The sequence below is a fragment of the Engystomops pustulosus genome, chromosome 6 (genome assembly GCF_040894005.1).
Source record: "Engystomops pustulosus chromosome 6, aEngPut4.maternal, whole genome shotgun sequence".
NCBI lineage: Eukaryota > Metazoa > Chordata > Amphibia > Anura > Leptodactylidae > Engystomops > Engystomops pustulosus.
The window spans coordinates 98,643,170-99,779,825 of record NC_092416.1 but is presented as its reverse complement, the minus strand read 5'-3'; the positions used below and the strand labels follow the sequence as shown (position 1 = coordinate 99,779,825).

The 1,136,656-nt window shown below is 42.6% G+C and overlaps 3 protein-coding genes and 2 non-coding genes across 11 annotated transcripts; 2 read left to right on the top strand and 3 right to left on the bottom strand.

Moving 5' to 3' along the window:
- Positions 1-140,678: 140,678 nt before the first annotated feature.
- On the bottom strand, positions 140,679-311,036 carry CACNG7 (calcium voltage-gated channel auxiliary subunit gamma 7). Of its 2 annotated transcripts, none has more exons than XM_072110474.1 (6): positions 310,343-311,036; positions 216,312-216,549; positions 184,699-184,785; positions 160,151-160,291; positions 150,346-150,491; positions 140,679-144,876 (listed from the first exon to the last, which is right to left on the bottom strand). In XM_072110474.1, exons 2-6 carry the CDS (start codon positions 216,505-216,507, stop codon positions 144,619-144,621), a joined length of 828 nt encoding a protein of 275 aa, XP_071966575.1. In that variant the 5' UTR covers positions 216,508-216,549; positions 310,343-311,036; the 3' UTR covers positions 140,679-144,618. The 2 variants fall into 2 exon arrangements, with proteins under 2 accessions (XP_071966575.1, XP_071966574.1); XM_072110473.1 differs by lacking the exon at positions 310,343-311,036 and adding an exon at positions 260,995-261,021.
- Positions 311,037-401,410: 90,374 nt separating this feature from the next.
- Positions 401,411-957,791, bottom strand: PRKCG (protein kinase C gamma). Of its 3 annotated transcripts, XM_072110470.1 has the most exons (18): positions 957,355-957,790; positions 911,481-911,512; positions 773,185-773,267; positions 652,871-652,982; positions 651,698-651,829; positions 611,281-611,437; positions 600,747-600,881; positions 600,178-600,268; positions 572,496-572,525; positions 545,289-545,420; positions 531,503-531,676; positions 517,058-517,149; positions 516,323-516,385; positions 486,073-486,211; positions 420,545-420,625; positions 418,441-418,548; positions 409,820-409,960; positions 401,411-403,940 (listed from the first exon to the last, which is right to left on the bottom strand). In XM_072110470.1, exons 1-18 carry the CDS (start codon positions 957,522-957,524, stop codon positions 403,761-403,763), a joined length of 2,052 nt encoding a protein of 683 aa, XP_071966571.1. In that variant the 5' UTR covers positions 957,525-957,790; the 3' UTR covers positions 401,411-403,760. The 3 variants fall into 3 exon arrangements, with proteins under 3 accessions (XP_071966571.1, XP_071966573.1, XP_071966572.1); XM_072110472.1 differs by lacking the exon at positions 531,503-531,676 and having other exon boundaries at positions 957,355-957,791; XM_072110471.1 differs by lacking the exon at positions 572,496-572,525 and having other exon boundaries at positions 957,355-957,791.
- LOC140066606 (small nucleolar RNA SNORA17) lies at positions 667,739-667,817 on the bottom strand. The gene has a single exon (XR_011848445.1). It is a non-coding gene; the product is annotated as a small nucleolar RNA SNORA17 (small nucleolar RNA).
- On the top strand, positions 667,774-667,852 carry LOC140066605 (small nucleolar RNA SNORA17). Its single transcript, XR_011848444.1, has one exon. It is a non-coding gene; the product is annotated as a small nucleolar RNA SNORA17 (small nucleolar RNA).
- A 59,323-nt stretch (positions 957,792-1,017,114) lies between the features above and the next one.
- Positions 1,017,115-1,097,824, top strand: LOC140064042 (beta-2-glycoprotein 1-like). Of its 4 annotated transcripts, none has more exons than XM_072110467.1 (9): positions 1,017,122-1,017,171; positions 1,019,456-1,019,628; positions 1,026,991-1,027,131; positions 1,064,796-1,064,984; positions 1,073,670-1,073,769; positions 1,076,620-1,076,696; positions 1,076,875-1,077,054; positions 1,079,446-1,079,643; positions 1,082,971-1,097,824. In XM_072110467.1, exons 2-9 carry the CDS (start codon positions 1,019,559-1,019,561, stop codon positions 1,083,042-1,083,044), a joined length of 1,029 nt encoding a protein of 342 aa, XP_071966568.1. In that variant the 5' UTR covers positions 1,017,122-1,017,171; positions 1,019,456-1,019,558; the 3' UTR covers positions 1,083,045-1,097,824. The 4 variants fall into 4 exon arrangements, with proteins under 4 accessions (XP_071966570.1, XP_071966569.1, XP_071966568.1 ...); XM_072110465.1 differs by having other exon boundaries at positions 1,017,124-1,017,171; positions 1,073,667-1,073,769; XM_072110469.1 differs by lacking the exon at positions 1,064,796-1,064,984 and having other exon boundaries at positions 1,017,115-1,017,171; positions 1,073,667-1,073,769.
- Positions 1,097,825-1,136,656: the final 38,832 nt, after the last annotated feature.

The following is a 1,136,656-nucleotide window of genomic DNA, read 5'->3' as shown; positions in this document are numbered from 1 at the left end:
GCTGCAATAGTCACTTTTGCCAGGCCTCTTTTTTCCATACTTCAGCTCTCATGGTTTCCATGGCAACTTGAGATGCACATCTCAAATAGTCTCCTGATCAAATGGTCTACAAGAATAAAGTGCTCCCTATCGCCATGTTTGCAAACCCATGTGCCTTGGAGGTTGAGTCTTAGTGAAATTAGTGAAATTCTAAGGCCCCTCCCACAGTTGCGTTGCAGATCACGTCAGAGTTTGATCAGGGTGCGATCAGTGTTTGGTCAGTGATAAACGCACATTTTGCATCAGAGTGCAATCAGTTTTCAGTCAGAGTTTGTTCAGTGTCTCAGTTTTTCATGCACATTTTCAATGCAATTTCAATGCGTTTTTCACGCGCAGATAATGCGTGTGAAAGGACTCAGGACTGAGCTCTATCTTTTCTATGGCAATTGCTGCGTGAAAAACGTATTGCACTTGCAAGTGTCTCAGAGTGCAATGCGTTTTTGATGCGTCTCCATAGACTTGTATGGTGCGTTTTTCACGCGCGTGACTTGCAAAAGTAGAGCATGCTGAGATTTAAACGCGCATTAAAAAAAATGTGCGTGTGCGCGTGAAAAAAAATGCAAGTCTGAAAAAGCCTATTGATTACAATGGGTCAGAGTGCAATGCAAATTCTGCGCGTCAAAAGCACGCGCAGAAAACGCGCGTGAAAAACGCAAGTGTGAAAGGGGCCTTAGAAAGGTCACTTCAAAGGAGGAGAAGGCATTTCTGGGCTATGAATAAGTATTTGCAGCCTTTTCTTCATTGGCTCATATTTGATTTACTAATGTAATCTGTTATATTAGAGAAATCTGAAAAATCATGCAACAGCAAATACCCTGTTTCCCCGAAAATAAGACAGTGTCTTATATTCATTTTTGCTCCTAAGGAGGCACTAGGTCTTATTTTCAGGGGATGTCTTATTTTTCCATGAACAAAAATTTACATTTATCGTTGAACAAAAAAATCAACTTCTCTAACCTCCTTATGACTCTCCAAACTCTGAATTTCCTACTGTATTTCTTGTGACTCAATTTCTATTGGAATCATTGGCCCCAATCTCTCACGTTTAGTAAAAACACTTTCCATAAATGACCCTTCTTATCCTGGGAGATGCTGGTATCACATTTGTAGCACAACAACCAGTGATTTATTCCATGAATTCTTCCCCATGTCACAACCTTCTGCAGCATCTAAAGGATTTACTAATACTAATGTACAGCGTGGGGGGAGCTGCTGCAATGGCAGCCGCTAGGTCTTATTTTCAGGGGAGGCCTTATATTTCTAAGCCTGAACAAAATTGTACTAGGTCTTATTTTTGGGGGATGTCTTATTTTAGGGGAAACAGGGTATTATGATTTTTAAGGGCCATATTAGGGTACATACACAGGCGGTATGCACGCCATGCGAGCATACCGCTGTGTGCTGGAGAGGAGGAGGAGGTGACCCCTCCTCCCTCCATAGAAAACAGCGGCACACGGCACATGCTCTATCTTTTTGCGGTGTGCGGCCCGGATCGATGCCACACATGTGTGGCACCGTATCCCCACCGTGCCGCTATTGCCGTCTATGGGGACGTACATTTTTTTTGCGGCCGCATGTACAGCCCTGCAGATGGCAGTGTGAATGAGCCCTTAGTCATGAAACCTGTAAGCTGTCATTTTACACGTAAAGGATGTGTCCCAATAAATAACACCGCAGTGTTAGAAGGATAGCGTTACCGGAAACCTCTAACGCTATTAAACACTGCGGCGGAGAACAGTGTAAACGTCGGACCGCTCGCAAAGCGGTTCCATGTATTAATGAGGGGGCGGGGTTGGGGCGTTGTAAGGGGCGGTAATGCGTGGCAGTCACCGCCGGCCTATGGAGCGAGCGGGGCAAGAGGCAGCGCCTTGGATACAAATTAAGGCAGGTTTTCAGTCGTAAACAAATTCTACTAGTCTTACATATACAGTCCGTAGGTTCAAAAGAGAATGGGAAGTGACTGGGGGAACTGTTATATAGAAGCAATACATTAGCCCAAAAAGAGTGGTATGAATTGATTTAAAATACGTAATTCTGGTGTTCTTTTAAAGTGGTTGAGCTATCATAGACATATCCCCCAATATGAGAGGAATAGAGGACATAAGGCTGAGGGAGTTAACGACAGGGACCACAATATGATGTGGATGGAGGATGAGAGGCCACAATATTAGGGGTATTGTGGACAGGAGACCCCAATTTGAGGGGGATGTAGAATAAAAGCCACAATATGAGAGGGATGGATGAGAGAGGCCACAATATGAGGGGATTGAAGGAGAAAAGCCTCAATATGAGGGGGGATGGAGGACAGGAGGCCACAATATGAAGGGGAGTGGGGTAGGAGTACAAAAAACTATGGAAATACAAGTAAAATGAAAAGGGGTTATTATATTGGTACATATTGGCCACAAGTAGGGGGAATTTTAAGGTGTGGGTTGACATTAAGTTTGATAGTATACTATGCTTGAGTGTGGGGCTAAAAAGCAGGGCAATTGGTGTGGTCTATGGCACAAAAATCTCTTGTGCGGCACGCTATGCATGACAACAATTTTGTTTCTCAGTATTCCATAGGAATACTGAAATAGTGGAACCAGTACAGTAGTATTAATAATCTTGCTCTTAATTTACTCGATGTATAAATTAAATATTTTATACTATAACTGCGCTTGACGTTGGCCCCAACCATCGGCCTGCATCAGATACTTATACTGGTTTCTTGATATATCTCCGGCGACAAGGGCACAATCACACTGCTCTGGCATAGAACCGCACTATAACCTATGCTTGAACCTGGCTATATTAGTGTGTGCAGGAACAGCCCCCTACCCGATTAACTGCGTAGAGCACTGAATAGTCGCAATTCTCAGCACAGAAACGTTGTATGGCAGTATTCAACTTATAAGCCATGATAAATCCACCCAGTATTTTAGTTAAATTTCACCGATCCAGAGCTTTGTTCTTACTTTTGGTTTCAATATTTTTTATTATTTTCCCCAAAAATTTTCATACAACCAATACAAACGGTATGACAGTTATCCACATGTTTAGTATATCATATTTACGCTTAACTGAACATTGGCGTATTATATTTAAGTCCTTATACTGGTATATATTTTGTCAACCTAATAGGACTAGTGGGCCGTTTAGTAGGCCTTTCTCATATAAGCTAGTGTAGACCTCTTCTTAGTTGCATCTTTCCCCTTCTGGGATTCTAAGTTTCAGACGGGTTCTATGTAACTTTGTTTGCATTTACTAAAATAACTTTGAAGAAACCTTAAACTTAACTGTGAAACACATAATTAAACTAGACATGACCACATGAGATTCTTTATGCGTCTTCTCTAGAGATGAGCGAGCACTAAAATGCTCGGGTACTCGTTATTCGAGACGAACTTTTCCCGATGCTCGAGTGCTCGTCTCGAATAACGAGCCCCATTGAAGTCAATGGGAGACTCGAGCATTTTTCAAGGGGACCAAGGCTCTGCACAGGGAAGCTTGGCCAAACACCTGGGAACCTCAGAAAAGGATGGAAACACCACGGAAATGGACAGGAAACAGCAGGGGCAGCATGCATGGATGCCTCTGAGGCTGCTTAATCGCACCATTATGCCAAAACTATGGGCAACAGCATGGCCATGACAGAGTGACAGAATGAAGCTAGATAGCATCTAAAACATCCAATAATTGACCCTGACACTATAGGGGACGGCATGCAGAGGCAGCGGCAGCAGCGGCAGGCTAGAGAGTGGCATGACGACATACCCTAAATGGACTCAGGCTTCAAACCAATGGGTGGCAGAGAGGAACCAAAGGAGGTGAGCAAGAAGCGCTCAAATAATATCGGTACATGATAAAAGTTTGCCAGTATATTTTGTGGATTACACAGCAGGGTGGCGACAAAGTTAACATGGAAGCCATGAAAACAACCCAAAATTCTGCCTGACACAGCTCGTTTGATAAGGGGACCATGTATGGAGGCAGTGAACTAGTAGTAGATTAAAGGTGCTGCAGTTAAAACTATGTTAGTTGGATCTTGGCATGGAGCTGGCGCTCCGCTGCCAGGCGAGCTTTCGCCAATCCAAGCCCGTGTCTCTAGGCTACTCCCCAAACAGCACTCCTAAGAACCTTTTGTATAAGATCATGTGTAGTAGCGTTCTTATAAGTTTAGGATATGGCGGGTGAGGGGAATGTAAACAGATGCGCAAGAAGCGCTGAAATAATATCGGTAAATGATAAAAGTTTGCCAGTATATTTTGTGGATAACACAGCTGGGTGGCGACAAAGTTAACAACTTTGATGTGGAATCCATGAAAACAACCCAAATTTCTGCCTGACACACCTCGTTTGATAAAGGGACGATGTATGGAGGCAGCTATATGGATGACTTTTGGAGGTAGCAATGGAGACAACGTGTGGAGGCTGCTATGGAGACAATTTAATTTGGATAGTGCCTGTATGTGGCAGTCCAAAAAAGTTTTCAAACCAGAGGAGCAGGTAGGTGGCCCTCCAGAAAAATGAAATAGATTGAGTGCCTGTATGTGGCAGTCCAAAAAAGTTTTCAAACCAGAGGAGCAGGTAGGTGGCCCTCCAGAAAAATGGAATAGATTTAGTGCCTGTATGTGGCAGTCCAAAAAAGTTTTCAAACCAGAGGAGCAGGTAGGTGACCCTCCAGAAAAATGGAATAGATTGAGTGCCTGTATGTGGCAGTCCAAAAAAGTTTTCAAACCAGAGGAGCAGGTAGGTGGCCCTCCAGAAAAATGGAATAGATTGAGTGCCTGTATGTGGCAGTCCAAAAAAGTTTTCAAACCAGAGGAGCAGGTAGGTGGCCCTCCAGAAAAATGGAATAGATTGAGTGCCTGTATGTGGCAGTCCAAAAAAGTTTTCAAACCAGAGGAGCAGGTAGGTGGCCCTCCAGAAAAATTAAATGCATAAAGTACTATAGCTAGAGCCAGTGGGCCCTGTCAAAAAATAGCCAGTTTCCTCTGCTTTACTGTACAAAGAGGAGGAGAAGGAGGAAAATGAGGAGGAGGAGGAGTGAATAAATTATTCAGGTTGAGCTTCCTTCACCTGGTGGAGATTGGAAATTATGAGAAATCCAGGCTTTATTCATCTTAATAAGCGTCAGCCTGTCAGCGCTGTCAGTCGACAGCATCGGTGATGATGCCACCAGCTGCACTGAAAACCCGCTCGGACAAGACGCTAGCGGCAGGGCAGGCAAGAACCTCCAAGGCTTACAGCGCCAGTTCGTGCCACATGTCCAGCTTTGAAACCCAGTAGTTGTAGGGAGCTGTGTGATCATTTAGGACGATGGTATGGTCAGCTACGTACTCCTTCACCATCTTTCTGTAAAGATCAGCCCTACTCTGCCGAGACTGGGGACAGGTGACAGTGTCTTGCTGGGGTGACATAAAGCTGGCAAAAGCCTTGTAAAGCGTACCCTTGCCAGTGCTGGACAAGCTGCCTGCTCGCCTACTCTCCCTCGCTACTTGTCCCACAGAACTACGCACTCTGCCGCTAGCGCTGTCAGAAGGAAAATACTGTTTCAGCTTGTGCACCAGGGCCTGCTGGTATTCATGCATTCTCACACTCCTTTCCTCTCCAGGGATGAGAGTGGAAAGATTTTGCCTGTACCGTGGGTCCAGGAGAGTGAACACCCAGTAATCGGTGCTGGAATAAATTCTTTGAACGCGAGGGTCACGGGATAGGCAGCCTAGCATGAAATCTGCCATATGCGCCAGAGTACCAACGCGTAAGAATTCACTCACCTCACTGGCCTGACTGTCCATTTCCTCCTCCTCCAACTCCTCCAACTCCTCTTCTTCTGCCCATACATGCTGAACAGTGAAGGACTCAACAATGGTCCCCTCTTGTGTCTCGCCAACATTCTCCTCCTCTTCCTCCTCATCCTCCTCCACCTCCACCTCCTCCAATATGCGCTGAGAAACAGACCTAAGGGTGCTTTGGCTATCAACAAGGGAATCTTCTTCCCCCGTCTCTTGTGACGAGCGCAAAGCTTCCGACTTCATGCTGATCAGAGAGTTTTTCAACAGGCCAAGCAGCGGGATGGTGAGGCTGATGATGGCGGCATCGCCACTGACCATCTGTGTTGACTCCTCAAAGTTACTCAGCACCTGACAGATATCAGACATCCACGTCCACTCCTCATTGTAGACTTGAGGAAGCTGACTGACCTGACTACCAGTTCTGGTGGAAGTTGACATCTGGCAGTCTACAATCGCTCGGCGCTGCTGGTAAACTCTGGATAACATGGTCAGTGTTGAATTCCACTTCGTGGGCACGTCGCACAACAGTCGGTGAGCGGGCAGTTGGAGGCGGCGCTGCGCTGCCCTGAGAGTGGCAGCATCTGTGCTGGACTTCCTGAAATGCGCACAGATGCGGCGCACCTTCGTGAGCAAATCAGACAGATTGGGGTATGTCTTGAGGAAACGCTGAACTATCAGATTTAACACATGGGCCAGGCATGGCACATGTGTCAGTCTGCCGAGTTGCAGAGCCGCCACCAGGTTACGGCCGTTGTCACACACAACCATGCCTGGCTTCAGGTTCAGCGGTGCCAGCCACAGATCAGTCTGCGCCGTGATGCCATGTAATAGTTCTTGGGCGGTGTGCCTTTTATCGCCTAGGCTCAGCAGTTTGAGCACCGCCTGCTGTCGCTTAGCGACGGCACTGCTGCTGTGCCTAGAGCTACCGACTGATGGCGCCATGCCCACGGATGGTAGTTCGGAGGAGGAGGTGGAGGAGGGGTGGGAGGAGGAGGAGGCATAGTAGGCCTGAAACACCTGGACCGAGGTAGGCCCCGCAATCCTCGGCGTCGGCAGTATATGACCAGCCGCAGGGTCAGACTCGGTCCCAGCCTCCACCAAGTTAACCCAATGTGCCGTCAGCGATATATAGTGGCCCTGCCCGGCAGCACTCGTCCACGTGTCCGTGGTCAGGTGGACCTTGTCAGAAACGGCGTTGGTCAGGGCACGGATGATGTTGTCTGACACGTGCTGGTGCAGGGCTGGGACGGCACATCGGGAAAAGCAGTGGCGGCTGGGGACCGAATACCGAGGGGCGGCCGCCGCCATGAGGTTGCGAAAGGCCTCGGTCTCTACTAGCCTATAGGGCAGCATCTCCAGGCTAAGCAATCTGGAGATGTGGACATTAAGGGCTTGGGCGTGCGGGTGGGTTGCACTATATTTGCGTTTCCGCTCCAGCGTCTGGGGTATGGAGAGCTGAACGCTGGTGGATGCTGTGGAGGATCGTGGAGGCGACGATGGGGTTTTTGTGGCAGGGTCCTGGGCAGGGGGCTGACTATCAGCTGACACAGGGGAAGGAGCAGTGGTGTGCACGGCCGGAGGTGAACGGGCTTGTTGCCACTGAGTGGGGTGTTTAGCATTCATATGCCTGCGCATACTGGTGGTAGTTAAGCTATTAGTGGTGGAACCCCTGCTGATCCTGGTTTGGCAAATGTTGCACACCACAGTCCGTCGGTCATCCGGTGTTTCCTTAAAGAACCTCCAGACTTCTGAAAATCTAGCCCTCGCCGCAGGAGCCCTCGCCACGGGAGCTTCACTAGTTGACACATTTGGCGCTGATGCACCAGCTCTGGCCCTGCCTCTCCGTCTGGCCCCACCACTGCCTCTTCCAACCTGTTATGGTCGAGGACTCTCCTCCGTCTCAGAAGCACTGTGTTCACCCGGCCTATCAACCCAGCTCGGGTCTGTCACCTCATCATCCTCCGATCCCTCAGTCTGCTCCCCCCTCGGACTTCCTGCCCTGACAACAACTTCCCCACTGTCTGACAACCGTGTCTCCTCATCGTCGGACACCTCTTTACACACTTCTTCCACTACGTCAAGAAGGTCATCATCACCCACAGACTGCGACTGGTGGAAAACCTGGGCATCGGAAAATTGCTCAGCAGCAACCGGACAAGTGGTTTGTGACTGTGGGAAGGGTCCAGAAAACAGTTCCTCAGAGTATGTCGGTTCAAATGCCAAATTTTCCTGGGAGGGGGCAGACTGGGGGGGAGGAGGCTGAGGTGCAGGAGCTGGAGGAGTGCCGATTTCGGTGACATGGGTGGACTGCGTGGAAGACTGACTGGTGGACAAATTGCTCGAAGCATTGTCGGCAATCCACGACATCACCTGTTCGCACTGTTCTGGCCTCAACAGTGCTCTACCACGAGTCCCAGTAACTTCAGACATGAACCTAGGGAGTGTAGCTCTGCGGCGTTCCCCTGCTCCCTCATAAGCAGGTGGTGTCTCACCCCGCCCAGGACCACGGCCTCTGACCCCTGCAGTAGTTGGACGCCCACGTCCCCGCCCTCGTCCTCTACCCCTAGCCCTCGGGTTAAACATTTTGAAAATGAGAGTTATAACTTTAATTTTTTTTTAACTTTTTTTTGTGTTTTTTGTTTTTTTTTGTGTTTTTTAGTTTTTAAAACCAAACGATGCTATCCTATTGCTATGGCTATTTTCTAGCCAAGTATGAAAGCACACTGCTATGCCAGATGAGATGACGCTGAGTTATTAAAAAAATAAACGTAAAATAAAAAAGGAAATGGCAGACTGTGCCTAATTGAAATCCAACCCCTAATAAATTTTCCCACTTCGGTCTTTGCGATGGATATGTGCGTCACTAAGCGCAAAACACAGCGGTCGCAAGTCTCACTACAAATTGCTCACAATTTGCTAGTAGATGCACTGCAGCAAGGACAGCCACCAGCAGATCAACCAGAAATCAAATATATATAACGCTACTGTAGGCGTAAGTAAGCCGTTTGGATTCTCCGATGGCTATTTTCTAGCCAAGTATGAAAGCACACTGCTATGCCAGATGAGATGACGCTGAGTTATTAAAAAAATAAACGTAAAATAAAAAAGGAAATGGCAGACTGTGCCTAATTGAAATCCAACCCCTAATAAATTTTCCCACTTCGGTCTTTGCGATGGATATGTGCGTCACTAAGCGCAAAACACAGTGGTCGCAAGTCTCACTACAAATTGCTCACAATTTGTTAGTAGATGCACTGCAGCAAGGACAGCCACCAGCAGATCAACCAGAAATCAAATATATATAACGCTACTGTAGGCGTAAGTATGCCGTTTGGATTCTCCGATGGCTATTTTCTAGCCAAGTATGAAAGCACACTGCTATGCCAGATGAGATGACGCTGAGTTATTAAAAAAATAAACGTAAAATAAAAAAGGAAATGGCAGACTGTGCCTAATTGAAATCCAACCCCTAATAAATTTTCCCACTTCGGTCTTTGCGATGGATATGTGCGTCACTAAGCGCAAAACACAGCGGTCGCAAGTCTCACTACAAATTGCTCACAATTTGCTAGTAGATGCACTGCAGCAAGGACAGCCACCAGCAGATCAACCAGAAATCAAATATATATAACGCTACTGTAGGCGTAAGTAAGCCGTTTGGATTCTCCGATGGCTATTTTCTAGCCAAGTATGAAAGCACACTGCTATGCCAGATGAGATGACGCTGAGTTATTAAAAAAATAAACGTAAAATAAAAAAGGAAATGGCAGACTGTGCCTAATTGAAATCCAACCCCTAATAAATTTTCCCACTTCGGTCTTTGCGATGGATATGTGCGTCACTAAGCGCAAAACACAGTGGTCGCAAGTCTCACTACAAATTGCTCACAATTTGTTAGTAGATGCACTGCAGCAAGGACAGCCACCAGCAGATCAACCAGAAATCAAATATATATAACGCTACTGTAGGCGTAAGTATGCCGTTTGGATTCTCCGATGGCTATTTTCTAGCCAAGTATGAAAGCACACTGCTATGCCAGATGAGATGACGCTGAGTTATTAAAAAAATAAACGTAAAATAAAAAAGGAAATGGCAGACTGTGCCTAATTGAAATCCAACCCCTAATAAATTTTCCCACTTCGGTCTTTGCGATGGATATGTGCGTCACTAAGTGCAAAACACAGTGGTCGCAAGTCTCACTACAAATTGCTCACAATTTGCTAGTAGATGCACTGCAGCAAGTACAGCCACCAGCAGATCAACCTGAAATCAAATATATATAACGCTACTGTAGGCGTAAGTAAGCCGTTTGGATTCTCCTATGGCTATTTTCTAGCCAAGTATGAAAGCACACTGCTATGCCAGATGAGATGACACTGAGTTATTAAAAAAATAAACGTAAAATAAAAAGTAAATGGCAGACTGTGCCTAATTGAAATCAAACCCCTAATAAATTTTCCCACTTTGGTGTTTGAGGTGGATATGTGTGTCACTAAGAGCTAAACACAACGGTAGCAAGTCCCCCTGCAAATTCCTCACAATATGGTACTAGCTGCACTACTAGTGCCAGCAAGCCCAGCCACAAGCAAACAAAAAAAAAAAAGTATAACGTTACTGTAGCCCTAAGAAGGGCTGTTGGGTTCTTGTTGAATCACTCCTGCCTAACACTATTCTAATAGAACACCCTAACGCTTTCCCTGACCAGCAGCAGCTCTCTCCCTAGCGGCATCCAGACACAGAATGATCCGAGCAGCGCGGGCAGCGGCTAGTCTATTCCAGGGTCACCTGATCTGGCCAGCCAACCACTGCTATCGACGTGTAAGGGTACCACGTCATGCTGGGTGGAGTGCAGAGTCTCCTGGCTTGTGATTGGCTCTGTTTCTGGCCGCCAAAAAGCAAAACGGCGGGAGCTGCCATTTTCTCGAGCGGGCGAAGTATTCGTCCGAGCAACGACCAGTTTCGAGTACGCTAATGCTGGAACGAGCATCAAGCTCGGACGAGTATGTTCGCTCATCTCTAGTCTTCTCCTATAACACCTTTTTGTACGTGTATTAGCTGCTTTAAAGTGAGACATACTTGTTTAATTTTCTAATGCTAATGTTATTTAATGTTATTGTTATTTAAAGCTTTAAGCATGCTTGGTTTTGGATTCAGGCTTCCCAAATCTTCTGAAATTTCTCCATACTACCGTCTCCCCGGGCCAGGACTTTTTCGTAACTGTAAGTGGTGTTGATCTCTTGTATGAGAGCACTAAATGTTGGAGGGGTTGGGTCCTTCCATTTTCTTGTGATCAGAAGTTTGGCCATTGTCGGGATCTTACAAATTAGTATCATTTTTTGCATTGTCATTAATTGTAGGTCTAGGGAAAGTAATTCTACACTCATTGAGGTATTCAGGTTTTTACTCAATAAGTTTGGTTAAATACTGAATCCCAGAAGCTTTTTATGTGTGGGCATTCCCACAGTATGTGCGGTAATGTACCTAACGATCCACATCCTCTCCAACACTCCTTGGAGACCTTGGGTATATTCTATATAAGATTTCCGGAGTTTTATACCATAACACAGTGATGGCTAACCTATGACACGCGTGTCAGTGCTGACACACGTAGCCATTTTCACTGACACGCGGCTGCCTGAGAGTTAAGTTTCATCCTACATGATCAGGTGCAGTAGCCGGGAGGCTGAGAGATTGCACTGAGCTTCCAGCACTCCCCCCTCCTCCTCCTCCCCCGGGCCGGCCACTCCCCATGTGTGAGCTGTGCCTAATGTCTCCAGTCAGCACAGGTATCGGCACAGGGCACAGCAGGAGAGGTGACCCGGCCATACACCCAGGAGGCTCCTCTGCAGCTCCTGATAGTTGTGGTGGGGGTAGGATGGCAACACAGTCAGAGGCCACATTGCTGCTGCCTTGTGTGATGTCCCAGCAGCTGCCACCTCTACACTGACCAGCTCCAGAGCAGGGATGAGGGAGGACAACCACTCCCATCATACAGTGAGTAAGGTCAGTGCACTGTATGATAGAAGACAGTCATCAGGGCTTGTGTGTCAGTTTTGTGACGTACAAGCCCTGAAATAATCGCAACGCCTTGCAAATTGACAGACATTGCGATTATTTTGCTCCGCACACCTTCTCCATACCAAGAGGGCATGAGAGAGATGCGGCCAGTGGCGCCTGCGCCCTCGCTATAACCTGTGAACTTTCATGACTGAAAGTTTGCAGGTTACTAAGCAATTTCACACCTGTCTGATTGTATGGCAGAACATGGTAGGATCAATCAGACAATCCACGGTTAAAGTACCCTAGAAGTTAAATAGTATACATATTTGTTATTTAAACTATAAATATCACAAAAATATGTTTTTTTGTCAAGGTGACACACCACCCGAGTTATGCTCGGTTTTTTGGCGAATTTTGACACACCAAGCTCAAAAGGTTGCCCATCACTGCCATAACAGAAAAGTTTTAGTTGCCGTTTCAACATGCATGCTACACCTCAGCGCCTTATGTGTCAGTGAAAAAGCCTTCTGCCATTCTGCCGCTGATATCACTTTTTGTAGAGAAATTTCCCATTAATGAAATGGGCGAGAGTTTAGAAAGTGAGATGACTTAGATATCATTAGATAGAAGGGCCTCAAACCCTTTAGGGGCTTATCAAGCCACTTTTGTAATTCTTGGGAGTGGAACTGCTGCTCTTTCTCCATTGACTTAACTAAATGTTGTAGGGTCAATTTAGTAAAATTATCTGTTTCTGATGCTGATATAACCTGTTCTAAGGTATGGAATCCCTTTGGGGTGGGCACTGTTGCTGCAGCAATGTCTAAACTTAGTTGTACTGCATGTGTATTGCAAGTGTGGCCTATCTGTTTGTGCATTTCTTGCCAAATCCCGGCTGTCAATGTGGACAGAGGTGAGGCTTCCTTGGGTATTTCTAGGCCTAGGTGTGAAATTTGTAGAAATATACGTAAAGGCAAAGGCGCCAACAAGTGCCTCTCACTTTGCATCCACGGTAACTCTACGGAGCTTTGGTACCATGTGGCCAATTGTGCCAGATTAGTTGCAACAAAATAGTGATAAATATCTGGGAGTCCTAGTCCTCCTGCTAGTTTATGCTTGTATAGAATGTGTCTTGCTAGACGGGGACGTTTGTTTGCCCTTATATATTTTGATAGATTTGACTGCATGGTGACGAAAAATTTCTTGGGAAACCCAGATTTGGAGAGTGCAAAACAAATATAACAGTCTTGGCAGCAATAACATCTTAAAGGCAGCCACTCTTCCCAGCCATGAGACTTCGACTTTGGAGAGTCGCCTCATTTCTTCTTGTATAGATTGTAATAGTGAGATATAGTTATGTTTTATGTTTATATAGTGCGGAAAATGGTATAGAGCGGGAGATTGCCAGGTATGTAATTTTTTGAGCTTGCCAGTCAAAAGGATATTTAGATTTCAGGTAATAGAGGTCGTTAGTGCTAAGGTTTATCGGGAGAGCTTGAGTCTTCTGAGTGACACCTGAATAAATGATTGAATCATCTGTATTACTGCTTCTATTGACTTTATAGGGTCGTTGAGAGTTAAAATGACGTCATCTGCATACAATGAAATAAGTTGAGTTCTCTCCCCCAATGTCACCCCTTTTATTGCAGATGTCCATCTCAAGGCCTGTGCCAGAGGTTCCATTGATAATATAAAAATCAGAGGAGACAGGGGGCACCCCTGCCTGGTGCCACTGGTGATATCAAAGGAATCTGATGTGTGCCGTTGACGAACACTCTGGCTGAGGGCTCAAGTATAAGGCTTTAATCGCTGTTAGTATATTTCCTTTAATCCCCTTTTCAATCTTTTCAAGTATCGAGAAGGCGAACGACCAGTGTATACAGTCGAACGCCTTCTCAGCATCCAAGGCTAACATAATTGTCGGGGTCAGCTTTTTCTCTACCAGATGTAAGATGTTTAATACCCTTCTGGTATTATCCTGGGCCTGTCTACCTTTGACAAATCCAGCTTGATCATCCCCGGTTAAACTCGGGATCAAGGGGGGCAGACGGAGGGCTATAAATTTGGCATATATCTTCAGATATGCGTTTAGAAGTGAAATGGGTCTAAAATTTCGAGGGACATCAGCAGGCTTGCCCGGTTTGGGGAGTGTAACTATAAGTGCTTCCTGGTTCTCTCCTGGGAAGCTGCCTGCTGTGACTGCTGCTTGAATCAGTTCACATAAAGGGCCCAGGGTTATGTTCATATGAATGCAATAACAGGTGTCTCAATTGGTGTCTAAGTTGTATTAGTTCTGTCCCTCGAGCTGTCGTGGGGGATGTTTTGTTTTCCCTTTCCAATTTAGTGATGGCCTCCGTAAGTCGGGTGATTTCTTGTAACCTAATTTTTTTTTCAATATGACCATATTTCTTCATGATCCCCCTTACAAACATTTTATGTGCATTCCATAATAACTCTGCGGATACTGATCCTTCATTGTAATGTAGGAATTCTATAAGATCCCTCTCTATTAATTTTTTGTATTTGTTGTGGGACATTATATAGGTTTTACTCTGCCACATGAAGGTGCGATGTTGGCTGTCCTGGTATGCAAGTGTCAAGGTGATTGCTGCGTGGTCTGACCATTTAATTGTATCTATCTCTGCGCTAGTGAATATAGGAAGAACATTCCTGTCCACTAGGAAGAGGTCAATTCTTGAGTAACTGTTGTGAACTGGTGAATGGTATGTGTAGTCTTTGTCTTTGCTATGTAATATTCTCCAGATATCATATAGATCCGCTTGCCAGATCCAGTTGCCTAAATTTGGGCGATGAGAGCTATTGCCTGAGGTGCAATCTACTGATAAAATCACCTTTCCTTGTTTCACCATTTCCACCAACCTCTTCACCTTCTGCAAGAATCCCACTTGTCCTCTGTTCGGGGCATATATGTTAAATATAGTATATGGAATGTTTTTTTAGGTATCCAAGTATACAAATATAACAAATCTACCTCTATAATCTATAATATTGTTGACATGTTGGAATGCTACTATATTGCTTATTGCCAAAAGCACCCCTCTGCTCTTTTTCTTAAAATGTGATTGGTATATTACTGGGAATTGTGCATTCGAAATCCTCCCTGCATCCTTTGCGATAACATGCGTCTCTTGCGCACACAATATATCCCCTGCCAAAGACTTTACTTCAGACAACATAAAAGATCTTTTCTGTGGGCTGTTTAAGCCTTTTACATTTAAAGACATTATTTTGATTCCCATTTGTACTTAAAGGTTATATATTAAGCTTAATCTCTGCATTATCTTTTTCGTTAACATACAAATACCTGAGTTGGCCAACATTATACATGTATGTCTTACTGTCTTCCTAAACTTGAACCACAGTGGTCTATCTAACATATTAACATTATAAACAACATAAAAACATTGATTTGAAAAGGGTATTTTCAAAAGGATATAAGTAGCACTTTTCTGTGCTGTATTGGGGTAACAGTTACGTAGATGCCGGATTTATGATAGGGAAAGAATTGTCCCTCCCACACTGCTGAACTTTTTCAACGGAGATCTCTCTTCTTCTGCTTATGCCATTCATGGGATAATGGGACCAGGGTTGTCTGTTTCTGCTTTGTTTGATCCGCTAGTTGCAGATTCCATTCTTCTAACAGCGAGGTGCCTTCTTCCACCGTGTGGATGATATGGGTGATATTCTCTTTCGTAATAATGAAACAAGTAGGGAATCCCCACTTGTATGGGATTAGATTGTCCCTTAGTGCTTTAGTGATGGGTATGAGCTGCCTTCTTTGCTGCAGTGTTGCTGCAGATAGATTTGCGAATATCGATAAATGTTGAAAAGGAGCCGGCAGCGCTGCCTTTTTCCTGGCCGTCATCATTTAACGGTCTTTGACTTGATAAAAATGGATCCTAGCCTAGACATACCTAGGAACTGTATCATCTAGGTGCTTTGGGTGCGGGACCCGATGTGCTCGGTCTATCGTCAACTCCTGTGGGGAGATGTCTGGAAGGAGAGCTTTTATAAGCTGTTGTACGTATCTGCTCAGATCTTTGGGCGCCACTGATTCCGGAATACCCCATAGCTTCACATTGTATAATTTTAGACCTAAGTTGTGTAACCTCATCAGCTAACTCATAGTGGGCATCAATAAGTTCATTATGCGACCACGTTGCCCATCTTGTTCTCTATGTGATCCACAAGGGCTTCCACTTCTCCAATGGCCACACTAAGTGGCCGTACTAGTTGGTCTACATCCTCTTTATATAGTTCATGGACATTTCTGTGAGCCCGGACTCTGAGGCAGGCACAAATAAATCAGTCCCTTTGTCATTTCCCTCTTTAGATCTGGGATTGTGCTCCAGCCCCACGTTTTCACTCACCGGCTCCTGTAGCCTTGGCCGTTGTTTCGCTGGACTGCCTTGGTGTGATGAGGGGGCTGAGGAACTCACTGTTCGAGACCCTGCTGAGGCCTGCGCTCCTCTTTTTCGGATTCCGGTGTGTCTTCTACTGTGGTGTGTTTTTACCACCTCGTCTCATTTTAGCAAATGCGAAATGGATGGTGCTGAGCTCACTCCCAGTGGGGTTCCCTCGGAGTGATCTGGCTGCGATGGGGAGGGCTGTGATCCGAATCTGCCCGTTGCACAAGGCGATCCGCCATCTTGGATCTCTTCCCATTCAGCTGCTCGATAAAAATCTGTAAGTTTACAGGGTCTTGGCCCTTGCTTCTTCCTCCTCGACACCATCCCTGTAATCTGCTTCTCTTAGGAGTAATTTCGCCTTGTTGTAGCTGTGTTAGTCGCTTGTTCAGCCTGTGGACACAGAGCTCAGCTAGTGTGCGTCCATGAGCTCCGGCTGCCTAGTCACGCCCCTTTGTTCTTACTTTTGAGAATGTTAAAATCTCCATATAGGCTTAGTCTATTCGCATTTTGGATGGTGTATTCTATACCTGACACAATACTTCTTTATTTAAGCTCCACTGTATCTTACAATTTTCTTTCTTACAGTTTCCATCTAAATTTGAGATGGACTGTAACAAAAGCTGTAACTAAGATTTTAATGTACAATATGTTGATGTATCTGCAAAATTATATCTAACCCCTTCATTACCAAGGGTCATTGGTGTCTCTGAATGTCCTGGTCAATTCTAGCAGTACTATTCTGCTGAAATCTTTGAAACCACCATTTTTTCTCATCTTCAAAGTATCATAGTTTATGCAGTAAAAAAAAAAAGACAAATGTCCATCAAGTTCAGCTAAGGAAGGGAAGTTTGGATAAGGAAGGGATTTACGGGAAACAATTCTATATAACATAGTCATCAATGTTATTTATATGTAAAAAGTCATCTAGGCCCTTCTTGAAGCTCTCTGCTGTCCCTGCTGTGACCAGCGCCTGAGGCAAGCTATTCCACAGATTGACAGCTCTCATGGTAAAAAAGCCCTGTTGCCTCTGGTGATTAAAACTTGTTTTCTCCAGTAGAGCCCCCTCCTCTTTTGATTTGATTAAATTCGAACAATTTTCCACCATATTTTTGTATTGACCATTCATATATTTATATAAATTAATCATGTCCCCTCGTAGTTGTCTCTTTTCCAGACTAAATAAGGCAAGTTGTTTTAATCTTTCCTCATAACTGAGACCATTTTTGTGGCTTTTCGTTGAACCCTCTCCAGCTCCAGGGCATCCTTTTAATGGACCGGAGCTCAGAACTGGACAGCATACTCCAGGTGAGGCTGAAACAATGTCCTGTACAGTGGTAATATTACATCCCTATCCCATACCACTTTTGATACATGACAAGATATCTTGCTGGCTTAGAGGCAGCTGATTGACATTGCATGCTGTTATTTAATTTATGATCTACTAATACGCCCAGGTCCTTCTCATCAAGGTAGAGAAGAAACAGAAAAAAGGCACAGGCGCTCCTTGGTGCAAAGTAAATGTGGTTACAGACATGATAGTATAGTGTGCATGAAATCTGCTCACCTTGTGTGGTTGTGCAGTCAGTTAGAAATCGCATATGGAATGCTGCCTCGTCCTTGCCGGTGAAAGTATTTCCCGTTGTAGAGAATGTAGACGGATGGTCCCAGATGGAGGAGTGGAATTTCCCCAGGGGATGCCCAGGAAGAAACAAAAGGACTTACCATGACGCAAACCGAAGGACAAAAAAGGAGAGGAGGCAGCAATCCACAGATCTGTAGTGTTTCAGATATAGGGTGCACGTAGTCCGGGGTTCTGGTGCTCAACAAAACCTCGTGAAGACATAGTGATTGGAGAAGACCACAGCACCGGAAGGGTAAAGTTCCAACGATTTCTTTATTTACAATTCATCCGGGTAAAAAAAGTTGCGACGTTTCGATTCACATTGAATCTTGATAAAGATTCAATGTGAATCGAAACGTCGCAACTTTTTTTACCCGGATGAATTGTAAATAAAGAAATCGTTGGAACTTTACCCTTCCGGTGCTGTGGTCTTCTCCAATCAGCAAACCGAAGGACAAAGACTATATAGCTCAAAAATGATCACTTTTAATATTATAACAAACAGTGAATTTTTTTTTTTTCGTCTCCATTAATAACTTGATTGGTAAGAACAGCTAAAGAATTCGGCATTCAATTAGTTATTAAATCGTGGTAGACCTCATGTAATAATACATACATTTAAAATACATATAAAATATATCTAAAAAAATATACATACATATATCATACTGGAATATGTAAAATACCTGTGGGACACCTCATAACATCAGTTCCGAGATTATTTAATAGATGCAGTAGCACAGACATATTACGGATATGTATAGTGGACTAAAAGATCTTTAAATGGACTTTTGCTATGATGTATTCTCATTGAAGATGTCACATAAACGGGAACACAGATGGAACACATCGTTGCTGGAATGCATTACAAAACGGGAGTGTATGACTCAAACGTGACATGAAGAAACTACGATGGCTGAGATGGTACAAACAGTAGTACTTGGCGAAGTGTCGCTGATTGAGTGACCACTCGCTGGACCATGATCGAAACTAAGGGATTACACCACTGCTTCTGATGCTTCATTAAGACCTTCCAGGCTCAAGGTATGTAATTCATAAATCCAGTAAACCTCTCTCCTACAGAGGGCCTGGTATCTATTGGTGGTGGTTTCACTTATCCTATCTATTGGGAAGATTGTCATAAGTTTCTCATTTTTCTGGTGTTAAAAAGCAAAATGTTTTGAAAGTCTGTGCTTTAGATAACTCTTCTTAATATTTACCCTATGTCCTGTGATTCGTGTATCATGTAGCTGTCGTGTGGTCCTGCCAATGTATTGTAGCCCACATGGGCACTCGATCAAGTATATAATATAGCTAGATTGACATGTCATCACATCTTAGATCGGGAACACTTCCTGTGTAACATTGGATTTAAACTGAATGGCATTAAGATTAATGTTTGGGCAGCACAGAAAGAGTTTGTGTCCACACTTTCTTATTTTGGGGACTGTGGTTGCTGAATGTAGCTTATCTTTTTTATTGCCCCGTTTTGGTTTGATTTTGCTGGGAGCCAACATATTTGTTTTAGAGAAGAAGCTCTCCTGTATGTGATTACAGGTTTATTTGAAATCTAAGTTTTTTATTGTGGGTCCTTTTCTAGTAAGTGCCAATATGTTTGTGAGATATTAGTGATCTCTTTAACCCCTTAAGGACGCAGCCAGTTTATAGATTAAGGCTCAGCCCCATTTTTTGTATTCTGACATGCATTGCTTTATATGGTTATAACTTTTGAACACTTTTACTTATCAAAGCGATTCTGAGATAATTTTTTAATATTATTATGAGTTTTGCGTTTATTTATCTAAAAAAGAAAAAATTATGAATTTTTTAAAAAGTTTGCCATTTTCAAAATTCATAATCATCGCGTTTTCAGGCAGATAGATTTACCACCCAAATTAGTTGCTGAATAACATTTCCCATATGTCTACTTTACATTTTCATAATTTTTGAAATGTCTGGATAATTTATTTTGATGTCACGTGGCTTCCAAATCGAATACGGATTTTCTGGATTTTTAGAATAGACTATTTTGGGGATAAATACTGTTTTGAATGAAATTTTACACAGTTAACATCAAAACCCCCTATATAATCATCCCATTTTTCTTTTTTTTTTAATTTTCCAAAGCTTTAATAACTTACATCACACAATTAAAACATTAATATAATTTTATGCACATTTCACAAAGTAATTCTGCGTAGACCAATCCACCAATTCTGGGTTTGTTCAAAATGATCTGTGCATATTCTAACTCATTCCCACTCACCCTCCTCCACCCCCTCTCAGTACCGATGGAAGAAAAAAGGAGACAAAAAAAAAACAAAAAAAAAACACCTACTTAAATCGAGAGAGGAGAGATGGAGAATTTATCCCCATATTCCCCAAATATAGCTCCACTTTTCCCTTCCCCTCCTTCCCTGCCTGTGAAACCATACCTTCTCATATTGCCTATATCTCATATCCACCAAATTCAACCAGTGTTCCTTAGTTGGGGGTTCTGCGGTACCCCATTTCCGGGCTACACAAACCTGGCCCAGATGTAACACCCTTTGGACCTGTTGTTGTTTTGCTCGATCTAATTCTACCCCTTCCAGATCTCCCAAAACATCATTCTTAAGTGTAAATGCAACATCTATCCCTAGAACTGCTGTCACATGGGTGCAGATTTCATACCAAAAGGTTTGAATAATCGGGCAGTACCATATAACATGGAGAAAATTTGCCTCTGTGCTGGAACATCTCAAGCACTTACTGTCAGCTCTAAGTTTCATTTTCGATAGGTCTGATGGCGTATAATAAATCATATGAATAATGCTGAACTGTATAAGTTTATGATTCCATCCTATTGAGCAACTCTTCAAATTCCTATACACTCGCTCCCAGCTGACCAGTGTGTTGGCCCTTTCCCATTTTATGCAAGAATGATGTTTACTATTAAGTGACACCCCTTTCACTATTTGTTTATAGACCTTAGAAATTATATTCCTAGTGTTTCCTTTATTATTCACTACCATATCTAAACACTCATGTGCCACCACCCTCAAACCTATCCCCCTTTTTTTTGAAAGTTGCAAGTACATGCGCAACTTGGCCATATCTCAAAAAGTCCCCTTTTTTTAAGTGATATACTCCTTCAAAATATGAAAAGGGTCTAATCTCCCCCTCAGACAAAAATTGTGATACATATTTAACCCCTAACCTTTTCCAAAACCCGAAGTCCGGGATACTAAATAACTCTTTTATCTGACAATTTTCCCATAACTGTGTTTTTTCCAAAAAACCATGAATATTCAACATTTTCTTTACCTCTATCCAACACTTAAATAGTAATTTAGGTAATTCCTTCTGCTTAAACTCTTCTGTGTCCAAAATACCACTCTCTAACATCTCCACTACTGAATCCTTTGAAGACACCTTAACACCCCCAAAATTGCCTGATTACCTTCCCATTTTACTAATCTGCTAATTTGTGATGCAATAAAATAACCCTTAAAGAATGGGACTCCCAACCCCCCTTCCTCTAAAGGGCGATATAGGTGGCATATCTTCATGCGAACTTTTTTCCCCATAAAAGATCATTCAGCATTGCCTTGATGACCTTAAACATCGACTCCTCTATCCAGACTGGGCTAGCTGAAAGAACAAATAAGATTTGTGGGAGGAGCATCATTTAGATAAGACCGATTTTATCTGCTCTTGATAACGGTAGCCTATCCCAGCAGTGCATTCTTTCTCTTATAGACTTCAGTAGTGGCAACAAATTAATTTCCACAAACCTATCCAATTCTTTAGCAACTTGTATACCTAAATATCTGAAACTTTCTTTACAGATAGAGATCTCATAGTCTGCTAGTCCCCTTTTAACCTTTGAATCCAGAGGGAGCAATTGTGACTTTGCCCAATTTATTTGCAGTCCTGACCATTCCCCGTATTCTTCTATCACCTCTATCACTCTAGGAACTGCAGATACGCTATCTTGTAAGTACAGGATCAAATAATCCGCGTATAAACACAGCTTATCCTCCTTACCCCCGCACCCCCCTCCCATTATTCGCTGGTCGTCCCTCAGTACAATTGCTAGTGGTTCAATATATAAATCATATAAGAACGGAGATAGGGGGCACCCCTGTCTTGTCCCTCTAGTTAATGTGAATGGTTCATTGCGGACCCCGTTTATCACCACCCTTGCAACCGGGGCAGTATATAATTCTTGTACCCAACCTATAAAGGCCGGCCAAAACCCGAATTGCCTCAGAACTTCCCAAAGAAAGCTCCACTCCACCCTGTCAAACACCTTTACCGCATTTAAAGACAGGATGGAGTGGAGCCCCCCTCACCCCTCTCTATCACATAAAACAGTTTGTGTATACAGTTATTTATTTTCCTTTGAGGGATAAACCCGTTTTGATCTACGTGTATGATGGAGGCGATTACCCTCTGCAGCCTATTTGCTAGTAATTTCGCTATGCTCTTCTTGTCCGTGTTTAAAAGTGAAATGGGCCTATATGAACCCATTTCTAACTTATCCTTATCTTTTTTTTAAATCAAAATGATATCCGCCTCCATCATAGATCCAGGCAATCTACCAATAATTTTAGATTCATTCAGAACCTCCAACAGTAAGGGCAAGAGCTCTTCTCCGTATTTCCTATACAGGGCAAACGGAAATCCTTCTGTCTCCGGAGAGGAATCTTTTGTGCAACCTATTACTGTCTCTCTCAATTCCTCAATTGTCATTGGGGCATCTAGCATTTGTATCTGTCCCTCATCTAACTTGGGAAATTTAATTTTCCCCAGAAAATCTTCAGGAGATCTTCTTGTTGGTTCTAAGCTAGACCTATAGAGTTCCTCAGAAAATATTTTAAATTGTGCCCTTACCCGATGTGGTTCTTTTTCTATTGCCCCCTGGGCACTTCTAATAGCTGCAATATATCCATTGTTCCTGGAGGCACACACCATCTGAGGTAAAATTTTTCCGCTTTCCCGAGAAGAATTTTTGACCATGGAAGAACATTTTGTGCTGAGCTTTAATTGTCAGGAACTCCTCATATTCATTTTTAGCATCCTCTAGCCGCCTCTTATTAACATTGTCCAACCGATCTCCCAATTCCTGTTCAACTAATTTATATTGTTTATACAACTTCTGCTCCTGTTGACTATATTTACGTCTATCTCATCTCCAATCCCATCTCCAATCGAACCACAACCTATGTCCCCACATTCAGTACCCCGTACAGTACACAATTTAATACGATTAAAAATATTATTCACAAGTATATTCCGGTTTTGAACCAAGATACTATACTTTGTGAGGTAATGAAAGATGGCCATAGTAGTGTGGCAAAACGTGGTAAAACCCTAGGTAACATTTTATCACCCAGTACATTTAGCACAAACATCAACAGCGACAATTGGCTATCTGTCACAGGTTTCTATAAATGCGGAGGTAATAGATGCATGAGTATGAGCATATGCAGTCAATTGAACCTTAGATTTTAGAATTGATGACAAAACAAACAGGAAAATAAAAACGTTTATCAATTGTGATACACAATATGTAGTATACATTATCCAATGCACATGTTGTTCTATGATTTATGTTGGCTGCACAATACAAAAATTGAAAGCTAGAATTTCACAACACCTTAACAGCATTAAAAATGGCGACTCCAATGCTTCAGGAGCCGCCAAACACTTTATAGATGTACATAACAAGAATCTATCCAGCTTCCGCTTCTTTGGCATTGAACATGTTAACAAACCATCCAGGGGTGGCAACTGGAGAAAACTCCTCCTAAAAAGGGAGGCGTTTTTGATTCTCTCTTTAAATTCCAGGTATCCTCACGGAATGAATTCAAAAAATGATTTAGCTTACATCTATTGAAAATATAAAACACGAATGTGTTGTCCCTCTATATCTCGTTCTGTTTCTGTATCCGCTAAGATATAAAAATCTGTAATTCTATTGCGAGTGTCAAACCAGGAAATGATGTAGACAAGGTTAATTGATCAGGTGTGTAACATGGTTTAAAATTGTTGTTTTTACCCTGGTGATTTATACCATGACTAAGGCTCCGCAGTGAGCTGAAACGCGTGGGTTTCCACTACTGTAACCTACACCCTATATGCACAGGTCTTGTGCGTTTTTTAATGGATACCGAATAAAGCTATTTTTTGGATTTTACCCTCAAAGTGCTCCGGCTTTCCTTATGTTCTTCTTGGATTTGCCCTACATGCCAGACGCCGTTGCAGCACGGGATCAAAGAGAACCCTGAATTACAGACCAGCCCAGGGAACGTGAGTGCACCTTTTTTTTCCTTTTTGCAATATACATTGTTGAAGCATCTGGCAGTTTCTTAATACAGTGTTTTTTTCTCACTATCCCATACATGCGTGGCTGTCTACACGATGGTATACACAATGCGATGTGCCTGATTTTTTCACGCGCGGACAAATGAACATTGTTGATATGCACAAATTTTTAAATGTCTGCTAATAGAAAAAAGGCACAACAGAGTTTCTGCTCCTAATATTATTTTGGATCTGGTCTATCCATTGTCTATTTAAAACTATTTCTACATCCCATTGACAACAAACGCAATAAATGCAACCATGGCTCATGAACTGAGACTTCAGAGACTAGCATAAATTTTTGGCCAGAATTCAGACACTACATCTTCCCCTCCAACTAATTATAAGGATCAATTGCATCAGAGGGAAAAGCTATCCAAAAAGGAACTTCGGGTGTGGTGGGATCACAACACCTTGAAAACCTACCTTGAAAAGGAATTAATTCCTAGAGGTCTAAAAATGTATAAATCCCCCACCACAGTTTTTTGCGAAGAATTTCAACAAAAGTGGAATAACATTCTATCTAAATGTTCAAGTGAATTAATACAACTCATTACTTCCTATGAGGAAAAGAAGTTGATAGATCTAAAAGAACAAATTTCTGCCATTGAAGAACATTTAAACTCCTTTGCAAATGATTTGGAATATATACAACTACGAGCTAAAATACAGAAAGATCTGGATACAACTGAGGAAGATATAACAAAAACAAAAAAGAGGAAATATGAAAGGGATGTGGAGGATTATGCTAAAAATCAAATATATGACTGGAAGATCTATCGTCCTAGAAATTATGGGAATATTAAATCTATTTTGAAAAAAAGACATGATTCGCAGGCATCGGATACATCAGATTATCAGAGAAAAGTAAATTTTACCTCATCGGAAGGAGAAACATCGGATACCCAATCTAACACGGCTGACTACAGAAATCTGAATTCATCGGGAAAAAACAGCAATAAAAAAAGATACTCTAAGAGCAAATCCTCCACTGAAAATCCATCATAAAACGGGGTAACCGAAACAGACGAAGAAAACACAGAGAAAAGGTATTCAACCCGCAAAAACAAGAAGTAAAGCTCAATGTCAAAACGGAATCGCAGGACAATGTCATAGTTTTATCACCCACAATTCTATCAAAGGATCAGTTATTGGTCCTAGCCAAGGGCCTCAATTATGTTCCATCACAGGACTTTGACATCTTCCAGACCCTTCTTGAAGTGAATCGCTTCGTCAGAACAATAACCGTAAAAAGACATTTCTTTGTTGATAATTTATCTTGTGACAATTTATCTGGTGACAATATTGAGAATTTTCCATCTAATTATTTCTCTACATTTCAAGCAGACAATGAATTCACTGACCTAATATTTCATGAACAAAATGCTCTATTGAATTTACATGAGCTCAGTGACTTCAAATATCTGCCGACTGTCGATATTTCCAATGTAAAATATGCCACAACTAATAATGAATTTTATCCAATGAAGTCTAGGGTGCCTGCATTAGATCTTTTCCAAACTTTGGTTGAGAGGGAGCTACACCAATTGAGCAATACAGCCCAGTCCACAAACTACACCCAACGACGAAACCTCAGCAATAGACAATTTCAAGCTGTACAAACTATTAAAAAAACACCCATCTTGTGATTCGTAAATCGCATAAGGGAGGTTCTGTTGTAGTTATGGACTCGGGTTTATATGCACAACTGGCTGAAGATATTCTCCATGACCCCAATACCTACACTAAACTCCCATCGGACCCAACACCCTCTGTTAGATGCATTTTAAACAAATTGATCAATGATGGTGTATCTTTGGGTGTTTTGGATAGAAAAACAGCTGGTTTTTGGAATGTAGATAACCCAAGTATGCCCATATTTCATGAACTTCCCAAAACCCACAAAAATGTGTTCACCCCTCCACTCCGTCCAATCATCTCAGGCATTGGGTCCCTCAATGCCTGGGTTGATTCTCATTTGCAACCGCTTGTAACCAGAACCCCAGGTTTTCTTAGTGATAGTTCAGATGTATTGCGATTTTTTGAGGATTTCAAATGGAACAAGTCTTTTCTGTTTTGCACATGTGATGTAGTCAGTTTATATTCTTGTATCCCCCATGCCATAGCCATCACTGCTGTCCAACATCATCTGGATAAGTATAGTCAATTTGACGTCGATTTAAAAATGTACTTGTTATCCTGCATTGAATATCTATTAAAATACAATTTTTTTATGTTCAATGGCGAATATTTCTTACAAACATGCGGTGCCCCCTTGGGCTCAAAGTTCTCCCCATCATTAGCCATATTATTTGTCGCATGGTGGGAAGAAAAAAATATTTTTTCGTCTCACAACCCCTTTTTACATAACATTATTTTTTACGGCAGATATGTGGACGACCTATTGATGGTATGGCAAAGTGATACAAAATCACCAAAATTTCTGGATTTTGTTTCCTACATAAATAATAACAACATTAATCTGAGGTTCACATCAGTACAACCATCCACGAACATACATTTTTTGGACATTAACTTAAAAATTCTACTGGAATGTGAATGGGTAACAACTACCATGTTTTCCAATCCTCTAGCAGGTAATTCTATTTTATCTGCATCTAGCTGCCATCCCGTTCACACAATACATGCGATTCCCTATGGAGAATTCCTTCGAGCCAAACGTATTTGCTCCAATGATATGGAATTTCATGCAAAATCCATGGCCATTGAGAATAAACTAAAAAGAAGGGGTTATTCTCCGTCTCTATTAAAGAATGCTAGAGAAAAAGCCTCAAGAGTTAATAGGAAGGAATTATTAAAAAGAAAAAACATTCCCATCTCCAATCGAACCACAACCTATGTCCCCACGTTCAGTACCCCGTACAGTACACAATTTAATAAGATTAAAAATATTATTCACAAGTATATTCCGGTTTTGAACCAAGATACTATACTTTGTGAGGTAATGAAAGATGGCCATAGGAGTGTGGCAAAACGTGGTAAAACCCTAGGTAACATTTTATCACCCAGTACATTTAGCACAAAAATCAACAGCGACAATTGGCTATCTGTCACAGGTTTCTATAAATGCGGAGGTAATAGATGCGGTGTATGCGCATATGCAGTCAATAGAACCTTAGATTTTAGAATTGATGACAAAACAAACAGGAAAATAAAAACGTTTATCAATTGTGATACACAATATGTAGTATACATTATTAGAGATGAGCGAACATACTCGTCCGAGCTTGATGCTCGTTCGAGCATTAGCGTACTCGAAACTGCTCGTTGCTCGGACGAATACTTCGCCCGCTCGAGAAAATGGCAGCTCCCGCCGTTTTGCTTTTTGGCGGCCAGAAACAGAGCCAATCATAAGCCAGGAGACTCTGCACTCCACCCAGCATGACGTGGTACCCTTACACGTCGATAGCAGTGGTTGGCTGGCCAGATCAGGTGACCCTGGAATAGACTAGCCGCTGCCCGCACTGCTCGGATCATTCTGTGTCTGGATGCCGCTAGGGAGAGAGCTGCTGCTGGTCAGGGAAAGCGTTAGGGTGTTCTATTAGCTTACTGTTAGGCAGGAGTGATTCTACAAGAACCCAACAGCCCTTCTTAGGGCTACAATTATGTTATACTTTTTTTTTTTTTATTTGCAGCTAGTACCATATTGTGAGGAATTTGCAGGGGGACTTGCTACCGTTGTGTTTAGCTCTTAGTGACACACATATCCACCTCAAACACCAAAGTGGGAAAATTTATTAGGGGTTTGATTTCAATTAGGCACAGTCTGCCATTTACTTTTTATTTTACGTTTATTTTTTCATAACTCAGCGTCATCTCATCTGGCATAGCAGTGTGCTTTCATACTTGGCTAGAAAATAGCCATAGGAGAATCCAAACGGCTTACTTACGCCTACAATAGCGTTATATATTTTATTTCTGGTTGATCTGCTGGTGGCTGTCCTTGCTGCAGTGCATCTACTAGCAAATTGTGAGGAATTTGTAGTGAGACTTGCGACCTTTGTGTTTAGCGCTTAGTGACGCACATATCCATCGCAAAGACCGAAGTGGGAAAATTTATTAGGGGTTGGATTTCAATTAGGCACAGTCTGTCAGTTTCTTTTTAATTTACGTTTCTTTTTTCATAACTCAGCGTCATCTCATCAGTGTGCTTTCATACTTGGCTAGAAAGTAGCCAAAGGAGAATCCAAACGGCTTACTTACGCCTACAATAGCGTTATATATATTTTATTTCTGGTTGATCTGCTGGTGGCTGTCCTTGCTGCAGTGCATCTACTAGCAAATTGTGAGGAATTTGTAGTGAGACTTGCGACCGCTGTGTTTAGCGCTTAGTGACGCACATATCCATCGCAAAGACCGAAGTGGGAAAATTTATTAGGGGTTGGATTTCAATTAGGCACAGTCTGCCAGTTTCTTTTTATTTTACGTTTATTTTTTCATAACTCAGCGTCATCTCATCAGTGTGCTTTCATACTTGGCTAGAAAATAGCCAAAGGAGAATCCAAACGGCTTACTTACGCCTACAATAGCGTTATATATATTTTATTTCTGGTTGATCTGCTGGTGGCTGTCCTTGCTGCAGTGCATCTACTAGCAAATTGTGAGGAATTTGTAGTGAGACTTGCAACCGCTGTGTTTAGCGCTTAGTGACGCACATATCCATCGCAAAGACCGAAGTGGGAAAATTTATTAGGGATTGGATTTCAATTAGGCACAGTCTGCCAGTTTCTTTTTATTTTGCGTTTATTTTTTCATAACTCAGCGTCATCTCATCAGTGTGCTTTCATACTTGGCTAGAAAATAGCCAAAGGAGAATCCAAACGGCTTACTTACGCCTACAATAGCGTTATATATATTTTATTTCTGGTTGATCTGCTGGTGGCTGTCCTTGCTGCAGTGCATCTACTAGCAAATTGTGAGGAATTTGTAGTGAGACTTGTGACCGCTGTGTTTAGCGCTTAGTGACGCACATATCCATCGCAAAGACCGAAGTGGGAAAATTTATTAGGGATTGGATTTCAATTAGGCACAGTCTGCCAGTTTCTTTTTATTTTGCGTTTATTTTTTCATAACTCAGCGTCATCTCATCAGTGTGCTTTCATACTTGGCTAGAAAATAGCCAAAGGAGAATCCAAACGGCTTACTTACGCCTACAATAGCGTTATATATATTTTATTTCTGGTTGATCTGCTGGTGGCTGTCCTTGCTGCAGTGCATCTACTAGCAAATTGTGAGGAATTTGTAGTGAGACTTGCGACCGCTGTGTTTAGCGCTTAGTGACGCACATATCCATCGCAAAGACCGAAGTGGGAAAATTTATTAGGGGTTGGATTTCAATTAGGCACAGTCTGCCAGTTTCTTTTTATTTTACGTTTATTTTTTCATAACTCAGCGTCATCTCATCAGTGTGCTTTCATACTTGGCTAGAAAATAGCCAAAGGAGAATCCAAACGGCTTACTTACGCCTACAATAGCGTTATATATATTTTATTTCTGGTTGATCTGCTGGTGGCTGTCCTTGCTGCAGTGCATCTACTAGCAAATTGTGAGGAATTTGTAGTGAGACTTGCGACCGCTGTGTTTAGCGCTTAGTGACGCACATATCCATCGCAAAGACCGAAGTGGGAAAATTTATTAGGGGTTGGATTTCAATTAGGCACAGTCTGCCAATTTCTTTTTATTTAACGTTTATTTTTTCATAACTCAGCGTCATCTCATCAGTGTGCTTTCATACTTGGCTAGAAAATAGCCAAAGGAGAATCCAAACGGCTTACTTACGCCTACAATAGAGTTATATATATTTTATTTCTGGTTGATCTGCTGGTGGCTGTCCTTGCTGCAGAGCATCTACTAGCAAATTGTGAGGAATTTGTAGTGAGACTTGCGACCGCTGTGTTTAGCGCTTAGTGACGCACATATCCATCGCAAAGACCGAAGTAGGAAAATTTATTAGGGGTTGGATTTCAATTAGGCACAGTCTGCCAGTTTCTTTTTATTTTACGTTTATTTTTTCATAACTCAGCGTCATCTCATCAGTGTGCTTTCATACTTGGCTAGAAAATAGCCAAAGGAGAATCCAAACGGCTTACTTACGCCTACAATAGCGTTATATATATTTTATTTCTGGTTGATCTGCTGGTGGCTGTCCTTGCTGCAGTGCATCTACTACCAAATTGTGAGGAATTTGTAGTGAGACTTGCGACCGCTGTGTTTAGCGCTTAGTGACGCACATATCCATCGCAAAGACCGAAGTGGAAAAATTTATTAGGGGTTGGATTTCAATTAGGCACAGTCTGCCATTTCCTTTTTATTTTACGTTTATTTTTTCATAACTCAGCGTCATCTCATCTGGCATAGCAGTGTGCTTTCATACTTGGCTAGAAAATAGCCATAGCAATAGGATAGCATCGTTTGGTTTTAAAAACTAAAAAACACAAAAAAAAACCACAAAAAAACACAAAAAAAGTTAAAAAAAATTAAAGTTATAACTTTCATTTTCAAAATGTTTAACCCGAGGGCTAGGGGTAGAGGACGAGGGCGGGGACGTGGGCGTCCAACTACTGCAGGGGTCAGAGGCCGTGGTCCTGGGCGGGGTGAGACACCACCTGCTGATGAGGGAGCAGGGGAACGCCGCAGAGCTACACTCCCTAGGTTCATGTCTGAAGTTACTGGGACTCGTGGTAGAGCACTGTTGAGGCCAGAACAGTGCGAACAGGTGATGTCGTGGATTGCCGACAATGCTTCGAGCAATTTGTCCACCAGTCAGTCTTCCACGCAGTCCACCCATGTCACCGAAATCGGCACTCCTCCAGCTCCTGCACCTCAGCCTCCTCCCCCCCAGTCTGCCCCCTCCCATGAAAATTTGGCATTTGAACCGGCATACTCTGAGGAACTGTTTTCTGGACCCTTCCCACAGTCACAAACCACTTGTCCGGTTGCTGCTGAGCAATTTTCCGATGCCCAAGTTTTCCACCAGTCGCAGTCTGTGGGTGATGTTGACCTTCTTGACGTAGTGGAAGAAGTGTGTAAAGAGGTGTCCGACGATGAGGAGACACGGTTGGCAGACACTGGTGAAGTTGTTGTCAGGGCAGGAAGTCCGAGGGGGTAGCAGACTGAGGGATCGGAGGATGATGAGGTGACAGACCCAAGCTGGGTTGAGAGGTGTGAACACAGTGCTTCTGAGACGGAGGAGAGTCCTCGACCAGAACAGGTTGGAAGAGGCAGTGGTGGGGCCAGACGGAGAGGCAGGGCCAGAGCAGGTGCATCAGCACCAAATGTGTCACGTAGTGAAGCTCCCGTGGTGAGGGCTCCCGCGGCGAGGGCTAGATTTTCAGAAGTCTGGAGGTTCTTTAAGGAAACACCAGATGACCGACGGACTGTGGTGTGCAACCTTTGCCAAACCAGGATCAGCAGGGGTTCCACCACTACTAGCTTAACTACCACCAGTATGCGCGGGCACCAAGCCCGTTCACCTCCGGCCGTGCACACCACTGCTCCTTCCCCTGTGTCAGCTGATAGTCAGCCCCCTGCCCAGGACCCTGGCACAAAAAGCCCATCGTCGCCTCCACGATCCTCCACAGCATCCACCAGCGTTCAGCTCTCCATACCCCAGACGCTGGAGCGGAAACGGAAATATAGTGCAACCCACCCGCACGCCCAAGCCCTTAATGTCCACATCTCCAGATTGCTTAGCCTGGAGATGCTGCCCTATAGGCTAGTAGAGACCGAGGCCTTTCGCAACCTCATGGCGGCGGCCGCCCCTCGGTATTCGGTCCCCAGCCACCACTACTTTTCCCGATGTGCCTTCCCAGCCCTGCACCAGCACGTGGAGTAAAAAACGGAAAAAACAGGAGAAAGAAGCTATCGTGGGGCGCTAGTAGGCCAAATCGTATCTACAACAGCGATAAATGGCTGGAAATAATCTGTATTGAAGATATTTTATTATATAAAACAACAAACAGTGATAAAAATAAAAGTCTAGGTAACGCGTTTCGGTTATAAAAACCTTCTTCAGACCAAAATAGACAGATAATACAACCGGCAGATAACCTGTATGTAGATAGATAAAAGATAGATACTTACAATAGCTGAAATTACATTATATGAATAGTTTGAAAGCAAGAATAATGCAATATAAGGAATAAGCAAATACATTGAGTAGCATCACATATAGATGTAAACAAAATTAGTGTATGATAAAATTACTGTCTCAAATACTCTATAACTCTCAAAATAATACATTTTGAAATTATTAAAAATTATGAAATAAATAAATAAATAAATAAATAATAGATAAACTAGGTAGACTAAGGTAAATAGGAATGTAATGAAGGAGTAAAACTAAGCCACAAAACGGAATGAATGGATCGCTACATGATTAAGTATGGGAACTGATACAAAGGAAGTATATAGATAATCTGTAGTGAAGTAAGTATCTAGAAGTAAGGAACTGGCTAGGAGTTGAGATAAACAGGGGGGAAAAGACAAAAAACAGAGATATACTCATACACAACGTATTAGGAGAGAGAAGGGGCAAGGATTCAGGCAAATGCAGAGATATACTCATGGTCCAGCTAGGTGGCTGTAGTGTGCTGCCTGGAAGATAGAAAGAATGGGCCGCCAGCTGTCTGCCCTCTGCCTTATATGAGGAGGATTTTTTTTTTTTTTTTTTCTTTTTTTCAATATCCCTTCTTTATTAGGATGATTGGGACACATGCAGTGATACAATTAGGATATACACAAGGATAGGAGGATAGATAAATAAAATACTTAGGTTAGTAAAAGGATAAATGTAAGAAAGATGTGAGAAAGTAAATAACTTACTAGATGGAAGTAAAATTAATAAATATATCACGGAATGTACACCATAAAAGGCTATATACAAAATATTCCTTAAAAAATACCTTAAAAAATAATATTAATAATAAAATAATATACATACATGGTACATGGTTTAAATATAGATTCACAGAGTTAATACAAGAGAGAGTATACTTTGAGTATAGGGAGTAAATGAAATTGTGGATACAACTTAAATACAACTTGAACAATATATATAGGGATAGAAGACATTTTCCAAACTTTCATTGAGACCTGATGGTACCAGGGTTTGAAGCTTGTAGATCCAAAACATTTCACGCTGTTTGAGTTGGTTGTGACGTTGTGGTGTGGAGCTAGGGATGTGTTCAATTGGTTTGATATTAAACTCTTTGTAATTGCGGTTGTGATGAACTGCAGCATGTCGCGACACACTATGCAGCAGGAAACCATTGGTGATATTTGATCTGTGTTTGTTTAGGCGCTCTCTGAGTGGCTGTATCGTACGACCTATATATTGAAATTTGCATGTACATTCAAGCAAATAAATTACGTAGTCTGAGCTGCAGTTGAGGAAACTATTAATGGAAAAACTCTCGCCGGTTACATTAGAGCAAAATCTGGGAGATCGGTGACAAATGGTTTCACAACATTTACATTTGTTGCGCCCGCACTTGTAACTACCCAGTATACGAGGAAAAAAGGAAGAAACTGGGGAAGGTGTAACCTTTTGATTCATGCGTAGACGGCTAGGGGCCAACATATTCTTCAGTGTACGAGGTCTTTTATAAGTTATTTTGGGGTTCTGTGCGATGGAGTCTTTAAGAAAAGGATCATGTAAAAGAACATTCCAATGTTTCCTCAGTATATCCTTAATCTGACTAGCATTATTGGAAAAGGTAGTAATGAAACTGGCCTCATTATGAGCATCTGTGGTGGTGAGCACAGCTGGTTTGAGGCACTCGCTCTGGCTAAGCTGTCCTGCTCTGAGTAGTGCAGTAGATATTAGGGGAGGGGGGTAGCCTTTAGCTAGGAATCTATTTATAAGTACCTGGCTCTGTGTATTAAAATCTGCGTTAGTGGTGCAGTTGCGTCTTATCCTCTTAAATTGTCCATATGGGATATTCGTTTTCCACTTTTTGTAGTGATTACTGGAAAAATTTAGATTACTGTCTACAGACTTAAAGAAAGTACGCGTACGTATTTCCTCCTCAGTATGAAAGACTACTACATCAAGAAATTCTGCATCATTTTTAACAATGTTTGATGTGAATTGAAGGCCCCAGTGGTTATCGTTGATGTCATCTATGAACAGGAGGGCTTCTTCCCTACCAATGAACTTTCACGTATACCCACCTCATCACATACTCATAATTGTCAACCTAATACTCTCGACATTGACCTAAATCTACCTAAACCCAAATTACCTTCTGGTAAATACATTCCAGATCCACCTAACAGTATTAACCTCAATGCATCACAACTCACCGTTCATAATACTAGCTTTGATGTGATTAGTCCCCAAGAAGACCAACAGTTCTTCACTCCTACCATTAAGCCTTGTACCAGACATTCCCGCACGGAACAGGCACTTATACATGATGCACCATCCTCTAGTGAGTCCGTTTCTTTTTTAGGGCTCCCGAAAGAGGTAAAAAAGACCCCATCTTTCAACTATGTGCCAAACCCCAGCCTAATAGAGAAAGTCCATATGGCTGCCCCTCTAAGACCAAAAAGGAAAAAAGGACTAGGAGAGGAACAAGAGGAGGCAAGCATAGATCAAGACACTCTTTCATCCACAGAAGAGTCAATCCTGGAGACACCAAAATACAAGAGACAGAAGTAACACCTTGCGCTGATATTTCAGCAGTATCAATTAAACCCACTACAAAAGATTCTAACAACACAATTAAGATTTTTAACCTATCCACTTATATGTTGAATGAAGCGGAAATGAAAACTCTGGAGAAAGGGCTCTCCTTTTGCCCTACATCTTCCTCCAATGACTTTGATCTTTTTATAGACCTTAATAGGTTTATCCGCAAACTAACATTAAAAAGACATTTTAACATTGTGGAAACTAACAAGACGGCTACAGGTAATACATCTACTTCAATCAGTCCCACTTTACCTAATTCAGATATCATACACACTGATCTTAAACCCAAGTCGGTGTTTTATCCGACACACCATAAAGGCAGCTATTTGGAGACCTTTTATACTCTTGTGTCCACAGACTTTCAAAAGCTCAAAAAACCCCAACCCTCCATGAACAAACGGTCTAAACACAACCTAACATACAAAGAGAGACAATCACTTAAATGCTTGTCCTCTAATTCGGATATAGTTATAAAGTCAGCCGATAAAGGGGGGGGTATTGTAGTTCTTAATAAGTCGGACTACATTACAGAATCACTCCGGCTTCTGTCAGATACAGATTTTTATACGAAAATAAAGAACAATCCAACAACTATTTTCAAACAAGAGCTCTATAACCTTTTGGATGACAGTTTCAAGCTAGACATCCTAAACAAAAAAGAATTACATTATCTTAAAATAGAAGAGCCAGCTACGGCACTATTTTACTATTTACCAAAAATTCACAAGAACCCCGTTAACCCCCCTGGTCGCCCGATTATATCGGGGATAAACTCCCTTACATCAAACCTATCCCATTATGTTGACATATTTTTACAGAAATATGTAAAGGAACTCGCTTCATTCACATTAGACACTGCAGACCTTTTAAGGCATATCTTACCTCTCACATGGAATGATTCATATCTGTTTATTACTATGGATATAGCATCCCTTTACACCAACATTCCTCATAATCTTGGCATAAATGCAATTTCTCATTTTTTAAGAAAAGATTCAAGTATGACTGATATCCAAAGTAGTTTCATTCTGAGAGCTATCACATTTATACTTGAACATAATTATTTTTCTTTCCTAGACCAGATCTACCTGCAAGTAAGAGGGACGGCGATGGGGAGCAAATTCGCTCCCAGTTATGCAAATCTATATGTAGGGCTCTTTGAAGAGCTAAACATTTACACGCACAGACTTTTCAAACATTGTATTACCTTTAGGCGATATATAGATGATGTTTTCATAATTTGGAAGGGGACTAGGGAAGAAGCCCTCCTGTTCATAGATGACATCAACGATAACCACTGGGGCCTTCAATTCACATCAAACATTGTTAAAAATGATGCAGAATTTCTTGATGTAGTAGTCTCTCATACTGAGGAGGAAATACGTACGCGTACTTTCTTTAAGTCTGTAGACAGTAATAGTTATCTAAATTTTTCCAGTAATCACTACAAAAAGTGGAAAACGAATATACCATATGGACAATTTAAGAGGATAAGACGCAACTGCACCACTAACGCAGATTTTAATACACAGAGCCAGGTACTTATAAATAGATTCCTAGCTAAAGGCTACCCCCCTCCCCTAATATCTACTGCACTACTCAGAGCAGGACAGCTTAGCCAGAGCGAGTGCCTCAAACCAGCTGTGCTCACCACCACAGATGCTCATAATGAGGCCAGTTTCATTACTACCTTTTCCAATAATGCTAGTCAGATTAAGGATATACTGAGGAAACATTGGAATGTTCTTTTACATGATCCTTTTCTTAAAGACTCCATCGCACAGAACCCCAAAATAACTTATAAAAGACCTCGTACACTGAAGAATATGTTGGCCCCTAGCCGTCTACGCATGAATCAAAAGGTTACACCTTCCCCAGTTTCTTCCTTTTTTCCTCGTATACTGGGTAGTTACAAGTGCGGGCGCAACAAATGTAAATGTTGTGAAACCATTTGTCACCGATCTCCCAGATTTTGCTCTAATGTAACCGGCGAGAGTTTTTCCATTAATAGTTTCCTCAACTGCAGCTCAGACTACGTAATTTATTTGCTTGAATGTACATGCAAATTTCAATATATAGGTCGTACGATACAGCCACTCAGAGAGCGCCTAAACAAACACAGATCAAATATCACCAATGGTTTCCTGCTGCATAGTGTGTCGCGACATGCTGCAGTTCATCACAACCGCAATTACAAAGAGTTTAATATCAAACCAATTGAACACATCCCTAGCTCCACACCACAACGTCACAACCAACTCAAACAGCGTGAAATGTTTTGGATCTACAAGCTTCAAACCCTGGTACCATCAGGTCTCAATGAAAGTTTGGAAAATGTCTTCTAACCCTATATATATTGTTCAAGTTGTATTTAAGTTGTATCCACAATTTCATTTACTCCCTATACTCAAAGTATACTCTCTCTTGTATTAACTCTGTGAATCTATATTTAAACCATGTACCATGTATGTATATTATTTTATTATTAATATTATTTTTTAAGGTATTTTTTAAGGAATATTTTGTATATAGCCTTTTATGGTGTACATTCCGTGATATATTTATTAATTTTACTTCCATCTAGTAAGTTATTTACTTTCTCACATCTTTCTTACATTTATCCTTTTACTAACCTAAGTATTTTATTTATCTATCCTCCTATCCTTGTGTATATCCTAATTGTATCACTGCATGTGTCCCAATCATCCTAATAAAGAAGGGATATTGAAAAAAAGAAAAAAAAAAAAAAAAAAAAAAAATCCTCCTCATATAAGGCAGAGGGCAGACAGCTGGCGGCCCATTCTTTCTATCTTCCAGGCAGCACACTACAGCCACCTAGCTGGACCGTGAGTATATCTCTGCATTTGCCTGAATCCTTGCCCCTTCTCTCTCCTAATACGTTGTGTATGAGTATATCTCTGTTTTTTGTCTTTTCCCCCCTGTTTATCTCAACTCCTAGCCAGTTCCTTACTTCTAGATACTTACTTCACTACAGATTATCTATATACTTCCTTTGTATCAGTTCCCATACTTAATCATGTAGCGATCCATTCATTCCGTTTTGTGGCTTAGTTTTACTCCTTCATTACATTCCTATTTACCTTAGTCTACCTAGTTTATCTATTATTTATTTATTTATTTATTTATTTCATAATTTTTAATAATTTCAAAATGTATTATTTTGAGAGTTATAGAGTATTTGAGACAGTAATTTTATCATACACTAATTTTGTTTACATCTATATGTGATGCTACTCAATGTATTTGCTTATTCCTTATATTGCATTATTCTTGCTTTCAAACTATTCATATAATGTAATTTCAGCTATTGTAAGTATCTATCTTTTATCTATCTACATACAGGTTATCTGCCGGTTGTATTATCTGTCTATTTTGGTCTGAAGAAGGTTTTTATAACCGAAACGCGTTACCTAGACTTTTATTTTTATCACTGTTTGTTGTTTTATATAATAAAATATCTTCAATACAGATTATTTCCAGCCATTTATCGCTGTTGTAGATACGATTTGGCCTACTAGCGCCCCACGATAGCTTCTTTCTCCTGTTTTTTCCGTTTTTTACTCCACTGTCTACACCGGCCTCTATTCGAGGTCCGGGTATTTTGGAGCTGTGGGAGCTGCTTAGAACAAACCATCCATCTACTCCTGCTATTGGCTTCAACTAGCCATACGATCCGGAACCCTTCCCCAGGTTGGGCTACAAACTGCACTGTAACAAGGTGCTTTCAGGTGAGCAGTACTCTCTTCTCTCACCAACCATTGATCCCAACAGTATTACACGAGGCGCCGTCCTCTCTTGTTGTTTTTTCGTTCTGTCTGCACCAGCACGTGTCAGACAACATCATCCGTGCCCTGACCAACGCCGTTTCTGACAAGGTCCACCTGACCACGGACACGTGGACGAGTGCTGCCGGGCAGGGCCACTATATATCGCTGACGGCACATTGGGTTAACTTGGTGGAGGCTGGGACCGAGTCTGACCCTGCGGCTGGTCATATACTGCCGACGCCGAGGATTGCGGGGCCTACCTCGGTCCAGGTCTTTCAGGCCTACTATGCCTCCTCCTCCTCCCACCCCTCCTCCACCTCCTCCTCCGAACTACCATCCGTGGGCATGGCGCCATCAGTCGCTAGCTCTAGGCACAGCAGCAGTGCCGTCGCTAAGCGACAGCAGGCGGTGCTCAAACTGCTGAGCCTAGGCGATAAAAGGCACACCGCCCAAGAACTATTACAGGGCATCACGGTGCAGACTGATCTGTGGCTGGCACCGCTGAACCTGAAGCCAGGCATGGTTGTGTGTGACAACGGCCGAAACCTGGTGGCGGCTCTGCAACTCGGCAGACTGACACATGTGCCATGCCTGGCCCATGTGTTAAATCTCATAGTTCAGCGTTTTCTCAAGACATACCCCAATCTGTCTGATTTGCTCACGAAGGTGCGCCGCATATGTGCGCATTTCAATAAGTCCAGCACAGATGCTGCCACTCTCAGGGCAGCGCAGCGCCGCCTCCAACTGCCCGCTCACCGACTGTTGTGCGACGTGCCCACGAGATGGAATTCAACATTAACCATGTTATCCAGAGTTTACCAGCAGCGCAGAGCGATTGTAGACTGCCAGATGTCAACTTCCACCAGAACTGGTAGTCAGGTCAGTCAGCTTCCTCAAGTCTACAATGAGGAGTGGACGTGGATGTCTGATATCTGTCAGGTGCTGAGTAACTTCGAGGAGTCAACACAGATGGTCAGTGGCGATGCCGCCATCATCAGCCTCACCATCCCGCTGCTTGGCCTGTTGAAAAACTCTCTGATCAGCATGAAGTCGGAAGCTTTGCGCTCGTCACAAGAGACGGGGGAAGAAGATTCCCTTGTTGATAGCCAAAGCACCCTTACGTCTGTTTCTCAGCGCATATCGGAGGAGGTGGAGGTGGAGGAGGATGAGGAGGAAGAGGAGGAGAATGTTGGCGAGACACAAGAGGGGACCATTGTTGAGTCCTTCACTGTTCAGCGTGTATGGGCAGAAGAAGAGGAGTTGGAGGAGTTGGAGGAGGAGGAAATGGACAGTCAGGCCAGTGAGGGGAGTGAATTCTTACGCGTTGGTACTCTGGCGCATATGGCAGATTTCATGCTAGGCTGCCTATCCCGTGACCCTCGCGTTCAAAGAATTTATTCCAGCACCGATTACTGGGTATTCACTCTCCTGGACCCACGGTACAAGCAAAATCTTTTCACTCTCATCCCTGGAGAGGAAAGGAGTGTGAGAATGCATGAATACCAGCAGGCCCTGGTGCACAAGCTGAAACACTATTTCCCTTCTGACAGCGCTAGCGGCAGAGTGCGTAGTTCTGCGGGACAAGTAGCGAGGGAGAGTAGGCGAGCAGGCAGCTTGTCCAGCACTGGCAAGGGTACGCTTTACAAGGCTTTTGCCAGCTTTATGTCACCCCAGCAAGACACTGTCACCTGTCCCCAGTCTCGGCAGAGTAGGGCTGATCTTTACAGAAAGATGGTGAGGGAGTACGTAGCTGACCATACCATCGTCCTAAATGATCACACAGCTCCCTACAACTACTGGGTTTCAAAGCTGGACATGTGGCACGAACTGGCGCTGTACGCCTTGGAGGTTCTTGCCTGCCCTGCCGCTAGCGTCTTGTCCGAGCGGGTTTTCAGTGCAGCTGGTGGCATCATCACCGATAAGCGTACACGCCTGTCGACTGACAGCGCTGACAGGCTGACGCTTATTAAGATGAATAAAGCCTGGATTTCTCATAATTTCCAATCTCCACCAGGTGAAGGAAGCTCAACCTGAATAATTTATGCACTCCTCCTCCTCCTCATTTTCCTCCTTCTCCTCCTCTTTGTACACTAAAGCAGAGGAAACTGGCTATTTTTTGACAGGGCCCACTGGCTCTAGCTATAGTACTTTATGCATTTAATTTTTCTGGAGGGCCACCTACCCGGCCCTCTGTTTTAAACAATTTTTGGGAGTGCCACATACAGGCACTCAATCTATTCAATTTTTCTGGAGGGCCACCTACCTGCTCCTCTGGTTTGAAAACTTTTTTGGACTGCCACATACAGGCACTCAATCTATTTCATTTTTCAGGAGGGCCACCTACCTGCTCCTCTGGTTTGAAAACTTTTTTGGACTGCCACATACAGGCACTCAATCTATTTCATTTATCTGGAGGGCCACCTACCTGCTCCTCTGGTTTGAAAACTTTTTTGGACTGCCACATACAGGCACTATCCAAATTAAATTGTCTCCATAGCAGCCTCCACACGTTGTCTCCATTGCTACCTCCAAAAGTCGTCCATATAGCTGCCTCCATACATCGTCCCCTTATTAAACGAGGTGTGTCAGGCAGAAATTTGGGTTGTTTTCATGGATTCCACATCAAAGTTGTTAACTTTGTCGCCACCCTGCTGTGTTATCCACAAAATATACTGGCAAACTTTTACCATTTAGGGATATTATTTCAGCGCTTCTTGCGCATCTGTTTACATTCCCCTCACCCGCCATATCCCAAACTTATAAGAACGCTACTACACTTAACTTGGTGCAGGCTGGGACCGAGTCTGACCCTGGGGCTGGTCATATACTGCCGACGCAGAGGATTGCGGGGCCTACCTCGGTCCAGGTCTCAAAGGCCTACTATACCTCCTCCTCCTCCCACCCCTCCTCCACCTCCTCCTCCTCCGAATTACCATCCGTGGCCATGGCGCCATCAGTCGGTAGCTCTAGGCACAGCAGCAGTGCCGTCGCTAAGCGACAGCAGGCGGTGCTCAAACTGCTGAGCCTAGGCGATAAAAGGCTCACCACCCAAGAGCTATTACAGGGCATTCCACATCAAACTTGTTAACTTTGTCTCCACCCTGCTGTGTAATCCACAAAATATACTGGCAAACTTTTATCATTTACCGATATTATTTCAGCGCTTTTTGCACATCTGTTTACATTCCCCTCACCCGCCATATCCCAAACTTATAAGAACGCTACTACACTTGATCTTTTACAAAAGGTTCTTAGAAGTGCTGTTTGGGGAGTAGCCTAGAGACAGGGGCTTGGATTGGCGAAAGCTCGCCTGGCAGCGGAGCGCCAGCTCCATGCCAAGATCCAACTAACATAGTTTTAACTGCAGCACCTTTAATCTACTACTAGTTCACTGCCTCCATACATGGTCCCCTTATCAAACGAGCTGTGTCAGGCAGAATTTTGGGTTGTTTTCATGGCTTCCATGTTAACTTTGTCGCCACCCTGCTGTGTAATCCACAAAATATACTGGCAAACTTTTATCATGTACCGATATTATTTGAGCGCTTCTTGTTCACCTCCTTTGGTTCCTCTCTGCCACCCATTGGTTTGAAGCCTGAGTCCATTTAGGGTATGTCGCCATGCCACTCTCTAGCCTGCCGCTGCTGCCGCTGCCTCTGCATGCCGTCCCCTATAGTGTCAGGGTCAATTATTGGATGTTTTAGATGCTATCTAGCTTCATTCTGTCACTCTGTCATGGCCATGCTGTTGCCCATAATTTTGGCATAATGGTGCGATTAAGCAGCCTCAGAGGCATCCATGCATGCTGCCCCTGCTGTTTCCTGTCCATTTCCGTGGTGTTTCCATCCTTTTCTGAGGTTCCCAGGTGTTTGGCCAAGCTTCCCTGTGCAGAGCCTTGGTCCCCTTGAAAAATGCTCGAGTCTCCCATTGACTTCAACGGGGCTCGTTATTCGAGACGAGCACTCGAGCATCGGGAAAAGTTTGTCTCGAATAACGAGTACCCGAGCATTTTAGTGCTCGCTCATCTCTATACATTATCCAATGCACATGTTGTTCTATGATTTATGTTGGCTGCACAATACAAAAATTGAAAGCTAGAATTTCACAACACCTTAACGCTTCAGTAGCCGCCAAACACTTTATAGATGTACATAACAAGAATCTATCCAGCTTCCGCTTCTTTGGCATTGAACATGTTAACAAACCATCCAGGGGTGGCAACTGGAGAAAACTAATCCTAAAAAGGGAGGCGTTTTTGATTCTCTCTTTAAATTCCAGGTATCCTCATGGAATGAATTCAAAAAATGATTTAGCTTACATCTATTGAAAATATAAAACACGAATGTGTTGTCCCTCTATATCTCGTTCTGTTTCTGTATCCGCTAAGATATAAAAATCTGTAATTCTATTGTGAGTGTCAAACCAGGAAATGATGTAGACAAGGTTAATTGATCAGGTGTGTAACATGGTTTGAAAGTGTTGTTTTTACCCTGGTGATTTATACCATGATTAAGGCTCCGCAGTGAGCTGAAACGCGTGGGTTTCCACTACTGTAACCTACACCCTATATGCACAGGTCTTGTGTGTTTTTTTAATGGATACCGAATAAAGCTATTTTTTGGATTTTACCCTCAAAGTGCTCCGGCTTTCCTTATGTTCTTCTTGGATTTGCCCTACATGCCAGACGCCGTTGCAGCACGGGATCAAAGAGAACCCTGAATTACAGACCAGCCCAGGGAACGTGAGTGCACCTTTTTTTCCTTTTTGCAATATATATTTACGTCTAATTTCCCTTCATAATCTCCTTCTTAAATATCCCCCTCAAATAAGCTTTGAGCGTATCCCACACTTCTAATAGGCCTGTTGTTCTTATATTTCCCTTCCAGAACTCGGCCACCAACCTTTTTAAATCCGGATTATCTCCTAGAATAGAAAGCCTATGTGAATTTAATCTAAAATTAAGATTCTTAATTTACACTTCACCCATCGTTACCACCACAGGACCGTGGTCAGTAATTATGATTGGTTCATACCTTATTCTGCTGATGCTAGAAACTAAAGAAGGACTTACCAAACAGTGATCTATCCTAGATAGCGTGTTATGTGTCTTATTATGGCAGGAAAACACTTTTTTAGCTCAGTGTTTAGATCGCCAAACATCCATTAAATTGAATTCCTTACAGAAAAGGGCAAGTTTAGAGACTGCAGTTCCTGGGCAACTATCCAACTTCCCTTCCAGGTTAACACGGCCCAAGCCCTCATCAAAGGTTGCACTGAGATCCCAGATTATGATCAATTGAAAATCCTCCTTCCCCTCCCTGAACTTCAAAATTTCCCCAAAGACCCAAAGGAGGGGGGGGGGGAATATACACACAGACCAATAAAATTATTTTGCCATATAGAGAACCACCAAAAAACACATATCTCCCTTCCCTATTGATTTGTTTGCTCAAAATTTGAAAATCAATTTTCGAATGAACCAATATTGAAACCCCTCTCGAATAGATGCTTCCAAACAAATGAAATTCTTTCCCTACCCATTTCTTCCTAACCCTATTTCTGAGATCTGGCATCAAATGGGTTTCTGTTAGACATACAATTGCTGGCAAATGTCTTTGGATCAAGTCGAACACAATAGACCTTTTTATTCGGTCGCTCAGACCCCTAACATCCCATGTTAATATCTTCATTACAGAACGACATTTCTTTCTAAGAAAAAAAAAAAACAGTTTAATTCAACCACTTTTTCAAATCCCCTGTTTCTCCAACCAATCAGAAGCCTCTTCTGATCTATCGAAGAACCATGTTCTGTCCTGAGTCTGGAAGGAAAAATCAACGAGTACTGTATCTTAGCTTCCATTACCCACTTTTTCATTCCCAAAAAGCTAATTCTAGCCTTTTGGGTTTCTTTACAAAAATCAAGGAATATAAAAACCTTTTGACCATTAATAGGAGTTGGTTCATGCCGTCTGCTAAGCCGCAGGATACAATCCCTGTCACTGGAGTTAAACAATCTGATCAAAACAGCTCTAGGTCCAGTTCCCTGTATTGGTTTCTTGAACGGTACCCGATGGGCCGTTTCTATCCCGAAGAAGGGGGAGAGCTCTTCTGATCCAAATGTTCCTGTCAACCATTTTTGAATTTCCTCACCGAGCTCACCCTCATCCACCCCTCAATGCTGAGATTGTTTCTTCTAGACCTATTCTCTAGGTTGTTCAGTTTTTCTTTCAAAGATTTGTTATCACTTTTCAATCCCAGAATATCTTGTTTAAATCCCTTCACATCAGCTTCTACCTTTGCTAAAATAGTCTCCATCTCCTTATTCTTCTCTCTGAGTTTATGCAACTCCTCTCTGATCGATTGAATATCCTCTCTTACTCCTCCCATTTGTGTATATAGCGACTCCATAGAGACTTTAGTCTCTTTAACTGCTTCCAAAATTTCAGCTAAGATGGAACTATTGCCTTGCACAGTGTCCTCATTTTGTAATACTGAAAATCTAGAACCATCCTGTGATACCTCCCCTCCTGTCTCCTCTCTGTCCTTTCCTGCTTGGCGTGAATGTGTAGGAGAAGCTTTCCACATCTTCTCTAGGCCCGTAGATTTCCTAGCCACGTTTTTAGGTAGGCATTTCGATTTGCTACTAGCTCCAACTCTTTAGACTTACAATAATAGATTTTCACCACCATATATCAAAAAAAAAAAAAAAAAAAGAAAGAAAAAAGGACAATAATAGTATACACACATCTATCAAAGAATAACATTCAGAGCGTGATACCAATTCTAACAACAGGTTTAAGGTGACAGTATGCCAGTATTGAATTTCCGCAGGCTAGATATCTTAACCTTATAGGCCACTTTGTAAATTAATCCTGCTTATCAAACAAGAAAAAACAAAAGGCTAGATATGTTAACCTTATAGGCCACTTTGTACATTAACCTCTTAACGCTCAGCGTCCGATATATCGGACGCTGAGCTCAGTGACTTAGCGCTCAGCGTCCGATATATCGGACGCTGAGCTGATGCCGGTTCAGCTCAAGATCTGAGCCGAACCGGCATCGGGAAAGACGGGGTGCCGGCTGTAACTAATAGCCGGCACCCCAGTGTAACACCCGCGATCGGAGTTGTCTCCGATCGCGGGTGCTTAACCCGTTAAATGCCGCGGTCAGCGCGACCGCGGCATCTAACATGTATCTGGGGGATCTTTCCCCCACGATCGGCCCCCCCGAACCGTTTTCGGGGTGCGCCGATCGTTGCTTTAGTAACTCTGGGGTCCGATCTGGACCCCAGAGTTACCTGCAAGAATTGCCAGTAAGATGGCGTCTGTGACGTCATCTTACTGGCACAGTGCCAGCCTATGCAAGTGCATAGGCTGACACTGATAATACTCTGCAATACATCAGTATTGCAGAATATTAGCATGAAGAAGCAATCAGATGATTGCTTCTTCATGTCCCATGGTATAAAAGTGAAAAAGTAAAAAAAAAAGTTATTCAATAAAAAAATAAAGTCATAAATCACTAAAAATGCCCCAAACCCCCAAAACATATAAAGAGACATATAACTCAAAAAAAAAGTCTAAATCATAAGACAAACCCCACAAATATAGTATCACCGCGTCCGTAACAACCCGTAGAATAAAAGTAAATCATTATTGAACCCGCACGATAAACGCCGTAAAAAAAAACTGTTATAAACCCTCCAAAAATTATGATTTTTACCTTTTCAATCCCACAAAAAATGCTATAAAATGTGATCAAAAAACCATATGTACTGCGACATGATACTGGTGCAAAGTACAACATGTCCCGCAAAAAACAAGCCATCAACCAGCTCCGTAGCCAAAAAAGTAACAAAGTTATGCCACTTGGAAGACGGCAATACATAAATGATAGATTTTTCCCCACATTAGGGTTTTGTTTGACAAATTTAGTAAAACGTAAGAAAATATATTCATGTCTGGTATCCCCGTAATCGTATCGACCCATAGAATAAAGATAACATGATTATTAGTCTATACGGTGAACACCAAAAAAAAAAGAAGTAAAAAATCCAGTACAGAATTGATGCTTTTCTACTCCTGTCCTCAAAAAAAGTTTCTAAATTTTCAACAATAGGTGATACAAACCCCAAAATGGTAACATTGGAAAAAGCATCTCATCCCGCAAAAAAAATGGCATCACATGGCCCCAATAACGAAAAAGCGAAAATTTTATAGCCTTCAAAAGGGGCCAATGAGGAAACTAAAATCCTGGCAGCTGCAGCGCCCTCCTTCCCTTCTGCGCCTCGCTGTGCCCCCATAACACAAGTCACAGCCACATGTGGGGGGTCTTTGTACTCAGGAGAAATTGCAGAACAAATTGTATGGTGGGTTTTCTCTTTTTATCTTTTGGAAATGTGTAAATTTTAGGGCTAAATGAACGTATAAGGGAACAATATGACCATTCTAAATTTCACCTCCATTTTGATTCAATTACTATGAAGATCTCAAGGGGTTAACAATCTTCGTAAAAGCTGTTTCTGATAGCTTGAGGGGTGCAGATTTGAAAATGGGTTGGTTATATAGGGGGTTTTGATGCTAAATATGTAAAATTTCATTCCAAACTGTATTTATCCCCAAAATAGTCAATTCTGAAAATCCGGAAAAGCGATATTCTTTTTGTAAGCCGCGTGACATCAAAATAAATTATCCAGACATTTCAGAAATTATGAAAATGTAAAGTAGACAAATGGGAAATGTTATTCAGCAACTTATTTAGGTGGTAAATCGATCTGCCTGAAAACGCAATGATTTTGAATTTCGAAAATGGCAAATTTTTCCAAAAATGTATCATATTTTCTTTTTTTTTGTAAATAAACGCAAAACTTATCTGCCAAAATTTACCACTAAAATGAAGTACAACATGTGGGGAAAAAACAATCTCAGAATCGCTTTGATAAGTAACAGTGTTCAAAAGTTATAACCGTATAAAGCGACGCAGGTCAGAATCCAAAAAATCGGGCTGAGCCTTAAGCTACAAAATGGCTGCGTCCTTAAGGGGTTAACCCTGCTTGTCAGAAGAAAAATAAAACACCCAAAAAGGCAGAAAAAAAAACAAAAAAAAAACCACTCTCTTGCAAGGAGAGAAATAATAACAGGAATCCTTTTCTTCGAACACACAGTTGCAGCAAAGTCAAGTACAGATTGTAGTGAGTCTCAGTTATATGTGTACACTTCAAAATTCAGAAAGATTAAAACAGACTAGTCGTAGAAGACAATGAAATTGTGAAATTCCGTACTCTCGTCCCGCTTGTTCCTGACTGGGACCCTTTATGCCGCATATACTCCTGCAGACAATTTAATAAGCAGGTTTCCGAGTGGAAGATAAGGAATAGTCTTACGTTCCAGGGTGATGCTGAGTTCCTTAAAGCGACCAGCTCACTACCTCATAGGTCAAGTGGCACCAGGATTGCATCCACCGCCAGTTTGTACATTAACCCTGCTTGTCAGAAGGAAAAAAAAATGTCAGGAATCCTTTTCTTCGAACACACAATTGCAGCAAAGTTAATTACGTCGCTTTATCATCGCATACACACTATACTGAGGGACACAAATCTATTCTCTGTACAGATTGTAGTGAGTCTCAGTTATATTCGTATCCCTCAAAATTCTGAAAGATTAAAGCAAACTAAGCATAAAAGAAATTGCGAACTCTCGTCCCGCTTGTTCCTGACTGGGACCCTTTATGCCGCATATACTCCTACAGACAGCTTAATAAGCAAAGTTCCAGAGTAGAAAATAAGGAATATTTTTACGTTCCAGGGTGATGCTGAGTTCCTTAACCCCTTCACGCTCCGTGGCGGATATATCCGCCACTGAGCGCAGTGACTTAGCGCTCAGTGGCGGATATATCCGCCACGGCGCTTATGCCGGCTCGGCTCTGGATCAGAGCCGAACCGGCATCGGGAGACACGGGGTGCCGGCTGTAACTAATAGCCGGCACCCCAGTGTAACACCCGCGATCGGAGTTGTCTCCGATCGCGGGTGCTTAACCCGTTAAATGCCGCGGTCAGCGCGACCGCGGCATCTAACATGCATCTGGGGGATCTTTCCCCCACGATCGGCCCCCCCGAACCGTTTTCGGGGGGCGCCGATCGTTGCTATAGTAACTCTGGGGTCCGATCTGGACCCCAGAGTTACCTGCAAGAACTGCCAGTAAGATGGCGTCTGTGACGTCATCTTACTGGCACAGTGCCAGCCTATGCAAGTGTATAGGCTGACACTGCTAATATCCTGCAATACATGAGTATTGCAGAATATTATCATGAACCATCAATCAGATGATTGCTTGTTCATATCCCATGGTATAAAAGTGAAAAAGTTAAAAAAAAAAAGTTATTCAATAAAAAAATAAAGTCATAAATCACTAAAAATGCCCCAAACTCCCAAAACATATAAAGAGACACATAACTCAAAAAAAAAATCTAAATCATAACACAAACCCCACATATATAGTATCACCACGTCCGTAACAACCCGTAGAATAAAAGTAAATCATTATTGAACCCCCACGATAAACGCCGTAAAAAAAACTGCTATAAACCTTCCAAAAATTATGATTTTTACCTTTTCAATCCCACAAAAAATGCTATAAAATGCGATCAAAAAACCATATGTACTCAGACATGATACTGGTGCAAAGAACAACATGTCCCGCAAAAAACAAGCCATCAACCAGCTCTGTAGCCAAAAATGTAACAATGTTATGCCACTTGGAAGACGGCAATACATAAATGATAGATTTTTCCCCACATTAGGGTTTTGTTTGACAAATTTAGTAAAACGTAAGAAAATATATTCATGTCTGGTATCCCCGTAATCGTATCAACCCATAGAATAAAGATAACATGATTATTAGGCTATACGGTGAACACCAAAAAAAAAAAAAGTAAAAAATCCAGTACAGAATTGATGCTTTTCTACTCCTGCCCTCAAAAAAAATTCCTAAATTTTCAACAATAGGTGATACCAACCCCAAAATGGTAACAATGGAAAAAGCATCTCGTCCCGCAAAAAAAATGCCGTCACATGGCCCCAATAACGAAAAAACGAAAATTTTATAGCCTTCAAAAGGGGCCAATGAGGAAACTAAAATCCTGGCAGCTGCAGCGCCCTCCTTCCCTTCTGCACCTCGCTGTGCCCCCATAACACAAGTCACAGCCACATGTGGGGGGTCTTTGTACTCAGGAGAAATTGCAGAACAAATTGTATGGTGGGTTTTCTCTTTTTATATTTTGGAAATGTGTAAATTTTAGTGCTAAATGAACGTATAAGGGAACAATATGACCATTCTAAATTTCACCTCCATTTTGATTCAATTACTATGAAGATCTCAAGGGGTTAACAATCTTCGTAAAAGCTGTTTCTGATAGTTTGAGGGGTGCAGATTTGAAAATGGGTAGATTATATAGGGGGTTTTGATGCTAAATATGTAAAATTTCATTCAAAACTGTATTTATCCCCAAAATAGTCAATTCTGAAAATCCGGAAAAGCGATATTCTATTTGCAAGCCGCGTGACATCAAAATAAATTATCCAAACATTTCAGAAATTATGAAAATGTAAAGTAGACAAATGGGAAATGTTATTCAGCAACTTATTTAGGTGGTAAATCTATCTGCCTGAAAACGCAATGACTTAGAATTTCGAAAATGGCACATTTTTCAAAAAATTTATCATATTTTCTTTTTTTTTGTAAATAAACGCAAAACTTATCAGCCAAAATTTACCACTAAAATGAAGTACAACATGTGGGGAAAAAACAATCTCAGAATCGCTTTGATAAGTAACAGTGTTCAAAAGTTATAACCATATAAAGAGACGCAGGTCAGAATCCAAAAAATCGGGCTGAGCCTTAAGCTACAAAATGGCTGCGTCCTTAAGGGGTTAAAGCGGCCAGCTCACTTCCTCATAGGTCGAGTGGCACAGATTACCAGGGTTGCATCCACCGCCAGTTGGATTCTCCAAAATCCACCAAGTCTTAAGACACGCTGCCTGCTCCCTGCTCTCACCATGGGCAGGACAGCTCAATGAATGCCAGGTGTGGAGTCTCTGCACGTTCCCCAGGAATACCGGCTGGCCCGAACTTATTTCTCAGACCTCTCTGTTCCTCTCACAAACAGAGAGGCTGACTGGCTGGAGAGAGACCACCCTCCGGGGGGAGTTGTGAAAAAACAAATGGCTCTGACTCTCAGCTCCGGATCGTCCCTATTCATCCCCTGCTCACACAAAGGGGTGCCGGGGACTAACAGAGCTCCATTCCGAGCGGCTCCAACGGCGTGTCTTCCACTGCTGCGCTGGCCCGTTGTCACCTCTGCTCGACCTCTGCTCTCACCTAGAGGCGGGCTCCAAGATGTCAGGGACCCGTCGTGCTCCGAGCCTTGGCTGGTCAAAACTATTAGCGCCGGTCAGCCCTCATTTCACCCTCGGTATGCGGCATCTCTCGCTCACATGGAAGGGGGGAGGGATCCTCAGGCAGGAAGAGACAGTGACGTGCAGCTTCACATCACGCCGTCACGCGTCCCTGCAGTGCCAATCATCGCGTTTTCAGGCAGATAGATTTACCACCCAAATTAGTTGCTGAATAGCATTTCCCATATGTCTACTTTACATTTTCAGAATTTTTTAAATGTCTGGATAATTTATTTTGATGTCACGCGGCTTCCAAATCAAATACGGATTTTCCGGATTTTTAGAATAGACTATTTTGGGGATAAATACTGTTTTGAATGAAATTTTACACAGTTAACATCAAAACCCCCTATATAATCAACCCATTTTCAAATCTGCACCCCTCACTCTATCAGAAACAGCTTTTAGGGAGATTGTTAACCCCTTGAGATCTTCATAGTAATTACATCAAAATGGAGGTGAAATTTAGAATGGTCAAATTGTGTCGGTTATACGTTCAATTAGCCCTAAAATTTACAGATTTCCAAAAGATAAAAAGAGAAAGCCCACCTTAAAATTAGTTATGCAATTTCTCCTGTGTACAGAGACCCCCCACATGTGGCCATTACTTGTTTTATGGGCGCACGGCGAGGCGCAGAATGGATGGAGCGCCATGCAGCTGCCAGGATGTTAGTTTCCTCACTGGCCCCTTTTGCAGGCTATAAAATGTACGTCTTTTCATTATTGGGGCCACGTGATGGCATTTTTTTTGCAGGATGAGATGCTTTTTCCAGTGCTATCATTTTGGGGTTGGTATCTCCTATTCTTGAAAATTTAGGAACTATTTTTTGAGGGCAGGAGTAGAAAAGCACCAATTCTGTACAGGATTTTTAACTTTTTTTATTTGGTGTTCACGTTATAGCCTAATTATCATGTTATATTTATTCTATAGGTCTATATGATTATGAGGATACCATACTTGGGGATACGTTTGACTAAATTTGCCAAATAAAGCCCTAATGTGGGGAAAAAATCTATAATTTTTGGTTTGCCGTCTTCCAAGTGCTTTTTTAGCTACGGAACTAGTTGATTACTTGTTTTTTTTGCGGGACATGTTGTACTTTGCAATAGTATCATTTTGGATAACATATGTTTTTTGATCACTTTTTATTGCATTTTTTGAGGGATCCAATAGGTAAAAATCATCATTTTGGCTGTTTTTTTCACAGTTTATTTTTACAACGTTCATCGTGCAGGTTAAATAATGATTTACTTTTATTCAACAGGCTGTTACGGATGCTGTGATACTATATATGTGGGGTTTGTGTTATGATTTAGACTTTTTTGTGTTATATGTCTCTTTAAATGTTATGGGGCTTATGGGCATTTTTATTGATTTATTGCTTTATTTTTTATTGAATAAGATTTTTTTTTTACTTTTTCACTGTTGGAACCATGGGACATGGTCTGTGTGCCTGTCCAGATTAGAAACAAGTTGTCTATAGAGATATATAGACAAGTGAGATAGTGTTCACTTTAAAAAATGGAGGGATAATATCCCCTTTAGTCAGTATAAGTGAGTTCGAAAAACTGCACAGACCTGTCCGTGTAAAAAGAACAAGAAATGGTTCTGAAAAACAGTTTTTTAGAGGTATTTAAAAACAGGCCTATCATAAAACTTGTTCATCTCACTCAACTTAAATGCCTGTCAAAAAGGATAAACACATAAAAAAGAAAGAAAACTATACTCTTAATTTTATTACAAGATACAATGATAAGTTTAACCCCTTAGCGCTCTGCGCCGTAGCTGTACTGCGCTGAGTCCCGCGAATAGCGTTCAGCGCAGTACAGCTACTGCGCAGAGACGATGCCGGTTCAGCGCTGCATAGCAGCCGAACCGGCATCGTTAGCCGCGGGGTTTCAACGGTAATCTACCGTTGACATCCCCGGCTAACACCCGCGGTCGGGGGGGGGCTGATCGCTGCTATGGCACCTCTGGGGTCCGATCGGGACCCCAGAGAAGCCTGAAGGCAGTGCCTTTAAGATGGCGTCTGTGACGTCATCTTAAAGGCAAAGTGTCAGCCTATGCATCTGCATAGGCTGGCACTGCTAATACCCTGCAATACATCAGTATTGCAGAGTATTATCATGAACAAGCAATCAAATGATTGCTTGTTCATATCCCATGGTGGATCAAGTAAAAAATGTAAAAAAAAAATGTTTTTCAATAAAAAATAACTTTATAAATCACTAAAAATGCCCATAAGCCCCAAAACATATAAAGAGACATATAACGCTCAAAAAAGTCTAAATCATAACACAAACCCCACATATATAGTATCACCCCGTCCATAACAATCCGTAGAATAAAACTAAATAACTATTGAACCCATATGATGAACGCCGTAAAAAAAAAACACTAAAAACCCGCCCAAAATTATGATTTTTACCTATTATATCCCACTAAAAATGCAATAAAAAGTGATCAACAAAACATATGTACTCCAGAATGATATTGTTGCAAAGAACAACATGTCCCGCAAAAATCAAGCCATCAACCAGCTCTGTAGCCAAAAATGTAACAATGTTATGCCACTTGGAAGACGGCAATGCAAAAATGATAGATTTTTCCCCACATTAGGGTTTTATTTGGCAAATTTAGTAAAACATAAGAAAAAATATTCATGTCTGGTATCCCCGTAATCGTATAGACCCATAGAATAAAGATAACAGGATTATTAGGATATACGGTGAACACGAAAAAAAAAAGTAAAAAATCCAGTACAGAATTGATGCTTTTCTACTCATGACCTCAAAAAAAGTTCCTAAATTTTCAACAATAGGTGATACCAAACCCAAAATGGTAACTCTGGAAAAAGCATCTCATCGCGCAAAAAAAATGCCGTCACATGACCCAAATAACGGAAAAGCGAAAATTTTATAGCCTTCAAAAGGGGGCAATGAGAAAACTAAAATCCTGGCAGCTACAGGGTGCTCCTTCCCTTCTGCGCCTCGCTGTGCCCCCATAACACAAGTAATGTCCACATGTGGGGGGTCGCTGCACTCAGGATAAATTGTAGAACAAATTTTATGGTGGGTTTTCTCTTTTTATCTTTTGGAAATGTGTAAATTTTAGGGCTAAATGAACGTATAACTGACAAAATTTGACCATTCTAAATTTCACCGCCATTTTGATTCAATTACTATGAAGATCTCAAGGGGTTAACAATCTTTGTAAATGCTGTTTCTGATAGTTTGTGGGGTGCAGATTTGAAAATGGGTTGGTTATATAGGGGGTTTTTGATGCTAAATATGTAAAATTTAAAATTTCAAACAGTATTTATCCCCAAAATAGTCAATTCTGAAAATACGGAAAAAAATCGCTATTCGATTTGTAGGCCTTGTGACATCAAAATAAATTATCCAAACATTTCAAAAATTATGAAAATGGGAAATGTTATTCGGCAAGTTATTTAGGTGGTAAATCGATCTGCCTGAAAACGCAGTGATTTTGAATTTCGAAAATGGCAAATTTTTCTAAAAATTCATCATTTTTTTCCTTTTTTTGTAAATAAACGCAAAACTTATCAGCCAAAATTTACCACTAAAATGAAGTACAACATGTGGGGAAAAAACAATCTCAGAATCGCTTTGATAAGTAAAAGTGTTCAAAAGTTATAACCATATAAAGAGACGCAGGTCAGAATCCAAAAAATGGGACTGAGCCTTAAGCTGTAAAATGGCTGCGTCCTTAAGGGGTTAAAGAGATCGCTAATATCTTACAAAAACATTGGCACTTACTAGAAAAGAACCAACTATTAAAATCTTAGATTTCAAACAAACCTGTAATCACATACAGGAGAGCCTCAATATGTTGACTCCCAGCCAAATCAAACAGCACCGGGACAATAAAAAGGATAAGCTACAATCAGCAACCACGACACAAGCTCTGTCTGTGCTGCCCAAACATTAATAATAATGCCATTCAGTTTAAATCCAATGTTAAATAGGAAGTGTTCCCGATCAAAGATGTGATGACTAGAGATGAGCGAGTATACTCGTCCGAGCTTGATGCTCGTTCGAGTATTAAGGTGCTCGAAACGGCTCGTTGCTCGGACGAGTATTTCCCCTGCTCGAGATCGAGCATTTAATTAAAAAAACACAGTGAAGAACAATGAAGAATGGAATAAAAACAGTGAACACAGTGAACACAGGATCATTTAAGTGAAAAACACAGTGAAAAACACAGTGAAGAATAGATTACAGATGTTCGGCACATCTGCTTACTTGTCGGGAGATACGCGCGGAACGGTGCGAACAAAATAGTATGTGAAGAACAATATATATGTGTGAAGAACACATTGCAGAACACGGTGAGCAGCACAGAGACACCGGGGAGCAGCACAGAGACACCGGGGAGCAGCACAGAGACACCGGGGAGCAGCAGCACGGAGACATGGGGCAGCGGCAGCACGGAGACATGGGGCAGCGGCAGCATGGAGACATCAGGCAGCGGCACGGAGCGGCACGGAGACATCGGGGCACGGAGACATCGGGGCACGGAGACATCGGGGAGCGGTGGGGAGCCGCACGGAGACATCGTTGCACGGAGACATCGGGGAGCGGCACGGAGACATCGGGGCACGGAGACATCCATCCTTCTCATCAAGGGACTCTCCAAGGTTTACTCTCCCAAGGACATATGTGGACTTTGGATTATTAGCCCCCAGGTGCATAATCTTACATTTATCAACATTGAACCTGATTTGCCAAGTGGATGACCAAACACTCAGTTTGTTCAAGTCATTCTACAGCCTATGAACATCCTCCATAGACTGTATTTCACTACACAGCTTGGTGACATCTGCAAAAATGGACACAGTGCTATTAATTCCTACCTCTACATTATTAATAAATATAATAAATTATAGTGGTCCAAGTACCGAACCCTGGGGTACACCACTTATAACTGGTGACTTTTCTGAGTAGGAATCATTGATCAAAACTCTCTGGATGCAATCCTTCAGCCAATTTTCAATCCAATTGCAAATGATTCCTGCCAAGCGACTAGATCTTATTTTACCCATCAGGCGTCTATGAGTTACAGTGTCAAATGCCTTTTTAAAATCCAAGAACACAATATCCACAGCAGCTTCTCTGTCCATGGATCTTCTCATCTTTTCTTAGAAGCAGATAAGGTTAGTCTGACAACTTTTATTCTTAGTAATCCGATGCTCACTGTCGCTTATTATACTATTTGATGTCTCATACTCCTTTATGTAGCCTTTTACTAACCCTTCCAATATTTTCCACACAATGGAAGTTATATATTGCACCACATTTGCCTTGTGAAGATTTTAGTCAGTGTTTCAGCAAAAACAAAACTGAGTTATTTAAAGGTGCAATCCATCTGGTCCAGGTGCCTTGTACACATTGATTTAATTAAAACCTAGATTGCATCATGTCTGCATTCAGCCAGTCTAGTATTACAGGATGCATGACCCACACTGGCACCTACCACGTAAGAAGTTCTTTCTTCTATTGTAAAGAACGGAGCTAAACAAAACCCTTCTCTTGGTCTCCAGAGAGGCTATTCCCTATTTTTAGAATATAGGGGTCCAACCTGCTCTGACCCATTTTTTTCACATTGATATGCTTTAAAATTTCTTAGGATTTGTTTTTCTATCTTTGGCCACCTGTCTTTCATTTTGTATTTTGCTGATTTTATTTCCTTCTTACAGTTTTTGGTAAGTGTTTTGTAATTATTGAATGCCTCAGGCGATCCATCAGATTTATATTTAAATTTAGAAGTATAGACTTGAATGTCTCCCATTTAACCCCTTAACGACTTGGCCATTTTGCACCATTTTTGAAATCTGCCCTGTGTCACTTTAAGTGGTCATAACTTTGGAACGCTTTAGCATATCCAGTTGATTTTGAGATTGTTTTTTCGTGGCACATATTACTTCATGTTGGTTGAGAAATTTAAGCTTTTAGTATTTATTTAGTATTTAGTGTTTAGTATTTATTTATGAAATTTATTTATGAAATTTGGCGAAAATGTTTAAAAAACTATGTTTTCCAAATTCAAAATGTTCGACTTTTTGGGAAAGTTAGTCATTTCACCAAAATAAATTGATAACCAACATTTCCCATTTGTCTGCTTTAACTCAGCATCACTTTTCAAACATCCTTTCCATTTTTTAGGATGTTAGGAGCCTTATAAACCTACTTTTGGAGGGCCAATTTAATTAGAAGTGACTTCATAAGGTCTACATGACAGAAAACCCCCACAGTTGACACAATTTTAGAAACTACAACCTCAAAATATTCAAAACAACCTTTGGGAAGTTTGTTAAGATGAAGATTTTCTCAAAAAAGTTACTTTTACCCAAAATTTTTGTAAGCTATAAGGGATTAAAGATGAAACAACCCCCAGTGTGTTCTGCTATTTCTCCCGAGTATAAAATTGCCCCACACGTGCAAATAAAATATGTTTGTGTATGGGTACACAGTAGGGCTCAGAAGGGAAAGAGGGACGTTGGCGTTTTAGAAGCCAAATTTGACACACATCCTTCACATGCATTTGGAGAGCCCTAGTGGTACAAAACATAGGAGAACCCCAACAAGTGACACCATTTAGGAAAGTCCACCCCTTGGAGAATTTATCAAGATGTAATATGTGTATTTGCCCGTAAAGGTGCTTTATTTAATTAGGCCCTAAAAAGGGAAAAGGTGAAATTTTTCCTATAAAGGTAATTTATGCCCCTACTTTTTTATAGTCACAAGGGATAAAAAATGTAATAACCCCCAAAAATGTGTAAACCTGTTTCTCCTGAGTGTAAAAGTATCCCACATGTGTTTATAAAATGTTGTATGGGCGCACAGTAGTAGGAAAGAGGGATGTTTGCCTTTTAGAAGCCAAATTTGACAGACGTCTTTTACATGCATTTGGAGAGCCCTAGTGGTATAAAAAAGAGAGCAACCCAAAAAGTTAGCCTAATTTTTGAAAGTACACCCCTTAGAGAATTTAGCAATGTGTAGAAATACCCCACATTTGCATATAAAATGTTGTATGGGTGCACAGTAGAGGAAAAGAGGGATGTTTGTCTTTTAGAAGCCAAATTTGACAGAAATCCTTCACATGTTGTCAGGATGCATTTGGAGAGCCCTAGAGGTACCAAAACAGAGGGGAACCCGTGGGGATGCACACCCCTTGGGGAATTTAGCAAGGTATAATATGTGGTGTAGTGTAATACACATGGTGAAATGAGCATTTTGAACATACAGGTAGTTTCCAAATATGATGTGCAATGGAGTCCAAGATGGAAATTGCAATTATTACTGGAAAGTTCAGTGACCATTATGTGATGCCCGTTATGTGACACCCAGTTTGTGCCACTGTGAAATGTCAGCTCCCTGATTAGGAAGCCATGTTTCTTGATGCGAGAAAGACCCAAAATGTGTCCGAAATGTGACCCAAAAGGGCTCCGAAATGATAAAGCACTTGGAATATAAATAAATAATAATAATGAATAAATAAATAAATAAAGAACTTGGAGAATTATAAAGGATCTTCTAACAAATCCAGAGGCTCGGAGTGGAAATAGAAAACCTAAATAAAAAACATAAAACCCACAAGTGACCCTAGTTTGCAAACTACATTCCGCAATGACATCATCGAGGGGTATGGTGATCAATTTGACGTAACATTTGTTACAATCATTCCTTTCAACGAAATGAATTCATAAAAAGGTTGGGTGTGAATTGTGAATGTGTTGCATATAAGGAGGCAGAATATACCAAGGAACCAACCAAAATTTTGCCACTCTGGATTGTCGCAGATCTCTTAGTAGTGTCCATCCTGACTTCTCTTTTTTAACAGTCACTTTTCTGAGTCCTTCCTTTAGAAGCAGCAGAATTTACTAGGAAAATGGTGTCCTGACAAAACTGGGGGACATCTAATCCACAAGAAATGGGACTCTGTCCTTCTTGTTCAAATATTAGTTCCCTAATATTTGCCTCTTGAAAATGGAGAAATGATACTGCAGGACCTGCACATTGGAACAGCTCTTAAGAGTTGTACAGCATCATCTGTACAATGTACATGGCTAGCTGTTTTGTACATTGTGCCCATTGTGATGAACATTGCTGCTATTGGCTGGTCTAGATCGACCAGCCAATAGTGGCGAACATGAACAGAGGGGGGCAGCAAAACCCTCTGGACCGCAAGGCAAAATTGGTGGTTGTCAGGAACAGCCGCCACTTGCCCCAATCAATGTGCCTACAGACATGGTGATTGGTATTACTGACGTTGTAAGGAACTGTAAAAAAAACTTAATTTATTGGACTTTAGCTTATTGATGCAATTTTATTAACTCTTTACGTGTAGAGGAAAATAAAATCATCAATTCTTGTTTTGGATTTTTAGCATTTTTTGGATATAGTATCTTTATTCTATGGATCACTTAGATTACGGTGATACCTCATTTACTGTATATAGTTTTATTTAAATGTGTCCAATTTTATTGAAGAAAAACTAGCATAGAAAAATTGCATTTGTTTTACTACCGCCATTTTTACAGTGGCATAACTTTAATACTTTTTGGTTGACAGAGCTGGTTGTGGGCTTATTTTTTGCAGGACAAGTTGTTCTATTCAGTGGTATCATTTTGGTGCTTGTAACTTTTTTTGATCACTTTTTAGAACATGCAGCATGCTCAGTGTGTCACATAATACAGTGTAATACATCTGTATTACACTGTATTAGGTGAAGAATAGCTTGAACAAGTGATCAGTGGTTCACTTGTTCAAGCTAACCTGTAAATGTAAAGAAAAAAAGTAAAAAACACTAATTCAACACACTTTTGAATAAAAAGAATTAATTAAATACAGTTGAAGTCCCCTAAACACAAACATTCCCTATACACATCTAATAAAGTTAAAAAACCTGAAAATTACCAAAATATCCCACATATTTGGTATTGCCGCGTCTGTAACAATCTTTACAATAAGTCAGAAACATTATTGTACCAGTATGGTGAACGCCGTAAAAACAAAACGCGAAAAACTCGCCAGAAATGTACATTTTCATAAAATCCCTTCAAAAAATGTTCCAAAAAGTGATAAAAAAAAGTTATGTGCACCAAAATGGTACCACTGAAAATGGCAACTCAACACGTAAAAAATAAGCCCTAAACTAGCACTGTCAACCAAAAAATATTAAAGTTATATCTCCGAAAAGATGGCGATGCAAAAACAAATGAGATTTTCTTTATATTGTTTTTTTTCCTGTAAAATATATAAAAAACTATATAAATGAGGTATCACTGTAATCATAGTGATCTAGAGAATAAAAATATTATAGTATTTTTAGTGTACGGTGTACGACCCCCAAAATATCCAAAAAAAAGAACCCAAAATTTACAATTTTCTTTTCCTTCATACATTCAAGAGTTAATAAAATCTCATCAATAAGCTAATGACCCACTAAAATGAAGTATTTGTAAAGTGCATCTCATGTTGCAAAAAATAAGCCCTTATATGTCCAAATTGCCAAAAAAAATAAAGATTGTATAGCCATTATAAAGTGACAATGCATAATCTGCTCTGAATGGAGCAGCTTCCCTTCGATGCCCTGGCAGCAGGTTACCACCACATATGGGGTATTATTATACACGGGAAAGATTGGGTATCAAATTTTGTGGAGCGTTTTGGTATTTTATCCACTGAGAATTTGTACATTTTATGAAAAACACATTAATTTAGTAAAAAAAATAAATACATTTCAAAATTGCATCTGATTTTGTTTTAACCCCTGTAAACCAATTAAAGGGTCAACTTCATAAAAGTTGTTTTACGTACGTTGAGGGGTGTAGTTTCTATAATGGGGTAATTTATGGGGTTTTACTTTTATTTAGGCCTCTCAAAGTGACTTCAAACCTGAGAGGGTCCCTCAATAGCAGGATTTTGCTTTTTTTTATGAAAATGTGAAAAATCGCACCTAACGTTCAAAGCCCCATAACATCCTACAAAAATAATAGTATGTATAAAAAACCATGGAGGTATAAAGTAGACATTTGGTGAATGTTAGTTATTACGTTTTCTGGTGTTATGACTCATGTGTGGAAAAAGTAGAACATTTTGAATTTCGAAAATTGAGAATTTTTCCAAATTTTCACCAAATATCTGATATTCTCATAAATAAATGCAAAACATACCACCAAAATTTTGTAACTTACATGAAGTACAATGTGTCACGAGAAAACAATTTCAAAATCACTTGGATATGTTAAAGCGTTCCAAAGTTATAACTACTTATAGTGACACAGAGCAGATTTGAAAAAATGGGCCGTGTCAGGAAGGTGAAAAGTGGCTTCAGCGTTAAGGGGTTAAACTGCGCTTATGTCCACAAGCCACTTTGAAGCACAAGCCAAAATGAGAAATCTCAAAACTGAGTTGCTATCCCTTAATTTATCACCTGTGCAAACTAATCCCTTCTCCAAATTAGCAGACGAACCAAAGAGAGGAAAAAAAAATAAAAATTTTAATTGTGAAAAGTGCACAATCCACAACCACCCAAAGCACAGATTCAGTTTTAGTACACACAAACTCCGCTTGTTTAAACTCCATGTATGTTCACAAGCCACTTAAAAGCACAAGCCAAAATGAGCAACATCAAAACTGAGTTGCTACCCCTTAGTTTATCACCTGTGTATACTAATCCCTCCTCCCAACTATCAAGCCAGGCAAAGAAAGGAAAAAAATATTTTAATTTTGACGCTAAGAAAAGTGCCTTGCTATTATTTATCTGCTCAATTTACAATCACCCAAACCACAGATTCACTCTTAGCACACACAAAATCATGACATGTGAGACTTTACTTGATAGAATAATTTGTTAACAACAATTTTATAATAGAATTAGTAGACAAATAACTAAAAATGTGAAAAATATTTTCATTTAAGAAGGAAATAGACCATGAATTACAAATATTAGAATATTACAATAGTCACAGTGCCTGGATCTATACGTAAGTATACCTGGTTTATCCATGCTTGATTTTGATGATAGATTTCCTTTAATCCCTTACAATAAACCAACATAATGGTATATTGATGTGTTATGGAGAGGGGCTTAATCTCTCTCCATATGGACTGTGTGTTTGCTGCGTATTGTACTGATGCACCAGTATTTAGTTTTAACCCTAAATACATTGCCGGCAAAGCTGGCAATCTTACTATGACATACTTACTATACATACATTTCTGATGATATGTTACAAAATAATAGGTTGGATAAACATTTTAGTTATCACGACATCTCAAAAGTCCCCATCTAGTAATATATAAAAACAGTTATTCCTGGTAATGAGCCCTGTACCAGGAAATAGTGCCCAAATGCCAAAAACACAAAAAAAGTGATCAAAAGGTTGTACAGTCCCACACATGGCATAAATGTAACCATAGTCATGTCCAGAAAAAAGTGATACCTAACAAAGCTCCTTATACCAAAGTATGAAAAAGTTATTAGCATCAGAATATGGCAAAGTAAATAATATTTTTTTTTTTCGTACAAAAGCATTTAATTTTTTTAAAACCTACATACATTTGCTATCAACATTTGCTCGGCAGTGACTGTCAACGTGCCTGATCCCGCCCACTATCCCGCCCCCTCATGAATACACCACAGCAGTGTTAGATAGCGTTATCGGAGGTTTCCGATAACGCTACCAACTTCACTTTGTTGACAAGACAGATTAAGAGGAGCATCTAATTGGGCATGTTAGTGCTTTGTCGGAGTTTGTGATATATTTAATATAGAGACACATTTACATGTTAATGGTGCATCCCAAAAAAGATGGTGCACACTTTCCGGGCAGTGCAGGGTGCGCTAGATATAGTATTCAATATTCTGGCTCACCCTGCACTTTTGTTAGGTAAACTGCCCTTCTCACTTCTGCACTTCTAGTACAGTCTCACTATTGATAAATCTGGGATAATGAATGCGGTCCAATAAAAGTCAATGTAAGTGCTACCCATTGTTTTGTTGTTACTTTAAGTGTCCACCAATTCAAGGGTAGACATAGAAAACAGAAGAGTATGATATTGGTCCAATATTCTCAAAAACATTATATAGTTACATAGGTTGAACATAGACAAAGTCCAAGTCCATTAAGTCTAACTTATATTTTCTATAGTACAAATATTAATAAGTATCACAAGTCACTTGACCCCCCAGCACATATTTCAAATGATATTTATTAGTTCAGTCTGTTACATGCAATATAGTCTCTACTTTTAAGATGGTACTCCTGGTACTCATTGTTACAATATTATTGATTTTACATATGAAATATATATCATTGTACCAATTTTTTGTTTTAGTTGGCAACTTACTATAAGTTGTAGGACCATACGTTTGTTGCTTTGTGCTGCCAAATTCACAATCTGCCCAATAAATAAACTAGTTAATCTTGTGCCAAGCAGTGATACGATTCGTATATAAATGCATTTCATATCTAGTTCTTCTATCCTGTGTTCTAGAACATTCTGGAAATTAATTAGGATAGTTCTTTGTATGGCTCACACACACAGAACATATATAACTGCAAAACAAGGAAAGTTGTGTGCAAAAGACCCAAGTTTACAAACAAACTGTGCCATTGTCCTCTGTTGTGTGCTCTGATGTATTGATTCTAGGCACTACTGTTATAATGTTATGATCTATTTAGGAGTGAACTACTATTTGTGTGTGATGGACTGTGATAACATTGGAGCATCATCTTTTTTGATGATATAACAGCTTCTTTTCATTATCAATTGTAATATTTGGGTACTTTATTGACTCCCTCTCATCAGCTTCTGGTTGTTTCATTGCCTATCTATTTTGTTGATATTATTATAATCTATATTCCTTTATGCAGTTGATATATGCAGAAAATGCCTTTGACCGTGTCTACTGGGAATTCCTGTGGGCCTTGTTAGCAAAGATCGGAGTAGGCCCACTTGGCATCTCAGTTCCCTTTTAAGTGGCACCAATCACACTTCAAATAACTAGGAATTATTATCCTAGCTGATTTGTCCCTATTGTACACCCGCTACTGCAGTGGTCACTTGTCGTGGTTTGAGTGATCTACATTTTAAAAAAGGATGTGATGCCCCTATCAGGTACCAGACTCTCCCAATCCGTCCTCTGCGCTTCTTCTTTACAAGTATCCGTGCAGCTTTTAGAAAGTTTATTTGGGGAGGCAAACACTACAGCATTAGCTTCGCCACCTTGTCACACCTTAAAAGACATGGAGGGGTGGGCCTGCCGGGCCCTAAAATATACCATACCGCATCCCCAATACAGTGACTACTAGACTGGCACTATCGCGCCAAAACAAAACTGTGGGTTCAACTAGAAATAGACCTAGTCCACCCCTCTTTAAGCTCCATACCATGGCTCCTACTTGCCCACAGACCACCATATATCTCACACTCGCTGTTCTTTTAATTCTTCCAGGCTTGGGATATAATAGTCGCACAGGGAGCATTGGCAATGCTGCCGGGAACCCTCAACCCATTACTTAACAACCCAGCCTTTCCCTCGGGGATAGACACACACAGATTTCTTTGTTGTGAGACTACCAATGATGATAGCATGGGCCAGATAGTTGTTGACGCACAGCTCCCTTCCAGGGACACACTGAGGGCCACGAACCCCGACATGGCACTGTCCTGGATGGAGTACCAGCAATTGGCCTCCTTTGTAAGGGCTGACCCTGGTGCTACACGGTTTCGCTCCTCCCATGAGGCCTATTTACTGTAGTCTCCCACGATATGGGCCCCTTGGGAGGCCTACCAAAATGAATGACTCAACATACCATTGAACACTGCTGGGATTGCAGAGTAATCTAGATGGCCATGTGAAGCATAGGACTTCCTTTCCCCTTCCCTTTCCCTATCCCTCTCCTTTGCCTACCCCTTCTTTTTCCCCTCTTACTTTTGGTCGTAATAACCCACCCAAACAGAGTAACCACCAAATCCATATAAGAACCTCTCACGACATTACTGTCTTCAATGACAAACAGCTTAGTTGTTCAGACGATTGTTTTCATGATGATCAATATTTATTGTTACATAATGTGATCTGTGCACTCTATGGCTCTTTTAATCAGGTCCTGCGTGACCAATTTGTAGGGTGATTATCCCAGTTTTGCCTGTCTTTTACTACTCATTACATTTTGATTATACATAATCTATGTTCAAGGGTATTTTTTTTACCACCCACAGCTGGTTACTTTTATGAGGTATTGAGGTTTCCAGACTTGGATGCAGTTTGCAGTTTCTGGAGCTATGTGTTCTATGCAATGTATGCACTTTTAATATACTTTTGGATGTATTGATATGAATTAATAAAATCTGTTGTATATAAATGTGGGTCTTTTGCACATAACTTTTCTTTATGTTTAATTGATATGTCTTCATTAAGTCAAGCTGTGTGCAAATGTTCAACCACAGCCAAGAGTTGATGAGTGTACATTCTGAATGCCCAGTTCTTAATGTTCATGCATGACTTCACATATGATTATTTTATGTGCTCTATTAGACACTTTTTATTGTTGTTGACTTATACGACCCATTCTGAAAGATTAAAGAATAACTTAATATTTTTCCCATCAAAAGTGTGAAAAAAAACTTTTTGCATTATATCTTATTATAGAAAAGTGACTTTTTCTAAACCACTTTTCTAGACCATTTTTTTCTGTAATAATTCCTCTCTCTGCATTCACTGATAAATCTGCATATAGTAGCAATGCGGTTAAAGGGAATCTACCACCAGGATGAAGGTCTGTATGCAAATGAGCCTGAGGGGTGTTAATGGAACCTGGAGTCCATCAGGCTTATTTGTATACAGTCTTTCAACCTGGTGGTAGATGTCCGTTAAGGTTATGTACTTATGTCCATAGTTGTCTATATGGCTGCAGCATTTAATAGGTATTTAATTTTTTTCCTTTGTTGAATTCATTGCTTCATTGTTCAGTACTGCCGTATAATGTACAATTTGCTACTGCTTTTATATGTGTATTTATAACCTAGAATTTCAATACCAGAATATTCTCTTTCTGTGGACTGTGTATAGAAGAGATCATAGCAGCTACTCTCCACCAAGTCATGAATCGTGTACTACATATAGTTTAAAGGGAACCTGTCGTCAGGATCGCACATTTTCACCTGATGACGGGTTCCCATAGTCTTTTTAACCTCTTAAGGACACAGCCATTTTGTACGTTAAGGATCCACACTTTTTATAAAATCTGACCAGTGTCAACTTATCCCAGTGATTTTGAGACTATTTTTTTGTGAGACATTGCATTTTATGTTAGTTGTATAATTTTACTGTTTGCTTGGGTTTTTTAGAGATAAAAATTCAACAATCCTGTCAGACTAATCTGATTGATTTCTACGAGGAGGTAAGTTCAAGACTGGATCTGGGGGACGCTGTGGATGTTGTATATCTGGACTTTTCAAAGGCATTTGACACCGTGCCACATGAAAGGTTGGTATATAAAATGAGACTGTTGGGAATAGGAGAAAATCTGTGTATCTGGGTAAGTAATTGGCTTAGTGATAGAAAACAGAGGGTGGTCATTAATGGCACATTCTCAGATTGGGTTGATGTTACCAGTGGAGTGCCTCAGGGGTCAGTATTGGGGCCACTTCTTTTTAATATTTTTATTAATGACCTTGTAGTGGGTTTACACAGTCAAGTTTCAATATTTGCAGATGATACTAAGCTGTGTAAAGTAATAAATACTGAGGTCGATAGTTTAGCATTACAGAGGGATTTGTGGAAGCTTGAGGGATGGGCAGAGAAATGGTTGATGAGGTTTAATGTAGATAAATGTAAAGTTATGCACTTGGGCCATGGAAACAAAAAGTATAATTATGTTCTAAACGGTCAATTACTTAGTAAAACTGAAGCTGAAAAGGACTTGGGCGTATTGGTGGATTGTAAACTTAATTTTAGTGACCAGAGCCAGGCGGCTGCTGCTAAAGCAAATAAAATAATGGGATGTATCAAGAGAGGAATAGATTCTCATGATAAAGACATAGTTCTGCCCTTATACAAATCCCTGGTCAGACCACACATGGAATATTGTGTACAGTTTTGGGCACCAGTATATAAAAAGGATATAGTAGAGCTGGAACGGGTGCAGAGGAGAGCAACCAGGATTATTAGGGGAATGGGGGGACTAGAATACAATGACAGATTACAAAATTTGGGATTATTCAGTTTAGAAAAAAGACGACTGAGGGGAGACCTCATTACAATGTACAAATACCTGAACGGACAGTACAAGGATCTCTCCAAAGATCTTTTTATACCTAGGCCTGTGACCAGGACAAGGGGGCATCCTCTACGCCTAGAGGAGAGGCGATTCTACCATCACCATAGACAAAGGTTCTTTACTGTAAGAGCAGTGAGACTATGGAACTCTCTGCCGCAGGAGGTTGTTATGGCCGACTCTATGTACATGTTCAAGAGAGGCCTGGATGACTTTCTGGAGAGAAAAAATATCACGGGTTATGGGGATAAAACATTTATTTAATTCTTGAAGGTTGGACTTGATGGACTTGCGTCTCCTTCCAGCCTTATATACTATGATACTATGATACTATGAATCTAGGAAAAAAATCTAAACAAATTACAATTTTCAAAGTTTCTACAAATGCTCTACTTATTAGACAAAAAGTCATGCCACAAATGTTTTATGTAGAAGCCTTTTGTCACTTATTTTCTTTCTATTTCCATAATTTTTTTTTACATTTGCTTTTTTTTTACTGTAGTAAAAAGGTTAATAGTTTTAGTAGCAAGTTCTCAGATTTTCAAGAGATTTGAAAAAAAAACTATATTTTTGGTGACCAGTTTTGTTTGGAAGTGACCTATTGAGGCTTATGCACTATAAAGCCCCACAAGTAACATCATTTTATGAACTGAACATCTCAAACTATTCAATTTTAAATTTTGAAAGTGTGTTAACCCTTTAATTGTTTCTTAGGAATCAAACAAATATGGATTGGAAATTTTTACATTTCAATTTTGGTATAAGAACATTGTCATATAGCTCTAAAATGTACACATTCAGATGGTATTAGAGGTAAAAATACATGACAAAACTTTTGGCCTGTTTCCTACAAGTATGGCATTGATGTGCACAAGGGAATTAGTGCTATTCAGTTTTTGACAGGTCAATCTGGCTACATATGCCACAATGTACTTGCAGAGCCCCTAAAGTACCAATACGATAGAAAACCCCTAAAGATGACAACATTTCGGAAACTACACACCTCATGGAAAGTAGCTAGGCAACAACTTCAGAAATACACATACAAGCACAAAAGACATTACTTTTAGTGTAAAGATAGCCCAAAAAAATGGAGCAGTGACACAGTGATATATCTCGGACATTGGGGCACATTTACTTACCCAGTCCCTACGTGATCTCTGATCCGGAATGTCCGACGAGGATGAACTCTGTCGTGATTCACAAAGATTGTGCACCCGATATTCTGCATGTGTCGATGTCCGGCTGAGCTCACCATCTTCTTCCCGGTGTATGTAAGTGCATGGTTTGCGGCACAATTTCACAGCTAAATCCCGCGCTTAGTCCAAATCAGTCGGATCATCCGACGGCCCACCCCCGATTTGTGTCGCATGAAAGCTGGCATCGATGCGCCAAAATCCGATCGCGTGCGACACAATCCTCTTCTAAAAATGGAGATCATCGGAATATCCGATGAAAGTGGGGTCACAGGACCCATTGTAAATGGGCCCCATTGTGTTTACATCGCACTTACTTTATAGTTGTGAATGCATTGCAACTGCAAACAAACATGCATTGTTGAATGTAAACAAGATCTAAACTCAATGCAAATGCACTGTAAACCCAATGTGAATGTAAATGTAATGTAAACCCAATGTAGCGCAAGTGCAATTTAAATATGATGTGAATGCAAATGCAATATAAATGCAAACACAATGGGCCACATTTACTTAACCATCCAGAGGAGTTCACATGTATTGTCCATGTATAATTCACTGTGCCTCAATTCACTAAGAGGAATCGGAATCCGTTGGATCGTCAGATGCCCCCCCCCCTAATTTCTGTTGCAAGAAAGCCAGCACAGCTGCACCAAAATCCAATCACGTGCATCACAATCCCCTGTTAAATACCTGTCACAGACGTGCAAATACCGAAAACATTGGAAAGTCTGATGAAAGTGCGTCCGCGGACCCTCAGTAAATAAGCCCCAATGTAGACACAATGGGGCACATTTACTTACCCATCCCGTCATGTGCGTTGTCCGACGAGGATTCAGGTCTGCGATTCATGCGTCCAATTTCTCTCATCTGTCGCTTCCCCCGCTAAGGTCCTCCTGAGTTCACCTTCTGCATGTGAGTGCTGATCTTGCAACACAATTTGCTTTTTAAATTCCGCGGTTTGTCCAAATTATTCGGTTTGTCTGACGTCCACGCCCCCAAATCTGTGTTGCATGCAAGCCGGCGCCGATGCGACACAATCCGATCGCGTGCGCCAAAAACCCAGGGCAATTCAGGGCAAAACGGAAAAGAATTGCAAAACCCGATGAAAATGCAGCGTTCGGACCCTTAGTAAATGTGCCCCAATGTTAGCAAACATGCAATGTAAGTTCAATGGGAACACAAATGCAAGCATACCGCAATATAAATGCATTGTGAATATTAATGCAATAAAAATGTCATGCAATGTTACTGCAAATGTGATATACTAGTGCTGGGAATGCTTATGTTTTATAAACGTAATGTGAATGTAAACATGATGCAGGCTCTAATGTAATGTTGTCGTAATGTAGACACAAACTGTATGTAAACGTAGAAGAGGTATAAACACAAATGCAATGTAAACTTGTTGAGAATTCAAATGTGATATAAACGCAGCCATGATGCGATGTGCCATGTTAGGGCAAATGTGAGGGAAACATGATGGAACATGAAAACACAATGTAAATGCAATTGTAATGTAAATGCACATTGTTTGCATCCGTTTGCATTTGCAGTAAATTTACATTTACATAGCATTTACATTCACATCTCTTTTACATCATAACTAAAGATGACCGAGCACTAAAATGTTTGAGTGCTTGTTACTTGAGTCAAACTTTTTCCAATGCTCGAGTGCTCGTTTCGAATAACGAACCCCATTGAAGTCAATGGGAGACTTGAGCATTTTTCAAGGGGACAAAGGCTCTGCACCTTGGCCAAAAACCTGGAAAACTCAGAAAATAATGGAAACACCATGGAAATGGACAGGAAACAGCAGGGGCATCATGCATGGATGCCTCTGAGGTTGCCTAATCACACCATTATGCCAAAATTATGGGCAACAGCATGTCGATGACAGAATGACCGAGTGAGGCGAGATAGAATCTAAAACACCCAATAATTGACCCTGACACTATAGGGGACAGACTGCGGAGGCAGCCGCAGCAGCGGCAGGCTAGAGAGTGGCATGGCAAGATACCCCAAATAAACTCAGGCTTCAAACCAATTTAAAAAATTAGTTTTGGCGAGGATAACACGTATCAGTATTTGGCCTGTTTACGGTGGCAGAGAAAAACCAAAGGAGGTTAGCAAAAAGTGCTGAAATGATTTCCTATGTGAACAAAAGGTTGACAGTATATTTAGTCGACAACACAGCATGGAGGCGACAGAGTGACCAAGTTCCATAACTAGAGATGAGCGAGCACTAAAATGCTCGGGTACTCGTTATTCGAGACGAACTTTTCCCGATGCTCGAGTGCTCGTCTCGAATAACGAACCCCATTGAAGTCAATGGGAGACTCGAGCATTTTTCAAGGGGACCAAGGCTCTGCACAGGGAAGCTTGGCCAAACACCTGGGAACCTCAGAAAAGGATGGAAACACCACGGAAATGGACAGGAAACAGCAGGGGCAGCATGCATGGATGCCTCTGAGGCTGCTTAATCGCACCATTATGCCAAAATTATGGGCAACAGCATGGCCATGACAGAGTGACAGAATGAAGCTAGATAGCATCTAAAACATGCAATAATTGACCCTGACACTATAGGGGACGGCATGCAGAGGCAGCGGCAGCAGGCTAGAGAGTGGCATGGCGACATACCCTAAATGGACTCAGGCTTCAAACCAATGGGTGGCAGAGAGGAACCAAAGGAGGTGAGCAAGAAGCGCTCAAATAATATCGGTACATGATAAAAGTTTGCCAGTATATTTTGTGGATTACACAGCAGGGTGGCGACAAAGTTAACATGGAAGCCATGAAAACAACCCAAAATTCTGCCTGACACAGCTCGTTTGATAAGGGGACCATGTATGGAGGCAGTGAACTAGTAGTAGATTAAAGGTTCTGCAGTTAAAACTATGTTAGTTGGATCTTGGCATGGAGTTGGCGCTCCGCTGCCAGGCGAGCTTTCGCCAATCCAAGCCCCTGTCTCTAGGCTACTCCCCAAACAGCACTTCTAAGAACCTTTTGTATAAGATCAAGTGTAGTAGCGTTCTTATAAGTTTAGGATATGGCGGGTGAGGGGAATGTAAACAGATGCGCAAGAAGCGCTGAAATAATATTGGTAAATGATAAAAGTTTATTAGTATATTTTGTGGATAACACAGCTGGGTGGCGACAAAGTTAACAACTTTGATGTGGAATCCATGAAAACAACCCAAATTTCTGCCTGACACACCTCGTTTCATAAAGGGACGATGTATGGAGGCAGCTATATGGACGACTTTTGGAGGTAGCAATGGAGACAACGTGTGGAGGCTGCTATGGAGACAATTTAATTTGGATAGTACCTGTATGTGGCAGTCCCAAAAATTTTTCAAACCAGAGGAGCAGGTAGGTGGCCCTCCAGAAAAATAGAATAGATTGAGTGCCTGTATGTGGCAGTCCCAAAAAGTTTTCAAACCAGAGGAGCAGGTAGGTGGCCCTCCAGAAAAATTGAATAGATTGAGTGCCTGTATGTGGCAGTCCCAAAAAGTTTTCAAACCAGAGGAGCAGGTAGGTGGCCCTCCAGAAAAATTGAATAGATTGAGTGCCTGTATGTGGCAGTCCCAAAAAGTTTTCAAACCAGAGGAGCAGGTAGGTGGCCCTCCAGAAAAATTGAATAGATTGAGTGCCTGTATGTGGCAGTCCCAAAAAGTTTTCAAACCAGAGGAGCAGGTAGGTGGCCCTCCAGAAAAATAGAATAGATTGAGTGCCTGTATGTGGCACTCCCAAAAATTGTTTAAAACAGAGGAACGGGTGGGTGGCCCTCCAGAAAAATTGAATAGATTGAGTGCCTGTATGTGGCACTCCCAAAAATTGTTTAAAACAGAGGACCGGGTCGGTGGCCCTCCAGAAAAATTAAATGCATAAAGTACTATAGCAAGAGCCAGTGGGCCCTGTCAAAAAATAGCCAGTTTCCTCTGCTTTACTGTACAAAGAGGAGGAGAAGGAGGAAAATGAGGAGGAGGAGGAGTGGATCAATTATTCAGGTTGAGCTTCCTTCACCTGGTGGAGATTGGAAATTATGAGAAATCCAGGCTTTATTCATCTTAATAAGCGTCAGCCTGTCAGCGCTGTCAGTCGACAGGCGTGTACGCTTATCGGTGATGATGCCACCAGCTGCACTGAAAACCCGCTCGGACAAGACGCTAGCGGCAGGGCAGGCAAGAACCTCCAAGGCGTACAGCGCCAGTTCGTGCCACATGTCCAGCTTTGAAACCCAGTAGTTGTAGGGAGCTGTGTGATCATTTAGGACGATGGTATGGTCAGCTACGTACTCCCTCACCATCTTTCTGTAAAGATCAGCCCTACTCTGCCGAGACTGGGGACAGGTGACAGTGTCTTGCTGGGGTGACATAAAGCTGGCAAAAGCCTTGTAAAGCGTACCCTTGCCAGTGCTGGACAAGCTGCCTGCTCGCCTACTCTCCCTCGCTACTTGTCCCGCAGAACTACGCACTCTGCCGCTAGCGCTGTCAGAAGGGAAATACTGTTTCAGCTTGTGCACCAGGGCCTGCTGGTATTCATGCATTCTCACACTCCTTTCCTCTGCAGGGATGAGAGTGGAAAGATTTTGCTTGTACCGTGGGTCCAGGAGAGTGAACACCCAGTAATCGGTGCTGGAATAAATTCTTTGAACGCGAGGGTCACGGGATAGGCAGCCTAGCATGAAATCTGCCATATGCGCCAGAGTACCAACGCGTAAGAATTCACTCCCCTCACTGGCCTGACTGTCCATTTCCTCCTCCTCCAACTCCTCCAACTCCTCTTCTTCTGCCCATACACGCTGAACAGTAAAGGACTCAACAATGGTCCCCTCTTGTGTCTCGCCAACATTCTCCTCCTCTTCCTCCTCATCCTCCTCCACCTCCACCTCCTCCGATATGCGCTGAGAAACAGACCTAAGGGTGCTTTGGCTATCAACAAGGGAATCTTCTTCCCCCGTCTCTTGTGACGAGCGCAAAGCTTCCGACTTCATGCTGATCAGAGAGTTTTTCAACAGGCCAAGCAGCGGGATGGTGAGGCTGATGATGGCGGCATCGCCACTGACCATCTGTGTTGACTCCTCAAAGTTACTCAGCACCTGACAGATATCAGACATCCACGTCCACTCCTCATTGTAGACTTGAGGAAGCTGACTGACCTGACTACCAGTTCTGGTGGAAGTTGACATCTGGCAGTCTACAATGGCTCGGCGCTGCTGGTAAACTCTGGATAACATGGTCAGTGTTGAATTCCACCTCGTGGGCACGTCGCACAACAGTCGGTGAGCGGGCAGTTGGAGGCGTCGCTGCGCTGCCCTGAGAGTGGCAGCATCTGTGCTGGACTTCCTGAAATGCGCACAGATGCGGCGCACCTTCGTGAGCAAATCTGACAGATTGGGGTATGTCTTGAGGAAACGCTGAACTATCAGATTTAACACATGGGCCAGGCATGGCACATGTGTCAGTCTGCCGAGTTGCAGAGCCGCCGCCAGGTTACGGCCGTTGTCACACACAACCATGCCTGGCTTCAGGTTCAGCGGTGCCAGCCACAGATCAGTCTGCGCCGTGATGCCCTGTAATAGCTCTTGGGCGGTGTGCCTTTTATCGCCTAGGCTCAGCAGTTTGAGCACCGCCTGCTGTCGCTTAGCAACGGTACTGCTGCTGTGCCTAGAGCTACCGACTGATGGCGCCGTGCCCACGGATGGTAGTTCGGAGGAGGAGGTGGAGGAGGGGTGGGAGGAGGAGGAGGCATAGTAGGCCTGAAACACCTGGACCGAGGTAGGCCCCGCAATCCTCGGCGTCTGCAGTATATGACCAGCCCCAGGGTCAGACTCGGTCCCAGCCTCCACCAAGTTAACCCAATGTGCCGTCAGCGATATATAGTGGCCCTGCCCGGCAGCACTCGTCCACGTGTCCGTGGTCAGGTGGACCTTGTCAGAAACGGCGTTGGTCAGGGCACGGGTGATGTTGTCTGACACGTGCTGGTGCAGGGCTGGGACGGCACATCGGGAAAAGTAGTGGCGGCTGGGGACCGAATACCGAGGGGCGGCCGCCGCCATGAGGTTGCGAAAGGCCTCGGTCTACTAGCCTATAGGGCAGCATCTCCAGGCTAAGCAATCTGGAGATGTGCACATTAAGGGCTTGGGCGTGCGGGTGGGTTGCACTATATTTGCGTTTCCGCTCCAGCGTCTGGGGTATGGAGAGCTGAACGCTGGTGGATGCTGTGGAGGATCGTGGAGGCGACGATGGGGTTTTTGTGGCAGGGTCCTGGGCAGGGGGCTGACTATCAGCTGACACAGGGGAAGGAGCAGTGGTGTGCACGGCCGGAGGTGAACGGGCTTGTTGCCACTGAGTGGGGTGTTTAGCATTCATATGCCTGCGCATACTGGTGGTAGTTAAGCTAGTAGTGGTGGAACCCCTGCTGAGCCTGGTTTGGCAAATGTTGCACACCACAGTCCGTCGGTCATCCGGTGTTTCCTTAAAGAACCTCCAGACTTCTGAAGATCTAGCCCTCGCCGCAAGAGCCCTCACCACGGGAGCTTCACTAGTTGACACATTTGGCGCTGATGCACCAGCTCTGGCCCTGCCTCTCCGTCTGGCCCCACCACTGCCTCTTCCAACCTGTTCTGGTCGAGGACTCTCCTCCGTCTCAGAAGCACTGTGTTCACCCGGCCTCTCAACCCAGCTTGGGTCTGTCACCTCATCATCCTCCGATCCCTCAGTCTGCTCCCCCCTCGGACTTCCTGCCCTGACAACAACTTCCCCACTGTCTGACAACCGTGTCTCCTCATCGTCGGACACCTCTTTACACACTTCCACTACGTCAAGAAGGTCATCATCACCCACAGACTGTGACTGGTGGAAAACCTGGGCATCGGAAAATTGCTCAGCAGCAACCGGACAAGTGGTTTGTGACTGTGGGAAGGGTCCAGAAAACAGTTCCTCAGAGTATGCCGGTTCAAATGCCAAATTTTCCTGGGAGGGGGCAGACTGGGGGGGAGGAGGCTGAGGTGCAGGAGCTGGAGGAGTGGCGATTTCGGTGACATGGGTGGACTGCGTGGAAGACTGACTGGTGGACAAATTGCTCGAAGCATTGTCAGCAATCCACGACATCACCTGTTCGCACTGTTCTGGCCTCAACAGTGCTCTACCACGAGTCCCAGTAACTTCAGACATGAACCTAGGGAGTGTAGCTCTGGGGCGTTCCCCTGCTCCCTCATAAGCAGGTGGTGTCTCACCCCGGCCAGGACCACGGCCTCTGACCCCTGCAGTAGTTGGACGCCCACGTCCCCGCCCTCGTCCTCTACCCCTAGCCCTCGGGTTAAACATTTTTAAAATGAGAGTTATAGCTTTAATTTTTTTTTAACTTTTTTTTGTTTTTTTTTTTTTTTTGTGTTTTTTAGTTTTTAAAACCAAACAATGCTATCCTATTGCTATGGCTATTTTCTAGCCAAGTATGAAAGCACACTACTATGCCAGATGAGATGACGCTGAGTTATTAAACAAAATAAACGTAAAATAAAAAAGGACAAATGGCAGACTGTGCCTAATTGAAATCCAACCCCTACTAAATTTTCCCACTTCGGTCTTTGCAATGGATATGTGCGTCACTAAGCGCAAAACACAGCGGTCGCAAGTCTCACTACAAATTGCTGACAATTGGCTAGTAGATGCACTGCAGCAAGTACAGCCACCAGCAGATCAACCAGAAATCAAATATATAACGCTACTGTAGGCGTAAGCCGTTTGGATTCTCCTATGGCTATTTTCTAGCCAAGTATGAAAGCACACTACTATGCCAGATGAGATGACGCTGAGTTATTAAACAAAATAAACGTAAAATAAAAAAGGACAAATGGCAGACTGTGCCTAATTGAAATCCAACCCCTACTAAATTTTCCCACTTCGGTCTTTGCAATGCATATGTGCGTCACTAAGCGCAAAACACAGCGGTCGCAAGTCTCACTACAAATTGCTGACAATTGGCTAGTAGATGCACTGCAGCAAGTACAGCCACCAGCAGATCAACCAGAAATCAAATATATAACGCTACTGTAGGCGTAAGCCGTTTGGATTCTCCTATGGCTATTTTCTAGCCAAGTATGAAAGCACACTACTATGCCAGATGAGATGACGCTGAGTTATTAAACAAAATAAACGTAAAATAAAAAAGGACAAATGGCAGACTGTGCCTAATTGAAATCCAACCCCTACTAAATTTTCCCACTTCGGTCTTTGCAATGGATATGTGCGTCACTAAGCGCAAAACACAGCGGTCGCAAGTCTCACTACAAATTGCTGACAATTGGCTAGTAGATGCACTGCAGCAAGTACAGCCACCAGCAGATCAACCAGAAATCAAATATATAACGCTACTGTAGGCGTAAGCCGTTTAGATTCTCCTATGGCTATTTTCTAGCCAAGTATGAAAGCACACTACTATGCCAGATGAGATGACGCTGAGTTATTAAACAAAATAAACGTAAAATAAAAAAGGACAAATGGCAGACTGTGCCTAATTGAAATCCAACCCCTACTAAATTTTCCCACTTCGGTCTTTGCAATGGATATGTGCGTCACTAAGCGCAAAACACAGCGGTCGCAAGTCTCACTACAAATTGCTGACAATTGGCTAGTAGATGCACTGCAGCAAGTACAGCCACCAGCAGATCAACCAGAAATCAAATATATAACGCTACTGTAGGCGTAAGTAAGCCGTTTGGATTCTCCTATGGCTATTTTCTAGCCAAGTATGAAAGCACACTACTATGCCAGATGAGATGACGCTGAGTTATTAAACAAAATAAACGTAAAATAAAAAAGGACAAATGGCAGACTGTGCCTAATTGAAATCCAACCCCTACTAAATTTTCCCACTTCGGTCTTTGCAATGGATATGTGCGTCACTAAGCGCAAAACACAGCGGTCGCAAGTCTCACTACAAATTGCTCACAATTGGCTAGTAGATGCACTGCAGCAAGTACAGCCACCAGCAGATCAACCAGAAATCAAATATATAACGCTACTGTAGGCGTAAGCCGTTTGGATTCTCCTATGGCTATTTTCTAGCCAAGTATGAAAGCACACTACTATGCCAGATGAGATGACACCGAGTTATTAAACAAAATAAACGTAAAATAAAAAAGGACAAATGGCAGACTGTGCCTAATTGAAATCCAACCCCTACTAAATTTTCCCACTTCGGTCTTTGCAATGGATATGTGCGTCACTAAGCGCAAAACACAGCGGTCGCAAGTCTCACTACAAATTGCTCACAATTGGCTAGTAGATGCACTGCAGCAAGTACAGCCACCAGCAGATCAACCAGAAATCAAATATATAACGCTACTGTAGGCGTAAGCCGTTTGGATTCTCCTATGGCTATTTTCTAGCCAAGTATGAAAGCACACTACTATGCCAGATGAGATGACGCTGAGTTATTAAACAAAATAAACGTAAAATAAAAAAGGACAAATGGCAGACTGTGCCTAATTGAAATCCAACCCCTACTAAATTTTCCCACTTCGGTCTTTGCAATGGATATGTGCGTCACTAAGCGCAAAACACAGCGGTCGCAAGTCTCACTACAAATTGCTCACAATTGGCTAGTAGATGCACTGCAGCAAGGACAGCCACCAGCAGATCAACCAGAAATCAAATATATAACGCTACTGTAGGCGTAAGCCGTTTGGATTCTCCTATGGCTATTTTCTAGCCAAGTATGAAAGCACACTACTATGCCAGATGAGATGACGCTGAGTTATTAAACAAAATAAACGTAAAATAAAAAAGGACAAATGGCAGACTGTGCCTAATTGAAATCCAACCCCTACTAAATTTTCCCACTTCGGTCTTTGCAATGGATATGTGCGTCACTAAGCGCAAAACACAGCGGTCGCAAGTCTCACTACAAATTGCTGACAATTGGCTAGTAGATGCACTGCAGCAAGTACAGCCACCAGCAGATCAACCAGAAATCAAATATATAACGCTACTGTAGGCGTAAGTAAGCCGTTTGGATTCTCCTATGGCTATTTTCTAGCCAAGTATGAAAGCACACTACTATGCCAGATGAGATGACGCTGAGTTATTAAACAAAATAAACGTAAAATAAAAAAGGACAAATGGCAGACTGTGCCTAATTGAAATCCAACCCCTACTAAATTTTCCCACTTCGGTCTTTGCAATGGATATGTGCGTCACTAAGCGCAAAACACAGCGGTCGCAAGTCTCACTACAAATTGCTCACAATTGGCTAGTAGATGCACTGCAGCAAGTACAGCCACCAGCAGATCAACCAGAAATCAAATATATAACGCTACTGTAGGCGTAAGCCGTTTGGATTCTCCTATGGCTATTTTCTAGCCAAGTATGAAAGCACACTACTATGCCAGATGAGATGACGCTGAGTTATTAAACAAAATAAACGTAAAATAAAAAAGGACAAATGGCAGACTGTGCCTAATTGAAATCCAACCCCTACTAAATTTTCCCACTTCGGTCTTTGCAATGGATATGTGCGTCACTAAGCGCAAAACACAGCGGTCGCAAGTCTCACTACAAATTGCTCACAATTGGCTAGTAGATGCACTGCAGCAAGTACAGCCACCAGCAGATCAACCAGAAATCAAATATATAACGCTACTGTAGGCGTAAGCCGTTTGGATTCTCCTATGGCTATTTTCTAGCCAAGTATGAAAGCACACTACTATGCCAGATGAGATGACGCTGAGTTATTAAACAAAATAAACGTAAAATAAAAAAGGACAAATGGCAGACTGTGCCTAATTGAAATCCAACCCCTACTAAATTTTCCCACTTCGGTCTTTGCAATGGATATGTGCGTCACTAAGCGCAAAACACAGCGGTCGCAAGTCTCACTACAAATTGCTCACAATTGGCTAGTAGATGCACTGCAGCAAGTACAGCCACCAGCAGATCAACCAGAAATCAAATATATAACGCTACTGTAGGCGTAAGCCGTTTGGATTCTCCTATGGCTATTTTCTAGCCAAGTATGAAAGCACACTACTATGCCAGATGAGAAGACACTGAGTTATTAAACAAAATAAACGTAAAATAAAAAAGGAAAAATGGCAGACTGTGCCTAATTGAAATCCAACCCCTACTAAATTTTCCCACTTTGGTGTTTGAGGTGGATATGTGTGCCACTAAGAGCTAAACACAACGGTAGCAAGTCCCCCTGCTAATTCCTCACAAAATGGTACTAGATGCAAATAAAAAAAAAAAAAAGTAGAACGTTATTGTAGCCCTAAGAAGGGCTGTTGGGTTCTTGGAGAATCACTCCTGCCTAACAGTAAGCTAATAGAACACCCTAACGCTTTCCCTGACCAGCAGCAGCTCTCTCCCTAGCGGCATCCAGACACAGAATGATCCGAGCAGCGCGGGCAGCGGCTAGTCTATCCCAGGGTCACCTGATCTGGCCAGCCAACCACTGCTATCGACGTGTAAGGGTACCACGTCATGCTGGGTGGAGTGCAGAGTCTCCTGGCTTGTGATTGGCTCTGTTTCTGGCCGCCAAAAAGCAAAACGGCGGGAGCTGCCATTTTCTCGAGCGGGCGAAGTATTCGTCCGAGCAACGAGCAGTTTCGAGTACGCTAATGCTCGAACGAGCATCAAGCTCGGACGAGCATGTTCGCTCATCTCTATCCATAACGTATCTGGTTAAACACACCCAAAAAATGAGCCTGACACCGCTCGTTTGCTAAGGGGAAGACATGTGGAGGCAGCTATGGAGATGACTTTTGGAGGCAGCTAAGGAGACGACATGTGGAAGCTGCTCTGGAGACAACGTGTGGAGGCTGCTATGTAGACGACGTGTGGAGGCAATGGGGACAGTTATGGCACCCGAGGTGAATGTAAGGAGGTGAGAAAAGAGGAGTGAAAAGATAGATTTTAGAGGTAAAAGGTTGTAGGTTGTAGGTTGAAGGTTTCTGCAGTTCAAACTATGTTAAAACCGGAAATGGTTCCATGATTAAGAGCGACGGTATGGGATATCCACATTGCGCTGCTATGATTGAAACTTCAGGTCTCCAGCATGGCAGCGACAGATGGGCCGAGTTCCATTATGTATCTGGTGAAACACCTGAAAATTCTGCCTGACACAGCTTGTTTGCTAAGGGGACGATGTATGGAGGCAGAAAGGTTATAGGTTGTAGGTTAAAGGTGGCTGCAGTTCAAACAATGTTAGTTGGATCTTGGGATGGAGCTGGCGGTCCGCTGCCAGGTGAGCTTTCGCCTGTCCAGGCCCCTGCCTCTCGGCTACTTACCACCCAAAATGGACCTGGGGGTCAGAAGCTTTTACTTTGAAAAAATTATCATTAACAAAGCAGGCAGGGGCTACAGACAGCATTTCTAAAAACCTTTTGTGTAAGATCAAGTGTAGTACTGTTCTTATAAGTAATTGGCCTGGTTATGGCGGGGGAGGGGAACGTAAACAGATGCGCAAGTAGCGCTGAAATAATATCGGTCGAAGATAAAAGTTTGGCAGTATATTTTGTGGATAACACAGCAGGGTGGTGACAAAGTTAACAAGTTTGATGTGGAAACCGTTAAAACAAACCAAAATTCTGCCTGACACAGCTCGTTTGCTAAGAGGACAATGTATGGAGGCAGTAAGGTTATAGTAGTAGATTAAAGTTGCTGCAGTTAAAACGATGTTAGTTGGATCTTGGGATGGAGCTCTCGGTCCGCCTGTCCAAGCCCCTGCCTCTCGGCTCCTTCCCACCCAAAATGGACCTGGGGTCCCCAAGCGTTTACTTTTAAAAAATTATAATTTTCAAAGCAGGTGGGGTCGTTTGAATACTTCATCTAGGAATAATGGAATAGCATTGCGGTTCTATTTTTTTTTTTCCAGAAATGGTTCCATGGTTAAGAGCGACGATATGGGGCATCCACATTTCTAAAAACCTTTTGTGTAAGATCAAGTGTAGTACTGTTCTTATAAGTAACTGGCGGGGGAGGGGAACATAAAGAGATGCGCAAGTATTTTGTGGATAACACAGCAGGGTGGCGACAAAGTTAACAAGTTTGATGTGGAAGCCATTAAAACAACCGAAAATTTTGCCGGACACAGCTCGTTTGCTAAGGGAACGATGTATGGAGGCAGCTATGTGGACTACTTTTGGAGGCAGCAATGGAGACAACGTGTGGAGGTAGCTATAAAGACGACGTGTGGAGGCTGCTATGGAGACAATTAAATTTGGATAGTGCCTATGTGTGGCAGTCCAAACAAGTTTTCAAAACAGAGGAGCGGGTAGGTGGCCCTCCAGAAAAATTAAATAGATATAGTACTATAGCTAGAGCCAGTTGGCCCTCTGCTTTAGTGTACAGAGAGGAGGAGAAGGAGGAGAATGAGGAGTTCATACATGAGAATTATTCAGGTTGAGCTGCTTTCACTTGGTGGAGAATGGAAATCCTGAGAAATCCATGCTTGATTCATCTTGATAAGCAACCGCCTGTCATCGCTGTCAGTCGACAGGCATGTACGCTTATTGGTGATGATGTCACCATCTGCACTGAAAATCCGCTCTGACAACTAGCTAGCTGCAGGGCAGGCAAGAACTTCCAAGGCATACAGCGCCAGTTCGGGCCAGATGTGAAACCCAGTAGTTGTAGGGAGCTGTGTGATCATTTAGGACAATGGTATGGTCAGCTACGTACTCCCTCACCATCTTTCTGGTCAGCCCTACTCTGCCGAGACTGGGGACAGGTGACAATGTCTTGCTGGGGTGACATAAAACTGGCAAAGGCCTTGTTAAGCGTACCCCTGCCAGTGATGGACAAGCTGCCTGCTCGCCTACTCTCCCTCCCTACTTGTCCAGCAGAAATACGCCCTCTGCCGCTAGGAAAGACTGTTTCAGCACCAGGGCCTCCTTTCCTCTACAGGGATGAGAGTGGAAAGATTTTGCTTGTACCGTGGGTCCAGGAGAGTGAATACCCAGTAATCGGTGCAGGAATAAATTCTTTGAACGTGAGGATCACGGGATAGGCAGCCTAGCATGAAATCTGCCATATGCGCCAGAGTCCCAACGCGCAAGAATTCACTCCCCTCACTGGCCTGACTCTCCATTTCCTCCTCTTCCAACTCCTCTTCTTCTGCCCATACACGCTGAACAGTTAAGGACTGAGCAATGGTCCCCTCTTCTGTCTCGCCAACATTCTCCTCCTCTTCCACCTCATCCTCCTCCACCTCCTCCGATACGCGCTGAGAAACAGACCGGAGGGTGCTTTGGCTATCAACAAGGGAATCTTCTTCCCACGTCTCTTGTGACGAGCGCAAAGCTTCCGACTTCATGCTGACCAGAGAGTTTTTCAAGAGGCCAAGCAGCGGGATGGTGAGGCTTATGATGGCGGCATCGCCACTGACCATCTGTGTTGACTCCTCAAAGTTACTCAGCACTTGACAGATATCAGACATCCACGTCCACTCCTAATTGTAGACTTGAGGATGCTGACCTGACTACCAGTTCTGGTGGAAGTTGACATCTGGCAGTCTACAATCACTCTGCGCTGCTGGTAAACTCTGGATGGTTAATGTTGAATTACACCTCGTGGGCAAGTCGCACAACAGTCGGTGAGCGGGCAGTTGGAGGTGGCCCTGAGAGTGGTAGCATCTGTGGTCGACTTTCTGAAATGCGCACAGATGTGGCGCACCTTCGTGAGCAAATCAGACAGATTTGGGTATGTCTTAAGGAACCGCTGAACTATGAGATTTAACACATGGGCCAGGCATGGCACATGTGTCAGTCTGCGGAGTTGCAGAGCCGCCACCAGGTTACGGCCATTGTCACACACAACCATGCCTGGCTTCAGGTTCAGCGGTGCCAGCCACAGATTGGTCTGTGCCATGATGCCCTGTAATAGCTCTTGAGCGGTGTGCCTTTTATCGCCTAAACTCAGCAGTTTGAGCACTGCCTGCTGTCGCTTAGCGACGGCACTGCTGCTGCGCCTAGAGCTACCGACTGATGGCGCTATGCCCACGGATGGTAATTCGGAGGAGGAGGTGGAGGAGGGGTGGGAGGAGGAGGAGGCATAGTAGGCCTGCGAGACCATGACCGAGTTAGGCCCCGCAATCCTCGGCGTCGGCAGTATATGAGCGGCCCCAGACTCAGTCCCAGCCTCCACCAAGTTAACCCAATGATTCATCAGCGATATATAGTGGCCCTGTCCGGCAGCACTCGTCCCCGTGTCCGTGGTTAGGTGGACCTTGTCAGAAACAGCGTTGGTTAGTGCATGGTTGATATTGTCTGACACGTGCTGGTGCAGGGCTGGGACGGCACATCGGGAAAGTAGTGGTGGCTGGGGACCGGAGGTGAACGGCCTTTGTTTCATTGAGTGGGGTTTTTAACATTCATATACCTGCGCATACTGGTGGTAGTTAAGCTAGCAGTGCTGACGAAGCCCGCGAGTCGGGCGATACGCGTGGGGCACTCTCTCCTCCCCAGACCGCAACTACCTAGCTGGTAATATAATTCTTTATATCTGCATATTTCCACAGACTAACCACTTTGGACCATATATTAATTATTATATTTATTTTTTGCATGAGTGATTTGTTCACCTCCCCTTTCTTGGTCCTAAATGTATGTTTACATTGCTTTTTTAAGCCTACTATTTACATCTATTGTGTACTGTGGTCCGTCTGTGATTTATTTATGTGGCGGGACTGGGGAGTTCGTATGTGATGTATACCCAATTTGTCTTTTGGGTTTTTAAGTATGTTTTAACATGATTGATTAATAAAGATTAATTTGTGTCATTTATACACATCTCCTTTTGTGTCCTATACATTGGTATTCTCCAGATGTGACTAAGTCCCTTACTGTGTTATCATTGCCCCAATTTCTCAACAAGCGTAAGCTAGTAGTGGTGGAACCCCTGCTGATCCTAGTGTGGCGCAGGTTGCACACCACAGTCCGTTGGTCATCCGCTGTTATCTTTAAAGAACCTCCAGACTTCAGAAAATCTAGCCCTCACCATGGGAGCTTCACTACGTGAAACATTGGAAACATTTGGCGCTGATGAACCAGCTCTGGCCCTGCCTCCCCGTCTGGCCCCACCACTGCCTCTTCCAACCTGTTCTCGTATAGGACTCGCCTCCATCTCACAAGCACTGTGTTCACCCGGCCTATCAACCCAGCTTGGGTCTGTCAACTCATCATCCTCCGATCCCTCGGTCTGCTCCCCCCTCGGACTTCCTGCCCTGACAACAACTTCACCACTGTCTGACAACCGTGTCTCCTCATCGTCTGACACCTCTTTACACACTTCTTCCACTACATCAACAATGTCATCATGACCCACAGACTGCAACCGGTGGAAAACCTGGGCATCGGGAAAGAGCTCAGCAGCAACCTGAAAAGTTATTTGTGACTCTGGGAAGGGTCCAGAAAACAGTTCCTCAGAGTATGCCGGCTCAAATGCTAAATTTTCCTGGGAGGGGGCAGACTGGGGGGAAGGAGGTTAAGGTGGAGGAGTGCTCACTTGGGTAACATGGGTGGACTGCGTGGAAGACTGACTGGTGGACAAATTAGTTGAAGCATTTTCCGCGATCCACGACATCACCTGTTCGCACTGTTCTGGCCTCAACAGTGCTCTACCACGAGTCCCAGTAACTTGAGACATGAAGCTAGGGAGTGTAGCTCTGCAGCGTTCCCCTGCTCCCTCATCAGCAGGTGGTGTCTCACCCCGCCGAGGACCAGGGCCTCTGAACCCTGCAGTAATTGGACGCCCATGCCCTCGTCCCCTAGCCCTTGAGTTCAACATTTTCTAAATTAAATTATTAAATTATTTCATAGACCAAACAGAAATATAAACTGTGATTTTTTTTTTTTTTTTTTTACTCAGGTTTTTTTTATTATAGAACAAAACGTACAGAAGAAATCAGACATCAACCACAGAAGATGATTGCTATGGCTAGTTTCTAACCTACATTGACAGCATACAAAAGGATTTTGTGCTGTGACTGAGTGTGTCACTTTAACTTTTGAAAAACGCTAATGTAGCCCTAACAAGGGCTGTTGGGTTCTTGGAGAATCACTGCTGCCTAACAGTAAGGTTGTTTTAGAATCACTCCTGCCTAACAGTAATCTACTAAACACCCTAACGCTATCCCTGACCAGCAGCTCTATCCCTAACGGCATCCAGACAGAGAATGATCCGAGCAGCGCGGGCAGGGGCTAGTATATTCCAGGGTCACCTGATCAGGCCAGCCAACCACTGCTATCGACATGTAAGTGTACCACATAATGCTGGGTGTACTGCAGAGTCTCCTGGCTTGTGAGTGGCTCTGTTTCTGGCTGCAAAAAATCTAAATGCCGCGAGATGACATTTTCTCGAGCGGGCAAAATACTTGTCCGAGCACCGAGCAGTTGCGAGTACGCTAATGCTCGAACAAGCATCAAGCTCGGACGAGTATGTTCGCTCATCTCTAATCATAACTGATATGTTACCACAGTGTAAACTCAATGTGAACTCAAATGCCATGTAAATGCAATGTTAACTCAAATGCAATGTAACTGTAATGTGAACATAAACAAGATGTTCACCACAAATGTGTTGTAAAGAAGATAAAACAAGATAAAACAAAATGTGAAAGTAAAAGCACTGAAAGACCAAACGTGATTTTAACACAAACTCAATGAAAACACAAACACAACGGCCCACATTCATCAAAAACAGCTCATGTGTCTGCACCACTTTTCTGTCTAACTTTCCACTAGAAAGAACATGCAAGCACTTTAATAAATTGGGGCCTCTGAAAATAAATGTGAAAGTAAAAGTGATACAATGCAAATGTGAAGTTATCACATATGCAATGTAAATACATTTATACTAGGGTAATATCACAGGTGCAGTTATATCACTTTTAGATCACATTTGTGCTAAAATTTTATTTAAACATTGCCTTTGCATTCACATCTCACCTGCGTTCACATCATGTGTACTTTCCGATTACATTTTATATTCATGTTGTGTTTATGTAAATGCAGTATATTAGTGAAATGTAAATTCAATGTGTTCACAAAGCATCTAGTTCACATTGTCTACTCCACAGTAGCTTATCTGCCAATGTCTGCCACTGATTGGACAGTATCAGTGAAGATTATAATAACACATGCCTCTGCATTTTCCCCAGTGGACAGGATTTCTGGGTCAGATACTGGAACTGAAATCTCCGCAAAAACATTCCAAGTGCCCTTGAATGTATGGTAATCTCCACATGTGAGGTGTTGAAAGGTCCTCTTTAAGGCATTTAGGACACAGCCTTATTTAATTTTGTGTTTCCATTTTTCCCTCCCCACTTTTATAAAACTATAGCTTTTTTATATTTCCATGTACAGGGCTGTATAAAGGCTTGTTTTCTACATAACAAATTGTACTTTCTTGTTATGGTATTTAAAGAACACCTTTAAAGTTTTTTTCCCCACAAATCAAAACCTCTTAGGATGTAGAACAACTTTGCCTTTTATCTTTGTAACCTACACTCACCGGCCACTTTATTAGGTACACCATGCTAGTAACGGGTTGGACCCCCTTTTGCCTTCAGAACTGCCTCAATTCTTTCGTGGCATAGATTCAACAAGGTGCTGGAAGCATTCCTCAGAGATTTTGGTCCATATTGACATGATGGCATCACACAGTTGCCGCAGATTTGTCGGCTGCACATCCATGATGCGAATCTCCCGTTCCACCACATCCCAAAGATGCTCTATTGGATTGAGATCTGGTGACTGTGGAGGCCATTTGAGTACAGTGAACTCATTGTCATGTTCAAGAAAACAGTCTGAGATGATTCCAGCTTTATGACATGGCGCATTATCCTGCTGAAAGTAGCCATCAGATGTTGGGTACATTGTGGTCAAAAAGGGATGGACATGGTCAGCAAAAATACTCAGGTAGACTGTGACATTGCAATGATGCTCAATTGGTACCAAGGGGCCCAAAGAGTGGCAAGAAAATATTCCCACACCATGACACCACCACCAGCCTGAACCGTTGATACAAGGCAGGATGGATCCATGCTTTCATGTTGTTGATGCCAAATTCTGACCCTACCATCCGAATGTCGCAGCAGAAATCGAGACTCATCAGACCAGGCAATGTTTTTCCAATCTTCTACTGTCCAATTTGGATGAGCTTGTGTAAATTGTAGCCTCAGTTTCCTGTTCTTAGCTGAAAGGAGTGGCACCCGGTGTGGTCTTCTGCTGCTGTAGCCCAGCGATTTGAGTCACTGTTGCCTTTCTATGAGCTCGAACCAGTCTGCCCATTCTCCTCTGACCTCTGGCATCAACAAGGCATTTCTGCCCACAGTACTGCCGCTCACTAGATGTTTTTTCTTTTTCGGACCATTTTCTGGAAACCCTAGAGATGGTTGTGCGTGAAAATCCCAGTAGATCAGCAGTACTGATGCTCGGTTTGAACTGCAGGAGATTGTCTTGACCATGTCTACATGCCTAAATGCACTGAGTTGCCGACATGTGATTGGCTGATTAGAAATTAAGTGTTAACGAGCAGTTGGACAGGTGTACCTAATAAAGTGGCCGGTGAGTGTATACTACCTAGATAAAACCTCATGTGGGGAAACATCTATCATTTTTCTATTGCCGTTTTCCAAGTGGCTTGTTTTTTGTACTTCTGGAGTCCGTATGTTATTTAAGTCACTTTTTATTGCCTTTATTGTGGGATGAAATAGGTAAAAATCATAATTTTTGATGGGTTTTTAACAGTTTTTTTTATGGTGTTCATCGAGCAGGTTCAATAATCATGTCTTTTAATTCTACAGATTGTTACAGACGCAGTGATGCTATATATGTGGGGTTTGTGTTATGATTTTGACTTTTTTTACATTATACTGTATGTCTCTATGGGCATTTTTATTTTTAGTACTTTATTAATTTATTTTTATTTTAAAACTTTTTTATTAGATCCACGATGGGTCACGGTAACATGCCCCTGCTCCCCTGGCCTGTACTCCCCTCTCCTGGCTCCTGATGCGACTTGGTCCCCGTCCAGGCCGCACGGCGGCTTCTATGCTAGGCCGTGTGTTCCTGCTGGTAGGGCACGCGCACCGACTCTTCCTGAGTTAAAGGGCCAGTTTCCTCCTAATTGTCGCTGGCTAATCTGGCTCGCCCTTATAATCTGGCACCTCCCTTCACTCACTGCCGGATCTGCAAGTCATTTCCCTGAAGTGAAAGCCCTCCTGTGTTTCCCAGTGTTCCAGCGTTCCCACGTTTCCTCCGTGTGTCTATAATCCAGTGTTCCTCTGAGTTCCTGTGTTTCTGTGGCGTTCCTGTGTTCCTGTGGCATTCCCGTGGTCCTGTATTCCTGTGGCCATCCTGTATTCGTGTGGCGGTCCTGTATCCCGGTGGACATCCTGAGGTCCTGCCATCCTGAGGTCTTGCCATCCTGAGTTCCTGCCATCCCGAGGTCCTGCCTTCCTGAGGTCCTGCCAAGGTGGATTATTCTGAATAAAAATGTTGCAAACAAGTAGACATGATGGGAAATGTGAACCAGACTGTGGTTGTGCTCCATTCTGGGGATAAACTTTGTTACAGAATGGACAATTGCTTACTCAGCTGGACAGAACTAGCATATCCGATAAACACATCATACATTCCTGTAACACTGCTCTGGTTGTTTGGGCAAATGATAGAAACTGATATTGCTGGGTGACCTAACAAATACCCCGATATATATATTCCAGCTAGGTTTTTCACCTATGCTTGGTAAAGGGATGGTCATGGTTAATCCAGGTTCTGGGGCAGCTCATTAGCTTGCACCTGGAGCAGGGCTTTATAAACTCTAGCTGCACCATGGAAGGGCTCTCTCTGACCAGAGATAGAGTTGATTCTGTGACTGAAGCAAGCCTGGAGGTAAAGACTGCCATTGCGTTTGTTTTATATTATTAGCTATAGAGAGAAAAGCATCTCCGGATGGGCAGACCTTTTGTTTTGTATTTTGTTTCCTTTTGTTATGAGCCTGTACGTGTTGGGCCTATACATATACCTGATAGTAAAGACTGGAAATTGAACCACTTTGGAACTACAAGTCTGACTCAGTGTCTCTGTGAACTGTCTTGGCTCTCCCCAGTGAGCTGAACCCCTACAGTTTGGTGTCTCAGATGCGAGCAGTTCCTTAACCTGTTCAAGCTCAGTGACATGGGGTGTCGGCTGTTACATATAGCTGGCACCCCAGAGTAACACCCGCGATCGAAGTGGACTCCGATCGCGGGTGCTTAACCCGTTAAATGCCATCTGTATCTCTGAACATCATTTTGAGCATAAAGTTTTTAATATTCTTACTACTTACCTATTGTATTACTCATTCACGCCATTGTACAATATACGTCAATTGCATTTATAGAGTCGTTTTGCCTCAATACCATCACTGTTCTTGACCAGGGCTCTTACATTATATATATATATATATAATTTTTTTTTTTTTTTTTATTTCTCAGGAGTGAACTAGTATTGGTTGTCTATCTATGCTTTTTTGCCCGTTAGAGACCAGTGTATCTTATTGGTATTTTAGTACATTAATTTCGCCGCATTTAGGGTATGTTATATTCAGTTCTGGGATGCATGAAACCCTATCATACCTTCACTGCATTTATGTTGGGCAATATCAACACTTGTGGGAAACTACTTGGTCGCCTGGTGACCTCTTTGAACAGAGAGCCCAGTTTTTGGATATGATTCACCTAATATAATATTTTCTGCTTATATCTGCAAAGATATGCAAAGATTTAAAAATGTAAAAAAAATGTTGTAGTTTGGCACCAAAATTATATTTTTTTTCGGCTATTGCCGTGTATTTTTCCATTCTTGTAAGCACTTTTATGTATGGATCATTTATTACTTTTATTTTTTGCACTTTGTTACATACTTTATTAACCCCTACGGGACTCAGCATCTTTTGGCCTAAAGGACGCGGCCCCATTTTTCAAATCTGGCCTGTGTCACTATAAGTGGTTATAGCGTGGGAACGCTATGAGAAATCCAGGGGATTTTGAGATTGTTTTCTCGTGACACATGGTACTTCAAATTAGTTTAAAAATTTGGATGAAATCTTTTGCGTTTAGTTATGAAAAAAAACTAAATTTGGCAAAAATTTTGAAAAATTCTTTATTTTCAACGTTCTAAATTCTCTACTTTTGATGCAGATAGTCAAAGCACCCAAATAGATTCATAACTTACATTTCCCAAATGTCTGCTTTATGTTGGCATGGTTTTTTAAGATTCCACATATTTTACTAGAATGTTATGAGGCTCAGAATTTGGGTGCCATTTTTCACATTTTTTGTAAAATCGACAAAACCTGTATTTAGATGGACCTGCTCAATTTCTAATTGACACTGAGAGGCCTAAATACAATACTATTTTATTGTAGAGCAGTGTAAACTGCAAGCTTGCGCATGCTCAGACAGTTTACAGTCAGACTCGGAAGGGGTCTGGCTGCCATGGAGACCGGGCAGCTCCGGGGCACATGCCAGTCCTCAGAGCTGCCCAGAAGAGGATCGGATCCCCCGGTAAGCGGCACGGGGGATCCGATCCACAGCAGGAACACCCTTACACGCCGCGGTCATGATTGACCGCGGCGTGTAAGGGGTTAACACCCGCGATCGGAGTCGGCTCCGATCGCGGGTGTTGCAGCGCGGTGTCAGCTGTAATAGACAGCTGACAGCCGCTGCTTCTGGTCCCGGCTCCGTTCGTGAGCCGGTCCCAGAAGCTGGACGTTATACTACGTCCCGGTGCGCTAAGCATCTAGCCCCGGGGACGTAGTATAACGTTGTGGTGCTCCTAGGGGTTAATAATTGTTGCATGTGTGTCTTACTTAGAATTTGTATACATATAAAGGTACTGGGGATGCACTCTACCAACCAAATATACTATCAATCGTCATATATATATATATATATATATATATATATATATATATATTTCTTTATTGTTTACCACCTTTACCATTTAAACATCCACATGATTTGCTGCTTAGGTGGCGCTCCATAAGTTATTTAACTGGGCATTTCGGCGTCATTGCTTTCACAGTAGAAAAATCAGTACTTGGTGGGTTAATTCTTCGATGACTCACCTGGGGATGGAGTTCAGTTGCATTATGTGTGACCTCAGGGCCCTTTGCACTTCTGGCTCAGCAGCCATGCAAAGCATCTACTCCTGCAGGTGAGGTTCTTTTCTTTGATTGGGGACCCCCACTGCACATATGCATTTAAGCACCACATGGACTCACACCTCTCAAACTTTCCCTTGATGAAGTCTCTCATGGGGTGAATTCTCACACCTGGCTGAGTTAGGTATTCATTATCCCTTGCGCATTCCTTTGTCTGTTTATTGACTGACACATCCCACTGATCTGTCCTATTGACTTGTGATGTATCTCATCATTTGTTTACATTATTGTTTACATAAACACCGCTTGAATTTGATACAGCCAGAGGTGTTTGCGATGGTGATTGTATTGTTTTCACCTCACTGAGTCTTTGCAGTGTATACCAGTACACTTTTTAAGTGTTTTTATCTATTTTATTGGTCTTTTGTTCTTTGTATGCATTCTAATAAAGATTGTTAACAATTCATGGTCGTTATGACACTTCTTCCTGTTCTTGCTACATTGCTTAACCCGTTAAATGCCGCGGGCAGCAGCGCGACTGCGGCATCTAACATGCCTCTGGGGGGTCTTTCCTCCACAATCGGCCCCCCAAACCGTTTTTGGGGGGGGGGCTGATCGTTGCCGTGCCATCACTGTGGTCCGATCTGGACCCCAGTGTTGCCTGCAAGAACTGCCGTTAAATATTTAATTTAGATGTTAATAAAACGACGAGTCCCATCCGTGGTTTGCCGCCCTTTAATGAAGCCCACTTGGTCTGGTTCTATGATCTGCGGAAAGACCTCTGCTAAGTGTGCAGCCAAAATTTTGGCGTAGAGTTTCAGATTCGAGTTTAACAGAGAAATGGAGGGGTAGTGCTAGGTTTCCCAGGTTTAGGAAGTGTTATAATTAACGCTTGTGGAAGAAAAGAAAAAAGGGATGCACCTATATGGCAAAAAGTATCAATTTTATTAAGTATAAAGGAGGATATACATACAAACAGACACAGAACAATAAAAGCAATTAAAAGCTGTGCTACACAGAGCACAATCAACCCCCCTTTTTTAAGGGTATGGGATAGAAATCCCCCCCCAGGGAAACCCACAGCTGTCCAACAACACCCCACCTACAAATGAACCCCCTGAGGAAGTCACGTAATAGTGACGTAACGCGTGGGGTCTCCTTCCCCACAGCTGACCCACCCCTCCCTCCCCCGTCGCATCTGCCTACTCCGCTCCATGCTTACCTGCTGGTAGGAGGTATTGTATATGGTCACAGTCAGGCTCTCCTGACCTTATATACATTGTTTTTCATTGTCTATCATTGGGGTTCATTTGTAGGTGGGGTGTTGTTGGACAGCTGTGGGTTTCCCCGGGGTTGGGATTTCTATCCCATACCCTTAAAAAGGGGGGTTGATTGTGCTCTGTGTAGCACAGCTTTTAATTGCTTTTATTGTTCTGTGTCTGTTTGTATGTATATCCTCCTTCATACTTAATAAAATTGATACTTTTTGCCATATAGGTGCATCCCTTTTTTCTTTTCTTCCATTTGCTTAATATTTTTGCACTTTAGCTCATGTTCATACTAGTGCAGTGCCGTTCCCAATCTTTTTGTTGAGATAATTAATGCTTGCAGCATTTCTGTTGTGATAGATCCTGTTTCCATAAAGTCATTAAAAAGTTAGATATGGGATAAGGGTGTTCTTGTGAAGTTTAAGGTACTCGTTTGAATAGCCATCTGGCCCTGGAGCCTTATTCTTTTTGAGGGACGAGATAGCTTTCCCCATTTGTAAAAGGGGAGGAAATGTTATCCAACGTCTCTTTATCTATTTTGTGAAGACTTAGAGAGTCCAAAAATGTTTAATGTTCGAATCGCTAGGTTGGGGCACTGTATCATCCCATCTTAGGCTACATTCACACTACAGTATGGGGGACGTATATACGGCCGACGTATATGCGGCCGATATACGTCCCCCATACACTCCTATGGGCTCACGGCCCTGTACGTACCGCTCCGTACCGCTCCGGCCCTGCACCGTACCGCTCCGTAGCCCGGGGAAAGATAGGACCTGTCCTATCTTTCCCCGTATTACGGCGCCGTGCGCCATTAGTTTCTATGGAGAGGGGCGGGGGTGAGCTGCGCTCACCTCCTCCTCCTCTCCCCGCGCTGCCGTGAGCCCGCCGTACTATGGTGCGGCGGGCTCACGGCAGTGTGAATTTAGCCTTAGGTTGTATAAAGATCCATAATAATCTGCAAAAGAATCGGCTATCCCTTGTGGTTCCATTACTTTTGTCTGCTGCTCGTTTATTATAAATGGGATACAGGATTTTGCTAGTTTAAGCTTATGGAATCTTGCTAGCAGCGCTTTGGACCTGTTCCCCATCCAATAGTATGTCATTGGGAGCTGTAGTTGGGAAGTTATGGAAGATATTTTTTTTTTCTGTCTGCTGAGTATTACTGTTTATTGAGTCTATGTAATATGGCTAGGGATTCTAATAGAGCGCATTCTTTAGCGGAGTGAACTTTTTTAGCTTGGGCCGACTGTTTAATGAAATGTCCTCTAAGGGTGGAAAAGAATGTGAAATCCTTCTCCGTTGGATGGTGAATATGCCAAATATCATACAGTTCATACATGAACAGAGTATTGGCATAGGGAGTAGGTTCTTGATGATGATTGCTAACTGAAGTAGAATCCATTAATGGCCATATCACCTGGTTAAAAATCCCCTGATAAGATTAGCAATCCCTCTTTAACCTTATATATTTTTGCCAGGACTTTCTTAATAAAACTGTGTCGCTTGGCATTAAAGCCATACACTGAGGTAATTGTATACTGGGTGTTATTTATGGTACACGACCCTCCGGGTCAGTGATTATCTCTTTTTGTTCATAGGATAGTGTGTTGCGAAAAGCAATGGAAACCCCACATCTCTTGTCCACTGTAGGAGCATAATAAATATAAAGAAACTTTTAGTTTTTTTAATCTGAAACTATCAGATTGATTCAACCTAGTTTCCTTCAGACATATAATATCTGCATGCGTTTTATTAGCCTCTCTCCATACGGAAGAGAGAAAAGGCGAATTAAGCCCCTTTACATTAATTGATAGTATTTTATGCACCAATGTATAATGTTAAGCACTTGTACTGAACTACGCTGCTACAGACAAGAGATTTGAGACCCCCTTCCCCCTCGGAGTAGGACCCCACATTTACCTAATAGTAGACACCTCAAGCCAAAATGAAAATATAATATCAGAGACATGCCTGATCGAACATGGGGAAAAATGGTAAAAACAGTAAATGCCCCTAAAAGGGAAACTTTAAAACAATAAAATAGTAAACAAATAGTGAGTATTGCCATATTGGGAATAGGTCTTTCAGTGACCATGTCGGCATCCCAACAGTGGAAATAAGCATTTGCGCACAACTTTTTAGGTTGTGCTCAATACCTGAATGGCCCAGGTGGGCAGACAGAAGTTATATCTCTACTTAAGTCCAAGTGACTTCAGATGGTGCGCTTATTATTGTTATGTACTGTGGACCACTCTTCCCAAACTACCCCCGAAGGGAGACGCCTTTTGGATGGTATTGGGGCTTCCACTCCCTTTAGGTCCCAAGTTTTGCACAACTGAAGCCCTTCTTCCCGAGTTAAGGCCATAGATTTACTCCCATTCCTGGTGATAATCAATTTCACTGGAAATCCCCAGCGATATCAGATGTTGTTAGCTCTCAAAATGTTGGTACAGCTGGAAAATGCTCTCATTCTCGGTAGTGTCGCCGCAGAGAGATCTGTAAACACTGTAATGTCCTTAAATCGCGCTGGAAGAACAGGTGGAGATCTAGCCGCCATGGCTATCTTTTCATTAGTGCGATAAAAATTAATACGGGCGATTACATCCCTTTAGTGTTGTTAGTGGTAGGTTCTTCGGTTTTGGGAGCCTGTGAGCTCTATTAATAATGAGGTCCCTTTGGTTTGCATCTGGCAAAAGGCATGTGAAATAATCGGTTAGTAGCTTAATGAGCTCTATTAAAAAATGCCATGAAAGCGTAGGTTGTTCCTGCGAGATCGGTCCTTAAGACCTCCAATTCCTCCTCCATAGTAGTATTGACCTCCATTATATCATTATAAGCAATTGTCAGCTCCGCCATTTTTGTTTCAATATGGGAAGTGCGGTCACCCAGTGGGTTCACTTCATTTTTAAGTGTCTGAATAGCAGCTCTTTGGTGATATTAGCCACTGCTTGTGTAGTGTCGAAGGTAGGAGTAGCTAGGATTGAGGTGCGGTTGGTGGATGGGGTAACCCACATACCTGGCTCCTGCTGGGGGTGATTTGTTGGCGGCTGCTGCGATGAGGCTCTGAGCGGAGGAGTCGGTGTGACTGGGACTTCCATGTCTAATACTGTCTCTTGTCTCGTCGATGATGCAGGGCTGCTAGCTGAGATATTCATGGTGATTAGAGGCTCCGAAAGGAGAAGGTCTTCCTCAGGTTCTGGAGAGGGAGAAGGTGGAGGTTCGCTACCTTGCTCCGACACGGCAGAGGACACCACACGGCCGGCGCCATCTTGGAGTGAGTCAGTCAGTGTCAGTGCTCAACTCTTATCAAGGAATAGTAGTTCAAACTGAATGAGTTGCCTCACCACCTGTGTAAACACTTATGTACTTTGGGAAGATAGTATATTACAGGTATACGGGGATATTTGTTACATAGATAGTTATATTCTTTTTGATTAATAAAATTCAAATTTTTAGCATCCTGTAGCAGTGTCTGCAGTTCTTCAATATACTTTTTGGGGGGATTGGTCCTTAATTTGGCATATGTATTTTCATCACTCAGCAATCTATTCATTTCATCATCATAATCCCCCCCCCCTATTTAGGATAACCACCCCCTCCCCCCTAAGTTCTTTCAAAGCCCCCCTTTCTTCTTTAGATAAATTATTCCAAAGGTGTATATTTTCATCTTATCCAAGTCATTAAGGACTATTCTCTTAAAGGCATCTATACATTCATTTGTGTGGTACTTGGGTATGAAAGAAGATTTTTCCCTCAGGTTAGAGTGCAGGGTGTTGCTAAGCTGTCGGTCCTGTCCATGAAGTTCTGTTGGTCTACTCGCAAAAAATTATTTTAGATTAATATCTGTGATGAACTTATGAATGTCTTTTTATGTCTGGAATTTTTGGAGTGAGTCGGCCGCCAGGAAAAACTTGGTAAGTTTTAGCAAGCTTTTCTTTTTATGCCGTTTCGCCATCACCATTATGGTCCTTGATCACTTGGGGGTGTTTCAGTACGATTCCCACCAGAGGATCGTTCGCTGTGTGCTGCTAAAGACCACTGTATAGTGGAGACAGCGCTTTACCATCTGCCTCCATGAACAGAAGGACAAGCCCCGCCCCCCACCCAATTTCTTCTGTTTTTAAACCGTTGTGTCAAATCACTAGCCGAACCATCAAAATCCTGCTGTTCACTGCAGTTCCATCTGATGTGTGGGGATACCGCTTTTGAGATGTTGTGGGTGAAAACTGGTAAAATGGAGTAAACTGTTGGTGGTTTCCTTCCAGGATATAGCTTGGTGCTGATGTTTGGATGTTTGTAGGCGATTTTAATGTCCAAGAAGTCGACAACCTGAGTAGAGATAATAGAAGTTAACTTGAGATGGCAAGGTTTATTATTTAAGTCAGCAATAAAGGAGATGCAGTCCTCAGTCGTGCCAGGCCATATGAGGAGAATGTCATCTATGTAGCGCTACCAACCCGCCACATGCTCCCGAAAGGTATTAGTTGGGAAGATGACATTCTCCACCAACCAACCGAAGATAAGGTTGGCATATGAGGGGGTGCAGCGTGCCCCCATGGCCGTTCCGGAGATTTGTTTGTTATAAACCCAGTCAAACAAAAAATGATTTTGGTACAATATGTAAGCACAATGTGTAATAAATCCAATATGTATTCAGATCCGAAAACTGTGGATGAGCTAGTGTCCATAGTGGAGCGCTTTATAGCTACAAAGGAGTATCTCCAGGTGTTGTGTCTCACATCCCCTAGGAACAACAGGAAACCATCATCAGGTAAGACTGTTCCTTTTTCTAAAGGGGTAAGACTACCATCTAAAGAGGGTGGGTCCCACTCTTGTGGTCCTAGTGACAAGCCTTTAAGTCCAAAACAGGACGCTATGTCAAAAGCCAGGGGTCAGGTAGTCTGCTGGCACTGCCAACGACTGGGACCTATTGCTGCTAACTACCCAGCGCTAGAAGAGCCTATGGAGTGTGAATTGGGAAGGCGTGTGTCCCTGTTTGATAGACCTTCTTGTGCTGCACATATGGACAATGTGTCTGAGAGACAGACCTGTGTGGTACAAATAGAAGGTCATCCTGTGTTAGCATTGCTGGACACTGGGAATCTGGTGACATTGTCAGGGGCCACCAGACATGCATGTACCAAAGTCCAGACTCATCCCATGGGTGTAATTTGTATCCATGGAGATACTAAGGACTATCCCACTGCTGTTATAATGGTGGAAACTACTTGTGGGACATTTAGCCATGTAGTCGGCGTGGCTAAAAACCTGTTGCACAGTGCCATTATTAGACGAGATTTTCCCTTATTCTGGGATTTGTGGGAAAATAAAAACAGTCAATTGTATAATCTGCATGATGATGTTAACTTGTCTGAACATGTCTCTATGTCTGATACCTCAGCTGAGCCTGTCACTGCGGTATCTTTAGAGCAAGAGGAACCTAATAATAATCCTTTAGAGGTCCTTGCTGGGGACTCAGGAAACAGTTCCTGATTTAGAACTTTCCCAATAACTAATCTCTAGGGGAAACTTTGGTACGGAACAGCTGAGAGATCCAAATCTTGTTAACGCCTGGAAAAAATGTAAAAGTCCTTAACGGTATACCCCAAGAACCAGGCGTTGAATTGGTGTATCCCAACTTTATGGAATACAATGACTTGTCATATAGGGTAAAGAAAACCCCAGCTTGTTGTACCCCTATGTTTTGTAAAAACAATATTGGAGCTACCTCATGTATTAGGAGGACATCTAGGGGTAGAGAAAACCACTGAGAGAAACTTTTCTGGACGGGTATTTATAAAGTGGTTGATGTATTTTGTCAGTCCTGCCCTGAGTGTCAAATTAACACTCCTGGACCGCATTTTCTTAACCCATTCATTCCCTTTCAAATTATTGAAATTCCTTTTGAGCGTATTGCTATGGAATTTATGGGTCCACTTCCTAAATCTGCCAGGGGTCACCAGCACATCTTAGAGATCCTAGACTACGCTATCCAGAAGCAATACAGCTCAGGTATCATCTAAGGTGATTGCAAAAGAGCTGTCCCAAATGTTCACCAGAACTGGTATTCCTAAAGAAATACTGACAGACCAGGGGACACCTTTCTTGTCCAAAATTACTAAAGAATTGTGCTGGCTGTTAAAAATTACATATTTACGCACCTCTGGGTATCATCCACAAACCGATGGGCTAGTGGAAAGATTTAATAGGACACTGAAAGGCATGCTAAAAAGGTGGTGGATAAAGATGGGAAAGACTGGTATTGTCTTCTTCCCTATTTAATGTTTTCTATAAGGGAGGTACCACAGGCTTCTACAAGGTTTTCACCCTTAGAACTCCTTTATGGAAGACATGTATGAGGGCTGTTGGAAATTGCTAAAGAGACTTGGAAGCAGGAACGCACGCCACATAGAAGTATTGTTGAGCTTATTGCTCAGATGCAGGACCGCATAGCAACAGTAATGCCAGTTGCAAAGAGCATATGCAGCAAGCAGAAGAGTCTCAGGCAAAGGTAAGATGGGCAATAAATCTGCTAGGGTCAGAACTTTCCAACCAGGTAATAGGGTGTTAGTTCTGGCGCCCACAGTAGAAAGTAAATTTTTGGCAAAATGGCAAGGACATTATGAGATTATTGAATGGGTTAATGAGGTTAATTATAGGGTTGCCCAGCAATGTATTACTTGAGGTTTATGTTGCTGAAACCTTATCTGCAGTTCGTAAACAAGAGTTCAGGGAGCTTCTGCAGAGGAACAGGGAAACCTTCTCTGAGTTGCCTGGACGTACTAACCTCATAAAACATGATATTGTGACACAGCCAGGAGAAAAGGTTAAGCTACGCCCTTATCGTGTACCCGAAGCCCAGAGACAGGCAATCTCGGAGGAAGTGAAGAAAATGTTGGACCTTGGGGTTATTGCGAAATTACAAAGTGGTTGGTCTAGTCCAATCATTCTCACTCCCAAACCCAATGGAACCCTGAGATTTTGTATTGTCTTTAGGAAATTGAACGAGATCTCAAAATTTAATTCCTACCCTATGCCCAGGGTTGATGAATTGAAAGAAAAGTTGGGCCCAGCTGGGTATATCACTACACTGGACCGTACTAAGGGCTATTGGCAGGTGCCATTAACAAAAGAGGCAAAGGAAAATACATCTTTTTCAACAAGAGAAGGCCACTTTCAGTATAAAGTATTCCCTTTCATCCTACATGGTGCACCAGCCACTTTTCAGAGGTTAATGGACCTAATTATGGAGCCTCATAGAGAATATTCAGCAGCCTACCTAGATGATGTGGTTATCTTTAGCCCATATTGCGAATCTCATCTAGGGAAGGTACAAGCAGTCTTGGATTCCTTGCAGGAGGCCGGCTTAACCGCCAACCCAAAAAAAATTAAAATAGGTCTGGAGGAGGCTAGATATTTGGGGTATAACATTGGAAGAGGAGTCCTCTAACCCCAAACTGACAAAATTGAGGCAATTAAAAACTGGTCTCAGCCCATTTCCAAAAAGCAGGTCAGAGCCTTCTTGGGCATTGCAGGGTATTACATGAGACAGCCTGTTGTTTTTGTTCTGTACAGTTATATAGAAAGTAAAACATAGTGGTGGTAATGTGATGGTCAGGAGATGTTTTGCTGCTTCAAGACCTGGATGACTTGCAGTGATAAATGGAACCATGAAATCTGCTGGCTATCAAGAAATCCTGAAGTAGAATGTCAGTCCATCTGTTTGTGACCTAAGCTAAAGTACACTTAGGGTTATGCAGCAGGACAATAATCCAAAACACACCAGCAAGTAAACCCCTAACAGGCTTGAGACCCCATAATTCTTGGTAGTTGATCAAATTTGTTCTCACAGTTGAGGCATACCTACAATCCAATGTCGGACCCCTCCATCTTTGTAGGTTAGAAAACTTGAAAATTCAGCCATGTATTAAAAAAACTTATTATCCCCAATGTAGAGTTTTTGCAGGGCAGGCTGCTGTTTTCATTCATACAATTTAAAGAAACTGTAGAATCTTTTCATAAATTTATATTCAAATTTTATGGGTGGAAAAATGGCAACAAAAGAAATATATTTTTTTTACTTGAATAGGTATATGTTTGGACATAGCTATGTCAAATGTTTATACTTAATTATTTTATATGGTAGTGATTTAATATTATTTTATTACTTTTTTCTATTTCTAAAAAACTTACCAGTATGTTGTCAAGCAGCTTACCCCTTCTTGATCATGTCTTTCATTGCGCAGCAGGGGGGCATCATCCAGAAAATAAACTTTACAGTCAGATTGTGTGTCGTTGTGTGTTGTATAATCTTACGGAGTGAAAAAGAGTTCAGTGGCGCAATCAAACTCTGTCTCAATACTCCCCCTAAGATGTAATTGAAATCATGTACGAGACTTTTGAATAGTTGCTTATGATGTCCTTAGATGCTAGAGCAAAGGAGGCATCCCAAGGTGGGGAGAGCTTGACTTCAGAACTTTCTGCCTCTGTAACTTTACACATCCATGTTACATCTCACTCAAAAGATGATTTTCTGAATGATTCCACCACGCTTGGCCATGAAAGGAGCATGATCAGGAAGGTGTCAAGTTAAATGACAACACAATGGTAATGCTTTATTGGGTCAATTTCTGCTGACAGGCAACATTTAATAGCACTCCTTGTGTCTGTAAGGTGTTGCACTTGCCTATAAAAGTATTAACTCTCCTAACAAATCTGTTCTACAATCAACAAGTCATGTATGGCTCCAGAAGATTGTTTTTTTTTCTGTGAAATGCTGTTTAGGGTAAATGAACCCTGCAGCTGATCAGATGCCTCTTTGATGAGATATAAATAAATTACACATCACTGCTGAAGATCCTGACAAACTTTTGAATCGTTATTGTTGGTCAGGCCCGGCGCCAGCACCTGGCTAACCCGGGCAAGTGCCGGGGCCCCTGGATCTCCCCGGGTCAGCAGGACATCTGCCCCGCTGCCCGGGAGATTTCTTCCCTCTCTCATCACGATCTGTGTCCTCCAGACACAGATCGCAATGAGAAGATTTGCAGTCACTGCTTTCCCACAGGCTGAATGCTGAAGGACCTTTGATGATTTCATGGTCACATGACCTGCCGGGAAAAGCAGTGACCACACGGAGAGAGCTGCATCAGTGAGGTGAGGGGGCAGACATGACAGGGGCCAGGGAAGGGGGAGAATATGGGGGTCAGTGTGTATACAGGGGGAGGAGGGGGGGCTGTGTATATATTTGATGAGGGGGGGCTGTGTATATATTTGATGAGGGGGGGCTGTGTATATATTTGATGAGGGGGGGCTGTGTGTATACAGGGGGAGGGGGGCAGTGTGTATACAGGGGGAGGGGGGCAGTGTGTATACAGGGGGAGGGGGGGCAGTGTGTATACAGGGGGAGGGGGGCAGTGTGTATACAGGGGGAGGGGGGGCAGTGTGTATACAGGGGGAGGGGGGGCAGTGTGTATACAGGGGGAGGGGGGGCAGTGTGTATACAGGGGGAGGGGGGGCAGTGTGTATACAGGGGGAGGGGGGGCTGTTTGTATATAGGAGGAGGGGAGGGGCAGTGTGTATACAGGAGGAGGGGAGGGGCAGTGTGTATACAGGCGGAGGGGGGGCAGTGTGTATACAGGGGGAGGGGAGTTATGTGTACGCGGGGGGGGGGGGCAGTCTGACTACTGGAGGGCGGCCCATAAAGGGGCCCACTAGGGCTCTGTCGCCCAGGGGCCCACTAAAACCTGGAGCCGGCCATGTTGTTGGTGTACCAACAAATTCTCAAATTCTGTAGAAGCAAGCAAAACTGTGGATGCTTGGTTCCCCTTTAACATGGACCTGATCAGACCACCACAGTCAGATATTTTTCTAAGGATAGGCCATCAAATTTTATATTTTTCTAACAGTTACCAATCAAGATTATTTACCTCAGTATATTGATTACAATACCACAGCAATTGGGTACATGACAATAGTATTTATATTGAATTGTATTTTTATATTTGCTTCATATAAATGTATATTTTTAGATACTTTTAAAGTAGAAAAATTATTGCTGTATATTATTGATATTTTACATCTATTGTATTGGACATCTTTAAATACAGTGCTGTCAATAGCATAAAATATCTTTATGGAAGTTATGGTACAGTTTGACATTATGACACTAGAGGACAGTATGCCTCAGGATAAGTCTTATCTATATGGTACAATCTGACACTGCAAGAACTAGAAACATGTATACCGTATAAGCTGAGTTTTTCAGCACAAAAAATATGCTGGAAAACCTCACCTTGGCTTATTCTCGAGTCAAGAAAAACAAACAAACAATGTACTCACCTTCCGATGCCCCCCCCGGTAGGTCCTCTTATATACAGCGATGCTCCGCTGGTATGGTGACATTCTACTATGTGCATTGGCACATACTATGATGTCAGCGAGCGATTCCTGCAACTGACCGCCCAGGGATACGGAGGAGGGTGAGTACACTGTTTTTTTTTTTCCTACAGGAATTATATTGGGGGAAGGGCTGACAGGCTATATACTACAAGGGTTGGCAGTCTATATACTACAGGGGACTGGCAGGCTATATACTACAAGGGGCTGGCAGATTATATACTACAGGGGATGTCAGTCTATATAATACAGGGGGTGGCTGTCTATATACTACAGGGGCTGGCAAGATATATACTACAAGGGCTGGCAGGCTTTATACTACAGGAGGCTGGCAGGCTATATACTATGGGGGCTGTCAGGCTATGCACTACAGGGGGCTGTCAGGCTATACACTACAGGGGGCTGTCAGGCTATACACTACAGGGGGCTGTCAGGCTATACACTACAGGGGGCTGTCAGGCTATACACTACAGGGGGCTGTCAGGCTATATACTACAGGGGGCTGGCAGGCTATATACTACAGGGGGCTTGCTGGCTATATACTGGGGAGGCTGTGACCAATGAGCGATGCTCATTTGGGTTTAGGTGCGGGTTCTGGATGGGCCAGTCAAGAATAGTCTCAGTGTTGTTCTGATGCCACTGTTTTGTTATCTTGTCTTGTTGGAAATTGAAGGTGAAATTGCAACTAGTGGTCCTGTCCCTGCAGCTGAAAAACACGCCCATAGCACGATGCAGCCACTGGCAGGTGATGAGCAGTGGCTGCTTTTCTCCACAAATACCACTTAGAATTAATACCAAAAAGTTCAATCTTAGGCTACATTCACACTACTGTATAAAAACGTCCGTAACGTTTTTTACGTGTTACACACGGCCACATTCATTTCTATGGAGTATACGTCCGATCATTTTTATTGCACGTATATTGCCCGTACCGTACCGTATTCTGCCTGTAGAAAAATATAGAGCATGTCCTATTTTCACCCGTATATCGGTCCCGTACGCTCCATAGAAATGAATGGGAATGCAAAAATACGGGCTAAATACGTGCTGCACTGTATGGCTGCCGTATATATGGACCGTATCCATGGTGACCTGAACCAGGGGGCATGGTGACAGAAGAACATTTGCAGGCCGGAAAATCTTGATCTTGATTCTGCAATCTTGATTCTGCAAGAATGTCCTTCCTTTCCATGGAGAAGTTGATTTCATTGGTGCATGCGAATCCAGTGTTATGGGATAAGCGCCATGAGGAGTACTCAAATCGTACTCTTAAACATCGTGCATGGGAAGAGGTCACGGCTGAACTAATACCGGAGGAATGGAGTGTCGCAAGCACTTCAAAACAAAAAATGGCTCTTGGTGAGTGTGATTTGCTTGTGTTATTACCATGTTCCATAATACATGTCACCCCCTGCAGCATTGTGCTTTATATACGTCACCCCCTGCAGCATTGTGCATTATACATGTCACCCCCTGCAGCATTGTGCATTATACATGTCACCCCCTGCAGCATTGTGCATTATACATGTCACCCCCTGCAGCATTGTGCATTATACATGTCACCCCCTGCAGCATTGTGCATTATACATGTCACCCCCTGCAGCATTGTGCTTTATATACGTCACCCCTTGCAGCATTGTGTATTATACATGTCACCCCCTGCAGCATTGTGTATTATACATGTCACCCCCTGCAGCATTGTGTATTATACATGTCACCCCTTGCAGCATTGTGCATTATACATGTCACCCCCTGCAGCATTGTGTATTATACATGTCACCAGTGTCACCCTGCGCCCGGCTGTTGTCAGCTCAGGGTCCAGTCAGTGTAAGTAAGTGTCGGGACTTGGGGCCCACCGGAGGTTTTCCCAGTGCTCCGGTGGGCCCCAAGTCCCGACACTTACTTATACTGACTGGACCCTGAGCTGACAACAGCCGGGCGCAGGGGAACCCGCGACAGTTTAATCTAAGTTTGCTTCCTGCCTCTGACAGGAAGCCAGAACGCTGATTTAATGAGCACTCCACTGGGCCCGGGCTGAAAAGATGAATTATACTTTGTTAATGATGTGTCCCCAGGCCCGTCCAACTACCTCCCTTGACTGCAGGCCACATATGAGTAGGGGGTGTAGAGGTAGTAGGACATGCCCGTAGGGCACATCATTAACGAAGTGTAATATGGCCTCCCTTTTACTTCCGTGCCCGTCCCTCTACTCAGTAGCAGAGTCTACTGACTGCTGCTAAAGGAGCTTGGCCGGCCCGCCTTGCCCTGCCCCGCCCACCTCGGCTCCCATGCTACCCGGGCTGCTCACGTCCGACCTGGCCATCCACTTCAACACGGTCTCCATCCTGACCTACTCCTCACCACTTCCCGACCGATGTAACATCCAGCTGAAGGTGGGTAAGTAAATACTAATAATAGGTAAATTCATGTCTGTATATATCTGTGTGTTTGTGTATATCTGTGTGTATATATATGCTATATTTATCTGTGTGTATATATGCTGTGTATATCTGTGTATGTAAGCTGTATATCAGTGTCTATATCTATGTGTATATATGCTGTGTATATCTGTGGGTATATACAGGTATGCTGTGTTTATATGCTGTATATCTGTGCGTATGTGGTGTGTGTGTGTGTGTGTGTATCTATGTATGTATTATATATATATTTCATATCTCTGTTGTAAATTGTTGTTGTAGATTTGATGTGTATATACTTATGTGTATAAATGTAGGAATGTGTATACATAAAAATGATTGTGATTGTGTAAATGTGTGTGTAAATTTCATGTATTTTTAAGAGGAAGGGGGCCTCATTAAACAAATAGAGCAACAAATTACTTCTGACACTGGTTCTGGCACTGTATTTATATAGTACAATGAACTGTCTAATGTTAGATGCTTTTAGTAATTCTGGCCAAATGGTGTAAGGGTACACTCACAAGCGGTATGCTCGCCGTGTGCTGAAGTGGAGGAGGAGGTGACCCCTCCTCCCTCCATAGAGAATAGCGGGACACGGCCGCATACTCGCCGAAAGATAGAGCATGCCGTGCCGCTATTGCTGTCTATGGGGACGTACAAGTGGCCGCAAATTTGCGGCCACATGTACGTCCCCGCAGACGGCCATGTGAATAAGCCCTAATACTGTTGAAGGCAATTTACGATTTTATACTTCAATTAGGAGTAGTCAGGTATTCTCTCATTACATGAAGGGTGGGCCCCCAAAAAATTTTCCCTGGTGGGCCCTACATACGCCAGTCTGACACTGCATGTCACCCCCTGCAGAATTTTGCTTTATATACGTCATCCCTTGCAGCATTGTGCATTATACATGTCACCCCCTGCAGCATTGTGTATTATACATGTCAGCCCCTGCAGCATTGTGTATTATACATGTCACCCCCTGCAGCATTGTGCATTATACATGTCAGCCCCTGCAGCATTGTGTATTATACATGTCAGCCCCTGCAGCATTGTGCATTATACATGTCAGCCCCTGCAGCATTGTGCATTATATACGTCACCCCTTGCAGCATTGTGCTTTATATACGTCACCCCCTGCAGCATTGTGCATTATACATGTCACCCCCTGCAGCATTGTGCATTATACATGTCATCCCTTGCAGCATTGTGCATTATACATGTCACCCCCTGCTACATTGTGCATCATACATGTCACCCCCTGCTGCATTGTGTATTATACATGTCAGCCCCTGCAGCATTGTGTATTATACATGTCACCCCCTGCTGCATTGTGCATCATACATGTCACCCCCTGCAGCATTGTGTATTATACATGTCACCCCCTGCAGCATTGTGTATTATACATGTCACCCCCTGCAGCATTGTGTATTATACATGTCATCCCTTGCAGCATTGTGCATTATACATGTCACCCCCTGCAGCATTGTGCATTATACATGTCACCCCCTGCAGCATTGTGCATTATACATGTCACCCCCTGCAGCATTGTGCTATATATACGTCACCCCTTGCAGCATTGTGCATTATACATGTCATCCCTTGCAGCATTGTGCATTATACATGTCACCCCCTGCTGCATTGTGCATCATACATGTCACCCCCTGCTGCATTGTGCATCATACATGTCACCCCCTGCTGCATTGTGTATTATACATGTCACCCCCTGCAGCATTGTGTATTATACATGTCACCCCCTGCAGCATTGTGTATTATACATGTCACCCCTTGCAGCATTGTGCATTATACATGTCATCCCTTGCAGCATTGTGCATTATACATGTCACCCCCTGCAGCATTGTGCATTATACATGTCACCCCCTGCAGCATTGTGCTATATATACGTCACCCCTTGCAGCATTGTGCTTTATATACATCACCCCTTGCAGCATTGTGCTAAATATATGTCATCCCTTGCAGCATTGTGCATCATACATGTCACCCCCTGCAGCATTGTGCTTTATATACGTCACCCCTTGCAGCATTGTGCATCATACATGTCACCCCCTGCAGCATTGTGCATTATGCAGTGGGAGACTGCAGAAGAGGCCGTACATTTATACAACATGCCTCAGTTTTTTGGACACCGCAATGGATGTGGGAGAGTGAGTATTTATTAATGTTGCCACATGTTAAACGTCTCCTTTATGTCTAGAGGTGTAATCTCTCCAACATGCAGAATGGTATCCCTCTTCCAGTAACATTCATTCTGCATGGTGGATGGGAATCCTTTGAATATGAACGTCAATTTATAATTTAAAATTGTCTCCCCACAGAACTTCAGGTAACTTCACATCAAGAGTGCAGGTGTCCTCCCAAGAAGAGAGCATCGTGTGGAGCACAGTGAATTGGTTTCAGAGCCTGCACCACCTGCTACACCTGCAACACTAGCACCAACTTCACCAATACGGAGACGCCGCAGGCCAAAGGAAGCCACTGCTGTAGCCACACGTGTTGCCACTGAGGCTCTAGTGGAGGTGCTGCATCAACTTAGACAACGCAGGGAGGTTACCACTGAAGATGTGTACATGTGGGCATTGGTGCCAGAATTGCAAAGCCTCCCTTAGAAGAAAGGGGCAGCTGTAAAGCAGCACTTTTTGCTGTTTTGCAGATTTGGAAACATGGCACCAGCAGCCAAAAAAATTGGCTTGGTCTGCTTTTAGAGCAAAATCTGGAGCAGGCTGTAGGCCAAATACCTTACAGCCCTACTCCTTCTCCTCCACCTGCACCCTGCAGATTTAAGCCCTATGAGGGACCTAGCCAGTCCTTTGTGAGGGAATTTTATGACCTGTAACATTTATTTTTTTTGGTTCTATTGTTACATTTAAAAAAGTTTTTGTTACAAAAAAAATTAGCTTACTGTGTTCATTGCATTGCATTGCATTACATTACATGACAAATACATACATACATACATTAAAATATAATCCCGCATTTTATACCCCCATAACCAACAAAGTACACAAGATACAAGCGTTAATGTAAAAAAAGTAATTTTATTTTACAACATCAATTGATGAGGTCTTGGTTAACTCCTTTGACTTCTTTTTATTTTGTTGAGCAGAATCAACAAATTAAAAAGGGTTCAAAGAAGTATTAAGCTCACAACCCACGTCAAGGGGCCCCATCTCTTGCGAGTCCCTACACTAAACTACCAAAACAATACATTTTAAAAATAATAAAAAAACTAATCTAATAGTACAGAGCCTTAACGTCTACTTATAGCATCCATCTGCCAGGGAACTGCACCCTCTGAAGAAACAAAGTAGGAGGCAAACTGCTAGCGAACAAACAGTCCAGCCCCTCCGGGTCATCCTTGGAGAGTGTTTTCCAGGGGGATAGACGCTGTTGGATGTTGTCCCTCCAGTTCACCATCTGAAGCACCATCGTGGATCCGAACAAAATTGTGAAGAATAACACAGCCTTGCACTACCTTCTTAACATTGTCCGGGTCCATCTGAATTGAGCTGTGTAGAACCCGCCACTTGCTGCTTAGAATCCCAAAAGCACACTCCACATACCGTCTTGCTCGGGTGAGCCGATAATTGAAAATGCGCCTTCGTTCATCCAAACCACGCCGAGGGAATGGTCACAACACATGACGGGAAAGTCCAAAGCCTTCATCAGCGACGATCACAAATGGTGCAGGAGGTCCAGTAGATCCAGGTAGACATCTTGGCTCTGGAAGGGGGAGCTGGTTGGAGCAAAGCCAGTCACCCATTCTGGAAGCCCTGAAGACCGCTGCATCCGCAGAACTTCCATAGGCACCAATGTCCACAATTATAAACTTGTAGTCACTGTCAGCCAAAGCCAACAAGACCACAGAAAAATATTGCTTATAATTGAAGAATTGGGACCTTGAGTGAGCCGGCTTCTTCACACGTATGTGTTTCCCATCCAGCACCCCGATACAATTTGGAAACTGTGCTGATTCCTGGATACCATCAGATATACGGATCCAGTCTTCAGCAGTCGGCTTAGGCATCACCGCAGGTCTCAGTCGCTCCCATATCACTTCGCAGGTCGTTCTCACGATCATCAAAATGGTGGAAACGCCCAGCAGGAACTCATAATGCAGCGAAGCAAACGAGTTCCCAGTGGCAAGAAACCTAAAAAAAAAAATTAAATATTTAAACAGACAGCCCAACTTGAAATAATGAAATGTATATACTTGCAAAAACTTACCGCAGTGTCACGATGAGCCGTTCCTCTGGTGTCACAGACCGCCTCATATTGGTATCCTGAAACCGGAGCAACGATCGCAGGTCCGCCAAAAGACGATAAAAGGAAGTCACAGTCATCTAAACGTAGTTGTGAAACTTGTCCGGATGCTGCCGCAGGTCAGCTTACAAGTTCCTGAAGTGAACCCTCCTAGGCCGCTGAGCGACAATGGGATGAACTCAAAACCACCTAGTCCTCCCCGGCTCCTCCGCCGGCATTGCAGAACACGTTTGGAGAAGTGTCACAAGGGCCCAGTCCAGGAGAAAATCATCAGTATGATTGTACGACATCGCAAGAGCTAAAAACGCCAGAAACCCCAGCCAGAAGTAGCAATGGAGTCTAACCTCGCTCTCAGAAAACACAAAATGGAGTCTGGGCCGGTCAGGTGACCAAATTTGGGGTTGGGCAAGCTTTTGTCATCATTTTGTCATCATTTTCATAATTTGCCAGCCTAAAGACCTTTTTTTGCAGGCTTTTATATGTCTTGCCCTGAGGAGAGGCTTCCGTCAGCACACTCTACCATAAAACCCCAACTGGTGGAGAGCTACAGTGATATCACCCTACTGCATCTCTGGAGCTCAGCCATAGTGATCTTGGGGCTCTTCTCCCATGATTTCTTAGTTTAGCAGGATGATTTGAGGAAGATTTGTATCCATCCCAAACTACTTCCATTTAAGGATTATGAAGGCCATTATGTTTTGAGTGCTGCAGAAATTATTTTTGACAGATCTTAAGGAGGATTAGAATTAAATGGACCAAAAAGGGTCTGAATACTTATAAGAATGTGCTATTTCAGTTTTTCTATTATAATGAATGAACAAAAATATCTATATTTCATTTTTTTTTCTGACAAGATGGTGTGCAGAGTATACATTAATGAGCAATCAATCGATTTAAATTTAAAAGTTAAATCTAAAGGGGTCTGAATCCATAGCCACTGTATAATGTATACATAGCCACTGTATAACTTCAGTCCAGCACAGGTTCCAGTGGGGTTAAAAATTAGTTTTCCTTTATTTAAACAAAGTAAAAGACTGAATAGGGCATACAAAACATGATTATCTGAGTTACATGTGAAAAGATCGACGCGTTTCTGCCTGAACGGCCTTAGTCATGATCTATTGAACAAACATTAAGATTCCATTTAAAACCCAGTAGGAGATATAAGAAAGAAATTTTGAAATAGAGAATCCTACTGGATGTTCTTGTTGAATACGAGACATCCATCTGGGTTAAACCTAAGACAGGACTTAATTCTCTGTTACTGATTTGTAGAGCATTTAGAATATTGACTCGAATGTATTTTAAGTATGGTTATCCCTTACAGTCTCATTTCTAATCCGGGTCCGCTCCTAATTCGTAACTCACCAGGCAGAGGTGTGAACAATGCGCTTTAGCAGATGAGCATAGTGAATTAGATCCGGCATTAAAAGGGTTTCACATGAAGCCGATAACAAGCACACACCCACATGAGATCATAGGAAAAGGTGGTGCTTACTGGGTTTTTAATGGAATCTTAATGCTTGTTCAATAGATCATGACTAAGGGCATTCAGGCAGAAACGCGTCAATTTTTTTCACGTGTAACTCAGGGAATCATGTTTTGTTTGCCCTATTCAGTCTTTTACTTTGTTTAAATAAAGGAAAACTAATTTTTAACCCCACCGGAACCTGTGCTCGACTGAAGATTTTTTTCTTCCTTGATACGAAGTCCGGAGTCTCGGGATCGTCCGTGCATGGCAGGTGGAGGACAAGTCGGGAGTGGTGAGCTGAATTTATCTTTTTTCTACTGTATAATGTGTGCCTATATAGAGTAAACAAAGACTTCTGTGGCCACTATGACTTTACATTCAGTATGGTGGTCTTTGCCCTCTAAAGCAGTGGTCCCCAACCTTTGTGTATTCGGGGACCGTCTGCACCCAAAAGTTTTTTCCAGGAACTGGGAAAAATTGTCCCTGGAAATAAATTGTGTGCCCAGCAAATACTCCATATCTAACCCCAACCCATATGATGTCATTTCCTGCCGCTATCTAAAATGCCCCCTTTTCTGTAGCCCCCCTTTGTAGTGCCCCCTCCCTTTTCTGTAGCGCCCCTCCATTTATAGTGCTCTCTTTTATATAACCCTCTCTAGTTAAAGGAGCTCACTTTATGTTCCTTTTTTTGTAGCCCCTCCCTTTTCGGTATCCCCCCTTTATAGTACCCCCTTTTATGTAGCCCCCTAACGATGCATTTTTTTTCTGTAGCCCACTTTTTATACCACATATAATTGAGTATACTTCGACCCCAGTATAAGCCGAGGCACCTAATTTTAACACAAAATAAACTGGGAAAACTTATTGACTTGAGTTTTAAGCCTAGGGTGGGAAATGCAGCCACTACTCATTAACGAAATGTCCCTCCTCATTAATAAAATGTCCAAAACAGGGCCACACTCAAACTCCAATAGTATTGTCCCCTGCCCGGCCCCATAGTAATGCCGCCTGCCCAGCAACCCCCACAGTAATACCCCCTGCATGGCCCCCACAGTAATGTCCCCTGCCCAGTAGCCCCCACAGTAATGTCCCCTGTCCAGCAGTCCCCACAGTAATGCCCCCTACCCCTTAAAAATAAAAAGTTTTTCTTCTGCCCCCAGTTTCCCGGCAGACTCCCAGAGGCACATCTATGCACATAGATGTGCCTTGATGTGATTTGTTAGCAGATCCTTAATTATTTTCCAAGTTCTTTTATTTATTTATTATTATTTATCATTCCGGAGCCCTGCTGGATTTTCTGGCTAGAATTCAGGATCACATGTTGGGTCTTTCTCGTGTCAGAAAATATGGCTTCCTAATCAGAGAGCTGACATTTTACAGTGGCACAAACTGGGCATCCCATAACGGGGGCCCCATAACGGGTGCCCCATAATGGGCGCAACATAATGGGCACCACACTTTCCAGAAATAATTGCAATTTCCGTCTTGGACTCCATTGCACATCATATTTGGAAACCACCTACATGTTCAAAATGCTCATTTCACCACGTGTATTACACTGCACCACATATTACACCTTGCTAAATTCCCCAAGGGGTGTACATTCAACAATTAGGCTCACTTTTCAGGTTTGCCTGTTTTGGTACCACTAGGGTTCTTCAAATGTATCCTGACACATGTGAAGGATTTCTGTGAAATTTGGCTTTTAAAAGACAAACTTCCCTCTTTTCCTCTACTGTGCGCCCATAAAGCATTTTATATGCACATGTTTGATATTTCTACACTCGTGAGAAACTGTTTTACACCTTTTTCAGGGTTATTTCGTATATATTATCCCTTGTGGCTTACAAAAATTAGGGGTAAAAGTGACATTTATAGGAAAATTTTCACCTTTTTAATTTTTAGGGCCTAATTGGATCATTCACCTGTAAGGGCAAATACATATATTACACATTGCAAAATTCTGTAAGGGGTGTGCATTCAAAAATTAGGGTCACTTTTCGGATTCTTATCTATTTTATACCACTAGGGGTCTCCAAATGCATGTAAAACATTTCTTTCTTTCAAATTTAGCTTCTAAAAGGCAAACATCCCTCTTTCCTTCTCTTGTGCGCCCATAAAACATTTTATATACACATGTGGGGTACTTCTACACTCGAGAGAAATAGGTTTACACATTTTGGGGGGTTATTACATTTTTTTTTTATCCCTTGTGGCTATAAAAAAGTAGGCGTAAAATGACCTTTATAGAAAATTTTCACCTTTTTCCTTTTTAAGTCCTAATTAAATTGAACACCTTTACGGACAAATACACATATCATACCTTGCTCAATTCTCTAAGGGGTGTGCTTTCCAAAATGGTGACACTTGTTGGATGTCTTGGTGACACTTGTTGGATGTCTGTCAAATTTGCCTTTAAAAGGCCAACACACCTCTTTCCCTTCTGAGCTTCACTGCGTACCCATACAACATTTTATTTGCATGTATGGGGCAATTGTATACTCGAGAGAAATGCTAGTACACATTTTTTGGGGTCGTTTCATCTTTAATGCCTTATGGGATACAAAAATTACCCGTAAGTTACTTTTTAGGGCAAATTTTCATCTTTTTCCTTTTAGGGACCTAATTGAAGCCTGTAGGGGCAAATACACATATTACACCTTGCTAAATTCTCCAAAGGGTGCCCTTTCCAAAATGGTGACACTTGTTGGGGTTCCCCTCTGTTTTGGTACCACTAGGGCTCTCCAAATGCATCTTGACACATGTAAAGGATGTCTGTCAAATCTGGATTCTAAAAGGCCAAAGCCCCTCTTTCCCTTCTGAGCCCTACTGTGTACCCATACAACACTTTATATGCACAAGTGGTGCAATTCTGTGCTTAGGATAAATAGTTTTACACATTTATGGGGGTTGTTTCATCTTTTATCCCTTGTGGCTTACAAAAATTTGGGGTAAAAGTGACTTTTTTGAGAACATTTTCACCTTTTTCCTTTTTGGGGCCTAATTGAATCAAACACCTGTTGGGGAAAATACACAAATTACACCTCGCTAAACTCTCCAAGGGGTGTACTTTCCAAAATGGTGTATCCTGTTGGGGCTTTCCTCTGTTTTGGTACCCTTTAGGGCTCTCCAAATGCAGCCTGACACATGAGAACTTTTTCAGCCATATTTGCCCTTCAAAAACGAAACGACGCTCTTTGCCTTCCAAGTGCCCATACAGCAGGGTACAGGGACAAAATGGGTATTGGCATACTCAAGAGGAATTGCCCTCAACATTGTAAAATGCATTTTCCTTTTTAACCCATTGTGGAAGTGAAAATTTTAGTGTTCAATGAATCTCACTATCACTTTCATTTATTTTTCACTCTCATGAAACGCTCATAGGGTTAACAAAATTCCCAAATGGTGTTTTAAATATTTTGAGGGGTGTAGTTTCTAAAATGTGGGAGTTTTCTGTCATGTGGGCCTTATAGAGTCACTTCTAACTAAATTGACCCTCCAAAAGTAGGTTTTGATGATTTTTGTGAAAATCTGAAAAATTGCACCTAAAGTTATAAGCCTTCTAACATCCTAAATAAAGGAAAATATGTTTGAAATATGATGCCAAGAAGACATATGGAAAATGTTAGTTATGAAGTTATTTTAGTGATATTTCCAAAAAGTTGAAAATTTTGAATTTGGGAAAACATTGTTTTTATTTCATAAATAAATACTAAACATATTGCTTAAATTTCTCAACCAGCATAAAGTACAATGTATCACGAAAAAAAAAAATTGTCAAAATCAACTGGATATGTTAAAGCGTTCCAAACCGATAACCATTAAAATAGACACATGTCAGATTTTAAAAAATTGGCCGTGTCAAGAAGGTGAAAAGTGGCTTAGTGGTTAAGGGGTTAAAGGGCTATTCTTGTCTGGGCATTCACATTCAATTTCATTAATCTTCAATATTATATGATATATTATATCATTTCTTCCATTAGATTATGTTAAAAAGAATTTACCTGTGTGAAGATAATTTCTCATAAATGTAGCTTATGGTCCCTTTGAAACAAGACTGTGTCCTTAGATATGACCACCTCTGCTGGAGGGATTGCACAAAGAAACAAAAAGTTTTTGTATATAAAATGTCCGGGAGTTACAGCATGAACCACAGCCGTCCTGTGGTACTGAATGCTGAATCTACGTAGTCAGGTAGGTCTCAATAGTGCATGTCTGACCATTGTTGGCAGTGTGCAGGGTGGTCGTATCTGAGGAAGCTATCATGTTTCTAAGGGACAACATGGCTACATTTATGAGAAATTATCTTCACACAGGAACATCTAGTGGAAGAAATGTTTACAGATGGCAAATGAATGAAATTAAATGTGAATGCCCAGATGGGAATACATCTAAATACATTTAAAAAAAAAATGAAAACCTTGTACACAAAAGCTAACTTTTTCATACTTTGATGCTGTGTAAGATGTCACTTTTTTATAGATGAGCTGACGTTTTCACTGCTACCATTTTGAGGACTGTACAACCTTTTGATCACTTTTAGTAAAATTATTTATATGTTGCAAAATGGAAATTTTTGGGCATTTGATCACTTTCTGTTACAGGGTTCAACACCGAAAATAGCCGTAATTACATTTTGTTAGACCTGATGTTTTGGAACGTAATGATATATTACATATTTATGATTAAGCTTGTTTATTTTTATATCAGTTGATTGAGAATGGGGGTGATTTCAACTTTATATTTTTTTACTTTTTTTTACTATTTTTCTGACCCTCTTGGGTATTTTAACCCTAGGTTGTCTGATTGATCATACCATAAACTGCCATACTACAGTTTGGCAGTATATGTGGATTTTCCACATCATCTATTACAATGTTCAAATCGCACATGCCAACCGACATGTCTTTTAAATGATGTCTGTGACAATCAAACGGTTAACACCTGCCATAGGTGCTAGCATGTGGGTGCCAAATATATATATATATATATATATATATATATATATATAATATTTTTTTTTTTTTTTTAATGAATAAATCTGAAAAATATGGTACTACTTCATAATTGCATATAGGAAGCTCCTTTAACATTTGAAATGCATTTTGAAACATAATTCAAAGGCAGAGAGGAGTCCAATTGCATATGCATTTTCACTGAGGCGCATGTGGAAACACATCTTTGATCAGGCCAAGCTATTCCCTGTTGTGCTGGGATTCCTTTTAAAACTGCAATTCAAATACAGTGTGTGAATGTTATCTTAATGTGATTTTTTTCTTACCCCATTTCTAGACAGTTTCTAGAAAGTATAAGGTTGGGGGGGGGGGGGGCAGCACACAATTAATCAGTTCAGGAAACATGAAGGAAAAATACCATGAGATTTAGGCTACAGTCACATGAAATGTATGGGGGATGTATATACGGCCAATGTAAATACGGCATATATACGTTCCCCATACATGGCAATGGGCTCACGGTGCCCTACGAGAGTGGTACGATGCAGCACACATGCGGCACCATACCGTCCCATAGCCGGGAGAAAGTTAGGACATGTCCTATCTCTCCCCGTGATACAGTGCCACAGCCATATATCACTACGGAGGGGGGCGGGGTTGAGTGGCACTCATCCCCTTCTCCTCTCCCCGGCACCGATGTATGCCTACCATACTACGGTACTGCAGGCATACATCGTGTGAATGTACCTTAAGGGGTCTTTCCTGTGTTTTTCTGTCCCATGCTTAGTTGCTCTCTCCCCTTCCTTTAATTACAGCACAGGCCTCTGGCATCATTTTACAGAAGGGAGGAGGAGGCTGCAGCTGGGCCCAGAAAACTGATCTACAGAGAGTGTGGGTGGGGCTGTCAATGAGTAGGGGAGCCCTGCATGCAGCCAGCCAAGTATTCACACTTAAAGGGGTGTCCTGCCCGGCCTGCACACCTCCCTTCCCCTCCGACCAGTGTGCCTCATGTCTGGCCTGGCCCATCCTCGCGCCTCACGGGGCTGTCCACCTTCTCCTATGCTGTCTGCTATGGAGCTCAGCCTCAGCAAGTAGAAGAATGTAAATATGAAAGCTTACATTTAGGTCCCAGAGGTCTACATGATGTAGTCTGGAATGCAGGCCATAGTACAAGATATATACACGCCAGAATAGATATGTGACATAGTGCTGTCTATTACAAGAGTATATGGTATACAGCAACATTAGTACAGTCACTGTAATGAATATAAAAGGGCATTTTTTTACTCTGAAAAAGGAACTGTTTTAAGTGCAAATATTTGTACAGGAGTGTATGCAAGTGTAACCTGAGTGAAGCATGAACACATTGGGGCAGATTTATCAAGTGTCTGAAAGTCAGAATATTTCAAGTTGCTCATGGCAACCAATCACAGCTCAGCTTTCATTTTACCAGTGCTCATGAATATTTAAAAGGGGGGCTGTGATTGGTTGCCATGGGCAACTGGAAATATTCTGATTTTCAGACACTTGATAAATCTGCCCCAAAATTTTCCTCCCCTTTTTTTAGTTTTTTTCTCATTTTGGTGATTCATTAAGTGCAGTCTTTTTTGATTCTTCTAATTCTTAGTTATTTTGTTAAATAACCAGGTGTGGTTGGTGGCTCATGATCGATGAAGCCTCTTGTACAGATGTGTTGTCCATGCTAACAGGAATATGGCTTAGCCTGTTTGGCTTCAATAACCGCTTGAGTGTACCAGGTGAGTAAAACAGTAAATTTTTGGCCAATTTAAGTGCCCATCCTAGAAAAGCATACAAACACCAACACAAAAATCAGTTTCAGTTCATGAGTATAAAAACAGGTGAAAAAATTTGTTGGTGAAAAAATCTCTGAGAGTCCCAGAAAGGGATCCATGTAAAATGGAATCTGATCCAAATCTTAGTGAACTATACGTGAAAACAGTATAACCAAACAGAGAGTTATTGTTAATGTGCCCTGAAGTTATTGACCATGAAATATACTTTACATGCAGTTTCAAAATTATGTTTTGTACACTAATGTCATACTATACCTGTCTGTGGAATCCCGTAAATAACCAATTCTTTTTGATAAATAATTATTTTTGGAGTAGAATAAGTGTTGTGCTACCGCCTCTGATGTATGTGGTGACCTTTTCCAAAGCATAGATTTTTACACTTCTGCAGAGACTGTTGGTAATTCAGAAAATGCATTGCTACTGATGTCAGCCTCTTTTCTTGTTTAAAACGTCATCTTGCTTTGCTTATGGTGGAAAAGTGTTGTTGCATTAGTTTTTTTGCACATATGTATGTGCAATCGCATAAAACACATCATAGGCCCCCGCTGCCGCGCCTGCTCCCCCAGGGTCCGTACTCTCCTCTCCCGCTTCCTGGCTCTGGTTCCGTCTGGCAGCGCTCCTGCTGCCTGACTAGGCCGCACGTGCTTTAGTGAGCTGGGACGCGCCGACTCTGCAAAATTTAAAGGGCCAGCGTCCTCCTAATTGGCGCTGGCATTTCCGGGTTCCTACATCCCCTGCTGGATCTTCAAGTCATTCTGCTGAAGAGAAAGCCCTCCGTGTTTCCCGTGTTCCTGTGGCGGTCCTGTGTTCCTGTGGCAGTCCTGTGTTCCTGTCACGGTCCAGTATCCTGGTGACCATCCTGTGGTCCTGCCATCCCGAGGTCCTGCCTTCCCTGTGTCCCTACCTTGGTTGCCACCGCACGTGGAGCAACCTGGTGGCTCTCCGACACAGCAAGACCGTCCCACTTTGTTAACTCTTTAATTGTTTTACAGGGCTTGCAGCAAAATCAGATGCAATTTTGAAAGTAAAATTTTCTTAGCTAAATGAATGTGTTTTTCAAAAAATTTAGAAGTTCTCAGTGGATAAAATACCAAAACGCTCCACAAAATTTGATACCCAATCTCTCCCGCTTATAACAATACCCCATATGTGGTGGTAAGCTGCTGTATGGGCACACGCCATGGCATCGAAGGGAAGCTGCGCCAATCAGAGCAGATTATGCATTGTCACTTTTTATTGGCTATACAATCTTTATTATTTTGTATGGGTGAAAAGAAAATTGTCAATTTTGGTTTTCCGGCTCCTGGAAGAGGATGGCGCAGCCCGGGGCACTGCCAGTCCCGGGGCTGCAATCGGAGCAGCAGGCCCCCCCGGTAAGTGCCGTGGGGGAGGGGTGTCCGATTCATGTTAAATGCCCCTTAAATCTCGTGGTGTTAGGGGTTCACACCCACGATCGGAGAAATCTCCAATTGCAGGTGTTAGAGGCGGGTGTCGGCTATACTATATACGCCAGAAGCTGGACGTAATAGTACTGCGAAATGCTGAAACACACCTCCAACCATGCAGTACTATTGGGTCAAATGTTGGTAAGGGGTTAATCCAGAGCAAACTAACCAAATAAAATATCTGGGAGTAAATATCACCAGAGACTCAGCAAATTTATTTGACGCCAACTATAAGACACTTTTGAGGTCCATAGATAAATATCTGAACTCATTGAAAAACTTGTTAAAAGCATATATAATGCCTAGGTTACTCTATATACTTCAGATGCTACCTTTGTACATTCCAAAACACTTTTCAGCTGCTAACATGGGGCTATTCAGATTCATCCAGTATCAGCCACAATACACAAACCCAGATGTTTTTTTAGGCCAACAAGTACAACAAGGACAACAGCGAGGAAGGAGACACGCCGGGAGGACAACATCACAGGAAAACAACCACCAGGTAATCCTTTAGTGGTTAAAATCTCGTCTGTTTGCCAAGCCCAAATGAACCTGTTACAAAAATGCTTATCCTTTTGCCCCTCCAGCTGTAATAATACTTTTGAACTGGAACTGGATCTCCAGAGATTTTTCCCATCTCTGAGACTCAAAGTCCATTTCAATTCTGACATGACAGGTAACTGGTCCAGACCTCAACCTACAGAGGCATTGATCAGAGCCAGTGACTTTGGTTTAAGATCAAAGAGCAATTTCATGCCCCCCAAAAAGGAGAAATTTATCAATCTGATCTCAAGGGAATTTAATTCCTACAGGAGAATTCTGGATCAACGATTACTACAATATCCCCGTAACATCACAGGCCTGGATAAACAGGCCCTAGATTCATTAATGCATGATAAAAGGATTGTGATTAAACCAGCTGATAAAGGCGGGGCTATTGTAATTATGGATAAAAGTGACTATGTTAATGAGATAATGACTCAACTGTCACAAACTCTCTATTAATACAACTCTCACTTTAGATACCAAAATACAACAGACTCTAAACAGGTATATTATGGTAAAGGTAATAGACCAGAAAACGCATACCTTTTTTTTACAATACAAATCCAATTATTACACACTGCCCAAAATCCATAAGAGACTAGGGAAACCCCCGGGGAGACCAATAGTGGCATCCAGTGACTCACTACTGTCACCTTTAGCCATCTTCTTAGAGAAGATATGAACTCCATTGGTTAAAAAACCCCTGCTTTTATGCTTGATACAAATGAATTCCTATTCCAAGAGACTCTATGACTCTATACTTGTCACCTGGCATGTTGTAGGTCTCTACACAGCCATTGAACATGACAAAGGTATCAGAGCAGTTGCTGATCTTCTTAAAACCCAGAACTTTCCCCTATAGTGAGTTGGTTATGCATCGACCTACTAACCTTGATCCTCAAGGAAAATTTCTTTCTTTTCCAAGATTCCTGCTACCTACAAGTCTGTGGTACAGCCATGTGCTCTAATGTTGCTCCACCATATGCCAATACATACATGGCATTCTTTGAAGAACACTTTGTATTCACACAGATCTTGTTTCAAACACACACCTTGATATAGCGTAGATATATTGACGATATCGTGGGCATTTGGCTTGGCCCACAGGAAACTTTATTGGAATTTCATAGAAGAATCAATCAGGTTTGGCCTTAATTGAAATTCACAATACATTTTGACCCACACAGTATTGATTTTTTAGACATCACTTTGATCAAATCATCAAATGGCACTCTAGCTACTGATTTATTTACAAAACCCACAGATAGGAACAGTCTCCTACACTAGTCTAGTGGCCACTCCACGAAATGCAAACAGGCTTTTCCTAAATCACAACTTGAGAGGGTAAAAAGGATAGTGTCTGATCCCACTCAACTGCAATCTAGGATACAAGAAATGTGTCAAAAATTCTGTACTAGAGGCTATCCCCCTAAGGTCTTAAAAAAGCCCTAAAGTCTACCACACAACCTAAACATCCCCATCAGAATTGGATCCCATTTGTCCATCAATTCCAAGCTATGGTTTTTCAACTCCACAGGGAAATTAAATCCTATTGGCCACTACTAGCTAGGAGTCAACCTGAAATCCCTGAATTTCAAGTGCCCTTTATGCCCTGTTTCAAACGAGCCCCCAACATAAAAGATAAATTGATCCGGGCAGTTATAGGCCCTTGTGCCCCCCAGTATCGACAGAGGTAGACCTTAACATGGAACGTTTCCATGTCTTTCCTATGCACAGTGCATCAATGTACTTAGGGGGACACTGTTTACCACCCTAGAACAGGTCAAGGCTTCAAAATAAGAGATTATTTTACCTGTGAATATTCATATGTAGTTTACTTGATCAAATGCCTGTGTGGGTTGCTATATGTAGGGGAAACCATACATGTCAAAGAAAGAATATCCAAACATAAATTGGATATTAGATGTGGTAGACTTCTTTTACCCCTACCACAGCACTCCTTTTATTCCCTTTCTTCCCTTCTCAAGGACTTGTTCAACAGTCCTTGAACAACTACCCCAAAATAGACGAGGGGGGACCGGACCCATGCTTTACTTAGAAGGGAGGCTTTCTGGATCCACAAATTGGTCACATTATCCCAAGGGGACTCAACTGGGAATATGAGACACAGAGCTTTTTAAATTAAACATATCTTTATTATGGTCGTCCAAAGTGCCATGTGCATAGTATATATCGTATTCAGTTTATATACAATTACTATCATTGACTGCCATATGTTTTTATTTTCACATTTGGTAACACTCAGGACACTGATGGGATTCTTCTTTTTTCTGCCTTTGATATTCTATACTTACTTGTTTCCTGGCCCTAGGAAGGTCCCAAATTGCAGGTGATTCGTGAAACTATTAGGGCACGATGTCACTTCCTTTCTTTTACTTTGTTCTTTTTTTCTGTATTTACCTTAGTGTTTCTGATGAAGATCGGATAGACTGAAATGTCAATTTTCCTTTGGATTGCTATAAATCTCAATAGATTGGAATATCTATTTCTACACAATTTGGTGTGGCAGGTTATTGTTTTGCTAAGATTGGGGTGGTACCCTACCTTAGCATCATATACCCAAGTGGAGTGACGTGTATCACATGCAACATACTTGAAGATCCTTCCTGCTCTTGTTGTGATGGTAAATAATTCCCCCAAGAAAAAGACAATGAGCAGAAGAGGTGATTTGCTTAATTAAGTTGTATCGCCAACACTTGACAGTCTCTAGGTGGCTTTAGAGAACACCTCAGATCCAGGACCTTGGATTCATTCTATTTTCTCATAGGGAGATCATAGGTTCAGGGTTCTGGTCTCATCAGATCCATCTGGATCTGTGGATTTTTGTTGAGACATGACCCTCTCACATGCTTCCATTGAGATTTTTATATATCTCCTTTTCCAAGGAAATCAGAGCAAGCTGAGACCCAGTTATAAGTTATATGTTCACCTTGCTGCCCTTATCCCAGATATTTATTTGGCCTTTGGCTGGGCAGGACCATAACTCCATAAATGACACATTGGTAATATAGGTTACTGGCTTTTTTTATGGCTTTTTGTTTGTCTTTGTAAAAGTGGAGGGACTCTCTAAAAGCTGTTGGTGCAAGTAGGTCTGTGGAATGTCAGTTGTTTGCTTCCCCCCTACCGGAGTAAATGACACTTCAGTTTGTCTTCCAGACTTAATTTCGTTATTCATAGAAGTGAGTGAAGTGTACTGTAACATAATGCCCCCTCCCCCTGTATGGTCTATACTTTCAGTAGTGTTTTAAATGTAGTAGGTGTGTAGCATGCCTGTACATAAAGAAAGATTTTTTTTAAATCAGAGAGCACAAAGAAAACATACCACATTAAACATTTAAAAAATTTAAGGCATGTGGAATAATCTATAAAATGGCATTTTATGTGTGGTAAAGAATATATCGGAAAAAAGGAGCTAAGTAGAAGCTGTGAATGATATTGTTTATGCCAAAGACACTCCCATAGCAAGGCACTTTATCCTAGACACCAGTGTATAGGATATATGTTAAGATTAGAGATGAGCGAACACACTCGTCCGAGCTTGATGCTCGTTCGAGCATTAGTGTACTCGTAACTGCTCGGACGAATACTTCGCCAGCTTGAGAAAATGGCATCTCCCGCTGTTTTGATTTTTGGCGGCCAGAAACAAAGCCAATCACAAGCCAGGAGACTCTGCACTCCACCCAGCATGACGTGGTACCCTTACACGTCGATAGCAGTGGTTGACTGGCCTGATCAGGTGACCCTGGAATAAACTAGCCCCTGCCCGCGCAGCTCGGATCATTCTCTGTCTGGATGCCGTTAGGGAGAGAGCTGCTGCTGCTGCAGGGATGGCGTTAGGCTGTTATATTAGCTTACTGTTAGGCAGTAGTGAGTCTACAAGAACCCAACAGCCCTTGTTTGGGCTAGAATAGCGTTATATATTTTTTTTTTTGTTTGTTTGCTTGAGGCTGGCCTTGCTTGCACTAGTAGTGCAGCTAGTACCATATTGTGACGAATTTGCAGGGAGACTTGCGAACGTTATATTTAGCTCTTACTGACACACATATCCATCTCAAACACCTAAGTGGGACAATTTATTAGGGGTTTGATTGAATTAGGCACAGTCTGACGATTTTTTTTTTTTTTTCAAACTTAAAGTGCCTTAAAATCCAGTTGTGTGCTGTCAGTGTAGGTTAGAAACTAGGCATACAAGAACACAACCGGCTTTCTTAGGGCTACAATAGCGTTATATATATATATATTTTGTTGATTTGCTTGTGGCTGGCATTGCTGGCACTAGTAGTGCAGCTAGTATCGTATTGTGAGGAATTTGCAGGGAGACTTGGGAACGTTCTATTTAGCTCTTAGTAACACACATATCCATCTCAAACACCTAAGTAGGACAATTTATTAGGGGTTTGATTGAATTAGGCACAGTCTGCTTTTTCTTTTTTAACTTTTATTTTTTTTATAACTCAAAGTCATCAGGCACAGCACAAAATCCAGTTGTGTGCTGTCAGTGTAGGCTAGAAACTAGCCATAGCAATAGGATAGCATCGTTTTGCAAAAAAGACCAAAACACAAAAAAAATTTACAGTTTACACTTTAATTTTGAAAATGTTGAACCCGAGGGCTAGGGGTAGAGGACGAGGGCGTGGGCGTCCAACTACTGCAGGGGGTCAGAGGACGTGGTCCTGGGCGGGGTGAAACACCACCTGCTGATAAGGGAGCAGGGGGACGCCGCAGAGCTACACTCCCTAGGTTCATGTCTCAAGTTACTGGGACTCGTGGTAGAGCACTGTTGAGGCCAGAACAGTGCGAACAGGTGATGTCGTGGATTGCGGACAATGCTTCTAGCCATTTGTCCACCAGTCAGTCTTCCACGCAGTCCACCCATGTCACCGAAATCAGCACTCCTCTAGCTCCTCCACCTCAGCCTCCTTCCCCCCAGTCTGCCCCCTCCCAGGAAAATTTGGCATTTGAACCGGCATACTCCGAGGAACTGTTTTCTGGACCCTTCCCAGAGTCACAAACCACTTGTCCGGATGCTGCTGAACTCTTTTCCGGTGCCCAGGTTTTCCACCGGTTGCAGTCTGTGGGTGATGACATTGTTGACGTAGTGGAAGAAGTGTGTAAAGAGGTGTTGGACGATGAGGAGACACGGTTGTCAGTGGTGAAGTTTTTGTCAGGGCAGGAAGTCCGAGGGGGGAGCAGACTGAGGGATCGGAAGATGATGAGATGCATCAGCGCCAAATGTTTCACGTAGTGAAGCTCTCGTGGCGAGGGCTAGATTTTCAGAAGTCTGGAGGTTCTTTAAAGAAACACCGGATGACCGACGGACTGTGGTGTGCAACCTGTGCCACACCAGGATCAGCAGGGGTTCCATAACTACCAGCTTAACCACCACCAGTATGCGCAGGCATATGAATGCTAAACACCCCACTCAATGGAGCCAAGGCCGTTCACCTCCGGCCAGGCACACCACTGCTCCTTCCTCTGTGTCACCTGCTGCCTCAGCTAGTCAGCCCCTGCCCAGGACCGCGGCCCAAACCTCCCGTGCGAAAACCACACCTTCGCCTGCGCGATCCTCCACAGCATCCACCAATGTCTCCATGCACAGCGTTCAGCTCTCCATACCCCAGGCGCTGGAGCGCAAGAGGAAGTACAGTGCAACCCACCCACCCACACGCCCAAGCCCTCAACGTCCACATCTCCAAACTGCTTAGCCTGGAGATGCTGCCCTATAGGCTGGTAGAGACCGAGGCCTTTCGCAACTTCATGGCGGTGGCCGCCCCTTGGTATTCGGTCCCCAGCCGCCACTACTTTTCCCAATGTGCCGTGCCAGCCCTGCACCAGCATGTGTCAGACAACATCATGTGTGACCTGACCAACGCCGTTTCTGACAAGGTCCACCTGACCAAGGACACGTGGCCGAGTGCTGCCGGGCAGGGCCACTATATATCGCTGATTGGGTTAACTTGGTGGAGGCTGGGACCGAGTCTGACCCTGGGGCTGGTCATATACTGCCGACGCTGAGGATTGCGGGGCCTACCTCGGTCCAGGTCTCTCAGGCCTACTATACCTCCTCCACCTCCTCCTCCGAATTACCATGACGCCATCAGTCAGTAGCTCTAGGCACTGCAGCAGTGTCGTCGCTAAGTGACAGCAGGCGGTGCTCAAACTGCTGAGCCTAGGCGATAAAAGGCACACCGCCCAAGAGCTATTACAGGGCATCACGGCGCAGACTGATCTGTGGCTGGCACCGCTGAACCTGAAGCCAGGCATGGTTGTGTGTGACAACGGCCGTAACCTGGTGGCGGCTCTGCAACTCGGCAGACTGACACATGTGCCATGCCTGGCCCATGTGTTAAATCTCATAGTTCAGCGGTTCCTCAAGACATACCCCAATCTGTCTGATTTGCTCACGAAGGTGCGCCGCATCTGTGCGCATTTCAGGAAGTCCAGCACAGATGCTGCCACTCTCAGGGCAGCACAGCGCCGCCTCCAACTGCCCGCTCACCGATTGTTGTACGACGTGCCCACGAGGTGGAATTCAACATTAACCATGTTATCCAGAGTTTACCAGTAGCGCAGAGCGATTGTAGACTGCCAGATGTCAACTTCCACTAGAACTGGTAGTCAGGTCAGTCAGCTTCCTCAAGTCTACAATGAGGAGTGGACGTGGATGTCTGATATCTGTCAGGTGCTGAGTAACTTCGAGGAGTCGACACAGATGGTCAGTGGCGATGCCGCCATTATCAGCCTCACCATCCCGCTGCTTGTCCTGTTGAAAAACTCTCTGGTCAGCTTGAAGTCAGAAGCTTTGCGCTCGTCACAAGAGATGGGGGAAGAAGATTCCCTTATTGATAGCCAAAGCACCCTCAGGTCTGTTTCTCAGCGCATATCGAAGGAGGTGGATGAGGAGGAAGTGGAGGAGAATGTTGGCAAGACAGAAAAGGGGAACATTGCTCAGTCCTTCACTGTTCAGCGTGTATGGACAGAAGAAGAGGAGTTGGAGGAGGAGGAAATGGAGAGTCAGGCCAGTGAGGGGAGTGACTTCTTGCGCGTTGGGACTCTGGCGCATATGGCAGATTTCATGCTAGGCTGCCTATCCCGTGACCCTCGCGTTCAAAGAATTTATTCCAGCACCGATTACTGGGTATTCACACTCCTGGACCCACGGTACAAGCAAAATCTTTCCACTCTCATCCCTGGAGAGGATAGGAGTGTGAGAATGCATGAATACCAGCAGGCCCTGGTGCACAAGCTGAAACAGTATTTCCCTTCTGACAGCGCTAGCGGCAGAGGGCGTACTTCTGCGGGACAAGTAGCGAGGGAGAGTAGGCAAGCAGGCAGCTTGCCCAACACTGGCAGGGGTACGCTTTACAAGGCCTTTGCCAGTTTTATGTCACCCCAGCAAGACACTGTCACCTGTCCCCAGTCTGGGCAGAGTAGGGCTGATCTTTACAGAAAGATGGTGAGGGAGTACGTAGCTGACCATACCATCGTCCTAAATGATTACACAGCTCCCTACAACTACTGGGTTTCAAAGCTGGACATGTGGCATGAACTGGCGCTGTACGCCTTGGAGGTTCTTGCCTGCCCTGCCGCTAGCGTGCTGTCTGAGCAGGTTTTCAGTGCAGCTGGTCGCATCATCACCGATAAGCGTACACGCCTGTCGACTGACAGGCTGCCACTTATCATGATGAATTAAGCCTGGATTTCTCAGGATTTCTATTCTCCACCAGGTGAAAGAAGCTCAACCTGAATAATGTATGGACTCCTCCTCCTCATTTTCCTCCTTCTCCTCCTCTTTGTACACTAAAGCAGCGGAAAGTGGCTATTTTTTGCCAGGGCCAACTGGCTCTAGGCATGTATTTAATTTTTCTGGAGGGCCACCTACCTGGTCCTCTGTTTTAAACAATTTTTGGGAGTGCCACATACAGGTACTCTATGTATTTAATTTTTCTGGGGGGCCACCCATCCGCTCCTTTGGTTTGAAAACTTTTTTGGACTGCCACATACAGGCACTATCCAAATTTAATTGTCTCCATAGCAGCCTCCACACGTCTTCTTTATAGCTGCCTCCACACGTTGTCTCCATTGCTACCTCCACACATCATCTCCATAGCTGCCTCCCAAAGTTGTCCATATAGCTGCCTCCCCTGTCCCCTTAGCAAACAAGCTATGTCGCTCTTAATCATGGAAGTCGTCTCCATGGCTGCCTCCACATGTCGTCCCCTTATCAAACGAGCTGTGTCAGGCTCATTTTTCGGGTGTTTCACCAGATACGTTATGGAACTTGGTCACTATGTCGCCACCATGCTGTGTTATCGACTAAATATACCGTCAACCTTTTGTTCACATAGGAAATCACTTCAGCACTTCTTGCTCACCTCGTATGGTTCCTCTCTGCCTCGTATTGGTTTGAAGCCTGAGTCCATTTGGGGTATGTCGCCATGCCACTCTCTAGCCTGCTGCTGCCTCTGCATGCCGTCTTCTATAGTGTCAGGGTCAATTATTGGATGTTTTAGATGCTATCTAGCCTCATTTGGTCACTCTGTCATCGCCATGCTGTTGCCCATAATTTTGGGGTGCGATTAAGCAGCCTCCGAGGCATCCATGCATGCTGCCCCTGCTGTTTCCTGTCCATTTCCGTGGTGCTTCCATCATTTTCTGAGGTTTCCAGGTGTTTGGCCAAGCTTCCCTGTGCAGACCCTTGGTCCCCTTGAAAAATGCTCGAGTCTCCCATTGACTTCAATGGGGTTCGTTATTCAAGACGAGCACTCGAGCATCGGGAAAAGTTTGTCTCGAATAACGAGCACCCGAGTATTTTCTTGCTCGTTCATCTCTAGTTAAGAGATTTATTGTTTATTGTTGCATGGTGGATGATACATAATATCTGCTTTAATTAATTACTCCACTAGGCAAAGCGTATAGAGTTTGTGCCATGACGATTACTAGTCTAGTTTTTTAATTATTTTAAATAGGGCAAAGCATTTAGAATGCGTATAAAACCTTTAACCCCTTCACGCTTTGCGCCGTAGCTCTACGGCGCAGAGGTATAAGGGATGTATGAAGAGGGCTCACGGGCTGAGTCCTCTTCATACAAAGGTGGGGGTTTTTGCATTTTGCAGAAAACCCCCACCGCTAATAACCGTGGTCGGTGCTTGCACCGATCGCGGCTATTAACCCTCTCAATGCCGCCGGCGACTTTGGCGGGCGCCGCCATCTTTTTTACGATCGCCGCGCCACCGAACGTCATCGGGGGGCGGCGATCGGTTACCATGGTAGCCTCGGGTCTTCTTTTGACATGAGGCTACATGGCTTATGCAGGTTCGTTACAATGAGCCACTGGCTCATTGTAATGTATGACCTGCAAAAAAGCCATATATTGCAATACAGAAGTATTGCAGTATATGGTAGGAGCGATCTGACCATCTACGGTTAATGTACCCTAGATGGTCTAAAAAATAGTGGAAAAAAAAAGAAAAAAAAAGTTAAAAAAATTAAAAAAATTAATAAAATATTAAAAAATCACCCCCCTTTCCCTAGAACGGATATAAAACATAATAAACAGTAAAAATCGCAAACATATTAGGTATCGCCGTGTCCCAAAATGCCCGATCTATCAAAATATAAAAACGGTTACGGGCAGCGGTGACCTCCGAGGCGGAAAATGGCGCCCAAATGTCCAAAATGCGACTTTTACACCTTTTTACATAACAACATAAAAAATGAAATAAAAAATGATCAAAATGTTGCACAGACCTCAAAATGGTAGCATTGAAAACGTCGCCTCATTTCGCAAAAAATTACCCCTCACACATCTCCGTGCGCCAAAGTATGAAAAAGTTATTAGCGTCAGAAGATGGCAAAAAAATTTATAAATAAAACCTATATAAATTTGGTATCACCGCGATCGCACAGAACCAAAGAATAAAGTAGGCATGTTATTTGGAGCGAAGAGTGAAAGTCGTAAAAACTGAGCCCACAAGAACGTATGCGTTTTTTTTTCAATTTTTCCACATTTGGAATTTTTTTTCAGCTTCGCAGTACACAGCATGTTAAAATAAATAACATTACGGGAAAGTAAAATTTGTTACGCACAAAATAAGCCCTCACACAGCGAGAAATGAGCCGAAAAACCCTGCGTCCTTAAGAAGTTAATACTGTATTGTGAGTTGCTTTTGATAACCAAACAAACTGTATGCCTACTAGAATGTATATGTGTGTACTAATGTTGAATATCTTGTATATTATCCTTATTTTTGTTTTTTTTTTGAAAAGTTGAATAAAGAAATTTATAAAAAAAAAAAAAAAAACTAGACACCATTATTCCAACTTAACCCCTTTTTTATTTTTCCATGTACAGAGCTGTGTGATGGCTTATTTTCTACGTGACAAATTACATTTCAAAATGATGGTATTTAATATTCCACGGCGTGTACACGGAAGCGGGAAAAAATTCCAAATGCAGTGAAATTGATAAAAAAAACGCATTTGTGCCATATTCTTGTGGGCTTGGATTTTACAGATTTCCCTGTGTGCCCCAAATGACATCTCTACATTATTCTTTGGGTCGGTACGATTACGAGGATATCAAATTTATATAGATTTTATAATATTTTCATACATTTAAAAAAATTAAAAGCTGCTGTACAAAACTTTTGGGGGGATTTTGCCATCTTTTGGCGCTAATAACTTTTTAACCTTTGGAGCTTTGGGTGGTATTGTTTTTTTGGGGATTTTGATAATGCTATGATTTTTAGGACTGTTTTAGGTCTGCGACCTTTTGAACACTTTTTATAGAATTTTTTTTCAAATGGCAAAAAAGTGCCATTTTCGACTTTGGGCGCAATTTTCTGTTACGGGGTTAAATGCAGTGAAAAAACATTATCATATTTTTATAGATCGGGCATTTTCGGACGCAGCGATACCTAATGTTTTTATGATTTTTACTGTTTATATTTATATCAGTTCTAGGGAAAGGGGGGTGATTTGAGATTTTAGGTTTTTTACTATTTTTCAGACTCCCTAGGGTAATTTAACCCTAGGTTGTCTGTAAGATGCTATCATATACTGCCATACTACAGTATGGCAGTATATGGGGATTTTACTCCATGCACCGGGACCCTGCATGTGACGTAATACTACGTCACATGTCAGTAAGGGGTTAATAAACAACTGAACTATGTTTCCCCTAAAAATGAGACTACAAAATGTTTGAAATATGTCCTTTAGGTTATGGAATTTTGTCATGAAATGTCCTTTGTATTATCCCCTCTCCTCCAGAATTGTAATTTTTTATGTAGTAGGGTTCATCATAGAAGGGTTATGTGGGTTTTCGAAACCTGGAACCTAGTCACCATATATAACTGAGATTGGTGACTCACATGGAAACTTCAATTTGTATGTTTAAATAAAAGGAGGTGTAAACCTACATGATCTGGCACGTGGCAATAATTGTGTAACTGTAAGGTAACTGTAAAACACTCCCATTACGGCTGTGCAGAATTTATATGTTCTCTCCATGTTTGCGTGGGTTTCCTCCAGGTCCCCTGGTTTCCTCCCATACTCCAAAAAAACATACTGGTAGGTTGATTAGGTTGTGAGCCCGATAAGGGACAGGGAACAATTTGGCAAGTTCTGTGTGTGCTATATAAGTAAAGGCCTTATTATTATTATAAAGAGCGATTCCATTTTGTCTGCAGAGGCAGGATGCAGCACTGAGAAATGTCATGTAAAGATCATGAATCTACCAGGCATGCACAGTTGGTAAAGCAGAATAATACCTGAACTCCGTGGGGAACATTTGCTTACAGCATCACTCAAGTTCAATGAAAGTGCATTGTCCGTCTATAGTGCAGCGTGCGGCTATTCACTAAGATTGTGCGCCTTAAAAAAATAAATGTGTGACTTCCCCACTCAGGTCCAACAGAGTTCACCATGTAAAAAGAAAAAAGTTTTTTTCAGCTCACCCACTGCGTACAGCCATGTGTTGATTGCCGGTGCATGGACAAAACTGAGCCGGATCAGTGCATGAAGTCAAAGTAAAGGCGGTAATCCAGCAGTGAGGCAGATATGAGGGCACGATGTAAATAAAAAGTTGAAGTTTATTTCATCCTTTAAAAAGTTAAAACCATGGTACCGTTTTAACTTTTTAAAGGATGAAATAAACTTCAACTTTTTATTTACATCGTGCCCTCATATCTGCCTGGCTGCTGGATTACCGCCTTTACTTAGAGTTCACCATGTGTTTTGTGGTGCATTTTAAACATAGTGCTTGTGACACAATTTGAAAGCTAAATGCCACGCTCAGTCTTAATGATTCAGACTGTCCAAAGGCACGCCTCCTAATTTGTGACAGCGCACACTTCTTAAATACCTGTTTAAACCTTGAAAAAGGTGCACATTCTGACTAAAGTGTGCAATGTAACCTTGAGTAAATGACCCCCAGTGTAAAAACTCAAGTGTGAAAAAGGTATACCAGACAATGGATCCAATAGGGAGCCTGTAACCCTTATGATAATAAAACAGCCTCAGAGCAAAGACTGCAGGAGGAAAAAAGTATTATCATTTACTCAATCTGTGGAAAGCCTGTGTGTGAACTTTGCCAGCAGCCCATAGGTATCCCTAAATAAGCAGTATTGTCCACCATTGTAGCGGGGTCAGTTTAATTCTTTGAACTTGTATTTAGTTGAGATTCTCCACATGATTCAGCAGGACTGCTGAGGAAACACAGGAGTCAGGGCAATATATTAGGCTTAGAGCAGTCGTGTATTTAGGGCAAGATTTGGAGCAAATAATCCACCCAGAGAAACTGCTGTCTCCCCTCCCCCATCACCTCACACAAGGAAGTGGCAGGAGAGACTCTACAAGTCTGCAAGCTGTCCACTCATGTTCTGTGCTGGAGTGTTACTTAGGTAGGTAGATAGATAGAGATACATGGATAGATATGAGATAGATAGATAACTATAGATAGATAGACATGAGATAGATAGATATGATATAGATAGGATATACATAGATAGATAGGAGATAGAAAGATATTAGATAGATGATATATGAATAGATAATATGTAGATATGGGATAAATAGATATGAGATACAGTAGATAGTTAAATATGATAGATATGGTGTCATTGGTCAGCAACGTGTGCTTGTGATGAGGTGACAGGAGTCAGGTCTCGCCCCTCCATCTTGCTGATTGTAGTTTTTTTGAGAGCTGGAAACTATGGTTGCTATGGGACAAAAGAGGTACTAAATGAGGACCGAGAGGCAAAATACTTTGAGAAATCAATCCCAGGTACACCTGGAGCAGAATTGTGTATTTTAGTTTTTTTTTGCTCAGAATGATGGTTACACTTTAAATGGTCAGTGTGCTAATAATTGGCGCTTGCCTGCAACCTTCCCACAAAAATTCCTGCCCCTTCCTGTGACTCTTGCTGGATATTCAAGCCATCCCCTGAAGAGAAATCCCCCCTGTGTATCCTGCGTTCCTATGTATCCTGATCCGTGTGCCAGTCCGCTGCTGTGTTCCTGATCTGTGTGCCAGTCCATTGCTGTGTTCCTGATCTGTGTGCCAGCTCCTGCGATTCCTGATATGAGTTCTAGTGTGCATTCCATTGCTGTTCTCTCGCTGTCTCCCCGGTACTGACTGTCTTCTGCATTACTACCTTGGCTGCCACCACGGGCTAGTCGCACCTGTGTTAGCAAGCTCATCCTGCTTTGGAGCGGGCTCTGGCGAAGACTAGGTGCCACTTAGACTCCGGTCCCAGGTGTCAGCTAGTATCATCTCTCACGGAGGTTCAGAGGGTTCACAGACTCCCAGCCCTGACAGTCATCATAGCCATGAACCAGACCAGACAATAAAAAGTTGCATTACCTATCTATGACCTAGTCAAAAATGTCCTGCTACAAATGTTTTTAATTTTCTACTCCTCTGATGGTTTTCTTTCACATCAATGGTCTAATTTACCACCTTCTTATTATGTCATTTTATGTAGAAAATGTGTGATGCTTCTAAAATTTTGTTATCAGTAGAATAGGTTATACTTTATGTACCTAAATAAATCTAATCTACACCTTAATACAGTATGAAATTATGGCTGCTGAAAAGACCAAAGTAGTCTCAAAAGGTAGCTGTTAAAAGCTATGAAATATGGAGAACTCTTGATTTTGCACAATGCATTACAATATTGTAGTGTGAAAGAGAAAAAATATATGCTCAAGTATAAGCCAAGTTTTTCCTCACAAAAAAATGTGCAGAAAAACAAAAACTCGGCTTATATTCAAGTCAAGAAAAAGTTAAAACTCATCTTTCTGACACCCCCTGCAGGTCTTCTCTTCTTTGGTCCAGCAGCGGAAGTTCTGTCCGCGCGCCTGCACACACTATGATGTGTGTTGGCCGGGCAGCTTGTGTGCCGGGGCATCACATAGACCTGCCGCTGCCAGCCTGAAGAAAAGACCTGCAGGGGGCATCGGAAAGGTGACTTTTGACTTTACTTTTTTTTAGGAATTGGGCAAACGGAGACTGGCTGGCTGCCTACAGAGGCAAGGGGCTAGCTGACTACAGGGGCAGGGCACTGGCTAACTACTAGGGCAGGGGCCTGGCTAACTACTTGGGCAGGGGGCTGGCTAACTACTTGGGCAGCGGCCTGGCTAACTACTGAGGCAGCGGCCTGGCTAACTACTGGGGCAAGGGGCTGGCTAACTACTGGGGCAAGAGGCTGGCTAACTACTGGGGCAGGGGGCTGGCTATATTCTGAGGGTAGGGGCTGGATGGCTATATACTGTCTTTGACCAATGCATTTCCCACCTTAGGCTTATACATGAGTCAATAAGTTTTCACAATTTTTTGTGACAAAATAAGGGGTCTCTGCTTATATTTGGGTCGGCGTATGCTCGCGTATATATGGTATTCTGTGTGTTGCCTAGTTAAATTATGCCAAGCTGTTAAACAACAAGTATAAGGCCCAAATTCAAGATTGGTTGGGGTGCATCACCCAGCAACCCACTAGTTGTTCTCTGATATGCAGAAAATGGAACAGGAAGTAGACAGTTCTGTTCTCTGTGTAAACAATGATGATCTGGAGTATTGCAGAATCCCAGAAAAAGCTAGTGGAATTAGGGTTCATAATTCTAAAAATCTCATTTTTATCTTTAAAATTGTTGTTGGAGTATTGGCAAAGTGTAGTGTTTGCTACAGCTTGTTGTGCTTTTTCTTTAAAAATTTTAATTTCCAAATCGCCTAGATGCAGATTATGTGACAATACTTTCTGTCTACATTTTTGGACCAGGGTTTACTGAAATGAATGATTCACCATGTTCTTTCCCGTTCTAGAAATGTGAAATTCTAGCAATGAATAAAGTGTATAAAAAGATAAGTTAGAGGATCTTACACTATTTTGTCCCAATGTCATCGATGGCGAAAAATATATTTTAAGTGGCGCAAGATTAGTTATCATTCTGTTCAAAACATGACTTTTTATTTTCTGCTTTGTGTTTAAATAAAAACGTAATAAGGTAAGTAAGTAGATAATCCCTGGGTGGAAAAAAAAAACAACAGTACATATAGTGCGGTACTTCACATGCTCAAATCTCCTCTTTGTATTAGTTTGTTAATGGAAATTGCTTTAATATTGGCAATTTTAAAATTATTACCATGCATTCAATTTAACAAAGATATTATAAAAGATTAGCAGAATCCATTCCCAGAAGTGATTATGACTATGGTTCAATGTTTCAGTATGACAACCTCCAAAATCATATAAATATTGGATTTTATACAGCAAATATTATTCCTGACATTTATAGTTGTCTTATGTGGCAAATAAATGAATGTGATATATAGTGGAAACAAAGAAAAATATTCAGAGCATGATTAATGGTGTTCTGATTTATAGTTTAATCACTATTTTAAAAAGAAATTAAATACTTTGATATAGTTTGTGTTCCAGTTCTTCACCATTTTCAAGATATGCATTTACTGTGATTTTAAGAATAATTGTCAAGAACTCATCCTGCTCTGAGCTGAGAAGAGCATATATAAGTGTTGTGAGTTATGTTCATCACTCCACGTATAGCTGTTGTCCAATACAGATGATAGCATTACTGTATATACATTTTTATCTTTTTGTTACTTCTACAGCACTCATGTTGGACAAAAGAGAGGACAGTGTTTGGACTAAAACATTTAATATGGGTTGCCTAACTTACGAATGTACATCATTTTATCCTACAAACATAAAAAACACTGCTTTGTATGAATAACACATGTCTGCCTTGTGTCTGCTGGCAAGTCCCTTCTTCCCCCACCCTTGGACTGCAGGAGGAACAGTGGGAGAGCAGACATGAGGTGAGAGACACACTGCTTTTCATGAATAGCACAGACCCTTAGGGCACCCTGCTCCTACAGAAAGGGTGCCAGGTAGGCTTATATACTTCATTTTCTGGTGATAGGAACTATGCATTTTTTAGCTAAAAACCGTGTGGAGACTGGTAAGTATAGTGCTATAGGAACATGTTTTAGGCTCATTAGTGAAAATCTGGTGACAATCAATTGCGATGTTCTATCAATCATCGGTTACAGAAATAAATCTTAACTGGAAGTACTGACCTGCCATAATATGATTCTTGTCAATGTGACCCTGTTATTTTGCTTCACTGCAGCACTTCAACCTGCATTTCCTGTTTTACTAACAGTTCTTCAGTGCTTTCCTGAAGTGTAAAATAAAGTCCCTCTATCAGGAATGAGTTACCTCATCAGCTGTCATTCCTGCCCATAAGATCCAAACTGCAGATGTCTGATCGACCCTTTCAAGACCTTATTGTCATGGGTGCCCCTGCAAACCATGTCTCGGGTCGCAGACGCACCCTTGTATCTTTTTGTGGCCCACTGTGCCACTCACCTCGCTGGGTTCCAGCGGGGTCTCCCACGGCCATAGGAGGTGGGGATGCGTGCACCAGCTCTGTAAATTTGAAGGACCATCATACCGATAATTGGCGCTGGCCAGCTGTCTTTCCTGATAAATTCCCAGCCCTTTCCTGTGTTCCTGTGTGCCTCATAGCCTTCAATAAATCTTGTCTGATGCCCTGTGAGATTATCCTGATTTCCCATTGTAACCTTAATTCTGTTCCTAACTTCGTTCCTTTGCTGCCTCTCCTTACCTTCTGCTACGTTCCTGACTCTGATCCTGTGCTGCCTGTCTTGACCTCCTGACTTTCCCTGACTACGAGTTTGCCTTACAATTCTGTACCTGCCTTCGCTGCCACCGCAGACAAAGTCACACCAGTGGAACGACCTGGTGGTACAATGCCGCAACAAGTCCAACCTGCTTTGTGGCGGGCTCTGGTGAAAACTGGGTACCATTTAGACTCCGTTTGCAGGTGTCCGCTTATGTCATCACCTGCGGTGGTACAGAGGATCCACTACTACTGATCCTGACACTTATTATAGTTTTTATGAATACTATCATAAGGTTCTGGAAGATAGGTTGGTCTTGGAAAGTTAAGGATCACGTGGCTCTCCATCTTCTGCCATATTATGGATAGGAATGACTGCTGATGAGGTAAAATCATCTCTGAACCAGGGGACTTTACTTTACAATTCAATAAAGCAGTACAGAACTTTTAATAGATGTAAATTGGTAAGCTACCTCATACAATTTCCTGAACATATTAAAAACATAAATTAAAGTGATTTACCCCTTTTAGTGCCTATATTTATATGTATACATGTGGAGTGCAGTTAACGTTATTAATACTTCACAACAGCTATATAAATCTATTTGATAGTTTCAGTGTCCAGGATGTTGCAGTTAAGAGTCATCTAAACCACGTACAACATTGTACCATGTTAATCTAAAACCAGGGCTATAGCAGCTATTTACAGGATTGAGCCTATTTATGTAAAATATTCTCATTCACCTGCAGCAAATATCTTGAAAATCTTGAGGAATGGAAACACAAGGTATTTTAGAAAGTTGTACAACTTTTCATTTATCTAATCACTTATTTTATTAACTGTAGGTACAGGTGGAAAATCCTATTTAATAGTTAAATGGATATCACAAAACAAATTGCAAAACAGAACCTTACTTTAAATCCACAAATTGGCTAATCAAGTAACATATCTGTCTGATAGCTCCTTTTTCACTGCCATCTCTAGTCCACAATATGTTATTTTTACACCAATTAAAATGATCATCCTAATAATGTAAACAGACATCGTAAATAGCAAATGCTTGTGGAATACTTATACCTAGTAATAAATACTGTTTCTTTTAGGTTACATAATTTTATAAAATTTGTAATAAAGAAATTTTAAATAAACATACAATAAAAAATTTTTTTTTATTTGATGCTTCATATTGACAGAAATATAATAACACCATGGGGGCATTTTTCACTATGTTGTCTGGTTTCCTGTACTTCTTTTTGAGACTTTTTTTTTGTCTCAACTGCAACAAAATGTCTCATAATGTAGTACAAGAAACCAGACAATGTGGTAATAAATCCCCCTACAATGTTATTATATTTCTCTCACTATCAAATATCTTATTTATTTTACATATTGGATGATTATGCAAACATGTAGTTTTGGTACAGAATAAGGTTAATTTATCCAAAACATAATCAGAGTCCATTTCAGAGTCAGGATATACATCTTCAAATATACTGTACCAGCAAATCATCACCATGACAGCACAAAATTTGGAAAATCCAATTGTCACTGGGACAAAAAGACATTTTTGTCTGGAGCTACAACTATAAAATATACCTGTTACAACATACACATTTAACTTAAGAACAAACCTAAAGAACCTATCTTTTACATAACCTGGGGGCTTCCTGTATAATTTCCTATAAGTGCTACAACTCTATTAACCAACATTTACTTTATTTTGGCCACTATAATTGTAATATCTCTGCAATATTTGACATTTGTTCAACAAACACCAACATCATCAAAGAACAGAGGTTTGGTTATTACCCATTTCAACCTACAAACCATATGAAGTCATTCGCTGCTTTGAGTAGTTGACTTCTTCATTTATTCTCTATCATTATATTAATTCAAGAACTATATTAAAAATATCAGTCAATACAAATTAGTGAAATGTTTCTGAACAATGTAAACTATGTAATGGTATGATATGCCAAGCATATGATTTAACCTATACATCTACATGACAGGCTTATTTTACCTTAATATTTAGTTAGGGTCACAAGGGAATTTATATAGCATTTCTATCAACCCCTTCTCTGCTACAGACAGATACAGGGTATCAACTTCACATGCATGCATAGCAGCTACCACCATTCAAATCCCTTAAAGAACCAAATAGTTTGCATATCCTTGAATCCTAGTAAAATGTCATCAAACATTTGAACTATACAAGACAGAATCATAAACAATTTGTAAATTATAGAGAAATTTTAAAAATTAAAATGAAGCAATCTGTTTGGTCAGTTAGAGGTATGCTTTATATATTACATATATTCACTCGTTTCAGTGGGGGTTTTTTCTCTTATATTCCCACTCATTAATTTAAGAAATAAAAGGCTTTGAAAGCTTAGCTGTAACCTAAACTATAGCAAAAATAAAATCCTTAATTAGTAAGGAGAAAAGTATCTTATCAATAATGATTTATCCAGAAGTCATTACGGACCTTCTTTTTAATCTGATGGAAAGGCAATACCCACTGTGAGCAATGGTCTCTGTTTCTTGTGAAGTATGTGGATGTTACACAAACAAATACCCATTTTGGTATACTTTTTTATAAGGCAGTGCAAAGAGTCACTGTATAATACTCAAAGATGGAATGAGGAAAACGTAAGTAAACTAAAAGCTTCCAAAAGCCAAACATTGGTGGCTCTGGTGTAATGGGGTTAAGGGCCAAGATCAAGGTTCGGGAATTAAAAGAAAGTTGCCTTAATGAAAAATGAAAGGGTAGGGGAGAAATGTTGACTTGCAGGCTGTAAGAAGCAGAGCCTGTATTCTAGGATTACATGTTATGGGGAAATGACTCAACAGAAAGTTGCAGACATAGGAGGGACACTGAGTCAAGAACCCTCCTACAAGATGGTCTAGAGGAGACAGCTGGGGTGTAAGGGGTAACAAAAAATAAATCATTGCATTGAAGCTGCCATCATACAGTGGCTGGCCCTTGCTCCTGTAGATACTGAAGTACCCTTTACCTGTGGTATATCTGGAATCTCCACACACACTGCTTTTATGTCATCTTCATAGTCTGCATACCAGAAATAGTATGGGATGATATGTTAACATATTTGTTAACACAATGTGAACACATGTAAATGCATTGTGAAGATCATCAAGACCTTATAGACAAGCAGCCAGCTGTGTGCACAAAAAAAAATGATACACACTTCTGGAGCAGAGCAGGGTGCACCAGATTCATGTGTGCCACATTTCATGAATCTGGCAGACGCTGCACATTTCACAGGAAAACTAGACATGGTACAGTTCACTGTTTTTAATAAATATGGGCTAAATACTGCTGTTATCACAGAATTTTATAAACTAACAAGTCTTCACAGAGACACATATGTTTTGTATTTGATATTTATATTATTTTAACTTTTTCCCTCTCTTTATCTCTATTTCTTTCTGTCTCTTTCTATGGGGGATATTTATCAGGGGATCTGCAACAGTGGCATAGAAGCCCTGAAATAATCACAAATGCTAGCTTATTGCTAGCACTTGCAATTATTTGCCCAAATTCGCCATCTTCACGCCAGTGGGGTGGGAAGGGGCGTGAAGGGGGTGCATGGCTGGCCGGGAGTGGGCCCACGTGGGGCGTTACAGTCCAAAAAAGTTTGGACACACCTTCTCATTTTCTGTATTTTCATGACTGCAAAAATCATAGATCGACACCCAAGGCATCAAAACTATGAATTAACACATGTGGAATGAGCTTCAAGAGGTAGTCACCATAAAAGGTTTTCACGGGTTACAATGTTAGGACCTTCAGTTGTTCATCAGTCAGTCAGTCACCTTCAGTTCATGAGTCACCAGCCTCAGAAATCGCAGGTTTACAGCAGCTCAGTTTAGAGACCAGGTCAATGGCACACAGCAGACACATCACTACAACAACTGTTAAGAAGAGACTGTGTGCAGCAGCCTTCGTGGTAAAATAAATGCTAGGAAACCACTGCTAAGGACAGGCAACAAGCACAAGAAACTATTTTTAGGGTTAAAGAACACTGGCAAGAACATTGGTTCCAAGCACTGTGCCTTTGTACAACACAAGAAAAGGTGAACGAATGGACTATACATGCCTGTGGTTCCCACAGTGAAGCATGGAGGCAGGAGTGTGATGGTGTGGAGGTGTTTTGCTGGTGACACTATTGGGGATTTATTCAAAATTGAAGGTATACTGAGCCAGCATGGTTACCAAAGCATCTTTCAGCAGCATGCTATTCAATCTGGTTTACGTTTAGTTGAACCATCATTTATTTTTCAACAGGACAATGACCCAAAACACCTCCAGGCTATATAAGGGCTATTTGACCAAGAAGGAGAGTGATGGGGTGCTATGCCAGATGACCTGGCCTTCACAGTCACTAGACCTGAACCCAATCAAGATGGTTTGGGGTGGGCTGGAGCATTCGGCTGCATTCACACTGCAATATGGGGGACGTATATACGGCCGACATATATGCGGCCGATATACGTCCCCCATACACTTCTATGGGCTCGCAGCGCCCTATGGGAGCGGTACGGTGCCGCACACGGCGGCGCCATCATACATCGCTATGGAGAGGGGCGGGGGTGAGCTGCGCTCACTTCCTCTCCCCGCGCTGCCGCGTGCCCGCCGTGCTACAGTGCGGCAGGCACACGGCAGTGTGCATGTAGCCTTAAGGCAAAAGGGCCAACAAATGCTAAGCATCTCTGCGAACTCCTTCAAGACTGTTAGAAGACCATTTCTGGTGACTATCTCTTGAAGCTCATCAAGAGAATGCCAAGTGTGTACAAAGCAGTGATCAAAGCAAAAGGTGGCTACTTTGAAGAACCTAGAATATTAGACATATTTTCAGTTTTTTTACACGTTTTTGTAGTATATAATTCCACATGTGTTAATTCATAGTTTTGATGCCTTTAGTGTGAATCTACAATTTTTGTAGTCATGAAAATACAGAAAACTCTACAGAAAAGAATCAGAATAACAATGTTGGTAATATCCGGGTGCCTGCCAAATGAACCAGGCCTCATGTCCTCCAATGCATACACAAAGGATAATACCAGGTGATTGACAAAGGTTTAGTTTGAGCTGAAACATACAAAGTATAGAATAAAACGACCACATTTTTTAAAACTTGCTTGGAGTGGTGTTTCTTTCTTTGTGTAATAAATATATATATATACAGTTGAGAAAAATGGCAGCACTCCAACATGTGCCAAACAGCTACGTTTATGGCCTGGAGCCAAAAATGTGTATTTTGGAGGAACCGTTTGTCCGTGTCCTGGGACATGCACCCGACCTCTATTGCCTATAGCTGAGTCCCACTACTACTTTCTGTTTATATAATGACAGAGTTGTATAATCCATAATGACTTCTAGCCAGTACATTATTTTGTCACTACATCTCGTTATATTTGTTAAATTGCTTTGATATATATCAACTATATATATTTACATTTCAGTGCTCTTCAAACACCATTATATTCTGCTCACTGCAGAAACAAAATGTCTTCCGTGGATGAAAGGGTATACAATGGGCAAAAGCCAGTTCTTTTCAAGTCCCTGTGTGAGTCAACTCAGTAAAATAATTACATCTTTCTATACATAATGTTTCTGTACATTTAAGAATGTGTTGTAATAATAGTGCAAGGTGAAAAAATGTCTTTTACTTGGGTTGTCAGCCATCGGTAGATGTAGGCTATCTGTTCTTGTTCACTGTGCAAGCAAGTTTAAATTAAGACAATACATACTTACCTATATTTAACCTGAATCTGTTAGATAATTAACAAATGGATCAAGATTAACTGAAACAGTTTGCTTTTCTCATTAAACTTGTCTACATTTCGATATCAAATCTGGTTTCTTTATCATCTACAGCCTCCATATAGTTATCTTAGTTTAGTGGTAAACTTGAGTAGTTTTATTGTTGTCATTGTTGTCTTTTTTTTAAATAACAGGGCGTTCCATACTGATGATTAGAAAAGTGTATTATAAATGATTGGTTTTGTTGAATAAACCATAGTGAGAAAGACAAATAGACTTTATGACCATGACAATCAGATAATCAACCCACAGACAGTGTCCATGGCATGTTGTCTACTTAAGCAACCAGATTATTGTGCACATTTTGCTTTTGTATTATTTTTCCTAACAAGTTGAAGGCTACCTGGAAAATTATAAAATAGCAATGTTTCAATGGAAAGTGAAACTATTAGATATAGCTTTGAACATTCAATGTGATCTACTTTAGCTAGCACAGTGAACAGTGAAGCAGAAGCACCTGTAAGATGACAAACTTAAAGCTACTACACCTCATAAAGAGGATGGTAAAGGTAGTCTATTAAGTTTCCAGTTTGTGGTCATGAAACTACATGTTCGAAGCATGTGAACATCACAAATCCACATGTAGCAATTTGCCTTCATTTGCTTCATTTTCAAATTGCTTTGTTATCTTCAATAGTCGTACTTGCTGGAGAAATTGCTATTTTCTTCTAAATTTGTTGAACATTGCATCACAATAAAACAGTAGAGAGGATGTCTTCTGTTTGTTTTTTCCTTCCATGTTAATCATTGAAGAAATTAGAAATACTTTACATAGTCAAAAGTTTAGTATTGAATATCAATCTCTTTTAAAGTATTTAGAAATTACTCTGTAGAAAACTGATAAAGACAAATGTTAGGATAGAAAGAAAAATTCTAAATAAAAGTGAAAACGTAAAGTATAAAATACATGAATATATGAAATGGCTAGAATGTATATTTATGTTTTCTATAAAACCATAAAAAACAATAAAGAAACTAAAGTAAAAGATTCCTCAAATGGCTATGAGCAATAATGTTCCGCAAAATGGGAAGTAAAAGCTCACACTTGAAACTATGAAATAATGTTTCTAGTTTTACAGGTCACAAGTTTTATCCTAAGTAGATGTTTAGAACTTCCAAACATTTTCTCTTTTAAACCATTTTAGCATGGTGATGTTGATATATGTATGTGGTCTGGGTACTTGATTGCAGGAGGATAGTTCTGAGTCATCTGGATTGACACATCACTAGAGATTTCTGATGGACTGCGACCACGATGCCATACTTCAGGGTGTAGAAATTGACCTGAGTAGTCTGAACAGTCGCTGAGGCGCGGTCGGTAGAAGGCTGGATGGGGGCGATACATCTCCTCTTCTGCATAACGCTTTGTGAATAGATAGACAGACATAACACCAGCTCCCTTTGAAAACACAAAACAACAATTGTAATAAACTTAATAACTTGTAAATGTATGAAATACTGGTGTATAGTGTGCTTATGTTATCCATATCCCTCCCATCGCGCCAGAAATAACAAGAGGTGCTGGCCTCTTGATATATCTGACGGCTTGTCACATGGTCAAATGATTCTATGTAAGGTTCTGCCTAGCATAGAACTGTGATTTAACCTGTTCCTGAAATGGGTACTAGCTACAACTATTTGCCGCACTAAGTCTGGCACACCATTCTCAACGCCACTCCACGCCCACATGGAGGTGGAATAATGGAGGTAAAAAGTTGCCATTCATGCTCGTTTGTCAAGGCTTGTGAGCCGTATTCAAAAACCTTGTACATTTATTTTTTAATATAGATTTTAAAATTTTTTGATTAAGATCTTTTGTTATTCTCTAAGGGGTGGTGCCAAATGGATGTTTTATTTGACCAAATCTTTCATTGTTTTCACATTTAAATTTTTACAAATACAGGACATTTTGCCTGCTTTTGCTTTTTGTTGTTGTAGAATATTTTGTAGTTTGTATATACAGCACTAGAGTACCAGAGCACTAGACTGCAAATAAATAAATGTGCAAACTGGTTCCACATGTATTTATGTATTGTTTGCTCTAGTATTGTTGTTGCGGCTGCACTATGTTTGCTGCAACACAATACCGTGCACAAGGGGCGTTCCGGTGCATGTTCGTACTGTGCACAATATTTATGTCAGAAGTCGGTCATAAATGTGTTCCACACCCGTTTAAACTGATTTTTTTTAAACCAGTTTTTTTCTGGCGCCCCAGATTCATAAAAATCATGCTCCCACAGTTTGATGTATTTTGAGGTTGTTTTCCTATGGTGAATTACAACTACTGTATGTACAACATCCAAATTTAATGGCACCATGGAGCAGCATTAAAAACAATGGGGCTCATTTACTAAGGGTCCGTACGCCGCACTTTTGTCGGGTTTCGCGATTATTTCCATTTTGCGCTGAATTTCCCTGGGTTTTTGGTGCACACGATCGGATTGTGGCGCATCGGCGTCGGCTTGCATGCCACAGAAATGGGGGGGGGGGGGGTTTGTGGCCGTCGGGCAACCCGACGGATTCGGACAAACTGCAGAATTAAAAAATGGAATTGTGTCGCAAGATCAAGCACTCACATGCATCAGGAAGAAGCAGGTGAACTCCGGAGGACCTCGCCGCAGAATCGACGGATGCAGGAACTCAGGTGCACGTTCTTAACGAATCACGGCAGACCCGAATCCTCATCGGACAACACACCGTGGGATCGCGACAGGACCAGGTAAGTAAATCTGCCCCATTATTTAAGGGTCAAATTATAGTTTCACTTAACTCAGACTTTATACTGAAGCATGCAGAGCTTTATCTTTATGGAATCTTAGTATTTCTTATAGGCAACCAATAATAAAAACCACCATTGCATGCTCCAGAGTTATAGAATTCTTTGCAGCTAATGACAGCTCCATAATAATGTATGCATCACAAAGGCATCTTATGCTAGAACATGAAGTGCCAAAGAGTCTGATGTAACATAGCCACAGAGATTGTGTGAAACTTATATAAGTAGCATGCTTGTCACCTACATCATGAGCCAAGCTCTGATATGTTCCATTTAGAGATGGGCGGAATTTTTAAAAAATTTGATTAGGTGAATTTGGGGAACTTTCTGTCAAAATTCGATTCGACCCGAATCAAATCATGGTGATTAATGTTACAAAACAGGTGTTTCCTGGCTGCAGAGAGCCTGTAGGGTGTTGTAGAACGTTGTGCCATGCTCAAATATGCATAGGGAGTGTGGTTTGGTCTTCAAACAATGCTGTGTTTTAGTATGACACAAACATGACAGCCTCTTAATCGCTTCACTCTTCCATGGGCACTTACAGGGGCCAACTTGACCAAATAAGTGAAGCTGAAACGCAGCCTGACAAGGAATCATCTGTGCCAGCCTGAAAAGACTGAGCTGAGGGCCAAGGTCCCACTATAACATCAAAGAGTGCAATTTTTTTACACTGACATCAAATGATACTATAGATTACGACAGAACCTGTTCTGTTAAATGCTGATACATGTAGAAACCCCCGAAAAGAGTGGAGAGGGTGTTGGCAGTAATTTTGCATTGACTGGCAAGACTATTACAGAAATCCACGGGGAACAGAGACTAGAGTCAACCTTGAACAGGCCATTGCCAAAGTGAGACTGACAGCAGTTCTGGAAGCACAAGCAGCCAGACTCAAGGGAACATGCTTCAACTGCAGAGAGGAGAAACAGCATCCCCAGACACCCACTATTAAGCCCAGTTAGACCTAGTCGTGATAGGGGCCCCTCATGTGTCAGAGCAGTAGCAGCAGCCAGCAATCTGCTCAGCAAAGCCAGTGAGTTAATCGTAGATCACCCAGTTACTGTGCAAGTATCCACAGTAACTGGGTGACTCGCACAGTATCCCGACCCAAGTACAGCCCAAGCATCTAAGCATGGCCAGACAGCTCAGACTCTAGTTTGCAATCCTGATTCCCCAGAATGTAACACTGACACGGTGCACTACTCTGAATCCTGACACTCTGTTGCCAGCCTTACATGCTTCAGAAGGGGGTTGAGAATGGTGACAACCCAGATGTTGAGTTTATTTGTAGATGGCTCCAGGTCTGCAATAGAAGATGGACGGTTCTACACAGGATATGCAGTGGTCATTGGAAAACATGAGGTAGTAAAAGCAGAACCCCTCTCACCACACCGCACAGGAGGTGGAATTGATGTCACTCAAGGAAACTCTACAGCTAGCAGGGGGTGAAAGGGGCAAACATCTATACCTACTCTAGGTATAGTTTTGGGGTCTAAACACGACTATGGACCTATATGGAAGGCTAGAAATTTCCCCACCTCAGCAGGCACCACTTTCAAGCATAACTTTTGACATGATCCTTGCTGAGAAGGGAGGATTCTGCAAGATGGTGGGAGCAGTTTGTTGCACATGCATCCCGAATTACACCGCCCCCTACTGATCCATCATCTATGCCCTTGAAAAGATTGAAGGACTGTCCAGGGATCTCAAGATAACCTCTGCAGGGGACACTTTGTTCTTCACTTTGTGGTTTGGGGGATCGGAATGGTTTCTTGACTCAAGTGGGAGTGATATTGGGGATTGTGATTTTGCTCTTGTCTCTTATTGCGTGTTGTGCCTCTTATCAAGTCCACTATGTCCCAGATGGCTGTCTGGGCAGTAAGCATGATTTTTTAATAGTTCCTTATGAACATGTGGGCAATTCTTCCCTGAAGTCTGTTTTATTAAGCGCTTCATTGTAGGTACATTTTACTACTTATTGGTACTCTTGTATTTTATTTTATTTTCATTTCAATTTATTTATTTATATCATTTTCTGTATTTTTCTATATTACTTAGATTCTTTTCCATTTGTACTTGAAAAAGGGCTACTTGCCTGAAACGCCTTTACGGTTTTGGAATAAAAATAAAACACTTTTAATTAAACTTGAGGACCCTCTCCCTAATAGCACCATGCCAGCTCCTTTCTTGGTTTTTTAACCCTATTTTGTGCTTCCGAATACTGGTTCTAGTCTCCTTCAAGGAATTACACTATCTGATGGGCAGCTTGGGCGGATATAAATTCCTAATTTAAGCTATTCAAGGTGAGCGTAATTTTTCAGGGGGGGTATAGTTTATTTTATTATTCCCTTCATACGTATCCCCTTGATCCCACAATAATACCTCCTCTTGTTTGCATCTTCTTTTTGTGCTTTTGTTATAATATCAATAGAGATTGTCAAAAACATAAGCAAACAATACATTGAATCAGTGAGAGAAGCTGTCGGCTTATCTTGCTGTCAATACTCCAGAACGGAACAAATGGTATTACCAATGGCTTCTGATTCATGTGAGTGGAGAGGGCAAGCATTCAGGAAAATTCACCAGTGGGGGAAAAATATCCTTAGGATAACATAAAATCTATGAGATACTACTGCAGGCAGTGAGATATTATCCCATGTAACCTATTTAATGAGAAAAATAATAAAAGGCATACAAGAACATTTAAAGGGGCCCAATGTGAAACAGTTAAATGTAGAAACTGTCACAACACAAACAGCAGCAATATAGTATAGCACAGTCCCAGTACTGTATCTGGCATTCTATGCCATGGTGATCAAGGTCTGGCATTTCATTTTTTTTGTAGGGGTAAACAGGTAGCCATGTGGTTGGCAAGTCAATTGAGACAGGTTGTATTGGCCAATCAGGAAGCATCGGAAGGAAGAGTGCAAATGTCTCCAAAAATGATTGTTACTCCACAGTTACTGTCAAGATAGCAGAGTTCTTTTTAGCTGTAAGACTAAAGGGGAATCCCCAGCAGTAGGGAATTCCTTTTGCAGATCTAGCAGTGGCCTCAAACCTGGTATTGTTGAAGCGTGATCCAGGATAAGTTCTGAGGAAAGATCACATAAAGTGCACCTTACTTATTTTAGTAATCTAGACCTCTTTATGATCTCTTCCTTAAAGGAAATCTACCACTTAGTAATAGGGTATATAAACCAAACACACCTGCTGTTTAGGGTTAGATACTGCTGCCGACTCATTTCTTCTTCTTCCAGAAATTGTCTTAAGACAATGGGGATTTACTTACCCTGACCAGTTGCGATCCAGCGTCGCGTTGTCCGACGAGGATTCGAGTCTGCTGGGATTCACTAAAGTCGTGCGCCCGATATCCAGCACATCTCGCTGCTGCGCCGAGGTCCGCCGGAGTTCACCTTCTTCTTCCCGGTGCATGTGAGTGTGTGTCTTGTGACACAAAAAGTTTTTTAAATTCTGCGTTTTTTCCGATTCCGTCGGGTTGTCCGGCGGCCACCCCCCCGATTTCTGTCGCGTGAAAGCCGGCGCTGATGAGCCACAATACGATCACATGCACCAGAAAACCTGCACCCTGATACCTTGTTTCGGCTTATGGACATATACAGATTGGTTTTCTCTTCCTGGCTTTAGGTATTTTTCAGTGATGCCTTACTGGACCATTTTTTTCAATGGGCTTTTTCATACTTCATTTCATACTTTCTTTCCATGATCCAATATTGTTGGTGCACAAAACAGCACATACAGACAAGTGAAGACTGAAAAAGCACATTGAAAAGAATGTTTCAGTAAGGCATCATTGAAAACTGAACACTGATGTAGGAAGACAAATCTGCATCTGTCCATCTGTGTAATGCAGCTAAACCAAAACAAAACTTAGACTTAGAATAGCATTCTGTCAGGGTGCAAGGTAAGGTAAACCGCACAATTATATTGTAATGAAAATGCTTAGAGAAAGCAGAAAGGCATATTTGCAATGCAGCTGTAATGGGATTCTGCAACCTGTCTATAGTGAAAATGAGATCCCTGGTGATTGGATCCCTTTAAGCATTTTTCATTAATAAAATAGTTATTACAAACCTCTTTCAGGAGGAACGAGGAGGCTGCAAAAGCAAAAGACCAACCATAGCGGTAATGGAAGTACTGTTCAGAACTACTGGGTCTGTTCATAACTTCATCATTGATACTAGAGATGTAAAGAACCAAACCTACCACAAGAGAAAGCCCTGCAAAATAAAGATGACACAATTAATAAAACTAAGATTACATTTTGCTTAGTCAATAAAGAGAGAATATTATAAAAATTAATTAGCTCTAAATAAAGTAAGCTTTAAATAACGGTAGCTCCCAGCAGCAAGATTATAACAATATTAATATTAGGTGCTTTGTTCCTGTATTTACTTATAAACTATCAATATTTTCTATGTAGATTAAGTGCAATTCAAATGTATGCTTATTGGTTTTTTTTTCAGGAATACAAAATCTAAACATCACATCTTGTGATAGTACATCACCATATAATTTTATACAATATATATTTTATATATATATATATATATTTTCGCACAACAGAAGTTAGACTGACAGTTGTGTAGTTTCCAGGATCATTTTTTGATCCTTGTCCTCAGGGAATCTTTAATATTTAAAAAAATGGTCTATCACAGTACTTAGTTCATGTAGAACCCGGGGTGTATGACATCTGGCCCTGGTAATTTGTCTATCTTAGTGGTTGTGAGGTGGCGCCATGCCTCTTCCGCTGTTAAACTGTTGAGAATTTACATCATTCCTCATCTTTTCCTGAGTAAAGACAGTCAAGAAGACAACTTTCAGTAGATTGGCCCTTTTTTCTTCTCCTTTCACCATGACCCCCAGGTTATTTCTCAGAGGGCCCAGAAGTCTTCAGGAATGGGCTTATTCCTTAGCCTCAGATGCTCCAGACTTGTCCTCTTGTCCTCACTTTTTTTCAGCATTAAGCTATCGTTTGAGAAACCTGATAAAGCTGGGTATGCTGAAGGTCAGTTCACAGCTTTGTGTCAAGAGAAACACCCTGTGGAAGACTACTGCTAAGAGTTCAGGAGATGGTCCATTCCAATCGAATAGGATGATCACACTCTTATACACCAATTCGCATTGGGGGTGTTAAATGCGCTTAAAGATATGTTACTGGGGCATTAGTGAGCCTTAGACCTTGGAACAAGCCATGTCTCTGGCAGTCAAAGTTGACAGGTGTTTTAGGGAACATCAGCGTGAACTAATGTCTGCTTCAACCCTTTGTACCCCTCAGCCTCCGTCTTCTTCTCCTGTCTCCTCTATCTCACCTAAAAAGACCTTGGTGAATGTTGAAGTTCTGAGGCTAATTGGGAATATGTCTGGTATGTGCAATGCTCCTGCTGTCTTCCAACACTTTGTTAATGATATCTTCCGGGATTTACTGGGTCAGTATGTTCTTGTTTATTTGGATGATATTCTTATCTTTTCTCCTGATTGGGCCATGCACATTCAACAGAAATGTAGTATCTAGGCTCTGTTTAAATTAATTATTTGCTAACTGTCTAAGTGTCTGTTTGAAATACAAAAATATCTTTCCTTGGTTACATCATCACTCCAGAGTCTTTTTCTATGGATCCAATCAAGGTCACTGCTATTGAAAACTGGGAACATGCCACTAATTTTAAATCCCTACAACAATTTTTGGATTTTTATATCACTATTGCTCAGGATTCAACTCCTGAAAACGTTCCTGATGGAAGGTTTTTTTGTTCAACCTAATATTTGCCTTCAAACACTTAAAGAAATACATTGTTCAGTGCTTGCAGGGCACCCAGGCATTGCTTGAATCAAGTATCTACTGTCTAGGTCCCATTGGCGGCCGTCCTGGACCCGTGATCACGTCAAGTTTTGTTGCTGCTTGCAAAGTGTGTGCTAGGTCGAAGGTTCCTTGACAGTCACCAGAGGGTCTCCTCCATCCACTTCCTGTTCCTAAAAAGCCGTGGACCCATATTTCAATGGAATTTATTACAGACCTACTGCCCGAGGGTAAAACTGTTATTTGTGTTGTGTGTGTGACTTCTGTAAAATGTGCCACACATGCGACACCGTTCCACTCCGTACCCGGGAAAAAGATAAGACATGTCCTATCTTTACCCGTATTACGGCGCCATGCGCCATACATCCCTATGGAGAGGGGCAGGGTGAGCAGCGCTTACCTCCTCCTCCTCTCCCTGCACGTTGCCGTGTGCCCGCCGTGCTACGGTATGGTGGGCAACAACAGTATGAATCTAGCCTCCCCCACCAATGTTTTTCTCACTAATAGTGGTGGGGAGGAGGCCCTTAGTCAATCACTTATGGTAGAATGAGGAGAGAGCATATATAATTAAAGTGACTGAGGGCCATTTCTTTACCACTGTCAGTTAGGTTAATGTTGGTGGTGGAAAGGGTCCTTCACTCACTAATGGGGAAACAGAAGTCATACACATTCTAACATGGTATTTTATACATACCATGTATCAAATAATAATGTCAATCCCTGATTACTCAGAAACAACTAATGTCTGTTATCTGCTGCTTTTGTGTTGCAGGCAGTTTGACTCTTTATCCATCTCCTCCCATTAGGGCCGAATTGAAGGAGGGGCTCCCGAGGCTCGAGCCCTGGGGCCACCACCACTTTCACTTTTAAAGGGGCCACTACCAGTTTCCAACAGTCATTGACTCTGAGTCTCTGTTTCTGTGTGTGATGCGCAGCTGCCCGTGGCCGTCCGCATTGCATATAGGGGCCTAGGATGTCAACTCTGTCAGTAAGACACAGCTGCCATCGCTGGGGGAGATCGCCGATGTGATCTCCTCCAGCCATGGCAGCTGTGTCTTCAGTGGCTGGCGTCTGCCCGAAGAGCAATGAAGAGCCTGCAGCGTCGTGGGATCACTGGAAGGGAAGGTGAGGTAAATATAAAGTTTATTATTTTGTTGCTATTTTCTACAGGGAACTGGCGGCTATCTTCTACATGGGACTGGCAGCTGTATGCTTCAGGGGGCTGGTGGCTGTATTCTACAGGGGGCTGGTGGCTGTATACTACGGGGGGTGGCAGGCTATATACTAAAGGGGGCTGGCAGGCTATTTACTACTGGGGGCTGGCAGGTTATGTACTACAGGGCGCTGGCAGCTATATTCTACAGGGGGCTGGCAGCTATATACTACAGTGGTCTGGCAGGCTATATTCTACAGGGGGCTGGCAGGCTATATTCTACAGGGGGCTGGCAGGCTATATTCTACGGGAAACTGGCAGCTATATTCTACAGGGGGCTGGTGGCTAAATTCTATAGGGTGCTGGCGGCTACATTCTACAGAGGGCTGGCAGTCTATATTCTACAGTGAGCAGGCAGGCTACATAATACAATGGCTGGCAGGCTATATTCTACAGGGGGCTGGCGGATATATACTACTGGGAGCTGGCAGGCTATATTCGACATGGGGCTGGCAGCTATATTCTACAGGGTTCTGGCGGCTATATTCTACAGTTGGCTGACTGCTATATACTACAGGGTGCTGGCAGCTGTATTCTGCAGGGGGCTGGCAGCTATATTCTACAGGGGTTGGCAGGCTATATACTACAGGGGGGTGGCAGTCTATATTCTAAAGGGGGATGGTGGCTATATATTACAGGGAGCTGGCAGGCTATATACTATAGGGGGCTGGCAGGCTATATACTACAGGGGGCTGGCTGGCTATATACTTGTTGGAACATTGTTGGAAGGGCCCCCACCAGTTTGCGCCCAAGGGCCCCCACCACCCTTAATCCAGCCCTGTCTCCCATGCACAGTCATGTAGTACTATGCTTGGGGAGGAGCAGAGATAACTCTAGCACAATGAAACTAGTATGGTATTATCTTGGACTGCATGTTTCCTTCCCAATTAGTGAGTGAAGGACCCCTTCCACCACCACTCTACCAGGAAGAACCAGTTAATCCAAAAGAAATATAATAAAGTAGTATAATGTTTGCAGATGTACCTTGATTTTAGTGGCATTCCCTGTGGTCAGAATAGAATTAAATTAAGCTAAATTAAACAAGTGTCCATTGTTTGTTTTGGATGAAAAAAGCAGCACCCCGTAAGCCTTGGAACAACATCTGAACCGTGAAACTATAAAGTTAGTTGACAAAAATATTTAAGCATGCTAAATTGAGTATTTGACAATAATTCAAACAATACTAATATCACACTGCTGGCTTCTTCCTATCCTGCTCTTGCCTGATATGTCTACTAGTGGTATCTGTACAATCCTCAGTGGGTGGGCACTTCCTGGTTGTGACATCAGCTAAGGCCACTGAGGCCAGAGCACTGAGGGCTTTCACATGAATGTGAAAAAGCAGCCCAATCAATCAGGGGACATAATTTCCAACATAAGTCTTAGCTTGTTTAAAGATCTCCTGCAGCTCAAGGCAGTGCAGATGAACTGAATGAACTTAGCAGACTGGCGCTAATACTGTGTGTTGAGAGGCTGAGGGGATAGAGACTGTTGATGTGTCTGGGGGAGGGCAGAGGGGATAGGGAGCTGATGGTGTGGGTGGGGTGCTGAGTGGATGGGGAGTTGATGGTGTGGAGGGGCTCGGAAGCTGATCATGTGTGGAGGGGGAAGAAGGGATGGGGAGCTAATGATGATGGGGGCTGAGGGGATGGGGAGCTGATGATTTGTGGGGGCTGATGGGATGTGGAACTGATGGTGTGGGGGGGCTGATGGTGTGGGGGGTGCTGAGGGGATGGGAAGCTGATCATGTGTGTAGGGGCGGAGGGGATGGGGAGCTGATGATGTGTGGGAGGCTGAGGGAATGGGGAGCTGATGATGTGTGGGGGGGCTGAGGAGATAGGGAGCTGATGATTTGTGGGGGTCTGAGGGGATAAGGAGCTGATGATGTTTGGAGGGGCTGAGGGATTGGGGAGCTTATGGTAGGGGGGCTGAGGTCATGGATAGCTGATGAATGTGGGGGGGTTGAGGGGACGGGGAGCTGTTGGAAGGATTTAGTGAATATGGTGAATAGGGAACTGAGGGTAGAAGAATAGGGGGCACTAACTATAAAATTGGGCATTTATGAAGAAAGGAGATGTTGGACAAAACTGGGCAGTCACTCTAAAAGGGGGTGCTTAACATAAATGGAGATATAACTTAAAAGGAAGTCTAAACTTTAGTCTTGACAAGGAAGTGGACAGTGAAAATAATAGCAACAGGATGGTATTAATCTAAAGTGGGAGCAAATTAATGGGTGCTAAATTTAAAAGATAGTCGGACACTAAATTCCAAGATGGCAGAGGTGTACTCACCTTATGAGGTAGAGGTTAACTAAATTTTGGTAGGTGGGGGCCCCTTTAGGAATTTTTCCCCAGTGCCCAGTGGACTCTAGTTACAACACTGGCCAGGGGTAAAGGTAAGATCAAGGCCGTACCTAAGCCCTGAGGCCCGTAGACTTGCCATTTCAGAGGAGGCTCAAGAGATGCTGAAACTACGAATGGGCCAGTCCAATTTGTTCTAATTCCCAAACCTGATGCTTTTATAAAATGTAATAAGGTATCAAAGTTTAATGCCTATCCAATGCCACAGGTGGACAATTTATTGTGAGACCAGGGGGTGCTCGGTACTTCTCCACACTTAATGTAACCAAACGGATATTGAAAGGTACCCCTGATGGATAGGCCTAAAGAAAAGACAGCCTTTGTTGTGTTACGGTTTAGGCTTCATGGAGTCCCCGCTACATTCCAACAGTTAATGGACATAGTATTAAAGATGCATAGGAGATACGCCTCACTCTCCCAACTCTCAGGGCAGCTGGGGTGACCGCAAACCCCAAAACATGTGTGCAGGGAATGGAAGAGACACGCTATTTGTGGTATGTGATCGAAAGAGGGATACTTAAACTGCAGGTCAACAAAATTGACGCTATCCAGGGTTGACTTCAACCATTGAGCACCAAACAAGTCAGGGCATTCCTGGGCATTGATGGGTACTACAGAGAGACCTGCTGAAGGGTAAAAGGTCGGTCATGGTGCAGTGTAATGAAGCAGGCAGAAGGGGCTTTTCAGGCATTGAAGTCTGCATTGTGCGGATCTCCAGTCCTCATTACGCCAAACTTCAAGAGAAGTTTATTGTGCAGGCGGATGCATCAGATGTAGGGCTGGGAGCTGTCCTGTCTCAGAAGGTGAGTGGAGAAGAACACCCCATTACCTACTTGTGCAGTAACCTCACGCCAGCAGAGAAAAGGTATGTCTGGCAATAAAATGGGCATTGGAGTCCCTAAGGTACTACTTGCCTGGACGACAGTTCCGTCTCATAGCTGAACACTCTCCTCTCACATGGATGAGTAGAACTAAGGAGAAGAATGTGAGGGTCGCTAGGTTCTTGTTCCCCCAAAATTTCAGTTTCAAAGTGGATCACAGAGCCGGGAAACTACAGACAATGCCTTGTCCCTGACACAATGTTTAATGTCGGGAGTTCGCCCCAGTGGGTCTGAACTGAGGGGGAGGGTATGTGAGAAAGTTAGAGGTATTGTTTGGGAGAATCACTATCTGTCCTACATGCAGATGAAAGGTGCATGGTAAAAGCCCTGAATTTGTCTGCAGTAACCCAAGAGTTAATGCAGACATGTGGTAAGCAGGAATAGTCCATTTGGTTTATGTTGGCCTAGTTAGCATAGACACTTGTGTAATGTCCGTATTGGGCCTGCTTATTATGGAGTAGGGGTAGGCTGGTAGTGGGATATCTACTCCATCCGGGCTTCAGTCCTGGGTTCCTGTACAGCCCACAGGTGCAGGTCACAGGACTCGTTAGAGCCTGATTTAGACAGCAGGCCAGAAGCAGTAGGAGAGGCACTACCTGGAAAGCTGAAGGCTGGTCTGAGTTCACAAAGCAACATGTGCCTGGCAGTCTCTGACATGTATAGTTAGGTACTGTTGTTGTATTAGGCACTGCTCAGCCAGATAGGGTTTATTTTGTATGTGCTTAAGGCTGAATTTGTGCTTTGACATAGAAGTGTGAATAAAACACTTGATTTGGATTTTAACCCTGCGTCTTTGCTTCTGCATCTATAAGAACAATTCCCTACTATATATAAACAGAGAGAAGCCTCTCCAGAAAACCATTTCTCCGAGAGTACCCAAAAGAAACTTTTTTTCAGGTTTTTTTTGGTGTTTTTCCCATTGTAGTATAGAAACTGCCCCCTATGTGCAGGCCACCACTTTCCTGTTCAAAGATACAGTATGTATACTGTAAAAACTCTTTGCGCAGAGCAGGAAAGTGGTGGTCTGCACATAGGGGTCAGTTTATATACTATAATGGCAACAAAAAAACTGAAAAAAAGTTTATCAAGTTTATTTAAAAAAAAAAAAAATATATATATATATATATGTATATATATATATACCATATATACTCGAGTATAAGCTGACCCGAGTATAAGCCGAGGTCCCTAATTTTACCACAAAAAACTGGGAAGACCTATTGACTCGAGTATAAGCCGAGGGTGGGAAATGCCTTGGTCACAGCCCCCCCAGTATATAGCCAGCAGCCCCCAGTAGTATATAGCCAGCAGCCCCCAGTAGTATATAGCCGCCAGCCAGCCCCCAGTAGTACATAGCCTGCCAGCCACTGCCCCAGTATAGTCTGCCAGCCGCTGCCCCAGTACATAATGTGTCAGCCCCTGCCCCAATATATAGCCTGTCAGCCCCTGTCCCAATATATAGCCTGTCAGCCCCTGCCCCAATATATAGCCTGTCAGCCCCTGTCCCAATATATAGCCTGTCAGCCCCTGCCCCAATATGTAGCCTGTCAGCCCCTGCCCCAATATGTAGCCTGTCAGCCCTTGCCCCAATTTGTAGGCTGTCAGCCCCTGCCCAAGTATTTAGCCACCAGCCCCTGTGCCCTCTTAAAGAGCCGGATCCCCGGCCCGTTATGGAGCTGGATCCCCGTACAGTTAATTTAAAAGAAAAAAGAATCTAAACTCACCTTTCCGACGGCCCGCGCGAGTCTTCTGTGTGATCCCTCTGGCTGCGGCACCAGATCTGTGCGGTGCGGAGCTCTGACGTCAGCTGCAGCCGCTGACATCACAGGATGGCTGCCGGCACACACAATACGATCGCGGCGGCAGCTGAAGTCAGTGACTGTGACATCGCACTGACCTGGCGCCACAGCCAGAGGGATCGCATAGAAGACTCGCGCGGGCCGGCGGAAAGGTGAGTTTAGATTTTTTATTTTTTTTATCAGCTTTTTGACTTGAGTATAAGCTGAGTTTGTGTTTTTCAGCACATTTTTTGTGCTGAAAAACTTGGCTTATACTGGAGTATATATAGAAGACTTATATGATTCCAAATGCAGTGAAAATTATGAAAAAGCGCATTTACGCCATTTTCTTGTGGGCTTGGATTTTTACCGCTTTCACTGTACACCACAAAAGTCATGTTTACATTATTCTTTGGGTCGGTACCATCATGAGGATATGAAAAATCTGTATAGGTTTTATAATGTTTTCATATATTTACAAATTAAAACCTCTTGTACATATTCTGGCACTAATAACTTTTTCATACTTCGGTGTACGGAGCTGTGGGTGGTGTCATTTTGTGTGACTTTTGATGTTTTCAATACTACCATTTTTAGAACTGTACAACCTTTTTTTAACTTTTTTTATAGATATTTTTCCCTGGCAATAGCGGGTGTTATCCCGGCGATCATGTGTTATTTCAGTTTAACTTGTTTAATAAAGTAGTAGATATATCCACATTTCTACTTTTTTTCTGTCAAAATGGGCTGAAGAGTGTACTTTAATGAGCAAAAAAAAGAACTTCTAGACCTTACCAATTGGCTGCAATTAAAAAGTGAAAAATTTAAATGTTCTGAATACTTTCTGTACCCACAGTACACTGCATTCCTTGCCAAATACAGAGGAAAAACATTTTTTTGCCTTTATTTTTAAACTATGTTAGAAACTACTTCAGAGCATATTTTTGACATAAGGAGTGCCTCAAAAAATAATTGGCAAAGGATGGTGAAAATGAAAATTGACCTTTTAACAGATCATTTCACTAACCAAAGTGATGTACCAACAGGGACACACTCTAAAAACTGTTATAGAAATTATTAAACATTTTGTAATGTGCATCCCTGTTGACATGAGCTGGAAGCAAAACAGTGGAGGGAATGTAACACAAACCATGACTTTGTCACCATTCTCAATACTGCAATCACTTTATAAAATCTTTTTTCACGTTACCAGGCTCCCTGTTAACATGTGCTGAGTTTCCTCAAGGTGGGAGAGGTTCAGCAGCCTGTGTGCTTGTGTCTCAGTCCCTCATCCATTCTTCCTCTCCTCTCCTCCACACCATACCCTTCCCTTTCTTACCTGCTCAATGCGCATGACTGGAAGAGGGAAGGGGTGTAGGGTTTGATGTATTTGACTGAATATTGTCTTTCAAATGTTCATAGAATTTAATTCAAATCATAAAACAAAACATACTTTTTATTCAACTACATTTGCATATTGCAACACTTTCTTTTTCAATTTACATGTGATAGCATAATTTGTTTGTAATACAACATCTTTTTAATGTCTTCATAATAACAAAACATTAACTATTTTTCACAAAGCTTCATTTATTTTTGTCCAAGTTAAGTATCCTTGCCAAGTGCTTCTTACAAATTGTCCATCACCATTAACAAAGATAGTGTTTAGCATGCTTGTGCTAATTATACCAGAACCTTTAGTAATGTATCTACTATGTCTGTAGGTTATAAAAAAAAGTTTTCATTATTTCTTCATGCCTTTTTAGTTATATTCCTGCTTACAAAAGTATCTGGGTACTTTTTACAGCTAAAGCAAATGTAGTTGTGAAAATTGTGTCATAACTTACCTGAAAGTATAAAGAAAATGCCAGATACAAAAGCCAGTATTGTCCTTTGTGGCCGAATGTGACCGATGTTGCTGATAACAAAGGCGGTAAACACAAGAAACAGGCTGACCATAGGAAATGGTGTAGCACTACGGATGGTTTCTGCACAAAAGGTAAAGCACAATTGTAAATACAGCAATACTTTGAGATTCACTCGCCGTGCCTTTGCTGAGAAATGATAACACTTAAAGATAAACAGGACTACAAAAGTCAACACAGATGTACATAAAGTAAAAAATGTACCAGTTTCTTTTTCTGCCACATGGAATTGTGACAAATGGCAACATTGCTTAAGATAGAAAAAACTCATAATGGATCAATCCACTTAACAGTAGTTTAAAGGGCTTTCATGTATTTTTAGATGTATTTATAGTTGTAAAAATTGTGTCTTATCCAGCTTTTGCTATTTGAGTCCAAACTATTCAATGGCAGTGGTGTGCATATATAGTACTATCGATGTAGACTATGCAATGCAGATTGGTCCTTTAAAGAAAAGGAAGTTCCACCCTTTATTTGGTGTCCCATGCTACCGGATGTTAAGAATCTGTGCAAGTCTTTTCAGAGGAACCAATAAGTTGGAGAATTTACCATGTACAATAGGAATGGATGGAAACACCTGTCACCAATTTCTCTCTTCATTGTACACCACATATCAGTTAGGGAATCTGACCCCTTTTTTATAGAAATATGGCCTGCTTTTGAATTTTGATATAAAAAAGATACTTCAGTTCCAAAAAAATCAATATTGGATAAGTATATTACCTGAATACTAGGCTGCAGGTTAATATAATTGTTTAAAACTTAGAAATACCATATAAGCCAAGTTTTCAGCACATAAATGTGCTGAAAAACCTCAACTCGGCTTACACTGGAGAAAAGAAACAAACCAGTGTACTCACCTTCCGACAGGTCCTCTTCTATACAGTGATGTTCCAGCATTGGCTCTGTGTCCCCAATCTATCAGTCGCTCGCTGACATTCTACTATGTGCATCGGCACATACTATGTCAGCGAGCAGCTGATGTCATGGTGCCTGCGATGGACAGCACAGAGCCGAAACCAGAGCATCGCTGTATAGAAGAGAACCTGCCGGGGGGGGGGGGGGGTCAGAAGGTGAGTACACTGTTTGTTTTTTTTCCTACAGGAATTATATTGGGGGCAGGGGTGTGCAGGCTATATATTAGAGGGGGTGGCAGGAGACGCTGTGACCAAAGCATTTACCACCCTTGGCTTATACTCGAGTCAATAGGTTTCTCCAGTTTTTGTGTTAAAATTAGGGCTCTCAGCTTATACTCGGGTCGACTTATACTCAACTATATACGGTAGTTTAAATATATTTTAGGTAATAATTGACAATGTCTAGTAACAATGATCATGAATTGTAGTATTAAAGATGGCATTATGTAATACATTTTTAACCTTTAAATTCCTTTTCATCACCTGCTTCAAACCTATTTTTTATTATTTAATACATATGTCATCACATTGCATGCTTCAGTACTTTGATGACAAGTCCTTATAGCCCATATAATATGGATATGGATTATTATTTTACCCGATTTGCCAAATTTTTGCAACAATATTCGATTCGACCCGAATATTTCCTGGGAATTTCCTGGCTGCAGAGAGCCTGTAGGGTGTTGTAGAACATTGTGCCTTGCTCAAATATGCATAGGGAGCATGGTTTGGTCTTCAAACAATGTTGTATTTTAGTATGACATGTACATGGCTCTTAGAATCGCTTCACTCTTCTATTCCATGGGCACTTACAGGGGCTAACTTCACCAAATAAGTGAAGCGGGAATGCAGCCTGACAAGGTTGGAGAGGGTGTCAACAGCAATTTTGCACCAACGTCACTGATCATTTTCTGCTTTCAATCGGTCATTAATCCATCAGTATAGATAAAGCCAAAAACAAACAGGAGTGGACCTAGAACAGAGATGACCAGTAAATGCGATATTTGCATGTCCTCTGTGTTCTGTCCTGCTTTGGCTTTCAATCCTGGAGCTTTTCATTCCTTGTGACAGATGAAATGAAGGGGAAAACCAAACATAGTGGCAACGTCATAGAGTGGTGGAGGGTTAAAACAGCATTATGGAAATCACAGAGTATTCCAAGGACAGCGGTCAGTTGGCAGCGGCATGAGTAGGCCGCAGAGTGGCACATTGACAAATTATGGAGGTGGCAGCTACATGGTTGGCCACAGAGTAGCACAATGAATTTGAAGTTTGAAATAAATTTGAAGTTGAAATTTTTTAATTTATATTACATTTTTTTAATTTGGAGATTAGCATCATCCATTACAATTTCCCAGAACATATTGTGGCAGATTTACTTACCCGGTCCATTCGCGATCCAGCGGCGCGTTCTCTGCGCTGGATTCGGGTCCGGCCGGGATTAATTAAGGTAGTTTCTCCGCCGTCCACCAGGTGGCGCTGCTGCGCTGCAAAGCATCGGAACGCACTGGAGTTCACCGAGCCGAGTGAAGGTAAGTGCAAGCTCCGCGACAGATTTTTTTTTAAATGCGGCGGTTTTTCCGAATCCGGCGGGTTTTCGTTCGGCCACGCCCCCTGATTTCCGTAACGTGCATGCCAGCGCCGATGCGCCACAATCCGATCGCGTGCACCAAAATCCCGGGGCAATTCAGGGGAAATCGGCGCAAATCGGAAATATTCGGGTAACACGTCGGGAAAACGCGAATCGGGCCCTTAGTAAATGACCCCCATTATGTCTTTGCCAAAAAAAGAACTTCAAAGGTGGCAGTGGCAGCATGAGGTCAGAGAGTGGCACAATGACAAATTCTGGTGGTGGCAGCAATATGGTAGGCCACAGAGTGGCACAATGATAGAGTGTGGAGGTGCCAGCAGCAGAAGCAGGAGGTCAGAGACTGGCACAATGACAAATTCTGGAAGTGGCAGCAACAAGGTAAGCCACAGATTGGCACAATGATAGAGCATGGAGGTGCCAGCAGCACCAGCAGGAGGTCAGAAAGTGGTACAATGGTAAAGATGGTGGGAGGCAGATGGAGCAACTGGCAGCAGATGTGTGGCATCAGGCAGGTGGCAGCATCAGAATAGTGGCTGAGGCAGGTAGTTAGAACCCAGACTCATTTCTCAACATTTAGGGGAGGCATCATGGCTGATCTAATCTGATGCATAAGGCATTGGTGTATTGAAATCCTGGCCGATCCACGCCTGACTCATCTTGACAAAGGTCAGTCTCTCCACATTAAGGACAAGCGGGTACTCCTCGGACACCCGCTCTGATGCCACACTACTGGCCGGGCAGGACAGCTTCTTTAATGCAAACTCTGCAGGTTGCGGCCACACATCAAGTTTGGCTGCCCAGTAGTCCAGGGGATCCTCTTCCTGGGGTGGTAGAGTGCTGTCCAAGTAGGCCACTAATTTCACCAGACTCTGCTTGTGCTCCAAAGTCCTCCTCCTCCATTTCAGCCTCCACTGGACTCATGTGGCCATGAGATGTAGTTGCCACTTCTCCGGTGCCCTGACTAGACAGATTTTGCAGCATCTGTTCCAGGACATGAAGCAGTGGAAAGACGTTATGCATCCCCCAGTCCTGGTCAACAGACACATAACTTGGCCTCTTCAAAGGGCCTGACCAAACGGCAGGTGTTACGCATGAGCTGCCAGTGGCTGACATCAAACTTACACAGGGGACTACTCCTGTCCGCTTGCATCCTCAAAAAAATCATTAATGGCTTTTCTCTGTTCATACAGGCGGTCTAACATATGGAGGCTGGAATTCCAATGGGTGGAAACATCACATATCAGCCTATGTTGGGGGAGGCCATTCTACTGCTGCAACTTGAGGAGGGTGTGCTTGGCTTTGTAAGAATGGATGAAGTTTCCTGGCCATTGTTAGAATGTTTTGCAGATGGGTAGTAAAATCACACTGCCGAGGTGGTGATTTTACCACCGCTGCCTCGCTGAGCCCCTTTGCAACTACTTACTTGGACCTGCGAATTGGGATTTGTACCCAGCAGCCCTTTGGCTCCCACCGCACTGCTGCCACCCAGCTGACTTACGGCCACAGTAGCGACTTGCTGTCTGCTCTGCTGCCTGACGCGTAAACTGACACTCTCTTCGGTGTCAGTATGCTCAATGGTGTCAGTATGCACAGCCTACCTACTGCAAGAAGCAGCGGATGTCTGCCCCACCTTTTCACTGCCAAGCAGCTGCTGACTGTCTTTAAACACTTTTTCCTTTCTGTATAGTGGCGCTCAGCCCAGACCACCTAGTAGTTCTTTGGCTGAGGTAATGAACAGGACAGAGGCTGGTTGAGGACAGGTGAGGGCCGCTGACATGCTCCTGGGCCATCCCAACGAATTGTTGTATCTGACGAACCCACGCTCTCTTGGCTGGGGTTGTCAGATTGAAAACTGGTTTTCTGTAACTCTGGTTGTGGTACATTAGTTTCCTGGTTGGTAACTTCTGTGTGAATGATTTCTTATTCTACTTCTCTCATTAGGCCGGCCACCTAATGCTCTATTCTCTTCTGTCTAGTATCACCACCTGGGAGCTGTGTACCAAAACCAGGGAATGTGCTGTTACAATGTAAAATTATGTAATAAATGTTATGTTCTACTTACCTGCAGCATGGTGGGTCTGCTCTGACCTTATAAGAGGCAGGCCAGCAGCAGCTCTGGTGTTTTATAGGGGAAGCTGCAGAGAATTGTGGGTATGTCAATTGTATAAAAGGTGTCACTGACCAGCAATCTGGGGGATTATGATTGTGGAGATTTGTGTTTTGCCTTCTGCTGGCCTGTGGAACTACAAGAGCCTGGTGTTTATTGAACCTGTTATGCTATATATGGACTTTTCAAAATAAACTCCTTTGGATTATTTTCATCAAGCAAAGCCTGGTTGTGCATTGAAAAGCCTATGCCTCACATATGGTGTCAGAAGTGGGATACCATTTGAGTATTGCTCCAAGTACTCCTATTTAAAGAAACAGAGGTGTTATGTACAAGACTCGTTCCTGGCGCATTAAACCAAAAGAAACTGTGCCTGTAAAGCGAGTTTCTGCAAGTAAGTCCAGCAAGATGGAAAATCCAGGTGCTAGATCTAAAATCAGGCCGTCTGCAGAGAAAGAGGAGGAATCAGAGGTCCAGGGAGCTGCTGCTGCTTCGTTAAATCCAGGTGTGACCAAACCTCCTGAAAAGTCTTTACCTGAGAACATTGCTGACCTGATGAAATGGTTAACTGTGCAGCAGATTGAAGCAGAAAAAAGGCAAATGGAGGAGATCAGGAGAAACCGTGAAGAATTGCAACGTCAGGATGAACGCTGGAGGGAACTGTTGCAGGCATTAACATTGGAACGGCAAGCTGTTTCACCTCCTCATCCTGCACATGTGACCGTGTCTCCTTGGAAAGACCCTCATATGACAAAACTTACTCCACAAGATGATATTAAGGCATATTTGACGACATTCGAAAGGATTGCAAGCACATGTCAGTGGCCTAAGGAACAGTGGGTGGTAAGATTAGCCCCATATCTTACTGGACAAGCCCAGCTGGCGTATAGCCACATGGACATACGTGATGCTAATAACTATGACCTGGTTAAAGAGACTATTTTGAGGCGATATGACGTCAGTGAGGAAACCTACAGACAGAGGTTCCGAGAGCTCAAGTATTGTCTCACTGATAGTCCAAGAGAAGTCTTCACCCGCCTGCAAGACCTATACTCAAAATGGATGAAGCCAGAAACCAGAACTGTTCAACAGATCAGTGAAGTTATTGTACTTGAACAGTTTCTACACATTCTTCCAGCTGATGTTCATGCCTGGGTTCAAAAACATAGACCCAAAGATGCTAAAAAAGCTATTTCATTGGCAGATGACTTTCTACTTGCAAAAAGAGACATACAGAAATCTGCAATTGGGCAATCCAGGAAGTCACACATGATCTCTGGAGGTGGAGGACAAGAAGCTAGCACACCAATGAAAACTGCTTCCAGTGACAGAATGTGCTATATCTGTCAGGGTAAGGGTCATGTAGCCAAATTTTGCCCAAGGAAGAGCATTAAAAGCCAAGCATCTACATCTTTTTCCGCCTTCAGTGACTTTATACGGCCAGTTCAAATTAACGGACAGGCTGTGGATGCCTTGCTGGATTCTGGAAGTAAGTTAAGCCTGGTAAAAGAGAATTTGATAACCAGTAAGATGGACTTTCCCAAAGTACCGATTACCTGTGTTCATGGAGATACAAAAAATTACTCAACATCGAATGTTGAACTGCAGGTGGATGGAAAATGTTTCTCTATGCCAGCAGTTGTTGTTCCTAAACTACAAGTTCCGGTGATCCTTGGTAGAATTACACCTGGATTTGATGACTTGCTATTAGGAGAACATCATTTGTCTGCTGTGACTACTAGAACTCAAGCAAAGGTGCAAGACAGAGCAGAGACTTTGGAGGACATCTTCCCGTTTCATGAGGACATCATGGAGCCACCATCATTAAAACGTCAGCGTGTTCCAGAACAGGTCTTCAGGAAGAGACTTTCCCAGGATGGCAAGTATAAAAATGTTGAACTCTGGGACACTGATATTGCATTGCGGCAGAAACAGGACACTGGCATTAAGCCGTTATATGAGCTAGGTTTAAAAAACTGTAAAGAGGTTGAAAAAAGCGGTAAACTGCCTGCTACACCCTTTTTTTTTGTTGAAAATAATATTCTGTATAGAGTGTGTAATCACCCAAAGACAGGAGAACAAGTCAAACAGTTGGTTGTGCCAGAAAGATTCAGATCACATATTTTGAACCTGGCACATAACGTTCCTATTGCTGGTCACATGGGTTATAAGAAGACATTGGCCAGGGTACTGTATCGATTTTATTGGCCTGGTGTTTATGATGCAATAACCGATTACTGTCGTAAGTGCCCTGTATGCCAATACACTGCTTCTGTACCTCCCAAAGCACAGCTTATACCCTTGCCAGTAGTTGATGAACCATTTCATACAGTTGGCATGGATATTATTGGTCCATTAGAGAAGAGTTCCAAAGGTAACCGCTTTATTCTTACCATTGTAGATTACAGTACCAAGTACCCTGAAGCCATTCCTATGCGTCCAAGTCATTCCTAAAAGTCCAAGCCATTCAATCAGCTAGTGTACCAACCACTAAAAAAGAAGTCAGATCCTTTATAGGTCTTGCCGGTTATTATAGACGGTTTATTCCCGAATTTGCTTCCATAGTTGCTCCCTTAACAGATTTGACCAAAAAGAACAAGAGAGAGGCAGTGGTGTGGACAGAAGAGTGTGACCGGGCTTTTACGCAAATAAAGGACATTTTGTGTAAAGAGCCAGTCTTGCAGAGCCCAGACTTTGCCAAACCATTCACTGTACAGACAGATGCATCAGAGGTTGGACTTGGTGCAGTCCTAAGCCAAGAGATTAATGGCGAGGAGCACCCAATTCTCTATTTAAGTAGAAAACTCTTTCCACGAGAACAAAGGTACTCAACTATTGAGAAAGAAGGGCTAGCGATTAAATGGGCTTTGGAAGCATTACGCTATTATTTACTAGGGAGAGAATTTACTTTAGTAACTGATCATCATCCGCTAACCTGGATCCACACAATGAAAGACAAAAATGCTAGAATAACAAGGTGGTATTTAGCATTGCAGCCATTTAAGTTTAAGATAGAACATCGATCAGGGAAGAGACACCAAAATGCAGATCATTTATCAAGGTTTGGTGCTGAAGTGAAGATGTCTCAGGAAGGACAAGCTTCCTCTTGAGGTGGGAGGTATGTGAAGAAGACGCATGGTTTTTTTTATAGTATTGAAAACTGGTTTTCTGTAACTCTGGTTGTGGTACATTAGTTTCCTGGTTGGTAACTTCTGTGTGAATGATTTCTTATTCTACTTCTCTCATTAGGCCGGCCACCTAATGCTCTATTCTCTTCTGTCTAGTATCACCACCTGGGAGCTGTGTACCAAAACCAGGGAATGTGCTGTTACAATGTAAAATTATGTAATAAATGTTATGTTCTACTTACCTGCAGCATGGTGGGTCTGCTCTGACCTTATAAGAGGCAGGCCAGCAGCAGCTCTGGTGTTTTATAGGGGAAGCTGCAGAGAATTGTGGGTATGTCAATTGTATAAAAGGTGTCACTGACCAGCAATCTGGGGGATTATGATTGTGGAGATTTGTGTTTTGCCTTCTGCTGGCCTGTGGAACTACAAGAGCCTGGTGTTTATTGAACCTGTTATGCTATATATGGACTTTTCAAAATAAACTCCTTTGGATTATTTTCATCAAGCAAAGCCTGGTTGTGCATTGAAAAGCCTATGCCTCACAGTTATATTTGAGGAATTAGTCAACCAATCAACAACCTTTGGGTTGTTTATCAACACACTGCCGCTAGATGACAATGGCAGTTCTGGCCTCAGAGTCACCCCTGCTGCGACATCCCCTTACCTCTGCCTGCTCCACCTGTCTGACATATTGGTTAATCAATTATGTTGATTTGACACGTATTTCTTCCTCTCAACTTTAGCAACAGAAAAACTATTGAAATTTGCGTTATACAGATGCCCCAAAACGTACACCCTGGGAAAGATGCAGAAATCACTAAAGAAGCTGTGTGGATCTGACACTGATTTCTTCCTATTTGCTTCAGTAACAAAAAAGAACTGCTAATTGGGGTATACAGATCCCCCAAAACGCACACACTCCGTGAGAGGTCCAGAAATCACTACAGCAGCTGTGTGGATATGAAACAAATTTCTTCCTATTCGCTTCAGTAACAAAAAAGAGCTGCTAATTGGGGTATACAGATCCCCCAAAATTCACACTCCGTGAGAGGTCCAGAAATCACTACAGCAGCTGTGTGGATATGAAACAAATTTCTTTCTATTCGCTTCAGTAACAAAAAAGAACTGCTATTTGGGGTATACAGATCCCACTAAACGTACACCCAGGGAGAGGAGCAGTAATCACTAAAGCACAGTACAGTAAAAGCTGCTAGATGATACAGACAGCACATGCAGTGTGAAAAGCCGAGATTGCAAATGGCTGCCTGTTTTTATAGGGCTGTGACATCACATAAGCCTGCCAGTCGCTGATTGGCTTACAGGTCTCCAGATGTCATTGAGGGTGTTCCTTTTCCTTCCTAGAGTTCTCTGCCCCATGTAACATGTTGGGCTCGCGCCCATTTAGCTAAAAAACAGGGGGAAAAAAACTTGGTTCCCACGAATCAGCATAAACTTCGGATTCGTGACAAATCGAATTTTCGATAAAATTCGTATCAAATTCCACCTCATTCAAATCGATTTGCCCATCTCTAATTATTATATAGAATCTGAATATGTAAATTGAATAACCATATTTTATAGATTCGTTCCCCATAAACCAACAAACAGAGAAATTACATACCATATGTATAACATAACAAACTAATTTATTTACCTGTCATCCTGTACACTGTAGCTGTGAGAATTAATGACTAATATTTCCGTTTCTACTATATTTTTGCATGTAGTCTCTTTTGCAAGTAACTTGACAAGCAACCAATATAATATACAGAACTAAATCCAAATAAAGTAGAAGGCTGCTGCATATTATCAAATGTTACCAGTTAGTGTTTTACCCCAAACATACTCATTTTAAAAGACTATATAAAAAGGTGCAATGTGAATCAAACTTGGTTTATTTGGTGTTTCTTTGACAATAAATACCCATAGTTTGCAAATTCAATATGTTTTTCAGAAAGTGATTTCTTCAACATTTTGAACAAGGAAAGATCCCAAAGTGATTTTTAGTTCAGTAGAACTTTATTATTAAGAGATTTTGGATGTACATACTGGGGATACTGTACAGAAAAATTTAAGATGAATTATGCTTCTGTAGAACCAAAAGTATTAAAAAATTATACTTTATGCAGCTTAGATACTACTTTATTATCACCGCCACCTCTGATATAGTATTTACTGATACCTCAATGAGATTACTTTCTGTACATATAATTATGATTATGTTACAGCAAAAGGACCCAGTTTTAAGAACAACTAGATTATCTCTGAAATAAAAGTCACGTATGCACACATTCACAACTTCCTCAACCACTATATTCCCTTAAAGAACACAATAAAATCACCAGCTTGACACATAAAACTCCCTTTATGTAATAATTAGAGATGAGCGAACACTAAAATGCTCGGGTACTCGTTATTCGAGACGAACTTTTCCCGATGCTCGAGTGCTCGTCTCGAATAACGAACCCCATTGAAGTCAATGGGAGACTCGAGCATTTTTCAAGGGGACCAAGGCTCTGCACAGGGAAGCTTGGCCAAACACCTGGGAACCTCAGAAAAGGATGGAAACACCACGGAAATGGACAGGAAACAGCAGGGGCAGCATGCATGGATGCCTCTGAGGCTGCCTAATCGCACCATTATGCCAAAATTATGGGCAACAGCATGGCCATGACAGAGTGACAGAATGAAGCTAGATAGCATCTAAAACATCCAATAATTGACCCTGACACTATAGGGGACGGCATGCAGAGGCAGCGGCAGCAGGCTAGAGAGTGGCATGGCGACATACCCTAAATGGACTCAGGCTTCAAACCAATGGGTGGCAGAGAGGAACCAAAGGAGGTGAGCAAGAAGCGCTCAAATAATATCGGTACATGATAAAAGTTTGCCAGTATATTTTGTGGATTACACAGCAGGGTGGCGACAAAGTTAACATGGAAGCCATGAAAACAACCCAAAATTCTGCCTGACACAGCTCGTTTGATAAGGGGACCATGTATGGAGGCAGTGAACTAGTAGTAGATTAAAGGTGCTGCAGTTAAAACTATGTTAGTTGGATCTTGGCATGGAGCTGGCGCTCCGCTGCCAGGCGAGCTTTCGCCAATCCAAGCCCCTGTCTATAGGCTACTCCCCAAACAGCACTTCTAAGAACCTTTTGTATAAGATCAAGTGTAGTAGCGTTCTTATAAGTTTAGGATATGGCGGGTGAGGGGAATGTAAACAGATGCGCAAGAAGCGCTGAAATAATATCCCTAAATGGTAAAAGTTTGCAAGTATATTTTGTGGATTACACAGCAGGGTGGCGACAAAGTTAACAACTTTGATGTGGAATGCCCTGTAATAGCTCTTGGGCGGTGTGCCTTTTATCGCCTAGGCTCAGCAGTTTCAGCACCGCCTGCTGTCGCTTAGCGACGGCACTGCTGCTGTGCCTAGAGCTACCGACTGATGGCGCCATGCCCACGGATGGTAATTCGGAGGAGGAGGAGGTGGAGGAGGGGTGGGAGGAGGTATAGTAGGCCTTTGAGACCTGGACCGAGGTAGGCCCCGCAATTCTCTGCGTCGGCAGTATATGACCAGCCCCAGGGTCAGACTCGGTCCCAGCCTGCACCAAGTTAAGTGTAGTAGCGTTCTTATAAGTTTGGGATATGGCGGGTGAGGGGAATGTAAACAGATGCGCAAGAAGCGCATGATGCGCATGGAGCTGGCGTTCCGCTGCCAGGCGAGCTTTCGCCAATCCAAGCCCCTGTCTCTAGGCTACTCCCCAAACAGCACTTCTAAGAACCTTTTGTATAAGATCAAGTGTAGTAGCGTTCTTATAAGTTTAGGATATGCCGGGTGAGGGGAATGTAAACAGATGCGCAAGAAGCGCTGAAATAATATCCCTAAATGGTAAAAGTTTGCCAGTATATTTTGTGGATAACACAGCAGGGTGGCGACAAAGTTAACAACTTTGATGTGGAATCCATGAAAACAACCCAAATTTCTGCCTGACACACCTCGTTTGATAAAGGGACGATGTATGGAGGCAGCTATATGGACGACTTTTGGAGGTAGCAATGGAGACAACGTGTGGAGGCTGCTATGGAGACAATTTAATTTGGATAGTGCCTGTATGTGGCAGTCCCAAACATTTTTCAAACCAGAGGAGCAGGTAGGTGGCCCTCCAGTAAAATGGGATAGATTGAGTGCCTGTATGTGGCAGTCCCAAAAATGTTTCAAACCAGAGGAGCAGGTAGGTGGCCCTCCAGTAAAATGGAATAGATTGAGTGCCTGTATGTGGCAGTCCCAAAAATTCTTCAAACCAGAGGAGCAGGTAGGTGGCCCTGCAGTAAAATGGAATAGATTGAGTGCCTGTATGTGGCAGTCCCAAAAATTGTTCAAACCAGAGGAGCAGGTAGGTGGCCCTGCAGTAAAATGGAATAGATTGAGTGCCTGTATGTGGCAGTCCCAAAAATGTTTCAAACCAGAGGAGCAGGTAGGTGGCCCTCCAGTAAAATGGAATAGATTGAGTGCCTGTATGTGGCAGTCCCAAAAATTGTTCAAACCAGAGGAGCAGGTAGGTGGCCCTGCAGTAAAATGGAATAGATTGAGTGCCTGTATGTGGCAGTCCCAAAAATGTTTCAAACCAGAGGAGCAGGTAGGTGGCCCTCCAGTAAAATGGAATAGATTGAGTGCCTGTATGTGGCAGTCCCAAAAATTGTTCAAACCAGAGGAGCAGGTAGGTGGCCCTGCAGTAAAATGGAATAGATTGAGTGCCTGTATGTGGCAGTCCCAAAAATGTTTCAAACCAGAGGAGCAGGTAGGTGGCCCTCCAGTAAAATGGAATAGATTGAGTGCCTGTATGTGGCAGTCCCAAAAATTGTTCAAACCAGAGGAGCAGGTAGGTGGCCCTGCAGTAAAATGGAATAGATTGAGTGCCTGTATGTGGCAGTCCCAGAAATGTTTCAAACCAGAGGAGCAGGTAGGTGGCCCTCCAGTAAAATGGGATAGATTGAGTGCCTGTATGTGGCAGTCCCAAAAATGTTTCAAACCAGAGGAGCAGGTAGGTGGCCCTCCAGTAAAATGGAATAGATTGAGTGCCTGTATGTGGCAGTCCCAAAAATTCTTCAAACCAGAGGAGCAGGTAGGTGGCCCTCCAGTAAAATGGAATAGATTGAGTGCCTGTATGTGGCAGTCCCAAAAATTGTTCAAACCAGAGGAGCAGGTAGGTGGCCCTGCAGTAAAATGGAATAGATTGAGTGCCTGTATGTGGCAGTCCCAAAAATTGTTCAAACCAGAGGAGCAGGTAGGTGGCCCTGCAGTAAAATGGAATAGATTGAGTGCCTGTATGTGGCAGTCCCAAAAATGTTTCAAACCAGAGGAGCAGGTAGGTGGCCCTCCAGTAAAATGGAATAGATTGAGTGCCTGTATGTGGCAGTCCCAAAAATTGTTCAAACCAGAGGAGCAGGTAGGTGGCCCTGCAGTAAAATGGAATAGATTGAGTGCCTGTATGTGGCAGTCCCAAAAATGTTTCAAACCAGAGGAGCAGGTAGGTGGCCCTCCAGTAAAATGGAATAGATTGAGTGCCTGTATGTGGCAGTCCCAAAAATTGTTCAAACCAGAGGAGCAGGTAGGTGGCCCTGCAGTAAAATGGAATAGATTGAGTGCCTGTATGTGGCAGTCCCAAAAATGTTTCAAACCAGAGGAGCAGGTAGGTGGCCCTCCAGTAAAATGGAATAGATTGAGTGCCTGTATGTGGCAGTCCCAAAAATTTTTTAAAACAGAGGACCGGGTAGGTGGCCCTCCAGAAAAATGGAATAGATTGAGTGCCTGTATGTGGCACTCACAAAAATTGTTTCAAACAGAGGACCGGGTAGGTGGCCCTCCAGAAAAATTAAATGCATGAAGTACTATAGCAAGAGCCAGTGGGCCCTGTCAAAAAATAGCCATTTTCCTCTGCTTTACTGTACAAAGAGGAGGAGAAGGAGGAAAATGAGGAGGAGGAGGAGGAGTGGATCAATTATTCAGGTTGAGCTTCCTTCACCTGGTGGAGATTGGAAATTCTGAGAAATCCAGCCTTTATTCATTTTAATAAGCGTCAGCCTGTCAGCGCTGTCAGTCGACAGGCGTGTACGCTTATCGGTGATGATGCCACCAGCTGCACTGAAAACCCGCTCGGACAAGACGCTAGCGGCAGGGCAGGCAAGAACCTCCAAGGCGTACAGCGCCAGTTCGTGCCACATGTCCAGCTTTGAAACCCAGTAGTTGTAGGGAGCTGTGTGATCATTTAGGACGATGGTATGGTCAGCTACGTACTCCCTCACCATCTTTCTGTAAAGATCAGCCCTACTCTGCCGAGACTGGGGACAGGTGACAGTGTCTTGCTGGGGTGACATAAAGCTGGCAAAAGCCTTGTAAAGCGTACCCTTGCCAGTGCTGGACAAGCTGCCTGCTCGCCTACTCTCCCTCGCTACTTGTCCCGCAGAACTACGCACTCTGCCGCTAGCGCTGTCAGAAGGGAAATACTGTTTCAGCTTGTGCACCAGGGCCTGCTGGTATTCATGCATTCTCACACTCCTTTCCTCTCCAGGGATGAGAGTGGGAAGATTTTGCTTGTACCGTGGGTCCAGGAGAGTGAACACCCAGTAATCGGTGCTGGAATAAATTCTTTGAACGCGAGGGTCACGGGATAGGCAGCCTAGCATGAAATCTGCCATATGCGCCAGAGTACCAACGCGTAAGAATTCACTCCCCTCACTGGCCTGACTGTCCATTTCCTCCTCCTCCAACTCCTCCAACTCCTCTTCTTCTGCCCATACACGCTGAACAGTGAAGGACTCAACAATGGTCCCCTCTTGTGTCTCGCCAACATTCTCCTCCTCTTCCTCCTCATCCTCCTCCACCTCCACCTCCTCCGATATGCGCTGAGAAACAGACCTCAGGGTGCTTTGGCTATCAACAAGGGAATATTCTTCCCCCGTCTCTTGTGACGAGCGCAAAGCTTCCGACTTCATGCTGACCAGAGAGTTTTTCAACAGGCCAAGCAGCGGGATGGTGAGGCTGATGATGGCGGCATCGCCACTGACCATCTGTGTTGACTCCTCAAAGTTACTCAGCACCTGACAGATATCAGACATCCACGTCCACTCCTCATTGTAGACTTGAGGAAGCTGACTGACCTGACTACCAGTTCTGGTGGAAGTTGACATCTGGCAGTCTACAATCGCTCTGCGCTGCTGGTAAACTCTGGATAACATGGTCAGTGTTGAATTCCACCTCGTGGGCACGTCGCACAACAGTCGGTGAGCGGGCAGTTGGAGGCGGCGCTGCGCTGCCCTGAGAGTGGCAGCATCTGGGCTGGACTTCCTGAAATGCGCACAGATGCGGCGCACCTTCGTGAGCAAATCAGACAGATTGGGGTATGTCTTGAGGAAACGCTGCACTATCAGATTTAACACATGGGCCAGGCATGGCACATGTGTCAGTCTGCCGAGTTGCAGAGCCGCCACCAGGTTACGGCCGTTGTCACACACAACCATTCCCGGCTTGAGGTTCAGCGGTGCCAGCCACAGATCAGTCTGCGCCGTGATGCCCTGTAATAGCTCTTGGGCGGTGTGCCTTTTGTCGCCTAGGCTCAGCAGTTTGAGCACCGCCTGCTGTCGCTTAGCGATGGCACTGCTGCTGTGCCTAGAGCTACCGACTGATGGCGCCGTGCCCACGGATGGTAGTTCGGAGGAGGAGGTGGAGGAGGGGTGGGAGGAGGAGGAGGCATAGTAGGCCTGAAACACCTGGACCGAGGTAGGCCCCGCAATCCTCGGCGTCGGCAGTATATGAGCAGCCCCAGGGTCAGACTCGGTCCCAGCCTCCACCAAGTTAACCCAATGTGCCGTCAGCGATATATAGTGGCCCTGCCCGGCAGCACTCGTCCACGTGTCCGTGGTCAGGTGGACCTTGTCAGAAACGGCGTTGGTCAGGGCACGGATGATGTTGTCTGACACGTGCTGGTGCAGGGCTGGGACGGCACATCGGGAAAAGTAGTGGCGGCTGGGGACCGAATACCGAGGGGCGGCCGCCGCCATGAGGTTGCGAAAGGCCTCGGTCTCTACTAGCCTATAGGGCAGCATCTCCAGGCTAAGCAATCTGGAGATGTGCACATTAAGGGCTTGGGCGTGCGGGTGGGTTGCACTATATTTGCGTTTCCGCTCCAGCGTCTGGGGTATGGAGAGCTGAACGCTGGTGGATGCTGTGGAGGATCGTGGAGGCGACGATGGGGTTTTTGTGCCAGGGTCCTGGGCAGGGGGCTGACTAGCAGCTGACACAGGGGAAGGAGCAGTGGTGTGCACGGCCGGAGGTGAACGGGCTTGTTGCCACTGAGTGGGGTGCTTAGCATTCATATGCCTGCGCATACTGGTGGTAGTTAAGCTAGTAGTGGTGGAACCCCTGCTGAGCCTGGTTTGGCAAATGTTGCACACCACAGTCCGTCGGTCATCCGGTGTTTCCTTAAAGAACCTCCACACTTCTGAAGATCTAGCCCTCGCCGCAAGAGCCCTCACCACGGGAGCTTCACTAGTTGACAGTGGCGCTGATGCACCAGCTCTGGCCCTGCCTCTCCGTCTGGCCCCACCACTGCCTCTTCCAACCTGTTCAGGTCGAGGACTCTCCTCCGTCTCAGAAGCACTGTGTTCACCCGGCCTCTCAACCCAGCTTGGGTCTGTCACCTCATCATCCTCCGATCCCTCAGTCTGCTCCCCCCTCGGACTTCCTGCCCTGACAACAACTTCCCCACTGTCTGACAACCGTGTCTCCTCATCGTCGGACACCTCTTTACACACTTCCACTACGTCAAGAAGGTCATCATCACCCACAGACTGTGACTGGTGGAAAACCTGGGCATCGGAAAATTGCTCAGCAGCAACCGGACAAGTGGTTTGTGACTGTGGGAAGGGTCCAGAAAACAGTTCCTCAGAGTATGCCGGTTCAAATGCCAAATTTTCCTGGGAGGGGGCAGACTGGGGGGGAGGAGGCTGAGGTGCAGGAGCTGGAGGAGTGGGGATTTCGGTGACATGGGTGGACTGCGTGGAAGACTGACTGGTGGTGGACAAATTGCTCGAAGCATTGTCAGCAATCCACGACATCACCTGTTCGCACTGTTCTGGCCTCAACAGTGCTCTACCACGAGTCCCAGTAACTTCAGACATGAACCTAGGGAGTGTAGCTCTGCGGCGTTCCCCTGCTCCCTCATCAGCAGGTGGTGTCTCACCCCGCCCAGGACCACGGCCTCTGACCCCTGCAGTAGTTGGACGCCCACGTCCTCTACCCCTAGCCCTCGGGTTAAACATTTTTAAAATGAGAGTTATAACTTTTTTTTTTTTTTACTTCTTTTTGGTTTTTTTTGTGTTTTTTTGTGTTTTTTGTTTTTTTTTGAGTTTTTAAAACCAAACAATCCTATCCTATTGCTATGGCTATTTTCTAGCCAAGTATCAAAGGAAGCACACTACTATGCCAGATGAGATGACACTGAGTTATTGCCTAATAGAAATCCAACCCCTACTGAATTTTCCCACTTCGGCCTTTGCTATGGATATGTGCGCCACTAAGCGCAGAACACAGCGGTCGCAAGTCTCACTACAAATTGCTCAGAATTGGCAAGTACATGCACTGCAGAAACTACAGCCACCAGCAGATCAACCAGAAATCAAATATATAGAACGCTACTGTAGGCTTCAAGAAGCTGTTTGTATTCTCCTATGGCTATTTTCTAGCCAAGTATCAAAGGAAGCACACTACTATGCCAGATGAGATGACACTGAGTTATTGCCTAATAGAAATCCAACCCCTACTGAATTTTGCCACTTCGGCCTTTGCTATGGATATGTGCGCCACTAAGCGCAGAACACAGCGGTCGCAAGTCTCACTACAAATTGCTCAGAATTGGCAAGTACATGCACTGCAGAAACTACAGCCACCAGCAGATCAACCAGAAATCAAATATATAGAACGCTACTGTAGGCTTCAAGAAGCTGTTTGTATTCTCCTATGGCTATTTTCTAGCCAAGTATCAAAGGAAGCACACTACTATGCCAGATGAGATGACACTGAGTTATTGCCTAATAGAAATCCAACCCCTACTGAATTTTGCCACTTCGGCCTTTGCTATGGATATGTGCGCCACTAAGCGCAGAACACAGCGGTCGCAAGTCTCACTACAAATTGCTCAGAATTGGCAAGTACATGCACTGCAGAAACTACAGCCACCAGCAGATCAACCAGAAATCAAATATATAGAACGCTACTGTAGGCTTCAAGAAGCTGTTTGTATTCTCCTATGGCTATTTTCTAGCCAAGTATCAAAGGAAGCACACTACTATGCCAGATGAGATGACACTGAGTTATTGCCTAATAGAAATCCAACCCCTACTGAATTTTCCCACTTCGGTCTTTGCTATGGATATGTGTGCCACTAAGAGCTAAACACAACGGTAGCAAGTCCCCCTGCTAATTCCTCACAAAATGGTAAAAGATGCAAATTAAAATAAAAAAAGTAGAACGTTATTGTAGCCCTAAGAAGGGCTGTTGGGTTCTTTGAGAATCACTCCTGCCTAACAGTAAGCTAATAGAACACCCTAACGCTTTCCCTGACCAGCAGCAGCTCTCTCCCTAGCGGCATCCAGAGACAGAATGATCCGAGCAGCGCGGCCAGCGGCTAGTCTATCCCAGGGTCACCTGATCTGGCCAGCCAACCACTGCTATCGACGTGTAAGGGTACCACGTCATGCTGGGTGGAGTGCAGAGTCTCCTGGCTTGTGATTGGCTCTGTTTCTGGCCGCCAAAAAGCAAAACGGCGGGAGCTGCCATTTTCTCGAGCGGGCGAAGTATTCGTCCGAGTAACGAGCAGTTTCGAGTACCCTAATGCTCGACCGAGCATCAAGCTCGGACGAGCATGTTCGCTCATCTCTAGTAATAATATCAAGTCAAGTGCAGCAAAATGACAATATATAGCATATGAACCTTTGCTGGACTTTTTTGATGTTTTACATTGCTTATGTGTCAAATAAGTGCAAATGACAAGACTTGTACAATGTCCAGGAAAGCATTTCTAAGAGTTATTACATGGACCACATAGAACCATGCAGAATAACAACATTTATACAAATATACAACATGATAAAAACAACCAGTATAACTATATATCAGACACAAACACCACCACTAAGACTTGAAGCTGTCATTTTATGGCTCTCTGTACCTGACCTTTCCTCAAAGTAGAATTTTGTATTGGACAGAAGACTAGCATCATACACTACTCTGAAGATCGATTGACTCTGTGGTGGAAGAAAGAATATACAGTATATCAGATAAACTTTTTGCTAAATACATTATTTAACATTAGTATATGTATAATATTAAAGCAAATGTTCTTCATCAAAAGATCAATTTACACCTGCATGCTTTACCTGAAATATGTTTGGACTTCAGCTTATACAATTTAATAGCATATCATTAAGGTATGCCCCTTTAATTAAGTCTAGCCCCCAAGGCTATAAGTACAAGGGGCAAGGTAATTTTTAAAATTTTCTTTATTAAAAATGTATGTTTCCTGTATTATCTTTCAACAAAAACCATGCATACAAATTTATGGGGTTTTTTTTAGCTACTAGCATACCTCTCAAAATATGACCGCATCTGTTTGACAATTTCTCTGTACTTTGATTGACAGACAATAAATGCAGATAAACATATATTCAAGTCATATTAACCCTTGTGCTGGGCAGCATACAAACTTGAATTCCCAATAGTCCATGTAATCAGTTTAAGCAGCAAAGTCCATGACCATTCATGCAGAGCTTCACTAGCTGTAGCAGGTGTGTGATGATGGGTACCCACTCATGTAATGTTTCTTCATGTCACTTACGAAGGCTCTGATGATCATATGCCAGCGAATGATAAATTCCCCCCATAACTTTAAAGTTTACCAGCATTTGAATAATTAATTTTAGTCACTTGTACAATTGTAGTGAATATGTATAGCTTTAAAGTAGACATAACTGACATGTACAATTTTGCCCATCCTTTCCTTTTTTCAAAGACATTAACTTTTTTCTGTAAACTGTGTGCTTTGTTGAGAAATTGCATAAAAGAGCTCATCAAGCAGTTGATAACATTTTAAGAATGTGCCAGATATTTAATTTAAAACATAAATGGAAATTTTTTAAAAAAACTTGTCCTTCCATGTTCACATTTTTTTAATTATACTTGATTGCATAAATTGTATATTGTGAATCGTCCCATACTGCTTTCTATCTATCTGGCTGTATATTGAAAACAAATCTGAACAGTTGGAAGGGTGCATGATGAGGCAGATGTGTTGCATGTTACGTGTCTTTTGCCACCTTGTAGGCAGGCCCCTTACCATCAAGCATGATCAGAGTCAAACAAAAACAACAATTTTTCAACATAGTTGTGTTTCATCAGTATAGTATAGGGAACTGGTCTATTTGAGTGAGACACTTTGCCTAGGCTAAGGGAGTAAGAGTTCTCCTTACGGAGACTTTGCCAAATCAGGCCACCTTGCAGGTGTATGGAGACTTAAAGCTATTGATGTTTCACAAGGGGATTCCGGGAAATATGCAACTAAGTCTTCCGTGATGGTACAAGGAAAACCATCAAACAAGATTTTCTGGAAGCCTATTGACATGATGTTGGAATAAAGCCAAACCAGTATATTTGCAAGGCAGCCTTAATTGTCAAAGTCTCTGTAAGGAGAACTCTTAATCATAGTCAAAAGCCTCTGACTCATATAAACCAGTTCCCTTTATTGTAATGAAGAGAATCAACTATGCAAAATTGTGCTGTCTACAGTTGGGAATCATATCATTAGGCTTTCTGAAAGTCATTCTTGATGGTGTCGGAGCTGACTTATAAGGTAGCAAAAAAGGCAGTGATTTCCTTTTCCCATCCTGGAAAACTTATTTGCATATTTCCCAGATTCTACTAGTAAAACATATTAATTTGACAAACTATCAAAAACTGACTCCATGAGGGTGGTAAGAGGGCCTGACATTCACAAAACCTTATATATCAAGTATTTCAGAACAGCAAGAATGGCAGATCCAAAATTGGCACCCTAGTCTAGAGTTGCCATGGAGAATGTTATGATGCCTGCAACATCCTCCAGTATTTTTCATGTTTTCCAACAACGCCACCCAGTTATTTTCTATTAAAATTTTAATTAAATTTAATCAAAAGTTAAAACTTTTAACATTTGTTAAAATATCAAGTTCGGTGAAAGACCAAATACTGAAACTTGTACCAAAGCTGAACTTGTACCATATCAACTGAAAGTAAAAAGTACTGGTATTTGTACTACTCTTTTGTTTCAGTGATTATTTGATCTCAATTAAAGACATCACAGCACAAATCACCTGTTATGTTGCTATTACAAGTAAAAATATGTAATAGCGCAGCTACACATAGGTTCTTCAGGACTGAAAGTTGATGCCTAAATATTATGATCTATTAGATGAATGCATGGTACACCTAGTTATGGAGAGTTCTTCACTGGTACATGTACCCATGTATTTTCTTACAGATCTGTATTCTGAACGCTCATTCATGTTATTGATAGACCTGTCAATGTTAACTTTAACCCCTTAAGGACGCAGCCTATTTGCAGGTTAAGGCTCGCAACTTTTTTTTGAAATTTGACCAGTGTCTCTTCCTGTGGTAATAACTTTTGAACACTGTTACTTAACAAAGCGATTCTGAGATTGTTTTTTTCCCCACATGTTGTACTTCATTTTAGTGGTAAATTTTGGCTGATAAGTTTTGCGTTTATTTACAAAAAAAAGAAAAAAATGATGAATTTTTAGAAAAATTTGCCATTTTCGAAATTCAAAATCACCGCGTTTTCAGGCAGATAGATTTACCACCTAAATAACTTGCAGAATAACATTTCCCATTTGTCTACTTTACATTTTCATAATTTTTGAAATGTTTGGATAATTTATTTTGACGTCACGCGGCCTACAAATCGAATAGCGATTTTCCGTATTTTCGGAATTGACTATTTTGGGGATAAATACTGTTTGAAATAAAATTTTACATATTTAGCAACAAAAACCCCATATATAACCAACCCATTTTCAAATCTGCACCCCTCAAGCTATCAGAAACATCATTTACAATGATTGTTAACCCCTTGAGATCTTCATAGTAATTGAATCAAAATGGCGGTGAAATTTAGAATGGTCAAATTTTGTCGGTTATACGTTCATTTAGCCCTAAAATTTACACATTTCCAAAAGATAAAAAGAGAAAACTCACCATAAAATTTGTTCTACAATTTCTCCTGAGTGCAGCGACCCCCCACATGTGGACATTACTTGTCTTATGGGGGCACAGCGAGGCGCAGAAGGGAAGGAGCGCCCTGCAGCTGCCAGGATTTTAGTTTTCTGGTTGCCCCCTTTTGAAGGCTATAAAATTTTCGCTTTTCCGTTATTTGGGCCATGTGATGGCATTTTTTTTGCGGGACGAGATGCTTTTTCCAGTGTTACCATTTTGGGGTTGGTATCACCTATTGTTGAAAATTTTGGAACTTTTTTTGAGGTCATGAGTAGAAAAGCATCAATTCTGTACTGGATTTTTTACTTTTTTTTTTTTCGTGTTCACCGTATAGCCTAATAATCATGTTATCTTTATTCTATAGGTCGATACGATTACGGGGATACCAGACATGAATATTTTTTCTTATGTTTTACTAAATTTGCCAAATAAAACCCTAATGTGGGGAAAAATCTATCATTTTTGCATCGCTGTCTTCCAAGTGGCATAACATTGTTACATTTTTGGCTACAGAGCTGGTTGATGGCTTGATTTTTGCGGGACATGTTGTTCTTTGCAACAATATTATTCTGGAGTACATATGTTTTGTTGATCACTTTTTATTGCATTTTTAGTGGGATATAATAGGTAAAAATCATATTTTTTGGCGGGTTTTTGACGTTTTTTTTTTACGGCGTTCATCATATGGGTTCAATAGTTATTTAGTTTTATTCTATGGATTGTTACGGACGCGGTGATACTATATATGTGGGGTTTGTGTTATGATCTAGACTTTTTTGAGCGTTATATGTCTCTTTATATGTTTTGGGGCTTATGGGCATTTTTATTGATTTATAAAGTAATTTTTTATTGAAAAACATTATTTTGTACATTTTTTACATGATCCACCATGGGATATGAACAAGCAATCATCTGATTGCTTGTTCTTGATAATACTCTGCAATACTAATGTATTGCAGGGTATTATCAGTGCCAGCCTATGCAGATGCAAAGGCTGACACTTTGCCTTTAAGATGACGTCACAGACGCCATCTTAAAGGTAAACCCTCCAGGCTTCTCTGGGGTCCCGATCGGACCCCAGAGGAGCCAAAACAGCGACCCCCCCCCCCGAAAATGGTGCGGGGGGGGGGGGGCGATCGTGGGGTAAAGTCGCGTTGACCGCAGCATTTAACGGGTTAAACACCCGCGATCGGAGCCCACTCCGACCGCGGGTGTTAGCCGGGGATGTCAGCGGTACATTACTGCTGAAATCCCGCGGCTAACGATGCCGGTTCGGCTGCTATGCAGCGCTGAATCGGCATCGGCTCTGCGCAGCAGCTGTACTGCGCTGTGCGCTAATCGCGGGACTCAGCGCAGTACAGTTACGGCACAGAGCGCTAAGGGGTTAAGAGACATTTTGTATTTTTTTGGGTTTGATCATTTATTGTGCGTAGGTTGTGAATCAGACCGAAACATTTTGTTCATAAATATATGGATTTGTCATGGTTGTCCCTGCGATCCATGTCTTGGATAGCAGGCACACTCGTGCCCCTCTCCATTGTGCTGCCCGCCATGGTCCTGCTCCCATCCTGGCTAGGCCATGCACACGTCCCTGCTCTCTATGGCGCACACATGCCACCTCTCGTAGATTTAAAGGGCCAGCACACCTCTGATTGGGGCTGGGACTTCTGGGTTTCCTATTAAAGCCGGCTGCTCCCAACATTCCCTGATGGATCTTAGAGAAATCTTCCATTGCATTCCCTGTTCCCATCTCCATTCCCGTCCCTGCATCAATCTCCAGTTGTGACCCCGGACTTGACCTCCGACTTTGCATCTCTGCCGCCTGCCCTGACTGCCTGCCTGTGGCTGACTCCGAGACTGTCCGCTGAGTTTGTACTTTGACCTTGGCTGCCACTGCAGGCTAGACCGGGTGCCACTTAGATTCCGAGCCCAGGTGTCAGCTAGTGTCATCTCCTGCAGTGGTCCAGGAGGTTAACTAACCCCAAACCCTGACAGGATTGTTGTTTCAATTACTCGAACATAGCAACAATAAAAAATGTCAACCACAAATCAATTCTGAGTGCCAAGAATCTTTTGTTTTGTTTTTCAAATATTATGATCCGTTTGGGTTCAATATCTAGGTCCTGCTCCAATCAACTGATTTTAGCAAAGAATACAGAGTTTCAGCACATGGATTTGTACACTCTACATTGGCATGGCTGTGCTAGAGCAGATGAGCTCCCATTCATGGGTTCTGAATATTGTTGTGCTGTACTCAGCTGAACAGTATAGGACTTGTCAAATCCCTGCTAATCTTCATGCAATAACCCAACCTAAGGAATTGCCATAATTGTCAGCCCTTGAGAACTGTTTTAACTTTATCTAATTCAAAATTAACACAAGTGATGTGAGAATTTAAAACTTACTGAGTATGTTTGCAGTGTTTTCTGTCACAATATCTGTATCTGGTCCATGAAAAAATTCTGATGCAACACATCGACCTTTTTCTCGACCTGTAGTAAATATATTGAGAGATAGGATTATTACAGGAGACACAGCAATTTAATATAATTATGTTAAACTAAATGTATTTACATTATGAACACATAGTTAGCAATTGGTTATAATAAAAAGACAAAACTGTAAAATAGATTTACCAATTTTAAAGGATATACTTTGTAAATTATGTGAAGGGCATTCAAATATATCAGAATATTTCACAAAAGAGGCTTCACTATAAAAAAAATAAGTTCTGAAATACACTAAAAAAGTGAATATTGTCGCAATATGTATTTTTAAAAGTTACAATGTAGTACTCAGTTGTCGCTGGTATTAAATGAGCTGTCCTGACTCATAAAAATCATGAATATAAATATACAAGCACCAAAAAAAATACCTGCGCAGGCTAGAAAATTAAACACATAATCCTGTATTAGAATACAAAGAAGGGGTTGATGGGTGAATAACCTGGCATAGCTGTTGACCAGCCACTAGGATAGAAGCTGCTGCAGTGAGGTACACGCCCCATAGTTCCTGAATTCCTTACAATGTACGAGGTATATGTTTTAGAGAGGTATGTAGAGAAGTGGTTTAGCGTGGAAGCCACGGCCAATGGCTTCAACACGCGATACTCCAGAATTAGCATTGACGTCACTGTAGGTATTGATAGGGCAAAGGGACAAGGATGAACTTTCAGCTAACGCATTTTCGAGCACAGCGTCTCTCTTCCTTAGGGTAGCCCTTCTGCTAATGCTGAGATGTGTAATCTCTCTGTATATCTCAACTTCCAGTTTCTTCCCCTAATCACTCCCTACATACGGTAAAGGGGTAGTGAATAACACATTTATTATCTAAGTTCTTATATTATGTGCTTTTTACGCTATTGTGAATAAGTATTCATTTTTTAATAGATAACTTAATTTACTATAAAACAATATCTGCTAATTTTAAGTATGATAATTAAAAAATATTGTGTAGTGTCTGTATTTCACTAAAATGAGGAAAGGACTTCTAATGCAGATATTAAAAAAATATTATTAAATATGTATTAAAACTATCAACAGAATATATACAAAAATTTCTTGTTAAAAACCAAATAGCTCAATTTCACTATTTAGACCCCTAGGGGCCAACATGTCTAGATCACAGATCCATCTGCCCTCGACATCTGTTTAATAAAATAACCCATCCAGTTATGTTTTATTTTCTCTATTCCACAATTTCTTGTCCCTTTGATTTGACCCTTATGTACCTGTTTGTAGTGTTTTGATAATGGATGTCCATCATGTTTCTTTTCTATATTTGTCAGGTATTCTTTAATTCTGGTGATAAGTTTTCTTTTTGTTTGTCCTATGTACATGTTCTCACATGGACATTGTATGCAATAAATCATTACAGTTGATTTGTTTTTTTTTTCTTTTTCACATATTTCGGTTTCAATGGCATGTCCTATAAACAATTTGTTTGAAAATCTGATTGTTTTTAGAATATTGAGTGATGATGGGTACTTTTATATCCTCTTTTTCTTTCACATTATTTTCTGTTGATGTTTCATTGTTTATTGTATTTTTCAAAGGATTGTCTCTAGAAGTGTTAGCTATTTCTGTCTTGACTGTTTATATAACATGCGATTCATATCCTTTCTGTATAAATTTCCTTTCTAGGTTATCTGTTTCTGTATTGTATTCTTCTAAATTGGTACAATTGTGGTGATGTCGCATAAATTGACTTTTTGGAATATTGTTCAACCAATTAGGGAGATGAGAGCTGTTTTTTAATATTAAGCTATTACTGTCCATGGGTTTATTATAAGTTTTTTCTATGTTGTCTTCTATGTAGATGGTTAGGTCTAAAAAGTGTATCTCCTAGGCATGTGTGGCCTTGCACCACTCTCCCTCACCACAGGCCCCAGGGTTAGTAGAGGCCCCGATGGAAGTTTCTGGCTTTGCTGGCTGCCCCATGAAGTGCCCTCACCATCTCACTGACCTCGCATGGCTAGCTCTTCATGGGCTGAGGAGGTGTAATTACAATAGGAGAGAGAGGGGGACAGGAGGGCCCTCAGTGGATGGAGAGAGAGGGAGCAGAAGCGATATCATCTGCATCCTACTCCCCAGTTCTGTGGCCAGATGCGGGGGAACCCCCGTAGCTTATACCCCATGTCCCTCCCCCATGTCGTGTGCTCAGAAACATTCTCAAGATAGCATGCCAAGGCTTATACTTCATCTATTGCTGCTCAATACTTTCTCAAGAAGGAGTTTTTGAGTCTCAACGAGTCATGCTGTCACAAGAATTTGGCGCTCTGGCTGAATTATGTATTCTGAGCTCTCACCTTTGCACTATTCCCACTAGGGATGATATGGAAAGCTATGTAGCCTGGTTAGAGCTGTCTTATACCGCCGAACTGCACGCGGTATGGGAGGAAGTTCAACAGCTGGAGACCCATGTAACATCTACTGAAGTCACTCAGAATGATCATAGCCACTACTATTGCCTCTCACTACTTCCAGCTCCAATCCTTGGCCGACCAACTGGATGACACTGAAAACAGGGGGAGGCACAACAATATTAGAGTCTGGGGTCTACCCAAGTCGGTGGAGGCCCCCGCGCTCCATAACACCCTGCGCCAGTTCAGTAAAATTCTGTTCTGGAAGTAGCAGCAGATATACCTGTGAAATTAGACAGGGCCCATTGCTCACTACAACCCAAACCCTCAGCAATAGAACAGGTGAGAAATGTTATCTGTAGTGTACACGGTTATCAACTTAAGGAGGCATTCATGTCCAAGGCAAGATCAGTAGGGGACATCAAGTTCCAAAGGTTTCGCATACAACTTTTACCAGATCTATCAAGGCTGATTTTGGGAGTCCCTGCGGTCTCTCTTGGACCAAAAATACCTGCAGTACAGGACTAGGTTCCAGAGCTACTTGTATGACCACGCGGATCGAAGGCACCAGGGGCACAGAAGTTTTCCACCCTGATGAGATATGCAACAGTTTTGCATCCTTCTATATCTCCCTGTATAATATCAGGGGCGCTGAGGAATCAGCTTCACTCCTCCCCCGGACTTCCCAAATTGACTCGTACGCGTCCAAGATGGGCCTGCCGGCCTTGCCTCCGGAAGCCATTAATTCTCTGGAGCAGGAGATTGATGCAGCAGAGCTCTCTGGAGTAAAAAGACACACCGGCTGGTAAAAGTCCTGGGCCCGATGGGTTCACCCCAGCCTTATTTAAACAATTTAGAGAAATTCTGTCCCCATTGTTAGCAAAAGTCTATGGTGCTGTATCCTCTGACTCTAGTTTTCCATCCAGCTGCCTGGAAGCTCACATTAGCGTGCTGCCAAAACAGGGTAAGGATCTATCGATGCCGGCCAGCTTTGGGCCCATTTCCCACATAAACGTAGATGTAAAGTTATTCTCTAAGGTATTGGCAGAGAGGTTGGCCCCTCATATTTGGACAGTGATACACACTGATCAGGTCAGTTTTGTTCCAGGTTATGAGGCCAGTGACAACCTCAAAACCATTCTCCTGATTTCCTACACGCAGGCGCGATCCATCCCCTCCTGTTTATTATATATAGATGCGGAAAAGGTCTTTGATTGGGTCCTTTGGGGCTTCATGGAGGCAGCACTTAGACAGATTGGATTGGGGCCTAGGTTCCTGGGGAAGGTCCTAGCTTTGTACTCTGGCCCTACCGCCATGGTGAGGGTTAAGGGGAATCTTTACAGGGGTGCCCGCTCTCACCCTTACTGTATGTCATAGTTATGGAGCATCTGGCTACTGCCTTCCGGAAAAATCCCAATATACATGCCAAACATTATATACTTTTCAGGGCTTTGTTCTCAAGCTTACACTCTACCCATCCCACTCCTACAGGGCCTTCGTTGAATGTAAGCTGTTTGAACTGGATCTATGCATTCCTCACATTGTATGTTACCATATATGCTCATCCTTATAAGTATTGATTTATTGTATTTTTGGAAAGGGAAACCCCCGAGGCCATCTAAATATACACTTTATGCTCCCAAATTTTTAGGGGGAGCAGCCTATCCAAACCTGTTGCGATATTATGACGCTATACGTATAGAACCAATCAAACTTTTTTGGGAAATGGATAAGAAATGGATATCTATAGAAGAAGAGGTGCTCAGGAAAACTTCCTTAAAAAGTTTGATAGCGGGAGAGTGGCTAGGGGGCCCCATCAATATAACTATACTGGACACCACAAAAGCGATGTTAAGTGCATGGCACTTTTACCACTCAGAAAGAAAAAAGATTTCCCTAGGGAAACAGGAGGTCAGTTTAGATGTTTTAAGTTTATATATTCCAGATTTGGCACTGGCTACGTGGAACCACGAGAATATCCACTGACATTTGTAAAGAAGATACCTTAAAGTCCTTCAACGAAATTCATTCTAGGTATAACATCCCTACCAGCGAGTTTCTTAGCTATAAAAAAATGTAATCCTTTTTAAGAATGGATAGCGTACGAAGAAAATTATTTACGAACAACACAAACTTGCCGAATTTCATAAAATTTTTGAAGGCAAGAAATAAACATAAAAGTGGAATCTCAATAGCATACAGGGATATAATTACTGTCAGCAATTCCAATATCAAGCTAACCTATATGCTAAAGTGGGAATCGGACATAGGGAAAGCCTTTCCACCAAAAGTTTGGCTCTCTTCATTAAATGAAGTTTCAAAAGCCTTAAACTGCCTTAACCATAGTGAAGGTTTCTACAAGATAGTTTCAAGATGGTATCTGCCCCTTGACAGGTTAGCGAATATTTATGAGGACTATCCTAACCTGTGTTGGAGAGGTTGTGGAGAACCAGCTAATCTTCTCCATCTATTATGGAGCTGCCCACTTATTAAAGATTTTTGGGGGCATATAACCATCCTGTTTAATGGGCTTTACAGAAAGAAGCTGCCCACCAACCCTGAGCTGATCCTCCTTAACATTATGGAGAAAAATATTTTGACAAATAAAGATCAAAGAGAAATCTTTTTTAGGCTATGTTCAACAGCCCGGATGGAAATTTTAAGAAAGTGGAAAAGTGATTCCATACCCGGGATCGGAGATGTTATTTTAGGGATGAATAAATTAAGGGATTGCAAACTGTTTATGTGTAATAGTGAAGTAACAGGCAAAAAAAAAACTATTACAATTTTGGGATCTATGGTCCTACTACCTGTGATGAGTGAGCTTTAACACTGGAGGAACACCTTATATACTTCCTTTGTATTTATCTATTTTTTTTTTATCTTTGTATTGCAATCCAAGGATTTTGATGACTATGGAATATGGACATTTTGCCTTTTTCTTTTTTTTTTACTTGTGTTTCTAATTTTTTTTGTTTCTTTGTAAAAATAAAAAAATAAAATAAATAAATAAAAACAAGTATTGATTTAATGTATTGTGTTCTGCGCTTTACGATGTTCAATAAAATCAATTCAACATAAAAAGCGTATCTCTTTTTTGCTATACATAGCAGTGAATTCCAAAAAGAAATAGTTGGAATTCAGATTCTTAAGAATAAGGTATTCAAAGATTCTTCGTCATCTGACCATACAAAGATGATATCTTCTATATACCTATTCTCGCAGAGCCTGCCGGAGGGGAAGGTAGTATCCTCCTCACATTTGCCCACATATAAGTTTGCATAGCTTGGCGCAAACTTGGTCCCAATGTCCCCCATGTGAGTAACTAGTATGTTTCATCATAGAGGAAGTAATTATGTTCCAGGATAAAGGCTATGCATTCAATAATATACTCAATTTGTCCTGATGATAAGTTTCCCTTTTGTGTTAGGAAATGTTTAACAGACTCGCATCCTTTTTGTTTTTCTATAGCTGTATATAAGGATGTTACATCCAGTGTTCTTCCGATGTATTCTGGTTGCCAGGTTATACTTGCTAATGTATTTAATATATGTTTAGTGTCTTTTAATCATGCAGGGAGGCATCGGATATATTCTTGCAGTTATTGATGTAATAAGACGATAAGTTCGAAGTTAGGCAATCAATATCAGATATAATTGACCTCCTTAGTGGGCATGTATCCGATTTGATAGATTTTTGGTATATGGTATAGCATTGCCATCATTGGGTTTTGATTACTAATAAAATGATACTCTTGTTTCGTGAGGATACCCATGTCTTTCCCTTTTTTCGCTGGTGTCATTAGTATTTTTTGTATCTATTAGTAGGGTTTGATTTAAATTTTTAATAAGTGCGCAATGATTCGTTGTCATAGCCTTCTTGATTTAGTATCACAATACTGACCCCTTTGTCAGCGGGGCTGCAGTGATATTTAGATTTTTTTTTATAATGAAATGATGGCATTAATTGAATTTTGGTTCAAATTACTTTCATAAGGTTTTTTTCTCTTTTTTTCTCTTTTTTAATGTCTTGATTGAGATATTAAAGTGTTAAACACTTCTGAATACTGATTTAGCGGATTAAATGCAGATTTGTTCTTTAATGTTGTGTGTGTATATACATTCAGATTTTCTAGCACATTAGTATCTGGTAGTTTTTAGCTAAGTTCCTCATGAACTTCTTGATACCTATAAATGCATCAAATTTATTCAGGTTAGTAGTTGGGGTAAATTTTAACATGCCTTACTAGTATTTTGTTTTTTACTGTTATTATTTACTGTTATTATGTACAATATAGGACATATAATAAAAAAACACGCACAGCACATACAGTGAGAAAAGATGAAGATACTAAAATTAAAATAAAATATTACATAAACTGTAATAATAAGGTTTGATTTATTGCATACAATGTCCATTTGAGAAGATGTATACAGTACGAACAAAAAGAAAACTTATCACCAGAATTAAAGAACATCTGACAAATATAGAAAAGAAACATGATGGTACATGATGGTACAGGTACATAAGGGTCAAATCAAAGGGACAAGAAATTTTGGAATAGAGAAAATAAAACAGAGCTGGAGAGGGTAACTTAATAAACAGATGTTGGGGCAGAGAACCAATGGATCTCTGATCTAGACACGTTGGCCCCTAGGGGTCTAAATAGTGAAATTAAGTTACCATATATACTCGAGTATAAGCCGACCCGAGTATAAGATGAGACCCCTAATTTTGACACAAAAAAACTGGAAAAAACTATTGACTCGAGGATAAGCCGAGGGTCGGAAATGCATTGGTCACAGCCCCCCCAGTATAGCCTGCCAGCCCCGTGGAGTATATAGCCTGCCGATGCGGCTGATGGTCTGTGACGGACCAGGACCCGATGTCGGAGCCGCGATGGATGCCGGGGAGCGTCAGAAGGTGAGTTCACTTTTAGTTTTTTTTCCTTTAGGGTTTCCTTTAGAGTTAGGGTTTATCAGCACATTTTTTGTGCTGAAAAACTAGGCTTATACTCGAGTATATATGGTATTTGGTTTTTAACACAGTATTTTTTAATTATCATACTTAGAATTAGAGGATATTGTTTTACAGTAATTTAAGCTATTCATTAAAAGTCTGTATTAATACTTATTCACAATAGTGTGAGTAGTGCAGCAAAACTTAGCAAGTTGAGATATATACGGAGAGAATCTCAGCATTAGCAGAGGGGTTTGACCTCTACCCTGAGGAGAGAGCTGCTGCTCTCAAAAATGCTACCTCTCTACACACCTGATCACAAAAACATATACCTTAGTACATACATACATAAAGGGCATCTACCTCACTGCATGTATGAACCAGCAGCTTCTCTCCTAGTGTCTGGTCAACAGCTATACCATGTGAGTCACCCATTAACCCCTTCTTTGTAGAGATTATGGGGCAAATTTACTTACCCGGTCCATTCGCGTTCCAGCGGCGGCTTCTCCGCTCTGGATTCGGGTCCGGCCGGGATTTAATAAGGTAGTTCTTCCGCCGTCCACCAGGTGGCGCTGCTGCGCTGAAAGTAAACTCATCGCGCCGGAATGCACCGAGCTGGACCAGGTGAAGGTAAGCGGTCCTTATGCGACACATTTTCGGTTTTTAAATGCGGCGGTTTTTCCGAATACGTCGGGTTTTCGTTCGGCCACGCCCCCCGATTTCCGTCGCGCGCATGCCAGCGCCGATGCGCCACAATCCGATCGCGTGCGCCAAAATCCCGGGGCAATTTAAGTACAAGCGGCGCAAAACGGAAATATTCGGGTAACACGTCGGGAAAACGCGAATCGGGCCCTTAATAAATGACCCCCTATGTGTTTAATATTCTAGTCAGCGCAGGTATTCCTTTTGGTGATTGTATATTTAAGTTCTGAAATAGACATAACATAAAATGTAAAACCAATTTAAATATAAACAATTAGATGTGTAGGTAAGGTAAAGTATAATCTAATAAGCTATTGTCCAGATGGTCGATCATCATGTTAATGGATTATTAAAAATTAATCTTTAGGACGTATGATCCTCCTGGATAGGGCATGGAAAAAAGCCTTAAGGCGGTTTTCAACTGACAGAAATTTATGGCATAAGGTTAGGATATGATAGTATATACCCTGTTTCCCAGAAAATAAGACAGTGTCTTATATTAATTTTTGCTTCTTAAGAGGCACTAGGTCTTATTTTCAGGGGATGAACAAGATGAACAAGAATTTACACTTATTGGTGAACAAAAAAATCAACTTCTCTAGCATTCCTATAAATCTCCAAACTCTGAATTTCCTGCTGTATTTCTTAGAATCATTGGCCACAATCTCTAATGTTTAGTAAAAGCACTTTCCATAAATGACCCTTCTTATCCTGGTGGCTGCTGGGATCACATTTGCAGCACAACAGCCGGTGATTTACTTCCATGAATTCTACCCCATGTCACAACCTTCTGTAGCATCTAAAAGATTTCCAATACTAATGTTTGGCGTGGGGGGAGCTGTCGCAATGACTGCCAATAGGTCTTATTTTCAGGGGAGGTCTTATATTTCTAAGCCTGAACAAAATTGTAATAGGTCTTATTTTCAGGGGATGTCTTATTTTAGGGGAAACAGGGTACTATCACTACCTTCTCAGTGAATGTTTGGTTGCCAGGAGCCCAACTAATCCTTTTAAAGAAAAGGAGGAATTTATTACCGTATATATATGGTGTATAAGCCGAGTTTTTCAGCACAAAAAATGTGCTGAAAATCCTCAACTCGGCTTATACACGAGTCAATAGTCAGCCCAGCACTAAGAAAATAAATGAACCTATATACTCACCCTCCGCTGGCCCCGATGCACAGCGCTGCTCCCGTGATGTCCGCGCTGCTCCCCCGATGTCAGCACGGGTCCTTTTCTGTCTTCTACCTTCTTCTGTCTTCCGCAGGGCGCCGCCATGTTCTTCTCCCGGCCGTCGCATAGTATGACGTCAGCAGCGGCCACGTCATACTATGCGCTTGCAGTCCGGGAAGAACATGGTCTGTACCTTGACCTTGGCTGCCATTGCGGACAAGTCACGCCTGTGGAACGACCTGGTGGGACCATGCTGCAGCAAGACCAACCTGCTCCGGCGGGCTCTGGTGAAAACCGGGTACCACTTAGACTCCGGTCCCAGGTTGTGGCTTGTGTCATGGTCCGCAGTGGTCCAGAGGATCCACAACCTCGAAGCTTGACAGTAAGATCCGGCCATGGATCCCGCCGAGGTTCCGCTTCCCACTCGGACGACCCTGGCTACCATTGTGGTCCAGCAATCCCGGGAGATTGTCGCCCAACGTGAACAACTGGAACAGGTTACCGCCATGCTGCAGCAACTGCTAGCCAACCAGCAACAACAACAGGTTCCTGTGGCTGCTCCCATGGCTCTCGCTACCCCGGCTAGTCTATCCGCCGTTGAACCCAGGCTACGCTTGTCTATGCCCAGCAAGTATGACGGTGATCCTAAGATGTGCAGGAGCTTTATAACCCAGTGCTCCCTGCACATAGAATTCATGCCATCCCAATTCATCACGGAGCGATCCAAGGTGGCATTCTTCATCAGCCTCCTCTCCGGGAAAGCCCTGGCCTGGGCTACCCCACTTTGGGACAGAGACGACCCGGTCACGGCAAATCTGACGCCAATTCTGGCAGAGTTCCGGTCCGTCTTTGAAGAACCAGAACGAGCCTCTTCTTCTGAGACGGCACTGTTGAATTTACGCCAGGGAGAGTATGCCATCCAGTTCCGTATTCTGGCTTCAGAACTTTCCTGGAATGACGCGGCCCTGTCCGCAGCTTTTAAGAAGGGACTCTCCTCTCACGTTAAGGATGCTCTGGCCGGCCGGGATCTGCCGCCTACCCTGAATGCTCTCATCACCTTGGCCACCCGAATTGATGTGCGATTTAGGGAGCGTGTCGAGGAGTTACGTCTTGAACAACCCCAAGTCCGCCCGCAACGTCTTCCCCACCTGGCACCTACTTTCCACAGGCCGCTCCAGCCTCCTGTAGCACCATCTGCCGAGGAGCCACAGCAACGCAATAGAAGACATCAGGGCAACCTCTGCCTGTATTGTGCCAGCCCTGAGCACTTCCTGAGGGCTTGTCCCATTCGTCCCCAGCGTCCGGGAAACGCCAGCACCTAGGGTTCTTGAGAGAAGCGTCCCTGGGTGCAAGCAAAGCTTCTCCATGCCTGATGATTCCTGTTCTTCTCAGTGTTGGCACCCGCACCAAGATCCAAGTCTCAGCTTTCTTGGACTCCAGTTCTGCAAGGAACTTCGTGGATACCACCCTGGTCTCCTGGCATCACATCCCCGTGGTTCGTCTAGAAAAGCCTTTGGTCATCTCCTCTGTCAGTGGCCAAATCCTCTCCGACCCGGTCCAGTACTGCACCAAGCCTCTGTCCATGCAGGTCGGGGTGCTGCACAGGGAGAGTTTGTCTTTTTATGTACTTCCGCGCTCCACCTCCTCCATCCTGTTGGGCCTACCATGGTTGCAGCTCCACGCACCCGTTCTTGACTGGAAGTCTGCTGCCGGGTACCTCTCCTCCGCGGGGTCGTGTGTACCCGCTCTCAGTACCTGAAACAGCAGCCATGTCTGACTATATCAAGGAAAACCTGCAAAAGGGATTCATTCGTAAGTCTTCTTCTCTGGCTGGTGCAGGTTTTTTCTTCGTGACCAAGAAAGACGGGTCACTCCGTCCGTGCATTGACTACCGCGGACTTAACAAGATCACAGTTAAGAACCGCTATCCATTGCCACTGATCACGGAGTTGTTTGACCGCCTTCATGGAGCCAAGATTTTCTCCGAATTGGATCTTCGAGGGGCCTACAATCTCATTTGTATCCGCAAGGGAGATGATTGGAAAACCGCCTTTATTACCCGTAATGGACACTTCGAGTACCTGGTAATGCCGTTTGGGCTTTGTAACGCACCGGCCGTTTTCCAGGAATTTGTTAACGACATTTTTAGAGACTTGCTTTATGTCTGTGTTGTGGTCTATTTGGATGATATCCTGGATTTCTCTCCGGACCTTAAGACACACCAAGTTCATGTACGGCAAGTCCTCAGTCGTTTAAGGGCCAATCGCCTCTACGCCAAACTAGAAAAATGTCTATTCCATCAGCGGAGTATCCCGTTTCTTGGCTATATCATCTCTGACAGAGGCTTCCAGATGGATCCTGCAAAGTTGTCTACGGTTTTTCAGTTGTCTACCGGCAGTTCATCCCACACTTCTCCTCGCTGGTATCCCCTATTGTGGCGCTCACCAAGAAGGATGCTAACCCCCGACTCTGGCCTTCGTCTGCTGAGGAGGCCTTCACGAACTTAAAGTCCAAGTTTGCTTCAGGCCCAGTACTGGTACGTCCCGACACAGAGAAGCCTTTCCATCTGGAAGTAGATGTATCCTCGGTGGGGGCCGGTGCAGTGCTCACGCAGAAGGGTTCCAAAGGTCGAACTGTCACCTGTGGATTTTTCTGCAAGAGTTTCTCCTCCGCTGAGAGGAATTATTCCATAGGAGATCGTGTACTGCTGGCGATTAAGCTCTCCTTAGAAAAGGTGCGTTACCTCCTGGAGGGAGCTCGGTTTCTGGTCAGCATTTATACGGACCACAAGAACCTTCTCTACCTCCAATCTGCTCAGCGACTCAATCCACGTCAAGCCCGCTGGTCACTCTTCTTTGCCCGGCTTGATTTCCTCATTTATTTCCGCCCTGCCGAGAAGAACATCAAGGCTGATGCTCTTTCTCGTGCCTTGGATGTCCTTGGGGAGGAACCGGCTCCTCAGCATGTCATCCCTCCTGACCGAGTGGTACTGGCTGCGCCTGTGGATCTTCGTCAACTACCCCCTGGCAAGACATACGTACAACCTGCTCTACGTAGGAAGATTCTGTCTTGGGGACATCGCTCACGTGTGGCTGGGCACCCTGGGGTGCAGCTTTCTATTGCCCTCATTTCCCGGTTTTACTGGTGGCCAGATCTGGAAAAGGACGTTCAGGACTTTGCGGGTTCCTGTGCTTCCTGTGCCTGGAATAAGCCATAACGTCTCAAGCCTGCTGGTCTTCTTCTGCCGTTGCTGATACCCAGCTGTCCTTGGACTCATATCGCCATGGACTTCATTATGGACTTACCGCCTTCTTCTGGCAATACCGTCATCTGGGTGGTGACTGTCCGATTTTCGAAGATGTCCCATTTTGTCCCTCTTCCAGGTTTACCACCTGCTCCACGTCTTGCCAGCCAGTTCTTCCATCACATCTTCAGACTCCATGGACTTCCCCAGCACATCGTCTCTGTCCGTGGGGTTCAGTTTGTCTCGAAACTCTTGAGTTCTCTCTGCAACCAACTTCAGGTGAAATTGGACTTCTCTTCTGCTCATCACCCCCAGTCTAATGGACAAGTGGAAAGAGTTAACCAGACCTTGGGCTGCTATCTACGCCATTTGGTTTCTGCCCGTCAGGACGATTGGTCCACTCTGTTACCGTGGGCAGAGTTCTCCTATAACTCCTTGGACTCTACATCGGGTACCGGGTACCACTTAGACTCCGGTTCCAGGTTGTGGCTTGTGTCATTGTCCGCAGTGGTCCAGAGGATCCACAACCTCGAAGCTTCACATGCAGGCTGGGTTGGCTGTATACTACTGGGGGCAGGCTGGGCTGGCTGTATACTACTGGGGGAAGGCTGGCTATATACTACTGGGGACTTGTTGGCAATATACTGGGGGGGGGGGGTCTGTGATCAATGCATTTCCCACCCTCGGCTTATACTCAAGTCAATAGGTTTTCCCAGTTTTTTTGGTAAAATTGGGGGTCTCGGCTTATACTCGGATCGGCTTATACTCGAGTATATACAGTAAATCATAAATTCAATTGTTATTTTAACACTAGTTTGGATAATTTTTCACAGCTCACTCATACACATGAGGCTCTATGCAAAATGTATGCAAATGGATTCAAATTGCCTGTGAAAAGAATATATACTTTTTATATACTATTTATATGCGATATATGCTCTGTGTCAGGTTTCAGCTCTACAGCTCTTTTGTCTCAAGGATCTGATGCTCTCAGTAATCTGAGAATGTTGCCACTTTATGGGGGTAGTTTAACATATTTAAGAAATTAAAAGACCACATACTAGACAGGAAAGATAGGTATTGTTTTTCACCTGGTTTAATTATAATGTTCACATATTGGCTTGGCACTAAGAAGCAGATGTCCCATTGTTTTGAGTCCAGCAATTTGCTAAGACTGAACATGTAGCTATTATTCCTCCAGAAATAGTTTTGTCAGCCATTAAATCTGATTTGGCTACAGTTATACTTAACAACCAACATCTAGCTCCTGATAATCTCCCTGCAGATAAATTGTTTGTACCTATTCAAAACCGTCTGAAGGTGTTGGGGGAAAGTCATAGTTCTGTACTCAAGGGATCATTTTTCTCATCTCACTAGACCACAGTTTAATAGTTTCCATGCAAATTGGCTTGGCACTAAATAAATAACTATTTATTAAGTGCCAAGCCAATTTGCAGCTGTTAAAGTTAAGATATAATTAACAACAACATATATCTCCTGATATTTGTGAAAAAACAAAAAAGTTTGCAACCAAAATCCAGCATCCAAAAAGATATGGAGAAAAAAAGCTGTTGAGACATATTCAAAAATGTAATATTCCAAAGTTTAAAAAGTACGTGTAGTACATGAAGCATGGACACAAAAAAAACAAAAAACATGAGACAAAAACATTACAGCGGTGCCGCGTTTCGGGCTATTGCATTGTTTTAGCCCTTAGTCATACCTACTGCTACTGGAATTAAATAGTAATGGACTTAGTTTCGTGTAGCAGGTTTCCGGCGTGAGGTAAACAGGTGTGGGGGTGTGATAGGAAAGGAAGAAAATAGGTTTTAATAGAAATACAGAAAATCTTGTTTAAAGTTTAATCCCTTAGGAAATCTTGTGTCCAAACTCAGGATCCAAAAGGCTTCCCTAGATAATAGTAACTTTTTCCAGTCCCTGCCCCTATTTGGGCGTGAGACGCATTCCACGGCTACGACCTGCATGCCACTCATAGAGCCAGCGTGTGTCTCTTTGAAATGCTTCGATATACCCGATAAATTACGGGTTCTAGAAATTGTGTTCGGGTTAGCACCCGTGATGTGCTCACTAATTCTATCCTTTAACTTGCGCATAGTGCACCCCACGTATTGTAGTGAACACTTAGAGCATTGAATCAGATACACAACGTGAGAAGATTCGCAATTCATGTAAGTTTTTATATTGTAGGTTATGTTGATACTGAAGGAAATAAAAGAAGTTTTTTTGGGCATAAATTTACATATGTTGCAGCGGGTACCGCCGCAACAATAACTTCCTTTGGTTTATAACCACGTGTTTTTTAGTTTGTTCTGGGAAAAGGTATTTGGGGATAGAATATCCCCAAGTGTCCTAGCCCTAGTTGAAACAAACGAGATACCATCTGATATGATGCTTTTAAAAGTGGGCTTGTGGATTAAGATAGGTAGATGCTTCTTTTTGATGTTCGTGATAGCATAGAATTGGGCACTATACTGGGTACTAAATGTAAGTCTTGATTTTTCCTGTGTGGATTTAGACTTAGAATCCAAATATACTGCATGAGGTTTACTGTTTACTATGCCAATGGCTCTCCTGCAGGAGTTCTTGGTATAACCTCTTGATCTAGGTCTGCGGGTAATGGTTTTGCATTCTTGCAAGTGTGAGGGAATGGAATCCATTTTCTTTTGTCTACCATGTTTTACTATACAAAGATCCCTATGAATAGCACCATCCCCCCAAGGACACTGATCATCTTTCAGTTACATCCTGTAGGCTATTGGAATGTGGGTATGGTCAGTAGGTTCCTTTGTCTCAAGAACCTATAAAAACTGTCTGCAACCTAAATAAATTGGAATTCTCTCAAACATGTGAAGGTCTAAGTGATTCACCGAGCAGCTCGTACTATACATTAATTTGAAACCGCATCACATCTGAGTAAGGAGATTTTTCTCCAACACAAGTAATGAGAGTCAAGTGTGCAGGACCTTCTAGCTCTTATAAATTCCACAATTGGGAGATTTTTTATAGTATGTGGGGTATGGCAGCTAGAAGCATGCAATACAGTGTTGCCAGATGTTTTTTTGCGAAATAAAGAGGTCTGCACTTTATGATTGACAATGTCACCAGTCAAAAGAATGTCTAAGAAAGCAATCTGTTCACCATTGTAGTCATAGGTGAATTTGAGATTAAAGGGATTAGCATTGATATACTCTATAAAGAGACTGACTGTCTACTGGCCTGAGTTCCAGACCAGGAGACAATCATCTATATATCTTCCATACCAGGAGATATTCGAAACATACAGATTCTCAGGAGTAAATAAAAACCGTTCTTTCCACAGAGCCATATATAAATTTGCTAGGGAGGGGGAAAAACTAGCCCCATGGGACACCCCAGTTTCTGGATGTAAAATTTATTGTTAAACATAAAGAAGTTGTTAGACAGCAAGTAGGAAAGGACAGAAATGATACAATCCTGTAGCGTATCATGATAATTGCTATATTTTTGTAAGTGATATGGTAAGTTGATGATGCTTGATTGATTAGTGTTGTCTCCCGGTATGGATGTCTCTGATTTAATCTCTTAACTGGCTGTATCAGTGGGTGAAGATTCCTGATTTAAATGATGATCTTGTGTTGATGACAGAATTATTTTTTCGTTTGGCAAGTGGTGTATGTTCTTGCCTGTTTGTCGCTTGTAATGTTTCCTTCCAGCTCTTCTGTATTTTTTGTAGGCTTTTTTGCCTTCGCTTTGTTGTTTATTGATGGTTTGTGAACATTTGAAATATTACTATTCTCTGCATCCGATAGATCAGTATTAAATTCAGAGTCACCCTCTGATGAGGAAAAAGTTACCTTTGCCTTTGATCTCCTTCGTCTGGATTTTATTCTCAGAATTGATTTGAATCTTGACTGAGTTTGTTTAGGATAACTTTGGTCTGTTGCGTAATCTTCTAAGTCACGATTGAATTTTTCTTTTTTGGTATTAGTTATTTGGGTAACCAAGAGTGATTTGTGATTTCCGTGCACCTGGCTGCTTGAATGCCGTGGACTTAACTATTTCCAAGGGGTGAGCCGTTACCGCTCTTTTTTCTATATCCATATATCTCCTGATAATTTCCCTGCAGATAATTTGTGCCTATTCAATACCATCTGAAAGTGTTGGAGGAAAGTCATATTTTTGTACTCATATGTCATCTGGGAATCAATGGTTCTCCTCAATTGGTTTTCAGTTTGCTGTGAATCATTTTATTACAGCATTTAACATTTGTTCTAGGACCATGGTCCCCAGGAGGCTTTCTGTGGGGCAAATTTGTCCTTTCACTGCATGGTGTACCTTACTCTATTAACAGGCAGTGGAAGTAGATCAATCAGGTTTTGGAGAAGTATCTTTAGTAGAGATGAGCGAACACTAAAATGCTCGGGTACTCGTTATTCGAGACGAACTTTTCCCGATGCTCGAGTGCTCGTCTCGAATAACGAACCCCATTGAAGTCAATGGGAGACTCGAGCATTTTTCAAGGGGACCAAGGCTCTGCACAGGGAAGCTTGGCCAAACACCTGGGAACCTCAGAAAAGGATGGAAACACCACGGAAATGGACAGGAAACAGCAGGGGCAGCATGCATGGATGCCTCTGAGGCTGCCTAATCGCACCATTATGCCAAAATTATGGGCAACAGCATGGCCATGACAGAGTGACAGAATGAAGCTAGATAGCATCTAAAACATCCAATAATTGACCCTGACACTATAGGGGACGGCATGCAGAGGCAGCGGCAGCAGGCTAGAGAGTGGCATGGCGACATACCCTAATTGGACTCAGGCTTCAAACCAATGGGTGTCAGAGAGGAACCAAAGGAGGTGAGCAAGAAGCGCTCAAATAATATCGGTACATGATAAAAGTTTGCCAGTATATTTTGTGGATTACACAGCAGGGTGGCGACAAAGTTAACATGGAAGCCATGAAAACAACCCAAAATTCTGCCTGACACAGCTCGTTTGATAAGGGGACCATGTATGCTTACAGTTCATGCCAGTCGCTGCACTGGCTGCCAGTCTCCTTTCGAATACAGTTTAAAATAATAATAACCCTCATCCATAAAGCTCTGTATAATGCTGCACCCCCCTACCTCTCCTCTCTTATCTCAGTCTATCGCCCAACCCGTGCTCTTAGATCCGCCAGTGATCTTAGATTAACCTCTACCCTAGTGCGGACCTCCCACTCGCGTCTCCAAGACTTCTCTAGAGCTGCACCAATTCTATGGAATGCTCTGCCCCGGACTATCAGACTAATACCTAACCTCCAAAGTTTCAAACGTGCTCTTAAAACCCATTTCTTTAGGCAAGCCTATAACACTCATTAACTGCATGAAGTTTTAACTCTTCTACTAACCCGTCCTGTGTCGTCCTCCCATCTGTTATCCAGCAACCAACAGGCACCAGACTTCTCTGCAGTCCCATTCACCCTGGACCTGGTATATAAGATGACGGCTGAGTGGTTCAAGCGACAGCAATTCCATTTATTACATTTTTTTCTATTCCCTAAGAAGAATGGCTTGACCATTAAATATTCTTTTACCTCGTGTTACCCCATCATCTTCATAAACCGTAAGCTCTGGCGAGCAGGGACCTCACTCCTGTTGTTCCATACAAATGTTGTGCTCTGTTACATTACATTTGTATTTGTTTCCTATGATTTGTAAAGCGCTACAGAATATGATGACGCTATATAAATAAAGATTATTATTATTATTATTATGGAGGCAGTGAACTAGTAGTAGATTAAAGGTGCTGCAACTATGTTAGTTGGATCTTGGGATGGAGCTGGCGCTCTGCAGCCAGGCGAGCTTTCGCCAATCCAAGCCCCTGTCTCTAGGCTACTCCCCAAACAGCACTTCTAAGAACCTTTTGTATAAGATCAAGTGTAGTAGCGTTCTTATAAGTTTAGGATATGGCGGGTGAGGGGAATGTAAACAGATGCGCAAGAAGCGCTGAAATAATATCCCTAAATGGTAAAAGTTTGCAAGTATATTTTGTGGATTACACAGCAGGGTGGCGACAAAGTTAACAACTTTGATGTGGAATGCCCTGTAATAGCTCTTGGGCGGTGTGCCTTTTATCGCCTAGGCTCAGCAGTTTCAGCACCGCCTGCTGTCGCTTAGCGACGGCACTGCTGCTGTGCCTAGAGCTACCGACTGATGGCGCCATGCCCACGGATGGTAATTCGGAGGAGGAGGAGGTGGAGGAGGGGTGGGAGGAGGTATAGTAGGCCTTTGAGACCTGGACCGAGGTAGGCCCCGCAATTCTCTGCGTCGGCAGTATATGACCAGCCCCAGGGTCAGACTCGGTCCCAGCCTGCACCAAGTTAAGTGTAGTAGCGTTCTTATAAGTTTGGGATATGGCGGGTGAGGGGAATGTAAACAGATGCGCAAGAAGCGCATGATGCGCATGGAGCTGGCGCTCCGCTGCCAGGCGAGCTTTCGCCAATCCAAGCCCCTGTCTCTAGGCTACTCCCCAAACAGCACTTCTAAGAACCTTTTGTATAAGATCAAGTGTAGTAGCGTTCTTATAAGTTTAGGATATGCCGGGTGAGGGGAATGTAAACAGATGCGCAAGAAGCGCTGAAATAATATCCCTAAATGGTAAAAGTTTGCCAGTATATTTTGTGGATAACACAGCAGGGTGGCGACAAAGTTAACAACTTTGATGTGGAATCCATGAAAACAACCCAAATTTCTGCCTGACACACCTCGTTTGATAAAGGGACGATGTATGGAGGCAGCTATATGGACGACTTTTGGAGGTAGCAATGGAGACAACGTGTGGAGGCTGCTATGGAGACAATTTAATTTGGATAGTGCCTGTATGTGGCAGTCCCAAACATTTTTCAAACCAGAGGAGCAGGTAGGTGGCCCTCCAGTAAAATGGAATAGATTGAGTGCCTGTATGTGGCAGTCCCAAAAATGTTTCAAACCAGAGGAGCAGGTAGGTGGCCCTGCAGTAAAATGGAATAGATTGAGTGCCTGTATGTGGCACTCACAAAAATTGTTTCAAACAGAGGACCGGGTAGGTGGCCCTCCAGAAAAATTAAATGCATGAAGTACTATAGGAAGAGCCAGTGGGCCCTGTCAAAAAATAGCCATTTTCCTCTGCTTTACTGTACAAAGAGGAGGAGAAGGAGGAAAATGAGGAGGAGGAGGAGTGGATCAATTATTCAGGTTGAGCTTCCTTCACCTGGTGGAGATTGGAAATTCTGAGAAATCCAGCCTTTATTCATTTTAATAAGCGTCAGCCTGTCAGCGCTGTCAGTCGACAGGCGTGTACGCTTATCGGTGATGATGCCACCAGCTGCACTGAAAACCCGCTCGGACAAGACGCTAGCGGCAGGGCAGGCAAGAACCTCCAAGGCGTACAGCGCCAGTTCGTGCCACATGTCCAGCTTTGAAACCCAGTAGTTGTAGGGAGCTGTGTGATCATTTAGGACGATGGTATGGTCAGCTACGTACTCCCTCACCATCTTTCTGTAAAGATCAGCCCTACTCTGCCGAGACTGGGGACAGGTGACAGTGTCTTGCTGGGGTGACATAAAGCTGGCAAAAGCCTTGTAAAGCGTACCCTTGCCAGTGCTGGACAAGCTGCCTGCTCGCCTACTCTCCCTCGCTACTTGTCCCGCAGAACTACGCACTCTGCCGCTAGCGCTGTCAGAAGGGAAATACTGTTTCAGCTTGTGCACCAGGGCCTGCTGGTATTCATGCATTCTCACACTCCTTTCCTCTCCAGGGATGAGAGTGGGAAGATTTTGCTTGTACCGTGGGTCCAGGAGAGTGAACACCCAGTAATCGGTGCTGGAATAAATTCTTTGAACGCGAGGGTCACGGGATAGGCAGCCTAGCATGAAATCTGCCATATGCGCCAGAGTACCAACGCGTAAGAATTCACTCCCCTCACTGGCCTGACTGTCCATTTCCTCCTCCTCCAACTCCTCCAACTCCTCTTCTTCTGCCCATACACGCTGAACAGTGAAGGACTCAACAATGGTCCCCTCTTGTGTCTCGCCAACATTCTCCTCCTCTTCCTCCTCATCCTCCTCCACCTCCACCTCCTCTGATATGCGCTGAGAAACAGACCTGAGGGTGCTTTGGCTATCAACAAGGGAATATTCTTCCCCTGTCTCTTGTGACGAGCGCAAAGCTTCCGACTTCATGCTGACCAGAGAGTTTTTCAACAGGATGGTGAGGCTGATGATGGCGGCATCGCCACTGACCATCTGTGTTGACTCCTCAAAGTTACTCAGCACCTGACAGATATCAGACATCCACGTCCACTCCTCATTGTAGACTTGAGGAAGCTGACTGACCTGACTACCAGTTCTGGTGGAAGTTGACATCTGGCAGTCTACAATCGCTCTGCGCTGCTGGTAAACTCTGGATAACATGGTCAGTGTTGAATTCCACCTCGTGGGCACGTCGCACAACAGTCGGTGAGCGGGCAGTTGGAGGCGGCGCTGCGCTGCCCTGAGAGTGGCAGCATCTGGGCTGGACTTCCTGAAATGCGCACAGATGCGGCGCACCTTCGTGAGCAAATCAGACAGATTGGGGTATGTCTTGAGGAAACGCTGAACTATCAGATTTAACACATGGGCCAGGCATGGCACATGTGTCAGTCTGCCGAGTTGCAGAGCCGCCACCAGGTTACGGCCGTTGTCACACACAACCATTCCCGGCTTGAGGTTCAGCGGTGCCAGCCACAGATCAGTCTGCGCCGTGATGCCCTGTAATAGCTCTTGGGCGGTGTGCCTTTTGTCGCCTAGGCTCAGCAGTTTGAGCACCGCCTGCTGTCGCTTAGCGACGGCACTGCTGCTGTGCCTAGAGCTACCGACTGATGGCGCCGTGCCCACGGATGGTAGTTCGGAGGAGGAGGTGGAGGAGGGGTGGGAGGAGGAGGAGGCATAGTAGGCCTGAAACACCTGGACCGAGGTAGGCCCCGCAATCCTCGGCGTCGGCAGTATATGAGCAGCCCCAGGGTCAGACTCGGTCCCAGCCTCCACCAAGTTAACCCAATGTGCCGTCAGCGATATATAGTGGCCCTGCCCGGCAGCACTCGTCCACGTGTCCGTGGTCAGGTGGACCTTGTCAGAAACGGCGTTGGTCAGGGCACGGATGATGTTGTCTGACACGTGCTGGTGCAGGGCTGGGACGGCACATCGGGAAAAGTAGTGGCGGCTGGGGACCGAATACCGAGGGGCGGCCGCCGCCATGAGGTTGCAAAAGGCCTCGGTCTCTACTAGCCTATAGGGCAGCATCTCCAGGCTAAGCAATCTGGAGATGTGCACATTAAGGGCTTGGGCGTGCGGGTGGGTTGCACTATATTTGCGTTTCCGCTCCAGCGTCTGGGGTATGGAGAGCTGAACGCTGGTGGATGCTGTGGAGGATCGTGGAGGCGACGATGGGGTTTTTGTGGCAGGGTCCTGGGCAGGGGGCTGACTAGCAGCTGACACAGGGGAAGGAGCAGTGGTGTGCACGGCCGGAGGTGAACGGGCTTGTTGCCACTGAGTGGGGTGTTTAGCATTCATATGCCTGCGCATACTGGTGGTAGTTAAGCTAGTAGTGGTGGAACCCCTGCTGAGCCTGGTTTGGCAAATGTTGCACACCACAGTCCGTCGGTCATCCGGTGTTTCCTTAAAGAACCTCCAGACTTCTGAAGATCTAGCCCTCGCCGCAAGAGCCCTCGCCACGGGAGCTTCACTAGTTGACACATTTGGCGCTGATGCACCAGCTCTGGCCCTGCCTCTCCGTCTGGCCCCACCACTGCCTCTTCCAACCTGTTCTGGTCGAGGACTCTCCTCCGTCTCAGAAGCACTGTGTTCACCCGGCCTCTCAACCCAGCTTGGGTCTGTCACCTCATCATCCTCCGATCCCTCAGTCTGCTCCCCCCTCGGACTTCCTGCCCTGACAACAACTTTCCCACTGTCTGACAACCGTGTCTCCTCATCGTCGGACACCTCTTTACACACTTCCACTACGTCAAGAAGGTCATCATCACCCACAGACTGTGACTGGTGGAAAACCTGGGCATCGGAAAATTGCTCAGCAGCAACCGGACAAGTGGTTTGTGACTGTGGGAAGGGTCCAGAAAACAGTTCCTCAGAGTATGCCGGTTCAAATGCCAAATTTTCCTGGGAGGGGGCAGACTGGGGGGGAGGAGGCTGAGGTGCAGGAGCTGGAGGAGTGGCGATTTCGGTGACATGGGTGGACTGCGTGGAAGACTGACTGGTGGTGGACAAATTGCTCGAAGCATTGTCAGCAATCCACGACATCACCTGTTCGCACTGTTCTGGCCTCAACAGTGCTCTACTACGAGTCCCAGTAACTTCAGACATGAACCTAGGGAGTGTAGCTCTGCGGCGTTCCCCTGCTCCCTCATCAGCAGGTGGTGTCTCACCCCGCCCAGGACCACGGCCTCTGACCCCTGCAGTAGTTGGACGCCCACGTCCCCGCCCTCGTCCTCTACCCCTAGCCCTCGGGTTAAACATTTTTAAAATGAGAGTTATAACTTTATTTTTTTTTTTAACTTTTTTTTGTTTTTTTTTGTGTTTTTTGTTTTTTTTTGTGTTTTTTGTTTTTTTTTGTGTTTTTTGTTTTTTTTTGAGTTTTTAAAACCAAACAATGCTATCCTATTGCTATGGCTATTTTCTAGCCAAGTATCAAAGCACACTACTATGCCAGATGAGATGACACTGAGTTAGTGCCTAATTGAAATCCAACCCCTACTAAATTTTCCCACTTCGGTCTTTGCTATGGATATGTGCGTCACTAAGCGCAGAACACAGCGGTCGCAAGTCTCACTACAAATTGCTCAGAATTGGCTAGTACATGCACTGCAGAAAGTACAGCCACCAGCAGATCAACCAGAAATCAAATATATAGAACGCTACTGTAGGCGTAAGTAAGCTCTTTGTATTCTCCTATGGCTATTTTCTAGCCAAGTATCAAAGCACACTACTATGCCAGATGAGATGACACTGAGTTAGTGCCTAATTGAAATCCAACCCCTACTAAATTTTCCCACTTCGGTCTTTGCTATGGATATGTGCGTCACTAAGCGCAGAACACAGCGGTCGCAAGTCTCACTACAAATTGCTCAGAATTGGCTAGTACATGCACTGCAGAAAGTACAGCCACCAGCAGATCAACCAGAAATCAAATACATAGAACGCTACTGTAGGCGTAAGTAAGCTCTTTGTATTCTCCTATGGCTATTTTCTAGCCAAGTATCAAAGCACACTACTATGCCAGATGAGATGACACTGAGTTAGTGCCTAATTGAAATCCAACCCCTACTAAATTTTCCCACTTCGGTCTTTGCTATGGATATGTGCGTCACTAAGCGCAGAACACAGCGGTCGCAAGTCTCACTACAAATTGCTCAGAATTGGCTAGTACATGCACTGCAGAAAGTACAGCCACCAGCAGATCAACCAGAAATCAAATATATAGAACGCTACTGTAGGCGTAAGTAAGCTCTTTGTATTCTCCTATGGCTATTTTCTAGCCAAGTATCAAAGCACACTACTATGCCAGATGAGATGACACTGAGTTAGTGCCTAATTGAAATCCAACCCCTACTAAATTTTCCCACTTCGGTCTTTGCTATGGATATGTGTGCCACTAAGAGCTAAACACAACGGTAGCAAGTCCCCCTGCTAATTCCTCACAAAATGGTACTAGATGCAAATTAAAATAAAAAAAGTAGAACGTTATTGTAGCCCTAAGAAGGGCTGTTGGGTTCTTTGAGAATCACTCCTGCCTAACAGTAAGCTAATAGAACACCCTAACGCTTTCCCTGACCAGCAGCAGCTCTCTCCCTAGCGGCATCCAGACACAGAATGATCCGAGCAGCGCGGGCAGCGGCTAGTCTATCCCAGGGTCACCTGATCTGGCCAGCCAACCACTGCTATCGACGTGTAAGGGTACCACGTCATGCTGGGTGGAGTGCAGAGTCTCCTGGCTTGTGATTGGCTCTGTTTCTGGCCGCCAAAAAGCAAAACGGCGGGAGCTGCCATTTTCTCGAGCGGGCGAAGTATTCGTCCGAGCAACGAGCAGTTTCGAGTACCCTAATGCTCGACCGAGCATCAAGCTCGGACGAGCATGTTCGCTCATCTCTAATCTTTAGTCTTTCATGTCTGACTGCCAGAAAGAATGAACAAATTGTTTATTGTTGGCTGATTTCATGCAGAATAATCATACAAATGCAACAAGTGCCATGATTTCATTTTTCTCAAATTATTAGTTTAATTCTCACTTTTCATCCATTTCTATTGCTTTGTCTACTTATCTTGAATCTGATACTGTTGTTTACAACTTGTGCACAATGTGAGCCATCTAAAAGTCCAAAGCATCATCTGCAAACAATCACATATAACATGTACAGCTGCTTAATTTGTTATAAGGTATGACTTCCCTCTAAAAACTTGCTTTTGATATTTCTCTCAGCTAGAATGGTCAAAAAAATTTGAACTTCTTCCCTGTCTTGACACACTAGTGGTGTGCTGTAAGTAACCTTTCATCAACCAAAAAACAAAAAAGCTCTGTAGCGTGTGACTCCTAGTGTGTACACCGGTCTACAAATGAGGGCTCTCATAACCCATTAACCAAGCATTTAGAGACATATGACCGGAGTCAGCAATATAAATCAATTTTTCTTTATATCCAAATGTGAAAAGACATAAAACACCAGTACATCACCATATCTTCGGCAAACAGTGTCAATTGTCCATAAAATTGTAGCACGCTAGGAGATCATGGCTTTTCACTGAGCATCCGTCGCCCGTAAGTAACCTGTGACATTAATTATTAGTAATATTGGATACAATCATGGTCTTCTATAAGGGTGTTACCTTGTACTGTATTGTAATCCTATCTGTCTTGTCAGATCAGCAGGACAGTAAATAATGAACTGTTGTGAAGAAAAAAAAAAACTCAACAGAATGGACAAGTGTCAGTGTAAATTGCAGGATACTACGGCTTAAAAAAATTGAGACATGGATAATTTAAAATGTAATATTTAATAAAACATTAATATTTAATATTGTCGGATTTAAGGGCATGGTTTAGATATAAAAAGATGAGATTTACAATTTTACAAAATGTAAGCCAAATAATAGATGGTTTAAACCTAGGTTTAGTAAATCTGACAATTTTTTACCAAATGTATAATTTTATTAAACATTTTTAAATATCAATTAACTCATCAGTAAAATATGCTTAACCCCTTGCGGCTCCCGCAATTAGTGCTCAGCGCCGTACTAGTACGGCACCAGCGCACCCGTGGAAAACGTGTGTCACCGTGTCACGTAACATGGTGACACTGCGATGGGACGCGGGTGATGGAGGCAGGAGAAACTCCTGCCGACGTTATCCTGCTGATCGGATCGGTCCAGCCTGCCAAGTCTGGCCAATTGCATTGTTTAGGGCTAAAAAACATGGTTCCATAGCTGCTTCCTCAAGCTTCCACCATTTTGGTTTGGTATCGCTGGAGAGAGGAGCAGAGCGTTACTGTGTGCACCAGAACACGATTTTTCTATCTGATCCCTATCTAATCTCTATTGTTCCCTATTGACCCCCATCTGTTCCCACCTGCGTCCTGTGTATTCCCTGTGTGATTACATTTGTCCTCTGTTTTTCCCATTTCCTGTCTGTCCCTTCTTATTCCAAGCGCATTTATAGCGCCTCTTTGTGTGGTACACATAGGTTTTTTTTTTTTGGTGCCTGGTATTAATTTTTCCAGAGCGCCCATAGGTGTACCCGTAGTTGGGTGCACTTATCTATTTTTTCTGTGTGCTATCGGTGCGGCTTGTCTGTGTAGTTTGGTGCCTATTATCTCATATTTTTTCTGTGTACTATCTGTGTGGCTTGTCCGTGTACCTAATTTTTTTTTTGTGCCATCTGTGTGACTTGTCCGTGTAGTTTGGTGCACATTATTTTTTCTGTGTGCCATCTGAGGCTTGTTCGTGTAGTTTGGTGTGCATCATTTCATTTTTTTGTGTGCAGGCTAGGCAGTTTATCTGTTTAGTTGGGTGCACATCATCTACTTTTCTGGTGTACATTCTTATTTTTCTGTGTGCAAAGTCTCAGAAGACATTTGCCGTATTGAAGGCATGCAACATGCTAGCCTCTGACACAGTCAGCTAGTGGGGATGATGTCCCCTCCTACATATCATCATCCTCCTGCTCATCTTGCAGTGACCTAGAAGGACCCCGAGAAGGCACCATAGGGTTCAATCACCTGGGACTTCTGTGAATGAGGTGCATAGCGCTTCCACTGACCCCCACATGGGTAGCCCCATGGGACCCCACATGGGTAGCCCCAGATAATTATACCCTTCACATTCCCGACTTTTTGGGCCAACCTGGAATTTAATATGACACGGCAGGGCTCAGAGTTGTAGAATTAAATTTTTTTGATGAGGAGCTATTGAATTTACTCGTACTCCAGTCAAATCTATACGCTGCATAGCCCAAAACCCCACTTCATTATATGCACAACCCCACAGGTGGACCCCTGTCTCTGCGGCAGAGATTGAGAAGTATTGGGGCATAATACTTTTGATGGGTATTGTAAAGAAGCCATCAATCAGGGACTACTGGAGCACAGACATTCTGTACCACACCCCCATGTTCCACATGTCGATGAGCAGGATGCGCTTTGAAGCCATCCATAAGTTTTTGCACTACATCAACAACACACAGTGCCCACCCAGGAATGACCCCAGTTATGATTGATTAATCGAATGCCCCCCCACCATTCCTGGGTGTTACAGGGAAGATGGTGTGGGATTTGGTGCACCCAATGCTGGACCAGGGCTAACACCTCTACCTGGACAATTTCTACACCAGCACCACCCTGTTCAAGTGCCTCACTTCCAGAAATACTGCAGCATGTGGCACTGTATGTAGAAATCAGAGAGGTCTCCCTAAGTTGCTGCTTAGGTATAAAATTAAAAGGCATGAGAGCAGGGCACTATGCAGGGACTCTGTGTTGTGTGTTAAGTACAAGGACAAGAAAGAGGTCCTTGTATTAACCAGAATACATGGGCACACCACCATCCCTGTCCCATTACGAGGTACCAGTACAGAAACCCCCAAGCCTAACTGTATTTTATATTATAACAAGTACATGGGAGGGGTGGACTTTTTAGACCAGGTGCTTCAGCCTTACAACGCCATGCGGAAGTCGAGGGTGTGGTACAAGAAGCTGGCTGTGCACACCATCCGGCAGATAGCACTGCTTTCCTGGAATTTCAAGAGGTGGTTATAAATTATTTTCTTTTTGGAGACCAGGAAGCAAGGCCACATCACGCATTGTACCAGGGCAACAATTTCCAGGAGAACTGCTAAGAAGGGAAGGACACAGAAGAGGTGCAAGGTGTACTCCAAAAAAGGCATTCGGAAGGACACCATTCATCACCGTGAGACATGCCCAGAAAAACCAGGGTTATGTATGAAAGATTGCTTTTGAATTTATCATACATCCCTGAACTTTTAGATTACCATGTTATTACCCTGATGTACTATGCACGGCTTATACATCATGCCGCATGCCACACCTTCCCTTCTAAGCCCTGCTATGTGCCCAGCCTGTGGATTACTTCCCCATATGGGGTATTGCTGTACATGGGAAAACACACATCATAATTTTTGTGGTGTTTTTCACCTGTGGCAGGAGCTGGGCACAATATGACATAATAGATATTTTTTACTATTCACTATCCATTCTGTTTTTTTGGGGGGGTCCACCTTTGGGGTTAAAATGTTTACTATACCCCTATATTAATTCATGTGGGGTGTGGTTTTCACCCAGTTATTAGTGGTTTCTACTGTACTGGTCCCTTTTAGCATCTACAAATGCTTCATGGTGCCAAAAAGAAAAATAAATGTACAATGTCTGTGCTCCAAATGCCAGTCATTCCCTTTTGAGCCCTGCCGTGTCTCCATCCTGCAAATTATTGCCACATATGGGGTATAACCAGGGTAACCCACAGAATGATGTTTGGGGTGTTTTTGCCCAGTGGCATGAGTTGGGCAAAATAAATTGGCACTCACATGGCATATTTGATTTAAAAATGCAATTTTTACTCTGCATCATTTACTTTGCATTAGATTTAGCCAGCATGTTGGGGGTTAAAATGCTCATCACAACCCCATATAAATTATTTGAGGGGTATAGTTTCCAAAATGGTATAATTTCTCAGAGGTTTTTATTTCACTGGTACCTCATGGGCCCTGTGAACATGACATGGCACTCCAAATCCAAACGTGTGAAAACGGAGCTCCCAAAGCTAAATTTTGCTCCTTCTCTTCTCAGGCCTGCTGTGTGCCCAGCCTGTTAATTATTGACAGATGCGTGGTATTGTCGTACTTGGGACTACCCGCAGAATGATTTTTGGGGTGTTTGCCTAAAGTGGAAACCGCAGAAACTAAGCCATCAACCAGCTCCATAGCCAAAAAGGTAAAAATATCATGCCACTTGGAAGACGGCAATGCAAAAATGATAGATTTTTCCCCACATTAGGCAAATTTACTACAACATAAGAAAAAATATTCATGTATGGTATCCCCAAAATCATTTCAACCTATAGAATAAAGATAACATGATTCTTAGGCTATATATTGAACATGAAAAAAAAGGAAAAAATCCAGTGCATAATTAATGCTTTTCTACTCCTCAAAATAAAATTAATACATTTTCAACAATAGGAGATACCAACCGCAAAATGGTAACACTGGAAAAAGCATCTCATTCCACAAAAAAATGCCATAACACGGCAAGAACACGGGAGAAATTGTATAACAAATTGTATAACAAATTTTAAGATGGCCTTTTTATATTTTGAAAATGTGTACATTTTAGGGCTAAATGAACGGATAACCGACAAAATCGGACCATTCTAAATTTCACCTCGATTTTGATTCAAGTACTATGAAGATCTCAAGGGGTTTACAATCTTCCTAAAAGCTGTTTCTGATAGTTTGAATGGAGCAGATTTGAAAATGGGTTGATTATGTCGGGTGGTTTTAATGCTAAATATTTAAAATTTCATTCAAAACAGTAAAAATAGTAAATTCTGAAAATACGAAATATTTATATTCGATTTGTAAGTCGCGCAACATCAAAATAAATGATCCAGACAGTTCAAAAATTGTGGAAATGTAAAGTAGACATATGGTAAATGTTATTCAGCAACTTATTTATGTGTTAAAACTTTCTGCCTGAAAACACAATGATTTTTAATTGCGAAAATAGCTAATTTTTTTTAAAAAAACATAATTTTTTATTTTTTGTAAATAAACGCAAAACTTTTTAATTAATACACACAACCACTGTCGTGCACCAAACAGTGATAAAACGCAAATATTACATTCAAAATTTTCACTAAAATATGTAAAAATACAGACAACTTATATAAATAAAATTTACATTCCAAAAACAGTAAAATGTGAGGAGTTCATGTATATATATACCCAAATATGAAGCAAAGGGAACCTTAAATCCTTAAAACAAGCCAAACATGTTTTGTAGAGTTTCACACAGATATATTATAGTATTCGCTCCTACACAACGGTATCCCAAATAAAAACTATATATACCAAGCTAATGAGATAACAAAGCTCGCTTTTAGATGGGTGTAAAATGTGCGCCATTATATTAGCAGCGCAATAATGGAACCTTCTGCAGTTCATAAGAATTTGAGAAAGAAGCCATAACGTAAGTACAAATAATGGAGGGATGGTGTGAAATAAAAACTTTACTCAGGAATTTGTGTCTTTTACATTTTACGTATAACGTTTTGGACAATTTTTTCCCAGGATTTTTTCTTCATTTGTAAGAAGAGAATCTCCTCTCTCATAAGAATCTAGGGTTGTTTTTCTAGGTGCCAAAGAGCTGATGATATTAGCTGTTAAATAGCCGTCGGGAGTGATTTTTATATATAAAAATCACACCTAAAATTGTCACTTTAAATGTAAATATCTCTGGAGAAACAGAGAAAAAAAACCCTTAGGTGCCATGAATCCAAAGTTATGGCTCCTAGAATCTCATACGTCCTTGGTCATTCTGGTGCCACCCTCTGAAGACGTAAGAAATATGTCCTTACTAGGGAAAGGGTTAAAGTTAATCTTTTACTACCTCACAATTTTGAAAGTACTGCTTCACATTCAGGAGCATTTTGAATTTTGTTTATAGCCCACATGGTTGTAGAGATATCAGTCCCGGTATCTGATCATTGTAATGCTCTCCACTGTCAGAGAGGAGAAGGGGGTTTGTTTTATAGTCTTTCTTTACACTGTCCAATTAACAGCAGGCAGTGTGTACATTCACAGTTTGATCTTGCTGTATTTATCTCCCACTCTGCTCACCACAAAGAACACAGCTGAATAAGAAAAGGAGATAGTCATTGGCAACAAAAACATGCTTGTTGTCTAGGGACCACCAGTGTAGAACATGCAGAAATCATTATGATAGATGAGCATAGGGAAATCCCGTACAGAGCTACTTTTCTTTCCCTGCCTTCTGCAAAATGGACAGTATCAGAGATACATATTCCCTACTCCACTACAGAATCCCATCTCTGACAGAGGAGAGAATGACAATGGTTAAATACTGGGCTTATATATTGGCAACTGTGGGGGCCAGAAAGAAAATTGTGCCCCTGAATCCATGAAACCGCTTCTACAGAATGTTGATCACCAATTATGTGAGGATTTAGTTAGATTTTGAATGAATAAATGACACATTACACTGGCGGTTTCGTGCCAAACAATATATTAACCTCTCTGGTGCTTCCTCCTCTATAATATGTTGCCTGCAGACTGCACTATGTTCATAGTAACATCAGCATTACAATTTTACTTAAATAATATTAGTTATGAAATGTACATGGGATGTACAACAAAGGATGCATGCATACAAAATGTATACACTCAATCATTCTAAAAAGTTTATTATCATTGACTCATTTAAATAAGAAGTTTGATCTTAGCACTTATTCCATACAGAGAATATGCAATACTGAACACCTTACCAGCCACAAAACATACTCTCCATAGTCCAGCATGTAATGCCATTTTGACTTCAGTTGTCTGGTTTTGAGGTAGGACAATTCCTTCTTCCATGTACAGCCAGTAGTCAGTGCTAACTGCTATGCCAACCAGAAGGAGACCACATGCACCAAATACACTACTGAGTAGTGTCAATGCACGGCTGCTACAATTACTCATCCTAGAGGCTAGGGAAAATCCAATCACAAATCTTGCAGTTACCTGTGGGGAAAAATAATAAAATGTTAACAGCAATTATTAGCTGGAGGTATGATTTAATGTGACTCAATAAGTATGAAGTCCAAATAGTTGTGTTGGAAAGTGAATATTGTATTCCTAAAAAAAAATTTAATACATTGTTATCAGCGTGACAAAAATGGGTATTAGATATTAGATGTGACCAGTTGATAGGATGACACACTGGAACCGTGTAGAGCTTCATGAGTGCACTCTACCTCACGGCTGTGTCTAGTTCAGCAACAGTATAGATGTGAAACATGTGCATCAATAAACTGACTTTCAGGATACCCTTTGTCTACAGTATATAAGAGTAAAGAGAAATGTAGTGAGACTCAACGAGTCATAGTGTCCAGGTGAGTAGAGCATGCACATATTGTTCAATATAGTTAGGCTCACATCTATTTTTGAACTCTTTCTGGAGAATGAAAAATAAATATATGCCTGCATTTTAATTTAAAATATAATTCATTGTACAGTATAATTTTAAGTTAAGAGGGAGTTGCGGACATCATTTTGTGGTCCATTATAGTTTCAGTGGCACATTTTAGTTCTGCCTATTTAATACTGGTGGTTCAGGGCTACTACAGGCTCAGTTCCAATTTGCTTCCATGAGATCCAAGCCTGCAGTAAGCCTGAACAAACACCAGACAATGGACAGAGGTGTATGCTTCTATCTCATCCTGTGTTTCTGGTGATGTGTCTCTCATCTGGTTGTGCCAGTTGCCTGTTGCTGGTTGTTCCCATGAAGACAAGATTCTTAAATATACTAAGGTGAATAAAATTACAAATTCTCTATTTTACTCTTATTATAAAAAAACTGCATATACAGATATAATTCCAACCTGTCTCTATCAGTCCTGGTGTTTACAATTTTCATTGTCCCCGGATAGGACTGTAAATCTTCTGATTATGGTTAGATTCTTATCATGAATAGCTTCTATTATCTGCTCCCTGCATTGCTATTTGCCCCTTGCCCCTCCCCCCTAAATTACAAGACCAGATCAGACACAGACACTTCCTGCCAACAAGCAGCATCGTCCAGGGACTTACTCTACAAGCTACAGACAGATAAGGTCGTATAGCAGAGCTGACTATATATTTATTGATTAGGTGAGGGAGCAGAGCTGGCTTTGTGTGTGTGTTATAGTTGAGTTACCGAAGCTGATAGTGTCCTTGTGTTTTTATATCCATCTCATGGATCTCATCATCTCTCATTTCTGATCTGTCTCATCTCTCTTTTTCTATGTGTCAGATGCTAGAATAATGTTTAAAAGTTACATAAAAGTGTAGATAAACCATTTATCCTGATCATCTGAGCAGATTGTCAGCACAAAGCATCTCATAGCACAGAGGGATCATAAAATGTCTGCCTGTCCCCACCCGTCCTCGCCCACACTCTGGAATTTTACATTGACCAGTAAAGTAAAATTGTGTAAAACTATGTAATTATTGTGTAAACATCACTAGAGGATTAAAGAGCTTTCTTTCATGGTCACGGGCAACCCCTTTAACCCCACCCATATCATATTTGTGACTTTTTCCTACTGTAAGGCTGTTAATTTTGTGTGGCTGGAAAACTTTACTCCAAATGTAATAAAAGGGAACCTGTCACCACATTTGCACATATACAGGTTCTTTTAGCTAAAAATTTGTTTAGCTTACATCCACATAAATCACCTTTTATCTTATATCACCTGGCATCAAAGGGGGCGTGTCCTGCTCGGACGGACCCTCCCATCTAATAATCCCCATGCCTTATGCTACCTTACTTATACTCCTTTCCATACTCCATGGAGGCTGCTGTGATTTCATGTAATCACATACATGGTGTATAGTTTGTTATTATTAGAAGGTCTAATGCGATGATGTCACTGATCACATGTCATGAATGTAACACAAGGCACCGTGTAAGAAAATTGAGACAATTTTTCCCATCTGTACATAGCGCGTTACATGTCTGTCGTTGAATATTAGCAGAGAGTCTCTAAGTACAAGAAGGCAGGGCAGTAATTTGAAGAGACACAGAGCTGTCAGTCAGAGTAATGGGGTGTGGTTCACTGGCAGCCTGGGAGAGAGAAGAGTCATAGTCACTAGACATGAGTCACAAAAGCTAATTTGCAGAATCAGAAAAACCTCTGTAATAAAGGTACAGTGCACCACTGACAGCTAATTCTAGGTGATATGGGGAGGACTTGTAACCCTTTATCAGCAGGCATTGTTAGTCAGGGTGGTCAAATTCTGGTGACAGATCTGGTGACAAATCTGGATTTGCAGTAACATGACAGGTATTATCAGTCGAATGATATAATTATATAAGTTTGCCCCAAAAGCAGATTGAGAATAGAAAGATAATTTTTTACCACAAAACCATTGCTGCTGTGTAGTAAAAATCTTGAAAAAAAATGTGTAAATAACATTTTTTCTTACTTCCTTGTGCAACAGACAACGTGAGTGACAGAGACAGACAGGGAGATTTAGTGACAGACAGGAAGAGTAAATGAGAGAAAGATGGAGAGACAGGCAGGGAGAGTGAGTGACAGACAGATAGAATAAGTGAGAGACAGGAAGAGTAAGTGAGTGAAAAACAGAGAGATGGGAGAGAGTGAGTGACATGGAGAGTAAGTAAGTGAAAGAAAGAGACAGGCAGGGAGACTGAGTGAGGGACAGAGAGATAGCCAGTGAGAGTAACTGAGAGACAGACAGGAAGAGTAAGTGAGTAAAATACAGAGAGACTGCCAGTGAGTTAGAGACAGACAGGAAGAGTAACTGAGAGACAGACAGCAAGAGTAAGTGAGTAAAAGACAGAGACAGGCAGGTATAGTGTGTAAAAGAAAGAGAGTCAGGCATGGATAGTGAGTGAGTGAGTGACAGACAGGGAGAGATAGATAATTTTCTATCCAGTACAATGCTGGGATAGTATTTATTTACACCATAACTTCAAAAGAATTGGGCTTTTGTGCAAATTGTTTTTTGATAATCAGCTCTATGGATTGGTTTTCATTCTAATGATGTAATTGATGTGCCCAGTCTGAAAGAGGATTCTTGAGATCAATATGGAATAACAGTACATGATTTTCATTATATAAACAATTAAATCCAATTATCTAATAGCATATAGTATTCACTTAGCTGGTGTAGCATCAATATGTATGAGCCTCCACACGCTTGCTAGATGACCTTAATTGGTAATGTCTCCATAAAGAGAACTCTTATTTCCTGATCCTAGTCAAACGCCTCTTAGTCAGCTAAATCAGTTCCCTACAACTGTACTGAAGAGACACAGCCATATTGAAACAGTTGGGAATCTGTTCCTTCTGGAATAGATATACTGGTTTCACTTTAATCCCACATCATGTCATTAGGCGTTCTAAAAATCATGCCGGATGGTAAAAAGGGATGCCTTGCAAGATAGCAAAAGAGATGTGGTTTTCCTTTTCCCATCCTGGAAAACGTATTTGAATATAACCCAGAATACCCTAGTGGAGCAACAATGGCTATAAGTCTCCACATTCCTGGAAGGCGGATTTAATTGGCAAATTCTCTGTGAACCTTGTTTAGATCAGAGAGAAGTCATTTTAAATTAAGAAATTAAACCTGTCAAAAGAAAGTATTGTATTAAAAACAGTATATAAGTACAGTAGTAAGTTTAAGTATTGATTTATAGGTACAGGTTTTAGTTGGCTATAGTATTTATTTACACCATAACTGCAACAGAACTGGGGTTTGTGCAAATTGTCTGTGAGTACAAATGTCTTAAAAATTGTGGGGGAGTAAAAAATTCAATCACTTTGTTGTAAAACCTACTTATAGTGGAACTGGGTCTTAATCTATAATTGTCTCATAAATTACATAAGATATAATGAGCATTTAATCAGAAGGCCATACCGTATATACACCATCTCACACTAATTTCCATTTTGTTTGTTTGTTTTTTTTAAATAAAATGCTAAAATATTGTCTCTACAAGAAAGCAGTTGAAAATAAAAGTTTTAAAGGAATGCTTATTTATAAGCTTCAAAGCTAAATTATAGCTCACGTGAAATAATGGAATTTGCTTAGAAAACAAAATCTGAGATATAATGGTTAAATGTTACTCCCACAATGCCATGCCATTCTCCCTAGATACCTTAGAGTTTGTGATGATTATTGGTACCTCCCCTGCTGCCACACCCTTCTGGAGTCTCAAAGTGTCACACTGAATTGTAGAAGGTTTGGGACAGGTGGTTGTTCAGAGTGGTTCTTCCCCAATGTAAAGGGAAGATCATTACCCTATGATGAGCAGTAACCTTTACCTAGCTCTGTCTCCTGGGTGTAATAACAGTTAAAGAATAGAGAAGGGGTAACCAGATTGAAATTGCGCTGCTATTTCAGATAGGAGAGTACTTATGTTTAGACAAATCGGTACTTTAGTATTATTCATTTAAAAAACATTTCTTTAACAGATTTAATATTCAATACAATATTCAATTCTATCTATCTAGTAGATTGTATTGGAACTATAGGTTTCGGGGAGGATTTCCCCTTCTTCAGGTCCAAATGGTTGTTCTGAAACATGTAAAAGTAGTGGATAAAATGACTTCTAACATGGGTATATAATATAAATATAGGTACATTAAAACTCAATCAAAATCAGTTTTAAAAATATATATAAAACATAATGCATTTAGTATAGAATACAAAGATACTTCTTGTTGGAATATGTCTACTAGTTCAGAAGCCATTATTCAGGAGGGTAACGTACAATGAAATTGATCAGTTAATGATCAGTTATAGGCACAAAGTGCTAGCACATACAAGAAAAATACATACAGAGTATATACAATCTAAAATTAAAGTTCTTACAGGGTATGAGAGCTTTTGTATAAAAGAAACCATATTTAAAATTCATTATAAATAAGAAAAGAAGTAAGAGAGAAAAAAAAGAAGAGGGGGGGGAGGGGACTGACCGTGTTAACACGCTGGATAGGTGGTATTTAGCCTGTTCAAAGCTGTAAAGGTAGCAGCCTCACAAGTTAATAGCCTTTTTCTATATTTCTCTACAGACACCATTTTGTCCACACGGATGCCTTCATGTCTTAGACGGGGGTCATGTTGTCCACTCAGAAGCCATATTGTTAAATGGCTTTCATGTCATGATTCAGACATCTTGTGTAATCTGTTTGCTTGCTTGCCTGCTTCTCCTTGACTCTTGTTAGAGATAGTTGTGCTTCAGCCTGTTTTCTTCTCCTTATCTTATTTTTGTTAGCAAGAGGCCTTTGGAGCCATTCTCAGTACATTTTGTAGCTGGGATAATATAAACACACTGGGGCATTCACTTACCCGGTCCATTCACGATCCAGCGGCGGGTTCTCCGACGCTGATTCGACACGATTCACTAAGGTAGTGCGCCCGATGTCCACCAGGTGTCGCTGCTGCGTTGAAGTTTGCCAAGGTCCGCCGGAGTTCACCAATCTAGGCTGGGTGCAGGTTAGTGCGTGTCAAGCGACACCTTTTTTGTTTTAAATACGGTGATTCTTCCGAATTCGTCTGGTTTTCCACTGACCACGCCCCCCGATTTCCGTCGCGTGCATGCCGGTGTGGCACAATCAGATCACGTGCGCCAAAAACCCAGGGCAATTCAGGGAAAAACAAAACGGTAATATTTGGGAAACACGGCGGAAAATCCCCACTGTTTATATGAGAACAAGACCTCGGAGAAAACACTGCATAGTTCATCAATCTTTTTGGAAAATGTCTTAAAGCGGAGGTTCTAGTGTAATTAAACTAACTAGCATTTAAGTATTTTATCTCCTTTTCACGCCCTCTGAAAGTTTTTCCTGTTTTTACATGCACAAATATGGTTTTGAAATAAACAGAGTGATTTAAGTGCAGCTTAAGACTATGCCTGTGTCTTTGTTATACTCTGTTATCTCGCTGCCGGCAGTTATCTTATCCTCCCCTGTAAGGGTTGATTGGATATCCCCTTACAAATCAGGAAGGTTGTTACAGCCTGCATAAAATCCCTAACATCCCTTTTTGACCAGTCCTTAACCCCTTCCCGACATTTGACGTAATAGTACTGCATGACGGGAGGTGCGTTCCCGCAAAATGCAGTACTATAACGTTATAGCCGACACCTGCCTCTAACACCCGCGATTGGAGATTTCTCCGATCGCGGGTGTTAACCCCTAACACGCCGCGGTCGCGCTGACCGCGGCATGTCAGGGGCATTTAACAGGGAATCGGACACCCCCCCCCCCCCCCCGCGGCGCTTACCGGGGGAGTCCGCTGCTCCGATCGCAGCCCCGAGACTGCCGGTGCCCGGGGCTGCGCGATCCTCCTTCTGGGAGCCGGGTCCGTGCCTTCTGGCAGGACCCAGCTGTAACACACTGAGCATGCGCAGTGTAATGTGAAGAAGAGCTTGAACGAGCGATCAGTGGTTCACTTGTTCAAGCTTACCTGTAAAAGTAAATAAAAAAGTTAAAAACATTAAATAAAAACATTTTTTAATAAAAAGAATTAATTAAATAAAGTTAAAGTCCCCTAAACACAAATAATCCCTGTACACATGCAATAAAGTGAGAAAAACACAAAATCGCCAAAAAAACCCACATATTTGGGGTTGTTGCATCCGTAACAATCCGTACAATAACCCAGAAACATTATTGGACCCGCTCAGTGAACGCCGTAAAAACAAAACCCGAAAAACACGCCAAAAATGTACATTTTTCATAAAATCTCTGCACAAAAATGTTCTAAAAAGAGATAAAAAAAAGTTATGTGCCCCAAAATGGTACCACTGAAAAGAACAACTCAACACGTAAAAAATAAGCCCTAAAGTAGCTCTGTCAACCAAAAAATATTGAAGTTACATTTCTGAAAAGATGGAGAAAAAATATAGAGATTTCCTCTATATTAGTTTTTATCCAGTAAAATTGTAAAAATAAATGAAAAACTATATAAATGAGGTATCACCGTAATCGTAGTGATCTGCAGAATTAAGATAATATAGTATATTTAGTGTACGACCCCCATAAAATACAAAAAGAAAGTAAACCAAAATTGACAATTTTCTTTTCCTTCATACATTCAAGAGTTAATAAAATCTCATCAACAAGCTAATGACCCACTAAAATGAAGTATTTGTAAAGTGCATCTCATGTCACAAAAAATAAGCCCTTATTTCTCCAAATTCCCAAAAAAATAAAGATTGTATAGCCAATAAAATGTGACAATGCATAATCTGTTCTGAATGGCGCAGCTTCTCTTCGATGCCCTGACATGTGCCCATACAGCAGGTTACCACTACATTTGGGGTATTGTTATACACGGGAGGGATTGGGTATCAAATTTTGTGGAGTGTTTTGGTATTTTATCCACTGAAAATTTGTAAATTTTTTGAAGAACACATTTATTTAGCCAAAAAAATTTCACTTTCAAAATTGCATCCGATTTTGTTTTAACCCCTGTAAAACAATTAAAGGGTTAACAAACTTCATAAAAGCTGTTTTACGTACGTTGAGGGGTGTAGTTTCTATAATGGGGTAATTTATGGGGTATTACTTTTATTTAGGCCTCTCAAAGTGATTTGAAACCAGAGCAGGTCCCTCAATAGCAGGATTTTGCGTTTTTTATGAAAATGTGAAAAATCACACCTAAAGTTCAAAGCCCCATAACATCCTACAAAATTAAGAGTATGCATAAAAAACCACGGAGGCATAAAGAAGACATTCGGTGAATGTTAGTTATTAAGTATTTTTGCGGTTATGACTATGTATGGAAAAAGTAGAACATTTTGAAGTTCGAAAATCAAGAAATTTTCCAAATTTTCACCAAATATCTGATTTTCTCATAAATAAATGCAAAACATACCATCAAAATTTTTCAACTAACATGAAGTACAAAGTGTCACGAGAAAACAATTTCAAAATCACTTGGATATGTTAAGTCGTTCCAAAGTTAGAACCACTTATAGTGACACAGGGCAGATTTGAAAAAATGGGCCGTGTCAGGAAGGTGAAAAGTGGCTTCAGCGTTAAGGGGTTAAAAGGCTTTATTGATTTATTGATCAGAACTTTTTAAGGAATTTTTATACTTATTGTTTTAAGGGCCATATCTTCCTTTTCTATGTAATATCATAAAAGCTTTAGCTGATACATAAGGATGGTTAAAAAATAAAGTTAAGGGATCTTTTATTAATTTTTAGGGTTTTTTTAAGGTTACAAAAACTGGACAAAAATATTATTTTTGTAATGTATAGTGTATATGTATTTTTTTTTCATTTTTCAAATGAACTCAAAATGACCATTATAAATTAATTTCCTAGTGTGTTATGGTTGTTTAGATATATAATATGTACAGTGAGGAGCAAATGGGGCAACTATGGAGATGTTTTTATAGTGTAGATAGGGATTTTTTATTTTATAGAGGAATTTGAAAGTGTATTTTTGAAATATTTTTTAATATGTGATGTGTTTTTGTGTGTTTTAACTTGATATGTCACCCATAAGGTCATAAAAGACACCTGGGGGACATATCCACATTCATTTATTTTTTTTTAACTTTTTTTTTTTTTTACTTCTAGTTTTCAACTATAACTGGGGCATCTGTAAGAGCCCCAGTTACAGGGAGAAGCAATGTTTGATCAGAGCTGGACTGGGGCAGTGTCAGTTCTCCTCCTCTCTGCATCATGCTCCTTTAGTCAGGGCTGGTTCTAGACAAAATGGGGAAAGGGCAAAACTAAAAGTGGGGCCCCAAAATAAAACTATTTTATGACCAGTCACAGTCAGTGAGAGGCTCCTTTAGTATGGTAAAACAACCTGTAATATGGGAGAATTTTATAGGAGATAGATAATAGGGAGATTGATGGGCAGCACGATGGCTCAGTGGTCAGCACTACAGCCTTGCAGCGCTAGTCAACATCTGCAAAGAGTTTGTATGTTCTCTCTGTGTTTGCGTGGGTTTCCGGGTCCTCCGGTTTCCTCCCACACTCCAAAATATACTGGTAGGTTGAATAGATTGTGAACCCCATTGGAGACAGGGACTGATTTGGCAAACTCGGCTCAGCGCTGCGGAATTATTAATTATAATTATTATGATAGAAGATAAATATGAAAGATGATAGAGATTTCTAGATGCAGAACTATAAAGTAGATGGTATATACAGTAAATAGATATGAGAGATAAATACAGTAGAAGAGAAATAGAAGATTGATTGAAAAATAGATAGGGAAAAATCAAGATATATAAATGGTCAGATTATAGGAGATAGAGAACTAGACAGATAGATGATAGATATATAGACAGGAGATAGATGATAAGCATCTTCAACCGATGATGCAGCTAATTCTCCCTGTAGCCTGATGGCTAAGAATCTGGAGGGGGGGGGGGACACTTCAGGGGGCAGTATCTCTGGCTCTGTGACACATAGAACCTCAGTTCTTTTTTGCTATGAATGAGTCTCCTCTTTTACATGAATCTGTTTCTAAGTGTCAGGAAAATTGAGATATTAACTGTTAAACTGCCGTCTGTTAAACTGTTAAACACCTGATATTCTCACTTTAAACATTTTATCTCTGGATCCATGGCACCGAGAAACACAATTCAAGATTCATTCGAAAGAAGAGATTCTTTGCCTACCCATAGCGCCGGGCCTGCCTTTAGTGCAGTGCTGTGAGGATTGGAGAAGGACATCGGGGACATCGGTAAGTCACGCCGACATTGGGGAGCCGTACTGACATCGGAGGGTGAGTATTTAAGTTTATTTTTTTAAGGGCCGTGGGGGCAGGCTGCTATATACTACTAGGGGCTTGCTGTATACTACTAGGGGCTTGCTTTATACTACTAGGGGCTTGCTGTATACTACTAGGGGCTGCTGTATACTACTAGGGGCTTGCTGTATACTACTAGGGGCTTGCTTTATACTACTAGGGGCTTGCTGTATACTACTAGGGCCTGCTGTATACTACTAGGGGCTTGCTGTATACTACTAGGGGCTTGCTGTATACTACTAGGGGCTTGCTGTATACTACTAGGGGCTGCTGTATACTACTAGGGGCTGCTGAATACTACTAGGGGCTGCTGTATACTACTAGGGGCTTGCTGTATACTACTTGGGGCTGCTGAATACTACTAGGGGCTGCTGTATACCACTAGGGGCTTGCTGTATACTACTAGGGACTTGCTGTATACTACTAGGGACTTGCTGTATTCCCACCTTCGGCTTATACTCGAGTCAGTAGTTTTTCCCAGTTTTTGGTGGTAAAATTAGGGGTCTCGGCTTATACTCGGGTCGGCTTATACTCGAGTATATACGGTACTTAATTTAAAGACTTTTGTGATGAAGATTGGATGCATTTCCAATTCTAATAAAAAAAGTACATGAATGTATATTTTAAAAGTTTTTATTTATTGTGATACACCTCAATAAAGATGATTTAAAAAAGAGCTGGACTCTTGCTTTAACTGTCGCAGTAAGTATTAACACTGGACACAGCTGTTTAACCCTTTAGATGCCCCTGTGTTGACAGCTGCATGTCAGCACCTTTTCATTGTGATTGCATAGTGTACATAGTTGCTATGGCAATCAAAGTCTCTCTCCTCTCATTCTCCCTGTCCGTCTTTCTGTCTCTATCCCTATCAATCTTACCTCACACATGAGCTGTCTTATACTCATTGCCTATAGTAGCGGACTGAGAGCGGGATTTAACATTTGAATTTGTGTCGCAAGACAATGCACTTACATGCACCGGGAAGAAGATGGTGAACTCCAGCGGACCTGAGCGGGGAAGCAACACAAGGGGAAATCGGACGCACGATCTTAGTGAATCGCACTGGAGTCTATGATTGTCCTAGACCCTTGTGGACCCAATCCAAACTTAGAATTGGGGCCCCCATATACCTAAACCCTTGCTGCAGGCTCCACCCTGCACATAATACTTCAGAATACACATATTTCCACTATACAGACATATGCACACATAGACTATATATGCATATCACACATATATAAACACAGCATCATAATCATATATACTCTACACAAAATATAAATACGCTACACATACAAATACACCCACACCATATGTACAAAACTCTAAAATACAGTTGCACATAATTATTTACACCTACACCAATACCCTCATATCTGTACAATACTAATAATATTGCAGTAATGAATACCCCACATACATAAATATATACAAGCTGGGAATATACTGCTCATTACTATACAGTGCCAAAAAAATGACTGCACATCAGGCCTGTCATAAGGCAGCTATAGACGTCACTTACTGAATAACACAGTTATAGCTTGGTCAAAGCTACAACTTCCTCTGATCAGTCCAGGTCTTCTTGGTGGATCCTGACAAATGATGGTTCTTCTCCATCAGTTAAAAAACTTTGATAACTTCTCTGGCCGTGACTTATTGCTACAGAATGTCAGCAGATTGCGAAACTGTGCCCCTAAAAACACCACAGTCACTTACAGTATAAGGTTACATGGATAAAAACCTAATCTCCTAATTTATATACGGCCTTCAGTTGTCTAGCTGCCTTCTATTACTATATGCTCCAGAGGCCCCCATCCAGAAGGCCCTCATCCCAATAATATTCAGTTCAGAATTACCCTCCACTTTTATATACCGTCCAGAAGTTCTCCTTCCTATAATTTACCATCCAGGAGTGCCCATCCTTCCCCTCCTATACTAATACTAATATACTGACCAGGAGCCATTATTCTCCCGCTTACTACAAAACAATATCCATTATTATTTCCCTCACCCAGGGGCGTTGCTAGGGTGGTAAAAGATTCGGGGCACGGGCCCCAATACATATGTAGCGCTCTTACAGTAATGCCCCCTCCTGTACATAACCCCCTCACATGTGGCTGTGCCAATAACAAGGTTACTTCTAGTATATACAGCTACAGACAACACAGGAGAAATCCCTACTTTTTCCCTCCAGTGACTGCAGGTGATGTATCCTCCATCTTCTCCATTAGGCATCACCACATCTTATGTTCCTCATTGTCCCTACATCATGTTCCCTGGCAGTGTTATCCTGCTGCCGCCCCTAACAATCTCCCCAAATACTATAAGGCAGCGTCACACTTTGTCTTGCATTTAAACAAAACCAGGTGCGTGTTACCCATCACTTGTGTATTACTGGAAAAGCAAATGAGATCAAACCGAGGCCTGTCCTAGTGCCATGTGTGAACACGCTCCAATAAATGTGCTCATTACCCCCCAGTAATGTGCCCCACACAGCCCCCCAGTAATGTGCCCCACACAGCCCCCCGCACAGTAGGTAACGTGCCCCACACAGCCCCCCAGTGAGTAATTTGCCCACACAGCCCCCCCCAGTAAGTAATGTGCCTCACACAGCCCCCAGTGAGTAATGTGCCTCACACAGCCCCCCAGTGAGTAATGTGCCTCACACAGCCCCCAGTGAGTAATGTGCCTCACACAGCCCTCCAGTATATAATGTGCCCCACACAGCCCCCCAGTATATAATGTGCTTCACACAGCCCCCCAGTATATAATGTGCCCCACACAGCCCCCCAGTAAGTAATGTGCCCACACAGCCCCCCAGTAAGTAATGTGCCCACACAGCCCCCCCAGTAAGTAATGTCCTCACACTGCCCCACAGTAAGTAATATGCCCACACAGCCACCCAGCATATAATGTGACCCAATGTCCCCCACAGCCCCCTCTAAAAAGTTCCCCCCAGTCATAAGTAATGTCCTCCTAAGTCCCCCCTGTCCTCATAGCCCTCCTTTAATGTCCCCAGCCACAAGTAATGTTCTCCACAGATTCCTCCCTATGTCCTCATAGCCCCCTGTAATGCCCCCAGCTTCAAGTAATGTACCCCACAGCCCCCCCCCAAAAAAAAACCCTGTAATGACATCTGCAGCTCCCATGTCCCCCACAGCCCTCCCTTCCCAGGTCCTCTTAGCCTCCTGTAATGGTCGCCACAGTCTCCTCAATGTGCCCTCTCCCCCTCCACTGTATCATTAAAAAAAACAAACATACTCACCCAAGTCTTCTCTCTCTCTTCCGTCTTCTCGCAGCACTGAGGCGCGGTGACGTCATCACCAGGCGTCTCCTGCTCCCGGCAGCTATAGTGAGCTGCTTGAAGCAGGAGACGCTGTGAGATCGCGTCTCCTGCTCCCTGTAGTGGAGAACGGAGCCGGCGGCTCTGTTATCCACTACAGTGCTGAGGAAATGCGCCCGGACACCGGGACATTCGGGGCACAGGCCAAAAGATCCGGGGCACGGGCCCCGGATCTTTTGACCTAGTGACGCCCCTGCCCTCACCCATCTTATTACATACCAGTACCCATAATTATATCTCCCACCCTCTTTATTACATACTAGTAGCTATTATTACTTCCCCCCACCACTCATTCTTACATACCAGTAGCCATTATTATCCCCCCCTTAATTTATACCATGAGCAGAATAATATAATATATATATATATATATAATATATACTCAACTTATCTGCTCCGTTGTTCGAGTGCTGATCGGTTGTCTTCAGTGCATCGAGAAACGCACCCAGCGAGGGAAGCGTAATTAAGTCATTGCACTGCTGGTCATGGAAGACGGCCCAAGCGCTGCTGTAAAGAGTGACAGAGCAGGAAGTGTCATTGTACATCACTTCCTGCTCTCTCTAGGCTTTCAACTGTATTGGAGAATAGCTCAGAAATAGTTAAAATCTGTAAGGGGAAACCAGCGGCTGCACAGATTTTAATCTGTGACAGCCGCACTCAAACCCCCTCCCCTTAGCTTTCGCCAGCATTTTAAAGGAGGGCCCAGACTGCAGCTGTCAATATACTGCCACTCGCTAGGCAGACATGCCAGCCGTGGCCCGGACCCTTCTCTTACAAGGGCCAAGTCGTGGTCGCAGGGGGGACACTGATTGCCACAGGTGCCATTGATGTGCAGAGCGGCAGAGAACAAACCAGTATGTCTGAACATTGTGAAGGACATTGTGTGTGATTTCATGTGATCAGATACATACATGAGTTAGATTTTGCAAATGTTCCTGGGTAAAGGAAAGAACCTTAGATGACATTACCCTGGTGGCATGACATGAAGTGCTCAATGATGTAACAGAATTCTTATTTCAGCAAGGCACTATATAAAACATTTGACACAGATTTTTCTACCTCTGATAACAAGTAAAGAGAAATAGATTATGTGCCTGTAGATTATATTGTCCATAAATACTTCCCTACAGCAGGAACAAGGACAAAGAGAAATGCAAGTCAAATGGAATTTGCAGTACCCCATTAAAATAATTGGATTCACCTTAGGTGAGTTGCATATAAGTTTACAAACTGATGTTTTTAACATTGCAGCCATGAAAAAGAACCATTTAGGGAAAAGGGTTGTTGTTTAATCAAAGTTTTATATGAAGCATTTATCTTTGGTGGGTTAATTTAAATGGCAGATTCCCTTTAACTAATCATCAGTAGGTGTATTCCCCTTAATAAAAGCAAACATTTTAGCAGCTTCCTGTTTGATTAAGTGGAAGGGGTTGACTTAAAGAGAACCTGTCATGCAAAATAAACCCTCTAATCTAAATAGATTTTCATAAACTACCTTTAGAAAGCATTGTCTCTATCCCTTCATTGTCCCTCTACATGCCTGTAAACCTAAGCAATATCACTACCATGTGACCAGCCTCATTTACATAATAAAGAAATGATGATTTTACAATAATTAATGTATGAAATGACTAGATAAAGGCTAGTGGCAGAGACCTGATGACAGGTGCCCAGGGCCGGATTATAGGCGGGGCTCGCGGGGCTAGAGCCCCGGGGCCCCCACCATCTTGCCCCCCCTAGGGGCCCCCACCAGACCGCACCCCCGCTCCTCCCGCGCACACTCTCTTGAGCCGCCCGCCGCCCCTAGACATAGGTGACCGCCTCCCCGCCCATCTTTCTGCATAGGTGACCGCCTCCCAGCTCACCCATCCCCCTGCATGGCCTCCCCGCCGGTCCATAATGCTTCATGGCGGAGCCGCCCGCTGCCCGCCCATCGCCGCCCACCCCGCACGGCACAGGTGACTCCCGCCTCCGCAAGCGCGCTCCCCCCGCCACAGGTAACTGTTTCCCAGCTCGCCCATCCCCCTGGCCTTCCCGGCATTACAAACCACAGCATGGCGGAGCCGCCCGCCCCGCACGGCACAGGTGACTCCGCCTCCCCCCCCCCCCCTTCCGACACAGGTAACCGGCTCCTGGCCCCCCATCCCCTGCTATGGTTGAGTCATCCAACAATGCCCCCCCCACCGGCTCACCCCGCGCAAGCAACTCCGCTCGAACCGCCCCGGCCCCGCCCCCCGCTCCCGCGCGGCTCCGCTCCACTTGAACAAGCACCCGCCACCCCTACTCCCCGGCCGAGCAAGCAACCCCCCCCCGACCGAACAAGCAACCGACTGACACCCCCGCCCGAAGAAGCACCCGCCCGAACGCCAGCCTGACGCCACGGCCGGTCACCGGGGGTAAGTGTATACATGTATTTGTCTGTGTGTATATATGTGTATATATATGTATATGAGTGTATATGTGTATATACAGTATATATAGGCATCTACTGTGTATGTGTGTGTATATGTATATACTGTGTATATAGGCATCTACTGTGTATATGTGTATATATGTATATACTGTGTATATAGGCATCTACTGTGTATATGTGTATATATGTATATACTGTGTATATAGGCATCTACTGTGTATATGTGTATATATGTATATACTGTGTATATAGGCATCTACTGTGTATATGTGTATATATGTATATACTGTGTATATAGGCATCTACTGTGTATATGTGTATATATGTATATGAGTGTATATGTGTATATACAGTGTATATAGGCATCTACTGTGTATATATGTATATACTGTGTATATAGGCATCTACTGTGTATATGTGTATATATGTATATACTGTGTATATAGGCATCTACTGTGTATATGTGTATATACTGTATAGCTGTGTTACTTGGGTGAGGTGGCTGTATGTAGCTGTGTTACTGGGGATGAGGCGGCTGTATGTAGCTATGTTACTGGGGATGAGGCGGCTGCGAGGCGGCTGTATGTAGCTGTGTTACTGGGGGCGAGGTGGCTGTATGTAGCTGTGTTACTGGGGGCGAGGCGGCTGTATGTAGCTGTGTTACTGGGGGCGAGGCGGCTGTATGTAGCTGTGTTACTGGGGGTGAGGCGGCTGTATGTAGCTGTGTTACTGGGGGCGAGGTGGCTGTATGTAGCTGTGTTACTGGGGGCGAGGCGGCTGTATGTAGTGGTGTTACTCTTTGGATAGTGGAAAGGAAGCAGGAGGACGTATGTGTACGCTACACTCAGTGGGGGCCTCCACCAGATTTTGCGCCCAGGGGCCCCCACCAACCTTAATCCGGCCCTGCAGGTGCCCTTTAAAGGGGTATTCCCATGAAGACAAGCTTCTTAAATAAAAATCAAATTATGGACTATTCATGTGACTGGGTCCATAATTCATTTACAAAAAAGGCCTATAGATGGCCTCACTGAAACCCATTTGTCCAAATTTAATTTAAACTTGACTTTTATTCCATCATATTAAAATATTTTCCATTCATATAACTACACGTGTCCTACAATTATTTAAAAATCTACAAACTTTGTAGAATTATGTGTGGAAGAAATATGATCTATAACGGCATAGGGGCATAAGGCATAAGTATTTGTCTTCAGTTATGAATCAGGTGCTTGGATTATTTACACTCGACACCCGGCTATTACACCTTACTATTACATCACTTAATTACACTCATAGGTGAGATAGAAAGTACTAAGTTTTAACACTAGATGTCAGTGTCACTCCTCATACAGGGGTTCAATTGTATCAGAATCTTAATTAATATTTTGTCACAACGATATTTAAATAAACAGAAGTAGTTCCCTGTAGGCTACATTCACACAATGTATGCCCACCGTACATAAATTGGCGCCGGGTTGAAAAGCAGGGGATGAGTTCTGCTCACCTCTGCCCCTCTCCATAGGAATACACAGTACACTGCGCGGTATTCCATCAAAAGATAGGACATGTCGGTTGAAGACCCCAGTTACAAACTGGGTCCACGTTTCCTGGGACTGTTTGAGCTGTTGCAGTGCATTAATCCAAATTCCTGCCCCTTCCTGAGTCCCCTGCCAGATCTTTGTGCTTCCATGCTTAAGAGAAAACTTTGTTCCATTCCCTTTGCAATCATCATGATTTCCCGTGGTGACCCCGATTCCGTTCCTGACTCCGATTCCATGCCGCCTGTCCTGACCTACCGCTACATTCTTGACTCTTATCCTGTGCTGCCTGTCTTAAACTCCTGCCTGTTCCTGACCACGAGTTTTCCTGACGATTCTGTACTATGCCATGACTGCCACCGAGGACAAAGTCGCGCCTGTGGAATGACCTGATAGTACCACGCTGCAGCAGGTCCAACCAGTTTTGAGGTGGGATCTAGTAAAATCCGGGTACCACTTAGACTCCAGTCCCAGCTGTTGGCTTACGTCATCGTCCACGGTGGTCCAGAGAAACCACTACCACTGATCCTGACAATTGCTATCTAAAATATCAGTACACTACAGCCCCTCTTGACCTGTTTCGCTAGAACAGTGGGGTCCTCATAGCTGCCAGGGTTAAGTGCAATGTGCTAACATCCAGAGGCTATATAACCTCTTTTTGTGACATCATCATTGACGTATACACTTTTAGTGGCCAGTTGCAAGTCTCTTCAGTGCAGGGCCAATAGAGAGAAAACATTATCTATGTTAATTAGCACCACTGTGCTCGCGCCCGATACTTAGTCTCTGCAGCGATTTACCCACATCTTCTGCATCAAAGGTACCATTGAATTTATGCATGCATTTTAGCGCATGCATGACTTTCTACAGCACTTCTGCCCCACACTATATATGATGCTGAAGACCAATACAACTCTTTTTCAAAGTTTCAATGCTGGCTTGTTTAGTGTATATACAATTATACCAGGATTATATAAGGAACATACTGTTATTAGTCAATACTCTACAACACTGTCCATAAGTCTGTATAAAAAGAAGACCTTTTATATCTTTCCAAGACAACACGAAAGTATGAATACATAAGTGAATAACAAACCTTCATAACAGTTAATTCTTAATTATGACTTTGAGCATATAACAAAATAACTTTTTCATGGATTATCATCTGTTTACAACTTTACCAAATTTTTGACGATATTACCTTATGGATCTCATGAAGATATTACAGAAACATATCTCCAACAATGGCACATTCAGATCAAATTTATTAAAAAGCAGCAAAGATGAATCCCTCATTAAGGCCATTTAGGGTAAGGCTGTCCAGCCAATCAATCCAGCGAGCTGTTTAATCTTTGGCATACAGTTCAGGCCAACAGTTTGGAGACACCTTCTCATTTGCTGGTGACACTGTTGGGGATTTATTCAAAATTGAAGGCATACTGAACCAGCATGGTTACCACATCATCTTGCAGCAGCATGCTAGTCCACCAGGTTTGCATTTAGTTGGACTATCATTATTTTTCAACAGAACAATGACCCCAAACACACCTCCAGGCTATTATACCAAGAAAGAGAGTGATGGGGTGCTACGCCAGATGACCTAGGCTCCAGTCACCAGACCTGAACCCAATTGAGATGGTTTGCGGTGAGCTGGACAGCAGATTGAAAGCATAAGGACCGACAAGTGCATTTCTGGGAACTCCTTTAAGACTATTGGAAGACCATCTCAGGTGACTACCTCTTTCATGTGTTAATTCATAGTTTTGATGCCTTCAGTGTGAATCTAGAATTTTTATAGTTAAGAAAATACAGAAAACTCTTTGAATGAGATGGTGTGTCCAAACTTTTGGTCTGTACAGTTTAGTTGCAGAAAATGAAATCTCCACTTGGAAAAGATCCCATGTAGGCAGCCACGTCATTTTTGCAGAGTCTGAGACATTAAAGTGACTATGTACCAATCTGTCTCGGTCTCTACCACAACAATAAGTGATTCGTTGTTGAGTTTGTCATTGGCCTTTAGCAATGGCCCATATTTTTAAAAAAACTTCTGCACATCTTCAGCATAAGCATCTTATGTTCCAATACATCAACCCATCTTCCTCTCATCATTCTTCTTCACTGTATCCTGAATCAAATTATCCCTATTCACTAATTTTATACGCTCTTATACGCTCTTTCAGGTCCTTTTGGGATATCCGTTTTCAGTGAAACGATTACAAAAAAGTTTCTTTATTAAAGTCAGCATCGTTTGAGCAACTTCTTCTGACACAAAGGTACTGGCCAACTGGAATACTCCTTCTAAGTGACTGTGGGTGCACACTTTCCCAATTCAGTAAGTTATTTTTGGCTGTACTTTTTTGGAATACTGTGAATCCCAGTTCTCCTAAAGTGTCAATATAAATGGTGAGATGTAAGAAATTAATCTTGGATGGGTGAATTTCCAGAGTGAATTTCAAACCAATATCATTATGATTAAGGTTCTTGACAAACAAATTGAATGTGTCCTCACCCCCATGCCAGAGAATGAGGACATCATCAATATATATGCCCTAAAATAAAATGTGGTTGGCAAATTACACAGCCTCCCACCATCCAAGAAAAAAATTAGCAAAGGTGGGTGCGCAAACGGTGCCCATGACAGTAACTTTCACCTCATGGTGAAAGGTACCACCAAACAAAAAATAATTATGTAATAGCAGAAACCTAAGAAGGATCAAAGTGAAGTGACTATGGTCAATAAATTGTAGCCCTTTCATGTCCAAAAAACTTACATAAATACACATTGGTGAATACATTCTGGCAGTCTCCCAATTGAGGCGTGTTATGTAGACTACATTTGTTTATTTAAATATTGTTGTGACAAAATATTTACAAAGTATCATTTAAGATAATGATCCAATTAAACCCCTCTATGAGGAGTGACACTGACATCTAGTGTAAAAACTTAGTACATGCAGTCCCCGGGTTAAATATAGATAGGTTCTATAGGTTTGTTGAAGTAGAATTTGTATTTAGGTCATAATTGTATATTTTATAATTGTAGTTCCAGATTAAATTTTTCTTTCCCCAGTGGCAATTGGAGTTTCAACATTTTTTGCTGTAATAGGACCAAGGATTATCAATAAAGCTTCATTACAGAAATTTACAGCTGATCATTGCAGTCTGAGACTATAGTAAAGACTCCAGAGAGCTTCAACAAAGGTCACAGTGAGCAAAGTGGTCCATTCGTAACTAGGGGTCGTCTGTAAGTCGGGTGTCTTTAAGTAGGGGACCGCCTAAATTCCCTTTTCCATCTCACCTATGAGTCGAAATAAGTGACGTAGTAAGGTATAATAGCCGGCTGCTGAGTGTGAATAAACAGGAATCCAAGGGCCTGATTCATAACTGAAGGCAAATGCGTATGCCTCCTGTCCCTGTGCCATTATAGATAATATTGCTTCCACATATAATTCTACAAAGTTTGTAGATTTTTAAATCATTCTAGGACACATGTATATTTATATGACTGGAAAACAATTTAATGCAATGGAATAGAATAGAAGTCAAGTTTTAATAAAAGTTTGACAAATGAGTTTCAGCAAGGCCATCTATAGGCCTTTTTTGTAGATAACGATTCTTAACTATACTCAGGTTAACAAAACAACACTGTTATTAACAGCATTTCTCATTCATAATTCCAACCTGTCTCTATCAGTTGTGGTATATAATTTTTTCGTTTCCCCTAGATGTGACCATAAATCTTCTGACTATGGTTGAATTCTTCTCATAAGTAGCTTCTCTTGTCTGCACACTGCAGTGCTCTCTGCATCCGGCTCCTCTCTCTGCATTACAAGACCAGCTCAGACACAGTCACTTCCAGCCAACATGTAGCATCAACCAGAGACTAAATAAAAGTGTTGATAAACCCTGGACAATGATAATCTAAGCACATTGTCAATACACAGCCTTTCACAGCACAGAGGAATCATGAAGTGTCTGCTTAGAAAATTCCCACACAGTAAAGTTAGGTAAAATTGTAAAGTAAGAGGATTATTTATTGTTTAAACATAACTATGGGATTAAAATTTGAGAACTTCCTTTTATGGGCAAACCCTTTTAATGACAACACAGGAGGAATGATAACGGCCCATCAATCAAAGAGATATTTGTCCACTTTCATACAAAATGAATATATGAAGATGTTTTACACAAAAAGAGTATACAAGACAGTTGACAATCTACCCAGTGGTGTACATCAAATGCACAGGCGAAAATTGGGTTATGAGAAAGGACAATAATCCCAAGCATATCAACAAATCTACAGAAAAGCACAAAAAAATAAGAATTAAACTAAACCTATTACTACGGAGCTAGTTATTAAAAAGTAGATCTGGTGGTAGGTGCATCTAACGTTTGTAAGGATAGTCCTTTTTAGGGCTAACCCTTTACTCCCCTCTATCTTTTCTAATCTTTAATCAGTGTAAAATGCAAATTTTCTAAAGAGGCTATTGGGGTGTGGAGTAAAGGAGCCACCTAGTTCCTGATGTAATCTACTCTCTGCATTGTGACTGGGCACTCAGTAATTTTTATTACTCTGTATTGCCAAAATTGCAGTGTACAGGGTTTTAAAAAATGGAGGTTTTCAGAAGAACAATTCATCAGAAGCTTGTAAGTAGGACTAGTCTACCACTTTCACTGGCTCAGTCAAAGTCTAGCACTTAACCCAATTAAAATCCTAGGATAAACCCAAATGCAAAGCAAATTGCCATGTGTGAACGCAGCCTAAAGGGATCCTATAAGCTCACAGGTAACTTATAAACCAAACATTCTAGCCTTGTAGGTAAAATGTCCTCTCATTGAGAAAATAAGTGAACTGGATGCAGTGAAACTTTTTTATTTTCATTTGAATGCACACACATTTGGTGCACCAAGGTCACCATGTAAGACCCAGTGTGCTCTCATTGCCCAGTTGCACCATCTCATACCTCTCACAGCCATAATTCACAGTGCCCTCCTTGCTCCATAAAACCGAGAAAGTAACATAAGGTGACCTGGACCTCACTCCATACAACAATAGTCCATGAACACCTTTACCTTTACACATGGACCTCACAGCGACGCTTATTGTACATTAAAAGGGCTCATTTTATTATGGTAAGTTTTAGTTACTACATACAGAAAGTTCTCTAAATGAGGTTTGGTACTATGCAGAAGGCGATACTATGCAGAAGGTGAGATTATGTTTGCAATTAAACTGTACTAAAATATCGTCCAGTGACGTGTTTTTCTATGTACGATTAGGTCCAGGATCGTCATCTCCTTGGTTAGACGGGGACAATTCACCAGCACACAAGTAAGTTCACTGTCTACACTTTGCGATTTTTGGTGCAACTGACCTCAACCAGTTTTATTTACAAGGATTAACGAATCAACGAACAGGCTGAAATTAATCATTTATCTGTCCGACACTAAACATAAAGGTTCCTACCTCGCCAGGTGCCGGCCTACTGTCTGGCACCAGCAAAACACAAAGTTCTGCCGTTCACAACTGCCATGGCACCACAGGTCTTTGGAGTGACCTCTCTCTTCTCCTAGGTGGAGCCACTGTGACAAGTCTTTACAAGGTATTTCTTAAGCACTTCCAGTTTCTGCTAATTATTCCACATTACCGGAGTTCTAAAGGAAAATACCCATCTTTTCCACATCCACCCAGCTTTCCGGGAGTGAGAATTGTCCTTTTCCGGCAATGAGTGTGTTGCTTCAGTACACACCTTCCTTATTCAATTGTATTCTGAAAAATGTAAAAAAAAAAAAAAAAAAAAAAAAAGCAAAATGGAAATATTTACAGGTTTTATTACTACATTAATAAAATGTAGATGTCTACTTTTCCTCTGTCTTTGTTTTATTTTTCACCTATAATCCCACAATTCTAAATTTTAAGCCTCATTCTATTTGCACATGGTAAAACGTTGGAGAAACTGATTGCTACTTGTAATCCTTCATTCGCCATCTGCTCCAATATAGTTCAGTGAAGGATAATGGACTGTCAGAGGCATTTCCCGATTTATGCAAATAAATCTAAAACCCACCGTTACAGCAAAAGATCTGCAACTTTGATATTGTGTAAGAAGAAAAAATTAAACCTAGAAAAATTTTCTCTAATAGCTGTGGGTAAGGAAAAGTTGCTTGGTCATCTTCTTTTAGATAAACAAATCAGCAACAGCGCAAATCTCTATCCTGCTTTTCTACAATGCCAAAATGTATAAGTGTAAGAAGGATGTACAAGTCAAGAGTTGGAGCAGTTTAGGAAATACAAGTTGCCTCTGTTGGATAAAACTGAGCAATCAACGATAAGAAATTTTAGGTCAGGAAGCATATAGAATCAAGGTTTTGAGCTTCAAGAATTTATATTTCAAACATGTAATAAATTATAATAATCTCATATAGTGCCATCAAATTCCGTAGCACTTTACAAATCATTGGGGACATATACAAATATAATATTGCATTGCAGAGTACAAACAGTCATATGGAACAATAGGAGTGAGGGACCTGCTCACAAGAGCTTACAGACTATGAGGATGAGGCTGTTGACACGAGGTAAAACTGATTGTATAATGGTCCAGCCATTCTTTATAAGGGAACAATATAAAATAAAAATACTGCCACTTGAACCAGCCATCAGCCGCCATCTTATTTACAGGGTTCTAGGTGAAAAAGACTACAGAGAAGCCTGGAACTTGGTATATATCTGCTGTTTGCCCGATAACAGACGGGATATAGGAAATAGGATGGATTATTAAAGAGAGAGTTGACGTTTTATGCAGTTAGCGAGTGTGATAGGCTTGCCTAAAGAGATAGGTTTTAAGAGCACTTTGAAACTTTGGAGGGTGAGTATTAGTCTGAGAGTCCGGAGAAGGGAATTCCATTCGTGGAGAAATGCATGGGAGGTTCAAATTAAGGTAGAGATAAATCTAATATCACCGGCAGATCAAAGAGCACAAGAAGGGCGATAGACTGAGGCGAGAGAAGAGAGATAGGGAGGTGCAGCATTATTCAGAGCTTTGTGGATGAGGGTTATTATTTTAAAGTGAATGTGGGAGGAAACAGGCAGCCAGTGCAGTGATTGGCACAAACTGGAGGCATCTGTGTAGCGTTTGGTATGAAAAATGAGCCTGGCTGCTGCATTAAGAATAGATTGTAGAGGAGAGAGTTTAGTGAGTGGAAGACCGATTAGTAGGGAGTTACAGTACTCTAGTGGAGAGCAGTGAGGAGATAATTGGAGACTTTAGAGCAGTTTCAGTGGAGTGCATAGAGCGGAAACCAGATTATAGGGGGTCAAGGAGGGAGTTAGCTGAGAGATAGCGGGTTTGTCAAGAATAGACCAGGCGTTCCAGGAGTTTGTAGATGAAAGGGAGGTGAGAAACTGGCCTGCAGTTAGTAGCATAGGATGGGTGCAGTGAAGGTTTCTTTAGTAAGGGTGTAACAACAGCATGCTTGAAAGAAGAGGGGGCAACACCAGAAGAGAGAGGTTGAAGATTTTAGTAAGGTGAGAAGTGACTGCTGGGGAGAGAGACTATACGAGATGTGAGGGGATGGGGTCACTGATGCAGGTAGTGGGGCGAGCAGAGGAAAGGAGCCAAGACACTTCTTCCTCTGTGACTGGCTCAAAGGAAGAGAGTGAACAAGGTAAGGTACCGGAGGGAAGGGGATTGGAGGGGTGAGTGGATTGAGCAATTATTTCCTCACAAATGCAATCAATTTAATCCTTAAAGTAGGCAGGAGTATCAAAGAGCCTTTTGGGGTTGTTAGAGAGACAGGATATTAGATTAGTAAAATATACCTGTTTAGCAAGGTGAAGGGCAGAGTTATAAGTTTTTAGCATAAATTTGAAGTGTAAAAAGTGCAGATGTGCGCGAATTTTCTCCACAGATGTTCAGCAATCATGGAAACGAGTTTGTTTGATGTGCCAAGGTTGCCTACGTCTGTGTTCAAAATTTCGGATAGTGAGTGGTGCAATCCCTTCTGACGGTATATTTATAGTGGTTAGTAGCCAGGTTTGGACAAGTGAAAGAGGAGATTGAGTCGGTGAGTATCTATTGCACGTGGGTTCCAGTATGAGCAATTAGCGATAAGATTCAGAGAAGGTGAAGGATTATTGAAAGTAAAAGAAAGGAGGCTATGGTCTGAAAGTGGAAAGGAAGAATTGGTAGAAGTAGATATTGAAGAAAGTCAGGAGAAGTAGTGATTAGTAGGGAGTCTGACTTATGTTTTCACATCCTTGTCAGCTTTTTTATTAAAAAAATATGTAGCCATATCCTCCATCTTTTCAGTTACAAACAGTATTCCAAACAATGGAAGCCTCTAAGCAATGATCAAACTAGATCTCCCTATTATGGTGCTCGGTTAAAGTTGTTTTTCTCTGATCAACTTTCCATGAACCATGGGGAAATATTCAATCCTTTATGGAAAACCCATTTGCGCCAGTTTTAACTTCCTGCCTGGTGTTATGACATGATGCCACACAATGGGGGACATGTATCTTTATTTCTGCTAGTTAAAGGGAACCTACCATATGCAGAACAGCAGGCCCGTGGCTGCACGGTCACTGCTCCGAAGCCGTAGCCACTGCGCCTGCCGAAGATTTCTAGTAGGAGGAACAAAGAGGCTACTGGGGCGTGGAGTAGCCACGCCGTGTAGCCTCAGCTCTGGCTACTTCACGCCCCAGTAGCCTCTTTAGAAAATTTACATATTAGCGAAACAAAAGTTTTTAAAAGATTGTGGGGACGTAAGGATTAGTCCTTAAAAGGTCTATCCTTACGTCCTATAGATGTACCTACCACTCGATCTACCTTTATAGGTAGATATTTGGTGGTAGATTCCCTTTAAATTCTCATTTTTGTGACTTTTTTGTTTTTGTGATGTTTTCACTGCACCTTTTTGTGACTTTGCACTTATGTATCACTTTTTTGCTTATATTTGTGACTTTTTAGGTGCAAATCAGCACCTAGTCCAGGTCAGGTGCAAAGGATTTTTTTTCATGGCCCCTGTTTTAACATGTAAATTGGAATTATTTCACGTGCTTTAAATATTTAAAATTTTGCACATTAATCTGTTTAGGAAAGTTTGGGCTGTTTTTTTAAATTCATAAATTTTTGCATTTTATATATTTTTTTATTTATTGGTTACTTCTAAGGTTGAGGTCACATGTGACATTAACACATGCGCTTTCAAACGCATCAAAACAGTTGAAGAGAGCAGATTTGCCTAATAACATTGCTGTTAACATTGCATTAACAAAATGCATGGATTGACACAATGTTAACACCATGTTAATAAACACATTTCTTAACGCTATGTTAGCGTGTATGTCAAAATCTTGTTATCGCATGCATATGATGCATTTGAAAATACATGTGTTAACATTTTGTGTGACCACAGCCTCATATTTCGTCATCTCCCTGGGGTGTGATGAGAGTGCTTAAAAATGCAGGCCACATCCTCAAATTAAAAATTTACAATAGTGTATACTCCTGCATATAACCCTGTCACGTGGCTTGTGTCCATGTGGATTTGAGACATGTGCAATAAAAAGTCTCAAAAAGAAGCCAAAATTTGTGCCTGCTGGGATAGAAAAAACTAAACATGCAACACAAGCAAAAAGACCTTCCAAATGTCTCAATTATACCCCAAAGAAAAAAAAATAACTATGAAACATGTCCCCCAATGTTCTTTCCTCATGATGCCATCTATTTTGTGAAGTGCACCAGTCCCTCCTATATGAAACCGTTCCCACCACAATATGCTGTCACCCCTGTGTTTTAAAGTTGGGATGGTATTCTCAGGCTTGCAAGCTTCTTATTTTTTTCCTCCAAACATACATTGCTATGGCCAAACAGTTGAATTTTAGTTTAGTCAGGTCAAAGGACATGTCGCCAAAAATTTAGGTCTGTGATCCTATGTGCATTTAAAAAAAAATGTAATTTGGCTTTTTAATGTTTCTTTTGGAGTAATAGCTTCTTCGTGGCAAAGTGACCCTTTGGCCTATGTCAATACAGTACTTGTCATGCTGCAGTCAGTATCTTCACAAGGTTTTTTGCTTTTGTTCTGGGGTCCGATCAGGGCCATTAAGATGGCGTCTATGACAGTGCATGTGCATAGGCTGACACTGCTAATACCCTGCAATACATCAGTATTGTAGAGTATTATCACGAACACATGTTCATGTCTCATGGTGGAAAAAAGTTTTTAAAAAGTTATTCAATCAAAAATAAAGCAATAAATCAATAAAAATCCCCATAAGCCCCAAAACCTATAAGGAGACATATAATGCGCAAAAAAAGTCTAAATCATAACACAAACCCCACATATATAATAAAAACGCATCCTTAATAACCCTTAGAATAAAGGTAAATAGTTATTGAACTTGTACAATGAACACCGTTAAAAAAATCTGGCAAAAATTAGGATATTTACCTATTTAATCCCACAAAAAATGCAATAAAAAAAGCGATGTATAAAACATATGTACTCCAGAATGGCAAATTTAGTAAAACATAAGAAAAAATATTCATGACTATTGGGCTATACGGTGAACACGAAAAAAAAAAAGTAAAAAATACAGTACAGAATTGATGCTTTTCTACTCCAGACCTCAAAAAAAGTTCATCAATTTTCAACAATAGAAGATACCGACCCCAAAATGGTACCACTAGAAAAAGCATCTCATCCCACAAAAAAATCCTGTCACATGACCCCAATAACGAAAAAGCTCAAATTTTATGGCCTACAAAAAGGGCCAATGAGAAAACTAAAATCCAGGCAGCTGCAGGGCGCTTCTTCCATTCTGCACTTCGCTGTGTGCCCATTTAACAAGTAACAGCCAAATGTCGGGGGTCTCTGTACTTGGGAGAAATTGTATAACACATTTTAAGAAAGGTCTTCTTTTTTTATCTTTTGAAAATGTGTAAATTTTAGAGCTAAATGAACGTATAACCAACAAGATCGGAGCATTCTAAATTTCACCTCCATTTTGATTCAATTACTATGAAGATCTCAAGGGGTTTACAATCTTCCTAAAAGGTGTTTCTGATAGGTTAAGGGGTGCAGATTTGAAACTGAGTTGTTTATGTAGGGTGGTTTTAATGCTAAATATTTAAATTTCATTCAAAACAGTATTTATCCCAAAAATAGTAAATTCTGAAAATATGGAAAATTGATATTCAATTTGTAAGCCACGCAACATCAAAATAAATTATCCAGACATTTCAGAAATTATGAAAATGCAAAGTAGAAAAATGGCAACTGTTATTCAGCTACTTATTTAGGTGGTAAAACTTTCTAAAACTTTTTTAAAAAATCATCATTTTCTTTCGTTTTTTGCGTTTATTTACAAAAATAATCAGCAAACATTTACCTCTAAAATGAAGTACAACATGTGGGGAAAAAATAATCTCAGAATTACTTTGATAAGTAACAGTGTTCAAAAGTTAAAACCATATAAAGCAATGCATGTCAGAATACAAAAATGGGGCTGAGCCTTAAAGGAAATCTACCACCACGGATCTACCTATTAAGGTAGATCCGATGGCAGGTTCCTCTAATGTATAGTTGTATAGCCCTTTTTAGTGCTTATTCATGCCAATTGCTAAGGGCTATACAACTATACACTAGAGAATCTGCCACCGGATCTACCTTAATAGGTAGATCCATGGTGGTAGGTTTCCTTTAAGCTATAAAATGGCTACATTCTTAAGGGGTTAAAATTCATCCATAGGTGTGTCTCTAATTAACTCAGAAGCTTTTAGAGAGACACAATCATCATATCTGCTGTTCCAAATTGTTTAATGGCATAACAAAGAAAGAATGCATTGAAAGAGCTCCTTAGTTGAAGTGCAAAATATGCAAAAAATCTTTATTTATGTATTACATGACATGACTACCATAAGACACACATTAAAAACAATTAAAATACATAATGTACAAAAATCATGAACAGTGACCTGGGATATTGGTTCACTGTCAAGCACCCAATGAACTCACTAAGTAGTGAAAGCCACCCTCCTCAATACGAGTAAATAGTACTTGCTATGTGCACATCCAACACTAATGCCAAAAATTTCACAGATGTGTCCAAATATGACACCAACTAACCACAAGACCACACGGAAAGTGTCCCATCCGAGTCAACCATATGAGTCATTAACCACAAGACCACACGGAAAGTGTCTCATCCGAGTCAACCATAAGAGTCATATGGTTGACTCTGATGGGACACTTTCCATGTGATCTTGTGGTTAATGAGTCATATGGTTGATTCGAATGTGACACTTTCCGTGTGGTCTTGTGGTTAATTGACCTAAAACGAGAAATGTTTATTTTAATTATTTTGTGCCCCTGGTTTATCATGCTTGATTTTAATACTATATTCCCTTAAATGTGTTTTCAACTATTAAAAATAAAGTAGAGAAAACGAAAGTAAAGGTGAGGATCGGCACTCCAGGCTGTCTAAAACATGGTACTTCTTTATTCAAAATTTCTTAAAATCCATAAAGAGGTCATAGTGCATAGTCCATAGACCTACGCGTTTCGAACATTAACATTAGTTCTTACTCATGGTCTGAGAAACATTGGCAAGGACTTGCATTTAAAAAGAGGATACAACAGGTGGAACTAACTACGTTGATTAGCACATGCGCGAAGTGGAATAGCCGAGTGTGTTGATATGTAAACATGGAAACAAGGTGTTAACTATTAGTAAATATGTTACAATACATTTGAAACATATATCAGTTGCAGTGCTTGTAGTAGACAAAGTCACACAATATATTAATAGAGATACATTGTGTCTGTTTTGTTATTAAGACCGCTGGGCATACGTGTATCTAACTGGAGGATCCACAACATTTCTCGATTACGGAGTTTGTGGATACGATCTCCGCCTCTGCTAGGGGCGGTAACTCTTTCTATGCCAGTAACCAGAAGGTACGAGAGATCCCCGTTATGTCTTTCTAAAAAGTGTTTAGATAGACTAGATATGTTCTTGTCAGTCAAACGTGTTTTGGAGCCGTCCGTCATATGTTCTGCAATCCTTTTCTTTAGAGGGCGGATTGTACTGCCCACGTAATGAAGATTGCATTGTGTGCATTCCGCTAAATATACTACATATTTTGTGTTGCAGTTAATAAATGATTTAATGCTCCATTCTCTGTTGGTAATGATATTAGAAAATGTAGTAGTGTTACGCATGTGGCTACAGCAATTACATCTGTTGCCCCCACATCTGTAAGAGCCTTTAACAGAAAGCCATGTACAATGGCCTCTGTTATGCTGTGAGACATATGTTGAGGGGGAAACTGTGTTGCCAATAGTGCGTGCCCTACGTGATATGAACTGGCATCCATTGTTCAAGATTTGTTTTAATTTGCTGTCTGCTGTCAACATAGGTAAGTATTTCTTAATTATGGTTACTATTTGTTCAAATTGATTACTGTATGTGGTAGAAAAAACCACCTCAGCATGGGTATTAGATTTGCGTCGGCCGTCAGATAGTAATGATCGTCTCGTTTTGGTCTTGGCTATATCTATAGCTCTCTGTATGGCAGATTTGTGATATCCTCTTTCAGTCAACCTTGCAGTTATAACATCACATTCTCGAGAAAAGGATACCTCTGTGCTGCAGCTCCTGCGAGCACGAATGAACTCGCCGACTGGCAAATTCCTTACCACATGACGGGGATGACAGCTAGAAGCTTGTAACACCGAATTGCCACTGGTATTTTTACGGTATAGTTCTGTCTGTATAGATTGTGTCCTTGAGTCACCCATCAACATGACATCTAAATATGGGATTTTATGTCTATTAGTTTCATAGGTAAATGATAGGTTACAGTCGTTGTCATTAATATACCGTATAAACTCGATGACGTCCTGCTCACATCCGTCCCATATGAGCAGGGCGTCATCTATATATCTTCCGTACCAGTGTATTTTACTGATAAAAGAGTTAGTACTGCTGTACAGGTAGTTGCGTTCCCACCAGGCTACATAAATGTTAGCCAATGATGGCGAAAAGCAAGACCCCATAGGGCACCCCTGGATCTGCACATAAAAGGTTTTGTTAAACGAGAAGAAATTATTGGTGAGTAGTATGTGGGTAACTGCAAGGATATATTGTTGTAGCTCATGAGAATAATCAGTAAAAAGACTCATATGTTGTTCTAGAGCTATTAGTGCTTTATCATGCGGTATATTAGTGTATAGTGAGACTATATCACACGTAATCCACAAGAACCTCTCTCTCCATTCTAATTTCTCCATGATTTGCAATACTTTTTTAGTATCTTGTATGTAGCCCGGTAAAGCTTTCACCATGGGTTGCAGATAAGAGTCTAGCCACCCACTAAGTCGTTCCAAAAGAGAATTTACTCCAGAAATAATGGGGCGTAAAGGTGGGGGAAAAATATTTTTGTGTGTTTTAGGAAACGCATGAAAAATAGGGCACAAAGGGAAATCTGGAACCAAAAAAGAAGCCTCTTTTTCTGTGTGCAAACCCAGGGATAACCCCCACTGTATGTTTGCTATTACCTTCTGTTTGATGTCATTGGTGGGGTCACTGGTTAATGTTTTATATACCATGTTATCATTCAGCATAAACATTATACATTTTTCATAGAGGCCACTGTCCATAACAACAATAGAACCTCCTTTATCCGCCATGCGGACGGTTACATTTTCGTTATTTTGAAGCTCCTTCAGTGCCTTCTCTTGTGCCTTGGACAAATTGCGGTGTAAATGTTGGTGTTTATTGTTAAGTTCCTGTAGATCCCTTTCCACCAGCGTTTGGAACATGTCCATTTCATTAGTTCTAGACCCTATAGGGTAGAATTTGGTATTTTTGATGGATATTGACGGCACATTGTTTTGCTTGATTTTATTCTCGTCTGACAATTGTTGTAGATTATATATTACACATTGGTCCCGGAAAGTATGGTCTTTAAACTCGTTATATATATCCTGATGGGGTGTCTCTGGAACGTTAACTTTTTGATTTAAATCCACCGGATCTTGTTTGTAAAAATGTCTCTTAAGGGTCAATAACCGTACAAATTTATTAACGTCCAGCAGTGTATGATATAAGTCAAAATTAGTGGTAGGTACAAAGTTAAGACCTTTGGCAAGAACCTGTTTTTGTTCTGTAGTGAGAACACAGGCAGATAGATTTAGTACGGTCAATTCTTCCGTTTCTTGTTGCTGTTGGAATTTGTCGCCCTGGTGTTGTATTGTGCGCTTGTGTCTTTTTCCTGCACGTCTTGTGCGTTTTTTTGATTTTGGTTTTTGGAGTTTTTTTGATGTTGTTGTGTTTTGTTGTTTTTTGTCTGATCTGGCTTGTGAGTTTGTCGGGTTTGATTATTTGCAGTTGCACCTTCACTATCAGAGTCCTCTGAGACCGCATCTGTTGACTCCTGTTCAGATGACGTAAAGCCCACTTTACTTGCACTCTGGGAATATTTACGTCTATTTGTATTTTTTAAGATGGATGATGTGGCACGGTTGTGTCTCCTGTAGGCATGCCACGTGTACACACAATCTTTCTCATAATCTCGCAAATCTCTGTTGAATTTATTCTGTTTAATTTGTGTTATGGCATTTTCCATGTCTGTAATGTTATCCTTAAGTTTCGCATCTAGATCCTTAAATTCCGGTTTCTCTACATGCGGTTTGAGAGATTCACGTATTTTTGCAATGTCCTCCTCTATGGCTGATAACTTGTCTTTCTCCATAGAGATGATGAGTTTCATTAGGTTTAAGGAACACTCAGACAATATTTGGTTCCATTGTTTGGAAAAATCATCATTGTATATTACAGTCGGAAGTTTCTTGATCCTAAGACCCCTCGGTATCATTGCTCTTTCTAAATAGGACTGTAGTGTTGTATAATCCCACCAAATTTTCACTTGGTCCGACATCTGTATTTCCAATTCCTGCATCAAAAACCGCACACTTGAATTTTCTGTTCCTTGTTTTGAAAAAATTTCCGCTGCTCGGTTTCTTCTCGTGCTATTATCCACATTTTCAAAGGCAGTGTTATTAGTATCCATAATTCCTGTTGTATCTTGTTTAAAAACACCTACGCAAATATGAAAAATTCTAGAGAAAAAATATATGAATTAATATATACCCAAAAAAAAAAAAAAATTTTATATGGGACGGATGTGAGCAGGACGTCATCGAGTTTATACGGTATATTAATGACAACGACTGTAACCTATCATTTACCTATGAAACTAATAGACATAAAATCCCATATTTAGATGTCATGTTGATGGGTGACTCAAGGACACAATCTATACAGACAGAACTATACCGTAAAAATACCAGTGGCAATTCGGTGTTACAAGCTTCTAGCTGTCATCCCCGTCATGTGGTAAGGAATTTGCCAGTCGGCGAGTTCATTCGTGCTCGCAGGAGCTGCAGCACAGAGGTATCCTTTTCTCGAGAATGTGATGTTATAACTGCAAGGTTGACTGAAAGAGGATATCACAAATCTGCCATACAGAGAGCTATAGATATAGCCAAGACCAAAACGAGACGATCATTACTATCTGACGGCCGACGCAAATCTAATACCCATGCTGAGGTGGTTTTTTCTACCACATACAGTAATCAATTTGAACAAATAGTAACCATAATTAAGAAATACTTACCTATGTTGACAGCAGACAGCAAATTAAAACAAATCTTGAACAATGGATGCCAGTTCATATCACGTAGGGCACGCACTATTGGCAACACAGTTTCCCCCTCAACATATGTCTCACAGCATAACAGAGGCCATTGTACATGGCTTTCTGTTAAAGGCTCTTACAGATGTGGGGGCAACAGATGTAATTGCTGTAGCCACATGCGTAACACTACTACATTTTCTAATATCATTACCAACAGAGAATGGAGCATTAAATCATTTATTAACTGCAACACAAAATATGTAGTATATTTAGCGGAATGCACACAATGCAATCTTCATTACGTGGGCAGTACAATCCGCCCTCTAAAGAAAAGGATTGCAGAACATATGACGGACGGCTCCAAAACACGTTTGACTGACAAGAACATATCTAGTCTATCTAAACACTTTTTAGAAAGACATAACGGGGATCTCTCGTACCTTCTGGTTACTGGCATAGAAAGAGTTACCGCCCCTAGCAGAGGCGGAGATCGTATCCACAAACTCCGTAATCGAGAAATGTTGTGGATCCTCCAGTTAGATACACGTATGCCCAGCGGTCTTAATAACAAAACAGACACAATGTATCTCTATTAATATATTGTGTGACTTTGTCTACTACAAGCACTGCAACTGATATATGTTTCAAATGTATTGTAACATATTTACTAATAGTTAACACCTTGTTTCCATGTTTACATATCAACACACTCGGCTATTCCACTTCGCGCATGTGCTAATCAACGTAGTTAGTTCCACCTGTTGTATCCTCTTTTTAAATGCAAGTCCTTGCCAATGTTTCTCAGACCATGAGTAAGAACTAATGTTAATGTTCGAAACGCGTAGGTCTATGGACTATGCACTATGACCTCTTTATGGATTTTAAGAAATTTTGAATAAAGAAGTACCATGTTTTAGACAGCCTGGAGTGCCGATCCTCACCTTTACTTTCGTTTTCTCTACTACGTTGGGACGTTCCGACAAGTCCTTTGGATTCGTGCACCGGACTACACTAGTGTTTCCTGCGGCTCAGCAAGGTTCACGTGAGTGAGCAACACGCTCCATGTGTTTTGTTGCCTATTATTAAAAATAAAGATCTGTCTATCACAGCACATAATTCCAACAGTACCTGGGGGTTTACGTCATTGGGGCTGGGTGATTTTACTGTTTTAATGTTTTTAAAGTGGTGCCGCACTTATTCCCGGGTTTAAACAGCTAACATTTAATATAGAATTTGCATTTATTCTGGATCATGTTATTCGCCATTAGATTTTCCTATTAGATTGCTGAGAAGATAGATTTCAATAGATGATTCGCTACCATGAAAACCAGTTACAGTGTCTCACTTTCACACTTTAGAATTTTATTATTTACATATTTGGAAAATCAATTATGTTGTAATGGAGGACATTAGACTCAAAGACAACAGGTAGAGTTTCCATAAATCCAAAAATACTGCAATCTAGGATATAGAGCAGAGTGAGGATTGCAAGATTGCTGCCAAGTGCAAGAGTGCTTAGTTTTGGAAAAAACATAGTTTGCAATAGCTGTGCTACTGAGGTTATTGTTATTGTGTGACTAGGGCTGATTACATTGAGTGTTTCCTGCAAATTGATTGTGGGTGTTAACTATTTAAATGACCCCGGGGGTGGTGGTCGTCAATCCGTTGCTGTGACAGGTACTGTGACACTCTTTTAAAGATCAGTAGGATTGCAGTACATATTTGGATCAGTTAGAGAGTTCAAGTATCTTAAAGAGGTCTAAAAATACAGTAACATTTTTTAACCCCTTAATGATCTGGCCCTTTTTTGCTTTTTAATTTCCATTTTTCACTCCCCACCTTCAAAAATGTATAACTTTTTTATTTTTACATGAAGAACAGTGTGACAGCTTGTTTTCTGCATAACAAATTTCACTTCATAGTGATGGTACTTTATATTCCCTGCTGGAAAGCGGGAAAAAAATTCCAAATGCAGTGAAAATGGTGACAAAATGTGGGCTTGGATCTTACGGCTTTTCATTGTGCTCCCCAAATGACATGTATATTTTATTCTTTGGTTCGAGGCAATCAAGGGGATATCAAATCTGTACAGGTTTAGTAATGTTTCCATACATTTACAAAATATAAAACCTGTACAAAAAATGTATTTTTTTTTTATTTCGCCATCTTCTGTTGCTAATAACTTTTTCAGACTACAGTGTTCGGAGCTGTGGGTGTCATTTTTTCTGACTTTAGGTAACTGTAAGGCCTTTTATCACTTTTTATTCCTTTTTAAAATATTTTTAGAAAATGGCAAAACTTTGGGCGCTATTTTTAACTTTGGGCGCTATTTTCTGTTACGGGGTTAAACACAGTGAGAAAACGTAATTATATTTTGATATATCAGGCATTTTGGGATGTGGCAATACCTAACTTGTTTATGATTTTTACTGTTTATTTATATTTATATGACTTCTCGGGAAAGGGGGGTGATTTGAATTTTTATGGTTTTTTAATCTAATTTTTTTTTTTACTTTTTTCTAATTATTTTTTTTACTATTTTTCAGACCAACTAGGGTACTTTAACCCTAGATTGAAAGATTGATCCTACCATTTACTACCATACTACAGAAGACCCGAGGCTGTCAACTGATCGCCCTTCCTCAATGACGTCACGGGGAGTGACGATCTTCACCAAGATGCTAGCACTGACCACAGTTTTTACCGTTAAGTGTTTGCTGCGATATGCTGCGGCTAAGGAGAGGACTCAGCCCGTGAGCCCTCTGCATTCACCCGCAACCAACGTGTGACATACTATTACGTAACGGGTTGTTAAAGGCTTAATGGCACATCGTCAGATTGGGTTTATGTTACCGTGTTTCCCCGATAGTAAGACACCCCTGATAGTAAGACGTAGTGGGTGTTTTAGTGGGGTAGGCTAATGTAAGACGTACCCCGAAAGTAAGACATAGTTAGAGCTGAGGGGAGCCGGGGTGCTGCAGCCTCCTTATGTCACTGCTGTAGCTCCTGCTGGATAGAAGATTATGTGACCGGAGCTCAGCTACTCCGTACAGGCTCCGATCACATGAGGAGAGAGGAGACAGCACTGCACAGTGTGGAGTCTGCAGCATGGAGCCGAGGTAGAAGCTTCCTGCTGTGTGCTGCTGCCGTCTGTGTTACTGGAGCAGCTCCTCCCCCTCCTGTGTAGCTGCTAAACTCTGCTACATCAGTCGGACCTGGAGGGGGAGGGGAGCACATGTCAGCCTGGACCAGCCTCTACTCAGCCCTGCAGTCAGTGACACTGAAAAGTATGTATGTTATGTGTAGTGTGTATGTAGGTGTGATGTCTGATCTATATGTGAACATTGTGTGCATGTTTATTTACATGTATAATGTATGCATGTAGTGTGTGTCAGTGTGTTTGCTTGCACAGTTCTATGGTTTGTGTTAAAACACCCATCCCCCCTCTGCACTGTATAATGCCCCTACTCACAATGTATAGCCTCCCACACTGTATAATGCCCCTACTCACAATGTATAACCTCCCACACTGTATAATACCCCTACTCACAATGTATAACCTCCCACACTGTATAATACCCCTACTCACAATGTATAACTTCCCACACTGTATAATGCCCCTACTCACAATGTATAACCTCCCACACTGTATAATATCCCTACTCACAATGTATAACCTCCCACACTGTATAATGCCCCTACTCACAACGTATAACCTCCCACACTGTATAATTCCCCTACTCACAATGTATAACCTCCCACACTGTATAATACCCCTACTCACAATGTATAACCTCCCACACTGTATAATACCCCTACTCACAATGTATAACCTCCCTGCACTGTATAATGCCCCTACTCACAATGTATAACCTCCCACATTGTATAATGCCCCCCCCTTACACTGTATAACCTCCCACACTGTATAATGCCCATACTCACAATGTATAACCTCCCACACTGTATAATGCCCCCCCTTACACAGTATAACCTCCCACTCTGTATAACCTCCCACACTGTATAATGCCCCCCATACACTGTATAACCTCCCACACTGTATAATGCCCCCCTTACACTGTATAACCTCCCACACTGTATAACCTTCCACACTGTATAATGCCCCCCCCTACACTGTATAACCTCCCACACTGTATAATGCCCCCCCCTTACACTGTATAACCTACCACACTGTATAATGCCCCCCCTCACACTGTATAACCTACCACACTGTATAATGCCCCCCATACACTGTATAACCTACCACACTGTATAATGCCCCCCCCCTCACACTGTATAACCACCCATTACACTTTATAATTCTTGGCACTTGCTTTTATAAAACTGTTTGGTGGTGAATACCGTTCAGCCTGTTAATAAATGGTTAAAACAAAAATTTACAATTTTTTCCAATATAAGACATACCCGAAAGTAAGACATAGTGGGACTTTTGGGGGTAAAAAGAATGTAAGACACTGTCTTACTTTCGGGGAAACACGGTACCAGTGGTGTGCCACAGGGGTCAGTATTGGGGTCACTTCTTTTTAATATTTATTTTATTTTAATACAGAGGAGGATAGTATAACATTATGGAGGGATTTATGGATACCGGAGACGTGGGCTGACAAATGGCAGATGAGGTTTAAAGGAGTATTCCAGGAATAAGCATAATTCATATACAAAAGGGGGCCTTAAAATATAAACTAATATGCAATTTGCTAATATGCAAAAATTTTGCTCCCCAAAAAAATTCTGTTGACATATATGTAATGAAGAATTAAAGTGCTACTGGCCTTTTAATCAGGCCGTTGATTTTCTCTGTGCAGAGCAGACACGGGACAGAAGATGGCCACGGGTCATATGTCCACATCACATGTCCAACCTGGGCAGGTCATGTGATCACCACTATGTTTGGCTGAAGTCAGTTGGTTGCAGTGCATTCATTATGACCATTGTTGTGGTGAGACCCATCACATTGAGGTAAGGTACAATGATGGAAGTTATACATCATTACCATGGACAGGGGAAAGGATGAGAGGGAGGAAGAGTTACTAAGAACTAAAGGATCATGCAACTTGTAGTTTCCAGTGGTGGCCATATTGGTAACCTACTTAAGAAATTCCATAACATTTTGTGACTAATGACATTGAGTTTTGTTATATTAATTTATTTACAGAATTATGGTTTTTGTATCAGACGCTCATATTCCCGGAAAACCCCTTTACTGTAGATAAATGTATGGTCATGAACTAGAACTAAAAAAAAATGCACTCAAGGAAATGAAAATTATAATCAGTGATCACAGCCAGGCGGCTGCTGCTAAAGCAAATAAAAGTATGGGATGTATCAAGAAAGGAATAGATTCTCATGATAAAGACATTGGGGGATATTTATCAGGACCTCTGCGCACCGCCAGTGGCGCAGAGGCCCTGAAATAATGGCAAATGCTAGCTTATTGCTAGCTTTTGCGATTATTTGCCCTGATCCGCCACCTTCACACCAGTGGGGCGTGAAGGGGCGTGAAAGGGGGCGTGGCCGGCCGAGGGCGCGGACGGACGTGGGCCAGCACGGGGCGTTACTGTCCCCGCGCCTTGCGCACTTGCTGCTGCCGGCAACTTTTCATACGTGAAAAGTCGCCGGCTGCGTTTTTTCTATGCCAGGCCCTGCCTGGCGTAGGATAAACACTGCGATGCAATCAGCCCCGATACCTCGAGAGGCAGAAGCCTCTTGATGTATCGGGCTGCAAATTTGCAGTGGCGGGGCTATCATATGCTGGAGCACGAGCGCCAGCGTATGATAAATATCCCCCAGTGTTTTGCCCTTATACAAATCCCTGATCAGACCACACATGGAATATGGTATACAGTTTTGGCCACCAGTGTATAAAAAGGACAAAGTAGAATTGGATCAGGTGCAGAGGTGAGCAACCAAGATTATTAGGGGAATGAGGGGACTAGAATACAATGATAGATTACAAAATTTTGAATTTTTCAGCTAAGAAATAATATGGTAATTACAATGTACAAATATCTGAATGGTCAGTACAAGGATCTCTCCAAAGATCTTTTTATACCTAGGCCTGGGACCAGGACAAGTGAGACTGTGGAACTGTCTGCAACAAGATGTTATAATGACTGATAATTTTCACAGCAATAATATAACATTGTATGGTAATAGAACTTTTGTTAGTAGTTTCTGTTGATCCAGGGAGTTATTCTGACTACTATATTAGGGGTCGCTAAGGAATTTCTCCCTGCTTTGGGCCATGACATCACCCTTGCAGGGATTTGCCTTCTTCTACGCTATATAATGTTTAGGCTGGACTTGATGGACTGATGTATTTTTTGAACCTCTTTTACTATGATACTATGAATTTTCATTTGTCTTGTACCATACATTAATTAAATACTGATCTTTGAACAAAAAGAAATGTAGATTTACAATTAGACATATCATGCTCTCTCTCTCTAAGGCAGAACACAGCACTTTCTTGCAAGTATGCATCTTCAGTAAGTGTAATTTATTTTTCACAAGCTATGCACTTCTTCAAAATTCCTGCTTGGTCTGCATTTGTGTAATCTGACTGCACAGTATGATGTTCAGTTCCTTAGGCTTTCCTCTTGAATCACAGTTGAAGAATAAAAGCATGGTTTAACCCCTTATTTTCACCTTAAGGATCCAGCCCAATTTTTCAATTATATGTGACTACAACTTTAGAACGCTTTAACTTACTCTGGTTATTTTCAGATAGTTTTTTTCGTGACATGTTGCACTTTTGAAAAAAATGTGCTGAAAAGACTTACCTCGGCTTTTAGACAAATTAAAAAAAAATAAACTTACATACCATCCGGCGCCCCGATGCACAGCATGGCTCCCGTTGCATGGCACAGCTGTAGGCAGCTCCTCTTCTGTCTTCTCTCTGCTGTGATCTCTGCAGAGATGCGTCCATGCGATCTGCTGGCCGGCGCAGACTATGATGTGTCGCCGCTGAAGATGCCATAATGTGCGCCGGGTGCGGGATCCAGAGCATTGGGGAGCCGCACCCGAAGGTAAGTATGTAAGTTAGTTTTTTTATGTGCTTAGCAAACTGCAGACTGGCTGTCTACTAAAAGGGGATGGCTGTAGACTTAAAGGGGCTGGCTGGTTGTATACTAAGGAGGCTGGATTATACTACTGGGGGCTGGCTATATACTACTGGGGCTGGCAGGCTATATACTACTGGGGGCTTGCTGACTATATACTGGAGGGCTGTGACCAATCCATTTCCCACCCTCCGCTTATACTCAAGTCAATAGGTTTTCCTAGTTTTTGGTGATAAAATTAGGCTACTCGGCTTATACTCAAGTTGGCTTATACTCTAGTGTATACAGTATTTATGAAAAAATGTAAAGTTTGGGGAATTTTTTTTAAAAAATAGTGATTTTCTAAATGTTATGCTCATCATACAGTAAGTCTAACTTCCCAAATAGATTAACCATAGGAGACTTGATTACACAGGAGGATAATATTTATCATAATCAGTCATTCAGCAGAACGTTGGATTATTCAGAGATTCTCACCACTGAACTACTGTAGTGAGTATGCTGCACTGAAATTAAAGGGGCCGAATAATATTGCACTCCCTGATTTTCATTTTATTATTTTTTTTACAAAAATTTAAAATATCCATTACATTTTGTTCCACTTCACAATTGTGCCCCATTTGTTGTTTATATTATATCTTTATGTTTGAAGCCTGAAATGTAGCAAAAGGTAGAAAAGTTCAAGGGGACAGAATTTTCTATTGCCCAAAAACAAGGGATCACATTCCCTTGTTTGCCTCTCAAAAAATGTACACATTTGTGTACATAATGCTTAACAGACATGTGCTTATGTGTGTGGGGGTGGTAGAATCAATATATACACATCATGCATACATATCCATACACATATGCATAAACTACTACATGCTATTTATAAAGAGCTCAACCATAAGTAGTTACACTTCTGTACAACTTGTTGTCTTCCAGAAGATATTAACCCCTTAATGACCGCCCTATCGGGATTCTACGGCGGTCATTAAGGGTACATCTTCTGACGCGACGCCTTTCTACGGCGCCGCGTCAGAAGAAGATTTCGGGACATCGGGTCAGTATAGTGATATCACAGCCCAGACCCGGCACTAACACCCGGGATCGGAAAAACTCCGATCCCGGGTGTTTAACCCCTTACACGCCGCGGTCAAGTATGACCGCGGCGTGCAAGTGTGTCCCCCGTGGATCGGATCCCCCTGGTGTGCTTACCGGGGGATCCGATCCCTCCTGCTCTGTCCGCTGTCGGCTCCTGTTCTCGGATGATCGCTTATTCAAGCCAAGAAGTAGAAAATGTAAAAAAGTTAAAAAAAAAAATTAAAACTTTTTATAATATAATTAAATAAATAAATAAAATAAAAGTCCCATAATCTCCCCAGTAACACATAAAATGCATATACAGTAAATAAAACACAAAAACATACATATTTGGTATCACCGCGTCCGTATTAATCTGTACAATAAATCTAAATCAATATTGAACCCGCTCGGTGAACTACGTAAAAAAAAAACTCGGAAAACTTCCCATAATATACAATTTTTCATCAAACACCATCACAAAAAATGTTCTAAAAAGTGATCAAAAAAAGTTATGTTCCCTAATATGATACGACTGAAAAGAACAACTGTTTTCGCAAAAAATAAGCCCTCAACCAGGTCTGACAACAGAAAAATACAGAAGTTATGGCCCTGAAAAGTTGTCAATAGTAAAAACAATGCGATTTTCTCCAATATTGGTTTTGCTCAGGAAAATTAAGCAAAAATAAGAAAAACTATATAAATGAGGTATCACCGCAATCGTAGTGAACCAGAGAATAAAGATAAAATATAATTTTTACATTACGGTGAGCGGGGGAAAAAAAAATGCTAAAAATCCAAAATAAAAATTGATGATTTTGTTTTTTGTCCCCCTTGAAATAATTAATAAAATGTCAAGAATAAGCTTTAGACTCCCAAAATAAATTATCTATACATTGTATCTCATCCCATAAAAAATAAGCCCTCATATGTTTGTATTACCAAAAAAAATAAAAATGTATAGGTCGTACAATGTGACAATACAAATCTGCTGTGAATGGCGCCTCCATTCATTCTATACTTGGCCGTGCGCCCGTACAGCAGTTTACCACCACATATGGGGTATCAGTACACTCGGGAGGAATTGGGCATCAAACGTTGCAGTGCGCTTCATCATTTAATTTATTCTGAAAATTTCAGTTTTGGCCTAAATGAATGTATTTTCCAAAAAAATTCAATAGTTTCTAAATCGCAGGTCCATATTTTTTAACCCATGTGAAACACTTAAAGGGTTAATAGACTTAATAGAAGTTGTTTTACATACGTTGAGGGGTGAAGTTTCTATAGTGAGGTAATTTATGGGGTGTTACTATTATTTAGGCTTCTCAAGCTGAGTTGTCCCTCAAAATGTGAGTTTTGGCAATTTTCATGAAAATAAGAAAAATCGCACCTAAAGTTCTGCGCCTCATAACATCCTAGAAAAATGACCGGAAGCATAAATTATCATCCCAACATAAAGCAGATATTCTGTAAATGTTAATTATCAAACTTTTTGGGTAGTTTTACATCTTGTCTGGAAACCAGAACATTTCAAACTTGGAAAATGAAGAATTTTTACAAACTTTTGCCAAATGCAAAAACTTATCACTTAAATTTTATAACTAACATGAAGTACAATGTGTCATGAGAAAACATTCTCAAAATCACCCGGATATGTTAAAGCGTTCCAAAGTTATAACCAATTATCGTGAGACTTGTCAGATTTGAAAAATCGAGTCTGGTCATTGAGCTGAAAACTAGTGTCGGTGATAAGGGGTTAAGGTATTGAAGAACAGAAACTATTTATATTTTTTAATCTGCAAGGCAGGGGGATTTTCTTTGTGGAGCTCCTTTAGTAATGGCTGTAGGTATACCACTAGTTTTACTGTTTGGTTTATGATTCACAGATACTGTAAAAAACTGCAATAGTTTTTAATGGTTTGCACACAGATCAATAACTAGGAAAGAATCAGTCATTCTGATAATTGATAATATATATGTAAAGTAATTGTATCTGTTTCCATCAAATACTTTCTGAAGTTGTGCAGTTGTTGTAATACAGTATTGTATCATTGTAATGTAAGAAAACTGCTATAAGCGTAGCCATTTGGTTAAAATCTAAGAAAAAGCTACAGTAACGCAGGTGTTTTGCATCAATGATAACAATTGTAGCAGAAGAAACAGCACAGCAAAAACTGAGTATGCATATTTTATGTTGACTCGGGCACTTTTCATTGATCATGTGACTTAGGGTAACACATTAACAGGCCTGATGTATAATACAAATATATATCTGTTAAAATGATTGTATAGTATTGTCTGTACTGTATGTTTCAACTTTATGTTAACAAAACAGAGAAAATCCCATTCTCCTGAAACTGCTAATCTAATATATAAAGCTTGACGTATGTGTATGTCTGCTAAAGGAATCTGTACCATCTCGTTTACAATCACCAAATTTTGCACAGTTGTTGACTGTGACTCAGGGAATGTCTTAGACCAGGTTTTAAGCTCAATTTTTACCCCGCGCTTTCCAAAACCCACTTATTACATACCATATACAGGAGCCATTGTCTGCTGCTGCTGCTGTGACAGATGGAAGCTGAGCCGTGATTGGTTGCTGTTCTGCCACTGGTTATTAATATGAGCTCTGAGCTTTTATTGGTTACTATAGGTAATGAGTAAAACACTTACGTGTGAGGTTAGATGGATAGGGATACAGAGATAGGGGAAGTGTTATCAGAAATGTTTGAGGTAAAACTGTTCCAGTAGCCCATGGAAACAAATCAGAGATCAGCTGTAATTTTATAAACAGCTGTGCAAAAAGGAAACTTAAGCTCAGAGACGGCCGGCCACGCAGACATTAACTGAAAGAGACTGCTGACCACACAGACAGGCACCGAAAGAGACTGCTGGCCACACAGACAGGCACTGAAAGAGACTGCCGGCCACACAGATCGTCAGAAACAGTCTGAGACATTCTATAGATACACATAAAATATTTTTTGTTAACCCATTCTATTTTGTTGTAGCCAAGAGAAGTTTTTTTACTATCCCGGGGTAAAGCTAGTCTAATATATAAAGCTGTATGTATGTGTGTGTGTACGTACATATGTTCGCTAAAGGAACCTGTACTGTCGCGTAGGCAATGAGTAAAACACTTACAGGTATGTGTGAGATAAAATGGATAAGGATACAGGGGAGGATTTATCAGAAATGTTTGAGGTAAAACTGTTCCAGTTGCACATGGAAACAAATCAGAGGTCACTGCAAATCAAGCTGCACAAGTATTATGTTACTATCCTTTATGTCTATTTTGTATGTATGTATCTTTGTAACCAAGAACATTAAGCAAGAAATGAATCGTACTTTGTTGTTGTCACAGTGTAATATGTATAGCAGTGCAGAAAAGAATTTCCTTTCAGGTGATTAATAAAGTTGCATCATATTGTATCGTATTAGGCTGCTATTTTCAGTTGTGCCGGGAATAACGGTTTTTATATTTTGATAGATAATTGCAACAATATCTAGCCTTTTTATGAATTTATTTTTTTTCACAAATTTTTTAGACTCCTTAGGGTACTTTAATGCTAAGAAGTCTGATTGCTCCTACTATATACTATTGTATTGCAGTTTATAGAGAAATTACTATATATCTGTTACAGTGTGCCACTGTCACAGTGTTAGAGATCTGAAGCAATGGCAGGTCCTGATGTCTTGGCAACTGGGCGTTGCTACCTGATCAAAACCAATAGGATGGTTTCCACTGCAGTCTAAGCACCTCCCAGCACTGATCATGGGTGTTGCATATTGCTGGAACAGCCAGCTTGTATAGAGAGGGCTCTGCATGTGAGCCCTCTCCATATTCTCTTAACGGACTTGTGATGTACCAATATGTCACAAGTCATTAAGGGGTTACCTATAAGGGCTTGCTACTCCAACCCCCTGACCGGAAAATATTCCCAGTCAAAGGCTTCTTTTCCTCTCATTCAAAATTTGTGGTGCTTTTGATTTAGTGTTCATTAGTTGCTCTATTTATATAGTAGTAATCACCCAAAAGGTGACAGATAGTATGTCAAAAGGTGACAATGAAGAAGTGTGAAAAACAACTTCCAAGACAGACGAGGGCCACAATGTGCTCCAAATAATGACCCAGGTGATGACACAGATCAACCCTCCTCCCTCCCTGAAGAGGAGATAAGCAGATCTCCTGTATTGATACAAACAATCACTTTTTTCATCCAAAGGGGTTATATGTTTTGTTACGATTTTACTAATCCCTATCTACCTTTACTACAACTCTCATGAGCCCTCAGTTCTCATAGCTCCTTCTTCCCATTCTATGCTTCCAGTGACCTATTAAGTGATGATCTAAGAGACTGTCCTGCTCTGTTACAACAGTAATGGTAAAAATAGATTAAATGCTGCTCTTACTCACTGTCTGTGTATGTACCTGCCATCTCTGCACATTACATCAGTCCCACTGAGATGATTTCTCACCACAACAGGATGCGTCACTTCTGTGGCATCACTAAAATGCTTCAGCGCAAATAATGGAATGATTAGAAAACTAAATCTTATCATGCAGTAGCTACGGGAGAAGGCCACTACCTGCACATAATTCTCAAGTACCTCATAAACTCTCACCAGCTGTACTATGCCCCCATGTACAGTATGTCATTAATGTGCACCTCCAAGTAAAGTATGAGAAGGATTTGTGCCATATATATATGATGAATGTGCACCTCCATGTATGTGATGGATGTGCGCCTCCATGTATGTGATCGATGTGCTCCAGCATGTATGTGATGGATGTGCTGCTTCATGTATACGATGTATGTGCTCTTCCACATATGTGATGGATGTGCTCTTCCGTGTATGTTATGGATATGCGCCCTATGTATGTGATGGATGTGCCCCCCTATGTATTTCATAGATGTGCGCCCCCATGTAGGTAATGGATGTGCATCCGCATCTACAGTATGTGATAAATCTGCACCCTTATGTACAGTATGTGATGGATATGAGCACCTGTTTATGTGATCAGTGTGTAGAATATGTGCCTTCATGTGTTGACACATGTGTGCATGTAGAATATATGTAAAATGTATAGGAGTTCAGACATACATGTACATAATGGGGCACATTTACTAAGAACAATACCGTTTGTACTAGGTGCAGTTTTAGTGTGCAAATTTCTGGTCCACATTCTTCATGAATCTGGAGTCCCCTGCACTGCTCCGACAGAGTGCACCACTTTTTTAGGTGCACCTTTAACATGGGGCGTGTGAGACAATCATGTCAAACTTTTCATGATAAATGTGGCACACAGTCTGACTGAGCACCTGAACACCCCTTTCAGTGCAATAAATTGTGTCACAGGAAGAAAAGTGCAGCCGAGCCAAAAAAGGTAGTGTGTGACACAAATGTGGTGTTGACAATTCTTAAAGAGGACCTGTCACCTAAATTTTCGGCACTAGGAGCTGCGCTTGATCAAACGCCGCAGTGTTAGGGTTATAGCGTTACCGGAAACCTCATGCATGTGTGTATACAGATTTTCTACCATTGTGATACTGCACTTACTGCATTTTTGTACAGTAGTCTGGAATCGTGCTATCATTTTATCATATGTTTGTGAACTGGATGTTGTAAGAAGTGTAAATAAAATGTGTAATTTGTCCTGTCGTCCATCCCTGCCCATCATGAATTTGTATCCCTAGCAAAACATTAGGCTTTTTCATAAAAGCACTGAATTTGGTAATTTACTGTGAAGGTTGGTAGGTACCCGTTAAGGCCTAAGTACGCAGAGTAGTGCCACACAGTTACTTGTAGTGCCCATAATTGTACACAATATTCCATGTGTGGTCTGAGCAGTGATTGTATAATGGAAAAACAATGTCCTTATCTCCTTATCTTGAGAATCTATTTCTCTATTGATACATCCCATAATTTTATTTGCTTTATTAGTAGCTGCCTGGCTCTGGTCACTATAACTAAGTTTACCATCCACCAATACCCCCAAGGCTTTTCAGCTGCAGTTTTATCAAGTAATTGACTGTTTAGAACAAAATTGTACTTTTTGTTTCCATGGCCCAGGTGCATAACCTTACATCTATCTACATTAAACCCCATCAATTATTTCTCTGGCCATTCCCTCAGCTTCCACAAATCCCTCTGTAATATTATACTATCGGCCACTTAATTGTTGTCACAGGTGCTCCTGCAACCTATGTCTCGGGTTGCAGGCGCACCCGAGTCCCTCTCCTGGCCCCAGGACCACCGGTGCTGTCTGCCTTACCTTTCCACATTCCAGAGATGACTCATACAGCCTAGGGTGCCAGCTTCCAGAGATTTAAAGGGCCATCACACCGATAGTTGACGCTGCCCTGCTGCCCTTTCTGTTAAATTTCTGGCCCCTTCCTGTGTTTTCTGCCAGATCTCTGTACTTCTATACCTTTGAGAAAGCTGTTTCCCATATCTCCTGCATTTAGTCTGATTTCCCATTGTGACCACAGTTCTGATCCTGATATCGCTTCTCCGCTGCCTGCCTTGACCTTCTGCTCTGCCTCTGACCTTGAACCTGTGCTACCTGTCCAAACCTCCTGCCTGTCCCCAACCACGATTCTGCCTCACAACTCTGTACCTTGCCTTGTGTTCTCCAGGCGGAGACAGTGCCCCCTTGTCTTTTGATTTGATTTAACCTTGAACAACTTTCCATCATATTTTTGCATGGACCATTCATATACAGTATTTATATAAATTAATCATGTCCCCTATTAGTTGCCTCCTTTCCAGACTAAATAAATCTAGTTGATTTAAGCTTTCTTCATAACTTAGGCCCTCCATACCCCTTATTATTGTTGTGGTTCATCGTTGTACTCTCTTCAGCTCCAGGGCATCCCTTTTATGGACTCAAGGCCAGAACTGGACGGCATATTCCAGGTGAGGCTGAACCAATGCCTTGTAAAGTGGTAGTATTATATCCCTATCACAAGAGTCCATACCACTTCTGATACATGCCAAGATCTTCCTGACTTTAGAGGCAGCTAATTGACATTGCATGCTGTTATTTAATTTATGATCTACTAGTACACCCAGATTGTTCTCAATGAGAGACTCTCCCAGATTTACTCCCTTGAAGGACATATGTTGCATTTGGATTACTAGCTCCCAGGTGCAAAACCTGACATTTATCCACTTTGAACCTCATTTGCCAAGTGGATGACCAAACACTCAGTTTGTCTAAGTCACCCTACAGCCTATGATCATCCTTTATAGACTATATTACACTTGGTGTCATCTGCAAAAACAGACACAATGGGCTCATTTACTAAGGGCCTGCAGAGCACACTTTCCTAAGATGATTTCCACTTGGACAGGGATTTAAAAGGGGTTTTTGGCGCACACAATCGGATTTTGGTACAATCACGCCCACTTCCATGCGACATAAATCGGGGGGCAGGTCGTTGGACAATCCGCGCGATTAAGCTTAAAAATTGTGTCGCAAGCCATGCACTTACATACTCCGGAATAAAGAAGGTGAACTCCGGTGGACCTGATCGGGGGCGCAAAATCTTCATGAATCACGGCAGAGTTCATCCTCGTCGGACAGTCCGGATCGGGCAGGGTCCAGGTAAGTAAATGTGCCCCAATGCTGTTAATTCCTGCCTCTATATCATTAATAAATAAATAAATTAAAAAGTAGTGGGCCAAGCACAGAACCCAGGGGTATAACCACTTGGTTACCATTCTGAGTAGGAATCATTGACCACAACTTGGATATGATAATTCAGCCAGTTTTCAATCTAAATGCAAATGATTCTTTCCAAACCAAAATGCCTTATGTTACCCATCAAGCATCTATAGGGGACAGTGTCAAATGCCTTTGCAAAGTCCAAGAACACAATATCCACAGCAGCTACTCTGTTCAGGCATCTGCTCACCTCTTCATATAAGCAGATCAGGTTAGTTTGACAACTTCTATTCTTAGTAAACCCATGCTGGCTGTCACTTATTATACTATTTGATGTCACATACTCCTGTATGTAGTCTTTTAGTAACGAAACCAAAGGAATGATCCAGCTCAGATCCAGGTAGATTGCAGCATAAAACGAAATCTTTATTTAGACCATTTTAAAAGAGACATGGGAACAGCAAGGAAAAATCCAACGCGTTTCAGACGCTCACGGCGTCCTTAGTCATGGATAAAATAACAATTCACAATGATGGTATTTAACAAGAAGAAACATGTCATGTGACCAATAAGCCCTCCTCCGTGGAATAGAAAAAATGCAATTAAGAAGACCAGCAGCTGGTGTGAATGTATCAACGTCATGAGGCTGTGCAGCCAATCAAGATCCTCAAGGGGAGTGGTTTAGTGGTTAGAACCAGCGGCGAACAACTTCACCATGGCAACCATCAAACACACTACGCTGCGAGGTAAAAATCTGCGGAGAGTCACTATCGCATAATGGATGATCAACAGGGTAAGATTAATCATGAGCATAGTATCAGCATATATGAATGAAAATGCTGGTAATGAATACCCCACTTTGGAGTTTAAACATAAAAGCATTTGATAGAAGAAATGTATAAGACACATATGAAATACAATGATGATATTTACCAGGAAAATCATATTTTGTGATCACTAAGCCCTCTATCGTGAAATAGGGGAAATGCAATAGAGAAAACCAGCAACTGGTATAAGTATGTACATGTAACAAAGTAAGATTAAATGTAAACATGAATGTAAACATAATGTTGACATATAAACATAAATGTAAACATAAAAGGAAACATGTATGGGGATCCACGGAGAGTCACTGTCGCATGTGGGATATTCGACAAAGCAAAATTAAATGTAGACTTGAAATGTAAACAGAATGTTAACATGTAAACATAAATGTAAACATAATGTTAACATGTATGGGAAAAATTGCTGATGACGAGTACCCCGCATGCGACATTAAGAAATTTAGGCATGGAAATATTTGATAAGAAAAACATATGAAGCATATGTGATAAAATCAATCATCATCTGGCTGAGGTGAACAGACGTAATAGGAAGGAAACAAAATACAGACTTATTTTAATGGAAAATAAGGAGAGGAAAAGGGGATTGTTAGTAGTGAAGCATAATTTCATTTCTAATGTTCATGCCAAAAGGTGACATAGAATTCAGTTGCATAATCCAAAAAGCTTCACGATCTAATAACAGTCTCCTAATGTCACCTCCTCTTTTAGGAACTGTGACTTTTTCTATCGCAAAAGCTGTAAAGTTACAGGTACGTTTCTGGTGAGCGGTTTTGAAATGGGTTGACGCTCCACTAATATTACGTGAGTCTGATCCTGAAATATCATTCAGGTGCTCCAAGATTCTGGTTTTAAATTTGCGTGTGGTACAACCAACATAAACGATATTGCATTCAGTACATTGAATAACATAAACAACGTTAAAGCTATTGCACGTTAAATGGTGTTTAATAAAGTACGTTTTATTCTGTGAGGTATTGTGGAATGACTTGATGGGTTTGATGTATGTGCAACATTTGCAGCGTTTAGAACCACAATGAAAAAAACCCAGGTTCTGTAACCAGGTTCTCTGAGTGTGTTGTTCATTAATCATTGATGGAGAGAGAATATTGCCTAATGTACAACCTCTGCGTGCAACAAATTTACAACCATCTTTGAGAATGTGTTCGATTTTATTGTCATCAAATAGAAGAGGAAGATGTTTTAGGATTATATTTTTTATGTCCTGGAATTGTAAGCTGTGCTGAAGGGAAAGTACCGGTGTTTTAGTAAATTTAGTAATAGTGTTATTGTGTTGTTCACAATTGAGTAAAGAATTTCTGTTTTTGTTGTTGGCAATGCGTCTGGCTCTATCAAGTGTCCATCGAGGATAAACTCTATTGGTTAGTCTGTTGGAGAATTTTTTGTGGGGTTTCTAAGTTGAAATCAATGTCGGAGCTACAATTTCTCCTACTTCTGACCATTTCACCTACAGGTATAGCTTTTTTGGTGTGTTTTGGATGGTGACTAGAATGGTGTAAAATGGTATTACCCGCTGTAGGTTTTCTAAACGTAGATGTAATGATTGGAGTGTTGACCACCCCCTGTAATTTCAGGTCTAAGAAAGTGACCTCACTCGAGTGAGAGTAATGAGTGAAACGCAAATTGAAATGATTGGAATTCAGGTAGTCTAAAAATGAGGGTATGGCAGATACATCGCCCCTCCAGATTAGGAGGAGGTCATCGATGTACCTGCCATACCACTCAATATGGGCCAAAAAGGGGTTTTCCTCAGTATATACAAACTGTAGCTCCCACCATGACATGACTAGATTAGCTAATGAAGGTGAATATTTTGCCCCCATGGGGACTCCTTGTGTTTGTAAATAAAATTTGTTGGAAAACATAAAATAATTGTGGGTCATGAGATGATGGGTAACTTGTATGATATATTGTTTTAGATCAGGAGAATAGTTACTGTATGTGTCAAGATGAAATTCCAATGCTTTGATGGCTGCCGTATAAGGAATGGACGTGTAAAGGGAAACAACGTCGCATCCTAACCAATGATTGTGTTCACGCCAAATGTACTTGTTGAGGTTTCTGAGAACATCGGAGGAATCCTGGAGATAACCAGGAACTCTCCTGACTAAGGGTTGTAAAAGAGTGTCTAACCATTCTCCCATTCTTTCATTAACGGATCCCATCCCAGAAATGATGGGTCTCATTGGAGGTGGTGAGACATTCTTATGGGTCTTAGGTAACCCATGTATGATGGGAATCACAGGTTCCTGCACATATAGAAAATCTTTTTGCTTATGTGTGACAACACCAAGGGAAACACCTTCATTGATAATGTTGAGAAGTTTGTCATTGAAAATTTTGGTAGGATTGCAACTGAGTTCCCTATAAACATCCTGATCAGCAAGTAAGGATAAGATTTGAGTACAATAAAGAGTTTTGTCCATAAGAACAACAGTCCCCCCCTTGTCCGACATCTTGACAATTAAGTCATTGTTGTTTTTCAATTCGGTCAAGGCAAGGGACTGTTGTGATGTTAGGTTACCTTTAACATGATGAACTTTATTATGTTTGAGACTCCACAAGTCACGCATAATCCGTTCCTGAAATATTTTCATGGAGGGTGTGCGTGACTGTAATGGGTAAAAAAAACGATTGCTAAGTTTGAGATCACCAGAATAGTTAATATGGTGATTATCGGAAGAAGCAGTGTCAAGTGATATCAAATTTAGCAAAGTGAGTTGTTCCTGGAAACCAAAATCACTGAACAGGTTATGATTGAAATTAGCATTAGTGTTAGACAGATTACATTGAGAATTAGCATTAGTATCAATTGAATCTGCATTGGTTAGGCCGGGCAAGATGTCATCCTCCATGAGGAAATGTCTCTTGACAGTGAGATCACGTACAAATTTATTGATGTCACAGACTGTGGAGAAAAGGTTGAAATTGTTGGTGGGAACAAAGTTCAAACCTAGTGAGAGTACCTCCCTTTGTTCTTTAGTTAAGTGATGTGATGACAGATTCAGAACATCCAGAGATGTGTTATTTATTTCTGACTCCGGAGTTTCATCAACGCTGCATCGGGAGTGCTTGTGCTTGCGTCCTGCCCTCCGTTTTTTGCTGGAGTGGAAGTGTCATGTGCTGCTTTCTTACGTTGATTTCTTTTGGGTTTTTTGTAATAGGAAGATGTTTGTTGGGATGTATCACCTGAGGTATGATCTGATGCACCATCTGAAGAGTCAAGTTCCGAAGAGGTGAAGTTTACATGGCTTGCTTGTTTAGCATAGTTACCCCGTCTCTTGAGGATAGATCTGGGCGTTCTAATGGGACGTTCCCAACGCCCCCACTCATATACTTGGTTTTGTGCATAGTCAAAGGTGTCCCTTTGGAACTTATTCTTTTTAGTTACCATGATCTCATCCTCTGTCTTGGTGACAGCGTTTTTAATTTTGTCCATTTGTTCACTGAAATTGGAGATAAGAGTGTCATTTTTAAGGGTATTTTGTAATGTAAGAATTTCTCCCTTAATTTGATTAAGTTTATCCTCCTCATGTTTCATGATTAGCTGCATAAGTGCAAAAGAGCATTCTGATAATTTGTCATTCCACTCTTTAATAAAGTCTGTAGAGTAGATATGTGTGGGTATTTTCTTAAGGCGTAAGCCTCTGGGTATCATATTTTTAGTTGTGTAATTTTGGAGAGTAGTAAAATCCCACCATACTTTTGTTTCCTGTATACACAATTTTTCAAGAAGCTTAAAGGTAGTGTCTCCACTTACTTGTAATGGGGTCGCAGTATTCTGATCAGAGAAAACCGATGCAGCTTTGGCGTGTCGGGTTTGATCCAGAGTGTCCATCCTTGTAACACCTGATGTAAGTCAGCACAAATAAATGAAAGGTGGTGTTGTCCCAACAGCGTCTCAGAAGTATGAAATCATAAAATCGTGGGAGCACGAGCAAAACTGGAGAGAATAAGGAAGCAAAGGAAAGTCCAGCTCAAACCACGAGTGGAACGCTGAATACTGGAGAGCACGGGTCCTCGCCCCAGACGAGTAGAAGCCACGAAACCAAAGGAATGATCCAGCTCAGATCCAGGTAGATTGCAGCATAAAACGAAATCTTTATTTAGACCATTTTAAAAGAGACATGGGAACAGCAAGGAAAAATCCAACGCGTTTCAGACGCTCACGGCGTCCTTAGTCATGGATAAAATAACAATTCACAATGATGGTATTTAACAAGAAGAAACATGTCATGTGACCAATAAGCCCTCCTCCGTGGAATAGAAAAAATGCAATTAAGAAGACCAGCTGCTGGTCTTCTTAATTGCATTTTTTCTATTCCACGGAGGAGGGCTTATTGGTCACATGACATGTTTCTTCTTGTTAAATACCATCATTGTGAATTGTTATTTTATCCATGACTAAGGACGCCGTGAGCGTCTGAAACGCGTTGGATTTTTCCTTGCTGTTCCCATGTCTCTTTTAAAATGGTCTAAATAAAGATTTCGTTTTATGCTGCAATCTACCTGGATCTGAGCTGGATCATTCCTTTGGTTTCGTGGCTTCTACTCGTCTGGGGCGAGGACCCGTGCTCTCCAGTATTCAGCGTTCCACTCGTGGTTTGAGCTGGACTTTCCTTTGCTTCCTTATTCTCTCCAGTTTTGCTCGTGCTCCCACGATTTTATGATTTCATACTTCTGAGACGCTGTTGGGACAACACCACCTTTCATTTATTTGTGCTGACTTACATCAGGTGTTACAAGGATGGACACTCTGGATCAAACCCGACACGCCAAAGCTGCATCGGTTTTCTCTGATCAGAATACTGCGACCCCATTACAAGTAAGTGGAGACACTACCTTTAAGCTTCTTGAAAAATTGTGTATACAGGAAACAAAAGTATGGTGGGATTTTACTACTCTCCAAAATTACACAACTAAAAATATGATACCCAGAGGCTTACGCCTTAAGAAAATACCCACACATATCTACTCTACAGACTTTATTAAAGAGTGGAATGACAAATTATCAGAATGCTCTTTTGCACTTATGCAGCTAATCATGAAACATGAGGAGGATAAACTTAATCAAATTAAGGGAGAAATTCTTACATTACAAAATACCCTTAAAAATGACACTCTTATCTCCAATTTCAGTGAACAAATGGACAAAATTAAAAACGCTGTCACCAAGACAGAGGATGAGATCATGGTAACTAAAAAGAATAAGTTCCAAAGGGACACCTTTGACTATGCACAAAACCAAGTATATGAGTGGGGGCGTTGGGAACGTCCCATTAGAACGCCCAGATCTATCCTCAAGAGACGGGGTAACTATGCTAAACAAGCAAGCCATGTAAACTTCACCTCTTCGGAACTTGACTCTTCAGATGGTGCATCAGATCATACCTCAGGTGATACATCCCAACAAACATCTTCCTATTACAAAAAACCCAAAAGAAATCAACGTAAGAAAGCAGCACATGACACTTCCACTCCAGCAAAAAACGGAGGGCAGGACGCAAGCACAAGCACTCCCGATGCAGCGTTGATGAAACTCCGGAGTCAGAAATAAATAACACATCTCTGGATGTTCTGAATCTGTCATCACATCACTTAACTAAAGAACAAAGGGAGGTACTCTCACTAGGTTTGAACTTTGTTCCCACCAACAATTTCAACCTTTTCTCCACAGTCTGTGACATCAATAAATTTGTACGTGATCTCACTGTCAAGAGACATTTCCTCATGGAGGATGACATCTTGCCCGGCCTAACCAATGCAGATTCAATTGATACTAATGCTAATTCTCAATGTAATCTGTCTAACAGTAATGCTAATTTCAATCATAACCTGTTCAGTGATTTTGGTTTCCAGGAACAACTCACTTTGCTAAATTTGATATCACTTGACACTGCTTCTTCCGATAATCACCATATTAACTATTCTGGTGATCTCAAACTTAGCAATCGGTTTTTTTTACCCATTACAGTCACGCACACCCTCCATGAAAATATTTCAGGAACGGATTATGCGTGACTTGTGGAGTCTCAAACATAATAAAGTTCATCATGTTAAAGGTAACCTAACATCACAACAGTCCCTTGCCTTGACCGAATTGAAAAACAACAATGACTTAATTGTCAAGATGTCGGACAAGGGGGGGACTGTTGTTCTTATGGACAAAACTCTTTATTGTACTCAAATCTTATCCTTACTTGCTGATCAGGATGTTTATAGGGAACTCAGTTGCAATCCTACCAAAATTTTCAATGACAAACTTCTCAACATTATCAATGAAGGTGTTTCCCTTGGTGTTGTCACACATAAGCAAAAAGATTTTCTATATGTGCAGGAACCTGTGATTCCCATCATACATGGGTTACCTAAGACCCATAAGAATGTCTCACCACCTCCAATGAGACCCATCATTTCTGGGATGGGATCCGTTAATGAAAGAATGGGAGAATGGTTAGACACTCTTTTACAACCCTTAGTCAGGAGAGTTCCTGGTTATCTCCAGGATTCCTCCGATGTTCTCAGAAACCTCAACAAGTACATTTGGCGTGAACACAATCATTGGTTAGGATGCGACGTTGTTTCCCTTTACACGTCCATTCCTTATACGGCAGCCATCAAAGCATTGGAATTTCATCTTGACACATACAGTAACTATTCTCCTGATCTAAAACAATATATCATACAAGTTACCCATCATCTCATGACCCACAATTATTTTATGTTTTCCAACAAATTTTATTTACAAACACAAGGAGTCCCCATGGGGGCAAAATATTCACCTTCATTAGCTAATCTAGTCATGTCATGGTGGGAGCTACAGTTTGTATATACTGAGGAAAACCCCTTTTTGGCCCATATTGAGTGGTATGGCAGGTACATCGATGACCTCCTCCTAATCTGGAGGGGCGATGTATCTGCCATACCCTCATTTTTAGACTACCTGAATTCCAATCATTTCAATTTGCGTTTCACTCATTACTCTCACTCGAGTGAGGTCACTTTCTTAGACCTGAAATTACAGGGGGTGGTCAACACTCCAATCATTACATCTACGTTTAGAAAACCTACAGCGGGTAATACCATTTTACACCATTCTAGTCACCATCCAAAACACACCAAAAAAGCTATACCTGTAGGTGAAATGGTCAGAAGTAGGAGAAATTGTAGCTCCGACATTGATTTCAACTTAGAAACCCCACAAAAAATTCTCCAACAGACTAACCAATAGAGTTTATCCTCGATGGACACTTGATAGAGCCAGACGCATTGCCAACAACAAAAACAGAAATTCTTTACTCAATTGTGAACAACACAATAACACTATTACTAAATTTACTAAAACACCGGTACTTTCCCTTCAGCACAGCTTACAATTCCAGGACATAAAAAATATAATCCTAAAACATCTTCCTCTTCTATTTGATGACAATAAAATCGAACACATTCTCAAAGATGGTTGTAAATTTGTTGCACGCAGAGGTTGTACATTAGGCAATATTCTCTCTCCATCAATGATTAATGAACAACACACTCAGAGAACCTGGTTACAGAACCTGGGTTTTTTTCATTGTGGTTCTAAACGCTGCAAATGTTGCACATACATCAAACCCATCAAGTCATTCCACAATACCTCACAGAATAAAACGTACTTTATTAAACACCATTTAACGTGCAATAGCTTTAACGTTGTTTATGTTATTCAATGTACTGAATGCAATATCGTTTATGTTGGTTGTACCACACGCAAATTTAAAACCAGAATCTTGGAGCACCTGAATGATATTTCAGGATCAGACTCACGTAATATTAGTGGAGCGTCAACCCATTTCAAAACCGCTCACCAGAAACGTACCTGTAACTTTACAGCTTTTGCGATAGAAAAAGTCACAGTTCCTAAAAGAGGAGGTGACATTAGGAGACTGTTATTAGATCGTGAAGCTTTTTGGATTATGCAACTGAATTCTATGTCACCTTTTGGCATGAACATTAGAAATGAAATTATGCTTCACTACTAACAATCCCCTTTTCCTCTCCTTATTTTCCATTAAAATAAGTCTGTATTTTGTTTCCTTCCTATTACGTCTGTTCACCTCAGCCAGATGATGATTGATTTTATCACATATGCTTCATATGTTTTTCTTATCAAATATTTCCATGCCTAAATTTCTTAATGTCGCATGCGGGGTACTCGTCATCAGCAATTTTTCCCATACATGTTAACATTATGTTTACATTTATGTTTACATGTTAACATTCTGTTTACATTTCAAGTCTACATTTAATTTTGCTTTGTCGAATATCCCACATGCGACAGTGACTCTCCGTGGATCCCCATACATGTTTCCTTTTATGTTTACATTTATGTTTATATGTCAACATTATGTTTACATTCATGTTTACATTTAATCTTACTTTGTTACATGTACATACTTATACCAGTTGCTGGTTTTCTCTATTGCATTTCCCCTATTTCACGATAGAGGGCTTAGTGATCACAAAATATGATTTTCCTGGTAAATATCATCATTGTATTTCATATGTGTCTTATACATTTCTTCTATCAAATGCTTTTATGTTTAAACTCCAAAGTGGGGTATTCATTACCAGCATTTTCATTCATATATGCTGATACTATGCTCATGATTAATCTTACCCTGTTGATCATCCATTATGCGATAGTGACTCTCCGCAGATTTTTACCTCGCAGCGTAGTGTGTTTGATGGTTGCCATGGTGAAGTTGTTCGCCGCTGGTTCTAACCACTAAACCACTCCCCTTGAGGATCTTGATTGGCTGCACAGCCTCATGACGTTGATACATTCACACCAGCTGCTGGTCTTCTTAATTGCATTTTTTCTATTCCACGGAGGAGGGCTTATTGGTCACATGACATGTTTCTTCTTGTTAAATACCATCATTGTGAATTGTTATTTTATCCATGACTAAGGACGCCGTGAGCGTCTGAAACGCGTTGGATTTTTCCTTGCTGTTCCCATGTCTCTTTTAAAATGGTCTAAATAAAGATTTCGTTTTATGCTGCAATCTACCTGGATCTGAGCTGGATCATTCCTTTGGTTTCGTGGCTTCTACTCGTCTGGGGCGAGGACCCGTGCTCTCCAGTATTCAGCGTTCCACTCGTGGTTTGAGCTGGACTTTCCTTTGCTTCCTTATTCTCTCCAGTCTTTTAGTAACCCCTCCAATATTTTCCCTACAATTAAAGTTAAGCTAACAGGCCTGTAATTGCCTGATGAGGTTCTTGAGCCCTTTTTAAATAGTGGCGCCACATTCGCCTTGCGCCAGTCACTTGTCACCGCACTAGTCATTTGGAAATCTCTGGAGATTTTAGACAGCGGGACAGCAATAACAGAACTGAGTGCTTCAAGAACTCTGAGTTGTAACCCATCTGGGATTTATTTTATTGAGCTTAGATTAAATTATGTCGACAATTATCCAGTCTAGTATATTACTGGATGCATCACCCGCACTGGCGCCGCCCACACCATAAGTTCATTCTTATATTGTTTAAATGAAGCTAAAAAAAAACCCTGTCTATACTCGTTGCCTAATTGAATAAATTTAGAAGTATAATGACCCAGTATTGATTTGAATGTCTCCCATTTAACATTAGTGTCAACATGTTACAGTATACATGATCCCAGTGTATAACCTATTGTGCAGCCCTAAAGTTTTTTATTTTCCCACATTTTTTTTCTTTTTACAGTTTAGTAGGAAAATAATTATGTTATGATCACTGTTCCCAAGGGTTTCCAGAACATTTTGATATGACATTTGACATTCTGGATAATTTCTGCATTGGTAGAAATCACAAGGTCCAACAATGCATCACCTCTTGTACAGCTTCTGCAAGCTGTATCATAAACTTATCCTGCAATAAGTTGATAAAATGTCTCCCCTTCACAGATGAAGAAGAACCCTGACCCCAATTTTTATTTGGAAAGTTAAAGTCTCCCATAATCACTACTGTCTCCTCCTGTGCAGCCTGCTCCATCTGTTTATATAGGTGACACTGTATTTATTACTTTATTTTTTTGATTGTTTTTATAAACAGATCAAATGTAGCAGTGATCTGCTAGTAAGAGCCCATTAGATGACTATACGCACAGACATGCAGAAAGGATACACATGACATCTTCCCTGCATGCCTATTAATCCAGTCTGTTCCAGGAATCCTTGCGATTTTATCACTGATGTCACTGATCCACCGACATTAGTGTGTGCTTACTGTTTTTGTCCAGCTATCAATGTGACAGCCTAATCCTGCTGATAACACCAGAAAGGGAAGTTTCTAGGCTACATGTTTTACAAAAAAGGGTTTTAGAAAAGTGTCTCACCCAACGGTGAAACGTGGTGGGGTCAGCATCAATCTATGGTGTGTTTCTCAGCTGCAGAGACAGGATGACTAGCTGCAATTTAAAGAAAGATGAATGCAACCAAGTACAAATATATCTTGTATAAAAAAAAAACTCTTCCAGAGGTTTCTGGACCACAGACTGGGCTGAATAAGACAATAAGCACAAAGCTAAAATAACAAAGCAGTGGCTTCCGAACAACTCTGTGACCATTCTCGACTGTCCCAGAGCCCTGACCTTGACCCAATTGAGACTTGAAAATGGCTCTCCACCAACAATCACAATCCAACTTGAAGGAACTGGAGTGATTCTGCAAAGAAGAATTGTAGAGGATCCCCAGATCTAGATGTGAAAAACGTGTTGCATAATTCCTAAGAACACTCATGTCCAAGGGTATAGCAAGAGCAGAAGCAGCCATAGCAGCTGCTACGGGGTCTGCTCTTCTCAGGGACCCGGGATGGAGCCCTCTATTCCGCTGGCGGCTACATCACAGCGACAACAGGGGCTCCGCCTGCTGTGGTAAGGTCCGCCCATCTTTATATATATATATATATATATACACACACACACACACACACACACACATATATATATATATATATATATATATATATATATATATATATATATATATATCTCACGGAGTGTGGCAGCACTTAAGATACGGCTGAGAACAACTCAGGTGCACATGCCAGGACCTAGACACATCCATCCACATACATTCAAAATGTGGCATAAAACGTACTCGTTTATTCACACATGTGTCAAAGCCTTGACACATGTGTGAATAAACGAGTACGTTTTTTGCCACATTTTGAATCTCGGAGTGCTGCCATTTTTTCGTGTAATATATATAAAACACAGATCCAAAATTAGGAAGCACTCCAGAGCAAATTCAAAATGAAAGGGTGAATTCCTTGAATTTTGAACTTGCTCTGGAGTGCAGCCTATTTTTGGATTTATATACCATGGTCCACGCCATGGGACTTAAGGCTGTGCACCCACCTCTAACTTGCTGTGCTTTATATTTATTGATATATGTGTGTTTGTATATATTATAACAAAAAAGAAAGCAGCACAAGTGAAAATTGATACTCAGGTGCAAGGCCAAGGCCATCTAATGAGTAATGAAGAGAAAAATGGAAGCTCTCCAAGATTCCATCCAAAATTGTGTACTGCATTAAAGTAACCACTAAAACATTTTGACTCCTAACTGGACTCTTTCTCAAGCCCTGGCTCCAGATCTATTTTTTAATCTACTAAAACATAATAAAACCTGTTTAAATTTGGTATCACTGTAATTGTATCGACCAAAAAAATAAAGAGCACTGAATGAAAACATGTGGTTTTTTTTTTTCAATTTCACCGCACTTTGAATTTTTTTCCAGCTTTCCAGTGCATTGCATGGACTATTAAATGGTGCCACTAGAGAATACAATTTGTCCCACAGATAACAAGCCCTCACATATCTCTGTAAATGTAAAAGTTAAATCCTGTAAGGGTTAAGTGAACTACATAAAGCATCAGTAACCTGCACCACCACTGTTACTAGACAACATAGAAATAGATACATAATCAACTAAGGGGTACCTATTAAATGAAGCATAGGTAATACATCCTCAATCATGTTTTCCATAAATGCTTCTTCAACATTTTCAACAGGCCCACATCTGCCATGAGGTCATGTGAGTATCTCACCTCAGGTAGCAGATGGTGAAGCCCTGCGGTTTGGACAATCATGGCTAGCAGTATCACCCTTGACACAGATGCGACTGACAGGCAAAGTGGCGTATCTGTCTGTGCTGCTCTATACACTCTGGAGGATGGAGTGGTGACACCAGGCCGTCAGTGTATAATTCTCAGCATGTGTATCTCCATTAATGAATTGAAACCTGTAAGTGCCATGGTTATAATTACCATTGTAGAAGAATCCCACATTAGGTGGCACACATTAGTAATGAATGCAGGATGTACAACAGCATTGTTGTATACAGTGCTTCCTCCTCCTCTCTTAGCATAAATATCTAAAGGCAGGAGGACAGTATTGTAGGTATCCTATAATACCCATACAAATTGGAGGCATTTATTATTTGTACACAAGGTCCAAGAACCCTTGCCGGCGAAACCCTGGGTCAGGCGGATAGGAAAGCTAGCGTCCCGTTATTTGAACTTGTGATATGCACATTTTTAATTGGCTCTTGTGAGTATGATGCACTGAAATACATTTTAACTTTATTGGAACGTACCACACCATCTGCCTACATATTTTCTTCCAGCTACAATATAATTAAAGGAGGATGATGAGAGTGCGATGGTGCTAGTCTGAATGGTGACATACTTTCAGCAGGAGAAACTGAGGATTGGTGCTGTTCATCGGTGGTTTAAGATGGAATGACGAATAAGAAGAAGAATATTATTGGGAGCTCCGGTCATAGTGAAATTATTTTCTCTATTTCTGTGGACTTTATTAAAGACTGTGTGGACCGGTCTTATACCGTGAGTAGCTCCTTAAGGGGCAAACTGTGTACCACGAATAACTGTGTTTCCAGACTAGATTGAATTATCAGTGTATGACAAGAGGACGAACAATTAATAATAGTATGCTTCTTACATTCACAACCACTTCCTTCCCTGTTGCTTACAAAGGAGCCCACACTGAGACCATTCACACCAAAATGCAGCCTATTCTGGCTATAGGTTCCTTTACATGTGATTTTTTTTTATTACTAGGAGCTCAATGTATCTTTGCAGCATTGTCACATGTCCTTTAGCCCCTTAAGGACGCAGTCTGTTTGTACGTTATGGCTCAGTCTTTATTTTTTTAATTTGACGAGTGTCTCTTCCTGTGGTAATAACTTTTCAACGCTTTAAGATATCCCATTGATTTTGAGACTGTTTTTTCGTGAGACATTGTAGTTTATGTTAGTAATGTCATTTTGGTGATCAGTTTCTTTTTTGGGGGGCAAAAATTCAATAATTTAAATTTTTTTTTTAAAATGACATATTTCAAAGTTTGAAATGTTTTACTTTTTGGACTTTTTAAAGCACGGAGTGGAGCTCCGTTTTCACTAGATAGGTGTTGGGGGTTCCCCTGAGTTACCAGTACAGTAGAAACTCCCAAGTAGTGACCCCATTTTGCCTGACTCATGACACTGGGGAAAAACACATAAAAAATCTTTCTGCGGGTGACCCCGTTTAGGGCAATATCTGCAGGGTGGAGACGCGGCAGGGCTCAAAATGGAATAACTTGCATTTGGATTACATGCATTGCACTTTTTTTTTCTTTTTGGCATCATGAAGAATTTGTAGACGCCAATAGTGGCCAGTACAGTAGAGACCCCTAAGAACTGACCATATTTTGTAAAGGACACCCCTCCATGAATTAATCTAGGGGTATAATTATCATTTTAATCCCACAGGTGGATCCGCAAAAATGCATACCGTATATACTGGCGTATAAGACGACTTTTGAAGACAGAAAAATCTTCTGTCTTCTCTGGGGTCCTCTTATACGTCGGTAATCGTCTTATACGGCGGGTCCCGGTGCATGGAGAGGGCTCACGGGCTGAGCCCTCTCCATAGCCGGTAAGTCTTTGCTGCATATTGCAGAGTGTTTGCAGAGCGATGGCTGCCGGCAGCCTCAAAAAGCTGCCGGCAGCCTCAAAAAGACATTGGGTGCATACTCACCCTCCGTTGGTCCCGATGTCCGCGCGGATCGTCTTCCGCGCAGTCTTCTCTCTTCTGCTGGGCGCCGCCATGCTTTTCCCCGGCGCCCGGCACGAAGTTAGTGAAGACGGGCGCCGAAGGCAGAAGAGGACCCACACGGACATCGGGTGAGCAGCGCTGCAGGTCGGGGCCACCGGAGGGTGAGTATATAAGTTTATTATTTTCTATTAATGCTGGGCTGGCTGGATATTACTGGGGGCAGTGCTGTATACTACTGGGGGCAGTGCTGTATACTACTGAGGGCAGTGCTGTATACTACTGGGGGCAGTGCTGTATACTACTGGGGGCTGTGCTGTATACTACTGGGGGCAGTGCTGTATACTACTGGGGGCTGTGCTGTATACTACTGGGGGCTGTGCTGTAATGGTAATGTTGTTGTTGTATGCCTTATGTTTATCAGCGACAGTTTTCCTGCTATATACCTGCATGTCATAAGAATTTACATTAAAAAAAGGACCATGTTAAATTCAAATATGTTTTTTTTTTAAATTTTTACCGGTGTTTTGTATGCGTTGGAAAAGGGGTAGTCTTATACGGCGAATATATCTTAAACTCTATATTTTAAACAGGAAAGTAGGGGGGTCGTCTTATACACCAGGTCGTCTTATACGCCGGAATATACGGTAATTGATAGTGCATAGTAAAAAAATATCCATTATGTCATCTTGTGCTCAGCTCTTGCCATGGGAGACAAACAGCCCAAAAATCATGATGCATGTTTTTCCGGTTACAGCAATACCTCATATGGGGCAGTAATCTACAGACTGGGCACATGGCATTGCTCAGAAGGAAAGGTCTGACATGATGTATAAGCTGTGTATAGTACATCCGGGTAACAACATGTGAAACTAAAAATCCAGGGATGTATGATAAATTTGGAAGCAATCTTTCATACATTGGGGCTCATGCGCCAGTGTATGTTAGCCCCACCGCTGCATATTTGCATAGGAATACATCAAGAGGCTGAAACAGGAAGACGAGACGGGAGACAGGCGGAGGAAAAAACGCAGCCGGCGACTTTTCACAAATGAAAAGTCACCAGCGGCAGCGCGGGTGTTTGCAGAGCGATGGCTGCCGGCAGCCTCAAAAAGCTGCCGGCAGCCTCAAAAAGACATCGGGTGCATACTCACCCTCCGTTGGCCCCGATGTCCGCGCGGATCGTCTTCCGCGCAGTCTTCTCTCTTCTGCTGGGCGCCGCCATGCTTTTCCCCGGGGCGGCGCCTAGTATGACGTCAGCAGCGGCGCGTCATACTAGGCGCCGTCCAGGGGAGAACAATGGCGGCGCCCGGCACGAAGTTAGTGAAGACGGGCGCCGAAGGCAGAAGAGGACCCACGCGGACATCGGGGGAGCAGCGCTGCAGGTCGGGGCCACCGGAGGGTGAGTATATAAGTTTATTATTTTCTATTAATGCTGGGCTGGCTGGATATTACTGGGGGTAGTGCTGTATACTACTGGGGGCAGTGCTGTATACTACTGGGGGCAGTGCTGTATACTACTGGGGGCAGTGCTGTATACTACTGGGGGCTGTGCTGTATACTACTGGGGGCAGTGCTGTATACTACTAGGGGCTGTGCTGTATACTACTGGGGGCTGTGCTGTAATGGTAATGTTGTTGTTGTATGCCTTATGTTTATGAGCGACAGTTTTCCTGCTATATACCTGCATGTCATAAGAATTTACATTAAAAAAAGGACCATGTTAAATTCAAATCTGTTTTTTTTTAAATTTTTACCGGTGTTTTGTATGCGTTGAAAAAGGGGTAGTCTTATACGGCGAATATATCTTAAACTCTACATTTTAAACAGGAAAGTAGGGGGGTCGTCTTATACACCAGGTCGTCTTATACGCCGGAATATACGGTAATTGATAGTGCATAGTAAAAAAAATATCCATTATGTCATCTTGTGCTCAGCTCTTGCCATGGGAGACAAACAGCCCAAAAATCAGGATGCATGTTTTTCCGGGTACAGCAATACCTCATATGGGGCAGTAATCTACAGACTGGGCACATGGCATTGCTCAGAAGGAAAGGTCTGACATGATGTATAAGCTGTGTATAGTACATCTGGGTAACAACATGTGAAACTAAAAATCCAGGGATGTATGATAAATTTGGAAGCAATCTTTCATACATTGGGGCTCATGCGCCAGTGTATGTTAGCCCCACCGCTGCATATTTGCATAGGAATACATCAAGAGGCTGAAACAGGAAGACGAGGCGGGAGACAGGCGGAGGAAAAAACGCAGCCGGCGACTTTTCACAAATGAAAAGTCACCAGCGGCAGCGAGTGCGCCGGCGCGGGGACGGTAACACTGAGGGGCAGAGGTCCTGATAAATATGCCCCATAGCCCTGGTTTTTCTGGGGATGTCTCACAATGATAAATGGTGTTCTCCCGAATGCCATTTTTGGAGCACATCTGGCACCTTCCTTTCATGGCAGTTCGGGGAACTTCTCCTGAAAAGTGCTGCCCTGGTACAATGCGTGATGTGGCCTTGCTTCCAGAAGTGATGGTCTCCACAGTGGTGGTGTGCCCATGTATTGTGGTTAATACAAGGACCTCTCTCTTGTCCTTGTACTTAACACACAATACAGAGTTGCTGCATAGTGCCCTGCAATCAGGCATTTTAAGTTTTTGACCAAAGAGTGACTTAGGGAGACCTCTCTAAATTCTGCATACATTGCCGCATACCCCAGTATTTCTGGAAGCGAGGCACTTGAAGAAGGTAGTGCTGGTGTAGAAATTGTCCTGGTAGAGGTGGTAGCCCTGGTCCAGCAGTGGATGCACCAAATCACACACTATCTTCCCTGTAACACCCAGGAGGGGTGGCATTCTGGAGGCAATATAGTGGACTCCTTCCCTTCATATACCCTGAACTTGTAGTTGTACTTTCGCACAGCATGTCCTCTTATTGGGCAGGTACTGGCAGAATTGAAGTCTCCCTTTATATTGTACCAGGGACTCGTCTATGCTCACATGTTTTGTGGGGGTATATGTCTGGGCAAACTTGGCACTAAATTGATGTAATATGGGCCTGACCTTAAATAAATTATCGTAACTGGGATCATTTCTGTGTAGGCACTGTGTGTTGTCGGTGAAGTGCATAAACTTATGGATGGCTTCAAAGCGCATCCTGCTCATCAAATGTCTATGCTCCAGTAGTCCCTGATTGTGGGCTTCTTTACAATCCCCATAAGAAGTATTATTCCCCAATACTTCTCCATCTCTGCTCCAGTGACAAGAGCCCTGTCAAGGACTGGGAGTCTGTGGACCCTCTGGACCACCGCAGGAGGTAGTACTAGCCGACCTGGGACCGGAGTCTAAGTGGTATGCGGTGTTCACCAGAACCCGCCGCAAAGCGGGATGGGCATGCTGCGGCGGGATACCACCAGGTCGTTCCACAGGTGCGACTAGCCCGCGGTGGCTGCCAAGGTAGTAATACAGGAGACAGTCTGTACCCGGAGTGAGTAGGAGAATAGCACAGGAAGGAACACCTGGACTCACGTCAGGAATTGCAGGAGCTGGCACACAGGAACGCAGGACCACAGGGACGGACTGGCACACAGGAACGCAGGACCACAGGAACAGACTGGCACACAGAAACACAGGACCACAGGAACGGACTGGCACACGGGAACGCAGGACCACAGGAATGGACTGGCTCACAGGAATGCAGGACCACAGGAACGGACTGGCACACGGGAATCACAGGAACGCAGGAATCACAGGAACGCAGGAATCACAAGAGCTTTCTCTTTAGGGGAGTTTGAAGATCCGGCAAGGGTAATAGGAAGAGGCTGGACTTCAAATCAGGCCAGCACCAATTATTGGTGTGCTGGCCTTTTAAATCTTAGCAAGCCGGCGCGTGCACGCCCTAGGAGACGGGGACGCAGGCGCTGAGCTGCGGGAGTTGCGGAGGACGCCGCTGGAGCCGGGGGAGGTAAGTGAGTCGGCCATCGGACCACGGAGAGGCACGGGTGCACCCACGATCCGAGACAGGGATCGCAGGAGCACCCATGACAAGCCCGCTTCTGTATGTGTTCGCGATCGACCCATTCCTTAGAAGGCTTGATCATGGCATGTTGGTGGGAGTCAGGGGCGGCACAGGAAGCGACTCTTAGAGTGGTAGTGTATGCCGATGATGTCACCATTTTCGTGTCCTCAGGAGGGGAGGCACAATGGGTGATGTCAGAGTTTGACCGCTACCCAGAGGCTTCTGGGTCAAAGATCAACAGGGATAAGTGTGAGAGTTTCTGGCTGGGAGAGGGGGATCCAGGCTTTGATCTCCCGGACAGCCTTCCAGGGCCACAGGACTCTGCCAAAGTTCTCGGCATTGAATTTGGCCAGGGGAAAAACCCCATGCAAAACTGTGACAGCAGGCTTAAAATCGTCGCTCAGAGGGTGGACTAGTGGAAGGGTTGGTCTTTGACCTCAGAGAAAGGGTTAACCTGATCAAAACCTACCTGCTGCCACTGCTGATATATCTGGACAGTGTATGTATCTTGCCAGAACCTCTCTGGACTTGGGTCTACAGTCTGTTCTTCCAGCTTTTATGAGGGGATAGGCTGGACCTAATCATGAGGGAGGTTGTGTACCGCACGAGGAGACAAGGAGGGTTGTGTATGGTCAACCCTGTGGTATTCCTAGTGAATACCTTTCTTGGGTTTGAGTCTGTTGAATTCCATCAGGATGCCCCTGAAGTTCTGGGACATGACTTGGCGTTGCTTCCATGCAAAGCTGTGTGTGAGGGACAATCTGAAGTGTAGGAGCTCTGAGGAAAGGGGTTGTCCCAGGGAGGAGTGTGGTGGCCTGCTGGGATGGGCTTGCTGCGGCGGGATACCACCAGGTCGTTCCACAGGTGCGACTAGCCCGCGGTGGCTGCCAAGGTAGTAATACAGGAGACAGTCTGTACCCGGAGTGAGTAGGAGAATAGCACAGGAAGGAACACCTGGACTCACGTCAGGAATTGCAGGAGCTGGCACACAGGAACGCAGGACCACAGGGACGGACTGGCACACAGGAACGCAGGACCACAGGAACAGACTGGCACACAGGAACGCAGGACCACAGGAACGGACTGGCACACGGGAACGCAGGACCACAGAAACGGACTGGCACACAGGAACGCAGGACCACAGGAACGGACTGGCTCACAGGAATGCAGGACCACAGGAACGGACTGGCACACGGGAATTACAGGAACGCAGGAATCACAGGAACGCAGGAATCCCAAGAGCTTTCTCTTTAGGGGAGTTTGAAGATCCGGCAAGGGTAATAGGAAGAGGCTGGACTTTAAATCAGGCCAGCACCAATTATTGGTGTGCTGGCCTTTTAAATCTTAGCAAGCCCTAGGAGACGTGGACACAGGCGCTGAGCTGCGGGAGTTGCGGAGGACGCCGCTGGAGCCGGGGGAGGTAAGTGAGTCGGCCATCGGACCACGGAGAGGCACGGGTGCACCCACGATCCGAGACAGGGATCGCAGGAGCACCCATGACAAGCCCGCTTCTGTATGTGTTCGCGATCGACCCATTCCTTAGAAGGGTTGATCGTGGCATGTTGGTGGGAATCAGGGGCGGCACAGGAAGCGACTCTTAGAGTGGTAGTGTATGCCGATGATGTCACAATTTTCGTGTCCTCAGGGGAGGCACAATGGGTGATGTCAGAGTTTGACCGCTACCCAGAGGCTTCTGGGTCAAAGATCAACAGGGATAAGTGTGAGAGTTTCTGGCTGGGAGAGGGGGATCCAGGCTTTGATCTCCCGGACACCCTTCCAGGGCCACAGGACTCTGCCAAAGTTCTCGGCATTGAATTTGGCCAGGGGGATAACCCCATGCAAAACTGTGACAGCAGGCTTAAAATCGTCGCTCAGAGGGTGGACTAGTGGAAGGGTTGGTATTTGACTTCAGAGAAAGGGTTAACCTGATCAAAACCTACCTGCTGCCACTGCTGATATATCTGGACAGTGTATGTATCTTGCCAGAACCTCTCTGGACTTGGGTCTACAGTCTGTTCTTCCAGCTTTTATGGGGGAATAGGCTGGACCTAATCATGAGGGAGGTTGTGTACCGCACGAGGAGACAAGGAGGGTTGTGTATGGTCAACCCTGTGGTATTCCTAGTGAATACCTTTCTTGGGTTTGAGTCTGTTGAATTCCATCAGGATGCCCCTGAAGTTCTGGGACATGACTTGGCGCTGCTTCCATGCAAAGCTGTGCGTGAGGGACAATCTGAAGTGTAGGAGCTCTGAGGAAAGGGGTTGTCCCAGGGAGGAGTGTGGTGGCCTGCTGGAGAGCTTGGACCACTTCCTGTTTCATTGTCCCTTGAACACAGAGGTATACAACTGGGTTGACCGGTCTCTCCTATGCAGAGTGGACCTACGGAGCATTCAGAGGCCTGGGTGGCCGGAACCCCTGCACTTTATTTATAGTTAGCCTAGTAATCAGGTACCACATGTGGAATGCACAGTGCTTAGTATCGGCGCAGCATAAAATCCTCCCGGTGGATGAGGTGATTAGAAACATTCTGGGTGACCTGGTGAAGGTGCGTTCTCTGGAGTATGAGAGGCTGGGCACGGGGAGGGCCTCTCTCCTTTGGAGGGGGTTCTCCTTTAGTGTCCTTTAGTTTGTCATCTACCATCCTGGTGTCGGGCTGATGCTGACGCATTAGATTTTTGTTTTGTGTTCTGAGTATATAGAGATGTAGGGGCTTGCAAGCGCCGAACCTGGGCTTTATGTGGTTTGGATTGATTTTTTTCAGCTTTTGTTTTGTTCTATATTTTATGTATGTTATGTTGTAAAAACTGTATATAGTGTATATATTGTATTATAAAAAAAATGAAATAATCCGTACCCAACCACACGGACAAGCCGAACAGATGGCACAAAAAAAAAAATGATAATGTGCACCAAACTAGATGGAGAAGCCGCACAGATGGTACACAAAAAAATATAAAGCCCACCAAACTACACGGATAAGCCGCACAGATGGCACACAAAAAAAATAATGCGCACCAAACCACATGGACAAGGCGCACTGATGGCACACAAAAAAAAAATTAAGTGCACCCAACTACGTGTACACCTACACTGCTCTGGTTTTCAGCCTATAAACGCTGCAACTGGCCAGTCAGGATTGACTGGCTTCGGGGGGCTCCATCTTCGAAGGGCATTGATTGTGCTACGGCAGCCAAGGGGTCCGATCAGGACCCCAAAGCTGTCTGCAGGCAGTGCCTGAAAGATGGCATCAATGACATCATCTTAAAGGCACAGTGTCAGCCTATGCATGTGCACTGCTAATAACCTGCAATACATCATTATTGCAGAGTATTATCATGAACAAGCAATCAGATGATTGTTTGTCCATGTCCCATGGTGGAAACAGTAAAAAAAAAGTGTAAAAAAATCTTATTCAATAAAAAATAAAGCAATAAATGCCCATAAGCACCATAACATATAAAGAGACATATAACACAAAAAGTCTAAATCATTAAAAACCCCACATATATAGTATCAACATATCCATAACATTATTGAACCCGCATGATGAACGCTGTAAAAAAATATACTGTAAAAAACCTGCCAAAATTTATGATTTTTACCTATTGAATCCCATATAAAATGCAATAAAAAGTGATCAAAAAACATATGTACTCCAGAATGCTGCTGGTGCAAAGCACAACATGTCCCACAAAAAAAAATGCTATCACATGGCCCCAATAACAAAAAAGCTAAAATTTTATAGCCTATAAAGGGACCAATGAGAACACTAAAATCCTGGCAGCTGCAGGGCGCTCCTTCCATTTTGTGCTTTGCTGTGCACCCATAAAACAAGTAACGGCCACATGCGGGGGGTCTCTGTACTCGGGAGAAATAAATTTTAACGTGGGTTTTCTCTTTTTATCTTTTGGAAATGTGTAAATTTTAGGGCTAAATGAACCTATAACCGACAAAATTTGAACATTCTAAATTTCACCTCCATTTGGATTCAATTACTATGAAGATCTCAAGGGGTAAACAATCTTCATAAAAGTTGTTTCTGATAGTTTTAGGGGTGCAGATTTGAGAATGGGTTGATTATATAAGGGGTTTTTAATGTTGAATATGTAAAATTTCATTTAAAACAGTATTTTTTCCCCAAAACAGTCAATTCTGAAAATACAGAAAACCTATAAAGACAGTCCCCGGGTTACATTCAAGGTTCTGTAGGTTTGTTCTTAAGTTGAATTTGTTTTGGTCTCTGTGACAATTGGATTTTAAAAATGTTGAATTGTCATAAGAACCAGGATTAACAATAAAGCTTAAATGCAGACACATTTAATAACTGTTATAGCTATTTATTGTAGCCTTAGTCTACAGTACAGTAAATTACCAACATCCAGAGGGGCGTTTGTAACTATTGGTTGTCTGTAAGTCGGGTGTTCTTAAGTAGGGGACTAATTTTACAAAGCTGCCATTGGCAGAAAAGGTACCCATATCCGGACACTAACAATTGTAAAACGTTACTTTTATTAATTCTGTCTAAAATGTTGGTAGTTTTGCTACCCGGTGCACCATGTAAATAAAGGTGATTTAAAAACACAGTGTGACTCAGTTTACTATGCTTAGTGTGACCTATTAAATATTAATTTATGCTATGGCATACAGGTAACCAGCGCCCTGGGTTGTGAATAACGGGCTATCGATCAAGCGTTTATTCTCACGCTAGAGTTTATCTCATATAGACAGAGGGTGAGTCGGTAGAGATGCTATTGGTTATAGCCGTAGGGATATATGTAATTATTGTCACCACTGAATGTGATGAGGGTGACTTAAAGGCCTAAATGCCTGGCCACTACTAGAATGGCCTTAGATGTCTATTGAGGGCTACAGTGGCATATGGTATGGTCCCTTTTTGTTGGCTAATTGCGTAACCGCTAGTATGGTATATATCCCTATGCTGACTAATTGCGTAGCCGCTAGTATGGTATATATCCCTATGCTGACTAGTAGGATGTTCTCTCTAGTACGAGTACCAGAAAGTGTAGCACTTGTAATCTATCACACTTTGATTGATCTCTCTGGCCCTGTATGCACACATATGACTGGCTCCTGCCACTACCGGTATGAAGGTCTTAGCGTGAAACTGTGAACACACTGCTAATAAAAACGTGCAGATCCTAACATTAGCCCCCTGACATGTTTCGCCAGTAAACTGGCTTCATCGGGGGTTTGGGCTAATAGTGAGTAGTAAGTATTTGATTTGTAAGCTGCGTGACATCAAAATAAATTATCCAGACATTTCAAAAATTATGAAAATGTAAAGTAGACATATGGGAAATGTTATTAAGCAGCTTATTTAGGTGGTTAATCCATCTGCCTGAAAACGCAATGATTTCGAATCTCAAAAATGGCAAATTTAAAAAAAAAATCTTTAAATTTTGTAAAAAAAATATAAAACTAATCAGCAACAATTTTCCACTAAAATGAAGTACAATATGTGAGGAGAATACAGTCTCAGATTCGTTTTGAAAAGTAACAGTATTCAAAAGTTATAACCATATAAAGAGATGCAAGTCAGAATCCAAAAAATGGGGCTGAGCCTTAGGCTAAAAAATGGCTGTGTTCTTAGAGGGGTTAAGCAACCTCACTGGAGTGGGTAATATGGAGTAGGGTGTGATTAATAAACCCATAAACCCTTAAAGCTTGGATCACACCTTGTCAGCCTTACTACAATGGCCTATGATCACTGATGTTATATCACATGCTGGACCATTCTTAAACGACATGTGACAATGCTGCAAAGATACATTGAGCTCCCAATAATAAAAAAATCACATGTAAAGGAACCTATAGCCAGAATAGGCTGCATTTTGGTGTGAATGGTCTTAGTATGGTTATGAATGTAAGAAACATACTACCATTAATTGTCCGTCCTCTTGTCATACACTGTTAATTCAATCTAGTCTGACCTGAAAACAATTTTTAGATAATAAAGAAACTGTGAGTGATATTGAGAGCCCTGAGGAGGTGAAACTCGCCGAAATTTGTAGGGTCAATATCAGGGTCTATAGACTAGAATAGTCTTCATTAATACTAATGGCTTAAAATGTCAGCTGTTAATACTAGTTAGCTCACCTTTGGGCGTACTGGATAAAAGGAGAGGCCATTGTATGGGTCTCATTTAAGGGACAATTGTTCTATTGATCCTTTTACAAGGTTATTTTGCCATTTTTTTAAACAATACTAATAAAAGTGTAATACAAATTTCTACCGTCTTTAATTCAGTGAAAATAATTAACTTCTGGAGGGACGTAAACTTGATCCACTTAGGATAATCAATGCTACAATCAAAATATGTAGATACCAGATTCATCTATTCTTTTATGTTGCTATAATTTCTTGAAATAAAAATTCTGATGGCAATTACTATGTCATACTTTGGTGTATTTTGCTGTGTAAAATAATGTATAAAGAAGTGAAGAAATGACGATTCCAACATTTGGACAATTATATTTTTTTACGAGTTACACTGCAAAGCACAATCATTTTTAAATTTTAGGCATTTTGGAATGCACTGATACATAACGTGTTTGACCCCTTATCACCAATGCTTGTTTTTGGCTTGACAATGTATTTTTATAATCTGACATGTGTTCATGTGTTCAACATAATTCGTTATTGCTCTGGAACATATCCAGGTCATTTTGAGACTCTTTCACCGTGACACATTGTACGTCATGTTAGTTGAAAAATGTATTGATAATGCTTTTTTTTTTTTTTTAATGAAATTTTTAGTTGCATTTTCAGTTTTTTTTTTTTTACAATAGACATATTTGCACACATAAGATAGTATGAAAGTTTCACACAATGCAGATAAAATGTCCATGTTATGCTTCAATTATACATAAAACCATAAGTATCAGAGCTTCTGAATGTTAAGGTCCCCAATAGGGGGTCACTGTCCATTTCTGCTGGTCGTACCGATAAAGTCCAGGTAATAAGTATGTTCAGCAAATTAAAACAAAGAACAATCAAAATACCAAAAGAACTTGTACAGGCACCAAAAACTTGTACTTATACAGAACGTTGGAGGGGATCCACTTACGTGGAAGATAGAGCCAAAGCCACAGGGTTGTGCACCTAGCCATAATAGCCATTTTGGTAATTGTCCAGCCAGACCGCCATGCTCTCTAAGGCCCCTTTCACACTTGCGTTTTTCACGCGCGTTTTCTGCGCGTGCTTTTGACGCGCAGAACTTGCATTGCACTCTGACCCATTGTAACCAATGGGTCTTTTCAGACTTTTTTTTTTTTCACGCACACACACGCGTTTTTTTTAACGCGCATTTAAATCTCGACATGCTATACTTTTGCAAGTCACACGTGTGAAAAACGCACCATACAAGTCTATGGAGATGCATCAAAAACGCATTGCACTCTAAGACACATGCAAGTGCAATGCAAGTGCAATGCGTTTTTCATGCATCAACTGCCATTTTCTGCGCGTGAAAAACGCATTGAAATTGCATTAAAATTGCATTGAAAACGCACGTGAAAAACTGAGACACTGAACAAACTCTGACTGAAAACTGATTGCACTCTGATGCAAAATGTGCGTTTTTCACTGACCAAACCCTGATCGCACCCTGATCAAACTCTGACGTGATCTGCAACGCAAGTGTGGAAGGGGCCTAAAAGTGCTCAACCAACTGGTTTTTATGTGCCTACATACGTTCATAGTTGCATGGAACGCAGGATTTCCTCAGTTTTAGATATAGATGTTGTTTTCATTCACGTATAATTACCAATTTTGTGGTCAGGAATAAGAAAGTTGCAAAAGTCTGATACGGAATGGACTTACCCACCATACCCCCCACTTAGGTATATATTTGTTTCAACAGAGGCATAAGTGGACATTTCCAAAGTATTTGGAGCATAGTGGTCCTACTCTCTCCAGCAGGGGTACAAGGATTGGATATACTAGATATACTAGATTGGATAAAGCTGTGTAACAACAGATATTTTATTTTTCTCCTGGTAGAACATTCTTGTTATTTTTTTATATATTAATATTGTATGTATACTAAATAGTTGCTAAATGGTCTGATGTATCTATTTTATAATAGAATGGAAGGCAGTAATTGTGCTATGTGTAAGGTATAAAAAGATTGAGAGGTTACTAGTCAGCAACGCCCCGGAAGAAGCCGTGGTAGCGAAACCCTGGGTCGGGCGAACTAGCGAGTCTGGCGTCCACATGGTGGATTTTATATGCGCATGATTTTATTCTATTTTGTGAGTATGTTTTAATAAAATAAACTCCATATATTTGAACATACTACCCTATCTGCTGCTTAATCTCTTCTATAGTAGCTGTACACTATTTGGCTACAGGATGCAAGAAAACGCAGCTTAAAACTGTCTGAATAGCGATCTATTCCCATCCAAATACCGTTTGTGTGGAAGTGTACTGAAGAATTTGGAACATAGTTGGGAAAGGAGTGAAATCATCGATTTATCAAAGGATATATAAAAGGACACACAAGGAGCTCCGGTCAGACTGTTTTATTTATTTTTACTAATTGCTAGATGTGGGATCCATCTGTGACTGTTTGGCAGCTCCTATAGGGGATAGTGTGCATCACAAAAACACTTTTTCAGGGGTACAAGGAGCCTAGGAATATTAACCTAAGTCTCTCAGGAGGCATATACCAGTGTAGATTAGTTTTTATGGCTGCTTCATACCCTGAAATGTGTTTGTAATTACCCCATAGGCTGCACGCCACTGTGGAATGGCGATATGTATGCCCAACTTTTTTTCCCTTGTTAGTAGGGGGTAGCCTTGAAAAACATGCTCTTGGATGAGAGAACTTGGTAAATGGGGTGCAGCCCTTCACTAGAATTGGACCGTAAGGTGAAAATGTCTTTGTTCACCTCTACTATCCAGAACTGATTGTTGTGGATTACAAGCCTGACCCTAATGGATGTTAAGTCTGCTGCTATCGTGTTTAGAAGTGATGAAAAGTTGACTTATACAGGGATATGACTGAGGGTGTGATGTTCGTCCCCAGGTACTTTACGCTGCCTAGGCACCAATCTAATGGGTATCTATCACTCATGGTCAGTATGGAGGATGCATGGACCTCAATTGGCAATACATGGGATTTACTCATGTTCAATTTGTAAGAGGACACTGCCCCATATTTTGATATGATATCCAAGGCAGGACAAGGGAAATTAGATGGTTTCTTCTTCCTATCTTTACTCCTGATATGTTATTCTGGCAGCATAGAATGTATGCAAAGAGTTCAATAGAAAGGATACAGGGAGGACACTCCTGGCGTGTTCCATTTGTTAATATATACGGAAACAGGAAAAAGAAAGCACAAGAGTGTGGGGGGGGGGGGGGGGGGCGCTCAATGTGTAGATGATTCCCAGGTGGCGAACCTGGGAAGGCGCTGAGAAGGCGAGCGACCAGTTGATTCGGCTGAGCGTTTTCTCTGTGTTACCACCACTGCCTCCGATTGTTGGAGCTCCGGTCAGAGTAATTTTTCTCTTTCTTTTATTTTGTAACGTGGCACCCATGAGGTTGCCCGATGCTGGTTCCTCAGTAGTGTGGAAGCCAGAAAAAGCTTCTGACAAGTGGGTGACACTCACGAGTTGGCTGCTGAGTTGCTCTCCTCCTCTGCCTTGTGATGTATCCATTGCCTCTTTGCTGGGCTCCTGGAGGAGGGGGAGATGGTGTGCGGTCACCCTGTCTCAGGGACGGAAGCTTGTCGGTTGAGCCAGGTGATGAGGCTGTTTGCTGCAGTGGCCCTTAACTCGGTGAGGCAGAATTCTGGTGTTGATTACTGGAGTGGGAGGAGGACGAAGAAGCTAAGGCGCTGTTTACTGAGGGTGAAGGTGAGGCAGCACATGCGCCATCTTTTTGTCTGTCCTTGTTGAAGAAAAACTACAGTTTCTCTTGTTTTTGGCGTTTTCTTTTGGCACAGGTCCTTATCAGCGGTGGTTGTGGTATCTTGGCCCCCGGTTTTTAAGGTAGGTTGAGTCTGCAGGAGCTCAGAAATCACGCCATCATTCTGCTTGGCATCCATGCCATGGCCCCCATAAGTTTTGCTTTTTGTTGTGAAAAAAAAAATAATAATTTGGCAAAAAAATCTGAAAAATTCATTTTCAAAGTTTGAAGTGTTCTGCTTTCCGGCAGATTATGAGACCACCCAAATAGCCCACTTATTTTTCCAGGATGTTATCAGGCTTTTCATGAAAATTGCCAAGACAAATCTTGAGGGAAAACTCAGCTTTCAAGTGACTTTGAGAGACCTAAATAATAATAAAACCCTTAGAATCTAAACCCCTCGACGAATGTAAAACAACTCTTACAAAGTCTGTTAACCCTTTAAGTGTTCACAGGGATTAAAATAAAATGGAAGAGCAATTTAGAAACTGTCATTTTTGGGGGGGAAATACATTCATTTAGGCCAAAAAAATGACACATTCACATTGGATTAAATGATCAAATGCTCTGCAATTTCTCTATTGGAGTATGCCAATACCCTACTCTTCGTGGTAAACTGCTGTATGGACACATGGCCAGGCACTGCATGAAAGCAGCGACATTGTATTGTCACATTGTACAGGCTATAAAATCTATATATTTTTTGGTTAATAGGAACATATGAATGCTATTTTTTTGTGGAGTGAGATACACTGTAGATAATTAATATTAGTAGTCTATAGGTTTATAAACTGTTTTTATTAACTATTTCAAGGGGAAAAGAAAGAAAATCATACATTTTTGTTTTTAGCACTATTTTATCTTTATTTTAGCGGTATCATTCTGTGGCATGGAAGTTTTTTGATAGCTGTCATGAACCCCCACACTGGAGTCCCTTCACAGGGTGCATCTATGCTAGGGAACATCACCAATTAGCCCTTAAGCTCTTCCCACTTACACAAAATTGGGTCCTTATTCTAATTTCTACTCGCAAGTGCTCAGCACACCCAGTCAACCCATTTTTGTCAGGGAAACCAAATGCATCTGAACACTAAACACTACACACCACACATGTACCCCCCTACCTCTTATATAACTATGGAACGCTACTGCACAAAGCCACTCTGCAGCCCAATACAGTCACACAGCCACACTTATGACAGCTGCAACCATTTGCAACTACGGCTTATGGAACACCCACACCAGAACTGCACACATACACCCAGGTACACACTTTTTTAGGTGCCGTACAGATCACCTGGATAAACACTACCTATAGCTACTGCTAACACACAGACACACACAAGGAAACACAGCTTAGCGGTAATTCACCTCTCCACAGTGAACATACAGAGCACAAGGAAAAATGTATTAAAGAGCAATTTAATATACAAAAAAGCACACTGTTTAAAGGTTACAAAAATGGTGAAATAAACAGACATACATAAAAGCAAACAGTAAAATAAAAAGGGATAAAATAAAGAAAAGAACTGAGCTGTTACACATTGCATTGGCATCCTCGGAGGAGAAGCCAATGAAAAACTCTGGACAGCTCTATAAATCTTCCTCATCCTGAACAGAGGATGAATTCATGCTGGCATGTTGCGTTTGGCTAACCACCTAGTCCGCCCCCTTGGTCATGTGAGAGAGGAGTGGCTACACCTGAATAAAGATGGAAAGTTGTGGACATATTTCCTAATTATGTCGTATCTTCTCTCATAGGTCTTCTAAGGAAAGGTCTGCCCAACACATTCCCCAGCATGAATTAACATATCCTACAATATCAAAGACCTTTACGAAATGTTGGCTCAATGGTCTAATAGCTATTTTCTTGGCTTTCATAACCCAAATGCATTTGTGCTCAAAAACATAGGACTATAAGTGGATGCTGGTCACAGATTTGTTGATCAGAAAGTGAAATATTTGATTAATAACAAGGTTTTCTTTGAAGTATTATTTGGCCATATTCTTAAGCAGCCATTTTAAGACACATGGCAAAAACATAAGGGACTCGGGCCACAAAGTCTGTATCAATTAATGGGGCAGTTTAACATTTTCTATTGATGTGACAGGAAAATCACAGAGGTGGGGGGCATTTGCCTGATATATAGGTGTTAATTACTTTAGCTTATAAGGAAAAGGTTTCCTCTGGGAAAAAGTGGCTCATAACCCATCATTTATTACAATCGCTATTTGCTCCATGCTCATACAGCCCATCTAATTTTTAATCATGTGACTTTCTCATTTCAATTTATTAATATATATGCTTATGTATGACATGTAGATCTTTTTCCCTTCTGGGACCATAAATGTTATCTTATCTTGCACCACTGGATCAGAGAAGTGAGTTATTGCTACTTAGATGTAGACGTCACTGCTCCGCTGTGAGTGCGCATGTAGGAGATTTGAATACAGCATGCTGTAGAAAACATTAGGTATGTCCAGACCTAACAATATGTTCCCTTTAAGTCCCTACTAATCATGACTAGGATGTTGGCGACATACTTTAACAGTATGGCCCCTTTCACACAAATGTTTTTAAATGGCCATGTGCTACTTGTACCATACCAATTTACTACACATAGACCACGGACAAATTCAAATTAATGGGCGACAGGGTCATCCGTTTTACCCAACATACCGGGTCAGAGTCACTCTACTTCCTATGGAGATAGGAGGGATGAGTTTTTAGCAAACGTCCATGTGCAGGGGGTCTAAAGAAGGTACCACCAAAAAAAGAAAAACTTCCTTAGCTCCTTTAGCATATATATGAATATTTTTTTGCAGATTCATTGCTCATTCATAGATTACTTTGACTATATGTTCTGAAGGGGGTCTAACCCATTGTAAAATCCACATATCTGTCCTCCATTTTCACTTTATATGTCCAGATATCTGTCTCACAAAATAGTATATCTATTCTATACCATAGTTTCAAACTATTGTTTCACACAGTAAATGTGTCTAAATGTGTTCATTCAATGATTGTGCAATATTGCATTGCATTTCTTTAATAAAGAAGTATAAACATCAGTTAAATGATACCCCAGGAATATTAAATGCACACCTTATGTCAATTTCTGTAAGGATTCTTTAAGGAATTTTACATTTGCCCGATTTCTCCAATGCATATGGATAAGGTTTGGTAAAATTTGAGTCTACTTTGCTGGTATTCTAATGTTCCATTCATTTCACATCCTGTGTTACCATAACCTCAAGGAAGGGTGCACCCGTCTGGTTGATGGCGGGGGGCATTTTGGGGACTAGTAATGAGCCTCCCACCCAAACCCATGGCCAATTTTACTGCATTTATTGCAATGAAGCATATACAGTGGATCCACTGCATTTCCCTGTAGAACCTGAATGAAGTGGGGCACAAGCAGGTTAACTGAATGAAGTGGGGGAATGGCAGGATCACTGAATGAAGTGGGGAACCTGGGGGTGTTCACTGAATGAAGTGGGGCATGGGGAGATCACTGAATTGAGTGGATAATGCACACTGTCATGGAATATGCATAAAACAAATAGATTGAATTATCATTCTTCTAAGAGCACTGGAAATCCTTTCTTATATAACAAACCTATAAATTTATATGTCAGAAATTATAGGTCACCCAAAGAATAAAGCAGAGATGCGCAAATAACAAGCCTCATATAGCTGATGAAATGGCAAAATAAAAAATGTCAAACATTTCAAATTAAAAACAGTAAAGGGCTGCATAATTAAAGGGACACATGAACTGGGGTCTGTTGTATACCAAATGACTGGCACGGCAGGAAGTAGGCAAGCACTAAATTAGGAAAAGCCTTGTCTCTGAATATACAGCTTATAAACGGTGCAGTAATATACCATATTAACTTTGAGCACACTCAGATGTTATAGGCTTACTCATGTGTGCCAGCTTTAAAAATAATATAAAACTTTTAAATGGTTATATATCTTTACTCACATACATCCCATCAATCACCCATTAAACCCTTGCTGATCCACGCCATAACAGTATGGTTTGGAGCCAATGCTGGTGTAGCTCTACACAGGAGCTGAGGCAGCATCGGGAATCGCGTCATGTCAGTGGTTATCTACCGCTGATATCCCCATGTAACACCCTTTAACCCTTTAATTGGTTAGCACAACTGAGGAATTTAACTGGCCACAGGGATATTCCCTGCTCGATCAGCCCCCCCCCCCCCCAGCGTTTTCGGTGGGTTCTGATCATTGCTATGGCAACACAGGGATCTGAGCTAAGACCCCAGGGCTGTCCATAGTATATGCCTATAAGGTCTTGTAACATACAGAACCTTATAAGCAGTGTAACAACCTATGCATCAGCATAGGCAGAACGTGCTAATTACAATAGATCAGTATTCCAGTGTATTACAAAAGCCAAAGCCCCGTTACACATTAAACTTACATACACAATAAAATAAAGTGAAAATCACAATAAAAACGCCACATATGTAGTATCGCCACATCCATAATGACCAGTACAATTAAAAGAAATCATTATTTTCTTTTTCGTCCGTTCGGCAGCACACATATGGGATTTATCCTATATATATTTATACTACTAGCAGTAGTAGACAATTAAACAATTAGTGTGTTGGCTGACTCCACCTATATGAGGCCGGAGCACACACATAACCCTTGTATTTCTTTTTCTCTTAGGTATGACAGAAGAGTTCAGGTCGTGTGTGTCTACACAGAAAGAAAAAAAAAACAAAAAAAACCCAACAACTTTCTAGATAATAAGTTTTCTCGGTCCTCTGTGTCTTTACACAGAACACTTGGATGGACCGGCCCGGGCTGTATACGCTTGCATGCGGTCCCTTGTCCCGGAGGAGCCTATACAGCTATCCTGTCTTTACAGGGGCAATAGCTGAGGCTGTGGTGTGTATCAGCCACCATGTACCAGGCACATGAGATCGCTCCTGCATCTCCTACCTGCTGGGCCTTGTGGTTCATCACCCTGTGTGCCTCACCAGCAGACGCCTGGATCCCCTCCTGCATAGGCCGCAGCCCAGGCTGTATACCACACCACTGCTGGTCCCTGGCCTGGAGGAGCCTGTACAGCTATCCTGTCTTTACAGGGGTTATAGCTGAGTGGTGTACATCGGCCACCATGTACCCGGCACATGAGATCGCTCCTGCATCTCCCACCTGCTGGGCCTTGTGGTTCATCACCCTGCGTGCCTCACCAGCAGACGCGTGGATCCTCTCCTGCATAGGCCGCAGCCCAGGTAAGAGCCTGTACAGCTATCCTGCCCTTACAGGAGTAATAATACAGATTGTGTTGAGTATCTACCACACATCACTGACACATGAGATCGCTCCTGCATCTCCTCCCTGCTGGGCCTTGTGGTTCATCACCCTGCGTGCCTCACCATGGGACGCTTAGATCGCCTCCTGCATAGGCCGCAGCCCAGGTAAGAGCCTGTACAGCTATCCTGCCCTTACAGGGGTAATAATACAGATTGTGTTGAGTATCTACCACACATCACTGACACATGAGATCACTGCTAGTATCTCCTACCTGCTGGGCCTTGTGGTTCATTATCCCTGCGTGCCTCACCATCGGATGCTTAGGTCGCCTCCTGCATAGGCCGCAGCCCAGCGCTGCTCCTGGTATTAACCATTTGTTCATCTGAATGGAGGCAGCACATTGTATCAGTGAGTATTTCCAGGCTGCATACAAAAAAAAACAGCCGCTGGTCTCTCATCCTCCTGTTTTCTCCTGCTGGAGATCTCTGCATATTGTACAGTATTTACACGGTTACCACATGTTGTACAGAGATTTCTGCATGTCCTGCTATCACTTGCAGTACAGGGAGCATTACATGTCAGCTCCTGGGATATAGACTGCCAGCTCCTGGGATATAGATTGTCCTGTCCTGGACATTCTGTGTTTCTTGTGCGCATGTGTCAGCCATTGCTCTGTATTCAATTTGCATTCACCTGTTGCAGTCATATCATGCAACCTCACAGCAGGTCTCAGCTGCCAGATAACCTCTGCCCTCTGCAAGACAAGGTAAGAGGAATGCTCAGGTCTCCTATGTATTGCTGCTGAATGCTCAGGTCTCCTATGTATTGCTGCTGAATGCAATGGCATAATGTCTACCTTCTGAAGGCTCAGGTCTCCTATGTATTGCTGCTGAATGCAATGGTATAATGTCCACCTGCTGAATGCTCAGGTCTCCTATGTATCCCTGCTAAATGCATTGGTATAATGTCTACCTGCTGAATACTCAGGTCTCCTATGTATCCCTGCTAAATGCATTGGTATAATGTCTACCTGCTGAATGCTCAGGTCTCCTATGTATAATCGGTATAATGCCTACCTGCGGAGTGCTCAGGTCTAATGTCTCCTATGTATCCTTGCTGAATGCTCAGGTATAACGTCTACTTTGCTAAATGCATAGAACTTTATTGCACTTCTAGTCACTTCTGCGCCCTGACTCCAGGGTTTATATGCAGTCTGTGAGCTCTGCTTGACTTAGAATTATCTTACCGGTATTTCATGTGTATAATCTGTGATCTTTACAATGGATTCACTAACCATTTTCTCTGGACTAGACCTCCAGTATGTAATGATCCTCTGGTATGTGATGAGCATGTACTCGGCCTCCGGTAAGTAATGAGCATGGCCTGTGTGTTATACACTGTACCCACATCCTCTGTCTGGTGAAATGTGCAGGTATCTATGATCTGTACACATAGTGACATACTGTAATAATGATAGAGCAGACTGATACAAGAATCTCTACATCTATTCTCCTGTGTTACCCCAGGATACAGATCCAGAGATCCACACAGATCCCAGGCCCAAGCCTTCTCATCATGAATCATCTCCTTTTCTTCTAGATCTCCAGACATCATTCTCTATTGCAGATTCTAGTTTATAGGAATATTAAATCTCAGAGATTAAATCTGATGACCCAGACCAGATCTTCCTTCTGAGGAAGGAGAATGTAACCACCAGTGGAATCCACTAAAGATCCTGAAGAGAAACAACAGGGAAAGGATGATTCTACTTTCCAGTCACTGATGATGACATATTCCCTACTCACCCAGTCCTGTCTATATATTTTCAGCGTGGATGGACCACACCTGATAACGGCATTAGAGGTCCAGTGACCAAGGGATGAAATCCTACTCTGTGCCACCACTGGCCATGTGACCTGTCACAATAGCAGGTCTGATGCATTAAGGATTCCTCTGAAGTCCTGGTTGCTTTGGTTGTGGCAAGAAGAGCTGTATGGACAAAGCTCTGGAATAAGGATGCTCCACCAAAAGGATTATTTGAATTTTCAAGATCTAAAGACTCAAAAATCCAGGAAGAGCAGGATGAGTTGTAATTCCATCACATCGACTTGGTACACAGGGTCGGTTGAGACACAGGCAACACCTTCCATGAGTAGGTAAAAAGCCACTTAACTCAAAACAGTGGGAGTTAGTGCATCTGGCCTGGTGAAATATCAACAAGAAGAAAACGGAGGTCCTTCTCTTCAGATTGGCAAAGTCTTTATCAGACGCCTGGTGTCTTCTACAATACATCAAGTATAGACTCTGTAACCTTCCCACCTGACAGATCCTGACCAGCAATCTGCTAGTTGTAAATCTCTGCCTCAGAGGTATCACTGCACGGCATCAACTGTCCTATCAGATCTTCATATTCCCATCCTGCCTCCACATCGGGAGAACGTCGGGATAGTGCTTCAGACTCCTGCCCACTGCATTGCCAGTCATGTCCTTAAAGGTTCCATACCTGGAGGACTGGTTATTTCCATGGAACTTCTGAATCTTCAACTTCAAATTTGAAGAAGAGTAATGAAAGTCTAGAAATGTATTTTTGGAAATATTTCCTCTGACTTCAGCTAACAAAAGTTAGTGAGTGACAAGAGCACTGGCCAAATGTCTGTTACCATAGATGTAGTGCAATGAGCAAAGCCCTTATCTGAAGTGAAGGAACCAGTCCCAATAATTTATGGCAAGAAAATTCTGGATTCTTCATCCTCGCACATTAGCCAGAGGGATACGTCTTTCTGAGACTGGGGTCCCATGTAGGAGATGATGAGGATCATAAGTCATGGAACACTCAAGAAGATATTGTCCTCTATTCATCGGGGGCTGTGAGCCAATCATATCAGCGTTACAATACTTCTATGTTATTATTCTAACGCATCTATCTCGTTTGCAGCTATCACAATGTGCTGCTGCCTACATAAGTCATTTACTATAAAAAGGTTCCTGAAGTCTCCAACTTACAAGAGTATGCAATACCCTGCACTAAGCAGAGGCAAATCTTCAGTTGTTGACACTTGATATCCTTAGTCATATTTCTGATATCCAGAATACTCGCTATCAGTGGCGTTACTATCGCCGTACCAACCGTAGCAGTGATGCTAATGGCCAGCCGAGGACCCATGGGCGAATCATAAATTATGCACGCCGTGTACCTAGGCGGGCCTGGCCCTATTGACCATTGCTGCTGCAGCCGCAATGCTGAGAGGGCTGCCCGTCCCTACGCCTGCCACACCTGGCTCCACCTGTGTGTCCAGGCAGCGGGCCATCCTATCTTCTTCCTGCATGAAGACATGTGACGTCACATGACAAATCCTGTCCGGCGCTGATTGGAGGTCCAGGGCGCCTACTCACAAAGGATATATCTGGCTGCACCTCATATAGGTGGAGTCAGCCAAGACACTAATTGTTTAATTGTCTATTACTGCTTGTTTACCTGTTCTGTTCTGAGTTGTACCTAGGGCAGTGATGGCGAACCTTTTAGAGACCGTGTGCCCAAACTACAACCAAGACCCACTTATTTATCGCAAAGTGCCAACACAGAAATTTTATTAGTGATTTATACTCCCTTCTCTGTCACAGCTTTCATTGATACCAGCACCTGAGGACACCAATAAAGCAGAAAATAGAAATTTGGATGATCATTGTAGTTTCCCATAAACAGGAAGAATTGTTAGGGCCGGAGCAAGAGCTACAATGATAACCCAGATCTGTCCACACATTCCCACTCCTCCAGTGGTCCCAAGTAGCACTGTTACTTTAAAATAGCAGTGCAGCAAGTCCTGGGCTGTCTGGGACTGCAGAAAGATACCTGGAGTCCTCTCTGGTGAAGGCCTGAGTGCCCACAGAAAGGGCTCCGAGTGCCACCTCTGGACCAGTGCCATAGGTTCGCCACCACTGACCTAGGGGATAAATCCCCATTTGTGTGCTGCCTCGCGGACTAAAAGAAATGGAAATTTCGGTAAGCAAATTTCCTCCATACCCGCACAAAACGCTGTAAAAACACTTTAAAAACAAACCAGAAATTACAATTTTTACCTATTTGGTCCCACATAACATCCAATAAAAAGTTATCAAAAAACCCTATCAGTACAAAAATGGTAAAGAGGATGAAGCTGTATGTACTGCATAATTATTTGTGAATAAAAGTTTAAGAGAACCCCATTTTCACTAAAGACAGGTTGCAGAAGCCCAACACACCTGCATTGCACATATACCTTTCTGCGTTCTCTAAGCATTTGCATTGCAATATAATTGCGTGTTATAACTTGCATTGCACCCTGACAGAATCCCCTGTGTAGTTCCAGGGGTTGGCTTTGGTTTAGATACATTTCAAAAAAAAGAACATGTGACTTGTGCTGCAGACTTCTCAGTTTTTGACCCCCACCTTTGTGCTCATGTACAGCTCCTCCTTCCTGCTCCTTCATAGAGCTCACATCCTGGTGATCTGACATCAGTGGGAGAGGTAGGAGCTCTACAGGTGATGTCCAGGAGCCAAGCAGTCTGCAGATCACAGAAGGAAATAGAAGTCTATGGGTCCTCAAAAAAAAACTAATGACAGATCAATTTTTTTCACTGATTAGGCTAGGAAACCAGATTTTATGTTTTCTATAAAATGTTAAAGCTTTCAGGTTTTTTTTGGAAAAACCTGAAAAACAGAAGCATCAAGTACATAATACAGACAAAAAAACTGAAGCAAGACAGAAACAAATCGCAAAGGAAGCGCAATGGATACACAATATACATTCCAATGTGAATCCTTCCATAAACTGAGACCAATTAGGATGGTTATGGATAGTTTCACATTGAGGTTTGTGCTGAGCATCCATTGTGGTTTGTCTCCGTTGGGTCTCCATGATGTTTCTGTGTTGTCTCTTTGTCCGCAAAAAAACTCATGGTTTTACATTGCTTTGAAAACATAACACCTGGTTTCATCAGCCTCATCTGTAAAAAAAAAAAAATAGGACATAGGTTTCCAAATGTGTTCCACAGACAACGCTAAGTGAAAAAATAGGCCAATGTGAAAACATGCATTGAAAACAATGGCTTTGTGAAACATCCGTGGAAATCACTGAGCCACGGATGTGAAGAACAACACCAGTGTGAAAGAGCCCTGAGGCCCCATTCACATGCAAGTTGCGCCATATTATTTAATGGTGTTGCATGCTCTTGAGCTGGTCAGTTTTCAGGATATGCAGACAGTTGCACCTATTTTTTCTTGGTGCACATTGCTTCATGCTGTTGCAACATAATTGAACTTTGCTTCATGCTGCTGCAACAGAATTGTGGCAACTGGTAATAAATGTGACACAAATGCACAAACGCACACAAATAAGCCACATAAATGTGGCACAAACACACGCTACCGCGCCCCTTTAGGTGAACAGTTTTAAAAAGTGTTGGAAAAATTGCTGCCCCAAATGTGGCACACAAAATAAAATATAGGATACGTCCTATCATTTGCCTGATTTGCGACCACTTGGCTTTTAGTGAAGAAGGGAGGGGTGAGTAGCGCTCAGTCCCCCTCCCCTTTCCTCAGGGCCATGTGCCATGCCCAGGATCCGCTCCGAGTGAATGTGGTCTAAAGCTGCTCTAGGATCCACAGCCATTTTAACTACATTTACATCTACCATGAGACACTTTGATGAATCTAGATCAGTATAAGTGCTCATGAACACAACAATGGGGAGATTTATTATGGCTTGCGGCGATGGGGAAATTTAAGTGCCTTCTCTGCCATAAAACTGTTGAATCTCCCCATCACTGCCAGTATGCAGTGTTTTCTGCCCTGAACATCACTTTGATTATGTTGGGCCAGGTATACCCTGGCAAGTGCCAGGGCCCAGAGCTGCTGGGTGGCCCACATAAGGCTGTACATAAGGAATCCATTGGGTTCATGGGGTCTATATCTAATTAATCCATACGGTGTGAATGGGGCTTTATATAAAATATGAATGAGATGTTTTGTATGATAAACTATTTTAGGGAGCACCACTATACAAAACTTTTTTTGCCAGTACCCGGAAGTAGCCACTGACCGGGGCTCTACAGGGTCGAAAGCACAAAAGGAGCCCGTTCCATTTCAGAGCGAATAAGGAGAGAACTTCATGTATTTGCAATTTTTATTGCTTGGACACTGTTGTAACCTCCAATTGCAAGGAGCTCAGTTAATACACATTTTTACTTGTTTTATGCATTACTGTTGTACCTTAATACAATTTAACCTGCAGCACCGAATCGTATTTTAGGGAGAACCAGCGGCAATGAGCTTTTCGTTTATTTTTTTTCTATTTTAGGGAACAGTGGACTGTTTTAGTTTCTGAATTTTTAATGCCCCCATGTGAATTTTTTGCAAAGGGTTTCACTGTCGTCCAGGTGCCTAGTGAAACCTGGAGCCGACCTTTTGAGTGGGACACTACCAGTTGATTTTAGTTCGAAGAGAGGTAGCTATGTATAACATGCCTGGATCTATGAGTACTTACCCCTGGTTTATCATGCTTGATTTTGATGGTAAATTTCCTTTAACTACTTTTGAGTCTGGGAACAGCCTCATCCTCATGCATCCAGTCATTGCACTAAATCATGAATGAAATTAGATACTATTCATACTATGTGGTGTTCTTTAAGTCCAGATGAAGTTGCATCCCTCTCCTCATTCTCAATCTGTCTAATAGAAGCAGTTTTACATATGCCATTGTACTTTTTTTACAAGCTTGGCGAGGGTATGATGCATGCTGAGGTCAGTTGTGTAGAAAAACCAACTTTTTTTTATTTTTTATTATTCAACATTATTTTATTGTCATTATTTATTTTAACTTTCTTGTATAATACACCTTCACTGTACCTAAGGGGAAAAGTGGGTAGAAAAGGAGAAGGATGGGGGGGGGGGGAGAAGAGGGGAAGTATCACTGGTTTTCTTTAACCACCATGAGTACTAATAGATATGATACATAAGATAAATAAGTAAAAATAAATAATAAGTCAAAAATAAATAAAAAATAAATAATAAGTAAGATTTTAAGTTTTGCTTGCAAATTTTAGTGCCATAAAGTAATCTGATAAAGACATCTTCATCAGTTATACAAACCCATTTCATAACCAAACTATAGTGAACAATTTTAAATAAAAAATCTGTTCACAAAATTGCAAAGGGTTAAGTGTGATAAGCAGGTATACAAGATGTTTTGTATCATATTACTCATAAAAATAAATTGCTGAGTAGTGATCAGCGGACCTGTTTAAATTGAATCAAAAAATCCTGTTCGGATCCAGGTTCAGTTACTCTGCCAACAGCATGTAAAGAGTTAACATCGAGGGAGGGGTAGTTGAGCTAGACCTGGTCTCAAACTATCAGGACTGGGGGACCCAGACACGAACTCTGCAGTTAGGGTTCACTCAACACTGCTACTGAGTAATGAATTTTTATGTTCCACCTATTTTAGATTCTACAATTTATTTTCTAAATCCTGGACAACCCATTCAATTGTGTATAATTTGTCTAATAAATTTCTAATGGTTTAATATAGTTTTTTGCCTCTAAAATTTAAAGAGGTTGTCCAGGTTTATAAAACGTTTTATATAAGGCTAAATAAACAGCATATATAAACATAAATAAATAGCATATACTTACCTCTCTCTCTACTTCCGGTGTCGGCTATCATTGCAGGGTTTCTGCTTACAGAGGCCAACAGTGCTGTCCTGACCATAGAACATAGAACCATAGAACCATAGAAATGAGCTGATTATAAGCAGTTTTTAAATTGTTAAAGCACCCTCCCAGCTAAATATAATTCCTTTAATTCAAAATATGGCATTCTACCACGTGCTAAAAATAGTAACCACCTACGTATAACCACCTATATAATCATCTATGTCCTTCATTGCAGTGGTTTCCCTATCTGTCCTCAGCTTACCCCACAATGCAAAGCATTACATGGATCTATTTAGAATATTATAGGTCTGAATGCCTTTAATAATAGAGAGAGGCAATGTATATATATATATATATATATATATATATATATATATATATATATGTATATATATGTATGTGTGTGTATGTATGTACATATCAATTTGTTGAAAGAGAACAAAACTCTTTACTACATATTAAAATATCAACTTTTTTTTCCTGTATCTGTATTCTTATTATATGAATTCTGTGAGCCATTAAAGCACAACTGCATGTTAATTCTTGCCAGAGGATCCAAGTGTTCATGTGTTTTTGCTACAAAACACATATCCTGCCAAATGATGGTATAAAGATATATGGTGAAATAGAGAGAATTACATCAGTGCATGACATCAGTATTCAGAACATGAGAAAACAAACTCACCAAAAGATGAAGAACATATCAAACTGGTTTCTCATTTTATACATATATGCATTTTTCACAAGAAATAATAATTGAGAAATGATAAATGATTGAGAAATGGTGACCCTTATACATATTATTAGATTATCCAATACAATCAGTATATGGACATTTGCTTTCCATAGCCATAGACAAAACCCATTAAGAATGTGCCCTATGAAAGATGCAGTGATGCTATCCCATTTCCCTATGCAGTCCTGGGAAGCAGCAGTTTTAGGATATGATGACAGAGAAACCCTTTGTCCTGATTACTATACAGCACAGTTCTTTACTAACCCATCAAAAAGCAAATACTTCACTAACTGATATAATCCTCTGCAGTACAGCCCCATCCTCTACCTGCATATTACACATACCTTCTAGCCAAAAGCCTGGTATCCAAAGAGGAACTGAATCAGCTTTTTTTTAAATGTTACTGCAGTACCTTCCTTTCCACTTCTTTCTCCTGACTCTTGAAGTATCAAAACTAATATAGATACTTAGGTTCAAAGTTATTTCATGCAGTAAGTTTCCCCATTAATTTCATGCCCCCTTTAGTTGGTTACAAGTGGAGTAAGAAGGAAGGTGGGGGGTGTAAGATAGATAGATAGATAGATATAGATATATTCATATCAGTGGCTTCCACCTTTCATTCTTAACCAATAAAGAAGTAATTATGTGTCATTGCTGGTTCTCATACTTTTTTTATATGTGCTCCTCCCTATCGTAGATGAATCCACTAGTAGGGCATATCTGCAAATAGCAACCCCCATTCATCATTGAATCACTGCTTTTCAAACTGTATTGGCTATAATACTTTCTATATCTAGGTTCCATTATTTTATATGCTACACCATTTTACTTTACACAGAAACAATTGTCTCCATTAATTAGGCAATGTTATGTATGTTTATTAGTACAGTATATATTCATAACAATGTATATATGGAGTGTGTATATATATATATATATATATATATATATATACTATTTGTAAAAAAGGTTTACAAGTTCAAACATTGCAACTTAGTCGTATGACAAATGCACTGTGCAGTTAGATGATTTAAGCAGGGCTGTAAATTAAAAAGTCACAGCAATGGCTTAGTGTACATAATGGATCAAGGTTCATAAATTGGGCTCCAGAAGAGCTACCGACAACATCATAACCAAGATTGCTTTTCTGGGATAAAATATGTTGTCTAACAATTCTAAAAAGCCACACAACCAATGCAAACATTTCTACAGATAATTACATAGTATACATGGATCCATCCCACAATAATTCTGTTGGTCTAAGCAGCATTTCTTCCACCCCACACAACAGCACATACACTGCTAGTTCATACACAGCTCATCACACACTGGTAACCAGAAATCCCCAGCATACTGGCATAGAAAACCCCCCATATTATGCAGGTGCATACTTGCATGCAGCAGAGAAAGCTGTCAAATAAGAAGCCAACAGATAACAGGTCAAGCAATAATCAGAAAACAGGTCAAGCAGGATATCATATTAGCTCTCAGGGGTCATTGTCAAGGTTTTAGCATAGTGTGAAATAGTTAACTGTTTTATAAAGGAAAAAAGGTTAAGGATATTATTAAAAACTAGGACATAAACATGATGCTCACCTTCTCTACTGGGTTTGGATTTATGAGCTGCAGCCTTCTCTAAGCATCTGCATAGTTAGTGCTTCAAGAACATGGCAAATCTTGAAATAACATTCCTAGATTTACATGCAAATCAAGATTGGTTCTTCTTTTCTGGGAAAATATCTTCAGATGACTTTGATTCCTTTAAAGTCTCTCCAATGCAGCTAGGTACCGTCTCAAGTATCTAATTTTCTAGATCTGAGTCATCCTCGCTTTAGATACGTGTGGAGAAGAGGCTTCATCTAACTACATGTATCAGTGTAGGTATGGATCTGTATCTCGGATGGGGGGAGGGGATGGGAACTGAATATTGCAGCTTGCTCAAGCCTAGGTACGGTAAAGTCATTTGTGCAAGAATGAAGACTGAAGGGGACCTGTATGGAACAAGAGCATTCTGTATGCAACCAAATACAAGAATGGGAAGGATTAATGAAAAAGGAAAATCATTTCATGTTCATCTTAATCATCAGGAAATGGAGACCCTGGATCTTGTCAGCAGCTTCAGTGACGATCAAGGCTAAAGATGGATACTGCAGTGCTAGGAGCAGCATTCATAGCTTCTGAAAAGATCAGTGAGAATCCTTGGTCTATCCTAGGTCCCCATTGTCTTTCCTCTACATAGCTTTTCAGGAGCACTCTCTTCTATGAGTGGACAAGAATTCACAATTCTCCTCTCCCTCCTCCCTTTTTTCTTCATCAATGTGATGTCAGAGGGAGCTCTCTTAAAGAGACAGCTGAGTTTTCCCCTTCACTACTCTATGCCACTGCATTGAGGTTTACTGGTCACACCTGCCACCCATGAGGACTGCAGTGAAAGCTGCACTGACTGGGGACTGCTCATCTCTGGTCTCCCTAACGTTCTGCTCCACAGCAGAAATTGCACTTGTGGTGAGTAAACAGGGCAGAGAATGGTTGTCAGCAAATGTACTGTATGTATTATACTGAATGTGCAACCCAGGCACACAGCCTAGATATACAGTATAATGACAACAATTCTGTATAGTGGATGCTTTGTTAATTGCAACTTATTATGCAGTATTCTGGATATAATATAATCAAACATTTGTAACACTCCTATGGTTATTCTAACCAAGTCCAAAACTGTAAACATAGTAACATACCTATCTCCAGGTTCATAACAACAAATATTGTGCTAACAAGGTCAACCCTATTGTCCTTTCACCCTCAGGCAGTTAGGTTTATGATAATAATAGGGATTCTGCAGCTCTGACATTTTGACATCACTGCTGAAGAAAGATTCCTTTGCATCACTGTGACCTTGGAGAAAGTTACCCATGATACTCTGGATAGATCTTATGAAATCTTTTATTTTTGCACTAAACCAAATATTTTATAAAGTCGGTGGGGTGGGGCAGAATTATAGAACTTAAGGTCACAACTGTCTTTGTTCTCCATACCAATTACAACACAATGCGGGATGTGTGTCAATGTATTGTACATTGGATGCAGAGCATGACTAGAACTTTCTTTAGCTGCTGGATAATAAATCAATAGTAGTTTAACACTGTTGAGTTGTACTTTGCACCATCTATTAGTAAGTCTAGTTCAATGTGCCACATTCACTTTTGGCACATCAACTTAACATTTTTCCTGCTAGGTCTTCTCCTATTTTCCAGGAAAGATGGACAGGTGCCTAAAAATGGTCTAAAACCCTTTCATAAATGTAGCATTTGCCATTTCCGATTTTAACTCCAGAAATCTGGAGCTTGATAAATCTCTTCTAATGAAAGATGTGGTGGTTATACCTTGGTGAAATTGGCACATTTTTTCACTGTGTTTAACGGAAAATAGCAGCCAAAGTAAAAAAATGGCACTTTCTTGCCATTTTGAAAAATATAAAAAAAAATGTAATAAAAATAATCAAAAGGTCGAGCAGTCTTAAAATTAATAGCAATGAAAACATCATCAAAAGTCACACAAAATGACACCATCCACAGCTCTGGACACCGAAGTATGAAAAAGTTATTGGCGCCAGAAGATGGCAAAATCAAAAAAAAAAAAATTTGTACAGGAGGTTTTAATTTTTGTAAATGAATGAATATATTATAAAACCTATACAAATTTGTGACTGACCCAAAGAATAGGTAGACATGTCATTTGGGGCGCTCAGTGAAAGCTGTAAAATCCAAGCCCACAAGAAAACAGTGCAAATGCGTTTTTTCACCATTTTCATTGCATTTGGATTTTTTTCACGGTTCCCAGTACACGGCATGGAATATTAAATACCATCAATATGAAGTGCAATTTGTTATGCAGAAAACAAGCTGTCACAGAGCTCTTTACATTTAAAAATACAAAAGCTATACATTTTTGAAGGTAGGGAGTGAAAAATGGAAATGAAAAAAAAAAAGGCCTACTTGTTTAGGCATCACTGCCTGCGGACAGCCCTGGGGTCCTGATTGGACCTCAGGGCTGCCATTACAGTGATAGGCGCCCCCTCTAGACGGTGCGTGGGGGGGGGTAAGGGGGGATTGTGGATCACTGTGCTCAGCGTCTGATATATCGGCTGCAGTGTGTGAACCAGTTAAATTGTCAAATTAGTATGAAAAACATTTTGTCTCTTCTGTGGAAATTCACAAATAACAATCATCTGTAATTAATTGTTCATGCCCATGTCATATATATTAGCCAATATATTTTGATGCCTTTATTTTCTCCATTACAAAAGCCGAGACAACAGTGCTAGTGGACGACATATCATATTATATATATCAACCCATTTTCAAATCTGCGCCCCCTTAACCCCTTAAGGACGCAGGGTTTTTCGGCTCATTTCTCGCTCTCCAACTTCAAAAATCCATAACTTTTTCATTTTTCCGTGTACAGACCTGTGTGAGGGCTTATTTTGTGCGTAACAAATTTTACTTTCCCGTAATGTTATTTATTTTAACATGCCGTGTACCGCGAAGCTGAAAAAAAATTCCAAATGTGGAAAAATTGAAAAAAAAACGTCTTGTGGGCTCAGTTTTTACGACTTTCACTCTTCGCTCCAAATAACATGCCTACTTTATTCTTTGGTTCGGTGCGATCGCGGTGATACCAAATTTATATAGGTTTTATTGTGTTTTAATACTTTTTCAAAAATTAAACGAATGTGTACAAAAAAGAAAAAAAAATTTTTGCCATCTTCTGATGCTAATAACTTTTTCATACTTTGGCGCACGGAGCTGTGTGAGGGGTAATTTTTTGCGAAATGAGGCGATGTTTTCATTGCTACCATTTTGAGGTCTGTGCGACATTTTGATCATTTTTTATTTCATTTTTTATGTTATGTAAAAAGGTGTAAAAGTCGCATTTCGGACATTTGGGCGCCATTTCCCGCCTCGGAGGTCACCGCTGCCTGTAACCGTTTCTATATTTTGATAGATCGGGCATTTTGGGACGCGGCGATACCTAATATGTTTGTGATTTTTACTGTTTATTATGTTTTATATCCGTTCTAGGGAAAGGGGGGTGATTTGAACTTTTAATATTTTATTAATTTTTTTTATTTTTTAAACTTTTTTTTTTCTTTTTTTTTTCACTATCTTTTAGACCATCTAGGGTACATTAACCCTAGATGGTCAGATCGCTGCTACCATATACTGCAATACTTCTGTATTGCAATATATGGCATTTTTGCAGCACATTCATTACAATGAGCCACTGGCTCATTGTAACGAATCTGCAGCTGCCAGATAGCCTCGTGTCAAAAGAAGACACGAGGCTACCATGGCAACCGATCGCCGCCCCCCGATGACGTTCGGGGGCGTGGCGATCGAAAAAAAGATGCCGCGCGCCGCCGTCTTTTAAATGCCGCCGGCGACTTTGCCGGCGGCAACGGGGGGAGGGGGGGGGTTAATAGCGGTGGGGGTTTTATGCATTATGCAAAAACCCCCACCTTTGTATGAAGAGGACTCAGCCCGTGAGCCCTCTTCATACATCCCTTATACCTGTGCGCCGTAGAGCTACGGCGCAGAGCGTTAAGGGGTTAAACTATCAGAAACATCTTTTATGAAGATTGTTAACCCCTTGAGTAACCCCTCTTAGTAATGAAATCAAAATGGAGGTGAAATTTAGAATGGTCAAATTTTGTGGGTTATACGTTCATTTAGCCCGAGAATTTTAAAAAATAAAAAGAGAAAATCGATCTTAAAATTTGTTATCCAATACAGTACAGAGACCACCCATATGTGGACATTACTTGTTTTCTGGGTGCCCAATGAGGCGCAGAACGGAAGTAGTGCTGTGCAGCTGCCAGGATTTAAGTTTCCTAGTTGGCCCCTTTTGTAAGCTATAAAATTTTAGATTTTTCATTATTGGGGTCATAAGACAACTTTTTTTTTGCGGATGAGATCCTTTTTAAAGTGTTACCATTTTGGTGTTGGTATCCACTATTGTTGAAAACCTATGAACTTTTTTTGAAGGTAGGAGTAGAAAAGCTTTAATTCTGTACTGGATTTTTACATTTTTTTTTAGTCTTCACCATATACCTTAATAATCATGTTATCTTTATTCTATGGGTCAATATGATTAGGGGGATACCATACCAAAAACCCTAGTGTGGGGAAAAATCTATCATTTTTGCATCGCCGTCTTCCAAGTGGCATAACATTTTTACTTTTTTGGAGTAAATATGTTTTTTTGATCACTTTTTATTGCATTTTTTTGTGGGATAAAATAGGTAAAAATCATAATTTTGGTGGGTTTTAACTTTTTTTCTACGGTGTTCATCAAGGGGGTTCAATAATGATCTTTTTTTAAATCTAGGGGTCGTTATGGTCACGGTGATACCATATATGTGGGGTTTGTGTTATGATTTAGACTTTTTTTGCGTTGCATTTTGCGTTATATGTCTCTTTATATGTTTATGGAGCATTTTTATTAATTTATTTTTATTTAAGAACATTTTTTTTCACTTTATTATTAGTTCCACCATGGGACATGAACAAGCAATCATCTAGCACCTGAAAACTATTACAGTAAAATCTGTTATGCAAATAGCCACTTAGTACTCTTTTCCTTTCAAGCTCTGCCATTTACCCCTACAGCAGTTTCGGACCATGTTCAACATGACAATTTCAGAAAGCCTAATGGCATGATGGAGGGAAAACAAGTCACACTGTTTATGTTGAGGGGGCTGCTTTACAAGATAGCTGAGAGGCATTGTTTTACTCATCCCATCCTGAAAAATATATTTGCATATTTGTTAGAATCCCTCAGTGAACCTTCAATGGTTGTAAGTCTCCACATGCCTGCAAGGAGGCCTTTATATTATGTAAAAGTAAAAGGAGAGCTCGTATTTCCCAGAACTTGACAAAACTAAAACATTCCAAATAAAACTTCTATTTAGTCTTAATTTATGTAAAATATTTAACAAGCTTCATACAAGCTGTTTTGAATAGTTTTAAGAGTAATGTAAAAAATTATAGAAAAAAATGGTTCCTTAATTGATTTGTAATTTTTCTTACATCCAATAAAAACAAAATGACACTTAAGATGTCAACACAAAGCAAAAATAAGGTAAAATGTTAGATTGTAACCATCTTGTCTTTCTATTTGAAAAACAGAATTTTTTTTCATAAATAAATGCATAAAATATCAAGCAAAATGTACCACTAACCTGAAGTACAACATGCAATGAAAAAAAAACAATCTCAATTAAAGTGTTTTAAAGTGTGCTACCATTATTATTGGATAAAGTGACACACGTCAGTTTTGAAAAATAGGGCTAGGTCGTCAAGGCACAATTTAACCTGGTCACTTAGATGGTAAGGTTATAGAGCAGTGGTGGCTAACCTATGGCACTGGTGCCAGAGGTGGCACTCAGAGCCCTTTCTGTGGGCACTCAGGCCATCACCAGAGAAGATTCCAGATATCTTCCTGCAGTCACAGACAGCCCAGGACTTGCTGTGCACAGAGATATTTTAAATCGACAGTGCTACCTGAGACTACTGGAGGAGTGGGAAGGTGTGAACAGATCTGGATTATCATTGTAGCTCCTGCTCTGGCCCTGACAATTCATCCTGTTTATGGGACCCTGGAGGGTAGCTACAATGATCATCCAAATTTCTTCTATTTTCTGCTTTATTGGTGAACTCAGGTTGCCGGTATCGATGAAAGCTGTGACAGAGAAGGGAGTATAAATCAATAATTAATTTTTTGCGTTGGCACTTTGCATCAAATAAGTGGGTCTTGGTTGTAGTTTGGGCACTCGGTCTCTAAAAGGTTCACCATCACTGTTATCGAGGGACAAACTTGAATTTAAAACATGTTCAGTATCTGTACTTTAAAACTTCCTGTAGGCCAAGTAAATGTTGGATATTGATAAACTGAAAAGTATTTATTTATCCATACTAATGCTAAAATAATTGGTAAAACATCTTATCATATTGTATTAAACCGATCCCAAACTTTATTTAATATTTTTCTATAAATAAATATTTTTCTGAAAATATCACTCAAACACTATTGTGCATCATCCTTAGTGTGTTTTTTATCACTTGGCTGGAGATTTCTTTGAGCTTGGAAGTCTTAGTACTAGAGATTAACCTATTCTAAAAGTTGGGTGGATTTATTGACAAGCCTTTACAGAACCATGACCTAATCCCAATTGAACACCTTTGGGATGCATTACAATAGAGGTTGTGAGCCAGGCCCTCTTGTCCAACATCAGTGTCTGAGCTAAAATATGACGCATAAACAACAAAAATCCAACAGACATTCTCCAAACATATTTTACAGGAGTTCAAAGATCATTAGCATGGACATTAGTTTCTCACCAATATAGTTCACAGTACTAATTTCAGATCATAGACATATACAATGAGGATGATAATTATTTGCCTACAAAGAATGGAGAGGCCTGGAATTTTTATTTCAAGTACTGTGCTTTGGTTTTGGCATTCAGGAAACTGTAGCAAGCGAGTTGATTGACTGCTGAGCAGTCAATCAGTGTTCAAACCCCTTAGAAAACACATGCTGCCTATACTGGGCAGCTGTGATTGACCAGGCAAGACATGTGACCCTGCTGTATAAGAGCATAGTCACATATTGTGGCTCCATTACAACCAGAAGTGAGCTAATGAGAGGCTGCATCTAGAGCAGGGGTCAGGAACCTTTTTGGCTGAGAGAGCCATGAACGCCGCATATTTTAAAATGTTATTCCATAAGAGCCGTAGCATATGCACATGCCCAACAGTAGATTGCTAGCGGATTGCAGGCACACCCGTGCCCCTCTCCGTGGCGGCGCCCCTTTCCGTGCTCACTCATCCCACCACTTTGCGGCTTCTGTCCCGCTTGGCCAGCACGCGCTCCTGCACTCGCGGATTTAAAGGGCCAGTGCGCTGATTGGTGCCACCCACTTCCCGTGTTCCTATAAAGACTGGCAGCTATTAGATTGGTAGCCATAGCACATGTCCCCCAGTATATAGGTAGCCACAGCACACACCCCAGTATATAGATAGCCATACTCTAATTAGAGAGGTAGCCACAGCACATACTCCCAGTAGGGAGGTAGCCCCAGCAGATACTCCCAGTATATAGGTAACCACAACACATGCCCCCAAGTAGATAGATAGCCACAGCACATGCCCCCCATTAGATAGGTAGCCACAGCACATGCCCCCCATTAGATAGGTAATCACAAAAAAAAAAAAAAAGAATATTCACTTACCAGCGCTCCCTGCGGCCAGCTCCTCATCGCTCCCACGCTCTTCTCTTTGACCCAGGCTTAGACGATGGCGGCGATGGCACCTGAGTCGTACAAAGGACGTGGGCAGCGGTAACATTGCTGCCTGTGTCCAGTGATTAGTCTAAGAGACACAGCAGCAGCCGTCACTATTTATTAAAGATCTGTCTGAGAGCCAGATGCAGCCAACAAGAGAGCCATATCTGGCTCCCGAGCCATAGGTTCCCTACCCCTGATCTAGAGGGATAGTGAGGGAAGAATAGAGCTGTAATAATATCACAATTGCCCTAAGGCTGTGAGAGATGGACAGAAATAATTGCCATTTTCAGGGCAGTAAGAAGAAGTTTGATAGTATGATATCCTTACTGCGTCATCATCAAGTAGAGAAATAGCAGCACTCTTGCTGCAATAGTAGCATATATACTTGACAATATTCGAGGGTAAAAAATGAAAGTCAATACTTACCTTTCCGACTTCCCCCTCATGCCTTCTCTGCAATCCACCTGACAATGGCAGGTATGTGTGATGCTACTGCCATAATATTGTGTGTGTCAGCTGCCGGCTTGTGCTCTGGAGCGTCACAATGGATCACAGAGAAAACCAGCGTCTAAAAGGTGAGTATTGACTTTCTTTTTTTATGAACTGGACAAACTGGGGCTGTTGAAAGGCTGGCTGGCTATATAGTTGGGTATAGAGGGCTCGCTAGATAATGGGACAGGGGGCTGGCTATATACAGGGGCAAACAGCTGGCTATATGCTGTGGCAGGCTATGGGTCAGGAGCTGGCTATGGTGCAGGGGCTGACTATGGGGCAGGAGGCTGGCTATATACTGCGGTAGGCAGCTGGCAATATACTAGGATAGGGGGCTGGCTACATACTGGGAGAGGGGGCTTGCTATATGCAGGGGAAGGGGGCTTGCTTTATACAGGGGCAGAGGAATAGCTATATACTGGGGCAGGGGGATGGTTATATAATGGGATTGGCTATATACTGGGGGGATGCTGGCTGGCTATATACCGGGGGCTGTATAGTTATATACTGGTAGGAGGCTGTGAACAATGCATTTCCCATCCTACTTTATACCTTTTTTGTGGTAAAATTGGGAGCCTTGGCTTATATTCGGTCAGCTTATACTCAAGTATATACGGTATACGGTATTTTTTTTCAAAATAGCAGTGGCAGTGTTTGTTAAATCTGTATATTCCTCATTCACTGCATCCATATTTCTAGAAATAGTGGTGCTACTGTTTGCTAAATCTGTGTACAGGCGGTCCCTTACTTAAGGACAACCGACTTACAGATGAACCCCAATTAGAGATGGACCTCTCTCCCCAATGTGACCTATTGTGAAGCTCTTTCAATGCTTTACTTTAGTCCCAGACTGTGATGATCAGTTGTAAGGCGTCGTTATTGCTGATCATTCTTCCCATTACAGCAAAAAAATGTAGAAAATATTATTGGCACAGGGCTATAAAAAAATTTGTCTAGATCTACAATTATAAAATATACAGTTCCCACTTACATACCAATTCAACTTAAGAACAAACTGTCGGTCTTTCTAAATTGCAGAGTTCATATTTACTGTGTTCGTTTTTTCAAAATAGCAATGCCAGTGTTTGTTGAATTCATACATTACTAAATTGCAGAGCCCATGTGCACTGCATATGTGTTTTTTTTCTTAATTTTAGTGTCCAGGTTCTCTCATTTTTAATGTGCTCCATTTAGGGAATCAAGGATATTATTTTATCTTTATAGTGAGGATGCAGACGGGTGGCCACCCAGTAATTGGCATTGGAGACTGTGGGAAAATATATGCCCTTCTTCTTCCTGACATAAAAGACACACAGGAAAATAACAAGCCCTCTCTCTCACGATCATAAGAAACACAATGGGGAAAACCAGACCATTCCTCTCACTGCCCATATCTAAAGACAAGTTCCCCCTTCACATCCTGCCGCCACTTGAATAAGTGTGATAGTATGATAACCTTACTGCATTAATTAGAGAAAGAGTAGCATTCTTGCTGCACCACCATATATAAATTGCAGTGTATGGGGCACATTTACTTATCCGTCCCATTGCTGCTGCCGATTCACTAAGATCGTGCGTCCAATTTCCTGCATGTATCGCTTCCCCGCTGAGGTCTGCCGGAGCTCATTTTCTTCTTTCCGGTGCATGTGAGTGCTAATCTTGTGCCACAATTTGGTTTTTAAATCCTGCGGTTTGTCCAAATCAGTCGGGTTGTCTGACGTCCACGCCCCCCGATTTGTGTTGCATGCATGCCGGCGCCACAATCCGATCGGGTGTGCCAAAACGCGCAAAAAGTAAAAATTCATGAAACAGACTGAAATTCGGCTGCGGGACCCTTAGTAAATGTGCCCCTATGCATTCACTGCATCCATTTTTTGTGCAAAATAACAGTGCCATTTTTTACTCAATCCATATATTCCTAAATTAAGAATCCATATTCACTGCATCACATTGTTGCAAGCAGCAGTGCCAGTGTTTGCACCTAAATTGCTCAGTTTGTATTCAAAGCATCATTTTTCTTTCAAAATAGCAGTGCTTCTGTTTGGTAAATCTGTACTTTCTTGAATTGTATGTTAAGAAAATTGTTGATATATGCCCTGTTGTAAACCTCTCTCAGTATGAACCAAGCACAGTGGAGATAAACGTTTTATCTAAAGGACTGACATTTTGTCCCACAAAACGACTTGAGAAGGTACAATTGTGCAGTGATGTAGAAGACCACATTACAGACTGACCCAGGACACGAAACATCAAGAATTGGACCCCACAACCCAGATTTAATCAAACCTTGAATTACTACTAGAGATGAGCGAACATACTCGTCTGAGCTTGATGCTCGTTTGAGCATTAGCGTACTCGAAACTGCTCGTTGCTCGGACGAATACTTCGCCCGCTCGAGAAAATGGCATCTCCCGACGTTGTGATTTTTGGCGGCCAGAAACAGAGCCAATCACAAGCCAGGAGACTCTGCACTCCACCCAGCATGACGTGGTACCCTTACACGTCGATAGCAGTGGTTGGCTGGCCTGATCAGGTGACCCTGGAATAGACTAGCCCCTGCCCGCGCTGCTCGGATCATTCTCTGTCTGTATGCCGCTAGGGAGAGAGCTGCTGCTGGTCAGGGAAAGCGGTGTTCTATTAGAATAGTGTTAGGCAGGAGTGATTCTACAAGAACCCAACAGCCCTTCTTAGGGCTACAATAACGTTTTATTTTACTTTTTTTTTATTTGCCTGTGGCTGGGCTTGCTGCCATTAGTAGTGCAGCTAGTACCATATTGTGAGTAATTTGCAGGGAGACTTGCTACCGTTGTGTTTAGCTCTTAGTGACACACATATCCACCTTAAACACCGAAGTGGGACAATTTATTAGGGGTTTGATTTGAATTAGGCAGAGTCTGCTGATTTATTTTTTTTTTACCTTTATTTCTTTTTATAGCTCAAAGTAATCTTGCAAAGCAGTGTGCTTTCAGTGTACGCTAGAAAATAGCCATAGGAGAACCCCAACTGCTTACTTAGGCCTACAATAGCGTTATATTTTCCTTTTTTTGTTTGCTTGTGGCTGGGCTTGCTGGCATTAGTAGTGCAGCTAGTACCATATTGTGAGGAATTTGCTGGGAGACTTGCGACCGTTGTGTTTAGCTCTTAGTGACACGCATATCCACCTCAAACACCGAAGTGGGACAATTTATTAGGGGTTTGATTTGAATTAGGCAGAGTCTGCTGATTTATTTTTTTTTTTACCTTTATTTATTTTTATAGCTCAAAGTAATCTTGCAAAGCAGTGTGCTTTCAGTGTAGGCTAGAAAATAGCCATAGGAGAACCCCAACGGCTTACTTAGGCCTACAATAGCGTTATATTTTCCTTTTTTTTGTTTGCTTGTGGCTGGGCTTGCTGGCATTAGTAGTGCAGCTAGTACAATATTGTGAGGAATTTGCTGGGAGACTTGCGACCGTTGTGTTTAGCTCTTAGTGACACGCATATCCACCTCAAACACCGAAGTGGGACAATTTATTAGGGGTTTGATTTGAATTAGGCAGAGTCTGCTGATTTATTTTTTTTTACCTTTATTTCTTTTTATAACTCAAAGTCATCAGGCACAGCACATAATACAGTTAGAAACTAGGTTAGAAACTAGCCATAGCAATAGGATAGCATCGTTTTGTTTAAAAAAAAAAAAAAAATTTAAAGTTCACACTTTAAATTTGAAAATGTTTAACCCGAGGGCTAGGGGTAGAGGACGAGGGCGTGGACGTGGGCGTACTGCAGGGGTCAGAGGCCTTGGTCCTGGGTGGGGTGAGACACCACCTGCTGATGAGGGAGCAGGGGAACGCCGCAGAGCTACACTCCCTAGGTTCATCATGTCTCAAGTTACTGGGACTCGTGGTAGAGCACTGTTGAGGCCAGAACAGTGTGAAGAGGTGATGTCGTGGATTGCGGACAATGCTTCTAGCCATTTGTCCACCAGTCAGTCTTCCACGCAGTCCACCCATGTCACCGAAATCAGCATTCCTCCAGCTCCTCCACCTCAGCCTCCTTCCCCCCAGTCTGCCCCCTCCCAGCAAAATTTGGCATTTGAACCGGCATACTCTGAGGAACTGTTTTCTGGACCCTTCCCACAGTCACAAACCACTTGTCCGGTTGCTGCTGAGCTATTTTCCGATGCCACCAGTCGCAGTCTGTGGGTGATGATGACATTATTGACGTAGTGGAAGAAGTGTGTAAAGAGGTGTCGGACGATGAGGAGACACGGTTGTCAGACAGTGGTGAAGTTGTTGTCAGGGCAGGAAGTCCGAGGGGGGAGCAGACTGAGGGATCGGAGGATGATAAGGTGACAGACCCAAGCTGGGTTGATAGGCCGGGTGAACACAGTGCTTCTGAGACGGAGGCGAGTCCTATAGCAGAACAGGTTGGAAGAGGCAGTGGTGGGGCCAGACGGAGAGGCAGGGCCAGAGCTGGTGCATCAGCACCAAATGTTTCCCGTAGTCAAGCTCCCGTGGCGAGGGCTAGATTTTCAGAAGTCTGGAGGTTCTTTAAAGAAACACCGGATGACCGACGGACTGTGGTGTGCAACCTGTGCCAAACCAGGATCAGCAGGGGTTCCACAACTACTAGCTTAACTACCACCAGTATGCGCAGGCATATGAATGCTAAACACCCCACTCAATGGCACCAAGCCCGTTCACCTCCGGCCGGGCACACCACTGCTCCTTCCCCTGTGTCAATTGCTAGTCAGCCCGCTGCCCAGGACCCCGGCCCAAACACCTCCTGTGCGAAAACCCCATCTTCGCCTCCACGATCCCCCACAGCATCCACCAGAGTTCAGATCTCCATACCCCAGACGCTGGAGCGCAAAAGGAAGTATAGCGCAACCCACCCACACGCCCAAGCCCTCAACTTCCACATCTCCAAATTGCTTAGCCTGGAGATGCTGCCCTATAGGATGGTAGAGACCGAGGCTTTTCGAAACCTCATGGCGGTGGCCGCCCCTCGGTATTCGGTCCCCAGCCGCCACTACTTTTCCCGATGTGCCGTTCCAGCCCTGCACAAGCACGTGTCAGAGAACATCATCCGTGCCCTGACCAATGACGTTTCTGACAAGGTCCACCTGACCACGGACACGTGGACGAGTGCTGCCGGGCAGGGCCACTATATATCGCTGACGGCACATTGGGTTAACTTGGTGGAGGCTGGGACCGAGTCTGACCCTGGGGCTGGTCATATACTGCCGACGCCAAGGATTGCGGGGCCTACCTCGGTCCAGGTCTCAAAGGCCTACTATGCCTCCTCCTCCTCCCACCCCTCCTCCACCTCCTCCTCCGAATTACCATCCGTGGGCATGGCGCCATCAGTCGGTAGCTCTAGGCACAGCAGCAGTACCGTCGCTAAGCGACAGCAGGCGGTGCTCAAACTGCTGAGCCTAGGCGATAAAAGGCACACCGCCCAAGAGCTATTATAGGGCAACACGGCGCAGACCGATCTGTGGCTGGCACCGCTGAACCTGAAGCCAGGCATGGTTGTGTGTGACAACGGCCGTAACATGGTGGCAGCTCTGCAACCCGGCAGACTGACACATGTGCCATGCCTGGCCCATGTGTTAAATCTCATAGTTCAGCGTTTCCTCAAGACATACCCAAATCTGTCTGATTTGCTCACGAAGGTGCGCCGCATCTGTGCGCATTTCAGGAAGTCCAGCACAGATGCTGCCAATCTCAGGGCTGCGCAGCGCCGCCTCCAATTGCCCGCTCACCGACTGTTCTGCGACGTGCCCACGAGGTGGAATTCAACATTAACCATGTTATCCAGAGTTTACCAGCAGCGCAGAGCGATTGTAGACTGCCAGATGTCAACTTCCACCAGAACTGGTAGTCAGGTCAGTCAGCTCCCTCAAGTCTACAATGAGGAGTGTATGTGGATGTCTGATATCTGTCAGGTGCTGAGTAACTTTGAGGAGTCAACACAGATGGTCAGTGGCGATGCCGCCATCATCACCCTCACCATCCCACTGCTTGGCCTGTTGAAAAACTCTCTGGTCAGCATGAAGTCGGAAGCTTTGCGCTCGTCACAAGAGACGGGGGAAGAAGATTCCATTGTTGATAGCCAAAGCACCCTCAGGACTGTTTCTCAGCACATATCGGAGGAGGTGGATGAGGAGGAAGAGGAGGAGAATGTTGGCGAGACAGAAGAGGGGACCATTGTTCAGTCCTTCACTGTTCAGCGTGTATGGGCAGAAGAAGAGGAGTTGGAGGAGTTGGAGGAGGAGGAAATGGGCAGTCAGGCCAGAGAGGGGAGTGAATTCTTGCGCATCGGGACTCTGGCGCATATGGCAGATTTCATGCTAGGCTGCCTATTCCGTGACCCTCGCGTTCAAAGAATTTATTCCAGCACCGATTACTGGGTATTCACTCTCCTGGACCCACGGTACAAGCAAAATCTTTCCACTCTCATCCCTGGAGAGGAAAGGAGTGTGAGAATGCATGAATACCAGCAGGCCCTGGTGCACAAGCTGAAACAGTATTTCCCTTCTGACAGCGCTAGCGGCAGAGGGCGTACTTCTGCGGGACAAGTAGCGAGGGAGAGTATGCGAGCAGGCAGCTTTTCCAGCACTGGCAGGGGTACGCTTTACAAGGCCTTTGCCAGTTTTATGTCACCCCAGCAAGACACTGTCACCTGTCCCCAGTCTCGGCAGAGTAGGGCTGATCTTTACAGAAAGATGGTGAGGGAGTACGTAGCTGACCATACCATCGTCCTAAATGATCACACAGCTCCCTACAACTACTGGGTTTCAAAGCTGGACATGTGGCACGAACTGGCGCTGTACGACTTGGAGGTTCTTGCCTGCCCTGACGGTAGCGTGTTGTCCGAGCGGGTTTTCAGTGCAGCTGGTGGCATCATAACCGATAAGCGTACACGCCTGTCGACTGACAGCGCGCTGACAGGCTGACGCTTATCAAGATGAATAAAGCCTGGATTTCTCAGGATTTCCATTCTCCACCACGTGAAAGAAGCTCAACCTGAATAATGTATGCACTCCTCCTCCTCATTTTCCTCCTTCTCCTCCTCTTTGTACACTAAAGCAGAGCAAACTGGCTATTTTTTGCCAGGGCCAACTGGCTCTAGCTATAGTACTCTATGTATTTAATTTTTCTGGAGGGCCACCTACCCGGTCCTCTGTTTTTGGGAGTGCCACATACAGGCACTCAATCTATTTAATTTTTCTGGAGGACCACCTACCTGCTCCTCTGGTTTGAAAACTTTTTTGGACTGCCACATACAGGCACTCAATTTATTAAATTTTTCTGGAGGACCACCTACCTGCTCCTCTGGTTTGAAAACTTTTTTAGACTGCCACATACAGGCACTATCCAAATTAAATTGTCTCCATAGCAGCCTCCACATGTTGTCTTTTTAGCTGGCTCCACACGTTGTCTCCATTGCTACCTTCACACGTCATCGCCATAGCTGCCTCCCATAGTCGTCCATATAGCTGCCTCCATACATGGTCTCCTTATCAAACGAACTGTGTCAGGCAGAATTTTGGGTTGTTTTCATGGATTCCTCATCAAACTTGTTAACTTTGTCGCCACCCTGCTGTGTAATCCACAAAATATACTGGCAAACTTTTATCATTTACCGATATTATTTCAGCGCTTCTTGCGCATCTGTTTACATTCCCCTCACCCGCCATAACCCAAACTTCTAAGAACGCTACTACACTTGATCTTATACAAAAGGTTCTTAGAAGTGCTGTTTGGGGAGTAGCCTAGAGACAGGGGCTTGGATTGGCGAAAGCTCGCCTGGCAGCCGAGCGCCAGCTCCATCTCAAGATCCAACTAACATAGTTTTAACTGCAGCACCTTTAATCTACTACTAGTTCACTGCCTCCATACATGGTCCCCTTATCAAACGAGCTGTGCCAGGCGGAATTTTGGGTTGTTTTCATGGCTTCCACATCAAACTTGTTAACTTTGTTGCCACCCTGCTGTGTAATCCACAAAATATACTGGCAAACTTTTATCATTTACCGATATTATTTCAGCGCTTCTTGCACATCTGTTTACATTCCCCTCACCCGCCATATCCCAAACTTATAAGAACGCTACTACACTTGATCTTATACAAAAGGTTCTTAGAAGTGCTGTTTGGGGAGTAGCCGAGAGACAGGGGCTTGGATAGGCGAAAGCTCGCCTGGCAGCGGAGAGCCAGTTCCATCCCAAGATCCAACTAACATAGTTTTAACTGCAGCACCTTTAATCTACTACTAGTTCACTGCCTCCATACATCGTCCCCTTATCAAACGAGCTGTGTCAGGCAGAATTTTCAGGTGTTTCACCAGATACATAGTGGAACTCGGCCCATCTGTCGCCGCCATGCTGGAGACCTGAAGTTGCAATCATAGCAGCGCAATATGGATACCCCATACTGTCGCTCTTAATCATGGAACCATTTCCGTAAAAACAATTAAAAATAGAACCACTAAGCTATTCCATTATTCCTAGGTGAAATATTCAAACGACCCGGCCTGCTTTGAAAATTATAATTTTTTCAAAGTAAACGCTTCTGGCCCCCAGGCCCATTTTGGGTGGGGAGGAGCCGAGAGACAGGGGCTTGGACAGGCAAAATCTCGCCTGGCAGTGGACCGCCAGCTCCATCCCAAGATTAGGCAGCCTCAGAGGCATCCATGCATGCTGCCCCTTTTGTTTCCTGTCCATTTTGCCTCCACGATCCTCCACAGCATCCACCAATGTCTCATTTCAACTCTCTATACCCCAGACGCTGGAGCACGAGAGGATATGCAGCACATCATCCCCTTATCAAACGAGCTGTGTCAGGCAGAATTTTCAGGTGTTTCACCAGATACATAGTGGAACTCGGCCCATCTGTCGCCGCCATGCTGGAGACCTGAAGTTGCAATCATAGCAGCGCAATATGAATGCCCCATACTGTCGCTCTTAATCATAGAAGTCGTCTCCATGGCTGCCTCCACATGTCGTCCCCTTATCAAAAGAGCTGTGTCAGGCTCATTTTTCGGGTGTTTCATCAGATACGTTATGGAACTTGGTCACTATGTCGCCACCATGCTGTGTTATCGACTAAATATACCGTCAACCTTTTGTTCACATAGGAAATCATTTCAGCGCTTCTTGCTCACCTCCTTTGGTGAAGCCTGAGTCCATTTAGGGTATGTCGCCATGACACTCTCTAGCCTGCCGCTGCTGCCGCTGCCTCTGCATGCCGTCCTCTATAGTGTCAGGTCAATTATTGCATGTTTTAGATGCTATCTAGCCTCATTCGGTCACTCTGTCATGGCCTGCTGTTGCCCATAATTTTGGCTTAATGGTGCGATTAAGCAGCCTCAGAGGCATCCATGCATGCTGCCCCTGCTGTTTCCTGTCCATTTCCGTGGTGTTTCCATCCTTTTCTGAGGTTCCCAGGTGTTTGGCCAAGCTTCCCTGTGCAGAGCCTTGGTCCCCTTGAAAAATGCTTGAGTCTCCCATTGACTTCAATGGGGCTCGTTATTCGAGACGAGCACTCGAGCATCGGGAAAAGTTTGTCTCGAATAATGAGTACCCGAGCATTTTAGTGCTCGCTCATCTCTAATTACTACATAGACTGTTTCAGAAAAAAAGTGAAATCGGAATTGTTAGACAGAAATCACAACATCACGGACAACCTAAGCATAGAGGAAAGGAAAGCCATACGATCATTAAAATCCAACAAAGATATTGTCATCAAACCAGCAGACAAAGGTGGAGCTGTGGTAATTATCAACACTTCAAATTACATTCAGTAAGCAAACAGACAACTTTCGATGAAAGATACTACACACCACTGAGGGAAGATCCCACGGTACAATATACTCGAGAACTTACTGAGATCATTAATGGCTTTGACCCAATATCTGACTCTCTACTGGACTTAATACCAAACACTCCCAGAATAGGTACATTCTACATGCTCCCAAAAATACATAAAGATGGCAATCCAGGGAGACCAATCATTTCTGGTGTTGGAACCCTAACTGAAGGTATCTCTGGCTGGGTGGAGAACATTTTAAAACCTTTAGTGGAGACATCTAGCTATGTCCAAGACACCACCAACATCTTCCGCAAACTTTCCAACCTGGGTCCACTACTAGATGGCACAATATTGGCAACTGTGGATGTTGCATCCCTCTATTCCAACACCCCACATGAAGATAGTATAGCTGCCTGTAAATACTTTCTGTAGAAGAACAAATGGCCACAGAAGATGTCCTACAGCTCATCAGGTTTGTACTGCATCACAATTATTTCTCCTTTGGTGAGGACATTTACTTGCAATGTATGGGAAGTGCCATGGGAAGCAGAATGTCACCACAGTATGCCAACCTGTTCATGGCAAAACTAGAGGAGGAGTTTCTTACAACCTGCACCACTAAACCTCTAGCATACTTCCGCTATATTGATGACCTGCTTATTATCTGGTCAGGATCTGAGGATGAACTGTTGTCTTTCCACAGAAGTTTTAACAAATTTCAACCTGCTATAAAACTCTCCCTGGGCTACTCAAAATCTAAGGGACATTTCCTGGACACAACCATATACATTAAGGACAACAGCATACAAACTACAATTTATCAGAAACCTACAGGCCGTCCAGCGTACCTAAAGTGGAACAGTTTTCATCCAAAACATATCAAGAAATCTATTGTCTACAGCCAAGTTCTGAGATACATCCGGATCTGCTCAGAGAGTGAGGATAGAGAACAACACCTTCTATCACTAAGAAGAACATTCTTACAACAGGGGTATCACCCGCTGGTTATAGATAGACAGATCCACAGAGCTACAAGGATCCCAAGGAGCAGCCTGCTGGAATACCAACAGAAAGAGGACAAGTGCAGAGTACCCCTGGTGGTCATGTACAACCCACAAATTTTAAAGAAAATTGCAACAGATCTCCAAGCCATTCTTCATAAGGACAACAGGCTAAAGGACATATTCCCGGACCTACCCCTCCTTGCCTACAAACAGCCACCAAACATGAGGCCACCAAAACACAGACAGACACTTTTCCCTGCCACAACAAAAGATGCAAGACTTGTGCCCATGTTCTATCATCAAGCACAGTCCACATCCCCAACACACTACAGGAGTATAAAATCCCGGGCACATTCTCCTGTAGATCCTCCAATGTTGTATACATGATACAGTGCATGAGGTGTCGCAAAAATAATACAGGTCCTCTACTTAAAGGGAACCTACCACCACAAATCTACCTTTAAAGGTAGATTGGGTGGTAGGTGGATCAATGGGACGTGAGGATAGCCCTTTTAAGGGCTAATCCTCACGTCCCCACACTTTTTTGTTAACTTTTATTAGACATTTATGCAAATTTACTTATGCGTCTACTGGGGCGTGGAGTAGCCGCATCTGAGGTTACACGAGGCGGCTACTCCACGCCCCGGTAGCCTCTTTTCCCCTCATACTCACCCATCTTCAGCGCGCAGCTCCGCGTAGCTGCGCATAGCTGCGCGCCCTCGTCCGGCGATCCTGCCATCTGCGCATGCGCAGAAGAGCAGGCCCGCGCCTGCGCGGTCACTGCTCCAAAACAGGCGCAGGCCTGCTCTTCACCCGAAGATGGGTGAGTAGGAGGGGAAAAGAGGCTACCGGGGCGTGGAGTAGTCGCCTTGTGTAACTTCAGATGCGGCTACTCCACGCCCCAGTAGCCGCATAAGTAAATTTGCATAAATGTCTAATAAAAGTTAACAAAAAAGTGTGGGGACGTGAGGATTAGCCCTTAAAAGGGCTATCCTCATGTCCCATTGATCCACCTACCACCCGATCTACCTTTATAGGTAGATTTGTGGTGGTAGGTTCCCTTTAAGAACACTCCACTTACATATGACCCCTAGTTACAAATGGCCCTCTGGATATTGGTAATTTATTGTACTTTAGCCCTAGGCTACAATAATCAGCTGTAACAGTTATCAAATGTGTCTGTAATGAAGCTTTAGTGTTAATCCTGATTCTTATGACAATCCAACATTTTTAAAATCCAATTGTCACAGAGACCAAAAAAGTTCTGGCTGGGATTACAATGATAAAATATACAGTTCCAACTTCCATACAAATTCAACTTAAGAACAAACCTACAGACCCTATCTTGTATGTAACCCTGGGACTGCCTGTATATACATTGGGGAGACTCAACATAGCAGGATGAATTCTCACAGGCACACCATAAGTGAGGGGATGGACACACCTGTGGGAAAACACTTTTCTGGACCAGGCCACAGCAAGAAGGATTTAAAGGTCCTAATACTGAAAGGTGACTTTAAGGACAACAGAGAAAGGAAAACCTGGGAATTCAAGCTGATGATGACCTTCCAGTCACTGACACAAGGCCTCAATATTGCACCTGGGTTTATGGCTCATTACATGGACTCACTTCAATCCCCACAAGAGACTAACTCCCTTGAGGTTCACTGGCATGGGAACAAAACTGATTTTTTTGTAAATAGTTTGTAAAATGTTTCTGTTTTTCCAAGGAGTTTTTTAAGCAATTTCTGTTTCTTAAAAATTTTGCTTTTGTAAATACTCTCAGTTCATAAAAGGAGTTCCTCTAGGCACCAGGAAGGAATTTTTCTGTACTTTGGGCTGTGTGTGGTCTTTTGCCCAGACAGATGAGTTTCAGCATAGCCTGCTGCTTTTTTACAATGTCTGTGCTGAAACAGTGCAAACCAGCTCCCTAAGCTGTACTGAGGAGACCCAATCAGGTCGAAAAAGTGTTGTCCACAGTTGGGAGTCTGTTCCTTCTGGAATATATATACTGGTTTGATTTGAATCCTGTGGGATCCTGTGTGAATCCTGACATGATCCTGTGGGATCATGTCATAAGGCTTCTTATTGTCAAGGGAGCTGCCTTGAGGCGTGGTTTCCGTTATCCCATCCTGGAAAACTCTGCATATTTTCCCTGAAACAGTGCAAACATTGCAAATACTGGATGAGGGGGCAGGATAGAAGGAAGCAGATTAGGAGGAGGAGGCAAGAGAAATCAAGGAGTGGTGTCCTGCAATCAAGGATTCTGGAATGTGTTAAAGCACTTTCTCCCTAAGGTCCATCCACCTCTACATTAACCTATAGGCCAGGGGTCAGGAACCTTTTTGGCTGAGAGAGCCATAAGCGCCACATATTTTAAAATATAATTCTGCGAGAGCCGTACAATGGGGCTTATTTACTGAGGGTCCCGAGGCGCATTTTTGTCGGGGATCACGCCACCCCCCCGCAGAACATTATAATACACACGCCACCCGCCGCAGAACATTATAATACACACGCCACCCGCCGCAGAACATTATAATACACCCGCCACCCGCCGCAGAACATTATAATACACACGCCACCCCCCGCAGAACATTATAATACACACGCCACCCGCCGCAGAACATTATTATACACACGCCACCCACCGCAGAACATTATTATACACACGCCACCCGCCGCAGAACATTATTATACACACGCCACCCCCCGCAGAACATTATAATACACACGCCACCCCCCGCAGAACATTATTATACACACGCCACCCCCCGCAGAACATTATTATACATACGCCACCCCCCGCAGAACATTATTATACACACGCCACCCCCCGCAGAACATTATTATACACACGCCACCCCCCGCAGAACATTATTATACACACGCCACCCCCCGCAGAACATTATACACACGCCACCCCCCGCAGAACATTATAATACACACGCCACCCCCCGCAGAACATTATAATACACACGCCACCCCCCGCAGAACATCCCAATACACATTTGTTAAAGTGTCTGCGCCAGTTTTATGTGGCGGCTGCTCTGTGTCCCACAAGACTGCTAGACTGTTGTTACTGCTAAGCCGGACCATGTGCCACATTTATTACTGACGTGCACCACAATTTTGTCTTAGGTCCTAGCTTTTGTATCTCAGCTGCTGCAGAACCTCACATTAATGTAGAAATGCAGTGGTGGGGGAAGATATGAGGGGATGATGCAGAGGGGTCTGTAAGGGACACTTAGGAGCTTCATAGCTGCTCCGGCACACAGGACACTAAGGGGTTAGTGCACAGTGTGAGGAGACACTGGGGAGGAGGGAGCACTTATCTGTGGCTGATCCCCGGCTGCTGAATCCTTCTCCTCAGGTGCTGGATGTCTCCTCAGTATGCAGTTCTGGTCTCCTCTGTCTGAATCTCCCGCGCTGCTACATCCAGCGCTGCGATTGGATGCAGGCAGACAGTCTCCTCCCCTCCCTCTCTCACACATGGAGGAGACTGCTGCAGGGAAGGAGACGGAGGTGCCGCCCCAGAATTAACCCCGCGTACCCCTGCGCTGCTCTGCTGAATACATCCAGGGCCATTACTACAGCCGGGGGCACAACAGGAGCCAGATAAGGGCCCCTGGTCTTGACAGGCAGCGTAGCAGATGCCACGGCTGTAGTAATGCCCCTGGATAGGAGCCCTGGCTGCGAGCCAGATGCGGCCATCAAAAGAGCCATATCTGGCTTGCGAGCCATAGGTTCCCGACCTCTGCTATAGGCCTATAACCTATACGTCTTGTGCATGGTGTAGTATGAAGAGGGCTCACGGGCTGAGACCTCTTCATACTCACTGGGTGTTAACCCTTTGATCGGCTCCGGCAAAACTACCGGCGGCATTACTGCGCGTGGGCACCGCCAACTTGGCTCCGATCGTTGCTCCCCATGATGTCATAGGGGAGCGCCGATCCATTGCCATCATGATATAGGCTATCTTTTACAATGTGCAATTTGCACATTATAATATATGATGTGCAAAATCCCCATATACTGCAGTATGGCAGTATATGGTAGGATCAATCAGACAACCTAGGGTTAAAGTACCCTAGGGAGTCTGAAAAATAGTTTAAAAAAAAACCCAAAAATTTAAAATATATATATATGTTAAAAAAACCTAAAAATTCAAATCACCCCCCTTTCCCTAGAAGTCATATATATAAATAAACAGTAAAAATCATAAATACCTTAGGTATCGCTGCATCTGAAAATGCCCAATAGATCTTTGCCTCTCACATCAACTGGATGTGATCTGTCTCCAGGAAACTCACTTGCTGGGGGAAACATGTGGGAAACTAGCTAAACCCTGGTTGAGCCATTATTACCATGCTACATATTCTGCCTATGCACGTGGAGTGAGCATATTGTTCTGTAAAAAAGCGTGCTTTGTTGAGCATGATGTGATAATGGACAATGCGGGTAGATACATAATACTACAGGCCTCCTTGAACGGCCTAGCAATGGTGATAGTAGGCATCTATCTTCCTCCTACAGCGCCAGTTGAGGTTCTAGTTATTATTGTAAACATCTTAAGTAAATATGAAGATCTCCCAATCTTTCTGATAGGGGATTTTAACTATGTGATCAATGAGGGGTTGGACAAAATGAGGGGTAGAAGTCCCCATCTGTGTAATGATCAACATCCCGACACTTTGTTTGGTAGATTGATAATCGATCTTGGATATCGAGATCTCTGGAAAGTGAGGAACCCAGGCAAAAGAGCCTACACGTGCTTTTCTAAGTCACACGAGTCACTTTCAAGGATCGATTTGGTCCTGGGAAACGAGATGGGGAATGGGATTGTAGAAGGGATAACGTTCAGTGCTAGGGGCCTGTCAGACCACTCTCCGGTATGTCTCACATTAAATAGACAAAAACCAACGGGGATTTTCTACAAGGTGAAGCCTTTTTGGTTTGGCCTTGTTAAAGACAAACTAGATGTGAGGGGGGAAATTGAATGGTTTATTAACAACAATTTAAATGAGATGGATATACGAGTGGTTTGGGATGCATTAAAAGCATTCCTGAGGGGTATGCTAAATGAACAGATCAGCCGCTTTAAAAAGGAGAAAAGTTTAACATATCAACTGTTAAAAGATAAAGTGGTTGCGCTGGAGGCCCAATTTGTAGATAACCCGGTGGAGGAGAATAGGAGGGCATGGGCAGTGGCACAGGAGGATTTACGAAGGTATGGTTTGGAGAAGGCAGCGTTGGAGGCCAAAGGGCAGAGGAACAGGGCAATAGTGGGTCAGTATACGTCTATGGATAAATTGGCAAGGTTCCTAAAAAGTCAAGAAGCAAGAAATAAAATAAGTGCCATCAAAAATAGGAATGGTCGGATAGTGTCCAATCAGGAAGCAATCAGAGAGGAGTTCCGGCACCATTTTGAAAAATTATATGTTTCAGAAAGTACAGTGGGTGACAGGGAGAGAAAGAAACTACTATCTGCAGTTCCCATTCCCCAGCTGTCACTAGAAGAGAAAGACCTCCTGGAATCCCCCCTGACGTTGGAAGAACTAGCGGAGGCCTTAAAAAACATGACAAAGGGGAAAGCAGTAGGCTCTGATGGCATTCCTCCTGAGGTGGTGCTACAATATGTGGAAGTATTACTCCCCCTATTGCTGAATGTTTACAACTACTCCCACTCCGAGGGCCTCCTGCCTCAATCCCTAAGAGAGGCAATTATTGTTCTCATTCTAAAAGAGGGGAAGTGCCCATTAGAACCAGATTCATACCGATCTCCCTGCTAAACACCGATTACAAACTATTAGCCAAAGTCCTTGCAACTAGATTGCAAAAGGTAATACGTTCGGTGGTCCATGAGGACCAGTCGGGGTTTATACCGGGGAGATCGGTCAGAGATAATATTCTTCGTATGTGGTGGTACTTGCAGGCTCTGTGTGAGGCTGAGGGAACGAGGGCTCTGGTCTCCCTCGACGCGGTTAAGGCTTTTGACCGCGTCGAGTGGGACTACATCTGGTGTGTCCTAGAAAGTATGGGATTCGGGCCATCCTATATAAAATGGGTAAAGTTGCTATACAGTGGGGCCTCAGCCAGGGTTAGTGTAAACGGCAGAGCCTCAGCGGCCTGGCAGTTATTTAGGGGAACCAGGCAGGGCTGTCCCCTATCGCCCCTGTTATTCGCGGTGGCCCTGGAGCCACTGGCATTCAGCATTTGGACCACGGAGGGATTAAGAGGATTTGTATGGGGACATAGAGAAATAAGACTTTTATTATATGCCGATGATATGCTGCTATTTCTGGATAACTTGGAGCAGGGGATTAAAATGGTTGTCAAACTGATAGAAAACTTTGGTGAATCCTCGGGCATAAAAATAAATTGGGGGAAGTCATCTTGTCTGCCACTAGACAGCGACCCAGTAACATATCCAGCAGGTAATCTGATGGTGGTAGAGAAGATGCGCTACTTAGGAATAACGGTGAGTAAGGAACCTCAAGGTTATTGCGAATTAAACATGAATCCTCTTTTACAAAAAATCAAGGGCAAAATGGCAGTCTGGAAAAGAATGCATTTACCATTAGCAGCAAGAATAGTGATTTTCAAAATGATGCTGTTACCCCAAATCTTATTCGTCTTCGAAAATAGTCCAGTGATCCTCCCCAAGAAAATATTTTCGATCTTGGAGTTTATGTTAAGGGATTTTATATGGAACGGGAAAACGGCACGTATAAAGCTAGAGAGTTTGTATCCACCGATTGAGAAGGGAGGCTTAGCTGTCCCGGACCTTTTTTTGTTATTTTTTAGCTACACAATGGCAGAACATTAGGGACTGCGATAGAGAAATGCTGCACTTTATAATAGATCGAAAATTAGATTTTTTGATAAAATATGATATATGGAGCCTGCTGGAATCAGGAGTTTTTCACTGTAATAAACTTAAAACACAATTCACTATACTTAAATTAATGCAGTGGGTTTGGGATAGGATTAGAATGAAATTAGGGTGTAAAGGATACTTTGGGATCTCGCCATTATGGGGATTTAAAAAAGGGATGTTGCACTCGTCAGGACTCACGAGGTACTGTCAGGAAAAAGGGATATTATTTATTAACCAAGTAGTGAAAGAGAGAAAATTGAGATCGCATGAAGAACTGACTAGCGATTTTCAGCTAGAGACGAAGGATTGCCTATTTTATGCTCAGCTTAGGAGCGCCATTAGTGCCCGCCTATTAGAGGAGGATTTTAGGGAAACAGTCCACCCTCTGGAGGTCTTATTTGACCCAAAAACTTGCAGGAAAGGTGCTTTGTCTAGGGTCTATAAGACCATTCAAAAGAAGGTTCTACAGTCCCCCATAGCGGTCTGCTTTAACAAATGGAAGAAGGATGTGGGTAACTTAACAGAGGAAGAGTGGGAAGACTCGCTCAATATGATAAAGAAATCCACTAAAAATATGTCCTATATTGTAACACAAATATTCATAGTGCACCGGGTACACTTCACACCTAAACGTTTAAATGCCTTCTGGAAAAAAGGAGAGGAAAAATGCCCAAGATGCAACTTAATAGATGCAGATACAATACATATGCCGTGGAGATGTCCGAAACTACATCGCTACTGGGCGGAGGTAGTGAATAAATTGCAATTGGTATTTGAATTCAGAATACCGATGAGTGCACAAGTGTGTGTTCTGGGAACAAAACTGGGCATAGAGGGAACTATGAATAACATTATATATATACTGAAAGGTCTCCTGGTAGCCAGGAAATTAATTCTATATCACTGGAAAGATAGGGAGCCACCAAAGCCGCTGGAATGGGAGAAGAGGCTAGATCTTTTATGCCATGCAGATAGACAAGTGGCTCGGGAAAGAGGGGATAATCCAGAGTCGATTTGGAAGACGTGGTTAAATAGATCATATTGCTAATAGGATGCATTGGATCCGATATTATCTGGGGGAATTCTAGGCAGCCGTCAACCGCAGGTGGGAGGGTTGGGTGGGTTATGGGGAAAAATGGAAAAGAATAAGATCAATATGTGAACTAAAGTATTATTTGATCATATGTGAACTTTGCGAATTATGTAAGTGATGTGACATATTGTAAAATATGTAAAAAGGTTGTAATCCTTGCTTTTTTCTATGTATTTGTATGAATAAAAATTTATAAATTAAAAAAAAAAAAAAAAAAAAGAAAATGCCAAATCTATCAAAATATATTAACAGCTTTTCACTGCCTTTAACCCTGTAACGGAAAATAGCTTCCAAAGTCGCAAATGGTATTTTTTCGCCATTTTAAAAAATATAAAAAATTCAATAAGTGATAAAAATGTTGTACAGTCCTAAAAATAGAAGCATTGAAAATATAATCAAAAGTCGCTAAAAAATCACACCACCCACAGCGCTGTACACCAAAGTATGAAAAAGTTATTAGCACCAGAAGACGTCAAAATGATTTTTTTTTTGTACAGGAGGTTTTAATTTTTGTAAATGTATGAAAACGTTATAAAACCTATACCGATTTGGTATCCCCGTGATTGTGCTGACCCAATGAATGAAGTAGACCTGTCATTTGGGGTGCACAGTGAAAGCCATGAAAACCAAGCCCACAAGAAATTGAGCAAATGTGTTTTTTCATCATTTTCACTGCATTCAGAATTTTTTCCTGCTTCCCAGTATATGGCATAGAATATTAAATACCACCACTATAAAGTGCAATTTGTTACGCAGAAAATAAGACCATACACAGCTCTTTACATGGAAAAATAAAAAAAGTTATAGGTTTTTTAAGGTAAAAACGAAAAAGGGCCTGATCCTTAAGGGGTTAAGAGATGTAAGGTCCCTGTCAATGCTTACTTGTCCACGTGTGCATTGTGATGTGTATCTTGCAACTGTGCATGCCTCATTTTCTCCACAGCAGGTGTGACCTGCAAGGAAAAGTAGTGGTGGCTGGGGAACAGCCACCATGACCATAAGACTTATTGAACCTCTCAGTCTTCACCAGCTGGAATAATAGGTAGTGTCACATACTACCCTTGCAGAAAAAAAGGTGGCCTTGTCAAAGCAGAAGAGGGAGCCAAAGACGTTTCCATGGTTGTTTTGGTGTGTCATCCACTGCTGCTCTTGTTTTGTAATATGTAAATTACCTGCAGTCAGTGCCCGGCCAGGCTAGTACATGCCCCCTTTGCCTCAGCAGTTAATTTTCATATAACTAAAATAAAGTTTTTAACAAGTTAGGTTCCAGGATTAATAAATTAGAGATTATGGCAGAGGCAGGGAAGAGTAATCTACAATCAGATCTACTTCTAATATGGTAAAAAAAGACATTTGTCCATCAAATTCAACCAAGGAAGGGAGTGGATTGTAGGAGGAAGCAATTTAAGGGAAACAAATCTATATTATCATAGTATCATAGTATATAAGGCTGGAAAAAGACGCAAGTCCATCAAGTCCAACCTTTAAGAATTAAATAAATGTTTTATCCCCATAACCCGTGATATTTTTTTCTCTCCAGAAAGGCATCCAGGCCTCTCTTGAACATGTACATAGAGTCTGCCATAACAACCTCCTGCGGCAGAGAGTTCCACAGTCTCACTGCTCTTACAGTAAAGAACCTTTGTCTATGGTTATGGTAGAATCGCCTCTCCTGTAGGCGTAGAGGATGCCCCCTTGTCCTGGTCACAGGCCTAGGTATAAAAAGATCTTTGGAGAGATCCTTGTACTGTCCTTTCAGGTATTTGTACATTGTAAAGAGGTCTCCCCTCAGTCGTCTTTTTTCTAAACTGAATAATCCCAAATTTTGTAATCTGTCATTGGATTCTAATCCCCCCATTCCCCTAATAATCCTGGTTGCTCTCCTCTGCACCCGTTCCAGCTCTACTATATCCTTTTTATACACTGGTGCCCAAAACTGTACACAATATTCCATGTGTGGTCTGACCAGGGATTTGTATAAGGGCAAAACTATGTCTTTATCATGAGAATCTATTCCTCTCTTGATACATCCCATAATTTTATTTGCTTTAGCAGCCGCCTGCCTCTGGTCACTAAAATTAAGTTTACCATCCACCAATACCCCCAAGTCCTTTTCAGCTCGTTTTACCAAGTAATTGACCGTTTAGAACATAATTATACTTTTTGTTTCCATGGCCCAAGTGCATAACTTTACATTTATCTACATTAAACCTCATCAACCATTTCTCTGCCCACTCCTCAAGCTTCCACAAATCCCTCTGTAATGCTAAACTATCAACCTCAGTATTTATTACTTTACACAGCTTAACTTGACTGTGTAAACCCACTACGAGGTCATTAATAAAAATATTAAAAAGAAGTGGCCCCAATACTGGTACCCCAGTGGCACTCCACTGGTAACGTCAATCGAATCTGAGAATGTGCCATTAATGACCACCCTCTTATGCGGCACGGTGTCAAATGCCTTTGAAAAGTCCAGATATACAACATCCACAGCGTCCCCCAGATCCAGTCTTGAACTTACCTCCTTGTAGAAACCAATCAGATTAGTCTGACAGGACCGATCTCTCATAAACCCATTCTGACGCTGGGTTATAAGGTTGTGCACAGTGAGATACTCGAGGACAGCATCTCTAACAAACCCCTCAAATATTTTCCCCACCCCAGAAGTTAGACTCACGGGTCTGTAGTTTCCAGGATCACTATTTGATCCTTTTTTGTATATTGGTACCACATTTGCTATGCGCCAGTCCTGTGGAACTTAACCAGTCCTCAGTGAATCTTCAAATATTACAAATAATGGTCTGTCTATCACAGTACATAATTCATGCAGAACCCGGGGGTGTATGCCATCTGGCCCCGGTGATTTATCTATCTTAGTGGTTGCTAGGCGGCGCCGTACCTCTTCCTGGGTTAAACTGTTGAGATTCCAAAAAGAATTTACATTATTCCTCATTGTGTCTTCCACCAGGGGATTTTCCTGGGTAAAGACAGTTGAGAAGGCGACATTCAGTAGATTGGCCCTTTCCTCATCTCCTTCCACCATGACCCCCATGTTATTTCTAAGGGGACCCACACTCTCTGTTTTTAGTTTCTTATCATTTATATACTTGAAAAATAATTTGGGATTATTTTTGCCCTCATAATGGTTGATGTTATTTTGATGTAAAAGGGTATCTAGACCCTTCTAGAAGCTCTAAAAGTCCAGATCAGCTCTTCTTACTCCCGTTGCACACACCGGTGAGCTGCAAGCACGGAACGCCCAAGGCAAGGGCAAGGTGCAATCCAATAAAGAAAAGATTTTCCAGCGCAGCGTCTCCGACGGTTTAAAACTTGATTTTATTGGTGCATCAGTACATCGGGTATATTTACATAGAAGATAAAACGATCAACGCGTTTCGGCTATGCAGCCTTAGTCATGATCTAATCAAACAGGTAGAATCTAACACTTTATATAAAACTAACAAAGACGGCCACATGACCGAACTTGTAAAACTAGAAGCTCTCTGCTGAACCTACTGTGACTAGCTCCTGCGGCAGACTATTCCACAGATTCACAGCTTTAATATTACATCCGTAACCTGAGAGTCCATACCTCTTTCGATACATGACAAAATCTTGCTGCCTTTAGAGGCAGCTGATTGACATTGCATGCTTTTATTTAATATATGATCTACAAGTACCCCCAGGTCCTTCTCAACAAGGGGCTCTCCCAGATTTACTCCGTCAAGGACATTTGTTACATGTGGATTATTACTCCCCAGGTGGATAACCTTACATTTATACACACTGACCTCATTTGCCAAGTGGATGACCAAATGCTCAGCTTCTACAAGTCACCCTGTAGCCTATGAATATCCTCCAAAGATTGTATTACAGCTTGGTGTCTTCTGCAAAAATAAACACAGTGCTATTAATTCCGCCCTCTATATCATTAATAAAAGTTAAATAATGGGAACCTTGGGGTACAGCACTTATAACTGGTGAATATTCTAAGTAGGAATTATTGGACATCGCTCTTTGGAAAATTTCTTTCAGACAGTTTTTAATGCAATTGCAAATAATTCCTTCCAAACCAACAGATCTTATTTTACCTAAATTGGTGCATACAATATATTTTCTGCAGATTGGTTTTAAAAAAATGTCACAGAAATCCTCTGGGTCAGCCTTTATGGGCTCAGTCTCTGAACCTCTGAACAAAGTGGAAGATAGTGGTTGATGTTGTGGCTATGGGCCTGCACGATACAATTTTTTCACAAATAATTTAAACTTTATAGCTGTCCCTCACTGTTTTTCTAGCTCCCTCCTCTCCCACATACAGTGCTGGTCCACTCATCACTACCTAAGTGGAAGAAATCATGAGTAAATCAGTTACATACAATGTATAGCCTGTGCTGTGGGAGCACTAAGGGTTAATAGCTTATCTGCACAAAGCTGATACTGTCAAGTACAAGATGAGGGAGAGGAGCAGCATGAGCTGAAGAGAAAGACACAGAAAGTTCTGTAGAATCACAGACTGGGATAGAAGAACTGCCAGGAAACATGGGAGATCTTGTACCTCACTATTCTGTGTAGGAGACATCTGTGTAGGAGACAATCTGAGGGCTATAGCAAAGAAACAGCTGGATATAGGTAACAAAGTTGTTCTACTTCCCAAGAGCTATTGATTTGTGTGTAAAAAAACTTTACAGTTGTTCTTTAAACCTTACTGTGTATCTAATAAAAAGCAGAAAAGGATCATGTTCGCCTAAGATGAGTCATTTTTTAGAGTTTCTTCAGATTCCCATGCTCTATAACACCAAGAACTTCAGACAGTTAAAAAGTACCCCTCCATTTGGCTTTGGAGAAAATTCTGGAAAGGATATTTCATTCCCTATCTGAAGGTTGTTGTGTACAGTAAAAGCTGGTGACTGGTGCTTTTTAAGCCCAGTGAGCTGTGCACAAGAACACCATATTTAATATGTTTATATGTGTAAATAATGTAATAATATATGTAATGATGTGGTAGCATGTATGTTCAGCAGCGATATAATGTATGTATTCCTACGTATTCCACAATAATTCCAAGTGTATCAGAAACCAACAACAAACATCTGCCAGATTTTAGCCATAGTTTTCCGAATGGTGTAGTTTAAGATTTGTATTACCACAGTTGTATAAAGCACCCAGGATACACAACAAAAAATGACATGCTACGAGCTTGTTTCCAATCCACCATGCTAGCACTGTAAAAAGGTGCAGGTTGGACACGGACAATTGCACGTGAAGCTAACCATCATCAATTGCAGCACTTATGTCCCGGCCTGAAATTGCAACAACAGAAAGAAAATATTGGCACCTCTTGGTTTACTACTATAATCTATGATCAACACTTGCATTTAGCAAACGCCACTGTCAAGAAATCATTGTTAGAGCAAGAAGTGCAACAACGGTCCAGTCAGTATCAGGTATTAAGCAGCATAGGGATCCACAAAATGAATATCAACTCTTTAGGAGTAAATAGCCAACCTAACTCTTTAGAGTTCTCGCTTTTTTATGTATGCAAAACATAGTTGGGCATACATAACTTTACTTACATTCCCCCTGTAGTTAAAAGAAAGTGCATTGTCTTAAGATCGTAGGCATGATATCCTGCTTGTGTCACTTCCCCGCTCAGGTCCGCCGGAGCTCACCATCTTTTTACTGGTGCATGTAAGGGCATTGTCTTGTGACACAATTTGAAAGTTAAATCACAAACTTAGTTATATCGTCTGACGGCACGCACCCCAATTTTTGTCACATGGAAGCCAGCGCAGATGCGAAAGAAAGCGATCGCGTACGACACATTCCCAATGCAGACTGTTAAATACCTGTCCAAGCCGCGCAATCCCCAAAAAAAGGTGCAAAGCCTGATGAAAGTGCAGTGTGCGACCCTTAGTAAATGAACCCCATTATGTATGATCCTAAGCAAATGTAATCAAGTGTCCTTTAGTAGACTTTAATTGACATTGACTTTAATAAGATGAATCAAACTTATTTGAATACATTTTAAATATATGAGTGGTGAGGGTGGTGACCCTTTGCTCTATTTAACACCAATTCAATTTAGAGGGAAAGTAAAAATGGTAAAAATGCACTGCTTTTGTGCGTATTTGTGCTAAAATATTAAATTTTACATCACTTAAATACTACACACAACACATAGTGAACCAGCATTTGTACATGAACCTGTAAACAACAAAAACAGATAAAGAGCATACAAAAAAGAATCACTGCATGCTAACTTAATACCACATGTGTGTGTGTGTAGTCGGACTTCATGCCTAAACAAGCATAATTTTAGCTCCACCTGGGAACAAGCAACTCGCAGCCATATATTGTCAATAACCTTAGACTATACATGTCTGTGTTTCGGTGTGTCCACGGCCACCGGTCCCAGATTCACACAACTCAAGCAAGTGAGCATTTCCAACAGCGGGCAGGCACGCTACCATGAGCATGCCACTTGTTTGCACACTTAAACTAGAAAAATGTGTGCCTCTTTCTGACCCACTCGTTTATGAACCATGGGAACATCAAATTGATTAGCAGTTGCACCATCATTTTGCACCTCATTAGCTACAATAATAATGAATAATATACTCTTTTACTTACTTGCTTTGACATCAGCTGCATGGATGTCTTTATATTTTCAGGAATATTCTTATGAATTAAAGAATTGACTTCACAATAGGGCATATGGTGGAGCTATCCATGATTTATGAATGGAAGAATTTACTGATCGAGGATGGCTAAATGTCTGAAAAAGGAAATACGTTTTTGGATTTGATACCTTTCTTTTTTCTCTTTACATGCCATAAAGTGTATTAAAATTTGATACATTAAATGTAAGACTACATTTATAGAGAATTTACATAATATTATCTTTATCTTCTGACCATTCAGTCTAACATGTTTTCTTATCAGGTTTACTCTTCAAAAATGTATAATGTATGCGCTAGTCAGTGTATCAGAAGAAAAAAGGGTGAACTTCCTAGCGCCCTCCTGGGATCTGCCTTTACAGACAGAAATGCTGTCTTAATTATATAAACCACCATAGGAGGTTGCATGTCCATCAAAACTCTGTGCCTTGCTGTCAGTTATATGAAACATTGGAATTAATTGGTTTAATATTATCCTGTTCTTAATGCATGGTTGAGCCTGATTTCATTGTTTTACAGTCCAGTATGATATTGGTGAAGGCTCCCAAGGTAAAACCCCAAAAATATAATATGTTTATAATGAAAATATTCTTACTGAGAAATAATGGTGGCATCAACTTTGCAGACTACTTGTATGGTTACAGATGTAGCCCCTAAATGATTTCACTTACAGTCAGATAATAGGGGGGGGGTGCACTGGGCGCGCCCCAGGGACCCCAGCACTTTGCCCTTAAATGGGCCCCCACCAAATATGGCAATTCGGGTGGTTGCCCGAATCGCTCTTAGTGTATTTGGGTCTGGGCTCCCCAGGCCGTATCCAGCTGATGTGTCCCGACTTCAGTCTATGGCAGAGAAAGAGAAAATAAGTTCCCTGTTCTGCCAGAGATGATCAGAGGCAAACAAAGATGCGTGTGACGTCACAGCAAAGTCACAGCGCCGCCTGCAGCAGAGCGCCGTCATCTTGTTGCACCTCAGATATCCACTATCCTGACACCGCGAAGGAAGGGAAGGAGGTTAGCGTGCATCAGGGGAATGATGGAAGGTGAGTACAATTTTATTATTTTACCTAGGATTGTATATAGTTTTTATGGAGGGGTGTATATAGTTATTATAGGAGTCTGTATATAGTTAGTTATAGGGGGACTATATATAGTTATTATATGCGTTGTATATAGTTATAGGGGACTGTATATAGTTATAGGAAGGTTGAATATAGCTATTATAGGGGGTGTATAGTTATTACAGGGGACTGTATATAGTTATAGGGAGGCTGTGTATAAGTTATTATAGGGGCTGTATCTAGTTATTATAGGGGGACTGTATATAGTTATTATAGGGGACTGTATGTAGGTATTATAGGGGGACCATTTATAGTTATAGTGAGGCTGTATATAGTTATAAGGGACTGTAAATAGTTATAGGGGGTGTATATAGTTATTATAGGGGGACTTTATAAATGTATTATAGGGGACTGTATGTAGTAATTATAGGGGGACCATTTATAGTTATAGTGAGGCTGTATATAGTTATAAGGGACTGTAAATAGTTATAGGGGGTGTATATAGTTATTATAGGGGGACTGTATATAGGTATAGGGCACGAGAAGCGATGAAGCAGCACTCCGTGTCGTGAAAAAATCTTTGGTTTTATTTCACCATAGTAAACATGCAACGTTTCACCTTATCAATAAAGGCATTTTCAAGCATCCAGTGTAAACAACTGAGTGGTTTATATAGAGGGTGAACTAATCGCCACAACATGTGTGCATAAGTGACATCATAATTACTTCCGTAAAAGCAGAGTTTCCGTGAATTAAAATGTTACAGATGTGAACAAATATTACAACATACATACATCAATATGTCATAAAATATGTGCAATTTATACAAAAACATCAATGCAGGTAAATATAGGCACAAAGTAAGGAAGACACCTATTTGTTTGGTGTCTCCATGGTGATAATGACTCCTCCTGGCGTGCATTTGTGAGAATCAAGTCCAGCTTTGGAGTCTCAACAATAAAGTGTAGCAGTGCAGAATTTAAAAACCAGTTTGAACACACAGATATATAATCTAGTTATCAGGCAAAAGCATACATCGTATGTTATATATTATGTCAACTTCCACTCGGACATCTACATGTATAATCACGCGTGTAGACATGCGCATAACAGTCCTAGTCTCAAGTAGCGCCATCTTGAACAATGGAATGATTGCCCGTACTGAGAAGAAGCCAACTCGGGTGTCCCAGGGCTGAGACTATCCACACGGGACTCAACGGAGAACGCAGAGGAGCGGTCCAGCGGTGAGGAGGTATTGTCATCTGACACGGACCCTCATTGCCATTAGGCCAAGAGGTCCGTGTCCGGTCCCCTCCGGAATCATTGTTCCTCCTCATGTGGCCACAACTTCAGCGTAATGCTATACTCCGGAGTACACCGTTTCAAGGAAAGTCCCGAATCAACGTCCCTTGAACCATCCCGAGAAGGCTCTGCAGTATAAAAATATAAAAATAAAGAGAGGCGAATTATTAAGGGTAACAATGCCCCATTATTAAACACAGGTTATATGCTATCGTCTGTGTGTTCAATATTAAACATATTAATCATTATTGATCATTAATCATTAAACATATTAATCAATCAATTTCATAACAGGACTAGTATATCATTAACGGGGATCATAAGTAGTGGTCAAAGGGGGTATCCCTAAATTTAAGCATCTTAACGGTCTTAACAATTACAGGAATACATTTAACGGAAAGTCCCTATTTAAACCGTAGGGATGCAGGGACTTTAATTTGTGTATCCATTGGACCTCTCTACGTTTCAGCATCAGTTCCCTGTTTCCACCTCTTTTTTGTGGGGGGATCCTGTCTACAATCATAAATCTAAGATCCTCCACTTTGTGTCCAGCCTCCGAAAAGTGGAAAGGCACCGGTAAATCTAGTTTTTTAGTACGTATACTTGATTTATGGTTATTTAAACGTAATCTACATTCAGTTGTGGTTTCGCCCACGTATAAAAGTTTACACGGACACTGAAGCACATAGATAACGTAGTCACTTCTGCAAGTTAAGCAGAAGTTGATTTTGAAGGAGGATCCACTGGTTGGATGAATGAAGGTATCCCCCTTCATCATCAAGGAGCAATTGTCGCAAGACATGCAAGGGATGCTACCTGTACGAATTGTTCTTTCCTTGGCAGGACCCGTGACATCGGTTTTAACCAATAAATCTCTCAAGTTGCGTCCTCTTCTATAAGAGAAAAGGGGCGGAGATTGAAAGTGTTGAATCTGTTTATAATAGGTACTTAAAATACACCAGTTTTTACGGATGATCGCTGCAACTTTATGGCTATGAAAGCCATATGTGGAAACCATCGGTATACGAGTAGACGTTTTATTGATGTTTCTCTTAGACAATAGTGTAGATCTTTCTAAAGTCTGTACTTTCTCCATGTGTTTAGAGATAAGTGATTTAGGGTAACCTCTTTTGATAAATTTTTTACCCATCTCTGTTAGCCCCTTTTCTTGTTCCTTTTCATTATCCACTATTCGTTTAACCCTCAACATCTGGCTAAAGGGCAGGGAGCGTATCATCCCCCGTGGATGTTGGCTGTCATATTTTAAAAGTGTGTTGCAATCTGTCGGTTTAACATACAAATTGGTTTTAAGAGTGTTATCCTGCACATATACGTCAGTGTCCAAAAATTGTAAATGAGAGTCAGAAACCACCATTGTAAATTTGATCTCAGGGTCAATGTTATTTAGATAATCGAAAAACAAATCTAAAGAAGGATGGTCCCCTAGCCATATTGCAAATATATCGCCTATATATATCGCCACCACTCTAGTACTGAACCAAAGTGGGGCGATACATAGACGAATGTTTCCTCAAGGTCGGCCATAACAATATTAGCGTATGTTGGGGCCACGTTGGACCCCATGGCCGTTCCGTGTAATTGCACATAGAACTCCTCATTAAATGAAAAGAAATTACATGTCAAGATAATCTCCAATAGGGTACAGACAAATTCTTTGCCCTCATTCGTATATATTCCGACCCCCCTAGTGCCTTACATACACTTGCCAAACCTCGGTCATGGTTGATAGACGTATATAAGCTCGTTACGTCAAAGGACACCAATAACGCACCTGGGGGAAAGACAATATCAGAAATTTTGTTCAAAAAAATCGGTGGTGTCCTGAATATAGGATCTAGCACCGACTGCAAAGGGTCTGAGGACTTTATCTAAAAAAATGGCTGCTGGGCTGAACAGGGATTCCCGTCCAGACACAATCGGTCTACCAGGTGGTGAGGTCACACTCTTATGAATTTTAGGTAGACAGTATAGTAGGGGCAATTTCGGAAATTTGGGTAACAGATAATCATGTAGGTCTCCATCTATCACATCACGTGCGTAAGCATGGTCCACCAGAACCCTCAGCCTCTTAGAAAAGACCGATGTAGGGTCTGTCTCAACCTTCTTATAAACATAAACATCGTTAAGTTGTCTATACACTTCATCCATATATTTAGATCGGTCCATAACAACGATCCCACCCCCTTTGTCAGCGGGTTTGATAATGAGATCGCCGTTATGGACCAATCCATCCAAAGCTCTTTTTTCATCAAGGGATAAATTATTCCTATATGTACCATTCATTACAGATTCTTTATATAGTTCAACATCTCTGTGGACCGCCGTAACAAAAGAATCTATAGCGGGTGAGTTAGTAGGTGGACAAAAGTTACTTTTCAGGAAAAGACCATATTCTTTCAAATTAAATTCACAAGATCCTCCCCTACTGGGGGTATCATCACTCACCCTTGGCGGTTTCCCCAGGAACCAGGTCTTCAATTTAATGGATCTGAAAAAAGCATTTAAGTCAATGTCCAGGTTAAGCCAATTAGTAGACATCGTAGGGCAAAAAGATAGTCCCTTGCTTAGAACCTTAAGTTCGACATCAGGCAGACTGTAAGAAGAAATATTCACCACCGGGTGATCCTTTATTTCTTCTTCACCATTGGAGTCTTCATCGTCTTCATCTGTAATGAATGGTACATATAGGAATAATTTATCCCTTGATGAAAAAAGAGCTTTGGATGGATTGGTCCATAACGGCGATCTCATTATCAAACCCGCTGACAAAGGGGGTGGGATCGTCGTTATGGACCGATCTAAATATATGGATGAAGTGTATAGACAACTTAACGATGTTTATGTTTATAAGAAGGTTGAGACAGACCCTACATCGGTCTTTTCTAAGAGGCTGAGGGTTCTGGTGGACCATGCTTACGCACGTGATGTGATAGATGGAGACCTACATGATTATCTGTTACCCAAATTTCCGAAATTGCCCCTACTATACTGTCTACCTAAAATTCATAAGAGTGTGACCTCACCACCTGGTAGACCGATTGTGTCTGGACGGGAATCCCTGTTCAGCCCAGCAGCCATTTTTTTAGATAAAGTCCTCAGACCCTTTGCAGTCGGTGCTAGATCCTATATTCAGGACACCACCGATTTTTTGAACAAAATTTCTGATATTGTCTTCCCCCCAGGTGCGTTATTGGTGTCCTTTGACGTAACGAGCTTATATACGTCTATCAACCATGACCGAGGTTTGGCAAGTGTATGTAAGGCACTAGGGGGATCGGAATATATACGAATGAGGGCAAAGAATTTGTCTGTACCCTATTGGAGATTATCTTGACATGTAATTTCTTTTCATTTAATAAAGAGTTCTATGTGCAATTACGCGGAACGGCCATGGGGTCCAACGTGGCCCCAACATACGCTAATATTGTTATGGCCGACCTTGAGGAAACATTCGTCTATGTATCGCCCCACTTTGGTTCAGTACTAGAGTGGTGGCGATATATAGACGATATAATTGCAATATGGCTAAGGGACCATCCTTCTTTAGATTTGTTTTTCGATTATCTAAATAACATTGACCCTGAGATCAAATTTACAATGGTGGTTTCTGACTCTCATTTACAATTTTTGGACACTGACGTATATGTGCAGGATAACACTCTTAAAACCAATTTGTATGTTAAACCGACAGATTGCAACACACTTTTAAAATATGACAGCCAACATCCACGGGGGATGATACGCTCCCTGCCCTTTAGCCAGATGTTGAGGGTTAAACGAATAGTGGATAATGAAAAGGAACAAGAAAAGGGGCTAACAGAGATGGGTAAAAAATTTATCAAAAGAGGTTACCCTAAATCACTTATCTCTAAACACATGGAGAAAGTACAGACTTTAGAAAGATCTACACTATTGTCTAAGAGAAACATCAATAAAACGTCTACTCGTATACCGATGGTTTCCACATATGGCTTTCATAGCCATAAAGTTGCAGCGATCATCCGTAAAAACTGGTGTATTTTAAGTACCTATTATAAACAGATTCAACACTTTCAATCTCCGCCCCTTTTCTCTTATAGAAGAGGACGCAACTTGAGAGATTTATTGGTTAAAACTGATGTCACGGGTCCTGCCAAGGAAAGAACAATTCGTACAGGTAGCATCCCTTGCATGTCTTGCGACAATTGCTCCTTGATGATGAAGGGGGATACCTTCATTCATCCAACCAGTGGATCCTCCTTCAAAATCAACTTCTGCTTAACTTGCAGAAGTGACTACGTTATCTATGTGCTTCAGTGTCCGTGTAAACTTTTATACGTGGGCGAAACCACAACTGAATGTAGATTACGTTTAAATAACCATAAATCAAGTATACGTACTAAAAAACTAGATTTACCGGTGCCTTTCCACTTTTCGGAGGCTGGACACAAAGTGGAGGATCTTAGATTTATGATTGTAGACAGGATCCCCCCACAAAAAAGAGGTGGAAACAGGGAACTTATGCTGAAACGTAGAGAGGTCCAATGAATACACAAACTAAAGTCCCTGCATCCCTACGGTTTAAATAGGGACTTTCCGTTAAATGTATTCCTGTAATTGTTAAGACCGTTAAGATGCTTAAATTTAGGGATACCACCTTTGACCACTACATATGATCTCGGTTAATGATATACTAGTCCTGTTATGAAATTGATTGATTAATATGTTTAATGATTAATGATCAATAATGATTAATATGTTTAATATTGAACACACAGACGATAGCATATAACCTGTGTTTAATAATGGGGCATTGTTACCCTTAATAATTCGCCTCTCTTTATTTTTATATTTTTATACTGCAGAGCCTTCTCGGGATGGTTCAAGGGACGTTGATTCGGGACTTTCCTTGAAACGGTGTACTCCGGAGTATAGCATTACGCTGAAGTTGTGGCCACATGAGGAGGAACAATGATTCCGGAGGGGACCGGACACGGACCTCTTGGCCTAATGGCAATGAGGGTCCGTGTCAGATGACAATACCTCCTCACCGCTGGACCGCTCCTCTGCGTTCTCCGTTGAGTCCCGTGTGGATAGTCTCAGCCCTGGGACACCCGAGTTGGCTTCTTCTCAGTACGGGCAATCATTCCATTGTTCAAGATGGCGCTACTTGAGACTAGGACTGTTATGCGCATGTCTACACGCGTGATTATACATGTAGATGTCCGAGTAGAAGTTGACATAATATATAACATACGATGTATGCTTTTGCCTGATAACTAGATTATATATCTGTGTGTTCAAACTGGTTTTTAAATTCTGCACTGCTACACTTTATTGTTGAGACTCCAAAGCTGGACTTGATTCTCACAAATGCACGCCAGGAGGAGTCATTATCACCATGGAGACACCAAACAAATAGGTGTCTTCCTTACTTTGTGCCTATATTTACCTGCATTGATGTTTTTGTATAAATTGCACATATTTTATGACATATTGATGTATGTATGTTGTAATATTTGTTCACATCTGTAACATTTTAATTCACGGAAACTCTGCTTTTACGGAAGTAATTATGATGTCACTTATGCACACATGTTGTGGCAATTAGTTCACCCTCTATATAAACCACTCAGTTGTTTACACTGGATGCTTGAAAATGCCTTTATTGATAAGGTGAAACGTTGCATGTTTACTATGGTGAAATAAAACCAAAGATTTTTTCACTACACGGAGTGCTGCTTCATCGCTTCTCTTGCTACTACGGTGGGCTGTGTCCAAGCCCGTTTAGAAGATTTTTGCACCCGGCTTTACCCTCTGCATGGTGCTGCTCCACACCAGAATTTGTGTCTGATAGGTATAGGGCACTGTATATAGTTATAGGGAGGCTGTATATAGTAATTATAGGGAGGCTGTATATAGTTATTATAGGGGACTGTGTATAAATATTATAGGGGGCTGTATATAGTTATTATAGGGTGTGTATGTAGTTATTTTTGGGAGGCTGTATATAGTTATTAAAATGGGGCTGGATATAGTTATTATAGGGGGACTGTATATTGTTATTATAGAGGGATTGTATATATTTATAGGGAGACTGTATATAGTTATTATAGGGAGGCTATATATAGTTATTATAGGGGACTTTATATAGTTACAATAGGGAGGCTGTATATAGTTATTATAGGGGGTGTGTACAGTTATTATAGGGGGCTATATATAGTTAATGCTGTGGGACTGTATATATGTAATTTTGAGGGCTATATATAGTTATTGCTGGGGGCTATTCATAGTGATTACTTGGGAGCTGTATATAATTATTGCTGTGTGGACTGGTTTATTTCGATTTAACGACGCAATATTTTATTGATAGATTTTGCTGAATATTTATTTAATTATTTAATAATAAATTGTATGTAACCAACAATAAATGCAGTGGCCTACTTTATTCCATAAAGTAATAAAGCGATCAAAGCATCGCTGGTTCAAGTTCAAGTTTGAAGAAGAAAAAAAGTTAAAGACACTAAACATTAGTATAAATAAAAAATAAATAAATAAAAATATAAGCCCCTAAAAAGTCACTTTCCCATAAAAACACTTAATAAAGTATAAAAAACACACACAAAATAACCCCACATATTTGGTATTGCCGCGTCCGTAACAGAATCATTACTGGACCTCCACTGTAAACGCCGAGGAAAAAATGCAAAAAACTTTCAAAAAAAGGTCATTTTTAATTAATACCTTTAAAAAAAAATGCTCTAAAAAGATACCACATATGGGGTATCAGTGTACTCAGGAGAAATTGGGTATAAAACTTTGTGGAGCCTTTTTTCATTTAATTCATTGCAAATGTTTCATTTTCCACCCAAAAGGAATGTATTGTCAAAAAATATCACAATTCGTAGACCGCACCTCCATTTTGTTTTAATCCCTATAAAACACCTAAAGGGTTAACAAACTTATCAAAAGTGCTTTTTCATATGTTGAGGAGTGAAGTTTCCTTATTGGGGTAAAATACGAGTCTAGCTATTATTTAGGGCTCTCACAGTCAATAAAAAGTCGAGCAGGTCCATCTAAATACAGGTTATGGTGGTTTTCCTAAAAATGTGAAAAATAACAACCAAATTCTGAGCCTCAAAGAATTCTAGTAAAATATATGGAATCTTTAAAAACCTTGCCAACATAAAGCAGACATTTAGGAAATGTAAGTTATTAATTAATTTGGGTGCTATGACTATCTCCATCAAAAGTAGAGAATTAAGAACTTAAAGAAAATAAAGAATTTTTCCAAATTTTTGCCAAATTTTGTTTTTTTTTCATAACAAAATACAAAAGATAACATCCAAATTTTTAAATTAATTTGAAGTACAATGTATTATCGTATCTGCTCCTAAAAAATGCCAGGATCTTTCGCTTTTTTGGGGGCGCAAAATTGTTGCGGATCATTTATAATGAGTTTGTGCCAGAAAGAACAGATGTTTCCGACTATCCCGACTCCTCCATTTATTTTGTGGGAGTGGCATAACTTTTCCACATTAATGTGTATTTTGTCTGCATTTTTAGGTGCAATTTTTGACGCACAATAGACTAGGAAAAAAATGGTCAGAGAGCAAAATTAGGATGCAGTCCATTTAAGCTTTGGGCACACATCTCTTTGATGTCTGCATTTTTATGGCGCACGACTGATTATAACCGTCTACCCATTAATTACTTACAGCTGTTCGCCACTTTAAAACACCGGGCTGTGCTTACCGGAGACTGATTTCCGATGCCGACAGTTGTGCTTGCGCCAGAATTAGTAAATCCCCCCCCAATGTGTCACGAGAAAACAATCTCAAAATCCCCCGGATATATTATAGCATTCCAAAGCTATAACCACTTATAGTGACACAGGGCAGATTTGAAAAATGGCGCTGCATGAATTCTTGATTTACAAAAAATTTACTATTGGGATTAATAAAGTTTTATTGTATTCCATTATTCTATATTGAATCCCCCATAAATGGTATATATACACGGCTATGTATGTATATATATATATATATATATATATATATATATATATATATATATATTATCAAATATCAAGATATGAAAAATAAAATATATGCTTAAAAAATAAAAACATGTCATACTTTCGTTAACTTATTGGGGCACATTTACTAAGCTCCATGCGCCAGTTTTCTGTTGGCCTTTGCATGTTCTTTCTAGTGCAAACTGCTTGCTATTTAAGAAGGGTCGGCGCCATATATGTGTCGCAGCTGCACTAATCTTCATGCGACACGTATTACTGCACAGAAAGGCATGTTCTGGTGCTTAGTCAGACCATATGCCCAGGGTCAGACTGACCCATCGATGTGGCGGGGAATTCACCAGTGGGCCCCGATGCCTGTTGGCTCCACCCTCTCATAATAATGAAATATGCACTGCCTCCTGGCAGGCATCTGCACAATCTCCAATGTGCCTGCTCGTAGCTGCCTCAGCCAGCAGGCACATTCAGCAAAACCTAGAGGAGGGGGAAGAAGAAGGCCAGGAAGGTTTTTCCTGAGAGCGAGAGACAGGTTAATTAAGCCGGAACCAGTTCTCCCATCTTGCTGCAGCGGCGCTCAGGCAGTGAGGAGTAACACACTCGCATTTACTCCTTACTGCACAAGCACCACACCTCTGATTCACTATTCACAGTCACATTGGGTGACCAGACTGTGAGCTGGCACTAGATGGCTGACCAGAGGATATGGGCTAACTAAATTTCACATTGGGCCCACCCTCAGGTTATGACAGCCATCTGGGGCCACCAATCAAATAGCAGCTGGGGTTGCAGCCTCATCACATGCTCTTAAAAAGTGGCTCCACCTAACCCTTATGTGCGAGGGGGCGGGAGTTCAGTGAATGATGAAGAGCTGCTGTTCGATCTGTTCCCCCTATGATGGCTTTAAGCAAAAAAAGTTTTTTTTTGTTTTTTTTTTCACATTGACAATCATGCAGTGCACCTCTTTACATCAATGCAATTTGTACATGCAAATTGAATTACTGTAGGCTGAAAAACTACAACTGTATTTTGCATTGATGTTGATTTACTATTACCAACACCCCCTCTGTCATTGTTTTCAAATTGCATATATACCATCATTTCTACATACATAAATATCTGATAAAAAGTGATCAACAGGTTGATATCAGTTTGTGAAGAGTACAACAAAAAAATCAGTGTCATGGTTGCCCCTGCGACCCATGTTGTGTCAACGAGACTCATCTGTCATTGACTTTTCAGTTTAGTTCTGTACCCTAGCTTCTGAGCTAGCCTGGAATGAAACAGGCTTGGTCGCAACCTTGGAGTGGCACGGTGGCTTAGTCGTTAGCATAACAGCCTTGCAGCACTGGGGACCCAGGTTCATGTCCCAGGGTCAACATCTGCAAAGAGTTTGTATGTTCTCTCCGTGTTTGCGTGGGTTTTCTCCGGGTCCTCCGGTTTCCTCACACACTCCAAAACATAGCACAGTGCACTAATCTGTGTGAGCTATATAAATAAAGAAATTATTATTATTACCCTTTAAACAGACTTTCTGGACAGATTAAAGACGCACTTTCTGCACGCGACTTTCCGTCTTCTCTGAGTGGTCTCATCTCTCTGGGCACTCAGATTGATATCCAGTTCACTGAGCGTTCTGAGGAGCAGGGTATTGCAAGTCAGGACCCGACATCTGCCCCGCCTGGCATCTGTCTTCCAAACTCCACCTCAGCCACCTTCCGTATCAGCTGCAGAGGAACATATGCAGGTAGATAAAGCTCGGTTTTTTTTACTCAAGAGTGTTCCCAACAAAGGCAGGGGAATCTCTGTCTATATTGTACCAACCTGGAGCACATTCTTAAGATGTATCCTGTCACATGCACCTAGGGTATCTGGGAGAGCACCCCTAGGTGAGAACAAAGCTTCTCCACGTCTGAATATCCTGGTTCTACTCAGTTTTGGAACAAGTCGCCCAGTTCAAGCTTCAGCCTTCCTGGACTCTGGCTCTGCAGGGAACTTTGTGGTTGCTGCCCTGGTCTCCCAGCATCGTTTTGCCATGGTTCATCTAGAGCATCCTCTGCTGATCAGTGGGCAGATCCTCTGCGACTATTGCCCTGAGCCACAATGTCTGCAAGTCGGGGCCTTGCATAAAGAGAGACATACTATGTCCTACCCCGATCCACGCCTTCAGTTCTACTGGGTTTCTCGTGGTTGCAATGACATGCTCCTGATCTCAACTGGCACACCGGTGAGGTTCTTTGCTGGGAACTGGAGTGCCAGTCTCGCTGTTTGGTGGTTCTTCATCGTGTGTCCATCACGGTCACTTCGGTGTCCACCTAGCCACTGGTGGGTCGCCCCGCTTCAAGGACTTTGCTGATGTCTTTACAAAACACAATATAAACACAATGTTATTGCATGTGTTAACATCACAATAAGGTTTGTGTTTTGTGGAGGCCCCCTAATTCAAACTCCTCCACGCCCCCAATGCGGGTAGCTGGCACTAGGAGAGAAATAATTGCAAGTGTTGGCATTTCACCAGGCATTCACAATTGTTTCAGGGTTTCTACACCAGTTTTATTGTATAGAGGTCTTAAAAAATATTCCTCTTCATGCATGCTCCACTGGGGATTCTGGGAAGGAAACATTTCGATATTATTTCCAGGATGGAGAACATTGGCTCAGTAAGACAGCCCCTTTTACATTAACCATAACCTTTATGTTTTTGATACTTTATTACTGCCTAAGTAATTGTATTAGACATTAAGTATTAGGCTAACACTTTCTCCCTCTACCATTATTGTGGTATGTAAATCCAAAAGTGGTATGGGAAGAGCAAGGCACAACAGAGTAACTCTTCTTGTTATGTTTCAACATTTGCATGACTGCTCTAGTGAAAATCAAATACCACTTAGGTGTCGGGTGTCAGCTTATGTCATCTTCTGCGGTGGGGGTTCTGATTCTGACAGTGTGCCTCCACTTATCTCAGATAATTGTGGCACATCTCTGGCCTCACATGATCTAAAATGCAGGGCATCGGGAGTCGTGGGATGTCGGTGGTAATCTACCACCGACCGTGGGTGTTTAACTTGTTCAATGCATTTATTCCCCCCCCCCCCCCCCCCCCTGCGCGCGCGCGCCGTTTCCGAGGGGCACTGATCATTAGTATGGCAGCCCTGGGGTCCGATTTTCTTAAAGGCACAGTGTCAGCTTATGCATAGGCTGACACAGCTAATACCCTGCAATACATCAGTATTGCAGAGTATTATCATGAACAAGCAATCAAACGGGACCATGTCCCATGTGGAATAAATAAAAAAGTAAAAAAAAAAAAATGTTATTCAATAAAAAAATAAATAAATCAATAAAAATGCCCATAAGCACCATAACATATAAAAAAAATATAATGCACAAAAAAGTCTAAATCAGAACACAAACCCCACAAATATACTATCACTGTATCCGCAACAACACGTAGAATAAAAGTAAATACTTATTGAACCTGTAAAATGAATGCTGTAAAGAAACTGTTAAAAAGTCGCCAAAATTATCATTTTACCTATTTAATCCCACAAAGAATTCAATAAAAAGTGTTAAAAAATACATTTGTACTCCAAAATGATACTATTGCAAATTAAAATGTCCTGCAAAAAACAAGCCATAAACCAGCTCTGTAGCCATAAAAGTAAAAATGTTATGCCACCCAGAAGACGGTGATGCAAAATGATAGATTTTTTCCCACATTATGGTTTTATTTGCCAAATTTAGTAAAACATAAGAAAAAATATTCAAGTAGGGTATCCCCGTAATCGTATTTGATGCTTTTCTACTCCTGACCTCAAAAAAAGTTCACAAATTTTCAACAATAGGGGATACAAATTGAAAAATGGTAACACTGGAAAAAGCATCACATGCCACAAAAATAATGCCTTCACATGGCCCCAATAATTAAAAAGCAAAAATATTATAGCCTACAAAAGGAGCCAACGAGAAAACTAAAATCCTGGCAGCTCCGTCCTTTCTGTGCCTCGTTGTGTGGCCAAATGTGGGGGTCTCTGTACTGAAATTGCATAACACATTTTAAGATGAGTTTTCTCTTTTTATCTTTTGGAAATGTGTAAATTTTATGGCTAAATAAACATATAACCGACAAAATTTGACAATTCTAAATTTCACCCCCATTTTGATTGAATTACTATGAAGAGCTCAAGGGGTTAACAATATTCCTAAAAGTTGTTTCTGATAGTTTGAGGGGTGCAGGTTTGAAAATAGGTTGATATATAGGGGGTGTTTTAAATGTTAAATATTTAAAATTTCATTCAAAACTGAAAATAGTCAATTCTGAAAATACATAAAAAGCAATATTCAATATGTAAGCCACGTGACATCAAAATTAATTATCCAGACATTTAAAAAATTATGAAAATGCAAAGTAGACATATGGGAAAGGTTATTCAGCAACTTATTTAGGTGGTGAATCTATCTGCCTGAAAGCATGATGATTTCGAATTTTCGAAAATGGAAAATTTTTCAAAAAACTAATTTTTTTCTTTTTTTGTTAATAAACTCAAAACTCATCAGCCACAATTTACCACTAAAAAGAAGTACAACATGTGAGAAGAAAACAGTCTCAGAATCACTTATAAAGCAACGCAAGTCAGAATACAAAAAATGGGGCTGAGCCTTAATCTATAAACTGGCTGCGTCCTTAAGGGGTTAAAGGAGATATAAAAACATCTGCCATAGTATTTGACATTAAGTATATTTACTAAAACAATCCACTTTGAAACTGAGTATGTACCAAACAGAATATATTACCTTTTTCCTCTCTACATTTAACCCCTTAACGCTCTGCGCCGTAGCTCTACGGCGCAGAGGTATAAGGGATGTATGAAGAGGGCTCACGGGCTGAGTCCTCTTCATACAGAGGTGGGGGTTTTTGCATTTTGCACAAAACCCCCACCGCTAATAACCGCGGTCGGTGCCTGCACCGATCGCGGCTATTAACCCCCTAAACGCCGCCGGCAAAGTCGCCGCCGGCGTTTAAAAGGCGGCGGCGCGCGGGCGCCGCCATCTTTTTTTCGATCGCCACGCCCCCGAACGTCATCGGGGGGCGGCGATCGGTTGCCATGGTAGCCTCGTGTCTTCTTTTGACACGAGGCTATCTGGCAGCTGCATATTCGTTACAATGAGCCAGTGGCTCATTGTAATGAATGTGCTGCAAAAATGCCATATATTGCAATACTGTAGTATTGCAGTATATGGTAGCAGCGATCTGACCATCTAGGGTTAATGTACCCTAGATGGTCTAAAAGATAGTGAAAAAAAAAAGAAAAAAAAAAGTTTAAAAAATAAAAAAAATTAATAAAATATTAAAAGTTCAAATCACCCCCCTTTCCCTAGAACGGATATAAAACATAACAAACAGTAAAAATCACAAACATAGTAGGTATCGCCGCGTCCCAAAATGCCCGATCTATCAAAATATAAAAACGGTTACGGGCGGCGGTGACCTCCGAGGCGGGAAATGGCGCCCAAATGTCCGAAATGCGACTTTTACACCTTTTTACATAACATAAAAAATGAAATAAAAAATGATCAAAATGTCGCACAGACCTCAAAATGGTAGCAATGAAAACGTCGCCTCATTTCACAAAAAATGACCCCTCACACATCTCCGTGCGCCAAAGTATGAAAAAGTTATTAGCGTCAGAAGATGGCAAAAAAATGTTTTTCTTTTTTGTACACATTCGTTTAATTTTTGAAAATGTATTAAAACACAATAAAACCTATATATATTTGGTATCACCGCGATCGCACCGAACCAAAGAATAAAGTAAGCGTGTTATTTGGAGCGAAGAGTGAAAGTCGTAAAAACTGAGCCCACAAGAACGTGACGCACGTGCGGTTTTTTTTCAATTTTTCCACATTTGGAATTTTTTTTCAGCTTCGCAGTACACGGCATGTTAAAATAAATAACATTACGGGAAAGTAAAATTCGTTACGCACAAAATAAGCCCTCACACAGGTCTGTACACGGAAAAATGAAAAAGTTATGGATTTTTGAAGTTGGAGAGCGAGAAATGAGGCGAAAAACCCTCCGTCCTTAAGGGGTTAAATATGGGACCCACCTTTGTTGTCATCATACAGTGAGAATTGAATGCACTAATTTTAGTGAATATTTATCTCCTCTGCTATGACTGGATGGATCGTTCCTACACTTATTTTTTTGGAAATTAATATTATTACTTTAGTAGCCTTTTAATAATAATAATCTTTGTTTATATGGCACCATCAAATTCCGCAGAACTTTACAAATCATAGGGGACATATACAAATATATTACATTACACAGAACAAACAGTCATATGGAACAATAGAAATTCTATGAGGATGAAGGGGTTGACACAGTAGGTATATGAGCTGCTAGTACTTGAACCAGTCAACGGCCACCATCTTAAATAAAAAGTGAAAGTGACTGCAGACAAGCCTGGATCTTGGTATATATCTGGTTTTTGCCGGAAAACCAACGGGAGGAGGATAGATTAGTAAAGAGAGAGTTGACATTTCATGCAGTTAGCAAATGTGTTAGGTTAGCCTAAAGAGATGGGTTTAAAGAGCAATTTTGAAACTTGAGTGTCAGGTTCGCTAGGGAGAATGCTGGGACTTCTGGTGGTGCCAGCAGGGTTCTCCGAACCCCGGCGCGTATCCGTGCAAACTCCACCTCTCGTCCTGGGCAGCGGCTGCTAAGATCTCGCGCTGTCTTGGAGTTGCTGGGACTTGTGGTACCTCTGCTTGGTGCCTAGTTGTTCTGCACCATGAGGGGTTAATTCCCAGAAGCTTTCCAGCTCCTATCAGGTTCTGGAGGTGGAGTTCTGGCTGCATAAATTGCAGCTTCACTAGTCACCTGTGCCAGTGTTTGAAATCCCTTCTCCACTCGCTCTCAGCATTAGGTTTGATTTGCTCTGTATCAGTATTTGTATCGTTGTGACCTCGGCTCGTTTTTGACATTGACTCTTTGCCTACTGATTTTGCTATTGACGTACCCTCTCGTTGTGTCTCCGGCTAGTTTAACATTCTTTTGTGTTTTATGTTTGTCAGTCTGTTTGTGTTTCACTTCCCACACTTATCCAGTGTATTTCGAGTCTTCAAGTAGTCGCCCCACGGTTTAGCGTGGGGGGGCTACAGGAAGGGACAGAGGTTGGGGCAAGCTCAGGGCACACTATCCCCTGTCTTTTGTGTTACCCAATCTTAACATTGAGATGTGTATGACAGGTTCTAATTAAGGTAGAGATTAATCTAATATCACTGGTAGATCATAGAACACTGTTTGGCCGATGTTGGAGGTGCAACATTATTCAGAGCTTTGTGGATGAGGGTTATTATTTTAAACTGTATTTGGAAGGAGACAACCAGTGCAGTGATTGGCACAAACTGGAGGCATCCATGTAGTGCTTGATCTGAAAGTCAAGCCTGACTGCTGCATTAAGAATAGATTGTAGATGAGCGAGTTTAGTGAGTGGAAGACTGATTAGTAGGGAGTTACCGTAGTCTAGTCGAGTTTATCAGAGCAACAATTAGCATTTTAGAGGTTTCAATTGAAAGAAATGGGCGGACTCTGGATATTTCTGAGATGATTGAGCTAGAGGAGAGGCTGTTGCAAAGGAGAGGCTGTAGTCCAACACAACTCTAAGACAGTGGGCCTGCTGCCCACAGAGCGAGATGGAGTGGTTAGGGTTTGGTTGCTTAGTCTGGGCCAGATTATAGGGGGGCACCCGGGGCACGCCCCAAATCCCCACCACTTTGCCCTTAAAGTGGTCGAGCGGTCACATGACCACCCGATTTGCCCACTGTATTTGGTCCAGCAGAATAATGATATCAAAAGACCTCAAGGGGTCACTGCCTCATCTAATGAAAATAATGAAATGCACATGCAAGCATAAAAACCTGTAGGGCTAGACGTCTCTTTTACCAGTATTTTCCCCATACTCATTCGTATGTCCACAATATGGTAGATATTCATAATGTAAAAGATAGATCTTACCCATATGTGGAGGGGACGGTTTGCAAACCAATTGTGTCTTTTTTATCACTAAACAATTTTATAAAAATGGAAATATGTGTTCTTTTTCTAAAATTTTCAAGTTTTTACCTTTAATATACATTTTTTTTATATGCATCATTTCATTGCATTAAACTACTGTATAGTCAGTGCATGTTGAGAAATGTTACATAAATCCATTGTTAAAACAGAAAAAAATTACCTGGTAAGATAGGAGAGTAAAAAGTCCAGAAACAAAGTGGTTAACTGCTTCACGATAAACCATAGATATATTCCTTATCAGAGCTGAGCCAGCATCAGGCAACATGGGGTGTCAGCTTTAACTTACAGCTGACACCCTAGTTCAGTGATGGCGAACCTTTCAGAGACCGAGTGCCCAAACTACGACCAAAATCCACTTATTTACCATGAAGTGCCAACTTAGCATTTCAAGCAGTAACTTATTGCTATCTGTTCTTCCACATGTTCCAATTGTATTGGCTTTCCTAAGGCCACCAATGTAGTTGAAAGAAGGTGGGCAAATTCAGACCATCGTTGTAGCTTCTTTCCAGCAGGAAATGGTGGGTCCAGCAGGATGACCTCCAAAGACAATGCAGTTCAGTCAACATCTTTTCACTTTTCCTGAAGTTTGAAACAGCCAGTGAAGTGTTGATTTAAAATAGCACTGAGAGCAGCATCTCTAAAGTTGCATTGGACTGCAGGAAGATTAGGTGGATGTGGTCCTGGTTAGGTGGATGTGGTTTGGTGAAATTGGGGCGATGGCCTGAGTGCCCACAGGACGGGCTCCGAGTGCCAGCTCTGGCACCCGTGCCATAGGTTCACCACCACTGCTCTAGTGTAACACCTGTGGTTGGAGTGAGCTCCAATTGCAGGAATTAAGCCTTTTAAGTGCCGCAGTCAGTGCATTTCAATGGTCTTTGGGGGTCTCTCACCCAGGATCGCCCTTCCCCTAACGCTGTTTAAGGGTGGCACCAACTGTTGCAGTGGCTACTCTCGGGTCCAATTGGGACTCCTGGTTTGTCCACAAGGAGTCATGTCCCATGGTGGAACTAATGAAAAAGTAAAAAAACAAGGAAATAAAAAAGGAAAATTTTTTTTATAAATAATAAATTAATAAAAATGCCCATAAGTTTTTTGGGGCACTTTAAATCAAAATGGTCATCTGCTTAATCGCATCTTTCCTCCTTTCAGCATTGTTTCTCACTGCTCTTCAAACCAGCCCCTCCCACATCCTCTCTCTCTCCTCCTCCCTCCTCCTGCAAACTATCTTTTAGATTTGCAGTACTCCCCTGCCAGGCCACAATCCCCTACCCCCAGAACTAAGCACAGACCCGAGAATGTCATGTAAACCGTTTGCTGCTCCTGATGTCTTCCCAAGGAGCAACAATCATAACAAAGATGTTGTTGCCGGAAGAGTTAATACAATGTGCAGCAAACCTCACCTCTGTATAAAGAGTACTCACCCCGTGAGCCCTCTCCATACCGCCTCCACACCTCTGCGTTGTACATGTACGGCGCAGAGCGTGAAGGAGTTAATGAAGACTGTGCGCTAGTATGTACTAATCAGGCACACTCTGAACATTAGTGACATTTGTTGTCATTCTATAGTATGCGTCATTATTTACTTCCAGTGAACATAAATCTCTCTCAAAGACCTGTACATCTGTGTCACATCACATGTGACCTTTGACTGGAAGTCTGTAGTCTGACAAAAAGTATCAAGAAAAAAAAAGTTATGGCCCTCAACCCGGCGCTTATGGAAATTCCCACTTACTAGAGCCATTTCAGGTCGCATCACTAAGGGGTTAAAATTGCTGTGAACATTTCAATGTATTAAAAGCAAAAGTTGAAACTTAGAAGTGATGGACCCACTTTAAGGTGGTTAAATGTCTCCTGTCCCCCTGGCCACTGGTTATCAACGGGATGCAAGTACAGTACAGTATATACTTTAGAATCCCCGTAAAATAGTTAAAATTAACCTGTTTTAAGTACATTATGCCTGACACTCTTTTTACTGCATTACCGATCTTGGCCCTCAGCTCAGTCCTTTCGACCTGGCACAGACTATTTTTAAGCATGGCACAATGTTCCACAACACCCTACAGGCTCTCTGCAGCCGGGAAATACCTGTTTTTTAATGTGATTTGTCATAATTCGATTTGGGTCGATTCAATTTTTTTTAAAAAATTCGGCGAGTCGGGTCAAACCGAATTTTAACAAATTCGCCAATCTCTACATACAACACACAAATCATAAATAGAATATTCCTTAAATTCAAAAAGTGCTGGGAGGGGGAATCAGGCCTCTCAGTTCTTGCAGCAGCACTTGCTGCGGAAGGTGGGGGAATAACCCCAGAGGATGGCCATGTTTGAAACATGTGGCTGCCAACAGCATAATGCTGTTGAGGTTGTTATATGAAAGCACCGGAACCATAATACATATGACTTTGGGTATGGCTGTAATCTGGGTGATGATAGGGGCATGAATAATAACCAGGGTGGGCCAGAGGTGGAGGAGGTGAAGGTGGTGGCAGAGGCTGTAGCCGGGGGGATATATGACCATACAGAAGCCACTACTAAGACTTTTGACGGGAAAATTTACAAACAATAAAACAATACACTGATATGAAGATACTTTATGCAGGCAAACCTAAAAACACAAAAGCATAAATTAGGTTGGAGATTTGATAGCATGCATGTTTTGTGGACCAAAATAAAAAACATACATGTGCATGTGCTCAAAACTATGTATACTGAAGAAACTATTAAGGCAGACAAGATCCCTTTAAGAGAAAAAAAAGCAAACTTACGGGCCCAAGTGAAAAATGTCTTCAAGAAATATCATATGCTCCCTATAGCAGTAAATCAGTAACTCAAAATAGGAACATACTGTTAAAAAAGAACTTTAAGTATACCATTTAGAACACAAAAAGTATGTTAAAACTTACATGCAAGCCGGCGCTCAATTTCTTGACTTTTTTCACATCACACAGCAACCCAACCATTGAAAACGCATTGCACTTGCATGCATTTGCAATGCTCGTGAGTGCAATGCGTTTTTGATGTGTCCCCTTGACTTGAATGGGGCGTGAAAAACGGTTGTGAATGCAAAAGTAGAGTATGCTACAATTTTGTTGCGCATGAAAAAAATGCATGCACGGGCGTGAAAAAAACGCAAGTGTGAAAGAGGCCTTAGCAGAGCACCTAAGAGCTCCAGTTAAACATCGGGAGTAAATGAGAGATGATGCTCTTTGGAATGAAGCATGTAAGAAGTGTCTGAGACACATTACTGGCACATGCAACACAAATCGCATCAGACACAACACTTGCACAGGTATGTAAGAAGTGTCTGAGATACATTGCTGGCACATGAGACGCAAATCTGGCACACACAACACAAATTGCATCGGACACAACACTTGCACAGGTATGTAAGAAGTGTCTGAGACACATTACTAGAACATGCGACACAAATCTGGCACACGCACCACAAATCGCATCTGACACAACACTTGCACAGGTATGTAAGAAGTGTCTGAGACACATTACTAGAACATGCGGCACAAATCTGGCACACGCACCACAAACGCATCGGACACAACACTTGCACAGGTATGTAAAAAGTGTCTGAGACACATTACTGGCACATGCGACACAAATCTGGCACACGCAACACAAATCGCATTGGACACAGCACTTGCACAGGTATGTAAGAAGTGTCTGAGACACATTGCTGGCACACGCAGCGCAATTGTGGCACACGCAATACAAATTGTGTCGCACCCTGCATTATACACAGACAAACACACTTCTAGTGCAGTTTTCACTACTCTAAGTAAATGTGCCCCAATGTTATTTCTGTGAAGCTGGAGCCGGGAGATGCTCAGCTCAGGTCACCCAAAACACTCCAGTATTATTTGCATATTTCTAAAGAAACTTTTTGTCATGGAAAGAGTAGCTGGAAAATAAAAAGGTATGGATGGTATATGTGGTCATAGCCCTAAATAACATAGCAATATGTTTGGGTATTTAAAGGGTTATTCCCATCTGGGCATTCACATTTAATTTAATTCATTAGCCATTTGTAAACATTTCTTTAACCCCTTATCACCGACACTAGTTTTCAGCTCAATGACCAGACTCGATTTTTCAAATCTGACATGTCTCACGATAATTGGTTATAACTTCGGAACGCTTTAACATATCCGGGAGATTTTGAGAATGTTTTCTCGTGATACATTGTACTTCATGTTAGTTATAAAATTTAAGTGATACGTTTTGCGATTCGTTCTGAAAAAAAGTGAAAATTTGGCAAAAGTTTGTAAAAATTCTTCATTTTCCTAGTTTGAAATGTTCTGCTTTCCAGACAGGAAGTAAAACTACCCAAAAAGCTTGATAAATTACATTTACGGAATGTCTGCTTTATGTTGGGATGATATTTTATGCATCCTCTCACTTTTCTAGGATGTTATGAGGTGCAGAACTTTAGGTGCGATTTTTCTCATTTTCATGAAAATTGCCAAAACTCACATTTTGAGGGACAACTCAGCTTCCAAGTAACTTTGTAAGGCCTAAGTAATAGTAAAACCCCATAAATTACCCCACTATAGAAACGTGACCCCTCAACGTATGTAAAACAACTTCAATTAAGTCCATTAACCCTTTAAGTGTTTCACATGGGTTAAAACAATATGGAACATACATTCATTTAGGCCAAACTGACAGTTTCAGAATAAATTAAATGATGAAACGCACTGCAACGCTTGATGCCCAATTCCTCCCGAGTGTAGCGATACCCCATATGTGGTGGTAAACTGCTGTACGGGCGCACGGCCGAGTATAGAATGAATGGAGACGCCATTCACTGCAGATTTGTATTGTCACATTGTACAACCTATACATTTTTATTTTTTTTTGGTAATGCAAACATATGAGGGCTTATTTTTTACGGAATGAGATACAATGTATAGATAATTCATTTAGGGGGTCTATAGCTTATTCATGAGATTTTATTAACTATTTCAAGGGGGACACAAACAAAATCATCAATTTTTATTTTGGATTTTTAGCATTTTTTTCCCCCCGCTCACCGTAATGTAAAAATAATATTTTATCTTTATTCTCTGGTTCACTACAATTGCGGTGATACCTCATTTATATAGTTTTTCTTATCTTTGCTCAATTTTCCTGAGCAAAACCAATATTGGAGAATATCGCATTGTTTTTACTATTGACAAATTTTTAGGGCCATAACTTCTGTATTTTTCTGTTGTCAGATCTGGTTGAGGGCGTTTTTTTTGCGAAAAGAGTTGTTCTTTTCAGTCGTATCATATTAGGGAACGTAGCTTTTTTTGATCACTTTTTAGAACATTTTTTGTGATGGTGTTTGATGAAAAATTGTATATTACGGGAAGTTTTTCGTAGTTATTTTTTTCATCGTTCACCAAGCGGGTTCAATATTGATTTAGATTTATTGTACAGATTAATATGGACGCGGTGATACCAAATATGTACATTTTTTGTGTGTTTTTGTGTTTTATATACTGTATTTGCATTATATGTGTAACTGGGGAGATTATGGGACTTTATATATTTATTTATTTAATTATTATTATAAAACAATTTAATCTTTTATTTTTTACTTTCACATATTTTCAACCTTTTGGCTTGAATAAGCGATCATCCGATCGCTTATTCAAGCCTTTACACTGCAATACACTTGTATTGCAGTGTATAGTGTAAGTAACTGAGCATGCCGCGCATGCTCAGTTACTTACAGCTAGGTCCTGCCAGGAAGGCAGGACCCGGCGAGAAGAGGAGCCGACAGCCTCGGGTCACTCATCGGGACCCGGGGCAGCGGCAGGAGGGATCGGATCCCCCGGTAAGCACACCGGGGGGGTCCGATCCACGGGGGACACACTTGCACGCCGCGGTCATGCTTGACCGCGGCGTGTAAGGGGTTAAACACCCGGGATCGGAGTTTTTCCGATCCCGGGTGTTAGTGCCGGGTCTGGGCTGTGATATAACAGGCCGACACTGGCACTATACTGACCCGATGTCCCGAAATCTTCTTCTGATGCGGCGCCGTAGAAAGGCGTCGCATCAGAAGAAGTACCCTTAATGACCGCCGTAGATTCCCGATAGGGCGGTCATTAAGGGGTTAATTGGATGTTATTTAAAAAAAAAAATTCAGTGTGAAGATAATTTCTCATAAATGTAGTCATGTTGTCCCTTAGAAACAAGATAGCTTCCTCGGATACGACCACCCTTTATCCTGTTAGCGGTGGCCAGACATGCACTATAGAGTCCTGCCTGACCACCTGGATTCAGCGATCATTACCACAGGACGTCTGTGGGACATGAATTAACTCCCATACATTTCTTATACAAAAACCTTTTGTTTCTTTGTGCAATCACTCCAGCAGAGGTGGTCATATCCAGGGACACAGTCTTGTTCCCATGGAACCATATGACTACATTTATGAGAAATTATCTTCACATAGTTATTTTTTTATAACATCTAATTGAACAAAAGTATATATATGGCAGATTAATGAAACTGTATGTGAATGCCCAGACGAGAAAACCCCTTTAAATTCCACTCAACCTTTAAAGATTCATAATGACAACATCAAAAAATTTGAATTAATTTTCTTCTAGTTATTGTTTAAATATTAACGTTACAAAAATTAAAACAATTAAAATATAAACAATGAACTTATTTTAAACACATTTTTTAGCATAACATAATAGATCAAGAATGCTAATCTGCATGTAAAATAAAGGACTAAAAGGGGTCTATAGCATTGAAAGAATTTGTTGCCAAAGGAGTCCCACTGGGTTTTTGTTAACATAGCTGATCAATAAGTGATTCTATTTTGGAATGGAAAAAATACTGTAAGTGGCGAAATTTGAGAAGTCTGCGCAGGATAGAAACTCTATAAGCTAGCTCTGCAAAAGAAGCTTGACATCAAGAAACATTGAAGGTGACTGACTGCTCAAAGTGGGAGACCGTGAACTATATTGTGATATAGCTAAACTGATGTATAACACATTTATTTCTGTTTACTATACATTGTATTTATGGGGAAGATACTTAAATATAATTTATTATAATTGGCTCTTTTAATCAAGTATGCTGTAGTGTGCAAATAACAACAACGTTATTTCAATATTGCAATCGAATGTATTTCCAAACAAATCCATAAAATCTCACAATTAAAATCCATAGAGCTGAACAATCAATTAAAGGGAACCTACCACACCGATTCTACCTATAAAGGTAGAAGGGGTGGTAGGTGGATGAATGGGACGTGAGGATAGCCCTTTAGCCACGTTACTCCGCCTACCATTTAATCTTCGGTGCGCAGCTACGAGGAGCTGCACGCCGAAGATTAAATGATAGGCGGAGTAACGTGGCTACTGGGGCGCGGAGTAGCCGCGAGTCGTAGCCTCATGTCCGGCTACTCCACGCCCCAGTAGCTGCTTAATAAAATTTACATGTGTTAAGGTAAACCTAGATGATAGATCAAATCCTGTCATTTCTACTTGTTCTATTTCCCTAAAAGCATTGCAACAGAGACTTCATTATAAGATGGCGCCAGCATCGTGATCATAATGAAAACAATTAAGGCTAAAGAATGTCAACAAGACTTCAATCCTGACGTCAAAGGGAGTTCTCCAATCAAGAGACCACATGAGCTGGGAATTCTCTGCCCCTTCTGCTTCCTTCATAATTTCTATATAGTTTTATGAAACCAAATAAAGTTCTAGCAGTGCAGATGTGCCATGGCCATGATCGCATAAGTGAGATTTAAATCAGCAATTTGTCTGAATTAATTTCTTATGATGTGCACACATGCTTATTGATTAGAAACACGCAGCCAATGCACAATAAAAGAGGATGTCTTAAAGCTTACCCTAACAGTTGGAGGCACTGCTGAGATATCGCGATCAGGACAACCAGGACGCCCCCTCGTTCCAGCACCGTTTCCAGTCTTGGGGTCACCGTTTCCCGACTGGGTCTGATCAGCCCACAATCATGGTAAGTTTCAGATTACATATGTTAACCTGTGACTTGCCTGTGACTCGGGGAATGGTGATACCTGTGACTGTAGACAGCTGGGATTGGAGGGTAAATATGTATAGCCACCTGGTGTCCTGCATCGGGTCTGAATTGTTATGTAGCTCTGTATGAGAAGTGCCTTGGCTGCTGTGTGTATGCGCTTTGCTGAGCGAGAACAGAAAGGGAGGGGGAGGACGTTCCAAGGTCACATGATACTGAGAGAAATGGTGAAAGAGAGACCGCAGGGAAAAGCAGGCACGGGACAAGTGCCTGGGACTTTGGAAAAAGCAGGCATGGGATAAATGTCTGGGGTTCTGATACAGGTGGCCAGGATAGAGGTTAATAGGCCCGGTTGTCAGGGATTTGATTTTTGTCAGGGAAAATTGACAAGGAATTCGGACAGGAGAGATCGTTAAGTGGGGACCTTCTGATAAACCTCTAACTGACACGCAGTGAGCTAAGTCTTGAAGGTCAGCCCTTAAGCCGTGAGCAGCTGCACGGTAAGGGTCTCGGGATAAATTCTGTGGTCTCGGAAGAGAAAGGACGTCCTCCCAGAGGGTACCACTGGTGCGCTAGCGATAGTTCAGTACAGGGAAGGGAAAGATGCAGAGACAGAAGATGGCTTAATGTAAGTAGACAGAAAGTGGTGGAGTTAAGTAGGACTGATGGAAAAGTGCAAAGTTGATATAATGGGACAGAAGGGCTGGTAGCATGTGCTGGAAAGAAAAGTAATAGTGAAGGTTTGAAAGTTTTGGGATGTGTTAGAGGATCTGATGATTGTACAAGTGAGAAAACTTGATCAGACACTTAGAGCCTCTGACTTTAACGGATGGACCAGGACAGAGGGACAGGAATCCTTCTGAGTGCCCATTGAAAAAAGAGACAGGCGATAAGGGACATTTCAAAGTTTTTGATGTGGAGAGAATTTGAGAAAAAGAGATTTTATTATATTTTCCTTGGGAGAGAAAAATGGCCCATGTAATGCAGACTCCACCCCTGTATCTGGTGGTTAGAGAAGATGACACGCCCTTACATCCTTCAGTGGCGGCCATCTTAAGACAAGTTTATTTTTCAGTGGCGGCCTTCTTAAGTTATATTAAGTTATAGTCCCTGAAAGTTAATTGCCTATGACTCTATTATGTTGGCAGCCATAAAGGTTGGTTGTGGGGCTTTCTTGTAGGATAGCAACTGAACCCCCCCCCCCCTCGGGATTCTGAGCAGATGTTTGAAAAAAAAATGCCGGTTTCGGGCGTCTGCTAAGGGTCTTGGAGTGTGGGATGTTGTTTGTTTAAGTATTATTAAAATTTATTTGATCCCGACAATTAGAGAAAAATTACTATAAAAAGTGTTGCAATGTCTCTGGTACCTGCTTAACAAAAGGGTGGGGGATGTTGGAGCTGCGTTTTGTTTTGTAAAGGACTGACATGTAAGTCTAGGGCTTTGCCTGAATGCTGTGTCTGTCTTATCTACGAGAGAGACGACAGTGACCTTGATGTTCACGGAAAACTGAATTTCTCCATATTGAGTTGCTTGGAATCTGTGTTCTGTTATCTTGTGGTTCACAGGCTAGTGATAATATTTACAATTGGGAGGGGCAGATCGCTGCATTTAGAGTTCTCCCTGACAATCTAAAAAAAAAAATAACTTGAAGGAACTGCTTGTGAATACAATATGATGTGATGTCCTCCTGTGTACCCCAAAAACAGACTAAGCAAGAACGAGCCCCCCAACTGTATTAGAGAGCCTATGGCAGACTTTTATTCCTTTTATGACAAAAAACAACAACATAAGCGTACCTGGATTTTGTTGAGATGTTGGAGTCTGGCCAGAAGTTTATAGATAGTTAAGAGAATCCTATATGTCTGGATGAGAAAAAGTGGGGACGCACATGGTAATGGAAGAGTTCCATGGGAACGGTTTGCAGCTTTGGGACACATGGGATGATGACCTGAGAGTGTAGTGTGTATCTGTTTTGTAATGTCTTGTTACCAAAGGTGTTAACGGACTAGAGACATCTCTACCAGACTTGCGTATACAGGAACTGATAAGATTGTGGCTGAAAGCCAGAGGGAAACAGAGACCAGTTTCACAGACCACAGCAAAGTGAGACTGAGAGAAAGTTGGGGTCCGCTGACAGCCCAACCTAAGTGGGCTTTGCGGGGACGCGACATTACTGTAGTGAGTGGCAGAGACGGCCTCAACAGGTCAGGACAAGGGGGGGGGGTAATGGACTAGGATGTCAGCATGCACAAAAACTGTGACTCTCCCCTGTTAGCCTGATGACGATTAACCCATTCCGGGTCAAGAAAAAGACCCAGAAAGAACAGCCGGATACATGTAGGATGGTCCAAGACCTCTAAGCTGCCAATGAGTGTACTGAAGCCCAATGGTCCCTAGCCCAAACTGGCAGCGGTCCCTGGGGGTGACATTTTATTCATTGTTATTGATTTTGCAAATGTTTTCCTCTCTGTGCCCCTACATGAAGATTGCCAGTACCTATTTGCCTTTACCAGTTAAGTATTCCAGTATAGCTGATGTAGATTCCCACAAGGGGGGCAAAACTCCCCTCCTCACGTCCCATTCATCCACCTACCACCCCTTCTACCTTTATAAGTAGAATCGGGGTGGTAGGTTCCCTTTAAATAATGTGCACTAATATTTATTATATGGGGAATGTATGGGACATTAGGGGCTTTGAGGTGCACTAACATGCAGAAATTCTTCTTTATGAAGGAATAATGTAGTGGAGTTTGATACATTTGTGCATAACTCATGTTTTTGGGTTTGTGTGAACACTGGTATATTTTTGTCTTGATTGAATTTGCACCACACCCACCAGTCTCCTTCAGGTATGCTTTGGTTCATCAATAGTGCAACCGCTTGCAGTTCTGTCTTGTCTAGATTTCAAAGTTCTGATCCAATCACTTCCTAGGGCTGGAACTCTGACATCATATAAGAGGTTTGCGTGCCCTTTGTTATTTGCTTGCTATAGATTTAATTCATAGTTAGCTCCTGGTATCTTGTTATTCTGTACTTCGTCTGAATACCAGAATACAATCCTTTTTGCCTCGTGATCTTAAACTGTGTTTGTCCTCTTAGTTCTGATTATTCTTCTCTGTCTCATCTTCATCTCTCTTTCACACTTTGGTAAAGTAAGAGAACATTGATTAGTTGTCTCCTACCAGGTAGTGTAGGTGAGGCAATTAGACAGGGACAGCTAGGAAAGGGGTTTAGTCTCAGGGCCCACTGCCTCTGTCTGTGTCCCCTGTCACATTTGAATTTCAAATTTTGCACACTTGATATCTGAACCTATTGGGCATTCTTTGTTTGCTGTTAATATTAAAGTAACTGCATTTCTACAATTTGGCTTAATGCAAATTCAGTGACACTTTTACCATTTCTTACTTTGAACACTGTAATAATGTTTATATTTATGTTTGCACCAACTAAAGATTTCCAGTCAGGACATACAGTATGATGCCAGATTCAGGACCATGGTTTGAGTAATTTAGAAGTATACTTGACAGTTTGTACTAGTGAGTACTAATTACTTAAAAAAAAATATATAAAGTTAACATATGAATAGAATGGACCTTATGGGTAAGGTAAAGCAACACATTAATATTAACTCATAAATATGTCGCACATCAAAAAAAAAAGTATTTGCAATCATCATTGTATCATTATATGAAAGCTTTTCTCTTTCAAGCAAACTAAAGAAAAATGTTGTGTTGTAGATTTTTAGCACTTTGAACGTGTTAGTTATTTTACTACATTACATTTATGCCACCCACATTTTATTCCAGTTGTACAAGGTGGCTTCACAAGAAAGATGTGAAAATGACTTGTTGGTAACAGAGCTGTGACCCACACCTGCTGGAGAACTGCAAACTGTTACAAGAATACAAGCGCCACGTATGAAATGAGTATTTGCGCATGACACCTCAGAGAACAAAAATAACTTTGTATTTATGCATCACACTCATTAGTGCTTTTTTATTGATTTTTTCATTTGTATGTGAAAAAAATAAATATATATATATATATATATATACATACATACATATTATATATTTAACATAAGAAGCAACACTCTAAGTATTTCAAAAGCCAAAAGTTTAGAAGAGTGAGAGCTAAGGGCCAACAGTAGAGGGGCAAATCACTGAGGAGCTGAGTTGGGTATGTCCCAAAAATACAATTTCTAGAGAGGGAATCACGGGTATAATTGGGGAAAATAAAATATAACTTTTAATAAACACATGTTAAAAAACTCTCCAATGTATGCATCAGTGTGTACTAAGATAAGGATAAAGACAACGTAACACACTGTTACATCTGATAATAAAAGAGGACTATCATGGCTCAGAGAGTGCACTCTGCATAATTTGTTAACAGATGCAAGTTTTCTCAGTGGCCATTCAGCAGGTAGGTATGTAGCGTATTGACAATGTCCTTATTGCCTTGTATTCAATTTGTATCCGGTAAGGCACTAACGGAAATTATTCCCTGCTTGTGGAGTAGTCCTTTGTGCTACATTCATTTATGCCCTAACTTCTCATCTCTCCACCTCTACGCGTTTCACCCCTGATGTTGGGGCTCTTCAGGAGAACCGTAGAGGATGAGGTTAATTAGAGTGGATTCTTATATCCTACATACATTCGGGACACAAAAATAATAAAGAGAGCGCTGGCGTCCTGATGGTGGGCGCCAGCGTGTGATAGTCGTAGCCCATCTGTTAACAAATTATGCAGAGTGCACTCTCTGAGCCATGATAGTCCTCTTTTATTATCAGATGTAACAGTGTGTTACGTTGTCTTTATCCTTATCTTAGTACACACTGATGCATACATTGGAGAGTTTTTTAACATGTGTTTATTAAAAGTTATATTTTATTTTCCCCAATTATACCCGTGATTCCCCAACAGTAGAGGGGGAATTAAATATATTTTAAATTTTTGCTCAAATGTGGAAAACCATGAAAAAGACCAAAATCCGTTAAAAACTATAAACAGCAGTATGCATTTATAGAAAAAGGGAACTGTGTTTTTTATTATAAACTAGCTGTAGTTACCGGCATTGCCAGTACTGTCACTTTGTCTATGGGAATATTTATCAGAATTGTCTGAGAGCAGAACTGCTTTAGATGGCCATGGCAACCAATAAGAGCTCAAGTTTAATTTTCCCACAGCTATTTATAAAATTACAGCTGATCTCTGATTTGTTTCCATGGGTAACTTGAACAGTTTTACACTTTTTAGATAAATCTTCCCCTATCTCTGTATCCCTATCCATCTTACCTCACACATAAGCATCTTATACTCACTGCCTATAGTAACTATAGATGGGCGAAATTATGTAAATTTGATTCGAACCGAATGGAATCACAGCATGTGACATAATGGCACATGCAGGATGCGGATGCATGGAGAGGGCTCACGGGCTGAGCCCTCTCCATAGCTGGTAAGTTTTTGCTGCATAGTGCAGCAAAGGCTTGAGGTCGGTGCCAACACCAATCGCGAGTGTCAACCCGCAGATCGCCACCGGCAAGGCTTGCAGAGGATTTTCGCTCCCCATGACATCATCGGGGAGCAGCGATCCATCGCCATGAGAGCCTCGGGTCTTCTGAAGACCTGAGGCTGACTCGGTTTAACCGATTTATTACAATGTGCCATCAGCACATTGTAATGAATGAGGAGGGAAATCCCCATATATTGTAGTATGGCAGTATATGATAGGATCAATCCGACAACCTAGGGTTAAAGTACCCTAGGAAGTCTGAAAAATAGTAAAAATAGAAAAAGTAAAAAAAATATATAATAAAAAAAACCCTAAAAATTCAAATCAAAATATAATAACGATTTTTCACTGCGTTTAACCTCATAATGGAAAATAGAGGCCAAATTAAAAAATGGCACTTTTTTGCTATTTCGAAAAATATAACAAATTCAATAAAAAGTGATCAAAAGGTTGTACAGTCTTTAAAATTCTAAGTCAATAGTCGCGAAAAATTACACCCCCCACAGCTATGTACACCAAAGTATAAAAAAGGTGTTATTGCCAGAAGATGGCAAAATATTTTTTTTTTGTACAGGTTGTTTTAATTTTTGTAAATGTATGAAAACATTATAAAACCTATACAAATTTGGTATCCCTACCGCCATACAGTGAGAAACACTACCGCCACACAGTGAGGAATACAGCCATAGAGTGAGGAACACTATCCCCATACAGTGAGGAACACTACCTCCATACATTGAGGAACCTTACCTCCATATAGTGAGGAACACTGCCTCCATACAGTGAGGAACTCTACTGCCATTCAGTGTGGAACACTACCGCGATACAGTGAGGGACACTACCGCCATACAGTGAGGGACACTACCGCCATTCAGTGAAGAATGCCGCCATACAGTGAGGAACACTACCGCCATACAGTGAGGAACACTACAGCCATTCAGTGAGGAACACTACCTCCATACAGTGAGGAACACTACCAACATACAGTGAGGAACACTACCGCCGTACAGTGAGGAACACTACCGTGATACATTGAGGAACACTACCTCCATACAGTAAGGAATACAGCCATAGAGTGAGGAACACTACCTCCATACAGTGAAGAATACAGCCAAACAGTGAGGAACACTAGGCCCATACACTGAGGAACGCTACCCCCATACAGTGAGGAACGCTACCACCATACAGTGAGGAACACTACCCCCATACAGTGAGGAACACTACCCCCATTCAGTGAGGAACACTACCCCCATTCAGTGAGGAACACTACCGCCATACAGTGAGGAACACTACTGCCATACAGTGAAGAATGCAGCTATACAGTGAGGAACAATACCACCATACAGTGCCAGAAGATGGCAAAATATTTTTCTTTGTACAGGTTGTTTTAATTTTTGTAAATGTATGAAAACATTATAAAACCTATACAAATTTGGTATCCCTACCGCCATACAGTGAGAAACACTACCGCCACACAGTGAGGAATACAGCCATAGAGTGAGGAACACTATCCCCATACAGTGAGGAACACTACCTCCATACAGTGAGTGACAATACCGCCATACATTGAGGAACCTTACCTCCATATAGTGAGGAACACTGCCTCCATACAGTGAGGAACTCTACTGCCATTCAGTGTGGAACACTACCGCGATACAGTGAGGGACACTACCGCCATACAGTGAGGGACACTACCGCCATTCAGTGAAGAATGCCGCCATACAGTGAGGAACACTACCGCCATACAGTGAGGAACACTACAGCCATTCAGTGAGGAACACTACCTCCATACAGTGAGGAACACTACCAACATACAGTGAGGAACACTACCGCCGTACAGTGAGGAACACTACCGTGATACATTGAGGAACACTACCTCCATACAGTAAGGAATACAGCCATAGAGTGAGGAACACTACCTCCATACAGTGAAGAATACAGCCAAACAGTGAGGAACACTAGGCCCATACAGTGAGGAACGCTACCCCCATACAGTGAGGAACGCTACCACCATACAGTGAGGAACACTACCCCCATACAGTGAGGAACACTACCCCCATTCAGTGAGGAACACTACCCCCATTCAGTGAGGAACACTACCGCCATACAGTGAGGAACACTACTGCCATACAGTGAAGAATGCAGCTATACAGTGAGGAACAATACCACCATACAGTGCCAGAAGATGGCAAAATATTTTTCTTTGTACAGGTTGTTTTAATTTTTGTAAATGTATGAAAACATTATAAAACCTATACAAATTTGGTATCCCTACCGCCATACAGTGAGAAACACTACCGCCACACAGTGAGGAATACAGCCATAGAGTGAGGAACACTATCCCCATACAGTGAGGAACACTACCTCCATACAGTGAGTGACAATACCTCCATACATTGAGGAACCTTACCTCCATATAGTGAGGAACACTGTCTCCATACAGTGAGGAACTCTACTGCCATTCAGTGTGGAACACTACCGCGATACAGTGAGGGACACTACCGCCATACAGTGAGGGACACTACCGCCATTCAGTGAAGAATGCAGCCATACAGTGAGGAACACTACCGCCATACAGTGAGGAACACTACAGCCATGCAGTGAGGAACACTACAGCCATGCAGTGAGGAACACTACAGCCATGCAGTGAGGAACACTACCTCCATACAGTGAGGAACACTACCAACATAGAGTGAGGAACACTACCGCCGTACAGTGAGGAACACTACCGTGATACATTGAGGAACACTACCTCCATACAGTAAGGAATACAGCCATAGAGTGAGGAACACTACCTCCATACAGTGAAGAATACAGCCAAACAGTGAGGAACACTACCCCCATACAGTGAGGAACGCTACCCCCATACAGTGAGGAACACTACCACCATACAGTGAGGAACACTACCCCCATACAGTGAGGAACACTACCCCCATTCAGTGAGGAACACTACCGCCATACAGTGAGGAACACTACTGCCATACAGTGAAGAATGCAGCCATACAGTGAGGAATAATACCACCATACAGTGCCAGAAGATGGCAAAATATTTTTTTTTTGTACAGGTTGTTTTAATTTTTGTAAATGTATGAAAACATTATAAAACCTATACAAATTTGGTATCCCTACCGCCATACAGTGAGAAACACAACCGCCACACAGTGAGGAATACAGCCATAGAGTGAGGAACACTATCCCCATACAGTGAGGAACACTACCTCCATACAGTGAGTGACAATACCGCCATACATTGAGGAACCTTACCTCCATATAGTGAGGAACACTGCCTCCATACAGTGAGGAACTCTACTGCCATTCAGTGTGGAACACTACCGCCATACAGTGAGGGACACTACCGCCATACAGTGAGGGACACTACCGCCATTCAGTGAAGAATGCAGCCATACAGTGAGGAACACTACAGCCATGCAGTGAGGAACACTACCTCCATACAGTGAGGAACACTACCAACATACAGTGAGGAACACTACCGCCATACAGTGAGGAACACTACCGTGATACATTGAGGAACACTACCTCCATACAGTAAGGAATACAGCCATAGAGTGAGGAACACTACCTCCATACAGTGAAGAATACAGCCAAACAGTGAGGAACACTAACCCCATACAGTGAGGAACGCTACCCCCATACAGTGAGGAACGCTACCCCCATACAGTGAGGAACACTACCACCATACAGTGAGGAACACTACCCCCATTCAGTGAGGAACACTACCCCCATTCAGTGTGGAACACTACTGCCATACAGTGAGGAACACTACTGCCATACAGTGAAGAATGCAGCCATACAATGAGGAACAATACCACCATACAGTGAGGAACACTACCGCCATACAGTGAGGAATACTACTGCGATACAGTGAGGAACACTACTGCGATACAGTGAGGAAAACTACTCCCATACAGTGAGGAACACTACCTCCATACAGTGAGGAACACTACCCCCATACATTGAGGGACTCTACCCCCATACAGTGAGGAAGACTACCGCCATACATTGAGGAACACTACCGCCATACAGTGTGGGACACTACCGCCATACACTGTGGGACACTACCGCCATACAGTGAGGAACATTACAGCCATACAGTGAGGAATACTACCGTCATACAGTGAGGACACTACCACCACACATTGAGGAACACTACCGCTGTACAGTGAGAAACACTACCGACATACAGTGAGGGACACTACAGCCATACAGTGAGGGACCCTACCCCCATACAGTGAGGAACACTACCGTCAGACAGTGTGGAATACAGCCATACAGTTAGGACCACTACTGTCTTACAGTGAGGAACACTACCGCCATACAGTAAGGGTCACTACCCCCGTACAGTGAGGAATACTACCGCCATACAGTGAGGGACACTACCCTCATAGAGTGAGGGAGACTACCCCCATACAGTGAAGGATATTACCCTATACAGTGAAGAATACTACCCCCATAAAGTGAGGAACACTACCTCCATACAGTGAAGAATACAGCCATACAGTAAGGAACACTATCCCCATGCAGTGAGGAACAGTACCGCCATGTTCCTTTCTTCTTCCTAGAGTTCTCTGCCCCATGTAACACTTTGTGCTCATGGACATTTTGCTTATAAAGGGGGAAAAAATAATTTTTTAAAACAATTATAAATTTGTTCCCACGAATCACCGTAAACTTTGGATTAGTGACGAATCAAGTTTTCCTGAAATTCTAAACGAATTTAGAATTGTTAGAATGAATTCACCCATCTCTAATGGTAACCATCAAAGCTTAGATCTAATATTAATGACCTATGGCAGAACAGCAACTAATCACAGCTCATCTTCCAACTGCCACAGCAGCAGCAGACAATGGCTCCTGTATATGGTGGGTAATAAGTATATTTTGGAAAGAGCAGGGTGAAAATGTCCTTGAGCCACAGAGAACGGCTGTGCAAAACGCGACGGTACAGATTCCTTTAGTGGACATACATACATACACATACACTCAACTTCATATATTAGATTTCCTTTGATAACATTGCTGTTTCTAATATGCTATGGCTATCACGATGACATTTGCAATATGAGGATACTTCTTTTTTTCTATGGGAGACAGCCACCCAACAATAGCTGATGGGTGCAAGTAGGCAGCATCCTGATTCCATCTGAACGGGATTGAATGCATCACTATTAGAGATGAGCGAGCACTAAAATGCTCGGGTACTCGTTATTCGAGACAAACTTTTCCCGATGCTCGAGTGCTCGTCTCGAATAACGAGCCCCATTGAAGTCAAGGCATTTTTCAAGGGGACCAAAGCTCTGCACAGGGAAGCTTGGCCAAACACCTGGAAACCTCAGAAAAGGATGGAAACACCACAGAAATGGACAGGAAACAGCAGGGGCAGCATGCATGGATGACTGAGGCTGCTTAAAAGCACCATTATGCCAAAATTATGGGCAACAGCATGGCCATGACAGAGTGACAGAATGAAGCTAGATAGCATCTAAAACATCCAATAATTGACCCTGACACTATAGGGGACGGCATGCAGAGGCAGCGGCAGCAGCGGCAGGCTAGAGAGTGGCATGGCGACATACCCTAAATGGACTCAGGCTTCAAACCAATGGGTGGCAGAGAGGAACCAAAGGAGGTGAGCAAGAAGCGCTGAAATTATTTCCTCTGTGAACAAAAGGTTGATGGTATATTTAGTCGATAACACAGCATGGTGGCGACATAGTGACCAAGTTCCATAACGTATCTGGTGAAACACCCGAAAAATGAGCCTGACACAGCTCGTTTGATAAGGGGACGACATTTGGAGGCAGCCATGAAGAGGACTTCCATGATTAAGAGCGACAGTATGGGGCATCCATATTGCGCTTCTATGATTGCAACTGCAGGTCTCCAGCATGGCGGCGACAGATGCGCCGAGTTCCACTATGTATGTGGTAAAACACCTGAAAATTCTGCCTGACACAGCTCGTTTGATAAGGGGACCATGTATGGAGGCAGTGAACTAGTAGTAGATTAAAGGTGCTGCAGTTAAAACTATGTTAGTTGGATCTTGGGATGGAGCTGGCACTCCGCTGCCAGGCGAGCTTTCGCCAATCCAAGCCCCTGTCTCTAGGCTACTCCCCAAACAGCACTTCTAAGAACCTTTTGTATAAGATCAAGTGTAGTAGCGTTCTTATAAGTTTGGGATATGGCAGGTGAGGGGAATGTAAACAGATGCGCAAGAAGCGCTGAAATAATATCGGTAAATGATAAAACTTTGCCAGTATATTTTGTGGATTACACAGCAGGGTGGCGACAAAGTTAACAAGTTTGATGTGGAATGCACTGTAATAGCTCTTGGGCGGTGTGCCTTTTATCGCCTAGGCTCAGCAGTTTGAGCACCGCCTGCTGTCGCTTAGCGACGGCACTGCTGCTGTGCCTAGAGCTACCGACTGATGGCGTCATGCCCACGGATGGTAATTCGGAGGAGGAGGAGGTGGATGAGGGGTGGGAGGAGAAGGAGGTATAGTAGGCCTTTGAGACCTGGACCGAGGTAGGCCCCGCAATCCTCGGCGTCGGCAGTATATGACCAGCCCCAGGGTCAGACTCGGTCCCAGCCTCCACCAAGTTAAGTGTAGTAGCGTTATAAGTTTGGGATATGGCGGGTGAGGGGAATGTAAACAGATGCGCAAGAAGCGCTGAAATAATATCCGTAAATGGTAAAAGTTTGGCAGTATATTTTGTGGATTACACAGCAGTGTAATCAACAGATGCGCAAGAAGCGCTGAAATAATATCGGTTAATCATAAAAGTTTGCCAGTATATTTTGTGGATAACACAGCAGGGTGGCGACAAAGTTAACAACTTTGATGTGGAATCCATGAAAACAACCCAAATTTCTGCCTGACACACCTCGTTTGATAAGGGGACGATGTATGGAGGCAGCTATATGGACGACTTTTGGAGGTAACAATGGAGACAACGTGTGGAGGCTGCTATGGAGACAATTTAATTTGGATAGTGCCTGTATGTGGCAGTCCAAAAAAGTTTTCAAACCAGAGGAGCAGGTAGGTGGCCCTCCAGAAAAATGAAATAGATTGAGTGCCTGTATGTGGCAGTCCAAAAAAGTTTTCAAACCAGAGGAGCAGGTAGGTGGCCCTCCAGAAAAATTGAATAGATTGAGTGCCTGTATGTGGCAGTCCCAAAAATTGTTTAAAACAGAGGACCGGGTAGGTGGCCCTCCAGAAAAATTAAATGCATAAAGTACTATAGCTAGAGCCAGTGGGCCCTGTCAAAAAATAGCCAGTTTCCTCTGCTTTAGTGTACAAAGAGGAGGAGAAGGAGGAAAATGAGGAGGAGGAGTGCATAAATTATTCAGGTTGAGCTTCCTTCACCTGGTGGAGATTGGAAATTATGAGAAATCCAGGCTTTATTCATCTTAATAAGCGTCAGCCTGTCAGCGCTGTCAGTCGACAGGCGTGTACGCTTATCGGTGATGATGCCACCAGCTGCACTGAAAACCCGCTCGGACAACACGCTAGCGGCAGGGCAGGGAAGAACCTCCAAGGCGTACAGCGCCAGTTCGTGCCACATGTCCAGCTTTGAAACCCAGTAGTTGTAGGGAGCTGTGTGATCATTTAGGACGATGGTATGGTCAGCTACGTACTGCCTCACCATCTTTCTGTAAAGATCAGCCCTACTCTGCCGAGACTGGGGACAGGTGACAGTGTCTTGCTGGGGTGACATAAAGCTGGCAAAAGCCTTGTAAAGCGTACCCTTGCCAGTGCTGGACAAGCTGCCTGCTCGCCTACTCTCCCTCGCTACTTGTCCCGCAGAACTACGCACTCTGCCGCTAGCGCTGTCAGAAGGGAAATACTGTTTCAGCTTGTGCACCAGGGCCTGCTGGTATTCATGCATTCTCACACTCCTTTCCTCTCCAGGGATGAGAGTGGAAAGATTTTGCTTGTACCGTGGGTCCAGGAGAGTGAATACCCAGTAATCGGTGCTGGAATAAATTCTTTGAACGCGAGGGTCACGGGATAGGCAGCCTAGCATGAAATCTGCCATATGCGCCAGAGTCCCAACGCGCAAGAATTCACTCCCCTCACTGGCCTGACTGCCCATTTCCTCCTCCTCCAACTCCTCTTCTTCTGCCCATACACGCTGAACAGTGAAGGACTGAACAATGGTCCCCTCTTGTGTCTCGCCAACATTCTCCTCCTCTTCCTCCTCCACCTCCTCCGATATGCGCTGAGAAACAGACCTGAGGGTGCTTTGGCTATCAACAAGGGAATCTTCTTCCCCCGTCTCTTGTGACGAGCGCAAAGCTTCCGACTTCATGCTGATCAGAGAGTTTTTCAACAGGCCAAGCAGCGGGATGGTGAGGCTGATGATGGCGGCATCGCCACTGACCATCTGTGTTGACTCCTCTTCGTTACTCAGCACCTGACAGATATCAGACATCCACGTCCACTCCTTATTGTAGACTTGAGGAAGCTGACTGACCTGACTACCAGTTCTGGTGGAAGTTGACATCTGGCAGTCTACAATCGCTCTGCGCTGCTGGTAAACTCTGGATAACATGGTTAATGTTGAATTCCACCTCGTGGGCACGTCGCACAACAGTCGGTGAGCGGGCAGTTGGAGGCGGCGCTGCGCTGCCCTGAGAGTGGCAGCATCTGTGCTGGACTTCCTGAAATTCGCACAGATGCGGCGCACCTTCGTGAGCAAATCAGACAGATTGGGGTATGTCTTGAGGAAACGCTGAACTATCAGATTTAACACATGGGCCAGGCATGGCACATGTGTCAGTCTGCCGAGTTGCAGAGCCGCCACCAGGTTACAGCCGTTGTCACACACAACCATGCCTGGCTTCAGGTTCAGCGGTGCCAGCCACAGATCAGTCTGCGCCGTGATGCCCTGTAATAGTTCTTGGGCGGTGTGCCTTTTATCGCCTAGGCTCAGCAGTTTGAGCACCGCCTGCTGTCGCTTAGCGACGGCACTGCTGCTGTGCCTAGAGCTAGCGACTGATGGCGCCATGCCCACGGATGGTAGTTCGGAGGAGGAGGTGGAGGAGGGGTGGGAGAAGGAGGAGGAGGCATAGTAGGCCTTTGAGACCTGGACCGAGGTAGGCCCCGCAATCCTCGGCGTCGGCAGTATATGACCAGCCGCGTGGTGTCTCACCCCGCCCAGGACCACGGCCTCTGACCCCTGCAGTAGTTGGACGCCCCTGTCCCCGCCCTCGTCCTCTACCCCTAGCCCTCGGGTTAAACATTTTGAAAATGAAAGTTATAACTTTAATTTTTTTTTTACTTTTTTTTGTGTTTTTTTTTTTTTTTGTGTGTGTTTTTTAGTTTTTAAAACCAAACGATGCTATCCTATTGCTATGGCTATTTTCTAGCCAACTATGAAAGCACACTGCTATGCCAGATGAGATGACGCTGAGTTATGAAAAAATAAACGTAAAATAAAAAGTAAATGGCAGACTGTGCCTAATTTCAATCCAACCCCTAATAAATTGTCCCACTTCGGTCTTTGCGATGGATATGTGCGTCACTAAGCGCTAAACACAACGGTCGCAAGTCTCCCTGCAAATTCCTCACAATATGGTAGTAGATGCACTACAGCAAGGCCAGCCACCAGCAGCTCAACCAGAAATAAAATATATAACGCTATTGTAGGCCTAAGTAAGCCGTTTGGATTCTCCTATGGCTATTTTCTAGCCAAGTATGAAAGCACACTACTATGCCAGATGAGATGACGCTGAGTTATGAAAAAATAAACGTAAAATAAAAAGTAAATGGCAGACTGTGCCTAATTGAAATCAAACCCCTAATAAATTGTCCCACTTTGGTGTTTGAGGTGGATATGTGTGTCACTAAGAGCTAAACACAACGGTAGCAAGTCCCCCTGCAAATTCCTCACAATATGGTACTAGCTGCAAATAAAAAAAAAAATATGTATAACGTTATTGTAGCCCTAAGAAGGGCTGTTGGGTTCTTGTTGAATCACTCCTGCCTAACACTATTCTAATTGAACAGCCTAACGCTTTCCCTGACCAGCAGCAGCTCTCTCCCTAGCGGCATCCAGACACAGAATGATCCGAGCAGCGCAGGCAGGGGCTAGTCTATTCCAGGGTCACCTGATCTGGCCAGCCAACCACTGCTATCGACGTGTAAGGGTACCACGTCATGCTGGGTGGAGTGCAGAGTCTCCTGGCTTGTGATTGGCTCTGTTTCTGGCCGCCAAAAAGCAAAACGGCGGGAGATGCCATTTTCTCGAGCGGGCGAAGTATTCGTCCGAGCAACGAGCAGTTTCGAGTATGCTAATGCTCGAACGAGCATCAAGCTCGGACGAGTATGTTCGCTCATCTCTAATCACTATGCATATGATCACAGCTTTTGGTGCATTCTAATTGGTGCGGTGCTTCCTGTCAGCTAAAGCTCCACCCAAACAGGACTTTCCTCAGAATTATTTAGGTGGCTTCACATAAAGATTTGCTCCCAGGTAGAGCAATAAAATATGTGGAAAAGTAATACAGAATTGTTCCAAAAAGTGACCAAATTATTACAAATGGTCAGTAATTAATTATGAGTTGACATCTCTAGTCATTTCTCTTATAGAATCCCTGGAACACTGGATTTTCAGACAGACAATGGGCTTGACATTACTAAGAGATTTGCATGTGTAAGCTATAATAAAAAATTTCTTTCTTGACTAATTTATTATATTAAGCACTATATTTATTTAAATAACACTGATAATATCACCCTTTATGCATAATATATTTGTATTTTTAGAAATTAAAAATGCTAAAAAAATCTTGGTGGAAAATCAGTCTTCTGGAGGATTAGTGATGCATACACTACACATGAAATATATTTAGTTCATTGACACGGATATTCAGAAAAGCTTAGCCTACAGTTCTGCATAAGCATTGATGCATGGATATATGCTGTGTCCACCTATATATTCTACACTTTTTGAGAGCTGGATGAGTTGAACAATCCCTAGGCAGCAATAGAGTTAATGCATGCAAAAATCCACTGCCTCAGCTTCCTATTCCTTTTCCTTTTTCATCCAAGCCCCATTACAATAACAGCTGCTGACTGCAGCATACAACGCTCCCTGCATACCAATATGATACAGTGCAGTCCTGATTGGCTGACTAGCAGGAGGGGGTGACAGCATGAAGCAGGTGCTTCTATTCATGTCATATGTGTGTATTCATAAAATGTACACATGCTTAAATATGCAGTACATACAAGCATGGTTTAAAAAGATGCTGTGTAGATCGTAGGCATACTAGAAATCTAAGGGCAAATAGATTTGCAGGTCCACTATAAAGTAAATAAATGCTTATCTACCTCTTGATATATTCAGTTTCATAACATGGAATAAGACACTGGTCAAATTTAATATGATTGGCATTAAAACACAGTTGTTTTAGCAGATAGTATATTTAGTTTGTTTAGTGTTTTGTTCCTAAAATTTAATTTTTATTATTTTGGGGTTTTTTGGAAATCAACCTTTGGTTTTCAACAGTGCCTGAATCCTTCTGCTCTTGATCAGACTTAAGCATGTCTTGACGAAAATTTGAGCCCAGATCTCTTCTGCACATTTGCAATAATTGTGCTTATTGGTTGACTCAGGGTGCGGTCAAACGTGCGGTTTGCAGTGCATTTGTGAACACAATACAAACGCCCGAGAGTGGGGCCTGGCCCAATCACATATCCGTTGTCATGGAAATGTGTGTGATTGGTAACCAGCAAACAATTCAAAACGCCAGGCGCTGGTGACCACTGTAATGTGTTGACATGAAAACACACAGGAGATCGGACTGAGCCCTGCCCCTGGTCATTTGCATTGCATTTGTAAACACAATACAAACGCCGTGTGTGACACCACTATATCCCTGGATATGGCTGATAGCTGTTAGAGCCCAGGTCCAAAGAGTGACGTGCCTGCGCTCATCTTCTGGGAGACCTGAAACCTGATCATCTAAGCACAAAATACATGGCCTTTTGGTGGCAAGATGGCACCTGTAGCATGTAAGCGCTAAGACGTGATCACAATGTTGTCAGCCAGGCTGATGGGAGCTGGGAATTCGGAGAAGGTGTGCTCTGGGTCCTTACTCCCTTCCCACACATCCAGATGTAGTTTGGGGAGGTCCTGTGACACATCTTTTACAATATACTGCAATCCTGGTGTCAGAATAGGTTAAGAAAGAGCTTGTCATGCCCATTACTTTCAGAACTGGATGATGTTTTTATCTAAGAATATTTAAAAGACCTTTTTAATCTTACTCTATGTGAGTATAATTAACCCCTTAGTCACTGCTCATATGGATTTCTCCTTAGCCTAAGCCTTAAGCTAAGCCGACAGGTTTCTCCTTCAGCCTAACCTAAGGTCTGCACAGCCCCCCTGTGCAGGGAAGAGCATTGCCAAGGCTATCTTAAGGCCCCTTTCACACTTGCGTTTTTCACGCGCGTTTTCTGCACGTGCTTTTGACGCGCAGAACTTGTAATCAATGGGTCTTTTCAGACTTGCATTTTTTTTCACGCACACACGCGCGTTTTTTTTATGGAGCGTGAAAAACGCTCCATACAAGTCTATGGAGATGCATCAAAAACGCATTGCACTCTGAGACACTTGCAAGTGCAATGCAAGTGCAATGCGTTTTTCACGCATCAATTGCCATAGAAAAGATAGAGCTCAGTCCTGAGTCCATTTCACGCGCGTGTGGAAGGGGCCTAAGACAGCTGGGACCCTGCTCTAAACATCCGGATCGGAATTCTGTTCCAGTCGCCTGTTAACCCATTAGATCCCGCAGTCAATGTTGTGATAGCGGGATCTAGGTACCTTCATAGGGAGAGGGCTCCCTCCCTCTCCGCCAGGGACCCTGCGATCCTCTACTCAGCCGCGCAACCGGGGACCTAATGAAGGTCCCTGGGTCTGCAATCGTCATATGCCTGCTCCGTCCAGTCATAGGGCACAGGCTGACACTTCTAATGCACTGAAATACACGGTTATTGCAGTGCATTAGTATGAACCAGTGATCACATGATCACTAGTTCATATGCTAGTATTGTAAAAACAAAAAAAACTAAAATTAAAAAAAAATAAAATTCATTAGAATGCCCAGAAGCCCCTAACCCATATAAAACAATAAATAATAAAAAAAAAGTGGAAAAAAGTTTTCTGAGGCTCATTTACTGAGGGTCACGCTGCTCACTTTTGACAGACTTTGCACTGTTTTTGGGGATTACACGGCTTGGACATTTACTGAGGGTCACGCTGCTCACTTTTGACAGACTTTGCACTGTTTTTGGGGATTACACGGCTTGGACAGGTATTTAACAGGTGTCTGTGCTGGCTTCCATGCGACACAAGTTGGGGGGGGGCGTGCCATCGGGCATTCCGACTGATTTGGACTGAGCACAGGATTTAACTCTCAAATTGTTTCGCAAGCTAATGCACTTGCACCACTTAAAATATGGTGAACTCTTTCGGGTGCACAATCTTAGTGAATTGCGGCAGAGTGCATTATCATCGGACAATGCAGCTTTGGTGAGCTCCAGCAAAAGGGTAAGTAAATGTGTCCCATTAGGTATCACTGAGTCACAAAATTCTCATTCTATAAAAATGGTTATTCCGGGCGGTAAACCCTGTAATAGAAAAATGTGCTCAAATGTCTGAATTGCCACTTTTTTACCCTTTTCACAACGCATAAAAAATGTATTAAAAACTCATCTAAAGATCACACAGTACCAAAAATGGTAGCAATGAAAACTTCAATAACGGTAGAATGGTAGAAATAATATTTTTTTTTTTTTACAAAAAGATTTAATTTTTGGTAAAATATATTAACATCTAATAAAACCTATAAAAATTTGGTATCCCTGTTATCCCTTACCTCAAGATTTGTGTAGGTAGAGCCTTTGGATTGTCTTTCAAAATGCAACCAAAAGTCCACGTGTGAATGTGGTCTCAGGGGCCCTACAAACACTTCATGGCACCCGAAAACTATTCTGCATTCCACGCCCCACCATGTGCCCTGACAGTGTCTTACATCCACATGTGGGATGTCCTCTTAGTCGGAAAAAAACTGCCCAATATATTTGTAGATGCATTTTCTACTTTTAGTCAGTAAATGCGGGTAGATTTTGCAGCTAAATGAATGTATCAATGATAAATATAAGTGAATCCCAAATCAAACTATCATTTTGTTTTATCATTTCTGTAAAATACATAAAGGGTTGTATTTGTATTAGCTGCACAATAACAGAACCCTCCGCGCTTGAGGGAGAAAATCATAACTAGAGATGAGCGAGCACTAAAATGCTCGGGTACTCGTTATTCGAGACGAACTTTTCCCGATGCTCGAGTGCTCGTCTCGAATAACGAGCCCCATTGAAGTCAATGGGAGACTCGAGCATTTTTCAAGGGGACCAAGGCTCTGCACAGGGAAGCTTGGCCAAACACCTGGAAACCTCAGAAAAGGATGGAAACACCACGGAAATGGACAGGAAACAGCAGGGGCAGCATGCATGGATGCCTCTGAGGCTGCTTAAACGCACCATTATGCCAAAATTATGGGCAACAGCATGGCCATGACAGAGTGACAGAATGAAGCTAGATAGCATCTAAAACATCCAATAATTGACCCTGACACTATAGGGGACGGCATGCAGAGGCAGCGGCAGCAGCGGCAGGCTAGAGAGTGTCTTGGCAACATACCCCAAATGGACTCAGGCTTAAAACCAATGGGTGGCAGAGAGGAACCAAAGGAGGTGAGCAAGAAGCGCTCAAATAATATCGGTAAATGATAAAAGTTTGCCAGTATATTTTGTGGATTACACAGCAGGGTGGCGACAAAGTTAACAAGTTTGATGTGGAAGCCATGAAAACAACCCAAAATTCTGCCTGACACAGCTCGTTTGATAAGGGGACCATGTATGCCTACAGTTCATGCCAGTCGCTGCACTGGCTGCCAGTCTCCTTTCGAATACAGTTTAAAATAATAACCCTCATCCATAAAGCTCTGTATAATGCTGCACCCCCCTACCTCTCCTCTCTTATCTCAGTCTATCGCCCAACCCGTGCTCTTAGATCCGCCAGTGATCTTAGATTAACCTCTACCCTAGTGCGGACCTCCCACTCGCGTCTCCAAGACTTCTCTAGAGCTGCACCAATTCTATGGAATGCTCTGCCCCGGACTATCAGACTAATACCTAACCTCCAAAGTTTCAAACGTGCTCTTAAAACCCATTTCTTTAGGCAAGCCTATAACACTCATTAACTGCATGAAGTTTTAACTCTTCTACTAACCCGTCCTGTGTCATCCTCCCATCTGTTATCCAGCAACCAACAGGCACCAGACTTCTCTGCAGTCCCATTCACCCTGGACCTGGTATATAAGATGACGGCTGAGTGGTTCAAGCGACAGCAATTCCATTTATTATATTTTGTTCTATTCCCTAAGAAGAATGGCTTGACCATTAAATATTCTTTTACCTCGTGTTACCCCATCATCTTCATAAACCGTAAGCTCTGGCGAGCAGGGACCTCACTCCTGTTTTTCCATACAAATGTTGTGCTCTGTTACATTACATTTGTATTTGTTTCCTATGATTTGTAAAGCGCTACGGAATATGATGGCGCTATATAAATAAAGATTATTATTATTATTATTATGGAGGCAGTGAACTAGTAGTAGATTAAAGGTGCTGCAGTTAAAACTATGTTAGTTGGATCTTGGGATGGAGCTGGCGCTCCGCTTCCAGGCGAGCTTTCGCCAATCCAAGCCCCTGTCTCTAGGCTACTCCCCAAACAGCACTTCTAAGAACCTTTTGTATAAGATCAAGTGTAGTAGCGTTCTTATAAGTTTGGGATATGGCAGGTGAGGGGAATGTAAACAGATGCGCAAGAAGCGCTGAAATAATATCGGTAAATGATAAAACTTTGCCAGTATATTTTGTGGATTACACAGCAGGGTGGCGACAAAGTTAACAAGTTTGATGTGGAATGCCCTGTAATAGCTCTTGGGCGGTGTGCCTTTTATCGCCTAGGCTCAGCAGTTTGAGCACCGCCTGCTGTCGCTTAGCGACGGCACTGCTGCTGTGCCTAGAGCTACCAACTGATGGCGCCATGCCCACGGATGGTAATTCGGAGGAGGAGGAGGTGGATGAGGGGTGGGAGGAGGAGGAGGTATAGTAGGCCTTTGAGACCTGGACCGAGGTAGGCCCCGCAATCCTCGGCGTCGGCAGTATATGACCAGCCCCAGGGTCAGACTCGGTCCCAGCCTCCACCAAGTTAAGTGTAGTAGCGTTCTTATAAGTTTGGGATATGGCGGGTGAGGGGAATGTAAACAGATGCGCAAGAAGCGCTGAAATAATATCCGTAAATGGTAAAAGTTTGGCAGTATATTTTGTGGATTACACAGCAGTGTAATCAACAGATGCGCAAGAAGCGCTGAAATAATATTGGTTAATAATTAAAGTTTGCCAGTATATTTTGTGGATAACACAGCAGGGTGGCGACAAAGTTAACAACTTTGATGTGGAATCCATGAAAACAACCCAAATTTCTGCCTGACACACCTCGTTTGATAAGGGGACGATGTATGGAGGCAGCTATATGGACGACTTTTGGAGGTAGCAATGGAGACAACGTGTGGAGGCTGCTATGGAGACAATTTAATTTGGATAGTGCCTGTATGTGGCAGTCCAAAAAAGTTTTCAAACCAGAGGAGCAGGTAGGTGGCCCTCCAGAAAAATGAAATAGATTGAGTGCCAGTATGTGGCAGTCCAAAAAAGTTTTCAAACCAGAGGAGCAGGTAGGTGGCCCTCCAGAAAAATTGAATAGATTGAGTGCCTGTATGTGGCAGTCCAAAAAAGTTTTCAAACCAGAGGAGCAGGTAGGTGGCCCTTTAGAAAAATGAAATAGATTGAGTGCCTGTATGTGGCAGTCCAAAAAAGTTTTCAAACCAGAGGAGCAGGTAGGTGGCCCTCCAGAAAAATGAAATAGATTGAGTGCCTGTATGTGGCAGTCCAAAAAAGTTTTCAAACCAGAGGAGCAGGTAGGTGGCCCTCCAGAAAAATTGAATAGATTGAGTGCCTGTATGTGGCACTCCCAAAAATTGTTGAAAACAGAGGACCGGGTAGGTGGCCCTCCAGAAAAATTAAATGCATAAAGTACTATAGCTAGAGCCAGTGGGCCCTGTCAAAAAATAGCCAGTTTCCTGCTTTAGTGTACAAAGAGGAGGAGAAGAAGGAAAATGAGGAGGAGGAGTGCATAAATTATTCAGGTTGAGCTTCCTTCACCTGGTGGAGATTGGAAATTATGAGAAATCCAGGCTTTATTCATCTTAATAAGCGTCAGCCTGTCAGTCAACAGGCGTGTACGCTTATCGGTGATGATGCCACCAGCTGCACTGAAAACCCGCTCGGACAACACGCTAGCGGCAGGGCAGGCAAGAACCTCCAAGGCGTACAGCGCCAGTTCGTGCCACATGTCCAGCTTTGAAACCCAGTAGTTGTAGGGAGCTGTGTGATCATTTAGGACGATGGTATGGTCAGCTACGTACTCCCTCACCATCTTTCTGTAAAGATCAGCCCTACTCTGCCGAGACTGGGGACAGGTGACAGTGTCTTGCTGGGGTGACATAAAGCTGGCAAAAGCCTTGTAAAGCGTACCCTTGCCAGTGCTGGACAAGCTGCCTGCTCGCCTACTCTCCCTCGCTACTTGTCCCGCAGAACTACGCACTCTGCCGCTAGCGCTGTCAGAAGGGAAATACTGTTTCAGCTTGTGCACCAGGGCCTGCTGGTATTCATGCATTCTCACACTCCTTTCCTCTCCAGGGATGAGAGTGGAAAGATTTTGCTTGTACCGTGGGTCCAGGAGAGTGAATACCCAGTAATCGGTGCTGGAATAAATTCTTTAAACGCGAGGGTCACGGGATAGGCAGCCTAGCATGAAATCTGCCATATGCGCCAGAGTCCCAACGCGCAAGAATTCACTCCCCTCACTGGACTGACTGCCCATTTCCTCCTCCTCCAACTCCTCTTCTTCTGCCCATACACGCTGAACAGTGAAGGACTGAACAATGGTCCCCTCTTGTGTCTCGCCAACATTCTCCTCCTCTTCCTCCTCCACCTCCTCCGATATGCGCTGAGAAACAGACCTGAGGGTTCTTTGGCTATCAACAAGGGAATCTTCTTCCCCCGTCTCTTGTGACGAGCGCAAAGCTTCCGACTTCATGCTGATCAGAGAGTTTTTCAACAGGCCAAGCAGCGGGATGGTGAGGCTGATGATGGCGGCATCGCCACTGACCATCTGTGTTGACTCCTCGAAGTTACTCAGCACCTGACAGATATCAGACATCCACGTCCACTCCTCATTGTAGACTTGAGGAAGCTGACTGACCTGACTACCAGTTCTGGTGGAAGTTGACATCTGGCAGTCTACAATCGCTCTGCGCTGCTGGTAAACTCTGGATAACATGGTTAATGTTGAATTCCACCTCGTGGGCACGTCGCACAACAGTCGGTGAGCGGACAGTTGGAGGCGGCGCTGCGCTGCCCTAAGAGTGGCAGCATCTGTGCTGGACTTCCTGAAATGCGCACAGATGCGGCGCACCTTCGTAAGCAAATCAGACAGATTGGGGTATGTCTTGAGGAAACGCTGAACTATCAGATTTAACACATGGGCCAGGCATGGCTCATGTGTCAGTCTGCCGAGTTGCAGAGCCGCCACCAGGTTACGGCCGTTGTCACACACAACCATGCCTGGCTTCAGGTTCAGCGGTGCCAGCCACAGATCAGTCTGCGCCGTGATGCCCTGTAACAGTTCTTGGGCGGTGTGCCTTTTATCGCCTAGGCTCAGCAGTTTGAGCACCGCCTGCTGTCGCTTAGCGACGGCACTGCTTCTGTGCCTAGAGCTAGCGACTGATGGCGCCATGCCCACGGATGGTAGTTCGGAGGTGGAGGAGGGGTGGGAGGAGGAGGAGGCATAGTAGGCCTGAAAGACCTGGACCGAGGTAGGCCCCGCAATCCTCGGCGTCGGCATTATATGACCAGCCGCAGGGTCAGACTCGGTCCCAGCCTCCACCAAGTTAACCCAATGTGCCGTCAGCGATATATAGTGGCCCTGCCCGGCAGCACTTGTCCACGTGTCCGTGGTCAGGTGGACCTTGTCAGAAACGGCGTTGGTCAGGGCACGGATGATGTTGTCTGACACGTGCTGGTGCAGGGCTGGGACGGCACATCGGGAAAAGTAGTGGCGGCTGGGGACCGAATACCGAGGGGCGGCCACCGCCATGAGGTTGCGAAAGGCCTCGGTCTCTACTAGCCTATAGGGCAGCATCTCCAGGCTAAGCAATCTGGAGATGTGGACATTAAGGGCTTGGGCGTGCGGGTGGGTTGCACTATTTTTCCTTTTCCGCTCCAGCGTCTGGGGTATGGAGAGCTGAACGCTGGTGGATGCTGTGGAGGATGGTGGAGGCGACGATGGGGTTTTTGTGCCAGGGTCCTGGGCAGGGGGAAGGAGCAGTGGTGTGCACGGCCGGAGGTGAACGGGCTTGGTGCCACTGAGTGGGTTGTTTAGCATTCATATGCCTGCGCATACTGGTGGTAGTTAAGCTAGTAGTGGTGGAACCCCTGCTGATCCTGGTTTGGCAAAGGTTTCACACCACAGTCCGTCGGTCATCCGGTGTTTCCTTAAAGAACCTCCAGACTTCTGAAAATCTAGCCCTCGCCGCGGGAGCCCTCGCCACGGGAGCTTCACTACGTGACACATTTGGCGCTGATGCACCTGCTCTGGCCCTGCCTCTCCGTCTGGCCCCACCACTGCCTCTTCCAACCTGTTCTGGTCGAGGACTCTCCTCCGTCTCAGAAGCACTGTGTTCACCCGGCCTCTCAACCCAGCTTGGGTCTGTCACCTCATCATCCTCCGATCCCTCAGTCTGCTCCCCCCTCGGACTTCCTGCCCTGACAACAACTTCACCACTGTCTGACAACCGTGTCTCCTCATCGTCGGACACCTCTTTACACACTTCTTCCACTACGTCAAGAAGGTCATCATCACCCACAGACTGCGACTGGTGGAAAACCTGGGCATCGGAAAATTGCTCAGCAGCAACCGGACAAGTGGTTTGTGACTGTGGGAAGGGTCCAGAAAACAGTTCCTCAGAGTATGCCGGTTCAAAGCCAAATTTTCCTGGGAGGGGGCAGACTGGGGGGGAGGAGGCTGAGGTGCAGGAGCTGGAGGAGTGCCGATTTCGGTGACATGGGTGGACTGCGTGGAAGACTGACTGGTGGACAAATTGCTCGAAGCATTGTCGGCAATCCACGACATCACCTGTTAGCACTGTTCTGGCCTCAACAGTGCTCTACCACGAGTCCCAGTAACTTCAGACATGAACCTAGGGAGTGTAGCTCTGCGGCATTCCCCTGCTCCCTCATCAGCAGGTGGTGTCTCACCCCACCCAGGACCACGGCCTCTGACCCCTGCAGTAGTTGGACGCCCACGTCCCCGCCCTCGTCCTCTACCCCTAGCCCTCGGGTTAAACATTTTGAAAATGAAAGTTATAACTTTAATTTTTTTTTTACTTTTTTTTGTGTTTTTTTGTGTTTTTTTTTTTTTTTTTGTGTTTTTTAGTTTTTAAAACCAAACGATGCTATCCTATTGCTATGGCTATTTTCTAGCCAAGTATGAAAGCACACTGCTATGCCAGATGAGATGACGCTGAGTTATGAAAAAATAAACGTAAAATAAAAAGTAAATGGCAGACTGTGCCTAATTTCAATCCAACCCCTAATAAATTGTCCCACTTTGGTCTTTGCGATGGATATGTGCGTCACTAAGCGCTAAACACAACGGTCGCAAGTCTCACTGCAAATTCCTCACAATATGGTAGTAGATGCCCTACAGCAAGGCCAGCCACCAGCAGATCAACCAGAAATAAAATATATAACGCTATTGTAGGCCTAAGTAAGCCGTTTGGATTCTCCTATGGCTATTTTCTAGCCAAGTATGAAAGCACACTGCTATGCCAGATGAGATGACGCTGAGTTATGAAAAAATAAACGTAAAATAAAAAGTAAATGGCAGACTGTGCCTAATTGAAATCCAACCCCTAATAAATTGTCCCACTTCGGTCTTTGCGATGGATATGTGCGTCACTAAGCGCTAAACACAACGGTCGCAAGTCTCACTACAAATTCCTCACAATATGGTAGTAGATGCACTGCAGCAAGGACAGCCACCAGCAGATCAACCAGAAATAAAATATATAACGCTATTGTAGGCCTAAGTAAGCCGTTTGGATTCTCCTATGGCTATTTTCTAGCCAAGTATGAAAGCACACTGCTATGCCAGATGAGATGACGCTGAGTTATGAAAAAATAAACGTAAAATAAAAAGAAACTGGCAGACTGTGCCTAATTGAAATCAAACCCCTAATAAATTTTCCCACTTTGGTGTTTGAGGTGGATATGTGTGTCACTAAGAGCTAAACACAACGGTAGCAAGTCCCCCTGCAAATTCCTCACAATATGGTACTAGCTGCAAATTAAAAAAAAAAATGTATAATGTTATTGTAGCCCTAAGAAGGGCTGTTGGGTTCTTGTAGAATCACTCCTGCCTAACACTATTCTAATAGAACAGCCTAACGCTTTCCCTGACCAGCAGCAGCTCTCTCCCTAGCGGCATCCAGACACAGAATGATCCGAGCAGCGCAGGCAGGGGCTAGTCTATTCCAGGGTCACCTGATCTGGCCAGCCAACCACTGCTATCGACGTGTAAGGGTACCACGTCATGCTGGGTGGAGTGCAGAGTCTCCTGGCTTGTGATTGGCTCTGTTTCTGGCCGCCAAAAAGCAAAACGGCGGGAGTTGCCATTTTCTTGAGCGGGCGAAGTATTCGTCCGAGCAACAAGCAGTTTCGAGTACGCTAATGCTCGAACGAGCATCAAGCTCGGACGAGTATGTTCGCTCATCTCTAATCATAACATAGGTGTAAATAATGGAGGATGGTGTGAAATAAAACTTTATTTAGGAACATTTATGTGTTTTTGGTGTAACATACAAATTTATGGACATGTTCTGGGTCGCAGTATTAATATGTCGCCACAATAGGCGTAGAGGATCGTATGTTCATCTTATTGGTCAATTTTCCCCCCTAAAAACAATCACAAAATAAAAGGCAATCAGAGAGCGCCTATGCTCTTAGATTGTTCTGGACAGTAGAGAGTTAAAAACATGAGCATTAGTTGATATTATCCCTTATAAAAATGTAGTAACCTATAAAGTGAATATTTACATTATCTGTGGAGTGCAGCAGCTCCTGTGTGCAGTATTCCCTGTAGCCTGATGGCTAAGAATCTGGAGGGGGGTACACTTCAGATGGCTATATCTTTGGCTTTGTCATATCCTCTTTTTCCTATGAAAGAGGAGAGTCTCCTCTTTTATATGAATCTAAATTTGTGTTTTTAGGTGTCAGGAAAATGGAGATATTAACTGTTAAACTGCCGTCTGGAGTGATTTTTCAAAAAATCGCACCCAAAATTCTCCTTTTAAATGTGACACCTAGAAACACAATTTTAGATTCATTTGAAAGAAGAGATTCTCCTTCTGAGAAAATGCTGAGTTTGCCATCCCCTAAGGCCAGCCATACTTGCGGCCTACAGTACTACTGCCGTTTTGTGTTTTCCTGGACCTGAAAGCCAGTCTGAACTGGAACCTGTATCTGAGCCTGTATTCAGCCTAAGCTGATACCCTGAACCCAAGTCTGAGCGGGACCATGTATCTGAGCCTTTATCCAGCCCTTACAGCTATATGATATATATAGTCATAAGTAGTAAGGAACTTATTAAAAAAGATTACATTAAAGGGGTTATCCGGTTATAAAAAATTACTTAGGGCTGGGGTGGGCTATTTAAAAATAATAAACATGTACTTACCTCCTCCTGTTTGTTTACTGGGGCACAGAAGCCGCACACAGGGAACGTTGTAAGCACTGGGAGATGGTGTCTCCATCTCCCGGCCAGCCGGAAGCTCCCTGTGCGCCCGTGGCGCTGGACATCAGCAGCACCGGACGAGGTAAGTAGATGTTTATTATTTTTAAATAGCCCACCCCAGCCCGGCCCTAAGTAAATTTTAACACCTGGATAACCCCTTTAAGGTTAGATAATAAAGCTTTTCCTCCTTTCCTAGTCTGTGTGTGGTCTCTGAAAAAGTTCTGAATCTGTCACACTGGCAGAGTGCACTGGTGTCTTTCACATACACATACCTCCCAACTTTCAGGAACATTTGCTACACCATTTGGTATACCCTGATCAGTGGCTGTTAATTGCACATTGTTCGCTTCCTGCACCAAAGTGAAAACACAAAACAGGACAAAGAAAACAACATAGAAGGATCAACAACATATCACCTCACAATAGGGATACCAAACCATTACAAAATCATAGATACTGTACAAGGGAATAGTCAAAAGGGAAAGCCAAGATCAAAATACCAGAATATTGCAAACTGAGTCACTATCTCACAGATTAGAGAACAGGCAAAGAAAAACTTTAATCGGCAGTGGACAAACTGTGGACGGCATATTTATGTGCAACCAAAAACTCTCCTCTGGGGCAGAGTTCTGTCAATCTCAGCTGGTTGAATATTGTTGTTCCAGAACTGAGCTGCAAAGGAAACAGGTGTTGTGTAATCACTGTCCCTCTAGATGCAGACTCTCCGTAGCTGTAACATGGCTGTAATGGCAGTAATCCCTGAATTTGGGGGTTTGGGTTTGCTCAGCACTACTTACGATCCATGACTGCTTAGCAAAAGTATTGTACACCAAAACACTGCTGCACATGAAATACATTTCACCTTTACTTCTCACTGACGTTTGGAGTGCTGTCTGCTTTCCTCATGTACATTTAAAATAAATGTGTACTTCCACCTCCGGCACTCCCGGCATCCCGCACTGCGGTCTCTCGATGCTGTGCTCCTATTTGTTAAGAGGGGGAAGGCACCTCGGTGCCGACAGCTTTCAGCCACCTGGCACGCACACCAATCCTTAAAACCTATCCTTAGATTGGCCATCATTGTAGATGTCATTGGGGGTTTGACACCTAGAACCCCCTTCAATAAATGGACAAGTTCCTCAAGCTTACTTACTGTAAACAACACATCTGAAACATAAAGAACCAAAATCTGTCATGTTTTTTTAGGAGCATTGACAAGTGTATCCATTATTAACAAAGTATGTTTGATAAAGAATTACTAAGGGCTACGCAGAACAATGATAATCACTAGGCTGAACCAGCTGGGCTATGCATACAGTGTATGCACAAAACTAATGTCAGCTTAATCTGAATAGGCTTTTCTTATCCAGGCATCCGTGAAAAGTCTTGGAGAAGGTGCTGCAAATGTTCTCTTTCTGAGATGCTGAGATAATAGTGATTTCTGCATGTTAAGTGAAAATGATGCAGAATGCCTTTAACCCTTTCCCACAACTACTACATTCTATCATGTCCAGCTTCTCTGGCACCAGCTCAAGAACAGACCAGCACCAGTAGCAGCAAGTGTCATCACAATAAATATAACACCCGCGATCAGAGTGGCTGTCCTTAAGGGGTTAGTATTATTCCTACTGCTGGCAGTGTCAGATTGTGGTGCCTAGGGCCCACTTGTGAAACTAACTTGGGGACCCATTCAATGCACACATATTGGGGCAGATTTATCAAGCTGTCTGAAAGTCAGAATATTTCTAGTTGCCCATGGCAACCAATCACAGCTCCCCTTTAAAATATTCATGAGTAATGGTAAAATGAAAGCTGCGTTGTGATTGGTTGCCATGGGCAACTGGAAATATTCTGACTTTCAGACAGCTTGATAAATCTGCTCCATTATGTTTTGCTATTTGTCAGTCCTCAGCCGCCACATTACTAAAATATTCAAATAGAAAAGAAGTTGAATTTGTGTATAACCTAGCCTGAACTGAAGTTTATGGAGAATATGTTAGTAAGAGCTTGTGTGACTGGAGTCTGCAGACCTCAATTCTCCCAATAAGTGAGATTCTCACATGCATAAAAGATACACTGCTTGACCCATACTTTAGACTGCATGCATTGTGGTTGTTAGTTGTTGATATAATGGAACTCTTTATACAAAGGACAGCCATCTCAGCCAGCTAATGTGTGTTTGGATACTCCAGTTGTGAAGCTTTTTATTCCTAATTTGTCTGTAGTACAATACATCTGAGATGCAACCCACCTTGTGTTTTTGATGGCAGAACACTTCTGGTGCAGGGGAATATTGAGAGATTTATAACAGTATCTCCACACTAAAAAAGAAAAAAGCTTGACTGCCAAAATAGACATTTTAATAAGTATTTATTTTAAGATGATCTCTATAAGTGTTAAACTTCTATATTGTAAGTCAATATTGAACTATAGCTATATATCGATGCCTGTGGATTATTAATATTGCAAGCTATGAGTTCAAAGACGTAGCTATACATATATCATGTAACATAAGAAGTAGAATACTAAGCATAATATCAGGCATGCACTCAGTTTTATTCACATTTCTAATAAGAGAGAGAGAGACATTGTAACCTTCCATTCACATGAATACCCATCACAGAAGAAAGAAATATTGTATCATCATTACATTTCTCTTTTGAACATGTTGTATGGTTGTTCAGTAAACTGTAAAGTTAGCTGACAGACATTCTGTGCACTTAGGTTTTAAAGTATTCTATCTGTAATACTTAGGTTCTCAAAAGAAGATATAGATAGATGGCAATCTTGTTTCATTCATTCATTCATTCTGTTTGTGTACATAGAAGCCGAAGTATAGGCCTCAACTGTTTCCAACCACCTCATGCAGGGTTCTCAACAACATGTTAATTGCAGGGTAAAAGTAAAAAAAACTATTGATATAAACTTTATTTATCATACACCAGACAAAGCTTTTAAGTCACTGGAAGCTCTTTACTTACATAAAGACTTGTTTCCTTCACTTTGGTCTAGATGGCAAGTCTTGATTGGGCTGCATGCAAGTTTTCTATCTCCACAAAAAGATGATCCCTTTTTGACTTCTTAAAATTACCTCACTGATCTACCAATGTATCTGCTCTTGCACTTTAGTTCATTAGGCATCCCTATTGTTCAGTTCAATTTCACGTAATAGAGCAGAAGGAGAAAGCATTAGCTTAGATGACATGACAGAACTTTTTAAGCTTTTTGTATTGGCTTGCTAAAACATCATAACCACAATGGGAGCCATTTAACATAGTTCTCTTTTTTGTTTTTTTCTTTTGGTCTATTTTATTATCTGTTCCTGCCTTTCATTTGGCACAATCTTTTTCAACATTTTTGTGAATTTTTCCTCTTTTCTTGAAAGAAACTTTTTGCCTTGCTGGCATAGTATTGTGCCTACTTTCACACAAATCAAACAAGCACATCTGCCCTGCTTAGGCCAAACCTGAGGCAGCAAAAATACTACTACTAATTGTACTTTCCAACAACTTATGGAATAAGTGCAAAAAGTGCACAAAACACTCAAAATTATGCCACGAGAAAGGAAAGAAAAACGAATATAAATGGCTCCAATATAATTTTTGTAGCAATGCATGTCCAATATAGACCAGTAATCTACATGTGTGCAGTGGAAGAACATGATATCACAAACTGTTATGTTAATGGTTTTACACAACTAGAACCTTATCTGTGTTACTCTTCTTAAGCTTCTTGTGGATCAATTGCTAAATAATCAAATAAAAAACATAAACATGTTTCAAGTTGGCAAAATACTCAAAACACTACAATTAAAGTATTCAGAATACATGGAAGTTATTTATCAAAATATACCCATGGAAGCCCAAACCAGTTATCTTGACATTTATTCTATACTAAGTCCAGAAAGACTCAGCAAAACTGATCAGACTATACAGCGTGTACACACAGTATGATCTTCTACAGCCCATGCACAAAAAGCAGATGATCTAAGTAAATAATATGTATAATTTTCTGAGGGTTACTCTTCCTAGAAAGGAAGGCAGGAAGGGTGCATGTGCCTACATTAACAGGATAACACCTAGATATATTGTACACAAACATATTACAGGCCATGCATGCCAGTGCTAGAGCAATTCTGAGGGGAGATGCAGGCAGTGTTAAGTCCATTCCAAGAGGGGGTTGTGCAAACTAAATGAGACATTTGCTTATTGTCAATCTAGAATCCAGTTCAGCTTCAAGTATGAATACACATCAGAAAAACATGCTTCCTGGAGTTCATCTGAAAGGCTCAAGAGGGGTCTGACATCTCAATCTGAAATTCATCTCCTCTCACTGCTGTTTGCCAGTTCAATGCAACCTCATTGCAGCCAGTAAAGAAATGATTTGACTTCTTTTCTTGAGGCCTCGAGACACTGAGCAACCCAAAAGTAAAACACACAAACTTTATCAGCGTGTTCTTATTATAGTGAAATGCAAGGTCAGTGTTAGGTCCCGGAAGGAATGGATTCACTATTGCATCCTGATCCCCTCACACGGCACGTTACAACACTGAGTGCTTTTCCAAGATGCAGGATGGGACATGGGAAAAATGGGGATGAGGACATAAACTGCCATGAACGCCATTATCAAGGAGTATACCATGCTGACCAAAGGATTGGGCCTAGAGAAAATGCCTTCTGCTCCTTGTGGTACTAATCACGTGGTCACACCAGGGATATAGGAACAGGACTATGAGGATTATTATGGACAAACTCTGGATTTATGAATGTGAATCCAGCAAATTCACTTTGGTCTATTCCAGCTAAGACCATCTGATCTGGAGGTGTTAGGACTGCAGCAGCTCGGGTGAAGAATTTGTCAAAGTTTTCACCACTCTTTCCACACTGCAACAAGAAACAAAGAATAATAATCAAAACACATAAAATTACAGAATACATATCACTTGCTGTGGGCATATATATTTTTTTGTCTTTGCTGGAAATATATATGCTTCTTAAAAGGTTTCCAAACATACATCATGAGGCCAAAAGATTAACCAATTAATATAAGGCAAGCATCAGAGAACAACAACTACACATCAGATTCCATCATGTTATTATATTTTTAAGAGCAATGAAGCCAAAATGCAGAAGCAGTGACTTAAATGTTAAATACACAATTACTGCTTTCATGGTAGGAAGGGTAAGTAGAAGCAATGCACTGCTAATCAAATGCCCTCCATCACTATAACAGATCTTTAGGAAGTTTGACCACCTGGATAAAATTAGAAGTGGTGGCAAAAATGAAAGACACTGGCAATAAAACCCATGGATTTTGGAAAATCTTCTTTCTAAACCAAACATGGCAGCATGTCTTAAAGGAAACCTGTCACCCGATTCACTAATAGGATCCCATAACACTATACTAACTTGTGCCGGGGGGGGGGGGGGGGTCTGTGACCAATGCATTTCCCACCCTCAGCTTATACTCAAGTCAATAGGTTTTCCCAGTTTTTGGTGGTAAAATTAGGTGTCTCGGCTTATACTCAGGTCGGCTTATACTCGAGTATATACGGTAACTGACACCCTTCTTTTAGCTAAAAATTGTTTGCCTGATATCCACATAAATCAACTTTATCTTATACAGGCTGTAGCCCCCCTACCTACTTATATGTGCAGAAAAGCCAAAAGAGCACATGGAAATGATGCAAAAATTATGTACTTTATGAATACTTATACACACAAATTATTCATCCTAAAAAGGCAGACATAAAAAGGACAAAACAGACTAAAGCAACGATATACACAATTCAGTGTAACATATATGAATTAATGGTGTATTCCCACATATTGAAAAGCTGCTATGTCTGAGTGTGGACCATAATAGAACCACATACACCAATATCCGCAGCCAAAGGCACAAATAGATAGCCAGGAGCCCTATAGATAGAGGTAACTAATAAATACCAAATACAAAAAGGGTATCATGAGGGAAAACCAAAACTGATACAGACCAAAAATGTGTATATGTCCTCGACATGTGTTTCGCCAGATAGGCTTCTTCTGGGGGAGTGCTGAGTATGTGAGGCAACACAGAATTATTTAATCCCCACTCTATGTCGTCATATGATTAATTACCAACCAGCCAATGAGATGAATGAAATACCGCAGGGCGACAGCTACAAGCGAGACATCGATATCAGAAAATGACATCAATTATCGCGTTAACTAGCGGATCACATGACCATGGGTCCGCCTACTGTGAACGCGGCTGAGAGCTCACGTATTAGAATTAGGTACCGCGATACAACGCAGTCCCCAAAGTAAAAAACACCTAGGTTAACCACATTGCGAGACTAGACCCGCGTTTCACATGGTGTCATGACAACACCAAGCAAATGCGAGGGGAGGTTCCCTTGTATCTACAACCGCGATATGAAAACAGTGGTAAGTCAAAAAAGAATTAAAGGGGGATGTAAAGATATGCCTCTATGTAGACTATAGATATAAAGATGATTGCATTCAGTACCTATATGTAACTTAACTTAGTGTTAAACTAAATAATTAAATAAATAAAAAATTATAAAAGAATGAGCACACAGTGCAATGTGCTAGTGACAAAAAGTGACGTGCAGTGACCCGGTGAACACACGTGAACAAAACGTGATGAAAAAAATAAATATGAAAAACAGAGAGACGTGAGTGCATAGACAGGTGAATAAATATTCATTATATACAAAAATTCTAATTCAGGCTGTAGCCCCCAGCTATAACAAAAATGCAATGGTGCAGATTCCTTTAGTAGACATACACACACACACTCATCTTTATGCATGAAGTGAAGAGAAAGTAGTGGCACTCACTCGGTAAAATCCAAATGCTTTAGTGTGGGGGGGACGCCAAACACGGCAAGACACCATTTGGAATTTACCGGGTAAGTGCCACTATTTTCTCGTCACTTCGTATGGAATGCTCTTTTTTGTTTGCTGAGCAGCCCTTGGAGGTTGTGACGATTTTCTCCCTTGCATGCCCCTTCTCATCTGTACTAAGGGTGTTATACTCTGGCTCTGGAACGTTGGTGGTGCCTATCATCAATTCTTGTTCAGAGTGACTCATCTTTATGAATAAGATTACTTGGCATCTGAGGGGACATGTCTTGCTTGGCCAACCCCTCCCATCTACTCCTTCTAATAAACCATGCCTCTTCTCATCGTGCCATGTAAACAGGGTGACAATGTCTAAGGTCCTGTTACATTTGCAATGTCTACCCCATGTATTTACAAGATCACATGAAATCACAGCATACCTGCATTTCCATTCCTCCCCATTCTCCAAGCACTTCTACTTCTCCACCTCCTCCATGGAGGCTGCTGTGAATTCATGTTATCAGATACATACATGTGGTAGATGTTGCAAGTGTAACAGGATCTTAGATGATGTCATTCTGGTCACATGACTTTAAATGCCAAATGATTTAACAGAGCTCTCTCTCAATGTTCCACACAGCAGAACATCATAGCACTTAAACCTGTCAATTAGGAGGCAGGGCAATGCAAGTAACTACTGAATATACCATGGATAAGAACCATTTAGGAATAAGGGCAATGCTTTTTAATAATAGTTTTAATAAATTCTTTTTGGGTGGGATAATTTGCATGACAATTTCTCTAAGTTTGCAAATTTGAATCATAATAAACCTCTGGAACAACGAGGAGATTTATTAGCAAACCCACCATATACTGCTATACTGTTGAATTGCAATAAATGGCAGAATCGATCAGACCGAATATGGTTATAGTACCCTAGAAGGTCTAAAAAAATTAGTAAAAAAAAAGTTAACATTTTTTTTTAAATCACCTCTCTTTCCTTACAACTGATATAAAATTAAATAAACAATAAAAATCGTAAACATCTTAGGTATCACTGCATCCCAAAAATCTATCAAAACATAAAAGCAGTTATTCCCAAAGGTGAACCTCGCAACAGAAAATAGTGCCCAAATGTCCAAAACACCACTTTTTTTGTCACCTTCCGACTCATAAAAATAGAAATAAAAAGTGATCAAAAGGTCATAAAAATATAAATACAGAATACAAATCATTTGCTCTGGGCTTATATTTTCCATTATAGCATTTAAAGGAAAACTACCACTTGGGCGATCATGATTTAAACTTTATATCATTATGGACCGGGCTTCAATTATGGGTCGGATAATTTTTTTAAAAAATATGCTAATTAGCACTGGGTACTCCTGTGCACTCATTTTAAAGAGACTTCTCGAGAAGCGGGTGAGGGAGTGGGTATAAATGAAATCACAGAGGTGTACATAATTGGGAGGAGCACCAGGCAGCTTGTGCTACGTGCAGAGGATATCTTTAAAAGTTGTTTTTCTCCAGGATCCTGGCATATAAAGCTTAATGAAAACTAGTTCCAATATATAGCAGTAAAGCCTGAGCTGTAAGTATATATAGTTTAAATCATGACTACCCAAGAGGTAGTTTTCTTATAACTCGATAACAACTCACCACTGATGAAAGACATCAGTGGGCGCCGTTCTCGAGTCTACAGTGAAGTCTTTCGATGGTGCTGTAGTTTTTTTCTGCTCCTGTGATTAGCAAAGGAGCATGATCGGATCTCCATCTGTCAGACAGAGAAGTTGTCCCTATGGAGAAGGCAGGAATAGTTTGCCTTCTGCTTTCTTCAATAGTGCTGACGTACTGCTATGAAGTGAATCGCAGAGCCAGCTGGGTCTGATCAGACCCACTAAAACTCTGATCAAGAATTTCCCCCCACAGTGAATTGTTTCCCCCTGTAACTGGGGCTCTTATAAATGCCCCAATTACAAGTAAAAACTAGAAAGAAAAAAAAATTAAAAATAAAATAAAAACAAAGTGTGAAAATATCTCTCTGGGGTCTTTTTTGACCTCACGGGGGGCATATAAAGATAAAAGATCCACATAATCATCTTTAATCTTGCACAGTACATTGCAGCATGTCTGCATGGACCTCTAATCCTCCCCATCCTCCATGGAGGCATGCTGTGACTTCATGTGATCAGATACAAACATGGGGAACAGTTTGTAAATGTTAGGTGGCTAAATGACCTGAGATGATGTCAGCCTGGTCACATTACATTATTGCTGAATTCTGAGAAGAAGGCCCCACCCCCTTAACACCCTCTAGATTTGGCTGTATGTATGGCAAGGTTATAAACATGATTTATGGGAAGATAAACTATTTTTAGCTAAAATAAAGTTCTCAGTTAGTTAATACGACTGTATGGGAAAGTGCCCTAGCTGTATTTATGAAAATGTGCTGACAGATTCCCTTAAAAAAAATGCATACAAGCACAAGATATTGAATAAATATTAATAAGTCTATCTATATCAAAATGACCATTACATGCTAACTAATGAATTTATATTGGTCATTTTGAGTTAATTTGAATTGACTGCATAAAGTTTAAAATATAACACACAGTGTCACCAAAATTCGGAGTGAACCGTCCCAACACTCTCCATGACCACTCCAGTAACCAGAATCCGAATCTGCTGTTTGACAGTTCTGGCCCATTGCCTTCTATCTTCTGTTCAATAAAGAACCATACCAGGCACCGTGTCAAACAGCGTGCCCTAGGCCGCAATAGCTAGCCACTGCGGTATTCTGGGCCCCAGCTGCCTCCAGGGCCACAAGAAAAGGTTAGGCCCCAGTGGGGGATGTTGCAAAAGGTATGAGTATGGCACAACTGTTAGCCTACCAAGAAATTACCATATTCTTAAACTAACAGCCAAACTAAGGAGAAGGGTTAAAGCAGGGGCTGCAGATGTTATAAGCACAGATGGGGGAATCTGTCCATCTGACACTTATTAGTTGTCTACTCCATATATCTGGCCATAATAGAAAGGAAGCTAGTTGTGTAGATTTGTAGCATCTTTGTCATGGAGAGCAGAAGAAGAGTGAGGAAAGAGGAAGAGAGGAAAAAAGAAGACCTTCTTTTGTAAAGCAAGCCATAAGAAGTGCTATGGGTAGTTTGCATAAAGCCAACTAGGGGAGACAGCAAGAATTTGGAAAAAAAACTTGTTGACCAAATGCTGTGCGTGTGTTAAAGGTTGAAAAAGACTTGCATAGGTTCACGTTTCAGTAGGACAATGACCCTCAACGCAAAGCCAAAACTACAGTTGAATGTCTTAACTTAAAACATACCCATGTTTTAATATTGGTTGAAAATCGTTTACAAATGTTCTCCAACCAATCTCACTGAGCATGTACTACTTTGTAAAGTAGAATGAGCAAAGATTCCAGCCTCTAGATGTTCAAAACTGGTTTCAAAAAAACTTTCAGCTGTATTCCAGATAAATCCAAATTATTGCAACTTTGCTTGCAATGTATAATTTCATTTACACTTTCACAAATACTTGATACTTTGATCACAAAAAACATTGATAAAATACATTTAAAGGAAATCTTCTATAAGGAATTTTAGTAATATGTAAATTAACTGTAGAGGCTACTGTGGCGTGTACAAGCCTTAGCTGGCAGTGCCTGTCCAGGCAAGTACACGGCCCAGTAGCCTGTTAATTAACATATTACTAAAATCAAGTAAATTTAGGTTCCAAGATTATTAAATTACAGATAAGTGCAAAGGCAGACAGGAGGAATCTACCATCAGATCGACTTCTGATAGTAGATTCCTCATGGTAGGTTTCTTTAAGTTTTATGAAACGTTCAAGGATATGATTATTTTTGCAATCCTCTATATATACAAAAAAAAAATACGAACTTACAGGCCGTGGTTTGAAAGGTGGTTGGATCTCTAGACGCTCTAATCGTTCCCAATCAATCCAACGAAAAAATGCATGGTCACGTATATCTCGCTCCCCATCACAGCCAGATCCAAGTCGCTTTAAAGGATGTTTTGTAAGCAACTAACATATTAAAAAAAATAACAATTAGCCAGTATATATGTAAATATGTTTCTTAGACTAAGATGTGCATTCTTCCTGCCAGTAAACATGGAAGATGAGAAAATAAATATATCAAACATGCATTTGGAATAAAACAAATAGGTATATCTCTACGGGTGAAATGTCCAAATTACAGCTTTTAACTAGTATCAATAATCTGAGGATAGATTTACATATTCAGACTTTTGGATGATGTTTGTAATGCCAAAACTAGCAGTGTCAAAAAACAAAGCTACACAAAAAATGAATATAACAATAAATAAATAACACAACATATCCTTTGATCTTATATTTCACAATTGCTTTGGTCTTCAAAACAGCATGAAAAAAGAATGTATACATTCCTATAGAATAAAAAAAAAATTAACATTGTTGAAGTACAGTATTATACCTGTATAAATCTGGTGACTTTTACTTTTTGTAACTTTTATGCTAAGTTCACACTACTGTCGACATATCCGTTCTTTAAAAAAAAATCCCAGGATGATAAATAAAGGTAGATAAACTGACATTTACTGATGACATAGTGTCTGTTTACTAAACTGATACCCTTATGTTTCTTGGTTAAAAAACGGACACTTGTCTTTTAGTTAGTGCCAGTTAGTATAAATATTTTTGAAGAATCAGTTTTTTTACTTGCACTTACTTTCACTTTCAAATCTATCTATCTATCTATCTATCTATCTATCTATCTATCTATCTATCTATCTACAGTAAGAAAAGGTCCAAGCAGCACTATCAAAACAGAAAATGGGTAAACAAAAATAGAAAGCGGGTGCACGCCTAAGAGGGCCGGGCATCAGGTCCTTCAATTATAAAGACAAAGGAAAAAAAAGGCAGCACACCAGATTGTAGTGAAAAAATACCTTAGTGGATTTATTCCATGTGAAAGAGCAACGTTTCGGCTCCAAACAGTGAGCCTTTCTCAAGCCTTGAGAAAGGCTCACTGTTTGGAGCCGAAACGTTGCTCTTTCACATGGAATAAATCCACTAAGGTATTTTTTCACTACAATCTGGTGTGCTGCCTTTTTTTTCCTTTGTCTCTATCTATCTATTTATCTATCTACCTATCTCATATATCATATATATCTCATATCTATCTCATATCTATCTCATATCTAACTATCTTTCTATCAATCTACAAACGGAAAGTCAAGACAGCATGCTGTAATCAAATAGCAAATGGATGCAAGATGTGTAGGATTGGGTCAAAGGCACTCCAGACGTCAAGTGTAAAAAATTGTGCGGTCATGTGACTACACAAATCCCACACACCTCATTTATCTAAACATAATTGATGTGATACATATATTCCATCATACAAATACATTGATATATACAAAGCGCAGAGTATCCATAATTATGCAGTATGATTACAATACAAGAAATATCTGTTATCATCAGCGCAAGACAGAATATTATACAGTGCTATTGATTAAATACAGACATAACTATAGTGTAAAGCAGGGGTCGGGAACCTATGGCTCGCGAGCCAGATGTGGCTCTTTTGATGGCCGCATCTGGCTCGCGGCCAGGGCCGCATCCATAGATCACGTTCAAAAAATGTACTCATTTAAAAAAGCCCCGAGTGTATAAATGAGCTTGTGGCTTCCCTCCTCCCTCAGTCCTGGCAGACACTTACGCCCGAAGGATGGTCATGTGACCGGAGCCAGTAATTGTGTACATACCGTTGTTGCTCCGGTCACATGACCACGAGGTCTGCCGGGATTGAGCCTTGCGCTGCTGTAGCTGTCCCTCACCCCCTTCTGCAGCAGCAGCAGCCGACTGTGTGAGGAGGGGGGAGGGGCTGAAGCTCATGTCTGCCGGGATCCAGCTCAGAGAGCAGAGCCTGAGCTTCCTATGCAGCCTGTGTACAGACCCCTGCACTGATATCCTGGGGGATGTGGGATCTATTCAGAAGATGTAAGTGTGTAAAAGTAACTGTCAGTGTGTGACATGTATTGTGCTGTGTGTGTGTGTGCAGTGTCAGTTTGTGACATGTATTGTACTGTGTGTGTGTGCAGTGTCAGTGTGTGACATGTATTGTACTGTGTGTGTGTGCAGTGTCAGTGTGTGACATGTATTGTACTGTGTGTGTGTGCAGTGTGTGACATGTATTGTACTGTGTGTGTGTGCAGTGTCAGTGTGTGACATGTATTGTACTGTGTGTGTGTGCAGTGTGGTGTGTGACATGTATTGTACTGTGTGTGTGCGCAGTGTCAGTGTGTGACATGTATTGTACTGTGTGTGTGTGTGTGTGCAGTGTCAGTGTGTGACATGTATTGTACTGTGTGTGTGTGTGTGCAGTGTCAGTGTGTGACATGTATTGTACTATGTGTGTGTGCAGTGTCAGTGTGTGACATGTATTGTACTGTGTGTGTGTGCAGTGTGTGACATGTATTGTACTGTGTGTGTGTGCAGTGTGTGACATGTATTGTACTGTGTGTGTGTGCAGTGTCAGTGTGTGACATGTATTGTACTATGTGTGTGTGCAGTGTCAGTGTGTGACATGTATTGTACTGTGTGTGTGTGCAGTGTGTGACATGTATTGTACTGTGTGTGTGTGCAGTGTGTGACATGTATTGTACTGTGTGTGTGCGCAGTGTGTGACATGTATTGTACTGTGTGTGTGTGCAGTGTCAGTGTGTGACATGTATTGTACTGTGTGTGTGTGCAGTGTCAGTGTGTGACATGTATTGTACTGTGTGTGTGTGCAGTGTGTGACATGTATTGTACTGTGTGTGTGTGCAGTGTGTGACATGTATTGTACTGTGTGTGTGTGCAGTGTCAGTGTGTCACATGTATTGTACTGTGTTTATGTGTGCAGTGTCAGTGTGTCACATGTATTGTACTGTGTTTATGTGTGCAGTGTCAGTGTGTCACATGTATTGTACTGTGTGTGTGTGCAGTGTGTGACATGTATTGTACTGTGTTTATGTGTGCAGTGTCAGTGTGTGACATGTATTGTACTGTGTGTGTGTGCAGTGTGTGACATGTATTGTACTGTGTTTATGTGTGCAGTGTCAGTGTGTGACATGTATTGTACCGTGTGTGTGCAGTGTGGTGTGTGACATGTATTGTACTGTGTGTGTGTGCAGTGTGTGACATGTATTGTACTGTGTTTATGTGTGCAGTGTCAGTGTGTGACATGTATTGTACCGTGTGTGTGCAGTGTGGTGTGTGACATGTATTGTACTGTGTGTTTATGTGTGTGCAGTATTAGGCCACATGCTCATGTGAATTTTGCAGTGGGGTGATAACATCTGATAACAGTGGGGTGAATGGTACTTATCTCGCCACTGTCCATCGTAAGTGACTGTGTGGGATGCAAAGATGACAGGTCTTACTCCTGCCGTCTTTGCATGTATGAGGAGGTTCTGCAGCAGCTGATGTTTGTGCGTAACAGTGTTCCTCCCTGCTGTGCTAAGCCACCACTGGACAAAAACAATGGTATTTCCCTGTAAAATAAAAAACTAGATAATTTACATTGGAGCTTGTGATGCTTGACAATTCTTCCAGGACTCTGGCTTCTTCTTTTTAATGGACTGGATCTGGCTTCTTCCCACCTGATGAGAGATGCAGCTTTCAGGCGTGCGCAGAAGAATGAAGAGTGCTGGACGAGATGTCCTGCATCACAAGCGCGAATGTAAATTATCTATTTTTTATTTTAAAGGGAATTACCATTGTTTTGCTCCAGTTGTGGCTTAGTACAGCAGGGAGGAACACTCCTTGCTGTACTAATGATTACTGGAGCGATTGTTCTGTCAGTGTCCCTTTAAACATATTGTACGGCTCTCGCAGAATTATATTTTTAAATATTTGGCGCTTATGGCTCTCTCAGCCAAAAAGGTTCCTGACCCCTGGTGTAAAGTGTCAAAGTGCCTTAAAAAACACCATGTAAGGTGGATGGACATAGCACTGTATGCTCCCGATCCTCCGATCGCAGAAGTGAGTAACAATATGTGTGTATAAACCTCCAGCTTGTCGCTGGTACACAGATTTGAAACACAAGCCAGGGAGACCTGACCACACATGCACCAGAACCGCAGAAGTGCCTTTCTGCTGTCATGGAAACATATAAACAGCCTGTCCGCGGCGAATCACCACTGGATCTCAACAAAAGAAATAAGTATAAATGTAAACAGATCAACCCAGGATCCAAAATACTATTATATGGAACACTATTCTGCTTGAGATTTTTGACATACATGCATGTCAGGATGCGACATCCGACAACTTTTCCTGATGTACATCAGATTACAACATATTGTGATAGCAAATGCGATGTTACCGCAAATGCAATGTAAATGCAATAAATGTGATATATGTATTAATATTACATCTACACAAATATGACATTTACATGGTATGTGTGCTTACGTCACATTTGTGTTTACGTTTACATTGCATTTGTATGTTTATGTTCCGGCTGTGTTTTCAGTGCACTTGTGTCTTTCATGTGCTTCTTGCTTCGTTTTAAAGTTTTATTTGCATTGCATTTGCTTTTACCTGGTGTTTGTGTTGCATTTTCGCTTATATTTAGAAGCCATTTGTGTTGAGTTGAGTTTGCTCTTTACATCTTTGCATTTATGTGACATTTGTGTACACATGGTGTGTGCACAGTGTTTACATTTATGTGGCATTTGCGTGCCATTTCCACCTATGTTTGCTCTTATGTGACTTTTTTGTCGCATTAGCATTTACAAGTCATTTTTATATTGCATTTGCATTTAAATGGTGTTCATGTGAATTTGCGGTGTGGTGTTTGGGTTGTGTTTGCAAGGCGTTTATGTGGTGTTTATGTTGCGTTTACATGTGGTTTGTGTTGTGTTTTCATTTACATGAGGTTTGCGTAGTGTTGTGTTTTTACATTGCATTTGTGTTCACACTGCGTTCATGTTTACATTGCATTTGTATTTCCATTGTGTTTGTATTGCAATCTGTAACATTACAATTGTTGTACACAGTGTAAACGCATTTGTGGCATTTTTTTGTGACACACAGGGTATTTCTGTTGGTCGGTTTAACGAATTAGTCAGGTGAAAGTGTCATGACATAGAACAGTGATGGGCAACCTTTTGAGCTTGGTGTGTCAAATTAGCCAAAAAGCCGAGCATAACTCGGGTGGTGTGTCACCTTGAAAAAAAAAAACATAATTTTGTGATATTTATAGTTTAAATAACAAATATGTATAATTATTTAACTTCTAGGGTACTTTAACCCTAGGTTGTCTTATTGATCCTACCATGTACTTCCATACTACAGTATGGCAGTATATGGGGATTTTCCACATCATCTATTTATTACAATGTGCAGATCGTTACAATCAGACACGTGTGGAAATGCTTAGTAACCTGCAAACTTTGTCATGAAAGTTCACAGGTTATAGTGAGTCGCAGGTGCCGCTGTCTGCATCTCCTTCATGAGGAGCAAAATAATCGCAATGTCTGACGGTTTGCAAGGCGTTGTGATTATTTCAGGGCTTGTACGTCACAAAACTGACATACAAGCCCTGATGACTGTCTTTCATCATACAGTACACTGACATTACTCACTGTATGATGTCTTGTATGTATGATGAGAGTGGTTGTCCTCCCTCATCCCTGCTGTGGAGATGGTTAGTGTAGAGGTGACCTACCACAACAACTCCCCCCAGCACAACTATCAGGAGCTGCAGAGGAGTTTCTGAGGTTGATGGTCGGGTCCCCTCTCTTGGCGTTGAGCCCCAGGATGATACCTGTGCTGACTGAAGACACGAGGCACAGCTCACACATGGGGAGGGGCCGGCCCGGTGGGGGAAGAGGAGAAGGAAGGAAGGATGAAACTTAGCTCTCCGGTGGCCACGTGTCACTGAAAATGGCTAGGCGTGTCAGCACTGACACGCGTGTCATAGGTTAGCCATCACTGACATAGAAACATCTAGAAATTGGATAGTGTCCTCAGACTGTACAACCATAAATTTAATATCCTCATCAATCGTATTGAGGAATGCATGGAACAAGGTGAGTTCATCCAGCGTACCTGTCCAGAGGAGGAAGACGTCATCTATGTTTCGCCACCACCTCAAAATATATTGGAAGTAGTGTGACGCATAGATGAAGTCCTCCTCCATTGATGCCATCATGATGTTAGCATAAGATGGGGCCATGTTTGCCCCCATGGCGACACCTTTAAGTTAAGTAAAGAACTCATTTCCAAAAAGAAAGTAATTGTTATAAAATCAAATGTAACATATCCAGAATAAAAGTGATGGTCTGTATAGAATATTTACTATTTTGGAGATATTTTTCCACTACTCTCAACCCTCTTGTATGATTTATGGAGGTATACATCGACACTACATCAAATGAAACCAGTATCAATCTGTCACAACCTGATACATCAACACCTTGCAATTTACTCAAAAACTCAGATGTGTCACGGATATATGATTTGCTTTGTAATACAAATAGCAATGTGAGAGAATATTGAGTCACTTCTGGACACTATAGGTTTACCAGGGGGTGGGGGTGGGGGGTTGTAAGCTCTTATGTATCTTCGGTAGGACGTAAATAACTGGTGGGATAGGACAATGCAATGTCTAACCAATTTTTAGTGCAATGTCAAATTTAGGGTCACCTGAAATTGGTTTATAAACAGTGGTGTCAAAAATTTGTCTCTGTATCTCTGCAATGTACGTTGAGATGTCCATGATGACGACTGCCCCGCCTTTGTGCACTGGCTTGATGGTAATGTTGCCATTTTGGACCAGTACCCCAAGTGTAAAGATCTCAGCGGTAGTCATGTTAGTATGTCTTAGGGTTACGTCATCCCTCAGTGTGTTGATGTCATGTTTGACAGCCTGAAGAAAAGTAGCAATAGCAGGCACCTCTAAATTTGGTAAAAAAGAACTCTTATTGGATAGTCCAAAATGTTTGGGATCTAAAGCATTAGTACTATCTGTGACTTGTACAGGATTATTATAAAACCAATATTTGAGTTTGATGTTACGGAAAAATCTATGCAGGTCTAGCTCAAACTGGAACCAATCTGTCTGTGCACACGGAGAAAAGGATAAACCTTTTTGCAAGACTGATAAATCACAATCATTTAAAGTTTGTGATGAAATATTTACCACGATTGCTTCTGATTCTTGGCTGTAGTCCTGGTACAGTCCAGCCTCTCGTGATTTTATGTTACCACACCAAAATGTTTCACTGATGGACTAAAGATTCACCATTTTCCACGGACGTTGGAGTGCTACCTCTTACTGAACATAGCTTTTCTATCTACCTAGCTACCTATCGATCTCTTATTTCAAAACTACCTATCTACCTATTGATCTCATTTGCCTACATATTTATTATGATTTATTATGATTTATACCTAACATTTATCTATATTCTATCTATCATATCTTTTTCTATGTATTAACTATTTCTGTCTATATCTGTCTGTCTATTGTCTTCATCTAAAAATATTTTTTAAAACTGTTTAAATGGAAAAAGTACTGCAAGCTCCATTTTTTGTTCCGTGAAAAAAACTGATCCAAAACGGATCACTGTACAACTGATGACATAAAAATTTACATTGATTTTAATGGGATTTAAAGCTGATCCGTTCTTTTATAGTTTTTTATTTTTCTAGACGGATACTAAAGACGGAAATCACAACCGTAGTGTGAACTGAGCCTTAAAAAGAAAAACAGGAAGCTCACAAAATAATCTAGAATTTTCATGAAAATATGATGATTTCTTTATTTCATTCTTTAAAAATCCATGATAGACAACAAATAGAAGACGAAACCCCACATCCCACAACTGTGGCTGTGCGTCCTCTATGCCTGTGAGCTGGATTTCATGTGAACTTGGAACAAAGTTAATCCGTGCTCCAATCCACCAGGTGAGCCGACTCTTCCTTTTATACCTAACTAGGTAGTGGAATGGAACGTCCGCTAATTGCATTAAACAGGTAATGTACAATGAGTATGAAAAAAAGTAGTTGTTTGGGAATGGGGTCAGATAAGTGGGTGAGTGACACACTACTCTCATGAGCCAAAGAAAAATGTATACACCATTAATTCAGGCACACACTGCCACAGAGGGGGACACTTTTAAAATACGCTTTTCTATAGTTTAATTAAGATCTTCAAGTCATTGGTGAGTTATGGGACAATTTGTTTTGTATAGTCCATGTATCCGATATATCTCTATAATAATGGATCGATAGAGGAATGCTTATTTGTATTACGCCAGTCTTTTTTTATGATTGTTGTAGCAGCTAAGAATCTTGTATCTCCACTAAGGATCATGCCTGAAATCACTGTATAGTACAAAAACTATGTAGTAAATTAATTTGAAAATCTGCTTTGTTTTAACATGTGATCATTTTGGTTGAATAGGCACAAATAAAAATTGTTTCAGTCTTTCAATCTTAAAAAGTAACAATAACATAATTTTTACCCCTTTACATATAGAGACGGCCTCTCTAGACAGGGATTTTGGATAAGATACAGTCTGTTCCATGATTGATTGGAATAATTCATCCTCATCTTCACCGTCAAAGGGTGGCTGTTGTAACAGAGAATATTTATTTTCCATGATAATAAAATCAAAAAAGTGAAAGAAACATGACATATGATATTAATTGCATATAAAATTTACCTTAGCCCAGCGATAAGCAACCATTCCCCTAATGGCCACAAGTGGTCCAAGTCTTCTAACTATCATAACTAGAGATGAGCGAGCACTAAAATGTTCCAGATGCTCAAGTGCTCGTCTCTAATAATGAGCCCCATTGAAGTCAATGGGAGACCCGAGCATTTTCCAAAGGGACCATGGTTCGGGAATAAAATGTGTTATTTAATTGAAAAAGAATGTCTTCTCATAAGTTAACAGATGTATGCAAACATCTGCAATCTATTCTTCACTGTATCATGCGTATATTATCTCCCAACAAGTTAGCAGATGTGAAGGACAGTGAAGAATAGAATAAAAACAGTGAACACAGGATCATTTAAGTGAAAAAGGCAGTGAAAAACACAGTGAAGAATAGATTGCAGATGTTCGTCACATCTGCTTACTTGTCGGGAGATTTGCTGTCCCGGGATCCGCTCCTCTTCTTCCACTGAAGTCTCCCCGATCTCTCTGCCGCTGCCCCGATGTCTCCGTGCTGCCCTGATGTCTCCATGCTGCCGCTGCCCCGATGTCTCCGTGCTGCCGCTGCTCCGATGTCTCCGTGCTGCCGCTGCCCCGATGTCTCCGTGCTGCCGCTGCCCCGATGTCTCCGTGCTGCCGCTGCCCCGATGTCTCCGTGCTGCCGTTGCCCCGATGTCTCCGTGCTGCCGTTGCCCCGATGTCTCCGTGCTGCCGTTGCCCCGATGTCTCCGTGCTGCTGCTGCCCAGATGTCTCCGGGCTGCCGCTGCCCCGATGTCTCCGTGCTGCCGCTGCCCCGATGTCTCTGTCCTGCTCCCCGGTGTCTCTGTCCTGCTCACCGTGTTCTTCAATGTGTTCTTCACACATATATATTGTTCTTCACATACTATTTTGTTTGCACCGTTTCGCGCGTATCTTCCGACAAGTAAGCAGATGTACCGAACATCTGTAATCTATTCTTCACTGTGTTTTTCACTGTGTTTTTCACTTAAATGATCCTGTGTTCACTGTTTTTATTCTATTCTTCATTGTTCTTCACTGTGTTTTTTTAATTAAATGCTCGATCTCGAGCAGGGGAAATACTCCAACGAGCCGTTTCGAGTACCTTAATACTCGAACGAGCATCAAGCTCGGACAAGTATACTCACTCATCTCTAATCATAACCATTACAGTTAATGAAACTGTACTGACATGGCTGTATCCACCATAAACAATGGAGAACAACCATGCAAGTGCATCTACTGCTCACACAGAAAACTGTACATTGAAAATAATGTGCTGCCCTCGACTATAATCAAGAACACCTCTGAACTCCAAATGACTTGCCTTGGGATTAAATTTTCATAATGTTATCTCTGCCAAACTTTCGGGAATATTTAAATATTTCTGAAAGTTTGGCAGAGATAACATTACGAGCATAAGGAGAACAAGACTAAAGATCGTACAGAGAAATAATGGGGCACATTTACTTACAGGGTCACCAGAGTTCACAGAAAGTGCATTGTCCAAATATAATGCACCGTGCGGCGATTCATTAACATTGTGTGCCCAAAGTCATGAATGTGTTGCTTCTCCGCTCAGGTCCGACAGAGTTCACCATCTTTTTAGTGGTACATCTAATTGCTTGGGCTTGCGACCCAATTTGAAAGTTTAATCCCACGCTCAGTCCGAATCAGTTGGGCTGTATGACAGTATGCCCCCTAATTTGTGTCGCAGGGAAGCCAGCGCAGCTGCACCACAAAAAGACTCACATGTGCCACAATCCCAGCACACACACTTATTAAGTACCTGTGCAAGCTGTTTTAGCCCTGAAAACAGTGCAAAGTCTGACAAAAGTGCGCAAGCAACCCTTAGTAAATGAGCCCCAATACGTGTTTATGCTCTGAGCGTGATATCACAAATAACCTTACCTGTCCTGCTAGCATTTCATATAGTAGAACGCCATATGACCACCAATCCACTGACTTTCCGTAGGGCTGATAGGCAATAATCTGTAAGAAATGCACATTATAGGATTATAAAATCAACACAAGTTACTCAATGGTGTTAGACGTTTACCTTTAGTCTGCTTCTTAGGTGGGGGCGTTAAAATTATGCCAGATATCAATTTCAGGCACAGCCTATTAAATACTTTAATATCTTTAGTTTCCCATAGCTTAAAACTTTAATTGAATTCTAACAGTTTTACAAAATACATGATAAGAGAGGTAACCAGAATTTACGGAACCCCTCCATATGACTGATGTCACATAATACAATGGTATACATTAGAGGGAATTATATCTTATTTCCTGAACAATTTCTTGTACAGATGGGGGAGAGAGGGATTTACATCTTTGTCGCTGTCAAAACATGGAAAGCTATTATCTTTGTCTCAGTCTTCAAGGCCTAGGGACAGCAGAGAAACTTGGGCTCCCCAAAGAGGAGGGAATGGGATTACATTCCTGATAAGAAGGAATATCTTCTGCCACAAAGAGATTATCTCTAATAATTAATGTGTATACAATGTCACTAAACATCTAATAATGAACACACCTCCACATCGCATTGCCAATAAGCAATATGGACTCAGGTATCATAAGGTACATAAGTTTACTAGAGGTTTCCAAGTGGTTAATACAGCAGGAAGCTTTAGAGCTAAATTGGGATGTTGCATCCCATTATGTTGCTGTAAATTGGAATTAAAGCTCACACTCCCAAAATGGAATACATAAGAGTGGGGAATCCATTGGATATTGCCGGAATGGATAATTGGTATACCTTTGGGGTTTTTGAGAGATCAAAAAAGTATGATTCATATGGGATCCAACTCCATATCTAGCCCAGATGCCAGGTGTCTAATCTGGAGATATTTATAGAATTCCCTTTTCTCAGTTGGTAGCAAATAGTTAAGTCACAAAAAGGGAGTAAAACAGAGTTATGTATTACATTGGGATCCTACAGAGGATACTCCCTTATGGATCTAGCAATTAATCAGTGTTAGCAGTTTGTCCCTGGATCCAAGAGACAATAGTATTGGAGAGTAAGCAGTCTATGGCTGCTGTCACTGGAGTCAAAAGAAGTAAATTAGTTTGGGAAATAGAATAAATGAGATTCAATATTAACTTGCATGGGTACTCATGCCAAAATGGTTCAAGCTAGTCTGCTATGGCAGCACGATATACATGGACATTTCAGCCATTCCTCCACCATTGTTTGTAGAAGAGTTGTAAGAAGGACTATAGATTTCTGGCCTTTTCAACATACACTGTTAACACTTTTTGCAGAATAAATAGTAAATAAGTGGGTTATTTAACACATACATTTCTAAAATAATATAGGATTTTAGGAAGTACCAACCACTGGCATCCTGCCTACCCAGGAAACGGGAAGAATTTCTTCTTGGAAATTTAAACGTAAGAGTTGCTGAAGATGCAGTCGAAGTGCAAGTGGGACACTCATGTCTAGGATGAAAGATTTGGAGTCAGTTTGTAATAACCCAAAGTACTAAACCTTTAGAGAATAGTGGATACTCCAGCTAATGATTTCTTTTGGGCTATAAAGCACAGTACCTCATCGTCAGTAAACAAACCTTTTCAAAGCTCCCTCTTCCCGACTAAGACACCACTTAGATCAGAAGATACGAGTATAGCCTGGGCCAATAGCACCATGGCTAGGGCAAAGATCATTGGGATGAGGGAGCATCCTTGCCTGATACCATTGGTAATCATAAAGAAACAGAACAAAGTTCAAGAGCTGTATATGCACACTGACAGAAAAGTGTATAACTGCCTTTAAGAATGGGCCACCTAGAACGATGGCTTCTAGTGTAAGTTTGAGTTACCCCCTAATGTACACTACTGAATGTCTTCCTTGCATCCAAAGTAAGGAGCGAAGGAGTACAACAGGATTTGACAATAGAGATAAGGGCAATGAACTTACTTACCGAGTATAAGCCGACCCAAGTATAAGCCGAGACCCATAATTTTACCACCAAAAACTGGGAAAACCTTTTGACTCGAGTATAAGCCGAGGGTGGGAAATGCATTGGTCACAGCCCCCCCCCCCAGTAAATAGCCAGCAAGTCCGCTGTAGTATATAGCCAGCCACCTATAGTATACAGCCAGCCCAGCCTGCCCCCTGTAATATACAGCCAGCCCAGCCTGCTCCCAATAGTATACAGCCAGCCCAGCCTGCCCCCAGTAGTATACAGCCAGCCCAGCCTGCCCCCTGTAGTATACAGCCAGCCCAGCCTGCCCCAATGTAGTATACAGCCAGCCAAGCCTGCCCCATGTATTATACAGCCAGCCCAGCTTACCCCCATATAGTATACAGCCTGCCCAGCCTGCTCCCTGTAGTATACAGCCAGCATAGCCTACCCCCAGTAGTATACAGACAGCCCCACCTGCCCCCAGTAGTATACAGCAGCCCAGTCTGCCCCCAGTAGTATACAACCAGCCCAGCCTGCCCCCTGTAGTATACAGCCAGCCCAGCCTGCCCCCAGTAGTATACAGCCAGCCCAGCCTGCCCCCAGTAGTATACAGCCAGCCCAGCCTGCCCCTAGTAGTATACAGCCAGCCCAGTCTGCCCCTAGTAGTATACATCCAGCCCAGCCTGCCCCCAGTAGTATACAGCCAGCCCAGCACTAAAATATATACTTATATACTCACCCTCCGGTGGCCGCGATGCGCAATGCTGCTCCCCCGATGTCAGCTCGGATCTTCTTCTGGCTTCCGCGCCTGTCTTCTTTCTTGTGTGGCGAGGCCATGTTTCTTCCCAGACGGCAGGCGCGTACTATGACGCGGCCGCTGCTGACGTCATACTATGCACCGGCCGGGAAGAAACATGGCTGCGCCCTGCAGGCTGATACAGAAGAAAGAAGACAGACAGAAGAGGAGCCGCACCACACATCAAGGCCACCGGAGATTGAGTATACAAGTTTTTTTTTTTTTAAGTACTGGGCTCGTGTGTTGACTCGTGTATAAGCTGAGTTGAGGCTATTCAGCACATTTTATGTGCTGAAAAACTCGGCTTATACACGAGTATATACTGTATTAACTATCTGTCTACCTCTGGTGAACCCAAACAGATTTGCCGCAATAACCTCAAATTACCAATTGCCGGAGAACACTCGCTAGTCTGTTTTCTAAAAGAGTTATGTGACTGGAGCTCACCAATACAGAGTTCTATTCTTTAGTTCCTATATATATATATATATATATATATATATATATATATATATATATATATATATATATCTCAGAAACCATAAGAATGACCAGAAACTTTCAACAAAAATAAGATGCCATTCAAACACAAAACCACTTTTTCTAGCCTGTAAATCCAACAGGCCTCCGTGCAATATCCTGCAATTCCAGTCACCTCCCCTTTCTGGGATGGCTACTGTCGCGATCCCCATGAATCTGATGACGTCAGCATGATATGCGTGATATGTGTGTACATGTCTGGCCACTGGCTTATCTCTAATATTGCAGATGTCCCCAAGGTGGTCAGCTATTCTCCTCTGTAATTCTCTCGATGTCATGCCAACGTACTCTAGGCCACAGATCCAAGTGGCCTTATAGATCGACCCTACCGTGAGACAATTAATAAAGTCCCTCACTGTAAAGACTTCACCAGTCACATTACTCTTAAATGTCTTGGACGCATGAATGTATGGGCAAGCCACACAACTCCCCCCACACTTAAAGCATCCTTTCGGTTTGCGATTTAGCCATGTGCACAAAGTAACTTCCCACCAGTCTATCTCTCAGTGAATGTCCACGTCTGTAAATTACAAGAGGTCTAGGGCCCACCATTTTCTTTATATCCTCGTCCAATATATCCTCGTCTGCAATATATGCCAGTGTTTTTGTAAGATTTCGCTGGCACAGAGCCCCTCAGCTGGTTCTTTGTCCCTCATGCTTGTGAAAAGATGGGATTGTTTGAAGCCTCCTGCTTATTGGAAGGCTGATTTTAGGACCTTGTTTGGGTATCCCCTCTGCTTAAACCTATTTCTTAGGTCATTGGACCGTGATTTAAACTCTTCTGTGGGTACTACAGTTCCTCCTTATTCTAAGAAACTGACGCTTCGGGGTCCCTAGGGGATGGTGGCTCTCCCATCTCAATAGTGCGTTAGTCAGAGTCAGTTTTCGATAAATTGTCGTATTAAGGGACCAGTTTTCAGTTTTTACAATAGGCACATCCAGAAACCGTAACCTTTCTTCATCGACCTTTTGTGTAAAACTTAGGCCAATTGAATTTTAGTTTAAGCTTTCCACAAATTGGCATGTGTGGACACACTCGGGCTACCCATTGCCGTGCCCCTGAGATAGTTGTAGAACTTACCATTAAAAGGAAAAAAATTGTGCATCAGTGAATATTCCAATAGCTCACAAACAAATTTGTTGTGGTGCACTATTCTTGCGGTTAATGATAGAAATCTTAGTAGTGGCAGGAAATAAAGTGAGCGCGGGGGTTAGTAACTTTAGAGAGTAAAGTTTAGAGTAAAAGCGCCATCTTGCAAAAATGCACCTGAACGGAGCCGGCGCCAGAAGCTGCGGTGTCAGCTATATATTATAGCCGACACCTGCCTCTAACACCCGCGATCGGAGATTTCTCCGATTGCAGATGTTGACCCCTGACACGCCGTGGTCGCGCTGACCGCAGTTTGCAAGGGGCATTTGAGAAGAATCGGACCCCCCCACGGCGCCTCCAGAATGCCGGTGCCCGGGGCTGCGCGATCCTCCTCTGTGTGCCGGGTCCCTGCCTCCTGGCAGGACCTGGCTGTAACAGACTGAGCATGCGCAGCATCTCACATCTGTATTACACTGTGTAATGTGAAGAGGAGCTTGAACAAGTCATCAGTGGATAGTACGTTCAAGCTAACCTGTAAAAGTTAAAGGGAACCTACCACCACAAATCTACGTATAAAAGTAGATGGATCAATGGGATGCGAGGATAGCCCTTTTAAGGGCTAATCCTCACGTCTTCGCACTTTTTTTAGTAACTTTTATTAGACTTTTATGCAAATTTTATTATGCGGCTACTGGGGCTTGGAGTAGCCGCATCTGAGGTTACATGGCGCAGCTACTCCATGCCCCGGTAGCCTCTTTTCTCCTCCTACTCACCATCTTCGGCGCGCAGCTGCTTGTAGCTGCTCGCCCTCGTCCGGCGATCCTGCAGTCTGCGCATGCGCAGAACAGCAGGCCCGTGCCTGCGCGGTCACTGCTCCAAAGCCGGGGCTGCACAGGCGCAGGCCTGCTAATCTGCGCATGCGCAGACTTCAGGATCGTTAGACGAGGGCGCGCAGCTACAAGCAGCTGCGTGCCGAAGATGGTGAGTAGGAGGAGAAAAGAGGCTACCGGGGCGTGGAGTAGCCGCGCCATGTAACGTCAGATGCAACTACTCCACGCCCCAGTAGCCACATAATAAAATTTGCATAAAAGTCTAATAAAAGTTACTAAAAAAGTGCGGGGACGTAAGCATTAGCCCTTAAAAGTGCTATCCTCATGTCCCATTGACATCCCAACTTCATAAAAGTTGTTTCACGTACGTTGAGGGGTGTAGTTTCTATAATGGAGTAATTTATGGGGTTTTACTTTTATTTAGGCCTCTCAAAGTGATTTGAAACCTGAGCAGGTCCCTCAATAGCAGGATTTTGCATTTTTATGAAAATGTGAAAAATCGCACCTAACGTTCAAAGCCCCATAACATCCTATAAATTTTCACCAAATATAGGATTTTCTCATAAATAAATGCAAAACATACCACCAAAATTTTTCAACTATCATGAAGTACAAAGTGTCACGAGAAAACAATTTTAAAATCACTTGGATATGTTAAAGCGTTCCGAAAGTTATAACCACTTGTAGTGACACAGGGCAGATTTGAAAAAATGGGCCGTGTCAGGAAGGTGAAAAGTGGCTTCAGCGTTAAGGGGTTCAAAAATAAAGTGATCTGGAAACTTAAAACATTTCAACATATGTGTAATGCAGGGTTTGTTCGGTGTGTAGTCCAATCAGTATGGTATTATTGGTGTATCATTATGTGGTCTTGCATATGAATTTCCATTGCTCAAATATACATTGCTACATTAGATTTATATGTATAATTATGCCACTATTTGGGCATTAGCTTCCATGAGATCCTGTGCCAACCAAATGATAACGATTGCAATAAGATTGTGACACACACTTTTTAATATTGTTTTTCACCGTTTTTAGAAAAAAAAAAATTGGGATGATCTAATATAGATATGTATCTGATCTATTTACTGAGATTTTTTGGCCGAGTTTTTAGCTATTCATATTTGTACAACTGATGGTAATTTTAGGTTTATTATTTTGCTCATACCATTCAGTTTTATTATTTTTAATATTTACGTGTGTAATACAGCTGCAAACCTCTTTGGTTGTTCAGTTTTTTATTGTCATCTTTCGATAGCCATAGCTATTTTATTTTTAAGTTTACAATGCCATATGAGTAATGTATCACACAACGTGTACTGTAGGTAATGTGCAGAATTTGTCTCTAAGCCACAATTTTGCAATTCTGCATTCCTCATATTCAAAATCGTGTAAACAAGGATTAAAGCTTGTACACTCGTGCTGATTCTTTATTTACTTTTATCATAAACAAGTAATAACAAGGTAAAGACAATTCCCAGCCCTATTAATCATCCTAAGGCTTCTGCTGTAAAAGACTAAGCTCATCTGTATAATTTGTTTGATTTTGGTCTACATGCTCAGCAAATATAGAAAAAGAAAAAAAAAATTGTAATTGTTGAGACCGCAAAGATTTATCCATAGAGCATGTTTTACTTATATTTATTTACAGGCAGCAAGAAATTCAATAATTCAGTTAATTACACACAAAAAAAGCTAGAAAACTATGTGTAAAATACAAACTTATGCTAACTTGTTTATATACAGAATAAACTTGCAGTACATAATGCAGTTAAACTTTTGCCAGGCCTACAAGTTAATACAAAACTGTGAACAAAATTAAAATAGCAATTAATAAATATTTAAACACAAAAAAATTCAGAAAAAAACTAAACACTTCCATGAAATGTCAGATGTAATCAAAGAAACAGGTGGTGTAAATATTATTTCAATCATTGCTAATCGCTGCTAAAGGCAAGTATATTGGCTGCTGTGATCAGCACAAACAGAAAAGGGCCCTTGTTACACTAAAGGTGTTCCTTGTTACTGCATGTTATTATAGAACACAATCCTTTTGCCTCTCATAATCTATTAATACTTGTTAGCCATGCAGTTTTCAGCCAACTTTGCCAATTTATTAAAAATTGAAAAAAGTTCAGCTCACCATTTCCAATTGCCAACAGAACAGGCAGCTGATGCATGGACGTGCTGTGCAGGGATCAGTGAAGGAATCCAAAAATAGTAAAAAGTAGAGTCCAGCATCGACGCAATGTGTAGTAAAGTAGAAATCCACTTTATTAGGAAAAAAATTAAAGACATAGGGACGTTTTCACATGTTTCAGACCACATACAGTCCTTAGTTGCAGCAACTACTAGGCTACGACTAAGGACCAGATTTTAGCGTTTTTCCCTCAAGATAGTGGAGCAAACCTCTCTCTTATTCTAGGATGTCATGAAGCTTAGCACTCTAGGGGGGGGGGGGTCATTTATCTTATCTCTATTTGTTTTGGCTAGTTTGCCTGTAATTTTTCCATCTGCTTCTTTGGTAATTTATCAATCTTACTTTTTCCTTGTGTTAAATGTTTGTTTTTTTTAAGATCTCTTTTTGAGACATTTGTTAACCCCTTAGCGCTCTGCGCCGTAGCTGTACTGCGCTGAGTCCCGCGAATAGCGCTCAGCGCAGTACAGCTACTGCGCAGAGAGGATGCCGGTTCAGCGCTGTATAGCAGCCGAACTGGCATCGTTAGCCGCGGGATTTCAACGGTAATCTACCGTTGACATCCCCGGCTAACACCCGCGGTCGGAGTGGGCTGGGGTGTTTAACCCGTTAAATGCCGCGGTCAACGCGACCGCGGCATTTAACATGCCTTCTGGGGGTCTTTACCCCACGATCGGCCCCCCCGCACCGTTTTCGGGGGGGGGGGGGCGATCGCTCTTTTGAACAAAGATGATTGCTTGTTCATATCCCATGGTGGATCATGTAAAAAAATGTAAAAAAAAATGTTTTTCAATAAAAAATTACTTTATAAATCACTAAAAATGCCCATAAGCCCCAAAACATATAAAGAGACATATAACACTCAAAAAAGTCTAAATCATAACACAAACCCCACATATATAGTATCACCGCGTCCGTAACAATCCATAGAATAAAACTAAATAACTATTGAACCCATATGATGAACGCCGTAAAAAAAAAAATGTTAAAAACCCGCCAAAAATTATGATTTTTACCTATTATATCCCACTAAAAATGCAATAAAAAGTGATCATCAAAACATATGTACTCCAGAATGATACTGATGCAAAGAACAACATGTCCCGCAAAAAATAAGCCATCAACCAGCTCTGTAGCCAAAAACGTAACAATGTTATGCCACTTGGAAGACGGCGATGCAAAAATGATAGATTTTTCCCCACATTAGGGTTTTATTTGGCAAATTTAGTAAAACATAAGAAAAAATATTCATGTCTGGTATCCCCGTAATCGTATCGACCCATAGAATAAAGATAACATGATTTTTAGGCTATACAGTGAACACGAAAAAAAAAAGTAAAAAATCCAGTACAGAATTGATGCTTTTCTACTCATGACCTCAAAAAAAGTTTCTAAATTTTCAACAATAGGTGATACCAACCCCAAAATGGTAACACTGGAAAAAGCATCTCGTCCCGCAAAAAAAATGCCATCACATGGCCCAAATAACGGAAAAGCGAAAATTTTATAGCCTTCAAAAGGGGGCAACGAGAAAACTAAAATCCTGGCAGCTGCAGGGTGCTCCTTCCCTTCTGCGCCTCGCTGTGCCCCCATAACACAAGTAATGTCCACATGTGGGGGGTCGCTGCATTCAGGAGAAATTGTAGAACAAATTTTATGGTGAGTTTTCTCTTTTTATCTTTTGGAAATGTGTAAATTTTAGGGCTAAATGAACGTATAACCGACAAAATTTGACCATTCTAAATTTCACCGCCATTTTGATTCAATTACTATGAAGATCTCAAGGGGTTAACAATCTTTGTAAATGCTGTTTCTGATAGTTTGAGGGGGTGCAGATTTGAAAATGGGTTGGTTATCTAGGGGGTTTTTGTTGCTAAATATGTAAAATTTGATTTTTTGAACAGTATTTATCCCCAAAATAGTCAATTCTGAAAAAACGGAAAATCGCTATTCGATTTGTAGGCCGCGTGATGTAAAAATAAATTATCCAAACATTTCAAAAATTATGAAAATGTAAAGTAGACAAATGGTAAATGTTATTCTGCAAGTTATTTAGGTGGTAAATCGATCTGCCTGAAAACGCGGTGATTTTGAATTTCGAAAATGGCAAATTTTTCAAAAAATTCATCATTTTTTTCTTTTTTTTGTAAATAAATGCAAAACTTATCAGCCAAAATTGCGTTGCGTTTGCACTGCGTTTCCATAATCACAATGTTACAAAATTGTGTTCACATTGTGTGTGCATTCTATAAACATCACAAACGAGTTGTGAAACCAAATTCAAACACCACAAACGTGATGTAAATGCAAATTTGGTAATATGATGTGAACGTAGATGCAATATATAGTCAAACGCAATGCTACCACAAAAGTGATGCAAATATAAATAGTGAAGTAAAGGTATCTACGTTACATTTACACAAGCATGATGTTTACATGTTTGCGCTAACATTGCATTTATGTTTGTCTTACATTTGTCGGTATGTGACACAGCACTTGTGTGGCATTTCGCTGGCAGTTGCGTTTACATGGTGTTTGCACTGGGTTTACACTTAGGTTTACATGGCCTCTGCATAGTGTTTATGTGCCATTGGAATTTAATTTACGCTTCTGTGTTCTTTGGTTTTGTCGAGTTTGCATTTCTTTGACGCTTATGAGGCGTTTTTGTCGAATTGACCCTATGTGGCATTTGTGTTGCATTGCCATTTACATGGCATGTGCGCCGTGTTTATGCTTATGTGGTGGTTGCATCGCATTCACTACTATGTGGCGTTTGTGTTACGTTTTCACTTACGTGGCATTTGTATCATGTTTACGGTTAAGTGGTGTTTATGCTTATGTGTTGTTTGCTGTGCATTTATACTTATGTGATGTTTGAGGTGCATTTGCGCTTGTGTAGTGTGTGCGCCGCATTTACGCTTACATGGCATTTGCATTTTGTATAAGTGGTGTCATGTTTACATTAAAGCAGTGTTTGTGTTGCAATTACAAGCACTTTGCATTGCCTTTATGCTTACATGGCGTTTGTGTTTGAGTTGTGTTTACAGTTACGTTGCATCTGCGTGGTTCAACTTACGTGGCTTTTGCTTCACATTTATGTGGCGTTTGTGTAGCATTTATGCTTGTGTTACGTTTACTCTTACATTGCATTTGCGTTTGTCGAGTTTGACTCGTGTTTATGCTTACACGGCATTGCTTTTACGTCGCATTTACACTAATGTGCCATCACTTTTGTGTTTATGTTTGCGTTTGTCATGTTTGCACTTAATAATAATAATCTTTATTTCTATAGCGCCATCAAATTCCGTAGAGCTTTACAAATCATAGGGGACATATACAACTATATTACATTACAAAGGACAAACAGTCATATGGAACAATAGGATTGAGGGCCCTGCTCACAAGAGCTTACAGACTATGAGGATGAGGGGGTGACACAAGAGGTTGTATAATGGTCCAGCCATTCTTTATAAGGGAACAATATAAAATAATTTAATAAATAATTTACTAAATAAAGATGTTTCTGCTTGAACCAGCCCTCAGTCGCCATCTTATTTACAAGATGTAAGGTGAAAAAGACTGCAGAGAAGCCTGGAGCTTGGTATATATCTGCTGTTTGCCAGATAACAGATGGGAGATAGGGCATAGGATGGATTAGTAAAGGGAGAGTAGACATTTCAAGCAGTTAGCGAGTGTGATAGGCTTGCCTAAAGAGATGGGTTTTAAGAGCACGTTTGAAGCTCTGGAGGGTGGGTATTAATCTGAGAGTCCGGGGTAGGGCATTCCAGAGAATTGGAGCAACTCGGGAGAAGTCCTGGAGACGTGCAGACATTTACATCCCATTAACGTTTATGTCTGGTTTGCATCGCGTTTATGCTTATGTGGTGTTTGCGTTTATGTCTCATTTACACTTATGTTTAAGTGTTTGCGATTCAGTTTACAGTGCGTGAGTGTTTACAATAAGTTTGCATTTCCACTGTGCTCACATTTCCACTGTGTTTGCATCCAGGTCGCAATGCAATTTGTAACACTGCATTTTTTTTAAAACATGGTGTAATTGCAATTTCAACATTATATTAGCACAATGTGTGTGAACATAACCTCTAGAAGAACATCACAGCTCACTACTGACAGTATGAAAAAGGATTAGCATAACACACGCCCCTCTCATGCCCCAGCTCCTCCTTTCTGACGAAACATAGATTACAATGGTCAGATACCGGGACTAATATCTCCGCTACCGTGGGGGCTAGAAGGAAAATTCAAAGTACCTCTGAATCTGTGTAGAACCCCCTACAGAATACTAATCTCCATTTAAGTGAGGTGGTGAAAGGTCCTCTTTGATAACAAATTTCATAAATCAACCACAGGGTGGACAGGATTGTGACATTGCTATTGAGCTGTTTTCTAACTTGCTGTGAAAAGAACGTGCCACGCAGATCAGGATCAAGACCAGACACCATGGGGCAACTTTACATACCCGGTTTATTCGCGATCCAGCGGTGCGTTCTCTGTCTTCCGGCGATTCACTAAGGTAGTGCGCCCGTTGTCCACTGGTGTCGCTGCTGCGCTGAAGTCCATCGGAGTTCACTGGAGTTCACGATCTGTTGCTGGGTGCAGGTAAGCGCGCGTCAAACGAGACTTTTTTAAAAACAATACGGTGTTTTTTCCGAATCCATTGGGTTTTCTTATGCCACGCTCCCCGATTTCCATCTCTTGCATGCCGGCGCAAAATAGTAAAATTCGGGTAACCCGACGGAAAAACACGATTCGGGCCTTTAGTAAATGACCCCCCATGTGTTTCAATTAGTACCTAAGCAAGATCCCCCTTGGGATGTTAACCCCTTAAGGATGCAGGGTTTTTTTGCACATTTCTCGCTCTCCACCTTCAAAAATCCATAACTTTTTCATTTTTCTGTGTACAGAGCTGTGTGAGGGCTTATTTTGTGCGTAACAAATTCTACTTTCTCGTGATGTTATTTAATCTTCCATGCCATGTACTGGGAAGCAGGAAAAAAATTCCAAATGTGGAAAAATTGGAAAAAAAAAACGCATGTGCGTCACGTTCTTGTGGGCTCAGTTTTTAAGACTTATAACGAATAACACTTCTACTTTATTCTTTGGTTCGGTACGATTGCGGTGATACCAAATTTATATAGGTTTTAATGCGTTTTAATGCATTTTCAAAAATTAAACAAATGTGTACGAAAAAGGGGAAAAAAATGTTGACATCTTCTGACGCTAATAACTTTTTCATACTTTGGTGCATGGAGCTGTTTGAGGTATAATTTTTTTTGCGAAATGAGCCGAATTTCTCATTGCTACCATTTTGAGGTCTGTGTGACATTTTGATCACTTTTCATTACATGTCATGTAAAAAGGTGTAAAAGTCGCATTTCAGACATTTGGGCGGTTATAACCGTTTTTATATTTAGATAGATCGGCCATTTTGGGACGCGGCGATACCTAATGTGTTTGTGATTTATTATATTTTATATCAGTTCTAGGGTGATTTGAACTTTTAATATTTTATTAATTTTTTACATTTTTTAACTTTTTTTTAATTTTTTTTTCAGTATGTCTTAGACCCTCTAGGGTACATTAACCCTAGGTGGTCAGATCATTCCTACCATATACTGCAATACAACTGTATTGAAGTATATGGAGTTTTTGCAGGTCATTCATTACAATGAGCCACTGTGCAGAAGCCATTCAGCCTCGGGTCAGACGAAGACCCAAGGCTGTCATGGCAACCGATCACCGCCTCCCGATGATGTTCGGGGGAGCGACGATCGGAGGGAACATGGCTGCACCCATGGGCCGCCACACTTTCAGTGCCGCCAGCAACTTTGCCAGTGGTAAAGAAGAGGTTAACATTCAAGCAAGCATTGACCGCAGGTGTTAGCGATGGATCTTTTCTGCAATATGCAGCAAAGCCCATTTCTGTATGAATAGGGCTCAGCCCTCTGTGGCGGATATATCAGTCACAGAGCGTGAAGGGGTTAAATGTGGCCTTTTAAGCTATGTGGATACAGCAGCCATCTTAAGAGCAGAGGGGACATTTTGTACAAGGAGGAAAAGATTTGCCAATTTGGCTACCTCAAAATTAAATGAGAAATTCATGCTAAAGTCTCTTACACACCACCTACATAATAAAATTCTTTTCTTCTGGTTACTACCTTTTCAGCTTTCTTTTCAGTTCAGTTTGCGCTAGTTTGTTCCCTACTAGAGGCCCAGAAGACTTACTACAAGCGTGGGAGGTGTTAAACCAAATGGCATGCTGTCTCAAAACGATATATGGACCCACCAGCCCTTACTACCATATAAGGGTGCATTCACACTGCTGTTGCCTGTCGTACCGTAGTATCAGGCACATGGCGGCACAGGGGAGAGGAGGAGGAGGTGAGTGCTTCTCACACCCACCCCTCTCAATAGGAATACACAGCGCACAGCTGTGCTACCTTTTTACGTGCTACAGAATGGTAAGGTGCCGCAATTCTTTAACAGTATTCCTCCTCCTACATGGGCTTGGTGATTAAATGAGTTCCTGTTGAATCCAGGAGTTTCAGGAGAAACTGAGGTCTTACTTTAATTCCACTAAACTTGAGGGCCCCTTTCTGACTAACAATTGGAAAGGCAACAATATTTTTATAAGAATTTAATTCATAGCTTTAGGGGCTAAGCTTAAAAATATCAGGACAAAACAAAGGTACTTATTACTTGCCAGAATTTATTCTCTGGAAACTAAGGATAAGAAGTTTAAGGCAGTCTTAGTGTTGCAGGAATTGACCAACCTGCAAAGGAAACTCTAAGTCTAAGTTAAACGCTAAGTCTGCTAAATATTTTATGTATGCTAAATTCCATCATTACCCTCATGGTAATAAGCTCAATAGAATAATGACACTTTTGACTAAGAAATGTAGTTCTCGGATGAATGTGCTGGTGTGTTATCGTGGTGAAACAGCACCTTCTTTTTAGCCAAATGCGGCCGTGTCTCCTTCAATTTTTTATCGAAGCGGTCCAAAAACTCACTGTCCAGTAATCGTTCTTCCTTTTTCTAAAAAATCCATGAGGATGACGGTGTTAACATCCCAAAACTTTGTCGTCGTGGCCTTTCCGTCTTCGCCTTCTTTGGAGCAGATTCACCGGAGAAATCCATTGTTTTCATTGTTGCTTAGTTTCTGGTGTGTAATGATGAATCAACGGTGAAAACTCGATGCAAAACTCCTTCGGATCTCGCTTAAATTGCTACAAACACTGCTTCGAAGTTAATAGCCGCATCCATTTGTTGTCCACTGTAAGCAATCGCGGCCCCCATCGGGCCAACAATTTCTTCATCGCCAACTTATCATGTAAAATATTAATTGCCTTTATGGGCAACACAACTATGGCCTATGCTACTTCGCGCACTTTCGTTTGTTGATCAGTGAGCATCATGTCGTGGACCTTTTCAATGATTTCCACGGTAACTACGTCTCCCGGGCGTCCTGGTCGCTCATCAAAAATGGATGTTCGCCCACATCTAAATTCGTTGAACCACTATCTAACTGTAGTAATAGATGGCGAAGTGTCCTCATAAACAGCATCCAACTTTGTTTTTATCTCCTCGTATTTTTCCCATTCCAAATCCAAACTAACCTATCAATCAGCCTGCAATTTATTTTGCCGTCGTTTGATAGATGGCAGCACACAACGATAACACCAACTTCCCTCAGGAACGTCCTCTGATGTCAAACATGGGTACTTATTGAACCGTCCTCGTATGTATGGAGCTCTCAGGAGATTCCAAATACCAGTTGCCTTCATTACTACAGTACGATCACTGTATATTGTTCTCAGTGCCATAGTACGAGTGAATGGTGTTTTGTTACCTCCTTTCGTAATCACAAACGGAACAAGATAAGGATGCTTCCTTTTTCTGTTCTTGTTTCTGCTAATAATGGAGACCATGCTACAGGGTATTAGAGAGCATCCTTGCATCCAATGTTTGAAGGTAGGCCTGAATTGCCAGCTTAATGCGGCATTTGGGGATGACTTGCTGATCCTGATCATAAAGTTGGACGCATTAAATACAAGTGCACCTAAACCTCTGGTGTCTAATTCCAAGTTCCCTTTTATATGGCAGTCTCGTAAGATTAAATACCTTGGGATTGATACTCCTAATGATCCCATGCTTGCCACATAATTATAAATAGCATGCATTTCTAGGCTCCATAGAAGTACATCTTAAGACATTAATTGTCCACTTTGTCTTGTGCTGGGGAAGAAGAACATCTTGAAAGTGTATGTGATCCGAAAATTATCATATGTTATGCAGATTGTACCCATCTTTCTAACTCGCAAAGTTTTCCTATCAAAAGCCTGACTCAACCTAAAAGAGAAGGAGGCATCAGTCTGCCAGACCTCCTATTATTGGCTATCCTTCTAAAATAATGGTCCCACCAAATTCTTGGGGATATATATTCAACTCTCCCCAGATCAATTGGCCTGGGGTTGGGGCTTGTTGGACAAAAACTCAGAAACTTATTTATTTATTTCAACCCCCTCTCCTGCAATGCCAGCCACGTTTGTGACTTTTTATGCCTCTGCAGATGGTAAAAGGTTTATGGTCAAAATGGAATCTATTACTACCAGAAACCTTCTACAACTGAAAGACTCCCCAGAAGGTCTGGAACATTTGCTGAACAGGCTTTTACCAGGTATACATTTCCTACATAAGAATGAGGGTGCCACCTTTATCCGGCAACTGGTTGCTAAAAAGCTGACAGACACGCCTTTAAATTGGTTAGAAGAGGTTATCTTGAAATCACCTATACCCAGAGGCCTACTCTTTCTTACAAGAAACTCCTTTCTCATCAGAATATCAAACCTCAATTATTGAAAAACAGGAGAATGAGCTTCATGCTTTATTAAGCAAAGAGGAGATAAAAAGAATACTTGCAAACTCACATGGTTTTTCACTATGGGGTAGATTTATCAATCTGTCTAAAAGTCAGAATATTCTTAGTTGCCAATGGCAACCAATTACAGCTTAGCTTTCATTTTACCAGTGCTCATGAATATTTTAAAGAAGACCTGTAATTGGTTGCCATGGGCAACTAAGAATATTCTGACTTTTAGACAGCTTGATAAATCTGTCCCTATGTGTCAGATTGCAGGAGAATTCATTTAAGATTATAACAAGATGGTGTAACACACCCTTGGTACTGTATAAAATGGCTTTACAGGGATAATTGCTGCAGTTTTGATCAACCGGGTTGGATGCACCTACACATATTCTGGGAATTTACAACTATTCAAATATTCTGGACAGAGTTACAACAGATGGCAGTCAAATTATGAATAAGAATATTGCGCTCACCACAGAAATTGTCCTATTGAGGCTTCCGAACCCATCTTGGTCTCCAAGAGCTAAGTGCTTCATTACAATCTTCGTGCAATCATCTAAATCTATTTTCCCTCATCATGATTTGCAAAGATCCATGCTCCATTCAGACTACAAGAACTAGAGTTGGGTAATAGAACTCAATAATCTTACAGTAAAACTTGGGAATCTTAGTGTGTATTTAGAAAGTAGAAACTGTAATACACTCTGTTCATGTCCATATACTGTGGTGTCATTTCCTTACCCCTGTTTCTTTGATCTGTACCCCTTCCCTATTTTTGCCCTGTTGTAAGACCAATGGGAAGTTAATGTCAAGTGTATAGCAGCTTTTGCAATTCTATCGAGTGCAATGAAGCTTTCTTAAATAGAAATACTTTATTTTGGTGCATCTTTAAATTATAAGGATGACAACTCTTTCAAAATGGATGAAAAAAAATATCAATTCAGGTTTTGAATATTTTGCTTTTTTTTGCCCAGTCACTGTACCATAGAAATAATATCTTAATTCTCTCTTAATTGTTTGAATGTATTACAGTCAGGGGCGCACCTGGCAATTCAGGCACCCAGCCCGCCACCCACCGACTCAGCCACCCGGCCTGCTGGCCGTCGACTCAGCCACCCACCAGCACTGACACCGAAAGAGCAAGTAAATTTATAATTTAGTCTAAATATTATATATGTTATATATTATATATAACAAATAAGGATGAATTCACATGGACGTATGGGAGACATATGTATGGTCATACTACATAGTGGTACACTATATCTATCATATACTACATGGCGGTACACTGTATCTATCTTATATTACATGGCGGCACGCTGAATGCATTTTATACTACATGGCGGTACGCTGTATCTATTTTATACTACATGGCGGCACGATGCATGCATTTTATACTACATGGCGGCATGCCATTTTAAACTACATGGCGGCATGCTGTACGCATTTTATACTACACGGCGGCACGCTGTATGCATTTCATACTACATAGCTGCACGCTGTATCTATTTTATACTACATGGATGTACGCTGTATCTATTTTATATTATATGGCGGTATGATGTATGCATTTTATACTACATGGTGGTACGCTGTATCTATTTTATACTACATGGCGGTACAATGTCTGCATTTTCTTCTACATGGCTGTATGCTGTATCTATTTTATACTACATGGCGGTACACTGTATCTATTTTTTACTACATGGTGATATGCATTATGCATTTTATACAAAATGGCGGTACTCTGTATCTATTTTATACTACATGCTGGTACCATGTATGCATTAATACTACATGGCGGTACACTGTATCTATTTTATACTACATGGTGGTACGCTGTGTCTATTTTATACAAAATGGCGGTATGCCATTACATACTGCATGGCGGCACACTGTATGCATTTTATACTACATGGCGGCACGCTGTATGCATTTCATACTACATAGCGGCATGCTGTATGCATTTTATACTATATGGCGGTACGCTGTATCTATTTTATACTACATTGCTGTACGCTGTATCTATTTTATACTACATGGCGGTATGATGTATGCATCTTATACTACATGGTAGTAGACTATCTTTTTTATACTACATGGCGGTATGCTGTACCTATTTTATACTACATGGCGGTACAATGTATGCATTTTATACTACATGGTAGTACACTGTATCTATTTTATACTACATGGCGGTATGCTGTACCTATTTTATACTACATACGGTACGTTGTATCTATCTGACACTACATGGCGGTACGCTGTATGCATTTTATACTACATAGCGTAAGCTTTATGCATTTTGTACTAAATGGCGACACGCTGTATGCATTTTATAGTACATGGCAGCATGCTATATGTATTATATACACTACATGTTGGCACGCTGTATGCATTTTATACTACATGGCGCACGATGTATGCATTTTATACTACACTGTGGCACGCTGTATGCATTTTATAGTACATGGCAGCATGCTATACACTCACCGGCCACTTGTGTGTATATATATATACACTCACCGGCCACTTTATTAGGTACACCTGTCCAACTGCTCGTTAACACTTAATTTCTAATCAGCCAATCACATGGCGGCAACTCAGTGCATTTAGGCATGTAGACATGGTCAAGACAATCTCCTGCAGTTCAAACCGAGCATCAGTATGGGGAAGAAAGGTGATTTGAGTGCCTTTGAACGTGGCATGGTTGTTGGTGCCAGAAGGGCTGGTCTGAGTATTTCAGAAACAGCTGATCTACTGGGATTTTCACGCACAACCATCTCTAGGGTTTACAGAGAATGGTCCGAAAAAGAAAAAACATCCAGTGAGCGGCAGTTCTGTGGGCGGAAATGCCTTGTTGATGCCAGAGGTCAGAGGAGAATGGGCAGACTGGTTCGAGCTGATAGAAAGGCAACAGTGACTCAAATCGCCACCCGTTACAACCAAGGTAGGGAGAAGAGCATCTCTGAACGCACAGTATGTCGAACTTTGAGGCAGATGGGCTACAGCAGCAGAAGACCACACCGGGTGCCACTCCTTTCAGCTAAGAACAGGAAACTGAGGCTACAATTTGCACAAGCTCATCGAAATTGGACAGTAGAAGATTGGAAAAACGTTGCCTGGTCTGAGGAATCTCGATTTCTGCTGCGACATTCGGATGGTAGGGTCAGAATTTGGCATCAACAACATGAAAGCATGGATCCATCCTGCCTTGTATCAACAGTTCAGGCTGGTGGTGGTGGTGTCATGGTGTGGGGAATATTTTCTTGGCACTCTTTGGGCCCCTTGGTACCAATTGAGCATTGTTGCAACGCCACATCCTACCTGAGTATTGTTGCTGACCATGTCCATCCCTTTATGACCACAATGTACCCAACATCTGATGGCTACTTTCAGCAGGATAATGTGCCATGTCATAAAGCTGGAATCATCTCAGACTGGTTTCTTGAACATGACAATGAGGCGGCAACTGTGTGATGCCATCATGTCAATATGGACCAAAATCTCTGAGGCATGCTTCCAGCACCTGTTGAATCTATGCCACGAAGAATTGAGGCAGTTCTGAAGGCAAAAGGGGGTCCAACCCGTTACTAGCATGGTGTACCTAATAAAGTGGCCGGTGAGTGTATATATATATATATATATATATATATATATATACATTTAAATACACCAGTAAGTGGAATAGAAAAGGGTCCCAATCCACAGGGGAATCCTCATACACTCTGCATTCATGCTTGTTAGCTCTAATTGAATGATGTCACTCTGGAATGGGAATCTATATTTCATTACTATGTATTATGTTTGGAAAAGACCACTGGGTCGAAAGGTTGTATCTTACTCTGATGACTAAAGAGAACATATAATTTATTGCACTAAGTGTGCTGCTGCTATTTCTACTACTTCATCTAATACAATTCCTGCAACTGGGATCTTTCTGCTGAATGCACCCACCCATTTGTAAGTTAACCCAGATTTGGCTACATTGGATGCTGTCCCAAAGACACATTTCAAGTTATGTTCTTAATTAGCTATTTACCGTATTATCAGTTATTTTTACTGACAATAATAATGAAAAAAGACTTCTTGTTATGCATTCTAATCCAGGAAAGTTACATAAGCACAACATTTTACCCTTTCTTTCTTTCATATTCATATATATTTTTTTTAATCTACCATCAAAATCAAGCATGATAAACCAGCGGCATTTACTCATAGATCCAGTCACTGTGACTTGGCCTCCTTCCTTCTAAACTCAATTTTTTTTAAATTATGCTTATGAGCCAGTAAGGCTATGGGTGTGTTAGTAGATCCCCTCTTTGCTGCAGATTCACAGGTTGTTACACTGTGTAGGAGCACTTTCTGCTTCCACTGTGTTCTCACTGCTGCTAACATTACAGAAAGTGCAGGGGGTGGGCAAGACAGTGGTGCTTCTGCAGTGTAACAACCGCTTGTGAAGCCAGAAGCAAAGAGAGTACATCCGATATATCAATGCAACGCAGTTAAATACCACAAAACAAGGTCTACCAGTCCCTTATCATAGAAAAATTGCATAGAAACAACATGGCTTCCTGATGGGTTCTATCTAGTATTTTTATACAGCACAATTTTATATCAAATAAAAGCTTACTTGGTAAGCAAAAGCAAATTGACACTGTGAGCTGTGCCAAACACACCATTCCAGCCTATGGAGCACAAAATGAAAACATAAGTCATCATCACAGAGGTGTTAAAGGGGTTGTGTCACCATAGCAAATGGCTGTAATTGGGTCCAATGCATTGTGACAAGTACTGTCACCATCTACACTTTTTACAAAATCTGCAATCTGAGATAACTCCTTCTGTTCTGGTTGTTGGCGCCCCCTAGCGGTAGCTGTGTCCCGTCCTGAGCTACAGCTGATCTGGCCGAGTCTGCGCACAGGGAGTCAGTCAGCTGCTTTGCACTACAGATCACTCCACCAGCTCACAGCTCCTCTCCACACTGAGAGATCAGCTGACACACTGCAGCCAATAGGAAGTGAGAGAGGAGGAGGGGCAGAGATTGTGCTGTGATGGCCACTGCTTACCAGCTCCACAGGAGCCTACAGCAGCAGATACAAGGTAACTGTAGCCAGACATGGCTATCTGCTGCACAGAGCAGTCCTCCCCGAACATGGATCATAGCAATGTAGCAGCCCTCTCCTCCCTCCACCATTAGTCAGGTGACACAGGAGGCTGCAGAGATAACACAAGTAACAGGCTGAGCTCTGATCTTTCCTGATGCAGTCCTCCTCCTGTACTCTCCACCATTCACTGTCCCTCCATGCTACACTGCTCTCCTGCAGTCCTCCTTCTGTACTCTCCACCATTCACTGTCCCTCCATGCTACACTGCTCTCCTGCAGTCCTGTACTCTCCACCATTCACTGTCCCTCCATGCTACCCTGCTCTCCTGCAAAGGGGCCCCTGTCCCTGACTAGCAGGGAAATAGCTAAAGATCAGTAACATGTGAGAAACTGTCACCTATTTATCTATCCAAGTCCTATTACCTAGACTTCCGCCATGCATATCAGCCTGACCGACCATGATGCTGTGAGAATACATAGGGGCACATTTACTAAAAACAGTGCAGTGTGTACTATGTGCAGTGACCTGTGTAGTGTGCAGGGGCGCCAGATTCAGGATTTTTGGCGCACGTTCTTCATGAATCTGGTGCCCCCTGCACTGCCCCCACAGAGTGCACCAACTTTTTTTGCACTTTTAACATGGGGCATGTGACACATTTCTATTGAATGCCCCCTAATTTGTCATGTATTTTCTTATTCAAGTATACATTGACAATGATTAAAAGGAGAGGAAGCAGTGTCAGGGCTTTGGTAGGTGACACACAGCACCAGTAGCACATTCCTGCTGTGCTGGGGATCAGTAAATGCAGGGACTATTTGAGCACAGCAGGTAGAAGGAGAAACTGAAGGCTGATCACTAGGGCCCTCCAACATATGCTTCTGTGTGGAGCAGAATAGAGGCTGAACAAGCATCATAATAACAAATAGAAAGGTATTTTTACTTCCAGGTAACCATTACAAATAGATTTTTGAAATATTTTAACCTCTTTGACAGCTTTTTGTAGTAAATAGTTTCGTGGCATAACCCATTTAAGGGGTTAAATTTGGGTTGTGATATATATTCAGAGAATTTCTGGTGCCCTGTATAATGATTAATTGCATTAGCTGTATTGAACTTGTCAATAAAATAACATTCCACTTTTTCAAAAACTGTAATAGGATTTTTAATTAGTCTTAGATTTCTTGGTATCATTTGTTTTGCAACATAATAGCGTAATGTAATAGCAACCCATAATATACATAACCAATTTGTTTCCAATTTTTTTACAGATCCAGTCTGCCGAAAGTGTCCATTTGATAATCCTTATCTATTGGCTCAACAAAAGAGAAAAGAACTTGAGCCTTGTTGAGGCAAAACATGATGGGTTCTGTTCACACAGTAGTGCTTGGAAGTCTATGTTTTTTGTTTAAATAAGTAATCAATTGTATAGCTGTAGTAAGTAAAATTTTAGAAATCCATAGGGTAATTATTAGTTTATAGGTGGCACCAGGTTGAAAGTGTGCACGCAAGTTTAATGGTGATAATTGATTGATTAATGTTATTACTAAGGAAATGAGGTCTCCTTTACTAAGCAATGTGATCTGGCTCTTGATGTTAGAGCATAAAGCACTAATGGCCAACAACACCTCATCGCAGGAAATCACAGAAACAAGGTTTCAGCGACCCGATGGAAAATCTCTAAATTACAGCCACAAAATATGACAGTAATTTCCAAAAAATGTTTAGCACAATATTACAAGTATGACAACTAGTTTGAGCAGTGTATACTAGGTGTAAGATACAGAATAACTTTATGAAAAATATTTTAAAAGCTGTAATATGCAACAAAAGCCACAAGATGGCACATTGTCTATCCAGTGTAGTATGAACAGCATAGTCAGTAAACAGTTTTCCTACTCTAGGCACTATGCAGTACTGGATTTGTGTAGCTATACCATTTTGACATGTTAGTGTTATACAATTTGAAAAGAAAACTATGTAGGAGATTTATCAGACATTTCTGAGAGAAAAAACTGTTCTAGTTGTACATGGAAACCAATTAGAGTTCAGCTTTATATTTCCTACATCGAAATAAAAAAAAGAAACCAGATATTGGTTGGAAGGGACCACATGTTGTTGAAAAATCTTCTGACACACACTTGCATTCACTCTGACATGTAGATGTATGATAAGTCTAACTCCTACTTCAAAAAAACATTCCCCAAACTTCCTTCACCATCTTTCACTGACTTCTTTTCACAGTTTGGGTTCAGTCTTTCCCCAGTTTGTCAACAAACATATGTTTCCCATTATACCCAAACAAATTAAACCAAAATGAATTTTGGACCACTTCTCCTCTATCCCCACAACATGCTCCTCAGCAAAGGCGAGTCTAGCCTTTTGATTCTTTCTGCTAAAGAAAGGTTTTGTCACTTTAGAGTGAGATTTCAGTCCAAATGCTATTGAACGTCATGACACTGTATAATAAGACATATTACTTCCCTGTTCATTGCTGAACTGGCATGTAATTCCAGCTGAAGTGTTGAAAAGATTACCCATGGAGATTCTCCACATTACCGTTATATAAATAAAGCTTTATTATCATTAATGAGGATAAGTCTAATACAAAGTAAAAATCATATTTACAGGTCCTGTATTGCAGGAGATGGCTTCTTGGAATCTGGGTGGCTCCGGCAATTTGATTTCTGATGGTACTTAGATGATAACCCTGACTAAATAATGTTTTCTGGAGGTTGCCAAGGTGTTTATCTCTGCTTGTAATGTTGGAGCAACTTTGGTTGGATCTTATTGTCTAACTGTAGAAAATGAAGTTTTTTATGTATCTGGGATGGAAACTGTGCCAGCTGAGGTATGTTTGGCGGTCAATTGGTAAATGGCGCACTGATGTTTCGATTTGATTTTCCTGTATGTAGATGACAGTTTTGTTAAAGGGGTTATGCCACGAAACTATTTACTACAAAAAGCTGTCAAAGAGGTTAAAATATTTCAAAAATCTATTTGTAATGGTTACCTGGAATTAACCCCTTAGCGCTCCGCGCCATAGCTACTGCGCGAGCGCATACTATTTTAGAATTGTCACCACGTCGCGAGACGTGGTGACATCGGGATGAGATTTGGGTGGCAGAGGCAGGAGGAGTTCCTGTCTCCGTCACCCGACCAATCAAATCGGTCCCGCCCGCCGATCGCCGTGATTGGCCAGTCAAACAGCGATTTTTCCTCTTCCTCCAGCGGCACCATTTTAGTGCGCATTATTTTTTGTGTGTGCCATCTGTGCGGCTTGTCCATGTAGTTTGGTGCGCATTATCTTTTTTTTTGTGTGCTATCTGTGCGGCTTGTCCGTGTAGTTTAGTGCACATTATTTTTTGTGTGTGCCATCTGTGCGGCTGGTCCGTGTGGTTTGGTGTGCATTATCTTTTTTTTTTGTGTGCTATCTGTGCGGCTTGTCCGTGTAGTTTAGCGCGCATTATTTTTTTGTGTGCTATCTGTGCGGCTTGTCAGTGTAGTTTAGTGCGCATTATTTTTTGTGTGTGCCATCTGTGCGGCTGGTCCGTGTGGTTTGGTGTGCATTATCTTTTTTTTTGTGTGCTATCTGTGCGGCTTGTCCGTGTAGTTTAGCGCGCATTATTTTTTTGTGTGCTATCTGTGCGGCTTGTCCATGCAGTTTAGTGCACATTATTTTTTGTGTGTGCCATCTGTGCGGCTTGTCCGTGTAGTTTGGTGCGCATTATCTTTTTTTTTTGTGTGCTATCTGTGCGGTTTGTCCGTGCAGTTTAGTGCACATTATTTTTTGTGTGTGCCATCTGTGTGGCTTGTCCGTGTAGTTTGGTGTGCATTATATTTTTTTTTTGTGTGCCTGCTAGACGGTTTATCCGTGTAGTTTGGTGCACATTATCTAATTTTTCTAGTTCTCTATTTTTTTGTGTGCAATGTCTCAGAAGACGTACACCGTGTTGGAGGCATATAACATGCTTGCCTCTGACACCGAGTCAGCTAGTGGGGATGATGTCCCCTTTTACCTATCATCATCCTCCTGCTCATCTTCCAGTGACCTGGAAGGACCCCCAAGAAGGTGCCGTAGGGTTCCAGGGACTTCTGCAGGAGAAGTGCCTGGGACTTCTGCAGGAGAAGTGCCTGGGACTTCTGCAGGAGAAGTGCCTGGGACTTCTGCAGGAGAAGTGCCTGGGACTTCTGCAGGAGAAGTGCCTGGGACTTCTGCAGGAGAAGTGCCTGGGACCTCTGCAGGAGAAGTGCCTGGGACCTCTGCAGGAGAAGTGCCTGGGACCTCTGCAGGAGAAGTGCCTGGGACCTCTGCAGGAGAAGTGCCTGGGACCTCTGCAGGAGAAGTGCCTGGGACCTCTGCAGGAGAAGTGCCTGGGACTTGTGCAGGAGAAGTGCCTGGGACTTCTGCAGGAGAAGTGCCTGGGACTTCTGCAGGAGAAGTTTCTGGGACTTCTGTAGGAGAAGTGCCTGGGACTTCTGCAGGAGAAGTTTCTGGGACTTCTGCAGGAGAAGTTTCTGGGACTTCTGCAGGAAAAGTTTCTGGGACTTCTGCAGGAGAAGTTTCTGGGGTTTCCACTGACCCCACATGGGTAGCCCCAGATAATTATACCCCTCAGGTCCCTGACTTTTTGGGCCATCCTGGAATTAACTTTGACACGGATGCGGAGCTGCTGAATGTTATAATATTTCAGACAAATCTCTACGCTGCACAGCATATTGCCCAAAACCCCACTTCCTTTTATGCACAACCCTACAGGTGGACCCCTGTCACTGCAGCAGAGATGCACAATTATTGGGGCATAATACTCCTCATGGGGATAGTAAAGAAGCCTTCAATCAGGGACTACTGGAGCTCAGATATACTGTACCACACCCCCATGTACCACATGGCAATGAGCAGGATGCGCTTTGAAGCCATCCATAAGTTTTTGCACTACACTGACAACACACAGTGCCCACCCAGAGGTGACCCCAGTTATGATCGGTTATTTAAGGTCAGGCCCATATTAGATCATTTTAGTGCCAAGTTTGCCCAGGCATATACCCCCGCCAAACATGTGAGCATAGACGAGTCCCTGGTACAATTCAAAGGGAGACTTCAATTCCGCCAGTACCTGCCCAATAAGAGGGCAAGTTATGGTGTGAAAATGTATAACCTGTGCGAAAGTTCATCAGGGTACACATACAAGTTCAGGGTATATGAAGGGAAGGACTCCACTATAGTGCCCCCCAGAATGCCCCCCCTTCCTGGGTGTTACAGGGAAGATAGTGTGGGATTTAGTGCACCCACTGCTGGACCAGGGCTACCACCTCTACCTGGACAATTTCTACACCAGCACCACCCTGCTCAAGTGCCTCACTTCCAGAAATACTGCGGCATGCGGCACTGTACGCAGAAATCAGAGAGGTCTCCCTAAGTCGCTGCTTGGGCAAAAACTTAAAAGGCACGAAAGCAGGGCACTATGCAGCGACTCTGTATTGTGTGTTAAGTACAAGGACAAGAGAGAGGTCCTTGTATTAACCACAATACATGAGCACACCACCATCCCTGTCCCAGTACGAGGTGCCAGTACAGAAACCCCCAAGCCAGATGGTATTTTAGATTATAACAAATACATGGGAGGGGTGTACTTGTCTGACCAGGTGCTTCAGCCGTACAATGCCATGCGGAAGTCAAGGGTGTGGTACAAGAAGCTGGCCGTGCACATCATGCAGATGGCATTGTATAATGCTTATGTGCTGCATCGATATGCCGGCCAGAGGGGAACTTTCCTGGAATTTCAAGAGGTGGTAATAAAGTACTTTCTTTTTGAAGACCAGGAAGGGGGGAGTGCTAGCACATCTGGAAGTGAGGCCACATCACGTATTGTACCAGGGCAGCACTTTCCAGGAGTAGTTCCCCAAACAGCCAGCAAGGGAAGGTCACAAAAGAGGTGCAGGTTGTGCTCCAAAAATGGCATTCAGAAGGACACCATTCATCACTGTGAGACATGCCCAGAAAAACCAGGGTTATGTATGAAAGATTGCTTCCGAATTTATCATACATCCCTGGATTTTTAGAGTACCCTGTTGTTACCCTGATGCACAGCTTATACATCATGCCGCATGCCGCACCTTCCCTTCTAAGCCCTGCCATGCGCCCAGCCTGTAGATTCCTGCACCGTATGCTTTACCCGGGAAAACGGGTTTTGCAGCCAGATCTTGTGCAGTGAGCTCTGCAGATTTTTGTGGCCGATAACTTTAAAAAAAAAGCATTAGCAAAGCGAGTGTGTGAGCTTGGTGGCGAGTGTGCACTGATCCCAAGTGTGTGCAGTGTCATAAGTGTGACTTAGGTTTAAGGGACTTAAGTTTGAGGGGCTTTAGCAGGTAACTGCTGTGTTTTGTGTTACTCTGACTGTAGATTCTTCTTTCTGTGCATATTTATATTGTAATCCCCATTAGAATTATGGACTCCATAAGTGGCATTGCTACAAGGTGTACATCCTGTGCCATGTATGCTTTCCTTGAACAGCCGTTCGAGGGGGAATACTGCTGTGTGGGGTGTGTGAAAATTGCTCATCTGGAAGCCCAGATTCTGGATCTAAATGAGCAAGTTTCAAGGCTGCGGGCAATTGATAATATGGAACGAAGTTTGCTGCTCCTGGAGCACAAACTCTCTGGGGAAGATGGTTGTGGGGAGGGAAGTATGGAGGTGCAGAATAAGGGGGCAGCTAGTTGGGTAACATGTAGAAGGCGGGGTAGAGGGAAGAGTTGTAGAGAGTCTAGTCCTGATCTGGTGCACCCCAATAAGTTTGCCAGGCTGGCGGATGAGGGGGATATCAGCTCTGGGGTAGCAATGCTGCAGAAAGACGTGGCCGCTAGCAACCAGGGGAATGTCTGCTCCAGTAAGAAGGGTAATGGGAGCAAAGGCAAAGTCAGACAGGTGCTGGTAGTGGGAGATTCCATTATTAGGGGAACACACAGGGCAATCTGTCACAAAGACCGTGCATACCGAACAGTGTGTTGTTTGCCGGGTGCTCGGGTTCGGCATGTTGCGGATCGGGTTGACGGATTACTGGGAGGGGCTGGTGAGGAACCAGCGGTCATGGTCCACATTGGCACTAATGACAAAGTAACAGGTAGGTGGAAGGTCCTTAAAAATGATTTCAGAGATTTAGGCCATAAGCTCAGGGCAAGGACCTCAAAGGTTATTTTCTCCGAAATACTGCCTGTACCACGTGCCACACCAGAAAGGCAGCGGGAGATCAAGGAGGTAAATAAGTGGCTCAAAAGTTGGTGTAGGAAGGAGGGGTTTGGGTTCATGGAGAACTGGGATGACTTTTCTGTGGGCTACAGGCTCTACAGTAGGGATGGGCTGCACCTCAATGGGGAGGGGGCCGCTGTTTTAGGGGAAAAAATGGCTAGAAGGTTGGAGGAGTGTTTAAACTAGAGACCTGGGGGGAGGGCAATTACACTTGTGCAGGGCAAATAGACGGTGTACATAGAGAGCTGGGAAGGGTCATAGTCCATGGGGGAGGAAGGGGGGCTGGAATGAGATTGGGGAATAAGGACAAAAGGAATACGGACAGGGAAAACCATATAAAGTGTATGTACACAAATGCCAGAAGCCTCACAAACAAAATGGAGGAACTGGAACTCTTGATGTTGGAACGGAAATATGATATAGTGGGTATCAGCGAGACATGGCTCGACAGTAGCTATGACTGGGCTGTTACTATAGATGGTTATAGTCTTTTTAGAAAGGATCGTATAAATAAAAAAGGGGGAGGGGTTTGTTTATATGTGAATTCTTGCCTCAAGCCCGTCCTGCGAGATGACATCAGTAACGCAAATGTGGAGTCCCTATGGGTGGAGATAAGAGGAGGGAAAAAGAATAATAAAATATTACTAGGGGTTTGTTATAAGGCTCCAAATATAATGGAGGCAGCAGAGGAAATGCTGATAAGTGAAATGGATGCGGCTTCAAAGCGCAGGGAAGTACTTATCATGGGGGACTTCAATTACCCAGATATTGACTGGGGGGCAGAAACCTGCAGGTCCTTCAAAGGTAGCAGGTTCTTGTCAACAACAAAAGACAATTACCTGTCGCAACTAGTCCTGGAGCCAACAAGAGGGGGGGCACTGCTGGACCTTATCCTTACCAACAGACCTGATAGGATATCAAAACTACAGGTTGGGGGGAACCTGGGGAATAGTGATCATAATATCATTGATTTTGTATTACGCTTTACTAAGCACGTTAGTGAAGGGGCAACCAACACTCTAAACTTCAGGAGGGCAAATTTTCAGCAACTAAGGGAAGACCTTAAAGGCATAGACTGGGATAATGCTCTCAAGGACAAAAGCCCCCCCCAAAAATGGGACTTTTTCTCATATATTCTGAAAAAGTCCTGTGAGAAACACATACCTTATGGGAAAAAGCATAAAAGGAACAAGAAAAACCCTATGTGGCTAACTAGTCTTGTAAGGAAAGCAATAAGCGAGAAAGATAAAGCATTTAAGGTGCTAAAACGTGAAGGTAGTGATGAGGCATTACAGGATTATAGAGAGAAAAATAAATCCTGTAAAAAGCAGATAAAGGCCGCAAAAATAGAGACTGAGCGAAATATTGCCAGGGAGAGCAAAAATAATCCCAAATTATTTTTCAAGTATATAAATGATAAGAAACTAAAAACAGAGAGTGTGGGTCCCCTTAGAAATAACATGGGGGTCATGGTGGAAGGAGATGAGGAAAGGGCCAATCTACTGAATGTCGCCTTCTCAACTGTCTTTACCCAGGAAAATCCCCTGGTGGAAGACACAATGAGGAATAATGTTAATTCTTTTTATAATGTCAACAGTTTAACCCAGGAAGAGGTACGGCGCCGCCTCGCAACCACTAAGATAGATAAATCACCGGGGCCAGATGGCATACACCCCCGGGTTCTGCATGAATTATGTACCGTGATAGACAGACCGTTATTTTTAATATTTGAAGATTCACTGAGGACTGGTTATGTTCCACAGGAATGGCGCATAGCAAATGTGGTACCAATATACAAAAAAGGATCAAATAGCGATCCTGGAAACTACAGACCCGTAAGTCTAACTGCTGTGGTGGGGAAAATATTTGAGGGGTTTGTTAGAGATGCTATCCTGGAGTATCTCACTGTGCACAACCTTATAACCCAGCGTCAGCATGGGTTTATGAGAGATCGGTCCTGTCAGACTAATCTGATTGGTTTCTACGAGGAGGTAAGTTCAAGACTGGATCTGGGGGACGCTGTGGATGTTGTATATCTGGACTTCTCAAAGGCATTTGACACCGTGCCACATAAAAGGTTGGTATACAAAATGAGACTGCTGGGAATAGGAGAAAATCTGTGTATCTGGGTAAGTAATTGGCTTAGTGATAGAAAACAGAGGGTGGTCATTAATGGCACATTCTCAGATTGGGTTGATGTTACCAGTGGAGTGCCACAGGGGTCAGTATTGGGGCCACTTCTTTTTAATATTTTTATTAATGACCTTGTAGTGGGTTTACACAGTCAAGTTTCAATATTTGCAGATGATACTAAGCTGTGTAAAGTAATAAATACGGAGGTCGATAGTTTAGCATTACAGAGGCATTTGTGGAAGCTTGAGGGATGGGCAGAGAAATGGTTGATGAGGTTTAATGTAGATAAATGTAAAGTTATGCACTTGGGCCATGGAAACAAAAAGTATAATTATGTTCTAAACGGTCAATTACTTAGTAAAACTGAAGCTGAAAAGGACTTGGGGGTATTGGTGGATGGTAAACTTAATTTTAGTGACCAGAGCCAGGCGGCTGCTGCTAAAGCAAATAAAATAATGGGATGTATCAAGAGAGGAATAGATTCTCATGATAAAGACATAGTTTTGCCCTTATACAAATCCCTGGTCAGACCACACATGGAATATTGTGTACAGTTTTGGGCACCAGTGTATAAAAAGGATATAATAGAGCTGGAACGGGTGCAAAGGAGAGCAAGCAGGATTATTAGGGGAATGGGGGGATTAGAATACACTGATAGATTACAAAATTTGGGATTATTCAGTTTAGAAAAAAGACGACTGAGGGGAGACCTCATTACAATGTACAAATACCTGAACGGACAGTACAAGGATCTCTCCAAAGATCTTTTTATACCTAGGCCTGTGACCAGGACAAGGGGACATCCTCTACGCCTAGAGGAGAGGAGGTTCTACCATCACCATAGACAAAGGTTCTTTACTGTAAGAGCAGTGAGACTATGGAACTCTCTGCCGCAGGAGGTTGTTATGGCCGACTCTATGTACATGTTCAAGAGAGGCCTGGATGACTTTCTGGAGAGAAAAAATATCACGGGTTATGGGGATAAAACATTTATTTAATTCTTGAAGGTTGGACTTGATGGACTTGCGTCTCCTTCCAGCCTTATATACTATGATACTATATACTATGATACTATGCATCATGATTTTTAGGGTGTTTGTCTCCCATGGCAGCAGCTGGGCACAAAATGACATAATGGATATTTTTTACTATGCACTATCCATTATGCACTTTTTCAGGGGTCCACCTAAAATGCTAACTATACCCCTAGATTAATTCATGGAGGGGTGTAGTTTCCAAAATAGGGTCAGTTCTTAGGGGTTTCTACTGTACTGGCCCCTAATGGCATCTACAAATCTTTCATGATGCCAAAAAGAAAAAAAAAATGTACAATGTCTGTGCTCCAACAAGTTATTCCCTTTTGAGCCCTGCCGTGTCTCCATCCTACAGATTATTGCCTCCTATGGGGTATTGCCCTAACCGGGGTAACCCGCAGAATGATTTTTGATGTGTTTTTCCCCAGTGGCATGAGTTGGGCAAAATACTTTTGTCACTTCAATGGCATATTTGATAAATTGCAATACAATTGTTTCTCTGCACTACTCACTTTCCAAAATGGGTTCACTACTTGGGGGTTTCTATTGTACTGGTGTGAGGGTCAAGATAATGATTATATGTCCATAATAATTATATGCTTTATGATTGTATACATGTGCCCTTTGCCCTACATTTTTGTACACTGTTTGTTATGAAATACAGAGCTTTTCCCTTACATCAGTTTTAACCAGACATGCAACTGTCAGCGAAACTCAAGTCTTATGATCAAAAAGCAGATGTTTGATAAGAATAGCATCAGCATCCAGACTAGCAGTCGATTTACTGTAGACAACGGTGACTGGAAATTCCCCTGGCATAGCAACCACGGCCTAGTTTTGAGGACCAATCAGCAGGGGTCGGGGGCCAGACATATATGCTTAGCTATAACCAATTATAATGATTTTAATGTATGTAACCACGCCTTTTTGTATGGGTATAAGAAGCTATGTATCAGGAAATAAAGGTAATTCAGTTCTCTTTTCTGCATGGCAAGTTAAGAGCATGAGCTGAGACAACACAGAACCTGAGTCTGTCTTCTCTTACTAAGTGCACACATGCTCCCCTAATTTGGAGTGTCTGAGAGAAGAGTGTATAGGCGGTCTTGCGCTGCCCCGTCAAATGGTGCCAAGGCCCGGGACGTTGCCAGCTGATACCGTTCACTCGAGGACCCGAGCCAGAGGACGGGGGACGAACGCTTGTCCACACCAATAGAGGACCGCGCGGCCTCACTGAGTCACGGTAAGTTAATGCATATTATATATGTGTTGGACTTCCCTGTGACCATTGGTGTGGAATAAGTTAGTAGCCTCTGATACTCTTCGGGTCTAAGGGCTAATTGTCTGAGTGGTAAGACTGACATAACGGTGATCACTGAGCTACGTTTAGAACTGATACATAGTGACATTACTGCGTGTGTCACTGAATCACCACACCTCATTCTCTCAGGCACTGAGTCAGACCTCTGGGTGGAAAGTGAAAGTAAAAGGCTTCATTGTGACATATAGAGTCTCTGCCCCCCTTCTGTAGAAGCTGGGGAGGAAGTTTGCAGACTGAGAATAGTACAGATTGACATCCTCTGTTCTGGGGACACTGGGTATTACGTGTCCGGGATTGTTTTTATTATTTTATACGGGGGGAGGGAAGGGAAAGGGAATTAAGGCGGTCTAGGTTAGAGACCGGGAAAATAGCATTGGCTCATTAGGAGACCGGCTGGCTAAGGTACCGAGGGAAGCACGGTTTTTGGGCTTTAAGTGGCCCTAACGGGTGTGTGTTCAGGGTTGGTAGCGTAGGGATTTTGTTATTTTGCTGACACACAACGGTGAGCTGGGGCCCCTGCGTCGAGTGAGTAGCTACACCGACGTGTACCTTGTTTGGAACATGATGTTAGGTGTGTTTAAGAAAGCGCACACACTCACAGAGGGGGCAGAGACTGCAGTCAAGTTTGTTGAAAAACGGGAAGGAAAAAAGTATGTTAATAATTGTGTGAGGTTGTACAAGTATGTTGATATGCCCTCAAAGGGAAGGCTGCAGCCTTCAGTGTGGAAACAAATTCTGACCACAAGTAGAGGTGAGTTAGAAGATAAGGGCATATTGGAAGCCGCTCAGGCTCACTACAGAGTGGCCAGAGCATTGCAAGATGAAGGATGGTCAGAAGTGCAGGGAGATGGTGGTTCAGCAAAAGCGGAAGTGCTATATGGATATGTGAAGCTTTTAGATAGAGATGTGAAATGCGGAACCAAAATGGCGACAGTGCCATGTGCCCAGCCACAGCCCTATAATGGCGGCCAACCCGGTCCGGAAGGGTGGACCTGTAGAGTGTGTGGTTTACAAAACCTGGAATGGGCGGAGTCATGATAAGAATTAGAAGAATTAGAATTAAAAGAACATTCTCCTGGAGGGAACCACTAGTGCGCTAGCGATAGTTCAGTGCAGATAAGGGAAAGATGTAAGTAGACAGAAGGTTGTTGAGTTAAGTAGGACTGATGGAAAAGTGCAAGTCGATATGATGGAACAGAAGGGCTGGTAGCATTGTGCTGAAAAGTAGTAGAAGGTTTGAAAGTTTTGGGATGTGTTAAAGGATCTGATGAATGTACAAGTGAGAGAAAAAAAAAAAACTTGCTCAGATTTGCAAATAGACACTTGGAGCCTCTGACTTTGACAGACGGACACCAGGACAGAGTGACAGGAATCCTTCAGAGTGCCCATTGAGAAAGAGACAGGCGAACATTTCAGAGATTTTGATGTGGAGAAAATTTGAGAAAAAGAGATTTTATTCCTTGATGGCTAAATTTCTCCATAGCTGCTTGCAATCTGTGTCTGAGAACTGGTCTTGAAGCGATCTGTGCTGTGCTTAGGAGAGAACAGACAGTGACTTTGCAAGTGCAAGTTTACAAACAGGGGGGGGGGGCGACAGAGGGAACTGGCTGTGACTGAAAGACATAGGGAAACAGAGACCAGTGTTTCACAGACCACACCAAAGTATGACTGACAAAAGTTTCGATTCCGGAGGAGCCCAGCTCAAGGGGGCGTGCTTCCACTTGCTGGGAGGAGACATTACTGAAATGACTAAAGTGAGTTGCCATATTCTAATAGGGGGGCGGTAACTAACGAGGACGTCAGCAAGTACATCCCCCCAGACAGCTTCTCTTATTGTCAAACCCTCCCCTGCTAGCCCAGTGATGATTTTAACCCATTCTTAGTCAAGAAAAAGACCCAGAAAGAACAGCTGGATACATGTAGGATGGTCCATGATCTCCAAGCTGCCAATGAGTGTCCCAAACTGGCAGCAGTCCCCGAGAGTGACAGATTATTCACTGTTATTGATTTGGCAAATGTTCTCCTTTCTGTGCCCCTGCATGAAAATTGCCAGTACCTATTTGCTTTTACCAGTTTAGTATTCCAGTATACCTGATGTAGACTCCCACAAGGGGGGTAAAACTCACCCAGCCAATACCCCACGGCCCTACAGGGAGTAGACTGACAGACTAGCCCCTTACTGGATGTTCTCCTTTTCAGTATGCGGAGGACCTACTGTTTTTGTTTCCCAGGATGCATTTATTGACCTTATGTGTTTTCTGTTCCAGAAGGGTTGCAAAGTTTTCAGAGACATACTCCAGTACTGCCAGGAGAAGGTGGTTTACTAGGCCACTGCTTCTCAGCCACAGGCAGATACCTGACAGAGGAAAGAAAGCTGGCTGTCCAGAATATGCCCCTGCCCTGAGGCCCTAAGCCTCTTCACATGTTTCTAGGACTGGCCAGCTCCTAGAGGCCTAGGATAAGGTCTGCTGCCTCTAGCCTGATGTTGCCCCTTGATAAACTGAATTGCCTCTTCCCCATTTGCCCTTAGTCAGGAGGCAATTGATGCATTCCATATCCTTAAGCTGGTAAATCCTGTCTGCCCCGGCCCTAGGCACATGCCACTGAACCAGACATTTTATTTTATTTCGCACTGAGTATCCAGTCCATGCCACAGGTGTCTTAGCCCAGGAACATGGTGGCCTCCTCAGTGGCCCCAATTAGGCCCGGTTAGACTCAGTTGTGAGGGGGGGCCCCTCATGTGTTAGTAGCTGCAGCCAGCAATCTGCTCAGCAAGGCCAGTGAGTTGATCCTAGACCCTAGATCACTCAGTTACTGTGCAAACCTCACATACCTTGCACAGTGTCCTCACCCAAGTACAGCCAAAGCATCTGAGCAAAGGCCAGACAGCTCAGACTCCAGTGTGCACTCCTGATGCCCCAGGATACACTGATAAGGTGCACATCTCTGAATCCTTCATTCTGTAACCAGTCTTCCAGGATTCAGAGAGGGGGGGGAGAGAAGGGTGATTAACCCAGATGTTGAGTTTTTTTTCTCATAGATGGCTCCAGGTCTGCAGGAGAAGACAGACGGTTCTACACTGGATATACCGTGGTCAGTGGCGCACATGAGGTAGTACAAGCAGAACCACTCCCTCCACACAGGTCAGCGCAGGAGGTGAAGTGACGGCACTCAGGGAAGCGCTACAGCTGGCAGAAGGTAAAAGGGCAAACATCTATACCCAAGGTATAGTTCTGGGGTCTAAACACGACTATGAACCCTTATGGAAGGCTAGAGATTTCCTCACCTCTGCAGGGACCCCCTTTAACCCCTTCACGACTTGGCCTTTTTTAGTTTTTTCACTTCCATTTTTCACACCCCACCTTCAAAAATCTATAACTTTTTTATTTTTCCACATAAAGAGCTCTGTTATGGCTTATTTTCTGTGTAACAAATTGCACTTCGTAGTGACGGTATTTAATATTCCATGGCGCGTACTGGGAAGCGGGAAAAAAATTCCAAATGCAGTGAAAATGGTGAAAAAACACATTTGCGACGTTTTCTTGTGGGCTTGGATTTCACAGCTTTCACTCTGCGTCCTAAATGACATGTCTACTTTATTCTTTGGGTTGCTACGATCACAGGGATACCACATTTGTACAGGTTTTATAATGTTTTCATACATTTAAAAAAATTAAAACCTCCTGTACAAAATTTTTGATTTTGCCATCTTCTGGCGCTAATAACTTTTTCATACTTTGGTGTACGAAGCTGTGGGTGGTGTCATTTTTTGCGACTTTTGATGACGTTTTCAATGCTATCATTGTTAGGACTGTGCGACCTTTTGATCACTTTTTATTAATTTTTTTATATTTTCCAAAATGGCAAAAAAATGTCATTTTTGACTTTGGACGCTATTTTCCGTTACGGGGTTAAACGCAGTGAAAAACCGTTATAATATTTTGATAGATCGGACATTTTCGGACGCGGTGATACCTAATGTGTTTATGATTTTTACTGTTTATTAATATTAATATCAGTTCTAGGGAAAGGGGGGTGATTTGAATTTTTAGGTTTTTTTTATATAATTTTTTTTTTTTTTAACTTTTTTTTACTTTTACTTTAACTATTTTTCAGACTCCCTAGGGTACTTTAACCCTAGGTTGTCTGATCGATCCTACCATATACTGCCATACTGCAATATGGCAGTATATGGGGATTTTACTCCTCATTCATTACAATGTGCTGATAGCACATTGTAATGAATAGGTTAAAACGAGACAGCTTCGGGCCTTCGTGAGGCCCGATGCTGTCATGGCAACGGATCACCGCTCCCCGTGACGTCATCGGGGAGCGGAGATCCGCGCCAAGATGGCGGCGCCCATGCGGCGCCATCTTTTTGAAGCCTCCGGCAGCATTGCCGGAGGCGATCGCGGTGAAAGCACCCGCGATCGGTGCTAGCACCGATCGCGGGTGTTACCGGTAAGCCTTTGCTGCAATATGCAGCAAAGACTTACCGGCTATGGAGAGGGCTCGGCCCGCGAGCCCTCTCCATGCACCGGGACCCGGCGCGCGCCGTACTAGTACGGGAAGGGGTTAAGCATGGCACGCTGATTAAAGAGCTCATGGATGCTCTCTTACTTCCAAAAGAGGTGGGGATAGTATAAGTAAAGCACACACAATTTGGTAACTCCACAAGCCAAGGGCAAGTATGTGGCTGACGGGATGGCGAAGGCAGCTGCACAGATGGAGCCCAGAGACTGTCCTGAAGTCTCAGCGGTGAGTTCTGAGCTAAAAGTTTGATCCACAGGTGTTCCAGTCCCTGGTGGCCCGAGAGTCATCAGAAGTGAAGGAAGTGTGGAGGAAAGCTGGAGCCCAGATGACGATGGGACCTGGATGCTGGGAGAGAGGGTGTGCCTGCCCGGAGCCCTGCACCCGACAGTAAGTCAAGTAGTCTACGGACACACACACATATCCAAAATGGCCATGCTAGTGCTCATAAACCGCAAGTGGTTTGCCCGGGCATTACTACCCCTATCACTAGACTAGTGAAAGCCTTTATAGTCTGTGCCCGCCACAACCCGGGTAAGGTGGTAAAGACCCCACAGAAGGTGACACCCAAGCTGCTGTATCCCTTCCAAAGACTGCAGATGGATTTTATTCAGCTACCAAAAAGTGGTACGTAGGAATACGTGCCTGTGGGCATTGATCTCTTTCCAGGGTGGCCAGAAGCTTTTCCCATGACCAAGGCTATTGCTGGAGCTGCCGCCAAGAACTTGGTGAGTACGATTTTTCTGCAGGTTTGGACTTCCAGGGACCATAGAGTCCGGTCGCAGAACCCACTTCACTGGACAGGTAAAGACCTGAAACCTTGTCCCTCCTGGGTGTAGAACAGGCGAGTGCTTTCCTGCTGCCCACCATTCAGTTAGGACTACCTCCAACAGAAAGATGGGATTGCCCCCTTTGAAGTACTTTTTGGCTGTGCACCCAGACTAGGCCCCTACTTCCCACAGACCCTATAGCTGATGGCAGGAAACCAGGTGGAACCTGCCACACAGTTGAGCCAGGCCTTGGAAAAGGTCCGCAAAAGTGTTTCTGATTCCTTTTTCAGATCCAGACAGAGACCTCAGGATGCATAACTTGAAGCCCGGAGACTACGTGGTGGTAAAGACACACCAGAGAGAGAGTCTGGAGCCTTGCTACGATGGTCCTTTCCAAGTCCTGCTGACCAATGACATGTCTGTGAAGCAGGAGGGAAGCCAGCACGCTTCCACGCTTACTATTGCAAACTTACTTATTCTTCCTGCTAGCTGGTCTCTTCTGACTGACTGTATGCTCAGGGACAACCCAACCATGAGTATTATTGTATCTGTAGGGCTGACCAGGATGCCCCCAGGGTAGGAGACTTTACCTACGGTTGGTGCAACAAGACAATGACCTTCTTTAACATTGACAGCACAGGTAACTCTGTATTAGCAGTATCTGGTGTGCACTGGATTTGTGGGGATAGGAGAGTCATGTCAGGCCTAGAGGCTGGGAAGGTGAGTGTACGGTGATAAGACTTGTGCATTCCTTCCTCGTGATCCCCAGGGATAAGATTGATCAGACACATAAAGGAAAGGTAGAGAATCCCAAAGGATTCTGAAGGTCTAAGAGAAGCACCTAGATGACAAGGTTTATATAGATACGGTGGGAGCACCAAGGGGGGTCCCAGATGAGTACAAGGCCCACAATCAGATATGGGCAAGTCTAGAGTCCATTATTCCCCAGAGAGCGATGAGCAAAGATGTTGGTTGGGTTAACTGTTTTTATTGTAATCAACAGAGATTTGTGAATTATATCCGAGATGCTTCCCAGAACCGTATGGCTTTGGACATGACCCTTGCTGAGAAGGGAGGAGTCTGTAAGATGGGGGAGATGACAACGCCCCCTATGGATCCATTACCCATGCTAGTGAAAAGATTGAAGGACTGTCCAGGGAACTCAAGAGAAATTCTGGGGTGGACACTTTGTCATCACTTTGTGGTTGGGGGATTGGAAGGGTTTCCTTTAAGTGGGGGTGATATTGGGGATTGTGATTTTGCTCTTGTCACTTATTGCGTGTTGTGTGGTCCCCCTCATCAAGTCCACCATGTCCCAGATGGCCGTCCAGGTAAGAACCACGACAGGAGAAGTGCCCGGAGCGGAGGGTGATGCTGCCTGTTGGAGAACCAGCCTGTTTACAAACCTATGAACTATGGGAACTCAGTGATGTGATTTGAGTATGCAGACCTGTAACCCCTGAGTGACTGGCCTCTGGGGGATCTGGTGAAGCGTTAACAAGTCCAGCAGGTAAGGGCTTAGCCTACCTGTGGGTACCTGGAGTTTGAGGAGGTCACACAGGATGGAATTACAGGTCAGCAAAGCTCAAAAGGGGGGAATTGTTGGTGATATATTCCTCTGTGGCGGACATCTTGAGCAAGAGAACTAAAACGGCATTACAGCTCCATCCTGGGGGGGGTGTGTGTGTGGGGGGGTGTATGTTGCCCACTCAGCAGCTATAGAGTTAAATGTTTTAATTCAGCTATTTTTCTTATTTAAACTATTGTTATGGCCAATAGCATTACAGTATTCTATTCACACCTTTTTGATGACCCTACAAACTAGAATGGCTCTGGTCACTAAAATTAAGTTTACCATCCACCAATACCCCCAAGTCCTTTCCAGCTCCAGTTTTACCAAGTAATTCACTCTTTAGAACATAATTATACTTTTTGTTTCCCTGGTCCAAGTGTATAACTTTACATTTACCTACATTAAATCTCATCAACCATTTCTCTGCCCACTCCTCAAGCTTCCACAAAGATTCCATCAGATTAGTCTGACAGGACCGATCTCTCATAAACCCGATGCTGACGCTGTGTTATAAGGTTGTGCTCAGTGAGATACTCCAGGATAGCATCTCTAACAAACCCCACAAATATTTTCCCCACCACAGAAGTTAGACTCACGGGTCTGTAGTTTCCAGGATCGCTTTTTGATTAGGTTAGTTAGGTTAGTGCTGGGAAATTAACCTGAGTGCCGCAAGGGCCTGTTGGGTTGACGACTCAGTGAAGCAATCCACTCCCCTCTCCCACCACATGGACAGCCTACAGGAAAAACGAATCGCAGCAAAGTGTAGGGAAAAGCTCAGTATTTAGGGGGGAATTGTGAGGGTCAAGATAATGATTATATGTCCATAATAATTATATGCTTTATGATTGTATACATGTGCCCTTTGCCCTACATTTTTGTACACTGTTTGTTATGAAATACAGAGCTTTTCCCTTACATCAGTTTTAACCAGACATGCAACTGTCAGCGAAACTCAAGTCTTATGATCAAAAAGCAGATGTTTGTTAAGAATAGCATCAGCATTGTATGGGTATAAGAAGCTATGTATCAGGAAATAAAGGTAATTCAGTTCTCTTTTCTGCATGGCAAGTTAAGAGCATGAGCTGAGACAACACAGAACCTGAGTCTGTCTTCTCTTACTAAGTGCACACATGCTCCCCTAATTTGGAGTGTCTGAGAGAAGAGTGTATAGGCGGTCTTGCACTGCCCCATCACTGGGACCTCGGGGGTACCCCCCATTACCAATCTAGTGAAAACAAAGCTTGAAAACCTAAATTGTGCTTCTTTCTTCCTGACCCCTGCCGTGTGCCCAGCCTGTAAATTATTGGCACACGTGTGGTATTGCTGTACTCGGGACAATCCACAGAATGATTTTTGGGGTGTTTGTCTAAAGTGGCATGGGTTGGGCACAGTATATGAGGCACTAAAATGACATTTTTTAGATAAAAACGAAATTTTTACTCTGCACCATTTACTTTGCATTCAATTTTGACCAGCGTGTTGGGGGTTAAAATGCTCACCCCCAACCACCAATACATTCTTTGAGGGGTCTAGTTTCCGTAATGGTATCATTTATTGGGGGTTTCTATTGCACTGGCACCTCACAGGCCCTGCCAACATGACATGGCACTCCAAATCCAAACGTGTGAAAACTGAGCTGGAAAATCAAAATTTCACTCCTTCCGTTCTCATCCCTTCTGTGTGCCCAGTCTGTAAATTATTGGCACATGTGTGGTATTGCTGTACTCGGGACGACCCGCAGAATGATTTTTGTGGTGTTTGTCTAAAGTGGCATGGGTTGGGCATAGTATATGAGGCACTAAAATGACATTTTTGAGATAAAAACGCAATTTTTACTCTGCACCATTTACTTTGCATTCAATTTTGACCAGCGTGTTGGGGGTTAAAATGCTCACCACAACCACCGATAAATTCTTTGAGGGGTCTAGTTTCCATAATGGTATCATTTATTGGGGGTTTCTATTGCACTGGCACCTCACAGGCCCTGCCAACATGACATGGCACTCCAAATCCAAACGTGTGAAAACGGAGCTGGAAAATCAAAATTTCACTCCTTCCGTTCTCATCCCTTCTGTGTGCCCAGTCTGCAAATTATTGGCACATGTGTAATATTGCTGTACTCGGGACGACCCGCAGAATGATTTTTGGGGTGTTTGTCTAAAGTGGCATGGGTTGGGCACAGTATATGAGGCACTAAAATGACATTTTTGAGATAAAAACGCAATTTTTACTCTGCACCATTTACTTTGCATTCAATTTTGACCAGCGTGTTGGGGGTTAAAATGCTCACCACAACCACCGATAAATTCTTTGAGGGGTCTAGTTACCTTCCAAATTCCCAGTATCGCTAACTCTGTTCTGGACATCACTGTGCGGGGAAACAGCAGCTGACATCCACATGTCTGGTATTGCAGTACTCGGAAGAAGCAGGGCAAGAAATTAGGAATTCCTTCTGAATGTATCCATTTTAGGGCTAAATTAGAAAGATTGAAATCAAAAATTGAAATTTCAAAATTTCCAATCCATTTTCATATGCTTCCAGGAAAAATAATTAAAGGGTTAACAGACTTCTTAAATGCTGATTTGAATAGGTTGAGATGTTAGGTTCATAAAATGGTGTCACTTGTGGGGGTATATAGTACATAAGCCTTTATAGGGCACTTCCAAACTGAATTGATCACCAAAAAGTTTGCATTTTTCAAATTTCAAGAAAATCTGAGAAGTTGCTACTAAAACTTCAAACCTTCTCACATCCATAAAAAAAATGGAAACGTAAAACAAATAATGGATATAAAAAGAAGACCAATGGCAAAAGGTTTCTATCAAAAAAAAATTGTGGTATCCCTTTTTGTCTAAAAAGTATAACATTTGAAACTTTGAAAATAGACATTTTTTTTAAAATTTTTCCTAAATTTTTGAATTTTTGCCCCCCAAAAAAGGAAAGGATCACCGAAATGACACTACTAGCATAAACTACAATGTCTCTCAAAATCACAGAGATATCTTAAAGCGTTGAAAAGTTATTACCACAGGAAGAGACACTGGTCAAATTTAAAAAAAAAAGTAGCGAGCCTTAACGTGCAAACAGGCTGCGTCCTTAAGGGGTTAAAGATACCTTTCTATTTGTTATTATGCTGCTTGTACAGCCTCTATTCTGCTCCACACAGAAGCAGATGTGGGAGGGGCCTAGTGATCAGCCTTCAGAGTCTCCTTCCACCTGCTGTGCTCAAATAGTCCCTGCATTTACTGATCCCCAGCACAGCAGGAATCTGCTATTGGTGCTGTGTGTCACCTACCAAAGCCCTGACACTGCTTCCTCTCCTTTTAATCATTGTCAATGCATACTTGAATAAGAAAATACATGACAAATTAGGGGGCATTCCGGTGCTCAGTCTGACCGTGTGCCAGATTTAACATGCAAAGTCCAATAGAAATGTGTCACACGCCCCATGTTAAAAGTGCAAAAAAAGTTGGTGCACTCTGTTGGGGCAGTGCAGGGGGCACCAGATTCATGAAGAACGTGCGCCAAAAATCCTGAATCTGGCGGCCCATGCACACTACACAGGTAACTGCACATAGTACACACTGCACTGTTTTTAGTAAATGTGCCCCTATGTATTCTCACAGCATCATGGTCGGTCAGGCTGACATGTATGGCGGAAGTCTAGGTGGGTGCAGGGGAGGCAAACCCCACGTGTATCGTCACTCCAAAGTGACACTTACCCCTGAGGAAGTCACTTCGAAGTGAGGATACGCATGCAGTTTGCCGTCCCTGCATTTTTCTAGACCTCCGACATATTTACACTTTACTGTCCGCCTGACCGACCATGATGCTGTGAGAATACATTGTTTTGCTCTACTTGTATGCATTGATTGTACAAAATTAGTTGCATTAACATGGACATGGGTGGACTGGGAAATTAATATGGCCCTGGAAAAAGTTTTAAAAGTGGCCCCATGTTGTGGGATGGTCCAAATTCTCAGAAGGTGGAGTCAACAAAAGGGGGCGGGTTCAGAATACAAACCACAGCCATGTTTGTAGAAGGTTTGCTTATGCAAAAAAGCAATTCTAACATTCCTTTGATATAAATAATATATTCTGCAGCAGCTGAGGTGTGTATTATGAGGTTCTCCAGCAGCTGAGGTGTCTTATATGATGATCTACAGCAGCTGCTGTGTGTATTATGAGGTTCTACAGTAATTGAGGTGCGTATTATGAGGTTCTGTAGCGGCTGAGTGTATTATGAAGTTCTGCAGCATCTGAGGTGAGTATTATGAGGTTCTGCAGCACCTGATGAATGTATTAGGAGGTTCTGCAGCAGCTGAGGTGTGTTATATGATGATCTACAGCAGCTTAGGTGAGTATTATGAGGTTCTGCAGCAGCTGAGATGAGTGATTTGATTATCTACAGCAGCTGAGATGTGTATAATGAGGTTCTTCAGCATCTGAGGTGTTTATTATGATGTTCTAAATAAGCATGCGTTTTTGACAGGTTTTACCAATTATCTTTATTAAAACTGGTCAAAAATGGATGCGTTTTCAAAAAACACATGCGTTTTTGGATGGACTGATTTAAAAATGGACCAAAAACAGGTTCAAAACTCCATGTGTGGCATCACCCTAAGGGTGATGCCACACGATGCGTTTTTGGACCGTTTTAACATGGTTTTAGCACTTTTTGTGAACTCCAAGGCACAGGTAAGTAAATGTGCCCCAATATTTTTACAGTCCATCTCTGGAGTGCTGCAAGCTTTTTGGTTAAGATTGAAAGATAGAGAGAAAGATATAGGAAAGATAGATTATAGATAAATAGAAAGCTAGGAAGAAAGAAGATAGAAGTTATACAAGTAGACAGAATTACAATAGCTAGATATGTACCTCTTAACCCCTTAAGGACGCAGGGTTTTTTGTCTCATTTCTCGCTCTCCAACTTCAAAAATCCATAACTTTTTCATTTTTACGTGTACAGACCTGTGTGGGGGCTTATTTTGTGCGTAACAAATTTTACTTTCCCGTAATGTTATTTATTTTAACATGCCGTGTACTGCGAAGCTGAAAAAAAATTCCAAATGTGGAAAAATTGAAAAAAAAACGCACATGAGTCACGTTCTTGTGGGCTCAGTTTTTACGACTTTCACTCTTCGCTCCAAATAACACACCTACTTTATTCTTTGGTTCGGTGCGATCGCGGTGATACCAAATTTATATAGGTTTTTTCATACTTTGGCGCACGGAGATGTGTGAGGGGTCATTTTTTGCGAAATGAGGCGACGTTTTCAATGCTACCATTTTGAGGTCTGTGCGACATTCTGATCATTTTTTATTTCATTTTTTATGTTATGTAAAAAGGTGTAAAAGTCGCATTTCGGACATTTGGGCGCCATTTCCCGCCTCGGAGGTCACCGCTGCCCGTAACCGTTTTTATATTTTGATAGATCGGGCATTTTGGGAAGCGGCGATACCTAATATGTTTGTGATTTTTACTGTTTACTATGTTTTATATCCGTTCTAGGGAAAGGGGGGTGATTTGAACTTTTAATATTTTATTAATTTTTTTTATTTTTTAAACTTTTTTTTTTTTCCACTATATTTTAGACCATCTAGGGTACATTAACCCTAGATGGTCAGATCGCTCCTACCATATACTGCAATACTTCTGTATTGCAATATATGGCATTTTTGCAGCTCATTCATTACAATGAGCCACTGGCTCATTGTAACGAATCTGCAGATGCCAGATAGTCTCGGGTCAAACGAAGACCCGAGGCTACCATGGCAACCGATCGCCGCCCCCCGATGACGTTCGGGGGCGCGGCGATCGTAAAAAAGATGGCGGCGCCCGTGCGCCGACGTCTTTTAAACGCTGCCGGCGACTATGCCGGCGGCGTTGAAAGGGTTAATAGCCGCGATCGGTGCAAGCACCGACCGCGGTTATTAGCGGTGGGGGTTTGCTGCAATATGCAACAACCCCCACCTCTGTATGAAGAGGACTCAGCCCGTGAGCCCTCTTCATACATCCCTTATACCTCTGCGCCGTAGAGCTACGGCGCAGAGCGTTAAGGGGTTAAAGGCAGCAGCCCAGACTTTCTCTGCTTTATTATATCACTCACAGGCAGGAACTATTTAGCAGCTGCACACTGTGCTTGGATCTTCTGTTCCTGCTGCTTTTGTGTTCCCCTCTCCTCAGCCAAATCCCGACTGGCCAGGACTAAGGTATTTGTGCTTTGCTCTCACAAAGCTGAGCAGCTTCTCCCTCACAGAGCTGCTGAATGCCCCCTCAAAGTTACTGCAGTATTTGTTTGGTCTATGGGGGAGAGCAGCAGCAAGAACACAGACCCCTGCTGCTGCTCTACCACCAATGAGCGAGGGCTCTGCACAGGGGGCGGGGCTCTTCTCCCCCTTCCATGCTGCCAGCCCGATGTGGGTGATTCAGCCCCAGAGGGGATCGGCCCACCGGGAACTTTCCCGGCAGATTGTATGGCCAGTCCGCCCCCGGAACATGGATCATTTTAGTTGTTTTTATGACTTTTACTAAAAAAACTTTAGTATTTTTGTATGTTACTTTGCGGCCGTTAATTGCATCTCTTTCTGTGTATTTTGTAAGGAATTTCAACTAATTCACTAGATAGAGATAGATGGATGGATAGATAGACATAAAAATAGATAGATAGATAGATAGATAGATAGATATGAGGGATAGATATGAGAGATAGATAGATGACAGGTGATAGATAAATAGATAGATAGATATGAGATAGATAGATAGATAGATAGATATGAGAGATAGATAGATATGAGATAGATATAGGATAGATAGATATGAGATAGATAGATGACAGGTGATGGATAAATAGATAGATAGATATGAGATAGATAGATGAAAGGTGATAGATAGATAGATAGATAGATAGATAGATGACAGGTGATGGATAGATAGAAGATATATATGAGATAGATGACAGTTGATAGATAGATAGATAGATAGATTATAGATAGATAGATATGAGATAGATAGATGACAGGTGATAGATATATGACAGGTGATAGATAATAGGACTTGGATAGATAAATAGGTGACAGCTTCTCACATGTTACTGATCTTTAGCTACTTCCCTGCTAGTCAGGCACATGGGCCCCTTTGCAGGAGTGCAGGATAGCATGGAGGGACAGTGAATGGTGGAGAGTACAGGAGGAGGACTGCAGGAGAGCAGTGTAGCATGGAGGGACAGTGAATGGTGGAGAGTACAGGAGAAGGACTGCAAGAGAGCAGTGTAGCATGGAGGGACAGTGAATGGTGGAGAGTACAGGAGGAGGACTGCATCAGGAGAGATCAGAGCTCAGCCTGTTACTTGTGTTATCTCTGCAGCCTCCTGTGTGACCTGACTAATGGTGGAGGGAGGAAAGGACTACATTGCTATGATCCATGTTAGGGGAGGACTCCTCTGTGCAGCAGATAGCCATGTCTGGCTGCAGTTACCTTGTATCTGCTGCTGGAAGCACCTGTGGAGCTGGTAAGCAGTGGCCATCACAGCACAATCTCTGCCCCTCCTCCTCTCTCACTTCCTATTGGCTGCAGTGTGTCAGCTGATCTCTCAGTGTGGAGAGGAGCTGTGAGCCCGTGGAGTGATCTGTATAGCAGAGCAGCTGGCTGACTCCTTGTGCGCAGACTCGGCCAGATCAGCTGTAGCTCAGGACGGGGCACAGCTACCAGCAGGGGGCGCCAGCTACCAGGACAAAAGGAGTTATCTCAGTAAGGCTGCATCTTTTGTAATAAGTGTAAATGGTGAAAATGCTTGTCACAATGCATTGGACCCAATTACAGCCATTTGCTGTGGTGACACAACCCCTTTAACCCCTTATCACCGACACTAGTTTTCAGCTCAATGACCAGACTCGATTTTTCAAATCTGACAAGTCTCACGATAATTGGTTATAACTTCGGAGCGCTTTAACATATCCCGGTGATTTTGAGAATGTTTTCTCGTGACACATTGTACTTCATGTTAGTTATAAAATTTAAGTGATAAGTTTTGCATTTCGTTCTGAAAAAAAGTGAAAATTTGGCAAAAGTTTGTAAAAATTCTTCATTTTCCAAGTTTGAAATGTTCTGGTTTCCAGACAAGATGTAAAACTACCCAAAAAGTTTGATAATTAACATTTACAGAATATCTGCTTTATGTTGGGATGATAATTTATGCTTCCGGTCATTTTTCTAGGATGTTATGAGGTGCAGAACTTTAGGTGCGATTTTTCTTATTTTCATGAAAATTGCCAAAACTCACATTTTGAGGGACAGCTCAGCTTTCAAGTGACTTTGAGAGGCCTAAATAATAGTAAAACCCCATAAATTACCTCACTATAGAAACTTCACCCCTCAACGTATGTAAAACAACTTCTATTAAGTCTATTAACCCTTTAAGTGTTTCACATGGGTTAAAAAATATGGACCTGCGATTTAGAAACTATTGAATTTTTTTGGAAAATACATTCATTTAGGCCAAAACTGAAATTTTCAGAATAAATTAAATGATGAAACGCACTGCAACGCTTGATGCCCAATTCCTCCCGAGTGTACTGATACCCCATATGTGGTGGTAAACTGCTGTACGGGCGCACGGCCGAGTATAGAATGAATGGAGGCGCCATTCACTGCAGATTTGTATTGTCACATTGTACGACCTATAAATTTTTATTTTTTTTGGTAATACAAACATATGAGGGCTTATTATGTACGGGATGAGATACAATGTATAGATAATTTATTTTGGGAGTCTAAAGCTTATTCTTGAGATTTTATTAACTATTTCAAGGGGGACACAAACAAAATCATCAATTTTTATTTTGGATTGTTAGCATTTTTTTTCCCCCGCTCACCGTAACGTAAAAATAATATTTTATCTTTATTCTCTGGTTCACTACGATTGCGGTGATACCTCATTTATATAGTTTTTCTTATTTTTGCTTAATTTTCCTGAGCAAAACCAATATTGGAGAAAATCGCATTGTTTTTACTATTGACAACTTTTTAGGGCCATAACTTCTGTATTTTTCTGTTGTCAGATCTGGTTGAGGGCTTATTTTTTGCGAAAACAGTTGTTCTTTTCAGTCGTATCATATTAGGGAACGTAACTTTTTTTGATCACTTTTTAGAACATTTTTTGTGATGGTGTTTGATGAAAAATGTTATATTATGGGAAGTTTTCCGAGTTTTTTTTTTACGTAGTTCACCGAGCGGGTTCAATATTGATTTAGATTTATTGTACAGATTAATACGGACGCGGTGATACCAAATATGTATGTTTTTGTGTTTTATTTACTGTATATGCATTTTATGTGTTACTGGGGAGATTATGGGACTTTTATTTTATTTATTTATTTAATTATATTATAAAAAGTTTTATTTTATTTTTTTTAACTTTTTTACATTTTCCACATTTTGGCTTGAATAAGCGATCATCCGATCACTTATTCAAGCCTCTACACTGCAATAACCTTGTATTGCAGTGTATAGTGTAAGTAACTGAGCATGCTGCGCATGCTCAGTTACTTACAGCCGGGTCCTGCCAGGAAGGCAGGACCCGGCAAGAAGAGGAGCCGACAGCCTCGGGTCACTCGCCGGATCCCCCGGTAAGCTTGACCGCGGCGTGTAAGGGGTTAAACACCCGGGATCGGAGTTTTTCCGATCCCGGGTGTTAGTGCCGGGTCTGGGCTGTGATATCACAGCCCGACACCGGCACTAAACTGACCCGATGTCCCGAAATCTTCTTCTGACGCGGCGCCGTAGAAAGGCGTCGCGTCAGAAGAAGTACCCTTAATGACCGCCGTAGAATCCCGATAGGGCGGTCATTAAGGGGTTAAGGACGCAGCCTGTTTGTACGTTAACCCCATAGCGCAATAAGACGTACCTGTACGTTTTATTGCTCATGGGGGAGTATGAAGGGCTGAGCCCTCTTCATACTCACTGGGTGCTTGCTTCACAATGAAGCAAACACCCGTCGCTAACACCTGCGATCGGTGCTTGCACCGATTCCGGGTGTCAACCCTTTGACCAGCAAAGCTGCCGGTGGCATTAACGAGTCGGCGGCGCTTGGGCGCCGCCATCTTGGTTCCGATCGTTGCTCCTAGTGACGTAATCGGGAGAGGCGATCCGCTGCCATGACAGCTTTGGATAACACAAAGATCCGAGGCTATCATGTTTTAGGCTATCTATTATAATGTGTGATTTGCACATTGAAATTGAAATGGTGTGCAAAATCCCCATATACTGCATTTTGATCATGGCACTGGGGAAAAACACATCAAAAATCATTCTGCGGGTTACCCCGTTTAGGGCAATACCCCATAGTTGGCAATAATCTGTAGGACGGAGACACGGCATGGCTCAAAAGGGAATACCTTGAATTTGGATCACAGGCATTGGAATTTTTTTTTCTCTTTTTGGCATCATGAAGCATTTGTAGATGCCAATAGGGACCAGTATGGTAGAAACCCCTAAGAACTGACCATATTTTGTAAACAACACCCCTCCATGAATTAACCCCTAAAGGACGCAGCCATTTTACAGCTTAAGGCTCAGCCCCATTTTTTTGGATTCTGACTTGCGTCGCTTTATATGGTTAGAACTTTTGAACTCTGCTACTTATCAAAGCGATTCTTAGATTGTTTTTTCGCCACATGTTGTACTTCATTTTAGTGGTAAATGTTGGCTGAAAAGTTTTGTGTTTATTTTCCAAAAAAAAATGATGAATTTTTTTAATTTTTTTTTTTTGAAATTCGAAATCATTAGATTTTCAGGTAGATAGATTTACCACCTAAATAAGTTGCTGAATAACATTTCCCATATGTCTACTTTACATTTTCATAATTTTTTAAATGTCTGGATAATATATTTTGATGTTGCGCGGCTTTCAAATCGAATAGCGATTTTCCGTATTTTCAAAATTTGCTGTTTTGAATGAAATTTTACATATTTAACATCAAAACCACCTATATAATCAACCCATTTTCAAATCTGCACCCCTCAAACTATCAGAAACAGCTTTTAGGAAGATTGTTAACCCCTTGAGATCTTCATAGTAATTGAATCAAAATGGAGGTGAAATTTAGAATGGTGAAATTATTCCGGTTATACGTTCATTTAGCCCTAAAATTTACACATTTCCACAAGATAAAAGTAGAAAACCCACCATAAAATTTGTTCTGCAATTTCTCCCAAGTACAGAGACCCCCCACATGTGGCTATTATTTGTTTTATGGGTGCACAGCGGGGCAAAGAATGGAAGGAGCGCCCTGCAGCTGCCAAGATTTTAGTTTTCTTGTTGCCTCCTTTTGTAGGCTATAACATTTTCGCTTTTTCGTTTTTGGGGCCATGGGATGGCATTTTTTTTGCGGGATGAGATGCTTTTTCCAGTGTTGTCATTTGGGGGTTGGTATCACCTATTGTTGAAAATTTAAGAACTCGTTTTTGAGGGCAGGAGTAGAAAAGCATCAATTCTGTACTGGATTTTTGACTTTTTTTTTTCGTGTTCACCGTTTAGACTAACAATCGTGTTATCTTTATTCTATGGGTCGATGCGATTACGGGGATACCAGACTTGAATATATTTTCTTACATTTTACTAAATTTGTCAAATAAAACCGCAATGTGGGGAAAAATCTATCATTTTTGCTTTGCCGTCTTCCAAGTGGCATAACATTTTTACTTTTTTGGCTACAGAGCTGGTTGATGGCTTGTTTTTTGCGGGACATGTTGTACTTTGCATCAGTATCATTCCGGAGTACTTATGTTTATTTTATCACTTTTTATTGCATTTTTTGTAAGATTTAGGTAAAAATGATAATTTTTGGTGGGTTTTCAACATTTTTTTTTTAACGGCGTTCATCGTGCGGGTTCAATGATAATTTACTTTTATTCTATGGGTTGTTACGGATGCGGTGATACTATATATATTTGGGTTTTTTGTTATGATTTATACTTTTTTGGGGGTTATATGTCTCTTTATATGTTATGGGGCTTATGGGCATTTTTATTGATTTAATACTTTATTCTTTATTGAATAACATTTTTTTTTTTTTTTACTTTTTCACTTTTTCCACCATGAGACATGAACAAGCAATCATCTGATTCATGATAATACTCTGCAATTATCATGTATTGCAGGGTATTATCAGTGTCAGCCTATGCACTTGCATAGGCTGGCACTGTGCCAGTAAGATGACGCGACAGACGGCAACTTACTGGCAGTGCCTGCAGGCAGTGCTGGGGACTAGATGGGACCCCAGCACTTCCATAGAAGCCATCGGCACCCCCGGAACACGGTTTGTGGGGCCGATCGTGGGGGAAAGACTCCCCAGAGGCATGTTAGATGCCGTGGTTGCGCTGACCGCGGCATTTAACAGGTTACACTCCGATACTGGGGTGCCGGTTCGGCTCCGATCCAGAGCCGAGCCGGCATCAGCTCCGTGGCGGATGTATCTGCCACTGAGCGCAAAGTCACTGCGCTAAGGGGTTAATCTAAAGGTATAGTTAGAATTTTAACCCCCATAGGTGTACCCCCAAAAAATGTATAATGGGTAGTTCATAGTAAAAAATATCCATTATGTCATCTTGTGCCCAGCTCCTGCCACGGGAGACAAACACCCCAAAAATCATGATGTGTGTTTTCCCGGGTACAGCAATACCCCATATGGGGCCATTATCTACAGGCTGGCCACATAGCAGGGCTTAGAAGGGGAGGTGCGGCATGCGGCATGATGCATAAGCTGTGCATAGTACATCAGGGTAACAACATCTAAAAATCCAGGGATGTATGATAAATTCAGAAGCAATCTTTCATACATAGTCCTGTTTTTTCTGGTTATGTCTCACAATGATAAATAGTAGGATAGAGAAAAATATCAAAATTGGTGGTGCTGAACCAAAGTACTGGGGTTTTGGGTCAGTAATTCTGGCTATGTAGATAGTTTTCTCTACCCTACTGCCTATCAATACAGACTGCCGTGGTTTTTGGTGGTTCTGGCCCTTTTGTCTGTGCCAGAGGCAGCTACCCTAGTAAAACTATAGTCAACACTTTGAAGCCAGAACACTAGGAATGTGTTGTCAATCTCTGCATCCCCTGCGTGGGACAATTTGCCTATACCCAAGGGGTAAAAAGGTGAGCAGCCCGGCTGTGGGCCCTCTTCTAATTTTTCTGTAGCTACCGTGAAGATATCACTCGAGGCGCCGCCCTTTTGTCTGTTGTTTTGTTTTTTGTATCACAATAATAAATGGCGTCCTTCCGAATGCCTTTTTTGGAGCACAACCTGCACCTCTTCTCCCTGAAAGTGCTGCCCTGGTACAATGGGTGATGTGGCCTCGCTTCCAGAAATGCTGGCAATCCCCCCTTCGTGGTCTCCAAAAAGAAAGTACCACCTCTTGAGATTCCAGGAAAGTTCCCCTCTGGCCTGCACATCGATGTAGCACTTAACCATTATATAGTGCTATCTGCATGATGTGCAAAGCCAGCTTCTTGTACCACACCCTCGACTTCCGCATGGTGTTGTATGGGTCAGACAAGTCCATCCCTCCCATGTACTCTAAAATACAGTCCGGCTTGGGGAGACCTCTCTGATTTCTGTGTACCGTGCCGCATGCCGCAGTATTTCTGGAAATAAGGCACTTGAACAGGGTAGTGCTGGTGTAGAAATTGTCCAGGTAGAGGTGGTAGCCCTGGTCCAGCAGTGGGTCCCACCGCAAATCCCACACTATCTTCCCTGTAACAACTAGTAATGGGGGGGGCATTCTGGGGCACTATAATGGAGTCCTTCCCTTCATATACCCTGAACTTGTAGGTATACCCTGACATACTTTCGCACAGCTTATACATCTTCACGCAATACCTTGCCCTCTTGTTGGGCAGATACTGGCAGAATTGAAGTCTCCCTTTAACACCTTCGTTACCGAGAACGAACTATATCGTCCTTGTTGCAGCGAAGGGTGTATGGAGAAAGCTCACAAGCTAAGTTCTCTCCATACACAGCGGGTGACAGCTGTATAATAGAGCTGACATGCACCTGTTACTGCTGCGGGCGGTGCTGGCACCGATCGCGGCAGTTAACCTTTTAATTCCCCTGGTTGACCCAGACCGCGGCACCTAACTTACCTTTGCATGGGCGCCGCCATCTTGGAAAGCCGATCGTCGCCCCCTGTGCCATTATCAAAGGGCAGCGAACGGTTGGCATGGCAGCCTACAGTCTAATGATCTCTAATAGGCAGTAGACGGCAAGCTATTAGAAATCATAGTAAAACTGCTATATACTGCAATACAGGAGTATTGCAGTATATGGTATTAGCAATCGGACCCTGCATGGTTAAATTACCCTGGACGATCTGAAATAATGATTAAAAAAAATGTAAAAATTTCTAAAAAATATGAAAAAATTGTTAAAAGAAGCAAAAGTTTAAATCATCCTTCATTTCCTATATCACATATAAAAGCATCAAAATATAATAACAATTTTTCCCAGCGTTTAACCCCGTAATGGAAAATAGTCGAAAGTGACACTTTTTTGCCATTTTTAAAAATGGCCCTCACGCCATACTAGTACTGCACTGAGCACTAATCACAGGAGCGCTAAGGGGTTAAAGTATCGCTGGACAATATATAAAGCACTAAACCAAATAAATTAAATGGCAGATACGTAAAAGTACACAGTAACTATGCTTCCCAACAAATTGTTATACCAAAAAAACAAAAAAATTAAGCTATCACCAAAATACACAAAAAATCTTAACTCTTTATTTATGCAAACAAAATCACTATAAAATTAATATATGGAAACAGTAAAACACTGACGCCACTCTGTGATTGTACAATATCACTATAAGTAAGTGTACAAGGTCTATGTTTCATTAATTTTGTTAATTTTGTTAAAACAGTTATTAGACTTTACAGCTTTAACCTTTCTATTGAAAAACTATTTTTTTTGTTTCACAAACAGTTTTTTTTCACAAAAACAAGGCAGTCCTATAGGTGCTAATTTTTTTTCCCTAAAAATTTGTATATGGCGTGGTTGGAGGAAATATATACGGCTATATACCACCGATAACCCAAAATTATTCAGAAGACCGACTGATGGGATATTGACAACAGTAAGGTCGACGCGAGACAGACGTGATGTGAGATCCACGTCACAGCCGCTTCCTTCCTGAGGACACCTCCCCCCCCTTCGGTTCAGGCGGGAGATCCGTGAGCTTAGCAGTGGCCCTGGAGCATTGACCCTCGGTGTCCGGGTCTATCCCCGGTGGGCGCAGAGGTCTGGAGCCAGAGACTAAGGTCTGGAGAAGTGGGAGGCATGCTACGGCGGGTCTGCGTGCGCGGATGGGATACGGCACCAGAGCCTTCAACGAGTAGCGCTGCTCAGGAACCACGTGCCGGACCGGCACCCACGGTTTCCTTCCTGCCTGTGGAGCCCCGGTCTGTGAGAGGGACGGGGGGACTTCTTCCGCTGCACTTGCCCCGGGAAAGTCAACAGGATACCCGCTTCATCTTCTGGACTGGCGGTCCTGCTCACGGCGGGAGCGGTGAGCGGGCGGCACGGCTTGAGAGTCTGCGGGACCTGAGGATTAACAACGGGTGACGGAGGAACCACATCTTTGTACCCATAACTCTCTAGTCACTGCTTTGTGCCCTACCTGAGGAATCCATTCATCCTGGAGTGCATCAGAAGGTCCAAGGGTGGTGAGACTTTCTAATTCAGCTTGTTTCCTTTGTTTTTTTGGGGGGTTTTTGGCACTCTGTTCCTTTTTTGCATGCCTATGAGATCTTATGCACTGGCTTGACTTATGCTTTTGTCCGGCTTCCCTTATTGGGATAAAAGGAGCACTTTGAGAGGGAAGTCATAAAGACTGTGTTGAAAAAAATTGTTTGAAATATTTACTATGGGAACTAACTCCATAAGACGGCCCGCATTTTGAAGTATTTTGGGTTGCTGTTCTGTTTTTTTTTTTTTCATAGGGGCCAAAAAACGGTTTGGAATATCCATTATAGGAATTAAGTCTACAAGACAGCCCGCACTCTGTACTGTTTTGTTTTGCCGTCTTGTTTTTTGATCTATAGGGGCCACTGACAGGGGCCACTGCTGTGATAAGAACCTAGACTGAGATATGGCTATTGTGGGTACTTCTTGTTGCTGTCCAGGAAAATTGTTTATTTGAGGCGTGTGAATAATCTTGAATGTGATTTTGCCTTTGTATGTAATAACTTACGAATTTGTGTAAATAGAAAGTCATAATTTGATTTGAAGCTCTTACAGAGCAGGAACAACTTATAATACGAATCGTTTTCCAAGCAACAGGTTAAGCTTGGGGGTGAGCAGCAAGCATTGCTTTGGGGCCTTATATCCGAAAAGTTGGTAAAGAGTTAGGTCTGAGGATCAGGAAAATGCCCCCTAAAAACACGGCCAGGAAATCCACAGGCTTAGATAAAATTTGGAAATCCCCCCCCCACATGCCCACGTCAGATCAGGAAGGACAGAGAGGAAGCAGGGGGCGATGTAGCTCAGAATGGCTCTAGGTTCACAGTACTACAAAATGAAGATACTGTCCAAGGGAACAGCCCCATTTTAACAGAAATTTTGGAGGCAGTAAAAGAGACTAAAACCGCAATGGAGTCATTAAACTCACAAATGGGTGGAGTGAGGACAGACATCCAATCGATTAAAGAAGAGTTGAATAAACTTGGGACTAAAAGTACTAAAAGGAGATGGAGAGCATTTTGACAGAGGTAGTATCAGATGTAAAAAGAATTAAGCAAGACATTTTGGAGCTGACAACCGACAATAAATCCAAGATAAGTTGAACGACTTAGAAAATAGGTCTAGAAGAAACAATATAAGAATCGTAGGATACCCAGAAAGGGGGGAAGAGAGAGAACTGGACAGAGAAATACATAAGTGGTTGACAGAAATATTCGGCACTGAAGGGTTCTCTGATTTTTTAGGGATAGAAAGGGCACATTGTGTACCCTTTAAGAAACCAGCACAAGGAGCTAGACCTAGAGCTATTCTCATTAGATTGTTTAATTCCCAAGACAGGGACCGCATTTTGCGTCTGAGTAGACAAAGTGACCCAATCCTGATAAACGGTCAAAAGATTTTCTTATTTCCTGATTTCTCCAGGGAAACGCAAAAAGCGAGATCTAGCTTTTTGGGAGTCAAAAAGCGATTAATGGAAGCAAAAATGCAATATGCACTACTGCTCCCCTCTAGACTACGGGTAATCTTTCAGGGAAAAACTTTATTTTTTTATAAATCGGAGGAAGCTTCCGAGTGGTTGGAGAAGCAGGGGGTCTGAAGCCTTGATTAATATGATATATTAAAGAAATTTCTCGCCTGGGAGGGGGAGGAGGAGGAGGGAAGGATGGCGTAGGAGGTTACTAAACTTTATTCTCTTAATATGTAAATTTACTTATGCGGCTACTGGGGCGTGGATTAGCCGGGCACGAGGCTACACGGCGCGGCTACTCCACGCCCAAGTATCCGCGTTACTCCTCCTACCCTGTGTGTTCGATGCGCAGCTCCTCGTAGATGCGCGCCTTCGCCCGACATGCTGGCGTTTTGCGCATGCGCAGAACGCAGGTCCACGGCTGAGCAGCCACAGCTCCGAGACCGGAGCTACTGCGCATGCGCAGAACTCCGGCTTGTCGGATGCTGCGCGCCGCACACACAGGGTAGGAGGAGTAACGTGGCTACTGGGGCATGGAGTACCCACGCCGTGTAGCCTCGTGCCTGGCTACTCCACGCCCCAGTAGCTGCATAAGTAAATTTACATATTAAGGGAATAAAGTTTAGTAAAATTTAGCGGGAACGTGAGGATTAGCTCTAAAAAGCAATCCTCACGTCCCTTACATCCACCTACCACCCGATCTACCTTTATAGGTAGAATCGTGGTGGTAGGTTCCCTTTAAGGCCTATTTAAGGGGAATATTTAAAAAGGAGATAGGGGAAGCAAGATATAGATTCAGCGATATAGATTCAGGAGTGACTACTTATGAAACAGTATAAAGCAGCAGAAAAGAAGATAAGGGAACGATCGGTTAACAACAAGGAGACATTAGAGAAAACAAAAAATGAATATGAGGCATTTCTATCTATTAAAGCACAACATAAAATGTTTTTTCAGGGACAAAGATATTTTTCAGAAGGAGGGAGAGCAGGTAAGATCTTAGCTCAGAGGGTTTCTGTCCACAGGGAAAATGGATATATTCCGGCAATTAGAAGTGAAGGAGGAGGTATTGAGAAAGACCCACTTAGGGTAAGGGAACAATTTAAGGGTTTTTATGAGAAACTCTACAGGTCCACTTCGGAGTTGCCAAGAGGGGAATTAGAAGGTTTTTTTGGGAAGGATCAATTTCCCTAAGCTAAACGAGGATCAGAAACGCACGTTAGATGATCCTGTGACATTGGAAGAATTGAGAAGGACAGTGGCAAAAAGACTCCTCTCAGGGAACAGACGGATTTCCATTTGCTCTGTATAGGGAATATGAGGATGTGCTTCTTCCCTTGTTGCTGGATGTACTGAATGAGTCAAAAAAAGAGGGGAGAATGCCGGATTCTATGATGCAGGCAGATATTGTCCTAATCCCGAAAAAGGAGGACGACAATTTGGAAATGGGGTCATATAGGTCTATTTCACTTCTCAATACTGACGTGAAGATCATAGCGAAACTTCTTGCAAATAGGCTCCAAAAAGTTATTTTCTCTATCATACACAGGGACCAAAATGGGTTTATTCCAGGGCGGAAATTAAATGACTGCATACATAGATTGTATTCAGCTATAGAGATGGGAGAAGGGAGGCTCCGCTCCATCCTGTCTTTAGATGCAGTAAAAGCGTTCGAGGAGTGGAGCTTTCTATGGGAAGTTCTGAAGCAATTTGGGTTCGGATCGGCCTTTATAGGTTGGGTCAAGTTATTATATAGTGCTCCGGTTGCGAGGGTGGTAATAAATGGGGCTCGCTCTGAGTCGTTCACATTAACTAGAGGAACTAGACAAGGCTGTCCCCTTTCCCCGCTATTATACGCTATATATATTGAACCATTAGCGATTTTATTAAGGGAAGATCACCAAATAGCGGGTGGGGGAAGTGGGGGTAAGAAGGACAAGCTGTGCTTGTATGCAGACGATCTGATCTTATATCTACAGGATTCCGTAGCTGCAGTCCCTAGGGTGATGGCGGTTATAGAAGAATTTGGGAAATGGTCAGGACTTCAAATAAATTGGGCAAAATCTCAATTGCTTCCTTTAGTTCCTGGGGTTAAGGAGGGGTTATTGGACCATAAGGTAACCATATGTGAGGATAGTTTTAGATACCTAGGCATACAAATAGCAAAAGAATTGGACAGGTTCGTGGAGATTAATCTGCTTCCACTCTTGAAGGCAATAAGCGAAAGAATGCACTGTTGGGATAGGTTGTTGTTATCAAGAGCAGATAGGATAGGCCTTATTAAAATGACGCTCCTCCCGCAAATTTTATTTGTGCTTTCAGCTAGTCCAGTTTGGATAGAGGAGTCATTATTTAGGGCGATTGAGGCAATGCTCAATGACCTCATATGGGGACGAAAAAAGGTGCGTATGAAGATGAGTTACCTATATCGGCCTTTGGAGGAAGAGGGTTAGGGGATTCCCTTTTTTAAGGGATATTTCGTGGCTGCACAGTTTAGTAGATTAGCAGAATGGGAAAATAACTCGTCAATTATGAGGTTGCTACAGTCCACTAAGGATTCAACAAAATCAATTATGGAGGCATTAGAGAGTGGTATTTTTGACACTGAGGGTTTTAAAAATTGGGAATTGTCTAAATTGCTATCTAAATGCTGGGTAGAGATAAAGAAAATGTTGAATATTCATGGATTCCTGGAGGAAACTCCGTTATGGGAGAACTATCATATGAGAGAGCTCTTGAGCATCCCAGATTAAAGGGTTTTGGAAAAGGTTAGGGGTTAAATTTGTAGCACAGTTTCTGATAGACGGGGAGGTTAGGCCCTTTAAGTATTTTGAAGAAGTATATCACCTGAAGAGGGGAGATTTTTTGAGATTTGTTCAAGTGGCACACGCACTTATGGTATATAAAAAGAAGAAGGGGATAGGTTTGAGGATTGAATCACATAAATGTATACATATGGTAGTGAATAATAATGGTAATATTAGGAATATAATTTCAAAGATTTATAAATATATAGTGAAATGGGTGTCACTTAATGTAAAATACAAATCACGTAAGAACTGGGAAAGAGCGACTGAAAAATCACACTGAAAAATGCTATCTTGGGAGATCTGGAAGGACTGGATCAAGCAAAACATCTACTGGTTCAGAGGGTGTTGAATTTGGAACGAGTTTGCATTGCTAGGAAATGGGGATCTGCAGAGGCCCCTACGAAAGAATATTGGATTGGTCTAGTAGATAGGATAGAAAAATACGAGCGGGTTTGGTTTTGCAAGCAGGGCAGGGGGGGGGGTGGAGTAACATCTGAGCGATATGGAAATAAAGTTAAAAATCGCGTTTCTTTCCCTCACCTTCCCCCTATCTTCCCTGTCTTCCCTCCCCCCCCCTTTTTTTTTCTTTCTTTTCGTTCTCCTCTTCATCGGTGTCAGAGGGTGGGTGATCAGAGGGTAGGGTTAACTTTTTATGTGTACATAATATTATGCACAATCTAAGATTGGAGGTTATTGTAATTTAATGCAATACGTGTAATGTACATGGGAGATGATTATTGTAAAAGGAATGTAGTCATGTGGTGTAACCATGTTTGAATTTGAAGACAATAAAAGCTTGTTTAAAATGAAACAAAAAAAAAGAAGACCGACTGATGGAATTACTATTTTATGCTTCAATAGTTGCCATCCTATTCACACACCACAAAACCTTCCAATAGGGGAGTATATTAGAGCAAAGAAAGCATGCTCCACCATTTATGCCTCTACACAAGAATGACAGGGCTGTCCTATGGCTGCTAGTTTTTTCCCCACCGTAACAAATTTGCCTATACACAAGAATACAATAATATTTGAGATAAAAAAAAGTCAGGCATATAAACAAGATATACTTAATAGGGCGAAGAATAGCTGATGGAATCAACATTCACACATTCTACTAACAATTTATATAGTGTTTTTCCACCCCCTACAGTGCGCAATTCGTAGATATTATACAGATATTTAAGAAAAACATCCCCATTTTATATCAAGCCCAAGTGTTATTCAAAATTTTCAATGTGGTAAAAATAGATGTACCATCTGTAAAATTATGGCTAAATCTTACCATCACACACAGACAACAAAACATCAAAAGACTTATAAACTGTGACACCACCAATGCTATATATTTGTTAATATGTACCCAGTATAATCTACAGTAAGTAGGTTGCACATCCAAGAAAGTTAAAAAAAACCTGTGAACCGACCACCTAGAGGATGTGATTGGAGAAGAGGTTCATTAAATCACGAAGCTTTGGATATTAAAATTAGATACCAGGTACACAAAGGTTTAATTTTAGCACTGATCTATTGTATTCTTACTAAAACAAACTCCTGCCTGTATGTCTCCGTGCACATTTGTATTCCACTGTTACTGGTGTTCTGTTGCAGGTTTTCTCTTTCATTAAGCTTATGTGTGATTTAATATGGATAATGATAGCAACAGATAGAAAGACAGACAAACAGAGAGAGACAGAGACAGCCATAAAGACAGACACAGAACGACAGAGAGATACAGAGGGAGACAGACAGAGAGACAGAGAGATGCAGAGACAGACAAAGAGAGACAGAGAGGTAGACTGACAGAAGTGCAGACAGAGACACAGAGAGAAACAGACAGAGATACAGACAAACAGAGAGAGACAGACATAGATATACAGAGAGAGAGATAGAGAGAAATGCAAACAGAGACACAGAGAGAGACAGACACAGACAGAGCGAGAGACAGAGAGACATAAATACAGACACAGAGAGACTGACAGAGAGAGAGAGAGAGTGACAGACAGAAATAGACAGGCAGAGAGACAAAGAGTTAAAAACAGAGAGGAACATGCAGAGAAAGATACAGAGATACAGTCAGAGGCAGATGGACAGAGAGAGAGATGGACAAAGATACAGAGAGAGACAGATAGAAAGAGACAAACGGAGAGTGGCAGGAAAATGCAGACAGAGAGCAAAAGACAAACAGAGTGAGAGACAGACATAGAGACAGACACAGACAGACAGAGAGATACAAAGAAAGGTAGACAGTGAGAGACAGAGACAAAGAGACAGAGAAAAATACAGAGACAGACACAGAGAGAGATAGAGTGATAGATAGATATAGAGATAGATATAAAATATTCTTTGGTAACCCACTCTATTTTGTTATAGCTAATAGCAGTTATTTACTAACCTTGGCATTGTACGCACTCTTATTCTTTCTTGCACTGCATCCTATTCTTTATATAGACCACTCAATAGTTTGGGGTCACTTCTTATTTTTCAAAGAAAAGCACATTTTCTTTCATCGAAGCAAATATTAAATGAATCATAATTACACTCTATACATCTCTAGCTACAAACACACAACTGTTTTTTAATGCAATATCTACATAGGTGTGTTTGCTAACTGTGCCAGACGGCTCATGGGTGTTTAGAAAACGCTTGTTCAAGTATACTAGCACAGTTGAAAACTGTTTGGCTGTTGGAAGCTATAGAGAAGCTATAAAACTGACTTTCCTTTGAGCTGGTTGAGAATCTGGAGCATCACATTTATTTTTTCTATAAAACTCTCAGAATGGCCAGATAAAAGACCTTTCAGGTGAAACTTCAAAGTCTATTATTGTCCTTAGAAATTAAGGCCATTCAATGTGACAAATTGAGAAAGAAACTAAAGATTTCCTACAGGGATGTGCAGAGTAGAAAGAGAAGTGGAAGGTCCTGCCGCACAACTAAGCAACAAGATAAGTACATTAGAGTCTCTCGTTTCATTGGCAGCTTCATTGTCAACCTCTACCGTGAAGAGGCTCCAGGATGCTGGCAAAGAAAAATCCATATCTGGATAAATTAGATACATTTTGTGAAAAGTTCTCCCTAAAGAAAGCTTCAAAATATCTATCTAAGCCCGGATCTTTTTGTCTTATGGACATTACGTTTTTTTTCTCTATAAACTATACATAGGAGATAGCTTCATCAATGTACACCTAGAGGGTATATCATAAAATGCAGGCCAACTGAAGAACTGAATGTACAAACTATAAAGCATCTTAAAAGCTGGTACATTTCCTGGGACAAATTAAATCAAGATGGATTTGGGCCAGGACAATAGGAGATTGAATGGAGATTGAAAGGAAGGATTCGTGGAGCAATATTTAAGGTGTAACTGTATAGCTATAATGATTTTACCAAGTTCTTAAAAGTGCTTCTCCCTTTAAAAACAAAACAGACAATGCCCATAATTTGCTGCTCGTCCTTTTCTTTCCAAAGTTCTTTGTGTTATAAAAGTCTTTGACAAAATCTTTCTCACCAGAGATAAAGTGGGTGGAGACTAACTTCTTCCTGTATCTGCCCTGAAGTTGAGTTCAATTCACTCTGCCCACAGATCCCATGATGCCTCATGATCTTTCTCAAAGTAATTTAGCATTAAAGAGTAACTGTAAAGGTTTTTTTTCACGAATCCAAGCTCTTGGGATGTAAAACAACTTTGCTTATTTGTTACCTATATTCAGTAGTTTCTTTGCTAAAGCCCTCAGATCATCTCATTGCTGCAATGGCTGCCACCTCCCTATGTGCTGTTAAGCCCTATGAGCCTTTAGCTTGTATACACTATGTTTCTCAAGCTATTTCATAGGAGGGGAGGAGCTGCTGCTCACAGGGGAGGAGGTCATGTGTGAGTGAATGTAGCAGAGCTGGAAGTTTACAGAAAAGTGAATGCAGATGTCTTTTGTACAGAATAGTGAGGTACAAGATCTCCATATTCCCTATCAGGCCCTCCATCCCAGTATAAGATTCTACAGAACTTTATCTGTCTGTCTCTGCTCTTCTCTCTGCTCACTTCCCCCACCTTGTTCATCAGCAGTATCAGCTCTGTCAAGATGAGCTATTAACCCTTAGTGGTCACACAATAAAGGCTTTAGACGGCATGTAACTGGGTTATTTATCTATTTCTACCACTTATTACATGTTCCCCGCTCCTCCATTTGATGGAAGCTGCCAGGATGTCATCATATGTATGTGCACTGTGCAATGTTCAGTGGATTTACTTGTGGAACACTAAATGGATTCAATGCTAAATTACTTTGAGAGAGAACACAAGGCATCATGGGATCAGTGGGAAAGCTAACTGACCTCTAGTGAGAGATTTTTTCAAAACACTTTCAGAACAGAAAATGTCATAACTTTGAAAAGAAAAGGATGAGCAGCACAAAGTATTCATAGTTCTGTTTGTTTTCAAAGGAGTAACCACATATAATAATATGGTAAAATCACTTTAGCTTTACAGTTATGCTTTAAATCCATTTAGAATCCCATAAGTAAATCCAGTGAACACTCCACAGTGTAAATACAGGGTGTATATAGTGACTAGTCTGGCATCTTACATCAAATGGAGGAGCATGGAACATGTAATAAGTGGTACAAATCATAAGAACAGTTACATGAAGAAGTGTATAGTCTGTGCTGTGTGAGCACTAAGGGTTAGTAGCTTCTCTGCACAGAGCTTATAATGCTGAGTACAAGGTGCAGAGGGGCTGCAGTATGAGGTGAAGTGAGACAGGGAAAGTTCTGTAGAATCACAGACTGGGATAAAGGAACTGATGTGGAATGGGGGAGATCTTGTACCTCACTATTCTATATAGAAGACATCTGTATCCACAGTCCTGTACAAACTCAGTTCTGCTACATAAACAGAGAGTTACATGACCTCCACCTCTGTGAGCAGGGAGCAGCAGCCCCAGCCCTCTAGTGAGACCATAGATTTGTAGATTTGTTTAACAGATGGCCTCCAGAGGAAGGAACTACTTCAACACTGAGATAATCTGAGGGGTATAGCAATGAAACTGCTGGATATAGGTAACAAAGATAAAGATACTGGGCAACGTTGTTCTACATCTCAAGAGCCATTGATTTGTGGAAAAAAACTGTTGTTCCTTAAGTTATGCCAATTGCAATTTCCTAGACTTTAATGACATCTCACCAATTCATTGTACTTTTGGATGTCAAATTATTAAAAACATTAGCACTTTCAATCACTTCTGGACCTAAAAGGTAAAATATTGCATCAAATACTGCTAGCAGAGCTGCATTTCCAACATGATCCTAGTACTTACACAACACTAAAGAATAAAATCTTACTCTATGATTGACATGAATTCACATGTGTTGTAATACACACTTCAGGATAGAATGATATATAAATATTTTCAGCTACAACTACAGGTTCAAGGAGCTCAGACTGAATTATTGAGCCACAATATATTACCTCTGGAGCTATGTAATCTGGAGTTCCACAGAATGTTCGGGTAGTGGCACCGCTGAAAATGTTCTCTTTACACATTCCAAAGTCAGTGATTTTAATGTGTCCCTCAGCGTCCAGCATGACATTATCAAGCTTCAGGTCTCTGCATAAAGAACAGATATATTTTCAGGCACAGAGCTAAATGGCTCATACTATGGTTAATAACATACTCAAAAGAAAAGCATTCCTAGGAGAGCTTATTGTACCTTTTACCACTATTGTACCACTATTACCTAGCTCATGTGCCACAAAATGTCAGGCCTTTTAATGCATAAATGTTAAAATATTGTTAAAATAATAGTACAATACCATAGCACCCAATCTACAGTTAATTCTAGAGAGAAATCTCCTGACAATTTTACACTACATGTGCAGTACATTTGTAATCATATTGTATGAAAAAATACCTTGGGATGGGATCATGGTTCTTCTCCCCTGCTCTCCCAAATAGATTGCTAATTGTGATCCACATCCAGCTCTTAGTTAAAGTGTAACCATCATTCTGAGCAAAAAAACCCCAAAAATACATAATTCTGTTCCAGGTGTCCCTGGGAATCATTCCTCAAAGTATTTTGCCCCTCGGTCCTCATTTAGTACCTCTATTGGCCCATAACAACCAGCAACCATCTATCTATCTCATATCTATCCATCTATTTATCTCATATCTATCTATCTCATATCTATCTATCTACCTATGTAGATACCTGTGTTTATACAGTATACAGGTGTAGGGAATGCTGAGGAGAGAGAAGTGTTAGGTTTTTGGTCACTAAATTAGTCAGGGCTTCTCCCTGCACATGACAGTGCTGCAGTAGTGACACATGACTGCTGCAGCACTGAGCCATGAGGTGATCAGCTGTGTGCAGGAAGGGGGGGGGCGTGTCTCCTGCCTGTAGTCTTCTTTATGAAGATGGAATGTCCATAGTAACAGCTATCTGAGAAGTCACTGCCATCTAGGGGAAGTCTGCAGAATATAAGAGGAAGGAGCAAGATTCAGGTAACTAATCAAATTGCAAAAGGGCTTAAAATTACTTGCCCTACAACATATCAAAAGTTTTTGAAATGACGGTTCACTTTAAGTCTACAGTTGAGCATATAAATCTATGACTCCCTACCGCACTGCTTACCAATGCCACTGCAGGTCTGTTATGTTGGCAGCAAGATAGCGTGTTGCCAACTTCTCATCTGTCTGTTCCACCACTAACACTGCTAAGAACACATATTGGGGCAGATTTACTTACCCGGTCCTGTGCAATCCCCGAGGTGCTTTCTCCGACTCCAATGCACAACTGCCGCGATTTACTACGATGGTGCGCCCGATATCCTGCATCTGTCGCTTCCCCGATCAGGTCCGCCGGAGTTCACCTTCTTCTTTCTGATGTATGTAAGTGCTTGGCTTGTGACACATTTTAAAATGTTAAATCCCCGGTTTGTCCGAATCCGTCGGATCGCCCGACGGACTGCCCCCCCCCCGTTTGTGCCACATGATAGCTGGCGCGATTGCGACACAATGTAATCGCGTGCGACTGAATTCTGGTTTTAAATCCCTGTCCCGACAGCACGATGGTGTAAATAGGTTTTCATTTAGTAATTTTGTAATCGGAATAATCTTAGTATAAAGGTATTATATGAGCCCTGTACTGTACAGATGTATCGTCAGTGATAATGTCCTTTGTATGGTGGGGTTTTTTATAATAAGGTAGTAGCAAACATCTCAAATAAATGAAGAATATATTTGAAAAATTATTTGTAATACTGGTATTTGTATAGTGTCTTTTGTTCTTTATCAATATATTTGTTATGTAGGTCACAGTCTGGAGCTCATCCAGAATAGAACATCAATTCAAGCTGTGGAAACTGTCACGCCAGCGTGTTGCACGGGCAACTCACAGGTCCCGGCTGCCTTGCACGCACGTTCCCGACTCCTAGGGCACGTGCGCCAGCTTCAGGAGATTTAAAGGGCCAGCGTGCCAATAATTGGCACTCGCCATTTTCAGGTAATCTATTTAACCCTGCCTCTTCCTGCAAACCCTGCCGGATCTTTGTGCCTATGCCTTAGAGAAAGCTCCCCAGTGATATTCCTGCATTCCGACCTCCCGTCGCTGACCCCGGATTGGTCTTGACATTGCATCTCTGCTGCCTGCCCTGACCTTGTGCCTGGACTTGACCACAAGACTTTTGCTAAGGTACCTCAACCTCGGCAGCCACCGCAGGCTAGTCGCACCTGTGGAAGGACCTGGTGGTACCCTGCCACAGCAAGTCCATCCCGCTTTGGGGCAGGCTCTGGTGAAGACCATGTGCCACTTAGATTCTGGTCCCAGGTGTCGGCTAAACCTCTTTGGGACAGAGACAACCCGGTCTCAGCTACTTTCACTGCTTTTCTGGCAGAGTTGAAGTCCATCTTTGAAGAACCCTCACAGGCATCTTCTGGCCAAGACCGCACTGATGAATCTGTGCCAGGGGAACACTTCTGTGGGAAAATATGCTGTCCAGTTCCATATCCTGACCTTGGAACTCTCCTGGAAAGATGCGGCCTTATCCGTAGCTTTCAAAAAGGGACTCTCCTCTCAAGTTAAGGACGCTCTGGCTGCTCGGGATCTGCTGTCTACCCTGAGTGGTCTCATCACCTTAGCCACCCGGATTAATGTGTGGTTTAGGGAGCGTGCCAAAGAGTTAGTTCTTGGACTCCGGTTCCGCAGGGAACTTCGTGGATGCCACTCTGGTCTCCTGGCATCACATCCCTGTGGTTCGCCTTGAGAAGCCTTTGGTCATCTCCTCTATTAGTGGCCAAATTGTCTCTGACCTAGTCCAGCACTGCACCAAGACTCTGTCCTTGCAAGTCCGTGTGCTGCACAAGGAAAGACTCTCTTTTTATGTACTACCATGGTCCATGTCCTCCATCCTGTTGGGTCAACCATGGTGGCAGCTCCATGCACCCGTTCTTAACTGGAAGATGGGGGAGATCCTGTGGTGGGGACCTGATTGCCAGTCTCGCTGTGTGGAGATGCCTCAACCAGTGCCAGTCCTGGTTTCTTCTGTGGCTCCCGAGGCCCTGGAGGGACTTCCCACTTGCTATCAGGACTTTTTTGATGTCTTCTCAAAGAAGCAAGCTGAGCCTTTTGCTGCCTCACCATCTTTAAGACTGTCCTGTGGATCTGCTGCTGGGAACGCCATGTCAGACTATATCAAAGAAAACTTTTGTGACCAAGAAGGACTGGTCACTCTGTCCATGCATAGACTACGCGGTCTTAACAAGTTCACAGTTAAGAACCGCTACCCGTTGCTGTTGATCATGGAGCTGTTTGAGGTTCTTCATGAAGCCAAGATCTTCTCCAAATTGGAACTTTGAGGGGATTACAATCTCATTCATACCTGCCATATCTGCCAGATGAGTGGAAGACCGCTTTTTATACCCGTGTTGGACACTTCGAGTACCTGGTGAAGCCATTTGGACTGGCAATTCACCAGTTGTATTCCAGGAATTCATTAATGACATCTTTATAGACTTGCTTTATGTCTGTGCTGTGGTCTATTTGGACTATATCCTGGTATTCTCTCCGGACCTTGATACCCACCAATTACACGTACGGCAAGTCCTCAGTCATTTAAGGTCCAATCTCCTTTATGTCAAACTTAAGAAGTGACAATTCCATCAGCCGAGTATTCCATTTCTCAGCTATATCATCTCCTACAGAGATCTCCGGATGGATCCTGCCAAGCCTCTCCAGACTGCTCAGCGACTCAATCCACGTCAAGCTTGCTGGTCACTCTTCTCTGCCTGGTTCGATTTCCTCATTCATTTTCATTCGGCTGAGAAGAACATCAAGGCTGACACCCTTTCTTGGCATGTCATCCTCGGATCTTCGTCAACTACTTCCTGGCAAGACCTACGTACGACCTGCTCTACGGAGGAAGATTCCGACTTGGGGACATTGCTCACATGTGGCTGGGTATCCTGGGGTGCTGCGCTCTGTCGCCCTCATTTCCCGATTCTACTGGTGGCCAGATCTGGTTAAAGATGTTCGGGACTTTGTGGGTTCCTGTGCTTCCTGTGCCCAGAATAAGCCATCACGTCTCAAGCCTGCTGGTCTTCTTCTGCCGTTGCCGATACCCAGCTGTCCATGGACTCATGTGGCCATGGACTTCATCATGTACCTGCCCCCTTCATCAGGCAATACTGTCATCTGGGTGGTGACTGACCGTTTTTCGAATATGTCCCATTTTGTTCCTCTGCCAGGTTTGCCATCTGCTCCACCTTTTGTCAGCCAGTTCTTCCATCACATGTTCCAACTCCATGGACTTCCGCAGCACATTGGGGCACATTTACTTACCCGGTCCTGTTGGTCTCAGAGTCGGATTCAGGTCTTCCGGCCATTGACTAAGGTAGTGCGCCCAATGTCCACCAGGTGTTGCTGCTACGCTGAAGTCTGCTGAAGTTCTCCGGAGTTGACGATCCTATCCTGGGTGCAGGTAAGCGCGTGTCAAGCAACACTTTTTAAAAAAAAATTCTGTGTTTTTCCGAATCCGTCAGTTTTTCCAAGGGCCACGGCCCCCGATTTCCGTCGCATGCATGCCGGCACCAATGCACCACAATCCTATCGCGTGCGCCAAAATCCCGGGGCAATTCAGGGAAAAACGGCGCAAATCGGTAATATTCGGGAAACCCGATGAAAAAAAGTGATTCAGGCCCTTAGTAAATGATCCCCATTGTCTCTGAATGTAGGGTTCAGTTTGTCTCTAATTTCTGGCGTTCTCTCTGCAACTAACTTCAAGTGAAATTGGAGTGCTCTTCTGCCTATCATCCCCAATCTAATGGGCAGGTGGAAAGAGTTATTCAGACCCTGGGCTGCTATTTAAGTCATTTTGTTTCTGCCCGTCAGGACCATTGGTCCTCTCTGTTGCCATGGGCAGAGTTCTCTTACAACTCCTCGGACTCTGCATCCGTGGGCTCCAACCTATTTTTTGTCAATTCCTCACTGTTCCTGCTGTTGAGGAATTGGTACGGGACCTGAAGACCATCTGTGAGCAGACTCTCCTTTCCTTATTATAGACTTCGGCCTGAACCAAGTTCCAGTCTGATAAAAGACGCAGGTGCTGAGTCATATCAATCCGGTCTCCTACAAGCTGTGCCTTCGTCCCACCATGCACATCCCTAACTCCTTCCATGTGTCCCTGCTCAAACCTGAACTGCTTCTCATGATAAGTGTCTCCTCCTGCTCCTGTGGCCGACTCCCCCGACATCTATGAGGTAAAGGGTATCCTTTATATGAAGACGGTGAGGGGTAAGCGGTTCTTCTTGCTTGACTGGAAGGGGCTCGGGCCGGAGGAAAGATCTTGGAAGCCCGAGGACAATATCCTGGACCAGGACCTCCTGCAGAGATTCCACCAGCCCAGGAAGAGGGGGAGGCCAAAGGGGGTGGGGTACTGTTACGGGTGGTCCCACAGCTCATATCGCGAGTCACGGGCTCACCCGTGCCCCACTCTCCCCACCAGCGTGTCGCACGTGCAACTCACAGGTCCCGGCTCCTGCTCCATCCTCTTCAGCCGTGTGTGCGCATTTCAGACTCCCAGGGCGCGCGCCGGCTTCAGGAGATTTGAAGGGCCAGCGTGCCACTAATTGGCCCTGGCTACTTTCAGGTAGTCTATGTAACCCTGCCAGATCTTTGTGCCTATGCCTTAGAGAAAGCTCCCCAGTGATATTCCTGCGTTCCTTTGTCTCCTGCGTTCCTTTGTCTCCTGCGTTCCTGTGTCTCCTGAGTTCCTGTGTTCCTGCATGCCTGTATTCCTGCATGCCTGTGTTCCCGTTCCCATTTGCCTGGATCATGCGTTCCTGTGTGTTCCTGTATATCCTGCATTCCTGCCCCTGTTTGTTCCTGCTCCTGAGTTCCTGTGTCCTGCGTTCCTGTGTTCCTGCGTGCCTGTGTTCCCATTCCCATTTGCCTGGATCTCCCGTTGCTGACCCCGGATTGGACTTGACATTGCATCTCTGCCGCCAGCCCTGACCCTGTTCCTGACCACAAGACTGTCTTCCACTAAGGTACCTCGACCTCGGCTGCCACCGCGGGCTAGTCAGACCTGTGGAACGTCCTGGTGGTACCTTGCCTCAGCTTGTTCATCCTGCTTTGCAGCGGGCTCTGGTGAAGACCAGGTGCCACTTCGGTTCCAGGTGTCGGCTAGTACCACTTCCGCGTTGGTCCAGAGCAGGGGTCTCAAACTCAATTTACCTGGGGGCCGTTGGAGGTAGATTCTGGGTAAGGCTGGGCCGCATCAAGTTTTCCACACAAAATGCGCTTACAAAATATCATTATTCAGATTCAAATGTCACGGCGTCTCCCAGTGCAAGGAAAGCCCCAAGCTGGGAGACGTGTTTTCTCTATGAACGCGTCCTGTGTACCGAGGGGTCCCAAGCTCCTACCGCACTGAGCCCAGTCAGGGACACTCCATTCCCCCCCCCACCCGGTACTTGCCTCCCCGTGTCCCTCCCATCGAAGAAGATGAAGTCGCCGCTCTGACCTGCACCAAGTGCGTTCAGAGCGGCGACTTCATCTTCTTCAAGTACCGGAGGGAAGGGGATTAACCGGTTACGGGCCCTTTCCTGTTTTTTCATGTCCATTTTTCACTCCCCACCTTCAAAAAACTATAACTTTTTTATTTTTACACGTAAAGAGCTGTGTGATGGATTGTTTTCTGCGTAACAAATTGCACTTCATAGTGATGGTATTAAATATTCCATGCCATGTACTCGGAAGCGGGAAAAAAATTCCAAATGCAATGAAAATGCATTTGCGCCATTTTCTTGTGGGCTTGGATATTACGTCTTTCACTGAGCGCCCCAAATGACATGTCTACTTTATTTTTTTGGGTCGGTACGATTAAGGGGATACCAAATTTGTATAGGTTTTATAATGTTTTCATACATTTACAAAAATTAAAACCTACTGTACAAAAATATTTTTTTTTATTTTGCCAAATTCTGGCGCTAATAACTTTTTCATACTTTGGTGTACGGAGCTGTGGGTGCTGTCATTTTTTGCGAAATTTGATAATATGTTCAATGATATCATTTTTAGGACTGTACAACCTTTTGATCACTTTTTATAGATTTTTTTATATTTTTCAAAATGGCAAAAAAGTGCCATTTTCGAATTTGGGCGCTATTTTCCGTAACGGGGTTAAACGCACTGAAAAACCGTCATCATATTTTGATAGATCGGGCATTTTCGGACGCGTCGATACCTGATATGTTTATGATTTTTACTGTTTATTTATATTTATGTCAGTTCTAGGGAAAGGGGGGTGATTTGAAATTTTAGGTTTTTTTATTATTATTTTTTTTTTTAAAACTTTTTTTTATTTTTATTTATACTATTTTTCAGACTCCCTAGGGTACTTTAACCCTAGGTTGTCTGATCGATCCTATCATATACTGCCATACTACAGTATGGCAGTATATGGAGATTTTCCTCCTCATTCATTACAATGTGCTATCAGCACATTGTAATGAAGGGGTTAAAACGAAATAGCCTCGGGTCTTCGGAAGACCTGAGGCTACCATGGAGACGGATCTCCGCCCCCCGATGACGTCACGGGGAGCGGCGATCCCAGGTAAGATGGCGGCGCCCATGCGCCGCTATCTTTTTGAGGCTGCCGGCAGCTTTGTCGGCAGCCATCGCTGTGAAAGCACCCGCGATCGGTGCTAGCACCGATCGCGGGTGTTACCGGTAAGCCTTTGCTGCAATATGCAGAAAAGACTTACCGGCTATGGAGAGGGCTCAGCCCGTGAGCCCTCTCCATGCAGCGCGACCAGGTGGGGGCCGCAAAATATTGTCCCGCGGGCCGCAGTTGGCCCGCGGGCCGCGAGTTTGAGACCCCTGGTCCAGAGGATCCACTGATCCTGACAACAAGAAGGTTTGCTGTGTCTGTCAGCGTAGTATCCAGAGGCTGGAGGTGCTACGAGGAGACTGACCAGTATACCTGGTAGTAGGACCACTACCTTCGCCTTTGTGGAAGGAGGAACAGGAGGAGCACTGCGATCTGTGACGGTTTTTGGGCAGATCTTACTAGCCCAATGCTCCAACATTGCCATTTTGAGATTGGTGGTGTTGGAGAGAATTTAGCTAGTGATCTGTCCCTTTAGTCTACCCCAAAACACACAATGTTTTGTGGGGTATTTCCGTAGCCGGGAGAACCCGCATCATGATTTTTGAGGTGTTTGTCTTCCATGGCAGGAGCTGGGCACAAGACGACATAATGACAAGATGACTATGCATCATCCTTGGGGTCCAACTGTGGGGTTAAAATGTGCACTATACCCCAAATAGGTTCAGTTCTCAGGGCTTTCTACTGTTCTGATCCCTAAGGGCATCTACAAATGCCAGTGCTCCAAATGCATTTCTCATCCGAGCCCTGCCATGTCTCCATCTTGTAGCCCTGCCTTGTCTCCACATACCTGGGAGAACCTGTATGATGATTTTTGGGGAGTTTGTCTCCAGTGGCATGAATTGGGCAAAATACTTTTGACTTTACAATGACAAATTTCGAGAAATTGCAAAGCAAATGTTATTCTACACCATTCAATTTGTGTTCAATTTCAGACAGGATCTTATGGGTTAAAATTCTAATACAAACCCTAAATAAATTCTGTGAGTGTTGCTCTTCCTAACATGGGGTCACTACTCGGGGGTTCCTATTGTACTGGTACCTCAGGGGCACCCCAACACCAGTCTAGTAAAAAGGGTTCTCCAAAGGCTAGATTTTTCTCCTTCCCTTCTCAGCCCTGCTGTGTGCCCAGCCTGTCAATTATTGGCACATTTGTGGTATTTTCATACTCAGGACAACCCACAGAATGATTTTTGGGGTGCTTTTCTTTCTTTTAAAATTACATGTCTATATTGGGGGTTAAAATGCTAACCACACCCTCAGATAAATTCTTTGAGGGGTCTAATTTCCAAAATGGTATAATTTCTTGGGGGTTTCTATTGCACTGCTACCTCACAGGCTCTGCGAACACTGCATGGCACTCCAAATGCAAACATGTGAAAATGGTGTTCCAAAAGCAAAATTTCTATCCTTCCCTTCTCAGCCCTGCTGTGTGCCCAGTCTGTCAATTTTGCACATATGTGGAATTGCAGCACTCAGGACAACCCGCAGAATTATTTTGGGGGTTTTGTCTAAAGTGGGCACAATATATTAGACACTGAAGGGACATTTTTAAAATAAAAACACAATTTTTGCTCTGCACCATTTACTTTGCATAAGATTTTGACAAGCATGCTGAGGGTTAAAATGTTCATCGCAACCATAGATGAATGCTTTGAGGGGTCTGACATCTTTGGAGGTTTTCTATTGTACTGTTACTTCAGGGGCTCTTCAAGTACACTGTGGCACCACAAAACATTTGTAGCCAAATTGGCCGCCAAAAACCCAATAGCACTAATTCTGTTCTGGACATTGCTGTGCGATGAAACAGCAGTTGACATCCACATGTCTGGTATTGCCACACTCGGAATAAGCAGGGCAACAATTTTGGATGTATATTCACCTCAAATTTCTTCTGAATGTGTCCATTTTAGGGCTAAGTGAGAACAATCTTATTCAAAAATTAAAATTTCTAAATTTTCAATCCATTTTTGTTTGCTTCCAGAGAAAGAATTAAAGGGTAAACATACTTCTCAAATGCTGATTTGAATAGTTTGAGATGTTGGGTTCATAAAATCGTTTTACTTGTGGAGCTATATAGTAAATAAGCCTTTCTAGCATACTTCCAAACTGAATTGGTCACCAAAAATTTAGCATTTTTAAAATTTCTTGAAAATCAGAAGTTGCTACTAAAACTTGAAACCTTCTCAGATCCGTAAAAGGATGAAAACATGAAAAAAATTATGCAAATAAAAAGAAGACCAATGGCAAAAGGTTTCTACAAAAAAAATTGTGGTATGACTTTTTGTCTAAAAAGTAGAACATTTGAAACTTTTCCCAAATTATTGAATTTTTCCCCCCAAAAAAAGAAACTGATCACGGAAATGATACTACTAATATAAACTACAATGTCTCATGAGCAAACAGTCTAAAAATCACAGGGATATCTTAAAGTGTTGAAAACTTATTACCATAGGAAGCGACACTGGTCAAATTTTTAAAAAAAGGACTGAGCCTTAACTTACAAACAGGATGGGTCCTTAAGGAGTTAAAGCAGGTTCCCACTGAGCACATGTGACAGACATCACAGAGTCTGGAAATAATGTGGAGAGCGATATTCTGCCTGCAATACTGGGTTTGGAAGTGGCTCAGTAATGGTGTGGGGTGGCATTTCTTTCGGAATAAGATTCAAAGACCCCTTGTGAGACCATAAGCTGGTGAGGTTTGCCCTGGGTTCCACCTAATTCAGGACAATGCTAGACATCATATGGTTGAAGTTTGTCAGCAGTTTCTGCAAGGTAAAGGCATTGAAGCTATGGACTGGCCCATTCGTTCCCCAGATCTAAATTTGATTGAGCACAACTGGGACATCATGTCTTGCTGCATCCACCAATGTCAAGTTGCACCACAGAATGTTAGGAATTGCTGGATGCTTTAGTCCAGGATTGGTCTGGGAGGAGATCCTTTAGGTGACTATCCGCCACCTCATCAGAAGCATGCCATAGTTTGGAGAGAGGTCATACAGACATGTGGAGGCCATACACAATACTGGGCCTCATTTTTCTTGTTTTACAGACATAAATCAAGGTTGAATCAGCCTGTAGTGTGTTTCTCCACTTTAATTTTATGGGTGACTCCAAATCCAGGCCTCCATTGGTTAACCTCTTACCGACGTGTGCCGTAATACTACCGCGCACGTCGGATGCGAGGGTATGGAGAGGGCTCATGGGCTTCTGTAAGTCTTTGCTGCATATTGCAGCAGACACTTACCGGTAATGACTGCGACTGGTGTTTGCATCAATGGTGGGTGTTATCCGGTCCATCGCTTTGCTGGCAGCTTCAAAAAGATGGTTGAGATCTTGGTGAAGATCGTTGCCCATGTAACGTCATTGGTGGGCGGCGATCGGTGAAGATTGACGCTCCCAATGATGTCATCGGGGCGCGGCAATCCTTTGCCATGACAGCCTCGGGTCTTCCAATAGCACCCAAAGTCTAAAATGGCGCTTTTTTGCCATTTTGAAAATATAAAAGAATAAAGGAGACATTGCATTTGGGGCACACAGAAAATAAAATCCAAACCCACAAGAAAACGGCGCAAATGTATTTTTTCACTGCATTTGGAATTTTTTTTCCGCTTCCCAGTACATGACATGGAATATTAAATACCATCATTATAAAGTGCAATTTGTTATTTATTTATTATTATTTAGGTGTTGTTTTCAGTGGTACCATTTTGGCACACATAACTTTTTCTGACAACTACTTAGAACATTTTTGTTAAGGGATTTTATTATTTTTTTTTGTGAAGAGTTTTTCAGTTGCTTTTTTTTTATGGCGTTTAAAGAGTGGGTCCAAAAATGTTTCTGATTATTGTACAGATTGTTATGGACATGCAGAAGAAGAGGAGGAACAGGTGTCAGGCCAGACCATGGCTCGCTTGACAAGTGGTACTGCAGGTACTGGAACACTTGTTCCAGAGTAACAGGCAGAGCAGCCCACCGGAGTCACTACAGTGTGGCTGGGGGATCCACAGGAGGAGGAATAAGAGGATACATCTCCCACCCAAGACAGATTTTTTATTGCTTCTAGACAGGCTTGCCCACAGGTGCCAATATATGCGTCAGTGCCTGCGCAACAACAACTGAAGAGTAGCCCAGATAGTCAACAATGCTCAATACTGGGTGGCAACTGTACTTGATGAATCCTACAAGCATAAAGAGAAAGAAGTTGGCAATCAACCTCTTCACTCTCTGTGTCCAATATATTGGACGCTGAGCACAGTGACTTAGTGCAGTGACCTGGCATCGGGATACACGGGGTGCCATCTGTAACTAACAGCCGACATCCCCAAATAACACCCGCGGTCGGGGTAGGGACAACGATCGTTTCTATGGCAGCCTGCAAGCAGTGCCATTAAGATGGCATCAATGACGTCATCTTAAAGGCACAGTGTCAACCTATGGATGTCCTTAGGCTGACACAGCTAATACCCTGCAATACATCAGTATTGCAAAGTATTATCATGAACAAGCAATCAGATGATTGCTTGTTCATGTCCCATGGTGGAAGTAATAAAAAAGTAAAGAAAATATTATTCAATGAAAAATAAATTAATAAAAATTCCCATAATTGCCATAAATTGCCATAAGAGACATATAATGCACAAAAAAGTATAAATCATAAAACAAACCCCATATATATAGGATCAACGCGCCATAATAATCAGTAGAATAAAAGTAAATAACCTGCATGATGAGCGCTGTAAAAAGAAAAAATCCTGCCAAAGTTATGATTTTTACCTATTTAATCCCACAAAAAATGCAATAAAAAGTGATCAAAAAAACGTATGTAGTCCTGATGGATACTGTTGCAAAGCAGAACATGTCCTACAAAAACAAGGCATCAACCAGCTCCGTAGCCAAAAAAGGTAAAATGTTATGCTACCAGGAAGATGGCGATGCAAAAATTATAGATTTTTTCCCCACATTGGGGTTTTTATTTTGCATATTAAGTAAAACATAAGAAAAAATATCTAAGTATGATATCCTTATTAGGCTATGCGATCAACACAAAAAAAGGCAAAAATCCAGTCCAGAATTGATGCTTTTCTACTCCGGCCCTCAAAAAAAAAATCATAAATTTTCAAAAATAGGGGATACCAACCCCAAAATGGTAGCACTGGAAAAAGAATCTCATCCTGCAAAAAAAATGCTTTCACATGGCCCCAAAAACAAAATATAGTTTTTGAAAAAATATCAGATATCTTTATTTAATAAAGACAAAAAACATTTAAAAACATTTAAAAACATTTAAAAGCACCAACATGTGCAAGTTCATGTCCTATGTAATCAATCAAATCTGTGCAAAATGATGCAAGGATTACAATAGCAGCAATAACAGCCACGTAGATATGTGCAAAAATAAGCAGTGGTTGCTGAAAAACCCTCACCCCTGTAATACCCGCACGATGTAATCAACTTCCTGGTATAATATCAAGCAATAGTAAATACAATCAAAGCTCTAAATGCAGTATAAATGAAAAGATATCACTGGGATAACAGTGATATCCCCACGCACTCCGCCACCTAGCCCTGTGGCTTCTTCAGGGGTGTATGAGAATACAAAGTATATAGCTCCTATATATGGGGCTAACTAGATCGCTCACCTGTGCTGTGTCTGGTGTGTTGCAAGTACTGGCGTCCTTCGTGGTCGACTGCGCACGCGCCCGCCGGGAGATCACGTGACCGGCTCAATCCTCCTTCCTCCTGCTTGGGCCGGTCACTTGACACCACAGCTAGACACGCCCACAGTCCAGCCGCGGTCCGACTGCTGGTGAGTGCAAGAGATTTGCTGCAAAGGATGCTGGTAAATGTAGTCTTTAGATGTTCAGGAGAAATTGTATAACAAATTTTAAGATGAGTTTTCTCTTTTTATCTTTTGGAAATGTGTACATTTAAGGGCTAAATGAACGTATAACTGACAAAATTTGACCATTCTAAATTTCACCTCCATTTTGATATAATTACTATGAAGATCTCAAGGGGATTAAAAGTTGTTTCTGATAGATTGAGGGGTGCAGATTTGAAAATGGGTTGATTATATAGGAGGTTTTTAATGGCAAATATTTAAAATGTCATTCAAATTAGTATCTATCCCCAAAATAGTAAATTCTGAAAATATGGAAAAGCAATATTCCATTTGTAAACAGCGTGACATCAAAATAAATTATCCAGACATTTCAAAAATTATGAAAATGTAAAGGAGACATATGGGAATGTTATTCAGCAGCTTATTTAGGTGGAAAATCTATCTGCCTGAAAACACGATGATTTCGAAAATGGCAAATTTTTCAAAAAAATCATCATTTTTTTCTTTTTTTGTAAATAAACGCAAAACTTATCAGCCAATATTTATGCTTTGATAAGCATCAGTGTTCAAAAGTTATAACCATATAAAGCGACGCAAGTCAGAATACAAAAAATGGGGCTGAGCCTTAAGCTACAAAATGGCCGCGTCCCTAAGGGGTTAAGCAGGAGCATAGCACCATTTCAAGTGGTAGAGTTAGCATGGTCACAATGTGGAACACCATCTTCAATTCTCCTCAACCTCCCCTACAATCAGATATGTCCTGTAGTACCAGGAGGAAGACTGTGACCTACATGGTGAAAGATTTATCTGCCAATCTGTCTTTTGATACTGAAGGATGTTTCTCTCCTTTTAGTTTCTGCATGAGAAAATTGGACACATAGCCGATCTTGCCCTCTATGCCATGGAGGTGGTGCCTTGCCCTGCAGCAAGTGTGTTCTCAAAATGCTTATTCAGCACTACTTGGGGTGACATCAATTGAATCATTGAATAATTGAATCTGCATATCCATAAGATTTAGGGATTGATCTCACATGGTTTGGATGTTCCAGGACTTGAGTTAGTGGTTAGATAGTCCAATCTAACAAATACTGCATTAGCTGGATTTTAAATTGAAATTCTAACAAAATAATGCATAGAACACACAACAACTTTAGAATGGAATCGTTGGCAGGGAATAACAGAGGCAACACAGGTACATTTGAAAGAAAATGAGCTGACTGGATTAAATTAATCTCAGTTCATCTATTAGGATTACCATAGACAAAGTATTACAACACTATAAACAAAACCAAACAAAGGGCTGTCACCACTAAGCCTGTGTCAAGAACAAAACAGAGCGGAGAGCTCCATGCACAGGACGATTATTATTAATAAATAGTGGTAAGCGATATCACTGCAAATACTACTAAGCTAGTACTACCTATTGAGACACTGCCTAATCAAAAGTCATCTACAAGCAGGATCAAGGATTGTATGCAAATGAGCCTGAGGGGCTTCAGGCTCCATAGGTGTTAATGGATCCTGGAGCCCCCCAGGCTCACTTGCATATAATCCTTCATCCTGCTGGTAGATGCCCTTTAACCCCTTAAGGACGGAGGGTTTTCCGGCTCATTTCTCGCTCTCCAACTTCAAAAATCCATAACTTTTTCATTTTTCCGTGTACAGACCTGTGTGAGGGCTTATTTTGTGCGTAACAAATTTTACTTTCCCGTAATGTTATTTATTTTAACATGCCGTGTACTGCGAAGCTGAAAAAAAATTCCAAATGTGGAAAAATTGAAAAAAAAACGCACGTGCGTCACGTTCTTGTGGGCTCAGTTTTTACGACTTTCACTCTTCGCTCCAAATAACACGCCTACTTTATTCTTTGGTTCGGTGCGATCGCGGTGATACCAAATTTATATAGGTTTTATTGTGTTTTAATACATTTTCAAAAATTAAACGAATGTGTACAAAAAAGAAAAAAAAATTTTTGCCATCTTCTGACGCTAATAACTTTTTCATACTTTGGCGCACGGAAATGTGTGAGGGGTCATTTTTTGCGAAATGAGGCGACGTTTTCATTGCTACCATTTTGAGGTCTGTGCGACATTTTGATCATTTTTTATTTCATTTTTTATGTTATGTAAAAAGGTGTAAAAGTCGCATTTCGGACATTTGGGCGCCATTTCCCGCCTCGGAGGTCACCGCCGGCCGTAACCGTTTTTATATTTTGATAGATCGGGCATTTTGGGACGCGGCGATACCTAATATGTCTGTGATTTTTACTGTTTGTTATGTTTTATATCCGTTCTAGGGAAAGGGGGGTGATTTGAACTTTTAATATTTTATTAATTTTTTTTATTTTTTAAACTTTTTTTTTTCTTTTTTTTTTCACTATTTTTTAGACCATCTAGGGTACAATAACCCTAGATGATCAGATCGCTCCTACCATATACTGCAATACTACAGTATTGCAATATATGGCGTTTTTGCAGGTCTTACATTACAATGAGCCACTGGCTCATTGTAACGAACCTGCATAAACCATGTAGCCTCGTGTCAAGAGAAGACCCGAGGCTACCATGGTAACCGATCGCCGCCCCCCGATGACGTTCGGGGGCGTGGCGATCGAAAAAAAGATGGCGGCGCCCGCGCGCCGCCGTCTTTTAAACGCCGCCCGCGACTTTGCGGGCGGCGTTTAGAGGGTTAATAGCCGCGATCGGTGCAAGCACCGACCGCGGTTATTAGCGGTGGGGGTTTTGTGCAAAATGCAAAAACCCCCACCTCTGTATGAAGAGGACTCAGCCCGTGAGCCCTCTTCATACTTCCCTTATACCTCTGCGCCGTAGAGCTACGGCGCAGAGCGTTAAGGAGTTAACAATTTATATGGTACCAACATATACAAGTACGAGGAAGATGACCATGAAACGTGCGTCGGGTGCTGTGGTCCCACTATACAATATGCAACCTGGTTTGAGATTGCCTCAAATTTTTTACTTTTATCGGGTCATTATATTGTCATAAACTGTGTTACTATTGTTTGTGATGTTTTTGTCAGTACTGTTGATGCGGGTTATTGTGATGACTTAGTGCATTTTCCTTCTATATGTATATACACTTTATTAGGTGCACCATGCTAGTAACGGGTTGGACCCCCTTTTGCCTTCAGAACTGCCTCAATTCTTCGTGGCATAGATTCAACAAGGTGCTGGAAGCATTCCTCAGAGATTTTGGTCCATATTGACATGATGGCATCACACAGTTGCCGCAGATTTGTCGGCTGCACATCCATGATGCGGATCTCCCGTTCCACCACATCCCAAAGATGCTCTATTGGATTGAGATCTGGTGACTGTGGAGGCCATTTGAGTACAGTGAACTCATTGTCATGTTCAAGAAACCAGTCTGAGATGATTCCAGCTTTATGACATGGCGCATTATCCTGCTGAAAGTAGCCATCAGATGTTGGGTACATTGTGGTCATAAAGGGATGGACATGGTCAGCAACAATACTCAGGTAGGCTGTGGCGTTGCAACGATGCTCAATTGGTACCAAGGGGCCCAAAGAGTGCCAAGAAAATATTCCCAACACCATGACACCACCACCACCAGCCTGAACAGTTGATACAAGGCAGGATTGATCCATGCTTTCATGTTGTTGACGCCAAATTCTGACCCTACCATCCAAATGTAGCAGCAGAAATCGAGATTCATCAGACCAGGCAACGTTTTTCCAATCTTCTACTGTCCAATTTCGATGAGCTTGAGCAAATTGTAGCCTCAGTTTCCTGTTCTTAGCTGAAAGGAGTGGCACCCGGTGTGGTCTTCTGCTGCTGTAGCCCATCTGCCTCAAAGTTCGACGTACTGTGCGTTCAGAGATGCTCTTCTCCCTACCTTGGTTGTAACGGGTGGCGATTTGAGTCACTGTTGCCTTTCTATCAGCTCGAACCAGTCTGCCCATTCTCCTCTGACCTCTGGCATCAACAAGGCATTTCCGCCCACAGAAATGCCGCTCACTGGATGTTTTTTTCTTTTTCAGACCATTCTCTGTAAACCCTAGAGATGGTTGTGCGTGAAAATCCCAGTAGATCAGCAGTTTCTGAAATACTCAGACCAGCCCTTCTGGCACCAACAACCATGCCACGTTCAAAGGCACTCAAATCACCTTTCTTCCCCATACTGATGCTCGGTTTGAACTGCAGGAGATTGTCTTGACCATGTCTACATGCCTAAATGCACTGAGTTGCCGCCATGTGATTGGCTGATTAGAAATTAAGTGTTAACGAGCAGTTGGACAGGTGTACCTAATAAAGTGGCCGGTGAGTGTATATTGTTATGACTGTTATAAAACAGTTGAAATATCCCCCTAGGGTCTTTTATGACCTCATGGGGACATATATAGTAATAACACACAACACAAAATATATGAATATCTATATCATAACAAATACATTCACATTTCCCCATATAAAAAAAATCTGTTACATTACAAAAAACATTGCCATTGTCACTCCGGGACCATACATATTATATATCAAAAAAAACAAAGCAAAATAGTGAATTCATTAATAAATTTGTAAATTTCAAAAATCTGTACCATAAATCACAGACAAAACCTTTTTTTCACTTTTAACCCTAAAAAAAAAAACTAAATGTTTGGCAATTTGTTAAAACTAAAAAACTATTTAACCAAAAATCTAAAAATAAAATGTGTCCCCCCCCAAAAAAAAAACACTGCTAAAATTTTAAAAGTAGTTCGCAAAAAGTTATGGCCCTTCACCTGCCGCAGGCAAAAATTTGCTATAAATGCCTGGTCCCTAGAGCCTTTTCAGGCCGCATCACGGGCTTTATAAATAGCTTTATTCACCTATTCTGTGAAGTTACAAGTAATGGAAATTGTCTCTTTTATTATGTATCGTAGGCTTTTTTTAATTAGCAAATTAACTCAAAATGAATTGTTTTGATATATATATGTATAGTCTATGTTACCTGATACCACATTATTTACAAAGACAGCTAGTTGCTGGTTCCAATAGAGCCCTAGAAATTAAGTGACACCCTTCTTTTAGCTGAAAATTGTTCCCTTCAGATAAGGATAGCTACAGTGAGTGGAGGTGGGCGTGGCCTCCTTGGGCTGAATCCAGCAGCTCCTCCCCATGCTTTCTCTGCATGCAGCAGTAATGTCATGTGACTAGGGTGACATCATAACAGATCTCTTAACACTAGCAAACTGTTCGCCAACCATATATATCAAGAAATCACAGCAGCCTGCATGGAGAGGATTAGAATGTATGCAGACATGCTGTGATTTTTTTATGTGGTCAGACATGTGCATGGGGTACAGATTGCTAATGTTAAGAGGCTAAATGACCTATGATGATGTCACCTTGCTCACATAACAATAGATGACGCCCCACAACTCACTCTATAGATCCCTAGATATCAGGCAAGTTTTTAACTCTGATCTTATGGGGATCTGGCGAAATAATTTTTAGATAAAAGAAGGGGGTCGGATAATTCCTTTTTAAAGAGCGTGACAAAAGAATTGTATTTTATAGTGAGAAATATTACTATGTTTTTTTACATATTAATTTATATTTTGTGTGTGTGTTTTTATTGCTTTATGATGTCATAAAAGACCCCTGGTGGACATTTTCACAGTATTTTCTTTTGTTTTAACTTATTTTGTTTTCCAGTGTTACTGAGGCATTCATACTAGTCCCAAAGAATCCAGAAATCTGGTCCTGATACTGCAGACTCAAGGCTAACTGAAAGAAACCGACAAACTCCCACTACAGGGTAAATATTAAATTACTTATCAATATTTCTCACAGTGAGAAAGCTGAATTTATCCCTAAACAACTAGAGAACTGGAGAAGAAGGTTTAAGGATAGAAACTACAAACTGAGGGTTTTATCCTCGGCCGAAAGAAGAATTGCTAAAATTGATAGAAATACTTTACTATCTAACACCCATGGGAACAAAACCCAAATTCCAAACCCATCTCATTTGTAACCATATTAAGCAATCAATTCCATCTGGTTAAGAAGGTCATAACAAAATACTTACCTATTCTGGAACAAAATAGAGAGCTAAAAAATGTCTTTTGGAAGGAGTAAGGTTTATTTCTAGAAACGACCCTACTATTGGCTCCATATTGTCCCCAAGTATGTTTAAAAGTAATACTGCCAACTCAAAGGATTACACATGGCTGCATCATCCTGGCAACCATAAGTGTGGTCACCTCAGGTGTATAGCCTTTGAACATCTGTCTGTTACTGACTATTTTACTTCAAGTGTCACCAATGATAAATACAAAATTACCACTTACATGAACTGCAATACTACATTTGTAATGTATGTGATAAGTTGCACTATGTGTAACATAAAATATGTTGGGTGCACAACCAATCCCCTTAAAACCCGCATCAGGAAACATTTGTCTGACATAAAAAATATCAACTTAACTAATATGTCAGCTGCATTTAGGTAGCAGGGTATAGAAAAGGTAAAAAGACCTGATAGAGGGGGTGATCACAGGAAAAACTTGATGAGTATAGAGACATATTGGATGTTTGTTCTAAAGACTAATCACCCAACAGATATGAATTTGAGGCAAGATCTGGTATTATGTTATCATTCATTTGTGGTCCAAAATACTACTATGCCAGGTTTATTGTAAATTTGTAGCATTAATATAAAAATACATGTTATCTTCTTTCTTTCTATTTATGTACTGATTACATTGCTGTAAGGCATAAGGATATACATGTTTTGCATGCCTTGTTTATTGATCTTTGCAATTTCGCAGTAATAATTTGTTAAAGTGTAACCGTCATTTCAAAAAACTTTTGATATGTTGTAGGGCAGGTAATTTTAAGCCCTCTTGCATTTGGATTGGTTACCCGAAAAAGAAGCTGAGACTACAGAAGGAAAGACACGCCCCCATCTCTCTCCCTCCAATCAGCTGATTACCTCACGTGTCACTGCCCCAGCACTCAGTCATGTGCAGGGAGAAGCCCTCACTAATGTAGTAACAAAACACCTACACTTATCTCTGCCTCAGCTTTCCCTACACTTGTGTATACACACATAATCCACACAGACAGAAACTGCAGCCCCCCCTCCCGCCATCACCTCACACTCCACAGGAAATGGCAGGAGAGAAGAGACTCCAAGCTGTGCCCTTATGTGCTGTGCTGAAGTTTTACTTAGATAATAAATAGATAGATAGATAGAAATATATCTCTGGTGTCAATGGTCAGCAGCAGGTGCTTGTGATAAGTTGACAGGAGGAAGTCCCTCCTCCATCTTGCTGATTGTAGTTTTTTTGAGAGCTGGAAACACTGGTTGCTATGGGCCAAAAAAAGGACTAAATGAGGACCGAGAGGCAAAATATTTTGAGGAATGATTCCCCGGGACACCGGGAGAAGAAATCTGTTTTTTAGTTTTTTTTTTTTTTTGCTCAGAATGACGGTTACACTTTAATGCATGGTATCTTCTTTTCAATCTATAAACTATTTGCCATCGGGGGAGTATGCTCTTCACATGAATCACGTGAGAATTTTTCACGTGTTCGTCACGTCACACGCCAACCAGAGTGGAATCTTTAACCCCTTAACACTCTGCGCCGTAGCTTTACGGCGCAGAGGTACAGGGAATGTATGAAGAAGGCTCACGGGCTGAGTCCTCTTCATACAGAGGTGGGGGTTGTTGCATATTGCAGCAAACCCCCACCGCTAATAACCGCGGTTGGCGGCTATTAACCCTTTCATTGTCGCCGGCAAAGTCGCTGGCGGCATTTAAAAGACGGCGGAGCGCGAGTGCCGCCATCTTTATTACGATCGCCGCGCCCCCGAACGCCATCGGGGGGCGGCGATCGGTTGCCATGGTAGCCTCGGGTCTTCGTTTGACCCGAGGCTTAATGGCTTCTGCAGATTCGTTACAATGAGCCAAAGGCTCATTGTAATGAATGAGCTGCAAAAATGCCATATATTGCAATACAGAAGTATTGCAGTATATGGTAGGAACGATCTGACCATCTAGGGTTAATGTACCCTAGATGGTCTAAGAATTAGTGAAAAAAAAAAGAAAAAAAAAAGTTTAAAAAAAAAAAAAAATTAATAAAATATTATCACCCCCCCTTTCCCTAGAACTGATATAAAACATAATAAACAGTAAAAATCACAGGCACATTAGGTATTGTCGCGTCCCAAAATGCCCCATCTATCAAAATATAAAAACGGTTACCTCCGAGACGGGAAATGGCGCCCAAATGTCCGAAACGCAACTTTTACACCTTTTTACATTACATAAAAAATGGAATAAAAAATTATCAAAATGTCGCACAGACCTCAAAATGGTAGAAATGCAAACGTCGTCTCATTTCTCAAAAAATGACACCTCACGCAGCTCCCTGCGCTAAAGTATGAAAAAGTTATTAGCTTCAGAAAATAGCAAAACATTTTTTTTCTTTTTTGTACACATTTTTTAATTTTTGAAAATGTATTAAAACACAATAAAACCTATATAAATTTGGTATCACCGCGATCGCACCGAACCAAATAATAAAGTAGGTGTGCTATTTGGAGTGAAGAGTGAAAGTCGTAAAAACTGAGCCCACAAGAACGTGACCATGTGCGTTTTTTTTCCAATTTTTCCACATTTGGAATTTTTTTTTCAGCTTTGCAGTACACGGCATGTTAAAATAAATAACATTACGGGAAAGTAAAATTTGTTATGCACAAAATAAGCCCTCACACAGGTCTGTACACATAAAAATGAAAAAGTTATGGGTTTTTGAAGGTGGAGAGCGAGAAATGAGCGAAAAAACCCTGTGTCCTTAAGGGGTTAAATGGTTCTTTTGTCTTTGGAAGTTAGAGACCATGATTAAGCTCTAAGCGAGTGAAACACGTAGGTCATATTCCAGGGACACCGCACGTTTGGATTCTAAATAAAAAGAAAACTTTTTTCATCTACACACCTCCTGAAGCACTGGCATCGTTCTTTTGCTTGGAGGTTGTGCCCGGAGTCTGTGGGGCTTATTGGGGTTTCGTGCGCTGGGATTGGAACAAGTTTGAAGGTGAGCTGGAACATTGAACTTTTTTTATACATATACAAGTGGTAAAATACTGAGATATTGGGGCAGATTTACTAACAGTTCAAAATGCAGTTTGGCTGTGTAGTGTGCAGTGCACCAGATTCAGGGTTTCTGGTGCATGTTCTTCATAAATCTGGCGCTCCTGCACAGCTCCAACAGAGTGCACCACATTTTTTTTTATACATCTTTAACATAGGGCATGCAACTCAATTCTGTCGGACTTTGCATAATAAATCCCATGATGCCTAGTGCAGCTGCAACACAAAAGGGTCCCCTGCGAAACAAATGTGAAACAGACACTTCTTCAATACATGTGCAAGCAGTTTGCTCTGAAAAGAATGTGCAAAACCCGCCAGAAAACTGGTACATGGCCCTTAGTAAATGTGCCCCATTATGTGCCAACATATATATATTTCTATTCTAAGGAGTCTAAGGGGCAGATTTATCAAGCTGTCTGAAAGTCAGAATATTTCTAGTTGCCCATGGCAACCAATCACAGCTCAGCTTTCAATTTGCCAGTGCTCATGAATATTTTAAAGGGAAGCTGTGATTGGTTGTCATGGGCAACTAGAAATATTCTGACTTTCAGACAGTTTGATAAATCTGCCCCTAAGTGTTTGTATTGCTGCACATTTGGCGATGCTATTATATCCATAATTCCAAAAATTTTCTTTCTCAGTGACGCAGTTTTAATTGTTGCAGAGTTTAATTAAATGAAATCATTTAATCCTTTTGCGACTACCATCTGTCTATATCTTCCTAACCAACAATTAGCAGATATATATGGTAGATTCTGACGTGGTTCTAATTTTTCTTTACAATGCATACGCAGTTCTGCTAAACTGTAATTCTTGTGTCCCTGCTTGTTCAAATCAATTATACAGCCAGTATCCAAGGTCCCTGCCCAGCACCATCCTCACTTTTTCTTAACCCCTTCCCGACATTTGACGTAATAGTACTGCATCGCGGGAGGTGCGTTCCCGCAAAATGCAGTACTATTACGTCAAGCTTCTGGCGCCGGCTCCTGAACGGAGCCGGCGCCAGAAGCTGCGGGTGTCGGCTATATATTATAGCCGACACCCGCCTCTAACACCCGCGATCGGAGATTTCTCCGATCGCGGGTGTTAACCCCTAACACGCCGCGGTCGCGCTGACTGTGGCGTGTTAGAGGCATTTAAAGTTACCTGAAATTGAATCGGACCCCCCGCGGCGCTTACCGGGGGGGTCCGCTGCTCCGATCGCAGCCCCGGGACTGCCGGTGCCCGGGGCTGCGAGATCTCCCTCCGGAAGCCGGGTCCGTGCCTCCTGGCAGGACCCGGCTGTAAGACACTGGGCATGCGCAGCATGCTCAGTGTCTTACATTACACAGTGCAATACATCTGTATTGCACTGTGTAACCTGTAAAAAAGCTTGAACAAGTGATCAGAAGATCACTTGTTCAAGCTTAGATGACAGTAACTGTAAAAAAAGTAAAAATAAATAAATAAACGTTTTTTACAATAAAAATAAATAATAAAAGAAAGTGAAAGTCCCCCCAAACACCACATTTCCCTTTACACAAGTAATAAAGTATAAAAAACACTAAATCACAAAAAAAACCCACTTATTTGGTATCGATGCGTCCGTAACAATCTGTACAATAAATCCTAATCATAATTGGACCCGCTCGGTGAACGTGGTAAAAAAAAAAACCCAAAAACATGTCAAAAATTCAAACTTTTTATCAAATTGCTTTACAAAAAATGTTCTAAAAAGTGATCCGAAAAAGTTACAAGCACCAAAATGATACCAATAAAAAGAGCAACTTGTCACGCAAAAAATAAGCTTACAACCAGCTCCGTAAACCAAAAAATACTATAATTATGCCGCTATAAAAATGGCAATACTAAAACAAATGCAATTTTTTCTATTCTAGTTTTCCTTCAATAAAATTGGACAAATAAAAATAAAACTATATAAATGAGGTATCACCGTAATCGTAGTGATCCGTAGAATAAAGATAATATAGTATTGTTATGCTACAGTGAACACCCCCCCCAAAAAATGCTAAAAATCCAAAAGAAGAATTGATGATTTTATTTTCCTCCACACGTAAAAAGTTAATAAAATTGCTTCAATAAGCTAAAAACCCACTAAAATAAAGTTTTTTTTACAGTGCATCTCGTCTCGCAAAAAATAAGCCCTTATTTGTCTAAATTGCTTAAAAAATAAATAAAGATTGTATAGCCTATAGCCAACGAGCGTTGTTATAGAACGGTGCGGCGGGTAGTGACTTTCCAACACCGGTCAGGGTAAGACGGCAGCTGTTCACTGATCGGGGTAAGACGGCGGCTGTTCCTGACAGCCATCCATCCTGCCCCATGGACCAGAAGGGTTACGTCCCCCCCACACACCCCCAGTTTATTATTGCTGCTATTGGCTCATCAATTCAGATGAGCCAATAGCAGCGAATTTACTTATGACGTCAGTAATACCGGTCACCATGTCTGTAGACACGGTGATCGGGGTAGGGTGGCGGCTGTTCCTGACAGCCACCAATTTTGCCTTGCGGTCCAGAGGGGTTTTGTTGCCCCCCTCTGTCCATGTTTGCCGCTATTGGCTGGTCGATTTGGTCCAGCCAAAAGCAGCAATATTCGTCACAATGGGCATTGCTAGGGTGAATAAGAGCAACACTTGGCGATAATTTCCCTACGAAAAACGAAGATATGGTACAAAAGTGCTGGCTGTGCACATTGTACAGATGATGCTGTACAACTCTTACGAGCTGTTCCAATGTGCAGGTCCTGCCGTATCATTTCTCCGTTTTCAAGAGGAAGATATTAGGAAACTAATATTGGGACAAGAAGGACGGGGCCCCAGTACCTCTGGTTTAGATGTTCCTGTGTTTTGCCAGGACAGCATTTTCCCGGTGAATTCTGCTGCTTCTAAAGATAAGACTCAATAAAGAGTCTGTTCCAAAAGAGAAGTTAGGATGGACACTACATACTACTAAGAGACCTGCGACAACTCCAGAGTGACAAAAGTTTAGTTGGTCCCTTGATATATACTACCTCCTTATACACTAGACATTCACAATTCACGCCCAACCTATTGTGAATTAATTTTGGTAAAATGAATAATTGTAACAACTGTTATGTCCCGTTGCTCCCTATACCCCTCCATTATTTCATAAGGGGGGCCACATAACGGGCACTGAACTTTCCAGAAATAATTGAAATTTCCATCTTGGACTCCATTGCACATCATATTTGGAAACCACCTGTATGTTCAAAATGCTCATTTCACCACGTGTATTACACTACACCACATATTACACCTTGCTATATTCCCCAAGGGGTGTACATTCAACAATTAGGGTCACTTTTCGGGTTTTCCTCTGTTTTGGTACCACTACGTCTCTCCAAATGCATCCTGACACATGTGAAGGATTTCTTGCAAATTTGGCCTCTAAAAGACAAACTTCCCTCTTTTCCTCTACTGTGCGCCCATAAAGCATTTTATATGCACATGTGGGGTACTTCTACACTCGGGAGAAATAGTTTTACACCTTTTTTGGGGTTATTTAATATATTATCCCTTGTGGCTTACATAAATTAGGGGTAAAGTGACATTTATAGGAAAATTTTCACCTTTTTAATGATTAGGGCCTAATTGGATCATTCACCTGTAGGGGCAAATGCATATATTACACATTGCAAAATTCTGTAAGGGGTGTGCGTTCAAAAATTAGGGTCACTTTTTGGATTCTTCTCTGTTTTATACCACTAGGGTTCTCCAAATGCATGTCAAACATTTCTGTCAAATTTGGCTTCTAAAAGGCAAACATTCCCCTTTCCTTTTACTGTGCGCCCATACAACATTTTATATACACATGTGGGGTACTTCTACACTTGAGAGAAATAGGTTTACACATTTTGGGGGGTTATTACATTTTTTTATCCCTTGTGGCTATATAAAATTAGGAGTAAAATGACCTTTATAAGAAAATGTTCACCTTTTATCTATTTAAGTCCTAATTAAATCAAACACCTTTACGGACAAATACACATATTACACCTTGCTAAATTCTCTAAGGGGTGTACTTTCCAAAATGGTGATACTTGTTGGGGTTCCGCTCTGTTTTGGTACCACTACGGCTCTCTAAATGCATCCTGACACATGTAAAGGATGTCTGTCAAATTTGGCTTCTAAAAGGCCAACGCCCCTCTTTCCCTTCTGAGCTTCACTGCGTACCCATACAACATTTTATTTGCATGTGTGGGGCAATTTTATACTCGAGAGAAATGCTAGTACACATTTTTTGGGGTTGTTTCATCTTTAATGCCTTATGGGATACAAAAATTAGCCGTAAAAGTGACTTTTTTGGGAAAATGTTCACCTTTTTCCTTTTAGGGACCTAATTGAAGCAAACACCTGTAGGGGAAAATACACATATTACACCTTGCAGAATTTTCCAAAGGGTGCACTTTCCAAAATGGTGACACTTGTTGGGGTTCCCCTCTGTTTTGGTACCACTAGGGCTCTCCAAATGCATCCTGACACATGTAAAGGATGATTGTCAAATCTGGCTTCTAAAAGGCCAAAGCCCCTCTTTCCCTTCTGAGCCCTACTGTGCACCCATACAACACTTTATATGCAAAAGTGGTGCAGTTCTGTGCTTAGGAGAAATAGTTTTACACATTTATGGGGTTGTTTAATCTTTTATCCCTTGTGGCTAACAAAAATTTGGGGTAAAAGTGACTTTTTTTAGAAAATTTTCACCTTTTTTCCCTTTTGGGGCCTAATTGAATCAAACACCTGTTGGGGAAAATACACAAATTACACGTTGCTAAACTCTCCAAGGGGTGTACTTTCCAAAATGGTGTCTCATGTTGGGGCTTTCCTCTGTTTTGGTACCATTACGGCTCTCCAAATGCATTCTGACACATGAAAACTTTTTCAGCCATATTTGCCCTGCAAAAACGAAACAACGCTCTTTCCCTTCCAGGTGCCCCCCTGTGCCCGTACAGCATGGTACAGTGACAAAATGGGTATTGGCATACTCAGGAGGAATTGCCCTCAACATTGTAAAATGCATTTTCCTTTTTAACCCATTGTGAAGGTGCAAATTTTAGTGTTCAATGAATCTATAGTAAGATAAAATTACATTTCTCTAATTTCACTTTCATTTATCTTTCACCTTCATGAAACGCTCATAGGGTTAACAAAATTCCCAAAGGTTGTTTTGAATATTTTGAGGGGTGTAGTTTCTAAAATGGTGTCATTTGTGGGGGTTTTCTGTCATGTGGGCCTTATAAAGTCACTTCTAACTAAATTGACCCTCCAAAAGTAGGTTTTGATGATTTTCGTGAAAATCTGAAAAATTGCACCTAAAGTTATAAGCCTCCTAACATCCTAAATAAAGGAAAAGAGGTTTGAAAAATGATGCCAAGTTAAAGCAGACATGTGGAAAATATTAGTTATCAAGTTATTTTAGTGATATGACCAATTTTGAATTTGGAAAACATTGTTTTTTTCAAAATTTTTGCCAAATTTCCATTTATTTCATAAATAAATACTAAATATATTGATTAAATTTCTCAACCAGCATGAAGTACAATGTGTCACGAAAAAACAATCTCAAAATCAACTGGATATGTTAAAGCGTTCCAAAGTTATAACCACTTAAAAAGACACATGTCAGATTTTAAAAAATGGGCCGTGTCAGGAAGGTGAAAAGTGGCTTCAGCGTTAAGGGGTTAAAGGAAACTTACCACTTTCAATGGTGCTTCTAAGCTGCAAATGCCTTGCACCAGCTCAGGGTGAGCTGGTGCCAGCGCTTATTTTCATTATGTTTTTAAAAAGATGTAAAGCGTTTAAAAGCTTTAGTAATCTTTATATACCAAGTAGATCATCGCACCGTGGTCCGCACTCGGCACACCATGTGCGCGACTGTGCATGCTCCTGAATAGTAAGCGGTCGCGCTCATGGTGCCCGAGTGCGGTCCACGGTGCGGTTCATCTACTTGGTATATAAAAATTGGTATAAAAAGCGTTTAAACGCTTTACATCTGTTTAAAAACATAACGAAAATAAGCGCCGCCACTAGCTCACCCGGAGCTGGTGTACGGCATTTGCAGCTTAGAAGCACCATCGGACGTGGTAGGTTTCCTCATTCTCCCTACCATTCAGCATCATTATCATAGCACTCCATCTCCTTTTGAAAGCTTTACCTCACTACTGTTTCAGTACTGCCTGCATCACTCTGTTTCTGAGCTTGGTCTCAGGACGGATGAAAAGGGGATAGTGATGAGTGGACTTATCAGTACAGTACTGACCAATTGCTGGTATTCACCCTTTAAATGGGTTCGCTCACTGATCGGTGCTGACTGCAGTCTGGTATGAACCTGCACATTGCAGTTCGGGTCTACTCATAACTACAAGCTGATGATCACCTGCACTCTGTTCTCACTCATCTAGACTGAGGTAGAGAGATAAATGTATCACAGCAAAGTGTTCCAGGGATAAGTCAAAGAGTTAGAGTTATTATAGTGTTATATTATACTATATTTCTAATATTTTCTAATATGAGGAAGGATTCAGATGTAACCTATAAGTTTATTATATATGCAGTGGCTTGTTATTTATTTTACTGTGACATGATATTGAAAGGTTGAGACTCTAGGACAGTGATGGCAAACCTTTTAGAGACCGAGTGCCCAAACTACAACAAAGACCCGCTTATTTATCGCAAAGTGCCAACACAGAAATTTAATTTGTGATTTATACTCCCTTCTCTGTCTCAGTTTTCGTTGATACCAGCACCCTGAGGACACCAATAAAGCAGAAAATAGTCCCAGGTAGAACTGTCACTTTAAAATACCTCAGTGCACAGCAAGTCCTGGGCTGTCTGGGACTGCAGGAAGATACCTGGAGTTATCTCTGGTGATGGCCTGAGTGCCCACAGAAAGGGCTCTGAGTGCCACCTCTGGCACCAGTGTCATAGGTTAGCCATCACTGCTCTAGGATATAAATTCCTGGGCATGGGATGTGATGTAAGGATTTATTCTTACTGTCATAATTAGAAGTAAGGACTCTTACCACTGATGGGCTAATTGGCAATAGCCTTGTTGGTCTTTTTGCCTTCCAACAGATCAACACTGTAAGCTTAAAGGTTGTGTCTTTAATTAAATTAATCTACTATGATCTTACTATTATGCTACTATTATAGAAATGATTAATATATGTCTGCAGCCACCAAGGTATCTTCTAGTACTCTACTGGGCCAATCCATCCCTGGTTATAAAGGTTCCCCTTGGTCTACCCCTTACATGGAGTAGTCACCATTGACTACAGAATCAAATAAGAACTCATCTACAGTCTTCTACAGTGATATACAAAATGGTAAGAATTATTAAATGCTCTATATCAGATAAAGAAAAACTAAATTTCTCTGCTTAGCCCATGACACTGTGATAATATAAAAAGACAATTTTCTTTCATATTTTATTATAACAAACTCAAGTATTTATTGTTAATTATTGTTACTTGTATGCATTTAAACTTGTTTTTCTATGGTCAGTGTCAGAGAATTTTCTTCATCTATTACATTTTATGATGTATAAAATAGTTGATGCCCAATAAATACCTATAGATGATTCCCTTATTGTGAAGGAAGAACAGTCCAATGGCAATCTCAGCAGCATAAAACCTACAAAAAAGATATATTTGAAATATATTTAAAGTAATGATCAGTATTTAATGCAGAGTTAAATAGGTTGGACACTCCACTATATTTTTTGTAATGTGTGTTCATGTTGGAGGGGGGAAGGATATTAGGTAATTTATCGATATACATCTAGTCAAGGTTTTGCACCACCTTCTTGATATGTAAAGTGAAGCCTCTTGTCTTTTACCCCATCAGCCAAACTTTCCTGACCATAAAATAACAGAAGAAGAAGGGTCATGTGATTTCTAACTGGTTCATGAAGAATCACACTGACAATAACTTAATCTTATATTCATGAAGACTATATATATATATATATATATATATATATATATATATATATATATATATATATATATATATATATATATAGGTAAATTATCTAATATCCTGACCCCCACAGTTAAACACATTACAAAAAACATGAGGTAAAGTGGCCAACCTCTTTAAGATGTAATGAACATAAACATTTACTACACTACATTCAAATGTTGGAAAAAACACTAAATACTTGCTCTATTAGGAATCCCTCAACATGAGGCAGTCATGTACGAAACACAGCCTAAACAAAGAGGTGTCTAGGATTCTGTTAAATGAGGGGAGAAGGGGGTTATAAAGAGAGGTGCAACAGGTTTGTTGAGCCACTTTACTTACATAGCATGTGGCTCCTTGAACTTGCCAACTTGCTGTATGTGGTACATAAGGTCTCCACCATTCACATATTCCATAACAAAATAAAGCCGATCCTAGAATGACAGCAATAGTACAAATAAAGCATTATGAGTAGGTTACTGTACATCTACTTTTGTGAAACGTGTGATTTTAAAAGATGTTCAAAACCCAAATATATTATGTTTTAGCTGATATCTTCATCCTGATCTAAGTGACTTCTGGTTCTCAAAAGATCTAATGATTGAGTCCGATATCCACACAAGACCCAATGCTATTTGTACAAATATTTCACAATGGACTATACATAAATTTAACATATACAGGCGGTCCCCTACTTAAGAACACTCGACTTACATACGACCCCTAGTTACAAACGGACCACTGGATATTGGTAATTTATTGTACTTTAGCCCTAGGCTATAATAATCAGCTGTAACAGTTATCACAGGTGTCTGTAATGAAGCTTTATTGTTAATCCTGATTCTTATGACAACCCAACATTTTTAAAATCCAATTGTCACAGAGACCAAAAAAGTTCTGGCTGGGATTACAATGATAAAATATACAGTTCTGACTTACATACAAATTCAACTTAAGAACAAACCTACAGACCCTATCTTGTATGTAACCCGGGGACTGCCTGTATTACAATTAATCTGTGGTATGATACAAAACTATGAATTTAAATTAAAAATAAAATAACGATTAAGACAGAATAATAAAATTACTAGACACACAAATTCCCTATAAAACACCCCATTACTTAGATAAATGTCAATGCTCACTTTTATTTTTATATCTACCATACATTGCCTTACAAAGGTATTAGGCCCCCATGATCTTTTCTGCCTTTTGCCACATTTCAGGCTTCAAACATAAAAATAGAAAAATTACATTTTTTGGTGAAGAATCAACAACAAAGTGGGAAACAATTGTGAACTGAAACAAAATTTATTGGAGATTTTAGACTTTTGTAAAAAATAAAAAACTGAAAAGTGGGGAGTGCAATATTGTTTTGCCCCCTTTTCAGTGCAGCAAACTAACTCCAGAAGTGTAGTGAGGATCTCTGAATGATTCAATGTTGTCTTAATTGACTGATGATGATAAATATAATCCACATGTGTGCAATCAAGTCTCCATATAAATACACCTGCTCTGTGATAGTCTCAGGGTTCTATTTAAAGCGCAGAGAGCATTATGAAGACCAAGGAACACACCATGATCTATGATACTGTAGTGGAGAAGTTTAAGTCGGATTTAGATACCAAATGGATTCACAAACTTTAAACATCTCAAGGAGCACTGTGCAAGTGATCATATTGAAATGGAAGGAGTATCAGAACACTTTACAAGGAAAAGACTGAATAGAGATGCAGTCAAGAGACCCATGATCACTCTGGATGAACTGCAGATATCTACAGCTGAGGTGGGAGAGTCTGTCCATTGGACAACAATAGTTGTACACTGCATAATCTGGCCTTTATGGAAGAGTGGCAAGAAGAAAGCCATTTCTCAAAGATATCCATAAAAAGTTTTGTTTAAAGCTTGCCACAAGCCACCTGGGAGACATACCAAACATGTGGAAGAAGGTGCTCTTGTCACATGAAACGAAAATCGAACATTTTGGCCACATTGCCAAATGATATGTTTGGCGTAAAAGCAACACAGCTCATCACCCTGAAAACACCATCCACACTGTCTAACATGGTGGTGGCAGCATTATGGCTTGTTCCCCTTTTTCTTCAGGGAAATTGATTGGAAGATGGATGGAGCCAAATACAGGACCATTCTGGAAGAAAACCTGTTAGTCAGCAAAAGACCTGAGACTGGGATGGTGATTTATCTTCTAACAAGACAATGATCCCAAACATAAAGCAAAATCTACAATGGAATGGTTCACAAATAAACATATCCAGGTCAGGAGTGGCCTAGCTATGGAGGAGAGCAGATGTGCTGCACACTAGCTCCCGCTCTGTTCCAGGCCCTGCAGTGCCTTATGCATCACCCGGCACCCAGAACTCCATCACATATGGGTCCTAAGATGAAGGGGACTCCACAGAACCCCGTGACACCCCAGCTTCGGGTCTCCACCAGGGGTATTTGGCCGTTTTCCAACCCCGGTTCCCACAGCCTCAGCTCCCACAAGGCCAAAGATGGAGGCGTCCGGGAAGCCCACCGAAAGTCAGTAATTCCCCTAGGTTGGGCAGCAACAGGTCTTTTAGGACCACCGGAGGCTCCCCAGGAGAATACCCAGAAGTTCAAGCACCCCACTTACTGGCCAACTCCAGTATTCCAGCTCGTGGTGCACCTCCTGTGTCGCGCACGGTGCCTGTCATGGCCGCCGGACACGTGTCACAGCCAGCACTAGAAGAGGAGGCTGACTGCTTCTGGGACGGGAGTGGAGACACCGGTGGGGACCTCGCTCCACAGCCACAACAGACTCTCCAGAAGGAGTGTGTTGGCCAGCCAGGACTGGTCAGAATCCCTTACCCGGACACCTGGGCTCAGTGCCTACTAACGGCTCAGGGGATTGGCAGGACACCCCGGTCCTGACCCATCCAGCTCCCAGCATGCTCACAGCCACTCCCTGGTGCTCTTTGCAGGTGGTGGCTGAGATCCACGAGGCCTTCTCTCCCGGGGACTCCCTGGACTTAGTGGAGCAGGCTTCAGGCCTGACTTTGCCACATACTCCACAGCAAGAACGACTGTCAATACCGACTTCTCCACTTCCCTCACCCAAGATGTAAGCACCATATCTCCAGCTACATCTCAACATACCCCTCATGCATTCACAGCCTAGTGGGGTCCCGGAACCACAATTACTGTCCCGGCCTCGTTACTCGGGTCAAACTTTTCCCAATGCTCGAGTGCTCGTATCGAATAATGAACCCCATTGAAGTCAATGGGAGACTCGAGCACTTTTCACTGAAAGAACACATTGAAAGAAAACTGAAGAACACATTGCAGATGTTTGCAGATGTTTTCACTGAAAGAACACATTGAAAGGAACACAGTGAAGAACACATTGCAGATGTTCCGTAGATCTGCTAACTTATCCGAAGACATGCGTGCCAAACGGTGTTCTTCATAATAGTATGTGAAGAACAAAATGTGTGGAGAACACATTACAGATGTTTCCATACTGTGTTTCGTTAAGTAAATGCTCGCTCATCTCTAGACTTGTTACTTCTCCTCTCTTTCATTATTTTCATCATCCAGACCTTTGGGATGCTGTGTCTCAACATCATATGCTGCACTCCCTGGCCTTGTCCCCACGGGTATTTGTGGCCAGTCAGACATCTGGCCTTCAGCCCTGAGGGCCCGAGATCCTTCCCCACACCCAGATATCCTACGCCTGATAGACAACAGTCATTCCTACTCGCCCAAGCCCTGGAGGACCTGGGTGATCTAAGCACGCTTATGACACATCTGAAGGCTAGAGAGGACATGGAATGTTTTGTGCCTTGCCTTGAACAATTTTACAGTGCTGAGATAACAGTTCTGAGGGGGGAGGTCCAGCAACTACAGGCCAGAGCTACAGCCGTGGAAGCTACTCACAGGATCAAGTAGACACCCATCCTGCAACCCTTGGGACAGCTGCATTCAGTGCTCCGCTCCCTCTTCAACTCAATTTTAGAGGTCCCAGAAGATTTGACAGAGCTCACCGGGTGTTGCAAGCCCGTCCTTCTCCTGATGATCAGCCGCGTGACATAATATGCCGAGTTCACCGCTAGCAGCTAAAAGAAGTTATCATGATATTGAAACTTTCTCCAGCCCATCGCTGGCTAGTTTCTGGGTGCTGGGTGATGTTTTTTTTCTCAGTAATCATCTGTTTTCTTTTTAGGCAGGGGGACCCTAGACACGGGCTCCCTTAGTAGCGGGACCACTTTCCACCATGGGACTCGTATACAGCCAGCCTGTATACGTTGTTTATATTTCCCCTCCCATTTGTTAGGGTTTGATAGTTGAACCCACCTGCATCTTTTTCCTTTTAGTTTATTGGCTTTTCCCTATTCCATATTGTTTCACTTCTTGTTCATCTTCTCCATCCCTGTGTCTTCCTTCTTTCCCTTCTGGTCAGTGGCTATGGCGTGAGTGGTTGTCCTTTTTGTTTACACTTGCACACTCTTCTCTTATCCTCAGTGTTTTCTCTTATTAACCTTACCCTTTGACTCCAACGTGCTCTGGTGGCCGTGCCTCCCCCTCTTTTCCCTGGGTCCTACAGTTCTGGAGATTTGTAGCAGTTTCCCCACTATGGCGGCGGTAAAGCTGGGTTCCCTGAATGCTAGTGGGCTAAATATCCCCCAGAAACGCTCCCAGGTTCTTAATAAAATGCATAAGCAAGGGGTAAAGGTTTCATTCTTACAAGAGACTCATTTTAAAACTGGTCACTCTTCAGTAATCAGGGACCGTTATTTCAAAGCCTGGTTCCACAGTACTAACCCAGAGTCAAGCTCTAAAGGTGTGTCAATTGCAATCCACCACTCTCTCCCTCGCGTGGTCCTGGGCAAGGAGATGGATGAAGCAGGTAGATATGTCTTCCTTAAACTTCAGATCTATGGTCAAACTTTCACTTTTGCTAAACTATACCTGCCCAATTGTTCCCCAGTGGCAGCATGCAGACACATTCTAGCAACCCTGTCGGAGTTCTCAGAGGAAATGTTGGTGGTAGGTGGTGACTTCAATTTCCCTTCTGACGTTAGATCCGATACTTCTTCAGGGAAGAGTCACATTTCGCTTTAACAGCTGGGGCCCCTTAGGAAGGATTTACCCACCTACACATATTTCCTTTTAGTTTATTGCTTTTTCCCTATTCCATATCGTTTCCCTTCTTGTTTGTCTTCTCACTCTTTATGTTTTCCTTCTTCTTTCCCTTCCAGTCAGTGGCTGTGGCGTGAGTGGTGGTCCTTTTTGTTTACACTTGGCACAGCTGGGGCCCCTTAGGAAGGATTTACACGATCTGCAGTTGGTAGATATTTGGCAGATATTACACCCAAGTGATAGAGATTACACATATTTTCCCCCTGCCCACGACTCCTACAGTCTCATTGACTTTTTTCTTCTTCAACAAAGGGGACTGACTTGGGAGCCCACCGCCTCTATATGCAACATAGTAATATCAGATCATGCCCCGATTTATCTTTCGCTTGCAGTGCCATCTGTCTTCTCCCGCCCTTGGTCATGGCGTCTTAACAATAACTTGCTCAAAGATGCGCTTTTTATCCAAGACATCAAGCATACAGTTGCCTCCTTCCTACAGACCCACAATCTATTCCCTGAAATTCTCCCGATGAAATGGGAAGCACTTAAGTGCAAGCTCCGGAGTCAACATTAGCGTCCTAATGAAACCAGGGAAAGATCCTTTATCCACAGCCAGCTATAGACCTATCTCACTCCTGAACATTGACTTGAAATTATTTTCTAAGATTCTGGCTGACCGCTTAGCCTTGCACCTTCCAAATGTAATCTTTACTGACCAGGTGGGGTTTGTGAGAGGCAGGGAAGCTAGGGACAATCTAAACAAAACACACCTCCTGATGGCACATGCAAATGCTCAATCCCTTCTTACCTCCTGTTGATCGAAGCGGAGAAAGCCTTTAATAGGGTCCATTTGGGCTTCATGTCGGCCACACTCTCAGAGTTAGAACCTGGTCAGTAGTTTTTGGGAAAGATCCTTGCACTCTCCCAACAGCTACGGCCGAGTTGATGGGTTCTTCTCAGATCCCATCACAATTCGTAATGGCACAGGTCAGGATTGCCCTCTCTCCCCCAAACTTTACATCATTGTGATGGAGCATCTGGCATGCGCCATTAGGAACAACCCAAACATCCAAGGTATCCCGGTGAGCTAGTGACAGTATAAAGCTGCGTTATTCGCATATGATGTACTGATATATGTGACACAGCTGAGAATTTTGTTCCCCACACTATATGAAGAAGTTGAGTCTATGGCCAATTGAGTAACTTCAAAATCAATTATAACAAATCAGAAGCGTTAAAGGAAACCTACCACTTGAAGTGGCAGGTATAAGAAGGAAATACCGAGCTTATTTTTGTTAGTGTTTTAAACCACTGTATCGCGGTTTAAAACACTTTTTAAACTTTATGGCCGAAGCTGCTTAGGAAGTGAAGGTCGAGCCCGTACCACCCTGTGCCGAAGCAGCTTCGGCCATAAAGTTTAAAAAGTGTTTTAAACCGCGATACAGTGGTTTAAAAAAAAATTGTCTTGGTTTGGTCCCATCAATGTCATTAAGATGGATTCCTTTACCTTTCCAAGGAGTCCAGATCCAGCCTTCTGCATCCTTTTTTAAATCCATCCTTTCAGCCTTGCTGCATTTTATCTGGGGCACAACATGCCCAAGAATTGGTTGGTGGTACCTTGTCCCTGCTAAAATGGTGGAGGGAGTGGGCCTGGCCGACTTTAGATTTTATCACCAGGCATCTTCTTTATTGAAGCTATTAGATTGGCATTACCACCAGTCCTCCAAGCAATGGTTCCAGATTGAGCAATATAGCTCCATGATCCCATTACGCCTACTTCCCTGGGTGCCTTACCGACAAGTGGACATTGAGCCGCAGACTGCCCCTGGAATTATGGGATTCCCTCATTCAGTGTAAAATTCTGTACAGACCACTCAGCCCGGTTACACGCTTATTCCAAAACCCAGACTTCCCGCCCACTTTCTCTAGATCCATCTTTCCAGGCCATTGGGCACACGAGGATCTTTGCATATTCAACCTATTGGGTGCGGCTCCGTTGCCTTCATTCAGGAATCTCGAGCCCTGAGATATCCCATTTACCATGGCTGGAACTCTCTTGGTTCCTTTCTTGGACACCTGGGTCCTGAGGCAGTTTTGAATGCCCCGCCAATGCCCTATGAGGACCTCATCCACCGAACATCCCCACCAGAACGCAAAACATACAGCCTCTTAGTAAAGGAATCAGATAATTCTAGTCTACCTTATGTTGCTAGCTGGGAGAAAGAATTGGGTGTAGCTCTGTCGGCAAAAGAATAAGGCCTTTCTTTTTACCCACACTCTCAATTGCATGTGCTTTGCAGGAACACAACTACAAAATACTCTCTAAATGGTATAGGGTTCCGGCCCCACTGCGTTCCATCTATCCTTCACTGCCGGACACTTGTTGGAGATGCGGTACTGAAATGGGAGACATGCTCCACATATGGTGGTCATGCAGTAAACTTCTTCCCTTCTGGAACCAGGTTTTTGAGATCTTTAAACGCATATTGCCCGGCGAGATCGGGAAACAAAAGTGTAGCTTACTTACATTCCCTTTAATGGCAGCACGCTCGGTCATCCCCTGAAAATGGTGCACCTCCGCTCCTCCCTCTATTTTTGATTGGGCCCAGGAAATGCTCCAGATTCTCCGCATGGAAGAAATAATGGCGGACAAATAAATGGCAAATCAGTAAGGTTCTTCAATTTTTGGCAACCCTGGGAAGTGTTTTGTGAATCGTCGACCTCCAAAGATATATTATAACATTTGTGGTGGTGGGAGGGTCAGCACCCGCCTGTGCTCTGCTTCCTCCTTACCTCCCTGTGTCATGGTTACACACACGATCCTCGGTACGGATCGTGGGTGCACCCGTGTCCCGCTGTGTGGCGCGGTGCCCCTGATCACCTGGCCTGTACTCACCTCTCCTGGCTCCTGATGCGACTCGGTCCCCATCCAGGCCGCAAGCCGGCTTCCACACTAGGCCGCACGCTCCCGTTGCTAGGCCATGCATGCGTCGACTCATCATGATTTAAAGGGCCAGCGTCTTCCTAATTGGCGCTGGCTTTTCAGGCTTGCCTTTATAATTCGGCGTTCCTGTACTCCTGTGGCGGTCCCGTACTCCTGTGGCGGTCCTGTACTCCTGTGGTGGTCCTGTATTCCTGTGGTGATCGGGTATCTCTGTGGTCGTCCTGAGGTCCTGCCATCCAGCCGAGGTCCTGCCATCCAGCGAGGTCCTGCCCTGCCAAGGTCCGTTCCTGTGTCCAGCTCCTGTGATCCTTCCAGCGGTTCCTACTCTGGTGATTCCTGTTTCCTGCCTCCCTACTTTGGCTGCCACCGCTGGCCTATTCGCACCTGTGGAATGACCTGGTGGCAGCTCGACGCAGCAAGACCATCCCGCTTTGCGGCGGGCTCTGGAGAAGACCAGGAGCCACTTAGACTCCGGTCACGGGTTGCGGCTAGTACCATCATTCCCCGTGGTGGTCCAGAGAGCCCGCCCAGTAAGATCCGGCCATGGACTCCGCCAAGGTCATGAATTCTGCTTAAGCCATGGACTGTGCTAAGGATCAACATCAGCTACTGGTGGATTTGCCCGACAAAAAAGAAGGCAACCCCGAATTGTGCAGAAACATTTCCAGTGCTCGGTGCACATTGAACTGATGTCCTCCCAGTTCACCACCAAATGCACTAAGGTGGTGTTTGTCTTTTGTTTGCTGTCTGGAGAGGCCCTGGCCTGGGCTAGTCCTCTATGAAATAGTGGTGATCCGGACATGGCTACCTATACCACGCTCCTGGCAAAAATCTGGTCCAAGTTCGAGCAACCTCAAGTCCGGTTCCCACGCCTGCCCTCAGAGTTTCAGGCCTTCCCAGAGGCCGCTCCAGAGTTTCTGGCCTTCCCAGAGGCCGCTCTGGAGTCTCGGGCCTTCCCAGAGGCCGCTCCGGAGTCTCCAGCCTTCCCAGAAGCGACTCCAGAGTCTCGGGCCTTCCCAGAGGCCTCTCCAGGGTCTCCGGCCTTCGCAGAGTGCCCCTGTTCCCCCGGTGTGTACTCACCTCTCCTGGCTCCTGATGCGACTCGATCTCCATCCAGGCCACGCGCTCCCGCTGCTAGGGCGCGCACGCTGACTAGTCATGATTTAAAGGGCCAGCGTCCTCCTAATTGGTGCTGGCTAATCTGGCTTGCCTTTATAATTCGTCACCTCCCTTCACTCTCTGGCGATCTTCAAGTCATTTCCCTGAAGTGAAAAAACTCCTGTGTTTCCTAGTGTTCCAGCGCTCCCAGGTTTCCTCCATGTGTCTGTACTCCAGTGTTCCTTCGAGTTCCCGTGTTCCTGTGGCGTTCCCCTACTCCTGTGGCGGTCCCGTACTCCTGTGGCGGTCCTGAGGTCTTGCTATCCAGCGGAAGTCCTGCCCTGCCAAGGTCCGTTCCTGTGTCCGGCTCCTGTGATGCTTCCAGCGACCCCTACTCCGGTGATCCGTCCCTGTGATTACTGTGCCATCCTGTGGTTCCTGTTTCCTGCCTCCCTACCTTGTTTGCCACCGCGGGCCTAGTCGCACCCATGGAACGACCTGGTGGCACCCCACCACAGCAAGACCATCCCACTTTGCGGCAGGTTCCCGGTGTATGTGAGTGCATGTCTTGTGACACAATTTTAATTTTAAATCCTGCGCTTAGTCCGAATCAGTCAGGTTGTCTGCTGGCCACGTCCCCCCCCCCCCCGATTTGTGTCACATGATTGCCCTAAATCTAATTGCGTGCCTGTGTTAAATCCGGTGCAAAACAGAAATAGTCGGCGCACAGACCCTTAGTAAATGTGCCCCATTGTCTATTGCGGTCAACAAGTAAGGATCTTGATGTGGTATATCGCACGAGATATGCTCTATAATTCATATCGCACCCCCCAGGATTAGAATCTCTGATGACACCTCCACAGCTGGAAGTTCACTTATACTGCTTTCAATTTGACATGTTGACACAGGGTGCACCATGCTGAGACCCCAGCATTCATCGAATCGAAAGCGTTCACCATACTTAGAACCCCTTGTGGCCTAAGGGTCTTATGTATCCATCAGTACTAAAGCATTAGTCTTCATATGATTTGTTCTCCTGGATTTTTACTTAAAGGAAACCTACTACTTGAAGTGGTAGGTGTAAGATGCATATACCGAGCACCAGCTCAGGGTGAGCTGCTGCCGGTGCTTACTTTCATTACTGTCCTAAACCGCTGTATCACGGTTTAAACACTTTTTATTCTTTACAGCCAAAGGAGCTTCGGCGCGCGTTTGGTGGCTGTAAAGAATAAAAAGTGTTTAAACCGCGATACAGCGGCTGAGGACACTAATGAAAGTAAGCATCGGCTTACCCTTATCACCCTGAGCTGGTGCTTGGTATATGCATCTTACACCTACCACTTCAAGTGGTAGGTTTCCTTTAAAAAGCATCATTTTATCCAGTATACACTAAAAGTATGTCCAAGAGTGTAATTCCTTATATATTCCTAATTCTTTGTATACTATTTGTCTATTTTTCATTACATTGTTTCCTTCTTTTTTGCTGTTTAGTCTACATCTACAATTTTAATATAACTGATTGATCATAAACATATCCAGGTGTTAGAATGGCCAAGTCAAAGTCCAGACCTAAATCCAATAGAGAATTTGTTGAAAGAGCTGAAAACACTCTACATCCATCCTCACTGAGCTCAAGCTACTTTCCAAGGAAGAATGGGCAAGAACTTTAGTCTCCCGGTGTACAAAACTGATAGAGATATACTAAAAGCGATTTGCAGCTGTAATCGCAGGAAAAGGTGGCACTAGAAAGTATTAACTTAAAGGGCATCTACCACCAGGATGTAGGTATTAATGGATCCCGGAGCCCCTCAGGCTCATTTGCATACAGTCTTTCATCCTGGTGGTAGATGTCCTTTAAGGGGGCTAAATAATACTGCACACCTACCTTTCAGTGTATTATTATTTGCAAAAGTTTAAAATTTCCAATAAATTTAGTTCCACTTGTTGATTCTTAACCAAACAGTAATAATTTTATGTCTTTATGTATGAATCTTGAAATGTGGCAAAAGGTAGAAAAGTTTAAGGGGGGCAAATATAATGGTCAATAATTAAATAAAATAAATTATAATTTTAGACATAAAATATAATATGGATATGGAGTGAAGTAAGCTGCTAATCTTTGCCGGTAATCTTAGGTTGCTGATCCTAATTTAATGGTGGAAGAGCTGCTTGCATGTAGTTTATGTGGGTTATCTTTTACTAGAGTAGTCTGAGAGCTGGGTGGGATGACTACTCTCAGGTATACAGGCCAAGTGTTGCCCTCCATTTATTAGCCACAAGGTGTTGGTCTTGTGTTTTCCTCCTGTTGTTGTCTCAGTAATAAGTTACAGATGCTGTTACCTTTAAAGCCTTTATGATGAGAATAACCTTTTTTATGTTAATCCAAGGCCATCCTCCCACCAAAAGCCTCTTCATCCAGATTCCATCCCCTAGACTGATCCATGAGGCCTGTGTCCTGGCAAATTCTGTTGCTCTCCAATCGCTGCACCATGGATCTCGATCTCATCTGGGGCCAATTAGAGCTGGGACCAGGCTGAGGTCTACTACCGGTCAAAACCAGGTCCTTGATTTGCAGCCATAACAGATGGCGGAACTACCTCTGGGTGTCAGTGTGGATTCTTCCAACTGGACATCCCTGTACTGGGGTCATCTCATGAAAACTTCAAACCCCCCTTCCCAGCCAATCTCAACAAGATAAGGGATCCCTGGGCAGCTCCTGAAACTTTGGGGCCTACCATCCTGCTGGAGCCAGGGTCTTACTTTCTGTTAGCAACCGTGATGCACCTCCTCATCTTAGCTGCCTCTTTGTTCCTCCTAGGCCTTGCTATTAACCGGTTCGCGACCGCCCGCCGTGTATTCACGGCGGCGGTCGCATTCCGATGCATGGAGAGGGCTCGCGGGCCGAGCCCTCTCCATAGCCGGTAAGTCTCTGCTGCCGGCGGCTCCGCTGCCGGCGGCTTTAAACAGATGGCGGCGCAAGGGAGCCGCCAGCCGCTTTCCGTCGCCATGGTAGCTTCGGGTCTCACGAAGACCCGAAGCTACTTCGGGTTAACCCATTCATTACAATGTGCTATCAGCACATTGTAATGTATGAGGAGTAAAATCCACATATACTGCCATACTGTAGTATGGCAGTATATGGTAGGATCGATCAGACAACCTAGGGTTAAAGTACCCTAGGGAGTCTGAAAAATAGTAAAAATAAAAATTAAAAAAAAAGTTAAAAAAAAAATGATAATAAAAAAACCTAAAAATTCAAATCACCCCCCTTTCCCTAGAACTGATATAAATATAAATAAACAGTAAAAATCATAAACACATTAGGTATCGCCGCGTCCGAAAATGCCCGATCTATCAAAATATAATAACGGTTTTTCACTGCGTTTAAACCCGTAACGGAAAATCGCGTCCAAAGTCAAAACTGACACTTTTTTGCCATTTAAAAAAAATTAAAAATTCTATAAAAAGTGATCAAAAGGTCGTACAGTCCTAAAAATAATATAATTGAAAACATCATCAAAAGACGCAAAAGATGACACCACCCACAACTCCATACAATGAAGTATGGAAAAGTTATAAGCACAAGAAGACGGCAAAATAAAAAATACATTTTTGTTCATGAGGTTTTAATTTTTGTAAATGTATGAAAACATTATAAAACCTATACAAATTTGGTATCCCTGTAATTGTACTGACCCAAAGAGTAAATTAGATGCGTCATTTGTGGCGTGAAGTGAAAGCCGTAATATACAAGCCCACAAGAATACGACACAAATGCGTTTTTTCACCATTTTCACTGCATTTGGAATTTTTTTCCCACTTTCCAGTACATGGCATGGAATATTCAATGTGGTCTCTGTTTTATACTGTTAACTACCCAAGGAAATGTTTGTACTGTGCTTGTCAGATATATGTCCTTAAAGGAAACCTACCATTTGATTTGATGCATTATGAAGCAAACATACCTTAAAATTTAATCATATCTTGGTTAATCCCTGTGCTGAGTGGTTTTTCTTATAAAACAATTATATAATTATGATAAATGATAAAATGTGAAACCGATCAGATTAGGGGTTGGGGTTGTGGGGGAAAGGGGGATAAGATTTCCCTGCACGTTGATGATATCTTGCTGATTGTCCAGGCCTAACACAATTCCATTCAGGAAGTTATCAAGTTGGTTAACGGTTTCGGAATGTTTTCAGGATTAAAGATCAATTGGGGAAAGACAGTTCTCCTCCCCATTGATGGTGATGAAGGAGGGTTTATCGGTTTCTGTTCTTGGAAAGGATGATTCTTTTAAATATTTTGGGATTTGGATCTCTGGGGTTCTTAGAAGATACGTGGAATTGAATATCATCCCACTCATTAATAGCATAAGAAGAAGCATTTCCAGATGGATAAAAATGCCTTTTTTCTAGGGCTGATAGGGTGGGAATAGTAAAAATGATTCTTCTCCCTCAATTCTTGTACCCTTTATCAGTATCACCTCTCTGGCTCTGTGTTTATGTAGGCAGCCAGCCTCACCCAGCTTTCCCAAGGTCCTGAATGTTATAATAGTTTTTTCTGCAAAACCACTCAACTCAGGGATTAACCAAGATATGATCCTGCATCAGTGTAGCTAGTTCAAGGTTTGTTAGGTTCATAATGCATCAAATTGAATGGTAGTTTTCCTTTAAGTATCATCTCCTAAAATCTGAGAGGGATAGGAAAGATTTACAAATCTAATGTAGTCTTATTGTCTGCTCTGTGCAATTGAAGATGATTCAGACTAAAAGAGGCCCTGACGGTAGATTCTTTTTTATCTATTCCCGTATTGACTGCCACCCTTAGGTATGGCAGTCCTAGGTATTTACATTCCACCCATACACTTCCCAGCTAGTCTACACAAAGCTGTCAGCTTCTCAATTTCCACACACCACCGTTTTATGCATGGGTGACTTCAACATACTCAAAAACCCTGGTATAGACAAATTCGGGACTGGCCCTACTTCCCCATCCACTTCTGACCACTCTGCTATGGCTCTTCTACTAGATAAATTTTGGTGGCATGATCTCTGGAGAATATGGTATCCTTCTTTACAGGAGTAAAGAGTTAGCAAGCAACACTAATTTAAAGCTGGTAACCAATCCAGAAGTTTGCTGGCCCACCTAATTCATGCTGTATGTTAGTAAACCTTGTACAGGCGCTCCCCTACTTAAGAACACCTGACTTACATACGACCCATAGTTACAAATGGACCTCTGGATGTTGGCAATTTACTGTACTTTATCTTTAGGCTACAATAAACAGCTGTAACAGTTATCACTGGTGTCTACAATTAAGCTTTATTGTTAATCCTGGTTCTAATGACAATCCAACATTTTTAAAATCCAATTGTCACAGAGACCAAAAAAAATGTGGTTGGGGGTTACAATGATAAAGTATACAGTTCCGACTTACATACAAATTCAACTTAAGAACAAACCTACAGACCCTATCTTGTATGTAACCTGGGGACTGCCTGTACTCAAATACATGTCAACAAGTTATTTTCATTTCTTGGACTCCATCCAAGAGTATGTTCTATAGTATTCTTGATACTCTTGTGTAAGAAATATATAAGGAAAAAAATGCTAAATCATACCACAGTCTGGAATGTTGAATGCAGCTGGGTAAGAAAGTGAGGTCGGTCAGGCAATGCTAAAACGCGTTTCTCAACCATAGTACACTCAACATCATCATCTTGAATTATTACATCCTTTTTGAGAATTTTAATGGCATACAATTCATCAGATCCACGCCTCTCAGCCAGCATAACCTGAAATATAGCAGAAATTTTTTTTATAAGATAATATATTTTATAATTATGACATTCTCTATGGTTTTTTGCAAATAATTTTGATTTTGTATTTTCACTTTTTGCCCACAGCTCCTATTCACACCTTTGAGTTTCTATGATAACAGACTGTGTAGTCTGAACCTGTAGTCAGGCCTCGTTTCATTAGTCCCTTACTTTACCAAATTTTTGTTATAAAATATAGAAGGAAAATAATAGTAAGTTTGAGAATATACAGCATTTGCTATCTGTAACTATGTATACCTGTATACCTGTAGGAAACCTGTATGTATCTGTATGACAACTCATTGACCATGTTTTTCAAGAAAAGAGCTGATATTGTATAAACCCATGGGCTATGTTCATTACCTGGATATTTACCCTATTATTGAATTTAGCCCATTCTGTAATGGGAAGAGAGCACACTATTCAAATGGTTAGCCTTCATTAATTCACACTGCAGCACTGAACTGGATAAGACAAATATGTAAGTGTTAGGGTGACACTTAGACTCCACTCCCAGGTGTCGGCTTACGTCATCACTCGCGTTAGGTCAGTGGGTCCACCACATCTGACACTTATTGTATATGAAGTAGAACCCAATAAGTCCTAAACATCTAATAAAAAAATTATTAATTCAATATCACAAAAAAGGTTTGCTATACTGTTTGCAAAAAATATACCTAACTTACAAACTATGAGGATTAACAGTGAATGTATCACTGTGACATTTGGGGTACAATAGTAGAAGCTTCTGGGGCCTCACAGACATTTTTTGTGTTGCTTAGTACTAAAGCAACAATGTAGGAGCTTGTAACAATCCTAAATAAACAGCTTTATTAAGCTTTAAAACAACTAAAGGAACAAAAATAACAACCCGATTACCTCCACATAGGGCACTACCTCACTTCTTGGTAGCTACCGTCTGCGTGCAAGAAACTCTACTGAGGTAACTCATCAGCACTCTGGCTCTCAATGAGCTCAATCAGTCCTTTCTGGATTCCATTTCACTAGGGACAGATCACATGTCTGTCTCCACTGGTCCAATGTCCATCTGCAGACTGGCTTGCTGTGCCCTAGCACTGCCTTACTGTGAGCGCTCCAAAAGGTTCACATCCTCCCCCTTAGCTCTTCACTTTTGGTGAGAGAGACCCTGGGACAAGGCATTATAGGATAATGTCCTTCTCCAATTAAGTTAGCATACACAATGTGGGGCACATTAACTAAAAACAGTGCAAACTGCTTGTGCAGTTTTCCTGTGAAGGGAATCTGGCAATCCCTGCACTGCTCAGACAGAGTGCACCAACCTTTTTTGGTGCACCTTCAGCAGGGGGCATGTGACACACTTCTGTCTGACTTCGAATGATAAATGTGGTGGAAGGTCCAATTGTGCACTGGAAAGCACATTTCAGTGACAAAATTTGTGTTAAGGAAAAAGGTTGGGTGTGACACAATGGGTACAGTAAGTATTCAAAGTTCTGAAATATTACATGGTTGTAAGTATTCAGACTAGAGATGAGCGAACACTAAAATGCTCGGGTACTCGTTATTCGAGACGAACTTTTCCCGATGCTCGAGTGCTCGTCTCGAATAACGAACCCCATTGAAGTCAATGGGAGACTCGAGCATTTTTCAAGGGGACCAAGGCTCTGCACAGGGAAGCTTGGCCAAACACCTGGGAACCTCAGAAAAGGATGGAAACACCATGGAAATGGACAGGAAACAGCAGGGGCAGCATGCATGGATGCCTCTGAGGCTGCCTAATGCACCATTATGCCAAAATTATGGGCAACAGCATGGCCATGACAAAGTGACAGAATGAAGCTAGATAGCATCTAAAACATCCAATAATTGACCCTGACACTATAGGGGACGGCATGCAGAGGCAGCGGCAGCAGGCTAGAGAGTGGCATGGCGACATACCCTAATTGGACTCAGGCTTCAAACCAATGGGTGTCAGAGAGGAACCAAAGGAGGTGAGCAAGAAGCGCTCAAATAATATCGGTACATGATAAAAGTTTGCCAGTATATTTTGTGGATTACACAGCAGGGTGGCGACAAAGTTAACATGGAAGCCATGAAAACAACCCAAAATTCTGCCTGACACAGCTCGTTTGATAAGGGGACCATGTATGCTTACAGTTCATGCCAGTCGCTGCACTGGCTGCCAGTCTCCTTTCGAATACAGTTTAAAATAATAATAACCCTCATCCATAAAGCTCTGTATAATGCTGCACCCCCCTACCTCTCCTCTCTTATCTCAGTCTATCGCCCAACCCGTGCTCTTAGATCCGCCAGTGATCTTAGATTAACCTCTACCCTAGTGCGGACCTCCCACTCGCTTCTCCAAGACTTCTCTAGAGCTGCACCAATTCTATGGAATGCTCTGCCCCGGACTATCAGACTAATACCTAACCTCCAAAGTTTCAAACGTGCTCTTAAAACCCATTTCTTTAGGCAAGCCTATAACACTCATTAACTGCATGAAGTTTTAACTCTTCTACTAACCCGTCCTGTGTCGTCCTCCCATCTGTTATCCAGCAACCAACAGGCACCAGACTTCTCTGCAGTCCCATTCACCCTGGACCTGGTATATAAGATGACGGCTGAGTGGTTCAAGCGACAGCAATTCCATTTATTATATTTTTTTCTATTCCCTAAGAAGAATGGCTTGACCATTAAATATTCTTTTACCTCGTGTTACCCCATCATCTTCATAAACCGTAAGCTCTGGCGAGCAGGGACCTCACTCCTGTTGTTCCATACAAATGTTGTGCTCTGTTACATTACATTTGTATTTGTTTCCTATGATTTGTAAAGCGCTACAGAATATGATGACGCTATATAAATAAAGATTATTATTATTATTATGGAGGCAGTGAACTAGTAGTAGATTAAAGGTGCTGCAACTATGTTAGTTGGATCTTGGGATGGAGCTGGCGCTCTGCAGCCAGGCGAGCTTTCGCCAATCCAAGCCCCTGTCTCTAGGCTACTCCCCAAACAGCACTTCTAAGAACCTTTTGTATAAGATCAAGTGTAGTAGCGTTCTTATAAGTTTAGGATATGGCGGGTGAGGGGAATGTAAACAGATGCGCAAGAAGCGCTGAAATAATATCCCTAAATGGTAAAAGTTTGCAAGTATATTTTGTGGATTACACAGCAGGGTGGCGACAAAGTTAACAACTTTGATGTGGAATGCCCTGTAATAGCTCTTGGGCGGTGTGCCTTTTATCGCCTAGGCTCAGCAGTTTCAGCACCGCCTGCTGTCGCTTAGCGACGGCACTGCTGCTGTGCCTAGAGCTACCGACTGATGGCGCCATGCCCACGGATGGTAATTCGGAGGAGGAGGAGGTGGAGGAGGGGTGGGAGGAGGTATAGTAGGCCTTTGAGACCTGGACCGAGGTAGGCCCCGCAATTCTCTGCGTCGGCAGTATATGACCAGCCCCAGGGTCAGACTCGGTCCCAGCCTGCACCAAGTTAAGTGTAGTAGCGTTCTTATAAGTTTGGGATATGGCGGGTGAGGGGAATGTAAACAGATGCGCAAGAAGCGCATGATGCGCATGGAGCTGGCGCTCCGCTGCCAGGCGAACTTTCGCCAATCCAAGCCCCTGTCTCTAGGCTACTCCCCAAACAGCACTTCTAAGAACCTTTTGTATAAGATCAAGTGTAGTAGCGTTCTTATAAGTTTAGGATATGCCGGGTGAGGGGAATGTAAACAGATGCGCAAGAAGCGCTGAAATAATATCCCTAAATGGTAAAAGTTTGCCAGTATATTTTGTGGATAACACAGCAGGGTGGCGACAAAGTTAACAACTTTGATGTGGAATCCATGAAAACAACCCAAATTTCTGCCTGACACACCTCGTTTGATAAAGGGACGATGTATGGAGGCAGCTATATGGACGACTTTTGGAGGTAGCAATGGAGACAACTTGTGGAGGCTGCTATGGAGACAATTTAATTTGGATAGTGCCTGTATGTGGCAGTCCCAAACATTTTTCAAACCAGAGGAGCAGGTAGGTGGCCCTCCAGTAAAATGGAATAGATTGAGTGCCTGTATGTGGCACTCACAAAAATTGGTTCAAACAGAGGACCGGGTAGGTGGCCCTCCAGAAAAATTAAATGCATGAAGTACTATAGCAAGAGCCAGTGGGCCCTGTCAAAAAATAGCCATTTTCCTCTGCTTTACTGTACAAAGAGGAGGAGAAGGAGGAAAATGAGGAGGAGGAGGAGTGGATCAATTATTCAGGTTGAGCTTCCTTCACCTGGTGGAGATTGGAAATTCTGAGAAATCCAGCCTTTATTCATTTTAATAAGCGTCAGCCTGTCAGCGCTGTCAGTCGACAGGCGTGTACGCTTATCGGTGATGATGCCACCAGCTGCACTGAAAACCCGCTCGGACAAGACGCTAGCGGCAGGGCAGGCAAGAACCTCCAAGGCGTACAGCGCCAGTTCGTGCCACATGTCCAGCTTTGAAACCCAGTAGTTGTAGGGAGCTGTGTGATCATTTAGGACGATGGTATGGTCAGCTACGTACTCCCTCACCATCTTTCTGTAAAGATCAGCCCTACTCTGCCGAGACTGGGGACAGGTGACAGTGTCTTGCTGGGGTGACATAAAGCTGGCAAAAGCCTTGTAAAGCGTACCCTTGCCAGTGCTGGACAAGCTGCCTGCTCGCCTACTCTCCCTCGCTACTTGTCCCGCAGAACTACGCACTCTGCCGCTAGCGCTGTCAGAAGGGAAATACTGTTTCAGCTTGTGCACCAGGGCCTGCTGGTATTCATGCATTCTCACACTCCTTTCCTCTGCAGGGATGAGAGTGGAAAGATTTTGCTTGTACCGTGGGTCCAGGAGAGTGAACACCCAGTAATCGGTGCTGGAATAAATTCTTTGAACGCGAGGGTCACGGGATAGGCAGCCTAGCATGAAATCTGCCATATGCGCCAGAGTACCAACGCGTAAGAATTCACTCCCCTCACTGGCCTGACTGTCCATTTCCTCCTCCTCCAACTCCTCCAACTCCTCTTCTTCTGCCCATACACGCTGAACAGTAAAGGACTCAACAATGGTCCCCTCTTGTGTCTCGCCAACATTCTCCTCCTCTTCCTCCTCATCCTCTTCCACCTCCACCTCCTCCGATATGCGCTGAGAAACAGACCTGAGGGTGCTTTGGCTATCAACAAGGGAATATTCTTCCCCTGTCTCTTGTGACGAGCGCAAAGCTTCCGACTTCATGCTGACCAGAGAGTTTTTCAACAGGCCAAGCAGCGGGATGGTGAGGCTGATGATGGCGGCATCGCCACTGACCATCTGTGTTGACTCCTCAAAGTTACTCAGCACCTGACAGATATCAGACATCCACGTCCACTCCTCATTGTAGACTTGAGGAAGCTGACTGACCTGACTACCAGTTCTGGTGGAAGTTGACATCTGGCAGTCTACAATCGCTCTGCGCTGCTGGTAAACTCTGGATAACATGGTCAGTGTTGAATTCCACCTCGTGGGCACGTCGCACAACAGTCGGTGAGCGGGCAGTTGGAGGCGGCGCTGCGCTGCCCTGAGAGTGGCAGCATCTGGGCTGGACTTCCTGAAATGCGCACAGATGCGGCGCACCTTCGTGAGCAAATCAGACAGATTGGGGTATGTCTTGAGGAAACGCTGAACTATCAGATTTAACACATGGGCCAGGCATGGCACATGTGTCAGTCTGCCGAGTTGCAGAGCCGCCACCAGGTTACGACCGTTGTCACACACAACCATTCCCGGCTTGAGGTTCAGCGGTGCCAGCCACAGATCAGTCTGCGCCGTGATGCCCTGTAATAGCTCTTGGGCGGTGTGCCTTTTGTCGCCTAGGCTCAGCAGTTTGAGCACCGCCTGCTGTCGCTTAGCGACGGCACTGCTGCTGTGCCTAGAGCTACCGACTGATGGCGCCGTGCCCACGGATGGTAGTTCGGAGGAGGAGGTGGAGGAGGGGTGGGAGGAGGAGGAGGCATAGTAGGCCTGAAACACCTGGACCGAGGTAGGCCCCGCAATCCTCGGCGTCGGCAGTATATGAGCAGCCCCAGGGTCAGACTCGGTCCCAGCCTCCACCAAGTTAACCCAATGTGCCGTCAGCGATATATAGTGGCCCTGCCCGGCAGCACTCGTCCACGTGTCCGTGGTCAGGTGGACCTTGTCAGAAACGGCGTTGGTCAGGGCACGGATGATGTTGTCTGACACGTGCTGGTGCAGGGCTGGGACGGCACATCGGGAAAAGTAGTGGCGGCTGGGGACCGAATACCGAGGGGCGGCCACCGCCATGAGGTTGCGAAAGGCCTCGGTCTCTACTAGCCTATAGGGCAGCATCTCCAGGCTAAGCAATCTGGAGATGTGCACATTAAGGGCTTGGGCGTGCGGGTGGGTTGCACTATATTTGCGTTTCCGCTCCAGCGTCTGGGGTATGGAGAGCTGAACGCTGGTGGATGCTGTGGAGGATCGTGGAGGCGACGATGGGGTTTTTGTGGCAGGGTCCTGGGCAGGGGGCTGACTAGCAGCTGACACAGGGGAAGGAGCAGTGGTGTGCACGGCCGGAGGTGAACGGGCTTGTTGCCACTGAGTGGGGTGTTTAGCATTCATATGCCTGCGCATACTGGTGGTAGTTAAGCTAGTAGTGGTGGAACCCCTGCTGAGCCTGGTTTGGCAAATGTTGCACACCACAGTCCGTCGGTCATCCGGTGTTTCCTTAAAGAACCTCCAGACTTCTGAAGATCTAGCCCTCGCCGCAAGAGCCCTCGCCACAGGAGCTTCACTAGTTGACACATTTGGCGCTGATGCACCAGCTCTGGCCCTGCCTCTCCGTCTGGCCCCACCACTGCCTCTTCCAACCTGTTCTGGTCGAGGACTCTCCTCCGTCTCAGAAGCACTGTGTTCACCCAGCCTCTCAACCCAGCTTGGGTCTGTCACCTCATCATCCTCCGATCCCTCAGTCTGCTCCCCCCTCGGACTTCCTGCCCTGACAACAACTTCCCCACTGTCTGACAACCGTGTCTCCTCATCGTCGGACACCTCTTTACACACTTCCACTACGTCAAGAAGGTCATCATCACCCACAGACTGTGACTGGTGGAAAACCTGGGCATCGGAAAATTGCTCAGCAGCAACCGGACAAGTGGTTTGTGACTGTGGGAAGGGTCCAGAAAACAGTTCCTCAGAGTATGCCGGTTCAAATGCCAAATTTTCCTGGGAGGGGGCAGACTGGGGGGGAGGAGGCTGAGGTGCAGGAGCTGGAGGAGTGGCGATTTCGGTGACATGGGTGGACTGCGTGGAAGACTGACTGGTGGTGGACAAATTGCTCGAAGCAATCCACGACATCACCTGTTCGCACTGTTCTGGCCTCAACAGTGCTCTACCACGAGTCCCAGTAACTTCAGACATGAACCTAGGGAGTGTAGCTCTGCGGCGTTCCCCTGCTCCCTCATCAGCAGGTGGTGTCTCACCCCGCCCAGGACCACGGCCTCTGACCCCTGCAGTAGTTGGACGCCCACGTCCCCGCCCTCGTCCTCTACCCCTAGCCCTCGGGTTAAACATTTTTAAAATGAGAGTTATAACTTTATTTTTTTTTTAACTTTTTTTTGTTTTTTTTTTGTGTTTTTTGTTTTTTTTTGTGTTTTTTGTTTTTTTTTGAGTTTTTAAAACCAAACAATGCTATCCTATTGCTATGGCTATTTTCTAGCCAAGTATCAAAGCACACTACTATGCCAGATGAGATGACACTGAGTTAGTGCCTAATTGAAATCCAACCCCTACTAAATTTTCCCACTTCGGTCTTTGCTATGGATATGTGCGTCACTAAGCGCAGAACACAGCGGTCGCAAGTCTCACTACAAATTGCTCAGAATTGGCTAGTACATGCACTGCAGAAAGTACAGCCACCAGCAGATCAACCAGAAATCAAATATATAGAACGCTACTGTAGGCGTAAGTAAGCTCTTTGTATTCTCCTATGGCTATTTTCTAGCCAAGTATCAAAGCACACTACTATGCCAGATGAGATGACACTGAGTTAGTGCCTAATTGAAATCCAACCCCTACTAAATTTTCCCACTTCGGTCTTTGCTATGGATATGTGCGTCACTAAGCGCAGAACACAGCGGTCGCAAGTCTCACTACAAATTGCTCAGAATTGGCTAGTACATGCACTGCAGAAAGTACAGCCACCAGCAGATCAACCAGAAATCAAATATATAGAACGCTACTGTAGGCGTAAGTAAGCTCTTTGTATTCTCCTATGGCTATTTTCTAGCCAAGTATCAAAGCACACTACTATGCCAGATGAGATGACACTGAGTTAGTGCCTAATTGAAATCCAACCCCTACTAAATTTTCCCACTTCGGTCTTTGCTATGGATATGTGTGCCACTAAGAGCTAAACACAACGGTAGCAAGTCCCCCTGCTAATTCCTCACAAAATGGTACTAGATGCAAATTAAAATAAAAAAAGTAGAACGTTATTGTAGCCCTAAGAAGGGCTGTTGGGTTCTTTGAGAATCACTCCTGCCTAACAGTAAGCTAATAGAACACCCTAACGCTTTCCCTGACCAGCAGCAGCTCTCTCCCTAGCGGCATCCAGACACAGAATGATCCGAGCAGCGCGGGCAGCGGCTAGTCTATCCCAGGGTCACCTGATCTGGCCAGCCAACCACTGCTATCGACGTGTAAGGGTACCACGTCATGCTGGGTGGAGTGCAGAGTCTCCTGGCTTGTGATTGGCTCTGTTTCTGGCCGCCAAAAAGCAAAACGGCGGGAGCTGCCATTTTCTCGAGCGGGCGAAGTATTCGTCCGAGCAACGAGCAGTTTCGAGTACCCTAATGCTCGACCGAGCATCAAGCTCGGACGAGCATGTTCGCTCATCTCTAATTCAGACCCATTGCTCAGTATTGAGATGGTATATGTTGGTGGGAGGCCATTTCCAAGTCTCTCCAGAGATGCTCAATTGGCTTTAGGTCAGGGCTCTGGTGGGGCCAGTCAGGAATGGTCAGAGAGTTGTTCTGAAGCCACTGATTTGTTATTTTAGCTGCTGTTATTTGTGCTTTTGAATCGTGATCCTTGGTCCAGTCTGCGGTCAAGAGCATTCTGAAAGTGGTTTTCATCTCGGATATCTCTGTAATTGACCACATTCATACACTCTGCCATAAAGCCCCGAATGGTGGAGGGCTGCAGTGAGCTTTGACTTTGTGGAACTTTCTCTTATCTCCCTACTGTATCTCTGGAACTCAGCCACAGTGATCCTGGGGTTCTTCTTTACCTATCTCACACCGAGGCTCTTTTTCCACGATTTTTTAGTTTGGCTGGACTGCCAGGTCAGGGAAGAGTTGTGGTCGCCCCAAACTTTTTCAATTTAAGGATGATGGAGACCACTGTGTTATTAGGAACCTTGAGTGCTGAAAACATTCTTTTGTAAACTTGGAAGATCATGTGCTTTGACATGCATTGTGAGGTCTTATATAGAGACATGTGGGCCTTTGTAAATCAAGTCCAATCAGTTTAATTAAATACAGGAACAGAAATGACTTAAATGAAGGAGAAGAACCATTTCAGAAGGAAATGGACAGCAAGTGAGTTAAATATGAGTGTCACAGCAAAGGGCCTGAATACTTATGACCAGTTACTAGTAGAAGGCCTGTACAATATGCATTTATATTACTTGACTGTTATCGGATTTGGAGCAATGGAAGAGTGTTCTGAAACCATTGTGCTGACTGAGTCTTTGCCAGAAAATTGGCGACAACCATGGCTAAAATCTGTGCCCCGTCAGATTTAGTCTGCAGAAGGGCTTGGGGGATAATGAAAGAAATATAAAAATATGCTGGCTTCTAGCCACATAGTGGCCACATAGAGTAGTCACATACATAGAGAGAATTAATTGGCTTAATTATGTTAGAGTGGTGGCAAGTGACAAACAGAGTCCTCCTGCAAATTAATCGGTAACAACATCTATATGCATAGATAACTATATCGTTCCTCTAATGGGTTTAACATTCTATAAAACAACTTTCTCTGCTTAACCTATTTTTATATTCCTTTATATTACCATGTCATATAGTTGAAATTGTGATATTTGAAAAACCTTTCTCGTATAGTTAATTAATGCATTTCCGAAGAAAGCCTGTAATTTTATGCAATATCTTTTATTTTATGCGATCTTCTCTTGCTCAAATTATATAATGTTCAGTTCCCTCCTTGCTTGATCTGGAACCTGGCTAATAGCTCAGTAAAAGTTTTAACTGTTATTCTGCCATCCTGTATTTTTAAAAAGAGGACAAGACTGCAGATAAGAAATATTTCTTCCATATGTAGTATGATTTTGTTACTTAAATATAAAAGCATTAACAGATTCCTTGGATCTACAATATCTAAAGATTTCTGATGTAATATTACTTAAAGGGGTATTCTCGTCTGGTCATTCACATTCAGTTTCATTATTCTGCCATATAAAAACATTTCTTCAATTAGATGTCATTTAAAAAAATGTTCCTGTGCGAAGGTAATTTCTCATAAAAGTAGTCATATGGTCCCTTAGAAACAAGACTGTGTCCCTGGATATGGCCACCTCTGCTGGAGGAATTGCACAAAGAAACAAAAAGTTTTTGTATATGAAATGCCCGGGAGATACTGCATATCCTACAGCCGTCCTGTAGAAATGAACTCTGAAGCCAGGTGGTCGGGCAGGACTCAATAGCGCATGTCTGGCCGTTGCTGCCAGAGTGCGGGGTGGTCGTAACCGAGGAAGCTATCTCGTTTCTAAGGGACCATATCACTACATTTATGAGAAAATATCTTCACACAGGAACATTTTTTTAATAACATCCAATTGAAGAAATGTTTATATTTGTCAGATTAATGAAAGTGAATGGCCAGATGAGAATACCCCTTTAATGGAGAAAATCCCTTTCAACATATTTTTTTTATCTTACAAGTCATAAGTATGTATTGTATATTTCCCCTAGTTTTTTATCATCCATGTGCAACATCCCCCACCATGGCCTGACCTTTATTGGCTTGGGGGCATCTGGATTCCGCTAGTGGACTAGTGACTTTAGCGCAGCCTTGTGCTCGACTGTTCAGCAAAAAGCGATCACAGCCTGGTTTAAAGGAAACCTACCACCACAAATCTACCTATAAAGTCCCCACACTTTTTTGCGCGCCCTCGTCCGGCGATCCTGCCGTCTGCGCATGCGCAGAAGAGCAGGCCCGCGCCTGCGCGGTCACTGCTCCGAAACAGGCGCGGGCCTGCTCTTCTGCGCATGCGCAGACGGCAGGATCGCTGGACGAGGGCGCGCAGCTACGCGGAGCTGCGCGCTGAAGATGGGTGAGTAGGAGGGGTAAAGTGGCTACCGGGGCGTGGAGTAGCCGCCTCGTGTAACCTCAGATGCGGCTACTCCACGCCCCAGTAGCCGCATAAGTAAATTTGAATATATGTGTAATAAAAGTTATCAAAAAAGTGTGGGGATGTGAGGATTAGCCCTTAAAAGGGCTATCCTCACGTCCCATTGATCCACCTACCACCCAATCTACCTTTATAGGTAGATTTGTGGTGGTAGGTGCCCTTTAAGTAGCTTCAGACTGGAGAAGCCACTATGAACAGTGCTCAAAGGCAGGCTCTGGTATGGCTCAGAGTTGCTGCAGGCCACTTCAGGCCATGTGTCTGGACAGCAGTTCTCAGACACATCTGTGACTTCATTGACTTCAATGGGATTCATGTTTAAGTCAAAGTTCGTAACAACTTGGCAGACCTGAATTTCGACCAAACCAGTCATTTCTAGTAGAGACTTTTTATTAGAATAAAAGGGGTTGATTTATTAAGACTGGTAAGTATAGTGTAATGCTGTATATTAGTCTTAACTTTTTCCATTTTGCTTTTCCATTTTAGCTTTTTATGAAAAGCTATAATGGTTTAGCAATGTAGTGGGAACCAGGAAAAAAATTCCAAATGAGGAGAAATTGACAAATATTCCATTTGCACCATTTTCTTGTTGGTTCTGGTTTTACAACTTTTACTGTTTGCTAGACACAACACCTCTCCTTTATTATTTTGATCAATATGATCATGGAGATGCCATATTTATATAGATTTTATTATGTTGTAATATATTTAGAAAAATGTTAAACTTTAGTAGAATATTTTTATTTTGCTTTGCCATATTCTGATATTCTGACGCCAATAAATGTATTGGGGATTATATGAAGTTTTAAGTTTATTTCTGTTACATGTTCACTTGCAATAAACATTTTTGTCTTTTTATTTTGGGACATGGGGGATTTGAACGCTGAAATTTACAGTTTATTTTAGGCCTATGCTGCTTGAGCCCTAGGGCATATAATCTCCCAGTCTAAGATGGAGAGGCACATGCATTTAAATGGTTAACACCTGCGATTGATGCAGTTAAATGTAGGTAATAAAGATAATAGGTAAAGTTGTTTTATATTCCCAGAGCTATTGATTTGTGAAAAAAAACTTTACAGTTGTGCTTTACAAGTGAGCATTCTTTAAAGAGGTTGTAAAAAATAAAGTTAGAGCATATAGATGTGGCCAAGACAAGGGTGCATCCATTACGCCAAGAGGAGAGGTGGTTCTACCATCACCAAAGACAGGGGGTTTTTTTACTGCAAGAACATTGAAACTAAAGAACTCTCTGCCATAAGATGTTGCGATAGCTTATACTGTGTACATGCTGAAAAGTGTGGATTCATTTTTAGGGCAAAAATATCATATCATTTAATGGGGAAAAAAATTTAGTTGATGACATATTGATCCACAGATTTTTTTTCTCATTGCAATATTTGAATTTTTTATTCTACAATGAGCCAACTGACTGATGTTATAAGGCGTTTTGCCTTCATCTGAATCAACAATATAAGAGTATAGATTCACTTTATGAACCGATATGTTTAGTGAACTTAATATACTATGATATTAAAATTTACAGGTAGTCCCCAACTTAAGGAGAACCGACTTACAGACCACCCCTAGTTACAGGTGGATCTCTCTGTGAACTCTGACCCTCCAGTGAAGCTCTCTGGATGCACAAAAATCTTTCTCACCAGAGGTCTATGCCCTCAAGCTGAGGCCAGTTAGCTTGCCCACAGATCCCATGATGCCTTGTGATCTCTCTCAAAGTAATTTAGCATTAAATCCATTTAGTTTTCCACAAGTAAATCCACTGAATAGTGTACAGTGCACATACAGGATGTATATGGTGACAAGCCTGGCAGCTTCCATCACATGAAGGAGCAGGGGACATGTAATATGTGTCACATGACCTCCTCCTCTGTGAGCAGGGAGCAGCAGCCTCTCCCCCCTCAGGAGTCCATAGAGTTTGTAGATTTTTTTATATCACAGACTCCAGGTCTGATCAGCACAAGCAGAGGAAGTAATTCTCCAGCACTGAGGTAATCTGAGGAGTATAGAAAAGAAAATGCTGCATATAGGTAACAAAGATAATAGGCAAAGTTGTTTTACATCCCAAGAGCTATGGATTTGTGGAAAAAAAACCATTTACAGTTACTCTTTAACTGTAAAGGCTAAAGAACTTATCTTTTATATAACCCTGGTTACCTTTCCAAAGCTTCCTTTCCCAAGCACCATAAGGAAGTTGAAATCCGAGATATGAAAGCGACTAGTACCAAAAAAGCTGACACGTTTGGAATCTGTCGGGCTTGGACTTGGAACTGGACCTCGTCTCACTTTCTGCATAACATAAGTAAAATAAAAATAATATCACAATTAACCAATTGTATGTGGTTCTTAAAGGGCAACACTCTTGCATTTAAGAATGTCATAAGGCAGTTTGTCTTCTTGCTGCATAAATAATTATTTTTTATGAATGTGCAAGCCATTTAATTGGCTGGATTCATTTTTGTGCATAGGACTTAAAACCATTTTTCAATAACCACCATTAAAAAATACAAAAAAAGCATTTGTGGGAGGGAAAGGTACATCAAAGCAGTTCCCTTAGTTATATAGCTACTGACTACACTTTGCTGCATGGGTAATTAATAAATTAATCAAGTCAAAGTATCACGTGTCATAAAAAAGAAAATTTTAAATTGTTATGATATGTAAAACTTTTTCAAAGAAGAGCATACCAGAGCTTCAGAAATTGACCTGGGCATTTAGAAACAAATGATCTCTGGTCATAAAAAAGCTTCATAATACTTCTCATGATTGCCTGGCAGCACAGCCTTTGCCTAGTGTCAGCAGTGCCAGTGGTCTTACAGCAAGTAATTAAACTGGATGACAGACAGAAGTGGTGCTCATCGATTTGTCATCAGCATTACATTTACTAAAGGTCCTTTATTGGAGGGAACAGGTGCATAAAAAATAGATGTTTAACAATTATACAGAGTCTAGATATTAAAATATACTTGAATTCTAACAAACTGTAGATACGCAAGAAGGAAAAAAGAATTGTATATTACTTTGCATGACATAATTTCTAAGCACATGATATTGCATTCAATCAGTACTGGAACTTCAGCAAGCAAGTACATGTTAAACAGAGTGACATTGTGAACATGACAACACATGGACTAGACAACAATCCCAACAATTATTACACAGTGATTATTGCAAAGTGCATTTATGATGAAGTAACAAGTGGCATTTAAATTGCGTTTTTAAAACATAATGTAACAGCTGTGGAGAGAAGGTTCACCTAATTGCATTGTGTTACCATTACATTTATGTAAATACAATGTTAACAAAATGAAAATGCAACAGTAGTGTCAACATCATGTCAACACAGTGTTTAAAAAAGTAATGTTAAGGGGATGTGAACACAATGTTAATAATGTGGATTAGGCAAGCCTTTTCTCCACAGCCGTTGAAATTATGTAATGTAAAACCCAAAGTTTAATTCTAATGTAGTCAGAGATTAATAATAATAATTTCTTTTATTTATATAGCACACACAGAGCGTGCCAAATGGGACTCACAATCTAATCAACCTACCAGTATGTTTTGGAGTGTGGAAGGATAACGGAGGACCAGGAAGAAACCCAGGTTAAACACAGAGAGAACATACAAACAAATTATAAAGTTACAAACCTTTGGAAAAATTTTACATTGGTGTGCTGTAAACACCAGGTGTCACCACACCCTTCCACTGTTGATTATAACATAGTAAGAGATGATAAAGTTACAAACCTGTGGAAAAAATTTACAGCTGATACCTGTTGAACTGGGATTTCTAAACTCTATCCCTTTTTAATTTAGAAAAAAATACCACATTGTCCTTTAAGTGATGTAACTGTATTGTACATACTAACTGTGCATACAAAATGTAAGATAGATGAACCAGAATAGATGATAGATCTTACCAGAATATACCATATAAAGGCGGTCCCCGACAACCCCTAGTTACAAACGTACCTCTGAATTTCATTGATTTACTGTACTTTAGCCCTAGGCTACAAAGATAAGCTGTAACAGTTACCAAATGTGTCTGCAGTTAAGCTTTATTGTTGATCCTGGTTCTTATGACAACCCAACATTTTTCTAATACAATTTTCTAAAAATTTTTTACTGGGGTTACAATTATAAAATATACAGTTCCAACTTGCATACAAATTCAACTTAAGAACAAACCTGCAGAACATATCTTGAACTTAACGCAGGGACTGCCTGTATCCACTAATGTAGGGAGAGAAATATGTCAGAGGGTATAAGTGAAAAATAGCTGGATGATAGGTGTGATTAGGCCACACATTTTAACATTGTAACAGATCATGTGCAAAATCCCCATATGCTGCCATACTGCAGTATGGCAGTATATGGCAGGATCGATCAGACAAAGTACCCTTAAGGGTTTCAAAAATAGTAAAAAGCAGGGCAAAAAAGAGCTGGGGGGAAGCAGGTTAGAGAGCAGGCCCCCACCCCTTGAGTTTTTAGCTCCCTAGCTGCTTTTCTTCCAGCACACAGGCCGACAGCATGCTACTCATGTGATGGCGATGATGTGTCCGACTGCACCACAGCTCCAGGATCAAGGTGCAAGGAGAAGAACAAGCTTTTCTTTTTATTCCATTGGGTACTGGAATTATTGTGGCTGCAGGGGGAAATACTGTGACTACTGGCTACTTGCGGCATTATTGTGGCTACTGGTAACACCACTTTAGCTAGTGGCTACAGGAGGCATCAGTGTGACTAATGGGGGCATGACTGTGACTGCAAACATTATTGTGACTATTGGAAACTTTGATTAATGGCTACTGGGGGTATCACAGTGACTGACTACTTTGGTGCATCAACGTGAGTACTCGCTAATCGGCACATTATTGTGGCTACTGGGGTAATCAATGTGACTGCAGGCTACTCGGAGGATCCTTCTGACAGCTGTCTACTGGGGGAATTACTGTGACTGCTGGCTACTGCTGGAATTATTGTGGCTGCAGGGGGCAGACAGTGACTAAGTTTTACTGATGGCAACACTGTGGCTAATGGCTACTGGGGACATCACTGTGACTACTAGGGCAGGCACTGTGAATACTGGGCACTGGGGGCAGGAAATGGGGATACTGGGTACTGGGGGCAGGCTCTGTGACTACTGGCTACTAGGGGCATGCACTGTGACTTGTGGCTACTGGGGACAGGCACTGTGACTACTGGCTACTGTGGATGGCTGTGACTATTGTTTACTGTGTGGGAGCAATGTGACTATTGGTTTCTGTGTGGGCACTGTGAACTATTTGTTGGCACTGTGACTAGATTAGCTATTGTGTTTGGGCACCCTGGCTATATTGATTACCATGGGGAAAATGTTACCATATTGGCTACTGTGTGTAGGAACGGATTCTATAATGTGTGGGGGCACTGTGAATATATTTGTTACTATGTAAGGGCACTATTACTATATTGGTTAATATAAGGGCCAAGTCCTTAAGGAGTTAAGAAGATAAATGTAAGGCAATGCATTTTACACAAATAGGTTCTGAAATAAGAAGAAAGAGTGTGCAAATGGGCTGTTTCCAAGCACAACACGGTTCAGGTCCTCAACCCCTTTTCTATAGGGCATAACCTGTGCATATGGCAATGATTATGAAGAGCTATGGAATATTTTGAATATGTTTTCTCTGTAGGCATTCAAAGGGGAAAAACAGGCATGGCACCACAATAGTGTGATACTTTATAGATAAACAGAATGAGCTTGGGTGGAATATTGCTCACCTGCTTTTAGTTGTGAAAAGCGGAATAGTGTTCATATAAGTGAATCTCCAATGGCTGCTGTGTCCAGTGAGGCTTCTCTGTAGTGTTCTCCATGGAGCCAGAAGTGTAAAGGATTAATGTTTGTTATTCCCCTTGTCAATGCACTGTACACATTCCTATCCGGGAAGTATTTTTAAATAATTGATTCTTCTTTGAAACGTGTTTCAAGCCCATACTCCTCAGTAACTTTGCACACCAAATGTATGAAACATGCTTTTATAGCAATTTATGTTAATAAAGTAAAGAAGAATGGATTTTAAAGATACCACCTGGATTGTGGTATGTGCAGTGAGTTGATGATGGGAGTAACAAACCTTAATCCTTTCAAATATGTTTTCTTGAAAGAAAAATAAATGAAAAATAGACGCCATAAATGTCTGAGATGGGACAACCAGCTTAACCCCTTAAGGACGCAGCCTGTTTGCAGGTTAAGGCTCGCAACTTTTTTTTGAAATTTGACCAGTGTCTCTTCCTGTGGTAATAACTTTTCAACGCATTAAGATATCTCTGTGATTTTGAGATTGTTTTCTCGTGAGACATTGTAGTTTATGTTAGTAGTGTCATTTCGGTGATCCGTTCCTTTTTTGGGGGGTAAAAATTCAAAAATTTAGGAAAATTTTGAAAAAAATGACTATTTTCAAAGTTTCAAATGTCATACTTTTTAGAAAAAAAGTGATACCACAAATTTTTTTTGATAGAAACCTTTTGCCATTGGTCTTCTTTTTATATCCATTATTTGTTTTAAGTTTCCATTTTTTTTATGGATGTGAGAAGGTTTGAAGTTTTAGTAGCAACTTCTCAGATTTTCTTGAAATTTGAAAAATGCGAACTTTTTGGTGATCAATTCAGTTTGGAAGTGCCCTAAAAAGGCTTTTGTACTACATACCCCCACAAGTAACACATTTTATGAACCTAACATCTCAACCTATTCAAATCAGCATTTAAGAAGTCTGTTAACTAGAGATGAGCGAGCACTAAAATGCTCGGGTGCTCGTTATTCGAGACGAACTTTTCCAGATGCTCGAGTGCTCGTCTCGAATAACGAGCCCCATTGCAGTCAATGGGAGACTCGAGCATTTTTCAAAGGGACCATGGTTCGGGAATAAAATGTGTTATTTAATTGAAAAAGAATGTCTTCTGATAAGTTATCAGATGTATGCAAACATCTGCAATCTATTCTTCACTGTTCCGCGCATATATTATCTCCCGACAAGTTATCAGATGTGAAGAACAGTGAAGAATAGAATAAAAACAGTGAACACAGGATCATTTAAGTGAAAAACACAGTGAAGAACACAGTGAAGAATAGATTACAGATGTTCGGCACATCTGCTTACTTGTCGGGAGAGGAGATACGCTGTCCCGGGATCCGCTCCTCTTCTTCCACTGAAGTCTCCCCGATGTCTCCCTGCTGCCCGATGTCTCCCTGGTGCCCGATGTCTGCCTACTGCCCGATGTCTCCCTGTTGCCCGATGTCTCCCTGCTGCGCGCGATGTCTCCCTGCTGCGCGCGATGTCTCCCTGCTGCGCGCGATGTCTCCCTGCTGCGCGCGATGTCTCCCTGCTGCGCGCGATGTCTCCCTGCTGCGCCAGATGTGGCTCTGCTGCGCCAGATGTGTCTCTGCTGCGCCAGATGTGTCTCTGCTGCGCCAGATGTCTCCCTGCTGTGCGATGTCTCCCTGCTGCCGTTCCGCGTGTATCTTCCGACAAGTAAGCAGATGTGCAGAACATCTGTAATCTATTCTTCACTGTGTTCTTCACTTAAATGATCCTGTGTTCACTGTTTTTATTCTATTCTTCATTGTTCTTCACTGTGTTTGTTTAATTAACTGCTCGATCTCGAGCAGGGGAAATACTCGTCCGAGCAACGAGCCGTTTCGAGTACCTTAATACTCGAACGAGCATCAAGCTCGGACGAGTATACTCGCTCATCTCTACTGTTAACCCTTTAATTATTTTTCAGGAAGCATATGAAAATTGAGTGGAAATTTTGAAATTTCAATTTTGGATTTCAATCTTTCCAATTTAGCCCTAAAATGGATACATTCAGAAGGAATTTGAGGTAAATATATATACCTAATTTCTTGCCCTGCTTCTTCCGAGTACGGCAATACCAGACATGTGGATGTCAGCTGCTGTTTCCCCGCACAGCGATGTCCAGAACAGAGTTAACGATACTGGGAATTTGGAAAGCCAATTTGGCTGCAAATATTTTGTGGTGCCACAGTGTAATTGAAGAGCCCCTGAAGTAAAAGTACAATAGAAAACCCCCCAAAATGTCACCATTTCGGAAACTAGACCCCTCAAAGAATTTATCGGTGGTTGTGGTGAGCATTTTAACCCCCGACACGCTGGTCAAAATTTAATGCAAATAAATGGTGCAGAGTAAAAATTGCGTTTTTATCTCAAAAAAGTCATTTTAGTGCCTCATATACTGTGCCCAACCCATGCCACTTTAGACAAACACCCCAAAAATCATTCTGCGGGTTGTCCCGAGTACAGCAATACCTCAGATGTGCCAATAATTTACAGACTGGGCACACAGAAGGGATGAGAACGGAAGGAGTGAAATTTTGATTTTCCATCTCCGTTTTCACACGTTTGGATTTGGAGTGCCATGTCATGTTGGCAGGGCCCGTGAGGTGCCAGTGCAATAGAAACCCACAATAAATGATACCATTACGGAAACTAGACCCCTCAAAGAATTTATCGGTGGTTGTGGTGAGCATTTTAACCCCCGACACACTGGTCAAAATTGAATGCAAAGTAAATGGTGCAGAGTAAAAATTGCGTTTTTATCTCAAAAAAGTCATTTTAGTGCCTCATATACTGTGCCCAACCCATGCCACTTTAGACAAACACCCCAAAAATCATTCTGCGGGTTGTCCCGAGTACGGCAATACCACACATGTGCCAATAATTTACAGGCTGGGCACACAGAAGGGATGAGAACGGAAGGAGTGAAATTTTGATTTTCCATCTCCGTTTTCACACGTTTGGATTTGGAGTGCCATGTCATGTTGGCAGGGCCCGTGAGGTGCCAGTGCAATAGAAACCCCCAATAAATGATACCATTACGGAAACTAGACCCCTCAAAGAATTTATCGGTGGTTGTGGTGAGCATTTTAACCCCCGACACACTGGTCAAAATGTAATGCAAATTAAATGGTGCAGAGTAAAAATTGCGTTTTTATCTCAAAAAAGTCATTTTAGTGCCTCATATACTGTGCCCAACCCATGCCACTTTAGACAAACACCCCAAAAATCATTTTGCGGGTTGTCCCAAGTACAGCAATACCACACATGTGCCGATAGTTTACAGACTGGGCACACAGAAGGGATGAGAACGGAAGGAGTGAAATTTTGATTTTCCAGCTCCGTTTTCACACGTTTGGATTTGGAGTGCCATGTCATGTTGGCAGGGCCCGGGAGGTGCCAGTGCAATAGAAACCCCCAATAAATGATACCATTACGGAAACTAGACCCCTCAAAGAATTTATCGGTGGTTGTGGTGAGCATTTTAACCCCCGACACGCTGGTCAAAATTTAATGCAAAGTAAATGGTGCAGAGTAAAAATTGCGTTTTTATCTCAAAAATGTCATTTTAGTGCCTCATATACTGTGCCCAACCCATGCCACTTCAGACAAACACCCCAAAAATCATTCTGCGGGTTGTCCCAAGTATGGCAATACCACACATGTGCCAATAATTTACAGGCTGGGCACACAGAAGGGATGAGAACGGAAGGAGTGAAATTTTGATTTTCCATCTCCGTTTTCACACGTTTGGATTTGGAGTGCCATGTCATGTTGGCAGGGCCCGTGAGGTGCCAGTGCAATAGAAACCCCCAATAAATGATACCATTACGGAAACTAGACCCCTCAAAGAATTTATCGGTGGTTGTGGTGAGCATTTTAACCCCCGACACTCTGGTCAAAATTTAATGCAAATAAATGGTGCAGAGTAAAAATTGCGTTTTTATCTCAAAAATGTCATTTTAGTGCCCCATATACTGTGCCCAACCCATGCCACTTCAGACAAACACCCCAAAAATCATTCTGCGGGTTGTCCCGAGTACGGCAATACCACACATGTGCCAATAATTTACAGGCTGGGCACACAGAAGGGATGAGAACGGAAGCAGTGAAATTTTGATTTTCCATCTCCGTTTTCACACGTTTGGATTTGGAGTGCCATGTCATGTTAGCAGGGCCCGTGAGCTGCCAGTGCAATAGAAACCCCCAATAAATGATACCATTACGGAAACTAGACCCCTCAAAGAATTTATCGGTGGTTGTGGTGAGCATTTTAACCCCCGACACGCTGGTCAAAATTTAATGCAAAGTAAATGGTGCAGAGTAAAAATTGCGTTTTTATCTCAAAAAAGTCATTTTAGTGCCTCATATACTGTGCCCAACCCATGCCACTTTAGACAAACACCCCAAAAATCATTCTGCGGGTTGTCCCGAGTACGGCAATACCACACATGTGCCAATAATTTACAGGCTGGGCACACGGCAGGGGTCAGGAAGAAAGAAGCACAATTTAGGTTTTCAAGCTTCGTCTTCACTAGATTGGTAATGGGGGGTACCCCCGCGGTACCAGTACAATAGAAACCCCCAAGTAGTGAACCCATTTTGGAAAGGGCACCCCTCAAAGAATGTATGTAGGCTTGTATGAGCATTTTAACCCCTAAGGTGCTGGCTCAAATGTAATACAAAGTGAGTAGTGCAGAGAAACAATTGTATTGCAATTTATCAAATATGCCATTGAAGTGACAAAAGTATTTTGCCCAACTCATGCCACTGGGGAAAAACACATCAAAAATCATTCTGTGGATTACCCCGGTTAGGGCAATACCCCATAGGAGGCAATAATCTCTAGGATGGAGACACGGCAGGGCTCAAAAGGGAATAACTTGTTGGAGCACAGACATTGTACATTTTTTTTTTCTTTTTGGCATCATGAAAGATTTGTAGATGCCAATAGAGGCCAGTACAGTAGAAACCCCTAAGAACTGACCCTATTTTGGAAACTACACCCCTCCATGAATTAATCTAGGGGTATAGTTAGCATTTTAACCCCACAGGTGGACCCCTGAAAAAGTGCAAAATGGATAGTGCATAGTAAAAAATATCCATTATGTCATTTTGTGCCCAGCTGCTGCCATGGGAGACAAACACCCTAAAAATCATGATGCATGTTTTCCCGGGTAAAGCATACGGGACAGTAATCTACAGGCTGGGCACATGGCAGGGCTTAGAAGGGAAGGTGCGGCATGATGTATAAGCTGTGCGTCAGGGTAACAACAGGGTACTCTAAAAATCCAGGGATGTATGATAAATTCGGAAGCAATCTTTCATACATAACCCTGGTTTTTCTGGGCATGTCTCACAGTGATGAATGGTGTCCTTCCGAATGCCATTTTTGGAGCACACTCTGCACCTCTTTTGTGACCTTCCCTTGCTGGCTGTTTGGGGAACTACTCCTGGAAAGTGCTGCCCTGGTACAATACGTGATGTGGCCTCACTTCCAGATGTGCTAGCACTCCCCCCTTCCTGGTCTCCAAAAAGAAAGTACTTTATTACCATCCCTTGAAATTCCAGGAAAGTTCCCCTCTGGCCGGCATATCGATGCAGCACATAAGCATTATACAATGCCATCTGCATGATGTGCACGGCCAGCTTCTTGTACCACACCCTCGACTTCCGCATGGCATTGTACGGCTGAAGCACCTGGTCAGACAAGTCCACCCCTCCCATGTATTTGTTATAATCTAAAATACAGTCTGGCTTGGGGGTTTCTGTACTGGCACCTCGTACTGGGACAGGGGTGGTGGTGTGCTCATGTATTGTGGTTAATACAAGGACCTCTCTCTTGTCCTTGTACTTAACACACAATACAGAGTCGCTGCATAGTACCCTGCTTTCGTGCCTTTTAAGTTTTTGCCCAAGCAGCGACTTAGGGAGACCTCTCTGATTTCTGCGTACAGTGCCGCATGCCGCAGTATTTCTGGAAGTGAGGCACTTGAACAGGGTGGTGCTGGTGTAGAAATTGTCCAGGTAGAGGTGGTAGCCCTGGTCCAGCAGTGGGTGCACTAAATCCCACACTATCTTCCCTGTAACACCCAGGAAGGGGGGGGCATTCTGGGGGCACTATAGTGGAGTCCTTCCCTTCATATACCCTGAACTTGTATGTGTACCCTGATGAACTTTCGCACAGCTTATACATTTTCACACCATATCTTGCCCTCTTATTGGGCAGGTACTGGCGGAATTGAAGTCTCCCTTTGAATTGTACCAGGGACTCGTCTATGCTCACATATTTGGCGGGAGTATATGCCTGGGCAAACTTGGCACTAAAATGACCTTAAATAACCGATCATAACTGGGGTCACCTCTGGGTGGGCACTGTGTGTTGTCAGTGTAGTGCAAAAACTTATGGATGGCTTCAAAGCGCATCCTGCTCATTGCCATGCGGAACATGGGGGTGTGGTACAGTATATCTGTGCTCCAGTAGTCCCTGATTGAAGGCTTCTTTACTATCCCCATAAGGAGTATTATGCCCCAATACTTGTGCATCTCTGCTGCAGTGACAGGGGTCCACCTGTAGGGTTGTGCATAAAAGGACGTGGGGTTTTGGGCAATATGTTGTGCAGCGTAGAGATTTGTCTGAAATATAATAATATTCAGCAGCTCCTCATCAAAAAAAAACTTAAAAAAGTCCACAGCTCTGAGCCCTGTCGTGTCAAAGTTAATGCCAGGATGGCCCAAAAAGTCAGGGACCTGAGGGGTATAATTATCTGGGGCTACCCATGTGGGGTCAGTGGAAGTCCCAGGCACTTCTCCTGCAGAAGTCCCAGGCACTTCTCCTGCAGAAGTCCCAGGCACTTCTCCTGCAGAAGTCCCAGGCACTTCAATTGCAGAAGTCCCTGGAACCCTACGGCGCCTTCTTGGGGGTCCTTCCAGGTCACTGGAAGATGAGCAGGAGGATGATGATAGGTAAAAGGGACCATCATCCCCACTAGCTGACTCGGTGTCAGAGGCAAGCATGTTATATGCCTCCAACACGGTGTACGTCTTCTGAGACATTGCACACAAAAAAAATAGAGAACAAGAAAAATTAGATAATGTGCACCAAACTACACGGATAAACCGTCTAGCAGGTACACAAAAAAAAAAAATGTAATGCACACCAAACTACACAGACAAGCCGCACAGATGGCACACACAAAAAAATAATGTGCACTAAAACTACACGGACAAGCCGCACAGATAGCACACAAAAAAAAAAGATAATGCACACCAAGCCACACGGACCAGCCGCACAGATGGCACACAAAAAATAATGCGCACTAAACTACACGGACAAGCCGCACAGATAGCACACAAAAAAAATAATGCGCACTAAACTACACGGACAAGCCGCACAGATAGCACACAAAAAAAAGGTAATGCACACCAAACTACACGGACCAGCCGCACAGATGGCACACAAAAAATAATGCGCACTAAACTACACGGACAAGCTGCACAGATAGCACACAAAAAAAATAATGCGCACTAAACTACACGGACAAGCCGCACAGATAGCACACAAAAAAAAGGATATTGCACTCCAAACTACACGGACAAGCCGCACAAATGGCACACACAAAAAATAATGCGCACTAAACTACACGGACAAGCCGCACAGATAGCACACAAAAAAAATAATGTGCACTAAACTACACGGACAAGCCGCACAGATAGCACACAAAAAAAAAAGATAATGCACACCAAACCACACGGACCAGCCGCACAGATGGCACACACAAAAAATAGCTAAGTACGGGTACACCTACGGCGTTCTGGAAAAAAATATTACCAGGCACCGAAAAAAAAAACTATGTGCACCGCGCAAAAAGGTGCTACGAATGCACCTAGCTTGCCCTAAGACAAACTAACTACCGCTAAGACTGCTAAAGATTCTGTGCAGCGCTATTCACACGGCGCACTGAAAAGTGCGTCCAGTGCAGAACAACGCTAACACAGCGCACTAAAAAGTGCGTTTGGGTTCAGAAGGGACAGACAGGGAAAAACGGAAGACACGTGGGATCACACAAGGCGATCACACAGGGAACACACAGGACACAGGAAAAAACAGATAGGGATGGGAATTTGTAGGGAACAATAGGGATCAGATAAGGATCAGAACACTATTTATAGTGTAAAAGTGTATTTTGGTGCACACAGTAACGCTCTTTCCTCTCTCCAGCGATACCAAACCAAAATGGTGCCGCTGGAGGAAGAGGAAAGTGCTAAAAGCACGTTTTTTAGCCTAAAATCGCTGTAATTGGCCAGTCAGGTTTGACTGGCCAATCACGGCGATCGGCGGGCGGGACCGATTTGATTGGTCGGGTGACGGAGACAGGAACTCCTCCTGCCTCTGTCACCCAAATCTCATCCCGATGTCACCACGTCTCGCGACGTGGTGACAATTCTAAAATAGTATGCGCTCGCGCAGTAGCTGTACTGCGCTGAGCGCCAATAGTGGGAAGCTACGCAGTACAGCTACGGCGCGGAGCGCTAAGGGGTTAACCAGCACTGGCTTTCAGAGATTGGCCAATTGATGCAACACTTTCTTAAACCATTAATGAAGTAACTACTCCTTCACTACTCTACATCAGTGTTTACCAATTTTACTCTAAAGTATGCCTAACAGGTCAATATTTCCCTGTCGTTGCACAGATGATATGATGGGGACACAGATGTTTCCTGTTGTCTTTGTTTTCACTGCTAATATTTGTTTTCTTACAGTGATGACAAATATCCACAATCTTTGTTAACAAGCGCTAATAGGATCCCATTACAGTACCTACAACTGGCAGCTCTTGCAGGGCAATGGTGTGGTCGCAGAAAGAGTTATCCTTACATTTTTGGTTTGCATGTCCCATGTGTGTAGGCCTGGCATTGGTGCCTGAGGGGGAGGAGACTGAATAATGTTAACATGTTTAATGGATCTTTACTTATTAATCCAGAGGTTAAGGCTGAGAGTTGGCACTTTTAACTGGAGATTCATGAACTGATAATACTGTAATAAATGGAAATTACCGGCTTGCATAATAATGCATGTATTATTTTACCTTCACGCTGTATATCTGGAGTCGGTTTCCAAGCAGCTGGCTGGTGGTTGCTTAGCAACAGAGTCTGATTTAAAGGGAGGTAAGGCAGGTGATAATATATTTTGTCTATAAAAATTAGGTTGTCATGACTGCTATGCTTTTAGGAGATAATGCAAAGATTTAAAGGTCAGAAGTCAGAGTCATAGATCATATAATGGCAAAAGTTCAACAAAGGGGGAAAAAGTCACCAAATCACAGAAATTTTATTGCATAGGACCCCGCTTTGTACAATTAAATACCTGCCAAATGCTATAGGTTTTTGCCTTACCGACCTTGATTATGTACAATACATGATGGAATAAGAGAGTGTTTAAGCCCAATGTATGATAAGTCCTTCCTCGTGACAATCAACCATGCACAGACTACCAGCAGGGTTGAGAATCAGTGAATATAGTAAGTAAGATTTTTTTTTTTTTTACTCAACAGCTACCTAGTGGTCTAGGTAGACTTTTTTTTGGCTAAGGTTTCCTAAATAATCAGACAATGGGATCAATACATTTTATAGTGTATTGGTATCAGTCACAGTCAATCAATGTTGAGTCTTTTAGACATACTGTACATACTCGAGTATAAAGCCGAGGTACCTAATTTTAACACAAAAAACTGGGAAAACCTATTGACTTGAGTATACGCCATGGGAGGGAAATACATTGGTCACAGCCTCCAGCCAGCATAAAGTTGACCAGCCCATATCCCCCAGATCCCCCAGTACATAGCCTGCCAGCCCCTGCCCCCCCAGTATGTTGGCTGCCAGCCCCTGCCCCCCCAGTATATAGCCTGTCAGTCTCTGCCCCCCCAGTACATTGCCTGACAGCCCCTGCCCCCCTGTAGTATATAGCCTGCCCACCCCCTGTAGTATACAGCCTACCAGCCCCTGCAGTATATAGCCTGCCAGCCCCCCAGTATATAGCCTGCCAGTTCTACCCAGCATCTAGCCAGCCTATACCCGCCAGTATATAGCCAGCTAGCCCCTGCCCCAAGTATGCCAAGCCTATAATTTTGAAAAAATTAACACCGTACTCAACTTTAGACGCCCCCTTCCCCCCAGGTCCTCTTGCTTCATATGCACTGGTGCCTCTTCCGGTCATTCGGCTTCTCTTTGGGTCTTCACACTCGGCCGCCACACACAATGACATCAGCCACATCGGCCGGAATCGTGAGGAGACCCGAAGAGGAGCCGAAGGACCAAAAGAGGCACCGGAGCATTATAAGCTGTTGCTGGGGAAATCAAGTTTTTTTTTATTGACTCAGGCATAAGCTGAGTTAGGTTTTTTCTGCATAATTTTTGTGCTGAAAAACTCGGCTTATATTCCAGTATACGGTAACAATGCCAAATTAATGTCTATCAAACAAAACATAAAAAAAAATATTTTTCAGTTTAATGCTGATAGAAACAATTACTATTTGAAAAAACAGTAATAACAAAATTGTGTTGTGATGCTATGATTTGTATGAATATAGTCATTTTAACTGATGACATAAGCATATATACTGTAATCGTAGGCCTCAAAAGGTGCATTTCGTTATTTATTATCAGAGAATGTTTAAAGTAGTGAATGGTATAGTAGTGAAGGCAGGCCCTCTAGTGACAAGAGAGGTGTAGCACCAGCTAACCATTGACTGCATGATTTTTATTAGCCTTTCTTATAATTATGTTTGAAAACAATTAACACATCACTGAATGCTTCATAAAGTTTTCCATAAAGAGGCAGATCCATAAAATGGGAGCTGGTATTTAAAAGAAATGGGGGAGATTACCTTTCTTCTAGATGTTAGAACACATTTTTGTGCAGATATTTATTTGCGCATTTTTTTGGAACTTTTCCACATTTATACCACAAATCATGGTGCACTGTTTTGCAATTTATTTGTTGTATTCATCTAACAAATCCAGCTGTTTAGACAATAGATAGATGTATTTGCTAACAGTTGCACTGGCCTTCTGCTTCCCAGAGGCACATACCTGCCCATACCTGGGCCCTATATGAAGATAGCTGTGGCTTCAGGTTAAAATAAAAAAAAACACTATACTCACCTTTGGCTTCTTCTCTCTACGGCTCCATCTTATCCTCTTCTGTCCTATGCACATCACTATGATGTGTCGGGTCGCAGCAACCTGACATCATAGTGTTGTGCGCGGGCTGGAAAAGGAGAAGATGGAGCCACATGGAGAAGAAGCCAAAGGTGACTATAGCATTGTTTTTCAGGGGGCTCTTATGTGGACATTTCTGTAAAGGGAGGGTTGCTGTTGCCATTTCATTAAAGTAGAGCCCTTCTGTGGACATTTCATTTATGGGGGGGGGGCTGCTTCTGCTGTGGCCATTTCCCTAAAGGGAACATCTGCTGTGCCCATTTCATTAAATGGGGGGCTCTGCTGTGGACTTTTCATTTATGGGGGGGGCTGTTTATGCTGTGACCATTTCCCTAAAGGAGGCATCTGCTATGGTCATTTTCTTAATGAGGGAATCTGCTATTTCCAATTCATTAAAGGGGCATATACTGTGGTCATTTTATTAAAGGGGCATCTGCAGTAGGCATCTTTTTAAAGGGGGCTCTGCATTGGTCATTTCATTAGAGGGGCCTCTGCAGTGGCCATTTCATTAAAGGAGGCATCTGCTGTGGACATTTCAGTAAAGGGGAACTCTATAGTGGCCATTTCATTAAAGGTGGGCTCTGCAATGGACATTTCATTAAAGGTGGGCTCTGCTGTGGGAATTTCTATAAAGGGGGCTCTGAAGTGACAATTTTTATAATGATAATTCTTTATTTATATAGTGCCTACAGATTACACAGCACTGCACAAAGCATACCAAATTGATCCCTGTCACTATGGGGCTCACAATCTAAACAACCAACCAGTATGTTTTGGAGTGTGGGAGGAAACTGGAGGACCCGGAGGATACCCATGCAAACACAGAGAGAACATACAAACTCTCTGCAGATGTTGACCTGGGTGGGAGTTGAACCCAGGACACCAGCGCTGCAAGGCCATTTCAAGGTGAGCGAGGTGAGCTCTGCAGTGGCTATTTCATTAAAGGGGGGCTCTTTTGTGGACATTTCACTAAAGGAGGGCATCTTCTGTTGCCACTTCATTAAAGGGGGCATCTGTTGTGGCCATTTCATTCAAGTGGCATCTGCAGTAGGCTTTGCTGTTGCCATTTCTTTAAAGGGGGCTCTGCAGTGGACATTTCATTAGAGTGGAGCTCTGCAATGGCCATTTCATTAAAAGGGGGCTCTACTGTGGATATTTCTTTAAAAGGGGGCTTTGCAGTGGACATTTCATTAAAAGTAGGCTCTGCTGTGGGCATTTATTTAAAGGGGGTTCTACAGAGGCCATTTCACTAATTTGGGGCCCTACTGTGGATATTTCATTAAAGGGGGGCTCTACTGTGGATATATCTGTAAAAGGGGGCCAGTATGCCGTGGTGTCATTGGGGGGAGGAGAGGCCCTAGTCATGTTAACAGCCAGGGTCCTTGGGACACTTAACACATCACTGTTTGCTGCAATATGCTGGTCAGTATGGAGGGGCCTTAGCTCCTGAGCCCTCTCCATACACCTCTTGCCACACGCTGACATACTGTTATGTTGGTTTACGGCAGTGGTAAATGTTGGATCACTGGAATCTTATCACCATACAGTCCATAATCCCACAGATCTTAAACATAAACCTACTCGTAAGATAATTTATACATTGCATTGCATGATTTTGTATGAAACACTACACTAAAAAGTTCCATATAACAGCTCAATACAACATACAGAAGATTTTTATGCTTTTTAAAGAATGAGCTGTGTCAAAGTAGATAGCTTTCTAGGTACAGACATTTGCACACAATCTGTGCAGAATGTAAAATAATGATTCCACTTTATAAACTACATTACTGGTATAACAACTGTTATGTGCATTGAATAAACTTATAGGGATTTCTAGAAGATGCAGTGGCTTTAAAGAGGACCTGTCACTCACATTTTCGGCACTAGGAGCTGCTTACTTAAGTAAGCAGCTCCTAGTGCTTGAACAAAGGCCGCAGTGTTAGAGTGATAGCGTTACAGGAAACCTCCGGTAACGCTATCTAACACTGCGGCGGGGTACAATGTAATCACCAGAACGCTCGCAAAGTGGTCCGATGTATTCACGAGGGGGTGGACTGTCCCGCCCGCTCCATAGGCCGGCAGTGACTGCTGCGCGCCAGACGACAGTCAACTCCCATAGCCACGCCCCAACCCCGCCCCCTCATGAATACGTCGGACAGCCTAGCGAGCTTTCCGACAATTACACTGTACCCCGCCGCAGTGTTTGATCACTCTAACACTGCGGCGTTTGTTCAATCACTTTACTTTAGTAAGCAGCTCCTAGTGCCGAAAATGTGGGTGACAGGTCCTCGTTAAAGCCACTGCGGCGTATTACAGGGCCCAGGTTTGCAGCTGATTGCAGAGGTGGGCGGAGAGGTAGTGGGACGGGCCCGGGGGCAAAGTATAATTCACCATCCACTCCCGGCCCGTCCCTTTACCTCCCCTGACTGCTGCTGAAGATACTTAGCAGCCCCGCCCACCTCGCATGTTACCTGCCCACCCTGCGCTCACGGGCCCGGCCTGCGCTCCCCGGCCCGCCCGCTTCACCTGCGGCCCGCACGCCTTCCGTCTGACCCAGCCGAGCACCTCGCATACAGCCCGGCCTGCCGCCTCATGCCAGACCTGGCAGAGCGCCTCGCGTCCAGCCCGGCCTGCCGCCTCATGCCCGACCCGGCAGAGCGTCTCGCGTCCGTCCAGGGCTGCGCGCCTGATTTCCGACCCGACCGCCCTCTCCTACGCGGTCCACTTCACCTGCCACCAAGTCCGACCTAGTGACATCCAGCTGGGGTGAGTAGATTTCTACATATGTAAATGCATGTATATGTGTGTGTATGTATGCTGTATATACTGGATGTGTGTGTATATATGCTGTGTATGGTGTATATGCTGTATACCAGTGTGTATACTGTATATTCTGGATGTGTGTGTATATATGTGCTGTATATACTGGATGTGTGTGTATATATGCTGTATATCTGTGTGGATGTCCTGTATACACTGGATGTGTGTGTATATATGCTGTATATCTGTGCGTATGTGCTGTATTTACTGGATGTGTGTGTATATATGCTTTATATCTATGCGGATGTGCTGTATATACTGGATGTGTGTATATATGCTGTATATCTGTGCGTATGTGCTATATATACTGGATGTGTGTGTATATATGCTGTACATCTGTACGCATGTGCTGTGTATACTGGATGTGTTTGTATATATGCTGTATATACTGGATGTGTGTGTATATATGCTGTATATCTGTGCGAATGTGCTGTGTATACTGGATGTGTGTGTATATATGCTATATATCTGTGTGGGTGTGCTATATATACTGGATGTGTGTGTATATATGCTGTATATCTGTGCGGATTTGCTGTATATACTGGATGTGTTTGTATATATGCTGTATATACTGGATGTGTGTATATATGCTGTATCTCTGTGTGTATTTGTTGTATATACTGTATGTGTGTGTATATATGCTTTATATCTGTGCGGATGTGCTGTATATACTGGATGTGTGTGTATATATGCTGTATATCTGTGCGTATGTGTTGTATATACTGGATGTGTGTGTGTATATATGCTTTATATCTGTGCGGATGTGCTGTATATACTGGATGTGTGTGTATATATATGCTTTATATCTGTGCGGATGTGCTGTATATACTGGATGTGTGTGTATATATGATGTATATCTGTGCATATGTGCTGTATATACTGGATGTGTGTGTATATATGCTGTATGTCTGTGTGTATGTGCTGTATATACTGGAAATGTGTATATATGCTGTTTATCTGTGTATGTGTTGTATATACTGGATGTGTGTGTATATATGCTGTACAGCTGTGCGGATGTGTTGTGTATATACTGGATGTGTGTGTATATGTGCTGTACAGCTGTGCGGATGTGTTTTGGTATTTTAAATTTTAGTTTTTTTAATGTCGCTACATAATTTCATTGTTAAGGGGCCCACTGAGGCTCTATCGCCCAGTGGGCCACTGAAAACTGGAGCCGGCCCTGGCCACAGGTGTCAGATTCAGGTTAGGTATCAAATATGCCATTATATGATCTATGACTTCTGACCATGTCCTAAAATGAACACTGTACATATTATTATAGAATTGTATGGGGGACGTATATACGCCGGCCGTATATACGTCCCCCATTCATTCGTGCAAATGTAGCCTTAGATGGTAGAATCATATTTATGTGTATAAATCTAGATCTCATATTGATGTAGCATTATCAAATGATAAAGGATGCTTATTCATTAAAAAGTATGAAGTACGGTGCCAGAAATATTTCAGATCACTCCCCGATTCTTTTAGAACTCTTGGTCAGAAACAGCGGGCAGAGACTGACCCAGTGGAAGTTAAACCCCCACTGGTTCAATTTGATAGGCAATTCAGAATATATTAGAGAAGATCTGAAGGACTTTATTAGGACTAACTGGGTCACTGCCCCGGAATCTGTGGTTTGGGATACTATTAAAATGTTCCTTAGGAATTATCTCTCAAGGGAAGTAAAAAAAAACGACGCGGACAGTTCTATACAAAGGGAAAGAATTTAGAAAGTAGGGTAGCGGAGTTGGAGGAGAAAAGTATCTACGATAAATCGGAGCAGACGCACAGGGATTTGATCAAGGCCCAGCAGGAATATAATGCACATTTGATGGATAAAGCACAACAGCAAATTTTTTCTTGGGGGGGGGGGGGGGGGGGGACAAAAAGATTTTAGTGAGGGGCATAAACCTGGCTAAAGGCTAGCTCAGAGAATTAAATCTAATACAAAAGTACATATTCAGGCTCGGTCTGGCCCGCCGGGGGGGCGGGTAATTCCCCGATGGGCCCCGACTCCGGCCATTATGGCAGGGGCCTCCGTTCGTATCCATCGGAGGCCCCTGCCAGTGGCTGCAATAGTACTCGTTGCGGCTGAAACGGCCGCACGAGTACTATTCCTGCAGTCAAAGCGGTCAGTGTGACACGGCCGGCTGCTTTCCGGCGCACGTCACACTGTAACTTAAATGCACGAGCCGCGTTGTGACATCATTGCGCGGCCGCACCATGACGTAACGACGCTGGCGCGCATCTCTCCCCCGTCCAACGGCAGCAGCAGAGACAGGACGCAGGATGAGGTGAGTACATTTTTTTTTCTATTGGCAAAACAGATGGAGGTGGGGGTTAATGTGTATGGGGGGGGGGGTAACTATTATATGAAGGGGGGTTAATGTGTTTGGGGAGCCTAACTATTATATGAAGGGGAGTTAATGTGCATGGGGGCCTAACTATTATATGAAGGGGGGTTAATGTGCATGGGGGGCCTAACTATTATATGAAGGGGAGGTTAATGTGTATGGGGGGCCTAACTATTGTATGAAGGGGGGTTAATGTGCATGGGGGGGCTAACTATTATATGAAGGGGGTTAATGTGTATCGGGGGGGGGGCTAACTATTATATGAAGGGGTTAATGTGTATGGGGGGCCTAACTATTATATGAAGGGGGGTTAATGTGTATGGGGGGGTAACTATAATATGAAGGGGGGTTTAATGTGTATGGAGGGGCCTAACTATATTATGAAGGGGGCGGGGGTTAATGTGTATGGGGGCCTAACTATAATATGAAGGGGGGTTTAATGTGTATGCAGGGGCCTAACTATATTATGAATGGGGGTTTCATGTGTATGGGGGGGGCCTAACTATAATATGAAGGGGTGTTTAATGTGTATGGGGGGCCTAACTTTAATATGAAGGGGGGGTTTAATGTGTATGGGGGGGCCTAACTATAATATGAAGGGGGGTTTAATGTGTATGGGGGCCTAACTATAATATGAAGGGGGGTTTAATGTGTATGGAGGGGCCTAACTATACAATGAAGGGGGGTTTAATGTGTATGGGGGGGGCTAACTATAATATGAAGGGGTGTTTAATGTGTATGGGGGGGCCTAACTTTAATATGAAGGGGGGGGGGGTTAATGTGTATGGGGGGCCTAACTATAATATGAAAGGGGGGGGGGGTTAATGTGTATGGGGGCCTAACTATAATATGAAGCTGGGTTTAATGTGTATGGGGGGGGTAACATGTATGGGGGGGTCTTACTAGAATCTGGAGGGTGGATGGCAATGTGTATGGGGGGTCTTACTAGAATCTGGAGGGGGCAGTTTGTATGGAGGGTGCCTATTTAAAATCTGGAGGGGGCAAATGTTAAATTCTTGGGGGTGGTATATAATAAGGGGGACAGTGTGTATATACAATATACAGAAATAAAACTATTTATATGTAGAGGGAACGTGTCAGCAGGGAGTTTCCCAGTAACCAGCGCCCTGTGCAGCAAGTCATTCACTTTATATTATAATACAATTAAATAATGTGCAGATACTATGTGTAAATAAATAGGAGGCAAGTTGTAGAAATGTATAACTGAAGGGATGCTATATGTTCATTAATAATTTGGAGGGGATTATATGTATAATAATAATTAGGACATGGTATAAAAACGTATTAGTACATTTTGTATAAAAATAATAAGTAGATTGTTATATAACACATTTTTTAGTAGGGGAAATGTATGAAAATAATTAGAAGGGACATTAAATAGATAAATTAATTCATTAAAATAATTCACAGGGGAACCAAATATTATGTAATTAATGGGGGGAACCATACTTTTTAAAGGCACAGTATTATTTATTCACAGACTGTAATGTAGTAATATATTTGGGGGTAACAATGTAATTTTTGATATGCTGGGGGCACAGAGGGGTTTCTTATGTAGATTCTTTATACATACAGTGTGGGACATTGTTTTATCCAGGGGACATTATACTGTAAGTAACTCTGGTATTTTTAGGGGCGCATTGCTGGGGATCTGCTTCCCAGAGCTGAACACATCTGCCAGAAAATTCTGCAACCAGATTTTACGATGATTCTGGTTGTGAAGGAGAAGACAAGTCACCTGTGAGGTACTAGATGCTACTTCTTCCTGTGTCAGATCAGTATTGTAGTCACTGACTACCCTTCTAGTGTGAGACAGGTCTCAGAGTATGTACGGTTACATCTATAGGGTCAGAGAGCCAGGTGTGACTTGTCTATGTGGTGCGGGATGCCAGAGTAGGGTAGCATTTCCTTATTGAAAGGTCGGTGTGCAGTGCGAACACTTACATCCCTAACCATAGTCCGGCCGCCAGCAGAAAGCCCTGGAAACCAGTGGTAATTCTTATACCATTCCTAACATTATTGTCCTGAGGTAACATCACCCCTGCAGCCCCTGTACACAAACCAAGAGCCGAGCACTAGCAGAGAGGGAGGGAGAAAGGGCTTAGCTTATCCTTTATTTCACTGCCCCCGCTAGTGATCAGAAATTCCCTCATCCCAGAATATTTCTATGTAGTAGTAGTAGGTGGGCCCCCAAAATCAATTTCACTGGTGGGCCCCAGGTACCCCAGTCCAACCCTGTACATATTTATGTGTTTTCTACATACCTTGTAGGTACATATTTATATATATTATATTCATTTCAGGTATATATTTATATGCAAAGTATTTTCGTTGGAGGTAATTATTTTTATGGTTCAATAAACTTTATTGCAAGTGAGCGAGAAGCCTACAAGTCAGGCACATGTTTGGGTCGCAGCCCCATATTTAGCTATGACAAGGAATTATAATCAAGTAGGACTCAAGCTCAACCAAGCAAATATAAACGTATCTAACATTAACTAAACATCTAGAAGTGGAAAAATAAGGGGGGTAGGGAAAGAAGGGGGGGGGGGAAGGGAAGGGGAAGACAAGGAATCAATCACTACACATCAAGGTTAGGGGGTACCCCCTGTTGCTGAAACAGCGGTGCCCACGATTACGACGTCTATATCCAAGAGGTTAGAGCAGGTGAGTTCCTGAACGTGTCCCATCTGTACCAGGTTTTATGGAAAACATCATATTGATTGTTATCTAATGCTCTCAGTTCCTCCATTCGTCTCAGTCTGTCCATCTCCTCCACCCACAATAGTCTGGTAGGTGGAGAAGTGGATTTCCACAATCTAGGGATTACCTGTCTCATTGCCACTATGCAGTGTCGCAGGAGGCCTTTTTTGATGTCTCTAAGCCGCCCTGGGAGCATTGATAACAGAGCAATATCAGGAGAAATGCTCCCTGTGGAGCCGTATAGCTGCTTGTAGAGATCCCAAATGGCGTTCCACACTGCTGCCACCACTCCACAGTCCCACCACACGTGAAGCATGGTGCCCCTGTCCTTGTGACAACGCCAGCAAATAGGAGAAACCGAAGGGAACATGCTATGTAGGCGAGTGGGGGTTCTATACCATCTAGTAAGGATTTTAAAATTAGTCTCCTGGATTTTGTTGGACACCGACATCTTATGGGTTAGAAGGAGGGACTTTTCCCATTGTTCTTTGGTGAAGGTTTTACCCAACTCCGTTTCCCATGCCTTCATATATGGCAGTGGTAGGTCCTCCCCCCCGCAACCCGACAACATCCCATAGACTAGAGACACTCCATGAGGAGTCAGTTTGGCCGAACTGCAGATGGACTCAAAAGCCGTAAGTGTGGAGGTCAAGGTTCCCCCGGGAGTCAGAGCTTGAATAGCACTACGTAGTTGAAGATAATGTAGCCATACCCCAGGATAAGGTCTCCTATCCCCCAAGATGTCGTTTAGAGAGCGTATCCCTGTTGTGGATATTATCTCCCCCAGAGTCTTATGACGACCATTGTCATTTAGTAAAATAGGGCATCTATTTAAGGTTTCCGGCATTCCGGGAAGACCCATGACCGGGGACAGAGGACCGGGGACATTAATAAGTTTGACCCTGATGGCGAATTTGCCCCAGACTTTCAAGATGTGCAACATTAGTGGTGAGATGTTGTAGGAATCCCAATCACTCTTAGGGGGGAGCCAGAACAGATCTGGGAGATGGCCGTTATTCAGTAGGGAACATTCCAGGTCTACCCATAGCTTCCCGCTGTTTCGACTTGTCAGGTCTAGTACCACTTTACTTATGACCGCTCTATGGTAGCGTGAGAAATCTGGAAGACCTGCCCCCCCCAATTCTTTGTGTCTTGTTAAGATGCTATGTTTTATCCGTGGGGGGGAGTTTTTCCAAACAAATTTAGTAGCTAGTTTCCTGAGTCGATCTAGGAAAGCGGCGCTTAGATCTAAGGGAACCGTCTGAAAAATGTAGAGGATCTTAGGCAGGGAGTCCATCTTAAGCGTATTCATCCTACCAAACCAAGAAAGGGAGAGGGAACTCCACGATTTGAGATCGGTTTCTATGTTCCTAAGCAGGGGCGCATAGTTCAAAGCGTAGATTTGGTCAGGATCTGATGGAATGTGCACTGCAAGATATTTAATATGCCCATTTGCCCATTTAAAGGGAAGGGAGGAGGTCAGGGAGGAGACCAGATGATTCGGGATATTAATGTTCAAGATCTCAGATTTTTGGACATTAACCTTAAAATTGCTTACTCTACTGTATGCCTCAAACTCCCTCATAATATTAGGTAGACTTACTACCGGATCCGAGACATAAATGAGTAAGTCATCAGCAAACAGTGAGAGTTTATAAGGTTTTCCTTTGACCTCTAGACCTCTAATGGATGGGTTATCACGAAGTGCACAAGCCAAAGATTCCATCACCAGGATATAAAGAAGTGGGGACAATGGACACCCCTGTCTCGTGCCATTACGAATGGGAAAGGGGGAGGATACCAACCCGTTAACCCTGACACACGCGGACGGATTTGTATAGAGGGCCATAATTCTGTTCCTTGTCTTTGCTCCCAAACCCAACCTCGTGAGAGTGGCCCCCAGGAACCCCCAATGTACCCTATCAAAAGCTTTTTCAGCGTCCACCGTAAGCAGACACAAATGGGTCCCCGAGCGCCGAGCCCACGAGATCAGGGTAAGCGTTTTTAGGGTATAGTCCCTTGCCTCACGACCCGGAACAAAGCCCACCTGTTCAGGGTGAATTAAGTTTGGAATAAATGGGGAGATGCGTAAAGCTAAAATCTTGGAGTATATTTTGAGATCGATATTAATCAAGGAGATGGGCCTATAGTTTCCGCAGTGGTTGGGGTCCTTACCCGGTTTAGGGATACCCGAGATGTGAGCTCTAAGGGATTGTGGGTCAAAGGGACTGTCTATGTCTATAGAGTTGAAGAAATCCGTCAGAGGTGTAGCTAGGGCTTCCCCGAAGACTCTATAAAATCTGGGTGTGAAGCCATCTGGCCCAGGGCTCTTGCCCATTTTCAGTTCCTTTATTACCTGCAGAATTTCTTCTGAGGTGAAGTCGTTATCAATTGTAGAGGCTTCCTCTGGGGAAATAGAGTTTGGGAAATGAGATTCCAGATAACCTGAGATCTCCTCCATGAAGCGTACAGGATCAGTAGCAGGAACATCCAGATTATATAGAGCGGAGTAGAAGTTACTAAATTCCCGAAGAATCTCATTCGGTGAGTTAACTAAGGTGCCCTGAGGTGAGTATATGGACATAACTGGTGCCTGAGGGGTCCTAGGATGTAGGGTTTTGGCTAGCAATTTCCCGCATTTATCCCCATATTCGAAGTAATCTTTTCTCACCTTATCTCTAAAACATAGGCTCTTTTGATCTAATATTTGGAGGATCTTGTGTCTAATAGTTGAGATTTCCGTCTTCAAAAGATCAGTTGGGGAAGATTTATTAGCGGTTTCTTTAGAACCCAATTCTGAGAATAAGGAGCTCAGTTTTGCAGAATTTTCCTTTTTAAGTCGCGCCCCATGTGCCATAAACACCCCTCGGATGTGGAGGTAATTATTTTTATTTGTGCTATATTTACTGCTGGTAGGCCCAAAGTGTAAATTATCCCATTGCAGTTTGCATATTTTGCATAGTTTGCATGTTAAAACAAAAATTTACAATTTTTTTCCAATATAAGACATACCCCGAAAGTAAGACATAGTGGGACTTTTTAAAGGCACAGTATTATTTATTCACAGACTGTAATGTAGTAATATATTTGGGGGTAGCAATGTAATTTTTTATATGCTGGGGGCACAGAGGGGTTTCTTATGTAGATTCTTTATACATACAGTGTGGGACATTGTTTTATCCAGGGGACATTATACTGTAAGTAACTCTGGTATTTTTAGGGGCGCATTGCGGGGGATCTGCTTCACAGAGCTGAACACATCTGCCAGAAAATTCTGCAACCAGATTTTACGATGATTCTGGTTGTGAAGGAGAAGACAAGTCACCTGTGAGGTACTAGATGCTACTTCTTCCTGTGTCAGATCAGTATTGTAGTCACTGACTACCCTTCTAGTGTGAGACAGGTCTCAGAGTATGTACGGTTACATCTATAGGGTCAGAGAGCCAGGTGTGACTTGTCTATGTGGTGCGGGATGCCAGAGTAGGGTAGCATTTCCTTATTGAAAGGTCGGTGTGCAGTGCGAACACTTACATCCCTAACCATAGTCCGGCCGCCAGCAGAAAGCCCTGGAAACCAGTGGTAATTCTTATACCATTCCTAACATTAACAACGTCACCCCTGCAGCCCCTGTACACAAACCAAGAGCCGAGCACTAGCAGAGAGGGAGGGAGAAAGGGCTTAGCTTATCCTTTATTTCACTGCCCCCACTAGTGATCAGAAATTCCCTCATCCCAGAATATTTCTATGTAGTAGTAGGTGGGCCCCCAAAATCAATTTCACTGGTGGGCCCCAGGTACCCCAGTCCAACCCTGTACATATTTATGTGTTTTCTACATACCTTGTAGGTACATATTTATATATATTATATTCATTTCAGGTATATATTTATATGCAAAGTATTTTCGTTGGAGGTAATTATTTTTATTTGTGCTATATTTACTGCTGGTAGGCCCAAAGTGTAAATTATCCCATTGCAGTTTGCATATTTCCTTCTAATGATTATAAATGGAGAGAGGGCATCATTTTAATTTTCTCTTCAGGATTGGCCCTGATTCCAAAATGTTTTTGCTTTAAAATTAAAGTATGTGTGTGGTGGGGGAGAGTGTGAACAATTTTGTTTGCCTGTCTAGGGCACCAAAATGCTTTGTCCTGGCCTGATAGAGGGGCATGTGAGAGTAACATTGTACTTTACACATGAATTTGAATATTTTCTATTACTTGCCTCTTCAGATAAAGGGACAATTACAGCTCTGCAACAAGTGCCTCACACATTATTATTGAAAAAATAAGACCAGGAACATTACACAAAAGACAGACAATATCAAATTGTTGGCAAAGCACAGTTTAACAGGACTCACACATAGGACGCTGTTTGTTTTCACAACAAAAAACATATAAATTACCTCATAAAGTTCAAGGGGGAAATTGCACGCCTGAAATAAAGAGGAAAATAATAATGTGGAAAAGGCAAAGAAAATAAAAGTTATTCACAGAGAAACAGAGAGAAACTGAAATGTAAAGAATAAAGAATAAATTAACTGATTCCTCATAGTATTAACTTAAGCTCATGTCAAATGTGATTGTAGGAGAAGATTGTTTTGGCTGTATATAACTGTTACTATATTATTATAAAATGGCTAATATAATTACAGGCAGTCCCCGGGTTACATACAAGATAGGGACTGTAGGTTTGTTCTTAAGTTGAATTTGTATGTAAGTCGAAACTGTATATTTTATCATTGTAGTTCCCGACAATTTTTTTTTTTGCCCCAGTGACAATTGGAGTTTCAAATTTTTTTGCTGTAATAGGACCAAGAATTATCAATAAAGCTTCATTGCAGACAATTTTAAGCTGATTATTGCAGTCTGGGACTATTTTAAAGCATCCAGAGAGCTTCACCAGAGGTCACAGTGGGCAGAGGGGTCTGTCTGTAACTATGGGTTGTATGTAAGTCGGGTGTCCTTAAGTAGGGGACCGCCTGTATATAATAATGAATACACCATAGAAACCCAAATATAGTTAATAATATGGTTAAAACTATGTATAAACCTACATTAGCTTAAATGGGCTATTATCCATTCTTTGAAAACAGACATGCCATTAATATCAGATCATTGGGGTTTGTATCATTCATTGGGTTTCAACTTGAAAGGGTTGATGGTCAGCAGTAAAAATATCACCAATGAAAATATGGCATTTGCAAGTACAAACCATTCTGCAACTGAATATACCGTAACAATTCTAAAAAGTCTGCTGCACTCACAGGTAATATACAGTAACTCAATAAACACATGAACAGCAGGGGTGCCAAGAGTTGGACCACCTTTAACCTAAGCCTATTCTAAAGAAAGAACATAATTAATAATAATAATAAAAAAAAATATTATCTCTTTGTGCATGAAAAACAAGTCTTCAGAAAGAGTCTTTGAAAAATGAAAGCTATATGTCTAATTGAATTGTACTTGGACGCATTGCAAAAAAAGTACTTTTCCCCTTTGTTTCACCCTCACCTATTAGCTATGTACATTTGAAATGCAGAATATGAGCACACATTTCCCAGCATTACAACCTACTCTCTGCCCTCATTAGAAACCATCTTGAGTGTTACTTGAGCTAGCAACTAGGTATGGCTGTAATTGAGCAGGTGTGTCCACCTGGCCAATCACAGCCATGCTGCTAGAGGTGTAGCGCTGCCTGATTGGCTGCTTTTCAGCCCATTAAGCAGGATGTCCGGGTTAGGCGGATCTAGCAAATGTACGGCGCCATACCTAAAATTTGGATATGCTCATTTCTATTGGTGGATATTTCACTTGAAAAAAAATTGTTGTGTCATTTTTAGATTCGACAATATACCGTATATACTCGAGTATACGCCGACCCGAGTATAAGCCGAGACCCCTACTTTCACCACCAAAAACTGGGAAAACCTATTGACTCGAGTATAAGCCAAGGGTGGAAAATGCATTGGTCACAGACCTCCCCAGTATATAGCCAGCAAGCCCCCTGTAGTATAAAGCCTGCCCCCTTTAGTATACAGTCTGCCCCCTGTACTATACAGCCTGCCCCCTGTAGTATACAGCCTGCTCAGCTTGTCCCCAGTAGTATACAGCCAGCTTAGCTTGCCCTCAGTAGTATACAGCCAGCCCAGCTTGCCTCCAGTAGTATACAGCCTGCCCCCAGTAGTATACAGCCTGCCCCCAGTAGTATACAGCCTGCCCCCAGTAGTATACAGCTTGTCCCCAGTAGTATACAGCCACCCCAGCCTGCTCCCAGTAGTATACAGCTTGCCCCCAGTAGTATACAGCTTGCCCCCAGTAGTATACAGCCAGCCCCTAGTTGTATACAGCTTGCCCCCAGTACTATACAGCCTGCCCCCAGTACTATACAGCCTACCCAGCATTAAAAAAAAAAAAAAAACTTATATACTCTACCTCCGGTTGCCCCGATGTGCAGCGCTGCTCCCCCAATGTCCTCGGTGCTGACGTCATACTAGGCGCCGCCTGGGGCAAAAACATGGCGGCACCCAGCATAAGACAGAAGATGGGCGTGGAAGCCAGAAGACGAGCAGCGCTGCACATCGGGGCCACCGGAGGGTGAGTATTTAAGTTTATTATTTTTAAAGTATTTTTTAATCGTGCATTGACTCGTGTATAAGCCGAAGGGATGTTTTTCAGCAAATTTTTTGTGCTGAAAAACTCGGCTTATACACGAGTATATACGGTATGTTTTTTGCTGATCTGGTACGCTTTGGAGCAAACATGTATAACAAGAAAATTCTACAGAAACTTGCAGCAGTGGAATGAGTAGGATACAATTTGTTAAACTTGCTGTTAAACTCTTTTATTTTAGACTTTGTAAATATATCCCAACAATCAGTGGCTGCACATAGACATTCTATATGCAGCATATCTGTAGTGTTTAAATTGCACATTTCAGAAGATTCACCAACCCCAGCATTATTCCACTGATTCTGACATAGTTGGAATGTATTTATCTAGAACTTATTCCTGAGTAATGAATGTCATAATTTTTCACTGCACACAGCAGTGAAGAGATATATGACTTTGTAGCGGACGTCTCCTTACCAAGAACAGAGATCACTGTAAGAAGGACCCATAACCCTAGAAGAGTTGGAGCAGGCCCTAACAAGTTTCCAGAACGATAAGGCCCCAGGGGTAGATGGTCTCCCCGCTGAGCTATTTAACCCCTTAACGACTTGGCCATTTTGCACCTTCCTGACACGGCCCCTTTTTTGAAATCTGACATGTGTCAGTTTATGTGCTAATAACTTTGGAACATTTTAATATATCTGGGTGATTTTGAGATTGTTTTTTTTCGTGACACATTGTACTTCATGTAAGTGGATAAATTAAGGCAATATGTTTAGTATTTAGATATAAAATAAATGAAAATTTGGTCAAAATTTTGAAAAAAATGATGTTTTCCAAATTCAAAAATTTACACTTTTTGGAAAGTTAGTCATATCACCAAAATAACTTGATAACTAACATTTTCCATATATCTGCTATAACTTGGCATCATTTTTCAAACATTATTTCCTTTTTTTTGGATGTGAGGAGGCTTATAACGTTAGGTGCTATTTTTCCGATTTTCACAAAAATCGTCAAAACCTATTTTTGCTGTGACCAAGTTAGTTAGAAGTCACTTTTTAAGGACTTTATGATAGTACTCCCCCCACAAGTGATACCATTTTAGAAACTGCACCCCTCAAAATATTCAAAACAACCTTTGGAAAGTTAGTTAAATCTTTGAGCATTTCACGAGCGTGAATAATAAATGAACGTGAAATTACGGAAATCTAATTTTTTTTAACAATATATTCATTGAACACTAAATTTTGCGCCTTCACAAGGGGTTAAAAAGGAAAATGCATCTGAAAATGTTTGGTGCAATTCCTCCTGAGTATTCCAATACCCACTGTGTCAATATACACTGCTGTACGGGCACAGGGTGGCACTTGGTAGGGAAACAGCTCTGTTCAGTTTTTGGAGGACAAATTTTGTTGAAATACTTTCCATGTGTCAGGATACAATTGGAGAGCCCTAGTGGTATAAAACAGAGGGGAACCCCAACAAGTGACACCATTTTGGAAAGTACACCCCTTGGAGAATTTAGCAAGGTGTAATATGTGTATGTACCCCTAAAGGTGTATGATCCAATCAGACCCCAAAAAGGAAAAAGGTGAAAATTTTCCCCAAAAAGTCACTTTTGCCCCAAATTATTCTAAGCCAAAAGTGTCAAAAGATGAAACAATCCCACAAAATGTGTACAACTATTTCTCCTGGATGTAGAATTGCCCCACATGTGCAGATAAAATGTTGTATGGGTACGCAGTGGGGCTCAGAAGGGAAAGAGGGATGTGTGTCTTTTAGAAGCCAAATTTGACAGAAATCTTATACATGGGTTAGGGTGCATTTGGAGAGCCCTAGTGGTATAAAACAGAAGGGAACCCCAACAAGTGACACCATTTTGGAAAATACACCCCTTGGAGAATTTAGCAATGTGTAATATGTGTATGTACCCCCAGGGCCGCATCTGCCATGAGGCGAGATGAAAATCTCGCCTCGGGCGGCAGAATGCAGATCCCTTCAAAAGCAGCATTTTTCCGCTCTAATGTGGACGATTCGGGCGCCCGTTGGTGCCCGAATCGCCCACCAGGTAAATCGCACCTGTCTCTTTAAGACACAGGTGCGATTTACATTCGGAGCGACGCAGCGCCTTTAAGGCTGCTGGCGTCGCTCCGTACCATGCAGGGACACAGGCGGCGGATGATGACGTCACGCCGCCTGTGTCTCTGAGCTGACGGGACCCGCGCCGTGGGAGCAGCCTGCCGAGGTAAGTATAAGTTTTACACTTTTTAATTAAATAGATATAAGTGGCTAATACTAATATAATGGAGTGGGGGGGGGCTGTATACATTTATACGGGGGCACATTATTCTTATACTGGGTGTGGGGGGGGGCTGTATACATTTATATGGGGGCACATTATTCTTATACTGGGGGTGGGAGCTGTATACATTTATATGGGGGCACATTATTCTTATACTGGGTGTTTGGGGGGTGTATACATTTATATGGGGGTACATTATTCTTATACTGGGTGTTTGGGGGGTGTATACATTTATATGGGGGAACATTATTCTTATACTGGGGGTGGGGGGCTGTATACATTTATATGGGGGCACATTATTCTTATACTGGGGGTGGGAGCTGTATACATTTATATGGGGGCACATTATTCTTATACTGAGTGTTTGAGGGGTGTATACATTTATATGGGGGTACATTATTCTTATACTGGGTGTTTGGGGGGTGTATACATTTATATGGGGGCACATTATTCTTATACTGTGGGTGGGGGGGCTGTATACATTTATATGGGGGCACATTATTCTTATACTGTGGGTGGGGGGGCTGTATACATTTATATGGGGGCACATTATTCTTATACTGGGGGTGGGAGCTGTATACATTTATATGGGGGCACATTATTCTTATACTGTGGGTGGGGGGGGCTGTATACATTTATATGGGGGCACATTATTCTTATACTGTGGGTGGGGAGGCTGTATACATTTATATGGGGGCACATTATTCTTATACTGGGTGTTTGGGGGGTGTATACATTTATATGGGGGCACATTATTCTTATACTGGGTGTTTGGGGGGTGTATACATTTATATGGGGGTACATTATTCTTATACTGGGGGTGGGGGGGGCTGTATACATTTATATGGGGGCACATTATTCTTATACTGGGGGTGGGGGGGCTGTATACATTTATATGGGGGCACATTATTCTTATACTGGGGGTGGAGGGTGCTGTATATATTTATATGGGGGCACATTATTCTTATACTGGGGGTGGGGGGCTGTATATATTTATATGGGGGCACATTATTCTTATACTGGGGGTGGGGGGTGCTGTATATATTTATATGGGGGCACATTATTCTTATACTGGGGGTGGGGGGCTGTATATATTTATATGGGGGCACATTACTCTTATACTGGGGGTGGGGGACTGTATATATGCATTGGGGGGTGCTATATATTTACATTGGTCAGGGGGAGCACTGAATATAAAATCATATGTAACATAACAGGGTGGAATATATTAGTTATAGGATACAATAGATTACTTTGCATCATGTAGACCAAATGTTGGGGTTGGGGGGTCTGTATTGGATTGGAGTGCTTAGCATGCTATAATTCCAGTAGAATATATATATATAATGAAGGGATGTTTTATATGTGGTGAGAGTGAGGTCAGTTGTGTTGTGAGGGGTATATATTATTTAGGAGCACAGTGTTGTTATCCAGGAGACTTCATACTGTAAGTGACTGTGGTATTTTTAGGGACGCCGGGTGGAGATACTGCACGGAGCTGAAGATATCCGGCCGTGAATTCAGCAGTGATACTTCATGGATTGGAGAACCTGGAATAAAGTCCTCCTGATAGAAGAGATTGTCATCTATAAGGTACTAGATGCCACTAATGACTCCCAGAACCTGTAGCCAGTCACACAATTTTCAGCATTTACTGAACAGGGAGCGGGGGGGGGGGGGCAGCATTTTAATATTCGCCTCAGGCAGCAAATATGCTAGAATCGGCCCTGTGTACCCCTAAAGGTGTATGATCCAATCAGACCCCAAAAAGGAAAAAGGTGAAAATTTTCCCCAAAAAGTCACTTTTACCCCAAATTATTCTAAGCCAAAAGTGTCAAAATATGAAACAATCCCACAAAATGTGTACAACTATTTCTCCTGGATGTAGAATTGCCCCACATGTGCAGATAAAATGTTGTATGGGTACACAGTAGGGCTCAGAAGGGAAAGAGGGATGTGTGTCTTTTAGAAGCCAAATTTGACAGAAATCTTATACATGGGTTAGGGTGCATTTGGAGAGCCCTAGTGGTACAAAACAGAGGGGAACCCCAATAAATGACACCATTTTGGAAAGTAAACCCCTTGGAGAATTTAGCAAGGTGTAATATGTGTATGTACCCCTAAAGGTGTATGAGCCAATCAGACCCCAAAAAGGAAAAAGGTGAAAATTTTCCCCAAAAAGTCACTTTTACCCCAAATTATTCTAAGCCACAAGTGTCAAAATATGAAACAATCCCACAAAATGTGTACAACTATTTCTCCTGGATGTAGAATTGCCCCACATGTGCAGATAAAATGTTGTATGGGTACACAGTAGGGCTCAGAAGGGAAAGAGGGATGTGTGTCTTTTAGAAGCCAAATTTGACAGAAATCTTATACATGGGTTAGGATGCATTTGGAGAGCCCTAGTGGTATAAAACAGAAGGGAACCCCAACAAGTGACACCATTTTGGAAAGTACACCCATTGGAGAATTTAGCAAGGTGTAATATGTGTACGTACCCCTAAAGGTGTATGATCCAATCAGACCCCAAAAAGGAATAAGGTGAAAATGTTCCCCAAAAAGTCACTTTTACCCCAAATTATTCTAAGCCAAAAGTGTCAAAAGATGAAACAATCCCACAAAATGTGTAACCATATTTCTCCTGGATATAGAATCGCCACACATGTGCAGATAAAAGGTATGGGTATGATGTAGAGGGAATGGGGGATGTGTGTCTTTTAGAACCCAGAAATCTTATACATGGGTCAGAGTGCATTTGGAGTGCCCTAGTGTTACCAAAACAGAAGAGAACCCCAACAAGTGACCCCAATTTTGGTAAATACACCCTTGGAAAATTTTTCAAGGTGTAATATGTGTATGTACCCCTGAAGGTGTATGATCCAATTAGACCCCAAAAGGAAAAAGGTGAAAATTTTCCCCAAAAAAGTCATATTTACTTCAAATTATTTTAAGCTACAAGGGATAAAAGATGAAACAATACCCCAACATTTGTAAGACTATTTCTCCCAAATGTAGAATTGCCCCACATGTGCATATCAAATGTGATTTGGGTGCAAAGTAGAAGAAAAGAGTGATGTTTGTCTTTTAGAACCCAGAAATCCTTTACATGTGTCAGGATGCATTTGGAGAGCCCTAGTGGTACAAAACAGAGTAAAACCTAAAAATTGACCCCTTGAAGAATTGAGCAAGGTGTAATATGTGGTGTAGTGTAATACAAGTGGTGTAGTGAGCATTTTGAACATACAGGTGGTTTTCCCAATATAATGTGCTATGGATGCCCAAGAATTTTTATTTAAATTTTATTACTCAGGAGTTGTATGGTATATCCTGAAACACTCCTTCATGCAGAGGCCAGGTTTCTCAGGGCAGGTTTCGCAATGGTATATAGTGTCTTTCCTAACCCCTCTTTTGGAACAGACTCTGCATCTTTTCTGAGTCCTTCCTTTAGATGCAGTCTGGGGCACTTCACCGGGAAAATGTTGCCCTGGAACAACACGGGGGACATCTAATCCAGAGGTACTGGGGACCTGTCCTTCCTGTCCAAATATTAATGCCTTAATCACCACCTCTTGAAAATGGAGGAATGATACAGCATGGCCTGCACATTGGAACAGCACGTAAGAGTTGTACAGTGCCATCTGTACAATGTACACAGCCAGCTTTTTGTACCATATCTTCGTTTTCCGTAGAGCACTGTACGTCTTCAGCACTTGATCTGACAGATCAACCCCACCCATGTATTTATTGTAAGCCAGGATGCAGTCTGGTTTAGGGGTAGTGGTGGTGGTACCTCGTACAGGGGTGAGGGTGCTGGAGTTCCCATGAATGGTGGTCAGAACAAGGACATCCCTTTGTCCTTATACTTTACCAACATCATGTTCTGATTGCAGAGTGCCTTTATGTCCCCCTTTCTAAGTGGCTGCCTAACAAGGGATCCCGGGAGGCCTCTCTGGTTTTTGTGTACAGTGCCGCACGCTACAGTACCTCTGGAGTTTAGGGATTGGAAAAGTGGAATGCTGGTATAAAAGTTATCCACGTAGAGGTGGTAACCTTTATCCAGAAGTGGGTGCACCAAATCCCACACAAGCTTCCCTGTAACTCCTAGGACAGGGGGGCATTCTGGAGGGCTAATTCGGGTGTCTTTTCCCTCATAAATCCTAAACCTATGGGTGTACCCTGTGGTACTCTCACACAACTTGTACATTTTAATTCCGTACCTGGCCCTCTTGCTGGGCAGGTACTGGCGGAATTTTAACCTGCCTTTTAAATGTACCAGTGACTCGTCTACACAGATGTTTTGTAAAGGGGTGTATGCCTCGGCAAACTTTGTGCCAAAATGGTCGAGGATTGGCCGAATTTTATATAGCCGGTCAAATGATGGGTCACTTTGAGGTGGACATTGTGCATTATCGTTGTAATGCAAAAATTTAAGAATTGCCTCAAAGCGTGGCCGCGTCATTACGGTGCGGTAAATTGGAGTACTGTAGAAAACATCAGTACTCCAATACTGCCTAACCTCTGGTTTTTTAACAATGCCCATGTGGAGCACAAGACCCCAAAACTTCATCATCCCTACTGCATCTACAGGGGTCCACCTAGAAAATGATGAAGTGGGGTTTTGTGCAAAAAATTGTTGGGCATATAAATTTGTCTGTGACACCATGAGATTTAGGAGGTCCTCAGAGAAAAAGAATTTGAAAAAATCAATTTCAGTGAGGCCATCAGTGTCAAAATGAATTCCTGAGCTGCCCACGAACTCAGGAATTTGGGGCACATAATTTTCAGGGGGTGGGTTCCATGATGAATCACTTGCGGGCTGGGGAACATGCTCGGCGGTGGTCCTGGGGCACCTCATCACCAGAGGAAGAGGAAGGGCAGTAGGAGGAGGAGGATGAAAAATAAAGAAATGGGGCATCCTCCCCTTCTGAATCAGTCTCGGCAAGGAAGGCATAAGCCTCTATTGCTGAAAAAGATCTTTGGGATGTATTGGACATTTTTATTGGGGTGGGGTGGGCGCGTGTATAAATGTTGTGCTTTTAACACGTGTAAACTTTATTCAAGGGGGTGTGTATGTTGTGCTTCTTTCATGTGGGGCGATGAAAGAATAGACCATAACCGTAACTAGAACTTTTACTACAGGAAAAAAAAAAAATGTACAACAAAAAAAAGCGACAAAAAAAAGAGCAAGTGCTGAACAGTAAGATGCTACTGATCAGCGCTCGGTTGTCGCAGCGCACTCACAAGATGGATTGTGTGCGCAAAAATTATTTAAAAAAAAACTTTTTTACAACCAAAAAAAGCAGCAAGTGCTGAACTGTAAGATACTACTGATCAGCGCTCGGTTGTCGCAGCGCACTCACAAGATGGATTGTGTGCGCAAAAATTATTTTAAAAAAAATCCTCTTTTTTACAACCAAAAAAGCGACAAAAAAGGAGCAAGTGCTGAACAGTAAGATGCTACTGATCAGCGCTCAGTTGTCGCAGCGCACTCACAAGATGGATTGTGTGCGCAAAAACTATAAAAAAATCCCTCTCTTTTTACAACCAAAAAAAGCGACAAAAAAGGAGCAAGTGCTGAACAGTAAGATGCTACTGATCAGCGCTCGGTTGTCGCAGCGCACTCACAAGATGGATTGTGTGTGCAAAAATTATTTTAAAAAAAACCCTCTTTTTTACAATCAAAAAAGCGACAAAAAAAGGAGCAAGTGCTGAGCAGTAAGATGCTACTGAACAGCGCTCGGTTGCCGCAGCACACTCACAAGATGGATTGTGTGCGCAAAAATTATAAAAAAAAAAAACCTCTTTTTTACAACCAAAAAAAGCGACAAAAAAAGGAGCAAGTGCTGAACAGTAAGATGCTACTGATCAGCGCTCGGTTGTCGCAGCGCACTCACAAGATGGATTGTGTGTGCAAAAACTATTTTAAAAAAAAGCAGCAGTAAAAAATTGGCACTGTGCAAGCACAAGTGCCAACCAGTGATGTGTGTCACCGATCTGCACTTGGCGGTCACAGGACACACAAAACTGAGCAAAAAAAAAAAAAAAACCCTCCTGTATAAAAAAAAAGCTGAAGCTAAAGCTGATCAGTGATGCAAGTCAGGATGCAACCACGAAGGTGGTGCAGGGGAAAATACGAGAAAAAAAAAAACTGCGACCAAAAAATGAGCACACGTGCTCGGCGTCGCAGGACACACACAGGGAAGGGGTGGAAGGGATCAGGAACAGGGATTGATATAGGGAAATTAGGGATCACACAAAAAAAAAAAATAAGATCACACAGAAGTGAGATCTTACTGTAGTAGTCACAGCAGCAATTGAGGATCACACTGGTGGTGCCCAGAAAGGTGCCAGCCTGCAATTCTAGAGGGTCCAGCAACACAGGGGGGTGATATACACTGTTCTGCACGCTGTCTCACACTAGAATGAGACGTGCAGAACAGTGATCACTAATTTGAACTTCCCACCTGAAATCCGATTGGCCGATCTGTATAGATCGGCCAATCGGATGTCTATGGGAGGTGGCATAATGCCACCAGACATGCCCCCTAATGATGATGATTGGTGCTGTCCTAGACAGCACCAATCATCATCCTGTGTTAACCTACATGACCCCCTGGTGACGTATACTGCTGCTATTGGTCGGTCGCATCGACCAGCCAATAGCAGCGATCGTGGACGAGGGGGGGCGAAACCCCCTGTACCACGAGGCAAGATGTCGGCTGTCAGGGACAGCCGCCATCTTGTCTTGATCGCCGTGTCTCTAGACACGGCGATCGGTAATAGCTGTAACATGCAGCATTCCAGCGCTATCGGCTGGTCTGAACTGACCAGCCGATAGCATCGATCGTGAACCGGGGCATGCGACGAAACCCCTCTAGTCCACGAGGCAAGGTGGCTGGCTGTCAGGGACAGCCGCCATCTTGCCGCGATCACCGTGTCTGCAGACTTCCCGCCGCGCTGTACTAGTACGGCGCGCGCCGGGAAGGGGTTAAGCAGCATCAGGAAGTACTGTTACCTAAACTCTTAGAATTGGTCACTACAGTCCATGAGACGGGCAATCTCCCAGCATCTATGAAAAAAGCAATAATTGTATTAATCCCCAAGCCTGACTAGAACCCATTACAGCCAGAATCATATCCCCCCATATCACTTTTGTGTACAGACATTATACTTATTGCCAAAGTACTTGCTAATAGATTGGTGGGGGTAATCCTTAACCTGGTACATGGAGATCAAACTGGCCTCATGCCGGGAAAATCCACCACTATTAATATCCGTTGCCTATTCATGAACCTGCAAATGTCCCCCTAAAATGCGACCTGCAGGGCTGTCCTCTCACTCGACATTGCCAAAGCCATTGACAGCGTAGAGTGGAAATTTTTATGGGCAGTCATGCAGAAGATGGGATTTGGGCCATATTATTTGAGGTGGGTGCAGCTTCTATATTCAGAACCAAAAGCCAGAATCTGAGTAAATGGGATGTTGTAGAACCCATTTATGTTGGGGAGGGGGACCGGGCAGGGTTGTCCTCTGTCCCCATTCCTGTTCGCCCTAGCACTGGAACCACTTGCATGTATGGGCAGGACTTCCGAGGCTCTTGGAGGTTTTAAATATGGGCCGCTAGAGCACATTGCATTATATGCTGACAATATGTTACTGTTTTATGACAATGTGCAGACCTCCCTATCCCCATTTATGACTCTTATGACTGAATACAGAGGATACTCTGGCATCCAAATAAATTGGAACAAATCGGTGCATTTACCTCTAGACCCTTTTCCTGGGAACTTCCATACAGGTCAGTTACAAGTAGTTTCATCATTTAAGTATCTGGGTGTGTGGGTGTCGGCTAATCCCAAGGATTATGTACCCCTAAACATTCAACCAGAGCTCTAGAAAAGGTGGATGCATGGTCTAAATTACCCCTGTCTGTAGTCAGGAGAGCAAACATGACCAAGATCGTATTGATGCCACAATTTCTTTATCTACTGCACAATTCACCAGTATGTATCCCAATGACAAACTTTTATCATGTACAAAGTATATTTAGGTCCTTGATCTGACGGAATAAAGTGGCGCATATTCGTTTGGAGACGCTGCAAAGGGCGAAAGATGAAAGGGGATTAGCAGTGCCAAACCCGTATCTATATTTTCTAGCTGCCAAGCTACAACAGATGAAGGGGTGGGGACAACCGGGTAGCTTTATAATAGTGGAATGCCTGTTTTCATACTGTAATGGAGGGAGACCCCCTCTCTACCTTCTGGAGATAGCTGCCCAGACCCAACCCCCTGACATGCTCCCTACAGTGGCGCTCTTAATTGAAGTGTGGAGAAGGGCCAAACTGATGCTGAGACTGGAGGGCTGCACGAAATTCCCTGAGGTGACTAAATTGCAAGGAGGTTGGAGTATGGAAAACTAAGGGGATCCATAGGGTAGCGCAAGTAGTATCAGATGGTGTAGTAAAGAGCTGTGAGCAGTTGCGTGAGGAGTACCAGCTGCCGCATAGCATTTTTTATAGGTACCTTCAGCTAAGGCATGCTTTGGATACTCAAATGAGGAGTACCCCCCTGACCATTAAACATCATTTGGTAACTAATATTCTGATTTCTCCAGGAGATGGCAGGGGAACAATATCGATAATATATAGACAACTACTTGACGAATACCATAAAAAATTCCTGCTGACAATCCAATCTAGGTGGGAAGCTGATATAGGACCCATAACGGACGAGCAGTGGACATCTATCCTAGCCTGGAAACCTGACCTGTCTCCTAGTGAGAAGCAAAGACTCTCACAAGTATTCCTGTGTCATAGAACATACAAGACCCCAGTGTGGTTATGTAGGATTGGTATAAGGAGCGATGATTGCTGCCCCAGATGCGGCAGTGTGTGGGCGTAAATATTGCACATGATGTGGGATTGTCCTCACATGAGTGCTTTCTGGAAGGTGGTACCAGCGCTTGAAAAGAGGGTATATGATTTGCAGATCCCTGCCACTCCCATGGTCTGCGTCTTGGGATGGGTAGATGAGTTGTCAGCTGAAAGGGGAGTGCGGCTGGGCATAGCCCATATGCTGTATCAAGCAAGAAAATTGATTGCGTACATTGGAAACAGGCCGCTCCTTCTACTAAACGGGAGTTCATTAATAAAATGAATAAGATAATAAGGTTGGAAAAGGGGGTGTATCTTAAAAGGAAGGCAGAGAAGTGATTTGAGAGAATATGGGGGATCTGGCTTGACTCGCTGGAATTGCCATCTATACAGGAGCCCGTTCCATGCATAGTAAATGTTTTGTATGGGGAATATGATGTAAATACTGTGAACAGATATTGGATGTTATAAGTCCTATTGATGTACCTGGAATGAGAAAGTGAGGCCCTCGATCTACTTTTGTATCATTGCACAATGTATTTTCATAATATATCTTGTATAAGAGATAAATCCTTTCATGCTGTACGGTCCTTGGACAGAGGGGGGGTTGTTTATTTGTTTTTTTTTCTGTATATTGTTTAATGAAAAACTGTTCAATAAAAAAGATTGGATTAAATAAAAACAAAGCTATAATCTCCTACAGTATAATGACACATGGCAAATTTTTATAAATGAGGCCTGGTCCTAGGGCCCTAAAATGGCCTAGACACAAAGGGGTTAATAAACTGCCTCCAAAATACCACTGGGGCATCTTACTAACTGCAGTAGGTGCTGTGACCCTCTGAGGATGCCATACTATTCTTGTTTTTTAGCTCTTCACACCCCGGTTCTCATGGGCTTTTCCATGAACCCTGTTCATGTAAACTAAACAATTAAAGAGAACCTGTCAGGTTGATTTGGGTTCCTAAATAAACTAGGTTTTGGGTCCCAAATCGACCTGTAAGACAGCTGTCAGTAGATGCAATGTAAAAAAATCTAATATCTATACTTATCTAAATGTGAATCCGATGAAGAACATTGGAATCACATGTGAAAATCTAGGCATTGGCACCTCCTCTTGCATTGCTTCAATGAAAACAGGATAACACCTATGCCAACTTTACTTCACGCACAGACCCCGTGAGCTCTGGAATGAGGCAAGTATAAATATTAGATTTCTTATGTGCCCATAAAGAAAACACTTACAGGGCTATTAGAAGCACTTAACTACCAGTACTTGTGGGTGGTACAGTACCCCAAGTCACTCTGAAATCTACCCCCAAAATCCAGCATGATAAACCAGTTTGGCCAGTTCACATCTCAAATATTTTATCTTTTTGTAAGCTGTCAGATGTGTAAATACTTTACAGGTTTGAGCTCACAACTTATGTAAAAGCTGCTGAATTAACCAATATGTACACTAGCCCATACACTGCCATTTGAACCACTGTATTTCTGTACTGAAATAGAAGACAACACATTTTCACATTACTCCCTAGCTTTCTCTAGTGGCAAGTAGAGAACTAAAAAGGAAAAAAATGGAAAAGATTCATAAACAATATTTTCTGTATCTGGGGTGGAACACTCATGACAATCTCAAGTCAGTCTTTCCTGAATTGTAGTTTACAGTACATTATGACAAAACATCAGTATAAATACATTGGTCATCAAAGGCACAGAAGGTAGACTGAGTACTGACATCTACAGGAAACCTACAGACAGGAACAGTCTCCTTCGCTTTTCTAGCAATCAACCAGCTGCCACCAAGAAAGCAATCCCACAGTCACAATTCATGAGACTGGACCATTTGGTCAGTAACCCGCAGGTTAAGAAGGATAGGTTCAATGAAATGGACCAACGTTTTAGAGGCCGTGGTTACCCCGGAAAAAGTCATGCAGGAGAGTTTCCAACCCCGCCCTCTACGTCTCCAAAGGGATCAGAATCGGATGCCTTTTGTACATAGGTACCACCCAATTAACAAGGTCCTCAATATCATACGCAATTATTGATATATTTTGGCTAGGACTTATGCTAATGTTGCAGGGTTCCAGAATCCAATTCTACTTTTTACTAAGTGACCTAAAAGTCACACTGACATTCGGTCTGCCTTAAGGGTTCCAAGAAAAAATGTTTCTGCAGACCAACGGCAGTGGACCTACCCCTGCCAACATTGTGTTTAAATGTACAGAAGGATGACATTCTACATCACAGAGACACAGGCGCTCATATACAATGTCTTCTTCACACGTGACTCCACATTCTACATAATCAAGTACTCGAAGAAGTCCCAAGGCCTCGCCGAGGTGGCAACCAGATACAGTTGCTGAAAAAGAGAGAAGCATACTAGATCTACACATTAAGAAGCCTAGAACCTCTAGGACAAAATAGAGATTAAAATTTACATAGCTTTGTATACATCCTGTTGCAGTACGTAACTAGTATTTACTTACCATTGACTCATTACTAATTCTTGTTTTCCTCTATTGCAGAACCGTTAATGCCTAAGAGGTCCATGAGGCTACAAGCCGCTTATCTCTTCTGTGATATCCTTTACTAACTTTCCTTCTCTCTACTATATGCAAATGTTTTCATAATTCGCAATCCCACATCAATTCCCAGTACCTATCATCCATGACAATACCATGGACATACATCATTACACATATCTGGAACACATTCTACACAAGGCAATAATCTGGAACACATAAGGCATTCCGTATATATACATTCATATACAAATAATCAAACATTCCATACTCATAGGCTACCTGATTCACCACATATACATAAGACACACTCTGGTCTCTGATCTAACTATATAACACACACTTTCATCTAGATCTTTGAGCCTCTGGTTCCAGAATTAGACACTTGCACATGTAAAATATACCAACAAACATATTCACCTGTGTGTGAAATGGCCAGCTCTCTCCCACTACCTATTGCTCAGATCCACTGGGTAGAATGTTGCTCGATAATATTCCGACAGACAAATTTTATAGGTAAAGAGGAAAAAATCGTCACTCACTGCACACTTCTGAGGATTTTCAAACTTTATGCTTTATTCTAATGTAAATATGTGCAAACAACAGAGCATAGCTCAAGACTAAGATATAGTAGCGGCAAAACACATTAGGGCACATTTATTTACCCATCCTATCGTGTTCCAAGAAAGTGCATTGTCCGACCAGAATGCACTCTGGCACAATTCACTAAGATTGTGCGCCAGAGTTCACCTTCTTCTTCCTTGTGCATGTAAGTGCATTGTCTTCCGACACAATTTGAGTCCGAATCAGTTGGAATGTACGACGGCTCGCCCCTTATTTCTGTCACATAAAAGCCAGCGCAACTGCGTCACAATCCGATCGCATGAGACACAATCCCCAGTTAAATACCCATCACAGCGACACAAATACGGGAAATTTCGATAATCCAATGAAAGTGCGATCCACGGACCCTTAGTAATGAAGCCCCATTGATTACTACTATGCTTTGTTGTTTGCACATTTTTACAATGAAATAAAGCATCGAGATTGTAGATCCTCTGAAATGTGCAGTGAGTGCCGATCTTTCCTCTTTACCTATAAAATACTGGTGTTCCATGGCTTAGCAGCCAGGCAGCACCTACAGTCATTGAGACACACCTCCTCCATTCCAACAAGCCACTTCAAAAGCCGTGGCCTTCTACCACATAATACTGGCATCTTCCAGCTATACAGTCTCCCTTTCTTGTTATTGGTCACCACCTCTGCAGAAGTGCCTTCTTGCTTATATAACCTTTACTCTGGTCAGTTGGGCAGCGCGATCCATGCAACACAGTTGTGCATCTCATACAGCGCTTGATTCAAGACAAACAAAAGATCTGGCATCTTTCTCATAAGCGGCATTTGGTAAACCCGACCTCCTTATACAGATGTGCATAGAATTATAGTAACTTTGAGTTCTTTTCTGACCACTTGCAGACATCATCTTCATAGTCTTCAGCAGTTTATGTGTACAATATTGCATCAGATATAAGCAACATTACTTGTATTATATAGTCACATTGCCCCAGGGGCAGACTGGGAATTTAAAGTGGCCCTGGAAAAAACTCTAAACATGGCCCATTCTGTGGGCATGGTCAAAACAAGTAGGCTTGACTATGTGATGTGGGTGGAGTTACCAAACTCCTCACAAACTATTGATAAATGGTCTTAATCAACACGTAGAGCGCAGAAAAAGAGACTGATACTGCCTCCCTTGTACAGGAATAAAGCAGCATAATACTGCCTTATATATTCAAAATCTGATTCATAAGAATATAACTACTATAATACTGCTACCCATGTACAATAATATAACTGCTATAATACTGCCCCCTATGTACAAGAATATAACTACTATAGTACTGCCCCCTATGTATTAGAATATAACTACTATAATACTGCCTCCTAGTTGAGAGGACATGTGTAGTGTGAGCTCCTGCAGTCTCCTATGTTTGGAGCTAACCCAGGGTGGGGCCACCTTGGGTGTGGAAGTTCCCCATGCAAGGCCCAGGTTCCAAGGTCTTCTCTGGGAGAAAACTCCCAAACTCCTAAAACAATGGAAATTTGAAAATCCAATAGTCACTAGTAAAGTGAGTAAAGTGCAGAGTATCAGCGGCTCCAGTCCAGCCAGAAGTGAAGTCAAGAATGTGGTTCCGAAAGAAGCAACAGCAGTAATTAGCGGTATGGTGAAGCCATCTACCAGTCTTATTGTGCAGCAGACACCTGTGTGTGATCCAGTGGGGAGTAACAAGCAGGGTGTGCAGGAGCAGAGGCAGCCTCTATTACAGGCCTCAGCTGTGTCTTCTACTCCTTCATCATCCAGGCATAGGAGGACATCTCTGGAGCGGAAGACCATCCTGGAAAACCTGCAGTGGCCTGTACTGATATGCACTGGCGCGGTCTGGCAGTGGTGGGAACAGAGGTGGGAGATCTGCATAGTCTGAGGTGAGACCAGCAGGGAGACCTCAAGCTGCCACGAGCACTGTCACTGGAAGGAAAGTGGGACCAAGTCCCCAACAAGGACATTGTCATCCCCCAGCAGTGACAACCACAGTGTTTCAGAGCCCACCAGCGGCACAGAGGCGAGAACCCAGAAGACCACTGTTACCTACCATGAGTAAACAGTTTGTAACACTTCCCAGCATTATGACCAAGCGTGCACCAGGACAAACCCTCTAATGTTAATGGTGCAGTGCGGGCACCACAAGTCCCAGCTTCCCACATGCAGCAAAATCGGGGACACCTGCCTGATGGTAATGGTGCAGAGCAGGCACCAGATGACATCTCCTTGCAGAAGGTCTGTGGACATATTTCAGAAGGGAACACTGCAGCAGAGCTCCCAGGTGACCCCTAAACAGAACAATCAGTAGCTGTGCCAGTTACTAACTCTGCTAATACCTTTTTTGTTTGATACTGCTGATATATCTATGGTAATTGCTGCTCCCAATGTCTGTGATATTACTGATCCCACTGTTGATACCTCTGTGTGTGATAATTTTCCAGGAGGGGAAGTGGCTTCACAATCTGTCTGGAATGTTGTTATAGAGCAGTCAGAGCAGTGTGTGTAGGCTAGGGAAATAGAGTTCCAGTGCTCAAGACTTTCCTCCTTTGGTTCCTGATGTTGATGCAGACCTTCCTAGTGCAGGTGCTCAGCAACCCCCACAGTGCCCCCAGGCACAGCATCGTACTGGTTCTGGCCAGGCCTCTTCTGGTAATGCCTGGAGCCAGGGTGCACCATTCTTTACGTCCGGCTCACATTACACCGGTCAGGCATTTAAGAGAAGAAATATTGTCAGGTCTAAGCACAAAGGGTCAAGGAAGATCTACCCAACTGAAGGTTTATTGTGAGATCTTTACTTTGTGACCAGATGAGATCCTCGCCAAATGACACACCAATGGCTTTTATAAACCTCCGAGACCACTAGGGATATGATATAAGTTTCAAGTTAATGTGTAACCTCGACCGGTTTTGGGCAAATGTCTCCAAGTTTAGAGATGCTGAGGGGTGGAATAAATTCAGTTTCATACCCATCTCTAAGCCAGATAGTGTTACTGTCACCACCATCTTCTGTAATGAAGCTGTGCCCCCTAAGGATATTGTGTTCTGGCTCAGGAGACACTGCAACCTCATGTCAGAACTCACTAAGACCAGAGATGATGATCAGATTTGGACAGGAGGTGGAAGGTCTGTGGAGCCTTGTGCTGGGGTCTCCATACTATTTAATACCCACAATGTCACCATACATAAACTAACTGAGGTATTGATGGGATGGTGTTTGGTGCAGGAGGTTACCAACCGAGGTAGGAGACTCCGACTTATTAATATCTATGGTACACAGACAGGGACTGTAAGGATGAATCTAGTTAATCAAGTAAAGCTCCATTTCTTCAGCCTAGTTCCTGTGATTCTTATGGTTGACTTTAATGCAACCATAGATAGACTGACTGGTAGACCGCTCTCAAGAGACTCTAAGGTCTTGAACACTATCAGCACGCAGTCAGGTTTGTCTGATGTGTTTGTACAGAAATGTATCTACACCCGTGCTGGAAGATCTAGCCAGATAGACTAGGCACTGGTGAGTCCATTGGGTATAAAAGCAAAAAGGCTGTTTCATACTCAGATCACCTTATACTGTTGCTTAGGTTCTACTGAGCGGCCTGATATGGGCAGGGGACTAAGGAAACTGAACTTTAGTCTGTTAGAAGAAGCCCTTGTCCAGGAGCATGTTCATTCTCTTCTGCAGTGTGAACTTTAGAGAATGGATTTCTGATTGGTGGGACGACGTCAAGGAGGAGATCAGGTCCCTTCTTAAAAGAGTCACTGTATTCGGCGAGCAGGGATGAAAAACAAAAAATAGACAGTCTAAAATAAATCAGTACAGCCGCTACATATCCCTGGTTGTTGAACAGGATAATGGGACCTTATGGATGCATGATCCGTATGAGAATTGCCGGGAAGGTGTGGCTAAGAAATCAATCACAGATCACTCACTCCCAGGGTGTTTTACAGGAATCTCCTGAGGGTCTCGGCAGGGGAGGAGATTAAAGTGGCCATTGATAAATTGCATCTGAAGAGGGCACGAGGTTCAGATGGTATAACAGCTGAATTTTATAAGAAATTTAGAGACCTCTTAGCCACGATCCTTGCGGATGTGCTTACTGTCTAGGAAATCACCTGATGCCTCCATGAGTGTCCTACCTTATTCTGCTGTCTAAAAGTAAGGAGTCTAGTGACATCAAAAACTGAAGGCCAATCGCCCTCTTGAGTGTAGACAGGAAAATTCTGGCAAAAATTCTAGGTTTTTCTAATTTTCTAGGTTTTCTAGGTTAGTCTGTTTGTCCCTGACACTGTTGTCAGGCTGTCAGCAGAGCACAGTTAAAGGGTGTAACATCTCTGGAGCAGTCATCTTGATAAAAGACATGTTTGAGAATTGTAAAGCCCTGAAGTGTGGGAGATATGTTGTAGGTCTGGACCAGGCTAAAGCCTTTGACAGGGTTAACCATGATCATGACCATGGACATGGACAATTTATAGATTGGCTGAGAACTTTGTATAGAGAGACGAAGAGCTTTCCTCTGATTAATGGTTAGCAAGGTGAAACTTTCAAAATAGAGGCAGGGTAAAACAGGGCTGCCTCTTGAGTCCACTGCTGTATGTGTTCGCCAAAGACTTGTTTCTGTGATCACTGCAGAGGTATAATTTGGAAGGGGTGCAGGTCCCCCTCTGCTTGTCTTTAAAATTTGTTGCCAATGCAGATGATGTAACTGTGGTGATATCTGAGCCTCGTGAGGTGGAGATGTTATCTGCAGCCATTAGAGGTTACTCAGAGGCCTCCGAGTCTCTGGTCCGCCTTGAGAAGAGCCAAGCTCTCTGGGATGTCAGCAGGAGGAGACAATGGAGCATTTCATTTCTGGGTGCTGGGGAGGGAGGAAAATCTGGAAGGAAGTATCTGACCTGCTAAAGATCACAAGGCTGCAATTCCTTCTCCAGATGGTAATATCTATGCAGGACACCATGTACCTGATAATAACAGTGATTAAATATTACCACATGCATCCCAGAACCCGAGTGTCCCTAGACAGCGAGGCCTAAAACTAAATTATCAGCTGTAGTCTCCCAAATCGTATCTGAGCTCCGGTGGATAAAAGCACATGGAAATCAGGAAAATAGAAAATTATGGAGCAATGTGTCTGGTGTTTAATGTCTATAAATTGATTTGCATGTTTTTCTTTTACTTACAGCAGCAGCTATGGATTGTTATATGTTAAATTTACTTTTAGTTTATATTTGTTTGAATACTTATTTTGTATTGTGTTTAATTGTATTTTCAGTCCCCTGTATATAGCCAATAAGCCTCTGTATATAGCCAGCCCCTATTATATAGACAGCCAGACCCACCACTATACAGCATGCTAGGCAGCCCCCCACAGTATACAGCCAGCCATCCCCCCAATACATGAAAATAATAAACCATGTACTCACCTTTCCGACACTCCACTAATTTATCCAGTCCGGCCGGCAGTGACAGGTCCGTTCCTGTTAGCGGCACACAGACTGTGACGTCAACTGCTTGCCCACTGTGCGCCACTAATAAGCATGGAGCTGCTGCTGCCAATGGCACTGGATAAAGTAGTGGAGCTGCAGGAGAGTGTCAGAAAGGTGAGCACATTTTTTTTTTCTATATACCTGAGTATAAGCCAGCTTATACTTGGGTATATACAAAGATGTAGACCGACCCCACATCAGCCCAGCACAGTTGGCCAGTCCGCCACTGTCTTGCCCACAATGTTACTTTGCAATTACTTAGTTTAGCTTATTTGTTAACAGAATAAAGCATATGTTGTCATTTTGTTTCATATTGTAATGAGATGATGTATGTTCCATTTGTAGTGTTTGACAAAGGCAATGTTTGCCAAAACGTTGTACTTGGTCACAGAAACAATAATAGAACTCATAAGAATCCATTTGTTGTGTGTCTGGAATTTTCTGATATCGCATATGGGGTAGGAACCCTTCCAGTGCACCTGAACTAGAAGTGCATGTATAAAACAACTAGGGAGAAGCCTTCAGGGAGCCACTATAATCAACCAATTATGCACATCATCCAGAATTCATATTCTACTCATTAAACATTTTAAAGGGGTTTTAACAAACAACAGGGCCGGGAGGAGGGGTAGGAGAAGAGTGTCCGACCATGGACACTCATATGCTACATATGCAACACCCCTGCCAATAAAATAGTAAGGGAGTAGTTGCGAACAGCGCCCACTCCAGGTTAGGAGCTGGCTGAGGGAGTCATGAACCCTCTAGAAAGTTCTATCACTGGACATTAGGTATTAGCAGCGGTAGACACTGCCTGGACAGGCAAGGGTTAAGTTTCTGAAAGTTATTATCCAAATGTATTCCAACCTGTACACTGGAGTGTGATTGGAGAGTGAGTCATCACCTGACCAGGGTCTAAGAAAAACCCTGGACAGGGAGGGGCTAGGTCTCTTTATCACTAGCTCCTGACACCGGAGCAGCTCTTAGGCCCAGGCTCTCACCACATGAGCAGCTCTTGGAACCCAGCTCCCCTAGAGAGCACATCATCCATCCGAGCATACAGAGAGATAATGTGAAGCACACCTTCAGTGCTACACACGGAACATCCAAGACAAAGCTGCAGATTCCATATCTAAACACAGCTACATCCCAGCCTGCACCTACTTCCAGGTTGGTGAATCTACTCCTGAGGATCTGGACTGTCCAGTAATCCGGCATCTGTACAAGATCCTTTGGCCCGTTGCCTGCAGTTGTTCTAATAAAGAACCGAGAGTTATTTTGCACAACATTGCCTTCGTCTGTTCCCTGAATATGGCTGTAACACCAGGGGTGCACCATCCATTAGCCAGGGACTCATACTACAGACACTAAGGGGTTGCCCCAGGGAGATTCAGTACCTCAGCCTCTCCCTCCAAACTTCTTGCACACACCATCCGCTGGAGACCTGCCAGGCTGTAGGACAGTCCTCCGGTCCCCATACCAAGCACCGTGACACCAGCGTGCCTAGGCCGCAACGGCCAGCCACTCAGGTATTCTGGACCCTGGCTGCCTCCAGGCCCCAAGAAAAGGCTAGGCCTAGGTGGGGGATGTTGCACAAACAGTCTTTCAGATGCACACAGCGCTGATCACTGCCTTCACCCTTTGTGTGACCCAGGCACCGCCATAGCTGTGGTTGTTAAGATGACTGTGCCTGGGTAGGTGACTATTATTTTTTTTAAATTATTATTATTATTATATTTGGCTGTGCCACATTTATAATGGTGGGGCATGTACTGGCACTACGTATATAATGAAAGGCATGAGCTACATATCTTGGGGGTGCTGTGCTATCTAAATAATTAGCATTTACTGGTGTAAAATATGAATTCATGAGTGGCAACTATACGGTAGTAATAATTATAATATTATAATATATTGAGCTATCACATATGAATATGCAGTGGACTCATTGTGCCCATTGTGAGGAGCACATAGCTGTTATCTAGAGGACATTATATTAAATGTGATTTATTTCCATTTATAAAAAGCATTGTGAAATTATTATGATTCATATTAATTAAAATAAATATTGTAGCTACAATTGAGGTATAATCCTCACACTACTGATCTATACCAGATAACAATTACTGGACCACTATTATGATTCAGTCTTGAGGGTCCTTCGTAACTTCAAAATTCAATATAGAAAATAAACCATCATTCAGGCATCCATGCCATGCGATAATTCCTTTTTCCTCAACGCTCTTTTGGATCTGCGACCTTCCATGTGTTCTTTGCTAGAGGAAGTAATAAAGGCACATAGTATAGCCTGTATTGTAAACATTTGTACACTTAAATGTATTCTACTTACAAAGTCAAAATTCTTATTTCAAAATATCATGCATGGAGCAGGCTAGCTATAAAAATGCCAATCCCTGGATTTCGCTTTCACAGCTTCTTCCGGGGCATGACTAGCGTTGGGCATGGCACAGAGCACCTGAAGTATATCAATATTATATCGTGACTTAAAACAACTATTACTAAAAAGCACCAGAGCTAAAGTAGGGAGGTGCTGGGCCTGCAAATTTGCCAACCGAGAGGTGGAAACAATTTAGGAAGTGTGTAATTAGTGAACAATGGAGGGAAATATACTTTAGAATTATTCACCATGCGTACTATATTTGACCTGCCAATGACACCCTCTAGACCAGATAGGGTCACAGAATGTCCCAAATACTCAACCCCTAACACTGTTTTAAGGCATGGGCTATGGATCTGAGATCGCATAAAGGCATTTTGGGAGATAGTCAGAGATCATATTGGACAGAAAATCTGCCCTTAGACCCCATGGAATTGATATTTCATGATGTTGATAGCATGGAAACACAAGGGGAAATACCCACTATACGGTCGGATATGCTTTCCTCTTGGTGGCTAAATGTAGCATAATGAAACATTGGATGCATTCCTTTATACCAGAAATAACAACACAGATGCACTTTCTAATCAGACGGGACAGACTTGAGACACTAAGACATACAGGGTAGTCATAGTGGCAGTACATATGTATACTTCTCGTAGGAAGTATGCATTAATATGAATGGTCACTGGAGTTTTGCACAAACAATGTAACTGAATAAACACCACTATGACTCTAAAGTGTACACAATTTTTACACTACAAGATATGCTATGTGCCTTTGTTATTTCTTCTAGCAAAGAAAATACTGGGGGACGGTAATCCAAAAGAGTGTTCATGAAAAGGAAATCATTGTGTGGCATGGATGCCTGAATGGTGGTCTATTTTCCATTTGAATTTTGAAGTTACAAAGCACCTTTAATGTGGTCGCTTGTAGAGCTGCAGAGTAAGGTTTATAGTTCAATTGTAACTACATTTTGAAGTTCATAGAATCATGAATGCACATGTTCCATTTTTTTTTCCTTATAATCCATCTTTCTATAACAAAGTGAAAGAAAATTGATCCACTCAGTACATTTATCCGTATTTTCATGCGTATGTGAATGAGCATTCTAATACTTTTATATCTGAAAACATTTGTTTTTAACTGCCACAAGAGGGCAACACAGTTCTCACAAAGGTTGTATTAAAGTTCCAAATTATTCACTGCCTGCTGTGTAAAGCAAATTTATAACAGTTTGGAAAAATGTAGTAGCGAAGCAGCACGTAAAAAAGTATTTCTTTATTCAACCATAATAGAAAAGCAACATTTTGCCCTCTCTTTGAAGGCATTATCAAGGAACAATATTTGACCCACACAAATGCTGCTCCAATCCTCTGTTTTTTGCTGCAAATTTATAACATATATAGCGCTAGAATTATCAACTCTCTCATGTTAAAAAAATGTTAAAATGTGAACATTCAATTTTATGGAGTTCGGACATTAAACTATTGTATTATTTTATTTTTACTATTTCCTATAGTACAGTATTTTTTATGATTAGTTTATATTTATTTGGTAGATATGGTATAGCGAGCTAGTAACTTCAGTAATAGTGCTACATATTGGTCTGTTAATATACCTTGGCTACTTCTCATATAACACTGGAGCAATATATGTGAAAAGGGTATGTAGCTCCAGATGGCTGCAGCAATCTTTAATTGCCAGATTAAATTGTTTACAAAAAGAGGATCTAGTCTCTTCACATGCCTCACTAACAAAATAAAGGGTTATTCACATGACTCTCTTTTTTGATTCATGTTTTACTTTCAATACTCTACAGCAGTGATGGCTAACCCATGGCACTGGTGCCAGGGATGGCACTCAGAGCCCTTTCTGTGGGCACTCAGGCCATCACCAGAAATGACTCCAGGTATCTTCCTGCAGTCCCAGACAGCCCAGGACTTGCTGTGCACAGAGATATTTTAAAGTGACCTGGGACTATTTTCTGCTTTATTGGTGTCCTCAGGGTGCTGATATCAATGAAAACTGTGACAGAGAAGGGAGTATAAATCACTAATTAAATTTCTGTGTTGGCACTTTGCGATAAATAAGCAGGTCTTGGTTGTAGTTTGGGCACTCGGTCTCTAAAAGGTTTGCCATCACTGCTCTACAGTATATCTAGCAGCAGGTTAGGATGTATGATCATTTTTATACTATCCTAGTAAGGAAAAAAAAAACATATAGAGTAAGCTATTATGCGCTATCATGACAACTACAGGCAATGTAGGCCCACATTTATTAAAGTGTTTGTGCCAGTTTCGGTCTGACATTGCACTGAAAAGAACATGGAAACTTCACGTGCTTCACGTGTGTTTATAAAGTGTCTGCGCCAGTTTTGTGTCTGAACAGACAGAAAAATTGTGTACTTTAAGGGGCATGTTCATGTTTAATCTGAGTTTTCCCTTCATTTATTGCTGACTTGTGCCACAATTCTGTAACATGAACAAAGCGCACCGAAAAGAAAAAAAGTTGGTGCACACTTCTCAGATCAATTATGAGCGTGAGCCCGTCTTAACGAGCGTGGCACACTTTGCACACTCCACAGGCAAACTGCACATAGTACAGACTATTCTAGTTTTGATAAATGTGGGGTATAATCTTTTCTTAGTACCTGATACAGTTTCTGAACTGCACATTAGAATAAATTTTGACAGTACAGGTAGATATAGTGGAATAGACAAGTCATTTAACTATTTGAGTTCTCATTTATTGATTTTGATATTACTACAGTATGATAATGCAGTAGGTTAACTTTCCTTAGACAATTACCACATCTACATCTGTATAAAAGGAAAATCAACCAAGCTGGAGTAGCATTAAGCCATATAATATCCTATTAAATGATAGGATTTAATAAGAAGGTACATCTATACTGTATCAATTACATGCAGGTTGGATGGAAATGATGTTTTTTTGTCTCCATTAGTAACAGTTCTCTAAAATGTGTATTACATGCATGGCATGTTATGTACAGATAGCATATATGCTGCAAAAACATGGCCTCTGGACAATAAGCATCATAGCTCTAACTGGCTATATGCTTCTTATCTATAGATTAATTTAAGTACATACAATTCTCATCCTCTTATCATTTTAACAAACTACAATAGGTTCAAAAGATCCAAGAGAAGATCAATGGCATCTTCTTCTAAACAGGATACTATGTTTGGAAACCAATGTATGGTTATTATCTATGGAAAAAATATTCTATTTTATAACCCAAATATGTGTACGGACAAAGCCTGTACCTCGAACTTTTGTCGAAGTCCAAAGTCATCTGCGTCATCAGCTACAGGCACATTGTAATACTCGCCTTCTTCTTGATTCAATAGCTTGTACCTGAGAGAGACACGGGGCAGACAAACAACCAGGACCAAATAGGGTGACATAGGAAAAATGGTAGCATGAAGGAAATGGTAATTGAAAAGATCCACAACCAGCAAGTAAAACATAAAACAAATGTAAGCCACCGAAAAAAACATTGCACGTGGCAGCACATAAAAAAGATATTGAAAAAAAAATAAATTATGAGGCCCAAATGACATTTAAGTGATACATGATATAAATAATAATGGGAGAATAAATTACAGCAACACCATGTAAACAAATATAAAAAAGAGAAAGAAGGATAAGAAAAAAAGAAAGGAAAGTGAGGTAGGTATTCTGAGGAAAGTTCATTGGTGTCTGATATTCCATATATTTCTTATGATTTGTTTCTTTACTATGGACAAATGCATAGCTTTTATACACTTATCACGGGACCTTAAATAACCCAAAGTTCACTAATGCAATAAGTAAGTAGATTTAAAATAATTACCAGCCATCCACAGCATTCTTCATGATTTCTGAAACACCAAATGACATGGATCCCATAAAGTCATTGCGTGATGTGCGATCCCAGTCCCAGACTTCTACAGATAGACGTCGGTCTTCATCACCTGGCTTTAGGGAGCTTATGAATCCATGAAAAAAAAATGAATTAATGCTGTGAGTATTCAAAAAGACATATTAGTAAAAAAAAATGTTGCACCTACTTTCAAGTGGTATTCCAGTGAAATTGGAAAAACTCTGGCAGGCAGAAAATAGGAAAAAGGTACTTGTCACTCTGTGGGTTCTCGTTCCTTTGGTGCTGTGCTCTAGTCTTGTTGAACCCCCTGACACTAAAAATTACTTCCACCTACCATTCTTGCCAGCCTGGGCTTTTCCATTGAACTGGAAAACCCTTTGAAAGGAATAAAAAATATTGTTTTATAAGTATACCAATCAACTGTGTATCAAAATATCCATCACCTTTATATTTTGGGTTATGCCAAATGGGGAGAAACTGAGGTGGCTAAGAACTGCACCAAGATGTGTTTAGCACAGTTTTTAACAAGCTTCTTGGTTTAAAGTATTTTCTAGTGAAATTTTTCTGCTTTTTAACAATCATCTAATATTATATAATTTCTGATACTCCAGTCACATCCAGAGCTGCAATAATCTATCTACTGTTCAATCATCTCAGATAACTACAGCTATGGACGTGACTATAATGTGTACATTAAAAACCCTCCCCTGCCCTCGGTAGGTGACACATTTCTGTAATAACTCTGGGGTGGGGACTAATGTGTGGAGACATGGCAGAATATACATCACACAATTGCAGGGCCACTTTCTAATGTTTCCATTCACTATATCGCCCACACCAGGGGAAACAACACCACTGCTAGCCTAGGGGAAGGTAATGTGAACATCATCTAATATTTGAAGCTGTCCCCTAGTATATAGCCAGTTCCTACCCTCTACTATATAGCTAGCCAGCCAATGCCCCTAGTATATAGCCAGGCAGCCCATGCCCCGAGTATATTGCCAGCCAGCCAATAAGAATTCCCCTGGTATCCCCTTAATTTTTTGGCTACATCACAAGATGGTACAGAAGAACACATCTATTTCCTTCTATAATTACACTAATAGTGAATTAGGGGTGCCATTTGATTATGGTTAATCCTGGCACCTTTCCCCAGATGTTCTCCTCTAACACTGACGTGGCAAGCTACCAGACTACCATGAAGGACACTTCATGGTGGACACTACCTGGGAACTGCAGCTTTGGCTCACCCAAAAGGAGTGTGTGAGGGATTTTATAGTAAATACTGGTTTGAGAGACATATATAGGTGGGACTTCACTATCCCCAAATATCAGTTTTTCTGCATTATTTTGGGTCAGCAAGAATCAGATCTCAGTGACTTTGTATTCAGACTGTGGTACAGCTGGCATCAGCTACCTTTAATCTGCCTGGAGATGCTTCCAGCTCTTTCTTTTGTTAATGGACGACCACTTCCTGAGAAGGAGGAGATTTATCATAGGTTTTTGGGGGCGGGTTTGGCGTATATATAAGTCATATAGAGGTTTTTTTGTGGCTTCTCATTGCTCAAAAGTCACACAGGACTATTCCTACCACTCCACTATACAGGCATAAACATAGAACTAATGCTAGTGCAACACCATGCAAAACCAGATATATAGCTTGCGCCTTTTTTCAAAAAAAGTAGCAAAGTCACTCCAGCCCCCCGCTGGTGTATGTGCTGCGACTTTTAGTGTATTTTGCGAGGAAAAATTCCAGACACATGTGGAGCATAAGCACATTTATTAACCCCTTAACGACCTGGCCCTTTTTTAGTTTTTTCACTTCCATTTTTCACTCCCCACCTTCAAAAATCTATAACTTTTTTATTTTTCCACATAAAGAGCTGTGTTATGGCTTATTTTTTGTGTAACAAACTGCACTTCAAAGTGACGGTATTTAATATTCCATGCCGTGTACTGGGAAGCGAGAAAAAATTCCAAGTGCATTGAAAATGGTGAAAAACATTTTCTTGTGGGCTTGAATTTTACAGCTTTCACTGTGCGCCCCAAATGACATGTCTACTTTATTCTTTGGGTCAGTACAATCATGGGGATAACAAATTTGTATAGGTTTTATAATGTTTTCATACATTTACAAAAATGAAAACCTGTACAATTTTTTTTTTTTTAATTTTGCCATCTTCTGGCGCCAACTTTTTCATACTTCGGTGTACGGAGCTGTGGGTTGTGTCATTTTTTGCGTCTTTTGATAGCGTTTTCATTGCTACAGTTTTTAGGACTGTGTGATCTTTTGATCACTTTTTATTGATTTTTTATATTTTTCAAAATGGCAAAAAAGTGCTATTTTCGACTTTGGGCGCTATTTTCCGCTACGGGGTCAAACGCAATGAAAAACTATTATTATATTTTGATAGATCGGGCATTTTTGGATGCGGCGATACCTAATGTGTTTATGATTTTAACTGTTTATTAATATTTATATCAGTTCTAGGGAAAGGGGGTCTACTTTATTCTTTGGGTCAGTACAATCATGGGGATAACAAATTTGTATAGGTTTTATAATGTTTTCATACATTTACAAAAATTAAAACCTGTACAATTTTTTTTTTTTAAATTTTGCCATCTTCTGGCGCCAATAACTTTTTCATACTTCGGTGTACGGAGCTGTGGGTTGTGTCATTTTTTGCGTCTTTTGATAGCGTTTTCATTGCTACAATTTTTAGGACTGTGTAATCTTTTGATCACTTTTTATTGATTTTTTATATTTTTCAAAATGGCAAAAAAGTGCTATTTTCGACTTTGGGCGCTATTTTCCGCTAAGGGGTCAAACGCAATGAAAAACTACTATTATATTTTGATAGATCGGGCATTTTTGGATGCGGCGATACCTAATGTGTTTATGATTTTAACTGTTTATTAATATTTATATCAGTTCTAGGGAAAGGGGGTCTACTTTATTCTTTGGGTCAGTACAATCATGGGGATAACAAATTTGTATAGGTTTTATAATGTTTTCATACATTTACAAAAATTAAAACCTGTACAAATTTTTTTTTTAAATTTTGCCATCTTCTGGCGCCAATAACTTTTTCATACTTCGGTGTACGGAGCTGTGGATTGTGTCATTTTTTGCGTCTTTTGATAGCGTTTTAATTGCTACAATTTTTAGGACTGTGTGATCTTTTGATCACTTTTTATTGATTTTTTATATTTTTCAAAATGGCAAAAAAGTGCTATTTTCGACTTTGGGCGCTATTTTCCGCTACGGGGTAAAACGCAATGAAAAACTATTATTATATTTTGATAGATCGGGCATTTTTGGATGCGGCGATACCTAATGTGTTTATGATTTTTACTGTTTATTAATATTTATATCAGTTCTAGGGAAAGGGGGGTGATTAGAATTTTTAGGGTTTTTTAATATAATTTTTTTTTAATTTTTTTATTTTTACTTTTACTATTTTTTAGACTCCCTAGGGTACTTTAACCCTACGTTGACTGATCAATTCTATCATATACTGCCATACTACAGTAATGAATGAGTTAAAACTAAGTGTTCCGAAGTCTTCCGAAGACCCAAGGCTACCATGGCGACAGATTGCTTCTCCCTGATTATGTCACGCGGAGCAACTATCCGTGACAAGATGGCGGTGCCCATGCCATTGCCGGCCACGGTCGTCGAGAAAACACCCGCAATCGGTGCTAGCACTGATCGCTGTGTTACCGGCAATACGCAGCAAAGACTTACCGGCTATGAAGAGGGCTTGGCCCGCAAGCCCTCTCCATGCACTAGGACTCGGCGGTTATAGGGTTATAGGGCCAAAGCCACTTTAATGAATCTGATGAGCAGTGGAGCTCCAAAGACAGACACAGAACTGTCCCAAAGAGCCTGTCTAATGATACATTACTCCTATTGAGTTACACCCATTGTGTTCTGTACTCTGAAATAATTACCTTTCTGGTCATGACAAATTTTGTGGAGCAAATTTTCGTGTGCTTATGCCACTTGCACATAACTGATATGACCATGACCTGGACACAAAATTTATGGCCAGATCATGTCCCCAGTAGAGGTCTATAGCACCCAACCACGTCTAATCGCATGCACTGTATTTAATTGCGCCGTGACCTGGCAGGGCAGCTACCATGCTAAAGCTGTAAATATTTTTTTTTTTAAACAATAAATTTTTATTGAAAGGATTTTTCAAAAGTAGAGACATAATATGAAGTGATGTACGACACGTTGCCATTAACAAGCATACATTCTTTGGAGCCATAGAGAAAATTGAAGCATTAAATCAACAGACATGCCTAAGGAAAGGTACATTTATATGCCTGGATTTATATGATCTAGAACATACGCTAGGATCGCACAAAATATTATTTGCACTTATAGGTTCAAATAGACGATCATACTTAACTATCAAGCCCAACATTTGGACAAGGGAACATTAAACAAAAAGAACATAACTAACAAAATTTAGGTCATTTCTGGTATGATCAACCACTCCTCTCACAAGTGGAATATTTAACACAAGAGCTGTTGAAGCTACCAAAATGAGAACATGCATGGATATTGAGTACCTTTTAAGCTGATATACCTGGGCATCCCGGGGTGAGCTGTGGAAACAGAGAAATCCACGGGTCCCACATTTTTCTGAATAGGTGGGGGGTCCCGTTTTTGTGAGTGAGCAATCTTTCAAAGCTACAATGCACAGCTAGCAAGTCATTTAACTCTTGAACTTTAGGGGGAGGTTTCTTCTTCCAGTTTCTGGCTATTAGGAGTTTGGCAGACATCAGTATATGATTAACCAGTTTGCGGCTAGCAGCTGGCACCTTTTTAATACCCACTCCCACCAGAGCTAAGGCTTTATCTTTATCCAGAAATTGTCCAATATTGGACACCCCCAAAATACATGGGACAGTGTTCCTACCTCATTACAGCCTCTCCAACATTTCTCAGAGGAGCCTGGGAAAATTTTTGCCAATTTGCTGGGGGTTAGGTACCATCTTGTCAATACTTTGAGATGGACCTCCATAAGGTTAGCTGAATGGGATGCCTTAGAGGCCCAATATATAGCGGAAGTCCAATCTTCATGGTGGATTTGTTTCCCCAGTTCTGCATTCCATTTATTATAATGCAATAATTCTCCTTTGGATTCCTTTTCCCCAAATGCTGCGTATATGAGTTTGGTGGATTTAAAGCATTTACTAAGTTTACCTTCCAGCACATTTGCTAGTGGTTCAGGAAGATTCAAAGTTGGGGAGGGGATTTTAGCTAAGACCGCTCTAGTTTGTGCATATAATAGAAAGTCTGCTGCTCCAAGATTGTATTTATTGCTCAATGATTGGAAGGAAGCCGGGAACCCCCCATCAAATAAGTCACTGAAGGTATGCATGCCCTTGAGGAGCCAATGTTTAGTTGGTAAAGTAGGGTTGATGACATTCAGAGTTTCCAAGGGGATATGCACTACTTTTGTGAGAATGGACAGATTGTTCATAGATAACAGAGACTTCCAGGCCACCAATGAGGATTTAATAGTAGGTGGAAGATCTCCAGGGAGGGGTAAGTCTGACTTTATCGAATGGGCCAGGAGAAGGGTAGAAAGTTTATGGCTCCCTGCCAAATGTGATTCAATATCTGGACAGCTTGAGTGTGAGTATGATCCCCCCCAAGCCTTTAATTGCTGAGCGACAAAGGCTTTGTGGTAAATCCAGATATTGGGTACTCCCAAGCCTCCTTCTAATTTGGGGGTATATAAAATTGTCTGGGACACTCTGGGCTTCTGCCCCTTCCAGATGAAATTCAGCATTTGCTTCTGAAACCTCCGAAGCAAGGATTTAGGAATAGGGATAGTTAACGCTCTCAAAATATACAAAATCTTAGGGAGGACTAACATTTTATATAATGTCATTCTACCTAGCAATGACGGTTCCGTTCTATTTAAAGCGTCGAGTTCTTTTTGTAAGACACTCAGCATGGGTATTAGGTTAATATTGGCGAGATTAGAAAACGGGAAGCAGATTGTTACTCCTAGATAAGGTATTGCTTCTTTCACCCATTGGAAAGGGAAGGCCTCTTTTATTTGATTGCATACCACTTGAGGGACATTAATCCCTAATAGGAGGGATTTGCTAGCATTAATTTTATAGAAGGAAACCCTTCCAAATTCCTCAAGTACCTCCATTACCTCTTTCAACGAATTAAGGGGATCTGTGAGTGTGAGGACAACATCATCCGCAAACAGTCCAATTTTATGCTGGGTATTCGCAGTCTGGACACCTTTGATTGAGTCTTTAGATCTTGCCAGGGGTTCCATCAGTAACACAAAAATGAGTGGGGATAGTGGGCACCTTTGGCATGTTCCATTAGTTATAGATAAAACTACAGACAGAAAGCCATTCGCAAGGACCCTAGCTGAGGGAGCTGAGTATAGTGCTTTTATGGCACTCAGTATAGGACCCTCAAATCCAAACTTTTTAAGGGTAGAAAATGCAAAACCCCAATGGATCCTATCGAATGCCTTCTCCGCATCCAAAGTTAGGAGCAGAGAAGGCATCCGACTCGAACCCATGGCCGACACAATATCAATAATTCTACGTGTGCCATCGGACGTTTGGCGTCCTTTTGTAAATCCTGCCTGGTCGTAGTGTATTAAACTTGGGAGTATTGCAAGTAATCTATTGGCCAGGATTTTAGCATAAAGCTTGGTATCGCAATTTAGTAATGAGATTGGTCTAAAATCGGCTGGAGTTTAGGGTTCCTTTCCAGGCTTTGGAAGTGTCACTGTTGTGGCCCTCAACATCTCTGGAGGTAAAGAACCTCTAGACATAGCCCTATTGAAAACTTTCAACATGTATGGGCCCAGAATGTGAGAGAAAGTCTGGTAGTATTCGTTACTGAACCCATCTGTGCCCGGGGCTTTCCCTTTCTTTGCATTTTTAATAGCCTCATTTAGTTCATTCAGGGTGATAGGTGAATTCAGTAATTCTAATTGGCCTGGAGATAAAGTTGGGACCTTAATTTGATCTAAGAAAGAGTCAATGTCCTCCTGGGAGGGGATATACGTTGCCTTATCAGCCTTGAGGTTATAAGTTCCTCATAGAAGGATTTAAAAATGTTTGCTATTTTATTCGGGTGGGACACCTTCTCTGAGGGATTTTTTGAGTTATATAGGAAGGGGATTTCTGTCCTTATTCTTATGGGTTTGGCCTTCATAGCCATTAACCTACTGGGTTTATTAAAGGAGGAATAATAAGAAGCTTTCATTACCGTCATTTGTTTGTTATACTGGGACATGAGAGCTGGCCTCATATTTTGTCTAGCTTCTAATAATTCAGAGTATTTTTCTGCCGAATAGTTAGATTGCAGGGTAGTCTCTAGAGATCTAATATTATGAATACACTCCTCTAATTTCTTTTTTTAGCTCTGTTGAATTGGGCTGATATCAGCATTAATGTTCCCCTAATGGCTATTTTATGTGCAACCCAAAGTTCTTCTGGGGAAATATTATCCACATTATTTAAGGAGAAAAATTCTAGCATGGCTCTCTCAATTCTAGATGTCATGGACGGGAGATGAAATATATATGTGGAGTTCCTCCATCTTCTTGTAGGAAGAAGTTTAGGTGACAAGTTTATTGATAAATAAATAGGAGCGTGATCAGACCAAGTTGCCACCCCTATCTCAGAGGATTCCACCCAGGGTAAGGTGTCCCTATCTGTTAGAAAGAGGTCAATTCTCGAGAAAGTTTTGTGGTGATTAGAGAAGAAAGTATACTCTTTTGATGTGGCATTGCAACATCTAAAACAATCAAAGAGGCCCTTCTCGATGAGCCATTGACCTAGTGATGGGGGAGATAGCCTGCCCTGATTCATAGAGTCTACTTTGGAGTCTGGAATTAGATTAAAATCCCCACACAAGAGTAGATTTCCTTTTTGTATGCGGTTAACTTTTTTCATTCTTATTCAGGAACCTTTTTTGTGAAGAGTTTGGACAGTAGAGGTTCACTATAGTAAAGGGCACTGAATCAATGGTGCATACCAGGACAAGATATCTTCCCCCATCATCTATCAAAGATTCTAGGACACAGAAATTTACACTGTCTCGTACTGCTATAAATACTCCTGCTGTTTTGGTATCCGCATTTGCTTGGAAGGAGATGGGAAATTTGTTGTTAGAGAATTTGGGGCTGTTATGTTTAGCAAAATGTGTCTCCTGAAGACAAATTATGTCTGCCTTCACTTTATTTGCTTCTCTCCACACTGATGATCTTTTAAAAGGAGAGTTGAGTCCCTTGGTGTTAAGAGACAATATTTTAAGAGACATTAATTATTAAATACAAAGGTGACAGGGTACCCATAGAGGAAAAGTATTCATTACCTGCTCACTTCGGTAGTGTGCTTGAACATGACCTACAAACTCACCACTTAACCTCCAGAACAGAAAACAGAAAAACTTAGTGGCAAAGGAGGGGATACAGTGATCCTGCTGCCAATGGCGAACATTTGCATTTGACTTGTTGAAGTACATAGCCAACATAAGAATACAGGAATTATTTTGACCTGTTGATACATGGGGGTAATAGTCCACCTTCGGCTTTTCGACCTGAAAATGAGAGGTTGTTAAAATATTTTTAAATTTTTAACTTTCTCCTGTGGAGAATCATTAGGGCAGATTTATCAAGTGTCTGAAAGTCAGAATATTTTCAGTTGCCCATGGCAACCAATCACAGTTCAGCTTTCATTTTACCAGTGCTCATGAATATTTTAAAGGGGAGCTGTGATTGGTTGCCATGGGCAACTGGAAATATTCGGACTTTCAGGCACTTGATAAATCTGCCCCATTGTGTCCCAGTCCTTCCGGATCTTCTGTTGGTGTGAGGTACTGGAAGCTTGAGACATCACAACTTCGCCCAAACCCCATTTTGCCAGAAGTGAAGGGCCTTCCTCAGGGCTATTCAAGACAGATGTAATTCCATCTCGGCGAATTAGTAATTTCAGCAGGAAACCCCATTTGTAAGGAATTTTCTGCTCTCTCAGAATTGTTGTGATAGGACCAAATTTTTTCCTTGCTTGGATAGTACCTTGCGATAGATCCACAAATAGATGAATACCCTTAAAGGGGTCTGGGAGCTCCGGTACTTTCCAGGATTCAAACATCAAGGCTTCCTTGACATGAAAGAAATGCAATCTTGCATTACGTCCCTGGGTAAGTTTTCAGAGATGTTTTTGGGCTTCAGGAGCCTGTGGGCTCTATCTATTAGCTGTTCCGCAGGTGGAGTATTAGGCAACACAGTGGCGATTAACTGGGAAATATATGATCTTAAGTCCGCCGGGAAGACAGATTCTGGTATTCCCCGGAATTTCATGTTGTTCCTCCTTCCTCTATCCTCCATATCAGCCATTTTTACTTTTATCGCCTCCACTTGTTCTTCTAAGCTGCAATGAGCATCAATAAGCTCATTGTGGGAATTTGTCAGTTCTGACATTTTGTTTTCTGTATGGTCAATACGACCTCCCAGGTCATCTATAGAAGCGTGGATGGCTGATATTAGTTGTGAGAGATCCTTCTGCAGAGATCCCTTTAACGCCAGCATCATGTTTTTATGAACGCTTCTGAGGCAGGCTGATCTGATGAAGGTAAATCCTCAATAATATATTCCTCATCCCCATTATTATTAAAGATTGGCTGCGACAAATCCTCTGTTATGTCTGATAATCTCTGGCGCTGTTTATCAGGACTTTGTCCTGGAGTGCTCGGTGTTCTGTTTCTTACCGGCGCCATTTTGTTTTTACCGCCAACACTCGAACCGGATCGCGGAGGGGAATCAGAGGCTAGGTTTGGGGAGAGTTCGGGACTTACATTCCTGCTCGGTCCCGTTGATGCCCTCTTCCTCATTTCAGTAAGCGATGGAGTGGAGGAGTTGTTTGACTCCGGCGAGTCTGCATGCGGAGACCGCGATCCGCCATCTTGTCTTTATCCCGGGCCTTGCGGTCTGGAGGAAAAGAAGTCCGTGAGCCTCTTAGGGCCACTATTCGACGACTTTTTGTGGGTTATCATGATGGCGTGGTATTCTGGTGGGTTCTGGTACAAAAAATAGCTGTTTTATGTCGCTAGGAGAAGGTTGCTGTCAGGTCTAGAGACGGAGCTCACTCACATGCGTCCGTCTCAGAGCTCAGTCAGGCCACGCCCCAAGCTGTAAATATTTTTAAATATAATATAAAAATAAATTTCTTACGCTTTTTGCTTGTTAGTCACTTTTGAAAAATGTTAAAACATTGCATAACAAATTAATTGTATCATCACATTTTGGCATATCTCACTTTGCGTACAAAGCTGCATTATTAGATTACATGGTCAGGTTTACAATGCTGGCATTAATTGGGAGCCCTCTTCATACATCCTGACATTGTGATATGATATCATCATACCAACTAGTATCTTTCAGTTAGAATATAAAATCTGCACACAACAATCAATATAAAAATAATGTTTACGTACAAAATAAAGGCCTCATTCCAAAGAGGGTTAAGAGTAGATTTGACAGTCCTGGTTTTCTGTTTAGTCAAGTTCTTTGGGTCAGGTATGAGCTTCAGCTTCACATAAGGATCTGACAAGCCGTTAGGATCCATTGGGATGAGATTTCGAGCTTCTCCAACTAAAGACAAAACAATGGAGGGAAACAAAAGAGAAAGATTGTAGATGCATCATTTTACATTGATTGTCACTGATCCATGTCAATATATTTTCTTCACTGATCTGTGGAGCATAGAAAACTAACATTATGGTCTTCTGTGATTTTAAAAATAAAGATAATAATCTGCCCAAACAGATGCCTTTACATCTTTCAAATATGGTAGGCAGATGAACATCTTATCTTGAACATGAAACAATGTAGGATTGAGTTTAGTCATGTTTCACAATGTGGAGATTTATGCAGTGGATTGAAATGTTTAACACCAGGCTCCCTACATTGGGAGCGTGTAGTCCGTTTTGTGATGCAGCGTGAGAAAAAATGATACCTATTTTAATTAACAGTTATAATATTTTAAATAAAAACGCAAAACGTGTTCAGATTTGGAAAAACACTCACGGTGTGCACCACCTATTGTGGTACTTAGGGATATAAGTTCAGGTGGGAGTCCCCTTATATTTTATTTAAACCCTCCTGTAATTATAACTGATGCCCACCAATAATTCCTTGTGGGGATCAGGGACTGTGTGGGTTAATGATGATCTGTTGTTGAGATCACAGGGAGCAGGTGTGTATCTGTCTTTTGACAGGACAGCTGCTGTCAGCTATTGTTATGCAGGGAGATCGCGGTGATATAATCTGTAAACCAGGATCTCCTCTTACTGCAGTGATGTGAGTGACTAAGTCTCTTGGAGCATACAGCACGCTACTGAGATCACAGTCACTATTCTTGCCAGTATGATCCACTCTGCGATCATCTGCGGATGTGTACCGCAATTAACACTGTCCCTTATGAGTTTTCTGTCCCTGAGTTGTGGCTGCAGACATAGAAAGAGAAGTCCCGACACGTGTTTCGCCGGGTCTCCCCGGCTTCTTCTAGTACAAGATTCTTACTTATGTGGCAAGGACATAGTATGGCAAAGCATAATAATGCCATACTAGTTGCTTAATTAACACTTGATTCTACAGTGTGAGAATATACTCGAGATTTTAAATAAATTAATAAAAGTTAAATTTTATCACACTCACAACTTTCCTTCTACATTTTCCCCCTCCCTTTTTTCTTTGCTGAAATAATATTTTAAATACACTTTATATTAATTTAAAATCAAACTTATTCGATAAAGTATTTATTTATATGTAGACAAAAACAGCCCTTTAAAAACCCATAAATACAAAAAATAATGTTAACTGCATTTATCCAGAAGGTAGAACACATACAAAACCAGAACCAAATTAAATACAGCACCAGAGCCAAGTTCATACTATAAATACAACACCAGAACCAAGCTTAGTACTTACAGTATTTACCAAGTTTGCCTCCCATTTTTTTTTTTTTTAAACTTTTTTATTGTAAAACACAATAAAATCAAATCAGAGCATCAGACTTTCAATCAGATTATGCTTACAATGTTATATGATATTGCATACATTGCTTTGTCTGATTTTTAACATAACAATAAACTCATCAAAAAAACAACAAGTATACCATTGGCCAGTTGAGATGTCTTATTTTGCGTTATCTGGGCGTTCTTTGTAGTCGGGAGAAAATATTATGCTTGTGATTGGGAGCATCATGGTTTCGCTCCTTTCAAGTTGGGTGAGTGCATTTAAATTTACATAAGTTCACATCGCCCATGTCCCGGTCCCCCCCCCCCCCCCCATATACAGTCGGGATCAGACTCTTAGCTACCTTTTACAATTCTCTCATGGCCATTCTGAGTCTAGGCGGCGAGTAATTGGTTCCAGGCGTGTCGCACCAGTCTCCCCAAATGTGACTAAACTTGTCTGGTTTTTGTCTGTGCTTGTAAATTATTTTCTCGTACGGAAGTATTTGGTTCACTTGAAGCTTCCACATACTTAGGGTAGGGGTATTGGGAGAGTACCACCTAAGTGCTATACATTTCCGGGCCATAAATAATGTTTCTTGTAAGAATATGATTTGGTAATGAGTCCAATCTACATCAGGAATTAGGCCCAATAAGCATGTCTCAGGGGAATGTGTTAGTGGTACCGGTAAGATGGTCGTTAGGAAATCTGTTACTTCCTTCCAAAATTTTTGGATTGGAGGACAGCTCCAACTCATGTGCCAGAAGTCTGCATTGAGGTCTCCACACCTGGGGCACGCTGTGGTTTGTGTTCGTCCCATATGTTTCATTCGCACAGGCGTCAGGTATGCTTGATGTGTGAAGTATAATTGGATAAGTCTATTATTTATTGAGGGGGAGACTTTGAGGTGTAATGAGAGAATGTCTGAAATTGATTCATCCTCTAGTGAGGGAATATGTGATTTCCATTTGTTTATGGCGGTGATTGGAGATTTAAGGGTCTTTTCTCGGATTAGATGGGTGTAGAGTGCTGAGACCAACCCTCTGGGTCCCTGTGTCCTGAAAATTCCGATTAAGGGATAAGAGGATATGGGTGGGCGGGGTGTCGGGAACTGAGCATCCAACGCGTGTCTGAGCTGCAGATATTTGTAAAAGAAGCCTCTGTCCAGCTCGTATTTCGTTTGTAGTTCTTGGTAGGAGCAGAGGATGTTTGTAGAGTAAATATCTCCTAATGTTGCTATGCCTTTCCGTTCCCAGTGTATCTGTCCCTCCAGTGCGTGTAGTTGGGGGAGTGAAGGGTTATGCCATAATGGAGTTTCGGCAATTATACCAGAAAAGCCTGCTGTTTGCTTGGCTGCCTCCCAGACCTGCCTAGCTATCTTGTGTAGGGGTAGTAGAGGCATGGTTAAATCCCTGGGTGGTTCAAGAACCGGCCATAGGGATGTGAGATTCAAGTAATGTTGCAGGTGGTGTTCTGAGTTAGGTAGGGTCTGCCCTCCCATCCAGCTGTTTAAGTACCTAAGTTGTCCTGCCAGGTAATAATTGTAGAAATCGGGGAGTGCCATCCCGGCTTCATCTTTTGGACGCTGTAGTGTTTGGAGACTGAGTTTGGCTCTAGAGGTGGCCCATATGAAAACCCCTGTCAGTGAGTGTAGTTCTTTAAAGAATTTTTTGGGTAGTGGAACTGCCGCATGTTGTATGATATATAGGCACTTCGGGAGAATTATAAGTTTGACCAAGTTAATTCTCCCCGCGACTGAGAGTGGAAGTGTTTTCCAAGCCCTGTATTTCTCCCTTATATAAGAGAGTAGTGGGCCTGTAATGTGATTACGCGTGTCCTGATATGTTTTGGTAATCATTATACCCAGGTACTTAAATTCAGTCACTACTGCCAGCCCCTCCACTATTGCTGGGCCTTCCCAGGTCTGAGTGCCTAGTGGCATGAACACCGATTTTGTCCAATTCACCTGTAATCCTGAATAAGTGCCAAAGTCATTGATAAGTGTAATGGCGTGTGGTAGGGATGTGGTGTGGTTGGACATGAACAGGATCATGTCGTCGGCGTACAGGCCCACTCTATCCTCTCTTTGTCCCAACTCGATTCCCGTATATATGGGGTCCTGGCGGAGTTGGGCAGCCAACACCTCAATGGTAAGGGCAAACAAGAGCGGGGACAGCGGGCATCCCTGGCGTGTGCCTCTGTGGAGATTAAAAGTTGGGGATAATTCACCGTTGACCAATAGTCTGCTGTTGGGTTTTGAATATAGTATGCCTATCCATTTACAAAATCGGGGCCCGAAACCGAATTTCCCTAGACATCGACTGAGAAAGGGCCATTCTACCGAGTCGAATGCCTTTGCTGTATCTAGGGACGCCAATGCCCAGTCCCTTCCCCTCGGCTGTCCGATCTGGGCAACAACCTGGACTCTCCTAATATTATCCGAGGTAGACTTCCCCGGCATGAAACCGCATTGGTCTGGGTGAATTAAAGTTAGGATAACCTGGTTGAGTCGGGAAGCTAATATCCTAGTAAGGACCTTATAGTCAGTGTTTAGTAACGCTATTGGCCTGTAAGATCCGCAGTCCAGTGGGTCCTTACCAGGTTTTAGTATCAGGATAATTGTGGCTTCAGTCAGCGATCTCGGGAGTTCTCCCTCTGTAAAGGAAGTTTCATACATTTCCAGTAATTTGGGAAGGAGCAGGTCTTTGTATTTGCTGTATAATTCTTTGGGAAGACCGTCTGGGCCAGGTGATTTGTTGTTGCTTAATTGGTCTATTGCGTCTTCCACCTCCTCTAGTGTTATTGGTCTTTCTAAAAGGTCAGCATGCTCAAGGGTCAAAGTCGGTAGCGTAATCCTGCCAAGGTATTGCTCTATGTCCTCATCTGTCCCTGCCAGGGATGAGCTGTATAGATGTTCATAAAATTCTGTGAACCTGGCTAGGATCTCTGAGTGTGTCTGTAGCACTGTCCCGTTTGATGAGCGTATGCGTAGGATAGGAGGTGACATTGAGTGTTGTCTAGCTATGTGGGCAAGAAGTTTTGCTGATTGATTGCCCAGTTCAAAGGCGGTCTGTTTGTAAAAAAACATTTTATTGTCTGCCTTCTCTTTTATTGTGTGGAGGTATAATCTACCTGTCTGTAGCCAGGCTTCCCTGTTAGGGTCGGATGGGTTCTCTATATATCGTTGCTCTAAGTTGCAATATAGCTCTGCTAGTTCAGTTTCTTGTCGCTTCGACTCTTTTTTAACGTGAGAAATGGTTGACTGAATGCATGTGCGTATATACGCCTTCATGGCATCCCATTGGGTTCTGCGGTCCTGCTCTATTGCATGAGCTTGAAAAAAGGCGATCAGTTGTTCAGGGGTTCTGTCCTGCGCACCTATCAACCCCAACCAGAAGGGATGTATAGCTTGCCTGTACATAATGGATGTCGCTCTTGTGCCCAGTGTACAAGTTATTGGTGAGTGATCCGAGGTTCCCCTGGGGAGATATTGTATATTTTGTATGTGTGGGATCAATATAGTGGAACCCATTATATAGTCGATTCGTGAGAGTGATTTATGAGTTGCACTGTAGCAGGAGAATACTTTAGCCTGGGGGTTTCGGTGTCTCCATAGGTCCGTCCATCCCAGTTCGGCTAACAGGGCAGACAGTGGTGTGGGTCTGGGGTCTGACAATGCGGCTTGTGTGGTTTGGAATCTGTCTAGGTTCGGGTGTAACAGGGCATTAAAGTCCCCCATACATAGGTTAAGGGCATGCGGGTATGTTGTGGCAAATACTGCGGCTTGGCGCAGTACCGTCAGGGAGGCGGGTGGAGGGCTATAAATCCCTAAGATGTTGTATGCCACTCCGTCAATGTGCGCGTGTACAAATGCAAATCTGCCCTCAGTATCCACCAATTGGGCTTTGTCCTCCCATCTTAGGGATCTATGTACTAAGATTGAAACCCCTCTAGAGGCTGAGCCATGGCATGAGTGCAGTCCCCACTGAACCCAAGGTTTGTGTAGGGTGTGCGTTTTGGATGGGATCAAGTGCGTTTCCTGGAGGCATATTATGTGCGGATTTTGTCTGGTAATCTGTGAAAACACCATAATCCTCTTCCTAGGAGTGCCCAATCCTCTCACATTCCATGAAAAAAGTCGTATTTCAGACATAATGCGTGTGGGTGTTATCTAAGTGGATCCCAGTCATGTCAGTTAGTGCCCCCGTCTTAGAACGCGTAAGTAATAATCTCTGTTCCTCTGCATCCTTCAACTGGTTTTTAGGTTGGTATACATAACATACTTTAAACATAATCTTAGTGTTATAAACAACTATTCGGGTCGCCCCTCCGTCATCTCGACCTAACCATGGTCGCGGAGGTCGTGAGGCGTTCCCGACAGAATTGGCTAGAAAACTGGGATACTCCTGCCATGCCTGGTGGATCATAGGCAAAGAGTATATGCGGTTTTCCTAAGGACCCAAATACTTTAACATTTGACCCCAGGCTATTGCATATCCTTGTGTACTCTACCGAGTACAAAATCTCAGTGAAGGTCCAGAACTGACTATATATATGAATACAGTTATCATTTCAGTAATTAGTAGCCGTTATGAACAAATAATAACCAAGTTTGCAAATATGCTATAATGGATATGCAACCCTTTTTTTAAAACACTGTCCCCTCGCTCACGTGTTCCTCCTGGATGTTGGCTTGAGGATAGCTTCTCTCGGGGATTCTGATCAGCGTTGTCTCGGCGACGCGTTTCTGCGGAGGTCCAGCCATTCACTGGCCTCTGCTGGAGAAGTGAAGAAAATAGCTTTGTCACCGTCTAGGACTCTCAGGCGAGCGGGGTAGGCCATGGAGTAAGGAACATTTTTTTCCCGAAGCCTGCGTTTCACATCTGTGAAGGTTGCCCGTCGTTTCTGGAGTTCCAGAGAAAAGTCAGGAAAAATGGAGATCTTCGCATTATCCACACAGATGTTCGGGTGTTTGCGGGCTTGTTGGAGGATCATGTCTCGGTCTTTGCAATTTAGCATTCTTGCTAGAAGTGGGCGCGGAGCTGCTCCTGGTGGGGGCGCTCTAGCCGGCACCCTATGCGCCCTTTCTACCACAAAGGCCGGCGAGAATTTTGCAGCGGGGAACAGTTCCTGCAGCCAGTTTTCAAGAAATTCTTCCGGACTTCTGCCCTCTGTTTTCTCTGGCATGCCAATTATTCTAATATTGTTTCTGCGGAGCCGATTTTCCAGGTCGTCCGCCTTTTGTTTAAGTAAATCAGACTCTGACTTGAGAGAGGAAAGGGATCTCGGGACACTGGCTGTGCGGTCCTCTACCTGCGATATTCTTTCCTCAGTGGTTTTGACACGGTCTCTGAGGTTTTGTAAATCGTGACGAAGCAGGCCCACATCAACTCTCACTTCATCAAGCTTGCCTGTGAGAGAACTTTTGCAGGAGTCTATTGCCGCTAGCACTTGTAGGGTTACTTGTTTCAGAGTAGGTTCTTCTGCATCCTCCTCCACCTCTATTTGTGAAGTTGAGGCAGTTGCATTAGGTTTAGCTCTGGTATGCACCGTGCGTTGTGGTTGTGGAGTACGTGCAGGTTCTGCAGAATCTCCCCTTGCAAATTCTCTGAGCTTGTCAATGGCGCTCGCTTTAGGGGGGCTCATGTTGCCTGCAGATAGTCAGCAGTAATGGTATATCAGAAGGATTCACACAGTGTAATATATCAGAGGCAGTAATTCTTCAGCAAGCTATTATTCAATGTGTACTCTTGTCAGCAATAGTCCACTGTGTATATAGCAATGCAGGGTTAGCTGATAGTTAAAACTCACAGTTAATTGCGGATATCTCTGGAGCCTCTGCTGAGTGTTTGCGCCTGTGTGGTGTCTATGCACCTCGGGTGCAGCTATCTTCTTCAATCAGGCCTCACTGTGCTGTTATCTGTGTCCAGAATGGCGCTGCCGTTTTGGCGCGTCTCCGGTCCTCTTTCTCTGCAGCCGTGCGCCGGTTACCTCAGCTGCCCCAATCCTCCGTGTGTCGGAGCAATGGCACCTATCGCGTGTGGGCAGGTGACTGGGCCAGCGCTGTTTTGTCTCCGCTCTCACTGCCCGCGCCTTCTGTATCAGGGTTTGCAAGATGGCGCCGGCCACGTGTGGGGGCGGTAGCTCCCGTGTCTATCTCTCGGACTCCGGCCGTTTCAGCAGTGTCGCGGGGTCTTTTGCCGCTCCACTTACGGTCCGGATGCTGCTCCGCTTCCGTCCGGTCTCCGCTCCTCGCGGTCACCTGCGGCTGAGTATTCCGGCCCGCACGCTGACCCAGTCTTGTCCGGTCTCCGCTCCTCGTGGGGTCCTGAGGTGTTGGAGTTACTCCCGGCGGCTCCCGGGACTACGGTAGGTGGGTTCTCTGCTAATTGCCGGTATTAGCCTGGGGGATTCAGGATTTATCCTGCGGATTTTTAGGGTCTCCACGGAGCTCCGCTAAACACGTCTGGCCATCTTGGCTGCTAGCCACGCCCCCCTTGCCTCCCATTTTTAACAAAAAAGAGTTGCAAACTACCTTCACCCCAGAAGAGGTCTCCTGTTTTCTGTGTAACCCTACAGAAAACTACCTATTAATTGACTTCTAGATGGAACAATACCCCCAGTGTCGGGGTCGGGATCAGTGTATCCTGTGGACCACCATGGGAGGTGGTACTAGCCGACACCTGGGACCGGAATTTAAGTGGCACCTGGTCTTCACCATAGCCCACTGCAAAGTGGGATGGTCTTGCCGCGGTGGGGTACCAGCAAGGTCGAGGTACCTTTGCAGGAGACAGTCTTGTGGAAAAGTCAAGTCCAATCCGGGGTCAGCAGCAGGAGGTCCAGGCAGATGGGAACGGGAACACAGGAATGGATTGAAACACACGGGAGCACAGCAACAGGAACGCAGGAACACGGAAACAGGAATGTGGGAACAAGCGGAGCACGAGAACAGGAACGCAGAAACATGCAGAAGAATGGGAACAGGAATGCAGGAACACACAGGAGCACGGGAACAGGAACAATGGAACAGAAAAACGGAGCACAGGAGAAACACTGAGAGACTTTCACAATGGCACAAAGATCCGGCAGGCAGAACAGGAAGAGGCAGCCTTATATATGAGTTTTCAGAAAATGTCCAGAGCCATTTAACAGTGCACAGGCCCTTTAAATACAGAGAAGCTGGCATGTGCGCGCCCTAGGAGTCGGGAACGCATGCGCACAGATGGTGAGGAGACAGGAGCTGATACAGGTGAGGTGTGCAGGCGATGTGCTGGCGGGGGCAGAGGGACACAGATGAGCCTGCAACCCGCGATATGGGTCGCGGGCCACCCGTGACACCTAGTAGTTCTAGAGAAAATGAACCCTGACATTCATGAAACTTGTTGGCCCTGTGAAGTGAGCCGGAGCTCTCTCATGTATGGTGGCAGTGCCTGGTTCCCAGAGATAGGGAACCAACTCCACTCTATTTGCCCAGGCTCAAACTGCTCTCTCTTAACTTGCATGCTCCATTCCCCATTACATTCCTAGACATACTGTACAAGAAGTATGTTTAACTCCTGCAAAGAAAAAGATTTTCCTTTTTTTTACCTCTCCTTTTTTTGCCTCTCCTGCTTAATAGTTTCTACTGTAACACATAATCTGACACTGGCATGTATGGAATTATACAATTTTACTCCTACTACCCCCTTCCTACAGTCAAAGTACATAAATTCAGGCCGTTATGTGTTAATGCTTTTTTCACCATTTGCCTCCTCTACCTTTGCTTCATTTTTACTTGCTGCATTTTTGTATTCTACCTCATCCTCCCCTCCACCAGCTATTTCCCCCTAATTTCCTCATGTGGAGTAAGCTAGAAACAGAGTTCAATTTATTGATTAAATTACTGGGGCCTTCACCCCCTTTAGTTTCTCCCTCCTTTCATTATTATCTGTGTTATTGAAATGTTTATTTTATAAAAATACTTATTTTGTCACTGTTTTAACCTTTATAATGCTCTGATTGTTTGCATTGGCTTACTTGATCGAACCAAAAGGGCCAATGCTACTTTTTACCCGTTAAACTGTGATTTTCTGTTTCATTTGTCATAAAAATGTACAAAAACTGAATAAGAAAAATTTGAAAAAAAAAACATTTTGTACCTATTTACAGCACCATAATGAAGTTAAAGAACTGAGCTACATAAAAACAGCACCAGAACCAAGATCAGTAGAAATAAAACAGCACTATAGAACCCAGTTCAATAAACAAATGCAGCATCAGAATATTGAGTAGTGAGTGCAGATTTGTGAGCTTATGGGTAGTGATGAGAAAGTTTGTCAACATGTTGGTGTGTCTAGTACAAACTCCGGTGAAAAGTTTGGTTGTGTATCCAGGCTTGATCAAAACTTGGCCCTGAACGGAAACCATTTCAAAATCAAAAGGGATGTAGATGGGGATAGAAAGTGGTAGAGAGCTGCATAATAGGAATAATAAAAGGGCAGTTGTCCTACCACAAATTGGCTAGGGAAAGTACTTAAAACAATAATATAAGTAGAGATCCTAACGATTCTAACTTCGGTTACAATTTCAGGAAAAATTTGATTCGCCACAAAGCCGGAGTTTACGGTGATTCGTGGAAACAAAGTTTTTTTCCCCTCCTTTATTACCAAAATGGGCACGAGTACAACGTTTTACATGGGACAAAGAACTCAGGGAAGGAAAAAGGAACATCCTCGACCGGCAGGCTTATGTGATGTCACAAAGACTATAAAAGAGACCAAATAGTATTTATTTTTGTTGCTAAAGTAAATAGGAAGAAATCATTGTGAAATCCACATACTTTCTGTACTGATTTCTGGTTCAATCCCAGGGTGTCAGTTCTTGTGCTTCTGTATACCACAAATAGCCATTATTTTCTGTTCCTGAAATGAATAGGAAGAAATCATTGTGAAATCCACATATTTTCTGTACTCATTTCTGCTCCAATCCCAGGGTGTTTAGGGGGATCTGTATAACGCAAATTCCAATACTCTTTGTTGCTAAAGTTCAGAGAAAGATTTATGTCTCAAATCCACGTGCTATATAGAGTGATTTTCGCTCCAATTACAGGGTGTCCGTTTTGGGGGATCTGTATAGCGCAAACGCCAATACTTTTTGTTGCTAAAGTTCAGAGCAAGATTTACGTGTCAAATCCACGTACCATATAGAGTGATTTTCGCTCCAATTACAGAGTGTCCGTTGAGGGTTATCTGTATAACACAAATTCCAATACTTTTTTGTACTAAAGTTGAGAGCAACAAATTGTCAAATCCATGTAGTTGATTAACCACTATGTCAGACAGAAAGGTGGCAGGGGGAGCAGGCAGAGGTCGCAGCACAGTAAGCGGATGTCACAGCAGGTGTGACTCTGCAAGGCCAGAACTGCCGTTGCCATCTAGCAGCAGCGTGTTGATCAACAACCCAAAGGTTGTTGAGTGGTTGGCTAGGTCACCAAATTCCTCAAATATCTGACAACCCCAGTCAAGAGTCTGTGGATTCGTCAGATACAACAATTAGTTGGCACGGGCCAGGAGCAGGTAGCGGCCCTCACCTGTCCTCAACCAGTCTCTGTCCTAATCCTTTCCCTCAGCATGAGAGCTCTAAGGTGGTCTGGGCTCAGCGCCACTATTCAGCGAGGATGAAGTGTTTGAGGACAGTCAGCAGCTGCTTGGCTGTTAAGAGATGGGGCAGACATCCTATGCTTCGAGCAGTAGCATATTGACACCGTTGAGTAGAGAAGCAGTCACAGGGAAGCACAAATTGACAATGATGTAGCCCATCGCACTTGGGAGACAGGTGTAGCAAAGGATTCATCATCGTCAGGCGAAAAGAGTGTCAGCTTGCGCGTTAGGAAGCATAGCAGGCAGCAAGTCGCTACCGTGGCCGTGACTCAGCAGGGTGGCAGCAGTGTGAGCACGGGAGCCAAACGGCCACTGGGTACAAACCCCGCTTCGGAGGTCCAAGTAAGCAGTGGTACAGGGGCTCAGTGAGGCTGCGGCGTTAGTAGTTTCTCAGTGCAGAGTGTTGGCATTAAAATCACCACCTTGGCGGTGTGGCAATTTTTTGTTAAGACACCAAAGGAGCCAAGAGTGTGTATATGTAGAATCTGCAGGCAGAAAGTGAAGTGTGGCCAGGGAGCTAACGTTGGCACCACCGCCCTGCATCAACACATGCAGCGTCACCATCCAATGGCCTAGGAGAAACGTGGAACAGATGTGGAGACCCATCCTGCTGCCACAGCAACAGCACCTAGTGGCACACATGCCATTTCAGCCAGTAAAGGCTCCAGCACCTCTGCCGAAGGAAGCAGTTTTTTTCTTTGACATCATCTCCCAGTCCAGATGCTCCTGCTTCTCGCTACGCATGGTGCCAGCAGTCATTAAAAGGCGATTACAAAGAGACAACTATATGCCATCCTAAGGTGCAGAAGCTGACCGTGCTCTTGTCCAAGTTGTTGGTACTGCAGTCCCTCCCTTTCCAAGTCGTGGACTCTGCACCCTTCAGAAAACTAATGGCTTGTGCAATTCCTTTCGAATCAAATTTTTTTTCAAAAAATTTGGCAAATCAGAACGAAATGAATTTTAATAAATTTGCCCATCTATAATTATAAGATAAAAAAATTAATAAAACTAATAAATTTTTTTTTTTTTTTTTTTTTATTAAAATGCTGTTAATGTTAATATGCTAAAATAAAGTATGGGTAGTGATGCATTGACTCAATAAGGAGACTGAGGGGCAGCTAGAAATGTTTAATAATTGGCCTTTTCTAGGGCAGTACTGCATGTGTTTTCCCATACCTTCTTGTACAACAGTGACATTAACTTCAGGTGTATACTTGTACCGTCTTATTCCACAGTGACAAGAGCTGCAAGTGTGTTAAAATGAAGGAAGCCACAAATAAGGGACAGAACCGTGGCCATGGTGCTGGTGATAATGAAGCAGGTAGAGGACATTTTACACCCGTGCCTGCTCCAACTTTTCTGTTGGAAGCAGGCCCCAGGGTTTGCAGCATATTCTTTCAGGCCAAAATAGCGCTCTCAGAATGGAGAGGCCACACAAAGTTAAGGCATTGGTCAATTACATTACAAAGAGTACCTCAAATTCCTTTGAATTGTCTTCCGGCGCTCAGGAATTTCCATCAGCTCCATTGAGATGTATGGAACACAACGGTCATGTGCGGCCATCTGTTCCATTAATCTCAGGAAGTGACAAGGGGTCCAGCTAAGGTACCTGGGACCCCATGAGACCCCTCGTTCTCTTGATTTGTGGGGGTCTCATCACTGAGACCCTGACCGATCAGTAAGTTAAGCCCTATCCTCTGGATATTGCCTTATTTGGTTCGTGGGACAACCCCTTTAAGTCCCATTGAGTAAGTAGACTTGATGTCAAAAAGGAAGAAAAACAGTGAAAACCCCTATTTTAAAATTTTAAGAAATTTTTTTAGCCCACAAGATGAGCATGCTTGTTTTGCACAGGGAACATCAGGTTTTTCCACATATTTTTGAAATACCATTTGTTAACTAGACTTCAAGTTTTTTTGTAAATGGTTACGGAGCATTAATTCCCCACTGGGTATGCAGTGGTAATACACTTTGATGTAGTAAAAGCAGAACCACTCCCTCATCCCATTTCAACACAGTAGGCAGAGCTGAAGGAATTCATTGGAGCACATAGAGAGAGCTGGTAAACAATGCAACACATACAATATGGAAACCCAAGGATTTCTTCACATCTATAGGCACTTCAGTAATACATTGAAATTTCATAAAACAACTGATGGCAGCAATGTTACTTCCACATTCAAGTAGCCATATTGAAAATAAAGAAACATGCAAACTTGACACTGATGATGTGCAAGCAAAGGAGGTTGCCAGGAAGACAAAGGCATCAGTGGTCCTGGAAACATTACAGATTATGTTAAGCACTGAGCATAACTATGCAATTGACTTCTGTATCTTTCAGGATTTGACTCGGCAAATCATCGGGGAAGAAAGAGGGCTGGTACACTGGAAGCATCAGGTCTGTGGAAGGAGTGAAAGAGGGTATATCTACCTTGATCTATGTACCCTTTGATGGGCCAGCTGCTTATGGTCTAATTCACTTGTCTAAAAATGGCATGTGCTCTCTAGTGGACAAACAATGATTCACATTGGACTACAACACTACACCAGCTAGATTTGCACAAGTGTGTCTCAAATGTGCATAACCAAGATAGTGTAGGGAAAGTCCCACAAGAACACACACTGAGACACCTCTTTCCGTTACAATGACTGCAGTTGACCTGATACAGCTAACCAAGGTTAGTAGTTTGTTCTTGTGTTTGTTGATCTCTTCCCAGGATGACCAGAAGCTCTCCTGATGAATAAAGTCACTGTAAATGCTACTACAAAGTAAAAAATTATTGTCTAAAGGTTTGATCCACCAGAAGCAGGGGTGAACCAAGCCTGTCTGCTAAAAAGTATGCAATGCAAATTGCATACAGTATACCGCCATGTAATATAAAATGCATACAGTAAGCTGCCATGTAGTATAACATACATACAGCATGTCTCCATGCAGTATAAAGTGCATACAGTGCGCTGCCAAGCAGTATAAAATGCATACAGCATGCCGCAATGTAGTATTATTTTTAACCCTTTCGTGTTTGTTAAAATATAACTTTTAATTCTTTATCTAATAAAAAGGTAACAAAACTGTGAATAAAGCTCTATTGCTGACTCAGTACCGTGTTGTTTTAAAATTATCAGGGGTTCGAGGTCAGCCTATTTGTAAATATCCCTTTCTCCTGTGAGGTTCCTATCCGGGCTGTCTTTAATTTGTACTGTCCTCTGTTGCTTTGGATAGCATTCAGACACACAATTAGCAGTCTGACAAGGGATGTTAGTAGGGTTGGGGAAAATTTAGGATTGGGGTAGGGTAGTTCACACCATGCATACATTCCATTCCACCAGTCTGCCGTATTCTCTGCCTGGTTTTCCCCCCTTCCTTTTCCCTTTAGAGTCCGTTGGTTTGCCGGTCCTCTATATCTATATCTGGGCTGACTTACTGCTCGGCTGTTCTCGTACCCTGAATTAAAACCTAGCGTCGCTCCCCCGACATGTTTTGCCACCTAATGTGGCGTCTTCAGGGGTTTGGGGACAAAACCCGACATGTTTTGCCACCTAATGTGGCGTCTTCAGGGGTTTTGGGGCAAAACCCCTGAAGACGCCACATTAGGTGGCGAAACATGTCGGGGGGGGGGGGCACGCTAGGTTTTAATTCAAGGTACGAGAACAGCCAAGCCGTAAGTAAGCCCAGATATAGATATAGAGGACCGGCAAACCAACAGACTCTAAAGGGAAAATCAAGGGGGGAAAACCAGCAGGCAGAGAATACGTCAGACTGCCGGAATGAAATGTATGCATGGTGTAAACTACCCTACCCCAATCCTAAATATTCCCCAACCCTACCAACATCCCTTGTCAGAGTGCTAATTGTGTGTCTGAATGCTATCCAAAGCAACAGAGGACAGTACAAATTAAAGACAGCCCGGATAGGAACCTGACAGGAGAAAGGGATATTTACAAATAGGCTGACCTCGAACCCCTGATAATTTTAAAACAACTCGGTACTGAGTCAGCAATAGAGCTTTATTCACAGTTTTGTTACCTTTTTATTAGATAAAGAATTAAAAGTTATATTTTAACAAGCACGAAAGGGTTAAAAATGGCCTATTGGCCTTATGTGGTTGTATACTGAAGAGATATTAACCAAGCTAACTGTCACGGTTACACCCACGGATTGAGGGTGTACCCGTGCCTGCTGCCGCGGTCCCCGCTCCCCCAGCTCTCACTTACCTCTCCAGGCTCCGGCCTGCACTCTTGCTCCCAGCGTGTAGGCCGCATGCTTGTTCCATGCAGTCGCGTGCTCCTGCCACTAGAGGGAGCGCGCACGGACTTCTCCCAGCCTTAAAGGGCCAGCGTCCTCCTTATTGGCTCTGGCATTCCAGGCTCGGCTATATAGCCTGGCGACTCCCAGCATCCCCTGCCGGATCTTCAGTTCACTCTTCTGAGGAGAAAGCCTTCTTGAGCGTTTCCAGACGCCTCTGAGTTCCCGTGTTCCCGGTTTCCTGTGTTCCGTGTTGTTCCCCTGTTCTGTGGCGGGCCTGCCTGCCTGCCTTCCCGTGGTCCTGCCTGCCTTCCCGTGGTGCTGCCTGCCTGCCTTCCTGTGGTCCTGCCTGCCTGCCTTCCCGTGGTCCTGCCTGCCTGCCTTCCCGTGGTCCTGCCTGCCTGCCTTCCCGTGGTCCTGCCTGCCTGCCTGCCTTCCCGTGGTCCTGCCTGCCTGCCTTCCCGTGGTCCTGCCTGCCTGCCTTCCCGTGGTCCTGCCTGCCATCCGTGGTCCCCTTGTCCCTACCTTGGCTGCCACCGTGGGCCTAGTTCACTTAGACTCCGCTCCCGGGTGTGGCTAAGGTTATCTCCCGCGGTGGTCCAGGGAGTCCACTTACTTAGTCCTAAGGGACTAATCCCCATAGACTGTGACAGTAAGATCCGGCCATGGACTCCGCCAAGGTCATGATCTCTGCCAAAGCCATGGACAGTGTCAAGAATCCATACCTACTTCTGGGTGACCTTCCCAGCACTATTGCCCAGCAGGCCCAAGAGATTGCTACGCAAAAAGAACTCTTGGATAAACTCGCTGCCACCCTGCGGTTTATTACCTCCCAGCAGCAGGCTCATGTGACTCCTCCTGTTGTTTCTATCCCACAGCCATGTTTTTCGGCAGCGAACTCTGGATCAGATTTTTTGATGCCAAACAAATTTGATGGCAACCCCAATTTTTGCAGGAGGTTTTGTCGTCCAGTGCTCGTTATACATCAAGCTGACGTCCTCCCAGTCCACCCCCGAACGCACTAAGTTGGCATGTGTTTTTTCTTTGCTCACTGGAGAGGCGCTGGACTGGGCTACTCCTCTATGGGATAGTGGTGACCTGGACATGGTTACTCATACCAAGTTCCTGGCAAAAATCCAGTCCAGATTTGAACCACCTCAAGTTCGATCACCTCATCTGTCCTGCATGGTTCCAGGGTCTCCAGTGTCTCCGCAGCTTCCCGGAGCTGCACCAGCGGCGCCCAAACCTCCGCAGCTTCCCGGAGCTGCTCCAGTGGCGCCCAAGGCTCCGCAGCTTCCCAGAGCTGCTCCCGTGGCTCCGCAGCTCCCCAGAGCTGCTCCCGTGGCTCCACAGCTCCCCGCAGCTGCTCCAGTGGCTCCGCTGCTCCCCGCGGCTGCTCCAGTGGCTCCGCAGCTCCCCGCGGCTGCTCCAGTGGCTCCGCAGCTCCCCGCGGCTGCTCCAGTGGCTCCGCAGCTCCCCGCGGCTGCTCCAGTGGCTCCGCAGCTCCCCGCGGCTGCTCCAGTGGCTCCGCAGCTCCCCGCGGCTGCTCCAGTGGCTCCGCAGCTCGCCACGGCTGCTCCAGTGGCGTCCCAGTCTCCGCAGCTGCTCCAGTGGCGCCCCAGACTCCGCAGCTTGCCACGGCTGCTCCAGTGGCGCCCCAGACTCCGCAGCTTGCCACGGCTGCTCCAGTGGCGTCCCAGACTCCGCAGCTTGCCACGGCTGCTCCAGAGACTGTGCAGCTTGCCAGTGCTGCCCAAGTGGCGCCTCAGACTCCGCAGCTTGCCACGGCTGCTCCAGAGACTGTGCAGCTTGCCAGTGCTGCTCCAGTGGCGCCCCAGACTCCGCAGCTTGCCACAGCTGCTCCAGTGGCGCCCCAGTCTCCGCAGCTTGCCACGGCTGCTCCAGTGGCGTCCCAGACTCCGCAGCTTGCCACGGCTGCTCCAGAGACTGTGCAGCTTGCCAGTGCTGCCCAAGTGGCGCCCCAGACTCCGCAGCTTGCCACGGCTGCTCCAGAGACTCTGCAGCTTGCCACGGCTGCTCCAGTGGCGCCCCAGACTCCACAGCTTGCCACGGCTGCTCCAGTGGCGCCCCAGACTCCGCAGCTTGCCACGGCTGCTCCAGTGGCGCCCCAGACTCCGCAGCTTGCCAAGGCTGCTCCAGTGGCGCCCCAGAATCTGCAGCTTGCCACGGCTGCTCCAGTGGCGCCCCAGTCTCCGCAGCTTGCCACGGCTGCTCCAGTGGCGTCCCAGACTCCGCAGCTTGCCACGGCTGCTCCAGAGACTCTGCAGCTTGCCAGTGCTGCCCAAGTGGCGCCCCAGACTCCGCAGCTTGCCACGGCTGCTCCAGAGACTCTGCAGCTTGCCAGTGCTGCCCAAGTGGCGCCCCAGACTCCGCAGCTTGCCATGGCTGCTCCAGAGACTCCGCAGCTTGCCACGGCTGCTCCAGAGACTCCGCAGCTTGCCACGGCTGCTCTGGCCTCCCCTGAGGCTGCTCCGGTGTGCCTAGAGCCGACCCAGCCTGCTTCCCAAGTCTTCCCGGTGCCTTCTCTCCTCCTAAGGTGTCTCTTCACCAAGAAGAATTGGAGGAGGCGAAGAAAGAAGAACAGCGGGCTGAAGAAGAAGAGAAGAGGGGCCCTAAGGGGGGGGGGGTACTGTCACGGTTACACCCACGATCCTCGGTACGGATTGAGGGTGTACCCGTGCCTGCTGCCGCGGTCCCTGCTCCCCCAGCTCTCACTTACCTCTCCAGGCTCCGGCCTGCACTCTTGCTCCCAGCGTGTAGGCCGCATGCTTGTTCCATGCAGTCGCGTGCTCCTGCCACTAGAGGGAGCGCGCACGGACTTCTCCCAGCCTTAAAGGGCCAGCGTCCTCCTTATTGGCTCTGGCATTCCAGGCTCGGCTATATAGCCTGGCGACTCCCAGCATCCCCTGCCGGATCTTCAGTTCACTCTTCTGAGGAGAAAGCCTTCTTGAGCGTTTCCAGACGCCTCTGAGTTCCCGTGTTCCCGGTTTCCTGTGTTCCGTGTTGTTCCCCTGTTCTGTGGCATCCTGTGGCGGGCCTGCCTGCCTGCCTGCCTTCCCGTGGTGCTGCCTGCCTGCCTTCCCATGGTGCTGCCTGCCTGCCTTCCCGTGGTGCTGCCTGCCTTCCCGTGGTGCTGCCTGCCTGCCTTCCCATGGTCCTGCCTGCCTGCCTTCCCGTGGTCCTGCCTGCCATCCGTGGTCCCCTTGTGCCTACCTTGGCTGCCACCGTGGGCCTAGTCGCACCCGTGGAGCGACCTGGTGACTCCCCGCCGCAGCAAGTCCATCCCGCTTTGCGGCGGGCTCTGGCGAAGACCAGGAGTTCACTTAGACTCCGCTCCCGGGTGTGGCTAAGGTTGTTATCTCCCGCGGTGGTCCAGGGAGTCCACTTACTTAGTCCTAAGGGACTAATCCCCATAGACTGTGACACTAACCATAGGTTCCACAAGAAAAAGATATCCACCATGTAGTGTAACATGCATACAGCGTGCCACCATGTAGTGTAAAATGGATACAGTGTGCCTCCATGTACTATAAAATACATAGAGCGTGCCGCAATGCAGTATAAAATGCATACAGCATGATGTCATGTAGTATAAAATGCATACAGAGTGCCGCCATGTAGTATAAAATGCATACAGCGTGTCGTCATGTAGTAAAAAATGCATACAGCATACCCCCATGTAGTATAAATAGACACAGCGTGCAACCATGTAGTATAAAATGCATACAGTGTGCCGCAAATGTAGTATAAAATGCATACAGCATACTGCCATGTAGAATAAAATGTATACAGAGTGCCGTCATGTAGTATAAAATGCATACATCATGCCTCCACATATTATAAAATGCATACAGCGTGCTGCCATGTGGTATAAAATGCATATGGCATACCACCATATAGTATAAAATGCATACAGCGTACCGCCATGTAGTATAAATAGATACAGCGTGCCGCCATGTAGTATAAAATGCATATGGCGTACCGCCATGTAGTATAAAATGCATACAGCGTACCGCCATGTAGTATAAATAGATACAGCGCGCCGCCATGTAGTATAAAATACATATAGCATGCTTTCTTCTAGTATAAAATACATACAGCGTGCCGCCATGTAGTATAAAAATACATAGAGTGCCACCATATAGTATAAGATGGATACCGCATGCCGCAAATGTTGCGCATGTGCAGAGGTGACTGTGCGCGCGCCAAAACATGGTGCACGCATGTTAATGTTCGGCAACTGGCGAGTGGCCATATTTGAAAAGGGCCAATGTAATATAGAAAAATAATAAACAAAAAGTCTGTGACAATGTTTGAAAGATGATTATATAAAGGGCAGAATACTGTGAGGTACCGATATGTTGGTCCTCCGGCAGTCTTAATATATGTAGGCAGTCGCTTAATATATGGCTGCCCCCCATCACCATGGGGTTAAGGAGGCCAATCGGAGTCCATCTTAAAGGTATCTGAAATACATCTCAGCAGTGAAAATACAAATACGCATTGGGTCCAGAACAAAGTAGGCATTTAGCACTAGCAAGGATAGATGTCAGGGGGACTCTATATAAGTATATCCTCAATAGTAGCAGAGCTCACCCCATCTGTGATTGAACATATATAATGATCACAGCATCCACAGAGGAGCGATAACGCCACCATTCTGACAATAGCTATAAACTATGCATATATAGTTGTGTGTGTATATGCTGTGTATGTCTGTTTATGTAGATGCTGTAGGAGTGTATATGTGTGTATATGATGTATTGTGTGTATATACTATATGTATGTGTGTATAAGATATATGGTGTATATATACTATATGTATGTGTGTATAATGTCTGTGCTATGTATGTGTATGCAGTTTGTGTGTATATGGTGTGTTTATACTGTATTCATGCGTGTGTATATATATATATATATATATATATATATATATATATATATATATATATATATATACACACATATACACACTCACCGGCCACTTTATTAGGTACACCTGTCCAACTGCTCGTTAACACTTAATTTCTAATCAGCCAATCACATGGCGGCAACTCAGTGCATTTAGGCATGTAGACATGGTCAAGACAATCTCCTGCAGTTCAAACCGAGCATCAGTATGGGGAAGAAAGGTGATTTGAGTGCCTTTGAACGTGGCATGGTTGTTGGTGCCAGAAGGGCTGGTCTGAGTATTTCAGAAACTGCTGATCTACTGGGATTTTCACGCACACAACCATCTCTAGAGTTTACAGAGAATGGTCCGAAAAAGAAAAAACATCCAGTGAGCGGCAGTTCTGTGGGCAGAAATGCCTTGTTGATGCCAGAGGTCAGAGGAGAATGAGCAGACTGGTTCGAGCTGATAGAAAGGCAACAATGACTGAAATCGCCACCCGTTACAACCAAGGTAGGGAGAAGAGCATCTCTGAATGCACAGTACGTCGAACTTTGAGGCAGATGGGCTACAGCAGCAGAAGACCACACCGGGTGCCACTCCTTTCAGCTAAGAACAGGAAACTGAGGCTACAATTTGCACAAGCTCATCGAAATTGGACAGTAGAAGATTGGAAAAACGTTGCCTGGTCTGATGAGTCTCGATTTCTGCTGCGACATTCGGATGGTAGGGTCAGAATTTGGCGTCAACAACATGAAAGCATGCATCCATCCTGCCTTTTATCAACGGTTCAGGCTGGTGGTGGTGGTGTCATGGTGTGGGGAATATTTTCTTGGCACTCTTTGGGCCCCTTGGTACCAATTGAGCATCGTTGCAACGCCACAGCCTACCTGAGTATTGTTGCTGACCATGTCCATCCCTTTATGACCACAATGTACCTAACATCGAATGGCTACTTTCAGCAGGATAATGCACCATGTCATAAAGCTGGAATCATCTCAGACTGGTTTCTTGAACATGACAATGAGTTCACTGTACTCAAATGGCCTCCACAGTCACCAGATCTCAATCCAATAGAGCATCTTTGGGATGTGGTGGAACCGGAGATTCGCATCATGAATGTGCAGCCGACAAATCTGCGGCAACTGTGTGATGCCATCATGTCAATATGGACCAAAATCTCTGAGGAATGCTTCCAGCACCTTGTTGAATCTATGCCACGAAGAATTGAGGCAGTTCTGAAGGCAAAAGGGGGTCCAACCCGTTACTAGCATGGTGTACCTAATAAAGTGGCTGGTGAGTGTTTATATATGGTTTGTATATATTGTATAAACATATAATGTATACTATACAAATACTATACGGGGGGGTCATCATAGCTTCTATGCAAGTTTTCTGGGGTAAAATCAGTGACATAATCGCAAATTCTTGCAAAGTGCAGAGCAAATATGCCACATGGCTTGGAGGGGGCATAGAGGGGCGTAGTGGAGGGAAGTGAGCACAGGGCTTAGTTTGGCCTGTCTGCTGTGCCACCCGCAAGATACATAAAGAGTAGAGATGAGCGAACATACTCGCCCGAGCTTGATGCTCGTTCGAGCATTAGCGTACTCGAAACTGCTCGTTGCTCGGATACTTTGCCCGCTCGAGAAAATGGCAGCTCCCGCCGTTTTGCTTTTTGGCGGCCAGAAACAGAGCCAATCACAAGCCAGGAGACTCTGCACTCCACCCAGCATGACGTGGTACCCTTACACGTCGATAGCAGTGGTTGGCTGGCCAGATCAGGTGACCCTGGAATAGATTAGCCCCTGCCCGCGCTGCTCGGATCATTCTGTGTCTGGATGCCGCTAGGGGAGAGCTGCTGCTGGTCAGGGAAAGCGTTAGGGTGTTCTATTAGAATAGTGTTAGACAGGAGTGATTCTACAAGAACCCAACAGCCCTTCTTAGGGCTACAATAACGTTATACATTTTTTTTTTATTTGCTTGTGGCTGGGCTTGCTGGCACTAGTAGTGCAGCTAGTACCATATTGTGAGGAATTTGCAGGGGGACTTGCTACCGTTGTGTTTAGCTCTTAGTGACACACATATCCACCTCAAACACCAAAGTGGGACAATTTATTAGGGGTTTGATTAGAATTAGGCAGAGTCTGCTGATTTATTTTTTTTTTTTACCTTTATTTCATTTTATAGCTCAAACTCATCTTGCAAAGCAGTGTGCTTTCAGTGTAGGCTACAAAATAGCCATAGGAGAACCCCAACGGCTTACTTAGGCCTACAATAGCGTTATATTTTCCTTTTTTTGTTTGCTTGTGGCTGGGCTTGCTGGCATTAGTAGTGCAGCTAGTACCATATTGTGAGGAATTTGCTCGGAGACCTGCGACCGTTGTGTTTAGCTCTTAGTGACACGCATATCCACCTCAAACACCGAAGTGGGACAATTTATTAGGGGTTTGATTAGAATTAGGCAGAGTCTGCTGATTTTTTTTTTTTTTACCTTTATTTCATTTTATAGCTCAAAGTCATCAGGCACAGCACAAAATCCAGTTGTGTGCTGTCAGTGTAGGCTAGAAACTAGCCATAGCAATAGGATAGCATCGTTTTGTTAAAAAAAAAATAAAAAAAAAAAAATATAAACACCAAAAAAAAAAAAGTTTACACTTTAATTTGGAAAATGTTTAACCCGAGGGCTAGGGGTAGAGGACGAGGGCATGGACGTGGGCGTCCAACTACTGCAGGGGTCAGAGGCCGTGGTCCTGGGCGGGGTGAGACACCACCTGCTGATGAGGGAGCAGGGGAACGCCGCAGAGCTACACTCCCTAGGTTCATCATGTCTCAAGTTACTGGGACTCGTGGTAGAGCACTGTTGAGGCCAGAACAGTGCGAAGAGGTGATGTCGTGGATTGCGGACAATGCTTCTAGCCATTTGTCCACCAGTCAGTCTTCCACGCAGTCCACCCATGTCACCGAAATCAGCACTCCTCCACCTCAGCCTCCTTCCCCCCAGTCTGCCCCCTCCCAGCAAAATTTGGCATTTGAACCGGCATACTCTGAGGAACTGTTTTCTGGACCATTCCCACAGTCACAAACCACTTGTCCGGTTGCTGCTGAGCAATTTTCCGATGCCCAGGTTTTCTACCAGTCGCAGTCTGTGGGTGATGATGACATTATTGACGTAGTGGAAGAAGTGTGTAAAGAGGTGTCGGACGATGAGGAGACACGGTTGTCAGGCAGTGGTGAAGTTGTTGTCAGGGCAGGAAGTCCGAGGGGGGAGCAGACTGAGGGATCGGAGGATGATGAGGTGACAGACCCAAGCTGGGTTGATAGGCCGGGTGAACACAGTGCTTCTGAGACGGAGGCGAGTCCTATAGCAGAACAGGTTGGAAGAGGCAGTGGTGGGGCCAGACGGAGAGGCAGGGCCAGAGCTGGTGCATCAGCGCCAAATGTTGCCCGTAGTCAAGCTCCCGTGGCGAGGGCTAGATTTTCAGAAGTCTGGAGGTTCTTTAAAGAAACACCGGATGACCGACGGACTGTGGTGTGCAACCTTTGCCAAACCAGGATCAGCAGGGGTTCCACCACTACTAGCTTAACTACCACCAGTATGCGCAGGCATATGAATGCTAAACACCCCACTCAATGGCACCAAGCCCGTTCACCTCCGGCCGGGCACACCACTGCTCCTTCCCCTGTGTCATCTGCTAGTCAGCCCCCTGCCCAGGACCACGGCCCAAACACCTCCTGTGCGAAAACCCCATCTTCGCCTCCACGATCCTCCACAGCATCCACCAGCGTTCAGATCTCCATACCCCAGACGCTGGAGTGCAAAAGGAAGTATAGCGCAACCCACCCACACGCCCAAGCGCTCAACGTCCACATCTCCAAGTTGCTTAGCCTGGAGATGCTGCCCTATAGGCTGGTAGAGACCAATGCCTTTCGAAACCTCATGGCGGCGGCCGCCCCTCAGTATTCGGTCCCCAGCTGCCACTACTTTTCCCGATGTGCCGTCCCAGCCCTGCACAAGCACGTGTCAGAGAACATCATCCATGCCCTGACCAACGCCTTTTCTGACAAGGTCCACCTGACCACGGACACGTGGACGAGTGCTGCCGGGCAGGGCCACTATGTATCGCTGACGGCACATTGGGTTAACTTGGTGGAGGCTGGGACCGAGTCTGACCCTGGGGCTGCTCATATACTGCCGACGCCGAGGATTGCAGGGCCTACCTCGGTCCAGGTCTCAAAGGCCTACTATGCCTCCTCCTCCTCCCACCCCTCCTCCACCTCCTCCTCCTCCAAATTACCATCCGTGGGCATGGCGCCATCAGTTGGTAGCTCTAGGTACAGCAGCAGTGCCATCGCTAAGCGACAGCAGGTGGTGCTCAAACTGCTGAGCCTAGGCGATAAAAGGCACACCGCCCAAGAGCTATTACAGGGCATCACGGCGCAGACTGATCTGTGGCTGAACCTGAAGCCAGGCATGGTTGTGTGTGACAACGGCCGTAACCTGGTGGCGGCTCTGCAACTCGGCAGACTGACACATGAGCCATGCCTGGCCCATGTGTTAAATCTCATAGTTCAGCGTTTACTCAAGACATACCCCAATCTGTCTGATTTGCTCACGAAGGTGCGCCGCATCTGTGCGCATTTCAGGAAGTCCAGCACAGATGCTGCCACTCTCAGGGCAGCGCAGCGCCGCCTCCAACTGCCCGCTCACCGACTGTTGTGCGACGTGCCCACGAGGTGGAATTCAACATTAACCATGTTATCCAGAGTTTACCAGCAGCGCAGAGCGATTGTAGACTGCCAGATGTCAACTTCCACCAGAACTGTTAGTCAGGTCAGTCAGCTTCCTCAAGTCTACAATGAGGAGTGGACGTGGATGTCTGATATCTGTCAGGTGCTGAGTAACTTTGAGGAGTCAACACAGATGGTCAGTGGCGGTGCCGCCATCATCAGCCTCACCATCCCGCTGCTTGGCCTGTTGAAAAACTCTCCGGTCAGCATGAAGTCGGAAGCTTTGCGCTTGTCACAAGAGACGGGGGAAGAAGATTCCCTTGTTGATAGCCAAAGCACCCTTAGGTCTGTTTCTCAGCGCATATCGGAGGAGGATGAGGAGGAAGAGGAGGAGAATGTTGTCGAGACAGAAGAGGGGACCATTGTTCAATTCTTCACTGTTCAGCGTGTATGGGCAGAAGAAGAGGAGTTGGAGGAGGAGGAAATGGGCAGTCAGGCCAGTGAGGGGAGTGAATTCTTGCGCGTTGGGACTCTGGCACATATGGCAGATTTCATGCTAGGCTGCCTATCCCGTGACCCTCGCGTTCAAAGAATTTATTCCAGCACCGATTACTGGGTATTCACTCTCCTGGACCCACGGTACAAGCAAAATCTTTCCACTCTCATCCCTGGAGAGGAAAGGAGTGTGAGAATGCATGAATACCAGCAGACCCTGGTGCACAAGCTGAAACAGTATTTCCCTTCTGACAGCGCTAGCGGCAGAGGGCGTACTTCTGTGGGACAAGTAGCGAGGGAGAGTAGGCGAGCAGGCAGCTTTTCCAGCACTGGCAGGGGTACGCTTTACAAGGCCTTTGCCAGTTTTATGTCACCCCAGCAAGACACTGTCACCTGTCCCCAGTCTCGGCAGAGTAGGGCTGATCTTTACAGAAAGATGGTGAGGGAGTACGTAGCTGACCATACCATCGTCCTAAATGATCACACAGCTCCCTACAACTACTGGGTTTCAAAGCTGGACATGTGGCACGAACTGGCGCTGTACACCTTGGAGGTTCTTGCCTGCCCTGCCGCTAGCGTGTTGTCTGAGCGGGTTTTCAGTGCAGCTGGTGGCATCATCACCGATAAGCGTACACGCCTGTCGACTGCCAGCACTGACAGGCTGACGCTTATCAAGATGAATAAAGCCTGGATTTCTCTGGATTTTCATTCTCCACCAGGTGAAAGAAGCTCAACCTGAATAATGTATGCACTCCTCCTCCTCATTTTCCTCCTTCTCCTCCTCTTTGTACACTAAAGCATAGGAAACTGGCTATTTTTTGCCAGGGCCAACTGGCTCTAGCTATAGTACTCTATGTATTAAATTTTTCTGGAGGGCCACCTACCCGCTCCTCTGTTTTAAGCAATTTTTAGGAGTGCCACATACAGGCACTCACTCTATTTAATTTTTCTGGAGGACCACCTACCTGCTCCTCTGGTTTGAAAACTTTTTTGGACTGCCACATACAGGCACTATCCAAATTAAATTGTCTCCATAGCAGCCTCCACATGTCGTCTTTTTAGATTCCACATCAAACTTGTTAACTTTGTCGCCACCCTGCTGTGTAATCCACAAAATATACTGGCAAACTTTTATCATTTACCGATATTATTTCAGCGCTTCTTGCGCACCTGTTTACATTCCCCTCACCCGCCATATCCCAAACTTATAAGAACGCTACTACACTTGATCTTATACAAAAGGTTCTTAGATGTGCTGTTTGGGGAGTAGCCTAGAGACAGGGGCTTGGATTGGCGAAAGCTCGTCTGGCAGCAGAGCGCCAGCTCCATCTCAAGATCCAACTAACATAGTTTTAACTACAGCACCTTTAATCTACTACTAGTTCACTGCCTCCATACATCGTCCCCTTATCAAACGAGCTGTGTCGGGCAGAATTTTGGGTTGTTTTCATGGCTTCCACATCAAACTTGTTAACTTTGTCGCCACCCTGCTGTGTAATCCACAAAATATACTGGCAAACTTTTATCATTTACCAATATTATTTCAGCGCTTCTTGCGCATCTGTTTACATTCCCCTCACCCGCCATATCCTAAACTTATAAGAACGCTACTACACTTGATCTTATACAAAAGGTTCTTAGAAGTGCTGTTTGGGGAGTAGCCTTGAGACAGGGGCTTGGATTGGCGAATGCTCGCCTGGCAGCGGAGCGCCAGCTCCATCTCAAGATCCAACTAACATAGTTTTAACTGCAGCACCTTTAATCTACTTCTAGTTCACTGCCTCCATACATCGTCCCCTTATCAAACGAGCTGTGTCAGGCAGAATTTTCAGGTGTTTCACCAGATACATAGTGGAACTCGGCCCATCTGTCGCCGCCATGCTGGAGACCTGAAGTTGCAATCATAGCAGCGCAATATGAATGCCCCATACTGTCGCTCTTAATCATGGAAGTCGTCTCCATGGCTGCCTCCACATGTCGTCCCCTTATCAAAAGAGCTGTGTCAGGCTCATTTTTCGGGTGTTTCACCAGATACGTTATGGAACTTGGTCACTATGTCGCCACCATGCTGTGTTATCGACTAAATATACCGTCAACCTTTTGTTCACATAGGAAATCATTTCACCTCCTTTGGTGAAACCTGAGTCCATTTAGGGTATGTCGCCATGAGACTCTCTAGCCTGCCACTGCTGCCTCTGCATGCCGTCCCCTATAGTGTCAGGGTCAATTATTGCATGTTTTAGATGCTATCTAGCCTCATTCGGTCACTCTGTCATGGCCATGCTGTTGCCCATAATTTTGGCATAATGGTGCGATTAAGCAGCCTCAGAGGCATCCATGCATGCTGCCCCTGCTGTTTCCTGTCCATTTCCGTGGTGTTTCCATCCTTTTCTGAGGTTCCCAGGTGTTTGGCCAAGCTTCCCTGTGCAGAGCCTTGGTCCCCTTGAAAAATGCTCGAGTCTCCCATTGACTTCAATGGGGCTCGTTATTCGAGACGAGCACTCGAGCATCGGGAAAAGTTTGTCTCGAATAACGAGTACCCGAGCATTTTAGTGCTCGCTCATCTCTAATCAAGAGGACTAAGCCTCTTGATGTATTCCATGCAACAAGGGGGAGGGGCACATGGTCTTAACACAATCCAGCGCAGAGGGCCAACGAATGATAAATCTCCCTTTGTGTCTATAATGTACATATGCTACAGAGATGTGTTTATACTGTACGTGCATGTTTGTATATAATGTATGTATGAGTGTATAAATATACACATATAGGTGTGTATATGTGTAAGAGTGTATTAATGTGTGTGTGAGTGTAGAACTTTATGTGTGTGTTAATACATAAATGTGCCTATATTTTAGTGTGATATGTATATATATATTTTTAAGAGGAAGGGGGGCCCCATGCAGAAATATGCTATGGGACCCTGCCTCTCCTAGTTACGTCACTGGATTATATATCCCAGGAATAGCAACCAAACAAAGTATATGCATGCTAAAAGATATCCCCAGGTTCAATGCATCTTATGAGAAATCTATTGATCTATTTATTGCCCTTTCAAAGTTGTACCCACAGTATCTGAACAAATCAGGTATCCTCCTCCCTCCCCCACCAGTAGGAAAAAATACTTGTTTCTAGAAAACTGGTGAAATAAAACATCAAGCTTAAAGTGATTGTCCCACGAAGACAAGTTTCTTAAATGTACAAAGGATGATAATATGACAAATTCTATAATTCATGGTTATTAACAAAAATACAGTGTTTCACAGATATAATTCCAACCTGTCTCTATAAGTCCTGGTGTACACAATTTCAGTTGCCCCTAGACATGACCTTGTAACCTCTGACTTACGGTCAGGGATGCCGTCTTGGATTTCTGTGTGACGCCATGCAGCTGAGTTTCTCTCTCTGCTCCATGCACTCTAGCCCCACCCCCCTGCAGTCCAGGACAGAGCTCACAGACACTCACTCACTTCCTGCCAGAAAACAGCACATTGTGAGGAGAGAGAAGCTGCAAGCTACAGGCAGATAAGTTCTTTGTCTGGGAAGGGAGAACAGATATGTAGCTGAGCTGATCTGTCTCATCTCTCTTTCTATGTTTCAGATACTAGTACAATTTTCAGAAGCCAGATGAAAGTGTATATAAACCCTGTACCTGATAATCTAACCACATTTTCAGCTCACAGAACTAGATGGATTATAATGTGCCCCCACCCACACCCTGGAATTTTATACTGACCATCACTGAGTGATAGGGGCTAAAACAGCAAGAGTAACATTGTAAAGCAAAGGGTTAAAATGATCTTTATTGTGTAAACATCACTAGACCATTGAAATTTGAGAATTTTCTTTTGTGGGAAAACCTTGTAAAATCTAGATTACCAGTAAACAGGAACGTAGTTGCAGGTATTTATGCCTTACCAACTAATTTGTCCTCTAAAAATACAGAGTGGTCAGTTGAACATAGACCGTCTACACCCAGTAGCATAAGGAGATCACTGCCAGGTGGATCCTTTGATCCAAGAATTTATATAGATTCCAAAGGGTATTTGATGAGTTTAAGGCAAAAAAAACAAATAGCTGCAGAATTTAATCAGTTCTCTTGCATCAGGCTGATTCATTAGTAGTAGAAGGGGTGGAGGGCTCCCCACGCGTTCCGTCTCCCTCCGGAGACTTCCTCAGGGGTAAAAGTGCCCCCTAAGGTGTCATACTCCCATAAATTCTCCCCATCCACTCACCACCAGGTGCGCATCTAATCCACTCAAACATCGTGCAGCGCTGCAATCTACTGCTAATGAATCACCCCCATTGCCATGCAGCTTGATGCATTGACTTACACACTTATTTGCGTTGCAGTGACCTGTTATTTATCTTTGTTATTGCCATCTTTACTATTTATATTGATTTGGTCTGCCTACACATGCATGTATACTTATTATAGGTTGTGTGCAGTAATTTGCTATACATTGGACATTCATTTTGGCTATTTTCTATTTTGGGTGATTCGGTCCCTTATACGTTAGTGAAGGAGGTGTGTTTGTTGGTCACCTTACATGGTTGTATCAACCAGTGATGTATCTAGTACATTTTTTAATTGCTTTTAGATTGTCTGTCATCCCTATTTTGGATGAAATGTGTTCTTGGTTTAAATAAAGGATTACTGTTTTTTTGGATCATGGCACATGATTTCTTTGAAATCTATACTTTTCACTCTACATGTCGATATACTATTTGATTTTGGTTGTGCAGGGTCCATATTTTCTTCTTACATGATAAGGGTGTTTATGTAAGTTTCTGGGAAATATTATTCATGATCTGTGTGGAGGTCTTGAAAGAACTTTGATCTTTCAAATAATCATATAAATGCTAAGAGCTGTGGAACATAAGATTATTATCAATGTCAGCACCTAGTATTTAACCGATAAGTTGTTTCTCCCAGGTCAGTATTACATGGCTATTATTGCTTTTATTATTACTTTTTATTTCCTTGTAATCTAACAACCAATATGTTGTCTCATGTCATTATGACCTGCTAATTGTTAATCAGTTACTTCATAGCATGATGAAACTGACCAATGGTTGTGAAGTCCCTCTTTTAAGTAAATGCCCTACTTTAAGCATATAAAAAGTCTCATATTTGAATAAAGGTTGAGCTGGATTCAGAAACAACTTGGTGTATCTGTGCTTGCTCCCAAGCTTGTCATTCCATTGAATTTGGCTTCTCTTCAATAAACTGACCGGTCTCCTGATCATTGTAATTTTTTATATACAAAGCACCAAATGTTCTTTACCAAGGAGTTACCATGATAGTGGTTTTCTGGCTTATACGTATTGAAGACTTATCCATAAGATATGTCAGCAGTTTCAGATTTATGATACAACAATTGATCTGTCACTACTCAACACAGTTGAACACTTTGCATCCCACATAGTTCAGGAAAAGCTTACTGTAGAGCTTAGCTTAAAGCAAACCTGTCAGCCGAAATTGGACTGAAAAAACACTACCAGTGTGTCGTCAAGAAACTGAGCAGGTTCTATATCATGTTTCTTTCATGGCCCATCTTGGTGACATTATCCAGAAAAATCAACTTTGAAGTGAGATGTAAGTAAGATGTATAATGTTAAGCTCGCCCTTCCTCTGAACACCACCTCCCAAATCTGATCAATGATGTCCCTGGATGCAGGACCATCAATTACAGTGAATTTCTTGAAACAGGATAAGCCATCTGCAGTGTTAAACTCTCCACCTCCTTGACCTCATAAAACCAATTTACATTTCACTTCTAAGTTGATTTTCTGGATGATGCTACCACAATGGGTAATGAAAGAACATAATGTAGAAACTACTCATCTGCTTGATAACATACTAGTAGTGGTTTACTAGGCCAATTTCTGATGACAGGTTCCCTTTCCCTATGACATCATCTTAAAGGCACAGTGTCAGCCTATTCATGTGCATAGGCTGACACTGCTAATACCCTGCAATACATAAGTATTGCAGAGTATTATCATGAACAAGCAATCAGATGATTGCTTTTTTATTACTCATGGTGGAAGAAATAAAAAAGTAAAAAAAAGAATGTTATTCAATAAAAAAAATCCATTAATAAATGAATAAAAATGCCCTTAAGCCCCATAACATATAAAGAGACATTTAACACACAAAAAAGTCTAAATCATAACACAAACCCCACATATATAGTATCACAGCTTCTGTTACAACCATTGGAATAAAAGTAAAAAATTATTGAACCCGTATGATGAACGCCGTAACAAAATCTGTTAAAAACATGCCAAAAACTATGATTGTTACATGTTTCATCCCACAAAAAATAAAAAGTGATTGAAAAAACATATGTATTCCAGAATTATACTGTTGCAAAGTACAACATGTCCTGCAAAAAACAAGTTACCAACCAGCTCCATAGCCAAAAAAATAAAAAATGCCCCTCGGACAACAGCAAAACAAAAATGATAGATTTTTCTCCACATGAGGTTTAATTTGGCAAATTTAGTAAAACATAAAAAAAATATTCAAGTATGGTATCCCTGTAATTGTATTGACCCATAGATAAAGATAACATGATTATTAGGCTATACGGTGAACACGAAAAAAATGCTTTTCTACTCCTGCCGTCATATAAAAGTTCATAAATTTTCAACAATAGGAGATACCAACCCCAAAATAGTAACACTGGAAAAAGCATCTCATCACGCAAAAAAAATGCCATCACATGGTCCCAATAACGAAAAATCTAAAATTTTTAGAGATTTCAATTGTGACCAATGAGGAAACTAAAATTCAGAGCACTCCTTCCCTCGTGCACCTCGCTGTACCCCCATAAAACAAGGAATGGTGACATGTGGGTGGTCTATGTACTCGGAAGAAAATGCATAACTAATTTTAAGACGGGTTTTTCCTTTTTATCTTTTGGAAATGTGTACATTTCAGGGCTAAATGAACGTATAACCAACAAAATTTGACCATGCTAAATTTCACCTCCATTTTGTTTCAAGATCTCGAGGGGTTAACAATCTTCCTAAAAACTGTTTCTGATTGTATAAGGGGTGCAGATTTGGAAATGGGTTGATTGGATAGGATTTTTTAATGCTAAATATTTACAATTTCATTCAAAACGGTATTTTTCCCCAAAATAGTCAATTCTGAAAATCCGGAAAAGCGATATTCGATTTGTAAGCCGCACATCAGCAAAATAAATTATCCAGACATTTCAAAAATCATGAAAATGTAAAGTAGACATATGGGAAATGTTATTCAGCAACTTATTTAGGTGGTAAATCTATCTGCCTTAAAATTATTTCAATTTACGAAAATGTGGGGAAAAAACAATCTCATAATCTCATAATGGGGCCAGAGCCTTAAGTTATAAACTGGCTACGTCCTTAAGGGGTTAAGGGCAAAAAAGTGTTATGGATGAAAAAATCAATGGGACACATCTAAAGGTGACCTCTGGTACACCATTATGAAAACCTCATTCTGTAGAAGCTCCTGTTCTTTTTCATTAATGATGCAACGGAAACCCAGTGAGAAAACAAAGAGAATTGTTGAAACAATTCTGTTCAAGTTGAACTGGGACTGCTCTATATTACATAACTCCCAACTTTTGTTTAGGTGAAAGAGGGATAAAAGATACAGCCCTAACCTGACCCTTACTTCACCCCCACACACTGCCCCCCTCCTCCAGTTCATGTTGTGGGCACCTCATATTATACCCAGCTCCCACTCATATTGTTGCCTCCAGCTACCCTAGCAGCAGCTTTCCTTGTCTCCTCTCCTGCTGTGTGCAGTACTGAGGCCGATAGGTAGGATGATGTTTTACCACTGCACCTGCCAGCTTGTAGTGGGGGTGGCACAGTGATATAGTGCCTGTCTATACAGTATTGACTATACATGATAACTGTCCACATTATCAAACAAATATTCCCAGAGAAGGATTATCACAATACATTTCACTGTTGCATGTTTATTCTGAATAAACCCCACTTGTTGTTTTTTTCACTGAAACTCTAGAGTGCTGACATTTTTTTTTAGGTTTATTAAATGTGTGTTTCTGGCCTGGCTTTGTTGGCTGGCACATATGTACATTTTGTCCTTTATAGCAGCACTGCTTTGGAATCTTCTATCTATCTATCTATCTATCATCAGTGTTTATTTTCAGAGCATATGTATATAACCTGTTACCCCTCATTAAAATATTTACATTGGTAACATGGTAGCACTGCTTTGGCTCAAGAACTGATTGAATGCTGTTTTAATGTGCAAAAAAACAACAGGAAGAAATCCAAGTATAGCATATAAAGGTTATTTTTAACTTTAGCTTGTTGCTAAGGGGAAGTGTCTGTACTCCAAGTGTAATCCAAGAGATGGTGCTAAACATTCGAGTAAAACACAAGGTAACAGTTGCTCTGATTAAATGATTATCCATGAACAGGGGATGTTTTGCACATCGGAAAATTTTTAGATTACACAAATTCTTAGATAATGAAAAGGAATAGTCTCATGTCACAGTCAAGATGTTCAGCACTTTCAGGATATGGTTAGATTAAGAAATTGATGCACTGTATAAAATAAAATTAATTGGGTTGTGATGCATAATGATGTAATATTGCGGAGAGCTGCATAATCATTACATGCACATATTAAAGGACATCTACCACCAGGATGAAGGATTGTAAACCAAGCACACTTACATGTTGGTGTGTGCCCCCTCTGGCAGGATCTACTCTTCTTTAAACTTCCTATGACCTTAATTTTAAAACTTTTTTCATAAAACATGTAAATAAGCCTAAGGGGCTCCATGTTCCATTAACATCTATGGAGCACAGAGCCCCTCAGGCTCATTTGCATAAATTTTTGTGCATACGAAGCTAAAAGTAGTGGAGGTCCTGCAGTATGTCAGTGTGCTTGGTTTACAATCCTTCATCATTTATTTATGAAAAGATAGGTAAACATTTTGAAAAAATTAGCTAATTTCAAACTTTTCAAAATGTTCTGCTTTTCAAACTGATAGTCATACAACGCAAATTAGTTACTAACTAACATTTACCATATCTTGTCTTTGTGTTGGCGTCATTTTATAAGTGACCTCTTGTTTTATTTCAACACTAGAAAGATCACAAATCGAACAGCAGAAAATTTTAGAATCAATTATTTTAAGGACCATTTCATTTCTATAGGGGTTTTGGCAATTGTGTTAATAGAAACCCCTAAATATTACCCCTTTCTATTAACTTCACTCCTCAAACTATTCAAAATTTCATGTAGGAAGCTTGTTAACCTTTTATGTATTTTACAGAACTTCAATCAAAATGAAGGTTTGATTTGGAATTCACTAATATTTATTATAAATATGTTTTTAGCCCTAAAATTTACCCACATAAATTGAATAAATAATAATAATAATAATAATACGGTGATACCTCATTAATATAGTTTTTTTTAGTATTTTTACAATTTTACTGAAGAAAAACTAATACAGACAAAATGTAATTTATTTTCGTATCGCCATCTCTACAGAGATATAATGCTAATATTTTTATTTATATTTGTTTAGTTGTGTTGTCCTTTTCAGTGATACCATTTTGGCGTACATAACTTTTTTTGATCACTTTTTAGAACATTTTTGTGCAGGGAATTTAATGAAAAAGGTGCATTTTTGTCAAATTTGTTTTGTTTTTACGGCGCTCACCAAGCGGGTCCAATAATGGTACTGAGTTATTGTACAGATTGCTACGGATGTGGCGATACCAAATATGTGTTTTTTTGGTGATTTTGTGTTTTTTTTTACTTTATCAAATATGTATATGGAATGATTGTGTTAAGGGGACTTTAACTTTATTTAATTAATTCTTTTTATTAATAAATGTTTATATTCAGTGTTTTTAAAATATTTTTTTTACTTTTACAGGTTGGCTTTAACAAGCGATCCTCTGATCGCTTGTTCAAGCTCTTCTTCACCTGCCAGAAGGCAGGACCCAGGTCCCGGAAGAAGCCACGTATCCCCGGGGCACTGGCAGACCCTGTGGATGACAGCGGAGGATCGGACCCCCCCCCCCCCCCGGTAAGCGTCGGGGTGGGGGTGGTCCGATTTAGCGCACACGTGACCAGGGAATGTAAGGGGTTAATGCCCATGATCGGAGGAAACTCCGATCACGGGTACTACAGACGGGTGCCAGCTGTAACATACAAGTTTTTGGGAATATTTAAACTCCATGGGGCACATGTATCATAGTTTTTAGGCTGCCACTTTTTCAAGTTTCCTGAAGGTGACCTACTTAATCATTGCAATGTATCTTAAGTTTTTCCCTTTTGTGATACATGTGATTAGTTGCCTCACTTTTGCAACTTTTTGTGATGTGCAACTATTTAGTCCCAAATAGTAGCTCCCAAAAGTAAGTCTTGGTCTAGCATGCTCTCTTTTGGGAGCCCAAACGTCTCACAAATTGAACAAACATCTGGGCTACAAAGATAAATATGGAACACTGCATTAAATCTTTGAGGAAGCTCTCTTTGGTATGCTGCTTGATACTGCACAAAAAGTTGCACAAAAAAAAGAAAAAGAAAGCAATAGTAGTTATTCATGTCCCCTATGTCTGAGGTAAGGGCAAGTGGAGGGGCCCCAAATTTGCAACTTAAAGGGGTTTACTGTGTGCTTTTTACTAATGACAAAACTTTTCTGATCCACATAATAGTGTTTGCTGAAACACTATGGGGGTCATTTACTAAGGGCCCGATTCGCGTTTTCCCGACGTGTTACCCGAATATTTCCGATTTGCGCAGATTGTACCTGAATTGCCCCGGGTTTTTGGCGCACGCGATCGAATTGTGGCGCATCGGCGCCGGCATGCGCGCGACAGAAATCGGGGGGCGTGGCCGAACGAAAACCCAACGTATTCGGAAAAACCGCCGCATTTAAAAAAAAAATTGTGTCGCGAAAATTTCACTCACCTTCATCCTGGATAGGCCGGTGTATTTCGAGGCATTTCAGCGGACTTCAGCGCAGCAGCGCCACCTGGTGGACGGCGGAGGAACTGCTTTGATGAATCCCGGACGGACCCGAATCCAGTGCAGAGAACGCGCCGCTGGATCGCGAACGGACCGGGTAAGTAAATCTGCCCCTATGTTTCAGATGCACACATTTTGTGCGCTATTCTGTGACAACACCCCTTTTCTGATGAACTTAATACAGTGTGCTATGTTGTGACAACACTACTTTTCTGATGCATGTATTTCTGTGTGCTATTCTGTGACAACACTACTTTTTTGATGCACTTAATACTGTGCGCTATTTTGTGACAACACTACCTCCTTCCTGCCGCAGCCCTTTTTTGTTTTTGTGTTTTCATTTTTCACTCCCCACCTTCAAAAATCTATAACTTTTTTATTTTTCCATGTACAAAGCTGTGTGATGGATTGTTTTCTACGTAACAAATTGCACTGTAAAATGGTATTATTAAATATTCCAAGACGTACTGGGAAGCAGGAAAAAAATTCCAAATGCAGTGAAATTGGTGAAAAAAAAGCATTCGTGCCGTTTTCTGGTGGGCTTGGATTTTACTGATTTCCCTGTACGCCCCAAATGACATGTCTGCTTTATTCTTTGGGTCGTTACGATTACGGGGATGCCAAATTTGTATAGTTTTTATAATGTTTTCATACATTTACAAGAATGAAAACCTCCTGTACAAAAAAAATATATTTGGCCATCTTCTGGTGCTAATAACTTTTTCATACTTTGCTGTACGGAGCTGTGGGTGATGCAAATTTTTGCAACTTTTGATGATGTTTTCAATGCTATTTTATGGACTGCATGAGCTTTTGATCACTTTTCATTAAATTTTTTATATTTTTCAAAATGGCAAAAAAGTGGCATTTTTGACTTTGGGCGCTATTTTCCATCACAGGGTTAAATGCAGTGAAAAAACATTTTATATTTACACTACTTTTCTGATGAATGTGATAATATGTACTATTCTGTGACAAAACTATTTTTCTGTTGCATGTAATAATATGTGCTATACTGTGACAACACTACTTTTCTATTGCATGTATTCATGTGCGCTATTCTGTGACACTACCTCTCAGATGCATGTAATAGAATTACTATATAATCCTGTATATGAAAACCTGGGATTGGAGTGAGTGATGCACAATGGTGCAATCTTCACGATGTTACTTGGTATAACAAAAAGATTTTTGTCCAGTGGGACTCTCACCTGATCGATGATCAGTATTCAGCATATAGGATTAAAGTCATGAGTATCCGTCAGCTCGACGTGTGTGGTTATCCCGTCCTCCGTGTTCCAGGGTCACCCGGGGAAGGTTTTTCAACGTACTGATCCTACTGATGCTCTACATACACATTACTACGAGCGCTCAAGGATGCTCCAGACTCCCGATATGTATAATAAATATCGGATTTTATTGATTGAAAGATCAATATATTACAACGTGTTTCGGTCCGGTACTCAGACCTTCGTCAGGCAATCCATATGTAGTTCCCTTAAATATAACATATATATATTCTAAAAAAAAAACGGACCTGCTCCGTTACCGGTAATCGTAATTGACTTCCGGTTCAGAGCAAAACCAGTGCCGGTAAAATCATAAATAATAAATCACAGTGAAAGACATATTACAAAGTGTAGATAGCTAGGTTACCCAAAAACTTTCCATGTATATGACATAGCTTTTTTATGTATGCATTTTAAAAAAAGAGCATTCCGTACTCACGGAGGTGTAGATACCCATGGGAGTACGGATACCCTATCTACACTTTGTAATATGTCTTTCACTGTGATTTATAATTTATGATTTTACCGGCACCGGTAATGCTCTGAACCGGAAGTCAATTACGATTACCGGTAACGGAGCACTTCTGTTTTTTTTAGAATATATACATGTTATATTTAAGGGAACTACATATGGATTGCCTGACGAAAGTCCGAGTACCGGACCGAAACGCGTTGTAATATATTGATCTTTTAATCAATAAAATCCGATATTTATTATACATATCGGGAGTCTGGAGCATCCTTGAGCGCTCGTAGTTACGTGTATGTAGAGCATCAGTAGGATCAGTACGTTGTATAATCCTGTGTAATTAGTAAGAATATCCCTGCACTGATGAAAATCTTCAGAGTGCCCTTAACTAGGCAATTATTTCAGATTTCTACTTAATAATCCGTAATAATAGGAGCCACTTCTATACACTTGACAAGGGCTATTGCTGTTTTTCCAAGTCCCTCTCTGTCTGACCCTAGGATGAGAATAAACCTCTCCATGGCTTTCTTCTGTGTGTAATGACATCTGGACATGTGTGCTTTTACACTGCAGAGTCATATTTTCAGCCTGGCCAATCACAGGCATGCTTTAGCATTTAATTAAGCAGCTCTTTTTCGCAAACACAGATCCAAAATAATGACAAGTGGTTGGGCTCTGGATGACACATTTTGGGTCTGTTCATCACTACTAATAACAGTATTTTATTATGTACATATTACTGCAGGATATTCACTGATAGGATCTCCTTTACAATGTAGGTATTAGTTCATGCTATTCACTGACAACAGCATATTAACAAACTTGGCCTTAGTGCACGTTATTCGCTACAGCAGCAATTTTACACTCTTGGTACTAGCACACACTATTCACTGACAGCAGCACCTTTACAAACTAAGCATTTGTGCTTGGTCTTCATTTACAGTTACAGCATGTTGGTATTAGTGCATGCTAATCACTGACAGGAGCACTTTAACAATCCAGGTATTAGTGCACACTATTTACTGATAGGAGCACTCTTACAATCTAGAAATTACTGCACCTTTTCACTAACAGCAGCACTTGTACAATCTTGGTATTATTGAATACTCTTCACTGACAGGAGCACTTGTACTATCTTGGTATTATTGAATGTTCTTCACTGACAGGAGCAATTTTATAATATAAGTGGAATATATTCACTTACAGGGGCACCTTTACATTCTAGGTATTAGTGACTGCTATTTTCTGACAGAAGCACATTCACAATCTTGATATAAGTACATATTTACAACCTAGATATAAGTGTACACTATTTAGTGACAGGAGCACCCTATGTTTTAGTGCATACTATTCACTGATAGGAACACCTTTACAATCTATGTATTAGTACACCCTATATCATGACAGAAGCATCTCTACAATCTAGGTATAAGGTTATGCTATTCACTTACAGGAGCACCTTTGCAATCTAAGTATTAGTCCATGCTAATTCCCAACAGGAGCAGCTTTACAATCTAGCTATGAGTGTATGCTATTCACTGACAAAAGCATCTTTACAATACAAGTATTACTGCACGCAATTCACTGACAGGATCACTTTTACAATCTAGCTATGCTACTGAAAAGGATAATTTTTTTTTTAAAAAGTCCCTGTGTATTTGACTGACCCTATGAAGAGCACCAACCTCACTCCTGCTCTTATACTGCAGAGTCACATATCCAGCCCGACCAATCACAGGCTTGCCTAGAGAAGACTTTTTCCTGTATAAAGCAGGTCACATGGACACAGGTCTATAACAGCAGCATTTGTTCAGTCTGCAGGTCTATGGGTACAGAACCCGACAAATTCTAAACTGACCCATTTTTGCAATTTGGGTCCCCTCATTAAATACCAGAAAATTAAATGCTTGGGGAGGCATTAGACTCACTTTAAAGTGCAATTTCAATAGGTGTTTGTTTGTTAGTGCAATTTCAATAGGTATTTTATTTATTTGTTGAAAGACCAAATAGATATTTTATTGTAAATCAAATCAAATATTCAAATGACATAAAAAGTATCTCTAATAGTAGATGGATAGTATACGGAATTATATACCTGTTACTTGAAACTCTTCATCATTAATTGCTTCCACCCTGATGCGCATCCGACCACGCCGCTCAGTGTGATCCACACCACAGAGACTAGGAACACTCTGGACACAACGTTTGTGTACATTCATCTCACAGCCTATAGGAAGACAATATATCAAACTTGAAAACCCTTATTTATAAACATATGATGTTTTTCGTTTCAGCAAATAAAGCACATTTACACTACTGTATAATGCAAATACTTTACAACTGTCTTATATAGTTCATGTAACAATGCTTCATGATGTTTTTGATCTCTTTTTTACTGTAACTCTGTCATGTATAGAGTACAAAAGCATAACTCATTACAAGAGTGAGCAGTGACAACTGTAATGTATATATTATTGATTTACACAACCATCCCCAACCTTTCCTCTCTATATATCTCTGACCTAATCAGCCAATACCATTCCACACATAGGCTCAGATATATCATTGTGTCTGCACCAAGTTTGCGCCAGAAAAAATGTCTTTGGAGCTTGCACATGTATTATTGAAGTGCTTGCACACTTTAGTGTCAGGTTGCACTTTGTCTAACACTTTTGAAAACTGTGCACCTAAAGGGCGTGTTGCTGTGTACTCATAGTTTGTGCCACATTTATTACTACACTGCATCACAATTCTGTCACAACAGCATAAAGCGAAGTGCACCGAAAAAAGGGGCAACTGTGTGCACATCCTTAAAAAAAGTCTCTTAAACTCTTGAACTCACAACCAAAATGAGTCTATCCCTCACCTTACAAACCTTCAAACATAGCCTGAAAACCCATTTATTTAGGATTGTCTACTATATAGATTAACCCCACTGTAATAATCCTGCACCCCATGCCTCCATTTAACTTCTTATGTAGATTATAGAGAAGATTATAGCATAAATCTTTACCAGGTTAAACCTGGAGCGCCAGTGTGTATTTTAAGACTGCCTTTTAAAACGCCAGTCTTAATAAATCCCTCCTAATGTTTTTTAAAGGTTTGGTGCATGTTTCTAGTTGGAGTACAAGCGAGGCGTAAAATATACTACCAACCACACTAATTTAATTTAATTAGATAATTAGCTAAACCCTTTTGGACTGTAACATGAAGATGTTTATGTACAATTGAGGAATTTCATAAGCAACTGCTTACATAAAGGACTTACAAGCACATTTCATTCCCTGGTGAACCAATCCATAAAGCAGAGAACCGCAGTGATCACAGAAAGTCGGGCTGCTATAGCTGTGAACTTTGAACTTGTGTCGGCTACGAGGATCCTGCAAGTAAAAAAGATTCTGCGATATAAATTCATTTTACCACAGGAATGTCATTTTGTATGGAGTTAGTGTGAAGATTTAATAATTCACAAATCACTAGTTACACCAGGGACAATGTCACCCTATTCCCAAGAGGTTCATTTAAATTTAGCACAAGTGTGTCCACTGGCAATTTAACACATAGTTACACATTTACATATGCATTTGGTTGTGACAGCACAAAATGTAAAAATGTCAATATGGCCATATATGACAGTCAAGTCATCATATGGATTAACTTTTATTACTGTAAAGTCTTTGTGAAATAACTTTTAATCAGTAATAAGCAGGTTTGACGAACTCTAGAAAAAAGTTAAGCCCTGAAGTGGAAGCTCATTGCAATTAATGTGAACCAACATTTTAACAACAAAAAATGGCTGTAAAAGGGGGGAAGTAAGGAGTAGGGGGCTGCAAAATGGAGGTAATAACAAGCAAAATGTTGTTAATGTCGCTATGGTTGTTCAGACTCAGTTATTCTCTCTGCGGTAAAAGAAGCAAAATCACATGCCCTTCTCAATGTGATCAAAGTGCTCTGGCCCAATTATTCCATTAAAAGCAGTTTTTGTATTTGTATTTCCATTTTTCACTCCCCACCTTCACAAATCTATCATTGTTTTATTTTTCAGTGAACAGAGCTGTGTAAAGGCTTTTTTTGCATAACAAATTGTACTTTGTAGTTACAGTATGTAATATTCCAATGCCATGTACTGGGAATTGGGAAAAAAATCTATGTGCCATTTTCTCGTGGGCTTGGTTTTTACGGCTTTTATTGACTCATCTTTGGGTTGGTACAATCACAAGGATACAAAACTAAGACAGGTTTTATTGTATTTTAATAAATTTTTTAAAAAAGAATTCTGTATAAAAAATGTCTTAGTTTTTCTATCTTCTGACACTAATAACTTTATCATACTTGGGTGTAAAGAGCTTTTTAAGGCATCATTTTTTACGAGATGAAATGTAACTTCTTGCTACCATGTGGGGGACCGAATGTTCTTTGATCACTTTTTATTACATTTCTATTTCAAATCTTGCTATAGATCGGTGATAGTGTGCCACTGGCACACTGTTAATGATCTGCAGCAAAGATAGGCCCTTGAGTCTTATAAAGACTCCTGGCTGTCATAGCAATAGCCAATATGGCAGCGTTCCGGGTGGTCAGACCAAACCATATCAGTAAAAGAAGCAAGAGGAAAACCACAAAGCCCTTACTTCTTGGCCTGATTGATGTTTTAGCCAGTCTCCTACACAGTCAGCCTATTTTAGCAATCATATGTTTGTCCTTAGATTTTGAGAAATGAAATGAGTTAACAAGGATCTTAATTCTATTAGATTTTACTATGTACACTTTTTATTCTCAATAAAGTGCTTTTTATTTATTTATATATATGGAGTTGAGTCAATATCTTATTGATGCAGACACTCTGTTCCTTTTCTAGACATTAGCACCACACTTTTTGCATTCACATTTTATAAATATTGGTTAACGAAATATAGATAAAAGCTACTGCACACACAATCAAAATAGTCATAACAAGACTTACTCCATTACTAGGGCAAATACAAAGGGCGAGGTAATAAGCATCCTGACAAGCAAAATATTTAGATAGTTACCCATTAACCATAATGCTTTCACAAGGTCACAAGGTGATACAGTAGATTAACCCATCCCAAAAAATAGGACAATATCTTCAGTCGCTTTAATGTCTCCCACATAGAGCCACATTCCACTGAAATAAAGCCCTTTTCCTTATCTAAGGATGCTATTACTCTACTACTCATGTTGAACCTGCAGATTAGTAAAAAACTGAACCATGAGATTGCTGAACCATGACATCATGGTGCGAGTATATTAAGAGATAGGAGGCAGAAAATACTTCCTGTCCCGGACCTGTACTTGACTCACAGGACATGTTGGCATTCTGTTACCTTGTTCGTGCATGTTACATACTGCAGCCTTAAGACTCCCAGATGGTATCAATCCTACTATAGTTGATATTTATGGCCCATAGTCTGAATGGAGTAGGTGTGTCCCACTACCAGCCTACCACAAGACCATAATAACAAAGACCAATAAGAGGCATAGCAACACATACTGTGCCCACTTCCCACCAAATTCTAGTATATATAGTATCCTTAAATCCTTTTGAATACAGTGACCCTCCAATACAGTGCTCATTGTGAAATGATTATGGGCGGCTAGCAGTCTGCCTTGCAGTGCTGGGGTCCTGGGTTCGAATCCCACCAAGGTCAACATCTGCGAAGAGTTTGTATGTTCTCTCCGTGTTTGCATGGGTTTCCTCCAGGTACTCCGGTTTCCTCCCACACTCCAAAGCATACTGTTAGGTTGTTTAGGTTGTGAGCCCCATGGGGACAGGGACCAATTTGTCGTGGTTTGTGCAGCGCTGCATTATCTGTGTGCGCTATATAAATAAAGAATTATTAAATAATTATCTATTAGTTGAACTTGATGGACTGATGCCTTTTTCTAACCTTACTTACTATGATATTATGATACTATGATATATAAATTGCACATATATTTGTTTAATATTGGAAGGATGCCATTTTCATTCTCCCATCGGGACTTTTGTTATGTGTGTTGAATATGTTATATACTATACAAAGCAATTTCCTGTGGGATGAATAAAATTGTATTGTATATGAATTGATTTTAATATATACATATCCATTCTGTATAAAATACTGCCTACTCCGAAATTATCTAAAATATATACTCCATCTCCCCTTTAATTTATTGATATATTATTCACCCAAATCCATTATGACATAGTGCCTCCATTCCCAGTAAGTAAAATAAGTAAAGTACAATTCACTTAAAGGGGTATTCTGGGAATATGAACGTCTGACACAAAAACCCATGATGATATAAATAAATGAATGTAACACAACTCAATGTCATTAGTCACAAAATGGAGCTTAAATAGTTTGAATTTCTGATTTACAACATTTATGGCCTCTCTAAAGTAGGTGGAGTTATCATTAAGATGGCCGCCGCTAGAAACTACAAGTTCCATGATCCTTTAGTTCTCAGTAACTCCTCCTCCATCTTATGCTCTGCTCCTAGTGATGATGTAACAGGTTTTCTTGCTCTGTTACTATGGTAATGATGTATAACTGCTATCACCATAACACCGGCCATACTGGGTGTACTGCAACCAACCGACTACAGTCAAACTAAGTGGTGATCACATGACCTGCCCAGGCAGGTGCAGGACATGTGATGTGGACATGTGACCAGCGGCCATCTTCTGTCCTGTGTCTGCTCCACGCGGAGCATTTTAATTCTTCATTACAGTGTGTGTCAGCAGCATTTTCTGCTAAGGGGAGCAAAATTTTAAATAACAACTAATTACGCATTAGCTTACATTTTGAGTAACCATTTGTATATGAATTATGCTGATTCCCGGAATACCCCTTTAAGCCTCCATTTAAATTAAGTAAACATCTGCCCATCTGCCCCTTTCCTTAAAATGTATTTAGTGTCCCCTCTATTATAGTTAATTTAGCATCCCTCCCCATCAAGATGCAATTGATGACCCTCCAACAAATTTGTCCACTGCCTCCTTCTCCTGAGTTCATTAGGAGTAGATATCAGCTGTAAAGTAGATATCATCCCAGGGACAACTAAATTAGTAGCCATCATTGTGCACACTGCTCAGAATTACAACTCCCATCTTACATATAAAATTACAGCACAGTACAGTTTATCCTAAATTGGTTTTACAAAAAAATTATTATTGTATGTAGGTCTTTTGTTCACTGTTATACTTAGTAATGGGCGAATTCGGGTAACCATAATTTTGCAACAAAATTTGCTTCAGGACCCGTAAATCAGGCCAAACTTTGATACAAACACAGACCCCACTGAAGTCGATAGGGACCAGGATTTCAATACCCAAATAGGGCTGTAAAATGAGCTCTGCAAAGTACTTGAAATAATAACAAAATTAACAAAGAAATAATAAAAAAGTATTACAAAATAATAATAATAATATAATGCTGTTAATGTCACTGCACTTGAAGCAGTATGGGTAGTGATAAGTGGACCCAACCAGCACTGTTCATGAGTGGAGCTGGAAGACAGTGTTAAAAATTGCATGTGTATAATGAGAATAGAGAAGCCTGACAAAGTTAAGGCATTGCATATAGTGGCACAAGTTCCATCGGATTGTTTTCAACCCACTCCACCTCTTTTATGCAAAGCCCTCCACCTCACCCCTGTTCAAAAAAGCAAAGACATGGAGTAGTCACTAATGGTCTATGATAACTCTCCTAGCTGGAATTCCATGGCCCATCCACCTGCCCCATTGCAAACAAAGTTCCCAGATGCTCAACACCTTGTGTTGGAGGTTTAGGATGTAGACATCTAATATAATGATGATAACGATTCACTAAGATTGTGCACCTGAATCTTAAATGTGTCGCTTCCCCCACAGGTTCGAAAGAGTTCATCATCTTTTTTGTGGTGTACCTTTAACATAGGACTTGCTACACAATTTGAAAGTTAAATACGGTGCTTGCTTCGAATCAGCCGGGCTGTCCGACGGCACGCCCACTAATTTGCGTTGCATGGAAGCCAGCGCAGCTGTGCCACAAATAGGGTCGTATGTGCCACAATTACAAATTGTACATTTTAAATACATGTGCAAGCCATTTTAGCAATGAAGAAAGTGAACAGTCTGACTAAAGTGTGTCGCAAAGTGGCTCAAAGCCCTTAGTTAATATGCCCCAGAGTATCTTATACATAATCAAGGTAGATAACAATGTAGTCACTTACAGGTAACATCCCTGTGTTCACTCATGTTTCCTTCTGACCAGGGATGCAACGACCACTACCAACTGCATCTTGAATTTATGTTTATAACAATATATAATTGGTGAAGCATTTGGATGTGTGAGGGTCAAGATAATGATTATATGTCCATAATAATTATATGCTTTATGATTGTATACATGTGCCCTTTGTCCTACATTTTTGTCCTCTGTCTGTTATGAAATACAGAGCTTTTCCCTTACATCAGTTTTAACCAGACATGCAACTGTCAGCGAAACTCAAGTCTTATGATCAAAAAGCAGATGTTTGATAAGAATAGCATCAGCATCCAGACTAGTGGTCGATTTACTGTAGACAACGGTGACTGGAAACAACCAAGGCCTAGTTTTGAGGACCAATCAGCAGGGGTCGGGGGCCAGACATATATGCTTAGCTATTACCAATTATAATGATTTTAATGTATGTAACCACACCTTTTTGTAAGGGTATAAGAAGCTATGTATCAGGAAATAAAGACACAGTTCATTCAGTTCTCTTTTCTGCATGGCAAGTTAAGAGCATGAGCTGAGACAACACAGAACTGAGTCTGTCTTCTCTTACTAAGTGCACACATGCTCCCCTAATTTGGAGTGTCTGAGAGAAGAGTGTATTTGCGCTGCCCCGTCAAATGGTGCCGAAACCCGGGACGTTGCCAGCTGATACCGTACACCCGAGGACCCGAACCAGAGGACGGGGGACGAACGCTTGTCCACACCAATAGAGGACCGCGGCCTCACTGAGTCACGGTAAGTTAATGCATATTATATATGTGTTGGACTTCCCTGTGACCATTGGTGTGGAATAAGTTAGTAGCCTCTGATACTCTTCGGGTCTAAGGGCTGATTGTCTGAGTGGTGAGACTGACATAACGGTTATCACTGAGCTATGTTTAGAACTGATACATAGTGACACTTCCCTATGGTGTGTCACTGAATCACCACGCCTCATTCTCTCAGGCACTGAGTCAGACCTCTGGGTGGAAAGTGAAAGTAAAGGGCTTCATTGTGACATATAGAGTCTCTGCCCCCCTTCTGTAGAAGCTGGGGAGGAAGTTTGCAGACTGAGAATAGTACAGATTGACATCCTCTGTTCTGGGGACATTGGGCACTGGTTACGTGTCCGGGATTGTTTTTATTATTTTATACGGGGGGAGGGAAGGGAAAGGGAATTAAGGTGGTCTAGGTTAGAGACCGGGAAAATAGCATTGGCTCACTAGGAGACCGGCTGATTAAGGTACCGAGGGAAGCACGGTTTTTGAGCTTTAAATAGCTCTAACGGGTGTGTGATCAGAGTTTTTTGGTAGCGTAGGGATTTTATTATTTTGCTGACACACGACGGTGAGCCGGGGGCCCCTACGTTGAGTGAGTAGCTACACCAACGTGTACCTTGTTAGAACATGATGTTAGGTGTGTTTAAGAAAGTGCATACAATCCCCGAGGGAGCAGAGACTGCAGTCAGGTTTGTTGAAAAACGGGAAGGAAAAAAGTATGTTAATAATTGTGCGAGGTTGTACAAGTATGTTGATATGCCCTCAAAGGGAAGGCTGCAGCCTTCAGTGTGGAAGCAAATTCTAACCACAAGTAGAGGTGTGTTAGAAGATAAGGGCATACTGGAAGCCGCACAGGCTCACTACAGAGTGGCCAGAGCATTGCAAGTTGAAGGATGGTCAGAAGTGCAGGGAGATGGTGGTTCAACAAAAGCAGAAGTGCTATATGGATATGTGAAGCTTTTAGATAGAGATGTGAAATGCGGAACCAAAATGGCGACAGTGCCATGTGCCCAGCCACAGCCCTATAATGGCGGCCAACCCGGTCCGGAAGGGTGGACCTGTAGAGTGTGTGGTTTATAAAACCTGGAATGGGCGGAGTCATGATAAGAATTAGAAGAATTAGAATTAAAAGGACATTCTCCTGGAGGGAACCACTGGTGCGCTAGCGATAGTTCAGTGCAGATAAGGGAAAGATGTAAGTAGACAGAAGGTTGTTGAGTTAAGTAGGACTGATGGAAAAGTGCAAGTCGATATGATGGAACAGAAGGGCTAGTAGCATTGTGCTGAAAAGTGTACAAGTGAGAAAAAAAAAAAAAACTTGATCAGATTTTTAAATAGACACTTATGCTCTGACTTTGACAGACGGACACCAGGACAGAGTGACAGGAATCCTTCAGAGTGCCCGTTGAGAAAGAGACAGGTGAACATTTCAGAGATTTTGATGTGTAGAGAATTTGAGAAAAAGAGATTTTATTCCTTGATGGCTAAATTTCTCCATAGCTGTTTTTAATTGGTGTCTGAGAACTGGTCTTGAAGCGATCAGTGACTTTGCAAGTGCAAGTTTACAAGGAGGGGGGGGCGACAGAGGGAACTCGCCGTGATTGAAAGACAGAGGGAAACAGAGACCAGTGTTTCACAGACCACACCAAAGTATGACTGACAAAAGTTTCGATTCCGGACGAGCCCAGTTCAAGGGGGCGTGCTTCCACTTGCTGGGAGGAGACATTGCTGAAGTGACTAAAGTGAGTGGCCATATTCTAATAGGGGGGCGGTAACTAACGAGGACGTCAGCAAGTACATGCCCCCAGACAGCTTCTCTTATTGTCAAACCCTCCCCTGCTAGCCCAGTGATGATTTTAACCCATTCACAGTCAAGAAAAAGACCCAGAAAGAACAGCCGGATACATGTAGGATGGTCCATGATCTCCAAGCTGCTAATGAGTGTCCCACACTGGCAGCAGTCCCCGAGAGTGACAAATTATTCACTGTTATTGATTTGGCAAATGTTCTCCTTTCTGTGCCCCTACATGAAGATTGCCAGTACCTATTTGGCTTTACCAGTTTAGTATTCCAGTATACCTGATGTAGACTCCCACAAGGGGGGTAAAACTCACCCAGCCAATACCCCACGGCCCTACAGGGAGTAGACTGGCAGACTGCCCCTTACTGGATGTTCTCCTTATCAGTATGCGGAGGACCTACTGTTTTTGTTTCCCAGGATGCATTTATTGACCTTATGTGTTTTTTGTTCCAGAAGGGTTGCAAAGTTTCCGGAGACAAACTCCAGTACTGCCAGGAGAAGGTGGTCCTCCTAGGCCACTGCTTCTCAGCCACAGGCAGACACCTGACAGAGGAAAGAAAGCTAGCAGTCCAGAATGTGCCCCTGCCCTGAGGCCCTAAGCCTCTTCACATGTTTCTAGGACTGGCCAGCTCCTGCAGCCTGGGATAAGGTCTGCTGCCTCCAGCCTGATGTTGCCCCTTGATAAACTGAATTGCCTCTTCCCCATTTGCTCTTAGTCAGGAGGGAATTGATGTATTCCATATCCTTAAGTTGGTAAATCCTGTCTGCCCCGGCCCTAGGCACATCCCACTGAACCAGACATTTTATTTTATTTCGCACTGAGTATCCAGTCCATGCCACAGATGTCTTAGCCCAGGAACATGGTGGCCTCCTCATTGGCCCACTATGAGGCCCGGTTAGACTCAGTCGTGAGGGGGGCCCCTCATGTGTTAGTAGCTGCAGCCAGCAATCTGCTCAGCAAGGCCAGTGAGCTGATCCTACACCCTAGACCACTTAGTTACATTGCAAACCCCACATACCTTGCACAGTGTCCTCACCCTAGTACAGCCCAAACATCTGAGCAAAGGAATCACAGCTCAGACTCCAGTGTGCAATCCTTATGCCCCAGGACACCCTGATAAGGTGCACAGCTCTGAATCCTTCATTCTGTCGCCAGTCTTCCAGGATTCAGAGAGGGGGGAGAGAAGGGTGATTAACGCAGATGTTGAGTTTTTTCTCATAGATGGCTCCAGGTCTGCAGGAGAAGACAGACGGTTCTATGCTGGATATACAGTGGTCAGTGGCGCACATGAGGTAGTACAAGCAGAACCACTCCCTCCACACAGGTCAGCGCAGGAGGTGAAGTGACGGCACTCAGGGAAGTGCTACAGCTGGCGGAAGGTAAAAGGGCAAACATCTATACTCAAGGTATAGTCCTGGGGTCTAAACACGACTATGAACCCATATGGAAGGCTGGAGATTTCTTCACCTCTGCAGGGACCCCCTTTAAGCATGGCACGCTGATTAAAGAGCTCATGGATGCTCTCTTACTTCCAAAAGAGGTGGGGATAGTAAAAGCAAAAGCACACACAATTTGATAACTCTACAAGCCAAGGGCAAGGATGTGACTGACGGGATGGCGAAGGCAGCTGCACAGATGGAGCCCAGAGACTGTCCTGAAGTCTCAGTGGTGAGTTCTGAGCTAAAAGTTTGATCCACAGGTGTTCCAGTCCCTGGTGGCCCGAGTGTCATCAGAAGTGAAGGAAGTGTGGAGGAAAGCTGGAGCCCAGATGACGATGGGACCTGGATGCTGGGAGAGAGGGTGTGCCTGCCCGGAGCCCTGCACCCGACAGTAAGTCAAGTAGCCCACAGACACACACATATCCAAAATGGCCATGCTAGTGCTCATAAACCGCAAGTGGTTTGCCCGGGCGTTACTACCCATCACTAGACTAGTGAAAGCCTTTATAGTCTGTGCCCGCCACAACCCGGGTAAGGTGGAAAAGACCCCACAGAAGGTGACACCCAAGCTGCTGTATCCCTTCCAAAGACTGCAGATGGATTTTATCCAGCTACCAAAAAGTGGTATGTAGGAATACGTGCCTGTGTGCATTGATCTCTTTCCAGGGTGGCCAGAAGCTTCTGCCATGACCAAGGCTATTGCTGGAGCCGCAGCCAAGAAGTTGGTGAGTGAGAGTTTTCTGCAGGTTTGGACTACCAGAGACCATAGAGTCCAGTCGCAGAACCCACTTCACTGGACAGGTAAAGACCTGAAACATTGTCCCTCCTGGGTGTAGAACAGGTGAGTGCTTTCCTGCTGCCCACCATTCAGTTAGGACCACCTCCAACAGAAAGATGGGATTGCCCCCTTTGAAGTACTTTTTGGCTGTGCACCTAGACTAGGCCCCTACTTCCCCACAGACCCTATAGCTGATGGCAGGAAACCAGGTGGAATATGCCACACAGCTGAGCCAGGCCTTGGAAAAGGTCAGCAAAAGTGTTTCTGATTCCTTTTTCAGATCCAGACAGAGACCTCAGCATAATCTGAAGCCTGGAGACTACGTGGTGGTAAAGAGAGTCTGGAGCCTCGCTACGATGGTCCTTTCCAAGTCCTACTGACCAGTGCCATGTCTGTGAAGCTAAAGGGAAGTCAGCACGCTTCCACGCTTACTATTGCAAACTTACTTATTCTTCTTGCTAGCTGGTCTCTTCTGACTGACTGTATGCTCAGGGACACCCCAACCATGACTATCATTGTATCTGTAGGGCTGACCAGGATACCCCCAGGGTAGGAGACTTTACCTACGGTTGGTGCAACAAGACAATGACCTTCTTTAACATTGACAGCACAGGTAGCCCTGTATTAGCAGTGTCTGATGTGTACAGGATTTGTGGGGAAAGGAGAGTCAGGTCAGGCCTGGAGGCTGGGAAGGTGAGTGTGATCCCCAGGGATAAGTTTGATCGGACACATAAGAAAAGGTAGAGAATCCCAAAGGATTCTGGAGGTCTGAGAGAGAAGCACCTAGATGACAACGTTTATATAGATACGGTGGGAGCACCAAGGGGGGTCCCAGATGAGTACAAGGCCCACAATCAGATATGGGCAGGTCTAGAGTCCATTATTCCCCAGAGAGCTATGAGCAAAGATGTTGATTGTGGGTTAACTGTTTTTATTGTAATCAACAGAGATTTGTGATTATATCGGAGATGCTTCCCAGAACCGCATGACTCTGGACATTATCTTTGCTGAGAAGGGAGGAGTCTGTAAGATGGTGGGAGTGGCTTGTTGCATGTACATCCCAGATGACATCGCCCCCTATGGATCCATTACCCATGCTTGTGAAAAGATTGAAGGACTGTCCAGGGAACTCAAGAGAAACTGTGGGGTGGACACTTTGTCCTTCACTTTGTGGGGGATTGGAAGGGTTTCCTTTAAGTGGGGGTGATATTGGGGATTGTGATTTTGCTCTTGTCACTTATTGCGCATTGTGTGGTCCCCCTCATCAAGTCCACTATGTCCCAGATGGCCGTCCAGGTAAGAACCATGACAGGAGAAGTGCCCGGAGCGGAGGATGATGCTGCCTGTTTACAAACCTATGAACTAGGGGAACTCAGTGATGTGATTTGAGTGTGCGGGCCTGTAACCCCTGAGTGACTGGCCTCTGGGGGATCTGGTGAAGAGTTAACAAGTCCAGCAGGTACGGGCTTAGCCTACCTGTGGGTACCTGGAGTTTGAGGAGTTCACACAGGATGGAATTACAGGCCAGCAAAGCTCAAAAGGGGGAAATTGTTGGTGATATATTCCTCTACGGCGGCCATCTTGAGCAAGAGAACTAAAACGGCATTACAGCTCTGTCCTGGAGTGTGTGTGTGTGGGGGGGTGTATGTTGCCCACTCAGCAGCTATAGAGTTAAATGTTCTAATTCAGCTATTTTTCTTATTTAAACTGTTGTTATGGCCAATAGCATTACAGTATTCTATTCACACCTTTTTGATGACCCTACAAACTAGAATGGCTTTGGTCACTAAGGTTGAGTTTACCATCCACCAATAACCCCAAGTCCTTTCCAGCTCCAGTTTTACCAAGTAATTGACTCTTTAGAACATAATTATATTTTTGTTTCCCTGGCCCATCTGCATAACTTTACATTTACCTACATTAAATCTCATCAACCATTTCTCTGCCCACCACAGAAGTTAGACTCACGGGTCTGTAGTTTCCAGGATCGCTTTTTGATTAGGTTAGTTAGGTTAGTGCTGGGAAATTAACCTGAGTGCCGCAAGGGCCTGTTGGGTTGACGACTCAGTGAAGCAATCCACTCCCCTCTCCTATCACATGAACAGCCTACAGAAAAGATGATCTTTAGTGAAGTGTAGGGAAAAGCTCAGTATTTAGGGGGGAATTGTGAGGGTCAAGATAATGATTATATGTCCATAATAATTATATGCTTTATGTTTGTATACATGTGCCCTTTGTCCTACATTTTTGTCCTCTGTCTGTTATGAAATACAGAGCTTTTCCCTTACATCAGTTTTAACCAGACATGCAACTGTCAGCGAAACTCAAGTCTTATGATCAAAAAGCAGATGTTTGATAAGAATAGCATCAGCATCCAGACTAGTGGTCGATTTACTGTAGACAACGGTGACTGGAAATTCCCCTGGCATAGCAACCAAGGCCTAGTTTTGAGGACCAATCAGCAGGGGTCGGGGGCCAGACATATATGCTTAGCTATTACCAATTATAATGATTTTAATGTATGTAACCACACCTTTTTGTAAGGGTATAAGAAGCTATGTATCAGGAAATAAAGACACAGTTCATTCAGTTCTCTTTTCTGCATGGCAAGTTAAGAGCATGAGCTGAGACAACACAGAACTGAGTCTGTCTTCTCTTACTAAGTGCACACATGCTCCCCTAATTTGGAGTGTCTGAGAGAAGAGTGTATTGGCGGTTTTGCGCTGCCCCGTCAGATGCAACCCACAATAAAATGTCTTTCCATGATTACATATATGAAAATAAAATCTTCCATTTATCTCCATCAACCTAACATACTTATTACTAGAACTGTGCTGTGCCCATATATACAGGATAGGAGCAGTAGTACTGTTCTGTGCCCATATATACAGGAAAGGAGCAGTAGTACTGTACTGTGCTGTTATATACAGGATAGGAGTACTAGTACTGTGCTGTGCCCATATATACAGGATAGGAGTACTAGTACTGTGCTGTGCCCATATATACAGGATGGGATCAGTAGTACTGTACTGTGCCTATATATACAGGGTAGGAGAAGTAGTACTGTGCTGTTACATTATATACAGGATAGGAGTAGTAGTACTGTGTTGTGCCCATATACACTGGATAGAAGCAGTACTTTGCTCATAAATACATGATAGGAGTATTAGTAATGTGCTATTCCAGTATATACGGATTTAACTGAATAGTCAGTACTTAGACATGCATGGCTTAATCTTTAAAACAAGCTTATACTACTGGCAGGATCAACCAATATGCTGTGCCCATATATACAGGATAGGAAAAGTAGTACTGTGCTGTGCCCATATAGCAAGCAGTCGTACTTTGCTCATAAATACAGGATAGGTGTATTACTAATATGCTGTTCCAGTATATACAGGATAGGCTAGAACCTTAGGCTACATTCACACGGACGTATGAAAACGGCCATATCCGTACCATAACGTACCGTTTTTTTACGGGTACACATTTATTTCAATGGACAATACGTCCGACCATTTATATTGCCATTTTTGACACCATATTGTACCGTATACTAGCCGTATAAAAATAGAGCATGTCCTATTTTCTCCCGTATTTCAGTTCCGTATGCCCTAGTCCAGTGATGGCGAACCTTTTAGAGACCGAGTGCCCAAACTACAACAAAGACCCGCTTATTTATCGCAAAGTGCCAGCACAGAAATTTAATTTGTGATTCATACTCCCTGCTCTGTCACAGTTTTCATTGATACCAGCTCTCTTAGGACACCAATAAAGCAGAAAATAGTCCCAGGTAGAGCTGTCACTTTAAAATAGCTCTGTGCACAGCAAGTCCTGGGATGTCTGGGACTGTAGGAAGATACCTGGAGTCATCTCTGGTGATGGCCTGAGTGCCCACAGAAAGGGCTCTGAGTGCCACCTCTGGCACCAGTGCCATAGGTTAGCCATCACTGCCCTAGTCTATGGGGACGTATAAAATATGGGTTACATATGTGCTGCATATGGATGAAAAACATCACATATATATGGGCTCATACGCCCCGTAAATACAGGACTGGAGAAATCAGATGTCCGTGTGAATGTAACCTAAGAGCAGTAGTGCTGTGCCCACATATACAGGATAAGAGAAGTAATGGGCTGCGCTCATATATTCAGGATAGGAACATTAGAACTGTGCTGTGCTCATATATGCTGTGCCAATATATACAGGATAGGAGTAGTGGTACTGTGCTGTGCCAATATATACAGGATAGGAGCAGTAGTACTGTACTGTGCCCATATATATCGGATAGGAGGCTTAGAACTGTGTTGTGCCCATATATACAGGATTGGAGCAGTAGTACTGTGCTATGCCCATATATACCGGATAAGATTAGTAGCACTATGTTGTGCCCATTTATACAGGATATGGTTGGTAGCACTATGCAATAGCCTAATGTAGGATAGGTGTAGGCAGACACAGAGACACAAACTCATAATTACCTCACAGGTGATTTGTCTCTCTATTTTCCCTCTGTGCTAAAGAAAAAGGACTCTTGGTGGATGCCTCTGGGCTGGACTACTTTTCAGATGCCATGATGCTTCATAGACACTGAAATATCAGAACAGTACCCCCAGCAAGTGACAATGTTATGACATTGAATACATCTATTGGCATAGTGAGCATTTTGATCCCACACGTGTTCATTTTCTTTTGAATAGTAATACAATGATAAGTTTGCTTCACTGATAAGTGTTTGGTGTACTATGGAAAACTGTACTGTGAATAATCTGTAATGTAAAAAGTTACACTTAAAAAGAAAGATGCACTTAAACTACATTATCTAACATTTACTTGTATAAAAATTCACATAGAGCAGCGTGGAACAGCACAATGAAAATAGAGGATCCAGTCCTCAAAGATGGGTACACACCTTAAGCAGTTTCAGCTCCTAAAGGAGCCATTTTCAATGTCAATCGATAAGCTAGAAAAATGCCAGAGCACATTGTATTCTGCAAATAAAGGCAAAATAAACAGTGGTAATTACTTGTGAAGATCCATGAGGTACTCAAAGTACTGTACCGCTCCTATGGGCGCCGCTGCACTCAGTGAGCAGACAGACAGAAGTTGGCCCTGTCTATCCACTCTCTGCCACCTCCAGGTGTAATCGATTACACCTGGAGGTGGCAGAGAGTGGATAGACAGGGCCAACTTCTGTCTGTCTGCTCACTGAGTGCAGCGACGCCCATAGAAGCGGGACAGTACCTTGAGTAACTCGTGGATCTTCACTGCACTGCCAAGTCCGTCATTGCTAGATGCTCGGACCAGGAGTCCCGTCGGCAGCAGCTCCTCTCCTTTATTGACCTATGATATGCTCCATTTCCTACTGGACAAGGTGAGAGTCACTCCTTTTTACTCACTTTATATCTCACTTCCAGTAGAATACACTTGAATTTCTCACGCTTTTTGTCTCCTCTCTCCTCTGGCAATATTAGTGCACTCTCGTGGATCTCCACACCTATGCACCCAACGTTAGCATTTTGTCTAGTGGCCGCTTTATTAGGTACACCATGCTAGTAACGGGTTGGACCCCCTTTTGCCTTCAGAACTGCCTCAATTCTTCATGGCATACATTCAACAAGGTGCTGGTAGCATTCCTCAGAGATTTTGGTCCATATTGACATGATGGCATCACACAGTTGCCGCAGATTTGTCAGCTGCACATCCATGATGCGAATCTCCCGTTCCACCACATCCCAAAGATGCTCTATTGGATTGAGATCTGGTGACTGTGGAGGCCATTTGAGTACAGTGAACTCATTGTCATGTTCAAGAAACCAGTCTGTGATGATTCCAGCTTTATAACATGGCGCATTATCCTGCTGAAAGTAGCCATCAGATGTTGGGTACATTGTGGTCATAAAGGGATGGACATGGTCAGCAACAATACTCAGGTAGGCTGTGGCGTTGCAACGATGCTCAATTGGTACCAAGGGGCCCAAAGAGTGCCAAGAAAATATTCCCCACACCATGACACCACCACCACCAGCCTGAACCGTTGATACAAGACAGGATGGATCCATGCTTTCATGTTGTTGATGCCAAATTCTGACCCTACCATCCGAATGTCGCAGCAGAAATCGAGACTCATCAGACCAGGCAACGTTTTTCCAATCTTCTACTGTCCAATTTCGATGAGCTTGTGCAAATTGTAGCCTTAGTTTCCTGTTCTTAGCTGAAAGGAGTGGCACCCGGTGTGGTCTTCTGCTGCTGTAGCCCATCTGCCTCAAAGTTCAACGTACTGTGCGTTCAGAGATGCTCTTCTGCCTACCTTGGTTGTAACGGGTGGCGATTTGAGTCACTGTTGCCTTTCTATCAGCTCGAACCAGTCTGACCATTCTCCTCTGACCTCTGGCATCAACAAGGCATTTCCGCCCACAGAACTGCCACTCACTGGATGTTTTTTCTTTTTCGGACCATTCTCTGTAAACCCTAGAGATGGTTGTGCGTGAAAATCCCAGTAGATCAGCAGTTTCTGAAATACTCAGACCAGCTCTTCTGGCACCAACAACCATGCCACGTTCAAAGGCACTCAAATCACTTTTCTTCCCCATACTGATGCTCGGTTTGAACTGCAGGAGATTGTCTTGACCATATCTACATGCCTAAATGCACTGAGTTGCCGCCATGTGATTGGCTGATTAGAAATGAAGTGTTAACGAGCAGTTGGACAGGTGTACCTAATAAAGTGGCTGGTGAGTATATATATATATATATATATATATATATATATATATATATATATACTTGTAGAAAGTTCAAGCAGCACACAAACGAAGGTGGGTGCAAGCTCGCTGAGACCAGGCTCCAGGTCCTTCAAATGTAATACACGAGAATCAAGCAGCACTCCAGGGCGTCAATGGTTAGGTGAAGAAAGTGAAAATGCTTTATTCCATGTTCAGAAGTACAACAAGGTACAGCAGAAAAGTTTCGGCTCCAAGGAGCCTTTTTCAAGCCAAGTGACATAGGTGAACAGGATACATATATACCACAAGTGAGTGATCACATGAGCAGACCATCCTCATTCTAGCAGCGCTGTGTTTGACAGCTCCAGACGTGAACTTGAGGAAACCAAACGTAAGAAGTGGAACCGGGACCTAGAGGATTACAAGTCTGGCTTGGTCTATGGCTGGCAAGGCAATTATGCTTCGAATAACCAGAGGGATACTAAGAAACGCAAGGGACGCTCCTACAGCACTAAAAAGAATGCTCCAAGGGAAGATACCAATGGAAATGGAAATGCTACAGCTAAGAATTTATCGGGTTTTTTTAGGGACACAAGAGACCATAAATCAGACCACCGTTCCAGGACTCGCAGAGGGGGAAGGAAACATCATAGGTCCAGAAATACTCCACAACACAAGCCGAAACAAATTACACCAGCTATGGCCCTCAGGAAGCGATCTCCCAACCTGCCATGGTAAATATCTCATCTAAATTTCTTACTGACCACCAAATGTCGGTCCTATCAAAAGGACTTTCTTTTTGTGTTATGACAAAACCGGACTGGTTTCAAATTGAAATCGGTCTACAAAAATTCTTTAGGTCTATTAGGTTGAAACACTATTTTTGTAAACAAATTGTTAACACCAGAAATTATTCTACACATAACACTTAAGCAATTTCAATTACATAACATTAGTACTTTTTCACCTGACGTGGATGCCCCGCACATTGAAGCATTCACGTCTGCAGTAAAACAAGAGGTACACAGGTTACGGACACTAACTTCCACTAGTGGTCTCTCTCACCCAAACTTCTCAAGTGCGGAGATTCGTGCATTGGATGAGCTGGCCCATGACGGCGACATCACCATTAAGCCCGCGGATAAGGGCGGTGCGGTCATCGTCATGGATACCAGCTCATACCTTGCGGAGATCCGCAGACAACTATCCGACACAAAAGTGTACCATAAGATCTCCTCTGACCCCAAGTTTGCCATTGCTAGAAAAATTAAGATCATATTGGACGCTGCCATATTTGTGAATATTATAGACAGTGACATGTATAAGTTTCTGGTGATACATGTGAATGCAAATAAAATAATAATGTATTAAGTTTATGTGAACACAATTATTGCCTTGTGCTGGCTGTCTTAGGTCGTTGACCTCTGACAAGAATAGACATTGTACAACTTTGTAAATGACAGCTGTAGCTAGACTCTGCAAGACTCATCCCCCTCACTAAAGACTATTTATATATTTAGTTACACATTCTAGCTTTATCATCAGCTTTATGTAAAGGACATATATGGCATCATGCGTTCTCTTATGTCATAAGTCACATGTGTATGTAGATTGTGAGGGGCAGTCCCAGGATTTCACTATATATAATAAAGTTTATTTGAATGCTCTGGGGGGGGGGGGGGGAAGGTGGATGGAGCACTAAGCAACAACGTGTCACCTGTGACTCTGTCCCTACTCCCTACCCCCACCATCTCCTATGGGGGGATGACTCTGTTCTCTCTGTATGTCTGTCAGTCTGTCTGTCTCACTCTCACACCCATAGATAACTTGCTGTAAGCCGCTGCAACGACATTACTTGGGGGCTATCGTCCGCGATTATGGAAGGAACTAAAAGAAATAATTCATGGCGGGCAGTGGCTAACAGGACAACAGGGAATCACACCATTGGACTGGTGAGTAAGACAATTGACAAAATTGTATTGGCTGCTGTCCAGGTGTTGTTTTCTCTGTGTTAAGTAGGAAGTATAGTTTTCTATGGGTTGTGCACAGTTGTGTATGTTTAGTTGTTGTTAGAATAAGAAACTGACTGTGTGATGTTCCTAGGTTGTGAAAGTGATCCAGGTTGTTAAGAACTAACTTTGAGTAGTAATTAGGAAAGTATCTAGGGGCCATTCTAGTTTAGAAATTTAAGGTTGAGTGCTCCTACATTTGTTAAGTAACTAATTGATGTTGTTTACGGCCATTCTGCATGGAGCCTAGCAGATTCTGGTGGTAGTTTAACCAGCTGCGGTATACAAGTTGATGCTAGACGCTTGATCCGGTGGAAATCAGGTTGGCTGTGAAGGTAGGGTGCAGATTGGTTTTGCTACACCCGGTGATAGTTACTGATTTTTTCAGGTGAGGGATCGCGTTTTGGCCTGCGATATCAGAAGTCTGATCAACTTCTTTTGTTTAATTACTGTAGTGGCACCTGTAGTAAGGTGAGGTGCAGACCGGTAGTTAATTAGTTGCGCCTGTAAGGTCAGGTGTGGATGGGAATATCGGGGTCTAAAGCTAATGCAGGAAAGACCACAGAGGGTAAGGAACTACGGCAGCAGAGATAGTTACTAGACAATGTACGGAGAAGGCAGTTAAAAGATGCGGCCCCTGGGAGCCAAAGATAAAGTGATGCGATTCAGAGAGACACAACATAAACTTTTAACAACTTTAAGAATTGTGCCTTATCTGGAACTTGTATAAGTGAATTAACGTGTCTATGTTTTTTTCCAGGTAATGTGAGTAAAAAGAGAGAACTGTCTATTTGTAATTTCAATATGTTGAAAATGTTTAATGTAAAATGTAACAGGTATCCTCCAAATTGGTTAACTGGTACCAGGTCACGTGACAATAAATGAGCTCAATTTTGCATTCTGTGTGCATTTCGTCTGTTTTTGTGTAATTGTGCATGTGCATTTTTGTGGATGTAAAAATTTGACGTTCCTATTTTTAGGTGCATGCCATTGTTTCTGGAGTTATGTGCATGTTGTGGAATGTTGGAAAGATCCATGCCAATTGATTGACAGGAGCAAAGTGCCATCTGTGACCATTTGGGGCTAAGAATAGGTTATGTCACATTTTTGGTGTCTGTTTAAATGTCACTTAAGTGTAAAGTCAATTATTGTATGTTAGAAATTGTATTACAGAGGGTTTTGGACTGGGTAAAGGCCTGCCCAGTCATCCAATGTATAAGGTAAATTATAAGATTGAATACATTTGCAATTAAGATCTTGGCAATGTTTTTGTTTTATTTGTTTATATGTGATCTACAACTAAGTGTTCTATGTGTTAATTCTGTGCAGTTGTAGTTGGAGCTCCAGTGAAAAATTTGTCATAAGTGTTATGTGGGCCCATTGTCTATTTATGTGAAATGTATTTTGTACTACCCTTCTGGTGTCATTTGTTTCACTTGTGGTGTCAGATAGCTGACACATACAGTGATTTGTATTTCTTTTTTGTTGTGTACCACAGGTGCAAAGTTTCCTTGTGTGTGGATCATAGAGATAACAGCATAGGGTCTGTCTGAGACTATTGTGGAAGAATGGTTTCTTTATGCATCTTCACTAAATGTTTACTTTGTATTTGTTCATATACCACTTTTTGCTTATTTATTACCTGAGCTATTCAAATTGCTTTTTATATTGATTTACAAGGTCACAAACAAATATTATCATCAAGTATGTTTTAGTCCAGTTGTTTAGGTTAGTGAGATACGCAGTCTCCTATTGAACATTTGTCTGTCTCATTGAGTATGAAACCCTTCCTTGATTTAATTCTGTATTTATATCATAGTAATGTGTTTTGTACCTTGCTATATTACATATTCAGGGTCCAAAAAGACGGGAGATATGATATGGTTAAATAAGGAAGGTGTCACCTTCTGTAGGGTCTTTACCACCTTACCCAGGTTGTGGCGCATACAGACTATACAGGGTTTCACTATTCTACTGACAAGGGTAGTAATGCCTGGGGAAAACCACTTGCGGTTTGTGAGCACTAGCATGGCCATTTTGGATATGTGTGTGTGTCCGTGAGCTACTTGACTTACTGTCGGGTGCAGGGCTACGGGCAGGCACACCCTCTCTCCCAGCATCCAGGTCCCATCGGCATCTGGGCTCTAGCTTTCCTCCACACTTCCTTATCTTCTGATGACACTCGGGCCACCAGGGTCTGGAACACTTGTGGATCAAACTTTCCAACTCAGAACTTCAGGACAGTCTCTGGGTTCCATCTATGCAGCTGCCTTCGCCACCCTATCAGCCACATACTTGCCCTTGGCTTGTGGAGTTACCAAATCTTGTGTGCTTTTACTTTTACTATCCCCACCTCTTGTGGAAGTAAGAGAGCATCCATGAGCTCTTTAATCAGCGTGCCATTCTTAAAGGGGGTCCCTTAAGACTACACCTTGAGCAGTGTCGGATTGAAGTACCTTGGGCCCACCAGAGAAAATCTTTTGTGGGGCCCACCTTTCATGTAAATAGAAAGAATACTACAGAACCGAAAACATGTTGGGGCAATGAAATATAGCAATGAAAATATAGCCATAGCAATACCCATATAAATACCCACTGTAGTCAGTATCATAATGGTGCCATCACAGTAGCCATTGTAGTAAGAGTGTGCATACAGTAGCCATATCATTAATGCTGGCCCCTCTGTAGCCACCATAGTAACCGTGTCTCCAAAATAGCCATTATAGACATAAGGTCCACAACAGTAGCCAATATAATAACAGTGCCCCCAATGTAGCCACTACAGTTTTCCCACAGATGTTAAAACTTTAACAGTGCCCCCAACATAGCCAAGATAGCCAAAGAATCCCCTTAGTAACAAATATAGTCACAGAGCCCCTCATAGAAACCATTACAGGGCCCCCCTCTCCCCACAGCATCAATTCCAAAGACCCCCACAGCATCTATTACAGGGCCACCTCTTCCCCATTCCGCCTCCCCTCCACAGCATCCGTTACAAGGCCACCTCCCCCCACAGCATCCATTACATGCCCACCTCTTCCCCATTCCGCCTCTCATTGAGTATGAAACCCTTCCTTGATTTAATTCTGTATTTATATCATAGTAATGTGTTTTGTACCTTGCTATATTACATATTCAGGGTCCAAAAAGACGGGAGATATGATATGGTTAAATAAGGAATGACAGACATATGGGACTGCGGGATAGAATACAGACTGGTCACAGGAAATTCTCATAGTACACAGGTGACTACATTGATCATTGTCTAACTGATACTTTAGGTTGTCTTGTAGATTATGTCCTGAGGAATCTACTAGATCAGAGATCTTCTTACCATCCTGACAGCTGGAATAGAGAACCACTCCTGCCCTGTCATCACAGGAGGAGCTGAGGGCACTCACTGATACATGTAAGCCGGTAAGAGGTGTCTTTTGTATTGTGGTTATGGCCAAGTCTGAGATGTTAAGACCTTGCTGGGTCCTCAGGAAATCTCATGATGAATGTTGATGAGTGTTTGAGATCCTGACACTGCCTCTGTATTAGTATTACCAAGGTGTGGGCACACATATGCTATCTGATGAGGCAGCTGAGGCTGCTGCCCTGCTCTACATTTCCCATAGGATATGGTCTCTTCATGACTGTGGAGGATAAAGGTCCTGTAGTCGTGTTAGATGAGCTGAAGGGTGGATCCCAATGGCTGAGAGGAAGCACTGGGAAGCCTTCAGTGTATCTTGGAGTGATGGGAGCAGGAATAAAATAGTGTCTGCCTAGAACTATGTTTCCAGAATGGTTTAGTTTGTGGATGGAGGGACAAGTGTCAGCAGGGCCGGATTAAGGTTGGTGGGGGCCCCTGGGCGCAAAATCTGGTGGAGGCCCCCACTGAGTGTAGCGTACACACATGTCTTCCTGCTTCCTTTCCACTATCCTAGCAGTAACACAGCTACATACAGCCGCCTCACCCCAGTAACACAGCTACATACAGCCGCCTCATCCCCAGTAACACAGCTACATACAGCCGCCTCGCCCCCAGTAACACAGCTACATACAGCCGCTTCATCCCCAGTAACACAGCTACATACAGCCGCTTCATCCCCAGTAACACAGCTACATACAGACGCCTCATCCCCAGTAACACAGCTACATACAGCCGCTTCATCCCCAGTAACACAGCTACATACAGACGCCTCATCCCCAGTAACACAGCTACATACAGCCGCCTCATCCCCAGTAACACCGCTACATACAGCCGCCTCATCCCCAGTAACACGGCTACATACAGCCGCCTCATCCCCAGTAACACAGCTACATACAGCCGCCTCACCCCCAGTAACACAGCTACATACAGCCGCCTCGCCCCCAGTAACACAGCTACATACAGACGCCTCATCCCCAGTAACACAGCTACATACAGCCACCTCATCCCCAGTAACACCGCTACATACAGCCGCCTCATCCCCAGTAACACAGCTACATACAGCCGCCTCATCCCCAGTAACACCGCTACATACAGCCGCCTCATCCCCAGTAACAGCTACATAAAGCCGCCTCACCCCCAGTAACACAGCTGCATACAGCCGTCTCATACCCAGTAACACAGCTACATACAGACGCCTCATCCCCAGTAACACAGCTACATACAGCCGACTCACCCCCAGTAACACAGCTACATACAGCCGCCTCATCCTCAGTAACACAGCTACATGCAGCCGCCTCGCCCTCAGTAACACCGCTGACTATAGCCTGGCAGGCACACGTCGGGCGTTCTGGAGAGAAGATTGCAGTTCACCCCTCCCGTCTCCATAGAGAATAGAGCTATGTGGTCGTTCTTACGGCCATAGATAGAGCACGCTCTATCTCTCTTGCGGCCACAGCACGAAACAGTGAGTACTCGTTGTGCTCACCATACCAAAGCACTATAGATGCCTATGAGGGAAGTATATCAGGTAGCAAATTTGCGGCCAGATATACGTCCCCCATACATGTTCCCTTATACAGACATGTTTATACAATTACACACTGATATATACACACCTTTATATACTTATATACACACAAATAAAGTTCTACACTCGTATACTTGCACCCATATATACACACAAGTATACACTTATACACACATTTATGCACTCATATACATTTATACACTAATACACAGAGTATATATAAACTCATAAAGTATATACACACACATACAGCATATACACACACATATGGGAAGTACACACACATAAAGTATATAGAGCATATACATACCATATTCCCAGTAATATATATATTTAAATGTACACACATATATGCTTATATAAATATATGCATGTATAAATACAGTATATACACCTATACACGGTAGATGCATATATACCCATATACACAGTATATATATTTATACACGGTAGATGCATATATACCCATATACACAGTACATACATCTATACACGGTAGATGCATATATACCCATATACACAGTATATATATTTATACACGGTAGATGCATATATACCCATATACACAGTAGTCTGTATAAAATTTGCTACCTTTTTCACCCTTATACATCTGCCTTTCTTTCTTTTATGTCCATATACACAGTATATACATCTATACACGGTAGATGCATATATACGCTGTACATACATATATACACAGTAAATGCATATATACCCATGTACACAGTATATACACATAAACAGTATATACACATACACAGTAGATACATATATACACATACACAGTAGATACATATATACACATACACAGTAGATACATATATACACATACACAGTAGATGCATATATACACAGTAGATTCATATATACACAGTAGATTCATATATACACAGTATATACATATATACACATACACAGTAGATGCATATATACACATACACAGTAGATGCATATATACACAGTATATACATATATACATAGTATATACATTTATACACAGTAGATGCATATATACACAGTATATACATATATACACAGTAGATTCATATATACACAGTATATACATATATACACAGTATATACATATATACACATACACAGTAGATGCATATATACACATACACAGTAGATGCATATATACACATACACAGTAGATGCATATATACACAGTATATACATATATACACAGTAGATGCATATATACACAGTATATACATATATACACATACACAGTAGATGCATATATACACAGTAGATACATATATACACATACACAGTAGATGCATATATACACAGTAGATGCATATATACACAGTAGATACATATATACACAGTAGATGCATATATACACAGTATAAACATATATACACAGTAGATACATATATACACAGTATATACATATATACACATATGCCCTGTATATACACATATGCCCTGTATATACACATATGCCCTGTATATACATATATACACACAGATACATTGATATGTATATACTTACCTTTTAGGGTGCTTGTTCATGCGGGTGGGTCTTTCGGTTGCTTGTTCGGTGGGTGCTTGTTCGAGGGGGGGGGTTGCTTGTCCGGCCGGGGAGGGGGAGGGGGGCGGCGGGTGCTTGTTCTAGCGGGGGGGGGGGCGGAGGGGGGGGTGCGCGACGGGTGCTTGTTCTAGCTGGGGGCGGAGGGGGGGTGCGCAGCGGGTGCTAGTTCTAGCGGAGGGGGGGGGGTTCACGGCGGGTGCTTGTTCTAGCGGGGGGCGGAGGCGGGGGGTGCGCGGCGGGTGCTTGTTCTAGCGGGGGGCGGGTGCGCAGCGGGTGCTAGTTCTAGCGGGGGCGGAGGGGGGGGTGCGCGGCGGGTGCTTGTTCTAGCGGGGGGGGGGGCGGAGGGGGCGGGTGCTTCTTCTAGGGGTGGGGGCGGGTGCTTGTTCTAGCCGAACGAGGTTGCTTGTTTGGGCGGGGGTTGGTAGCTCGGCCATGCGGGCCGAGAGGCGGTCACCTGTGCTGGGGGGGGGGCGGGCGGAGAGGCGAGTCACCTGTGCCAGGGTTTAGGCGGTGTCACCTGTTCCGGGGCGGGCCCGGAGGCGGTGTCAACTGTGCCGGGGGGTGATGGCGGCCGTTGAGGAGGAGTTAGTAACACTCATGCCAAGGGGGGCGGGAGGCTCCTCCATGCAACGGGCATCTCAGGCGGGGGGGCGCGGGCGCGCAGGAGGTGCGATCTGGTGGGGGCCCCAAGGGGGGGCAAGATGGTGGGGGCCCCGGGGCTCGAGCCCCGGGAGCCCCGCCTATAATCCGGCCCTGAGTGTCAGGAGAAGGACCATGTTTGCATGATGATGGGTCACCCTGGGATCTAGCAATGCTGCCAGATTTGTGCAATGATATATGTGTCTGCCATAACCTTACAACACTGTGTGAGTTACAGAAAGGCACATGGAGCAGCTTACACATCTCAGCGACTGCAATGGGTAACTTGAGACTGTCATGGGTTGGTGAGTATAAGGATGTTGTGGTCTGTGCAGATCTCTTCTCAGGTGGACAGAAGGTAGATGTACCAGTAAGAGTGATAAAGATATTATGTTTAATGAAAAGGTACAATCTTCACTCAAAACTGAATGTTTTAAATATTCTGGACATAGAGGTCAGGCTTTCCACACTCCTTAGTCTGAAGAGAAGTGGGAAGGGAAGGTGGAAAGACTGTATTAGACCATCCAGCTTGGAGTTCAGGAGGCAATGACAAATGTGTGTTAACTAATGAGAAATGTTTGTCAACTGATGAGAAATCAGGAAAACCAGTTAGATGTCTCCTGGTCTGATGTATAGTGTATCTGTCAGCTCTTTTTAATTTTCATATAGGAGTATTGGGACTATAAGCTTGTTAAACATCATGTGACCATAGTAAAATATAATTATTATCATTATAAGTGTTTCCTTTTTATGGAAGTAGTTTTTTTTGTTAAATTATTTGGACCTGGCATAGTATTGTTAAAAGTATCGTCTTTTCTAGTAGTATGACATGTGCCAGGTGGTGGGTTCTATCTGTTATATATAGATCCCTTTGATCTTTATGGGTCTAAAATGATGTTCAACAAGTTTAAAGGTCAAGGGAAAAATATCAACCATCTAACTTAGTAGAGGATGAGAATTTCCGGTGACCGTCCTGTCTCAGTTTGTTTACTCAACTGGTGGTGGCCTTGAGGTATTAATCAATTTTAGGGATTTTAAATTTATTGATAGTAGGGATATGTGTTTTTTTGCTGTTTTTGCTGTCTTTTAAGCTTGTGTTTTGCTTTTGTGTAAAGTAATTTAAAGCAACAGCTGAAGATGCTGAAACAGTACAAATCCATTGTGGTCCAAGCCCAGCAGAGTCCAAGGGGAGATGATTAAAGCTTTCTGAAGTCAGATGATGTGACCCTTGAACTTCTGGAGTTTGGCGCTGCATAAGAAGATCCCCCTACTTCAATACTTTATTTGATACAATCCCTTAGATATAGTGAAATGACTGGTCTGCAAGAGTTCCAGAGTTTTAGTATTTCCTTATGAGGTTGTGGCCCAACTGGTGAATGACGTTCGAGTGTCCTGGTCCGGGGGATCCGGCCAGAAGTGGCTGTTTGGGTGCAACAACATAAGGAGGCAATAAATGTGTTCAAAAGGAGGAAATGTGAATGCAAATAAAATAATAATGTATTAAGTTTATGTGAACACAATTATTGCCTTGTGCTGGCTGTCTTAGGTCGTTGACCTCTGACAAGAATAGACATTGTACAACTTTGTAAGTGACAGCTGTAGCTGGACTCTGCAAGACTTATCCCCCTCACTAAAGACTATTTATATATTTAGTTACACATTCTAGCTTTATCATCAGCTTTATGTAAAGGACATATATGGCATCATGCGTTCTCTTATGTCATAAGTCACATGTGTATGTAGATTGTGAGGGGCAGTCCCAGGATTTCACTATATATAATAAAGTTTATTTGAATGCTCTGGGGGGGAAAGGTGGATGGAGCACTAAGCAACAACGTGTCACCTGTGTCTCTGTCCCTACTCCCTAACCCCACCATCTCCTATGGGGGGATGACTCTGTTCTCTCTGTATGTCTGTCAGTCTGTCTGTCTCACTCTCACACCCATAGATAACTTGCTGTAAGCCGCTGCAACGACATACAGCATCCCACGACGCCGGTGCTGTACACCCTACCTAAAATTCATAAGAATCTTACATCCCCTCCTGGCCGCCCAATAGTTTCAGGCAGTGGCTCAATTTTTTCCAATATCACCACTTTTCTATATAAAATACTTTGTGACCTCTCGACCTCTGGTTCATCGTATGTACAAGACACAAGAGATTTCCTTAACAAGCTCAAGGAGGTAGAATCATGGATCCCCAGCAATGCCCTGTTGGCATCATTTGACGTGGTCTCCTTATACAAGTCGATAGACCACCACAGAGGCATTGCTGCGGTTAAACGCAAACTAGCAACTATGCATTACACACTGAAAACACAACAGTTTGTCATAGACCTTTTGGAATTGGTATTGAAAAACAATTATTTTCTTTTTGGTGATGAATTTTATTTGAAGTTGATGGGTGTGGCAATGGGGGCTAATATGGCACCCACATATGCCAACATTGTCATGAGAGCCTTGGAGGAGGACGCCATCTATGTCTCCACTCACTTCAGGCATTGCCTGCGGTGGTGGAGGTACATAGATAATGTCTTCCTCCTCTGGACAGGCACTGAGCCTGAACTCCTTGCATTCCACTCCTTCCTGAACACCATTGATGAATCCATCAAATTCACCCTAGTACATTCTAGAGAGTCTATTCAATTTCTAGATGTCCAAGTTACATGACGGCATGGTGGAGACTGATCTCTACGTAAAACCCACGGATAGGAACACCTTACTTAGGTATGAGAGCCACCATCCTCAAGCGATGGTAAAAACATTACCCTATAGCCAGTTACTGAGGGTCAAAAGGATCACAAGTGACCCACACAAGACGAATACTAATTTAACGACAATGGCCAATAAATTCTCTGCACGCGGCTACCCCCGCAGAGTCATGAAGAATAATTTGGACAAAACACAGCAAATCGACAGAGTCTCCCTATTAACTCCCTCCACTAAAAATTCCAGTGCAAATAGAATACCATTTGTGTCTACATATAACGAGCAGAGCACTGCTATTTCCAATATCATCCGGAAACACTGGTCTAAGCTGTCAGGCAGTCCTGTCCCGGTTGTTGAATTCCAAAATCCCCCCCTTTTCTCCTATCGCAGATCCCAATCCATTAAAGACCGACTAGTAAAATCCGATGTGGGCCCAACACGCATTAACAGGCAAACTGCCATATTTGGACAGTTGAACAGGGGTTCTTTCCCCTGCCGCAACTGTATCAACTGCAAACAGATGAACAGAGGCTCCTCATTCACTCATAATAATACTGAGTATCGAGTTAAACATTATCTCAACTGTGCTAGTTGTTTTGTGATCTACATGCTGAGCTGCCCGTGCGGTCTTCTTTACATTGGGGAAACGACCCTTGAATTTAAAATCAGATTCAATCAACATAGGTACACAATACGCAATGGTAGAAGGGATTTACTGGTGTCTAAACATTTTATTGAGGCAGGACATCTCGAAAGAGATTTACGTTTCAAATTGATTGATCATGTGCCCCCATTACGGAGAGGTGGAGATAGGGAATGCATCCTCAAAAGAAAGGAATTGCAGTGGATCTACACTTTAGACACTTTGAGACCCAAGGGGTTAAATGTCGACTTTAAATTGAATAACATCTGATGGGTTAATACTATGTATAGTTCTGTGTCCTAACCTGCAGTCCCTCCTTCCTCCTGCCCTTACTGAGATATAGGTTAACAGTGACTATAACCTGTTTTACATATCTCAATATTGTTACATGTATTTCAATTTTGTCAATTAATTTGTCATTAATTATTTTTTCTGCTTTTGCGTATTGTATCACGTCTTAAAGGCCACATTGGGACTATTCTCACCATCCCTTCTCCTGCTGATGCTGCCTTTCCTCTGACCAACGGCCGCCAATACCATTTTTATGGAACTCTCGAATCATGCTTTTTCTTCTTTTTTTGGTTATACTGCATTAAAGATTATATTATTAATATACCTTTTGAGAGATCATGTTATGCGCCATGGGAGTGGCTACTATTGGATTTCCGGATGAATATCGTTGGGGCATTGTGACAACACATCTATAGTCCCTTATGGACCCACAATTGGTGCCAGGGACATTATCTCTAAGCCATTGGCTATATGCCTGCACTCTTTACGGGGGTGAACCCCAATTATACACTGCCCACACTGCCTTTGTTTTTGCAAAGCCCTCCGCTGTGCCATTGATCTTCTCATATACATTCCCTTCTCTGCCATAGTGTACACAGATGGCTGGTGCGGTGTCCGGGACGCTCTGGATGTCAGTGTATGTTTACACATGACGTAGGTGGTTCCCTAGACAACGCGGCACGGCCCCTGTTATGCGCAGACCATCCTCATTCTAGCAGCGCTGTGTTTGACAGCTCCTGTCATGCTCAGTAGACTTCCCCCTTTTTTTGCAGCTTGCGTTCCACCTGCGTTCCTCATTCGTTTTTGGTCGGCGTGCGCTGGGCGTCTACATTGCCCTTTTGTGCACTATCGCGGCTGAGAGGTGGTGAGATTCCCGATACATGTGTTTTTAACCCTTTCTTCTGGTACACTGCTGCAATTATACTTGTTGCACTTGTCACTTTATTTGCACTTTGCACAGTAGGTGCTTTACAAAGTTTACAAGTTTACAAAAATAATTTATATATGTATGCACTAGCATTGTATATGTATGCACTAGCACTTTATCCAGTTTTCTGTATATAATCTTTTATGCAATGTAAGGAGGATTATGTTTTGATATCCTGACACGGTATGTTAATTAAGGGGGTGGGGTTCATTTTGATCATGTGATCACTCACTTGTGGTATATATGTATCCTGTTCACCTATGTCACTTGGCTTGAAAAAGGCTCCTTGGAGCCGAAACGTTGCTGCTGTACCTTGTTGTACTTCTGAACATGGAATAAAGCATTTTCACTTTCTTCACCTAACCATTGACGCCCTGGAGTGCTGCTTAATTCTCGTGTATTATATATATAACTTTTTACAGATGCTACCAATTGATGTAGTTATCAGCACCCAGGGACTGCAGCACACATACACATAGACCATATACATATAAAAAGAAACCACTAAAATGAGGGAAAATGGTTTTCAGGGGCACACCACTGATGCCCTGAGGAGCAAGAGCACATTCAGAAGAGAAAAGCTGGGAGTATTGTTGAAGTCCTACATGATTTTACTCACTATGTTTTTCACTATGTATTTGTGTTATTACAAGACTCTCTGCATCTTGTAACACTATTAATATCTTATAAAGTACAAAAAACGAAGCAGCACTCCAAGTCCCAGATAATGAAAAAGGAAAGGGTTTTATTCCAAAACAGGTGATGTTTCGGTGTATTACCACCTTCCTTAGCATCTTATAATTCTGTTTTCCACCCAAATGTTCTCCTCACTTATTTTCCCACGAGTATCACACAGTTTGAGATGAAGTATTTCAAACAAATCCCTCCTGCTTTCTTGTACTATTCTTGCTAAAAAGACCTTCCAAATTAGCATTTTAGTATTCACTTTCATCCAGCCATATGAAAAGGAAAGCCGATCACAGTTGCCAACCTCTTCCACAGTTTTCACCAGATGATACAATTTGGTTCTCTTCCAGAAACCTCCACCTGAATATACCCATATCTATAAATTAGGTGCAGTGAAGTCAAGAGCGGAAGGCGCATGACAAGACCGGGTATTGGTTCCAAAAGGTTTTCTTTTTATTTAAATCATGGGGGGTACAACGCGTTTTGGGAAGACCTTAAAGGCATAGACTGGGATAATGTTCTCAAAGACAAAAGCCCCCCGAAAAATTGGACTTTTTCTCATATATTCTGAAAAAGTCCTGTGAGAAACACATACCTTATGGGAAAAAGCATAAAGGGAACAAGAAAAAGCCTATGTGGCTAACTAGTCTTGTAAGGAAAGCAATAAGCGAGAAAGATAAAGCGTTTAAGGTGCTAAAACGTGAAGGTAGCGATGAGGCATTACAGGATTATAGAGAGAAAAATAAATCCTGTAAAAAGCAGATAAAGGCCGCAAAAATAGAGACTGAGAGAAATATTGCCAGGGAAAGCAAAAATAATCCCAAATTATTTTTCAAGGATATAAATGATAAGAAACTAAAAACAGAGAGTGTGGGTCCCCTTAGAAATAACATGGGGGTCATGGTGGAAGGAGATGAGGAAAGGGCCAATTTACTGAATGTCGCCTTCTCAACTGTCTTTACCCAGGAAAATCCCCTGGTGGAAGACACAATGAGGAATAATGTAAATTCTTTTTGGAATGTCAACAGTTTAACCCAGGAAGAGGTACGGCGCCGCCTAGCAACCACTAAGATAGATAAATCACCGGGGCCAGATGGCATACACCCCCGGGTTCTGCATGAATTATGTACGGTGATAGACAGACCGTTATTTTTAATATTTGAAGATTCACTGAGGACTGGTTATGTTCCACAGGACTGGCGGATAGCAAATGTGGTACCAATATACAAAAAAGGATCAAATAGCGATCCTGGAAACTACAGACCCGTGAGTCTAACTGCTGTGGTGGGGAAAATATTTGAGGGGTTTATTAGAGATGCTATCCTGGAGTATCTCACTGTGCACAACCTTATAACCCAGCGTCAGCATGGGTTTATGAGAGATCGGTCCTGTCAGACTAATCTGATTGGTTTCTACGAGGAGGTAAGTTCAGGACTGGATCTGGGAGACGCTTTGGATGTTGTATATCTGGACTTTTCAAAGGCATTTGACACCGTGCCACATAAAAGGTTGGTATATAAAATGAGACTGCTGGGAATAGGAGAAAATCTGTGTATTTAGGTAAGTAATTGGCTTAGTGATAGAAAACAGAGGATGGTCATTAATGGCACATTCTCAGATTGGGTTGATGTTACCAGTGGAGTGCCACAGGGGTCAGTATTGGGGCCACTTCTTTTTAATATTTTTATTAATGACCTTGTAGTGGGTTTACACAGTCAAGTTTCAATATTTGCAGATGATACTAAGCTGTGTAAAGTAATAAATGCTGAGGTCTATAGTTTAGCATTACAGAGGGATTCGTGGAAGCTTGAGGAGTGGGCAGAGAAATGGTTGATGAGGTTTAATGTAGATAAATGTAAAGTTATGCACTTGGGCCATGGAAACAAAAAGTATAATTATGTTCTAAACGGTCAATTACTTAGTAACTGGTGGATGGTAAACTTAATTTTAGTGACGAGAGCAAGGCGGCTGCTGCTAAAGCAAATAAAATTATGGGATGTATCAAGAGAGGAATAGATTCTCATGATAAAGACATAGTTTTGCCCTTATACAAATCCCTGGACAGACCACACATGGAATATTGTGTACAGTTTTGGGCACCAGTGCATAAAAAGGATATAGTAGAGCTGGAACGGGTGCAGAGGAGAGCAACCAGGATTATTAGGGGAATGGGGGAACTAGAATACACTGACAGATTAAAACATTTGGGATTATTCAGTTTAGAAAAAAGACGACTGAGGGGAGACCTCATTACAATGTACAAATACCTGAACGGACAGTACAAGGATCTCTCCAAAGATCTTTTTATACCTAGGCCTGTGACCAGGACAAGGGGGCATCCTCTACGCCTAGAGGAGAGGCGATTTTACCATCAACATAGACAAAGGTTCTTTACTGTAAGAGCAGTGAGACTGTGGAACTCTCTGCCGTAGGAGTTTGTTATGGCGGACTCTATGCACATGTTCAAGAGAGGCCTGGATGCCTTTCTGGAGAGAAAAAATATCACGGGTTATGGGGATAAAACATTTATTTAATTCTTAAAGGTTGGACTTGATGGACTTGCATCTTTTTCCAGCCTTATATACTATGATACTATGATCTGTGGTCCCCTTTTTCAAGTGAATAAGTGATCGAGCGCTGGAGGAGTGTGAGGTCCGATCCTCACACTCCTCCAGCGCTCGATCACTTATTCACTTGAAAAAGGGGACCACAGATCCCCGAAACGCGTTGTGTTTCTTCCGTGTACCCCCCCATGATTTAAATAAAAAGAAAACCTTTTGGAACCAATACCCGGTCTTGTTGTGCGCCTTCCGCTCTTGACTTCACTGCACCTATCCTTTGACTCCAGCCGACCTAGCATCTCGTGCCTGGAAAACCCAAAGACGCCGGCTGCACCTCGACCGAAACCCTTTATTCCAATAAGAGAGTTGTGCCTTATTTTAAAGCACAACTCATCCAGGTAAGCGACTGTCCAACCACGCCATATCCCCTGAATCAAACGATATTACCCTATGATCGCTGTTGTGTTTCTTGTCTGCTATCCTTCCATATCTATAAATTTACTCCTTAGTACCTGGCTCCATTTTAGAAGTTGAATCCTGTCTCACAAAAACTTTACCTTCCATCATGCCAGCAAATGCCCAATATTTTTCATATGTCATTGCTCAAACCTCTGGTACGCAATATTGAGGACTCCTCTTTTTGGTACTGTTGGTCCTAAAGAGTACAACGTGAGGGAGATCCTGGACAAAAAGAACATGTTATCAAAGGTGTATTATCTGTGTGGACTGGAAAGGTTTTGGTCTTGAAGAGATGTCATGGGAGCCGGCAGGAAATATACATACTCTGCACTTCTCAAGAAAGATCTCCTTTAAGAAGAGGGGTTAAGGGTGGGGATGTACTGTTTGCTGCTTGTACTGCTCCACAGTATTTATTGGCCCATCCGGTTCCTGGTCATTAGCTTCTAAGACCTGGGTGCAGCTTAGTTTAGAAGGGCATCAAATGTGTGCAATACTGGTGCTTGCCGAATTCCTGTATTTGTCTCCGACTCAATTTCTGCTCTCTGTCTTCATATTTTGCTACATTGATGACTCCTGTTCTAGCTCTGGCTGTCAGTGGCGGATTAAGTGTCCCATGGACCCTGGGCTTTTCACACAACTAAGGCCCCCCAGCGTCCAAACCAACCACGTGCCCTGAGCCCTAATCTCCTTAAACCGACGACACCATTGCAGCCTGTAATGACACCTCCTTTAATAAAATGTCCACATGCAGCCCCATTTTAATGAAATGTCCACAGCAGATGCCCCCCTTTACAGAAATGTCCACAGCCCCTCCAGTAATATGTCAACCCAGTCCGCTATTTGCCAAACACAAGGAACTGGAAGATAACAGACTGAGATTACGGTCTTAGTGACAGATTGTCCTCTTTATTCCCCCAATATTGGAATACCAAACTACCAGAACCTGTCTGGACTGCTCTGTACTCTTAATCCCCTCATTAGTGGAGAAGGCTTTCCCCTGGCATTCAGATGAGGTGTTTGGCTGAAGCACTGTTACCCCTAAAGTGAAATCCCTTCAACTTATTGGGATGTCCCATATCAGGACTAACCCGCCCCCTACAACTCTCCATTCAACCTGGCCATAATTTAAAACACCATAATAGAACAAGCATTTATTATATTGTACTCAAGACATCTTTGTATTAAAAAGGGAATTTATCTAAATGGCCAATATGTTCTACTACATGTCTTACTGGTTTCTACTTCACCTAGCAAAAAAGAGCAGTGTTCTTGAAGGGATTGTCTTGGTTAAGATACCACTACAATTTAGCAGAAGAGTACACAAGATAAAAGAGTACTACCTGTATAGTACGTTTTATACAAAGCGATAGATGGCACATGCATTTGGATTACAGGAATACGGTAGCTAAAATCTACATGACTTTTGTTTAGGGGGTGTGCTCTCTGCTCATCATTGCTTCCTCTGACATTAATTTCCAATTGCAGGCAAAGCCTTTGTGTAAATCCTTTGTATCTCATAGATTAAACTGAAAGTACAATTCATAAATTGCACTCAACTTGTTCCCTGTTCCAGCTTCACTTTGAGTGACCTAAATATTCCTCCTTATGCCTTGTTAGTCCTTCTTTTTACTTTGTATTTATTTTTAATTATGTTCATTATAGAATTGTTAGCTTTAGCTATTGAAATTGCATAAGTGTGGGTTATTAGAGGAATAACACAAGCAATATACAACAATACTCTGTTTACTCTGTGTAAAAGTGCAAATTCATAAAAGAAAAATAGCCAATGCCATGATTAACTAACTGCAATGTGTCCATGTTGAATAAATGTCCATCTGAATATCACAATGACCTACCAGCCCACCCAGAATGGAAAGCTTTATTGAAGAGTAAATTTTGTTCTGACAACCTTAGGGCTCTAATAAAATATATAGACAGGAATTTTTCTGATAGAACACTCCCTGTAAGGCACTTGACATAGTCCTTCTGCCGCTATGGCCAGGGATGTTTCGGTTGTCAGATCTAGCTAAATAAACGAATCACACCCATGTACTACCTGGAGTGAGTGGAGTGGAAATATGGAAAAGTGTACAAGTTAGCAAATGTTGTAAGTGTTCTATTTCTGAAAATTACTGAATCCATGGGTGCTTAGTAGGATATTAAGTTTTTAAGATACTGTATATTGTAGTACAAGCTTGTACTACTAGCTAAACACACCAATGTACTCACCCTATATAAAACTGGAGTAAGTGGTGTGCACCTTGGCCATATTTTACCCGTATTGTGAAGGGTATGAAAATTAAAATATAATTAAAATTTGCAATTTTAGTGGTTCTTCTCTCCCAAAAAATGTAATAGAAAGCAATCAAAAATTCAGAAGTACCCTATAATAGCACCAATCTGTTACCTTTTCCGACAATAAACCAGCCTTAATAACCATCTTTTGATAAATAAATAAAAGAGTTATAGCTCTCAGATATATGGCGACAAATGTGGTTTCCTTAAAAAGGAGTTTTCTATTTGCTGAAGTAGCAAAACACAAGAAAACCTGTACATGTTTGGTATCTCCTTAATAACACTAACCTATAGAATAACTTTATCATGTCTTTTATAGTGTACGATGAACTGTGTAAAATTCTATTAAAAACAAGTGATAAAACAGCTGTTTTATTCTATTCAGTCGAAGGAAGAGTAAATAAATTTGAATCACCATGTTATTTTTGCCATAAATATTAATTCCTTTGAAAAAAAGCAAATCTTATTGCAAAAATATGGCATAAATGGAAAAGTTAAGTCTTTTGGAAAATAAGTAGCGAAAAAACCGTAAAAAGTCTGTGTCCTGAATGTCCTTAAGGTGTTAAACATGAAAAACTGAAATATCATATGGTTTTATCAGTATCACTTCGCTGTGACACTCATATTTAACTCACATGCTGTTCATTTCCTTCTGATCCTCCTTGAGATTTTTCTACTCCTTCATTGGAGTCCATCTGTGTTTAATTAAACTAATTGGACTTGATTAGGAAAGGTTGTCCTAATCCTGTCAATATACCTCACAGTGCATGTAAGAGCATATGAGAATCATGAGGTCTAAGAAACTGCCCAAGGAGCTCAGAGACAGAATTTGTGCAGCTCTTAAAGGAAACCTACCACTTGGAAATGGTTGTTGTGACCCACACTAACCTCCACATAAGTGGAGCTGAGCTGATGCAGGCACATATTTTTGATTTTAATCCATCAATTTCATTATAAATATAGATTCTTATCTTTGCTAATCACCCACTCAGCGCTTCTCTGTGCGTCACAGCGCTTGGGCATTAGCATGATAGGGCAGGCATGTAGAATTCTGTTCACACTTTCCCCCACCCTCCCTTCCTCACTCCTGAGAGCCAGTGACGTCATGAGCCCTCAGGAGCATTAGGGCATGCGCATCGCTGTCTCACATGGCGGCTGCGCATACTATCGCCAAGACTTTGGCGATATTACGTGCAGCCACCCTGCGATGCACATGCCCTAATGCTCCTGAGCACTCGGTGACGTCACTGGCTCCCAGGAGCGAGGAAGGGAGGGTGAGGGCTGGCAGGGACACCACTCTACATGCCTGCCCTATTATGCTAATGCCCAAGCACTGTGATGCACCGAGAAGTGCCGAGCATAGATAATCTATATTTATAACAAAACGGATGGGTAATCTGATTAACCAAAATATGTGCCTGCATCAGCTCGGTTCCACTTATGCGCAGGTTAGTGTGGGTCAAAACGACCATTTCCAAGTGGTAGGTTTCCTTTAAGGTTCCTAAGAGCACAGTAGCCTCCATAATCCATAAATGGACAAAGTGTGGGATGACCACAACTCTTCCTTGACATGGCCTTTGACAAACTAAGCAATCATGGACAAAGAGCCTAGATGAGACAGGTAAAGGAGAACCCCAAGAACACTGTGGCTGATACTTAGAGATGAAGTAGGTAAATGGGAGCAAGCTCCACAAAGTCAACTATCAATGAAACCCTTTACCAGTCTGCAAGACATATGAAAGCCTGCAAACAGTTTGGAAAATAAAAACACATGAAGGACTCCCAGACTAACAATCCTCCCACACTGACAATGTCTAAACTCCCCCACTGACAACACACACTTCCTACTCCACCGATTACACACAAAACCCCCTCCCACTTAAAACACGCACACTTTCCAACTGACATTACACACATCTCCCTCCCGCAATGACCACACTCACCACTCTCACTGACAATACACAGATTCTCCCCTCACCCGCTGACAACACAAATACTTATGCACTTGCACACAATCCCTCTCCCCCACTGACAACACAAACGCAACCTACTCCCACTGACAACAACCAAGCCCCCCTCACTGACAACACTGCTCCCGCACTAACAACGGACACATTCCCCCTCTCCCACACACACTAACATCACTTACCTAGTAATGTTACTTATGTAATGTTATTTCTAGAAAAATACATGAGTTGATTTTCTGGTAGTTCTGCTATTCTATTTAGACCAGGGAAAAGAAAAACATCTTCCCCAAATAAAACAAAAAATATAATTTCTTATTTCTGCAAGATCAATTTCCTGGGTGAGACTGCCTTCACAACACTTTAACAATTACATTAATAATAGATCAAGTTTTTTTTCAATTCTGTGCTGTAAAAATAATCTTTTAATTTTATTTCCTTTATTTTCCATTTATTTCCAGAGTAAACATAGGAAGAAATCTCGTGACAGCAAAAGTCACAAAAAAAGGATATAAAGCTTCTCTCTGTTCTGCTGTTGTTATAGTTACAATAGATACATTATAATGAAAGACATGTCATGCAATGTTCCCTCAGCGTGGTGGAAGGTAGAAGCTTTGAAATATTTTTACAAATCACTATCCAAGAGATCATCCAATTTAATCTTCTTAACTGTATAAGGAGTTTGCTGTAGCTCACCATGCACTGCTCCGTCGGTCACTTTTTCTAGCAACATCATGTACAAATTCAGTACAAATGTTCAGGATGATTCTTCAAACTTATGGTTCATGATAGTACAGTGATTCAAACACAAGCAGCAGCTAACATTGCAACCACCAATACAAGAACATTTCTTTACAAATGATTAACCTAACAAAATCCTTTACAGATAGTTAGTATATACCGTATGCTTTTTTTTTTTTAACATCATGTTTGCACTATACAATGGCATTCCCTTTCAACTTCTAGAGGAAGGAAATATGAAAAACTTTTGTCGTATACAGTTTGCAGTTACAAGTTTTTTTTTAAATTAAAGGGGTTGTCCACTTTAAGCACGTTCCAGCAAATAATTCCTATTGTTTGTGAAAAGTTATAAAATTTTCCAATACACTTTCTGCATCAATTATTCATGATTTCAAAGATCTCTGCTTGTTGTCTTCTTGCTGTCATGCAACAGGAAGCTTCATCTTTTACTTCCTGTAGATAAACACTGGTCCATGGTGATGTGATCTCACTCAGGTGCACGTCGTTCGTTATAACAAATGGTAAGATCAAAGCTGTGTGATGCTTAAGAGCTGTAAACCTATGAGAGATCTAGAAAAGCAGAGATCTAGAAAAACGTGAAGAATTGATACAGAAAGTATAATGGAAAATGTTACTTTTCAGTGTTTCCACATGGTACAATATCTAACAATAATAATAGTAGTGGATTCAACTACATAATGCCCCCTTGTGGCTCCACACTGCATAATTCCCTACTATTCACAGTGTTTAACACCGTAACAGAAAATATTTTTTCCATTAAAATTTTTTCCATTTCGCAACATATAAAACATGTAATAAAAAGTTATCAACAAGCCGTACAGTCCTCTAAATGGTAGCAATAAAAACATCATGTCATTTTGCAAAAAATGAAGTCACACAGCTCTATACACGGAAGTATGAAAAAGTTATTAGTGCCAGAAGATGGCGAAATATAGATTTTATTTTCTGTACAAAAGGTTTGAATTGTTTTAATGGAATAAAACACATTAAGACCTATATAAATTTAGTATCCCCTTGATTGCACTGACCCAAAGAATAAAGAAGACATGTAAGTTGTGGTGCACAGTGAAAGTGGTACAAACCAAACCCACAAGAAAATGGCACAAATGCGTTTTTTCACTAATTTCACTGCATTTGGATTTTTTTTCCTGCTTTTTAGTACATGGCATGGAATATTAAATACCGTCACTACAAAGTGCAATTTGTTACATAGAAAACAAGTTCTCATACAGTTCTATACATGCAAAAATAAAAAGTTATAGATTTTTGAATGTGGGGAGTGAAAAATGAAAACGCTAAATCGAAAAGGGGCCTTGGCAGGAAGGGTTAATCGGAGATCATCATTTTCCTTAACAGTTGATGATTGTTGCAGAAAAAAAAGAACTGGACTTTGTAATGGATCTCAGGCTCTAAGGTTTGGATAATTGCTTTCCAGGTTTGTAAGGATGTGTTCATATGGAGAAAATAATGGAGCACACAGGTATTTTTTTTATTAAATGTAACCATTTAATTGTCAAAAACTCATGATTGTGACTCTAAACTTTTAACTTTTGCAAAGGTATATCTGCACTGGATTTTTTTTTTTACAAGTTTTTGACATCTGCTTACATTTACCAAGAAATAGCATGCAGCATATATGCATAATTTACATATCCAATAACATCTAATCATTTTCATGTCCTACATACTGCAACCCATAACCTTTACTTACAAATTGTAACAAAATATTAATCTTCTATGGCATTCTCATCTTCAAAAACAATATTACATTAAATATAGAAAAGGTGCCAGTTTCCAAAGGTGTTTTTGCAGCATAAGTTTTTTTCCTTTTTACTCATAGAATTAGACTCTGTAATAAGACACCTCGGTATCAGCTAAGAAGGCTCCTTAATGGGGTATTCCCACAAAGAAAAGTTTCTTAAATATACTCAGGATAACAAAATAACACATTCTCAAATTCATTGTTATTAACAAAAATAAAGATATAATTCCAACCTTTATTGTGTAAACATCACTAGGGGATTGACATTTGAGAATTTTTCATGGGCAAACCCCTTCAAGGCTGGGGAATAGGTAGTGAAATTGCGGTGGGTTACCTGCAGTGAACCTACAACATCTAGCCCACATACAATTGTTTGTGCATCTGTCAGCATTAAAAATGCCATGAGTCCCAGGTGGGGGCAGTTCAAATGAGAATTACAGCAGAAGGCCGACGTAAGCAAGGGGAGGTAGTAGAGAAAAATCTAAGGGGGGAAATAGCTCCAATGATCAGGGTCGGACTGGCACACCAATGGGCCCCAACACCTGGCAGTAAGGCAGTGGCTTCCTTCTGTCTGGACAGGCAGCTTCTGCTCGTGAATGTAATAGTACTTAATGTGGCTGGATGTTACTGGCTCCAGTACTATAACTGCAGCTGGAGTGTGACATGGCCAAAATACAAACCTGGAGCACAACACACTCTAAACCAGGATGCAACTCTGATAGCCAGAAGATACAAGATGCGGGAGCAGAGGTAAGTAATTTTTTTTTCAAATATAACTAGCAGCAGAAAAAGATGTTAGGGGCCCAGTATGTTAAATAATTAATTGGGGGGGGGGGGGGCAGTACAGGCAGTCCCCTACCTAAGGACACCCGACTTACAGACTACCCATAGTCACAGACGGACCCCTCTGCCCACTGTGACCTCTGGTGAAGCTCTCTGAATGCTTTACTTTACTCCCAGGCTGCAATGATCAGTTGTAAGGTGTCTGTAATGAAGCTTTATTGATAATTCTTGGTCCAATTACAGCAAAAAAATTTGAAAATCCAATTGTCACTGGGGCAAAAATTTTTTTGGCTGGATCTACAATTATAAAATGAACAATAACATACAAATTCAACTTAATAACAAACCTATGGACCCTATCTTGTATGTAACCCGGGGACTGCCTGTATATTAAATAATTCATTGTGGGCCAGGATATAAAAGAATTAACAGAAGGGGACAGGGGGAAGGCTGCATAAGGTACAACTTCTGGTTTACTGCGGTAATCTGTGCTGACAAGATCCTTTGATAATTTGATAGAATCATATAATGTGATCAGAACTGTGTAAATTATTAAATTCTGTATACATGTACAAATTTACATTATATACATTATACATTAGCACTTTGAATAAAAACAATAAGGAGATAGTTATAGAACACATTCTCATATTGGGGCACTGTATAAAACTAATTAGGGGCATTAAATAAGTAAACGAATTCATTAAAGGGGCCATATATAAAACAATTAATGAGGAAACCATATTTTGTATAATTTTATATGGGGAGCACAATATGTAATTAGGGGATTTTTTTTTTTTTTTTTTTTTTTTTGTTTCATAATCTTTATTCACTTATATGCACATAATACAAAAAGTGTTCAATTGTATAATCATTCGTTATCTTTATGCATCAAACAAATTGTTTTGGGGTGCACATTCTTTACCCCTCTTGTCTTTAATCAGTCAGATAACAACAAGACCTTGCTTAAACCCTGCTCTCCCCTACCCTCCCCCCCTCGAACTCGCTGGCTGGGCGAGAAGAAAGGAAAAAAAAAAAAAAAAAAAAAGGGAAATTTCCCTAATCTAGTGCCATGCATTCCATATTTTAATTCTTTTCGGTCCTAGATTTTTGTTTTTTGACCACGTACTTTCAAAGCTTTTAATCTGTATAGAAAGATTTTTCCAGTATTCTACTGTGGGGAACTCCTTAGATCCCCATTTCCGCACTATACATACTAGGGCTATATTCACTAGCCTAATAATTAATTTTCCACATTCCTGCTTCACCTTTTCTTGTTCGAAGAGACCAAAAATAGCAGTTCCTACAGAGGGTCTTAAATTAATATGGAGAGTTAGTGAGATTTTATGGAAAACTGCATCCCAAAAAGATTGGATACCCGGACATAGCCATACCAGATGAAAAAAGTCTGCTTCCATTGCGTGGCACTTCCAGCAATTAGAGTTGTCCCTAATCCTCATTCTAAAAAGATCCTTCGGTGTATAATATATTTGGTGAATCAAAAAAAAATGGATTATCCTATGATTCCAATTCATGGAACCTCTCTTAATATTTTTATGTACCTCTCCCCATTCTTTATCCTCAAAGACTCCTATTACATTTTCCCACTTACTTCGTGATTTATGTTTAATATTATTAGTGTAACTATTTCTTAAGTGCTTATATATCGTAGATACACCCTTCTTCACTACTACTGTGTTTCTGATAAACTCCAAACATGCGTGTGTGACAAACTGTAATTTAAATGAGCAAGTGCTATGCTTTATTGCATGTGCTAGTTGCCGGTGACGAATCCAATCCCCTCCCTTTAACCCGTACCTTTCCTGAAGTGAGGAGAAGGGAAGCATTTGGTTTCCTACCATTACTTGGGAGACATATCTAATCCCCAGTTTTTGCCAGTATGATACATCCGGTATCTTCATCAGTTCGGCTAAATTTCTATTATCCCATAATGGGGTCTCCTGCAAATAGCCTTGAAGTTGTAAAATTTTTTTAAACCATTTCCAGGCTTTCCCCAGTGTGTTTCCGAGGGCCCACTTTTCTGGTGTTATCTTTCCCAGCTGCGAGCTCTCCAGTAACTCCACTATATTTTCTACTTTCCCCCCTGCTAACTGCATCAGTTTTACATATAGATCGTTATCCTTCCAATTTATCAGTCGGCCCACTTGTGCCGCCAAGTAATATCCTTGAAAATACGGTACTCCTAATCCTCCTTCCCCAATAGGCTTATATAGGTGTTCCATCTTAATTCTAACTTTTTTCCGTCCCCATATTAATTTATTAAGTAATGATTCTACCAGTCTAAAAAAGGAGGTGTCTATCCATATAGGTGCTGCTGACAGGAAATAAAGGAGTTGGGGGAGGATAACCATCTTTATCAAGCCTATCCTGTCCGCTCTGGACAGAAATAGGCCGTTCCAACTTTGAATTCTGTTCTTCATGTTTTTAATTACGGGGTTTAAATTTAGTTCGTAATATTGCCTAATTTTTGGGGACACTTCTATGCCCAGGTATCTAAAGTTGTCCACACATCTCACATCTCCTCTTTTGGTCGCCCACTCCTTAACTTCCCTGTCTAAGGGCATTAAGTTGGATTTTCCCCAATTTATCTTAAGACCGGATAGGTTCCCGAATCCTTCCACGAGTTGAATTACATTTGGGATAGTGTTGGGGGAGTTGCGCAGGTAAAGTACCACATCATCGGCATAAAGGCAGATCTTATCTTTACATCCTCCACAGCCCCCCCCCCCCCCTGTATTGTTTCAGTATTTCTTATTTTGATGGCCATGGGTTCCATGTACAGTGCAAACAGAAGTGGGGACAGGGGACATCCCTGTCTTGTACCTCTGGTTAACCCAAAAATTCCTGACTCCCTATCTCCTACTCGAATTCTCGCTGTCGGTGCATTGTACATGCATTTAACCATACTAATGAATTCTTCTCCAAGATCGAATTTCCTCATTGTTTCCCATAGGAAGTTCCACTCCACCCTGTCGAATGCTTTAATAGCATCTAAGGACAGGATGGAGCGGAGTTCTCCCTCACCTAGTTCTACTGCTGCGTATAGGCGCTGGATACAATCCCCCGTCCTTCTATTTGGGATGAAGCCATTCTGGTCTTTATGAATTAATTCCGGAATAACTTTTTGTAGTCTCAGGGCTAATACTTTGGCTAAAATTTTAAGATCCGTGTTTAGCAGGGATATGGGGCGGTACGAGGCCGCTTCCAAAGGGTCTTTATCCTTTTTAGGTATGAGTGTGATACCGGCCTCTGCCATCGTCTTGGTTACCCTACCACGCGTAAAGGCTTCTTGATATACTCCAAGTAGCTTGGGGAGGAGAAAATTACCATATCTCTTATAGAAACTAAATGGTAATCCATCCGGGCCGGGTGATGTATCCTTGCTAAATGATTGCAATGCGGTCTTTAACTCCTCTATCGTGATAGGTGCCCATAAAATCTCTCTATGATGTGCGCTGGTCTTCGGGATCTGTATTTCATTGAGGTACTTTTCTATTGTGTCTTGGCTGGCCTCCAGCTCAGAGTTGTATAATTCAACATAAAAACTTCTTAGTACCTGTAAGATCTCACTGATCTCTCTTGTAACTCCCCCATCCCCTTTTCTCAGTGCTGTTATCGCCGTTTTGCCGTTATAATTTTGAATCTTACTTGCTAGCTGTCTCCCTGGTTTACTTCCTTCAATGAAAGAATCCTGTGCCTGGAAGAACGCCCTATGTTGTGCTTTTTCCACCATAAATTTATGCAGCGCTTCTCTAGCCAGCATTGCCCTCTTCCTATTGTGTTCTGCTGGAGAGTTAGCTAAAACATTCTCCGCTCTAGTGAGATCTGCTTTTAGATGGTTTTCCTTCTGGCCAAACTCGGCCCTAGACCTTTTAATATTTTTAGTATAAAGCTCTTTCACGAACATTTTAAATGTGTCCCATACTGCAGCTAGATTTGAAGAAACGGAGTTTGTGTCCCAAAACCATTGTGCTTCTTCTTCAAATGAAAGATGTGGGTGGAGTATTGTGATCCAATACGGATTTAACTTAAATCGCCTATATCCCTTTTCCTCTGGTTTTAAAATAATCATAACTGGGGCGTGATCTGAAATAATAATCTTTTCATAGACCATCTTACGAATTAAACTCAGGAAGGCGGGGTTTGTTAAGCAGAGATCAATACGGGATAGTGTGCTATAGGATCTACTCATGCAGGAAAATGCTCTACGACTTCCATACAATCTACGCCAAACATCCAACCATCCCAGTTCTTCACATAAATATGATAGTTTACTCCTTCGTTCAGTACCACTGGTTATATCCTTTGTCAGATTGAATCTGTCTCCCTTCTCATCCATTACCATGTTAAAATCTCCCATAATCATTAAAGGGCAGTTACCATGTTCCTCTATAAATTTTAATAATATATTAAAGACTTCACATGATGCTGGGGGGGGGGAGATACACAAAAGCCAATATGATTTTTCGCCCTTTCAGTTGACCATAGAGAAAAATATACCTGCCTGAGCTATCTATCAAAGATTTAAGTACCTCAAAATCGACGTCCCTGTGAATAAGCACCGATACCCCTTTTGAGAAGATGTTACCCAATGAGTGGAATTCTGTTCTGATCCATCTTTTTTTAAATCGCTGAATATGATCTGTAATCAAGTGGGTTTCCAGTAAACAAATAATTGCTGGGAGATGTTTGTTGATTACATCGAAAACTTGACATCTTTTTAATCTATCACTAGAACCTCTAATATTCCATGTTAATATTCGAACCTCTTTCGCCATTTAGCAAAAAAAAAAAAAAAAAACCCAGCCAGCGGGTCCCACCTCCCCCCCCCTCAACTGGCCCATGGTTCCTCCTATTCCGTAGGCCTCCAACTAACCTTTAACGCCCTCCTCCCCTCCTGTTTGCATGGGTCCCATAATGGTTAACTATGCCCAAATGAGATTAAAGACCCTGTTGATCCAACCAATTATTAGCTTCCTGAGCCGTAGCAAAGAACCATGCCTTCTCCTTATATATTATTCTTAATTTGGTCGGAAACATTAAATCATATTGTAACTTGGCCTCACTTAATCTCTTTTTAACATTTTTAAAGCTAGCACGCTTCAATTGTGTATCTTTAGAAAAATCTGGGTAAATAGAGATTTTCATTTTTCTCAGTGCTTCAGAGGCCTGCTCCCGGCTCTGTCTCAGAATATAGTCTCGGTCTCGAGAACTAATCAGCTTTACTAGGACAGATCTGGGGGGGGACCCTGGAGGTAGTTTTTTAAAAGGAACCCGGTGTGCTCTCTCCACTCCAAATACTGTGGAGAAGCCTTCTGTGCCAAACATATCAAGTAGCCATTTTTGTATCTTATCTGCCATATCTTTTTCCTGTTCATCCTCTCTGAGACCGATAATACGGATATTTGATCTTCTCGATCTGTCTTCCAGATCGGTTAATTTTTCCTGCAGTCTTTGATTCTCCTTTCTATTTCGGTCTACCTCTCTACTAATCTCTTTCATATTCTTTTCTAATTCTTTACAGCTGTTTTCAAATGTTTTCACTGTCTCCCTGATGTTATTAATCTCGTCTCTGATAGTCATAACTTCCGTTTGTAGCGCACCAATCTGAGTATTTATGGTTCCAATCGCTGCCTTAGATTCTTCTACCGAAGTTTTAGTGTCCTTAACTGCAGTCAGGATTTCTGATAGGGTCTCTTTTAATTCGGCCGGGAGCTCCTCCATACGTGGGAGTGGGGTCCTGGTCCCCTCACCTAGGTCCTCTACTTCTTTGGGGGGCTGTCTAGTTTTTACTGGCGAAGCCTTCCATAGTTTGTCTATCCCCCCCCCAGATTTTCGTTGGGCGTTTTTAGGGCCCATTTCCCTGTCTCTGTTTGTACGACCCCTTTCTTCCTCTTATCTTCCCCTTTCCTCTTTCTTTTTCTCCCTTCTCTCCCTTTCCTTTCTTTCCTCTTTTCTTCCCCCTGCCAAATGTTTCAGCAAGCTACCATTAATTTTATCAAACAGTACCTAAGTGCGGGAGGAGTAAAGCAAAATTAACAAGACAGTGTCTGTAAGGAGCAGACCCAAAAAAAATTATAAATAACACAAGAGGTAAACCGTTACGATGTTATTCCCAGTCCCACTTAGTCAATAGCAAAGCTCTACTAGAAGCTAAGATTTTTATGTCACAGCAACAGCAGTACCCAACCTCCCTTCTTCCCAAGGCATAGGCAATATATTAATGTCCTTTTACCAGTTTTCGTATACAGTTCTGGACTCTTTACAGTGTGAGGGCGAGATAGAAGTATCACTGTCTGGTTTTTCAAGCCGCCATATGACTTGCCCAGCTCAGTAACTTACAGTAGGATATGATAGGGCTGGACCGACCACACCCTCTTCAGGCTTTCAGAGAAGAAAGGCAAAATTTAGTCTAAATCCAAGAGTTAGTTATTAGTACAATGATCCGAATCCGGGCAGACGAAAGGTTAGTAAGAAGTCAGTATAGTTCAGTCTTACTCAACCTCAATGGTAAGTGCGCCACCAACCAATGCATGCCCGGCGTCTCGAACCTCCACCGAATGTTCACCATGGGCCGCTGTGTACACAACTTGTCCGACCTCATCCGGGTATTCCCCGTAAGTTGCTACATGCACATTCTGTCAGGGTGATCATCTAGGATTGTTGCCTGACCAGCTTGTCGGACCTCAGCAATGTAGTCACCCCGGAACGCTACATGCACAAGCTTGTCAAGCCCCATTAAATTAATCGCCCCAGACCTCTACATGCACAGTTTGTCAAAACTTCAGCAGAGTAAATGTCACGGACCGCTGCGTGCACCACTTGCCCTACCTGACGTATCCAACTTGTCAGATCTCAGCGGGGTTGTGGCCACAGACAGCTACATGCAACTTGTCAGGCCTAGATTGATTGCCACAAATCACTTCTTATACAGCTTGTCAAACCTCCGCGAAGTACTCGCCACGGCAGTGGTATGTTTAGCCCGGCTCAATATTTAATAGTGGGGTGTAGTGCGGCAAGGGTGTCACGCAAAACAATAAGGAGGCCACTTGTTGTCAATCTCCGCGTATTAGGTGTTAGTACAATTAGTACCGTGTTCCGGGTTCCAGACTAATAAGGGGTTAGTAAGAGTCAGTGCGATTCAAAAGTATAATTTGCCTTACCGGACCTCGACCGAAAGGCGCCACAGGTTGCTGCAAGTCCGGCTTCTCAGACCTTATTAAGGTAATCGCCATAAACCACTGCATACAAGGCTTGTCAGGCCTCCACAGAGTGATGTTCTACCGACCACTTCATGCACATCTTGTCAGGCTTCAGCAGGGTAATCGTTACGGACTGCCACATACATAGCTTCTCAAGCCTCAGCCGGGCGATCACCACGGAGCGCTGCAAGCGCGACTTGTCTGGCTAACGATATTCCAGCGCGGTCTGCATCCACCTGTCCGAGCCAGGGTCCTAGACACGTGTAAGCTGCAGCTGTTCACTTCAGCTAGTCTGCGGACCCCATGCACTCTCAATAGTCCCCACGCTCTCAGCGTCGGGCGCGCCGCAAAGCCAGACCCATGCGAGGAGTAGGAGGAGCGGCAGCGGCGTCACGTACGTCACGTCATGACGTCACGACCTCGCGTCGAGACTTCCTCCTAGATTAGAGTTGAATAGCGTCCTAGCTCATTTCTTGTAAATCGAAATATTTGGTGTATGTGATCTTCTGTCCCTGTGGCCACTTCTATATTGGCAAAACTATTCGTCCCCTTAACGTCAGATTCAGCGAGCATTGTCAGTCAGTAAGAAGTGGCAGAGGAGCCCCTAGACTCATAGAGCATGTTAACAAGATACACGGAGGTAACACTTATATCCTCCGTTTTGGTGGCATCGAACACGTCCCCGGCGGGGACCGTCACAGGGAACTTTTGAGGAAAGAGGCCAGATGGATTTTAAGGACTAATGCTATGGGTCCCCTGGGATTGAACGACAAAAATGATATGGGGGTGTTCCTATAACCCTATTTTTCCTCCCTCCATTCCTCTAAGATCTTACCTGTCCGCTCCTGCATACATGTCTACCCGTTTAAATCTCTGCTTGTGCCACGGTAGCTGTAAATAATCACTTAATCAGGTTCTTCTGTATACGTACATATAACGGTACCTTATTCATGATAAGTAGAGCTAAGTTCACTGTTCAGTTTGTCCTGTTATACGTTTTTTATACTGTATGTGTTGCTCTGTCCGCGCATCGCTCTTGTGCATGACTCGGCTTACTTCCTGCCGCGATACACAGTAGCGTCTTGGTTGTCGGGTAACGAGGGGGTGTGACGTCTCGCCGGCTGCATTAAGAGTCAGGTGAGGACGCCACACTCCACAGGCTAGAGAAAGCGCCAGACGGCGCGAAACGGCTGTCGCCTTATTTGACCCCCTGCTCCTATCTCTGCCCCACCTTGGCTGTACCATGTCGGACTGATTTTATGTGAAACCACAATAAAGAATATCTCCAACGGGTGAGTGCCGCAAATCTCTTTTTTATACACCATTCCCGATGTCTGCACTTTGTATGCTGAGCACCACCCCTATGGACATTCCTTCACCTCTACACCATCTCTGAAGACATACATCTACTGCAGGCTCATAAGGGGTTGCGGTAGTGCCTCCGTTATTCAAGTTCTCCGCTTGTTGCATCTCTAGGGTTTACAGAGAATGGTCCGAAAAAGAAAAAACATCCAGTGGGCGGCAGTTCTGTGGGCGGAAATGCCTTGTTGATGCCAGAGGTCAATGAAGAATGGGCAGACTGGTTCGAGCTGATAGGAAGGCAACAGTGACTCAAATCGCCACCCGTTACAACCAAGGTAGGCAGAAGAGCATCTTTGAACGCACAGTACGTCGAACTTTGAGACAGATGGGCTACAGCAGCAGAAGACCACACCGGGTGCCACTCCTTTCAGCTAAGAACAGGAAACTGAGGCTACAATTTGCACAAGCTCATCGAAATTGGACAGTAGAAGATTGGAAAAACGTTGCCTGGTCTGATGAGTCTCGATTTCTGCTGCGACATTCGGATGGTAGGGTCAGAATTTGGCGTCAACAACATGAAAGCATGGATCCATCCTGCCTTTTATCAACGGTTCAGGCTGGTGGTGGTGGTGTCATGGTGTGGGGAATATTTTCTTGGCACTCTTTGGGCCCCTTGGTACCAATTGAGCATCGTTGCAACGCCACAGCCTACCTGAGTATTGTTGCTGACCATGTCCATCCCTTTATGACCACAATGTACTCAACATCTGATGGCTACTTTCAGCAGGATAATGCGCCATGTCATAAAGCTGGAATAATCTCAGACTGGTTTCTTGAACATGACAATGAGTTCACTGTACTCAAATGGCCTCCACAGTCACCAGATCTCAATCCAATAGAGCATCTTTGGGATGTGGTGGACCGGGAGATTCGCATCATGGATGTGCAGCCGACAAATCTGCGGCAACTGTGTGATGCCATCATGTCAATATGGACCAAAATCTCTGAGGAATGCTTCCAGCACCTTGTTGAATCTATGCCACGAAGAATTGAGGCAGTTCTGAAGGCAAAAGGGGGTCCAACGCGTTACTAGCATGGTGTACCTCATAAAGTGGCCGGTGAGTGTACATATCAACTGGTGACCAGGGTGCAGGTCAACCTAGTGAAGACCCCTGCTAAGTCCCCCTGTGGTGGACTAGAATCCTACCAACCAAAATTTGTTAAGGATTGCCAAATGTCAACAAGTAGAAACATCCAAAAAAGTGATTTTATCATAGTAGTGCATCCCGAGAGATTCATAAGTCCTGTAAAGTGCCAGAGAATAAATCCAATATCAGAAAGGAATAAATAAACCTGAAAGTGCAAGTGCATGCAGTGTGCCCAGGTGCGGCAACTAAAGTACTCTCCTAAGGCTGGCAAACAGGCGGTAGGAAAGTGCAGGCGTGATGAGCTCCCCACGCGTATCGTCATCTTAGAAGACTTCCTCAGGGGTGAATAGCCCAGAAAGGAACCGACTCACCTTAAATAGCAGCGACCCGCCCCCCATATGGAAATGATGACCCGATTCGACCTGAATCGAATCAAAACGAATCACGTTAAAAAAGAGGCATTTCCTGGCTGCAGAGACCCTGTAGGGTGTTGTAGAACGTTGTGCCATGCTTAAATATGCATAGGGAGCGTGGTTTGGTCTTCAAACAATGCTCTGTTTTAGTATGACACGCACATGACAGCCACGGATCTTAGAATCGCTTCACTCTTCACTTCCATGTGCATTTACATAGGCCAACTTCAGCAAATAAGCGCAGAGGGAACGCAGCCTGACAAGGTTAGGTCTGTGCCAGCTCAAAAGGACCAAGCTGAGGGCCAAGATCCCACTATAACATCAAAGAGTGCATTCTTTTTACACTAAATGATTACATAGATTACGACAGAACCTGTTCTGTTAAACGCGGATACATGTGGAAAGCCCCCCAAAAGAGTGCAGAGGATGTCGGCAGTAATTTTGCATTGACGTCACTGATCATTTTGCTCTTCTTTTCACGCGTCAGTGTCCTCTTTCAATCGGTCAATAATCCATCAGTATTGCTAAAGTCAAAAACAAACAGGAGTTGATCCAGAATAGAGATGAGCAGCAAATGGGATACTTGCATGTCCTTAGTGTTATGTATCCACTCCTGCTTTTGGCTATCAATCCTGAAGCTTTTCATCCTTCTGACAGATGAAAGGGGACAAATGAAGGGGAAAACCAAACATAGTGGCAACGTCATAGAGTGATGGAGGGTGAAAACAGCATTATGGAAATCACAGGGTGTTCCAGGGAGACAGCGGTCAGTTGGCAGCAGCATGAGTAGGCTGCAGAGTGGCACAATGACAAATTATGGAGGTGGTGGAAACATGGTAGGCCACAAAGAGGCACAATGATAAGAGTGTGGAGGTGGCGGCAGCAGAAGCAGGAGTCCAAAGGGGTGTCAGCAACATGGTGGCAGCAACAGGGAAAGCCACAGAGCGGCACAATGATATAGTGTGAAGGTGGCATCAGAAGCAGCAGCAGCAGGAGTAGCACAATGATATAGTGTGAAGGTGGCATCAGAAGCAGCAGCAGGAGCCCACAGAGTGGCACAATGATATAGTGTGAAGGTGGCATCAGAAGCAGCAGGAGCCTGCAGGGTGGCACAATGATATAGTGTGAAGGTGGCATCAGAAGCAGCAGGAGCCTGCAGAGTGGCACAATGATATAGTGTGAAGGTGGCATCAGAAGCAGCAGCAGGAGCCCGCAGAGTGGCACAATGATATAGTGTGAAGGTGGCATCAGAAGCAGCAGGAGCCTGCAGAGTGTCACAAATATATATTGTGAAGGTGGCATCAGAAGCAGAAGGAGCCTGCAGAGTGGCACAATGATATAGTGCGTTGGTGGCATCAGTAGCAGCAGCAGGAGGAGCCCACAGAGTGGCACAATGATATAGCGCGAAGGTGGCATCAGAAGCAGCAGGAGCCCGCAGAGTGGCACAATGATATAGTGTGAAGGTGGCATCAGTAGCAGCAGGAGCCCGCAGAGTGGCACAATGATATAGTGTGAAGGTGGCATCAGAAGCAGCAGGAGCCTGCAGAGTGGCACCATAATATAGTGTGGAGGTAGCGGACAATTCCAGTCCCTGGTAAAGATGGTAGGAGGCAGATGGGGCTACTTTCAGCAGATGTGTGGCATCAGGCGGGTGGCAGCATCAGAATAGTAGCTGAGGCAGGTAGTTAGAACCCCGACTCATTTCACTGTATAAACCACGTGGATTTGACACGTGAATCTGGCTGTAAACTAGAGCCCCCAAAAGGTATTGCAATGTGCGTTATACAGACACCCCACAACTGACAGTGTAATTTCAGTGAAAATCACTGTATAAACTATGTGGATTTCACACATAAATATGGATGTAAACTAGAGCCACAATAAGGTATGGCAATGTGCGTTATACAGATACCCCACAACTGACAGTGTAATTTCAGCGAAAATCACTGTATAAACTATGTGGATTCACACATAAATATGGCTGTAAACTAGAGCCCACAAAAGGTATTGCAATGTGCGTTATACAGATACCCCACAACTGACAGTGTAATTTCAGCGAAAGTCACTGTATAAACTATGTGGATTTCACACGTAAAGCTGGCTGTAAACTAGAGCCAAAATAAGGTATGGCAATGTGCATTATACAGATACCCCACAACTGACAGTGTAATTTCAGCGAAAATCACTGTATAAACTATGTGGATTCACACGTAAATATGGCTGTAAACTAGAGCCACAATAAGGTATGGCAATGTGCGTTATACAGATAACCACAACTGACAGTGTAATTTCAGCGAAAATCACTGTATAAACTATGTGGATTTCACACGTAAATCTGGCTGTAAACTAGAGCCCCCAAAAGATATGGCAATGTGCGTTATACAGATAACCACAACTGACAGCTCACTACTGCAGATGCATGAATGTCAAACAGATTTCTTCCTATTCGATTTTGTCACTAAATAGAACTGCTATTTGGGGTATACAGATCCCCCTTAAAGAACAACCAGGGATTGGTCCACCAATCGCTACTGCAGATGCATGAAAGTCTAACAGATTTCTTCCTATTCGATTTTGTCACTAAATAGAACTGCTATTTGGGGTATATAGAACCCCCTTAGAGAACAGCGAGGGATTGCAGCAAGAATCGCACAGTACAATAGCAGCAGCTGGACGCTACAACATGAAGTGTGAAGTGCTGAGATAGAAAATGGCTGGGTTTTATAGGGTTGTGTGACATCACATAAGCCTGCAGGTCGCTGATTGGCTTACAGGTCTGCAGATGTCATCGGGGGTGTTCCTTTCTCCTTCCCAGAGTTCTCTGCCCCATGTAACACGTTGTTCTCGCGCCCATTTAGCAGAAACACGAGGGGAAAAAAAACAACTTCGTTCCCACGGATCAGCATAAACTTCGGCTTCGTGACAAATCGAATTTTTCCTGAAATTCTAACCAAAGTTAGAATCATTAGAATCGATTCGCCCATCTCTAATGATGACGTCTATTGCCAAATGTAGCTGGGTGCCGAAAGTGAGCACATCAAGTCGGAGAAATGTGCTCACTTGATGTGCTAACTTCCGGCACCTGGAATCTTTCGCCTCTCCGACTTGATGTGCTCACTTCCGGCACCTGGAGACTGCAGGTGCACCCAGCTACATTTGGCAATAGACGTCATCATTTCCATATGGGGGGTGGGTCGCTGCTATTTAAGGTGAGTCGGTTCCTTTATGGACTATTCACCCCTGAAGAAGTCGTCTAAGACGACGATAGGCTTGGGGAGCTCGTCACCCGTGCATTTTCCTACAGCCTGTTTGCCAGCCTTAGGAGAGTACTTTAGTTGCCGCACCTGGGCACACTGCATGCACTTGCACTTTCAGGTTTATTTATTCCTTTCTGATATTGGATTTATGCTCTGGCACTTTACAGGACTTATGAATCTCTAGGGATGCACTACTATGATAAAATAATTTTTTTGGATGTTTCTACTTGTTGACATTTGGCAATCCTTAACAAATTTTGGTTGGTAGGATTCTAGTCCACCACAGGGGGACTTAGCAGGGGTCCTCACTAGGTTGACCTGCACCCTGGTCAACAGTTGATATGTATGTATATTACATGTTTTATATGTTTTTAAATGTGTGTCATAAATGTATCTAGTTTGGTAGTGAATAAAGCTTATATTATTTCTTGCATACAGTGCTTACAGAGCTATTTTTGGTGCATACTTTCTCTCTCTTGTTGTTCAGTTGATTATATTGTGCACCTGCTCATTTGTGTATACGTTTTGGTTGTGCTGGCCAGTCCATGTTCTTAATGGGGCAGAGAACTGTGGGAAGGAAAAAGGAACACCCTCAATGACATCTGCAGACCTGTAAGCCAATCAGCTTATGTGATGTCACAGCCCTATAAAGTCAGCCATTTGCAATCTCGGCATTTCACACTTCATGTGCTATCTAGCGTCTAGCTGCTTTTACTGTACTGTGCTGTCGCGATTTCTGCTCCAATTCCAGGGTGTGCGTTTAGGGGGATCTGTATACCCCAAATAGCAGTTTGTTTTTTGTTACTGACGCCACTAGGAAGTAATCTGTTTCATATACACACAGCTGCTGTAATGATTTCTGCCCCACTCCCAGGGTGTGCGTTTAGAGGGATCTGCATACCCTAAATAGCAGTTCTTTTTTGTTACTGAAGCCACTGGGAAGAAATCTGTTTCATATCCACACCAACACTCATATCCATATCCACTCCAGAAGTCTAAATGCTGCTCCATCACACCACATGTGCATGGCACAGCGGTGTCACACAGTTCTACACCTGGTTTGCCTGGGCGTACGAAGTCACACAGGGGAGGAACTGCTCCGCGTCATGCAACGAGAAATCAATCTGTGGCTTTCTCCGTGACAACTGAAAATAGTAACCAGGTAACAGACAATGGGAGGAACACAGTGTCCGCACTGCACCGAGGAGGGATGGCCCGTGCGCCATGCATGGCGCACAAGTTCAATCTGGTAGTCAGCAGGTTCCTCATGTCTTCCACCCATCTGCAAGACTTTCTAAAAATGCCCAGGAAACTGCACTTCAGCCATTCTTACTAAGCCAAGCACACCCTCCTCGAGTTGCAGCTTTAGAACGGCCTCCCCCAACATAGTCTGATATGCGATGTTTTCACCCGTTGGAATTCAAGTCTTCATATGTTAGACCGCCTGTATGAACAGAGAAAAGCCATTAATGGTTTTTTGATGATGCAAATGGACTTGAGTACTCCCCTGTGTAACTTTGATGTCAGCCACTGGCAGCTCATGCGTGACTATGGATGAATAGCGTCATTCCACTGCTTCATGTTCTGTAACTCATGCTGCAAAATCTGTCTTGTCAGGGCACTGGAGAAGTGGAGACTACATCTTGTGGCCACATGAGTCTGGTGGGGGCTGAACTGGAGGAGTATACAATGGCAGTATACAGTGGAGATGGAGGCCGATAGTCCCTCAGAGTCACTTGCGCAGATGGCCCGCAGCATGCTGCTTTGCCTAACTCGTGCCCATTTAGCAGAAACACGAGGGGAAAAAAAACAACTTTGTTCCCGCGAATCAGCATAAACTTCGGCTTCGTGACAAATCGAATTTTTCCTGAAATTCTAACCAAAGTTAGAATCATTAGAATCGATTCGCCCATCTCTAATGATGACGTCTATTGCCAAATGTAGCTGGGTGCCGAAAGTGAGCACATCAAGTCGGAGAAATGTGCTCACTTGATGTGCTAACTTCCGGCACCTGGAATCTTTCGCCTCTCCGACTTGATGTGCTCACTTCCAGCACCTGGAGACTGCAGGTGCACCCAGCTACATTTGGCAATAGACGTCATCATTTCCATATGGGGGGTGGGTCGCTGCTATTTAAGGTGAGTCGGTTCCTTTATGGACTATTCACCCCTGAAGAAGTCGTCTAAGACGACGATAGGCTTGGGGAGCTCGTCACCCGTGCATTTTCCTACAGCCTGTTTGCCAGCCTTAGGAGAGTACTTTAGTTGCCGCACCTGGGCACACTGCATGCACTTGCACTTTCAGGTTTATTTATTCCTTTCTGATATTGGATTTATGCTCTGGAACTTTACAGGACTTATGAATCTCTAGGGATGCACTACTATGATAAAATAATTTTTTTGGATGTTTCTACTTGTTGACATTTGGCAATCCTTAACAAATTTTGGTTGGTAGGATTCTAGTCCACCACAGGGGGACTTAACAGGGGTCTTCACTAGGTTGACCTGCACCCTGGTCAACAGTTGATATGTATGTATATTACATGTTTTATATGTTTTTAAATGTGTGTCATAAATGTATCTAGTTTGGTAGTGAATAAAGCTTATATTATTTCTTGCATACAGTGCTTACAGAGCTATTTTTGGTGCATACTTTCTCTCTCTTGTTGTTCAGTTGATTATATTGTGCACCTGCTCATTTGTGTATACGTTTTGGTTGTGCTGGCCAGTCCATGTTCTTAATGGGGCAGAGAACTGTGGGAAGGAGAAAGGAACACCCTCAATGACATCTGCAGACCTGTAAGCCAATCAGCAACCGGCAGGCTTATGTGATGTCACAGCCCTATAAAGTCAGCCATTTGCAATCTCGGCATTTCACACTTCATGTGCTATCTGTAGCGTCTAGCTGCTTTTACTGTACTGTGCTGTCGCGATTTCTGCTCCAATTCCAGGGTGTGCGTTTAGGGGGATCTGTATACCCCAAATAGCAGTTTGTTTTTTGTTACTGACGCCACTAGGAAGTAATCTGTTTCATATACACACAGCTGCTGTAATGATTTCTGCCCCACTCCCAGGGTGTGCGTTTAGAGGGATCTGCATACCCTAAATAGCAGTTCTTTTTTGTTACTGAAGCCACTAGGAAGAAATCTGTTTCATATCCACACCAACACTCATATCCATATCCACTCCACAAGTCTAAATGCTGCTCCATCACACCATATGTGCACGGCACAGCGGTGTCACACAGTTCTACACCTGGTTTGCCTGGGCGTACGAAGTCACACAGGGGACGAACTGCTCCGCGTCATGCAACGAGAAATCAATCTGTGGCTTTCTCCGTGACAACTGAAAATCGGAACCAGGTAACAGACAATGGGAGGAACACAGTGTCCGCACTGCACCGAGGAGGGATGGCCCGTGCGCCATGCATGGCGCACAAGTTCAATCTGGTAGTCAGCAGGTTCCTCATGTCTTCCACCCATCTGCAAGACTTTCTAAAAATGCCCAGGAAACTGCACTTCAGCCATTCTTACAAAGCCAAGCACACCCTCCTCGAGTTGCAGCTTTAGAACGGCCTCCCCCAACATAGTCTGATATGCGATGTTTTCACCCGTTGGAATTCAAGTCTTCATATGTTAGACCGCCTGTATGAACAGAGAAAAGCCATTAATGGTTTTTTGATGATGCAAATGGACTTGAGTACTCCCCTGTGTAACTTTGATGTCAGCCACTGGCAGCTCATGCGTGACTATGGATGAATAGCGTCATTCCACTGCTTCATGTTCTGTAACTCATGCTGCAAAATCTGTCTTGTCAGGGCACTGGAGAAGTGGAGACTACTTCTTGTGGCCACATGAGTCTGGTGGGGGCTGAACTGGAGGAGTATACAATGGCAGTATACAGTGGAGATGGAGGCCGATAGTCCCTCAGAGTCACTTGCGCAGATGGCCCGCAGCATGCTGCTTTGCCTAACTAGTGACAGCCGAATAGTCAACATCTGGCAAAGGAGTTTTGGCTCTCCACCCTCTTCGACCCTCCCTACCGGTCAAAAATGGGTGACTTTTTTCGAGCTGCCGAGAGAGAGGAACAACTGGAGTACTATAGAGAAATACTGAAACAACAGTTGGTCGCTGCCTTTGTGCGCCATTGTCCATCCTCTGTCAGGTCTGAGCGAGGGATTTCTGGCAGTGATCGCTCGCGCACTACTGCCATGGCTGCTGTGGGGAGATGGGGGGGGGGGGTAGGAGCAGTAGCAGCTCCATCAGCAGCAGTTTAAGTCCGGAGTCCTTAATAAGTAACTTCCTTCACCTGCCTAGTGAGGAGGGTAGCCACTAGAGCAGCCCTGCACCAGCAGGTGGTGGCCTACTTGTACAGCACTTTACCTCCCCAGGTAGAGGATCCCCTGGACTACTGGGCAGCCAAACTTGCAGAGTGGCCACAACTTGCGGAGTTTGCAGTAGAGAAGCTGTAGTGTGGCATCAGAGCAGGTGTTCAGTGCGGTGAGGGCCATCGTTACCCCAAGGAGAACCCGCTTGTCCACCCATAATGTGCAAAGTCTGACCTTTGTCAAGATGAATCAGGCTTGGATCCCATGTTCCTCCCATTGTCTGTCACCATGGTGCCGATTTTCAGTTGTCAGGGAGAAAGACAGATTCATTTCTTCTTGCATGACATGGAGCAGTTCCTCCCCTGTGTGACTTCGTTAGCCCAGGCAAACCAGGTGTAGAACTGCATGACACTGCTGTGCCCTGCACATGTGGTATGATGGAGCAGCACTTACACTTGTGGAGGGTGAGGTGGTGGTGGAGAAGGAGGAGGAGGCGGACTCTGGCGCATGTGCAGCAGTATGACAACGTGGAGGAGAAAGCGGCATCTGTTGTTCAAGTTGTTGGTGTGGCTGGGAATCACATTCACCCAGTGGGCCGTAAAGTACATGTACTGGCCCCGACCATAGTTACAGCTTCATACATCTGCACTGCCATGCACCTTGGAAAAAACCGATAAGCTGAAGGACTGGACCACCTTCTGTTCTACATATTTGTGAAGGGCTGACACTGCCTTTTTGGAAAAAAAAATTGCGGCTTGGAACTCTCCAGCTTGCTTCAGCACGAGCCATTAGTTCTCTGTACAGTGCAGAATCCACTACTTGGACAGGGAGGGACTGCAGTACCAACAACTAGGACAGGAGCACGGTCAATTTCTGCACCTTATACAATGATACAAAATGAACATGTGCTATTCCAAAATGTATAATCCTTATTCAATATAAACACAACATAGATATTACATTACTGTGAGTGGCGATACGCGTGGGGCTCTCCCAGCCCCTCACCCTCTTTGCCTGGTAATTATGCTGATCATCCTTTGTTTTATATTTACCATATTTCTACAATACAAACATTTTGTTTGATTACGTATCCCTATTTACCTGGTATATAGCTGCTATTCGACAGGCTGAGGGTTCTGGGGCTGGGTAGGGAGGGGCTGCTTTTTGATGGACCGTATCATGGGTCCTAAACTCCGTTGGGTTTTTGTATAGAGGACCTTTTGTTTTTTTTTTAAATGTTTTTATTGTTTTTTTTTTTGGTTTGGTGTGTAATATCTATGTTGTGTTTATATTGAATAAAGATTATACATTTTGGAATAGCACATGTTCATTTTGTATCATTGTATAATTAGTTTTTCATGTGCCCAGTTTGCTACCATTTTGTGTAGTTCCTCCTTATCTACTTTCAATTTCTGTACCTTGTGATGGTTGGAAGCATACAGTTGTCTCTTTGTAATCGCCACATGCAATGACTGATGCCACCATGCGTAATGAGGAGCAGGAGCATCTGGACCGGGAGATCATGTCAAAGACAAACAGCTCTCTTCGGCAGAGGTGCTGGAGCCTTGACAGGCTGAAATGGCATGTGTGACTCTAGGTGCTGCTGCTGCTGCGGCTGTGGCAGGATGGACCTCCACATCTGTAACACGTTTTGCCCAGGCCTTTGGATGGTGACGCTGCGCGTGGTGATGCAGGGCTGTGGTGCCAACGTTAGCTCCCTGGCCGCGCTTCACTTTCAAAAAATTGCCACACACCGCCGAGGTGGTGATTGTATTGCCAACACTCTGTACTGAGTGACTACTAACGCCGCTGCCTCGGTGAGCCCCTGTGCCACTGCTTACTTGGACCTGCGAAGCGGAGTTTGTACCATGAGGCCATTTTCGCACTGCTGCCACCCTGCTGACTCAATGCCACGGTAGCGACTTGCTGCCTACTTCGCTGCCTGACACGCAACCTGACACCCTCCTCTACTGACGTGGAGGATGAATCCCTGGCTTCACTCGGCTCCCAAGTGCGATTGGCTAAATCATCATCGATTTGTGTTTCCCTGTTACTGATATTCTCCTCGATGGTCTCAGTATGCACAGCCCGAGTACTTGCAAGTGCAACATAACCTCCCTTGCCACTCTCCACATCTCTACTTTCCTACCTACTGCACAAAGCAGCAGATGTCTGCCCCACCTCTTCACTAACAAAGCAGCTGCTGACTGTCCTCAAGGAGTTCGTCCTCCCTGCATAGTGGCGCTGAGCCAAAAACACCTAGTAGATCTCTGGCTGAGGGAAATGAACAGGAAAGAGGCTGGTTGAGGACAGGTGAGCACCGCTGACCTGCTGCTGGGCCATGCCAACTAAGTCTTATATCTGACAAACCCACAGACTCTTGTCTGGGGTTGTCAGATGTCATCTGGGAGGAAGTGGATGACCAGTCAACCAATCGACAACCTTTGGGTTGTTTATCAACACATGCCGCTAGATGACAATGGCAGTCCTGGCCTCACAGAGTCACCCCTGCCGCGACGTCTCCTTACAGTGCAGTGACCTGTGCCTGCTCCACCTGCCACCTCTCTGTGTGACACGGATCTACTTTATCTACCAGAAAAACTTGAAGTTTGGCGTCTACAAAAGCACAAGAGCTGACACCTTGGGATATGAGCAGAAATCACTACAGAAAATATATGGATTTTACACAGATTTCTTCCTATTCACTTCAGCAGCAAAAAAGGTCCATTTTGAGGTATACAGATCCCCCAAAATGGACACCCTGGGATAGAAGCAGAAATCACTACAGAAAGTATGTGGCTTTTACACAGATTTCTTCCTATTCTCTTCCGCAACAAAAAAAGAACTGCAATTTGGGGTATACAGATCCCCCCTTGGAGCAAAAATCACTACAGAACAGTACAGTACAAGCAGCTGGACACTACAGACAGCACATGCAGTGTGAAATGCCAGGATTGAAAATGGATGCCTGTTTTTATAGGGCTGTGTGACATCACATAAGCCTGCCGGTCGCTGATTGGCTTACAGGTCTGCACATGTGATCAAGGCTGTTTCTTTCTTTTTCCCAGAGATCTCTGCCCCATGTGACACGTTGTGCTCGTGCCCATTTTGGTAATAAAGGAGAAAAAAAAACTTTGTTTCCACGAAACACCGTAAACTTCGGATTCGTGATGAATCAAATTTTCCCTGAAATTCGGACAGAATTCCACTTCGTCAGAATCGATTCGCCCATCTCTACTCATCCCATTTTCAAAGATAGGGTTATTTAGATTGCTGATGTTATTGCTTTCTAGCAGAGTAGGCTGTGGGTTTGAATACAGAGTTGGCTCACCACATGCTTTGGACTTAGCCGCTCTGTTAGTAGTGCTCTTCTTGTTTCCTGGCACACTGTGTGCTTGTGTGGCATCTGCTGAGTATGTGGATGTCAAGCTAAATGAAGTTGAGTGTGTATACATGCCACTCACTGCTGCTTTAGATGCAGTGCGACTTAGCTGCTGGTGGTCTTCCCACTCCTCTATAATGGTTGCCCGTGGCAATTTAGTGGAGATACTATAGCCAGGGTGAAGGAAGTTAGCTTCCCCAGGCTTTTCTTTGCCCTCCGCTTGGTTGATCTGGGCAGCAGGCACATTCCCCTCCATTTAGGAGTCGGTTTGTGGGCTTGGGGTTGCTTTGTGTCGGTTTCTTTGCCGCCGTGATCCGGGAGCTCATGGTTCACACGTCTTCCTTCATGAGCTGCTAGCCAGACCCCCCGCAATAAATAAAATAAATAAATCAAAAAATGTTTAAACAAAGAACAATGTTCATTGGATATGATCTTAATTTTTTTCTGGTGAATATTTCCCCTCTCTAAGCCATCTTTGTTTTTTTCTCTTTTTTGGTTAGAATATCATGCTCCACTCTGTCTAATTTTTGACATTACCGAAACCAAACACAACCCAAACCATATCATTAGTAGAGAATATAAAATCGGAATACCATTTTATTTTGGGAACTCTTATTGTAAGTACCCTTTATACCATCTTTCAGCATATCCAATGTACAATGGCAGTTAGACACTTTTTAGAGAAGGGACATATTAAACTTCTAATTTTGGGAATAGAATACTAACTTACCCACAGTTATTTCTACTTTGAAGGAAGCTTTTATTGCCAGAATGTGGGTATTGTCATGGGCACCAGGTTCACGCTCAGTTATGCCAATCTTTTTATGGTCTGTTGGGAAGAAATTTACATCAATCCCTTTCTGGACACAGACCTGGTTCTATGGCATCGTTATATTGACAATACACTACTGATATGGAGAAATACACAAGAAGGTCTATAGATCTTTTTATTTGTAGTTGATACACGTCACTCTTTGCTTTGTCGTTTTGTCAGGGTGCTCAAATAGGTTACAAAACCATCAATAGATATTTAAGAAGACTTGGCACTCCTATTAGTTGCGTTTGAAAATTAGTGAGTTTTATTTCACAAGTGTATAAGCGTGGCAATCCAAAAACTTTTTTATACAACGTTTTGGTCTACATACAGACCTTAGTCAGGCACTGTATACAGAAAACAAAGTAAATATAAATCAATAATGGTGAAGCAATAATATATACATAATATACATAAATGTACATGGAATAGGTGACACATATAAGACGATATTTCAAGTGGAAGTAGAGAATGATGTGTTGTTGCCACCTGGCACGTGGTCGAAGTAGATCTTGGAAAAAATGTGGTCTCCTGGAGTTTTTTGCCAAGGTCAGCGAGCTTGAATGACAGCTCCTGGATATATGAAACAATCCTCATAAGACTATGTGCAAAGACCTAGTGGTGTGCAGGCAGTTGTTGCATATGCATTGGTGATCAGGAAGGTATGTACATCAGATAGTATATACATAAGACAGTATACAGGAGGATACATGCTATAATAAAAAGGACACAGCGGTATATAATAATATGCAGTGATATACATAAGTTATGGGTACATACTTCACTAGGACAATTAAGCTCAGGCTCTCTATACTCACCGGATTGCATGGTATGCGTTAGGAAGAAAGTAGATAGACTGGCTTGCGGCACTGTGGCCGCTGCAGCGCTGGAGAGGAGGTAGCGGAAGGTCCGCTATGGAGAAGAGCGGTGGCGTTCTGGGGCGATCGCTGTGGTATATGAAGGAGCAGACCGGAAGCCGGAAGTGACGTTCCGGCTTCAGCTGTCGGTCGCTTGCGTTCCAGAGTGGAACGCGGAAGTTTACCAAGTCATCTTAGCGATCGCGCAGGGAACTGAGCTGAAAGTGAGGTAAGAAGGTGTGGGCGATGTAAGTATATGCTATGTTGGAATCTAAGTGTGCAAGTGTAAATGTGTAAATGTACAACATCACAAAGGGCTCTTGGCAGTTAACAAACTACTAGAAGAATCACAACATCCCCCTGAGGTTAGAAAATTATGCCTCGACCTGCTCTCTCTCGTCTTACGTGAGAACTATTTCATGTTCCAGGACACATTCTATCTACAAGTAAGAGGTACAGCCATGGGCTCTAATGTGGCCCCCCCTTATGCTAATAGCTATATGACAGACTTTGAAGAACAGTTTGTCTACCCTAATGCCAGCTTTCACTCTCATGCCATTCTATGGAAAAGGTTCATAGACGACGTTATCTGCATATGGACAGGACCCCTCGACACACTTAATGACTTCCACACTTACTTGAACTCCATATGGCCAGAGTTACAGTTCACCATCAATCTTAGTCAACAAAAAATTGACTTTTTGGACACCACCATTATCAAGGACACATCAGGCAGACTCTCGAGCGATCTGTTCACCAAACCCACAGACAGGAACAGTCTTTTACACTATTCCAGCTGTCACTCTAATCCTTGTAAAAGATCCCTCCCTAATTCCCAGATGCAGAGGGTCCTTAGGATAGTCTCCAACCCCATACAAAGAGAAACACGTCTCCAAGAGATGCGTGACAAATTCAGAACACATGGCTATCCCGAACACGTACTAAGAACACAGGAACATACTGTGAGACAGGAAACACAGAAGGAACCATGCATCAATTTTATCCACCAGTATCACCCCACAATATTTAAATTACATAAGAGCATACGTAAGCATTGGTCAATACTTTCCAATAGTCATCCCTCTATTCCTGAGTTCACACGACAATTTCGCCCCTGCTTCAAACGTCTGCCCAATCTGAGGGATAGATTGGTGAAAGCAGACGAGGGTTCCCCCAAAACCAAAACAGGACAACGATTCCTGTCCACACCCAAATACGGCACCTTTCCTCGCCTCAATTGCTCCCAATGCAACAACGTACTGAGGGGGGATAAAATATCCCACCCCAGGAATGGCATGACATACCCCATTAAAGATTACTTCACCTGTAACTCATCATTTGTGGTGTATGTTATCAAGTGCCCATGTAACCTGGTGTATGTAGGCGAAACAGTCCAACACATAAAGGACCGCATATCCAAACACAAGTCTGACATTCGGTGCAACAAACTTTTATTACCCCTACCATACCATTTCGCCCAAGCAAAACATAAGATCTCCCAACTAAGATTCCAGGTGGTAGAACATGTTCCTGTACCCAGACGAGGCGGTAACAGGATTAAGCAACTATTGAGACGAGAAGCATTCTGGATACATCGGCTCAATGCAATGTCCCCTAATGGACTTAACAGGGAATACGAGATACAAAATATGCATTAATCCTGAGAACCTCCCATTTACTAATCGTGCTTTGTTTCTTTTCAGATTCCCTGAATCCCTGAAGACCGCATTGCAATAGGTATATACTCTTCTCCTTTCCCCTTCTCGCTTTTTCTCCATACACCACACACAGACACACTCCTGACACATAGATTTATCTATAGCTTATGATTAGAGATGAGCGAGCACTAAAATGCTCGGGTGCTCGTTACTCGAGCCGAACATTTCCCGATGCTCGAGTGCTCGTTTCGAGTAACGAGCCCCATTGAAATCAATGGGAGACCCGAGCAATTTTTCAGTAAAATTATAAACTGAACGAGCACAGTGAAAGAACACAGTGCAGAACAGATTGCAGATGTTCGGGAACATCTGCGTTCTGTTCCGGAGACACGCGTGCAGAACGGTGTTCTCCGCAATAGTATTTGAAGAACAATATGTGTGAAGAACAACTTGCAGATGTTTGGAAACATCTGCAAGTTGTTCTTCACACATATTGTTCTTCAAATACTATTGCGGAGAACACCGTTCTGCACGTGTGTCTCCGGGACATCTGCGATCTGCTCCGGAGACACCCGTGCAGAACGGTGTTCTCCGCAATAGTATTTCAAGAACAATATGTGTAGAGAACAACTTGCAGATGTTGCCAAACATCTGCAATGTGTTCTTCACACATATTGTTCTTCAAATACTATTGCGGAGAACACCGTTCTGCACGCGTGTCTCCGGAACAGATCGCAGATGTTCCCGAACATCTGCAATCTGTTCTGCACTGTGTTCTTTCACTGTTTTCTTCAATTAAACAATTAAATTAAATGTTTTAATTGTATCTTTTTACTGTTCTTCACTTTTTTTTTAAAATTAAATGCTAGTTATCGAGCAGGGCAAATACTCGTCCGAGCAACGAGCCGGTCCGCGTATGCTAATACTCGACCGAGCATCAAGCTCGGACGAGTATACTCGCTCATCACTACTTATGATACACACATACTGGTGACATTACATTCATGCACTCATTCTTTGATCACACGCAGATTACATCCTTCTCTCTCCTACATTTACATCAAACGCAGATTACACCCTTTTTTCCTACATTTACATCACACGCAGATTACATCCTTTTTTTCTCTCTTCTTATTCATCGACATACAACCCACACAACATCTTTTCTACATTTACACTTGCACACTTAGATTCCAACATAGCATATACTTACATCGCCCACATCTTCTTACCTCACTTTCAGCTCCGTTCCCTGCGCAATCGCTAAGATGACTTGGTAAACTTCCGCGTTCCACTCTGGAACGCAAGCGACCGACAGCTGAAGCCGGATTCCGGTCTGCTCCTTTATATACCACAGCGATCGCCCCAGAACGCCACCGCTCTTCTCCATAGCGGAACTTCCGCTACCTCCTCTCCAGCACTGCAGCGGCCACAGTGCCGCAAGCCAGTCTATCTACTTTCTTCCTAATGTATACCATGCAATCCGGTGAGTATAGAGAGCCTGAGCTTAATTGTCCTAGTGAAGTATGTACCCATAACTTATGTATATCACTGCATATTATTATATACCGCTGTGTCCTTTGTATTATAGCATGTATCCTCCTGTATACTGTCTTATGTATATACTATCTGATGTACATACCTTCCTGATCACCAATGCATATGCAACAACTGCCCGCACACCACTAGGTCTTTGCACATAGTCTTATGAGGATTGTTTCATATATCCAGGAGCTGTCATTCAAGCTCGCTGACCTTGGCAAAAAACTCCAGGAGACCACATTTTTTCCAAGATCTACTTCGACCACGTGCCAGGTGGCAACAACACATCATTCTCTACTTCCATTTGAAATATCGTCTTATACGTGTCTCCTATTCCATGTACATTTATGTATATTATGTATATATTATTGCTTCACCATTATTGATTTATATTTACTTTGTGTTCTGTATATAGTGCCTGACGAAGGTCTGTATGTAGACCGAAACGTTGTATAAAAAAGTTTTTGGATTGCCACGCTTATACACTTGTGAAATAAAACTCACAAATTTTCAAACGCAACTAATAGGAGTGCCAAGTCTTCTTAAATATCTATTGATGGTTTTGTAACCTATTTGAGCACCCTGACAAAATGACAAAGCAAAGAGTGACGTGTATCAACTACAAATAAAAAGATCTATAGACCTTCTTGTGTATTTCTCCAAACGCAACTAATAGGAGTGCCAAGTCTAAATATCTATAGATCTTTTTATGTCAACTTAAAAAATTGCTTTAATTACTTTAATTAACATTTTACCCCATTCATCAGCAAAGAAAAGTGTAGCACTTTTCATAAAGCAAACACCAAAAATAGCTTCATATTAAACACCAGCTGCCACATCCCAAGATGGCTTCTCAGTACTCCATTTAGTCAGTAGAGGAGGTTGAGAAGAAACTGTTTGAAAGTGAATTAATTTGAGATTGAAGCAGGAGAATTAAAAAATAAATGTAAAAAAAATATATCCTAAATACATTTAAGAAACTTGTGATTGTGGGAATAACCAGGTTTTCCAGCTTATTTTGAACTGACTATAAATTCCTGGATCCTTTTCAGTGTGCTAGAGACTTCTGAGGAAGAAACAGACGTTCCAAAATGCATTCAGTTCTTGCACACTTCTATCTGCATATGCCATGCTCCCATCTACATTTCCTTCTAAGCTTGGATCTTTTTTTATTTTTGTCTGAATTGCATGTTAATGACTTACAAAAGTCTGCAGACTAGACTTTTTGAACATACCAAAATGGAGCGCTTAATGTAACAGAGTGTGATGATACACCTTAAAGACTTTTTACATTAATTCTTTGGATCGGGAAATACCTACCTTTGAATAGGCTTGTTACTATGGCGCATCTGCCGATTACTGTTTTGCACCGCATTTAAAAGCAGATTTTGCCGCACGCGATCAGGAAACAAGACGATTTTCATGCGACAGAAATCGTGGGGCGGACGATCCGACAGATTCGGACAACGCGCAGGATTTAACATTCAAAATTGTGTCGCAAGCCATGCACTTACATGCACTGGAAAGAAGAAGGTGAACTCCGGCGGACCTGAGCGGGGAAGCGACACATACCGGAAATTGGACGCACAATCTCAGTGAATTGCGGCAGCTCCGAATCCTCGTTGGACAACGCACCTTGGGGATCATGACGGGACGGGTAAGTAAATGTGCCCCAATATGTGTGGATGATGCAAGCCTCACTGCAGTCCCACAACCAATCCTTGTTGCCATATGAGTATACGTGGATGATCCAATGTGTGTAGAGAAAAGTTATTAAGCTCCAACCACGTGGAACGCCTGGTTTTGAGAGCACAGATCCTTACTCCACCTGAGATAGACCAAAGTCTAAAATGTGTTGGAATAATATAATGTCCAATTTTTAAAGATGCTTAAATAAAGAAAGTTTTTTATGGAACACAAAGCCCTGGTGGATTTGAGCTGGTCTGTGTGGTGAATGAAGTGGGTTGTTCAAGCCTCGCTCCAGTCCCACAACCAAGCCCCATTCCAATTTCTCCAGACCTGAGTAGATCCATGTGGAGTTTACTCCATTATAGGGAAAGTCTTGAACTCTGATGCAAACATACAGGAGCAATATTTTTTAGCTTATATTGATGACTTACATTGATAAGTACTCTTTGCTTATAACTAAAGAACATTTATTAACGGGAGCATTATAAACATCAATATTTGAATTAGATTGTATTCAGAAAAATTTCTACCTACGCCATAGGTTTACTGCTGGATTTTTTTTTTTTTTGCATAATTTAAATAGTGTATGTGTTTTCTTACCCTCCTCCCCCTTCTGCAAAAAAATAAAAAATGCTGATACAGTATTCCACAGGGATTTTGGCATTTGGCGTTCCCAGTCTAAGACCATACATTGTTGCATTTACTTGATGAGTCTGATTTTAGTTCAGCCCACTCCGAGTAGGCATGGGGGCACATTTATCAGGACTTGTATGCTTGAAATTTCGAGCTTAAAACTTATCATACAAGCCCCAAAATTGGCGCAATTCCTGGAGCATAGCAAGGAATTTCCCCCGTTAAGCCACCTCCATGCCACCTGGTAGTGGAGGGTCATTAAGAAAGGTGCAGCCGGCATCAAAGTGGGCTACAGTGCAGGCTATGGCACAATTCTAACCCAGGCTGTACCTGGCGAAGAAATGCCCCACCAGGAGCAGTAGGACTGCATTTGCAATAACAATTAATGCTGCTAATTTCAGAACTATTCATAGATTCTGTGCAGCTTCCAACACTCAGGACAATCACTACCTCATGCTCTTTGGTCTCTATATTGCTATAGGAGTGTTTCAGAAGTTCATGAATAAAATTTTCCACATCATACTGCATGTTTGCATGGGGATTTATTTGGACAAAAGCCTAATATACTCAGTAGGTTCAAAGACATAGCTATGAAAGCATTATTTAAAAATTCTAAACTAAATTTATTTTATTAGTATGAAATGCTAGAATTGCAAATTTGTATTTATTTTTTATTGATTTGCTTCTGTGTGGATGTTTCTAAAATTGACGCAACATTGTATTGTTCATACACTAAGTATTAGGGAAACCCTCACTTTCTGATCAAATGAGAGGAGTTTGGGTAGAGATTTCCCATGGCAATGAGTCACCGTCTTTTGAATCAGATATCTTGTTACAAATATGCTCTTATAGTTCTAATAACTGGAATAAATTTGGAAAACACTATACCACAGCAGGAGGTGAATATGCCCTGATGCTTTTAGTGCATAGGAGATAGTTAAGCAATGTGCTTGGCAATTTCAAGCAGTTGGACCCCCACTGATCAAATTGTTACCCTTAGCTCGTGAATAGGGGATAACAATAAATTGTGTTAAAAACCCTTAATAATCAATAGGTACAATACACCAGATATAATGGGGGCATTTATTATCCTATTATATTCCAGTTTCCCGACAATTTTTTGGCACAATTTTTGGCTTGCAGATAGTACTGCAAATAGCTAGTATACCAAATTCTAATTCACCTTCATGAACCACATGTAATATCTTGGTGTAAATTATCACAAAATTGATGAATGCACCCTATGACTCCTCTAGACTATGTTCTTTTCCAAAAGACTTGGAACTTTACATAGGAAAAAATGAAAATACCACAAAGACATACAAACATATGTCAGTATTAACTCTTGAGCGGAAAAATAACCTTTATTGCAGGAGAGTATAGGACTTGGTGAGTGGTCTAGAGAGGTCTGAAGCATCAAATAGCTTCTCCAAACGAGTGAATTCTGCTGCCAAGCTAAAGGATCGAAACTGAGCCTGAAAGGCATGGCAACTGAGTGTAGTGGAAGAACACAATGGCAGGGACCCAGAACCACTCATTTAGTTCCTCAAAGGAGAGCAATATTGAGTCAGAGGACAAGAAATGGCCAAGGAATTTAACTCCAGCAACCCTCCTACCCCCCACACCATATTGTCCAACCAGGTAGCGAGGTAGCAAGATAAAGTTGGCCACTCAAGGGTTCAACTGTAGCGGAGTCCTAGGAAACAGAGGGCCAGGGGTAGCCACTTGAACCAGGTCTTGTGCCCTAATCCACAGAACAGCAACTACCATCAGAGGAATGGGTACAACCGGATCCATACCTATAAAGCAGACTAGCAAGGGCTTTGTAGAAGTGGCAAGGGCTTTCTGAATTAGGGTTTCTGCATTACCTCTATCAATATCAATCCACCAACAGGCATACACTAATTGGGAGGCCACATAATAAAGGTACATATCAGGTGCCACCAGACCCCTCTATGCTTTGGCTCTTGCAGCATGGCGAGGCTTAACTGAGAACAGCCACCTTGCCAGTAGAATGAGCATAGTATGCTTTCAATGCGTTTAAATAGGCTCTTTGGGAGAAGGACCGGACAGGTATGAACAAATAAAGGAATTTAGGAAGGAATATCATTTTGAAGATATTAATGTGACTATACAGGGAGAGGGGAAGAGAAGACCAGTTACGCAAACAGGATTCCGTATCAACAGATTTATCCCAGTTGACCCTAAGGCCAGAGAATGATCCAAAACAGTCAGTCAGGGACAGTAGGGACAAGAGGGAAGGGCCTGCACCTTGGATATATATGAGGGCATTGTTTTGTATGTGTTTTTAGGTGTTTTTGTATGTGTTATGTGTATATTTTTTGCAACCTTTTTTATCTGTAAAGTTTATATTTTTATGACCTGGGAGAGACCGGTGGCTATGGGGTCAATTGACCTCCGGTAATAGTAAAGAAAGAAACAGAAAGGACAGGAGCACTCTCCTCGTGTAATATTGTATGGGCTGCAGTAGGTATAATGGTACAATAAGGTGCTCACCTTATGGCACAAAGAAATGTTCATGTAGAAAAGGGATTCCTGGCATCCATCTTCATTCTGCCTTTTTCAGCCAAGGGATAGGCTGACAGACAGTGCTGTATGGTCGGCAAAGATTTCTGACGAAGGTCCGAGTTCCGGACCGCAATGAGTAGCACCAAAATAAACCAGTATGTTATTCTAATACTGCACCGTGATACTGATTCTCTTTGGGCGCAACTTCACTTCACTCCGCCTGGAGCTCAGAAATCTTTGCCAACCATATTTTAAGTGTATTGTACCTTCATGTATATTAAAGTTTAACCTTAATCAGCTTCTGATTGTAACCTTAGAGAATCTAAGTTTCTGAATGGATTTACGTTACCAGTTTCTTTAGCATAGCATATTTAGTGATTGACCTGTGGGAATTACCAGTGTGTGTTGACTGTGTGGATGAGGTACCTATGGCTTTCTTAATTTAAGTAATTAGTGAATGGTGGCAGTATGTTGTCTGGGGGCTGAGAGTGCTTGGGAGCAAATTTACTGTAAAGGCGCCATCTTTCATAGGTGGGCAGGGCGTTATTTTGTAAATTATAGGATTCCCTAGTGTAAGTGTACCCTGTGATTGAGCTCAAGAGTGGGGGTTCATCACAGTGCACCTTTAAAAATGTTGATCAATGGAGATTAAATTATTTCTGATAAAATCAAGTGATCATACACTGTTCACCAACAATCCAGTGTATATTAGGTATATGTTCCCAGTGTTGACAGGGGTATCTTGAAAATTGGATGGTTTCTATTGCAGATTTAAGCTGCATTTAGAACACCCAGAATCGGTAGCAAAAACTGACATGTTGCAGATTCCATTGATCCTATGCACTATGGTCAAACTGTGAATTGCTATAGACTAGTCATAGATTGTTCCACTGCAGCGATTGATCACAATTTAAGAAAGCTATATATAGCATCATATGTACACATATATACTCATAACTAGCGTTGAGCAGACCTGAACCACAAAGCTGGGGCTGTGTCTGACTCAAATCCCACTCCCACCATTGTTGCTGGAACGGATTGTGGTGTTAACTCTTTAAATTCAGCTGGCTGGTTTGGGTAATGAGCCCAGACTCGAACAGGATTTAAAATCTGCCATACTCCACCAATCACTACTCATAATACATACATGCCGTAACATATACAGGCAGTCCCCGGGTTACATACAAGATAGGGTCTGCAGGTTTGTTCTTAAGTTGAATTTGTATGTAAGTCGGAACTGTATATTTTATCATTGTAATCCCAGTCAGAACATTTTTGGTCTCTGTGACAATTGGATTTTAAAAATTTTGGGTTGTCATAAGAATCAAGATTAACACTAAAGCTTCATTACAGACACCTTTAATAACTGTTATATATATTTATTGTAGTCTAGGACTAAAGTACAATAAATTACCAATATCCAGTGGTCCGTTTGTAACTAGGGGTCGTATGTAAGTCGAGTGTTCTTAAGTAGGGGACCACCTGTATAGTGCACATTAGACATAATTTTACAACATTCCATACTACAAACATTAAATACACACTTACAGGTTGCACCTGATGGACTGATGTCTTTTTTCAACCTTTTTTACAATGACACTATAAAACTGATTTTACACAAAAACACTTACAATCCTGCATGTTGGTTGACTGTAGCTGAGGTACGACAGGCTAGTCTTTACACAAGCTACAGAAATTCAGCTCAAAATTTGTGTGGAGGTGGGGGAGTGACACACACTTTCACAAGTGTCCTGTCCAATATCCTGCAACTTTCTGCCTAACATCAGTGAGGGTAATGTGACACTGACAGCGGGCACCTATGTAATAATTGTAGCCCATCCACATAGCATTGTTTTACTGGCTCCAGTCCTCTATCCTCACCTCACATGTAATATTAGGGCTCCTTTTCCTAAATTCCTCAGCTGCACATGGAGGGCTGAAGCATCTTCATGCCTGATGGTAGACTTCACAGCCAGGTGGTGTGTCCAGCTACCCAGGCTCGGACTGGACTGGCGGGGGGCCGGGGTATTTCCCGGTTGGGTCCCTGTCCCAGTCACCCAGAGCCGGATTGGCGCTATTGAAGCACCAGCACCGTGACCCGGACTATTTTGCAGAGGCCCCAGCCTGGCGCTGCAATAGCGCCAACGGTAATCTTCTCGGCGCCACCATGGGCCCTGGACGACAAGCAGCAGTAAGGCAGGGGCCTCCGTCCATGCGGACAGGAAGCTCCTGCCCGCGATACTCTAGTGCTCGATACAGCCATTTCCGGCCGCTTGAGCACTGTTACTAGAGCGATGTGGCGCACATCGCTCTTTGAACTTGGATGCGCGGCCGCGTGATGACGTCACCACGCGGCCGCGCACCCTTTCCTGTCTGGCCGCAGGAAGAAGAAAGAAACGCGGGAGCCAGAGGTGAGTACAAGATTTTTTATTTTTACTAACAGCAGTAAAAGAAGGTGGGGCCCGGGGGCCGAATATATACAATAATTAATTAATTATAATGTTATTATATTATTATTATTATTATTATTATTATTATTAATAATAATAATACATTATGGGGGCATTATATTCAATTATCATGGGGGGAGCATATTCATTAATTATGGGGGGCAGCATATTCCTTAATTATGGGGGGAGGCAGTATATTCATTAATTATGCGGGGGCAGTATATTCATTAATTATGGGGGCAGTATATTCATTAATTATGGGGAGCAGTATATTCAATAATTCATTATGGGGGATACCAGTATATTCAATAATTCATTATGGGGGGTACCAGTATATTTAAAAAATTATTTAAGGCCCAATATATAAAATGGTTGACACACCGTAGCCCTTTTTTTGTGAGTATATAAGTTTTTTTTTTTGTTAGTGCTCGGCAGGCTGTATACCTAAGGGGGCAGGCTGTATACTACTGGGGGCAGGGTGGGCAGGCTGTATACTTAAGGGGGCAGGCTGGGCTGGCTGTATACTTAAAGGGGCAGGCTGTATACTTAAGGGGGCAGGCTGGGCTGGCTGTATACTACTGGGGGCAGACTGGGCTGGCTGTATACTACTGGGGGCAGACTGGGCTGGCTGTATACTACTGGGGGCAGGCTGGGCTGGCTGTATACTACTGGGGGCAGGCTGGGCAGGCTGTATACTACTGGGGGCAGGCTGGCTATATACTTGGAGGCTGTGACCAATGCATTTCCCACCCTCGGCTTATACTCGAGTCAATAGGTTTTCCCAGTTTTTGGTGGTAAAATTAGGGGTCTTGGCTTATACTCGGGTCGGCTTATACTCGAGTATATACGGTATTTCATATTCCATGCCTTGTACTGGGAAGCGGGAAAAAAATTCCAAATGCAGTGAAATTGGTAAAAAAAATGCATTTGTGACATTTTCTTGTGAGCTTGGATTTTACGGATTTCACTGTATGCCCCAAATGACATGTCTACTTTATTCTATGGGTCGGTACGATTACGGTGATAACAAATTTGTATAGGTTTTATAATGTTTTCATACATTTAAAAAAATTAAAACCTCCTGTACAAAAATTTGGGGGGGGATTTTGCCATCTTCTGGCGCCAATAACTTTTTTTATACTTTGGTGTATGGAGCTGTGGGTGGTGTCGTTTTTTGCGGATTTTGCAGAAGTTGTGGTGTGAGGGGTATATATGATATATGCGGGGACTGTGCAGGACTGGTATCTACTACTATATGGTAATTACTATATTTAGTAATTATGTAGAAGTGATAATGAGGATGTAATGTTATTATTTGGGCCTTGTACAGAGGTATCATTAGTGATATTGCCCTTTGCTCGGTGGTGTTTGTATAACAATATGGCAGTAAAGTTCATCAGTAAACTGAGTTTATATGTGGTAAATTATTGGTAATACCGGTCTGTGTATAGAGTCCTGTTTTCATTATCTGTAGGTTGGTATTCTCTTCATGTTGTGGTGATGCTGTGGGTCACAGTTTGGAGGAATTATTTGGAAATTGTTGCGCTATTGTTTGGAATACTGGTCTTGTCATAGTTTTAATTGGTAACAGTACAGGCAGTCCTCGACAAGATAGATTCTGCAGGTTTGTTCTTAAGTTGAATTTGTATGCAAGTTGTAAACTATATCATTGTAACACCAGCTGCATTTATTTTGGTCTCTGTGGCAATTGTATTTTAAAAATGTTGAGTTGTCATACGAACCAGGATTAAAGCTTCATTTCCGACACAGTAGATAACTGTTACAGATGTTTATTGTAGTCTAAGGCTAAAATACAGTAAATTACCAACATCCAGAGGTCCATTTGTAACTAGGGGTCGTCTGTAAGTTGGTTGTTCTTAATTAGGGACTGCCTATTGTAGTATCATTGTTTGGTAATAGTATAGCGGGAGTATTTTCTGGTTTATCATGGACCAAAATTGGAATTGGTTTAGTTACCGATATGTAGGAATTTATAAACAAATCTAAAACTAAATATACCGATGTTTCTAAAATCTCTAGAGCTTGGGCTGATATTTGAAACAGTATAAGGCCACATTTACATGACCGTCCATGGGGGGTATATGAGGCCGCAAGCTTGCGGTCATATATATGTCCCCATATATGCCCCAACATGTGTGGCATCATACCTCTCCGTGCACAAGGAAAAGAAGGTAGGAACCTTCCCAGTTTGTGCACTGTACATCCCTCCTCCTCACCAGCACTGGACAGCGGGCATACGTTCATGTGAATGTAGTCTAAGTATCTGGTATCTTGTTACAAATATTGTGGGGCCCCGCATCGGCTGCCAAGCTGGGGGGGCCTGTCCTAAATGAGGTGCTCCACACTGCTGGGACCCTTAATCTGGCCCTGCAGACACCTGAAGCTATTGCAGGTTCCTCCGTTTGCAGGGCTGCCATAGCAATGATCAGCGCCCCCCCGAAAACGGTGGGGGGGGGGCCTTGTGGGGGAAAGACCCCTCAAAGGCAAGTAAATGCCGCGGTGTTACCGGGGATGTCAGCGGTAGGTGGGCCCCCAGAATCTATTTCACTGGTGGGCCCTAAGCCCCCCAGTCCGACCCTGCAGCTACCCTTCCTGCTGCGCATGGAGGTCTGCTACACATGGGGGGCTGAAGCTCCTTTATGCCTGATGGTTTTTACAGCCAGGGTGTATGGCCTGCTAGTCTTCCTCCCCTACATTAGCCAATAGCCTGCAGAGCTTAAAGAGAACACGTCAGGCAAAATAACCCCCCTAAACTAAATATATTTTCATAAACTGCCATTAGAAAGCATTGCCTCTATCCCTCTACATGCCTGTAAACTTTTAATATCAGGGACAGCAGGAGACAGTGGATGGTCCAGTGACCCCAAACAATTGCACATATTGTAGTGAGGAGGCCCAGGACTGATGGACGGGGCCTCTAATTTGAAAACAGGAAGTGGTTTCTTCCTGCTCTAGAGATGTTGCAGCTCGGCCTATTGGATTATTCTCCAGTGGGCCATTCCAACACTGCATGTTCCTTTTTTTCCTACACATGTTTGAACAGAATGAATAAAAAACTTCTGCTTAAACAATTTAAAACTATGTATGGTATGCCTTTTCCTTCTTTATAGGCAATAACAGAACTGGAAGTCAAATATTTCAAAGTGATTTTCTAAAATTACTTAAGTAAAGAAATTGATTGTTAGTATGTTCTGTAATTATAAGGTACAGAAACTAAGTACAGGCGATCCCCTACTTAAGGACACCCGACTTACAGACAACCCATAGTTACAGACGGTCCCCTCTGCCCACTGTGACCTCTGGTGAAACTTTCTGGATGCTTTACTAGAGTCCCAGACTGCAATGATCAGCTGTAAAGTGTCTGTACTGAAGCTTTATTGATAATTCTTGGTCCAATTACTGCAAAAATTTTGAAACTCCAATTGTCACTGGGGCAAAAGAAAAAAATTTTTGTCTAGAACTTCAATTATAAAATATACAATTTCGACTTACATACAAATTCAACTTAAAAACAAACCTCCAGATCCTATCTTGTATGTAACCCAGGGACAGCCTGTACTCTATAACAAAAAAACTGCGCCATATCTACAGTCTATCACAGACGCCGCCACCATGTATCTACTGGCAGTTTGCCCCACTCCTTCTCATTTAGAACTTTTGTGGGAATGTCCTCTCAAAACATCAAAAACATATGTATTGCATTGTGTACAATGTTACAGCACAACATTTAATATACAAAGTAACTGACTTATCAGTGAAGCAGTGGAATGTCACATATATCAATGAGATAATTGTTACAGAACACTGATCAAAATTAAAGAACACATTCAGGCTGCGTTCACATATGGCATTTACAACAGCAATACAACAACTGAGGAGTGGAGATTTGCCTAATTACATTGGAGTTAACACAATGGGGCTCATTTACTAAGGTGCCAAATCGCCGGGTTTCCTGAATATTACCATTTTGCGCCGTTTGTCCCTGAATTGCCCCAGGTTTTTGGCTCACAAGAGCGGATTGTGTCGCATCGGGCTCACGGACCTTAGTGAATCCCGGCAGAACCCGAATCCTCATCGGAGAACAAAGTCAGACAAAAAACGGATGCAGGGGCTTTAACCTCAACACTCTGCGAGCTGTTATGCATGCATGTAAAGGTCTCACAAGGTGAGCCCTCGTCATACAGAGGTGGGGTTTGCTGTATATAGAATCAAACACCCACCACTAATACCCGATATCAGTGCTTGCACCGATTGCGATTATTAACCCTTTGAGCACCGCCACCTTTGTTGAAGTCGCCATTTCCTACAATGAATGTTATGTAGAAATGCCATATACTGCAATATATTAGTATTGCAGTTGATAGTAGAAACGATCAGACCATCTAAGGTTAAAGTATCCAAGAGGGTTTAAAAAATTGTAAAAAATTAAAAATTATTTTAAAAAAAAAAAATACAAATCACCACCCTTTTCCTGGAACTGATATAAAACTAAATAAACAGTAAAAATCACAAACATGTATGTATGTAGGTATGTATGTATGTATGTATGTATGTAGGTATTCATGAAGAACAGGCACCAGTAAATTCAACCACTGGAGAGATTATGCTTCTGGGCAAATTTTCCCATATTGTGACAACCATTGAGAATCTAAAAGCAAAGGTTTTCCCAAACATTAAACTACACTTCAGAAAGTCTGGCTTGCTGTGTGAAGGAGATATTCTGGCTCCTAAAAATAATAGTGTCAACAAGATCAATCTTCAATCTTCAAAGTCTCCTTCCAGGAGTGTGCAAGACCTACAGATTAGTAGATACAGTCTTAGACCCTTCTCAAGCATTATTTGTAGCACCTATTTTGCTTTTGAGAAATTTGGATTCACCAAAGATGTACATTGGAACAAGACTCTTGATTCATAACCTGTTTCCATATGTATTTCAATCAATCATTTTGACAGGATGTGCCAAAGGAGGGGAGGATTTTATTCCAATCATTCCATCTGATTTGCCTTTTGACTTTAAACTCTTCCAATTTCCAGTTCATCTAGTATTTCTTGTGTCCAAAAACAAGGCTCAAAAACATTATTTGAAAGTATCAGGAATTGATTTGCAATCTCCATACTTTTTCTCTTGGTCAGCTTTATGTTGCATTGCTGTATATGAAGAATGGGGTAGTCTTCTAATGGTATTTAATGAAAGTTTAGTTTACATAAGCAAGTGTGCATTTTATCTGAATAATTGAGTTCCATATTTGGGAAAAATGGTTGCAAAGCCATAGAGTATCTGGATCCTCTAGCAGGGATCCTCTACAGCCATATCTCCTCCAACACTTTGGAGAAGAATGATGCAAACGCAAAGGGATGTAATACCACCTAAGTGCAGTTTTGATAGCCGCTTCATGGTGGTTTGTACATCTAAGCAGGCCTGCTGCCACTCTACCAGGAAAATGGATACGTCAAGGTCTCTACTTTGCAGGGGTGTAGTCAGTTGCATATTGGTTTTATTGTTGAGTTTGTATATGGGGGCTATGATCTTAGGTCACTGAGCTATTCAAGATGCTGATAATTTAGCTATTGGCTAAGGGCGACTTTTTTGGATGAGTGTGAAGAAAGTCTTTGATTTTGTGGACAGTCAAAAAGTCACAAGTTTGATTGTTGTGTTTAGTAATCGGTTGGTCCAATTTTACTGGAATGGCTACAGGAAATGGCAGCCTCCAATCTTCCACAAGCAGGGAAGACCCAGGCCACGCACCCTTATATGCCTTGTGAGTACTGCCATGGATGTTCTTGGTTTTTTAGCCTGCCAGTTAAAATTGCTAAGCTGTCTTCTGACCTGTCTTCTGGCAATGGGAAGAGTTCTTAGGAGATTAAGATATTTCTGGAGGATAATCATCTTGTAGTTGGCGACCATGCCAAACCAAGAAGTTATAAATTGAGAGTAATCAGTGAGCTTTTTTTTTTTTTTCAGGGTGGGGAAATTGGTCTTATAAAGAGAGGGTCTGCATTGGGGAGGATTTGCGATTTGGAATGGTTGACTTTGTAATACGCAACTCTATGATACTCTTCAAGGAGTTTAAAGGAGTGGTCTAGGGATGTTGATGACTAGGTATTGACTAGAATTATGTTCTTGGTGAATAATGTGATTTTGTGGGAATCTCTGTCTACATCAACTCCCTTGATTTGAGTGTTGATTCTGACAGCCTCAGCTAGTGGCTCAATGAAGAATTAAAGAATATAGGGAACAGGGGGCATCACCTTGTGCTGTTAGACGGAACAGGACAGAGAACGCTTTCTCGGCGTCCACTGAGCATAGATCCCATGGTGTTCACAAAATTGCATCAATGCTATGATTCCTAAAGTGTTGTCAGGAGCTTGCCTGTTTTGGGTGAAACTGTCTCATCTTTTATGAGTCTGGTGGCTAGTATTTTAGCATATTGTTGTTAAGAAGTGAAATCGGGCAGAAATTGGAGAGTTCCGTGGGAGGTTTACCGACTATGGGAATAGTCACAAATAAGTCAGGAGGGAAAGTACCAGTTTCCGCTACCCTAGTAAAGACTTTTAGTAGGTTAGGCGCCAGTAGGAGGGCCAACTTCAGGTGGTGCTTATTCGGGTAACCATCCGGGCCTGGTGATATGTTTTGTGGCTGCGTCTTTATGGTTTTAAGGATTTCAGATAAGGTAATTGGGCTGTTAAGCTCCTGGAGTTGGGTTGGAGAAAGGTAGGGAAGGACAATGCTATCAAGAAAAGTGTCTATGTGGTGTCTGGGAGAGTAGGAAGAGTAAACTCTCTCATCAGCATGAGACAGACATCAAAGAGGGAATGAAGGAGGAAGTTAGTAAAGGTCGGCAAGCTGAGGTGTATTCTGCCATCTTTGACTTCCACATGGGTGACTAAGGTCTGGAGATCTGAGACTGGGATTTGGAATGGTGCCACCATTTGTAGCATGTTGTCGGTTAGGAGCTCCTCCTCAGTGCATCTGAAATCTCCTTCAGCTTGTTTTCTGAAAACTCCTTATTCGTGGTCTAGAAAGCGGCAAATACATCGCTCAGTCCTGGTAAGTTACTCACTGTTTAGGTGGCCAATAGTATGGAGCTTTTGGGGCTGTTTATCCAGGCTCACAGATGGTGAGTTAGCACTGTGCTAAGGGCTAGATGCCTGATGTAAAGCTTTGGGTGTCTAGGATACCTGCAGTTTTGAAAGCTGCATCAAAGACTTGGTCGCGGCCTCTGGGAGATGGAGTTTCTGACCAAAGGTAGGAGCTGTATCCGTAGTGTGGTGGCTTGGTTTAGGTTGAGAAACTCGTCTTGTGTTTGCTGGCGGGAAAAAAAGATGGCTGCAGCAGTGAGGATGTAGAAGGGTTAATGCATACACTGTCAGCGCCAATGCTGTGTGAGGACTGAGAGGCTGGGAAAAAAACGCTGAACACGTCGATTTGGCTGCTCACATGTGGCTCCCTTCTTGCCCATATGCTTTTCCAAGAGCACTATGTGTCACTGGCAAGGAGCCCTCCAGCTGTGGCTTAGCAGAGCTCCTGGTCTATGCGGCCATCTAACTCGGTGGCAAAGCCACACCGCCCAAGTGGGGGGGTTATCCCTAACAAGTCTCCTAACTTCGTGAGTGGTGAAGGGTGAGACCATAATTTATCAACATAGGTAAAGAGTGCCATGTCTTTATAAGACCTTTTGTTAGAATATTTAATGAGTTAAGAATAAGGGAGTATTTAAATAGATAGAAACTATAGAAATGGTTGTATTAGAGAGTTATTAACTAGATTTCAATAAGATTGTTCAATCAGGATTTTATAGTTTTGAGGAGGTCTTTTCTTGCCAGTCCACCACTCAACTCCTGTGTTTGTGGAAGAAATGGGAAGGAATTGATAAGTTATCATAAAAGTTTAGACAATACTAGCGATTAGGATTAGAAGAAATTTTGATCCCCAGGGAAAGTAGGGTCTTGTGCTATTATAGAGGATGGGTATGAAATATTCAGTGGCAATTACTTCAGTATCTATATTGAATTCTCCCGTGGAAGATTTAATCTTTTTAATTAAAGCTTTCTGTTTCCTATTCCTCCTATAGACCATGCATATAAATTCTATTTTTGCTATAAAATATTTAGCAGTTTTAAGATTTAGCTTTATTTCTGTCACAGTCTATGGGAATAATCCCCTGTGACTAAAGTCAGTGGACTCCTTGGACCACCACAGGGGATAAAGATGTTAGCCGCAACCCGCGCTATGACTCCAGACCGCGATCTGAGACATGGATTGCGGGGTCACCCTTGACAGTTTCAAAAGGTCCCTCTTGGTGGTAAGGTCAATTTTTTCTAGTTCTTTCTTTTTTAATGTACGTTCCCACAGCTACAAATTTCCCACAGATTTTTATGGGCTTCAAAAATCAGTGTTGAGAGACTCATCTATGTTTTCTGAAAAATATTTTGCTACGGTATCCTAAGTTTATTTTTGCAGAACCCATCTCTAAGAAGGGTCTTATTAAGTTGCTAGGAGTATGAGGAATAGAGTAAGTAAGTGACAATGAGAGACATGTACAGATACATAGTCTGAGATGGATGTATGGCCAATTTGTGCTTTCGAGGGAAGCTGAAGATATGACGAAATGAATACATAATCAATACATTGATAGGACTTTTGAGGGGTTGAATAAAAAGAAGAATTCCTACATGAGGGATGTAAGGTCCACCATACACCTCAAGGGGAAGGTTTAGCAATTATAGAATGGAGGTGTTTCAGAACCTTAGGACATGGGGAGTCATTTATCTTTAATCAAAACATTTTTGCGTGTCAAAACAGAACCTCTGATCCAATGTATCTTTATTAGAGGGCTGAACTACCCCATATAGAGAAACATTATAAGGAATATAAAACCAAAAAAGAATCAAGAGTATTCAGGTTCAATTAAAACAATACTTTATTAAGAAAAAGAGACATAAATATAAATGACATATCTTATATCTTGGTCAATATATTGGGGAGATATTGACCACAGCCCAGGACCCAGGAGTCTTTCTTGAATGGGTAACTAATCCCTATATGTTGATGTATAATGAGCACGATTTCAACATGGCTATGGTGCCATAATGATTTTTATGTTGAAAGAGTAATATGTTTACCCATTAGTATTTATATATATTTTGCACTTGCACATTTTTCTGCAATATATTTCCTTGGTTCTAATCGGTCTAGATGGCAATATAGTCTATTTTGAAGTACCATCACTGATGCTTTTTAATATGTGTGTTATTCATATTTATTTTTATTAATAATGTATTGATTTAATTGGACCTGTATACTCTTGTTTCTTTGCGGTTTTATATTTCTATGCAAAGAGTTGGTCATACAGATTTATAGAAGGGACACATGTGTGTCAGCCTATCTATATATAACATGTGCCTTTAATAATTGGTTGAGTAAAATTATAAGGAAGTTCAGTATGCCAGTGAATTATTTGAAGCAGTGTTCTTCAGTGCTCTAGAGTACAATTTCTGACTGATGAGCCAAGTCTTTTACCCAGAAAATAGGAACATAATATAGGCCTTAGGGTACCAGGACACCTGATGGGGTGCTTTGGGACAGGACTTCGGGTCTGAACTTGCAGCTGAAATGCTGGAAGGGATGTAGGACGTGGCTGCAGCTGGTGATTGCAGTGGGGTGTTAAAGCATTGGCCAGGTGAGAGCTCTTAATGAAGCTTTGAAGAGTCCTTGTTGAAGGTAGCACCGCTCTGGATTGCCCTTCAGGCGATACACAGCTCTGACAGCTAATGGACACCAAATAAGTCAATGCACCGAAGGGTTAAGGTATGGTTTGCCCTCTGGAGAGCCAAGTAAGACTCTCCATATAGTTCTTTGGCATTGCACTTGCAAGTGTCTCAGAGTGCAATGCGTTTTTGATGCATCTCCATAGACTTGTATGGTGCGTTTTTCACGCGCGTGACTTGAAAAACTAGAGCATGTCGAGATTTAAACGCGCGCTAAAAAAACGCGCGTGTGTGCATGAAAAAAAAGTCTGAAAAGACCCATTGATTACAATGGGTCAGAGTGCAATGCAAGTTCTGCACGTCAAAAGCACGCGCAGAAAACGCGCGTGAAAAACGCAAGTGTGAAAGGGGCCTTAGGTGATTTCTGTTGCAAAGAAACCTTATTAAGAGGTCAGATGGTGTAAAATGGGACAGGAATACTTGGAGTTTAGCTCCTGCACATCTGTCGCGGTCCTAGGTTGGCCCCAATCCTCAACAGTTTTTTTTCTTTTTCCTACCTCCTGTCTTCTTTTTTAACCCCTTCCCGACGCGCGCCGTACTAGTACGGCACGCGCCGGGTCCCGGTGCATGGAGAGGGCTCGCGGGCCGAGCCCTCTCCATAGCCGGTAAGTCTTTGCTGCATATTGCAGCAAAGGCTTACCGGTAACACCCGGGTGTTTTCTCCGCGATCGCCGGCAGCATTGCCGGCGGCTTCAAAGAGATGGCGCCGCATGGGCGCCGCCATCTTGTTGTGGATCGCTGCTCCCCGATGACGTCACGGGGAGCGGCGATCCGTCGCCATGGTAACCTCGGGTGTTCCGAACACCCGAGGCTACTTCGTTTTAACCCATGTATTACAATGTGCTAATTGCACATCGTAATGCATGGGGAGTAAAATCCACATATACTGCCATACTGTAGTATGGCAGTATATGATAGGATCAATCAGACTACCTAGGGTTAGAGTACCCTAGGGAGTCTGAAAAATAGTAAAAGTAAAAATAAAAAAAAGTTTTAAAAAAAAAAATTATAATAAAAAAACCTAAAAATTCAAATCACCCCCCTTTCCCTAGAACTGATATAAAAATAAATAAACAGTAAAAATCATAAACACATTAGGTATCGCCGCGTCCGAAAATGCCCGATCTATCAAAATATGATAATGTTTTTTCACTATGTTTAACCCCGTAACGGAAAATAGCGCCCAAAGTCGAAAATGTCATTTTTTTGCCATTTTGAAAAATATAAAAAAATTAATAAAAAGTGATCAAAAGGTCGCACAGTCCCAAAAATTATAGTAATGAAGTATGAAAAAGTTATTGGCCCCAGAAGATGGCAAAATAAAAAAAAAATATTTTGTACAGGAGGTTTTAATTTTTTTAAATGTATGAAAACATTATAAAACCTATACAAATTTGGTATCCACGTGATCGTACCGACCCAAAGAATAAAGTAGACATGTCATTTGGGACGCAGAGTGAAAGCTGTAAAATTCAAGCCCACAAGAAAACGTCACAAATGTGGTTTTTCACCATTTTCACTGCATTTGGAATTTTTTTCCCGCTTCCCAGTACACGCCATAGAATATTAAATACCGTCACTATGAAGTGCAATTTGTTACGCAGAAAATAAGCCATAACACAGCTCTTTATGTGGAAAATTAAAAAAGTTATAGATTTTTGAAGTTGGTGAGTGAAAAATGGAAGTGAAAAAACTAAAAAAGGCCAAGTCGTTAAGGGGTTAATCCAAAATATGAAGCCTATAACCATAATATATTGTACTTTCTGAGCTTCTAGAACCCTGGTAAAATGAAGAATAGCAGGGCAGTTGAGGCAGTACTATTCCATTGAGTTTCAATACTCTACGTTTTCAGTGGTTGCTTTCTGTATGGATTTAACATTTAGTATTATAAAATCAAACAAGGGCTTATTGATTATGTTATGAATTCTGAGTTCTTAGCCCACAAAAAATATGTGATATGTGATATGTGATCATTTGGAGATTATTGGAGATAATATTTCTTATAGAAATAATGCTGTTGAACAATGCTGTAAGAATGTAGATTTGATATATGCATGTATACAGCATATATCCTTTGCCATTCTATAGCATTCTTCATGTTAAAGATACCATGGATAAGGATTTCTCCGCCAGTCACTAAGTCTAGGCTGATGGGTTTTTCAGTTGGCCTTACCTAAGTTCTGCACGGGTGAAGAACAGTGACCCAGCTGTCATACAACAGCCGGGTTCCTGCTCTAACAGACCGGATCGGATACGAAACGGACTACATACCAGCTGAGGGAGGGATGTCCCTTCCCTCTCCTACCGGCACCCTGCAATCGCATGGCAGTGAACCCTGTAATGGTAATGGTTTTGCACAAGTGAGCACAAATGAGCTTGGTCAATAAGGGGTTAAAATTTGGTGTGGCACTCATCCACACTTAGCACCCAGGGCAAATCTGTCATGGAGGTTTTTATACAGGATATTTTTGTACTTGGCCGCATTCATCTTTCCTTCAATTGCAACCAGTTGTCCTGTCCCTGCAGATGAAAAGCATCATCCATTGCATGATGCTGCCACAACCATTTGTCAGGGTTGAGATTGTATTTGGCAGGTGATGAGCAGTGCTTGGTTTTCTCCACACATAGCTCGTAGAATAAACACCAAACGTTCAATCTTCATCTCATCAGGCCAGAGAATCTTTTTTCTCAAACTGTTTGCAGGCTTTCATATATCTTGTACTGAGGAATCAAACTCTCCCATAAAGCCTCGCAGGGCCAGATTAAGGTTGGTGGGGGCCCTGGGCGCAAAATCTGGTGGAGGCCTCCACTGAGTGAAGCGTACATACACGTCCTCCTGCTTCCTTTCCATTATCCCAGCAGTAACACCGCTACATACAGCCGCCTCGCCCCCAGTAACACAGCTACATACAGCCGCCTCACCCCCAGTAACACAGCTACGTACATCCACCTCACCCCCAGTAACACAGCTACATACAGCCGCCTCGCCCCCAGTAACATATCTACATACAGCTGCCTCATCCCCAGTAACACAGCTACATACAGCCGCCTCGCCCCCAGGAACACAGCTACATACAGCCGCCTCATCCCCAGTAACACAGCTACATACAGCCACCTCATCCCCAGTAACACAGCTACATACAGCCGCCTCACCCCCAGTAACATATCTACATACAGCGGCCTCGCCCCCAGTAACACAGCTACATACTGCCGCCTTGCCCCCAGTAACTCAGCTACATACAGCCGCCTCACCCCCAGTAACATATCTATATACAGCCGCTTCACCACCAGTAACACAGCTACATACAGCCGTTTTGCCCCCAGTAACACAGCTACATACAGCCGCCTCACCCCAGTAACATTTCTACATACAGCTGCTTCATCCCCAGTAACACAGCTACATACTGCCGCCTTGCCCCCAGTAACTCAGCTACATACAGTCGCCTCGCCCCCAGTAACATATCTATATACAGCCGCTTCGCCCCCAGTAACACAGATACATAGAGCCGCCTCGCCCCCTAGTAACACAGCTACATACAGCCACCTCATCCCCAGTAACACAGATACATATAGCTGCCTCGCCCCCAGAAACACAGCTACATACAGCCGCCTCGCCCCCAGTAACACAGCTTCATACAGCCGCCTCACCTCCAGGAACACAGCTACATACATCCACCTCTCCCCCAGTAACACAGCTACGTACAGCCGCCTCGCCCCCAGTAACACAGCTTCATACAGCCACCTCATCCCCAGTAACACAGTTACATACAGCCACCTCACCCCCAGGAACACAGCTACATACAGCCACCTCTCCCCAGGAACACAGCTACGTACAGCCGCCTCGCCCCCAGTAACATATCTACATACAGCTGCCTCATCCCCAGTAACACAGCTACATACAGCCGCCTCGCCCCCAGGAACACAGCTACATACAGCCGCCTCATCCCCAGTAACACCGCTACATACAGCCGCCTCATCCCCAGTAACACAGCTACATACAGCCGCCTCATCCCCAGTAACACAGCTACATACCGCCACCTCGGCCCCAGTAACACAGCTACATACAGCTGCCTCCTCCCCAGTAACACAGCTACATACAGCCGCCTCACCCCCAGTAACACAGCTACATACAGCCGCCTCACCCCCAGTAACACCGCTACATACAGCCGCATCACCCCCAGTAACACAGCTACACATTTATACACTCATATACATTTAAACACTAACACACAGAGTATATAAAAACTCATAAAGTATATACACACATACAGCAAATACACACAAATTCATTATATACAGCATATACACACACACATTCATTATATAGAACATACATACCATATACCCAGCATAATATATCATTTTATATATATAATTTAAATGTACATACATATATACTTATGTAAATATATGCGTGTATAAATACAGTATATGCATCTTATACATCTATACACAGTAGATGCACATATACCCATATACACAGTATGTACACAGCAGATGCATATATACCCATATACACAGTATGTACACAGCAGATGCATATATACCCATATACACAGTATGTACACAGCAGATGCATATATACCCATATACACAGTATATACACAGTAGATGCATATATACCCATATACACAGTATATGCACAGTATATACACATAAATAAACAGTATATACACATAAATACACAGTATATGCATATATACAAATATACATACAGTAGATGCACATATATGCTGTACATATATACACATATACCCTGAATATACACATATACACAGTATATACATATATAAACTGTATATACATATATACACACAGATAAATACATATGTATATACTTACCTTTTAGGGTGACCAGACGTGGCTTCAGGCAGGTGGCGGGTCTTTAGGTTGTTGTTCAGCCGGGAGGGGGTCGGCGGTGCTTGTTCAAGCGGGCAGCGGAAAGGGGGGGTGTCACTTGTTCAGACGGGGAGGGGGGGCAGCGGGTGCTTTTTCAAGCGGGGAGTGGAAGGGGGGGTTCGCTTGAGCAGGGGGCGGGGGGTCAAGAGGGGTTGCTTGTTCGGGCGGGAGAGTTGGGCGGGCCGGCAGGTGGTCACCTGTGCCATGGCTCGCTTGTTCGGCTGGGGAGGGGGGGGGTGGCGGATGATAGTTCGAGCGGGAGCAGAGGGGGGCGGGGGGATCGAGCGGGTTTTCTTCAGGCGGGCCAGCGGAGGTTCGTTTCTCGGCCATGCATGGCTGGGGATGGGTGGGCCAGGAGGTGGTAACCTGTGCCGGGGAGGCGGTATCACCTGTGCCGAGGGGGCGGTCTGGGAGGTGGAGGCGGTGTCACCTGTGACGGGGGCATCTCTGTGGTGCAGGGAGATGAGCGGGGAGGCGGTCACCTGAGTCTGGGAGCGGCGGGCATCTCAGACGGGTGGCGCAGGAGGTGCGATCTGGTGGGGGGCCCCTAGGGGGGGGCAAGATGGTGGGGGCCCCTGGGCTCGAGCCCCGGGAGCCACGTCTATAATCCGGCCCTGAAGCCTTGACTAGTGGAGGGACTGCAGTGATATTTAATGGAACTTTCTTCTATCTCCCTACTGGATCTATCTCCCATTTCTGGAGCTCAGCTACAGTGAACTTGGAGTTCTTCTTTACTTCTCCCACCAAGGCTCTTCTTTCACAATTCCATAGTTTGGCTGCATGGCCAGATTGTGGTTGTGGTGGTTCCAAACATCTTTCATTTAAAGATTATAGAGACCACTGTTCTCTTACGAACCTTTGGTGCTGCAGAAATTATTTTGTAATCTTGGCCAGATCTGTGCCTTGCCACTATTCTGCCTCCGAGCTTATAAGAATCAGGGCAACTAAGGAACTGCAAAAGGGGGATCAGTAGTGCACTATGAGGTCTTATATAGACAGGTGTGTGCCTTTCCTGCTGAAGTCCTATCAGTTTAATTAAACACAACTGGACTCCAGTGAAGGAGGAGAACCATCTCAAGGAGGATCTGAAGGAAATGGAAAGCATGTGAGTTAAATATGAGTGTCACAGCAAAGGGTCTGAATACTTATGATCATGCGATATTTCAGTTTTTCTTATGCAATAAATTAGCAACTATATCTACATTTCTGCTATTTTCTATCAAGACGGGATGCAGAGTGTACTTTAATGAGAATAATAAAGAATAATTGGCTGTAATGAAACAAAGAGTCAAAAATGTAAAGGAGTCTGAATACTTGCAAAGGCGGATCTTTGTATAGAAGCTATGAGCGGGCCCTACAAGAAGAACCGCCATCAGGCCCATAGCATGTCCCAGCTTCTCCTCTTGCACGGCGTATAGATCACCGCAGTTGTTATTCCAAATAGGGGTTTGTGGAAACTCAAACTGTCCTAGGTAGTAGCAGTAGGACAGTAGCAGGTGTTCTGCACATGATGTGGGAATGTGGGCCTTTGGAAGGAGGGGCTGGAAATTTTAGGGAAAGTGACAGCTCTCTCCTGCCTGTTTGTGGTTTTAGACATAGACAACTTTTCCACAGCTCACACTGTAGGGATCTAGCGGTCTCTGTATTAGGCTAGGAAGCTAATTGCAGCACATTGGATAAGGCCTAGGCCTCCATCAATGAGGGAATACATAAATAGGGTAAACAGTGTACTCAGCCTAGAATATGGCTCCTACTTGAAAAGGAACTCAATAGCCAAAATCGACAAAATTTTGGGGAAATGGATAAACACACCAGGACTACCATCACAACCATTGTTGCAAATAAGATCACGTTTGCAATATCAACTCTCCCTAGCTTCTTAGGAATGTGTATGAGGTCAAGGGACACATTGAATAAATAAAACAGGATACATTAAAGGCAACCTGTCACCAGGAGACCCATTTTTAGCACTCCCTCAGTCCCCACAGAGCATAGTACATACGCTGCCAAAGTGTTTTTGTATTAAAAATTGGTTTTACAGAAAAAAAGATATGGTATATTGTACCTTTCATTAGCATGTGCTGTGTGACTAGGTAGTTGCCTATTGGGAGGGGCTGGAAAGCTGTTCTCCAAGGGTGGGGGGGAACTGCTCCTCCATGTGACCTTTTTAAATATATGAAAAGGTCACATGTTTCCCAAGGGTGGGGGGAGGAGGAGGGGAACTGCTCCTTTCCAGCCCCTCCCAATTGGCAACTGCCTAGTCACACAGCAGATGCAAATGAAAGGAACAATATAACATATCTTTTTTTCTGTAAAACCTATTTTTTATACAAAAACACTTTGGCAGTGTATGTACTATGCTCTGTGGGTACTGGGGGAGTGCTAAAAATGGGTCTCCTGGTGACAGGTTCCCTTTAAGTCGTTCAAGTCCTAACCTTGGGATATGAATCTGGGAATGGGGTAAGGGTGGGAGGGTTATGTTACTGCATTTCCCTTCTCTGGTGTCTTATGTTGCAGTCATTTTCCTAATGGTTTGTTGTGCTACAGGTCTATGGGCTCATATAGGTCATTAATAGCCAAACCTGTATTTGTCTTCTTAAATAAGTACATACAATCAACTGTAATGCAATGTATGTTTATTTGTATATAAATTCAATAAATATAAACATGATTGAGAAAAAAAAGAACGCCATCAGTCTTAAAAAAAAAAAATATCATAGTGTATGCGCCGCGCAGGCTCTTACACTATGAAGTCACACGCATCAAATACACAGCACATCAAAGGTTTAGCGTCAAATATATATATAGATATATCATGCATTAATAACAGCAATGCTGAAGTAAGGTCAAACTACAGGCGGTCCCCTACTTAAGAACACTCGACTTACATACGACCCATAGTTACAAACGAACCTCTGGATATTGGTAATTTATTGTACTTTAGTCCTAGGCTACAGTAAACAGATGAAACAGTTATCAAATGTGTCTGGAATGAAGCTTTAGTGTTAATATTGATTCTTATGACAACCCAACATTTTTAAAATCCAATTGTCACAGAGACCAAAAAAGTTCTGGCTGGGATTACAATGATGAAGCCTACAGTTCCGACTTACATACAAACTCAACTTAAGAACAAACCTACAGACCCTATCTTGTATGTAACCCAGGGACTGCCTGTACTGTGCTTCCTGCGGCGTCTGCGTTCCGAAATGGTGGCCAAACCGGCAGGTCAAATGTCGTGGTGGGTAGAAAGGATGCAGGATTCGAAAACGCGCTTCTCAATCAGACAACTTGTTTATTTCAAATGGACAACAATGTGAGATGGAACGACATAAATAGTTTCATAGTTTATAGTTTCATAGTTTATACGGTTGAAAAAAGACACTTGTCCATCAAGTTCAACCGAGGAAGGGTAGGGATTGGATGAGGAAGGGATTTAGGGGAAACAATCCTATATAGCATAACAATCAATGTTATTTAGGTGTAAAAAGGCATCTAGACCCTTCTTGAAGCTCTCTGCTGTCCCTGCTGTGACCAGCGCCTGAGGCAGGCTATTCCACAGATTGACAGTTCTCATAGTAAAAAAGCCCTGTCGCCTCCGGTGATTAAACCTTGGTTTCTCCAAACGGAGACAGTGCCCTCTCGTCTTTTGATTTGATTTAATCTGGAATAACTTACCACCATATTTTTTGTATGGACCATTCATATATTTATATAAATTAATCATGTCCCCTCGTAGTCGTCTCTTTTCCAGACAAAATAAATCTAGTTGTTTTAATCTTTCCTCATAACTAAGACCCTCCATACCCCTTATCAGTTTTGTGGATCTACGTTGAACCCTCTCCAGCTCCAGGGCATCCTTTTTATGGACCAGTGCCCAGAACTGGACAGCATATTCCAGGTGTGGCCGAACCAGTGCCTTGTATAGTGGTAATATTACATCCCTATCACGAGAGTCCATATCACTTTTGATACATGACATGATCCTGCTAGCTTTAGAGGCAGCTGATTGACATTGCATGCTGTTATTCAATTTATGATCTACTAGTACCCCCAGGTCCTTCTCAACAAGGGACTCTCCCAGATTTACTCCCCCAAGGACATATTTTGCCTTTGGATTATTGGCCCCCAGGTGCATAACATTACATTTATCCACATTAAACCTCATTTGCCAAGTGGATGACCAAACATTCAGTTTGTCCAAGTCACCCTGCAGCCTATGAACATCCTCCATAGACTGTATTACACTACACAGTTTGGTGTCATCTGCAAAAATAGACACAGTGCTATTAATTCCTACCTCTATATCATTAATAAATATATTAAATAGTAGTGGGCCAAGCACAGAACCCTGAGGTACACCACTCATAACTGGTGACCATTCCGAGTAGGAATCATTGACCACAACTCTCTGGATACGATCCTTCAGCCAGTTTTCAATCCAATTGCAAATTATTTCTGCCAAACCAATAGCCCTAATTTTACCCATCAGGCGTCTATGAGGGACAGTGTCAAATGCCTTTGCAAAGTCCAATAACACAATATCCACAGCTGCTCCTCCATCCAAGCACATGCTCACCTCTTCATAGAAGCAGATAAGGTTAGTTTGACAACTTCTATTCTTAGTAAACCCATGCTGGTTATCACTTATTATTTTATTTGATGTCACATACTCCAGTATATAGTCTTTTACTAACCCCTCCAATACTTTCCCCACAATGGAAGTTAAGCTTACAGGCCTGTAATTGCCTGGCGAAGTTCTAGAGCCCTTTTTATATATTGGCACCACATTTGCCTTGCGCCAGTCACTTGGCACCACACCAGACATTACGGAATCCCTGAAGATGTTAGACAGCGGTACAGCAATAACAGAACTGAGTTCGTTAAGAACTCTGGGGTGTAACCCATCTGGTCCAGGAGCTTTGTACACATTGATTTTATTGAGCTTAGATTGGATAATGCCTACATTCAGCCAGTCTACTATATTACAGGGTGCATGACCCGCACTAGCACCACCCAAGTCAGAAGTTCTCTCTTCTATTGTATAAACGGAGCTAAAAAACCTATTAAGTATCTCCGCCTTCTCTTGGTCTCTAGTCACCGATGCCCCATTTTCAGAATAAAGGGGTCCAACCTGTTGTGACCCATTTTTTTTTGCATTGATATACCTAAAAAAATTCTTGGGATTTGTTTTGCTATCTTTAGCCACCTGTCTTTCATTTTGTATTTTGGCTGATTTAATTTCCTTTTTACAGATTTTGGTAAGTTTTTTTGTAAGTATTGAAAGCCTCAGGTGACCCGTCAGATTTATATTTTTTAAATGCCCTCTTTTTCTCATTAATTGCCCTTTTAACTGTAGCTGTAAGCCACAAGGGGTGTAATCTAGCCCGTCTATACTTGTTACCTATCGGAATAAATTTAGAAGTATAAAAACCCAGGATAGATTTGAATTTCTCCCATTTAACATTAGTATCACCATGTGACAGTATCTGATCCCAGTCTATATTCTGTATTGCAGCCCTGAATGGTTGGACTAAGCATTTTGGGGGGAATTGCACCCTTCCTCAGGTCCATAAAATTGGCAACAGTATTCTAACAGAGAATGAATAAATACATAAATAAATAAAGAATAGATTTTTTAGGAGAGCACACATAAAAATTCATACAAAGCTGAAATTTTAAATATATCCACATCTGTTTAAAAGCTTGTGTCAGTAATTCAATAAATATATTATATATATATATATATATATATATATAAATAAATTGTAGATAAATTGTAGAAATTGTAGATAAATATAATTGTAGATAAATATAAATAAACATATACATGAGTACATCAATGTTTTAATGTGATTAGACCCTTCGGTAGTGGGTACTTGGATAAGAGGATAAGAATAAAATTAAGCAAATAAAAAAAGAGATCTTCGGTTCTCTCACATTGCATACAGACCCCACCGGTTACACTGGAAGTCAGATCAGCCGGGTCAGTGTGATTATTTTATTAACTATATACTGTTTTTATATGCATATGTCTATTTTTTCATTTGCTTAATTTTATTCTTATCCTCTTGTCTAAGTACCCACTACCAAAGGGTCTAATCACATAAAAACATTGATGAACTCCTGTATATGTATATTTATCTACTATTTCTACATACATGTATATATATATACTGTATATATATATATATATATATATATATATATATATATATATATATATATTGAATTACTGACACAAGCCTTTAAACAGATGTTGATGTATTTAAAATTACAGCTTTGTATGAATTTTTTAATGTGTGCTCCCCCAAAAAATCTACTCTTTATTAATTTCTGTATTTATTTTTTTCTCTGTTAGAATACCGTCGCCAATTTTATGGACCTGAGGAAGGGTGCAATTCGGCCTGAAGCGTGTAATCCAACCATTTATGTCGTTCCATCTCACATTGTTGTCCATTTGAAATAAATGAGTTGTCTGATTGAGAAGCGCGTTTTCGGATCCTGGCTCCTCTTCTCGGCGGGTTCCGCCTCCTGGCACGACCCTGCTGTAAGTTATTGTATTGCAGTGTAAGAGCTTGAACAAGCAATCGGATGAACGCTTGTTCAAGCCCAAGTATGGAATGTGTAAAAAAAAAAAAAAAAAAAAAGGAAGGAAAAATCATTTTATAATAATAATTAAATAAATATTAAATAAATATATCAAATAATCTCCCCAGTTACACATAAAATGCAATAAGTATATAAAACAAAAAACACCAAAAAAAACACATATTTGGTATAACTGCTTCCGTTTTAAACTGTACATTAAATCTAAATCAATATTGAACCTGCTAGGTGAACGATTTTTCATCAAATACCATCACAAAATTTTTCTAAAGAGTGGTCAAAAAAATGTATGCGCTTTAATATGATATAACTGAAAAGAACAACTCTTTTTGCAAAAAAATAAGCCCTCAACCAGATCTGTCAACAGAAAAATACAGAAGTTATGGCCCTGAAAAGTTGTCAATAGTAAAACCAATGCGATTTTCTCCAATATTGGTTTTGCTCAGTAAAATTGAGCAAAGATAAGAAAAACTACATAAGTGAGGTATCTCCGCAATGGTAGTGAACCAGAGAAAAAATTTAATATTATTTTTACGTTACGGTCAGCGGGGAAAAAAAAAGGGCTAAAAATCCTAAATAAAAATTGATGATTTTGTTTAGTTTAGTTCATTAAATCTCATGAATGAGCTACAGTATAGACCCCTAAAATGAAGTATCTATACATTGTATCTCACTGCGCAAATAATAAGCCCTCATATGTTCACATTAGCAAAAAAATAAAAATGTGTAGCTTGTACAATGTGACAATACAAACCTGATGTGAATGGCGCTGCTTTCATTCTGTCCGGCCATGCGACCATACAAAAGTTTACCACTACATATGGGGTATCGGTACACTTGGGAGAAATTGGGCATCAAACATTGCAGAGTATGTCATCATTTTATTCATTTTGAAATTGTCAGTTTTGGCCTAAATGAATGTATTTTCCCTAAAAATTTCAAAATGTTCTAAATCGCAGGTCCATATTGTTTGAACCCATGTGAAACACTTATGTTGAGGGGTAAAGTTTCTATATTGGGGTAATTTATAGGATTTTACTATTATTTAGGCCTTTCAAAGTCACTTACTAGCTGAGTTGTCCCTCAAAATGTGAGTTTTGGAGGTGGGTGTGACCAGAAAATGACGTGAGTAAGGTGTTCCACGAGCCCCCAGGTGCTGCCTCCATCAGCTGATCACACCGCTGCTGGCGAATCAGCTGTCCGCCAGAGAGATTACTTCGAGCCGACACGCGGACAGGAGACGCCAGTGAGCCAGTTGAAGCTGCCTACGTGACTGCTAATTGCACCGGCTTCCCCTAAGGTTAACCGATCGGGGGAGCTTTAGAGATATTATGCCGCGAGGAGGACTCTGGAAAGCCGGTCCCCCTGCGGGAAGACCTATATCCTCCATCGCTCGCTACGACGCCGGACTTCCACAGGGGGTATACAGCCGCCTACGAGCCGACCTGACCAGGTATGCTCGGGACAGCTGAGGATGTCAACTGGAGCAGCCGGTGCATCAGGAGAAACTGGGAGCCCCGAACCTCGTGCAGAAGGGGAGATGGTGGCCGTGTCGAGACTACACGCCTCAGGTGTTCAGGAGATGCAGAACGAACCCTAAGAAGGTAACACGGGGCAAGCAGTGTCTTTGCCAGATCTTAAGGAGATGCTGGCGGCTCTCCCGAAGAGGAACGATTTAGAGATAAAAATCTCCAGACTTGAAGAGAAATGCTTGCACGAACTGGAGGAGGTAAGAGCCTCTGTGGCTACTAATTCAGAAGCAATTAGCTATCTTCAACTTCAACAAACTGAGCACAATAGAAAATGTGAAGAGACATATACTTTAGTCCAGATGCACTGTAATACTATAAAAGACCTGGCCTTACCAATAGATGAGCTTGAGAATCGAGGGAGGAGGAGAAATATTAAGATCAGAGGTCTGTCTGAACAGGTAACAGGTGACCAACTAAAGGAGGTAGCAGTCTCCATCTTTAATATTATACTAGGGGAGCCAGAAAACACTCCTATTGAAATTGATCGGGTTCACTGGGTGTCATATAAACCCAGCAGAGGCCCTGATAATACTGTACGTGATGTGGTATGCCGCGTTCACTATTTTCAACAGAAAGAAAATATCCTGAGAAAAGCCTGGGAGAGGGGCCCTATCCAAATTGAGAACTCACAAGTATTCTTATTACCAGATATCTCAAAACGCTCTCTAGCGAAAAGAAGGCTCCTGAGCCCATTGTTGCAAAGAGCAAAAGATGTGGGTGCGACATACAAATGGGGGTATTCCTTCTGTATTATCCTACGTAGAGACGGCCTGAATTATTCTGTTCACACACCATCGGACCTGAATGGAGCCTTTAGGTTTTTGGGGATCAAGCCCATCGAGATCTCAGACTGGACTCTTAATCCCCTACTCCACCTTAATACAGCAGGAACTCGGGGTTCATTGCAGCGCTCCGAATCAAAGTCCTTAGTGAGAAGGAGGGGGAAAGAGAGAGGAAAAACATTTTACATTGGATTAAGGGAAAGAGGGAAGAAAGAAAAAAAAGAGAAAAAACACTTAAATACAATTTGGGAGGGGGAAGGATGGAAAAAGGGGAAAAGGACCTTATATGGGATGTGACAAAGGTGTTCTCACATATATTGGTTCACCCATTTTGAATTTAGAGATGTTTGGCACTATTAAGCAAAGACAGCTAAGTTTGTCCACAATGGTTTGAATTACAGGGGAGGGCGAGGGTGGAAGGGAGGGGAGGTTTATGGGTGGGAGCTAAGATTTAAAACGAAGACCTGTTTATTAATTACGTATTGTATTTGGATGAGATCTTAGGACGAAATGCATTATGTTATATATTTTTACAACCTGAATTTGCAAAATGTTATTTATTGGGATAAGAATTACTGTACATGTTTTATTTACATATCGATTGTATAAATTATGTATTAGGTATGGGTAGTTAGATTCGATGTGATATTGTGAAATGTTATTGACACCTTACGCTGGTGGGGAAGGAAATGGGAAGATATGAGGGTTGGATGGGGGTTAAGAAGTAGAGGGAGGGTATATTCCACGATATAGAGATTTTTAATAGAAAATTTTTTTGGGACACAATGGTTAAATTAACTAGTTAGAAATGTTAAGGGAAATTCAGGGGATGTAGAAGAGAGGGGGAGGGAGAAAGAGAAAGAAAATCACTTTACACTAAGTCTATCAAATCAATATGTTTCAGGGGGAGATATAGGGGTATAAGGTCCTTACATGGTTTGGGGGTAAGATGTTTCCACATATAGTGGTTTTAGCGCACTAAATATGATATATAGATTTCTTGATAGAAAAGTGGCCTCTCCTCACTCTTGTCTGCTTCCCCTCCCTCTCTACTGTTCCTCCCCTTTTCCTCTTTCCTTTTTTTTTCTCTCTCTCTGTCTTTGTTTTTCTCTTCTTGGTTTTCCCTTCTTTCTTTTTTTCCTCTTCTCTGTATTTTAAATTGATGGCCATAAATATTTGATGAGCTAAAGTATTTCCCTTTTAAATTAAGCAATAGTTAAAGGGAGGTTTGAGCCCTGGGGAGAATTGGGACCTAAGCCCCCCCAGCCTCACGGAGTTTTGGAATCACCCCCCCAAGAAAAAAGAATACACCTCTCTAGTCGGATAGGTGAGATATAATCCCTATAGATTGGGATCTCATTAGAGCGCTTTGCGGCGCTACCTGCCTACTTTAAATCAGCTAAGGCTAAGAATGGTAAAAGGGGTTGTGTGTCTTTTTTTGTCTTGTCTGGTCTGTGTGGGGTTTTTTTTTCCCCTCCGTTTTCCTCTTCCTCTCCTCTTGCTTCCCATCTCTTCCCTCCTCCTTTCCCCTCCACTCTTGTTCCTTTGATAACACCTCATATCTGGTGTACTCACTCCTAGCCCTGTAAAGATAACTGGAGCAATGGAACAACTACATATAGTGTCCCTAAATACAAAGGGTTAAAATATACTGGAGAAAAGAATTTCCTTGATGCGTTTACTCAAAAAACAAAAAGCTTCCATAGCATTTATACAAGAAACACACTTTCGATCAGATAAAATCCCAAGTCTCTTCGATAGAAACTACCCATGGGTCTATGTAGACTCTAAGACAAAAGGGACCTCTATTATCTTCTCTAGAAATAAACCATGGGAACTGATAGATACAAAAACGGATGAAAATGGGCGATATGTATTTGTTAGGGGTAAAATTGCCTCAGTTTTATATACCCTGGGATCAATATACTTACCAAATACAGGTCAAGCCAAAGCTCTTGAAGGTATCCTACAGGAACTAGAGGAGTTTATTGAGGGAACACTCATTATAGGAGGAGATATGAACTTGGCCCTAGATCCAAAATTAGATACGTCTAGTGGTAGATCATCAGTTCCACAAGGAACAATCAGGACCATGAAAAAGACCTTACATGCTTTCCAACTGATGGATACTTGGAGGTTATTACATCCAGCCGAGAAAGATTACACTTTTTTCTCACATGTACACAATGGGGGTCATTTACTAAGGGCCCGATTCGCGTTTTCCCGACGTGTAACCCGAATATTTCCGATTTGCGCCGATTGTACCTGAATTGCCCCGGGATTTTGGCGCACGCGATCGGATTGTGGCGCATCGGCGCCGGCATGCGCACGACGGAAATCGGGGGACGTATTCGGAAAAAACGCAGCATTTAAAAAACGAAAATGTGTCGCTTGGGAAGCGCTTACCTTCACCTGGTCCAGCTCGGTGTATTCCGGCGTGTTCAGATGATTTTCAGCGCAGCAGCGCCACCTGGTGGACGGCGGAGGAACTAACTTCATAAATCCTGTCCGGACCCGAATCCTGTGCAGAGAATGCGCCACTGGATTGCGAATGGGCCGGGTAAGTAAATCTGCCCCAATGTGTACTCCAGAATTGATTACATTTTTATGTCACATTGTGCCCTGACACATTTTGAACAGGCAAAAATCTACCCTATTTCATTTTCGGATCATGCGCTGATCTCAGCTTCTCTGTCCCTTCCGCCTCTAAAAGCGAGGAGCTGGGATTGGAAGCTGAATGAGAGTATATAAGACAATGGGCTACTAGGAAAGGAGCTTTCAGAAAAAAATATGATTACTTTGAACAAAATGACACGCCAGATATCTCCAAACAGTTTAGAGGTATCTTGGTGGAAATGGGGTCGCGAATTAAGAAAAAGTACAACGCCCAGGTAGAAGATCTATTGAAACAAATACAACAAATAGAGAACATAGACTCACCAGCCACTTTATTAGGTACACCATGCTAGTAACGGGTTGGACCCCCTTTTGCCTTCAGAACTGCCTCAATTCTTTGTGGCATAGATTCAACAAGGTGCTGGAAGCATTCCTCAGAGATTTTGGTCCATATTGACATGATGGCATCACACAGTTGCCGCAGATTTGTCGGCTGCACATCCATGATGCGAATCTCCCGTTCCACCACATCTCAAAGATGCTCTATTGGATTGAGATCTGGTGACTGTGGAGGCCATTTGAGTACAGTGACCTCATTGTCATGTTCAAGAAACCAGTCTGAGATGATTCCAGCTTTATGACATGGCGCATTATCCTGCTGAAAGTAGCCATCAGATGTTGGGTACATTGTGGTCATAAAGGGATGGACATGGTCAGCAACAATACTCAGGTAGGCTGTGGCGTTGCAACGATGCTCAATTGGTACCAAGGGGCCCAAAGAGTGCCAAGAAAATATTCCCCACACCATGACACCACCACCACCAGCCTGAACCGTTGATAAAAGGCAGGATGGATTCATGCTTTCATGTTGTTGACGCCGAATTCTGACCCTACCATCCGAATGTCGCAGCAGAAATCGAGACTCATCAGACCAGGCAACGTTTTTCCAATCTTCTACTGTCCAATTTCGATGAGCTTGTGCAAATTGTAGCCTCAGTTTCCTGTTCTTAGCTGAAAGGAGTGGAACCCGGTGTGGTCTTCTGCTGCTGTAGCCCATCTGCCTCAAAGTTTGATGTACTGTGCGTTCAGAGATGCTCTTCTGCCTACCTCGGTTGTAACAGGTGGCGATTTGAGTCACTGTTGCCTTTCTATCAGCTCGAACCAGTCTGCCCATTCTCCTCTGACCTGTGGCATCAACAAGGTATTTCCGCCCACAGAACTGCCGCTCACTGGATGCTTTTTCTTTTTCGGACCATTCTCTGTAAACCCTAGAGATGGTTGTGCGTGAAAATCCCAGTAGATCAGCAGTTTCTGAAATACTCAGACCAGCCCTTCTGGCACCAACAACCATGCCACGTTCAAAGGCACTCAAATCACCTTTCTTCCCCATACTGATGCTCGGTTTCAACTGCAGGAAATTGTCTTGACCATGTCTACATGCCTAAATGCACTGAGCCATGTGATTGGCTGATTAGAACTTAAGTGTTAACGAGCAGTTGGACGGGTGTACCTAATAAAGTGGCCGGTGAGTGTACATAAGAGGTTACTTCAACGGAGTATGGGGGCACAGTTATGTCAACTTAGGGAACAATATAAAACAATAATATTTAGCAAAGCAAAAGCAACATTAGAGAGATGTCGGCGCCATTTTTACGAATTTGGAAACAAACTAGGGAAGACTCTGGCCAGAGCTTTGAGAGAACAGAGAAGCAGGGCTTATATCTCTAAGATTGCAAATAACCAAAACCAATTGGTCTCATCACCATCTCAAATTCTGGAGACTTTTTATAATTACTATTCTGATTTATATAATTTACAGTACGGGAGAAAGATGATATTGAGAATCCAAAAAATGTTATTCAAAAATATCTTGATGAATCTAAACTACCCAAGCTCCCATTGGAGGCTAATGAGGACCTTGATAGACCTATATCAGTGCAGGAATTAGAGGATGCGATTTCATCAACAGCATCAGGGAAAGCTCCAGGACCCGATGGGTTTACAATAAAATACTATAAAACTTTTATTATACAACTCCAAAATAGATTTTTAGAGACAAATTCAATTCGACCAAATGAGTCCCTCCCACCAGGGCTACTGAGAGCCCATATCTCTGTGATACATAAGGAAGGCAAGGACCCAAATTTTTGTGTGAACTATAGACCAATTTCGCTCCTCAATTCAGACCTAAAACTATTTGCTAAGATCCTAGCCGCACGTTTGTCTCCGCACTTAGCAAATTTGATACATAAAAATCAAATTGGCTTCATGCCGACCAGAGAGGCGAGAGATGGGACAACCAGAGCGATCAATGTGATTTATGAGATACGGAGAGGGGGCATACCCGCAGTTCTCTTATCTGCCGATGCAGATAAAGCATTTGATAGAATACGGTGGGACTTTATTAAAAGCTCAGTGAACTATATAGGCCTGGGGGTAGGAATGCAGACATGGATTGGAGCTTTATATGAAAACCCAACTGCGGCGGTTAGAATAAATGGGGTTACATCTAATTATTTTTCTATATCAAATGGAACCAGACAGGGTTGTCCCCTCTCCCCTCTTATATTTGCTTTGGTCATAGAACCGCTTTTATGCGCTGTTAGGGAGAACGTGGATATAGAGGGCATTAAAATTGGCCAGAGGAATCATAAGGTATCCGCTTATGGGGACGACTTGTTATTTTTTGTGGCCAGACCTAATATTTCCCTACCAAATTTGATGACTGAACTGCAAAAATATTCTAAATTATCTCTATACAAAATAAATTTAAGTAAATCTGAAATACTAAATATAACCGTCCCTAACAGAGAAATAGCAAATTTGAGGGATAAATTCCCTTTTAGATGGAAAACAGAGGAGACTAGATATTTGGGAATTACCCTAACGGCTGACCTAAATAAATTATTTGAAAAAAAATTTGTACCCTTAATAAATTAGGTAGAGAGAGACCTAAACCAATGGGACAAAGGGACCTTCTCTTGGTTGGGTAGAAGCTCTATAATAAAAATGAATTTACTCCCAAGAATCCTCTACTTTATGCAGAAAATTACCTCTTGTATCTTCACTATCTGGAGGGGGAAGAAAGCGAGAATCTCAAGAGAAATATTATATCGGTCAAAACATAGAGGAGGTTTGGAAGTCCCAAATATATTTAGATACTACATAGCCACCCATCTTTGTAGGGTAATTGATTGGCATAGACACAAAGATTTGAAACTCTGGGTGGAGATGGAAGAAAGCGTCTCTCCGATCCCGCTTAAAAGTGCCTCATGGACCTCTATCCCATGTTTGTTGGATTTCAAACACCCAACTACACTCACCGGCCACTTTATTAGGTACACCTGTCCAACTGCTCGTTAACACTTAATTTCTAATCAGCCAATCACATGGCGGCAACTCAATGCATTTAGGCATGTAGACATGGTCAAGACAATCTCCTGCAGTTCAAACCGAGCATCTGGGAGAACTGGGCGAGATTTCAATTTACAGCAGAATATAGGAGTCTACTTGAGGTTTAACATCTCTGCTGTACATGTTATGGGCTGGAGGGGGAGAACATGGATGGGGGGGAGGAGAGGAAAAAAGGTGTGTTTGTAATTAATTAATATCATATGTTTATATATTGAAAATATTTAAATAAAGAATTTTAAAAAATGTGAGTTTTGGTGATATTCATGAAAATGAGAAAAATTGTACCTTGTTCTGCAACTTAGAAAATCCTAGAAAAAAGAGGCGACGCATAAAAAATCATCTCCACATAAAACAGACATTCTTAGAAATGTTAATTATCACGCTTTTTGGATAGTTTTACTTCCTGTCTGGAAAGCAGAACATTTCAAACTTTGAAAATGAAGGATTTTTACAAACTTTTGCCAAACTTTAATTTTTTTAACTTATCACTTAAATTTTACAACTAACATGAATTCCAATGTGTCAAGAGAAAACAATCTTAAAATCACCTGAAAATGTTAAAGCGTTCCGAAATTATAACCAATTATCGTGACACATGTCAGATTCGAAAAATTTAGTCTCGTCATTAAGCTGAAAACTAGTGTCGGTGATAAGGGGTTAAAACTGACCACACCAAACAAGTGGGTCAGCAAGCCTGATTAATTTTGTTTTTGAAACCAAGCTTCCTGTGATTTGCATTTGTGACTTTCTTTGCAACTTCTTCCAAATGTTGCAAATCATAACATTCACTCTATGCACATTGCTACACAAACCAACAAAGAGAAGTAGAGTAGAGTAGAGACCAACAAAAGAAGTAGTGTCATAATAAATCAGATAAATCAGGAAAAAAGGTGCAAAAAGTGCAAAATACGCCAGAAAATGGCAACTCAAAGATAGATACATTGGCCCCATATTATATATATATATATATATGTGTGTGTGTGTGTGTGTGTGTGTGTGTGTGTGTGTGTATATATATATATATATATATATATATATATATACACACACACACATATCCTGTATATTGCGTTGTCTTTAAAATACATTTTTTCTTTTGGGTGATTAAACGATTATTACGTTCATATTTTGTTCAGATGTTGTTATGACTTCCCATGTGGTCATTCATTAATTGTAATTAACCTTGAAACCAGGATTATTTTTTTTACCACCTATTTTGACTTGTGCAGTGATCTTTCCCTTAGGTCTCTTGTCCCAGTTCTAGGCTCTATTATTAACATTCAGAAAGAATGAAGAAAATACAGGTACTTTGTCCCCGTCTCTTTTGTGCCCTTGGCCTTGTTATTAAAAGGGAAGAAAGCTGCTTTGAACTTAGACAGAAATTACATGGAAAAAAAGAAATACTAGAAAAAATAATAGCTTCAAAAACCTCATAAAACATTTCTTCAAAGTTTGTCAATGCACACCAACAACCCCGGTCACACAAAAACAAGGGGCAGAAACAACAGATAATAGACAAGAGAAGTCTGCCAGAACTGGGTTAAAACAAAGATGACAGCGAGATGCAATATCGAGAGGCAAGTGTTGGCCAAGTAAACATTGATGACGTTGGATACACAAAATAGCAAAGCAATAGAAATAGCAAGGGAACAGACATCAAGTGTCAGAGGACTTAATTAACTAGAACTGGGCAGATATATAAGCTTTCAGTCACTCAATCACTGAGCACAAAATGAACTCAAAATGACACACCTAGCTTTGGAAAGTAACTGGTCCTGAATAGCAGCTGTCAATCAAAGCCCTGGCAGTGGTTTTCAAGCACAGTAGCCTGAAACTTCATCCAATTCAGAGGGTTCTGAAAGTAAGATAAAAAGAAATCTACCTCATGCAAGGCCACATCTGCCATGAGGCAGGATGAAAATCCTGCCTTAAGTGGCAGATTGCAGACAAATCCAGATGCTGGAAAGTGGATAATACCAGAAAATCAATTACATTGATGACTTTAATACAATTGAGAGAGTGGCACAGTACAGACCCCCCTGTGTGCACCACTGGGTTTTACACATGCCTGTGTCCCAGCTCAGAGACTGCAGCTTCTGAGAAGAGGTTCTATGGGGTGGGAGGGTCCAGCTGTATATACTATACATGTATTCTATCTATGGGGCGTTGTCGTGATGTACATACGATCTATGAGGGGGAGAACTAGCACTATGTACTACCTATGAGGAGTCTGCCACTGTATACCATCTATGAGGGGATACTGGCTATGTAAACTAGCTATATGGGTCTGGTAGTATATACTTTCTATGGGGGTGCTGGCTGTTTATACGTTCTAGTGGTATGTTATTAAATTAATGGGGAATTTGTATATTGGAGCTGGATTTAATTAAGCTGCTTGGATGTATATCGAGTACTGTATATTATTTTATATTATTAAAAGAAAGTTACAGTTCACATCACCATTAGTAGTATCTATCGCTAATTTCTGTTATTCATAACAGCAAAATAATATGGGCTATAGTCCTATATTTGCCACCATAAATAATGGAAGCACTGCTTTCTAGGTGGTGAAAAATCTTAATAGGTAAAATTTATGGTACTAGATCAGTCAACAAATGGTCACTTCATGTCAATCTGTCTTTTACATTGTTAGATCAGTCCACTGTGAGTCAAATATTGATGTAAGACCTCCAGACAATGTTTCAAGTCTCATTAACCCAATGTGGGACATTTATCCCACACAAGCCCTGAAATAATCGCCAAAACCTTGCATACCACCAGTGATTGCAATTATTTTCCACTTTAAACAACCTCCATGCCATATGGGTGTGGAGGGATGTGAAAGGGAGCAGGGAAGGCAGATGACGTGGGTGTTAAAGGCAGGTGTCAGCTGTAATATGAAAGAAAAGTCCGATATCCAGCCAGTTCCGGGACACTTCAAAATTCTTTATTGAGGCACATATTTAAAATCCACAGCAGGGAAATAACGCCAACGCATTTCAGACGGACTAGCCGTCCTTAATCCTGGCATGCCATAATCGTGCCATGATTAAGGACGGCTAGTCCGGCGTTATTTCCCTGCTGTGGATTTTAAATATGTGCCTCAATAAAGAATTTTGAAGTGTCCCGGAACTGGCTGGATATCGGACTTTTCTTTCACAGTATACCGCCCACACAGATGGGCGATCCGTGCCGTGCAAGGACACTCATGCTGGAAGGTGAGCTGACCCTCATTCTACATTTTCTGTCAGCTGTAAAATACAGCTCAATTTAAAAAGAAGGATAAGGCAGCTGAAGGAAGGATGGCTTAATGTTGTGATAATGGAAGGCACTCTTCATTTACAAGTCATTAACCCCATAACGACAAGGTCCTTTTTCGTTTTTGCATTTTTCACTCCCCACCTTCAAAAATCCATAACTTTTTTGCTTTTCAATGTAAAGAACTCTGTGAGGGCTTGTTTTCTGCATAACAAATTGCACTTCATAGTGACGGTATTTAATATTCCATGCTGTGTTCTGGGAAGTTTGATTTTTGGCGGCCAGAAACAGAGCCAATCACAAGCCAGGATACTCTGCACTCCACCCAGCATGACGTGGTACACTTACACGTCGATAGCAGTGATTGGCTGGCCTGATCAGGTGACACTGGAATATACTAGCCACTGCCCGCGCTGCTTGGATCATTCTCTGTCTGGATGCCGTTAGGGATAGAGCTGCTGCTAGTCAGGGATAGCGTTAGGGTGTTCTATTAGATTAGTGTTAGGCAGGAGTGATTCTACAAGAACCCAACAGCCCTTGTTAGGTCTGCAATAGCTTTTTTTTTTTAAATTTGCTTGTGGCTGGGCTTGCTGGCACTAGTAGTGCAGCTACTACCATATTGTGACGAATTTGCAGGGAGACTTGCGAACGTTATTTTTGGCTCTTAGTGACACACAGGTCCATTTCAAACAGCTGAGTGGGACAATTTATTGTGGGTTTGATTGAATTAGGCACAGTCTGCCAATTTTTTTTTTTTTAAAGTGACAGGGAAAGTCACAGCACAAAATCGTTTTGTGTGCTGTCAGTGGTGCAAATGCAATTTCATCTAGCTTAGTCTGCCTGCTACTGTTTAGCAAGCTAGTCTCCAGAAATCCCAATCCACATTTTCTCTGCCTGTGAAGCGTGCTGTATGTCACGTGTGGCGTAATCAAATACGGTATTTTGTTCACATTAATACCGAGACATTTAAAACAAATTGTCTGTGTTGGTTAGAAACTAGCCATAGCAATCATCTTCTGAGGTTGCTGTCTGATTTCTTCAGCACGTTTTGTTCTTCTATAAATCCCAAAAAAACAAACATAAAAAAAAAATTACCTAAAAAAATTTACGGTTTATATTTCTCTTTTGTCTATAAAATAGACTTTTATTTGGAAAATGTTGAACCCAAGGGCTAAGGGTAGAGGACGAGGACGAGGGCGTGGGCATCCAATTACTGCAGGGGTCAGAGGCCATGGTCCTGGGCGAGGTGAGACACTACCTGCTGATGAGGGAGCAGGGGAACGCCGCAGAGTTACACTCCCTAGCTTCATGTCTCAACTTACTGGGACTTGTGGTAGAGCACTGTTGAGGCCACAACAGTGTGAACAGGTGATGTCGTGGAATGTGGACAATGCTTCAAGTCAATATAGCAATCTTAATGTGTTGCACACTTGGCTCCTAGGAGCTAACAACGGCTCAGGACCGGCCCACAAACAGTCCCACAATTAAAACAAAAGAAAGAGAAAAATTACTCTGACCGGAGCTCCAACAATCCTTTATAAATTCTTTATGAATCCAACACGGTATATTGCTTGACGCATCGATCTTTTTCAATGAGTATTGCACATCTCCACAGGTTTCTGACAAGAATAGGTCACCATTCAAACCAACTCCATCGCGTTTCCTAATCCTCCTTCATTGCCATCTCTCTTTAAGACAATTTCACTAGAAGAAATACGCGTACGGATAGTATAGTATATTCTTTGAAGTTTAAAATTTTATTAAAAATATACTCACAAAACGTTTGTGAAAATGCGCATATCTAGACATAAGCAGGACACATGTCCACATGCCCTGGAAGAAGCTGTGTAGGCTGGCGTCCTGCTTATGTCGATGCGTCAAGCAATATACCGTGTTAGATTCATAAAGAATTTATAAAGGATTGTTGGAGCTCCGGTCAGAGTAATTTTTCTCTTTCTAATGCTTCAAGTCATTTGTCCACCAGTCAGTCTTCCACGCAGTCCACCCATTTTACCCAAGTGAGCACTCCTCCAGCTCCTCCACCTCAAACTCCTTCCCCCCAGTCTGCCCCCTCCCAGGAAAATATGGAATTTGATCCGGCATACTCTGAGGAACTGTTTTCTGGACCCTTCCCAGAGTCGCAAACCACTTGTCAGGTTGCTGCTGAGCTCTTTTCCGATGCCCAGGTTTTCCAACAGTCACAGTCTGTGGGTGATGATGACCTTGTTGACGTAGTGGAAGAAGTGTGTAAAGAGGTGTCGCACGATGAGGAGACACGGTTGTCAGACAGTGGCGAAGTTGTTGTCAGGGCATGAAGTCCAAGAGGGGAGCAGAGTGAGGCTGGGTTGATATGACAGGTGAAGACAGTGCTTCTGAGACGGAGGCGAGTCCTATACCAGAACAGGTTGGAAGAGGCAGTGGTGGGGCCAGACGGAGAGGCAGGGCCAGAGCTGGTGCATCAGCACCAAATGTTTCACATAGTGAAGTTCCGCCATGGCGAGGGCTAGATTTTCTCAAGTCTGGAGCTTCTTTAAAGAAACAGCGGAAGACCGACGGACTGTGGTGTGCATCCTGTGCCACACCAGGATCAGCAGGGGTTCCATCACTACTAGCTTAACCACCACCAGTATGCGCAGGCATATAAGTGCTAAATACCCCACTCAATAGAATCAAGGCCGTTCACCTCCAGCCGGGCCCACCACTGCTCCTTCCCCTATTTCATTTGCAGCCTCTGCTAGTCATCCCCCGGCACAAACACCTCCCGCTCGAAAACCACACCTTCGCCTCCACGATCCTCCACAGCGTCCACCAATGTCTCCATGCGCAGCGATCAGCTGTCTATACCCCAGACGCTGGAGCGCAAGAGGAAATACAGTTCCACCCACCCACACGCCCAGGCCCTCAACGTCCACATCTCCAAATTACTGAGCCTGGAGATGCTGCCCTATAGGCTGGTAGAGACCGAGGCCTTACGCAACCTCATGGCGGCGGCCACCCCTCGGTATTCGGTCCCCAGCCGCCACTACTTTTCCCGTCCCAGCCCTGCACCAGCACGTGTCAGACAACATCATCCGTGACCTGACCAACGCCGTTTCTGACAAGGGCCACCTAACCACAGACACGTGGACGAGTTCTGCTGGGCAGGGCCACTATATATCGCTGATGGCACATTGGGTTAACTTGGTGGAGGCTGGGACCGAGTCTGACCCTGGGGCCGATCATATACTGCCAAGGCCGAGGATTGCGGAGCCACCTCGGTCCAGGTCTCTCAGGCCTACTATGCCTCCTCCTCCTCCCACCCCTCCTCCAGCTCCTCCTCCGAATTACCATCCGTGGGCACGGCGCCATCAGTCGGTAGCTCTAGGTGCAGCAGCAGTGCCGTCGCTAAGCGACAGCACGCAGTGCTCAAACTGCTTAGCCTAGGCGATAAAAGGCACACCGCCCAAGAGCTATTACAGGGCATCACGGCGCAGACCGATCTGTGGCTGGCACCGCTGAACCTGAAGCCAGGCATGGTTGCGTGTGACAACGGCCATAACCTGGTGGCGGCTCTGCAACTCGGCAGACTGACACATGTGCCATGCCTGGCATGCCTGTCTGATTTGCTCACGAAGGTGCGGCGCATCTGTGCGCATTTCAGAAAGTCGACCACAGATGCTGCCACTCTCAGGGCAGCGCAGCGCCACCTCCAACTGCCCGCTCACCGACTGTTGTGCGAAGTGCCCACAAGATGGAATTCCACATTAACCATGTTTTCCAGAGTTTACAGCAGCGCAGATTGATTGTAGACTGCCAGATATCAACTTCCATGGGAACTGCTAGTCAGGAGTGGACGTGGATGTCTGATATCTGTCAGGTGCTGAGTAACTTTGAGGAGCCAACACAAATGGTCAGGGGCGATTCCGCCATCATCAGCCTCACCATCCCGCTGCTTGGCCTGTTGAAAAACTCTCTGGTCAGCATGAAGTCAGAAGCTTTGCGCTCGTCACAAGAGACGGGGGATGAAGATTCCCTTGTTGATAGCCAGAGCACCCTTCGGTCTGTTACTCAGCGCGTATCGGAGGAGGTGGAGGAGGAGGAGAATGTCGGCGAGACAGAAGAGGGGACCATTTCTCAGTCCTTATTAACTGTTCAGCGTGTATGGGCAGAAGAAGAGGAGTTGGAGGAGGAGGAGGAAATGGAGAGTCAGGCCAGTGAGGGGAGTAAATTCTTGTGTGTTGGGACTCTGGCGCATATGGCAGATTTCATGCTAGGCTGCATTCGAAGAATTTTTTCCAGCACCGATTACTGGGTATTCACTCTCCTGGACCCACGGTACAAGCAAAATCTTTCCACTCTCATCTCTGTAGAGGAAAGGAGTGTGAGAGTGCATGAATACCAGCAGGCCCTGTTGCACAAGCTGAAATAGTCTTTCCCATCTGACACCGCTAGAGGCAGAGGGCGTACTTCTGCTGGACAAGTAGCGAGGGAGAGCAGGAGAGCAGGCAGTTTGTCCAGCACTGGCAGGGGTAAGCTTTCCAAGGCCTTTGCCAGTTTTATGTCACCCCAGCAAGACACTGTCACCTGTCCCCAGACTCGGCAGAGTAGGGCTGATCTTTACAAAAAGATGGTGAGGGAGTACGTAGCTGACCATACCATCGTCCTACATGATCACACACCTCCGTACAACTACTGGGTTTCAAAGCTGGACATTTGGCCCGAACTGGCTCTGTACGCCTTGGAGGTTCTTGCCTGCCCTGCCGCTAGAGTGTTGTCAGAGCGGGTTTTCAGTGCAGCTGGTGGCATCATCACCGATAAGCGTACACGCCTGTCGACTGACAGCGCTGACAGGCTGACGCTTATTAAAATGAATCAAGCATGGATTTCTCATGATTTCCATTCTCCACCAGGTGAAAGTAGCTCAACCTGAATAATTCTCATGTATGCACTCCTCCTCCTCATTCTCCTCCTCTTTGTACACTAAAGAAGAGGCAACTGGCTATTTTTTGCCAGGGCCAACTGGCTCTAGCTATAGTACTGTATGTATTACATTTTTCTGGAGGGCCACATTCGCGTCCTCAGTATTGCAAATGTTTTCGGAGTGCCATATACAAGTAGTCTATGTATTTAATTTTTCTGGAGGGCCACCTACCCGGTCCTCTGTTTTGAAAACTTTTTTGGACTGCTACATACAGGCACTATCCAAATTTAATTGCCTCCATAGCAGCCTCGTCGTCTTTAAAGCAGCCTCCAAAAGTTGTCTCCATAGCAAACGAGCTGTGTCAGGCTCATTTTCCGGGTTTCACCAGATACCTTATGGAAGTTGGTCACTCTGTCGCCGCCATGCTGTTTTATCGACTAAATATACCGTCAACCTTTTGTTCACATAGGAAATAATTTCTTGCTCACCTCCTTTGGTTCCTCTCTGCCGCCATAACCAGGCCAAATACTGATACGTACAGTGCTACACATTATCCTCGCCAAAAGGAATTTTTTAAATTGGTTTGAAGCCTGAGTCCATTTGGGGTATGTCGCCATGCCACTCTCTAGCCTGGCGCTGCCTCTGCATGCTGACCGCTATAGTGTCAGGGTCAATTATTGGTTGTTTTAGATGCTATCTCGCCTCACTCGGTCACTCTGTCGTCGCCATGCTGTTGCCCATAATTTTGGCATAATGGTGCAATTAGGCAGCCTCAGAGGCATCCATGCATGCTGCCTCTGCTGTTTCCTGTCCATTTCCATGGTATTTCCATCATTTTCTGAGGTTTCCAGGTTTTTGGCCAAGCTTCCCTGTGCAGAGCCTTGGTCCCCTTGAAAAATGCTCAAGTCTCCCATTGATTTCAATGGGGTTCGTTATTAGAAAAAAGCACTCGAGCATCGGAAAAAGTTTGACTCGAATAACGAGCATTTTAGTGCTCGCTCATCTCTACATGTATCCTTTATTCTTTGGGTTGGTACTATCATGGGATACTTCATTTATATAGGTTTTATAATGTTTTCATTACAAAAATGAAAACAAAAAAAATTATTTTGCCAATTTCTGGCTCTAATAACTTTTTCTTACTTCAGTTACCAGAGCTCTCTTTGGTGTTATGTTTTGCGACATTTGTGGCATTTGCAACTTCGAGGGCTGTAGTTAATTACAGGGCTAAACACCGGGAATAACCGTTATTATATTTTGATAGATCAGACATTTTGGGACACAGTAATACCTAACATGTTTATGATTTTTACTGTTTATTTTATATCTATATCAGTTGTAGAGGAAGGGGGTGATTTGAATTTTAAATTTTTGGGGGGTTGTCTGATTGATCCTACAGTACGGCAGTATATGGGGATTTTACACATATCTATAATTTTTTACATAATTTATTACAATGTGCTAATGTATGCAATGTAATAAACGGGTTAAAATGAGGCAGCCAATTTACCAGAGGCTGTCATAGTAATAGATCAGTGCTCCCCGATGACATCACCGGAATTGGCAAACTAAGCCATGAGCCACCGGCTCTTTAATGCCAAAACAACTTTGTGGCGATCGAAGTGTTAGCACGAGTGGTACCGGTGGGAGCTTGCTGCAATATTCAGCAAATACTCACAGGCTATGGAAAGAGGGCTCAGCCGTGAGCCCTCTCCAAACACCCACAGCCTACATGTGAGGTAGCAATATGTCACATGTCATTAAGGGGTTAAGCCATCCTTCTCCAGCGATATACTGCTATTCTATACACTTACATCCTCCTAATCCATATATGATGAAGGACCCTTTGGGGCCCTGAAACATTACAACTGTGGATTTCCATATTAATTTCAATAAATACCTTGAATTTGTACCATTTTGGAAAGAATGACGACTTTTTTAATTCCTACATCCTACGATTGATACTACCCTGACACATCCTAGAGGTGTTATTCATAATACAAGTAATATACAGCCAACATCTGAACCCGTTAGGAGGATGTGCCAGAAGTAGGATGTAATAGATTGGCAAGTGCCGGAAAGGGGTTAAATAAGTACATTGGTTTTAAGTGCTGGATCGCATCATTATTCACGTCTTAAACTATGCTAGAATTATCATTAAGTAACTGACACAGTGATAAATCTGGCACAGCAGAAGGCTATCTAGCCCAACTCTGCCCTGGTTTACTCTGCAACACTTTGATAAATCTCCCCTTCTCCCAGGAATTAGTGAGTTGGCTTCTTTAGACAAGCTTCCTCTTTGAAGCAGATAACCTGTAAGAAATTAGTGATTCACTTGAGAGGCACATAACAATTTACTGTAGATAATTATTCATATTTTAGAGAACCCTAGAGCTTATTTTAAAAGATGTTCTACATTCCAAAGGTTGTAAAAGGGACGTTTTCCATGCTTTTGGGATATCTGATCTGCATTAAAATATAAGTGGATCCACTACGTCTGCTCTATGCTACCTTTAATTTGATATGTTACAATAATTTCAATTAATATGAGTATCTGCAGCCAACACATGATATGCAAAAGTCAAATCCCAAAGCTAATTAGTAAAATTAATTTTTATTCCAATTAATGTGTCCTGTAATAACTTAGCTAAATACTTGTCTCTCTATAAAAGGTGAGGGGCTCAGGGAGATATCAGCACTTTTAAAACCTCCCTGAGAAGAAATCTTTAAGAATGAAATCAAATTGTATGTTAAAGATCATTATAATTTTAATTACTTTTGTCTATGGGATACAATGTTATGTAGTTGCTCAGGGACAAATAAAAATAAGATGTCAGGTGCAGTAGGTAAATGTTACTGCGATGCTTTACTTTCTATAAAAAGTGTAGAGCACCAGGAACAGCTTCAGCACTTTTGAAACTCCAGTGAGAAATAATTTTTAAAAAGGAAATCAAACCGGGAGGAATTCTTAATGCACCTGTGCCTGACCATTGAAAAGGAAAGGAAAAGGGGAATGACTGGGTGGAAAATAGAAATTTAGGAAGCCACAGTTTTCACCTGCTAAAAGCAAATCTAAAATAGAACCCAACAGTCTTTAACTGTACCAGAATTCATCATCACAACAATGAATATGGCACAATACTAGACTAGTGTTGTTGATCTCTGTCGGAACAATGCAAAACATGAATGAATTTCCTTCATTGTCTTATGTAGTTGCTCATATCAATAATACATGGGTGAAGTAGATATTATGGTGACAATTGAGACTTAACTGCCTTGGACACATGTCAAATTGTACAATGTACACTGGTTGACTGATTGATAATTGCTTGTTCATGTCCCATGGTGTAAGGAATAAAAAAAAAAAGAGAAAAAATGTTTTTCAATAAATAAAAATAAATTAAAATGTCCATAACATTAACATTACTAATAACATATAATCAAAAAAAGATTAGAATCAAAACACAAACCCCACACAAATAGTATCACTGCATCAATAACGACCTGTAGAATAAAAATAAATCATTATTGAACCTTCTAACAAACCCAGTTAAAAAAAAGTAAAAAGTAAAAAAGTTGTAAAGTATGACATGTCCCACAAAAAACAAGCCATGAACCAACTCCATAGACAAAAAATAAATAAAAGTGTTATGCAACTTGGAAGACAGCGATGAAAAACAATTGATTTTTTTCCCACATTAGGTATCCCTGTAAAAATGCGGAACCATAGAGATAAAATGTTTTTTATACTGTACTTTTACAGAATTGATATTTTTCTACTCCCCCTCCCCGCAAACAAAAGGTTAATAAATCTTAAACAAACATTTTATTGCCTAGAAAAGGACACCATTGAAGAAGCTATAAACTGCTACATTCTACAGGGGAAAACTGTCTTTTAAGATGTGTTTTCTCATTTTATCTTTTGGAAATGTGTAAATTTTTGGGATAAATAAAGGTATTGCTGAGAAAATGAAACCATTCTAAATTTCACCTTCATTTTGTTTTAGTATGCAGCGCTCAAAGGGTTAAAAATCTTTCTAAAAGCAGTTTTTAATAGTTTGAGGGGTATACTTTTGAAAACTGGATGATTCACAGGATAATTCTAACAATTTATATTTCCTACTCTTAAAAAAAGATCACCCAAAATTTCAGTTTTGAAATTTCAGGAAAAAAAAAAACTTGAAAATCGCTGTCTGATTTGTAAACTATTGTATTAGAACAAAAAGACATTTTAAAAATGATTAAAACATTAAGTTGACATATGGGAAATGTTAGCAAGTAACAATTTTGAGTCAAAAGCATATAATTTCAAATTTTGAAACAGTAATTTTTTAAAAATTGCCAAGTTTTACTTTTTGATAAATAAACGCAAAACATATCAACCAAAATTTACCCCTCACATGAAGTACAACACTTTGCACTCTGTACACTTTGCCTGTGAAGTGTGCAGGGTTGATGAAATGTGGTCAAGTTGTTCATGAATCTAGCACCCCCTGCAATGCTCTGGAAGTGTGCACATTTCTTTTTTGCTTTTTTTTGGTGCATGAGCACAGAAGCTTTATAAAACGTGGGCCAATGTGTTCAAATATTATAACCATAAAGTGATACATGCTAGAGTACAAATACAAGAGGCCAAACCGTTAAAATACAAACTGGCTACCTCCTGAAGGGTTAAATATATAGACATCTTGGACCCCAGCAATCATTGTCTATGAGAGTGCTGGGAATCGCTGAGCACTGTATTAGTATTGAATGGGTCGGCAGGACTCATGGTTGACTTGCCACTTAGTTAATGATAACAGTGTCCTAGGAGTCAGACTCTCAACAGTGTAAAGGGGACAACAAACAAACTGTGTGTGACTCCTTAAGGGTTAGATTATGTTCTTTAAAGTAGTAAATGTTTTTGATTTCTGAGGATACTGCTGCTTAAATGAACACTTCATGGTGGTAGTCATTAGAATCTGACATTTCCACCTGATGACAGGTTCCAATAATCTATTTAATACTCTGAGTCCAATTCTACTCTTGTTATTAAGCGTCACTGTTTCAGTAACTTATAAAGGTAGGTAAAAGTGTACCTGGCTCACTGCTAGCAAACTCCATCATGTTGTGGGTGTCCCTGTGTCATCAAGTCATTCCTCAGTCAACCATCCTCATCCCCCTTCTTTCTTCTCCCTCCTTCTCCCTCTACCCCCCTCCGTTATACCTGTGTTATGCAAACAAATCTTGCGCTTGAGCAGTTAGCTCCTTCAATCTGTGAGAGTGGAGACTACACCTCTCATCTACATTACTCACATGTAAGGAGGGAGCAGGGCTGAGGAGAACGAATCGGGCATAAGGGAGGATGACAGAGGCACTCTGTTAATAGAAGCCGATAACCAATATGACTCGATGAAGTTTGCTGGCAGGGAGGCAGGTACACTTTTTTACTGGAACAGGGAAGCTTGGTTACAAAAGTAGTATTAAAAAGGCTAGTGGAATATGTCATAAGGTGGGAATGTCAAATCCTGATGACAGGTTCCCTTCAAAGATCGTTAAATTCAGGAGGAATCCTGAGACATAGTCATACATAATGAGAGCATAAATATCTACTTGCCTGACTTCTTTTATTCCTGGAAGAATGCTACTTCAAAGGGCAAGAAAATAATTCTAACTACAGCATAATTACTATTGAGATGAGAAGACATGAAAATTATCCTAGAAGAAGTTACGGGAGGGGGAAGCAAGCAGTTGTCACAGAATAAACTTTACATGAGATATTCCAGGAACAAGTCTTTAAAGGGCTTTCCTTAACATTAGCTTTGACTAAAATCTGATAATTCTGGTTAATCGCCTCATCTACCCAATAGTGCTTGTTTGTTGAATATGCTACAAAAAAGCATAAGGGGGAGTGAGGGTCATTACTGGATATAATTCTAGGTTTGATAGTTTGTTAGATAATGTTACTATATTGAATAAATTGGTGCTGTCTTTGACTGTCTCTGTTCCTGACTGTCTTTGTCTGACCATCTCTGTCAGTGAGATTATAAAAGAAATTTTTTTTTTTAATGGGCAAATTTTTACATATATTTATTTGGATATCTTTACAATAATGTCCCCATTCACATATTGTATAATTATATCGCCAACACTTGCCTATAAGACTGCGTTCTGTTTGGTACGCAACTTCATGCCAGTACTACACGCAGCTCCGCTCATCAGTAATCATCTGCAGTGGTAGGCTTCATTTTCCGTCCATATTAATTCCCATATGTACTTCTCCTTTTAATCCTTTTCCCCAAGTGCCTTAATTTTTGCCCGTGACTGTACTTCGAAATCTCTTTATTTCAGGTACAATATCATATTTTCCTCAATGTAAATATTTTAACCCATTAACAACCGACAACCAACATCCAACTTAACCACCATCATATTGGACATCAGACTTTTTATTTACTACATGGCCACCATACTTTCCATATATTCTTATTCATATGTATTATCATTATTGTCTATATATGCATAGCTTGATGTATTGATTTATTTATTTATTATTTATCTAGTTATTTATTTATTTATCTATCTATCCATGTGTCCCCCCATGCGTAGACCTATTTATTCTGTCATGCATTTGTCTTTGTCTTTGTATTACTCTCCACCATACTTCTATCGTATTTGGGTATTTGCTTACTTTAACATATTTCTTTATTAACAATAACTAACGTTAAGTTGTTTTACTTTTGTTATCATATTTACAGTTCCTGTGCATTTGACCTGATGAAGATGCTGATACGGCGTTGAAATGCGTTTTGACAAAATTTATTCAATAAAATTTTCAACATTGTTTCAACACTGTCTCCATTTTGGTTGCAGCGCGTCTTTGGATCTACCCTATAATCATCTCTGTCAGTGACCTTCTCTGACCATATTTGTCTCTGACCATATCTGTCTCTTACTGTCTCTGCCCATCTCTGTCTCTTACTGTTTCTGACTGTCTCTGTTCCGACTCTCTCTGTCTTCGACTGTCTCTGTTTCGGTCTCTGATAGTCTGTCTCCGGTTTTCTAAGACTGGTCCTCATTGTCTCTGTCACTGTCTTCGACAGTCTTCATCTCTGGCTGTCTCTGTCTCTCTGTCTGTCTGTTTATGAATGTCTGAATCTTTTACTATCTGTTACTCCAGGTTTCTCTGTCTCTGACTGTCTCCAAGGGTTTCCAACTGTCTCTGTCTATCTCTGTCTGTCTCTGACTCTCTCTGTCTATCTCTGTCTGTCTCTGACTCCAGTTGTCTCCTTCTGTCTCTGTCTCTGACCGTCTGTTTCTTACTGTCTTTGCCTCTGACTATCTTTATCTCTGTCACTTTGTCTATGGGGAGATTTATCAGAAGTGTCTAAGAGCAAAACTGTTAGGGTTGCACCTGGCAACCGATCAGAGATCAAGTTCAATTTTACCACAGCTACTTATAAAATTACAGCTGATCTCGGATTGCTTCACATTGGAAACTGACACAGTTTTATCTCAGACTTTTCTGATAAATCTCCCCCTATCTCTGTATCCCTATCCATATTAAGTCACACATAAGCGGTCTTATACTCATTGCCTATAATAACCAATTAAAGCTCAGAGCTCATATTAATGACCTATGTCAAAAGTGCAGCCAATCATGGCTAAGCTTCTAACTGCCACAGTAGGCAGCAGACAATGGCTCATGTACATAGTGGTTAAAGTGTATTTAGGAAACCAGTCATTTTCAAAGTAGATTATAAGATATTTATCAAGAATTGTGTGGGCAGGCACTTATAGACAAAAACCAAAATTGGGTTACACACAAATTACTTACATCTGCTTGTGGTCCTTTCCCAGCACCAGGACATTCAAAGGTGACAAACTCATGACATCTTTTATGTACTACAAAGCTGCAAACTGAAAAAAGATCAATATAATTTTAGTTATATAGCAACTAAATGCAAGAACAAAAGTGTGTCTTAAATCATTAATGAGGCTGTCCAATTCAGAATAAAAATGGGTCCATATTAAAAAGCATATATACCAGCCTGTCCATTCCCCAGAAGCATATGCTGATCCTACCAGTCACCCTATGTATGCATTATGCATTATGCATGTGACCAGTTTAGTGATTTCATAACTAAGCCATTCACAGGTAGTGTAGTTCTGTCATGGGAACCATAATTCTAGTAATATGGTTGCATCTAAATTGAGACTTGGTTAACCAATCGAGGCAGAAGTGGGTAGCATTACTTTAGATCGTGTTCCAAGAAGTCACATTTTATGGGGTGTAAATGTTTGACCTCCACTAGGGGCATAACAACACGGGTAGAAACTATAGTAGCTGCTACTGGCCTGCTATAGACCGGGGTTTTTAGTCATTGTGGCAGTTTGAATAGAAGAAATTTACTCATTTCCTTCCTTAGACCCCATTCCCCCACTTCTTCCAAACTTACAATAGAATAGGCAATACATGTAAATAGAGGAAAAGTGTCTTAAGTGTTCTCTCTTGCCTCTACACTTCTGATAAATTACAGGGTAATGACAATGTTACTATGATGTCACTGCTAGTCTTTCCACCCTTCTAACAACAGCAGTTATTTTAATTATACAGGGATGGCAGTGCTGTTTCTCTTTTGAGACGGCACCTGACCTGCAATTTTATGAATTAGAAAAATGTATGAAATATTTGCAAATTGAGCATAACATTAATCATAACCATTATCGTTGTGTGTCCCATAAAGGTCATATTGGACAAAAGTTGTTGCCCCGCTGAGACCGTCAGTATTGTAGATTCACAAGGTTTGTTGAAATAAATAAAATCCAATATCTTTATTTCATTGAAGATTAAACATAATACAGAACTTTAGCCAATTTAATTTTTTTTTAACACTTCTTAACCCTTTAAGGATGCAGCCTTTTTTGTTCATTTTTCACTCCCTACCTTCAAAAATTTTTGATGTATTAATTTTTCTGTGCATAGAGCTGTATGAGGGCTGTTTAACAAATTGTACTTTTTACTGATGGGATTTATTATTTCATGCATTGTACTTGGAAGCATGAATAAAATTCAAAATTTGGTTAATTCAGTGAAAAAATGCATTTGCACCATTTTCTTGTGGCTTCTGTTTTTACAGATTTCACAGTGTGCTCCAAATAGCACCTGTATTTTATTCTTTGATTAGGTATGATCACGAGGATAATAATTTTATATAGATTTTAATGCATTTTAAAATAATAAAACCTTGTATTCGAAAATAAATATTTTTGCCATCTTCTGATGCTAATAACTTTTTCACACTTCAGTATACAGAGCTGCGTAAAGATGCCATATTTTGCGGTATGAGCTGACATGTTCATTCTTACCATTTTGAGGACAGTATGACCATTGCATCACTTTCTGTTTAATTTTTTTTTAATGTTACAAAATGGCGAAAAATTAGCATTTCAGACATTTGGGAGCTATTTTTCTTTCCAAGGTTCAACGCAGCGACTAACCATCATTATATTTTGATAGACCAGACATTTCTTAATGCTGTGATACCTAACAAATTTGTGATTTTACTTATCTTACCTTACTATATTTTTGTATCAGTTCTAAAGAAAGGGGGATGATTTGAAATGGGTTTTATTAACGTTTTAATTTTTTTTTTTACTATTTTTCAGACCCCTCTAGGGTACTTTAACCCTAGGTTGTCTGATTGATCCTACTATATACTGCCATAGTATAGGATATTACGATGTGAAAATGGTACATTGTAACAGATCTTCAGTAAAGAGACAGCCGTAGATCCAAGGCTCTCATGGTGACAGATCGGCGGTGCCCATGCACTGCTATCTTTTGCCCGCGGTCTTGTAGTGTAAAGGGTGGGTTTCTTTTGCCTGCAGTTATGCAGCAAAATCAGTGGGGGTATTTATTAGGGCTTCTGCGCCACACCTGTGCACACTTTGTGCAGCGGACAAATTTTCATATGTAGGGCGTGTCATAGAAATAATCACTTAACAGGCCCCTGCTGGACACATCAAGAGGCCGGAGCGAGCCATCTTCATATTTTTTAACAGTACGTGATTAGAGATGAGCGATCACACTCGTCCGAGCTTGATGCTCGTTCGAGCATTAGCGTACTCGTAACTGCTCGTTGCTCAGACGAATACTTTGCCAACTCGAGAAAATGGCATCTCCCGCCGTTTTGATTTTTGGCGGCCAGAAACAGAGCCAATCACAAGCCAGGAGCCTCTGCACTCCACCCAGCATGACGTGGTACCCTTACACGTCAATAGCAGTGGTTGGCCTGATCAGGTGACCCTGGAATAGACTAGCCCATGCCCGTGCTGCTCGCATCATTCTCTGTCTGGATGCCATTAGGGAGAGATCTGCTGCTGCTGCAGGGATAGCGTTAGGGTGTTATATTAGCTTAGTGTTAGGCAGGAATGAGTCTACAAGAGCCCAACAGCCCTTCTTAAGGCTAGAATAGCGTTATATATATTTCTTTTTTATTTGCTTGTGGCTGGCCTTGCTGGCACTAGTAGTGCAGCTAGTACCATATTGTGAGGAATTTGCAGGGTGAATTGCGAAAGTTCTATTTAGCTCTTAGTGACACACATATCCATCTCAAACACCTAAGTGGGACAATTTATTAGGGGTTTGATTGAATTAGGCACAGTCTGCCGATTTTTTTTTTTTACTTAAATTTTTTTTTCAAAACTAAAAGTCATCACAGGCAAAGCACAAAATCCAGTTGTGTGCTGTCAGTGTAGGTTAGAAACTAGCCATACAAGAATCCAACAGGCCTTCTTAGGGCTACAATAGCGTTATATATTTTATTTTATTTTATTTGCTTTTGGCTGGCCTTGCTGGCACTAGTAGTGCAGCTAGTACCATATTGTGAGGAATTTGCAGGGAGACTTGCGAACATTCTATTTAGCTCTTAGTGACACACATATCCATCTCAATGGGACAATCCATCCATCTCAATCTAAGTGGGGCAATTTATTAGGGGTTTGATTGAATTAGGCACAGTCTGCCGATTTTTTTTTTTACTTTAATTTTTTTGTCAAAACTAAAAGTCATCACAGGCAAAGCTACACTCCCTAGGTCTCAAGTTACTGGGACTCGTGGTAGAGCACTGTTGAGGCCAGAACAGTGCGAACAGGTGATGTCGTGGATTGCGGACAATGCTTCTAGCCATTTGTCCACCAGTCAGTCTTCCACGCAGTCCACCCAAGTCACCGAAATCAGCACTCCTCCAGCTCCTCCACCTCAGCCTCCTTCCCCCCAGTCTGCCCCCTCCCAGGAAAATTTGGCATCTGAACCGGCATACTCTGAGGAACTGTTTTCTGGACCCTTCCCAGAGTCACAAACCACTTGCCCAGTTGCTGCTGAGCTCTTTCCCGATGCCCAGGTTTTCCACCAGTCGCAGTCTGTGGGTCATGATGACATTGCTGACGAAATGGAATAAGTGTGTAAAGAGGTGTCGAACGATGAGGAGACACGGTTGTCAGATAGTGGTGAAGTTGTTGTCAGGGCAGGAAGTCCGAGGGGGGAGCAGACTGAGGGATCGGAGGATGATGAGGTGACATACCCAAGCTGGGTTGATAGGCCGGGTGACCACAGTGCTTCTGAGCCGGAGGTGAGTCCTCGACGAGAACAGGTTGGAAGAGGCAGTGGTGGGGCCAGACGGAGAGGCAGGGCCAGAGCTGGTGCATCCGCGCCAAATGTTTCACGTAGTGAGGGCTAGATCTTTGGAAGTCTGGAGGTTCTTTAAAGAAACTGCGAATGACCGATGGACTGTGGTGTGCAACCTGTGCCACACCAGGATCAGCAGGGGTTCCACCACTAGCAGCTTAACCACCACCAGTATGCGCAGGCATATGAATGCTAAACACTCCACTCAATGGAACCAAGGCCGTTCACCTCCGGCCGGGCACACCACTGCTCATTCCTCCACAGCATCCACCAATGTCTCCATGCGCAGCGTCCAGCTCTCTATACCCCAGACGCTGGAGCGCAAAAGGAAATACAGTGAAACTCACCCACACGCCCAAGCCCTCAACGTCCACATCTCCAAAATGGTATTCGGTCCCCAGCCGCCACTACTTTTCCAGATGTGCCGTCCCAGCCCTGCACCAGCACGTGTCAGACAACAACATCCGTGACCTGACCAACGCCGTTTCTGACAAGGGCCACCTAACCACAGACACGTGGACGAGTGCTGCCAGGCAGGGCCACTATATATCGCTGACAGCACATTGGGTTAACTTGGTGAAGGCTGGGACCGAGTCTGATCCTGGGGCTGGTCATTTACTGCCGACGCCGAGGATTGCGGGGCCTACCTCGGTCCAGGTCTCTCAGGCCTACTATGCCTCCTCCTCCCACCCCTCCTCCACCTCCTCATCCGAATTGCCAACCGTGGGCATGGCGCCATCAGTCAGTAGCTCTAGGCACAGCAGCAGTGCCGTCGCTAAGCGACAGCAGGTAGTGCTCAAACTGCTGAGCCTAGGCAATAAAAGGCACACCGCCTGCGCAGACTGATCTGTGGCTGGCACCGCTGAACCTGAAGCCAGGCATGGTTGTGTGTGACAACAGCCATAACCTGCTGGTGGCTCTGCAACTCGGCAGACTGACACATGTGCCATGCCTGGCCCATGTGTTAAATCTCATAGTTCAGCGGTTCCTCAAGACATACCCCAATCTGTCTGATTTGCTCATGAAGGTGTGCCGCATCTGTGCACATTTCAGGAAGTCCAGCACAGATGCTGCCACTCTCAGGGCAGTGCAGCGCCGCCTCCAAATGCCCGCTCACCGACTATTGTGCGAAGTGCCCACGAGGTGGAATTCAACATTAACCATGTTATCCAGAGTTTACCAGCAGCGCAGAGCGATTGTAGACTGCCAGATGTCAGCTTCCACCAGAACTGGTAGTCAGGTCAGTCAGCTTCCTCAAGTCTACAATGAGGAGTGGACGTGGATGTCTGATATCTGTCAGGTGCTGAGTAACTTTGAGGAGTCAACACAGATGGTCATTGGCGATGCCGCCATCATCAGCCTCACAATCCCGCTGCTTGGCCTGTTGAAAAACTCTGGTCAGCATGAAGTCAGAAGCTTTGCGCTCGTCACAAGAAACGGGGGTAGAAGATTCCCTTGTTGATAGCCAAAGCACCCTCAGGTCTGTTTCTCAGCGCATATTGGAGGAGGTGGAGGAGGATGAGGAGGAAGAGGAGAAGAGGGGAACATTGCTCAGTCCTTCACTGTTCAGCGTGTATGGGCAGAAGAAGAGGAGTTGGAGGAGGAGGAAATGGACAGTCAGGCCAGTGAGGGGAGTAAATTATTGCGAGTTGGGACTCTGGCGCATATGGCAGATTTCATGCTAGGCTGCCTATCCCGTGACCCCCGCGTTCAAAGAATTTATTCCAGCACCGATTACTGGGTATTCACTCTCATGGACCCACGGTACAAGCAAAATCTTTCCACTCTCATCCCTGGAGAGGAAAGGAGTGTGAGAATGCATGAATACCAGCAGGCCCTGGTGCACAAGCTGAAACAGTATTTTCCTTCTGACAGCTCTAGCGGCAGAGGGCGTACTTCTGCGGGACAAGTAGCGAGGGAGAGTAGGCGAGCAGGCAGCTTGTCCAGCACTGGCAGGGGTACGCTTTACAAGGCCTTTGCCAGTTTTATGTCACCCCAGCAGGACACTATCACCTGTCCCCAGTCTCGGCAGAGTAGGGCTGATCTTTACAGAAAGATGGTGAGGGAGTATGTAGCTGACCACACCATCGTCCTAAATGATCACACAGCTCCCTTCAACTACTGGGTTTCAAAGGTGGACATGTGGCACGAACTGGCGCTGTACACCTTGGAGGTTCTTGCCTGCCCTGTCGCTAGCGTGTTGTCTGAGCGGGTTTTAAGTGCAGCTGGTGACATCATCACCGCTAAGCGTACCCGCCTGTCGACTAACAGCGCTGACAGGCTGCCGCTTATCAAGATGAAAAGCCTGGATTTCTCAGGATTTCCATTCTCCACCAGGTGAAAGAAGCTCAACCTGAATAATGTATGCTCTACTCCACCTCCTCATTTTCCTCCTTCTCCTCCTCTTTGTACACTAAAGAAGAGGAAACTGGCTATTTTTTGCCAGGGCCAACTGGCTCTAGCTATAGTACTCTATGTATTTAATTTTTCTGGAGGGCCACCTACCCGGTCCTCTGGTTTGAAAACTTTTTTGGACTGCCACATACAGGCACTCAATTTATTTAATTTTTCTGGAGGACCACCTACCTGCTCCTCTGGTTTGAAAACTTTTTTGGACTGCCACATATAGGCACTATCCAAATTTAATTGTCTCCATAGCAGCCTCCACACGTCGTCTTTATAGCTGCCTCCACACGTTGTCTCCATTGCCACCTCCACACATCATCTCCATAGCTGCCTCCCAAAGTCGTCCATATAGCTGCCTCCATACATCATCCCCTTAGCAAACGAGCTGTGTCAGGCAGAATTTTGAGTTGTTTTCATGGCTTCCACATCAAGCTTGTTAACTTTTTCGGCACCCTGCTGTGTTATCCACAAAATATACTGGCAAACTTTTATCATTTACCGATATTATTTCAGCGCTTCTTGCACCTCTGCTTACATTCCCCTCACCCGCCATAACCAAGCCAATTACTTATAAGAACAGTACTACACTTGATCTTATACAAAAGGTTCTTAGAAGTGCTGTTTGTAGCCCACGCCTGCTTTGAAAATTGTAATTTTTTCAAAGTAAATGCTACTGGCCCCCAGGCCCATTTTGGGTAGGGAGGAGCCGAGAAGCAGGGGCTTGGACAGGAGAAAGCTCGCCTGGAAGCGGACCACCAGCTCCATCCCAAGATCCAACTAACATAGTTTTAACTGCAGCACCTTTAATCTACTACTAAGAACAGTACTACACTTGATCTTATACAAAAGGTTCTTAGAAGTGCTGTTTGTAGCCCCCGCCTGCTCTGAAAACTATACTTTTTTCAAAGTAAACGCTTCTGGCCCCCAAGCCCATTTTGGGTGGGGAGGAGCCGAGAGACCGCCAGCTCGAGAGGATATACAGCACATCATCCCCTTATCAAACGAGCTGTGTCAGGCAGAATTTCCAGGTGTTTCACCAGATACATAATGGAACTAGGCCCATCTTTCGCCGCCATGCTGGAGACCTGAAGTTGCAATCATATCAGCGCAATATGGATGCCCCATACTGTCGCTCTTAATCATGGAACCATTTCCGAAAAAACAATTAAAAATAGAACCGCTATGCTATTCCATTATTCCTAGATGAAATATTCAAACGACCCCGCCTGCTTTGAAAATTATAATTTTTTTCAAAGTAAACGCTTCTGGCCCCCAGGCCCATTTTGGGTGGGGAGGAGCCGGGAGACATGGGCTTGGACAGGCGAAAGCTCGCCTGGCAGTGGACCGCCAGCTGCATCCCAAGATTAGGCAGCCTCAGAGGCATCCATGCATACTGCCCCTGCTGTTTCCTGTCCATTTCGCCACTACGATCCTCCACAGCATCCACCAATGTCTCTATGCGCAACTTTCAACTCTCTATACCCCAGACGCTGGAGCGCGAGAGGATATACAGCACATCATCCCCTTATCAAACGAGCTGTGTCAGGCAGAATTTTCAGGTGTTTCACCAGATACATAATGGAACTCGGCCCATCTGTCGCCGCCATGCTGGAGACCTGAAGTTGCAATCATAGCAGCGCAATATGGATGCCCCATACTGTCGCTCTTAATCATGGAAGTCGTCTCCATGGCTGCCTCCACATGTCGTCCCCTTATCAAATGAGCTGTCAGGCTCATTTTTCGGGTGTTTCACCAGATACGTTATGGAACTTGGTCACTATGTTGCCACCATGCTGTGTTATCGACTAAATATACCGTAGGAAATCATTTCAACGCTTCTTGCTCACCTCCTCTGCCGCCTTAACCAGGCAAAACACTGATACATACAGTGCTACACGTTATCCTCGCCAAAAGGATTTTTTTAAATTGGTTTGAAGCCTGAGTCCATTTTGGGTATGTTGCCATGCCACTCTCTAGCCTGCCGCTGCTGCCGCTACCTCTGCATGCCGTCTTCTATAGTGTCAGGGTCAATTATTGGATGTTTTAGATACTATCTAGCCTCATTCGGTCACTCTGTAATCGCCATGCTGTTGCCCATCATTTTGGCATAATGGTGCGATTAAGCAGCCGCAGAGGCATCCATGCATGCTGCCCCTGCTGTTTCCTGTCCATTTCCGTGCTGTTTCCATCATTTTCTGAGGTTTTCAGGTGTTTGGCCAAGCTTCTCTGTGCAGACCCTTGGTCCCCTTGAAAAATGCTCGAGTCTTCCATTGACTTCAATGGGGTTCGTTATTCGAGACGAGCACTCGAGCATCAGGAAAAGTTTGTCTCGAATAACGAGCACCCGAGCATTTTAGTGCTCGCTCATCTCTATACGTGATGTATGTATACGTCAAGGAGAGTTAAAAGAAATCTACCATCAAAATCAAGCATGATAAATCAGGTTGCTCATATTTCCAGATACTGTGACTATAGTAAGCTTTTTATTTTTGTATTTTACCATTCTGCAGCTCACTAATTGCTTCAGTACTTACCTGCCTGCCTTCCTTCCTTGCTTGATCCGGCCTGCTTGTCTTGACTGCTTCCTCTGAATTTGGCTCTGCTGTGACTCCCCTGTCTAGATTGGAGGACTAAATATTTTCTACGGAGGACTCCTCACTGCTATAGCACCCTTTCTTGGTGCATGTCATTTCATCCTTAGCCATAATAATTGTTTGGTTAGACTTCTGTATGCCATTTTTGTCCTCCCCAGGACCCATTTATTTGTTTATCTATGTACATATGTTTTTCTTTTTTGTATATATATATAAATAAATAAATATATATTTATATATCTATATACTTAATTGTATTTCCCTGGCATTTATGTAAGAATTGCATATGCATATTATAGTGTATTGAGACATCTAATTATATCTATGTTTTTATTGCAGTTCTGTCTTGCTGTCCTCCCCTCTCCCCTCCCCCTCTTTCCTTTTCCCTTTTGTGGTTCATGTTATTTAGTATTCACCCTGTTCTTCCTTGCTGAAATTGTTAAATAATTATATTGCTTATGTACGCTTTGGAATCTCTATGTTTGTGTTTAAAAAAATTAGGTTTCCCACAGCTGATGCACCCCCCCCTCCCCCACCTTATCTAACTTCTTTGTTTATTTTCTGTTTGGAGGTATTGTATACAGTCACTATCAGGCTCTCCTGATCATATATATATATATTGTTTACTTAATGCTTTACATTTGGGGTTTACTTATATGGAGGGTGCCTGGATCGCTGTGGGTTACCCCTGGGTTTGGGACTTTGATCCCTCACCCTCTAGGGGGGTTGTTGTGCCCTGTGTAGCACATCTTTTAATTGCTTTTATCTGTATGTGTCTCTTTATACATTGTGATGACGTGTTGGATTACGTTTAATAAAGTGAGCATGAAGTAGCTAACACCCCCAGGTGCCCTTCAGGCTCACTAGCATAATTTTAAAAGTTGATTTTAGAATGAAGAAGGCCATGGATAACAACTATAAGAAGATAACCACAATCATGTAGCCTGAATCTATGAGTAAGTGTCACTGTTTTATTAATGATTGATTTTGATGGTAGATTTCCTTAACCCCTTAAGGACGCAGGGTTTTTCCGCTCATTTCTCGCTCTCCAACTTCAAAAATCCATAACTTTTTCATTTTTACGTGTACAGACCTGTGTGAGGGATTATTTTGTGCGTAACAAATTTTACTTTTCCGTAGTTTTATTTATTTTAACATGCCGTGTACTGCGAAGCTGAAATAAAATTCCAAATGTGGAAAAAGTGAAAAAAAAACGCCACGTTCTTGTGGGCTCAGTTTTTTCGACTTTAACTGTGCACTCAAAATAACACCTCAGCTTTATTCTTTGGTTTGGTGCGATCGCGGTGATACCAAATTTATATAGGTTTTATTGTGTTTTAATACATTTTCAAAAATTAAACGAATGTGTACAAAAAAGAAAAACATTTTTTTCCATATTCTGACGCTAATAACTTTTTCATACTTTGGTGCACGGAGATGTGTTAGGTGTCCTTTTTTGCGAAATGAGGCGACGTTTTCATTGCTACCATTTCAGTGCGACATTTTGATCATTTTTTATTTCATTTTTTATGTTATGTAAAAAGGTGTAAAAGTCGCATTTCGGACATTTGGGCGCCATTTCCCGCCTCGAAGGTCACCGCCGGCCATAACCGTTTTTATATTTTGATAGATCGGGCATTTTGGGACGCGGCGATACCTAATATGTTTGTGATTTTTACTGTTTATTATGTTTTATATCCGTTCTAGGGAAAGGGGGGTGATTTGAATTTTTAATATTTTATAAATTTATTTTATTTTTTAAACTTTTTTTTTCTTTTTTTTTCACTATTTTTTAGACCATCTAAGGTACATTAACCCTAAATGGTCAGATCGCTCCTACCATATACTGCAATACTTCTATATTGTAATATATGGCATTTTTGCAGCACATTCATTACAATGAGCCACTGGCTCATTGTAATGAATCTGCAGATGCCAGATAGTCTCGGGTCAAACGAAGACCCGAGGCTACCATGGCAACCGATCGCCGCCCCCGATGACGTTCGGGGGCGCGGCGATCGCAATAAAGATGGCGGCGCCCGCGCGCCGCCGTCTTTTATACGCCGCCGGCGACTTTGCCGACGGCGTTGAAAGGGTTAATAGCCGCGACTTTGCCGACGGCGTTGAAAGGGTTCATAGCCGCGATCGGTGCAAGCACTGACCGCGGTTATTAGCGGTGGGGGTTTGCTGCAATATGCAACAACCCCCACCTTTGTATGAAGAGGACTCAGCCCGTGAGCCCTCTTCATACACTCCTCATACCTCTGCGCCGTAGAGCTACGGCGCAGAGCGTTAAGGGGTTAAAATAAACCTTTATTCCTGTGGATTTTAACAGCTTTAAAACTGCTCCCCTTTGATGACATTGATGTGGGTTACCCCTGGGTTTGGGACTTTGATCTCTCACCCTCTAGGGGGGTTGTTGTGCCCTGTGTAGCACATCTTTTAATGGCTTTTATCTGTATGTGTCTCTTTATACATTGTGATGACGTGTTGGATTACGTTTAATAAAGTGAGCATGAAGTAGCTAACACCCCCAGGTGCCCTTCAGGCTCACTAGCATAATTTTAAAAGTTGATTTTAGAATAAAGAAGGCCATGGATAACAACTATAAGAAGATAACCACAATCATGTAGCCTGAATCTATGAGTAAGTGTCACTGTTTTATCAATGATTGATTTTGATGGTAGATTTCCTTAAAATAAACCTTTATTCCTGTGGATTTTAACAGCTTTAAAACTGCTCCCCTTTGATGACATTGATGACAAATTTTAGCTGTTTTTGTATCAAAAAAATAGAAATACCTCCTTTGAGTCTATACCAATAAATGACATAACTAAATAGTAATCAGAATTAAATACTAAAACAAAGTGTTTTACATGTATATCAAAATAATTTTTTCTTCTCAAAATGCTCAGCTTATTTTTTCATCCATGCTCACTAGTCTTGTGGAGAGGAGACAAACATAGAAAGGAGAAAGAACATATTTAGATTCCTTGTCTCCATGGAAACCAATGGCAGATTCCAAAAGTGGAATTAGAAGACTGTCACCTGTATAATAACAGAGAACCAGGTATCTGTCATGCTTTTTTTTGTACTGTGAGCATGGATTTACCTGCTGCACTGCTTTGATTGTATAATACAGGGAGGGCAGGCTATACACTACTGGGGGGGGGAGGCTGGCTGTTTACTGAGGAGGGCAAACTGGCTGTATACTACAGGGGGCAAGCTGGCTATATAATCCAGGGAGGGCAGGCTATATACTACAAGGGAGCTAGCTGGCTATATACTACAAGGGGGCAGGCTGGCTAAATATTGCATGGGGCAGGCTGCCTTTAAACTACAGGGGGCAGGCTGGCTATATACCACAGGGGGGCAAGCTGGCTATATACTACAGAGGGGGCAGGCTTTTTCAAGAATCATCTCTGGAGTATTGCTCGAAAACCTGTGAGAGAGGGTATCTGAGGAAGTTATGCACGATTAAAATTAAAACAAGTAAAGAAATCTTGTAAGGGGAAAGCCGCTTATGGTCAGTAATCATCATATTGGTGTTTGCCCCCCTCAAGGAAGTGTCTCCATTCCTCAAATGCCTATTTAGAGTCCAAGAGTTCACAATTTTTCAAATTGTTAATGTTTCTTTCTTAAGAAGAAAGCCACTGGCTGTAGATTAGTACCGTATTTTTTGGACTATAAGGTGCACAAGAAATCCTTTGATTTTCTCAGAAATCAAAAGGTGCGCCTTATAGTCCAGTGCGCCTTATATACAAACCTTACTTACAGACAACAGCTGCCTTGAACTGTGCACAGGTCTGCCACCTGCTGGTCATTCATCCTTATAATCAGGTGCACCTTATAGTCCAGTGTGCCTTATATATGAACCTAGACATTTTAGCAGGCATTTATTGATGGAGCGCCTTATACTCCAGTGCGCCTTATAGCCTGAAAAATATTTTATGTGTTTTTGAACCCTGCAACAAGCCGGCTCCTACCCTTAACTCAAAAGTGTCAACTTCCACAATAAATGGCAATTCATATCTAGTTCAAAACCATCAAAACCAAGAATGATAAACCAGGGGTACTTACTCATAGATCCGGGCATCTTAACCCTCTGTGTTCTAGCTTATCAGGCTGTTAGACTATCTCATTATCATCCCTGCTCCTTCAGCAGTCCCAATCAATTTGCTTGCTTTTATCTCATAGCAACAAAGGAAGTTTCAGAACACAGTGGGGGGGGGGGGATGCTCCTTGCACAATGTAACAGCCTGTAAAGTTGCAATAAATTGAAAATGTTTCTGTTGGGATACATAGACCCCAGAAAGATATCAACTCCATAGTATTAAAAGACCGTGTGGGGCCAAAGACTCAAAAACATCAGAACGTCTAAAAAATCAGAAATATACTCAGGCAAGTTGTTTTCCTCAGTCTGATAATACAGAAACAAGCTATTTAGTACAATGTAATTCATTAAGTGCTATTGTGCATGGTCATGGTGCAGTAAGGCACAGTGCATTCTTGCCCATATTTACTGTGTCCTGGGCTCTTCCTATGGATACCTGTCATAGTGTGAGTGCCACTCATCCACAGATGCCCCAGTGTCATGCTTTGTCCAGGTTTTATTTATAGGTGCTTCTTTGGAGGAAATTCTTTTGTACATAATAAACCTCTTTATAATGACTATTCTGGCTGTGTGTGTGCTGAGTAGAGAGATACATACTAATAAAGTATTATAAATGCACACACGCAATTGTAACCAGGCTACACCAGTGCTATAAATAAACTCAGATCAGGGATACATTCTTCAAATAGCATCAAACATGTAGCAATTTATGTGTTGCTATATGCTGAAAATGAGCTTGATTGCTTTTTATTTTTTTTATTTTTTTTCACGCAACAAAAGCTTTGTAATTAGAGAGCATAAAATAGGTACTTTATTTCCATCCGCAGTACATGTTCTTTAATCCACAATATTGTTAGACTGAAAACTAATTCTTAATTGAATCCATCAAATCCATCAGTGAAACACCCACAGTAAATAATAGGTTGGGCACTTATAGGTCACAATTCAATTGAAGCTTATTTCAACATGCAAGTAATGAGGCCATCCTAGTCAATAAGACCTTTTTATCTCCTAACATAAAATCCAATTCATAAAAGGGTTGCCCTTTCTGGACTGTACACTTTGTAACTGATAGTATATTGGTGACCAGCTATTAACTCATGAAATTTGGCCAGATCGTGGTCTTGTGCCATCAGCCTAATAGCTTTGAGTAGGACACCCTCCTTGTATTTTTGTATATACTTCTGTTTTTATAATGAAGCTCTTTAAGAAAGCACTTTTAAAACACTGAGACATATTACGTGTTGGAAGTGCAACTTATCTATGTGAAAGGTGTCAAGTCTGCTAGACGACACTAGTTTGTGAACACAGACATACGATGGAACACACCGAAAGAATATTTAAAATGGCAGCAGCCACAACCCCTGCAGAATGATTGCCTTAGTGATCTAACATGTTGAAGGCTCTTTCTGTTTAAAAAGGGTTGTTCAAAATTAGAATACCATTGATGCTTTTTTCCAAAACTGCTTCACACATGTCCATGGGTCTCTGCCATTAATACTTTTGACCATTCTCTCAAGATACAACCCCTATAATCTTTTGGCATCACAAATCTGACCCTTTACTTGATTTCCTCATACCTGTATAACCACATCTTCAGTGTCTATCACTCACATAGCATCTCTTCACCTTTATTAGTTTCTCATAAAGCCCTTTCCCTTCTGTTCTCCATCTAGACTTGTGGACTAGAACAGCTAATTAAGTCCCCCAAAATTTAACACCACTTCTATGTATTTTTTTCTCATTAATGTATACTCTGCACCCTATCTTTACAGAAAATAACAGAAATGTATATATTTTTGTACATTTATTAAACAAAAACTGAAATATCACATAGTCATAAAAGGGCTATGGATCTGTGGATAATGGACACGAGCAGCTCTTGTGTGAATATAGGTGTACCCTTGTTTTTCACTATTTACTATATTAAATATGGAGTGGAACCACTAGATCTATCCATGTGTAATCTGTGGATGAATATGATAAAATGTAGTATATAAATACGGTAGGTAAAACTATCTAAGGAAAAGCAAATGTCAAACCTTGCAAAATTATTCTTTTGCCTATAATATCAAAAACTTTATTTAACCCATTGCATCTTCCTAAGTAAAGCTATTTTGGCCTTGCACTCCATTATTATCTTCAAATGTCATCACTTTCACCTGGTTGCACCATCTCTAATTTCTCTCATCCTCACGTATGTCTGCTTAATTCAGCAGCAAAAGTTCCAGCATCTCTTGTAGTATTATTTTTTCACCTTTGCACCTTTCAAGTTTATTTCTATGTGTGAATGCATAACCAATGCCTTCTGCTTTCTGGAGAAGTCCTGACTCCTTTCTCTGTCTCTCAACCCACTTTACACCTGGTAGTTTAACCCCTTACCGACATTTGACGTACTATTACTGCATGGCGGGAGGTGCGTTCCCGCAAAATGCAGTAATAATACGTCATGCTTCTGGCGCCGGCTCCAGAACGGAGCCTGCACCAGAAGCTGCGGGTGTCAGCTATATATTATAGCCGACACCCGCCTCTAACAACCGCGATCGGAGATTTCTCCGATCACGGGTGTTAAGCCCTAACACGCCGTGGTTCCGCTGAACTCGGCGTGTCAGGGGCATTTGACTGTAATCGGACCCCCCCGCGGCGCTTACCGGGGGGTGTAAGTGCCTCCGATCGCAGCCCCGGGACTGCCAGTGCCCGGGGCTGCGCAATCTCCTTCTGGGGAGCTGGGTCCTGCCTTCTGGCAGGACCCGGCTGTGACACACTGAGCATGCGCAGCATGCTCAGTGTGTCACATAATACAGTGTAATACATCTGTATTACACTGTATTAGGTGAAGAATAGCTTGAACAAGTGATCAGTGGATCACTTGTTCAAGCTAACCTGTAAAAGTAAAGAGAAAAAGTTAAACACAAACATTCCCTATATCTAATAAAGTAAAAAAAACCTGAAAATCACCAAAACCCCCCACATATTTGGTATTGCCACGTCCATAACAATCTTTACAATAAGTCAGAAACATTATTGGACCTGTACGGTGAACGTCGTAAAAACAAAACCCGAAAAACTCGCCAAAAATGTAAATTTTCATAAAATCCCTAAACAAAAATGTACCAAAAAGTGATCAAAATTGTAAAATATATAAAAAACTATATAAATGAGGTATCACCGTAATTGCAGTGATCTATAGAATAAAAATATTATAGTATGTTTAGTGTATGGTGTACGACCCCCAAAATATACAAAAAAAAGAAACCCAAAATTGACAATTTTGTTTTCCTCCATACATTAAAGAGTTAATAAAACCTCATCAAAAAGCTACAGACCCACTAAAATGAAGTATTTGTAAAGTGCATTTCATGTTGCAAAAAATAAGCCCTTATATGTCCAAATTGCCAAAAAAATAAAAATTGTATAGCCATTATAAAGTGACAATGCATAATCTACTCTGAATGGCGCAGCTCCCCCCTCGATGGCCTGGCGTGTGCCCATACAGCAGGTTACCACCACATATGGGGGATTGTTATACACGGGAGAGATTGGGTATCAAATTTTGTGGAGCGTTTTGGTATTTTATCCACTGAGAATTTGTACATTTTATGAAAAACCCATTCATTTAGCCCAAAAAAATTTAATTTCAAAATTGCATCCGATTTTGTTTTAACCCCTGTAAACCAATTAAAGGGTTAACAAACTTCATAAAAGTTGGTTTATGTACGTTGAGGGGTGTAGTTTCTATAATGGAGTAATTTATGGGGTTTTACTTTTATTTAGGCCTTTCAAAGTGACTTCAAACCTGAGCAGGTCCCTCAATAGCAGAATTTAGCTTTTTTAATGAAAATATGAAAAATCGCACCTAACGTTCAAAGCCCCATAACATCCTACAAAGATAAGAGTATGCATAAAAAACCACTGAGTCATAAAGTAGACATTCAGTGAATGTTAGTTATTACATTTTTTGGGGTTATGACTATGTGTGGAAAAAGTAGAACATTTTGAATTGCGAAAATTGCGAATTTTTCTAAATTTTCACCGAAGTTATGACCACTTATAGTGACACAGGGCAGATTTGAAAAAATGGGACGTGTCAGGAAGGTGAAAAGTGGCTTCAGCGTTAAGGGGTTAAACTAAATTGTCCTGGATGTATAAATTGCAGACTACAGGTCACACCTGACCGAGGTCTACCCAGTGCATGCAAAGCGACTTTGGGGGTCATTTACTAAGGGCCCGAATTGCGTTTTTACGTCAGGTTACCCGAATTTTACCGTTTTGCGCCGAAAACCCCTCAGATTCGGAGAAACCGTGTATTTAAAAAAAAAATGTGTCGCTTGACACGCACTTACCTGCACCCGGCCTGGCTTGGTGAACTTCAGTGAACTCCAACAGAATTCAGCGCAGCAGCGACACCTGGTGGACATCGGGAGAACTACCTTAGTGAATCGCCGGAAGACACGAATCCTGGATCGCGAATGGACCAGGTAAGTAAATCTGCCCCTTTATCTGTAAGAACTTATCTGAAGAGCACAATTACCACTTTCCAGCATCGCCTTCCCACTCTAAATTTTGTGGACTTGTAGTGGCACTTAGAAAGATGCACTGTCAAGATGTCGCCGCTGTAGGTTGCTGTCTGTGCATTAGTTCCCTGTGGCACCAGCTTGGCACTCTCACCCTATCACCCCCCTACATCTCCCTCCATGCCACACTCCTGGTTGCAACAGGGCACCAGAACCAGAACCTGGCAGCCATGAACACCACTTAACTGGAGCACCTGAAATGCAAGTGATCAGAGCAAGTACCTTACCACAAGGCAGGTGGAACACTGTACCAAGGCTCCAGTGGTAACCAGCACCAGGCAGCTTCAGTGCCAGTATCTGTAAAAGTGGAGCTATGGGCAGTGTCTCTTCTGTGAAACCAACAGCAGCACACATTATTTTACCAAAACACTATTAGCGCCGCACAGGAACCCCTATGCAAGTCTGCTTAGCCTGTGTCTATTTGTTATTGTGACTGATATAGTTTTTTGTACCTTGTTTCCCCATATGTAATGTAATGTGGTCATGTAACCTCCATTGTGCTGTATCGCATTGTCCTGTAACTGTATACAACTAAGAAACTAGCAACATGTAGTAATGTGCCTGTCAAAATGTATTTATGTATCTGTAAGGTTAAGTCTATCACTAACTGTGTAACAAATGCCGGAATTTCCTCTCGGGGATCAATAATGTTATATTGTAATGTATTGTATTTAATTTATAACACATTGAAGAGACAGGGGTATTTCCAATGAATATTAAATACTTTATTATATATTCTGTGCATGATTGTGATGTTAAAATACTGTTTAGGTATCTGTCCATGTGGAGTGAGTACCGTATATGCTCGAGTATAAGCCGACCCGAGTATAAGCCGAGACCCCTAATTTCAACACAAAAAAACTGGGAAAACCTATTGACTTGAGGGTGGGAAATGCATTGGTCACAGCCTCCCAGTATATAGCCAGCAAGACCCCTGTAGTATATAGCCTACCAGCCCCTGTAGTGAATAGCCTGCCAGCCCCTGTAGTATATAGCCTGGCCAGTCTGTCTCCGATGCTGCCTCTGGTCCTTTGGTCCTCTTTGGATTCTTCTGCTCCTCTTCGGGTCTTCGTGCTCGGCCGGCACACAGAATTAGGTCAGCTGCTTGCCAACATCATTGTTTCTGAGCTGCCGGCATCGCAAGGGGACCCGAAGAGGAGCGGAAAAAGGACCCGCGGCAGCACCAGCGCATCGAAACATGCATAGGAACTATGGGTGACATCGGAAAGGTGAGTTTATACAAATTTTTTCTTGACTCAAGTATAAGCCGAGTTAGAGTTTTTGAGAACAAATTGTGTGCTGAAAAACTAGGCTTATACTTGAGTATATATGGTATATAAAATGTTGCGCTATTTGCACCACTTCCCTAAAAATTTTATTGATGGGCTGGTCTAATCAACACCTATTACAGATCGAAAATGTAAATTTTCTGATGTGACCACATCCCCACATGAGTGTATACCTATTGCTGCTAAATTTTGACGTTAAATTACACAGAATAATATAATTTTAAATCTTATTAGAATGTTTTGTTGCCTGCAGAGAAGAAATATGTTTAGCACTGCCAATAATCATGATTTCAATGCAAAATTATAGTTTCCATGGACACTGAAAGGACAAAGATCTTGTTGGTTATCTTTTATATGTATCGCTCAGATCAGATTATGTCTTTGTGATGTGTTGCAACATATTGCGGATAGCAGAAAGATATTGTAAGTTCAGCAATTTCGTAGTATGGCCATACAGTATTTTGATATTGTATTGTCATTTGTCTACAAAAGTTTTGCATTTCCTCATAGAAACCTTTCTTAACTGGTTAGTGACCGCCCGCTGTGTATTCACGGCGGCGGCCAGGTCCCGCTGCATGGAGAGGGCTCAGCCCATGAGCATATTCAAATCACCACCCTTTCCCTAGAACTGACATAAATATAAATAAACAGTAAAAATGATAAACACATTAGGTATCGACGCGTCCGAAAATGCCCGATCTATCAAAATATATTAACGTTTTTTTCAATGCTTAAACGCATTGAAAAAAAAGTTAATATATTTCCCCGTAACGGAAAATAGCGCCCAAAGTCGAAAATGGCACTTTTTAGCCATTTTGAAAAATATAAAAAAATCTATAAAAAGTGATCAAAAGGTCGTACAGTCCTAACAATTATATCATTGAAAATATTATCAAATTTCACAAAAAAATGACACCACCCGCAGCTCCGTACAACAAAGTATAAAAAAGTTATTAGCGCCAGAAGATGGCAAAATCAAAAAAAAAAAATCTACAGGAGGTTTTAATTTTTGTAAATGTATGAAAACATTATAAAACCCATGCAAATTTGGGATCCCCGTAATCGTAATAACCCAAAGAATAAAGTAGACTTGTCATTTGGGGCGCTCAGTGAAAGCCATAATATCCAAGCCCACAAAAAAATGGTGCAAATACGTTTTTTCACCATTTTCACTGCCTTTGGAATTTTTTCCCCGCTTCCCAGTACATGGCATGGAATATTTAATACCATTACTATGAGGTGCAATTTGTTACGCAGAAAACAGGCCGTCACACAGCTCTTTACGTGTAAAAATAAAAAAGTTATAGATTTTTGAAGGTGGGGAGTGAAAAATGGAAATGAAAAAACAGGAAACCGGTTAAACATACTAAGACAGATTTACTAGAAGTCTAATGCTGAATAAGAAGTCTTAACCTCTTCAAAGATGTGATGTAACTGTATGTCACATGTCGGTTACCAATGTATTGAATGGGCTCACATGCTGAAGCAAACATGCAGCTGACACCCACGATTGGTGCTGGCACTTATCGCAAGTGTCAACCCCTTAAATGTGATGGTGGCACCTTAGTGATGGTGCGGCATGACATCAGTCGCTACGATGTCATGCGGCACCATCACTACCAGTCACTACGACAGCCACAACCCTATCACAGGGTTGTGTCTCATATAGCAGGATCTGTAAAAGAGCCAAATACTACATCTAGCCACCACTGCCCATAAGAAGGTCCACTCCAGTCTGTCAAATATTTTAGCAGCATCTAAAGACAGGATTGAACAGTTGCCCTCTTACTCTCCAAACTGTATATTCAAGAACAGTCTATTTAAGTTGATCAACCTACTGGAATAAAACTGGTTTGATCTGCATGAATAATATACATCATGAGCTTTTGCAGTATCAAAGCAAGAGCTCTAAACAATCATTTTTATATCAGCAGTCAGCAATGATATTGGTCCACATTGACCCACATTGCAATACATTCTTATATTTTTGGGGAAGGAGAACTAGGAGTTTTCCCCCCAATTCCTACTTTTAACACTTCCAGAAGCATCAGAAGGATAACGCCCACACCCCCTATATATTTTAAATGGCAAACCATATGAGCCCGGACTTGTATTGCCAGATATAGATTTATTGCCTGAGTATCAGTTGGCTGTCAATACCTCCCTCTGTTCTTGTGTTAACCATGGTAGAGTTACTTTACTAAGGTATCTCTGTATGTCCTGCACAGCAACATTAAAGGGGTTGTCCGAGTTCTGAAAAAAAAAACTAAGGGTGACCGGGAGGGCGCTGCTTAAAAAAATAAAGTTCTACTCACCTTCCGGTGCCCTCCGGTATCTGGACTCAGCTTCCGGCCGGACCCAACAACCTTCCGGCCCGCATTCACAATGCTGTGAATAGGGCCGGGTAGGCGTGCCCGCCACGGCCGGCCAGAAGCTGAATCCATGTACACATGTTTGAATGAATACATGTTTGTTTACATGGCGCCCGGACAGGAGCGACAGCAGCGCTGGATACCGGAGGGCACCGGAAGGTGAGTAGGACCCCTCCTGGCCACCTTTAGTTTTTTTCAGAACTCTCGGACAACCCCTTTAATTGAGATGTGTAAAATTTTTCAAAGACTTTACACACTGGTTCTGATCTTTCTACCGTCTCTCCTTGTTCATTCTGAATCTTCTCTATTCTATGTTTCCATTTCATTTACTGTGCATCAGCTTTGGCCAAACAAATGTGGGGTCAAAATTCTATTTTTACCCCTTTAATTTTTTTAATTAAAATTTTTTGAAGTGTGTAGTTTCCTGAAATGTGATCACTTCATGGGCGTTTCCACTGTTCTGCTACCTCAGGGGCTCTTTAAATGCATAATGCCATATGAAAACAATTTCTGCACTTCTTTCCTCTACGATATTTGAACCCTAGGGGATACAATATACTGCAATACAACTGTCTTCCAGTACACAGTTCCAGTTCAGTGTAATATGTTTCCATATTACAGTTTGTCTCAGACAGATTGTAATATAGAATTACTAATGAGGGCTATGTGAGCATTTAAAAGGCTTGCAGCTGCCATTGCGAAGATGTCAAGGAGGGTGTTAACCGTCATTTAAAGATGACAGCGCTAAGATGAAGGTATGTTAGGTGTTTAGGAGTATAATGATAATACTCTAGACATAGAAAGGTGGGGGGTCTAGGACTACCGAGTCTGGAGGACTATCATCTCAAATGCATTTTAGACCAGATGGGTCGGACTAGAGGATCCTCTTCACTACGGGCCGTTATGAGATCAAAGGTCTGGGGCATTTTGCCACAACCCAACTTAACTTGGTCCGTACATTAAATGTGGCATGGCACAAACTGATCTCAAATACTAAAAAAAGATACCCTCTTTATGAAATACTAAATTTCCTTGGATTTCCTAGAAATGCATAACCTGACTTACGATGGTGGGGGGGAAGCGGTATTGCCACTGTCCATGATATCTTTACCCCCTAGGGAACAGTACAGCTTGACCATTTGATTTCAAAATACAATATCTCCCCATCTGACTTTCTGACAGTATACACAATGCTATTGGCAACAAGACCACAATGCATCTAACAACACCATTGAAAAAGTGTAGTAGAGACCTGGGCCAAACTGTCTCAGTCAAGGAGTGGCTACAGGCCTTTACAGATATATACAGTATATATATATATACTCTGTTCCTAAGTATAAACCACCAGGAGGCAGCAACCTCCCTCAGATGGTACTATATACCTTCATGACTCCACCTAATCTTTCCTTCTACTTTACAATGTTGCTGGAAGAGCTGTGGCAGTAGGAGACCCCTTCTACATATAATGTGGTCTTGTAACCCCATCTTAGATCTGTAAAATAGAATTTAAAAAGTTATATCTAATCTCACAAACAAAACAATTACACTACAACCAAAGATGTGGGCTTACGGGCCTTTGCACCTTCACATAGGATGGTGATAGCCCACCTCCTCATGGCAACTAGTAATTAAACAACATTGGAGATATTCCTCCTGCCCGACCTGACTGAAGTTTTTGGCAGGGTTAATTCTACCAGCACCATAAAGAATCAACCTTCTACAAGAATTGGTTTGATATGGCTACAAAGCCAATGAGAGGGACTATTCATACCCTCTCCCCTTAATACCAATGCAAAAATGTATTTCTCAGAACTAGCTTGGAACATAGATCTGTGTTCTGTGTTGTGTTTTATATTTTCTATGTTGTTTATGTTAAACAATGGATAACAAATATAAGAACATCATCACAGTCAGAGTGCCTGAGGTGAGGATAGTGAGGATATATGTGCCAGTAAAATAACTATAAATCAAATAAATAACTATGGAAAATGAAAGTGCATGTTCACAAAAGCCAGAAGTATCACAAGCAAAATGGTTGAGCTTGAAGCCCTGGTATTAGAGGAACAGTTATATGTAGTTGGTGTAGCAAAGTAGATGCATCACATGATTTGGGTGTTAATATTCAAGGTTTTACACTCTTTTGGAAAGAAAGGCCAAATAGGAGATGAGGTGGTGTCAGGAGAGACTTAAAAGCCATTGTGATTGAGACAGTGGAAGAGTGTGAGGAGGCTGAAACTTTGCGAGTTGAAATTCAAAGCCAGGAGAGCTTTGAGAAAATAATTTTTGGTGTAATTTATAGACCCCCAGTATCTTTGAGGAAATAGAGGGTCACCTATATAAACAGATAGAGGGGGCTGCACTGGAGGGGGCAGTAGTGATCATGGGAGACTTTAACTTTCCAGATATAAATTGGAGTCAGGGGACTTCTTCATCTGTGAAGGGGAGACATTTTATAAACTTTCTGCAGGATAGGTTTATGGTACACCTTATAGAAGATCTCACAGGTTCCAGGTTTCTTATTTTGCCATATGAAGGTGCTGAGCTGTTTTTTAGTCTGTGTGAATAAGGACTTAGGGAGGTTTCTCAGAAGGTATAGATACTTTGGGAGGATTAACATTTTGTAGATAGCTGCCCTACCAAACCTTGAGGTCATGAATTGGGAGTACTCTATCAAATCCTGTGAAATTGATGTGACTAGGGGAGAGAAATTAAATTTATATAAGGCAGTTGTTGGCAAAGAGAGCTGTATGCCTAGGTAGGAAATATGCTCTCTCTGCCAATCAAGAGGGCGAGTTTCCCGTAGTGTTTTTAATTGGTCTGGGGGGACCGAAGGGACCTTGTAATATGCTACTCTTCCAAAGGATTCTAAGAGTTAAAATGAATGTGCTAGGGACGAAAAGGGCCGTACATTCATTAGGATGATGTTGTCAGCAAATAATGTGATCTTATGGGAGACTGGCCCTACTTCTATGCCCCTGATTTCAGGACAGGTCCTGATCGCCTTAGCTAGGGGCTCAATGGAAAGGTTAAAAAAGATGGGGGACAATGGGCATCCCTGTCGTGTACCATTAACAAGGGAAAGAAAATGGAGAGGTCCGCATTGATAAAAACACACAATGGGACTGGAATAGAAGACCTGTATTGCCGAATAGATGAACCAAATCCAAATTTGTTTAGGGTCAAGAAGGCACCACCATCAAAAACATGGCGGGAATCTTATGGCGTTCACAAAACTGCATCAGATATAATTCACCTATTATTATTGGATCACCAGGATTTTTGCACACAGTTTTACATCTCCATTGAGAAGTGAGATTGGGGAAGTTTAAGTTGGGGATTTTACAGGCTTCGGGATAGTAACAATTAGTGCTGAGAGTAGATGGGGGGAAAAGTGCCTGTTTCCGCAGCTTGAAGATGGTTATTAGGTGCGGTGCGAGCAAATGGAAGAATTTCTGGTAGTACTCATTGGAGTAGCCATCTGGGCCTGGGCATTTGTTCTTTGGGATCTGTTTAATAGCGCTAAGTACTTTGGGTAGGGCTATGGAAAAATTGAGCTTTTGGAGTTGTACTGGGTAAAAGGAGGGGAGGACCACTGTATCTAAAAATTTGTCTATGGTTTGGGTGTATTACAGTTGGGTCATCTTTGATATTTGTATAATGCACCAAAATAGTCTTTAAATGCATTCGCAATGCCTCTTGGTGCAAGAATGCGCTCTTGGGTGACCAGATGGATCATAAACGGAACCTGTCTCTTTTGTTTTTTTAACTCTTGATGCTAGAAGACTCCCTATTTTGTTGTTTTGAGTGTAGAAACGCAATTTCAATTTTCTGAGATTATGTTTATATTTGGAGAGAAGCAGGTGGCGATTATGGTTCTGTTCCTCTCTTATGGAGGCAGTCAGGGAAGGGGTAGTTCTATTTTTATTATGAGACTCCAGGAGCTATATTTTATGAAGGGAGTCAGTAATTTGTTTCTCTCTTTCTTTTTTACCTGACCCTCAGTCTAGATATTGCATCTCTTACGTATACTTTGTGGTCAGCCCCTAGGTTAAAGTTATCTATGTCATCAGTCGTGTTGGTATGGAAATAGTCTTCAATGTAGCCCTCAATCTGTTTAGAGTGTTGCTCATGGGCCACTAAAAAGGTGTTATGTCTGCACACATAGTCATTATGTTTTGGGTGTTGTTTGGATATGGTAAGCTTTACAGGGGCAATATCTTCTATTGTGACAGGGGTTGTTCTACCAAGAAAATGTCAATCCTGGAGTACATTTGGTGTCTAGGGGAGAAGTATGAATAGTCCCTCTCATTTGCTTGGCGGGTTCTACAGACATCAAAGAGGGAGTGGGACCATAGCAAGGGACCAAGGCGCAAGGGAGGCTGGGGAGCTTTGGTGTTAGTATCTATTGTTGGATCTGGACTAATGTTCAAGTATCCGCAGATCAATAAAGGCCCTTTTTTAACCTTTGTAGCCACCCTGAGAACCTTTTGAATGAAGTGAATCTGTCTCTTGTTGGGGGCATACAGGTTCACTATGGTCAGGTCCACATTGTTCAGTATGCCGACTATAACAATGTACCTGCTATGAGGGTCTGTTATCTGTTTGTGGATGGTTAAAGCAGTTAAGGAGTAAAAGGCAATTGGAACTCCTCTCTTCTTTTTAACAAAGAAGGAGGTGATAATTGTTGGGTAATCCTTACTCTTAAGTGGGGGGCTGCACTAGCCACATGTGTTTTTTGGGCACTCAGTATTGCACATTTTTGTGCTGGTGCCTCACGCCATAGCATGCAGCACTTGAATGGACTGTTTAGTCCTCTTACATTTAGTGGCATAATGTTCAAGGCCATTTCAGCTAATTCAGGAGTCACTATTTATCACCAGGATGATCTCCAGGAACTGTCTGATCAGTAAGTGTTTGTCTATGTTGTTTCTTATTGTGGAGAAAAGGTTTAGAGGGGAACCAGACTAACACAAACCTAACACAGTTCTACAAAAAATGGTCTGCGGACATCTTTACATTTTATCTTTACTGCGTATGGAGCTGGGAAAAGTTGGTGTTTCCTTGAGTAAGCCCTGTCAATTGCCAGCTTGTGGTCTGCCAGCATGAACTATCGTTACTTCTGGACGCTGCTTTTGGAGGCACTGCTGGAGTTTGGAGGGGTTCATGCGTACACTGCCAGCGCCATTACTCTGTCTGCTCTAGATGGCTGGCTGCAATCTGTTTCTCTCTTGCCCATACATTTGTAGGATGCCGCTGACCTATTTTTTTGCAAAAGGGTGTCTGTCGCTGGCAAGATTAGTAGGGTTTCTAAGAGCTGTGATGGCACGAAGCTCCGGATCACATAAACTTTTTATAAATATGCTAATGAGCCTGAAGGGCTACCCCTCTGTGATTTGGCTGTACAGACTGTCACACTGTCTCACCCTCACCCCTTCTCCCTCAGCACTTGTACTTTGAACACTTTCTGCTGTAATCTCAGCAAAGTTAATTTATTAGGGGCCAGTTTTAGGGACTACATCCCTAAAAATATGCAAAACAGCTGTTAGAAAGTTATCTCACCCTTTGAAGGCAGCTAAAAGTAAATGGACCTTAAATTTGATGGACCTTAAATGTGAGCATTTACAATAAGTTAAATAACCCCATTTTTTTTGCATTCTCGGATTATAAGAGAACTTCTAGAGCAGCGTTTCTCAACCTGGGGGTCGAACGACCAAAACACAGGGGTCGCGATCCTATTACGTTTTTGCAATCAATTCGCGGCCAAAATGGAGTGTAACATGTGTGATAACTCACTGCTTGAGGACCTTCCTGCTGTATAGAGGGGAAGCTTGAGGACCTGTAGTGATGTCATGATCAAATGACCCTCTGGCTCCTCCTCTATACAGACTCCTGCGGAACAGGACTGCAGTGCTCACTGTGAGTAGAACCTGAAGCAGCAGGGGGGGGGAAGCACTAGAACTGGGGGCAGGAGAAGGGGCAAAACTGGAGACAGCAGGGGGGACACCAAAACTGGGGGAAGGAGAAGGGGCAAAACTGGAGACAGGAGGGGGGGGACACCAAAACTTGGGGCAGAAGGGGAAGCACTAGAACTGGGGGCAGGAGAAGGGGCAAAACTAGAGGCAGGAGGGGAAGCACTAGAACTGGGGGCAGGAGAAGGGGCAAAACTGGAGGCAGCAGGGGGGGGACACCAAAATTGGGGGCAGGAGGGGAAGCAATAGAACTGGGGGCAGGAGAAGGGGCAAAACTGGAGGCAGCAGGGGGGACACACCAAAACTGGGGGCAGGAGGGGAAGCACTAGAACTGGGGGCAGGAGAAGGGGCAAAACTGGAGACAGGAGGGGGGGCTAGAATTGGGGGCAGGGGGGCACTACAACTGGGGCAACAAATGGAGGAACCAAAACTGGGGTAGGGGGGACAGTATTATAGTAGTTATATTCTTGTACATAGGGGGCAGTAGTATAGTAGTTATATTCTTGTACATAGGGGCAGTATTATAGTAGTTATATTCTTGTACATATGGGGCAGTATTATAGTAGTTATATTCTTGTACATAGGGGGCAGTATTATAGTAGTTATATTCTTGTACATAGGGGGCAGTATTATAGTCATTATAGTCTTTTACATAGGGGTCAGTATTATAGTAGTTATATTTTTGTACATAGGGGGCAGTAGTATAGTAGTTATATTCTTGTACATAGGAAGCAGTATTATAGTAGTTATATTCTTGTACATATGGGGCAGTATTATAGTCGTTATAGTCTTGTACATAGGGGGCAGTGTTATAGTCGTTATAGTCTTGTACATGGTTTGGGGTCACCGCAACATAAGGAACTGTATTGCGGGGTCAGAGCATTAGAAAGGTTGAGAACCACTGTTCTAGAGCAATCTCTCTAAACCCAAATAGCTGTATGTGCATGCAGATGAGAAAGAGTGATATTTTTTGTTGGTTTTATTTTAGGTGGTTATTTTGATTGGAATGCTTTTCTGGTGCCTTGACTATTGGAAAACATACAAGGTATGCCTAGACACCTTATGAAGTGCCCTATACATTGATTATTTTACTTAAGGAGGATATTTTGAGGTGGTAGACTTCCCATCATGATATTTTAAAACTTCAGAAAAACTGCAGTCTTTTGAAGCATTTTAATTAGACTTTTTAGGTATAAACATTCTAATGAATTTTTCTGTATCTGGGAAACTAGCAAGCAGCACAAGCCAGTATGTAAAGATCCAGGCAGATAAGTACAGATTTTCTTATGAAGTTCATTATTACTTGTTTTAGGAAAAGTAAAATACCCTGCTAAGATCTTAGGCATATCCAACAAGACACCATGTGGATTTGAAAATGTAAACTACATACTATATCTCTTTTAGTGGTTAGCACTACAGCCTTGCAGCGCTGGCCTTTGTAGGGCTGGATGATACTGAGGTTGTTATATGGAGAAATAGAGATACACATTTGCTTTGGCACACTAAGAGAGAGAGCTAGCTGTTGCCAATTCAAAAGAGCCATTTGCACTAATATCCACAACTACATTAAACAGGAGCAGAGTACTCTTCTGGTTTTATTGAGTTCCCGCGTCATTGGGTGAGCAGTCAGAGATACTGGCTCGAGGGTGAGTAAGCAAGCTTGTGGTACTCACAAGTGGGGGAAAATTTAACTATCTAGAGGTCCCTACCTCACATTTATTCATGGCACTCTGTCCCAAAAGATCAGGGGAGATAAAGCAAGTCACTAACATATATGGTTCATCACAGCAACATGGCCAACAATCTAGTTGTTTGCTCTGTTGAGACTGGTTTCGAAAGGGAGACATCTCCATTCCAATCATTTGGCTGCAGCTCTAATGTGTTTCATGAGCACCAGCAAGCCGCTCCTCTGGGGCTATATTTACTCAATAAAAAACACCATTTCCATTGAGGCCATGAATTTTATCTAGGGGCTGGGGTTTCATATGGGATACAGATAAGTATGTTTCTGGTTAAATGCTTAAACCTTCAGTGTTTGCTTCTGAACACCCCATAATCAGCTTTCTTTGACTTGGGGGTAGTCCAGCAGTGTCATACATTAGTTTTAATCCAAATGGCAGCCAGGATGTGAGTAGATGTAAAACCTACTTCTGGCAGGAGAAGTAGCTGTGAACCTCACTGGAGCAGTCCTTTAATACATAGGTTTTGCATGCCCAAGCATTGCCAAGAGGTCATTTCACAGCTGGACAAAAATTAATTTTAGGTTTTATACATATAAACCATAATACAGTTTTTATTGTATTTGACAACTGTGTGAACTACTGGCACCCAAATATGAATCCCAACTAAAGCATCTCATATTAAATAAGTGCATCTAAAGTATTTTTACAAAGAATAACTCATCAAGAAATTGAGGAAGAGTATAAAATGACGGAAGAAACTAACATAGTTCAAGTTAGTTAAAAAAAAAACACCCGTGTAGAACTACAAAGAGAAATACGTAATATATTTCTTAGCACTTCCAGAATCCACTGCTAGTCTCCATGACAACAGATTCCCCAAATATACTCTGGTTTTCTGCATAGCTGAAAGTAGCCAAGCATGGGGGAGGTGAAGAATTAAAATCAGTGACCATTTTGCTACATGACATTTTCATGTTCCACATGCTGCTAACTAAATTTTAAAAAATCTTGAGGAGAGACTTATGTCAACATGTTGATTCACAGAGTGGAGGTCATACATCTAAACTGTGTGTATATTGTTCACCAACATTTTAAATCTCAAAAGTACAAATAGTCATAACCATCTAAAAACTAGATAATAATTACAAATTCAATATACAAATATACAAATTCAAAACTACAAGCCTTTAATGTAAAAGGTACAACACCATTTGGTAAATGAATACTCAGCAAAAATATAATGGGGCAGATTTATCAAGCTGTATAAAAGTCAGAATATTCCTAGTTGCCCATGGCAACCAATTACAGCTCAACTTTCATTTTACCAGTGCTCATGAATATTTTAACCCCTTAACGCCGCAGCCCTTTTTCATATTTGCGTTTTCATTTTTCACTCCCCACCTTCAAAAAGGGGGGTGATTTGAGTTTTTAGGTTTTTTTATTATATATTTTTTTTTACTTTTTTTATTTTTACTATTTTTCAGTCTCCCTAGGGTACTTTAACCCTACAGTATGGCAGTATATGTAAATTTTACTCCTCATTCATTACAATGTGCTGATAGCACATAGGTTAACCCGAAGTAGCCTTGGGTCTTTGGAAGACCCAAGGCTACCATGGCGATGCCATCTCTTTGAAGCCGGCCGCAGCGATCAGTGGGAAAACACCCGCGATCGGTGCTGGCACCGATCATGGGTGTTACCAGTAAGCCTTTGCTGCAATATGCGGCACCCGTGAACCCTCTCCATGCACCAGCACCTGGCATGTGACGTAGTATTACATCACATGTCGGTAAGGGGTTAAAGGGTAGCTGTGATTTGTTGCCATGGGCAACTAGGAATATTCTGACTTTCAGACAGCTTGATAAATCTGCCCCAATCTGTTCATTGAGAGAAAAACATTTTTAGATTTCTACAGTTGTTTGATCTGCCCCAAGATAGACCTACAGAAAGATGCAGCACTGGCCAAAAAACCACTGTACACCACTAATCAGAAGCCTTTAGCCCCTTAAGGACAAGGCCCTTTTTCGTTTTTGCGTTTTTATTTTTCACTCCCCACCTTCAAAAATCTATAACTTTTTTATTTTTCCATGTATGGGCTTATTTTCTGCGTAACAAATTGCACTGGTAGTATTCAATATTCCATGTTGTGTACTGGGAACTGGGAAAAATGCAGTGAAAATGATGTAAAAACACATTTGCGCCATTTCTTGTGGGCTTGGTTTTTACAGCTTTCACTGTGTGCCCCAAATGACAGGTCTACTATATTCATTAGGTTAATATGATCACGGGGATACCAAATTTGTATAGGTTTTATAATGTTTTCATACATTTACAAAAATTAAAACCTCCTGTACGAAAAAAAAATTCTTCATTTTGCCGTCTACTTGCACTAATAACTTTTTCATACTTTAGTGTACGAAGCTGTGGGTGGTGTAAGTTTTTGCAACTTTTGATGACATTTTCAATGCTTCTATTTTTAGAACTGTACGACCTTTTGATCACTTTTTATAGAATTTTTTCTATATTTCAAAATGGCAAAAAAATGCCATTTGCGACTTTGGGCGCTGTTTTCCGTTACGAGGTTAAATGCAGTGAAAAAACTTTATTATTTTTTGATAGATCGGGCATTTTCAGATGCAGTGATACCTAATGTGTTTATGATTTTTACTGTTTATTTATATTTATATCAGGGTTAGGGGGTGATTAGAATTTTTATGTTTTTTAATAGAAATTTTATTTTTTACTTTTGTATTTTTTACTTTTTTTTAAAAATTTTCAGACTCCCTAGGGTACTTTAACCCTAGGTTGTCTGATTGATCCTACCATATACTGCTATAATACAATATGGCAGTATATGGGGATTTTGCACACCATCTATTACAATGTGCAAATCGCACATTGTAATTGATAGCCTAGATCATGATAGCCTCGGATCTTTGTGTGACCCGAGGCTGTCATGAAAACAGATAGCCGCTCCTCAATGACATCACGGGGAGCGACGATCGGAGCCAAGAAGGCGGCACCCAGCTTCGCCGGCGGCGATCAAAGGGTTAACACCCGTTCGCGGGTGTTAGCGACAGGCATTTGCTTCATTATGAGCCCGTGAGCCCATACTTCACCATGCGTAACAAGACGTAAGGTTACGTCTTATTGCGCTGTGGGGTTAAATGAGATGTGTCTCACCTTGTGTCAACACTACTTGGCAACTATTTGTCTTGGACCTATAAGAAGGGTAGAAGTGACATTTACCCTGTAGCTCACATGCAGCACATTTTGTTTCTTTACTCTGAATATCTGGCAAGTGAATTCAGAGTAGGGTAAAAAAAAAGAATTTGGCCCTCATTTAATACAATTTTTTTTTGTCTGACTTTGCACTTTGTTTTCATTGCAAACTGTTTGCTTATGTATTTATAAAGTGTCTGCAACATATTTTTTTTAGCACACAACACATTTGTGACGCTGCTGTACTATACCTAACATAACACAAAATTCTGCACTAAAAGGGGCATTCCGGTGCACAGTCGGACCGTACAAGACGTTTATCATGCAGTTTCTGACAGTGGCCCTGATTTACTAGAGCCCCTGCACCAGTTTTCTGTTGGACTTTGCACATTCTTTTTTGTGCAAACTGCTTGTACATGTATTAACCCCTTAACGACCCGTGGCGTTATGGCGCACGCTACACTTTGTGGAGCCTGCTGCATTATACCCGACGCAACTCAAAATTCTGTACTGAAATGGCTGTTCCAGTGCAGTCAGACTGGGTGCCACATTAAGCATGCATAGTCTGACAGTAGTGTGCTGCACGCCCCATGTTAAAGGTGCACCAAAAAAGTGGTGCACTCTGTTGGAGCAGTGTAGAGAGTGCCAGATTCCTGAAGAACACGCGACAGACTTTCTGAATCGGGTGCCCTCTGCACACTACAAAGTCAGATGTAGTGCAGTTTGCACTGTTTTTGGTATATGTGGCTAAGTGTCTTTAGCATCATTTTAAAAGTTGATTTAAGAAAGAAGGAGGCCATGGATAATAATTATAAGAAGTATTACCACAGCTATAATGCCTGGATCTATGAGTATCATATATACTCGTGTATAAGCTGAGTTTTTCAGCAGAAAAAATGTGCTGAAAAACCTCACTTCGGCTTATACATGAGTCAATAAAAAAAAATTTACATACTACCTTCCGGCACCCCGGCAGGCGCACTCTGTTACAGTAGACAGAAAACAGAAGAGGGGCCGCTGGAACCGGAGCATCTCAGAGAAGACAGAAGAGGAGCCGTGCTGAACATTGCGACCACCCGAGGGTGAGTATGTAAGTTTTTAAGTGCTGGGCAAACTGGGGGCTGGCTGTATACTAAAGGGGGTTAGCTGGCTAATAAAGGGGGCTGGCTAATAAAGGGGGCTGGCTAATAAAGGTGGCTGGCTGGCTATTAAAGGGTGCTGGCTATGGTTGCATACAAAAGGGGGCTGGCTGTATACTAAAGGGGGCTGGCTGGCTACACACTGGGAGGCTGTGACCAATGCATTTCCCACCGTCTGCTTATACTGGAGTCAAAAGGTTTTCCCAGTTTCCGGTGGTAAAATTAGGGGCTTCGGCTTATACTCGTGTCGGCTTATTCTTCATTTTCATGGTAAATTTCCTTTAACATAAGGATAAAAGTTTTTTTTTTAAGTAAATATAATAAAGTATAGCATCATTAACTCAAAACAAAGCTGTGTTTATCACAGTACTTCATTTTTGATGTTGAGGACAGTTGTATGCATTCTGGGCCTGAAGTAATAAAAGAAAAGTAGCAGGATGATATCTATAACAAAGGTATAGCAGAATTAAGCATTTTAACCTCTACAAAACACTGGTGATTCTTTGTAAGATTAAAGAAAATCTACCATTTGATTTCATGCATTAAGAACCAAACAAACCTTGAGAATGCTGTAGATACACTGATGCAGAAACATATCTTGTTTAATCCCTGAGTTTAGTGTTTTTTCTGAAAAAACTGTTTTAAAATTCAGGACCTTGGGAAAGATAAACACATTGCACATTTTTCCTGAAAAGTGAAGACTGGACTAATCAACCTGAGCTGGATCACTTATACACAGCAGCTGGGGGATGGTGCAGCAATTGATTACTTCTGCCTTCAGGCATAACCCAGTGATTAGATTATCCTCTCAAGCTGTGCATAGCTAATGTGAGAAGAAAAGCGCTGAGCCAAATAATAAAATGATAATTTTATAATAGTTTTTTTTAGCATAACCACTTAGCACAGGGATTAAACTAGATATGATTCTGCATCAGTGTAGCTACAGCATTCTCAAGGTATGTTTTGTTCATCATGCATCAAATCAAATGGTAGATTTCCTTTAAATTAAGTAAATGATTATCTTTAACCCCTTACCGACATGTGACATAGTATTACCTCACATGCCGGGTGCGGGTGCATGGAGAGGGCTCACTTTTTTACCAATTTCCAATACATTTTTTTACCAATTTCACTGCATTTGGAAATTTTTTCCCGCTTCCCAGTACACTGCATGGAATATTAAATACCACCATTTTGAAGTGTAATTTGTTAAGCAGAAAATAAGCCATCACACGGCTCTGTACTTGAAAAATAAAAAAGTTATAGATTTTTGAAGGTGGGGAGTAAAAAATGAAAATGCAAAAACGAAATAGGGCTGCGGCGTTAAGGGGTTAAGGACTGGTTCTGTTCTTTTCCACAGAAATTGATACAGAAGTTGAAGATGAGGAGGGGAGGTGCTGGGCAGTCTCTCACCCCTTGTGTTGTACTATAATCCGCCATCAGGAAACATTTGTCATTTTATCTTGTATGCGCATTGTGTGTGTCTGATGCATTGCCACCTTTATGTAACAATGTCTGTGTCACTATGCATTATAGTTTCTGGCTATGCACTATGCACTTTATGATTGTCATCTATTTTATAACTTTATATCTGTATTCGCTGCCCAGCACCTATATGTTTCATGCCTTGTAACCACCTATCCTGTTTACATGTACTATTTTTAAACTGTACTCAATAAACTTTGACTGTTTTAGCATTATATGCTCTTTCTTCTCTTTTTGGTAATGTATGCAGAAAATAAGCCATCACACGGCTATGTACTTGAAAAATAAAAAAGTTATAGATTTTTGAAGGTGGGGAGTAAAAAATGAAAACGCAAAAACGAAATAGGGCTGCGGCGTTAAGGGGTTAAGGACTGGTTCTGTTCTTTTCCACAGAAATTGATACGATAAAAAGGTTGTTTCAGAAGTTGAAGATGAGACTGCTCGTACTAGGGAAAAATCTATGTATTTAGGTCAAAGTTTGGCTTAGGAATAGAAAATGGAGGGTTGTCATTAATGGCACATTTTCAGAATTGGTTGCAGTTACCAACGGGGTGCCATAGGTGTCAGCATTTGGCTACCTGCATTTCCATATCTATACTTAAGAGAACCTGTCACAAGATTTTCAGAAATAGATCCAAAGATACATTCCCTTAGCACCTTGCTAACTACAGGGAGCACAGTTTTTAGCTAAAAAATGCACACTCACTATCCCCAGAAAATGAACTTTTTAAGCATACCTGGTAAAAAAAACTGAAATATGCTGTACATTTCTTTCTGATCCTCTTTGAGATGTTTCTGCACCTTCATTGGAGTCCAGCTGTGTTTAATCGAACTGATTATACTTCACAGCTGACCTCACAGCTCACAGTGCATGTCACATGAGACGGAACTGCCCAAGAAGCTCAGAGACAGAATTATGGCAAGACACAGATCTTGACAAGGTTACAAAAGAATTTCTTAAGCACTCAAGGTTCTTAAGAGCACAGTAGCATCCATAATCCTTAAAGTGTAACTGTAACGCTAAAGTGTTTTAACTATATTATTTTATGTGATTCCCCCTTTGAAAATAAACAGTAGATGCCTATTTTGTTCTGCTTGTCCTTTTCTTTACATTAGAATTTAAGAAAAAACTAATTGTCTTCTTGGACCTGATCATCAAAAAAACTTTGACTGGTAGGATTTCCATCCATATGTACCAAAAACCCACCACAACAAGCAATGTACTGCAATGGGAGAGTTGTCACACTAAATCTTTGATGAGAGGTATTCCCAAAAGTCAATTATTGCAGGCTCAAAGGATTAAAGGGGTTATCCGGGTTTTAAAAATTACTGAGGGCAGGGCTGGGGAGGGCTAGTTAAACATAATAAACATGTACTTACCTCGTCCAGCGCCGCCGATGTCCCACGGCGCGGCCCCTCTTTGCTGTGCGCCGTTTTCATTAAAAGGGCGCACAGGGAATTTCCGGCCGGCCAGAAGCTCCCATCCGACACCATCTCCCAGCTCTTACAACGCTGAGAGATAGGGACGGATGGGAGGACCAGAAGTTCCCTGAGTGCGGCTTCTGTGCCGCATGGCATGGATCGAAGGGACCGCGGCGTGGGATATCGTCAGCGCCGGAGGTGGTAAGTAGATGTTTATTATGTTTAACTAGCCCTCCTCAGCCCGGTCCAGAGTAATTTTTAAAACACGGATAACCCCTTTAATTCACTCATGTCAGATACTTAGGGAAGTACATGAACATGCCATATGTGCAAAATGGGTTGAACTTTAAATCCACACCACAGAAAATTAGTCAGATAACCAAACAAGCATCAAAGAGACTTTTTACCCCTACGGAACTCAGCCTCTTTTGGCCTTAAAGACGGGGTCCCATTTTTCAAATCTGCCCTATAAGATATAAGATATCCAGGGGATTTTGAGATTGTTTTCTCGTGACCCATTGTACTTCAAATTAGTTTAAAAATTTGAATGATATCTGTTGTGTTTAGTTATGAAAAAAAACTAAATTTGGCAAAAATTTTGAAAAATTCTTTATTTTTAAAGTTCTAAATTCTCTACTTTTGATGCAGATAGTCATAGCACCCACATAAATACATAACTTGCATTTCCTAAATGTCTGCTTTATGTTTTTTTAAGATTCCACATAGTTTACTAGAATGTTATGAGGCTCAGAATTTGAGTGCCATTTTTCAAATTTTTGGGAAAATCACCAAAACTAATATTTAGATGGACCTGCTGAACTTTTAATTGACTGTGAGAGGCCTAAATAATAGCTATAATTGTTAATGACCCCATTATGGAAACTACACACCTCAACGTATGAAAAGATGGAAATTGGGTGGAAAATTAAACATTTGTAATGGATTAAATGAGAAAATGCTCCCCAAAGTTTGATATCCAATTTTTCCAGAGTACACTGATACCCCATATGTGGTGGTAACCTGCTGTATGGGCGCAGGGCTGGGCATAGAAGGGAAGGCGGCGCCATGCAGATCAGATCTTTTTTTTTTATTGTGGACCTATAGGGGCTTATTTTTTTGCCACACGAGATGCACTTTTATGGTACATCATTTTGGGGCATCTATAGCTAATTAGTGAGATTTTATTAACTCTTTGTTGGAGGAAATGAAAATCATTAATTTTTAGGAACATTTTTTTTTTTTTTGTTTTGGTCGTTTACCATACCGTAAAAAGAGTAATCTTATTTTTATTGAATAGAAAGTAATTTGACAAAAATGTTAATTTAGCATCACCGACTTTCATATGCTACTTTTTTATTTTTCGAAATACTATCGTAGATCAGCTCACCGCATAGTCCAGACAATTCTCGTTGGACTAGCCTTCATGTTCTCCCCTTCCCTTTTTCTTTTCCCCATTATGCTGTGCTGTGTATTTTTTACCGTTTTATGGATTAAATAAATTTTGATGATTTTATCGATCTACTGGCTCCTCGCATCTAGCTGGATTAAAGCTTCCTTTTTTATTTTTCGGCTTACAAATCTTGTTAAGGGCTTATTTTTTGCGAGAAGGATTGTTCTTTTTAGTGATCTTATTTTAGAGTGCATAACTTTTTTTAAATCACTTTTTAGAGCATTTTTTAAAGGGTATTAATTAAAAATCATCTTTTTTTGGAGCGTTTTTTTCCCCTGGAGTTTACCGTGCAGGTCCAGTAATGATTCTGTTTTATTATCTAGATTGTTATGGATGCAGAAATACCAAATATGTGGCGGTTTTTTATGTGTTCGTGTTTTTTATAGTTTATTAAGTGTTTTATGGGATAGTGACATTTTAGGGGCATATATTTTAATGTATTTATTTTTTATTTATTCTAATGCGTCAACTTACCGTATATACTCGTGTATAAGCCGACCCAAGTATAAGCCGAGGCCCCTAATTTTACCACAAAAACCTGGTAAAACCTATATATTTTTTACTCGAGTATAAGCCGAGTTTGGGTTTTCAGCACATTTTTTAGTGCTGAAAAACTAGGCTTATACTCGAGTATATAAGGTATGTGTTTTTCACTTTTTTTTACTTATACATAGTTGAACTTGAACCAGCGATGCTCTGATCGGTGGTTCAAGTCCAATACACCGCTCTACAATACTTCTTCATTCTAGAGCAGTGTAAACTGTCTGAGCATGCATATTTTGTTAAGAAATTCTCTTCAGTTGGCAAAGAAACAGATCTTAAAGTGCTACAGGTTTTGTCTTGCTCTCCTTGTGTTTGTTTATACAACTCTGAGCATGAGGTTTTACTCTTTCTGCTCTCACTGGCTATAGTCGGGAAGTACGAGTTCTCCTTATGGAGACTGCCAATTAAAGCCACCATTTAGGTGTGTGGAGTCTTATGGTCATGTATGGTCCACTAGAGGATCTTGGGAAATATATGCAAAGTTTTCCAGGATGGCATAAGGAAAACCATGCCTCTTTTAGCTACCTTGCAAGGCAGCTCCTTTGACATCAAGCATGACCTTCAGGAAGCCTTATGACATGATGTGGGAATAAAAACCAAACCAGTATATCTATCCCAGAGGGAAGAGACTTCCAACTGTAGACAGCACTGTTTTGACCTGGTTGGGTCTCTTCAGTACAGCGTATGGATCTGGTTTGGCTGAGTGAGCCAGATTGGAGAAGAGAAGGGGGCTAAAAAGACTTGTTTGTATAGGTGGACAGTTAAACAGTTTTAGCATCAACTGCCGACTGCTGCTGTTTCCAAGGAAAATGTATTATGTACTAAAGGGGACAAAGATTTTCATAAAAAGGAAATAGTTATGACTTTATACAAATCACTGTTTGGACTACACATTGACTACTTCATAAAAATAGGTAATAAGGGGAATGTACAGAAAATATTAAAGAACACAAAAGACATGTTATTTTATATTATTATTACATTTATTCAGTTGTAAAATAAGATGTTTCTGTGTCATGATAATTACAATATACAAATACTTGAATGGGCTGAACAGATATCTTTCTAATAATTTTTTAAACCTAAGGCATCATGCACACCAACTTTGTTTGGGAATGAGGGGATCAGCTCAGACAGATCCCATTTACAGGCAGTCCCCGGGTTACATACAAGATAGGGTCTGCAGGTTTGTTCTTAAGTTGAATTTGTATGTAAGTCGAAACTGTATATTTTATAATGGAAGTTCTAGACAATTTTTTTTCTTTTGCCCCAGTGACAATTGGAGTTTCAAATTTTTTGGTGTAATTGGACCAAGAATTATCAATAAATCTTCATTACAGACACCTTACAGCTGATCATTGCAGTCTGGGACTATAGTAAAGCATCCAGAGAGCTTCACCAGAGGTCACAGTGGGCAGAGGGGTCCGTCTGTAACTATGGGTTGTCTGTAAGTCGGGTGTCCTTAAGTAGGGGACCGCCTGTACTTTTATGGGCTCATGCCCATGGCTTAGGATTCCACTGCCCCTTTTATGAGTTAACTGCCCAAGCCGCTTTCACCATTATTATAGGCAGGTATCCTCTACTGGCAGTGAGCTGTCACAGAATACTTCTAATGGTTAAGACTAGAGATGAGTGAATCATTCAAGATTTGCTTTGTGAAATTTTTAAAAAGATGTGGTTTGTGTCCAAATCTATGTGGTCCATTCCAATGTTGCTTCACTCGTCCTTGAAATTTGTACATACAGGTGTCCCATGTTACATACAAGATAGGTTATTTAGGTTTGTTCGTAAAAAGAATTTGTATGCAAGTCACAACTTTATATTTTATAATTGTAACCACAGACAAAAATTTTTTGGTCTCTGTGACAACTGGAATTTAAAACTTTTGGGTTGTCATAAGAACCAGGATTAACAATAAAGCTTAATTGCAGACACCTTTGATAACTTACAGCTGATCATTGTAACCTGACACTACACTAAATTACCAACATCCAGAGGTCTGTTCGTAACTATGGGACGTCTGTTAGTCAGTTGTTCATAAGTTGGGAGCTGCCTGTTATCTAGTTATCTTCAATACAGATATTTCATGAAAAGTTCTTTTTACAATTTTTTTTTCACAATTTTTTTCCCTTTCCACTCCTTAATCTCTTGGATGAATAAGAGCAGTAGAAGAGTAACACTGACACACATAGTTTTTTGAGTAAAGTCATGCTTTAAGCGGCTACTGGGGCGTGGAGTAGACGGACATGAGGCTACTAGTCGCGGCTACTCCACGCCCCAGTAGCCTCGTTCCTCCGCCTACCATGTAATCTTCGGTGCGCAGCTCCTCGTAGCTGCACGCCCTCATCCGAGTACCCGGCGTTCTGCGCATGCCTCAGAGCTACGGCCGCGCACCTGTGTTCTACATCGTAGGTCGGAGGAACGAGGCTACTGGGGCGTAGAGAAGACGAAACTAGTAGCCTCATGTCCGGCTACTCCACGCCCCAGTAGCCGCTTAAAAAAATTTGCATATACCTGCAATAAAGTTTACTAAAGAATAGCCGGGACGTGAGGATTAGCCCAAAAAGGGCTATCCTCAAGTCCCGTTTAACCACCTACCACCCGTTCTACCTTTATAGGTAGAATCGAGGTGGTAGGTGCCCTTTAAGTGTATTTTGGAGATGCAGATCACACAGAAAACACGACACATGCAGGATGGTCTCCCAGGACCCAATAAGGAAAAAAGAAGAGATTTACTCTGACAAAGTATGTATAAGTGGTCCGCTACAATAAATGAGTCATCTCCCCATAAATACATGCCTATACAATATAGATAAACATCAATGTTAAATATAATAATTGGCAAGTAAAGTAAACCGTATGCAAGCATTGTTAGATTTATATTACTGCCACTTTTAAAAAGGCAAAACTAAATCAAAATAAAACAGAGTACCAAGCAATGCATCTGCACCTCGCCTCTACACCAGGGCCACCTTACAAAGTTCCATCCGAAAATTATGCGAGAACCCAAGCACACTATGAAGTATGTATTTAGGATGGAATGTGGGGGGACAGCAGTGAATGACGATTTGAGCCACTTATCCCAAATAGCGTGGAACTTCTTATCCTTTTTTCTATTTATGCATATCCACTTTTTGAGGGGAACAGTATTATTGACTGTTTTTATCCAGTCATGAAGGGAGGGGCGTGCTCAGACAACTGCAATGTAGCAACTACCTTCCTGGAAAAATATAGGGTTTGAATCAGGAAGGTTTGTTCCGTGGTAGATTGGAACAATTCAGGATCTACCAGGAGAAAACAGGTCTTAGGATCATTGGGAACCGCCAACCCCATTTTGTCAAATAGAAATTTACGGACCTGCTCCCAAAACCACTTAACCACAGGGCAGGACCATAGTAAGTTAAGGAAAGTACCTGAGGCCTCACCAAACTTGGGGCATAGATCCGGGAAACAAGGCTGAAACGTAATAACCTTGCCTGTTGTTAGATATGCCAGATGGAGGATGTAGACCTGCAACATTATCTCTGAAAGACCAATTTGGCTATAGAGGGCTATGAGAATTTTCCATGTATCTAGATGAGGGGCAGTGGACTGTGTGGTTGACCCTCCCGCCTGCTCACAGGAGAAGGAGGCAGTTCACAAAGGTTCACAAAACAACATCTAGGCCAGGAAGGAGACACAAAGTGGGGCAGAGAGGGTTGGACTCAGGTAACCTGGGGATGCCCTTAGATACCAGATCAGGCAACAGTTCTAATATGGGTATATGGGGTGGTGTCATTAGGTGCATAGAATAATGCAGCCTTTAGAGCAAGTCCGGGAGGGTACATTCTATAGGGGTACCTGGATTGCCCATAGACATCCTGGCCAATTCATGAGAACAAGGATAAGTCCCTCCATCTATGAGCATCTGGCAAGTGAAAGGAGGCCGCAGGTCCCTGGTTAACTAACACCAGTCTTGCTTAAAAGATAAGTTTAAACACCAGTTCACTTTTAATTCTCGGACCTATATTTAACAGAATGAAACCTAGAAGACCAAGAGTAACAGATCGAGGTAAAACGCATTGGACCAAAGCCTCAATTATCTCGAAAAATATCTTGCCAGTATCTTTTGATCTTTGGTCAGTCCCAAAGAACATGAAGGACGTCGGCACCAGTTCTCTTACATCTCAGACAATTAGAATTTTCTCTTAGCCCAATCTTAAACATTAGTTGCGGAGAAAAATAAATCCTATATAAAATATTAAGTTGAGTACACCTGTAATTTAAAATTATAGAACATCTAACTACATTCTTCTAAATGTCTACCCATTGTTCTTTAGTGATCCATTTTGATTGACTAGTGTTTTGATCAATACTATTCCGTAGGAATTGATAAAACCTAGCTACATTTTTTTGAAACCACCCCTAAATTCAAAATGACTGTGAAATTGCTACTCCCCTCTACCTTAAACCTTTCCTGATTTTTTCCCTCAAGAATCCCGATTTTCAACCAGTGCTGAAACGGAGGTAATTCCCCATTTATACCCAATTGACCCAAAGAAGTGATACCTAATACCTTTTTGTCCTTCATTTTATAGAACTCTGGTAAATTCACATTGCCCCATAGGGGAGTAAATTAAAATCCCCCTGCAATCCCTAATAAACTCTTACACTCTCTCCTGGTATTCATTGTTAAATTTCCGAATGGAAATTTTTAAAATTTCCAACTCCTCGATTGTCCCGATTCTAGTAGGGAGAGGATAGAATCAAATCTTCTCCCTACCAGATTAGGGATCAACCGAAAGTGCATACTTGTTTTGTTTTCCATGATAAATTGAATTTGGGCTGCCAGAAGATAATGATAAAATGACGGTAGAGAAAGTCCCCTCTACCTTTGTCCCTTATTAACCCTTTCTTTTTTATGCAGACCTTTTTCCTTCCCCATAGTAATTTATTTATGATGGCACGGAAAAGACCTTTTAGTTTGATAAATGATACTATACTGGGTGTCTCTTTATTATTTACTTTAGACCCACTTATAACAATATGCTTCAAAGACCAAAACATTTCATGTCAATCCAACAAGGACATTTGCACAAAACATAAAGAACTTGGAGCAAAAATAGAAGTTCTTTTTAATTAAAAATAAGCCATTAATAGCTAAATAAGAATGGAACTTGTTTAAGGGGGCACACACCAGCATGTAAGTGTGCTTGGAATAAAACCACTAAATCCAAGTGGTTGATTTCCTTTAAAGCTGCAAATTTACACATATGCAGATTTACATATAAGACCAACTTGCTTGTTACCATGCATTATATGGCACATTTCATCTTAATTTTAAATATACTATACCACTGTTCCTTAAATAAACAAACACTTTTGTTCTAGAACCGAATAGAAACTTCAGGTTTATTAACCACGCAGCTGTCTAAGAAAATAGATTGCCTTTCAACGACTGAATCCCTGGAGCCATCACCTTTAACAATTTGTCATTTAGGTAAGCAAGCAATTCAGCTTGGAAGTTGGAAAGATGGCAAAGCACTGTGAGTACCATTTTTTTCAGACTTAATCTTTAAAACAGCTTGGCTTGCCAATGCAGATTTAAGCTTCTCTTTTATTTTAAATTTTATGTTTTAATTGCTTTCCAATTCAGAATGGCCATAAAAACAAAGGAAAAATATATACAATGCTCAGAAAAATAGGGGAACACTTGAACATCATAGTTATATATATATATATATATACACTCACCGGCCACTTTATTAGGTACACCTGTCCAACTGCTCGTTAACACTTAATTTCTAATCAGCCAATCACATGGCGGCAACTCAGTGCATTTAGGCATGTAGACATGGTCAAGACAATCTCCTGCAGTTCAAACCGAGCATCAGTATGGAGAAGAAAGGTGATTTGAGTGCCTTTGAACGTGGCATGGTTGTTGGTGCCAGAAGGGCTGGTCTGAGTATTTCAGAAACTGCTGATCTACTGGGATTTTCACGCACAACCATCTCTAAGGTTTACAGAGAATGGTCCGAAAAAGAAAAGACATCCAGTGAGCGGCAGTTCTGTGGGCGGAAATGCCTTGTTGATGCCAGAGGTCAGAGGAGAATGGGCAGACTGGTTCGAGCTGATAGTAAGGCAACAGTGACTCAAATCGCCACCTGTTACAACCAAGGTAGGCAGAAGAGCATCTCTGAATGCACAGTACATCGAACTTTGAGGCAGATGGGCTACAGCAGCAGAAGACCACACCGGGTGCCACTCCTTTCAGCTAAGAACAGGAAACTGAGGCTACAATTTGCACAAGCTCATCGAAATTGGACAGTAGAAGATTGGAAAAACGTTGCCTGGTCTGATGAGTCTCGATTTCTGCTGCGACATTCGGATGGTAGGGTCAGAATTTGGCGTCAACAACATGAAAGCATGGATCCATCCTGCCTTGTATCAACGGTTCAGGCTGGTGGTGGTGGTGTCATGGTGTGGGGAATATTTCCTTGGCACTCTTCGGGCCCCTTGGTACCAATTGAGCATCGTTGCAACGCCACAGCCTACCTGAGTATTGTTGCTGACCATGTCCATCCCTTTATGACCACAATGTACCCAACATCTGATGGCTACTTTCAGCAGGATAATGCGCCATGTCATAAAGCTGGAATCATCTCAGACTGGTTTCTTGAACATGACAATGAGGTCACTGTACTCAAATGGCCTCCACAGTCACCAGATCTCAATCCAATAGAGCATCTTTGGGATGTGGTGGAACGGGAGATTCGCATCATGGATGTGCAGCCGACAAATCTGCGGCAACTGTGTGATGCCATCATGTCAATATGGACCAAAACCTCTGAGGAATGCTTCCAGCACCTTGTTGTATCTATGCCACGAAGAATTGAGGCAGTTCTGAAGGCAAAAGGGGGTCCAACCCTTTACTAGCATGGTGTACCTAATAAAGTGGCCGGTGAGTGTATATATATATATATATATATATATATATATATATATATATATATATATATATATATATATAATGCAAGGAGTTTCTTCTTCCTCCCCAAGGAACAAAAATATAATAATGGTTGTAGTTTGGCACTGTAGAGATTCCTTGTGTCATGTGATTCACAGCCTGACTACTGTCATGTGTTTTTACCCATAAAGCATAAGAGACCGAATCAAATTCTCCTGCTTTGGTGACAAAGTGACAACATGAACATCTATACCCTCTTATATAGGCCAGCATGGGTTGAATCAGTAACAAGTGATAAATATTATACTAATATACAAATAGAGCAGACACTGTCACATCTAAACCTATTGTAGGTAGTCTATAAAGAAGGAATCTGTAAGGAAGCAGCACTCCTGAGAAATGAGAATATTTATTCACCCAAGGGCGCAATGCGACATTTCAGCTCCTCAATAGAGCCATTTTCAAGCTACATCAAGGAGCTGAAATGTTGGATCTAATTTTAGTGGAATAAATCTTCACACATTTCAGGAGTGCTGCTTCCCTGTATGTTCTTTACATAGTAATGATGTGTAACTGCCATTAATGCACATTGACCCGCTAAAATGGGTCTCACGCCAACACTGGCCCTACTGGATGCACTGCAAGCTCCAGATTACAATCAAACATAGTGATGATCGCATGCCCTGCCCAGGCAGGTGTGGACATGTGACCAGCAGCCACCTTCTGTCCTTTGTCTGTTACACAGGGACCAAATCAATGTCAATTAAAGGGCCAGTAGCATTTTAATTCTTTTATGTAATGTATGCCCACAACATTTTTCTGCTGAGGGGAACAACAAAAACAACTAATTACACATGAGCTTTTATTTAATGACCCATTTTAATATGAATTATACTTATTCCTGGAATACCGCTTTTAGGTGCACAGACACAAGGGTGCACCAGACATGAGGCGAGTTGTACCTCTCACCTCCTGCAGCATCACCTGCAGCAAGGTGGGGGCAGCATCAGGGGAGGCAGTCACCTGCTTCAAAGCAGGTCCTGACCAGTAGTGGATTATAATATAGGTTGTAGCCCGGGGCCCAAAACTCCAAGGGGGCCCATGGCCACCCAAACCACCAGCAAAATTTAATACTGAGAAGGGCCGTCACACATGAAATCCTCTTACATCTGTTCCTGCTCTCAATACACATGTATGCAAGAGGTATTTAAGGACCCTTGAAGGTCCTCCAATGGTCATGAAACTGCAGATTGAAAGGTCCTGTAAGTGCAGGCTGAAGGGACACATCCTCCAAGACATTTGACTCTAGTACCATATGTAGGAAGTTTTTCTTTCAGATTTTTTTAAGAAGATTAACTTTTATTAAACTTCTCTTACACATTTTTCGTCTTCAACCACAGCAACATACAAATAAACAAAAACGATCCCCACTCCCACCCAAATCTCCATCCCCCACCACCTAATTCCCCGACACAGTTCTGTAGAAAATAGTGTTTCGGTAATTCAATGAATACTTCAAGGCCATTACTTTTCTTCAGTCATATGGCACAGTGGATGGAACTATATAGCAAATATACCCGAACCCAAGCATCTGACATTTACACGGACAGAGATACCGTTGGGTTTCCCAACCATTCAAAATATGCAGCATGGGGGGCATGGATTGGCTGCCTGTCTGCATGGATGTGCAAGGAGCCAGCTTCGCCGCTGATCTCCACAAAAACTTCATGCTCCATAAACCCATCAATATGTGTGATTTAGGTGCCCCTTACATCTGGGACATTATGAAGAGAAGAATACGTCTCAAAGCCCTGTAAACTCATGGAGTTTTACTTTACTTTTCCCCGGAGACCTGTTCCAAGATGAAGCTGACCAGCCGCACACGAGGTCCCTGAAGGCGCAGCGTCTACTGAGAGTCGGAGAAGGTGAGAACGTGTTACCTACCAACATTGGATCCTGCTCTGTCCCAGTGTCCCCAGCCTCAGAATTCTGTGATGTGGAAAGAATTACTTCAGGAGGTTCAAGCAGGTCCTGGCCAGGACAAGCTGAGACAAAGCAACTCTGCAACATGGCCGTTGCTTCCCTCGTCAACAGCACAGGTTCCAGCCAAGCAGCCTCCATGTCTCTCTTCCGAACATGAGGGATAGAGTGTACACACAGCAACTTCTACAAGCTCCTCATCTCAGGATGAATTTGACCCTCTCCCAGCATAAGGTACTCACTGAATCTTACTATGAAAAATATCCTGCAGACATTCCTTCCAAGGGGATATTAATAACATGCTAGCTCCTGTCAAGGCTGATAGTCAGGCATTAGGCAATAGAGTACACCATGCAGAAGGGAAAATAGGAGAGATGGTCAAATCCAGCAATGATCTCATCGATGTCTACAATGGTCTGGAATTAGATATTACCTAGATAAAAATGTTATGGGTATAAAGTTCTTATCTATGAATGTAAAGGGGCTCAACAGCTCATACAAGAGGGCTTCGGTCGAAGGATGCACCAAGTTTGTGATGTTCTTTACATCCAACAGAGGCATCTGAAGCGAGAGTATGCAAGTAGATAAAAACCCTAATTTTCCCTATATAAATCACTCCCACTACCCGACTTAAAGTGGGGGCGTCACGATAGCCATTAAACCATCAGTTGCCTTCCAGGACATTGTGGTGCTTTGGGATCCCAGGGGCAGATATGGTCTGATTGTTGCAAGGTGATAAGAATCTTACAGAAACACTCGGAGGGAGAGGTTGTTATAGGAGGGGACTTTAATATCATCACAGATTCTGAGATGGTTTGCTCCTCTACCCCTACAAGGCGTTTCCAAAAATTGGGATGCAAGTTGCGGGGGGCGGATTTATATGATATTTGGAGGGCCCAGCATAGTATGGAGAGAGATTACACCTTTCACTTCGCTGTACACAACTCATATTCTAGAATTGATCAATACTTGGTCAACAGATTCTTACTCACAAAGGTCGACCATAGAAACGATTGACCATAGAAACTAGGTCGACCATAGAACCTATCACATAGTCAGACCATGCCACCACAACCCTATCCATTTCAGATATGCAGGATCAAACACCTACTTATATTTGGAGATGCAGCAACTATATACTGCGCCAACCCAAGTGTAGACAAATATTCTAAAAGGATCTGAGAGAATACTAAATTTAACCTTTAACACATATGGTCTATATCAGTGGTATATTTATTAAATTCTGGATCCAAGTTCGAAACAGAGAGCCCGGGCTATTGAAGGGGTTATAGAGGAAATAACTTGATTAGAAAGAGAAAATAATAAGGTCCCATAACCCGCGGCCTTATTCCAGAAACGTGAGAAACTTAGATTATTGATGATTCAAGTTTATGATAGGAGACTTCAGAAAACTAGGGCCCTTCATTATGCTCGGGGAGACAAGGCAGAAAAGCTCTTGGCAAATAGGTTTAAGTCCAAGCAGCTGAAGGTCAAAATCCCCTTTCTCTATACAGAAGACAAAAGAAAAAGCTTTTAACCCCGGGGGACATAGCTAATAGGTTTAAAAAATACTATGCAAGCCTACACAATTTGCAGGAAGACCCCTTTACATGCCAACCAACTCAGTGAGAAATAAACTCCTTTTTAGACAATCTTAAGCTAATGGTCAGCGGAACAATTGAATGGCCTATCTCAACCAATTACGGTTGAGGAAATTTCTAAAACCGTCAAAGAACTCCAATTTCATAAAGCCCCAAGGCCAGTTGGAACCATTGGGGAATACTATAAGCTTTATTCCAATGTCCTGTCTGAATACATGGCGACAGCTTTCCAGGTGATATCTATGGGTGCACTCCCTAGTGGGAATCAAGAGGTGCTAATTGTCACTATACCTAAACCAGGCAAGGCAACAGATACCCCACAAAATTTCAGGCCAATTTTCTTCCTGAACGTGGACACTATGGGGTTTGCAAAAGTTTTAGCAACACGTCTCATGGTCCACTTATCTAGCATGATTAGCAACAACCTAGTGGGATTTGTAAAGCATAGACAAGCCTGAGACAATAACTCTCTTCATTGCTCCTGGCACTTGATTCCAAGAAGGCATTTGACCGCAGATACTGGTCATGCAAATTCTCGGCTCTAAGCAGGATGGGATTTGGGGGAGGGGATTTTGTATGCCATTAAAGCCTTAAATTTTAGCCATATTATAATAATAAAAATCATATCAATTTAAAAAAAAAAAAAAAAAAATCCTCATTGGGATTTGAACCCATAACCTGCAGTGTCCATGTACAATAATGTCACAGTGCCCCAACCAACTGAGCTATAATCTCAGTGATTAACAAGGTGTAGAATTTTGGTAACTAAGAACTATGACTACTGTTACACTGTGACACAGATTTAATGCTTTGGTATATAGGGAGGGATCTGGTATATAGGGAGGGATCTTCTCAGAGATTATTGTAATTATTGAGACTATTATTATTATTATGGAGATTATTATTATTATTATTATGGAGATTATTATTATTATTATTATTATTATTATTGAGATGATTATTATTATTTTTACTATTATTAATAATCATCTCCATAATAATAAAAATAATAAAATTTATAATAATAATAATAGTCTCAATAATTACAATAATAATTTCTGAGAAGATCCCTCTCTATCAGTGCATTAGTCTGTGTCACAATGTAACAGTGGCAGATAACACTTCTTAGTTACCAAAAATCCTCTGATAAGTATCACTGGGCTTATAGCTCAGTTGGTTAAGGCTCCTGTCTACAGTACAAAGGGTCCCAGGTTCTCAGAATCTCAGCCTGGGCAAAACTTTATTTAATTTAATTAAATAAAGAGCTTGTGTCTGGGGAAGCCCTAGGAGACCATATATGGACAGATGCTGATCTGAAGCTGATGACGTGGTCCCTGCTCTCTCCGCTAACCCGACACTTCTCTGAAAAGGATTCCCTGCCCGATGTCTGCTCTGGGGAACCCTTGGAGATGCAGTGACCATATATGGATAGAGATCTGAACCTGGTGACGTGGTCCCTGCTCTCTCCGCTAACCCGACACTTCTCTGAAAAGGATTCCCTGCCCGATGTCTGCAGAAGCCATTCTGTACTATCAGTTCTAGCTTTCAAAGTATTTACTATGCGGACACAGCGCCGGGACACAGCGGGACCTGGGGAGAAAATCCGTGACAATCTCATAGCTGCCCGTGACGCGGGGCAGAGGTAAGAAAAACTGGACTTTCCCGGCAAAATCGGGACGGAATGTGTATGGAATATGTGGAGCACAGAACATTGAGTGCCTCAATGCCCTTAGCTGATGTCACAATCAGCAAGTGCTCACCCACTTCAGGAGAAGCTGGAAAGGATATTACAGATTATGCGGATACATATACCAAGCTGGATTTCAGACTAGAAAACTAGCAATCCAGGAGGCCTGAACTCATTGGAATTGTTGTCAATGGCTCTCTCCAGCTGTACTAGAACAATTTTTGGTTATGCATTTAGATTTTATGTCCAAAGTCCAAAAATTATATTGTGCATTTAATATTTCCCTACTTATATGGACCAAGAATAACCAAATGCTTCCAATGTAATTCAATATACTTACTGATGTGCTAATTAAATAAATGTATATGGGTGAACAAACTGCAAGACAAAAAAATAACATTACAATAATTCACTGTCAAATGTGAAACATATGACCTTGCTTCTGTCTGGGTCCCCAGTGAATTTTGTTATTCAGCACATGTGTTTCTAAAGTCTATGAAATGATTCCCTCTCTCTTTCAGTCATATAATTTGATCCTTTGCCTGCAGCCCAATTCGTTCCATTCATGCAAGTATTCCTTGTTTAATTGTAGATTTGACACACAGTGAACACCTTTCTAGATTTAGTATGGTCTGCTGATTTATGATCGTCTGTAAAGACTTAAAAATACAGACGACTTTTGTGCAGATTGCAGTTATTCTTCTCCATAGTGCATTTGGAATAGCTAGAATTGACATCAATAGCAGTAATATACCCAGATTCTTTTGACTATGAGGCTTCTGTTTCATTTTTGCTGTCAGTAGGGGAGATGTATCAATCGGTCTATGCCAGAAAACTGGAGTGACCGGACAGAAAACAGCCCCCGTGCCAGAAAATTCAATGTTGTGGCGCAGCAAACTAGACCAACTAAAAGGAGGTGTAATGTTCAACTAGCCAGGCTTATACTGCAGCAGCTGGATAGCCAGGCTTATCCAGCATCAAACAGTGATTCATCTGGTGCAGCAGAGAACTCTCTGTTCCACTCTTCACTGGTCTAAAGCCTCCAGAATTTTTTCGGATTTTGAGCTATATTTTTGAAAAACAATCCGCATGTGATCCATTTTTGAGGAACAGCAAAACAAAACAGAAGGATAACAACTGATGCCACCAGTGGCATCTTTTTTTAATGATCCAATAGACTTCTATGGAAGGACTTGTTGGCTCACACACAGGGTTTTTGGGAAAAAACAGTTGAATGTATGAGCCCGTGGAAATACATACAATACAACTTTCATTTGTATGAGGGCTAAGAAACACTTTTTTAGCTAGGTTTTAGCAAGGTGTCTTATATTGTAAAGTCAGGAGGATACAACAGTGTTAGAACACCTAACTGCTTTCTTAGTGATTGTCCGGAGTTCTGATAAGCCTCTCTCAATCTTAGAGAATGCTGTGCTGCTTCATAACTTTTCCCCTTGCTGTACAACCCCATTTTGTGTCATCAAGGCAGCCCATGATCATGATTCCAGAGGGAATAACACCCTGGGCAGCATTCTTTCACCCTCCTCGATTTCATCAGATTCTAACAAAAGGACCTGACAAAGTATGTGGGCTTCTATAAATGTGGGGTTACCCCCTGCAAGACATGTTCTTTTGTGAAAAATGAAAAAATTCTCACTGACAGTGCGGGTAACAAAAGATATACTATACAGGGTTTCACAAATTGCAACAGTATTAATGTAATTTATACCATATTCTGTGATGAATGCGAGGTACAGTACATAGGACAAACAGGCAGGAAATTTAAGATGAGATTTTCAGAGCATCTCAAGGACATCACACAGCCAGAGGGTAAGAATCTGTCAGGTATATCCAAACATTTTTTTGAACATACATGGTGGTAAAATTAACAGGTCAAGAGCATATGCATTTAAAATAGTCCGCATTCTGAAAAGAGGGGGAGACATTGGTTCATTGTTTAAAAATAGGGAAGCCTATTAGCAAATTACATTGAAAACAATTTTCCCACAGGGGATGAATTATAAGAATTAAATAATACACCATTATTAAATGAATACTATGTTAGCCGAATAACAGTACAATCTATGGTATAAGCAAATATATTTTGCTACTCATGTATTTTAAATTTCCCATTTAATCCTTGTTTTTTATTGTTGTATATATCTTAACCTTTAGATTTCTTGCGAACAGGTCTCTGAAGAAGTGACCTTTACTCGTTGGTTGGTCCTAGATGGGCCATAGCTTGCCATTTGTGAATAGGTGAAGGAATGGAGGAAGCGGAGCCTCCACCGCTTATAAAGCCTCGGGTCACGTGACTCGGAATCAGGTATATCGCCGGGTTTCGTTGTTATGAACTTTTCATCAATCCATTCCATAGAAATTTGTATGATATAATATGGACATTCGATGCTACCCTATAGGAAATCTGTTTTAGAATATGTATTTGTGTATTATCATGGTTTTGCGTGGGAGATGTTGTAATGAGGGAGTGTCTGTTTGGGACACCAGGTGTATAAACTACCAGAAGCCTTTCACATCCCCCAGTCATGAGTAAGAGCACATAAGAATGCAGGAAACGCATTGACTTTGACTTGTATAGCTGTATATTGCTTATGGTTGCCACAAATTGACCAATAAAGGCGGTTTTACTCTGCAAAAGACCTGTATCCGTGATTTTTGGGTTGGAATTTGTGCCCAGCAGCAGGGAGGATCTGTGCACGCAATGTTACGGTCGTGGATCTAGGTGAGCTGGTGGACTTTTCTATTTACAGAGCATGAGAGGACCCCTGCTTGTGGTAAGACATTAATCGGTGTGAAAGCTCTGATCACATTTTAATATAAATTTAAATATAATTGTCATTTATTTATTTTAAAAAAACTACAATTTGGTGATTTTTTTAATAAATTCATCAGTTTCAAAATCCTAAATGATCTACTTTTGAGACTAGATATTTTTCCACCCAAATTTTTGACTTACTAATATTTCTCATATCTCAACTTTATGTCTTAATCATTTATAAAAGGTCCTTTTATTCTAATAAAATGTAAGATATTACCAGCTAGCAGCAGCTGCTGGTGAGTCGTGTAGGAGGACCTGTGTGCTGAGAAAGGCTTTTTAAAATCAGCACAGCATAAGCTATTGGAACCTGTCACCAGCTAAAAATTACATTCCTGGTGACAGGTTTGCTTCAAGTTCTGGTCAGACATGGGGAGGATTGGAATCTAGTACCTCATAGGTGACATCATTTGCTTTGGGTCCAGAATGACAACCATTCCTTTTTGTGACTTATTTGCAGATTTTTCTGCCAAAGATTTTCATCTCTCTGCAGCATATCCTTAACCCCTTAACGACTTGGCCTTTTTTAGTTTTTTCACTTCCATTTTTCACTCCCCACCTTCAAAAATCTATAACTTTTTTATTTTTCCACATAAAGAGCTCTGTTATGGCTTATTTTCTGCGTAACAAATTGCACTTCGTAGTGACGGTATTTAATATTCCATGGTGCGTACTGGGAAGCGGGAAAAAAATTCCAAATGCAGTGAAAATGGTGAAAAAACACATTTGCGACGTTTTCTTGTGGGCTTGGATTTTACAGCTTTCACTGTGTGCCCCAAATGACATGTCTATTTTATTCTTTGGGTTGCTACGATTATGTGGATACCAAATTTGTATAGGTTTTATAATGTTTTCATACATTTAAAAAAATTAAAACCTCCTGTACAAAATTTTATTTTTTTATTTTGTCATCTTCTGGCGGCAATAATACTTTGGTGTACGGAGCTGTGGGTGGTGTAATTTTTTGCGACTTTTGATGGCGTTTTCATTGCTATCATGTTTAGGACTGTGCAACCTTTTGATCACTTTTTATAAAAATTTTTTATATTTTCCAAAATGGCAAAAAAATTTCATTTTTGACTTTGGACGCTATTTTCCGTTACGGGGTTAAACGCACCAAAAAAACGTTATTATATTTTGATAGATCGGACATTTTCGGACGCGGCGATACCTAATGTGTTTATGATTTTTACTGTTTATTAATATTAATATCAGTTCTAGGGAAAGGGGGGTGATTAGAATTTTTAGGCTTTTTTATTATAATTTTAACTTTTTTTTACTTTTACCATTTTTCAGACTCCCTAGGGTACTTTAACCCAGGTTGTCTGATCGATCCTACCATATACTGCCATACTGCAATATGGCAGTATATGGGGATTTTACTCCTTATTCATTACAATGTGCTGATAGCACATTGTAATGAATGGGTTAAAACGAGACAGCTTCGGGCCTCCGTGAGACCCGAAGCTGTCATGGCAACGGATCACCGCTCCCCGTGACATCATCGGAGAGCGATGATCCGCGGCAAGATGGCGGCGCCCATGCGGCGCCATCTTTCTGAAGCCTCCGGCAGCATTGCCGGCGGCGATCGCAGTGAAAGCACCCGCGATCGGTGCTAGCACCAATCGCGGGTGTTACCGGTAAGCCTTTGCTGCAATATGCAGCGAAGACTTACCGGCTATGGAGAGGGCTCGGCCCGCGAGCCCTCTCCATGCACCCGGACGTCGGGAAGGGGTTAAAATACCAGTAATTCACAGTATAGTGTCACCTGGATAATAATGTCTTACAATCAACTATTAAATTATATTTATGCCCACAACATTACTGTTCTCCTTGCATAAATTAAATATACTCCCCCCATCTATCTGCATCTATCAAAAATTATGTTGCAACCCCGCAATATGTTACAATTGGAGATAATCAAATTTTTAAAAAGTTTGCCTTGCCACGTTTGCCGAATTTTCGGACAAAATTTGATTCGACCCGAATCAAATCATGGTGAATGACGTTAAAAAACAGGTATTTCCTGGCTGCAGTGAGCCTGTAAGGTGTTGTAGAACGTTGTGCCATGCTCAAATATGAATAGTGAGCATGGTTTGGTCTTCAAAACAATGCTGTGTTTTAGTACGACACGCACATGACAGCCGCCACTCTTAGAATCGCTTAACTCTTCAATTCCATGGCCATTTACAGGGGCCAACTTGACCAAATAAGGGAGGCGGGAATGCTGATAAGGTAATGTCTGTGCCACCTCGAAAGGACTAAGGGCCAAGATCCCACTATAACATCAAAGAGTGCACTATGTTGATTTGACAGGGATTTCTTGATATCAACTTTAGCAACAAAAAAGAATTGAAATTTGGGGAATACAAAACCGCAAAAACCGGACTTTGAACAAAAATCTCTACAGTATGTTGATTTGACACGGATTTCTTGATATCAACTTTAGCAACACAATTTGAAATTTGGGGAAAAGAATGTCACACAAATGTCACCCATTTGCTATGAGATTTTTGTGGACGTGCAAAAGTCTCATTCGTGTGAAAGAACCTTTAATATGTAGGCAACATATTGATATAACTAAAAGCAGTTTACCATATATACTCGAGTATAAGCCGAGACCCCTAATTTAACACAAAAAACTGGAAAAACCTATTGACTCGAATATAAGATGAGTGTGGGAAATTAATTGGTCACAGCCCCAGTATAAAGCCAACAAGACCCCTGTAGTATATAGCCTGCCAGCCCCCTGTAGTATATAGTCTGCCAGCCCCTGTAGTATATAGCCTGCCAGCCCCCTAGTATATAGCCTGCCAGCCCCTGTCCCCAATATAATGCCTGTAGGAAAAAAACTGTGAACTTCCAACGCCCCCTGGCAGGTCCTCTACTATCCATCCCGGCTCCGGCAACGGCACAGTTCATCACAGTCCCCTGACATCAGCTGGTGCACACATTAGAATGTCAGTGTGCGGCTTACATCACAATGTCTGCGATGGACCGGGACAAGGAGCCTGTGCCAATGTATGGAGGAGGACCTGCCGGGGATGGGGGGGGGGGGGTCGGTAGGTGAGTAGACTCTTTGTTTTTTGTCTTGACTCGAGTATAAGCTGAGTTAGGGGTTTTTCAGCACGTTTATACTCGAATATATACGGCTTAACATAGAGTATATCTCTGTTATTTGCATCAGTTATTGTGAACCAAAACCATGATAGTCTGAAAACACAGAAAGGATTCAGAGCTTTCCATTATAGCTTATTATAGTTTTGAGAATTATACAAATGTTAATTTTTACAAAGTCTACTGCATCAGGTTATATAATGGCAATTTGCATATACTCGAGAATGTTATAAAGAGTGATCATATTAACAGCAATTAATTGCAAAGTCAATATTTGCCAAGAAAATGAACTTTTTCCCCAAAACACATTTCAACTTCACTGCAGGCCTGCCTTAAAAGTAGCAGCTAACATTGTTTCAGTGATTGCTCCATTAACACAGGTGTGGGTGTTGATGAGTACAGGGCTGGCGATCAATCTGTCATGATTAAGTAAGAATCACACCACTGGACACTTTAAAAGGAGGCTGGTGCTTGGCATCATTGTTTCTCTTCTGTTAACCATGGTTATCTCTAAACACGTGCAGTCATCATTGCATCTAGTATTGCAGCTAGAAAGATTGCACCTCGCATCATCAAGGAATTCAAGGAGAGAGGTTCCATTGTTGCCAAAAAGGCTCCAGGAAGCCCAAGAAGGACCAGCAAGCACCAGGACCGTCTCTTAAAAATGTTTCAGCTTCGCAATCGGGCTACCAGCAGTGCAGAGCCTGCTCAGGAATGGCAGCAGAGAGGTATGACTGCATCTGCACGTACTGTGAGGTGGAGACTATTGGCGCAAGGCCTGGTGTCAAGGAGGGCAGCAAAAAAGCCACTTCTCTCCAGAAAAAACATCAGGGACAGACTGATATTGTGCAAAAGGTACAGGGAGTAAAGCAATTTTCAATGATGAATCCCCTTTCCGATTGTTTGGAACATCTGGAAAACAGCTTGTTCGGAGAAGGCAAGGTGAGCGATACCAACCATTCATGTGTGGGGAATCAGCTCTCTCACAGTCTTGCCTAAAAAGACATGCATGAATAAAGAATGGTACCAGAATGTCCTCCAAGAGCAACTTCTCCCAAATGTCCAAGAGCAGTTTGGTAATCAACAATGCCTTTTCCAACATGATGGAGCACCTTGCCATAAGGCAAAGGTGATAACTAAATGGCTCAGGGAACAAAACAGAGATTTTGGGTCCATGGCCTGGAAACTCCCCAGATCTTAATCCCATTGAGAACTTGTGGTCAATCATCAAGAGACGGGGGGACAAACAAAAACCAACAAATTGTGACAAAATGCAAGCATCAGAGAGCATGCCAGGGAGAATTGCAGAGGTCAACACTGCAAATATTGACTTGCTGCATTAACTAATTCTAACTGTAGATAAAAACTTTTATTACTTATGATATGATTGCACTTGTATTTCTGTGATAAAAAAATCTCACAAACACATTAAAATCAGAGAGCAACAGATCATGTGAAAAGATAATATTTGTGTCACTCTCAAAACTTTTGGCCATGACTGTATGTGTAGTCTCCATAACTAATTTTGGTTCAGGTTACTGATGCAAAAGCTGAAGTAATCCCTAAAAGATTAACTGCTTCTAAGCATAACATTACTATATTGAAAAAAATGATTGTTGAATGCCTGGATGATAAAAAATTATTGCAATCTTCAGTGCTAAGGTTTGAAAAATAAGCCTCTATGGGTCTTAATGCTTCTGGAAGCATAGTAAGTTTAATTAAAATTGCTGAATCAGTAGACATAACAAATATTGAACATTGTTTTTACCAAAGTGCAATTTGGGTACCATGCATTGGTATATGAAGCAATTTTTATCCAGGGTAATAACCAACTCGGCCAAAACAACATCAAAGGAGTCTGGAAATCCAATAAGTTTTTTGGTAGGTTGCTTATAGTCATGGAGGGAAGACAAATGTCCCTTGTATTGTACTTCAGATATCGAATATGCTTGGCCTTTAGGTGACCTACTTACCATATCTTGCCAATGCGGAAGGGTACCTTTTTTTAAGTAAGCATTAATCTGAATATAAATAGACCAGAAAACTTAGCTAAATTTTCTTTTAGAATGGGGTTCAGCTTCTGTGATTTGAAAGGGGTATTCCAGGAATCACCATAATTCACATACAAATGGTTCCTGAACCTCTTACCAACGCGCGCCCTCTCCATAGCCGATAAGATTTTGCTGCATATTGCAGCAAAGACTTACCAGTAACACCCGCAATTAGTGCTAGCACCGATCGCGGGGGTTTTCCAGCCAGTGGCTTCAAAAAGATGGCCATGACAGCCTTGGGTCTTCCGAAGACCCGAGGCGGACTCGTATTAACCCTATAATTACAATGTGCTATCTGCACATTGTAATGAGTGAGGAGGAAGATCTGCCATGTTGTAGTATGGCAGTATATTTTAGGATTAATCAGAGAATCTAGGGTTAAAGTACCCTAAGGAGTCTGAAAAATAATAGAAATAAAAAAAGTAAAAAAAAATGATAATAAAAAAACCTAAAAATTCAAATCACCTCCTTTCCCTAGAACTGATATAAATATTAATAAATAGCAAAAATCATAAACACATTAGCTATAGCCGCGTCCGAAAACGCCCGATCTATCAAAATAGAATAATGTTTTTTCACTGCGTTTAACCCCGTAACAAAAAACGATCAAAAGGTAGTACAGTCCTAAAAATGATAGCAATGAAAACATCATCAAAAGTCGCAAAAAATTACATCACCCACAGCTACATACACCGAAGTATGAAAAAGTTATTAGCAACAGAAGATGGCAAAAAAAAAATTTGTACGGGAGGTTTTAATTTTTGTATGTATGAAAACATTAGAAAACCTATACAAATGTTTTATCCCCCTGATCACACCGACACAAAGGAAAAAGTAGACATGTCATTTTGAGTGCACAGTGAAAGACATAAAATCCAAGCCCACAAGAAAACACTGCAAATGCGTTTTTTCACCATTTTCACTGTATTTGGAATTTTTTTCCGCTTCCCAGTAAATTAAATGGATAATTATATACCATCACTATGAAGTGCAATTTTTCTTATGCAGAAAACGTGGGAAAATTTAAAAAAATATAGATTTTTGAAGGTGAGGAGTGAAAAATGGAAGTGAAAAAATTAAAAAGGGCCAGGTCGTTAAGGAGTTAAAATATAAGCTAATAAGTGTATTAGTTGTTATTTGAAATTTAGCTCCGCTTCGCAGAAAAATGCTGTTGACATACACTGTACTGAAGAATAAAAATGCTACTGGCCCAGTCTATTGACTTACTCTGTGCGGAGCACACATAGAACAGAAGATGGCCGCTGGTAACATGTCCACATGGACATGTCTTGCACCTGCCTGAACAGGTTATGTGATCACCACTATGTTTGACTGTAGTCGGTTGGTTGCTGTGCATCTAGTATGGCTCGTGTTGTGGTGATGTTCAGTGATGGCAGTTACACACATAATTACTATGGTAACAGAGCAAGAAAGTCTGTAAGATCAACACTGGGAACAGAGCATAAGAGGGAGGAGGAGTTACTGAGAACTAAAGAATCATGGGACTTGTAGTTTCCATAGGCGGCCATCTTATTGATAACTGCATGTTTTGGAGGCCATAAAATTTTGTGAATCATAAAATCAAACTATTTAAGCTGAATTTTGTGACTAATGACATATTCATTTACAGTATTTTTCGGACTATAAGGCGCACTGGAGTATAAGGCGCACCATCAATAAATGCCTGCTAAAACGTCTAGGTTCATATCTAAGGCGCAATGGAGTATAAGGCGCACCTGATTATAAGGATGATTGAACAGCAGGTGGCAGATCTGTGCACAGTTGAAGGCAGCTGTTGTCTGCAAGTACGGTTCATATATAAGGAGCACCGGACTATAAGGTGCACCTTTGATTTCTGAGAAAATCAAAGGATTTTTAGTGCGCCTTACAGTCCGAAAAATACGGTACATATGCTATTATGGGTCTTTGTATCAGACGTTCATATTCACAGAATACCCCTTTAACTCAGATCTTATACAATCCTACTCATTATTTATGTAATTTTTGCACCATTGTAATTATTTAGCTCCATGGTGATATAGCAAGCCAGGTTCTCCCATCAAAGTATTTTCAATCAGATGTACCAGCATATATTATACCATTTACATGGTTCCTCTTTATAGTTTAGGGACTGTTTAAATTCTGACCTGGATTTCTTATTGTTTAGTTCAGCTGGTATTCTTCCACAGTACATATATATTTACTGCCCTTGCTTTAATTGGATAGTACAATGACAAATGCATTAGAGCCGACAACCCAGATTACACATTAGAGAAAAATGAGGCAGGATAAGTACAGACTTTACATGTCGAAGTTCTGTTGTACTGTCACAATGACTTGTTTAATATTCAGTGGCTTGACTTTATCAGCAAATACAAAAAGTCTTTCAAAAGTATGCATGATAATACACAGTTAATGCATTTTTTTCATTTTTACAAAAGAGCAAATAATACATAAATAGACAATACACAATAATATATACTCATAATTACAATATAAATAACGTGGCCATACGAACAACAAAATAAAATATGGCCTACATGGTGTCAACCATGATTTTGGTGGAAATGGCACTACTGAAGTTCTAAAAGAGAAATTTAGGTATGCAGATGAAAAATAAACTTTACTACACGGTTTAAAATAGCGGTTACATACACATGTTATATGGCTATATCTATATTTTTGTGGTGTGTTATGATGGTGCTATATGTTGGCAGATTCGAGTTACAAATAACTAGATCTGTGACTGACCCCTTGACTGTATCCTAACCTACTGGACATTTCCAGTGTATATAGGGCAACCAGGAGATAAAGGCCATTTAAGAGTTGATAAGGGAATAAAGCCATTAATATTTGAAGGCCTAGGAAAGAAAGCCTTTGGGTTTACGGACTTTACTGTACTTGACGATTCTTTTCCTCCAGCCTAGTAGAATACGACCAATGAGCAGAACAGAACATCCGAATGAACCTACTATGAAATTGGAATATTTTTGAAATGACATATGTTCTCTTCTAGCATGCTTTCTTGTTTCCCTGCATGTGTATGTATATTTGTCTCGGTTCCGAGGTTTACCACATACTTAGTCAGATATATTGTTCTACTTCTGTGTCCTTTGAGCTTTGTATATTAGATGTATCATCGTGTGTATCTATCACTTTTATTAATTAGATCATAAAAGATGTACCTTTAGACTTGCTTCCCGGACACTAAGTCCATAGCAATACTTTGTAGAAATCATATGACATGTATATACATATTATGAGAATATAATATATGTGTTACCCTGTATGCATAAACTGGATGTATTGTTTTAGATGTGATATTTTGGATAGCTCCTCTTTACATAGGCACATTCCCTATGGGCGATCATGAAGTATTTAAAACTTGGTGATAGTTATACGTTTACTTCATGTATCTACTGTATGTCCCACAGGTTTTTCTCTGATAGTCTTTACACTCTTGCAGCGCTAAGATATACAGGCGGTCCCCTACTTAAGGACACCCGACTTACAGACAACCCATAGTTACAGACGGACCCCTCTGCCCCATGTGACCTCTGGTGAAGCTCTCTGGATGCTTTACTATAGTCCCAGACTGCAATGATCAGCTGTAAGATGTCTGTAATGAAGCTTTATTGATAATTCTTGGTCCAATTACACCAAAAATTTTGAAACTCCAATTGTCACTGGGGCAAAAGAAAAAAAATTGTCTAAAACTTCCATTATAAAATATACAGTTTCGACTTACATACAAATTCAACTTAAGAACAAACCTCCAGACCCTATCTTGTATGTAACCCGGGGACTGCCTGTAGTCAGCGCTGCACACTCTGTGCCTGTTGCCTGCGTTATTAGCTGCGCCAAAAAACTTGTCTTTCCTCGGCCGAGGATGCGCGTGCGCCACAAATTTTTACCGATGCGACACTTTTTTGTCTCTTCCGCTTCATCGGCGCGTCACTTCCGGTCACGAACACACCGGGACCGCATCATTACAGGCCAGAGTACAGCGCATAAAAGGTGAGCTATCCACCATAGAGGCTTCATACCCCTGAGGAAGTCGCTTAACAGCGACGATACGCGTGGGGAGCCTCCCACCCCTACCATTGCTTTTTGTATGGTGCGTATTGTGGCTGAGGTTTGTGGGTGGAAATACCTGGGTGCTTGGCCAGGCCCAGTTTTACTCGGTTGCTGTCTATATTTTACCATTACATGGCACTTGCACTTTGCCTTATATGTTATGCTGCACATGTTTTGAGAACCTTGTATCTCTTTCTGGCAGGTGACTTCATATGAGTTGTGTTTTCACCCATATACTAGTTGGATGCATACATCTTTTGTATTGGTAGCACTTTATTGTTCATTCCAGCCACTGTAACGCATTACTACCCTTGTACTGCATACTTTGATATTTACTTGACTTTGTCTATTGTCCATACATTTGTGGTTAGGGGTGGTGGTTGTAGTAGAGCTATTGCCCACTCCATCCTGTGTCTTCTTTTGACATTTTAAGTGATTTTAAATTTACAGTTGTGTAATTCATATATTGTATAATAAAGATTAAATTGTATTTAAAATTGGATTTGGGTCCAGTATAGCACACTTCTTTTTCTTTCTAAAAATACAGCCAATCAAGCAGCTTACAGCCACTTAGGAACTACAGGAATGTCCTCTGTAGGCATGACTGTGATTGGCCAGGCTGAACTTGTGACTCTTTAGTATAAGAGCAGGGTCACATGTCTAGACACCATTACACACAAGAGAAAGCTAGGGAAAGGTTGCTGCTTGTCATAAGGCCAATTAGAAAGACAAGAAATCTGAAATAACTGCGCTTATTGGGCCACTGTGAAGATCTAAATGAGGCTACTCATAGGCTGCTATAGCGCAGGGTTATTTTTTATAGAGGATTATGCAGCGATACTTGAAAAGACCTGACATGAATATTAGCTCTACTCTTACATTCAGCAAGATCTTGAAGGTCCTGTCTCTGTATAGTATTAATCTCCAGAAAAACCATAAATCATATGCAATCATACTTGAATGTAAAGTTGCATCTGTCAGTGAATAGCGTACAGTAATATACGGATCATAAAAGTGTTCTTCATAGTGAATAGTGTGCAGCACAAAGTGGATCATAAAATTTCTCCTTATAGTGAATAACACTTAGTAATAGGTGGATCATAAAAGTGCACATCTCAGTGATTAGTGTGGAGTAATCAGTGGCTCATAATTGTGTGCAGTGATACATGGATCATAAAAGTGCTCTTCTTAGTGAATAGCGTTGAATTATGAATTAAGTTTCAATGTACATACTGTGACCAGATACCATCCAGTTGGATCTTTTAGTTTTCTCAGGCATCCTGGAGGTTAAACAGTGGATGCTCTGGACTGACATCACAATGTGCACTAGTGCATGCGTATTAATCTCAAATGGTGCGCCACAGGTCTCAGATATTCCCAATTTACGATGTCTTGTGTGCTTTAGGGATAAATAGTTCAACAATCGTTCTAGCACTTACATTAATCATAATTCAGGCACCTGAATATTGGTGGTAGGCAATTGAGATAAGCCTCAGATTGTCTTGATATGTACACCCATAACCATTCTGGTATAGGCAGTAATAGCCTTCATCAAAGGCTAGCAACAATACTCATAAGAGCTTTCCACTTTTTCTAAAGCAAGATCGGCAGATTCATTGTAATTCTGGTTTGCTCATAGCTAGATGCATTTTGGAGCTCCACCCCCTTCATCAGTAACATAATGAAGTCTAGTGTGTGAGCCTTCTTTTATAGATAAAATGATAAGTGAAAAACATGGAATGTATACTCGTCACATGTAAGACGTTCTGGACCTATATGGTCTTCCTTGGCATGTATATGTCAAAAGAGGAATCCCCACCTGCACATCAACAATATCTTACATATACTTCTGATTAATGATGTACAATACAGTAAAGTATATACACATACATACATGTAGTACAAATATAGTATCATATGATGTGTATTAGTAGACACTTCAATTTAATTCCTGATATAGAACATAGGTAAAATTATGAAACTAAATATTTACTGTTGAATCTAAACTTATATACTACACATACAGATTCATTACAGTTTTATTAACTGTTTTTACAATAAATCAGTTTATATAAGACTACCGTATATTCTTGAGTATAAGCCGACCCGAGTATAAGCTGAGGCCCCTAATTTTAGCACCAAAAACTGGGAAAACATATTGACTCGAGTCTAAGCTGAGGCTGGGAAATGCATTAGTCACAGCCTCCCAGCCAGCCCTCAGTAGTACATAGCCAGACAGCCCCCTGTAGTATATAGCCAGACAGGTCCTTGTAGTATATAGCTAGCCATCCCCATTTAGTATATAGCCAGCCAACCCCCTTTAGTATATAGCCAGCACCTTTTATTATACAGCCAGCCAACCCCTTTAGTATACAGCCAGGCAACCCACTTTAGTATACAGGCAGCCTCCTTTAGTAAATAGCCAGCAAGCCCCCTTTAGTATATAGCAAGCCCCGTGTAGTATATAGCCAGCCCCCTTAAATATATAACCAGCCTAGTGTAGTATATAGCCAGCCCTGTGTAGTATATAGCCAGCCAGCCTCCTTTAGTATATAGCCATCCCCATGTAGAACAAACGTCAAAGAAGGGCGGCACAGTGAGATAGCGGATTAAGATCCAAGGGTGGGTGCAGGCTCGAAGGGTCTGATTCACGGACCCTAGAGGTTTCAGAAGAAAAGGCAGGCGAGCAGCACTCCGTGGAAGAAGGTGTCTTTATTTCACAAGTGCATACAGCAACGTTTCGGCTGACTCTATGCAGCCATTCTCAAGCATAGTGAATAGTGTTACAAGGCGGGCTTAAATCTCCCGCAGGATGTGACATCATATACAACAGCCAATCGGTGTACATAGTGATCGGTAACATAGTTATAAAGATTATATTATACAAATTGCAGCACAAAGTGATACTCGGTACAGTGTAACAACATGTGAGTACATGTGAGTGCTTATGAATATAATATACTGAGGAACAACCACCGTAGCTCAACCAATTGTTGAAAACAAAAACACACATGTCAGTGGGTTGCGTAGCAACCATAGAAGCTAAACCACATCATAAGAGATACCAAGGTGCAGGGCCCGGAGATCATTCCCAAACCACTGTGTGATAACCATACCTGTCGCGCGTCATGAGGGCACGCTGTGTGGAGCCACCGATTGCCGCTAGTAGTCCAAATATCGGAGATTGCGCTCCAGGACTATGCGATCCCGGTTTGGCCATAAAGACATCATGTGACCCTCTTTGTCTCGCGAGAGCGATGCGCATGCGGCTGTGGCCATCTTTAGTGAGGGAAAGTCATCCAAAAGTGCCCATACACAGGTACATGCAGTTAAGAGTATATCCCCATGGTAACCGGGTGCAGCACATTGGCGGACCAACTATAAAAGTCACAGGGTTCCCATTGCAGCAGGTCCAGGGGGTCCGATCTGTGGCCAAGAGTTACCCAAGACACGGGTATATGGCTCTATGGGCCCCACGAGATCCGGACACTTCTGCGAGGCCGTCAGTGCTGTTGTTTTCCGGCACCATGTATGTAAGCATAATTATAGTGGTTAATTATGCTTACATACATGGTGCCGGAAAACAACAGCGCTGACGGCCTGGCAGAAGTGTCCGGATCTTGTGGGGCCCATAGAGCCATATACCCGTGTCTTGGGTAACTCTTGGCAACAGATCGGACCCCCTGGACCTGCTGCAATGGGAACCCTGTGACTTTTATAGTTGGTCCGCCAATGTGCTGCACCCGGTTACCATGGGGATATACTCCTAACTGCATGTACCTGTGTATGGGCACTTTTGGATGACTTTCCCTCACTAAAGATGGCCACAGCCGCATGCGCATCGCTCTCGCGAGACAAAGAGGGTCACATGATGTGTTTATGGCCAAACCGGGATCGCATAGTCCTGGAGCGCAATCTCCGATATTTGGACTACTAGCGGCAATCGGTGGCTCCACACAGCGTGCCCTCATGACGCGCGACAGGTATGGTTATCACACAGTGGTTTGGGAATGATCTCCGGGCCCTGCACCTTGGTATCTCTTATGATGTGGTTTAGCTTCTATGGTTGCTACGCAACCCACTGACATGTGTGTTTTTGTTTTCAACAATTGGTTGAGCTACGGTGGTTGTTCCTCAGTATATTATATTCATAAGCACTCACATGTACTCACATGTTGTTACACTGTACCGAGTATCACTTTGTGCTGCAATTTGTATAATATAATCTTTATAACTATGTTACCGATCACTATGTACACCGATTGGCTGTTGTATATGATGTCACATCCTGCGGGAGATTTAAGCCCGCCTTGTAACACTATTCACTATGCTTGAGAATGGCTGCATAGAGTCAGCCGAAACGTTGCTGTATCCACTTGTGAAATAAAGACACCTTCTTCCACGGAGTGCTGCTCGCCTGCCTTTTCTTCTGAAACCTCTAGGGTCCATGAATCAGACCCTTCGAGCCTGCACCCACCCTTGGATCTTAATCCGCTATCTCACTGTGCCGCCCTTCTTTGACGTGTGTTCTACTATGGATTCCGGTGCCGTGCACGTGAGCGAAAATCTTTATGTTCTACGTACAGAAAACACTTCACCAGTGGTTTTTTCCTACAATGGTGATGAAGTATCCCGCATCCTTGGTGGACCTTTGGGTGAGACAACATTCCTGAGTGGTCCCTCGAAAATTTACATCAAAAGAGTATTTGACTCAGAATCCAGGAGGCTGATCACTTTGAATTTACATTTATCCCTATTGGGAGAATACTATAATAAAAAAATGATTCCACAGGGTTTGCGCCCGCACTTACGGCCCAATCTGTTTCCCACCAATGCAGAATTCTGCAGGATTTTTGAAGGACTGACGAATAAATATGCCTATGACATCATCCTTTTGAATATCGATTTCCTTCAAAGAGAAATCAATGCAACCATCCAGAGGATTTCCTCACATGAAACACAATTGCAAACGCTGATGGATTCCACTGAATTTACAACATATAAAGAGAGATCCTCCCAGATCCTTCTTAAATTTAAGACGGAACAAGAGGAAATTAAACGCCACAAATGGCACAGAGACTCAGAAGATTATAAATCCGGTAAAGTGTACAACTGGCAATCAGATGATACGAAAGAGAGAAAGTTGACAAACCACAGAACCAACAGAAAAGCGTCTAGACAACAACCGCATCTAAATAAAACCGACAAGTCAGCAAGTTCTTTTTTAGAAGTTGGCGAATCCCACCCGAAAGGAGGAGGCGAAAGACCCGGCGGGGCGGTAGGCGCCACAGGAGCCAGTCCTACCATCAACAGTCCCATAACAAGGAGCGGCAAGACACTGAAAGCAACGACCCAGAAGCGATAGACCCACTACAGAAAGACTTGGTGGTAAATATATCCTCTATTACATTATCTCATACACAAGTGGACTTGTTGAGCAGGGGGTTATCTTTTTGCCCCACTGATAAAATAGATTGGCTTAAGCTTGAGGGCGAATTGGCCAGATTTTTTAGATCTGTTAAATTGAAAGTGTGGTTTTCCCAACAACAGTCACCCACTAGATCGTTGACACATGATAATGTATCTGAATTGTGTTTGAAAAAACTGGGTTTGTTTAATAAGAGTGATTTTATGCCGTTTGTTAACTCATGTGCTATTGAAACTTTCATATCATTAGTGAAACAAGATGTGTTAGCATTACAGGACAAATGGACACATGACAGCCTACCTAGGATACGTAACAACTTACCCCGAACTGCCAGACTAGCACTTGCGGAACTTATTCACACCGACAAGCTGGTTATAAAACCTGCCGACAAAGGCGGTGCCATTGTCGTAATGGATTCAGACAAATACATACAGGAAATTTTAGGCCAACTTGCAGACAAGGAAGTCTATCACAAGCTGTCTGAGAATCCCCTACCTTGGATTCTCAAAAGACTTAGACTATTGGTTGATGACGCCTTTGCTGATGACGTTATCGACAAGGCCACTCATGTATTCCTGATTCCCGAGAAACCAGTCACCCCGGTTTTATACTGTCTTCCAAAGATACACAAAAATTAAAAAAAAACCCCGGGCAGACCCATTGTCTCCGGCAGAAATTCAGTACTATCACCAGCAGCAATTTTTGTGGATAAAATCCTGTGCCAATTGGCGATGTCTGCCAAATCTTTTATCCATGACACGTCGGATTTTATCACTAAAATAAACCATATGCAGATTCCCCCGGGGGCCATTTTGGCTTCGTTTGATGTAACAAGCCTATACACCAGCATAAATCACGAAAGGGGTTTGATATGCATTAGGAAAGCTTTGGGCACTACCAACCTCTCTCCTACCAGTCAGGAGTTTGTGTTGGGCTTACTGGACATTATACTTACATGTAATTATTTTCTATTTGGAGATGACTATTATCTGCAGCTACGTGGGACTGCAATGGGGGCCAACATGGCCCCCTCGTACGCCAACATTTTTATGGCGGATCTGGAGGAATCGTCGGTATACCTGTCACCACTCTATGCATTTGTACAGGGGTGGTGGCGGTATATCGACGATATCTTCCTGATTTGGACTGGCAGTATGGATGATTTCACGGCCTTCTTTGACGCCCTCAACCATTAAATTCACTAAGTACTTTTCGAAATCGGTCATTCAATTCCTGAACACTAGTGTCTATATTGACGGAGACAGGCTCAAGACAGATCTTTATGTTAAGCCCACGGACCGTAATAATCTTTTACGCTATGACAGTGCCCACCCTAAAAAAACAATTGATTCTTTACCCTATAGCCAAATGGTTAGGGTTCGCAGGATTGTCGATGACCCTACACAAGTGGACAAAAGACTACAGGAAATGTCAGATAAATTTGTATCCAGAGGTTATCCCACCCAACTTGTAGCTAGACATAGGGATAAAGCAAAATGTCTACATAAGGATTCCTTACTTATACCCACGACTAAGAGTGGGGACATTAATAAGAGAATTCCATTTGTGTCCACGTATGGTGCACATAGCCAACATGTATCAAGATTGATCCGCAAACACTTGGCTATCCTCACACGCTACCATGACAATATTGAGGAATTTAGATCACCTCCCGTGTTCTCCTACAAACGTCCCAGAAATCTGAAGGACCATCTGGTGTCGAGTGATATCGGTCCCATGGATATGAGACCTAATCTTGCCACGACATTAAAACCGGGTTGTTACCCGTGCATGAGCTGCGAGAATAACCAATACATGCTGAAGGGGGACACCTTTAGCAATCCTGCCACCAATGTCACATACCGGATTAACCATCACTTGACTTGCCGATCTGATTACGTCATTTATGTGTTGATATGCCCGTGCCCCAAAATTTATGTTGGGGAAACAACCACTGAATGTAGACGTAGGCTGCACAATCATCGGTCATCTATTAAAACGTCTAAAATTGACTTACCAGTACCCAGACACTTCCTAGAATTTGGTCACAGATTAAATCAGCTCAGATTCTGCATTATAGACCATGTTCCACCGCTGAGGAGAGGGGGTGATAGACAAAAAGTTCTCAAAAAACGGGAAACCGAATGGATATATAAACTGAATTCACTACAATCAATAGGTCTCAATGTAGAGTTTAACCTGAACACTCTGAATTGAATCCCCCTTGGCCCGACAACCATGACTTGTGGCTACTCATACATTCATGTTAGGAAGTAGATTCTAGTATTTTATATCCTTTGGGATTATGTACATATCACTAACTTTTTTCTCTTTTTTCAACTTAGATCACGTTCTGCACATTACTGAGTGCCAACAACCACCGTGATTACATCAACCTATCCACGCTGGATGACACCGTCATTTTTTCATCTCGCATTTTCTCCATGTCAATATTTTACAGTTTTGCTAACCACTATAATTATGCTTACATACATGGTGCCGGAAAACAACAGCGCTGACAGCCTGGCAGAAGTGTCCGGATCTTGTGGGGCCCATAGAGCCATATACCCGTGTCTTGGGTAACTCTTGGCCACAGATCGGACCCCCTGGACCTGCTGCAATGGGAACCCTGTGACTTTTATAGTTGGTCCGCCAATGTGCTGCACCCGGTTACCATGGGGATATACTCCTAACTGCATGTACCTGTGTATGGGCACTTTTGGATGACTTTCCCTCACTAAAGATGGCCACAGCCGCATGCGCATCGCTCTCGTGAGACAAAGAGGGTCACATGATGTGTTTATGACCAAACCGGGATCGCATAGTCCTGGAGCGCAATCTCCGATATTTGGACTACTAGCGGCAATCGGTGGCTCCACACAGCGTGCCCTCATGACGCGCGACAGGTATGGTTATCACACAGTGGTTTGGGAATGATCTCCGGGCACCTTGGTATCTCTTATGATGTGGTTTAGCTTCTATGGTTGCTACGCAACCCACTGACATGTGTGTTTTTGTTTTCAACAATTGGTTGAGCTACGGTGGTTGTTCCTCAGTATATTATATTCATAAGCACTCACATGTACTCACATGTTGTTACACTGTACCGAGTATCACTTTGTGCTGCAATTTGTATAATATAATCTTTATAACTATGTTACCGATCACTATGTACACCGATTGGCTGTTGTATATGATGTCACATCCTGCGGGAGATTTAAGCCCGCCTTGTAACACTATTCACTATGCTTGAGAATGGCTGCATAGAGTCAGCCGAAACGTTGCTGTATCCACTTGTGAAATAAAGACACCTTCTTCCACGGAGTGCTGCTCGCCTGCCTTTTCTTCTGCCATCCCCATGTAGAATATAGCCAGCCCAGTGTAGTATATATCTAGCCAGCCATCCCCCAGTTTGGCCAGCACACGCTCTGCATGGCTCCTCTTCTTTCTTCTCTCTGCTGTAAAAGCCGGCAGAGGCACATCTATGTTGACGTAAATCATTGGCGACACTGTGGCATCATAGTGTGAGCCACCCAGCAGAGCGCTGCCCGTGCCTCTGCCAGCTAACACAGCAGAGAGCAGAAAGAATAGGAGCCGGGATGGGCGCTTCAGGGAGCTGCACTAAGCTCCATGCTGAGCATCGGGACCGCCGGAAGGTGAGTTTGTAAGTTTATTTTTTATAGACTCGCATATAAGCCGAGGTGTGATAAAAATGAGCTTATACACGAGTATATACGGTATCTGGTTTTGTGATGTCCCCTTTGTTTCGCAAAAAGCTTTTCAATTGGTCAATTATATGGCAGAGTGCTTCCACTTCCATGGGATTATGTTTGCCATGCTCATCCTTAGTTGGAAGTGCAGAGAACTACACTCACAAGGCACCAATACTGTTCGTTGACTCTTCTAGCTAAGATTCTGTGGCCCATCCACCTGGCTGAGTAGCAGAGATAGAGTAACAAGATCACCAGGAAGTTTTATTGGAGGATGAGGGTATGGGCAGAATACCATACTGAAAGACCTATAAGAACAAAGAAACACAACTGCCAACAGCTGAGGCTTTCTGCAATCTGCAGACAGAGAAGGACTGCTACTGTTTGTGCCCAGGGAACTGTATACGGTGGCCACAGGGTGTCTGCAGCATGGCATTTCTTCTCACAGAATACAGAACACAAATTATTTGCACATAGCGCCACCAGTTCATAAAGTGTGGCCATAAACAATGTGAGCACCTCATGTATAAGCTGCAGTGGCTGAGAGACCAAAAATCTTGGAAACAGCTAGGACTCCACTTGCTGCTGCAGTTGTCCCAGCCTGTTCTCAAGTCACAAGGCCACCTGTATCCCCACAAAGTGAAGATTGACTCTGCCACCATAACTATGCCACCAGCAGCACCACCATCACCAAGACTTTGCACACCATTAGAGATGAGCGAGCACTAAAATGCTCGGGTACTCGTTATTCGAGACAAACTTTTCCCGATGCTCGAGTGCTCGTTTCGAGTAACGAGCCCCATTGAAGTCAATGGGAGACTCGAGCATTTTTCAAGGGGACCAAGGCTCTGCACAGGGAAGCTTGGCCAAACACCTGGGAACCTCAGAAAAGGATGGAAACACCACGGAAATGGACAGGAAACAGCAGGGGCAGCATGCATGGATGCCTCTGAGGCTGCTTAATCGCACCATTATGCCAAAATTATGGGCAACAGCATGGCCATGACAGAGTGACAGAATGAAGCTAGATAGCATCTAAAACATCCAATAATTGACCCTGACACTATAGGGGACGGCATGCAGAGGCAGCAGCGGCAGGCTAGAGAGTGGCATGGCGACATACCCTAAATGGACTCAGGCTTCAAACCAATGGGTGGCAGAGAGGAACCAAAGGAGGTGAGCAAGAAGCGCTCAAATAATATCGGTACATGATAAAAGTTTGCCAGTATATTTTGTGGATTACACAGCAGGGTGGCGACAAAGTTAACATGGAAGCCATGAAAACAATCCAAAATTCTGCCTGACACAGCTCGTTTGATAAGGGGACCATGTATGGAGGCAGTGAACTAGTAGTAGACTAAAGGTGCTGCAGTTAAAACTATGTTAGTTGGATCTTGGCATGGAGCTGGCGCTCCGCTGCCAGGCGAGCTTTCGCCAATCCAAGCCCCTGTCTCTAGGCTACTCCCCAAACAGCACTTCTAAGAACCTTTTGTATAAGATCAAGTGTAGTAGCGTTCTTATAAGTTTGGGATATGGCGGGTGAGGGGAATGTAAACAGATGCGCAAGAAGCGCTGAAATAATATCCGTAAATGAAAAAAGTTTTCCAGTATATTTTGTGGCTTACACAGCACGGTGGCGACAAAGTTAACAAGTTTGATGTGGAATGCCCTGTAATAGCTCTTGGGCGGTGTGCCTTTTATCACCTAGGCTCAGCAGTTTGAGCACCGCCTGCTGTCGCTTAGCGACGGCACTGCTGCTGTGCCTAGTGCTACCGACTGATGGCGCCATGCCCACGGATGGTAATTCGGAGGAGGAGGAGGTGGAGGAGGGGTGGGAGGAGGAGGAGGCATAGTAGGCCTGAAACACCTGGACCGAGGTAGGCCCCGCAATCCTCTGCGTCGGCAGTATATGACCAGCCCCAGGGTCAGACTCGGTCCCAGCCTGCACCAAGTTAAGTGTAGTAGCGTTCTTATAAGTTTGGAATATGGCGGGTGAGGGGAATGTAAACAGATGCGCAAGAAGCGCTGAAATAATATCCATAAATGGTAAAAGTTTGCCAGTATATTTTGAGGATTACACAGCAGGGTGGCGACAAAGTTAACAAGTTTGTTGTGGAAGCCATGAAAACAACCCAAAATTCTGCCTGACACAGCACGTTTGATAAGGCGGCCATGTATGGAGGCAGTGAACTAGTAGTAGATTAAAGGTGCTGCAGTTAAAACTATGTTAGTTGGTTCTTGGCATGGAGCTGGCGCTCCGCTGCCAGGCGAGCTTTCGCCAATCCAAGCCCCTGTCTCTAGGCTACTCCCCAAACAGCACTTCTAAGAACCTTTTGTATAAGATCAAGTGTAGTAGCGTTCTTATAAGTTTAGGATATGGCGGGTGAGGGGAATGTAAACAGATGCGCAAGAAGCGCTGAAATAATATCCGTAAATGGTAAAAGTTTGCCAGTGTATTTTGTGGATAACACAGCAGGGTGGCGACAAAGTTAACAACTTTGATGTGGAATGCCCTGTAATAGCTCTTGGGCGGTGTGCCTTTTATCACCTAGGCTCAGCAGTTTGAGCACCGCCTGCTGTCGCTTAGCGACGGCACTGCTGCTGTGCCTAGAGCTACCGACTGATGGCGCCATGCCCACGGATGGTAATTCAGAGGAGGAGGAGGTGGAGGAGGGGTGGGAGGAGGAGGAGGCATAGTAGGCCTGAAACACCTGGACCGAGGTAGGCCCCGCAATCCTCTGCGTCGGCAGTATATGACCAGCCCCAGGGTCAGACTCGGTCCCAGCCTGCACCAAGTTAAGTGTAGTAGCGTTCTTATAAGTTTGGAATATGGCGGGTGAGGGGAATGTAAACAGATGCGCAAGAAGCGCTGAAATAATATCCATAAATGGTAAAAGTTTGCCAGTATATTTTGAGGATTACACAGCAGGGTGGCGACAAAGTTAACAAGTTTGTTGTGGAAGCCATGAAAACAACCCAAAATTCTGCCTGACACAGCACGTTTGATAAGGCGGCCATGTATGGAGGCAGTGAACTAGTAGTAGATTAAAGGTGCTGCAGTTAAAACTATGTTAGTTGGTTCTTGGCATGGAGCTGGCGCTCCGCTGCCAGGCGAGCTTTCGCCAATCCAAGCTCCTGTCTCTAGGCTACTCCCCAAACAGCACTTCTAAGAACCTTTTGTATAAGATCAAGTGTAGTAGCGTTCTTATAAGTTTAGGATATGGCGGGTGAGGGGAATGTAAACAGATGCGCAAGAAGCGCTGAAATAATATCCGTAAATGGTAAAAGTTTGCCAGTGTATTTTGTGGATAACACAGCAGGGTGGCGACAAAGTTAACAACTTTGATGTGGAATGCCCTGTAATAGCTCTTGGGCGGTGTGCCTTTTATCACCTAGGCTCAGCAGTTTGAGCACCGCCTGCTGTCGCTTAGCGACGGCACTGCTGCTGTGCCTAGAGCTACCGACTGATGGCGCCATGCCCACGGATGGTAATTCGGAGGAGGAGGAGGTGGAGAAGGGGTGGGAGGAGGAGGAGGCATAGTAGGCCTGAAACACCTGGACCGAGGTAGGCCCCGCAATCCTCTGCGTCGGCAGTATATGACCAGCCCCAGGGTCAGACTCGGTCCCAGCCTGCACCAAGTTAAGTGTAGTAGCGTTCTTATAAGTTTGGAATATGGCGGGTGAGGGGAATGTAAACAGATGCGCAAGAAGCGCTGAAATAATATCCGTAAATGGTAAAAGTTTGCCAGTGTATTTTGTGGATAACACAGCAGGGTGGCGACAAAGTTAACAACTTTGATGTGGAATCCATGAAAACAACCCAAATTTCGGCCTGACACACCTCGTTTGATAAAGGGACGATGTATGGAGGCAGCTATATGGACGACTTTTGGAGGTAGCAATGGAGACAACGTGTGGAGGCTGCTATGGAGACAATTCAATTTGGATAGTGCCTGTATGTGGCAGTCCAAAAAAGTTTTCAAACCAGAGGAGCAGGTAGGTGGCCCTCCAGAAAAATGGAATAGATTGAGTGCCTGTATGTGGCAGTCCAAAAAAGTTTTCAAACCAGAGGAGCAGGTAGGTGGCCCTCCAGAAAAATGGAATAGATTGAGTGCCTGTATGTGGCAGTCCAAAAAAGTTTTCAAACCAGAGGAGCAGGTAGGTGGCCCTCCAGAAAAATTGAATAGATTGAGTGCCTGTATGTGGCACTCCCAAAAATTGTTTAAAACAGAGGACCGGGTCGGTGACCCTCCATAAAAATTAAATGCATAAAATACTATAGCTAGAGCCAGTGGGCCCTGTCAAAAAATAGGCAGTTTCCTCTGCTTTACTGTACAAAGAGGAGGAGAAGGAGGAAAATGAGGAGGAGGAGGAGTGGATAAATTATTCAGGTTGAGCTTCCTTCACCTGGTGGAGATTGGAAATTAGGAGAAATCCAGGCTTTATTCATCTTGATAAGCGTCAGCCTGTCAGCGCTGTCAGTCGACAGGCGTGTACGCTTATCGGTGATGATGCCACCAGCTGCACTGAAAACCCGCTCGGACAACACGCTAGCGGCAGGGCAGGCAAGAACCTCCAAGGCGTACAGCGCCAGTTCGTGCCACATGTCCAGCTTTGAAACCCAGTAGTTGTAGGGAGCTGTGTGATCATTTAGGACGATGGTATGGTCAGCTACGTACTCCCTCACCATCTTTCTGTAAAGATCAGCCCTACTCTGCCGAGACTGGGGACAGGTGACAGTGTCTTGCTGGGGTGACATAAAGCTGGCAAAAGCCTTGTAAAGCGTACCCTTGCCAGTGCTGGACAAGCTGCCTGCTCGCCTACTCTCCCTCGCTACTTGTCCCGCAGAACTAGGCACTCTGCCGCTAGCGCTGTCAGAAGGGAAATACTGTTTCAGCTTGTGCACCAGGGCCTGCTGGTATTCATGCATTCTCACACTCCTTTCCTCTCCAGGGATGAGAGTGGAAAGATTTTGCTTGTACCGTGGGTCCAGGAGAGTGAACACCCAGTAATCGGTGCTGGAATAAATTCTTTGAACGCGAGGGTCACGGGATAGGCAGCCTAACATGAAATCTGCCATATGCGCCAGAGTATTAAGTATTAAGTATTAAGAATTCACTCCCCTCACTGGCCTGACTGTCCATTTCCTCCTCCTCCAACTCCTCCAACTCCTCTTCTTCTGCCCATACACGCTCAACAGTGAAGGACTCAACAATGGTCCCCTCTTGTGTCTCGCCAACATTCTCCTCCTCTTCCTCCTCATCCTCCTCCACCTCCACCTCCTCTGATATGCGCTGAGAAACAGACCTAAGGGTGCTTTGGCTATCAACAAGGGAATCTTCTTCCCCCGTCTCTTGTGAGGAGCGCAAAGCTTCCGACTTCATGCTGACCAGAGAGTTTTTCAACAGGCCAAGCAGCGGGATGGTGAGGCTGATGATGGCGGCATCGCCACTGACCATCTGTGTTGACTCCTCAAAGTTACTCAAAACCTGACAGATATCAGACATCCACGTCCACTCCTCATTGTAGACTTGAGGAAGCTGACTGACCTGACTACCAGTTCTGGTGGAAGTTGACATCTGGCAGTCTACAATCGCTCGGCGCTGCTGGTTAACTCTGGATAACATGGTCAGTGTTGAATTCCACCTCGTGGGCACGTCGCACAACAGTCGGTGAGCGGGCAGTTGGAGGCGGCGCTGCGCTGCCCTGAGAGTGGCAGCATCTGTGCTGGACTTCCTGAAATGCGCACAGATGCGGCGCACCTTCGTGAGAAAATCAGACAGATTGGGGTATGTCTTGAGGAAACGCTGAACTATCAGATTTAACACATGGGCCAGGCATGGCACATGTGTCAGTCTGCCGAGTTGCAGAGCCGCCACCAGGTTACGGCCGTTGTCACACACAACCATGCCTGGCTTCAGGTTCAGCGGTGCCAGCCACAGATCAGTCTGCGCCGTGATGCCCTGTAATAGTTCTTGGGCGGTGTGCCTTTTATCGCCTAGGCTCAGCAGTTTGAGCACCGCCTGCTGTCGCTTAGCGACGGCACTGCTGCTGTGCCTAGAGCTACCGACTGATGGCGCCATGCCCACGGATGGTCGTTCGGAGGAGGAGGTGGAGGAGGGGGGGTGGGAGGAGGTGGAGGAGGGGTGGGAGGAGGAGGAGGCATAGTAGGCCTGAAACACCTGGACTGAGGTAGGCCCCGCAATCCTCGGCGTCGGCAGTATATGACCAGCCGCAGGGTCAGACTCGGTCCCAGCCTCCACCAAGTTAACCCAATGTGCCGTCAGCGATATATAGTGGCCCTGCCCGGCAGCACTCGTCCACGTGTCCGTGGTCAGGTGGACCTTGTCAGAAACGGCGTTGGTCAGGGCACGGATTATGTTGTCTGACACGTGCTGGTGCAGGGCTGGGACGGCACATCGGGAAAAGTAGTGGCGGCTGGGGACCGAATACCGAGGGGCGGCCGCCGCCATGAGGCTGCGAAAGGCCTCGGTCTCTACTAGCCTATAGGGCAGCATCTCCAGGCTTAGCAATCTGGAGATGTGCACATTAAGGGCTTGGGCGTGCGGGTGGGTTGCACTATATTTGCGTTTCCGGTCCAGCGTCTGGGGTATGGAGAGCTGAACGCTGGTGGATGCTGTGGAGGATCGTGGAGGCGACGATGGGGTTTTTGTGGCAGGGTCCTGGGCAGGGGGCTGACTATCAGCTGACACAGGGGAAGGAGCAGTGGTGTGCACGGCCGGAGGTGAACGCGCTTGTTGCCACTGAGTGGGGTGTTTAGCATTCATATGCCTGTGCATACTGGTGGTAGTTAAGCTATTAGTGGTGGAACCCCTGCTGATCCTGGTTTGGCAAATGTGGCACACCACAGTCCGTCGGTCATCCGGTGTTTCCTTAAAGAACCTCCAGACTTCTGAAAATCTAGCCCTCGCCGCAGGAGCCCTCGCCACGGGAGCTTCACTAGTTGACACATTTGGCGCTGATGCACCAGCTCTGGCCCTGCCTCTCCGTCTGGCCCCACCACTGCCTCTTCCAACCTGTTCTGGTCGAGGACTCTCCTCCGTCTCAGAAGCACTGTGTTCACCCGGCCTCTCAACCCAGCTTGGGTCTGTCACCTCATCATCCTCCGAACCCTCAGTCTGCTCCCCCCTCGGACTTCCTGCCCTGTCAACAACTTCCCCACTGTCTGACAACCGTGTCTCCTCATCGTCGGACACCTCTTTACACACTTCTTCCAGTACGTCAACAAGGTCATCATCACCCACAGACTGCGACTGGTGGAAAACCTGGGCATCGGAAAATTGCTCATCAGCAACCGGACAAGTGGTTTGTGACTGTGGGAAGGGTCCAGAAAACAGTTCCTCAGAGTATGCCGGTTCAAATGGCAAATTTTGCTGGGAGGGGGCAGACTGGGGGGGAGGAGGCTGAGGTGCAGGAGCTGGAGGAGTGCCGATTTCGGTGACATGGGTGGACTGCGTGGAAGACTGACTGGTGGACAAATTGCTCGAAGCATTGTCGGCAATCCACGACATCACCTGTTCGCACTGTTCTGGCCTCAACAGTGCTCTACCACGAGTCCCAGTAACTTCAGACATGAACCTAGGGAGTGTAGCTCTGCGGCGTTCCCCTGCTCCCTCATAAGCAGGTGGTGTCTCACCCCGCCCAGGACCACGGCCTCTGACCCCTGCAGTAGTTGGACGCCCACGTCCCCGCCCTCGTCCTCTACCCCTAGCCCTCAGGTTAAACATTTTGAAAATGAGAGTTATAACTTTAATTTTTTTTTTAACTTTTTTTTGTGTTTTTTTTTTTTTTTGTGTGTTTTTTAGTTTTTAAAACCAAACGATGCTATCCTATTGCTATGGCTATTTTCTAGCCAAGTATGAAAGCACACTGCTATGCCAGATGAGATGACGCTGAGTTATTAAAAAAATAAACGTAAAATAAAAAAGGAAATGGCAGACTGTGCCTAATTGAAATCCAACCCCGGGCCCTAATAAATTTTCCCACTTCGGTCTTTGCGATGGATATGTGCGTCACTAAGCGCAAAACACAGTGGTCGCAAGTCTCACTCCAAATTGCTCACAATTTGCTAGTAGATGCACTGCAGCAACTACAGCCACCAGCAGATCAACCAGAAATCAAATATATATAACGCTACTGTAGGCGTAAGTAAGCCGTTTGGATTCTCCTATGGCTATTTTCTAGCCAAGTATTAAAGCACACTACTATGCCAGATGAGATGACGCTGAGTTATGAAAAAAATAAACGTAAAATAAAAAAGGAAATGGCAGACTGTGCCTAATTGAAATACAACCCCGTGCCCTAATAAATTTTCCCACTTCGGTCTTTGCGATGGATATGTGCGTCACTAAGCGCAAAACACAGTGGTCGCAAGTCTCACTCCAAATTGCTCACAATTTGCTAGTAGATGCACTGCAGCAACTACAGCCACCAGCAGATCAACCAGAAATCAAATATATATAACGCTACTGTAGGCGTAAGTAAGCCGTTTGGATTCTCCTATGGCTATTTTCTAGCCAAGTATTAAAGCACACTACTATGCCAGATGAGATGACACTGAGTTATGAAGAAAATAAACGTAAAATAAAAAAGGAAATGGCAGACTGTGCCTAATTGAAATCCAACCCCGGGCCCTAATAAATTTTCCCACTTCGGTCTTTGCGATGGATATGTGCGTCACTAAGCGCAAAACACAGTGGTCGCAAGTCTCACTCCAAATTGCTCACAATTTGCTAGTAGATGCACTGCAGCAACTACAGCCACCAGCAGATCAACCAGAAATCAAATATATATAACGCTACTGTAGGCGTAAGTAAGCCATTTGGATTCTCCTATGGCTATTTTTTAGCCAAGTATTAAAGCACACTACTATGCCAGATGAGATGACGCTGAGTTATGAAAAAAATAAACGTAAAATAAAAAAGGAAATGGCAGACTGTGCCTAATTGAAATACAACCCCGTGCCCTAATAAATTTTCCCACTTCGGTCTTTGCGATGGATATGTGCGTCACTAAGCGCAAAACACAGTGGTCGCAAGTCTCACTCCAAATTGCTCACAATTTGCTAGTAGATGCACTGCAGCAACTACAGCCACCAGCAGATCAACCAGAAATCAAATATATATAACGCTACTGTAGGCGTAAGTAAGCCGTTTGGATTCTCCTATGGCTATTTTCTAGCCAAGTATTAAAGCACACTACTATGCCAGATGAGATGACGCTGAGTTATAAAAAAAATAAACGTAAAATAAAAAAGGAAATGGCAGACTGTGCCTAATTGAAATACAACCCCGGGCCCTAATACATTTTCCCACTTCGGTCTTTGCGATGGATATGTGCGTCACTAAGCGCAAAACACAGTGGTCGCAAGTCTCACTCCAAATTGCTCACAATTTGCTAGTAGATGCACTGCAGCAACTACAGCCACCAGCAGATCAACCAGAAATCAAATATATATAACGCTACTGTAGGCGTAAGTAAGCCGTTTGGATTCTCCTATGGCTATTTTCTAGCCAAGTATTAAAGCACACTACTATGCAAGATGAGATGACACTGAGTTATTAAAAAAATAAACGTAAAATAAAAAGAAACTGGCAGACTGTGCCTAATTGAAATCAAACCCCTAATAAATTTTCCCACTTTGGTGTTTGAGGTGGATATGTGTGTCACTAAGAGCTAAACACAACGGTAGCAAGTACCCCTGCTAATTCCTCACAATATGGTACTAGCTGCACTACTAGTGCCAGCAAGCCCAGCCACAAGCAAATAAAAAAAAAAAGTATAACGTTATTGTAGCCCTAAGAAGGGCTGTTGGGTTGTTGTAGAATCACTCCTGCCTAACAGTAAGCTAATAGAACACCCTAACGCTTTCCCTGACCAGCAGCAGCTCTCTCCCTAGCGGCATCCAGACAGAGAATGATCCGAGCAGCGCGGGCAGCGGCTAGTCTATCCCAGGGTCACCTGATCTGGCCAGCCAACCACTGCTATCGACGTGTAAGGGTACCACGTCATGCTGGGTGGAGTGCAGAGTCTCCTGGCTTGTGATTGGCTCTGTTTCTGGCCGCCAAAAAGCAAAACGGCGGGAGCTGCCATTTTCTCGAGCGGGCGAAATACTCGTCCGAGCAACGAGCAGTTACGAGTACGCTAATGCTCGATCGAGCATCAAGCTCGGACGAGTATGTTCGCTCATCTCTACACACCATCCATTCAGCTCTCCATCCCCCAAATCACATAAACAAAGCAAACGTTTTGCCCATTGCATGCACAAGCTCTGGTTCTGAATAAGAGCATTTCCATATTTCTGGCGTTTGAAAAGCTCCTATTCAGGCTGAAGAGATGAACAGCTTTAAAGATTTAAACCAACATGGGAAGAGAAAAAGAACTGGACCGCACATCCAGACATAACACAATGATCTACTGCTGCTAGGCTACATTATATAATGAACTCAAGGTTCTTAGTCACATTTTGATCAAATTGAATAAGCCCACTAACCACTTCACGGTGACCTCATTGTAGTGGGTCCCTACGCTATTGTGTGCATCACATGGCATCCACCACCGCTTCAGCAAAGCACCGGCAGGGACCATAGCCCCCATGGCTCCGGGCCCCGGGTCCCCACCAGCACTGCACAACAGAAGCAGCAGACACCATGCAATACCGCATTATATAACAAAAAAGTTTGATGTATAATGTAGCCTAGCGGCAGTAGATCATTGTGTGATGTGTGGATGTGTGGTCCAGTTCTTTTTCTCTCCCTATGTTAGCTTTAAAGATTTGGTGGCAGTGGCTGTCACACAGTATGAAGTTGCCAGATGACATTACTTTTCCTGGAAGACCTCACCCTGCACAAACTGGATCTGGGCAAAATCAGATATGCACTACACAATGCTATGAATCCCATGGTGCAACTCACAACTGACACGTGGACCAGTAAGCATGGGCAGGCATGTTACATTTCTTTAACTGCCCAATGGGTTAATGTAGTGGTGGCTGGTCCTGAGGCTCACATTGTGCCCCCACTGAGGATTGCTAGACATCACTTCTTGCCTCCAGTTGCTTCTTCCTTCCTCATCCAGTCTTTGCAGCGTCCACAACACCACTGTTAGCGAAACCATGGGGAAATGGCAGCAGGCCCTGCTAAAATTCATCTATCTTGGTGAAAGACCTCATACAGCCTGGAAGCTGTAGACAGTGATCCACGAGCAGACAGATGAGTGGTTGCTACCACTGAACCTCAAGCCTGGCAATACGGTGTATGACAATGACCTGAACCTTTTTGCTTAGTCAAGTTAACCATGTTCAATGTGTTGTGCATGTGCTCACCTTGGTGGTACAAAGGAAACTATATAGACCTGCACAATTTGCTGCTTGAAGTGTGTGTCAAGCAATACAGCTTGGCTGTCTGCCCTGCAGATGAACTTTACTTTGCCCAGACACTACTTCATATGTGATGTACCAACTAGGTGAATTTCCACTTTACATATGCTAGAAAATGTGTCTGAGCAGCAGCAGGCAACTGTGAAATTCCAGATCCAGAACGCCCCAAGTGGATCAAAGTAGTGAACGGCAGCAACATTGACTGGGCTTCCATGTGGGGCATTTGTTCAGTGATGCATTGCTTTCAATAGTGTCAGCCCTATGACCACCATCTATTACATACTTGACAGAGGATTTAATAATGGCGGAAGAGAAAGAAGAGTAGGAACAGGTGTCAGGGGAATGGACACAAAGCTAACATATATTCAAAATAGGTAACACATGCAGCTGGTCTGTAAACTAAATCCCAGTCATTAGGGGAGATAAGTGGAGAAGTGAGTGAACATCAGACCTATGAAGTACACAAACAGATAAATTAAATAGAACTGACCTGTTCATGTAGAATGCACTGCTGAGATAAGTAAACGGATGACATCTACTTGGTTCTACTGTGGTATTTATTAAAAAGAAAGTTCCCTTGACCACCTTTTCTATTTCTTGGAACAAAAGAAGGTCAAGGGACTTTACCAAAAATTTCTAGTCACCAAAGTGACAAAAAATGAATAACTCGAACATAACGGTGAATTAAACATAAACCTTTATCACAGGCTTTAATGGAGCCCATTCTCAAATTCTGTCAATTCTAGCCAAACATTGGCATATACTTCAAGTCGACCCAAACCTTAATTCATTACCTTCTCGACCCCAGATAAGTTACTGAAAAAATAAAACTCTGAAATCTTATTTGGCTCCTAGAAGACTTTAATCTACATAGAAGAAAATACAGGGGGCATGTCCTGCTGCGCATGGAGACAGACGTGTGAGACTCTGGCTCCGTTGCACGGTGGTCATCAGTGGCACTTCGCATTCAGCCTTTGGACGGATATCTCACTTGAACACTCCCTATACCTTGGGGAAAGCAAAGGACATAGCCTAAGGGGGGAAAAAGAAGAGTCCGCTGAAGTTAAGCAAGTTTTTTAAGGTGGCCGAGTCTATCCAAGATGGCGCCAGCCGTGTGGTATCTGCAGCTACCTCTGAGCAAGGCAGCGAGCCTCCTCCTTCACCTCCTCCAGAACCTGAAGAGGATCTTCTGCTGTCGGAGCCACTGCTCGCTATGGACTCTTCAGCTAGTAGCCCAGCATCTTCAGCAAGGCAAGAGTCGGTGCTGGATATGGAGGTGCTTATCACTCTGCCGCTTAGAGCCACCCCACAGATGGACACAGCTTGAGGCAGTCAAGCCAGAAGAGCTTGCAGGTTTTCTCATTGACTACTTCTCCTGCTTACTCTCTGACACTAACGGAATGGACCTCACTATAGATGGAGCGCATAGGCTCCCGAAGCCAAAGCACCTTCCCTCAGCGACATTGAGGGATGCAATTGCTCGGATCCATTTCTTTCAAAAAGAAAGAAAAGATTGCATTGGCGGCAAGATCTCCACCGAGCCTCCCGCCTCGCTTTGCGGACATCTATGTTCACAGACCTGTCGGTGGCAACATTGGTGAGGAGGAGAGCGTTTTCGAGCTGTACGAATACCCTACGTGCTCACAATATCCCATATTGCTTGGGATTCCCAGTAAAATGGATTATTTTCAGAAATGGCACCAAGACAGTCGCCTCTACCCCTGAAGAAGGGATTTGTTTATGCAAACAGTGGGACTTGACAGTTGTGGAGAATGCCAGCTCAGCAAAGAAGTGACACCCGCCTGCCTTCTTGCAGAAGAATGGTCCATAGTGCACAACAATAAGAAACGCACTACGTGAGGACAATCTATCTTCAGAGTCCATATGTTTTGAATGGGTGATGTATATCCACCAGGCTGTTCCGGTATTTAGCAAAGTCTTTTAGGCTATGTTTTCCTGTCATTACCACCATGGGGACACCTACATGGACATCTAAAGGCCAGTTCCTAGTATGGCAAGTTACTCTACGTGTTTTTTCTGTTTTTGAGTCAAGGTTGCCTTTTTTCAGGCTAATTTGTTCTATTTAGTTTATCCCCCTTACCGATTAGACATATCCTTATTGGCCAGGTGTAATCCAAATTGTAAGCAGCATGACTAGCTGAAGTTCTTCCCAAAATAAAAGCCCTGGACCAGTTAGGATTTATTAAGGGATGTCAGACTGTAGAAGAACACAGAGATTTATAAATATTATTTCAGTCTTGGAGTCGCGTGGAACACCTTCTCTGCTCCTAACTACTAACTGGATGCGGAGAAGGCGTTCAAACGAGTTCATTGGGGGTATTTGAGGCTGGTTTTACAGCGGTTTGCTTTGGTGGGCCCGTTGCTGGAGGTTATATTGGCTTTGTATATGCTACTCTCAGCCTGAGTTTATAACTCAGATGTTATGTCTCGATCCTTTAACATTACGAACGGCATTCAGCAGTGGTTACCTCTCTCCCCTGTGATATTCGCCTTAGTTATGGAACTCCGTGCTCAGGCGGTTCGTTTGGACCCAGGGATTAAGGGGGTGACTATTGGTAACAGGGAACACCGTATTGGCCTATTTGCCGATGATGTTGTCCTATGCCTTATGAAACCAGAATCCTCCCTAGCTGCTGCATGCTCATTACTAGAAAGATTTGCCTCCCTAAGCTATTAGAAATTAAAAACAACAAAATCATCAATTTTGGGGATCCATATACCACAGGATATGAAAGACTGGCTAAAAGGGACGTATCCATTTAATTGGGTCACGGAAGAAATCTTATATGTTGGTATAAACCTTACCTCACCGATTAGTAGACTCGCTCCCATAAACTTTAATATTCTCAAACCAAATACAGTGCAGGACCTTCAGACATACGCCAAAATGCCCATCTCTTCGGTTGGCAGAATATCGGCCCTTAAAATTATAGTGGTGCCCAAAATCCTTTATTTTTTCCGTAACCTTCCAATATTGTGGACAAACTCCACATTTATTTGGGAAGGCCAGAAATCGAGGACCCCGCTACGAGCTGAGCCCTCTCCATAGCCGGTAAGTCTTTGCTGCATGTTACAAGCATCGATCGCGGGTGTTATCCTGTCGTTCACTGTCGGCAAAGCTACCGGCAGCTTCCAAAACACAGCAGCAACCCGTGATATCTTTGGGGAGCTATGGTCCATTGCCACGACAGCCTTGGGTCTTGCGAAGAATTGAGGCTGTCTCGTTTTAACCCATTCATTACAATATACAATTTGTAATAATGAATGATTTGTGACTCTTCAGGGAGGGCGATTATGTGCCATGACAGACGAAGATTAGTGATAAGCACATTGTAATGAATGAGGAGGAAAATCCCCATATACTGCCATCCTATAGTATGGCAGTATATGGCAGGATCAGTCAGAAAACCTACAGTTAAAGTACACAAGGAGGTCTGAAAAAATATGTAAAAATAAAAATAAGTAAAAAAATTATAATGAAAACTACTAAAAATTCAAATCAACCACATTTCCCTAGAAGTCATATAAATATAAATAAACTCTGTAACGGAAAATAACGTCCAAAGTCGAAAATGGCACTTTTTTCCATTTTAAAAATCAAAAAAAATTTTATAAAAAGGGATCAAAAGGTCCTACAGTCCTTGTACAACCTATAGCAAAATCAAAAACAACATTTTTTGTACAGGAGGTTTGAATTATTGTAAATGTATGAAAACATTATAAAACCTATACAAATTTGTAATCCCTGTGACTGCACCGACCAAAAGAATTAAGGAGACATGTCATTTGGGGTACACAGTAAAAGCCGTGAAATCCAAGCCCACAAGAAAACAGGGAAAATGCCATCAATATGAAGTGCAATTTGTTACGCTCAAAATAAGCCCTTATAGGCTTTGTTGCAAGATTTTGAAGATGGAGAGTGAAAAATTGTGAAAAAGTGAATGGGTTAAACTTTTGTAAAAAAAAATAAGAAACTGAAAAGTGGGGCATGCAATATTATTCACCCCCTTTACTTTCAGTACAGAAATTCAGAAGTTCAGTGAAGATCTCTGAATGACTTAATGTTGTGCTAAATGACTGATGATGATAAATATAAAATTGACCTGTGTGTAATCAAATCTCCATATAACTATTCTCAGGGTTCTGCATCATGAACACCAAGGAACACACCAGGCAAGTATATGATGCTGGAGTGGAGAAGTTTATTGGCAGATTTGATAAAAAAAGATTTCACAAACATTAAACATCCCAAGGAGCACTGTGCAAGCGATAATATTGAAATGGAAGGATTATCAGACCACTGCAAATCTATCAAGTCCTGGCCATCATCTCCAACAAGGAGAAGACTGATCAGAGATGCAGCCAAGAGGCCCATGATCACTCTGGATAAAGTGCAGAGATCTACAGCTGAGGAGGGAGAGTCTGTCCACAGGATAACAATCAGTCATATGCTGCACAAATCTGGTCTTTATGGAAGAGAGACAAGAAGAAAGCTATTTCTCAAAGATATCCATAAAAAGTCTGAAGTTTGCCATGAGCCATCTGGGAGACACACCAAACATGTGGAAAACGGTGATCTGGTCAGATGAAAGCAAAGTGAAACTTTTTGACCACAATGTCAAATGATATGTTTGCCATAAAAGCAACGGAGCTTATCACACTGAACACACCACCCCCACTGTCACACATGGTGGTGGTAGAATCTTAGTTTGGGCCTGCTGTTTCTTCTGCAGGGACAGGGAAGATTGTTAAAATTGATGGGAAGATGGATGTTGCCAAATACAAGGACCATTCTGGAAGAAAACCTGTTGGTGTTTGCAAAAGACCTGAGACTGGGACAGAGATTTATCTTACAACAAAATAATGACACCAAACATAAAGCAAAATCTACAATGGAAGGTTTACGAATAAACGTATTCAGGTGTTAGAATAGCCAAGTCAAAGTCCAGACCTGAATCCATTGGATAATCTGTGGAAGGAGCTAAAATCTGCTGTTCGCAAACACTGCTGTTTTCCACGGAAGAATGGGCAAGAATTTTGGTTTCTCAATGTGCAAAACTGATAACCGTACCACAAGCGACTTGCAGCTGTCCAGTTTATCATTTTTTTAAAACAAGTTTTTAAAGTTTAAAATAAATTTTGTTCCACTTCACAATTGTCTTTTTGCTGATTCTTCACCAAAAAATTGCAAATTTTTATATTTATGTTGAAGCCTGAAATGTGGCAAAAGGTAAAAAGTTCAAAGGGGCTGGATACTTTCACAATGCACTGTACTGCCCCACATATCTCCCCTAATAACAAGGAGATAATCTATAGACCAGTCGCATAAGTAAACTGTTATTATGAATAAGTATAACAAGTCCCGAGTGGTTTTTAAATATTGTACTCATTGGGACACATTTACTAAGAATGTGGTAAACTGCACTACAAGTGCGATGTCTGTGTACAATGCTGGGTGCAAGAGATTCATTAAGAACAAGCGCCAGAAATCATGAATCTACGCTTCCCTGCACTGGCCCAACAGAGTTCACCAACTTTTTTGTGGTGCACCTTTAACATACAGCGTGCAACAGATTTTGCATGTTAAATCTGTCGCATAGTCTGACTGTGCACTGGAACGCCCCCTAATTTGTGTTGAATGGTGCCTAGAAAAGTTGCGCCACAAAACGGTTGCGTGCAACACATTTGAGCTGCAGACACCTCTTAAATACCTGTGCAAGCAGTTTTCACTTGAAAGAAAGTGCAAAGTTCAACTGAAAACTGGCACACGGCCCTTAGTAAATGTATCCCATTGTATTTATTACTGACATGCTTGAATGCTTGAATATTAAATACTTTTATAACATCCAGTGAATTCATTCCTACAGCACGGTAGATACCACAACCACAATATAATTTATTGTATTCACTATTTAGCTTGTATTTTACTTCCTCATTTTAAAGTGTATTTTACTTCCTTATTACCCTGTATTGTTTAGTAATATACTAGGAAGGAATCAGCAGAAGAAATGAATTCCAATTTTGTAAGGTCCTTTTAAGACTTTTTATGATTTTCTTATAAATGTTGTACTACTTTCACACAATATATAATATATATACATATATATGAGAGAAAGGGTGGTGGAGCGGCACCGTGTAAGTATGATAGGGTGCAGGTCTTCGCCAGGGGTCCGACAAACCCCGTTAGTAGTAGCAGAGGACAATGGATGAAGCAGCACTCCGTAAAGATAAAGTGAAAACTTTTATTCCACTGTGGATGCAACGTTTAGAAAAGACGAAATGTAGCATCCACGGTGGAATAAAAGTTTTCACTTTACCTTTACGGAGTGCTGCTTCATCCATTGTCCTCTGCTATATACACTCACCGGCCACTTTATTAGGTACACCATGCTAGTAACGGGTTGGACCCCCTTTTGCCTTCAGAACTGCCTCAATTCTTCGTGGCATAGATTCAACAAGGTGCTGGAAGCATTCCTCAGAGATTTTGGTCCATATTGACATGATGGCATTACACAGTTGCCGCAGATTTGTCGGCTGCACATCCATGATGCGAATCTCCCGTTCCACCACAACCCAAAGATGCTCTATTGGATTGAGATCTGGTGACTGTGGAGGCCATTTGAGTATACAACCCCTCATTTGGGGTGGCTGTATACTACTGGGGGCAGGCTGTATACTACTGGGGGCAGGCTGGACTGGCTGTATACTACTGGGGGCAAACTGGGCTGGCTGTATACTACAGGGGGCAGGCTGTATACCAGTGATGGTGAACCTATGGCACTGGTGCCAGAGGTGGCACTCAGAGCCCTTTCTGTGGGCACTCAGGCCATCAGCCCAGGACAGAGTTCACCAAACTGGACCAAATACATTAAATCTTCTTGCAGTCCTAGGCAACTTATGAGATGCTGCGCTCAGCACTATTTTACGGCAACACCTCATTGACTGTTTTTAACTGCTTGAAAAGTGAGGTGTTGAAAGAAGTGCATTATCTTTGGAGGTCCTCCTGCTGGACCCACCATTCTTCCTAAACAGAGAGACCCCGGAGAGAAGCTACAACAATAGTCTGAATTTGCCCACCTTCTTTCAATTGTATTGGTGGCCGATACAATTAAAGAAGTGGAAGAACAGGGAGCAATAAGTTACTGCTTAAAATGCCACGTTGGCACTTCATGGTAAATAAGTGGATTTTGGTTGTAGTTTGGGCACTCGGTCTCTAAAAGGTTCGCCATCACTGCTGTATACTATAGAGGGGTGACTGGCTATATACAGGGGGGTCTGTGACTAATGCTTATTCTCAAGTCAATAGGTTTCCCCAGTTTTTGGTGGTAAAATTAGGGGTCTCGGCTTATATTCGGGTCGGCTTATACTCGAGTATATACGGTACTTGAAAAATAATTTAAAAATTTCTTATTTTCCGACCTTTATCTGCTTTTTACAGGATTAATTTTTCTCTCTATAATCCTGTAACGCCTCATCACTACCTTTGCGTTTTAGCACCTTAAACGCCTTATCTTTCTTGCTTATTGCTTTCCTTACAAGACTAGTTAGCCACATTGGCTTTTTCTTGTTCCTCTTATGCTTTTTCCCATATGGTATGCGTTTTAGAATATTTGTGAAAAAGTCCCATTTTTGGGTGGGCTACTACTGCTGCTGAACAATAACTGCTGCTATAGTAACACAGCTACAGTGGGGAACCTCTCTTTCTATAGAAAGACCACGAAATGTGTTTCTTTAAATTAATTAATTTTATTGCTCTGAGTGCGCCACTCCATTAGCTCCAAGAATTTCTTCTATTTCTATACAAGTGAGTGTGTAAAGTAGCCCAAACCACTTGCCGGCCCTCCAGAAATCATTCAATTTAAATGTTTTACCAGTCTGACCCTGGTAACCCTATTAGTAATTTATACTTTTTGCGGCAATTTTTTTTTATTAGTGGCCAACCGCTTTGTTACAGTGTATCAGTTTAACCTGGTGGGTTCCTCATTATGATCATTTTTATTTTTCTGAATATGCAGGCCATCCCTTGGTTACATACAAGATAGGTTCTTTAGGTTTGTTCTTTATATTAGTATGCAAGTCAGAATTGTATATATTATAATTGTAATTTCAGACAGCAGTGACATTTGGATTTTCACATTTTTTTGCTGTCTTGGGAACAAGGATTGTCAATAGAACTTCATTACAGATACCTTGTATCTGATCATTGCAGCCTGGAACTAAAATAAAGTATCCAAAGAGCTTCAGAGGTCAGTGACCAGAGAGTTCCGTCTGTAACTTAGGTGTGCATAAGTTGTGTGTGGATTACTTTATATAATCAACTAATAATAGAGAAACTATTAAAATGAGTACAATTATTGTGGTTATGGTTATGAATGGAAAATTAATGAGTCAACCGTTTATTTTTAGCTTCATGATATTTCTTTACTACAGATATCCTACAGCAGTAGAAAGTACTTGTTCTTACTTATTTTATTGCTAACAATCCACTAGCAATTCAGCCCCCACATACCAGCTTGGGAGTACAGAAGTATTAAGATTGTAAAGCTGACAAAAACCTGACAGTTTTTAATTAATTTTCATGAATCAATCAAGCAACTCAGGTCAGAATTGGCAAAATGTAACAGACTGTATTTCTTAATTGAGGGATAATAAGTTAATATTGAAAATGTGCTTTATGTCTAGGGAAAGTCAGAGGAAACATGACTTTTCTGCTGTAAATAGCTCGTTTTGTTAGAAATAATGTTCATATATATAAAATACTGAATACTAAAGTTGATCATACAGATTTTTCATATTATCAAGGAAAAACAGATATAGGGATTTATTCTGATATTTGAAGTTGGAAAGGAATTTAATTTAAGCCAAATAACATAACCCACGAGGGGTGTTTTTTCTGCCTTCTGGATCAACAGTAGTACTTACTGTTTTAGTTTCTTTATTCAACCTAATCAACTATGACTCTATAAACTGAAAGTATAAATTCCTTATCACTCCTCATGTAAAAGATTCTGCTTTCAAGGAAACGTTGTTTATTGTTAGAACTGAAAGGTGTTTTTTTCATTTAATGTTATCGTATATACTTGTGTACAAGGCGAGTTTTTCAGCACAAAAATGTGCTGAAAAACCTCACCTCGGCTTATACACGAGTCAATTAAAAAAATAAACTTAATACTGACCCTCCGGCGCGGTATATTCAAATTCTAACACAGTTTCAGTCACATTTATGGGAAGTGGTACTGTTTCCGAAAAGAAAAACAGAATGCACTTTTCAAGACAGAAAGGAAGTGTGAGCCCTGAGTTTCAAAATATGTCAAAGATAGTAGTTTAGGAGTCTGGTTACAAAAAATATTTATTGGTGGAGACATCAGTGGAAATAAAAACTCATGGACATATTTTTTTTGGAATAAATAGTGTGATGCTTTTAACTTTCTGGCACTTTGCCGCATAGGGCTCTGTAAGGTGTCACTTTTGTGGAACAAGCCCTTTTCATTTATACTTTTTTCTGTTGCGCAGTTTAAAACATTATTATTATTATTTGTAGAGCACCATTAATTCCATGGTGCTGTACAATCACTAAGGCATTAACATACATTACATTAAGACCAAAAATACGCAAGAACAAATACAAAACTTTCGTGATCAGAATAAAAGTGAAGTAGGACCCTACACGTTAATTGGCACTAAGCACTTTGTTGTACCAGCAAAATATGCACCCAGTGTTATTGAATTCTGTAGTACAAGTTCTTTCCACACCTCCATACATAATTATTACACAGTAAGGACAACTCCCATTTATCACCCTGTACTACTAGTCTACATATTTGTGTCCCGTTGTGATGTCTTTGCTTGTTCTGTTATGATCGGCTTGCAATCAGTTTTTGTTTATTATTTATTTAATAAAGTTATCATTTTATCACACACGTTTGTTAAATTGGCTTTTTGTTCTTTAAGGAAACCTACCAGTTAGAATGGTAGGTGTAAGCTGTAAGTACCGAGCACCAGCTCAGGGTGAGCTGGTGCCGGTACTTACTTTCGTTAGTGTTATAAACCGCGGTATCGCGGTTTTAACACTTTTTAAACTTTAGAGCAGAAGGGGCTTCGGCGCGCGCGCAACATCTCCGCTATTTCCTATGTAGGCGCGCGCACGATCGTACGCTCGCAGCGCCGAAGCGTCTTCTGCTCTAAAGTTTAAAAAGTGTTAAAACCGCGATACCGCGGTTTATAACACTAACGAAAGTAAGTACCGGCACCAGCTCACCCTGAGCTGGTGCTCGGTACTTACAGCTTACACCTACCATTCTAACTGGTAGGTTTCCTTTAAGATAGGCATACACTGTGACGAACTGCATTGGGCTACTGACAGGCAGGACCAGATTAGCATTTCTAGCATCATTCAGCAATATCTTAAGGGCATAGGCTCAGTATAGTTTGCAGAGCCTTAAACTACCAAAGCAGCAGAGAGACACATGTTTTGTCTTATAAAAAAATGCTTGAAAAAATGCCAATGGAGATCCTTTGTGTGTTCCGTTCTAGGCACATGAAAACTATGAGACACATTTACTAAAAACAGTGCAAACTGCACTAAATGCAGTTTGTCTGTGTCGTGTGCAGGGTGCGCCAGATTGAGGATTTCTGGGGCACATTCTTCATGAATCTGGTGCCCCTGCACTGCTCCAACAGAGTGCAACACTTTTATTTTGGTGCAACTTTAACATAAGGTGTGCAACACAATTCTGTTGAACTTTGCATGTTCTGGCACTGGAACGCCCTCTAATTTGTATGATTGCATGATGCGTAGTGCAGCTGCGAAATCAAAAGGGTGGCTTTCAATGCAAATGTGGCACAGGCACTTCTTAAATACCTCTGCAAGCAGTTTGCACTAAACATAACATGCAAAGTGCAACAGAAAATTGGCACACAGCCCTTCGTAAATGTGCCCCTAAAGAAACCTGTTTAAACAAGCTGCGCAATGATCTGAACCTAAGATTGTACCTGTTCATTAATTGCATGCATATGCAGCAATCGTTAAATGCATTATTATTCTTTCATCCAACAGATTTTGGCAGCACAAAGGGTTGACAAAGGGTTATATAATATTGCTTAAACAATTATAATATATAACTATATTATATAATTATACAATACATAATTATAATAATGCTTAAAAGATAGGGTTTTGCAGCCAGATCTTGTTGCAGTGAGCACAGCGGATTTTTGTGGCCAATAACCTTTTAAAAAGCATCAGAAAAGTGAGTGTGCGAGCATGTTGGCGAGTGTGCATTGATCCTAAGTGTGTGCAGAGTCCAAAGTGGTATTTAGGATTAAGGGATTTAAATTTGAGGGACTTTAGCAGGTAACTGCTGTATTTTGTGTTACTTTTGCTGTAAATTTTTCTTTTCGTCTGTATTTCTCCTGTAATCCCCCATTAGAATAATGGACTCCATAAGTGGCATTGCTACAGAGTGTACATCCAGTGCCACGTATGCTTTCCTTGAACAGCCGTTCGAGGGGGAATACTGCTGTGATGTATGTGTGAAAATTGCTCATCTGGAAATCCAAATTATGGATCTAAATGAACAAGTTTCAAGGCTGCGGGCAATTGAAACACCCAAAAATTCTGCCTGACACAGCTCGTTTGATAAGGGGACGGTGTATGGAGGCAGTAAAGCAGTAGTAGATTAAAGGTGCTGCAGTTAAAACTATGTTAGTTGGATCTTGAGATGAAGCTGGCAGTTCGCTGCCAGGCGAGCTTTCGCCTGTCCAAGCCCCTGTCACTCGGCTCCTCCCCAAACAGCACTTCTAAGAACCTTTTGTATAAGATCAAGTGTAGTAGTGTTCTTATGAGTTTGGGTTATGGCGGGTGAGGGGAATGTAAACAGACGTGCAAGAAGCGCTGAAATAATATTGGTAAATGATAAAAGTTTGCCAGTATATTTTGTGGATAACACAGCAGGGTGGTGACAAAGTTAACAAGTTTGATGTGGAAGCCATGAAAACAACCCCAAATTCTGCATGACACAGCTCGTTTGCTAAGGGGACGATGTATGGAGGCAGCTATATGGACGACTTTGGGAGGCAGCTTTGGAGATGATGTGTGGAGATAGCAATGGAGACAACGTGTGGAGCAGCTATAAAGACGACGTGTGGAGGCTGCTATGGAGACAATTAAATTTGGATAGTGCCTATATGTGGCAGTCCAAAAAAGTTTTCAAACCAGAGGAGCAGGTAGGTGGTCCTCCAGAAAAATTAAATAGATTGAGTGCCTGTATGTGGCACTCCCAAAAATTGTTTAAAACAGAGGACCGGGTAGGTGGCCCTCCAGAAAAATTAAATACATAGAGTACTATAGCTAGAGCCAGTTGGCCCTGGCAAAAGATAGCCAGTTTCCTCTGCTTTAGTGTACAAAGAGGAGGAGAAGGAGGAAAATGAGGAGGAGGAGTGCATACATTATTCAGGTTGAGCTTCTTTCACCTGGTGGAGAAGGAAATCCTGAGAAATCCAGGCTTTATTCATCTTGATAAGCGTCAGCCTGTCAGCGCTGTCAGTCGACAGGCGTGTACGCTTATCAGTGATGATGCCACCAGCTGCACTGAAAACCCGCTCAGACAACACGCTAGTGGCAGGGCAGGCAAGAACCTCCAAGGCGTACAGCACCATTTCGTGCCACATGTCCAGCTTTGAAACCCAGTAGTTGTAGGGAGCTGTGTGATCATTTAGGATGATGGTATGGTCAGCTACGTACTCCCTCACCATCTTTCTGTAAAGATCAGCCCTACTCTGCCGAGACTGGGGACAGGTGACAGTGTCTTACTGGGGTGACATAAAACTGGCAAAGGCCTTGTAAAGCGTACCCCTGCCAGTGCTGGACAAGCTGCCTGCTCGCCTACTCTCCCTCGCTACTTGTCCCGCAGAAGTACACCCTCTGCCGCTAGCGCTGTCAGAAGGGCAATACTGTTTCAGCTTGTGCACCAGGGCCTGATGGTATTCATGCATTCTCACACTCCTTTCCTCTCCAGGGATGAGAGTGGAAAGATTTTGCTTGTACCATGGGTCCATAAGAGTGAATACCCAGTAATCGGTGCTGGAATAAATTCTTTGAACGCGAGGGTCAGCCTAGCATGAAATCTGCCATATGCGCCAGAGTCCCAACGCGCAAGAATTTACTCCCCTCACTGGCCTGACTGTTCATCTCCTCCTCCTCCAACTCCTCTTCTTCTGCCCATACACGCTGAACAGTGAAGGTCTGAGCAATGCTCCCCTCTTCTGTCTCGCCAACATTCTCCTCCTCTTCCTCCTCATCCTCCTCCACCTCCTCCGATATGCGCTGAGAAACAGACCTGAGGGTGCTTTGGCTACCAACATGGGAATCTTCTTCCCCCGTCTCTTGTGACGAGCGCAAAGCTTCTGACTTCATGCTGGCCAGAGAGTTTTTCAACAGGCCAAGCAGCGGGATGGTGAGGCTGATGATGGCGGCATCGCCACTGACCATCTGTGTTGACTACTCAAAGTTACTCAGCACCTGACAGATATCAGACATCCACGTCCACTCCTCATTGTAGACTTGAGGAAGCTGACTGACCTGACTACCAGTTCTGGTGGAAGTTGACATCTAGCAGTCTACAATCGCTCTGCGCTGCTGGTAAACTCTGGATAACATGGTTAATGTTGAATTCCACCTCATGGGCACGTCGCACAACAGTCGGTGAGCGGGCAGTTGGAGGCGGCGCTGCGCTGCCCTGAGAGTGGCAGCATCTGTGCTGGACTTCCTGAAATGCGCACAGATGCGGCGCACCTTTGTGAGCAAATCAGACAGATTGGGGTATGTCTTGAGGAAACGCTGAACTATGAGATTTAACACATGGGCCAGGCATGGCACATGTGTCAGTCTGCCGAGTTGCAGAGCCGCCACCAAGTTACGGCCGTTGTCACACACAACCATGCCTGGCTTCAGGTTCAGCGGTGCCAGCCACAGATCAGTCTGCGCCGTGATGCCCTGTAATAGCTCTTGGGCAGTGTGCCTTTTATCACCTAGGCTCAGCAGTTTGAGCACCGCCTGCTGTCGCTTAGCGATGACACTGCTGCTGTGCCTAGAGCTACCGACTGATGGCGCCATGCCCATGGATGGTAATTTGGAGGAGGAGGTGGAGGAGGGGTCTGAAGAGGAGGAGGCATAGTAGGCCTGAAAGACCTGGACCGAGGTAGGCCCCGCAATCCTCGGCGTCGGCAGTATATGACCAGCCGCAGGGTCAGACTCGGTCGCAGCCTCCACCATGTTAACCCAATGTGCCGTCAGCGATATATAGTGGCCCTGCCCGGCAGCACTCGTCCACGTGTCCGTGGTCAGGTGGACCTTGTCAGCAACGGCGTTGGTCAGGGCACGGATGATGTTGAGTTGAGTAGGGATGTTAAGTGGGGTGTTTAGCATTCATATGCCTGCGCATACTGATGGTGGTTAAGCTGATAGTGGTGGAACCCCTGCAGATACTAGAGTAGCACAGGTTGCACACCACAGTCCGTCGGCCATCTGGTGTTTCTTTAAAGAACCTCCAGACTTCCGAAAATCTAGCCCTCGCCACGGGAGCTTCACTACGTGAAACATTTGGCGCTGATGCACGAGCTCTGGCCCTGCCTCTCCGTCTGGCCCCACCACTGCCTCTTCCAACCTGTTATCGTCGAGGACTCTCCTCCGTCTCAGAAGCACTGTGTTCACCCGGCCTATCATCCCAGCATGGGTCTGTCACCTCATCATCCTCCGATCCCTCAGTCTGCTCCCCCCTCGGACTTCCTGCCCTGACAACAACTTCACCACTGTCTGACAACCGTGTCTCCTCATCACCTCTTTACACACTTCTTCCATTACATCAACAATGTCATCATCACCCACAGACTGCGACCGGTGGAAAACCTGGGCATCGGAAAAGAGCTCAGCAGCAACCGGACAAGTGGTTTGTGACTCTGGGAAGGGTCCAGAAAACAGTTCCTCATAGTATGTCGGTTCAAATGCCAAATTTTGCTGGGAGGGGGCAGACTGGGGGGAAGGAGGCTGAGGTGGAGGAGTGCTGATTTCGGTGACATGGGTGGACTGCGTGGAAGACTGACTGGTGGACAAATGGCTAGAAGCATTGTCCGCAATCCACGACATCACCTGTTCACATTGTTCTGGCCTCAACAGTGCTCTACCACGAGTCCTAGTAACTTGAGACATGAACCTAGGGAGTGTAGCTCTGCGGTGTTCCCCTGCTCCCTCATCAGCAGGTGGTGTCTCACCCCGCCAAGGACCACGGCCTCTGACCCCTGCAGTAGTTGGACTCCCACGTCCACGCCCTCGTCCTCTACCCCTAGCCCTCGGATTCAACATTTTCAAAATTAAAGTGTAAACTGTAATTTTTTGGGGATTTTTTTGTTTTTTTTTGTTTTATTTGTGTTTTTTTGTGTTTTTTTTTTCCAAAACGATTCTATCCTATTGCTATGGCTAGTTTCTAACCTACACTGACAGCCCACAACTGGATTTTGTGCTGTGCCTGATGACTTTGAGTTATAAAAAAAAAATAAAAGTAAAAAAAAAAATCAGCAGACTGTGCCTAATTCAATCAAACCCCTAATAAATTGTCCCACTTAGGTGTTTGAGATGTGTGTGTCACTAAGAGCTAAATATAACGTTCCCAAGTCTCTCTGCAAATTCCTCGCAATATGGTACTAGCTGCACTACTAGTGCCAGCAAGGCCAGCCACAAGCAAATCAACAAAATATATAACGCTATTGTAGGCCTAGGAAAGTTGGTTGGGTTCTTGTACGCCTAGTTTGTAACCTACACTGACAGCACACAACTGGATTTTAAGTCACTTTAAGTTTTAAAAAAAAAAAAATCATCAGACAAAATATATAACACTATTCAAGCCCTAACAAGGGCTGTTGGGTTCTTGTAGACTCACTCGTGCCTAACAGAAAGCTAATATAACACCCTAACGCTATCCCTGCAGCAGCAGCAGCTCTCTCCCTAACGGCATCCAGACAGAGAATGATCCGAGCAGCGCGGGCAGGGGCTAGTCTATTCCAGGGTCACCTGATCAGGCCAGCCAACCACTGCTATCGACGTGTAAGGGTACCACGTCATGCTGGGTGGAGTGCAGAGTCTCCTGGCTTGTGATTGGCTCTGTTTCTGGCCGCCAAAAATCAAAATGGCGGGAGATGCCATTTTCTCGAGCTGGCGAAGTATTCGTCCGAGCAACGAGCAGTTACGAGTACGCTAATGCTCGAACGAGCATCAAGCTCGAACGAGCATCAAGCTCGAACGAGTGTGTTCGCTCATCTCTACTGATAATTGAAATGGATGCGGCTTCAAAGCATGGTGAAGAACTTATCATGGGAGACTTCAATTACCCAGATATTGACTGGGGGGCAGAAACCTGCAGGTCCTTCAAAAGGTAGCAGGTTTTTGTCAACAACAAAAGACAATTACCTGTCGCAACTTGTCCTGGAGCCAACAAGAGAGGGGGCACTGCTGGACCTTATCCTAATCAACAGACCTGATAGGCAGGGTATCAAAACTATCGGTTGGGGGAACCTTGGTAATAGTGATCATAATAATATCATTGAGTTTGTATTGCGCTTTACTAAGAGCGTTAGTGAAGGGGCAACGAACACTCTAAACTTCAGGAGGGCAAATTTTCAGCAACTAAGGGAAGACCTGAAAGGCATAGACTGGGCAATATTCTCAAAGACAAAAGCCCCCCCCCCCCCCCCCAAAAAGGCAGCAAAAATAGAGAAATATTGCCAGGGAGTGCAAAAATAATCCCAATTTATTTTTTAAGTATATAAATGATAAGAAACTAAAAACTGAGAGTGTGGACCCTCTTAGGAATAACATGGGGGTCATGGTGGAAGGAGATGAGGAAAGGGCCAATCTACTGAATGTCACCTTCTCGGCTGTCTTTACCCAAGTACATCCCCTAGTGGAAGACACAATGAGGAATAATGTAAATTTGGAATGTTAACAATTTAAGCCAGGAAGAGGTACGGCCCCGCCTTGCAAGCACTAAGATAGATCACCGGGGCCAGATGCCATACACCCCCGGGTTCTGCATGAACGATGATAGACAGACTGTTATTTTTAATATTTGAAGATTCACTGAGGACTGGTTATGTTCCACAGGACTGGTGCATAGCAAATGTGGTACCAATATACAAAAAAAGCGATCCTGGAAACTACAGACCTGTGAGTTTAACTTCTGTGGTGGGGAAAATATTTGAGGGGTTTGTTAGAGATGCTATCCTGGAGTATCTCACTGTGCATAACCTTATAACCCAATCGTCAGCATGGGTTTATGAGAGATCGGTCTTGTTAGACTAATCTGATTGGTTTCTACGAGGAGGAAAGTTCCAGACTGGATCTGGGGGATGCTGTGGATGTTGTATATCTGGACTTTTCAAAGGCATTTGACACCGTGCCAAATAAAAGGTTGGTATATAAAATTAGACTGTTGGGACTAAGGGAAAATCTGAGTATTTGGGTAAGTAATTGGCTTAGTGGTAGTAAACACAGGGTCGTCATTAATGGCACATTCTCAGATTGGGTTGATGTCACCAGTGGAGTGCCACAGGGGTCAGTATTGGGGCCACTTCTTTTTAATATTTTTATTAATGACCTTGTAGTGGGTTTACACAGTCAAGTTTCAATATCTGCAGATGATACTAAGTTGTGTAAATTAATGAAAACTGAGGTCGTTAGTTTAGCATTACAGAGGGATTTGTAGAAGATTGAGGAGTGGGCAGACAAATAGTTGATGATGTTTAAGGTAGATAAATGTAAAGTTATGCACTTGGGCCATGTAAACACAAAGTATAATTATGTTCTAAACAGTCAATTACTTGGAAAACTGGAGCTGAAAAGGACTTGGGGGTATTGGTGGATGGTAAACTTAATTTTAGTGACCAGAGCCAGGCAGCTGCTGCTAAAGCAAATAAAATTATGGGATGTATCAAGATAGGAATAGATTCTTATGATAAAGACATAGTTTTGCCCTTATACTAATTCCCTGGTTGGACCACACATGGAATATTGTGTACAGTTTTGGGCACCATTCGTAATGGGGGGATTAGAATACAATGACAGATTACAAAATTTTGGGATTATTCAGTTTAGAAAAAAGACGACTGAGGGGAGACCTCATTACAAATACCTGAATGGACAGTACAAGGATCTCTCCAAAGACCTTTTTATACCTAGGCCTGTGACCAGGACAAGGGGGCATCCTCTACGCCTAGAGGACAGGCGATTCTACCATCAACATAGACAAAGGTTCTTTACTGTAAGAGCAGTGAGACTATGGAACTCTCTGCCGCAGGAGGTTGTTATGGCGGACTCTATGTACATGTTCAAGAGAGGCCTGGATGTCTTTCTGGAGAGAAAAAATATAACAGGTTATGGGAACAAAACATTTATTTAATTCTTAAAGGTTGTACTTGATGGACTTGGGTCTTTTTCCGGCCTTATATACTATGATACTATGATGATACAATTACCTGATAAACAAGTATTTGCTCATTTGTTGGCATATTGCTGGTATTAGAGTAATTTTTCATGGATCAACTACAGTTCTGGGGAAATATGAGGCACCCTGCAAAACAGCAGTGCAAACTGTGCCTGTGCATAATATGTTACTATATTCATGAAATCCGTCTAGCTTATGATCCGTTTTTTCACTGACTTATCATGGTCATGTTCTGCCATAGTAAGTATAGGGGAAAGGGTCAGATAAAGAATAAAGAATAAAATATATTACATATACCGGTATAAGTATAAAAGTATATAACACGTGGCTAGAAGTTTTGTTTTATTATAAAAATTGAAAGTCAAAATTGATAAAATTAAGTTACAATAATGCCAACTTTAGCTAAACTAGCTTAAATAGACAGTTCATACAGATTTTCATCATGTAAAATAATGTCTAAAAGAAAGGTAAAACTCAGAAACAATGATGTAAAATGTCATTCCTTATAAGAGTCTTTCTTCAATCAAATACACACTACTCCATTTATCAGAAGAAAGTAATCATCAGCTGAAGATGTCTTTCAGTAAAAAAGGAACTGGGATAAAATTGATAGCTTGGATTTGATATATGCAGCTGTAAAGAGGAGTGCATACAAGTTATACTGAGGTGACAGAGTTTATTTATCACATACATCAGCAGGGGGCAATCTCATTAGTATTGTTGCATTTGCAGGACCAGCAGGATATAAGCCTCCAGTGTTACAATGATAGATGGATACATACTGTGAGCAAAAATGTGACAGCTTTTGCCTAAACTTAAAAAAAGGTCATATTTAAAGATCACCCAAATCACCATTAAAATCAGAAGGTGTGATTCATATATAACAACAGACTAATTTGTATCTGCTAGATGGTAAAACAGAGAATTCATAGACTTCATAAGTACCACTTATTCCAAAGTAGTATATACAGGAAGTTGTAAATATACAGTATTCACAAATAAAGTACTTTCATTTTTTTCTTCAGGCCTAAAAAACAAAGTTTTTAACGCAAATGTCTCATTAGTTATCAACGAACTCAGCAAAATCTCCTATCTTTAATAAAAGCCGTCAGTAAATATTCTTTTGTAGCTAACCTTCTCTTTCAATACATTGGGTCATTATGACTTGCTGAAGTTCTTTATAAAAGATTAGGCAATAACTATTTATTCTTCATAAAAGAGCAATAAATCTTCAAAACAAACCTTGCAATCCTGTTTCCGCTCTCTCTCCTTAAGATTTGTGAATGCATACACAAATGCATGGATGCATATTGCAGAAAACACCCATCACTAACACCTGTGGTTAGTGCTAGCACCGATCGCGGGTGTTAAACCCTGGATTGTCGGCGGTATTTAAAAGATGGTGGAGCCGCCATCTTTGTTGAGTTCATCAGACCAAGGTCGCACTGTTTCTTAAGATTTGTTACAATGGGCAATTGTAATGAAACCTATGTAAAAACAGAGTGTGAGGAATAGAAAAAGTTAAAAAAATAAATAAAACATAATAAAAAAAATCTAATTCAAGTCACCCACCTTGCCCTAGAACTGATATTAAACTAAATAAAACAGTAAAAATCAAAAACATGTTAGGTATCGCCAAGTCCTAAAATGCCTGATCTATCAAAATATAGAACCGCTTATTGCCGGCGGCAAACCCCATAACGGAAAATAGCGCCCAAAACGTGATTTTTACACCATTTTACATAACATAAGAAATGTAATAAAAAGTGATCAAAAGGTTGCATAGTCACCTTGCAAAAAATGACAACGTACACAGCACTGTATACCAAAGTATGAAAAAGTTATTAGGGTCAGAAGATGGCAAAACAATTTTTATGTGTCACAAGAAAGTGACGCAAATGCATTTTTTCACCCATTGGAATTTTTTTCCATCTTCCCCGTACCTGGCATGGAATAATAAATAAGATCTATGAGAAGTCAGATTTGTTACAAAGAAAATAAGTAGTCACACAGCTGTGTAGATTAAAAAATGAAAAAGTTATAAATCTTTGAAGTTGGGTAGTGAAAATTGAGCGAAAAAGGGCTGCATCCTTAAGGGGTTAATATTTAACATTACGACCCAAAGTAAATGTATATAATAGTAATAATAAATATATGGTACAAAAGTCAAGAAAACCCATTAGGTTATATAACTATATTATCACCAGTTTATTCCAAGGAGTCCTACTTTCTATACTGTATGTCTCAATTTGAATGAGGTAAGTGGAAGCTTTCACTATTGGATTACTCAAAGCAACAATAACACAGAAATCTCTAAAGTGGTATGTGCTTGTTTCTCAAATCATAATATTATCACATAGGTTATTGCTATTCTATATTCTATTTATTATCTAATTGACAGTTTTTAATAAATGTACTACAAGGCCTCTTGCACACAAATGTGTTTTTAGGAAGTGTGTGAGCCATTGTTTCAACAGCTAACACAGATCCTCAATGTTGTTTTACAGGCTCATTCACACAGCCATGGTTGTTTGTAGAGCCCTGTTTCAATCATTTTTATGGTATTTTTTTATGACAGGGTTTACTGAAAGAGGTTATGCAACAAGGCACAACCCTGTGTAAGGTGTGTTCTACACTTGTGAGTGTGATGCGATGAACTCACGCTTTCTGGATCTCCCAGTCCGAACGCTGCAAACCAGGACCGAACTGACATGCTGAGTTCATTTCCGGTTTGCAGAGTTCAGGCCGGGAGATGCAGACAGCATGCGCTGCAAGTGTAATGCGAGTTCATCGCATCACACTCGCAAGTGTAGAAGGGCCTAATTCTCTATTTTAGAAGCAACATATTACCACAATTCCCTTATTGGACATGTGCACATAGTGGCCCCTATTAATTAACGGTCTTGCTCCAGTTTTCTCTATGTCTTTTTTTTTATGATGCTGGCGCACCTAGTGCCAGCCTATAATCAATGTCCCCCACAAACTTCACATGTTATACATTTAATTACAATAGTAAGTGAATGTTTTATTTTTGATGCACCAGTTTTTAAAACCAAATTTAGCAGTACAGATTGGATATTTTTTGTCACTTTTCTAAACTCAACACTAGTTTCTAGAAAAGTGAATGGTTGTAGTATTGTATATGCCCCCTGCCTGATACTGATTTAATATATTGGCACTGACTGATAGCAATGTAATATATGCACTCTGCCTGTTAGTGATGTAATATATGCACTCTGCCTGATATTGATGTAATATATACGCTCTGCCTGAGAGTAATATGTAATATGTTAACTCTGTCTGATAGTGATGTAATATATGTGCTCTGCCTAATAGCAATGTTATCTATGTGCTCTGCCTGAGAGTAATGTAATATATGTGCTCGACCTTATAGTGATATTACCGTATAAGCTCGTGTATAAGCCGAGTTTTTCAGCACAAAAAATGTGCTGAAAAACGTCCCCTCGGTTTATACACGAGTCAATACGTGTAAAAAAATAATTAAAAATGGACTAAAAAAAAATAAACTATTTACTCACCCTCCGGTGGCCCCGATGCGCACCGCTGCTCCCCCGATGTCATCACGGCTCCTCTCCTGGCTTCCCGGCTCCTCTTCTTGCTTCCGCGCCGTCTTCTGTCTTCTTTAACATCGCGTTGGGCGCCGCCATTGTTCTTCTCCCGTGCGGCGCCTAGTATGACGTCAGCAGCGGCGCGTCATACTAGGCGCCGCACGGGAGAGAACAGTTGCAGCGCCCAACGCGATGTTAAAGAAGACAGAAAACGGCGCGGAAGCAAGAAGAGGAGCCACGATGACATCGGGGGAGCAGCGCTGCGCATCGGGACCACCGGAGGGTGAGTAAATAGTTAATTTTTTTTAATTCTGGGCTGACTGTATACTACTGGGGGCATGCTGTATATTACTGGGGGGCAGGCTGGGGTGGCTGTAAACTACTGGGGGCATGCTGTATACTACTGGGGGCAGGCTGGGGTGGCTGTATACTACTGGGGGCAGGCTGGGGTGGCTGTATACTACTGGGGGCATGCTGTATTCTACTGGGGGCAGGCTGGGGTGGCTGTATACTACTGGGGGCAGGCTGGGGTGGCTGTATACTACTGGGGGCAGGCTGGGGTGGCTGTATACTACTGGGGGCAGGCTGGGGTGGCTGTATACAACTGGAGGCAGGCTGGGGTGGCTGTATACTACTGGGAGCAGGCTGTATACTACTGGGGGCAGGCTGGGTCAGGCTGTATACTACTGGGAGCAGGCTGTATATTATAGGGGGCTGGCTGGCTATATACTTGGCTGGGTCTGTGACCAATGCATTTCCCACCCTCGAGTCAATAGGTTTTCCCAGTTTTTGGTGGTAAAATTAGGGGTCTCGGCTTATACTCGGGTCAGCTTATACTCGAGTATATACTGTATATATGCGCTCTACCATCTATTATTATAAATACATTCTGCCAGCTAGTAATATTATATATGCTCGATCTGGTAGTAATATTATATATGCGCTTCATTAGTGGTGGGCTGGATTTGGGGGCATTATTATGGATCAAATATTTGTGGAGGTCGGGGTTGCCAAGATCTTTTCTGCTTAGGGCACCAAAAAAGCTTGTCCTAGCCCTGATGCGGGTTATGGCCAGAGGTGTTAGCTTCCCAGCACCGATAGGGAGCGTAAGCACTGAGAGTTCCTAGGGCAGCCTCAACACTAAATAGGGCCCAGGCTGTAAAGCTGTCTCCCCCTATGCTCCCTCAACATTTCACCCTTCCCTCTTCCTGATGTGATTTCACTGCAATATAGTCAGCATAACAAAATAACACATTCTCTAATTCAATGTCATCAACAACAATGCAGCATTTCACAGAAATAATTCTCTATCTGTCCTGGTGTACACAATTTCAGTTGCCCCTGGTTTCCGACCCAGGATCTTCAGACTTTTAGGTTGGAAGCCATATTTCCTTGCACTGTGGAGTGCTGAGTTTAACTCTCTCTACTCCCTGCAGCGGCATCTCCCCTTGCATTCCAGGAGGCTGACAATGATACACACTCACTTCCTTTCAGCAAACAAATCAGCAGCAGTGAGAGGAGAGATACAATCTACATGCAGGCAACTTCTTTATCCGGTGAGGGGGATAGTGTAATAGAGCAGAGATGTCATTGTGTGTAATATGCATCTCATGGATCTCATCATCTCATTTCTCTTTCTATGTGTCAAATAATAGTACAATGTTCAGAAGGTAAATGAAAGTGTATATAAACCCTGTTCCCTAATAATCTAACCACATTGTCAGCACACTGTATCTCACACCACTACAGGGATCATAATGTGTCTGCTTAAAGAGTGCCCGCTCACACTCTGGGATTTTACACTGACCATCACTGAGTTATAGGAGCTAAAACCGCAATTAACCTGAGTAAAATTATAAAGTAAGGGGTAAAAATTATCTTTATTATGTAAAGATCACTAAGGGATTAAAATTTGAGAAATTTCTTTTGTGGGCAAACCCCTTTAAACTCATTAGCATTATGTTAGAAGGAAGGCCATCAGTAACACTATTAAGACAAGAACCACAGTCACAGTGCCTTGATCTATGAATAAGTGTCCCTGTTTTATTCATGCTTGATTTTTATGGCAGATTTCCTTTAACCCCTGATGAAGATACCAAAACGTGTTTTCATTTATGGATTATAGGAAACAGCCATATGGACCCTAAACACGAGTCCGTTACAGACCCTAAACACGACTGTTGTTATAGAAGAGAATCCTATGTGCTCATGATGAAATAACCAGTTTTAGAGCTCATTCACACGGTCGTTCATGGGAACTTACATGCGGCCGCAAATTTGCATAGGCGGCAATGGCGGCCCGGACGCGGTACGGTGCCACATGTGTGGCACCGATCCATGTCACACGCCACAAGAAGATGGAGCATGCTCTGCTGTTTTCTGTTGAGGAAGGAGAGGTATACCGCATTTGAATTAAACCCTTACTATGATTAGTTAATTTTTTAATATTCTCTCACTTGAGCCTGAACAGCTGACCATCACTGGCAGGAACCAGAAAGATAAGGTCATATGCCACATTATACATACTCTGCGTGTGGTTTTGACTTTTTCAACCCCCATAAGGTGAGAACCCACCTATATGATATATCCTTATCTATTACCTTATACGCTGACATACTACACTATCAAGGCACCCCCCCTCCATTTTTTCTTTTTTCCCCCTTTTTTGTGGATATGTATATGTTGAAGAAGTTGTCTGATGTCGATATCAGCATAAAGTTAAATACAATATTAAATAAAGTCTATTTAAATGGACGACTGGCCACATAATGCATAGATATGATTGGTTCACCAGATTAGAAAGTGCTCTTTGGCTATGTTTACAGCATGGGATTTTCTGAGGTAGACATTCATGGCTAATCCAGAGAATTTAGCACCAGATTTGGAGTTTGTACTGACTCAGCTCCATTCATAACATGTATATATCTTGTGTTATATTATTACAGCATATGAAATCATATTGTCTTTATATAAAATAAAGAAGATGATAACTGATATCATGGGTTCCTTTCATTAATATCAGTCTATTTTATCACTGTTATCACTTAATAACTGTGAAATATTTGAGACTGGGATTATAAATTTCATCTACAGATTTGAACACTTTAATCCCTTGGGTTTAACAGATACAAAAAAATAACTAAAATAATTTTAAATCTTTTTCAAAAGCCTTTCCAGATGTTCAGAAATTATCCACATTTCCATTCGCATAGATTATATTTGCCAGAAAGAAGCAGTTGCTCATAGTATCATTTATTCCCAATCTAGGCCATCTCTCTGCCAGTCTCTTCACCGATTACCTACTGTACAACAAATTCAGTTTAAAATTTTAACCATGACTTATAAATATGCTAACATCCTGTCTCTACCATATATCTGTAATCTAATCAACCAATATCATCCCATACATAGTTTCTGAGCCTCACAAAACCTTTTGCTATGCAACTGTACTATTCACTCTTCTCACACAAGTCTTCAGGACTATGATGATACATCCACCATACACTGGAACTCTCCACCAAAACCTTACAAGCTGTCCCCCATTTCTCATACCTTTAAGCATAGCCTGAAAACCCACATATTAAGCCTGTGAGATGGAGGAGATATGGTACAGACGGCGTCTAATGACATGCCCACCCTTGCTGTGCTGCAAGGACGATGGCTAGAGATGTCCCGTTGCTGACAGATGCATCAACCATCATCACCCTTGCTGCAGCTACTAGCCACATTGGGCCCCCATTATTATACCGGTTACTATGGTAGCACTGTTAATTTATTGGCTCCTTTGGAGGCACTGATACGATCATGGATACTGTGGAGGTAACATTACTATGTTGGCTACAGTGGCAGCACAGGTGGCAGCATAGGCAACAGTGGGTCCCACTGTAGGGTACTGTACATTGGATACTGTGGTGGGACTGTTAATTTATTGGGACCACTGTTACTATTATGGCTACTGTGGTGGCATCATTGTTTAGCGGCAATTGTTGCAACATTGTTACTATATTGGCTACTGTGAGTGTAATGTGACTATATTGGATGCTGTGGGGGCACCACTCCTATATTGGCTAAAGTGGGAGCATCAGTACAATATTGATAGCAATCGGGGCATAGTGACTATGTTGGTTACTGTGGGGGCACTGCTACTATATTGGCTACTGTAGAAGAATAATAGTGATCTCTATGGGAACAGAAGAACAGTATTAGATGTGTTAGATGGCAAAACCTTTTAGTTACTGAATGTCCTTTTTGGGGAAGGGGGACGAAATCAGAGATTCTGGGGAAGATAGAGGAAATTGGTATTGGGGGGGGGTGTAACGGGAGGACAAGGGGTTAGGGAAGTGGAGCGTGGGGGAGGGACAAAATATGTTCTTTACTAATAACTAAACACTAACACATAACCAGACCTGGTTACTGGTCAACTAATAGAAGTTTTCATCTGTATTAAATCCTTAATTACTGTAAATTGTTGTAGGTCATTCTATAATTTCAGTAGTATGAAAATTACAGAGAAGGGCACACAGCAACATGGTGGTTAAAAGATGGGTAGTATTCACCCAATTAAGGTCCCTATAGCTGGCTAGTTCCTTTATCCCATGGATGTGGTCTACCTTATCTAACCATTCAGCAATTGTGGAGGGTGCCTCTGCCGCCATCTCATGGGTATTAACATTTTAGTTACCTGAACTAAGAACGTGCAGAGATCACTTTTATTGGGCTTCAAAGATTTACTCGGCAGCCAAAGCAGAACTGTGGCTGGGTTAAGTTGGATTCTTTTTTTGTGGATATTAGTTAATTCTTTCTATTTGTTTCCAAAATTGTGCAATTTCATCACATTTCCAATGCATGTGCGCCCTCCCGCTTTACATCTGAAATCTGAGGGGGTACTTTACCACCTGGTTATAACTTTGTACAAATTCTTCTGTATTCTTATGCATTTTGAAAAAAAATGCGAATGCTTGTGTATCCTGGTGTAATTATGCTTTAGAGGCAGTCCCCGGGTTACATACAAGATAGGGTCTGTAGGTTTGTTCTTAAGTTGAGTTTGTATGTAAGTCGGAATTGTATATTTTATCATTGTAATCCCAGCCAGAACTTTTTTGGTCGCTGTGACAATTGGATTTTAAAAATGTTGGGTTGTCATAAGAATCAATATTAACATTAAAGCTTCATTCCAGACACATTTGATAACTGTTACAGCTGATCATTGTAGCCTAGAACTTAAGTACAATAAATTACCAATATCCAGAGGTTTGTTTGTAACTATGGGTCGTATGTAAGTCGAGTGTTCTTAAGTAGGGGACCGCCTGTATTCTGAAATAAGAAACTTATAGTAAATAGAGATTGCTTCCTTAGGCATTCTGCCTTTTTGTACCCATTTTTCCATCCATGCTGGATCCTTAAAGGGGTTTTCCAACGAAGAAAAGTAACTTTCTGAACAGTGGAGGTCTCAGTGATGGACCCCTTGTCGCTCCATCAGACTAATGGACGGCCGCGCATGACAGTTCTGCTCCATTAATCTCTGTGGAGCTGATGTAGATCGCCGAGTCTGAAGGAGCGACGGGGGGTCCGATGGAGGTACGTGGGACCCCATCGGACCCCTCGTTTTGGTGATCTGTGGGGGTCTCAGCACTGAGACTCCCACTGATCAGCAAGTTAGGCCCTAATCTGTGGATAGGGCCTAACTTTTCTTCCTGGGAAAACCCCTTTAATAAGAGCATTCGGTGAGTGTGGAGTGTTTCAGTCTCAATTCCTCTGAGTGTAAGAAGTTAGAAGAAAAAGTTGTATTATTCAGGCACTGTTGCAACTCCTTGGGTCTCAAGCCATGCAACTGTTTAGTGGTCATCCCGCCCATCAGCTTCCATACTTCAGAGCTGTGTGCTGTTGTTGGTAGTATGTTAGTTTTTCATTGAATTTAACACTTAGACCTCAAAGTGGATTGGTGCATGTTGCTGGTGTCTCTATTAGCCATAACTTAGCTAATGACGAGTATGAAAGGGATGCCAATTCCAGTTCACATCCTAAATGGGTGCATGCTGGGTTAAATTACTGCAATAAGTATAGATTTTTAGGTACAATAAATGATTTGAGCAAATTTTTTGCCCCATCCAAGAAATATATGGTAAAGTTAGGAAAGTGAGTTGGGCTGAAACCTTATTTAGTGTCCGCCTACGGTATTCTTTCATTAGGTATTTTGGGTTAGTTGTTACTTGAATTCCTAAATATGTTAGGGAGGAGTTCTGCCACCAGAAGGAATTATTCAGTGCATCTTGTTGACTGTGGTGCAGAAACGTACAACATCTCTGATTTCATGTAATTAATTCTAAAATTTGATATCTTCTCAAACTCTACCAAGGTCATCATATGTGGAAATGCTTCTGTGGGATTGGATATCATGATCAAAAGATCATCCACAAAAAAGGCATTTAAAGGAGTTTCACATCCTAACCCCTGTATGTTCGGGTGCTTGCCTTAGGGCCTGTAACAAGGTCTCTTTAGTCATAATGAATCGGCTAGGCGCGAGAGGTCAACCCTGGGAAACGCACCAGACAGTGTGCCGTTTACTCAAATCATGGCATATAAAGTCATAATAGCTTTTACAAATTCAAAAGGAAAGCCCAAACATTCCAGAACCGCCTCCATATACTGTCAGTTGACTATATCGAAAGCAGTCTGTGCCGAAAAGGACCAACAGTATCTTGTGTTCTCTTGCTAAGCAAATTGCTTGTATGACTCTCATGGAGTTATGGTTGCTCTCTCTACCAGGTACAAATCTAGTCTGTTCTTTTCTAATTAATTTTTGCAAATAGGTGCTTATTCTCTTGGCTAGGAGTTTCACCCAAATTTTTGCATCCACGTTGAAAAGTGATATTGTTACCACAGCATTCTGGGTCTTTCCCCAGTTTAGAAATTACTGTTATAGTGGCAGAAAGTGGCATCGGCCAAGAGAATGTTGCACCATGTCACCACATGAGGGAGAAGAGATTTAACAAATTTTTTTATAATAGCTAACCGGCAATCCATTTGGAACAGCAGTATAGCCAGTTCCTCTTGTGTAACTGATTTTAGCAGTTGTGACCTCTCATCTCTGGTGAGCTGGAGTAGTTCAAGCCGCGATAAGAAATGTTTAACAACTCTTCCTGACACTTTAATTAATATATAGAGATCTTTTTGGGGGGGAGTTCAGCCCTCTAAAATTGTATGTGATGCACTTCACTTAAGCCATATTTGTGGAGGAGTCGAGATACAAAATGCATCATATTTCCTAGACAATCTATTCGGAGACTATGTGATTCCATAAACGAACAGATACATAATATGTGTCTTGTAAAATAGACAGGTAAAGTGTGGCTACAAGTAGCCGGACCTCCTTGGGGTTAATGAGCCATCTCTCAAGGCCCAGGCCCAACTGGATTTTTTCTGGATTTTGGTGTGGCTTGGTGTCTACTGGGTGATCCCTGTCCATTGTGACCATTGTGATACCTTTCACTGGAGCTTAACCTGTGTAGTGGGAGCTCAGCAAAGAGCATCTGCCATGAAGCGCAGTCAGGCTCCGCCCTCTGGTTCTGGAAACTAAGTATGTGGTAATCTTTGTTCTTGTACCATATCTACACATTGGGGCACATTTACTAAGAACAGTGCAGTCTGTACTATGTGCAGTTTGCCTGCGTATAGTGCAAAGGGCACCAGATTCATGATTTACTGGCGCCTCTTGTTCATGAATCAGGCACCCGATGCACTGCGCCAACAGAGTTTACCACTTTTTTATGGTCCACTTTTAACATGGGACATGCAACACAATTCTTTTGGACTTTGCATGTTAAATCTGGTGCATGGTCTGACTAAGCACCAGAAGGTCCCCTTCAGTTTAGACATTTGTGTCGCATGAAGACTAGTGCATCTGCGTCACAAAACAGTCCCGTGCAAATGTGTCTCTGAAACTTCCTTAGTACATGTGCAAGCAGGATGCCCCTAAAAGAACCCGCAAAGTCTGGCAGAAAACTGGGGCACGGCTCTTAGTAAATGTAACCCATTAAGCCTGATTCTGCACCTTCATTTATTTGTACATTTTGGTACTGGTTCTGTACCTGTGTAGTAATCATGGTTCCGCTAACATTTCTATGTAGTAATATTGTTTCTGGCAATGTTTCTTTGGGGTAATCTTGGATTGGATAGTGTTTCTATGTAGTAAGCTTGGTTCATTTTCTGTAGCTATATAGTAAGATTGCTTTTGGCTCCATCCCCATTTAATAATTTAGTTATGCTATATATGCTATGCATCTGAATAAAAACTGTAGACCTGTATAGCTATAGCCTTCCTCTCATGAAAATTCACAGGGGTTCACATCTCACATAGCATCTTGACGTGCAAGATACTAACCTTAGCAAAATTTCTTTTAACACACAATTGGAAAAGGTCAGTGGCCCCCGCCATAAAGGATTTGCACAAAGAGATCAACGTCACATATAGCTATGAAAAATCAATTGCATGGGGGGATAGTAAAGTAACATAATTGCAGACCAGTAATAGACCAGTCTGCAAATTACTTGTTTACATTAGTCTGACAGAACTTATTCCATTCTCATATTAAAAGGTTGTTATCATTGAAATACTTCATGGCAGCATCTCTAAGAAATCCCTAATTTTTTCCCACAAGAAAAATTTAACTTTCTGTTCTGTAGTTTCTGAGCAGTTCATGTTTTGACCCCTTCTTGAGTAACATTAGCTGCCCATTCTAATCCAAACTTTTGTAGAAAATAATAAAGTAAACAGTATACTAAAGAATACACCAAAAACAAGAGAAGGTTATTAGTAAAGGCATTGCTGGAAAGCATCCATCAGATTCAGTTCATGGCCACAATCAGCATCATCCTATAAAAGCAAAGTTCAATGATGTAATAATCACTCTTACAAAAAAAACAATTTTCCATGCCAGGGGAAACGTATCTCTCTGTAAAGTAGGTTATCCTTTTCTGACCTCTTTTCCCCTTGACTTTTTATCTTATGTTTTATTCCTGAATAGTCAGTGTGTGTGAGTTATGGCAACCACATGGCCAGTTTTAGGGTCACAGCAGTATGAAGAACCACATTTAAAAATATATCTAAAAGATAAGACAGTTAAAAACAAAATAGAAGCCAAAGCACTAGAGAGATTATAAACAATGGTATTTAAGTTTAAGATTCATAAATTCCTACCTTTATTAAACCACTTCCATTCTCAACCTAATAATAAAATATTGTTACCAAATAAAACTTACCATTAAACCAATATTCCAAACAATAGCACTACAATACACAAAAAGATACCTCCAAACTGTGACCCACAGCATTACCACAACCAGGGCTGGTTCAAGATTAGTTAGGGCCCCAGGGCAAAAAACTGGTGGGGCTCCCCTCATAATCCACACCACAGCTTCTGCAGAGCCTTAACATGCAAAGCAGGAGCTGCACAACATCATAAAATGCAGAAGGAATTGGAGAATGTCATAATACCCTATAATATACACCTCAGCTGCTGCAAAACATCATGATACTAACTTAGCTGCTGCAGTATTACATAATACACATCTCAGCTGCTTAAGATCATCATAATACAGGGGTGAACTCACGGTCTGGGGGAGAGATGCAGTGGTCTATATGTGTATTAGGGACACAGTCTGGAGGGCTTTATTGCCGACATGTAAAGCGAACTGGGAAATTAAAATAAACCACCCTCACAAGGCATCCCTACATATAGGACGAGGAGGGGTTAATGCCTCTTTCCTTCTCTCACTCGGAGCCTCCATTGCTGCTCAAATGCAGAGCAGGAATAGGCTAGAGCCACAAATTCTCCTCCCTCCTCTGGTGGTATGGTGTCCAGCCCTGACCAAAACAAATGCATCAAATACCACCATCATGATAATGACCAAAAACTCTATACAAAGACCAGTATTACCAATCATTTAATAAAATTTTACCTCCATTTATCGGTGATCTTCACCGTCATACTGTAATTATACAAACACAGCTATGCAATGGACAATATCAGCTATGATAACTCTGTACAAGGCCCAAGTAATACCATTTTACTATGATTATTACATAATGAAAGAGCAAAAACCTATACACACAGGGCAGTATTTACCACTGTGTAGTGGCCATTGAATAGTAGATACCAGTTCTGCTTACAGATGACGTCCCTGATGTTGTCCCTTCCCTTTGGTGTGATCTTCCCGCCATGACTCATCTCTCCAGGTTTATACAAGAGAAATGGTGGGCATCATCCTATAAACACATGACACCCAAATATATCATACATATTCCCCACACCAAAATCTGACCACATTGTGACAGGTGTATTGTATATATCGTGGATGAATATATATTTTATTCACTAAATTACTGCACAATAATCCACTCCAATTATTTCATTTCAGCCCCATACTAAATGCATACAGCCGCACTTAATTACATAAAGTGTCCCCCCGATTATATATAATTTTTCTGGTTGGCCAATAAAGGTATCATTCCTTGAGCACTTTTGTAGTTTTTACTCAAAAGTATTTACATCATAGAAGATGTTTGATCTATAAGCCGAGACCCCTAATTTTACCACCAAAAACTGGGAAAACCTATTGACTCGAGTATAAGCCGAGGGTGGGAAATGGATTGGTCACAGACCCCCCCCACCCCAGTGTATAGCCAGCTCCCTATAGTATACAGCCTGTCCCCAGTAGTATACAGCCATCCCAGCCTGCCCCCAGTAGTATACAGCCACCCCAGCCTGCACCCAGTAGTATACAGCACTGCCCCCAGTAGTATACAGCCTGCCCCCAGTAGTATACAGCACTGCCCAGCCTGCCCCCAGTAGTATACAGCACTGCCCAGCCTGCCCCCAGTAGTATACAGCAATGCCAAGCCTGCCCCCAGTAGTATACAGCACTGCCCAGCCTGCCCCCAGTAGTTTACAGCACTGCCCAGCTTGCCCCCAGTAGTATACAGCACTGCCCAGCCTGCTCCCGGTAGTATACAGCACTGCCCAGCCTGCCCCTGGTAGTATACAGCCCAGCCTGCCCCCAGTAGTATACAGCACTGCCAAGCCTGCCCCCAGTTGTATATAGCCCAGCCCAGCCTGGCCCCAGTAGTAAACAGCCCAGCCCAGCCTGCCCCCAGTAGTATACAGCATTTCCCAGCCTGCCCCCAGTAGTATACAGCACTGCCCAGCCTGCCTCCAGTAGTATACAGCACTGCCCAGCCTGCCCCCAGTAGTATACAGCCCAGCCCAGCATTAAAAAAAAAACTTTCAAAGTTTCTGACCATTGTAATCTGTGTTTGGTCAGAAAGGAGGAGTTGGAGCTGGGGGAGTGTGTTATGCTAATCTTCTCTCGTACTGTCCAATTAGAGGCCAGCAATGTCAGAGAGCTGAATATTGAGCTGTTAGTTTTTTCTATGTTCATCTAAAGGCTGTGTTCACACACATTCTGCGAATATTTTGTTGACATTGCGTATAAAGAATCACGTTTCACCAGATTCGCTGGCGGTGGCGTTTGTGTCACGGTAATGTTTATGCGTTGTTTGCATCATGCTTGCGTTGCGTTTCTGTCACGGTTATGCTTAACTGGCGTTGGTGTCACGGTTACACGTAAGTTGAGCTTGTGTTTGCGTTCACGTCATGTTTACTCTTCTGCTTTGTTTGTGTGTCGTTTGCATTTACGCAGCACTTGCGTCACGGTTTCATTTATGCGCCTTTTTTTCGGCACGGTTTCACTTACGTGGCGTGTGTGTCACAGTTCTGCTTACACGCATTTGCGGCACGTTTACACTTAAGCAGCACTTGCATCACGATTACGCTTATGTGGCGCTTACGCCATGGTTACACGGCACTTGCATCACGATTACACTTATGCAGCGTTTTCTACACGGTTGCACTATCGCGCAGTTTGCGTTACGTTTCTGATTATGCAGTGTTTGCGTCACTTTTACTCTTGCGCATTGTTTGCGCTTTAGCTACGTTTGTGCTTACGTGGCGCTTGCGTCATCTTACACTTACACGCCATTTGCTTTACGCTTACACGGCGCCATGTTTGCAGCATTTTTATGCTGCGCCAGGTTTGAGCTTACACAACATTTATGTTACATTTACGCACCGTAGGCGTTACTTTTATGCAGCGTTTGCATCACAATTCTGTTTACGTGCCGTTTGCATCACAGTAAAGCTCACACTGTGTTTGTGTCACGTTTCCGCTTTGCGACATTAACGGTACGCTTACGGCCCGTTTGCGTAACGTTTATGTAGCTTTTGCGCCACTTTTACTCTTTTGCAGCGTTGCACCATTTTTGGCACATTTACGCTTATGCAGTGCTTGAGGTGCGTTTATGCATCCGTAGATTTTCGTAGTTTCAATGCGCTGCATAAGCGTAAACGTGCCACAAATGGTGCGTATGCATAAACTCAATGTAAATGTGAGACAAACGCCACATAGGCAGAAGCACGCCGCAAATGCCATTTAACCGGAACTGCAATGCAAACGGGCTTTAACCCCTTAGCGTTCCGCGCCGTAGCTGTACTGCGCAGCTTCCCACTATTGGCGCTCAGCGCAGTACAGCTACTGCGCGAGCGCATACTATTTTAGAATTGTCACCACGTCGCGAGACCTGGAAGGACCAGTGACCTGGAAGGACCCCCAAGAAGGCGCCGTAGGGTTCCAGGGACTTCTGCGATTGAAGTGCCTGGGACTTCTGCAGGAGAAGTGCCTGGGACTTCTGCAGGAGAAGTGCCTGGGACTTCTGCAGGAGAAGTGCCTGGGACTTCTGCAGGAGAAGTGCCTGGGACTTCTGCAGGAGAAGTGCCTGGGACTTCTGCAGGAGAAGTGCCTGGGACTTCTGCAGGAGAAGTGCCTGGGACTTCTGCAGGAGAAGTTTCTGGGACTTCTGCAGGAGAAGCGTCTGGGGCTTCCACTGACCCCACATGGGTAGCCCCAGATAATTATACCCCTCAGGTCCCTGACTTTTTGGGCCATCCTGGCATTAACTTTGACACGACAGGGCTCAGAGCTGTGGACTTTTTTAAGTTTTTTTTTGATGAGGAGCTGCTGAATATTATTATATTTCAGACAAATCTTTACGCTGCACAACATATTGCCCAAAACCCCACGTCCTTTTATGCACAACCCTACAGGTGGACCCCTGTCACTGCAGCAGGGATGCACAAGTATTGGGGCATAATACTCCTCATGGGGATAGTAAAGAAGCCTTCAATCAGGGACTACTGGAGCTCAGATATACTGTACCACACCCCCATGTTCCACATGGCAATGAGCAGGATGCGCTTTGAAGCCATCCATAAGTTTTTGCACTACACTGACAACACACAGTGCCCACCCAGGGGTGACCCCAGTTATGATCGGTTATTTAAGGTCAGGCCCATATTAGATCATTTTAGTGCCAAGTTTGCCCAGGCATATACCCCCGCCAAACATGTGAGCATAGACGAGTCCCTGGTACAATTCAAAGGGAGACTTCAATTCCGCCAGTACCTGCCCAATAAGAGGGCAAGATATGGTGTGAAAATGTATAAGCTGTGCGAAAGTTCATCAGGGTACACATACAAGTTCAGGGTATATGAAGGGAAGGACTCCACTATAGTGCCCCCAGAATGCCCCCCCTTCCTGGGTGTTACAGGGAAGATAGTGTGGGATTTAGTGCACCCACTGCTGGACCAGGGCTAATACCTCTACCTGGACAATTTCTACACCAGCACCACCCTGTTCAAGTGCCTCACTTCCAGAAATACTGCGGCATGCGGCACTGTACGCAGAAATCAGAGAGGTCTCCCTAAGTCGCTTCTTGTGCAAAAACTTAAAAGGCACGAAAGCAGGGCACTATGCAGCGACTCTGTATTGTGTGTTAAGTACAAGGACAAGAGAGAGGTCCTTGTATTAACCACAATACATGAGCACACCACCACCCCTGTCCCAGTACGAGGTGCCAGTACAGAAACCCCCAAGCCAGACTGTATTTTAGATTATAACAAATACATGGGAGGGGTGGACTTGTCTGACCAGGTGCTTCAGCCGTACAATGCCATGCGGAAGTCAAGGGTGTGGTACAAGAAGCTGGCCGTGCACATCATGCAGATGGCATTGTATTCCTGGAATTTCAAGAGGTGGTAATAAAGTACTTTCTTTTTGGAGACCAGGAAGGGGGGAGTGCTAGCACATCTGGAAGTGAGGCCACATCACGTATTGTACCAGGGCAGCACTTTCCAGGAGTAGTTCCCCAAACAGCCAGCAAGGGAAGGTCACAAAAGAGGTGCAGGGTGTGCTCCAAAAATGGCATTCGGAAGGACACCATTCATCACTGTGAGACATGCCCAGAAAAACCAGGGTTATGTATGAAAGATTGCTTCCGAATTTATCATACATCCCTGGATTTTTAGAGTACCCTGTTGTTACCCTGACGCACAGCTTATACATCATGCCGCACCTTCCCTTCTAAGCCCTGCCATGTGCCCAGCCTGTAGATTACTGTCCCGTATGCTTTACCCGGGAAAACATGCATCATGATTTTTAGGGTGTTTGTCTCCCATGGCAGCAGCTGGGCACAAAATGACATAATGGATATTTTTTACTATGCACTATCCATTTTGCACTTTTTCATGGGTCCACCTGTGGGGTTAAAATGCTAACTATACCCCTAGATTAATTCAAGGAGGGTTGTAGTTTCCAAAATAGGGTCAGTTCTTAGGGGTTTCTACTGTACTGGCCTCTATTGGCATCTACAAATCTTTCATGATGCCAAAAAGAAAAAAAAATGTACAATGTCTGTGCTCCAACAAGTTATTCCCTTTTAAACCCTTCCGTGTCTCCATCCTACAGATTATTGCCTCCTATGGGGTATTGCCCTAACCGGGGTAACCCGCAGAATGATTTTTGATGTGTTTTTTCCCCAGTGGCATGAGTTGGGCAAAATACTTTTGTCACTTCAATGGCATATTTGATAAATTGCAATACAATTGTTTCTCTGCACTACTCACTTTGTATTACATTTGAGCCAGCACCTTAGGGGTTAAAATGCTCATACAAGCCTACATACATTCTTTGAGGGGTGCCCTTTCCAAAATGGGTTCACTACTTGGGGGTTTCTATTGTACTGGTACCTCGGGGGTACCCCCCCATTACCAATCTAGTGAAAACGAAGCTTGAAAACCTAAATTGTGCTTCTTTCTTCCTGACCCCTGCCGTGTGCCCAGCCTGTAAATTATTGGCACATGTGTGGTATTGCCGTACTCGGGACAACCCGCAGAATGATTTTTGGGGTGTTTGTCTAAAGTGGCATGGGTTGGGCACAGTATATGAGGCACTAAAATGACATTTTTGAGATAAAAACGCAATTTTTACTCTGCACCATTTACTTTGCATTCAATTTTGACCAGCGTGTTGGGGGTTAAAATGCTCATACAAGCCTACATACATTCTTTGAGGGGTGCCCTTTCCAAAATGGGTTCACTACTTGGGGGTTTCTATTGTACTGGTACCTCGGGGGTACCCCCCATTACCAATCTAGTGAAAACGAAGCTTGAAAACCTAAATTGTGCTTCTTTCTTCCTGACCCCTGCCTTGTGCCCAGCCTGTAAATTATTGGCACATGTGTGGTATTGCCGTACTCGGGACAACCCGCAAAATGATTTTTGGGGTGTTTGTCTAAAGTGGCATGGGTTGGGCACAGTATATGAGGCACTAAAATGACATTTTTGAGATAAAAACGCAATTTTTACTCTGCACCATTTACTTTGCATTCAATTTTGACCAGCGTGTTGGGGGTTAAAATGCTCATACAAGCCTACATACATTCTTTGAGGGGTGCCCTTTCCAAAATGGGTCACTACTTGGGGGTTTCTATTGTACTGGTACCTCCGGGGTACCCCCCATTACCAATCTAGTGAAAACGAAGCTTGAAAACCTAAATTGTGCTTCTTTCTTCCTGACCCCTGCCGTGTCCCCAGCCTGTAAATTATTGGCACATGTGTGGTATTGCCGTACTCGGGACAACCCGCAGAATGATTTTTGGGGTGTTTGTCTAAAGTGGCATGGGTTGGGCACAGTATATGAGGCACTAAAATGACATTTTTGAGATAAAAACGCAATTTTTACTCTGCACCATTTATTTTGCATTCAATTTTGACCAGCGTGTCGGGGGTTAAATGCTCACCACAACCACCGATAAATTCTTTAAGGGGTCTAGTTTCCGTAATGGTATCATTTATTGGGGGTTTCTATTGCACTGGCACCTCACGGGCCCTGCCAACATGACATGGCACTCCAAATCCAAACGTGTGAAAACGGAGCTGGAAAAATAAAAATTTCACTCCTTCCGTTCTCATCCCTTCTGTGTGCCCAGTCTGTAAATTATTGGCACATGTGTGGTATTGCTGTACTCGGGACAACCCGCAGAATGATTTTTGGGGTGTTTGTCTAAAGTGGCATGGGTTGGGCACAGTATATGAGGCACTAAAATGACTTTTTTGAGATAAAAACGCAATTTTTACTCTGCACCATTTACTTTGCATTCAATTTTGACCAGCGTGTTGGGGGTTAAAATGCTCACCCCAACCACCGATAAATTCTTTGAGGGGTCTAGTTTCCGAAATGGTGACATTTTGGGGGGTTTTCTATTGTACTTTTACTTCAGGGGCTCTTCAATTACACTGTGGCACCACAAAATATTTGCAGCCAAATTGGCCTTCCAAATTCCCAGTATCGCTAACTCTGTTCTGGACATCACTGTGCGGGGAAACAGCAGCTGACATCCACATGTCTGGTATTGCCGTACTCGGAAGAAGCAGTGCAAGAAATTAGGAATATATATTTACCTCAAATTCCTTCTGAATGTATCCATTGTAGGGCTAAATTGGAAAGATTGAAATCAAAAATTGAAATTTCAAAATTTCCACTCCATTTTCATATGCTTCCGGAAAAATAATTAAAGGGTTAACAGACTTCTTAAATGCTGATTTGAATAGGTTGAGATGTTAGGTTCATAAAATGGTGTTACTTGTGGGGGTATATAGTACATAAGCCTTTATAGGGCACTTCCAAACTGAATTGATCACCAAAAAGTTCGCATTTTTCAAATTTCAAGAAAATCTGAGAAGTTGCTACTAAAACTTCAAACCTTCTCACATCCATAAAAAAAATGGAAACTTAAAACAAATAATGGATATAAAAAGAAGACCAATGGCAAAAGGTTTCTATCAAAAAAAATTTGTGGTATCACTTTTTGTCTAAAAAGTATAACATTTTAAACTTTGAAAATAGTAATTTTTTTCAAATTTTTCCTAAATTTTTTAATTTTTACCCCCCAAAAAAGGAACGGATCACCGAAATGACACTACTAACATAAACTACAATGAGAAATCACAGAGATATCTTAAAGCGTTGAAAAGTTATTACCACAGGAAGAGACACTGGTCAAATTTTTAAAAAAAGTAGCGAGCCTTAACCTGCAAACAGGCTGCGTCCTTAAGGGGTTAAGGGGAAACGCTACACAAACAACCCAGAAGCGTAAACGCTATGCAACGGCCGTAAGCGTGAACAAATGTGCGTCGTGTTTAAGCTTACGTTGTATTTGCCTTTGTGTCACGTTTCCGCAGCATTTGCGTTTATGTCGAGTTTGACTCGTGTTTGCCTAAAAGGCACTTTTGTTTACGGCGCATTTACACTTCTGTGCACTCACGTTTGCATTTACACATTCATTTACATGCTGGTTGTGTTTATGTCTTGTTTTACACTTCTTTACGTCCCTGTGGTGTATGCGTTGATGTCTCGTTTGCACTTATGTTTACATAACATTTGCATTTCCGTTTACATTTCATGCGTGTTTACAATGCGTGTAACATTGCATTTTTAATGTCAACAGAATATTAGAATGTGTGTGAACATGGCCTTTAGATGCTCATAGAGAAATTAGCTCAATAGCTCACTACTGACAGTATGAGAGAAGATTAGCATAACACATGCCTCCAACCCCATCTCCAGCACCTCCTCTCTGACCGAACACAGATTACAATGGTCAGATTTCGGGACTAATACCTCCGCAACTATGGGGGCTAGAAGGAAAATTCAAAGTGCCCGTGAATCTGTGTAGCAGCCCCTACTGAATGGTATCATGATCTCCATATAAGTGAGGTAGTGAAAGGTCCTCTTTAAGACACTTCTGAGATTCCTGTATGACGTGTACAAAAGGGGGCATGACTTCACTAAGAGGTTGCAATGTTTTCATATGAAACATGCGCTGAAAAAAGTACTCAGTCCTGCACACAAATGTGTGCCCCTGGGGCAAAAGTAATGTGGGCCACCATCTCCACTAACCATGACCACCACCACTACTGCTATATCTTTGTGGCTTGAAGACACTAATTAAACACAGATGGGCATTTTTTATTGTGCAGGAACAGGGATAAAAAGGTGGGTTATATTATTATTACCCTTTATCTTCCCCTACACAATAAAAATGTCCATCTTAGAGCTGATGTAGGTAAAGCAGTATACGTATAGGCTAAAAACTCTCTTCTACTGCCAGCCCCTTACTTTGTTAAATGCAAACCCTGCCTATGCCCTAAATTTGACAGATGCTGGTAACCCCCCCTCCCCCATGCAAATGTCCAGTGCTTGGCCCAATCACAGCTATGTTTCCAGTGAAATGTTACGTACATGTACATGTGCACTACAACGCGTCTTCTGTTCCAGGTTGCTATAGTGAGCTGCCTGAAGCAGGAGAGGCAATTCTCATTCGCCTCCTGCTGCATCAGCTCTATAGTAGAAAATCATACTAATCTCCTCGACAGAAGGATGAAAATTCCGCGCTCTGGGGACATGTGAAGGAGAAGCGTCTGTGAGAGCAGTGCCCGCAGCTGCCATCTGCACGTCCACTGCACTGATATAGGAACACAATGCAGAGTATGTACATATGCTCTTATATTAATCTGTGGCAGCTGTGGGACCCTCTGTGACCGCAATTGTTACGCTCATGCTGTTTAACACATATCCCCTTTCACAGCTATGGACTGAGCCACATAGGGCAGGTCCTATTCTTCCAGAGTTTGTGGCTTTGGCAGTCTTTTTTTTTTTATTGTCATTGGTGGGTGAGTGGCACTTAACTGCCAATGACAGTGCAAGTTTCGGCTGGAAACTGCACGTTTTGGGCACATGAAGCTTAAATGAAACCTGCCATAAGGGATCTACCAAACAAGGTAGATCCAATGGTAGCAGTGCACAGAATGGAAGGAAGGACTTTAAGCTTTTAGAGGGCAGATTGTGATAACGCTATTTTCAGGTGCCATTATGCATTTGAAAAGTTCCCAACGTTCCTGAACAGTGAACACTCAAGGTTTATATTCAGCCTTTTACTACCACAGATGTTTTACAGAAAGTATTTACATTGGCTTATTTTAACCCCTTATCACCGACACTAGTTTTCAGCTCAATGACCAGACTCGATTTTTCAAATCTGACATGTCTCACGATAATTGGTTATAACTTCGGAACGCTTTAACATATCCTGGTGATTTTGAGAATGTTTTCTCGTGACACATTATACTTCATGTTAGTTATAAAATTTAAGTGATAAGTTTTGCGTTTCGTTCTGAAAAAAAGTGAAAATTTGGCAAAAGTTTGTAAAAATTCTTCATTTTCCAAGTTTGAAATGTTCTGGTTTCCAGACAGGAAGTAAAACTACCCAAAAAGTTTGATAATTAACATTTACAGAATATCTGCTTTATGTTGGGATGATATTTTATGCTTCCGGTCATTTTTCTAGGATGTTATGAGGTGCAGAACTTTAGGTGCGATTTTTCTTATTTTCATGAAAATTGCCATAACTCACATTTTGAGGGACAACTCAGCTTTCAAGTGACTTTGAGAGGCCTAAATAATAGTAAAACCTCATAAATTACCCCACTATAGAAAGTTCACCCCTCAACATATGTAAAACAACTTCTATTAAGTCCATTAACCCTTTAAGTGTTTCACATGGGTTAAAAAATATGGACCTGCGATTTAGAAACTATGGAATTTTTTTGGAAATACATTCATTTAGGCCAAAACTGACATTTTCAGAATAAATTAAATGATGAAACGCACTGCAACGCTTGATGCCCAATTCCTCCCGAGTGTACTGATACCCCATATGTGGTGGTAAACTGCTGTACGGGCGCACGGCCGAGCATAGAATGAATGGAGGCGCCGTCCACAGCAGATTTGTATTGTCACATTGTACGACCTATAAATTTTTATTTTTTTTGGTAATGCAAACATATGAGGGCTTATTTTTTATGGGATGAGATACAATGTATAAATAATTTATTTTGGGAGTCTAAAGCTTATTCATGAGATTTTATTAACTATTTCAAGGGGGACACAAACAAAATCATCAATTTTTATTTTGGATTGTGAGCATTTCCCCCCCCCCCGCTCACCGTAACGTAAAAATAATATTTTATCTTTATTCTCTGGTTCACTACGATTGCGGTGATACCTCATTTATATAGTTTTTCTTATTTTGCTCAATTTTCCTGAGCAAAACCAATATTGGAGAAAATCGCATTGTTTTTACTATTGACAACTTTTCAGGGCCATAACTTCTGTATTTTTCTGTTGTCAGATCTGGTTGAGGGCTTATTTTTTGCGAAAACAGTTGTTCTTTTCAGTCGTATCATATTAGGTACCGTAACTTTTTTTGATCACTTTTTAGAACATTTTTTGTGATGGTGTTTGATGAAAAATTGTATATTATGGGAAGTTTTTCGAGTTTTTTTTTTACGTAGTTCACCGAGCGGGTTCAATATTGATTTAGATTTATTGTACAGATTAATACGGACGCGGTGATACCTCATTTATATAGTTTTCTTATTTTGCTCAATTTTCCTGAGCAAAACCAATATTGGAGAAAATCGCATTGTTTTTACTATTGACAACTTTTCAGGGCCATAACTTCTGTATTTTTCTGTTGTCAGATCTGGTTGAGGGCTTATTTTTTGCGAAAACAGTTGTTCTTTTCAGTCGTATCATATTAGGTACCGTAACTTTTTTTGATCACTTTTTAGAACATTTTTTGTGATGGTGTTTGATGAAAAATTGTATATTATGGGAAGTTTTTCGAGTTTTTTTTTTACGTAGTTCACCGAGCGGGTTCAATATTGATTTAGATTTATTGTACAGATTAATACGGACGCGGTGATACCAAATATGTACGTGTTTTGTGTTTTATATACTTTATTTGCATTTTATGTGTTACTGGGGAGATTATGGGACTTTTATTTTATTTATTTATTTAATTATATTATAAAAAGATTTAATTTTTTTTTTTTTACTTTTTTACATTTTCTACTTCTTGGCTTGAATAAGCGATCATCCGATCGCTTATTCAAGCCTTTACACTGCAATACACTTGTATTGCAGTGTATAGTGAAAGTAACTGAGCATGCTGCGCATGCTCAGTTACTTACAGCCGGGTCCTGCCAGGAAGGCAGGACCCGGTGAGAAGAGGAGCCGACAGCCCCGGGTCACTCGTCGGAACCCGGGGCAGCGGCAGGAGGGATCGGATCCCCCGGTAAGCACACCGGGGGGGTCCGATCCACGGGGGACACACTTGCACGCCGCGGTCATGCTTGACCGCGGCGTGCAAGGGGTTAAACACCCGGGATCGGAGTTTTTCCGATCCCGGGTGTTAGTGCCGGGTCTGGGCTGTGATATCACAGCCCGACACCGGCACCAGCGAGACCCGGTGTCCCGAAAACTTCTTCTGATGCGCCGCCGTAGAAAGGCGTCGCATCAGAAGAAGTACCCTTAATGACCGCCGTAAAAACCCGATAGGGCGGTCATTAAGGGGTTAACAAACCTTGCTTTTCCCTCCAAATAATCACAAAGCTTTGTTGGGGTGCATAGTGGAGTTCAGAAGGAAAGGAGCTTCTATTGGCTTTTGGAGGGTGGATTTTGCTGGAACAGATTCCAGGTACTATGTTGCATGTGCTGAGCCCCTAAGGTAGTAGGGCAATAAATGTGAAAGAGTGGACCCATTATGAAAATTAGAGCCCTCAAAACATACAGTAACACTATATTTGAGGGCACAGTACACCATTGCTTAACCTTTATTTACCTTTTATGGGGGAAGATGCAAAAGAAAAAATCTGCTCTGCCGTTAATATTTACCTTTTTTGTGTTTTAAGAATCAAATAGAATAGCTTACATGTAATTTATGTTCTAAATGTCAGTACGGTTTATTTATATTCATATAACTTTTTATGTTTGACTAGTTCTACACTAGTTCTAAGAGGTGTAACATTTTTATTTTGTGTTGATTGAGCTGTTTTGTGGGACAACTAGTACTTTTCATTGGTATTATGATGGGGTAAATGTGACTTTTTGATGGTTTTTTATGGTGTTAATGTATGGTTGGATGAGCAAAAATCAAAATTTGTGCTTTGCTTTTTATTTTATTTTTTGTGTTTACCTTACAGGCTCAGTAATAATTTTATACCTAATATGTGTGGTTTGTGTGGTGATTTTCACTTATTATGTGATTGGGGAGTTTTATATTATATGGGGCATTTAGGGGACTTTTATTGTGTTAGAATTTTTTTAAGATTTTTTTTTACTCTTTTGCACACTTTTTTTGTCCCCCTTTAGATGCTGTCATGTTTGAGTCACAATTCTCGCTGCTTGTGCAAAAGCATCGCTGTCGCATACAACCGGCCTTATGCACGAATCGCAGAGGTTCTACTTCTGGTGCACTAAATATAAGCACACCAAGATGTTCTCCAACATCAAGGTGCATTAAGGGGTTAAATTGGCTATAAGTGACATTTTTTAACCATTTTTTGTAATTATTACTTCTGAAATCTAAATAGCTGTTGACACAAATAGCTGTTACATTGTGAAGTATGTCCATGTAACAAATTCCATAATGATTAACCACTAGATCTAAGAATTCAATATGACTTTTATCCTGATTCAATGTGAATTTGATTCCCCCCTTTGTTCTCATTCTATTTATTCTAAAAGGAGGTTAATGACTTTATATCTGCTTTCAAAACTAGAAAGAAGTCACCAATATACCTTTTATAAATATTTAGTTTACCTTTGTGTATATTTAGAGGTCTAATATATATCTCCTCAAAGATGTTAATGAACAAGTTTGCATATAAGGGTGTCACTTCTGTGCCCATGGCCGCCCCCTTAACTTGGATTGATATTTCTGGATCATATTTAATTATTACCTCTATGCTGGATAACCACAATTCATGATCTGTGACATCATAATGCTGTGACTTCTAGAGTGAATTAGATGCAATCATCTTCCCATGTTTGGTCCTTCAATATTTTAATTAAATCAAATTTCGTAAATAACTATTCATGTGGCAAATATATTTTTGAAAGAATAGATCAACATATTGCGACAAATTGTTGGTGATACAATTTGTGTCTATTATTAACCCCTTCCCGACGCGCGCCGTACTAGTACGGCGCGCGCCGGGTCCCGGTGCATGGAGAGGGCTCGCGGGCCGAGCCCTCTCCATAGCCGGTAAGTCTTTGCTGCATATTGCAGCAAAGGCTTACCGGTAACACCCGCGATCGGTGCTAGCACCGATCGCGGGTGCTTTCACCGCGATCACCTCCGGCAATGCTGCCGGAGGCTTCAAAAAGATGGCGCCGCATGGGCGCCGCCATCTTGGCGCGGATCTTCGCTCCCCGATGACGTCACGGGGAGCGGTGATCCGTTGCCATGACAGCATCGGGCCTCACGAAGGCCCGAAGCTGTCTCGTTTTAACCTATTCATTACAATGTGCTATCAGCACATTGTAATGAATGAGGAGTAAAATCCCCATATACTGCCATATTGCAGTATGGCAGTATATGGTAGGATCGATCAGACAACCTAGGGTTAAAGTACCCTAGGGAGTCTGAAAAATATTTAAAGTAAAAGTAAAAAAAAGTTTAAAAAAAAAAAATTATATTAAAAAAACCTAAAAATTCAAATCACCCCCCTTTCCCTAGAACTGATATTAATATTAATAAACAGTAAAAATCATAAACACATTAGGTATCACCGCGTCCGAAAATGTCCAATCTATCAAAATATAATAACGGTTTTTCACTGCGTTTAACCCCGTAACGGAAAATAGCGTCCAAAGTCAAAAATGACATTTTTTTGCCATTTTGGAAAATATAAAAAAATTAATAAAAAGTGATCAAAAGGTAGCACAGTCCTAACAATGATAGCAATGAAAACGCCATCAAAAGTCGCAAAAAATGACACCACCCACAGCTTCGTACACCAAAGTATGAAAAAGTTATTAGCGCCAGAAGATGACAAAATCAAAAAAAAAATTTTTGTACAGGAGGTTTTAATTTTTTTAAATGTATGAAAACATTATAAAACCTGTACAAATGTGGTATCCCTGTGATCGTAGCAACCCAAAGAATAAAGTAGACCTGTCATTTGGGGCACACAGTGAAAGCTGTAAAATCCAAGCCCACAAGAAAACGTCGCAAATGTGTTTTTTCACCATTTTCACTGCATTTGGAATTTTTTTCCCGCTTCCCAGTACGCGCCATGGAACATTAAATACCATCACTACGAAGTGCAATTTGTTACGCAGAAAATAAGCCATAACAGAGCTCTTTATGTGGAAAAATAAAAAAGTTATAGATTTTTGAAGGTGGGGTGTGAAAAATGGAAGTGAAAAAACTAAAAAAGGCCAAGTCGTTAAGGGGTTAAAGGACATCCTATTGAGATTCTGTGAGATTCGGTTTTGAGAGATTCTTATGCACCTTAGGTAGGTGATAGAAGTATGGCCGACTGGGCTGTTCTATTAGTAAAAAAATTTGTATTCTTGTTCTGTTAATAAACCTGGTGTGGAATTTTTTTCTGTTATTCTCGATAAGGATCATCTATTATTTCTCAATATTACACTCACCGGCCACTTTATTAGGTACACCATGCTAGTAACGGGTTGGACCCCCTTTTGCCTTCAGAACTGCCTCAATTCTTCGTGGCATAGATCCAACAAGGTGCTGGAAGCATTCCTCAGAGATTTTGGTCCATATTGACATGATGGCATCACACAGTTGCCGCAGATTTGTCGGCTGCACATCCATGATGCGAATCTCCCGTTCCACCACATCCCAAAGATGCTCTATTGGATTGAGATCTGGTGACTGTGGAGGCCATTTGAGTACAGTGAACTCATTGTCATGTTCAAGAAACCAGTCTGAGATGATTCCAGCTTTATGACATGGCGCATTATCCTGCTGAAAGTAGCCATCAGATGTTGGGTACATTGTGGTCATAAAGGGATGGACATGGTCAGCAACAAATACTCAGGTAGGCTGTGGCGTTGCAACGATGCTCAATTGGTACCAAGGGGCCCAAAGAGTGCCAAGAAAATATTCCCCACACCATGACACCACCACAACCAGCCTGAACCGTTGATACAAGGCAGGATGTATCCATGCTTTCATGTTGTTGACGCCAAATTCTGACCCTACCACCCGAATGTCGCAGCAGAAATCGAGACTCATCAGACCAGACAACGTTTTTCCAATCTTCTACTGTCCAATTTCGATGAGCTTGTGCAAATTGTAGCCTCAGTTTCCTGTTCTTAGCTGAAAAGAGTGGCACCGGGTGTGGTCTTCTGCTGCTGTAGCCCATCTGCCTCAAAGTTCGTCATACTGTGCGTTCAGAGATGCTCTTCTTCCTACCTTGGTTGTAACGGGTGGTGATTTGAGTCACTGTTGCCTTTCTATCAGGTCGAACCAGTCTGCCCATTCTCCTCTGACCTCTGGCATCAACAAGGCATTTCCGTCCACAGAACTGCCGCTCACTGGATGTTTTTTCTTTTTCGGACCATTCTCTGTAAACCCTAGAGATGGTTGTGCGTGAAAATCCCAGTAGATCAGCAGTTTCTGAAATACTCAGACCAGCCCTGATAGCACCAACAACCATTCCACGTTCAAAGGCACTCAAATCACCTTTCTTCCCCATACTGATGCTCGGTTTGAACTGCAGGAGATTGTCTTGACCATGTCTACTTGCCTAAATGCACTGAGTTGCCGCCATGTGATTGGCTGATTAGAAATTAAGTGTTAATGAGCAGTTGGACAGGTGTACCTAATAAATTGTCTGCTGCCCGGAAGATTATAGTGGGGTTCTCACTCTATTCTTTCATTGCTTTTTGTTCTGCTTTAATAGTCCTTTTCATGTTCTCTAATTCATTTAGACTGGCACCATAACTAGCACCAGACATAAGAACTATAGTAATAGTAGTGTAGGACAATTCCACTAGTATGTATATTTAAACCTCATGTATCTGTAACTATGTGCATGCTATTTGTAACTTAGGAAGAGCCCGGCATGGACTTAATGGGGCACATTTACTTACCCGGTCCAGTCGTGATCCAGCGGCTGGTTCTCCGACGCTGATTCGACTCTGATTTTTAAATACTGCATTTTTTCCGAATCCTTCGGAAATCTGATCGCGTGCGCCGAAATCCCAGGGCCATTCAGGGAAAAACGGCGCAAATCAGAAAAATACGGGAAACCTGACAAAAATGTGCGAATCGGTCCCTTAGTAAATGATCCCCAATGTGTTTTACTAGAATTTTTTTTAATTTCTTCCATTATTTTCCTAAAAAAATCATAATTTTTATAAATCAACATAAAAAAAATGCTTTTGAGTTTGACTATCCGTCTGAAAGGCACAAAATTTAGAAATCAAATAATGTTTGAAGTTTAGAAATTTTAAAATTTTTGTAAAATATTTTGCAACCTAATTTGTCATCTAACATAAAGTACATTGGGGGTAATCTAACAAGCCTAGTCCAGCAGTTTTCTGTCAAACAAGGCATGTAAAGAGCCCCATTACTTACATTTCACCCCCACATGGCATATTTTATGTATAGAAAAATATTAGTACACCAGCAGGGGGGAAATAAAGTCTCATGTTCAATGTGCCAGTCTTAATTAATCCCCCCCCCCCATAATCTCACAAAAATCTCACAATCAGAAAACCATTTAGGGTGTGGTCAGGTAGATGAAAACTGGCTTCTCCAGTAAGGAGGCAAATACCGGTACCTTCTTAGAACTCCCTGGCAGCCCCTACTTCTGTGCAAGTAGAAAGAGCAACACTTCATATAGCAGTGGAACATGACAAGAAAGAAAGAATACAACAGCATCTATTGCATCTAATATGTAAAGCTGGATGTGTGTGTATGTATGTATGTCCGCTAAAGTAATCTGTACTGTCGCACAGTTGGTGCCTGTGACTCACAGAACAACCAGGTTTTAAGCCCCCCCCCCCCACACACACTTTCCAAAATTCACTTATTACCGACCATATACAGGAGCCATTGTCTGCTGCTATGGCAGTTGGAAGCTGAGCTATGATTGGTTGCTACACTGCCACAGGTCATTAAAATGAGCTCTGAACTGTGATTGGTTACTACAGGCAATGAGTACAAGACACTTATGTGTGAGGTAAGATGGATAGCGATACAGAGAAGGGCAGATTTATCAGAAATGTCTGAAGTTAAAACTGTTCCAGTTGCCAATGGAAACCAATCAGAGATCAGCTGTCATTTTATAAACAACTGTGCAAAAAGTAAACCTGCGCTCTGATTGGTTGCCATGGACGTGACCACCGGGTCTAAAGGGGTTAAACAGAGCTGCTGCGTCTAATTAGACCCAGTACAGCTTTGATCAGCATCAGCAGACACAGGTCATTTTCCTCTAACTGGGGCTCTTATAGATGCCTCAGTTAAAGGGGCAAATTTGTAAAAGAAAAAAAATAAGTGAAATAAAAAAAATGTTTAAAAAAGGTGAAAGGACCTTTTATGACCTCATGGGGGACATATAAAGTAAAAACACACACACAAAAAAAATGAATACATTTTTCATAAAAATACAATGACATTTCCCCACATAAAAAAAAAATCCCCCTACAAAAGGCATACAGACAAACGCTCCTAGACGAAGGCTCAGTGCGAGCTGAAACGCACGTCAGGGACCCAGTCATCCCCGGACATTGGAGCACACCACACTTCACTACCTGGTAAGGAAAGGCATGTCACTTAATGGTCCCTCTATGTAAATCTTACATGGCACGAGCTTCTGCTGTGCAAGCAATTATTAGTTACCTGCAACTCCTTATGGGTCCTGACTCATTTATCTACCAGTCCTCATTTATCTTATTTACCATACATCTCCTACTATATGTCCGGGCATGACTGCTTTTTTTCTTTACACCACTACTATAATACCTCATCAACTATATGTTTTAAACAAACTACGTATATGTGTTGTCATATGTATCAATGTGAATAACGCTTGTTATATACTGCATTTTTTCATTTGCTATAGTCTTGCCTCATTTCTCCTTGTTTCCTTCTTTTGAGGAGTACAATAGGTTTCATATCGTATGTTCTTTTTTGGCAGTGGGCTAGGTGTTTGTAACACATACGGATATGTGATGCTTGTAGGAGTAGGCCATACCCTCCCTCGCTTTCCCCTGTTCCTCCTGTTCCAAATTGCTAATACAAAAGGCATCACCATAGTGGCCCCTTTTGCCCAAAACTATACATATGTGCTTCGAGAAGAAAGAAAAAGCCCTACAGCAGACACTGTGCATCTCAAAGAACGTAAGCATTTTCAGTTTCAAAGGGATTTAAAAGAGTGTAAAGAACATTGTGAATATCTCTTTTTGGAAAAACTACTGACTCTGAAAGAAGTCAAGCTTCCTCATCTAATGACAAGGACACACGGCCCAAATATCCTAGGGGTGGACAGAGAGGTAAAGGTTGTGGTTCCAGAGGAGCATCGAACAGAACCTCTCTTTTTTAGACAGGAATAAACCCATTGCTAGGCATCTACTGAGAGGCAACAAGGAATAGACTGAACACCCGATAGTCATCTAACATCGAATTTATCAGATCATCCCCTCAGTCAGGCCAAAATGCAACTACTGAGTAAGGGTTTGTCCTTTGTCCCAACAGTTGAATTTGATCTCTTCTCCTGTGAAAAAACTTGCACTTATTTGCAAAGAAGCTCAAATGGATTAAGTTCTTTAAACATAATGATAAAAAGAGGTGTTGGGCTTGGAACCCGAAGACCTAAGGAGCTTTGACATTCGGAAGGAGCTTTGGGATGTGGCCAACACCCCAGAAGCTGAAGGACCCTTCACAGACTTGAAACCCAATAGTATGCGAGCTCCTCCAGTGGCAGACACAATACATATTGATTTGTTTCTTGAATTAATGACCGCCGAATTAAAGGGTCTACAGGGTTTTGACAATTATGAGTCCAATAATCTATCACCTCAGGAAAGTCATGGATTACTGTCCCTGGAGAGAGAGAAGAACTTAATTATCAAGCCATCTGACTTGGTCGGTAACATTGTGGTACTACAATTATATGTGTGAGCGCATCTTGCATGATACACAATGTTACCGTCCTTTACGCTTTAACCCTACTTTGAAGCTTAGCAAGGAGCTTGAGTTGATTCTGGCTGAGGCTTTGACCAAAAAACTTATCAGTAAGGAGGAATCAAAGTTCATGTTACCACAATACCCGGTCTTGGCGATTTTTTTATGGGTTGACTTTTTAAGTGATACCATTGTCTCTGGCATCAATAATCTGAGGCCTTTTGTGACCGGTCTCCCGTCCTACACAAGGGACACAATGGATGTCCTGAAAGATCTGGAGGGAATCTCCTTGGAACCTGGTACACTGAACGCAAGCCTGGATGTTGGAGCATTGTCGTTGCTCCTTCCCACACTAACTGGGCTTGCGATCGGTGGGATTCTACCTGGAATATTTAGAGGCCATAATTTCTTCTTAGACTTTTGAGATTTGTTTTGGAAAATAATTTATTTTCCTTTAAAGGCCACATCTTCCACCAGTAGCAAGGTACAGCTATCAGGAGGCCTGTGGCTCCTACACATGCAAATCTGTACCTTGGCTTGTGGGAGGAAACTGTGGTCTTCTCTGATGAATTTTCCAGATGGACGTCGTCAGTGGTTCTCTGGCTAAGGTACATGGACAATGTCCTGTTATTCTCAACATCAACTGTACAGGACTTCCATGACTTTGCTTCAGCCCTTAACACCAACAACTTGGGTCTTTTCTCTATTAGTGAAATCAGTCGTCCCTGACTTCTTTGGATTTGGCCATCAATTTCCAACAGGACTGCACAATCCAAACTAAGGTCCATTGTAAACAGAAGGCCACCAATAGCCTTTACCTAGAAAATGCAGCCATATCGATGACTATATTAGTTAAGCCAAAGACATGGAAAAACATTTAATTAATAGGGGCTTTCCAAAATCATTAATTAAGGAGGTGGAATTACAGGCTAGGGCTGCCAACAAAGAGCATCTTTTGATGGCTAAACAAAAACCTGTAGAGGCTGAAATCACAAGGCTGATTGCTACATTTTGTGCATCAAAAGTACCTATTAAACAGGCCTTGAGTAAATATTGGAGAATACTTAGGTTGGATGATGACATCAGGGAACATATCTTGGTGACTTACAGACGAGGAAAAACTCTAAGAGACCGGCTGGTCCACAGTCACCTATAACCCATCCACTGGTCTTTAACGTGGCTGGGTAATCCTCGACCAGACACTTTTAGGTGTGGTAGATGGAAGGCTTGCCCCTATATCACCACGGGATCCACATTTAGCAGTGTCAATACGAACCAGCAATATACCATCTGGAAGAATGTCAAATGTCTTACTCCAGGGGTGTTTCACCTTATGATGTGTGGGTTGTCCCTTAAATAATGTGGGCAAAACTATTCGCCCATTTAAGACTCACATTAGAGACCACGTGAGAGACAAAGAATGGAAATGATACCCCCAATCGTTAAAAACTTTTGGGCCAAACACAATGGAAATGATAAAACAGTACGCTTTAAAGCCATTGAATCTTATCCTTTGTAAATAGGCTCAATGGATTTTTAGAATGGAAAGTGTGTCTCCTAATAGCCTCAATGACACACTTTCCTTTTCTAGTTTTATCAAAAAATAAAAGGGAGACCTGCCTAAGTTAGACAAGATCTACATAAACTATAGACATCCATTCAAACTATACTTCAACTAGAAGTGCTAAAATACATAGGATTCAAAATCAACGGAATGGCATCATTTTATTGTTTCACCTGTGGATCGCTTGGAATCAACGTTTCCACTTGGCTGTCCTAGTTACCATGACCTCATCTAAGTATTGGGTGTCTGTGCCTGACTGTAAACCCCCATATCCTAATTCAGCTATGATATGCCCTACGCGATTAGTAGGTTTGGGGAGCTTTAGGGAGACTTATTCGGCTATATGGCTTCAGTCATCTAGGTTATCTTATTGTGTACTAGTGTGAGATAGGGCTATTGTTAGCCTGTCCAGGCTAGACGATAATAGCGAATTATGCAGTCAGTTTTGGGACTTAGGGCATCAAATAATCTCCTATTACACACCTAGTTATCAGTGGCGTAACTAGAAGCTGATGGGCCCCAGTGCAAAGTCTGTGCCAGGCCCCCAACTATAATGTAAGGTTTATAGTAATAGTCTTCTCATATGGGAAAGTGACACCATAAGGGCCCCCTAAACCTCTTGGGCCCAGGTGCGACCGGAACCTTTGCACCCCTCAAGTTACGCCCCTGCTAGTTATCTTGGTTTGGAACCATACCAGTATTTTTACTTGAACACATTGGCCCTAAACTTTGATAGTGGCTTATATGTGGTGAAGGCAGGACACATTACACTTTGGGTGTTTATGAAATAAACTTTTTTAATGCAACGGTAAATAAAGGTAAAAAAAAGTTAGATTTTAATAGTCATAGCCATACCTCTTTAAGATTGTTCAGTGAATGCTTAAAATGAGTGTGTAACATGTTAATAAGTCATGCTGTATGTATATGTGTCAGTATATACCAAAATACATACAAACTGTAGGGGGGGGGGCATTTGGCAGCAGATCCTTTTGTTTTCTAAATGCTTTGCCCTTTGTGCTGCACATAATGCATTTACATTGCTTTTCATGATAACAAAATGGGTGTTTCTCTATTCAGGTTTACTAATCCATACTTGTTTACTGTGCCCCAAAGTATACATTTTTGTATGGTAAACATGTATTGATGTGTCTTTGCCCCTTTTGGGGATATATGTTTTCCTTTAACGAAATCTACCACCAGGTTCAAGGGTTGTAAACCACGCTGACATAGTGTTCCCTCTCTGGCAGGATCTGCTCTTCTATTAGATTCTTATGCCTTTCTTTTCACCAAAAAAGGCTTTAAAAACGACACAAATAAGGGGATAAGAAGCCAAAAGAAGAGTGGATCCTGACAGAGGGGGCACACACCTGCATGCATTTCAGGGGGAAAAAAAGGATTGGATGGCTTTAATCATGCTATGTTTAAGGACTTGCAATACTGTTTTACCCGAAACGCATCAGATGCTTGGGGTGGCGTACCCTTTGTCAATCCTAATAAAGGAAGTCATTATCCAGGCAGCATTGGTTCCGAGCATTGGAAGTCTATCAAAACCCAGCTGGCAAAGATTGATCAACGAGCTGTGGAAGTTTTTTCTTTTGGAGATTTTTTTAATTCATGTAGGTGTGCTTGGTTTACAATTCGTCATCCTGGTGGTAGATTTCCTTTAAACTCAATAAAGTCAATCTTAGGCCACATCTTTGCTTGTTTTCTGGCTATGTTCTTGTCTGTGAATGAACTGCATGGTCTGGTGTTACTGATCTAAACCACTTTTGAAGTAGCTACTTTACTGTTCTCTACAACAAAGTTCATGTCTCCGTCAAGGAGTAAATAACAGAGGCTCATTTTAAAGTGCCCCCAGGAGTAGCCAAAAACATTGCTGGACTGGCTAACTCATTAACAATTGCAAATTGTACTATTAAGATACTGTAAAAAAAAAGCAAGAGAAAAAAATCTACATGTCCATAAGCGTTTTCATGGAATGTTAATGGAATTATTAAATAAAGTAATTAAGCACAGCCTGAAATGATACTTTACAGTACATATGCTTAAATTACATTGTGGTATACCATAGTATATATCTCCAGTCACAGGAGGATTAGGCAGCCAATTTTACCTACAGCTAAATAAACTGCAATTTAAAAAAATCCTATATTTCTCTTCTGCACAGCTGCAAATATTGCAGAGGGCAGCCTCTGGAGAGACTGCATAGAACAGATAGCACAAAAACAAAGCAAGGCGTAAAATAAATATCTTACCTTGGCATTGGAATCCTTGTTTTCCAATTCCCCTGTAGAGATGCAACAACAAATAGGATTTATTAGATAAATGTGGAATATGACTTACATAAAATAGCATCATCAAAGGTAAAGATACTAAGCTGTCTACTAAAACTGATTCTTGTATTTCTAAAACTTAACTCATGGAAGTTGATAATAATCAAATTAAATAAGCAGAAAAGCTTCTCATAATCCCATTATACATTAAGTACCTACCATATATACTCGAGAATAAGACGACGCAAATATGAGCAGAAGTACTTCATTTTACCGCAAAACTGGAAAACCTTTTGATCAAGAATAAGCCTAGGATGGGAAATGCATTAGTGCCAGACTATGCCCCCCCCCAGTATATAGGTAGCCAGCCCCCTGGCCCCCAGTATATAGCCATCCAATGCCCCTCAGTATATAGCCAGCTTCTGCTCCAGTATATAGCCAGTCAGCCCCCAGCCCCAGTATATAGCCAGCCTGCTCCCATTAGATATCCTGCCAGTCTCCAGTATATAGCCAGTATCCTGCCCCACCCAGTATATAGCCAGTCCCTAGTAAATGCCCTCCACATATAGCCAGCCAGCCCCCAAGTATATCCAGCACTTAAAACCTAAAAAAGTCAATACACTCCTTTCCAATGCCCCTGCAGGTCCTCTTCTTGATTACGGGAGCAGCAGGTCCATGCATTCTGGCCGCGCACACACGTGTGCACACACAATGTACATACTACGTACATTGGCAGTGACAGGTCCTGCACTAGCCGCACGCACATTATTATGTTAGCGATGGCACACAGACTTGTCACTCCTGGAAGTAAGAAGAGGGGGTTTTGGAAAGGTGAGAATTGACTTATTTTTTTGACTAGAGCATAAGCCAAGTTTGAGTTTTTCAGCACAATTTTTGTGCTGAAAAAAATCATCTTATACGAAAGATTGTGGAATGTGTGGAGAAAGGAGACACTGCTTATCACCTGCCAAATACAATCCCAACAGTGAAACATGGTGGCAGAATCATGATACGGGGTGTTTTTCAATTGCAGGGGTAAAATGAATAGTTCCAACTGAAGGAAAGATTACTGCGGCCAAGTACATTGATATCCTGGATAAAAACCTTGTCCAGAATGCTCTGGACCTCAAGTTTTGACTGAAGGTTTACCTTCCAACAAGACAATGACCCTAAGCACACAGCTAAAATAACAAAGCAGTGGCTTCAGAACAACTCTGTTACCATTCATGACTGGTCCAGTCAGAGCCCTGATCTAAACCAAACTTAGCACCTATGGAGAGACTTCAAAATGGCTGTCCACTAATGTTCACCATCCAACCTGAGTGAACTAAAGAGGATCGTAAAGAAAGAATGGCAGAGAATCCCCAAATCCAGGTAGGAAAAACTTGTTGAATCATTCCCAAGTAGACTCATGGCTGCACTAGTTTGAAAGGTGGTTCTATTCCATAATGAACATAGGGGCCTGAATAATTATGAGATCATGTGATATTTTAGTTTTTCTTGTTTAATAAATTAACAAAAATATATACACTTCTGGGTCCTGTTAAGACGGGGGCAGAGTATATATCACTGAGCAAAGAATTACCAATTGGCTGCAAGGAAACAAAGAGTGAAAAATAAAGGGGTCTGAATGCTTTACGTACCCACTGTACATCGTCTTGTTTACCTGACATATATGTTTATTATCTATTTATTTCTTTAGTAATCCCATGGTTCTGCACAATCATTAAGGGATTCACATACATTACATTAAGGTAAGGGGAAATGCAAGTACAAAATACAAAAACGCAAATCTTTAACAAATGAGAGAACAAACCTGTCTGTGAGGGGGTCACAATTTATATGGGAGGGTAGATGGAGACTCTAGGTGAGGAAGTAAGTGACAGCAGTAGAAGGAAACTACCCCAGGGAGGTTCTGGAAAAGTTTGTCAGGCCCAACAGTGGGGTGTAACAAGTAGGACCCACTAATGTTATCCTGCTTGGCAGAGGAGCTTCCTCAGGAATTCCCAGACTTGCCAGGCCCATGGATATTATTCACATCAACTTGCATACTGTACCAATGGCTAGTGGTGCGAGAGATGTCTAAAGGGGTGGTGGCTCAGAGGGAAAACAATGAGCCAAGTAAACTTCCAGAGGCACAGTTTGCATGACAAGTCTACTCCATAGGTAGAGCATCAAATGTATATGTGTCAAAACTAATGTTATACAGTAATTGCACTGCTGGTCTCTGGGAATTTAATCAACTTTGTACATAAGTAGTCTATTAGTTTCTGGGTTGTACTGAAGCAGTGCCATTCCGAACAGGTTTCCAAGACCTTCTGTAATTGGGTTGTAAAGAAGATTAACTGTTGGGATACCGTGCAATCATAGAGAATCCAGAAATTATCCTATTGTGATGTAATCATACACAGTGGAAGGGGAAAGTGCCTCGGTACAGAGCTACAGCATGGAGGGGCTCTGGTAATGACCCCATAAGTAAGTATCCCCAGTTTATCATGTTTGATTTTTGTGGTAGATTTGTTTAAAAAACTGTTTTCCAAATTAAAAAAATTCTACTTTTTGGAAGTTAGCCAAAATAACCAAAATGACTTCATAACTAACATTTTCCATATGTCTGCTTTAACTTGGCATCATTTTTCAAACATTCTTCCCTTTGTATAGGACGTTAGAAGGCTTATAACTTTAGGTGCAATTTTTAATATATATACGCGCACAGCACTCTGCAGGATTGAGGATTTCCTTATGGATTGTCACCCATGTGTGAGGACTTGCCAAAGATCTGGGTGAGGCGTATTACTTTTTTTTAAAGTTAGAAGTGACTTTATAAGGCCTATGTGACAGAAAACAGCCACAAATTACACCACTTTAGAAATTGCACCCCTCAAAATATTCGAACAACCTTTGGGAAGTATGTTAACCCTATGACTGGTCTTCATTGATCAGCCAATAGCAGCAATCATGAACTGGAAGGGGGGGTGGGGGTTCCAAGGGGCACTTTCTTTGAACCGCATTGGCAAGTCACTTCCCGTCGCACCATTCTAATACGGCACACGGCGAAAAGGGGTTTATAGGCTACACAATTTTTTTTGTGGCAATTTGGACAAATAAGGGCTCATTTTTTGTAAGACGAGATGCACTTTAAAAAACTTTATTTAAGTGGTTCTTCAGCTTAATGGTGTAATTTTAATAACTCAATGTGTGGAGAAAAAATAAAATCATCAATTCTTGTTTAAGATCTTTAGCATTTTTTTGGTGGTAGTGTTCACTGTACAATAAAATAATATATTATCTTTATTTTATGTATCACTACGATTATGGTGATAGCTTATTTATATAGTTTTATTTTCATTTGTTCAATTTTACTGCAGAAATGGTAGACTCGAAAAAATTGCAGTTGTTTTAGTATACCCATTTTTGCAGAAGCATAACCTTAGTATTTTTGGTTGAGCGAGCTGGTTGTGGGCTTATTTTTTGCGTGACAAGTTGTTCTTTTCAGTGGTAAGTGCTGAGGGTGGTTGGGGTCCTATCCACATCAGAAGCCTCTTACACACCATCAGTCTTGTTTGACTATGGAGTGTAAGGGGTTAAGACCCACAATCAGAGGAATCTCCGGTTGCGGGTGTAACAGATGGGTGTCAGCTGCGATATGCAACCGACACCCATTCTTTATGGTGCCGGCTCCGAACTATTACGGCGCATGTCGGAAAGGTGAGATATGAAGTGTCAACGAGGCAGAGAGTTGAACTCTGAGGTCAAGCTCTCCCTGCCTCAGAATGTCCCCACTATGCAGATCTCCTGAAGTCCGAAGCATGATATGAATCACAGTATAGGAAGCATTGTGAGGTGGAAAGATCTTGACCATATTACACCTGAAAATTATTTTCTGGATGATGTCACCACACTGGGCCAAAAAGAAACAGTTTAACCCCTTAAGGACTAGGACACATTAGGGCTTCTGGTCCAAGCACGATTTTTTAAATCTACTCTGTGTCACTATAAGTGGTTATAATCTTCAAATGCTTTAACTAGAGATGAGCGAGCACTAAAATGCTCGGGTACTCGTTATTCGAGACAAACTTTTCCCGATGCTCGAGTGCTCGTCTCGAATAACGAGCCCCATTGAAGTCAATGGGAGACTCAAGCATTTTTCAAGGGGACCAAGGCTCTGCACATGGAAGCTTGGCCAAACACCTGGAAACCTCAGAAAAGGATGGAAACACCACGGAAATGGACAGGAAACAGCAGGGGCAGCATGCATGGATGCCTCTGAGGCTGCTTAATCGCACCATTATGCCAAAATTATGGGCAACAGCATGGCCATGACAGAGTGACCGAATGAGGCTAGATAGCATCTAAAACATGCAATAATTGACCCTGACACTATAGGGGACGGCACGCAGAGGCAGCGGCAGCAGTGGCAGGCTAGAGAGTGTCATGGCGACATACCCTAAATGGACTTAGGCTTCACCAAAGGAGGTGAGCAAGAAGCGCTGAAATGATTTCCTATGTGAACAAAAGGTTGACGGTATATTTAGTCGATAACACAGCATGGTGGCGGCATAGTGACCAAGTTCCATAACGTATCTGGGGAAACACCTGAAAAATGAGCCCGACACAGCTCTTTTGATAAGGGGACGACATGTGGAGGCAGCCATGGAGACGACTTCCATGATTAAGAGCGACAGCATGGGGCATTCATATTGCGCTGCTATGATTACAACTTCAGGTCTCCAGCATGGCGGCGACAGATGGGCCGAGTTCCACTATGTATCTGGTGAAACACCTGAAAATTCTGCCTGACACAGCTCATTTGATAAGGGGATGATGTGCTGCATATCCTCTCGTGCTCCAGCGTCTGGGGTATAGAGAGTTGAAAGTTGCGCATGGAGACATTGGTGGACGCTGTGGAGGATCGTGGAGGCAAAATGGACAGGAAACAGCAGGGGCAGCATGCATGGATGCCTCTGAGGCTGCCTAATCTTGGGATGGGGCTGGCGGTCCGCTGCCAGGCGAGCTTTCGCCTGTCCAAGCCCCTGTCTCTCGGCTCCTCCCCACCCAAAATGGGCCCAGGGGCCAGAAGCGTTTACTTTGAAAAAATTATAATTTTCAAAGCAGGCCGGGTCGTTTGAATATTTCACCTAGGAATAATGGAATAGCATAGTGGTTCAATTTTTAATTGTTTTTTCGGAAATGGTTCCATGATTAAGAGCGACAGTATGGGGCATCCATATTGCGCTGCTATGATTGCAACTTCAGGTCTCCAGCATGGCGGCGACAGATGGGCCGAGTTCCACTATGTATCTGGTGAAACACCTGAAAATTCTGCCTGACACAGCTCGTTTGATAAGGGGACCATGTATGGAGGCAGTGAACTAGTAGTAGATTAAAGGTGCTGCAGTTAAAACTATGTTAGTTGGATCTTGAGATGGAGCTGGCACTGCGATGCCAGACGAGCTTTCGCCAATCCAAGCCCCTGTCTCTAGGCTACTCCCCAAACAGCACTTCTAAGAACCTTTTGTATAAGATCAAGTGTAGTAGCGTTCTTATAAGTTTGGGATATGGCGGGTGAGGGGAATGTAAATAGATGCGCAAGAAGCGCTGAAATAATATCGGTAAATGATAAAAGTTTGCCAGTATATGTTGTGGATTACACAGCAGGGTGGCGACAAAGTTTGATGTGGAATCCATGAAAACAACCAAAAATTCTGCCCGACACAGCTCGTTTGATAAGGAGACAATGTATGGAGGCAGCAATATGGACGACTTTTGGAGGCAGCTATGGCGATGACGTGTGGAGGTAGCAATGGAGACAACGTGTGGAGCCAGCTAAAAAGACGACATGTGGAGGCTGCTATGGAGACAATTTAATTTGGATAGTGCATGTATGTGGCAGTCCAAAAAAGTTTTCAAACCAGAGGAGCAGGTAGGTGGTCCTCCAGAAAAATTAAATAAATTGAGTGCCTGTATGTGGCAGTCCAAAAAAGTTTTCAAACCAGAGGAGCAGGTAGGTGGTCCTCCAGAAAAATTAAATAGATTGAGTGCCTGTATGTGGCACTCCCAAAAATTGCTTAAAACAGAGGACCGGGTAGGTGGCCCTCCAGAAATATTAAATACATAGAGTACTTTAGCTAGAGCCAGTTGGCCCTGGCAAAAAATAGCCAGTTTCCTATGCTTTAGTGTACAAAGAGGAGTAGAAGGAGGACAATGAGGAGGAGGAGTGCATACATTATTCAGGTTGAGCTTCTTTCACCTGGAGAATGAAAATCCGGAGAAATCAAGGCTTTATTCATCTTGATAAGCGTCAGCCTGTCAGCGCTGTCAGTAGACAGGCGTGTACGCTTATCGGTGATGATGCCACCAGCTGCACTGAAAACCCGCTCGGACATCACGCTAGCGGCAGGGCAGGCAAGAACCTCCAAGGCGTACAGCGCCAGTTCGTGCCACATGTCCAGCTTTGAAACCCAGTAGTTGTAGAGAGCTGTGTGATCATTTAGGACGATGGTATGGTCAGCTACGTACTCCCTCACCATCTTTCTGTAAAGATCAGCCCTACTCTGCCGAGACTGGGGACAGGTGACAATGTCTTGCTGGGGTGACATAAAACTGGCAAAGGCCTTGTAAAGCGTACCCCTGCCAGTGCTGGAAAAGCTGCCTGCTCGCCTACTCTCCCTCGCTACTTGTCCCGCAGAAGTACGCCCTCTGTCGCTAGCGCTGTCAGAAGGGAAATACTGTTTCAGCTTGTGCACCAGGGCCTGCTGGTATTCATGCATTCTCACACTCCTTTCCTCTCCAGGGATGAGAGTGGAAAGATATTTCTTGTACCGTGGGTCCAGGAGAGTGAATACCCAGTAATCGGTGCTGGAATAAATTCTTTGAACGCGAGGGTCACGGGATAGGCAGCCTAGCATGAAATCTGCCATATGCGCCAGAGTCCCAACGCGCAAGAATTCACTCCCCTCACTGGCCTGACTGCCCATTTCCTCCTCCTCCAACTCCTCTTCTTCTGCCCATACACGCTGAACAGTGAAGGACTGAACAATGGTCCCCTCTTCTGTCTCGCCAACATTCTCCTCCTCTTCCTCCTCATCCTCCTCCACCTCCTCCGATATGCGCTGAGAAACAGACCTAAGGGTGCTTTGGCTATCAACAAGGGAATCTTCTTCCCCCGTCTCTTGTGACGAGCGCAAAGCTTCCGAATTCATGCTGACCAGAGAGTTTTTCAACAGGCCAAGCAGCGGGATGGTGAGGCTGATGATGGCGGCATCGCCACTGACCATCTGTGTTGACTCCTCAAAGTTACTCAGCACCTAGATATAGATAGAACAGATATCAGACATCCACGTCCACTCCTCATTGTAGACTTGAGGAAGCTGACTGACCTGGCTACCAGTTCTGGTGGAAGTTGACATCTGGCAGTCTACAATCGCTCTGCGCTGCTGGTAAACTCTGGATAACATGGTTAATGTTGAATTCCACCTCGTGGGCACATCGCACAACAGTCGGTGAGCGGGCAGTTGGAGGCGGCGCTGCGCTGCCCTGAGAGTGGCAGCATCTGTGCTGGACTTCCTGAAATGCGCACAGATGCGGCGCACCTTCGTGAGCAAATCAGACAGATTGGGGTATGTCTTGAGGAAACGCTGAACTATGAGATTTAACACATGGGCCAGGCATGGCACATGTGTCAGTCTGCCGAGTTGCAGAGCCGCCACCAGGTTACGGCCGTTGTCACACACAACCATGCCTGGCTTCAGGTTCAGCGGTGCCAGCCACAGATCAGTCTGCGCCGTGATGCCCTGTAATGGCTCTTGGGCGGTGTGCCTTTTATCGCCTAGGCTCAGCAGTTTGAGCACCGCCTGCTGTCGCTTAGCGATGGCACTGCTGCTGTGCCTAGAGCTACCTACTGATGGCGCCATGCCCACGGATGGTGATTCGGAGGAGGTGGAGGAGGGGTGGGAGGAGGAGGAGGCATAGTAGGCCTTTGAGACCTGGACCAAGGTAGGCCCCGCAATCCTCGGCAGCGGCAGTATATGAGCAGCCCCAGGGTCAGACTCGGTCCCAGCCTCCACCAAGTTCACCCAATATGCCGTCAGCGATATATAGTGGCCCTGCCCGGCAGCACTCGTCCATGTGTCCGTGGTCAGGTGGACCTTGTCAGAAATGGCGTTGGTCAGGGCACGGATGATGTTCTCTGACACGTGCTTGTGCAGGGCTGGGACGGCACATCGGGAAATGTAGTGGCAGCTGGGGACCGAATACCGAGGGGCGGCCGCCGCCATGAGGTTTCGAAAGGCCTCGGTCTCTACCAGCCTATAGGGCAGCATCTCCAGGCTAAGCAACTTGGAGATGTGGACGTTGAGGGCTTGGGCGTGTGGGTGGGTTGCGCTATACTTCCTTTTGCGCTCCAGCGTCTGGGGTATGGAGAGCTGAACGCTGGTGGATGCTGTGGAGGATCGTGGAGGCGAAGATGGGGTTTTCGCACGGGAGGTGTTTGGGCCGTGGTCCTGGGCAGGGGGCTGACTAGCAGATGACACAGGGGAAGGAGCAGTGGTGTGCCCGGCCGGAGGTAAACGGGCTTGGTGCCATTGAGTGGGGTGTTTAACATTCATATGCCTGCGCATAATGGTGGTAGTTAAGCTAGTAGTGGTGGAAACCCTGCTGAACCTGGTTTGGCAAAGGTTGCACACCACAGTCCGTCGGTCATCCCGTGTTTCTTTAAAGAACCTCCAGACTTCTGAAAATCTAGCCCTCGCTACGGGAGCTTGACTACGGGCAACATTTGGCGCAGATGCACCAGCTCTGGCCCTGCCTCTCCGTCGGGCCCCACCAATGCCTCTTCCAACCTATTCTGCTATAGGACTCGCCTCCGTCTCAGAAGCACTGTGTTCACCCGGCCTATCAACCCAGCTTGGGTCTGTCACCTCATCATCCTCCGATCCCTCAGTCTGCTCCCCCCTCGGACTTCCTGCCCTGACAACAACTTCACCACTGTCTGACCACCGTGTCTCCTCATCGTCCGACACCTCTTTACACACTTCTTCCACTATGTCAATAATGTCATCATCACCCACAGACTGCGACTGGTGGAAAACCTGGGCATCGGAAAATTGCTCAGCAGCAACCGGACAAGTGGTTTGTGACTGTGGGAAGGGTCCAGAAAACAGTTCCTCAGAGTATGCCGGTTCAAATGCCAAATTTTGCTGGGAGGGGGCAGACTGGGGGGAAGGAGGCTGAGGTGGAGGAGCTGGAGGAGTGCTGATTTCGGTGACATGGGTGGACTGCGTGGAAGACTGACTGGTGGACAAATGGCTAGAAGTATTGTCCGCAATCCACGACATCACCTCTTCACACTGTTCTGGCCTCAACAGTGCTCTACCACGAGTCCAAGTAACTTGAGACATGATGAACCTAGGGAGTGTAGCTCTGCGGCGTTCCCCTGCTCCCTCATCAGCAGGTGGTGTCTCACCCCGCCCAGGACCACGGCCTCTGACCCCTGCAGTAGTTGGACGCCCACGTCCACGCCCTTGTCCTCTACCCCTAGCCCTCAGGTTAAACATTTTCCAAATTAAAGTGTAAACTTTGAATTTTTTTTTTTTTTGTGCTTATTTTTTTTTTTAATTTTTTTTTTTAACAAAACGATGCTATCCTATTGCTATGGCTAGTTTCTAACCTACACTGACAACACACAACTGGATTTTGTGCTGTGCCTGATGACTTTGAGCTATAAAATGAAATAAAGGTAAAAAAAAAATAAATCAGCAGACTCTGCCTTATTCTAATCAAACCCCTAATAAATTGTCCCACTTCGGTGTTTGAGGTGGATATGCGTGTCACTAAGAGCTAAACATAACGGTCGCAGGTCTCCCAGCAAATTCCTCACAATATGGTACTAGCTGCACTACTAATGCCAGCAAGCCCAGCCGCAAGCAAACAAAAAAAAAGAAAATATAACGCTATTGTAGGCCTAAGTAAGCCGTTGGGGTTCTCCTATGGCTATTTTGTAGCCTACACTGAAAGCACACTGCTTTGCAAGATGAGTTTGAGCTATAAAATGAAATAAAGGTAAAAAAAAAAAAAAATCAGCAGACTCTGCCTAATTCTAATCAAACCCCTAATAAATTGTCCCACTTTGGTGTTTGAGGTGTATATGTGTGTCACTAAGAGCTAAACACAACGGTAGCAAGTCCCCCTGCAAATTCCTCACAATATGGTACTAGCTGCACTACTAGTGCCAGCAAGCCCAGCCACAAGTAAATAAAAAAAAAATGTATAACGTTATTGTAGCCCTAAGAAGGGCTGTTGGGTTCTTGTAGAATCACTCCTGCCTAACACTATTCTAATAGAACACCCTAACGCTTTCCCTGACCAGCAGCAGCTCTCTCCCTAGCGGCATCCAGACACAGAATGATCCGAGCAGCGCAGGCAGGGGCTAGTCTATTCCAGGGTCACCTGATCTGGCCAGCCAACCACTGCTATCGACGTGTAAGGGTACCACATCATGCTGGGTTGAGTGCAGAGTCTCCTGGCTTGTGATTGGCTCTGTTTCTGGCCGCCAAAAATCAAAACGGCGGGAGATGCCATTTTCTCGAGCGGGCGAAGTATTTGTCCGAGCAACGAGCAGTTTCAAGTACGCTATTGCTCGAACGAGCATCAAGCTCGGACGAGTATGTTCGCTCATCTCTATTTATAACCTTTATTTACGGCGTTCATCGTGCTGGTTAAATAATTATTTAAAGTTATTTTACGGGTTGTTACGGAAGCTGTGATACTATATGTGTGGGGTTGTGTTATGATTTACGCTTTTTTTTGCATTATATGTTATGGGGCTTATGGGAATTTTTATTGATCTCTTAGTTTATACTTTATTGATTAAATTTTTTTTTTAAACTTTTTTACTGTTTCCACCATGGAACATGAACAAGCTATCAAATGATTGCTTGTTCATGATAACACTCTGCAATACTGATGTATTGCAGGGTACTAGCAGTGTCAGCCTATGCACTGACCCCAGGGTTGCCATAGCAACAATCGTCGCCCCCCGAAAACGGCACGGGGCGGGGGCAATCGTGGGGAAAAGACCACCCCAAAGGCAAGTTGAATGCCGAGGTCACAGTGACAGCTGCATTTAACGGGTTAAACAACCACGTTTGGGCGTTACTGGGGTGTCGGCTCTCAGTCACAGCCGGCACCCTGTATTTCCCGATGCCGGTTCGGCTCAGATCTTGAGCTGAACCGGCATCAGCTCTGTGTCCGATATATCGCACGCTAAGTGCTAAGTCACTGCGCTCAGTGTCCGATATATCGGACGCAGAGCACTTAGGGCTTAAAGGGGTTTTCCATGGGATAGGGCCTAACTTGCTGATCGGAGGGGATCTCAGTGATGGCTCCATCAGAAAACGAGGGCTCCATCAGACTAATGGAGCAGAGGGCCGTGCATGAATGTCTTCTCCATTAATCTCTATGGAGATGACGTAAATTGCTGAGCGCAGATTAACCCCTTAACGGCCCATTTTTTCAAATCTGACATGTGTCACTATAAGTGTTTATAACGTTAACATATCCAGGTGATTTTGAAAATGTTTTCTTGTGACATTTACCAGTAGTACTTCATGTTAGTTGAAAAAATTTGTTGGTATGTGTTGCGTTTATTTATGAAAAAAAACAGATATTAGGTGAAAATTTGGAAAAAGTCTCAATTTTTCTACTGTTTTTTGTACTTTTTCCAAACGTAGTCACAAAAGCAAAAAAACTTGGGTCGTAGTGTAGGTGAGATTTCTCAATTTTTCATAAAAAACACAAAATCAGGCTTTTACAACCTGCTAATGGTTTCAAGTCACTTTGAGAAACCTAAATAAGAGTAAAACCCCATAAATTACCCCATTATAGAAATGACACCCTTTATTGTATGTAAAACAACTTTCATGAAGCTTGTTAACCCTTTAATTATTTTACAGAGAATTAAATAAAATCAGACGCAATTTTGAAATTAATTTTTTTTTTTGTCTAAATGAATGTGTTTTTCAAAAAATGTACAAATTCTCAGTGGATAAAATACCAAAACGTAAAAACAACAAAATTTGATCCCCAATCTCTCCTGAGTGTAACGATACCCCATATGTGTTGGTAAACTGTTGTATGGGCACACGCCAGGGCATTGAAGGGAAGCTGCGCCATTCAGAGCAGATTATGCATTGTCCCTTTATATTGGCTATACAATCTTTATTTTTTTGGAAATTTGGACAAATAAGGACTTATTTTTTACAACATTAGATGCACTTTACAAATACTTCATTTTAGTGGGTCATTAGCTCATTGATGAGATTTTATTAACTCTTAAGTAGAGATGAGCGAACATACTCGTCCGAGCTTGATGCTCGTTCGAGCATTAGCGTACTCGAAACTGCTCGTTGCTCGGACAAATACTTTGCCCGCTCGAGAAAATGGCATCTCCCGCCGTTTTGCTTTTTGGCGGCCAGAAACAGAGCCAATCACAAGCCAGGAGACTCTGCACTCCACCCAGCATGACGTGGTACCCTTACACGTCGATAGCAATGGTTGGCTGGCCAGATCAGGTGACCCTGGAATAGACTAGCCCCTGCCTGCGCTGCTCGGATCATTCTGTCTCTGGATGCCGCTAGGGAGAGAGCTGCTGCTGGTCAGGGAAAGCGTTAGGCTGTTCTATTAGAATAGTGTTAGGCAGGAGTGATTCTACAAGAACCCAACAGCCCTTCTTAGGGCTACAATAACGTTATACATTTTTTTTTTTTATTTGCAGCTAGTACCATATTGTGAGGATTTTGCAGGGGGACTTGCTACCGTTGTGTTTAGCTCTTAGTGACACACATATCCACCTCAAACACCAAAGTGGGAAAATTTATTAGGGATTTCAATTAGGCACAGTCTGCCATTTACTTTTTATTTTACGTTTATTTTTTCATAACTCAGCGTCATCTCATCTGGCATAGCAGTGTGCTTTCATACTTGGCTAGAAAATAGCTATAGGAGAATCCAAACGGCTTACTTAGGCCTACAATAGCGTTATATATTTTATTTCTGGTTGATCTGCTGGTGGCTGTCCTTGCTGCAGTGCATCTACTACCATATTGTGAGGAATTTGTAGTGAGACTTGCGACCGTTGTGTTTAGCATCCACCAGCGTTCAGCTCTCCATACCCCAGACGCTGGAGCGGAAACGGAAATATAGTGCAACCCACCCGCACGCCCAAGCCCTTAATGTCCACATCTCCAGATTTCTTAGCCTGGAGATGCTGCCCTATAGGCTAGTAGAGACCGAGGCCTTTCGCAACCTCATGGCGGCGGCCGCCCCTCGGTATTCGGTCCCCAGCCGCCACTACTTTTCCCGATGTGCTGTCCCAGCCCTGCACCAGCACGTGTCAGACAACATCATCCGTGCCCTGACCAACGCCGTTTCTGACAAGGTCCACCTGACCACGGACACGTGGACGAGTGCTGCTGGGCAGGGCCACTATATATCGCTGACGGCACTTTGGGTTAACTTGCGTAGTGCGTAGTTCTGCGGGACAAGTAGCGAGGGAGAGTAGGCGAGCAGGCAGCTTGTCCAGCACTGGCAAGGGTGCGCTTTACAAGGCTTTTGCCAGCTTTATGTCACCCCAGCAAGACACTGTCACCTGTCCCCAGTCTCGGCAGAGTAGGGCTGATCTTTACAGAAAGATCGTGAGGGAGTACGTAGCTGACCATACCATCGTCCTAAATGATCACACAGCTCCCTACAACTACTGGGTTTCAAAGCTGGACATGTGGCACGAACTGGCGCTGTACGCCTTGGAGGTTCTTGCCTGCCCTGCCGCTAGCGTGTTGTCCGAGCGGGTTTTCAGTGCAGCTGGTGGCATCATCACCGATAAGCGTACACGCCTGTCGACTGACAGCGCTGACAGGCTGACGCTTATCAAGATGAATAAAGCCTTGATTTCTCCGGATTTCCATTCTCCAGGTGAAAGAAGCTCAACCTGAATAATGTATGCACTCCTCCTCCTCATTTTCCTCCTTCTCCTCCTCTTTGTACACTAAAGCAGAGGAAACTGGCTATTTTTTGACAGGGCCCACTGGCTCTAGCTATAGTACTTTATGCATTTAATTTTTCTGGAGGACCACCTACCCGGTCCTCTGTTTTAAACAATTTTTGGGAGTGCCACATACAGGCACTCAATCTATTCAATTTTTCTGGAGGGCCACCTACCTGCTCCTCTGGTTTGAAAACTTTTTTGGACTGCCACATACAGGCACTCAATCTATTTCATTTTTCTGGAGGGCCACCTACCTGCTCCTCTGGTTTGAAAACTTTTTTGGACTGCCACATACAGGCACTCAATCTATTTCATTTTTCTGGAGGGCCACCTACCTGCTCCTCTGGTTTGAAAACTTTTTTGGACTGCCACATACAGGCATTCAATCTATTTCATTTTTCTGGAGGGCCACCTACCTGCTCCTCTGGTTTGAAAACTTTTTTGGACTGCCACATACAGGCACTATCCAAATTAAATTGTCTCCATAGCAGCCTCCACACGTTGTCTCCACTGCTACCTCCAAAAGTCGTCCATATAGCTGCCTCCATACATCGTCCCCTTATTAAACGAGGTGTGTCAGGCAGAAATTTGGGTTGTTTTCATGGATTCCACATCAAAGTTGTTAACTTTGTCGCCCCCCTGCTGTGTAATCCACAAAATATACTGGCAAACTTTTACCATTTACGGATATTATTTCAGCGCTTCTTGCGCATCTGTTTACATTCCCCTCACCCGCCATATCCCAAACTTATAAGAACGCTACTACACTTAACTTGGTGGAGGCTGGGACCGAGTCTGACCATGGGGCTGGTCATATACTGCCGACGCAGAGGATTGCGGGGCCTACCTCGGTCCAGGTCTCAAAGGCCTACTATACCTCCTCCTCCTCCCACCCATCCTCCACCTCCTCCTCCTCCGATTTACCATCCGTGGGCGTGGCGCCATCAGTCGGTAGCTCTAGGCACAGCAGCAGTGCCGTCGCTAAGCGACAGCAGGCGGTGGTCAAACTGCTGAGCCTAGGCGATAAAAGGCACACCGCCCAAGAGCTATTACAGGGCATTCCACATCAAACTTGTTAACTTTGTCGCCACCCTGCTGTGTAATCCACTAAATATACTGGCAAACATTTATCATTTACCGATATTATTTCAGCGCTTCTTGCGCATCTGTTTACATTCCCCTCACCCGCCATATCCCAAACTTATAAGAACGCTACTACATTTGATCTTATACAAAAGGTTCTTAGAAGTGCTGTTTGGGGAGTAGCCTAGAGACAGGGGCTTGGATTGGCGAAAGCTCGCCTGGAAGCGGAGCGCCAGCTCCATCCCAAGATCCAACTAACATAGTTTTAACTGCAGCACCTTTAATCTACTACTAGTTCACTGCCTCCATAATAATAATAATAATAATCTTTATTTATATAGCGCCATCATATTCCGTAGCGCTTTACAAATCATAGGAAACAAATACAAATGTAATGTAACAGAGCACAACATTTGTATGGAACAACAGGAGTGAGGTCCCTGCTCGCCAGAGCTTACGGTTTATGAAGATGATGGGGTAACACGAGGTAAAAGAATATTTAATGGTCAAGCCATTCTTCTTAGGGAATAGAACAAAATATAATAAATGGAATTGCTGTCGCTTGAACCACTCAGCCGTCATCTTATATACCAGGTCCAGGGTGAATGGGACTGCAGAGAAGTCTGGTGCCTGTTGGTTGCTGGATAACAGATGGGAGGACGACACAAGACGGGTTAGTAGAAGAGTTAAAACTTCATGCAGTTAATGAGTGTTATAGGCTTGCCTAAAGAAATGGGTTTTAAGAGCACGTTTGAAACTTTGGAGGTTAGGTATTAGTCTGATAGTCCGGGGCAGAGCATTCCATAGAATTGGTGCAGCTCTAGAGAAGTCTTGGAGACGCGAGTGGGAGGTCCGCACTAGGGTAGAGGTTAATCTAAGATCACTGGCGGATCTAAGAGCACGGGTTGGGCGATAGACTGAGATAAGAGAGGAGAGGTAGGGGGGTGCAGTATTATACAGAGCTTTATGGATGAGGGTTATTATTTTAAACTGTATTCGAAAGGAGACTGGCAGCCAGTGCAGCGACTGGCATGAACTGTAGGCATACATGGTCCCCTTATCAAACGAGCTGTGTCAGGCAGAATTTTGGGTTGTTTTCATGTCTTCCACAACAAACTTGTTAACTTTGTCGCCACCCTGCTGTGTAATCCACAAAATATATTGGCAAACTTTTAGCATTTACCGATATTATTTCAGCGCTTCTTGCGCATCTGTTTACATTCCCCTCACCCGCCATATCCTAAACTTATAAGAACGCTACTGCACTTGATCTTATACAAAAAGTTCTTAGAAGTGCTGTTTGGGGAGTAGCCTAGAGACAGGGGCTTGGATTGGCGAAAGCTCGCCTGGCAGCGGAGCGCCAGCTCCATCCCAAGATCCAACTAACATAGTTTTAACTGCAGCACCTTTAATCTACTACTAGTTCACTGCCTCCATACATGGTCCCCTTATCAAACGAGCTGTGTCAGGCAGAATTTTGGGTTGTTTTCATGGCTTCCACATCAAACTTGTTAACTTTGTCGCCACCCTGCTGTGTAATCCACAAAATATACTGGCAAACTTTTATCATTTACCGATATTATTTGAGCGCTTCTTGCTCACCTCCTTTGGTTCCTCTCTGCCACCCATTGGTTTTAAGCCTGAGTCCATTTGGGGTATGTTGCCAAGACACTCTCTAGCCTGCCGCTGCTGCCGCTGCCTCTGCATGCCGTCCCCTATAGTGTCAGGGTCAATTATTGGATGTTTTAGATGCTATCTAGCTTCATTCTGTCACTCTGTCATGGCCATGCTGTTGCCCATAATTTTGGCATAATGGTGCGTTTAAGCAGTCTCAGAGGCATCCATGCATGCTGCCCCTGCTGTTTCCTGTCCATTTCCGTGGTGTTTCCATCCTTTTCTGAGGTTTCCAGGTGTTTGGCCAAGCTTCCCTGTGCAGAGCCTTGGTCCCCTTGAAAAATGCTCGAGTCTCCCATTGACTTCAATGGGGCTCGTTATTCGAGACGAGCACTCGAGCATCGGGAAAAGTTCATCTCGAATAACGAGTACCCGAGCATTTTAGTGCTTGCTCATCTCTACTCTTAAGTGTATTTAGGAAAAAAAAAAATTGTACATTTTGGTTTCTTTCTTCTTATATTTTTTTGGGTCCGTACCATAACAATAACATATTATCTTTGTTGTATAGATCACTATGATTACAGTGATACCTTATTTTTTAAAATATATTTTTACAATTTTACTGAAGAAAAACGAATACAGAGAAAATCTCATTTATTTTCATATCACCATCTTTACGGCGATATAAGGCTAATAGTTTTCGATTGACAGAGCTGGTTTAGGGCTTTTTTTTTGAGTGTTGAGTTGTCCTTTTCAGAAATACCATTTTGGTGTACATAACTTTTTTGATCACTTTTTAGAACATTTTTGTGAAGGGATTTAATAAAAAATTAACATTTTTGGAGAGGTTTGGGGGTTTGATTTTACAGTGCTCACCAAGCGGGTCCAATAATTTTACTGAGTTATTGTACAGATTGTTACGGACGCGGCAATACCAAATATGTGGGTTTTTTCTGATCATTTTGTGGGTGCATCTCAAAAACATCTCCAGAATCCAACCAGTTCTGACAATTGAAACTTCTAAAATGCAAATTGTTGCACTTATTCACTCTCGACTAGACTACTATAACTCCCTAGTAATTGGTCTTCCACTCACTAAACTCTCTCCTCTACAATCTATTCCATCTCTTTAGTCAAGCCTATCCCACTCGCTAACTGCATGAAACATCAACTCTTCCTCTACTAATCCATCCAGTGTCCTATGTCTCATCTGTTATCCGGCAAACAGCAGATATATACCCAGTTCCAGGCTTCTCTGTAGTCTTTTTCACCTTGGACCCCGTAAATAAGATGGTGGCTAATGGCTGGTTCAAGCAGCAGAATTTTTATTTATTAAATTATTTTATATTGTTCCCTTATAAAGAATGGCTGGTCCATTATACAACCTCTTGTGTCAACACCCTCATCCTCATAGTCTGTAAGCTCTTGTGAGCAGGGCCCTCACTCCTATTGTTCCATATGACTGTTTGTTCTGTGTAATGTAATATTATATTTGTATATGTCTCCTATGATTTGTAAAGCGCTATGGAATTTAATGGCCCCTAAATAAATAAAGATTATTATTATTATGTTACAAAGTAATAACCACATAGTTGATATTGATAAATTAATAAAGTGGCAGAGCCCTTCCAAGCATATCTTTACAGTGGGGAGCAAAATAGATTCTAGACCCTGCTCGCTAGAAACTGGTAGGGTGAGCCAGCAGGATGATATATTACAGCCACACAAAGGGAGAATGGGCAGAATATGCTGAGGGTGTGGACCTCAAAAGAAGGAAAGATGAGAGAGGGTACAGGAGGGATGACCTGGAAGGCGCACAGTGGGGAGAGGAGTATGTCTACCCCTCCTCCCTGCCTATTGTCAGGCTTAGATGAATAATACAATTGCAAGCTAAAACACAAAGCAGCAGGCAATGCATTGTCGTCCTGCTGGGTCCATGTTTCAATGATGGCCAGTAGGTCAAAAGAAAGAAAACGATCATGAATAGATTTAAGTATATTACACACAGAGTGGGCATTCCTGAGGGCACATTTAAATGGAGCTGTAGGAGGCGTAGAGATGAGAGAGGGGATGCACTGGATATTGATGATATTAGTAGGGTTTCTTTAGTTTGGCACTAAAAGATGTAGGGCCAGGGTTAGGAAACATATCACCTGCTGCTAGTAGGAGGAGAATAGACAGAGAAAGCAGATGGTTAAGGGACTTAGAGGGCTTTCTCATCTTTGCAGAAGAATGGAGTGGTTAAATAAAGCATAGAGTCCATTCTTCCAAAAGTAAGCAGCTCCTAGTGCTTGATCAAACGCCGCAGTGTTAGAGGGATAGCGTTACCGGAAACCTCCGGTAACGCTATCAAACACTGCAGCGGGGTATAGTGTAATCATCGGACAGCTTGCAAAGATGTCCGATGTATTCATGAGGGGGCGGTCCGAGGCGCTGCCTCTTCCCCGGACCACCCCGCTCGCTCCATAGGCCGGCATTGACTGCCACGCGCTAGGTGGCAGTCACCGCCCCTAGTCACGCCCCAACCCCGCCCCCTCATGAATACGTCTGACAGCTTTGCGAGCTGTCCGACAATTACACTATACCCTGCTGCAGTGTTAAATAGAGTTACCAGAGGTTTCCGGTAACGCCATCACTCTAACACTGAGGCGTTTGTTCAAGCACTAGGAGCTGCTTACTTTAGTAATCAGCTCCTAGTGCCGATAAATGGGGTGACAGGTCCTCTTTAATACTTTAAAATTGTTCACTCCTGTGGCTGCTCCAGTGCTTCTCCTCTTACCCTAATTATGCACTGCTTCAGAGAATGATGTAATCACTGTGTTGTCCCTGTGTCGATAAATGGGGTGACAGGTCCTCTTTAATACTTTAAAATTGTTCACTCCTGTGGCTGCTCCAGCGCTTCTCCTCTTACCCTAATTATGCACTGCTTCAGAGAATGATGTAATCACTGTGTTGTCCCTGTGTTGTTTAATCCCTGATCCAAATTGTTTTGCTCAAAAAAACAAGAGATATTTCTGCATCAGTGTCACTACAACATGTATGTTTGGTTCACAATTCATAAAAAAAAGGTAGATTTCCTACAACTCTTTAAGGAGGCAGTCAGTTTTTAGCTTAAGGCTCAGCCCTATTTTTTGTATTCTGATATGTGAAGCTTTATATGGTTGTAACTTTTGAACACTAACACTTATCAAAACGATTCTGAGAAAGTTTTTTGAAAAATTTGCCCTTTTCGAAATTCTAAATCATTGTGTTTTCAGGCAGATAGATTTACCACCTAAATAAGTTGCTGAATAACATTTCCCATTTGTCTACTTTACATTTTCATCATTTTTGAAATGTCTGGATTATTTATTTTGATGTCAAGCAGCTTACAAATCAAATATCGGTTTTCTGTATTTTCAGAACCCCCCCCCCCTCCTATATAATTAACCCATTTTCAAATCTGCACCCCTCAAACTATCAGACAAAGCTCTTAGGATGATTGTTAACAACTTGAGATCTTCATAGAAATTAAATCAAAATGGAGGTAAAATTTTGAATGGTCAAATTTTGTCGGTTATAAATTCATTTAGCACAAAAAACAAATAGGCCCACATATGAAATATCTATTCCGCTCTCAAAAATCTAGAACCAGCTTTAGAAAAATAATTATACTTTATTGACATTCCAAAAATAATGCACAGAAACAACTCCCAAAAAATTTGGGAAATACAATCAATAGGGGAAACAGGATGTCCCACATGGAGAATGGGACCACCACAGTGTACCTATGATCACCCTTCCTCCGTATACCCCAAAATCAAAGCGTGCCAATAATTGATATCAGAGGAATGCTATGTCCAACCATAGGACCAAAAGTTTAGGGGAAGATGGACACAAATGCACAGTGAACCAATTGAATGAACCGGAGGTACCGTCCGGTGTTAAAAGTTCCAGCAATGCAAGTCACACTTACCCACAGGCATAGTAAAGGCAGGCAGGGGGCAGTCAGAGGGGAGGCCAGAATTATAAATTCATTTAGCCCTAAAAGTGATACATTTACAAAAGATAAAAAGAGAAAACCCAACTTACAATTTATTATGCAATTTCTCCTGAGTACAGAGACCCCCCACATGTGGCCATTGCTTGTTTTATGGGCACACAGCGAGGCGCAGAAGGGAAGGAGCGCCCTGCAGCTGCCAGGATTTTAGTTTCCTCATTTAGCTTTTTCGTTACTAAGGCCCTGTGATGAGATGTTTTTTCTAGTGTTAACATTTTGGGGTTGGTATCCCCTATTGTAGAAAATTAATGAACTTTTTTTTGAGGGCAGGTGTTTACCGTATAGCCTAATAATCATGTTAGCTTTATTCTATGGGTCCATACGATTACGGTGATACCATACTTGAATATTTTTTCTTACATTTTACTAAATTTGCCAAATAAAACCTAATGTGGGGAAAAAATCTATCATTTTTGCATTGCCGTCTTCCAAGTAGCATAACATTTTTACTTTTTGGCTATGGAGCTGGTTAATAGCTTGTTTTTTGTGGGACATGTTGTACTTTGTAACAGTATCATTCAGAAGTACATATGTTTTTTTTTGATAACTTTTTATTGCATTTTTTGTGGAATTAAATAGGTAAAAATCATAATTTTTGGCAAGTTTTTGACATTTTTTTTATGGCGTTCATCGTACGGGTTCAATAATTTTATTCTATGGGTTTTTATGGATGAGGTCAAACTATGTATGTGGGGGTTTTATTATGATTTAGACTTGTTTTGTGCATTATATGTCTCTTTATAAGTTATGGGGATTATGGGCATTTTTATTGATTTATTACTTTATTTTTTATTGAGTAACAATTTTTAAACTTTTTTTTACTGTTTCCACCATGGGACATGAACAAGCAATCATCTGATTGCTTGTTCATGAAAATACTCTGGAATATTGATGTATTGCAGGGTATTAGCTGGGTCAGCTTATGCACGTGCATATGCTGACATTGTGTCTTTAAGATGACGTCAAAGACTCCATCTTCAGGCACTGCCTACATGCAGCCCTGGGGTCCTGATCAGACCTCAGGGCTGACATAGGAACGATCGGTGCCCCCCTGAAGACGGCTGGGGGGGCAATCGTGGGGGAAGGACCCCCAAAGGCAGTTCAAATGCCGTGGTCGCGCTGACCTTGGCATTTAATGGGTTAAACACCAGCGATTGTAGCCCACTCCGACCGCGGGTGTTACACTGGGGTGTCAACTGTTAGGTATGGCACACTGTGCATCCCGCTGCATCACGATCTGAGCTGAACCAGAATCAATTCTTCGTCCTATGTATCGAACGCTGAGCATTAAGTCACTGCACTCAGCATACAATATATTAGGCATCCAATATATATTTAACAGGTTAAAGCCTGAACAAGCATCACAGATGATTCACAGCCAGTTTAATGCATCTTTCTAACTCTGTGTGTGATTCCAGAAGAGTTTCTGCCAACAGGGCAGTACTGCTGCTGCCGGATACATCCTATAATTAAGTTCTTTAATCATACCCAATGGCAGGTCAGTAAAGAGTTTTATCATTAGTAAAGAAGCTTCCACATCAGAGTGTGATTATACAGACCTGGGGAATGTTCCCATCATGGGCAGCCGAGGAACAGAGGCAAAGCATTATGGTGTCCTGAGCAGCCCCAGTGGAGGAGGGGAAGGCTTGGAGCTATGCAGAAAAGGGGAAGGTTCATAGCTCTGCTCTTCTAACAGGGATTCCTATGTAATTGGCAGGAGGGCTGTCAGAATGTGATGTTATCACTAAGGTGAATGGGGAGTATGCTCTGGCTGCACAAGTCAATGGCTCTTCACCCACAACCCTGTGCTTTATTTTAAAAGGAGTCACAAAACAGATAGATGCAGTTATTCGGAGGGAAAATTGCGCACAGCAAATATGCCGCAAGTTGTGCACCTTGAGGTCGCTTGCGACACATGCATTGTGTACGTTTCTACTTCTGGATATGCGAAGGGCCAGAGAGGAGATACTAAAAGCACTGCACGTCTGAGATTTTGGGCGAGATCGCAGAGGATGGGGAATCGCAGGAGGCAGGGCAGGAATCCCCTGAAAAGAGAAATGAAGGCAGAGTTTTGATGGCGCACCTGGCTAGGAGCACACTTGGCTAGTCAACCCCAAAGCCAACCCCGTCCACCTGACTAGTAGATGACTTGGAATATAAGGTGATATTTCAGCATGCGGCTGGTACACCAGCATTACAAGGACATGCCTGGATAACATTTACTACACAATATAGGGTATAATACACCTATGCACAAAAAGACCAGATTTTGAATACTGAATAATTAAAACAAAGTTTAAGATTTTTATTAGAACTACACAATATCACAAAGACATTCTTTTTTTAAAAATTGTTGGAAGGTGGGGGGGTAACAAGTGTAAGCAAGGTCAAACAGTATGTGCTGAAGAGACAGTATACAACAAACATCCAGTACACGTGATCCGGTAAGTATGTAAATATAGTGGATCGCAGCATTTAGATATAACTCAAATATATTGGTAGATGGTGCAGGTTGACTTATTGAAAAAATGCCATCAAGGGAGCACACCTGGGTATTTAATATATTGCAAAACCCGGTGTCTGTGTTTATTGTATTGCACTTGCCCTTGGTTTAGCTAAAGTGCTTGTGGTTATACATCTAATCCCTATAAGGCCAGTGTGTCTATGCAAAATATTACTTGCATCTCTGCACAGGATTTTTTGTACAGGAGGTTTTAATTTTTGTAAATGTATGAAAACATTATAAAACCTATACAAATGTGTTATCCCCATGATCGCACCGACCCAAAGAATAAAGTAGACCTGTCATTTGTGGTGCACAGTAAAAGCTGTAAAATTCAAGCCCACAAAAAACATCACAAATGCGTTTTTTCACCATTTACACTGCATTTAGAATTTTTTTCCCGCTTCCCAGTACACGGCATGGAACATTGAATACTGTCACTTTGAAGTGCAATTTGTTACGCAAAAACTAAGCCATCAAACAGCTCTTCATGTGGAAAAATAAAAAAGTTATAGATTTTTGAAGGTGGGGAGTGAAAAATGTAAGTGAAAAAACTAAAAAGGGTCAAGTCGTTAAGTAACCACACTTGCGTTGCAGATCACGTCAGAGTTTGATCAGGGAGCGATCAGTGTTTGGTCAGTGAAAAAGTGACATTTTGCATCAGAGTTCAATCAGTTTTCAGTCAGAGTTTGTTCAGTGTCTCAGTCTTTCATGCGCATTTTCATTGCATTTTCCATGCAAAAGTAGAGCATGCTGAGATTTAAACGCGCGTTAAAAAAAAAACACGCGTGTGTGCGTGAAAAAAAATGCAAGTCTGAAAAGACCCATTGATTACAATGGGTCAGAGTGCAATGCAAGTTCTGCATGTCAAAAGCACACACAGAAAACGTGTGTGGAAGGGGCCTTAGTCCCATTTTTGGATTCTGACTTGCGTCGCTTTATATGGTTATAACTTTTGAACATTGTTTTTTCCTCACACGTTGTACTTCATTTTGGTGGTAAATTTTGGCTGATGAGTTTTGCGTTTATTTACAAAAAAAGAATAAATTATGAATTTTTTTTAAATTTGCCATTTTTCGAAATTCAAAATCATTGCATTTTCAGGCAGATAGATTTAACACATACCGTATATACTCGAGTATAAGCCGACCCAAGTATAAGCCGAGACCCCTAATTTTACCACCAAAAACTGGGAAAAACTACTGACTCAAGTATAAGCCGAGGGTGGGAAATGCATTGGTCAACCCCCCCCCCAGTATATAGCCAGCAAGCCCCCAGTAGAATATAGTCAGCCAGATCCCAGTAGTATACAGCCTGACACCCCCTAGTAGTACACAGCCACCAGCCCCCAGTAGTATACAGCCAGCCTAACCCGATGTAGTATACAGCCTGCCAGCCCCCATGTAGTATACAGCATCCCCCAGTAGTATACTGCCTTCCCCCATGTAGTATACAGCATCCCCTAGTAGTATACAGCCTGCCCCTATGTAGTATACAGCATCCCCTAGTAGTATACAGCCTGCCCCCATGTAGTATACAGCATCCCCTAGTAGTATACAGCCTGCCTCCATGTAGTATACAGCCTGCCCCCATGTAGTATACAGTATCCCCTAGTAGTATACAGCCTGCCCCCATGTAGTATACAGCAGCCCCTAGTAGTATACTGCCTGCCCCCATGTAGTATACAGCAGCCCCTAGTAGTATACAGCCTGCCCCTATGTAGTATACAGCATCCCCTAGAAGTATACAGCCTGCCCCCATGTAGTATACAGCATCCCCTAGTAGTATACAGCCTGCCCCCATGTAGTATACAGCATCCCCTAGTAGTATACAGCCTGCCCCCATGTAGTATACAGCAGTCCCTAGTAGTACGCTGCCTTCCCCCATGTAGTATACAGCAGCCCCTAGTAGTATACAGCCTGCCCCCACAGCCCTTAAAAAAAATAAACTTCTATACTCACGTTCCGATGTCGGCACGGCTCCCCGATGTCAGCGCGTCCCGTCTTCTATCTTCTCAGCGGCTCCTCTTCTTTCTTCCGACATGGACACGGCCGGAGAAGAAAGAAGACAGGACGTGCTGACATCATGGGACATTGGGGAGCCACACCGACATCGGAGTATATACGTTTTTTTAAGTGGGACATTTTTTTTTAATAAACTTGTGTATAACCCGAAAAACTCGGTATACGATATACGGTAAATAAGTTACTGAATAACATTTCCCATATGTCTACTTTACATTTTCAGCATTTTTGAAATGTCTGGATAATATATTTTGATGTCACGCGGCTTAAAATTCGTATATCGGTTTTCCGTATTTTCAAAATTGACTAATTTGGGGATAAATACAGTTTTGAATGAAATTTTACATATTTAACATCAAAACCTCCTATATACCCAACCCAATTTGCAAATCTGCACCCCTGCAACTATCAGAAACAGCTTTTAGGAAGATTGTTAACCCCTTGAGATCATAGTAATTACATCAAAATGGAGGTGAAATTTAGAATGGTCAAATTGTGTCGGTTATACGTTCATTTAGCCCTACATTTACACATTTCCAAAAGATAAAAAGAGAAAAGTCATCTTACAATTTGTTATGAAATTTCTCCCGAGACCCCCTCATATGTGGCCGTTACTTGTTTTATGGGCACACGGCAAGGCACGGCACGGAAGAGAAGGAGGGCCCTGCAGCTGCCAGGATTTTAGTTTTCTCATTGGCCCCTTTTGTAGGCTATAAAATTTATTTTTTTTGTTATTGGTGCCATGTTTTGCGGGATGAGATGCTCTTTCCAGTGTTACCATTTTGGGGTTGGTATCCCCTATTGTTGAAAATTTAGGAATATTTTTTTAGGGCAGGAGTAGAAAAGCATCAATTCTGTACTGGAGTTTTTTTTTTTTTCGTGTTCACCGTAAAGCCTAATAATCAAGTTATCTTTATTCTTTGGGTCGATACGATTATGGGAAAACCAGACATGAATATTTTTTCTTACATTTTACTAAATGTGCCAAATAAAACCTAATGTGGGGAAAAATCTATCATTTTTGCATTGCCGTCTTCCAAGTGGCATAACACATACTTTTTTGGCTATAAAGCTGGTTGATGGCTTGTTTTTTTGCAGGACATATATTTGCAACAGTATTATTCTGGAGTCCATAGGTTTTTTTGATCACTTTTTATTGCATTTTTTGTGGGATGCAATAGGTGAAAATCATAATTTTTGGCGGGTTTTCTACAGGTTGTTACGGACGCGGTGATACTATATATGAGGGGATTGTGTTATGATTTAGACCTTTTTGTGCATTATATGTCTCTTTATATGATATGGGGATTATGGACATTTTTATTGATTTATTACTTTATTTTTTATTGAATAACCTTTTTTTTTTACTGTTTGACTATTTCCACCGTGGGACATGATAATTCTCTGCAATACTGATGTATTGCAGGGTATGAGCAGTGTCAGCCTATTCACATGCATAGGCTGACACTGTGCCTTTAAGATGACTTCACAGACGCCATCTTTCAGTCAGTGCCTACGGGCAGCTCTGGGGTCCAGATCGGACCCCAGAGTTTCCGTAGCAACGATCGTCGCCCCCGAAAATGGTGCGGGGGAGAGGGGGGCGACTGCTGGTGTTACACTAGGGTGTCGGCTATTAGTTATAGCCGGCAGCCCGTGTATCCCGATGCAGGTTTGGCTCAGATCTTGAGCTGAACAGGCATCAGCGCTGCATCCGATATAGGACGCTGAGCGCCAACAGGTTAACAAATCTATCATAAATATGGAGGCAAATAACAAGAATCACCCCACTGGCAATTAATGAGTAACATCTCCATTAGTACCCTGCAAACAAATCTATTAACATACAGCATGTAAAGCTTGCCTTCGAAGCTCTGACACGATGTTCTCCGCCGCGATGATGCCATCGGTTGACATGGCAACGCTGCGGGAAACTTCCGGTTGGAGTTGTATACTTCCAGGACATCGTGGATACGGTAGGGTTTGTACTATACACTAACTCTGAGAAACAGGGATGTTCCGTCCATGTCTGTATCTCCACCTTTTTTGGAATATGTTAACACGTAAGGTGTTATTGGCAGTTTTGTTCTAGGTTTTATCATATAGTTTTAGGATCATGACTCCTCCTTTCCTCCCACACACACGGAAATGGGCGTAGGGGTGGGTGGATGGTGAGAGCATATATATCCATGTCTCAGTATCATAAAAACCAGCCATGAGTAAGGACGTGTAACGCGTCCGAAACGCGTAGGCTATACTGCCTTATATTTTTTATTTTGGTACTTGTCTCGTGTCAACCAGGATGCAAAACTACAGCTTTACTCTATTTGTTTATTGCTACTACTGTTTTTACTGGAAGAATTGAAATTAAAGAATCACGTTTTATCTTCATCTGGTGCGGCATGCGTTTCTTCTGCCTTCACTTGTCCCATGCTCGTGGTCCCTGAGCAGCAGCCAGCACAGAGACTGACAAGTTGAGGTGAGCGGTCAACTTATTTTCTTTTGAACTTATGTAAAGCTTGCCCTCTACAGTCTCCCAAAGTCAATTTCTTATGTCAAGATGTTTACTAAAGCGAAAATTGCTGAAACCACTGATGCAGCAGCCGCAGCATAATCATAATTATATGAATACACGCAATCACAAGTGAAACCAGTACTCTTTGTAAAATAGTCGGCTTCAGATGATAATATAACTCTAGTGAAGTTAATAAATACCCTCGAATAAAATAAATGTTAAATTTTTTATACTGCCTCTATGGGGTGATTATGGGGTTAAACTGTAAACTGCTGTTGTGTTCTTTGGTACTATATCTTATGTAAAGAGAATATTGGCATTCATAATTTCCATGGGAGAAGCTTAGACTATCAGCAGACTGGAAATGCAGAGCAACTGTCATGCTGCTCTGTTCTGCTGTCAAGTCTCCCCTTGAGAAATCCCTCCTCATCTTCTACACATGCTGTCACAAAATTAGTAAATACACATTATTAACCGGTTTGAATCCTTGTTTCATCTTCTGTCTTGTTAATATGATCTGAGGAAAAGCCTTTTTGCTGTCATGTTCCAATATTTGTGAACTAAAACCTTGTTATCCTTATACCAACACGTTATCAACCCAGTAAGCACCATACTTTAGATTCATTCTGTTGGGGTTATTGAGAATGCCAGATAACTCTTCCATCTGGTCCTGAATAAGTCCTGAATGGCAAAATCATGCACATGGGAATAAAAGGTCAATGGACCCAATGCAAGTCAATATAATTATTGAACTCCTTTAGTGTCATTTTACACAGGTTTTCCATTATTTTTATGGTTTTGGTTTATATTGGAGAAGAACAGTGAAAAGCTCCATGCCTTGTCTTACCTATTATCAATATCATAACCAGTGGCGGATTAAGTGTCCCATTTGCCGTGGACTGTTCACCCATTCCGACTACCTCCTACACAATTCCACAGCATTTGGAATTTTTTTATCACTTCCCACTACACAGCATGAAATATTAAACTGTCACTTTTAGTACAATTAGTCGCATAGAAAACAAGCAAACACACAGATCTGTACATGGAGAGTTAAAAGAAAGTTATGGATTTTGGAAGGTGGGAAGTGAAAAATGTAAACACAAAATAGGGCCAAGTCATTAAGGGGTTATGCGTGGGTACCGCAGACGTACATATAGGACATAGGCAGATATTTAACTGTATTTTTATTGATTTTCAACATATCAAGTACAGCAGTATGGTACAATATTTTGCACAACACATTTACAGGTGAGCACAGTCAGGATAGTAGATAGTTTACTACAGAAAGTCATTACTCAAGAACATCAAACAGGACAACAATAAAACAGCAAAACAGTAAAACAGTGTTATCTAAACAATATATTGACACAAGACGGGTAAGACACACATGGGGTGGTGGGGACCAGACCAGGTATCCCTAGTACAATATTCTAAGAAGTTTATTAACCAATGGTATAGCATAATTATGTTAATGACTCTCCCTGCGTCTCCAGAAATCATCTCATGGAGCCCACACTAAATTAAAACGCTCCTGCTTGTTATTCAATAAAGCTGTCAGATGTTCCATTGTGCGGATATCCTGTATCCTAGCACAGTAATCTGCCTAGGATGGGGGGGCATTTGTTTCAGTTTTGCGGAGAGTAGGCATTTCGCAGCTGAAAGGAGGTGCAACAGTAGCTTAGCTGATTGTTTGCCTAAGGTCTCAGGAAGAATGTTCAGAAGGTAAATGCTGGTGTCTGGAGGTACCGCTTTACCTAGTGTGGATTCTATTACTGACCCCACCATCTTCCAGTAGCTGTCGATCTGGGGGCAGGTCCAAAAGATGTGTGGTATATTGGCTCCTTGGGAATCGCAGCGCCAGCATGCATCTCTAGTGGTGGGGTAGATTCTATGCAATAGAGCTGGGGTATGGTACCACCACATCAGCAGTTTATATTGATTTTCTTTATACTGTACACATTGTGACGCCTTGGCTGCTCTAGCTCATATTGTTTCCAGACCATGGGTGTGAGTTTTTTAACTAAAAAGGTTTCCCATTTTAGAATATAATCGTGCTGAGGATGATGGTTGGGGTGGGGGTTGCTAATCAGGGCAAGTATAGCTGATATTAAACTCCTGGTGCCCGTCCCTTCTTAACAGAGAATTTCAAAAAGAGTGGGTAGTGACATTGCTGGTGAGTTGTAATGGGATAGTAGGTAGGAATTAATCTGCAAATAGCCATACTGAGCAGTGGCTGGGAGTGAAAATTTGCTCTGCAGAGCTGAAAAGCTGAGCATTTCCCTACTCCGGTAGTCAGCAATATCCGCAAATCTGAATAAACCCGCCGCGTGCCAGGGTCTCGTCATTTGCCCATTGAAACTAGAGGGTAGGGTCAGGTTATAGAGGAAGGATGTCATGGGTGAGTGTTCCGAGGCCAGAGGTAATACTTTAGCATATTGTAGCCAAATTGATCTTGTATGACACATAGGGGCGAGTAGAGGAGAGGAGGATGGTATGTTGCCCACAGAAAGGTGTTGGGGTGTATTGGGGCGCGCTAGAGCTTCTCTATCTCAATCCAACTGGAGTAGACTAAGAGCGTAGACCATGCTGGGATTCTGCGCAAATGTGCCGCCCAGTAATACTTAAGAAGATCCAGGACCACCAGTCCTAATCTATCTCTCGGCTGCATTAGGAGCTTTTGAGCTACACTATGTCGTTTATTATTATTATTATTGTGCCTATGTCGTTTATTATTATTATTGTGCCTATCACGGTTGTCGAGATCTTCATTGTGACGATTCATGTCTTGTAGAGCATAAGTTTGATCTGCCACCGTCTCACATAGTTGGGCCAGGTAGGTTCTTGTGTCATCATGGGCCACCTCTAGCCCCTCCACTCTGTTTACTAAAGAATGTAGGTAATCTCTGACCTAGTTTAATTCAGTGCGTAATGTATCTTTAACTTCTTCCACTAGTTCTCTTAAGTCCCGCTTAGAAGGTAGACTCTGGAGCAGAATTTGCAAATCAGCAGAGATGGTTAGGGAAGTAGCAGGTGGCGGATCGTCAGAGGTGGTTCAGCTGCCGGGGGAGGCCCAAGTTTCTGCACTGAGCCCAGACCCATGAGGGAAGGGGTTGCACTTAGATCTTTACCCGGGGGATCAGACCAATCCCCAGAGGGGCCACTGAGGGTGGCTGGAGCTTTTTCTGGAGCTGGAGTTTTATAGATAGAGGCTGGGGCTGTAGATATGCGAGGTGGTGTAGGTGCCCTGCTGCTAGCAGCCTGTGGCCTATCTGAGCCCTCTTGGAAGCTCTGTTGTACGGGGGAGTCTGGGCCTGCTGCCTGCCCCTGGCCTTGCACAAATATGCACATTTCACATACAGAAAACATTACAAATCACTGCATCTTTATAAAGCAGAGCTGCTCATCAGGCTGCACTGGCAGGTGAAAGGTGTAAAACTTACCAGCCTCTGTGCGCTTAAACAATCCCCTGACCTCCGGTGTTTTCTTATGGTATGGTCCAGCTCTGTTCTGCTTCTCCCTGGTTCTTACAACTACCAGCTCTAAGGCACTTGGGAGAAGCAGCTGCCTGGGTCCCACAATCGACAATGATATATTCACCTCCCTGATGACGACCCTGAACAAGATGAAGCTTTGGTCACTGTCTGGTGCAGGCACGGGTCAGAAGTATTAGCTAATTCTGCCGGCCCATGCCTGCACCATAGACATAGTATGCGCAATAAATGGGTTGGGGCAGCCATAGACAAATAAGCAGGACAAATACTGTAAGATGTAATTCATTATGATTCTGTCCACTTTCTTTTGTCCATCACCTCTTTTTGAGCTCTACCCACTTGTATAAAGGTGGCATATTGTAAGTCCACATTTCAGTGCAAAAAAAGTGTTCCGACTTACACATTTAACATAAGAACAAATCTACAGAAACAATGGAACATAAAGATAGAAATAACAACATCCCATAAATAAATTGGCCAGAAACATACTGTACTAGGCAAAAAGTCAAATCCCTGATACAAAGTATACAGACTGTGGGAGCCAATCCCTGTAATGTGTTTTGCTAATCCTACAGTTTGCATAGATTGTATCTGTAGATGGCATCATGCATTGTTCTCCATGGATTTGACTTCTTATCCAGTACAGTATGTTTCAAGCCATTATATTTTGGTAGTACTCACTCCAGTATACGTTTATGTGAGCATTGTGGGCCATAATTATAAATAATGCAATGTGTTCCAGGTTATGGAAAACTGGCACTCCCCATGTACCCCATGTTAAGGCTACTTTCACACTGCCATGTGGTCGCCTGGCCATAGCCCGGTTGAGCTCAAGGCAGCGTGTACGGCGCCTGGCCTTCCAATGCGGGGAAAGATAGAGCATGCTCAATCTTATTTCCTATGGTAGACATAAACTTGTGTCTAGTGGCCTTAAACTGAGTGTGCCACATTTCTGTCAGACTTTAGTTATAAATGTAGCGCAGTGTAATTGTAACAAAAAACAATGCACAACACTTCATAAATAAATGTGCAAGCACTTTGCACATGTATTTATGTGCATAGTACATCAGAAAACTGGTGCAGACTAATTAGTATGGCCATGTATTTGTGATTCTCATTTTACAAATGTTTTTATATTTATGATTTAACAATAAATAGTGAGACTTATATGGTTCTCGTGTTCCTTTCATTCAATAGATAATTAACTCCATTTACTATAGCTGAGGCATTGTTAGTCTGTTTCCCAGTAGTTATATAGGTGTTTAGAACATATCTGTAGAACCTACCTGCCTGTTTTTACTATTTAATAATATATATCATAGATATATGGTAGATCATGTCCACAAATTCCCCCAAATCTCTGCTGTAGTTTTACCAAATAATTCCCTGTTTAAAACACCATTGTACTTTTTGTCTCCTCAGTCAAAGTGTGCAACCTTACATTTATCTATATTAAACTTCATTTGCCAAATCTCTAACCAGGGCTCCAGCTTCAACAAATCCTTTTATAAATTTATACTATGCTGCTATGTATAATTACTTTACAAAGCTTCATATCATCAACAAACACTGTAAATCTACTGTGTGCAACCTTTATATATGTACAGAACAGTATATTTAACCTCTTAACGCCAAAGCCACTTTTCACCTTCCTGAGACGGCCCATTTTTTCAAATCTGCCCTGTGTCACTATAAGTGGTTATAACTTTGGAACGCTTTAATATATCCAAGTGATTTTGAAATAGTTTTCTCGTGACACATTGTACTCCATGTTAGTTAAAAAATGTTGTTGGTATGTTTTGCATTTATTTATGAGAAAATCAGATATTCGGTGAAAATTTGGATAAATTCTCAATTTTCGAAATTCAAAATGTTCTACTTATTGTAGATGAGTCATAACACCAAAAAAACTTTCACCGAATGTCTACTTTATACCTCTGTGGTTGTTTATACATACTCTCATTTTTGTAGGATGTTATGGGGCTTTGAACGTCAGGTGCAATTTTTCACATTTTCATAAAAAAAGCAAAATCCTGCTATTGAAGGCCCTGCTCAGGTTTGAAGTCACTTTGAGAGGCCTAAATAAAATAAACGAATATAAAGAAAATCTTTGCAACGCCTTCTTTTCTGAGATATAACTTTAATATTTTTTGGTTGACAGAGCTGGTTTAAGGCTTATTTTTTAAGTGTTGAGATGTCCTTTTCAGTGGTACCATTTTGATGCACATAACTTTTTTTATCACTTTTTGGAACATTTTTGTGAAGGGATTTTATGAAAATTTTCATTTTTGCGAGTTTTTCGCGTTTTGTTTTTACAGCGTTCACCATACGGGTCCAATAATGTTTTTGACTTATTGTATAGATTGTTACGGACGCGGCGATACCAAATATGTGGGGAATTTTGGGGATTTTCAGGTTTTTCTCACTTTATTAGATGTGTATAAGGAATGTTTGTGTTTAGGGGACTTTAACTTTATTTAATTAATTCTTTTTATTCAAAAGTGTTTAATTAGTGTTTTTTACTTTTTTCTTTACTTTTACAGGTTAGCTTGAACAAGCGATCCACTGATCGCTTGTTCAAGCTATTCTTCCCCTCATACAGTGTAATACAGTGTGTCACAGCAGGGTGTCACAGCAGAAGGCAGGACCCGGCTCCCCGGAAGCAGATCGCAGGGCTGCGATCGGAGCAGCAGACCCCCCCGGTAAGCACCGCGGGGGGGGAGGGGTCCGATTCCATCTAAATGCCCCTGACATGTCCCTGACATCTCCGATCGCGGGTGTTAGAGGCGGGTGTCAGCTATAATATATAGCTGACACCCGCAGCTTCTGGCGCCAGCTCCGTTCAGGACTATTTTGCGGGAACGCACCTCCTGCCATGCAGTAATAAAACGTCAAATGTCGGGAAGGGGTTAAAAGAAGGGAGACCAATTCCAACCCCTGTGGAACCTAGAGTTGGACTGGGAGCCAACCCTATTATGCACTGCCTATCATATTATATGCTAATGGTAAATGCTTAATATCAAATATTGTAATTGTTTAACAAGCTTTGTTTTCTATCATGCTCTACCCATCTTACCTCTCAATAGCTTCAAACTGTTCATCATGCACTCCTTAGTCGGTAAGGAAAGTACTCAGATCCCTTTACATTTTTCACTCTTTATTTCATTGCAATTCGTAAGATCAAAAAAGTAATTTTTTTGCTCTGCATTAGAGATGAGCGAACACACTCGTCCGAGCTTGATGCTCGTTCGAGCATTAGCGTACTCGTAACTGCTCGTTGCTCGGATGAATACTTCGCCAGCTCGAGAAAATGGCATCTCCCGCCGTTTGGTTTTTGGCGGCCAGAAACAGAGCCAATCACAAGCGAGGAGCCTCTGCACTCCACCCAGCATGACGTGGTACCCTTACACGTCGATAGCAGTGGTTGGCTGGCCTGATCAGGTGACCCTGGAATAGACTAGCCCCTGCTCGCATCATTCTCTCTCTGGATGCCGTCAGGGAGAGAGCGGCTGCAGGGATAGCGTTAGGGTGTTATATTAGCTTACTGTTAGGCAGGAGTGAGTCTACAAGAACCCAACAGCCCTTCTTAGGGCTAGATTAGCGTTATATTTTATTTTTTTTTATTTGCTTGTGGCTGGGCTTGCTGGCACTAGTAGTGCAGCTAGTACCATATTGTGAAGAACTTGCAGGAAGACTTGCGAACGTTCTGTTTAGCTCTTAGTGACACACATATCCATCTCAAACACCTAAGTGGGACAATTTATTAGGGGTTTGATTAAATTAGGCACAGTCTGCTTTTTCTTTTCTTTTTTTTTTTCAAAACTAAAAGTCATCAGGCACAGCACAAAATCCTGTTGTGTGCTGTCAGTGTAGGTTAGAAACTAGCCATAGCAATAGGATAGCATCGTTTTGTTAAAAAAAACAAAAACACAAAAAAAATTTAGTTTACAATTTAATTTTGAAAATGTTGAACCCGAGGGCTAGGGGTAGAGGACGAGGGCGTGGGCGTCCAACTACTGCAGGGGTCAGAGGCCATGGTCCTGGGCGGGGTGAGACACCACCTGCTGATGAGGGAGCAGGGGAATGCCGCAGAGCTACACTCCCTAGGTTCATGTCTCAAGTTACTGGGACTAGTGGTAGAGCACTGTTGAGGCCAAAACAATGCGAACAGGTGATGTCGTGGATTGCGGACAATGCTTCTAGCCATTTGTCCACCAGTCAGTCTTCCACGCAGTCCACCCATGTCACCGAAATCAGCACTCCTCCAGCTCCTCCACCTCAGCCTCCTTCCCCCCAGTCTGCCCCCTCCCAGGAAAATTTGGCATCTGAGGAACTGTTTTCTGGACCCTTCCCAGAGTCACAAACCACTTGTCCGGTTGCTGCTGAGCTCTTTTCCGATGCCCAGGTTTTCCACCGGTCGCAGTCTGTGGGTGATGATGACATTGTTGACGTAGTGGAAGAAGTGTGTAAAGAGGTGTCGGACGATGAGGAGACACGGTTGTCAGACAGTGGTGAAGTTGTTGTCAGGCCAGGAAGTCCAAGGGGGGAGCAGACTGAGGGATCGGAGGATGATGAGGTGACAGACCAAAGCTAGGTTGATAGGCCGGGTGAACACAGTGCTTCTGAGACGGAGGCGAGTCCTCGACGAGAACAGGTTGGAAGAGGCAGTGGTGGGGCCAGATGGAGAGGCAGGGCCAGAGCTGGTGCATCAGCACCAAATGTTTCACGTAGTGAAGCTCCCGTGGCGAGGGCTAGATTTTCGGAAGTCTGGTTCTTTAAAGAAACACCGGATGACCGACGGACTGTGGTGTGCAACCTGTGCCACACCAGGATTAGCAGGGGTTCCACCACTACCAGCTTGACCACCACCAGTATGCGCAGGAATATGAATGCTAAACACCCCGAAGTCCGAGTGAGGAGCAGACTGAGGGATCGGAGGATGATGACTCAATGGAACCAAGGCCGTTCACCTCCGGCCGGGCACACCACTGCTCCTTCCCCTGTGTCATCTGCTAGTCAGCCCCCTGCCCAGGTCACCGGCCCAAACACCTCCCGTGCGAAAACCACACCTTCGCCTCCACGATCCTCCACAGCATCCACCAATGTCTCCATGCGCAGCGGTCAGCTCTCCATACCCCAGACGCTGGAGCGCAAGAGGAAGTACAGTGCAACCCACCCACACGCCCAAGCCCTCAACGTCCACATATCCAAATTACTTAGCCTGGAGATGCTGCCCTATAGGCTGGTAGAGACCGAGGCCTTTCGCAACCTCATGGCTGCGGCCGCCCCTCGGTAATCGGTCCCCAGCCGCCACTACTTTTCCTGGTGTGTCAGGCCTGCACCAGCCCTGCACCAGAATGTGTCAGACAACATCATCCGTGCCCTGACCAATTCCGTTTCTGACAAGGTCCACCTGAACGGACACGTGGACGGGTGCTGCCGGGCAGGGCCACTATATAACGCTGACGGCACATTGGGTTAACTTGGTGGAGGCTGGGGCCGAGTCTGACCCTGCGCTGGTCATATACTGCCGACGCCGAGGATTGCGAGGCCTACCTCTGTCCAGGTCTCTCAGGCCTACTATGCCTCCTCCTCCTCCCACCTCTCCTCCAGCTCCTCCTCCGAATTACCATCCGTGGGCAGGGCGCCATCAGTCGGTAGCTCTAGGCACAGCAGCACTGCCGTCACTAAGCAACAGCAGGCGGTGTTAAAACTACTAAGCCTAGGCGACAAAAGGCACACCGCCCAAGAGCTATTACAGGGCATCACAGCGCAGACTGATCTGTGGCTGGCACCGCTGAACCTGAAGCCAGGCATGGTTGTGTGTGACAACGGCCGTAACCTGGTGGAGGCTCTGCAACTCGGCAGACTGACACATGTGCCATGCCTGGCCCATGTGTTAAATCTCATAGTTCAGCGGTTCCCCAAGACATACCCCAATCTGTCTGATTTGCTCACGAAGGTGCGCCACATATGTGCGCATTTCAGGAAGTCCAGCACAGATGCTGCCACTCTCAGGGCAGCACAGTGCCGCCTCCGACTGCCCGCTCACCGACTATTGTGCGAAGTGCCCACGAGGTGGAATTCAACATTAACCATGTTATCCAGAGTTTACCAGCAGCGCAGAGCGATTGTAGACTGCCAAATGTCAACTTCCACCAGAACTGGTAGTCAGGTCAGTCAGCTTCCTCAAGTCTACAATGAGGAGTGGACGTGGATGTCTGATATCTGTCAGGTGCTGAGTAACTTTGAGGAGTCAACACAGATGGTCAGTGGCGATGCTGAAAAACTTTCTGGTCAGCATGAAGTCGGAAGCTTTGCACTCGTCACAAGAGACGGGGGAAGAAGATTCCCTTGTTGATAGCCAAAGCACCCTCAGGTCTGTTTCTCAGCGCATATCGGAGGAGGTGGAGGAGGATGAGGAGGAAGAGGAGGAGAATGTTGGCGAGACAGAAGAGGGGAGCATTGCTCAGTCCTTCACTGTTCAGTGTGTATGGGCAGAAGAAGAGGAGTTGGAGTAGTTGGAAATGGACAGTCAGGCCAGTGAATTCTTGCGCGTTGGGACTCTGGCGCATATGGCAGATTTCATGCTAGGCTGCCTATCCCGTGACCCTCGAGTTCAAAGAATTTATTCCAGCACCGATTACTGGGTATTCACTCTCCTGGACCCACGGTACAAGCAAAATCTTTCCACTCTCATCCCTGGAGAGGAAAGGAGTGTGAGAATGCATGAATACCAGCAGGCCCTGGTGCACAAGCTGAAACAGTATTTCCCTTCTGACAGCGCTAGCGGCAGGGGGCGTACTTCTGCGGGACAAGTAGCCAGGGAGAGTAGGCGAGCAGGCAGCTTGTCCAGCACTGGCAGGGGTACACTTTACAAGGCCTTTGCCAGTTTTATGTCACCCCAGTAAGACACTGTCACCTGTCCCCAGTCTCGGCAGAGTAGGGCTGATCTTTACAGAAAGATGGTCAGGGAGTATGGAGCTGACTATACCATCGTCCTAAATGATCACACAGCTCCCTACAACTACTGGGTTTCAAAGCTGGACATGTGGCACGAACTGGCGCTGTACGCCTTGGAGGTTCTTGCCTGCCCTGCCGCTAGCGTGTTGTCTGAGCGGGTTTTCAGTGCAGCTGGTGGCATCATCACCGATAAGCGTACACGCTTGTTGACTGACAGCGCTGACAGGCTGATGCTTATCAAGATGAACAAAGCCTGGATTTCTCAGGATTTCCATTCTCCACCAGGTGAAAGAAGCTCAACCTGAATAATGTATGCACTCCTCCTCCTCATTTTCCTCCTTCTCCTCCTCTTTGTACACTAAAAGAGGAAACTGGCTATTTTTTGCCAGGGCCAACTGGCTCTAGCTATAGTACTCTATGTATTTAATTTTTCTGGAGGGCCACCTACCCGGTCCTCTGGTTTGAAAACTTTTTTTAGACTGCCACATACAGGCACTCAATCTATTACATTTTTCTGGAGGACCACCTACCTGCTCCTCTGGTTTGAAAACTTTTTTGGACTGCTACATACAGGCACTATCCAAATTTAATTGTCTCCATAGCAGCCGGAACTCGGCCGATCTGTCGCCGCCATGCTGGAGACCTGAAGTTGCAATCATAGCAGCGCAATATGGATGCCCCATACTGTCGCTCTTAATCATGGAACCATTTCTGAAAAAACAATTAAAAATTGAACTTCAACAATGCTATTCCATTATTCCTAGATGAAATATTCAAACGACCCCGCCTGCTTTGAAAATTATAATATTTTCAAAGTAAACGCTTCTGGCCCCCTGGCCCATTTTGGGTGGGGAGGAGCCGAGAGACAGGGGCTTGGACAGGCCAAAGCTCGTCTGGCAGCGGACCGCCAGCTCCATCCCAAGATTCGCATCCATGCATACTGCCCCTGCTGTTTCCTGTCCATTTTGCCTCCACAATCCTCCACAGTGTCCACCAATGTCTCCATGTGCAACTTTCAACTGTCTATACCCCAGACGCTGGAGCGCGAGAGGAAATACAGCACATCATCCCCTTATCAAACAAGCTGTGTCAGGCAGAATTTTCAGGCGTTTCACCAGATACATAATGGAACTCAGCGCATCTGTCACCGCCATGCTGGAGACCTGAAGTTGCAATCATAGCAGCGCAATATGGATGCCCCATACTGTCGCTCTTAATCATGGAAGTCGTCTCCATGGCTGCTTCCACATGTCGTCCCCTTATCAAACGAGCTGTATCAGGCTCATTTTTCGGGTGTTTCACCAGATACGTTATGGAACTTGGTCACTATGTCGCCATCATGCTGTGTTATCGACTAAATATACCGTCAACCTTTTGTTCACATAGGAAATCATTTCAGCGCTTCTTGCTCACCTCCTTTGGTTCCTCTCTGCCGCCTTAACCAGGCAATCCGCCTTAACCTCGCCAAAAGGAATTTTTAAAATTGGTTTGAAGCCTGAGTCCATTTGGGGTGTGTCGCCATGCCACTCTCTAGCCTACCGCTGCTGCCGCTGCCTCGGCATGCCGTCTTCTATAGTGTCAGGGTCAATTATTGCATGTTTTTGATGCTATCTAGCCTCATTTGGTCACTCTGTCATCGCCATGCTGTTGCCCATAATTTTGGTATAATGGTGCGATTAAGCAGCCTCAGAGGCATCCATGTATGCTGCCCCTGCTGTTTCCTGTCCATTTTCGTGGTGTTTCCATCATTTTCTGAGGTTTCCAGGTGTTTGGCCAAGCTTCCCTATGCAGACCCTTGGTCCCCTTGAAAAATGCTCGAGTCTCCCATTGACTTCAATGGGGTTCGTTATTCGAGATGAGCACTCGAGCATCGGGAAAAGTTTGTCTCCAATAACGAGCACCCGAGCATTTTAGTCCTTAACTGTTGTAATGACACCTGTAAGAGGAGTATTGGGAAACTGTCATATGGTCAGATGAAACCAAAGTACATCTGTTTGGTAGAAGCACAGTTTGTCATGTTTGGAGAAGAGTGAATGCTGAGTTGCATCTAAAGAACACCATACCAAATGTAAAGCATGGGGGTGGCAACTTCATGCTTTGGGACAGTTTATGTGAAAAGGGACCAAGACGGCTAATCCGTACGCATGAAAGAATGAATGGGGCCATGTATCATGAAATTTTGAGTGCATCCTCCTTCCGTCAGCAAGATGAAGATGAAACATGGCTGGGTCTTCCAGCATAACAGTGACCCCATGCAAACTGCCAGGGCAACGAAGAAGGTCCTGTTTAAGGTCCTGAAGTGGCCTAGGCAGTCTCCAAATCTCAACCCCATAGAAAACCTTTGGAGGGAGTTGAAAGTCTGTGTTGCCCAGTGACAGCCTCAAAACATCACTGCATGGAGGAACGGGATCAACATACCAGCAACAGTGTGTGCCAACCTTGTCAAGACAGAAAATGTTTGTCATTGCCAATAAAGAATTTATAACAAAGTATTGAGATGAACTTTTGTTATTGACCAAATACTTATTTTTCATCTTAATTTGCAAATAAATTCTTTAAAAATAAGACAATTTTCTGGACTTGTTTTTACAAAGTTGAGGTCTACCTATGATGCCATTTACAGGCCTCTCTCATCTTTTTAAGTGGGAGAAATTGCACAATTGGTGGTTGCCTAAATAGTTTTTCTCCCACACTAGCTCTGGACACTACATCCTTTCATGCCTTTTATAACTGAAAATAAATTTCATGTTTCCGCAACAAGAATCCATTTGAAGGAGATTCATCTATCGCTGCCTGGGATTAGTCTCACTACATCTTTGAACTTCAACAAGAGAATCGAAAAATGGCTTTACAGTAATTGTAATCTAGGATAAGCTGCATTCCTATGCTTCATTAACTTGAGTAACAGAAGGCAGAGATGATATAAAACTCGTTTTATATCAGTGTGAGGTTTCAAGGTTTACTGACAATACATGTTGAATATGGTCATCATTATTAGAGCACACAATTAAATATACTGTAGACATTGACATAGGAAAAGCAAAGGAGCAGCAGACTGAGTAGGAGGGGAAGCTATTGCAGGAAAAGGCAGTACACCAAAAACACAATATGTGATGCAAACGGTGGTTTTAATCCATAAGTGGCAACATGAGTAGGCTCAGGTTTTATAAGAGCCGAATTGTCACCACTTATGGATTACAACCATCAGTTTTTGCACCAAATATTTGGTTTTTTGTCTGCTGCCTTTTCATGGAATATTAAGAAGATCCAAGTGGTGGGATAATTTTAACTGTAAGCTATAACTGTAAAGCTTTGGATTTCTTTTGAACTGGATAGATAAATGATAGAGCATAAGCTTCTGGTTGGGAGTGGCATATACAGGCGGTCCCCTACTTAAGAACACTCGACTTACATACAACCCTTAGTTACAAACGGACCTCTGGATATTGGTAATTTATTGTACTTTAGTCCTAGGCTACAATAATCAGCTGTAACAGTTATCAAATCTGTCTGTAATGAAGCTTTAGTGTTAATCCCGATTCTTATGACAACCCAACATTTTTAAAATGCAGTTGTCACAGACACCAAAAAAGTTCTGGCTGGGATTACAATGATAAAATATACAGTTCCGACTTACATGCAAACTCAACTTAAGAACAAACCTACGGACCCTATCTTGTATGTAACCCGGGGACTGCCTGTATTTTACCATGAAATTATATTTTTTTTACCAATAATAAGATATCATCTTTACTTATATAGTGCCATCATATTTTGGAGCACTTTACAATGTCCACTGGACCCTATTGCAAGGCATTGGAATCTATCATGCAATGTTCAGAAAAGCGGTGTGAAAGAACAGACATTTGTCACATGTTACTAAGGGATAAAGAGATATTGATGATGTATTCATGTATCCTAACTTGAATCTATCTGTGATTATATATTCTATAATTCAGGATCAATAGAAGTTCTTTATTGCACAAACACTAAATTTACTATTTGTCATTTATATTATTACATCAAAAAAGTAATGTGGTATGTAAAGGACGCACTAAAATATTCAACAATTATGTCATCCTCTGTATGAAAAAAAAAAAAAAAGAAGATATGCCGTTTACTACAAAGTCTTCCTTAAATTTCTGACTAGTCTGTCAATACTATACTAAATTGAATCGCCTCTCAAACAGAATTTACTTTTCCACAATGTTGCTGCCACAAAAGTTGCCCAAAATGGTATTGGTTCATTTAGCTTGTATCACAAGATCCATCATTTAAGGGATAAAGACTGCCAAAATGGTGACGGTTAAAATCCTGCAGTGCACAGTGACCACTATGTTGGTACTATTTTACAAAGCTGGTGATTCCAAAACAACCAACCTGATCCTAATCTCCCTAGTTAGAAAATGTAGTTTTTTAATTAATTGTTTTATGATTTCTCATATTAGTACAGATAAGCGGACCAAAGGTTCTCGTTTGGGTTTAGTAACATCAGCTCCGCTCATCTCTAATAAGATATAATGAAAAAAAATAAAGATGGATATATTGCCGCTTACAACACCTTGCACAGGTGAATTGGGGCAAATTTATCAAGATTTCTAAGAGTAAGAATGTTCTTAGTTGTCCATGGCAACCAATTATAGCTCAGCTTTCATTTTACCAGTGCTAACCAGCGCTTTACCAGGGCAACTAAGAACATTCTTACTCTCAGACAGCTTGATGAATTTTCCCCGTTTTTGTCTGGAGCTACCCATTAATTCAATGGTTAGCAAATTGACATATTGCGCTTACACACAGCAGTGGTTTCTACAGATCCAAATGCGGACAAACTGTCTCACCTTCAAAACACAGAACACGCCATATTACTGTCCATGTTTTTATTGCTGTCATCGGCATTGGTTTTACACGGGAACAATTGGGGTGCAAGCAACAAACCGTGGAGAAATCGGGGGAAGATTTTTGAATAGTGTGGTAACAGTGCAGAGTTAGACTAGACAGTCTTGTGCTGCACAAAATGTGTCTGATGGTGGATGATAAATCTGTCAAAGTTGAAGACTGTCTTGTCATACTTTGGACCCTCATACTGTGTTGACATCACAGGAAGTAAAGATCTGAGCCAATATGGCAGCGCCCATGTGCCACTGGCTTGTAACGAACTGTAGCATACTTGCCGGATGCATTTTATGGGTTAATACCCACAATCAGTATCAGCACCAATTGGGAGGGAGTATGCAGCACCTGTAGCTAACATTCTTGCTGGAGAGAGCCCAGCAATAATTAAATAACAATAAGCCAGATTACAAAGATGCAAACATTAGTGTGGAAAGAATTGTAGCTTATAGTACAAATATAGAAAGTACTGCATAATATAGCAATTACATGGAAAGTATATATCATATTTACAACTGATTTGTAAACATGGCATGGACCACACACAGCCAAACCTTAATTAATATTTCCAAGCCTTTCATCATATTGTAAATGCCACCCTGCATATGCCAGCGTTGAAGCCATGAAACGAATAGACATTTATTGTTTACCCACAATAATACACCACTAAGCGATATGTCTGAACATTAAAGTCTTAAGCACTAGTGGGGAGTTCCAGTCTCCAGCAGATCAATAATGGAAAATGCCTTGATTTATAAGGCTGCCAAAGCTACCTAGTTATGTTAAGCAGACATTTCATGGGCAGCAAACCTACCTCACTGAAATTGTTTTGAGAATCAGAGAGAAATGTCAAATCTAATGGTACGACCAATATTCACAATAGTTTTTTTTCCATTGTCTTGGATTTTATTTTCCTTGAAGAGCTATAAAATAGTATTTTGATCTTGGAATGCACGGTCTGCATTTGATGTTCAGAGGTAACAGAGTTGACTTGTTTGCATCACTTGAGTGGAAAAGCACAGTTAACAGATATAGTTGGTGCAAGAAGTCAAGCTTCAAAGTCAAATGCACCACTGCATCTAAAATCTCTATATATTTATATAAAACTGATGGCAGCATAGACAAACATAGAACTGTTGTAAAGAGCTGGTCTGATGATAAACTACCCCTAATATATCTAGTCAATGTTTTATGGGAAATAAATGAAATAATTATTTAGAATTATTTATTCTAATTATCAATTAAACGGTTACAAGAAGAATATCTGCTCCGGTCTTGTCATTTTCTGCTAAAATATGCAATTACATTTTAATTTCAGATGATCATACTTAAAAGTCAGTCAATGGCCAGAAAAACAGTTTTCCTATCATGTTAATGCGGATGGCAACCTGTTTGAGCACAGTAAAGGCCAATAATTCCTGGCATGCGAGCAGAACCAGAGACAGGCTTTCAGGGCTATGTAAGTAACATTTTATCAGGAGCCTATGGTTGCTAAGCACTTCATGCAGTAGATTTCATTCTTGTTTATATCATAATGTGCTGGTTATTCTGCAATGTGAGAAGGATCTGCACGAGAATTTCTGTACAGCACAGCCTATATGATTCTCTATCTTGCATAGTTATGCAGACGTGTTATGTGTAAACCTGGCTATAGATTAGTATTGATCCAGTGCTATGATATTAATAGAATATTACCAGCTGTTTATTGGTATGCATTGTTTAGTGCAGCCAGTATTTTCTTTGCGCCTTGCTGTATGTTATTATTTGTGAATCACCTGGTTGTCAAATCCATATTCTCATAACATGGTGAAAAAGCAGAGCATTAAAATCAAACATTTTTGCCACAGCCAAGCCTTGTGTTAATTTTTGATTAGCATCAGTGTATAAACTGCTTAGCTCCATTCTGTAATCTGTGTGTGGTAAGCCACCACTTTCAGCATGTTTCTGCTTCTTTTTTTTCCACAATGTAGGAATTTAGTTCTGCTCAGAATTTGTTTTCAAGATGAGGCAGCAGGGTTTTTAAACATTGATATTAGCGTGACAAACTTCATGTGAACATGTCCTCGGGGTAATATCCCACATAGCCACTACCTGTGAATTACCTTGTGATTTTACAATGTTTATTTTTATCCTCATGTGTTTTGAAGGTAAAAAATAAACTACAAAAACTGCAGCCAAAGAAAAGCATTGCAAAACCTTGTTGACATTGAACCACATATTAGCTATACCTCAGCAGCCATGGTAGTTTCACACTTACCATAATGCTCCATAAAATCAATGGCAAATACAGTTAAACTTCTGATTTTTCAGCACCAGGCACAACAGTTATTAGTATTTATTCATCTTATTATATATGAAAAACTGTCACAGCAATGACCAGCACAAGTGCTTCCTATACATTTTATATAAATAGTCTGTCTTTCTACATAGGCTAATATGATGTTACTATGTTGGTAAGTGCAATGCTATCTTACATGGCATGTTACACTGGTGGGAGACTTCCTGAGGGATACATGACAGGCTTCCTTTCAGAGAGCACAGCACCTGAGGTTTTACAGCCCAATCTCTTCTGAATGGTTTAAATTAAGTAACACAATTAATGGTAAGTAAGGGATGACACAGAGATGCAAATGAAAGGTACAATTCTGTGTTTAATGCATGTATAAACCACAAGTTTAATAAAGGAAACTTACCATATGAAATCGGTACAGTGGCTGCAAAAGGTTGGCTGCTTGAAGAACCTGGCCGTGAACTTGTGACTCTTTACCTCATGCACTAGTTTCTGCCTGAGAGCTCCTTTCCTACAAAACAGGGGCTTTACAAAAGGCTGCTCCACATCGGTGCCAGTGCACACCTGAGCCATCTTCTCCACGTCTCCAACTAGCTCGGAGATTTCCAGATTCACCCAAAGCCAGAGGCCACAGCGAGGAAATAAAAGCTAAACACCTGGCAGAGAGAAGCCCAGCAGCAGCAATGAAGGATGGGAGAGGAGAGAGCTGCAGTCAGCGGTGGCTGTGAGCCTCTAACTGCAGATACTTGCTGTAACTGGAGGGCAGTCTTCACTGCACGCACTAGAATAATGTATGTGTGTCTGTGGAGACTCGCTGTGTAATGCTATCTGGAGAAGCCTAGGAGATAGAGGGGGCAGTTCTAGAACATAGCTTTCAAAAGGAAGGACTTTTCTCTGTCTGCAAACCAGGGGAGTTTCTCAGACATTAATAGAAATTGTTTATTAATGTTAAAACTAAAAAAGGTATACTGTCCACAGGATGACTTATCTGATGATTCCAGCTGTTTTACCAGCTACTGAATTGACAATCTTTGAATCATTAGGAAAATGGCAGTCATTTTACTGCTTATTGCACATTGGTAAACAATCATAACGCAATGACTAGGGCTCCGTTCACACCAATGTTGTTGCTGGGTTGTGTTTTACCTCTGATTGTAAGAATGGTACAACAATAATACAATTCTGACAAATCCTATCGTCAATCAGACCATGTACAAGTATAAAGAATATCACTGCCTCATTAAAAATAGGTGCTGTTTTCAGGGCCAGCGGAACGCCATGGCAATCACTGCAATTATAGGATATGTCCTGTTTTGTTTCATACTCATTTGTACAACCACCATTTATGTACCCATTAATCCATTCATTATTTATTTATCTATTTATGTATTTATTTTGCTGGTCAAGTATCGTTCCTCATGTGTTTAGTTGACAATTTTGTTGTTTTCTACTTTGTTCTGTGACATGTATACTTTTGTGATATGTACATTTCTATCTCCAGAATCTATAATTATGTAATGAGCTCCACATAATTTTTATATATAGTTATAGCAATATAATATTATGTATATATACATATAACTTAATGAATTACACCCAACTAAATTCACCATATCATATCACTTGTGCAAGTCATTCTCTTCCATCAGACCATGCTTCTCTCATATAATTTTCTCAGTATACAAATTCATTTTCCCATCATATCGAACTACAGATTTCCACTAAGTTCGCCCTTTTTATGCATTATATCTTATAGTTTCCATTATTATTTCACCACCCCTGTCCATCTTTTTCCTAATTAGTTATATCATTTTCCCCCCTCACTCCCGCTACAGTCATATAGTATGGGACCTCTCTTGCACAGGTGCAACTTCCCCCTCGGCTTTCCCCTCAGCAGTACTAAACCCTGCGCCTGTGCTCTCTGTCCCTCCATTCACCAGCACCCCACACCTGCGCACTCGGGTCATCTCTACTTCGCACACCAGAGCTTTAGTGTATTTAACAGTAGTACAAACACATACACCGACAACCCAGACGCTTCCATTCCACTGGATTGGTATGTACATCCAATCATTACTATTTCCTTCCCCATTGCATCTGCTGACTATTCTAGCCACCTGTTGATCATCACCATTTTCTGATTCTTTTCTTCTGTCACACCCAATGTACCATTGTCATTGCTATCAATATGAATTATAATGAAAGTATATATTTAGTCTGGAAAAGAGACGACTACAAGGGGACATGATTCATTTATATAAATATATGAATGGTCCATACAAAAAATATGGCGGTAAGTTGTTTCAGATCAAATCAAAAGACGAGGGGGCCCTGTCTCCGTCTGGAAGGATCAAGGTTTAATCACTAGAGGCGACAGGACTTTTTTACCATGAGAACTGTCATTCTGTGGAATAGTCTGCCTCAGGCACTGGTCACAGCAGGGACAACAGAAAGCTTCAAGAAAGGTCTAGATGCCTTTTTACACCTAAATAACATTGATAGTTATGTCATATAGAATTGCTCCCCCTAAATCCCTTCTTCATGCAATCCCTTCCCTTCCTTGGTTGAACTTGATGGACAAGTGTCTTTTTTCAACCGTATAAACTATGATAAACTATGATATGATCAGCTGTTATATGTATATTACATATGTTTTCTGTGTGTTCCATATTTTATATATCTTTTATATATACATTATACACATTGATTATTTTATATTTATTGATTATCTTACATTTTATTTATTATTTTACTAACCACTCACAACTGTTTGTTTTTTTTTCCCTTGTCAGTTGTTATATATTCTGACTTGAAAAATAAAAAAGACCTTTTACCCATATAAATATCGGCTTCTGTCTTAGTTGTAACGCATTATCTAGCAACCCTGTTTTTTCTTTTTCCTTTTACTTTTATACACACTCTGGATTTTATTCAGACAGAGGTCTGACGATGCAACAACTCTTTCCTCTCCCTGACAACATTGGGGCACATTTACTTACCCGGTCCCGTCGCGATCCCCGAGGTGCGATGTCCGGCGAGGATGAAGTCCTGCGCGATTCACTAATATTGTGCGCCCGATATCCTGCATGTGTCACTTCCTCGCTGAGGTCCGCAGGAGTTCACCTTCTTCTTCCCAGTGTATGTGAATGCATGTCTTGCGACACAATTTGAATTTTAAACCCCACACTTAGTCTGAAACCCGATGGAAATGTGGTGTACGGACCCTTAGTGAAAGTGCCCCATTGTTTTGATAACAGACCTCCCTGTATATATTGGATTAACATCTATGCACATTTTTAGGCGCCTGGCTCCAATGGAACTCTGAAAGCCACTCCGCATACCACTATGTGTCAATGAGTCACTGAGGTTTTTTGCCCTCCTAACCACCATTCGTGGCTTGTCAGGGATATGAGGTGTCAGTCTGGTGTCACTCTTTAAGATCCCCCAATTTTTCAGGAGTAGATTATACACATTGTTCCATTGGTTGTTAATGTAAGCAACCAAAAATCAGTTTCCCATTTTTTGTCTATTCTTGGGTTGACTTTGATATTACTGGTGTAAGTTTCATCTGCCATGGATTACAATTCAAATCCTTCAAGTCCTCAGGGGAAGCCTTCCAAAAAAAAAAGAGGATAACGTCAATGAAGCGATACCATTCCAGAACATGCTCCCTATAGGCAGACAATGGGTACATTCTGTTCCCCTCCCACCAAATCAGAAAGAAGTTTGCATAGGAATGCGCACACCGTGCACCCATCGCCGTGCCTGAGATCTGACAAAAATGAAAAAATCCATTTTACATTTAAAGACATCAGTTGGGTCTGTTGGAAAAATTGTGTATTATGCACGGTTCAACAACTATCTTTTAGTTTCATCAATGTATAGTTCTATGGGCCAAAGAACAATGCCCCCCCCCCCCTTTGTCAGCCTCTTTGATTGAAAAGGTATTGTTCTTTTGCAACCTGAGCAAAGTTTGCCGCTCATCACGGGACAGATTTTCATGCCTGCTGGGATCAAGGCGTAGGGATTGAATATCCTGCACCATGCAATCGAAAAATATTTGAATGGCTTTAAAGAGTTTCAAATTAGGTGTAGCTGATGTATTTCCGTTTTCTTTTAGAAGATCCAATAGGTCAGAAAAAACTTTACGGTCTGTATCTGGCAACACATTAATAAAGGAAGGCTGATGATATAAGAGTTTGAATGAGAGTTATCTACTGAATGAGAGCTTGCCCAACCTTTGCATGGAGGAAAAATTCAACCATTTAGACTTAAAGGAAACCTACCACCACAAATCTACCTATAAAGGTAAATCGGGTGGTAGGTGAATCAATGGGACGTGAGGATAGCCCTTTTAAGGGCTAATCCTCACGTCCCCGCACTGTTTTATAAACTTTTATTACCCTAATATGTTAATTTACTTATGCGGCTACTGGGGCGTGGAGTAGCCGCATCTGAGGTTACACGAGGCGGCTACTCCACGCCCCGGTAGCCACATTACCCCTCCTACTCACCATGTTCGGCGCGCAGCTGCTCGTAGCTGCGCGCCCTCGTCCGCCGATCCTGGCGTCTGCGCATGCGCAGAACAGCAGGCCCGCGCCTGCGCAGCCCCGGCTTCAGAGCAGTGACCGCGCAGGCGCGGGCCTGCTGTTCTGCGCATGCGCAGACGGCAGGATCGGCGGACGAGGGCGCGCAGCTGCCGAACATGGTGAGTAGGAGGGGTAATGTGGCTACCGGGGCGTGGAGTAGCCGCCTCGTGTAACCTCAGATGCGGCTACTCCACGCCCCAGTAGCCGCATAAGTAAATTAACATATTAGGGTAATAAAAGTTTATAAAACAGTGCGGGGACGTGAGGATTAGCCCTTAAAAGGGCTATCCTCACGTCCCATTGATTCACCTACCACCCGATCTACCTTTATAGGTAGATTTGTGGTGGTAGGTGCCCTTTAAATAAAACATGAGAGGATAGATTTATCATTTGTAGATTTGACTCACCATTATTCATATTCAATTCCTCCTGTGTTGTCTCCCCCTCTTGTGTGATGGAGACCAATCCCTGTATTTGGGAACCTTCTTTTGGAGATTTATGTGTCCGTTGGTGTCCCCTCCTGGTCGCTTGTGTCTGTAGATAAAAACACATTCTGCCTCTTGGCAAACCTTAGAAAGTGTGCACACAGCAGGTAGTCCTACAATAAAGTTACATCAAGAACAAAAGCAAGGACACAATAGTACTCTGCACACCCAATGAAATGTATTCACTTACGAATCATTTTTATTATTTCAGCAAATAAAAAAACACAACAAACACATTAAAATACATATAAGCAATTAAAATGGTTCTGGTCATGGCCCATGATAAGATCTTCCATACATGGGTTCCAATTCACATAGTGATATCTTAAGGACCCATTACATGCAGGATAAGTACATAAGATATATAAATACATTGCTTAGAAAACAAGATGCAGTTGTATATCACAAACAAGGACTACCAGTCCCAAAGTATCATAGAAGGATTGTATAGGAACAAAGTCAGTAGATACACTAACAATTATATCATTATACAAGGTCCAAGAGATAAAGGGAGATTCAACAAACAACACCCTGCCCCATGTGAATTGCCAGGTAACCTTAGGATTGATTATATATCCATATGTTGCCTATTGTATAGATGTATACATGTGTATACTCCCCTACTTATACCTGTGTTTACTTATATTCCCTTGTTATCTTTTGTAGTTTTTGACAAGGCCCAGGGGGCCGAAATGTACATGCTTCTACAATAAATTTAATTGCATTAAAAAACAATTACTGCACAGCCTATTTCTCTTATTTTAGTCAAAGGGGTTGGATCCAGAGACTGTTGCACACCTAATTATAAGAAGACCATTGTTTAACAACACATTTCTTATATCACTGCTCTTCCCTGCACGGGAGGCCCCTGCAGACCTTAGGTTAGGTCGACGGAGAAACCCGTCGGCCTGGCCTAAGGCCCCTTAGTGACCGATGTAGAAAGCCATATAGGTGGTCACTAAGGGGTTAAACTTCTTCTTGAGAGATAATGTACAAACAGGGATAATTTCTCAAAGAACTGCTGAAAAATTACTACCTTCCTTTCCTCAGAAACCTGAATTGTACTACCTCCCTAAGATTCACAAGTCACCCCCTCCCTGGAACACCTATCGTTGCTGGAGTGTTGCTAAATATGTTGATTGGATTCTAAGAACGACACCATCTTAAATACAATCTTAACTGAAAGATACAAATGACTTCCTGAAAGTAAGAAATAACAGTATATGGCAGGAAGGATTCAATTTAGCTAAAATAGATGTACAAAGTCTCTATACAAAGATTCCACATGCAATCGGTATAGAGGTGCTACACAAAATATTAACTAATACAAAGATAGATGCCAATCTCATAACATTAATTTGTGAAGCTATGTTATTTGTATTGTCTAACAACACATTTTAATTCAAGCTTTGCGTTACACAGATCGGCTCCCCAGCCGCATGCGTGTGCACAAATATCTTTTTTGGCAAATTTTGTAGACAAATATATTTGTCTACAAAATTTCTAAAAATATACTAAAGCCCATAATAATAATTCTTTATATAGTGCACACAGATTACACAGCGCTGCACAAAGCATGTCAAATTGGTCCCTGTCCCCATGGGGCTCACAATCTAAACAACCTAACAGTATGTTTTGAAGTGTGGGAGGAAACCAGAGGACCCAGAGAAAACCCACACAAACAGAGAACATACAAACTCTTTGCAGATGTTGACCTGGGTGGGAATCAAACCCAGGACCCCAGTGCTGCAAGACAGAAGTGCTACTCACTCAGCCACCGTGCCGCCCTAGTCTACTATCATTATGTGGATGATGTCTTCATAATATGGCCAGGATCCCAGGAAGAATTTAGTGACTTTATTTCTTATCTCAATGTAAATGTATTAAATATGTTTTTCACATCCAACATAGAGGAAAAAAATGGAATTCCTAGATGTAAAGATCATTATTGAAGATAATAAAATAAGAAAAACCAGGAAGCCCACTTCAGCTAATTTGTTTCTGCATTTCTCAAGAAATCACCCAGTTTATGTAAAGTGGGCAATTCCCTACAGTCAATTTATATGTCGACTTAACAACGATGATCATATGTATTTAAAACAAGCTGAAGAACCAACGAAAGACTGTTAAAATGAGGTTACCCCATGCCACTACTGAATAAAGCAAAAATGAATGCATTGATAAAATCCCCTCAGTAATTGTTAGAGCATCCAAAAAAAAGGAAGGAATAAGAAAGATTTATCTTTTCCTTTGATTATAATTAGAGATGAGCGAACACACTCGTCCGAGCTTGATGCTCGTTCGAGCATTAGCGTACTCGTAACTGCTCGTTGCTCAGACGAATACTTCGCCAGCTGAGAAAATGGCCTCTCCCGCCGTTTTGATTTTTGGCGGCCAGAAACAGAGCCAATCACAAGACAGGGGACTCTGCACTCCACCCAGCATGACGTGGTACCCTTACACGTTGATAGCAGTGGTTGGCTGGCCTGATCAGGTGACCCTGGAATAAACTAGCCCCTGCCCGCGCTGCTCGGATCATTCTGTGTCTGGATGCCGTTAGGTAGAGAGTTGCTGCTGCTGCTGCAGGGATAGCGTTAGGGTGTTATATTAGCTTACTGTTAGGCAGAGGTGAGTCTACAAGAACCCAACAGCCCTTGTTAGGGCTAGAATAGCGTTATATATATATTTTTTTTTGTTTGCTTGTGGCTGGGCTTGCTGGCACTAGTAGTGCAGCTAGTACCATATTGTGAGGAATTTGCAGGGAGACTTGAGAACGTTATATTTAGCTCTTAGTGACACATATCCATCTCAAACACCTAAGTGGGACAATTTATTAGGGGTTTGATTGAATTAGGCACAGTCTGACGATTTTTTTTTTTTTCAAAAACTTAAAGTGACTTAAAATCCAGTTGTTGTGTGCTGTCAGTGTAGGTTAGAAACTAGGCATACAAGAACCCAACCGGCTTTCTTAGGCCTACAATAGCGTTATATATATATATATATTTTGTTGATTTGCTTGTGGCTGGCCTTGCTGGCACTAGTAGTGCAGCTAGTAACATATTGTGACAAATTTGCAGGGAGTCTTGCGAACGTTCTGTATAGCTCTTAGTGACACACATATCCACCTCAAACACCTAAGTGGGACAATTTATTAGGGGTTTGATTGAATTAGACACAGTCTGCTTTTTCTTTTCTTATTTTTTTTTTTCAAAACTAAAAGTCATCAAGCACAGCACAAAATCCTGTTTTGTGCTGTCAGTGTAGGCTAGAAACTAGCCATAGCAATAGGATAGCATCGTTTTCTTAAAAAAACAAAAACACAAAAAAACACAAAAAAAAAACACAAAAAAATTTACAGTTTACACTTTAATTTTGAAAATGTTGAACCCGAGGGCTAGGGGTAGAGGACGAGGGCATGGGCGTCCCACTACTGCAGGGGTCAGATGCAGGGGACAATGCTTCTAGCCATTTGTCCACCAGTCAGTCTTCCACACAGTCCACCCATGTCACCGAAATCAGCACTCCTCCACCTCAGCTTCCTTCCTCCCAGTCTGCTCCCTCCCAGGAAAATTTGGCATTTGAACCGGTATACTATGAGGAACTGTTTTCTGGACCCTTCCCAGAGTCACAAACCACTTGTCCGGTTGCTGCTGAGCTCTTTTCCGATGCCCAGGTTTTCCACCGGTCGCAGTCTGTGGGTGATGATGACATTGTTGACATAGTGGAAGAAGTGAGTAAAGAGGTGTCGGACGATGAGGAGACACGGTTGTCAGACAGTGGTGAAGTTGTTGTCAGGGCAGAAAGTCCGAGGGTGGAGCAGACTGAGGGATCGGAGGATGATGAGGTGACAGACCCAAGCTGGGTCGATAGGCCGGGTAAACACAGTGCTTCTGAGACGGAGGCGTGTCCTCGACGAGAACAGGTTGGAAGAGGCAGTGGTGGGGCCCGACGGAGAGGCAGGGCCAGAGCTGGTGCATCAGCGCCAAATGTTTCATGTAGTGAAGCTCCCTTGGTGAGGGCTAGATTTTCGGAAGTCTGGAGGTTCTTTAAAGAAACACTGGATGACCGACGGACTGTGGTGTGCAACCTGTGTCACACCAGGATCAGCAGGGGTTCCATCACTACCAGCTTAACCACCACCAGTATGTGCAGGCATATGAATGCTAAACACCCCACTCAATGGAACCAAGGCCGTTCACCTCTGGCCGGGCACACCACTGCTCCTTCCCCTGTGTGACCTGCTACTTCTGCTAGTTAACCCCACTGCCCAGGACCCCGGCCCAAACACCTTCCTCTGCGAAAACCACACCTTCGGCTCCATGATCCTCCACAGCATCCACCAATGTCTCCATGCGCAGCATTCAGCTCTCCATACCCCAGACGCTGGAGCGCAAGAGGAAGTATAGTGCTACCCACCGACACGCCCAAGCCCTAAACGTCCACATCTCCAAACTGCTTAGCCTGGAGATGCTGCCCTATAGGCTGGTAGAGACCGACGCCTTTCGCAACCTCATGGCGTTGGCCGCCCCTCGGTATTTGGTCCCCAGCCACCACTACTTTTCCCGATGTGCCGTCCCAGCCCTACACCAGCACGTGGCAGACAACATCATCCGTGCCTTGACCAACGCTAATTCTGACAAGGTCCACCTGACCACAGACACGTAGGCGAGTGCTGCCGGGCAGGGCCACTATATGTCGCTGATGGCACATTGGGTTAACTTGGTGGAGGCTGGGACCAAGTCTGACCCTGCGGCTGGTCACATACTGCCGACGCCGAGGATTGCGGGGCCTACCTCGGTCCAGGTCTCTCAGGCCTACTATGCCTCCTCCTCCTCCCACCCCTCCTCCACCTCCTCTGAATTACCATCCGTGGGCATAACGCCATCAGTCGGTAGCTCTAGGCACAGCAGCAGTGCCATCGCTAAGCGACAGCAGGCGGTGCTCAAACTGCTGAGCCTAGGCGATAAAGGCACACTGCCCAAGAGCTATTACAGGGCATCACGGCACAGACTGATCTGTGGCTGGCACTGCTGAACCTGAAGCCAGGCATGGTTGTGTGTGACAACAGCAGTAACCTGGTGGCGGCTCTGCAACTCGGCAGACTGACACATGTGCCATGCCTGGCCCATGTGTTAAATCTCATAGTTCAGCGTTTCCTCAAGACATACCCCAATCTGTCTGATTTGCTCATGAAGGTGCGCCGCATCTGTGCGCATTTCAGAAAGTGCAGCACAGATGCTGCCACTCTTAGGGCAGCGCAGCGCCGCCTCCAACTGCCCGCTCACCGACTGTTGTGCGACGTGCCCACGAGGTGGAATTCAACATTAACCATGTTATCCAGAGTTTACCAGCAGCGCAGAGCGATTGTAGACTGCCAGATGTCAACTTCCACCACAAGTGGTAGTCAGGTCAGTCAGCTTCCTCAAGTCTACAATGAAGAGTGGACGTGGATGTCTGATATCTTTCAGGTGCTGAGTAACTTTGAGGAGTCAACACAGATGGTCAGCGGCGATGCCGCCATCATCAGCCTCACCATCCCGCTGCTTGGCCTGTTGAAAAACTCTCTGGTCAGCATGAAGTCAGAAGCTTTGCGCTCGTCACAAGAGACGGGGGAAGAAGATTCCCTTGTTGATAGCCAAAGCACCCTCAGGTCTGTTTCTCAGCGCATATCGGAGGAGGATGAGGAGGAAGAGGAGGAGAATGTTGGCGAGACAGAAGAGGGGAGCATTGCTCAGTACTTCACTGTTCAGCGTGTATGGGCAGAAGAAGAGGAGTTGGAGGAGGAGGAAATGGAGAGTCAGGCCAGTGAGGGGAGTGAATTCTTGCGCGTTGGTACTCTGGCGCATATGGCAGATTTCATGCTAGGCTGCCTATCCCGTGACCCTCGCGTTCAAAGAATTTATACCAGCACCGATTACTGGGTATTCACTCTCCTGGACCCACGGTACAAGCAAAATCTTTCCACTCTCATCCCTGGAGAGGAAAGGAGTGTGAGAATGCATGAATACCAGCAGGCCCTGGTGCACAAGCTGAAACAGTATTTCCCTTCTGATAGCGATAGTGGCAGAGGGCGTACTTCTGTAGGACAAGTAGCGAGACAGAGTAGGCGAGCAGGCAGCTTGTCCAACACTGGCAGGGGTACGCTTTACAAGGCCTTTGCCAGTTTTATGTCACCCCAGCAAGACACTATCACCTGTCCCCAGTCTCGGCAGAGTAGTCCTGATTTTTACAGAGAGATGGTGAGGGAGTATGTAGCTGACCATACCATCGTCCTAAATGATCACACAGCTCCCTACAACTACTGGCTTTCAAAGCTTGACATGTGGAACGAACTGGCGCTGTACGCCTTGGAGGTTCTTGCCTGCCCTGCCGCTAGCGTGTTGTCTGAGCGGGTTTTCAGTGCAGCTGGTGGCATCATCACCGATAAGCGTACACGCCTGTCGACTGACAGCGCTGACAGGCTGACGCTTATCAAGATGAATAACGCCTGGATTTCTCAGGATTTCCATTCTCCACCAGGTGAAAGAAGCTCAACTTGAATAATGTATGCACTCCTCCTCCTCATTCTCCTCCTCTTTTTACACTAAAGCAGAGGAAACTGGCTATTTTTTGCCAGGGCCAACTGGCTCTAGCTATAGTACTCTATGAATTTAATTTTTCTGGAGGGCCACCTACCCGGTCCTCTGTTTTAAACAATTTTTGGGAGTGCCACATACAGGCACTCAATCTATTTAATTTTTCTGGAGGACCACCTACCTGCTCCTCTGGTTTGAAAACTTTCTAGGACTGCCACATACGGGCACTATCCAAATTTAATTGTCTCCATAGCAGCCTCATCACGTCGTCTTTATAGCTGCCTCCACACGTTGTCTCCATTGCTACCTCCACACATCATTTCCATAGCTGCCTCCCAAAGTCGTCCATATAGCTGCCTCCATACATCGTTCCCTTAGCAAACGAGCTGTGTCAGGCAGAATTTTGGGTTGTTTTCATGGCTTCCACATCAAACTTTGTCGCTACCCTGCTGTGTTATCCACAAAATATACTGGCAAACTTTTATCACTTACCGATATTATTTCAGCGCTTCTTGCGCATCTGTTTACATTCCCCTCACCCGCCATAACCCAAACTTATAAGAACACTACTACACTTGATCTTATACAAAAGGTTCTTAGAAGTGCTGTTTGGGGAGGAGCCGAGACACAGGGGCTTGGACAGGCGAAAGCTCGCCCTGCAGCGGACCGCCAGCTCCATCCCAAGATCCAACTAACATACTTTTAACTGCAGCACCTTTGATCTACTACTACTTTACTGCCTCCATACATCGTCCCCTTATCAAACGAGCTGTGTCAGGCAGAATTTTCGGGTGTTTCACCAGATACATAATGGAACTCGGTGCCTCTGTTGCCGCCATGCTGGAGACCTGAAGTTGCAATTATAGCAGTGCAATATGGATGCCCTATACTGTCGCTCTTAATCATGGAACCATTTCCGAAAAAACAATTAAAAATAGAACCGCTATGCTATTTCATTATTCCTAGATGAAATATTCAAACGCCTGCTTTGAAAATTATTATATTTTCAAAGTAAACGCTTCTGGCCCCCAGGCCCATTTTGGGTGGGGAGGAGCCGAGAGACAGGGGCTTGGACAGGCGAAAGCTCGCCTGGCAGTGGACCGCCAGCTCCATCCCAAGATTAGGCAGCCTCAGAGGCATCCATGCATGCTGCCCCTGCTGTTTCCAGTCCGTTTTGCCTCCACGATCCTCCACAGTGTCCACCAATGTCTCCATGCGCAACTTTCAACTCTCTATTCCCCAGACGCTGGAGCGCAGGAGGATATACAGCACATCATCCCCTTATCAAACGAGCTGTGTCAGGCAGAATTTTCGGGTGTTTCACCAGATACATAATGGATCTCGGCGCATCTGTCACCGCCATGCTGGAGACCTGAAGTTTCAATCATAGAAGCAATATGGATGCCCCATACTGTCACTCTTAATCATGGAAGTCGTCTCCATGGCTGCCTCCACGTGTCGTCCCCTTATCAAACGAGCTGTGTGAGGCTAATTTTTCGGATGTTTCACCAGACATGTTATGGAACTTGGTCACTATGTCGCCACCATGCTGTGTTATCGACTAAATATACCGTCAACCTTTTGTTCACATAGGAAATCATTTCAGCGCTTCTTGTTCACCTCCTTTGGTTCCTTTCTGCCACCCATTGGTTTGAAGCCTGAGTCCATTTAGGGTATGTCGCCATGACACTCTCTAGCCTGCCGCTGCTGCCGCTGCCTCTGCTTGCCGTCTTCTATAGTGTCAGGGTCAATTATTGCATGTTTTAGATGCTATCTAGCCTCATTCGGTCACTCTGTCATGGCCATGCTGTTGCCCATAATTTTGGCATAATGGTGCGATTAAGCAGCCTCAGAGGCATCCATGCATGCTGCCCCTGCTGTTTCCTGTCCATTTTTGTGGTGTTTCCATCATTTTCTGAGGTTTCCAGGTGTTTGGCCAAGCTTCCCTGTGCAGACCCTTGGTACCCTTGAAAAATGCTCGAGTCTCCCATTGACTTCAATGGGGTTCGTTATTCGAGATGAGCACTCGAGCATCGGGAAAAGTTCGTCTCGAATAACGAGCACCCAAGCATTTTAGTCCTTAACTGTTGTAATGACACCTGTAAGAGGAGTATTGGGAAACTGTCATATCGTCAGATGAAACCTAAGTACATCTGTTTGGTAGAAGCACAATTTGTCATGTTTGGAGAAGAGTGAATGCTGAGTTGCATCTAAAGAACACCATACCAAATGTAAAGCATGGGGGTGGCAACTTCATGCTTTGGGACAGTTTATCTGAAAAGGGACCAAGACGGCTGATCCGTACGTATGAAAGAATGAATGGGGCCATGTATCATGAAATTTTGAGTGCATCCTCCTTCCGTCAGCAAGATGAAGATGAAACATGGCTGGGTCTTCCAGCATAACAGTGACCCCATGCAAACTACCAGGGCAACGAAGAAGTGGCTTCGTAAGAAGCATTTCATGGTCCTGAAGTGGGCTAGGCAGTCTCCAAATCTCAACCCCATAGAAAACCTTTGGAGGGAGTTGAAAGTCTGTGTTGCCCAGTGACAGCCTCAAAACATCACTGCATGGAGGAATGGGATAAACATACCAGCATGTCCTGCTGTTTCCTGTCCATTTCCGTGGTGTTTCCATCATTTTCTGAGGTTTCCAGGTGTTTGGCCAAGCTTCCCTGTGCTGCTTGACTTCAATGGGGTTCGTTATTCGAGACGAGCACTCGAGCTTCGGGAAAGGTTTGTCTCGAATAACGAGCACCCGAGCATTTTAGTGCTCGCTCATCTCTAATTATAATGCAATGCTTCCAAAAATTAAAAAAATCATATACAGAAAATGTATACATGGTAAAAACAGCCCCACATTTGAAAACTCAGGTTACCTGAGATAAAGAAACAGAATTGGTTGCAAAAATCTATTCCTAAAGGGAATTTTAGATGCGGGAACTGCAACCATTGTTAATTTATGATTATCGGGCAAATACTTCATTTCGGAGGCATAAAGCATAGAGTTACGCATTTTGTTACATGTAGATCTTGCTATATCGTTTATATCATCTTCTGTCCATGTGGCCATTTTTATATAGGTAAAACTATTTGTACATTGTTCACTCATTTTCGAGAGCATAACATTTTTTATAAGAAATGGTAGTGAAATGCCCTGCTTAACAGAACATATGTAAGCAGCTCACAAAGGAAATCCAGATGTACTCAGGCTCAGGCTTGGAACAAAACAGGAGTCTTCGGAGCATTAGGATTAAATTATAAAAATGATATGGGAGTTTTTCTGCAATTCAGATTATCTGATAGACTACTTGTGTACCGGTATTCCAAGTAAAATTCTTATACTTTATTGGTTAGCATGAAGCCTCCCCACGGCACAAATCATTTAACCTTTATTAGATCAGTCGAGTATGGGCTTAGAGTATAAATCCATGTCTAATAAGATAATACTTATTATTCTAGTTTGTGAGGACCCCGCCTCCTTCCTCATGGCCAATCGAATGGGGGACACTCCCACACTAGCCGTGATTGGACAAAGAGAAGGACATTAGTCTCCTATCAGGTCCTATCTGAGTTCTTGCTTAAGCAGACGGAGCCATGCTGGCCGCACCTATTACTTTAACCAATCAAATGCTTTCAATGTTAGAAAAATGTACAGATACTGCCTAGCCATACCAATTGGCGCCCTTGTTTAAAAACCAGGTCAGAACGCCAAGTATTATAAGCAAGATGAAGAGCTCCGTATAGAGCGAAACGAGTCGGCCTTTACATTTACTCCTGCTGTTAATACCCCTTCCTGTGTCGCATGGAGGATTTTTTAGAAGAATCAACAAAGAAAAGGATGTTTTATATGAGTGCCAAAATTTACTTATTTTTTGGACATTATTCAGACAAATACTATCATGACTATATAAGTTAGAGCACCACCACTACATTACTTGTCAAAGCCTAAACCGTGTTTCTTATCGTTTCTGAAGACTATTGAAAGTTCCTCTTAATGCACTATAAGAACCCGTTCCTCCTCTTCTTCCTTATCTGCCACCATTACATCCTCCGTCATGGCCTGAGGAGCTTTTTCAAACAGGCAAAAGATGGGGAAGGTAGTGCTGATGATAGCATCATTGGCACTGACCATATTGATGGCACATATTGGTGTCACTTTAAGCAGAAGCTTTGGCAGGTCTGTATATTTTTTATAGTATAGCACGTCAACCTGGTTTTGCCAAAAGCTGTTACGAGATTCTGCCCATATCACCTTGCTGGGCTTTGGTCTTAGCGCAGCAACCACTCATCTGTCTGCTCCAGGATCCTCTTCCAAAGTTCTTTGGCGATGTGATATTTCACCCAGACAGATGAGTTTCTCCATGGTTTTGCTAAAAGTTGTAGAGTGGGAGCTGCACTAACTGTATGAGGTAGGAAGAGAGGAGGAAGTGGAGTAAGAGGAGGAGGCAAGTGAAAGTAAGGAGTGCCTTGGGACCAGTTACCACTGCAAAAATCCATAGGGCAGTTAAGGAAATGTAACGTCCCTGCCCGTGCTTACTGTTCCATGTCTCAATTGTGAGGTGCGCTTCTGGACTAATAGCATTAAATAGCACCTGATTTTGTGTATTATGTATACTATCTCCTTTGTTCAATAGTGTCTTCTGTGTCTTGTTCAATAGAGCCTTCTATTATGAAGCAGAATGACAGCAGAGTCATAACCTCCATAGTGGAGAGCAGTGTGCATATACATGGTCTTAGTAATCGATGTTTCCATCAGATTTTACATAAGTCCTCTTTTGCAAGGGATACAGCAACAACAGGTAACAAGTATTGCTATCATGACGGCTAACGGAATGAAGAGACTGGACCATACTGCTTCATTTTCTCAGCCAGGACTCCAACTGATTGGTAAAGATGTCATCGATGCCAGAGTTTCCTGCAAGTTCTTTGCAATGCAATGCTCTAATATTGAACTATACTGTGGAAATAAAAGAATACTATCTAAACTCTTAACCCCTCCCTTTTCTCCTAAGGGAATATCTAAATATATTCTTCTCTGTCATGTTCTTTAAAGACATTGGATCAAAATGTTAATGCAAGATATACATTTTCACTGTTCATGGAAAGTACAATTTATTTAATTTTCATTCATAATAAGTACATCCACCTGTAGTGAACTGATTCTACTTCTGCATTTATTTGGTTTCTTGCCTTAAACTCATCAGATAGATTGGAATCCAAATATTATCTCTATACATTCTTGGTTCTAAAGATCCACCTGACAATCATCTCGTTACTCTACATAAATGAGCTACATCCAGCTGACCCCATCTCTTTAGTTACTAAGGCATAAGTACCTTTGACAATAAAGCACAACTACTGGCCCAGTTACTAGTAATCTAGGTTTAAGCATCACGTTTTATTTTACCAGTTTCCTGGAAACAAGTCTTGTTCACCTACTCATGGTGTTACCTGGTGTCATGGTTCTTAGGGACGAAGCATCTGAGAGTCTATGGGCAGAGTCTGTGGACTCCCTGGACCACCACGGGGGGTAAAGATACTAGCCGCAACCCAGGAGCGGAGTCTAAGTGGACTCCTGGTCTTCGCCAGAGCCCACCAAAAAAGCGGGATGGTCTTGCTGCGGCGGGGAGCCACCAGGTCGCTCCACGGGTGAGACCAGGCCCGCGGTGGCAGCCAAGGTAGGGACTCGGGATGGCAGGACCACGGAATGGCAGGACCACGGGCTGGCAGGACCTCGGAAGGACGGCTGGCAGGACCTCGGAAGGACGGCTGCCAAGACCTCAGGAAGACCACTGGGATACCGGACCGCCACAGGATACCGGACAGCCACAGGATAACCGGACTGACACAGGATAACCAGACCGCCAAAGGATAACACGACCGCTGCAGCAATTATGGGACAGCCACAGGATTACGGGACCACCACAGGGTTACGGGACCGCCACAGGATTACGGGAACACAATAGGAACAACAAAGGTGTCTGGAAATGCTCAGGAAACTTGGAGGCGCATGGAATGCTCATAAGGCTTTCTCTTCAGCAGAATGACCTGAAGATCCGGCAGGGGATGCTGGGAGTCGCCAGGCTATATAGCAGAGCCGGGAATGCCAGCACTAATTAGCAGGACGCTGGCCCTTTAAACTCTTGGAGAGTCGGGCGCCCGCGCCCTAGTGAGCAGGGACGCGCGCAGCCTTGTCTGAGAGCAGGAGGGTCACCAGACGGGACTGGAGCCAAGAGCCAGAGACTGGACCCAGGAACCAGGAGATGTGAGCATCGAACTGGGGGAGCAGCGGCAGCACACAGCTGAGCACTGGTGCCCCTGCGATCAGAGACATGGATTGCGGGGTCACCCGTGACAGTACCCCCCCCCCTCTTAAAGAGATCCTCTTCTCTTCTTTTTCAGCCTCTTCTTCTTCCTTCGCTTCCTCCAATTATTCTCGTTGACTGAACACCTTGGCATTGAACAAGGACGTCTAGAACGTCTTTTGTCTGCAGGTTGGAGCGACTCTTAGGAAGCCGCAGGCCGGAGTGACTCTTGGGAAGCCGCAGGCTGGAGCGACTCTTGGGGAGCCGCAGGCTGGAGTGACTCTTGGGAAGCTCTGGGAAGCTGCGGAGACACTGGAGCGGCTTGTGGGAAATCCGGAGTAGCTCTAGGAAGCTGCGGAGAGAATGGAGCGGCTTGTGGGAAAGCCAGAGCAGCCCTGGGAAGCTGCGGAGACACTGGAGCGGCTTGTGGAAAAGCCAGAGCAGCTCTCTGAAGCTGCGGAGACACTAGGGAGGCTTGTGGAAAAGCCAAAGCAGCTCTGGGAGGCTGCGGAGGCTGGGGCGCCACAGAAGCAGCACTGGGAGGCTGCAGAGGCTGGGGCACCGCTGGAACAGCACTGGGAGGCTGCAGAGGCTGGGGTGCCACTGGAGCAGCACTGGGAGGCTGTGGAGGCTTAGATGGCTCTTGGCACACTGGAGACTGGAGCGGCTCTTGGCACACCGGAGATTGGAGCAGCTCTTGGCACACTGGAGACTGGAGCGGCTCTTGGCACACCGGAGATTGGAGCAGCTCTTGGCACACTGGAGACTGGAGGGGCTCTTGGCACACCGGAGACTGAAGTGGGTCTGGAGTAGCCTGTGGAAAGGCCGGTGGAGACTCTGGAGCGGCCTCTGGGAAGGCCGGTGGAGACTCTGGAGCAGCCTGTGGGAAGGCCGGAGCAGCTCTAGGAAGCTATGGAGACACAGGAGCAGCTTTGGGGAAAGTGGAGCAGCTCTGGGAAGCTGCGGAGACACAGGAGTGGCTTTTGGGAAAGCCAGAGCAACTCTGGGAGGCTGTGGAGACACTGGGGACACAGGGACCAAGCTGGACAGGCGAGGTAGCCGAACTAGAGATTGTTCAAACCTGGACCAGAAAGCAAACAGTAGCCACCTTAGAACATTCGGTGGGGAACTGGTAGGGCATTAGTTCAAGGTCCTGCGAGCACTTGGAAATGAATCTCCTGTACAATTTGGGGTTGCCATCAAATTTGTAAGGCAAAAAAATTTCCGGTCCAGACTCTACTGCCGAAAAACATAGCGAGGAGACTGGAGCAACAGGAGGTAGAGTCGCGGGAGCCTGCTGCTGGGAAGCAATCATCCAGCGAAGGGTGGCAGCGAGTTTGTCCAGGAGTTCTTGTTGGGTAGCAATCTCTTGAGACTGCTGGGCAAGTTCCCCCAGTAGCTGGCGTGGGTCCTTGGCACAGTCCAGGGCTTAAGCAGGATACATGACCTTGGCAGAGTCCATGGCTGGATCTTACTGTCGTACACTGGGGTGCGGGAAGAGTCTCTGGCTAAAGTCTGTGGACTCCCTGGACCACCGCGGGGGGTAACGATACTAGGTGCAACCCGACAGCAAAGCCTAAGTGGACTCCTGGTCTTCGCCAGAGCCCGCCGCAAAGCGGGATGGTCTTGTTGCGGCCGGGAGCCACCAGGTCGCTCCACGGGTGTGACTAGGTCCGCGTGGGCAGCCACGGTAGGGACATGGGATGGCAGGGCCACGGAAGGACAGCTGGCAGGACCTCGGAAGGACGGCTGGCAGGACCTCGGAAGGACGGCTGGCAGGACCTCGGAAGGACGGCTGGCAGGACCTCAGGAAGACCACTGGGATACCGGACCACCACAGGATAACCAGACTGCCACAGGATTACAGGACCGCCACAGGATTACGGGACCACCACAGGATTACAGGAACACCACAGGAACACGTGAACACCACAGGAACAACGAAGGCGTCTGGAAACGCTCAGGAAACTCGGAGGTGTATGGAAACGCTCAGGAGGCTTTCTCTTCAGCAGAATGACCTGAAGATCCGGCAGGGGATGCTCGGAGTCGCCAGGCTATATAGCAGAGCCGGGAATGCCAGCGCCAATTAGTCCGACAGCATGAGCGTCGCCACGCGGGACCGGAGCCAAGAGCCAGGAATCGGGAGATGTGAGTATCGACCTGGGGGAGCGGGAACAGCGGCAGCACACAATGGAGCACAGGTGCACCCGCGATCCACAACATGGATCGCAGGTGGCATCCGTGCCATAGGTCCGGACAGGGGCCGAGCAGTGCCCGGGGCGCTGTTAGGGAAATATCCCCATCTCTGATGTGATGTGTGGGTCAAAATTATTGTATAGTACGAGCTGCTCGGTGAACCACTCAGACCTTCACATGTTTGAGAGAAATCCAATTTATTTAGGTAGCAGACAGTTTTTATAGGTTCTTGGGACAAAGGAACCTACTGAGCATGTCCACATTGCAATAGCCTTTACAGGATGTATCTGAAAGATGATCTGTGTACGTGGGGGTTTGTACTATGCATAGAGGTCTTTGTATAGATACATGATAGGAGAACAAAATAAAAAGGGGATTCTATTCCCTCACAGTGCCCCCGCGATCTGATCCATGACACCTGGTCTGTTCTGACTGGTCAGTTACAACTTCAAAAGGCAATGCATAGATAATGAATGGTGTCATGGAGGAGGAACTACACATACAAAAATTGAAGATCTGGGCACATTTAAAAGCGGATCAAGCACAAATAGAGACAAAACATGTGCTATGCCAAAATATATGATCTTTATTAATTAAACAAACAAATCAGTAATCACACCAAACCAAAAGCCAATAAAAACATTTAAAAAGGAACAAAATCCTCTATACAAGAACCCAGGGAGGGTAGGGCACATGATAATGCCCACCAAGACATCACCTCCCTACCCAGCCCCAAACCCTATGCCTGTCTAGCTACACCAATACAAAAAGTAGCGAAAGTGACAAAAAATTCTGCAACATCATGGCAAAATAGCCCATGTAAGAATCATGATAAAACTGTCAATTTTTAGTTACCCAACAGGCCTGACAGACGGGGAAAGGGGCTGGGAAAAGCCCCACGCGTATCGCCACTATTAGTGGCGATAGGCGTGGGGCTTTTCCTAGATAATGAATGGGCTCATAAGAAACATTGTACATAGCTACACTACATTGTATATTGTGAGTCTTTTAGAGCCATCACAAGGGTTAAATGGAGCAGTTCTTAGATCTAACAGTGGCGAGTGCTATACAATTTGATTTGTTTATAACTATCTTGTCATTATTTATATCCTCTAGTTGCTCTTGTTCTGTGAAGCATCTATGTAATCTATTTTCCTATATTTGGATTGCTTTTAGCATGGAAATACTTGGGTGGGGCTCTCTTCCTGGATTATATATATTCACAAACACTAGAGACCCTTGTCCCCAAGAGAAGACTAATAGGCCCTATCCCCTTCTATTCTTTGCTTGACTGTTCTGGATCTTTAATTTGGGCATAGATTGTCTACCCTTTGCATACCTTTGTCGAATTCTAATTACCTCTGATATATTTAAACCTACAGAAACTTCATCAATTTTAATTCTTTTGTAGAAGCTTTTGATGTAGTAGCTTTTCTTCAGCCCTCAAGAGAGCTTCTGGTCACCCTTGGAATAGATCAACATACACAGGAGCATACTACTAACCTTGGCTAGTTGCATGAGGTCATTTAGCAGTTATTGGAACATAATGGGGCAGATTTATCAAGTGTCTGAAAGTCAGAATATTTCCAGTTGCCCATGGCAACCAATCACAGCTCGGCTTTCATTTTAGCAGTGCTCATAAATATTTTAAACGGGAGCTGTGATTGGTTGCCATGGGAAACTGGAAATATTCTGACTTTCAGACACTTTGATAAATCTGCCCCATAGAGGTGTCTTGGTGTGTGTGTGGGTGTTTCCCTACACTATCATGGTTATGCACATGTGAGATAAGCTTGTGTAACCCTGGCTGCTGTAGTAATGATGCCAGGTGTTAACCATTGTATGTCCAGTAGAGAGAGAACATAGCATCTTTATACAGGTGAGTTGGACCTTGAGCAACTCAAGGTTATGCTCAGTTCTTACCTTGATATGTGACATTTCTGGGACCGTTGCCACTCTTGGCTTCCTGGTTGTTACCTTTTCTGCTTTATCCGTCCTGATAATCCACCTCTGTTAACTAGGGTACCAAAGACCATATCGTTTATAGATAATGCATTGATTGCAAGATTTGGGATGAATCCGAAACCACCTATGCTTACTCATTGGATGACTTTATCACATAAAAGTATTACAATAAAAGAAATAAATTGAACCATTGGAAGGACATTTGGTTCAATTTAACAGTCTGTCTCTGGCAGATAACTGTGTCTCAGCCAAAGGAGGCATCTCATAGTCTCCTGGCTTGTCATGAATAGTGACTCACCAAACAACAAAATAGGTTTTCTCTATCCTACTCCCCCCACCCCTTTTGACATTGCATTTAGCTCATTAATGGGAATTAAGGTATCTGGATTCAATGTCAAGCACTTAAAATTTGGTGACTAAAGAAAGTTCTAACTGAAATACAATAACAATTTAAATTAATAGAATTTTGGTAATATCCACCAAATATATTGTTGCTTTCTAAAAGAAAATTTAAACAAACATTAACAATGTAAATTTTCTTGAAATCAGGGGAAAACCATCTGCAAGTCCATTGTAACAAAGTAAACTCCTGTCAGTATTTAGGCTATACTGAATAACTGGTCACTTTCCTTAATCTGTCATTGGAGATGATGGGGCATTGGCAATGTTCATTCTGCATTCTTCAATGCCCTCAATTCCTTGTGCATACAAGGTGTTAATAGAAATGTCAGTTGGGTTTACATATTCCTGGTAGGTAACTGTTTCTGCTTCCTCGGTTTCTACTAGTAATGGGATCATTGTACCATCTGGACAATGGAATGTAACTTCTTCTTGAGATCCAGGAAGAATATAATTTCTCCTAATATGTCCCATAATTTCCCACAGCTGGGACACCTGAATAACTGTTTAAAAAAATTTTCTGGGACACAATTCACATGACCTAGTTTAGTCTTTTTCACTACCTGTACTAGTTCCTCTTCACCTACTCTTAAATATGTAGGTCTCAATTAGAGATTTCCCCATATTTGTTCTTCAGTGGTACTTGGATCTTGGTCTATGTCTATTAGTGATCTAATTGGTTCTTCTTTTCTCCCCTGACACCAATCCATTAATTCCTCCAAGAAGAGGTTTTGAGACTCTCTTGATGCTATTTCCCATAGAGTATCACTCAAGAGTTCAGCACCTCTACTAATTTTTCTTCTTATTTTCTTTACAATTTTTCTAGTTTTCTTTCTAAATTTGCTATGCTGTCTTTCTTTGGCAAGATAAATGGTATCCCTTATCCCACTTCTTCTATCCTGGAAATATTAGTCCAAAGTACACGTTCTTGTGAAGTACATTTGGCGTCTTGCTGTCTTTTCTCTGTCTGCTTCCTAAAACGCCCCCTTTTTCTCTAGAGCCAGACCACCAAGGTCGCCTTTTTATCCTCACGTTGGAACCTACTATTGGCCTGCAACTTTCAGTACCTACTTCTGAGCTTAATAAGCATATTTCAGTTAGGTATGCAGGGGCTAAAATATGATTTATGACTTGGCCAAGTGACTACAAAAGTCGCGTCACTAGGCTCCCTTGTGAGAAACGGAACAAATGGCTCTGAAGTAAACTTGGCATATACATATATCTTATACATCAGACAGAACGTGAAACAAAATAACTCTTTACAGCTCACTATGATGTAACTTATTTCCAGTGCGGATTTAGACAATTCTTCCGAATCCAGCTAACAGTCTCCGAGAAGTGACAATCATCTGCAACTTAGGCCAGTAAGGGCACCTGTTCCCCTGTGAACCGGACAAGCCAGTATCATGGGAAGAGGTTAGTCTTTCTGGCGGGGAGTTGCCTTCGAGGTGGACTCATATGAGCCATACAACATACATATAAACAAACAACATATAGTAGCAGCACAAACATAAACCTTCTCCAATATACGTATAATTATCTCAGCGACAACTACAGTTCTTTGCCAATAAATATTAGGCAGAAGGAAGAAAGACCTATCTGTAACGTACCGCAAATCCGGCGACAGACTTTGTAATAGAGGAGACACAGAGAACTTTCTTGTAAGAATAAGATTCTTAACCATCCGCGGGGTTGTCTGTGTGTCCGCTGCCAAAGAGTGTGTTGTGTTGCCGGGTCTGCAGTACTGAAGTCGATCTGATTAGATCTACCCCACGTTGGGAGCCACTTGTTAGGTTCATCCTAAAAGGGGACAAGTCAACATATTGGAGAGGAGCCAAATTCATGATGATAACAAGCTCAATACCCTGGGAGTTCATTAAGCAAGAACACAGGGTTGCTCTCAGGATAAAGACTCAACTTTATTATAGCATAGATCGTCTTGTATACCCAAAAGAAGGGCTGTTACATACTGATTTGCTGAGTTGTCTTACAATCATTGGACAGCATCAGGGAAACATTCTATAATTTCATAGCACTTGATCGGTTAATAATTAGCTTATTAATTTTTCTATTAAGAGCCAAGTGTAGCTAGTTCCATAATTTAGAGTATACATAACTGATCAAAGTCCATTCTGGTCATCTACACAGATCATTATTCATGTTCTTTATGAAATAGTATTTATTCAGCACAATCTCCAAGAAGTGAACTAAGGACATTTAAGATGAATAGGCTCTCAATAAGGGGATGCATAAGGGGATATAGAACCCATCCCTATCATTACCCTATAATATTTGGTTTGGGGGGAAAGAGTTTGTCAAAGAAATATTATTCTTGAATGTGTAAGATTTGTTGAACTATTGGGCAATTACAAACTTTGTTGAAATATGTGGCATCTATTGAAGCGTCCAGGCCTCTTTTACAACATCCTGGAGATCCTTACAATCTGATAAAATCTGACCTGCAGAATGTTCTGTGGTGACCTCAAAAGCCATTTGGTCACCTCTCCTCTGCACCTACCCCCACCCCTGCATCTAGGAATTTGGAAACAAAGAACTATTTAAATATTCCTGGACTCTCCCCCCTCATTAAAACGTTGCCCAATCCTGAATGACCCTCTAGACTAATTAATGAATGGGAGGTTCTGAAATCTGAACCAAACTGAAAAGATATAAAACAATATGAAATCCAGGAATTGGTGTTCACATTTTGGGGGCTGCTTGACAAGCTGGGTGTGTTCCTTATTTCTCCCACATCCAAGGAAACAGGATTTACTTTAAGATGTAAGTTTCTGTTATTTTTCTACCTTTTTATTTTATAACAGTTTTGCCATGTTGTGTGTCCTTTTATTTTGTAATTCTTTTGTTTTTAATATCTTTTTCATGCACTGATCAACTTTTTGTAATTAAAGATTTTCACTTTAATTTTGGTCCCTGTATGCTCTGCAAACTCATAGCCTTGTGAAGTGTGGTTAGCTGTGTTACTGCTAAAGTGCTAAGTGTGCATGTCTAGTGGTGTGATAAGGTGACTGCTTGAGAAGCAACAGTTGATGTAGAGTGGGATACTTATTGGTCCCGGTATAAATGCAATAAGTGGTGGCAGCTGATCTGGTGCTGGAGCTGTATGAGGTGTGATTTAAGCTCAATTTGTGTCCTGAGTGAAAGGTGAGCGCAAGTTTGAGTAGGCTAAATTAACCCGTACAGTTGCACCCCAAGTCACGTGACAAGGTGGCGGCGTCCTTGCCGTGACAGAGTTATTTTTGATCATTTGTAGGCTGTTGTGTTATACAAATGATGCTCCTGTATTTATATATCATACACATATTCAATTATTCATGTGTCAAGGGTATTAAAAGGTAACAGGCAGCTGGTTTATTAAAGTCAGCAAGTAGGTAAAACTGTAGAGTATACAACAAACCAGGGCCTCAGACTTCTGGTTGAGTGTAGAATGTAGATATCATTGAGTAACATGCATTATAATATTTAAGCAAAATCTCATTTTCATTGAATTGGATTATGCCATGGTAGAGAAAGGGGTGCAGACCCTAAACTCTCCCACAACCCCTGACTCCTAGCTACCCAGCCTTAATAAACACTAATGGCCAGGGACTTCTGGGAGACATTCTCTACTCTGAATTAGGAAAACTGGATGCAGGTGACTCCAGAATGGGGTTCAGGACAGAAAAACGGTTCCAAAAACAGGTAGGAACAGGATAAAGGTCCATAAACAGTACTTAGACCATACATACACTCACCGGCCACTTTATTAGGTACACCATGCTAGTAACGGGTTGGACCCCCTTTTGCCTTCAGAACTGCCTCAATTCTTCGTGGCATAGATTCAACAAGGTGCTGGAAGCATTCCTCAGAGATTTTAGTCCATATTGACATGATGGCATCACACAGTTGCCGCAGATTTGTCGGCTGCACATCCATGATGCGCATCTCCCGTTCCACCACATCCCAAAGATGCTCTATTGGATTGAGATCTGGTGACTGTGGAGGCCATTTGAGTACAGTGAACTCATTGTCATGTTCAAGAAACCAGTCTGTGATGATTCCAGCTTTATGACATGGCGCATTATCCTGCTGAAAGTAGCCATCAAGATGTTGGGTATTGTGGTCATAAAGGGATGGACATGGTCAGCAACAATACTCAGGTAGGCTGTAGCGTTGCAACGATGCTCAATTGGTACCAAGGGACCCAAAGAGTGCCAAGAAAATATTCCCCACACCATGACACCACCACCACCAGCCTGAACCGTTGATACAAGGCAGGATGGATCTATGCTTTCATGTTGTTGACGCCAAATTCTGACCCTACCATCCGAATGTTGCAGCAGAAATTGAGACTCATCAGACCAGACAACGTTTTTCCAATCTTCTACTGTCCAATTTCGATGAGCTTGTGCAAACTGTAGCCTCAGTTTCCTGTTCTTAGCTGAAAGGAGTGTCACCCGGTGTGGTCTTCTGCTGCTGTAGCCCATCTGCCTCAAAGTTCGACATACTGTGCGTTCAGAGATGCTTTTCTTCCTACCTTGGTTGTAACGGGGGCGATTTGAGTCACTGTTGCCTTTCTATCAGCTCGAACCAGTCTGCCCATTCTCCTCTGACCTCTGGCATCAACAAGGCATTTCCGCCCACAGAACTGCCGCTCACTGGATGTTTTTTCTTTTTCAGACCATTCTCTGTAAACCCTAGAGATGGTTGTGCGTGAAAATCCCAGTAGATCAGCATTTTCTGAAATACTCAAACCAGTCCTTCTGGCACCAACAACCATGCCACGTTCAAAGGCACTCAAATCACCTTTCTTCCCCATACTGATGCTCAGTTTGAACTGCAGGAGATTGTCTTGACCATGTCTACATGCCTAAAAGCACTGAGTTGCCGCCATGTGATTGGCTGATTAGAAATTAAGTGTTAAAGAGCAGTTGGACAGGTGTACCTAATAAAGTGGCCGGTGAGTGTATATTCAATACTCCTTTTATATATAGCTTGATTCAAAGACATAATGGCAATGTCTGAGGAAGGAGGAACCTCCTTCGAAACGTCACAGGAAACACCGGCGTTCAGCGTCTCTTCAGCCATGGATGTTTAGTGTGGACTCATATGTGGACTATGGCATACCTAGCCGAAGTTTGGTGAAGTATTTATGCTGCTATATCTTTGAATCAAGCTATATATAAAATGAGTATTGCATATATGTATGGTCTGAATCCTGTTTATGGATCGTAATTGATGGAAAGGGACTGAGACCTTGTGTAATTAGACCAGTGTTCACGCTAAGCTAAAAAGACGGAGCTTGTATATTGCATTTGTTTAAACAGGATAAAGGGGCAGGTACAAGTTTGCGGTACACAGGGTTACGGCTCAGGCTGTGGGTCCACACCGGACTAAAATGCTTCTAAATTTCAATGGAATTTTTTCATATGGTAGAAGTAAAGCAGATTTAAAAAAAAATAAATCTGCACAACATCTTTGTATAAATTAACCAACAGCTTTGACCTTATATCTGCATGACTTCCATTATATGTGATGGATTTTAACAACAGAATCTGTGACAAATCTACAACAATTTCACAAAAGAATCAGCAATTAACTCAGACCAATGTATATGCCATCTGCTGCAAATCTTTGCATTGCAAATTTTCTATTGCTAAACATCTTCAGCATTTCAGTCGTGTCATGACATACCAAAAAGAACTTGTGGCACTGATTTGTTGCTGCTAAACATGCGAAGTTCAGTTTAGTGATTGGTCCGGTAAATCGTGCAAGCGGTCTGAGTAAGGCCCCTTTCACACTTGCGTTTTTCACGCGCGTTTTCTGCGCATGCTTTTGACGTGCAGAACTTGCATTGCACTCTGACCCATTGTAACCAATGGGTCTTTTCAGACTCGCATTTTTCTTCACGCACACACGCGCGTTTTTTTTAACGCGCGTTTAAATCTTGACATGCTCTACTTTTGCAAGTCATGCGCGTGAAAAACGCACCATACAAGTCTATGGAGACGCATCAAAAATGCATTGCACTCTGAGACACATGCAAGTGCAATGCAAGTGCAGTGCGTTTTTCACGCATCAATTGCCCTAGAAAAGATAGAGCTCAGTCCTGAGTCCATTTCACGCGCATTTTCTGCGCGTGAAAAACGCATTGAAATTGCATTGAAATTGCATTGAAAACACGCATGAAAAACTGAGACACTGAACAAACTCTGACTGAAAACTGATTGCACTCTGATGCAAAATGCGCGTTTTTCACTGACCAAACTCTGATCGCACCCTGATCAAACTCTGACGTGATCTGCAACGCAAGTGTGGAAGGGGCCTAAGTTTGTTGAAAAACTTTCTCATAGGCCTCAGGGTGTATTAATTGCTTAGTCTAGGCTCAGGTCTGTTTTTGGCTTTACATGCATTTTATCGGGGTCAAAGTATTTTTTGCTTTTGTAAATAAATGGTTTTCTGGGAGAAGGTAGGTGAAGGGGGATTTTTTTCACTTGCTTTGCTTTCTTTTCATTTGACTTTACCCAGGAAACTTCATAGGCAGATAGTGAGAAGAGAAATTTAATGTCACCTGTTGGCCAATGTCCATGTGTGACTTAGCCAATGCCTCCCTCAGTTGAGGCTTAAGAGATGTGCAACATCCCCCACTGGGGCCTAGCCTTTCTGCAGTGGCAGTATACAGCCGGGGCCCAGAATAACAGGGTGGCTGTCTGATGCAGGCTTGGGCACGCTATGGTCACGGTGCTAAGTATTGGGACCGGAGGATAGGCCTACAACCTGGCAGGTCTCCAGCAGGTGGTATGTTCAAGAAAAGTGGAGGGAGAGGCTGGTGGAATATGTTTCTCCTTGGAACAACCCCTGAGGTTTATAGAAGAATCCCTGGTGGTGAAGGATTGGGAGCCCATGATGGTAAAGCAGCCTGATCCAGAGATCACATGGAGGCATATTGTGCAAATCAATTCACGGTTCTTTATTGGAACTTGAATAGCAGGCGACGGATTAACACCAACAGCAGGTTCAGCAGGTTGGAAAGCTGGTAGGAGATAGCTGGTCCGCAGGAAGGGTGGCTCACAGCCTGGTTTCAGCCTGACTTCAGGCTGGGCTGGTAAAGATGGAGCTGAGTACGGACAGTGGCCCTCTGCTCTAGCCTAGTATCGTGACAGGCTACAGGTGTCAGGCAGCTGGCCTGAGACAGCTCTGCTTCGTGGTAGTCTAACACTAACTCCTGCAGCACAGGCATGTGATGCACTCTCCTCTGCTTCTGGAATATTCTGCACAACTCTGACCATGTGCTCTCCTAACATGGAGAGGGCGCTATTCGCAACAACTACCTACCCTATGCATCAACAGTGTTGTTGCAGATGTCCTTAGCAATGGAGGGATGAAGGAGCTGTAAACAAACAGAGGCCTGGCAGTGATAAGGGAGCACGTAAGATAAGGTAAACGTAAGATGTTTTTTGTTTTAATATTCCATATATAGGCCATTCCATAATATTCCATATATAGGCCATATATTCCATATATAGGCCATATATAGCTTTTTCAAAACTTGAAAAACCCCTTTAATGCAATAACTGAAAAAATACCATGCAAAACCTCATAAAAATGGCATTTTGCAAACAACATTGTATGTGAAGCCAACTTGAAAGACAGATTGTAACATTCCCCCATCATTTCCTAAATCTACTTCTAGTAAACAAATAGATGGTTAGCAAAATGGTCAAATACTATGAGAAGCAAATAGTACATGATGTATGAGTCTCTATAGTGAACATGGCTCATAGATACCTGAAATGTCTCTGTTATTGATTATCTGGAATATTATTGGAATAGTTGGCTTCAGGCTCATAACCAACTCGAATATGCAACAAAGAGCCCAGGTTGTCGATACAGAGAGAAACCCCTTTTCTGAAGACATGAATATATCGGAGCATAAATCCTTTCAGCCCTGTCTGCAGCCAGTTTGTGATCTTACAGATACTATATATGAATATGTATATGAATGTACCAGAATGTGCTTATCAATATTTTTTACGTGTACCATTCTGTACAGGGACTCTCTGTGCTATGTGAGTATTTGCTTTAGGAAACTCCACACACTGCAATCTGACTTCTTTGTTATAGTAGACAGAGCAACATGATAAGTGGACCGGTTTGTTAGCTCTGGATCAGTCCTAGATTTTAAAGGAAATCAACAACATGGATTTAGTGTTTTTAACCCTTTAACCACCTGGCCCTTTTTTGTTTTTTCATTTCCATTTTTACTCCCCACCTTCAAAAATCTATAACTTTTTTATTTCTCCGTGTAAAGAGCTCTGTGGTGGCTTGTTTTCTGCGGTTCTAATTGCACTTCATAGTGATGGTATTTAATATTCCATACCGTGTAAAAATGTTAACCTCCTGAACAAATTATTTTTCCATCTTCTGGCACTACAGGCGGTCCCTTACTTAAGAGCACTCGACTTACAGGAGACCCCTAGTTACAAACGGACCTCTGGATGTTGTTAATTTACTGTAATTTAGCGTTAGGCTACAATAAACAGCTATAACAGTTATCAAAGATGTCTGCAATTAAGATTTATTGTTAATCCTGGTTATTATGACAATCCAACATTTATAAATTTCAATTGTCAAAACAAATTTTTTTAGATTTCTTTTATCTTAAGGACCAGAGGCGTAACTAGGAGACCTTGGGCCCCATAGTGGATTTCTGCATGGGGCTCCCCTTCCCCTTCAAAAATATATACATATTTGTACAGACATGATTATAAAATCACATGAATTTACGCGCTCATATATACACACATTTATATATTATACACACACTGGGGCACATTTACTAAGAACAGTGCAGTGTGTACTATGTGCAGTTACCTGTGGACGTGCAACACAATTCTTTTGAACTCTGCATGACTGAGCGCCCCTTCCATGAAGACTAGTGCAGCCGCACCACAAAAAGGGTCGCATGCAACTCAAATGTGGTGCAGACACTTCTTAAATACCTGTGCAAACTTTGAGAAAAGCGGCACCCAACCCTTAGTAAATGTGCCCCAGTGTGTGTATAATATATAAATGTGTGTATATATGAATGCGTAAATGCATGTGATTTTATAATGTATGTATATATTTTTGAAGGGGAAGGGGAGGCCATGCAGAAATCCACATAAATACAACATATATACACACATACACATGCATACCGACATATATACACACATACACATGCATACCGGCATATATGCACACATACACATGCATACCGGCATATATACACACATACACATGCATACCGGCATATATAAACACACAAATACATGCATACCGGCATATATACACACATACACATGCATACCGGCATATATACACACACACACATGCATACATACAGGCATATATACCCACATACATACAGGCATATATAGCCACATACACATACATACAGGCATATATACCTACATACACATGTATACCGGCATATATACACACATACACATGCATACTGGCATATATACACACATACATACACACATACACATACATACAGGTATATATACTTACATACACATACATACAGGCATATATACATACATACACATACATACATGTAGATCACACAAAATAGATACATATAGATATACAAAAAGTTACTTGGTGTGTTGATTGGCTGGGCCGGGGATAGACGGGTGACTTGGATGGGCGGGAGTTTGGGGATCCGTATCGCCCGGCGGCAGCTGTATTGGGGTAGGGAGGGTTCCGGGTAGTTCCTTCATCAGGCTGATGAGAGGGCGGGCCGCGGGTAGATGGAATTGCTGAAGAGCGCTGGCGGCAGCGTCGGCCGCGAGGGAGGGCAGGATTATGTTCCTCGTGGCGAGAGAAATTTGTGTGCGGGCGAAAGAGTGATCGGGGGTCCGTACAGGTGGCCGGACATGATCAGCACAGCAGGCGGGGCCTGATTACAGTGTGTGGAGCGGGGCGCCTTTAAATGCTGTGCTGTATCGGTCATCAAAAACCAAATTGTGACGCAAGATCAGCACTTGCATGCACCGGGAAGAAGGTGAACTCCGGCGGACCTCAGCGGGGAAGCGACATATGCAGGAAATTTTATGCAGGATCCTAGTGATATTCCTCGTCGGACATTCCGGATCGGCGGCGTCAACGGGATGGCTAAGTAAATATGCCCCAATAGGTACTGTATCTCCGCTTCCCAAAATGCCCAATCTATCAAAATATATAAACGGTTATTGCCAGCGGTGACCCCCATAATGGAAATTGGCGCCCAAATGTCCGAAATGCGACTTTTACACTATTTTACTTCACATAAAAAGTGGAATAAAAAGTGACCAAAATGTCGCTCAGTCCTCAAAGTGGTAGCAATGAAAACGTCAGCTCATTTAGCAAAAAATTATACCTCCGTACACCAAAGTTACACATTTGTTTAATTTTTGAAAATGTATTAAAACACAATAAAACCTGTATAAATTTGGTATCACTGCGATCGTAACGATCCGAAGAATTAAGTAGAGGTGATATTTGGAGCGCACGGTGAAAGTCGTAAAAACTGAGCCCACAAGGACGTGACGCGAAGATGGTGTTTTTTTCCAAATTTTCCATATTTGGAATTTTTTTCCAACTTCCCAATAAATGGCAGGGCATTCCCAAAATAAGCCCTCACACAGCTCTTTACATGGAAAAATGAAAAAGTTATGGACTTTTGAAGGTGGAAAGCAAGAAATGAGCTAAAAAACTCTGCGTCCTTAAGGGGTTAAGCATGGTTATATGTGGATGGGACAGATTCACTTCTGGGTTGAAGAAAGAAGAAGAGTAGGACTGGAAAATACCCCGAGCCCTGTTTTCAAAGGATTCCATTTATTTTTCCAGTCTTTCAGTAGTGAAACAGAAAAGCATTTATTGTCCTGGGTGACTACAACATGAGAAAATATTAAAATTTTGTATAAATAGCCAGGAATTGCCTGCTCAGGAGCATTCTCCATTATTTACAGATGAGACTACATAAAGGTACTAACACTGAATGGTTATCTGACATGCCCACTTCCCAAAAATATGCACCTTTTATCATCAACACATTACACCTGGTTATTTCTCACCCTAAATAACAATTATTTCCTTTATGTTTATGGATCTGTATGATTAAGGACTAAACCTTGTTGTGCATGGACTGCATTTATATGGTTTTATGATTTATGCAGTAAAAAAAACTACTATCGTTCTAAGAATTACATTGTCATGACCGGAAAAAAAAATTCCTGTGCCTTTATAGCTGCAGTGTAACAGTCTAATATAATAGAAAGACATTGTATAAGTCATACGTAGGGCCTGGGAACAGTGAAGGGTGAGCACCTGCCAGACTGAAGTACTGTGGTGAGTGAAGCCCAGAAGACTCTGCTTGGTGGATGATGCTCCCAGACTGATTCAGCTCCAGAAAAGTAGTGTATGAAATGCTTCATGAGGAATTGATGTGGCATAGAGTAGTGAGAGCACAACGTTCGGATATCTGTTAGCAGTTGTCTGGACTAAATACCTAACCAGGAGGGAGATCGAAACTGGACTTGTGGCCCCATTCTCTGTTGTTATTCTGGCACCAGAGCCTACCAAAATAAACTACTCAGTGGGGTTCCAGAGTCTCACAGACCCACAATCAAATATTGTTGACCTTTTTATAATTATTCTGAAAAGCCCTAGAAGTTTTACTTTCCTCTGCAGCTATGTATTCTTTTCCCATGGTTAATTTTTTGGATGACATAGTACATCACAGGTGATATTATTCAGCTTTGTTATTAGTTGCTTTTTTATAGTGCTTTAACAGTATCATCTCAGGATGCTGCTGGTAGGAAACATACAGGTATTTGCAGATATATCAGTCAATGTAAACCTGTTTTCTTACATAAAAAAACACAATAGGCACTTGTCCTTGCTTGTACACTCACTTACCTTTTTCTAGGCTGACCAGATTTCTTCATGACTCATCTAGTGGTCAGTTTGTTGATGAGCAGAAGCAAGCTATGTCACATGTAAATAGCTCCCCTCCCCATACTAGGCTTTACCTTCACTCTCATTATGGTTCCACTAATTGGTTTATCATGTGAACATAGGGAAATCTCTGGGACATGCTATCTTACAAATGTAGTGTGGAGATGGATGTTTATCAGCTGTAACAGTTTGTCATTTAGTTTACTGTAATGTGATCTCTTATCAGATAAATGACATTCAATGTAAAACTTTCAGTTTGAAAGGGAACCTGTCATCATCACTAAACCCACAGTAAATAGTATTAAACAGTTGTTTTTAGCATTCCTTTTTTAGATACAGTGCCAGTAATCTGAAGAGCTTAGTAATGCCAAGAGGCTTGAGATGAAGGGTAACTTCAGAAACCCTTATTTTAGACTCTACAACACATTGAAGCATCGGTTGGTCCATGAAACCACTTCTGTGTAAAACACATTTCAGGTGCATCAGTAGTACTCCTACCCAAACGTACATGCATAGAGAGATAACCGCCAAAACACGTTTCTAGTTACTGAACACAAGCTTTTAGGTCTAAGCACATACAGTATGCATTCATGAGAGGTTACTCCCAATGGACTTAAAATGTGTTTCAAATGTAATTCAATGTGAACTGAGTGCACAGTTTCCATGGCCATGGACTATTGCTTGCAGCCTGTGTGTTGGCTCCATTCATTGGACAATGACAGTAATAAGGAACTGCTCCAGCAACAATATAGGCAGCAATGGGACCTTTGGAGTGGGATCTTTTGCGGCTTGGGCAGTAAGCTCATGCAGGGGACCAAAGAATTAATAGCTTTGTGTGTGACCAGACAGAAGTGGATGAGGACATGTGCTAGCTATAGGGCTATATTTATAAGCAGTATTGAAGATCAGATCATCCACATGCTATGGCTAAATAATTAAATTTTACTTTATTGAACTACAATAATAAAATTAAAGATTATGAAAAGTACTTAGGATGCAGCATTCAGGTGTACCCTGACGTAGAGACTGGAAGCTTGCAGCAATAATAAAATACATATGTATAAAGTGCAAGTGCAAAACAAAGAAATATGAAAATTCAGGAATAGAAGTCAGGAGCCATAAAAATGTATAATGTCATAATTGATGCGTATTACCCATGGTCAGCTACACAATCACATCATACCCTAGGCATGTATGCTGAAACCTACATTGGGGGGGGGGGTGACTTGCACCTGACCATGGGTAAGATGCAGCTTTTATGACATATTTTTATGGCTCTTGACTGTCACAGGTGCCCCTGTGACCCATATCGTGGGTCACAGGCGCACCCATGTACACCCGTATGCCCCAGCCAGGAACTTACCTTTCCTGGCTCCAGCGGCGGTTTCCGCGATACCAGCGCTGCTAGCGCGCATGTGTCGGCTCTTTAAAATTGATGCTGGCTGCCTGCCAATTCTGTTAAATGGCCAGCCTCTTCCTATGTTCCTTGCTGTATATTTGTGCCTCATAGCCTTAGAGAAAGCTTAGCGAAAGCCCTGTGCAATTATTCTGAATTCCCATTGTGACCTCGCTTCCGTTCCTGACCTCGCTTCTATGCCTGTCTTGACCTCCTGCCTGTCCCCAACCAAGCTTCTGCCTAACGATTCTGTACCTCACACCTGTGGAACAACCTGGTGGTACCACGGTGTAGCAAGTCCAACCTGCTTTGCCACTTAGGCTCCAGTTCCAGGTGACGGCTTACGTCATCATCCACTGAGGATCCACCACCACTGAACCTGACTGTAAGATCCGGCCATGGATCCCGCCAAGTTTCCACTACGTGAAATGGCTGACGTTAACACCATCGTGGCCCACCAGTTGAAACAGAGTGGACAGCAACTTGCACAACCACCACTTTGCAGCAATTGTTAACTACCCAGCACCTGTGCTCAGTACCTGCAGTAACTCCCATTTCTAAGGCTGCATCATCCACTGCTGAGCCCAGGCTGTGTCTATCCATGCCCTCTAAGTATGCTGGTGAGGCCAAGTTATGCAGGGGCTTCATTACTCAGTGATCCCTACATACTGAGCTGATGCCTTCACAGTTTGCCACAGAACTAAGGTGGTGTTCGTGATCAGGCCTCTTTTGGGAAAAGCTCTGGCATGGGCTACTCCCCTCTAGGACAGGAACGATCCGGTCACGGCTACTCTTACATCGTTCCTTGCTAAATTTCGGTCTGTCTTTGTGGAACCTGCCTGGGTATCTTCTGCTGAGACTGCACTGTTGAACCTTCGTCAAGGGGACTCTTCTGTTGGAGACTACGTGGTCCAGTGCCGTACTTTAGCCTCTGAGCTGGATTGGAATGAGGCGGCCTTGCTTGCGACTTTTAAAAAGGGACTGTCTGGTCAGGTCAAAAATGCTCTGTCTGCATAGGACCTCCCGTCGAAGCTGAGTGATCTAATTTCTCTGGCCACATCCAGTTTACTGAGCGCTCTGAGGAGCAACGTCTGGAACAGCCGCAAGTCAGGACCCGTCGTGTACACCGTCTGGCTGCAGTCTTCCAAAGACCGCCTCAGCTGTCTTCCATGTCTGTTGCAGGTGCATAGAGCATAGAGCCGATGCAGGTGGATAGAGCTCGCCTGACCTCTCAAGAGCATACCAGATGAAGACAGGAGAACCTCTGGAGTACTTTCTTACATACTGTCCAGTCCGTCCACAGCATCCGTGAAATGCCCGCACCTATGGTTCTTGGGAGAAGTGTCCCTAGGTGAGAACAAACCCGTTTTAAGTCTCAGCCTTCCCTGGGCTCTGTGGGGAATTTCATCGATGCTGCCTTGGTCTCCCAGCATCATTTTCCTGTGGTTCACCTAGAATAGCCGCTGGTTATCGCTTCTGTCAGTGGACAGATTCTCCATGACCCGGTCCAGTATCGTACTGAGCCCCAGTCTGTGCAAATTGGGGCATTGCACAAGGAGAGACTGTCATTTTATGTGCTATCCTGGTCTACGTCCTCACTGTTTTTGGGCCTCCCGTGGTTGCAGCAACATGCTCCGGTGCTCGACTGGCAGACTTGATCCTTCGCTGGGGACCAGAGTGCTATTCCCCTGTCTCAAGGCTCTTCATCAGGTATACATAATGGGGCACATTTACTTACCCGGTCCAGTCGCGATCCCGTGGCGCGTTGTCCGACGCTGATTCGGGTCTGCCGGGATTCACTAAGGTCATGCGCCCAATATCCAGCAGGTGTGGCTGCTGTGCTGAGGTCAGCTGGAGTTCACCTTCTTCTTCTTGGTGCATGTGAGTGCTTGATCTTGCAGCACAAATTCTTTTTTAAATTTCACGGTTTTTCCGAATCCGTTGGGTTGTCCGATGGCCACGCCCCCCGATTTCTGTCGCATGAAAGCCAGCGCTGATGCGACACAATCCGATCGGGTGTGCCAAAATCCCAGGGCAAATTGGAAATATTCGGGAAACCCGACGAAAGTGCGGCGTTCGGACCCTTAGTAAGTGAGCCCCAATGACTTCTGTGGACTCCCTCAAGGAGCTGGCAGGTCTTCCTGCTGCTTATAAGGACTATGCAGATGTTTTCTCTGAGAAGAAAGCAGAGATTCTGCCACTGCACCGCCCCTATGACTGTCCCATTGACATGCTGCCAGGTACATCTCCTCCAGGAGGTCGGGTATACCCATTATCTGTGCCTGAAACCGCGGCTATGTCAGCCTACATCAAGGAAAATTTGCAGAAGGGATTCATACGCAAGTTGTCTTCCCCTGCCGGTTCTGGATTCTTCTTTGTGGCCGAGAAGGATGGTTCTCTCAGAGTAGTCTTCCGTTCCTGGGGTAGATCATTTCTGGCAAAGGACTACAGATGGATCCTGCCAAGTTACAAATCACACAAAGGGGACCAAGAGATGATAAATGTAAAGCACTACACACATGAAAAACTGCATACTGAATTCAACACAAACACCATGTGTCAAGTAGCAAATGAAAAAATCATCGTTATTAAACAAAATACAAATATACATATATACACATAACAACAGATCAGACAAGACAATATATATAAATATTATATATATTATATAAATATATATAAAAAAGGGGAAAACAGTCACGCTGTGACCCTATAAAAAGCAAAACAGGAAAGACAGAGAAACCTGATAATGCTCTTGTCTACCTTTAGAGCCCCGTTCAAACCACTGTCCTTAAATAAATGTATCATGCACCAAAATATACGCAGAGCAAGGGATTGGGAAAAAGATGATAGACAATGTATAAGGTGCAGACAGAATTGTATGCACACATGTGCGATACACCCACCAGGCACGTATCAGATGTGAGCCGACGAGCCCAAGACTCCTATACAAATTCAGAGCCCAAAATATACAAAAAAACAAGAAATAAATGATGTAAAGTACACCTAGCTCATAAAAAAGGAAATATATATTACCATATGTTGTTGGACAAAGTGGGAGAACCGGGCTCACTGCGCCCAGGGCTCACTGCCAAGTTGTCTGCTGTACTTCAGTGGTCCAACCCGGAGGGACTATGTGCCATACAGAGATTTCTGGGCTTTGCCAATTATTACCAGCAATTTATTTCTAGAGATGAGCGAGCACTAAAATGCTCGAGTGCTCGTTATTCGAGACGAACTTTTCCAGATGCTCGAGTGCTCGTCTCGAATAACGAGCCCCGTTGAAGTCAATGGGAGACTCGAGCATTTTTCAAAGGGACCATGGTTCGGGAATAAAATGTGTTAATTAATTGAAAAAGAATGTCTTCTGATAAGTTAGCAGATGTATGCAAACATCTGCAATCTATTCTTCACTGTTCCGCGCGTATATTATCTCCCGACAAGTTAACAGATGTGAAGAACAGTGAAGAATAGAATAAAAACAGTGAACACAGGATCATTTAAGTGAAAAACACAGTGAAAAATAGATTGCAGATGTTCTGCACATCTGCTTACTTGTCGGGAGATACGCTGTCCCGGGATCCGCTGCTCTTCTTCCACTGAAGTCTCCCCGATGTCTCCGTGCCCCTCGATGTCTCCGTGCCCCTCGATGTCTCCGTGCCCCTCGATGTCTCCGTGCCCCTCGATGTCTCCGTGCCCCTCGATGTCTCCGTGCCCCTCGATGTCTCCGTGCCCCTCGATGTCTCCCCGTGCCCCTCGATGTCTCCGTGCCCCTCGATGTCTCCGTGCCCCTCGATGTCTCCATGCCCCTCGATGTCTCCGTGCCCCTCGATGTCTCCGTGCCCCTCGATGTCTCCGTGCCCCTCGATGTCTCCCCGTGCCCCTTGATGTCTCCGTGCTGCCGCTGCCCCATGTCTCTGTGCTGCTCACCGTGTTCTTCACACATATATATTGTTCTTCACATACTATTTTGTTCGCACCGTTCCGCGCGTATCTTCCGACAAGTAAACAGATGTGCCGAACATCTGTAATCTATTCTTCACTGTGTTCTTCACTGTGTTTTTCACTTAAATGATCCTGTGTTCACTGTGTTCACTGTTTTTATTCTATTCTTCATTGTTCTTCACTGTGTTTTTTTAATTAAATGCTCGATCTCGAGCAGGGGAAATACTCGTCCGAGCAACGAGGGAAAGGGGGGTAATTGGAATTTTTAGGTTTTTTTATTATAATTTTTTTTTTTTACTTTTTTTTAATTTTTATTTTTACTATTTTCAGACTTACTAGGGTACTTTAACCCTAGGTTGTCTGATCGATCCTACCATATACTGCCATACTGTAGTATGGCAGTATATGGTATATGGGGATTTTATTCCTCATACATTACAATGTGCTGATAGCACATTGTAATGAATGGGTTAACCCGAAGTAGCTTCGGGTCTTTGTGAGACCCAAAGCTACTATGGCAACAGATCGCCGCTCCCCGATGACGTCACGGGGAGCGGCGATCCTCGGAAAGATGGCGGCGCCCATGCGCCGCCATCTGTTTGAAGCCGCCGGCAGCTTTGCCGGCGGTGTTCTGCAAGAAAACAGGTTGGAAGAGGCAGTGGTGGGGCCAGACGGAGAGGCAGGGCCAGAGCTGGTGCATCAGCGCCAAATGTCTCCCGTAGTCAAGCTCCCGTGGCGAATGCTAGAATGCTAGAGTCTGGAGGTTGTTTAACCGGTTCACGACCGCCCGCCGTGTATTCACGGCGGCGGTCGCGTTCCGATGCATGGAGAGGGCCGGCACCGATCGCGGGTGTTACCGGTAAGCCTTTGCTGCAATATGCAGCAGAGACTTACCGGCTATGGAGAGGGCTCGGCCCGCGAGCCCTCTCCATGCATCGGAACGCGACCGCCGCCGTGAATACACGGCGGGCGGTCGTGAACCGGTTAAACAACCTCCAGACTCTAGCATTCTAGCATTCGCCACGGGAGCTTGACTACGGGAGACATTTGGCGCTGATGCACCAGCTCTGGCCCTGCCTCTCCGTCTGGCCCCACCACTGCCTCTTCCAACCTGTTCTGCTATAGGACTCGCCTCCGTCTCAGAAGCACTGTGTTCACCCGGCCTATCAACCCAGCTTGGGTCTGTCACCTCATCATCCTCTGATCCCTCAATCTGCTCCCCCCTCGGACTTCCTGCCCTGACAACAACTTCACCACTGTCTGACAACCGTGTCTCCTCATCGTCCGACACCTCTTTACACACTTCTTCCACTACATCAATAATGTCATCATCACCCACAGACTGCGACCGGTGGAAAACCTGGGCATCGGAAAATGGCTCAGCAGCAACCGGACAAGTGGTTTGTGACTGTGGGAAGGGTCCAGAAAACAGTTCCTCAGAGTATGCCGGTTCAAATGCCAAATTTTGCTGGGAGGGGGCAGACTGGGGGGAAGGAGGCTGAGGTGGAGGAGCTGGAGGAATGCTGATTTCGGTGACATGGGTGGACTGCGTGGAAGACTGACTGGTGGACAAATGGCTAGAAGCATTGTCCGCAATCCACGACATCACCTCTTCACACTGTTCTGGCCTCAACAGTGCTCTACCACGAGTCCCAGTAACTTCAGACATGAACCTAGGGAGTGTAGCTCTGCGGCGTTCCCCTGCTCCCTCATCAGCAGGTGGTGTCTCACCCCGCCCAGGACCACGGCCTCTGACCCCTGCAGTAGTTGGACCCCCACGTCCACGCCCTCGTCCTCTACCCCTAGCCCTCGGGTTAAACATTTTCCAAATTAAAGTGTAAACTTGAAATTTTTTTTTTTTTTAAACAAAACGATGCTATCCTATTGCTATGGCTAGTTTCTAACCTACACTGACAGCACACAACTGGATTTTGTGCTGTTTCTGATGACTTTGAGTTATAGAAAGAAATAAACGTAAAAAAAAAAATCTGCAGACTCTGCCTAATTCAAATCAAACCCCTAATAAATTGTCCCACTTCGGTGTTTGAGGTGGATATGTGTGTCACTAAGAGCTAAACACAACGGTCGCAAGTCTCCCTGCAAATTACTCACAATGGGGCAGATTTACTTACCCGGCCCATTCGCGATCCAGCAGCGCGTTCTCTTAACAGGATTCGGGTCCGGACGGGATTTATTAAGGTAGTTCCTCCGCCGTTCACCAGGTGGCGCTGCTGCTCTTAAAATCATCTGCACGCGCCGGAATACACCGAGCTGGACCAGGTGAAGGTAAGCGCTTTCCAGGAGACACATTTTCGGTTATTAAATGCGGTGGTTTTTCCGAATACGTCGGGTTTTCGTTCGGCCACGCCCCCCGATTTCCGTCGCGTGCATGCCAGCGCTGATGCGCCACAATCCGATCGCGTGCGCCAAAATCCCGGGGCAATTCAGGTACAATCGCGCAAATCGGAAATATTCGGGTAACACGTCGGTAAAACGCGAATCGGGCCCTTAGTAAATGACCCCCAATATGGTACTAGCTGCACTACTAGTGGCAGCAAGCCCAGCCACAAGCAAACCAAAAAAAAGGAAAATATAACGCTATTGTAGGCCTAAATAAGCCGTTGGGGTTCTCCTATGGCTATTTTCTAGCCCACACTGAAAGCACACTGCTTTGCCAGATTACTTTGAGTTATAAAAAGAAATAAACGTAAAAAAAAATAAATCAGCAGACTCTGCCTAATTCAAATCAAACCCCTAATAAATTGTCCCACTTCGGTGTTTGAGGTGGATATGTGTGTCACTAAGAGCTAAACACAATGGTCGCAAGTCTCCCTGCAAATTACTCACAATATGGTACTAGCTGCACTACTAATGGCAGCAAGCCCAGCCACAAGAAAACCAAAAAAAAGGAAAATAAAACGTTATTGTAGCCCTAAGAAGGGTTGTTGGGTTCTTGTAGAATCACTCCTGCCTAACACTATTCTAATAGAACACCCTTACTAGAGATGAACGAGTATACTCGTCCGAGCTTGATGAATAGATTACAGATGTTCGGCACATCTGCTTACCTGTCGGAAGATACAGCGGAACGGTGCGAACAAAATAGTATGAAGAACATGGTGAGCAGGACAGAGACACCAGGGAGCAGCACAGAGACACCGGGGAGCAGCACAGGCAGCGGCAGGCACGGAGACACCGGGGCAGCGGCAGGCAAGGAGACACCGGGGCAGCGGCAGGCACGGAGACAGCGGGGCATCGGCAGGCACGGAGACATCGTGGGCAGCGGCAGGCACGGAGACATCGTGGGCAGCGGCAGGCACGGAGACATCGTGGGCAGCGGAAGGCACGGAGACATTGTGGGCAGCGGCAGGCACGGAGACATCGTGGGCAGCGGCAGGCACGGAGACATCGGGGCAGCGGCAGATACTTGCATACATCTGCTAACTTATCAGAAGACATTCTGTTTCAATTAAATAACACATTTTATTCCCTAACCATGGTCCCTTTGAAAAATGCTCAGGTCTCCCATTGACTTCAATGGGGCTCGTTATTCGAAACGAGCACTCGAGCATCAGGAAAAGTTTGTCTCGAATAACGAGCACCCGAGCATTTTAGTGCTCGCTCATCTCTAACCCTAACGCTTTCCCTGACCAGCAGCAGCTCTCTCCCTAGCGGCATCCAGACAGAGAATGATCCGAGCAGCGCGGGCAGGGGCTATTCTATTCCAGGGTCACCTGATCTGGCCAGCCAACCACTGCTATCGACGTGTAAGGGTACCACGTCATACTGGGTGGAGTGCAGAGTCTCCTGGCTTGTGATTGGCTCTGTTTCTGGCCGCCAAAAAGCAAAACGGCGGGAGATGCCATTTTCTCGAGCTGGCGAAATACTCGTCCGAGCAACGTACACTAATGCTCGAACGAGCATCAAGCTCGGACGAGTATGTTCGCTCATCTGTAGTCTCTTTTTATTGGCTATACAATCTTTATTTTTTTGGAAATTTGGACATATAAGGTCTTCTTTTTTGCAACATTAGATACACTTTACAAATAATTCATTTAAGTGGGTCATTAGCTCATTGATGAGATTTTATTTACTCTTAAATGTATGTAGGAAAAAAATTCATAAATATGGTTTTCTTTCTTCTTGTATTTTTTTGGGGCCATTCACTGTACCATAAAAATAACATATTATCTTTATTCTATGGATCACTACGTTTATCGTGATACCTCATTTATATAGTTTTTTAAATCTATTTTTACAATTTTACTGAAGAAAAACTAATACAGAGAAAATGTAATTTATTTTCGTATCGCCATCTTTTCGGAGATATAACGCTAATACTTTTTGGGTGACAGAGCTGGTTTAGGACTTATTTTTTGCGCGTTCAGTTGTCCTTTTCAGTGATACCATTTTGGTGTACATAACCTTTTTAAAATCACTTTTTAGAACATTTTTGTGAAGGGATTTAACGAAAAATGTAATTTTTTGGAAAGTTTTTTTTTTTTTTTTTTACGGCGCTCCCCAAGTGGGTCCAATAATGTTACTAAGTTATTGCACAGGTTGTCACGGACGTGGCAATGTTTTTTTTACTTTATTAGATATGTATGGTGAATGTTTGTGTTTAGGGGACTTTATTTCTTAATCTTTTGCGTGTTCATCACACTTAAATGTTTAAGATCACAAATTTAAATATTAGACAAACATAACACGTGTAAGGCCCCTTCCACACTAGCGAGTGTGATGCGATGAACTCGCATCACACTCGCAACGCAAGCTGCCGGGAACGCACGGCCCGAACGCTGCACCGCGGGAGTGAACTGACATGCTGAGTTCACTCCCGCGGTGCAGCGTTCGGGCCGTGCGTTCCCGGCAGCTTGCGTTGCGAGTGTGATGCGAGTTCATCGCATCACACTCGCTAGTGTGGAAGGGGCCTAAGTCTTGTAGGTTTTCATTACTTTTTCCCTTCATATAAAAACGGCATTTTCTGCTCATTTGTGTAATGTTTGTCTAATATTTAAATTTGTCAACCGAAACATTTAAGTGTGTGAAATTTCCAACAGATTAACAAATCATGAAGTACTACTTTCTAACACCACTGTATATTGATAACGTAGCACATCAGTTATTGCTGTGGATTTTTTTATTTGTACATTTCTACATTCCCTCCTGCCTCTCAGTCTCAGATAAGTGGCACTGTGTTTTTTTTTTTCTACAAATACAACTGCTAAAAACAAAAAGGAATGCGAAAAAGAGTGAGAGAAAATGCTTCCGAGTGGTTGCCATTAAATAATGTGTTTCTCTTTTAAAGATATACATTTTATAATAAGACTCCACAATGTAGTTTCACTCCTTATTAAATCAGGGGGTCATACATAGTGATAGACACTTCACACAAAGAAACACAATTTAATTTTAGCCCAGGTGTGACCTAGATAGCAGGTATATTTAGCAGCTATGTTTTTACATTTCTGTTGACAGCTGTATTGTCACCTCAGTCTTTATAATGGGGTTTTAAATCTATGGTGCATGGACTATACAAGTGTTGCAGAAACAGAGTTTCATCAGCAAAAAAATGAAATATTTACATGATTTTCTATCACTGCTCATTAATATTTTGTGCAGTGTGTATTGGTTTGCATTACAGTTTCATCCTATTTTTTTGCACTGCATAAAAAGCTGATTAATATGATCTAGGTTATCTACAGCAGTGGATCAGTTAAAAATGGACTGCACTGCACTGATACCAAGGGGTGGTGGGTATCATCACTTTGTCTGGTTTCTTCTATTTTTTTTAGACTTTTCTGTCTCAGTTGAGACTTTTTTAATTGAGCCAAAAAGTCTCAACTGGGACAAATATGGGGCAGATTTATAAAAAGTGTCCTAAGGTGAGACAATTAAGAGTTAGACTTATCTGCACAAGATTCATATGTGTCTAATGCTGGATGATAAATCTGTCACAGTTTAAAACTTGTCTTGTCTACTCTAGACTGTTTAGTCTACACCTCCTAATAGCTGGATTGTGTCGCATCGGTGCCGGCTTGCATACGACAAAAATCGGAGGTGTGGACGTCAGACAACCCAACTGATTCGAACAAACCGCAGAATTTAAAAAGGAAATTGTGACGCAAGATCAGCACTCACATGCAACGGGAAGAAGGTGAACTCCAGGGGACCTCAGTGGGGGAAGCGGCAGATGCAAGAAATTGGACGCACGATCTTAGTGAATCGCGGCAGACCCGAATCCTCATCGGACAACTCACAGCCGGAATCGCAACGGGATGGGTAAGTAAATGTCCCCCATTGAGTTAGTTAAATAAAAAAAGGCAAGGCCCCTGGCAAAAGTAAAATTCTAAGAAGCCCAGCAACCTGTCAGAGGAAGGCAAACTGTGGTAAGGTGAGAATGTCAGAAGAATGCTTCAAATTGCTCCTAAAGAAAATCGCAACAGATACACCCAATGGTCAACCTCTTAAGACCCTGGCATAGGCACATAAAAAATGTGATAACACTCCCAAAATAGAGCAAAAAATAAACAAATGCACGAAAAGAACAAGCCAAAATTAAAGGGAATCTGTCTTTAGGAATGTGATTTTTAGCTGGTGACAGGTTCCAATAGCCTATGCTATGCGGATTATAAAAATACCTTTGTCATCATTCTGAATCATTTCAGTAGTTTATATAAGTTTAACCACTATGCACACCAGGCCATACTATTATGTCCTGGTGCTGTGAGGGGTTTATGGAGAGTGCTCAATCATCCTTCATGTCTTGTTGGTGCAATGTCTGTGGAGTAGCCTTTACACCCAGAGCGCAATTAGGCTACTACATGCCCCCAGTAGCATCTGAAATTAATTTGCATATTGAGGCATTGAAGTTTATTTTTGCATCCCAGAGTTAGACAAAAATGAGATGCAGCTGCTGCAAGCATGGGAAATCTGCATCGGGACCTTCTTCAGAATATAGTTTCCCAATGGTAGATGTCTTTTCAGTACTGGTGCTGCCAGTGGGCGCTACTATTTTGGATGGCCGATCAGCACCCCATGTAATACCTCATAGAAACTCGTAGGTCTGCCAGGGATACTGATTGGCATAGTCAGGCTATTAGAGATCAGCAGTAAAATTACTATATACTGCAATAGAGTAGTATTGCAGTATATAGTATGAGTGATCAGACCCTCCAGGGTTAAAGGTACCCTTGGGGGTCTGAAAAAATTGTAAAAAAAATCAAAATTTAAAAATTAAAAAAAAAAAAAAGTTTAACACCAAGACCCTTTTTCTTTTTTTTGCATTTTAATTTTTCACTCCCCACCTTCAAAAATCTATAACTTTATTTTTACACATAAAGAGCTCTGTAATGGCTTGTTTTCTGCGTAACAAATTGCACTTCATAGTGGCAGTATTTTATATTCCATGCCATGTACTGGGAAGTGGTAAAAAAATTCCAAATGCAGTGAAAATGGTGGAAATTTTCTTGTGGGCTTGGATTTTAGGGCTTTCACTGTGCGCCCCAAATGACATGTTTACTTTATTCTTTGGGTTGGTACGATCACAGTGATAACAAATTTGTATAGGTTTTAGAATGTTTTCATACATTTCCGAAAATTAAACTGGCGCTAATAACTTTTTCATGCTTAAGTGTATGGAGCTGTGGGTAGTCATTTTTTGTGACGTTTGATTATGTCTTCAAAGCTTCTATTTTTAGGACTGTACGGCCTTATGATCACTTTTTATAGAATTTTTTATATTTTTTAAAATGGCAAAAAAGTGTAATTTTCGACTTTGGGCGCTATTTTCATTATGGAGTTAAACGCCAGGAAAAACGTTATTATATTTTTTCAGACCCCCTAGGATACTTTAACCCTAGGTTGTCTGATTTATCCTACCATGTATGGCAGTATATTGGAGCGACGATCTGCACTAAAATGGTGGCTCCCATCGACCGCCATCTTCTTGAAGCTGACGGCAGCTTTGCCGGCGGCAATGGATGGGTTAACACCCGAGATCAGTGCTACCGGTTGTCACCAGCAGCAAAGACTCACCAGCTATCAACCGCAGCTGACGTGTGACATAGTACATCACGTGTCGCTAAGGTTTTAAATCTCCCCCCTTTCCCTAGATCACATAAATAAACACATAAATAAACAATGAAAATCATAAACATGTTAGGTATCACCACATTCCAAAATGTCGTTCTATCAAAAAATAAAAAAAGATTAAGGGAGATAGCGCTCAAATCACCAATTTTTGTTAATTTTTCCATCCATAAATAAAACTTATTAAATGGTCCCAAAAGGTCCCATATAGGGCCTAAATTAATATACATTAAAATTACACCTTACAGAGGTCCGTACAACAGAGTGGGAAATAGTTATTGGCCTCTGAATTTGGCAAAATGTTTATTTTGTTTTTGTACAAAAGATTAACATTTTTTCTAACAACCTACTAGAGATGAGCGAACATACTCGTCCGAGCTTGATGCTCGTTCGAGCATTAGCGTACTCGAAACTGCTCGTTGCTCGGACGAATACTTCGCCCGCTCGAGAAAATGGCATCTCCCGCCGTTTTGCTTTTTGGCGGCCAGAAACAGAGCCAATCACAAGCCAGGAGACTCTGCACTCCACCCAGCATGACGTGGTACCCTTACACGTCGATAGCAGTGGTTGGCTGGCCAGATCAGGTGACCCTGGAATAGACTAGGCCCTGCCTGCGCTGCTCGGATCATTCTGTGTCTAATTGCCGCTAGGGAGAGAGCTGCTGCTGGTCAGGGAAAGCGTTAGGCTGTTCTATTAGAATAGTGTTAGGCAGGAGTGATTCTACAAGAACCCAACAGCCCTTCTTAGGGCTACAATAACGTTATACTTTTTTTTTTTTTTATTTGCAGCTAGTACCATATTGTGAGGAATTTGCAGGGGGACTTGCTACCGTTGTGTTTAGCTCTTAGTGACACACATATCCACCTCAAACACCAAAGTGGGAAAATTTATTAGGGGTTTGATTTCAATTAGGCACAGTCTGCCATTTACTTTTTATTTTACGTTTATTTTTTCATAACTCAGCGTCATCTCATCTGGCATAGCAGTGTGCTTTCATACTTGGCTAGAAAATAGCCATAGGAGAATCCAAGAGGCTTACTTAGGCCTACAATAGCGTTATATATATTTTATTTCTGGTTGATCTGCTGGTGGCTGTCCTTGCTGTAGTGCATCTACTACCATATTGTGAGGAATTTGTAGTGAGACTTGCGACCGTTGTGTTTAGCGCTTAGTGACGCACATATCCATCGCAAAGACCGAAGTGGGAAAATGTATTAGGGGTTTGATTTCAATTAGGCACAGTCTGCCATTTACTTTTTATTTTACGTTTATTTTTTCATAACTCAGCGTCATCTCATCTGGCATAGCAGTGTGCTTTCATACTTGGCTAGAAAATAGCCATAGGAGAATCCAAACGGCTTACTTAGGCCTACAATAGCGTTATATATTTTATTTCTGGTTGATCTGCTGGTGGCTGTCCTTGCTGCAGTGCATCTACTACCATATTGTGAGGAATTTGTAGTGAGACTTGCGACCGTTGTGTTTAGCGCTTAGTGACGCACATATCCATCGCAAAGACCGAAGTGGGAAAATTTATTAGGGGTTTGATTTCAATTAGGCACAGTCTGCCATTTACTTTTTATTTTACGTTTATTTTTTTCATAACTCAGCGTCATCTCATCTGGCATAGCAGTGTGCTTTCATACTTGGCTAGAAAATAGCCATAGGAGAATCCAAACGGCTTACTTAGGCCTACAATAGCGTTATATATTTTATTTCTGGTTGATCTGCTGGTGGCTGTCCTTGCTGTAGTGCATCTACTACCATATTGTGAGGAATTTGTAGTGAGACTTGCGACCGTTGTGTTTAGCGCTTAGTGACGCACATATCCATCGCAAAGACCGAAGTGGGAAAATTTATTAGGGGTTTGATTTCAATTAGGCACAGTCTGCCAGTTTCTTTTTATTTTACGTTTATTTTTTTAATAACTCAGCGTCATCTCATCTGGCATAGCAGTGTGCTTTCATACTTGGCTAGAAAATAGCCATAGCAATAGGATAGCATCGTTTGGTTTTAAAAACTAGAAAACACAAAAAAAAAAACACAAAAAAACAGAAAAAAAAGTAAAAAAAAAATTATAACTTTCATTTTCAAAAGGTTTAACCCGAGGGCTAGGGGTAGAGGACGAGGGCGGGGACGTGGGCGTCCAACTACTGCAGGGGTCAGAGGCCGTGGTCCTGGGCGGGGTGAGACACCAGCTGCTGATGAGGGAGCAGAGGAACGCCGCAGAGCTACACTCCCTAGGTTCATGTCTGAAGTTACTGGGACTCGTGGTAGAGCACTGTTGAGGCCAGAACAGTGCGAACAGGTGATGTCGTGGATTGCCGACAATGCTTTGAGCAATTTGTCCACCAGTCAGTCTTCCACACAGTCCACCCATGTCACCGAAATCGGCAATCCTCCAGCTCCTGCACCTCAGCCTCCTCCCCCCCAGTCTGCCCCCTCCCAGCAAAATTTGGCATTTGAACCGGCATACTCTGAGGAACTGTTTTCTAGACCCTTCCCACAGTCACAAACCACTTGTCCGGTTGCTGCTGAGCAATTTTCCGATGCCCAGGTTTTCCAACAGTCGCAGTCTGTGGGTGATGATGACCTTCTTGACGTAGTGGAAGAAGTGTGTAAAGAGGTGTCCGACGATGAGGAGACACGGTTGTCAGACAGTGGTGAAGTTGTTGTCAGGGCAGGAAGTCCGAGGGGGGAGCAGACTGAGGGATCGGAGGATGATGAGGTGACAGACTAAAGCTGGGTTGAGAGGCCGGGTGAACACAGTGCTTCTGAGACGGAGGAGAGTCCTCGACCAGAACAGGTTGGAAGAGGCAGTGGTGGGGCCAGACGGAGAGGCAGGGCCAGAGCAGGTGCATCAGCGCCAAATGTGTCACGTAGTGAAGCTCCCGTGGCGAGGGCTCCCGCGGCGAGGGCTAGATTTTCAGAAGTCTGGAGGTTCTTTAAGGAAACACCGGATGACCGACGGACTGTGGTGTGCAACCTTTGCCAAACCAGGATCAGCAGGGGTTCCACCACTACTAGCTTAACTACCACCAGTATGCGCAGGCATATGAATGCTAAACACCCCACTCAGTGGCACCAAGCCCGTTCACCTCCGGCCGTGCACACCACTGCTCCTTCCCCTGTGTCAGCTGATAGTCAGCCCCCTGCCCAGGACCCTGGCACAAAAACCCCATCGTCGCCTCCACGATCCTCCACAGCATCCACCAGCGTTCAGCTCTCCATACCCCAGACGCTGGAGCGGAAACGGAAATATAGTGCAACCCACCCGCACGCCCAAGCCCTTAATGTCCACATCTCCAGATTGCTTAGCCTGGAGATGCTGCCCTATAGGCTAGTAGAGACCGAGGCCTTTCGCAACCTCATGGCGGCGGCCGCCCCTCGGTATTCGGTCCCCAGCCGCCACTACTTTTCCCGATGTGCTGTCCCAGCCCTGCACCAGCACGTGTCAGACAACATCATCCGTGCCCTGACCAACGCCGTTTCTGACAAGGTCCACCTGACCACGGACACGTGGACGAGTGCTGCTGGGCAGGGCCACTATATATCGCTGACGGCACATTGGGTTAACTTGGTGGAGGCTGGGACCGAGTCTGACCCTGCGGCTGGTCATATACTGCCGACGCCGAGGATTGCGGGGCCTACCTCGGTCCAGGTCTTTCAGGCCTACTATGACTCCTCCTCCTCCCACCCCTCCTCCACCTCCTCCTCCGAACTACCATCCGTGGGCATGGCGCCATCAGTCGCTAGCTCTAGGCACAGCAGGAGTGCCGTCGCTAAGCGACAGCAGGCGGTGCTCAAACTGCTGAGCCTAGGCGATAAAAGGCACACCACCCAAGAACTATTACAGGGCATCACGGCGCAGACTGATCTGTGGCTGGCACCGCTGAACCTGAAGCCAGGCATGGTTGTGTGTGACAATGGCCGTAACCTGGTGGCAGCTCTGCAACTCGGCAGACTGACACATGTGCCATGCCTGGCCCATGTGTTAAATCTGATAGTTCAGCGTTTCCTCAAGACATACCCCAATCTGTCTGATTTGCTCACGAAGGTGCGCCGCATCTGTGCGCATTTCAGGAAGTCCAGCACAGATGCTGCCACTCTCAGGGCAGCGCAGCGCCGCCTCCAACTGCCTGCTCACCGACTGTTGTGCGAAGTGCCCACGAGGTGGAATTCAACATTAACCATGTTATCCAGAGTTTACCAGCAGCGCAGAGCGATTGTAGACTGCCAGATGTCAACTTCCACCAGAACTGGTAGTCAGGTCAGTCAGCTTCCTCAAGTCTACAATGAGGAGTGGACGTGGATGTCTGATATCTGTCAGGTGCTGAGTAACTTCGAGGAGTCAACACAGATGGTCAGTGGCGATGCCGCCATCATCAGCCTCACCATCCCGCTGCTTGGCCTGTTGAAAAAGTCTCTGATCATTATGAAGTCGGAAGCTTTGCGCTCGTCACAAGAGACGGGGGAAGAAGATTCCCTTGTTGATAGCCAAAGCACCCTTAGGTCTGTTTCTCAGCGCATATCGGAGGAGGTGGAGGTGGAGGAGGATGAGGAGGAAGAGGAGGAGAATGTTGGCGAGACAAAAGAGGGGACCATTGTTCAGTCCTTCACTGTTCAGCGTGTATGGGCAGAAGAAGAGGAGTTGGAGGAGTTGGAGGAGGAGGAAATGGACAGTCAGGCCAGTGAGGGGAGTGAATTCTTGCGCGTTGGTACTCTGGCGCATATGGCAGATTTCATGCTAGGCTGCCTATCCCGTGACCCTCGCGTTCAAAGAATTTATTCCAGCACCGATTACTGGGTATTCACTCTCCTGGACCCACGGTACAAGCAAAATCTTTCCACTCTCATCCCTGGAGAGGAAAGGAGTCTGAGAATGCATGAATACCAGCAGGCCCTGGTGCACAAGCTGAAACAGTATTTCCCTTCTGACAGCGCTAGCGGCAGAGTGCGTAGTTCTGCGGGACAAGTAGCGAGGGAGAGTAGGCGAGCAGGCAGCTTGTCCAGCACTGGCAAGGGTACGCTTTACAAGGCTTTTGCCAGCTTTATGTCACCCCAGCAAGACACTATCACCTGTCCCCAGTCTCGGCAGAGTAGGGCTGATCTTTACAGAAAGATGGTGAGGGAGTACGTAGCTGACCATACCATCGTCCTAAATGATCACACAGCTCCCTACAACTACTGGGTTTCAAAGCTGGACATGTGGCACGAACTGGCGCTGTACGCCTTGGAGGTTCTTGCCTGCCCTGCCGCTAGCGTGTTGTCCGAGCGGGTTTTCAGTGCAGCTGGTGGCATCATCACCGATAAGCGTACACGCCTGTCGACTGACAGCGCTGACAGGCTGATGCTTATTAAGATGAATAAAGCCTGAATTTCTCATAATTTCCAATCTCCACCAGGTGAAGATAGCTCAACCTGAATAATTTATGCACTCCTCCTCCTCATTTTCCTCCTTCTCCTCCTCTTTGTACACTAAAGCAGAGGAAACTGGCTATTTTTTGACAGGGCCCACTGGCTCTAGCTATAGTACTTTATGCATTTAATTTTTCTGGAGGGCCACCTACCCGGTCCTCTGTTTTAAACAATTTTTGGGAGTGCCACATACAGGCACTCAATCTATTCAATTTTTCTGGAGGGCCACCTACCTGCTCCTCTGGTTTGAAAACTTTTTTGGACTGCCACATACAGGCACTCAATCTATTTCATTTTTCTGGAGGGCCACCTACCTAACCTCTGGTTTGAAAACTTTTTTGGACTGCCACATACAGGCACTATCCAAATTAAATTGTCTCCATAGCAGCCTCCACACGTTGTCTCCATTGCTACCTCCAAAAGTCGTCCATATAGCTGCCTCCATACATCGTCCCCTTATCAAACAAGGTGTGTCAGGCAGAAATTTGGGTTGTTTTCATGGATTCCACATCAAAGTTGTTAACTTTGTCGCCACCCTGCTGTGTAATCCACAAAATATACTGGCAAACTTTTACCATTTACGGATATTATTTCAGCGCTTCTTGCGCATCTGTTTACATTCCCCTCACCCGCCATATCCCAAACTTATAAGAACGCTACTACACTTAACTTGGTGGAGGCTGGGACCGAGTCTGACCATGGGGCTGGTCATATACTGCCGACACAGAGGATTGCGGGGCCTACCTCGGTCCAGGTCTCAAAGGCCTACTATACCTCCTCCTCCTCCCACCCCTCCTCTACCTCTTCCTCCTCCGAATTACCATCCGTGGGCATGGCGCCATCAGTCGGTAGCTCTAGGCACAGCAGCAGTGCCGTCGCTAAGCGACAGCAGGCGGTCCTCAAACTGCTGAGCCTAGGCGATAAAAGGCACACCGCCCAAGAGCTATTACAGGGCATTCCACATCAAACTTGTTAACTTTGTCGCCACCCTGCTGTGTAATCCACAAAATATACTGGCAAACTTTTATCATTTACCGATATTATTTCAGCGCTTCTTGCGCATCTGTTTACATTCCCCTCACCCGCCGTATCCCAAACTTATAAGAACGCTACTACACTTAACTTGGTGGAGGCTGGGACCGAGTCTGACCATGGGGCTGGTCATATACTGCCGACGCAGAGGATTGCGGGGCCTACCTCGGTCCAGGTCTCAAAGGCCTACTATACCTCCTCCTCCTCCCACTCCTCCTCCACCTCCTCCTCCTCCGAATTACCATCCGTGGGCATGGCGCCATCAGTCGGTAGCTCTAGGCACAGCAGCAGTGCCGTCGCTAAGCGACAGCAGGCGGTGCTCAAACTGCTTAGCCTAGGCGATAAAAGGCACACCGCCCAAGAGCTATTACAGGGCATTCCACATCAAACTTGTTAACTTTGTCTCCACCCTGCTGTGTAATCCACAAAACATACTGGCAAACTTTTATCATTTACCGATATTATTTCAGCGCTTCTTGTGCATCTGTTTACATTCCCCTCACCCGCCATATCCTAAACTTATAAGAACGCTACTACACTTGATCTTATACAAAAGGTTCTTAGAAGTGCTGTTTGGGGAGTAGCCTAGAGACAGGGGCTTGGATTGGCGAAAGCTCGCCTGGCAGCGGAGCGCCAGCTCCATCCCAAGATCCAACTAACATAGTTTTAACTGCAGCACCTTTAATCTACTACTAGTTCACTGCCTCTATACATGGTCCCCTTATCAAACGAGCTGTGTCAGGCAGAATTTTGGGTTGTTTTCATGGCTTCCACATCAAACTTGTTAACTTTGTCGCCACCCTGCTGTGTAATCCACAAAATATACTGGCGAACTTTTATCATTTACCGATATTATTTGAGTGCTTCTTGCTCACCTCCTTTGGTTCCTCTATGCCACCCATTGGTTTTAAGCCTGAGTCCATTTGGGGTATGTTGCCAAGACACTCTCTAGCCTGCCGCTGCTGCCGCTGCCTCTGCATGCCGTCCCCTATAGTGTCAGGGTCAATTATTGGATGTTTTAGATGCTATCTAGCTTCATTCTGTCACTCTGTCATGGCCATGCTGTTGCCCATAATTTTGGCATAATGGTGCGTTTAAGCAGCCTCAGAGGCATCCATGCATGCTGCCCCTGCTGTTTCCTGTCAATTTCCGTGGTGTTTCCATCCTTTTCTGAGGTTTCCAGGTGTTTGGCCAAGCTTCCCTGTGCAGAGCCTTGGTCCCCTTGAAAAATGCTCAAGTCTCCCATTGACTTCAATGGGGCTCGTTATTCGAGACGAGCACTCGAGCATCGGGAAAAGTTTGTCTCGAATAACGAGTACCCGAGCATTTTAGTGCTCGCTCATCTCTACAACCTACTAAAACCTAATAAAACTTCCATAAATGTGGTATCTGTGTGATCATATTAACCCAAATAATAAAGCAAAGGAGTCATTTGGAGCGCACAAAGAAAGTTGTAGAAACAGAGCACACAAGAAAATGACGCAAATGTGTTTTTTTTTTGTCAATTTCACAGCATTTAAATTTTTGCCAACTTTCCAGTACATTGTATGGAATATGAAATGAAAATATTAAAAAGTACAATTTGCTCAGCAGATAACAAGCCTTTACACATCTCTGTAAAAGGAAAAATAAAAAAAGTTATGGCTCATTGAATATGGGGAGTAAAAAACAGAAACGACTGTCATCAGAAATTGTCCTAATAAACCACTACCAGTGTTTTTTCAAATTTGAAGTGAGATGTAAGTTAGATGTATAAAGTCACAGATGCAAAGAGTTTAACAATGAAATCAAATTCTCCCTTTCTCTGAACACTTCCTTTTATGTGATTGACATCATGCGCTGGACTGCAGGAGATCTGCAACTATGTCCCTGGACACAAGACCATCGATAACAGTAAAGGGGGCAGGAAAAGCTTGACTTTAGTGTTAAACTCTCCACCTCCTTGACTTCACAAAACTAATTTACATCTCACTTCAAAGTTGATTTTCTGGATGATGCCAGCACACTAGGCCATGAAAGAGGCATAAATTAGAAGCTGATCAGCTGCTTGAGCTCATACTGCTTGTGATTCATTAGGCCAATTTCTGATGACAGGTTCCCCCTAAATCTTTGCAGTCAAAATAACAGAACTGCTTGAGTTCAGAACTGTTCCAGTTGCCCATGGTAACCAGTCAGAGCTCAGCTTAAATGTTATCAACAGCTGTGGGAAAATGAAAGTTGAGCTCTTATTGTTTGGCATATGCAAATAAAAAAATCTGCTCTTAGGCAGTTCTGATAAATCTCGCCAATGGTGTCTAAAAGAAATGAAAAATCATGAACAACATTACTGAACAAGGTACGTGTTTAAAAAAAAATGCACATGAAGGGTCTCATTTAGCCACTTTGGGGAGAAAGGTTTCTGGCAGAAAATCCACAGGACTTCACACTGGAGGATTACCTTGTCACAGTTATCCCCTCCCTTCACCTGCAGAGGAAATGCTAGTATATTTTATATGTACTGGTAGGATGCTGGCAGCTTTGTTGGGTAAAAGCTGTCGAAAATGTCCCTTTAAGTAGCTTTGTTTTTTTATTGGTGGTGTGTGGGGGGGGGGTAGGCAGGTAACTATCTGCAGTCAGTGAATACACACTGAAAATCTGTAAGTCTACATTTACGTAGTCCCAATTAAGTTACATTTGTGACTATACTACAACTAATTCAACAAGTTTTTGTTATTTATTTTTTTTATTGTAAGATAACACAGGTCATAACTTGGGTGCTGTAGCCAAATATGGTCCCAAGGAGTTAAATTTACAAGGTAAAACTGCAGGACTAGTAGCATACCAGCATTCCTCGTTGCTAGGCAGCCGTACCATCTGCTGTAATGTGTTTTTATGCAGCTGCAGATACATAATCCTTCAGCACCATTTTATTCTGCCTTTTCTTTTAAAGATATTCAGATGTCTTTACCCTTGACCCATATGAAATTGAGAAACTGAAAAATTGGAAGTGTTAGGTGGAATTACACTGAAATGTATAGCCAACAATAAAATCCTTTAGTGTATATAGAAAATTATCCTACTTTATATTTATTGTCGAAAAAGTGACAAAGTGACCTAAACCGAAGGCAAGTTCTCTACATTAAGGCTAGTCATCCTTTAGGTTTAAAGGGAGTGCTGTCTATTTACATATTAGTTGGTATCTTTGAGATCATTCATTTCTATGGTCACTGCACTAGCCTGTTGACATAGCAACAACATGTTAAATTCCATTACATCTTGTATGTTATGTTCTGCTTACTGCTTGGTAAATTCAGAATCCATTCTACATTTATGGTAGTTAAAATTAATTTAAAAAGAAGCCAGACCAACCAGTTTTCTTTCCCTGTTACTTCCTGCACTACTACGCAGTCCACAGGAAAGACTCTATTTCCAGATCCTATCAAATCATTCAATGCACATATATGGCAAGCATCTCTTACTTTATCATATCTCCCAACTTTTGGGCGAGAGAAAGAGTGACCAAAAGTCCCTCCCCTTTTTCTAAACCGTGCCCATTGACCCACTTACAAGCATAGTATAATATCGACCTTGATGGTCCCCCCAAGGTTCAATGCCTCTTACTTTGGCCAACAGCCCCCCTCCCCCTTGGACCCGTATAATACCCCCTAATGCAAATCTGCAACATATAAGACCCCTCTTTAACTTTATCCTCACTTTACATTTGGTTTTTCACTTTTATTTATCCCCAAACTTACACATAATACTATCTGTACTCCTACCCCTACCCCTCCTCACATGGTATGGTCCTTGTTCTCCAGCCTCCTCTTGTAGCCCCCTCTCCTACTGCCTCCTCCTGTAGCCTCCTGTCCTCCAGCCTCCTCCTGTAGCCTCCTGTCCTCCTGTAGCTCCTGTCCTCCAGCCTCCTTCTGTAGCTCCTGTCCTCCATCCTCCTCCTGTGGCCTCCTGGCCTCCAGCCTCCTTCTGTAGCCCCTGTCCTCCAGCCTTCTCCAGTAGGTTCCTGTCCTCTTGTAGCTCCTGTCCTCCCTCCTCCTCCTGTGGTCTCCTGTCCTCCAGCCTCCTCCTGTAGCCCCCTGTAGCCATCTGTTCTTTAGCCTCCTCCTGTGGCCTCCTGTCCTCCAGCCTCCTCCCCTAGCCTCCTGTCCTCCTGTAGCTCCTGTCCTCCAGCTTCCTCCTATAGCCTCCTGTAGCTCTTGTCCTCCATCCTCCTCCTGTGGCCTCCAGCCTCCTTCTGCAGCCCCCTGTCCTTAAGCCTCCTCCTGTAGTCCATTGTCCTCCAGCCTCCTCATGTGGTCTCCTGTCCTTCAGCCTCCTCTTGTGGCCTCCTGTCCTCCAGCCTCCTCCTGTCCTCAAGCCAACTCCAGTAGCCCTCCTGTCCTCCAGCCTCCTCATCCTGTGGCCTACTGTCCTCCAGCCTCCTCATTCTGTAGCCTACTGTCCTCCAGCCTCCTCCTGGGGCCCCTATCTTCCAGCTTCCTCCTCCTGTAGACCAGCCTCCTCCTCCTGTCCCCCAGTCTCCTTCACCATCCTTCTATCCTCCTCCAGAATCCTCCTCCTGTCCTGTAGCCTGCTCCAGCATCCTCCTCCTGTGCCCCTGTCTGCTTTAGCATCCTACTGTCCTTCAGCCTCATCTGCCTGTCCCACAGCCTCCTCCACCTGTCCCACAGCCTCCTCCTCCAGCCTCCTCAACCTGTGGCCTCCTGTCCTTCAGCCTCCTTCTGTGACCCCTGTCATCCAGCCTCCTCCTCCTGTAGCCCAGCCACCTCCTCCTGTCCTCCAGCCTCCTCATCCAGCCTCCTTCTCCTGTCCCCAAGCCTGCTCCAGGTTACCCCTGTCCTCAAGCCTCCTTCTCCTGTTCCCCATCATCCCCTGTCCTCCAGCCTCCTCCACCTGTCCCCTAGCCTCCTCCAGCCCTTCAGCCTTCTCCACCTGTCCCCCAGCCTCCTCCTCTCCTCCAGCCACCTATGTCCTTTATCCTCCTCCTGTCCACCAGCCTCCTCCAGCATCCTCCTGTCTTCTGGCCTCCTCCACCTGCATCCTTCTCCTGTCCCCAAACCTCCTCCTGCATCCTCCTCCTGTCCCCCAGCCTCCTCAGCATCCTCCTCCTGTCCCCCAGCCTGTTCCAGCATCCTACTCCTGTCCCCCTGCCTCCTCCAGCATCATTCTGTCCTCCAGGCTGCTCCTCCTGTCCCCCAGCCTCCTCCAGCATCCTCCTTTCCTTCTCCTCCTCCAGCATCCTCCTCCATCCAACATTTCCTCTATCATCCTCCTGTGGCTCCCTGTCCTCCAGCCTCCTCCTGTAGCCTCCTGTCCTCCAGACCCTACTGTAGCCACCTATCCTAGAGTGACTGTCTGTCCCGGGCACTCTCATTCCAGTGACTGTCTGTCTCGGACACTCTCGTTCAAGCGACTGTCTGTGTCTCTAACACTCTCATTCCAGTGACGGTCGGTCTCAGGCACTCTCTTTCTAGTGACTGTTTGTGTCTCTGACTGTCACTTTGTCTATGGAGAGATTTATCTGAAGTGTCTGAGAGCAGAACTGCTCTAGTTGCCCATGGAAACCAATTAGAGTTCAAGTTTCATTTTTGCACAGCTGTTTATATAATTACAGCTGATCTCTGATTGGTTTCCATGGGAAACTGGAACAGTTTTATCTCAGACACTTCTGATAAATCTGCCCCTATCTCTGTATCCCTATCCAGCTTACCTCACACTCACCTAACAATCACAGCTCAGAGCTCATATTAGTGACCTGTGGCAGAATAGCAACCAATGACGGCTCATCATCCAACTGCCACAGCAGCAGCAGACAATGGCTTCTGTATATGGCTCTGTATATGGTGGGTAACAAGTGGGTTTTGGAAAGCGCAGGGTGAAAATTTTGGCTCAAAACCTGGTCTAAGACATTCCCTGAGTCACAGGCAACAACTGTGCAAAATTTGGTAATTGTAAATACATTGGTGCAGATTCATTTAGCGGACATACACACACATACACACATAGGGGCACATTTATCATACGGTGGCGCTCCTGAATTTTTGCAGCGCAATACATCAAGAGGCGGAAGCAGGCAGGGCCTGGAGTAGAAAAAAACGCAGCCGGCGACTTTTCACATATGAAAAGTCACCGGCGGCAGCAAGTGCACCGGCGCGGATACAGTAATGCCCCGTGAAGGTGGCGGTTTGGGGCAAATAATCGCAAGTGCTAACAATAAGCTAGCATTTGCGATTATTTCACTGGTGTGGCGCAGAGGTCCTGGTAAATATGCCCCATACACTCAGATTTATGTATTAGATTTCTTCTTTTCCTGCTGGACAGGAGACTGTGGCCCAGATTTATTAAACTGGCTGCGCTAGTTTTCTGTCTAACCTTGCTCATAAATACACAAATTGCTTGCACATGTATTTATCATATGTTTGTATAAGTTTTGTATTACCGGCTGCATTGTTTCCAGTGCAATACAAAACTCTGCAAATAAAGGGGTATGCCACTGTCGATTTGGACCAGGTACCACATTTATGTTGAGAGTCTGACTTAAATGGAGTGCATGTTTGTTAAACTGAGTGCACCAAAAAAAAACTGGTGCACTAAGTTTAAGCACACTCGGCTTGTGAAGGGTGTGCAAGATTATTGAAGAACATACGCCGGTCTTCAATAATCTGGCACACCCTCCACATTAGTTTGGCAAACTACAGAGTGCAGTTTGTCTCACTATTAACCCCTTAAGGACGCAGGGTTTTTCGGCTCATTTCTCGCTCTCCAACTTCAAAAATCCATAACTTTTTCATTTTTATGTGTACAGACCTGTGTGAGGGCTTATTTTGTGCGTAACAAATTTTACTTTCCTGTAATGTTATTTATTTTAACATGCCGTGTACTGCGAAGCTGAAAAAAAATTCCAAATTTAGAAAAATTGAAAAAAAAACGTCACGTTCTTGTGGGCTCAGTTTTTACGACTTTCACTCTTCGCTCCAAATAACATGCCTACTTTATTCTTTGGGTCGGTGCGATCGTGGTGATACCAAATTTATATAGGTTTTATTGTGTTTTAATACATTTTCAAAAATTAAACGAATGTGTACAAAAAAGAAAAAAAATGTTTTGCCATCTTCTGACGCTAATAACTTTTTCATACTTTGGTGCACGGAGATGTGTGAGGGGTCATTTTTTTGCGAAATGAGGCGACGTTTTCATTGCTACCATTTTGAGGTCTGTACGACATTTTGATCATTTTTTATTTCATTTTTTATGTTATCTAAAAAGGTGTAAAAGTCGCATTTCAGACATTTGGGCGCCATTTCCCACCTCAGAGGTCACCGCCGCCCGTAACCGTTTTTATATTTTGATAGATCGGGCATTTTGGGACGCGGCGATACCTAATATGTTTGTGATTTTTACTGTTTATTATGTTTTATATCCGTTCTAGGGAAAGGGGGGTGATTTGAATTTTTAATATTTTATTAATTTTTTTTCTTTTTTAAACTTTTTTTTTCACTATTATTTAGACCATCTAGGGTACATTAACCCTATATGGTCAGATCGTTCCTACCATATACTGCAATACTTCTGTATTGCAATATATGGCATTTTTGCAGCACATTCATTACAATGAGCTACTGGCTCATTGTAATGAATCTGCAGAAGCCATGTAGCCTCGTGTCAAAAGAAGACCCAAGGCTACCATGGCAACCGATCGCGCCCCCCGGTGACATTCGGGGGCGTGGCGATCGCATTAAAGATGGCGGCGCCCGCGCGCCGCCGTTTTTTAAACGCAGCCGGCGACTTTGCCGGCGGCAATCACATGCTTAATGGCCGCAATCGGTGCAAGCACCGACTGCGGTTATTAGCGGTGGGGTTTTTTTTGCAAAATGCAAAAACCCCCACCTTTGTATGAAGAGGACTCAGCCCGTGAGCCCTCTCCATACATTCCTTATACCTCTGCGCCGTAGAGCTACGGCGCAGAGCGTTAAGGGGTTAATAAATCTGGGCCTGTATGTCTATGTTTTGGTGTAATTGTTGGTGTCTATGTTCATTAACTAACTTTATGGGAGAGTTCAAAGACTTAAACAGGATGAGCTCAGTCAGCATGGCCTTTGACACAGATTTTGTTCTTTTTCATCCTAGTTACAGGTTAACCAGTAACATTCCTAATTTATAAAGAAGGTACAGACTTACAAAACATGATTCATTTAAGAGTATCAACATTTGGATATTGGCAGTTGAACAAATGGCTTGGAAATTACATTTCATAATTGTTTCCGTCCCTATTGTTGTTCTATGTGTCTTTGGTGAACAAGGTATAGTATAATTGGCTACTTATTATTATATTATATATCTCAAATGTAGGGTTAATATACAGGAAGGAACTTTTCTCTTTTGAATAATTGTTGTACATTTTTAAACTTTACTTGATCCATTGGAGTGGTGTTTCTGTTCATTGACTAAGTCAGTTCCAGGGATGTGATTGTAACCTCTTATTGATACAAAGCTTTAAATCCAACTGCTGCTCCGTTTTCATTTTACATTGATAATTGATAATGTTTACATTTAGCTAATTGTTGATCTTACTGATGCATGTGAGAACCAAAGATCCTTTTAGGCCAAAAAGGTAATTGGCTCAGGAATGGTTCATGACTATACAACTCCTAGGAAAAGGTAACACTACATAAAGGATCATTGGAAATCCCTGTAATTGGGAGAAACAGATACTCCAAGAAAATCAAGCCACCAATTACTTGTCCATCTTAGTACTGTACCTCCTAAGTGTAGTTAAAAGTTGGAGACCTTAATTGTCAATGTCTAACTAACTAACTTTGTATAATAACCTAGGTCTCTCTGAGAGTCACAGAGACTTTGCCACAATTGCACCAGACATCAGTTGTTGTGTATCTAGTGCACTTGTGGCAAACACATGTCACGAGTCCTTCAGCTCAGTACATCTGAGGATAGATACAGGATTCCATTCCGGAATAGTATTATTTAAAAAGTAGCCAGTTCATAAACTATTTAGAGACATATATAAAATGGTATTCAGCATTACATATAAAATATTACATGGTTTTATTTCTTCTCCAAATTAAGAGTTTTTGTTTATAGCTACGTTCCACTGTAGTTGATATTAAGGAGCCCTAATTGAGAATAACTTTTGTTGTAATTGGGAATTGTTTAACATATCTTTACAACATTCACTGTGTTGTACATAATAACAAATTAATGTTATTTAGCATTACATCGCCCCTTACATCCATACCAAATGTATGCATTTTTTAAAAAATTATACTACACTACACTATTGTAACTGTATCCTTTTTACATTTCCATCTATATAGCTGTGTAAGGGTTCCCTGTAGGATAGCTGTAGTTTTCATTGGCACTTTAATAGGCTACTAAACATTGTCAGGCTTCAGGGTAGTAAACCCCCTGGACCACCACGGACGATGACACAAGCTGACACCTGGGACCGGAGTGGCACCCGGTCTTCTCCAGAACCCGCCGCAAAGCAGGATGGTCTTGCTGAGGCATGGTGCCACCAGCTCGTTCCACAGGTGCACAGTGGCAGCCAAGGTCGAGGTACAGGAACACTGAGCAGGCTCGAGGTTGGGGACAGGCAGATAGTCGAAACAGGCGGCAAAGATGCAAGGTCGGGGATGGAGCAAGAGGTCAAGGCTGGCAGTGGAGGTGCAGAATCAGGAACAATTCTGAGGTCACAGCAGGAGGTCAACACTTGAGAAGGAAACACTGTGCTCCTTAGCACTCTTTGGCAAAGGGCACTAAGATCCGGCAGGGGGTTGCTGGGAGCATCCAGCTTTTAAAGAATCCTGAAAGTGGCCCGCACCAATCAGCAGTTGTGGGAACGCACACACACTGGCTAGCCCGGATGGGATCAATAATTGCAGAGAGGTGAGTGCACTCGGGACGGTGTGCCGCGATGGAGAGGGGTACATGTAAGAAAGCATAACTTTGGCCCTTCTCGACCACAAGCCTTGGTCCTGAATGGCAGCATTTCGAAATTGCTGGCCTTTGATGGAGACAGAGTTTTAAGAATGTTCTGGTGTCGGCTGTCCAACAATACACCACCACAACTTTCTCTGCAGGCTTTCCCCGTCCTGCACCAATAGGTTGTAGAGAAAATAAAGTGTGCACTGTGCAATTGCATTGCTGGCAAGGTGCACATAACAACTGACACATGGACAAGTAAGCATGGGCAGGGACATTACATCTCTTTAACTGATCCTAGGGGTTAATGTAATGGCAGCTGGGACTGCGATAGGAAGCATTTTGGCGCATATACTGCCAGACATCACTTGTTGCCTCCAGTTAGTGCCGCACCTGCACCACCAGTTTGAGTACAGCCATGGGAAAATGGCAATAGGCCATGGGAAAAAATACACACCACCCTGGAGTAGACAGATGAGTAGTTGTTGCTGCTGAGCCTTAAGCCCGGCAAGGTGATGTGCGGTGGTGTGCCAAGCAAGGCATGTGAGTAGACGTGTGCTATGAGAACTTCTTACTGAACTCGGCATTTCAACCTGATTTCTATTGTTCTTGGGGTTGGCTATCCTCAGCTGCTCTACTCACTAAGACTCTGAGCATCCACCCTGCCTCTGTAAAGAAATATCAGAGATGTTAGTTGAAGTCCGACTCCCATGTGTGTGCTGTGAATAATATCAGATTGCATCTTCTGCTCCCAGTCGGTGGGATCCGGGTCCTGCTCTGCCATCTGACATATACATCTGACAGCTCTCTGGTAAGAGCTGCTATTGTCTTGGGACTTGTGGCCTCCACAGCAGTGAAGCCAGGGCCTTCAATAGTGGAGTGGCCGACTGGAAGTGCAGCTGGAAGTGGGGCTGGGGTGGAAACATCTAATAGCACTAGTCAATCTCATGCTAGGAGGTTAGGAGGTAGGCAGCCATGAGATAAGAACGGTTTGCAAGATCAGGCAGTGATAGAAGAGATGCTAGTGACCGGGAGAGCACTTCTGCATGTATTTGGAACAGGAACTGTGACTATGAAAAACCCTGCATAGAGGCTGGTAACTGGGAACCTAGAGCCTGTGGGCAATTTCTGTGAAGAAGAGTAAACTGTGAAACAATCCATCTCTGCTGACAAACAACAATAAAATACCCCTTTAGAACCAACGATTCATTCTTAAGTAGTGGGTGTCTGCAACAAGTCCTTGTCTGCTCTAAATCTTAAAGTGGGAGCCTTGGTCTAAGATGTATCCACTATACATCATGAACTTAAAAAATTGTACAATTTGTTCAAGTGTACAATTGATAGGGCCTAACTTGCTGATCACTGGGGGTCTCAGTGATGAGACCCCCGCAGATCGCAAAAACAAGGGGTCCAACCGACCCCTCGTTGCTCCATAAGAGTAATGGAGCACATGGCTGTGCATGACCGTTCTGCCCCATTAATCTCTATGGAGCTGACGGAGATTGTGCTAGTCTGATTTGATCTGTTTTTATGATGGAGTTGAATCAGTTTTTCTGGTGTAGACAGTCCATAACAATAGGTTTATAATGCCCCTTGTGAGTTCATTTTTTTCTAACCTTTCCCTAGAACTGATATGAATATAAAGTAAAAATCATAAACACATTAGGTATCACCGCATTCGAAAATGCCCTATCTATCAAAATATAATAATGGTTTGTTACTTTGTTTAACCCCGTAACAGAAAATAGTGAAAATAGCAAAGTCAAAAATGGCACTTTTTTGCCATTTTGAAAAATATAAAAAATTCTATAAAAAGTGATCGAAAGGTCATACGGTCCTAAAAATGAAAACGTCATCAAATCTACGCAATCTCCGTACACCGAAGTATGAAAAAGTTATTAGTGACAGAAAATGGCATAATCCCCCCCAAAATTTTTTGTACATGAGGATTTCATTTTTGTAAATGTATCAAGACATTATAAAACCTATACAAATTTGGTACCCCATGATCGCACCGATCCAAAGAATAAAGTAGATCTGTCCACACCTTCCTACTCCTCCAGTAGTCACAGATAACACTGCCACTTTAAAATAGCTCTGTGCACACCAAGTCCTGGACTGTCTGGGACTGCAGGAAGATACCTAGAGTCCTTTCTGATGAGGGCCTGAGTGCCCACAGAAATGGCTCTGAGTGCAACCTCTGGCACCAGTGCCATAGGTTAGCCACCACTGGGTTATACTATGTATGTCCTGAGAACCATTCTTACTCGGACTTACTTTTTTGGAGATTCCGTGTATGCCTGAACCATTTATGAATTATACTCTAGCACTCTGATGGGTACTTCTTCTGACACAATGGGGCAGATTTATCAAGTGTCTGAAAGTCAGAATATTTCTAGTTGCCCACAGCAACCAATCACAGCTCCCCTTTAAAATATTCATGAGCACTGGTAAAATGAAAGCTGAGCTGTGATTGTTTGCCATGGGCAACTAGAAATATTCTGATTTTCAGACACTTGATAAATCCGCCCCAATGGCTTTCACTTGGCTGTGTTATCTGATCCCAGGTGTTCAACCCCTTAGGCACCGTGGTTAAACATGGAACGCTGTGTCTAAGCAGATACAATGAGATGCGCTCCCTCTTTCATTCATTGGCACCATGCAAAAATTATTGCAGGGTACTGATGGTATTACATTGCAGCTGGGGGCCAATGAAGGACCCCAGGGCTGTCAGTGCTACCATTGCAGCTTTGGCACTGGCTTCTTTTGCCGGCATAAAAGCACCAGAAGCTGTTATACTGTGATCGCTGGGTATATACACTGCTGTAACACCCATGATCGGAGATAACTCTGATCATGGGTATTAACCCCTTACACGCCGTGGTCAAGCCGGACCACAGTATGTAAGGGGATTCCTGCACATTCTCTGTGAATCGGACCACTGTAAGGCCCCTTCCACACTAGCGAGTGTGATGCGATGAACTCGCATCACACTCGCAACGCAAGCTGCCGGGAACGCACGGCCCGAACGCTGCACCGCGGGAGTGAACTGACATGCTGAGTTCACTCCCGCGGTGCAGCGTTCAGGCCGTGCGTTCCCGGCAGCTTGCGTTGCGAGTGTGATGCGAGTTCATCGCATCACACTCGCTAGTGTGGAAGGGGCCTAATACTGGGGGAATTTAGTTCACTGGAGGGTATGCCAAGCGCCCCAAGGCTGCCCGATGTCTCCTCCAGGATTCCTGACACAAATGATTTTACATATTTATAGAGACCTCTAATTCATATATATATATATATATATATATATATATATATATATATATATTGTAGGAAGGCACAAGATGTCATAGTGGATGGTAGATATGTCAGCGTGGTGCATGGCCTTGCGCGCTCGGCCACTGAGGCGCTTTTGTTATTTTAGCATAGCTGCAATATAGCTAATCTGGGACAGGTTTTTTTCTGGAGCAGTCAAAGTGCTGGGTCGGATGGCTGCTCCCACATACCACGCCTATGTAAAGCCAGCTGTGTCAGGTGCAGGGGAGTGTGGTCCCCTACCTGTGTGTGTAGCTGAGAGGAACACAGTGGATGTCAGAACCAGAGCTGGGCCTTGCTGTGTGTGGAAGTCTGAGGACTGAAAAGGTGCTCCTAACCCAGGAGGAAATTAAGTACGGTACTATGCCTGTTAATGTGTACTGTGCTTAATGACATGGACTGAGATTTATCTTGTGGACTATGCATTTTGTTTTGCTGTTATTTTTATATCTAAAATAGAGACACCTGTTTTGTTCATCTGAAAGACTGCTGCCTGGCGCTTCTCTAAAGGCTACCACCTACCACTTGAGTAGAGCCCCTACAACCTGCAATATATATATGTGTGTGTGTGCCCCTATGACTTTTTCATTTTTCCGTGAACAGAGCTGTTTGAGGGCTTATTTTCTGCATAACAAATTTTACTTCTCATTGACGTTATTTATTATTCTATGCCATGTACTGGTAAGATGGGAAAAAAATTCCAAATGTGGTAAAATTGGCGATAAAATGCATTTGTGGGCTCAGTTTTTACGATTTCCATTGTTTTTATGATAAATCTACTTTATTCTTTGGTAGGGTGATACCAAATTTATATAGGTTTTATTGTTTTTTAATACATTTTCAAAAATTGAATCAATGTGTACAAAAAATGATGAGTTCATATTTTTATTGCTACCATTTTGAAGACTGTGCAGCTTTTTAATCACTATGGGGCACATTTACTTACCCATCCCGTCGCGATCCCCGCTGTGCGTTGTCCGACGAGGATTCGGGTCTGCCGCGATTCACTAAGGTTGTGCGTCCAATTTCTTGCATGTGTCGCTTCCTCCGCTAAGGTCCACCGGAGTTCACCTTCTTCTTCCCGGGGCATGTGAGTGCTGATCTTGCGACACAATTTCATTTTTTAAATTCCGTGGTTTGTCCGAATCAGTTGGGTTGTCAGACGTCCGCGCCCCACGATTTGTGTCACATGCAAGCCGCCGCTGATGCGCCACAATCCGATCGCGTGCACCAAAAACCCAGGGCAATTCAGGGCAAAATGGTAAAAAGTTGGGAAACCTGACGAAAATATGCTGTTCGGACCCTTAGTAAATGTGCCCCTATGTGTTACATTTTTTATGTGGTGGAGAATGGTGTAAAAGTGACATTTTGGACATGTGGAAGCTATTTTCCATGGGGTTCACCGTCAGGAATAACCACTTTTATATTTTGATTGGCCATTTTGGGACACAACAATACCTAACATGTTTGTGATTTTTCAGTTTATTTAGTTTTATATCAGTTCTAGGGAAAAGGGGTGATGTGAATTTTGAAGTTCCTTAAATGATTTTTTTAAAACTTTTTTTACTGTTTTTAAGATTCCGATGTATGTGTTGCATGCCCTATGTTAAAGGTGCAAGTGGGGTAGTGCAGAGGGCGCCAGATTTATGCAGGATGTGTGCAAAATTCCTGCCTCTGGCACACTCTGCACTATACTGTTCTTAGTAAGTGTGCCCCATTGACTCATTGCCTACTAGAGATAAGGGCAAATGTTTCCATGCTTTGCTTTTTTAATGCTTTGCTTTGTTAATGACACATTAACTTTGTTTAGACACATCGCTATGGATAACTATACCCAAATAGTCAAATTGCTCAACAACCATCAGGATAGAAGGGCCAAGATATGGCTGAACATGTCCTAAGAAAGTTTTCAGTTTTCAGCAGTTTTCAAGGCTCAAGGGCAGATTGCAGCAAACACCCACCTGCAACCATGGTCGAAGCTGGCACCAATTGCGGGTGTTAGCCCTGTAAAATATCCGGCAAAGAGGTATATCATAAATATCCAGCAAAGAGGTGTATCATAGTATCATATAGAGTAATCAGAGCCGTGTGATAAAGCGGACTGTGCACCTCTGTGACCATGGTCAGATTTCTGTCTACTGGAAGTAAACATAGAAGCTTCCTATAGAATGACAACAAGCAGAGATCTAGAAATCTGTTAGGAATTGATACAGAAAGTATATTGGAAAATTTAATAACGTTTCATCATACAAACAGTAACATTAATTTGCCGAAATGGGACCACACTTTTAAGCCCATCCTGTCCAGACCAGACACATAAAATCAGGATCTTCACTGGTTATCATCTTTCTTTATATAAATGCATTGGTTAAATATTTGACTATTTTTAATTTATTTATCACTTTTTTCAGATTTTACAGATCTCTGTCCCATAAGAAAAAGATACCTTATAGGTCATATATGTCAAAAGGCTTGTACAAAGGACCAAGACTGTCCAAAGAAGAGGATGAAGTGTTTATGTGATGGAGAATGTGGAATGAGCTGCGTTACGCGTATGTCTATATTTTGAATCATGACCAGTTAAATGATTATTCTGAAAAAAACAAATGACAAATAATGATTTTGTCTAATCTTTATATCGTAAATGGATATCTTCATTGGAAATGTTTTATGTTCAGACTAGATATTTCCAAAGCAATTCAGAGCTGCTGTGGTAAATGTGTTCTATTACATTTTATAAACTATAACAGGTTGTTAGATGTCTTCCTCAAGCAATATATAAATAGAACTCAATTAGCAGAATATACAATGTGCCCTAAATTCCTAAAATAGTGCCTCTGACAAACACTTTTTCTAGCACTGATCTCAGGGGCAGTGACTACAACAAACTATTGTCTGCCTGCTCATATTGGCACCATTGATATGTGGCATATCAAGGATCCTTGTGTGCTTATCCAACATATATAGCCAATAAGTACACATTCTGCAAACCCTGTAGTAGCAGTCAGTGTAAGGTCGGTGAACTAAAACAAACATGCTTGGAAAGTGAATGTGTCAACCTCTAAGTCAGTTATGCTCTCATTATTACGGTAGTATAATTTATCTCCCAACACTTATATTAAAGTAACGCATCCTGCAATACTGTATAAGGATTGATATCATACATATCTCTCTGTTTGAAGTTGGGACTGCTCAAAAGATGCGTCATATGTTTTGATTGTTGAAGGTCAGGCAAAAAGCTCTTGAAGAACACTTGTCATCAGGTCTCTGTCACTAGTCATGTCGCCACTACCTGTTGGAGCAGCTCACAAGGATTCCATCCCAGTCATTATCTACATAATTCATACTTTAGTCATCCTAAAATCATATTTTCTTTATTATGCAAATGAGCATAGGCACATGTAGAGAGAAAATGATGTCACCCCTGTTATCCCTCCCCAGACCAACTCACTGCCAAGACCCACAAATTACTTATGCTAAGAAGGCCGTAGGCACCTCATCCACACAGAGAATGCTCACTTATGATTCTCACAGAACATGCAGTCACTACATATGCTATGTTAAAGAACCTGTTAACGTAATCCCTTCACAAACTTCTTTAGGGCTTTAAGGGATTCTTTAAGGCTACATGAAGAGGCTTATTAAAGTTAACGCTTTAACATGCATAAAAGGTACAATACACTTATAACATAAACTTATCATATTAAAAAAAAAAGAAGTTACAGAACAATATACATACAATACATACAAACAGTTATGGGATAAAGGAAACAAAATACCTTTCCTATCAGATAGAGAGAGGCATCTTGGCTGAGGAACACAGCAGGGAGAGGTCCAGGCAGCCTTCTGATGAATAGAGTTCCTAGACTGACAAAGGCCTTTTTGCAGATTTGCTTATTTAAAACCTAGTGGGTTTTTGACCCAAACCCCTGGCTGTGATGTCACTGAGAGTTGGGGCTGCATTTCCTCCTCCCTCCAGAGAGGTACTTTCTGCGTCTGGGGTTTTATTACAACCCCATAACTTTTGATTGGAAGATGGCATAACCACCATTGGAAGATGTGCCGCTTCCTCTCACCCCATACCAAACTTGGGGTGTCTGGGCCTAACATTAGGGGTGTTCTGCAATTTCCATGCAGCTAGGCATACATACAGCTATGATATCTCTATTGTCTGTCCTAGATTTTGGAGGGAAAGCAACACACATGTCTACTATTCCTGTGATCTCTTCTTTTCAAGAGATGAGAAAGAAGAGGTGTGAATGCTTACATAAATGTAATTAACATTTGCTCTGCCAAATGGAGTCTCATGCCTGAAGTGTACATTGAAGAAAATATCCCAGCACTCACGTCTTGCTTCTTTGCGAAAGATTTATTAATCAGAAGTCATATAAACATATAGTAGAAAGCGTTTCGGTTTATAAAGCCTTTGTCAACTGCTAAATGCACTTGCTATAGACACTTATTTTATATCATGTGAATGAGTCCTCTATTGTTGACGTCACATCCTTGGGAAATCCAGATCGAGGTGTGAGACCATCAGGAGGGGGTACTTCGTACATCGTTCATTTCACCAATCGTTTCTATGGGTGAGGGAAATAAACAAAGTCAATAAAGTTATAGGAAGAAAATAAACAGCTCATTGAAATATCTAAACAAAGTTACATTTTGGTTACATTGAAATCACGATTTAAACCCTGTGGCTCCAGAGTATTCAGAGTGTAAATCCAGAACGCTTCCCTGCGTAGCAGGAGTTGTTTCACACTACCTCCTCGTCTAGGTTGTTCAATTTTTTCAATTACCATAAATTTAAGTTGTGCAATGGTATGTCAGCATTTCTGAAAGTGAAAGGGGATAGGCTGGAAAACATCTTTACATCGGATCGTGGATTTATGTTTACTGATGCGCTCAGAAATACGCTGCATTGTCTCTCCAATATAGAAGTAACCACACGGGCACCTAATGAGATAAACCACATTTGTGGAGTTACATGTAAAGAAACCCTTTACTTTCAATGGATGACCTGAACGGGGATGATAAAATGTATCACCTCTCATAATGTTGGAACATTGGGCACAGTTCAGACAAGGAAACATTCCATTCTTTCTAGTGGCAAGAAAGGTTTGCCGTGGGACCCTTAGTGTGCTGCCGATATCAGCTTTCACCAGTTTTGTACGCAACTTGGGAGATTTCTTGTTACAAATGAATGGGGGTCTTTTAAATTCTTCCACATTCGGAAACGAGGTCCCTAGAAGTCTCCACTGTTTCTTAACAATCATGTCAACTCTCCAATTGAGAGGGTGAAAACGATGCGAGAAAACAATCCTTTTCTCCGCATCAGTTTTATTATTCTAGGGTGTCTCCATTGACAATCTTGCTTGTTTTAAAACTCTCTCTGGATAACCACGTTGTCTGAATCTCTGTTCCATCTCTTTTAATCTAACCTTTTTCATTTCTGGATCGACCACGATCCTATTTATCCTTTGGAACTAAGATTTGGGTATAGACTTTTTGGTTGAATATGGGTGGCGTGGGAGATTTGGCCCAGTAGAGACCGTGGTAGCGGGGTGCTGTGATGCAGTTCAAGACAGTGACACCAAAGTACAGTCCAAAACAGGTCTCGCCTGCGTTTATTGCAGCAGCAAAATAAAATAGCCTTTACATTCAGGCATTAAACAAACAAAATCCTACCCGTCAGGGTGCTAACTATACACGTATTCCACTAACTCACCACTATACAAAATCACTTGGCTGCTCCAGGCACAGAGGTCAGGGCTGTGTGCTCTTCAGCCTCCTTCCAGAGAGAGACAACCCTTCCAGCTCTGCTGAGCGGTTTAAAAAAAAGACTGATTGGGCTGCTCCCATCACCTGTGTCCAAGGTGCTGGACACCCAACCTCAGCACTAAGGCCTTGCGTAATAGCAAAACCTAGGGGAAACATACCGCCCATCCACAGTTAACCCCTTCAGTGTCTCACATACCCTCCCCCTCTGTTTGACCCTGTGGGGGCGAACACTTTTGGCCATCAGACAGTGGGTACGAGACAGGGCATCGGCATTCCCATGCAGCTTTCCTGCTCGATGTTCTACCGTGAATTTGAAATTCTGCAACATTAGGAACCACCTTGTGACCCTGGCGTTCCTCTCTTTGGCCTGACTCATCCAGGTGAGGGGAGAGTGATCGGTCACTAGAGTAAACTGTCGCCCTATCAAGTAATACCTCAGGGATTCCAGAGCCCATTTGATCGCCAAGCACTCCCTCTCAACTATACTGTAGTTCTTCTCAGGAGGTGTGAGCTTGCGGCTCAGGAATGTCACGGGATGTTCCTCACCCTCCACTCCTTGGGACAGGACAGCCCCTAAGCCCACGTCAGAAGCGTCAGTCTGCACAATAAAGGTCTTGGTGAAGTCAGGGGTGATCAGTACCGGTCCCTCGCACAAAACCGTCTTAAGTCGCTGAAACGCCCCCTCAGCCTCTTCACTCCACTTTACCATCACCGCCCTGCTACCCTTGGTCAGGTCAGTCAGGGGTGCCGCTATGGTAGCAAAATCGGGGATAAATCGGCGATAATAGCCCACTATGCCTAGGAAAGCCCTCACTTGCTTCTTGCTCATAGGTCGTGGCCACTGCTGGATCGCCTCCACTTTATTTACTTGGGGTTTGATGACACCTCGCCCAATACGGTACCCCAGGTAACGGGCCTCTTCCAGACCCAGAGCACATTTTTGGGGGTTCGCTGTCAACCCTGCTGCCCTCAGGGAGTCTACCACTGCTTGCACCTTGGCCAGGTGACTCTCCCAATCGTTACTATAAACTATGATGTCATCCAGATAGGCCGAGGCATATCTCCGGTGAGGTTTTAGCACGAGATCCATTAACCTTTGGAATGTGGCGGGAGCCCCATGTAGCCCAAAGGGGAGTACCACGTACTGAAAAAGCCCATCAGGGGTAACAAAAGCGGTCTTCTCTTTGGCCCTGTCAGTAAGGGGTACCTGCCAATACCCTTTCGTCAGGTCAAGGGTGGAGAAGAACCTAGCCTGTCCAAGTCGTTCTATCAACTCGTCAACCCTGGGCATGGGATAAGAATCAAATTTGGACACCTCGTTCAACTTCCTAAAGTCATTGCAGAACCGTAGGGAACCATCAGGTTTGGGAATCAACACAATAGGACTCGCCCAGTCACTTTTAGACTCCTCGATAACCCCCAGGTCTAACATCTGCCTGACTTCTTCGGATATGGCTTTCCGGCGCGCTTCCGGGACCCGGTAGGGTTTTTGGTGTACCCGGATGTGGGGTTCGGTTACGATGTCATGCTTGATGACTGAAGTACGTCCCGGTAACTTAGAGAACACATCCACATTTCGGAGCACAAACTCCTTCGCTTCCTGAATCTGGGCCCTGGAGAGGGACTCCGGGATCTGTACTTCAGGCACCTTGGCATCGGGTACACCTCCCTCCGGTGTCACCTTCTTGGGGACAGACGCTTTTTCTACTCCCACGGCTATCAGGGACTCTCTTTCCCTCCATGGCTTTAGGAGGTTCACGTGGTATATCTGTTCGGGTTTCCTCCTCCCCGGCTGAGATACCTTGTAGTTAACCTCCCCCACTTTCTCCATGACCTCATATGGTCCTTGCCATTTTGCCAAGAACTTGCTCTCAACGGTGGGCACCAGAACTAGCACTCTGTCGCCTGGGTTAAAGGTCCTGAGTCTGGCTGACCTATTGTAGACCCTAGACTGGGCCTCTTGTGCCCTTGTCATGTGCTCCTTTACAAGGGGCATTACCGCCGCTATGCGGTCCTGCATAAGGGAGACGTGTTCTATCACACTACGGTGGGGGGTCCTCTCCTGTTCCCAGGTCTCCTTGGCTATATCCAAAAGCCCACGTGGGGAACGGCCATATAACAGCTCAAAGGGTGAGAAACCCGTGGAGGACTGGGGAACTTCACGTATGGCAAACATCAAATAGGGTAACAAACAATCCCAGTCCTTCCCATCCTTGCTGACCACCCTCCTTAGCATCCCCTTCAAGGTCTTGTTAAACCTCTCGACTAGGCCATCTGTCTGAGGATGATACACAGAGGTGCGGAGCTGTTTAACCTGCAGTAACTTACACATCTCCTTCATTACCCTAGACATGAATGGGGTACCCTGGTCAGTCAAGATTTACTTGGGGAGGCCTGTGCGTGAGAATACCTGGAACAGCTCCCTAGCAATATTTTTGGAGGAGGTGTTCCTTAATGGAATCGCCTCGGGATACCGCGTAGCGTAGTCCAGGATAACCAGGATGTATTGGTGCCCTCTTGAGGATTTGACTATGGGACCAACCAGATCCATTGCAATCCGTTCAAATGGCACCTCTATGATTGGTAGCGGGACCAAAGGACTCCTGAAGTGGGACACCGGGGCAGTAAGTTGACACTCAGGGCAGGAGCTACAATACCGGTTTACCTCCTCCCACACCCCGGGCCAGAAAAATCTCTGCAGGATCCTCTCCCGGGTCTTCTCAGCACCTAAGTGCCCTCCCAGCACATGTTTGTGTGCCAACTCTAGCACCAGCCTACGGTGAGATTGGGGTACTACAAGTTGCTCAACCTCCTCACCCCGTATCTGGTCGACCCTGTATAACAGCTCCCCAACAATCACCATTCGGGGGTATATTTTGTCAGCCCCTGGTATTTGGAGTACCCCATTTATCACCTTAACATTCTCCCGTGCTTTAAACAAGGTAGGGTCCTGTAGCTGTGCAGCCCCAAAATTCTCAAGGTCCGGCATGTCGGCCACCTCCTCGTGGCCCTCGACCTCACCAGCTAGGACCTCTAGGGGAGAGAATTCATCACATGGGGTCACCCCTACTGCTGGTGTGGGTACATCGGCCTCAAAGGGTTCAGGGGCCAAGGCCGGACATACCTGACGTCCATTATCTGCAACAGCACCTGAGGTGGGTCTTCGTCTCCAGAGGTCCCAAAACACCGGTAAGTCTCTGCCGATAATAGCCTCATGAAACAGGGTCCCCACCACCCCCACTTCATGGGTAATAGTACCACAAGGTGTATGTAGGTTGATGACAGCAGTGGGATATTCGCGAGTGTCCCCATGTATACATAACACTCCCACTTTACGCCCACTGTACAGTCCAGGATCAACCAAAGTTCCCCGCACCAGGGTAACCAGACTCCCTGAGTCTAGCAAGGCTTCCACCGTGTGACCACCGATTGTGACCATACACACTTGGGGTTCTGCATCCGTGACTGACTCGGCAGCAATATGGCCCATTTCATGGCATCGCCAGCACTGGATACGGCTATGACCTCGGTCACGAGCCTCACTGGGTTTCTGTGTATCCAAGCCCCCCAGTGTACCCCCTCCCAACCTAACCTGTTTCCCTTTTTCTGCAGTAGCAGTCCTACCAGATGGTTTATTGGCCTTGTCACTGGCACTGCTTCATGTGGGAGGGATAAGTAGAAGATCCTCCGTAGCCCGATATCTCTCTACTAGGGACACGAGTTCCTCAGCATTTGTGGGACCGGCCTGTCCAACCCACCGCTGGAGCCGAGAGGGCAGAGAACGGGTGAACTTGTCAAGAACCACTCTCTCGACCATCTGTGCTGGGGTGCAGTCATCGGGTTGTAGCCACTTCCGGACAAGATGGATCAGATCATGCATTTGGGAGCGCGGGGGTAGTTTTTCAGAGTATGCCCACTGGTGGACCCGGCTGGAACGAACTTGAACGGTGACCCCAAGACGAGCCAGAATCTCCGCCTTTAGCTGGGGGTACTCACGGGCCTCCGTTTCACTCAGGTCGTAGTAGGCCTTCTGCGATTCGCCGGTCAGGAATGGTGCCAGGACATCTGCCCACTGCTCAGCTGGTAACTCCTCTCGCTCAGCTACTCGCTCGAACACAGTGAGATAAGCCTCCACGTCGTCGGTCGCCGTCATCTTTTGTAAAGCCTTCTGCACTGCAGCCCGTGCGGAATGCTGGACAACCGGGTACCCTTGCAGACCAGTATGGGACCCCTCAGTAGTCGTCGCTTGCGGTGCTGCCATAACTCCAGAAAACTTTTCCATCATCAGCTGGAACATGGCTCGGGACTCTGCCTGCTGTTGCTGGAGCATGGCTCGGGACTCCTCCTGCTGCTGCTGGAGCATGGCTTGTTGCTGTCGGGACCTCTCCTCCTGCTGCTGGAGCATGGCTTGCTGCAGCTGTCGATTAGCCTGGGACTCTTCCTGCTGCTGCTGCCGATTAGCTCTGGCCTCCTCCTGCTGCTGGCGGGATCTCTCCTCCTGTTGCTGGAGCATGGCTTTAATAAAGTCCTCCATCTTGGCTTTATCCTGCAATTTGCCTGCTGCTTTCACCCAGGCCATGCAATGTTGCAGGATGTAGCGAGCCTTTCAGGTGTGTATCTTTTTGAACTGCCCGCAATCCGAAGCACCATATGTGGGAGATTTGGCCCAGTAGAGACCGTGGTAGCGGGGTGCTGTGATGCAGTTCAAGACAGTGACACCAAAGTACAGTCCAAAACAGGTCTCGCCTGCGTTTATTGCAGCAGCAAAATAAAATAGCCTTTACATTCAGGCATTAAACAAACAAAATCCTACCCGTCAGGGTGCTAACTATACACGTATTCCACTAACTCACCACTATACAAAATCACTTGGCTGCTCCAGGCACAGAGGTCAGGGCTGTGTGCTCTTCAGCCTCCTTCCAGAGAGAGACAACCCTTCCAGCTCTGCTGAGCGGTTTTAAAAAAAGACTGATTGGGCTGCTCCCATCACCTGTGTCCAAGGTGCTGGACACCCAACCTCAGCACTAAGGCCTTGCGTAATAGCAAAACCTAGGGGAAACATACCGCCCATCCACAGTTAACCCCTTCAGTGTCTCACAGTGGTTACTCCTAAAGTGGAGAATACTATTCCTGTCTGTCACTTTCTGGTATAGGTCAGTAGTAAGAAAACCCCTAGCATCTTTCATCAGTAATGTATCGAGGAAGCTAACGTGAACCAAATCTGAGGTGGTGGTGAACTGTAATTCTTCTCTTATGGAATTGAGAAAGAAAATGAACTCATCAAGGACTTCACGTGGCCCCGCCCATATGCAAACGATATCGTCGATAGATCAACGCCACAATTTAACGTGTTTCTGATATAAGTGATGAGTATAGACATGATCTTCCTCGAACATCGCCATATAACAGTTTGCATAGGGCGGAGCCATGTTCGACCCCATGGCCGTTCTGCACTTCTGTAGAAAAAAGCTGTCCTGAAATAAAAAGTAGCTATCCCTTAGAACTATTATAAGAATATCAATCAAAAACTCTCTTTTTCAAATGTTAATCTTAAATCCCTCGAAAGCAACCTCCTAGTGGCTTCAATACCTTTATCATGCTCAATTGAGGTGTAGAGGTTAACTACGTCTATGGTGACTAAAATGTCATCCACCCCCACCTGTTTGATGTCTCTAACCAACGACAAAAAAGCTGCAGTGTCTAACAAGAAAGCAGGTGTTTTCATGACTAGCGGTGTCATTACCTTTTCTAATACCTTGGCCAGGATATGTATGCTTGGCGTGTATTCGCCTGTCCTCGTGCACCACAACTACGTGGAGTGCCGTACCTACCTGTGATTGCTGAAGTGTACATTGGTCAGTAATAAAATTACAACCAGAAACAATGAAAAAATGTAAATCTAATGCAATGTTATCTCATCTGGTAAAGCATTGCTGGTGTCTGTGTTTTATCTACTGCCTGTGAGAGACACAGACATCACTTACACATGTACCTGACATGTTCTTTTCGCATATACATGTCTGCATACTGGGACATAGAGGAGCCATCACCAGGAGTCTAACATCATTATACAGGCTGTTGGTCATGTGTATAGGAGTATCTCTGTCACATACAGGCTGCAGGGGGCATGGCTGCCAGAACCAGGGAGCACATGGAGCAGCCAGAATCAGGAGTGTCACATCATAATACAGGCTGTCAGTCAAGCACTGGGGGTGTTGCTGTGCCTCCCACCCATGAATAAGCTGGACTGCTGAATATGATAATGACTAATTGGACCCAACTCAGGCCATTTGCATACAGCTTTAGGATCTGTTGGTTTAAGTTAACAGGCATGTAGAGGGACAATGTAGGTATAGGGCAGTGCTTTCTAATAGCAGTTCATGAAAATGTATTTAGTATTGGTTGTTAATTTGCCTGACTGTGTAATGTTTTCTTTGCCTTTGCAAAGAAAGAAAGTGTTTTGTAATACACATTTTATACATTTTCCTCTGGCTGTAAATGTCCCCTAGTGGTCTTCTTTACAATTTTTTACAGCGATCATTTCTGTCACTCAGGAACCAAGTCTATTTCTTTTACATTAAATGGCAAGATTACAAAGGCACTCATACAGCTAAAATATAAAATATAACTAAGAACATGAATAAAATATCAAAAAGGGGCACTTTTGTACCAGGGGAACCAAGCAGTAAAAATAAAACATAGTTAAACGTTTATCACAGACAAACATCGGCCTGGCTCTCTGGCACACATGTTGCAGAGGAGGGCATTGCGGAAACCCAGATGCTCTGCCTGTTAAATGACTTTTATCACCAAAGGGAAGGTGACCAGATGGTGCTGTTTCCTCTAATATCATCATACACATATGACTTATTAAAGGTGCAAGCTGTTATAAAATGATTCTGTTCACATACAGAAAGCATGAATACTATTAAGTGGAAGAAAACTATGAGAAATATACATTTTAAATGCATCACAGGTTTCCACAAATCTCTGAGTTTTTTTTGTCATGCTTCACTGGTTCAGTATTTCCTCTAAGCATTGTAAACCATTTTTTATCTATTATTCACCTGATTTAAAATATTTTCTAATAAACAAAAAAATGTAATCATAATATTTTGATTACAGGACCCGACTGTAACTAACTGAACATGTGTAAGGTCTGAGCATGCTTCAAGTCTCAGTATAAAACAGTAAAAATAATTTTATTACAATAATTAAATAAGCCCCCTAAACGACCCAGTTACATATACAATCCAAATAAATGTATATAAACACAAAAAAACGCATCTGTATCAATCTGTACAATAAATCTAAATCAATATTGAACCCGCTTGGTGAATGACTTAAAAAAAAAAAATACGAAAAACTGTAAATCATGAAAATCAAATACCCTCACAAAAAATGTTCTGAACATGTGATAAAAAAATGTTATGCAGCCTAATATGATATAACTGAAAGAACAAGTCTTTTCACAAAAAATAAGCCCTCAAGCATATCTGTCAACAGAAAAATACAGAGTTATGACCCTGAAATTTGTTGATAGTAAAAACAATGAGATAAGAAAAACTATATAAATGAGGTATTACCAAAATTGTAGTGAACCAGAGAATACAGATAAAATACTATTTTTATGTTATAGCGAGCAGGAGAAAAAGTGCTAAAAATCCAAAATAAAAATTGATGATTTTGTTTGTGTCCATCTTGAAATAGTTAAGAAAATTTCATGAATAAACTATAGACACCAAAAATGAAATATCTATACACTGTATCTCACCCTTAAAATAATAAGCCCTCATATGTTCGCATTACCAAAAAATGTTTACATTTTATAGCCTATACAAAGTGACCATACAAATCTTCTCTGAATGGCACTGCTTTCATTCCTTGCCTGGCCGTGCTCCTATACAGAAGTTTACCACCACATATGGGGTTTCGGTACACTTGGGAGAAATTGGGCATCAAACTTTACAGAGCCTTTCATTATTAATTCATTATGAAAGTGTAATTTTCGGCCTAAATGAATGTATTTCCAAAAATTCTAAACTTTCTAAATCGCACTTCCATTTTGTTTTAGCCCATATGAAACACTTAAAGGGTTAATAAACTTAATAGAAGTTGTTTTACATACGCTGAGGGGTGTAGTTTCTATAGCATGGGGTAATTTATGGGTTTTACTATTATTTGGGCCTTTCAAAGTCACTTGAAAGCTGAGTTGTCCCTCTGAATTTTGTCAATTGATCAACCTAAAGTTCTAAGCCTCATTACAGCCTCATTACATCCTAGAAAAATGAGAGGACGCATAAAATATAATTCCAGCATAAAGCAGACATTCCACAAATGTTAGTTATCAAGCTTTATGGCTATTTTAGCTATCTGCCTGGAAAGCACAACATTTCAAATTTTGAAAATCTTTCCAAACTTTTGCCAAATTTTCATTTTTTTTCAGAATGAAATACACTTAAATTTTACAAGTGTTCCAAAGTTATAATCCATTATCGTGACACGTCAGATTCAGAAAATTGAGTCTGGTCATTAAGCTGAAAACAAGCGCCGGTGATAAGGGGTTATCAAATGTTTATTTGTTCAACAATAAATGTAAATTGTTCAGGGAAAAATAAGACATCCCCTAAAAGTAAGACCTAGCGCATCTTTAGGAGCAAAAATTAATATAAGACACTGGGGGTCATTTACTAAGGGCCCAAATCGCGTTTTTACGTCTGGTTACCCGAATTTTACCGCTTTGTGCCGATTTTCCCTGAATTGCCCCAGGATTTGATCGGATTGTGGCGCATCGGCACCGGCATGCACGCAACGGAAATCAGGGGGTGTCGGAAAAACCCGTCGGATTCGGAGAAACCGCCGTATTTAAAAAAAAATAAATGTGTCGCTTGACAAGCGCTTACCTGCACCCGGCCTGGCTTGGTGAACTTCAGTGAAATCCGACGGAATTCAGCGCAGCAGCAACACCTAGTGGACATCGGGGGAACTACCTTAGTGAATTCCAGGAAGACCCGAATCCTCCACAGAGAACGCGCGCAGGATCGCGACAGGACCGGGTAAGTAAATCGGCCCCACTGTCTTTTTTTAGGGGAAACACGGTGTGTAATATATATATATATATATATATATATATATATATATACATATATATATATATATATATATTGGGAGATTTGCCCCAGTAGAGACTGAATTAGTGAGGTTTGTATGCAGTTCCATCCAAACAGTTCTTGCCTACGTTTATTCCAGCAGCAGGTATAAAATAAAACAGCCTTCACATACAGACAACAAAACATAAACAAAATCCTACCCGTCTGGGTGCTAACTAAACAGAGTTCCTCTAACTCACCACTAAAACATAAAGGATGTTGCTGCTCCCAGCACAGAAGTCAGGACTGTGCACTCTCAGCTCTGCTCAGCAACTTTATGCAGCCTGATTAGGCTGCTCCCACCACCTGTGTCCAAGGTGCTGGACAACACAACCTCAGCACTAAGGCCTTGCATAGTAGGAAAACCCAGGGGAAACATACCGACCATCCACAGTTAACTCCTTCAGTGTCTCACAAAAAAATATATATACATACACACACACATACACACAGAGGGTATGGAAAGTATTCAGATCCCTTTACATTTTTTACTCTTTGTTTCATTGCAGCCAATTTGATCAAAAAGTACTCTCTGCACCCCATCTTGATAGAAAAAAATAGAAATGTAGATTTTGCTAATTCATTAACCCCTTAACAACCTGGCCCTTATTTGTTTTTCATTTTCATTTTTCACTCCCACCTTCAAAAACCTATAACTTTTTTATTTTTACCCGTAAAGAGATTTATGAGGGCTTGTTTTCTGCAAAACAAATTGCACTTCATAGTGATGACATTTAATATTTCATGCCCTGTACTAGGAAATGGGCAAAAAAATTCCAAATGCAGTGAAATTGGTAAAAAAAATGCATTTGTGCCGTTTTCTTGAGGGCTTGGGTTTTATGGCTTTCACTGTGCTCGCCAAATCACATGCCTACTGTAACGTCTGTGCCTAAACGTCGCTCAACTGCAGTTGGTAGGTTAGATGGTGTTTATTTTTGTGTGAACTGTGGCTTAGTGTTTGGATTAACTGAGCCACACCCTGCTCCTTGCATTTCAGCCCTGCCTAGCAAGGGTTACTAGCCTAATGGACAGTTTCCCCAGTGTGCTACTGGAGGCGTGTCTGGGAACTGCCTTATATACCTGCCTGCTCCCATCATACCTGGCTGGTTATTTAAAATCTTACCTGTGTATCTAGTGCTCTTGCTATCTTGTTTGGTATTCTGTGTTTTATCCGATTTTGTACCTTTGCAGCCATGTTGGTTTTGACCAAGTTTGTTAGTCTCCGCTTGTCTGCCTGTATCTGGACCTGACCTGTATATACCCGCTTGATCTTGACCTGACCTTTATATAACCCGTTTGATCTTCACTAGAGATGAGCGAACATACTCGTCTGAGCTTGATGCTCGTTCGAGCATTAGCGTACTCGAAACTGCTCGTTGCTCGGAAGAGTATTTCGCCAGATCGAGAAAATGGCATCTCCCGCCGTTTTGCTTTTTGGCGGCCAGAAACAGAGCCAATCACAAGCCAGGAGACTCTGCACTCCACCCAGCATGACGTGGTACCCTTACACGTCGATAGCAGTGGTTGGCTGGCCAGATCAGGTGACCCTGGAATAGACTAGCCCCTGCCCGCACTGATCGCGTCATTCTCTGTCTGGATGCCGCTAGGGAGAGAGCTGCTGCTGGTCAGGGAAAGCGTTAGGGTGTTCTATTAGAATAGTGTTAGGCAGGAGTGATTCTACAAGAACCCAACAGTCCTTCTTAGGGCTACAATAACGTTTTATTTTCCTTTTTTTTGGTTTGCTTGTGGCTGGGCTTGCTGCTATTAGTAGTGCAGCTAGTACCATATTGTGAGTAATTTGCAGAGAGACTTGTGTTTAGCTCTTAGTGACACACATATCCACCTCAAACACCGAAGTGGGACAATTTATTAGGGGTTTGATTTGAATTAGGCAGAGTCTTCTGATTTATTTTTTTTGACGTTTATTTCTTTTTAGAACTCACAGTAATCTGCCAAAGCAGTGTGCTTTGAGTGTGGGCTAGAAAATAGCCATAGGAGAACCCCAACGGCTTATTTGGGCCTACAATAGCGTTATATTTTCCTTTTTTTTTGGTTTGCTTGTGGCTGGGCTTGCTGGCATTAGTAGTGCAGCTAGTACCATATTGTGAGTAATTTGCAGGGAGACTTGTGTTTAGCTCTTAGTGACACACATATCCACCTCAAACACCGAAGTGGGACAATTTATTAGGGGTTTGATTTGAATTACGCCGAGTCTGCTGATTTATTTTTTTTTACGTTTATTTCTTTTTAGAACTCACAGTAATCTGCCAAAGCAGTGTGCTTTGAGTGTGGGCTAGAAAATAGCCATAGGAGAACACCAACGGCTTACTTAGGCCTACAATAGCGTTATATTTTCCTTTTTTTTGTTTGCTTGTGGCTGGGCTTGCTGGCATTACTAGTGCAGCTAGTACCATATTGTGAGGAATTTGCTGGGAGACTTGCGACCGTTGTGTTTAGCTCTCAGTGACACACATATCCACCTCAAACACCGAAGTGGGACAATTTATTAGGGGTTTGATTTGAATTAGGCACAGTCTGCAGATTTATTTATTTTTTACGTTTATTTATCTTATAGCTCAAAGTCATCAGGCACAGCACAAAAAATCCAGTTGTGTGCTGTCAGTGTAGGTTAGAAACTAGCCATAGCAATAGGATAGCATCATTTTGTTTAAAAAAACAACACAAAAAAAAAATTTTGAAGTTTACACTTTAATTTTGAAAATGTTTAACCCGAGGGCTAGGGGTAGAGGACGAGGGCGTGGACGTGGGCGTCCAACTACTGCAGGGGTCAGAGGCCGTGGTCCTGGGCGGGGTGAGACACCACCTGCTGATGAGGGAGCCTGCTGATGAGGGAGCAGGGGAACGCCGCAGAGCTACACTCCCTAGGTTCATCATGTCTCAAGTTAGTGGGACTCGTGGTAGAGCACTGTGGAGGCCAGAACAGTGCGAAGAGGTGATATCGTGGATTGCGGACAATGCTTCTAGCCATTTGTCCACCAGTCAGTCTTCCACGCAGTCCACCCATGTCACCGAAATCAGCACTCCTCCAGCTCCTCCACCTCAGCCTCCTTCCCCCCAGTCTGCCCCCTCCCAGCAAAATTTGGCATTTGAACCGGCATACTCTGAGGAACTGTTTTCTGGACCCTTCCCACAGTCACAAACAACTTGTCCGGTTGCTGCTGAGCAATTTTCCGATGCCCAGGTTTTCCATCGGTCGCAGTCTGTGGGTGATGATGACATTATTGACGTAGTGGAAGAAGTGTGTAAAGAGGTGTCGGACGATGAGGAGACACGGTTGTCAGACAGTGGTGAAGTTGTCAGGGCAGGAAGTCCGAGGGGGGAGCAGACTGAGGGATCGGAGGATGATGAGGTGACAGACCCAAGCTGGGTTGATAGGCCGGGTGAACACAGTGCTTCTGAGACGGAGGCGAGTCCTATAGCAGAACAGGTTGGAAGAGGCAGTGGTGGGGCCAGATGGAGAGGCAGGGCCAGAGCTGGTGCATCAGCGCCAAATGTTGCCCGTAGTCAAGCTCCCGTAGCGAGGGCTAGATTTTCAGAAGTCTGGAGGTTCTTTAAAGAAACACCGGATGACCGACGGACTGTGGTGTGCAACCTTTGCCAAACCAGGATCAGCAGGGGTTCCACCACTACTAGCTTAACTACCACCAGTATGCGCAGGCATATGAATGCTAAACACCCCACTTAATGGCACCAAGCCCGTTCATCTCCGGCCGGGCACACCACTTCTCCTTCCCCTGTGTCATCTGCTAGTCAGCCCCCTGCCCAGGACCACGGCCCAAACACCTCCCGTGCGAAAACCCCATCTTCGCCTCCACGATCCTCCACAGCATCCACCAGCGTTCAGCTCTCCATACCCCAGACGCTGGAGCGCAAAAGGAAGTATAGCACAACCCACCCACACGCCCAAGCCCTCAACGTCCACATCTCCAAGTTGCTTAGCCTGGAGATGCTGCCCTATAGGCTAGTAGAGACCGAGGCCTTTCGAAACCTCATGGAGGCGGCCACCCCTCGGTATTCGGTCCCCAGCCGCCACTACTTTTCCCGATGTGTCCCAGCCCTGCACAAGCACGTGTCAGAGAACATCATCCTTGCCCTGACCAACGCCGTTTCTGACAAGGTCCACCTGACCACGGACACGTGGACGAGTGCTGCCGGGCAGGGCCACTATATATCGCTGATGGCACATTGGGTTAACTTGGTGGAGGCTGGGACCGAGTCTGACCCTCGGGCTGCTCATATACTGCCGACGCCGAGGATTGCGGGGCCTACCTCGGTCCAGGTCTCAAAGGCCTACTATGCCTCCTCCTCCTCCCACCCCTTCTCCACCTCCTCCTCCGAATTACCATCTGTGGGCATGGCGCCATCAGTCGGTAGCTCTAGGCACAGCAGCAGTGCCGTCGCTAAGCGACAGCAGGCGGTGCTCAAACTACTGAGCCTAGGCGATAAAAGGCACACCGCCCAAGAGCTATTACAGGGCATCACGGCGCAGATTGATCTGTGGCTGGCACCGCTAAACCTGAAGCCAGGCATGGTTGTGTGTGACAAGGGCCGTAACCTGGTGGCGGCTCTGCAACTCGGCAGACTGACACATGTGCCATGCCTGGCCCATGTGTTAAATCTCATAGTTCAGCGTTTCCTCAAGACATACCCCAATCTGACTGATTTGCTCACGAAGGTGCACCGCATCTGTGGGCATTTCAGGAAGTCCAGCACAGATGCTGCCACTCTCAGGGCAGCGCAGCGCCGCCTCCAACTGCCCGCTCACCGACTGTTGTGCGACGTGCCCACGAGGTGGAATTCAACATTAACCATGTTATCCAGAGTTTACCAGCAGCGCAGAGCGATTGTAGACTGCCAGATGTCAACTTCCACCAGAACTGGTAGTCAGGTCAGTCAGCTTCCTCAAGTCTACAATGAGGAGTGGACGTGGATGTCTGATATCTGTCAGGTGCTGAGTAACTTTGAGGCATCAACACAGATGGTCAGTGGCGATGCCGCCATCATCAGCCCCACCATCCCGCTGCTTGGCCTGTTGAAAAACTCTCTGGTCAGCATGAAGTCGGAAGCTTTGCGCTCGTCACAAGAGACGGGGGAAGAAGATTCCCTTGTTGATAGCCAAAGCACCCTTAGGTCTGTTTCTCAGCGCATATCGGAGGAGGTGGAGGAGGATGAGGAGGAAGAGGAGAAGAATGTTGGCGAGACAGAAGAGGGGACCATTGTTCAGTCCTTCACTGTTCAGCGTGTATGGGCAGAAGAAGAGGAGTTGGAGGAGGAGGAAATGGGCAGTCAGGCCAGTGAGGGGAGTGAATTCTTGCGCGTTGGGACTCTGGCGCAAATGGCAGATTTCATGCTAGGCTGCCTATCCCGTGACCCTCGCATTCAAAGAATTTATTCCAGCACTGATTACTGGGTATTCACTCTCCTGGACCCACGGTACTAGCAAAATCTTTCCACTCTCATCCCTGGAGAGGAAAGGAGTGTGAGAATGCATGAATACCAGCAGGCCCTGGTGCACAAGCTGAAACAGTATTTCCCTTCTGACAGCGCTAGCGGCAGAGGGCGTACTTCTGCGGGACAAGTAGCGAGGGAGAGTAGGCGAGCAGGCAGCTTTTCCAGCACTGGCAGGGGTATGCTTTACAAGGCCTTTGCCAGTTTTATGTCACCCCAGCAAGACACTGTCACCTGTCCCCAGTCTCGGCAGAGTAGGGCTGATCTTTACAGAAAGATGGTGAGGGAGTACGTAGCTGACCATACCATCGTCCTAAATGATCACACAGCTCCCTACAACTACTGGGTTTCAAAGCTGGACATGTGGCACGAACTGGCGCTGTACGCCTTGGAGGTTCTTACCTGCCCTGCCGCTAGCGTGTTGTCCGAGCGGGTTTCCATAGCAGCTGGTGGAATCATCACCGATAAGTGTACACGCCTGTCGACTGACAGCGCTGACAGGCTGACGCTTATCAAGATGAAAAAAGCCTGGATTTCTCCGGATTTTCATTCTCCACCAGGTGAAAGAAGCTCAACTTGAATAATGTATGCACTCCTCCTCCTCCTCATTGTCCTCCTTCTCCTCTTTGTACACTAAAGCAGAGGAAACTGGCTATTTTTTGCCAGGGCCAACTGGCTCTAGCTATAGTACTCTATGTATTTAATTTTTCTGGAGGGCCACCTACCCGGTCCACTGTTTTAAGCAATTTTTGGGAGTGCCACATACAGGCACTCAATCTATTTAATTTTTCTGGAGGACCACCTACCTGCTCCTCTGGTTTGAAAACTTTTTTGGACTGCCACATACAGGCACTCAATTTATTTAATTTTTCTGGAGGACCACCGACCTGCTCCTCTGGTTTGAAAACTTTTTTGGACTGCCACATATAGGCACTATCCAAATTAAATTGTCTCCATAGCAGCCTCCACATGTCGTCTCTTTAGCTGGCTCCACACGTCATCGCCATAGCTGCCTCCAAAAGTCGTCCATATAGCTGCCTCCATACATGGTCTCCTTATCAAACGAACTGTGACAGGCAGAATTTTGGGTTGTTTTCTTGGATTCCACATCAAACTTGTTAACTTTGTTGCACCCTGCTGTGTAATCCACAAAATATACTGGCAAACTTTTATCATTTACCGATATTATATCAGCGCTTCTTGCGCATCTGTTTACATTCCCCTCACCCGCCATATCCCAAACTTATAAGAACGCTACTACACTTGATCTTATACAAAAGGTTCTTAGAAGTGCTGTTTGGGGAGTAGCCTAGAGTCAGGGGCTTGGATTGGCGAAAGCTCGCCTGGCAGCGGAGCGCCAGCTCCATCTCAAGATCCAACTAACATAGTTTTAACTGCAGCACCTTTAATCTACTACTAGTTCACTGCCTCCATACATGGTCCCCTTTTCAAACAAGCTGTGTCAGGCAGAATTTTGGGTTGTTTTCATGGATTCCACATTAACTCCTTAACGCTCTGCGCCGTAGCTCTACGGCGCAGAGGTATAAGGGATGTATGAAGAGGGCTCACGGGCTGAGTCCTCTTCATACAGAGGTGGGGGTTTTTGCATTTTGCACAAAACCCCCACCGCTAATAACCGCGGTCGGTGCTTGCACCGATCGCGGCTATTAACCCTCTAAACGCCGCCCGCAAAGTCGCGGGCGGCGTTTAAAAGACGGCGGCGCGCGGGCGCCGCCATCTTTTTTTCGATCGCCACGCCCCCGAACGTCATCGGGGGGCGGCGATCGGTTACCATGGTAGCCTCGGGTCTTCTTTTGACACGAGGCTACATGGTTTATGCAGGTTCGTTACAATGAGCCAGTGGCTCATTGTAATGTAAGACATGCAAAAACGCCATATATTGCAATACTGTAGTATTGCAGTATATGGTAGGAGCGATCTGACCATCTAGGGTTAATGTACCCTAGATGGTCTAAAAAATAGAAAAAAAAAAAAGAAAAAAAAAAGTTTAAAAAATAAAAAAAATTAATAAAATATTAAAAGTTCAAATCACCCCCCTTTCCCTAGAACGGATATAAAACATAACAAACAGTAAAAATCACAGACATATTAGGTATCGCCGCGTCCCAAAATGCCCGATCTATCAAAATATAAAAACGGTTACGGCCGGCGGTGACCTCCGAGGCGGGAAATGGCGCCCAAATGTCCGAAATGCGACTTTTACACCTTTTTACATAACATAAAAAATGAAATAAAAAATGATCAAAATGTCGCACAGACCTCAAAATGGTAGCAATGAAAACGTCGCCTCATTTTGCAAAAAATAACCCCTCACACATTTCCGTGCGCCAAAGTATGAAAAAGTTATTAGCGTCAGAAGATGGCAAAAAAATTTTTTTCTTTTTTGTACACATTCGTTTAATTTTTGAAAATGTATTAAAACACAATAAAACCTATATAAATTTGGTATCACCGCGATCGCACCGAACCAAAGAATAAAGTAGGCGTGTTATTTGGAGCGAAGAGTGAAAGTCGTAAAAACTGAGCCCACAAGAACGTGACGCACGTGCGGTTTTTTTTCAATTTTTCCACATTTGGAATTTTTTTTCAGCTTCGCAGTACACGGCATGTTAAAATAAATAACATTACGGGAAAGTAAAATTTGTTACGCACAAAATAAGCCCTCACACAGGTCTGTACACGTAAAAATGAAAAAGTTATGGATTTTTGAAGTTGGAGAGCGAGAAATTAGCCGAAAAACCCTCCGTCCTTAAGGGGTTAAACTTGTTAACTTTGTCGCCACCCTGCTGTGTAATCCACAAAATATACTGGCAAACTTTTATCATTTACTGATATTATTTCAGCGCTTCTTGCGCATCTGTTTACATTCCCCTCACCCGCCATATCCTAAACTTATAAGAACGCTACTACACTTGACACAGCCTATTTTGGCCTTAAGGACACAGACCCATTTTTCAAATATGCCCTGTGTCAGTTTATATGGTTATAAAATTGGAACACTTCAACTTATCTATGTGATTTTGAGATTGTTTTTTTGTGACATATTGTACATCATGATAGTGGTGTTTGTCTGCCAATATGTATTGTAGTTTTTTTTTAAAAAAAAACAAAATTTGGCAAAAAATTAGAAAAATTTTCAATTTTCATAGTTTGAAATTTTTGGCTTGCCAGATAAATCATTTTACTTCACAAAAAAGTTTATATCCAACATTTACCATATCTCTAATTTATGTTTTCATCATTTTGACAGAGTTCTTTCACTTTTTTAGGATTTGAGAAGGCTTAAAAATATAACAGCAATTTTCCAAAATAAGAGAAAATTTCCAAAACCAAGTTTTTCTGGGACCAGTACATATCTAAAGTGATTTTTTGAAGGCATATACATTAGAAACCCCTATAATTCACCCCATTTATAAACTGCACCTCTTCAACAACTCAAAACGGGTATAAGGGTGTCTGTTAACCCTTTAAGCATCTCACAGGAATTCAAATAAAAAAGAGGTAAAGTTAAGAAATTATAATATTTTTTCTATAACAGGTTTAATTAGTTCAAAAAAATGTAAATTTACAAGAGTAAAAGAGTAAATGCATCCTAAATTATGTTATGTGATTTCTCCTGAGTAAGAAAATATCCCACATGTAGATGTGAACTGGTTTTTGGGCACATGCCAGGGCACAAAGCAGAAGGAGGGCCACTGGGCTTTTGAAGAGCAGCATTTTATGAAAAAGCATTCACGTGTCATGTTGCTTTTGTAGATCCCCTGAGGTGTCAGAACAGTAGAAACCCCTGACAAAATGACCCATTTTGGAAACTACACCCCTCAAGGAATATATCAAGGGGTAAAGTGAATGGCTTGACCCTACAGGGGTTTCACAGAATTTATTAACATAGGACTGTGAAAATGAAAATTTACAATTTTTTCAAGAAAATCTCATTTTAGCCCCCAAAATGTCATTTTTAAAAGCAGTTTAGGTTGAAAAGCACCCCAAATTTTGTCACAAAATTTCTTCTGAATACGGCAATACCCTATATGTGGTTGTAAGTTGCTGTAGGGGTATATGGCAGGAGTTGGAAAGAGAACAAGGCTTTAGGGCCTTTGGAGAGCAAATTTTGATGAAATAATTTTCATGCCCCATGTCATGTTTGAATAGCTCCTGGAGTACTGTAACAGTGATAAACCCCCCAAAGTGACCCCATTTTGGAAACTACACCCCTCAAGGAATATATCAAGGGGTAAAGTGAATGGCTTGACCCTACAGGCGTTTCACAGAATTTATTAACATAGGACTGTGAAAATGAAAATTTACAATTTTTTCAAGAAAATCTCATTTTAGCCCCCAAAATGTCATTTTTAAAAGCAGTTTAGGTTGAAAAGCACCCCAAATTTTGTCACAAAATTTCTTCTGAATACGGCAATACCCATATGTGGTTGTAAGTTGCTGTAGGGGTATATGGCAGGAGTTGGAAAGAGAACAAGGCTTTAGGGCCTTTGGAGAGCAGATTTTGATGAAATAATTTTCATGCCCCATGTCATGTTTGAATAGCTCCTGGAGTACTGTAACAGTGATAAACCCCCAAAAGTGACCCCATTTTGGAAACTACACCCCTCAAGGAATATATCAAGGGGTAAAGTGGAAGGTTTGACCCTACAGGCGTTTCACCGTATTTATGAACATAAGACTGTGAAAATGAAAATTTACATTTTTTTCAAGAAAATCTCATTTTATCCCCCAAAATGTCATTTTTAAAAGCAGTTTGAGGTAGAAAAGCACCCCAAATTTTGTCACACAATTTCTTCTGAATACGGCAATACCCCATATGTGGTTGTAAATAGCTGTAGGGGTATATGGCAGGAGTTGGAAAGAGAACAAGGCCTTTGGAGAGCAGATTTTGATGAAATTATTTTCATGCCCCATGTCATGTTTGAATAGCTCCTGGAGTACTGTAACAGTGATAAACCCCCCAAAGTGACCCCATTTTGGAAACTACACCCCTCAAGGAATATATCAAGGGGTAAAGTGAATGGCTTGACCCTACAGGCGTTTCACAGAATTTATGAACATAAGACTGTGAAAATGAAAATTTACATTTTTTTCAAGAAAATCTCATTTTAGCCCCCAAAATGTCATTTTTAAAAGCAGTTTAGGTTGAAAAGCACCCCAAATTTTGTCACACAATTTTTTCTGAATACGGCAATACCCCATATGTGGTTGTAAGTTGCTGTAGGGGTATATGGCAGGAGTTGGAAAGAGAACAAGGCTTTAGGGCCTTTGGAGAGCAGATTTTGATGAAATTATTTTCATGCCCCATGTCATGTTTGAATAGCTCCTGGAGTACTGTAACAGTGATAAACCCCCCAAAGTGACCCCATTTTGGAAACTACACCCCTCAAGGAATATATCAAGGGGTAAAGTGAATGGCTTGACCCTACAGGCGTTTCACAGAATTTATTAACATAGGACTGTGAAAATGAAAATTTACAATTTTTTCAAGAAAATCTCATTTTAGCCCCCAAAATGTCATTTTTAAAAGCAGTTTAGGTTGAAAAGTACCCCAAATTTTGTCACAAAATTTCTTCTGAATACGGCAATACCCCATATGTGGTTGTAAGTTGCTGTAGGGGTATATGGCAGGAGTTGGAAAGAGAACAAGGCTTTAGGGCCTTTGGAGAGCAGATTTTGATGAAATAATTTTCATGCCCCATGTCATGTTTGAATAGCTCCTGGAGTACTGTAACAGTGATAAACCCCCCAAAGTGACCCCATTTTGGAAACCACACCCCTCAAGGAATATATCAAGGGGTAAAGTGGAAGGTTTGACCCTACAGGCGTTTCACAGAATTTATGAACATAAGACTGTGAAAATGAAAATGTACATTTTTTTCAAGAAAATCTCATTTTAGCCCCCAAAATGTCATTTTTAAAAGCAGTTTAGGTTGAAAAGCACCCCAAATTTTGTCACACAATTTTTTCTGAATACGGCAATACCCCATATGTGGTTGTAAGTTGCTGTAGGGGTATATGGCAGGAGTTGGAAAGAGAACAAGGCTTTAGGGCCTTTGGAGAGCAGATTTTGATGAAATTATTTTCATGCCCCATGTCATGTTTGAATAGCTCCTGGAGTACTGTAACAGTGATAAACTCCCCAAAGTGACCCCATTTTGGAAACTACACCCCTCAAGGAATATATCAAGGGGTAAAGTGAATGGCTTGACCCTACAGGCGTTTCACAGAATTTATTAACATAGGACTGTGAAAATGAAAATTTACAATTTTTTCAAGAAAATCTCATTTTAGCCCCCAAAATGTCATTTTTAAAAGCAGTTTAGGTTGAAAAGCACCCCAAATTTTGTCACAAAATTTCTTCTGAATACGGCAATACCCCATATGTGGTTGTAAGTTGCTGTAGGGGTATATGGCAGGAGTTGGAAAGAGAACAAGGCTTTAGGGCCTTTGGAGAGCAGATTTTGATGAAATAATTTTCATGCCCCATGTCATGTTTGAATAGCTCCTGGAGTACTGTAACAGTGATAAACCCCCCAAAGTGACCCCATTTTGGAAACTACACCCCTCAAGGAATATATCAAGGGGTAAAGTGGAAGGTTTGACCCTACAGGCGTTTCACAGAATTTATGAACATAAGACTGTGAAAATGAAAATGTACATTTTTTTCAAGAAAATCTCATTTTAGCCCCCAAAATGTCATTTTTAAAAGCAGTTTAGGTTGAAAAGCACCCCAAATTTTGTCACACAATTTTTTCTGAATACGGCAATACCCCATATGTGGTTGTAAGTTGCTGTAGGGGTATATGGCAGGAGTTGGAAAGAGAACAAGGCTTTAGGGCCTTTGGAGAGCAGATTTTGATGAAATTATTTTCATGCCCCATGTCATGTTTGAATAGCTCCTGGAGTACTGTAACAGTGATAAACTCCCCAAAGTGACCCCATTTTGGAAACTACACCCCTCAAGGAATATATCAAGGGGTAAAGTGAATGGCTTGACCCTACAGGCGTTTCACAGAATTTATTAACATAGGACTGTGAAAATGAAAATTTACAATTTTTTCAAGAAAATCTCATTTTAGCCCCCAAAATGTCATTTTTAAAAGCAGTTTAGGTTGAAAAGTACCCCAAATTTTGTCACAAAATTTCTTCTGAATACGGCAATACCCCATATGTGGTTGTAAGTTGCTGTAGGGGTATATGGCAGGAGTTGGAAAGAGAACAAGGCTTTAGGGCCTTTGGAGAGCAGATTTTGATGAAATTATTTTCATGCCCCATGTCATGTTTGAATAGCTCCTGGAGTACTGTAACAGTGATAAACCCCCCAAAGTGACCCCATTTTGGAAACCACACCCCTCAAGGAATATATCAAGGGGTAAAGTGGAAGGTTTGACCCTACAGGCGTTTCACAGAATTTATGAACATAAGACTGTGAAAATGAAAATTTACATTTTTTTCAAGAAAATCTCATTTTAGCCCCCAAAATGTCATTTTTAAAAGCAGTTTAGGTTGAAAAGCACCCCAAATTTTGTCACACAATTTTTTCTGAATACGGCAATACCCCATATGTGGTTGTAAGTTGCTGTAGGGGTATATGGCAGGAGTTGGAAAGAGAACAAGGCTTTAGGGCCTTTGGAGAGCAGATTTTGATGAAATTATTTTCATGCCCCATGTCATGTTTGAATAGCTCCTGGAGTACTGTAACAGTGATAAACTCCCCAAAGTGACCCCATTTTGGAAACTACACCCCTCAAGGAATATATCAAGGGGTAAAGTGAATGGCTTGACCCTACAGGCGTTTCACAGAATTTATTAACATAGGACTGTGAAAATGAAAATTTACAATTTTTTCAAGAAAATCTCATTTTAGCCCCCAAAATGTCATTTTTAAAAGCAGTTTAGGTTGAAAAGCACCCCAAATTTTGTCACAAAATTTCTTCTGAATACGGCAATACCCCATATGTGGTTGTAAGTTGCTGTAGGGGTATATGGCAGGAGTTGGAAAGAGAACAAGGCTTTAGGGCCTTTGGAGAGCAGATTTTGATGAAATAATTTTCATGCCCCATGTCATGTTTGAATAGCTCCTGGAGTACTGTAACAGTGATAAACCCCCCAAAGTGACCCCATTTTGGAAACTACACCCCTCAAGGAATATATCAAGGGGTAAAGTGGAAGGTTTGACCCTACAGGCGTTTCACAGAATTTATGAACATAAGACTGTGAAAATGAAAATGTACATTTTTTTCAAGAAAATCTCATTTTAGCCCCCAAAATGTCATTTTTAAAAGCAGTTTAGGTTGAAAAGCACCCCAAATTTTGTCACACAATTTTTTCTGAATACGGCAATACCCCATATGTGGTTGTAAGTTGCTGTAGGGGTATATGGCAGGAGTTGGAAAGAGAACAAGGCTTTAGGGCCTTTGGAGAGCAGATTTTGATGAAATTATTTTCATGCCCCATGTCATGTTTGAATAGCTCCTGGAGTACTGTAACAGTGATAAACTCCCCAAAGTGACCCCATTTTGGAAACTACACCCCTCAAGGAATATATCAAGGGGTAAAGTGAATGGCTTGACCCTACAGGCGTTTCACAGAATTTATTAACATAGGACTGTGAAAATGAAAATTTACAATTTTTTCAAGAAAATCTCATTTTAGCCCCCAAAATGTCATTTTTAAAAGCAGTTTAGGTTGAAAAGCACCCCAAATTTTGTCACAAAATTTCTTCTGAATACGGCAATACCCCATATGTGGTTGTAAGTTGCTGTAGGGGTATATGGCAGGAGTTGGAAAGAGAACAAGGCTTTAGGGCCTTTGGAGAGCAGATTTTGATGAAATAATTTTCATGCCCCATGTCATGTTTGAATAGCTCCTGGAGTACTGTAACAGTGATAAACCCCCCAAAGTGACCCCATTTTGGAAACTACACCCCTCAAGGAATATATCAAGGGGTAAAGTGGAAGGTTTGACCCTACAGGCGTTTCACAGAATTTATGAACATAAGACTGTGAAAATGAAAATTTACATTTTTTTCAAGAAAATCTCATTTTAGCCCCCAAAATGTCATTTTTAAAAGCAGTTTAGGTTGAAAAGCACCCCAAATTTTGTCACACAATTTTTTTGAATACGGCAATACCCCATATGTGGTTGTAAGTTGCTGTAGGGGTATATGGCAGGAGTTGGAAAGAGAACAAGGCTTTAGGGCCTTTGGAGAGCAGATTTTGATGAAATTATTTTCATGCCCCATGTCATGTTTGAATAGCTCCTGGAGTACTGTAACAGTGATAAACCCCCAAAAGTGACCCCATTTTGGAAACTACACCCCTCAAGGAATATATCAAGGGGTAAAGTGGAAGGTTTGACCCTACAGGCGTTTCACGGTATTTATGAACATAAGACTGTGAAAATGAAAATTTAAATTTTTTTCAAGAAAATCTCATTTTAGCCCCCAAAATGTCATTTTTAAAAGCAGTTTGAGGTAGAAAAGCACACCAAATTTTGTCACACAATTTCTTCTGAATATGGCAATACCCCATATGTGGTTGTAAGTTGCTGTAGGGGTATATGGCAGGAGTTGGAAAGAGAACAAGGCTTTTAGAGAACAGATTTTGATGAAATAATTTTCATGCCCTATATCATGTTTGAATAGCTCCTGGAGTACTGTAACAGTGATAAACCCCCAAAAGTGACCCCATTCTGGAAACTACACCCCTCAGGGAATATATCAAGTGGTAAAGTGGAAGGTTTGACCCTACAGGCGTTTCACCGTATTTATGAACATAAGACTGTGAAAATGAAAATTTACATTTTTTTCAAGAAAATCTCATTTTATCCCCCAAAATGTCATTTTTAAAAGCAGTTTGAGGTAGAAAAGCACCCCAAATTTTGTCACACAATTTCTTCTGAATACGGCAATACCCCATATGTGGTTGTAAATAGCTGTAGGGGTATATGGCAGGAGTTGGAAAGAGAACAAGGCTTTTGGAGAGCAGATTTTGATGAAATCATTTTCATGCCCCATGTCCTGTTCGAATAGCTCCTGGAGTACTGTTACAGTGATAAATCCCCAAAAGTGACCCCATTCTGGAAACTACACCCCTCAAGGAATATATCAAGGTGTTTGGTTAATGGTTTGACTCTACAGGTCAAGTTTTACAGTATTCATTAGCATATGACTGTGGAAATGAAGAATTAGAATTTGTTCAAGCAAATGTCACTTTAGCTCCTGAAATTCCATTTTTACAAGGGGTGAAGTAGCTAAATGTCATTTTTAAAAGTAGTTAAAGGTAGAAAAGAACCATGAATTATGCCACACAATTTCTCCTGAGTATGGCAATACTGCAAATGTGGTTGTAAATTGCTTTTTTAGTGAAATAGCAAGGTTCAGAATGGAGGGAATGCTATTTTTGAAGTTTAGTTTTGGCTGAAATATCTCGGAGTCATGTTATTTTTGCACATACCCAAAGGTACAGTGAAAGCCCCCAACATGTGATCCCTTTTTGAAAGTGATAAAATTTGATCTTGGTCACTTATGTGGAATTTAGTGAAAAGCTGAGGTTAAATTTTAGCTTTTCATTTTTCCACAAATGTTACATTCATAAGACACTTTTTCAGACACTGACCTGCGCATAAAAATGAAACAATACTTTGTAACATTTATCAGGCTGTATCTTATGTGTGGCATCGGATTTGTAATTTTTGGGCAGCACTGGCATAGGCCTATAAATGTGCAGATAACATCATTAGGTATTCATCTAAGGGTATAATGATGCTTTTAGTTTTGTTATAAAAATTAAAAAATGGGCAAAATAAAAAAAAATGGGCAAATAACAGAATGGCACTGATGGGATTTTTCCAAATTACACTTCCAGGGCTGTGTGGTAGATTCGGAAGCAATCCTTCATACACAGCCCAGGTTTGGAAGGACATGTGTCACATTGCGGATACCATTCTTTGTGCACACACGGCATCTTTTTTGGGGTTTTTGCTTTTTCTCCGTTGGTGGCACCACAGACGGATAATGTTGCCCTGGTACCATTCGGGGAACATTTATACATGAGGCAGAGCTTTCCCCTTCCCCTTCACCCAGGAGGAGTGATTTGATGATATTCTCCTGGTACTCTAAGTATTTACCCTGGTGGCCGGCCTGTCTGAAAAGGACAAAGGAGTTGTACATTGCCATCTGTACAAGGTGGATTGCTAGTTTTTTGTACCAGATTCGGTTTCTTCTAGTCGCTGTGTAGGGCTTCAAAATCTGGTCATTTAAATCAACCCCCCCCCCATAAATTTATTATAATCCTGTATACATACAGGCTTCTGGATGGTGGTGGAAGTGCCACGCAGGGTGACAGGGGTACAGCTGGCATCATGAACTGTTGTCAGCATCATCACCTCTTTTTTATCTTTAAATTTTAAGCACAGCACCCCCTCATTTTGCACTGCTCTGCTTTCGCCAGCTCTCAGCGTTTGACTGACAAAAGTTTTGGGAAGGGGTTTATGATTTTTTCGCACTGTCCCACAGGCCATTGTACTTTTGTCCATGAGGCATTTAAACAGGGGAATGCTTGAATACCAATTGTCGGTATATAAGTGGTACCCCTGATTAAGTAGTGGGAATATAAGGTCCCACACAATTTTTCCATTTGTGCCAATGTGTGGTGGACATTCTGGGGGCTGTATTGTCCTGTCTTTGCCCTCATATACACGGAATGAAAATGTGTATCCTGTGTCTGCCTCACACAATTTATATAATTTTATTCCGTATCTGGCTCGCTTATTAGGCAGATACTGTCGGAATTTAACTCTCCCCTTGAAGCTCATTAGGGACTCATCTACTGAGATTTCCCTTTGAGGGGTGTAGACAGCTGAAAATTTTTCTTGTAAAAATGTTAGAACGGGGCGTATTTTAAAAAGTCGATCATAGTTTGGGTCATCCTGGGGTAGGCATAAGGAATTATCCGCAAAATGAAGAAATTTTTGTATAGCTTCGAATCAGGACCTGGACATTATTGTGTGGTACAGCGGGCAGTAGTACAGAACATCCGTGGACCAATAGGATCTTATTTTAGGCTTTTTTGTAAGGCCCATATTTAAAACAAGGCCCCAATACTTTAACATTTCCCCACAGTTTGTAGGGTGCCACCTATAAGGCCTGGCATAAAAAGAAGATGGATTTGCCCGTATAAATTCTTCAGCATATATATTGGTTTGTTCTACCATTAATTGGACCAAATTGTCCGTAAAAATTAATTTGAAAAAACCGAGGGCAGAGAGCCCTTCAGTAGGGACCTTAATCCCTGCTACTGCAGTAAATGCCGGAATTTGGGGGGTGTAATCTGTTAGGGGTTCCCAATCTAAATCCTCAGGCAGAACCTGAGCACTAACTCTCCTACGACTACGAGGGGGTTCTCCTGAATCGCTGGAGGAGGAATCACGAAAAAACTCAGGTTCTCCCTCACTGGCACTTTCAGTATCTGAGGCAAGCATGGCGTACGCTTCCTCAGCGGAGTACATCCTCACTGCCATTTTATAAACTACGAAACACGACACAACAATTATTTTTTTATTATTTTTTTTTTTTTTTAACACTAACGCTGACTAACTAATGGACTGACAGGGGCGGAATGACAAATGACAGACGGTGACTGACACTAATGAACGAACAACCTTTTTTTAAAATTTTTTTTAGTTTTTTTTACACTTACAGACACTGACTAACCCACTAAACCACTGACAAACTGACGGTAACTAACAAATAATACAGCTAACGGACAATGACTACCACTGTCAGTAACAGAGATAATCTACCTAAAGCGACACTAAGTAACTAATGTGACGGACTGACAGCGCACTGACACTAAGTAACTAATGCAACGAATTCACGGCGCACTGACACTAAGTAACTAACGCGACGAATTCACGGCGCACTGACACTAAGTAACTAACGCGACGAATTCACGGCGCACTGACACTAAGTAACTAATGCGACAAATTCACGGCGCACTGACACTAAGTAACTAATGCGACGGACTGACGGCGCACTAACACTAAGTAACTAACGCGACGAATTGACGGCGCACTGACACTAAGTAACTAATGCGACGGACTGACGGCGCACTAACACTAAGTAACTAACGCGACGAATTGACGGCGCACTGACACTAAGTAACTAATGCGACGAATTGACGGCGCACTGACACTAAGTAACTAATGCGACGGACTGACGGCGCACTAACACTAAGTAACTAACGCGACGAATTGACGGCGCACTGACACTAAGTAACTAACGCGACGAATTGACGCCGCACTGACACTAAGTAACTAACGCGACGAATTGACGATGACGCACTAACACCTAAGCTACCTAAAACTTTTTTTTAGATTTTGAAAAAAAAAAAAAAGAAGAGAACTCTCCCTTATGAATGGGAGGTGAAGGGGTCAGGTGCTGTGGGCACAAAGAAGGGCGATTAGGGGTTTATGGGGTGATTTGACGGTGTGGGGGCAGACGATTCACTGACAGGCTCTGATCTCTCCAAATTCTCTCAACCAACAGAGAGATCAGAGCCTGCCAGCCAAGATACTGTGCCCGCCTGTGACCCTGCTTCACTGTGATTGGTGGGTTCGATCTGATCCACCAATCACAGTGATAGCCAGCGATGGACCACATCTATTGGTCCATCGCTGGTCACATGTCTGGGGTCAAGAATCTCCGGTGCCCGGACTATAGTGCGTCCTGGTGCGCTAATAAAGCTCTCACCAGGACGTACTATAACGTCTAGGTGCCTCTAGGGGTTAATCTACTACTAGTTCACTGCCTTCATACATCGACCCCTTATTAAACGAGCTGTGTCAGGCAGAATTTTCAGGTGTTTCACCAGATACATAGTGGAACTCGGCCCATCTGTCGCCGCCATGCTGGAGACCTGAAGTTGCAATCATAGCAGCGCAATATGAATGCCCCATACTGTCGCTCTTAATCATGGAACCATTTCCGTAAAAACAATTAAAAATAGAACCACTATGCTATTCCATTATTCCTAGGTGAAATATTCAAACGACCCGGCCTGCTTTGAAAATTATAATTTTTTCAAAGTAAACGCTTCTGGCCCCCAGGCCCATTTTGGGTGGGGAGGAGCCGAGAGACAGGGGCTTGGACAGGCGAAATCTCGCCTGGCAGTGGACCGCCAGCTCCATCCCAAGATTAGGCAGCCTCAGAGGCATCCATGCATGCTGCCCCTGCTGTTTCCTGTCCATTTTGCCTCCACGATCCTCCACAGCGTCCACCAATGTCTCATTTCAAATCTCTGGAGCACGAGAGGATATGCAGCACATCATCCCCTTATCAAACGAGCTGTGTCAGGCAGAATTTTCAGGTGTTTCACCAGATACATAGTGGAACTCGGCCCACCTGTCGCCGCCATGCTGGAGACCTGAAGTTGCAATCATAGCAGCGCAATATGAATGCCCCATACTGTCACTCTTAATCATGGAAGTCGTCTCCATGGCTGCCTCCACATGTCGTCCCCTTATCAAAAGAGCTGTATCAGGCTAATTTTTCGGGTTTTTCACCAGATACGTTATGGAACTTGGTCACTATGTCGCCACCATGCTGTGTTATCGACTAAATATACCGTCAACCTTTTGTTCAAATAGGAAATCATTTCACCTCCTTTGGTGAAACCTGAGTCCATTTAGGGTATGTCGCCATGAGACTCTCTAGCCTGCCACTGCTGCCTCTGCATGCTGTCCCCTATAGTGTCAGGGTCAATTATTGCATGTTTTAGATGCTATCTAGCCTCATTCGGTCGCTCTGTCATGGCCATGCTGTTGCCCATAATTTTGGCATAATGGTGCGATTAAGCAGCCTCAGAGGCATCCATGCATGCTGCCCCTGCTGTTTCCTGTCCATTTCCGTGGTGTTTCCATCCTTTTCTGAGGTTCCCAGGTGTTTGGCCAAGCTTCCCTGTGCAGAGCCTTGGTCCCCTTGAAAAATGCTCGAGTCTCCCATTGACTTCAATGGGGCTCGTTATTCGAGACGAGCACTCGAGCATCGGGAAAAGTTTGTCTCGAATAACGAGTACCCGAGCATATTAGTGCTCGCTCATCTCTAATCTTCACCTGACCTGTGTATAACCCACCTGAAGTCCTGTATCTGTTGTTTGTCCCTCAGTATCGTTTACCTCCTAGTGTTATCCCGCTTTCCCTGTCTCAGACCTGTGTTAGTATTCTGTGCACCAGTGTGAACACTGGTCTATTCCTGTATTTACCTCCTAGTGTTATCCCGCTTTCCCTGTCTCAGCCCTGTGTTAGTATTCCGTGTACCAGTGTGAACACTGGTCTATTCCTGTATTCCGGTTACCTGTCTGCTCCACCACCCAGCAGCTGCCAGATGAAGTAACTTTTCATCTTGTAGGGTCCCTCAGGGACCTGATAGTCGGTTCGCCCTCATGAGGGCAGCCTATCTGCTTTAGGCAGGGCCTCAGCCCGCAAGGACGTTGCAGGGTGAGTTCGCCATCACTTACCTAGTCTGACAGCTAGCGCCAAGCCTGGTTGTGGTTGCGCGGTTTGCTGGACAGGTGCTGACACCTACCTTATTCTTTGGGGCGGTGCAATCACGGGGAAAACAAATTTTAAAGGTTTTATAATGTTTTCATACATTGACAAATATCAAAACCTCCTGAACAACATTTTATTCGGATTTCGCCATCTTAAGGAACTAATAACTTTTTTTATACTTTGATATATGGAGCTTTTTCTGACTTTTGATGACATTTTCAATGCTACCATTTTTAGGCGCTATTTTCTGTTAAACACAGTGAAAAAACGTTATTATATTTTGATAGATCGGGCGTTTTCGAACAAGACAAGATTTTTACTGTTTATTTATATTTATATGACTTCTAGGGAAAGGGGGGTGATTAGAATTTTGAGGTTATTTTATTATAATATTAAAACTTTTTTTAATTTTTACTATTTTTCAGACCCTCTAGGATACTTTATCCCCAGGTTGCCTGATTTATCAAACCATACTACAGATATGTGCAAATCACACATTGTAATTAATGGGTTAAAACAAGACAGCCCCAAAGACCCAAGGCTGTCATGGCAAGCAATCGCTGCCCCCTGATGACGTCATGTGGAGCAACGATCTTCACCAAGATGGTGGCACCCATGCTCCACCATGCTTTTGAAGCCACCGGCAAAACTGTTTTGACCGCCGATTGACAGGATAACACCAGCGTTCGGTAAGCAAAAGACTTGCCGGCTATGGAGAGGGCTCAGCCAGTGAGCCCTCTCTATGCACTGGCACCCAACGGGAAGTGTTTAAACAAGAATAACTGAAATATAAGAGGGTCAGAAGTGTTAAGACCTTTTCATCACTAATGAGTGGAAACACCCTTTTGAGCTAGTACAGCCATGAATCTTCTTGGGAATGATGCAATAAGTTTTTTTAAACCTGATTTGGGGATCCTCTGATATTATTCTTTGTAGATCCTCTTCAGTTCCCTCAGGTTGCATAGTGAATGTTGGTGGACAGACATTGTCAACTCTCTCTAGAGATGCTCAATTGGGTTTAGGTGAGGGTTCTGGCTGGGCCAGTCAAGAATGATCACAGAGTTGTTCTGAAGCTTATGCTTTGTTATTTTAGCTGTGCGTTGTTGAAGGTGAACCTTTCGGCCACGTCTGCGGTCCAAAGTGGTCTGCAAAAGGTTTTCATCCAGGATATCTCTGTACTTGGACACATTCATCTTTCCTTTAATTGGAACCACTTGTCCTCTCCCTGCAGCAGAAAAAAAACTTCATAGCATGATTATGTTGGGATTGTATTTGGCAGGTGAAGAGCAGTGCCTGGTTTTCTCCAAACATACTGCTTAGAAGCAACATCAAAATGTTCAATCTTTGTCTCATCATACAAAAGAATCTTATTTCTTATAGTCTGGGAGTCATTCAGGTGTTTTTTTGGCTTGCATATGGCTTGCACTGAGGAGAAGCTTGCATCTGCACACTCTGCCATAAAGCCTCAACTCGTGGAGGGCTGCAGTGATAGTTGACTTTGAGGAACTTTCTACCATTTCCCTACTGCATCTCTGCAGCTCAGTCACAGTGATATTAGGATTCTTCTTTACCTCTCTCACAAGGCTCTTCTCCCAAGATTGCCGAGTTTAGTTGCAGCCAGGCCAAGAAAGAGTTGTGTTCATCCCAAACCTCTTCTATTTAAGGATTTTGGAGGCTACTGTGCCTTGCCACAATTCTGTCTCTGAGCTACTTGGGCAGTTTCTTAGACCTCATGATTCTTATGTGCTCTGACATGCACTGTACGCTGTGAGGTCTTACGTACATTACGTGTGTTTTTCTATAAAAAATTTTTATCAGTATAATTAAACACAACAGGATTCTAATGAAGGATCAGAAGGAAATGGACACGTGGCACCGTACCACCAGCGGGAGCCTATTGCTGTCTACGGGGAGGTATGAAAGGCTGAAAACTTGCAGCCATATATGTGTCACCACAATGGCACTGTGAATGCACGCTGTGTCCAATCATCGCTGGGAAAACATCTTATTATATTACTGTGTACTATGGCTGTAGCTCCATATATGGCTTACACTTACCATGCGCAGCAGCCGCGGGTGAGGACCGTGTGCCGGTGAGGACGCTGTGCGGGGACCGGAAATAAAAGTACTGCCACCAGGGAGAGGCACAGGATGCTGGGGCCCAGCAGGGACTGGACGCTGGGGCCTAGAAGGCGCTGGACGCCGGGGCCCAGCAGACACTGGCATCACCGCGCCGGAAATAAAAGTACTGCCACCGGGGAGAGGCGCCGGGGCCTAACTGGCACCGGACACTGGGGCCTAGCAGGTGTCATGGCCAACCAGAGGATTCTCTGGTACTCCGTTTGGCCAGTCCGACGCTGCATCTTTATCAGATCCCCGTTGAAGAAACATCAGCACATAAGTGATAATTGAGGTTCTTAGCTGGCCATGTTTTTCTGGAACCTCAGATAAGGTCACCTGTTCGTTCCTTGGCTAAGAATAAAGTGTTTGACAAGGTCATTGTTGAGTCAGGGGCCGAAGACATAAAGTCCCTTAGTGTTGGAGTCTATTATGCCTTCTAAAGTTGATAAATATATACGCAATAAATCCCAGCACACATTTATTTATAAATTTTGTCACAAATCTGCCTCCCTCTCAGGGTATGACCATGATTTAAATGGTTATTGATCTTTATTCTAATATGTGTCACCTTGTGACAGCAAAAAATATTAGATTGAATGTAGTAACTTTTTATTAATATAGTGACATAAAAATATCCAAAAGTGTTTCAACTAGATGTACTAGATAGAAAAGATTGAACTCACTATGGTTTATGCAAAAAAATATACAAATAGTGGTTAAATAATAGTTTTTACTGGAATCGTTTGAAAGTGAACATACAGTAAACTGGCTTCAAAAAGGTAATGTGGACGCACGATGCCCATCTGCAAAGATGAAACAAAGGGAGAAAAAGTATAACAAGTGTGAGCCAAGTGGCCTTCTATAATGATTCACAGTTATTGATGAGACTTGTCATGCAAGAGAGAAGGAAGCTCACCTACAGCCTACAGAGGTGAGCTTCCTTCTCTCTTGCATGACAAGTCTCATCAATAACTGTGAATCATTATAGAAGGCCACTTGGCTCACACTTGTTATACTTTTTCTCCCTTTGTTTCATCTTTGCAGATGGGCATCGTGCGTCCACATTACCTTTTTGAAGCCAGTTTACTGTATGTTCACTTTCAAACGATTCCAGTAAAAACTATTATTTAACCACTATTTGTATATTTTTTTTTAATATAGTGACATAGAATAAATGTTATATGAATGTGCCCTGAGAGCATCTTACACTTATCAACATCTTATCACTAAAGAGCGCAATTATATACAGTACTAGCTGTAGCTTCCAGCATTGCCCTGGATAGTTAATAACTGCTCATAGCTATAACAAAATAGAATGGGTTAACAAAAAATATTTTATATGTATTTATTGCTGTCACTGACCATTTCTGTCGTGTCTGACTGTGTCTATCTCTCTCTTACTGTCTCTGACTCCGGTTCTCTCTGACTGTCTCTGACTCTGATGGTCTCGGTCAGTGACTGTCTCTGATGGTCTCTGTCTCTGCTGTCTCAGACTGTCTCTGACCATTTCTGTCTCTGTCTCAGAGTGTCTCTGTTTGTGTCTGAGAGCTGTCTGTCTGAGAGCAGAACTGTTCTAGTTGCCTATGGCAACCAATCAAAGCTGATTGGTTGCCACTAGCAACTGGAACAGTTTTACCTCTGATAAATGTTCCCATATCTATGTATCTTTATCCATATTACCTCACACATTAGCTGTCGTATACTCATTGCCTAAAGTAGCCAATTAAAGCACAGAGCTCATATTAATTATGTGTGACAAAATAGCAACCAATCAAGGCTCAGATTCTAACTGCCACAGCAACAGCATACAATGGCTCCTGTATATGGTAGTTCATACGCGTATTTTGAAAACCGTGGGGTGGGGTGACGTTCCCTGAGTCACAGAGAGGGTCTGCTCAAAATTTGGTGATTGTAAATGTGACAGTGCAGATTCCTTTAGAGATCATACATACATACACTCAGCTTTATATATTAGATCTAGCCCTGATGCATCAGTTTATAACTCCTAAGGCAGGAGCTATAGGGGTCATAGGTTACTCTCGTCACGGTACATCACAGTATATTATTTGTTAAAATGTACATCCCTAACACATATTGATGGAATTACTGTTTTTAAGCCCGCAGCAGCTGCCCCTGGCCTGTTATCCTTGAGAATGCTAACATATCCCTGAATCAGGAAACATGGAATTTCGGGGATCAGATGTCAGTGCACTGCAATCCAGGATTCAAAACGGCCAATGGACAGGCAATGGCACAAAGTCGTTGTCAAGGAGACAAGAAGTGGAGTGTGACAGCACCCTGTGATGGTAATAGCAAAGTGACATGATTCATTTTTATTTTAGCACTGTAATTCATAAGAATGCAGCTCACATGTGGAGTTTCTTCAACCTTCCCCTTTGCATTTGTAAACATGTTACAAGTGTGAATGCCAGAAGATGGACCTGGATGTAGCTGCTATCTCCACCTGCTAGGAAGGGAGCTCATTTAATCCTAAGCGTACTGTAAAACAATACTACTTAATATGATGAGGACTATAGATACCTATATAAATAAATATTACATGTAAAGTCCTTCAACACACATATAAAACAGGGCTACAAAGTAAAGCACAAGGGCACTAAAGAAGAGCAAGCAGAAAGCAAATTACAGTGTCCATGCAAGCTGCTATAAGATTTAGGCCTCTCGTAGTAGCTATAGACCAATGGAAAAAATAGCATTTTATTTGTCTTATTATTTTGCAATTGAAATATTCAAAATTTGTCAAATTTGACAAAGTTGTGATTTTTCTTGACACTCACTACTCTTGAAATGTAGTAATACATCGGTAAGATATTTATTTGACAGAATTATACATTTTTAATACATTTTTATTGTAGTTTTTGTTATAGAATATACAATGCAGCTTAATATAAAATGATACAGATGCACAAGTTAAAATATGACAAAATGTTATGCACATTTCATTTGTTCAAGCTAAGTGCAATTAGAAAGTATGTCATATATTGAAATCTTATAGAGCACTGTTCATCAAAAACAAAAGAAACCATAAAATGGGCACTTTTCATAAAAAGGAAGGAGAACATAGAACCCATCCCAAAGGGGGCACCAGGTTCTTAATATCCTGCTGCATTCCAGAGAGGGAACCGTGGTGGGGACAGGAAAACTACATCCAAGAAAAATGCTAAGATACAGGCAGGTGTGGGGAGGGCTCATAACAAAACACAAACACTGCACTGCTCTGCTCCGCCATGTCTCCATCTTCCCTCCCATCTAGATTGGAAGCCCTCACAGGTAGGGTCCTACATCTACTAGTTTCAAATCTCTGTAGTTTTTCTATTTTCTACTTACATTTCTTCTTGTCTTAATGTAATGTATGCAAACACTTTACTGATTGTACAACAACAAGAAATGAATGGTGCTCTATAAACAATAATAAGAATAATTATAATAAATGGTAGAATAGATGTTTTCAGAAGGTGAATAGAGACAAAATAGGTTAAGAAGTAATTTAATGGTTGCCCAACATTTTGACCAATATCAAGCTGTAAACAGATGGAAACATGGTTATAACACAGGGTAGCAGGGAACACAAGGGAAGGGTTGTTTCTGTGTGCTGTGAATATATCATATATCATAGGTAAAATATTCTGCTAGAGATTCTTGAAATAATTCTTCCAAAGGGGGAAGTGTATTTTCCCATTGTCTAGCAATTAGTAGTTTGAATTTCATGAGAATGTGGCTATTCAGCTTTCAATTGTTTTTTAGGAGTATGGTTTATTTCTAATCTGAGGATTGCTAATACAGTATAGGGTAGAATGTTGTGGAATATCTTATATTTTGAAATATAATTTACAAAATCTGTTAGATTTGGGTAAATCCAAAATAAATGAAGAAGCCCTTTCTCTGCATTCCCTCAAGCAAAGGCTAGAAGTGCCAAGAGGAAAATTTAGCAAAAAAACTTTCAATTTGGAAATTTGAAAATGGTACAATTTGGAATGCTAACATATGCCTTCTCACAGTAGACGCATGGCTCTTCTCATGGGTGTGACTAGAATTCAGTGAGCTATACAAGAAAATTTTGGCAGGATACGCCAAACTGTATGCTGTGGTATATAAATATACAAGCCACCACTACATACAGTTGCTCCTTCTTTAAACCCTTAAGGACACAACCCTTTTTCATTTTTGCATTTCCATTTTTCACTCCTCACCTTCTCTTTTGAACAGTTTAAAGAATCTGTCCATGCATATATATCAAAGTACAGTATAGGAATATCCATTACCAGGGCTGGTTCTAGACAGAGTGGGGCCCTGGGCAAAACTATAAGTGGGGCCCCAAAATAAAACTATTTTATGACCGGTCCCAGTCAGCCTTCATGCAATTTTGATTCAAACTGAAACATTTTATAAAAAATACTTAAAATTTGACTTTGATGGCAAAAAATGTGATGAACAGAAAATATTTACCTTCACATCTCCTAAATGTAATAGATGGACATGTGTAGAGTTCACAAATGTCCCATATTGATATGTTCACATAAATGCACATAATATCACTAAAAATATAATAACTAGATATCTGCTTTTCAGCTACAAATAAGACCGTCACAACATGCAAAATATGGCAATAAAACAGATTAAAAAGTAAAGGCGCCATAAAACCTATATAATTTTGAAGGCAGACAACCAGGAGATGCATTTTGCAATTAATGATTTGGCAATCACGAAATAAAAGGCAATAAGAGAGAAAGCGTATTCTTAGATAGTTCTGCATAGAGAAGGGTTAAAAACATGAATATTAGTTGATATTATCCTTTCTCAAAATGTAGTAACATATAAAGTGAGCATTTCCATTATCTGTGAGGTGCAGCAGCTCCTGTGTGCAGCAAATTCTCCCTGTAGCTACCGGCTAAGAATCTGTAAGGGGGAGGGGGCAAACTTCAGGGGGCTGTATCTATGTGCTTCTAAATCTCAGGAAAACTGAGATATTAACTGTTAAACTGCCATCTGGAGTGATTTTGATATATAAAAATGGCACCTGATATTCTCACTTCAAACCGGAATACCTCTGGATCCATGACACCTAGAAACAAAATTCAAGATTCATTTGAAAGAAGAGACTCTCTCCTTTAAGGGGGCCCTGGGCAATTGCCCACTTTGCCTACCCATAGCGCCGGCCCTGTCCATTACATGGCCAATATTTACTCAGAGCCACTGGGACCATCTACACCTGTATACAGATAAACCTCCTGGTGGTCAAACAGACAGCTTGTTCTTGGGATCTAGTGGTTGGACCCCCTAATCTGTGTATAGAGGACAACATGATATAACTAGCTGTAAGTAACAGTTGACAGGATGACAATTGCTTAAAAATATAATCGAAAGCTATAGAGGATTGTCTGTTAATCTCTTGGGATATTAAGAGAAGCATAGCTGCTGAAACTTGGATGTGTGGGAAACTGAGCAAATCTTCTCTTAGAGAGAAGAGAATAAAGCACTCACATGCACCAGGAAGAAGAAGGTGAACTCCGGCAGACCTCGGCGCAGCAAATACACCTGCAGGAACTCGGGCGCATGATGTTAGTGAATCGCAGCAGACCCGAATCCTCGTCAGACAACACACCGCGGGATCGCGACAGGACCGGGTAAGTAAATGTGCCCCTATTTGTTTAATGTTGGAGATATCTCAAAAGATTATAACATGACAGTGGCTTACATCTGCTACTTTACTAGGGAAAATATGTTAAACATTGTAACAATATCACAAAATATCAAACAAGTGTATAAATGGCAGTGAACAACTTTCTCTACTATTCAGAATTGGGTTGCCAAAAAATTGGCAGGTGGTGAGAGTACTTATATTGATAAATAGAGATGCACTCACCGGCGCAAGTAAGACTAATTGGTGCTGCGATATGCAAAATACCTCCTATCTCGATATTTAAAATTGGTAAAATAATAAAGCACAGTATTTCGCGATCCGTGTATGAGATTAAGTGTATAGCGTTCAAGTGGTAGTTGTTATTACCTTATCAGGTACTGTTCCGCTAGTTTGTAGCCCAGCATTCCAAATGAGAGTTGTGTAAACTCCAATTTCCACGGATCTGATTCAGCCCCAGCCGGCGGCAGTGTTTGGATGCGGATGGACGCTATGGGAAGGAACGAGGGTCAAGCTTCCTCATTTCCCACGGTTATGGAAAGGAACAATGGTCAAGATTCCTCAGTGCTGCAGTAGCTGCTTCCTAAAATTGGTGACATTACCGAAGCGGATACCAACGAACCTTAAACAGTGTCAATGTACATCCGAACACAGACGCCGGCCGGGGCTGCATTGGATCTGTGGAAATTGGAGCTTAATCAACTCTCATTCGGAACACTGGACTACAAACTAGAGGAACAGCACCTGATAAGGTAGTAACAACTGCCACTTGAACACTTTACACTTAAAGGACACTTGTCATCAGGTCTCTGTCACTATTTCTTTCACCTATACCTGTTGGAGCAGCTCACAAGGATCCATCACAGCCTATCTAGTTATTTCATACATTAATCATTATAAAATCATCTATTCTTTATTATGTAAATGAGGCTGGTCACATGGTAGGCAGTGATGTCACTCCTGTTACCCCTTCCCTCTCACTGCTCATGTATGTGTGTAATGTATAGTAAAGAATTGCTAGTGTCTGTGCTTTATCTGCTGACATGCTGCATTCTCCTAATACACAGAGACACAGACATCAGCTACACAAGTACCTGAGATGTTCTGCTACAACATGGCTGCCAGGAGCTGTTTTATCTTTCACATTTACACACACAGGCTGCAGGGGCCGCCAGCACCAGGAAGCACATGGAGCAGCCATTACACCATTATACAGGCTGTCAGTCAAGCACTGGGGGTGTGGCTGTGCCTCCCACTCATGAATAAGCTGGACAGCTTGAATATGATAATGACTCATTGGAAATTTCACAGGTCATTTGCATACAGCTTTAGAACCTCATTGCTTAAGTTTACACAGTTTAATCTCATACACAGAGTGCAAAATACTGTGCTTTATTATCATATTGATAAATATCCTAGTTCTGTTTATAACAGTTGAAGGCTGCTATATGTTTATGAGAGTTACTTATTTTCAAGTTTATAAGACTTGTCTTCTAAAGGACTAACCATAGACCATTTTATTGCAGTTTTACATGATATAATGTGATTGTCAAAGAGGTTTCACTGTATGAAAAAAATAAAAAAACAAATAGGGTCAAATATAACCAAATCCTAAAAAAAAATAGGGGTGTATTTTTCAATTGCCTAATACATCTCTACATTAAAAAGAAAAGGTTAATATTAATGTTTTCTCTAACTGCGCAACACTGCAGATTTTGTCTCTCAGTCCAACCCTAACAATTGCTGTCTCTTTATAATTTGGCATTTTATTTTGGAATATATAATGGGCTTCTGTTGTGGTCAAAAGGTACACATGCCAATGCACAAACACAATGCTGCAGACCAATAACAGCCATCTCACAACAATGTGTTACAACATGCACAGCATTGAAGTAATCAATTGTCACACAAACACAAATTTCACATGCCAGTTTTACCAGAAGGAAATGCCTCCTGTAATGTACTAAAGGGAATTATACAGTACATTACCTATGATCTGAACTCTACTGGCAACAAATCTACAGATTTTACTAAAGGATAATTCAGTCGATCACCAGCCAAAAGTAAAGCATAGGCAAATATATTTTGCCTATTTTAGTTATCTCATGATAATCTTGGCTACTCCTAGTATTTCTTTCCTCATCAGTATGTTGATTAGTAGATACAAGCATTTCTTTTTTTCAGATGTTGCCGTTGATTTGCTCTTCTTAAATCTTTGGAACCATATCCCCTATTCTTGCATACCTGTTGAAATGGTGTTTCATCTTTGTAACTGCATCTTGGCTGAATAAATTCTCCCACTGGTATATTGTGTATTATGTGTCAGGGGCGGTTTTTGGGCACATGCAGAATGGGTTTATTACTAACTGGCACTTCTGTGAAGTGCTGAATGAATTATTTTGGGCTGTCCCCTATGATAATGTCTAAGTATTCAATTATGTACTTTTGGCACTATGAGGCATATTTATTAGGACCTCTGCGCCACGCCTGAATTAATCGCAAATGCTAGCTTATTTCTAGCACTTGCGATTATTTGCCCCGATCCGCCACCTTCACGCCAGCGCCGGGCGTTACTGTCCCCGCGTCTGCACAATCGCTGCTGCCGGACACTTTTCACATGCTTTTTCACATGACTTTTCACGACTTTTCTTGATGTATCGGCGCTCGGGGCAGGGCGCACGAGCGCCAGAGTATGATAAATATGCCCCTATTATATAAATGAAAATTATAATCATTGAGGTACGTCATATATTCTTCTATGTACAGTGTGGGACCTCACAATATCAAGGTATCATCAATATACCTCCCATGCAATAAAATCTGGTTGGCAAGGGGGTGGCCCACACTTTACATAGCCTTCTCCTTCCACTAAGATATGTACAAATTAGCAAGGAACAAGGAAAAGCACATCCATTGAGCATCTCTGGAAGAAAAAAATGTTTGTTAAATACAAAAAAATATTGTTTTTCAGAAAAAAAATCTGTAATCCAAATTATATACTTTGTGAAATCCATGAAGTAATCAGTATACAGACATCTTATATTCAGGAGCACTCAAAACCTTATTGTACAGTATGCATGTATATCAGTGATGTCACATGCCAGCCAAGCAAATGAATCACTCCCCTGCAAGCAAGACTTGTCCTTTGTCACGGGTATCTATGCGACCCATGTCCCGTACCTCGCTCCGGTACCCAGCTCCCCTGCGGTCTCCAGCTCCTCTTCGTACTTCCTTACATCTCCATGCTCCTGCTCAAGATCCTGCAGTCCAGCGCAAGCGTCGGAAATATAAAGGGCAGCGCACTGCTAAGTGGTGCTGGCCATTTCCAGGAATTCTGTAAAAGCTGACCACTTCCTGCATTCCCCGCCGGATCTTTGTACTACATGCCTCAGAGAATGCTTGTTTTGTTGCTTAGTGCCTGTCTGCTTGCTGATTTCCCATTAAGACCCCGGATCCATTCCTGACTCCATGCTGCCTGCCCTGACCTCCTGCTTTGTTCCTGACAATGATCCCCTGCTGCCTGTCTCGACCTTTTGCCTGTTCATGACCATGATTCTGCCTCACAACTTTGTACCACGCATTGGCCACCACCGCGGGCAAAGTCGTGCCTGTGCAGCGACCTGCTGGTACCCTGCAGCAGCAAGGCCATCCCGCTTTGCGACAGGCTCTTGTGATAACCAGGCGCCACTTAGATTCCATTCCTGGGTGTCGGCTTACACCATCGCTTGCGGTGGTAAAGAGGATCCAGTACCTCAGATCCTGGCAGCCTTTAGGAGAACATTGGAAAGTATGTCTGTTTAGAGGTTATATTCCTGCTCAAAAAATAAAGGGATCACTCAAATGACACATCTGAATGAATGAAATATTCTAATTGAATATTTTGTTCTGTACAAAGTTGAATGTGCTGACTACAAAATCACAAAAAAATGATCAATGGAAATCAAATTAATTAACCAATGGAGGCCTAGCTTTGGAGTCACCCACAAAGTTAAAGTGAAAAGCCACACCACACACTGATCCCACTTTGATTTAATCTCTGTAAAACAAGACAAAATGAGGCTCAGTATTGTGTGTGGCCTCCACGTGCCTGTATGACCTCCCTACAACACCACGGCATGCTCCTGATAAGGGTGGGGATGGCTCTTGAGGAATCTCAGACGTGGACTAAAGCATCCACCAACTCCTGAACAGTCTGTGGTGCAACGTGACATTGGTAGATGAAGCAAGACATGATGTCCCAGATGTGCGCGATCGAATTCAGGTATGGGGAACAAGCAGGCCAGTCCATAGCTTCAATGCCTTCATCTTGCAGGAACTGCTGACACACTCCAGCCACATAAAGTTTAGCATTGTCCTGCATTAGGAGGAAGTCAGGGCCAATCTCACCAGCATATGGGGGCTTAATTACTAAGGGTTTACGGCCGCACTTTCGTCGGATTTTCCGATGTTTCTGGCTTTTGCACAGCTGTGACAGGTATTTACAGGGGATTGTGTTGTAAGCAATCGGATTTTGCCGCAGCTGCGCTGTCTTTCATGCAACAGAAATCGGGGGAACGTGCTGTCAGACGATCTGACTGATTCGGACTGAGCACGGATTTAACTTTCAAATTGTGTTGCAAGATCAAGCACTTACATGCACCAGGAAGAGGAAGTTGAACTCCGGCGGACCTGAGCGGGGAAGCGACATATGCACAATATCAGGCGCACAATCTTAGTGAATCGCAGCACAGTGCATCGTCGGACAATGCACTTTCGGTGAACTCCTTCGGACGGGTAATTAAATGTACCCCATGGTCTCACAATGGATCTAGGGATCTCTTCTCTGTACCTAATGGCAGTCAGGCTACTAGAGATGGGTGAATTTTTTGAAATTAGATTCAACCAGGTTTGCCGAATTTTCAGGGAATCATAACGACTCACGACAGGTGACGTAACAGTAGATCACATGCCAGGTGCGGGTGCATGGAGAGGGCTCATGGGCCCTGTATATATTATATTATAATGTATGAATAAAAAATGTAATGTTGACCTTCATAGGTACTACATAATCTATTTTTCTCCTTTTCATTTTCATTTAATCTACTAATTTCACGTTTGTTCTCATTATTCAATTTGTTTTTGGATATGCAATAAGCATGTATTTGGTTCAGTTTATAATTGTTACAATTTTTTAAATGACAACATTCTATGTGGTCCCCTAGCCGCTGAACTCTCTAAAGATACATCTAGGGATCATATGGTGGTCTTTTATCAATGAATATTTTTCACAAATTATAATTGTATGCCAGCGCATTTACTAATGAATAACTGTATTTTGTTTTAAATTCAGCAGTCTCCACTTGTAATGATCCTCTTGCCATTGAGAATGGATTCTTTGTAAAGAATGGATATTTGATAGAAGGAACTCTGGTTGAATATAAATGTCACCCAGGGTAAGTTTCTCTTAAAATTATGACTATTCATAAGTATAATAACACTTATTACGCGTTTAAGAATATTAAGTGCTAGGGATAGGTCCTCAAGATGAGTTTTGATGATCTATTAATCAGCTGGCACAATAGAGGCAAAGATTCTCCTAAAGACATCTGGGGCATTCTTGGGGAGACAGACGCGCTGTGGTGGCCTTTTTCAAAGAGGAAGGCTGTAGTCCCCAACAGACGAGTCTCCTTGGCGTAAGTTCAGCTGTGCGGTTTCAGTGGATGAAGCCTGAGCTGGTTCCTTAAAGATAGACCAGCGTTTGGCTAGTAAGATGGTGAGATCAGCCGTGATCTGGTTGTTCCTGTCCCAGAGGGAAGTAGCCCACTCCAGGGCTTTTCAGAGAGAAGACTGATCCCAAAAGCCACCTTAGCCCATTCTGTGGCGAATTGTGAAGGCATCAGTTCAATATGCATGGAGCACTGGTTGATAAAGCCCCTGCATAACTTGGCATCTCCGTCATACTTGGTGGGCATGCAAAGCTGCAGTCTGGGTCTAGCAGTAGACAATGTAGCCTTAGTAGCAGGAGGTACTGCAGGCCTTGGGCGCTGGTGCTGGGTAGCCAACAGTTCCTGCAAGATGAGTTGTCCAAGTTGCTGACTTTGCACGGTAATCTGCTGTAACTGCTGGGGTGTGGCCAAGATTAAGTACAGAGTCATAGAGCAGAAACGTAGGCAGGGTCAAGCAGGAGGTCAGGATAGGCAGCACAAGATCAAGGTCAGGAAGTAGCTGGGGTCACAACGGAAATCACACAGGCAGTAGGAAACAGGCATAGAACACAAAGATCCAGCAGGGGACACAAGAAGGGGAAAGATATTTAGCAAGGAAGGTGGCCGGCCAGCACCAATCATTGACCTAGGAGGCGGGGACTTGCATGTCGAAGAATGGGGATAGCTGCTGGAGCTAGGAGTGGTAAGACATGCTGCAGCGGGGCAACAAAGGCACAGGTACCAGCTACCCAGACATGGGTCGCAGGTCCCCCGTGACAGGTGTTTTAGTCTATATATATTGAAATATGAAAAAATTGAACTTTGATTGGTTAAACTCATGTCTTAGAAACTCACAAATTGTTATTTACTGTAGAAAGGTCTATAATTTGTACTAGGAAATGTTTACTGATTCCAAATTATATACTGTATATACCAATTTACCTCATGAACATGACCAGTCGTGAGCTAACTGCAAAAATGGCAACTAATTCAAGGCCCCCAATGATGTCTATTGTAAACACTCACTGTGCACACCGAGAGCGAGCTGAGCAACTGCAGCACAAACTACACTCACCGGCCACTTTATTAGGTACACCTGTCCAACTGCTCGTTAACACTTAATTTCTAATCAGCCAATCACATGGCAGCAACTCAGTGCATTTAGGCATGTAGACATGGTCAAGACAATCTCCTGCAGTTCAAACCGAGCATCAGTATGGGGAAGAAAGGTGATTTGAGTGCCTTTGAACGTGGCATGGTTGTTGGTGCCAGAAGGGCTGGTCTGAATATTTCAGAAACTGCTGATCTACTGGGATTTTCACGCACAACCATCTCAAGGGTTTACAGAGAATGGTCCGAAAAAGAAAAACATCCAGTGAGCGGCAGTTCGGTGGGCGGAAATGCCTTGTTGATGCCAGAGGTCAGAGGAGAATGGGCAGATTGGTTCGAGCTGATAGAAAGGCAACAGTGACTCAAATCGCCACCCGTTACAACCAAGGTAGGCAGAAGAGCATCTCTGAAAGCACAGTACATCGAACTTTGAGGCAGATGGGCTACAGCATCAACAGTTCAGGCTGGTGGTGGTGGTGTCATGGTGTGGGGAATATTTTCTTGGCACTCTTTGGGCCCCTGGAGCCCAATTGAGCATCGTTGCAACGCCACAGCCTACCTGAGTAATGTTGCTGACCATGTCCATCCCTTTATGACCACAATGTACCCAACATCTGATGGCTACTTTCAGCAGGATAATGCGCCATGTCATAAAGCTGGAATCATGTCAGACTGGTTTCTTGAAAATGACAATGTGGTCACTGTACTCAAATGGCCTCCACAGTCACCAGATCTCAATCCAATAGAGCATCTTTGGGATGTGGTGGAACGGGAGATTCGCATCATGGATGTGCAGCCGACAAATCTGCGGCAACTGTGTGATGCCATCATGTCAATATGGACCAAAATCTCTGAGGAATGCTTCCAGCACCTTGTTGAATCTATGCCACGAAGAATTGAGGCAGTTCTGAAGGCAAAAGGGGGTCCAACTCGTTACTAGCATGGTGTACCTAATAAAGTGGCCGGTGAGTGTATATAGCAGGTCCTATTGCTGGCCTCATTTGTGGAACGGTCGCTCATTTCCTATGGACCTGGGTGGTGTGAGCCGTGCTCAGCAGCCAATATCCATCTGATCACCTTTACCCTGTTTGCAGCCTATACATATACACAGTTGTATGCTTGCAATAGATATACAGGCGTTCCCCTACTTAAGGACACCCGACTTTTAGACAACCCCTAGTTACATACGGACCCCTCTGCCCCCTGGGACCTCTATAGAAGCTCTCTGAATGCTTTCTACATTATAGTTCCAGACTGCAATGTTCTGCTATAAAGTGTCTGTAATGAGGCTTTATTGATAATCCTTGGTCCCGTTACAGCAAAAAATTTTGAAACTCCAATGGTCACTGGGGCCAAAAAAGGTTTTTGTCTGGATTTACAATTATAAAATATAAAGTTTCAATTTAAGAACAGACCTATGGAACCTATCTTGTATGTAACCCCGGGACTGCATGTATATATATTTAACTGTACTTTCTCTTTATACAGATATAGACTAGAAGGACCTGCTTTCACAGAGTGTCTGGAGAATAAGACCTGGTCTAATAATGGCCCCACATGTAAAAGTAAGTTATGATTGTCATTTCGTTATTATGAAATTTCGTTCTTCCATATACGAAGAATTTACAGCAGAAAGGTTCAAGGGATAGACACCGATGTACATAAACAAAAGTATAAATATGTTAAATGCAGAGATTAAGAAATGTTCATAACATATCTAAGAAATTATATCTATTATTTTAGAAGTCTATTGTCCACCACCTCCAGAGATCAAAGAAGGCATCCTTGTAGCAGTAAAGAAAGTCGAGTATGAAGTCTCAGAAGTGATATATTATATGTGCAAAAGAAATTTCTTTATGGATGGATCACATAGTGTTACCTGTTTGCCAAATGGCCAGTGGTCAGATGGTCCAGCATGCAGAGGTATGTCTGAGATATAGCTTATGTCTATGCTATATTTTCGGTTTAGGTTTTTAATTTTCTTGAATGCATTCTTGAATTTTCTTGCATGTGTCTATAAGTTTCTTTGCCAAATGGTGTGTCAATAGATGCTAAATGTTAGAGACAGTGGGGGCACATTTCCTTAACATTGTTATCACTTTTGAGGTGGTTTTAGGTGCAGTTTCTTGTTTTTATAGGTGAACAAGACAAACTGAATAGGTGAATTCCTACTCATCAAACAGGTTTCCCTTCAAAATCAAACTCACACAATGGGGCACATTTACTAAGGGCTTTGCGCCAGTTTTCTGTCGGACTTTGCACGTTATTTCTAGCGTAAACTGCTTTCATGGGCATTAAAGAAGTGTCTGCACCACAAATGTGTCGCACGCAACTGTTTTGTGGCACAGCTGCACTAAGCACCATGCGACACAAATAAGGGGGCATTCCAGACCATGCGCCAGATTTAACATGCAATGTCTTTTGCACACCCTATGTCAGTGATGGCGAACCTATGGCACTGGTGCCAGAGGTGGCACTCAGAGCCCTTTCTGTGGGCACTCAGGCCATCAGCCTAGGACAGAGTTCACCAAACAGGACAAAATTCAATAAATCTTCCTGTAGTCCTAGGCAACTTATGAGATGCTGCGCTCAGCACTATTTTACAGCGACACCTCATTGACTATTTGGAACTGCTTGAAAAGTGAGAAGGTGTTAAAAGAACTGCATTATCTTTGGAGGTCCTCATGCTGGACCCACCATTCTTTCTAAACAGAGAGACCCTGGAGAGAAGCTACAATGATAGTCTGAATTTGCCCACCTTCTTTCAGCTGTATTGGTGGCCTCAGGGGCAGATACAATTAAAGAAGTGGAAGAACAGGTAGCAATAAGTTACTGCTAAAAATGGCACATTGGCACATCAGGGTAAATAAGTGGGGTTTGGTTGTAGTTTGGGCACTCGGTCTCTAAAAGGTTCGCCATCACTGCCCTATGTTAAAGGTGCACCACAAAAAAGCTGGTGAACTTTGTCTTAATAAATCCCTGTAAATCACATTATGCAGGGGCAGAGCACTTTTAGTGGAGTTTCCTATTATATGTCTTCTGAACTTTTGAATAATTTGACATCATTTTATTTTTATTTTTTATTTATTTATTTAAGTTTTTTAACAAAAAGAAACATAAACAGCATACAATATTTCCTGTTGCATTATAAATACAATTACAGTATCAGTATTAGCGTTTTTCTATTCTTTCCAGGATGTTAGATGGAGCATTATAAACAAAACCCTAAAGCTTGGAATATGGAGATCATTTTAGTTTTTACGACAAATGTTGACCGTTTACTGACCAAGTTATTGTAATTTTTTTGCATTTCCATTTTTCACTTTCGGTCTTTAAAAATCCATCATTATTTTATATTGCCATTTAAAGCTGTAGCAGGGCTTTTTTTCTGCCTAACAAATTGCAATTCCTGGTGATACATTTCATATTCCATTCCAGTTACAGGGAAGCTGTAAAAATTAGGTTTTAATAGATTTAAAAAATTAAAACCTATTGTACAAGAAAATTTATCTTCATTTTGCCCTATTCTGACACCAATAACTTTTTGGTACTTTAACGTATGGAGCTGTGTAAGGTGTCATTTTTTGGGGGATGTGATTACGTTTTCATATAATTCTCGGGACTGTACAACCTTTTAATCACTTTTTATTAAATTTTTTATGTGTTGCAAAAATGGGGAAAAAGTGGAGTTTCGGACATATAGATGCTATTTTATTTTACAAAGTTCACTGCTGGCAATAACTGTTTTTATAAGTTGACAGTTCATGACTTTTTGGGACACGGCAATACCAAACATGCTTATGATTTTATTTATTTATATGTATATCAGGTTTAGGTAAAAGAGGTGTTTTGAAATATCTTTTTTTGTGTATGTATCATATGTATAAAAACTTACTAACTACTTCCTAACTAACAGATGTAGCCTTAAAGAATCTTTAAAGAGGTTTCTGAAGTGATATTGTTAACATGATCCATTTTTAGTAATCATTAAGATAATTGCTTAATTTTTAATCTGTAAATTAGGTTTTGACATTGTTGAGGGATTTCTATAGATAGGCGTCTATTTGCCTTATCATTATAATATTAATGGGAGAAATATATGTGGTAGAAGTGAGGAAAGGGAGTTCCAGGGATAAGAGAGTTAAATTTAGAGTAAAGGTGCCATCTTACGTTAGTGGGTGGGGCTTTATTTACGTGTGAAATTTGAGGCTTTCTAGCGTAGGTGCACCCTGTGATGTAACTAGAGAGTGGAAGGTTGTTCACATAATCTCTTTATATCTTGAATGTATGCCTTTATTTCTATTCTATACACAGCAAGATGTAAAGTGCCAGTACAGCGAAGCCAGGTTATTTACCAAGGTCGGAAGGTCTGGGTTACAGAAATAGATGAGGGCCTGGTGCATCATGCGGAGAATGTGTGGTTTTTCTGCCGAAATAAAACACAAGCCTGCAGTTATACAGCCTCTAGCAAATGTTTTGATGGCATGCTTCAACCTCCAGAGTGTTATGAAGGTAAACTAATTCTGTTATGTGACATGTTCATTGTGCCCATACTCACTTCTAGTATCACATATACAAATACACAGCCTGTATGTAACCTGCCATCATTGCCCTGGTCGACTTTATGGTTTGTATGCTATGTAATTTGTGTGCATAGCTTATGTTGCTAAACCTACATTAAAACATCTTAAATATTCCTCATACTCATGACCACATGCTTTGACCGAGAGGTCACTGCCCCATTTACATCTTTTGGCCATGTTCATGGTGCAGTACATGCACCATTCATCACCGCACCAGGAACATGCCGAACGCCCCCACACCGCAGAAAATAGGGAAAGCTGTACTCCTGCCCATCTTTGCGGTGGGGCAGTCACTTCCTATGGACATCTGCCCAGTGAGCACCTGTGTATGTTAGAAGGGTTGCAAGCAACACCACATTGCTGGTTGCTTGCACCCCACAAAATGCTCAATGTTTCTGTGCATAAAGGCAATAGTTAAAGTTCTATCTGCACCACAATTCTGCAGCATGAACAAAGTACACGAAAAGAAAGTGGTGCTTACTTCTATAGCAGTTTTGATGAAATTGTTGCACTGTGCACACTCCACAGGCAAACTGTACATGGTGAAGTTTGCACCAGTTTTGATAAATGTGGGCTTGCGTGTTTTAAAACACATTGAAAAATGCATCATCACATGGAGATGTGTTTTCTAAGTAGCAACATAAGTTCATTGCTTTAATTGAATTTTGGAAATCAATTCAAGCACAGTGGGCTGGAGTTTCAACCGAGTTTCTCCAGAACCAGCACTGCATGTTTTGCTTTGTCTACCACTCCCACTTTGCTTAAACTGCTCTCCACTCGTCTCTGTATGTATAAGCAGGTGCAGCTGTAACATCATCTCCAGAGTGGGCAGCCTCTGATGGTATATATATTTATATTTATATATATATATATATTTATATTTATATATATATATTTATATATATATATATATATATATATATATATATATATATATATATTATATATATATATATATATATATATATATATATATATATATATATATATATATAGCACTGTAAATATATACAGAATATCAAATATGGTGGCACTGTATATGTCATAATTAGGTCACATATATTGTCAAGCTAAATATTACAAACATAGCTTAGGGTTAGTCTTCTTTTTACCTTCAGTAATTTATAATGTAAAAAAGTTATGGCTGATGCACTATTTTTTCAGAAGGGGGACATAACCTGACAAACATAGGCTAAACATTTACCCCTGCAAATACATATATGTAGATACCTATCTGTATAAACATACATACAAAGATATATATATATATATATATATATATATATAGATATAGATATATATATACAACTATCCATAGAAACACATAGAAGTATCACAAAGACATGAAGATGTTTCTAGACCTAAATCATTGTGTATTCTTTGTGGCAATATGTGTTTTGCAATGTTAAAAAACAATTGTTGCTACTAACTGGACACCAGCGTTTAGGTCCAAACTAGTGACTAGTTTACCTAAACGGCAGAGATGTGGTTCAGAAAAGTGTGGTCATTGAGAATAAAAGACACTAATACATGATTCAGAAATGTGTGGTGAGGGAGAATAGCGGACACTAAGAATTGGTTCATAAAAGTGTGGTCAGTGAGAATCGTGGACACTAATAAATGGTTTAGAAAAATGTGGTCAGTGAGAATAGCACAATAATAATGTGGATTGGAAAAGTGTGGTAATTGAGAAAAGTTCAATAATACGTGGTTCAGAAAAGTGTGGTCAGTGAGAATAGCCCGCTTATAAATGGATCAGTAATATGTGGTCAGTGGGAAAAGTGGACTGTAATAAGTAGATCATAGTATCAAGTATGGTCAGTGAGAATACATGGTGCAGACACCAATACGTGGATCAGAAAAAGTGTGGTCAGTGAGAATAACACACACTAATAGGTGGTTCAGAAAAGAGAATAGCTGACACAAATACATGTATCAGAAAAGGGCTCAAACAAGAAAAAATATAAATTGCAGTCTTTTAATTTAAGGGTCCTTCTGTAAAATTCATACATATCAATAATACTAGTAAAACCACGTATGGTATTGCATCATTTTAGCATACCCTATGCAAACAGTTAAAACATTTAAAGCCAAGAAAAGTAAAAAATGATAATGGATGAGTATGTAGCTATTTTTTAATTTAAATATGATTTCAAAATAAAATGGATAGATACCCTATATACTCGAGTATAAGCCGACCCGAGTATAAGCCGAGACCCCTAATTTTACCATCAAAAACTGGGAAAACCTATTGACTCGAGTATAAGCCGAGGGTGGGAAATGCATTGGTCACAGACCCCCCCAGGATGTAGCCAGCCTGCCCCCTGTAGTATACAGCCTGCCCCCAGTAGTATACAGCTTGCCCCCAGTAGTATACAGCTTGCCCCCAGTAGTATACAGCCAGTCCCCAGTAGTATACAGCCTGCCCCCAGTAGTATACAGCCTGCCCCCAGCAGTATACAGCCTGCCCCCAGTAGTATGCAGCCTGCCCCCAGTAGTATACAGCCAGTCCCTAGTAGTATACAGCACTGCCCCCAGCAGTATACAGCACAGCCCCCAGTAGTATACAGCTTGCACACACTAATATACAGCCTGCCCCCAGTAGTATACAGCCTGTCCAGCATTAAAAAAAAAAACTTATATACTCACCCTCCGGTGGCCCCGACGTGCAGCGCTGCTCCCCCGATGTCCGCGCGGGCCCTCTTCTGGCTTCTGCGCCCGTCTTCTTTCTACTCTAACTTCGTGCTGGGCGCCGCCATTGTTCTCCCCCGGACGGTGCTTAGTATGACGCGCCGCTGCTGATGTCATACTAGGCGCCGCCTGGGGGAGAAACATGGCGGCACCCAGCACGAAGTTAGAGAAAACAGAAGACGGCTCTGGAAGTATATAAGTTTATTATTTTTTAAATATTTATTATGACTGTATGACTCATGTATAAGCCGAAAGGACGTTTTCAGCACATTTTTTGTGCTGAAAAACTCGGCTTATAAAGGAGTATATACGGTAACTAATACCTGACTTTTCATTGTTTTTTTTCCACTTGCAAGTCCTCCTCTAACTAGAGAAGCTCTATCCATGAGGCCTCTGAAAGCTACACAATGCTAATTTAACCCCACGGGCTGTAATGTACTGGCAATACCATGAGGGCTCTAAAAGCAGTAAAATGATTGGGTTAGCTAAGCTCAATGTCCTCAGGTGCCAAATACATTGATTTGACACTTAATTGTTCTAAAAATGTATCTTTCTGTATTTTTAGAGCCAACCTGGGTGCAATACATATTTTTCTCCAAGAACGTTGTATCAGAAATTTCATCATGCCAAGAATGGTAAATGCTCTCAAGGAACGAAGAAAGAGGTTGCCATAAATATTACAATATTCCATGTTAATAAGGCTGGAGTTCCCTCTTCTGTATTTGTTCATTACTATTTCCTGCTGGCTGTAAATAATGCAGCATGCCATTGTTTGAAAACCATTTAAAGGACACCAGATCAAGGATAGTAAACCAAGCACACTGACATACTGGTGTATGCCCCTTCTGGCAGGATGTGCTCTTCTTTTAGCTTCTTATGCCCTTGTTTTTACAAAAAAAGGCTTTTAAAATTATGCAAATAATAAGCCGCAAATGGAGCCTCGAGACCCTCAGGCTCAATTGTTTAATTTAAAGACCCCTTTTTCTTTAAAAACAAGGGCATATGAAGCTAAAATAACAGCAGATCCTACCTCAGGGGGCACACACCAGTATGTCTGTATATGTTTGTTTTACAATCCTTGATCTAATGATATATGTCCTTTAATGTTTTTTTGGAGAATGTGTATAAAGTGGTATTTATTGTAACTATTAAATGAATTTCATTCATGCCATCTGTTCAGGTGAGGACATCTCATATATGCTTATTTTAATAATTGCTTTACAAGGGACATATAACAGACAATGGCCCAGATATAAATTTGTGCAGTTTGCCTCACTAATGTGCACAATATTTTCTCGGTGAACTTTCCTTCATGTTATGGTGAAGCACAGTAATAAATGTGTCGCAAACTAGAAACAAACACCAAAACGGCATTGGAAAAAATGCAACCGCAACACAATAGTGGCTCAAACATTTTTAAAATCAGCATAGCATAGGCTACTGGAACCAATCAACAGCTAAAAATCCTGGTGACAAGTTTGCTTTAAAATTTATAGACTCATGAAATTAATAATGTAATTGATGCAGGAAAAAAGGCATTGGAATAAAAAGAAGCCAATAGGCTTGCATCAATGAAACATTACTTAGAATATGGATAAAAATACATTAATGTCCGTCTAAAGTTTGGTTCTCATGGCGGATATTGCACCAAACATAAAGCTCAAAAGTCCCCTTGTTCCTTGATGGATTTTGGTTTTGTCACGCTGGACAACAATAGTTTACCCTCCACTCGTGGCCCTCCTTTGGCAGTTTCAGCATTGATTCTGCCTCTGAAACAATGACAAGAACATACCACCTTTTCCATTGCTCCAATGGCAGCCCTGCAGTTTGGCAGCCGGCCCTGTCTACTGACAGGATCTGGCAGTAAGACACTGAGCATGCGCAGCATGTTACACCTGTATTGCACTGTGTTAGTTGAATAAGAGCTTGAACAAGCAATGAGAAGATCACTCGTTCAAGCAAATCTGTAAGAAAAAAAAATAAAACGTTCAAAACACTTTATACAGTATTTTCAACTGAAATAATTAATTAAATAAATAAAGTAAAATCACCTAAACATCAATATTTCCAATACACATCTAATAAAGTACAAAAAACACTAAATCACAAATAAAATCCAAGATATTTGAAATTGACGCATCCAGTACAGTATGTACAATAAATCAGTAGCATTTTTGGACCAGCTCTATGAAAGCTGTAGAGAAAAAAAACCCATAAAATGGCCACAAATGTACATATTTCATTTAATCCCCCTCAAAAATGTTCCAAAAACTGATTGAAAAAAGTTATATGCACCAAAAGGATACAACTGAAAAGAATGATTTAAGATGTTAAAAATAAGCCCTAAACCAGCTCTGGCAACAAAAAAAAACATTAACCCCTTAACGCTGAAGCCACTTTTCACCTTCCTGACACGGCCCATTTTTTCAAATCTGACATGAGCCTATTAAAGTGGTTATAACTTTGGAACGCTTTAACATAACCAGTTGTTTTTGAGACTGTTTTTTCGTGACACATTGTACATCATGTTGGTTGAGAAATTTAAGCAATATGTTTAGTATTTATTTATGAAATAAATGGAAATTTGGCAAAAATTTTGAAAAAAACAATGTTTTCCAAATTCTAAAATTTCTACTTTTTGGAAAGTTGGTCATATCACTAAAATAACTTGATAACTGACATTTTCCATATGTCTGCTTTAACTTGGCATCATTTTTCAAACATCTTTTCCTTTATTTAGGATGTTACGAGGCTTATAACTGTAGGTGCAATTTTTCAGATTTTCATGAAAATTATCAAAACCTACTTTTGGAGGGTCAATTTAGTTAGAAGTGACTTTATAAGGCCCACATAAGAGAAACCCCCCACAAATGACACCATTTTAGAAACTACACCCCTCAAAATATTAAAAACACCCCTTAGGAATTTTGTTCACCCTATGAGCGTTTCATGAGGGTGAAAAATAAATGAAAGTGAAATTACAGAAATGTAATTTTATCTTACAATAGATTCATTGAACACTAAAATTTGCACCTTCACAATGGGTTAAAAAGGAAAATGCATTTTACAATGTTTAGTGCAATTCCTCCTGGGTATGGCAATACTCATTTTGTCACTGTACCTTGCTGTACGGGCACAGGGGGGCACTTGGAAGGGAAAGAGTATTGTTTCGTTTTTGGAGGACAAATCTGGCTGAAAAAGTTTTCATGTGTCAGGATGCATTTGGAGAGCCATAATGGTACCAAAACAGAGGAAAGCCCCAACAAGAGACACCATTTTGGAAACTACACCCCTTGGAGAGTTTAGCAAGGTGTAATTTGTGTATTTGCCCCAACAGGTGTTTGATTCAATTAGGCCCCAAAAAGTAAAAAGGTGAAAATTTTTGCCAAAAAAATGTGTAAAACTATTTCTCCTAAGCACAGAATTGCACCACTTGTGCATATAAAATGTTGTATGGGTACACAGTAGGGATCAGAAGGGAAAGAGGGACTTTGACAGACAACGTTTACATGTGTCAGGATGCATTTAGAGAGCCGTAGTGGTACCAGAACAGAGGGGAACCCAACAAGTGTTACCATTTTGGAAAGCACACCCCTTAGAGAATTGAGCAAGGTATGATATGTGTATTTGACCGTAAAGGTGTTTGATTTAATTAGGACTTAAAAAGGAAAAAGGTGAAAATTTTCCTATAAATGTCACTTTTACCCCTCATTTATGTAAGCCACAAGGGATAATATATGAAATAACCCCAAAAAAAGGTTTAAAACTATTTCTCATGAGTGTAGAAGTACCCCACATGTGCATATAAAATGCTTTATGGGCGCACAGTAGAGGAAAAGAGGGATGTTTGTCTTTTAGAAGCCAAATTTGACAGAAAACCTTCACATGTGTCAGGATACATTTGGAGAGCCCTAGTGGTACCAAAACAGAGGAAAACCTGAAAAGTGACCCTAATTGTTGAATGTACACCCCTTGGGGAATTTAGCAAGATGTAATATGTGGTGTAGTGTAATAGAGCATTTTGAACATATAGGTGGTTTCCAAATATGATGTGCAATGGAGTTCAAGATGGAAATTGCAATTATTTCTGGAAAGTTCAGTGCCCACTATGTGGCGCCCGTTATGTGACGCCCGTAATGTGATGCCCATTATGTGATGCTCAGTTTGTGCCACTGTAAAATGTCAGCTCTATGATATTTCCTGATGCGAGAAAGGCCCAACATGTGATCCTAAATGCTAGCCAGAAAGTCCAGCAGGGCTCCGGAATGATAAAGCACTTGGAATATAAATAAATAATAATAAATAAATAAATAAAGAACTGGGAGAATTATAAAGGATCTGCTAACAAATCCAGAGACTTAGAGGGGAAATAGAAAACCTACATAAATAACATGAAACCTGCAAACTACATCCCACAATGAAATAATGGAGGGGTATAGGGAGCAACGGGACATAACAGTTGTTACAATTATTCATTTTATGGAAATGAATTCACAACAGGTTGGGCGTGAATTGTGAATGTGTTGCGTATAAGGAGGTGCAATATACCAGGGGACCAACTAAACTTTTGTCACTCTGGAGTTGTCGCAGGTCTCTTAGTAGTATGTAGTGTCCATCCTAACTCCTCTTTTGGAACAGACTCTTTATTGAGTCCTACCTTTATAAGCAGCAGAATTCACCGGGAAAATGCTGTCCTGGCAAAACACGGGAACATCTAATCCAGAGGTACTGGGGCCATGTCCGTCTTGTCCAAATATTAGTTTCCTAATATCTTCCTCTTGAAAATGGAGAAATGATACTGCAGGACCTGCACATTGGAACAGCTCGTAAGAGTTGTACAGCATCATCTGTACAATGTACATGGCCAGCACTTTTATACCATATCTTCGTTTTCCGTAGGGAAATTATCACCAAGTGTTGTTCTTATTCACCCTAGCGATGCCCTTTGTGATGAATATTGCTGCTATCGGCTGGACCAAATCGACCAGCCAATATTGGCAAACATGGACAGAGGGGGGGCAGCAAAACCCCTCTGGACCGCAAGGCAAAATTGGTGGCTGTCAGGAACAGCCGCCACCCTGCCCCAATCACCGTATCTACAGACATGATAAAATAAGTAAATTCGCTGCTCTTGGCTGGTCTGCAATGATGAGCCAATAGCAGCGAACATGAACTGGGTGGGCGTAAATATAAATAAACAGTAAAAATCATAAACATGTTAGGTATCACCGCTTTCCAAAATTTCTAATCTATCAAAATATAATAACGGTTATTCCTGGCGTTTAACCCAGAGACGGAAAATAGTGTCCAAAATCAAAAATGCCACTTTCATGCCATTTTGAAAAATATAGAAAAATTCAATAAGAGGCCGTACAGTCCTTAAAATGGTATTCAATAAAAGACTGTAGAGTCCTCAAAATGGTAGCATTGAAAATGTTGCAAAAGTACACTGAAGTATAAAAAAAATATTACCACCAGAAGAGGTTTAATTTTTGTAAATGTATGAAAACATTATGTAACCTATATAAATTTGGTATCCCCGTGGTTGCAATGGCCCAAAGAATGAAGGAGACATGTCATTTGGGACGCACAGTGAAAGCCGTAAAATCCAAGCCCACAATAAAATGGAGCAAATGCATTTTTTCACTAATTTCACTGCATTTGGAATTTTTTCTCACTTCCCAGTACATTATTAAATGGAATATTAAATACTGTCACTATGAAGAACACTTTGTTACACAAAGAACACACACTCACACAGCTCTTTACATGGAAAAATAAAGAATTTATAGATTTATAGATTGAAGGTGGGGAGTGAAAAATGGAAGTACAAAAACAAAAAAAGGCCTGGTTGTTAAGGGGTTTAAAAGTGACAATACAAATCTACTCTGAATGGCTCAGTGGAACTTTGTGGAACATTTAGGTATTTTATCCACTGAGAATGTGTACATTTAGCAAAATAAACTAAAATGTCAAAATTGCACCCGATTTTGTTTTAAACCCCTTAAAGGGCTCACAAACTTAATTAAAATTGCTTTACATACGTTGAGGGCTTTAGTTTCTACAATGAGGTAATTTATGGGTTTTACTATTATTTAGGCGTTCAAAGTGACCTGAAAGCTGAGCAGGTCCCTCATAACGTCCTACAAAAATGAAAGGAGACATTTGGTGAAAGTTAGGTATCTAGTAACTTTGCTGTTGCTTTGCTGAAAAAGTAGAACATTTTAAATTTTCAAAAATCGAGAATTTTATCAGAATTTTCACCAAATGTCTCTTTTTTCATTAATCAAAGAACATGTTATCAACATTTTTCAACTAACATGTAGTATAATGTATCAAGAGAAAGCAATTTCAAAATCACCTGGATATGTTAAAGCGTTTCAAAGTTATAACCGCTTATAGTGACACATGGCAGATTTGAAAAAATGGGCCGTGTCAGGAAGGTGAAAAGTGGCTTAGGCGCCAAGTTGTTAAAGTTACTAACTAGGGCTTTTGGGATTGTAGTACTAGTTGAGAATTAGAGGTCTGACCATAGTCAGCACCTACTGTGCCATCTAGCCAGTTTGGCCTTGGGCTTTGCTGTGATTAGGGAACATCTGCTTCATCTCAGAATATTACCGATGTAGGTGACAGTGTGGGTCGTGTGGGTCAGAGAATACCAGTCCAAGACACCAGTTTTCAAGCAATATGGAAAGGTCTAGACAAGAGAACATAAATGTGTCATCTGTAATGGTCAAAAATAAACATCAGTCTAAAACAACCATAACACCGGTACAGCTGACAGGTGGAGGTAGTGAAAAACTGCCATACAGAAATGCAACTACCAGGTGGCAAGGGATGGTGTCTCCTGGCACCGAAACCTTGGGGGCCACTCCCCAGATTTCAACTTTGTGTCACTCGGATGGGTCAGAGCTAAATAGACTGCAGTGGCATAAGTGTGCAATTTAAGTGCCTGTGTTTGTCATTTAAGACTACAATCATACTTTTAAAGTACAGTTCTATTCCACCTCCACTACTTTATTTGTGTATCCACACAGCCGTAGGACTACTGTTCCCATTTACCATATATCTGGGAACAGTACGATTTTATTTTTCTTATTTTACATATATTGGCACAGAACTGTAATACTACTATCATCCTGCATATAGGCACAACACAAATCATCTAATGCTAGCTAACAAATGTAGGCATGTGCACTACTACTACAACTATCCAGATAGATTTGGAAACTGTATAGTACTATTGGAAACTGTATAGTACTATTACTATTAGCAGCTGGAGACCATTGTCTAGGATTGGCATTCTTCTTAGTCAATGCCACAATAGGAGCCACAAGTGAAAAGAAGTGTGGAATAAACTGTCTATAGTAATTGGCGTAGCCCAGAATCTCTGAACAGCACGCAGTCCCACTGGGCGAGGCCACTGAAGTACGGCTGCCAATTTAGAAGGATCCATCTGGAGTCCCTGGCCAGAAATGACGTATCCCAAAAACGGAAGACTGCTCTTCTCGAGTTTGGCGTATAAATGATTAGTCCTTAAGCGTCTGAGAACCTGCCGGACGTGGTTTTGGTGAGAGGGAAGATCTGAAGAATACACCAAAATGTTGTCCAAGTAGACTATAACACAGGAGTAGAGCAGGTCTCTAAAAATATCATTAACAAACTCCTGGAATACCGCTGGAGCATTGCAGAGACCAAAGGGCATTACCAAATACTCAAAATGAAAAGCTGTCTTCCACTCATCGCCCTCCCGAATTCGGATGAGATTATATTCTCCTCGCAGATCCAGCTTGGTAAACACTTTGGCACCTCGTAGACGGTCAAAGAGTTCGGTGATGAGAGGCAAAGGATAGCAGTTCTTCACCATAACCTTGTTGAGACCGTGATAGTCTATGCAGGGTCGGAGGGAACCATCCTTTTTAAAGACAAAGAAAAATCCAGCTCCAGCGGGGGAGGAAGACTTGCGGATGAACCCCTTTTGCAGATTTTCCTTTATGTAAGTGGACATGGCTTCAGTCTTGGGCACGGATAACGGATAAACCCGACCTCGTGGAGGAGATGTACCCAGCAGCAAATCAATGGGACAGTCATAGGAGCGATGTGGAGGCAGAACCTCTGCTTGCTTCTCAGAGAAAACGTCGGCAAAGTCTCGGTAGCAAACCAGAAGGTCCTTCAAAGACTTGGCAACCACGGAAGTTAGCTTGAGAGGCACAGGGTGAGGAGCATCCAAGCAACGAGAATGGCAGTCAGGACCCCAACGTAGAACCTCCCCCGTCCTCCAATCAAGGACTGGCGAATGGAACTGCAACCACGGAAGATCTAGCAGGAGGGGCGAGGTTGAGCGTAGCAGAACCAGGAAGGACAGAGTCTCCTTATGCAGAGCACCGACTTGCATGATTATCGGCTCCACGCGGTACCGTACTGGGTCAGAGAAAATTTGTCCACTAACCGAAGAAATAACAAGTGGTTTGTCAAGAAGAATCACTGGAATGTGGTACCGGGAAAACAATGCAGCATCCATGAAATTCCCAGCTGAGCCGGAGTCCAGGAAGGCAGATACTTGGGTTTGATTGCCGAAACCAATGCTGAGCAGCACCGGAATCAACAGGCGTGGAGAAGCACTGTTCACACCTAGGGACGCTTCTCCCAAGAACCCTAGGTGCTGGCGTTTCCCGGACGTTGGGGTTGGATAGGACAAGATGCAAGGAAATGCTCAGGACTACTGCAATAGAGGCAAAGGTTTCCTTGGCATCTTCTGATACGCTCCTGAGGAGACAATTTGGCTCTATCCACCTCCATAGACTCCTCTGCAGGTGGTACGACTGGAGACTGGAACGGTCTTTGGAAGACAGGAGCTAGTCGAGGAAGGCGTCATGGTCGGACTGGAGTAAGCTCGAAACGTGACTCTTCAGCACGCTCCCTGAAGCGCACATCAATCCGGGTGGCTAGGGAGATGAGCCTACTCAGAGAAGATGGTAGGTCACGAGCAGCCAGAGCGTCCTTAACCTGAGAGGACAGATCTTTCTTAAAAGCTGCTGCCGCGTCGTTCCAGGAAAGTTCCAACGCTAAGGTACGGAACTGGACCGCATACTCTCCCACGGAGCAATTCCCCTGACGTAAATTCAATAAAGCTGACTCTGCGGAGGAGGCCCGAGACGATTCTTCAAATACTGACCGGAATTCAGACAAAAAGGCTGCAAGAGAAGCCGTAACTGGGTCGTTCCTATCCCAAAGGGGAGTAGCCCAGGCCAAGGCTTTCCCCGAGAGAAGGTTGACTATAAATGCCACCTTGGATCGCTCCGTAATGAATTGGGTCGGCATAAGTTCTATGTGCAGGGAGCACTGAGTAATAAAACTCCGGCACATCTTGGGATCGCCGTCGTACTTGCTAGGCATAGACAACCGCATTCTAGGTTCAAGAGCAGGCAGACTAGTCAGAGCAGTAGGGGTCGCAAGAGCAGCCTCAGGTACCTGTTGCCGTTGCTGGTTAGCTAACAGTTGCTGAAGCATGGCGGTGACTTGCTCCAGTTGATCTCGCTGAGCAGCAATCTGCCAAGACTGGTGGATCACAATAGTGGCAAGATCTGGCTTGCTGGGAGACGGAACCTCGGCGGGATCCATGGCCGGATCTTACTGTCAGGCTTGCAGGTGTGGATCCTCTGGACCACTGCAGACGATGACACAAGCCACTACCTGGGACCGGAGTCTAAGTGGTACCCGGTTTTCACCAGAGCCCACCGCAAGGCGGGTTAGACAAGCTGCGGCGTGGTACCACCAGGTCGTTACTCAGGCGTGATTTGTCTGCAGTGGCGGCCAAGGTAGAAGTACAGAGACGGCTGACAATCTCGTGGTAGAAGTCCAGGCACAAGGTCAGGGCAGGCGGCAGAGGTGCAACGTCAGAATCCGGTCCAGAGTCAGCAACAGGAGGTCCAAGCAGAAGGGTAAGGGAACACAGCACACAGGACAGCAACACAGAGGAACACCGGCAAACGGGAACACGGAGGAGGTCAGGTAACACTTGAACACGGAGGAAGTCAGGTACACAGGAGACACAGGAACGCAGAAGACACAGGAAAGCAGGAATCGCAGGCAAATCGCAGAATAGCTTTCTCTCAGGCTGTGAGGCACAAAGATCCGGCAAGAGTGTGAGGAAGGTGCAGGGTTTTTAAAGGGGAAGTGATCAGCCAGTGCACCAATTAGCGGTGCACTGGCCCTTTAAATTTCCTAAAGATGCCGCGCGCGCCCGGAACCTGGCAGCGATTCCGGAGTGGGGAGAGATGAGTCGCGCCGGCACCACGCCTGTGAGCCTCGGGGAGCACGGGTGAGCCCGCGACCCGCGATATGGGTCGCGGGACCACCCGTGACACACCTATTTTGCACATATGGGCTTAACATAGTACTTTTTTCTATTATACAGAGACAAGCAAAAAGGTAACATTGTTTTAACTTTTCAATTTATGGTTCCATATCTCGCCATCAACTACAACTTTGAACTTGCGACTATCAGCATTTAAAAATATTTAAAAAATTATCATGTCATAAATAAATTTGACTAACAACTAGACAGTACAGATGGGGAGACACCATTGGTATAAGAGTATATATAATGGTCTAGCCATCTTTAATAAGGAAGGGGAATAAAAATAATTCAATAAATAAAAATGCAGCTGCTTGAACCATAAACCAACAGACAAGAAGTTCAGTCTTAAAAAGATTAAGTTTTAAAAAGAGAGAAGACATGATGTTAGAGACAGCAGTGACAATCACTGGTGTTCTCATGTAGTGAAGGGGTAATGTCACATGCAGAAGTATACAGCTGGGTATCATCAGCATAAATATTATACAGAAAGCCAAATCTGCAGTGTAGAATGAACCCTGACAGGAAATAGTAGTGGATACAAGAGATCCAGAAAAGGAGACACAAATGCAGTCCGAAAGATAGAAAGAGAATCAAGAGAGTAGAGTGTCCTTCAGGCAATAAGCTTAGCTTCCTGCAGAGGAACTGGAGGTCCACAGTATCAAATGCTGCCAAGAGATCCAGAAGAATGAGAGAAAGAGAATAGTCAAACCTGCCTGAATCCTTCTGGGCATGCTCTCTTGATCAGATTCAAGCATTTCTCCCAGGTCTCCCAATGTTGGTGCATACCGGCTGACTCTCATGGGTTACAGTTTTCTCTTCAACTGTGCACACAAGTGTTTGGGTTAAGATCTGAAAACTGGGGGCCCAATTGGTCAGTCTAATTCATGGTCATTAAAACAATAATTCCCCAATGTTGACATATGCTTTGGGTTGTTGTCCTGCTGGAACAATATGTTATCCTTTTCATTCCCATAATATTTTTTACAAAGAAACTCCTCTTGTAGGATACTCACAGAGTGTCCTTCAGGCATTAAGCTTAGCTTCCTGCAGAGGAACTGGAGGTCCACAGTATCAAATGCTGCCAAGAGATCCAGAAGAATGAGAGAAAGAGAATAGTCAAACCTGCCTGAATCCTTCTGGGCATGCTCTCTTGATCAGATTCAAGCATTTCTCCCAGGTCTCCCAATGTTGGTGCATACCGGCTGACTCTCATGGGTTACAGTTTTCTCTTCAACTGTGCACACAAGTGTTTGGGTTAAGATCTGAAAACTGGGGGCCCAATGGGTCAGTCTAATTCATGGTCATTAAAACAATAATTCCCCAATGTTGACATATGCTTTGGGTTGTTGTCCTGCTGGAACAATATGTTATCCTTTTCATTCCCATAATATTTTTTACAAAGAAACTCCTCTTGTAGGATACTCACAGAGTGTCCTTCAGGCAATAAGCTTAGCTTCCTGCAGAGGAACTGGAGGTCCACAGTATCAAATGCTGCCAAGAGATCCAGAAGAATGAGAGAAAGAGAAAAGTCAAACCTGCCTGAATCCTTCTGGGCATGCTCTCTTGATCAGATTCAAGCATTTCTCCCAGGTCTCCCAATGTTGGTGCATACCGGCTGACTCTCATGGGTTACAGTTTTCTCTTCAACTGTGCACACAAGTGTTTGGGTTAAGATCTGAAAACTGGGGGCCCAATTGGTCAGTCTAATTCATGGTCATTAAACCATTACTTCCCCAATGTTGACATATGCTTTGGGTTGTTGTCCTGCTGGAACAATATGTTATCCTTTTCATTCCCATAATATTTTTTACAAAGAAACTCCTCTTGTAGGATACTCACATATAGCTCAGCTTTAAGACCAGCAGTGATTCTGTTACAGTACTACTGCTATCCAACTGCTACTTCCATCTTGCAAATTTTGGCTCAGCACAGAACTGTTACATATATGGGCAAAAAACAGTACTATTACTCCTACCCAGCAGATATAGGCACGGGACTACCACTGATAAATTTCAAATTTGGGCATCCTATCACTATGCTGCACATTTAGGGGTTGGCACTGCCCAGTGCTAGTATTCCTATCCTGCATACATGGGGTCACAACCACGGCTGTTTTTAGTGTTCATGCTGCACTTTTGACTCACAATTATTATGCCCCCTGTTGTTGCCATCAAGCAAACAAAAGGTCGTTAAGGGAACTCTGTCCAAGTTCCCCAACATCTTACTAGCAGAGAGCAGTACAGGACCCCGGAGGAAGGGATGGTATTATTTTTTTAATGCACCCATTTAGGTGTTTCAGATCCATTTATGTGATGAGTACATCAATGACCAGAATTTTTTTTAAACAAAATTAACCAGTTGGGGAGTGTCAATTTTAACCCCTTCCCAAAGCGCCGTAATAGTAAGGTGCAGGTTCATGGAGAGGGCTCACGGGCTCTGAAGATCCGAGGCAGTCTAGTTTAAACCCATTCATTACAATGTGCGATTTGCAATGTGCAATGTGCGGTTATAGTACCCTAGGGGGTCTGAAAAATAGTAAAAATAAAAAAAAGTTTAAAAAAATTATTAATGAAAAAAACTAAATTAAAAAATATATTCAAATCACCCCCCTTTCCCTAGAACTGATCTAAATATAAATAAACAGTAAAAATCATAAACACATTAATTATCGCTGTGTCCAAAAATGCCCGATATATCAAAATATAATAATGGTTTTTCACTGCGTTTAACCCCATAATGGAAAATAGTGTCCAAAGTTAAAAATCACACTTTTTTGCCACTTTGTTCTATAAAAAGTGATCAAAAGGTCCTACAGTCCTAACAATGGTAGCATTGAAAATTTCATCAAAAGTCACACAAAATGTCACCACCCACAGCTCCATACACCAAAGTATAAAAAAGTTTTTAGTGCCAGAAGATGGCAAAATAAAAAAAAAAAATTGTACAGGAGGTTTTAATTTTTGTAAATGTATGAAAACATTATAAAACCTATACAAATTTGGCATCCCCACCTACCCAAAGAATAAAGTAGATATGTTATTTGGGGTGTACAGTGAAATCCATAAAGTACAAGCGCAAATGCGTTTTTTTTTACCATTTTCACTACACTTGGAATTTTCTTCCCGTTTCCCAGTACACGGCATGGAAAATTCAATACCATCACTATGAATTGCGATTTGTTATACAAAAAATAAGCTGTCACAGAGCTCTTTAAGTGTGTAAAAAAATTAAAAAGTTATAGATTTTTGAAGGTGGGGAGTAAATAATGGAAATGAAAAAACAAAAAGGGCCAGGTCGTTAAGGGATTAATAAAATATATATTTTTTAAATTGGATTTTTTTACTTGAATTTCACCTTAAATTGGGCTATCTATTAGACGGTGCTGATTAATAGGGCTGTGACTCAGTCAGTTAAGAGGATTTACACTAAAACACATACTATTATGCTGGTACCCACCACGACCGGGGGGACCTGGTACAATCCAGTCTCTGACTGTTGATAAATTGGCAGGTATATGTGTAAATGCAGGCTAATATTATTGGACTGGAGAAAAAGAAAATGCATACACAGCACACTTCAGAATAAGTAAGGAGAATAATAGTTTGATGGCAAGGCTACTGCATCTCCCAGAAAATTCAGTTTACCAGAAAAAAACTGGTGTATTTGAAGTGCCGCCTTAGATGAACACAGTCTTCATATGCAAAGGAAACATTCTTTATTTGGATATATAAATGAGGGACAATGCATTTCGGTGCACTCCCTTCATCAGGACCAGGACATTGTATATATATATATATATATATATATATATAGTACATATGTCATTGAGTGATATATATGTAAATGCATAAGTATTTTATTTTGACCAGAAGTCAGAGGGGTCTGTAAGTCGGGTGTCCTTAGGTAGGGCACCGCCAAAAAACAATTCTATAGGCTAAACATAGGTGTGTCTATATATATAAAATACCTATCCAGGAACATATTAACCATTAGTTAGAAAAATTAGTTGGGAATATAAATAATATTAAACCCCAGAATAAAGGCACTACAAGGCTTATGTCACAAGAAAAAAAAGTTAGCCAATCGAACCACATACTCCACAAAGATGACAAGAAAATGTTCCCAGACCCCCCATTGCTGTGCTACAGGCAACCCCCAAACCTGAGGAATATTGTGATCAGGAGCTCCCTACCATCTAAGATACAAAAAGGAACTTTCCCCTGTAATGTCAGGAGCTGCAAAACCTGCTCTCTGATTTTAATCACAGACAGGATACAGATCCCTAACACACAGCAGGAATATAACACCACGTCCATGTTATATGATGGTCAGGCATGTGCAGGAGCCGTTATTATCACACAGCTCCTATTACTTTCTGTGAAAATAACGGCTTGTGCACCTACATGAACATCCCATCACATGGACAGATTTCTATCCACTGGAAGTAAACAAAGAGCGTCCTATAGCATGACAGCAAGCAGAGATCTAGAAAACCGTGAGGAATTGATACAAAAAGTGTATTGGAAAGTGTATAACTTTTTCTTACAGAAACCATATCAAATATTTTCTGAAAGTGGACAACCCCTTTATATCTTGCTTTGTAAGTGGGTCACTATTTCACAAATACTGCCCTCCAGACATTGGAAGCCAGCTACGATTTCATCTAGGGAAGAGTTGAACACTGAAATTAATGCGGTGTATAGAATAATAAATGTTATCTTTGAACCAACCTATTAGGAAAATATGGGAACCTTGGGTAGCACCCTCGTATTGCACTATACATGCAGTTTGACAGAGATGAATTTGTTGCCCCTGATGTACATATATAGGCAATGACCCTGGTCTACACAATTAAGTAAGCACATTATTATAATCCTATTTACAAGGCGACTTTGGTTATACATGTGAGGACCTTTGTTAGTAAGCCATGTTCGGCCCTACACTGTTAATTAAGTTCATGTATATTTGAATATCTGGCTTCACATTGTAATCATATGTTGTTGGGATGTGATGTAACACCTTACTTGTACAGCACAAGCTATATTGTAGAATATGTGATCTCCGTACTCCTGTTATACTTGATTTACATATGTAAAAAGAAAATTGTTTAATAAAAACATTTCAAACAAAAGCCCTGAAGGCTCCAAACATCCTAAAGATAGTATTCAAATGAAGAGGAATATTCTTTTCTTGTCTTAAAGACTAAAACGGCAGCAGGGGAAAGAAGAACCATAGCAAGGGCAACAATTGAAACAATCAAGTAATTCCAAGTGGTCCTCATAATTCATATCCAACTAAGGCTGCATTCACACACATGTATGGGGGACGTATATACGGCCAACGTATATACGGCCGATATACGTCCCCCATACACTTCTATGGGCTCGAGGCATCGTACGGGAGGCGACACCGTACATATCCTATCTTTTCCCGTATTACGGTGCCGTGGCCCATATGTTCCTATGGAGAGGGACGGCAGTGTGCATGTAGCCTAAGGTGTAACAAACCTGTCCAGTAATAGCGCAACCACAACAAGACTTGGCACTGGTTATCAGATAGGGTAAGGGGTGTGGAACAAACTCTGCTATGTCCCTGTGGGTTATGGCAGATAAATCTGCCTTGAAAAGGGCTAATCTGTTATTAGGAACCTACTAGGTGACAGGATGGTGGATGGTGGAGCGGACAGGTAACAGAAATTTTGGGATAGACCTGTGTTCACATGAGTACATAGAAAAGTATCAAGCCAGAAACCAAACAAGCCTGGGACAAGGAAAGCGGGGTCACACCGGGAAATCCACTGATAAACAAACAACGGATTGAGACAGACAGCGGAATCGGACAGAACGGGTCAAAACCAAGATGGTGGCAAAGGTACAGAATCGTATAGAAATAGAATGGTCTGTACATGTAGCACAAATAAAATACACAAGAAGACTGAATAATATAAAGGGAGAAATAGATACTGCCTCCATCTCTGACTGGTTCAGCTGTCCATCACTTTAACCACAGCTTCTGACTAAACAAGCTCAAATGCCCACCCAGCTTTCCCTAAGGAAAGATCCTGAAGGGGAGCTGTCAATCACAGGCAGCTCTGGGTGGTTTTCAAGCACAGGACAAACCTAAACAGAGCAATTTGCGAGTTTATGACATAAGCTACGAAGTTTGAGCAATTTTTTTTCTTTGAGGATGTTATATAAATAATGGTAATTATTTTTTAACCCCAAGCCCCATTTAATCATATACTATGCTATTTTAGGGTTGTGTGCTGGATATTGGCATTGAAAAAGGCAACCCAATATTTTGCATGAACATTGATGAGCACACTTTGAAGCAATACAAAGCATGTAAACTATAATGCATAGCACCCCACTCAAACTGAGTAACAGGACCTCCCATCTCATTAAACCAGATAAACATTAACACCCAGCACTTTTTTCATTTTTCCATGCTCAACTTCTAAAATCAGTTTTGTATTTGTTACATTTTATACACTATTGAGTTACTTCTGGTGGGAAAGGGTGGTATTTGTGGAGTTTAATAATATTATTATTTAATGTTAATTAACCTTATCTAAAAGTTCCACTTTGGGAATTACATATGCAATATCATGTTGGCTTGGCTTCCATAATTGTCATAATTGGTCTTCATCAGCCCTCTGCCTGCGATTGTGTTTTGGAGGGTGGGGGGGAACTCTCTTCCCTCTGTCTTTCTCCTTAGCTGCAACTACCAAGCTAGATGCACCAAGCAAGCAGCAGACTGTGTGTAACAGTTGATCTACTGCTGATCACGGTGGTGCACTGGCAGCACCAGCACGATTTGCAAGATGAGTATACGCATCCTAGTGTGGGAAGTCACCGCTAATCAGGACGAATACATTCGTTTTGCTTCCTGAACTTGTTAAATAACTTAATTGTTGGTATATAAGATTGTGAAACAAATCTGAAAAATGAGAATTAATTACATAGTTACTGCATTTTCAAGTCACAGTAGTGGTTTTTTCAAATAATGAGTCAGAAACAAGGAGAGACCTCCGTTCCTTCTGTTCATGTTCACTAGATTCCTGTAAACACAGTGTTCTTTAGTTGAATGTTATTATTTGTTGGCAATCAATATCTGAGGAGCTGCATTTGTGAGGAGACGCATTGACCAAGGGATTTCATAACAAATAGCAAATTGACAGTTCCAAGAAATTGTAGAAGGTACATTATTCAACAGGCATTGTGCAAGTCATGACAGCTTTGCTCTCGGGCTCTCTCTCTCTCTCTCTCTCTCTCTCTCTATTAGCAATGGCAAGAAAGACCCTTTTAAGGATTTCCAATGTGTGCTTTTTTGCTTAGCTAACATAATGCAATTTAAATTACAGTGTGATTTACTTACTGATGATCCAATGTTAGGAAATTAGAAATAGGAGATTAGAGCCATCAAGTGATTAAAGGGAAAAACTATTAGAAATATAAACATTGTAAGTTCTTCACTTAATTGAATCAACATGTTTTTACAGGATTCCAGGGAACTGGGATGTTAATTGTTGTACATGGTTCCTGGGAAACCACTCCAACTCTATTTTACCTCTAATTTAGGCAAAAGGAAAGCTACACCGCCCATATCAAACTAAGTACAATACAAGGAAGTGGGTCTGCACAGCCTCATCAATAAATCACAAATGTACTAACATTGATAATAATGCCACAAGCAACAAGAAAAAGTGAGCAGACATAAACAATCTTTATCAATACATGTAGTGTATTAATAAACAATGGGTTAAATAACATAAAAACTAAACAACCCCAGGGTATGATATGATTGTCCCCACGGGGACCCCACTAGCAGACTAATTTATTGCAAATTACTTAGCTCCTAATATCTGTCTACCTAGAGGTCACACAGCTAAGCTATATTTGGTGCTGGCAACTGTATTGGCATAGTGATATATGCTGTTAATATCTTCTCCATAATATAGACATACAGCAGACAGACTATAATAGTGCCAGAGTGTGTGACATTCACACACAACCCCTGTCACAAAACAAACAACCTTACTCACTGTGGCTGTGTGCCAAGCGGTGATACCACATGGTATAGATTATCCTGGATTTCAAATATTGAAAATTGACTGTGTAAAACCACCACAAGATCATTAATAAAAATATTAAAAAGAAGGTGGCCAGATACTGACCCCTGTGGCACTCCACTGGACACTAAGCCAATTGCTTACCAAACACATAGTCCGAGCAGCACAGTCCTTTGGAACAGAACCAGTGCTCAAGGAATCTTCAAATATTAAAAATAATGGTCTGTCTTCATGGTACATAGTTCATGCAGTACCCATGGGTGTATACCATCCTGACCTTAGTGGTTGTAAGGCAGCATTGTACCTCTTCCTGGGTTAACTGTTGACATTCCGAAGATTATTTACATTATTCATCATCATGTCTTCTACCATTGGATTTTCCTAAGTAAAGACAGTTGAGCAGGCAACATTAAAAAGATTGGCCCTTTCCTCATCTTCCTCCACCATAACTATGTTATTAAAACTAATAAAATTAGTACTTAAAAGGTGCAGATATGACATGAAATAGGCCAGGGAGAGAGATCTTAAAGAAAGAGACTAAGAGACACTGTTTGTGTCCCACATATGCATCCAGTAGAAAGAATTTAAGTAACAGAGGGGAATCAATAGTCATTGTAATAACAAAAGAAAATGGGGCAAATTTACTTACCTGGTCCTGTCGCGATCCCCGATCCGGACGGTCCGTCAAAGATGAAGTCCGGCGCAATTCACGTAGCTCATGCACCCGATTTCCTGCATCTGTCGCTTCCCCCGCTGAGGTCCGTTGGAGTTCACGTTCTTCTTCCTGGTGCTTGTAAGTGCATGTCTTGCGACACAAATTGCTTTGTTAAATCCTGCACGTTGTCCGAATCCGGACCGCCCCCGATTTGTGTTGCATGAAAGTTGGTGCCGATGCGCCAAAATCCGATCACGTGCAGCAAAAACCCCTGTTAAATGAGGCGCACATCGAAAATAGCCGGGTATGCTGACGCACCCTTAGTAAATGAGCCCCCAATGTGTCTACATTATGCATATGTGAAGTGTATCTTCTAATATCTTGTTGTTGCATTTCTATGTGATAATATATTTCTGTATCCCCAATAAAGCCTTTAAAAAAGCAAAAAAAATGTATTAAAAACATTGGTAGAAAACTGCATGCAATTAGTTTTAGGCTTAATCCATACTGGCTGGATGTTCTAGGGGGAAAAATATTTTCTAGGTTAACTTTGGAAGTTCAGCACATTGAAAGAGTTCTTGATTTTTTTTTTTAAATTGTTATGACGAAAATAAGCTTCATTTGTAAATTTACCCACAGAGGTTTAAAAAAATGAGTTAAAAAAGTGAGGTGATACAGGTTGGATCAGTGACTCAATCAATGAAATGATTACAAGGTTCAGGAGGTTTGTTCTTAATTTGAATTTGTATGTAAGTCGGAACTGTATATTTTATAATTGTAGCCTCAGCCAAATGTTTTTTTGGCATCTATGACAGTTGAATTTAAAAAAAATGTTGGATTGTCATCAGAACCAGTATTAACAATAAAGCTTCATTACAGACACCTTTGATAACTGTTATAACTGTTTATTGTAGCCTAGGGCTAAATTACAGGAAATTAGCAGAGGTCCGTTTGTAGCTAGGGGTCATATTTAAGTCGGGTGTTCTTAAGTAGGGGACCACCTGTACTCCAAAAAAAGATAAAGACCCACTAGAGGTTGGATCTTTCATACCAATTTCCTTAATATATGAAGATGTGAACATTTTTGCAAAAATATTGGCAAATAGATTAAAGAAAGTTATCGCCTCGCTTGTGCAAACTGATCAGAATGGGTTTATACTTGAATGGACTGGACAAAAATTATCCTAGGGTCTTTACATACTTGCAGTTCGGTTACAATCGGTGCTAATCACTCCATTCCTGTCATTAGACACAGTGGAGGCATTTGACAGGGTAGAGTGGCGGTTCCAATGGAGCTTATGGTAGAATGGCGGTTCCTAATTTATTTGGCTTCGCCCTAACTTTTTGAAGGGGTTTGGAGGTTCTTAATAAAATTCCTATAGACAAACTATTATATACAATAAAGACAGGATAAATAAATATCTTCTCCTTGAGGTATCAAGATCCTCGAAAGGTGCTTTGGGGTACCAGCAACAACCAAAACAATTATGGGTAAGATATCCTTGTAGTCTAACTGTCCTAAGAATCAGGGTAACGCTTATTTAATGACTTTTTAATGAATTATGGTTTGATGCAAAATAGCACACTTTCAACTGTTTGTTTATAATACTAGTGGACTGGGACTTTCTAGACTTGCACTTGTTTTATTTCGATCAATTATCGCCCATCCTATGGGTACCATATTATTATGACAAGGCAAATCTCCTCTCCTCCTTAGCTGTTGTATTGTGTTTGAAAATGCAATGTAAAAGCAAAATGTGAACGCAGCCTGACTAGAACACTTCGCGTTTTGTATTACTTTCCATCCTGTGGGTTTCCAACTCTTATCTTGGAAAGCTTTAATTTCCCAGCAAATACCCTTATCTCCCATTCTGTCTCTTTACTTCAATCACTATCTCTTTAGACTTATACAATCCTCTGATTCTCCTTCTCACAAGGAGCCTAACATCCTTGAGTCTTTGCCTACCTTTTTTCAGTATCTAATTTTACCAATTCTTCATTTCATTTTCAGACCATTACCGTACCTTATCTCTTTTATTGTCAGCTTTTCACTCTCAGAATACAACCACCTAACATCCATACCTAACCTGATTACCAATCATTGCAATCACAATCTCAAATGTGCAGTTGTTAAGATGGCACCCTCTATCAGAACCTTTCAACACTTGGTACATGGCCAAAACCAAATTTTCTTCATCAGTTGTCTTGGTGCTGGAAGTTTGTGCAGAAAACCAAGCAAATCAGCAGGTTTACCTTGCCAAACAAATCATTTTGCCATTCTATTCTCTTCGTTCTCTCAAAATACTAAAAGACTCTGTTACTCTTCACTCTTAACTACCTTCCAAAGTGAATATTCACAGACCTTGGGACTAAAGACCAGGACACCCACTTTAAAAGGACAATCTATCTAGCTTTTACCCCGAGTAAACTATATGATCTCTCCTTTCTGAAGTTCCCTCTTTTATGTTAAATTCCAATCAGCACATGTGTAAAAAAGTTATATGTAAATGAGCATCAATGAACCTATCCCCACACAGAAGTCCCTACTCACTACCTCACTAAAATATTTAAAGGAAATCAACCTCCAGGATCAAGGATTGTAAACCAAGCACTCATACATGCAGGTGTGTGCCTCCCTTCGCTCTTCTTTTAGCTTCTTATGCCCCTGTTTTTTACATAAAGAAAGGCTTTTATGCAAATAAGCATGAGGATCTCTGGGCTTAATTAACACTATGTAGGTCAGAGCCCCTCAAGCTCATTTACATAATTTTTAAAACTTTTATTTGTAAAAACAAGGTCATAACAACGTAAAAGAAGAACAGATGCAGCAAAAGGGGGCACATTCTAGCACATAAGTGTGTTTGGTCTACAATTCTTGATGCTGGTTTTAGATTTTCTATAACCTAGGGGGAAAAACATTTTAAACAAATATTTATTTTTTGGACAACACTTGCTCCCAATAGGAGGGGGGTCTTAGGGTTGGGTGGCATGGTGGTGATAGCAGCAGCACAGAGTATCAACCCTAGGTCAGCCTGTGACACATGTCTGCAGCAGAGGAGCGGAATGATGCTTTGTTTAATTTGCCCTGATTGGTTGAGATGCAGACTATAAGGGAGAAGTAAACAAAACCGTGTGCCTGTGCTTCTGAGGCAGGAGCGTGGGCATTCTTTTGTCAGGTTTTGCACCTTTCTACACACCCTTAGGTTCTCTAATGGTTAACATAATCCACAGAGTGGGCTCTAAGAAATCATACCAAGGAAGAAGAATGGTATAAGTTCTCTCTAAGTGGACCTGATGGCATGCAAGGCTAGGCGGATGGGATATGCTTTATTAACGTTGCAAAGGATTATACAAAAACTTCTAATGGGGCCAGAGATAAAGAAGTAATGTCCATAATTCATTGGTTAGTAGTAGAGATGAGTGAATTTTTTGGAGGTGGGTGAAAATTACAGTCCCTGGTAAAGATGGTGGGAGGCAGATGGAGCAACTGGCAGTACATGTGTGGCATCAGGTGGGTGGTAGCATCAGAATAGTGGCTGAGGCAGGTAATTAGAATCCAGACTCATTTCTCAACGTTTGGGGGAGGTGTCATGGCTGATCTAATCTGATGCATAAGGCATTGGTGTATTGAAATCCTGGCCGATCCACGCCTGATTCATCTTGACAAAGGTCAGTCTCCCCATTACGGATGGAGAAGCGAGTTCTCCATGGGATAATGATGGCCCCCGTCTCACTGAACATCTGCTCTGATGCCATACAACTGGCCAGAGAGGACAGCTTCGCTACTGTAAAGTCTGCAAGTTGTGGCCACACATCAAGTTTTGCTGCCCAGTAGTCCAGGGGAGCCTCTAACTGGGGTGGCAGAGTGCTGCCTCGCCTCTTCACTTCCTAGCAGCTTCTGACTGTCCTCAAATAGTTAGATCTCTGGCTGAGGGAAATGAACAGGACAGAGGCTGGTTGAGGTCAGGTGAGGGCCGCTAACCTGCTCCTGGGCCATGTCAACTAAGGGTTGTGTCTGACGAACCCACGGACTCTTGGCTAGGGTTGTCAGATGTCATTTCGAAAGTAGTGGATGACCTAGTCAACCATTCGAGAACCTTTGGGTTGTTGATCAACACACTGCTGCTAGATGACATCAGCAGTTCTGGCCTCACAGAGTCACCCCTGATGTGACGTCCCCTTACTGTACTGCGACCTGTGCCTGCTCCACCTGCTACCTCTCTGTCTGATATATTGGTTAATCAACTATGTTGATTTGACACGGATTTCTTGATATCAACTTTAGCAACAAAAAAGAATTGAAATTTGGGGAAAATAGAGCCCAAAAAACGGATACCCTGGACTCTGAAGAAAAATCACTCCATGTGATCGAGGGTGTTCCTTTCTTCTTCCCAGAGTTCTCTGCCCCATGTAACATGTTGTGCTTGCAGCCATTTTGCTAATAAAGGGGGAAAAAATTTGTTCCCACGAATCACCGAAGTTCCAAACCCAAGTTTTCCTGAAATTCTAAACGAATTTGACTTCAGCAAGCATATAAAGCAAGCAAATATAAATAAAAGCATTTGTATTAATCATACAGAAAAACTTCACACTGTCAGGCTATCAGGAAGGAGAGGAGACAGCATGCTCAAGGCTAAAGTCTTCTCACAAGGTAAGTGTATAAGGGGTGTGGGGGCAGGGGCAGAGCATTAGGGCATAACTCTCTTTTACGTTATTGGGTGGATGAGGGGGGAGACATCCCAAGTGCTCTTAATATGGGAGTTGCCTCCTTTCCCATGTTTGTCTCCATGGTGGTTGGGGGGAAAGGCTTGTGCCCTGTTTCCATGGTTACTCTCAATACACATATATAAAGTCTGCATCCCTTGTTCTTGGGTTGGGAAGGGGGTGTTTTTTACCACAATCTGTATATTGTGGCACATAAAACACCCCACCCCTGCACCACCAACCATAGAAATAGGGCACACGCCTCCCCCTTCCCCCCAACAACCATGGATACAGACATGTGTAGCGAAACCGTTGCCTAGACGTGTAATTAGTGAAGGGATGCTGCTGCTGGACATGCTATTAGTAAAGGGAGGCAGCTGCTGGGACATTTTACTAGTGAACGGAGGGTGCTGATGGACATTTAATTACTGAAGGGAGACCACCGCAGGGTATTTCACTAGTGAAGGCAGGCCGCTGCTGGGTATTTTATAAGTGAGGGGAGGTTCCAGCTGGGACATTTTATTAGTGAAGGGAGGCCGCTGCTGGGACATTTTATAAGTGAATAGAAGGCCACGGCTGGGCATTTTATTAGTAAAGGGAGGTTGCTGCTGGACACTTAACCGTTTCCCGTCGGGTAATGATGCATGCATAGGGCTCACGGACTGAGCCCTCTCCATAGCCGATAAGTTTTTGCTGCATATTGCAGCAAAGACTTACCAATAACACCCGCAGTTGGTGCTAGCTATGTTCGAAGAAGATGGCGTCACCGAGGATCGTCGCTCCCCGTGACGTCATCTTGTGTCTTTGTGTCTTCCGAAGACCCAAGGCTGTCTTGTTTTAACCTTTTCATTACAATGTGCTATCTGTAATATGGCAGTATATGATTGGATCGATCAGACATAGAGATGAGCGAGCACTAAAATGCTCGGGTACTCGTTATTCGAGACAAACTTTTCCCGATGCTCGAGTGCTCGTCTCGAATAACGAGCCCCATTGAAGTCAATGGGAGACTCGAGCATTTTTCAAGGGGACCAAGGCTCTGCACAGGGAAGCTTGGCCAAACACCTGGGAACCTCAGAAAAGGATGGAAACACCACGGAAATGGACAGGAAACAGCAGGGGCAGCATGCATGGATGCCTCTGAGGCTGCTTAATCGCACCATTATGCCAAAATTATGGGCAACAGCATGGCCATGACAGAGTGACAGAATGAAGCTAGATAGCATCTAAAACATCCAATAATTGACCCTGACACTATAGGGGACTTCATGCAGAGGCAGCGGCAGCAGCGGCAGGCTAGAGAGTGGCATGGCGACATACCCTAAATGGACTCAGGCTTCAAACCAATGGGTGGCAGAGAGGAACCAAAGGAGGTGAGCAAGAAGCGCTCAAATAATATCGGTACATGATAAAAGTTTGCCAGTATATTTTGTGGATTACACAGCAGGGTGGCGACAAAGTTAACATGGAAGCCATGAAAACAACCCAAAATTCTGCCTGACATAGCTCGTTTGATAAGGGGACCATGTATGGCAGCAGTGAACTAGTAGTAGATTAAAGGTGCTGCAGTTAAAACTATGTTAGTTGGATCTTGGCATGGAGCTGGCGCTCCGCTGCCAGGCGAGCTTTCGCCAATCCAAGCCCCTGTCTCTAGGCTACTCCCCAAACAGCACTTCTAAGAACCTTTTGTATAAGATCAAGTGTAGTAGCGTTCTTATAAGTTTGGAATATGGCGGGTGAGGGGAATGTAAACAGATGCGCAAGAAGCGCATGATGCGCATGGAGCTGGCGCTCCGCTGCCAGGTGAGCTTTCGCCAATCCAAGTCCCTGTCTCTAGGCTACTCCCCAAACAGCACTTCTAAGAACCTTTTGTATAAGATCAAGTGTAGTAGCGTTCTTATAAGTTTGGGATATGGCGGGTGAGGGGAATGTAAACAGATGCGCAAGAAGCGCTGAAATAATATTGGTAAATGATAAAAGTTTGCCAGTATATTTTGTGGATTACACAGCAGGGTGGCGACAAAGTTAACAAGTTTGATGTGGAATGCCCTGTAATAGCTCTTGGGCGGTGTGCCTTTTATCGCCTAGGCTCAGCAGTTTGAGCACCGCCTGCTGTCGCTTAGCGACGGCACTGCTGCTGTGCCTAGAGCTACCGACTGATGGCGCCATGGCCACGGATGGTAATTCGGAGGAGGAGGAGGTATACTAGGCCTTTGAGACCTGGACCGAGGTAGGCCCCGCAATTCTCTGCGTCGGCAGTATATGACTAGCCCCCGGGTCAGACTCGGTCCCAGCCTGCACCAAGTTAAGTGTAGTAGCGTTCTTATAAGTTTGGGATATGGCGGGTGAGGGGAATGTAAACAGATGCGCAAGAAGCGCATGATGCGCATGGAGCTGGCGCTCCGCTGCCAGGCGAGCTTTCGCCAATCCAAGCCCCTGTCTCTAGGCTACTCCCCAAACAGCACTTCTAAGAACCTTTTGTATAAGATCAAGTGTAGTAGCGTTCTTATAAGTTTAGGAAATGGCGGGTGAGGGGAATGTAAACAGATGCGCAAGAAGCGCTGAAATAATATTGGTAAATGATAAAAGTTTGCCAGTATATTTTGTGGATAACACAGCAGGGTGGCGACAAAGTTAACAACTTTGATGTGGAATCCATGAAAACAACCCAAATTTCTGCCTGACACACCTCGTTTGATAAGGGGACGATGTATGGAGGCAGCTATATGGACGACTTTTGGAGGTAGCAATGGAGACAACGTGTGGAGGCTGCTATGGAGACAATTTAATTTTGATAGTGCCTGTATGTGGCAGTCCAAAAAAGTTTTCAAACCAGAGGAGCAGGTAGGTGGCCCTCCAGAAAAATGAAATAGATTGAGTGCCTGTATGTGGCAGTCCAAAAAAGTTTTCAAACCAGAGGAGCAGGTAGGTGGCCCTCCAGAAAAATTGAATAGATTGAGTGCCTGTATGTGGCAGTCCAAAAAAGTTTTCAAACCAGAGGAGCAGGTAGGTGGCCCTCCAGAAAAATTGAATAGATTGAGTTCCTGTATGTGGCAGTCCAAAAAACTTTTCAAACCAGAGGAGCAGGTAGGTGGCCCTCCAGTAAAATGGAATAGATTGAGTGCCTGTATGTGGCAGTCCAAAAAAGTTTTCAAACCAGAGGAGCAGGTAGGTGGCCCTCCAGAAAAATTGAATAGATTGAGTGCCTGTATGTGGCACTCCCAAAAATTGTTTAAAACAGAGGACCGGGTCGGTGGCCCTCCAGAAAAATTAAATGCATAAAGTACTATAGCTAGAGCCAGTGGGCCCTGTCAAAAAATAGCCAGTTTCCTCTGCTTTACTCTACAAAGAGGAGGAGAAGGAGGAAAATGAGGAGGAGGAGGAGTGGATAAATTATTCAGGTTGAGCTTCCTTCACCTGGTGGAGATTGGAAATTATGAGAAATCCAGGCTTTATTCATCTTAATAAGCGTCAGCTTGTCAGCGCTGTCAGTCGACAGGCGTGTACGCTTATCGGTGATGATGCCACCAGCTGCACTGAAAACCCGCTCGGACAAGACGCTAGCGGCAGGGCAGGCAAGAACCTCCAAGGCGTACAGCGCCAGTTCGTGCCACATGTCCAGCTTTGAAACCCAGTAGTTGTAGGGAGCTGTGTGATCATTTAGGACGATGGTATGGTCAGCTACGTACTCCCTCACCATCTTTCTGTAAAGATCAGCCCTACTCTGCCGAGACTGGGGACAGGTGACAGTGTCTTGCTGGGGTGACATAAAGCTGGCAAAAGCCTTGTAAAGCGTACCCTTGCCAGTGCTGGACAAGCTGCCTGCTCGCCTACTCTCCCTCGCTACTTGTCCCGCAGAACTACGCACTCTGCCGCTAGCGCTGTCAGAAGGGAAATACTGTTTCAGCTTGTGCACCAGGGCCTGCTGGTATTCATGCATTCTCACACTCCTTTCCTCTCCAGGGATGAGAGTGGAAAGATTTTGCTTGTACCGTGGGTCCAGGAGAGTGAACACCCAGTAATCGGTGCTGGAATAAATTCTTTGAACGCGAGGGTCATGGGATAGGCAGCCTAGCATGAAATCTGCCATATGCGCCAGAGTACCAACGCGTAAGAATTCACTCCCCTCACTGGCCTGACTGTCCATTTCCTCCTCCTCCAACTCCTCCAACTCCTCTTCTTCTGCCCATACACGCTGAACAGTGAAGGACTCAACAATGGTCCCCTCTTGTGTCTCGCCAACATTCTCCTCCTCTTCCTCCTCATCCTCCTCCACCTCCTCCGATATGCGCTGAGAAACAGACCTAAGGGTGCTTTGGCTATCAACAAGGGAATCTTCTTCCCCCGTCTCTTGTGACGAGCGCAAAGCTTCTGACTTCATGCTGATCAGAGAGTTTTTCAACAGGCCAAGCAGCGGGATGGTGAGGCTGATGATGGCGGCATCGCCACTGACCATCTGTGTTGACTCCTCAAAGTTACTCAGCACCTGACAGATATCAGACATCCACGTCCACTCCTCATTGTAGACTTGAGGAAGCTGACTGACCTGACTACCAGTTCTGGTGGAAGTTGACATCTGGCAGTCTACATGGTCAGTGTTGAATTCCACCTCGTGGGCACGTCGCACAACAGTCGGTGAGCGGGCAGTTGGAGGCGGCGCTGCGCTGCCCTGAGAGTGGCAGCATCTGTGCTGGACTTCCTGAAATGCGCACAGATGCGGCGCACCTTCGTGAGCAAATCAGACAGATTGGGGTATGTCTTGAGGAAACGCTGAACTATCAGATTTAACACATGGGCCAGGCATGGCACATGTGTCAGTCTGCCGAGTTGCAGAGCCGCCACCAGGTTACGGCCGTTGTCACACACAACCATGCCTGGCTTCAGGTTCAGCGGTGCCAGCCACAGATCAGTCTGCGCCGTGATGCCCTGTAATAGTTCTTGGGCGGTGTGCCTTTTATCGCCTAGGCTCAGCAGTTTGAGCACCGCCTGCTGTCGCTTAGCGACGGCACTGCTGCTGTGCCTAGAGCTACCGACTGATGGCGCCATGCCCACGGATGGTAGTTTGGAGGAGGAGGTGGAGGAGGGGTGGGAGGAGGAGGAGGCATAGTAGGCCTGAAACACCTGGACCGAGGTAGGCCCCGCAATCCTTGGCGTCGGCAGTATATGACCAGCCGCAGGGTCAGACTCGGTCCCAGCCTCCACCAAGTTAACCCAATGTGCCGTCAGCGATATATAGTGGCCCTGCCCGGCAGCACTCGTCCACGTGTCCGTGGTCAGGTGGACCTTGTCAGAAACGGCGTTGGTCAGGGCACGGATGATGTTGTCTGACACGTGCTGGTGCAGGGCTGGGACGGCACATCGGGAAAAGTAGTGGCGGCTGGGGACCGAATACCGAGGGGCGGCCGCCGCCATGAGGTTGCGAAAGGCCTCAGTCTCTACTAGCCTATAGGGCAGCATCTCCAGGCTGAGCAATCTGGAGATGTGGACATTAAGGGCTTGGGCGTGCGGGTGGGTTGCACTATATTTGCATTTCCGCTCCAGCGTCTGGGGTATGGAGAGCTGAACGCTGGTGGATGCTGTGGAGGATCGTGGAGGCGACGATGGGGTTTTTGTGCCAGGGTCCTGGGCAGGGGGCTGACTATCAGCTGAAACAGGGGAAGGAGCAGTGGTGTGCACGGCCGGAGGTGAACGGGCTTGGTGCCACTGAGTGGGGTGTTTAGCATTCATATGCCTGCGCATACTGGTGGTAGTTAAGCTAGTAGTGGTGGAACCCCTGCTGATCCTGGTTTGGCAAAGGTTGCACACCACAGTCCGTCGGTCATCCGGTGTTTCCTTAAAGAACCTCCAGACTTCTGAAAATCTAGCCCTCGCCGCGGGAGCCCTCGCCACGGGAGCTTCACTACGTGACACATTTGGCGCTGATGCACCTGCTCTGGCCCTGCCTCTCCGTCTGGCCCCACCACTGCCTCTTCCAACCTGTTCTGGTCGAGGACTCTCCTCCGTCTCAGAAGCACTGTGTTCACCCGGCCTATCAACCCAGCTTGGGTCTGTCACCTCATCATCCTCCGATCCCTCAGTCTGCTCCCCCCTCGGACTTCCTGCCCTGACAACAACTTCCCCACTGTCTGACAACCGTGTCTCCTCATCGTCGGACACCTCTTTACACACTTCTTCCACTACGTCAAGAAGGTCATCATCACCCACACACTGCGACTGGTGGAAAACCTGGGCATCGGAAAATTGCTCAGCAGCAACCGGACAAGTGGTTTGTGACTGTGGGAAGGGTCCAGAAAACAGTTCCTCAGAGTATGCCGGTTCAAATGCCAAATTTTCCTGGGAGGGGGCAGACTGGGGGGGAGGAGGCTGAGGTGCAGGAGCTGGAGGAGTGCCGATTTCGGTGACATGGGTGGACTGCGTGGAAGACTGACTGGTGGACAAATTGCTCGAAGCATTGTCGGCAATCCACGACATCACCTGTTCGCACTGTTCTGGCCTCAACAGTGCTCTACCACGAGTCCCAGTAACTTCAGACATGAACCTAGGGAGTGTAGCTCTGCGGCGTTCCCCTGCTCCCTCATAAGCAGGTGGTGTCTCACCCCGCCCAGGACCACGGCCTCTGACCCCTGCAGTAGTTGGACGCCCACGTCCCCGCCCTCGTCCTCTACCCCTAACCCTCGGGTTAAACATTTTGAAAATGAGAGTTATAACTTGAATTTTTTTTTTAACTTTTTTTTTTTGTGTTTTTTAGTTTTTAAAACCAAACGATGCTATCCTATTGCTATGGCTATTTTCTAGCCAAGTATGAAAGCACACTGCTATGCCAGATGAGATGACGCTGAGTTATGAAAAAAATAAACGTAAAATAAAAAAGGAAATGGCAGACTGTGCCTAATTGAAATACAACCCCGGGCCCTAATAAATTTTCCCACTTCGGTCTTTGCGATGGATATGTGCGTCACTAAGCGCAAAACACAGCGGTCGCAAGTCTCACTCCAAATTGCTCACAATTTGCTAGTAGATGCACTGCAGCAAGTACAGCCACCAGCAGATCAACCAGAAATCAAATATATATAACGCTACTGTAGGCGTAAGTAAGCCGTTTGGATTCTCTTATGGCTATTTTCTAGCCAAGTATGAAAGCACACTACTATGCCAGATGAGATGACGCTGAGTTATGAAAAAAATAAACGTAAAATAAAAAAGGAAATGGCAGACTGTGCCTAATTGAAATACAACCCCGGGCCCTAATAAATTTTCCCACTTCGGTCTTTGCGATGGATATGTGCGTCACTAAGCGCAAAACACAGCGGTCGCAAGTCTCACTCCAAATTGCTCACAATTTGCTAGTAGATGCACTGCAGCAAGTACAGCCACCAGCAGATCAACCAGAAATCAAATATATATAACGCTACTGTAGGCGTAAGTAAGCCGTTTGGATTCTCCTATGGCTATTTTCTAGCCAAGTATGAAAGCACACTACTATGCCAGATGAGATGACGCTGAGTTATGAAAAAAATAAACGTAAAATAAAAAAGGAAATGGCAGACTGTGCCTAATTGAAATACAACCCCGGGCCCTAATAAATTTTCCCACTTCGGTCTTTGCGATGGATATGTGCGTCACTAAGCGCAAAACACAGCGGTCGCAAGTCTCACTCCAAATTGCTCACAATTTGCTAGTAGATGCACTGCAGCAAGTACAGCCACCAGCAGATCAACCAGAAATCAAATATATATAACGCTACTGTAGGCGTAAGTAAGCCGTTTGGATTCTCCTATGGCTATTTTCTAGCCAAGTATGAAAGCACACTACTATGCCAGATGAGATGACGCTGAGTTATGAAAAAAATAAACGTAAAATAAAAAAGGAAATGGCAGACTGTGCCTAATTGAAATACAACCCCGGGCCCTAATAAATTTTCCCACTTCGGTCTTTGCGATGGATATGTGCGTCACTAAGCGCAAAACACAGCGGTCGCAAGTCTCACTCCAAATTGCTCACAATTTGCTAGTAGATGCACTGCAGCAAGTACAGCCACCAGCAGATCAACCAGAAATCAAATATATATAACGCTACTGTAGGCGTAAGTAAGCCGTTTGGATTCTCCTATGGCTATTTTCTAGCCAAGTATGAAAGCACACTACTATGCCAGATGAGATGACGCTGAGTTATGAAAAAAATAAACGTAAAATAAAAAAGGAAATGGCAGACTGTGCCTAATTGAAATACAACCCCGGGCCCTAATAAATTTTCCCACTTCGGTCTTTGCGATGGATATGTGCGTCACTAAGCGCAAAACACAGCGGTCGCAAGTCTCACTCCAAATTGCTCACAATTTGCTAGTAGATGCACTGCAGCAAGTACAGCCACCAGCAGATCAACCAGAAATCAAATATATATAACGCTACTGTAGGCGTAAGTAAGCCGTTTGGATTCTCCTATGGCTATTTTCTAGCCAAGTATGAAAGCACACTACTATGCAAGATGAGATGACACTGAGTTATTAAAAAAATAAACGTAAAATAAAAAGAAACTGGCAGACTGTGCCTAATTGAAATCAAACCCCTAATAAATTTTCCCACTTTGGTGTTTGAGGTGGATATGTGTGTCACTAAGAGCTAAACACAACGGTAGCAAGTCCCCCTGCAAATTCCTCACAATATGGTACTAGCTGCACTACTAGTGCCAGCAAGCCCAGCCACAAGCAAATAAAAAAAAAAGTATAACGTTATTGTAGCCCTAAGAAGGGCTGTTGGGTTCTTGTTGAATCACTCCTGCCTAACACTATTCTAATAGAACACCCTATCGCTTTCCCTAACCAGCAGCAGCTCTCTCCCTAGCGGCATCCAGACACAGACTGATCCGAGCATCGCGGGCAGCGGCTAGTCTATCCCAGGGTCACCTGATCTGGCCAGCCAACCACTGCTATCGACGTGTAAGGGTACCACGTCATGCTGGGTGGTGCAGAGTCTCCTGGCTTGTGATTGGCTCTGTTTCTGGCCGCCAAAAAGCAAAACGGCGGGAGCTGCCATTTTCTCGAGCGGGCGAAGTATTCGTCCGAGCAACGAGCAGTTACGAGTACGCTAATGCTCGATCGAGCATCAAGCTCGGACGAGTATGTTCGCTCATCTCTAATCAGACAACCTAGGGTTAAAGTACCCTAAGGATTCTGAAAAATAGTAAAAATAAAAAAGTAAAAAAAAATTTTAATAAAACATCTAAAAATCAAATCACCCCCTTTTCCCTAGAACTGATATATAAACAGTAAAAAATCATTAGGTATCGTCGCGTCCAAAAATGCCGATCTATCAAAGTATTATAACGTTTTTTCACTGCATTTAACCCGTAACGGGAAATAGCGCCCAAAGTAGAAAATGGCACTTTTTTGCCATTTTGAAAAATATAAAAAAATCTATAAAAAGTGATCAAAAGGTCGTTCAGTCCTAAAAAATGATATTATTTAAAGCATTGTCAAAAGTCGCAAAAAAGGACATCACCCACAGCTCTATACAACAAAGTATGAAAAAGTTATTAACGCCAGAAATTGAGGTTTTCATTTTTGTAAATGTATGAAAACATTATAAAACCTATACAAATTTGGTATCCTCTTAATTGTATCAACCCAAAGAATAAAGTAGACTTGTCATTTGGGGCGCACAGTGAAAGCCGTATAATGCAAGCCCACAAGGACACGGCGCAAATTAGTTTTTTCACCATTTTCACTGCATTTGGAATTTTTTTCCCGCTTCCCAGTACATGGCATGGAATATTGAATACCATCACTATGAAGTGCAATTTTTTACGCAGAAAACAAGCCATCAAACAGCTCTTTACGTGTAAAAATAAAAAAGTTATAGATTTTTGAGGGTGGGGAGTGAAAAACTGAAAGAAAAAAACAAGAAAGGGCCTGGTCCTTAACCGGTTAATTAGTGAAGGGAGGTCGCTGATGGGACATGTTATTAGTGAAGAATGGCCACTGCTGGACATGTTATTATTGAAGGAGGCCACTGAAAGGACATGTTATTACTGAAGGAAGGCCACTGGTGGACATGTTATTAGTGAAGGGAGGCCACTGCTGGACATGTTGTTAGTAAGGGGAGGCCACTGTACCTCACACAATTCTATATTTTCCATCAGGCATACCTCACTCCGGTCCGCATGCAGAAAATGGGCCGGGTACTTTCCACTGCCTGTCCTAGATGTGGCTCCTTGGAAGCCAACTTCATGCATATGATATGGGAATGTACCCTAATAGCAAGATTTTGGAAACATATTACAGATTTTCTCACTAGACTTATTACCCTGACGGTCCCATGTGTACCTGAGGTGTGCCTCCTGGGGGTCTTATCAGAAGAAGACTGGACACATTATCACCGCATTTTCCTATGGGAAACATTATTCATAGCAAGAAAATATATAGCGCTCCAGTGGTATGACCCCAACACGCCGACAATACGAATGTGGAAAGCACAAATCAATCAAATGATTCCCTATGAGGCAGTCTTATACAAACACAGGAATTGTCCAGATAAGTTCGGACGAATCTGGGGCACCTGGTATGACTCGGGTGAGACACACTATTCTCTTCATAAACTCAGGGAAATACTTGCGGAAGAACAATCTGCAGGTTGACAATGTCTATACCGTCACTGATAAGTTACTTGCGCATGGAGCGAAAGGTGTGGGCCCACTACACCCTGGACCCTGGGGAATAGATCAGGGGCACTCAAGCTAGAGCTCACTGAAGGGGCTCAAACCTTATTAACTAAACAGCCATAAAATAAGGATATTTTAATGGCACCTACAGTTCCAGAGTTACCAGAATCACCCGCAAGTAATGTTTTGTTTGCATTGTAATGTTCATCTGGTTGCATTATACTATGACATGGCGTACGCTTTTGATACTACTGTAACACAATAAACCACAGCTATGGAGACACATATGCTGTAGGGTAGGCGGGTGGTAGAATGATTGAGCAACTACTGGAAGAAAGTGTTTCCATTACTGTTACAATACTTTTTTTGTGTACCAATAATTGTGTATAATGCAGCTGTACATTTATTTCATGATTCTGTTCAATAAAGCAGTTAAAAAAAAAAAAAAGGGGAGGCCACTGCTGGAAATGTTATTAGTGAAGCGAGGTTGCTGCTGGACATTTTATTAGTGAAGGAGGCCACTGCAGGGACATGTTTTTACTGAAGGAAGGCCACTGGTGCACATGTTATTAGTGAGGGGAGGCCACTGCTGGACAGTAAATGAGTGAAACGAGGCCACTGCTGGACGTGTTATTAGTGAAGGGAGGTCGCTGCTGGACATTTTATTAGTGAAAAGTCCACTACAGAGACATGTTTTTACTGAAGGAAGGCTACTGCTGGACATGTTATTAGTGATGGGAGGCCACTGCTGGACATGTTATTAGTAAAGGGAGGCTGATTTACATTTTATTAGCGGAGGGAGGCTATTGCTGAGCATTTTATTAGTAAAAGGAGGTGACTGCTGGGAATGTTATTAGTGAAGGAAGGCCACTGCTGGGCATTTTATTTGTGAAGGGAGACCACTGGTGGGCGTTTTATTATTGAAGGGACGCCGCTGCTGTGTATTTTATTAGTGAAGGGAGGTCGCTGATAGGAATTGTTATTAGTGAAGAGAGGTCACTGCTAGACATGTTATTAGTGAAGAAGACCATTTAATGGACATATTATTAGTGAAGGAAGGCCATGGCTGGATATTTTATTTGTAAAGGGAGGCCGCTCCTGGGACTATTTATTAGTGAAGGACGCCGCACCTGGGACTATTTATTAGTAAAAGGAGGCCGCTGCGGGGAAATGCTATTAGTAAAGAGAGGCCACTCCTGGGACACATTATTACTGAAGGCAGGGCACTGCTGGATATTTTATTACTGAGAAGAGGCCAAATCTAGGAAATTTTATTAGTGAGGGGAGGTGGCTACTGGGGCATGCTATTAGTGAGATGAGGCCACTGCTGGAACATTTTATTAGCGAAGGGAGGCCGCTGCTGGGACATTTTATTAGTGAACGGAGGCCACTGCTGAGACATTTTATTGGCTAGGGGAGATGACTGCTGGGACATGCAATTAGTGAGGGGAGGCCGCTGCTGGGACATGAAATTAGTGAGGAGAGGCCGCTTCTGGCACATGCTATTAGTAAAGGGAGGTCACTGGTGGGCATTTTATTAGTGAAGGAAGGCCGCTACTGGGCATTTTTTTAGTTAGGGAAGGCCACTTCAGGGACTATTAATTAGTGAAGGGAGGCCACTGCTGGAACATGTGTGTGTGTGTGTTTGTAAATATATGTTCATATGCTGTATGAGTGTTTATGTGTATTCTGTATATGGTGTATACACTCACCGGCCACTTTATTAGGTACACCTGTCCAACTGCTCGTTAACACTTAATTTCTAATCAGCCAATCACATGGCGGCAACTCAGTGCATTTAGGCATGTAGACATGGTCAAGACAATCTCCTGCAGTTCAAACCGAGCATCAGTATGGGGAAGAGTGCCTTTGAAAGTGGCATGGTTGTTGGTGCCAGAAGGGCTGGTCTGAGTATTTCAGAAACTGCTGATCTACCGGGATTTTCAAGCACAACCATCTCTAGGGTTTACAGAGAATGGTCCGAAAAAGAAAAAACATCCAGTGAGCGGCAGTTCTGTGTGTTGATGCCAGAGGTCAGAGGAGAATGGGCAGACTGGTTCGAGCTGATAGAAAGGCAACAGTGACTCAAATCGCCACCCGTTACAACCAAGGTAGGCAGAAGAGCATCTCTGAATGCACAGTACGTCGAACTTTGAGGCAGATGGGCGACAGCAGCAGAAGACCACACCGGGTGCCACTCCTTTCAGCTAAGAACAGGAAACTGAGGCTACAATTTGCACAAGCTCACCGAAATTGGGCAGTAGAAGATTGGAAAAAACGTTGCCTGGTCTGATGAGTCTCGATTTCTGCTGCGACATTCGGATGGTAGGGTTAGAATTTGGCGTCAACAACATGAAAGCATGGATCCATCCTGCCTTGTATCAATGGTTCAGGCTGGTGGTGGTGGTGTCATAGTGTGGGGAATATTTTCTTGGCACTCTTCGGGCCCCTTTGTACCAATTGAGCATCGTTGCAACGCCACAGCCTACCTGAGTATTGTTGCTGACCATGTCCATCCCTTTATGACCACAATGTACCCAACATCCGATGGCTACTTTCAGCAGGATAATGCGCCATGTCATAAAGCTGGAATCATCTCAGACTGGTTTCTTGAACATGACAATGAGTTCACTGTACTCAAATGGCCTCCACAGTCACCAGATCTCAATCCAATAGAGCATCTTTGGGATGTGGTGGAACGGGAGATTCGCATCATGGATGTGCAGCCGACAAATCTGCGGCAACTGTGTGATGCCATCATGTCAATATGGACCAAAATCTCTGAGGAATGCTTCCAGCACCTTGTTGAATCTATGCCACGAAGAATTGAGGCAGTTCTGAAGGCAAAAGGGGGTCCAACCCGTTACTAGCATGGTGTACATAATAAAGTGGCCGGTGAGTGTATATATATATATCTAGCAGGGAGGTTGCTGCTAGATAAAAGCCATAACCTGAAGATACCAATAGGGGGCGCAAGTGCTGTAAGTCCCTAATGGCATCAAGTCTAAATACAGCCCTGTATCTGACCGTACTTTTTGAGTATCCTTTTCTAGATTTTTCTTTAAAGGCTCAGTCCTAGGTGTTATTCTCTTTTTTTCTACAGCCGTCCCCTTTTGGTCTAACCATCAGCAAACTCTGTATTTAAGACCATCTGTATGCTGATGAAATACAACTATAGACTTCTTCACAGAACCTTTACCCACCGTGCCTCAAACAACATGACCTCACCCTATTTGAAGCTCAATCTAAATAGTAATTTCTTTTCTTTCCACCATCCACTAAACAACTCAACCCTAGATCCGCATTATTATCAGTGAAGTTATAACAAAGGCAGAGACAAAGACAGTGTGCTGAAATGCGCGTGTGGGTGTCTGTCAACTTGGTGAGACACATGGCTCCTCACAATATGGTTAAGCATTAAGACCTATTGTATTTGGTGTCAACACATATCAGGAATTTTACTCTTGCTGTATGCTTTTCACTTTACAACATTTGCTTCTACACTTTATCCCTATGACAGAATTGGTTATAGTGGCTCAGCTCATGTCCCTATGATGTTTAGGGCAGGGGTGCAAAACCCTTCCCTGCTGTACAGAGGAGAAGCTCAATGACCTGTGATGATGTCATCCAGCTTTTCCTCTATGCCTCCTGCAGAACAGGGCTGCTCACAGTGAGGAGAGGGGAACAAGAAATGGGGGTAGCAGGGGAGGGGGGGGCTAGAACTGGGGGCAGCAGGAGGCTCTAGAACTGAGGGCAGGAGGGGGAACTAGAACTGAAGGACTGGTGTTCAGTCCCAAAAATGGTATTAATGTAAACGTCAACTCATACCGCAAAAAGGACACTTTAAACAGTGCTGTGTACCAAAGGATAAAAAGGTTATTGGTCTCAGAATATAATAAAATTATAAAAAATATTTTTATTTATTTTAAAGACATCTTTCACCATTTTATGGGTTTTATATTGAATTTCAGCCCCCGCCCTCCATCCCTCCCCCGCCGGTGACATTATGCGGCTCTCCCGAAATCTTGAGCATGCGCAAGAACTTTTCTTTTCTTCTGCGAAAAAGAAGACGTCAGCCGTCGATCTTCGAAGGACGTCAGAGTTTACTGTATTCACGTGTGTGACATCGTCATAGCCAAAGGCTGGTTAGTATGATTTTCCTAACTGTCTTCACTGCTCTTACCTCCAACCGATCCATTGCCAGCAATGTATATATAGCACTAATATATATATATATATATATATATATATATATAAAACGAAAAAATCAGCACTCCCACAGGCAAGGGTGAAGAAAAGTGGACCCTTTATGCCATCAAAGTTGCGAAATTTCAGCCCCTATGGAGCCTTTCTCAAGCAGTGTACAAGTGATAAAAGAGGGGTATTTATACAAAACATTATAGGTCATGTGACCTTTACAAAACATGCCCCTCATGACATATACAAAAATATTCAAATATACAGTATATACACACATATATACATATACAGTGCATCATTTGTGAGTACATCGTGCCATCATAGATGTATAGCACTTACATGTAATTTAAAAAGCATTAGTTTAGGTGTGTTAAAAAATTCCTTTCAGTATATTTCAGGTTACATTTCATATTAATAAAGTGCCAAGTGCTCAAAGTGTAATCATACCTAAGTGCATTTGCACGATCGTCTCCCTTTGTTGAAAAGCGGCAATTAAGTTGATAGTTTGTAACTTGCGTGCCGGAAGTGTGTGTTTATTCCCGTTGTGTATATATATATATATATATATATATATATACACACACTCACCGGCCACTTTATTAGGTACACCTGTCCAACACTTAATTTCTAATCAACCAATCACATGGCGGCAACTCAGTGCATTTAGGCATGTAGACATGGTCAAGACAATCTCCTGCAGTTCAAACCGAGCATCAGTATGGGGAAGAAAGGTGATTTGAGTGCCTTTGAACGTGGCATGGATGTTGGTGCCAGAAGGGCTGGTCTGAGTATTTCAGAAACTGCTGATCTACTGGGATTTTCCCGCACAACCATCTCTAGGGTTTACAGAGAATGGTCCGAAAAAGAAAAAACATCCAGTGAGCGGCAGTTCTGTGGGCGGAAATGTCTTGTTGATTCCAGAGGTCAGAGGAGAATGGTCAGACTGGTTCGAGCTGATAGAAAGGCAACAGTGGCACCCGTTACAACCAAGGTAGGCAGAAGAGCATCTCTGAACGTACAGTATGTCGAACTTTGAGGCAGATGGGCTACAGCAGCAGAAGACCACAGCCTACCTGAGTATTGTTGCTGACCATGTCATCCCTTTATGACCACAATGTACCCAACATCCGATGGCTACTTTCAGCAGGATAATGCGCCATGTCATAAAGCTGGAATCATCTGAGACTGGTTTCTTGAACATGACAATGAGTTCACTGTACTCAAATGGCCTCCACAGTCACCAGATCTAAATCCAATAGAGCATCTTTGGGATGTGGTGGAACGGGAGATTCGCATGATGGATGTGCAGCCGACAAATCTGCGGCAACTGTGTGATGCCATCATGTCAATATGGACCAAAATCTCTGAGGAATGCTTCCAGCACCTTGTTGAATCTATGCCACAAAGAATTGAAGCAGTTCTGAAGGCAAAAGGGGGTCCAACCCGTTACTAGCATGGTGTACATAATAAAGTGGCCGGTGAGTGTATATATATACAGCTATCCCAGCTCAGTAATGGCAGGTCTTTTTGGATCTGGTGGGACCCAATAGGCGGGACCAAAGTCGTTTTTTTACCATTTTGCCAAAAATTGGGGGGAAAAACAGCATGGGGTGCCCCCTATTTTTCAAATCAGCCAGATACAAAAAAGCAGCAGCAGCAGCCTGCTATTACTGAGCTGCTAGGGGGGTTTTCCAGCGCAACAATAACAGCCTGCAGCTGCCCCAGTACCTGACCATCTATAGATCATCTATAGACGGTCAGGTTTCTACCCAGCTCTTCCCGGCACCTCTGGTGGTGGTGGGAACTGGGGTAATAGTATGGGCGTTAATGTGAATTTTCCAAAAAAATTACGGCAAACACTAAGGCCAGCCCTTAGTAATGAGCACCGTCATCTAGCCAGCACCACTACTATGGCAAACTGTGTTGCAGTGTTATTATTTTTTTTTTGTAACACTGCTACGTCTGTCTTAGAACTAGTTACTTTAGTAACAACTCCTAGTGCCGTTTTTCAGGGTGACAGGTGCTCTTTAAACAGCTCTGCACATCGAAGTATAAAAATATTATTGGTTCCAAAATTTGGCAAAATTAAGATTTTTTTCTACAAAAGATTTACATTTTTTAAAATCTACTAAAACATAATAATACTTCTATAAATTTGGTGTCTCTGTGATTGTACTGACCAAAGAATAAAGCAGAGGTATCATTTGGGGAGCACAGTGAAATCTGTAAAAACAGGGCACAAAAGAAAATGACGCATATGCGTGTTTTCAGCAACATCACTGCATTTGGATTTTTTCCCGCTTACCTGTACACGGCATGGAATATTTAATACCGTTACTAGAAAGGACAATTTTTTTACACAGAAAACAAGCCTCACAGTTCTGTACATGGAAAAATAAAAAGTTATGGAATATTGAAAGTGGGGAATGAAAAATGGAAACACAAAAATAAGGTCCTGTTATTAAGGGGTTAAGTCACATCTAGTAAAATAAAAGCATAAAAGCACAATAGCAGGGGGGTTGGGGGACCCTATTTGGCAGGGGGTCTGTGGGAAGTGAAGAATTTAACACTTTAGCTGCCTATGCAGACAGCAGTCACAGAATACCAGACATCACCGCTCCTGCACACTCCCGCCTGCTACATTTGTTGTCTTCGCGGGCTACAGGTCTGTGAGATGGGGGAGTGGGCAGGGACCTGCTGCTGCTGGATCAGATGCACTGATAACAAGATCCTCCGAGGCTGCTGCTGCCCAGGAGAGATTCAGTGCAGCTCTCGGCATGTGATAGCAGCCTGTGCCAGAGCTCCATTCATAAAACAGCCCTGGGGGGAGGACACTGGACTCTGCATGGTCCCTGGGCTTGAGTTGATGGGGGCGTGCTGGAGATAGCACAGTCTACATGTAGCTGAAGACGGAGGCGGGATACAGAGCTGGGAGAACCCTTAGCAGCGCGGGAAAGGGAGGGAACAATTGGGACATTCTCTTAGCCACCCGTGACGGCTGGACAGGGGTTAAAAAATGTGACTGTCCCGCTGAAATCGGGATGGTTGGGATGTATGTGCATGTGATCCTGGTAATACAGGGTTATCTCCAGCAGACTCTGTGTGCACTATGGCTGAGGGGAATGGCTCTCCTATGTGTGACCCTGAGAGTTTCCCTTGTACAGACTTTGTTAGTGAGACCTCGCCCACTGCTGTGAGTGAAACACCATTATCACAGCAGCCGTCTTCACAGACTGCAGCAAACTCTGTACCAAACCCTCAACTGTGCACAGCTCCAGTGAGTGGAGAGCAGGTGGCACAGCAGTCAAGCAGGTGGCACTGAACCGTCAGCTGAGCAGCCCAAGCAGGAGGAGACATCCCCTCCAGACTCTACATTGGAAGATATCTACTGAAGGACTTTATGAAATACCAAAATGAGATCTGGGAACATTTGCAGGTGATCCCGCTGTCCAAGCCAGAGGTGATAACGGCCACCATCTTATTCCAGTCTGAGGTGGTGACTCTGGCTGATCTGGAGCTCTGGCTGAGTAGACAGTCTATGGCGAGGAGTAACCCAGTCAAGATCTATGTTGAGGAGGATCTCTGGAATGGAGGCTACACTGTAAGGATCACTCTTGTGCACCACAATGGTGTTACTAGACATCTGTCTCATTCTTTCTACCTGGGATCAGAGAGGGGGATATGCTTCTACCATGGGCAGCCATGTCTGTGCAATAGATGTGGGGGAAGACACCTCACTATAAACTGTTCCCATATGAAGTGCTCTTTATGTGTACAACTGGGACATGTGAAGGAGGAATGTACAGGACAGTTTGTCTGTAACCTGTGCTCCCAGTCTGGCATATGTTCCGTGAGTGTCCACAGGCTCAACCCAATAATGAGTCTTCAGAGACCAGTGAAACGGCAAAGGCTGATCCAAGAACCAGTGACACCAGTGCAGGGCCAAGAGTCTAGTGGTCCTGCAGGAGAGACTGATGTATCATCTATAATTACTGCACCACAAGTCTCACCAGAGACTCATCGGAAAGTGTCCAAAACTTCTGCTGTAAAAATGTATCATTGGTGGAGGCAGCAATACAAGTACCAGCAATCACAGAAATTGCATCCAGTGCTAAAAGCAAAGTGCCCAGAACCTTTGCCAGCAGTCACTGGAACGTCAGCTCATACCACAACTAAAACATCCAAGTCCTTTTTTCGCGAGGGATCCAAGCAACTGCCCACCACCTCTATTGAGACCGTTGATCCTGGGGCAGAAACCAGTGTGGATGAGGAAGGCTTCCAGACTGTGAAGAGGTAGAATACTGTTGTCTATCCCTCTAGGAAAGTCACCATGCTGGATAAACCAGTAGAGGAGCCTGTGCTGGCCATAACATCCGGGCGCTATAGTGCACCAGGAGAGGAAGAAGAGACCGCAGTGAAGGATCAAACCCCTCAACTCATCTCTGATGAGGAACTTCAGGAAGATTAACCTGATCCCCCAATTTCCACCAAAAGATCCAGGACTAATGGTTACACCAGGGGGAGGAAGAAAAATATGAAAACACCTGGGTTGGATGGTCTAACTAGTGAATTCTGCAAAGAGTTCAGGGACTTGCTGGCTCCGGACCTGATGCACATCTCTAATGACTGTCTGTGTGCTGGGAAGCTTCTTCCCTCCCAGAATAATTCTCTACTTGTTCTCTTGGCAAAGAAGGGAGACCTGAAAGACTTCTTAAAGAACTGGCGATCATTGTCTCTGCTTAATACAGATTATAGAATCCTGACTAAGATGTTATATTTCAGGCTGAGTGCGGTGGTGGCTGAGCTGATCATTGATAACCAGAAATGTGGTGTGAGAGGTCAGACTATAGAGGACTCATTACTGCTGGTGAGGAAAGCGGTGGCCTATGCCAAGCAGCATCATGTTGGGGCATACATTGTCGGCCTAGACCAGAGTAAAGCATTTGATGGAGTCCACCATGGGTACTTGTACCAAGTGCTGTTGGAGTATGGCCTTCCTCCACGTTTTGTCCTGGCTATAGGTCCTCTATAGGGAGACAATGAGCCAGCCTTTAGATAATGGTCACCTTGGAGACCCTTTACGGATCATGTCGTGTGTGAGACAAGGCTGCCCCCTCAGCCCCTTGCTATATGTCTTTAGTTTAGACCCCTTTTTAAGAAAATTGCTTGGCAATAAGGAGTTTACAAGAGTGAAGTGTCATTTGCAGAGTAAAGTTGAGACTGTAAAGTTCTGTGCCTATTCAAATGATGTGACCGTCTTCTTGTCCTCTAGAAATGACTGTCTGGCTCTGCAGCAGGAGATAGCAGCTTTCTCCAAGATGTCTCACTCAGCCATGAACATGGAGAAGAGCAAGGCTCTGTGGCTGGTTGATGAAAATGTGGTCTTCTCGGTTCCCTTCAGGACAGTAGAGGAGAAGATAAAGATTCTGGGAGTTGTGTTTGGAGCTATAGATGAATGGAAACTGGAATGAGAAGCTTGCCGTGTGCGAGCGGAAGGTGGAAAGCTGAGGGCAGTGGAAGCGTCTTCTTCCACTTTTTGTGGGGCAGTATAGTCAATGTGGTCAGGAGGAATGTTGTTTTTCATTTTTCAAGGGTTTAGAGGTGAAGCCATGGTGTGGTCTGTTTAAGAGCCAGATCCAAAAGTTTGTGAATGTGTGGTCGGTCGGGGACCTGATAAAGAGGATGACAGCCCCTCTAAAGTGTAACGTTTCCTGGTTGGGGTCCATATAATTGGTAAGATCATTAGATGGAAGATCTTGTATGAGGATGTTAGACAGCTCTCCAGGAAGCAGTTATACAATGATCTTCTAAGGTCTAAGTTTGGTGTCTAAATACAATTATGTGTAGCTCCGACATTGGATGTGAAACAGGTTGCAAAAACCCTGGAGGACCCCAGAGTCCCCCTTCATATGAGGGATGTGGCCTGGATGGCATTTCACAGGAAAATGTTTGTTAGAGCAAACCTTATAGAGGACCTGTCACCCCGAAAATGACCCCCCAAAAAATGTGTCCCCCCATACTCCTCACCCCAACCCCTTTCTCCCCAGACAGTTTTTTTTAAAATTTATTTGTGTTAAATTGCTTTAAAGCGATCTGACCTCTTACTAAATAAGAGGTCGGATTCTCTTATCTTGCGTATTGTATTGCGTAATCGCTGCCGTCTCTCTGAGATTCGGCGATGTATGTAAGCCTGGCGCGGCCGCAGCTGCTGTTAGCGCAGCGCGGCCGCCCCAACAATGTATAGGGGAAAGTCTGCGGCCGCTGTCAGTGCAGCGTGGCCGCATCTCGGAGGCTTCTCCTACAGGTCTCCGCAGACAGGGGGCGTGTCCACCGGCCCCCTAATGAATAAGGCCGACTGCCCGGGCTCAAGATAGGAGAATCCAACCTCTTATTTAGTAAGAGCTCGGATCGCTTTAAAGCAATTTAACACAGATAAATTTTTTAAAAAACTGTTTGGGGAGAAAGTGGCTGGGGTGAGGAGTATGGGGGGGGCACATTTTGTGGGGGTCATTTTTGGGGTGACAGGTCTTCTTTAAGTGCAGGAATGTGCCAGATAGATCCTGTCCTAGGAAAGAGTGCCAGCAGGACTCATCTGCTGGAGTGTCTTTTCAGTTTGTCAGCGTGAGAGGTTGTGTCCCAATCCTTACATCTACCACATCTAGTGGGGCAGCCGTACGCACAGCTGCTGTATGGGCATTTCCAACCAGAACTCAGCAGATACAGTAAGAGCACCTTGTATGTGATAAATGTGGTGATCATCTACCATCTGTGGTTTGCCTACTGCTGCCTGGTCATCAGTAAGGAGGTCCTGACCCTGAATACAGTAACACGTAACATCATAGAGCAGTGATGGCAAACCTTTTAGAAATCGGGTGCCCAAACTGCAAGCTTACACCCACTTACCTATCGCAAAGTGCCAGCATGGTAATTTAGACCAATAATACCCACAATATCACTATTTATAGGCCAAATAATACTGCCACGTGATGAGCATCACTATTACAACATAAATGGCATCATGCTTAATATTACCACCATACAGTAATTGCTTTTAATGCCAGTGATGAACAATGGCGCCATATAGTGATAATTATCACCGCCATACAGTGAAGATATGGCATCATGTAAAACGACACCAATGCTACTGCTACACCAGTTTTAGTGTCCCCTTTCTTGCTTCCTCTTAGGATTAGTCCTCTTCTTTAGTCCATGATCACACACTGTGATTGAAAGAGGGTGCGATCAGATGCACCACTTTCATTCTGTTTAGAAAGAGCATTAAAAATGAATGGGGGGGGGTGAGCCAAGGCCCGATCCTCTATGCATTTCTATGCAAGTGCATTAGATAGTCAGCTAGCACCCAGTGTCTTGCATTCAACAAGATTGCATGCAATTCCATAGAAACGCAAATATAAATCGAGCCATGGTTAGCCTCCATGCACTTTACTTCTGTTTCTAAAGTTAATCAGAGCGGAACGTCTGACTGCACCATCGCATCCGTGAACTTGCACCACATTTTTTCCATTGTTTACAAGCCAAACATATGGGGATCTATCTCAATCACAAAAATTTAGGTTTAAGGTCCCTTTCACACTTGCAAGTGTGATGCGTTGAACTTGCATCATGTGCTCCCTGGATCAGCCGGCCTGAACGCTGCAAACTGGAACTGAATTCAGCAGGTCAGTTTAGTTCTGGTTTGCAGCGTTCAGCCCGGGCAATCCAGCACATGCAAGTTCAGCGCATCACACTTGCAAGTGTGAAAGGGGCCTTAATCTATCAAAATTTAGAAGGTTAAAGCAGCGCTGTGGGAGAGGAAACAGGGGCAGGGACAGAATGTGCGAGGAAAAGTGACTAAATGAGGTCCAAGTCAAATCTGGTAAAATAAAAACAAACTAGCAGGGCACTGAGGGGGATGGGGAAACCTATTTAGCAAGATCTCCTCACTGGGGCAAAGTGGGTGTTGTGTAGGGCACAAAACACTAAAGTCAATTATTTAACACTTAAGCTGCTGCCTGCTTACATAGACAACAGACAATGGAGTACCTGGCTTCCCCTGCCTGTAGTGAGGGACTTCATTCCCTTATCTTCATTAGCAGTCATCTTGCTGCTGTGCACTCCTGGCTGCCGGGACTAAGGTTCAGTGAGGAGAAAGGGGAGGGAGCAAAGAGGGAAGCAGTGACCCGCTGCTGCTTCACAAGTGATAGCAGAACAGGTCAGCTGCAGCCTGCACTGTGAAGCTGACAGTCCGAGGGCTGAGGTGTGTTACTCCCTGCACTGCCAATCCGATGCTCAGAGAATCACTGGAGCTCCGGCAGGCAGCAGCAGCTTTTAGCCTGGCCGGAGCTCCATTAATAAAACAGACACAGTGGAGGCCATGGTGCACGTGCCAACAGAGAGGGCTCTGAGTGCCCTGTTTGGCACGTGTGCCATAGGTTCGCCACCACTGTCATAGAGAGTCTGAGGAGCATCTATAGGAAAGACACGACATCTAACCCCAGTAATATGTTAGCAATTGTGTGATGTCTGTTATTTCATTCATGTGACATTACCTTCTACTTGTATTCTATGATTGTATTGTGACTTTATTGTAATCTTTTGATGCAAGTTGTTAAATAAAAGATCATTAAAGTAGTTCTTGTACATATGGGGCAGTATAATAGCATTTCTATTTTTTATACATAGGGGGAAGTATTATACTAGTTCTATTGTTGTACATAGGAACAGTATTATAGTAGTTCTATTCTTTTACATAGGGGCAGTATTTTAGTAGTTCTATTCTTTTCACCTTAAGAAGCTAAAAGTCTAGAATCGGCCTGTGCAGCAGATAATAAATATGAATACCTGGTTGACTGCAGGCAGAGCACAGTACTGGAGTCTGCCAGAGCCCCTGGGTACAGCCAGTTATTCACAATTACTTTCTGTATGGGTTAAGACAATTTCCATCATTATTATTGACTTGTTTGTGCTCTGTACAACTGTTAAAATAGCTGTCAGGAAACCACTGCTAAGCACAGGCAACAAGAACACAAGGAATGGACGTCAGACCAGTGGAAACCTGTGCTTTGGTCTGATGATAAATTTGAGATCTTTCGGTCCAACCACCGTGCTTTCGTGCAATACAAAAAAGGTGAACAAATGGACTATACATGCCTGGTTCCCCCAGTGAAGCATGGAGGCGGAGGTTTGATGGTGCTTTGTTTGTGTGACACCACAAAATGGTACAGAAAAATAAATGCATATATAATGTTGGGCCCACACCATAGACACAAATAGAAATGAGCACAAAAAACTGGTGTGTAAAAACTACCCAATAAGAATACCTAGTCATGTAGAAAGAAAATCGTCTTAATTAACATCACAATCACATCTCTAAAACCAATTAAAATGACACTAGAGTGACCTCAATCATAGGTATGGTAACAATAAACCTGTATACCCACAACCCTTCTCACCCACATCTCCAAAAATGATGTGTAGACTGACTACAAAAAATAACCATCTACCAGCACAATAGATGGAGACTCCTAAAGAAGCCACCATAAGTGGAGGAATGCATGGAATGCATGGGGCTGTCTTGACTAGAGATAGGCGAATTTGTTGAAATTTGGTTCAAGGCGATTCGCCAAATTTTTCAAAAAAAATTTGATACAACCCGAATCATGACGAAGGTATTTCCTGGCTGCAATGAGCCTGTAGGCTGTTGTAGAATGTTGTGCCATGCCTAAATATGCATTGGGAGCGTGGTTTGGTCTTCAAACAATGCTGAGTTTTAGTATGACATGCACATGACAGCCGCCGCTCTAAGAATCGCTTCTTCGATTCCATGGGCACTTACAGAGGCCAACTTCCCCAAATAAGTGAAGCGGGAACGCAGCCTGAAAAGGTAATTAGAGCACTCTTTTTACACTGACATCAGATGATTCAATAGATTACCTGTTCTGGTAAATGCGGATATATGTAGAAACCTCCCAAAAGAGTGCAGAGGGTGTCGGCAGTAATTTTGCATTGACGTCACTGATCATTTTGCCCTTTATTTCATCTGTCAGTGTCTGCTTTCAAAGGGTAAATAATCCATTCATCATCCCTCCTTGGTGCAGTGCGGACACCATGTTGCTCCCATTGTAAGTCACCATGGTTCCGATTTTTAGTTGTTGCGGAGAAAGCCACACATTGATTTCTTCTTGCATGACACGGAACAGTTCCTTCCCTGCATGACTTCGTTCGCCCAGGCAAACCAGGGGTAGAACTGCGTAACACTGCTGTGCCCTGCCCATGTTGTATGATGGAGCAGCACTTGTGGAGGCTGAGGTGGTGGTGGAGAAGGAGGAGGCTGACACTGGCGCAGTTGCAGCAGTTTGACAATGTGGAAGTTGTTGGTGTGGCTAGGCGGGAAGCACATTCACCCTGTGGGCTGTAAAGGACATGTACTGGCCCTGACCGTAGTTACAACTCCACACGTCCGCGCTGCCGTGCACCTTGGAAAAAACTGATAAGCTTCTGTTGTACATAATGGTGAGGGGCTGGCAGTGCCTTTTTGCAAAAAAAATTGCGGCTTGGAACTCTCTACCTCGATTTGGCACAAGCCATTAGTTCTCTGAAGGGTGCAGAGTCCACGACTTGGGTGCAGTGCAGTACCAACAACTTGGGCAAGAGCCTGGTCAGCTTCTGCACCTTAGGAAGACTGGACGCATATAGTTGTCTCTTTGTAATCGGCTCTTTCAACGACTGCTGGCACCATGCGTAGCAAGGAGCAGGAGCATCTGGACCAGGAGATGATGTCAAAGACAGCTCCCTTTGGCAGAAGTGCTGGAGCATTGACTGGCTGAAATGGCATGTGTGCCAGTAGGTGCTGCTGCTGCTGTTGCTGGGGCATCAGGAAGGGTCTCTAGATCTCTTCCACGTTTCTCCCAGGCCATTGGATTGTGACTTTGCATGTGTTGACGCAGGGCTGTGGTGCCAACGTTAGCTCCTTCGCTACGCTTCACTTTCTGCCCGCAGATTCTCCACTTACACACGCTCGGCTCCTCTGGTGTCTTAACAAAAAACTGCCACACCGCCGAGGTGGTGATTTTACTGCCAACGCTCTGCACTGAGCAACTACTAACGCTGCTGCCTTGATGAGCCCCTGTACCACTACTTATTTGGACCTCCGAATTGTTTGGATCCCATGCTCACACTGCTGCCACTCTGCTAACTCACGGCCACAGTAGCGACTTGCTGACTGCTCCGCTGCCTGATGCGCACGCTGACACTCTCTTTGCCCCGATGATGATGAATCCCTTGCTACACCCGGCTCCCAAGTGCGATCGGCTACATCATCATCAATCTGCATCGTCACTGCTACTCTCCTCAACCTTTGGGTTGTTGATCAACATACTGCCACTGGATGACAACGGCAGTTCTGGCATCACAGAGTCACCCCTGCTGCGACGTCCCTTTACTCTGCCTGCTCCACCTGCCACCTTTCTTTCTGACATAGTGTTTATTAACTACATGGATTTGACACTTTTTTGTTGCTCTCAAATTTAGCAACAAAAAAGTATTGGAATTAGTGTTATACAGATCCCCCAAAACGGACACCCTGGGATTGGAGCAGAAATCAGTACAGAAAGTATGTGGATTTCACAATGATTTCTTCCTATTCACTTCAGCAATGAAAAAGAACTGCTATTTGGGGTATACAGAAGCATAAGAACTGACACCCTGGGATTGGAGCAGAAATCAGTACAGAAAGTATGTGGATTTCACAATGATTTCTTCCTATTCACTTCAGCAACAAAAAAGAACTGCTATTTGGGGTATACAGAAGCACAAGAACTGACACCCTGCGATTGAAGCAGAAATCAGTACAGAAAGTAGGTGGCTTTCACAATGACTTCTTTCTATTCACTTTAGCAACAAAAAAGAACTGCTATTTGGGATATACAGAAGCACAGGAACTGACACCTTGGGATTGAAGCAGAAATCAGTACAGACAGTATGTGAATTTCACAATGATTTCTTCCTATACAATTCAGCAACAAAAATGAACTGCTATTTGGGGCATACAGAAGCACAAGAACTGACACCCTAGGATTGAAGCAGAAATCAGTACAGAAAGTATGTGGATTTCACAATGATTTCTTCCTATTCACTTCAGCAACAAAAAAGAACTGCTATTTGGGGTATACAGAAGCACAAGAACTAACACCCTTTGAGCAAAAATCACAACAGAACAGTACAGAACATCTAGCGTGAAATGCCGAAATTAGAAAATGACTGCCTCTTTTATAGTCTGTGTGACATCACATAAGCCTGCCGGTCGCTGATAGGCTTACAGGTCTGCACATGCGATCGATGATCATTCCCACAGTTCTCTCACAGCCCCATGTAACATGTTGTACTCGCACACATTTTGGTAATAAAGGAGGAAAAAAAAACTTTGTTCCCACGAATCACTGTAAACTTTGACTTTGTGACAAATCAAATTTTTCCTGAAATTCTAACCGAAGTTAGAATCGTTAGAATCGATTCACCAATCTCTAGTTATAGTAGATATGAGGAGTTCTATTTTTTCAGAATTGTTTGTTTAAAGAACAGTGCCAGTATATGTGTCCAAGAGTGCCTCCACCTTCTCAATATTGCTAACATTTACCAGATGGGTCAATGCTCCTATAGGTCTGCAGGAGTATTGTACCATCTAGTCATCAGTTTGTAATAAGTTTTCCTGAATATGGATACATTTAAAGAAGCCATGCGAGTGAAGATAAATATTTTTGATCAGAGATATGGAAAGAGAAGAGGAAAGTTATTTTTCCCAGTGAGCTATGTAGGCACACTCTGGGGCACATTTACTAAGGGTCCGCAGCCGCGAATCCGTCGGGTTTTTCCCGAATATTTCCGCTTTGCGCTGTATTTCACGGGATTGTGGCGCACGCGATCGATTTTTGGCGCAATCGCGCCGACTTTCGCGCGACAGAAATGGGGGGGCGTGGCCACTGGACAACCTGAAGGATTCGGAAAAACCGCAGAATTTAAAAAGCCATTTGTGTCGCAAGATCAAGCACTCACATACACCAGAAAAAAGCAGGTGAACTCCGGCGGACCTCAGCGCAGCAGCGACACCTGGTGAATATCGGCGCACGGACCTTAGTGAATCCCGGCAGAACCCGAATCAGCGTCGGAGAACCCGCCGCTGGATCGCGACTGGACCGGGTAAGTAAATGTGCCCCTTTGTGTTTGAACTGTCTGTTAGTAGATTAGGAGTATAGTGTGGATATTGTGCCTTTTGAGAATACTATGTTGTTTCAGAAATTGTGTCTGGACCCGTTTTATTTAGTCCATATGTATAAAAGAGGGCGCAAAAGATTGTGAGCGGAGATAGTCGTCAACACTGGTCAGTTTCGTCTTGTTAAATTGAGTGTGTGAGTGTCAAAGCCAGTTCCAGTTCAGTGCCTAGGTGACCAGATAAGGGGTTGTGAATTTGTATCCACTGCTTTAACTGAATCCCTTTGTAATAAGTGAGGTGGTCTGGGAAGGCAAAGTACCCTGCCCTCTTGCTATTCTAGCTCTCTCTCCCTTCCAGATAAAGTTGATAAACAAAGAGTTAATATGCATAAGCAATGAGAAGGGAACTTTGAGTGGGACTGTTTGAAGTAGATAAAGTATTTTTGGCATAATAAAGGTTTTGATGAGGTTCTTGAGACCAATCCATGATATACAGTATATATATATATATATATATATATATATATATATGATAAGGGGAGAAAGAGGTTAGGATTAGAGATGAGCGAGCACTAAAATGCTCGGGTACTCGTTATTCGAGACAAACTTTTCCCGATGCTCGAGTGCTCGTCTCGAATAACGAGCCGCATTGAAGTCAATGGGATACTCGAGCATTTTTCAAGGGGACCAAGGCTCTGCACAGGGAAGCTTGGCCAAACACCTGGGAACCTCAGAAAAGGATGGAAACACCATGGAAATGGACAGGAAACAGCAGGGGCAGCATGCATGGATGCCTCTGAAGCTGCTTAATCGCACCATTATGCCAAAATTATGGGCAACAGCATGGCCATGACAGAGTGACAGAATGAAGCTAGATAGCATCTAAAACATCCAATAATTGACCCTGACACTATAGGGGACGGCATGCAGAGGCAGCGGCAGCAGCGGCAGGCTAGAGAGTGTCATGGCGACATACCCTAAATGGACTGACACCCGAAAAATGAGCCTGACACAGCTCTTTTGATAAGGGGACGACATGTGGAGGCAGCCATGGAGACGACTTCCATGATTAACCCTTTCACGACCCGTGACGTAATAGCACGTCACGGGTCGGCCGCGGGTGCATGGAGAGGGCTCACGCGCTGAGCCCTCTCCATAGCCGGTAAGTCTTTGCTGCATATTGCAGCAAAGGCTTACCGGTAACACCCGCGATCGGTGCTAGCACCGATCGCGGGTGTTTTCACCTCGATCGCCGCCGGCAATGCTGCCGGCGGCTTCAAAAGCATGGCGGCGCGTGGGCGCCGCCATCTTTTCGAGGATCGCCGCTCCCCGTGACGTCATCGGGGAGCGGCAATCCGTCGCCATGGTAACCTCGGGTCTCGCGAAGACCCGAGGCTACTTCTGGTTAACCCATGCATTACAATGTGCTATCAGCACATTGTAATGTATGAGGAGTAAAATCCCCATATACTGCCATACTGTAGTATGGCAGTATATGATAGGATCGTGCAGACCCCCTAGGGTTAAAGTACCCTAAGGAGTCTGAAAAGTACTAAAAATAAAAATAAAAAAAAGTTAAAAAAAAAAAAATTATAATAAAAAACCCTAAAAACTCAAATCACCCCCCTTTCCCTAGAACTGATATAAATATAAATAAACAGTAAAAATCATAAACACATTAGGTATCGCCGCGTCCGAAAATGCCCGATCTATCAAAATATGATAACGGTTTTTCACCGCGTTTAATCCCGTAACGGAAAATCGCGCCCAAATTCGAAAATGGCACTTTTTTTGTCATTTAAAAAAATTAAAAAATTCTATAAAAAGTGATCACAAGGTCGTACAGTCCTAAAATTGATAACATTGTAAACGTCATCAAAATCCGCAAAAAACGACACCACCCACAGCTCAGTACACCAAAGTATAAAAAAGTTATTAGTGCCAGAAGATGGCAAAATCCCCAAAAAATTTTTTGTACAGGAGGTTTTAATTTTTTTAAATGTATGAAAACATTATAAAACCTATACAAATTTGGTATCCCCGTAATCGTACCGACCCAAAGAATAAAGTAGACATGTCATTTGGGGCGCACAGTGAAATCCGTAAGATCCAAGCCCACAAGAAGGCGGCACAAATGCGTTTTTTTACCAATTTCACTGCATTTGGAATTTTTTTCCCGCTTCCTAGTACACGGCATGGAATATTCAATACCATCTCTATGAAGTGCAATTTGTTACGCAGAAAATAAGCCGTCACACAGCTCTGTACATGGAAAAATAAAAAAGTTATGGATTTTTGATCATGGGGAGTAAAAAATGAAAATGAAAAAACAAAAAAGGGCCAGGTCCTGAAAGGGTTAAGAGCGACAGTATGGGGCATTCATATTGCGCTGCTATGAT

What these genes read in the sequence shown, in the direction of transcription:
- CACNG7 (XM_072110473.1), bottom strand. An exon ending in AAACACTGCAAACATACTCA is followed by an intron (nt 160,292 to 184,698) that starts GTAAGTTTTAAA and finishes CCTTTTGTGCAG; the next exon opens with AAACCATCCGTAGTGCTACA. An exon ending in CCTCGTTCCTCCTGAAAGAG is followed by an intron (nt 144,877 to 150,345) that starts GTTTGTAATAAC and finishes GTGTTTTCAAAG; the next exon opens with GGAGCTGGTGTTATGTCTGT.
- PRKCG (XM_072110470.1), bottom strand. Translation starts at nt 957,524, where the DNA reads ATGGCTCAGGTGTGCACTGGCACCGATGTGGAGCAGCCTTTTGTAAAG. An exon ending in GGAAAGGACCACAAGCAGAT is followed by an intron (nt 652,983 to 773,184) that starts GTAAGTAATTTG and finishes TTTTACTTGCAG; the next exon opens with GATCCTCGTAGCCGACACAA. An exon ending in GACTTCGACAAAAGTTCGAG is followed by an intron (nt 572,526 to 600,177) that starts GTACAGGCTTTG and finishes TCTTTATTTCAG; the next exon opens with GCGTGCAATTTCCCCCTTGA.
- LOC140064042 (XM_072110465.1), top strand. Translation starts at nt 1,019,559, where the DNA reads ATGGCTTGGAAATTACATTTCATAATTGTTTCCGTCCCTATTGTTGTT. An exon ending in TAATGGCCCCACATGTAAAA is followed by an intron (nt 1,076,697 to 1,076,874) that starts GTAAGTTATGAT and finishes CTATTATTTTAG; the next exon opens with AAGTCTATTGTCCACCACCT. An exon ending in AGATGGTCCAGCATGCAGAG is followed by an intron (nt 1,077,055 to 1,079,445) that starts GTATGTCTGAGA and finishes TTCTATACACAG; the next exon opens with CAAGATGTAAAGTGCCAGTA.